This window comes from Puma concolor, chromosome C1 (assembly GCF_028749965.1).
Source record: "Puma concolor isolate L17-30 chromosome C1, mPumCon1.1.hap2, whole genome shotgun sequence".
NCBI lineage: Eukaryota > Metazoa > Chordata > Mammalia > Carnivora > Felidae > Puma > Puma concolor.
Window position 1 is genome coordinate 25,215,654 of NC_141674.1, and position 1,153,433 is coordinate 26,369,086.

Sequence of the window (1,153,433 nt, forward strand, 5' to 3'; positions counted from 1 at the left end):
CCTCATGCTCCCAACCCATCCTGAGTCATAAGTTTGAGATACTTGACTCCATTTTCCTCTGTTAGCCACCTGGGATGGAGGTACCATGCTGTGTATTCTTCAAGTTTAATTCACCGGAAATGCCTGTCTGTGCCTTAGGACCCTGGGGAACTTCCCTCTTCACCCTTCCAGAACCTCCCAGGACTGTGCAGGGTTAGTGGATCCTATCCATGCTCCTCACCTGGCCTTTGACACTCATGATGCTTTGCCTGGCCTCCCATCCTCCAGTTGTGGCTGGTTGATCTCTCCTTACTGTGCTCAGTGCCACCCCTACATCTTTATAGGTGCTGTCCCTGCCCTGCACACCCGCTTCCTGCGCCCGTACGCCCAGCCTGACAGAGGACAGGTGCTTTTCTGGGTCATCTCGCTTCTTCCTGGCAAAAGCGTCTGAGGGAGATATTGTTGCTGTCTGCATTTCCCAGGACGGGGAAACAGAGACTGGGAAAGGTGAGGTGCCCCGCTGAAGGTCTCTGGGCTGAGACCAGTCTAGAAGCCGGCCTCCTCTCTCCACCTCCTGGGCCCGTCCCACACCCTCCCCTCCCAGCTTCCGTTGGCTAGGACTCTTGGGTTTGCACAGCACAGAAACCCAATTTGAAGAAGCTTAAGCCAAAAGGAAAGGTACTGATTTCTTAGAAAGATACAGAGTAGATTTTAGAGTGGGACTCAGGAGCCAAACTGTGGGCAGCAAACACTAATTATGCTATTTTCTACCATGCAGCCTCCGACAAGTGAGGGCACCTCTTAGTGCTTCAGTCTTCCCATCTACACAACAGACAGAGTTATAATGACACCTCCTTCCCTGCGTTGTTGGGAAGGGTCAGTGAATTAGGGCAGTGACTGTAACCCACAATCAGAAAGCTTTTTTATATCAGAGCCCGGTACACACATAATATAAAACAGAAATCATAAAACAATATCTACCCTTACTGTGTGTGATGTACTCTGATAATTTCTGTTGTAGTTTAGTCTAATCTATTTTGTTTATTAAAAAATACTGGTACCGGGGCGCCTGGGTGGCGCAGTCGGTTAAGCGTCCGACTTCAGCCAGGTCACGATCTTGCGGTCCGTGAGTTCGAGCCCCGCATCAGGCTTTGGGCTGATGGCTCAGAGCCTGGAGCCTGTTTCCGATTCTGTATCTCCCTCTCTCTCTGCCCCTCCCCCGTTCATGCTCTGTCTCTCCCTGTCCCAAAAATAAATAAACGTTGAAAAAAAAAAAAATTTTAATAAAAAAAAAAAAAAAAAAATACTGGTACCTGGGCGTCTGGGTGGCTCAGTCGGTTGAGCGTCTGACTTTGGTTCAGGTCATGATCACACGGTTTGTGGGTTCGAGCCCCACGTCGGGCTCTGTGCTGACAGCTCAGAGCCTCGAGCCTGCTTCACATTCTGTGTCTCCCTCTCTCTCTGCCCCTCCCCCACTGCATGCACGCACGTGCTCTCTCTCTCTCTCTCTCTCTCAAAAATAAATAAATGTAAACATTTTTTTAAAATATTGGTATTAATCCCTTCATGGCCCCTCTCCCTACATGGGTTGTGGCTGATGTTTGAAAATTGTTGGTGTCTAAGAACTTTTCTGGCATATAACATTTGCTACTCTTTTTTTTTTAATTTTTAAATATTTTTATTTATTTTTGAAGGAGAGAGAGAGAGAGAGACAGAGACAGAGCATGAATGGGGGAGGAGCAGGGAGAGAGGGAGACACAGAATCAGAAGCAAGCTCCAAGCTCTGAGATGTTAGTACAGAGCCCGATGCGGGGCTCGAACTCATGAACTGTGAGATCATGACCTGAGCCGAAGTCGGATGCCCAACCGACTGAGCCACACAGGCACCCCCGTTTGCTACTCTTAATGTTTTTTTTTTTTGAGTTTATTTCTTTATTTTGAGACAGAGCAAGAGAGAGCTCTTGCTGAGAGGCAGAGAGAGAGAGAGAGAGAGAAAGAGAGAATCCCAAGCAGTCTCCGTACTCTCAGTGCAGAGTCTGACGCAGGGCTTGAACTCAGGAACCATGAGATCACGACCTGAGCCAAAATCAAGAGTTGGACTCTTAATGCACTGAGCCATCCAGGCTCCCCTTATTGTTGTTATTAATTGCAGACCCACCAAGACTAGAGAAGGACAGGTTTGATTACAGCAGGTGCTTTAGTGCAAACAGGAAGGGCTCTCACCTTGGCTTCTCCTTCTGTGTCAGCATCTCTTCCTCGTGCTTGGCCTTCCCCACTCATATGAGCCATAACTGCAGGCAGCTCTCAGATGACATTGATATGGCTCTACTACCAAAAAGGAAAATAGTGCCTTCCTCTTCCCCCATCTAGCTTCAGTGATAATCAAAACTAACCTTTATTGAGTGCTAATGAGAGCCACTGTTCTCTTTACAGAATTCTCTGACTCAATCCTCATGATAACCTGGAGTCCCTGGAGAGATTGGCTGGATGCTCATCGAATGCGTTTCCTCTTCCCGGACCCACAGATGAACTGCATTTCCCAGTCCCCATGCACCTGGCTGGGGCCATTGGACTAACTCTTGCCAATGGAATGAGTAGAAATGATCCCTGGTTCAAGGCAGTACAGCCTTCTTTGTGCTCTCTTTCTTTAACCTGCCAGTGGGCTGGGGACAGGGCAACCTCGAAGCCATGTGTTAAGGATGATGGAACCGCATGAGCGTCGGTCTCGGAATGACCTCACAGAGCAGAACTGATAACGCACCACTGGCCTCTGACCATCAGCAGTGGAGTATGACAAACAGAAGAATTTTGTTGTACCAAGTCAATGAGCTATTGGGGCTGTTTATTACAGCAGCTAGCATCACCCGGCCTGATTCAAACAAAATACTTATTTGTCCATATTTTATAAATAAGGAAGTTGAGGCATCGAGATGTTAAATAATATACATTTTGTTGCAAAGTTAGCAGGTGATGAAGCCAGGATTTGAATAGGAAGCTGCATTATGAACACATATTCATTTTTCTACGCTGTAGGTCGAAGTTCAGCAAACTTCACCTGCCACAGACCAAATGCTACCAGTACTGTTCATTTATCTATCATCTTTGGCTGCTTTCACCTGCAGGGGCAGAATTTAGCACAGAATTGATCATTGTGAAAGAGACCATAACCCCCTTGCCCACCAAAGCTGAAAATATTTACTATTTAGCTTTTTATATATAAAAAAAATCTTGGCAGGGGGCACCTGGGTGGCTCAGTCAGTTAAGCCGCTGACTCTTGATTGCAGCTCGGGTCATGATCTCAGGGTTGGTGAGTTGGGGCCCCAAGATGGGCTCTGTGCTGACAGTGCAGAGCCTGCTTGGGATTCTCTCACTCTCTCTCTCTCTGCCCCTGCCCTGCTCACATGTGCATGCATTCTTTTTCTCCCTCAAAATAAATAAATTTTTTTAAAAAAAGCTTAGAACCTCTGCTCTAAATTGAAAGATAACTTCTCTTCCAAAGTCAGTCTGAGTCATGGGTTTTGGGTGGACTATTCCACATAGGGGAGGAGAGTGAGGTGCTGTGATTGGTCAAGCTTGGGCAAGCCCCTCGGCCAATCAGTGCAGCCAGGAAGGCAGGGTTGTATAAAAATATAGAGCCAGAACTAAAGGAGAATGTTAGGGACTGAATTGTGTCCCCCTAAAATTCTCATGTTGAAACTCTAACTCCCAATGATTACACTTGGAAATAGGGCTTCTAAGGAGGTTAAATAAGGTCATAGGTTAAATAAGGTCACTGGTGTCCTTATAAGAAGAAGAAGAGGGGCACCTGGGAGGCTCAGTCCATTGAGCGTCTGACTTTGGCTCAGGTCATGATCTTTTGGTCAGTGAGTTTGAGCCCCGTACCAGGCCTTTCTGTCAGCCAGCTCAGAGCCTGGAGCCTGGAGCCTGCTTCGGATTCTGTGTCTCCTTCTCTCTCTCTGCCCCTCCCACACTCATGCTCTGTCTCTCTCTCTCTCTCAAAAATGAATAAACGTTGAAAAAATTAAAAAAAAAAAAAAAAAGAGGAAGAGACATCAGAATTTGCTCTCTGTTCATGTGCGCACAGAGAAAAAGCCACGTGAGAATGAGGAGAAGGTGGCTCCCTGCAAGCTGAGGAGAAAGTCCTCACCAGGAACCAATGCTTCTTGGCACTTTGATTTTGGATATCTAGCCACCAGAACGTGAGAAAATAAATTTCTGCTGTTTAAGCTACCCAGGTTATGGTATTTTGTCATTGCAGTCCGAGTAGCTGAGTACAGGAGGAGTGGTTTTCCGAATGGCGTTTGTTGGTTGAGGGCATGGGAAACACAGACATGATGAATTAGTACTGGGAGAATCACCGTGAGCCAGGTAACACCCACATCCCCCAATCCTTACTGCTGCCCCATGATCAAGTACCACTAACATAGTATCTGGTGTTGCAGCCCAAATCCAAAGGAGATCTCAGATTTGCTCTCTCCTGCTCCAATATTCTTTAATGTTTATTTATTTTTGAGAGAGAGAGAGAGAGAGAGAGAGTAAGCAGGGGAGGGGAAGAGAGAGGGGAGGACAGAGGATCTGAAGTGGCCTCTGCACTGAGAGCAGCGAACAGGCTCTGACAGCAGTGAGCCCGATGCAGGGCTCAAACCCGCAAACTGTGAGGTCGTGACCTCATCTTCAGGGAGCTGAAGTCGGATGCCCAACTGAGCGAGCCACCCAGGCGCCTCAGCCCTGCACCAATATTCTTGGCAGGACCCTGCACACTGGGCCCCAATGGGGTCCCCAACATTCCATTTGGGGGACCCTGGGTCATTTTCCTGTACTGACATACATATTGGCACATAGACACATACTGCTATGCATTATACATATTGGTACACAGCAGAAGGTAAGGAAGTGCTCAAAAGAACGATGGGACGTATCAAGAGGATACAGGAGCTAATTTGAAGAGGCTCCCACTGGCCAAATCAGGGACAATCTGAAAGTCAAAATAATAAATGATAATAATGGATTATAACCTGTTGAATGAAATAATTTATGAGTCCATACAGAAGGAAAGGAAGGAAGGAAGGAAGGAGAGACAGAGAAAGAAGAAAGAAAGAAAGAAAGAAAGAAAGAAAGAAAGAAAGAAAGAAAGAAAGAAAATATGTCATCTACTAAATATAGAAGGAATAGGAATTAGAAAATCACCAAAGAATGGTAGAACTAGTGGGTAAACGCTCACAAGCAAGAGGATATTAATGTGGTCTCAGAGTATCTCTCCCATGCTACTTAAAAAGGGAAACATGGAAACTTTACAAAGGTTTCTACTTTCACCAAGAGATCAAAGCTAACATGGCCAGTATCAGGAAGAGTTGACATGTGTGCTTCCTGATATTATGCCCTGGATCAGTGGCATATCAAGGGTGTGGCTGTGGGGCAGGGACTCACTGCCCTGCATGCAGGCAGTAAGGAATAACTTGTGTTCTAAAATTTTAAAATAGTGAAACTGGCTAACATTGATTTCTTTTTTATTATCACCATGTACTAGCAATTTGGTGATGAAGCAGCCCTCTCTGAAATCATCTAAGCCACTGCTGCCGTTATTTTGAGTTTTAACTATATATTTAAGTATATATTTGGTATATATTTAATTATGTGTATATGTATACATATATACACAAATACCCGGGTACGTATTTCAAATTAGCATATTTTAATCACTTATGTTCTAATAAACGTTGGGATCGACGTGGAGTTTATTTGGCAAATTCCCAGTTACACAGCTGGCCCCGGTGTATGTGGATTCTGCAGAATGTGTTTCTTTTTTCAGAGTAAGTTAATTTCAGTTCTCATCCATTCAAGCTAACTGGTGCAGTTTTTGCCTCCAACCCCCCCACCCCCCGCCCCCGCGCCCCCAGCAACTGCATATCCCGTGTTTAAATAGTGGACTCAAAATGAGCAATGGGAGCAGGGCGATGGCAAAGAAACTAAGCCTAGTCAGTTTAATTCTGACATCCTGTGTGACTAGCTGGGGTCTTTTTCCCATGCGTGACATTTTTTGGAACTTTAGGAAAAATGAAGTTCTTTTCAGCCTCGCTTCATTGATGGGAAATGCTGCAGAATGAGGAACAGTGAAAAGGCTTTCCCAGACAAAATGATTGCTCACACGAAGCTGTGCATGTGCCGGAGATGATGTTTGAAAAGTTAACCTCAGCCTTTGAAGAACCGTGTGATCCAAAGAAGGATCCGTTCCAATTGTGCTCTCTGCCGAACATGACTATTTTCTCCTGAGTTTATCTTCTATCAAGTGTGAAGTTTTAGGTGAGGTCAATCAGACACAAAAATATTTGAATCAGCCAGGATCGACCTTGATCACTGGACGGTGTAATATCCAGCTTTAACATTGCTTCTTGAAGGCTGGGCGGACAGAAACTGTGGGGAAGTCCATTAACTATGCAGCAACACATGTAGGGAAGTGGACATTTACAGAGAAAAAAAAAATAATCAGATTTCCAAGAAGGGAGTGGGGAGGAGCAACAGAAGATGCCGGTCTTACTCTGCCAGGAGAAATAAAAGGGAAATGCTTGGATGCTTGCAACCGTTTTCAGCAAAAATTGGATACACTTGAAAGACAATGGATCAAACAATGTTAGTTTTCAGCCATTTTGTCTGTTTTTGCAAAAGAAGAAAAACTTTGGAAGTTGTTGTTGTTGTTGTTTTTAACCAAGTATAATAGAAATATTTGACGAATGAATTTTCTGGTGAATGGGTTTTAGTGGAAAATTTTTTGACAGTAGAGATGTTTGAATCAGTATCAATCCCAAAGAAACAAAGCCAGGAGCTGCACTGCAATTTCTTGGATTTATTGTGAAAGGGATTTTTATGAGTCTCTTCCAAACTTGCCCCTGTGTTGAATACTTTTTCTAACTATCGTATATCTGATGATTCATACGAAAGAAACTTTTCTAGATAGTTAACATTAATAAAAAGTATTCTTTGATCAGTCGTGAATAGACAGATTTACAAACCTGGCTACATTTTCTGTTGAACGTGAACATATGAATAAGGTGGAATCTGATGAAGTCCTGAGAAATTTACATCAGTTAAGGCACAAAAACAGGAACTGTACGGTTGTTATGCATTTCTGTGACAGATACGTTTTTCTTCCCTATTCTTACGTAATTAAACACTATTAACGATTATGTTTTCCTTTTGTGTACTATAATTTTAAAAAATATGTTCTCATATTTTCGGTTTAGTGGTATTTCTGTGTTTCTTTTCTAGGCCATTATTATCACTCGTATCATTTCATGATTACTTCTGACAATGATTGTGTCATATAGAAGAGGAGAGTATAGGGGCGCCTGGGTGGCTCAGTCGGTTAAGCGGCCGACTTCGGCTCAGGTCATGATCTCGCGGTCCATGAGTTCGAGCCCCGCGTCGGGCTCTGTGCTGACAGCTCAGAGCCTGGAGCCTGTTTCAGATTCTGTGTCTCCCTCTCTCTCTGACCCTTCCCCTTTCATGCTCTGTCTCTCCCTGTCTCAAAAAATAAATAAAACGTTAAAAAAAATTTAAAAAAAAAAAAAGAAGAGGGGAGTATTAATTTAAAACAGATTTGTTCTGGGGGGTCAAATGCCCTAGGTCAGATACAGACATTCAATGGTATTCCCACCAAAAATGTATCATCTGATTCTGGTCATGAGGAAACATCAGACAGACCAAACCTGGAAGACATTTTACAAAATAACTTGTCCGTGGAATCTTCAAAAATCTCAAGGTCAAAAAAGACAAAGAAAGTCTCAGGAATTATTTCAGATTAAAGGAGACTAAAAAGATATGACAATTAAAATCATTGCGTTGGGGCGCCTGGGTGGCTCACTTGGTTTAGCGTCCGATTTCAGCTCAGGACTTGGTCTCACAGCTTGTGAGTACAAGCCCCATGTCGGGCTCTGTGCTGACAGCTCAGAGCCTCAAGCCTGCTTCGGATTCTGTGTCTCCCTCTTGCTGCCCCTCCTCTGCTCATGCTCTGTCTCTCTCTGTCTCTCAAGAATAAATAATAAAAAAATAAATAAGTAAAATAAAATCATTGCATCATCTTGGATTGGATCCTGGACTGGGAAAAAATAATTATAAAGAATATTATTTGAACAATTGACAAAATTTGAACATGGACAGTGGATTAGACAAGAAAATCATATTAATGCTAAATTTCCTGTGCTTGATGATTGTATTATTGTTCTTTATTAAAAAAAAAATTTTTAATGTTTATTCATTTTTGAGAGAGAGACAAAGCAGAGACAGAGCATGGGGGGGGGGGAGGGAAGGGCAGAGAGAGAGGGAGACACAGAATGTGAAGCAGGCTCCAGGCTCTGAGCTGTCAGCACAGAGCCCGACGTGGGGCTAGAACTCATGGACCGTGAGATCATAACCTGAGCCGAAGTCAGATGCTTAACCGACTGAGCCACCCAGACGCCCCTATGTTCTTTAAGACACTACTTTTGTTCTTAGGAAATATACCCTGAAATATTTAGTGGAAAGGGGCAGGATATCTCCATATGGGTGTGTATTGTGTGTATGTGAAGATACATGTTTAGATAGAGATAAAATAACAGTGAACGAGGCAAAATGTGTACAAATGGTGAACCTGGGTAAAGGATATCTGGGAGTTTCTTGTGCCATTACTGGAACTTTTCTATAAATTTGAAATTATTTCAAAATGGATGTTTACCAACTGACAAACAGACAGGTGAGGCTGGACCCAGCTGCACCCAGCTGGACCCAGTGGTATATGGGGTAAAGGCAAGAAAAGACCTGAGAAGCATACTTAGCTACTGATTGTGGAAGAAATTACACAGAGAAGAGAGAACCAAGGATGAACCCTAGGGAGACTAAGACTTTTTTTTTAATTTCTTTTTAAATGTTTATTTATTTTTGAGAGAGCACGTGTGCGAGCAGGGGAAGGGCAGAGAAGGAGGGAGACACAGAAACCAAAGCAGGCTCCAGGCTCTGAGCTGTCAGCACAAAGCCTGACGTGGGGCTTGAACCCACGAACCACGAGATCTTGATCTGAGCCGAAGTCTGGTGTTTAACTGACTGAGCTACCCGGGCACCCTGGGGGACCAAGACTTAAGAGCTAGCTGAGACCAAGATTTAAGAGCTCCACTGGCTGGCTCAGTCAGTGGAGCATGTGACTCCTGATCTTGGCGTTGTGAGTTTGAGCCCCATGTTGAGCGTAGAGATGACTTAAAAATAAAGTCTTAAAAAAAAAACCTAGCTGAGGAAGAGAAGTCAGCAAAACAAACGGGAGTAATCAGAGAGGCAGAGGGAGTGTTAAGTGACAGTGGTGTCACAGAAGTCCTGGGAGGTAAGAATTTCCCCAGGAGGAAGTGGTCAGTGGCAACATATGCTCTGAAAAGTTAAATAGGATAAGGACAAACTTTTAAAATCAGATTCCAGCAAGCAGCTAGAGGCACACCACGATCGTACCTATGAAGACTCCGAAAAAGACAAAAATTCATTAAGACATTGAAAACCAGGGTTGAAAATCAATCCATGGTCAGAATCAAGGCTTCCCACTGATTAAAAGGTGGTGGAGATGGATTGAGAAGTGGAGCTGGTAAATGACCTGCGATATCTGATTTGCAAAGTGCTTTTACAAACATTATCTCATTTTGCAGACTTTGCCAGCTGGATGGGACCCCGGGGTCATGAACTCCAGCCGGGGTAGCACATGGGAGACCTCTGTGCTCCTGTAAGCTCCCAGCCTCAGGAAGGCTGGCTTCCCAGCACCCAACCCCGCCCTGCCCCAGGTCCCCCGTAGCCTCAGCCCCTCCCAGCCTGCTCCACTCCCTGCCTGGACAAAGCTGCAGGCATTTCCTCCTCGTCTGTGTGTGCAGAGCACCAGGTATATGGGGTGCCCATGGGCCTCCGTTTCCAGATCCCAAGACCCATCTGGGGCTCCCTTCTCTGGGGCTCTTGAACGTTCTAAGCTTTGTTTCTGCCTCCCCTCTGATTCTCCTTCCGCCTTTCCTATCTCCAGGGTAGGAAAGGGTGGGCGGGAAGGGGTGTCTTTTGCCCTCTCAGGGATTATCAAATGTTCTCTTAAGTCATAGGTCTAATGTCAGGGCCTAGGGTTTTGACAGGAAAACGTTCAGACCGTGAGCCCTTTGTTACCTGTGTTGTCCTGTTATCCCTTCCCTGAGGCACTAACCGCAGGAATGCCCTCTCTACCCACATTATTTTCTTCAACAAATATTTATGGACTGCCAGCTCTGTGCCAGGCACTATTGTAGCCACTTAGCGTACAACTGTGAATGAGACAAAGTCTGAAGGAGGAGGGACGTTCAGAAGGTCGTCTCGCTGGGCTTCTAAGGCCCTCGATGTTACTGCTCGTGGGGAGGAGACACTCAGGGGGAGAGCTTTGCTGAGGCAACGTGGTGAACACAGGTGCAGCATGTGGGGTCCCACCGGGCCCCACCGTTCACTTGCTCGCCTGAGCCTGCCACATCTCTCTGAGCCTCAGCAACTTGGTTCATAAACTGGGGATCCCGAGAGCTGCCACACAGGTTGCACTGAGGATTGAAGTGAGGTCAAGGGCAACTGAGTGTGGGACCTGGCACTCAGGGTGGAGGAGGACTGGGTGGGGAGCAGCTACCAATATTGTGTTTTCTTGATCTCTGGGATTTTCCTATGTGACTGCGAACCTCATTTTGTCAGCCTTCGGATTCCTGTCCTTCTCTGGGGCCAACAGACTTGGAAGGAGGCACTAGCCCTCAGCTCTGCAGAAGTTTGCTTTTGTCGGGTCTAGGGAACCTGATGAATGAACGAGGCGTCATGTGGTTACTCCTCTGTAAGGACCTGGGTTCTCTGTCCGTCACCAGGGCTCAGGAGACCAGCTGGATGGAGAGTATAAATGGTATAAATGGGTCTTCCGTGGGCCATTTCATTTAATCCACTCAACAATTCTGTGGATATATGGTATTAGCCCCATGTTTATAGGTAAGAAACAAACCCTGAGGCTCAGAAAAGGATCACATTCCCCTAAAGGAGGTAGAATTAGTTTTTCAAATGTTCTGAGTCCAGAACCGGAAAAACGGGGTGGGGGGAGGAAGGGGCGGGGTATCATTCCATGCCTAATGCTAAGGCACATATGAGTGAGGGTTCTGTGGGTTACAAGGACACAAGGCAGAGCACGCCATAGAGGGTTAAATGGTAGCCCCTGTGTCCTAACCCCGAGAACCTACGAATGTGACCTGATTGGGAAAACGGATCTTTGCAGATGTAATCAAGTTAAGGATCTTGAGATGAGATCACTGTGGGGTATGGGGGTTGACTCTAAATCCAATGACAGGTGACCCTATAAGCGACAGATGGAGAAGGCCATGTAGAGACAAAGGCAAAGGTGGAATGGATGCAGCCACAAACCTGGGGATTCCTGGAGCCGCCAGAAGCTGGAAGAGGCAAAGAGGGATTTCTCTGTAGAACCTGAGGAGGCAGTGTGGATCTTGATTTGAGACTCCTGGCCTCCAGACCTGTGAGAGAATAAACTCCTGCTGTTCTAAGTTCCTGTGCTTGTGTTACCTTGTTAACAGCAGCCCTAGAAAACCAGCACACCTGCCCAAGGGGAATTCGACTGGCTCATCACAGCCAAGCCAAGGTAGGGGGACTTGGAGTTAGGCTGCACTCTGGGGGGGGGGGGGGGGGGGGGGGCTGGGTGGAGGCATGGGGATGCTGCCTAGGGCCTTCTTCCCTGGACTCTGCCCCTCTCAGCAGGGGATTTCTATTCTCTTGGACGGTTTCTTCTGAGGCCATTGCCTTAGGTGCCCAAGGCGGGAAGAAGAATTCTGGTTGGCCTGGCTTGGGTCACGTTGACCGTCCAGTCCTCACTGGAACCACCTGGTTAGAATAAGAGTTGCAGCATTCCCCCTACGAAGGACGGGGCACCGAGTGCCACCGACGGGGGGCACTCATGGAGTATTTCCCCCAGGCCATTGAGAAGCCTGGAGACCGCGTCTCCCCTCGTTGCTGAAGCATACAGAACGGTGCCCAAATAGGACTGGGTATACAGATCAGCGAGCTCTTGTCTGAAGCCCCTACAGCTTTCCCCCGCCCCCTCCCAGGCAAGCCTCTCAGTATTTCTGTATTCCTGGTGATTTATACCATTGCTCTGGTTTTATGACACTTCTCTTTCGCTTTTCTACAGGCCCTGGGCAAGAATTTCGCTTTAGTGAATAATTATTATTTCGCCTGCCCAGTGCCCCCTACCTCTTGAGGGCGCCCTTTTCTCACTCCATCCCTATCAGTCGCCTGGGGTGTTATAGACGCTGCCCTACTAGCTGCAGCTGATTGGCCCCAGGGTGGTCACCTGACTCAAGCAGGGCCAATGAGAGCAGAGTCCATTAGGTGGCTGAAGCTCTAAACCTCAGGTTAGCATAGCTGTTGGTGCGCTAGGCAGAAAAGTGGAGAAAGACTAAAGTTGGTATATGAGGGAGGCACAGAGGAGGGAGGCCTGAAGTGTCCTTGACCCTGGTTCACTTGTTCCCAAGACCTCTGCTTCTGGCATGGCTTGGATTCTGTGAGCCAGTAACCTTTTTCTGCTTATGTGCTACCCTGGGATGGATTTCTAGCTCTTGCAACCCAGTGGCAAAAGAATTCCTTAGTATTATACATGAATGGAATAAAGCCTAGAACAACAGACTTACTGGTCAAGTGTTGGTTCCATCTCATTTTACATATGGGAAAAACGAAGCCCAGAGAGGGTAAGTGAACCAGTCACAGCCACACAGCTTGTGAGCATTGGAGCCGGGACCCCAAACACAGGCCCCCAGCTGTCTGCCAGTCTGAGTCACTTCTTTAAAGATCTTTTCATGACTCCGACATCCTGATTGGTGTATGGCATAGGATGATGGCTCAGTTTATTTCTTTCTTTGCCTCAATTTCCCCATCCTGTCCCTGTGGGCACACGATTCCTGGCAGAAGAGAAGAGAACCAGATGTTATCCATGTGGGCTGCTTTGAGTTCTCAGGGCCTACAAAAGGCTCTTATTATTTAATTACTGCAAATGGTAATTATAAGGGAAGGTAATTGTCTGCCCTTTCATTATGGCACTTTTGCCCTCTTCTTCAGGCAGCCCTCGGGCCAGTCATAAAAGACAACTGGGTCCAGATCTTCTGTGACAGCCCATCACTGGAGGATTGGAGCAGTTGGGGGGAAGGGCTGTAAATAGTTACTGCCATCACCTTCTGAAGGTGATTTGTGCATAATACAGCCCTTCCATACCCACAAACTCCTTAGATCCTATAGGAAATGGGGAATTAACACTCCCTGAGAACTGGCCAGGTCCTGGGCACTGTGCCTTCCCCAAGTGAGATCATGCCCATAAAAAGCCCAGCAAGATGCCTCACTTATAATAAATGTTTGGTAAATGGTAACGTATACAGTTTCTAAGCCTGACACAGTGTCCTGTGAATTAAGGATTCTTACCCTCCTTTTATAAATGAGAAGACCGAGATGCCTTTAGGTGCTACAGCTAGTGGGAGTATTTGAACCCCGTGTGCCTGATCTGAAAGCAGTCATGACTTTCACCTACAACTTGCCACAAGTTCCACTGACCTACTTTGCAACGGAAGAAATTGAGGCCCAGCATTGCAAGGTGGCTTGCCCCAGTTCATCGAGGGATTTGCCAGAGTCATGACCTGGGTCCACATGTCTTGCCCTGCCTGGTTGGGGCTCAGACTTGCTTCTGGCTCTGCTGTACCCCTCTCCTCCCCCATCATCTCCCCCCATCCTACAAGCCCCATTTCACTACTAATGGTAGAGACACAACAGATGAGTAAGACATAGTCTTGGCGCTCTGGCTGAGCAAACACTAAGCTAAATGGTAGACCTGGGGGCCCCAGCATGAGGCTGGTCTATGTACTTAGCTGTCACTGCTCATGATGGACATTGCTAATCAGTCACAACATTTTCTGTGTTTAAAGCCCAGATTTTGAGTCCTTTGAGATTTAAACAAAAATTTGCTAGAATTTCCTCCCTCCCATCTTGTGGAAACCCAATGATGTCCCCAAGATTTCTTCAAGTTCCAGTGACTTATGAAGTCCTGATCACTTACAGCTCCTGCTTTCTACTCCCAGTGCCCTTGCATTCTCTCCTCTGCTTGTTTTTCCTCTCAGCTTGGGGACAATCTGGGCACCCCAGTGCCAACCAAACATCCAGCATGCGGCTCATTTTCCTGAAGGTTGGAGGAAACCGTGGGGTGGGGGGGGGGGGGTGTCATGGCAACGGAAAGGGCAGAAAACTGAATAATAATATTTCTGTTTTGACAAGTTCTGCAGTCGCCTGTTCACTGGCACCCCTCTCCTTTGGCTCACCCATTTCACCAATCATCCCCACATCTCAGGACAATGCTCACCTATTTCAGCTTGTTCATTTACAGAGCCTCCTCACCTTCAAAAATTCAACCCCCCTCACTTATTTTTTATTGGATGAATGAATCAACAAATATGTATTGAGGTACCCAGTTCATCGTGTGGTGTCAAATCATGGGATTAGAAATCTGAATGCAGAATCACAGCTGGGGCAAGTGTACAAAAACCGCTGAGTCCGTGGAGCTATGAGGGCATCCTGAAAATAATGGAAGGCTCCCCTCAGCATGTGGCTATGAGCCATGGTGTGTTAGGTGAGTAGGTGTTCACCAGGTGATTGGGGACATGGTGGGTATGGTCAGGCAGGGAGCACATGCCAAGAGGAGGGCACTGCAAAGGCTGTGTGACAATAGGAATCAGCATGCCTTCCATGAGCCCACAGGAGGCCTGCATGGCTGGAGCACAGTGGCCGAGGGGAAAAGTAGTCCTGGTTAAGGATGGAGGCTTTTTGAGGGGCCAGACCATGTGACATTTGGGGGCCATAATCCCTGTCATTTCATCATGTAGAGCAATTTAGGTCTCCATCTCCTGCTCAGCTCCCAGACAGCCTTGGTGTAGCCTAACCTCCATTAATATCTCTGCTAACAGAGGCCAAATACTCAGAGTCTTTCCAGAGGAAGAAGTTTTTCCTCCCCTTCTCCCCCGCCAAAAAAGCAAAAAAACCCCGAAACCCAAAAGGCAAAACAAACAAACAAGCAGAAAACGGAAAGGAGAGTACAGAGAGTTGTGGCTTCACCCCAGTATGAGTTGTGCCACCACTTTAAGAAGGCAGAGTGGCCAGTTTGGGATTTAAATGACCCTTCTCTGGGTTATAACTTGGATGGTACAAACTGAAGGGCTTGAGAAGTTCCTGTTGGGGGTGGGAAAGTGTGGGGGAGTGTGGGCTGGTGTTCTCAGGGAAGATTTTTCCCCTGGGAGGAGTGGAGGGGGGCGGGTCCCTGAAGTTCAGGTAGCTGCATTGCCACGGCCTCACCCATGAGCTCATGGGTACTTGCCCTGTGAAGTAGGCGTCAGCACTCTCAGTTTGCCCAGGACAACACTGAGGCTCAGAGAGAGGAAGAAACTTGCCTGCAATTAACAGCTGATAAGTGACAAGCCAGGGTTCAACCCAGCTCTTACTGGACTCTTAAACCTAATCTATCATCTTAAACTCCACAGCCCCCTCGAAGGGAGCAAAACGAACAAAGGTGAAGAGGGTGAATGGGCAGGGAGCTCGCATGCCTACTCTCAGTCTCCCAGCTAACACCACGTAGCGTCCACTGTGAACCAGGTGCTCTGGACCGGGGGTTGGAGGGCCTCAGCTGCAGGCCTGACCCCGAAACTTAGCCAACCATTTTCCTTCTTTGGGCTTCAGTTTCCCCTCCTGTGAAATGGGAGATAACATCCCTGCCAGCCTCCCTCCCAGGGGCTCCTGTGGCGTCCGATTAGTAAGTGCTTGTGTTGACGCTTGAGATTGGTTTAGTTCTTCTCCTTCTTTTTCAATGTTTATTTATTTTTGAGAGCGAGACAGAATGTGAGTGGGCGAGGGCCAGGGAGAGAGGGAGACACAGAATCTGAAGCTGGCTCTGGGCTGTCAGCACAGAGCCTGACGGGGGGCTCAAACTCACAAACCGGGAGATCATGACCTGAGCCCAAGTCAGGCACTTAACCGACTGAGCCGCCCGGGTGCCCCAAGATTGGTTTAGTTCTGATGGGAGGTACAGTCCGTTTGAAGGAGAAGGGGGCTGCTGGCTAGCGTGGAGGGTAAGGACAGGAAGATGGAAATCTCATAGTATTGAGGTCTCACTGTGAGCAAGCTGGGGATGTAATGTTGGGAAGCCAGCCTTGTGCTCAGCATGACAGGAGTCGCAGGGCCTGAGGGTTGCCTGGATACCTGCTGCTTTCAACTCCCCACATCCGTCACCAAGTCCTTAACACGTCCCACATATTGTCCACTTCTTTCCATCTCTGCTAAAGCCACCACCACTGTTCATCTGGGAGACTCTGAAAGTCTCCCTGGTTTTCCGCCTTGCCCATTCCAGTCCATTCTTTCCCCAGCAGGCACATGGACCTTTTAAAACGAAATGCGATCACATCACTTCTCTGCCTAACGCTTGCCTCCTCAAGATTTCCTATTGTTCTCAGCTAAATCCCTGCCAGGGAGCCCCAGGGTCATTTTGCAGTCCCCCTCAGTCACTGCTGCTCCGTTGTCCTTTGTGGCCCTTCAGCAGGGCCAGCTCCTCCGGGCCCCAGAACCTCCACACATAGTTCTTCTCTTCACCAGAAACGCTCTTCTCCCATCTCTTCCCTGGTCTCAACTTAAACGTCCCTTCCTCTGAGAAGCTCTCCCTGATCTCTTATCCACTCCCCAGACACCCCAAATCTCTCTTTTGCAGCTCTTATGAGACAAATAATTATCTGCGTAACTACCTGTTACAGTCTGTCTCCCTAATTTTAATTTATAAATTTAATTTATAAAGTCCGCTCCTCTTCTCCTTGCAGAGGAACGCACTTCCCAGCCTCCCTTGCACTTGGGCTGGACCACGTGACGAGTCTTGGCCAATGGGGTGTGAGGAGAGGTGGTGTGTGTGTGTGTGTGTGTGTGTGTGTGTGTGTGTGTGTGTGTCCCCTCCGGGCTGAAGCGGAGGAATATGGCACACGATTCCCCAGTCTGTAGTCTCCTGCCATGGTAACTAAATCGGTCGTATGTTTCTTTCCGTGGGTGCAGCTTCAAGATGGCGGGGACTCGTCCGCCTAGGTCTCCAAAGCGCTAGAGCAGAGAATCCAGGATAGGCATGTGGCACAAGAGAGAAAGAAACCACTCTTATGTCACTAAGTTTCCAGAGGTCTTTGGCAATGCAGTGTAATCTGGTTTATCTTGGCTAATTAATAATCCTAACTGATGCTCTATCAGAGCTGGGCCTGGACCTTATGCACTGCCTCTCCAGTGCCTGGGACGCTAACTGTGACATAGAAGAGGTGCTTTGTAAATACTTGTTGAATGCGTGAATGAGTGAAAAAACAGAACATGTAAGACATGGTTTCCTCCTCAAAGAATTTATTCTCATGCCAGGGACAGCTACTTATGCGTACAGTAGTTAGAATATAATCAGGGGCTAAACTGTAAAAGTTAAAGAAGAGGGCCACAGTGGAGGGCTTCCTGGAAGAGAATGAGGAGGGCTTGAAGAATTGGAGAGGATGAGAGTGGGCTTGCAGTCCACCCCATCATTTGTCCATCCATTCAGCAAACATTTATTCTAATGCATCATGATAAGTGCTTTGCCAGCAGTGTGGCCAGACGACCATGGTGCTCCTGGGAACCAGTGGAAAGTGCCTTGTTCCATGTGCAGACGATCTAGAACAGCTTCACAGAGGGGTGCCCGGTGGCTCAGTGGGTTGAGTGTCTGACTCTTGATTTTGGCTCAGGTCACAAGCTCACCAGTTCATGGGTTCGAGCCCTGCTCAATGGCAGAGCCTGCTTGGGATTCTCTGTCTGCCCCACTCTCACTCTTGCCCTCTTTCTCTCTCTCAAAATAAATAGAAAACTTCAGAGAGGAAGTGATGTTTGAGCTGAGCTTTGACAAGTGGGTGTTTGCCAGAGACTTAAGACATGGGGAAAAAAGGACTAAAGGTCCTAGGCAGAGGGAACAGCATGTGCAAAGGCCTCGGAAGGGAGATGACCAGGACCAAGATGGCAGCCCACTTTGGCTGGCTGGAGCATAGCTTTCCAGGTAGTTAGACAGGAGGCTGGTGAGGCAGAGATGGACCAGATTATGGTACTCTCTGGACATAAATCCCTTATAAAGACCACAACTCAGCAATCAAAACCTTCAGGATTCTGTCCCCCATCTCTCTCTCCACCCTAAACTCCAGTGCCTTTGCATGTGCTATTCCAGGTGCCTAGAATGACAATGATGGTGATAATAGCAACATAATAACATTTGTTGGGCCCTTAGAATGTGTTAGGTGCTTCACCAACCATCATTTCATTGAACAACAACATCAACAACAGTGTGGGTTAGTACACTTTTTTAGGAATTTCTTTTTCTTATTAGCACTATACTTTATTGGAACAGTTTTAGATTTATAGAAAAATTGAGAAAGTACTATAGAGTTCCCATATATCCCCCACCCAGTTTTCCCTATTTTTAACATCTTATGTTACTGTGTTTATTATATCTTGTTACAAATACTGATGAATGCTTTTACTGATACATTATTATTAACTAAAATCCATAGTTTATTAAGATTTCCTCAGTTTTTACCTAATGTCTTTTTTTCTGTTCCAAGACCACAGGGTATTTAACTGTATGTCTCTAGGTTCCTCTGGGCTGTAACAGGTTCTCAGACTCACTTTGTTTTTGATGACCTTGACAGTTTTGAGGAGTATCAGTTAGGCATTTTTTAATTTTATTTTTTAATATTTTTAATTAATTATTTTTTATTTTTTAATGTTTATTTATTTTCAGGGAGAGAGAGAGACAGAGTATGAGCGGGGGAGGGGCAGAGAGACAGAGGGAAACACAGAATCCAAAGCAGGCTCCAGGCTCTGAGCTGTCAGCGCAGAGCCCCATGTGGGGCTCGAACTCACAAACCGTGAGATCATGACCTGAGCCGAAGTGGGACGCTTAACCGACTGAGCCACCCAGGAGCCCCTGTCAGGCATTTTTTAGGATGTTCTACTACTTGAGTTGGTCTCATGTTTTTTGTCATGACAAGACTGGCGTTATATAGGTTATTGGAAGACCATAGACATGAAGTGTCACTTTTATCATGTCATATCAAGTGACTTACTGAAAACACGGTTTGTGGCTGTTGGTGTTGGCCTTGATCACCTGGCTATGGTAGTAGCTGTCAGGTTTCCCCAATGTGAAGTTACTCCTTTCACCTCCCTTTCCATACTGTGCACTTTGGAAGGAAGTCACGATTTGCAGCCCACACCTTAGGAGCCTAGGGTTTGCTCCGCTTCCTTGAATATCTCCATAAATTATTTTGAATTCTTCTGCATGAGAGATCCTTTTCCATTTATTAATTATTATCTCACCGAACTTCTCAGCAATGAGTTGATACTTTTATCGCCCCCATTTTCCTGGACACTGGAAGGTCCTTCCTTCTTCCTCACCTGGTTCACCCTATATCTAATTTCAGAAGACCTCCACCTTGCTGAGGAAGAGTGACCTCCTCTGTGTCATCTCCATTCCTCCCCTCCCTGCCCCCTCCTTGGGCTTTATAATTCCAACTAATTCCTGCCACATTGTTTAATGCCCTCCTCTGTGTGGCACTGTGCTTGGGGCTTGGGGCTTGGAAACAAATGGCCTACATAGGCCCGGTCCTCCAGTTGCTCACAGCCTTGACACCCTGTACAAGACTGAACTCCCCATGGGGACAGGAACTTTGTCCAACTTGTTCATGGCTGTGTTTCCAGCCAACCAGCAAAGTGTGGAATGGTAGATCCTCAGTCACTATTCACCCAACTGGGAATGCTTCCAGGAGGACCAGCAAACAACTGGCACGTAATTGTGTGTGTGTGTGTGTGTGTGTGTGTGTGTGTGTGTGTGTGTGTCCTTCCCTGGGGACTGGGAGCTCCCTGAGGACAGGGCCAGCCTTGATTCCTCTTGGCCTAGAGGCTGGGTGGCTTTGAGTGTCACAGAAGTCTGAGTCGGTGAAAGGACCCAGGGACTGGCCGCCTCCTCAGGTAGAAGTGAAGTTTGGAAGCTGACACAGCCCGGGAGGCCGAATCCGAAGGACTTGGTGACTGATTGGCTGGGGAGGGTGAGGCGGAGGAGGAGTCACACACAGATGGCTCGAAGGTCTGGAGCTGGGGGACAGCCGGTGCCACCTCTGACAGACTCTGCGAGAAGAGCCGCTGACAGCCTCAGGCGGCCCCACCCCTTGGGGTCTCGGGCCTAGGGCCAGGGAGGGCCGGAACCTAAAGAAGGAGGGGTGGCCCGGCCAGTACAAACTTCTGCCCCCATCCCCATGTCCGCCTCTTAAAAAAAAAAAAAAAAAAATCTTAGCCTGGATTTTGAGCACCGTCGTTGGTTACCAGCCGTGGGGACCCATTCCGGGGGTCCCCTCCGGCCTGCCGTCCGCGCAGGAGACCCCCAGGGGCAGCCTGGCCCCGCCGGGCCCGGGTCCCCAGCCCGCCATCACCCGGGAGGGGGCGGCGAGGCGGCGGCCCGGCCTGGGCGGGACAATGGCCGCGGCCGCCGGGGCCCCGGGAGCCCCCGCGCTGGGGAAGGGGCTGGCCTAGGGCCCGGCGCCGGTGCCCTCCCCGCTCGGCTCTGGCGGGCGGAGGGGGGCGAGGAGTTCCTTTGTGGCTCTGCCTCGGGCGCGGCGCGGGCGGGGGGCGCGGCGCAACTTTGCCAGGCGGCGGCGGCGGCGGCGGCAGCGGCGGCGAGCGCGAGACGAGGCCCCGGGGCCCGAGCGGGGCCCCCAGCGTGCGGCCCGCCCCCGCCCCCCGCCCGGCCCCCTCCCCTCGCGCGCCGTCGCCCGCGCCCGGCGCTGCCCACTCGCGGGAGCGCCCGGGGCCGGACGGGCTGCGCAGCCGGAGAGGCGGGGGCCCGACGCGGCCCCCCCGGAGCCGGGCGCCTGGCGCGGGGGCTCGCCGAGCGCACGGGGGGCCGCGCGGCGCTGCAGACCCAGCCTCCCGCCGCCGCCGCCGCCGCCTCCTCGGCGCTTGCAGAACCCAGAAGTGAACAGCAGGCGACCCGGAAGGTTTGCGCGCGGCTCCGCACCGAGCCGGAGCCCGAGCCGGAGCCCGGAGCCGGAGCCCCAGCCCGGCCCTGCGAGGGCCGCCGGGCGCGGGGCTGCGGCCGCGTCCCGGAGCCGCCGCCAGCACAGCCAGGTCCGTGCGGGCCCGGGGCGCGCGGGGAGCGGGCCCGGCGGCGGCGGGCGCCCGCCCGAGCGCCCGCCCGCGGGAAAGTTGCGCCGAGTTGCGGGCTGGGGCGCGGGCCGGGCGCGGGCGCTGTCAGCGCGGGCCGGGGCGCTCCGAGGGCCCGGGGCCGCCTGCGCCTCGGGCCCGGCCCGGAGCGGCGGCGGCGGCGGCGCGCGGGTAGGAAGTGTCTCCGGCGGCGTGTCTGGGTCTGCTCTCCGAGTGTGTGCGTGTGCGTGTGTGTGTGTGTGTGTGTGTGCGTGTGTGTGTGTGTGTGTGTTTTCTTAAGCCGGGCTATTCAAACCTGCTGCAATTCTCCGGTAAACAATGATTCATGGGGCTTAATGCAAATAAACGGATTGCAAACGGCGCGGTTCGCGCACTTTGCAGCCGGCCCGGTGGAGCGGCCAGTGCCGGATTTCTCCCCTTTTTTGCAGATCTGCAGAATATGGCGTCCCTGTCCTGTTTTAAAAATAAGCCAGGCTGCCATTTTTGTTTTTCTTTTGTCTGAAAATTTTAATAAAACTGTCTGAGAATGTGGGAGAGGCGGCTGGAAGCAGAGGGGGCACCCGAAGGGTTGGCTTTTTTTCCTTTTCTTTGGCGAGAGCCGCGAGCCTTTCGGGGAGGTGAGACACAATGCAATTGCACTTTAAAGGAAAAAAAAAAGGAAGCCGCTGGGCGATTTGGGGGGGAGGGCTGGGAATTTAAAGTTAACTCCGAAAGTTTTCTTTTTTTTTTTTTTAGCTTTTTTTTTTTTTTTTTTTTTTTTTTTTTTTTTTCGGAAGGCGGTGAAATGCCGCGAAAGGATCTCGCGGCCCATTTCTCCCCCCCTCCCCCCCCCTCCCAGGCAGCCGCCTTTGCAGGATTTTTGGGAAAAAGTTAACTGCCGGTTTCCTCAGAGCTGCGGGGGGCACGTGGAGGGTTGGTGATGGGGACTTGGGGGGACCAGGAAATGTCTTTTTGGAAGAGGCTCTATAAAAATGGCATTGTAAGGAACTATATCCACAGATTTGGCAAATATGGCAATAGGGGCTCTGAATGGGCCCGCGGTTTCCAACTCAGACCCCTGGCATGAGGAAATAATCCTGCTCTCCCGTGTCCTGCCTTGGAGCAGTGTGTGTGGGGATGTGGGGGTGTCTCCTTCATGGGTGGCCAGGGGGCCCCCTTGTAGGCAGGAATCATGCCCCGGGCGCTGGGGTGGCTTCTGGAGCCTCCGGCAGTGTGTTTGGTGTTTGGTGGTTGGCAGTTAGAGAGCCCCTTCTTTGATCTCGTGGGCCTCCTGGCCTCTGGAGGTGGCATCTGGTGACACATACCCCCCGGGGTGGTGGGCTTTTGTCAGGGTTCAGGCTAGGGGGGGCCCCAGTGGGTTTTGTCTGAGGGGAGGGGCAGGAGAGGGCTGGTCGGTGTGTGGGGGGCACTGGTTTGCTAGTCTGAGCCTCTCCCTGGTGGTCCTCCTACCCTTTATTGCTACTTCTGTCCACACTCTGAAGGCACCTCTCTGGGAGGTAGTTTGGACTTGGGCAAAGTTATTGAAGTATCTTGCTGGACAGGTCAGAGCCTGCTGGCTTTGAAGGCTACAGGAGGGTCTGAAGGCCAGGCCCAGGCGCTGTCCAAGGCTCCGGGGCAGGTTGGGCCTGGTCTTTCCCTCTTTGGGAAAGTTTGTTTAGGAAGGACCTTGAGCCTTTTTCTAGCCCCTGTCCCAGCATCTCCAGGAGGGGAGACCCCTCTAGTTCTCAACTCCTGGTTTGTATCCTGTCTCTACATGACAATGTGAGCTCCCTGAGGGCAGAGTCAGGGATTGAAGGCGGGGTGGGATGGGGGGGGGGGGGGTGGTTAGGGGTTCAGGGCTGCAGAACTTGGCATGCCTGGGCCAGAGGGTCCCAAGCTAGGTGTTTTTCAGATGAAGAAACTGAGGTTCAGAGTGGGGCAGTGACTTGCTCAAAGTCACACTGCCAGTTAGGAGAGCTGAGATAGGGCCCAGATAGATGTCTAGGCTCCCACTTCTGGGCCCTCTCCACTGTTCTCTGTGGAGGCCCTGACTGCTGGAAGAATCATTTTGGACAGAACTGAACTGGAGTAGGACAGCACGTCACCCTTCACTGCCCGCTAACCGACCATGGTAACCCTGGTGTATGAATGGAACTTTACAGTTTGCATAGTGTGGTACATGGTTGTTACCACATCAGGTTCTCCCCGAAACTCACCTGGGTTGAAATTGTCGAGGTGGGGATATTTAACCCCATTTCAAAATTTAGGAAACTGAGGCTTGGAGATGTTAAGCAGTGGTAGATGAGGGCTTAAACAAGCCTCCAGACTCCTTGTCCAGGCCTCTAGGTGGACTTTGGTGCTTGTAGATAGGACTTTCCCCTACCTTCTAGTGTTTGGTCTCTCAAATTCTTCTGCTGACCCAGCGACTGTGTAAAAATCTAGAGGCCCCAACCCTATGGAATGTCAGAGCTGAAAAGGCCCCGAGAGGTCACCTGGGCTCAGAGAGGGGAAGCCAGTGGCTTGAAGTCAGTTTGGGTCCCAGCTAGGACCAGAGCCCTGGTCTCCTGTTTTCCTTCCTCCATGAGACACACAGAGGGAGAGTGAACCACTCTACCCTCTGCTAGGCTCCACTGGGCCCTGGGAAGCAGTGATTGCTGCTGGTGGTGATTGCTGATGGGGTAGCGGGTACTATAATGGCCAACACCTCCCCAGAGACGTGGGTTTGTCCAGGGGCTGAGAAATAGGCTATTTTCAGGCTTGGGGAATGGAGGCAAGATGGCCCCAGATGGAAAGGAAGCTGTGTGTGGGTGAGGTGTGGACTGGGTCTGAAGCCAGCCTGGCCTGTCCTTTCCTGGGCAGATACTTCCTTGCCCTGCCTTTCTGTAAAGCAAAGCCAGCCCTTCCTTCCTTCCTTCCTTCCTTCCTTCCTTCCTTCCTTCCTTCCTTCCTTCCTTCCTTCTACTGTCAGTGTTTATTTGTTCATTGGCTTTCTAGATCATCCCTTTATTCTTTTCATTATCCATTTGTGAGTTTAGTGGTTGGCCATTTCGGTAGCCCATCCCTCCATCCTTCCATCCATCCAGTCCCCAGCTTACCAGCACAGGTTGGATGGCCACGTGAGGTACAAGTACAGTCTTCCTGGGCTCTGAAGCCAATGGGGAAGAGGTATGAGACTTCAGGTACGTGGAACACAGGGCAGTATTCGTGGGTGCCTACATGTGTCACAGGGAAAGTCTTTTGGTGAAGAGGAGGCTTAAAAATGTCAATGGTTTTAGTTCCACAGACCATCATGATGGTGGATCCAGGTCCTGGGACCAAGTCCCATTTGTGAATCAGACTTTACAGTTTGCACAGTTTGCATGGCTTGTGTCACTTTGGGCACATTCTTCCCCTTTTTCAATCTCAGTTTCTTCGTCTTTAAAATGAGGTACACTGTGAATCTCTTGTGGGTTTGGGGGGAGTGATAACAAGAGTGTCTGGGCTGTCTCCAAGCCCTGGCCAGGCTATGTTGTAGGAGCTCAGTGTATGCGACCTGGATGGTAAGGATTGCTGATCACCAACCTCAGCCCCGCCTTGATTTTGAAACCCATCATGATGTCGTCAAAATGAGCGAAATGATATGGGGACCCTGAACACCCTGCCCTGGCTTGTTGTGCCCCTGCTGAAATTCTTCCAGTGTTTCCAGGGCATTTCAAAGAACAAAAAATCCAAAGTTCTTTGTGAGCCTACAAGGCCCTTCGTGGTCTGGGCCTGCCTGGAGTCCCTTGGCCCCCCTGCACACCCCCTCCCCAGGCCCACCACCTCTGCCACACCAGCTTCTTTCTGCACCTTGAATTTACAGGTTGTTGGCAGGGCCTTTGCATATCCCCCACCTAGAACCCTCCCAAATGTTTGCACAGCCAGCATCTTCTTGTCTCACAGGTTTCCGCTCAGATGTCACCTCCTCCGAGGGGCTTCCCTGACCACTTGCTCTGGAATAGCTTCCCACTCTGTCACGTCAGCACCTTTCCACTTTCTCTTGTGGCCCTTATCAGTATCTGAAGCTTTCTCATTTATTCTTTATTTGCACTTCTTGCCTGTCTACACTGCTGAACATGCTTCAGCCCCTCGCAGGCGAGTCGGCAGGTGTTGCCAGCACGGTGTGGCTGGGGCTTTAGTGGAGGTGAAGAAATGCCAGGAGCCCAGGTGTGGCAGTGGCCCTGCGTGTAGAGCAGCGCCTGGGAGATGAAGTGACACTGAGCTCTGTCCTCTTCTCCCCCGGGAGGCTCCGGGCTGTTGTTAGGAAATAACGAGGTGATTAAATCATGGGATCTGAGAATCTCCGTCTCTTCCAGTCTCAGAACCTTTGACACTTGGAGTCTTCGTGTGCTCTGATCTGGGATTTAGAATCTTAGAAAAAGGACTTTCTCTGCCTTCCTATTTAGCAGCGCAGAGTACTTCTTTTGGATCAGGCCACGTTCCAAGAGAGTTTATAAGTGTTAACGTATTAAATTCTCATTGTCGTCACCCCCACTTTACAGGTGAGGAAATCGAGGCACAGAGAGACTAGGTAACTTGCCCGAGTCCACAGACCTTGGTGGGGGCATTTCAGGATTTGAACCCAGTACTCTGGGACTCCTTAGAATCCTACAGCTATTGAGGGGAAGCCCAGCCTCACCCGACACTCCCCGCCCCTGCACAGAGCAATAATCCCCCTCCCACACCCTTGACAAAAGGGCCTCTGATCTCAGCTGGAGTGGTGGGGCGCCCCCAGCCTCTTCTTGTCAGACAAATTGTCCTTGCCAGAAAGATTTTCTCTACAAAGTGTAAAGTGCTGTGCTTTCCCTGTGAATAACAACTGGGTGGTGATGTTAGCGTTATGGAGTCCCAGTGCTTTTGACCTTGTGATTTCATGACTTTGGCAGCCTTTTTCTCCCCACTGAGTTGTGAGCTCCTTGAAGGGCAGACAGCTTTGGTGCACGGTGCTGAATGTACGGGCGAGTGAAAGAATGAGTGTGTACAAAGCATGGGTCCCGAGCTCCTCCTGTGCCTGGAGCACTGTGCTAGGCACCTGCCCAGGGTATCGGACAGGCCTGGTGTACTTGGGGAAAGAGGACATTTCTCTCTCCACGTAGCCCCAAGAAAGTCTACCTCTGATGATGTTTATGTACCCAATTCCTTGAGAATCATTTGAGATCTAAGGTCATGCACTAATTGGAGGGAGGTAGGCCTCACAGATTACCCAGGCAAACCTCACCCTGTCCACTGGGGGAATAAAGCAGGAAGGGAGAGGAGTAGGTAGGGCTTGTCCAAGGCCACACACACCTTACAATGCTTTGCGTGGCACGCTTTCTGCTCCCCAGGTGCCAACAGGCTGCCACAGTTATGTGGCTTGGGGTTTAAGGGCAGGAACAGTGCTTGTTGGGGAAGCTGCCCCCTCTTTAGTACCCGTCTCCTTACATCCATAAAGGGGTCACATTCCTGGATGTACAGGCCCCATAAGGGGCCCGGTGCCTCGCCTGGCACTTGGGTGGGATTGAAGAGGTGGGCATGGCTTCCTGGAACCTGCGGCTGGGGCCGGGCTTTGGAGACTGGGTAGGATTTGGGGAGGGGACCAAGTGGTGTCTTCAGTGGATAAGGTGTGTAGGGAACGCCAAGGGATTTGCTTCTGGGGCCCAAAGTGTCCTGCCTTGTCCCTGCTTCATCCATATAGCTATAGGATACAGCTGGGGGAGATGGGCCCCCACCATCTGGGTCCTTCTCTGAGCTTTGGGCAAAGGTTTCATGCTCCTTGAGGGGACAGACTAGCCATTTCAGGTTCTTTGATGAGGGGGAGGGTACCTGGCTGGGGTGGGCACACCCCCAGATACACTTAAACATGCACATTCATACATAATCACACTATCAACCATTTCACTACCATCCCTTTTTTTTTTTTTTTTAAGTTTATTTATTTATTTGGAGAGAGGGAGAGGGAGGGGCAGAGAGAGGGGGAGAGAGAGAATCCCAACCCAAGCTGGCCCCATGCTTAGTGTGGAGCCCGATGCGGGGTTTGATCTCCCAACCGTGAGGTCACGACCTGAGCCGAAATCAAGAGTCAGACGCTGAACCGACTGAGCCACCCAGGCGCCCCTCGCTACCGTTTTTGACGTGTTCCGCCTGCCCGGTTTTGCCAACTTGGGCTGCTCCCCTGCTATTTCAGAAACACCACCAGACATACCCCGAACCGGGCCTGCAGGAGCCAGCAGTTCAGGAGGCACGTCTGCTGGAGCGCACATCCACACACACGGTACACACACATCACACACACACATGCACTCCCGCCACTCACAGGGTTACCACCCCTGCCTATACCCTCCCAGGAAACGATGCGTAGCTGCAAGCCTGTCCCTCATGTGCGTTCCCACACCAGCTTCATCATCTGCACACGGGCATACTTGGGCACGCGTGTGTCTTACATGTAGGTGCATCTTGCAGGCACACACTCGTTTCCACCCACGAAGGCGTAGCCTCACATCCTGGGCCTTGCGCATGAGCCCTCAGGTGTACCCTCGCACTGGCGTGTGGACCCATGCCCTGCCTGGATCTGCTTGCGGCGGTGGAGCTGGCAGCTCAGCTTCTCCCCTTGGTTCAGTGGTATTTCTTGAGCATTTACTATATCCCAGGCCGTGTGCTAGATGCTGCTGCAGGTAGAGGTGAGGAGCGTCGATGTGGTCCCTGCCCTCGCGGGGGAGACCCACATTACACCAAAGAGCACACGGATGGTGATTGATTACAGATTTTGGCAAATGCTAGGAAGGAAATACTTCTCCGGGAAGCTACGCTTCCCTATAACTTCTTGGTTTTAGGTTTACTGTGGTGTATGTAGGGCAGAGGTGCTTCTGGGAGGGAGTGCTGAAGTGTTCCAGGTAAAGGGCATTCTGGCCAGAGAATGGCCTGGGCAAAGACCATGAAGTGGGAAATCAAGGAACATGGAGAAGGTGATGGCCCCAAGACCATCACCTTGGGGGTGACGTAAAGGGACGGTGTAAAGGGCAAGGGCAAGGTGGGCCTGGTGTGGCAGGGCCTGTAGTAGGTCTTCCCCGGCCTGTTTGCCCCTCTCCAGGCGTCTAGCCTGGGCCCTCCCCACCCTTCTCTGACCAGCCAACCCTCTGCTGACTTGCCCTGCTTAGGGCCCACTCTCTTTGCCGGCCTCTACCCCAGGCCTGTGCTTTGTCTGACCTGCCCCACAGGCTGCCTGCCCCCCCCCCCCCCCGCCCCCCGGGGATCCTGAGGCATAGCATGAGAACACGCTGTGACCACCTGCCAGGGCTTCCCAGCCTGGGACCTCTAGGACCCGTCTAGAAAGCTCCTGGGGACCAGGCCAGAGCCTGGGGGGTTCAGCATTCGGCTCTCCCGTTTGGAGTTAATCCCAGACTTGGCTCTCCAGCAGTCGGCGGAGCAGCCCCTGGGGGTCCTGAAAGCCTGCCTGAGCTGCTGTACTCCCCCCACCCCAGCCCAGTTCACCTCCTTGGTTGGTCAGATTTCCATGTGGGTCTTTGGAATGTTGGGAAGGGCTCCCTTACGCCTTAGAGAACCTAACAGAACAACAATAGCTAAGGCTTACAGAGCCCTTACTGCACCAGGCACCATTCTCAAGACTGGGTACCTACGAACTCCAAATGACAGCGACAGCCCTGTGGACATACCATTGTCATCCTCAGTTTGGTAACAATCTCAAGGGCCCGAGCTGGGGTTTTGACCCGGGCTGTTTTGTACAGAAACTGCTTTTAGCCCCTGAGTTGCCATTTGTCCCTCAGAGGATCCAGGAACCCAGGCTGTGATTTCGTTGAAACTCTGTTTTATAAAGGTCATACAGCAAGCTGGCGGCAGTGGGTTCAAGCTCCCTCTGCCCTCATCAGCTGTGTGACTGGGCCGGAGCCCCATTCTTGACTCCAAACAAGGAAGAGATTGGGGTAGAAGCCAGGAGGGCGGGGCCCTCAGGGGATGGGAGAAGGGACATGGGGTCGGGGCCTGTTGGGTGCCCGGGGTGTGTGTTTTCTAAGAAGTCATTTAGTTGTTCGTCTGTGTTCTTAGCATCTTTCTGAATGTGTGTCGTGCTTTGAAATGCTCACAGCATCTACTTCACAGGGTCGTTCGGAGCCTGAGAGAAATGCTTGTCAACTGTCTGACAGTGCCTGGCATGGAACACGGGCGCGGTTACTTCTTCTTGTCATTTCATGCCGGCAGAAGGAGTTCCGTGTGGGGATGGGAGCTGGGAGTCCCCAGGGGAGACGGAAGCAGAGAAGGGCATGTATTCTAAGCCAGCAGAAGGGTAACTAACCTCAGGAGCTCACAGCTATGCCAGGGACTGGGTGGACAAGGAACCAGGCAATTCTAGCTTAGTGGGATCAGTGCTGTGGTGGAGGAGGCCCAGGAGGCTGTGGGAGCTCAGGGGAGAGGCTGCAAATACAGCCGGGCGGTGAGCAGGAAGGCTTCCCCAGGGCCATGACACTTGAGCTGACTGGTGGTTGATGGGAACCTGGCAGGGCTCCAGCTGGGTGATGGCCCCAGATGGAAGGACACGGGCTGTGCAAAGGCACGGTGGCATGAAAGAGAACCTCAGGTTCTCTTGCCTGGGAAGGGGAACCTGGCCCATTCTGTAAATGAGGGCGCTGAGGCTCCCAGACAGTGTAACTGCCCTGGGTATCTCTGGGTGGCTGGTACTGGAGAGCGGGTGGGGCAGGGAGTGGGAGGGACTGCGAGGGGAAGGGCAGCATCCCAGCTACCACTGACCAGGGCACAGATAGCAGCCCCTCTCTCTGCGGATCGGTCCCTCCCTCAGTGAAAACTGCCCTTCCAGCCCTGCGGGGCTGCGGAAACCCAGCCTAATTGGATCCAGGACCCTCGGGAGCCTCGGTCCCCACAGGAAGTTCCCAGGCACGAGCTCCCTAGGCTGGCCTGGCTCTTGGAGGCAGGGTGGGGCCCAGCAGCTGGGGCTCAGCACTCTGGGCTGCATGGAGTGGGGACACATGGAGGGCAGAGGGGTCGTGAGAGGCCAACTTGGAGCGCATGGGGGTCTCAAGCTGGGAAGATGGCAAACTTCAGCTTCTCTCTCCTCGACCATCTCCTGCTTGTCCCTCCCAGGCCATCCTTCTGGCCCCATAATAACCTGTCCACTGAAAACCCCGACCATGGCCTTCCCCTGCTCAGAGACGTTCCATGGCTCCCCATGGCCTTTTATCCAAGCACTTCAGCCTGGAACTGTAGCCCTTTATGAACAGCCCCAGACACCTTTCCCTTCTTCCTCTGCAAAGTCCTGCACCATACCCACGCCAGACCAAACGTGATGCTTTGTGCATTCCTGCGTCTGGGCCTTTGCATGTGTACTTCTTACTCCTTGGCCTGCCCTTCCCTGGCTTCTCTTGACCTCTCTGCTTTCCTCCTTTAGTAAGTCCCACCTTCATGAGATCTTCGTGCATCCCTCAATGGGATGAACGCATCTTTCCAGGAGCGCCCCCACCCCATAGCTCACCTGAGCCCCAGCATCAGCTTATTGCCACTCTGGGGCAGGGAGCAGGTTTCAGAACGCTTAGCTACCCTGGGAAGCTAGCCACTTTTCCATGTCTTTGCGCACACCGCCCCCCTGCTTGGAATGCTCTTCCTCTACCCTCTGGCTCTCTTGGCAAAGCCCTCAGTCTTCAAAGCCCACGTGGACAGACCCCTCCTCTCTCAGGCACAGCCCTTCTCTCTTAGTGAAAGTTTATTGAGCACCTAGCATGAACTAGGCACCTGAGCACTTACTGTGTGGCCAGCACTTGGCCCTGGGGCTGCATTGGTGGCCCTGTCCTTTCGAGTCACGGCTGGAGGGAGTTTCCAGAGGCTTGATAGAGAGATGGCAGAGAATGCAGGGGGGCTGTGGGTATGGATAACAGGGTAATCTACTTTCTGCTAGGGAGAGTTTGAAAGTGACCTTTAGCTGAGACCTGAAAGAAGAGCCAGGTGAGCTGTGGGGCCAAGTTGGGGTGTGGGGTTGTGACTAAGAACCAGACCCAAGCTCTGATCTCAGGGAGCTCACAGCTACGCCGGGGACTGGGTGGACAAGGAACCAGGCAATTCTAGCTTAGTGGGATCAGTGCTGTGGTGGAGGAGGCCCAGGAGGCTGTGGGAGCTCAGGGGAGAGGCTGCAAATAGAGCTGTGGCGGGGGGGGGGGGGGGGGGGGCTGGTGAGCAGGAAGGCTTCCCTAGGGCTGTGACGCCTGAGCTGACTGGTGGTTGATGGGCACCTGGCAGGGCTTTCGCTGGATGATGGAAGGACACAGGCTGTGCAAAGGCACGGTGGCATGAAAGAGCAACTTGTTTTGGGGGAACTGCAGGTGGTGTTGTGGGGCTGGAAGGAGGGAGGCCATGGGGATGTACCTGTTGGGATGCATATGGCCTGCAGAGCCTCACTGGCAAAGGCCTCTGTGCTGGGGATTTTGAACCATACCTCAGAAGTGATGGGAACCCGAGAGAGATTTCAAGCAGGAGTGAGTGACCTGGGCAGGCTTTGGCCTGGGCCTCCCCTCCGAAGCCTCCACCCAGGACGGGGAGCCCCTTCCTGACTCTGTGTTCCTGACTGGGGTCTGGGGTGTGGCTGGAAGCTCACTGTGGGACCTTGAGCAAGCCCCTGGCCCTCTCCTAGCCCTTCTCTCCTCCTGGGTAAACCCGCAGGGCCTGAGGCCAGAATCCTAATGGAGCTGTGGGCAGGGGTTGGGCTGTGTTGCTTAGCCTAAGCTTGCTGAACCTATAGTTTCATTAATATTCCTTTAAAAAAGTCACGTAACTACCCTGCAGAAAAGTCAGAATAGGGAAATGAGGTAAGTCCAAACCTGCCATTTCTGCTCTCACCCCAAGCCGGAAGCACTGTCACTGTGAGCATTCTGGCTTTTCCTTCCCTCCTCTCAGTACCTGGTTTTTATATGGATATCATTGCTCCGTCCGTCCGTACAATTTAGAAAATCTGCTCCCCTACCCCATCCCCCTGACAAATGTATCACGAGTGCTTCATGAGTGCAGTGGGGTTCCAGTCCTTTCTAACAGATCCAGTGTTAGGGTGGAAAGCGTGGGCTTTGGAGCCTGACTTTCTGGGTTCAAACCATACACGCTTGACTTTGGGCAAGTTACCTAATCTCTCGGTGCCTCAGTTCCTTGTAAGGTTGATATGAGAGTTAAATGAGTCATTACAGTGCCGGTAAACACTGGCCGTTATTAATGGTTGTAGACTATGTCACTGTGTAACATGATTTACAGAGCCATCCTCCCATTGTTTAAAATTTTGGCTGTTTTCAGTTTTTCAATATGGTAAAAAAAAAAAAAAAGACACACTGAAGCAAACAGCTTTGTACATAAACCTTTGTCTATATTTGGGTTATTTTCTAGGGACAGATGACCAAGAATGGGATCACTAGGCCAGGAAGTCTGAACATTTTTTTGAGCTCTTGTCACGTTATTGCCAGACTGTTTTTAGAAATGTTCCAATTTGCACTCCCACCAATAATGCATAGAAGTGCCAATTTCATCATACCCTCACCAGCATAGCGTATTATCATTTTCTTATTTCTCTTTGCTATTTTAAGAGGTGAACCTCATTTCATTTTCACTGCCAGGGAAGCAGAACTATTCTCTGTTTATTAGCTGTTAACATCCTTTTTGGTCTGCTAGCCTTTACAGAGCACACATAGCCCCTTCTCAGACCAATTAGGAAGATAGGGCTTAGATATAGGAAACAGGGAACAGAGTAACAATGGGGACGATTTAGTGCCAGGGTAGGGGAGGGGACTTCCCTCTATCTAGGCCATAACACTCAGTTGCCTCCACATTGAACATCCATCCATTCATTCATTCATTCAAACACTTATCAGGTACTCTTAGGGCTTAAAAGGTAAATTACCCAGCCATGATTCTGCCCTGACAGAGAGCATGTCCAACAGCAGAGATGGACAAGAACACAGACAGAAAATACAGGGATGTGTGCTCTGATGATAGATGTGTAGGGCACAAAGGGAACAGAGGAGAGGCTCCAACACAGCCCAGGAGGTGATAGAGGTAGAGCAGTTTTGGAAGGCTTTCAGGAGGAAGTGGTCCATAAGCTGGAGCTTGAGGATAATCTGGAGTTAGCTAGTGAAGTGGGGAGGTCAGACGGTTCCAGGGAGAGGGGGCAGCCTGACTGATGGTGAGGAAGTAAGAAGGGAAGTGGAGCACTAGGGGATCTCTGTCTGGCTGGGCAGAGTATAAGGTGGCCATCGAGGCCACAGAGTCAGCAGGGACCAGACATACAAGGCCCCAGGAATCCAGACCTTGTCTGGAGGGAAGTAGGGAGCTATGGAAGGTTCTAAGGAGGTGAATATTGTGATTTGCTTTTGTCTTTTAGAAATCTCACAGCGACTGCAGAAGGAGAGTGGAATGGGGGGTGTGGGTAGAGGTGGGGAAACCAGTGAAGGGATTCTTGCAATAGCCGAAGAGCCTGGACCCGGGCAGAGAAGGTGGTGGAGACCTTCTTTCCCTACCCTGCAGAATCCTAAAAGCAGCCTCACAGTGCACAGCGAATGTTACCTCTGCTGGGCAGCCCTTGCTGACATCCACCGCTGCCAATCAGGTCATGCCTTCCTGGAGGACGGGGCGGTGCAGGGCCTGGCATGCAGTGGTCAGTTGAGTGCCTACCACCAGCTGACCCTGATCCCACCCCTGCCCCTCCGTGCCTCCAGACTCTCTATCTCTTCCCCCTCTGCCTTGAGCTGCCAACAGTTTTCTGTCTTTTCTTTGAGAATAAATTTATTGTTTTCATTATAAAAGCAACTGAACGGCATTACGGAGAATCTGGAAATCAGAGAAACAAAGACAAAAACCAGATCAGCTCCAGCCACCTCTCCCAGCCCTCCCTCTGGGTGTGGTTCCCTGCAGCTTGCTTTTTCTGACGCAGGTTTTTATTTTTGCCTCCTTGTAATCATAGTGTCCGGACCATTTTGGGTCCTGCTCTCTCCCATTTGCTTTGTTGGGAGCTCGTTCCTCTGTGGCCATGGGGTCTGGGCAGATCTCAGTTTTTGATGCCTGTGGGATGGTTTGGGGATGGGGGTGGGACAGGGTTGTTTAACCGCACCCTGCTGTCCTGCAGTGGGCAAGGCTAGTCACATGCCACCCTGGGCTGCCTGTCTGCATTGTGTCTGTTTGTCTGTACCTGGACCACCCCAGCCACCTGGTGTACCCCTTCTTCAGTGCCCCTTTATGGAGCTTACAAGGCTGGCCTCAGGGGCCACCTTCCTGGGAAACGGTCGTGGACAGATCTGGTTTTAAATCTAGACTTGGCTCTGCGACCTCAGGCAAGTTACTTAACCTCTCTGGACTTCAGTTTCCTCATCTGTATCATGGGTCTATTGCCCCAGTAAAATAATGGCTGTAAAAATGCCCTGACACAGTTCCTGGCCCACTGTAAGTGCTCAAGAAAAGGTAGTCAATATTATTGTGTTTTTTCATTCTACAAAGAGTTTCTGAGACCACTCTGGGCTAGGTGCTGGAATGGCAAAGATGAATGAGCACTAGTTATACCTGTGAAGAGCTCGTGGTCTGGCAGGGAAGTCACCCAGGGAAACATATAAGCATACCAATCGGCGCTGGAGTGCTGGACCAGACCTGGGTGGTGTCCTAACTCCATTACTTGCTAGCTGTGTGACTTTGGGGAGGTTGGTCAACCTCTCTGAGCTGCAGTTTCCTCTTCTGTTAAATGCACATCTCACAGGATCATTGGGAAGATTCAGTGCCATGATGCATATGATACACTCAGCACAGTGCCTGGCACGTAGTAGGTGTTGAAATCAATAGTAGCTGCCATTTTATTATTATTGTTATTGTTATTGTTATTCCCATATACAAGGTGCTGTTGGGAACACAGAGGAAGTGACTGACTGGGGGTTCAGGGAAAGCTCCGTAGAAGAGGGAACACTTGAGCTGGGTCTTGAAGGATGAGTAGAAGTTCACCAAGTGGGAAAGGACACTCTAGGTAAGGAACCTGTGACTCCAGGTTGAAATCTGTCAATGAGGGGTTTGTTCTTTGCGGGGGGATTAAGGAATTGTTTCATCCCAACTTCAAGTGCCCTCACTGCCTCCCCCTGGATCTCCCCTGGGGGCCGTGTGCACTCCCCTTCCTGTAACAGCACCCACCTGTCTTGGCAGCTGTGGGTTCCTGCTCTGTGTCCCCATCTGTCCATGTGTGGGACCACAGGTCTGTGTCTGTCATGTGTGTCCGAGTTTGGTGCTGTCTGCATGTTCCTGTGACCATGTTTGTCTGCGTGGGTGTCCGGAGGGCCTCCCGGGCCACGTGGCGGGGGGCGACCTGCATGCTTCCTTGGCCTCCCGCTCCAACCAAATAGCCAGGCCTCCTCGGTCACTCTCCTCCCTGGCCCGGCTCGGCCCATGCCCCTCCCTTCCATTCCATTCTCCAGGGGCCTCCCGACGGGTGTCCTCCTGCTGCCCCTCTCCTGGCCTCTCCAGTCCCTTCCGCACGCAGCAGTCAGAGGGGTCTCTCTAGACCACAGATTCTGCCCCATCACCCACTGCTTTGAGTCCAGACTCCAGACCTAGGATTCAGGAATCGACCTTCTAGGTCAGGTCCTGGCTGCTGCTCCAGCCTCCTCCCCCCTCTCCCAGTCCTCGCTGGAACGCTCAGCTCTCCTCACACAGCGCTCTTGCTTCTCACCTCTGGGGGTGTGCTCAGGCTGCTGCTTCTGCCGGGAATGCTCCCCACTCCTTTGTTGCCTGGCTAACTCCCACTTATCCTTTAAGACCCAAAGCAGGCATCACCTCCACTGGGAAGTCCTCCCTGATCCTTTTTTCCATCCTGGGTCAGGTCCCTGGCTCTGGGCTGCTCATCCCTTACTTGAGGGGCAGGAGCAAGTGCTTTGCCCAAGATCACACAGCCGGTGAGTTGGAGCCGAGATTTGAATCCAGGTACATTGGGCTCTAAACAAAGCAGGCTGTTCCATGGTCCAGGTGAGGTGATCATAGCTAGGACTCGGGGAGAGGAGTGGGTGGATTTGAGGGAGAATTTGGAAATGCAGTCCCGTGGATGTGGCTTGTGGTGGATCTGAGCTGGGAGGGGAGGGCAGGGACATGTTGGGGACCCGTGTGTGTCTGTGGCAGGAGCATCTGGGCGGTCAGGGATGGCTACAGGGGGTACATGTCCTAGGGGAAGACCAAGTCTGTCAGCCCATGAGACAGCAAAAGGGAGGTAGTTGGAAGGTGGGCCCGGAGCTCCAGAGGCAGGCTTGGTCTGGGGGTGCAGACTTGGGGCTTGGCTGGGTTTTCAAATCCTAGAGTGGATGGGCCACCCAGGGACGAGGTGGGCGGGAGAGAAAAGCCTGGCCTGTGGGTGGGAGCTGTGAGAGACGCTGAGATGAGGAGCCCAGGGTCACAGCACACAGAGCTTCACAGAGGGCTGAGGCAGCGTGAGGCCATGAAAGGTCAGCCTGGACCATGTGAAGGTCCTCGGTGGCATGTAGCTGGTCTCAGGTGAGAGTTCTCTTTGGTAGACGCTTGAGGGGTCACATGTCTGCTTCCTCCACTTAGCTTGGGGCTCCCGGATGGCAGGACTCTCCCGTTTGCCTCAGGATCCCCAGCGCTGGTCCCGGTGTGGCCCAGAGAACGTATCCAGAACAAATGGATGGACAGATGGATGGATAGATGGGCCGGCTGCCATCAGGATGCTGTTTGCAGAAGCAGCTCTGGGTGTTTCATTCACCCACCCATCCAACTTTCTTCACCTTTTAGAGCCAGAAAAATGAAATGACAGTGTGCTTGGCCCGCTGTAAGGGTCAGGGCTCGGTGTTTCATGGCTCACAGCACAGTCTGGGCTTCTCTCTGGGGCTTGAAGCCCAGTGTGCACGTCCTGTCCGACCACCAGCAGTGTCTCTTCTGCCTGTCCCCACGGGAATGCTCAGCCGCAGCCCACCTGGCTCCTCTGCCCCTGCCCCCATCTCCTCTCCCCTGCCCCTGCCCTCAGGCTGCGCCCTCTGACCTCAGGCCCCTTAGCTCTGTTGCTTCCCCAGCCCAGCACACTCCCTTGATGCCTTCTCCCCGCCAGCATCCCAGCCCAGCCCCTCAGTGGGCATTCCGTACCCCCACTACCTCCCCTCTCCAGCTCTCTTTTTGGTGCCTGAAGGTGGCTGCTCATGGACCCGAACCTGCCTTGAACTTTCAGACCTCCATGCCTCTGCTCAAGCTGTGGCCCCTGCTGGGAATGCCTTTCTGCTGTACACCTATTGTAAACACACACCTGACCAGTCTTTCTCCTGCTTAAAACCCCTCCCTTAAGACAAGGTCTGAGCGCCTTAGCCCAGCCCTAGCCACCCTCCCCACTCGCCTCTTGCGACGGCTTGCCAGGTCATGTAGGTCCCAGGGTTGCAGAGGTGGATACCCACCTCACAGGCTTTCTGGGAGGCTCACACGAGATACTCCTGAAGTGCTCCTAGCAGTGTTCCTGACACTCAGTAGGAGCTCAGCAAATGCCCCCCCCACCCCTGCCTGCCTTCCCTGCATCTGACACACAGTAGGTATACACCAGGGCAAGGGTCACAGACCGAATCACTAAATTACTTAAGACCAGCCAGAGGAGGATGAGGAGAAATTAGGAAGAGACTGCGGGGATCAGATTAAGTGGCCCAGGTCAGACCCCTCCCTTCTGTGGGCCTGTGCCAAGCCAGGGCGAGGGGCCATCCCTGCCTGGCCAGGAGCCAGACAAGTAGCAGAGAGGATGCTCTATTCCGGCCATGGGACCCTAGGCCAGCCACCTTCTTCCCCATACCTCCCTAGCCAGGGAGGGGCTTTGGGAAACCTGAACTTGGCATTGAGCTGAAGAGGAGGAGGAAATGCCAAGGAACAGCTGGTGCGGTAGGCAGAGCCTTCGGCCGGGGTGGGGCAGGGCAGGAATGAGGCAGAGCAGCCTGCTTCACCCCATTTCACAGATGAGGAGAACTGAGGCTCTGAGAGCCAGTGCCCAACCTGGCGGTGCAGTGCTGCCTCCGTCCTTGTGGCCTGGAGCAAAGTGCTTCCCTCTGTGAAATGGGGATGAGACTATTCCCTGCTTCCTTGGGCTCTGAGGAGAAGGCCTGTGGGTACAGAAGAGCTTTGTCAACCGTCGAACTGTATGTGGCTGTCTTGAGTTCCGATTATTATTCCTTCATGTATTCATCCCGTCATACAACTCCTGTTGTTGGTCACCTCTAGGCCTGGCTGCTGGGGATGCTGAGATGAGTGAGACAGGTGTATCCAGTTCTCGGCTCCCCTTCCCCCGCCCCAGCCTGGAGCCTCCTCTCCCAGGCTCTTCAGCTCAGTTCCCTTCACGTTTTCCCTGGTGGACAACAGCTGGGAGGGACAGCTTCTGGATGTGTGGGTGCCTGCCCCCGGGCTGTGCCCATTGTATCGTAAGACAGGGCATATTCACAAGCCTGCAGTCAGGATGCCTTGTTTTTCCCTTGAACAGCTAAGGGACTAATCAGCTGGACTTTGGAGTCAGGCAGATTAGAGGGGGAATCTCAGCTCTACTTACTTGCTGTGTGACCTTGACTAAGTCACTCCACCTCTCTGAACTTTGTTTCAGTTGTAAGATGGGGATGATGAGAATACCTGCCTTTCAGTGTCAGTGGGCCTGGCACAGGGTAGACACTTGGTAAATGGCAGCCTCCTCACTGTTATTGTGTTGAGGTCTTTCTGAGAAAGGGATCTGGAACAGTCAGGGAGAACTCCAGGCAGGAAGTGCGTCTTGTTCTGGGCTGTGAGGGAAAGGGCAGCTTGGTGTCTGCGGATAGAGGGAGCAGGAGGGCCCTTAGAGGGCAGGGGCCGACCCAGCCACCCCAGAGGAGGGTACTATGACCTTCAGCCTGGCCAGGCTCAGACCCTACCCAGCCCCCAGGCTGGGAGTGAAAGGGCAAAGGTGGTTCTGGGTAGGCCACTTGCATGAGTATTTGCTCAACCAAGGACTGGGGGGGTTGCAAAGCGAACTCCCCAGAGGAAAGGGCTTGAGCAAATCCACTTTCTAGTTTGACTCTGGTACCCTAGCTTGTGGTCTTGGACAGGTCCCTTCCCCTCTCTCCAAGCCTCAGTTTCTTCACCTATAAAATGGGGTAATAATACCTCCTGTGCCTATTTCTCAAGTAAAGATTACAAGGATAATTTATGTAAAAGATCTTTCTTAAAGTGTTGAGATTAGATTGTGTTGAGAATTTTCTCCTAAACCCCTCTGCCTGCCATTCTAGTAGGGGCTCCTCAGGCTTCTAAGACCAGGAGATGAGGTGGAAGGCATTTCGTTTTGGCCTTGACGGTCAAATAGTCATTTAAACAGCAATACCAGTAGGTATTTAGTTAGTAATTACTGTAGGAGCAAGATAAATAAGAGAATTTTGATGGGGAGTAAGGCTTAATGGAAAACTCCGTTCAGCACGGTCCCTGTAAGTCACTTCTTGACTTACTCTAGGGTTGCCCGAAGACTTGAACCCTCTGGAAGAGTAAGATAGCTCTGAAGGCCCATCCTTCACACTGCTCTGGGTGAAAGGCCTAATTGCACAGCCTGCCAAGGAAATTGCCAGAAGTGAGGGCCACCAGATAGGCTGTCACATACTTCTACTGAAGAGCCCCCAACTGCCCTAGCCACCAGCCTCCTCAAGCCCCTCCTTAAGCACAGCGTGCGGACACGTCCTTGTAGGTAAAGTGTTGCACGTGCCCGTGCTTGCTTCTTGAAGATAACTTTCCAGAGGTACAATTTCATGGGTCAAAGGGCAGTAATCCTGTGGGTCTCTGTAAACCATCTTGCCAATTTGCCCTTCAGAATGGCTGTATCTGATGACCCAGGATGCCCCCCATGTTCTGATGAGGCTGTCTGCACTCAAAGGGGCAGGGGTCAGAAGGGCAGGGATCAGGGTTGGGCGGTTGCCTCCGTTCTGTGGCCATTTACGAAGTTGCCCCAAGACTCCCCAGTGTGTCTCTGTCTGGTGGGGTGTGGAATCAGTCCATGGGTTCACGGGGGGGGGGGGGGGGGGCTCTGCAGCTTCAGGCCCTTCTGGGGAATGGGGATCGGTTTGTGGGCATCGGGGTGATGGGGGACCTGGGAGCATAGCTGGCCTGTCTCTGACTTTTGCCCTCTGGGGCCCACGGAGGGAGACACTGAATTCCTGACTTCTCAGCCTGGAGACGTGGTTGCCCGGGCCTGGTAAGGGGCCTGCCCTGCTGCAGGGTGAGGGCCCTGCAGAGGTGGGGGTCCCAGACGTGGGGCCAGACTTGAGTGGGTATAGCTGATGGGAGCTCGCCCCAGGCGGCTGGGGAGGGTCCCTGTGACAGTCGCTCTCTCCCCGCAGGATGGCCGAGCCTCGATTTAACAACCCCTACTTCTGGCCCCCTCCTCCCACCATGCCCAGCCAGGTAAGACTGAGCGAGCATCGCCCTCCGGCCGCCCTCCCCCTCTTGGAGCTGCTCTGCTTTGCCCCGGGCTTCGGCCCGGCCCACGGGGCTCAGGGCTCAGGGCTCGCGGCTCGCGGGGGACCGGCGGCCCGGGGAAGGGGCCCGGCGCGGCCCCAACCCCCTCAGTGCCTCTCCTCTCCCGCCCGCAGCTGGACAACCTGGTCCTGATTAACAAGATCAAGGAGCAGCTGATGGCGGAGAAGATCCGGCCGCCTCACCTGCCGCCCACGTCGGCTTCGTCGCAGCAGCCGCTGCTGGTGCCGCCGGCGCCGGCCGAGAGCAGCCAAGCCGTCATGTCGCTGCCCAAGCTGCAGCAGGTGCCGGGGCTGCACCCGCAGGCCGTGCCGCAGCCCGACGTGGCGCTGCACGCGCGGCCGGCCACCAGCACCGTCACAGGTACGGCGGCCCGGGAGTGGGCGGGGCCGGCGAGGACGGGGCGGGGCGGAGGGAGCCCGCCTTCCCCAGGCCCCGGCCAGTCTGGGAGGACAACCCTCCCCTCCCCGCCCCAGCCTTCCCCCGTCCCACCCCACGCGTGACATTGACAGGACGGGGGCGGGTCAGTGCCAGATAACTTAGGGAATCCAGAGAAGAACCTTGACCAGACCCGCTGTGGGTGAGGGGGAAGGGTTTATATGCAGGGAAAGTTTGGCTGTTGATGAGGGAAGCGAAGCGGGAAGAGGGAACAGCACGTGCTAAGCGGGTATGTGTGTAGAAAGCAAGCGTAGGATGGGTGGAAGGGCCAGATGATGATGATGGTGACTACACGCACAATATGGCAGCTGACTCCAGTTGAGCACCAGCGTGTAGCCAGCAGTGTGCCTTTATTACTCCCAGCAGTCCTGTGAGGTGGGTAGTGCTAGTATTAGGTTGAACAGTCGACCATTTTTGACTTCTAAGACAGCACTTTCGTGTGCACCCTAACCTCTCCATTTAACGGATGAGGAAGGTGAGCCAGAGTTGCACAGTCGGTAGGAGGCAGACACAGGCGGTGTGGGTCCAGAGCCCATGTGGGTTCTAGAGTCCATTGGCTCTAGCTGGTCCTGCTGACACTAGAGAGGAAGCCGACCAGATGTGAAGGGCCTTGTGGGCCACCCCTGCAGTTTGGACTTTACCCTCCGTCAGTGGGGAGCCATGAAAGATTTGTCAGTAGGGGAGGGAGATGCTCAGAGTTGGGTTGGAAAGCTGAGTCTGGCTGCGAGGTGGGGACTGGCTTGGTGAGAGGGCAGGAGGCAGGGAGATCTATAGGAGAGGGTGGTGGCCTGGACCAGGCAGTGACGGTGGGGATGGAGAGAAGGGGACAGATCTGAGACACGTCGAGGGAAATGGACAGGACTCGATGCTAGACTGGACATAGGGGTGAGGAGCAGGAAGAAGTGAGGGGGCATCCCAGGCACCACCAGGGAAGTGGGATCACAGGAGGGGGTGGGGGAAAGAGGTGAGCTCAGTGTTGAGTAGGTTGGGACTGGGGTGCTGGGGGCATCCTGAGGCATTGTCACGCCTGGGTCATCAGGTCATCAGGCTGGGTCTGCCTGATGCCTGCCTCAGAGCCTGGTGGACAGGCTTTCTCCGGAGGCCACAGCAGCCAGGCCTTTGTTCCTCCCCTGGCTCACCCCTACCAACGGCCGGGTGCCTCTCTCCTCATTCCCCCCTCCTCTCAGACGCCCAGGAATTATGGGGCCCAGTGAGCCTCCCTGAGGCCCCAGTGACACTCTGCGCATTCCCCCCTTATTATGACTTTATTAAATTTATTTTTCTCATTATAAAAGTAATATTAAAAAAGTAATATAAGCATATTAAAAGAAATTTGGAAAAAAGAAAAACTAAGGGAAAAAACCCACTCATAATCCCAGCTCCTAACCCAGCCGCTTAGAGAGCCCTTTGGTTCATTTCCTTCCTTTTCCATCTTTTTTGTTTATTTTTTAATATGTGTGCGTATTTTGCTGAGCTTGTAGTAGGGCTGTACCCATGACTTTAACTTGCTGTCATAAGCATTCTATCATAAGCATATTTAATGCTTTTTTTTAATTATAAAGGTAATGCATAGTCCTTACAGAAAATTGAGAACTCGCAGACAACCTGAAAGGAGAAAAAATTAGTCCTAGTCCTACCACTGTTAGCATTTTCATATGTTTTCTCTATAATTTATTTTGTTTTATCCTTTAATCACAGATGTAAAAAATGGATGAATTCACCAGGTAAAAAAAATCAAATAATATAGAAGCAGCTAGATAAAGTATGGAAATGTCCTTTTGCCAGAAAAGTATTCTTCCTCCCTAGAGTGAGCCATCTTTTATACACAAATTGAGTTGGATGTGTCTTCTCAGATCTCTTCCTGTACATTTACACACACATATGTATTGTCTATTACATACATATGAGGTTTAGGTGTGTGTGCTTTTAAACAGATGGGTTCATACTGTCTATGATTTGCTTTTTCACCTGACAACGGCACATTCGGGCATTCTGTCTCCGTCACTGCACAGCATCTTTCTTGTTTTTGTGGCTTCCCAGTCCTTCACAGTGAGGATGGACCACATCTCTTTACACAGCCCCTGCTGAGGACAAACAGGTTGTGTCCAGTTTTCTCTGAGCAGAATTTTATATGGAAGGTCCCTGTACACAGATGTTTGTGTACAAACATCATCATGGGCAAATATTTCCTTGCGGGCAATTTCTAGAAGTTGTGCACATTAGGGGCGCCTTGGTGGCTCAGTCAGTTAAGCGTCCGACTTTGGCTCAGGTCATGATCTCACGGTTTGTGAGTTCGAGCCCCGCGTCGGGCTCTGTGCTGACCGCTCAGAGCCTGGAGCCTGCTTCAGATTCTGTGTCTCCCTCTCTCTCTGCCCCTCCCCCATGCAAGCTGTGTCTCTCTCTGTCTCTCTCTGTCTCTCAAAACTGAATAAATGTTAAACATTTTTTTAAAAAAGTTGGGTACATTGACACATCAATGGCTTGTGCCAAACAGCCCTCCACTGAGGGTGATAGATGTATCCTTCCACTGCCAGTGGGTGACACAAACATGTGTCTGTCTCTGGAGCTTACCTTTTTCAATGCATAGATTTTGGGTTTCTTTTTTATTTCTTCAATTTTTTATTTTTTAAAAGTCTTTATTTTTGAGAGAGAGAAAGAGAGCATGCACACAAGCAGGGGAGGGGCAGAAAGAGAGGGAGAGACAGAATCCGAAGCAGGCTCTAGTCTCTGAGCTATCAGCGCAGAGCCTGACTTAGGGCTTGAACTCACAAACTGTGAGATCATAACCTGAGCCAAAGTCAGACACTTAACTGACTGAGCCACCCAGGTGCTCCTGGTTTCTTTTTAAAAGAAGCAATGTTTTAGTCATGCAATAGATACTATTTTCATCTTTTGTCTGTTTAACCTGATATTGTAATGTTTCTAGTCCCCCCCCCCTTTTTTTCAGTGTTTATTTATTTTTGAGAGAGAGAGACAGAGTGACAAAGTGCAAGCGGGAGAGGGGCAGAGAGAGAGGGAGACACAACATCCCAAGCAGGCTCCAGGCTCTGAGCAGCCAGCACAGAGCCCGATGCTGGGGCTCGAACTCACAAACCTTGAGATCATGACCTGAGCTGAAGTCGGATGCTCAACCGACTGAACAACTCAGGCGCCCCTGTAGTCCCCTCCTTTTTAAAAGAATAACTTTTATTAACAAAAGTTTATTTTATTTTTTTTTTCCTTTTCCCTTTTTTAAAGGTTTTTTTTTTTTTTTTTTTTTTTTTAAATTTTTTTTTTCAACGTTTATTTATTTTTGGGACAGAGAGAGACAGAGCATGAACGGGGGAGGGGCAGAGAGAGAGGGAGACACAGAATCGGAAACAGGCTCCAGGCTCCGAGCCATCAGCCCAGAGCCTGACGCGGGGCTCGAACTCACGGACCGCGAGATCGTGACCTGGCTGAAGCCGGACGCTTAACCGACTGCGCCACCCAGGCGCCCCAAGGTTTTTTTTTTTTAAGTAATCTCTACACCCAGTGTGGGGCTTAAACCCACAACCCCCAATCAAGAGTTGCACACTCCAACTAAGCCAGCCAGGCGCTCCTATATATATATCACAGAAGTTTCTTCAAAAGTTCATTGTCAAAGAATCAAAGTATAGCTAAGTAAAACAAAACAAAACAAAACAAAAAAAAAAAACACATTAAAAAAAAAATTACTCCTAATTGCATTATCCACATCACTTTTGGTACATCTTCTCCTACTTAGTTTTTCTGTGCATACATAGGCCATTTTGTTGTTTGTTTTGTGTGTATATTTTGTTTTACAAACATAACCTCTTTTTATTTTTACTTATTTATTTATTTATTTTTAATGTTTATTTATTTTTGAGAGAGACAGAGCTTGAGCGGGGGACGGGCAGAGAGAGAGGGAGGCACAGAATCCGAAGCAGGCTCCAGGCTCCGAGCTGTCAGCACAGAGCCCAACACAGGGCTTGAACTCATAGACCACGAGATCATGACCTGAGCCAAAGTCGGACGCTCAACTGACTGAGCCACCCAGGCGCCCCATAATAACCTCCTTTTTAATGGACACTTAATGTTCAGTAGAGAAAACTGATCACAGTTTATTGACCCCTTCCCTAATGTTACACATTTCAGTTCCTCCTGCTTTTTGCTATTGCACATAACACAGTAGTGCACATCTGTGTGCTTGTTTTTTTTCTGCAGTTTGAAGTATTTCCAAAGTGCCTCTGTTACCAACCCAGTTTAGTCCTTAGGTATCTAAGGCATCCTACACACACACACACACACAGCCTCTCATTTAGTTCCCCCGGGGGTGATTTACGAAGAGAAGTGGGGGGGTGCTTAGAAAGGCCTCTGCAGCTGCCCCCACCCCATGTCTTCCACAGGTCTGGGGCTCTCCTCCCGGACCCCGGCTGTGAGCACGTCCGAGTCGAGTGCAGGCACGGGGACCAGCACCCCGTCCACGCCCACCACCACCAGCCAGAGCCGCCTCATCGCCTCGTCCCCCACCCTCATCTCAGGGATCACCAGCCCCCCCCTCCTGGACTCCATCAAGACAATCCAGGGCCATGGCCTGCTTGGCCCCCCCAAGTCCGAGCGCGGCCGCAAAAAGATCAAGGCGGAGAACCCAGGGGGGCCGCCCGTCCTCGTAGTCCCCTACCCCATCCTGGCCTCGGGCGAGACTGCCAAGGAGGGCAAGACATACAGGTGGGGGTCTTGGTGGGAGGGGGTCCACGTGGGCGTGGGGTGGAGGCTCACACCAAGGGCTGCCCTAGGAGCCCAGCAGCTGGGGCTGGAAAGAGGGACTGCAGAGGCTGAGGGTAGGGGCCAGGTCTAGAGGAGCGGGGTCTCCTGGTGAGCCCCACCCGCAGCCCATTCACAGGCAGGCTGGGGCTATCCCGCCATGCATATGCGGGGTTGCCAGAGGCCAACCTCACCACAACCTGGTGTCGTGGGAGTCCTGTTCTTCCTCCCTTCAAGCTCTCGACCCTCAAGTTGGAATCATCTGGGGAGCACTCAGAAAATGCCAATCCCAGGGCAACACCTCCAGAAATTTTGATATAATTGGTTAGAGGGCGGACATGCAGAGGGCCAGTGAGCCCCTCTTGAAAGCTCCCCAGATGATTCTGATGTGCAGCTGGGAGGAGGACTTCTTACTCCCAAAGTTAGGGCATGTGGCCCCGGGCACACCTTCCCAGGATTGCCAGGCCTGTCTTCCCTGGGAAATGGAAACCGTTTCCCCCACTGCTGGGAATGGGCCCCTGGGGGAAGAGCCTTTGCCTCCAGATTGGAGGGTGTCCAGGCTGGGAGCCTGTACCCCTGGGCTCCTCACAAGGAAGCTCTGTGCCCAGGTGCAAGGTCTGGGTGCTGTGGAAGGTGCCCTGAGCAGTATACTGGCAGAGGGCAGGGGCGGGGCGGGGGTGGTGGCGGTGGCCGTCTTCCCAGGTGTGAACGTGCCTCTTACCCCACAGGTGTAAGGTGTGCCCGCTGACCTTTTTCACCAAGTCTGAGATGCAAATTCACTCCAAGTCACACACCGAGGCCAAGCCCCACAAGTGCCCGCACTGCTCCAAGTCCTTTGCCAACGCCTCCTACCTGGCCCAGCACCTGCGCATCCACCTGGGCGTCAAGCCCTACCACTGCTCCTACTGTGATAAGTCCTTCCGACAGCTCTCCCACCTCCAGCAGCACACCAGGTGAGTGGCCCGCCTGGTGCTGCACCCCCTGCAGCCGATTTCAGCTCAGCACCTGCGCCGGGTGCATGGACCTGGTGCAGGAGGGGCAAGGACCTTCTCTAGGTGCCCACTGCCCCGAGGGTCAAGACCAAACTCCTTTACTTGGCATTTGAAGCCTTTGGTGATATGACCTCTGTGGACCTCACTGGCTTCTGCTGTCACTACTATGCCACCCTTCCCACTGTGTCTCATCTGCTATGTCCTTTGCCTGAAACACCCTCCCACATCTTTATCCTTTTTCTCTGGCCTCTCCTAGCCATCTCTCAGTCCAGCCTCTCCACGCCCCGACAGGCCCTACGCATCCCCATCACGGTAGCGATAGGCTGTCTCGTCCTTGCCGGCTTCTTTTCCCAACTTCCAAATATATTGATGGCTCTTGAAGGCAAGGGCTTGGTCCCGTCCATCCCCATATCCCCAGTGTGTGGCACATAATAAGCATCTGGGCATTTGTTTAATATTTGTGGAATAAATAGAACTGTCTTTTATAGGTCATGTGATTCATCCATTTGACAAGTATTTGCAGAGCCTCTACCATAAGACAGACATGATTCTAGGTTCTGGGAGCGCAGCAATGAACAAAACAGACAAAACTCCCTGTCCTTATAGGCGTACAGTCTAGTCGAGCATGTCAGAGAGAGATTCAGAAATACAAATGCTTTCAGGAAAGACAAGTTTTTGCAGGGGAGTACAGACATCAGAAAGACTGACTATCCACCCGCCAAATAAAAACACCATAGGTGTTTAGAGAAACAAACCAAAGGTTACCAAGATTGCAGTTCATCTCTTCAGAGGGGAAGAAACACAGAGGTTTTCTCTCCCCTGGTGATAGCATCTGTGAGCATTGCTATGCGTTGGCCGCTATCTGCTTTGTAAAAGTCAGGGGTAATGTTTTTGTGTGGAGCTTGTAACTTGCAGGAAGTGCTCAAATGTTGTCTCTTTTGAGGACTGATGCTAGACAGAGAGACCCTAGTTTTTATTTTTAGGTTAAACTGTTGTTCTTTTTGTGATTTATTCATACGCATCCATTGCCTTTGTGTGCTTTATCGCGGGGCACAGAGTGCTTTGTCTGTTCCTTGGACTCGGAGGCATAATGTGTAGGTTTGATGGTAGGAAACACATGGCAGAGTGTCAGTAGGACACTGTAGGCATCCGTGGTTTCTCCCGGTCCTGCGCCTCCTGAGGCATAAGGATCTGACCACAGAACTTTCTCTCTGCAGGTTTCTGATTTTTTGTCATTACTTTGATTATTTTTTAAAGTTTGGCCAGTTTTCTGGACACAGGCATGTGTAACGAGGTATTGATGAAGAAAGAAAGTCCTGCTGGTTAGAGCATACAATACTAAGGTTTGAGAGCTAACTTCCGTCAGATTTCACAAAACCCCTGGGTCCTCCTTTTAATCTGTGTGTGAAAAAATTCCTCATGATATTATTTAAGATCAGTAACCTGGAAGGATCCAGTTCACCTGTTGGGTTGTGCCTGTACAGCCTGTGATGGAAAGGGTACCTTGTTTTTGGAGACCCCTCCCCCCCCCCAACCCAGTGCGTTGGCGTTTCGGGCTGGCAGGAGTAACTTCATGTGTCACCTTGAAGGCTGGGGTTCCATAAGCCAGGGAGCAGATCTGGTCCAGTTTCCTGGAGCCTTAGGGAGCCCACATTCCCACATGTGAAGGACAGTCCTTGTGTTTTACTATCAGGCTTATAGTAATCTAATACTATAATGAAATGAAATTTGTCTTCAGATGTGACATTTCTGGCATGGTGGTGGTTACAAATTTGATTTACCCAATTATATCCTGTTGGGAAGGAGGACAGATTCTTACTGGCCCTATTTACCAAACTAATGGTCACGAAGAGCAAATGGTCTCAAATTGTTGGCAGTTGGTCGGAGCAGGGTTGTTTTTTTTTTTTAATATTTATTTATTTTTGAGAGAGAGAAGGAGACAGAGTGTGAGTGGGGGAAAGGCAGAGAGAGAGGGAGACACAGAATCCAAAGCAGGCTCCAGGTTCTGAGCTATCTGCACAGAGCCCGACGTGGGGCCTGAACTCAAAAACCGTGAGATCGTGACCCGAGCTGAAGTCGGTCGTTTAACTGACTGGGCCACCCAGACACCCCGGTCTGAGTATTTTATTCCTTGTTCAAAGACAGCTTAAATTGAGGATTAGAGGTAGATCAAAGAAGAAATGGGTTTTCTCATATGCCCTTTAGGAAATAGAAATTAACCCCAACTAAATCACTTTCATTCCGTCCAAAGTCATAATTCCTGTTCTGCTGATCTCGGGTGGTTAGTCTGCTTTGCCAACTTGCCTGCTTCTGGAGTGAAGACTCTGGGACCCTGGCTTGGCCTCACACAGTGTCTGCTTGAGGTGATGGTGTCCGTTTGGAAGCTGTGCCCCTTCATCTGTTCTCTGGAGCATAAAGAACTAAGTGCGTGTGCTGTAGTCCTCTACTGAGCCCGTAATCTCTTGATGTCTTCTTCAGAAGACTCAACTTCAGACCTGAAGCAGAGGTCTTTTGGCAGGTGTGAGGGGGACATCAGATCTGTTGCTGAGACCAAATGACTCTGGTCCATTTATTGCAACAATCAACAATGTCAGAGTGGAGGAGAGTGTAGTCTTTTATTACGATATATTGCATGATCAATATTTAAGATTAAGAACAGATTTTAGGCAGCAAGGGCATTGACCCATCTTCAGACTCTTTTATCTCATAAGACGTGTTGTAACTGTCACTAATTGGTAAGTGTAGTTAGTTAAATGTAGAACAAAATCTTTTTTTTTTTTTTTAATTCAAGTTGTTAACATACAGTGGAGTATTGTTTTCAGGATTAGAACCTAGTGATTCGTCACATATAACACCTAGTGCTCATAAGGACATGTCTTTTTGATTTTTATTGTACGTGAAAATAAGTTACTGTTTTTTGGTCTCCATTTTAAAAAGTGCCCAAATGTATATATTTATATTATATAGCATATATAATTCTGTATGATATACTATATAATTGTATAAGTTCATATTATCACACATATAAAATGAATATAAGTGTATAATACATTTTCTGTATGTATATACACACATAAAATATAAAATTAATGCAGGGAGATTGGCCATCTCTTTTTTTGATTTGCCAGCTGCCTTACACTAGTATCTTCATAGGACAGCCCTCGCTCTAGTGTTTGGCTAATTAAAAATACAGAAAATACAAAACGCTCAATCATTTGGAGCATCCCCTCTTTTAGTAAAGCAAAGAAGGAACTCTTTGGTGTTGCCTGGTGGCCATCTGGAAAGTCCAAGAGCGTTTGGGTGTAAAAGATACTTTGATAACATTATTCTGATTGGGGGCCTGGATTCGAGAAGGCTAGGGCACAAGGTGGGCAGCCTAGGTAAGGTATGAGCATTGGTTTGGTAGTAATGGGGCACCTGGGTGGCTCAGTCGGTTGAGCGTCTGACTTCAGCTCAGGTCATGATCTCTCAGTCTGTGAGTTCGAGCCCCGCTTCGGGCTCTGTGCTGATAGCTCAGAGCCTGGAGCCTGCTTCGGATTCTGTGTCTCCCTCTCTCTCTGCTCCTCCCCTGCTCACGCTCTGTCTCTCCCTCTCAAAAATAAATAAACATTCAAAAACCAATTTTTTTTAAATGGGGCGCCTGAATGGCTCAGTAGGTTGGGCGTCTGACTTCGGCTCAGGTCATGATCTCACGGTTTGTGAGTTGGAGCCCCGCATCAGGCTCTGTGCTGACAGCTCAGAGCCTGGAGCCTGCTTCGGATTCTGTGTCTCTCTCTCTCTCTGCCCCTCCCCCACTCATGCTTTGTCTGTCTCTCTCTCAAAAATAAACTTAAAAAAAAAAAAAAAAGAAACACAGTAGCAAGTAGTGATAATTAGGAGGAATCCTAGTTTTTTCAGAAGTAAACCTTTGTTTTAAAATACTCATCAAGACTGTGACCAAAAAAGCAACAAAAATTTCACAGGCCTTTGAAGGAGGGGATTTTGCTGATGTTCCTTATCCAGGGATTGCTATCCATTCCCAAGGACACACATTTTTTTTTTTTCCTCAAGTGATTTGAGTGCATAATGGTGGGAAACCAAACAAGCAATAGAAGAGGGTCCTATTAACATTAGAGACAAATTGTTAGTCATTAGACAGTGACACATATAATTAAACCGATGTGTCCTCACCCAGTGACAAAGAGGTGGGTGTCCCGAATACAAGTTCCAGAATCCGTTAGACAAACAAACAAACGAAAAGCTAAACACAAAGAAGCAACCAGATTCCAGGTTCCTTGTTTCCTGCCGTTCCACAGAGACTCTTTCCTGCTTTTTGCCCCTCCGTAGAAAACCAGACAGTCAAGGCACATAATCAAATCCATCTTCCAAGGGTGATGCCAGTAATGAGGGGAATAAAAGAAGGTCACGTCCAAAGCTGAACCAGCCCTGGTTACGTAATAGAAATAGAGTTAGAAACAGGTTGAGCAAGATGACTCTGGTTATGGAGAAAGATGTGCCTGGAAGCATTCTGGGGGGCAACGTGGTTTCGATGTGCTGAAGCACTTTGGTGGGGCTTTCCTCCGTGAAAGGAAGACAAAACAAGTAAGGAAACGCAGGTAGCTGGCGGAGTGTTCCAGAAGTCCAGAGTTCAGGGGTGGCCCCGTAAATAATAAAAACCACATGTATTTCAAAAGAAAGTCAGCAGAACTTTGCAGAGAGTCTGGTCAACGTAGAAAAATGGCATCTGTCACACCTGTGACAGCAGTTAGCGCGAGTGCGAGGTCATGTACCTGCAGCCTTACAAGGCAAAAGTCGGGGATCGCACCCGTTTTGTGAGTGGGTAGGTGAGGTCTAGGAAGAGGCTCGAGTGACCGGATGTGTTTATCTATTCAGGCTGCAGACCAGTTTGCATTTGTTTTCTCAGCTATGTGACGTTTGTGTGCGTGTGCCGGGGTAGGCGTACTGGTGGCAGGGGTAGGCGTCATTCCGTTTTTCTCGAGTCTGATGATCGTAACGGTAGTCAAATTCTACCCACAACTAACCTGTGTCCAGGACGCCCGTGTGCCTGGCCCCGAGGCGGGTGTTTCCATACGAAGTCCTCCTGTAGTGTGAAGCTGTGTTTCTAAAGAAGAGGTAGCGAACCTGAAAAGTGGCACGGAGAGTGAGTCATCTCAAGGAAGGTTAACTTGGGCTGACCCTACCGTTGTGTTAGTTCCAAAGCATTCACCCGGCTGAAGTCGTTCAGTGTAATTTATTACCTGGGAAATAAAAGAAAAAATGAGAACTGATGAATTGTCCATAATTCTATTTAAACATTGAATAAATTCTCCTTCTTGGTTTGTATAACCTGTTTATCTTAAATAGAAAGTGTCTCATGAACACCCTTCGAAGAAGTCACTGAATCCTTATGGTCATTACAATCCGTATTATTATCGCCATTTTCGGACTGAGGAAACTGGGTTGAGGGAGGCAAAGTCACTTGCCCAAGGTCACTGTGCTACGAGGAGGCAGAAGTGAGATTTGAGCCCAGATCCCCCAGGAGCCCGTGCGTCACAGGGAGGAAGGGGCTGCGGAAGAAGCTCCTATGGGTGGAGGTGCCAGCTACCGCAGGGCGAGTCTTCGGGGCCCCAGGGTGGGGGGCTGCGGCGGTCCAGGGGCACTGATTTCAGCTCGGCCCCCCTGCGCTGCCTGTGGCCCGCACACGTGAGCGCATGTGGGGAGCGGGCTGGGTGCTCCCCTACAGAGGAGATACCCTGCGGAGACAGGAGTCTGATGTTGGAACTGAGCAGGGGTGGAGTCGGGGGAGGTGTTCCCGGCAGGGGCAGCAGCATGAGCACAGGCTCAGAGGCTTGCTGGGGGGGTGGGGGGGGGGGCGGTGTCTTCATGTGCGTAGCTCACTGTTGGAAAGACTCCCTTCCAGGGAGAGCAGTGGTGGAGGGGGAGGCTTTAGAAACCAAGGCCTTGAATGCTGGGTCACAGGGTTTGGACTCTGTCCTGGAAAAGGGGGAGACAGTGGAGGTCGCCAGGCAGGACCATGACGAGGTCAGATCCCTGCGCTGCTGCTGTGGCGGAGGCCAGGAGGGGAGAGGCTGCTGCTGGGAGTCCAGGGAGGAGGCCAGGCAGCTGTGGTACTGGGACTAGGAGGCCACAGGGGGCTTTCCGTCTCCAGAGGGCTTGGCTGGGGCCCTGAGGAAGGACCTTTGGAGGGTGCAGTCAGTCAACAAATACTTGCATCCTATATCTGAGGATGGACGTCATTGGCTATGTTGAGCATATTACTGTTGCCAGTGACCGACATCAGAGAGAAAACCCTCTTTAATTCAGTCCCTGCCTATGTACAGGGTCCTCTTGGCTGGGCCCTGGGGTGATGCTGGTGAACAAGCCCAGGGGAGCCCTTGTCCTCAGGAGGCAGCCCGGGAAACAGTGACTAGGCAGTGACAAAATACACATTGCTTGGGGGTGGGCTGCAGGGCCCAGGCCTGCTGTGGGGGCTCAGGGAAGGCCGCCCAATCGGGGGCTTTTACGCTGAGAACAGGAGTGTGGGTTTTCACCAGGTATTAGCTGGGGAAGAGTGTGCCCGGAAGAGGGGGCAGCCTGGATAAAGGGAGGAGCTTGGAGTCTAGTGGGGTCGGGGAGGCTGGTGGGGCCAGAGGCTGGGGGCAGGGGAGAGGAGCGGTGGGAGGCAAGGACTCTGGGGTGAGCCCTGGAGGGGTTAAGACAAAATCAGCACATGCCCTGGGGTCCCTTAGTCCCCTCTGCCACCTGACCCCAACTGAATGAATTCCCCAGCCCTGGAGGGGGTGAGGGGAGGATGGAACGGAGGGGTTGTGTCAGTCCAGATGGCCATTAAGGTCCTTCCATTGTGGGGACAGGGTGCCATGGTTGGAATGATGTCTCCAGATACATGACATCCAGAAATGTGCAGGTAGAATGGGGTTCTTAAAATCAGGCCAACCCAGCTCCACTTGGCAGGTTTCTGTGCAGCCTGTGAGCTGGCTCTGGCCTTGGCATCTGAGCCTGGGCCCTGTGCTTGCCCTCCTCCCTGTTGCGTAGAGGAGATGGTGGGCGGGGGGGGGGGGGGGGGAGGGGGGGGGGAGGGGCGGGGTGTGGCCCCTGTACTGAGGATGCATCCGGATCACAGGTTTGGTGGGCAGAATCATTAGTCAGACAAGGTTGCCGGGTGAGAAATGGATCTTGGACCAGGATGTAGGGTGCATAGGAGCAGGGAGGTGAGGCCAGAGCACACGATGAAGGGCCTTGAATGACACACTAAGGAATCTGGACTCTTACCGTGTTCACGGTGGGCAGCCAATGTCTTCCTGATGGCGGGGAATGTTGTTTATTCAAGCCTTTCCAGCATGGGGCCTGCTGGGACAGGGACCTTAGTTTGATGAGTTTGTTGATGGGCAGAGCAAGCCGCCTCGGTGAGGTGGCCTGGGGCAGTAGGGACACCGTGTGGCCAGGGCTGGGTTCTCCCTTCCCTTGATGCTTGGTGGCAAATTAGGCAAACAGCGTTCAGGACGGCCAGCATTTCACGGCCCACCTACTTGGCGGAGAGGATTTGCCAGAACAGGTGACTGAAGACAAGCTCAGGCTGATCGCGGAGGGCTTGCACAGAAGATGGGGCTCTGGGGCGTCTGCGCACCTGTCCGGGCCCACCTCCGTCCTCACCTGGGCCCCCTGGGCTGTCAGGCAGGCACGAGCAGCACCACTGACCTGAACAGAAAATCCAGCCGTCCACCTTTGAGTCATCACTCTGGAGTCACCTGCTCAGTGAGGCCCACCCTGACCTCGTGGTTTAAAACTGAATCCCCACCCCCCGGCATCCGTGCTCCGCCCCCCCCCCACCCCACCTTATTCTCTGTCTTCTCACAGCACTTATTACCTTCTATGTGGGATTTACTTACTTATTTCATGTTTGTTGTTTGTTTCCATGAGACAGTGGTTTTTTGTCTGTTTTGTTCATTCTAAGTACCAAGCGTGGTGCCTGGCACAGGGCTACCCAGCGTAATGAATGTTGAGTGAATGAATGAATGAATGAATGATGGTAATACTGGCAAGTGTTGACTGAGTGCGGACTTTGTGCCAACACTTGGCCAAACCCCTTAACACGTATTATCTAACATAATCTTCACAAAGTGACATGAGGTCATATTTTTATGCTCATTTTGCAAATGAGGAAACCGAGGCTCAGTGATTTTTCCCAGGGTCGCCCAGCTAGTAGCTGGTGCAGCCAGGATGAGAACCCAGGAGTGGGAGGGGACAGAGGGCTCACAGGAAGGACAGAGAGGGCTGAACTGCCGGGCCTCCCCGTCCTGCATTCTCTCAGTAGCTGGGGTGACCAGGTAGCCATCCCAGACATGAATCTGATGTGGGGACAGGGCAGGGGACAGAAGTTGGGAGCCAGTCAGAGACATTTCCTTCTGAAGGCAAGAGGCAGAGTGGACAGGCACGTTCCTGGCAAAGCTGTGGATCTGTGTTCTTTCAGTGGTGGTCTGTAGGTGGGTTTTTAAGAAGAGAGGGGCAGAAAGCAGTCAACGCGGGCCCCTGAGGCTGGGGGGCTGGGCCGGGTGTCTGAGTGGGCGCTGGCGGAGGGCGGGGTTCAGCAGGGAGCTGTGGGGAGCAGGAGGGCTCTGGTTACAGACCGGCAATGGGAGGCCAGAGAAGGAAGGAGAAGGGGGTACCTGTGAAGTCCCTGGCCCTTGCCTGGGGCTCTCTGGGGAGTGTATGGAGTGGAGACAGGGCGGCTTGGGAGTCAGATATATGGTGCAGGCCATCCAAGGGCCTGGGGGGCCGGAGCCGGCCCACGGTATCTGTCAGGGACTCCACCTCACTGCCCATTGCAGAATCCACACAGGCGACAGACCCTACAAGTGCCCACATCCTGGCTGCGAAAAGGCTTTCACTCAGCTCTCCAACCTCCAGGTGAGTGCCCGCCTGCCCCTTGCCTGCCTGGCCCCCTGCAAAGGGAGCCCAAGCCGGGGTGGGGCTGGGGGGAGCCCCGGCTGGCCCCTGACCCCTCTGTGCTCCCCACAGTCTCACCAGCGCCAGCACAACAAGGACAAGCCCTACAAGTGTCCCAACTGCTACCGGGCCTACTCGGACTCCGCGTCCCTGCAGATCCACCTCTCCGCCCACGCCATCAAGCACGCCAAGGCCTACTGCTGCAGCATGTGCGGGCGGGCCTACACCTCGGTGAGTGCCTGGGGTTCTCGGGGGACCTCTTCCTCTCCCGTGGCCTCAGCCATCTTGATTCTCCCCACTTTGCAGACAAGGAAACCGAGGCCCAGAGAGGGGAAGCGACTTCCCGAGATCACGATGAGTGGCAGAGCCAGGGTTTCGGCTCCCCAGTTCTGTTTCTGGCTGCCCTGGGCCGAGCCTCCAGCCTCTTGGCAGCCTGTAGCCGCCTGGTTTCCTCCAGGCCCCGGAACACTGAAGGCAGTGGTGGGGGGCCAGGCACCCTGCTCTCCAGAGCCAGAGCCGGGGAAGGGCCTTCCCCGCTGGGCAAGCTACAACCCCCATCGTGGCCACAAGAGGGCGCAGTGGCTCGGCCCAGAGCTTCCTCATCTCAGGAAAGGCCTGAGCAGTACCAGAAAGGTCATCTCATCCGACCCTCTGTCCCTGGGTGGGAATTTCCCTAAGCAAGGGCCTTTCAGCAAGAAGAGGAAGGCTGGGCAAATCACCTGAGTGTGTGTGCGTCTCCAGCTAATCAGATATTCTGGTTAATAGACCCCCATGCAAATCCAGACAGAGATCACTGAGCCTCAATTTCCTCATCTGTAAAATGACGAGGTAACAGTTCTCAACTCACAGGGCTGTTGGCCAGCAGAGCCAGTGCCTAATAAACATCCGCTAATACAATGATTCATTCTCTCAGTGTTTACTGAACACTTGTGCCAGGCTATTGGGAGTCAGGATGAATCAAACAGACATATTCTCTGCCCCCAGGGAGATTGGACTCTACTGCTGGAGACAGATATTAAACAAGTAACCAACAAATAAATATGGAATGACAAATTATGGTAATTGCTGTAAGCAGGGTTTCTCGTCCTCAGTGCATGTTAACATTTGGGCAGGGTACCTTTGTGCTCGGGGACTGTTTCGTGCATCGTAGGATGTTAGATACATCCTTGGCCTCTGTGCACTAGCTGTCCCTCCCCAGGCTGTGACAACCCAAAATGCCAGACGTTGCCAAATGTCCTGGGGCAGGAGGTGAAGTCACCTCTGCCTGAGAACCACTGGTCTGAAGGAAACATAGGTTGATAAAGCAGCAGGGAGGCTAGAACGGAATTGAGAAAGGGATGTAGGTCTGGGTAGGTCAGGGGAGGGGGTAACATTTCAATGAAGCCTTGAAGGGTAAGGAGGGTGAGAAACTTTGAAGCAGGAGCACACCCTGAGGTGGAACAAGCCTGGCAGGTTCCAGGAACTGAAAGAGGATTAGGTCACACGGGGCTGTGGGGCCTTGTTAGGGAGTTTGGATATTTGCCAGGTAGAATGGGAAGCCACTGGGGGGAGGGGACTGTCCGGGTGGATATTTTTGAGAGGTCACTGACTGGAGGGGGCACACGGCGGGTGGTGAGGAGTATGGCAGGTGCCAGCCAGGCCTGTGTTTGCTGAGCACTGGGTTCATGACACTGCTCCCTCCCTGGAGTTCAAAGGGCAGAGGAGAGCTGAAAGACAGAGGGCAAAACCTGCAGGGAAAGGGCCCCAAGGGGAGAGGCAGGGCACCCCAGAGACCTAGGAGCCCCACTCAGCCGGCTGACCGTCAGCTGGTGTCGGCCTCAAGTTCTGGACACCCACCTCCTCACATCTGCTCCCAGGGGAGGGACCACAGGCGTCCATGAGTGAGATTCTAGATGGAGTCTGTCTGAATTCTGGGGGCAGCGGGGGTGTCCCAGCTCACCTGTCTTGCGGTGACTGGACTCTCTAGAACTGGGCCTGACTGGACTCTCTAGAACAAGAATAATTACCTTTATTTTAAATTTATTTTTAAGTAAAGTATAGTTGGCATGATATTTTTTTAAGTAGGCTCCATGCCCAATGTGGGGCTTGAACTCGGGACCCTGAGATCAAGAGTCACATGCTTTACTGTCTGGGCTAGTCAGGTACCCTGACATGACATCTTTTTTTTTTTTTAATGTTTATTTTATTTTATTTTTTTGAGAGCGAGAGAGAGAGCGCGTGTGAGAGTGCACATGCAAGCGAGCAGGGGAGGGGCAGAGACAGAGAGAGAGAGAGAGAGAGAGAGAGAGGGAGAGAGAGAGAGAATCCTTAGCAGGCTCCGTGCTGTCAGCACAGAGCCTGACTCGGGGCTCAAATTCATGAAGCGTGAGATCACGACCTGAGCCGAGATCAAGAGTTGGACGCTTAACCGACTGAGCCACCCAGGCGCCCCAGTGACATACCTTTAAAAAAAAAAAACCAAAAAACATTTTAATGGATTGAATTTTAAACTACTTTAATACATAAAAGAAATATTTTAGAAGAGTGAACCCCCACGTTCCCATTAGCCCCCAGAACCATCAACCAATCTTGGCTCATCCATATCCCTATTTTCTGTCCCTATAATGTCTCTGTAGACATTATGTTGTTTCATCTGAAAATTTTCACTCTGTCTCTAAACAGCAGGACTCCTCTTTTTTAACATGTCCACGGTATCTTTACCATTCCCTTAAGTCCTTGGTACCATCAGCTACCCGGTCAGCGTTCACATTTTCTGTCTCCTGAATTAGGCCAGCATTTTGTTTACTTCCAATTTGATTTTGTAATCAAGATCCAAGGAAGATCCCTACATTGTACCCTGTCAATATATCTTTTAGTCTGTTGATCCCCACCCTGTGCCCCTGCCCCCACCCGGGTCGTTTTTTTCTTTGCAGTGTATTCACTGAAGAGTAGTTTCCTAGTTTGCGTGCTGCTGAGGCTTTCCCTCTGGTGGTGTTGATAGCCTGTTGCCACCACATTTGAGGGCTTCCTCTACATGACTGATTCTGAGCAAGGTGATGTTTGAGACCGGGGGACTCTGTCCTGTGGGGCGAGTGGTGGCTCACCAGGTATTCCCACTTCCTTCCACCTGAGTGTGAGGGCCTCCGGGCCTGCAGGTGAGCCCGCGGGTCCCCTCACGCGCCCAGTTGTGGGTGCCTCAGGTCAGACTCAGCAGAGCCGTGGGGACAGTCAGGGGACGAGCCGAGCATGCCCAGTTTGTGCTTCCCCAAGTCACCGGTCCTGTCAGGTTCGGCTTCTTCCCAAGGGAGGATTGCGTGGGGGGGGTGGGGTGGCAGAGGCTGGGGCTCCCACCACCGCCTGGAATCCAGAGTAGAGACTGGGGGAGGAACAGTCCCCTTGACCCTTACCGCGTGCTGGGAGCTCTATCTGCCATAGCGACCCTTTGAGGTGGTTCCTTCAAGAGGAGGCTTGGACATACGAGATGACGTATCTGAGGTTCCACTGCTACAAGGTGGCAGGACCCAGCTCAGACCAAGGCCTCCTGCTTCTCCCTCGCTGGAGCACCAGCCAGATGGGGGCGGCTGTGCTCGATCCCCCACGCAGGCTGAGGTGCAGCCAGTTGGCCTGGCCCTCAGGAGGTCCAGGTGGGCACTTCTGAGGGACGAGCCTGGTGCGTGCCAGCTCTCCCGCTGGCATGCTGTGGGCTCACAGTCTGGTAAACGGGCCAGCACCCACGCGTGGCGGCAGTGCAGCATCATCGCTAGAACCGATGCTCACTGCCCACCTGATGGCCTAGAGCCGGGCTGCTCGCCACCAGCTGGCCCACCTACCACGGAGCCCTCCCGTGGCCACTTGTGGGAACTGCAGCCTCCCCTGCGTGTCTTGCCAAGGGTTGCATGTTCTGAATCTCACCCCTGCCCACAGGAGACCTACCTGATGAAGCACATGTCCAAACACACGGTGGTGGAGCACCTGGTGAGCCATCACTCGCCCCAGAGGACGGAGTCCCCCGGCATCCCGGTGCGAATTTCCCTCATCTGAGCCGACCCAAGGCGCCGCCCCACCCTGCCCACTGGCAGACACAGACCCAGGCAGCACCAGGCCCCAGCTTCCTCCAGGGGCCCTCCAGGAACAGCCGAGCTCTCTCATGACCTTCCTGACCTTCCAGAAAGCCTGGGCTGCAGAAGCCCTGCCCGGTCCAGCTCCGGGGGCGGCCAGGCCAACTGCAAGATTCTGGACTGTTTTGGTGGCATCCAAAGACGATCTCAGAGCACTTTGAACCTCTCTGTTGGGTTTCTTTTTGTTCCCCACCCTCCACTTGCTTCACTGTTTTTGTTTTTAAGTTTGTTTTGGAAATAACAAAAAAGATATTTATTGGCCAAGAAGTTGGTGCTGCTAAGACCGAGAAATGAAAAGAATCGGACAGATGGACACAGAGAACCAGAGGGCAGCGTGGGACCTTCTCTTGCCACAGCCTCAGGTCTTGAGGGAAGGCTCAGGCCTGGGTTTCTGGACTGCAAAGGGGACCCCCCCCCCCCCAGGTGGGAGGGGACAGGAAGCATCTGGAGTGAGCCACTCACCCCTAGGTGCCCAGCTCCAACCTCTCGGGCTACACCCTGGGCATTACTGAGCAGAGGGATGAGGCAGCTCCTGGGGCTGCCCGGGCTTCAGGAGGCAAAACAGGAGAGGGGCTGGGAGATCCGCAGGACCAAAGGGTGCAGCGTTGGGCTGGGCTGGGCACAGGCCCAGGGAAATGGGGTGAGGGTGGGCTGGGTAAGACCTGGCCCTCCACTGCCCTGAAGACCACCCCAGTCTACCTCGGTGCTGGCCAGGAAACCTATTGGCTACCTCTCCCACCATCCCAGACTGTGGGCAGGGGGGTGGGGAGGGAGTGGGCCTAGGCTTAGGACCCCCCCTCCAGAATTTCCTCCAGATGGGGCAGTGCCCAGGGAGGGGTTATGTGTCTTCCCTGTCATGAAGGGGGGAATCCCCAGTCCAGGCCCTAGGCCCCTCGGCAGGGAAGGGATCCTCGGGGAGGAGGGTCCCAGGAGCAGACCCTGCCCTCAGCCCCCACAGACACACCCCGATCTGAAAGCCATGCGTGTCCATGTATATAGGAACTATGTACAGAGCCCGGAGAAGCCCCCCTTCATCCCCCGGGGAAAAAAAAAAAAAACTAGACAGAAACTCATCTATATATTCTGTATCTGGAGTTCCGTTTTGAATATTAACTGTGTTATTTTTATACACTTTTTAAGCCTTAACTCGCCATTGATTTACCAGTTTAACGTTTCCTGGGGTTTTTTTTCCCATGGGGTTCTCTGCCCCAGCCCCCACCCCTTTGTTTGACTTGCGTCGTCGGATACTCAGTATTGTAGCTTTTTGTCCGCATGTTACTACCCTGTAAATACGCTGTTATACATACTGTTAACACCCCATTTGCTTTTTTCTATGGGACCTCCAGGCCACCATATCTAGAACTAGTTACCTTATTAAAAAAGAGAAAACAGTCTGTCGGCTTCTCAGTCTGCATCTTGGTGGCAGGGAGGTGAGGGCAGGTGCCCCTCAATGCTTCAGGAAACAGGTTTGCATTCTATTTAAGAGAAGGGGTGGGGAGCAAAATAAAAATCCAGTGTGGGGGAAGACACTACATGGGGCGAGAGACCAAGAATCCCAAACCCTCTGCTCTTTGTATTTCTCTGTTGTGAAGAATAAACTGTACCTGCACCTGGGTGGCGGTGGTGTCTCGCGTGCTCCGTGCGAGGGCGGGGCTGGGGGGCACTTTTCCATTGCTCCTCTCCCCTCCCCCGCCCCCCAGACTTGGGGAAGGAGGGAAATGGCCCCTTCCTGTGGGCTGGCCTCACCCCAGCTGCTGAGCCAAGTGCTCGGTGCCTGGCACCCTATGGCCCCCTATGAAGGAGGCAGAAAACCAAGAGGGGGTTTTTTTTCATTTCTGTTTCGTTGTTGTTGTTTTTGCCGAGGATCATGCTGTAATTAAGTGGCAGGAACACACGTCTCACCCAGGTTTGTCTCGTTCTGAATGAAGCCTTTTTGGATGTATGGGGTCCAGTGGGGTTCACAGCCCCCGCTCCCAGGTGGGGGGCGGCCACATCCCAGTACCCTGCCTGTCTTCGGGGGTCCACCGCAAGTGCCCTGACTGGGACACGATTCCCATGATTGAGGGAACCAAGAAGTCCCCTTCAATCCACTTTTCCCACGTGGGTCAATGTTTTGATTGTGGAGGAGGGAGATGCAGGAATTAATGACCCCAGAGTTTATCAAGGCTGGTCCTCTGTGGGGCATTCTGAGTGAGACAGAAGTGACTCTACCAAGAGTCACCATGGAGCTCGCCTTCAGGAATTCACTCTGAGCCCTCACAGGCCTTGTGAGTCAAGACGTGGCTGCAAGTGTAGAAAGTCCAACCCAAACAAGGATTTATTGGCTTTCATAACAGGACAGTGCGGGACTCAGGCCAGCCTCAGGGCTCACTGTTGTGTCTCCAGCTCTCCACTTTGCTTTGTTCTAAGAGCTGGTTTCACCCTCAGGCTCCTGGGGGGGGGGGGGGGGGCGGTCAGCAGCTCCAGCCTCACAGGCTCCCCGCAGGGTTTCCTGCAGTCAAGCCTCTCTCTCTTCTAGAAGCCCCAGCAAATATCTGGGTCTTGCTGGTTGGGACTGGGGTAGGTCCCATCCCTGAACCAATCACCATGACCAGAATGTCTATACTTGATTGGCTTAGACCTACAGCCCATGCTCTAGGCCTGGAGCATCAGGTGAAACCCCAATCTGTAGTACATCTCCCCAAAAGGAAACCAGATGTGTTGACATGAGGAGGGGTAAATGGATATGGAGTAGCCAGGAACCTGTCTTCGGTAACCTCACGGGCCTCAAGGCGTTCTCGGAAATTGACCTCCCACAGCCTGCTGTGCTAAGGGGTGAGCTCTGGCGGCCATGTTTGCATCACTTGACCCGATCCCAGCCACAACCGAGTGGCCAGCAGTGGACATTTGACTCAGCCGTTGAAGTCTTAGACCGATGGTAGCGATGGTGCCAGCGGGATGCGTTGGCTGTCCTGGTTCATGAGTGGGTAGTGCACACCACACGCACGTGGCCGACTCCACATTTGGTGGATGTGGTGGTGTTGAATTGGCCATGGTGGGGTTTCTACAACAGAAACTGGCAAAGGCTACAAATCTGGGCTTTCTTTTTCCTGGAGGAGCCAGTTGCTAAACATTTGCCAGCACACCATTGGCTGACTCTCCAATCAGATTTTCCGGTCCGTGAATTAGGAAGAGGTCCAGTTCAGGAGCCCCGAAGAGCCCGTGGCCCAGGGGTAGGGACGTCTGTTGGGCCACACACAAGCAGGACAGAGGCAGACAGAAGCAGAGGCGGACAGAGAAGACCTGGATAGAGCCTGCGTCAGACTCGGTTCCTGACTTTGGATCTCCATCTTCCGGGCAGGTTTGATTTCCTGCTTGTTCTCACATCAGTGAATTTAAGTTGCTGGTGGCACGACATCGGGCAAGTCACTTAACCTCTCTGTGCCTGATTTTCTCATACGTAAAATGAGGGAGACGACAGCAACCAACATACAGGGCGGATGTGGGGATTAAATGAATCAGTATATGTCCAATGCTTCAAACTTTGCCCAGTGCATACTAAGTACCAGTAAGTGTAATTGTTATTATTTGACATGGCCCCGGTGGATCTAAATCCCTTATGACCAGTGAACTCTGGCTAGACAGCTGCTGGTGTTTGGGGATTTCTGGGGATGACATCTGAGCTGGCCTGGCAGGGTGGGGCAGCAGGGGCAGGTGAAGATTTTGCATGTAGAAGCGGCACTCCGAGGACTGGGAGGACTGGCAGCTTTTCACCTGCTCACCTGGAAGCTCTCAGGAGCTTCCACTGTCTCTGAGGGCCCCGGCCTGGGTGCTGAGGACAGTGCTGACTGACAGTGACACCGATGGAAGTGGCCGCTGAAGAAGCTTATCCGCCCTTGTTATTCCTGCTTCTGCCCCAAGTCCCTCTAATGTCCCCCCCATGGGCCTCCGGGTAAGACAAAGGAGGGAGACACTCCCAAGAGGTTGTCTGTTCCACACTGCATCTTCCTTGACTCTTCCCTGTCCTCAGGAAGGTCCCTACCCACAGTGCGAAGCTGTCCCAGTCCAGCACCTGGAAACCCCTGACCCAGCCATCATTTAAAACAGGAAATGGCTGTTCTTTTGGCAAAGCCTTTGACTCCACGGACTTGGTGGAGAAGGGGCAGGCAAGGACGGGGAGAAGGCAAGTTACATTTTCTGCAGCATCACGACAACCTCCGCAGGGAGGGTGATGGGCACCCCCGCTTTACAAATCTGAGGAAACCGAGGCTCAGCAAGGTGAGGAACTTGTCCACGGTCACGCGCAGAGTTAGAAGAGAAGCAGATCTTACTGGCTGGTGCTCAGGCCTCTCATGGCCACGGGGTGTGTGTGAAGGTGGGTGTGGGTGGCCCTCGGGGAATGCTGCAGGGTAAGAGAGAGGAAGGAATGTGCCAGCTCAGAGCCATCAAGCAATAACCTGTTCTAAGGTACAGCTGGCCTGTGCTTATCTAAACCAGAGTCCAAAAGGCCTTCTGGGTTTTGCTAATCCAGTTTGGGTGGGAGGCAGTGGGGAGCTTTGAACTGCGTTTGAGAGGGGCGAGATCTCTTATGTCACATCATCAATAAGTGGAACCCGCTTGTAAAAATGATCAGATTGTGAAAACCATCAGGACGGATTTACACTGGAACTGCTGTCCTTCCTGGGAACAGTGGAGGCTCATAAAAACGCAAGGTCTGTGAGAACACTGTATACTGGATTCGGGAGACCTGGAGTGAAATCCCACCCTCCCAGGGCCTCAGTTTCCCCAAGTGTCAGAGGACAGGGCAGGGGCTTCCAAGCTGCTACCTTCCCCGTCTCCTTGGCCCCGTAACCACCTTTCCCGCAGGGCCTGATGATTTCACCTGCTGTTCAGAGCCTGTGTTTCCCACTCCCCCCGCAGCCCCCCACCCAGGGATGAAAAGTCTAGATAGCAGACACGAGTAAGGAAACTTACCAGGCCCAGACTATGGGCCCCGCATCAAGGAAATGTCCTTTTTGTGGACACTGTCCAGGAGAGAGGGCCGTAAGGATACCTTTGGAATAATTTTATTATAATATTACTTAAATACGTACAAAGTTGCTTGAGGGTGGGGGGGAGCAAAGCCAAGGACTCAGATGTTTCTTCTGTGGCAGCAGCTTTCTCCTGTTCACCCAGAAGCTACTCTCTTTGGAGTGAGAGCCAGTCCTGCCTCTCCAGCTGCCGCCCAGACAGACTCACAGCTTCTCTGTGCCTTAGGCACTTACGTTCCCTTTTTGTGCTTCAGTCTCCTTATCAAAAAGGGGGTTGGGGGCTGGCGTTGGGGGGGGGGGCGGGGCGGGAAGGGCTAAAACAGCTCTGCAGGAGGCATCAGCCGAATCCAGTAAGGTCAGAGGTGAAGGGCAGCTTGCGAGGCGCTACTGTCGCGGTGCTTTGTCGGTGGCTGTTGAAAGTGGAGGAAAGGGACCTTTCCCTCCTGTAGAACAGCTAGCTCCCCAAAGCCCAGGGCCTCCTCCTCCTCCCACCGCTACGATCCCACGGCCAGGCGGGCAGGGCTGTTTCGATCCAAGCTCTCGCTGCCCTCCGGGGCGCCCCGACGGCTTCAGGGGCCCCCTTCCCGGGCCGGCAGGGGGTCGGGGACTAGTCGCGCAGCAGGGCGTACTCCTTGGGCGCCCAGAGCAGGCGCGGCCGCCGGATCTCCGCCCTCGAGCCGATGTGGGGGCTCCAGCAGAACTCGGGCGACAGCACCTTGGCGGGCTTGTGCAGCCAGAAGAACTTGTTGAGGTGGCTCTCGTCGTGCCAGCGCGCCTCCAGGCCGAGCTCGCGGTCCCGCCGCTGGCCCTGTGCGCAGTGCGCCGTCAGCCGGCGCAGCGCCGCCACGCTGCCCCCGAACACGGCCGCGTGGTAGTAGAAGTCGCCCTCGCCCGGCGCCAGCGCGGCGGCCGAGCGCGCGTCGCGCTCGTAGGGCAGCAGCCACCGCGGCCAGCGGTAGTGCCAGGAGTGCAGCTGCGCCACCGACTCGGCCAGCGCCTCGGGCCCGAAGGCGCCGTGGAAGTACTGGTCCACGTCCATGCAGAACACGAAGCGCGCCTCGCGGCCCAGCCGCCCGCCCAGCGCCTCGTGCAGCGTGTGCATGCGCTGCATGGACACGTCCTGCCAGCGCCGCTCGCGGGCCACGCGCTCCACGCGCAGGAGGCGGCCCGGGGCCAGCGCCACGCGGGGCACGGCGTCCGGGCGCTCGGTGAACACGTAGTACACCACGCGCTGGCCCACCATGAAGTGCTGCTCGGCCGTCTCCAGGAAGCGCGCCAGGTACTTCTCCAGGTACCTGCCGGGCGGGGTGGGGCGGGGCGGGTCAGCCCGAGCGCGGCGCCTTCCTCGGCCCCGGCCGCGCTCGGGCTCGGGCTCCCGGCTCCCTGCAGCCACGGGCTCCGGGGCTCCGCAACCCTCCAGCCGCAGCAGCTTTCAAGGCGGGCGCAGAGGCTTGCAGATCGCTCGCCTTCGCAGCCCTGGGTTCCCTGCCTTGACCGTGGGCTCCCACTGCCCGCCTGGATCAACAGGGTCCCGCGGCAGAGGGGCCGTGCTGGCCCTGGGATGGCCGGCAGCGTTAGCCTTTGCCTCATTAGGGCTCTGAGCCTTCGAAGCTTAAAGCTTACGAAGGCCTGGACCCGTGATGCCGCGGCGACGTGAGGAAGCCCAGCCAGCCGCGCGGAAGGCATTGTGAAGACAGGTGCCGCACCGGTGTTCAGCAGTCGGCCATCCCAGGGGAGGCCCAGACATGGGGGAGCAGCGGGGAGCCCTTGGGGAGTTCCTGCCCACAGAATCTTAAGCTGTAATAACAGCCGTTGTTGTCATCACCGAGGTTGTGACAGTTCCTCATGCAGATGGTCAGGACGGTCCCTGGGTAGGGGCCTGTGCTGGGTGGGCTCCATGGTGCCGGTGTCTAGGGAGGAGGGAAAGGGAAAAGGTGGTCCTGCCTGCTCCCCAGGAGGCTGGGACAAGAGGTGCTGTCTTCGCTTCCCTCTTCGCTTTGGGATCCTGCGGCCGGGGAGAACCCTGTGCCCCATCCCTGCGTCCCATGCACACCCCTTCCACTCCCTGCCTGGACAGCACCGCTCCCCTCCCCAGGCCTTACCTGCCTACAGCAAAGACAGTCAGACCAATGGTGAGGTTCTGCTGCAGAGCCTCCCGCTGGGCCACAGCTGGGTCGAAGGTGCCATCCCAAATAATGGGGGCCCCCCAGGAGGTACAGGTCAGGACTTCAGGCCGGGCCCTGGCCGGGACAGGGATGGAGAGATAGGTCCATTCATCCGCTGGTCTGGTGCATTGTCACCGCCACCTCCCCAGTGCCGTACCCTAGGGCCCCACAAATGGGTCCCACCCAGCCCCCGCCCCTAGAAGTCCCTAGCCTAGATCCAACACAGAGGATTGGGAGATGTGTGACCTGATGGGGCCCCTGGGAGGAGTACCTGGCCCTGCCAGGGTGAGGGATGTGTGGAGGGCAGGGACACGGAAGGCAGGGCTCTCTAGGGCATGTGGGTGTTAGCTCCTTACCAGGGATGCAAGAGACCCGTGAAGTTGTCTCTCAGCAGGGCCATTCTGGCAGAAGGGCAGACACCCATGGGGATGAGGACTTCCAGATGCCTGCGGGGTGGGGGCAGCAGTGAGGGGCCCTCTCTCTTTGCACTTTACAAGGAGGGGGAGCCCACAAGGACAGGTGTGCAGCCAAGATAGCCATCGCCCACCATCCCTCAAGGAGGCACTTAGAAGAGGCCCCGACCCTGCTGGTTCCCACGTTGAGGGCTGGGGGAAGGGAGTTGTACCTGATTACAGGGAGCCCATACAGGTACAGCCCTAAGAGGCCAAGTGCAAATAGGATCAGCAACCAGAAGAGTCTCTTCCAGGTCCTGGGTGGTGGGGAGGGCATTAGCAATTCATTTATACATACACATACACATGAGAAATTGCTTATGTAATTTTAATGTTGCAGGTTATTTATTTTTGGATACAAATATATTCTTTTCACATGGGACAGGTATTCAGAGGTACAAAAGAGTATATGTAGTGCAAAGTCTTGCCTGGTCCCATCCACCCAGTTGCTCTGCATGGAGGGGAGCCAGCACTACTCTTTTCTTGTGCCTCCTTCCAGAGGTGATCTGTGCGTATGCAGGCAAATATAAATATGGTGGCAAATCCTCCCTCCTCCCCTCCCCCGATCGGTGGTAGCACAGTAGATATGCCGCTCTGCATCTTGCATTTTCCACTGCCTCCACTGACCATTATCTTTGCGGTTATCCCCTCTGAATACTTGAAGTGCTTGCCTCCCTTTTCCCCAGCTGCCCAATAGACCATTTATTGGATAGAGCATCATTTACCTGACCAGGCCCCTTTTGATGAATGTTTGGATACATAATCCTTTGCTTTTCCCAGCAGTGCAACGGGACATGACCTTGGGCAGGTTTGGGGGACGATAATATTAGAGGTTGGGGTGCTTAGCCTGGGTAGGGGGCAGGACTGGCCTTGGACAGGAGAAGAGACTGGGAGGGGATGCAAGGAAGTTTGTGGCTTGGTGACCGGGAGTTGAGAACTGTCTGACACCGATGAGTTGAGGGGCTGCATGGGGGGTGGGCTGTGGTCAGGGGCCACGCGTCTACAGTGGCTTCAGCCACTGGGCTGGGTACGTCCAGCAGAGCTCAGAAGCCCCATTCCTGCTCGGAGGAGGTCGGCTTTGGCGTGTGGCCACGGTTGGGAGTCATCCAGGAAGGGCCCCCAAAGTCGAGATCCTCTGGGGGATCTCATCCAGTATCCCCCACCCCTCCTGTATGCCCATGTCTCCTGAAAGGCTGGAACCGCCTGGTGAGGAGCACGGACACTGGGGCCAGACCCCCAGGTTCCAATCCCAGTCCACCATTTGTAAGTTGTCTGGCCTTGGGGCAAGGTTCTGGACTTCTGCACTACAGTCTACTCATCTATAAAATGTGGATGATAAGAATGCTTCCCTCAGAGGGCTGAGGTGGCTAGTGAGTTGATACACGCTAAGCAGTTAGGTCAAGGCCTTGCACACAGTTCTAGCTCAGTTGCAATTGTCATTATTCCTGAACAGACCCTCATGATCCCCGGACAACCTCCCAACTCCACTCTCTGCCCTACAAATCCTTCCAAAGTCTGGCTCCCCTCCTCTCTCAAGCCTGCCGGATCAGACGCTCCTGCCTCCCTGCCTTCTCAGCTACCCGACTTGGCTGTTCCTCATCAGATGTAGCTAGTAGATAGGAGAGGGGTCTTGTGGTGTCTGTGTGCCTGTGTCTACCTGTGCACCTTCTCAGCACATGGTACCTCCTTCTGTTCAGTTGGCCAAGCCAGAAACCTGACTACACCCCAACCCCTTCCTCTGTCTCACCCCCGCCCCCGTCATCTGCTGTCAGTCCCCAGGGTGGGTTGACTTCGCCTCCTGGATGTCCTCCCCCCCACCCCCGGGCCCCTGTGGTACTCCTGGCCCCACAGTGATCCTGCCTGCACATCCCCCACCAGGACCATTGAAGCATCAACTTCCAGCCCCTTCCTACACAACCCCCAAAGTCATCCTATAAAATGCCCACCTGCTTTCACAGTGTCCACATCACGTGACCAAACATCCAAGAAGAAATACATTTAGAAGGCAAATCTATGGGGAAATGTTCACCCTCACTAGTAACCAAAGACATACAAATTAGAACAGGGTGGCATGTTTTACTTATAAAATGAGCTTTAAAAAAAAAAACAAAACAAAACAACAAAAACTAGCCATGCTTCAAGTATACAGTGAGACAGGCACTCTTACAGTTGCTGGTGGGAGTGAAGATTGCTAGATCTTTTTGGAAAGCTACTTAGCTTTCCAGCTTTCACTGTTCCTACCCTTTAATCCAATCACCCCAACTTCTGAGAGTCTGCTCAGAGATCATCTTCAGGATGCAAAAAGTTTATCCATCAAGATGTTCACTAGTTTCTGCTTATGCATGCCTTCACCCTATATTGATTGGGCATAAGCTCAGAATCATGCACTTGCTAGGTCAAGGATTCAGAGGTGAGCGAGGCACAGACCTTATCTTCATGGAAGGGAATCAGGAAGATGTGGATGGCCAGGAAGAGAGGAAATGGGTCAGATGACAGACCTCAAACAGATGAATGGAACACAGCACAGTAAAGGCTGTAATCAGTATAAATACAAGATGCTATGAGGGCAAATTGGAGGGTGGCAACTGAACCTTGACAGATGGGGAGGAAGTTGGGGAGGCTTCCTGGAGGGGGTGGCTTCTAATGATTAGAAGTTATCCGGGCAAAGAAGGCAGCAGCGGGGAAGGGAGGTCTATGAGAAGAAAACAACAACGTACAGAAGTGAGAGGGGAGAGAAAATGTGGGGTGCGCATGGCACTACGGGTCACTCTGCAGGGTGGAGTGCAGGTGGGGAGCGGGGACAGGTGAGGCCGAAGGTAAGCCAGGGCCAGATCACCCTGCATTCCAGGCTAAGGGGTTGGGCTTCATCTGGAGGACCATAGGGAGCCCTGAAAGATACTTCCTCCAGGGACTGATGCAGACTTTTATTTGAAAAAAAAAAAAATACTGCAGCTAAACAGTTGAGCCTGGACCCTGAGGGGTGAGGGAGCGTGGCTGGAGGCAGGAAGGCAGTTCCGGGCTACTGCTAGCCCTCGTGAACCAGGGCGTTGGTGGTGGGGTGGTGGAGGGCTGTCAAGGGGGCAGGCAGGACTTGGTCAAGGTTAAAGGGACCCGGCCAGGGGAGCTGGGAAAGGAGACAGTGCCCGACTGGTGGGGTGGGTGGAGGAGTAAGTGGAGGTGCAGTGGTGGAGGCAGGGGCGTGGGTTGACTCTCCAGAAGTGTGGCTGGAAGGAAGGAGGCGGATGGGGGCAACGGGATGGGGCTGAGAGGCTGGGATTGGTGGAGGAGTGTGTGTTTCCTTTATATGAGGGGCACTTGGGCTTGGTTGGATCCTGACTGGAAGCACCAGGGAGAAGGCATTCCGCGGGCTGCTGAAAAGGCCCTAACAGCCAGCCCCCCGACTAAATAGCCTTTTTCTGACGACTCCGTGGTCACGTGGAAAAATGCTTATGCAGAAACCGTAAATGAAAAAAGCAGGTTCTAAAATCAATGGGCAGTATGATCATTGTTATTTATTTTTAAATTTTTAAAAATGTTTATTTTTGAGAGAGAGAGAGACAGAGTGTGAGCAGGGGAGGGGCAGAGAGAGGGAGACATAGAATCCGAAGCAGGCTCCAGGCTCCGAGCTGTCAGCACAGAAGCCGATGAGGGGTTTGAACTCATGGACCATGAGATCGTGACCTGAGCCAAATTTGGACGCTTAACCGACTGAGCCACCCAGGTGCCCCTGGGCAGTATGATGATAATTTAGCAGGAATTAAAACATGCACCAGAAAATAAGACTAAAAAGGAAAACTTCAGTATCTATGCAATGTTATAGTAGGGCTTTTTTTTCCCTTTACTTTTTCAAGTTTTTTAAATGTGCTTATATTGGCTTTTTAATGCAGGAAAGATACACAGTTAGCAATTTAGAAAAACAAAATCAAACCAAACAAGTTTTAAGCCTTCCTACTGCCTGCAAGATAAAGTCTAAACCTCGAAGCCCTGTCCAAGAAGCCTTCAGAATCTGACTCCTTGGCGGTCACATTCGAAGTGCTCTCGCCTGACCCAGCTTTCCCACCTCTAGAAATGGAGACTCACGGTGGGTAGACCAAGGATGCTCTCATAGGTTTGTTTGAAAGAGTGAATGGACGTCTCAGAAGCCCCAGTGTTGATCAGTGGCGAATTGGATTCGTGAATTATGCACACCTATACCGCGGAAAGCAACAGGACCCGTGAAAAGGATGAGGTGGATTTCTATGTACATTCTGGAAAAGAGGTCCCGATGTGTGAAGTGGAAAAGGAAATAACAGGACTGTGTATAGAGGCTGATCTCACTTCTATGAGGGGAAAGCCCCCATTTACAGACATGCATACCTATGGTCTTTCATAAATGTGTCGGGAAAGATCTAGAAAAGCATTATCCAATAGAAGTACAATATGAAGGGTGCCTGGGTTCGACTCTTGATTTCGGCTCAGGTCATGATCTCATGGTTGGTGAGTCTGAGCCCCGCGTCCGGCTGTGCTAGCATTCGCAGAGCCTGCTTGGGATTCTCTCTCTCTTTCCCTGTCTCCCTGCCCCGCCTTTGCTCGTACATGCTCTCTCTTTCTCTCTCAAAATAAATATAAACATTTAAAAAAGTAAAAAAAAAAAAAGGAAAGAAACCAAAGAAGTACAATATGAGCCAGATATATAAATTAAAATTTTCTAGTAGCCACATAAAAAACTGTGAAAAGGGCTGAAATTAATTTTAATAACATTGTAATTTAACCCACTGTGTCCAAAATATCCTTTTGACATATAATCAATATGAAAATGGTGGAGATACTTTATATTCTTGTCTCATACTAAGTCTAAGTACTCAGTCCAGTATATATTTTAGATTTATAGCACATTTCAATTGGAATGAGCCACATTTCAAGTGCTTGGTAGCTACATAGGGCTGGTGGCTACTAGACGCACGGATTCTGAAGGAGATGCACCAGTTACTGGGGGGCTGAAATTAGAGGGAAGAGGGGATTTCTGCTGGATACACTTCTCTCACGTTCCGCTGTACAATGAGCAGGTGTTACTTTTGTCTTTGTTAAAGAAACAATAGGCCCCAAATGGAGTCGCTAAATGCAGTTTCACCTTCTCCCAGAAATGTACCTTTAACCGGTCAGTCTGGAATTACCCGGTCAGCACTAGTGAGAATACTTGCCTGATGGACCCCCACTTTCCCCTAAAAGAAAGTGACCTTGCTCGAAGCAGTCCAGTCTTTGTTAGAAACTGCCTTTTCCTCCCACCTCTTCTGCCTAGAACAGCATTTCTACAGCCCCCTCAGAGCTCCTTTGTATCTGCCGAGATGGGATGCCGCCCGATTCATGAATTGTTACGTAAAGCCGATTAAGACCTTCACATTTACTCCACTGAATTTTGTTTAACAGATTTGCTGGCGGTGACGGGAACAAAGGAGACTTCTGGGGGCTCTGGGGACAGCGAGGAACACAGGCGTGGTACCTCGAACCCTTTGTATTCTCTTTCTCGCTGTTTCTGAGGGTTATGGTCCTCTTGGTTCTGAGCTCACATACTTTGCATCAGCCTCCTTTTCCAATTGGCTTTCCAGTCTGGGGCTGGTCAGCTTGAGCTAACAGACAGTTCCACCCAGAACCCAAGCCCCTAGTCCTTGGTTTAGTGTGAATTGCCCCCATTTTCTTGGAAACCCCAGACCTTTCGTTCTGTCCCCAGATTCCACGTTGGGAACTGCCGGTGGCAGCTCCAGTCCCCATTTGTTTGGACTCAGTTCTCTGGGGTCTGTGATTCAGCCCTCCCCCCCGGCCCCACTTCCACACTGGGAGTTGCTGGGGGGGAGCACACAGGCCCTTTGTTGGCCAGTCCACAGGTTACTGCTGGTGTCCACAGTCCCATTTCTTTGGTCACTGTTGGTCTCTGTTATGTCCATCAGGTAAAGGCTATTGCTAATGGGAATCTCAAAAGCTGCCCAAATTGGTGGGCGTGGGTCAAACATTTAAAAACTGTTAGAACACTTGCCACTTAACCCAAAATTTCCTGTTAGGTTAGGCGAAGAGTCGCAGTAGGTCACCTGCCAACCTCAAGAAAACCTCCATGCAACGAGGTACACCGTAAAGCGTCACACAATTCCCAACCCAGCAGCACATCTCTTTTAAGTATTAGTTTGGTTCTGAGACACCCAAAGGCTTGGCTCAAAAAGAATAACTACTACTACTACTAATGGGATTCTTAAATTACAAGAGTTGAGGGGCACCTGGGTGGCTCAGTCAGTTAAGCGTCCGACTTCAACTCAGGTCCCGATCTTGCGGTTTGTTGAGCTCAAGCCCCTCTGTGCCCACAGCGACAGCTCGGAGCCTGGAGCCTGCTTCAGATTCTGTATCTCCCTCTTTCTCTGCCCCTCCCCCACAACGTTCGTGCTCTCTTGCTCTCTCTCTCTAAAATAAATAAACAAATGTTCACGAAATTTTTTTTTCAACGTTTTTATTTATTTTTGGGACAGAGAGAGACAGAGCATGAACGGGGGAGGGGCAGAGAGAGAGGGAGACACAGAATCGGAAACAGGCTCCAGGCTCCGAGCCATCAGCCCAGAGCCCGACGCGGGGCTCGAACCCACGGACCACGAGATCGTGACCTGGCTGAAGCTGGACGCTTAACCGACTGCGCCACCCAGGCGCCCCAGATTTTTTTTTTTTTTTTTAATTACAAGAGTTGAGCACACCATCTTCCAGTCTGCTGACTTATTCTGTGTCTAAGAACTGCAGTGCTGAAAGCTACAGGTACCTACAAAATGGCAAAAATCTTACTCAAGCAACCTAGAACTACAACTGCCATTATGGAGAACATTCCACTTATTTATTTGTTTATTTTTAAAATTTTCTTTATTTTTAGAAAGGGCACATGTGAGCAGGGGGGAGAGGGGCAGAGGGAGAGAGAGAACCTCAAGCACAGGGCTTGATCCCACGACCCTGGGATGGATCATGATCTGAGCTAAAATCAAAAGTTGGGACACTCAACCGAGCCACCCAGGTGCCCCAGAGAACATTCCATTTAGAGGAGATCACTTATTTAAGACTTCAGCTCAGGTCCTGATCTCCCAGTCCGTGGGTTTGAACCCCATGTTGGGCTCTGTGTTGACAGCTCAGAGGCTGGAGCCTGCTTCAGATTCTGTGTTCCTCTTTCTCTGCCCCTTCCCTACTCATGTTCTCTCTCTTGCTTTCTCAAAAGTAAACAAACATGAAAAATATTAAAAAATAAAATTAAAACTAATTTTGGTAGATATTGGTAGATATTTTGGTAGATACTGGAGCTACAATCGCTATCTTTTTAAAGTTTATTTCTTTTGAGAGAGAGAGAGAGAGAGAGAGAGAGAATCCCAAGGAGGCTCCACACTGTCAGCAAGGAGCCTGATGTGGGGCTTGAACTGGGAGATCATGACCTGAGCCAAAGTTGGATGCTTAACCTACTGAGCCACCCGGGTGCCCCTACAATCTCTACTTTAATTTTTTTTTTCAACGTTTTTATTTATTTTTGGGACAGAGAGAGACAGAGCATGAACGGGGGAGGGGCAGAGAGAGAGGGAGACACAGAATCGGAAACAGGCTCCAGGCCCTGAGCCATCCGCCCAGAGCCCGACGCGGGGCTCGAACTCACGGACTGCGAGATCGTGACCTGGCTGAAGTCGGACGCTTAACCGACTGCGCCACCCAGGCGCCCCTACAATCTCTACTTTAAACCTCGCTCGGGGCTTGCAAGTGGGATCCTGGGAAAGACTGGAAGAAGCCACCTGAAGCTGAGAATATTCTTACCAGAGTCAGCTCTCCTGGATCTCTTTAGTATTTGGTAGAAAGAAAAAAAAAAAAAGTAAGTTTGCACGTTGTCCCTCCCTTTCCAAATCTAGGCCATTGTTCTTGATCTTTGGGAAGGGCTCTAGATCTTGTGAAGATAATATCTTTTGCACCTTCTTTGAGGGTGCCTCTTGGGTTTGCAGGATCGTTTTCTACTGCCAGAAATATGTACTGTTTGTCCCAACTGAAACCTGACAAGATATTTGAGAGGAGTTAATAACACTCTGGTCATAAACTTGGCCAAACTGGGAGCTGATATTTCGAGCCAGATAGGAATTCTTTTAGACCTTCTCCTTTAAGCTGAAGGTACTCAGAGGGAAAGAAAAACGTTCCAACGTAGGTGCATGGGTGTGTCACATGCAACACAATTCTCAGAGGAGTTAGAGGCAACTGTCCTTATCCCACAAATCTTTGCAAGACCAGAAATGCAGCTCTCGAGACCATTCAAATTCCACTCATTCTTTGTAACAATTAACCTGACCCTTATTCATTGTAAAAGGCGTGTAGGTACTGTAAAAATTCTGACCTTGGGGAACAAGCGTCCCTGGAGGGTTTTGCATTCTTTCCCTGAGCCTTTGAGGTGTAAATGTTCTATCTGGTCTTCTCTAGGGACTCTCCTCTTCCGGTGTGGGCTATCTCCTTGAAATGTAAACTCCAGCAAAGTACATACAATGGACTCCCAAACAATGTGGGGATTAGGGGCGCTGACCCTCACTTGCAGTAAAAATCTGGATATCATTGGGTTGCCTGGGTGGCTCAGTGGGTTAAGCCTCCGACTTCCGCTCAGGTCATGATCTCAGTTTGTGAGTTCAAGCCCCAGGTTGGGCTCTGTGCTGACAGTTCAGAGCCTGGAGCCTGCTTCAGATTCTGTGTCTCCCTCTCTGTCCTTCCCCTGCTCACACTGTCTCTCAAAAAAGGAATAAATGTTAAAAAAAAATCTGCATATAATTTTTGACACCCCCTCAAACTTAACTACTAATAGCCTACTGTTGACAGGAAGCCTTACTGAGGTTAACACATATTTTGTAGGTTATATGTATCATATATTGTGTTCTTAAAGGAAGCTAGAGGAAAAAATTGTTATTTAAAAAATCATAAGGATGAGAAAATATTTACAATACTGTACTGTATTGAGAAAAAATCCATTATAAATGGACCCATGTACTTCAAAGCCATGTTGTTTGAGGGTCAATTGTAATTTTTTTAATGTTTATTTTTGAGAGAGAGAGAGAGACAGAGAGAGAGAGCAAAAGTGTGAGGGAGGGGCAGTGAGAGAGGGAGAGAGAGAATCCTAAGCAGAGTCCACACTTAGCGCAGAGCCCAACGCGGGGCTCGAACTCAAACTGTGAGATCATGACCTGAGCCAAAATCAAGAATCAGAAATTTGGGGCTCCAGGGTGGCTCAGTTGGTTAAGCATCTGACTCTTGATTTCAGCTCAGGTCATGATCTCCTCATTTGTGAGTTTAAAGCCCTGCATTGGGCTCCGTGTAGACAGCTTGAAGTCTGCTTGGGATTCTCTCTGTCCATCCCCTGCTCTCTCGCTCTCTCTCTCTCAAAATAAATAAAAAACTTAAAAAAAAAAAGAGTCGGACACTTAACTGACTAGGCCACCCAGGCACCCGTGGTCAACTCTAATTCTTAACAGAAGGAAAATAAAACTACTAGAAATTAATAAAGAAAGTTCTCTGTATGAAAGGAAAGTAGGATGCACATTTTCGGTAAGAGAAGATATGAGGAATGGAACTGCATTTTTGTTGAGGGAAAAGAAAGTTAGTTTGTCCTAAAAGTAAGGCTGGTTATTCAGAATGGGAAAGAGGAAAAACAGGATAAAATCTGGTAAAAAAGAAGGCTGCAGATGGTCTGTTGAAAAGGAATCTTGGATACTAGCCCTTTGTCCGATATGTCATTTGCAAATATCTTTTCCCATTCCGTTGGTTGCCTTTTAGTTTTGTTGGTTGTTTCCTTTGCTGTGCAGAAGCTTTTTATCTTCATAAGGTCCCAGTAATTCACTTTTGCTTTTAATTCCCTTGCCTTTGGGGATGTGTCAAGTAAGAGATTGCTACGGCTGAGGTCAGAGAGGTCTTTTCCTGCTTTCTCCTCTAAGGTTTTGATGGTTTCCTGTCTCACATTCAGGTCCTTTATCCATTTTGAGTTTATTTTTGTGAATGGTGTGAGAAAGTGGTCTAGTTTCAACCTTCTGCATGTTGCTGTCCAGTTCTCCCAGCACCATTTGTTAAAGAGACTGTCTTTTTTCCATTGGATGTTCTTTCCTGCTTTGTCAAAGATTAAAAGGCAACCAACGGAATGGGAAAAGATATTTGCAAATGACATGTCGGACAAAGGGCTAGTATCCAAAATCTATAAAGAGCTCACCAAACTCCACACCCGAAAAGCAAATAACCCAGTGAAGAAATGGGCAGAAAACATGAATAGACACTTCTCTAAAGAAGACATCCGGATGGCCAACAGGCACATGAAAAGATGTTCAGCGTCGCTCCTTATCAGGGAAATACAAATCAAAACCACACTCAGGTATCACCTCACGCCAGTCAGAGTGGCCAAAATGAACAAATCAGGAGACTATAGATGCTGGAGAGGATGTGGAGAAATGGGAACCCTCTTGCACTGTTGGTGGGAATGCAAATTGGTGCAGCCGCTCTGGAAAGCAGTGTGGAGGTTCCTCAGAAAATTAAAAATAGACCTACCCTATGACCCAGCAATAGCACTGCTAGGAATTTATCCAAGGGACACAGGAGTACTGATGCATAGGGGCACTTGTACCCCAATGTTCATAGCAGCACTCTCAACAATAGCCAAATTATGGAAAGAGCCTAAATGTCCATCAACTGATGAATGGATAAAGAAATTGCGGTTTATATACACAATGGAATACTACGTGGCAATGAGAAAAAATGAAATATGGCCTTTTGTAGCAACGTGGATGGAACTGGAGAGTGTGATGCTAAGTGAAATAAGCCATACAGAGAAAGACAGATACCATATGGTTTCACTCTTATGTGGATCCTGAGAAACTTAACAGGAACCCATGGGGGAGGGGAAGGAAAAAAAAAAAAAAAAAAGAGGTTAGAGTGGGAGAGAGCCAAAGCATAAGAGGCTGTTGAGAACTGAGAACAAACTAAGGGTTGATGGGGGGTGGGAGGGAGGAGAGGGTGGGTGATGGGTATTGAGGAGGGCACCTTTTGGGATGAGCACTGGGTGTTGTATGGAAACCAATTTGACAATAAATTTCATATATAAATAAAAAAAATAAATAAAAAAAAAAAGAAAAGGAATCTTGGGAAAAGGATTTTATGTGTGGTCAAGATGGCTAAGATTGGAGTGGACAGAAGTTTAAAAAATCGGGGGCACCTGGGTGGCTCAGTCGCTTAAGTGTCCGACTCTCGATTTTGGCTCAGGTCATGATCTCTGGGTTCAAGCCCTGCGTTGGGCTCCGTGCTGTCATCACAGAGCCTGCTTGGGATTCTTTCTCTCCTTCTCTCTCTGCCCCTCCCCTGCTCATGCTCTCTCTCTTTAAAAAAAAAAAAAAAAAAAAATGGAGACAAAATTAAAATTGGTTTCCTCTCTGTTAAAAGGACAGTTTTCTTAGACTGTTGGTCTAAGAAAGATATTAAAAAAAAAAAAGAAAGATAAGATATTGCTAAGAGGTTGCAGAGCTTTCTCTTTACCTTTAAGTAATCTGCCTAGAAAACAAAGATTTTTGTGGCCTGTCAAAATAATTTCTTGTGTTTCCTATCAGATCTTTGCTTAAGAGAACCAAGCCTTCCCTATTAGAAGGGCAAAGAGCTCTTTTTTGTTTTACAACTTAACTCTCTGTATTTGTTTACAGAGTCTCTGATTGTCATGGTTAAATAGATAACCAAGTTAATGCTCCCCAATAACCTGTGATCTTATTTGCTCAAGTATTTTTAAGACCTTTTACCAACTTTTTCCTCCTCCCCCTACAATATCATGCTGAAGGAAGTCTTTTTGACCTGGAAGGAACTTTGAGATTTTCCACAGGCTCTGTGGAAAACTATAAAAGAACTGTTCTCTCTCCTTATAAAAAGAGAGAGGCCAAACTGATGTAGCTTATTTGACATGTTAAATTACATGGGGAGCATTGTCAAAAAAGTAATATGAAGCCTTCCTTGCGTTGTATTTGCGCAGTATGCAAGTGTTCCAGAAATTATGTGAAACTCCTGGAAATCTGATATGTCCTGGTGTCATGCTATCAGCTACAATCCTGGCTATTATCTTAAAATGTTGTATGTTACAGAAATAATCAAATTCCCTTCTCAATGCTATTTAGCAATAGCCATTTTTGAGCCTTTTGTCATTCCCAGATGGTATGTTTCACTCTGATGCTTTTGCAAAAGTGCTGCGGCTTTAAGGAGATTCAGTACAGGTTTCTTATAACTTTAAGACCGTAAAACTGAAATGGGTAAAAATCTCCAGAACTAATAGGAAAACTGATTCAAGCAGAACAAGTATTGATTCCACGGGACAGAACGAGCAGGAAGGATGCTTGTAACTTATTCTGACTTTTTGTCTGAAGTGTTTCTGGTTCCTTAATGTTTTGTTTTTCTGTATTTAAGGAAACCTTTTATCTTACAAGGCTACATGACTTACAGCAATTCAGTAAAGTGTGTACCTTTGTAAACAAAGATGGAACATTTACTTTTTCTCCGACCTGATCCCTCCAGAATTTAGAAACTATTGTTTTGGTTTTTTTTTTTTGATGGCAGTATAGCTAGTTATTTCCATACGTTCTCTGTGAATCTGGTTCTCCTTGTAATAAGACACCTTGGGAAGCACTAGTTATATTACCGAGGTTTTGATGGATACGAATTCACCCAAACTGTAGGTATTTTAGGTAAAATCTACTGTGGAGCCCTTGGCTTGGCTCCCTATCTCAAAGACTTAAAAGTTCAGTCTGAAATTCCTTATGAAAAGTTCCAACAAAGCAGTCTTAAGGACTTGTATGGTCAATCAGCCACTGTTCTTAACGCACTTATATAATCAAGTTGGTTTAATGCAAACAAATTAGTTTTACTGTGATTATATTTGGTAAGTGGAGGTAATTGTAGAGAGAAAAATTATGTTTGTCCCTTTGTAGATACTAGATTCTAATCCTGTGTATTGTCTTTGAGGTTTTGTTAAGTGCCTGTAAACTGGACTAGACCTGGAATTATTCTAGTTGCCTGAAATATCTGGCTCTGACTCTCCAAACAGATGCTTCCAAGTTTCTCCCACCCTTCTGACGGGGAGTCACAAGGACAGAGAATGCCCTGAATCTCCTTGGAAGGGACTATACCAGGTCCACCTCGCTACCCAGATGGCAGCCACCTTTAGGGACTTGAACCTTGGGTACACGTTGCACAGCTAAAGAAGGCTCCACCTGACATCTGGTCCTGTGCAGAGGCTGGAGACTTCCAGATCAAATTGACGAGGAAGAGAAGTAGCTGGCTGACAGCCGGGTAGACCGCGTCCACCCAAGGTGCCAGATGGAGACCCCCTACTTTAACGTAAAACCCTTTGTTCTTTTCTTTCCTTTATGCTGGCATTGGCCTGGAAAGAGAGCACCAGCATCTGTATCTCCAGGCCATTGCTAAAGGGAGGTAACCTTTCAGACTGCTAGCTTTCAAAAACTCTGATCTGTCCATGGTGGTGGACTCCATTCACAGAGCCACCCTAGCGGGAGCAGTACTCCCACAGGGTCTATGTCTGGGGCGGTTTCCATCTTCCTTTGGGCCTATGAATGCCTACATGGTTGGTGCATAACCAGGCGATGACTCTTACCTAATGGGTTAGCTGTGCCCCTAACTGTTCACCAACAAACTAAGGCACCCTGTGGGTCAACTCCCCTAAATTTACACCAAGTTAGAAAGGACCTACCAGGAGGCTTTTGTGATTCAGGATTTGCTTCCTTAGGTGTCTACCTCCCTGGCTGGGAGTGAATACAAATGAGGCTGTGATCAGCACACTCTTCTTAACTTTCAAAGTATGGCTTTGTGCTAGAGCAATGGCGGCCCAATGAAAGTCCTTAGACTCTCTGGCCAAGGTGGTTTTTGACAATAGGACAGCCCTTGATTAACTTTGGGCTGAGCAAGGAGGTATCTGTGCTGTGGTCAACACCGCCTCCCGCACCTGGATTAACACTTCTGGGAAGTTGAAACAAGGTTGCATAAGATTGCTGAGCAGGCCACTTGGCTTAAAAAGAGGACTCCTTCAATGGGGTCTTTGTTTGACTTATTTGATTTTGATTGATTTGGGTCTTGGGGACCATGGCTCTTTGGTGCACTCTAGATATGGAGAGGTATCCTGCTTATGATAATCACAGGAGCAACCCTGGGGCACTGTACTCTCTCAAAAACTTTAAATGCACGTTCAAAGCCCCTAACCACCAAGCAAATAATCTCCTGAGACTGGAACATCAAAAAGGGGAATGAAGAGCATGATCAACTTCAAATGTAATCCTGAGGTCATGACCTGTGAATATCACACAGGAGCAGCGAAAACTGGGAGAACTTGGAGTGACAGCTGGGAGAGAGGCACTTGACACTTTGGACATGTCTCTCAACTCAACTGAGAGTCTGATCAAAAGGGGGTGGAAGTGTTAAAAAAGAAACAACAGGGCCCCAAATGGAGGCACTCACACGAAGCCCCCTGTCAGCAAGCCAAGACTTGGCACCAAAGGGGATTGCAGTCTTCACCTTCTCCCAGGAATGTAACTTTTAACCAGTCTGTCTAGAATTACCTGGTAAGCACTAGTGAGATTATCTGCCTGATAGACCCCCCACGTTCCCCCAAAGGAAAGTGACCTTACCTGAAACAGCCCACTTTTTTTAAAATTTATTTTGAGAGACACAGAGAGAGAGAGAGAGAGAATGAGTGCGCACAAGCAAGAGAGGGGCAGAGAGTGAATCCCAAGCAGGCTCCCCGCTGTCAGCGCAGAGCCTCACATGGGGCTCACACTCACAAACCATGAGACCACGACCTGAGCCGAAATCAAGAGTTGGATGTTCAACTGACTGAGCCATCCAGGTACCCTGAAACAGTCCACTTTTAGCTAGAAGCCTCCTTTCCTCCATCCCCTTCTGCGTACAAAAGACTTCCATTTTGTACGGCCCCTCGGAGCTCCTTTCTATCTGCTGAGATGATGCCTGGTTCATGAATCAGTAAATAAACCCAATTAGATCTTCAGATTTACTCAGATGAATTTTGTTTTTTAATGTTATCTAAGGGAGGAAAATGTCTTTCTTTATACTCCTCTCTTGTCCAGCTTCCCCTTACGTTCTAGTCACCCTCTGGAGTGTTTTCCAACACCAACAACCAAGTCATTTCTCCAGCCTCAAGTGAGTGTCCAACAATTCGATTCATTTCTATACTATTTACCTGGAGTTAGTGCCAGATCCCACAGGTCAAGGGCGCAGTCCTGTGAGACGGCTCCCTCTTCAGAAGCCAGTTGCAAATCCTGGGCCACCCCTACTTCTGGCTGATTGACCATAACTCAGGGGTTCCCACAAGCCCCTCCTCATGTTCCATAAGTTGCTCACAGAACCGCTCACATAACTCAGGGAGGCACTTTACTTATCTTTACTGGTTTATTTATAAAGGGTATGCATGAACACCCAGAGGAAGTGCTACATAGAGTGAGGTCAGGAGCTTCTGGCCCCGCAGAGTTGGAATGGGTCACCCTCCCAGCATATGAATGCATTCACCAACCCGGGAAGTTTCTAAACGTTGCTGTTCAGGAGTTTTTATAGCCAGTCTCCAGCTCTGCCTTCCCTCCCTGGAGGTCGGGGGCGGGGCTGAAAGTTCCAAGTCTACAGTCAACTTGGCCATTCAGGTGGTTAGTCCCATCCTGAGACAATTGAGGGGCCTATCCTAAGTCACCATGTGACTCATCGTGAATAACAACAGATAGTCCTATCACTCAGGAAATTGCAAGGTTTTTAGGAGTTCTATGCCTGGAGCACAGGAAAAAGACCCAAAGTCTTATTATACTGTGTGGTGTAGTTTGTCAAGTTCCATCCTGGAACTGGGGTGGGGCCGAACCACTGCCCGGATTCTCTGGTGGGACTGTTCTGGGCATCATGGGTACAGTGACAGAGGACCCCCGGGGGCACTGGTGCCACCTGGGCTCTCTACTTGGATGTCTCCTAAGTGCCTCAAACTTAAGTCAAAAAGGAACTCTCGATTTTCCTCAGAAACCTGCTCCCCACTCAGGTCTCCTCCATCCTGGTAAATGCAATCATAATGTCCACGTGTTCTCTCTGATGGGTCCCAAGTTACCCAAGTGGGACCACTTCCTCGCTCCTCGGAGCCCTTCGTCACCAAATTCTCTTGCTTCCGCCTCCCCACCAGAGCCCCAGGCTCCTTCTTCCCCACCTCTGCTTCTCATCTGGATTCCTGTAACTGTCTACTAACTTGCCCCGTCTCTTTCCGTGAAGTTCCTTAAACTTGCCATGACTTAGTGTCTTCCCCACCTCTGTATCTTTGCCCACATTGCTGTTTTGCTATCAACCATCACCAAGCTCCAGAAAATTCTTCTACACCCAGCCTCCTCCTCGTGATGCCTTCCTCGACCTCCCCCTCCAACACCTGCTGCCATATGCTCTTCCGCACCTGTGCAAACCTCTACTCAAGCACTTGCCAAACTCTACTCTGTACTTCTGCCCCGCCAGGCGGCAGGGCCGTTTTATTACCCTTTGTTTTCTTGGGGCCAAACTTGAGAGCCTGCCTCATGGTTGGTGCTATTAATATTTGTTCAGTAAACTAAATGAAGCAATGAATAGGTTCCTTGTCTTCATTCTTTCCCAAACTGTGACTCCTTTCTCAAGACTCTGTTTGCTTCAGCATTAAGTCTGCACTCTACAAATATCTTCAGACATTTACTGAGGCACTCTGCCTGCTGGGTGTTTTATGTCTGTATCGCATTGAGGTCTGATCACTTGAAGGAGATGCCATGATTATCTCCACCTTATAAATGAAGAAACTGAGGCTCAGAAACATTAAATCACTTGCTCAAGGTCACACGGCTGGTTAAGCGGCGGAGCTGAGTTTGAACTTAGGTCTGTCTGATTCCCAAGCCAGAATGTGGCATTTGGGGCACCTTTTGACCTGGCCCCAGCTCAACCTTAACGCTCCTCTCCCAACGGTCTCTGGCTGGGTTAATATTCCCCCAAGGCACCTCACATCCCCCCTGCCTCCCCTCCCCTGGTCAGTGTCTCTCCTGCAGGAAGCTTTCTCTCCCCTTGCACACACCAGCCCCACCAAGCTCCGGGAGGGCGGGCTGCAGCTGGCTCCCGGAAGCAATGCTACCCCAGAGGTACACTCTGGGAAACACCACCTGTCCGCGCTGCAGGGGCGAGAAAAGGCTAGAGTGGACCGCTCTCAGCCTTCACCACCCTGACTCATTTAGCCGGCACCCACACCAACCCCCAACCTCGGTAGGGCAAGCTGATGCATATCTTGGGCACTGGACCTCAGCCAAGGCAGCCAGGCAGAGCGGGCCCCAAGTGGCCCCGGGTGAGGGCCGGGTGGGCACCTGCCAGCTCCTGCCGCCCCCTCCCATGCCCCAGCTGGGAACCCTAGTCCACAGGGGCCCCTGCCTGACCCATTCTTCCACATGGCTTGCTCAGATATTTTCAAAGGCACCCCCTCCGCCCCACCTCCACCTGCAGAAAGTGGTCCCTCAAGCCCACCCCAAGCTCTAACCTCTCCGACCTCCTCGCTTTCAAGAAGGGGTTAAAGAACAAGCATTAGTTCTGAAGTGGGAACAAATTTCAACTCCAGACGGTCAGTCCCAGTGGGACTAGAGAGAGGTCTTGGCTATGGCAGGGGACGCAGCACTGGGCCTTTCTCTCGCTCACCAAGGGGGCTCAGAGTTCAGGGAAGCCAGGGGAGTAACCCCACTCTCCCCCAGGAGCCACAAGGCCTCCCAGGACGCAGTCTGCCCCCACCCAGCTCTGCCCCATGGACCATCTCTACCCCTTGAGTGATGTCCCCTGTCAGAGTCTCCTTTGCCCAGGATCTCCATGGCTCAGCCTTTGTGCCTCCTCCTTGCCTTGTTCTGGCCACCAGGCTGGATTTCTGCCGGTTCAGCTGTCCTGCCCCATCTTCCCCCACATGCTGGCAGTGTCCCCAACTCACCTGAGTCTCTCCTTGAGAGCCATGTCGAGAAGCTGTGGGGACAGCCTGCCAGGAAGAACCCTCTAGCTTGGAGCCAGGGGAGAAATAACCAGTTCCTGGTGACTGGGACAAAGCAGCTGCAGGCCATCTGTCAGAAACCACACCCACAGAAGCCAGCAGGGATGAACTGCCCTGATGGGGACTCCCTTGGGGGCGGTGCCTGCTGGAGGAAACCAGCCCCAGGATGGGGTGGGGGCTGGGAACCCCCTTGGGGCCAATCACCTGGGAGAAGGTGAATCTGAGGAGAGCCAGCTCTGGTTGGCCAGAGGCTCTGAGCTATTTCGTACTGACTTCTCTTACCTGCCTTGGGGGGTCCCTGCGCCTCTCTTCAGCATCTTGGAGCCCTGGGAGAGGACTATGGTCTGTGAGTCCCGCTAAGGTGTTTGCTGCCCAGGGAAAAATCCTGTTCTGCCAGATCTCAAGGGCACTGGTCACCTGGTTGTGACCTTGGACAACTCACAATAAAATGGGGTACATACACCGGTCACCCAGCACAGTGTAAGAGCCACACAAGATAGGGATAGGGAAGGGTTTTGGAAAGTTTACACTGGGCAGGGTTTTCTAAAAGTGCAGTTTGCAAGTTCTCAGAAATCAGTTTTGTGGACCAGGGATCAAGACCAAGATTTAAACGTATGAACAGGAAGAGAATTGAAAAGAAAATATTAGAATGTATTGCACATAAAGGTAGGTATTGTTTTATGAAATTTTTGTTTCAGAGATCTATATTTAGGTATGTATATGAGAGCGGGAGACCTTTTTTTTTTTAAACCGTGTCTCATGATCAAAAAAGTCTTCAAAATTCTGAGTAAAGCGTAAACAAGAACGAATACAGGTTTTCCTGCTATCTGAAAGAAGAGAGTTCTTTATGAAAACTGCCCTCAGTAGAAAAGGCATAAAAGCGAAGTTTTAATTGAATCATTACTTTATATGGAAAGTTTTTTTCAGCGTTCCCGGATCCAAAGGGTAACACATGGTGGGCTTTTCTGCTCCCTTAGGACACTGTCGCCTTGCTAACGGATACACAAAATAAATGGAGACAAAGCACAGATGCTCCCAGAGCTGTGGGGACGGAGATGCCACACGTCCCAGGTCCCCGGAAGGAGCACGGTCTCCGGAAGGAGCTCGGTCCCTGGGTCCCCGGTCCCCGGAAGGGCCTAGCACTGCATGAGCTTCTATGGCAGCTTGCTGCAAAGCAAAGGCTATTTTCACTTTTTGCCTTTTTTCATAAAACAAAAACCCTCTTGGCATTTGTTTTCCTTAGTGGAAACGGGTACTGCTGTAGGGTTTTGGTAAAAGTGGCCTACCGTGAGCTTTCGCAAGCAGGGGCTCTCCCTATGGATTTAAAGAAGCAAGCTTCGGATTGCCTGGGTGGCTCTGTTAAGCTTCCTACTTCAGCTCAGGTCAGGTCACACTCGCACTGTTTGTGGGTTCGAGCCTTGCGTCAGGCTCTGTGCTGACATGACATCTCGGAGCCTGGAGCCTGCTTCCGATTCTGTGTCTCCCTCTCTCTCACCCTCCCCGGCTCGGACTCTGTCTCTCTCTGTCTCCCAAAAATGAATACATGTTTAAAAAAAATTTAAAGAAGCACCCTTCCAACTTAGAACAGGTGGGGCCTGTCACCCGAACAAAACCACCAGTATTTGCTTGTGTCAGTGCCCTCGAATTCACCATGGCCCCTTTTAGGAGTTTCGGTGTCTTCCTCCTTCACCACACACGAAGAACAAATTCAGGAGAGGCCTGGCTTTCACTTTCCCCAGAAGGGAAAATGGGGGTCTGGGGTGAAGGGGCTTGTCCGGATCCGCACGGGGCCCTAGTGCACCTGCCCGCTGGGCCTGCATTCCTCCACCGGGTGGTTCCCCGCACCTTCCCGCTTTCCCCTGGGTTCCGCCCCGCCTGGCCCTGGCAGAGCCGCCCCTCCAGTCCGGGCTCTGGCCTCTAGGTAATCAAACTCATAAGTCGGCTTCTCCTTCTCCTCCTCCAGGTAGTAGTTACAATTTAACTGGCTTTCCAAAGAGGCGGTATCAAACTCCTAGAAGTTACTATGCCATATCTTTCCGGGCTCCACCCTTGGAGACTGATTCAGTGTGCTGGGGCCCAGGCCTCAAACCCACATTTTAAACAAGCAGAAACACTGCCTTAAGGAAAAACCCAGAGCTGGAAGGAGCAGGAGGTCAGGCGCAGGAGTTTCATAAGGGAGTTTCAGCTCCATTTGGGCAGGGCAGGGGCTGCTTTGCGCTCCACGAGGCCTGGTTCAGGGAGGCACAGGGCCACACAAGCCGCTGTTGGCCGCACACACCGGGGCTACTCCCGCCAGCTCAGCTCGAGTCCCACCATCCACACCCCACCCCCCATGCCTTTGCAGAGCCACCTGCGTCGAGAATGCCTTCTTCTTCATTCAAGACTTAGGTGTCACTTGCGCGAGGACAAAGCCTCTAATAATTAGCTATTCCAACATCCCACAACTGCTCAGAAACTGCCGAGTGAACCAAAGCCATCCCAAGGGCTCTCGGACACGGAGCCGCTGCGCAGCAACAACCGAGGGTGTGTGCCTGGGGATGGAAGAGTCTGGGCTCTGCCCCAGGTGTTCCAGGTTATTCCTGGCCCAAGAGCACTGCGTCTCCCCTGCGGGAAGTGAGAGGGGGACTCAGAGCTAAGGGGCTCTGGACCCTCCCACTCCAAGGGACACAGGTGAAAGAGAGGCCATGTCAGCTTCCTCCTGTGAAATGGGGCGAAGGGCGCCCTCAGACCACGGACCGGGCCCCAGCAAAGCGTGGAGGGCGTGCTGTCCAGTTAAGGCCGTCCCTCCCCCAACCCAGGAAACCACCCCTCTCCTTGTGGACGAAAAGGAGCCAGTGGAGAAAGGCACAGAAGAAACAGATTTTACAGATTTATTTTTAAAAAATGAAAACAAAAGGTTAAAAAAGTCCTTCATTTCCAACCCTGCCTGGGGGTGTGTGTGGGGAATAGAACAAGCTGAGAAAGGTGCCCACCCTGTTCCCAGGGAGAGCCCCGCTCCTCCCCCAGGAGCCTCCGAGGACAGGGCAAGTCAGAGGCAGGCCCTCGCCCTTCCTGCCCCGCCTCCTCCGCAGGTAGCTCAAATTGCTAGCAAGTTCGAGAGGCAAACAAGTGTGGGAGCTGGAGGCCCAAGGCTGCCTTCTTCGAGGCAATGCCACCCTGGCTCTTCTCTGCCCTCAGGCGTTCTATGGGCCCCCACTCAGGGGCTCCTGGGGCGGGCGGGCGGGCAGGCCAGGAGGCCCCGCCCGGCCTACAGCAGCTCCCTTAATGCTGTTCGTGGCACAGCAGGGCAGTCGGGGGGACTTCACAGTGTGGGAAGGGCTTCGGAGACAGCGTGCCCACTCTGGAAAGGAAAACCGCCTGATCTCGCCTCTCTGCACAGAGGTTGCCCTCCTTTTCTATTCCCCATCCTGAGGCTGAGTGGAGTCCAGGACAAAGCACTAAGTGGCTGTTTGCTACAGAACACCTGGAGGTGCCAGAGGGTGGCTCTGGGCCCATCTGTCAGTCCAGGCTCCTACACAGTCATCCAGTCACACACACAGCGTTAAGGCGTCTGTGCCAGTGGGCGTGGCCGAACCGGGCCCAGCTTCTCTCGCTCCACCTGCAGAGGGTGAAGGGGGAGAGCCCCTGGCTGCTTCAGAAACGGGCTGAAGGGGGAGAAGCTGGCAACGGAAGAGTTAGCCAGGCCTGGAGAAAGAAGCGGGAGGAAGGCAGGCAAGGGCTCGCGAGGCCTCTATCCAGGCCTGACGGCTGCCCTTGGAAGTAACCCAACTCAGGTTGGGGAGCCCTGACCATATGCCCCCTGGAAAATGGGGGACAGAAAGAGAGGAAGAGAGCGGGGCTAGAGTATTGGGACTTTGGAGGAAGCCAGTGCTATCAATATTTACAAGCATAAAGCCCCATCTTCTGCGCCACCTACCTCTCTGCCCCTCCCACAGAAAGAAAGGCCCCTGAGAGCCATTGAGGGGGTGCCAAGCCCTCCTCACCAGCCACGCCCCACAGGGAGAGCCCTTCCCTCCGACTGGCCCCGTTTCTGGGCCCCTCAGGAACGTCCGCCTGGCTCTGCTCAGTCGGGAGGAGGAGCCCGGGCCAGACCCCTGGCTCTCCGGCCGGCCCTACGAGTCCTTGAGCATGCTGATGCGTGCGTAGATCTTCAGGGCCGGCCCCAGCTTGATGTTCATGGCGCTCATCAGATGGTCCTCCTTGAGCAGCAGCAGGGCTTGCCCGTCGATCTCCTGGGCGCGGAACTCCTCTGCGATCTCCTGGCAGCCTGAGGGGACACCACCAAGGACCGCATCACCCTGAGCTCCCGCGTTCGCGCTTGGCGGTCACTGCGCGGGAGACGTGCGATCTCGTCTAACCCTCCCGGCCGCCCCGCACCTCAAGGAATGGCCATCCTGCTGTCAGAGGCCAAGCGACTTCCCCAGTGGTCCCACCTCCTCATTCACGCGTGTGTCCTCACTGGACCCTCCCCTCAATGGACTGGGCGGACCCAGCAGAGCAACACGGTGCTGCAGAAGTGACCGCGTGTGATTTCCAGGCCTAGGTCACCAAGGGTACAGCAGGTGCCACCTTGCTTCATTTTGGAGGAAGCTGGCGACCGTATCGTGAGGACCCTGGAGCAGCACTCCGAAGAGGCCCAGGTGGACAGGAACTGAGGCCGCCTGGGTGGGGCACCTTGGAACCGGTCCTTCGGCTCCAGACCAGACAACTGCACTCTGGCTGCCATCCCGATGGAGGCCTCGTAAGAGCCCAGGCCAGTGCTGCGCAGCTAAGCCGCATCCCCGACCCGCAGAACCCGGGGTAGCAGCCACTACGCTCTGGGGTAACGAATGAAGTTTGGTTCCCGGAAGAGGGGTGCTTCCATGGCCAGGAGGCGGCAGCTGGAAGGACCGTGAGGAGTCAGTGAGGCGTCTCAGACACTCAGAGAGGCTTGAGGCTCGGCGGGAGTCTGACGGCCTGTGAGGAAACTGGGTGAGGCTTCGAGGAAAGTGAGGAAACTGTTCCTGGAAATCGGAAAAAACGGAGCAAATGTGGCCGCCCTGCCGCGGGGGTCACGCGGTGAGTTTAACGTGCCTCACGAACTGAGCAATCTGAGGATGTTTCCAGCAGAATGCCAAAGGCTTCGCCTGGCGTCTGATGCTGCTCACAGGAAACTGAGGAGAGGCAAGGAAAAGGCAGAACAGTTCCACATCAAGGAGCTAGGACTGGCTGGTTTGAAAATCGCTAGCCTCTCTGACAGCAAATGAGGCTGAAACTACGAAGTAGTCTCTAGGCAGAGGTCAAAGCAAGGACGTGGGACACGGGCTAGAGACGGAACTGAGGGTGTGATCAATCTTTCACTAAGACCTTGGAAGCATGAAGGTGCTGCCTCAGAGGGCTCTCTAAGGATGTCATGGGCGTGCCTCATGGATCCTCGCCATTCAACAGCGGAACTTCTGAGAGGTTAGGGGCACTGTCCCCCAGCTTCAGAAGAAGCCGACAGAGAGGAAGGCTTACCTTGGAGCATTTTTGGGTATGGGTTTTGTCTAATGGAGTGAACCCCAACAACTCGCATAGGAAGCCCACAAAGATTTTAAGAGAATCGTACTCGCACAGACACTGCTCCAACCGAAAGGGTCAGAAGTCATAGAAAATGAGGAGCAGTACAAACAGGCTGAGGAAACGCCCCTGCTGAAAGCCCAGGCTGCCTTTCATGGGAAAGAAAGGATGACTCAGAGGGTGGAACCAAGAAAGGGAAAGAAAGTCACTCCTAGGCTCTGAGTCCTAATTCGGGAAATGCCAACATGTGTCCGTGCTAGGTTTCGGAACTAGTGCCATGGCTCCTGTATCCCCCGTTTTCCCCTTGTTGAACAAGCATGCCCACTGCGGTGACCCTGTGCCTATCCCGCCAGATCTGGGGTTTGTGGAAGGAGACGGGTCACATGTCTCTAGCTCTCAGGTGTTCAGATCGAGAGGAACTGGCCGCAGGAGCTCCTCCACGCCTGGACCTGAGTTCGGTGGTTGAGATCCTGGGCTTCGAGCCCCTGCTGTCATGGAATGAGGCCTATGGAGTCGGGGTGGGGGTGGGGGTGGTCTACTTGAGGGAGGGACATGAATCACTGGGGCCTGTGACTGGGGAACTACGGTAACCGGCCCTCAGACAGCTCCAAATCAACCTGGCTTCCCTTTTATGCCCCCGCAGGCGCGACCTGTGTGACAGTGTGAAAGTGACACCACGTGGTTTTACGACCTGTGTGACAGTGTGAAAGTGACACCACGTGGTTTCGGAATCTAGATCAAAAGGGGCACAGTGGCTTCCACCTGATGTCCCGGACCACCAGCTGTAGGGCAAGTGCTTGCCACGTCCTGGGAACACCCAAGCGTGAGTGGCCCATACTGAGAGGAACTGACACCCGCTGTGGGCAGCCATACCCTCCTCGAGAATCAGGGCAGTGCGGCACCTCAGAACAGGATTCCGCAGCCCCAGGGAAGCCACATCTTCATCGCAACCTTGTGAGAGGCCCTGGGGCAGAACTGCCCAGCCGAGCCACTCCCAGATTCCTTCCCGACAGTGACCGTGTGGGGATATATTCTGGGGGCGCAGCAACAGATGACTAACACACTGAGCTAAGGGGCAGAGCCAGGATGCGAGCCCAGTCCTGACACACAAGGCTGTGCTCTCAACCGCTATTTCCACTCCAGGCTTGGAGTCCCAGGCCTGTGGCGGCCCCTCTGTACCTGGTGTGGCCAGCGGCCGGGTGAGACTGGGCAGAAACAACAGTAGAGAGGTTGTGTGATCCCACAGAGAGCATCTGTGAGTAACATGAGGTTTGCCTTCCAGGGTTCATTTCTAAACTGTAGCCCTCAAAACCACGTGCACTCCCTGCCAGGGTTGTGTGCAGTCCTGGGTACGCGGCAGACTTGCACGTCTGTGTGCCTCTGCTCACACGCCGCCGCCCCCCCCCCCCCCCCCGGGTGCCATCTCTCCAGCTGGCCAAGGCCTGCCCGCCTGCGGTTTCCAGCTCCCACTGTCCTCTGCTGGCTTTCTCTTTGACAGGTTGCCTACATTCCACTTGGCTCCTCTCATACTCTGTCCCAGGAGAGACACAGGGTGGACTCACCGTCCCCTCTGCATTTCACACAGCCAGCTCACCATGGCAGCAAATACACCTCATTACAGGCACAGGATTTAACTTACAGTTGTGTTCTGAACTAGAAAGTACACTTCCAGGCGGGAACCTCACTGACTCATCTCTGCACTCCCATTCGTGAGCCTGAGTCATCAACTGAGTCATTTCCTGGTCGGGGGAGGGGAGGTCTCTCCCTCTCTCCCGTGCGATGCTATCCCGGGCAGGTGTGGGACTGTCAGGGGTCTTACCTGGCAGGGAGCGGATGAACTCGTAGACATCTTCTACATTCCATTTGGTGGGCTCGCTTGGTAGGAAGTGGTGCCCCATGCCCACCAGGTCCCGCATGTGCATGTCAGGGAGCTCCAGGTCCCGCTGGCCTTGTCGCCGGCGGGAGGTGGACGAACTGGCTGAGATGGGTGACAGGGGCTCCTCATAGCTTGAGTTATCCGAGCAACGGCTGGAGTCTTCCTGGCTGTGTGTCAGCTGCAACGCGGCCGTGACCGAGAGGGGCACGGTGCCTGTTGGCTGGGGGGCAGAGAGAATGGTTGGCTTCCTGATGGGAGAACCACCCACGTCTAGCAGAGTGACAGGCAAAGCAAGTGGTGTCCTCCTTCTACTTGGTCCATGACTACATACCTTTGAATTCCTAGATCAAAGCATCTTCCGGGCTGTCCCCTCTCTTGTCCTCCCAGTACTGGCACGTGCACCGCACTGCACAGCAATGACCTGACTCTATGTCTGTTGTTTCTTCTAGATGTGGGGTTTTAAACCAGGGCTCTATGGGTTTCAGGGGTGGTCTACGAAACAGCATGGAGAATTTCCTGGGCATGTGCATGTTGGATGGCAGCTTTCCTCAGAGTCTTAAAGAGGTTTATGACCCAAGTGACAACAAGCAGCAAAAATACATCAGGTTCTGAAATGTCCCACTAGGCTGTGGGCTCCTGCAGGGTGACTTAGAGCCTTAGCGCCTCACAGTGCTACAGCGCCTCTCAGCATACGGCTGGGGCTACAAAATAGTTAACGAATGAATACCCATGGTCCTGGTAGAGGCTTCAAGAACTCAGTGCTCTGTGTTTGAGGAGGCAATGACGGGGCGCCTGGGTGGCTCGGTTGGTTAAACGGCCATCTTCGGCTCAGGTCATGGTCTCACGGTTCGTGAGTTCGAGCCCCGTGTCGGGCTCTGTGCTGACAGCTCAGAGCCTGGAGCCTGCTTCGGATTCTGTGTCTCCCTCTCTCTCTGTCCCTCCCCCGCTCATGCTCTTTCTCTCTTACTCAAAAATAAACATTAAGAAAAAAACCAAAAAGAGCCAATGAGATGTGGGGGAAAGGGTACAGGCTGCCTCCCCACCCAGCCCTCCATGTGAGACATGAGATAACCGGGACGGTTTGTCTCTTCACAGGGCCAGGCAGAGGAGACCCCACTTCCATGCTCCCAGAAGGATGGAAGCAAACTGGAAGGGGAGAGGTGAGGAAGGGGCAAGGGAAACCACCCCTAAGCATCCATGCGTCCAAATGCAAGGGCCCCTTAAGGGACCTGAGAAGGTTGTGAGAAATGAGGACATAACAGAGTATACTTAGTCAGCAGTGGGAAAGGCATGCGGCTGTCCCGGGCCTCTTAAGAAGGGAAGTTGGCGGGGACTTGTGTCAAGCCGGCATCTCACCTGCTTCTTGGTATCCTTGGTAAGTGGTGGCAGACTGGCTTTGCTGGCCCGGCGGCGGTTGTGGGTCGTGGCTCCTGCCTTCTGAAGCTTGCTCCGGTCCGAGTGGAAAAGCCCCACTCGTTTGGTGCACCCCACGTTGTACCTGCCAGAGTCGGGGAAGGACGGAAGTCAGAGCACAGTCATGGGGAGTACGGGCCTCGGGCAGCATGACAGCAGCCGGGCTCTCTAGCAACATCTGAGTCTGTCTATTTGCGCCGATCCTGGGTCTACCACTGACTGCTAGCTGTGTGACTCTGGGTAAGCCACTGGATCTCTAAGCCTCAGTTTCCTCATCTGGAGCTGGGGATGAGACGGCTCACTTCCCAAACTCAGTCCAACAGTGACATGAGCTAACATGTGGCAAGTGCTCAGCATGACAACTTAGGTCATGAGAAGAACTCGTGGCCGACATGGTCTACACTGAATGTCACTGGTGCCAGAAGACAGCTGCCTGCAGTCCTGCTGGGAGGTACAGGCGCACCTCACAGACACTGCGGGGTCGGTTCCAGAGAGGACTCGCAATAAAGAGAGTCAGATGACTTCTGTTTGTTCCCTGATGCATATAAAAGTAAGGTTTACGTTACACTGGAGTTTATTAAGCATGCAATAGCATTATGTCTAAAAAAACCAATGTACATGCCTTAATTTAAACACACCTTATTGCTGGGGCGCCTGGGTGGCTCAGTTGGTTAAGTGTCCGACTTCGGTTCAGGTCATGGCCTCACGGTTTGTGAGTTCAAGCCCCGCGTCAGGCTCTGTGCTGACAGCTCAGAGCCCGGAGCCTGCTTTGGATTCTGTGTCTCCCTCTCTCTCTGCCCCTTCCCTGCTTGTGCTCTGTCTCTCTCTCTCTCTCAAAAATAAACATTAAAAAAATTTTATGAAATAAAAAAATACCTTATTGCTAAAAATCGCTAACCATCATCTGAGCTTTCAGTGAGTCATAAATAACCTTTTTGCTGATGGAGGGTTTCGCCTCGATGCCAACAGCTGCTCGCTGATCAGGGTGGTGGGTGCTGAAGGCTGGGGCAAGTTCCTAAAATAAGACAACGATGAAGTCTGCCATGGTGATGGACTCTCCCTTTCATGGACGATTTCTTTGTCACGTGCAATGCTGTTTGATAGCATTTTCCCCACAGAACTGCTTTCAAAATTGGGACTCCTCTCAAACCCTGCCACTGCTTTATCAACTCAGTTTATGTAATCCTTTGTTGTCATTTCAACAGTCTTCACAAGCATCTTCACCAGGAGATTCCACCCACCACGTTCTTACTTTCTTTGCTCCTCTATAAGAAGCCACTCCTCATCCATTCAAGTTGCATCACGAGATGGTAGCAACCCCGCCCCATCTTCAGGCTCCACTCCTCATTCTGGTTCTCTTGCTATTTCCACCACATCTGCAAGGACTTCCTCCACTGAAGTCTTGAACCCCTCACGGTCATCCATGAGAGTGGGAATCAACTTCTTCCAAACTCCATTAATGTTGCTATTTTGAGCACGTCCCATGCATCCTGAATATTCTTAAAGGCATCTAGAATGACAAATCCTTTCCAGAAAGTTTTTAATGGCCTCTTCCCAGATCCACCATCCTGATCTATGGCAGCTAGAGTCTTACAAAATGCACTTTTAAAAAAGACCTGAAAGTCAAAATGACCCCTTGATCCATGGGCTACAGAATGGATGATATATTTGTTAGCAGGCACATGGAAACAACATGAAATCTCATTGCCATCTCCATCAGAGCTTGTGGGTGACCAGGTGCACTCTCAGTGAGTGGTGACATTCTGTATTTTTTTTTTTTAATGTTTATTTTGGGGGGGGAGGGGCGAGAGAGAGAGGGAGACACAGAATCCAAAGCAGGCTCCAGGCTCTGAGCTGTCAGCACAGAGCCCGACATGGGGCTTGAACTCACAGACTATGAGATCATGACTTGAGCTGAAGTCAGACACTTAACCGACTGAGCCACCCAGGCTCCTTGAGCAGTGATATTCTGAAAGAAATCTTTTTTCCTGAGCAGTAAGTCTCAACAGTGGACTTAAAATATTTACTAAACCATGCCATAAACAGATGTGCTGTCATCCAGGCTTTGTTGTTCCACTGACAGAGCACAGGCAGAGTAGATGTAGCATAATTCTTAAGGGATGTTCAGAATGGTCCATGGGCATAGACTTCAACTTCCAACAACTCACCAGCTGCATTAGCCCCTAACACGACAGTCAGCCTGTCCTCTGAAGCTATGACGCCAAGCACAGACTTCTCTCTAGCTACGCAAGTCCTAGACGGTGTCTTCTTCCAATAACGGGCTGTTTTGTCTGCATTGAAAATCTGTTGTTTAGCACGGCCACCTTCCTGAATTACTGTAGCCGGATCTTCTGGGTAACTGGCTGCAGCTTCTACATCAGCACCTGCTGCCTCACTATGCATTTTTATAAAACGAGATGGCTTCTTCCCTTAAATCTCATGAACCAACCTCAGCCAGCTTCAGATTTTTCTTCTGCAGCTTCCTCTCCTCTCTCAGCTTCACAGAATTGAAGAGAGTCGGGGCCTTGCTCTGGATTAGACTGTGGCTTAAGGGAATGTTGGGGCTGGTTTGATCTTCTATGTAGACCACTCAAAGTTTGTCCATATCCGCAATAAGGCTGTTTTGCTTTCTTATCATTTGCATGTTCACTGGAGTAGCACTTTTAATTTCCTTCAAGAACTTTTCCTTTGCATTCACAACTTGGCTAACTGTTTGGAACCAGAGGCCTATCTTCTGGCCATCTTGGCTTTCCACATGCCTTCCTCACTAAGCTTAATCATTTCTAGCTTTTGATTGGAAGTGAGAGACCTGTGCCTCTTCCTTTCACTTGATCACTTAGAGGCCACAGTAGGGTTATTAATGGGCCTAATCTCAACACTGTTGTGTTTCAAGGAATAGGGAGGCCTGAGGAGAGGGAGAGGCAGGGGAACGGTCGGTTGGTGGAGCACTCAGAACACACATGACGTTTACTAAGTTCACCATCTTATGTGGCAGTAGTTCACAGAACCCAGAACAATCATAGTAACATCAAAGATCACTGATCGCTGCGATGTGATAATAACGAAAAGGGAAATGTTGCAAGAATTACCAAAATGTGACACAGAGACAAGAAGTGAGCGAATGCTGTTGGAAAAACGGTGCCGATGGGACTTGCCTGACACAGAGTTGCCGCACACCTTCAATGTGTAAAAAGCGCAGTATCTGGGAAGCATGATAAAATGAGATATGCCTGTAGCTTGGCAGAGCTTCACAGAGGTACCCTGATTACCTCCAGCACAGGGCTGAGGACAGCCTTATTCCAGCCGGCATGCGGAGCCCCTCTCTGCCTGGGGATTGAGAGAGTTCTATTCCTTTGAGGGTCCAGGGCTCTGGGATTGGTGCCTCTTCTGCCTTGGTATGAAGACCACATAGGGCTCTGGAGTCAGATGGGTCTAACTCCCCAACTATGCCGCTTGGCACAACTACTTATCCTCTATGCCTCAGTTTCCTAGTGCGTGTGAACGGCACAGTTATGCCTGCTTCACAGTTATTTTGAAGACCAGATGACCCAGGGCGTATCAACTGCCTAGAGCAGCGCCTAGCACGTGGCAGGCACGCAGTAAACGACGCTGTGTCTGACTAGGATCATCGGTCTACGCTGGGTGAAGCGCACAAAGAGAACATCTACAATGAGCACAGTGGCTCGGCGCGAAGCCTCTGGTGGAGGGCTTGCCCAGTGGGGACAGTAGCTGCCAAGGGCAGGGAAAGAGGACGGGTTCAATGGGGCCCAGGAGGGACAGCCGAGCTGAAGCACTGCCTCCTCTCCTCGAACTTGGGGCTGCTCACTCGAGCTCTGGGTTCCAGGACCTGGCGGATTAGCGACACGGTGCCACTTCCAGGCTGGTGGAGGAAGACGGAACGCGGATAAGCTACACCTACGGTCTCCCAGGATGGACGATCGATCGCTGAAGGGAGGTAGGACACGACACGAGGTGCGATCCTGAGGAGGCGGAAGGGCTGGCACAGCGACAGGGCTGAGGCCACTCACCTCTTTGCACACGCCATGGAACAGAAGCGCTTGGAACGCTTGAACTTGTAGGCAAAGTCCACCCGGCCACAGAGTTCACACTTGAGTTTGAGGGGAGTACCCTCCTCTTTGGATTCTGGAAAGTATGGAAACTAGAGTAAGTGTAAAGACGAGCAACCCCCACAGGACCCCACGAGGCCTCCCTTCTCTGCTCTGCCTCTTCCTCATGTCCCCACAGCTGTGGCATGCAGTGGTGGTCTGGCTTGGAAAATGCCCATCTGCTTTTGCTGCTGGTTTGGGAAGAGACGTTTCTTCCACCCTGGCCAGTAGCAGTGGTGTTTGGTGACGGACCCTCGGACACCTAACAGGTTTTCTGTCCGAGTGCTACGAGCCTGAGGCAAACACAGGTGGTGAAGAATCAGCACCCCTCTGGAAGAGAGGAGGCTCGTGGGGAATACTCTGGATGCTGTCACAACCGATCTGGAATTATCCTACCGTGACCCGTCTGGTCAGCTGTTGCCCTGGATCACAGAACCCAGGAGTTCTGTATCCTACGTAGCCCCCGCTCAGTCAGTGGCTCCTGCTGCAAGTGCAGTCGTCGTCGCCTGGCCACTGTGGCGCCAGAGGGCCGGCTCCCGAGGCAGCGAAGGAGGGGCACTCCTGCCTGCCCACTCCCACCTCCTGCCAGCGACTCCCACAGGAAAAGCAACTCTTGGAATCCTGTGCATGGCCGGAGTGGGGCTGGGGGAGGGGCGAGGGACAAACAGTTCCCCGAGGGCAGGGACTTTCCCTCTTCTGTTTTCTAGGGGGCAGGGCCCGGGGGGAAATGGTTGATAGACCGATATGTTAACCCACTCTCTGGCCAGGGTTCCTCCACGGATACGGCTAGAGGAAGTGTGCGAGGCCTGCCTTTGTGGCCCTGTCTACTTCCCGGTCAGCTCAGCCAAATCGGAAGGCATTTGGGGTATGAGAGGCCTACCTTGCAGATAGGGCTCCTCCATCTCAGAGTCAGTGGTGGTGGTGTGATCCTGCTGTGGAAGTTTCTCAGGCAAGAACCCCTGTGCATACTTCTTCTTGAGATTCCCCACCAGCAGGGACGAGCGTCCCACCTAGAGGACAAGGTGACATGGAGGCCATGAGGGTTAGGTGGGAGACACTGCCTTGTTATCCAGCCTCATCAAAATTACAAATATAAAGCATCTAGGTGCAGATGCCAGCCTCCACATCATCATCCAAGTGTGCCTTGCTCAAGGCCCTATTCTGCTGAGCAGCTCAGGAGGCAAGATGCCAACTGTCCCCCAAGTACAGGGATGGCTTCAATCCAGGACCAAAGGACGGCTTAGGAGGTTAGGAAAATACCTACTCTTCCAAGTGAGTGAGGGGCAGAGATGGAGACAGAAATCACCACCAGCGAAGCTGCCAGGACCCAGGGTTCACATGTCACCGGGCAGGAATACAGCCGAGGCCGTGTGTGTGAGTATATGTATGACACTAGAGGGACTCGGCAACCATTTTTTCGTTTCCTACTTTTCCCCACCTTACGGCTGCTCTACCCAAGCCAGAGACACAGGCAGCCATGGAGGAGAGCAGAAGGAAATGGACTCTGGGCCACAGAGCAAATGCCCTGTGTGGCTGCCAGGATCTAGACGGGCTTATTCACTCTTGGTCCTTCCTTCGTTGCCCCTGTGCAGGCAACCTGGTGGCTAGATCTCTGGGGCGATGCCGTGGGGGAGCCATTCAATCTGCATCCGCCCTGTCAGATCGGTTGGTTTCTGGTGTTTCTCTAGGAGACCAAGGCCAAGACCTAGTCTAATGAGGGAGGGGACGTGACAGGGCTGGAGCTACTTATAGCTAAGGTGCTCCAGGTAGATTTCTTTGCCACAGGCCTTGAACAACCTTCAGAGGGAAAGAGGACAAGAACCTATTTGTCTTCTGGCATTTTAGAAGGGCAGTTCAGCCAGCTCAGTCAATCAAGCTTAGAGTCTTCTGCTGACTGTTCCAACCACTCAGGGACCCGAAGAATGAGCAGAAGGCAGATGGCATCCCATGAAGATGGTATTCTCTAACAGCCAGATAATCTCATCACAGGAGAGGCTGGTGTGCACCTGGCTCTGGGCTCCTCCCACCTGTATAAGAGCATCACCTGTCTTCACCAATTCACACTGCACAGAATCAGCTGTGGGTGTTTTGTTCTAACAAGCCATTTTCTTGATTCTTTTATATTTCCCTTTGGTCTTATGCTCTCATTGGACACATCTGATTGTGGCCTTTCTAAAGTACCCCTCACTCTCATTCATTCTCTTTTCAAGGCTCTGTCACCAGAAAAGAAGCTTCAGGCTACAACCCTGTTCTCTTCTCTTCATCTCAGACACATCCTGAAAATTTTGTTCTACGGTTTCCTTTTGTTCTCTAATTGGCTAAAGTTTTGCCATTCAGAGGTTCTGGCATTCAAAACTGAACGAGGTCTCATTTCCCCAAACCCATCATCTTTCCCCCAACACCCCAATGTGAATTCCCTTCTAACTAAGGGGGTCACACATCACCAGGCAGGAACATGGCTGAGTCTGTGTGTGGAAAACTTCTAACCAAGGGACCTTGCCAATTATTCCTAATCATGGATCCCTTCTGGACCTTAGGAAGACACTCAATCCTAGAAAGAAAATGGCTCTGACATTCTTTTGCGGGGGGGAAATTAGCAAGGAAAGAGCAAACTGTTTACATTTTTGGACATTTTACATGGAAATGTAAAAATATTCTAATACACATCCAAAATATACTTCAAAAAAAAAAAAACAAAAAAAAAAAAAAAAAGAGGGGAAAAGAAGTAGTCCGTACCGGGAAAGGCTCCGCCCCCTCCTGGATCACAAACCCTTCGATAACATGCGTCAGGATTTGGGGTTTCACAATGGCCTGTGGTGGTTTATTCTCACCATTCTGGGGGGCAGTGCCGGTGATGCTGGAGGCAGAATTTCCGTTCCCTGAGGTCATGCCGGGGCTGCTGAGGTCGGTCAGTGCATGAACAATGCCCTGCCCTGTCTCTGTACAAGGGGAGAGTAGGAAAACACAAGCAGGGGAGGTCAGAACTGGGTCCAGACCAGCAGAAGGAAGGGCAGGGACTCAGCATGTGCTTGGCTTTTTCCATGGAGCCACACGACAATGTGAAGCAAGCAGTCCCCTCTGTCAATGACCCACTTAAAAGTGGCAGGTTTGATGGACACACCACCAAGTGGGACTATAATCGGTCCTGCAACCAGGCAGCTAATCAGCTAGCAGTATTTTTTAATTTCCCAACTGTGCTAAGAATAGTTAACCAAGTCAAACAGATAATAATTCTCTTTTGGGAGTTAAGACCTCGGTCAATATTGATCTGGACAAACAAGGCAATCTTCAGTTCAAGGGAGAGAATGTATTTAAGGTGATAACTACAACCAGGATGAAAAGCTGCACTAGGTACAGGGCTTGGGCTGTGATGGGGTCTGGGGGAGAGACGTTAAACCTTCTATAAAGTTTTCCATGGAAAAGGATTAGATTTTAAGCAGCTTGTGAAAGGTCAAAGTACAAACCCCAGAGATGAACACAAAGGGAACACGAGGGTTGAGCCCCAAGTGAACACGGTGTTATCCATAGGAGGCTGGTTATTGGGGGTCACGCATTAAGATACACCTGCATTCAATTTCTCCCCCAAGGTGGGGGGCTCTATGCTGCTTCTGTTGGCCCTGTGCTCTTGATCAAGCCCCTTGCCCTGTTCTCAGCTCCACATCCAGTCCAGTCCTTAGCCAACCAGAGTCCTCCCCTCCTGAGGTCTCTTCCCCTGCGGGCCTGCTGGCCTTCCTCTGAAGGACCTGATAGCGTGCTGTAAAAAGCGTGTCAAGGTGCCTACACAGAACACACCACAGGGGACCCTCCTCTTCTCCACTTCGTCGGCCCCTCTCCTGAGCTGCTCCATGATTTAGAGGTACAGACCCTCATTACCTCACTTTTGCAGCCCCCTCCCCGCCCCCTTCCCAGGCCCATTCCACACCAACTGTGTGAGGTGAAGTTGCCTGTAACCTGGAACTTCCTAAAAAAGAAAAAAAGAGAAAGAAAAAGCCATTTCTTTATTACAACAAGCCTATTGATATTAAGCATAACCCTGCCTGTGTGTGTTACATTCTTGAAAAACGATTTCAGTACATTAGTTTAGTAATTTTTGCATAAAACTCTGTATGTCGATGCTCTTATTTCATGTTAAACACTGAAAATCTCACCATGGAACAGGAATTCAGAGTCTGATATGTAGCATAAGAAATAAAAATAAACACATTTTAGAAAAGGTTTATAGCTGGTTCATTTTATTACTAGCAGTCCTAATGCTCAATAAACCAGGATAAATCTTTTTTGATAGAAAAGAATCGACTATGACACACGCCTTCACTAATCAGACCTCAGTAATTCAATTATAATAAATTTCAGAGCTGAGCACGAGCCATCCAAGAGATATGAATGATGAGATTTTTAAAAATTAATTTTTGTTTGAGACACATTCACACCAGCAAGTTGGAAAAATTCCTTTAAGTGTTTATAGTCATTTGAAAAAAAAGTTTTTGACAGCTTTGACTTTACTGTAGAGATGAAAATTTTCCCCTTTGGAATTCGCCTCTCTAAACTATAAAGGTGTTTGGGAACTACATCAAAAAATCTTTTCTTAACTGTCCATGAATAACTAGGAGGACCAGGTCAATCAAATCAAATCAATCAAATTAAATTTCTCTGCTTTTAAATGTTAAATATTTAAGCCTGCATTTACAGAATTACATTTTCTCTTTTATTTAATATTTTAAATAGGCAAGAAAACATGTGTTTTACTTAAACTGATGAATAAATGCTGTTAAAATATAGAGCTGACTATAGAAGTTAACATTTTATTTTTAGATGGTGGCAATTTACATCTAATTAGAGCCTAGTAAAATATTTCCTGACTTCTCTAATGAACTACAGATTACAGAATCACAAGATTAGAAAGTCTGGTTCATTCCCTTACCAATGCTTGAACCTTCTCTGTAATACTCCCACCACCCAGTGGTTTTGGGGCATCTGTCTGAACAGCTCTGATGGCAAAGGAACGGACTACCTCTGGAGTGGTTTGTTCCCAGTGCGGGCAGTTTGGTTAAAAAGTTCTTCCTTCCTGTGAGCCAAAAATCTATCTCCTGTTAATTTCTGCCCACCTTTCTGCTCCTTAAGACCATACAGAAGAAGGCCAATTGCATTTGTATAATGGGCAAAAACACAGGCTTAGACCTGGCTTAGAGACTGGTCTTTATCACTCAAACGAATTAGGGGCAAGTCGTGGTCTCTCTGAGACTAGCTCTCTCACTAGCTGTAAACTAAGGACAGTAACACCACCTACCCTACAGTGTCGGGTGGCTATGAGGACCGCAGGAGATAATCCCCCGACAGAGCAGCACACTAGAAGTGCTCACGAAATGCTCTTGGTGTCAGAAAGTGTATCACTCACGACCACACTCTATCTTCTCTCCTTCAGGCCAAACGCCCTCTGCTTCTTCTATTCCTTCCACGAAAGGCTGCAAGTTCATCATCATCCTAGGTGTTCTCTGTTTACATCCTTTAAAGTCAGGGACCCAGTCAACACCAACAGAAAACTCAAGCGCACTGATCTAGGAGATGGGGTTGGTTAAGATTTTTGTTTTGTTTCTTTGAAACATGGTCACATTCCTGACTGAGAGCACAGGAGGAGGGAGACACAGGACTCCCTTGTTTTGGTTTATAATTCCTCTATGGAAGTACTCCTTTCTCCTTGAAATCTGGGGTCACTCCCACCTCTGGCTCTTTAGATATTCATCACCAAACTGCTTCTGATACCTTGTCTCCTTTTATGGGATCTCTCCATCCTTGCCTGATTCTTCTCCCTCCCCCACCACTACTCCCTCCCCTCTTGTGTCTCAGAGCAGTGTCTATTAATGTGCACTGGAGCACTGCAAGACAGGGCGGTGCAGGCAGAACTCCTGAGGTCAGGTTCTTCCCTCATGCCAAATACAGTAGTGAACAGATACATTTCAGTAGCTCCGAGTCTACAGAGCCAATGCTTAACTCTGGGAAGCAAAGACTTCTTGGAATCTCAGTTTTAAAAGAAGGATCTTATTAAGCAGGAGAATAAACAAATAAACGCTTTCACCCTAACGTTAGAAGCTATCACTGCCCATTATAACGGGAAGGTTGCAGAAGAGACAGAAGCCAAGGGACAGAGGGAGGGCAATTTACGAATATACAAAGGTTTGCGACTGCTTGGCAGTCCTCTTGTGGGCCAAGGCCTCCTCATCTGCTTTAGGAACAAAGGAGTCTGGGCTATTTCTGGAATGACCAAACACAATCTCACCCCCTGCCAAGCTCAGCACTCTGAGATTAATTTAATCTGCTTCCCGCTCTCCCAGACTGCTCTGCAGCCTGCTGGAGGGAAAGCAGCTTAATAGTGAAACTTGCAGAAACCTGTCCTGCCGGCCCTGCGGCCAGATAAAAGATAGAGAGAAAGAAAGACTCTATTTCAGGAATTCTTGCTTTCTCAATTCTCTTGACCAGTCCTGAGGCTGGTGGTGCTGCTGAAGATTTCCACAGGTCTCAAAAGCCATTATACACAACTAGGCACCCAAATCTGAAAGGTGGAGGCCAGGATGCCGTGAGCACGACAGGCTGCGGGTGGTGGGGGTGGGGGTGGGGGGGTTGGGGGCGGGAGGCAGGCCAGGGAGGGAGAATCTAGTCTTTTAATGAAGCTGCCCACAAAGGGCCAAGTATGCAGATAGGAATGAACAGGACATATGTTCTGGGGCAGTTGTTAACATTATGTAGGTCTCAACCTCTAGGTTGCCTCTCAATTCTGGTCTCATTCATAGGTTCTGGCAGAAATGTGGACCACCCAGCAGCCTGTTTGTGAGATTATCTGCATTGGGGTTCGTCCTTTGTGCTAGGCAGAGCAAGTTTCTTTAGGCAGGGGCTATGTCTTGTTACCTCTGTATCTTCAGGAACTAACCCCATGCCCGCTATAGACAGCTACTTAATGTCTGTTAAACTGGATCATCTGGAACCCATGGTCTCAGTCTTCGCCAGTCTCCTCAGTCTCAGACAGGGAACTTGACACCATCTGAGATTTGTAAATTACTTTCCGAGGCTATAATGATTTGAGAGTAGCTAGGCCAGTGCCTCCTACAGGAGCGGCATTTCCGGGTACCTGGTCACGAAGAACAAGAGTTATTCCTTAGCCCATTTCATCCCGTTAGGGTGGGGATTTCTTCAGCAAGAAGGGGCATTAAGTTGCCCTGAAGGCTGGAGTGCTGGATTCCTTGGCCCCTTCGAAACATGGGTGTGGGCTCTAGGCATCTGGAAAGCATGATGACCTCTAGAGGCAGAGCCTGGGAGGCTCCTATAAAAATGGCCCCAGCCTCAGGGCCAGTCACTAGGTGTCTAGAGAGGCTGAGCTCTCCTGCCCACTGAAGACAGAGGTCTGGATGGCCACAGCTATGCGAAATCTGGGTCATTTTAGAACTAAGTCTGATGTTCTCCACGTGTGCAGATAAAACAAAAATCAGTTATGCTGGAACATGGCTTAGTACTAACAGTTATTATGGGCATATCAGGTGGTCTGGCTATTCATTCTGTGTGCCCCTAAAGCAAGTCCTTGAAGACCTGCTTCGGAGGACATGGAAGGCAAGCGGAGCGTCTCCTGCCCCCTCAGCGTGGTCCGTGGCTTTCATTTCTATCTTCTCCAGACAGGAGGAGTATTTTAATTTACAAGACTTCTAACTACCCTTGCTTGACTGCAGCAGGAGTAAGACAGAGCTAATGAAGTTAATAAAGAATTTAAGGAAGTGAAGTAGGTGATAACATGGGTCGTTTGCCTGCAGCAAATTCTGCTCGACAAATGGCAAAACAAGGTTGCTTATACAACAGAGAGCATTCTCTCCATGCCCCTGGCTCTGAACTCATGCTCACTGTGCCTCAGCTTAGCAGGCCCAATCATGCGGCCAGGATGGGGGACAGCAGGATTCCTGAAGAACCGCTTGCTCTAGAGAGAGCCCGAGTGGAGCGCCTGTGAAGTGAACGCCCAGGGAAACCATATCCAGGAGGCAGAGAGCAGCTGATCTGGTGGGTAGTAACAAAGCACAGTAAGCTGAGGGCAGCAGAAAACCCCACCAGCCACTCTTACAGTCTCTTTAGTTATTCAGAAAGAAAGAAGTAAAGAAACTGGTGCCATTCGGAAAGTGAGGAAGGTCAGATATTTCATAAACACGTTTTTTGGCATCCCCACCACCGCCCCACGGCGGGGGGGGGGGGGAGGGGGGGGGAGTAGGAAACTGAAGTGGCGGGGAGGGGGGTGGTGACGAGGGAGAAAGGGGTGGGGAGACACAGGTAGATGGGGGGACAAAGGGCAAGGGGGCAAGAGAAGGAGGACGATGGCTCCATCCTGGGACCTCACGAGTCCATCAATTAAAGAGAATCATTTGGTTAACAATCTTTAAAATGTAAACAGACACCTGTGGTCATTCACACCTTGCTGTGAGCCACTCAGATAAGCAGACAGTTTTCCTCCCAATTTCGGGACAGCAGGCTTGGTGGGAAGGGTGGGAGTGGACAGTGATCCTTCTGGATCATGGGCACTAGATCACACAGGACTGGAGTCTAGCATCTGAATTTTCCAGAAGGGGAAAAGTGTGCATTTCAGAACCAAGGCAAGGGTGGCTGCCTTGTATGTGGAAGACAGTAGCTTCTAAAACATGCACAAAAGGAGCTCTTAGTCACGGGGAAACCGCAGGCCCCTTCCTACCCTGGGGGTCTTCTGAGTATCACAAGGCAGGAGGCACCAATGCTCAATGTTCGTAACTTTTTCAGGGGAAGAGTCACAGGGGGCTCCTGTCACAGGGGGCTCCGGGGCCCCTGGCCAAGCAGTCGCAGGAGGGCGAGGCTCTGGGTCCACGCCTGGACTCCTGCGGGGGAGCCGGCCGGCGGAACGCAAGGGGAGGCTGAGCTGGGTAGCCCCACACCCGCTCTCAGTGACACGGCCGAACGACCTTGCTGAGTCCGGGTTAAGAGGACCGGAGGGCAGACGTGCTCCTCAGACCTGAAGCATCCGGGCTGAGCAGCTCCGGCCCAGGCATCTGCTAGGGAGGGCTCCTCCTCCTCCTCCTCCTCCTCCCTGGCAGCCATTACCATACAGCTGACTTTCACGCTGTCTCTCAGGACACAGGCCGAGAGAGCGGCCCTTCTGACTCACCCACAATCCCCAGCCACAGTGTACATAAGCTGAATTGTAAACAGCTGAATGTTTTCCAAGCTGCCACCCCCGGCGATGAAGGCAGGAATCAATGGAGCGGACAGCCACCCTCCCCCATACAGGTCAGGACAGCGGGAGCAACGGGGGTTTCTGAACAGCTGCAGGGCCGGCTTCCCGGCCCACGGACCCAGCAGACTCGGCAGCAGCACCTGCAGGGCCACGGGGTGACTTCCCACAGGACAGGTCGGCGCACCTGGGAATCGCAGCTACCTCTCGAGGGATCCAAGGCGGAGGCCGAGGGCTCCCAGATACTCTCCCATCACGGCTCCCTGGTGGATGCTAGGACTTCAAAAGACCAAATGTCTGGAACCAGTGGGAGAGGCTGTGCACGCGAGACCTCAAGATCACAGGAGGTGGACGTCAGCATGGCAGAGGAAGACTCTGGCTCTGGGTTCATCCTCTGGCTCCACCTTTGACTACCCGTGAGCTGCGAGCACTTGGTACCTGCTCTGAGCCTCAGTCTCTCCGTCTATAAAAAAGAGGATCACACTGCCTATCTTACAAGGTTACAGTGAATAGAATTTTTATATGTAAGATATGTGGCGCTGATCACATTTAGAAGCTGTGCTACAAGGCAGCTAAGTCTTTAGGATCAGAAAGCCCTTGGGCTTAAATCCTAGTTTGTAATCCTGGACAAATTACTCTAGGCCTTAGTTTCCTTATCCTTAAAATGGGTACTTAGACCTGTCTCACATGGCTGCAGTAAAGATTCAATAAGATAATGCAGGACAACACACGGATCAGGCAGGACTTGGCCATAGGAGGGCTAACATCACTGAAACCTGAGAGATTAGGAAACCCGCCTTAATCTCTTAATCTCGCTCTCATAGAGCCTGGCTTCGTGTAGCCTCGGGGCAGAGTTATTCTCCCACTGGCCCAAACTCAGGTAACTTTCACGTTCCTCAGACACCCTGGGCTACTCAGGGTGTCAAGTCCTTGTCCTTTTGAGGTCAGGCTTCAGGGAAAAAAGTTACTTCCACTTTGACAATGACTACAACATAACAGAAATGCACTTGCCTTCGGGGCAAACCAAAGGTCTCAATTCACCTTCAACAGTGATTAATCCAAAGGACGAGACAACCACTATGTTCCCTTTGTACACAGTTCTTTCACTACATTCCCTTTGTACACAGTTCTTTCGTAAGGAGTCCCAGGGTATCACAGAGAAGTGCAGAACCCCAGAAACCAGAAAAGATAACTTTGGAGCAACTAAGCTACAAAGGCAGTTTAGCCTGTGGAAAGAAGTTAAAGGCTGAAGGTAAAATTATGGAAGATGGATTTCTTGTTAAATCCAGTTGTTAAAAAAAGACACACCAGCGACTAGAGATATTTAGTGAATTCTCTAATTATTTTCAGGTTGGTAAAAGTAAAGGACATTATGTTGCCTGATATGCTTATTTATTTACCAAGTGCAGGAGCACTAATATTCTTAGATAAATGGGAGAGGGAAGAGGAGGAAGAGGAGGAGGGGAAGAGGAGGAGGAGGAGGACGAGGAGGAGGAGGGAGACAGAGAGAGGGGGAAAAAGCTAAGCCTCAGCTGTCTTATCTATATAATGGGATGATGATATTAACTTGCAAACCAATCCTCCCGATCATTTCTGCTCTTGGAAAACATCACTCCGTTCCTAAAACCATTGTCCAAGTCTGCAATCACCTTCCTATCCTACCAATCAGCTGACAGAACAGATTAATACTGACCACTGGAGACCTGAAAATATAGACTTAATCGATTTTTTTAAAAAACAGTATTTGACTGGTATTAACTTTGTTTCCATATGAAGTGTCATTTGCTTTGACTGTTTTAAACATGTTTTAGTATAGACTGGATTAATATAGATTTGGATTGTATGGATTTAGGTCACATACGGATGGTTTCAAATACGCTCAAGATATCAGTAACTAGGGATAATTATATAGTATTTGAGACATAACAGCCATGCAGCTAGGGCCTTAACAATAACCCCCAGTGGTCATGAGCTCTCATTTTCTTGCCAATAGTCTCGATCTTCAGTGTCAAGCCCGGTCCTCCTAATCTACTGGGGAAGAGCTGGTTAGGACACTCCATCTGACAGTCATCTCTTTTTAAGAGAAGCTATAATAAATTTCTCTGCTGAGGAGAAAATCATCCAGAAAACAGATATTTGCTTTAAAGGCTGTCCTAATAGTAAATGGCAATACTCTTCAACGTCTGAACTTATGTCAGAACTGGCAATCCCTGTTTAATAACAATCCTTTCTCTGGCAATGCAGAAAGAATGTGCTCTTCTTCTAGACTTATCTAAACTAAAAAAAAAAAAAAAAAAAATTATCTGGAAATTGAAAGAAAAGCACATCCTTTTTCACGAACTATAAATAATTTGGAAGGGGAAAGAAAAAAAAAAAAACCTGTTAAGTTTACCATGCTGGCTGAGATGATCTTAGGATGAATCACACAACAATGTATTAAATTATGCGTTATGGTTCTTACTACACCTTCTATCTTCAAAAACTAACATTGGTGGGCGCCCGGGTGGTTCAGTCAGTTAAGCACCCGACTTTGGCTCAGGTCATGATCTCACAGTCCGTGAGTTCAAGCCTTGCGTCGGGCTCTGTGCTGTCCGCACAGAGTCTGCCTCCACCTCAGATCATCCATTTTCCTCTCACTCTCTCTCTCTGCCCCTCTCCTGCTCACACACTCTCTCTCTCAAATATGAATAAACATTAAAAAATTTTTTTAAAAACCCCTAACATTCGTAACTGTATAACTCTTGCTTAACTATAAAACAGCCCATTGCTTGGCTGCGTCTATCATTCTCTACTTTTGTTACTGATGGGACAAAATCCAGAATCTTTAAGGTTTTTGTCTTGGATAAACAAATGGTTGATTAGTTTCCTAACCACTCCTCAAGTGTCATGAAGTTGAATTCAAGGTGGTCTGCCTCTGAGTTTCTCAAATCAGTGGTCTGATGTAGCTAGTAATTCCAAGTGAAATTCTGAAAGAAGTTAGTGCTCAAAATGAAACCTGCATCTATTTGAGAGATGAATAAGTAATCTTAAATAGGCACACTTCTTAGTTTTTTAACATAAAACACAGCAGAATCTTTAAATGGTGACTCACATTATAGTCTGAACCATGCCACAGAAGCTCTTAAAACCTAAAGCTACACACGTTCATACATCCACTTTGAGGGGTAGTCCAGCCATGTTTTCCAACAAACAAGGTGCCAAGTCACTGCAGAGAGAGTCATTTCTGTTACTGGCACAAAGGCCTCAGGAGGGCAGATTGCATAAGGCAGCAGTCCCCAGCCTGCTTTTCCACGGGGGTGGAAAACACAATAGCATCCTCTCTCCAGCCACTTTGGTGACATTCCTCCTGACCACAGAAAGTCATCATCTTCATCTTCCAGTTGCCAAATGGCTCAAAAAAAAAGGAATAAAAGAGAAAATATCATTCATGGAGACTCCTTATTTTCATTTCCCGACTCTCCTCTCTAGTAGATGTATCTTTTCAGAAGAGAATCTTTTTGAGGACGGGACCAAGTCTGTCTGGAGAGCAAATGACATTGAATAGCTGGGAGAAACTTTAATATAAACTTGGAATGACTCAAAGAAGAGGGGGGGAAATAAAACCCTTGGTAAAAAGCCTACTAGCGTGGGGCAGCACTATCAGAACTCGAACCACCACTGCACTCCCTAGTTTTGTAAATTTAAATTTTATTTTGGCTTACTGATCCAGCAAGGGACTCTGATAGGATGTGGGTGAACTTTATTTGGCAAATGGTTACCAAATGGCTAGCCTGAGGCCCACAGCCCAAAGGAGGGCAGAAACTTAAGAAGAGGATGAGTCTGAGGATAAGTTCTTGTCTTTCCACATTCACAACAGTAGGAAAAAAAAAAAAAGACAAAAAGACATGAACTCACACGTGGGGGTTCTTAATTCTGAGACAGTCATCATTTCTTTTTTTCTTAAACAAGAAAACCTAGGGAGGGGACAGCCTATGTGAGAGTGTGTAAGATCAGAGAAAGAACAGCTCAAGTTTATAAGACCATCTATCCATGTATTCCTCTTCTCTTAGTTTATTCTCTTTCCCTTGGAAAGATCAGAACTAAAGGATCCCAAGTATCTGAGGCAGGAAATGAGTAAGGCAGGAAGAAGGATGTGGTCTGAAAAAGAGTGGATTCTGGGGCTGAGCCAGAGTGAGTAACAGGCACAGGGTCATAGATGGGGGAGGGGGTCTTGGTGGCAGGAACAGAAGTCTCAGGTTCAATCAGCTTAGACTAGAAAGTCAGTGACAGAGGACTTATGTCCGGAGAAGCAGAACAACAGCTTCCTAAAAGGTTATCCTCTACTGAAAGGCAGAGAAGCAATAGCTGACGAGGCCTACAGCCAGGAGAATCATTACAGGGACAGGAGGAAGAAGAGCTGGAGTTTCCTCCTTTCTTTGAGGGAAGTGGAAATAATAGACGTTGAGTGTGCTTGACAAAGGTAAATTAGAAATTATGTCAGGACCTGGAAGAGAACTGGAAAAAGCTGGGCAGTGAGTACATGATGAAATACCAATGTTCCTGAAACATCTATGTGCCACATCTCAGTAAAACAACAGCTTTAAAAAAGGAAAGAAAAAAAAAAAAAAGGAGTGACAACAGGAGAGACGGTTCAAGCAAAACACAGTTGGGTAACTGAGAAACCAACTCAAGAACAACAGAAATACAGACCAAGAAACCACCTACTTTCTCAAGATTAAGGTTGGAGAGGAAAAGGCATCTATCCTTCCCAGTGTGTGTAGACAAGCCTAGAAACAGATCTTGGGTGGGCAGGGCTCCCATGATGAAGAGTGCCTGGAAAGGGCAGGTGCCAAAAGAGCACCATTACCCATCTGCTGGACCCTCTGTGAAACAAGCCAGCCCCTGGGAATGAGCCAAACCAGAAACTTTGGTTCCTGCCTTGCAGGGACTGGAATTTAGGGACAGAAACAGTGAGAAACAGTTTATCAGCTGATTCAAAAAGGGTGGATATTTCCAAATACAGATCCAGATGTTGGGGGCTACGTGGGAAAATCACTTTTATATTCTCCACAGTGCCTAGGGCAAGGCTTTACATGAAGCAGGAGCCTAATAAAAGTGTGTTAATCTGGGTGAAACCAAAACTACTTAGCTGTGCAGGCATCTTAAGATTCCCGACAGAACCTTCTGCCCTATAATCAACACACTTAGTTACTTTCTTCCTATTTTACAGTGGAATGATATGAAACCCTACATCCCCGTGACCTAAACCTAAGCCCTAATCCACAGACACTGCCACAGGTCTCCTGCCCTGTACTGGAATAAAAGATGGGGAGGGCAGGGAGGCAGAAATATAGGTGCAACAAGGAATTTCTTTCCTTCATTAGCCTGTCATTTTCAGACTCACCTAGGAATCCTGGCAGTTCCAACATTTGGGTTGACTCAGGAGGAGAAGAAAAATCCCAGGTGAATGATAATTGGATTACCCAGTTATGCCCCAGAGCCAAATGGCTGGAAAAGGCCAGGACAGCAGGGTCTGATACAGTTAAAGTGACATTATTTTCTAAACCAAAAATCAAGACACTTGGGCTGATAGACAATGGAATGGAAGATTCTAAATTGGGGCTGTCCTAGAAAAATCGGGGACATATGGTGGATTTAGGTCGGTTGCTTATTTCACAACAAGGGATCCTCTGGGCCCAATATGCTAATGGAGGGGATTAGAGCCCTAGGATGGGAGACATCTAAGGGGAAAGCTGTCACTGATTTGTAAAGCAGGAAAAAGAATAAAAGAGTGTGTCTGTAGACCGCACTGGAAGAAGGGGAACATTCTGGCTATGGAGTAGGCAGGAAAGGAAAGTTGATCAGAACTGAAAGTATGTCACTGAAATCTGTTTAGGTATCGAAGGCAGGAGTGGGGAAGGGACGAAGAGGTGGGATCACTGGCACTGACTGGTGGTATCCAACGATATAGAAGTCAGGGGCCAGGAGTTCAGATTAGCTTCATCATTAAACTAATGGCAACCTAGCCTTGGGCAAATTATTCCCCTCTCTGCGGACTTCAATTTAAACAGAATCTCGCAAATCCCTATTTTTATGTAAAGAATCCACAATTCAGTATACCTTCATTTGGCACAGAAAGGGAGAAAACGCTCTTCTAAAAATGGAAGACAGGACAGACACAGAACAGCTTGTCCCTTTCCATCCAATTAAAAACCTCGTGAGACTGAACTAGATTAAAAACAAAACTCTCCAGCGAAGCGGCAGGCCCTCCAAGCGAAGCAGTCCCCTACCAACAGAGCGCGGCGGAGGGCAGCAGCCTTGGCCCTAAACGGCCGGTCCATCCCCCGGTGGATGGCCGTCCCCGGAGGACGGGGGTGGGGGTGGGGTGCGCGGGGACCGGGGGCAGGGGCGCGGACACACGGAAGCGTTCGGCACGCCCAGGTTGACACAGCGGCTTCCGGGGGAGTGCGGGGCAGGCAGGGTCCCCGGCGACGGGGGAGGCAGAGGGCACCTCCCAGGCGCCGAGAGGGCGAGAGTCGCGGGCTGGCACGGCCTGGCAGCCGAGCAGGCCCGGGCCGGGAGTGGCACCGGAGGGCGGTGCCCGGCTTCCAGTGCGACGAGCGCGGGCCGCGGGCCCCCTCCTGGCGTGAACCCCTCCCCCGCCACGGACACTGACCTGTCCAGGGCCCGGCTGGGCCTGGCCGGGCGGGGCCTACGCAGCCCCTCGGCCGGGCGCCGCCTCGCACGGGGTCCCGGGCCCGGGCGGGCCGCCTCCTCTCCGCCGGGAGCCTCCGAGCCGGGGCCCGGGGCTGCCGCGGCGCATCCGACCGCACCGGCCCGGCCGGCGTCAACAAAGGGCGGCGGGGGCGCGAGGCCGGGGCGGGGGCGCGGGCGGCGGCCGGATTGCGCGCGCGCGGCGGGCGCTCGAGGGCTGCAGCCGCCGCGGAGACAATGCGGCGCGTCCCGGCAGGGCTCCCGCGGCCGCCTCCGCCGGGGGCGGGGCACGGCGCGGGGCGGGGCCTGGGTCATGCGGGGCGGGGCCTCCGGGAGGCGGGGCGCCGGCGCGGAAGCCGGGCCGCGCGTTTCCTTTGTGCAGCCGCGCCGGCCCCGCCCCGCGCCCTCCGGAAGGCGCCTCGAGCCCGGCGGCGGGTTAGGGACTTCGGCTTTCGATTTAGGGAGGCGAGCGCCGCGCGGCCCGTCGGAAGTCCCCAGTGCGGTGGTGGACTGTGGAGTCCCGCCCCGCCAATTCGGAGCAATAATAATAAGGACTAGCAGTAGTGTGTCAAGCCCTACGCGCACGCATTCCCACTTAGGGTTCACAATAACCCTACAAGTAGTCATTATTCTCCCCACTGGGAACTGAGGATCACAGATGTTAAGTAATGACCAAAGTGACCCAGTTACACCTCCATAAACGGGGATAATGCTTACTCTTTAGGCTTACTGTGAAGGTTAAGTGAGGACATTTACTCAAATTGCCTGCAGTGCTTGGCACACAGTTGGAGCCCAATAAATGTTACTTCTCTTCCTAAACCATACTGAGTTAAACTGAATTGTCGTGGCAAGCACATTCCTAGTCAGTAGATAACGCTAGGAGCTGCAGGGGATACCAAAGATGTACAAGGGTGACTCAACACTTCTCACCACCCCGCCCCCCAGCTTTATCAGGAATAGATGACACGAACTTCTTTCTCCATGCTTGACTTCTTTCTATTCCCAACATTTTCCCATTTTCTTGCCTTTCTTGGCATTCGTATTCTCCCCTCCCACTGCCTTTTTCCTTCAGGCCTCATCCCTCTTTCTTTGTTCCTGCGTCTTACATTTATTTTATATGCTCTGTTTACTTCACTCCCTCTTTTCCTTATTCCTTTTTTTCTTCGAATTTTCAAACCTCCTTTCTTACACTTATAAACAAAGGTAACATAGGATAGAATACTCGACTTCTACTCTCCTGCCTCCCTGACTTTACTTGCTCTAGTCCCTCCTAGATTGCCCTTTCCCCAACTCTGCATGTCTAGGTCTCACTTATCCTTCAAACTCTGGATTCAAGAACAAATGGTCAGCAAACTTTTTCCGTAAGGAACCAGATGGCAAATATTTTAGATTTTGCAGGATATACTTTTTCTGTTGCAACTCTTCAGCTCTGCTGTTGTAGCAGGACATAGCCATAGACACATGACCACATGAATAAGTGTGGCTGTGTTCCAATAAAACTTTATGGACACTGAAATTTAGATTTCATATAATTTTCACATATCATGAAGTATTCTTTTGATTCTTAAAAAAAACTTTTTAAATGTAAAAACCATTGTTCAATGGTTTACAAAAACTTGTGTTGTGATGGATTTGGCCCTTGGGATGTAGTTTGCCAACCCTTGCTCTAGAACAACGCCACTTCCTCCCAGTGATCTACCCTGATAATCTCTACGTGGTAGTAACTTTTCCCTCTTAACTTTTAAAGCACTTACATATAATCCTTCTATGGCATTTATCACATTTTGGTTTTTATTGTATGTTTCCTTCCTGTGCATTTCTCATCTTTCCCAGCAGAACTTAAGCTCTTTGAACATAGGTTACAGACCTTATTTCTCTATGTATTACTTCCCATCCCACAGTGCTTTGCATGGAGCAGGCATGCAAACATATACAGAATTGATAAATATTTAAGACTTGGGTGGTTGACAATAGTTTCCACTGTGCAAAGCTTACTTCTCTCAAGAGACAGTCCCTCAGGAACAGGATGCTTGTTATATGTATAGATTTCAGAAAGAGATTTTTGAGAGCTTTATAGAGAAGATAGAGAAAGCTAGGCAAATGTCAGTTCATTTAGGAGTTGTGGGATAAGATGTACTTGAACAAAGAATGTATGTTATCACCAACCTGCAGACAGAGCATGCGTCCTCAGTCGGGTCTTAGTCAATATTTCTATCAGCAAATTGGTTAAAGACAAAGAGAACATGCTATATAATTTACAGGTGGCAAAGTTAAGCAGAGGAGTTAATATAATGAATAACAAAATTCAGATATAAAACATTCCTGCCCCTTCCCTTATCCTCTCTGTGCCTCTGTTTTCTTATCTTTAAAATGGAGATGATAAAAGTTCCTGTCTCAGAGGGTTACTGTCAGGATTAAATGAGGAAATACACAAAAAGGCCGGCAGAGAGGGCTCAGTAAATATTAGCTGTTAACTATTACTATTTTCTGGCTAGGCAGGAACTATGGGCTGATTTCACAAAATAACATTTAACAGATATAATTAACTACATTTTGGCTCAAAATATAAATTGTACAAGTTTGAGAGTGAGGAGTCCTGGAATGATAGCAGCCCATGTAAAAAGAAACCTCAAAAACAAACTAAAAAATAAACCCCAAACCCAACCCTCTGGAATTCAGGTGATTCAGTGCTCGGTGAACCAAGGGTGTCATTCCCCTGCATCCGAGGAGCTAATGTGGGGCTCTGGGTGTATCATGCTAATGAAGGAAGGTGAGGGAGTTATACTTGGAGCCAGAGTCAGGGCACTGCACTTTAACAGCAGTGGGACCTTGACCCTCTGCAGGCTTTTACTCCCTCCTCTGAATTATGGGAACAATAATATTGACCTCCCAGGGGTATCATGAGTTGAGTTCAGGAAAATCTTGGAACAGTCCTTGGCACACAATAGGTGTTCAAACAAATGTCAGTTCCCCCCTACCATACCATGCAGATACAGGAAACAGTCCTGCCCCTTGAAAGGCTTATAAAGCTAGGTCCAGGTGCCAACTTATGGTGGCTGGTGGCTTTTTATGTTTGGAATTACTGTGCTTAATTTTGGGGCTCACACTTTGGGAGAATTAATGAAAAGGTAGAATGTGGCTAAACAAGAATGACCAGATGGTGGGAATGGGAGGTCTTGACACCGGATGGGTAACAAAAAAAAAAAAAAAAAAAAAAAAAGGCAAAAGATCTCAGCTATGCAAGCCTGGAGATTTTCCTTTTTTCAATGGGAGGGAGGGGAAAGAGACATGGTAACTGTCTCCAGACACTGCCAGAGAGGGACTCTGTTACAATTCACGAGACAGTCACAGCCAGTAGTAGAAGTTCCAGGAGAACTGGTTCGGGCTCAATTTGAAGAGCAACTTTTTGATCATTAGAGCGATTCCACAGTGAAATGGGCTGCTTTTCAAATTGGTGAACCCCTTACTCTTGCAAGTGTGCCAAGAGAACGGATAACCTCCTTCCTGTCTTTTAATTTTCCTGATGTTCTTTCTCCACATTCTTTTCGCTTTTCCTTTCCTTGATCCCATCCTCTATTCCTTCTAGGACATTCATAGCCCTTTCCCCTACTCTGTCCCCAAGTGCTTTTCTTCTCATTTCTCCCTCCTGACTTCCCATGCTCTTTGTCTCTTGGCTCTCCCCACCCCGGCTCCCAGCGCACACCTAGTCTGATGACTGGAACTGCCTCCTTGACTTGCTCAGAATGTCACAGATCCGGGCCAAGACTGCTGTGCACACCAGCAGGGAGGGGAAGGAAGGCAAAGGGACCACTGTGAAGGCTGAGATCATGCTGTGACTTTCTCATCAGGGTAGAGGGATCCTCCGACTGAAACCCAGTCGTGGAGAAGGGCCACTTGTCACTGGGCACTCACAGACTCTTGGGGATCCCAGAGCTGGGCAGTTCTTTCAAAGATGCTTTCCACGAGCTGAACTCATTCTGAATCCCCTTCTAGCTCCCCCTAGGCATTTGTCGTATCTTTGATCTATGGCAGCCATTTGTCATATTTCCAATTTCAAGAACTCCCTCTCCTACCAAATGAAGCAGAGAACTGAGACAACTGGAGACCTGCCTGAACCCTCAGCTTGGCATATGGATATGCGAAACATATCTGTCAGCAGTGACATGTAGGTCTCAGAGTCTGGGTCTAGAACTTTCAACTTTCCTTTCTCTATCCTTTTATATCTTCTGTGTCCCCTTTCTTTAGCTTTGGTTCATCTTCCCATTTCCCCCTCTCTGTTTTCACCTACCCAGCTCCCTTGTTGCCTCGTGGGCTTGCAATGGCTTACCCGCCCATGCCAGACGCCCAACTGAAATATGCCAGGGAGTGGCAAGGAAAGCCAACTCTCTCCCCTCCCTCGAGGGCCCCACCCCACTTCATACCGTGAGCTGGGGACTGCTGGACACTAGGGCTCTTGGGGGCAGGCAGGCCTGCAGGCATGGCCGTGATGATCGCCTGGGGATGTGGTGATGGGCCAGCGCGAGTCTCAGGCACACTCTTCTCCCCAGGTACCGCCTCCTTCCAGTCATCCATGGTGCACTGCTGGGGCTGTTAAGGGACAAGACAGAGATCATCCCATAAATTGCTTCTACATCGTTGGATACGCCCCGTCTTCTGAGGATTTGGGGTAGCAGGTGAGGACTTTAAGATTCAGCCAGCCCCAAATTAGGGAGGGGCCCCTTTACTTTCTTGGAACACCCAGAGAGGACTTTGACGAAAACACATCCGAAAGGGGGCTGTGGGATTGCCCGAGCTGTCCTCCCCGTTTGCTCCTCGGACCCTGGTGTTGGCTTACTCACCACTGGTGAAGCGGGCTGCAGTTGTAAGATGACAGCTGAAGCATGCTGGAGCCTGCGAGGGGTGTGGGCCAGGCCTTCAGGGTATCCATTGTGAGGCCCAGCTTCTGGCGTGGGAGGGTGACACTGCTGAGCGCTGCCAGGCTTGTGCAGATTGGCCGTGGGGCACTGCAGCGGCAGGGCGGGTGTGACTGGGCCTAGTGGCATGGCATGGGCTTCGGGGCTGGACTGCGGGGCCAGGCTGGGGGGGACCGAGGCGAGCTGGGGCTGGGGCTGGGCTTGGAGCCGTGACTGCTGCTGCTGTGGCGCTGGTTGCTGTGGCTGCTGCTGGAGCACAAACTGGGGCTGCAGGTGCTTGGAGGACGGCTGCGAGAGAAGCTGGTGGGGCTGCAGCTGAGCGTAGGCTGAAGGGGGGAAAGAGCAGGTCAGGGGGCACGGCTTGACCTCATCTTCTGCTGTGTCCCCAACTGTGCCCCTCCCACCTCCATATCACAATGGCTTCCCAAACTCAAGGTCTCCTGCTTTGAGCTCTTTCAGCTTTCACCTAGAGCCTTGCCTGGCCACTGGCACGGCGCAGCTGTCTCTGTTTCCTCGCCTTCTTCCTGTGCTTCAACACTGTTCCCTCTGGCTGCCCCTCAAAGCCCAAAGCAAAGCTCACCTCATCTGTGAAGCCTTCTTGGACCATGCCTGCTGGTCAGAGGAACACTGGATTCTACAGGGTGCCGTGTGCTCTCTCTCCTCTGTGCCCTTGGCTCACTTTCCTCCCAGCCTATGGTCTGTGTGGCCCCCCCATCGCCCAGCCCAGCTCTGTCTGTTCATTCACACCCTCTGGCTCTGCTCAGGCTGGGCCTCCTCCAGGAAGAGCCAATTCACATAGATGGGGGCTGGACTTCTGGTTCCTTCTGTTATATACAGAGGGACCTCGGGCTAGCTGCTTAACCTCTCTAGGCCTCGGCTTCCTTCTCTATAAGTCAGAAATAAAAATAGTTCCTGCCCAGAAAGTTGTTGTAAGGATGAAATGAGAAAAAAACTGTGTGAATATAATGAGAAAAACAAGTGACATACTGTTCATAGCACAGTGCCTGGCATACGGTCGTGCTCAATCATTTCTAGCTATAATTAAAATGATGATTTCAATCTTGGTCTCGGTTCTCAAAGCATCCTGGACTTATACATCTACCATAAGAACGTGTATCACAGCGCATTGTAAGTTCTTCTTAGCTCCCTTCCCTTCAAGATCATGAACTCCTTGTGGTCAGAAACTATTCTGTATCTCTTTAGCCAGAGCCTGGAATAATGCCTGACATCAGATGGGTGCTAAGGAAATAAACTTCTTGTCCTGAACTGGAATTCATGTGTTGTCATGTGCTACTAGCCTTTTCTTCTCCCATTTTAACCAGGCCCTCTCTTGGAGGTGAGGATTCTTATACTTTTTTAGTAATCTGTTCAGCGTCTAGCTCATGCCTTGTATACACTAGGGATTCAGAAATTCAGCTCAGAGATTGATTGTCCTTCCTTCTCACTCTGTCTAGCAGCATCCAGGCGAGCCTAGCATGAGGGCGGCTAGCTCAGCTGAATGTGTCTTGCCTCACGGTGGCCCTCCACAAAGGCTCTGCAGCTGGAGGGGAGCCACCAGAGAGGGGCTGTGTCTTACAAATACACAGGGTCACAGCTGGAAGCTCACAAATGCATTTTTACAACCAAAGGTTCCCATCGAACAAGGATAAAGGCAAATTTAGGATCCTAAGCTAACATTTTAAAAGAATCCTATGATCCTTACAGGTGCAAAGCAAACAGATTTCAGAGCATGTGTGTGTGTGTGTGTGGGGGGGGGGTGCTTCTTTCTTAAAGTTTGTCGATTTACACACACTGTCTCATCACAGCCCAACACAGAGTTCCAAGGAGAATGCCATTCAGAATGGAAGGAAATGGAACAGAACGGAAGGGGAGGGAAGGGAAGGGAGAGAAAGGAAAGGGAAGGGAAGGGAGGGAAACAAGAGGTGTTAAAGGAAAACAAGGCGGCCCATGGTGGCTGACTGCTGTAGGCCGAGAGAGGGAAAAAAGGGACAGCCCACAGGCTATGGTCTGGATGACAGTGAATACAGAAGAGGGAAACTCTGGAAGGCAATGTGGCTTTTAGAGAAACTTCCTGGGTTTGGGTGGTGGTGGAACATCCAGATGGAGATTGCCAGTAGGCATTTATTTGGTGATTATAAATTGCCCCTGCCTCCAACTTTAGCCTTGTCTCCCAATTCCACATTGAATGGCACAAAACTTAACAATCAGAATTGTTAATCAGGCAAACTAAACAATCAGGACTTTTTAAGATGACTGTCAACAAGTCACTGGAGAGGTACCAAAGAGGCCACGTGGTGCCCTGTTAGGCTCGAGGGGCCAAAAAGACCTGTAGAAGGATGGGCATTATCACTGAAAAAGCAAGCAAACCTCTCTGTCTCTCAGTACAAAGCCACAAATTCCTGCCCTGGGAACAGCCGCTCCACGGGTTGCCCCTGTGAGGTGAGAGCTGGCGCAGGTGCAGGGCAGGGAGCCGAGCATCAGTAGCGTGTCCCGTTACTCCCTGGCTGTGTGGCCCACGGCGGGTCCTGCTCCTTCTCAGGGACTCAGAGTTTTATCTGAAACAGGAGGTGTGGGCAAGGTGAGCGCATGAGTCTCTCCCAGCTCTAATCTGATGAGGGTGGCTCTTGTAGGAAAGTGGTTGAAAATTCGGGATTTATAAGGTGGCGAGAAGATTCGAGAGGAAAAGGGTTCTAGATCTCTAGCGCACAGAGTACAGTTAGGGAAAATACGCGTTTGCTTGACAAGACTGGAAAAGAGACTGCCGGCCTGCGGCCCTCTATCCCAGGGCCTCCCCGTCCGGCCCACTCTCTCCCCTCTACGCTGCTCCTGGAAAACTGGATGCATTGTTTTAGAACAGATGATGCTAGCATATGCTAGGGATGGAAACAAGGCTCATGAAGGCATAGATGAGTTCACAGATCAAAGACCGAAGGTATTTTGGGGGGAGTGTACACCCGTAACCTTTTGAGGTTAATAAAAAGCAAAGACCATGATTTAGCTCTGGCATTATCCTGGCTCAAAAGTCCTTTTATGTAAAGTATTGCAATGACTTCCTAATTGGTCTTTCTGATTCCTGTTTCTTCTCTCTATAATCCATCTTATGGATTGCCAAGTAATCTTTCTTTTGCAAGTTAATCTTCCTAGTGCACAGATCTGACCCCCGATTAAAAGCCATCGGGGATCCTCCTTTGTCTGTTGTCTAAAGCCCTTGGCATTCAAGATCTCATTACAACCTTTGAATTTTTATTATTTCTTTGATCAGAGCAATCTACTGCTCACTGTCCCCTGTACGGAACTTGTGCTTTGTCTCATCCCGCTTAGAGTGTCACACAAATCAAACCCTCGTCATCCTTTCCCTGCCGTTACAGCCAAGGGACTCTTCCCTTTCTCTGAGCTACACCAAGATCTCTCTGCTTTGCACGGCCCTCAGAGATGCAGCGTGTCCAGCGGTCAAGGATAAGCTCTAGAGTCAAAGTGCTCGGATTTGAATCTTAGCTCTGCCACTTACCAGCAGTACACTGCTGGGCAAGTTACTTGACCTCTCTGAACCTCTGTGTCACCATCTTTAAAAGGGGTAATGATGATACCTATTTCATAGTTATTTCAGTAAATGACTTATCTCCTTTCAGAGGCAGAATTTATGGGATTCATTTGTTTCATCCAAAGAACCTTGGATTTAGTGGATGCTCAATCAGTATTGGGGAATGAATGAATGAATGAATGAATGAATGACACCATGGTGGGACTCTGTTTGTTCCACAGAACTTTTCCTCTTCAGAACCAGAGCATGGATGAGAGGGATACAAACCCACAGATCATTTTAGTTTAAGCAGCACCCTGGTTTATTGAAGACCCTCTTCCTGTCCAACCCCCGCTCACTACCTTCCTGCACTGACTCACAACCCACCCCAACTGCTCTACTTGCTGTCCATAAAACGTCATATCCTAGCGTGCCTGCTTGGCTTTGATTTCAGTGCTTCCATTTTCTGGAATGCCCTCCTTCTGCTTCAGTGATCCAAGGCTTAAGCTTCTTTGGCTCAGGCTCAGCTCCTGTTGTCTCCCTCTTTGCCTTAACCCTCAATTATGGGTTTTCCCTCAGAATTCCTGAAAGTTTTTATTGTTTGTTTGGATTCGTTTGTGATTTAACATGTACTATCTTGTATACATATTTCCTTGGTTCTTAAAAATTGATTCTTATTCCCCTTCTCATTTTAACATAACATCCCTTAAATTGGCATGCGTATCGTGGTTGCTGTTGGCTCAATGGCAGCGCTTTTCCTCCTTAGAGTTTAGTAAAATAATGCCACACCTCACAATCAGTGGTATCCTAGATTAAATGAAACGGCAATACTTTTACTCTTTTGTGTGTGTACTTCCTATCTATCCAACTATCCTTTTCAGTCAAAGGCATGTTCTCTGTTTCTTTTTCTTTTCTTTTTTTTTAATTTAAGAGATGTGCTTTTGGGGCACCTGGGTGGCTCAGTCGGTTAAGCATCTGACTTCAGCTCAGGCCATGATTGCACGGTCCGAGTGTTTGAGCCCCGCGTCGGGCTCTGTGTTGACAGCTCAGAGCCTGGATCCTGCTTCGGATTCTATGTCTCTCTCTCTCTCTCTCTCTCTCTCTCTCTCTGCCCTTTCCCCACTCATGCTCTGTCTCTCAAAAATAGATAAATGTTTTTTTTTTTTTTAAAAGATATGTGCTTTAATTTAGCTGGATGATTTTTATGTGTCTTTCACCTTCCACATTGTCTGACATGATACTCCAGATGTTTGGAGATGCTTAGCGAACGTCTGCTGGTGATCACGGTAAGATCAATGAATGCTTCTCCCTCTGCCATGCCCTCCCACTCAGTGTGGGGTGGCAAGGGTAATATCTGATTGCAGCCATGATACTGGAGCAGGCCATGCCCCTCTTCCCTACAGCTAGGATGGGGCATATTAGTTTATGAAATGTTAATGTACAGAAGTCTCTTTTCTCTTTTCTTACTTTTTCCTAATGCCCAGTAACTTCATTTCTCCCTTGCACCCATCGTGGCTCCCCCATCCCCTCCTGCTGTGAAGTCCACTGCTCCTAAGGAGCAAAGGGTTGCTTCCAAAGGACCTCAACCACCACTTTGGAAGGCCCCATCAGTTTGGAAGGCCCCATCAGCCCTTTCTGTTATGGAGCATGGGAGAGGCAGGCCCAGGGCCTCCACAAATTAGAGCCCAGAAAGAGAGAGGACTTACAGCCAGGGGGACTCTTCCCTTTCTCTGAGCTACACCAAGGTCTCTCTGCTTTGCGCTGCCATGTCCTACGGCCAAATGTAAGCTAGAAGGAGAGACTCTAGGCCATGCTCATCTTCCCGTCTGGTGCTCCAACCTTGAACACTGCTTAGAATCTCAAGAGACCAATTCACTGCTCCCAAACCAGTTGGTTGTTAGCAACAAGAGGATTAAGGTCCCCCAGGCAGGAGGGATTACTGGCAGGCCCCCTTCATTGCATCCACTGTCAGAATTCATCAATAATTAATCTCTATTGATCTCAAGGCTTCAAGTATGCAAGAAACAGCTCACTGCCCCAGAAATGCTGAGACTCTTGTCCCAAAATATATGGAAGCTTGTCCCAAAATATATTGAACATCTCCTCATGGGTTGCAGGCTTTCTTGTATACTTATTTTTCTAGGACTCTGCTATAACGGACTAGAGTTACTGGAGTTACCTGGTCTCTGGGTGAGGGAGGGATGCCTGTGAGAGAAGATGACATAATTCTTTGCTGCCCACTACTCTTCACGGTTTAGAAAATGAAGAGATGCTTTTAACCATTCATTGACTCGGCAAACATTAGCAAGCACCTTCTACAAAGCAAGTACTATGTTTGGTGCTTGCTGAAACATGGTCCCTAGGATACATTATAATCTAGTAAAAGAGATGTTTACTCGGCGTATCTTGGTAAATGTGACGATAGGAGAGAAGCATGGGATATCAAGAACACAGAAATGGGGATTCAGCTTGAGGAGGGCAGAGAAGGCTTCCCAGAAGCAATGTTTAAGATGACTCAGAGTTAAGGGCTGCCTGGGTGGCTCAGTCGGTTACGTGTCTGACTCTTGGTTTTGGCTCAGATCGTGATCTCGCGGATCTCGCGGCTCGTGGGTTCGAGCCCCGTGTCAGGCTCTGCGCTGACAGTAAGGAGCCTGCCTGGGATTCACTCCCTCTCTCTCCCTGCCCCTAACCCAACTGGTGCGCATGCTCTCTCTCAAAATAAATAAATAAACTTCAAAAAAATTAAAAAACAAAGATGACTCAGAGTTAAGAAGATGACAAAAGGAATAGCATGTGGGGGACCCGGAGCCTTAAGATACCCTGGTGCATTCAGGCACCTGTAGGGCATCTCGTACAGCTGAACTCAGGGCCTCTATAGAAGAGGGGCCAGAAGAGGAGGCAGTTTTAGGATGCTTCTAGATTATGCTAGCACCCGCCAGAGGCTGCTCCTCTCTGAAGAGATCTCATGGGATCAGGCCTCGAGGGTAACTGAGATTGAGGCTGACGTTAGAGTCAGAGCTCCACGCACACACAGATAGACACGGAGGCTCCTTTTGGAGAAACCTAAAGCAGCAGCCACACGAAGTTTCTCTGATGTGGTTCCTTGGTGCTGAGGACCACGAATCTGAGGGGGAAAGTGGAGACTAAGGGCAGTTTCCCTGTAAGAAGAAACTAGGTTATAAAAACAGGACTGCCAACTGCTGGGGCACTCTCTGGTGGCCTGCCTGTGCCTTGATGTCTTTCGGCCCGCTCTGCAGCGTCTGGCAAAACTACCAAATATCCTCTGTGAGCAGAATTCCTAATAAGGCCGCTTGGAACATTAATAAAGAAACTGGTTGCTGCATCTCTGCCCCGACCCGACCCCTGGCAGAGGGATGGCAGTACAGGGTACGTGGCTAACGGCATGGATTTTAGAGTCAGATCTGGGTTTGCATCTTGGTTCTGCCACCTGGAGACTGTGCAACCTTAGACAGATTGCTTAACCTCCCTGCATCTTGGTTTCCTGTTCTGTAAGTGGTAATATATACCACATAGAGTAGATGTTAGCATCACATGGAATCTTAAGTTTCTTTTTAAAGTTTATTTATTTTGAGAGAGTGAGAGGGAGCACAAGCAAGGGAGAGGCAGAGAGAGAGGGAGAGAATGAGTGAGCAGGGAAGGGGCAGAGAGAGAGAGATACAGAGAGAGAATCCCAAGCCGGCTCTGCACTGTCAACGAAGGCACCCAATATGGTGCCCGAACTCACGCACCGTGAAATCATGACCTGAGCCTAAACCAAGAGCCGGACGCTCAACCGACTAAGTCACCCATGTGCCCTGGAATATTATGTTTGAATTACAAAAAGGTCTACTGCTTTTGCTCAGACCTAGTAGATACTTATCAGATGGAAGCTATTCTTCAAATACGATCTGCTATTTGCATGTCGCTTTGAACCTCTCCAGGCATTTTTGTAATCTGAATCTCATGTCTTCATAACAATGAGGCTATGAAGCAAACGGGCAGTGTTCCCATTTTACAAGCAAGAACTGAGACTGGTTTCCACTTGGCTTCTGCAATGCAGTGCGTTAAGGGAAAACTGACTTTACTTGACAAATGAGGCACGGCGCCTTACACACAACAAACACTCAAAAATGCTGATGGGCAAGTGAATAATTCAAGTCAGTAGGCACCAAGGAAAATGGCAAGCCTTGGCCTTGGAATAGTGGTTGGAGGCTGCTCAGACCTTTGGAGGTAATCTTGGAGGGAAGGCCAATGACGAGGGAGTGTTATACCAGAAGGCAGGGAGGTAAAAGGTACGTGACAGGTCAAGTGAGTCACAAAAGGGTAGGAGTGGGGGCGAGGAGGCAGGAGATCCGTGTAGGGAAGCCATGAGCGATTAGAGTGGTTCATCAGGCAATGTGGGGAGGGTCTTGCCGGCCCCCATGGAGTCAGAGTCAGTCTTATCAGAAGTCATTAACATGCTATTTATCGAGTCCCTCCTACAGGCTAGGCATTGCAATGGATAAAGTAGGAAACAAAGACACAGTGAAGGTTTCTGAACTAGAAAGAAATAACGGTCTCTGAGGAAGACGATTCTAGCAGCTGTGGGTAGGGATTCCTGACCATCAGTTAAGCCTTTTACAGGTAGCAGGACTGGAGGGAAGCAGGGAGCCAATACAGAGGAAGGATCATCAACGCCTGGTGGTGAGCTGGGTGGTGATGGAAGGTGGGACCGAGGGGGAAAGGGAGCTCCTACCTGTCGCGAGCCTACTCTGTGCTGGTCACCTTTGCAGCCCACTGCACTCATCTTTACAGCCTGTGGGAAGTGCAGTCATCTTTGTTTTATAGGTGAGGAAATTGAGGTTTACAGAGATTAAGTAACTTGATGATGGTCATAAAACTAGCAAGTGGGGAAGCTGGGGTCTGAAACCAGATCTAACTCTGAAGCCCATGCTTTTCCCATTATAACACTCTGCCTCTGCGGCAGAAGAAAATGAAGTCACTATAACCCTGAGACCGTGAGCCTGGGGTATAAGAGTAGCTCACGGCTATGGGTGGTGGCCGGGAAACTGGGAAAGGGGATCCTCCTGACGAGGAAGACATCCAGGTTTTTGCTGTTGTTTTGTTTATGAATTTGTTTATGAATTTAAAGATGTGTATGCAGGTGGGGTGATATCCAAGGGGGAATATCCTGTAGACAGGAACTCTACAGGGAGGGGGAAGAAAGACAGGGATGGACCGTACTGAGAAGTCACCTGCAGACAGGTGGTAGGTGTCTGAAATGTAAGAACAGACAAGCTCCTTGAGGGGGTAAGTGTTGGAGTAAAACACCAGGAGGACAGGGCTGAGTCTTTTGGGAGTCCCACAGCTAATGGCAGTGGGGCAAGGGAAAAGGAGGGAGGGGCAGGCCCCACCTACACGCACAGATGGTCACAAGCACACGCGGCCATTCTGGGCTTAGGTGCCTGCCAGTGCCAGCTGAGATCATCCTCCTTCTGTTCCGTTCTTGAAACTTACCCATTTTTCAGGCACAACTCAGATTTCCACAACCCCAATTAGAATTTAAACTCTTGTTCATCTCTGCAACTCCCATATGGTTAGCATTATGTTTGGCACATAATAGGTGCTAAATGAGTATTTATTGAGCTGAACTCCACAATTAAAGAGACAGAGAGAAACTATTTGGGGACGACAGTTAATTAGTCTTTCTGAGCCATATCTTCTTCATCTGGGGAATGGAATAATCACCGTTAGGATTAAATGAGGTATGTAGGTGAGGTATTTCGTACAGTGCCTGGGACACCGTTGTTCATTAGCTGGTAAGTATTACTATTTGCTGGCAACAATCCATCCATGGAAGTAATCAAACGGGAGCCTAGGGGTGAAGGATTTCAGGAAAGAAGGAAGGCTCAACAGTTCCAAGGCCCTTTGTGTATCACAGCTGGTACTCTCTTCCTCTGTCTCTGTCTCTCTTACCACACGCACACGTGAGCGTGCACACCCACGATGAGGTATGTTAAGCAAACTATAAAACTCCTCCACTGATACCCTCTAGATTTTTTCTCCTGACATAAGAGGAACTTCTTGGTAATCTAAATTTGGTCCTACAGTGGATACTAGAAATGACCTTCATGGCTGATAGCACGGTATTTAACATCAAATTGTTGCAAATTTTGACTCCAGCTAGATAATGAGCCCACTTGTATATTTTGTTTTTTATTGGATTCTCTAAGTAAAAGTGTCTACCTCACAGTTTGGCAGCTGCTGTGGGAGAGAAATGGGGTCCCCAAGAGTCCTAGAATCAGCAAGCATCACATTGTCAGGCCTATCGCAGACAGAAATCACTATTCCCTGACACAAACCCCTCTCTGTGATGAAACAAAGCCGCTATGTGGCAGGCCTTCCCAGCAGAGAATTTTCTCTCCTCTGATGAGACCTGAGGAGAGATGAGGAGACAGAACAAAGACCTGGCATCTGGAGCACAATTGTGGGAAAAGGGTCTAGCATTTTCCATGATCTGTCAGTTCTCTTTTTTTCACAGCATCTATCTCCTGGTCAGCAACTTTCTCCTCACCTTTGGGCCTGAGTGTGCACCCAAGGTCCTGGGTTTATCCCCTAGAATGAGGACTCCAAGAACCAAGCCTACTGTGAGTTGCTGTGGCCCAGCTCCCTCAGGACTCGGTTTCGCTGGAGGCCAGGCCTACTGGACCTTGCCGCCTGCCCTACTTCTGCCCTCCCTGGTTCCATCCTTGAATTTCCGAGAAAGCCCAACCTCTTAGGCTCTGCTCTCCACCCCTTACTCCCCTCCCCCCACCTACCAACCCACCCCTTTTCAGGGCATAAGGGACCTTTTCTATTTGCAGATCCTAAAGAAGCTGGTTGCCAAGGTGACAGGAGCAGGAACAGCAGGGAGCCATGGGGGAGGGGCTCTGCCCCCAAACAGCTGTCAGTGGGAGCAGTCCCAGCTGGGACTACAGCATTTGCCTGTTCTGGGAGGACACGGCCCCCAGGGGGACACATTCCTCTCCGCTATGATCCCCCACTGCCCCTCACCATAGGTCTCCACTGGTTATTCTCCCTGGGGGCAACCAGCCAGCCAGCTCGAAAATGCTCCAATAACCAACAAAACCTACCACCCACCCTTTCTCTCTCTCTCTCTCTCTCTCTCTCTCTCTCTCATACACACACACACACACACACACACACACACACACACGCATGCGCACATGCTCTGATCCCTCCGTTCCTTTGCAGTGGGTTGGCTGGGCAGGAGGCCAGAAGTTACCTCTGCCTGGGGACCCAGGACCCAGGGCAGGTGCTGCTTCAGGCTGCCCCCACCAGGTCATAGGGATTATTTCCATCTTGTTTTTTGTTCCAGAGGCCCTGAGAGGATCCAGGGCATCCTAACCCTCCCCACTGCCTTCCATTTAGGAGGTGGGGGTGGGGCAGTGGAACCAAGGGCTTACAGAGAGGAAGGGGTAGAAGGAGAAAGAAAGAATGGGAGGGGCCGGTAGGAGGCAGGAACCATGCAAAGCCCACCGATTTGTGTGGTCTAGATACGGCTCACAGCTGCTCCATAGGAAAGTTCTGTGGAACCACTGCTCTCTGTATTGCGTATACACACATAACCCTAATCCCAGGCCATGCCTGAGGCCCTGGACCTCAGCCTGTAATTCACTGGTGTTCACCTTTACAAGGTTCAAGAGAAGAAAGCCTCCCACTAGACTCTGTAAATTGCAGAATTTAGAACCATCAGACTCTTTGAGCTTGGGATCAGGTACAGGAAAGGCCTAGGAAAGGCCCAAATTACTATAAGAAATGAAAGAGGCAAATATGGCTTGATGATTAAGAATACAGAATCTGGGGGTGCCCACGTGGCTCAGTGGTTAGGTGGCCAACTTTGGCTCAGGTCATGATCTCACAGTTTGTGGGGTCGAGCCCCACGTCGGGTTCTGTGCTGACAGCTCGGAGTCTGGAGCCTTCGGATTCTGTGTCTCCCTCTCTCTCTGCCCCTCCTTTGCTCATTTTCTGTCTCTCTCAAAGATAAACATTTTTTAAAAAATGCAGAATCTGGCTAAGCCAGCCACGGAATTGGTTCCCGGTTCTGCCACTTACTACTTATGTGACCTTGAGTGGCTTATGTAGTAAGTTCTTGGGCAACTTCTCTGGGTTAGTCTTCTTATCCGAAATGGATAAACATGGCTACCTTACTGGGTTCTTTCGAAGGTTAAAAGGGGTGGTGTGCATAAAAATGCCTAGGGTATGGGGGTGCCTGGATGGCTCAGTTGATTAAGCATCTGACTCCTGGTTTTGGCTCACATCACGATCTCATGGTTCATGAGATCGAACAGCCTGCTTGGGATCCTCTCTCTCCCACTCTCTGCCCCTCCCCCACTCACGCTGTCTTCCTCGCTCTCAAAATAAATAAATGAACTTAAAAAAATGCTTAGTGTATAATCTAGTATACAGTAGATGTTTTATCAGTGCTGGTCCCCTTTCTTCCCGGTTTTCTTGAGATTCCAGGGTTGCCTAGCACTTTTAGGAAGAACTCAAGAACTGGCCTTTCTTTTGAAGGGTCCTTAGAATCTAGGGGGCTGGCTTAGATCTGGGGAGAGGCTACATTTTGGCTTGGGTGGGAATGGGGTTCTCAGGAAGTAGAGTTTGTAGTTTGAATGGGAAGGGTGAAGTGGTGATTTGGGGTCCTTGCCCTAGTCCAAGCTGCTGTCAACTCATTATAAGATCTCCAGCCTTTACCCTTTGAGCCTAGTTTGTTTCTCTGTAAGAACAGGCTGGACTAACCTCTGAAGAAAGCAATGCCAGCCGGTGAGAAACATCTGGAATCACAGGGCAGTGAGGCCTCGGTAGGGGGCTGCCTTCCTCAGCTTAGCAGTGACTGTCAGAAGGCAGAGATTAACCAACCATTTGTCCTTAAAACCTCAAAAAGGTAAATAAAGGACTTTAGCTCAGATTCTGCCTTGCTCACTATCATGACATTGGACTTGTGCTTTCCTCTGTCTTCAATACCTCCCCCGACTTTGTGTGTAGGGTGAACTACTCATGCTTCAAGACTCGTGTGCCATTTTCTCCGAGGGACAGGATCTCTGGCCCATCCTCCCGGCAGTGAGCTGGCCATGTGTGCCCATACCTACCTTGGACTTACTCTATAATAGAATTTATGACATTGAACGGATTTGCTTATATATCTGGCTCCCTCCTTTTGACTGCACACTCGCTTAGGTAAGGATGTGCATTTTGACCATCTTGGTTAATCCAGTAACCAGCATACATAGGTTCTCAAGAAAGAAAAAATGCAGGTGAGATTGGACGGTAAAGTGGTCTGGATGAGGACAAAGGGTCACTGGTTACCTCAGGGGTGTGACCACGGTGATTCTCTTTTTAATGCAAAGCCACGTGGTCTCTCACCATATGTATTTCCATGGTCTAACAGCTTGGTCTGATTCCCTAGACTGGTAAGTCTAGGCTCTCTGCAGCTTTTCTTTTCTTTTTTTTTAAATTAAAAAAAATTTTTTTTCATGTTTATTTATTTATTAAATTTTTTAATAAATCTTTATTTATTTTTGAGAGAGAAAGAGACAGAGTGCAAGCAGGGGAGGGGCAGAGAGAGAGGGAGACACAGAATCCGAAGGAGGCTCCAGGCTCTGAGCCGTCAGCACAGAACCCGACATGGGGCTCGAACCCACAACCACAAGATCATGTTCTGAGCCGAAGTCTAACACTCAACCGACTGAGCCCCCCAGGTGCCCCTCTCTGCAGCTTTTCTAAAGAAAGACTGCCTACGGTAGGCAAGGCTGGGAGAATGTTAGCAGGCAGGGAGAGAGGTCTAGCCTCAGGGAATGCTGAGTCATCCCCCAAACCCCCACAGATTCTGCCTCACAAGTAATCTGGTTTTTGTTGTTGTTTTTTTTTTAATCTTCTAGATTTTTTTTTTTTTCTCAAGTGTCGCCCTCATTGGCAAGCCTTTTGGGATCCCCTCCCCAGAGCTTGATAGCTCCCCTGTGCTCCCGCGTATCCAGAGCTCACGGATATGACGGCGCTTACCACACTGTACTTCACAGCACTTGTCTACCACCCAGACAGCGCCCTCCCTGGAGGGCAGGGCCTGAGTCTCATTTATCTCTGCACGTCCAGAACTGGCAACGTAACTGGCAGAGATTAGTCAACAAATGTCTGTTGAATGATGAGAAAATCAACTTCCCACACTTCCTCATCTCCCCGAGTGGTTCTTACGTGCATCTGGCTGGCCCCTGTCCTTTTTGCTGACACTTAGAGAAGTTCAAAGTAGTCCGGCTGCCAACCTCCGCTCTCTCACAGCTGAGGGCTATGATTGTGTGCTCCGAGATTCACCACCTTCAAGCCCATCGCGAAGGACTCATTCATTCCAAATGATGTGGCTTCCTTCTCTCAAGCTAGAAGGAGGCCTGGTACAGAACCAGGAACCGGTGAACTTCTCAAGATTGGAAGAGGCAAGAGAGACATGGGGCTGGTATCTTAGCACGTCCATGGGAAAAAGGAACGTTTGGAAGTTTTCCCCTACCCCATAGTGCTCCTGAGTTTTCAGGGATAGGATCCTTGTTCCTGGAGCCCTTACCTGGTGCGACGAGGGGGTGGGTAGCCACAGCGGGCACCATCCGACTGAGCCCAGCCCGGCCCTCCATGCTCCCTGGCACACCGTTGTTACCATCTCCTTTCTTGAGTGGCTCCATCACACTGTCACTTATGCCAGGCTTGGCACCTGCGGGGGAACCCTGAGCGGTGTTTCTGCCTTGTGACGGGGTAGGCAGAGGCTGGCTACCACCTGGCGTGGGTTTCAGGGCCAAGCTGGGCAGGACAGGCTGAGTGGGGGTAGGGCCCGAGGCTGCTGCAGCTGGTGTCTGCTGTGTTCGGAGGGTCAAGTTCTGTACCTGGAAAAGAGGGGTCTATAGGAGTCCAGAGAAGGTGGGTAGGAGCAACGGCAATACACAGTTAAGATAGGGAAGGAGTTAGGGATGGACCTAGGAATGGCTATACAGGATAGTGGGTTGTAAAATCGGAGAGAAAGAGAGAAAATGAGTTAGGGGCTGAAAAAGGAACCAGGAGCAGGTAGAGTTTCTAAAGGGGACAAGAAAGAGTGCTAGTGATTGCATCCACCGGCAGAAGAAATTGAATTCTGAGAAGGGATGACTGTCTAGGCTGGGGTGGGCTCTCTCTCCCTTGTTACCTCCTCTCCTCCCCCAAACTATCAGGATGGGATGCATTGCATTTAGAAAGAATTCCCAGCTACAGCGGGGCATGGGGCTTCCCATACTCAAAAAGGCCAGGGCAGAAGTGAAAGTCAATTGACCAGCACAGCCACCAGGCAAAGGATTATCTTGTCCTCAGAATAAATAAGGTTTAGGCCAGGATTCGTGCGCTTACTCAACCTGGCCCCTGGTGCCCTCTGCTGGACGCACGGAGGCTGTGCTAGACTTGCTCTGACAAATCTGATGATCTCGGCTACCAAGCGCTCTCCAATTCTGTAGCTGGGGTGGGGGTGGGGGGTTCTGCCCCACTGCCCATAGAATCTTTACAGCCACAGCAGTATCTGTGTGCTCCCAGCAGAAGGTGGGGACCCAGGACTTATCTTTGCTCCCTCTTCCATGCCATCTTCCCCCAAACTAGAGGTGCTAGCGTGTATAACCAGAGTGGGATTTTCCACTTGAAAAGCAACGCAGAAGATATACTGGGGAGGGTGTAAGGTAAAAAGCTAGCAATGACCACCCATTACTGGCAGCCATGTTTGCCTCAGTATGCTGTGCTCTGATTCCTGATCTATGTTTGTGAGGGAATAGAACAGAGTCAAGGGTGGCTGAGGCCTTCTCAACAGGGAATTCATCAAGGAGTAGAGTAAGTCTGGGAGCATCGGGATGTCCTGTCTCCCCCCGGCTTTCCTAGAAGATCCCAACCTTTCCAGAGTCCAAGCTCCTCCAGGCCTTGTGCCCATACCCAGTCTCAGTACCCCTCTACGGAGGTGCCCACCCCCCTGCCCTCCCACCAGCATGGAATCCTCACCTGGGCGGGGGTGGGGGGCCGGGCGGGGGAGCCAGTGCCGAGCTCAGGCTGCACAGTAGCGACGGTGGCCGTGGGCGTGAAGATGAGCTGAGGGGACAAAGGAACAGTGCCGCCTAGGCTCCTAGCTACCTGCACCAGGTTACCTGGCTGGGCCTGGAATCACAGGAAACGAGGCGCCTTTTACCTGCCCAATGTGGGCTCAGCCACAGGACAGGACGGTTCAGCCAGGGAGCAGATATGGGGAAACAGGGAGGCAGGAGAGGGAAAGAGTCCAAAGGGGGGCCACCTGAAAGTCTCAAGAGGCTTGTAGAGTCCTGATCCAAGCTGGGCAGTGAAGGGGAGGGTGGAGGAGAGCCAGTCTGGGGATGCAGGTCGGGTTTACTCCAGAAGCCTCTGGAGTGGCTCATGAGGAGCTCATCCTAGAGGGGCCGACATTCCCGGGACACCCTGAAGTCATGCTCTCCACAGCATCCTGGGGAGCAGGGACCTAGGACCTAGGACCTCTTTCCAGGTCTAACCCACTCCTGACTCCATGTCTGGGCCAGAACAGGACTCCCCTGCACGAGGGATCAAATTAGATGTGTTCTTTTCTCAGTCTGTAGCCAAATTTAGATTCTGGTAGGGGGTGTGCAGGGATAACAGTGGTAGAGGAACCAGGGCGCCCAGAGCCATACTCATGTCTGCCTCTCCTTCCGTACAGGCTACGTGGTGCTCTCTGCATGACACTTCCACCCCGCGAGCCTAGCTTGGTGCCCATGTGGACGTGCTGGTGTCCCACAGGCTGCTTTCCCCAGACCTCCGAGAGGCATGTCGATGTCTACTCCTCTGTGCCTGCGTGCCCTGCTTTGGGGACGGAGGCAGACGGGCTTCAGGACTCCAGCTGGGGCAGGTGAGGAGGACAAGGGAATGAGTAAACTGAAGACAAGGGCAGGTTTGGGCAGTGTCACACTGCGGCCGTCCCGTTCCCTAGGAAGTAGAAGGTTGTTCCGTATACTGTGTGTCTATGAAGCTATTCCCTGGGAATGGAACGTCCACAAACAATGAACTCAGAGTCAAGAAAGGAAGTGCTGGGTCAGGACCCGAAAAGCTCCAAGCGTCAAGTTCTGGTCACAGAAGCAAACTGGTAGTGGTGGTGGAGGTGGGGTGGGGGGGGGCACAGGTAGGACTGTATTGTCTTCAGGAGGGCATGTCAAGGAGCTGAAGGGAGAAATCTTCAGGATGGGAGACACGAGATCAGAGTTTGTGATCTGAGCTCAACACAGAGCTGGAAGTTATCGCCTCCTGGGGAGCATGCTGCTGTTTTCCCTGGAAATTCTTCTAAATGTTAGGAACCCATAAGGTTCCTAAGGACCTTTGCATCCCTTAGGGACAGGTATAAAGGACAGATTCTAGGTATGCACGTCCAGGGCTGATACCGTCCTGAGCACATTCTACACATTCAAACAAGCTGAATTAATGAGTGATAGAGTGACCTGATGGGCATGGGGTCCCAGGTGGGAGAGCAGTGGAGGCAGCAGCATGTCCTGGAGCTGAATGCCACTTTCATGACTTGGGCTGGAATACACCTTTGGCTCTTGAGCTAGTGGTGGCCAGTCCCTACAAGGATGGCCACAGGGGCCAAGACCCCATTTCTGTACAGTACCTGGATGTCTGTGCGTTTGCTTATCTTAAGTGACCAAGTGTACTGGCCATCTGGGCATGAGCCCCTGCATTTTCTACCCTAATTAATTTGGGGGAGCAGTTTCTGAGAAGAAGAAGACAATTAGGGAAGGAAAGGAGGCATCATGGGCAACCTTCTCTATTTCAGCCGGGAACCCCACCTGTCCTTGGGTCACTGAGCCTGTACCAAAGCTCCCACTCAGCCTTCCAGGCGCCCTCTTATTTATTCCACCCCTTACCTCTTGCTGCCTGTCCCTTGGTGCTCCTTCCCACCCACCTCTCTAGCCTCCTAGTTCCCAACTTGTCTGCCTTTGTCCTTCCAGCCCACCTGAGCCGTGGCCCAGGCTGGGTACTCACCATCTGTGCCCTTAGATACATCTGCGCTTGGCTTGCAGTCAGGGCCGGAGAAGATGTGTTACCCAAGAGCACGGCCTGCTGGGCGATGCCTGAAGCTGTCGCTGAATTGACACTCTGTGCCCGGTTGATGAGCTGGGCCGCTGCTGGGGAGGCTGCCAGATTGATCTGATGGGAGAGACACACACAGTGGGAAACAGGAAGTTCTGTTGGTAACCTCTGTGCCTCCCTTATCCATTTCTTTCCCCCTCTTCTGTTCCTTGGTGGATTCGGCCTTCTCTAGGACCATCTCTGGTCCCTGGGCCCCTCAGCACTGCACCATCTCTGGCCTACATGTGGAGCTGCAGGGAGGGTCCAATGGGGGAGAGACTGAACTGTAAACACAGAGCCTGGACACCGGCATGAAAGAGGACAGAGACTTACTGAAGGGTTAGAAAGAGGCAAATGCTTCTTTTTCTGGCAAGAGTAATAGATTCCAGCCATGACTGCACACGGCTAGGGATTCACCACCTGGGGCTGGGAGCCTGCAAGCATCTGGGGCAAGGAGGAAGGAGCTGGTCCCAGAGCTGTGGGCTCTACCTGCGGCTCCCCAACCTACTCACCGAGGATGACTGGGCTGGGGCCTGTGCAGACACATTGCTGCCTGAAGTGCTCCCTTGTCTGTTGGCCACCAGGCTTGCCTAGAAAAGAACAGTTTGTATCGCTAGAGTCCCAGATCTCCCCCAATCAGTCCCCGAGCTCTCAAAGGAAGGACTTTAGGAAGTACTATAGGACAGCGGTCAGTTGTCAAACACCTAGGGTCAAACCCCCATTCTACCTCATCTGCGTGTGACCTTAAGCACGGGCCTCAGTTTCCTCTTTATAAAGTGGGGATAATAACAGAATCTACCTTGTGGCATTGCGGAAAGGATTAAACGAGGCAAAGCATTTAACATAAGCACTCAAATCGTTAGCTATCACTGTTACCCATCTTCCTAGGTCTCTGAAGCCCTCTGCTCCACCCGGCTCTATCAGATCGGGCTCCCGGACTCCGCCAGAGAGTCGTGCACGTGCTGACTGGCACATCCAACCTGCCCCCCTCCCTGTGGCTGGCTTCTCACTCTTTCAGGGTCAGCTTCCCATCACCCAGCAGACGGGCCCTTCCCTGGCCACCCAATCCAGGGCACCTCCTTGTTCTTCAGTCAGAGTGAGCTGCTCCTCTTTCGGAGTGCTTATCACAACTCGGAGACTTAGGTATTCTGTTTCCTGGTCTCTCTGGGGTTCTGTTTACTTGCTGTCACCCTGCTTTAAGCTCTGAGAAGACGGGGTGCACAGTATTCGGTGTCTGACATGGACTGTGGTAGGTGCATAAAACTTTTGTTGAATGAATGAAGGAATGAATGAATGAGTTCCTCTCAGCCACCAAGGACAGACAGGAAGCTGGGTGGGCCACGGCCTTCTCTTGTGGACACCCCCGTGGACCCTCGCCCCTCCCGGTGGTGTGGTGGTGTGGGGAGGAGGGGTCCCCCCAGCCCTTCTTCCTGCGGCCAGAGAGTTCTACCCCTGCAATCACGGGCCCGAGTGAACTTGGGGAAGGTGCCGGACCCTCTGTTGGGTAAAGGACCATGACCATCCTGCCCCCTCGCCAGGGGAAGAGAAGGCCCGGGGAAGCGCGCACGGCACCTGCTCCCCCTCCCTCTCGCTTCTGCCACCCGCCAGGCCCTCTCTGACCTGCTGCACAGCCGCCAGGCTCTGGAGCTGGGCGCTGCTGAGGTGCTGCTGCTGGAGTGCTGCCGTCTGCAGCATGAGGTGCTGCTGCTGGGCTGCGTACATCTGCTGCAGGTACTGAGCCGCCGTGCTGGGCTGCCTGTGCAGCGCCTGCTGGATCACCTGGGAGGGGAGAGCCGCGGGACGCTGTCAACCTGCTCGCTGCGGACCCGCCCCTTCCATGACGAGGCCTTGTCAGAGGACAACCCTGGGGCCTAGCCCCTCGCCCTAGGGAGGTGGGAAGGCAACTGCCTTTTGGACTTTACACTCCTCTGCTTCGTCTGTCTGTCATGCACATCTTGGGCTCCTGTGCTCCTCTCCAATCCACCTGCTCCTGTGTCAGCCCCCTTGGGGAAAGTCAGAGCAGCACAATGATGCTCTGACCAGCTCTGGGCGGGGGGGGGGGGGGGAGTGTGGCACAGGGAGATAGGGGGTCCTGTAAGCCTCCGGTGACACTGTGTCCCGTGCCCAGCTTGTTCGGCAGCCCCCCTTCCAGTCATTCCCCACCCTCAGATCTGGGTGACTGGGACACTGGATGGTGACAGCAGGGGAACCGAAGCCCAATAAAGCAGAGAGAAGGGAAGTGGGTAGGGGAGAGAGAGGCAGGTCCGAAGGGGGGCCTATTCCAGCATTAGCAACACGGCTAGCCAAATGAAAACAAGGGCAACAGCCTCCCGGCTGGGGCTGCCTCCCAGGGTCTGCCCCTAGCTGCCTGGAAAGTCCTATCCGTCCCTCAGAAGGTCCCCTTGGTCTTGGAGAGCAGACCAGAGCCACAGGGATGACGCATTTCTCTTGTATTCTTTCCCCCTCCCCGTCGGTCCCTCTTTCTGACCACCATCACCATCACCTGGCTTTACTGCTGCTCCTCTTTCCTGCCACCGTCTCTAGGAAATGACAAAGGCTGCCTTTGATCCCGCTCCCTGCTCTTCACTCCCAGCCCCCCAAAGCCTCCCCTCGCCCCCAGGAACAGAGAAAAGGGAATGCCTTTCCTCCAGCCCTGAGATCTTCTGTCTTCTTCTCCTAAGCCCCAGGGACATTTCTCCTCCTTCCTCCTTACCTGGTCACCCTCCTGCCATCTCTTGCTGCCTGATGCTCCACAAGGGTCCTGGCCAGGCTTCGGCCCTCTTGCTACCCTTAACTCTGCTAACTCCCTGGCCATGGGGCTTCCCCCAACCCTGGCTCCTGCCCCCAACTGGCAAGCATCCAGTCTGGCTCCTTCTGGCTCAGCGTGGATTTTAGGGTCGGTGGCTCTAGGACAAAGCCATTCGTGGGCTCAGATTTGGGGTACTGTAAAACCAGGCTGATAATCGCAGATTCTTCATGGGCTCTGGGGTCTCCTGATTTCCCCCACCCCATCTCAACTCTTCAGGTCCCACTCCCCTTCAGCATTCTCTCCCCTCAGTTCTGTTTATTCCTTGTCCTCTCCCAGAATTCCTTCCTCTTCTCCCTTTCACCTATGCCTCTCTATTTTCCTTGGACTCCTGATCTCCTGGACCCCCCGCAGTCCAGGCAGCAGCAGCAGCGGAGAGATACTGTGGCTCTTCCTCACCAGAGGGTTGGTGTCAGGGAGTGGAAACAGCAGGGACCCTGAAAGGTTCGGCTTGGGTACGCAACACGACCGCGGGTGATTCCATCTGCCGGAGCAGAAACCCCACATTCCTTGTACCCATCCCGGGGATGGGATGCGGGCTGGGAGGATGGCACGTCCCGACGTGGGATGCTGGGAACTGTTCTCAAACACTCGTGATCGGAGGGGCCGGGAGGAGGCTAGTGTGGGGGGCGGCAAGAATGGGTGCGGGAAACGTGCTTTTATTCCGTGGGAGGCAGAGGTAACTGGGAGAGGAAAGATTCCAGAGTCTCTGATGGTGTCTTCAGACGCTCTCACAGTCTGCTGCGGCCCCTCCTCCACTCTCTAATCTGCGCCCAGGGCCAAGGCAGGATGAGGTCACTGGTCTGGTACATCCATGCTGGATGAGCAAAGTTACTTGGAGTCAACACTTCTCAGCTGCACACGCTCTTTTCCGTCTGTCTTATCTGGGAACCTCAAACACTGTGCTGTTTTTCGTCTTGACCCGGATGAGTTACTGCCTTCTCTGAGCCTCAGTCTTCTCAACCATGGAAGTGCGCTTGATAACCATTTTCAGCTGGAGGAGAAGATAGGCCTGCCGTGATCCTCGCAGCGCGGGTACCAAAGCCGATGGCGATGCGTGGGCACGACTGCGTTTGGAGCCATGTGTCATCACCTGGGAGGCCTTGTGGCACACATCACCCGGGAGACACTTTGCAAACCGCTGCTTTAGGGAGATTGCCTTGGGGTTCCTTTTTGTCCTCGCAGACACTTAAGTTTTGTTACGGGGCAATGGTCCTTCAGATAGTGGGTCGAGGTTGTGGCTGAGCAGCTCCCAATCATTTCTCCTGCTTGTTATTTTTACTTGTCCCCACCCCCACACCCCTTTTACACTTTCACCTGCCTATCATCCCAAATAGCACTCTGGGATCTGAATCACCAGGTGAGACAGGGATTTTCCAGGTCTGCGAAGTTCTCCCACTCTCCCCAAAGCTCCTTGATGGGACCCATCTCACGTCACATCTCCTCCAACTGTGCCTCAACATATATCCCTGAACACACTCCCCGATGCCCACTCTACCTCCCATGCCCATTTATTCCCCAGACCATGCCAACACGTCCTCCCAGCTAACCCCAACATGATCGAGGAATACAATCTCTAGATCAGCCGGAATCTTACCTGCACGGTCTGCCGGTCAGGAATGCCGCTGTACACAGAAATCTGGGGCCCGGCAGGGCGGCCACTCCCACCACTGCTGCCACTGCTGCAGCCGCTGCTGGCACTGCTGGCGACACTGGCACTGCTGGACGTATGGGGGACTGGCAGCTCATTCTCCATGGCCTGCGGGCTGGCACGGTCAGCGAGCTCCGAGGGCAGAAGAGCAGGCGGATGCTGGGAGCAAAGAGGCAGAAGTGAAATGTCAACCAGATGCTTCCTATAGGTCACACACATACTCATCGGCTTTCCATCAGCCCAGGGTGATGAGGCCTGAGACACGCCTGCCCGCGGAAGCACACGGCCAGGTGTGGTTCACCAGGTGAGATTTGAAATCGGATCTGCCTGATTCTGAAGTGTATGACCTGGCACTCCCTCCTTCTGCTGGAGGGGCTGAAACCTGCACAGAGGTAGATTTCCTACAATGGCCTTCCTGGCGGTCATCTTAGGGGTCATCTCTCACCCCATCCCCCCCCCCCCCCCCATCTACCTCTTCACCTTTAGGATGGAGAAACTGAGCAGCACAGCACTTATTATTTGTCTGTATGTGTATAGCCGATCAGTGGAAGAAATGGGATTAAAGGTCTGGAGAGAACAGAGGGAGAAAGAGACAGATCAGGAGGCAATAAAATAAGCTGAAGTATTTATTTGGTTTTGTCTTTCAAGGCCAGAAGAGCTGCCAGTGTGTTTGGAGTCTCTGTTTTCTTGATGAAGTATTTAGTGAGTGCTCTCTGATCTAATGCTGAGCATGGCACTACATTAGGCAGTGTGATTAAAACTGCAGGCCTTGGGACCGGAAAGACTTGGGTTTGAGTCCTGGCTCTGCCGCTTACTCGAAGGGAAACGCTGGCAAATCACACTTCTCCAACCTTCTGTCTCAATCTGTCAGATGTAAGAATACACGAATTGGTTAGGAGGACAAAGTAAAATAATGACACAAAGTGCTTAGTAGAGTGTCAGGCAAATACTCCATGCTCCACAACATTGGCTGTTGTTGTGGTTATTAAAACTGTCCCCAGTCCGCTTCCAACAGAGCAATCCCCTTCCAAGGTGGAACTGGCACAGCCTCCTGGAACCTTCTATCCCAGTCACTAAAGAGTGCCAGAAATTCCCTCAGGGACCACCCTGTGATCTGGATTCAGAATGGGAAATCTACACATCCCCTTGAAGCATGTGTTGGGGGATGGGGGCCTCGGAGGGAAGGAGGGGTGGTGGGGAAGGCAGACCCAGATCTGCGGTCGAGTTCCCCTCTTTCTTCTTTCATGCTATTCCTAAAATTCTCATTTCTATATATGAACTTTTCCTTCTGCCTATTCTTTCCTGTATCTAAAAACAACACTCATCATCCCATCACAAACACTGAATTCTCTGCTTGCAGCGTATGCCAGTTTCATAAATGGAAGAAATAATATGATTTTTCACACTAACAAGAGCATTGATTAGTACAAAAAACTAAAATTGTCATTAATGTCCTGTTGTCTTCTTCCCAGGGCCGCTCAGTTTGGAGGCTGTCAACTTCTGACTGGGTGGGTTTCATAGTGAGCTGAACAAAGTGGGGGTGAAGGCTAAAAGGCAGGGATGTGGGGGTAAGGAAATCCAGGCCACTCCCAGTTGGCAGTCAGCAAGTTGAAGTTCGGAGGCCTGTGGCTTCCAAGGCAGGATAGCAACCTGCAAACAGCACTCAGGACCTGGGTCCTTGAGCGGTGATTTTTCCCTAATGTTTGTATGTCTTTTCTTTTCTTTTCTTTTTTAAAGTTTATTTATTTATTAGAGAAACAGAGACAGCGTGAATGGGGTAGGAGCAGAGAGAGAGGGAGAAAGATAATCCCAAGCAGGCTCCACATTGTCAGTATAGAGCCCGACACGGGGCTCAAACTCACAAAACTGTGAGATCATGACCTGAGCCGAAACCAAGAGTTGGATGCTTAACTGACTAAGCCACCCCGGTGCCCCTGCATGTCTGTATTTAGTGCCACAGGGCAGGGCCCTTGTCCATGAGTTCCCTTTGTCCAGAGCTACACTCAGTTCTGGGCCTCATTATGGCCATCACTTATCAAGGATTCTTATAATGAAAACAACAATGCGGGAATCACTGAAACCGCAGAGTCAACAAGTATTTCCAGTGCTCTGCTCAGCTACCCACCCCCCCCCCCCCATATCTTATGTTCTAAGGAGGGACATAGGCTGCATAGATAGGAGTAGAAGGCATAATTCTGATCTTGCAGAAACTGACAAACTAGTTGTAGAGATGAGGCTCACTTGAAATTTCAAGGATCACCACCCACAAATCAGAGTTCTGTTCAAACATGGAAGATCCCATAGAATCCCAAAGTCTTCTTTTAGTTAGATGCCTCACCTCCCTTTCCCAAAGCATTGACCAGAATTGGGTTTCAGTTCCTACTTTCATTCCGCTCTAGGAGGTCTCAGTGGAAGTACTCATAACCATAAAACAAACTGAGAAGATGGCAGCAGCCACAGCAAATTAAGGATAGGGTAATCTACACATCCCAAATGATCAAGCCTCAGCTCTATTTCGTCTTCCTTTTGCAGCAGCTAGGGCAGATCTCATGCACAGAGTGTACTCGATCCTTGTTGAGAAATAAAACAGGACAAAATTCTAAAGACCCTCCTGTATGGAAACACTGCACAGGCGAGAACAGCAACTGCTCCCCATGCTGGGGAGGGAGACTTAGCAACATGGGGACACAGACACAACGCGCTTCCTGAACTCTCTTGTTTGCCTGTCTCCTTCCTTCTGCTGCTAAACAAGCCTTTCCCTTCTCTCTTCATTCTTGCATTCTTGGCTTCTGCCCCCATCGCCTCCACCTGGCCTTTTCTGTCTCATTAATCTTTGTCCCCAACCCCTGGCTTTTCGGTTTTCCCATTCTTGTTCCTGCTCCCCTATCCCTATCCTCTGTCATATCTGTGCTTCCTGGTGCTGGCCCCATCCTCCTCCCTGGGGAGGATCACACTCACCTGGATTGTGCTTTGGCTCTTGACTCTTTCTCTCTGAAAATCTGGAACGTGTGCATGCGTCTCCCCCTCCCCCTCCTCTCTCACTTACCCAGGTCCCATCGATCCTGAGTGGTTGCTCTGCTTTACTGTAATGAGCTCTCTCTCCCTGTTCCTGACCTCTGCTCTCTCCCAACAGTGTCCTGACCCTACTCACCTGTCCTGCCCATGACTGCCCTCACTCTGCTGCTGCCTGTCTTGCCTCCAGTGCTCTAGTTCTCTCTCTTCTTTCTCATGGTCTTCCCGTCTGAGGATCTACAGCCTCCCCTCCCCCACCCCACCCCGTCCTGATCCAGCAAATTCTCTTGCCTTCATTCAAGGCGTGCTCTAGATAGTGCGTGTACCCGCCCTCTCCCTCCATCTCTCTGGCTGGCACTCCCTGTTCTAGCTCAGGCTTTTGATAACTACTGCTATCTCTCAAGTGTATGCTCCCTCTTTGGCTCTCTCTCACTCACTCACGCAAAGCAGAGGGAAGGACAGACTGCCTAGGAGATGAGGGAACACTTAAAAGGAGAAGTGACAGTTGAGCTGCCAGAACCCACACTTTCTCGCTTTCACAGCATAAAGCTGCCCTATCCCCCCTTCTACTCAGTCACTTCTAGAACCTTCTGCGATCAACAAATTCCTAATTCCCCCCAAATCTGAACATTTACTGAACATCTACCACATTCAGGGTGCTCTTGCTAAGGACTGGGGATAGAAAAGAGGTAGAAGATGTGGATCCTCACTTTAAGGTTTTCACTTTTGTAGGCATATCAGAAATGGTGAACCCTAAGGCCTTTTGCCCCAGAAACAAAAAAAATGCACAAACACAAAAATGTGCTTACAATTGCAGAGGTTAACGAATCTTTTGAAGCCTGTCCACTAACTCTGGACTAGGCAGCTCTGCTAGGTAGAGCTATGGCAGGAGATACATATTCAAAGATAAAAATATTATTAGCTACCGTATGCCGAGTTCCAAATGAGTGATGGGGACAACATTTGCTAGCGCTCAGAAGAGTGAGGCCCAAGGTATGTGTGCAGTGGGATAGATGGACAGCGGAGGAGGGTTTACTTCAGGCTTTATGAAGCTCAGACCTACGCTGCTGCTGGATAAACAGTCATGACTGTGAGATGGACAGTGCCCAGCCCATCCCTCTGGACTTTCTCCAGTGGCTCGGTTTTCCTAGGAGAGGCAATGTACTAAAGGAGACAGAGCATGGAATTAGAAGTTGGTTACTGCCAGCTTTGGGAACCTGCCCACTGTTGCCACTGTATGGTGTTGGGCAAGGCAGTCTTTCTCTCTTAGTTTCCTAACCTGCAAAATTGGGCACCCTGGTGGGGTGGTGGTGGTGTATGTGTGTGAGTTAATCTCTCGGCCCCATTTCACTTTCTAACCTTATACAGGCATGCCTCAGAGACATGGTGGGTTTGGTTCCAGGCTACCACAATGCAAAGAATAGCACAATAAAGGGAGTGGGATGAACTTTTTTGTTTTCCCAGTGCACATAAAAGTTATATTTATGCCCTACAGGTGTCTATTAAGTATGCAATAGCAGTACGTCTAAAAACATAATGTATATACCTTACTTAAAAAATACTTTATTGCTGAGCGCCTGGGTGGCTCAGTCAGTTAAAAGTCTGACTTTTGATTTCGGCTCAGGTCATGATCTCATGGTTTATGTCAGCACGGAGCCTGCTTGGGATCTCTTTCTCCCTCTCTCTCTGTCCCTCCTCTGCTCACACTCACTCATGTGTGCTCTTTCTGTGTCTCAAAATAAATAAATAAACTTAAAAAAAACTGAGGGGTGTCTGGGTGGCTTAGTCAGTGAAGCGTCCAACTTCAGCTCAAGTCATGATCTCACAGTTTGTGGATTCAGGCCCTGCATCGGGCTCTCTGCTGTCAATGCTGAGCCTGCTTCGGATCCTCTGTCTCCTTCTCCCTCTGCCCCTTCCTGGCTTGCTCTCGCTCTCAAAAATAAACATAAAAAAATTTTTTTTAAATGTGGGGCGCCTGGGTGGCTCAGTCGGTTAAGCATCCGACTTTGGCTCAGGTCATGATCTCGTGGTTCATGAGTTCGACCCTGAGTCAGGCTCTGCGTTGACAGCTCAGAGCCTGGAGCCTGCTTCAGATTCTGTCTTCCTCTCTCTCTGCCCCTCCCCGCTCACACTGTCTCTTTGTCTCTCAAACATAAACATTAAAAAAAATTTTTTTAATAAAAAAATAAAACTTAAAAAAAAAACCCTTTTTAGTTTTCAATACTTTATTGCTAAAAAATGCTAATCATCATCTGAGCTTTCAATGAGCTGTAATCTTTTTTGCTGATGGCAGGTCCCGCCTCGATGTCGATGGCTGCTGCCTGGTCAGGATGGTGGTTGCTGAAGGCTGGAGTGGCTGGGGCAATTTCTTAAGATAAGACTACGATGAAATTTGCTGCATCGATTGGCTCTTCCTTTCACAAGCCATTTCTCTGTAGCATGTGATGCTGTTTGATGGCATTTTACCCACAGTAGAACTGCTTTCAAAATTGGAGTTCAGGACTCTTAAACCCTGCTGCTGCTTTATCAACTCCGTTTATGTACTATTCTAAAGCCTTTGTTGTCATTTCAACAGTCTTCACGGCATCTTTACCAGGAGGAGATTCCATTTCAAGAAACTGTGTTCTTTGCTCATCCACAAGAATCAATTCTTCATCTGTTAAAGTTTTATCGTGAGATTGCAGTTGTTCAAATATAATAATGAAAACATTTGGAATACCGCAAGAATTATTGAAATGTGACAGAGAGACACAAGGTGAGCAAATGCTGTTGGAAAAATGGCGCCAATACACCTCCTTGACACAGGGTTTCCACAAACCTCTGATTTGTAAAAAAAAAAAACAACACGGTACCTGTGAAGAAGAAAAGAGCTATGCCTGTATTCCATGATGCGAGTCTACTGCTCTTGTCTGGGGGCTCTGCTCTCTTTCACCAAATACAACGTGCTCAGGATTTCTTCTGTAATTTTGATGAAGTCCCATTTATTTATTTATTTATTTATTTATTTATTTATTTATTTATTTATTTATTTATTTATTTATTTCTTGGTGGCTGCCATATCTAAGAAACCACGGCCTAATCCAAAGTTATGGAGATTTACGCCTAAATTTTCTTCAAAGGGTTTTATAGTTGTAGTTCTTAATCCATTTTGAGTTGACTTTTGTATATAGCATGAGGTAAGGGCACAACATTATTTCGTTTTCATTTTTTAAGCTGTGGTAAAAAACACATAACATCAAATTTGCCATTCACCATGTTGTGAAGCCATTGGCACCATCTACCACCAGAACTTCTTACCACCCCAAACAGAAACTCTGTCAGTATTTTAGCAGGAACTCCTCATTCTCCTCTTCCCCCTGCCCAGCTCCTGGTAACCTCTAATCTACTTTCTGTGTCTATGAATGGGTCTAGTCTAGATATCTCATGTAAGTGGAATCATACAACGTTTGTCCTTTTGTGTCTGGCTTATTTCATGTAGCACAACATTTTCAAGATTCATCCCTGTTGTAGTGTGTGTCCTTTTCTGGCTGAATTCCGTTATATGTATACACATTTTATCCATTCATCTGTTCATGGACACTTGGGTGGTTTCCACATTTTGGCTACTGTGAATAACACTGCTATGAACACTGATGTTTGAATCCCTGCTTTCAACGCTTTTGGGAATTATGTAGGAATGGAATTGCTGGACCATATGGCAATTCTATGTGTAGCTTTTTGAGAAACCACCAAACTGGTTTTCCCAACCTCATTCTTTTGCATGTGGACATTCCTGTTGTCCCTGCACCATTTGTTGAGTTACTTCTGTTCTTGGGCCCACACAACTTCCCCAGCAAGCTTCTGAGTATGGCAGATCAACCCTCCACGAATTGACCCTGCCTGGCTCCCTGGCCTCATTTCCCACCCTTTTTCCACACTACACTCTCACCCAGGATATGCCAAACAACTTGAAGGTTTGGATGCCTTGTTCCCTGTTTACTAATGTAGTTTTACTCATGCTATTCCCTTCCCCTGAAATGCCTCTCTTCCATTTTGCAATTAACCAACTTGATCTTCAAAACAACTTGAGTCTCCCCTGTGACACACTCACTCAATGCAACCTCAAAGCAACACTTCTCTTGCTTCCTTCGATCTAGGTCCTGACATCTTCCATTAAGCCATCCAGTTGGATGGCTTCCCCACAACTCTTTGTGTGCTTACCTCTTTCCTAGCACTCATAACGTAGTATTGCAAGAAAGTGATTTGCTTTTGTGTCTGTCTTCCCCACTGCACTCTGAACTCCTGGAGAACAGGGGTCATATCATATTTTCCCATATAGACCTGGTGTTTCATTCAATAAATGTTTGTTAAATAGAACTCTTTGAAAGGCACCACACTTGGTCCTACTTCTCATTTGAAAGCTCAGCTTAATTTCTACTGCATTCAAAGAATTCTCCAAAACTAGTTTAAAACATACACCACTGGTGATTTAATTTCTGCACCTGCCACCAAGAGTGTCCATACTACTACGGTTATTTATTGAGCACCTACTACATGTCAGCAATATAAGAAATGCTTTATATCTTTTAAGTTTATTTTTTATTTTCTGAGAGAGAGAGAGAGAGAGAGAGAAAGAGAGAGAGAGAGAGAGAGACAGAGAGACAGAGAGAGACAGAGACAGAGAGGAACATGGGCATGAGAGGGGGAGGGACAGAGAGAGAGGGAGAGAGAATCCCAAGCAGGCTTTGCACTGACAGCATGGAGCCCGATGTTGGGCTCGATCTCATGAACTGTGACATCATGACCTGAGCCGAGATCAAGAATCGGATGTTTAACTGACTGAGCTACCCAGGCGCCCCAAACGATGCTTTACATATACTCATGACCTCCCTTATGGTGTAGGTTTTATTCTCCCAATTTTGTCAGTGAGGAACGTATCTAAGTAACTTATCTAAGGTCATCACTGAACTAGGATTCAACACTGGGCCTGAGCTCTTCCCATTACACCTCTGAGACTCTGCCTATAGTCTCACCTTGGGCCATTATTCAGTGGCATTGGGCAAAGCCCCTCTCAGAGCATACTAGACTTTCAGAAGTAGAAAGGAACTGAGATCACTGAATTTAAACTCTTGATTATTTATGTCTATTACATGTTTTATATTTACAAAATAACCCGTCCCTCTCTAATACATACATAAAAGATAATATGCACATGTACCCACCAACCAGTTTAAATCAGACACGACCATAATCTCCCTTGTTTTTGCTATGTAAAAACTGAAGCCTAGTTTTCAGGGAAGTGGCTCACTCAAGGAGTTATGGCTCCTTTGACTCTCCTCCAGTAGCATGGACAAGGAAGGAACCCCCCAGAAACCTACTAGACTCGTGGTGGTGGGGATTTACTCAATCAGAGGGTTGGAGTTTGACCCTGAGGAGAAATCAGAAGCTAGGGTCTTGTCATATGTCACTTTCTCAATGGTCTCCTGGTAGAAGGCAACTCGTGTCGGAGAGAAACAGTGGAATTAGAAAGCGTGGACCGATATGTTAGCATTCCCACTTTTTCTAATAGAGTTCCTCTTTTTGAACCCAAGCTTTCAGTGTTTACCCACTCCTGACTTCTCTCTGCCTCAAAGCTCTGGTCTGTGGGATGCAAACGAGGCATCCGGAGTCGCAATATGGGATCTGTGGACTCTCATTATATGCCCCCAACCCTGAGGCCTCATATTAGAAAATCTGAACCTTTAAACTTTCATAGCATCTAAGCTTTCAGCACCTTCTACACCCCTATTCAATTTCCTTTTAATTCCTACTCTAATTTCCTCCCTTCTCCTCCTTCTAACTAGTTCCTTATTTCTTCCCCAAGGCCACCATCCTTATGGACACCCACTGTGAACCACAGCCAAGTCTGATTGATGACCAATATCCAGAACCGGAAGTCTGTTTTGCTTTGGGTTCCAGCTCACTGTGTGGTTTTAGGTGAGCCCAAGCTCTGAAGGCTGTGATTCCTACTTTAGTCAGTTCTCCTCTCCCGACCGCAAGGGGCCGCTTTGAATGACATGCCAAACGGACTAGGCTTGGATAGTGATCTTATTACAGGTCTCTGCCGCCCACAGGGCCTGAGACCAGCAGCTGGAGAAATACTGATGGTTCTGCCCTGCCAGGAGCCACCAAGTCTAGGGAACACTAGGCCTTTGTCCCCAGGGTCAGGGAAATCCATTTGCTGCGGATTACAGCTGTGGCAGAGTTTCGAGGGAAGTGCAGGAGAGAGATACTAAAAACAGAGCTCTCCAAATCCTGACCCTAAAGCCCTTGGGGTAAAGTGGGGTGGGAGCTTTTCCTAATGGAATCGGAGACTGACAGGAAATGAGAGGTCTAGTCTGCCCCACAAAGGCTGCTGGTATTATTATTCCTATAGTGGCTTGTGTACAGAGAGTCTGAAAGGCCGGCTGAGGGGGTGATGGTGTTCCTTTGCTCTGGCTCTGCCTCTCTATAGTTGCTTCTCTGACCGAGGTCTAAGTCAATAATAGCAAAGTGTTCAGGCTCTCTAGACTTAGGGGACCTGGGGGAGACCGCCTTATACCTCTGAGCTGCTGCATTAACATAAGTATCCTGATTTACACCAGTCTCATTATGCCTCTGGCAGCTGTCGGAGGCTACTGATACATTGGAAGCAGTCCAAATGGATTCAGCTCAAATCTCCTCAAAAAGTTCCCTCTCTCTCCCCAATCCTCTGCATGTGGCCTCCTTCAGTGAGAACCACAGTAAATAAATGACTGCTAGAAACCAAAGTAAATAAATGACTGCTAACAAAGACAGAAATGAAGGATGAGAAATTAAAATGGATCACATAGCCCAAGCAATCAAAATAGAATGATTTCATTGTGAAACAGAGCCACATAAATTTAAATAGACTTTTTTTGAAACCTCATTGTTTTCTGCATAACTTATAGAAAGCAGACTGTATCAGGAGTTTCGGGGGGTGCCTGGGTGGTTTAGTTGGTTAAGCTTCTGACTTCGGCTCGCGTCAGGATCTTGTGGGTCGTGAGTTCGAGCCCTCCATCAGGCTCTCTGCTGTCAGCGCAGAGCCTGCTTCAGATCCTCTGTCCCCCACTTCTCTGCCCCTACCCCACGCGTGTGCACGCGTTCTCTCTCTTGAAATAAATAAACATTAAAAAAAAAAAAAGAGTTTCTGTAACAAGCTGATGCTCCTTGGTTGAAGCATGTGAAGAGGAAAGAGAAGGATTTGATTTCTCTTGGAAGGAACGTATGGGTAAGCCATGTTATGCAGGTGCAGATGGGACTGAGGCACAAGCATGAGTGTGTCTAGACCCAGGCAGCTTTAGTCCCATTGTTCTAAGACGGGGCATCTTCATGCCTGCATCTACTTTGGCAGGGATCAGTCCTTCCTGAAAAGGACCAGATAGCAAGTATTTTAGGCTTTGCAGGCATACGGTCTCCGCCACGACTACTCAGTTCTGCTCCCGCAAAAGCAGCCGCAGACAAGTCATAAGTGGTGTGTGGCCGTGTGCCAATAAAACACTAGTTACCAAACACGGTGGTGGGCTGGGTTTAGTCCACAGGCTGTAGTTTACAGGATCCCCGTTCGGTGGCAAGGTCATTTTTACACATCAGCCACATGGCTGACAAGGTACCTATAGCATATTGGTTAACAGCATAGGACCTTTTTTTGTTAGGAAGACGTGGGTTCGAGTTCCAACCAGGCCACACACTAGCTGTGTATTCTGGGGCAAATTGTGTCATCTTTTGGGCCTGAATTTCCTTACCAGTAAAATGAGATCATATATCCCTACGGGGCGGTTATATGGATTCAATCGAGTGTCCGTACAGCACTGAGGGCAATATTTAGCAAAGAGTAAGCATGTGATAACCGGCAAGGTTGCGAAGCCAATTTGGGATTTGGAGAACAATTCCTTTCACCTCAAATTGTGAGGATCCCATAAGTTATTTCTCATCATTGGTCACAGATCATAGTTACACTTAAAAATCCTTCTTTTTTTTTTTTTTTTAAATTTTTTTTTTTTCCAACGTTTATTTATTTTTGGGACAGAGAGAGACAGAGCATGAACGGGCGAGGGGCAGAGAGAGAGGGAGACACAGAATCGGAAACAGGCTCCAGGCTCTGAGCCATCAGCCCAGAGCCCGACGCGGGGCTCGAACTCATGAACCGCGAGATCGTGACCTGGCTGAAGTCGGACGCTTAACCGACTGCGCCACCCAGGCGCCCCATTAAAAATCCTTCTTTAAAAGAACCATGGTCCATTTTACCTGTCTAAATTTTTGTCTCTTTTTAGAAAAAATGGTTTCTAATGTTTATTCATTTTTGAGAGAGACAGAGAGAGAGAGAGAGAGAGAGAGAGCAAGCATGAGTGGGGCGTGGGGGGACGGAGAGTGAGGGAGACACAGAATCCTAAGCAGGCTCCAGGCTCCAAGCTGTCAGCACAGAGCCCAAAGCAGGCTCTTTCCAGCCTGGGCTCGAACTCACGGACAGTGAGATCATGATCTGAGCTGAAGTCGGTCACCTTACCAACTATGAACCAACCATGAGCCACCCAGGCGCCCCATGTCTCTCTTTTTTTTTAAGGGTAGCTTTTCTAGAAGGCTCCTTATGAACATAAGATGGAAAGAAAGTCAGCCTCTATACTGTGATGCCCAAGAACTTCAGCTTCCTAGTTGTGTGACTGAGCAAATTACAGGACCTCAGGCTTCAGGCTCAATTATAAACTGGAACAATAATGCCATCTTGCAGGTTGCTGTATTGGATGAGTTAATCCATGTAAACAGTTGGAGCCATGCCTTGTACTTAACAAACAATAAATGGTAGCTGCCATCATCATCATCACCATCGACATTTTCATTATTATTGACACTGTTAAGGGTTCTTCAGTAAGAACTTTGATTCCAGGGCTTAAATAGAAATGCTATTCTACTGGTTGCTCAAAAAGCAAATACATACACAAAGTTGGATCCAATGATTCTGTTCAGGTGGTGCCTAGCCTTAAGGCCTCCATTGCTTTAACTTCCTAGCTAGCCATCACACATGATGTCCACGTCCTTTCCCCCCACCGCAAATGCTGCCTGTTACTGGCTAAACTGTGCCTCCTTAAAAAGCTTAGTGAGGGTTCCAGCCTCCAGTATGTCAGAATGTGAGCTCATTTGCAAATGGGGTCACTGCAGATGTAAGTGGTTATGATGAGGTCATATAGGAATAGGGTGGGCCCCTAATCTGATATGACTGGTGTCCTTAGAAAAGAATGTCATATGAAGAGACAGACATATGCAGGAGAAAACAGCCATGTGAAGGTGGGGGCAGAGATTGGAGTTAGGCTTTCCCAAGCCAAGGAACCCATGGGGCCACTAGAAGCTAGGCAGGGGCAAGGAAGGCTTTTGGAGGGAGCATGGCCCTGCAGACCCTCTGATACCAGAACAATCTCAATACATTTCTATTATTTTAAGCCACGTGGTTTGTGGCACAGGCTGGAAAGAGCATAAGTTGGGGTAGAATTGAAGAAGACTATTTCCAGAGGAAAGATACTTTTATTTCCATCAGTAATCTCACAGTTTGAAAAATATTTTTTTATTTTTTTGGTATCTGGTGACATAGTAAATTCTTCCTTCAGGCAATTCTTCCTGTTTTTCCTTAGTAAAGCTATGCATTCCTGGGATTTGTACATAGAAATCTCAGAAGCCAAGGCCATAAAAAAGACCTCTGTAAAAATCCCTCCAAAGTTATAAACTTCCAGTTACAAAATGAAGAAGTCTAGGGGAGGCTCTGTACAGCACAGTGACTGTAGTTTACAAATACTATGCTGTATATTTGAAAGTTGCTAAGAGAATAGATCTTAAAATTCCTCATGACAGGAGAAAAAATTCTGTAAATTCTGTAATTATGTATGCTGATGGATGTTAAGGAGACTTATGGTGATCATCTTGCAATATATACAAATATCACATCAGTATGTTATATACCTGAAACTAATACAATGTTCTATCTTTAAAAAAAATTGTTTTTATTCTTTATTTTTGAGAGAGAGAAAGAGAGACAGTGTGAGCAGGGGAGGGACAGAGAGAGCGGGAGACACAGAATCCGAAGCAGGCTCCAGGCTCCAGGCTCCAAGCCACCAGCACAGAGCCTGATGCGGGCTCGAACCCACGAACTGCGAGATCATGACCTGAGCCAAAGTCGGATGCTTAACCGACTGAGCCACCCAGGCACCCCCAATGTTCTGTCTTAATTATACCTCAGTGAAAACAAAATCTGTCCATACTAAGTCTCTCTACAAAGCAGGCCTCCACACACACACACACACACACACACACACACACTCCTTTACTTTCCAGGACTTGCCATTTTCTAAGTTCCACCTCAGCCTTGAACTGGCCTGATGTTAGGCCAGTCTTTAGTTAGGCACGTAGGCTGGTCTTTGTGCCTCTGCTGCTTCCTAACAAGCATAACTAAGTCAGCACAGGATCATGGACAACGGCCAGGCTTTCAAAATAATTGTTCAAGGTCATGGAGATTTGTTTGTAAGTCCCTCACTAGCCTTCTTTCCTCTTTTTCTTCTTTTTCTGCTCCTCCAAACTGGGACATGGCTCAGATCTATTGGGGCCAGGTTGGTATCACTTAACCCAGTGTTGTGTGGCATTTGGGGGTAGGGGTTTGCTTACTTCTAGGAACACTAGTTGAGAGTGCCTTGGAAAAGTGGAGACTATACTGGGTGTCCTGGTTTCCTGCTCTCACCTGGGCATGTTCCCCCCAGAATGTATTCCAAGAGTGTAGCCTCCCTCCTTAGAGTTTCTCTTTATAGCCCCTAGAGGGGTTTCGGGAATGGGGCTTTATGGACTTTGATAGATTATGAAGAGATAGACTGCCTGTTAGTCTGTTACGAAGGCTTTTGTTCTGTACGTAAGTGATCTTTTACCCATTAGGAGGCTAGTGGTCTTAGGACTGGTCCTGGGAAATGAGAATTCTTGCCATTTATTGCTCAGAGACAGGGCTGTCTCATGTATTCCTCACAGCGACCCTATAACACAGGGATTATTTCCTCATTTTTCCCACAAGAAAATCGAGGTTCAGAGAGGTCCAGCAGCTTATCTGAGGCCGAGGCATTGGCAAATGGCAGGTGTAGAATCTGAAGCCAGGGCTGCAAGTCCCCGCCCAAGAGGCAGAATTACTTGTGTTGACTCCAGTCTAGGCCAGTCTGGGCCAGTGGGTTCTTATGAAGTGCCTTGGCTCCTATTTCCTTCTGTCTGACAGACCATCTTGCAAGCACCATCGCAAGCCGGGAGGTCACTCCATGGCAAACCTGTCAACTCTGACTCTCCGGGAGTCTGCCTTGTAGCCCGGAAATCGCGTGTGGAGTAGTCACTGGGGTGTGTCTAATATTTGTAGGCCTTTCCCATTCAGAAGTATTCTCGGGTTATCCTACCTTCATGTACAGCTGGTCCTGTTAGCAGTGTTTACAAAATCGTCTTTAACTATTTAATTGAAAAGTGAGACCAAACAAAAATAACCGCCCCAAGGTCCTTTGGAGAGAAGGGACGAAGGACACCTCCCTTTCCTGATTGCCCACCAGGAGCCAGGAGGGGTGCCCGGGAGGCAGCAAGATTCAGAAGAAAGAGGAGGAGCTTTGTATTCAGAGAACACTGTTCTGATTCCTGACTCTGCCCTTGTTGGGAATTCTTAGGTTACTTCGCCTCCCTGGGTCTCTGTTTCCTCATCTGCAAGTAGTGGGGAAAGTAAATTAGAAATTGCAAGCGAAGCAGCCAGCACAGTGTGCAGCATGGAACAGGCATTTAATAATTATCAGGCTGTCTTTGCCTGGTCCTTGCACCTTGTTTTAGAGTGGTGGGTCCCGATGAGGAAGCAGGCTCTGAGTGATAACTCACCTGAGACCATAAAGCTATTAAGTGGGTCCCAGTAAAAGGTGAATGCCGTGAAAAAGTGGAGCAGGAAGACTAAAAATTTGGGGTTTTTAATCCTTTGCAATTACTGCACATACTTTTAGTCCAGGCTTGATCATCAGCTTTTCACCAGGGTCCGTAAAGCCCTGTTTTCAAATCTTAGGAATTTTCTTCTTAAGAAAAGAAAAACAAGAAAAACAGCCCACCTACAGGGGAAGTAAGTGATAAGCAGGGTAGACTTAACCACAGTGTGTACGTGCATGTGGGAGACGGGCGTTCACGCATATGCGCTCACGTACAGATGTGGGCTGGGAAGGGAGGGGGAAGCAAGAGACTGGAAGCTAGTTAGTGACTGTTATTGCCACATTAGTAAGTTCCCCACAAGACACCAAGTTCTGTGCAGTAAAAGTGCTTTAGAAATCCAGAAAGTAAGTGATCAATAAACATTCTTCTTAGAGCTATGTTTCATGCAATGATTGATTTATCAGTTCGTAAGGTGTTGGGGTTAATATTGACTACATTATATTGTCCACAGGCATACAATTGGAGATTTAAGCTTCCTTTCTCGGCTCCTCCTCCTGTCCTCCTCCTCCCTGGGACAGTCCCCTCCCTGGGCCCTCACTGCTGTGGCCCAGCCCACCATTTAGAAGCCTCAGCCATTCCTAAGAGGCTTTCTCTTGCTCTGCTTCTGCCCTAGCAACTTGTCCTGGCAGCTGTTTCAGAGCTTTGGAATCACAAAGCAATCCCGGAGTCCCCAGGGCCCAGCTCTGGGGCCTTCTTTCCCTCATTTGTCCCAAATAATGGCCTCTAATTGCTATTAACATTCCTCTCCAGCAGAAACATACTGCACGTCTGTGGTCAGACTATGATCTCCTGTGACCACCAGCCTTTTGCTTCCTATTGTATTTGGAATGTTATGCTCGCTTCCATTTTCTACCCATACATTTGCTTTTCCTCCCTTAGCATACCTGTTGGCTTTCAGCTTCTTCTATTTCCAACCTGTTTTGTTCCTGTTTGTAGGGGAAAATGATCTAAATGTGGTAGATCCCCCTTGATCTTCCACTCTTTCCAGCCAAATATAACTTTACACTACTTTGCTTCGCAGATTTATGAAACGTAGGTAGCTAATTCTGATAGCTAGAACAGGCAGAAGTAGGACTACAGAGGGGACATTGTCAGGAGGGAGATTTCAACTCAACAGAGAAAAGTACATGCTAACAACCGGAGTTGTGAGAAGGCACCGTGTGGGCGGCTTTGTGAAGCGAGTTTCCAGTGGGTGGAGCCGTGCAGGCAGAGGCGGAGCAAACACACGGCAGGTGTGATGCGCGAAGCCTTGCCTCCAGGATCTCTTTTAACACTGCCGGCACATGATTCCATGAAAATCTTTTACTGGATGCCAGAAATACAACAGAAATTTTAAGCTTTTTACTTATTTTTAAACTCTTCCATTTACGAATGTTATTTATGAATGTTCTAAATGTGAACCTTGTTTGTCAAGCTGCAGGACGGCTTCTAAATGGTTTTCATCATTCTGGTTACTAATGAAAGGAATAAATTCCATTAGCATGAACTTCTGGATTCTCCTCATCTACTCAAGATGGTGGAAACCATTGTTCTTCCTTTATGGATGGGGAAGCCACAGAGTGGCTAAGCAGGAAAGTTGATCTCTTTTGGATTTCCAGAGCGCTAATTAACCACCCAAATAGCTCACCCAACCACAGTCCATCTATCCGTTCTTCCCATGTTTTTTGAACAACCATTATGTGCTTGGTACTGAATGGAATACAAAGAGGATTCAGATATTGACTCTTCTTAAAGAGTTAACAGTTTCAGAGGAGAAATAAGAAAATCACATAAATAAATAATATAACTGGAGTAGGCAAACTTTTTCTGTACAAGGCCAGATAGTAAATAGCTCAGGCTCTGCAGATCACATATAGGCTCCGTTGCATATTCTTATTTGATCCTCAACCATCACCCTACCCACCCCCACCCCCCACCATTTAAAAATGTAAAAGCCATTCTTATCTCTGGGACCTTACATAAACAGGTTGTGGGTTGGATTTAGCCTGTGGGCCCTAGTTTGCCAATCCCAAAACATGTAATAAGATGTGAGGTGATCACCTTTGGTGGAATCAGTTAGAAGTTTCATTTGGGATAAGTTTTAAGGATGGGTTTGATTGAGACTGTGACAATAGGGAGGGGACTAGTGAGGTGGAAGGAAGGACAATTATACATTACCCCGGTTTCTATTTTTATAGCAGAGGTTTTCAAAGAATGGTCAGTATCACCTGGGAACTTATGAAAAGTGCAAGTTTTCAGGTCCATAGTGATTCTCAAACTTTGGCATATGTGAGAATCACCTGGAGGGGTTGGAAAACAGATTGCTGGGCCCCACCCGAGGTTTCGGGGGCTGCTGGTCCAGGGACCACACTCTGAAAACAACCGTCTTGAAGAATATCTGTTATATCTGCATACGGGGCGTGGCTGCTCTGCAGAGCACTGGCCTCATTCCATCTAGTGCATGTACTCAGAGAGGAGCTTCAAGCCACTGTAAATTGGGTTAAGAGCTTTTTTCTGCCAGAGCAGGAGCCTGGAGTCTCATTAGGCTCGCCCACTGGAGGCAGCAAGTCATTGTGGGGCCCGTGTGGTTGGGAGTATATTCCCTTGTGAATCTTAGTTACCAGCATACATTCTGTCTTGCTCCTGATAACTTTGTGTATTTTTACCACTGCTACAAAATGGTCCTGTCTGCATTATTCCAGGGACTACCTCCTTTGATCAGGCAAAAAAAAAAAAAAAAAAAAAAAAAGACAGTGCTTCTGTTTTAGCATTTAGATTCAATGACTTCTAAAAAGTCAGATGTGGAGACCAGAGAGGCTGGGCTGAGGAGGGGATAGAAGGGAAAGACAGGTCAGAGAGTACGCAGAGGAATCTCAGAGGAGGCTATGGGCAACCAGACACAGGAGGAGTCATTAATCTGGGAGACAATGAATGGCAAAAGGCAATTAGTTTGCCCGGGTTGTAGCAAGCCAACGAAGTACGCAGTATGGCAACTGGGGGTCTAGTGTAAGGGCAGGGTCATTGCTAGGGAACTCAAAAGGAGGACAAGATAAGGGAGGTTAGGGGTGGGAAAGCCATCTGGGGTTAGCAGGGAGGGAAAGGAAAGCCCTCATGGTCTCCACATATATTTATTACCCAGGGGAAGTGTCCAGGTGTAGCCATATACTTGTCAGGGGGCCACATGCTGTTATGCTAGGATACAACCTTGAAAATGAACTAGGTGCTTCAGTGCACGTGCACACACACAAATGTACACACACACACACCTGAGTGTACACACGTGCGCGCACACACACACACACACACACATTTGCTCTCCTTATATTATTCTTCATCCACTTGCCAAGTTTAACCAGGCGGAAAGGTAGGCTGAGGACTGCCCGGCTGAATAACAGAAGGACCACATGCGTAAACACTGGTAGAGTTTTAGCAGACACAATTCTGAACTTCAGTTTAGGGGCCTTCCTTCCACATTGTAAAGCATGCTTGTTTTTTCTGTCACACGCCTCATTCACATGCGCATTCTCACGCTCTGTTCCTCGCAGGCACTCTATAGCCATGCTAATGGATTCTTATCTGCCTACACACGTCCTGTAGACACATTCATTTATTCATCCTCACTTGGAGTCCTTCTCATATATTAAGCACTACATCCTGCTTCTAAAAATCACTTCAAATGTCAAAGTTGCTTCCATAGCTTCTGTTCCTGCTGTCTGCAGAACCTGCTACCTTTGTCATTCTTATAAAAAAAGAAAAGGTACCAATATTGGCTTGACTGAGTAAAGAGCCCAACCCAAAGCAGATTGTCCTACCGTGGGATGCAGGTTTGTGGCTGTGGTGTCCCCGCCTTCAAGACCATCCCATTTATCTCTCTTTGTTTCACTCCCTCTCTCTTCCTGCACAACGCTGCAATCACACACATACTCTGGGTTGGGGGAAAAAAAAAGGACAGCCTAATTTCCTGATGATTATGTTGTTACCTAGCAACAGCCAATCAGGGGCTGGGCTTTTTGCCTGCAGTATTTCATGCAAATAGTTTGGAGAAATTGCAGGGTAACCCAGGCTGCTTAGTCTGTCTTCTCAGGGGACGCATTACAGAATAAAACCAACCCAAAAGGGGACTATTGAAGACAGGCACATGCCTCGGATAGCAGGCCATCTGATCTCTTTGCCTCGTTGCCTCTGCCTTGTACCCCCTAACAAAAGCATGCAGGTTCCACAGATAGACACACAGGGAGGCCGAAAAGTTGAAAAGAGGCTCATTAGCCACCATCCTTCACCCTGGATTTCTGTACTGATAAGTGCAGCCCAGAGCAACCTCTGCAAACCCTATCTTCCCGGGAAGGCAAGGAACACCGACCGCATTCTTAGTAGTTGTCTGGGGAGGACATGAAGGAGAATTCTCCACAGCCTTCTTGTTCAAAAAGGAGCTAAAATGTGGCACTTCTAGCCTGATTTAAGAGTCTTATCTATGCCCACGCTGGCCTATCTTATATGAGAAAATCCATTGTTTACCACTGCATTCTTCCTGATGCCAACCAGCAAATCCTCATTCAAATGGTTGAACAATGAGAGAAGCCACACCACTCATAAGACCCCTTAAAGAGATATTTCTGTCGTTCTTGTTTTCCCAGCAAGCACTGAGCATTTGATATAAAACACTGCCTGGAGCCACGCATACCGACTTTCTGTAAGGTCCAGGTGCTAGCTCACTCAGATCTGGATTGGAACAATGAAAAGTGGATTCAGAAGACGGAGTGTCCAGGCCTGTCTCCTCTGAGAGAATGTCCCGGGCTTCAGATGGTAGGAATCAGATTTCAGTAGTTTGTTTTGTTGTTGTTGACTCCAATGCTCAGTAATCCAGCATGAAGGCAAGAAAAGACTGTGACCTCAGCTGCTGGATAGCTCCTCACTGTTCTTTGAATATGAACTCTAGCCAGCAGTCTTGGGAAGGTGCTGTTGGCTACACAGGGACAGTGCATAGAAGGATCAGCCTAAGTTACCATCAGGATAGAAAACCAGTTCAAAACCCCTATTTCATTGACTTGTGGCTTTTACATGTTTGTAAGACAGAGATGATTATATTCTGATCATTACAGGAAAGTAGTGACAGCTCTCCAACGTCTGACATTCACAGCCTTACCATCCAGAGCCATATTTATTATAGAACCAAAAAACAACAACAAAAGACAAAAAATAAAAACCCAAAAAACCAAAACCAAAACCAAACCCCAAAACGAAACAAAAACAAAACCACAAAATTGTCAAACCTGCCTTTGTTCTGAAAGGCAGAGTTAAGGAATCTTAACTCATCTGGAGGGTTGGAAAACGCTCTTCCCACTCTGGTCTATAGTGAATTTCAGAAAATTCTTTGAGTCTGACACCTTTATGATTACCTTGGAATACATACGATAAACCCCATTTTGCAGAAGAGGAAACTGATGACTGACTTGCTCAAGCTCTACAGTTACAAAGTGGCAAAGCTAGGGTTAAAAAGCAGATATTTTTACTCTGAAGTCTGCACTGCAATGTCCAGATCATCCTATATCATGCCCACGTCTTTATAGCAATAAAAATAAAGGGAGGGGTGCCTGGGGGGCTCAGTCAGTTGGGTGTCCAACTTCGGCTCAGGTCATGATCTCATGGTTCATGGTTCGTGGTTCAAGCCCCGGGTCGGGCTCTGTGCTGATGGCTCGGAGCCTGGAGCCTGCTTCCTATTCTGTGTCTCCCTCTCTCTGGCCCTCCCCCGCTCACGCTCTGTCTCACTCTCTGTCAAAAATAAATAAACATTAAAACATTTTTTTTAGGGGCGCCTGGGTGGCTCAGTCGGTTAAGCGGCCGACTTCAGCTCAGGTCATGATCTCGCGGCTTGTGAGTTCGAGCCCCGCGTCGGGCTCTGTGCTGACTGCTCAGAGTCTAGAGCCTGTTTCAGATTCTGTGTCTCCCTCTCTCTCTGACCCTCCACCGTTCATGCTCTGTCTCTCTCTGTTTCAAAAATAAACGTTAAAAAAAAATTAAAAAAAATTTTTTTTAAATAAAGGAAAAAAAGAGGTCAGCAACAGGAAGCCACCTTTCAAAATAAAAATAAGAAATTGATTTTTTTTGCATTTATTATAGGTACCCAAAGGTACCTATCATCTGGCATTAACTGCTAAGCCTTCAGTGGCTTGTACCTTGTGCTGTACATTTGAACCACCAGAGAAGCATGTCAGAGATACGCATGCCTGCGTCCCACTCCAGACCAATTAATTAATTAAGAATTTTGGGGGGTTAGGGTGGAGGCAGTGTTTTTAAAGAGTTTCCCAGGAATAGCACAGCACTTTGGAAAATGGTCTGGGAGTTTCTTATAACTAAATATACATCTACCTCCATTGGTAGGAATTTGTTCAAGCAAAATAAAAACATGTACACGGAGTGCCTGGCTGGCTCAGTTGGTTGAGTGTCGGACTCTTGATTACGGCTCCTGTCATGACCTCCCAGTTGTGAGACTGAACCCCATATCCAGCTCCAAACTGGGCATGGAGCCTGCTTAAAATTCTCTCTCTCTCTCTCTCTCTCTCTCTCTCTCTCTCTCTCCCTCTGAAGCTCCCTCACTTGACCATGTGTGTGTACTCTCTCTCTCTCTCAAAAAAAAAAAAAAGTCTGAAAAGACTTGCACAAACATGTTGCTAGCAGCTTGATACTAGCTAAAAAATTGTGGTATATCCATACTGTGGAATACTACTCAGCAATAAAATGGAACAAACAATTGATATTGGCAACAAAATGGATGAATCTCAAAAATGCTATGCTAGATGACAAAAAAACCCTTACACAAGAGTATGGTCTGAGTGGTTCCATTTATATGAAGTTCTAGGAACAGGAAAAATTAATCTATTTTTTAATGTTTATTTATTTATTTTGAGAGACAGAGAGAGAGAGAGAGCATGCACCTGCACATGTGAAAAGGGCAGAGACAGAAGGAGAGAGAGTCTCAAGCAGGCTCCTCACTGTCAGCGCAGAGCCTGACATGGGGTACGGACCCATGAACCGTGAGGTCATGACCTGAGCTGAAACCAAGAGTTGGATGCTTAACCAACTGAGCCACGCAGGGGCCCTAGGAAAAGTTAATCTATAGTGGAAAAAATCAGAGGGATGTTGCTTCTGTAAGTGGGGGGTGGGAGGAGGGGTAGGGAGTTAGTGCAGAGGCAGCATGAGAGAACACATGGGGTGACAGCAATGTTCTAAATGTTGAGAGGGGGTCGTTTTACATCGGTGTGCTTGTCTGTCAAACCTTATAGAATGTGTACTTGAGCTTTGTGTTTTTCACTGTATGTAGATTTCACCTCGGAAGAAAGAAAGAAACCGATATTGAACTCTAGTTAATGACCGTGCCTGCCAGAAGTGTTTAGGGGTGAAGTATACTGATGCTTGCAACTTACTGTGAAATGTGGAACAAAGAAATAAGATGGGCTGATGAATGGATAGATGAATGGATAATTGGGACAGATATGTGATAAGGCAAATCTGGAAAAATGTTAATTGCACAACCTAAATACATGTACTATATTCACTGTATAATTTTTTTAACTTTTTGTTATGTTTAAAATTTTTCATAATAAAATTTGGGGGGAAGCTCCCCAGGTGATTCTAATGGGCAGACATTGGGATAAAAGACAAATTTCAATTATCTTGGTTGAAAAGTATGAAATGAGTAATGCTGTGCCTTTCATCTCCAGAGATGATTGTAATCATACCCCCTTCACCCCCAACACAGACACGAAAGAAAAGAAAAACAATCAGAAACCCTGGAATAAATGTCCAGGTTGAGGCAAGACTTCCTAGGGTCAGGCTAACTCTTGTAGAGACACCATGGTCCACTTCGCACTGGATCCATCACTAGATGTATGGTCTGATGGGACAAAATACTTGAAATCAGGACAGTTCTGGAAAATCTGGGCCATATTAAATATTTATGCTCTAGAACTAAAAAGCTGTAAACCAACCCCAGCCAGGATGGGAGTAAAGTGCTATTCATGACTCTCTATGTGGCTTAAAAACTCCTATTTAGCATCTGATTTTCCTCCAGGGCTTATACCTCTAGCCTTTTCAGACTGTAATTTCCCCAGCTCCACTTCCCCTGGTGGACCACAAATCCACAGAGATAACGTGGGGTCGGGTATTCGGGGAGGAAGAAGCTGGTGTGTGTAACCCCAGAGGATCTGAGTGGACAGTTGATTCCAGTGGGGTGGGGAAAGAGTGAGGGGAGGGGCGGAAGGGAAATAATGCGGTCAAGTGCAATATGGAGCCCCTATTCCCTGAGCTGCCCCATTTATTCTGCGTAATTGCTTCATTTCCACTGGCAGTGTATCTCAAAATGAATTTCATTACGGGTGCCTTGGATATCATATTGATTACCAGTTTCATCGATTCTTATCTTGCTAATTAGCATATAAATTAGCCATTTGGGGGAGGCATTAGGCAAAATTGAATTTTCTCCTTAATCTTCTTTCAGAAGGTAAATGAAAATGGATGTGGCCTGTTAAGGCCCATGGCCTTCCTATAACACAATCTGAGTGTTTTCCCAGCCAAGGAACTCTCTTGTTGAGGGACAGAGAAGTCTTGTGGAAGAAGCCTTCCTACCCCATGACTGCTATTACTGCAGTCAGAACCGCTTAAGAGTTATCAAGAAAATCCGATGCTGAGGATAGGTCTGCGAGTGGAGACGTGTTTCCTTGGGGGAGACGCTCTGAGCTGACAGCCAGCAGCGTCTGCCTCCCACAGGCACACAAGAGGAGGCACCACGCCGCAGCAATCCTACGGTGTTCTCCTCTAAGGCTGGAACCGAGAGCACCCTTCTGCTCTTTCCTTTCAAGCAGCAAGATGAGGGGGCTGGAGCCAGATGCCCCGGGTCTGGCTGGGAATGCCTGCTCTGCCTCTTACCAGCTGTGTAACCTTGAGCACCTTAACCTAAGGCTTCATGCCCTCATCTGTGAAATGGGGATGATCACAGTGCTGACTTCACTGGGTAGATGTGAGGAGTGAGACAGAGGCTTAGCCTGGTGCCTGGCACACCGTAGAGCTCTCAGGATGTCAGTCTTCTCCAGCAGAGAAGAATCCTAGGAAACTGGATGCCACGGTTCTCCAGGAGCTGCTCGGCTTCAGAGTAATCCTTACTCCAAACTCCCAGGTGCTTGGTCCCTAGAACAGTCTCTAGTCCCTCAGTCACAGGCCATTAGGCCAGCTCGGTCCTTGCTATGCAAGTCAAGTCAAAGTCCTCAGGATCACCCCAGGATCACATCACCTGGGAGCAGGTTGAAGATGAAGAATCCTGGCCCCTACCCGAGACCTGCTGAATCAGAATCTGCACTGTAACAAGATTCCCGGCTGATTCATAGGCATATGAAAACTTGAAAAGCACTGTTTCAAGTTATCCCCAGTTATGGGCTGACTGAGGAGGTGGGGCCTGTAGAATGTGATTAGGATTTGATGAGGTCATGAGGGGTCAGCCCTCCTAAGGGGGCAGAGTGCCCTTATAAGAGCCGGCAAGCACTTTCTTCCTCTGCTCGGCTCTCTGCCCTGTGAGGATACAAGAAGCAGCTGGCCTCTGCAACTCAGAGTGAGCTCTCAGCAGAACTTGATGACCTTGGCACCCTGATGTCAGATTTCCAGCCTCTAAAACTGTAAGAAATGAATTTTGGTTCTTTCTGAACCACCAGTTTATGGTATTATGTTACAGCAATCCAGGCTAAGGCGTCCCCAGGTTCGTGGGTTCGAGCCCTGCATCGGGCTCCACGCTGACGGTGCAGTGCAGAGCCTGCTGGAGATTCTCTTCCCCCACTCGCTTTCTGCCCCTCCCCCACTCACGCTTTTTTTCTCTCTCAAAATAAATAAACTTAAAAAAAAAAAATCTTGCATGGTCAGAGAAGGAAGGGCCTCGGGGATTACCTGGTCAAACACTGCAGCCCAGAAAGCTAAGGTAAAGCTAAGGCCCACGGGAGAGCCCAGATGAGCCTTTTGGTCCCCAGATGCTGAGACTAGTCCAGGTTCGGCTGGGCCTTCCCGAGGCTGTTACTCCAGTGGCAGAAGAGGTTCTGCTCCCTTCCCTTGCAGTGGCTTTCCATGGTGGTGGTTTCACCCTGACTTGACATTATCCATAGTGGCCTTTGGAAGGAGGAACTTTGGTTCCATTTGGACTATGTTGGAGGTTTTGAGTCCTGGTTACTCAGATGACCTCAGCGGAGGATATTGATGTGATGAAGGAAAATACTGAAGAGCAGTCTTCTCACCCTTGATAACCTCTGTGAACCCCTGTCCTTTGAACTCCGAGTGCTTTAGATAAGGACACACAAGAACTGCTAACGGTGATGCCCCACAGTGGGCAACTAGGTGGTCGAGGGCCTTGGCAGCTGGGAGGGCGGGAGAGGGCTGTTTTTCACTGTATACCCTTTTGTTTCTTTACAGTTTTGTTCCCTATGCATGTAAAACATATTCAGAAGTTAGTTAATAATTTTTGAAAAGAATGCCTCAGATAGAAAAGCAATTAAAAACAATACCCCATCTGGCCCTGCCATTACATCATCTAGCTCTACTTATAATCGTCCTGCTTTCTCTCTCTCTCTCCTCCTGAAACCTGAAAGTTTGCAGCATGGTGGACAGCTGGAACACACAGTGGTGGAAAGATTCTGAGGCTGGTGTGCAGACATAGACTCTGATCTCGCCTCGGCGCTATGAGCAGACTACGTTTTTTTCCTCATTAGGATGTGAAGTGCTTTACAGACTGTTAAATGGTATTAAGTAAGTGTAATTATGCTTTAACCCCACCTCCATCCTGCTAAGTCTTGGCAAGAGGAAGATGAGGACTTTCTTCTAACAAAGCTTTCACTAGATTCCTGTTAACCAGTCAAAATGAAGGGGGCTAAGCATGTTACGAATGTAACATGCATGATATAATCCCATTTTTGTGAATTACGTGTTACTGGATGGAGAGCTAGATGGGAAGAAACATACCAAATGTTAATAATGGTTGCCTATGGTGGTATGGTCACAGCTGATTTTTATTTTTTTGTTTCTGCTTTTCTTTATTTTCCAAATCGTCTGTATTTTTTTAAAGTATCGGGGCTGAAACATCACAATATTCTTAGCATAAAACAGAGGTGGAAAATGAAAACCTCAGGGAAAGGGTGCTCCTTCTCCATCTGAACAAGTCCTGGTCATTCAGAAGCTGGTGGTGCAGGTTTGTCCACATTGGCCCACAGCATCCAGACACCTGCTGACCCAGGGCTGGAGGCATTCCTTGTTTCCTAAATACCTGTTCCAATGGTTCTGGGAACTATTTGGTATTTTGCAGAGCTAGAAAGCACACCAAGATGGGAGACACCGGATGCCTGGGTCAGTTCCCGCAGAGCCCGCGACTCCTGACTCAGATACTGACCACGAAGTGTTCTTGGGGCAAGTTGCCCCGTCTAGTTCACCTCCCCTAGTGCTGCTTGAAGGGAGGCAAGAAAGACCGTTTCTGCCTTCGAAGGCTTTGACGGTATTGTAAGGATGACAGACATAGATTTAAGGAGCTATAACGCAAAGCCAAATATGAAAAATTCTGCCAGAGATGTACAAAGTGAACAGGGGAGCAAAGCAGTGTGGTGCAGTGGCTTTGGGGCTACCCAGGCCTGGGATGGACCCACCTCAGCCATCCACTTCCAGTGTGACCTAGGACAAGGTGCCGTACGTCAGTGAGTCACTGTTTCCACATCTCTAAAATGGAGACAGCAACCCTTGAAGGGATGCTGTGAGGAACAGGCAGGATGCCCAGGAGGTGCACTCACAAAAGGTACTGCAATCATTCCTATTTTGGACCCTGAGCTGACAAGGGCCATGAGGGGCTACACTGTAGTCACATTATCATCCTCACTCTCCCCATTTAGAAAAGTTCCACAGAGCCCTACAATTACAGTTACTGGTTCCAAGTTTTCCTGGCCAATGCCTCACAAACAGGCCAATCTTTCCATTTGCTATAATGGACTTGAACATGGCTGCCTTTAGAGATATGTAGGGAGCCTGCTTAGCCTCTGGATCCCTTTTCTTGTTTTCTAAGGCTTACAAGGCCCAATGGGTGGCTTATGTCTTAGGATTGTGACTCAGTCCACTCGTTTGAAATTTCTATAGCAAGACCCCTCTACCAGTCATTGAGTTTGGCAAAGAAGCAGATGCTGCTGGGGACTAGGGGAGATGAGAGAACACAGGAAGAGAAGTCACAGCACTGACCCCAAGAAATTTTAGGTGGGAATGTTCAGGATATATGTGGGGCAGTGATGTGGAAGAGGAAGCTTTAAAATATTTTTAATAGTAAATGAATGTAACTAACTCAGTAATACCTTATTTTCCCCAGTAACTATGTTTCTGAAAATTGATTGCCGACATTTTTATTTATAAAGACTTGGGGGCTCATAGAAATCAGTAAGAAGGGGCGCCTGGGTGGTGCAGTCGGTTAAGCGTCCGACCTCAGCCAGGTCACGATCTCGCGGTCCGTGGGTTCGAGCCCCGCGTCGGGCTCTGGGCTGATGGCTCAGAGCCTGGAGCCTGTTTCCGATTCTGTGTCTCCCTCTCTCTCTGCCCCTCCCCCGTTCATGCTGTGTTTCTCTCTGTCCCAAAAATAAATAAACGTTGAAAAAAAAATTAAAAAAAAAAAAAAGAAATCAGTAAGAAAAACAAAATTAACTTTGTTTATTTTCCTACTAAGGATATGAATAAACAGTTCACCGTCACTTGCAAAAAAATTATGAGAGAAACCTCTAATAGGATGTTTAACCTGACTAATATTTAAAGAGCTGCAAAAATATTGATTTATAGCTCTTTATTTAACACCTATAAGACTGGCAAACATTCAGAAATTTGATAATCCCCAGGCTGACATAACGTGAGTAAATACATTTCTTATACTGCTGGTGGGAATGATATTTGGAATATCCTTTTTGGAGGGCAATCTGGCAAGAGATATCAACATTTTAAAGCACATGCCATTTGACCCAACAATTCTGCTTATAGGAATTTACCCTCGGATATACATTCCCAAGGTATTTTAAGATATATATGCTAGAATGTTCACTACAGCACTGTTGGTCACAGCCAAAACCTGGAAACAAACCAAGTATTCATCAGCAGTGCTGCAGTAGAAATGGTAAAAACACCAGAAATAATAACAGTGAAAATAGTAACCGCTAATATTTATTGAGCACTTACTATGTGGTGGGCAGTTTCTCATGCTTTACACGCACGATCTCATTTAATCTTCGGGACAGCTCTGAGATAGGTATTGCTACTTACCCATTTTATAAATGAGGAAGAGGAGGCTCACAGAGGTTAAGAGGCTTGTCTAAAGTCTCACAGTAGGTGGCAGAGCAGACAGTCTGGTTCCAGAGTTCGTGTGCTCACTCGCGCATGAACACGCAGGCTCTCTCACTAGCATGCTTTCTCTCTCTCTCTCTCTCTCTCTCTCTCTCTCTCTCTCTCTCTCTCTCACACACACACACACACACACACACACACACACACACACACACACACGCCAGAACACTCTGTACCAGTTAGGAGTTCATCAGAATTGTACACGTTGATATGGAAAGATCGAGAAGACAAATTACCAACCGAAAAGATCCAGGCTAGAGTAACATCAGATGCTGCCCCTGCTTTGTGTGAATAAAAAAGATTCAGCAGTGGATCATTACGTTATTTTTCTTTATATTTTAAAAAATAATGACAGCACTGGGGAAATTGTCTGGAAATGAAAGGCCTCCAGTCCGTATATAAATTCTTCCCTAACGTGAAAAAGACCACCCTAGTGTTTGGGAAGAGGGCTGGTCAATGTAAATTAAATGTCAATAGCAGGTGTTCCTACAATAACCCATTTCCTCAGGATAGGAGGGGAAAGAAGGTGGGAAGGGTAGTAAGAGAAACTTGAAGGCCAAACTAACATCTGGCCTTCAAGTGAGGCACAGAGCCTTTGCAGATTTGTTCATAAAGAGAAGTGATCGCTATGATTCAAGTTTTTCGAGGGAGACTGTTCGCATGGCCTTGTGTGGGGTAGAACAAGCTGCAGAAACAGAGGAACAACATGTGCGGGTGTTATAATAGCAACGTGAATGGGAGGCTCGGAAAGCCTGGACCGGCGTGCGGGGTGTGGGTTTCGTTAGGAAATGCGGCACAGCTGGCACGTGTCCCGGTGAAACCTAAGTTACGGCAGGGCGCTCTGCGTCTGGCAGCTACCTGTCGGGTCTCTCCTCTCTCTGTTCTTTTGTGTTCTGATTGCTCCCTCATCATAATGTGGCTGAACTGCTGTTCTGTTCTCACAGGTTTTCCCTCTAGAAGCTAATGTCACTTCTCTAATTCACCATGCCCAGCCCCACTGGTTTAGGATGCTGTTTACATCTATAACTTCCACTGACTTTTCCTTCAGTCCCTTAATAGTTAAACTTCAGGAAAGAATTCATGCAGTTTAATGTGAGAGTTGCTGTCCTCCAGTGGGCGCTGGCCCCGCCTACCCCAATATCGCCGTTCATTCATTCAACAGACTACTGAACATCAACCATGCACCTGGGATTATTCTCAGCACTGGGGATACAGCAGTGAACAAAACACAGCCCCTTCCTTGTGGAGTGTATATTCCAGCTGGGGGAGACAGAAAACAAATATCTGGCAGTGTTAAGTGCTTTAGAGAAACGTGAAGTGGGATCCAGGGGACAGGGGTCCTGGGGTGGGAGGGAATGTTGTTATTATACAGGGTAGTCACAGAAGGACCCTCCTTTTTAGGGACATTTGAGCAGAAACCCGATACAAATGAGGGAGGAAGTGAGCCATGTAGTTATCTGGAAGAAGAGTGTCCCAGGCAAAGAGAAGAATTGCCACAAAGGCCCTAAGGTCAGGTCATGCTTCATGTAGGTTTGAGGAAGAGTCAAGTTAAAAAAAAAAAAAAAAAGAGGGAAGCCCCAGTGTGGCCAAGGTAGGATCAAAGAAGCTGAGTGGAGTACACTGAAGCATGTGGGCCAGTGGTTCTCAACCGAGGGCAATATTACCCCCCAAGGGACATTGGGCAATGTCCGGAGATATCTTGGTTGTCACAACCATGGGCTGGGATACTACTGGTATCCAGTGGATAGAGGCCTGGGATGCTGCTGAACATCTATCATGCACAGGACTGCCCCTACATAAAGAATTATCTGGTCCAAATGGCGGTAGTGTCAAGGTTGAAGAGCACTGATCTAGGGCCCTGTAGGCCATTGCAGGGACTTTGGATTTTACTCCAAAAAAACTGGGAAGCAATTAGCGGCTGGCAGTAAAGGAGTGACATGGTCTAAGCTACATTTTCCAAGTATCTCTCTGGTTGCTGCATGGAGAACAGACGGTAGAGGGGCAAGGGCTGAAGCGGAGAGCTGCCAGGAGGCTTTTGCAGAGATCTGGCAGGAGATAACGGTACTTGGCAATAGGCTGTCTCGATACAAGTAGTAAGAAGGGGTCTGATTCTGAATATATCGTAAAGGGTAAGCCGAGAGGATTTGCTGATTTCATCAAAAGGAACTATAATCACTTAGCCTCCTATTCTGCCACCTGTACTCCAAGCTCATTCCTACCTTTGTTCTTGCTCTTCTCCTCCTCTTGTCCCGGCATGCCTTTCTTATTTGGGCAAAGTCTTTTCAGTCCGGATATCAGGATGTCCATCAAGAACCTTCCTGAAACAACAAAGCCCTTGCTTCTTCAAAGCAGCTATAGCTTTTCTAGTCCACACCTCTCAGTTTAATCCTCAATATGCTTTTAACTGCACAGGTATGCACTGAGATACCATGCTTTATGGTGAAAAGCTGACTGGATGCCTGCTATCACTTTATTAATGTTGTACTGGCTGTCCCAGCCACCCTGTTCTGGCAGAAAAAGAATTCAAATGTATGAGTAAAAATACTCATACAAAGAAGAAACAAAACTGCCATCATTTATAGATTGCATGATTGTGTATATGGAAGATCCAACCGAATCTACAGTTAAATAGAATGAATAAGAGTTTGCAAAAATTTTTGGACTGTAAAGTTAATATATAAAAATAAATTACATTTCTATATACTAGCAACAAAGAGTTATAAATGAAATTTGAAAAGATAAACAGTTTATGTCAGCACCAAAACATATAAAGCACTCAGGAATAGACCTAACAAAAGGTATACAAGACACTTACGGGAGAAAATTATAAAAATTCACTGAAAGACACTTAAAAAGACCTAAACAAATGGAGACGTATACTGTGTTCATGACTTGGAAATCTCTGTATTATATGAATTTCATTTATTCCCAAATCAGCCCATAGATTAAGTGTAATTCCAATATAAATCCTAGTAAGTTAAAAAAAAAATAAACTTGACAAGCTGATTTCAAAATTTCCATGAAAAGTGCAAAAGACCAAGAACAGACACATCACGCTTGAAGGGAAGGACAATCTGGGGAGAACTGCCTCATCAGATATCAAGGTACAGTAATTTAAAAAGTATGAGGGGCGTCTGGTTGGCTCAGTCAGTTAAGCATCCAACTCTTGGTTTTAGCTCAGGTCATGATCTTGCCATTTGTGAGACAAGCCCCACATCGGGCTCTGCACTCACAGCACAGAGCTTGCTTGGGATTCTCTCTCTCTCTCTCTCTCTCTGCCCCTCCTCTGCTCTCTCTCTCTCTCTCAAAAATAAACATTTAAAAATTTCTTTAAAAAGTATACTAGCCCTGGGATAAATTGTTCTTGGGAACCAATTGCTAGCATCTCTTCCCAACTTTTGCATTCTGTGACATTATGTTGGTTCTCCCACTATGACCAGTGGGAGTATTTAGACCACAAAAATCAAGAAATGCTACAAATCAGGGCTTTTTGTATGTATTGGGGAGGAGAGAGCAGAGCTGGTTGTGAAACATTTACCAGCATACCACTGAATGAAACCAAATAGAGATCCCCCAAACAGATCCATACATTTGTGAACACTTATTATATGACAGATGAGTATATCAAGTCAATACAGAAGGGGTGGACAGGTCATTAAATAGTGCTGGTGTCTATATGAAAAAAAAAAAACACCCCAAACTGATTCCCCACCTCATACCAACCCCCGAGATTAATTTTAGTTAAATATCTAAGTGGAAAAGGCAAAAATATAAGACTTGTAGAAGAAAATGTGGGAGAAAACCATAATGACTTCAGAGTAGGAAACGATTTTTAAACAAGACTGATAAATTTGACTACGTTAAAATTAAACACTTCTATTAATTAAAGACATCATAAAGAAAGTGAAATTCAAGCCTTCTACTGAAGATAATATTTTCAACAGACATAACCAAAAGAGAATTTGTATCCAAAGTATTAAAAATTATCTATGAATTAATAAGAAAAAGATACAACAGCGAAAAATGGACAACAGTCTTGAATTGGATTTCCTCTTTTGTGAAATAGTTCATGGCCCAGAACCATCCAAAATTTCCCACCTTATTAATGGTCAGGAAAAATGCAGATTAGAACCATCATGAGATAAAGTTTCATACCCATAATACTGAGTGATCTTAGAGTTTGCCAATATCAAACACTAGGAAGGATCTGGAGCAATGGTAACTCTCCCAAGAGAGGGCAGGAGTGTAACTTCATACAACCACTTCAGAGAACAGTTTGTACTTCACAACAAAGTTGAGCAGACCTATAACCCATGCCTCAGAAATTCTATTCGTATGTATACACCCATCCAAGAAAAGCTCTTACATATAAGTTCATAAGGTGGCATGGATTATGATGTTCATGGCCGTATTTGCTTGGTATTGCAAAAACCTGGAAATTTCCATCAAAAGCAGCATGTAAAAATAAATTGTGGTGTAGTCAATAGAATAGTATACATCTGTAAAAATGAATGATGTACAGTCTCATGCATCACTACAGACAAATCTGTAAAGCATAATGTTGAACAACAGAAGTGAGACCCAGAAGAATGGATACAGTAGGATTCCATTTACACAGAATTCAAAAGCCGTCAAAACTAAAATTACATTGTAAAAATAACAGTATATTGTTTAGGAAATCATTCATCCGTGGTAAAGCCATTAGAGAAAAGCATGGGATACTTATTACAATGGTTGGTCGAATGATACTTCTGGATGGAGGAAGAAGGTAGATGCAACCAGAGAAGGGTCTTCTAAAGCTCTATTGGACAATCAGTAAATGTTGTTCACGCTATAGTCTTTAAATTCTACACATATATATTATGCATTGTTTTGTACAACTAAACACTTCACACTAAAACAAATTTAAAAATGTATCAAGTGTCTACTGTATGCAAGGGCACTGTAATTGCATAACTAAGACTGATTCAGATTCCACTACCACTCTGCTGACATTACTTTCACTGAGGTCAAAGGCTTTACTGTCACTAATCAAAAAACCAACTTCATTCCTTATTTTCCTTGACACCTCAGCAGCATTCACCACTGTGGACTATCCTCTTTCTTTGATAAGGTGTCCCATGTTGGCTTTCATGAAACTATGGTCTCCTGGCCATTCCTTCTCAATCTCTTTCAATGGTTTGTCTCCCAACACCTGACCATTCAATGTTGGAGCTTCTCAAGGTTCATCCCTAGAACTTCATTTTTTCATACTCTATTCTCTCTCTCTAGACATGCACATCCATGCCCATGGCTTCAATTACCACCTGTACATCAAAGATTTAGACCTCCAGCTCAGACCTCTCCTCTGAGTTCTAGGCTGATGTATCCCATTATCTAGTCAACATCTCTACTTGATGTTTAAAAGCCTCTAACTCTTAACCTGTTAGGAACAAAACTCTAGGGTGCCTGGGTGGCTCAGTTCATTAAAGTGTCTGCTTCTTGGTTTCAGCTCAGGTCATGATTTCATAATTCATGAGTTTGAGGCTTGCGTCAGGCTCCGTGCTGGCAGTGCAGAGCCTGCTTGGGAATTCTCTCTCTCTCTCTCTCTCTCTCTCTTCCTCTCACTCCCCCTCCCTCCCTCTCTGCCCCTCCCTCACTTGCACTGTCTCTCTCAAAATAAATAAATAAACTTAAAAAAAAAACCCTGAAACTCATGATTTCCCTCCAGAATGAGTTTTTCCAGTAATCTGTCTCACTGAACGGCAGTACCAGGAGTCCTAGGCAAGTATTATTCCACAAAAACAAAAACTTGCTCCCTTTTCTTCCTAGAAAGTGGTTGAAAACAAGGAAAATTACTTTGGTCGTAGCTCTAAGTAGGACTGAAACCTTTCAAGAAACATCATCTGGAAATTAGGCCTCCTCCAAAGAAGGAGCTCAATAAAGTTAGTTCCTTTCTCCAATTAAGAATTTTTTGAAACACAACAGTACTATATAAAGTATCTTCTTCTCTTTCAATCCATTGTGCACATTTTTGTCTCTTCTTTCCTTTTTTATGCTATATTTTTGCATACAATAGGTTTTTAGTTTGAGTTTTTCTTCATTTTGTTTCTATTTTTTACCTTATTTCTCCAGTCTACCTTTCCATAACTGAATCAGGAGATGGTATTTCAATCAACAAATATTTACTGAGCACCTACTGTGTGCACTCTGGGACAGAGTGGTGAGCAAGATAAATTCCTACTTCCATGTGTTTTATGTTTGGGCAAAAAGCAAACAATTAAAAGGTCAGGTAGTGTTATGTGCTGTTTAGGGAATTAAAATTGGGAAATGTGACAGCGAATGACTGGTGGTTACTTTAGACTGATGATCAGGAAAGGTCTTTCTGAGGATGTTATAATTAAAATTGAGCTCAAATTACAAGAAGACAGTCATTGGATCCTAGAAAAAGTGACTGGTTAAGTCTCTAAGATAGAAACAAACTTGGCCGTGTTTGACAACTGCATAGTAGACAAGAGAGCAATTGGCATAAAATGAGAGGAATGCAGGGATTAGATAACATAGGACTGTACACACACAAAATAAGAAATTGGAGTTCATTCTTTTATAAATGTATTTTTTAAATGCTTATTTCGAGAAAGAGAGGAGAGAGAAAGCACATGTGAGCAAGGGAGGAGCAGAGAGGGAGAGAATCCCAAGCAGGCTCCATGCTATCAGTGCAGAGTCCAATTTGGGGCTTGAACCCATGAACCATGAGGTCATGACCTGAGCCGGAATGAAGAGTCAGACGCTTAATTGACTGAGCTATCCAGGGGCCCCTAAATGTATGCTTTTTAATGTCTGTAGGATCTACAGAAGTGTCTTCTGTTTCATTCTTGGTTTGGGTTATTTGTGTATTTTTTTCTTGATCAGTCTTTATAAGGATTTATAATCTTACTAGTCTTCATAAAGAGTCAACTTTGGCTTTGCCAATTCTCTGTGAATATCTTCTATTTCATTCATTTCTATTCTTGTCTTTCTGATTTCCTTCCTTCTATTTTCTTCAGGTTTAGTTTGTTGTTTTTCCTCTAACCTCTTGAGATGGATGAGTTTAAAGCTATAAAATTCTAATTCAGCTTTAGTTATACCCCAGGAGTTCTTATGTATAATATTTTTCATTATTCAGTTAACATTTTCTGATGTCTACTATGATTTGTTCTTTGACCCATGATTTACATAGAAGTATACTGCTTGATTTCTACACTTGATCTTAGCCAAAAGGCCGAGAAGCGATATACTGCTTGATTTCTAAATGTTTATGGCACAGTGTATGTTTCCAGTCACTTTTATCTTATTAGTATAATTATACTGTCGTCAGAGAGCATAATTATGTGTGATTTTAATCCTGTAGAATTTGTTGAGACTAGCTCTATGGTCTGGTACAAGGTCAATTTTTATAAATTTTCCATGTGTGTTTGAAAAGATTATGTATTCTGCTGTTGTTAGGTTTAGTGTTCTATATTATGTCCATCAGTGAAATTTGTTGTTATTCAAATCTTATGTATTATTTTTTTCCTGCTTGTTATAGCATATACAAGAGAAAGTAAACAAGATATCTTGACTATAAAATTATCTTTGTCCTCAGAGTTCTGCAAATTTTTTGCTTTATGCATTTTGAGACCATTTTATTGGGTGCATATAATTTTAAAATTCTTATATCTTTCTGATAAATGAAAATGTTTATTCTTTTGAAGTAACACCTTTTATCTCTAGAAATCCTATCTCAAGATAGGATAAGAGACATGAAGGATAGAATAAGAAGACCTAACATGCTTTTAATGAGAGCCTCAGAAAGTGTGAAGAAGCAATTTAGAACTCAGCAGTTTGGCACTCTCAGCCATTACCTCTTCAAATATCCTATCTTGTATATGTTCTATCATTTTATCTTCTCTGCTGCATTCTGGATAATTTCCTCAGATCATTCAGTTCTCTCCTCAGCTGTGTATAATCTGCTAATAAATATGTTCACTGAGTTCTTAATTTGGGCTATTGTAGTTTTCAGTTTTAGAAGCTCTATTTAGTTCTTTTTCAAATCTGTTAAAATGCTTTTTATAGATTTCTGTTCCTGCAGATATTTTCAAGCTTATTAAAAAAATCTCTTTAGTGGCGCCTGGGTGGCTCAGTTGGGTAAACATCTGACTCTTGATTCTGGCTCAGGTCATGATCTCATGGTTTGTGGGGTCGAGCCCCATGTTGGGCTCTATGCTGACAGCATGGAGCCTGCTTGGGATTCTCTCTCTCCTTCTCTCTGCCCCTCCCCTCCTCACACACAAAATAAATATTAAAAAAATTAACAATGTCTTTAAGTATAGTCAGCAAAACTGTTTTATAGTTGGTCTCATAATTGCAATATCTGAAGTTTTGTGGGATCTTGTGTTGTCTGTTATTTCTGTTGGCTATTACTCAGGGTATCTTGTTATTTTTTATTACCTTTGATTGCTGGTTATTATACTTGAAAAAATTATTTTAAAATTAACTTGAGTCCTAGGATAATGGCACCATCCTTTAGAAAGGATTTTCCTTTGTTTCTGTCAGGCACCCCAAGACACTACTAGTATGGAACCATTCTGGGCTAAGTTAAAAGTTTGCAGTTCCATGGACCACCTAAGTGACACAAATTTGAACTTCTCCAGGGATGGTTTACTTCCAGGTTACTGTCATTCTGAAGGTGTAACTCTTTACATTCCCAGCTTAAGAGAAGGGGAGGGTTTATTAGATTTCTTACCTAGGTTAAATGTTAGGTTTTGATTCCTGCTTCCCTTGCTCTATAAGGCTACCAAAAACTCAGTTTTATTTCACAAGTATTTCTTCCAGGCTAGCAAATGCCTTCAGAGAAAAAGGGGCTTCGAGTGGTGACCTTGCCTTCTAGGTTCTTGCTTTACCTTAGATTACAGTGCAGTACTATCTTACTATTTTGTTAGCTCTTTGATACATTTAAGAAAAAATAACAAGAATATTTCTCTCAACTTTTCTAATTCTCCTCATTGGTCCTAATTATCTAAGCTACCACTACCAGCAATGAAAGTTCCTAGATTAAGCATGATGGGAAGCCAACATATGACTTTTATTTTTATTTATCAATTTTTTAAAATGTTTGTTTATTTTTGAGAGAAAAAGAGAGAGATGGGAGGGGCAGAGAGAGAAGGAGACACAGAATCCAAAGCAGGCTCCAGGCTCTGAGCTGTCAGCACAGAGCCTGAGGTGGAGCTTGAACTCACAAACCTGAGATCATGACCTGAGCTGAAGCTGGATGCTTAACTAACTGTGCCACCCAGGTGCCCCAACAACAGATGACTTTTAAAGAGGGGAGGGAGGGAATCAAGTTGGTCACATTCTGTCAGATTCTGTTTGTAAGCAAAAGGGATAACATATTTAAAATGTTAACCAAAAAGAAAATAACCATTTGAATTATGTGAATTTGTTATTTGCATGATGTTTGTACACATAGGTCCTCTCTCCTAACAAGATAGTAAGCTCTTGAGATTAGAGATCCTTCTCTCTCTCTCTCTTTTTTTTTTTTTACCTTCTCTCTTTTTTAAGATTTTTATTTTTAAGTAATCTCTACACCCAACATGGAGCTCCAATTTACAACCCCAAGATCAAGAGTCACATTCACTACCAATTGAGCCAGCAAGGCACCCTTAAGATTAGAGATCCTTCTTGTTTTTAAGGAGTACCCCCTTTTATCAAGGACCTAGGACAAAAAAGATAAAATTCCAGTCTTCTTTATTACCATCCTCGGGCTTAAAGGCACCTGAGAACAACTAGATTTTCAGGAATTCATCTCTTTCCTTGTCTCCCACCTACTAGGACATTAGCTGAATACTTAAAGCAATGAAAACTACTTAATTTTTTTTTAATGAAAACTATATCAACTTTGATGATTTCTTCAGAGTGCAAGTATATACAAGTAGGTAAATACAAATAGTTTGATACTGTTCAATTATGTGCAACTTAAAGGTCAGACTTTTTTCACACACTCACTGTTGACAGATGCATAAATTGGGGGACATTTTTTTTTTTTAATTTTTTTTTCAATGTTTATTTATTTTTGGGACAGAGAGAGACAGAGCATGAACGGGGGAGGGGCAGAGAGAGAGGGAGACACAGAATCGGAAACAGGCTCCAGGCTCCGAGCCATCAGCCCAGAGCCTGACGCGGGGCTCGAACTCACGGACCGCGAGATCGTGACCTGGCTGAAGTCGGACGCTTAACCGACTGCGCCACCCAGGCGCCTGGGGGACATTTTTAAAATATGCATCAAGAACCATTGTATTTTATACAACTTTTGACCCATTAATTAGATGTTTATGAATTTCTCTTGAAAATATTCATGGATGTTGGGGCACTTGGGTGGCTCAGTTGGTTAAGCATCTGACTCTTGGTTTTGGCTCAGGTCATGATCTCACGGTTTGTGGGATTGAGCCCCACATTGGTCTCTGTGCTGACAATACAGAACCTGCTTGGGATTCTCCTCCCTCTCTCTCTGCCCCTCTCCTGCTTGTGCTCTCTCAAAATAAATAAATAAACTTAAAAAACATATTCATGGGTGTTCACAAAGATTTAGCTACCTGGATGATCATCATGAGAGGAAAGATAAAACACTTAAAATCTCATCAGAAGGGGATTAGTAACTGTACCTTCATATAATAGAATACTCTAATGAAACAAAAATGTTCACAATAAGATGGTAAAAGTAATTTATGAAAGAACATATATGGTAAGATTTTTTTGGTAAAAAATATATGTGTATTCATAAAAACTAGAAGGATCTAAAACAAAATGTTAACAGCATTACTTTGGGGTGGTAGGATAGCAATGGTTTTTTTCTTGTCTTTGTGCACTTTTTTCCTGCTGAGTATTCTATAATGAAAACATATTACTTTTTTCATATTACTTTTATAGTAAGAAAAACTTGATTATTATGAAAGAAACTAGAGTTCCTTTCCCTATAGATAAATGTAATTGGCCACCTCAGACCAGTCATTTCTAGATCCAACCCATCTATCACTGATTAGCACAGAAGTCTGTACTCTCCTAATTCTATCCTCTCTCCATGCTTGGTTCATATACAGCTTTTCTCAGCTTTTTGGCCACCCAGAATGGAGTAACATTCATCCATCACCAGTGGGTAGATGACTCATAATATGCATTTCTTGAACGGAACTGATCACTAATAGTCAGAAATTTACCCACATAAATGAGTAACAGAATTCTGTTAACAGAATGTCATATACTTACAATACGATTGGTTTCTACCACATAATCTCCATAGTAAACTATCCTTATGACTTTATATTATCTCTCACATGCAAACTAAATAAAAATATTTTGAGAGAATACCCAAAGGGAAAGTCATTAGTATAACAGCCTCATGTATTTCCCCTGGAAGGTCTGTCTGTTGCATATTTAGTAGCTCTGTATGGTGCCGGTCAATAAGGCTCTTAATTGCTTCTGCTGTTTAATTGTTTCTGTGGTTTGGAGAGAATCAAACCTGTCCCAGTCCTTTAAATAGAAAAAATGAATGCCAGGAATCAACTGGAATTTCCAGGAAAAACATACCAGCTCAAGTCAAGACCCTGTAAGATTACTGCACTGATACAATTCTTAACATGCCTCACTCATCCCCTCTGGTTGGTGCAACCCATCATCTCTTTCCTCACTGGCTCACTGCTTCCCCTTAGAGAGGAGACGGGCTCTGTGAATGACTCTCTTAGGGAGCATGTGCAGGACAAGCCCAGAGCCTCGCTCCACAGGAACATAAGAGAAGAAGCTAAAGAATGGGCTTGAGAGCAGCTGAATGGAACAGGTCATGCTGCTTCTCGAAGCTGAAGAGGCCCATCCTGTAAAAGAGATGATGAGAGCACCTGATTGGGTTTGACCCCACGCACGGTGTGTGTGCAGAGAGGCCTGGGAAATGCAGCTATGCACATGAGAAGGGCAGTGAGATTGCAGGCCCATGTTCCAGACACACCGATTCACTTGTCTGCTCGATTCAATTTCATTTGTATAAAAGGTCTGTTGAGGTAGCGGGCAGACTGAGCCTTTAGCAATTGTGGGCTCTGCAAATAGAACCTCAATGGAAGACTAAATCAGCTGATGTTCCCTTCAGTGCTGTTTCCATTTGTAGAACTGAAGTGGCAGTAGGGGGGGGGGATGAATCACTCTTACTATATTTAAATGCCTTCTTTACCAAAATAGCAGTTGCTATAACAAAACAGGCCCAGTAATACCTAGTAACAAACAATAAAAATGCCTTCCTGTAAAGAGAATGAACATTATATTATGGTCATAGTTGAACAGCAAGCATGATAAATCAAGGCACCAAGTCTGGGGGTCTTCCTTTTCTTTATCACTAGATGAACAACCAAGCCTTTCTTCACCTGGAAACTCTGCTTATTACGATTTTCACTCCAAAATAACTTCTAAATATACAGCGAATTAATTCTCAACAATTACATATTACCTGTTAGTTTCATTACCTAGTATATTCATTTATTTAAAAAGGAAGATCTCAAAAGAATCAAGATTATTTTTCTGTGAACTAAGGGAGAAGTAAATGGTCCGAAAGCCAGTGTAAATACTATATTCTCCTTGCACTAGTTCAGATTTCACTAAAATATATTTAAATCACAAATTGGGAAGACTTCAAATAATCACTGTTCTCCCCAAAAAGGTGTATTATTGTTGATTATTATGTCTTTAACACATAGCTTTGTAACTGAGGGACGACTAGGGAATAAGCCCAGAGATTTTAAACTACCTTACAATTTGCCAGAAATCCAACAAATGCACAGAATATGTACTAGACTATCTCCACTTCTTTGTTATATTATGAAAAAATTTAACATTTGAAAATCAGTCAATGCAAATCACTGTATTAACAGAATAAAGAAATAAAGTCACTTGATCTTCACTATAGATGAAGTAAAAAACGCTTGACAAAATTCAATACCCAATCTTAGAGGCTCTCAGCAAACTAGGAATAGAAAAACTTCCTCAATGTGTCAAAGGACATGTAACACAAACCTATAGCGAACAGCATATGTATTTAGTGAAAGACCAAATGCGTCCTCTCTAAAATTGGGAATGACAATTCAATATTATTCTGGGGGTTCTAGATAAGGCAGGGCAAAACTGGCATAAGGCTTGGAAAGGAAGAAGTAAAACTGTCTTTATTTGCAGATGACATAATTGTGTTTGTAGAAAATCCTAAGGAATATATCAAAAACCTATTAGAACTAACGTGCATTTATTACAGTCAGAAGATACAATACCAGAAAGGGTCCTCCTCATAACTATTACTTATATGGCCACTTAATAGTCAAGGTGTTACTATATACATACACACAAACACTAACATCATCTCTATTCTATTGAATGACTACTAGCTTCACCCTAAATTTTGGTGAAGAGAAAGAAAAAAACAAGATGTGAATCCTGACTCTTCATTTTTTATATAAAAAGCACGATGTTGATTGCCTGATAGAGTTATACCTTTAATCTTTTAAGAGGTAAGCACATTTCACACTGGATAAAACCTCACTAACACTACTCAGATATAGGTACCCTGCCTAGACCCTACCTAGATAAATGGCAAATGCTCTGATTCCGAACAACTTATCTCTAATAGTAGAAGCCAAAACTTGAGGGGCATTTGGGTAGCTTAGTTGGTTAAGCATCCAACTCTTGGTTTTGGCTCAGGTCATGGTCTCGTGGTTTGTGAGTTTGAGCCCTGCATCAGGCTCTATGCTGACAGTGCAGAGCCTGCTTAGGGTAATCTCTCTCTCTCTCTCCCTCTCTCTCTCTCTCTGCCCCCACCCCTCTCTCAAAATGAATAAACTAAAAAAAAAAAAAAAAAAAAAAAGCAAAAAAAAGCAAAAGAGTACTCATGATGCACCAGAACCTTGTATATGAAGGATAGCATGTTCATTGACAAATTCAAAAACAGAATTTTAAAAACTGCTGTAGACTTTGAAAGTAAGGCACTAATATCCAATTAGCCACAAGCCAAAGTATAGGCTTTTATGTCTTTATGGAAGAAACCTGGGGTTATCATCAGGGACTTTACATATGGATTTTTAAGTAGTTATAATCAAGGTTTTACCAGAAATAGAATGAATAATAGATTAACTAGCATTGCTAAATTAACAAGTATTTATTGAGCCTACTATTGAATAGCAAAGTCTTGAAATATAGCCAGTCTACCAACACTAGACAGGGCATAGGTAGAAAAAACAATTAGAGCAGGAACTTGAGGTAGCTTCATTGTGATGAACTATGTCAAGGAAATTGCTAGCAAAGTAGATAAAATTATGACTTTGATGTAGAATTTTATACAACATGGCACAGCTGGAAAGCAACCACAGAAAAAACATTCCATGGTAGCAATCTCAAATGTGAAGGTTCTTTATGATGATCATAAGTTTAAAAGACAAAATTGCAAACACTGTTGGGCTTTGCTAATAACAGTAACTACAACCTCAAACTAAAATATTGGTCTTTGAGGTATTGGAGGTATACCAGTCTTTTTCAGTTAAATTGGCCTATATAGATAATAATGTACTGTCCTTGGGGGCGCCTGGGTGGTTCAGTTGCTTAAGTGTCTGGCTCTTGATTTTGGCTCAGGTCATGATCTATTAAGATCAAGCCCTGCTGTTGGATTTGGCTGATAGCACAGGAGCCTGCTTAGGATTCTTCCTCTCCCTCTCTCTCTCTGCCCCTCCCCTGCTTTGTGCTCTCTCTCTCTCTCCCTCTCTCTCTCTCTCTCTCTCTCAAAATAAATAAATCTTAAAAAAAATCATGTACTGCCCTCACTGCCTTATTGTTTTGATCCACTGTGTGTAAATTATGAACTTTGAATTGTTTTTGTAATGAAAGTCACTGTGATTATCTATCCAATTCTGTCTTATAATACCTCTTGTGGCCCAGAGTACAGACTTGCAAGATGAATGGTCCCAGGTTGTGTTTATGGTCTACTGACAACAGAATTATGGTGCCACTGAGGGTAATGCAGTATGGCATCGTGAACTTGCACAAGTCATTTGGTATCTCTGAATCTCAGCCTTTTCACTGAATACCTAATATGTAATACCTAAAAGCCAAATCCATAGGGTTATTATGAAGATTAAATGAGCTGCCTGGCACAAATCAAATGCTAAATATGTGCACATGCATATTTGTACATATTCTCTCTCTGTCTCTGTCTCTCTCACACAAACAGTTAACAGTTGAGGTTGATTTTTGCCCTTAGCCTAAGGATATACTGTTGTCATTGGCCTCACTTTAATGTGGCCCGCAAGGATGGACAGAAATATCAATTCTGAGGTCAGACAGTCGGTAGTGGGTGGAGATTCCACAGTTCAAACACTTAGCATTTGCTTCAATTGTCTCACTATGGTTTTGATCTTTATCTCAGTGGTTCTGAGTGTTTCTTTCTTGTTTGAATATTGGGGTGAGGCATAAACTAAACATTAGCAAAGAAAGAATTTAAATAGATGGTAGGGTAGTTAAAACCCTTGTAAGCCAAGACTCAGTAACTGGATACAGCCCTGAACAACCATGGCACCTCAGTAAATCACCATCTGGGTAGAGTTAGCCCTATTTTGAAATTCCTTTTTGATCTCCTGCCATCCTAATAACAATGAATCAGTCTTTAGATTTCCTAAACCCTATTTTTGATTTATCTAGATGTATGACTATTTATTGATTGATTGATTGATTGATTGATTTTAGTGTTTTATTATTTTTGAGAGAGAGAGAGACAGAGCAAGCAGGGAAAGGGCAGAGAGAGGGAGACACAGAATCGGAAGCAGGCTCCAGGCTCTGAGCTGTCAGCACAGAGCCCGATGTGGGGCTCAAACTCACAGACTGCGAGATCATGACCTGAGCTGTAGTTGGCTGCCCAACTGACTGAGCCACCCAGGTGCCCTGACTATTACTTTAAATATAAATCTACTTTTCAACTATTCAAAAGCCATGTCTGAAGTGACCCAAGTTTCCTTAAAAAAAAAAAAAACCAAAAAACAAAAAAAACCCCTACTATCAACATGTAAGTTCCCTCGAAAAGATGTTAGAGACTTTCACTAAAAATTGGATAAAACAGGGATCAGATTTACCTTCCTGTCTTAAACAACTAAACAACTGGGCAAAATACATAAAGCAATGTTTTTCAGACACTGATCGATAAACAATGTAGGCCTATGCTCTCTGAAAAAAGAGAAAGAAAGTGAGCCCTTTGATTGTACCAGCTTACTGCCTGAAGGTGGTTTCCAGGAAGTAGTATACAGATGAGGAGCCCAAACAGAGCTCACTGAGTTGAGGAGACTGAGATCAGAGATCCAGGGGGCCAAGTGGGTAGAACTTGTGGCATAGAGCACCAGGGAGAATGGTGCTATACAGAGAGAGAGAAGAGGAGGGACAGGACATATTCCACAGATCTATCTATAGACAGGCCTCCCTGGAGTCTTTGGCTGAGCAGAGATTTGTACATGCGTGAGAGGAAACTATTCAGGACTACTGTAAAAGAGCAAGCAGAATAATTCCCAGAGTTCACACAGGACTGGAAATAATTTGTGTTCACATCAGTCAGAGTAGAAAGCCATTGTAATACATAAGGAATTAGATCCTCAAAGGGTATTGCGATAGTAGTGGGAGCTAAATTTGTCCTAGAATAAAGGCTGCTCTAGACCCTCATAACAAGGCATAAAAGCAGTCCCTAAGAGAATCAAAATGATTCCAGGTAATTTAAGTACATTTCACAGCAAAATATAGCAGCTAAGAATATAAAATTAACAATGTCCAGTATGCAATAAAAAAAAAATCTCCAGGCATGTAAAGAAACTTGTTAACCAGGAGAAAACAACTTAAATAAAAACATACCCAGAAATAATAGAGACAAAAGAGCCTGCAGAAAAGGATATTAAAATACCTTTAACAAATACACTCCACATCTTTAAGAAGTAGAGGAAAATGAGGAGAAGAGAAAGAAGATTTTTTAAAAACACCTTAAACATCTAGAGCCTAAAATATAACACCTGAAAGTAAAAATATGCTGAATTAGATTAACAATAGATTGGGAACTTCAGAAGAAAAGATCAGTGAACTTGAAGACACTGCCTTAGAAACTATCCAACATGAAGCACAGAGAGAAAGAAGACAGAATAAAATGAACAGAGCATCATTGAATGGTGGAACAATAGCAAGCAATTTAACATTCATGAATATGGAGTTCTAGAAGGAAAAGAGATCTGGGGAGGAAGGGGATGGGAAAAAATGAAGAAATGAGGGCTAAAAATTTTCCAAATTTGATGAAAACTATAAATCCACAGATCCAAGGAGCACAAATCCACACAGAATTAATAGAAAGAAAATGATTCCAAGAAATATAATCAAGTTGCTGAAGTGACAAAAAGAGAATCTTAACAGTAGCCAGACAGGGGGCGCCTGGTGGCTCAGTTGGTTAAGCATCCAACTTCAGCTCAGGTCATGATCTAGCGGGTTCATGAGTTCAGGCCCCGCACCAGGCTCTGTGCTGACAGCTCAGAGCCTAGAGCCTGCTTCAGATTCTGTATCTCCCTTTCTCTCTGCCCTCCCCCTTCTCATGCTTTGTCTCTCTCTCTCTCTCTCTCTCCCAAAATAAACAAACATTAAAATAAATAAATAAAAGTAGCCAGAGGGGGAAAAAAAAGACACATTACAGAGGACCAAATAATATATATATCAATAACAACAGAATACATGTTCTGGATCATAAAATAAGTCTTAATAAACTTAAAAGAATTAAAATCATACAAACTATATTTTCTGAACATAACAAAATTATACTTGAATCTGTAACAGAAAGCTATTGGGAAAATCCTAAATATGTGGAAACAAAACAACATACTTCAAAATAGTTCCTGGGTCAAAGAAGAAATCACATGGGAAATTAGAAGATATTCTGAACTAAATGAAAACAAAAATGTTACATGCCAAAATCTATGGGATATAGCTAAAGCCATACTTAGAGGAAGATTTATAGAATTAAACCACCTATATTAGAAAACAAGAAAGATCTCAAATCATTCATCTTTGCTTCCACTTTAAGAAGCTAGAAACAGAAGAGCAAATGAAATGTAACATAAGGAAGGAAATAATAAAGATGAGAATGGAAATCAATGAAACAGAATGCAGAAAAAGTATAGAGAAAAATCAATGAAATGAAAAGCTGGTTCTTTGAAAAAATTCAATAACCTTGATAAATATCTAATCAGACTGACTAGGGGAAAAAAGAGATTAAAAACACAAATTGCCATATATAATAAGAATGAAAGATCCCACAGACATTAAAAGGATCCTATAGCCAATACAGTAATCAACTTAGATGAAACAGACAAATTCCTAGAAAGATACAAGCTATTAGAGCTCACTCAAGAAGAAATAACTTGAATAGCTCTTTATCTATTAACACAAATTCTTGGTTTAAAAGCTTTCCATAGAGAAAATGCCAGGTCCAGATGATTTTACTGGTGAATTCAAATTTCAAAAAAGAAATAAAACCAATGCTGTATAAACTCTTCCAGAAAACAGAAAAGGGAAATTCTTATCCATTTTATGAGGCCAGGATTACTCTGATACCAAAACCACACAAGGCTATTATAAAAAGAAAAAAAAAAAACACAACAGAGACAAGACATTAAAGATAAGGAAGAACAAATGGAGGAAGACAAATGCAGCGAACATGGCAGAAAACGTGGAGAGAGGAAGTGGCCAGAGGACTGACACAGAGGACTGTCACAGTGTCCTTTGTTGAACGCCTCCCACGTGCAAACTACTGTGTGGTGCGGTGGTGTTTCACAGCATGAACTTTTGGAGCCAGACTGCCTGTGTTCAGGTCCTAGCCCTACTACTTACTAGTTACCTAAGTTTGGCCAAGTTACCCAACTTCTCTGTACTTCAATGTTCCCACTTAAAGTGGAGACAGTAATAGAACTCCCCTCATAGGGCTGTTATGAAAACTGAATGAGTAGGGGCCCCTGGGTGGCTCAGTTGGTTAAGTGTCCAACTTTGGCTCATGTTGCGATCTCACAGTTCATGAGATTGAGTCCTGTCTCGGGCTCTGTCCCGACAGCTTGAAGACTGGAGCCTGCTTCAGATTCTGTGTTTCTCTCCCTCTCTGCCCCTCCCCTGCTCGCACTCCGTCTCTCTCTCTCTCTCTCTCTCTCTCTCTCTCTCTCTCTCTCTCTCAAAAATGAATAAACATTAAAGAAAATTAAAAAAAGAAAGAAAATTGAATGAGTAAATACATCTCAAATGTGTATAATAGTACCTGGCACATAGTGAGCATTACACAATTATCTGCTGAAACTATTGTTATTATTCATGTTACAGTAGTTGGTTGTTACCTTTACTAAGACATGGTATACACCCTCTAAATGAACTAAGCAGTACAAAAAGTGACCATTTTCATTGCACTAGTTCCCTGTGGCTAGCATAACAAATTACCACAAAATCCCTGACTTAAAACAACAGAAGTTTATTCTCTCCCAGTCCTGGCGGCCAGAATTTCAGTATCAGTCTCACTGGGCTGAGACCAAGGGGTTGACAAGGCTGCACTCCCCCTAGAGATTCTCATGGAGAATCCACTCCTGGACTCTTCTGAGTCCTGGCAGCTGTCCACATTCCTTGGCTTGTGGCTGCACCCCTGTAATCTCTCCCTCTGTGTTTACATTGCCTCCTCATCTCTGTTGTCAAATCTCCCTCTGCCTCTCCCTTAGGATGACATTTATGGCTGGAGGTAGGGTCTGCCCAGATTCCCAGGATAATCTCCCCATATCAAGATTCTTAACATAATCATGTCTGCAAAGACCCCTTTTCCTTATAAGGTAACATTTATAGGTTCCAGGGGTTAGGACCTAATTATCTTTGGATAGCTATTATTCAGCCTACTACACCCATCCCTGGGGGTAGACTGAGGTTGTGTGGAAACTACAACATATATAACATTGAAAAAAAAAATGTTTATTTATTTTGAGAGAGAGAGAGACAGAGAGAGACAGAATGCGAGTGGGGGAGGAGAAGAGGGGGAGAGAGAGAATCCCAAGCAAGCTCCACACTCAGCTCAGAGCCTGACTTGGGGCTCAGTCTCATGACCGTGAGATCATGACCTGAGCCGAAACCAAGAGTCAGATGCTTAACTGACTGAGCCACCCAGGTGCCCCCATATATAACATTTTTAAAAGGACATTTAGGTGTCTCTACAACAAACCTGTTAGAATATGCAGCCATATGCCAAGGCACAGTCTGTTCACCTGAAGTAGGTCCCAGAACTATGAGCATAGCATCTGTCATGAACTATAACATCTCTGTAGGGCCAACATACAAAGTCAAATCTATAAAATTATGACAAACATCACAACTTTGGAGGGAGGGGCTGCTACTAGAAAATTACTGTGCCATTATGATCCAAATAAAATAGCTTATTAAAATGATTAGTAAGAAACAAGAGGGGCGCCTGGGGGGCTCAGTCTTCTGTGACCAACTCTTGATTTTTGGCTCAGGTCATGATCCCAGGGTTGTGGGATCGAGCCCCATGTCAGGCTCCATGTTGATTGTGGAGACTGCTTAAGATTCTCTCTCCCCCTTTCTCTCTCTCTCTCCCACCCTCAGCCCCTCTCCTGCTGATTGAGTATGCTCTCTCTCTCCAAAATAAAATAAAATTACAAAAGAAAAAAAGAACCAAGAACTAGATTTGATGATTGCAGTTATGGCTAAACATTGAAGACAACTGGCTCACTCTTGCTGGCCACAGATACCTCCACTCAGACCCTGCACCTTTACTCTGTGCTCCACAGTAGTGAAGAAATGCACTTCTAGAATCAGGCCTAAGTTCGGGATCTGATGCTATTATGTGTTAACGATGTGACCTTGGACAAATCATTGCACCTCTTTGAGCCTGTTTCTTCATCTGTAAAATAGGCGTCATAAGAGTTCTTACCCTGCAGAGTTGCTTTGAGGTTTAAATAAGAATTCATGTAAAGTTCTAGCATGGCAATTAACATATGTAATAAGTGCTCAATAAACCATAATCACAATGTATTATTATGGACTAAATACTACTATTTCTAACAAAATTCTGTTATTCTATTGCAGTGGAAATATCCTCTCATCTTCAATTTCCTGATTTTCAGAGTGGGAGGAGTTTTTCCTTTGGGGACTGTGATCTCATGGGTGAAAGGCATTAACGCCACATAGAAAAAGCACCGGGTAGTGAGGGGTGGGGGGTGGACATCTGGGTGGCTCAGTCAGTTGAGTGTCCAACTCTTGCTTTCGCCCAGGTCATGATCCCAGGGTCATGGGATTGAGCCCCGCGTTGGGCTCTGTGCTGAGTGTGAAGCCTGCTTAAGATTGTTTCAAAGAGGCTGCGCCTGGGTGGCTCAGTCGGTTGGGTGTCCGACCTCAGCTCAAGTCATGATCTCATGGTTCGTGAGTTCGGGTCCTACATAGGGCTCTGTGCTGACAGCTCAGAGCCTGGAGCCTGCTTCAGATTCTGTGTCTTCTTCTCTCTCTGCCCCTCCCCTGCTCACACTCTGTCTCTGTCTCAAAAATAAGTAAACATTGAAAAAAAATGAAAAAAAAAAAAGATTCTTTCAAAGAGAGAGAATCTTTCTCCCTCTGCCCCTTCCCTGGTCACACACACACCCTGCCTCTCAAATAAAATAAGAAGAAAAAGAAAAAAAGAAAAAACATGGAAAATAATGCAGTCTGCAATTCTGGTATCTGTGTCCTTGGGGTAAGAAAAAAGAATGAAGAGAGTAAGGACTTTGTAAGCTAGTAAAGGATAGGAAGTAGGGCCTGAAATGTTTAATATGTGACTAAGAGCACTAACGTAGAGTGCCTGACGTTTGGGGAAATGAGAGTAAATTAAGAATTTAAATAGCAGAAGTCTAAAAAGGGGATGTAATCGATTCATTCTCCATAGGAATTCACTAAGTGATGAGAGCTTTGTGCTTAGGAGAGATGAAGGTTGAGAGGAGTTATAATAGCGACAGGGACATCATGATGAGCATAGACAGGGCCAGCACAATACAGCTCATCTTCATATACAGAACACCAGCCCTGGGACCAAGGTGAGGCATAAGGTAGACAAGGAGGACTAAAAACACAAGCAAGCTTTTGTTTAGGACAAGTAAGACCCTGTAAGTAACTCCAAGGCAGGGTTGTGTGTGGTTTCTTCTAGAATTTCCAGTAGTTAGCCCTGTACCTGGCATGCCATTGATAAATCTGGGCTGAAGGAACAAGTACATATATTCGACAGTAAAAATACTGGCAGGAGATGAGAAGTGGAACTGGAGACACTCTTCTAACCCTGTGATTCTGTCTCTGGTCTCACTTCAGTCCAAACCACCCTCCACACTGCCGCTCTGATCTTCCCAAAAGGCAGGCCCGACCCCATCACTGCTCCTGTGCTCCAATAGCTCTTCAGGGCCTTGCACAGTAAGTCCAAATTCCTTAGCTTGGCCAGCCAAGCCTTTGTATTTGCTGCTGACCTACTTTTCAGCCTTGTTTCTGCCACTACCCTACTCGTACGCTTTGTTCTGAACACGTCAGAATGTTTGGAACTCTCCAAGTATACTTGCTCTCCCATATGCAAACACCCCACCTTGGTACATAGTGTTCCTGTCTGAGCCACACTGTCCACCTGAGGACTCCTTATGCTCCTGTCGTCATTTAAAATGTCACTTTCTCTAGAAGGTGACATTTCTAAGCAGAATTAAGTGATCCCTCCTCTAAGCTCGCAAAACACCTTGCCCATACTCCTATTAATGGCACTAAGTACAATACCATAATCAACATTTCCACATCTGTCTTCCTTTATAAACCTCTGGGGTGCCAGGATTGGGTTCTAGTCATTTTTGCATCCCTAGCTACTAGCATGGAGGTACAGAGTTTTAAAAATGTTGAATAAATGAACAGATTTTAAAGACCCAAAATAGAAATAGAGCTTAAATCCTTGAGTGAACTAGCCTTAGTGTCCTTAGGCAGGACCCTAAGACAGTTAGGGATGGGCGGGTCCACCCCTATAACCAGAAGATCCCATCATGGATGGCAGCTACAGTACCCCCTCCAACTGTCCCTTATTATCATGATCAGAGACAGAATTTGGGGCTCAACATACGACAGGCCTGCCCCTGTATGACATCCCCTGTCTTATATGATTCCCAACCATTTCTTACACTCTTTTGCCTTTGAGAAGACAACTTCATTTTCGTATGCTGTAGTGCCAGCATCTTTTGTGAAATAATCCCTATTTCAAAATGCTCCCAAAGCCAAGTTCATCTCTCCTACTCCAATTCTCATTTTCTGTCTCTCTTACTAAGTAGAATGGAAAGCTTCAGGGCTAAATTAAGAATGAAAATAATCTGAGCCCACAGTACACAATGTCAGCATTCTTTCCTTTGTAGACAAGGATCTGCTGGAGCCAGGCTGCTCAGTCCTGCTCAACCCCAAGGTGCATGCCATCATAGGCATGCTCATGGATGACACGGATCCCTTGGTCACAGTGATGAAGGTAGAAAAGGACCCCAAGGAAACCTATGCTGATATTGGGGGGTTGGACAACCAAATCCAGGAAATTAAGGAACCTGTGGAGCTTCCTCTTACTCATCCTGAATATTATGAAGAGATGGGTATAAAGCCCCCAAAGGGGGTCATTCTCTATGGTCCACCTGGCACAGGTAAAACCTTATTAGCCAAAGCAGTAGCAAACTAAGCCTCAGACACTTCCTTAAGAGTGGTTGGCTCTGAACTGATTCAGAAGTACCTAGGTGAGAAGCCCAAACTCATTCGGGAATTGTTTCGAGCTGTGGAAGAACATGCACCATCCATCATGTTTATTGATGAAATTGAAGCCACTGGAACAAAAAGATATGCCTCAAATTGTGGCAGTGAGAGAGAAATTCAATGAACAATGTTGGAACTGTTGAACCAGTTGGATGGATTTCACTTGTGAAAGTCATGGCCACAAACTGAATAGAAACTTTGGATCCAGCACTTGTCAGACCAGGCCACATAGACAGGAAAATTGAGTTCCCCCTGCCTGATGAAAAGACTAAGAAGCACATCTTTCAGACCCACACAAGCAGGATGATGCTGGCCGATGATGTGGCCCTGGATGACGTGATCATGGCTAAAGATGGCCTTTCTGGGACCAACATCAAGGCAATCTGTACAGAAGCTGGTCTGATGGCCTTGAGAGAATGTAGAATGAAAGCAGCAAATGAAGATTTCAAAAAATCTAAAGAAAATGTTCTTCATAAAAAAAAAAATCTAAAGAAAATGTTCTTTATAAAAAACAAGAATGCACCCCTGAGGGGCTCTATCTGTAATGACCACATTTGCCTTCAAGGAAATGGTCAGGAGTGTCCCAGCTCCTAGGGGGGATGGGTTTGGGGAAGTTACCCAGAGGAACCCATGTTCCAGTTGATCTTTCTTAGCAAAACCTCCTGTGTACCTTTTTGAGTGTGATGTGCAGGATGCCCACTGGGCTGCCTTCATCTGTTGATCATGTACAGTGCTTCCCCCCCAGTAAAGCAAACTCCTTCTCAAAAAAAAAAAAAAAAAAAAAAAAAAGGAAGAAAGAAAGAGAATAATTTGAGCCCAAACTTACTGTGCAACTTTAGGGAAATTTTACCTCTATACATCTCAACTGGCTCTTCCTTCAAATGGAATCAACCCTACTCTCTAGGACACAGGAAGTAATAAGAGGTACAACTTACATGGTACTTATTATGCACCTCACACGTATTAACCTGTTTAATTCTATACTTCTTCCAGCTAGGTACTATTATTATCCTCACTGTGCACAAGGAGACTGGAGTAGAGGGGGGAAGGACTTGAAGAAAGCTGTGAAGCTCCAGTGAACGAGTGGTAGAGGCAGAGCTGGGACCCAAGCGGTCTGGCTCTCGTGTCCATGCTGTTAACCATTACCCTCTACTTCCCTCTCTGCGGGCCACTGAAAGGCACCATACACAGTACAAAACTCCAGCATATTAAAGTACATGGGGAGACGCTGAAGGGTAGGCCTCAGATATGTGACAGTGTTACACATTTCAACCCAAATGCATTTTACAGCCAAGATTTTAGACCTCAAATCACCCATCATTTGTAGCTAAAATATTAGGGTCTCTTTGGATTGTAGCTCTCTAGGAGATAGATTTGTCCTTAACTGGTACTACACCTACAATTCAGATGACACTATCACTAGATGAATATCCACCTTGAGGTGTGGCTTTATGGATCAATTTTCACGTTAGGTTTTTCTCAAGAGCAATGACCTGAGAATACAAAAATAGCAGAAAATACACTCGTGCTCATGCTTTTACTACAAATAGAATTTTATTTTTTCTAAGTTTATTTATTTATTTTGAGAGAGACAGAGAGACGGGGGAGCGGACAGAGAGAGGGAGAGACAATCCCAAGCAGGCTCCACACTGTCAGCACAGAACCCTATGAGGAGCTCGATCTCACGAACCATGAGATCATCACCTGAGTAGAAACCAAGAGTCGGACACTCAACCGACTAACATGACATAACATAAAAGAATTAAAAAAAAAAAAAAAAAAAGCATTGGGGCACTTGGGTGGCCCAGTCAGTCAAGTGTCTGACTTTGGCTCAGGTCGTGATCTCACGTTCATGAGTTCGAGCCCCACGTTGGGCTCTGTGCTGACAGCTCAGAGCCTGGAGCCTGCTTCAGATTCTGTGTCTCCCTCTCTCTCTCCACCTCCTCAACTCATGCTCTGTCTCTCTCTCTCAAAAAATGAATAAACATTTAAAAAATTTAAAAAGCATTAAATATTTAGGTCCATATATTACCTTCTATTTCAAAAAATTTATTTAGACAAAAATTTAAGACCATCCACTAGATATGATACAGTACCTTCAAACTATTATCAATCCTTATAACCATATTCCCATCTGGGCAATGGGCCATTTAGAAAGTACTTAATAAACATGTGTTGAATGAATGAATGCTATTTCAGAGATGGATTCAGTGCTCTACATTTCCAGAAGTTTCCTCGGAAGGAATAGGTGCCTTGTAATAGTCATTTTGCTCCGGAAAACTCTACTACTCAGCCCTGTTTCAAGAAGGAGAACTTACTCCTCCAGTCTCTAGAAGAGCCTAAAGCCACCCTTATCTGTACCCATGGTTTCCACATTGTTTTCTTCCCCCATCAAAAAGAGAACAGAGAAAGATCAGGTTACATTGCTTTCTTGGGCCTGTATACATTCCTGTGAGGTTCTCTCTTCTGTCAGGAAAAGTCTCCCTGGCAACCATATTTACACACTCACTTAATTCCCTCCCCTCCTTGGATTTGCTGGTTGGTATAAAAATTAATTTGCATTGAATTGCTTAAGTTTACAAGTTAATCAGTTTAACAGACTCACAAAATTTTACAATTTGGTTTCTGGCCAAAATTCACTTCTTAAGGGGCCTGTCTCCTCTCTTTTGAAATCTGAATGGAATTCTCTTCAGTTCAATATTTTTCAACACATACAGTTTCTGGTTATAGATAGAGAAAAGAATAGTCTCCTAAGGGCATCTGGCCAATATTATTAGAAAGATCAAGACAGGAAGAGGAACCTTAATTCAGAATAAGCAAGGGGTCAAATTCACAAAGATCAGCTATGATGAGGAGCTGGAAAAGACGAGTCAAGGAGCAAGACAAAATGGGCCACATGAAATGAAGAACTCAGGCCTAAGATTCTGGGTGATCAGAGTTCGGGACCTGGATAAGAGGAATGGAACATGCGACTCAAGAATGGAGTGTCACTAATTCATCATCCACGTATTTATTAAGCATCAAATAGTACTTGGTGCTGGGAATACAGCAGTGAATAAGCCAGACCCAGGTCCTGCCTTCATAAAGTTTATAGTCAAATATTTAAATAGTGAACCAATGCTGGCTTTGTTATTGAGCCAAGTATCTTTGGGCTAGGGGCTTGTTATACAATTTCCTACAAAGGTCAGAACTGGTTTCAGAGTATGGATGGAACAGGGACTTAACCCAGACAAGTTCAACAAGTCCTCCCTGGAATAGGTGAGTTGGTATGTCAACAAGTCTTTGACATATACAATGGTTTCTTTACATCTTCAACAACGTGACACTTGAGCCTTTAGACAGGGAGATGAAGAAGGGTATATTTATCATAGGGCATAAGGCTAAATACTTTGTAGTATATATAAGTTTTCTAGAGTAGAAAGTATATAAAGGTATAAGCTATTTTTAAGCATATTCAACAACTACTTATTGAGCATCAGCTATGTTCAAGGAATGGTTTGAGGAATTGCAGCTACGGATATGAAAAAGACCTGGTGCCTAGCAATTACAACACTGTGGTAAGTGCTATAAGGACATGTTAAAGTACAAAGGAAGACCAGAGAGTAAGGATACTAATTCGTTAAAAGCAAGTTGGGAAATGCTTCTGAGATACAATCCTTGAACTGACTCTTAAAAGATAGAGATGTTTGTTGCTTTCAGCTGATAAATTTGGTGGTAATTTGTTACACAGCAGCAGATGACTACTACAGGACCTTATGGAGACTATACCACCAGCACAAGTAGGAGACCATGGAGAACACCTGGCCATTGAAACTTTGTTTCGTGACATATGCCATAGGGTTATACTCTAAGTCTCTTTAAAACTATAAAGAATTTTTCTTAGGCTCACCTGGTCCATGTTGGGAGTAGAAAGTGAGAACAGGAGTACAGCCACTCTGGGAAACAGTATGGAGATTCCTCAAAAAATTAAAAATAGAACTATCTTACGACCCAGCAATTGCACTACTAGGCATTTATCCATGGGATAAAGGTGTGCTGTTTCGAAGGGACACATGCACCCCCATGTTTATAGTAGCACTATCAACAATAGCCAAAGTATGGAAAGAGCCCAAATGTCCATTGATGGATGAATGGATAAAGAAGATGTGGTGTACATATACAATGGAGTATTACTCGGCAATCAAAAAGAATGAAATCTTGCCATTTTCAACTATGTGCATGGAACTGGAGGGTATTGTGTTAAGTGAAATTAGTCAGAGAAAGACAAAAATCATATGACTTCACTCATATGAAGACTTTAAGAGACAAAACAGATGAACATAAGGGAAGGGAAACAAAAATAATCTAAAAACAGGGAGGGGGACCAAACAGAAGAGACTCATAAATATGGAGAACAAACTGAGGGTTACTGGAGGGGTTGTGGGAGGGGGGATGGGCTAAATGAGTAAAGGGAACTAAGGAATCTACTCCTGAAATCATTGTTGCACTATATGCTAACTAATTTGGATGTAAAATTTAAAAAATAAAAAATAAAATTAAAAAACAAAAAAGAAAGTGAGAACAGGCACTCTGAACGGGAATGACACAGGTAATGGGAGGAAGCAACACAATCACAGTCTTGTCTGATATCCTCCACAGAAGGATCTAAGCTGGCTGGTGCTGGGACCTGGTCAGGTGGTCAGCTAGCATCAAGTGTTATAAGGACTTGGTCAGTACTGGTCAAATGATTACACAGAGGGACCGGGAGTGGGAGGAGCAAGAGGGTAAGGAAAAGTTGTTTTTTGAGAGAGCAATAATCGTGAGGACCAGAAAAACTTCATTTGGTGTCAGTGCCAAGTAATGACTGTAAAGCCAAAAATAAGAGATAATATCCAAGATTAAGTTTTCCTGGCTTCCATGATTCATATGGATAGATAAAGGATTAGAGCAGGCGACGAAGATTAGGGTGAACATGGACATTCAAGACACATGAGGTAAATGGGGCTGCATGGTTCACAGCTTCTGGGTAGTCCCCAGTATGGGGGTGCAGGGGAGGCATCAGCCTGGCTAAAAAGACATCAGATCAGGGTAGACAAGTTGTATTATACCTGTCCAACCCCAATTTCTGTTTCAGTAGGTTAAAAAAGGTCGCCATAGCTTCCTACAAGCAAATGGGACTATTTGACTACAAAAGGAATAGAAATGAACTCATTTCTTATTTAAATTGGGAGTAAAGACAGCAGCAGGACTATAACTCTACCTAATAATACTCTCAAGACTCGATGGATGAGTTTCCAGGAGCCATTCCGGGTAAATAGTTCCTTGCCTCTTTATTCTCTATTTTCCTACTGGCTATCTACTTGAACTTCAAAATATCCCCCCTTTGCCTTTTCCATCAGGAGTCCAAAATGAGAAGCCCACAGGAAAATGTGACCGTGCACCATGACACAACAAGGACTTAGATACACTACACAAGCAAAACAAGGGATCCAGCACAACATGCTTTTCCTGCTTTAGGCAAAGTATCAATACCTGCAGGCAGAACTCGCTGCCTGATTTGTGGGGCCCAGTGCAAAATGAAAAAGCAGGGCTTTCATTAAAAATTATTAAGGGGCACCTGGGTAGCTCAGTTGATTAAGCGTCCAACTCTTGATTTTGGCTCAGGTCATGATCTCATGGTTCACGAGTTTGAACCCCATATTGAGCTCTGTGCTGACAGGGCAGAGCCTGCTTGGGATCCTCTCTCTTCCTCTCTCTCTGTCCCTCCCTCTTCCTCTCTCTCCCAAATATAAATAAACTTAAAAAAAAATATTAAGAATTTCAAGGTAACAACAACAGAGCATTAAACCAAATGAGGAGATGCAGGGAGAAGAATGCCCTTCTAAATGCAGGGCCCCGAGAGGTTGCATAGGCTGCACACTCATGAAGCTGGCCCTGCCTTCAGGGACTATTACAGCATGGTCCTTTAGAAGAGCTTTAGAGTCTGAGTTGGGTCCAAATCCCAGATCCCCTATGTGATCTTAGGCAATTTATTTAGTCTCTCCATGCTTCCGAGAGATTGTATGGTTGTAAACCAGTATTGTGAAGATTAAGTGGGATAATGAATAGAACGTATACAAAGTGTTTAGCACATAGTACGCATTCAATAAGTGGTAGCTGATCTATTATTGTTCAATGAAATATGCAGGTAACTGTCAGAGCAGTAAGTTTAGGAAATGAATTACTGGACTGCTATAAAGGACATGAAAGCATGAGACTGAGGTTCTAAGAAAACTAAAATAATGAAGCAGACAAGGAAGATCAAATCTTTTGCTTGGCTCTTCTGCCTTCTCTGACCACTTTCCTACTTCTCTTTTCCCATTTTTTACAAAGTATACAAAGGGTGATCTGCACGCGGTCCCCATTTCCTAACCACATCTCATGGCACATCTTTTTTCACTCTGGTGTTTAATATCCCCGTGGCCACCCCCATGGGTGAACACCCGCCGTGGGCGAGAACTAAAGCTATTGTTCTCAAAAAGTTACTAATGACCCTATGTTTACTAAATGAAATGGGCATTTCCCACTTCTCTGTACAATTTCATACTGGTGACCAATTCCTCCAGCTTGAAACCCTCTCTTCTGACTTTGGTGATATGCGCCCTCATGGCCAACAGAATGTCTACTCAGTCTCGCATCTCTCAGGTACACAAAGGGAACGCATTTGTTGGATGAATAAATAAGATGGTTCCTTGGCTTCTCTGATATTCCTTTTTTTCCTACCATACTGACTACATTTCTTCTTCCTACCTACCTAAATGTGGGCAATCTTCAAGCTTTAGCCCCTGGTCCTCCATACTTCTGTTTCTATGCTGCTACCACTGGTGGGCCAAGCTAATCACATGGCTTCAGTTATCATCTTCTATACACAATACTCCTTGACTTCTCTGTTTTGAGCATAAGTCTCTCACTTCCAAATACTTATGGGACATGTCCACTTGTAAGTTCCAGTATCACCTCAAGATATTTTGCACCTAGTGGACTCCCTGGGTGGCTCAGTCAGTTAAGCGTCTGACTCTTGATTTGGGCTCAGGTCATGATCTCATGGTTTGTGAGATCAAGCCCCAAGTTGGCTCTGCACTGACAGCGTGGAGCCTGCTTGGGATTCTCTCTCTCCCTCTCTCTCTCTGCTCCTCCCCACTCTACCCCTCCCTGCTCTCTCTCTCTCTCTCTCTCAAAATAAATAAATAAACATTTTTTAAAAAGGTATCTAGCACCTAGCATTTCCTCTTCTCCCCAAACTGGTTTTCCTTTTTGTCTTATCTCTGTTAATCTTGTCAACCATCTTCAAGGCTAGATCTGATTTTTCCTTGTTTCTTGACCTCTGTATCCAGTCAGTCATAAAGTCCTGTTCATGTTTCCTTTATGATACTTATTGAACCCATCTTTTTATTTTCACTCCATCACCCTAATTCAATTCTTTACCCCCTCACACCTAGACTACTTAAATAATGTACTAGCTGGTTGTGCAGTTCTCTTTCTATCCCTACTAAAGTTAAAAAAACACTTTTTTTAGCGTTTATTTATTGAGAGACAGAGCATGAGCGGGACAGGGGCAGAGAGAGAAGAAGACAGAGAATCCAAAGCAGGCTCCAGGCTCTGAGCTGTCAGCATGGAGCCCAATGCGGGGCTTGAACTCACGAACCATGAGATCACGAACTGAGTCGAAGTCGGACGCTTAACCGATTGAGCCACCCAGGCACCCCATCCCTACTAGAGTTTATTCTCCACACTGTTGTTGAGACTCTTCTTAAAAAGACTCTCATGACCCCACATTTCCCTAACCAAACATCTTCAGACTTTCCATCATACAGGATAAAGTTCTAACTCCTTAGTTCAGTATTCAATGCCTGTTAAAATCTGGCTGCAGCCAACACTTCTAGTCTTAGAACTTCTCCACTTAAACCTTTTGATCCTGCCAGATTGGTCCCTGAAAACTTTCTTCCATACTCCAGTCCTGTGTTTTATAAACATGATTTCTCCCATCTGGAAATTCCTTCCACCCTCCTTCTCTCTATAGAACAAAATTCACGATGCCTCTGAAAAACGCCTTCCTTGGGAATCATAGTCCATAATGATCTTTCTCTTTCTTCAACTTCTATAATACCGCATGTTTCATCACTTTGAAAACTTACTGAATGGCTGCTTGACATTTAATCCTCACAACTCCATGAGGTGGGTGACATTATTACAGATGAAGAAACAAAGTCAACTAACTTGTCCAAGTCACATAGCAAGTAACTGCTGGAACTGGGATCCAAATCCTTGTTTAGCAGAGAATAATTCCCAGACGACACCACCTCTCTCATTTTCCTGTGTTTTCCAAACCACAAATACAGCACAGAATTTGCACACAAGCAGGTGCTCAGTAAACATGGTGATCGAGAAAATTGCTTAAATAGCACCCGTGACTCTCTAGCACTTACAGAATTGTCCATCTTAGCAGTCCACATTAAGCACATCACCTCTTTACATCGCTTCCTCTGTAATATAGTTCAAGACCGGGGATTTGCCAAAAATTCACCACTATCCATTCTAAAAATAAATGTTGGTTTAAACAAAGCTAAAAGGCCTTTATCTGATTCGAACATTAGGTGAGCTTTGGGGATGCCCACTGTACCACCGCTAGGCCCATCATCGCTATTTCCAAATGATTAGGAAGTAAAAATAGGCTGGCTAGTTGATGGCTTATGAGGTAAAATGGACTATTTATAGTTCTGGAGGTGGATGCTAAGGCAGCAGAACAGGATTTCTCTGCTTTGGTAGCTAAGCCCTCAGTAAAAGAGGCCCAATAAAAGTGCATCATGGATGGAAAATGGGATCAAAAGAGGGTAATAGTGAGGGAGAGAGAACAGAAAGAAGGAAATGCTGGAAATATTCTATTGAGGAGACGGCGCTGTCCTTTTCTGAATAGTTGCTTGAAGCTGTCAGATCTAACCCTGTCCTCTGCAGCTGGCACCGTGTAACAGAGGACTCTGTCACTCCTGCATGATTCATGGTCTCAGTCCTGAACTGCCTGTCCTGACCCATATCACAGGCCAGATCCTCTCTTGCTCCAGATCCTCCCAGCTTGTGACCTTATTACTCACTTCCTCAGGTCTCAGAAATCTGACCTCACAGATTTGACATTCAGCATTGCTTCCCTGGTTATGACCTGTATTTTCCTCTTGCTGTATGGAATGAGGCTCAGAAAAACTGATGAGGGGAAAAAGTGGGGAGGAAGAACAATACGAAGGAAAATAAGAGGAAGAACAATAAGAAGGAAAATTATAGTGGCAATTAGAAATTCTAGATTACTTTTGGGAAGTTACTTCATTGAGAAAGGGAAAAGGCCATGGCTGCAATATAAAGCAATTACCTAGAGATACCACACTCTTCAGCTGTCTGTATTTACTGTTTCCTCTTTTTTGGCTGCCCTTCCTGTCCTTCTCAATCTTCTCTGCAAGGCAAACTCCTATTCATCCTTCAAGATCTTGCTTAAACATGTTCTTTTCTGGAAAGCCTTCTCTGACCCTCTCAGACAGCTAATTGTTTTCTCCTCTGTGTTTCCACAGCTCTTTATATACACATCTATTATGCGATCACTTGTACTGGCAATTTTATTTGTCTCTCCCACTACTTCTTTGAGGACAAGGACTAATTATCTTATTCATCTCTGCATCCCCAAGACATAGCACAAGGCACAGCAGAGTGCCTGGCATATAGCAAGTGTTTGTTGTTCTGTGATGAAAGACATCAAGAACAATATGAAAGTACAATTTGCACTTCCCTTGCAAAAATCAAATTGGTTCCTAGTACTTTTCATGTGTAGCCCCGTTGTTTTCCCTGATTTGGAAGAAACGACTTTAGACTCATAAAGGAAATTCTATTGATATATCTGGCACATTAGCCAGTTTTTCATCCCCATTGATGATAGCAGCATTCCCCCCCCCCCCCCCCCCACCACACCACATACACCCACACCCACACCCACACACTTCCATGAAGCTCCCAGGGCAAGCTTAACATTAGTGGCACATGGTCCATCCTACCATTTCTGTTGTAGTGCAAGCTAAAGGACACCGTGAGCCTAAAGCTGCCACAGATCTTAGCGAACTGGTGGTGGTTGGGGGGGGGGGGGGAGGGTGGATAATTAAAAGAACACACTTCTGTAGCAGACCTAGAAGGGTGAGGAAGAAAGATGAATTTAAACCTTGCCTTATAAGAAATTTGTTAGAAACTCACGCAAAACAGCCGCTTCCTCTGGACATGACAGACCCGATCCAGGTGTCCGGCAGTGACCTTTGCCCATGAGTGTCAGGTCATCACCCAGCACAGAAAACAAGGGGCCAGTGCCTTTCCTGGGCATCCCTCCTTCTCAAACCTGGCAAATCTTGGGGCCTGCTTTTTCTTTAGGGGATTGTCCTCTCCTCCCAGCACCGACAGTCCCCAGTTCCCTCCGCCGGTGCCCCCTAAGCACCAATCTCGCCTTCGTCCCACAAGGGGCCCCAGCGTGACTCCGGGTCAAAAGTGCCGGCGGCTGGGCTGTCAGGCCCGGCTGTGTGGGGGACGCCGAGGTCAGGCCGGACCCCAGGGTCTCCTCACACTCTGTGGGACGAGCTCAGGGGACGCAGGCCGCGCCAGGCCACGGGCTGCCTCTGCGCGGGCCTCTGCGCGGAAGGGGCTCAGCCCCGGAGAAGCCGTGCGCGCGCGCCGGTGCTCCAGCCGGTCCCCCCGCAGCCTGCCGCAAGTGCCGGCCCCGCAGCTGCTCCGCAGCCCTGGTCGCCGCTGGGTCCCCGCACCCCGCGCGCCGCGGCCGGTCGCTCCGCCGGCCGGACTTCTGGGTGCCCACGCGGGCCCCGCGCCGCGGATCCCGGGTCAGGCCGCCCGCCCGCCCGCCGCCTGCCTGCGGTGCCCACGGCAGTGCCCCGCCCCGCCCCGCGCGGCCCGACCCGGCCGCCGCGCCCCGGCCCGGCCGTGACAGCTGGGTGCCCAAAGGGTTAAGCCGGCAGCGCGGCGGCCCGAGTGCCCCGCGCGCTGCCCGTCCGCCGCGAGCCGGCCCCAGCGCGCACGCGCCCGCCCGTTACCTGCGGTCGCGTTCGCGCTCCTCCTCCACCTGGCCGATCTCTCCCGGGGGCCGCCCCTCAGCCCGCCCCCTCGGCTCGGCGCCGCGCACCCTGCTGGCTACTCGGACACAGCCCGGGGAGGAGGGGCGTGGGGGGCGATTACCATATATTAGCATACCAACGCGCGTCACGTGCCCGTTCCAGCCAATGGTCACTCTGGAAGGCGGGGATTGGGGCGAACACGCCTAGGTGCTGCTCCGGGCCTGAACCGGTGGTCATGGCAACGGCTGGGAGGGCGGGGGAGCGGGGAGGCACCGGAGCCCAGTGGCCCCGCGGGAGCATCTCCACTACCTGAATTCTGTGTGGAGACACCGTGCACTTTTCCCACCCTGCGGAGGGAGAGGGGCTGAATTTGGCTCCTCTCAGAAGGATTCAGACTCAGCAAATAGTTACCGAGCGCTTACCACGTGCCTAATACTTTTCTGCTGGGCATGATTCTCGGGGTAACCTTGAGATGTCAGTACTGTTAACCCCACTTGATAGAAGGGAAAGTGGAGGCTCAGAGAGGCTAGGTCACTCACCCAAAGTCACACAGCCACACCAAATGTTAAAAGTGGAGGTCTGAGCCCATTTCTGACTTCAGGCCAGGACTCTCTTGAGTTGTTTTCTCCAGCAGGGGTCTCCCAGCACCTCCTCACAATTTCAGGTATACTAAACGTCTGGAAGATACTCATACAACCCTTGTACAGTGCTTTAGTGTTTTTTTACAAAGACCTTTGAGGTTAGTAGGCAGAGCAGTTATGTCCCTATTGCAGATGAGGAGAAATGAGGCTTAGAAAGGTAACGTGACCTGTCTCAGGTCAAATAGCTATTAAGAGCTAGTACTTAATTTCTATGATTTATACTCAAACTCACTACTTTATAAACTTTTAAATTCAATCTTCTCAATGCAGTGGTGTTGCTATGACCATTTTACAGATTAAGAAACTGAGGCTTTAGGAAGCTAAGCAAATTACCCAAGGCTACACAGCTAGTTAATAGCAGATTTAGGTTCAAAGCTAGGTTTATCTGGCTCCAAACTAGTCTCATGAAATCTTGTTGCACCAGGTTCATTTCATTTAGGCTTGGACTTGGACTTGCAGAACAGAACTTTCCCACCTCTCCTCTTAAAATGTGACTACGTTCTCTCTTGCGCCAGCAAAATATCAAGTGACAAATGATATGCGTTAAGGTCACAGGCTAAATATTAAAAGAGAACAGAGTCACCCCTGCAAGGTAGGAAGTACACTGTATAATTCCCTGCCTCTTGATTTTTACCCCTAGAGATTTGATAGTTTGCCTAAAGGCAGAGTAGTTTAAAAATATTAGCATCTGCATTTGGACTTTCCTTCTGCTCCTCCCTTTAGGTTAGCTCAGTGGCTTTCTGATTACTGGACAAGGCCATTTGCCTCAAATCAAATATGCTAAACTTTATAGGCATTTTAAGGGATTATTAAAGGTAACTTTGAATATATGTACGTTTCATCTTATTGGGCTGATTTAAAACCCAATTTCCTCCTAAGCTGTGACTGTTTGGTGTTCAAAAGCACAACCATGGAGGCAGACTTATGTGGAATAAAATCCTGACTTGGCTACTCACTAATGTGTGACCTTGGCTAAGTTACTTAACCCCTCTGTGCCTCAATTTCCTCATTTGTAAAATAGGACAGGAATGGCGTGAGAATTAAATGGGTTAACATATAAAAAGCATTTAGCACAAGTAAATGGCTCACAGTAAAACTTCCATAATTGTTAGCTGTTATTGCCCCAGGAGCTTTCATAGGAACTGACAACCCCCATGTACAGAATCTCTCCAGGTTTCCTGGCTAGCTTTGAAATGTTGAAGCTGCCCCCCCCCCCCCCCCCATCCTCGTAGCATATTAAACAGTCTGTTGTGCTGGTGAAGGCTTGTTATCTCTCCAATGACATTCCCTCTTCTTAGGATCATAAATAATTCCTGGACTCAAAGGAGCTGGTTTCTCCTGCACATCTCCTAGCACCAAATTACCAGAGTGGCTCCTTGCAGAAGGGGATCTTGACAAACAGCGGAGCCATAAGTCAGGCTCCTTGAAACACTTTTATGAGCGCCTTAATGAGGGAGATGAGCTGTCATCAGGCACTCGTCCGTCCTTCCTGGCCACAGGAAATGACCTCTTTGTGCTCAAAGGATTTCCAAAGCTGAGGAGCAGAGTTTTCAGGAAGTGGGGCAGGGATGAAAAGCTGTTGACTCAGAGAATCCCAGGGCTATACAGCCCCCATCCTGCCATTCACCTTATAGGGTCAAATTACTCATGGTCTTATTGCAGCAATAGCACCAAAGGGTGGCTTGTGTGGGGGGTGTTAATTCTCTCGCCCCTCTTCCCCCGACATATACACTTGGGCAGCCGACCCACCACCACCCCAAAAGATAATGCTGTATAGAACAATGGCTAAGAGCATAGTCCCTTGGAGCTAAAGAAGCAAGTGTGAGCCCTGCCTCCCCTACCTTGGAAAAGTTGCTTAACCTCTTTGTGTCTCAATTTCCACATCTGTAATATGGGAATAATACAGTACCCACCTTTGAGTCTCCTGTGAGGATAAATGAGTTACTGACATAAAGTGCTTGGAATGCCCTATATTTGCTAATGAAATGTATTGCTAATGTATTTGCTAATGAAACAAAATAAACATGTAAGTCCAGTACAAACAATGTACTTTTGAGGCAACCACAGCCTTAAGCAAAGTGCCCTAGGCCCTCTCTCTGTCCCTCAACTATATGCTGTAGGCTGCCCTCCCCATTCTGACTTGTAAATAAAGATTGCCCAGGAATAAGAATGTGTGCTTAAGGACTCTAGTTTGAGCCTTGACTCTGCCACTTGTCCTCGTTCTGTGAGCTTGGCCAAGTTTTTACATTCCTAAGCCACAGTTATGTTATTTGTAAACTGAGACTAACTTCCTCCCAGAGTTGCTCTGAGCGTTTGATCAGATAGTGTCTGGCAAGAAGTGATGGGGTCCTGCTTGATCATAATCACCTTGCTCGTTTACTGAACTGTTTCTGGTGAACTGTTTCTTTGCTCTCCTACAATGAAAATAACATTTATTGAGCACTTACTCTGGCCTTGTGTTATATACATCATCTTATTTAATACTTAAAATAAGACAAAGGCCCAGAGGGATGAAGTAACTTGTCCAAGGTCACAGTGGAAAGCGGTGGCGGGACCAGGATTCAAGCTGGACCGATCTTCGAGTCCATGCCAGTCACCCACCATATCGCAAGCCCACCCCTGTTCTAGCATGGCTCATACAATTCACGGCATGTGTGTTCTATTTCTTTAGGATTCCTCCCCCATCCACAGGCACATGCTCTTCCCCAGTGCCCAGCAACACCCAGCACCATAAGTGTTCCACATACTCTTACTGAAGGACTGAAAGTGAATGGCGGTGACATTTAATAGGGATGATAGTCCCCTTTTTGGGGCTGTCCCCAGTGGGGAAGGAAAGCAGCTGGGAACCCTCCTCTCCACCCCCAGCATCCTCTTCCTGCTAACTAACAGTATGGAAGGCCTTCTTCCTTCCCCCACGGGGGTGTCAGGCTTCTCGGTTTCAGAAATCCACAATAGGCACAACGATGACTCATCTGCAGTGAACATTTGGAGAGCTGTCAGGGCCGCTGGTGCTTTTTAGGGCTCTGTTAACATGCATCAGTGGCGTGATTTCCAAATAACGGCCTTGGAGACCTATATTAGTTTCCTAGGGCTGCCATAAACCACAAACTAGGTGGCTTAAGACAACACAGATGGATTCTCTCATAATTCAGGAGCCAGAAGTCCAAAATCAAGGTCTCAGCGGGGTCAGTTTCTTTCTGGGGGCTCGAAGGGAGAATCTATTCAATGCCTTTCTCCTGGCTTCTGGTGGCTGCTGGCAATCCTTGGCATGCCTTAGCTTGTAATGCATTACTCCAATCTCTGCCTCCACTCTCACATGACACTCTCCCTGTGTGTCTATGTCCCAGTTTCCCTCTTCTTGTAAGGACACCAGTTCTCTTGGAGAAGGGCCCACCCTCATTCAGTATAACCTCATCTTACTTTGATTACCTCTACAGACCCCAGTTGCAAATAAGGTCACATTCACCAGTACGAGGGGGTTAGGACTTGAACATATCTTTTCTGAGGGACACAATTCAACCCACAAGAATATGTGCAGAGGAGATGAAAAATGAAGGAAGGGGATGAAGAGAAAGGGGAGGTTGTCCATAAGGGGCAGATCATATTTGAATAATAGAGGGTGACTATGGGTCCCATAGGAATGAGACTAAAGTTTTTCTTTTTGGCCAATCTCGTTCTTTCCCAAAGATGTCTCCAGCTCATAGACTCACCATACCAGAGCTAGAAGAGACTTTAGAGATTCATTCATTCATTCAACAGACATTTATCAAATACTCTTTGGGCAGCTGGGCATTCAGAGAGGACAGAAATGGTCAGAGGGAACTGAGGTGCAGAGAGGGAAGATGAGTTGTCGAGGATTCCACATCAAACTAGAGGACAGCCAAGAACAGAATGGGGTAGCCCAAGCCCCAATCCTGAGCCTCTCTGATGCCTACCAAGAAGGCTACCCACCCCCTGGGTCTAAACGTCTGATGCACAGACAGATCTAGGTTTCTAAAAGGTGTTTGTGTCTGAGGCTCATTACTGGCTTCCCTAAACTTCCATAGGCAGTTCCTGTCATTGAGAGACTTGGGAACCTTGGACAAAGCTAGAGCCATCCCTTATCTGAAAGTGCAATCTTGCAGCCTTTTTCTCTTTTGGACCAATTGTTGGTTAATCTCTGACGCATCATCTTCTCTGGATGCCACAGCAGAATCAGGCATACAGAAACTCCACCTTTTTTGTCCCCAGTGCTGACAGGGAAACTGTCATGGAATTGGCTCTCAGTAGCCATTTACTCAATGAGTGAAAGAACATTGTTTCAGTTGGGATGAAGGCCTGTTTATTTCTATTTCAACATTCCACGTTCAGTGATGGTCACAGAGTTGGTTTGAGATTACCCGAATTCCATCCTGAAAGTCACAGTTCTTTTAACATGAATATTCCATTTGTCATTACATCATTAGAAGAGGTGGCATCCTGCTCCCATTATTGGTGGCCGATGCAAATACTGTCTTGCCTCAGGCTGTCATCCTGTGAGACTTCAGCCTGGAGCAGTGAGACTGAAAACCCAGGCGGGCTGGGGTCAGAGATGGGGTCAACCCAGCAGGAGTTGTCAGATCAGAGCAGGGGTGAGAAGGAGGTCAGATGGGAGATCAAAGTCCAGGAACTAGGCAGGTACACAGAGTTCCAAGGATGGTGGCCAGTGGCTGGAGCCCCTTCAGAAAATGTCTCATGGGCAGGTCTCCTGAGTTGACCTTCTGCTCACAGGTTCTTTGTGATTGACCTGGGTTTGGGTTCCCCCCTCACAAAGAGGACACAATCTGTCAACATTATTCAGCAGGCCTCATGTTCACATGATCAGACAAACTTGAAAATCCCGGAAGCAGACTTATTTGTTCTAGTCACGCAGCCCCAGGCTTGCTGCTACTTTTTAGATCCACAGTCTGACTCTGGCTGTGCATCAGAACCACCTATTTGAAACTTGTTCAAATGCAGATTCCCATGTCCCCCCCTCAGAGGATCTGATTCTTTAGGTCTGGGGTGGGCTGCTGACATCTTGAGAGGCTGTATGATGCGGAGGTTGCACTCGGAGGCTCCGGAGCCAGGCTGCTTAGATCTGCAATGGTTCTGCCACTAACCGGTGACCCTGTTGGTACTTCTTCATCTTTCTGTGCCTCAGTAGCTTATCTATAAAAGGTAATAATAATATTCAGCTTACTGATTTGATGGCAGATTATTTAATATATGCCAAATCTCAAAATACAATAAATGTTATTTACTATTGTAATCTTTATTTTTACCCAAGTACAAGTGATTTAGAAACACAGTCCTTCTTCCCTCCCTCCCTTCCTCTCCCTTCCTTTCTTCCTCACTCCTTTCCTTCCTTCCTTCCTTCCTTCCTTCCTTCCTTCCTTCCTTCCTTCCTCCCTTCCTTCCTCCCTTCCTTCCTCCCTTCCTTCCTTCATTAATTACTGAGTGCGCCTACCTGCCAGGACCCATGCTAGACATCCAGAGTCCTCCCCAGTTTACAGTCTAACAGGGAAGCCAGGATTGGGAAACACTGCTCTACTCACTGCCTTCCAAACTCTCATTGGAGTCTGAAGCTCTGGGCTTCCCGTCTGGTGTCCCTCCAGCCTAATTACCTTCATTTGCTCCTTGAAACGGAACATAATGGAAAGAACAAAGGAATCATTTGGATTTCGTTCGCCATTTTCTAGTTAAGTGACATCAGACAAATCACATGTAGAAGGTACCTTTGTCTACTGCTTCCTGTGTATCCATGTTCTAGGAATGGCTCTGCCTCTCCCCTAACCACAGAGCCAGGAAGAGAACAGCTAAACACACCTGTGATTCTGCCCCTTGCTCCAGGCCACAGATTATTGGTGGGGGCAGGCAACTGACCCAAGTTGAGCCAATCACATCCCACCTTCAAGACCCTGGAGTGCAGCTAAAGCCTTGCTGCCTGCCTCTGGCTGCTTTCTTGAATGGAGGTGATGTTAGGAGCTGTTGGCAATGGACATCTTCTATCATACGTATTAGGAAAAAGAGCAAATCAGTCTGCAGCAAGAAAGAAAAGCAAAGCTCATGGTTGAATTTTTCAGGATGCTGAGGGTCCTAATTGCCTCCTTATGCTGTCCCTAACCTTAGATTCTGTGACACATCTTCTATCCTGATAATAAATTTCTCTTTGTGTTGAAGTCAGATGTAAGGCATCTCTTGTTTTCCCTGCTTCCTGGAAGACAGGCTGTACCTCCAGCAATGTGTCTTCCATGTTCAAGAGATCAGTTTTTCAAGGGCAGCTCAAGGGAGAAGCAAATTCAGGTCTGGAGTCTTGGGGCCAAATTGCTTCTGTTCCTACTTTGAGCTTTTGGGTCAAAGAACTTGAGGAGCACAGAGGTCAGGGTCTTGAACACTAGAGGGGACCTGGCCAGGCCTTTCATGGGAGGGACCCCTATTTCTAACTCTCCTTAATTAAGGAAGAATCTTACAGAGAGCCACAGTCTCTCCTGCCACGTGGTCCTGCTCTGTTCTTTTATATTCACAATTCCTCAGACATGGACACCCCTTTCCAAATTGAGCTGCATTTCTGCCACACACTTGGAGCTGGTTATTAGGATATGTCTCTGTGTCTTGGGGATAGGGGTTTGGATGGGAACAGGAAGGTGGAGTACAGCCATTCCTGTTCTAGTATGTTCTGAACTTCTGGTGTTTTTTTTTTTTTTTTTTTTTTACCTCAGGCCTGCCTCTCCTAGCATGTCACAGGGATGATTGATGTTCCTTTCCCCAGCACCCCTTTTGATCAACTAGGTATTAATTCCTCCATTTTATAGACAGGGATGACATTTAGCTGGTTTACACCAGTACAGCCTCAAATGCTTGTTAACTTAGTAAAAAAAAAAAAAAATTTTATTGATTATCGCTCCAGTTCTCCTAAGTGCCACTCCAGTTGCTTTTCACCCTGGTTTCTTCCCTGGGATCCCCTAGACCTCTATACCATCCAGCAACTAAAAGGTTAATACCAAGCACATCAGGAACTTCCAGCATACTCACCACTCTAGAACTTTGGCTTAAACACTTGGGCATGTTTTCTGATGTGTTCCTGCCTCTGCCTCACTAGTTAGACTTTTATTTTATTTTATTTTATTTTATTTTATTTTATTTTATTTTATCTATCTTATTTTATTTTATTTTATTTTATTTTATTTTATTTTATTTTATTTTATTTTACTAGTTAGATATTTTAAATACCTTCCTGTTTACAGGTGAAGTTTAAGGAAGTTAACTAATTTAATTTGTTTACTCATTCATTCATTCATTACATTTTTAAAGTTTATTTATTTATTTTCGAGAGAGGGCATGAGCCGTCCTGTCTATACCACAAATTACTGACCTTGTGATATAGGGCACAGCTGTCCCTCAGCCAGAGGCCCTCTGCTACCTCAGCAAGTACATCTTTCACCAAACTGGGCCATCTAGTCACAAGAGGTACAAAAAGGAATATCAGAGATGCGGAGATGGATGGTGGTAATGCTGCCCAACACTACAAATGTATTTGATGTAACTGCATGGTACAATTAAAAATGGCTAAGATAGTAAATTTTATGTTAAGCGTATTTTACCACAATAAAGAGGAATATTCGACAAACTGGATAAGAATGGTCTCCTACAACCTAAACTCTGTGGTAGGGTCAGAGAAAGAACTTTCGCTCCTCAGCCACGCACAGTGTCTGCCCCTGGGGTCATTTCTACCCACAGCCCCTCTGAAGGCAGCTTTGGGTATGATCCCCATCCAGCCCCTCCACCCATGGACATAGCTGAGGAGCCCAGGCATAGGCATCTGGCCCAGGACAGGCAATCTAGAGCTAGGAAGAGGCAAGAAAGATAGGCTGTACTCCCAAATTTGAACCAAGGAGGACTTCTTGTAGAGCAGAAGGTGAGGAAGCTGCTTGGGAGTGGGAGAAGCCAGCAGAGACACCAAGAAAAAGTGGCCCAGGGGCACCTGGGTGGCTCAGTCGGTTGAGCATCCGACTTGGGCTCAGCTCATGATCTCACAGTTTGTGAGTTTGAGCCCTGCATCAGGTTCTCTGCTGTCAGCACAGAGTCTGCTTCAGATACTCTGTTTCCCTCTCTCTCTCTGTTCCTCCCCTGCTCTCTCTCTCTCTCTCAAAAATAAATAAAACATTAAGAAAGAAAGAAAGAAAGAAAGAAAGAAAGAAAGAAAGAAAGAGAAAGAAAGAAAGAAAGAAAGAAAAAGTGACCCAACTCTAGCAAGAGAGTGTAATTGCCTGCCAGTATCTGTTACCCTCCATGCTGGCAAAATGTCTAATAACAGGTTCTCTGGCCGGTTGGGAGTGCTGGAGGGAAGTCCACATTGGTAGTATTTGCCAATTTCTTTGGTGTAAATACTCCCACCAAGGCTGATTTCAAGAAGTCATATCAATGAATAAGGAATTGGAAGGGGGGCAATGCATGTGATTGGCTCTCATGAGCCTACATAAGCCCGCTCCAAACACCACCAAATTGTCCCCTTCTTTCTTCTACTAACAGAAAGTCCCCTTTGTGTTTCATCAGGGCTCATGGTCACTTGGCTGGAAACTGGCTGTGATATACACCTGTGCCCTGTATCACATGTGCCCTATGGCCACATAAAGAAGATCTGGTCAGGGGCCTGTGAACAGAAGTGATGTGGGCAGATTCTCTGTACCTCCTTACGACCAGGAGCACTGGTCATTCCGGCTCTCTCCGTCCTCCTTCCTGCAGGCTGGAATGTGGACATGGTATTGATGAGGAGAACATCTTGGATGGTAGCGGGGGATGCAGGTTGGAGAGAAACTGGATGTTTGGGTGACCTCACCCAGCAGAGCTTCCTAACCACCCTGGACCAGTCACTTACGTCTTCTGTTTTAGGAAAGAAGTCAATGTGTACCTTGTGTAAGACTTTTATTTTGAAACCTCTTATTATGGCAGCTCAGCTTATCCGACTACTGCCTAATACTTAGCTCTAGGACCCTCAAGGATTTGATGCATTTTTATGGATATCATTGCGACAAACTCTACCCTCTGTTTTAAGATGTCCCAAACGAGTCTGTCTAGATTATAAGCGAAAGATTACTAGTCAGCATTTGCTAGGCTATGCAGCAGAAACCACCCCACAGTCTCAACAGCTGACAACAACAAGGTTTATTTCTTATTTACGCCACATGACAGCAGGTCATTTGAGGTCCTGTTCTATATGTGTTCACATTCTGGGTCTCAGACTGAAGGAGTGGCCGCTATATCATTCCAGAGACAGAAGCGAAAATGCTGTGGCTGAGTCTTACAATGACTCTTAAAGCGTCTGCTGGGATGTGGCACATGTAGCTTCTATTCATGTTCCATTGGCCAAAGGAAGCGAATGGCCTAGGCAGACACCAAGGGGGCAGTGAGGTATAGCCCTCCCCACAGAGAAGCACTGTGAGTCTCATTGCTATGGTCAGAGATGGATAACCCTTTTACTGAGAGTTCAACAAATAGTTGGGAATAATAATACAACCTATCACGAGAGCCTAAAGTGAAAAACATGCATTATGCTGGGACAGATCCTATTCTTATTCCCATTTTGCAGGCGAGGAAACTGAGGCTCAGAGAAGATAAGGGCCATGTAGTCATATAGTCCTATGCTACTCTTAGAACTGCAAATTCTGAGCAGCTCATCTCAATTTCTCTGCCATGGATCACCTTGTTGGTAATAAAAACCTGTAGATAGTCCAGAAGACCCACTGCTTTCTATTTCTGGAAGCCAAGCTCTGGAGTTCATGAAGAGCTCACTAAAGGTCAGCACGTAGAAAGAGAGGAAGAGGCTGCAGACAGTGGAGACAGGAAGTTTGGGGACTCATCCGGGGGCTCTGCCACTAAATCACTGTTCACCTTCAGGAAGTCATTTAACCTCTCTGGGTCTCTGTCATCTGAATATGGAAGAGGTCCTAGTATAGCTCAGAGTATGCAATTTTAAGGTTAATCTGGCTGTAGGATGCTGATATCTAATCACACTATTCCCAGGGGAACTTGGGAGTCCTTCCTCAGAAGCCCTGTTCTTTATTTGAAAACTACCTCGAAAGATACACATCTATGCTCATTATTCAGCCATCCATCCATCTATTTATCCATCCATTCACTCATTCATTCATCAAAGGTTCATGGCAGGTCCTCTGTGCCAGGCTCTACACTAGGCCCTGGGGGTGCAGAGATGAATCAAATGTGGTCTCTTGCCTGTAGGACTTTACAGTCTATTGGAGGAGACAGAGATACAGATAATGGCGAAAGCTGCAATAAGTTGTTCTAACCACAAAATGGTGTGGTCAGAGCTATCAAGGAGTCTGTGCAAAGAAGCTGCACCAGGCCAGGGAGGAAGCGACTTCTTTGGCCCAGGTGTCGGCTCCTGGGGCCGACAGATGAGGGAGGAAGAACCAGCAGAGAGGCGAACACCATGAGTTCAGACGAGGCCTTTGGTATGTGCAGGAGGAGGTGTCCAGCAGGTCACTGAGACTGGGTCTGAGGCCGGGGTGGGTGTGGGGGAGCTGGAGGTTCAGGATGTGGATTGGGTGTCTTTCACTGAGGATGGTCACGGAAGCCATGAAAACATACGAGATTGTGATTTCCCTTCTGTACACCGTTCCTGAACTTCCGGTGGCCCGGCCGCACAGAGTGGCCACACACACCAGCCTTTCCTGGGGAGGGCCCTGCAGGGGACTGACCTAAGCTGGGTGCACCAGTGTACAAGTCGGCCCCGATAGGAACAAATGTGCAACACCAATTCTGTTTTATGGCCTTGTCTGATGCTAGGACACGTAGAGAGGTCACCAGGTCATCCTCGGTGCAGCAGGGACATAAATCAGGCAGCACCCTGCTTCCTGAGGCCCCAGCCGAGGAGGACAGGGCCTGTCCACCTCTAACTGGGATCAATTACAGGCCATTCCTGCGCGGGCCCAAGCTTCCTTCCACAGAGTTGTGCAGGCCTGGCCCCAGGAGGCCTGGCAGAGAAGCAGCTCTTAGGCCGTGTCTGTGACAAGATGCAGGGCTCTAACCTGGACAGGGAGAAAGAAAGAGCTACTCGCCTAAGTGGAGAAGGTAATAACGGTGATAAGGAAATGGTATCTACCAAGTGCACTGGTCTAGGGCATGCCTTAACGTGCATGCTTTCATTTTAACGCCACTGTGACCTTCTCAGGTAGGTTGTCTTGCTGGCCTCATTTGTAAAATGAGGAAACTGAGGCTCAGGGAGATTGGGTAACTTGCTCAAGGCTACCCACTCAGAAAGTGGTAGAGTCCTGAATTCCAACCCAAGCCTGTCCGCCTCCAGCAGCTCAACTCGAAAGAGTGGTAGAGAGATGACAGCTGGCCCAGACAGCCTGTCCTTTGGAGTCAAATAGGCTTGGCTTCCAACGTTGGCTTTGCCACCACTTAAGCGTGTGGTCTCAAGCTGGTTACTGAACTCCCGAAGCCTCAGCTTCCTCGTCTGTAAGACGGGGAACACAGAACCTACCTTGTGACATTGTTATGCAGACTAAGAAGAATACATGCAAAGTACAAGTAAGTGCTCAGGTGGTAGTATTATTGTTATCCTCATCACCATCCTGATCCTTGCCTTGTACCTTTGCTTACCACACTCGAGTAAATGGAAGAGTAAGTACAACAGCTTCAAGCATGAGAGAAGCTTGCACACCGGGGGGCCTGAAAGTGATCTGATCTGGTGTAAGTAGAAAGAGGGGTAAAGTAACAGGATAGAGGTTCAAACGACAGACAGAGGCTGTATCACGCAAGGTTGGCTGTAAACCGTAAGGATTTAGGGCTTTGTTCTGAGGTCAACTAGAAGCCATTGAAGAATTCTAAGCAGGTAGAGGAGTGTAGTTGACTTTGCTTCTCAGAGAGATGCTCTAGGTGACCCATCTGTTCTCCCTAGTACCCCTAGCGAGTACAGCAGTGCCTAGGACATGGTGGGTGTTCAAAGACCTTTGTTAAATAAATTTGCCCAAAGTTACCGCTTTATCCAGGCCTGCTCAGTTATGAGAAACAAGTGAGCACTCTTGTTAGCCCAGGGAAAGATGGTGTATTTTAGGGATCATTTTAGAGGCTGTCTAGGGAAGATCAAGAACAGAGACTAGAATGGGGACATGATCTTGAATCCAGGTGGCTGCAGATCCTCAGCAGACACGATGCACAGGTCATCAAGGGCACAATCTGCCTGCTTCGTTACTCCCTGCCGCTCCCTCTAATTATTATTATTTGTTTCTTACTTCAAAATCTCAGAGAGACAATCTGATGGGCTTACTCTCATCTTTTCATGCAGCATGAGTCTGAAGGAGGAAGCCATGAATACCTGAATGACATTGGGATTCCATGAGATAAAAAGGAGGGAGGGGAGATAGCTGTTGGGAAGGCAATCGATAGCGAACACTACATTACCCAAATAATTATTTAATTGCAAGTTGTGATACGTGCTTTGAAGGAGAAGTACAGGGTGCCATAAAGGGGTGTAAGAGGATCTAAATTAGATTGGACGCCTACAGATTGACTGTTCTTGAGTCAATACTCTATTACTTAGGATACAGGCTAACTTAAATGGGATGCAAGTTTATTTTTCTCACATGAAAAGTCTAGATATGAGTAGTTCACAGCTGGCAGGGCCAGCTCTGTCCCAAAGAGTCATCTGGGACCCAGGTTGGTGGTTTGATGCTACTATTCTCAAAATGAGGCTCCCATTTCTGAGTCCACAGCCCCAGGGGTAAGCCAAGGAAGCTGCCACATCGCTTCTGCTCACCTCCTATTGACAACAAACCACAGCTACATAGCCATACTTATCTGTGGGAAGTCTGGGGGATGTAGAATCCGGCAGGGCAGCTGTGTGTTCTCTGTTACAACTCGGGGCTGGGGGAGAAGAAAGAGGGAAAGGAACCCATGGAGGCAAGAGGTAGTGTGCGGGGCACACACACTGACCAGCAGTCCGACAGACTGTTGAGAGACGTTCAGGGGCAAGCCCTGCCACGGGAACATCTGCCCCACTGATGTCCAGGGCAGAGCGGAGGAGGCAGCAAAAGCAACAGATCTGACCGCTGCAGAAGCATGCATGGGGCAACGCTGGGACTCCCCCAGATGCCAAGGGCACAGCGAGCTTGTGACGATTCTGAGCCTTGCAGTTTACCTCGGTTAGGATGACGCAGTATTGAATTAGGAACATATGTGTCCAAACGATATCGTGGTCTCTTTCGTTCCCGCAGGCTGACAAGGTCTGTGAGCATCCAGGTTATCCCTGTCACACAGAGGGAGGCTCCTGGATCAGAGTGCTGCCGGGCCTGGGTATGGGAGGGGGAGGCATGGAAGGAAGGTCCAGGCACCAGATCAAAATAGGGGAAGACGTTGACAAAGCATGCTTGCGGTGTTCAGGTATCCCCCCAAGAAGCGATAGCCTCCTGTGCATGCTGTGGCCTGCAATCAAGCAGGGGCAGTGGCATTGCCCAGGACCCCGGAGGCATGGCTGCAGGTGTGGCCAACAACAGCTGTGCCTGGCGGGAGCGGCGGTGGCAATCAGGCCCTGAAGGATGAGTCAGCTCAGCAGGAGTGTGGAGAGGGTTGAGGGTCAGCAGAACAGCCTGGCTGTGGTGGGAAAGGACTTCTCCTTGAACGGAAGTGAGGTATGTTTGGGAATCAATACAAGTTGGTGCAGACACTTAACAGGGAGCTGGAGACCATCTGATCACTCAAAAATCACTGTCCCAAACCCACGCAGATTGTTCCAGCTCCTCCCCTCTCTTCCCTTTCCGTTGGCAGGTGATGGTGGCTCCCTTCCACCTTGCTCCCCCATCCACTGGGACTGTATTGCTGAGAGGCACCGGGTCCTGCATATTTTAGCAAGTGGCCCTCAGATCTCAATAGAGATGTGAGAAGAGGCTCTTTCCCACAGGAAGGTTTTGGGTCCTCCCTTGGATAAGATTGGTGAAGTAAGTCCTTGGAGCCTAAGGAGGAAGATGTTACTTAGTCAGAAGAAAGGTATGAGATGGGGCACCTGGGTGGCTCAGTCAGTTAAGTGTCCAACTCTTGACCTTGCGGTTCATGAGATCGAGCCCCACTTCGGGCTCCGTGCTGACATTGTGGGGCCTGCTTGGGATTCGCTCTCTCTCTCTCTCTCTCTCTCTCTACACCTTCCCTGCTCCTCTCTCTCTCTCAAAATAAATAAATAAACTTAAAAAAAAAGAAGAAAAGAATGAGAAAAAGCATGGAGACATAGCTGGATATAGTGTGTTGAGGGGGTTCTATGGGGGTGGTAGCAAAGGGGGCAGCTGATGTCAGGGGGAACTTGAGAGGAGGCCTGGGGCCAGATTATGGCTGAGATGTCACGTGTAATGCTACCCGCTGCAGGAAGGAATCAGAGCCTGGCCCGAGATGACACCCAGCTCAGAAGGACTTGTAGCTGAGGTCATGAGATGAGGAGCTCAGGATGTCCACTGACTAATGATCCATTTCTGTAGATGGCTTTCTGGTGTACAAAATGCTTTCACAACTCTCACTGGTTTAGCCGTCTATCACTGTGGAACACTGCAACCCAAAACAACCACATTCATTTTGCTCACAGACCCGCAATTTGGGCAGGGCTTGGCAGGAACAACTCGTCTCTGTTCCACTTGGCATCAGCAAGGACAGTTGGAACCATCGGGAAGCCCTGTCACTCACACGTCTGGCACTGGATGCTGGGGCATGAGCTGAGGCTGTGATTTGGAACACCTATGTGGCCTCTACGTGAGGCCTGGGCTTTCTCACAACAGAGTGGCTCGGTTCCAAGGGTGAGTGTCGCCAGACTGAGATCCAGGTGGAAGCTTTTCTAACTTAGGCTTGGAAGTCACGTTACATCACTTGTGCATTTGGCTTGTTAGCAGTTGGTCACTAAGGTCTTCCCATATGCAAAGGGAGAGGAATTACACTTTGCCTGTGGTTAGGAATAGTGTCAAAAAATTATAGACATGTTTTAAAAACACCACGCCCTGAGAAGTTGGCCTGATGGGGTCTACGTTCCAGAAAATCTGGGTGATTTGCCAAGATCACACAGCCACCAAAAGACAGAACCAGGTCTAAGTATGATATACCTGAGCGTGTGTGTGCGCGTGTGCACGTGCACTCACACACACACACACACACACACACGCACACACACACACACACACCCCTAACCTAGCTAGTATTTTACATAATTTGCCATCACTACTAAGCTATCTAATAGTCATTTTATTTTTAAAGTTTATTTATTTATTTTGAGAGAGAGAGAGAGAGAGAGAGAGAGAGTTTGCAGAGGGAGGCAGAGAGGGAGAGAGAGAGAGAGAGAGTGAGAATCCCAGGCAGGGCTCAATTCCATGACTCTAGGATCATGACCTGAGCTGAAATCAAGAGTTGGATGCTTAACTGACTGAACCACCCAGGTGCCCCTAGAATACTCGTTTTATTTATTTAAAAAATTTTTTTTAATGTTTATTTATTTTTGAGAGAGAGGGCAGAAAGAGAGACACACACAATCCAAAGCAGGCTCCAGGCTCCGAGCTGTCAGCACAGAGACTGACGCGGGCCTGAACCCACAAACTGTGAGATCATGACCTGAGCTGAAGTCGGATGCTTAACCAACGGAGCCACCCAGGAGCCCCAAGAGAATAATCATTTTAAACTCAATGTTTCAAAAGTTGAACTCTTATTTTCCCTAAACCTGTTCTTCCATGGTCTTGGTGCCATCCTTGACTTCTTTTTCTCTCATATCCCCTCCTCAAACCCATCAGTCAAGGCTGCAAGTTCTGCCTTCAAAATGCAGCCAAAATCTAACCACGTTTTCCTTCTTCTCTGGTTGGCCATCATGGTACAAGCTGACATCATCTCATACCTGCATTTTTGCAATAGCTCCTTGCTTGTCCCTATACTTCTGTTCTCACTTTCCCACTGCTACCCTCACCCATTCTGCTCTCATCATAGCAGCCTGAATGATTCTTTTACAGTAGAAATCAGATTGTGTCACACCTCTTCTGAAAGCCCTGTGATGACCCCCTGTCTCACTCAGAGTTGCCAAAATTCTTTCAATGACCTTCCTGGCCTCGTCTCCTACAACTCTTATAACACCCTGTTATTCGCCTCTTTCCCCAGAACTGTAGCAAAGGCCATTCATCCCCAAGCAGAGCATCCTGGCAAGGTCACACCACAGACAGGGAACCATATGGAAAGGGATTTCTCAGTAGTCCCTGAGGAAGGAAGATGCTGGGTTCTCTTCCCTCAGGGCTCCCACAGTAGATCTTGGATGTGGAGTGGGGTGGGTGAGGTGGGGGGGAAACATGGAGCAGATGTGGTGGGTGGTGGGAATGGATGGGAGGGGGAAACGTGACTAGGGCAAGGAGGGGGTGGGGCTTCTGCACCCTCCAAAATGGACTTTGGTTTAGCTCAGCCTGGTATTCCCATTGGATGGAGTGACCATTGTCAGCCATGAAAATGTGGAAGCAAAGATGGCTGTTCAGGAGAGAATCGAAAGTTGAAGCAGAGATGACAGAGAAAGAGAAACTACTAGAAGGTCTCTGACTGCCCCACCCCCTGGCTTCAGTCCTCCCCCAGGCCTGGCTGATTCAGGATTCCATGAGATACCCCTGCATCTTCCCAACAAAATATGCCCGGGGTAGTCTGTGTTGATTTCTGTTCCTGAACACAAAAGGACCTCAGCTAAGACAATTGAGTAGCCCAGCTGCCTCGGCTGGGTTCCCATTTGTTCTGTGTATCAGTATCTCCATCCTCATTCTATAGCCCTTGTTTGGACTCCTCTGCCCTTGTGATGTCTGAAATAACAGGAAACAGGGCATCCTTACACAGGGCTGCTGGGAATTACACCTGAAAACAGCAAAGCCACAAAGGCCATAACAACAAAGGAACTCACAGTCAAACCCCAATGGTCCCTGAAAACCCGAATGGGGAGTGGTAACTAGGACATTCTCACCTTTTACAGAGGAAGAAACTAACTGCCTCAGGGATGCCCTCGCATAGGCCATTTGAAGTTCCTTGGGCCACATTTTTGCATCTGAAGAACGTGAGGGAAAAGCGTACAGAAACTGGGTCATGAGGATGGAAAGAGAGCATAGTGTCTGGCACAGTATGTTCTCAACAAATGTTAGTTATTTTTGTTATTAAAAAGGATTTTAGGTAGCCCCCAAAAGGGGGATTCTGGGACGTAAAACATCTCTGGGCTGATATTGTTTAATGTGCTTCTCAGGATGCCTGGCCTATAGGAAGGTATGAGAAATGGTGGTTCCGAGGAAAGTATTTAAAGTTGGGACAAGAATTGAAGTGAACTCAGGCAAGCAAAAGCCATTTGATTTGGTGGTGGTGGAGCTGTCTAGCGAACATCTCTTCATTTTATTCAGAATTCCAGTGACGTTACTTGAATTGCTCATGCGGTGAAATCACTAAGAACTGGTTATGAGTAGAAATTATATTTGCTGACCAGTTGACAACTCATAGAGAAGGTGGTCACTTGGGTTCATCAGAAGTCTGTCCTCCAGGAGGACAGGAGTGCCTAGGCAGTGTTGGGGGGTGGGGGGAGAAAGAGGAAGTAGGAGATAGGGGATGGAGAGAAAGTAGGGGAGAAAGGATGTGCAGAACGTGGAGGCAAGAAAGATGGGTGAATGGAGAGAGAAAGAAGGCACCCCCAGAAAGTGGCCCCTGACCAAAGCAAAGGCATCTATTTCATTTTATTTTATATTATAGTTTATTTTATTATTTCACTTCACCCCAACTCACCTTACCTCACTTCACCTCACTTCACTTCACTTCTTTGCAAAGCTGTTTTCTCCATTCTCCTTCTTCCCAGAGCTACCACATGAGAATCAGTCTGACCTCAGCTTCCTTCTATAAACTCCTCACATCACATCCCAAGGAAGTGATGGTGAGACCCCGGCCTTCTGAATGTGTGTGGGGTGCAGTGGGCCAAGGGTAGTGGGAGGGGTCTTTTGGGCTCTAAGAGCTTCACTTACTTCCCAATGGTCAGGAGTGGAGGCTGCTTGTTGCCACCAACACTCCATCCATCCCATCACCCTCCCCTGGCCTGCCCACGCCTCTGGGTTCTAATCCCAGCTCTGCCACCTGCCCTCTGCTCGGCCCTGGAAAATCCCTTTCCCCACTTTGCGTCTCAGTTTCCCCATCTGAAAAGGAAGGTGTTGGCCTAGATGAACTCAGAGGACCTTTCCAGCTCAGGCAGTCTTAAATCTCAGATTCCTGACCAAATGAGGCAGGAAAGGATCCCAGAGTTTCCCATCAATGTTGGCCTTCTCAACTCCTACGTGAGGAATTGGGATAAAGCAAATCAGACTCCTGGTTACCATAAGAAAGGAAAACTTAAGCAGAATCCCTTTTTGGTAATAGGGTAGAAGGAGCAGCAGCTCCAGCATCTAATTTCTGGGGGATCGGCAGTGCAAGCTAAGGCCAGCAGCAGCAGAACTGGGACCAAGGGCAGTGAAAACCCAGCTTTAAGTCAGAGCACTCTGACAGATCAGACGTACAATGGTAAAGGAGTCAATTTATGAAAATCCCAGTCACCTGGAATGAAGTGCTCATCGAAAGCAAGGCTCTAGAGGCTGAGTGGCCGTGCGATGGAGCAGCATGAGGGGCACGGAGACTTCAAGCTCATATCCTAACTACTCAGCTTGATTGTCCACCCAAAAGCTAAGGATGTTTTATGACTGTGATTGAAGAATCTCAAATTTCTTGCAGAGGCAGGAACAAGAGGAAGAGGTAGTAATTACTGGAACCAGGGCCCAGAGTCAACCAGAGGAAGCGGGAACTGTGGCAGGCCTGCCTTGCAGGAGTTGGCACCATGGGAGAATTGCAGCTGGTGTTGAAGATGCCACCAACAGAGAAGGAGGGGGAAACATCCCGGCACTCTCTCTTGCCCTCCCACCTCTTCTCACTCACGGGAAAGTCAGAGAATATAACTTGCAGGTATTGGCTTGCCAGTGATGTGGAGCAGAGGTGTGGATTCAAGAAGCAGGCCCAGAACTGGTACAGATGGAAAACCATCCTCTTCACAGTTTAGAGATGTATAACTAGCATCAGATTCCAGTATACCTAGAAGGCAATTACAAAGTAAATCCAAGGGAAGAGGCAAATAAAGAGGTTCTGCTCATTTATATTGTCCAAATCTAAAGAATACACGTGGAAGCAGGCCCTGAGGGTGTGGGACCAAGGAGGAAGCAACATAATTTTAGATTGTACTGAACGTATCGATATGGATGCATTGACCAGAGATTTTTACTGCATTAGACTAGTTTGAGTGGCCAGGAATGTTCTAATTTGTTTGCTTTGTTGGTTGATTAGATCTTGGACTAACCAGTGGTCTACTAAACAAAGCTAAGATGCCATAAATTCCTTGGTATAAGATAGAAGGGGGGAGGTTGAGAGTACATTTCCATATGCGCTGTGTTTCTCACTGTGTTCCTAGAATGGGCCCAGAAGACAATCTCTTTCTGAAAGCATTGAGAAATGTGTTAGTGAGGGGAACACTGTCATCTTTGGAAAACTCTATTATGACTGTTCTCTGTGAGACTGGGGGTAGTCATAGGAAGCTGCAGTTGATATGGGTTCCCTAATTTCAGTAGTGCTCCCAGGACCCTAGAGCAGCAGATCCCAAGCAGTAGCACTTAACCACTACAGGCAAGGTGGGCATGGTTACTTATAGGCATAGAAGGGGGCTTCAGATGCTAAATGAATGACAAATGCCTACTACCATCTACTCCTTGGCTTGTCTATTGACATAATCCCTTTTCCCAGTACTTATGCTTCAAAGTAAAGCTTCCATCAAGTATAATACAACCGCTAATATATTCACTCCTCCCCAAAGGAGTCAACCTAAATCTCATGAATAATTATATCCAGCTGCCAATCCATGATCTGTGGGATATGGTACCTCCTGTGATGACTACTATCTTATCTCGAAATTCTATAATCTGAGCAATAAATTGTAAAATTAACCACCACCAACACACTATTTAATAATAATGAGGGAAAGGAAAGAAGAGAAAAATGAGTTTAAGATAGTTAAATTGCTGCATTTGATTGAGTCTAAGAATCAGTTGCAAGACAGGGCGCCTGGGTGGCTCAGTTGGTTAAATGTCCAACTTCAGCTCCGGTCACGATCTCGCAGTCCATGAGTTCCAGCTCCGTTGGGCTCTGTGCTGACAGCTCAGAGCCTGGAGCCTCCCTCAGATTCTGTGTCTCCCACTCTCTCTCCCCTCCCCCACTCACACTCTGCCTCCCTCACCCTCAGAAATGAATAAATGCCCAAAAAAAAAAAAAAAATTAAAAAAAAAGAACAGTTGCAAGACAAACCATTATTTTATGTAGGAAAATGATCCAGTTGAATGACAACATAATTCTTTCTCACCACTTATAACTTGGAGCGATTTTATACATATTTAGACAGATTTTTATCTTATATAACTTTGTACACACAAAAAATTAAAATGTAAGAAAAATTGATTGATTGTGGCATTCCTCAAATTCCTTCATATTCATAGTGCTCCTCTGAGCTCTTCCCACGTTATTTCCCCAACACAGAATATGCACCCCCGCTGCTTTCTTTCCATGCTCTTCTTGAACGTACGATAACTTTTTACTTCAATGTGGAATTATAGTGTCATATTTCAGTAGATGTCGTAAAGGAGGACCAAACTAAAATAGGTGGGATCAAGAATATCTGTATCTCAGTTGATGTGCTGATAATGTGAACAGCTACGACCCAACTATGCATATGCATGGGCAACAGCCACCGCATCCTGAATGTTGCCTGGTTACCAGCAATAGCCAGGTGTTATTAATCGTAGGACACAGCCCTACAATTGTTCAAAGGTGTTAAAAATGTGAAAAAATGAACATCTTCAAACTGATGAAGTACAGTTCCTTATAATTCGAGGAGTGGAGACAGACAGCTGCAGACCCAGTGCCCGCACTACCCCTGGTGGTACCATGAAGCCCTGCTAACAGGTTTGTGATTAGTCTCTTTACCCACAAACCTCTTTGACAACTTGTAATTTGAATGTGCTGTTTCCTGTTGGGGCTCTCAGTAATGCACTGGTGTATTAGCAAGTTTGTTTATTGTTTTTTTTTTTTTTTTTGATATATCTAGAATCCAGCATCCTTGTTCAACATTAGTTTTAATAGTCTGTGTCTAGAAATTCTTGGAATTCCTGTGTGGGCAATCACAGCATCTTATAAATGGCGACCCTCTTGTTTCTTCAAACACTTTCAATTTTATAATTTTAATTTTTGTTCTTTTTCTTTCTTATTCTCCTGGCTAAGGCCTCCATTATAATGTTGGATGTAATTGTAGTTGCCTCGTTCCTGGCTTTAAATTGAATGCAACAGGCTGTTTATCATCAAGAATTAAATGCATTGCAGATCCGGGTAAATACTCTTTTATAAGTTCAAGGCATTTTTCTTCTCTCTGAGTTTATTATTATTATTTTTTAAATAATGATCAGATTGAATACTATTGAATCGTTTACTGCACTCTTTGAGATAATCATAAAGTTCTGTTTCCTCTTTCTGCTCTCCCCTGGAGTCCTGACTCCATCCTGGTGGTGCACAAGGTCAAGGCCCCGAAGACCATTCTTCCTAGCCCCGGCCAGGAAGGACAGGAATGGACCCCTATGGTCTTCTTGGAAAACTCTTGGGCTTTTTGGACTCTTCCACATGGAGCATTACAAGATGTTTAAAAAGGCATCATTTTGATGTATTATTTTGCTTAATAAAACAGCTGCATTTTAAAAAATCCTGATTGACTCAAGATTTCCTTTCTACTAGGGGGAGGAAAGCAAGTAGTATAAGGGGGTGTTGCCATACTGCCACCGTATGTCATTTGTAGCAATGTTATCAAGCCAGTATTAGTACACTTGACACGCAGAGGAGGAAACTGAGGCTCAGAGAGGTGAAACGTACTCAGTGGAGGACGATGGCCGAGTGGGATCCTGGACCTCTAGGCCCAGATCCTGTGCTCAGAAACACTGCCTGCTTGCTCACTCACAGCAGAAAAGTGAGATGGGTCTCTCCTCCCACTAGTGTACTTCTGCCTTTCTCTGGCCCTTGGACCCTGGGCTCCAAGCATCTTCAGGCTGGTATCACCCTCCGGACGCTGTGCGGTTTGGAAGCATTGTGGCCTTCTGCCCCTGCTTCCAGAGCCTCCCGGGTACCCTGGGGGCTGTATACCTGTCAGTGCTGTGACTGTGTGTGTGTGTGTGTGTGTGTGTGTGTGTGTGTGTGTGTGTAAGCGGAGGATAGGGTCTGGGCTCCCCCTCTGGAAAAGGGAAGGGAGGAGAGAGTGGGGTTCTGATTCTGCTTCTCTGCAGACCAGGCTTGGTGCCAAGATGGGCGAGCACTCTTATCCCTTCCTCTGACTGCAGGCTGGACTGCTTCCAGCTGCCCGGTGATGGAAAGCTCCTGGCCACCTCTGAGCTCCCACTTCTTCCTGATTTGCCCCCTGGACTCCAGTCCACCCTTCCTTGCAGCAGTCTTCTGGGTGACCAACCTGACACAGGCCTTGGCAGCTGTGCCATAGAGCGTGGAGGAAGTCTGTTTCACTGGTTCCACTTCTGTCTTGCCCCCGGATGCCCTCTTCCACTTTCCTGAGCTCAGGTCCTGGGGCTGATTTGCATCTCCCCAGCTCCTGCCAGGAAGTCCCGGGGGCTTGGGGCAGCTATAGCAGCTTTTTCATTGGACCCTGAACTGATTACTTCTTTCTGCCCCTGACATCTCGGGCAACCTGAGCTTCCTCTAGTACCTTGCTTTCTTGGGGCCCTGCCTAGATGGGAACTTGGGTATTCAGTTGCCTTCCGGTCTACACAGTTGGCTGTCAAGTATAGTTGGTATCAGAATGTGAGGGAGCTGGCCGGCATCTTCTCAGACCTGGTGCTTGGCCCCTCCTCTGGTGACGCCTGGACACGTTGGACCTGCCATTCACCACCTAGCTGAAAATGGCCAGTCTTTGGGCCCTCCAGGGCCTCCGGCTGGAGGCTCTGTGTCTGGGCCACACCAAGATGGAGGCAGCTGCAGTGGTAGGACTGGGGCTGCAGAGACTGGACTTGAGCTGCCTGCCGGGGCAGCTGCCCCTTTTGAGCTGCACGAGCTGAACTTGGGAACTACTCTAATGGGGCGCGTAGCTCTGGAGGCTCTGGCTTCCTGCCACAGCCTGTAGATCTTGGGTCTTAACAGCGGTTTGACCAGGTTTAACAGGATGTAACCAGGCTTCCTGGCTGCCGTGCCCAGGCTTCAGGGACTGAAGCTGAACAGCAATCGGCTGCGGAGCGCCACACTGTGCACGTATGAAACAGGGGCCCTGGGTCTGTCCAACAATGGGGTGCATACCCTGTCCCTAGCCACTTCCTCCTGGGGAGCTGCCACATCAGGGAAACCACGTGACTCATCTGGAGGGCCAAGTATTCCAGGGCCTGAGGCTGGGGATGGTGGGCTTGGCAGGAATCCACTAGTAGCCCCTCTGCTCACAGTAGATCAGCCTAAACCTGCTGGATACCCACATGGTGCTGAGCCTGGCCTTGGACTTCCAGGGCCCAGAGAGTCCACACAGCTTGAGCCTGTAGTTCCCCTCTGGCCTTTCTGGGGTAGAGTTGTCCCTGCCCAAGAGGCTGGCCAGCTTAGAGCTTTGTGCAGCCTTAGAGAGGAAGTTTTGGAAGCTGGCTCCGCATGTTTTTCCAGTCTTGCAAACCCTGACTCTGAAAGGCTAGGCACTGCAGCTGGGGACCCGGAATGTCGCCAAGATCTTCCCTGCCTTTTGCCAACTCCTCCTGCTTGGCAATAGCTTGGAGGCCCTGTGCTCCCGGTGCCTCTAGCTTCTTCTTTTGGCAGCTTGCCAGACTCCAGTATCTGCGGGCATGGGTGGATGGGCATAGCCCTGGGCCTGAGGCATCATGGGGCTGCCCAGCCTACGGGAGCTAAAGCTGCAAGCGCTGTGGTCCCCAGCCTGACCCTGCCCAGGGTGGCTTGAGGAGCTGGCCAAAGCGGGTTTGGAGATACAGTCTGCTGCTGCTTTCCGGAGCCCTGGAGGTCTCTGGGTTGTAGTGCTAGACTGGAAGACCGGCTTTGTTCTGGATGGCAGGCCCCAGGAGCACAGTCCCCAGATACCCCAGTATCTGTATATTCTGGGTGCTTCCTTAGCCTGCCAGTGTGCCAGTGCCTGGGTGGAGCCCTGGCTTGAGTGGTTCCCCCAGTACATACATGAACAAGGTATCACACTAGCCGTGCTGGCCAAAAGCTGGGGCCACCCCCAAGAATCCCCTTTTCTCTTTTCTCTGGAGCCACTGCCTCAAAACTTTGGGAGCCGGAACTCTCTTGGGGCCACTCTGCCTGCTGCTTCTGCTGATATCCTAGCTCCTCCTACATGAAGCCAGAAACTCCTGGATCTTCTATCTCTAGCCTTGTTCAGGGCTGGTCTTCAGGATCTCAGGGGTTGGAAGGGGGTGAGTAAGAGGTTCCTCTATGATGTGTTTGTGTCCCACTGCGGGCAAGACCAGGGTTGGGTGGTGCGGGAGCTGCTGTCTACTCTGGAGAGCAGCCTTCCTACCGGCTAGGAGCTGTGCCTCTGCCTCCCCAAGCGCGATCCCGAGGCAGGCAAGGATGTGGCTGACAAGGTGGCTGACAATGTGGCAGACGGCACGGCAAGCAGCCGGCTCACACTGTGTGCTGAGTCACCAGGTCCTGCACACCTCACACAGTTGCTTGGAGCGTCACCTGGCCACTTTCCTGCCGGCTGCTCCCCCATCCTCTGGTGCTGCTGCTGGTCTTCCTGAAGCCTGTCTCCCACCACCACCTCCCTTGGCTACCATGGACTGGCTTGGCTGCTCCACTGAGAGGACTTTCACGTGTGGCCCAAAGAAGACGAAAGAGAGGACGGCTTCTGGGCGTGGCTGGGGAGCAGGCTAGGGCAGCCTGGGTTGGGTTAGAGTGGGTGTGTGCATGTTGGAGGTAGGGATAAGACAAGCAAGCCAGCCTGACAGGGAGAGAGTGGGTATGTGTGGGTGCATGGGACTGAACACAGCTTCTGGTGGGAGGTGGGGGTGCTGCACGTGTAGGGAGGATCAGCTGGTGATTTGGGGAACACAGGCTTTGGGAAGGCTCTGGAAGCTGAATGAGAAAATTTGGGAGATGGCAGGTGGCCGTGCGGTATGTGATGTGATCTCGAGATCTCCAAATCCTGAGTAAATTTACTAAATCCGTGAAATGCTTGGCTTAATTGGACTTTCTGTTTTCGATGGAAACCCACACGAGGCAGAAGGCGAAGGGGCTGGGGTCACGGAAACTGTAGCCCAGAGGAAGTGAAGTTGGAAATTCATGGAGGGTGCGGGAGAGGAGGCAGTGCCGGGAGCAGTCCTCAACTGTGAAATGGGGGTCTGTGCCAAGTTCAATCAGATCTTCAAGGGGCAGAGGGGCCCCTCTTGCCATCTGGGTTATAGAGGAATTGGCAGCTGAGGACCGAAAAGCTGGGATGCTGCCCAGGAGGCAGCAGACTGATCGCCTGTTCCCTCAGTAAAAACACGAAGGCGTGGTCATACCTATGGTCTTATTTGAGCCTCATAACGACACTGGGAGGAAGAACCCGCCCCCTTGGCACTCCATGTCTAGCCATGCCAAACTATGTGGAGCTTTTGCTCCAATTTGGAGCTCCCGGAACACCACGTGCTCTTGCCTCTGGGCCTTTGCATGCACTGCTCCTTCACCCAGAAACACACTTTCCCCCAATTTCTCTCCTCTGGGGAGCTACTACAGATCTTTTAAGATCCAGCTTAGCCACCAACTTTCTCCAGAAGCCTTTCCTGACCTCCCAGCCTAGGTAAGCTGCTGCCTGTGGGTTCCCATCAGCCCCTGCACTTCCCTTTCCGAAAGTACTGGTTACACTGTACTGGCCCACACAGGCCTGGGGGCCCCTCGAGCATTGGTCTCCAAAGAGGGGTGCCCGAGATGATTCATGGAGGTTTAGAACAAAACGTTAAAACTCATACGTATTTCTATTCTTTGATCTCATTTTATTCTGAAGCTCGACTGCCTGCTTTATGTGGCTTTATGTTACTTAACCTCTGTACCTCAGTTTCCTCTTTTGTAATATGGGATAGTATTAGACTCTTGCTCAGAAGATTTTGTGACTGTTAAGTGAATATGTATAAAGCACTGAGAGCAGGACCTAGTAATGCATTATAAACGTTCAATAAAAGTTAGCTTTTTGTGCAATTATATATGTACTACATTCATATCCTTATATGTAAATAACACGTTGAGAGTGTGTATTCAAAAATATCTTACTAATAGGAAGCATCACCAATTTACTAATAGGAAATTGGATCTGGAAAGTTTGGAGATCAGGTCCTGGAGACGGACCAGTTTGATTTATCTCTGCATCCTTAGAGCCTAGGGCTGGGCTGGCCCAGAGGGGGTCTTGTAGACAACTGTGGACAGAAAAAAATCTTGGTGGATGGGGAAGCAGAGAACTGGGGTCTGGTTCAGTCTCTGTTGATTATTTCTATATGACACTATGCAGGGCACTTGGCCTCTTAGGGTCTTAGTTTTCCTCTTCTGTAAAATCCCAGGCTTTAATTAAAAAAAAAAAAAAAAAAAAAAAAAAAAGCTAAGGGAAACCATCAAAGAATTCCAGGCTGGATTTAGGGTGAGGGGCGCCCTCTTGTGTCCGAACGGTGTTTTTTTCTCTCTCTCTACATCCTCGCCACAGGCTTCTCCCAGACAGATGATCCTGAAGCGGCCATCCTTCACCCCGCAAATCTGACTTTCCCAGTTCAGATCCGGACACTCTCTCAAATGTCTGACACACTGTCTCCCCACTCAACCTCCACCCTACTCCACCTGTGATCTTTTCCCTATGCAGCGTGGGACCCAGAAGAGACCTCTGGGGTCAGCCCAGTGATTCAAATTCTGGCCTGACACTTACTATGTGATCTTGAGCAGGTCACTTCATCTGGGTGAGCCACCATTTCCTCCTTGTAAATTGAAAGTAATACTACCAGCCTCATGGGGCTGTTGTAAGACTTCAATAGCAAGGAGTGGTGCATGGGTCACTGTTATGTTCACTGAGCACAATCACATGAGTTATTAACTATGAATAAGTTGGAACATGTTTCATGAACGTGAGAAACTACGCCTTTCAAACTAAAATCTAGAGTTCCCCTAATTTTAGCAGAAGCCAGCATGTACTGAGCACGTGCCAAATTCCACGTACTGTCACTTTCCCTAAAGTCTCATACCCATTAGTAAAAAATAAGAATAATGATTATTAAACTCCTCCTGCCAGAAATGTGCCAAGTCCTTTACAAACTTTTCTCCATTTATTCCTCTCACAAACCCTATTAAGTAGATGCCATTATGATAATTCCCACTTTACAGATTAGGAAACGGAGGTACAAAGAGGTTAAGTAATTTGCCCAAGGTTTTACAACCAGTGAGGGGCAAAGCCAACATCCTGCATTTGAAAGAAGTTTCAGACACAAGCAGTGTGATTCCAGAGACCATGCTTTACCTGCGTTATCTTGTTTAATCTATACAACACTCTACAATGTAGATTCTGTTATATCACTCACATTTTACAGATGCAAAAACCAAACACAAAAGTGATAAAGTGATGCAGTAATTCATTCAAGGCCACGCAGCTAGGAAGTAGGGATTTGGATCCATGCCTGACTACAAAACCCTACATGTTCAACCCCCCTATTAGACTGCTCATATCCCGACCTATTCATAATGGTAAAAAGCGACTGCATTTATATTGAAATTATTCTGATTATTATTATTCAAATAATGATTAACATTTTTCCAACACCCAGAAGTGCCAAGCTCTGTACTAACTGATTTACATAATAATGGCTAACATTTCACTGTGTATTATTAGGACCCAGGCCCTGATTTAATCGTCTTAGGTGTATTATCTCATTGAAACCTCACAAAAACCCAGCCAACGAGTGCTATTATTATCCTCACTTTACAGGAGAAGAACCAGAGGTTCACCATCCATCCCAAGTTATGTAGCTCCTTTTTTTTTTTAAACTTTTTTTAATTAAAAAAAATTTTTTTTATTTTAAGAGAGAGAGAGAGCACGAACAGAGTAGGGGCAGAGAAAGAGGGGGGAGAGAGAATCCCAAGCAGGCTCTGCACTCTCTGCGCAGAGCCCAGATGCCGGCTAGAACTCACCAATCGGTGAGATCATGACCTGAGCCAAAACCAAGAGTGGGTGGCTTAACCTACTGAGTCACCCAGGCGCCCCCCCCCCCCCCACCCCGTCATCTAAGTTTTACTGTGAACTGGAGATGGAACCTACAATTGTCCAACTCTCTCCTGCCTACCAGTCTGGTCACCTCCGTTTACCCTCTTTGTCCCTAATTCTACTCTCACCTCTCCGGTGCCCACAGGCTCTGGCCTCTTTCCCGCAGCAGACCCCCTCGCTGTCAGCTTGAGGGCCCGCCCACTGGGCGGTGCCATGATCTCGGAACCTGCGGAAAGGACCAGGGTTGCGGCAGGCTCCGCCCCCACGAATAGACCCTGTTCCGATTTGTTCCGGTGCCCGGGACCGGGAGCAGATGACACAATTATTGGCTGAGGATATCGGGAAGGCAGCCAACGGAGGCTCGCGCTCGCGCGGTGCCTTCTGGGAGTTGCAGTCTTAGACGCTCCCTTCCCGGGTGGCACCGATCGGACTCCGCGTCCCAGCATTCCCTGCGCGAACCCCGGAGCACTTCCGCCCTGTTGTGAAGTGGGTGTCTCGGTGGGTGAGTCCGGGTGGTGGGGCGGGGGCACCTGAGACTCAGGCTCTGGGCTGGAAGCTTAGGAGGTGGTGGTGTCCTAGAGGGCCAGGGAAGGTGAGAGGGGAGAAAGCAGCTTTTCTTGGCGGGCGGGGGGTGAGGGTGAGGGGCGGCCAGAGGATGGAGCGTCCGGAGATGGGAAGGGTCATAGAGGGGTCGGGGATGAGGAGGGAGATAGAAGGCCCTGGGAGCGAAGACGGTTCTAGAAAGGTATGTAGGTGAGGAGACAGAGAGAGGTTCTGGAGGTAGCAGAGTCCTAGAAGGGTCTGGAAACCACAGAGGGAAGGATAGACGGTTCTTGGGCCCTGGCAAGATGAAGAGAAAAAGGCCGGAGCTTGAAGCCCGACCTTAAAAATGGTGTTCCAGCCTCTACTCGCCCGCCTCGACAGACGTAGCAAATCTGATATCCCCTTACACTTCCTCTAATGGTTGTGACCTCTGGAACCCAGTAGGTGGGACTGGCTATCGTGTTCTGCCCCAAATCAGCACCCGCTTCCCTTCTGCCCGATGGAAGTGAATGGCACCTTCGTCCACTTTAGCGCTCTGGTTCCTCTTGGATTCTTCCACGTCCAGGGATCTTCAGACCTTTCAGTTTCTGTTATGTGTCCTGAATCTGCCCCTTTTCTGGTCAGGGTTTTGCACAAGGCTTTCATCTTTTCACCTCCCCAGCCTGGAAAAACGCATTGTAGTCAGCGTCACCTATTTAACCCACAAATCTGATTGTGCCTTCTGCTTAAAAACCTTCTTTCTCATCACCTGTAGAATTAAGTCCAAACACCTTAGCCGGATAGTCCAGACTTTTCATAAACTCCCTCTGCAGCCGAATCTTGTGCACCCCATGCTATTTGTTTTTTTCGGTTTCTTGGGGACGCTGTTTGGTTTTCCACCGTTATGTATGCCCTTCTCTCTGCTTAGAGTACACTTTTTCCGACCGTTCTCTGCCAAGAGAACTATTCTTCGGAGAACCAGCTAACCAACTTGAGTGTTACTTTGTTCAGTTTACCTTAAGCTGATTAAGTCACCCCCCAACCCCAGTTCTCACAGACCTCTTTTACCACTTTTGATCATAATTATCTGTGACTTTTTTTTTTTTTTTTGGTCTCTTCCACTAGACTGTAAGCTTATCCAGGACAGGAACAGCTTCTGAGTCACCGCCATTTCTTCATTGCCCAGCCCAGGATAGTAAATACTTGATGTAAATCATGTAAATCGGTAAATACTTAATGAATGTGTGAACAGTGACCATCCAGGGTGAGCTTTGCTGTACCAGTTTTTTTTTTTAATTTTTTAATGTTTGTTTATTTTGAAAAAAAATTTTTTTTAACGTTTATTTATTTTTGAGACAGAGAGAGACAGAGCATGAACGGGGGGAGGGACAGAGAGAGAGGGAGACACAGAATTGGAAGCAGGCTCCAGGCTCTGAGCCATCAGCCGAGAGCCCGACGCGGGGCTTGAACTCATGGACCGCGAGATCGTGACCTGAGCTGAAGTCGGACGCTTAACCGACTGAGCCACCCAGGCGCCCCTTATGTTTGTTTATTTTAAGAGAGAGAGAGAGGGAGCGAGCCAGAGCGTGAGCAGGGGAGGGGCAGAGAGAGAAGGAGACCTAGAATCTGAAGCAGGCTCCAGGCTCTGAGCTGTTGGCACAGAGCCTGATGTGGGGCTCAAACTGACAGGCTGTGAGATCATGACCTGAGCCGAAGTTGGACGCTCAACCGGCTGAGCCACCCAGGCGCCCCTTTTATGCCAGTCTTAAAGACTGCTTCTTCCAGTGGATTTCCAAGGACATGAGGCTTTAGTCTTTTCGTGCCTGTCAGGGCTGTCTTTGCTGGATGCTGATTCAATACCAATGGGAGTTTAAGCCGGGGATGGCAAGTACATAGAATGTGTGATACCACTTTTTCTTCCTGTGTCTGGTGGTCATAGCTAATTGGTGGCAACACATGTTGACATGGGATTCAGATATTGACATGGACAATGCTAAGGACTCTGTCCTTAGCACAGTGACTGAAGTTGGTGCTTTACATGAAGCCTGTTTGCTCTCCCTGGTTTAAACCCTTAAATGTTTAAGCAGTAGCCTGGACCATCAGCCAAATACACTGGCTAGCGTTTGGGGGCTCCTAGTTTCTTCTTCGGAAGTCACAGACCAGTCTTGGCCTTTCCCATGGGACTGGGGCAGCTCTCTTACCATCCCACTGTTCAGTGGGTGGGCTTTTAAGTCCACATCCATACTCAATACCCCAGGAGCCAGGAGGCCCCTTAGCTTCTCCCCTGTATTTGTAAAGGGATCTTGACCCAGTCAATACCTATCCCTCATTGCTTAGGGGAGTCAGTACGCTTTCTAGGTCTTCCTAGATGGTGGAAGAGCTCTTTCAGAGTATTTAGCTTGAAAGGTGGTAAAGTGACGACAGCCCATGATGACAGAAGCCTATCATCATCCACTATTTAGTCCTGGTATTTGAAACGATTTTTGAGTTGGTTGCCAATATTTAAAAAGCCAGAGTTCTAGCTTCTCTTGGAAAAAAGTAGGTGGCCTGGGAACTTGGCCAGTGTTCTCTCTGGTGCTATGTAGTTCGTCACAGCCCCTACTCCACTCATTTACCGATTTACATTGCCTGGCCCCTGTAGCCATTTAAATTTGTAGCCACTGACTTGAGTCTTCCTGCCCCTTTGCTCTATTCTCATCATACTAATTGGGGAATCTGGGGCAAATGCTGAGTACGGTCAAGCTGTAAGCTGTAGTCTTTTATTTATTTATTTTATTGACATTTTTTTAAACATTTATTTATTTTTGAGAGACAGAGAGAGCCAGAGCACGAGTGAGGAAGGGCCAGAGAGAGGAGACACAGAATCCAAAGCTCCAGGCTCTGAGCTTGTCAGCACAGAGCCTGAAGTGGGGCTTGAACCCACGAACCGTGGGATCATGACCTGAGCTGAAGTCAGATGCTCAACCAACTGAGCAATCACAGGTGCTCCTGTAAGCTTCAGTCTTGATTGGCAGCTGCAGAGTCCACATGACCTGTCCAGGGTCACACAGCTAATAATGGCAGGAGTGGAACTGGAACCCTGATTAGCTCCCTCCTGCCTTAACGTTCTTTCCACTCTCCTCCCATCTTCACAGGGGTTTGGGTGATTGGCAGACCTAGAGGAATCTATGTGGTGCAGTTAAGAAAAATGACTGGAAAGAACATATCTTGGCTTAGTCCCAACTCTGCTGCTTCCTAGTTGTGTGACCTTAAGTGAGTCCCTTCACAGAAGCTCAATTCCCTATATGTAAATTGAGGATATAGTGGACTCAACTTTATAGGAGAATTCTATTCTAAAGTTAGCACTCTGACTTTGGGAAATCTCATTTAGCCCAAAATCACAGTCAGCTTGAAAATCCTTTGGCAAGGAGCCATTTAGAAACCAACATGCTGTCTTTCAATAAGCTAACCAGCGCAGCTGGGTTTTCTTGTTTGAATGTCAGATGAAAGAGTTGGCTTGTGTTTAGGGACGCTGCTGTATGAAGCATTCTCTGTTCATACTCTGGAGAGAGAGGCTTGAGGGAATTCAGACCAACCTGGGGACCAAGAAAATCCTGCTTATTCTGGAATAGACACATAGCGAACAGAACTGGCTGCACCATTTAAATTATGTGCTTTTTTTTTTTTTTCCTCTTTCTGGTGTTTGCATGCAGTTTAATACATGTAAGTTAGAGATCAGTGTAGTGCAACTCCACACTAATGACGCTTGACTTGCTTGCCAGGAGGATTCAGTGAGATTGTGAATGTAGAGCACGTAGCACCAGACCTGGCACCTCATGGGCACTCAGGAGATGGGTACTCTTTGAGATTGTTTTTTTTTTAAATTTTTTTTTTCAACGTTTTTATTTATTTTTGGGACAGAGAGAGACAGAGCATGAACGGGGGAGGGGCAGAGAGAGAGGGAGACACAGAATCAGAAACAGGCTCCAGGCTCCGAGCCACCAGCCCAGAGCCCGACGCGGGGCTCGAACTCACGGACCGCGAGATCGTGACCTGGCTGAAGTCGGACGCTTAACCGACTGCGCCACCCAGGCGCCCCTGAGATTGTTGATCCTGGTGTGGCCCTGACATTCTTGGTCATCTTAGGACTGAGGGATGCCCTTGTCCTTTCTTTCTCCCAGCTCTGTGTAAAGTCACCCTGCCATTTGCTGACTGTATTGATCTCCCTCTGTGGATAGGCTGCAATTCCTATCTAAGAGAGTAGCAGGAAAAGCTTTCAGATTTGTATTTGTTTTATATATATATGTATGTATGTATGTATGTCCAAGTTAACATATAGCGTAGTAATGATTTCAGAGATAGAATTCAGTGATTTATTACTTACATATAACACTCAGTGCTCATCTCAATAAGTGCCCACCTTAATGCCCATCACCCATTTAGCCCATACTCCCTATCCAACACCCCACCAGCAACCCTCAGTTTGTTCTCTGTATTTAAGAGTCTCTTATGGTTTGTCTACCTCTCTGCTTTTGTCTTATTTTTGCTTCCCTTCCCCTATGTTCATCTGTTTTGTTTCTTAATTCCACATACGAGTGAAATCATGATATTTGCCTTTCTCTGACTGACTTATTTCACTTAGCATAATCCACTCTAGTTCTATCCATGTTGTTGCAAATGGTAAGATTTCATTCTTTTTGATCATGGAGTAATATTCCTTTGTATATGTATACTACATCTTCTTTATCCATTCATCAGTCGATGGACATTTGGGCACTTTGGCTATTGTTGATAGTCCTGCTATAAACATTGGGGTGCATGTGCCCCTTTGAATCAGCATTTTTGTATCCTTTGGATAAATACCTAGTATTGCAATTGTTGGATCATAGGGTAGTTCTGTATTTAATTTTTTGAGGAACTTCCATACTGTTTTCTAGAGTGGCTGCACCAGTTTACATTCCCACCGGCAATACAAAAGAGTTCCTCTTTCTCCGCATCCTTGCCAACATCTGTTGTTGCCTGAGTTGTTAATGTTAGCCATTCTGACAGGTGTGAGGTGGTATCTCATTGTGGTTTTGATTTGTATTTCCCTGATGATGATTGATGCTGAGCATCTTTTCATGTGTTCTTTAGCCATCTGGATGTCTTCTTTGGAAAAGTGTCTGTTCATGTCTTTTGCCCATTTCTTCACTGGATTATTTGTTTTTTGGGTATTGAGTTTGATAAGTTCTTAATAGATTTTGGATACTAGCCCTTTATCTGATATGTCATTTGCAAATGTCAGATTTGTATTTGAAACTAACCCTTGAACTTTCAAGTCTTCCCAGAAGAAAATACCTATTATCTGTGGCTCTTGGCTTTGGGACTGGTGGGACTACTAATTGCCTATTTTGTTGTAGTGTTAGTCTCTCTGTGCAGGAGCACAAACTTCTTTGCTTGCTCATTGACGGTCTCGCTCATTAGAAAGTAACTTTCATGAAGGTACAAACCGTCTTTCCCAGTTACTGTTGGCTGTGTAGATACCAGTACAGTGCAGGTACATAGTGGGACTCTGTAAATGACTGGTGAATTAGTCCTTGTGTGAGAGAGTGACACAAATACTTTTGGACTAGTGCGTGATTAAGGCTGTGACTAAAAAAGAAATTTCATGAAAAGTTAATTCTTTAGCTTAATATAAATGATGGACTTTCCATAGCCCAATAGGCTTTCGAGATACTGGATTTACCATTTTAATTAAAGGCAACAACACTTCCAATGGCCCTGCTATTTATCAGGCATTATGGATACAGAAATGAGTAAGATAGAGTCCTGGCCCTAATAATACAATTTAATGGTCAGAGGTAAGGACAGGTAACTACAACAGTGTAGGATGCCACTTTATAGTAAAGGCATGTGCCAATTGCTTTGGGAATACAGGACTGGAGAAGCGATTCTGGGAAAGCAGGGATGGGGCAGGGCATGACAAAGGCATGTTAAGGAATTCTTAACAGATGAGGTGACATTGACCTGGTAGCTGAGGGACAAGCAGGAAGCTGTCAGATGGTCATGAGTTGTGTTCGTAGTTCCTCCCTGAGTATGTAGAGGTCTTTAGGACAAGTCTTTATTTTTCATCACCCTTGCCTTGTTCCTGGAGAGTCCAGTCAGATGGCCTAAAATCTAAATACCAGCCCCTCTCCACTCTCAATTTGGCTGTGTCATTCCCATTTGGAAGGAGCTGATAGTTTCCTTTGAGTGGGTGCTTTTATGTCATCTAGATTTGTTGGGAATGACACAAAGAGCTCATTTTTCCAGATCACCCAGCACAAGTGTTGTCAGAGTCTTCCTTGTGTCAAAGAAGCAATCCCAGTTGTCCACTCAATAAGTGTTTTCGGAGAGCCTTCTGTGTGTAGCATCATGCTTGTTGTGGGGGTGGAGGAGGGAAGGGGTAAACTATGTTCCTCATCCTCAGTGAGGCCGTAATCTCTCTGGGGCCACACACATACACTCCCCTCTAATACAACATAGAAAGTGGCAAGTGTGACAGAGATAGAAATAGAAAGGAGGAAAGAATTCCTTCTGACATGAGCTAGAAGGTCATTTAAAAATCTAGTGTGCGGGGCGCCTGGGTGGCGCAGTTGGTTAAGCGTCCGACTTCAGCCAGGTCACGATCTCGCGGTCCGTGAGTTCGAGCCCCGCATCAGGCTCTGGGCTGATGGCTCAGAGCCTGGAGCCTGTTTCCGATTCTGTGTCTCCCTCTCTCTCTGCCCCTCCCCCGTTCATGCTCTGTCTCTCTCTGTCCCAAAAATAAATAAAAACGTTGAAAAAAAATTAAAAAAAAAAAAAATCTAGTGTGTGCAGAAGGGGATTAGTTATAACCCTTGCTTCATGACACATCACCATCACGAGCTGACTGTTGTCTGACTGAGCGGATTGTTTACCGAGCGCTGCCTCTGTGTGCTGAGCACTGTACTAGTCAGCTTATGATCTAGTGGGTAAGATAATTATAATCGAGCATGATCAGGTTTGTGGTAGAGAAACGTAGGTGGCATGGAAGCTTGTGGCATAGGAAGGATTGAATCTTGTTTCAGGGCACAGGGAGGGCCTCTTGGAAAGAGTACAATTGAAGTTGAGACCTAGCTAGGTGAAGAAAGGGAGGACACTTCCTAAAGGAGATGGTCCACAGCATGTGGGAGGGTTCCAAGGGCAGCAAGCTGTGTGGCTGGAGTGCCCTGACCAGTGGAACATGGTAAAGAGATGAGGTATAGACTTGGGCAAGGTTCACACTTGATTGTGAAGGATGTGGGAGGTCACCCAAGGGTGTTCAGCAGGAAGTGACCCGGTCAGATTTTGAGCTAGTCTGGATGTTGTGTGAAGAACTCTAGGTTGGGGTGAGAGGACAGAAGGCAGGGACATGAGTTAGGAGGCTGATCCAATGAAAAGCATGGTGACTCTCTGGCCTGAGGTGGCAGCATTGGGGGTCTAGATGCTTAGGAGGCCAGGAGGCACAGCTTGGTGATGAATTGGATGTGGGGGATGTTGAAGGAAGGTGATCCCTGGGTTTCTGGCATGGGTAAATTTTTTTTTTTTTTTAATATTTTAAAATGTTTATTTATTTTTGAGACAGAGAGACAGACAGAGAGAGAGACAGAGACAGAGACAGAGTATGAGCAGGGGAAGGGCAGAGAGAGAGACACACACACACCGAATCTGAAGCAGGCTCCAGGCTCTGAGCTGTCCGTGCAGAGCCCGACATGGGGCTTGAACTCACAGACCATGAAATCATGACCTGAGCCAAAGTCGGATGCTTAACTGACTGAGCCACCCAGGTGCCCCTGGCATGGGTAACTTGATAGAAGGTGGTGCCTTGGCTGGATGGAGAGCTCCAGAAGAGGGACGGGTCTGTAGGAGAAAATGATGAATTCAATTTGGGGCCCACTGAGTTTGAGGTGCCTAATAGACAGTCAAGTGGGAAATGTCCTGTAGATGATTGGATTTGGGGTCTGGAGGCAGGTCCTGGCTGGAGCTTTGGGAGTCATCAGTTTCAAGATGGTGAAAAATGCCAAATGGATGGGTTGGCCAAGAGGGAATGTAGAGTCAGAGGGGTTTTGCAAGGGGAGCACCCTTAAAGGAAAGCTGAAGGTCCGGAGAGAAAGGCCCTGTGGAGGGGGGTGGCATTTGGAACCCAACTTGAGGAAGGGTTAGACTGGGCATGTGTAGAGGAAGGAAGGCATGCTGGGGCCAGATTGTGATGGCCTCGATGCCAGAACACGGCGTTCAGCACATCACAGAGGATTTCGTGCTGTACTGTCCTCCTCCAGCGTGTGCTGGCTGCCAGCTTGGGGGCCAGGTTGTGGTCTGTCTTCCTGCTTGTGCCTATTCCTGTCTGAGCAGCCCTGCTCTGTGCAAAGGCAGTGGAAGGTTCGGGGTCCTCTTACTCACATTGTCTGTTGTCCCTTGTCCCTCTGCCTTCAGAGCCTTGGGGAGCATCACCTCTCCCAGGAATCCCTGGAAGTACACACCTTAAATGCAGGAAGACATTGAACGAGGACGGCCCAGCTGAAGCAAGGTGTCCGGAACAGGCCATGGCCATGGCCCTGGAAGCCCGGGCCCAGGCCTCTCCCCGACCAGAACCCGAAGAACTCCTTATTGTAAAGCTGGAAGGGGACTCATGGAGACCAGAGAGCAAACCTGGGGAGGAGGGCTTCGACCCTGGCCCTGAGGCTTCCCGCCGGCGCTTCAGGCAGTTCCGGTACAGGGATGCAGCCGGACCCCACGAGGCCTTCAGCCAGCTCTGGGCGCTCTGCTGTCACTGGCTGCGGCCAGAGATCCGCCTCAAAGAGCAGATCCTGGAGCTGCTGGTGCTGGAGCAGTTCCTGACTATCCTACCCAGGGAGGTCCAGGCTTGGGTGCAGGCGCGCCACCCTGAGAGTGGTGAGGAGGCGGTGGCCCTGGTGGAGGACTGGCACCGAGAGGTCCAGGCTGCGGGACAGAGGGTGAGGCGGCAGGGCTATGACTAGATTAATCATTGCCAAAAGCACAGTAATAGTAATAATTGTTGTTATCATCGACCAACTGACATATTTATTGAGCACTGCTGTGTAACAGACACTGTCTTCTGTGCTTTCCACCTAATCCTGTTTAATGAGATGGATACCGTTATCCTGATTTTACCAATGAGGAAACTGAGGCAGAGAAAAACAGGTAGTTGGCTCAAGGTCACACGGCATTAGACGGTAGAGCCAGGACGTGAATTCAGGCAGGCTGACACTGAAGGCTGACACATTCAGAACCACTGCCTAAACTGCCTTTCAGGACCATATTCACGGTGCAGTTGATTTGTATTGTGTTTCGCACGTGACAAAGCCTTTTTACATACGTGATCTCTTTGGGTGCTTAAGGCAGTAAGGTAGGTAGGTAGACAGAAGTAGCATTATCCTCCTCATTGTATACACTAAACTAAGGCCCAAAAAGTCAGGTGGCTCACAAAGCACAGTCAGTACGAACCAGAGCCTAAATCCAGATACTGAGGTTCCAAATTCATTGTTCTTTCTGTACACGACAGATGCCTCATGTGCAAGCCACGGGAATTAAAATACCTCTGAGGCATGAGGCTCAAATGAGATAGTAACTGACGTTTCTTGAGCACTCACTGTGTGTCAGACACCGTTCTAACCTTTCTGTATGTATTGCTCATCTTATCAGCACAGCTGCCCGATGAGGTAGGTACTGTTATGTCACTGGTTTTCAAGTGGGTAAACAGAGACTCAGAGGTAAGTGACATGTATAGATTTATATAACTTAAGTGGTAGAGCCAAGATGAGGGAAGTGAAAGCATCGTGGATTTAACACTCATAGTTTCAACAATTTGCAAGAGACTGAAGGCCCATGATACCATTTATAGTTTTTCTAGGGCACGACTTTTGAATCCTGCTTTTGGAGCTGGCATATGTAGAGCAAGTACTTGAACTGGCTGCGGGCTGAGCCAGCCACCCAGAACCTCCATCTCAACATACCCCTGTTCCTTCCCCTTGTTACACGGTCAGTAATTTTTGTGATGTTATATTTAATGATATATTGTTGGGGGAAATTATAGATTGAGAAGATCCCTTGCAAATGGCAGGGGTTTTCTGTACATCATAAAAGGTGAAGCTCTGTACAGATGTGAGATTGGGGGAAGAAAGGTTTATCGTCTGTGGGTTTGCTTTTTGGATTCTTTTTAATTTTTTAATGTTTATTTATTTTTGAGAGAGAGAGAGAGAGAGAGAGAGAGAATGGATGGGGGAGGGGCAGAAAGAGAGGGAGACCAAGAATCGGAAGCAGGCTCCAGGCTCTAAACTGTCAGCACAGAGTCGGACGTGGGGCTTGAACTCACGAACTGTGAGATCATGACCTGATCTAAAGTCAGATGCTTAATCGACTGAGCCACACACGTGCCCCTGCTTTTTGGATTCTTTTACAAACTGATTGAAGACACAGAAAACATAGGATTTAAAGTTAGTTCGAACTAAGTATGAGAGAGTGTACCTTATTCTAATATACCACCCCACCCTCCCGTATTATTTCTTTTAAAGAAACCATCTGTCTTAAGTGGCAGTGAAAAAACAAATGAACTTGAGACCCAGAATTGAGTTAATTGAGAACTGATTTAAATCAAGGTCTTAATGACTCTTTATCTGTAAAATGAGAGGGTTGGACTAGACCAAAAGTTCTCAAACTATACCCTTGTGAGCTGAGCAGAGGTTGAATTGCTTCTAAAATTGAAAAAAAAAAATAAATAAATAAGGTAATGGAATGTGCTCTATTATGTATTATTTTCCTGTGACTTTTATTTTTATTTTTTAACTTTCTACCTGCTCCTGAGTGCTCACAGATGTCAAAACAAATGGATAAGTAGCAAAGGAGCTCCGATGCCCCCACATATATGCTTGTGATTTTACATTGCAAGGTACCTGACTCAGTTACATTTTTTGCAAGGAAGACTTTTCCAAGTCTTACTAATGGAATGAAGTATGCTAACTCCGTTCCTCAGAGAGAACCGCCTGGAAAAGGCAGCGCTGCTGGGCTAAATGACCTCCAAGATATTTTCCTTAAAGAGACCTCTCAGCTGTGCTCTTGGGTGGGTTTTGGCTTGCTGACTCTGTCGTCACCTATTGCAGCAACCCTCTCCCCATTAGGTGCATAGGCATTTTTTTAAAATATATTTTTTAAGTTTATTTGTTTATTTTGAGAGAGAGAGAAAGCATGAGTTGGGGAGGGGCAGAGAGAAAATCTTGAGCAGGCTCCACACTGTCGGTGCAGAACCTGATGCAGGGCTCGAAGCTATGAACTGTGAGATCATGACCTGAGCCACAGTTGGATGCTTAACCAGCTGAGCCACCCAGGTGCCCCTGCAGAGGCACTTTTTAAAAAAACAGACTATTTTTTAGAGCAGTTTTAGGTTAACAGCAAAACTGAGTAGAAAGTGCAGAGGTTGCTCCTGTACCTCCAGTCTCCATGCATGCACATCATTCCCCACCAGAGTGGCACGTTGATCATGATCGATGAACTTAACTCGACACGTCCTTATCACCCAAAGTCCATAGTTTACATTAGGTGTCACTCTTGGTGTTGTACGTGCTGTGGATTTTGACAAATGTATAACAACATGTATTCACCATTATAGTTCATACGAGATAGTTTCACTGCCCTAAAATCCTTTGTGCTCCGCATATTTATCCTTCCCTTCCCCCAACCCCTAGCAACCATTGATTTTTTTGCTGTCTTCATACTTTCACCTTTTCCAAAGTGTCATATAGTCGGAATCATACAGTATGTACGTAGCCTTTTCAGAATGACTTCTTTCACTTAGGAGTATGCATTTAAAGTCCCTCCATATGTCTGCATGGTTTGATAGCACATTTCTTTTCAGTGTTGAGTAACATTCCATTGTCTAGATGTACTGCAGTTTATTACCTACTGAAGGATATCTTGGATGCTTCCAAGTTTTGGCAATTATGGGTAGAACTGCTATAAACATCCATGTGCAGGCTTTGTGTGGTGCACAGGCATTTTTGATGAATTCTTTACTCATCCCGACTCTAGCCAATATTCTACCAGTTTTTTCCTTCTCCTTGTCACTTGAATCTCCTTCTTTCTGTCTACAGTTGCCATCTACGGGATCAAAACCTCTGCATAGGCGTGGCAGTAGTTAGAGGAGCTAGAGCGGGGAGTGAGGATTGTTGTGGAGTCTAGTCCTGCAATTGCTCTGTAGATTGTAAGATTGTAACTATAACAAAGAGATTTATTTGTTTTTTTCCTTAAATAACCACAGTAGAATGTGGATAAGCACATGTTTGCTCCCTATGAGCCACACAAGACATTGGTGGATGGCCTCACTTGGAATGGATTTTTATGCTCTGGGCCCATACCTGTGTATCTTAAGGATAAACATCCCTCTCTTTGAGTGAGGATTGGAGTTTTCCCACCAGCCAAGGGTTTTTTGGAGTTCTGGAAGTTTGGCAAACTCATTAAGTTGCTGAAGGTGGATGTTAATATTTTGAGTCCAAAAATAAGACTCAGAGCAATGTATATAATTGCTACCTTTTGTAAAATAGGGAAGAAGTAAGAGTCTATATTCATAGATGCTTGTGTATAAAGAACCGAAAGGATGCGGAACAGTAGTCACCTGTGGGGAAGAGTAGGGAGAAGGAAGACCCTGGGCAGATGGGACAGGGACAGGGTAGGGATGGGGTATTTTCACTAAATGTACCTTTATATTTTCTGTTTTTGAACCAGGTGAGCATTGAAAATTACCTTTTGAAAAAATTGAAACACGTTTTTTTAAGTTTCTATAATGCAGTGAGGTTGTTACATTGTTGGGGTTTTAGGGCCAGGAAATAACATCTCTTCCATCTCTCAATGTGGAACCAAATGACAGATAAGAAATGAGCTTTATGATTGGTAATGCTGAGTGGGTACTGCCCTCTCTTAATTGGTTATTCCCTTTTATTATATACATGCCCTGTATCTCTGAGTACTCGTTCGCCTGAACTTCTACCTTGTAGCCACTTCTACTTTCCTTTCGAGTTATGGTGCCTTCTCTTTGCTTCTCCTTCTGTTTGAAGAGTAGATAAGACTTTCTAAAGCAGCACATACTTTTATTGCATTTTAAAATTCCATTTGTAGTTGTCTCTCCTTTTTCTTATATTTACTTTTGAATGTTCCTTGCCTTTCAGCAGGAATATTTAGAGCAATTATATTCAGTTACTGGTGTATCTGTTTTTATGTTTCCTTTTGTCATTTAATGTATACCTGGTTAACTTTTATCTTAATTTGATAACTTAAAAATTAATCGACTTTTGATGTTTAGAGATTAGTTTTTAATGTCATGAAAACTTTACATGATTTATCTCTTTATGATTCAAAAATGTTTGGAACAGTAGCAGCCTCATTGAGATGCTTGTATAGCTTCCCTGTGTTGAACAAAACATTAGTCATTTGGTGGTATAAGCGCTGGTCTGTTGACTAATGTCAGTCTCATGGCTTTCCTGTCATACTTTGAGTCATCTTTGGATCTTAGAAAGAGTCTGTTAACCTCTGGACCACAGCTGTACTCCACAGAACATTCCCTGCCCTACCATAATTGGTCTTCCTGAACTGACCATTGGGAATTTTGACTGTCTGTGTAGGAATTGGCCTTGTGTGCAGAAGAGACTGGGTCCTTAAAGGCAATGCAGGAATCTCAGCACTGTCCACTGCAGCCAGTGAATCACTGGCCTGAGGGACAGTCCCAGAAGCAGTGGGTGAAGAACTCATGCCCTGACCTTCCCGAGCATCTAGACACCAAGATAGTGCCACACTCCTTGAAAGAAAGTGGTGAGTACCAAGAATCAGGGAATGTCCGGGAGGAGAGGTGAGGGGTAGAGGGGGTAAGGAAGGGTGCACAGGGAGTAGGGATGTGCAGAATTCAAGACGGGGTGGATTGGTGTCTGGTGGACACACTGGGAAGTAAGGCAGGTAAGCGCTGTGCAAGGAGAGGAAGCGCCCAGCGCTGTTGGCGCCCCACTGAGTCATGCAGCCAGTTCAGGCCAGGGCCGGGGTCACGTGGTGATCATAGGAGTGTGAGGTGCATCTTACACACGGCCCATCTCTCGAGGCAGCTTAGGAGCCAGACGCTCTAGGATGGAAGTGAAAGGGGACATCTGCCCGGGATACCAGGACAGTCCCAGCTTGATGCAAGCATGGCATCTGGAAAGCTGGAGCCGGGAGGGGTGGTTTCTTGGGAACCAGAGTTTGGGTTTAGGAGACTTCTTCTTCTCCTCAGCTGTCCTCACTCCCCGAGTCCCTACTCTCCCAAAGACGGGGAGTGTTGGAGATTGGGAGGTGACTGCTGAGTCCCAGGTAAGCTGCTGTTTGTCCCTTCCTTCCTGTCCTTACTCCTCCTGTGCCCTTGCGCCTGTGCCCCTCTCCTCACTCTGTGGCCTGCCCTCAGCAGAAGGACATATGTCCTGGGGTATTAGCCTCTGCCCTTGGCCCCCAGTCTGCTGGCCTCTCCACGGTCATACTGCTCCTTACGACACTGGCCTCACACATGGTATCCCTGCGTCCGTTATCTTTCCCGGGGCCTGGTCGCGTTGCCAGGCCATTTCCAACTGAGGTCCCTGTCTTGTACATCTCACAGGAAGCCCTGGGCCCCAGCAAACATGCTGAGAAGGAGTTCTGCGAGGACCCCCCAGGAGACAGCTGTGGAAACGGCGTGTCCCTGGGTAAGGAAACCGTGCCCTCTCAAGAAGATGTTGTCGGGTTTCTGGTACACTCAGTTCCCAGAGGCTGTTTCATCACTCCCTTAAGACTTGGGGCTCTGCGAAGTCTGGAGCTTCAGACACAGGAAGAACACATGCGCTCTGTGGCCACAGCACTGGTGGCAGGGGTGGAGCATGGGGCGTGGGGTCTGCCCAGATAGAGGCTGGCGGCTGGCTTCCGAGGGCCTGCCCTCTGGGGGTCGTTTCCTCATTTCCTCAGTACACTCAGCATGCTCCTGGGGCTGTCTCAGAAATCCAGTCTTGGCAGCATCAAACAGGGTCCATCTCTCAGGGGCAGTCCCCAGTGAGCTGAGCCCATGAGACTGATGTACTAAACCACAGTGAGAAGTAAACGTCACGGGGCTCAAAACCCACACGGCCAGCACCGACTCCTGTTTTCGTAAGTGCGTCTCCACGGGAGCCAAACAAACACGAACCGTTTCCCTGCGGAGCTTGGGTCAGAATGATGGGTTAGACGTGAGAGAGGGATAAAGTGGAAGAGACAGTGATAGGCCCGCCTCCTGTTGGTGAGGGGAGACATGGGAAGCTTGTGGGTGCCTTGCCTGACAGCATAACTCCTTTTTTACATAAACCATGATATCTTGGGAAGATAGTGTTCAGCAGAACAAACTTTGGGAAATGTTGAACTGGGTAATCCTTAAGTTTCTTTTAGCTCTCAACTCTTTTTCATCTAGTTTTCCTCGAATATTTATTTATTACAAATTTTTTAAATGTTTATTTTTGAAAGAGAGAGAGAGAGACAGAGCACAAGCAGGGGAGGGACAGAGAGAGAGGGAGACACAGAATCTGAAGCAGGCTCTGGGCTGTGAGCTGTCAGCATGGAGCCTGATGTGGGGCTCGAACTCACAAACCGTGAGGTCATGACCTGAGCCGAAGTCAGATGCTTAACTGACTGAGCCACCCAGGCACCTGACCTTGAATATTTATTTTAATGAAAGGCTTCCTGTTTTTTTTTTTTAATATGAAATTTATTGTCAAATTGGTTTCCATACAACACCCAGTGCCCATCCCAACAGGTGTCCTCCTCAATACCCATCACCTACTTTCTCCTCCCTCCCGCCCCCCATCAACCTTCAGTTTATTTTCAGTTTTTAAAAAAATATTTTTTAATGTTTGTTTATTTTTGAGAGAGACAGAGACAGGGCTTGAGCGGGGGAGGGGCAGAGAGAGAGAGGGAGACACAGAATCTGAAGCAGGCTCCAGGCTCTGAGCTGTCAGCACAGAGCCCGTCACGGGGCTTGAACCCATGGACCGTGAGATCATGACCTGAGCTAAAGTCAGACGCCCAACTGACTGAGCCACCCAGGTGCCCCAGTTTATTTTCAGTTTTTAAGAGTCTCTTATGGTTTGGCTCCCTCCCTCTCTTTTATTTTTTCTTTCCCCTCCCCCATAGTCTTCTGTTAAGTTTCTCAGGATCCACATAAGAGTGAAAACATATGGTATCTGTCTTTCTCTGTATGCCTTATTTCACTTAGCATAACACCCTCCAGTTCCATCCATGTTGCTACAAATGGCCAAATTTCATTCTTTCTCATTGGCAAGTAGTATTCCATTGTGTATATAAACCACACTTTCTTTATCCATTCATCAGTTGATGGACATTTAGGCTCTTTCCATAGTTTAGCCATTGCTGAAAGTGCTGCTGTAAACATTGGGGTATAAGTGCCCCTAAGCATCAGCACTCCTATATCCCTTGGGTAAATTCCTAGTAGTGCTATTGCTGGGTCATAGGGTAGATCTATTTTTAATTTTTTGAGGAACCTCTACACTGTTTTCCAGAGCGGCTGCATCAGTTTGCATTCCCACCAACAGTGTAAGAGGTTTCCCGTTTCTCCACATCCTCTCCAGCATCTATAGTATCCTGATTCGTTTATTTTAGCCACTCTGACTGGCGTGAGGTGATATCTCAGTGGGTTTTGATTTGTATTTCCCTGATGAGGAGTGACGTTGAGCATCTTTTCATGTGCCTGTTGGCCATCTGGATGTCTTCTTTAGAGAAGTGTCTATTCACGTTTTCTGCCCATTTCTTCACTGGGTTATTTGTTTTTCGGGTGTGGAGTTTGGTGAGTTCTTTATAGATTTTGGATACTAACCCTTTGTCTGATATGTCATTTGCAAATATCTTTTCCCATTCTGTCGGTTGCCTTTTAGTTTTGTTGATTGTTTCCTTTGCAGTGCAGAAGCTTTTTATCTTCATGAGGTCCCAATAGTTCATTTTTGCTTTTAATTCCCTTGCCTTTGGAGATGTGTCAAGTAAGAAATTGCTGTGGCTGAGGTCAGAAAGGTTTTTCCCTGCTTTCTCCTCTAGGGTTTTGATGCTTTCTTGTCTCACATTCAGGTCCTTTATTTTTGTGAATGGTGTAAGAAAGTGGTCTAGTTTCATTCTTCTGCATGTTGCTGTCCAGTTCTCCCGACACCATTTGTTAAAAAGACTTTTTTCCATTGGATATTCTTTCCTGCTTTGTCAAAGATTAGTTGGCCATACTTTTGTGGGTCCAGTTCTGGAGTCTCTATTCTATTCCATTGGTCTATGTGTCTGTTTTTGTGCCAATACCATGCTGTCTTGATGATTTTAGCTTTGTAGTAGAGGCTAAAGTCTGGGATTGTGATGAGGCTGTTTTGTTGGGACAGCAGTCCTTTCTTTAGACATTGCAAAGTGTTTTAAAAAATAAGAAAATATATTTTCTCATGTTTTTGGACGTTGAGAGGAGGACATGCTCCAATCACAGTACAAAGTGGTTCTGCAGTGTCACGGCAGACCCTAGGTTCTTTTTCTCTCCTCTGCCGTCCTCAGTGTCAGCTTTGCACTAAAGTTATCATGTGTCATAATCAAAAGATACATGCCAATGGCAGTTGGGCTCACAAGTTTCCTAGTGAGAGAGACTCTCTCTGTCTCTCTCCCTGTCTCTTACACACACACACACACACACACACACACACACACACACATACACATACACACACACACTGAATGAGTGAGAGAGAGAGAAACCTTTCCTCCAGCCATTAAATTCATTCTGCTTGGGCTAGTTTAGGCCACGTGCCCATCTGTGGACAGGACCACTCACTCTTTGTGTGATATGTTTCGTAGCAACAACAAAGAAAGCAAATAAACAGAGCAAACTGGTCAATTAATGTTGGGAATTGGCATGGGAATGTCTGAATAGCTGCGTGCAGGGCAGTGCTCCGTTCCAGGGGCAGTTTGGACGAGCACTCTGCTCAGTGTGTCATTTGTACTTAATCTTTTCTTTTCTTTCTTTCTATTAGGGGCTCCAGTTTCCAAACCAGGTATGAACTGCCAGCGAGAGCAAGGACCAGGATTTTGGCGTCCGAGCTTTATCAATTCTGGAAAGAGGAACACTGCAGATTGCACCTTGGATAATGAGCAAACAAAACCAGCCCAGGCATCAGCCTGGAGAGATTCCAGGGCCTGGGAGGAACAACACCAATGGGACACGGAGGACATGAAGGTGTCAGGTGTGCACTGGGGCTATGAGGAGACCAAGACTTTTCTGGCAATTTTGAGTGAGTCTCCTTTCTCTGAAAAGCTCCGGACTTGTCACCAGAACCGCCAGGTTTACCGGGCCATTGCAGAGCGGCTGAGGGCAAGGGGCTTCCTGCGGACACTGGAGCAGTGTCGCTACAGAGTCAAAAACCTCCTGCGGAACTACCGGAAAGCCAAGAGCAGCCACCCACCAGGGACCTGCCCCTTCTATGAGGAGCTGGAGGCCCTGGTGAGGGCGCGGACAGCCATCAGAGCCACCGATGGCCCAGGAGAGGCTGTGGTGCTCCCCAGGCTGGGGGACAGTGATGCAGAGATGGATGAACAGGAGGAAGGGGGCTGGGAGCCTGAAGAGACAGCAGAAGATTGTAATGGTGATGACCTGGCCACTGATGAGTCTGTCCAGGAGCCTAGGATTCCAGGGGGCCCAGCTCTGTTCCAGAGTCGTATTGGTAAGCACAAGGGGGTTTAGTGGATCCTGACTCCAACTCTCCTACCAGCCAAACCTCTGCTCCCTGAGTTCAGGGCACAGACTGGATCGCAAGTCCAGATTGATGCCACTGGTGTTAAGTTCCTTAGATTGTCCTCAAACTCCTACTCTTTCCTTCTATGATCAATTTCCTAGAATGAGTTTTCTTAGTTATAGAAGCAAACTTTTAAAAACTTAAGGGACCTTAAAGAGCTAATTCAGTATTAGTTGACCCTTGAACAATGCAGGGCTAGAGTACTGATCTCTGCTCGTTTGATCGATGCACATTCAACTTTTGACTCCCGACAAACTTGACCATTGGTAGCATACTATGGACCAGAAGCCTTACTGATAGTATAAATAACATGTATTTATATGTTATATGTATTATATGTATATTCTTACAGTAAAGCAAGCTAGAGAAAAGGTGTTGTTAAAATCATAAGAAAATACATTTACACTACTGTATTATATATATAAAAAAATCTGTTGTATAAATGAATCTGTGCAGTTCAAACCCATCAACTATATTTGCCAAAGTGTGTCACTAGGAGTATGGATGGTCATAGTGTTACACGAGTGTTCCTTTTTTTTTTTAAGTTTTTAATGTTTATTTTTTTGAGAGGGACAGAGACAGTGTGACTGGGGTAGGGGCAGAGAGAGTGAGAGAGAGAGAATCCCAAGCAGGCTCCACGCCACCAGCACAGAGCCTGATGTGGGGCTCAAACCCACGAAACCATGAGATTATGACCTGAGCCAAAACCAAGTGTCGGACGCCTAACCGACCGAGCCACCCACGTGCTCCACACGAGTGTACTTTTAAGTTTAATGTGCATGAGAACATCAACTTGTGATTTTACGGTAAATTTAGGTAAGGAAAGATACTGAGTGAAGTTTTTAATATATAACAGAAATCACAACAGTATATAGTTGAACAAGTGATGTTTGAGAAACACCCAGTCATTGTAAAAGTGGAAAAACACTGAAGCCCAAGAGATGGAATGTCTTATGTAAAGTTACACAGTGAGGTAGGGGCAGAGTCAGGATCAGAGCCCAGAGTTCCTGCCTCCATCTTTATGTAGTTTTCCTCTCCACGATGCTGCCTCCCCAGGCTGCATCATTTACCTGCCGAGGAACTGAGAACAGAACACTTCCTGTTCATTCCTCCAAAAAGAGGAAAGGGCATCCTTAGTTGGATGCTCTTGTAACATTATTTGAGTTACGTTTCTGTCTAGGGACTCTCAGTTCCCTTGTTTGTTGAGAAGAAAGTTCATAAAATAAAACTAGAGGAATGTATTGAATGGATATAGAGAAAGTCTCTTAGATCCCAATTACAGGCCTTTCCCCACACCAGTCAACTGAAGCCAGAAGTGGGGTCACCTGGTATAATATGGCCACCTATATCTTTTTCAGCTAAGGCTCAAGAGTTAATGGAAAGTCTTAGAATTGGGTGGGGGTGGGAGACTCTGGCGCACCCCTCAGAAGCAAGGGAATATTCTTTGCTGGTGCCCCAGGTGCCTGGGAAATTTCTCCGTTGCCTGTGTTCTAGGCATGTATTGGAACGGGGGCCCCTGATCCCTGATGACCTGGGCTAGTCTCATTATGCCTCACAGTTCTGAACTCTTCACTCCCGACAGCAGGTGTGCACTGGGGCTACGAGGAGACCAAGGCCTTCCTGACCATTCTCAGTGAGTCCCCATTCTCTGAAAAGCTTCGCACATGCCACCAGAACAGCCAGGTTTACCGGGCCATTGCAGAGCGGCTGTGTGCACAGGGCTTCCTGCGGACACTGGAGCAATGTCGGTACAGATTCAAAAACCTCCTTCGAAGCTACCGGAAAGCCAAGAGCAGCCACCCACCAGGGACCTGCCCCTTCTATGAGGAGCTGGACTCACTGATGAGGGCACGGACTGCGGTCAGAGCCATGGGAACCCTCAGGGAGGCAGCGAGTCTCTCTAGGTCTGGGCAGAGCAGTACTGAGGCTGATGACCAGGAGGCCTGGGATGAGATGGCAGATGAAGTTGGCCTCAAATCTCCCACCCTGTGTCCAGACATCCCAGACACTGGTAAGCCTGGAGTAATTCGATGTCCACCAAATCCACAGGCATGAGAGATTAAGGGGGCCGGATCATTATCATTTGCCTCTGAACTACAAGAGTGGGTGGAATTGACCAGGAAAAGCATTTGTGATTTGCTTAGTGTAATTGCCCAAATGAGAGAAGTAGTCAGGTCTTGATTTTACGGGGATTTTTTGGTAAATTATAGAGTTTATTCAATTTCACAAGATAAGAGGCTATATGGAATGTACTAGGAGAGGGAGGTGTTCCTTATTGAGTAGAGGGATGGGGAAGTTGGCCAGAGAGACTGACTAGCTGATTGTGTGTGTGGCCTGGGCCTCATGGCTCCCTTGGCAGGGTCACCTTGTTCCAGGCTCTATTCTCTGCTTTGCAGGTCACACATTTATATATGCACTGGAACTTGAGAAGTTTCACATTAGTCACATCATAAGATGTGAGATAGAAAATATAAGATACGTGGGGCGCCTGGGGGCTCTGTCGGTTAAGCATCCGACTTCAGCTCAGGTCATGATCTCATAGTCTGCGAGTTCGAGCCCCACATCGGGCTCTGTGCTGACAGCTCAGAGCCTGGAGCCTGCTTCAGATTCTGTGTCTCTCTCTCTGCCCCTCTCCCTGCTCACACAGTCTCTTTCTCTCAAAAATAAACATTAAAAAAAAAAAAAGAAAATATAGGATATCATTGTAGCTAAATTTGTAAGACACAAGATAAGATATATAAGTAGATATTAACTAATGAACGAAGAAAACTGCATTTCTGTGTATTTTCAGGTTTTGAGATGAGGCATAAGGACGAAGACCAGATTTCAGAGCAAGATATTTTTGAGGATTTGCCTGGAGCCTTATCAAAATGTACTGGAGAGGATGTTTGCCACCCTCATGACTGGGGGCAAGACAGTGAAAATGAAGGTGGAGGTGAAGGGCAGTGGGGAAATCCCCCCCAGGAGCAGTGGGAAGAATGTTCTTCTGAAGAGGACTTAGAAAAACTTATCGACCACCAAGGCCTGTACCTGGAAGAGAAGCCCTACAAGTGTGACACGTGTGTGAAAAGCTTCAGTCGGAGCTCGCACTTCATTGCCCACCAGCGGATCCACACAGGCGAGAAGCCTTACAAATGCCCTGAATGTGGGAAAGGCTTTAGCGATCGCTCCAACCTCAATACCCATCAGAGAATCCACACAGGAGAGAAGCCCTACAGGTGCCTTGAGTGTGGGAAAAGCTTTAGCGATCACTCCAATCTTGTCACCCACCAGAGAATCCACACAGGGGAAAAGCCCTATAAATGTGGGCAATGCTGGAAAAGCTTCAACCAGAGCTCCAACCTCCTGAAACATCAGAGAATCCACGTGGGAGGCAATCCTGATCATTGCTGCGAGGCAGGGGAAACCTTTGGCCAAAGCCCATCCTTCAGTGCTCCCTGGAGGAACTCTACGGAAGAGACATCTCTTGAACAACCTCAGAGTGCCAGCAAGAACTTGAATTCTGGCCCACATGGCACCAGCTCAGGGGAAAAGCTGTATCCGTGTCCTGAATGTGGAAGAACCTTCTCTAAGAGCTCTGCCCTCATTAGTCACCAAAGGATCCATACGGGAGAGAAGCCGTATGAATGTGCTGAATGTGGGAAGAACTTCAGTAAGAGCTCCACGCTGGCTAACCACCAGCGAACCCACACGGGGGAGAAGCCATACACGTGTGTGGACTGTGGGAAGGGCTTCAGTGAGCGCTCCAAGCTCATCACGCACCAGAGAGTGCACACGGGAGAGAAACCCTACAAATGCCTTGAGTGTGGCAAGTTCTTTCGTGACCGTTCCAACCTCATTACTCACCAGCGGATTCACACGGGAGAGAAGCCTTACAAGTGCAGAGAGTGTGGGAAATGTTTTAACCAGAGCTCCAGTCTCATTATTCACCAGAGAATCCACACTGGGGAGAAGCCCTACAAGTGCACAGAGTGTGGCAAAGACTTCAACAATAGCTCCCATTTCAGCGCCCACCGGAGAACCCACGCAGGAGGAAAAGCATCGTAGGAGGCCCCCCGCCCCCCGTCACGGCAAAGAGAGAAACGCATATTGAAATCTCCCCGGAGCGTAAGATGTGTGCTAGGAGCTTTCCGAATTCTTACGCTTGGTGTATACCCAGGCAAGTTATCTTGGCCTAATCCAGGTTATTTGGAAGTGAATTACAGATGCTAAGGGTCTGGATTTGAAGGCACTTTTCTTAAGTGTAATTTGTTTTTCTCCTGTTAAAAAACCCTGTGCAACCCTCAGGCCCTCCTTATATTTGCTGTCACGTGAGGACTTGATCAGTGTTTGAGCCAAACTGGTCATGTAGGAGTTTAGAGGTACATTAGGGGTCCTGAGCAGTGAGTCCAAACCTCGCTGTGCCTTCACACTGTCCACAGGTACACGTGTTCTGTTGGCACACATCAAATTCTCACGTGGCGGATTTCGGTTGGGGTGTATCCGTACAGGAGAGCTTTAAGACTGGCGAGAGAGGGCATAATTGGGAATCAGTGGCTTAAAGCAGACCGCCATGACCTCAGCAAAGAGGAGGAACCTCAGTGATGTCCTTGATAAATTATTAACAATAGCAAAAGTAGCTGGTATTTATCGAGCACTTACTCTGGCAGGCTCCGTGCTAAGCACTTTGTGCACATCATCTCATCTCCTCCTCACAGCGGTGCCGGGAGATAGGTACTAATAGTGTCCCCATTTCCCAGAGGAGAGAGCCGAGGCTTGGGAAAGCCAAGTAACTTGCCTGGTGGCGCATCTGAAAATGGCAGAGGCAGGCTTTAACCAGATCTGTCTCTGGAGCCTAAGGTGTTCCTGACCATTCTCCTGAATCCCCTTCTGCATTAGGGCAGGTAACTCAGGTGTGAGGATCCCAAAGCACTTTGTGGACCACATTTCCTACTAAAATTCCTTTATGAATTCTCCTTTTAGCAAATAGGGAAACCGAGAATCCCTAAAGAGCAGAGGGCCTGGGATGGTCTGAACCGGCAATGCTTTGAGCAAGACTGAGCTATTATTAAAGCACTTGCTGTGGGTTTCTATCTTTGCAACAATATGGGTGAGCGATACAGGGGGTTGAGACAGGGAAGACCTGTAACCACAGTGATGTTTCTCCCCATGAGATACTGCTTTGGGGAAGGAAATGGGGTTTAAGAATTTCCCTTTCCTCAGGGAGTCAGTCCTGCTCAAGTTAGACTTGGCTGAACTGAACGTTAAGCCTTACAGGAACTTGGGCCTCTAGTTTTGCCTCCCCGGGCCTTTCCCTGTTGGCGGAAGCTGTGTTTCTGATGGCCATGCCATGGCTGATCAGGGGGGAGGTGGGAGGAGTTGGTGTGCTCCCACTGAGAGGGCACCGAATGCTGTCCTGCAGCCCAGCTGCATGGCACAATTTCATCCTGTGAGAAGGAGCGTGAGGCAGCCGGGTCCTCACATGCTGAAGAATGCAGCGGTCAGGACCTATGGGTGCCCTGGGTTCTCCCTGCTTTATCCCGTTCCTGCACCCCCGGTCAGGGATAGCTCCCTGCCTCCAGGCTGCAAAAAGTTTGTGTTTAGTCACTTTGTGGAGAAGGGTAACCCCCTTTGGGGACGGGGGTGCAGAGCTTTGAAGTACTGAGTGCGTGCGGGTGTGGTGCGAAGCCACAGGCTGCTGTCTGAACTTCCGTCCTGGGGCTGCTGCGGACGGCATTGGCTCCCCAGTGTGTACGTACCCGGGACTTCCAGATCTGTCTCCTGCCCTGGGCTCTCCTCTTAGGAGCCCGGTCTCCGCCCTGCCAGTCCAACCTGAGTGACTCCGGGGCCTCTCCAGCCACCTGTGCCCCCCCTCCTCCCCCCCCCACCCCCCCACGCACTGTGACCCCCTGCAGCCATCTTCAGCCTGGGCCCATCCATTCGGCATGCACGTTACGTACACACTGGCCCACAAAGCAGCCTCCTTCATACAACGCCGGTGAGGCACACACAGTCAGACTCCTACAGACTCAGGGCCCCAGACACGCTCTCCCTCCTAAGGGCATTTTCCAGTGGGCCGTGGTTCCCCAGCACCGCGGGCAGTCTTCCCAGTGGAGCCTACGGTCAGAATGAATGTGGTGAAGCATCCCCTTCTCTCAGTCTTGATGCCACCTCTCCTTCCGATGCTCCTTAGTGTCCTCTCTGAGCAGCAGACACCAGTGTCGAGCCCCTGCCCAGGCTGCGACTGGAGGCTCGTGCTACATGTAGCGCGAGGTCAGGGAAGGCCTGGCAGGAGAGGGGTTCAAGTTGTGCCGGAGTCCAGGGGGGCAGCCGCTGCTTCCCGCGGCTCCTGGCTGCTGTCTCTCCCGACATCACCATTACCACTACCGTGTCTTTAGCGCCATCTTTTCCGTCACTCTGACTAGAGGCAAATCTGGAACTATCTCCACCTCCCTCTACTTCCCCGCCCCATGCTGGGGACCTCACTGCCCTCTGGTGCACTTCCCACCCGGTCCCTGTCAGAACCCTGGGAGGAGCCTGCGCCCGGTGACCCTGCCCTGTGCTGCCCGGAGGAAGAGGCCCCTCTTCTCAGTGTGGCTCAGGCTCCCCACTTCTCAAGGCTGAGAGCTGCTTTGTTCTAAGAGCCACTTAGCTGAGTCAAGAGCGTCAGAACGGGCAAGGGCAGGATCCAGTTGAACAATTTTACCTACACACAGTGAACAGATAGAAAAAGGGTCCACACAGACATCACGTTTCTAATGAGGGTGCGGTGAGGGATTCCCTTGATATGGGAACCGTTCTGATCCTGTCTGCTATTACGTAATACTTTCTGAAGTCACATTTATTTTTCACATTTTCATTGTTGGAAAAGACTCCATAACTGTGGCGCCTAGAGGGTGAGGAAGGGAGAAAAAGGAAACACAATGTGCCTCTAAGGCTGGTTCTGGATCAGCCTTACAGATTCATGTGAGCCCACGCAGGAGAGGAGCCTCGGGCAGCAGTGACCGAGCCACTGGCACTGGAATCTCTTGGGAGTCACCGGGGCTCAGGGAGCCCTACTGTGGTGCCAAGTGACAAATATAACACCTGGGGGAAAGGACTCCCCTTCTTTCTTCAATGTAGAACATGGCCTGGCCTCAGTTTTTTGGGGCGTCCACAGACCACAGAGAAGCTTCTGCAAAGTTAGAGGCAATGGAGATGAGCATGAGGGTCAAGGGCATGTCCTGGTGATGGTGAGCAGCTGCTTTGAGACCCTCACTCCAACTTCACCGGGTAGGGGGTGGGCAGGGCAGGAGAATACCCCTATAGACAGCAGCCGACAAGGAAAAGCTTGTTCACGATCATATATGCAGCCCCTGACCCAACCCCAGTCCTGAAGTTTCCCAGAAACAGAGGAGGTGAGGCAAGCCGGGCTGGAGGTCACGCTAAGCCCTTCCGGCACATCCTGGGCATTTTCTCCAGGGACTTTCCTTGAGCAACTAATTTCTTATGAAAACTAGACATTGGTGATTGATCTTAGTGACTGTGAAATGAAAATGGGATAAATTTTGGCCACCAGGAGGCTCAGAGGTTCAAGATCCAGTTCCAAAAACTGAGCAGGCCCTTTTGGTTAGCAATTTGTGCATCGATCCCTGACTTCATTTTGTCTGGCTTTGTTTTCACTTCCTTATCTTTTACTATTTTCTGTTTTTTTTGGTGGTATGTACATCTCTTAAAGCTGGTCAAATCCTATTTTGGGATGCAGTGGCCTGATGAATTAATAAATTATTCTGATGAAACAAAGAAAAAATAAGACTGTTTTGGATTCTTCTGGCATTTTCCTTGTTGAACTCAAAGCATGGAGGAAAGGGGGTGTAAATCAGGGGTACACATTGAGGCTGTGGGGGAGGATTGGGGCGCATGATCTCATACCCTTTGTGCTGGACTGGTATCTTCCTTTCACTGTTCTCCGTGGTTCTTCATACATGAGTGGATGTACGAGCTCATGAGGCGTTACCTTTTGTCCATAACAGGTGGCTCCTCGGTCTGCTGGCCATCTCCACATGTCTGCTTTGATATTTCCCCTGGGGTCTCTGTGTTAGGAAATCTGAGGTATCTGGGACCCAAATGATGCAAAGATTATGGATGAAAAGAAAGAAAGGCTTGCCAAAGGGGCCGAATTTTACCTGACTCTTCTGATTTGCCCCCCCCCCCGGCCCCCAGTTCAGGAACAGAGCTGACACACTTTGTACTTGAGGAGGGCCCAGGTGGAGGGTCTCTATGGGGGTTCTTTCCCCTCCTTTCTTCACCTACCCCTTTTGGTAATGTCCAGAAGACGTTGTGGCTGAAGACACTTAAGTTTCCTAATCAAATTTCAGTCTGTATTTTTGTGAAGTGGGTTATAGGCAACTCTTTGCCTTTTAAATTCTGCTGTCCTTGAATTCTGGTTGTGAACTGGTAGAGGGTGGGGAGAGAGTGATATTTCAGATTTGGACTTGGCCTTGATCAGAATCCACTGGAAATTGTTTCTTCCTGTAGGAGTCAGAATCTCCAATGTAGATTATAGTAGTGGTTGGGATGGGCTAATGGTCTGCACATCTGGGGACAAAGATGAGATCTGGGAGAAAATTAGTCATTGTCACCCTGGAAGAGAAGTTCCAGGTTGTGTTGACATGTTTTCATGTAACCTCTTTCTAGCAGTTACTCTGAGAGTGACCAGATCCACAGGGTTTGCCTTCCTGGAAGACAGGACAGAGGGCACAGGCAACTCATTACCATGTTCTTGCCATTAGCAGGGAGGGCCCAGAGGTCAGTTACAAATGTCAGGGGCCATGAAAGTTGACCAGCCAACCCAGGCAGGAACAAGAACTTTTTTATCAATCTAGATAGCTAGAGCTGGCTATGACTAATATGACCGAGAAAGCAGTACTAGGAAAAAACCCAGAGAGATGCTCCTGGGCCAGGGCTGGCTTTCTGTTGGCTTTCGTGTCAATAGGCTGCTGGGTGCCTGTGTTGTCACAAGTTCTGGGCTGCGCCAGGAACCTGACTAGGCACCTAATTCCCAGATTGGCAGTGGGAATCACCAGGTGAGATTGGGGCATCCCTGGGCTTGAGGTCTGAAGAGAAGGTGTGAGGGACTCCATAGTTACAGGGCTCAGGCAGTTTGTAGAAGGAGGTGGGTCAGGGGCAAAGGACGGATTGAGAGAAGAGGGGGGACAAGTCAGAAAAGATGGTGGTGTGTGGATGGGGAGAGCAAGAAACAGACAAGGGAAGAGAAAGAACAAAGGGACAGTCAGGGGAGAAGGCAGTCGACATTGGGAGATAGGAAGGGTAACAGGTAGAAACAGGTGTCAGCTGTCCTGGGTGTCCAGGGAGTGAGGTAGACAGACAGCCAGGAGAGGTGGGGGTGGGGCAGGCAGAGCTGAATCGGGGAGAGCAAGAACTGGAGCACGTGGAGGGGGAAGTGAAGCAGGGAGACAGGAGGCAGCTTCTTCACAGTTCCCGAATTAGAAACAGAGGGCTGGACTGTTTGGGTCACCAGTCTATATCCTCCCCCTGTTCCACTCTCCTGTGACCCAGACTCCTGTCACAACAAAGATCAAGACTGATGTCCAAGATCAAGACTGATGTCCAAGAGCTTACTGCCTGTGTTTTCTTCTAGGAGTTTTATGGCTAAGGAGGATTAAAAGGAAGACCACTGACCACAGTTGGGCATCTTTCCCACTCTCCTGGCAAAGGAAAAGCAAGAACGTTAGGTACTTCTGGTCAGGACTTTCCAAGGTTGATTTACTGTTGGTCTCTGTGGGACTCTAGGGCATCGAAGGTGGATCTCATGGCCTGCCCCGGACACACAGGCAGTAACTTCCGTCTTGTCTGATCTGTATGCCAAGTCAGGGCTAAAGTCCACCCAACACTGCCCATCCCAGAGCACTGAGTGGCCCGATTCGGTTCTCTTACCCCTTGCACATTGCTGTGTGTGCTTCTGCAGGGGACTACCGCTCTACGCCCTCTCTGGGCCTTCTCTTGCCGTCCAAAAGCAATGCGCTCAGCTGAACTCTCTCTCTGAGGCTGACGTGTCAGCACAACCTCACATGCCAAAGTTACTGACCATCCCTCGGTGCCCTGGGCCGCTGTCTCCTTGAGCCCGCCTCTTCAGACCCTTGCCTTCTCCTCTAGGCCTGTGCATCCCCCTTGAGAAGTCCTACTCCACACTCATCAGCCCCTAACACCCCCCTCTCTTCACCTAACCTGTGTGGCACCACCGGGTCCTGCCTTTCTCTGGATGCCCCTGCGCACACACCCCCCTCCGCCCCCCCGGCCGGAAGAAGCAGGGAACCCTCCTCCTGGTGGGGAGGCGGGTTGCTGTCTTCCTTGCGCCTGGCTGCTGCCTCCAGATCGGTCCTTCTTTTCCTCCTATTTATGTGACCGAGAGCTGAGAGCTAATAGCTGTAAAGGCTCACGTGTATTAAGTACCTGAGGGCCAGGCACTCTGCCAAGGGCCAGCGATGACAGCATTTCTGCCTCACCACTACCTCCGTGAAGTGGTATCATTATTATCCCCTTTTGGGGGCCACAGGGGCTCAGGTTCGTCACTCGCCTCAGGCCACACAGCTAGTTCCGTGGGAAAGCCCGGATTCCAGTCCGGTAGTTTGGCTCCAGGGCCTGCACTCTTGGCCACGTGCCACCATTGGGTCCTTTGAAAGTCTGCTCCTGTGGTGCCCCTGCAGTTCACCTGTATTGTCCCGTAGCCCTCCCTGCCTGTGTCAGCCCCCCACCCCCTGGATGTGCCCCTGCAAGCACCGAAGACCTCCTCCCCTGGCTGGCGGTCTTCCTTGTCATCCCCTTGGGGGGCTCAGACAACCACAGGAGGGCCATGCAGGCTTCGACCACTCCAGCTTAGCAGCTCAGCCACCTTTGTCCTGGAACCCACCATCTGTGGTATCATTAATGCAACTAGTTCGGCCACTAATCTCTCTCCTGAGCTCAGATTCGCATAACTAGTTCGTGGCGTCTCCTCTGCGACTCAGCAGGTCCACACCGATTTCCCCCAAGCTTGCTCCTAGCCCTCCAACCTCTTTCATCCCAGTAAAGAGTAGCATCATCCATCCAGTTGCTCAAGAGTCACCTCTGACTCTTCTTCCTCCCTTGCCTCTATATCCAATCACCGAATCATGGGGACTAAATCTCCAAAAGACATCTTGACTCCACCCCTTGCTCTCCATTCCCATGGCTACTGCCTTCGTCCTGGCTACCATCACCCACCTGGTCAGCTGCAGCCGCCTCCTAACTCGCATTCCTACTTCTGCTTTTTGGTCTTCTTCAACCCAAGCTCCAAAAGTTGCATGTTATTTTCTTACAACATAAATCAGGTCAGGTCACTGGGCTTTCCACCCCGGGTGCATGATTTTGCATTTGCTCTCTGTCACACACTGTTCCCCTCCTTTAATACACTTTAGCCACAGTGGCCTCCCTTCTGTTCCTCCAACAGGTGAGCTCTTCCCAATGTTCGCACATGCAGTTCCCACTTCATGGATTCCTCTTCCCTGCATTCATCACCTGGCTAGTGCCCACTCATCTTTCAGGTCGCAATTTATTTGAGATTTTTCTTGCTTCTTGAGGTGGCCCTGCATTGCTATAAACCTTAGGACTGCTTTTTTTGTATCCCAAAGATTTTGGACTGTTGTATTTTCATTTTTCTCTATGTGTTTTTAAAATTTTTATTTATTTTTGAGAGATACAGAGAGAGAGAGAGAGAGAGAGAGAGAAGGAACAGGGGCAGAGAGAGAGGGAGACACAGAATCTGAAGCAGGCTCCAGGCTCTGAGCTGTCAGCACAGAGCCCAGTGCAGGGCTCGGACCCATGAACCATGAGATCATGACCTGAACCGAAGTTGGGTCCTTAACTGACTGAGCCACCCAAGAGCCCCCTCCATGTAATTTTTTATTTCTTCTTTGAGTTCTTGGTTGACCCATTCATTATTTTGTAGCGTGTTAGATAGTCTCCATGTTTTTGTGTTCTTTCCAGATATTTCCTTGTGGTCAGTTTCTAGTTTCATAGCATTGTGGTTGGAAACAATGCATGGTATGACTTCAATTACTTTAAATTTGTTGAGACTTGTTTTGTGACCTAATATGTGATCTATTTGCATGTTATTTAACCTCCATGCATTTGTGTTCTTTCCAGATGTTTCCTTGTGGTCGATTTCTAGTTTCATAACATTGTCTTTGGAAAATATGTATGGTATGACTTCAATCTTTTTGAATTTGTTGAGACTTGTATGTGATCTGTTCTGGAGAATGTTCCATGTACACTTGAAAAGAATGTTTATTCTGCTGTTTTAGGATGGAATGTTCTGATTATATCTGTTAGATCCACCTGGCCCAACGTATCATTCAAAGCCACTGTTTCCTTGTTGATTTTCTGTTTGCATGATCTATCCATTGATGTAACTGAGGTATTAACAAGTCCCCTACTATTATTATATTACTCTTGACTATTGCCTTTATGTTTGTTATTAACTGCTTTATATATGTGGGTGCTTTCATATTGGGTGCGTACATATTTAGAATTGTTATATCTTCTTGTTGGATTGTCTCCTTCATGATTATATAGTGTCCTTCTTTGTCTCTTGTTGCAGTTTTTGTTTTAAAGTGTATTTTGTCAGATATAAGTATTGCTATCCTGGCTGTCTTTTCACTTCCATTTGTGTGATAAATAGTTTTCCATCCCTTCACTTTCCATATGCATGTGTCTTTAGGTCTGTAATGAGTCTCTTGTAGGCAGCATATCGATGGGTCTTGCTTTTTATCCAATCTGTCACCCTATGTCTTTTAATTGGAGTGTTTAGTTCATTTACATTCAAAGTAATTATTTATGGGTATGTGCTTATCGCCATTTTGTTTCTTGTTTTCTGGTTGTTTTTATAGTTCTTTTCTGTTTCTTCTCTTGCTCTCTTCTCTCACGGTTTGCTGGCTTTCTTTAGTGATATCGTTGGATTTCTTTCTCTTTATTTTTTTGCATATCTATTACTGGTTTTTGATTTGTGGCCACCATCAGGTTTGTATATAACACCTTATGCATATGGTAGTCTACAGTATATTGATGGTCGCTTCAGTTTGAGCCCATTCTTTACTCTTCTCCCCCCTGTTTAGGTATGTGGTGTCATGCTTTACATCCTTTTATTTTGTGCATCCTCCTTGACTGATTTTTATAGACATACTCAATTTTACTGCTTTTGTGCTTCCTACTTTTCTTATTCCCACTTAGGGTCTTTCCTGCGGGAGGGTACCTGCAACCACTTAGACCGAGGCAGGCTGGATTGTGGGGGGCGAGGGGGATCTGCAGCCGGGGTGGGACACATGGGGTTAGCAAGGTTTGTACGTGTCTGTTGGGTGAGGGGACCTGGAGCGGAGGCCCGGCTGGAGGGGGCGGGCCTGCAGGGAAATGTGGCGGGCAGGGTGTGCTGTTAGCAAGACAGGCAGGGAGTCTGGTGACCTGCCGGTTCCCACAGGTGGCTGTGGGATATGTTGAGGTGCCAGATGCCCACCAGCTCCTTTGTTCCTGGAGGAGTCTCCCCGTGATCACTGTCCCTCTGTGACACGCTCTGAGATGAGTAAACAAATCTCCCTCTTGTAGGTCTCAGGAGCGTTTCCAACTGCTGCTTCTATGCTGTATGTCTGTGGGCTGTTTGTTGTACTATCTCTTTAAGGGAAGGGACTCAGTTTCCCAGAGCCAAGCCCACTCACTGACTTTTAAAGTTCCAGGTGTTGAGTCCTGCTGATGATAAGAACTCGTGAAGTTTGGCCCCCCTGGGTTTCAAAGCCAAATGTTAGGGGGATTCGTCTTCCTTGTGTGGTCTCTCCAGGGTCCTCTCCCCTCCATGCTCACAGGTCCCTCCCTCCCCTGGACAGTCTCTGGGGTCCATTTAGCTCCTGACTGCATCTCCACCCTTCCTACCCTCTTCGATGAGGCCTCTTCTCTGCCTTGACTTGTGGAGAGTCTGTTCTGCCAGACTCTGGGCCATTTTCTGGGTTATTTACACTGATGTGAGTGTTTTCTAGTTGTATCCATGGGATGAGGTGAGCCCAGGATCCTCCTACTCAGCTACCTTCCCTGGAAGCCCTCTCTCAGGGCTCAATTTGAAAGCCACAGACTCCTACCTGACTCTCTTTGCATTATCACAGTCTGTTTTTACATGTTTATTTCTTAGTGTCTGTGATGGACACTGCTGGGCGCTTCCCCCCTTCTCTCTTTTTTTTTTAATGTTTATTTATTTTTAAGAGATGGAGAGACAGAGTGTGAGTGGGGAAGGGGCAGAGAGAGAGAGGGAGACATAGAATCCGAAGCAGGCTCCAGGCTCTGAGCTGTCAGTACAGAGCCCAGTGCAGGGCTCGAACCCACCACCTGTGAGATCATGACCTGAACCGAAGTCGGACGCTTAACCGACTGAGCCACCCAGGCGCCCCACTTCCCCCCTTCTTAAGAGTACTGTAGTTTTTGTTTAGGTAGCTTTTCCTTCCAGGAAGCCCATGTGTCTCAGGGCTTCCCCTCCTTGGGTTCCAGACAGGGCCTGCTTTGTCTGGGGATAATCCCATTCTCCTTGGCCTGTTTTCCAACTAGGAACACAAGTAGCTATGCAATGATGACATTCTCATGATGACAGGGATTGGATGATCAGGAATGGGTGACCCGATTTGCATCAATGAAATAACTGCTGGGGGGTGGGAATAGAAGATGAGTTTCTGAACATTACTGCCTTGAGAAAGCCTGCCTGGAGCTACGGCCACACAGCTGAGGGAATCCCAGAGAAATGGAGCTGGAGATACTGGCTAAGTCACAGCCCACTCAGTTACTGGACTTTGTCACGGGAGCCAACGCATTTTGTTGTGAAGTTAGTTTGAGTTGGGTTTCTTCTTTCTGCAGTGGGGAGGAAATACACCTAAGGACCTTCGGTCCCTAACCACTCCCCACCCCTTACCCCGTCTCCTCTATTATCACCTCCTTCCTGTCTTCATATCCCTTCCTGATAGGGAAAAATCTGTTAAAAGATGGCCGACAAGACTGATAGGGAAATTCCAGTCCCCGACCGAAGAACCCCCTTCTGGGTTCTTCTTCCTGCCCTGCTTGCCCAAATGCCAAATTACTCCTAATGGGGAATGCGGAAATAATAGACTGTAAATTGTTCCCTCTGCTTACGCTCGGGGCTCAGACCTCTGGAGAGTGATCTCCCCTGAGCCCGCTGGTGTGAAATCAACCTCCTGCCTTTCAACATCTCTGGGTGCTGCTTGGTTCTTCCACTGGGCGATCAGACCAGGTTCTGTAACATTTGGTTCTCTGACCGGGAAACCCAACCGTGGTGGCCCGTTGTTGCCATCGGTTTGGGAAAATGGCGAGGTGGTGATGGAGCAAGGAATTGCAATGGAGAAGGCGCGCCCTGCCTGATTTTCGGCAATCTGCTCGGTGGCTTCAGGCTGGCCCCCCTCCACCGTTCCCGCTGGACTAGAGGAGACTTGGCAGGTGACGACCTGGACCCGACGTCAGATACCGGTAAGGCCTGGGACCCAATTCTGTCCTGTCCAGCCCACCCACAGGGGTGGAAGCGGGACCTGATCACTCCCCGGAGACCTCAAGTGGTCTCACCTGTCGGAATTCTGTGGGAGGGAATGTCATAACCTCTGGTGTGTATGTGAGCGTGAGTGTGCGACTCGGTCTGGCTTGCCTGCCGAGTTCAGTTCTGTGGCTCCATGCGCGGGCACCCTTACGGTCCCCAAAAGTCCATGGAGTCTGAGTGGGCCCATCTGCGATTCTGTGGTGAACGGCACGCAGCCCATGGCGGCATCGGAATAGTTTCCAGTCGTGTCACAAAGCTGAGACCGCTATGGCTAAGTGTCACCTAAGTTCCTTTGGGATACAGCCAGATAGGCATCTGACTGGCCTCCTCATTAAAGGGGGCACCCCTACTCCTCTGTCTTTGCAATTCCTTCTCACGGGAACACTATGGGGTGTGACAGAGCAAAAAAGGGGTTTTCGGGAGACTACGGAATTAAGATGACCCCCAGCAAGTTAAGGACCCTATGTAACTTGGAATGGCCCACTTTTGGTGTAGGATGACTCTCGGAGGGAACCTTAGATGTCCTAACGGTTCGCCATGTCTGGCGTGTTTTCATCTGGGACCCAGGTCACCCTGATCAGTTCTCGTATATTGACTCCTGGTTAGGGATTGCCCAAACCCTTCCCCCTTGGGTAAGATTTACCTGCAACAAACAGGGACAGGCTAGGGTCTTAGATGCCTCGACAAAGCAGCCCAAGGAAGGTCAACAGAAGGCCCGACCTCCACAAATTCTTGCCAGTGATCTACAGGAAGAACCAATCTTGTCCCCAAACCCCCCCGTTCCCAATACTTCGCCACCTTCAGTCTCCCCACCACCTCTGGACTCAGCAGGTCCTCTCTCCCCCCGGACCAGCTGCCAGATTGCGCCCTTGGCCAGGTGCAGGAACTCTCCAGACGCCGGTCCACATCTGCCAGTACCAAGAGGCTCTCCTCTGGGGGATCTGAGCAGGGGCTAAGAAGCCCATGAGTATGCCCAGAAGCTAGGGGAATCCCCTGGGGATTATTATGGGAGGCTCTACAAGGCTTATGATGTTTACACCCCATTTGATCCTGAGGCACAAGAGAGCTGCCAAAAGGGGGGAGGCCCAGAACCTCCTTAGCAAGGGATCAGTGCGCCTACTGCAAGGAGAAAGGATGTTGAAAGAATAAATATCCCAACTGGGGAAAGTCCCAGAAACCCAGCCGATATGCAGAAGAACGCTGCAGGAAAGACCTCATAGGCCTAATAGGAGTAGATTCAGATTGAAGGGGACTGGGCTCACTTCTTGGCCCCCATGGGCCCATGGTCAAAATGAAAGTAGGGGGCCAAACTATGACTTTTATGTGAATTCGGGGGCCACATGGTACAGCATGAATTCCTCTATCTACCTGAGTGCCCTATCCCTCTCCTCGGCTGGGATGTATTCTCAAAGCTGGGGGCCCAAATAACCTTTGAGCCAATGGGATGCACCAGCCTCCGACTGGATCCAAATGAAGGTTATTCTTCGCCTAGGCCCAACCAAGTGGCCCGTCCGAATTCAGGACTGCCTTCTCCACTGTATGGGCCGAGGACAGCCCCCCCAGACTTGCCCACAACCGGGCCCTCGTCATTGTAGAGTTAATCCCAGGGGCTCAACCTCAGAGACAGTGGCAATACCCCCACCACAAGAGATAAGGGCGGGCATCCAAGAACACCTGACCAGACTCAAGCAGGCATGCTGGTTGAATGCCAATCACTGGGAACACCCCACTCTTGCCAGTCAAGAAGCCGGGAGGAGTGTACTGACCGATCCAAGACCTATGGGTTATCAACAAAGTGACTGTCTCCTTGCACTTGGTGTTCCTGAACCTGTACACCCTCCTCAGCCAGATCCCAGGCTCTATCAGATAATTTACTTGCCTAGACTTAAAGGATGCCTTCTTCTGCCTCCACTTGGCCCCCAGAGCCAACCCTTGTTTGCCTTCGAATGGACCGAACTAGACACAGGGCGTCAGATGAAACTGATTTGGACGCGCCTCCCACAGGGGTTTAAAAACTCGCCTGCCTTCTTTGGGGAGGCACTGACCGGAGACCTCGCCAGCTTTCCAAGGGAGGACACACGTTGCACCCTTCTCTAGTATGTGGATGACCTCCTCCTTGCCAGCAATACCCGAGAGAAATGTACAGAGGGCATAAGGGCCCTCCTCCAACTCCTGTTGTCTGGGTGTCATGAAAAAAGGCACAGATCTGCCAACAGCAAGTCCAATACTTAGGCTTGCTCCTCACCCATGGACAAAGAGCTCTAGGGCCGGAGAGAAAAAGATCATTACCTCCCTACCCCAGCCCCAAACTAAGAGGGGATTACAAGAATTCCTGGGGGCTGCAGCATTCTGCCGGATCTGGATTTCTGGATTCTCCGCAATAACAAGACCCCTCTTATAATCTCTTGGTAGGGCCGGATCGAGAGCCCCTGTCTGGACAGAGGAGGCCTAAGCCGCCTTCCTAGAGACAAAGGCCGCCTTGGGGTAGGCACCAGCCCTTGGCCTGCCAGACATAGAAAAGCCTTCTAATCTCTTTGTGCATTAGGTGGAAAAGGTCTCCCTTGGGGTTCTCACACACACCATTGGCCCTTGGCAACGACCAATAGCATACCTGTTGAAGAGGCTGGACCCAGTGGTGGCAGGATGGCCACCGTGCCTTAAGGCGCTATCGGCTACAGTTCTGCTCATTAAGAAGGCAGATAAACTCACCCTGGAACAACTAGACGTCAAGGTACCTCATGCTATTGTGTCTCTCATGAACACTCACAGACACTGCTTCCTTCCCAACTCTTGGCTAACACAATACCAGGGCCTCCTCTATGAGAATCCATGGGTCACTCTTGAAACAGTGTGGACGCTGAACCCTGAAACTTTCCTACTTCTGAGGAAGGGACACCAGATCATGACTGTTCCGAGATGACTGATGAAGTATTCGCAAGCCACCCACATCTGCGTGACCAGGCCCTACAGAACCCAGGCCTCACCTTGTTCAGTGATGGTAGCAGTTTCATCACAGAGGGCATTTGAAAGGCAGGGTACACAATGACAACCACAGATGAAGTCCTAGAGGCCAATGCCCTACCTGTGGGATGGTCAGCACAACGGGCTGAATTCTATGCCTTAATCCGAGCCTTCACCATTAGGGTATGCGTATTCCTTTGGTTTTAGCTGTTTTGATTTACTTTATTTTAGGTACGCCTATTATAGCACAGAGTTGAGTTTTACTTTGTGAACGCATCTGAAACCTTTTAACAAGTGAATTAAACCTAATTACATGCTGTGATACAATGGCTGTGTTTATTTTCAGATCTGTCATAATATTTTATGTTGTATTTGCTTTGTGTATTTGTCCTGCTTACTGGTTCTTTCAGAATGTGATATTTTGGGTCCTTTTAAAATGTGCATTAATATTTAGTAAAATTTATATTTTTATTCTAACGATTTCCTTTATACTAATACACCTATGTACTGCCCTTCATCCTCCTTTTCACTACTTAGGTTCTTATTATTTTTTAAGCTTTATAATAGTGGTTCTCAATGCAGGGGAGGGAAGGGGTGTGTGTGTGTGTGTGTGTGTGTGTGTGTGTGTGTATCAGTTTTGCTTCCCAGAAGATATCTGGCAATATCCGAAAACATTTTTTGGTTGTCACTGCTGGAGGAGGGTGCTACTGGCATCTAGTGGGTAGAAGCCAGGGATGCTTCTAAACGTTCTATAATTCACAGCACAGCCAAGCACTACAGAGAAAAGTGTCCACCCCAAACGTCAATGGTGCCAAGTATGAGAAACCTTTCTTTACGTGATCTTTTGACTCCAACCTCTTCTCTCTGTGGCCATCGGTGGGTTCATTTTACTTCCCCCCTTTCCTCTCCCTTCTCTTCCCATTAAAAAACGATTTCCACTTTGACAGACACATGGCATTTACATACTGTTCTTCTGTCTCTGTCGCCATCTTCATTTTAGATTTCAATATAATCACTTCTCAATACCAGCCTTTTTGCTGAAGTTCCTAGTTGGCACTTGGTTGGATGAAGCCTGTCCTCTCATTAGGAGACTTTTCAGGAAAGGCTCCTGAGTAAAATATTCCTGAGTTCTGGAATATTTAATACTGTTTCATAGTCTTAACAGTTACTGCCTGGATAATACTTGGCTCACATTTTCCCTTCAGCTGGGAAACACTGCTCCTCTCTTGTTTTGCTTACTGTGTGCTATTAGGAAGTCTGATGACCTGATTTTCTTTTCTTGCCACAGACTTATTTTTTAACCTGGAGGCCCAGAGAATGTTTTTTTCCCCCTTTAAAATATGGTCTTACTGGGGTATGTCCCAGATCTGGCCATTCTAGGATAATTTTCCCAGGAGCATGGTGGGCCTTTCAACATATAAGTTAATTATATGTATACGGTAATTTCTTTTTAAAAAAAAAAAATTTTTTTTTAACGTTTATTTTTGAGACAGAGAGAGAGCATGAACAGGGGAGGGTCAGAGAGAGGGAGACACAGAGTCCGAAACAGGCTCCAGGCTCCGAGCTGTCAGCACAGAGCCTGACACGGGGCTCAAACTCATGGACCGCGAGATCGTGACCTGAGCCGAAGTCGGCCGCTCAACCGACTGAACCACCCAGGCGCCCCTACGGTAATTTCTTTTAATTCTAGAAAGTTTTCTGAGAGCATAATTAAATTTTTGTTAACGTTTATTTATTTTGGGGGGGGGAGGGGCAGAGAGCGAGGAGACACAGAATCTGAGGCAGGCTTCAGCACAGAGCCTGACTCGGGGCTTGAACTCACGAACCGCGAGATCAGAGCTGAAGCACGTGACCCTGAGAGCATAATTTTAAATATTAATTCTGGTCTATTTATTTATGTTTCCTCCTTCAGGGATTTCTACTGCACATAAATCAGTTTATCTTTGTCTTCTGTATCTCACTTTCTTACCTTTTACTCCTTTGATTTTTGTTTTCTTACACATTTTAATTTTCTTCCCATATGCCCTTGATTATACTTTTTTTCCTGAATCTGTTGTCCCTTGGATACTTTGCAGTTTGGTCTTAATTTCTAAGATGTGTTTGTCCTTTTTTTTTTTTTGGTGAAAACTCTTATTTCGTATCTTCCTCTTGTATGCCTGTTTGCATTCCCCTGATGTGTGTTGTACTTAATATTTGCAATTGCTTGTTTAATTGTATTCAGCTAGTGTTGGAATGCTTTTTTAAACAAGTTTTTTGTGTCATCTCTACACCGTGGCAGCCACCATTCTACTTTCTGTTTCTATGGACTCATGCAGGATTTGTCTTGTTCATTTCACTGCTTCATTCCACTCAGTGCAGCGTTCTCAAGGTTCATGTATGTTGTAGCATGTGTCACAATCTCCTTCCTTTTTCAGGCTACTACACTGTGTATGCACCACATCTTGTGTCTCCATTCATCTGTCAGTCGACATTTGGGCTGCTACCACCCCTAAGCTGCGGCAGATAATGCTATGAGCCTGGGTGTGCGTACATCTCTTTGTGACCCTGCTTTTAGTTCTTTTGGATACATGCTCAGAAGAGGAAGTGCTGGATCACATAGTGGTCCATTTCTCGAGGAACCTCCATACTGTTTTCCACAGCGGCTGTACTACCTTACGTTCCCCCCAACACTCCACTGTGGCTCCACTTTCTCCACATGTTCACCAATGCTTGGTATATTCTGGCTTTTTTTTTTTTTTTAATGTTTATATATTTTTGAGAGAGAGACAGAGAGGGAGAGAGAGGGAGAGAGGACACAAGTGGGGGAGGGGCAGAGAGAGAGAGAGAGAGAGAGAGGGAGACACAGAATCCGAAGCAGGCTCCAGGCTCTGAACTGTCAGCACAGAGCCCGATGCGGGGCATGAACCCACAAACTGTGAGATCATGACCTGAGCTGAAGTCAGATGCTTAACCTATTGAGCTACCAAGGTCCCCTTTTTCTGTGTTTCTCACAGTCCTAATGGATGTGAGGTGGCATCTCACTGTGGTTTTGACTGCATTTCCCTAATGATGAGCGATGTTTTGCAACTTTAAATGCGCTTGTTGTTTATTTGTATATATTCTTTGGAAAAATGTCTGTTCAAGCCTTTTGCCCATTTTAACATCAGGTCTGTTTTTGTTGTTGAATTGTGGGAATTCTTTACATTTTGGGCGATATCAATCCCTTATCAGATGAGTTGCAAATATTTCTTCTGTAGGTTACCTTTTCACTCTGTTGATTGCGTGCTTTGAAGCAGTTTTTAGATTTGATGAAGTCCAATTACCTATTTTTTCTCTTGTTGCCTGTGCTTTTGGTGTCCTATCCAAGAAAGCATCGCCAAATTGGATGTCATGAAGCATTCCCCCATGCTTTCTTATAGGGCTTTTATATTTTAGGTCTTATATTTAGGTATGTGATCCATTTTGTGTTAATTTTTGTATATGGTAGGTTTCCACATTTCCACTCTTGGCTTCTGGCCCCAAATGTGTCTTTCCTTCCCTTCCCCAAGAAACATTTGCCCCCTAGCCATGAAAAAGGCCATTAGGATGTAAGAAACCAATGCAAAAATTTATATTTTATTTGAATTCAAAAAATTTAAAATTGCCTTCAAATTCAGGAAAGTACCATAATGCAGGACCCCAGGGGAAGCCTCATATACAGAGACAGATAAATTAAATGTATATACTGCAGACAAGCCAAGAAGGTGTGTAGATTACATATTTACAGTCCTTGATGTTTTCTGAAAACCATATTTATACATTTTATTACATTTACAAAAAAGGCTTCCACTACCGTTTACCTACAATAATGAAAAAAAAAGTACACCTTTTTTTTTCTTTTTTTGGTACTGTACAAACTTTGTATAATAAAAATATATCTCTGTACAAAAGATTTTTTTGTTTGTTTTTGTTTTACTTTTTTTTTTTTTTTTTTCCTCCTCATGGGATGGTGGTGGGTGTATGGTGTGGATGGCGAGTGAAGGCCTAGACTGCCCCGGTTCCTTCCGACCCTCTGGAGGTGGTGCAGGAATGCCGGAGGTGGGAAACGGTAATGCACAGCAGAGTGCTGGGCGCCCCCCCCCCCCCCCCCCCCCCCCCCCGGCATGTGCTCCTTGGGCATCTGTGGGGACACAGGGGAGGGGGTGGAGGCAGGGCTGGTGGAGGAGTCCACTGGTTGGTCTGGGAGGAGTGAAAGAAGGGAGGAAGGGAGCAGCCAAAGAACTTCCTGCATTTGTTTCCGGGAAAGAGAGATATGAGTGCGTGAGTGTGTGTGGCTGAGTTGGCCCTCTCCCGCCAAGCCCAGGGACGCTGTGACCCAGAGCGGGTGTGGGTGGCACGGGGCTCCCGCCATTGTCAGCCTCAGTCCCATCTGCTGGGAACTGACGCCTCTCGCTGTACTCGGCCCCTCTTACTGTGAGGCAGATCGTCTCATCTGTTGAAGAACAGGTGTCCCTGCCACTCCGCTCCCTTCCATTTCGATTTATTTCAGTATATGTGATATGAACATCTCAGGCCAGCATGTCACACGTGCACAGGTGCTTAAGCCCATAGGGACCTTCCCGAGGACAGAGAAAATGGCTCTAAATGCCACAGTTTGATTCCTAAACTTGCTAGTGTCCCAACAATACTTGTGTGGAATTCAATAAGGACCCAAGCACAGTGGAACTCAGAATTAATCAAATCTTCTCGCAAGGAGCTGGAGAGGTTGTGACTTTCATTCACTCCGTTCTTTCCGTTCAGGAGCTCCCAGGTCTTGTGTCTGCTGTAGCCAGGGGCTGCTGGGGGCCAAGGGGGCAGCACCAGCTCTAGGAGGTCCCTTTTCCTGAGGCTGCCCAGACGGAGGGAGAAGAGCCCAGACAGGACACACAGGTCCTCTGCCTGGCCCACCAGCCCCGGCCATAGTCCTACTATACAGATTCACCTGCTCCTCCCTGTATTTGGTGCCCCTTTAGACCTGGGTTTCTGGCAGCTGGTGTAGTGGACTTTGGGGTCAGACCCACCTGGGTTAGCATCCTGACTCCACACTTACGGTGTGGCTTACGTCTCTTCAGCCTTTCTGGGCTTCTGTTTTCTCATTTATAAAACAGGAATAACGATTCCTACATTTTGGGTTCTTGTAAGGTCTAGAAATGATACACCTAAAGTGTCAGGCACAGAGAAGAAACTCAACACAAGGCAGCCATGAGTTTTTGGACACTGGGATAGGCCTGCTCTGCTGTATCAGCACCTTCCCAATGCTGCCGATTCGGCATCTCCGTCTGGGCTACAGCCTCGCTTCTCTTCTCTTTGTCACTTGACAGCCAGACCTGACCTTAGACTCGAGGCCAGATTCCTGCTCTACCTCCCCCAACCCACCCTTCCTTCCCCAGTGCTGCTCAGGACCCAGAATGACTTTTTAACTCACTGGGTTTAGAAATCAATAAAATTCTGTTGGAAAAAATAAACTGATTTCCAAAGTACTTCTTAAGATGTTTTCCTGCCCTTGGGGTAATCCTTGCTGTCACTTTTGCAGGAGAACAGCCAGTTGCGGACGGCTGGTTTCTACACACTGACCACCTAACACACTCGCCGCCTCCTCACACAGGGCCGGCGGGGCGTGCAGCCTCCTCTTCACCTCTTCTCTGTGTTTGTGGGGAGCAGGGCGGGGGGGGCGTCTTTCACACACATTTCTCTTTTTTTAACTTCCGCGGTCTCTTCGCAGGACTCAAATGAAGGAGAGGCATGTGTGTCTGTGTGTGCTCGCGCCCCCCCCCCCACAGCCACAAGATGCTTTGCTGTTTTAAATCCATAAGCTTCCTGTGTCCGTCTGCAGCCCCTCTTCTGTACTGCCCCGAAGTCGGGGCCCAGCGGGAGTCTTCTCTGGGGTGGCGGGTGCAGGTGGTGGCGGGGTGAGGACCCAAGTCCCAGCAGTAGCAGACACGGGCAGAGAGACAGACGAAGATGGGCACCGGGCACTGTGCTCAGGGGGCTGACGGCCTGTCCCCTGGACAACTGGGGACAAACGGATCGCGCGGGGATTGTAAATGAGAGGGGCGGGCAGGGTGAGGTGGGGAGCAGAAGCAGGCGAGAGAAAAGAGGCAAAGCAAAGAGGAATAAAGGGGAAAGAAGGAAATTAGTTACCTTGACCTTTGATCTTCCCGAACCGAGAGCGGGTATAGGCGGGGAACACCCACAGCAGGACATACATTTTCCCAATACTGTCTTCTTCCCCTGGCGGTTCGACTTCCCCATTAGGCACAGAAGACCCCATGCCTAGGGGCCACCACAGTGGGCTCACTTAGGGGCCCAGGAAAATGTTTTTCAAGATCCAATTCTTTCAAAATCGGAATAATAATGGACCTGTAATAATCAGTCCGGACTGAGTTCTATTCAGCTTTGTAACAACACTGTTGTAAGGTACCATGTTTAATATACATTTTTTAATGGAAGAAAAGGGCCCATGAAAGCCCATAGCACAGCCCTGCACCCTGCCCCCTCACTCACTGACCCCACAGGCCTCCATGAATTGCCTTTCTGGGTTCTTATTTTAATTTCAGCTGTTCTTTTAGGCATTATTTGAATTTATCACCTAATTACTCGTTCTAAAGATGGGTGTGTGTGTTCACATGGTTTTTCGTACATCGCCTCCATGAACCAAGAGCAGCTTTCTCTGTGTTTTCGCTGTGCTCCTGCTCTGGGCAGGACAAGGTGGGCCCCTCGCCAGAAGAGCCCGCTGTGGAGAGCTGTGGGCTGGGCGGAATATTCAGAGGCCCTGAATGCTCATGATGAGTGATGCTGAGGGCTGCTGAACTGCACATGACCCAGAGGTGACACACTGTGCACACAGGCACGGGGACCCAGTGGAGCCTGAGGTAGGGAGCAGGGGTTGGGGTGGGGGGGGGGGGATATGCAGGTCAGAGGGCATTCTGGTTTCTTCCTTATATTGTTCAGTAATTCAGCAACTCGAAATTCAGAGTCATTACTGATCACTGGTGAGGCCTGATTTATGTCATCGGAAGGGATTTTACCTTTTCTTTTTTGCTTCTATTTGTATGAGTTCTGAGTAGGAAAAAGTACACAGGGATCATAGACATGAAACCTCAGAACTAATTCTGGAATTCTGGAATAATTTCTCTTCCTTTAAATGTTTGTTTCAGATGGATGTAAAAGGATGCAGAAAAGCTCAATAATTTCATTATTTGCACTCAATAGTTGCCTTTATGTATTCTGAAAATAATTTTCATCTCATGTATAAATTATCTCAATACCTACAATTTTAAGCTTAGACCCAAGCAAGAGAAATACTCTAGAGGAGAAAGTGGACTCAAAGAAGGAAGGGGAGAATTGGAGGCGGGCAGGGATCGTGTCAGCCCATCTATCATGCTCTAGGTGATGGCTAATTTGATATGTCAACCTGCCAAGGCTCTGGTTAAACACTAATTGTTTGGTCAAACTCCAGTCTAACTGTTGCTGTGAAGGAATTTTTTGGGTGTGTTAACATTTACATCAGTAGACTGAGTGAAGCAGATTACCCACCCCACGGAGGTGGGCCTCATCCAATCAGTTGAACGCCCGAGAAGAAAAGATTGAAGTCCCTGAAGAGAAAGGAATTCTGTCTCCGTATGGCCATTGGATCAAGATTAAATCAACTCCTGATGGAATTTCCAGCCTGCAGGCCTGCCCTGCGGATTTCAGACTTGCCAGGCCCACAATCATGTGAACCAGTTCCTTAAACTAAATCTCTCTCTCTCTCCCTGTATATATACAATATACATGTGTCTCTATATGGATATCTCTATATATCTAGATATACGTATACATACATCTTTCTATGTGGATATAGATATTTAGATGTTTATAGAGAGATAAGCATATATGTGTATATACATATACACACATAGATAGGTATGTATATCTTAGGTATGTGTTATGTGTGTATACATCTCTCTCTCTCTCTCTCTGGAGACCCCTCACTAATACATTCCGCTTAGATATTTTGCCAAGCCCAAAGGGCTAAGAGCACAGTCTCTGGAGTCCGCCTGCCTGGGGTTGGATGGATTGGATTGTGACCCTGCTACTTATTAGGCGTGTGATCTTGGCCAAATGAATTCCTTTCTCTACCTTGTTTTCCCATCTAATGGGGATAATGACAGGGCACAGGGAAGCGCCCCGCTCAGGGCCTGGCGCCCCGCGGCACTCAGGGCATAGGCTCCTCCCACTGGACGCGGCTGTGGGAGCGCGTGTCTCAGCGCAAGCCCACTACGCGACTGCCTCCCACGCCCCCTCTCACCGGCTGCCGGAGGCGGGGCTCTCGGTGGCGGCGGCGGTGGCAGCCAGGCCTGGTGGCTATACGGCTGTGCACACTGTACTGACTGTGAACTCCGCCTCGGTGGCCATGATGTCTGTGGGCTGGATGTTGCGGTCGTACATTGGGTTCTCAAATGTGGCCCGAACGTTTGTGTTCTCGTGGCCGGCGTAGCCATTGAATGGAACTTTGGGTCTTCTCCTGGGAATGAGAGAGAGAGAGTGACCAAAACGTCAAAAGAGGGAGAGGCTCAGGGGTGTGAACGGGGAGAGGGAGGGAGTAGGAAGTTCTACTTCCTTTCCCAAGATGACAGCTCTCCTGGGCCGGGGAGGCTGTGGGCGGGCTGGGGTGGGTGATGGGCCTGCATGCCCCCCTCCCCCCATGCCGCCTTCTTCCCCTGTACCTGTGCTTGTAGAGATACAGCACGAAGCCTGCAATGATGAGGGCGACGAAAGGCACCAGGATTGCGGCTGCCACCGAGCTGCTGTTGGAAGCAAAGTGGCGGCCGATGGACTCGGGGTCGGACTCCAGCAGCCTGAGGTCTGCAAAGTCCCAGAGCATAAACCTCAGCTCACAGACACACGATCTGAGGGGACGGCCCCAGCGGGAGGTGTGGCCGTGTCTAGGGATGTCACCTTCTGCAGCTGCCTCCCCCCACACTCAGACATTCCCCGGGGAGAAGACTCCCCACACCCTCAGTCCCTCAGGTCATATGCAAAGGACAGCCATCAGTCCTGGGGGAGCCCATCTGCCAGAGAACCTAAAGCCGTGTGGCAGGATAAAATCTTACCAGGGTGTTGCCCTTCAGAAGTTTTGAAACTTCTTTTGTCTACCAGAGCCTTTTATCAGATAGAAGCTTACAAGGAAGCCACAACGCAAAACAGGTGAGGGCGAGCTACTCTGGTGGTGGTGTTGGGGGGGGGGGGGGGGGACAGGAGATGCTGAGCAGCCTGGGGACTGTCTCCCCTCCTCTGTTCTGGCCCTCCCAGCACAAGGCTGGGAGGACTCTGGAGACCATGGGGAGGCAACACTGCCTGCTTAGTGGCTCCAAGAGGGCACAGGTCTGCCTCGGGAGACAGGGAGTCAGCGGTGAAGGCCAACTCTGGTGTGTGGCGCTGAGGGGCCAGGGGACCGAGGGACTGCGTGCATCGGGAGGAGACAGAGGTCTTACTCCACACTGCTCACAAGGGGGAGCTAAGAATACCTCTGGGGCAGGAACAGTGTGGAGTGGGAACCAGGGAAACAGATTTCTGCTTAAGACAAGGAGAAGCTTCCTGAAGGTCAGAGCAGCGAGAAAGGCAGGCAGAGCCCCTGGGAATGGTGGGTGTCAGTACCCAGATGTGTGGAACTGACCCTTGAGCACCCATGACTGCCTCCTGCCTCCCCTTCCACCACTTCTGAGAAGCCAGGTGCCCTCCTCCGACTAGAGTCTGAGGCTCTGACCGGGAGGCTCTGGGTCAAGGCCAGCGAGGAAGTGAGGACACTGGATGCCAATGATGTGTAGCAGTCAGGGTAAAGATGCTAGGGGAGAACCATCTTCCGGGACTGCTCGGGGTTGGAAAGGGCACTGTGAGTAAAGGCACTCCTGATAACCCCACGTCTGCTTGTTCGGGGGTGTCTGTGTGATGCCCGAGGGCTGGCTGGGTGGTGTTGCTGGCAGCTGTATCTGAGACCCAACGTCCCTTAAGCTGGGGGTCTCAACTTGAGGCTGGGCCTTGACACGGTTTGGCAAAGATTGAGCGTATTATGTCTATGCGCTTGTTTCTGGGGACATATTCTATAGCCTTTATCAGAATCTCAAAGGTGGCCTTGGCCCCCAAATGGTTAAGGACCCCTGGATCTGGCTGTTGAACGTCAATCCCTTGCCCCAGCACTCAAGTGTCTCCCCTGCGCCACGAGCACACCCTTCCAGAGGCCCAATGCTAGTTACCAAGTCTTTGAAAGCCGAACTGTCCAAAGCCTTGGCCCTTGACGGAGCCTTGGTAGATGAAGGTACCTCCGGGGGACTCTGAGGAGACCTGTGAGGGTGAGGGCAGAGGCAGTGAGATGGGGGCATTGGACACAAAGCCCGTGTGCTGCTCAGCTGAGGGCATGCTTTAGGATGTTTGGCTACTGCACGCCTCCCAGCTCCTACTCCATCCCCAAGGTGGGGTCCTCCATCCACTGTGCTCTAGGCGGACTGCGCCATCTGTGCCCCAAACCACGCACGGGTGGCCACAGAAGTAGGCCTGATGGTTGGCTGTTGTCCTAAGCTGCTCCAGCGGCTTGGCCCTCCAGAGCTCTATTTGCTTCTAGCCCATGGCCTGTACTCCTAGCCCCATCCATCTCCTAACTTTGACCCCTGTTCTCTATGGCGACCCTCCCAGCATGGTAGGGTCTGTTGTTCTTGCACGGCTTTTGGACTACTGCTATTGAAGCAGCCGGGTCTTCGCTACCCAATGGGGTATCCAAGGGGGGTCCACAGGATACTCTCAAGAATACCAAGGAACTAACCGGATGTGCCAGCCCTTGGGGGAAGCCACTTGCTTCTCCTTACATGTTTAAGTAAGCTCTATGCCCAGCGTGGGGCTTGAACTCATGACCCTGAGATCAAGAGTCTCATGCTGTACTGACTGAGCCAGCCAGGTGCCCCTCTCCTTATGTATTTGAAAAGCAAAGTCACAAATCCACAGTCGTCCACCTGCTGTCTTGTCCCTGAGGATGCACCCTGACTCCTCAGCTCTCTGCTACTCTGGCCTCTGTGACCTCTCCCTCCTTCCCGGCCTTCCATTTCTAGCATCAAAGATCCAAGACAGGGAAGCCAAGGGTGTGATACGTGACATGATGCTCAACTCCCCTCCTGTGAAATTGGAAGAGGAGCATCACTGTGGACCTGCCTTCTGCCTTCAGAATGCCCTAGAATGCGCTAAGTCTTCCCCCACAAGAGAAGGCAAGGAAGCTGTGTATCCTCCCCTATGTCTTGGTCTTCTAGCTGTGTTAAATCATCTGTAATCCGCATCCTCAAATGTGAGTGGATATTTGAGGTAGTCACCCGGGACCCACCACCTTTTCCCATGTCCCGGCACCATGTCATTACCTCCAGCTTGCTTGAATTCACTCTTACACCGCTGACCTCTAGTTCCTTGCTTTCTGCTCTAACATCAGAACCTACTGCCTATCACTCAGATGTGCTGGCCCTCTGGACACTCAGCCTCCTGGTCCCTTTATCTTTTCCTTTACCCACTTCACGAGCAGGCGAGGGCTCCCTTGCTCCCTGTCCTCGTCCCAAAGAACCCCCCCCCCCCCCCAAGTTTCCATGTTGATCCTACGAGTTTCCACTCTCTTCTCCCCCATTCCCTGCCAGTGATCTGGGAATCAGGGGTGGGGATAGGGCACAGGGAGGTCAAGGGCAGATTTTGCTGAACTTACATGCCCATCTAAAGCCCAGTGGTCATCTTTGAACTTATTCACAAAGATCTCCGCAGGTCCTGTGATCTGGTAAACCTGGAGCAGGAGATGGAAATCTTCTTTCTTGTAAATTCCTGGGAAAAGAAAGTTCAGAGAGCAGACTAAAGATCTGGAAAAATCCCCAAACCCATATTCGTGGGGATGTGGGTGTGACTGTCCTGGTGAAATTTCACATGTAGATGTTGATATAAATATTCCATGCATAACCATAAGTAGGTAAGTATAGTGTTGCCCATGAGTTTGTGTGGGCTGAATGAGAGGATGTGCACGAATGTGTAAATGTGTGTTACTGACCACTAAATCACTGGCCTGTGATTGTGACCCTTTTAAAACATGCACATGGCGGAATAAAGTGAATAGGACTTTGGATACATTAATGTGTCAGTTAACACACGAGTATGTTTTACAATTCGGTGGGTGTGGGAATGCAGGAGGCACGTACACGGGGTTATGTGCACATCTTTATGACTATGTCTTACAGCAGATGAGTGAAACTGACTGCTCAGCTGTGCTGGTGTGTGCATGCATGAATGGGCGGATATGAGTGCACGTGGGTTGTGTATTAACATGTGCCTTCATTTGCTCACGCATGCCTTTATCTTTGCATTTGTTTTCTGAGAGATTTAGTTTTCTGATTATAGGAAGATTGAAAATTGGGGAAATTTTGGAAAATGCAGAGATGCAGGAAGAAAATCACAATCATTCCTGATATCACTAAGAAATTGCCCCTGTTCACGTTTTGGTGTAATTACTTCCAGCTTTCTTTCTTATGAATATAATTTTTCCTTTAAAAACTGGAGTCACATTTAACGTGCACTACGATAGGTCCATTTTCCCCCAAACTGGCAAGCTATTTTATCTATCAGATCTCTTATAATTAATACATCCATTTCATTAATTTTGGACAATTTTCTCCTTCCAGTTTTGATATGATACAAATGGCCCCGTTATGTGAACATCCTTTATTCATAAATGTTTGACTCCCTCCATAGCTACTTTTTAAGAAAAAAATTCCTAGAAATATAATTAATGGGTTCACTCATTTTCAAAGATCTTGACACAAGTTTCCAAACTGTTTTCTAGAATTGCACTGTTTCATACTTTGGCCCTCACCGCATCAGTGTCTTCACTTGACCTTGACCAGCACTAAAGTTTGTCACTTAAAAAAAAAATCTTAGTGGGATAAGTAGAAAATGGCATTTTGTGTTTACTTTCAGTTTTTTGATTACTGCTGAAACGTGTACTTTCTTTTGTTTATTGTCTGTCTGTATTTTGGCTTCTGGGAGTTCTCTGTCCCTATTTTTGGTTCAGTTTTAGAGATATTGGTCTCTTTCCTCTTTAGTTAGGAGTGCTTTTATGTTCAAGTTATTGTTTGTTATCTAACCACTTCATTTTAGTCCCAGTGGTTTTATCATGCAAGCAAAAATGAATAGACACATTATTTGCCCGCTCCCCACCAGACAAGGACAGGAGGACGCAATGAGAGTAGACACATTCTTGCAGAGGGCGTGGGCCCACCCACGCCTGCCACACCCAGGCTTTCAAGGGGGTGGCCTGCTCCTTACCAGCCAAGTGCACTTCCACTCCACTGTGGTCGATCATGGTGGCGTTGACCTTGCTGTTGACAACCTGGAAGCCAGTCACTCTGAGCATGGCTGGCTGCTTCTTCCCCTGGTACTCATAGGCCCCTTTCCATAGGGAATTCTTGGCAAAAACATCACCAGGAACTAGAGGAATTGGGGAGCAGATATGAGAGGGACTTACATATGTGTTGATAGGATTGCGGTCACCTGATGGCTGATCCCAGTTCACTCACTGAGATTGTTTTCCCCCAACACCTAACACAGGGGAGGATGGTGGAGTGCTCGAGTCCTCTTGTGATCCAGAATGGAATTAGAGCTGAATATGATGCCAAATCTAGTTTCCTTCTTGTATAACACACTAATGTGGTACATAAAAGAATAAAGTTTGAAAAAGGATATGATAGTCTATAATAGTCTTGCACTGGTCGGGCCACACCTGTAGTTATGTGCCCAGTTATGGACATCACACTTTGAAAGATACAATACCTGTATTAAAAATGTAACCATTTCCAGGAAGCTCCCTAGGCAGGACTTGGGTCTTTGTGTCTGTATGACCACATACTGGGTTGGGGGGTGGGGGCTGGGCTTGTGGTAATCAATGGCTCCAGAGCTCCAAGCTCTGGATGTGTTTCTGGAAAGCTTGGGCTCTCTCTTCTGGATGAGGTTTTTGTTTCCTTTCCTTCCTTCACTTCCTCCTGAAGTCTGTTTGGGGTGGGGAAACCTGTTTGGCTCTGTAGACAGTTTTCACATCCTTTCACTGAGTACTTAGAAAGTCATGTGTAACTAGGTGACGGAAGCAACACCAGTTTCTTGAGCCAGAGATCTGAACCATACCTACCGGAGGCCTGGGTGAGTGGTGGTTCCCGGGCAGTGTTGATGGGTCTCCCACTAGGCCGCACCTCTGCTGGGGAAAGAGAAAGGAGGGAAATAGGTTCAGCCTCTGCTCTACACTCTACTGGAGAAATAATGGCCACCTCTCTGACATTAGGTCAATGGTTTCTTTGAGATCTTGTTTTGGACTTGTCCTCTTTAGACTGGGAGTGGATACTTTGATGGTCTGGTGATGCTATGGGCCCCTCTCAGAATAATCAAAGGTAAAGAGTTAAAGGGAAATCCATTCCATCGATTATAGTCATTGAAATACTAAACAAAGAACTAGGATGCAGGGAGATATGTGATTCTTTACTACTGCATTAAGTAACAGGATCTGGCAGCAGGTCCAGTCACTACCCTAATGTTTCATTAGGAACATTAGTCAGGAACATACGCAATATTTCACGATATCAGCGAGAATGATAATATAATATGAAAATCTCTGCAATTTTTACTGGTTACAAAGTTATAGGTGTTGTAAACACTGTTTTGGGTTTTTGTCTACATTCCAAATGAAAGGAAATGCTAAATTTCAGTAAAGGGTAAAGGAAAATAAAGTTATTTTCCCACCCTGGTACAGAGATCTGCCGAACGTCCCTACGGATGACTCTAGTTTGAACAGCCCTGTCCCGGACTGTTTCTACTTTCCTCCCAGATGCCTGGCACCAAGGAGGACCTTCCACCAATCAAAAGCGAACTCCTTGAGCATTGGTGGGGGTTTCAGTGGAGTGCTTCCCTCCTTTGGAGTGAGGATATGAAGACTAAGAAGCCCCCAACAGCTGCTCCGTCTGGCACTATGAACTGCAATTCTCAGCCCTACTTTCCCGGCATCCACACCACATCCCCCCCAACCTATGAGATGCTCAAGGAGAAGCACGAGGTGGCTGTACTTGGGGTGACCCAGGGCTTGGATCCCATGGCAACCACCACGATCGGCATTCACAGCAAAACCTCTGTGCGTGATCACATCATCTGGTCCCTGTTCAACATAGTCTTTGTGAACTTGTGCTGCCTGGGCTACTCTGTGAGGCCCAGGGACTGGAAGAGGGTGGGTGACGTGACAGAGGCCCAGGCCTATGACTCTGCCACCGAGTGCCTGCACATCCAGCACCTGGTCTTGGGCCTCCTTCTGATTGTTATATTCACCATTATTTTTGTCACTGGCTCACTGATGATTCTCTAAGCAATTTCAGAGATCATAAAAGGTTATGGAGCTTCCTAGTAGCTGCCCATGGCCTGAGGCTGTCACCCCTTTCACAGCAGTTTATATACACATCAGTCTACAACTGAACCCAATGAAGCACTCATGTGTGTGGGAAATAAAAGACTGAGAAGCCCTCACAGGCAAAAGCACGTGCAAAAGCACAAGTTTTGGGCCTGAGCCATACAGTCTAGGTTCAGGTCCCAGTAGTGCTACTTAATGCTGTGTGACCTTGACTAGTTACTTTACCACTCAGAGTCTCTGTCTCCTCATTGGAAACATGGGCAAATACTGAAACATACCTTATAGGTCTGTGATAAATAAATGAGGTGACAGTCAGCCAATGTTAATGTCTTTCCTTATTTGACACAGAAACAACAGAAATATCTGTCTTGTCACCAAGGAAGGGCTGACTCTCCCTACTGTGTCTTTTAGGAGGCCAGGGTTTTAGCATAATCCTTCTGACTCTGGAGGTTAGCTTATGTTTGTGTTTGCAAAAGGCTGTGGAGAAACTTTCCACAATGACTCAGTAAAAGCAAATTTATGAACAAAATGCCTTTAATTGTCTTAGGTTTTATAAGATGAGGGAGTGAGAGGGAGAAAGCATTTTATGGGCCAGGATCTATGCTAGGCCATGTATTTCATGTTATTTCACTTACCCCTGCTCTCAAAACTGTGAGGTAGAGGGGTACCTGCGTGGCTCAGTTGGCTAAGTGTCCAACTCTTGATTTTGGTTCAGATCATGATCTCACAGTTTGTGAGATCGAGCTCTATGTCAGGCTCTGTGCTGACAGTGCAGAACCTGCTTGGGATTCTCTCTCTTCCTCTCTATCTGCCCCTCCCCTGCTCATGCTTTCTCTCAAAATAAGTAACTAACATGAAACATTTTAATGAAAAAAACCTGTGAGGTAGAGATTATTGTCTCCTTTTTATAGAAGAGAAACCCACTAAGGGGCAGAGAGGTGAAGAGGCTTGCCCAAGGTCACACAGGAAGGGACAGGTAAAATTCAACTGCATCTAAAGCATTTTGTGTTTTTATATATAAGTACACAGTAACATCAAAAACAATGAAGTACTTAAGAATAAATGTAACCAAGGAAGTGCAAGACTTATATGCTGAAAATGACAAACCATCATTAGAAGGAATTAAAGATTTATCAACGTTTATTTATTTTTGGGACAGAGAGAGACAGAGCATGAACGGGGGAGGGGCAGAGAGAGAGGGAGACACAGAATCAGAAACAGGCTCCAGGCTCTGAGCCATCAGCCCAGAGCCCGACGCGGGGCTCGAACTCACGGACCGCGAGATCGTGACCTGGCTGAAGTCGGACGCTTAACCGACTGCGCCACCCAGGCGCCCCTGAAGGAATTAAAGATTTAAATGAATGGGAAGATATTCCATGTTCATGGACTGGAAGACTTAATATAGCTCAGACGGCAACACTCCCCCAACTGACCTACAGATTTACCACAATCCCTGTCAAAATCCCAGCTGTCTGCTTTGCAGAATTTCAAAATCCAATCCTAAAATTCATCTAGAAATAAAAGGGGCCCAGAAGAGCCAAAACAATCCTGAAAAAGAAGCACAAAAAGGAAGATGTACACTTCCCAACTTCAAAATTTATTACAAAGCTATTGTATCAGACCTGTGGTAATGTCATAGAGGCATCAATGACATCGGCTCAATGGATAAAATGGAGGATCCAGATATAAGCTCACATATTTATGGTCAAGTGATCTTTGATAAGGGTGCCAAGACAGTTCAATGAAGAATAGTGAAGAATAGTTTTTCCAATAAATGGTGCTGGGATAACTGGATGGCCACATGCAAAAGAATGAATTTGGATCCCAAACAACCACCCGCACCAAAAAAACCCCACAAAAGAAACCTAAATGTAAGAGCTAAACTATAAAGCTCTTAGAAGAAAACACAGGCATAAGTTTTCATGACCTTGGATTAGGCAGTGGTTTCTTAGATATGATATGAAAGCACAAACAAGCAAAGAAAATATAGATAAATTGGAGTTCACTAAAATTAAAAACTTTTGTGTTCAAAAGGACATCAAAAGAAGGTAAAAAGAAGGACTTCTTTTGAAGGACCTTCAAAAGAAGGTAAAAAAAGTCCAAACTAATTGCATTGTATTCATTACATATGTGCAGTTTAATGTACCAATTATATCTCAATAAGGCTGTAAAAAATACCTCCCACATTTGAAAAAACAATGTAACACAGGACTAAAGTGGAGCTTAAAATTGACAGTCTAATTTCATTTTAGGTGAGGAGTGAAATAAAGGATAGAGTACTGTAAACTTAACAAAAAATAAAGAAAGCGAAAGACCACCCGTAAAATTGGAGAAAATATGTGCAAATCTTGTATCTGATAAGGGTCTTATATTCTAGATATATAAAGAACTCTTGAAGAGACTCCAGAGCAAGATGGTGACATAGAAGGCTCCTGAATTCCCTCCCCCCACCCCCCACGCCATGGACACACTGAATGTACAGCTACACAAGGTTCAACAGTAAGAGTTCAAGTAAAAGAAAAGATCTAAACATAAAAGCATATAAATGTATAAAGCTCACTGATAAAGATGGATGGTTACATTCAGAATACTCTAATACTGTAATTGTGGTGGGTAAATCAGTCATAACGCTAGTGTAAAGGTTAAAAGACAAAAGTGTTAAAAGTAACTATAACTACAATAATTTGTTAATGAATATACAATATAAAAAGATGTCAATTGTGATCTCAAAAACAAAATGTAGGGAGTGTAAAAACGTAGAGCTTTTGTATGCACTCAAAGTTAAGTTGTTATTTGCTCTAAAAGACTGCTATAATTATAAGATGTTTTATGTAAGCCTCACAGTAAACACAAAACAAAAACCTATAGTTGATACACAAAAAGAGGAAGGAATCAAAACGTACCACTACAGAAACTCATCAAATTCCAAAGGAAGAGAGTGAGAAAAGAAGAAAGCAACTACAAAGCAGCCAGAAAAAAATTAAGAAAATGGCAACAGGAAGTTCATACTTATAAAAAATTACTTATTTTTTATAATTAAAATTTTTTTATTATTTATTTTTGAGAGAGAGAGACAGAGTGTGAGTGGGGGCAGGGGCAGAGAGAGAGGGAGACACAGAATCAGAAGCAGGCTCCAGACTCTGAGCTGTCAGCACAGAGCTGGATGTGGGGCTTGAACTCATGAACTACGAGATCATGACCTGAGCTGAAGTTGGATGCTTAACCAACTAAGTCACCCAGACGCCCCTGTAATTTTTTTAAATGTTTATTTATTTTTGAGAGAGACAGAGAGTGTGTGAGCAGGGGAGGGGTAAAAAGAAAGGGAGACAGAATCAGAAGCAGGCTCTGAGCTATCAGCACAGAGTCCCATGTGGGGCTCGAACTCATGAACCGTGAGATCATGACCCGAGCCAAAGTTGAACCCTTAACCGACTGAGACACCCAGGGGTCCCTCAAAAATTACTTTAAATGTAAATGGACTAAATTCTCCAATCCAAACACAGAAAGCAGTTGAGTGGACAAAACAAAAACCAAACAAAAACTCCAGACCCAACTATATGCTGCCTACAAGAGACTGACTTTTAAGGACATGTAGCTGAAAATGAAGTGAAGGAAAAAGATGTTCCATGCAAATGGAAACCAACAGCGGAGCAAGCTATATTTATATAGATAGAATAGACTTCAAGCCAAAAACCGTAACAAGAGAGAAAGAAGTTCATTAGATAATGATAAAGGGTTAAATTCATCACGAGGATATAACAGTTATAAATATTTATGCACCCAACATCAAGACACCTAAATATATAAAGCAAATATTAACAAATCTGTGGGGAGAAGCAGACAGCAATACAATAACAGTAGAGGAGTTCAATACCTCACTTTTGACAACAGATAGATCATCCAGACAGTAAATCAGTAAGAAAACACTGGACCTAAACTAAACATGAGATCAGATGGACTTAACGGACATTTACAGAACATTCCACCCAACGGCAGCCGAATATACATTCTCCTCAAGTGCACAGGGAACATTCTCCAGGACAGAGCATATGTTGGCCTACAAAACAATTCTTAATAAATCTAAGAAGATAGAGATCATATCAAGCATCTCTTCTGGCCACAATGATATAAAACTAGAAATCAATTATAAGAAAAAAAGTGGAAAATTCACAAATATGTGGAGATTATATACCATGTTCCTGAGCAACCAATGGACTGAAGAAGAAATCAAAAGGGAAATCAAAAACTATCTTGAGACAAATGATAATGGGGACAGAATTTCTGTTGGGGAAGATGAAAGTGTCCTGGAGAAGGTGGTGATGGTTGCACACAGTATGGTAAATGCACTTAATGCCACTGAGCTGTGCACTTAAAAATGGTTCATTTGGTAAATTTTATATTATGACTATATTATCACAATAAGAACTTAAATGTACTCTAGAAGAGTTCACTACCACATATGGAGAACAAATACTACTTTTCATAAGTAAAATAAACGTACAACACTTCATGCAGTGAAAATACAAGAATAGTATTACATTCTGGCCCTCATAAAGGCTCTGACTCTGACACTTTCTCTCCCTGAGGGGCAGAACTGCAAAGTACTTAGGAACAGGGATTCTGAAGTTAGATCTTCAGGATCTGAATCTCAGCACTTTTCCTTTACCAGCTGGTGACCCTGGGCATGTTGCTTAACTTCTCTGTGTCTCAGTTTCCTCATATGTTAAATCTGAATAGCCCCTGCCTCTTAGGATGATTGTTAAGGATTAAATGAGTTAGTGCACACAAAGTGCTTAGACTTTACTTAATACCTGAAATATGGTGAGATCAGCATCTGTAAGAGAGTTTAATGCTGTTCCAGCACCAAACTGATCCTTTATCCTTGCTTGACCCTTCTGTTAAGCCTGGACTCAGATCACCTTCTCCAGGAAGCCTTCCCTGGTTTCTCTCCTTCCCTACTTAGGCTGAATTGGTCCTCTTCCTCCTCATCCCCACGGCATTCAGTGCATTGCCATGTTCCTGAAGGTTCGGTTACATTTGATAATGTGTCTTCTGCAGCTGAACGTGAGCTATTTTAGGGCAGGGTCTGTGTCTTTCACCTTCCAATTCCCTATCCCTAGCACAGGCATGTGTGGTGATAATGCTCAATAAACAGAATGAATGAATGAAGACGAGGGGAAGGGAGGTCTGGGGCATTTTGGTAATGCCGAGGGATCTGTGGGTGGGTGCTGTTTTATCAAGGTTATACTATGTGTAACGAGTTATTCTGGTTTGGTGGAAATGATTACACATAATCCTGGGAGAAGGTAGCAAAATAAAATTTGGGATGGCTTTACCCTGTGCCTCTCTAGACTGACATCTCCTAGAGGCTCAATACCTCAGAAAATCAGAAGCAGGATCCAGCTCCTGGAAATCACATCTCTGCCTTCCTTTTTAAGAAATATTTATTTATTTTGAGAGGCAGAGAGAGAAAAAATGAGAGCGGGGGGAGGGGCAGAGAGAGAGAAAGGGAGAGAATCCCAAGCAGGCTCTGCACTGTCGGCAGAGAGCCTGACGTGGGGCTTGAACCCGCAGACCGTGAGATCATGACCTGAGCTGAAATCGAGAAGTGGAGGCTTAACCAACTGAGCCACCCAGGCGCCCCTCTTCCTTCTCTGTTGCCGTCTTCCCCCCAAGCTCAGCTGTCACCTTTGGCCTCCCCTGCTGGAGAAGTTCACCGAGCAGGCACACTCACCCAGGCAGATGGGTGGTTTGCCTGTCCAGCTGCCATCTGCTTTGCAGGTGCGGTGCTCGGAGCCACCCTTGAGGGAGAAGCCCTCCTGGCAGGAATAGATGAGGGTGTAGCCCATGGAGGGCAAGTCCAGGGCCCCAACGTTGGCATGGGTTGGCGTCTCTGGCTGCTTGCAGTGGTGGGCTGGACGAGAGGAAAGATGGTGTTGGGCCTGGGGGATTAGGGTCATCAGAAGGCCTTCTGCCCATTCCTGTTTCTAGATGGAACATCCCCTTCCTTTGCTTTCTAGGCCCCTTTCGTGTCCAGCATGCCCTCCCCAAATCTCCCCTCCATCCCAGCCTTGATGTCTATACAGATGGCTACGATGGAGGTGATGTGGATACTGGCTTAGTCAGTCTGGAGGGACTGCAGCACTCTTCCTGAGGGAAGAGGAATAATCATGGTCAAAAGCCTGCAATCTTTCATCCTGAGGGCTGACCTTGTAGCAGTTCGTTTTTGCTGCCACTGGAAAGTTCTTTCTTTTTTGCTAAGGCATAGGAACTTCCAGTATCAGAAAGGCTTTTGTGTGGCAGTGTCTTCCGTGAGGCCCCAAGGGATAAGGACTACAAAGAACGCAGTATTGGTCCCAATGAGAAGTCATGAGCTCCCCGTCATCCAGAACGTCTGAGCATGGCCCGGGTGCCCAGCTGGGGGAGATAACATGTTGCCAAGAGGCACCATCGTGGGATGCAGGTGAAGTCTGCACTCACGGACACAGTCGGGTGGGGTTCCGCTCCAGGTCAGGTTGGGAAGGCAGGTCCTGGTGGTGGAGCCCTGAAGCAGGTAACCTTTTTGACAGCGGAAGAGCACTGTGCTTCCGACCTGTGGGGAGGAGGGAAGGTTCCTTGATCACTTTCTGCCCAGCGATGCTTCACACCCTGTCGCTTGACTACTTACTTTCGCGTGACCGAGCTCCTACCCACACCTCTGTCTCCACCTGCAACATCCTACTTCCACTTCTCTGCCCGGTTAAATATTATTTACCCACTTTGAGGCAGCTTCCACTCTGCCTTTTCCGCAAGCCCTCACCCAGGCCCCGGAGCCAGATCAATGCTGTTACTGGAAGCATCACTCTCCGCTGTGGCGGACAGAGTGCCTGACTCAGAATCAGAAGATCGTGATCAGAGTTGCGGCTTCCACGTCTGCTCACGGAGTGACAGGCTGTAGGGGACTCTATGCCTTAGTCTTCTGGTGGAGAGCGTGGGGTGACCAGCCCTGCCACGTCTACAGCACAGTGTCGTGACACTCAAATGCAGTGGTGGATTTGAAAGCATTTTATACACTGCACGAAACAGAATCACTGCTTGTGCGTGTCTCTTTCTTCTACGAGTCGATACATTCCGTAAGGAAGGGAGACTTGTCTTCTCTCCAGATAGCTGCATCTGGCACTTGCTTTGTAAGTATCTGTCGGACGGAATTGCCACCTTCCTGCCATCTAAGTCTCTGCTCAGTTGTTTTCCCCATCCTCACCCTCCACCAGCCCTCACTGTCCAACTCTACACCCCTGCAGCCACCGACTCCATCTCTCCCTCTGCCCTCTGCGTGGCATGGCGGGGTCAGATCAGCTTCCTAAGTTGCAACTCGGATTTCACTATTTCCCAGCTAAGAACACTCACATGTCCCTATTACGTACAGGAGCAAATTCAATCGCAAAGTGAAACTCTTGACTCGCACTCCCTTCCTCCAGGCCTCACTGCTGTGTCTTGAATTTCATCATCTCATTCGGCAACGGCACCTCTGTCCATCCAGTTGTGCAAATCAAAACCCTCAAGACAGCCTTGATTCCTCCCTTTGCTTCAGCCTCTCCCTCCAATCCAACAAGTCCTCTGGTTCTGTCTACAAAGCCCACCCTGACCCCTTCACTTCTCCCCGTGTCACTGTCACTCCTCCTTCCTCCTGAGCCACTGCAACAGCATCCTACTTGTCTGGTGCCTCCCTCCTTAACCCCCATCATTCACTCTCTCCACAGCGTGCAAATGCTGGATCAGAATCACCTTCAAATGGTTTCCTGTGACATTTAGAATAAAACCAAAAATGCTCACTGTGGCCTTGAGGGCCCTAGGTGACCTGGCCCATGGCTTTCTCTTCTCAAAAATTATCACGTGAGGGGCTCAGTCGGTTAAGCGTCCGACTTCAGCTCAAGTCATGATCTCACAGTTTGTGGGTTTGAGCCCCACATCAGGCTCTGTGCTGACAGCTCAGAGCCTGGAGCCTGCTTTGGATTGTGTCTCCCTCTCTCTCCCTGCCCCTCCCCTGCTTGCTCTCTGTCTCGCTCTCAAAAGTAAATAAACATTAAAAAGATTATCATGTGATATTTGATGCATGCAAAAGTCTATGTGGAACATATACAGAAATGACCTGTCATAAAGAACTGTACATCTTAAGTGGAGTGCACCCCTCCACATAAGGGCTAGAAGGCTAGTGACACAGTTGTCACTATCTGTGTGCTCCTTCCCTGCCCTGTTCCTCTGCTCCCCCTCAGTGGTAACTACTACCTTGAATTTTGTTTTTAATTTCCTTGCTTTGTTAAAAAAGAATTCTATCACACATAGGCACATATCTCTCTCAACGATGTTGTTCCTAGTTTTAATCTTTTTGAAATAGCATCATACCACCTTTGTCATTCCATACTATGTTTCTTTTCTTTTTTTTTTTTAAGGTTTTTTTTTTAATGTTTTTAATTTATTTTTGAGACAGAGAGAGACAGAGCATGAGCAGGGGAGGGGCAGAGAGAGAGGGAGACACAGAATCCAAAGCAAACTCCAGGCTCCAAGCTGTCAGCACAGAGCCCGACGCAGGGTTCAAACTCATGAACCGCGAGATCATGACCCGAGTGGAAGTTGGATGCTTAACCGACTGAGCCACCCAGGCACCCCATACTATGTTTCTTTTTTAAAAAAAGTTTTCTAAATTTATTTTGAGACATGGAGAGAGAGAGAGAGAGAGAGAGAGAGAGAGAGAGAGAGTGGGGAGGGGCAGGAAGAGAGGGAGAGAGAATCCTGAGCAGGCTCCACACTGTCAGTGCAGAGCCTGACACAGGGCTTGAACTCATGAACAGTGAGATCGTGACTTGGGCTGATATTATGGGCTGATATTCAGAGTCGGGTGCTTAACCGACTGAGCCACCGGGGCTCCCCCCTGACTGCATTGTGTAGAGCTGTAGTGCATTCATCTGCCCTGCTAATACACCATTGTGTGACTTTACCGCAATTTTTCTCATGTTTTGGTAACATGTGCAAGAGTGTCTTTGGGGTTAGTTTCCAGGAATGGAGCTCTTGGGTCACAGCATGTGTGAATATTTAACTTTATAAGACAATGCCCCATTTCCAAGCCTCACCCAGCTCTCTGGCCTCTTCTCCTCTGTTCACAATGCTCCGGACTTGCTGGCTCGCCCACCTACCAGTCCTCCAACCTGCTAAGCACTCCCCTGCCTTGACACCCCTCTGCACTGGCCGCTCCCTCTGCCAGAAATACCCACCCAGCTCTGCCCAGGGCTGGCCCTTCTCATCACAGAGGCCACAGTTCAAGTTCAGGAGGCCTCTTCCCTCACCCCGCTTCCTAAAATAGCAACCCACCCCATCACACCCCTTTATATTATATGGTACGTAGTGCTTATTGTTGTCAGAAATTATCCTGTTTATTGTCACCAAATGGAGAGCCTCCTAGAGCGGGCACCTGGCCTGTCCTGTTCCCACTGTATTCCTAGCACCTGGAGAGGTTATGCCGCTAAATATTGTTAAATGAATGCAGATTGAGTGAATGAGTCACATTCCTTGGCTGGATCCCAATGTGCCATTTCTTCTGGGCACGTCTTGGGCTCCAGTGAATCGTCCCGCCTTGAACGCACCCGTACTTTCCTGCTTCCTGCTCTCTATTCTGTGCGTCCCATCCATGGCTGTCCAAATCCCTTCCTTCTCCTTGAAGCTCATTCTGAGATGTGTCCATGAAGCCTGTATCCTCCTGGAAGGTGTCCATGGAGCCTGTCTCCCGTGTGGCATCTGCTCGCTCCTGCCACTCTGTCTAAGCCCTGTGTCTGTGAGTAGGGGATATGTGCCGTGAGGACAGAAGGTTATCTGTCTCACTCATCTCTGTCTTTCCATAACCACCCGCCCCAACTACATGGGCCTGCTGGGAAGTGGTGCTGTCAGTATGTGAGAATCTGCTCTCCCACATCAGGTTTTTGGATTGGTGTAAGTGCCTTCTGTTTCTGAATGGGCTCCTGTGTGGCACGGTTCAAAGAGGCAGAGGGCTTCCTGTCTCCGGCTTCCAAGGTTTTGTGTCCCACTGGTGCTGCCCCAGGGAAGATCCCTGAGTCTTTCGAGGCTGACAGCGATGTGAAGGGACAGGAGGCAGGAAGGCCCGATCTTGGCTGACCTCATTACCTGGTATCCCTGGGAATTGTTCTGTATCCCAAACTGCGGCACACCAGGGTCTGCGCACATGGTCAGCGTTGGGTCTGGATTGCAAAACAGAGAAACAGACCACACGGGCACTGAAGCTTTCATCGCCTCCGCTCACTCTGAGAAATAGGGGTAGGAGGGGAAAATGGAGCCAGATCCCGCCTCCCCCACCTGTTGGTATCTCCACCCGAGTCATACCCCCGGGCTATGTGATCCCCGGCAGCAAGTTCACTCTGGCTATTTCAATATCACACCCGGCTTTAAGAAGCTCAGAGGAGGACTTGTTCCCTTTTGCAAATGAGAGCACTGAAGACAGGGGAAGGAAAGGCATCATCTTGGGCCTGAGAGAAGGATGCCCACCAGCTGGGACACTCTGCCCCAGACCACCTCTTACCTATGCAGCTGGGCTGGGTGCCACTCCACGTCCCGTCTGACTGGCAAAACCTCCGTGGTGAGCCCACCAGCACCAGAGGGGGCTGGCAGGAGAAGGAGACAGACGACCTGTAGGAGAAGCCTCGGTCCTCTCTCCTCCCACGGGCTGGGACGCCAGGATCTCCGCAGAACACGGCTGGAAAGACGAAGGGAGAAAGGCAGGTCTGAGTTGCTTTCTAGAACCCAGTCTGCCACCCCAGGCTGGCTTTCCTCCTGGTTCTACTTGAACTCTGCACACGGGGGCAGCCCCGGGGAAAAGATCACACTTGCCTCTCACACCTGCTGCCGTGTGCTTCCTCTCCTTTCCATATTCAAACTGCTTGTTAATAATCCCCCAAATGGGGCGCCTGGGTGGCGCAGTCGGTTAAGCGTCCGACTTCAGCCAGGTCACGATCTCGCGGTCCCTGAGTTCGAGCCCCGCGTCGGGCTCTGGGCTGATGGCTCAGAGCCTGGAGCCTGTTTCCGATTCTGTGTCTCCCTCTCTCTCTGCCCCTCCCCCGTTCATGCTCTGTCTCTCTCTGTCCCAAAAATAAATAAAAACGTTGAAAAAAAAAAAAAATCCCCCAAGTAATGAAGTAATGTTCTAGGAAGTGTAGAACGTTGAGAAAAAATAAGCTAAAACTCACCACCGAAACTTTTTTTCCACTTTGATGCTCATTCTCTCCTAGCCTACGCTCGGCTGTATGTAACCTTGTGCGTGGCTGTGAACCCGATGTCCAAGTGTTGTAAACCCTGCTTTGTTTGCTTATTAGCCTGTAAACACTGGCCACATATGCAATGAAAGGTTGTGCCGTAACTGTAGTTTATCATAGCTAATCATTTGTATTAGGTATTTTCTATTATTATAACCTTAGATGTTATAGGGCTATTCTTTCCCTGGTAGTGTTTTCTTAGGGGGATTCTCTAGGACTTTGTATGTTTAAAGGTTTAAGCGTGTTTACAGGTCTTGACGTGGACTGGAAATGGCTCTCCAAAAAGTGTGCATTTACGCTGCAGCAAGTAGTGTATGAATGTGCCCATTTCATTGAGGTCATCAGGGAGATTCACTAGAGAATGATCACCAAATTCAAATTGTGTGACAGCAAATAGAATAAAGGCAGGCCCCTCTTCTGTCCCTTCAGCTCACTGTCTTAAGCGTTTGCATACATAGTTTACTAAAAATTCTTATTTCCTTAGGACGTTGCAGAAACAGACCTGTGTTTTAAAGGGGGTTGCCTGCAATAGTGATTTTGATGCCTTTTAAAATAAGCACAGAGGGATTCTACCTGTAGTTTTGTTCTTAGAACCAATATACTTTTATTTATTAAACATTTTTTTTAAATGTTTGTTTTTTTTGAGGGAGAGAGCTCTTGAGCAGGGGAGAGGCAGAGAGAGAGGGAGACACGGAATCCAAAGCAAGTTCCAGGCTCCAAGCTTGTAAACACAGAGGCTGATGCGGGGCTTGAACCCACAAACTGGGAGATCGTGACCTGAGCCGAAGTCGGAGGCTTAGCCAGCGGAGCCACCCAGGCACCCTGAATCAATATACTTTGAAACAGCTATCAAGCCCAAAGATAATAAACAGCCAGTGGTGTGTGGTGTGGTGTGAGTAGGCCCAGGGGACCGCCAGCACTCTTGTGTCGTGTTGGTCGGAAAGCATGCTCAACTTGCACTTCTTTTCTGTAAACACTTGCTGTGGCAGTTCTACGAATCGCCAAGCCCCGAACAAACCAGCTGCCGTGGGGAGCAGCTGGCTGGGTCTTCACACTGTTAATGTGCTCCGCTAAAAAGAAAGGGCCTCATGTCGATCATATGTGGCTCTGAAGTTCCATTTATTGAAGCAGTCTAAAATGAAAAATTAAATTTTATGTCTATTCTTTTCTCCTGTCTTCAAAGTTCTAGTGGTGATAGCATGAGCTATAAATTTGAGTGAGAGTTTCAGAGAAAATTGGATCGATGATTGTTTTCAGACTAGACTTTGTCACTCACTCACTATGTCAGGTCCTTTTTCTGAGCCTCATCTTCCCCATCAGCCGCCGGAGAAGGGACTTCTCCTGCCCACCTCCCAGGATACGTCGCTGTGAGCATCAGATGTGACCATGTGTGCAAACGTCCCTTGAGGAGGCAACACAAAGCACTGCGAAATGTAAAATGTTGTCTGTATGGATGTACTGATGCGCTGTGACCTCTCAGTGGATGAGTTCACATGTGGGTAATCAGAGCAGAGCTAAAGGCCCAGGGTGACTCTTCTTCCTCATTCCTGTTTTGCTTTGAATTAGATGCACTTCCTTCTCTATTAACTTTCAAAGACCATTTATTAAACGCCTTTCAGCTCCTGATTTTCTGCTGTTTCTGGAGCCAAATAAGTCTGCAGGCATGAGCCCTGCCTTCTGAGATCTTGGAATCTAAGTCAGATAACACAGGAGGGTGTAAAAGATGAAAGGTACCAATTTTCAGTAACATGGCTTGAACATCAACAAAATTGACTGAAAGTACACAAGTGCATTAGATACTCAGGAGAAGAAGTGGAAGTTGCACATTTGGAAATGGTGCAATCAGGGGTGGCAGGGCGGTGGGGAGAAGTCAAGTTGAGAAGCTCTTTCTTAAAAACAGGGGTGCGGCCCAGCCAAATGAGAAGGTAGCATGGAAAGAGCTGAGTGGATCTGGGGAACATGTAGAAAGTGGGTGAGGCTGAAAATGAGTTGATCCTGATCTGCTACAGTATGGGGACAAAATCCTTGACCATGTTTAGGGAGTTCTATGAGGAAGAATGGTGTTACGAGGATACATTCGCAATAATACAGCAAGAGAATGACCAGGTTTGAGAAGCAGGCCTACGGAGGAAGAGACGCAATCTGGAGGAGGGAAGAGGAAGCACCAAGAACTGCGGGAGGCCCAGATGCAAAGTATGAACCAGTGATAAGAATTCCACGGTTTACTGCACACCTCAGTGGTCAGCCACTTGGCCATGGTAAATATGTTGTGGAGCACAGTGGGTGAGAAATAAAGATATCTGACTTCTTACCAGCAATCTACAAGAAAATGGGCTACCAAAGGCAAAGCTCCCAAAGATACCACTTCAAGCATGAAGAACACCCTTGATGCTATGATATGAACGTGTGTATATGCATGGAGTCAAGAGGTTCATAAACATAACCAAAATAAAATGGAAGCAGGACCAGCAGGCTATGCTGGCAGAATCCTCTATGGAAGCTGGGGAGTCTAGTCTAACCAATCAGAAGTCAGTTAAAAGTCAGTTACAGGCCGAGTTGACCAGATGTTGCCAAATCCAGAAGAGGCAGCTCAATGAGCAAGTACAAATGGATGACAAAGAAAGAACAGCTCCATCTTGCTGATAAGGAAGGTGAGGCCAAAGAAAACAATGAGATACCTTTTAAAACTTCTTGGGCTAGTAAATATTAAAAGATATTGGCAAAATCCATTGTTAATGAGGATGTGAGTCAAGACATATTCTCATAAACTGCTGGCGGGAGTGTGAGTGTGCTTTCTAGAAGACAGTTTGGCAACAGGTGTCAGGACGTAGAGAGTACACGCCTGTTGGCTCAGTATTTTCTCTCTCTTAGGACTTCACCACAAGAGTGAGGAGATGCTATCCTCAAGAACATTTATTGCAGGACTGCTTCTAACAAGATTAAAACTGGAGAAACCTAAATTCATCACCAGTAGGAGAAGATTAAACCAGTTGTGGTATCTACAACAAAGAAATGCTTTATGCTATTACACATGATGATGTGTAGATCCGTATCGAGTGATGGAGAAAGGTGGTGATGGCCCATCAGGGAAGACAAGTCATGAACTAGTAAGCACAGCATGATTGCAAACCGTTTACAGAAAACTGCACACCTCCTGCTATCTATGTAAGAAAGCGTTGCGGTCGGTGTGGAAGCACAGCCAAGAACTTAACCTTGGTTATCTTTGGGAAGTGAGAGTTCAGATGACTATTACATTCTTCTTTGTATTTTCAGATACGGTACTTTTTTTTTTATGATGACCATAATTCATTGTTCATAAGCAATTTGGCTATTTCTTAGGAAGAAAAGCAAGGTTTCTGAGTCTACGCGCAACCCTGAACTTGTTACCTTCCTAATGTTTTTCTGAAGGTGTGCAAAGGCCTGAGGGGTTAACCGTGCATTAAATGCTGCCTTTCTTGCATCCACTTTTTGAGCTGCTGGTTCTAGTTCCTGCTGAAATTTCCCAAATGGAAGTGAATTTTCAGAGGCACCCAAACAATGTCATGGGTATGTTGGTAGTTTTCTACAGAATTAGATAAATGCCAAGTAGAAAAAAATAGGTCCTAGTGTTTGTCTAAAGCATGGGCACCAACAACAAAACCTTCTAGGGCCCAATTATGTGCTATGACAAGAATAAGGGAATAAAAATAAATGGGATAAATATAATGGATATATATTTATTCATTACATATAATGAATATATATAATGGATAAAAATAAAAATAAAATGGGATGGAATTGGGCTCCTGGGGACAAAATTAGGCCAGGTGGATAAGAAATAAACTCTTTCACCAAAAAGTCATGAATGCTCCAGGAATCTTTTCTGCACAGGCTATTTTCCATAAAGACACGTACATTTCCAGCATGGGTCCCTTCCAGATCTTTGGGAACTATCCTATCCAGTGAACAACCTTTCATGTTAAGAAACACTTCCCTTATCTCCAGCTTCATTTCCTTCCAATGTCACTCCACAGTGTCCACCGCCAGAGCTCAGTTAGGATATTCTCCTTATTTTCCTTTAAATCCCCTCTAATAGCGTCTCTGACAAAGCTCGCCCCTGATTTTGGGGAGGGCACTACCTATTCTAGGCCTTCCAGTAGCAAAGCTCTGAGGCGGGAACGGGCAGGAGCCAGCAGATAAGATGCACAAAGGCCCTGGTGAGCAACTTACGGAAACACTGAGGCAACTCTCCAGTCCAGGATCCATTCCCTTCACAGGTGAGCACCGCAGGCAGGGACAGCTGGTACCCCTCCAGGCAGGCATACGTCACGCTTGAGCCCCACATGAAGTCAGACCCCACCACTTTCCCATTGGGGATGAGCTGAGGCGGTTTGCATATGATAGCTGGGGGAGGGGAAGACCAAAGCATGCTGAGTTCTGGTGCCATCCTAGGAAACCAGGCCCCACTCACCCAGTTCCGATGTCACCGGCTACCCTGAACCCTCTGGGACTCTGGGTTAAGCAGGGAGAATCAGGAATGCCCCCTCTTACTTTGGGAGCCAGGGTCCTTTTGCATTTTACAATGCCCTCAAGTGTGACGACCCACTCCTCTCTTTGCATGGCCCTCCCTTTGATGTTCAAAGCCCAGGCCTTACCTTGGTACCTCTGACTCTCTCCTTGCAGATGTTCAGGGACCAGTCCTCACCTCACACCCCCCATGATAGGATGTTATTAGGGCTCTGACTTGTCACCTCCCTCCCTTCTACATGTTCAAGGCCCATGTCTCACTTTTGTATCTTCTTTGGCCCTCTGTCCACATGTGCAGCCCTCAGACACACCTTTGCAGACTGGCTTGGTACCATTCCATGTCCGGTCCTTGGTGCAGCTCAGCACAGACACCCTATGTGACTCCATCATGTAGCCAGGGACGCACTGATATGTCACAGTTTTGTTGTACCTGAAGTCATTGCCCAGCCGGAGGCCATTGGCTGGAATCCCAGGGTCACCACAGTTTATGACTGGGATAAGGGGAATAAAGCATTGTTCACTTTCAGTACAGACCCCGTTTCTCCCCAGCATTCCAGTACTATGCCTGGTGTTCCCTGCATATGTCCAGGAGGGAAGAGGGTCAGATCAGGGATGCCCTGTCTTCTCACAGACTCCTGGTTCAGTATTGCCCGTTCTAAAGTCACTTTGATCAAGTCTGCAAAGGCCCTCCTGCATCCCCACTGTCTTCACCCACACCATTCTTATGCATCCCAGCAACCTGGGCTATGAAGACCATCCTTATTTAAAGCCCACCTCTTCTAAGAGGAAGTACCCAGAGGCCTTAGCTCCTAAATGAGGCTGGCGCCCAGAGAGGGAAGTTTTCAGGTCGATAAGCCTAACTGTGTTATTGGGCCTCACAGGACAATTTGTCTGCTGAGGTGCGCATGTCACTACTTGCTGCTCTGCTTAGGAGGCCCCTGTAGGGCCAGCGGCTTAGAAGCAGGGCCTTGTGACCTTGCAATGGCTGTATCTTTGTTACAGTATCAAGTGAGGGTGGGGTTTGGTGAGCTCTGGCCTCCCAACAGAAGTGAACTTGACGTGGGGATTTAGTCAGAGCTTGAAGTCATAAGCTAGGGCTTGGAAAGGGGCCGTGTTTTCAGATTCCTTTATCTCATCCCTTCCCTCCATCTGGGTCCCACAATGACAGTGACATCCTTCCCGAGGAGAAAGGTCTGGGCCTGCCCCTGAGGGGAGCAGGAAAGGGGAGCAGTGGAGCTATCCCAGGCTGGGGAGCCAGGCTCGGGGTGGGTGGGGAATGGGTCCAAGGCTGAGAGGAACCCACAAAGATGGCAGACAGTGGCAGCTTTAAAGTGGGAAGAGAATCAGGCTGAGCCTGGGGAGTTTGTTTTAAAAGAGAACAAGAATGGCCAAGGAACAGGCTAGAACCTGAGAAATAGCAAACGTATATATTCTTAACCTCCCCGAGCCTTGGTCACGTCATATGTAAGTGGGGCTCACAGTAGCTACTGGTCAAATGGCACAATGTATATAAAACAAGACCCTCAGCTCAGTGGTGGTCACACAGTCTGTGCTGAATAATTAGACACCATCATTCAGAGGTGGGTCCCCCAATGTAGCCAGCCTCCCAATCTCCCACACACAGCCTTCTTTGGCATGGAGGAGACCAGTTGCCTTGGCTACCACTTGCCATGGAGACCAGAGGGCCTGGGATCTTACCTATGCACTCTGGGTCACTGCCTGTCCAGGTGCCATTGACCGAGCAGTGTCGGCTGAGCAGGCCCGTGGCGTAGTAGCCTTCCCGGCATTCATAGACGATGGAGCTGGAGAAGCCCAGGCCATCACTGAACATGACTCTGGCATTGCTTGGAGTACCAGGGTTCCCACAAGAGATCACTAGGAAGCCAGAGGAGCACATTATTCACCAGAACAAGGACAGGTGTCACCCGGGGGACTGAGAACGGCCCAGAGTGCAAACCACGTGCCCTATAAGGACCCTGTGATTGAAATGTCTCTCATGCTGCTTTCAAGATGAGATCTGAATGAATTTTTTTTTTAATTTCTAAAAAGTAAAGACTATATCTATTTTATCATCCCACCTAAAATTTTAAATAATTCCTTAATATTACCAAATATCCAATCAGAGCTTAGTTTCCTTAATTTCCTCAATTGTCGCCCCCCCCTCTTTTTTTACAGTTGATTTCTTTGAATCATGATTCAAATATGACATCTGATGGGCATGTCTCTAAGACTCTTTGAATTCAGAGAATCCTGTTCCCTCTCCTATAATTTATCTGTACAGAAACCAGGGCATTTCTCCAGTGGAGTTTCCCACTTTCCAGATGTTGCTAACTCCACCAGTGAGGTATCGTTTGACTTATTGCTCTGTCCCCTGCAGTTCCTGTAGTCAAGTTCTGCTTCCTGGCAAGGGTACTTCATAGGTGGTTCTGTCTTTCCTACTGTATTGCACCAAGGGGCACAGCATGTTTGGTTGTTTCCTGGTTCAGGATGGCGAGGCTGATCATTGGGTTCAGGCTTGTCCACCCAGTCTGGCATTACAAAGTTGCCATTGGGTTTCACTTACTGATTTAAGCAGCAATTGCTGACTGTTGATTTATTATTTCATTAGGGGACAGAAAATGGTGATACTAGCTCTATCACTCTTTCTGCATTAGCTAGAGTTCTTTAATCAAGAACTTGCCCATCATCAAATATTTGCTTACCCTAAGATATAATTCATAAAGGAAGGCTGGATAATGCTTGATTTTTTTTTTTTAAATCAGATGTCAGATAATGATTTGGTTTCCTAGCAAGATCCAGTGGTGACCAATAGTCATTTGGCTGTATGGATTTAAAACTTATATGTTGCCTCCCATTGCCACTATTATTGATGCTTAAGTTATCCCGTCTTTGGCTAGGAGAGCCTCTCCAAGTTGGCTCCTACATTCCTTTGACATGATCTCACTTGTCTGTGGTAGATTCCTCCCTGGAGTGACAAGATGTGTCATGTTCATGTTACATATTCTGCCCTAGTCCTAGAATCAGCCATTTGTCTAGAGAGCTCTGGTTCCTCTTAACAGAGAATGGATTCAAAAACCATAATCTGAAAGTTAAGGGTACTCATTGCTACTGAGATCATTGTTGATACTAGACTTTTAGAATGGGTACAGCTGGGACAATACACTTGTAAATTGAAAATTCATTATGAGTTTATGCTGGTATTACTAATCCAAATTTAGGATTAAGAGTTTTCCCCTAACTTCTTTATTTTTATATTATATCTCTTTAATGCTGAAAATCTTGGCAAATTTTAATTTGTTTTCAAGTAGTTTCAGAATATTAATATCAATATTATTACTAACGATCTGATTGCTAGAAACAATTTAAGATTTCATTGCCATTCTCCATCCTTAGGATATATATGCCATAGTCAAATGCCAATTTTTCCAGTCAGTTAAAATGATTCTCTGGGTTATTACATCACCAACTTAATATGTAGTTAGGTTAATTTGTTTTCATCTTGATTTTGATATTTAGAGATTGCTGTTTTCTAGGTTTTGCTTTAATTTTACTTTACTAAGCACATACAACATTCATGTGGTCTGAAAGTCAAATCTACAGATGATTCCTTTTTAACGAGCACAACAGATAGGCCTCAACACCCATGGGTTCACCAAGTATTTGTGCTTCCTAGGTGCTGGGAACACAGTAGTAGTCATATCCCCTGCCCTTGAGGAGCTCAGTCCATCTTAAGAACCTACCTACAGACAGTTGAATTAAAATATGATGAAATAAGTGTTGTATTTGAAGAAAAAAAACACACTAAGAAGGGAGGAGATAATTGGGGCTGGAGATAGGAATCTGAGTAGTACCTTGAAAGGTAAGTGGGAGCTTGTTAAGGAAAGTCATGAAGAATCATATACATATCATACACACACACACTTATTCCAAAAACATTCACTTCCAGGTCCAGACTCTCAGCCACCCACTTTCTGTTCCCTGAACACTCCTGACATGGTGCGTGAGTCCATGCTAGGATCTGAGTGGCATGAAAGGAGACCTGGGTCACAGTGGATATTTAACAATGCACAAAATTCTCCCCCTGTTGATACACTTTACAAACCTCTTACTATGCCAGCAAACTCCTATGGAAACTAACTTTGCAAAAGCACCCTCAAAGGCAGGATTTCCAGGGATGCCTGGGTGGCTCAGCTGGTTAAGCGTCTGACTCTTGGTCTTGGCTCAGGTCCTGATCTCATGGTTTGTGAGTTTGAGCCCCACATTGGGCTCTGTGCTGACAGTGTGGAGCCTGCTTGAGATTCTGTCTTTGTCCCTCTCTCTCTCTCTGCCCCTCCTGTGTTCTCTCTTTCTCTCTCTCTCTCTCAAAATAAATAAATAAATTTAAAAAAAAACTATAAAAAAAGGACTTCAGGCAGACAAGTGGGAGAGGGCATTAGCTCCATCTGTATCCTTTGCTGGGAAGGGGTCCCCTGATCAGGGGCCAGAATGTCTTCCCTGGCTCTGTAAAACTACTCCACAACCTCAATGTCAAGAGCCATTCTCTGACCAGCTCATGCCTTCTGGGATTCATTCTCTGGAGATATTTTGGTTCTAATGGGACCTATCATCCACTGATCCTACCACTTTTTCACTGCCCCTTCTTCCACTCATAATCCTGCTCCCTTCTTATCCAGCACAGGAGCCAAGATCCATCATAATCCCCACCTTGCATATACCCGCACCTCTCCGGCCACTTGCTGCCAGCGTCTTAGCTGCCTGATAAAACCCCGACTGTATACCTAACACTTCACCTACCCTGTGCCTGCACCTATGGAGCAAAATGTGGCTGCACAAAAACACAGGCCAATGCCGACTACTCTCACTTTAAATCAATGGCCTCATACAGAGAAAGACAGATACCATATGTTTTCACTCTTATGTGGATCCTGAGAAACTTAACAGAAACCCATGGAGGAGGGGAAAGAAAAAAAAAAAAGAGGTTAGAGTGGGAGACAGCCAAAGCATAAGAGACTCTTAAAAACTGAGAACAGACTGAGGGTTGATGGGGGGTGGGAGGGAGGGGAGGGTGGGTGATGGGTATTGAGGAGGGCACCTTTTGGGATGAGCACTGGGTGTTGTATGGAAACCAATTTGACAATAAATTTCATATATTGAAAAAAAAATAAAGAAGTGATGAATAGATAAAGAAGATGTGGTTTATATGTACAATGGAATACTACTTGGCAATGAGAAAGAATGAAATATGGCCTTTTGTAGCAACATGGATGGAACTGGAGAGTGTTATGCTAAGTGAAATAAGTCATACAGAGAAAGACAGATACCATATGTTTTCACTCTTATGTGGATCCTGAGAAACTTAACAGAAGACCATGGGGGAGGGGAAGGGGAATAAAAGTTACAGAGGTGGAAGGAGGCAAACCATAGGAGACTCTTGAAAACTGAGTATAAACTGAGGGTTGATGGGGGACGGGAGGGAGGGGAAAGTGGGTGATAGGCATTGAGGAGGGCACCTGTTGGGATGAGCACTGGGTGTTGTATAGAAACCAACTTGACAATAAATTTCATATAAAAATGTAAAAAAAATAAATAAATCAATGGTGTCTTTCCTTAAGTGAGCCCTTGGTGCTGCCTGGCAATGATCTACGTCCCTATTCTATTCCCTGCCCCCCACCCCCCCTTGCTAGGTGACTATTTCATATGGTCTCCTTCCTCTTCCAGCACTTTGTCATATACCCTTACACTCAGCTTCCCAACTAGGAGAGTGCTATGCAGGCTGTATTTTAAACAGAGACAGAGAGAGATCCAGGGAACAGCTACAAAAAGTCAGACTCTGGGGAGAGAGGTTTTAAAATAAAGCTATTTTCAGAAATTTAGGAGTGTGTGGAGAAATATATTTTCCCCACTGGACCCACCCCAGGGAACATCAGGAGGGGCTTCTATTACCTTTAAAGGGTCTTTCAAAAATTAGATTTGTATTTCTTTTGGCACTTTGGGTGCTCGTTAAACAATCTCTTCCCTTAAACTAAACTCCAAGAGGGCGAGGTGTGTCTGTCTTGGCACCGTCGTGTCCCAAGCACCTACTACAGTATTTGGCACGTGATTGTTGAAGGTAAACGGGAAATAAATGAATAAACAGGCTAAACTTAGTTCCTTCTGGTTTCTTCCCTCCTTAGGTGAGCTCAGGGAATCTTTTCATCTTTGGATCACTAATGGGCAGGACTGAGAACTACCTATTGATGACCATTATCCTCCAGGCCAAGGGTTCAAATGGGGCCATGTATTTTGTCTGGGAGTGTGAGGGCAGGTGCTTGGGAATAGGAAGACAGGGGAGGAGCAGCCGGGGTTGGGCAAAGGGGAAAAGCAGAATGGTCACATACATTACCTCCACACTCAGGCTGTGTGCCACTCCATGAGCCGTTGGCTTGACAGGTCCGCTCAGACGACCCCCGGAGGGCATGGCCAGCTTCACAGCTGAAGCGCATCAGACTGCCTGGGGCAAAGCTATCCCCCAAACGGATGCCGTGTGCTGGGATCCCTGGGTCACCACAGATTCCCATGCTGGTTCCTGTGGACCAGAACCAAACAAAGCCCATTGTTTCAGCATTGAAGAGGTGGCAGTGGGGAACCGGGAGAGAAAGATATTGGACCCCAGGAATAAGGAGGGTGAAGATGGACTGTGTGCCTTGCCCCAGTTACTTGGACCTTACTTACTACCTTACTACCTATCTTACTATGCGGAAGTCAGACACTACAAAGGTCTGAGGTCATGGGTGAGTCCCTGGGGACCACACAGCAAGGGAAGAAAGTAGATGGAAGGCTCTGTGGTGGAGATCAGGTCTTTGACCTCTGGCCCATGCCCGTGTGGAATGTCAGTGGTCCAAGATGGCCGCATCTCCTTCTTCCTTTTACCTCTTTTCTGTAATATCTGCAGATTCTGTGCCCTCTCTGTTTCCAGTTCCAGCATCTTAGCTCAGATGCCCAGTGTCCTTTTGCCCAAACTACTGTGAGAGCCTCCCAACTAATGTCCTTATCTCCTAAACTCTCCCTGTAACCTATCTTCCACTTTATCCTCAAACCAAGACAATGAACAACCACCAAATACCTGATCTTTTTTTTTCTTCCTGCTGAAATATCTCCACTGGCTTCCTGTTGCCCTCAGGTTAAAGTCTAAACTCCTTAGTGTAGGTTTGTCTTCTCAACAGCCTGGCTTGAATCTGGATCCTGGGAGGATTCCCTATTCACAAATTATGCAACACTGGTGAATTCTAGTTGAAATGTTTTAGACCATCTCATTCCATTCTTTCTTTGCTCCTTGCCTCCTGCTACATTTCTGCATTTATCTGGGTCCTGATATTGTACAGATCCACCTGAGAGAGTGCTAAGGATCCAAGAGGTGGAGGATGGTACAGAACAAGAGACAAAGCCACAAGATCTAGGCTTGTGGGAGCCAGGACCCCTCATAATATGAAGATGTATAGGAGACATCATTAGATCAGACTAGGCCATGCTAAATGTGAGGAAGGAAGAGGAAAATTAAGGAATAAATGGCAACTTTATGAGAAGATGATGTGGAATGTATCTCCTCATGAACCCACATGTGTGGGCATCAAATGGTAATGTCTAAATGAGCATTTAGTTTCTTGAAGTAAATACATATTTAAGTCATGTATACCCCACTATTTACTATTTATGTCTTTTCTCAATCTTGGAATTATTTCCTTTTCTAGTTTAGTTTCAGACTGTGAGAATACTACACAATCCCATGTTGCTCTCTACCAAAAAAGGGAGATTCATTCAACCTTCAACTCAAACATTTGGAAAAAGAAGGCCCACCACATTTGGCTAGATTTTCTTCTCTTTTGAATTTTTCCATGGTGTAGCTCATGCAACAGGCAGTACTGGGCCCTCTTGAAAGCAGTTCTGATGGTGAGTACACTAATTCTCACACCAGCCAGCTGACCTCAGCTGGAGCTGCACTGCTGAACAATAGGCCTGAGAATGGAACTCTCCAGTCCTAGGAGCTGATTCTTTTTCTTTTCTTTTCTTTTCTTTTCTTTTCTTTTCTTTTCTTTTCTTTTCTTTTCTTTTCTTTTCTTTTCTTTCTTTTCTTTTCTTTTCTTTCCTTTCCTTTCCTTTTCTTTTCTTTTTCTTTTTCGTTTTTTTTTGGAGAGAGAGCACATGCACGTGAATGGGAGAGGGCCAGAGGGAGAGGGAAAGAGAGAATCTATCTTAAGCAGACTCCATGCCCAGCATGGAACCCAATGTGGGGCTTGATCTAATGACCATGAGATCATAACCCGAGGCAAAATCAAGAGTCGGACACTTAACCAACTGAGGCACCCAGGCGTCCCAAAAGCATTCACTCTTTTTTTTTTTTTTAATGTAGGCCCCACACCCAGTTTGGAGCCCAAAATGGATCTTGAACTTACGACTCTGAGATCAAGACCTGATCTGAGATCAAGAATTGGATGCTTAACCAACTGAGCCACCCAGGTGCCCCCCAGGAGCCTATTCTGACAGAATGGTCCTCACTGTGGTGTTTAGGGCTCTGTTTCAGTGATAGAAAGGAATCTAGGATAGACTATCGTACCATGAGGGCAGATGGTAACTGTTGGCCCTCTACGAGGTATATCAGGAAGATGATGACATTGCAGAGGTGGGCAATGAACAACCTGATGTATTTCTCAAATGCTAGAAATCTCTGCATGTCCTGATGGCCCAGGGACTTATAACCTGTTATGCATCACCTGGGTGTATGGTCACACAGAATGAGGCTCAGAAGTTTGACCCTGAACTTCTGAATGCATATTTCTTAGGACTGGCAGGAGATGCTATTGCTAAAGATGATATCTATAAATTTCAGGAAGGGAGGAATTATATTATACTCACCAATGTATATCTAACATTGCTTCCTAATCACTTACTCTTCTCATCTCTCATTTTCTTATCTAAAGCATTTAAGATTTATTCATTCCTCAGCTTTAGCACTACTATAATCCCTTCTAATCCTGTCCTCAGAGATCTCCAGCAAAACTCTGCCCATGATTCTCATCTCCAAAGTGTTTGTCATCCTTGATGGATACACAGGAGAAGTGACTGTGAACTATTCTTCAGAATATTCAGGTCAGGGATCAAACAACTGAATACAACACATCCCCTAAAGAGGGGGGTGGGCCATGTCCTCTAATGGTTCCTTTCTTGCTTCTTACTTTTTCATGTTCCCAGGGAGTCAGCTTGTCTCTAGTCTCCCTTGACCTTTGATGTGGCCAAGGAAGAGACCTTTCTTTCATATGTAGGACTAATGCTTAGGAAGTCACAAAATTTTGAAATTGGGGTTGAAATGGTTTGGAGGTTTTCTAGACAAGAACTGTTTCACTACTGTTTCAAGTAGGTCATTTTCCAGCATCTGCTAACACAACTCCAGAGAAGGGAAATTACATTGAGGAGAAAAGATTCTGGATTCCATGCCTTGGGCCAGGAGAATGGCTGTATGTTTGGGTTACCCCTGCTAACAGACAGTAGAGGCTCAAGGCTTTCTTTCTGGCTTCTTTCTCCTGTACTCTGTACTTCCCTTTCCCATGGAGAAAAAATATCCCCAAGATAGATAAAATTGGCTTTAAGAACACCATTGGCCCAATATCCTAGAGAAGTGTCTAGAGGGAGGAACTTTATGCAAAGGGACGATTCACAGAACGGACTGGTGCAAATGCATGCTTGGGCAGGCATATGGATGGGAAATGCCTGTCTTTCCTCTTTGGAATTCCTTTTCCTCCTGGAACTTGCTCTATGGATAACTTAGGAGGATTCAATTTACATGACTCTGTCTTTTCCATGCTATCTTCCCCAAGTCACTTCCACCAGAAGTACAAACAGAATGGGTTAACAGGCTTTCCACTAGTCTGGGCTAAAGGAGTCTCTGTGGCTGATACATAGTCCTTCCCAGTTCATGAAGTGGATGATTAATGAGATTAATAAAAGTGAGGGGCCAAAGTCCTGGGTGGTAATATAAGTGATAGGTCTGAGATTGTCCTGGGCAGCCAGCAGCCCTTTGAAACAGTAGGCAGTATTCAGGAAGTTCTTCTTTCTGGGAAGACCTAACCAATATCTGGTTCAATATTCTGGCAGTGTCCTAAATTTTGGGAGACAGGATCATCTAGGAGCTCAAAATGCAAGAATAGCTACATGTCTTGTGGATGAGGTCCCAAGTCAAGGAGAAGGCGTCAACAACAGAAGGTTGGGATTCTTACCACTAGAGGGGGTCTGGCATGGGAAGGGATAGGGGCTTCAAGGGGGGCTTCCTAGGGGAACAAAAAGCTATATGAGGAACTACCTTCTTGGGGGTGACAGTCTTTATGAGATCCCTTTGAGGGCCAGGAAGGCTCATCTGAAAGGAGACCAAGATCAGGGGTGCTATTTTTTTGCTTGGTAATTTCTGTCATTGGTGAGACAATTCAATTTCAAATATTTTGTTCTGGTAAGACATTACAGATAAACTTCTGGTTTGGATAATATGGATATAAGAGCTATGGCAGTTTCTTACATTTGCTCTTCGGAAAACATGTCAGTGTCCCCATAGAGATTAATAGTAAAACAAATTTATTAATAGAAAAAGTCTGAGATTGGTGTGTGAGGGCAGTAGTGGAGACCTGTATCCCACTAGGCAGCCTTGACATAAGACATGTTGGAGAGGCAGTGGTAAGAAAGTAAGGGAAGCAGGCTGGGGCTTTGGAGTCCCAAACAGGGAAAGAAAGAACACAGGAGTGGGTTTGGACCTGGGCCCAGCAACAGGGAGGCTTGAACTCTTCCCAGAAACCTATGGAAACAAATGTCTGGATAGGACTCTGGCCACAGGGGGACCTCACAAGCTTGCATCCTCCCTAGTTTTGTAATCTCTTGGCTGTATGGGTTTGGCCAGAGTAGACCAAGGGGATGAAGCTGGGCTCAGACCACCAAAGGCTGAAGTCTGGTTGGGACCTCTCATAGCTGTGCTCCCTGCCTATGAAGGTTAAGATGGGGGTCCAAAAGGTTGGCTTCCCTCCTGTCCATCTGTCACACTCACGCCTTGGTAACTCATCCATCTCCCACCAGCCAAGTGTTCCATGGGACCCTCCTCCCTCATGCCAGGCTCCTTACCTGAGCAGTGGGGGAGGGAGCCAGTCCAGTGTCCATCCAGCCCACACATACGGGTGGCATTTCCGAGCAGAGTCCTCTTGCCGGTGCAACTGTAACGCACGACTGCTCCGACAGTATAGCTGTCCCCAGACATCTGGGCATGGGGTGGGGAGCCTGGATGGCCGCAGGACACCACTATGGGGAAGACCAAATATGTCAGCAACTCTGCACAGGGATGGATCATCATCATAGGAAACATGTTAGGCTTTCTGTAGCGACAGGCAGAGAAGAAGAGAAACCTTGGGTATCTATTGAAGTTTGCTTCCTGCTGGCACACCTACCTGGCATCAGCAGACAATGCCTACTCAATTTGCCATACATTTTCCATATCTGTGAAATGAAGAGTAATACTGTTTTTTTATGAATTGAATAAGATAATAGGTGGGAGACTGCTCAGCATGTAGCAGGTATGCCATAATATATTTCCTTTCTTCTTTGCCTCTTGTGCTCACCACTCTCTATTTCCTCACTGCCGTAGGACATACCCAAGGTGTCTCTGGCAGCAGGGTGGCACACATAGTAAACATAAGACAGAACAGATGATCTGTCACCCTACGACTGTCTGCATTGGCTATAGTTTCCAGAATAAGGGCCAGTTCTAGTCCTTTTCCAACTGCATCTTACAGATGCCCACATCAATTGTCTCCAATTTGTCCCCTTTGGTCTGCAAGCTCCCTCTCCTGAGACACCAAATTGTAACTGAACACCAGTGATAAGATTAGAATACCAGATTATCTGAAGAAAATGAAAACACTAGCCTGAAAAGATACATGCACCCCATGTTCACTGCAGCATTATTTACAATAGCCAAAATATGGAAGCAACCTGTCTACTGACAAATGAATGGATAAAGATGTCGTGTATAGATACAACAGAATATTACATAGCCATAAAAAGAATGAAACTTGTCATTTGTGGCAACATTAACGGACTGCAAGGGCATTATACTAAGTGAAATAAGTCAGCCAGGGAAAGACAATTACCACATGATCTCACTTATATGTGGAATCTAAAAAAAACCCCAAACAATGGAGCTTTTAGATACAGAGGATAGATTGGTGGTTGCCAAAGGAAGCGGGTAGGAGGCGGGCCAAATGGGTGAAGGAGGTCAAAAGGTACAAACTTCCAGTTATAACATAAATAAGTCATGGGATGTAATGTCCAGCATAGTGACTATGGTTAATAATACTGTATTGCATATTTGAAAGTTGCTAAGGAACTAGACCTTAAAAGTTCTCGCAAGAAACAAAATTCTATAGCTATGTATGGTGAGGGATGTTTATTAGACCTACTGTGGTGATCACTTCACAAATGTATACAAGTATCAAATCATTATGTTGTATACCCAAAACTAATATTATGTTGTATGTCAATTATACCTCAATTAGAAAAGAAAGATTAGAATACCAGAATTGAGATGTACAGGACAGGGCAGGGCAATGCTGTCAATGTCACTGGGTTTGCTTCCCATTGGTCTTGCCATAAGTTGATACTAGGTTCTTTCATTTACTCAACACATATTTATTGAGTGCCTATTATGCGTTAGGCTCTATTTTATGTGTTTGGGAGAAGAATTTCTATGCTCTCATGGAAATTATATTCTAGTGGAAAAAAGAGACTACAAATAATTAAATATGTAATTCTAGGGGTGTTATGAAGAGAAACAAAGCTCCATCAGGAAAAAGATATTCAAGGGTAGACTGAGTGCTATTTTTGAGTAAGGTGATCAAGGAAGATCTCTCTGAGGAAGTGTCATTTGAACAGTGATTTGAATGATCTAAAGAGGTCTGTCATGCAAGATATGTGGGAAGAGTATTCTGAGGGAAGGAACATCAGGGGTAAAGGCCCAGTGGCACAATGAGCTTAGTGTTTTTGAGGAATAGCAAGAAAGCCAGAGATGCAGAATGAACTGAGCAAAGAAAGAATGGAGGACATGTTTGGAGAGGTTGCTAGGAACCAGATCATCGCATAGAATTCAGATTTTATTATAAGCATGATGGGACACCACTGGAGTGATGTGATTTGACTTTAACAAGATCATTCCGGCTATAATGTAGGAAACATTCCAGTGTGTGGCAAGAAAGAGGGAGCTGCTGCAGTAGTTCAAGAAGAGATGACAATGACTCGGATGGACTAAACTTCGTGGTAGGGTAGGAGATCCTTGTAGTCATTGCTTGTACCCAAAAAGGGCATAGGTCTCAGCATATATGATGAACCAGACAGGTGACCAAAGGGATAAAATGTGAGTTGGGCCAGTGATGTCCCTGATGATGGAATTTTGGCCATACACAGGGATGGCATGAATAGGTCATGGGTATCTTTATTTCTCGCTGTGGTCTTGGTGTGTTTCAAGTCCTATTCTAAGTGCCTATGATCTATTTATCTACATATCTATCTATCTATCTATCTATCTATCTATCTATCTAGTGTTTACTTTTGAGAGAGAGAGAGAGAGAGAGAGAGAGAGAGAGAGAGAGAATATGAGCAGGGGATGGGCAAAGAGAGAGGGAGACACAGAATCCAAAGCAGGCTCCAGGGTCTGAGCTATCAGCATAGAGCCCAACATGGGGTTTGAACCCAGAAACTGTGGGATCATGACCTGAGCTGAGGTTGGATGCTTAACCGACTGAGTCACCCAGGTGCCCCAGTCTATAGATTATCTGCCGAGACTACTGCTTAAAATTCCTTCCATCAGGCATGGAGTCCATTTCCCCTCCCCTTGAATCTGGGCTGGCCTGTGACTTGCTTTGGCCACTGGAATGTGGTAGAAATGATATTGTGGATTAGGAGGACTGGCAGCTTCTGCCTTCATTTTCTTGGAATAGAGCTGCCATGATGTAAGGAAGTCTGGCTTACACTACTGAATGATAAAAAATTACATGGAGACAGGGGCCATGTGGAGAACAACCACAATGCCCCAGGTGACAGCTGGGACCATGTTTCCTGACAAGTTTCCATCTTGGATCTTTAGGTCTAGTTGAGCCTCAGTAGCTAGATGTGCTGTCTCCAGTAAACTCTGCTTGAATTGCCAACCAGAAGCGATACAATGGTTGTTGCGTTAAGCTGCTACACTTTGGGGTGATTTGTTACACAATATATAATTGTGGATTATATATTAAATTATAATTAAATGGATATGACTTTTGAAGTCTTGAGGGTAGGGGCTGTATATTGCATGTGGGAAGAGTACGAATCGTGGTGGCCAAAGGCTGGCTGTGGCACACTGTCTGCAAAGATGGCCACCAACAATTTTTTTCCTTCCGTGTGCATGCATCCTACTCCTCCCACTTATACCTATTATTTCCTCTGCCCTTGAATCAAAATCTTATAGCTTCCTCTTTTGCTCTAAAAACTCAGCCTCCAAGCAAAGAAGACTAAACCATCCTGCTAGAGAGAGTAGCCACATGGACAGAGGCCACAGGGAGGAGAAGCGTCGGCACAAAGCCCCAAAGATGTAGGTGAGGCCATCTTGGACTCTCTAGTCCTAATTGAGCCAGTGGGGCACAGATGAGCCAACCCTGCTGTGATGGTTCATTTTATGTCATTGTGTGAAATTGACTGGGCCACATGATGCTCAGATATTTTGCCAAACATTATTCTGAGAGGGGGTTTGAATGAGATTAACATTTGAATAGGCACACTGAGTAAAGCAGACAGCCCTCCCCATTTGTGAGTGGGCCTCATCCAATCTATCTCTTTTTTTATGTTTCAAGTTTTTATTTAAATTCTAGTTAGTTAACATACAGTGTAATATTAGTTTCAGGAGGTAGAATTTAGTGGTTCATCACTTACATATAACACCCAGTGCTTATCACAAGTGCCCTCTTTGATACCAAGCTCTTGAAGGCCTGAATAGAACAAAAAGGCAGAGTAAGAGAGAATTCTCTTTTTCTGTCTGTCTTTGAGCTGGGACATCAGTCTTTGCCTATCTTTGGACTCAGACTTGGACTAAAATTTATACTATTGGCTCTCCTGCTTCTTGGGCTTTCAAACTCTGACTACTGTCTGCTCTCCTGGGTCTCTAGTTTGCCAAATGCAGATCTTGAGACTTCTTAGCTTCCATAATTGTGTGAAACAATAGATAAAAACATAGATCTATCTACACCCCCTTAAACCTGTATCTGTAACTGTATAATCTCCCATTGCTTACTGGTTCTATTTCTCTGGAGAACTCTGACTAATCCACCTGCTAAGCCTTGAATTCTAGACTTATATCACTGTAAGAAAATATAAACATTTGGTATTTGAAGGCACTAAGTTTTGAGATGTTTGTTACACAGCAATACATAACTGATATATCTATTTATCCTTAAGATAGCCCTATAAGGTAGGCACTATTTTAATCTCAATCTCACTGATGAGGAAAATGAGGCATGGGGAAGAAAAATAACTTACCCAAAGTCACAGACCTATTCAATGGTAGAATTAGTTCTTAAAACCAGGCAAATTGACTCCAGAGGTCACATTCTTAAGTACTATAATTAACTCTCTTCTGCAATACTATTTTTATTTTATTTTGTTTTATTTTTTATCTTTTAAATATGAAATTTATTGTCAAATTGGTTTCCATACAACACCCAGTGCTCATTCCAACAGGTGCCCTCCTCAGTACCCATTACCCACCCTCCCCGCCCTCCCACCCCCCATCAACCCTCAGTTTGTTCTCAGTTTTTAAGAGTCTCTTATGTTTTGTCTCCCTTCCTCTCTAACCTTTTTTCTTTTCCTTCCCCTCCCCCATGGTCTTCTGGTAAGTTTCTCAGGATCCACATAAGAGTGAAAACATATGGTATCTGTCTTTCTTTGCATGGCTTATTTCACTTAGCATAACACTCTGCAGTTCCATCCTTGTTGCTACAAAAGGCCATATTTCTGCAATACTATTTTAATACTATGAATGCATTCTGTCCTTCTGCAAGGAATGGAGTCTCTAGTTATAATTTAAATGATTTTATGACAGTTTATTAGAAATTTCTGGATTTCTAGAAATTGTCCAATTTAAACTCTCTAATGATTTTTCAAATAAACCAATTTTAAATGGAAATAAAACATACATACATAAAAGAAAAACACAGTAAGCATAAGCATATAGGTTAGTGAATTGTCACAAAGCAAATACACCCAGGTAACCACCATTCATATCAGGAAATGGAATATCACCAGCACCTCAGAAGCTCCTTCATGCCTTCTATCTACCTCCTCCTCCCCAAAGTAAGCCACCATCTTGACTTCATACACCATTATTTAGCTTGCCTATTTTTGAATTTATAAGTGGAATTCATAAGTGGAACCATATGGTATATATTCTTTTGTATTTGGCTTCTTTTACTAAACATTATGTCTATGATATTCATCGATGCTATGTTTAGCAGTACGTCTTTCATTATCACTGCAATATACCAGGAGTTAGCAAACTTTTTCTGTAAGAGGCCGGGGAGTAAATATCTTAGGCTTTGAGGACTACACATAGTCTCTGTTGCATACTCTTCTTTGTTTCTTGTTTTTTTCCACATTGCTCTAAAAAAAAAAATTCTTATGTCTTAGCCACAGGTTGGATTCGGTCCATGAGCCAAGTTTGCTAATCCCTGCTATATACCATTTGTATTATTTGCTGTGTAACAAATTGCTCCAATAAACATTTACTATCGCTCATGGTTTCTGTGGGTCAGGAATTTAGGAGTGGCTTAGCTGGATGGTTCTGGCTCAAGATTCTCCATGAGTTTGTAGATAAGATGTTGGCTGTGGCTGCAGTCATCTGAAGGCTTGACTGGCTTCCCCTGAGAGTGACTGATCCAAGAGAGCAAGTTGGAGATAGAAATGTCTTTTATGATATAGCTTTGTGAGTCACACACCACCAGCTGACACAGACTAACCCTGGTACAGTGTAGGAGGATATTATGCAAAGGCAAGAACACCAGCAAGGGGGGGTCATTGGGACCATCTTCAAGGTTGACTGCTCTATCACTGCGTGAATATACTGTATTTTTTCATCCATTTCTTGTTGGTAGACATTTGGGTTGTTTCCCATTTGGGGCTTTTATGAATAACACTGATAAGAACATTTTTGTTCATGGTTATTGATGAACACATATACGTTGGCTATTCCTAATGATTTCTGTGATTGCAGTTGGCTGGCTGTTTTTCTGATGTTCTTACTTGGCTTTAAAATATTTCTTTGGCTAACTTGAGGACAGTGCTAAATTATGGTAATATCTAATATAATCTCTGAAACAGTATATGCAATGCCTGATATTATTTTTTTGTCATTGGCTTGATCTAGGCTACTTGGGTATCTGTAAAATTAGTAACCAGAATATACCCTATTGTTTTATTCCTTTACTGTGGTTTATTCTTTTAAAGGAGGAAAAAGTCAACCATAAAAATGTGACAAAAAATAAAGCACTGTCAATACCATTTAGCTGCTGTGGGTAAGGAAAATCAAGAAAGGATGTAAGATAATAAAGAGGAACAACTTATATTCACTGTATATTTGCATTCAAATCGGGGAGGTGAAGAACAAAAGAAAAGGTGAATAACAGCTGTTGTATTTCTCAGTTTGTCAAATATAAAAGCATTTAAAAATGTTTTCAATGTTCATGCCCGTGTCCAAATGGAATACACTGCAGTGGCTGTTTAGTTTCTAACTGCAAATAAGTTTATTTTTATTTTTTTCCCTAGCTGCAAGTAAGTTTAAATGTGTACATAAAAATTGGTAAGACAGATATTTAGCACTGCTAATAGTAGCAAATTTTCTTGCATTACACAGAATACATTATAGCAGGGGATTGAGAAAAAAGCATAAATTGTAATTCAGCAAAGACAATAATACAAATCAGCAATTAATAGACTACGCTAGGTCCCACAGCAGAAGGACACCATGTGGGTTGAAAGTTGTATGAAAGTTGTAGAAATGGCCGGCCAGCCTCTGGCACTTCCACTGTTTTCTAAAGCACTTTATCAGGGAAGTAGCATATGCTATAGACCCGGGTCATGCATTTTCCTTGGTCCCTGCACATCCATGCCAATTAAAACAGTTTGCCTTAACCTGGAAGGAACCGTTGATTTTCATTGACTGGGTTGATTAGGGGATATATAAGGTACTCTACAATTTTCCACAAGCCTATTCACAGGTAACTTGGTCTTCCAGAAGTAAAAATTTAGTTAGCCCACTAATATAATGTCATGATAATCATGCAATATCAGTGAAAATGGTTTCACTTAAAGTCACTTGGGATCTTATAGGTAGTGAAGTTTCCTTAGATTTATAGGTAGACGGGGAAAGCCCACCAAGCCCAGTGATAGTTGATTATCCAGAACAGAATTTTAGCTCAACTTTAAATTAGTTCAACCTAAAAAAACGATAATATTAGTGTAAATTACTAATGTGGAGAGACCTGGGGAAATCTATCAGAGATCAACAATACGAATGCGAATTTCAGACACACAGAGAATCACACAAGAAGGTCTAATTTGGAGACCCAGAAGTAGTGAAAGAAGAGAATGAGGGGTGACAATATAGAACTGATAGCTGAGAATTCCCCAGATGTCAAAAAATATCTAGGAAGCCTAATGAATCCTAAGAAGGATAAATAAAATATCTAAACACAGTGTAAAAAAATTTGGAATGCCAACAAGAAAGAAAGGATCTTAAAGTCAGTTAGGTAAAAAAATAATAAGGCTACCTAAAAAGTACAATGATTAGATTGAAAGCAGACTTCTCATTAATAATAAATGCCAGCAGAGTGCACCAAGGGAAATGTGTCAATGTGGACTTTGATCCAGCTAAATTATCATTTAATAACTAGGGAAAATGCAGGACACCAAAGACAGAGACAGACTTTTCAAAGGAGTGAAAGACTGATAGCTAACTTCTCTGTAGCAATAAAAGAGGTCAGAAGGTATTAGAGAAATTTCTTTAATGGGCTGAAAGAAAATAGCTACAGCTTGGATTTCTAAAACTATCGAAAATATCTTTCAAAAATGAGGGACAAATAAATGTATTATAGACAAACAAAAACTGACAGTGTTTGCCACCAGCATATCTTCATTAAGTAAGATTCTAATGAATGTTCTTCACATAGCAGGAAAATGATCCCATGAGGAAGGACAAGGTATAAGAAGAGATGAAAAGCAAAGAAAGTGGCAAATATGTGGCTAAATCTGAGTAAACAATAATTGCACAGGACAACAACAATAATACATTGTGGGTTTTAAAAAACAAGGCACAAAAAATAAATAAAAAACAAGGCACAATTAAGATATAAGAAAACAATAATGTAAAAGTCAGAAAAACATATGGAGTTAAAGAGTCCTAATGTTCTTGTATGATATAGGAAGAAGAGAGAAAGATTAACTTTAGACTTTGGTAAGTGAAGTTGTTCCTGTTATAATTTCTAACATAGCCATTAAAATGTAGAGTGTATAACTTACTTATTAGTAAAGAAGAAAAAATGGAGTTATAAAACTTGTTAATCCGATAAAAAAAAGAGAAAAAAGAAACTGAGTAGGACAAACAAAAAACACAAAATAAGATGTTAGATTTAAGCCTAAATATACCAGTAATATGACATGTTTAAAGTGATAAAAAATACTTTCAACCAAGAATTCTATAGCTAGCAAAACTATCCTTCAAACATGAAGTGGAATTAACAAATTTCTGGATGAACAAACACTGAGTATGAGAATGCATCACTAGCAAACCTAGAAAGAAATTCTAAATTATAAAGAAATTCTACAGGAAGTCTTTCAGACTGAAATGAAAGGACTGAAGTCACAGGAAGAACTAAAAAATCCTAAAACAGGTAAAAGTAACTACATAGGTAAATATAAACTGCAGAATAAGTGTTTTTTTGTTTGTCTGTAATCTTTCTTCTTCTGAGAAATGGCATGAAGCAATAATTGGAAATATGTATTGATAAGCATACAATGTCTAAAGTTGTAATTTGTATAACAATAACAACACAAAGGAGAGGGAGGTAAGGGAGCTTTGTAGGAGCAAATCTTCTGCATACAACTGAAATTAAGTTAGTGTTATTACAAACTATGCTGTTATAAGTTAAGATGTTAATTGTAATTTCCAGAATAACCACTAAGAAAATGACTTAAGAAACGCACCGTGAATAACAAAGAAATTAAAATGTTAAATTAGAAAAGATCTATTTAATGCAAAATAAAACAGCAATAGAACAAAGAACCAAAAAACCTCTCCAAACTCAAAAGCCAAAAAACACAAAACCATAAGATACATAGGAAACAAGTAGCAAAATGGGTGATATAAAGCCTACCTTATCAATAATTACACTAAATGTTGATTAAATACGTAAAAGGCAGATATTAGCAAATGAATAAAAAACATGATCCAACTACATGCTGTCTAAAAGAGACATCCTTTAGACTCAAAGGTGCAAATGGACTGAGAGTAAAAGATGGGAAAAGATATACTGTACATACAGAGACTAAACAGAGGCTGGTATGGCTATCCAGACCAGCTATCTGATATTATCAGATAGGATAGACTCTGAGGCAAAAATTGTCGTTAAACACAGGAAGGACACAGAAGATTTTATATTGATAAAAGGATCAATCCATCAATAAGATAAAATTATAAACATATATGCACCTAACAGAGATCCCAAATACATGAAACAAAAAATAACAGAATTGAAAGGAAATAGATAAGTCAACAATAATAGTATGAGATTTCACCACCCCATAGAACAAGACAAAGATCTACAAGGAAATATGGTGACCAACATTATAAACCAACTAGACCTCACAATCATCTAGAGAACACTCCCTGTAGTAACAGCAGAATAAATGCTCTTTTCAAGTGCACATGAAATGTTCTCTAGGTTAGACCATGTGTGAAGCTATAAAATAAGTCTCCATTAATTTAAAAAGATTGAAATCATACGAAGTATGTTCTCCAACTACAATGTGATGAAATTAAAGATCAGGAATGGAAGGAAATTTGAAAAATTTACAAACATATGGAAATTAAAAAACCACTCCTAAATAACCAATAAGTCAAAGAAGAAATCAGAAGAATAATTAGAAAATACTTTGAGGTGAACAAAAATGAAAACAGAACATACCAAAACTCATGAGACGTAGTGATAGCAGTGTTCAGAGAGAAATTTATAACTGCAAATGCCTACATTAAAAAGAAGAGATCTCAAACCAACAAACCAACCTTTCCCCTTAATAAAGTAGAAAAAGACAAGCAAATTAAACTGAGAGCAAACAGAAGAAAGGAAATAATAAAGATAGTAGCAGAGATAAATGAAATAGAAAATAGAGGAAAAAAACGAAAGCTATGAACATGAACAATCGTATGCAAACAAATCAGATAATTCAGATGAAATGGACAAATTCTTTTTTTTTAAATTTATTTTATTTTTTTGAGAGACAGAGTTTGAGCGGGGTAAGAACAGAGAGAGAAAGAGGAAAGAGGAAAGAATCCTAAGCAGGCTCCAGGCTGTGAGCTGTCAGCACAGAGCCTGACGCAGGGCTTGAAGCCACAGACCATGAGATCGTGACCCGAGCCAAAGTCAGATGTTTAACTGACTAAGCCACCCAGACGCTCCAGAAATGGACAAATTCTTAAATGTTCACAAACTACCAAAACTTACTGAAGAAGAAATGGAATATCTGAATAGAGTTATAGCAAATAAATGGAATCAAACAATAATCAAAAAACTTTCAAAGAAAAGCCCAGGACTAGATGATTTCACTGCTGAATTATATCAAATTTTTAAAGAAGAAATAGCACTAATCTTTCTATTTCTGAAAACATAAGGAGAAGGACGTTTCCTGACTCACTTTATGAAGCCAACATCACCCTGATCCTAGAACCAAAGACATCGCAAAGAAAGGAAACTATAGACCAATATCCCTTATGAACATAGCTGCAAAAATCCTAAACAAAATACTAGTAAACCAAATCCAGCAGCATATTAAAAGTATTATACTATGGCCAAGTGTGATTTGTTTTTGGAACACAAGAGTAGTTCAACATCTGAAAATCAATCAGTGTCATATACCATATTAATACAATGAAGAGGGGAAATCTCAATAGATGCAGAAAAACCATTTGACAAAATCCAACACTGTTTCACGCTAAAAATTTTCAATAAACTAGGAGTAGAAGGGAAATTCCTCACTAGGAGTAGAAGGGAAATTCCTCACCCCTAAAGGGAATTTACATAAACTTTACAGCTAACATTATACTTAATGGTGAAAAACTGAAAGCTTTTCTCCAAAGACTAGGAACAAGGGAAGGATGCCTGTTTTGCCACTTCTGTTCAACATTGTCTTGGAAATTCTTGCTAGGGCAATTAAGTAAGAAAAAGAAATAAAAGGCATCCAGATTGGAAAGGAAGAAATAAAACTATATCTATTCACAGATGATATGATCTTGGACTATTATATTACATTGGATTAAGCAATGGTTTCTTAAATATACCACCAAAAGCACAAGCAACAAAAGAAAAAAAAATACATAAGTTGGATTTCATTAAACTAAAAATTTTCATGCACTGGAGGACATTATCTAGAAGTAAGAAGATAATCCACAGAAAGGGAGAAGTTTGCAAATGATACATCTGATAGGGGTATAGTATCTAGAATATATATAGAACTGCTAAAACTCAGTAATACAAAGACAAATAATCTGATTTAAAAGTGGGTAAAGAACTTAAGTAGAAGTTTCTCTAACGAAGAGATACAAATGGCCAAGAAGCACATAAAAAGATGCTCAACATCATTAGTCATTAGGGAGACGCAAATCAAAACCACAATGAGATTCCACTTTAATACCCACTAGCATGGCTATAATGAAAAAGATGGACATAACAAGTGGAGGTGAGGGTGTAGAGAAATTGGAACCTTCCTACCCTGCTGGTGGGGATGTAAGATGGTGCGGTCACTTTGGAAAACAGTTAACCTCAAAAAGTTAAACATGGAGTTACTATATAATTGGTCCAGCAATTCCACTCTTAGGTATATGCCCCAAAGAACTGACAACATATGTTCACACAAAGACCCAGGCATAAATGTGTGCAGCAATATTATTCATAATAGCTCAAAAGTGGAAAGAACTCCAATGTCCATCAATGGATGAATGGATAAATAACTGTAGTATACCCATACACTAGAATGGTATTTGGCCATAAAAAAGAATGAAGCACTGATACGTGCTACAATATGGACGAACTTTGAAAACCTTAAGGTAAGCGGAAGGAGCCACACACACAAGGCCACATGTATATTTACATGGAATGCCCGGAATAGGCAAATATTTAGATAGAAGGTAGATTAATGGTTCCCAGGGATAGAGGGGTAGTGGAGATTCACCTGCAGGAACAAGAGGAGAGAGCAGGAGGTCAAGGGACAGTTTCCTCATGTGGATGTGTGAGGTTAGTAACCGAGTATCAGGGTTCTGAGCACCTCCCCTCTCTCTCCCACCATTTTTAGCATGTTGTTCCCATATATTTTTTTCTAATAATAATTATGCAGTCATTGTTGATGGAGATGTAACAGATACTATACTAGGCACTTTTTATGGCTTTTCTATTTTTTTTTTTTTTTTTAGAGAGAGTGAAAGCATGAGTGGGGGGAGGGGCAGAGACAGAGAGAGAGAGAGAGAGAGAGAGAGAGAGAGAGAGAGAGAGACAGACAGAATCCTAAGCAGGCTCCATGCCCAGTGTGGAGCCTGATGTTGAGCTCAATCCCACAACCATGAGATCATGATCTAGGCTGAAATCAAGAGTCTGATGCTCAACTGACTGGGCCACCCAGGTGCCCCGTGCTTTTCTAATTTAACCCTTTAATAACTCTATGGAATAAGTATTAGGGTCATTTTTATAGATGAAGAAATGGAGGCTTGAAAGCTTAATAGACTTTTGTCAAACCAAACAGCTTGTTTAGGGGCAAAGCCAGAATTCACATCTCAGTCAATCTGCCTCCAGAGTCTGTGGCATTTCTGCTTCAGTCCTTCAAAAGAAAGGGGTTCATGTGTTATTTTTCTGGAAAAGCAAGGAAGGGGTAAGGTTTGAGACAGTGTCATGCCAGACAGTCTGTTGTGGAGGCAGAGCACCCTGAGGGCTAAAGAGGATAGCAGTGCAGCAAAGAGGAAAGAGAAAGAGGAAAGTCCTCTAGCTAGGAAGAGAGAGAGTGCATAAGTTGGTGTGAAACTAACCCAACAGGGCCTAAGATGCAGACAGAGTGACTGTCATTGTGATGTAACACACACACACACACACACGCACGAGGAGGACATGTACTTGGACATGGGCCATCCCGTCAGTCTGCACGGGTGATCACTCTGAGTTGATGACATCTACTTACAGAGACACTGGGGGCGGGGACGGTCCCATGTGCCATCTCCCTGGCAGCTGAGCACCGGGGTGCCCAGGAGGTAGAAGCCGTGGTTGCATTGGTAAGACACAGTGGTGCCGTAGCTGAACCTGTGCGGGCCGCTGGCATGGACTTGACGCAGGCTGTTTTCTTGGTGCCCAGGATCGGTGCAGTTGATGACTGTAATGAAAGGGGACAATTAGACACAGAAACCAGGATGCAAAGATTGTCTTATGCTTCTAAACGGGAATTCACATGTCCAAACAGGCATGCATTCCCAGTATGGCAAAATGTCCAGACAAATTGGTAGCACGAAGCTGATCCTGCCTGGGAGGGTGAGCTGGTCCTCAGGCTGCTGTACTTCCTGATCACTGACTTTGATAGCCTGGTTAAGGGATTCATTCTTCCACGTCTTGCTAAACTCACCTCTCTGGAGAAGCCTTCCCACCCCCTCCCAGACTGGTTAACCTCTGCCCTGGCAGTGTTCCCTTGCACCAACCTCTACTGCTGACCTTATCAGCCTAGATGGTGAGTTGTTTGAATACACAAGTCCCCTGAGGGCATGACTCCCTTGTCTCTGGGTGCCCTAACCCTGGTGTAGCAAGGCTGCTGATCGTTGTAGAACAGATACAGCTGAGCTGACTCCAACAGGGGTTGGTCTTTTTTGGAAAGTGTTTTAACCACTTTTTAAATATTTATTTATTTATTTATTTATTTATTTATTTATTTATTTATTTATTTAAAGTTTATTTATTTTGAGAGAGAGAGAGACCACGCAGGAGCCGGGGAAGGGCAGGGACAGAATGAGAGAGAGAGAGAGAGGATCCCAAACAGGCTCCGTGCTGTCAGTGCAGAGCCCTACATGGGGCTTGATCTCAAGAACTGTAAGATCATGACCTGAACTGAAATCAAGAGTTGGACACTTAACCCACTGAGCCACCCAGGCATCCCAGGATAGGTTTTTTTTTTTTTTTCAACTTTTTAAATTTATTTTTGGGACAGAGAGAGACAGAGCATGAACGGGGGAGGGGCAGAGAGAGAGGGAGACACAGAATCGGAAACAGGCTCCAGGCTCCGAGCCATCAGCCCAGAGCCTGACGCGGGGCTCGAACTCACGGACCGCGAGATCGTGACCTGGCTGAAGTCGGACGCTTAACCGACTGCGCCACCCAGGCGCCCCCCAGGATAGGTATTTTTAAAAAATCTTTGATAAGTTTTTAAAATGTAAGATATTTCTACCTTTGACGAACTTCTCTGAGGCTCAGAGAGGCTGGCGTCACAAAATAAATACATAACATGCATTGATTCTCACTATTTATTGCCATATATCGAATGCCAAGCAGTGTGCTGGGCAGTAAAGATACCACAGAATTTTCAATTGAGAGTAGAATTTCTCCACCTTGGCACTGTGGACATTTTGGCTGCTAATTCTTTGTTGTGGGGGCAGAACTATGTATTGTAGGATGTTCAATAGCATCCTTGGCCTCTACCCACTAGATGCCAATAGAAACCCTCCAGGTGTGACAATGAAAAATATCTCTAGATATCTGTCCCCTGTTGAGGCAGAGGATGGATAAAATCATCCCCAGGTTGGGAACTGTTGGTCTAGAGAGAAAAGGACAAACAAGCAATTATTTTGTTTGATAAGTGCTCTGATAGGGGTAGCAGAGAATGTTCTAGAAGCACAAAGCAGTGCATCTAGCCCAGTGTAGGAGGTGGAGCAGGAAAGGCTTCCAAGAAAAGGTGACATTTAAGCTGGTTCTTTTTTTTTTTTAATTTTTTAAAAACATTTATTCATTTTTTGATAGAGAGTGTGAGTGGGGAAGGGGCATAGACAGAGGGAGACACAGAATCTGAAGCAAGCTCCAGGCTCTGACCTGACAGCACAGAGCCCGATGCAGGGCTTGAACTCATGTACCGTGAGATCATGACCTGAGCTGAAGTCGGACGCTTAACCGACTGAGCCACCCAGGCGCCCCTAAGCTGGTTCTTGATGGTTGGGTAAAAGTCATCCAGACAAAGTGGGATGGAGAAGAACGCATTTGAGGAGACTGTGTGGGAGTGCTCTGGGGACGAGTGAGCACAGGGCACGTGTAAGGAAGAAGTTCAGTGTGGCCAGGGCCCAGTGCAGAGGTGAGGCTGAGGCAGAGGACAGTGCCATTGTAAGGGCATTGGGAAGTCTGGGAAGGCATTTCAAACAGGGAATGGCTTGATCAGATTTGCATTTTATTTTTATTTTTATTTTTTTTAAATTTTTTTTTTTCAACGTTTTCTATTTATTTTTGGGACAGAGAGAAACAGAGCATGAACGGGGGAGGGGCAGAGAGAGAGAGGGAGATACAGCATCGGAAACGGGCTCCAAGCTCCGAGCCATCAGCCCAGAGCCTGACGCGGGGCTCGAACTCACGGACCGCGAGATCGTGACCTGGCTGAAGTCGGACGCTTAACCGACTGCGCCACCCAGGCGCCCCCAGATTTGCATTTTAGACTGGCCACTCTGTCAGGGTAGACAATGGGCTGGTGGGAGCAGGACTGGAGGCCATGACTTCTAAGATTTTACCTTAGCCCTCTGATTCCGAGACCGGTCCTGAGTTTGTTACTCTGGGCAGGGGCCTGTGGGGGCAGAGCTGCAGTTACGAGAATTTGTATCTCATGTTGGGGAGATGGAGCACAGCTCTTGATAGGGGATGTGGGTAATAATACCCCAAAGCAACCAAGTTCCAAACTCTTTCCTGCCTGAAAAGATGATCGAAGGAAGGCCCAACACCAGCTTATGGAAGTTTTCCCTGTGTTTTCTGAGACTTTCACTCACTCAAAATGGCATCTTAAAATGTTATCAGAGGGATGTTATTTTTAGGGGTAGTTGTGATGCATCTTCATTTATTTGAAAATGTTGGTCCTTTAATATCAGTTACAAATGACTTGTGACACACTGCACAGCCAATCACCGTGCACCCCCACATACTGCAATGAGGAGCCATCCTCCTAGAGACTGTGTCCTCATGACTATAGCAATTCGATCAAGCTCCATGTCAGGGCTGGGGTCGTTCACGTTCTGTCTGCTTTGACACTCCACTCAGATGTCACTGAGTCTGCCAGGCTATTCCTGGTATGAGGCAGCTCCATTTGCCCCTACTATTGTGACCAGCCATGAAATGCTTTAGAAACTATTTCTTAAGTAGCCCAGATGAGGCCAGAGCATCCTCTGCTCAGTCTCTGTTTCTTGGGTTCTTTTCTTCCTCCCTGCTTCATTCCAACCCCTATGCTCTTTGCTTTTTATTTTTCATTCTAAGTTTTCTGATTTTTTCTTTTGTCAAGAATGGGGCTTTATATGATAAGGATGAGTTATTTGTTCTAGGAAATGTAAGCAAGAAGACTGCTTTCCATTTCTGTTTTGGAAGGTGCAACTTGTTTGTTTTGCTTATATAACCAATGGTGAAATCTTACATGGCTGTATCTGGGGGATGAGAAAGTCCTCATTTATGACCCTTCTTTGCCCTCAGTTTTCCCCTTCCGAATCAAAATAACACCAGGACTGAATCCACTGGCCTGTGCTGCGGGGTCACCCCCACAGATGGTAGCGGTACGGGGGATGAGGTGGGAGAAGAATGGTGACTCACTTCTGCAGGTGGGCAGCGTGTCGCTCCACTGCCCGCTGGCCAGGCACTGGGACCTAGCAGCCCCCTCAGCCATATACCCAGGGTTGCAAACAAACTTAACCACGTCGTTGAGGTTAAACTGGTTGCCCTGAGTGAGGCCGTTGATTGGGTTGCCTGGGTGTCCACAGGTAATTGCTGCAACCAAAACAGAAAATAGGTAAGCCCTCCTATTATTCCATACCCCTAAAGTGCATCCTTTTTCTCACCTGGTGTTTCTCATGCCCATGAGTGAAGTTCAGGCCTAAGTCTAACTATAGTCTCTTAGCTATAAAACCTTTATTTCCTGAAATCAGCATGGGGACATACCTTCTTCCTTGAAGGCACATCTGTAGCTTGGACAACTTGAGAGAAATCACTCTGTGACTCCCCATGAGGCATTAGGCCTGTAGTTCTGTTGTCCGGGTTGTCAGTCCTGCTCATTTTCTCTGCCTCTATCCCTGTCGTACCCCATGCCCACTCTCCATCACTGGATGCGATGACTACCCCTCAGCGGATTCAGGCCCAACCTACTTCCTGGCTGAGCTTGACAGAGCCAGAGTCAATGCTAACTACACCCGAATGGAGGGATTGCTCCCCATGCCAGACCAGTGGCTCAGCCAAAGCTGTTGTTGAGAGCACAGTCCTTCCCCTCTACTCCTTCCAGATGAAGGGAGTTCAATCCGTGTAATTTCTGGCCCTTCTCTGTGCAATTTGGGAAGAATGAGCAGTCATGCTTGGCCCAGTGCTGCCTTCTTCCTCTTGGGACCCGGCGCCTGTGAGTGGCAGTGCTCTCTGCTGCTCCCCTGGAGACAGGCTCTCCCCAACAATGGGGCGGGGGAGGTGTTGTCCTTGCAGACTTGCCTCTGATGGTGTGAATCCACCCCATTCTGGGTTTGCTTTTTTTTTTTTTTTTTTAGCAGACCCCATATGGCTTTTACTTTAAACTATGGCTTCCAACATAGGCTTTATTAGTAATAAAGGTGATATTCTGGAATCCTTGCAGGCCATTTTATTTTGTGATTTGTTCAATTATAGGCAGGGCAGTGGGGGAGAGCCCAGTGCTCAAAGGCCTGGCCCCAGAGTGAGAAGGTCACCACTTCGTCCCAGCTTCGTCCTTCCTCCTGGACCTGGAGTTGATCCCTCCATGCAGTGGCACTGGTCTCTCTGAGGTCTCCTGAAAATAAGTGCCTGCCTCAGAGCCTTGGCACTTGCTTTCCCCTCTGCCAGAACATCCGTTGGCTCCTGCCCTCACACCTTCAGGTCTCCCCTCAAATGTCACCGTTTCAGCGAGGCCATCCCTTATGACCCAATAAACAACCTCCCCAGCACTGCCCGGGCCCCTTGCCTTCTCCACTTTTCTCCACAGTAACGGACATGCTCTACATGCAGCTCTTTGTTTGTTCATTGTTATCTCCCTCCACCTCAAGGTCAGCTCCATGGGGGCAGGTTCTTTGATTTGTTTCTTGTGACATCCTTGGGGTCGGGACCAGTGCCTGACATACAGGAGGAGCTTGATAAATACTTGCTGACTGGAAGACCGGTGAGCACATGGATGCGTGGGTACCAGGGTTTCTGCTTTGCTCCTTAGCCTTTAGTTCTCTGTAGCACCTGCCTGGTACCCCACCTAGTCTCTTCAGACTGAAGTCTCAGTTGATGCTTTTGCCAGCTCTTTCTCTTGGTTCTGGATTTTGAGGCTGAGAAACCACGAGGAAGGTTTTCTTACCCCAACAACTGGATCCACGAAGAGCCCACCCCAAACCATGATGGTGTGAATGGAGATGGGGGAGCAAGAGCAGGCAGGAGGCGGGGCCCAGTTTTTGCCGTGGCCAACTCTGGCATCATTCTGGGTCAGTTGTCTTATGTAAATCTCAACAGTAGTATCCCTGACTCTAGCAGAGAGGGCCGAGCAGAGCAGGACACATGTGTTAGTGGACTGCAGGGGTTTGAGACTGCCTGGTGTGCTAGGATGAGGGTGGGCTGTGGAGGCTAGCAGACCAGGATTTACTACTCAGCTCTGCCCTTTCCTTACTTTGGACAATTCACTCCAAGCTCACTTTCTGTATCTCTAAAGTAAGGATTTTGAATTGCATTAATAGGTTTGCTTTGAAAATAGATTCAGACATTTACTTTTCATTCAACATTACCGAGTTCCTTCTATGTGCTAGGTACCTTGCTCTGCTCTGATGATATACAAGGAGGAATATGATATGGTCTCCAACCTCAGGGAGCCACTTCCCAGTCCAGGGAAGCAGACTGTTAGAACACAGTGTGCTGGTGCTGGGATAGAGGCCCACGAAGAAGAGGGGCATCTACCCTCCACAGGGGAGAGAGTGGGTTAAGGAGGGTTCCCAGAGGAAACAGCATGCCATCTACACTGGATCTCATGGATGAACAGGACCCTGCCAGATCAGCAAGGTGGGGGGAGAGGGGAGACAATCTTCACAGGGTCTTTGAACTCACGGAAATGATATGCAAAATATTGGGTGGGTGCAGTGTGCTTGGGAGAGGATTCGCCCCTCTTCCAGATTCACAAAAGGTCATGAGGCCCCTTCTCAAAGGCTAAGGACCACTCATAAAAGTGAGAGAAGAGTGTTGAGTAGGAAACCTTTGGGGGTACCACCTCTTGAAGGACAGGTCATGAAAGCACCTGCAAAGGAACTGAGGGGTGGTCAGCAAAGTAGAAAAAAAATAAAGCCCAGCAGGGGGTGGGAGTGTCCCAGAAGCCACAGGGAGAGCCTCAAGAGGTGTCAGATACCCCAGATAGCTCTGTTTCTCTGGGGACCCTGATTGGTACAGGCTGCAAAGAAGAGGTGGAGAACACCCCACTAGGAAGGAAAATAGAGGTCTCTGTGAAGCTTGAACACTTAATGGGGGCTTGAGGGAAATTAATAGAAAGGAAAGGTAAGCAGTACAGAGGAGACAGTTAAAAATAGATTAAGTTCGCTAAGGAGGCAGGAGGGAGGGGATCTGAGAATCAATGGAGGGCACAGCCTTGGGCCTGGAGAGAGAGACTCTTCTACAGAGGTAGGAGGGAAGGGAGAAGAATAGATGTGTGGGTGGGAAGCAGGAAGCAGAAGGAGTTATTGTTTGATGGCTTCTATCATCTCTGCAAAATAGAAAGTGAGGTTATCTAATCAGCTAATAATTATTGGGGTCTATCTGCATTATTTCATTTAGTCCCCACAACCCTGTGAGGTAGGCACCATTGTCATCCTCAGAGCAGTCGGGAGACTTGTTTGGGGGCACTGTTTCCAGGTGGCTCTTCTGAGCTCTGAAACCAGCTCCTCTGATTTCAGGCCAGGTTCATTATCTGCCTTCGCTATCTGCTGCGAATGTAGGCGGAGGAGGTGGAGGGTGGGTGTTCAGGGAAGAGGTAAATCGTGCAGTAGCTGTTTGGGGATGGATGAGAGAGCTAACCGAGGAGATAGGGATTGCCAGAAGGTTTGGAGAGTAATATGGAAACCTTGGATTTACACATGGTGACAGCTAACACAGTGCCGACCTCAGGGTAATCACTTATAAATGCTTGTTCTTTTTCTCTTTTCTTCCTCCTCCAGGTACTCCCCACGTCTCTGTACTCCAGAATAAAATGGGGGTTGGTCCCAGAGGTACTGGATTCTGGGTAGGATCCGGGCAGTCTAGGTCCTGGGTCCAAGTGTCTAAATACCTTACTACACTGCTTTTCAGTGCATACCAGCTCTAAAATTAAACATCTTTAGGCAGACATTCTCCATTTATTTTCTGACTCCAACATTCCCTATTATTTATAACCCACATCTCTGCATGTACATTCTGTGCCAATTCCTTGAAGGCACTGGAATTTGCATCTTCTGGATGAAACCAAATGTTTAGTTTAGACCCCTTTGGAAGAGTGACTGAATAGAGATGGGTCTTGCTTTGTGTAATCCTAATACTCAAGCAGCTATTAAGACTAATTTTTCATGCATTGCTCATTCAATAAGTCTCATTATTGTATTGCTCCATCTCATATAGGAAGAGCCAAATGAAGAAGAATTACAAAATTAAACAACACAACCTGCACTTTACATAAAGGCTCACTTCAGGGAACTTTAAAAAGTGAAGAATTTTCCAAATTACTTCTAGGCAGCTGAGAAGAATGGTGGTCATCTACATCCAAAAAACGAGGAAAATGCAGATTAACAAGAAGAACGAATAAAACTGTAGAAAGCCCAGGCCTGCAGCATAACCAAAAGACAGAGAATGCTATAAACTTTAAAGTATGTGTAAGTGGAAAAACAAACATGCCACCCAGGCAAAATGTGTCTCATGCTTCTGTTGCAAGCCTTTGTGGAAAGCAAGACTGTTCGGAAAAGAGAAGAGAGGCGCAGGGAATGGCCTGATATTGATCTAGAGAAAGTCTATTGTAAATGTGAACAAACTGAAAAAGGATCCTGGTGTGTCAGTGCACTGACTACAGGAAATGGGCATAAAAGCCTACAAACTTCCCTAAATACCAAAAGAAATGGGGGGGGGGGGGTTGGTGAGTAAGGAAAACATCATATAGCGAAAGAAATTCCTGAGTATAAAACCCGACAGATATAAGACCAAGCATGTAAGTCACAGCAATATATGTGAATGAGTATAACTAACTTATTAAAGGAAATGGTTTTCAAATGGGCTCACAAGGTAAGGCCCAACTCTCTGCTGTGTACAAGATTCAGAAAGGCTAAAATACAGGGATGGCTCAAAGTGTACCAGGCAAATGGAAAAAGGATGAAAGAAGGGCTTGTAAGCCCTATATCAGGCCCAGTGCCAGTCGAACTACAAATTATTAAAAGTGACAGAAGACATTTTAAAGGCTAAAATCGCAGTTTGCAATAGATATAATAGTTCTGAATGAGCATGTACCAAATAACATAGCAACTAACCTTTATGTAGCAGAAACTACAGGAAATGCAAGAAAAGATAGAAGACCACTAAAAATAGAAAACTTTGAGACACACCTCTTGGAACAAAACAGGTCAAGTGGACAAAAGTCAGTAAGGTACAGACAACATAATCAAGGCACACCTTATGACTATATACAGAGCTTTATACCCTAATTCCCTTTCTTCTTAAATGCACATGAAACATTCATAACAGTTGATCAAATATTAGGCCATAAAGACAGCATCGATAAATTCAATGAAGTAGAAATATTACACACAGTGCAGTAATATTAGAAATGAATAACAAAATAAAAATAAAAAGTCCCTTCTGCCTGGAAATTAAAAGAAAACAACTATTAAAAAATTTTTCAGTGAAAGAAGAAATTAATTTATAACCCAAATTATAGAATTTCTAAACAATCCAACATTAATTATTATAACCTATGGGATCTGATTAGAGCAGTTATTGGAAGAAATTTTATAACCTTAAGCACTTACATCAATAACAGTAAAAAACGGAAAGAATGACAATAAATGAATTGGATTTGCTACTCAAAAGCTAGAAAATGAACAAACAAGTTAACCAAAGGAAACCACAAGGAGGGTAATGGTGAAGACAAAAGCAATAATTAATGATACAGAAAACTGAAAACAAGAGATGTAATGATTGGGTCTTTGAAAAAAAGTAACCAAGTGTGCAAAACCTCCAGCTAACCTAATCAAGAGGACAAGGGAGAAAGTCCACGTTGAGTCTGAGCCCGTGACTAGGGAGAGTGGATAACATACTTACGCACACAGAAAGGGGTCTTGCCCGACCAGTGATGATCCTGCTGGCAGATGCGCACAGACATGCCGATCAGGCGGAAGCCGGCATTGCACTGGTACACCACGCTGCCCCGGTAGCTGTAGTTCTCCCCGTTGATATGTCCATTGACGATGGGCTCAGGGGTCCCACAGTGTCCGGCTTTGGTGGGAGATGAGGAAAGAGTGTAAATTGAAGAGGAGCTTATACAAGACGAGTAGGGATTTGGTCAGGGTTGGGGAGACATGGATGGTGAGGAAGAGGACGAAGGACCCAGCCACCCATTATTTTCTCCACGTCCTTCTGGGAATAGCTATCCAGGAATAGCTTTAGGAATCCTAGCATGACAGAAATGGCATCCCCAGATCCCAAGGTTGAATCCTAGAAGGCCATCCATCTCTGAACTGTAGTTTCTGTATCTGTCTGTGGGTTAGAAATGATCACTGTTCCCTGCCTTTGGGGTCGTCTCCCTCTTTTTTTCATCAGGTAGCATTGACTGAACATCTACTGAATGGAGGGCACCTGGTCTACATTAAGGCAGTCAAAGCCCAGCTGAGTTGAGTTGGAAATGACTATGCACAAACAGGTGATTTGGCTAAACCCACCTTTCCTTCTCCTTGAGTGGCAAGAGACACAGACAACTTAACCTAGGTGGGTTACTTTTATTGAGTGGGGTTTGGGTAGAGTATATTCCTAGAATTTCCACTGGTATTCTTTGAATCTGTATGGACATAATTCATGACTGTATCCCTAACAAGAAGCCTGAGACAGTGGGAGGGCAGCACTGTTCAGTCTGGAACAGACATTCAAATCTACGCTGTCAGGTCTGTGTAGCTGAGACTCTCCTTTGGACTTGAGGTTTCCAAGAAAGAATTGAGAGGAGAGAAAACCTTAGAATCTAAGGTTTGGTAGAGAATGCATTAGCCGTGGGGGAAACCATAACTTTGTTCTTTGTAAGCCAGGTTGTTTTTGTGCTTTTGTCATTTGCTTACTATATAACTTTGTCTTATCAGACTTGAAATTCTTCCCATTCTTTTGGGTGCCCCAAGAGAAGTAAGTTCAGGGTTTTAGTCATGGTCCATGCCCAATAGCTGGTGTTTGGATTACGCATTTTATTCCATAGGTAGACTGTTCAAAGACTACAATCAACTTTAGAAAGCTCTAACCTGCCTTGAGGAGAGAAAAATGAGGAGGATAGATCTGGGGAGGTCACTCACCAAGGCAGCGAACTTCAGAGCCACTCCAGAGCCCATTTGCCATGCACTCCCGCACCCTGGAGCCCACCAGCGTGTATCCAGAATTGCAGGAGAAGATGGCCGTCGCCCCATAGACAGACAGTGTTCCAATGCGGTGCCCACTGGGCGGGATGGGAAGCTCTCCACAGGAGATGACTAAAAAAGAAATCACAAAGTACTCTGAAAAGCCAGCATGAACGGGAGGGACACAGGCTGCTTCTGAGTAGTAAGAATAATGACAACGATGAGACCTGTTTAACTTTATTGGGACTCATGAGCCGAATGTGAGACATGGCAGTGACTTGCGTGATGTTACAGTTGGAACAGTGATTCTCAACTGGAAGTGTGGCCAGAAACACCGGAGGAGATTTTAAAATGCCCAGGCTGTACTCTGGACCTACGTCTCACAATCTATAGAGATAAGGTCCAGGCGTGTGCATTTTTAAGAAAAACTCTTCAGGCAGTTCAGATATGTACCCTGGTTAGGAACCACTACACTAGAGGCAGAGATTCTGTGGTGTCCTTGGTGTCCAGGGCAGACACTACCAATCAATCCCTTGTCCTTTCTGCTGAGTGCAGCAGAAGCCTCCTATTCCTTCTCAATAAGGCACCGGAGATGGCCACTGGCTGGCATGTGAGATGAGGCCCGATGGCCAAGACTACACCGAATGTGAGATCCTTCATGGTGATAAAGCTGCTAAGACCCTTGTGACTTCTGCTCTGTCACACACATGGTTATAGTCCATGGTGGGGTCTAAACTTGGATACATAAAGACAACAGTGACTTGAATCATCAGTGTAGGGAGGATATCACTCCTTCTCCCACCCAATCGCAAACTTTCTACTGCTCAATGACAAGCTATTTACTTTTACCCTGTTACAAACACCTACCTCCTCTATCACATCTGTATTGATTACGTAAATATTATGAGTCTATCCCTATTGTAGTGGGTGTTGTGGTGGGCCACTTAGACCCCCACTTAGGACCAAAGGACTTCTTTCCCCAGCTGCTGGTAAATGACCCTTAGCTGCTAGCCCTCTTCAGACAGCTTGGCTGCAGAGTCCTGCCATCTAGATCATGCCCTCTTCCTGGGGCATCCTGTACCCCAAGTTTGGTCACTGTGTAGGCATAAAGGCCTCTTGCTCCAACTTGTGGCAGTTCTGAAGGACCATCCCAGCTTCAGAGCTCCCTGTGGGGTCAGCTGAGGGCTTCACTGATAGTGCATCAGAGCTCAACTTCACCATCTTCCCAGGGCTTCTTCCTCCCCTTCCCTTACACAAGATGGCAGTAATCCTAAGAGTACTCCATAATAAACCTCTGTCTCAGAGTTGCTTCCCCAGGGACCCTGACCTTGGAAACTGTCTTGAAGACACCAACAAACACAACTAACAATGCAGAAGGAAAGGCAGACACACTTAGGTGCCTGCCCCTTGTGCTATACCCATTCCTCCTATACACATTCCTGTTACGGGTCTTTCACACCCCATAAGCATTGCTTCCTTACTTTGTCTGCCACTCCAGCAGACCATAAGCTTCTTTTCGGTAGGTGTCACAACCTTTTATCTTCATACTTCTATAATACCTGGCGTGAATGTTGAATATGTGAATTAGTGGATGCTCTCCTGGACAAAGGCAGCTTTTTAATAAGATGCTGAGAAGTACTTCCTTAAAGGAGTAGGCAGCTCCCCAGCTCCTGACTCTAGATGAGAGTTCAAAAAGAGGTACACTGCAATCCCTTGTGATACCTCCTTTCTCCCCTTCCCCATGTATGGTATAGTTCAAGTAGGAGGCACTGGGCCAACTTGCCCACCATCCCGTCCTGGGCTTACTTTGGCAGGTGGGCATAGAGTTCCCAAGGCTCCATTTGCCATTGGCCTGACAGCGGATGACCCTTTGGCCAGTGTAGTAGTAGCCAGGGTCACAGATGAGCATCAGCTGGGCCTGGAACTGGTACTGTGTCTCAAAGATGAGCCTCCATCGGCCATGTTCCACGCTGATGCTGCTGACATCGGGACAGGTCACAGCTGGGGAGACAAGGGGCAGGGAGGAAGATTGATTGATTAATTAATTAATTAATTAATTATGGACGACACTGGCAAGACTCCAGAGTCTTTTTTTATTATGTTTTTTTTTTAAATGTTTATTTATTTATTTTGAGAGAGAGAGATGGAGAGTGAGCAAGAGAGGGGAAGAGAGAGACGGAGAAAGAGAATCCCAACCAGGCTCTGCACTGTCAGCACAGATCCCACTGCAGGACTCGAACTCACGAACTGTGAGATCATGACCTGAGCCGAAATTGAGAGTTGGATGCTTAACTGACTGAGCCACCCAGGCGCTCCTCTCATTATGGGGTTTTTAGCTCACTCCTTGCAGGAATCTCTTCAGCTGCATACCCAGCCCCTCCTTATGCCCATCTCCACTGCCCAAGGACTCACGGACACACTGTGGGGGGACATTGTGGTTGCTCCAAAGGCCTGTCTCCAGACACTCTGTTGTGGCCTCAGCACCTGCCTGGAGGTGGTAGCCTTCGCTGCAGCTGTACACAGCCTTGGTCCCCACTGTGTACTCTTTGCCAAACACCATTCCATTCTTAGGGGCCTCAGGAAGCCCGCAGGAAAGAGCTAGCAAAGAGAAAAAAAATAACATGAGCATGTCTGGTTCAAGATGGTATTCTGAGAACATATTTTAATCTTTCCTCTCCCCCAAGGCCCTAATAAAATTACAGTAAAGACTGGTAAAGCAGAAGAGCCTATAACAAAAAGCAAAATGGGAGGGTCAGCAGCAGAGGAGACTTAAAAAAAAAACTTCGGAAGATGGATTGTAGATAGAAGTGTGCTGAGAATGAAGTGGAGCTGAGAAGCTGCAGGTGAGACCAGTTCTCCTCCATCCTTTCCCACAAAACCAGTGAAGAGGCATTCAGGCATCTGTTCCCCACATAAAGGAGAGAGGGTTGTCTTTCCTCCTAGAGGAAAAAAATAGGAACTCCCTTGAAAGAATCAGGGCTGCTAAGGTGTGAGTTGGTATCCCAGAGTAAAGTTCTTTTAATTTGAGGACATAAGGACTCTTAGCCTAAAATCTGCCCCTCTGCCTGCTCATCTCTACTACATACTCAATTTAACTTCTTATTCATGTGAGAGACCTAGTGGGTAACGATATCTGTATATAATTGCAACAAAGGTAGCCCACATCTGCTACCTGGAAAAATTAATCTAGACTTTCCTTTAAAATATGAATAATCAAGGATCACTATATATGTGAAGAAAACCAGTAGTATGGAAGACATAAAGATAAGATTAAAAATAGAAAAAAAGTGGGAATGCAAGCTGGTGCAGCCACTCTGGAAAATAGTAAGGAGGTTCCTCAAAAAACTAAAAACAGAACTACCCTACAACCTAGCAGTTGCACTACCAGGCATTTATCCAAAGGATACAGGTGTGCTGTTTCGAAGGGGCACATGCACCCCCATGTGCATATAGAAGCACTATCAACAATAGCCAAAGTATGGAAAGAACCCAAATGTCCATCGATGGATGAATGGATAAAGAAGATGTGGTATCTATATACAATGGAGTATTACTTGGCAATCAAAAAGAATGAAATCTTGCCATTTGCAACTATGTGGACAGAACTGGAGGGTATTATGCTAAGTGAAATTAGTCAAAGAAAGACAAAAATCATATGACTTCACTCATATGAGTACTTTAAGAGACAAAACAGATGAACATAAGGGAAGGGAAACAAAAATAATCTAAAAACAGGGAGGGGGACCAAACAGAAGAGACTCATAAATATGGAGAACAAACTGAGGGTTACTGGAGGGGTTGTGGGAGGGGGGATGGGCTAAATGGGTAAGGGGCACTAAGGAATCTACTCCTGAAATCATTGTTGCACTATATGCTAACTAATTTGGATGTAAATAAAAAAAAAAAAAATAAAACAAGTTAAAAAAAATAGAAAAAAAAGGAAATAGACTTCTCCTTTAGGAAACAGACACAGTTCAGGAAATAGACGATACATAATCTTTAAACTTTTGATTAGCAGTGTCTTGAGAAGTCAAGGTGGCATATTGTATTCATATAATGAGAACAGAGTGCTTTGAAAAAGGAACAACAACAACAACCAAAAAAAAAAAAACCGAACAAGGGAAAGCTCTCTTAAATTAAAAATGTGATTGTCGGGGTGCCTCGGTGGCTCAGATGGTTGAGTGTCTGACTCTTGATTTCAGCTCAAGTCATGATCTCAGAATCATGGGATTGGGCCCCACTTTGGGCTCCATGCTGAGTGGAGCCTGCTTGAGATTCTCTCTCTCTCTCTCTCTCTCTCTCTCTCTCTCTCTCTCTCTCCCTCTGCCCCTCTCCCATTCACTTTCTCTCTCTCTCTCTCTAAAATAAAAAAATAAAAAATAATTTAAAAATATGATAAAATAAGTATTAAATAGAAAGGCTGGAGATTAAAAGTAAAGGAAATTTCCCAGAATATAGACCAAACAGACAGAACCTGAAAATGAGAAAAGGGGACTGAAAACACAGGAGGTCAATGTGCAGGAGGCCCAACATCCAACAGGTCAGAGTTCCAGAAAGAGAGATCAGAGAAAGTATAGGGGTGGAACTGTCACAGATGAAAATTTCCCACAGCTGGAGAGATGCAAGTCTTCAGATTGAAAGGGAGACAAAAGGATGCAAAGAGACCCATTCTTAGATACATCATCATGGAATTTCAGAAGACAAAAGACAAGTTCCTCCAAGTTCCCAGAGAGAGAAAAAAACAGGACATCCCTGAGAAGGAATGAGAATCAGAATCATCATACTTCCTATCAGCAGCAATGTATGTCCAAATGGAATGCTTTTCTGAAGGAAGTGATTTGGAACTGAGAATTTTGCCTGGTCAACCTACCATGCATATGTGAGGGCAAAAATAAAGATATTTTCAGACATTTAAAGACTCAGAGAATTTCCTTCTCAAGAACCCTTTACGAGGAATTTACTTAAGGCTACACTCTATCAGAAAGAGGGTGCAAACCAAGAAGGGGTAAGATATGGGATATAAAAATGATAGTGCTAACACAAGAGGACAAAGAAATGAATTTCAAGGTGATGGCTCAGGAGACAAAGGTGTGCAGCAACATGGCTGTGGTCATTGTTTTATAAGGAGTAGCGTCAACACTATGTTTGTTGGAGGAACACACATTACTGAGGTAGGAGTAGCTTGTGTGGTCTTTGAAAGAAATCAATACTTACAAACTATGTTTGCCCTTTGATAGTTCAGGAGTTAGTACAGATGGAGGGGAGTTAATCTGAGTACCCACTGTTGTTCCTCATCCATCCCCACCTCTGTAACTAGTCTAGAGCTCAGACCTCCCTCATTCAGACCCAGAAAAAGTCAAGTAGAGGAAGGTCCCATCCACATTGGCCAACAGTGATACTCGGTGCTACTAGAACCAATAAGAGGTACAGGGCCAGGGCTTCATTATGATATGGGGAAGGATGGATTGTCCAGAGAGAGGGGGATTGGGATATCAAGATGGAAGGCTTCAAAGACTGGAAAACAGAAGGAATGAGTAAATTAGGAGGAACTGAGGAGAACATGAGGAATGAAGAAATAAGGAGCACTTGAATATGAAGCTCTTTTTTTGTTTATTTACTTTGAGAGAGAGAGAGAGAGAGAGAGAGAGAGAGAGAGAGAGACCATGTGCGTGCTTGCACGCATGGGGGAGGGGCAGAGAGAGCATGCTGAGCAGGCCCCGCACTGTCAACACAGAGCCCAACGTGGGGCTCGAACTCACAAACCATGAAATCATGACCTGAGCCAAAATTAAGAGTCGGACACTTAACCAGCTGAGCCACCCAGGTGCCCCGATGCTCTTTTAATGCCTAAACAGCAAGACTTTAAACTCCTTTGGTGGTACTAGGTTAGTCAAATTGTGATCAACTGCTCTGCTTCCTTGAACTTTTTATGAAGAAATACTTGGATCCCCACTGATATTCTGCATGAGGAGTCAGGCAGTCTGGAGACAGCAGGTGAAGGAGGTAGATGGCGGCTGCTTCTCACGGCTTGTGGTCTGGCTTTTCCCTTGTGGATAACTAAGACGACAGAGGATAACTTCCTAGTCTGAGACCTGATCTCCATGCCAAAGCACGGTCCACAAACTCTGAGGTAGGAGGAACACTTCCTATGGGTAGGAGAGGTGGGGACAGAATTGCCAAGTATTGGAAGCTGGTGGTGGAATGCGATCTCTCAGGGAGAGACTACGTAGGGAAAGAATGGCCTGGGGAAGGAGAGAGAAAGCTAATTAGAAGGCATAGGATTTCTAATGAGATATATTTGTTGGTGGAAAGTCATGGTTTGGAAGAATGCCAGGCCTTTCCTGGTCCTGGGTTATGTGGAGAATGGGGGATTAACACCCTGTGCTTAAAAGGCCCCCAGAATCTGTGTTCTCAGAAGAGAGCTAGTCTCTGTGAGGGGAGAGCGAAGACGGCCCTCTGGGTAGTGGCCAAAGGTATATGCTGGTTGGCCATGAAACCAGGATTCCAGAGAGCTCAGGGGGAATGGCTGAGTGGAAGGGCATCAGTGGAAAGCCTGGGGATGGGGCCAGGTACAAAGTAGTATGGGGATGAGTACACAGAAGCCTAGAGAGGTTTAGTTTGGGGAAGTGGCAAAAGAAAACAGATATGAGAGGCATGGTAGGTTCCAACCGCAGCTTCAGAAGAAAGGCTGGAGACATGGAGACCAAAGCCAAATGACATTTGCCATTTGTGGACAGTCCATTCTCTGGGAACACACTGTTTGAGAAAGCTCAGGCACAGGCAAGAGGGTCAGAGATGACAGATCCCTAAAAAGTACGCCACCACACTAGGAACCACAGCACGGGAAAATCAAACATCAGTGTGATTTCCTGTTTTTGTCAGTATGATGGGCAAAGTTTTTCTTTTCTTTTTTTTTTTTTTTAAGGCAGTACATAATATTGAGACTATGGCAGAAAAGACAACTTTCCCATGCTGGTGGAAGCGAAGACAAACGTTCTGGAGAGCAGTAAATGTCAAAAGCTGCAGATTCTGCACAGGTTATGGTTCAACAATCTCATTTCTGGGAATTTATTTTAAGAAATAAATATGGATGCTCACAATGATGGGATTCTAAGGATTTTAACAGCAGCACTGTTCACAGTAGCAAACAATACAGGAATTCAAATGACCAACAAGAGGATGATACTTAATAAATGACGGTTTTTCCGTGATGCTACACGACCATGGGAAATAATGATGAGGAAGTGTATTTAATTATGTGACAGATGCTAAGAAAATATCAAGAGCTTTGTGCACTGAGGATGCCATTTTTGTAAACAACATATAAAAGATCAAAGGGAATGTGCTGAAATGTTACACAGTGATCTCAGCTGATGGGATTATAGGTCATTTTTTTTTTGCTGCCAAGTTTTTATTTAAATTCCAATGGGTTCACATATGTAATATAATATTAGTTACAGGTGTAGGATTTAGTAATTCATCGCTTACATGCAACACCCAGTGCTCATCACATGTGCCCTCCATCATCCCCATCACCCATTTAACCCGTCCCCCCACCCACCTCCCCTTCAGCAACGCTTTGCATTATCCATAGTTTTGTTTTCCCCCGATCTCTAGTCTGAATTATATTGCTTTAAGGGAAAACAAATCCCATCAATTATGAAAGGCAATGCAGGCCTTTCATATATGCCAGACTACCTGATACATATCATGGGCTTGACTGCTGACAACGAACATGGTGATGGTCGCTGTTCCACCCTGGTTCCCTCTGTCCCTCACTTCCTCCAACCTATTGCTTCAGGCAGCCCAAGTTGCTCTGCATATCTTGTGATTGATCTCTCTCCAGGTTCCTGGTTTTGCAAATGCTCTTGCTGTTGCCTAGAATATTTTCCTTGCTAATGCCTGGCCCCAACCCCCACCGGCTCTATGAGCCCAAGCCCAAACATCCTCTCTTCTCGGAGTCCTCCCTAGCTGTCCAGAGGGAGGTAGGTCCCATCTGACCTCTGGGCTCCCACAATGCTGTTTGTACTACTGATACAGCACTTCCTTCCCCTGACATTTTGCATTTATGTGGCTACGTATCTTCTCCCTTATTGTTCTGAACACCCTGAGACTGTTTTATGCATATGTATATCCCCAGGGCTCGAGATATTATGGACCCTCAATATATGTTCGCTGAAAGAATGAATTATCAATGAGGAAACCCATATTTGGAAGTGATGGGTCTTGGGACAAACCCAAGTGATGTGAGAAGGATCAGAGCCACTGGGCACCCCCTTTCCAAGGTACTCCTCACCTTGACAGAGAGGAATGGCTTCACTCCACAGGTAGTAGCCCTGGGGGTGCCGGGTACAAATGGCCATGCTGTGTCCCACCAAGCGGTAGCCGGCGTTGCAGCCAAAGTGGATGGAGCCTCCGGGCTGGGTGCTGGTCTGGCCCAGAAGGAAGCCATGGAGTGGAGCCCTGGGCAGGCTGCAGTAGGGAGCTGAACAACAAGAAGAGGCTCAGGGGACCACGTGCAAGCAGAAGATAGATGTGCTCTTTCCTGCACGTGCCACCCCTTTTGTTCCCCTTTCCTCTCCCTTACCAATCTCCTTGTCTCTGCCACTGCCAGGCCCACTGCTATTTAGGAAGATCTGAGTGGTTGATATTGAGAAATGGCCAGTGTAGTAAAGCCAAAGAAAAGAAAAGAAGAGAAAAAACCATGAAGCCCTGGGTCCCGTTTGTGGCCCGGAGGCAGTACTGATCTTGCAGCTGAGCTCAGGCTCTCAAATCCTGTCAGCTCCCAAAGAGGCACAGGAGATAGACCCCAGTGGGGTTGGTTCCAGAAGAGTGTGACTGCAGGGGTGTGGACTCTGGAGTCCTGTATCTGACCTTTCTAGCGCTGTGACTTGAGACAAAGAGCTCACTGAAGCTCTTTGAGTTCCACTTTCCTCACCTATGTTTTGGGATTTGAGACGCCTGCCTCATAGGTTTTTGGACAATTCAAACGGGTTTATGTTTGTAAAGTCCCCAGCCCAGTGCAGGGCACTTGGTGCTCAATAAATGGTCCTTCTCCTTCCTGTTGTAGGGGGTTGGGGGAGAGGGAGCCGTGGCAATCCAGGACATGAAATCCACGGTCCTGTTTCCCCTTCAGTGAAGCCCCTTCATGGCTTCAACTGGGATTTCATTCACTTATGTGACAAACAGACGTGGAGCACCTATTATGTGCCAGGTGATGTTCTAAGTACAGGGAAGACCACTGTGAAGAAAATAGTCAAAAATCTTGGCCTCAGGGTGCTGATCATAAAGACTCCTGCCAGCGATCCACAGAGAAAGTTCTGTGAGGCGGGGAATGAGGGTGGCCAGAGGAACACTCGGAACGTGTACTTCTGTTTGCTCTAAGAGTCTCTGGCCAGGTCTCCCAGGCAGGCACGGGACGCAGGAGGATGAAGGTGCCAAGGCCCTTACTACAGCCACCCCATGGTGAGGTCCTCTGGTCTCATATTTGAGGTCCACATCCCTCTGCTGGTGAAAATGGTGTTTTAAATACCGCCCTTCTAGGCCAGACGTGCTTCCTTGCTCCTGCTTCGCCACCTGTGTCCTGCGTATATCGGACCTATGTGTTTACATCAGTCAAGAACAGGAATCTCAGTTATAAAATACACTTGATCATAGTGTCGGATGTGTGTACAAAGTATACAAGCCTACTGTATTTTCATGAAGTACTAATTGTTTCACCATGTACTTAAGTCATTTTCTGTGAGTATTCTAATTACAACTGACTCAGTTGTGACCAAACATGTGATTGTTTGGTTTTTGTTTGGTTTGGTCTCTTTTTTGTTTGTTTGCTTGTTTGTTTTTTGCTTTTGTTTTGTTTTTGTGATTGGTCTTTAAGAACATCAAGGAAAGGGCAACTCCTTAATGGCTTTTAGTTCCTAGGTTAGCAACCATCACAGTGCATTGCTAACTACATGCTATATTTTCCTTTGTGTAAGCAGCTGCTGGGAACTGCCTGGAAGTGGCCTGAACCTCACCTGACAGGGACCTTAAGGTTCCTTTTTCATCATAAGGAAACTGAAGCCTGAAGAGGTTCAGTGACTTGTCTAGGAATCATTTGGCTGGTTTGTGACAGAGCTGGTCACTGGCCTTGGGGGTCAGGAAGCGCCCCTTCCTCATGTGTGTGTGGCTGGAAAGGAATTTAGGGTTCAGTCTGCAGAGAAAATGGACTCTGAGACAGTAAAGAACCTTCTCCTTCTGTGTTCTCCTCAGCTTCATCTGGTTTGCTTTTTCCTGAAGCCACACCTGTGGAACTCCTCATGGTCTCAAGTAATTCTTTTCTGCCTCCAAGCTTGCAGAGCCCAGCCAGAAGTTCATGGACCCACTCCCCTTCGAAATGGGTGTCAGGCTGCTTATCAAGTTTTCTTTCCAACCAGAGACAGTAATCCCCATGATAAGAGTTCGGATAAATTCCATTTTCTCCATTTCATTACATTTCCAGGGATATTTCTGTGCTCCATTGTAGATTGTGGCCCTGGTCAACCGTCTGCCTGGCTTGGCCCCTGACCTGCCTCTGCCTATGATTCTGGCTGGCAGAGCAGAACAAAGCCTCCTGGACTTAAAATATAGGCCATCCTTTGCTGCCTAACATTTCCCACGTGGAGACCCACATCTTAGGGTTTCTCAGTTTTTAGGAACTTTTATTAATGTTTCAACAGTGTTAGGGATGGGATCACCTCATAGGCATTATCAGATGATATATAATAAACTTATCCAAAAGACACAATAGGCTGGAAGTACAAAAAGAAGAGAGGGAAGAGTTTAAAGTGGGGAAAAGGGCAAAAGAGGGGAGGTGGAGACCGCCAGGGACATTTGTGCAGCTGTAGTGAGAGAGGTTCAGAGGAGACAGGCTGCCAGTCCCCGGGTAGGATCTCTGCCATTGACCAGGATGTGGCCCATGGCTTACTTGGCTGTTTTGGGTGAGCAACTTCAAGGGCTCAGGGGTTGTAGCCCTTCTCATGAGTCCTTATATTTTACTCACCTGAATACCGAATCTTAAAGCCCTTCCGGTTGTAGGCGTGGTCAGATGACCAGCGCAGGTACACAGTGTTGCTTGAGCTAGTGACGATCAGGGGAGCCGAGTAATTCCCACTGAGGGCTTTCAGGAGAGGACTTTGTCCTGAGGGACCTGGGTGAGAGTACGGGACACAGAATTACAGACTAGCATGGGTGCTAGAGATTAGGTACCTTGATTCGATACCTGAAATGTAACCAGCTGCCATTTCCCTTCCTCAAGAGAAGACATTAGGCTCAGATGGTCAGGGCTGGTGCAATGGTCTACTTCTGCTCCTCTGTCTGCATCCCCAGCCACTGTGCTGGGTGCTCCTTCCTCCTGAGCCCTAAAGCAGTGCTCCAGGAAGTCAGTACCAATTTATAGGAGTTGGCAGGAGAGACGAAATCTATCTGCCATCTTGAGACTTGCCAAGGTCAAGCAGCTGGTTAATGCAAGAGCTGGTTTGCAAACTGGGAACCTCCACCTTGCCACCTACTTCTCATGTGCATACTAAAAATAGCTCAGTGCTTGCCATATAGAAAAAGTATGTACTAAATGAATAAATAGCAATAAAGCTACATGCAAACATCATGTTTCAATGTTACACACAACATTGTTCCCCAATAATCCTTTCCAAGGCTCTTCCAGAAAGCCCTCCCTCTTCTTTTTCCCCACCTTTAATGCCTGGGAGTGCATTAAAGGCAGTTGGTTCAAGGGAGGCAGAGTATAAAGCTCAATAATCCATAACAGGATTTATTGCCCTGGAAATAGTCCTGAGTGATGGTTCTGATATGCTGCTGAGATGGCTCTTGGAAGCTTGGCAAAAGCAATGGACCACATTAAACAAAATAGAGCCATCAGAACTGCTGTGACAAACCATGAAGGAAGGGGTCAAAAGGCTCAGAGAAATGGCTTGCAAGAATAGGTGTATCAGACCAGAACACCCACTAGCTGACCATGTCTCTCAGGAGGCCCTGGAATATACTCCAGTTCCTAGAGCAAAGAGGAACACACTGGTGAGGGGGTGAACATCAGCATCATTGACAACCTGAGTAACACCTATCTACCCTCTGTTGGCCTAAACTGATGGAAGGAGATGCTGCCATAGAATAGGGCTTCCTGGTGTTGATGGAGATGAGAAGATTCTAGAATACAGGGGCCAGGCAGAGGCTTGCATAATTACTAAAATGTGCAGCAAGGTTGGAATGGTAGCTGGGAGGGCCTACCCTGCATGATCTATGGTGATGTCTCACAAAACATGATATTCTTTTTTTTTTTTTTAAATTTTAAGTTTATTTATTTATTTTGAGACAGGAGAGAGCATGAGCAGGGGAGGGGCTGAGAGAGAGAGAAAGATGGAATCCCAAGCAGGCTCCATGCTGTCAGCGCAGAGCACGATGTAGGGCTCGAACTCCTGAACTGTGAGATCATGACCTGAGCTGAGATCAAGAGTTGGATGCTTAACCAACTGCACCACTCAGGCACCCCCCTTTTTTAAAAAAATTTTTAATGTTTTATTTTATATTCGAGAGAGAGACAGAGCAAGAGCAGGAGAGGGGCAGAGAGACGGATACAGAATCTGAAGCAGGCTCCAGGCTCCAGGCTGTCAGCACAGAGCCCAATGTGGGGCTCAAACTCACGAGCAGTGAGATCATGACCTGAGCTGAAGTCAGATGTCCAACTGACTGAGCCACCCAGGTGTCCCCAAAACATGAAATTCTTAAGGGCAAGGTAGACAGGCAGCCTCCCAATATATGAATAGATGAACAAAACAGATCTATAGTCAAAAAGGTGAGAAAAGCTGACCCCAATGGAAAGTTGCAATCCCTCACCCAGTTTGGAGACTTGAGCTAGGTTCCATTTCTTATTCCAGAACACTTTGCCTGAAGGAGAGATTGGGTCCCCATGAAAAAGGCCCTACAAAATCTTATCAATTATAGATAGTAGTAATTCTGCCAGTCCTCCCCCCTAAAGACCTACTGCTATTTCCTCAGGCAACTGAATACTGGAAAAAAGGGAATGTCCAGGTATTCCAAAGATTTTGGATACAGAGCGTGAATTAATGCTGATACCAGGGGACCCGAAGCACTATCGCTGGCTCCTCTGTTGGAATAGAGGTGTCTGGAGTTGGTAATAAATGAAATCCTGGCCCAGATCCACCTCACAGCACCAACTTAACCAAGTAGTGGCCCTCGTTTGCAGTAGACGTACCAGATGTAGTATCTTCATTAGAGCAGATGATCACAGCCTTGGTTGCATGAAATGCAGTTATTGATCTAGCAATGCATTCTTTCCATACCCATCAGAAAGGAGGATCATAAGCAATTTGCATTCACATGAGATAGACAACAGTATACATTCATGGCCTTGCCCCAGAGCATTGTTAATTCTACTGATCACTGTCATAATATAGTATGAAGAGACGTGGACCATCTGGACATTCTGCAGAATATAGCATATTGGTTCTCTATATGATGATGTTGTATTAATTGCCTCTGATGAGCCAGAAGGGACAATTAGTGTAGATGCTTTTGTAAGACACATGGCTCCAGAGGGTAAGAGATAAGTCCTACAAAGAGTTGGGTGAAATTTCCCCAGTGGTTTGAGGACATGCTGAAACTTTTTCTCCAAATTAAAGAGCAAGTTAGTACACCTTTTCCCTTCTACTACCAAGAAAGAAGCACAGTGTTTGGTGGCCCCTCCTTTGGGTTTCAGAGGCAGCGTATTCTCCATGTGGGAATACTGCTATGATCCATTTGTTGAATGACATTCAAGGTACTTGCTTTGAGGAGGTGCTAAAGTGGGAAAGGGTTCTGTAGCAGGATGAGCCTACAATACAAGCAGCTTTGCCCCATGTCCATACAATTCAGCAGCTACCAAAGTATTGGGATTTCTGTGGTACAGAAAGATGTTGCATGGAGCCTCTGGAAAGCTCTAATATGGAGGTAATGGCACAGATCCCTCAGGTTCTAAAGCAGGTCTGTGCTATCTGCAGCAGGGAACTATTCAACATTTGACTGACTTACCATCAAAGATCTCAAATTCATCATACTGCTTCTCACTGAGAAAGTACTCCACCGTGAGGGAGATGTTGTAGTCAGGTTCCACTCTCACCAGCCAAGAGCAGGTCTGGAACTGGGGATAGCTTCCTGGGTAGCTCTGACTCAGGATCACACCTGTGGAGTCTGTCAGAAGCTCATTCGTTGGGCAGTGCACTTGGAGAAAGAAAGAAAGAGAAATACCAGGTACATGGGATGGAGATGGATCTGGGGCCAACACGTTTCTCTGTCACAAAAGACAACCACTGGAACAAGAGTATTTGAGCACATTCAAACAAGATCCCAACACCCATCATTATACTGCACCATGGCATGAGGGGACCTCAGATTCTGTGTCAAGGGTACTATATTCCTGGGATTCAGGCGAGGCCAGTTGTTGGGATCACATCCTAGCTCAGATATGGGCTTTGGAGTAACTGAGGATTATACATACAGAAACAACAGTAAGGCATCCTTAAATCCAAGAGTTAATCTAGTAAATGGGTTTGATTTGTACAAAGAAGAGTATAGGGAAGAGGAAAGTACACAGAATCTTGAGTCAAACACACCTGGATTTATAATGTCACTTACTAGCTATGTGGTCTTGAACAAATTATTTTCTCTCTGTGCAATAGCTTCTCCACCTCCAATGCAGAAAGATAACACCTGCCTTACAGGGTTATTGTATTATACAACATTATATAATTGTACATTAGTTAACATAATATATATAATACCATAGAAAATAACATACTTAAAGCATGCAACATAGTTCTTTCATAAATTGTAGAGATGATGATGGTAATTACACCAGGAACAGAAGAAACTAGCAGAGCTTGGCTATGGCTTGATTAGTAGTATTAAGATATCTAAAGACAAATATGTCACCCTAAGGAAGACAGTCAATGTAGAACTTAGAACAGGAGTTGCTGGAGGGGCTAGATTGGGTTTCTTGTGTCTGTCACCAGGGAGGCTAGAGAAGATTCTGGTTCAGAGGAGCCCTGCACATCCTGGAAACCAGGGAGGTGCTCTCTCCTGGGGGTACAGGGAAGTGTCACTAAATCCTATTTGAAATAAATTTGAGGATGATCCACCTCTATTTGCTTGGGCTGAGGACTCCACAGTAAAGTTTTGAGGACTGAATCAACTTCTTCAGTACCTTGAAAGAGACATGCCCTGGGCAGTAGCTGCAAGTATCCCAATCACTATCCCAATCACTGCAAACAGAGAAATTGGTATTTTGCTGTGTATGTGCATTTAGACAGGCTTCCTGAATGTGCTGGATTCTAGGACACTGACAAAGGAGAGTTTCTGGAACTGCAAGGCCAAGGACTAATTCCTGGATTACAGTTTGAGATGAGGCTGTCTGGGGAGGAGATTTAGCTACTCACTCTCCACCCACTTCCTCTGTTTCCTTCAAACCTTCTGCCTTCACAGAAATGAGGCTTTCTAATCAGCACTGGGTCTGGGCTAACAGACAAAATGCTTTCTATGGCCCAGAATTCACACAGCTCATCTGGGATTCCTTTGAGTAGCGTTGCAACACCCCCCCGTTTTTTTTTAAGTAACCCCTACAACCAACATGGGGCTCCAACTCATGACCCGCAGATCAAGCGTCACATGCTATACCAACTGAGCCAGCTAGGCTACTGAAAGGGGGAGCTTTGGAAGGCACTAACTAGCTTCTCCTGGGAGAACTTCCTTCTTATTTTGTAAATGGGAAAGGAAAGAAAATGGCATCTTGGACTAAAACGGCCTTGCTTTTGAAATGCTTCCAATTTCACTATCCTGATATCTACAGGTCAGGGAAGTATGCTGATATTTAATTCCCTCTAGGCTTTGTGGTACAGTCCAGGTGGTACCAGATCTGCTCTTGAAGCTCTCACCTTTCCTTCTTTCTTTCTTTTTTTAATATGAAATTTATTGTCAAATTGGTTTCAATACAACACCCAGTGCTCATCCCAACAGGTGCCCTCCTCAATACCCATCACCCACTCTCCCCTCCCTCCCACCCCCCATCAACCCTCAGCTTGTTCTCAGTTTTTAAGAGTCTCTTATGTTTTGGCTCTCTCCCTCTCTAACCTTTTTTTTTTTCCCTTCCCCTCCCCCATGGTCTTCTGTTAAGTTTCTCAGGATGCATAGGGGCACTTGTACCCCAATGTTTATAGCAGCACTTTCAACAATAGCCAAATTATGGAAAGAGCCTAAATGTCCATCAACTGATGAATGGATAAAGAAATTGTGGTTTATATACACAATGGAAGCTCTCACCTTTCTACTTGAAACTCCTCCATTGAGGGGAAACAGGCACGCCCTCTCAAATGAGATTGGTTCCACAGGTTTGCCTTTTTGTGTGCAATTATCAGATTTGGGCATTAGTGTTTATAAGTTTTTCTTTCTCCTTATGTTCAAGATGTCTGGCCTTTGAAGGTTTAGTAGTATTCTTCCACGAAACCATCTAGTCTTGATGTCTTTAATGGAGTTTCCTCTGATAACAATCTCTATTTCTTTTAAAGAATTAGGAAAGTATAAACTTTATATCTCTACTGGGGTCAATTTTATCAAATTATACCTTCCTAGAAAATCATTCATATCATTAATTTATCGGCACAGATTTGTACAAGATTTGTACAAGATCATAATTAAAAAATTTTCTTTTGCTTCAATGGTTATAGTCCATTTTTCCTTTCTTATTTTTCTATATTCCTCCTTTCTCTCTCCGTTTAATTTACCTAATGGTTTGATTATTTTGTGGCTCTTTGTTCCAGGCACTTCTTTTTATTTATCAGTAAGGCTGTTTTTGCATTTTATAACTCATTCATTTTTTAAAATTCAAAATTTTTGAAATATAATTTATGTACAATGAAATGCACAGATCTTAGGTGCATGGTTTAATGAGCTTTAGCAAATGTATATGCCTGTGTAACCACTACCATAATCAGGATATAGATTTTTTCTGTCACTCAGAAACTTGCTCTCACGCCTCTCTGCAATTAATTAGTATGCCCTGCCCCATGCTCCAGGAAATCACTGATATTATTTCTATAACAACAGATTAGTTTTGATTACACTAGAATTTCATGCAATTGGAATCATACATGTTGTTATTTTTGTGCCTGGTTTCTTTTGCTAAACATTATGTTTCTAAGATTCAATCCATGATGTTTTGTGTATTACTACTTCATTTATTTTTATTGCTCTGTAGCAATCACAGAACAATTTTTTTGTTCATTCATTCTGTTTATTATTAATGAACATTTAGGTTGGTTCCAGTTTTGGATTATTATGGAATTCATATACAAGCCTTTTTGTGGATATGGGTTTTCATTTCTCTTAGGTAAATAACTAGGAGTATAATTGCTTGGCAATAGGGCAGGTATATGTTTAACTTTGAAAGAAATTACCTGTTTTCCAAAGTGACTGTATAATATTACATCCCAACCAGCAATGTATAAAAGTTCCACTTGCTCCACATTCTTGTCAACACTTGGTATTTTCAGTCTTAGGTTTTAGCTATTCTCGTGGGTGTGCAGTAATATTTCATTAGGGTTTTAATTTGCATTTTCCTGATGACTAATGATGTTTAGCATCTTTTCATATACTTATTGGCTATCCATACCTCTTATTTTGTAAAGTGTCTAGTCAAGTCTCTTGTCCATATTTTTATTGGATTGTCTTATTATTGAGTTGCTGAAGTTCTTTACATAGTCTAGACAGAAGTCCTTTCAAAAATATATGTATCATTAATATCTTTTTTTATTCTGTACTTTGCCTTTACTTTTCACATTTAGTTGTCAGTTTTCCTTCATATTTTTTGAAGCTCTTTTATCATATGCATATAACATATATATCTTTTGTAATGGAATTAACTCTTTTGTCATTATACAATTTCTCTATTTCTGGTAATACTCCTTGCTGGCAGTATTATCTGAAATTATGTTTCTTATGTTTAACATTTGCATGTATATCGTTTCCTCTTCTTCAATCTATCTGGTATTTATATTGAAACTGCATCTTTTGCAGGAAATAAGTGGTTATTGTTTAAAAACTCTAAATGTTGGCATGGTTTTTATGCAGCAAAACTTACTGATATAACTATATCATTCAAATATTATATGTACCTACTTATTTTTGGTCTGTCATTCAAAGAGGTGTGTGAAAATCTACAACTGTAATTGTGAATTTTTCCTTTTTTCCCCATAATTCTGTCAATTTTTCCTTGATATATTTCAATATCATGTTGTTAGGTACACAGAAGTTTATGACTGCTATATATGTTTGATAGATTATGTTTATCAGCATGAAATTTCCTCTTTATTTATTTTAAAACTTTTTGCCTTAAATTCTATTTTGTCTAATATTATCTTTACTACACAAGATTTTAGAGGTTAGTACTTGCTATTTTTTCAAAGTTTTGTTTCAAGCAGGGATGAGTGAGACCTTTCTAGCTATGTCTTTAGGGAGGCAGATGAAGATATTCAAGTCTAAGTTTATGGAAAGCCTATAGTTAAACTTGTTTTTTACTTAATCTGGAAGTCTCTCTTTTTGGATTAGCAGTTTTATTCAGTTATATTTACTATAGTTACACGTATATTTGCACTTAGTTTTGCTACCTTATTTTGTGTTTTCTGTTTACCATAATTTTTTTCTCCTTTAATGCTTCTATTGGATTAATGGAGTTATCTTTATTATCTTTATTTTTGATTATGGATTTAGAACTTACAGATACCATGGTTATCCATAATTTAAAAAAATGACCTATAAATTTAAGCTTTCTTTTTAATACACGTATTTTAACTAATGTAGAGGGTTAATCAATATCTATGCTTCTCCTCAACAAGCAAGGGTCCTCAACTCACTTTTTCTTTCTTCTAAATAGGTTCTCCAATGTCATTTATCTGTCCAGTTGTGTTTGTATTTTTAAGTTTACTACAGTCAGTATTGTTTAGATTATTACTCTATTTTACTGATTTCTTAGCTCATTGTCACTTTTTGCATCTGAATCATTACCTGTATTCACTTTTTTCTTTTTTTTAATATTTATTTATTTTTGACAGAGAGAGAGAGAGAGAGAGAGAGAGAGAGAGAGAGAGAGAGAGTGCAAGCAGGGGAGGGGCAGAAAGAGAGGGAGACACAGAATCTGAAGCAGGCCCCAGGCTCTCAGCTGTCAGCACAGAGCCTGACGCGGGGCTCGAATTCATGAACTGCGACGTCATGACCTGAGCTGAAGTTGGACATTTAACCGACTGAACCACCCAGGCACCCCTGTATTCATTTTTTTTCTTAATGAATGTGGTAGATATTTCCAGTCTTTACAAATATTAGGTTTTATTTTTGTTTCCTGAGCATACAAAAAACTTCACTTTCCATCCATGTGCTTATTTCTGGTCAATGAGATGTGAGTAGAATAATGTGTGCCACTTTGGGCTGAGGACGTGAAAAGCCCTTAAGCAACTCTCATTCTCTCTTACTCTGTTGCACTGTAGGATCCAGGAGCAGGCCTAGTTTTCAGATGGCAGCACAAGATTCAAGAAGCCTGGATCATTGAGTCACCAGCATTATAGTCACTGCACTATAGCAAATTTTGCCTGAAGGAGAAATAAACTTTTGTTGTGTTAAGCCACTGAGATGTGGGGATTGCTTGTTAATGTAACATATGCCTGACCTATCCTGACTAATGCACCGAAGTATATCTGTTAATTATGCTTTTAGTAAGCTGTAACTTTACATAGTCCTTGTCTGTCTGAAGATTTCATTAATATATTCCCACTCTTAAATGATAACTTGGTTGGGTTTAGAATTTGAGTTTATAATTATTTTTTTTCTGCTGCATTTTATCTTTTGGTGATGCAAATAATGCTGAGTCTGATGTGTCTTTTCTTTGTGATGGCTTTAACTTCCTTGATGTTCTATAATTGCACTGTAATGTTTTAGATTTGAATTTCACCAAATTTTCTATATTGCCATGGTAAAGAGGCATGCTTTTGAAATAATAGAAAAGTGTTTGATTCTTGTCATAAGGGACTAGGATATCATTGGACAGGGCAATGGCTGAGGTATAAAGGAGTAGAACAAGCCAAAAGAAAAAAGGAAATTATATATTGAAGGGACTATGAATGGGAATACAACTTATGTGTATGGATTGGAAGATTTAATATTGTTAAGATGGCAATACTACCTAGACTGATGTATGGATTCAATTAAACCTCTACAAAAATCCCAGCTGGTTTTTTTACAGATCTTGATAAGCTGGTGCTAAAATTAATTTAGAAATTCAACAGATCTAGAATATGCAAAAGAAGAACACAGTTGAAGGACTCCCACTTCCTGATTTCAAACAGACTACAAAGCTACAGTAATCAGGATAGTATAGTGCTGGCATAAGATGATCAAGTCAGGAAGATGCTATCTATCTATCTATCTATCTATCTATCTATCTCACACTCATATTCCACATATGAGTGAAATCATACAGTGTTTGTCTTTCTCTGACTGACTTATTTCAGTTAGCATAACACTCTCTAGCTATATATGGTGGAATAATACTCAGCCATAAAAAAGAATGAAACCTTGCAATTTGCAATGACATAGACGGAGCTAGAGAGTGTTATGCTAAGTGAAATAAGTAAGTTAGAGAAAGACAAACACTATATGATTTCACTCATATGTGGACTTTAAGAAACGAAACAAGTGAGCAAAAGGAAAGACAGAGAGAGAGAGAGAGTGAGGGCAAACCAAGAAACAGACTCTTAACTACAGAGAACAAACTGATGGTTGCCAGAGGGGAGGTGAGTGAGGGGATAGGTTATGTAGGTGATGGGGATTAAGGAGTGCACTTGTGATGAGCACCAGGTGATGTATGGAAGTGTTCAATCATTAAATTCTATACTTGAAATTAATATTACACTGTATGTTAACTGGAATTTAAATGAAAAAAAAAAGAATAGACTTACAGAAAAAAAATAATAGAACTGAAGATGAAGAAATAAATCCCCAAATTTATGTATGTCAACTAATTTTCAACAGAGTGCCAAGACAATTCGATGGGGGAAAGGATAGTCTTCCCAATAAATGGTGTCACAGCAACTGGATATCCATATGCAAAAGAATGAAGTTGGACCCCTACCTCATGTTATATATAAAAATTAACTCAAAACATATCAAAAACCTGAATTTAAGAGCTAAAACTATTAACTCTTAGAAGAAAATATAGATGTAAATCTTCCATGGATTAGGCAACAGTTCCTTAGATATGACATGAAAAGCACAAACAGCCAAAGGAAAAAATATATATATTGAACATCATCAAAATTAAAAACTTTTGTACTTGAGGGACACCTGGGTGGCTCAGTCAGTTAAGTGTCTGACTTAGTTTCAGCTCAAGTCATGATCTCACAGTTCACGAGTTCAAGCCTTGCATCGGGCTCCACACTGTGCAGAGTCTGCTTGGGATTTTCTCTCCCTTTCTCTCTCTCTCTCTGCCCCTCCCCCCCCCCCCATGCACTTTCTCTCTCTCTGTCTCTCTCAAAATAAATAAAAATTAAAATAAAAAACCCACAAAAATCCTTTTGTACTTGAAAGAACATTATCAAGAAAGTGAAAAAACTGGGGTGCCTGGGCGGCTCAGTCGGTTAAGTGTCTGACTTTGGCTCAGGTTATGATCTCATGTCCTGTGAGTTTGGCACCACACCAGGCTCAGCTCAGAGCCTAGACTTCTTTGGATTCTGTGTCTCCCTCTCTCTCTGCCCTCCTCTGCTCTCTCTCTCTCTCTCTCTCAAAAAAATAAGCATTACATTTTTTGAATAAATAAAAAGAAAGTGAAAAAAACACCAACAGAATGGGAAAAAATTTTCAAATCACGTATCTGATAAGGCACTTGTATCTAGACTATATAAAGAATTCCTACAACTCAATGATGAAAAGATAAATAACCTAATTAAAACAGGCAAAGGATCTGAATAGGCATTTTTGCAAAGAGAATATAGAAATGGAAAGTAAGCATATGAAAAAATGCTCAACATCATTGGTCATCAGGAAAATACAAATCAAAACCACAATGAGATAGACACCCTTTATACCACAAGGATGGCTGTAATTTAAAAGACAGATAATAATAACAGAGAAGATGTGGAATAGTTGGAAACCTTATATACTGATGGCGGGAAAAAGATTCAGCCGCTATGGAAAACAGTCTGGTCATTCCTCAAAAGGTTAAACACAGAGTCACCATATGACCCAGCAATTCCACTGGTAGCTAAGAGAAATGACAACCCATGTTTACACAAAAACTTGTATATGAATGTTCACAGCAGCATTATTCATAACTGCCAGAAGTGGAAATAACCCAACTGTCCATCAACTGATGAATGGATAAACAAAATGTAGTACCTACACAACGGAACATCATTCGGCAATAAAGAGAAATGACGTACACTGACACATGCTACAACATGAATGAACCCTGAACACATTGTACTGAGTGAAAGAAGTCAGTCACAAAGACTACCTATTGTAGTATTGTACTTATATGAAAGATCTAAAATAGTCAATTTCATAGAGACATAAACTAGATTGGCGGTTGTCTAGAACTGCAGGAAGGAGGGTCTGGAAAGAAATGGGAGTTGACTGCTGAGGGGTCCAGGGTTAATTTTGAGGTGATGAAAATCTTCTGAAATTGTGTGATGGTTACAAAGCTCTGAATATACTAAAAACCATCAAACTATTCACTTTAAATGGATGAATTACATGGTACATGAATTATATCCCAATAAAGCTGCTATTGTTAAAAAAAGAAAAAGCCAGTGAAGGGTCACATCTTGAGAAGCCAAGTACAACATCAAGTCCTAGAGGGAAGTATGAGTCTGAGAACAGGAGTAAAGCCAAGAAGGCTGGAGCCATGTAGACACAGAAACAGAGCCATAGATGAGAAACTAAGTCTGGAGCAAATCAGGGAGGTTCTGGAGCAAGATCAAAGCAACAGCCCACTTTTATTGGGGACTGGTTGTCTGGTGTGTGGGTAGGTCAGCTCAACTCATAGATAATGACTTTCTCTATGTATTGGCAGCCTAGTTCTAGGGCTGTGGCTTCTTTCTTTCTCACTAACAATCTATATTGCAGACTCTCTACTCTTGCCTTATGAGAAGTGGGGGAGAAGCTGACCTGTTTCTTCATAGACTACTAAAATATTATTTGGTAGCAATAGTACCAGAAGCAGTAGTAAGAATTTAATAGCCCGCATTGGGCAGTTACTATGTGCCAGACATAGTTCTAAAGTGCTTTACATCATTAACCCATTGAATTCCTCACAATAAGTCCATGGCATAAGTAATATCATTATCCTTATTGTAGAGATGAGAAAATTGAGGCATAGGATAGTTAAGTATCTTGTCCTAGGTCAGATGTCTGGTGAGTGGAGAGTATGGTTTTTGGTCTTAGTTGGGATATCTTGATGAAGCCATTCATCTTCTGTCAAGGCATCACACTAGAATGAAGACAACTCTTGGTTGCCTAGTTCAGCACACAGGACCTTGAGCATAACTGCACTCCAGTAGGGCCAGGTTGGTGTGCAAGCCCACCTCTTCCCAAGGTCCCAGAACTCTTCCTTCCAATGATCAGTATGCCGTTTCCAGAGAATACCAGTTAGAACAAAGGAAAACAGAAATAGAACTGATCAAGTGGTCACTATGGTAATTTGTAGCCCCAGACCTAAGAGTAGGACAGAGAATCTCTCTAGAGCAATCATTAATCCAAACAAACAGACATTCACCAAATGACCTCTTACTTTATGGGCAGGGACTGGGAATATAGGGAAGAGTAAAACAAAGGCTATGTTTTGGAGGAACTCCAGATCCATAAAGGCGTGGTTCCGTGCAATTACCTTCACATATTGGGGGTGGTCCTTCAAACTGTAGGTAAGTTCCAAGTTTGCAGGTCAGGATTTCATTCCCTACCAAGGTGAAGCCAGGGAGGCACCTGTAGCGTACGATGTCACCTGCCAAAGAGAGACCAATATAGGGGTTCCCTGGAGAAGTCTGGACAGAGCATCCCTTAGTAGTTCAACCCACTTTTAGGCAAGGCAATCAGTGATGGGTTCCATTATGTTCAGATTTAAACAACCACTCAACTCCACTCAAATGACCCAGAAAACTGCTGCCTACTTCTCACAGCTCAGCCTTGCTAAGCCTAAGAATGTTTCCACATTCCAGGAACTTTTTATAGTGTCTTGTGTGGACTTATTTCTCAAGAACATACTGACTTGAATCACAGAAGAAAACTGCCTTCCTGTCTCCTCTGTCTAGCTATGGCTAAAAGGAAGTATTGGTATTTTTGGTGCAGACTCTGTTGACAGAACATTACCCATCTTGCACTGGGCCTACTGTTTCTCGTGGACTGGAGGGAGAGATGAGCCTTGCTGGCCAGCCCCACCCCAACCCAGTCCCTCCTCAACTGCACAGTCCTTGCTGGTTTGGGAGAGGGTACCTATGTTGAATTCTTCATTCTCTGTGACGACTTCAGCGTTGGGGAGGATGGTGGGAGGAGGGCATTTGGTGAGTGGATAAGCTGAAAAGACAGAAGCAGACAAGCCGGTGTAAGAACACCATTCTTGGGGCAGGTAGCCATTTACTCGTTCAATCCCTCACCTTCTCCTTCCTCATTCATTCACATAGATCCTAGTGACTATTGATCTGTACACAGGGTAAGTTTAGCCAAGTACTGTTTTGCTTATCTGCTGTCATCTTTTTTTTTTTTTTTTCTGATGCAAAACCTAGGAGCCATATGGTAACACCAACAAAAAGGAGAGAGCATCTAAGAAGTCAGTGATGGTCACTAGCACTGAACGAAGGGGAGAGAAGCATTTCCTGAGCACCTATTATAAGTCAGGCACCTTCACACACTGTCACCTTTAACTCTCATGATGGCTGGTCCCCCTGTGAGGCGTTCTTACTCTATTAATGAGGCAGCTGAGATTCAGAAAGGTTCAGTTACTTCTCCATGGTCATACAGGAAGTAAGTGGCACAGGGGGCTTGAATCCAGGTCTGGCTGCTCTCAAATCCCATATTCTTTCCACTGCTCAGCATCTAAGTACTGTGTGTGGCTCATGTGAGTGCCCATTAAAGCCAGCTGGTTTCCCTTCTGACCTTTGGCCAAACATCTCTGGCTTCGGTGGACTTTCCAAATGGAAAACCATCCCTCTGGGCAGAGACTGGACTGTGTGTGCATGGTGTTACTGAGGCAGAGCCCAATATGGGCTCATAACTTGGCTTCCGTTTACTACATGGCATACAATTTGGTGCTATGCAAGTGTGAGCTGCTGTTGCCAGTGTTGCTGCTGTTATGATGACTTCCAAAGTCACCCCAAACCCACTATGTTTTTTAAAAAAGAACATTCTCTTTAAAAAATTACAAATGTAATACATGATTGCTAGAGAAAATATGAGATTTTCTATGAAAATAGTAGGAAGAAAATTAAAGTCCTCCACTGGTCATTCAGATAACCACTGTTAATCTTTTACTGTAAGTTCTTATAGTATATACTTTCTGCACATATATTTTTCTCTTACAACACTTGCAGCGTGTTGTGTACTTTGCGTTGATCCTTGTGCACTCACTCTTATATTGCAAGAATTTCCCTATGTAATTAAATTTCTTTAAAAAATTTTTTTCTAGAGAGAGTGCGAACAAGGGAGAGGGGCAGAGGGAGAGAGAGATGGAATCTTTAGCAGGCTCCACATTTAGCAAGGAGCCGGACATGGGGCTTGATCCCATGACCCATGCATGGATCATGACCTGAACTGAAATCAAGAGTTAGATGCTCAACTGACTGAGCTACCCAGGCACCCTTGTAATTAAATTTCTTAAAAAGTGATTGAAATGAGTTCATAGGATTTAGTTGTATGATTGACTAGAATATATTTAATAGATGCTCTATTATTAACCATTTAGGTTTCCAAGGTTTTGCAATTTAAAATAAAACTGTGATAAATATCCTTCTATATATGCATCTTTTATGCATTTTTTTCTTTTTCTTTTCTTTCTTCTTTTTTTTTTTTTTAACTAGGAATGATTTCTGGATCATAGGGTAGTTGTATTTTTAACTTTCTGAGAAACCTCCATACTGTTTTTCACAGTGGTTGCACCAGTTTGCATTCCCACCGACGGTGTAAGAGGGTTCCCCTTTCTCCACATCCTCGCCAACACCTGTTGAACAACACCTGTGTTGTTAATTTTAGCCATTCTGACTGGCGTGAGGTGATATCTCATTGTAGTTTTGATTTCTGTTTCCCTTATGATAAGTGATGTTGAGGATCTTTTCATGTGTCTCTTGGCCACCTGTATGTCTTCTTTGGAAAGATGTCTGTTCATGTCTTCTGCCCATTTTGAAACTGGATTATTTGTTTTTTAGGTGTTGAGTTTTCCAAGTTGTTTATACGTTTTTGGATCCAACAATTACACTACTAGGTATTTACCCAAAGGATACAAAAATATTAATTCAAAGGGATACATGCACCCTGATGTTTATGGCAGCATTATCAACAATAGCCAAATTATGGAAAGAGCCCCAATGTCCATTGACTGATGAACAGATAAAGAAGATGTGGTGTATATATACGATGGCATATTGCCCAACCATAAAAAGAATGGAATCTTGCCACTTGGAACTATGTGGATGGAGCTAAAGGGTATTATGTTAAGCGAAAGAAGTCAGAGAAAGATAAATACCATATTTCACTCATATGTGGAATTTAAGAAAAAAGACAAACATAGGGAGCAAACTGAGAGGCAAACCAAGAAACAGACTCTTAGCTATAGAGAACCAACCCATGGTTACCAGAGGAGAGGTAGGTGGGGGGTGGGGGACATGGGTTAAATAGGTGCTGAGGATTAAGGAAGGCACTTGTCGTGATGAGCACCATGAGATGTAAGGAATTGTTGAATCTCTAAATTCTACACCTTAAACTAATATTATACTGTATATTAACTAATTGGAATTTAAATAAAAATTTGAGAAAAAGGAAAAAAACCAGGAATGATTAAAGCGTATGACCTTTTTAAAGTATGAGCATCTCCTACTGAACATCAATAATCTATTCTTGGAAATCAGACGTTCCATGTAAAGATGCTAAGTAGGTGCCTAACTTCCAGAAAAAAAATCAGTAACAAGAAATCCTCACTTAAACACAGCCTGAGTGTTTAATATATTGTGGTTACTAGTTTGATTGGGGTAGATTTCCCATTATGTTAAAAAGAATTACACATTTCTGCTCAATGCAGAAAGCTGGTGGAATACTGAAAAACAAAAAAATGAAAATTCCCCAAGTCCCACCACCACCAGGCATAACCACCGTTAGCCTTTTGGTGCATGACCTTCGGTCTTTTACAGACAACCCCTCCTCCTCCCAGAGCACACACTACATCTACCATGTTATTGTTAAAGAACTCAAGGGCAGGGAGGACATTTGGACTCCTCTGTTTCACTTTGTCCTTACTTCCCTTGCTCCTTGGGGGTGAAGCCCTGATACAGCTTAATCAGATTCCAGTATAGGTTAACATGTTAACTGGTGGGGAGGGCTCATTGCTTTACGACAAGTGGTAGCCAGCTCAGCAACAGCCATTGTGGGTCACTGCATATTGTACCCTCTTATGGATTCTTTCTGGACATACTCTTTTCCATTCTATTGGGTGTGCTGGGCTGGCCTTTCATATGAAGCTTTTAAAGCCAAGTTAGTATATGAAGAGACATGTAGGCAGAGAGAGAAAATCCCAAGCAGGTGCCATGCTGTGAGCGCGGAGCCTGATGTGGGGCTCTATCCCATGAACTGTGAGATCATGACCTAAGCTGAAATCAAGAGTTGATGCTCAACCGACTGAGCCACACAGGTGCCCTGGATTGTTTCTAATTTATCAGTTTTAAGTCACAGTTCAAGGAATATCTTTATATACGTATCTTTACACAATTCCTGGAAATAGGATTGGTGGGTCCTAGATCATTATTAATTAGAAATCTTGGCTGTAAGTAACACAAATCAACTCAGGGTAAGAATACGTGAAAAACAAAAAGCCTCTCAGAGAGGAGAGAATGCGAATGTGGATCTGTATACAGGCTTCATAAAGGTGGAGGACAAGGAACTGGGGTCCACCAGGAACCCAGGAAACCTTCCCCACATGTCTTGGTCACTTTCTTTCCACAAATCAGAACTTTCTATTTCTCAGTCTACAAGGACAGGAGAAGACAGGCAATCCAGGCCACTTGGATTTATATCGTCCCTCTTCTGCAGATGAATCTAGAATCTCTTTGGTTCAACTTCAAGTTCCCGAGAGAGGACACCTGATTCCCTCTGCTGGAGTCAGGTCAGGGCCCACCTATTGTTCAAGCCACTGTGGCTGGGGTTGGCGGTGGACACGGAGTGGGGTAGAATATACAAACATAGTTGACAATTGCCCATGTGAGAGAGGCAGCTAAGGAGATCATTACGGGCTCTGCAGACAACCAAAAATGTTTGACTGTGGTTGATCACACTGTGTATAGCTTTTTGATATGCATTTTCACACTGCCCACCACCAAGGGAGCATCTTCCTGCAATCTTCCCATCAGGATTATCATTTTAAACATTATTACAGGTTATTCTCTAATATTAAGAGCCTACTTTTTCCATTTAATGCTTTTTGCTTTGAAGGCTACTCTTTGATTGCTATTGTTGTTTGTATTTGCCAAATACATCACTACCCATCCTTTTATGTTCAAACTGTCACTGTACCTTAGTAGTGTTCCCGGATGGAAAATATAGCTAAATTTTATTTAACCTAATCTAAGAGTCTTTGCGTTTTTCATAGGGAATTGGGCTTTGATAAATTTGTATTTGCCATAGTAACTGAACGATTTTATTTTATTGTTTAATTCTGCACTGTCTGTATCTTTGTTCCTATAGTTTCCATTGCTTTCCACCTTTTGTATATGAGCTATGTTTTGCTTACTTTTTTTCTTTCAGTGATTTAAAAGTGCTATAACCTATTTTCAACTTCTTAGTGACTAAAATATATACTCAGAACCCTGATTTTTCTAATTATCAAAGTTAGGAATTGAATAATATCTACTGATTCTACCCCCATGAGAGAAAAGGATATTTCCTTTCTCCTATACCTCTTCTAACTACTTGGGTATTTGTTAATATGAAATGATTTCTTAAAAATTTTAAAGAATTATTTGTATTCTGTTTGGAATCTATGTTTTCAATTATTATTGCTTAAATCTGTGGTTAGCTAGTTAGTGCTTCCATTTTAATCTTTCATACAACTTCTCTGAATTGAGTTATTGGTTCATTCCTCAGTGGATGGCTACATCCTTGAGGAACAATTCAAATTGAGATGTGGGGGACAATGATTTTAATTGGATGTCTGCAGATGACTGTCTCTTGCCTTCACATGTGACGTTCCCAAGTGTCTTCTTCCTTAAACATCTATAAAAATGCCTCTTTTATTTTCTGGAATTGAATGCCAAGAATAATTAGGCACAGGATTGTTGATTTTGGCTCCTTGTAGTTAACTTTCTCAGCCTGGATTCTGGTAGATTTCTTCTACCCTTCAGCCCTGAGATTTGAAAAACTTGCCAGGCTGGTTTTGATTTTTCCTGGTATGTAGTGAGCTCTTTTGTTCTATACGCACAGTTTTTCCCTCATCTCAGAAGAGTTTTATTTTATTATTTCTATTCCATCTGGCTCTTTTTGTCATAGATACTTTTTAATCAGTATGTTCTTTGTTTACTGGATCTATTTGCCATTGTCTCCTCTATAATTTTCAAATATTTGCTCACTTTCTTCTTTGTGTTGGGCTTTTATTCCACATCTCTGAACTGTTTTTCTGCACTGTTGATTCTGCTCTTTGTTGATTCTTATGCCAATTTAATTGTGCTGCTACATTTGTCTTTAAAATTTTTTTTTATTATCTAGCTCCCCTTGCAAATAAAAATTTTAATTTGAAACTATCACAAAGGTATAAGAAAAGTTGGCAGCATCGTACAAAAAACATTTTTCATGAACCAGAAGAAAATGACCGACATTATGCTCCATAACCACAGAATATTTTAGTGTGCTTTTCCAACAAACAAGCACATTACCCTGAAAAACCACATACAAGCACTAAAAGCAGGAAATTACCTCTGATATGGTACTTCCAACTAGTCACCATGTCCACTAGTGTTTTACCACTTGCCCTAGTAAAATCCTTAATAGCAAAATGATCCAGTTCAGAATCATACACTGTATTTCGTTGTCATGTCCTTTTAGTCTGGAAGAGTCCCAAAGTCTTTCCTTGACCTTCATGGCTTTTACACTTTTGAAGATTCTATGGCAGTTAATTGCTAGTCTGTAATACTATTTTACATTACCCTCACTTTACGTTTGACACATTCCTCATAGCTGGATTCAAGTTGTGCATCTTTATGGGACTATCACAGAGGGGATGCTGGGTTCTTCTCTTTGTACCCAGTCTGGTGGGGTATGATTTCAGTTTGTCCTGTTATTCATGATGCTCACCTGGATCACTTAATTAAGGTGCTGTCCTCCAGGCTTCTCCACTCTAAAGCTGTTCTTTTTTCCCTTTGTGATTATCGTGTGAGGAGATAGTTTGAAGGTATGGAAATATTCTGTTCCTCATAATATTTAATTAACTGTTTAACTAACTTATACCTGTTTGGATATACATGGTGTCCTGGTTTATTCAATCAGCTACAGTTTGTTACCAATATTAATTCCTTGGATGCTCAAATTATCCCCATTATGGTCACTGGGAGCCCCTTCAAGCCCGTGTCTATGTCCCTCTGTCACGTCTGCATCATTCCTTGAGTAGTTCCTTGCTTTCTGCCATAAAATGTTCCAGGCTCATCTTGTACTTTCTCTGCCTCAGTCCTGGAGTCAGCATTTCTTTAAGGTGTTTTGGTCCATTCAAGTGAAAATGCTATTGGAAACCAGTAACTGGAGCTAGATGTGTTCATTGCTATTGAGGAGTCATTACTTCAAAGCCCTTTTAGTGGAAAGAGTTAAGGGATGTATGTACGTGTACACACCCACATTCACACCCTCATTTCCTTCTATATCTGTATGTACATATTGAAAACCATAGCTCACACTGATACCTCCAATTCCAACCCAATTCCCTGGGTATATTCCAGTTTTTGTTCTTTCCATATTTCTAACCCTCTTCTCTTTCAGTGAGACACCTGTTGTCCTTGATATATTCACTTATTTGATCAGTCACCTGTAGGGAACTGAGTTCCCATCTCTCCTGCCACAGCCCCCTTACATGAATACCCTACTCACTGCATCCCCCACCCCAGACTCTGATGGGTCCTCAGTGTGGATACCCTCCTCATTCTGCTGGGGCTCCTACCTCACATGGATGTTCCTTCCATTTGCTCAGAGCCTGGACACCCCATGCCAGCCCTGTGCCTGGGCAGCGTGGACTCCCTCTCCCCTCTGACACCCCAGCCTGGCTCACGCCCTGAAGGCATGGATGTCACTTTGCTTCGTCCCATTTAACAGCTTTAGGACTGAATTGTTCAGGAAGGGAAGACATTTAGCTCCCCTTTTATTTATCTTATTTGGAGTCCATATTGTCTAGACTTCTATGCTTTCCAAAATTTACTTCTATTTCCTAAACTATATGTTTTCAAGGGCATTTTTCTCTGCAGTTCAAATCCTATTTTCTCATTAAAAAATACCGCAGAATCTTGTTCATAGGTCTCTTTAAAGTACTTGTCTTTTATACTTATTAGTCCTTATATGGGAAGGAATTTATTTAGAGCTAATATTTGCCTACAGAAAGGCAGACATTCTTTCCCCCACACCAGTCCTGCTCCCCAATCTCCATGTCTACCTCCCTCTTTTTCTTTAGTTCTTGTCTCAGATATCGCCTCTCAACAGGTTTTCCACAATTGTTCTACATGAAGCAGAGTTCCCCACCTTTCATTTGCTATCTTATTTGTTTCCTTCATAGCAACTTATTACAAATTGCAAAGATTTTATTTGTCTGCTTATTGGTTTGTTATCTCTGTCTCCTTGGAGGAAGAAAGCTCTATGGGGAGCAGGCATTTCACAGAGCAGGAAGCATGAATAGTCAATGAAGATATGAAAGGATGCTCACCTCATCATTAACATAAGAGTGAAATGCTATTTCATGAATCCACCAGATTGGCAAAAATTTTAAAATCTGATAAAACCCAGTGTTTGCAAGATGGAGCCAGGAATAAAGTCAAGCTTTCCTGATTTCCAGTTCAAATATATGTAATGCTCTGCAAACTGTAATATGGAGGATTATTCTATAGATGGACATAAGCCCACAGAGAACTTTCTATAAGTTTTTCTCTGCTATATCCACTATAACAAAAATGAGGAAGTATCCGGGTCCGCAACTTGGGGCTCTCAGAAGAAAACTGGCTGCCAATAAGGACAAACCTACCCTGAATTGTTCATGCTCCTCCTGCTTGAATTCTCCATGACTTCACTTGTGCACAGCACTTCCTGTGAGGTCAACAGAAGCCCTGGATTCCAGCGGAGTGGGACAGCCCTCTAGAGGGTGCCAAGGGACAAGCTGGGGCACAAGTAAGTGGAAAACCCAGCCAGTGAGTGGATGTGAACCAGCTGGGTGAGAAGCCTCATCCTGCTGCCTCTAAGCTTGGATTTGGCACCAAGGGTCAGCATCATGTGCCTCTCTGCCCTAGAGTGTGTGTGAAGGAGGAAAACTTACAAGTATGGAGCCCCGTGCTGGGAGATTTCACATAGGTGAATACATGGAAGTCTTATAACTCCAAGGACACTGAGGCTGAGAAGCTATGTAACTCATTCAGAATCACACAATTGTGAATAGTGGAGCCAGGGGTCAAGTGCAGCCCTGATTCAAGAGCGTAGTGCCCCTCTTTCACACCAGGCTTCCATACTGACCAGAGAAGGCTATGGCGAAGATCCCACCCATAGCCGCATCACGGTGGAACTTGAGCAGGACCTGGTTGGATGAACTGTGCACTGTTTTCTTGGCCAAGCTTCGGCTGAAGACTCCAAGCTGTGGAGCTGTCTGCTGAGGCCCATCCCTGCACATAGGAAAGAAGGTGCTGGCATGTCATGAGTTACCACGGCTGCCTGCTCCACCCGGTTCCATCTGTGGCCCTCAAAGAGACCTGGAGTGGGAGGCTGTGACTCTTCTTGTGCTTGACACTGTCTTTCTCCAATGTCCTGTAGACCTCCCTCTAATCTCTCCCAACTCAGTCTGCTGACAAAGCTGATAGAGCCAGCAAGGCTCACACTGACTCCTCATTCACCTGATTCTTCACCAGCCCAGCCTCCATAATGGGCTTGGGGGCAACAGTCTCACCCAAGAAGCCACTGGAGCCACTGGGCAGGGATGCAGGTCTTATCACAGGTTCTCTGAGACTGAACAGCAGTAGGATGGGGCTGAGGAAGAGCTGCAGGAAGCTCATGTTACTATCCATGCCAGCCCCACTTCCTTGTTCCCAAGCAGAGATATCCCCAGTTGTCCTTCTAGGCAAAGGATTCCTTCCCTGGAAATGTATCTAGTCCCTCCTATCTGTTCTTAGCCATAGCCTGGAAAGGAAACTGGAAATTAATCCAGGGCAGTCTGATTATAGTTATCCAGCCCTGGGAATTTGGGCAAGAGAATCCCACGATCCCCTGCTGATTCCTAGAATGGCAGTAACTCCCAAACAAAAGAATTTTTAAATTATATATTTGTCCAAAGATCCGGTGGTTTGGAAAGGACTGTCTAGGAGACTACACTTATTGATTAATAATTCATTTTCCCATTTTAATATTCATTCAAGATATTCTAACTCTCAGTGTGGAATCGTCAATTTGGTAACCAGTAAGCCACATGTGGCTGTTTACATTTAATTAAAATTAAATAAAGTTTAAAAGTCAGTTCCTCAGTCACTCTAGTCACATTCAAGTACTCAGTGGTCACCTGTAGCTGGTGGCTATGGTACTGGACAGCACAGATACAGAATGTTTCCATTACTGCTGAATGTTGTGTTGGACAATACTGGCTCAGCAGGAGATGATCAGTGGGACTTCACAGAATTCTACCCCCAAACTGTCGCTAGTCTGGGTAGCTTATGTTAGGTAAATGTAGGATTTTGGTTTGGACTCTGGAAAAACTGAGAAAAGTTTGTGTAGCTATGACCATTCCTATTCATACACCCACCCACTTGTCCTCTGACCCCGAGGTGGGACTCCAGGTTGGAAATCACTGCCCTGCCATTCCTCTCCCTTCCAGGAGTCACAAAAGGTAATTTGAAGCTGAGCCCTCATTAACTACGTTTATTTGAAAGCCAGGAGGTGGACGACCACTTAAAACCATGCAGCTCTTGGTTTTCTAAACAAAGAAATGAGTAACCCCAGTTTAGAGCCCAATTAAAACCCCTTTCTAATTGGCTGTCGACATGGCAGCTGGCCCTACCAGACAGTGATGAAGTCTCCAGAGGGTTCTGTCTGCAGCAGGCTGAGGTTGAGGCGGACGCCATGACCAATGGGCACGGTGATCAGCCAGACACAGTCCTGGGAGCTGGAGTATGGACTGGGGAAGCCCGGGGAGTACACAGTGCCATTGGAAGAGGTGATGTTCCCACCACAGGGGACTGCCAGGGAAGGGACACAAACACAGATGAGTGGGAGATCACCCCCCACCTGAAAATTCAGATGACTTCCTTACAAAGTGTAGGCACCCAGCACAAATTATCCTGCTCAGGGAGGTCAGGAGTCATGGGGAGAGGTGATGGGGCTGCAGATGACCATGTGTGGTTTTCCCTATTGGTCCTAGCACACCACTCCTCATCTGGCCCCTGACCTTCAGAGCACATGCCTCTGGGGGCCAGCCTCAGCCCCTGGCCTCTCTCTTCTTCTTATGGATGAGACCAGCCCAGAAGGAAGGACCCACTGGAGCTCTCCCTTCTCCCTTCCTAGGAATGGAGAGGAGGAAAGAATTCAGAGTCAGGGCTGTAGTTCTTTTGCTGGGATGAACTAGGAAATTATGGGAGTATTCCTCTCTCTCTCTTTATTTGCTTCAAGATTCTTAGAGTGGTACATTTGGTCTTGACCAAGAGATGTGGATTCTTGTAGTGAAGACCAAAGTTGGGTTCAAATCATGGCTAAACCATTTATTGGCTGGATGGCCCTAGACATTAGTCTAGACTCTTTCGTCACCTGTGAAATGGGAATAAGGGTATCCCCATGTAGCACTGTGGTGGTGGTTCCATAAACTGAGGCAAGTAAAATATCCAGCTTGGTACTCAGATCACAGAGAAGGCATTTGCTGCATAGATATGATCTTCTATCCCTATTTTTCTGTCCCTTGAAAGTAACACCCAATTTTAGGTTCACTCTGATGTAGGCTTTGGGTAAGGGGATGAAGAGGCCATGAAGTCTCCATAATGTTCTGATTCAGTCACCAGGGAGGAGAAAAAAGGGCAAAAAACCAAACATACATACAAACACCCCCTGGTCCAGACTAATGAGTACATGTGGCTGGCATGAGGCAACAAGCAGACATCTGGATGGGGGCAGACCAAAGCGAAGAGAAAGAATCCCAATGCCTCTAGGCAGAAGATACGGTTCCTGTGAATGCACATGCATCCTGAAAGGGGTATGCATGGACACACCCCCTTTCCTACACATACTGGACATCCACTCAGTGTCAGTGTCAGGCGCAGCCTGGGGAAATGAAGGGGAGCAAGGATACTGTGGCACCTGGTTTTGCTCTGTAGCACTCACAGCCCACTGGGATACAGCTAAGTAGATTGGTGTTTACAGCATAGGGTGGAACACGCTGTCAACACGGAATGCCACGGGAACAACTGGAGGACCCCTCCTCTGGTCTTGTGAGGGTGGGCAAGGATTCTTGGTATTATTTCCATTTAGACTCAGACCTGAGGGATGACAAGGCTAAGTAGACAAGGCAAGAGAGGAGAGTGATGTTCTATGAGGGAGGGACAGCATGTACTAAGAACCAGAGGCAAGAGAACAGGGTACACTGGGATGACTGCAAGTATTTCAGCTTCAGACATAAAATCTGCGAGCATGGAGAATCCTGGGGGGTATGCAGGGACCAGGCCCTGAGGGACATGGTGCGCTACCTAAAAGAGTTTGGAATTTACCCAAGAGAGATGAGGATGCCTTGCTGGCTTCTGAGCAGGGGAGTGTCTGGAGTATGTTGATGGTTTTGAAAATGCACACTGGCTACACTCGGAAAAATGGATTGAGGAGGGCAAGACTGAAGGCTGGGAGACCAGTGAGGAGCCTCATCAAAGTGGTGGCCTGGATTAAGGCAGAGGCAGTAGATAGAGAGAAGTGGATGCATTTGAAAGGTAATCAGGATGTAGAATTATCAAGACTTGGTGAATAAGTCAGATGGGGGAGAGGGAGGGGCCCAAATAAGGTCCAAGTAACCAGGTGACTAAAGGTGCCCTTCACTAGATGGATTTCCATTGAATGACAGAAAAACGATGCCTTTAATTTCTAATATATTAGGATTTAGGTGCCTCTGGATAAGTGAAGCTCTTTAAAAAGTTTTTGGATATACAAGTGTAGATCTCAGGAAAGAGATAAAGATTACAGAGTCTTCCCTTCTGATGGGTTGGGTTTCCCAAGGGTTGAGTAGGTATTCCCTTGGCTGTGGCCCACATTTCCTCCAGGTCCTCCCAAGGTTGGCCCAGAGGTCTGTGCCTAGGACTCTTTGCCCAGACAGGCTGGGTTCTTTCCATATGAAAACAGGATGGACAAGTTTTTCCTGGACTCCCCAGCATGGGTGCTTCCATGGGGCATGGGAGTACTCTGATCAGTCTCCTTAGGAGGAGTCACTATGGATGAGGAGGGACATACCTTCACACCTGGGTAGGGGGTGGTCCCAATTCCGGTTGGTGCCATGTTGACATGTGAGGACGGGGTGGCCCATCAGTTGATATCCTGGCAGGCACTCGAAGGTCACTGATTGTCCAACATTGTAGCCAGCTCCCCTCACAATGCCATTGGCAAACGGCTCTGGGTCTGGGCACTCTTGAAGTTCATAGGCTGGAAAAGATCAGGAGAGAAGGTTACTTTATTCTCTTTGGACATTTTCCCCTCAACCAGAATATAGGAGCAGCAGAAAGTAAGCATAATGGTGAAGCACCAAGACTTGGACTCCGATGGACCTTTGTCATTTACTAGTTGTTGGCTTTGGGTAAGACGTTTAATTTTTCTCTGCCTCTGTTTTCCTATTTAGAAAATAGTTATTGTGAGGATTAAGTGGGATATTATATGCATAGCTCTGTGTACAGTATGGCACATAGTAAGAGCTAAATAAATGTTATCTGTTATTACTGTCTCCATGGGAGAAAAAGGTTTAGGGAAGACAATGCTAGGTTGAACCCTTATTCATTGAGTACCTGCTTGGGGCCAGGGTTCTTTCATGTGGATCATCTCATTTAATCCTGACAACCATGTTCTAGATCACAAACAAAGGAAGCAGTCAGGGGAGGACTTGAGTGGGGTCTTTCTGACTCTGAGAAACTAGAACCTTTCAAGATGGAGGGAACTTGGCAGGAGTAAGTCAATCTTGTGACTAGAAGAAAAGCTTGTCAGAGGGAATTGTTAGATAAAAAGGAATATGTGTGACTGTAATACAAAAAAGTCCCTCCAAAGAGCAAGAAAGCGACTTCCTTGAGAATAGGTGAGTCCAACTCAAAAGGAGATACCTTGATGGAAGTACTGGAGGCCTGTCCCAACAGGGAGGGGTTGCAGAGGGGTTTACTGAGCATGTGCACAGAGCATAGACTCTGATTAATTGGATCCACAGGAAAAAGAACAGCTGTTGTGTCCGGAATCAGGCCCACCCTACACAGGAAACTGGCAGTGGGGTAGACAGAGCTTTCCACAGTGGAAATTCTCATTGGGAGTTGAGATCAAATGAATGCTCCATGGAAGTGGCTGAATTCATTACATGTAATAACAACATAAATAACAATGATCACGAAGCTGACATTTTCAGAGCCCTCCTTCTGGGATGGTGACTATGTTGTGTATTTCCAGTCAACATCTTCCTGAGGGAGGCCTCGGTGGGAGGAACCGGGCAGGTTTCACTGGGAAATCATTGAGGTAATTGCCTGTGTCAAAAAATGGAGCGGCTGTGGTGGGAGGGGGTGGCTGGTCAGCCAAAGAAGACACGTGGCCCTGGCAGTAGCAAGGGGTACTGGGCAATTTGGCAAATGAAGGTTAGTAGAAGCAGGGAGCCTGTTGCCCAGTGAGGTGACCGAATGAATGGACTGGGTCTCTATAGAAAAGCCTCAGTGGGAACTTGTGGACCCAGCAATGGTGAGGAGCCAGAAAAGAGTGGCTTCACATCAGAAGCTAGGAGCAGCCAGAGGGAGAGTCTCTTATAGGAACTTTCTCACGTGGAAGGAGCTGGGCTTTTCAGAAAGAGAGACACTTGGACTGCTTTCAAAAATCTCAGAGCCTGTTCTAGCAGAAGAAGCTTCAAAGAGAGAGGTTGGGCCTATAGGCAGAAATGAACCCAAAGAGTGATTAGCTCTCTTAAAGAAGCACTCCTCAGGGAGAGCAGCTGGGTTTGCCCCACAGGGAGACACTATGGTGGGAACAGATACAGTTTTTAAAACAACTTTTTAAAGTTTATTTATTTTGAGAGACAGGGAGGGAGCGCACATGGGAGGGGCAGAGAAAGAGGGAGACACAGAATCCGAAGCAGGCTCCAGGCTCTGAGCTGTCGGCACAGAGCCCGACACGGGGTTGGGGGGGGGGGGGGAGGGAGGGGCTTGAACTCCTGAGCCATGAGATCATGACCTGAGCCGAAGTCGGACACTTAGCTGACTGAGCCACCCAGGTGCCCCAAGAAGTTTTAATGAAATAAGCTTAGCTTGTCACACTGAGAGACCCAGTATGAGTGGCTTATGCTGTTAGTAAAAATTTTATGGGAATACTACCTGAGAGGAGAAAGGAAAACTCTAGCCTAGGAAGTTCAGAGTATCTAACAGAAGGAATTTTGAGAAAGAGTAAGGAGTTGGATTTCTTCAAAGAAAGTCGTGGGACCACAAAGACCGGGGCCTGCTTGACAGAATGCCTCTCAGTGGGGACAGATGGCTCTTTTAGAAACAGGTCTTTTCATAAAGGAAAAACCTGGGGTGAGTGGTCAGAGACTGTGTACAAGGTACAGCTCCATGGGGCTAAGGAGGGCATAGGTGGAGAATGTGGGCCCTATTTGGGCCTGTCATAAATTAGGAGGCCTTGGTGGGAAGACCTGGGTCTCTGGCACTAGAGACAACCCAGTCTGAGTGGTTGGGGCCATCACAAATGAGAAGCCTAAAGAAAGTCGAAGTCAAATCTGAAGGGAAGCAGCTGCTCTGACCCTAACAGTGGGCCTTGTTAAGTCTAGTCATAAGAGGAGGCATCGTTAGGTCTGTGGGGCTTAGGCAGGCACTGAGGGAGTAGCTGGGCCTGTGACCTGAGGGAAGCCTCAAGAGGAACATCCACCAAGTCATGAAGGTAAAATGGGAGGAGGTAGGCCCACCATCTTTGGGCCTCTCACACAGTTGGAGCCACTCCTGGTGGAGGTGTTGGGCCTCTGAATGCATACTTAGAACCCCCCTGCCCTATGCCTTGCTTCCCCCCAACAAGGGGAAATCCTCAGTGGACTGGGCTTCTGAACACACGAAGCTCCAGTGTGAGTGATGCGTACACCACAAGAGGGCTGCTGGCCACGTGTTGGCCTGTGTCTCAGAAGCTCAGGTGGGAGTGAGAGGGACTGAGATTGAGACCAGGGCTCTGTGGAAGTAGTAGGTCTCTTCTACGGGGAGATGTCAATGAAGTCGGAGGGACTCAGGGGCCCAACTTTTATAGGGGCAAGTGGGCTTATCACATGGGGAACTCAGTGAGTGTCTGGTGCCATCATGTGGACCCAGTGGGCAGGGCTATGTCTGTCACAGGGGTGAAGGCACAACGTGTGTGGCAGGCCCCAGGGGAGCCGTCCCTGTCACAATGGTAGTGTCATCAATACTTGCATTTATCCAACAGGAGAAGCCTCAGGAAGAGCACTTGGGCCTGTCAGAGGTGTTATGGGTTGAATTGTGCCCCCTGCCCAAATTCCTATGTTGAAGTCCTAACCTCTAACACCTCAGAACGTGACCTTATTTGGAGAGAGGGTCTTTGCCTATCTTTACCCAAATTAAAATGAGGTCATTAGGGTGGGCTCTAGTCCAATATAGCTGATGTCCTTATACAACAGGGAAATTTGGAGACATACAGGGATGTGAAGCCAGAGATGGGGGTGATATTTTTACAAGCCAAGGAATTCCAGATTGCCAGCAAACCACCAGAGGCGAGGACAGAGGCCTGGAACAGATTCGCCCTCACAGCCCTCAGAAGAAATCAATCCTGCAGACACCTTGATCTCTGGACTTGTCAGTCTCCAGAGCTGTGAGGGAATAAGTGTCTGTTGTTGAAGTCCCCCACTCCTACCTCCCAGTCTGTGGTACTTTGTTACAGCAGCCCTGGCAAACGAAGACACAGGGGAAACCTGAGAGAGACACGCGTGTGTCCCAGAGGGTAGCGCTGATCATGTGACAGAATGTGGCCGTCTGATGTGTCATGACCCATTTGACAGCTCATGCCCCCACTGAAGCCGTGTGCCCTTGACAGGTACATGTGCTCTTGGTTAGGGCCAGCCTCTGTGATGAGCTCACACACAGCTTCCTGGGGTGGGGCAGCTTTCCTCCTACCAAGGAGGCCAGCACTCTCTGGGTGAGAAACACAGCATCTCCCTGCCACTTCATGGGTGTGAGAAGCCCAGCTCCTCCTCCCGAGGTGTCCCAGGTGGTGGCAAGCCCAGCCACACTCCCTGGCGTTCCTTCTAAGGAGGCAGTGCCTGTGTAACCGGCCCAACTGTGCCCACCTTGTAGAATACCCCTTTCCCTAAATGACAAGCCTGAATCCATGGTCAGTATTCATCTCTGACAAGGGATGAAAAAGTCTAATATCAGAGTGTTATGTATATAGACCATTCTATATATTTATATAGGAAACACAACCAAAGAACTCATGAAACATTACATATTTTCACAGGTACATATAACATATGTTATATGTTTCCATGTCAACACATGGAAAAAGATCCAGAAAGATCATATTAAAACAACAGTGATTACTTCTGGGGAATGGGCCTGGAGTTGGAGGCTGTAGACAAGGAAGGCTTGGCCTTACCCATAAGGCTTTAATTTCCTCCTTCCTTCCTTTCATCCTTCCTCCCTCCCTTTCTTTTTAACAAGGTGAGTGTGTTTGTGAACTGCTTATATAATTAAAAAATCAACTTTAAAAAAGAAAACTGCAAAACAGCACTTATAGTATGATACAATTTTGGATATAATATAATGATATAGTTACATCAATATATGTACAGAAAAAAATGGGGCTTTCGTTGGTATCTCTGCATGGTGGGGTTGGAGATGTGATTATGGGAGAATTTTGTCCTTCAGTGATGTACTCACAAAAACATCTGTAACATTTTAATTTTTTTATAAGCATGTATAAGATTGGAACAAAGTCCAAAATTATGAAAAAAAAGTCAAAAGAATCTGGAAAAAGAGGTTAGAACAAATGGTTCATCCAGTCGCACTAGGGCAGCACCTGAGGGACAAGTTGGGCCCATCTAGGGCTGCTGTGTATAGCTACACAGATTGAGCACAGTCTGCACAGCCACAGGTAAGGGCCCCTCATTCAGGAAAGCCTGGGTTGGAGAGGAGGGGGCTTGTTCCGGGAAAAGCATACCAGGAGGGGTGGGGCCTATAACAGGATTTCACCTCGGCAAGGTAGAGCCCCAGTGAGCATGGTCAGGAAACCCTCAGTAGGAGTCAACGGGCTTGTCTCATTGTGAAGCCTCAGTGGGCGCTCCAGGGTTGTTACCAGAATCCTCTGTCATGTGATAGGAGCTTTGCTGAGGCAATTGGGCTTGACACACAGGAGAGGACCCAGAGGGACTAAGTAAGCCTACCAAGGCTGAGGGGAAGTGGCTGGCTGGACGTTCAGGGATGCCTGATGGGAAAGCTCAGGGAAAATTGTCAGCCATTGGGCCTGTAGCCCTGGAAGAGGCTTGCCAAAGGAGATTAGATATCTTCATGGGGCCACAGAGACATGCCACCAAAAGGAAGCCTTCATAGATAGGCCTGCCCCCCCACCCCTCAGCCCTTCTTGTGTTCTTTTTTTCCCCTACGTGGAAGGCTGGGAAGATGGTGGCTATGGGTAAGAGAAGGGGTTGGACAGGAGCAAACGGACACTCCCTGTCTTTACCTTGATACTCCAGCTTGAATCCTGGCCGGTTCTGGGAGTGGTCACTGTGGAAATACACAGTGGTCTCGTGGGACGTGGAGAGCAGGGAGCCTGGAAGCTCGCTTCCACTGAATCTGCCCATCATGCGGCTGGTCTCGTAGGGGCCATTCCGGATTTCTATGAAGTCGTGGTTGGGCTCAGTGGAGAAGTTCAGGAACTGGATGTGAGCTCCTGGGAGCAAGACAGAGGCAGACAGTGTCCAAAGCAATAGAGTCCTGCTTCAAACATGCGGCCTCATGGAAGCTTGTCCTGCCAGACCTCATGCGTCCCTACTACCGGCTTCCCACCCAACCAAGATTCCCAGAACACAACTCTGGGAGTTACTGTCCATTCCAGTCTTTTGTCTTGAGGCAGGATTCAACTTAAAAATATATTATTCACTCAGAATAAAGGGCACTGGTCATTCCAGAGCTCTATCCCTAGTCCATTTTATTGAAAACAAAGCTCAGGGCTAATATTTGACTTGTGGTTCATAAGCCTACTATTAGTATAAAGATAGCTTTGCTAAAATAAACTTTTTACTTAAAAATACCACCACTTAAAAATAACTATATCCAATCAAAAGACATGAACTCCATCATACTGGTATCTTCTCGAACACTTAGGATAATTCAGAAATTAGAAGAATACATTATCAGTGAAGTTTATACCCAGGGATCTTACTGGATTAATCAAGATCTCCTAACCACTTGACAGGTTGAATGGATCTAATTAAGCGCTTGACTTACATATTAATATACTCTGCAGAATGGAGGTGGGAAGATTGACATTTGTTTACTGGTGAGATTTCTCAAAATTAGATTACCATTAAAAATGATATTGAAGACATATATTTACTAAGCAAATAGGAAAATGTCCACTATGTTAATTGTGAAAATCGGACTGCAAAGTAGCACGCATTATGTAATTCTAATTTTGGTATTAAAAAACTGGAAGAATGTTCACTGATTCACTAATAATATTTACTGAGCATCTGCCATACATCAGGGCTGCACTAGGCACTGCACAGGGATAAACAAGAACTACCAGGTCCTTGTCTTCACAGCGGTTACATTCTAATGGCGAGGAATAAGTTGTCAGCGATTATCTCTGCATGGTGGGGTTACAGATGGATTCTAATCCTTAAAATGTTCTTTTCTGTACTTTCTAAGTTTTGTAGAATGGACACACATACGTGATTTTTTTTTTTTGCGTCTAATTATTTAAATAGAATAAAGACTTGACTTATAACATTGAGGACCCTTCATGTCTCCTGCTCTCTCCCATTCTTTCTTCCCTTAATAGAAGGCCACTCTCATGAATTGGAAAGATATCTTTCAGTTCATGTTTTTAGATTCTTAAATATATGTCTGATTTATTTGTCTTGAACATTTACATAAGTGTTGTTATGCTGTACATATAGTTTTGTAAACTTTTTTTGCTCAATATTGTGTTTTTCAAGGTCTATCCTTGTTGATATATAAAGTTCATTGGTTTTAACTACATATTAATTAATTCCACTTTATGAATTATCCAACTACATTATTCACTGCTCTAATAATGCACATGCAGATTGTTTTCAAAATATGGAGTTTGACAATGATCACTTTTGGACATGTCGTCTGCAGCCCATCCATCATCCCAACACTGTGGGCAGCATGTCCATTGAAGGGGCTCTTCAAGGATTCCAGGATTTCTGAATTGAATGGGCTTGGAAAGAACTGGGCATGACCACTGCCATCTAGTGGTAGAAGCTTGTAAATTCAGAGGCTCTTTACACAATGAAACCAGGTGCCATATTAGGGTGGGCGCTGGAGTCCAACCTTCACTTGAAAGCAAGGTCTTCTGTGATTGGATCCTGCAGGGGGCTTATAAGCAGAGGCCGAATAAGCACCCAGGCCTTTGAGATAGAGAGCTCTGGTGGCTGAACATCAGGACTTACAGAGAACAATGACGTACCTCTCATTTAAACTTCCATTTTCCTTTGGATGCGGCACTCCCTCCATCCTTCTATCATCTGAGATTCTCGTGGCCCATGTCTGGATGCAGAGCTATAAGGTCTCCTAGCTCCTCTTCCCCCATTGTCTAAAATCTGGAGTTTCCCAAGGCTGCTTAAGTCCTCACCGTTTTGTACCCTGATCACCCGTCCCCAGGTTCCTCCAGAAGATGGTTCTAAATACAAGACTCCATCCTCTGAAGGTTCACCAACCTCTTTCCTCCTCTGAGAACAGATTTGAAGTAGGTCAACTGGATCCCTTTCTCCTGAAAGCCCCTTCTCCATCATAAGACCTACTCTAGGCTGAATAGTAAAGGACGCAAAGAGGTGGCCTTGATTCCTGAGGTCACAGAGTGGGAGAGCGCAGGCCGAAGCAGGAGCAATCCCCTCAGGACATTTTGTCCCCTAGGAGCAGGGCAGTGACTCAGGCAAGATGATCCATTAGTTCCACGTCAACACAAATCATTTACCTCTCCAACAGAGATGTTGGGGTTAAATTATATTCCCAGTCAGGAATGAATCATCAGCAATTAAATTTTGTACCCAGACCGATGTCCTCCACACCCCGTCAACCCCCGTGCCTGGCATACTCCATCTCCACACACACACAAAATCTCCCAATCTTTAAGACCAGCCAGAATGTGCGTATAAAGAATGCAAACTCTATATCATATTGACCTTGGCTGTATAATTTAATTAGGATGAGAAATGGGATATTGAAGTTAAAAGCACAACTTGAGGTCCAGTCTCTGTAAAAGATTTTTTTCTTTTTCAACCATCCCTGAGTAATTTCTCATTCCACAGTCCTGAATTTCAGCTTACTACTCAAATAATAATGATAATGGCCATCCCTAAGATTATTTTCTCTATGTTTTATGTGCCCAAAGTGTTCATTTCTACCATTCTTAACTGATGTTCACAATCGTACGAGAGGTCAAACAGATGAGGAAATAGAGAGGCAGAGTGCTATACTGTCTTGGCCAAGGTTATGCTGAACGGTTGCAGGGAATGGTTACTTTACGCACTGGGGCCTGGGCATGGAGACTTACCAAAGCCCACAGGCAGCGCTATTTTCCAAGAGCAGTCCATGTTGCTGGGGTAGTTGCCTGGGAAGCCGGGGCTCAGGATCACCCCTTCCATCTCTTCCACTGCCCCCCCACACTGTGCTGTGACAATGAGACCAGATAGAAGGTTAGGACAGCATGGAGGAGAATATGGGGCCATGTCAGTGTTTGGATGTTCCCTTAGAGCAGCAGCTTTTTTAACCATTCCCAAGTCATAAATGCCTTTGAGAATCCAAAGGAATCTACAGGTTATCTCTTTACACAGCTGCAGACTTGGGCAAAACTGAGAACATGTGTAAGTGCAGAAAGGGTGGCTCAGCATCCCGGCACCGCCCAATGGTCCACAAACCCAAATTATGACTTTTGACCTTGAGCATGCCCTTCGCAGGTCAGTTCCCTTAGTAAGGTCATGCAGCAAAAGCGGTCTGCTCCAAGAGCAGTGTGACCATTTCTTACACTATGCCTCAAATCTCCCTCTATCATTGTCCAATCAACTCTCCCAAGACTGAAGAGAAAGGAGGAAGGAAGGGGACTAGCATGCACTGAGTCCCCACTCTGTGCCAGGCACCATGCCAAACTCTTTACAAATATACATTCCATGGGGTTGGGTGGCCCTACTAGGTGCCCACCCTCAGACTCTGCCCTCTGCCCTCAACCAAAGTGATTGTGATTAGCATTCCATGGGGAACCAATCATGAGGGGCTGGGGCACCTGACACTCTAAACAAGGCGACTTCACCTGCAGATGCAGGGCTGGAGCATAAATACAGCCTGGTCAGTTGACAACCATTCTCTTCTTTCACATCTTTCAGGAAACAGTCATGCAGCTTCAAGCGACTAGCTTGTTATGGGAGCCAGAGAAAGAGGTGGAGGGGAGGGATCTGCAGTGTCTAAGCAAAGGCATTTTGGGGAGAGGGTGACAAACAGGCCTGAATGCAACAGTGTCCGGGTTCAGAGTTGGGGGGCTCTGGCGCTGACTGCCTGGCTCACAATCCCAATGCTTTCACTTCCTGTGTGACTCTGGGCACGTTCTAAACCCTTTCAAACCCCAGTTTCCCTCATCTGTAAAATGGAGCCAATTACAGCACCTATGTCACAGGATTGTCATTAAGTTACAACAGAAAGGACTTTGTGTCACTTGGAACAGTGGCTGGTGCACACAGTAAACTGGCGACAGCTACTCTATGGCCTGTAGCTGCTGTTACCATGAGTGGTTTCCTTGGCAAGAACTTTGTAATATGTAATGGGGAGAAGTGCCTCTCCTGGGCCAGTCACATTTCTGACTGCTGAGCAGGTGACCAAACCCTGCACCCTGGTGATATCACAGAGGGGAAATGCCATTATGCCCAAATGATGCTCTCTCCACTCACTTTGCTTCTTATCCCAAGGTCAGCCTTGATTTGCACTTTACATTGGCTGGGCATCAGAGAAAAGTAGGTTTCCATTCCTAATGGTGCCAGTCACTTTCTAATCCTAAAAGCCTTAGTTTTCTTTCTTTTTTTTCTTAGTTTTCTTATTTGCAAAATGAGGGCAATGATACCTCCTCTGAAGAGCTGCTGTGAGGAAACCCGTAGCACAGTGACGTGCCTGTAATAGATGCTCAATAAATGTCACGTTCCCTCTCCCTCACCCTGACTAGAAGCTTCAGAGACCTTGTCTCTTCTTGTATCCATGGATCTCTTCATCATTGCTTAGCACAGGGTAAGAAACCCAACCAAGCTAAGTTCTTGTTTCACATGTAACCCTCCACATTTTTTATTAGTGGATTTTATCTGTCTGTCCCATGAAAAGTCATAGGGGAAGGGCTCAATTGCCCAGGGGTTCCATTCAGGCTTTGGTCAATTATCTGGAATCCGAATGGTCATCATCGTGTTTTCAAATGGGCAAGTCTCCTGTGATTTTTCCATTGGGTGGGTGAAGGTTTGCAGAAGTCATGACCCCCTTGAAGAGCTGCCCATCAGCCGAAAACTACTGTCTTTGCACAGACTCAGAATACCAATCTGTCTTTTGATTTGAACTTGATCCCAACGATATGTCACTGAGCTCAAATCCCTGGTAGAAAATTGGTATGAATGAACGGAAAAGGTCGGGGCTCTCTTACCAATACAGAGTGGCGGAGGGTAGTTCCAGCGGCGCACGGTTCCAGGCATGCAGGAGATGTGGGCGTGGCCCTGGAGGAATCAGGAACAGGGATGGGCTGATTGCCCCCGTGGGCACAATTGTATGTACAACCCAGAAGAGGGGGTTTGTTCAGGGGCCTTGCGTTGAGGAACAAGATACACAAAGATACACAAACCCTCCGTGGGGTGGGATGAGGCAGAGGGTGAGAGACTTTGGGGAAGGATGCTTATTAACAGCCATTACTAAAGAATTCTCATTACTAAAGGTTCCTTGTGAGACTCCTTTAATTACTAGATTCCCTCATGGCCTTCAAAGGAAGATTAAATTTTCCTGAAGTCTAATCAAACCAAAACTTTGCAGGAACACATTCTGAGGCTGGCTTGCGCTAAATCGCCAAAGTCAGCAAAGCTCATCTTTTGCATGAACAGCTCCGGGAAAGGACAATGGTCCCTGGGGACCTCAGGGTCTTTCCCCTGTTCTTTGGTGACTGCAGCTAGGCTGGCATGAGGCTGGTCCAACACATCTCAGGGGATACCCGTTTCCTGACCCGGGTGTTGAGGGGAGGTACCTGGAGGGCATATCCCGGCTCACACTGGAAAGAGACCACATCGTTCACCAAGTAGCGCTCGCCGGTCTTCACCCCATTACTGGGCACAGTGGGTTCTGGACAGCTGCTCAGGCCCACAGCTAGACGAGACAGAGGCAAACCGAAAGGAGAATGGACAAGCCCGGCAGGTCAGTGCACAGGTAGGCAGAGGGTAGGCAGGGAGGAGAAAGGGCTCTAATTTGTGCTTTCTCTGCTCTTAGCCTCTAGGCCGGTGCTAACCCTCAGAGCGCACAGAGAAAGTCAGAATATTTATATGGCTCAGAGGCTGGACAGAGGCTCCTTGGGGCAGGCAGGCGTCCCGTGGGCCATGTGGCTGCCCCCTGGGATCAGCAGAAGTACTTTGGAGCAGGAGAGCTCGGGAGATGCCCACCTGGCTCCAAGCCCCCAGACCTCTTCCCCAGGCTCCTCCCTCACTTCTCTCAGACCCCCAACTTCCCTCCATTTTCCTTGCTCTATGAAGACAATTCCTGTGGGCTATGAAACTGGGAGAGGGGAAAGAAAGGCAAGGAGGGAGGAGAGCAGTTATGAGAGAGAGAGATCCGTCAGTGTCGCTCCGGGGGCTCAGACAGTCCTGCTCTCTAGGACAGACTTCCTGGAAAAAAGTTTGCCAGCAGATGAGACCCTCGGCTGCCTTGTTTCTGCTGTTGTATTTTTAAGATGAGGCCAGCTCCTTTCTGGGAGGAGTACTGGGGTCTCCTCCTGCTTGGCCCTCACAGTCAGCTCCGGCCCTGTCTCACTGCCAGATCCCTCACGACCTCCCTCTCCTTCCGTGCCCTAGGCCATCCTGCACTCACAGGCAACTGGCGTTTCTTAGGCTCTCTCCTTGAATCATGGACTTCCTTATTCAGCAATTTAAAATGGGTCCCCATTGAGTGTTATATGAAATCTCACCCTCTCATGGGACATTCTAGGACTGTCATGATTTTGGCTCCATCCCTTTCCAAGATCACCTCTAAGGGCTCTCAAACTCTCCTTCACTCTCCTTTCTCGAGTTTTCAACTTCATCTGCACTCATTCGGTCCTGATAATATACCCAGCACTGTACACAGCGCTTTGCTAGGACACCCATCCTAATCTTCCTCGTTGTGGTCCTCCTCCCCGCTGCCCACCCACCACCATCACTGGGGCAGCACTTGCTGAGACTTCCCACAAGCAGAACTGGGGCCAGTGTGTCACACACATCATCTCATCCCTTGAAGGAGTCTTTACATCCCTTTTCACGGGTGAGGATACAGGCCAAGAGGCCCAGAGATGTGCCCTTAGCAAGCCATAGAGCTGGGATTCAAACCAAGACCAGCGTGACTCCAGGTCTGTGCAAGCGGAGGCCAAACCCACAGGTGACATGAGCTCATGCGAGACCCAACCCTGCTCCCCTCCCGTCCCCTCCTGAAATCATCCTCGTCCTGCTTTGAATTCTCTCTCGGTGGAAACCCACAGCAAATGGGAGTAGAGCATCTCCTGACTGGTGGGCTTCATGCCTCTCCTGTGCCCTGCAGGGGCCCCCCTGCGGGTGCGGGCACTTAAGATGCAATAAATAAATACACAAATAAATAAGAGGTACTACGTAAATCCCCATGCATTGCTGCATGAGACTTGCAGTGTGGTTTTCCAGGGATGAGGGCTAACAGACTTCACGGTTGGGTCTGATTCCAGGCACTTGCATGGCCCAGAGAGTTTGGGAGGGGGCAGCCTCAGCCCTCCTGTTAGATTCCTGGTTAGATACCTTCTGATAGATAGCCCTCCTAGTAGATCCCAGATCCCTTGGAAGATACAAGCTCCATGGGGAAGCCATGTGTATGCAGAGCCTGCATGGAGCCATGCACTTGTGGAAAAGGAATGGGAAGGACTGGCCACCCTAGACCACCAAGCACTAGACTCATCTTCTTGGGTGGCAGCTGATGAATCCTCATCCTCTTTCCACTTTGAGAGCTGAGAGTCGATGTGTGCACGAGATAACTACACATGCTTTTTTCCCTCTGAGGAAAATTTACATATAACAAAATGTACAGATCTTACGTGTACATTTGCTGAGTTTTGACAAATGCATGCACCTGTATAACCCAAACCCCTATCAAAGCCACACAACACTGCTCACTCTTCTAGAAAGTTCCTTTGCGCCTTCCTGAGGCAATTCCTGTCCTACATATGCTTTTAAGAAGTAAATGTGATTCTTGGAAATGAAGGCTATTTGGGCCTATGTCCACAAATCTCAGCAGCTGGGCTAAATACCCCAAAGACAGTATTAAAACAGTCATTAAGCTGAATTTGAAGTACTTCATCTTGTCTCTCTCTCCCCACTCCTCCCTGAACTTCAAGTATGATGCAACTCAGCATTTACTGGGGTGACTACCACTTAGTAACATGAGACTTACTTACCAGTAGAGAAGTAGGGGCAAAGAGAGAGAGAGAGAGAGAGAGAGAGAGGAGGCAAGAGCAAAAGAATATGGTAAGAGAAAAAAGTGAAATCCAAGAGAGAAAGAAAGAGGGAGACAGAGACAAGTCCATTCTAATTTCTCTTACACTGCACAGCTTGACTTCATTTAAGCCATGCTTACAACAAAGGAAGAATTATTTTATCATATGCAATCTATTGCTTTGGAAAGCATATTGTTATATTTCCATTTCAACTAAATCAACATTAAGTGAGTCATAGCAGTAGATATGACTTTTCAGTACCCTTCAAAACCATTTGCCTCCACAATAGCAGTTAATTCTTCCCTTCTGCATCCTCTTTGTAGATTATCAAAAATTAACAGAATAGTAGGTTAACAAAACAAAAACGGTTTTGGCTCCTAGGAATTCCAGTCACCAAATACTAATGGGGACCTCAATTTTCCCTCAGCCCTTCCCACCATCAGAGGACAGACAATGCATGATAAACATCAGCTACTAAGAAAACTACCAGTTCCCTTGAACAACAACAACAACAACAACCACAAATTGAGAAGAGGTGAATTTTTTTTTTTTTTCTGGTAATGAGGCAGCAGAATGACAAGAGAAAGTATATCTTTGGAAGAGGAAAGAAAAGAAAAGATTTTAGGGAACATTTAAGGACTCAAATTAAAATACTAAATAAAGAAACAAAATTGGACAGAACAGAGAAAAAAGGATAAAAGAAAAAATGTGAACTATTCAAGAAACTCAGAATACTTTAGTCCACAAGGAGAGTAAGCCTTTGAGGTCTGCAGGGAGGAAGGTCTCAGAGGTCCGTGTCCTATCCTCTGCTCCTTGGGGTCCTTGCTTCAAGCTGCCCGAGGTCTTTCCTATCAGGTGCACATTTCAGTTCTTTCAGGCCATGAGCATCCTGGGATCCAACTAATCCTCTCCCAACCATCTGGATAAAGCTCATTCATTCTGGAGATCAGCTGGACATTTGCATAACCTCCAGTGCTGACCTTACCAGGCCTCTGGCACCAACTGAGGCTTCCATCTGCATGGGCCCATGCTGTCAAAGATGGCCAGGCCAACTCTACCTTTCCACATTTCTTACTTTTCATTCCACACCTAACTCACGCATCCCCTTCTGTAAGGTCTCACCTGGCCAGGTTTAGCTCCCCTCTTCTGCACCTTCTTAGCATATTAGGCTGCACTAAAATTATTGCTCCCTTGTCCATCTATCCTCCTAGACTCTGTGTTTGAGGGCAAAAGCCATGTCTTACTCACCTCTTATCTGTGAGCATCTAGCACAGGCCTTGCCACATTGTAGACATTCAATGTTTCTTTATGACATTGACCTCTCCACCTGTCTCAGGTAGAAGTGACTGTTCTCTCCTTCGAACCACTGATCTCCCATTTGGGGACATTTGGGGACATAGAGGAGAGCACCTGTAATACTTTAATGTGCTTCTGTGTCCATACGTCTGCCTCTCTTTAATGGACTCTGAGAGGACTTAACCATCTTGATCTTTCCCAAACCTAGAAAAACCCAGCAGAGCACCTGGCACACTGTAATCACTCAATAACTATTTGCTGGATGAATGTAAAACAAGTACTTTTGTCTATCTATCCTCTCCTATACCCAGTGGGGAAGGGGAATGGCAGGCTGTCCCAGGATGACAACAGTCTCCCAGCAACCTCTGTCTTTGTTGTCCCAAAAGGCGCATCCACGAGCCTTTCTCTTTTATGAGTTTTTCGTTGTGACCACTTCGGGACACTGGAAACCAGGATGTAAGGTTCTGAGCTGAGGGGGAGAAATCTGGTGCAAGAGGTGTGAAGTTTCTAATGAGGACAGGAACTTCAAAGGCAGCTGAATCACAGAACCAGGGGTTGGAGAGGACAGAGTTTAGGACCAGGGGAGAGCACCCGCTATTTTATTACATCCCAAAGTATATACTGGACCGAGGCCAATGACTGTGCTCCCTCCCCAGTCCTGGTGTGGACAAAGGGGAAGCCCATAGGTGTCTGAGTAGCAGACACTGGGGTGAGAATCCTGGCTCCATCACTTACTGGCTGCGGAGTCTTGAGGATTTTCAGACCTTCCCTGAGCTTCAGCACCTTCCTCTAAGTCTGTGGTCAGGCTTACGTGGGGGTGGAGAATACACAGCCCCAGTGTGACCCCTGCTCACTGTGGGTCCTTGATACCTGTCAATCCCCACCCTAAGCCCTGTACGCAGCTGAAACTTTGGATCCTCACTTTTGTACTCCAAATGGAAGCCGGCTGCTGACACGCTGATATCTGAGTAGAAATGAAGGTAGAGCTGGTTGGAGGTGCTGTTCAGAAGGGCAGGCACAGTTGTTCCTAGGGCAAGGAAACAGGGACCATTCACCATTAGCCACCCCCGGCCCCCAAGCTCCTTCCCATATCTCTTGCTTTTGCTACCTGCTGACACTCTGCTCCAAGACCCTCACATCTCCCCAACTATCAAACTTGCTACATGACAAATTTGCTACATTAGCACCCTCTGAGAATGCTGGGTCTCCAGTGGCCGAGGGAGAGGAGGCCTCAAACAACTTTCTGCAGAATGAGCAGTGGCAGAGCCATGTGCCAACGGTAGAGGGAGTTGCACAGGCAGCCAAAGAGTTTGGTCCCTTTCCAGCCATCTTCAAATAACTCTGACACGTAGAATTCTCTAGGCAATCCAGGCAGTGTAGACAGTGTATACGGTGCACATGACTCCTTTTTCTATCTTGGCAACATGGAATTCTGAAGCCTGAAAGACCCAGATAATTGTCCTGGGCATTGGGCAAAAGCACACACCACACTCAGTGAGAAGTCTACTGTTGGTAACGGTGTAGCCACTTTGGAAAAACAGTTTGTCAGTCCCCCCCCCCCCCAATTTAAATATAGAGTTATCATGACCCAGGAATTCCACCATTAGGTATATATACCCGAGAGAATTGAAATCATGTCCCACAGAAATATCTACATGAATGTTTATAGCAGCATTATTCATAATTAGCCAACAAGTGGAAACAACCAAATGTCCATCAACTGACGGATGCATAAGTGAAATCTGGTCGAGCCACATGGTGAAGTGTTGACGCATGTTACAACATGGGGGGGGGCCTTGAAAAATTATGCTGAGTGAAAGAAGCTAGACCCAGAAGGCTACATATTGTAGGATTCCATTTATATGAAATTTCCAGAACAAGCAAATCTATAAAGATGGGAAGTAGGTTGCCAAGTCGTGGTTGCCAAGGGATGGGGGAGGGGGAGCGATGGGGAGTGCATGCAAATGAGTACCTGGTTTCTTTCTGGGGTGATGAAAATGTTCTGGGATTAGATAGCAGTGATAGTTTTAGAATCTTGTGAATATACTAAAAACTACTGAATTGGACACTATCTTTTCACTGTGGCACTTTTATCATTTTATTATTGAGCTATAATTGACACATAACATTATATTAGTTTCAGGGGTGTGACATAATTCAGTAATTGTATATTTTGTAATACAATCACCAAAATGCATCCAGTTAACACCTGCGAATTGGACACTTTGAAATGGTGAATTTTATGGCATGTCAACTAGATCTCAGTGGTGATGATGATGATGATGATGATGAAGTCCACCACTGCCCCCTGAGTTGAGGTCCCTGGAAGTCCCACCTCACCTGAGAAACTCCCCAGCATGGTTACAGTGTTGTCTGCACCGTCAAATACCTCCAGGGAGTCCCAGTTCTGCTCTGTGACAAAGCTGATGACTTGAATCTGGGAAGGCAGAGGGATTGAATTGTCGGTTAGGCAGCCTATGTCTGCCTGTCTCTCTCTGCCTCCCTTCTTCTCCATTCATGTAGTTAATTCCATTATTGGAACTGTCAGTCTGCACCTGACATTGTGCTAGGTCTTGCCGCTAAGAGTAAGATGCAGTCCCTGCCTTCGGGAACCTCATTGTCCAGACGGGGAAAAGAATGTAAAATGAAGGACTGCAAGACAGTGGGGGTGCTTTGTCAGGCAGAGAGTAGGGAAAGGAAATTTCAGGAAGTGGGAATACTTGACTTTGAATGGCCTCCTCCCCATCTCTGAAACATTGCTTGGGTTTTCCCACTTTCCTGTCTGGATTGCAGCAGATATCCTGCAGCCATAAGCCAGTAGCCCACTCCTGGCCAGACCCGCCCACCTTGAATCTCTACCTGCTGCCTCTCTGTTGCCCTTGCAGGCTCCAGACCCTCCTCTATGCTGCCATCCCAGTGCCGGGGCCTTCTTCACTTGGCTCTCGCCACTGGGTACCCGTTGTGGCCCCCATTCTGCTCCTACAGTTCAGACTGCGGGTGTGACGCCTAGGTGTGTGTCTGGGGCTCCTCCATGCTTCATCTGTTTGCTCCTTTCTCCTTCCTGCAATGTCCCCTCTTCTCTCCCCCATAATCTTGAGAAAAGAAGACTTCAAGCCATCTGAAAAACATCTATGAATCTTGCCCAATCTCTATATCCCAGTCCAGGCCCGTTTCCTCTTCTGGGCTTCCCTGATGGCATGAGCCTGTGCCACTCCTCTTTCCTGAAATTACCCAGCTCTCTCTTCACACCCCCTGAAGCTTCTGGGCCTTGAGCTGTTGCGTTTTTCTGCTTGTGGGCCTCACCTCCGCATCTGGCCTGAGGGGCAGGGACGGGGTTGAAATGTCTCCTCCCAGCCACCCGCCTGACTGAGGCATCTCCTGGCCCCTACCTGGATGCCAGCGCCTTCAGGGACCATGATCTTCCACACGCAGTTGAGGCTGTTGAGGTAGGGCTCTGGGAAACCGGGGGACAGGATGGTGCCCCTGCGCTCTGTGAGGTTGCCTCCACATGGCACTGGGAAGGAGGCAGTTCTGGTCAGAGGTTTCTCTTGCTTGTCTTTGTGGGTACCCCATGGGAGCCTCCCCAAACACTCCTTCAGGGCCTCCCTTGCTGGCTATTGGCTTCTCCCGCAGGCCCCCATCCCTGCTTCTTCTGTGGCTCCTGTCCCTACAACCCTCCTTCACATGCATCCCTCCCCCAGCAACCCCAGCTCCTCCTCTTTGCTATCTACACACCCAACCCACGGGACTAGTGATTTGGCCTGAATGGGACACCCTATTTAAGTTATTCTGGTGGGCAGGGGCTGCTGTTGGGTGTCACCGGCCACCCCCTCCCAGGAGTCCTGGTTGTCCAGGCACTCACCCACACAGGTAGGCGCTGATACATTCCACTGGGCCAAGGCCCCGGGAACGGGGAGGCACTCGATTTCTGGGGACCCCTGCAGGGCATAGCCGGAGTTGCAATCGAAGCGGACGATGGCCCCCACCGAGAAGTCACTGCCCAGCCTCTTGCCATAGCGGGGTTCCGGCACAGAGCTGCACTGCGTGGCGCTTGTTCGGGGTACCGCTGCGGGGGACAAGGGCACTGAGGGGCAGGCCTCACTCCTCTGGAAACTGGCTCAGGGATGGACACACAATGGGACTGGAGCTGAGACAGTCTGGATGGGACCCTGAGAGGCTCTGAGCACTTTCTCTCAGGGCAGGGGTAGGGACTTTCCAGGACAAGGACGGTTTTACTAAAACATAGTTGGACACACAAGGTGGCAGCACAGCTTCTGGAAACCATGGATGGCAGAGTTTAGGCCTAGTTGTGTTCTGTGGCTTCCCAATGGTGCCCTCCCAACCCCATGAAGTCCCACATCCCCTTACAGGAAGAATGGCCTTTATTCCTCCATTCACCCTACCTTGGCCTCTGCCCAGGGCTCTGCTCTCATGACCTGAATCTGAATCTCCCCTTACCCTGCCCACATGGTGGACATGACCCTTTAACCCAGGCCCCAGTTATGCCATCCTTCTGTGGCAGGGGAATACAGCTCTTCCTGGGCAGTGGAGTGAATGAGCCCTTGAAAAGTGGGCTTCCTTCTGGACAAGGAGAGGTAGGGGCCTAGAGGTGAAAGTCAGGATGCTCCACGACTCTGCCTTTCAAAGCCAGTAAGGAAGGAAGGGGACAGACATCCATCACCTGCTTGGTGTCAACTACTTTGTGAACTCTCTTAACTCCATCAGTGAGGTAATAAGCTTACCCTCATTTTAGAGGTGAGCAAACTGGGGCTCTGAGGGGTGGAGTAGCTGGTGCCCAGTTAGAAACGGGCAGAGCTGGGATTCAAAGCCATGTCCATCTTAATCCCAAGTCTGTGTTTTTCCCACATCTTTACTGTGTCTTGTAGAGAAGACCAAACTCCATGGGAGAGAGTCTAGGTACAAGGCCTGGGCTGGTTATCCCAATGCCATTGGGACCTTGCCAGGCAGTGGGGGAGGGGAGGGGCAGGAGTTAGCATCCCATGTCTGATTTTCCCCCTCATTCGACATGGAGTTTTGTCCAAGAATTGTCTGTTGGGTAAATGAGTGTCTAAATTCAACTGAATTTCAAGGAACTGCCCTACAAATCAGTAACTGCCTCCACACACCCTAAGACTGAGGCCTAGACTTAGGGGTCAAAAGTCCAAGTTCCTTTGGTCAGGGAGTCACTAGAGAACTGAGATGTCTTCACACCTTTCACATCCACGCCCTGCATACCTTGATAGACAAAGTGGAAGCCTCTGGCTGGTGCTGGGCCTTTGGCACTGAACTTAATGAGAACTTGATTGGAGGTGGCCAAGGGCAGCGATTCTCCTGCCAAGATAAGGGGCGAGGAGGAGAGGGAGACAGTGAGCCCAGCAGGCGGGCCCAGCAGAGAAAATCCTGGCCAGGAAGGAGGGGCCACCCATACCACCCCTCCCCCCACCCCCCACAGCAATTCCTTCCATATCCCAGCTCTTCCGGAAACAAAACCTCACATTTTTACTACACTTCACACTCTAAAGTTTGCAGAAGGTTTTAGCATCCATGGTTTTACCTTGACCTATGGTCTTTGGAGGCTGACATGACAAGAGTTCGGTGCCCTCATTTAATAGGTCAAGAAAGAGAGGATCAGAAAGATTAAATGACCTTCCTGGAAAGGAGAAAGCTTTCAGACAGACATTGGCCCACAAGGATGAGGAGAATGGCCATTACCAAACTGACTGGTGGTTTACTTGGAAAACTGACATTAAAAAGAAAAATGGCATCAGCTTCTGGGAAGGAGGGTGATGTGAGTATCTGAGAGTAACTGGCCATTCCCAGATCCTATAAAATGACAGATAACCACAGCAATTGTATAATTTATTGCTCACACTAGGACACTTTTGAGAGTCAACGGGCATGTTATTAATAATTACGTCGGGACAACCAAAGCAAGACGAATTGTCACCCAACTGATAACACAGCTTAAGGAAGACCTGCATGGGCACAGGACGCCTTTATATCAGAAGATAAAGTTCTATCTTCTCCTTGACGTGGTATAGATGGACAAGAGTGAAGACAACACCAGCTGGACCTACAGCTGTGAAGTGCAGTCCTGCTTGTGGTCAGTTTCTTGAGGCAGCTGAGGGACTGGACTATGGCTTAGCAGGTAGTGGCATGGCCACTCTGCATCGCTGAGTGTGCCCCTCCACAGTCTTAGGGAACCCTGAGATGCCTGCTGACCCCACCGTCAGAAGGGAAGCTGGGGGTGCAGACAGCCAGGCTAAGTCTCCACTGCAGTGAGGGCTGGAGTTAGAACCAGCCATGGAACCACTGGGAGGCACATCTGAGGCCAACCAATGCTTCCAGAAAGCCCATGTAACACTACTGGCCACGGAGAGTGGAGAGTTTTGCACAACATACTATTTACACATGACCCAGATGGCTGATCCTGGCTGGGAGTCATTGACCCAATAATTTCTGGCTGCCAAAGCAAAGAGAAACTCATGAAGAAAAAGCTTGTCTTTATTATCACCACTGTCTGGAGCTCTTTAACAGATGTGAGCAGAACAAAACTCTAGGTTTCCATCCTCCCATTGTCTGGCATGATACGTGGATTAGGACCCTTATAATCTCTCACAAACCCATTTCAACTTCCAAGCCTGGATGAACACAGACCTCCCTCTCCATGGACAAGCACATAGTAAAATCCCTGGACAAAAGACAAGCTCTCAAAGTTTTAAGGGTGAAAACCACTCAGAAATCAAACCAAACATTTTAATGTGAACTATCAGAAAGAGCAGGCAAATATCTCGAGAAGACTTTCTTTTTTTTTTTTTTTTTTTTTTTAAATTTTTTTTCAACGTTTATTTACTTTTGGGACAGAGAGAGACAGAGCATGAATGGGGGAGGGGTAGAGAGAGAGGGAGACATAGAATCGGAAACAGGCTCCAGGCTCTGAGCCATCAGCCCAGAGCCTGACGCGGGGCTCGAACTCACAGACCGCGAGATCGTGACCTGGCTGAAGCCGGACGCTTAACCGACTGCGCCACCCAGGCGCCACACGAGAAGACTTTCAGTTGTGGTTGCCACAAGACTAAATCTAGCATTGCATCTGTGAAGTCAGAGAGGGTAGCCATGCCAAAGGAAAGTTCTGAGATCAATAAAGCCTTCAAAAATGAGAAGCACCAGTATGTGGCAGCTGGATTCTGTAGAAATTGAACAGGGAAGTAGAGATTAAGTTAGGGGAAATTCTTCCAGAATCCACAGGTAAAATATAAAGAGATGAAAATAATGAGAGAAACCACAAGCAACATGGAAGATAGATCAGAGAAACTCCAGTGTGCATACATCAAGGATTCAAGACAGAGAGAGAGAGAGAGAGAGAGAGAGAGAGAGAGAAGATAGGAGAAACTGAAGGAGAAGAAATAGTTTAAGAAAGAAGATAACTTTCCTAAGCTTAAGAAAGATCTGAGGTTCAGACTACAATTATTCTTAAAGTGCCAGATGTAATTAATGAAAAGAGATTTCCATTGCAACCTATCCTAGTGGGCTTTCAGATTTTAAAAATAAAATTAAAAAAAATATGAAAGCCATGCAGAGAGAAAAGAATGGGTTACCTATCAGGGTAAAGAATCAGGTTGGACTCCACTTGTCTGTAATATTAACTGTTGGAATGAAGTGGGACGGTGGCAGGAGTTTTGAAAGAAATTTGTGACCTGTAATTTGACTTACAATCAAGTTGTCATTCACATGATGTGTCAAAGGAAAGACACAGTCATACAGGCAAGGTGGCGGAAAGTACTGCAGTGATAAACTTACTAAAAAAAATGAACAGAAGTAGGGAAATCAAAAACTCTCAGGGATAACGACACCCAGGAAAAGATAGTTAAACCCAAATAATTATTGTCAATGAGGTAGCAAAATTAAATGTAAAAGTAGACACTTGGGGGAAGAAGTCCATAATTTATAAATAATTTACTGATAGCATTCATTAGAAATTCTAACTGTATATATAAAAAAAGCCTTGGAAATTAGAGAGGGGTCAGACAGGAATGGAAAAGAAAGCAAAATCAAAACAAAAAAGCCCCCCAAACTCACAAAGAACAAAACCAGATGACAGATATCAGAACAAATGTAAAATAAGTAAGTAAACATCCTCTTAAGAAAAAGACTCTCCAAGGAAATGAAGAAAGATATAGCAGGCAAACACAGGTGCTAAAATAGTTGGAAACACAAGAAGATAACAAAATATCACAGTTGTAGTGGGATGTTTAAATGAGCAAAATCCACGACATTTGATATATCAAATAGAGAAACAAAATGAAGACTGCTGAGTAGTGGTCCTCAAGCTTTTTGCCCCTTCAACACACCTCAGGACAGGGACACATTACTTCCATCAGCGTTAGTGGCTCATCAGTGTTTCTCCAAATGAGGAATAAGATGATCTGAGGATATTGATATTGACACCTATAGGTCTTTTATCTGCATCCATCCATCCGTCCATCCTTATTTCTTTCTAGCCATTGGTCCTTTACATCTATATGTGTTCTTGTATCTATATCTACATTTACATATACAGGTCCTAAATGTATCTCTCTCTCTCTCTTTCTCTCTCTCTCTCTCTCTCTTTCTCTGCCTGTACCAATGCTTCTATATTTATAGCTAAATTTATACCTCTATTTATCTATATTGAAAATCATGAGGCTTTGAAAAAGCATCCTGCCCCAAGGAATCCTGACTTACACTCCTGGCTGAGTGGGCATACATGGGGTGCTGATATCAAAACTCATTTCATTGAGAATCACTGATAGAATGGATGTGAATAATAAAATTGAGGAAGATTGACCTAATGGCTATTACTAAACTAATTTCACTCTAACAAATAGCTCTAGGAGGCACAGGTTTTCCTCTCTGCATTTTACAGCCAAGGGAACTGCAGCTCTGAGCAGTCAAGCACCACCGGGCCTACAGGCACCTCGCTGGCAGGCAGTGAGTGTTGGGCCTGAGCTGCCCGTCTCTCTGCAGCCTCTCAACTGTCCAGAGGACACACTCTCTTCTTAGATACTCAAGGAATTAAAAAAAAAAAAAAAAGTCTTTGGCTATGGAAGAGGACCTCATTTAACCCCGAAATGGAAGTGGTTCAGGCTATATTCTCTCCCGGTGTGGTAACAAAATTAGAAATTAACACAAATGTTTAAATGTAACAAGAACAAAATTCAGGTTCCTGGAGGAAAAGAGGAGGCAGCCTTAAAGGACTCTTGGGCAAGAAAGAAGAAAACATGGTGACAGATTATTTAGAAAGTAATGAGGAGGACAATAGGATGTGACAATTCTTACAGCACAGAGCCAAAACTATGCTTAGAAGTGAATGTGCTGCTGTAAACATGCTCTTCATTACACAGGGAAAAGAAGAAAGCTCTCAATTCAAGGGGTTAGCATAAGAAGCACAATGTAATCTGAAGAAAAACAGGAGGAGAGGCATGAAATAAATGCAGAAGTTAATTAATTAAAAAATAACAAAGGCCACAGAAGAACTGGTAAGTAAAAGCAAAAACAAAACAAAACAAAACAAAAAATCCCCCCAAAACAAAAACGAAATGAAACAACACAAAATCTCTCATCCAGGTGGGAAAAAGAGGGGTCACTACTAATACAGTACTCTATCAGTAAAGGCAGGTGATATAACCTCTGACACCCAGGAGATTATATAGCATCATAGTATATATATAAAACCTGTGTTGCTGAATTTAAAATAATTATAAAATGGGTTTTTTACTATAAAATATCAGCATTGATCTTAGGGTCATATACCTGAATAAACCAATAGCCATGGAAAAAAATAAAAGAAAAAAAAAACACTGATAAGGAAGAAATAAAGTATTGAGGCAAATTTATTTGCAGAAGATATGGCTTCTTGCCTAAAGGGCCCAGGAGAGATCAGTAGGCAGTGTTAGCATTATTACAGAGGGTTCATTGACTTTACAAAATGACTACACCAAAAATACCAGTCATCTAATATACTATCAAAGACCAGTTAGAAAATACAATGGAAGGAGGGGGGACCAGTTCACAGCAGCAACAAAAACAATGACAAAAATTGCCATCCAATATCTAGGAGTAAAGTTAATAAAAAAATCAATACTGCCAAAGTGAAAATTAAAGCCCCTTTCCCAAGGTTACAAAAGATACATAAATGGAGAGACATATCATGTTCCTGGATGGGAAGAAGGGTTACTGTTATAAAGATGTGAGTTCTCCCCCAATTAACCAATAACTTAATGGAAGTCCAATGAAAGTTCTGAAGCAAATTTTTTTATCTTGACAAAATATTTCTTGAAGTTACTTGGAAGCAAAAATAAACAAGAACAGGAGCACTTGGGTGGCTCAGTTGGTTACGTGTCTGGGGTGCCTCAGGTCATGATCTCGTGGTTCATGGGTTTGAGCTCCAAGTTGGGCTCCGCACTGGCAGTGCTTGAGATTCTCTCTCTCTCTCTCTCTCTCTCTCTCTCTCTCCCCTCATCTCTCTGCCCCTCCCCAGCTCTTTCTTTCTCTCTTTCTCTCTCTCTAAGTAAATAAATAAACTTGAAAAAAAATAAAAAAGATACAGAAGGGCAGTCAATAAAAAATTCAAAAGAAAGGAACAAGTTTGGGGGCTCACATTACCATATGTTTAAAATTATCCTAATATTAAACATTTTTATAACCTTACATTAAGTTTTTTGATACAGATAGAAAAATACACAGACACTTAAAGATGTGGATATAAAGTCTGGAAACATCCTTAACTTCATAAAAACTTAATAGATGTAAATCTGGCATTTTGAAAATTTTGTTAGGACAACAGATTAACTCAATTTGAAAAAATATGGTTAGATTCCCTATAACAAATAACAAATCAAGATAAATTCCAAAGGTATTAAAGCAGAACAATCACACTGAAAAGAAGCAAAAGAAAACACAGAAGAATATTTACTTCATCAGCAGAAAAGTAAAGGGGAAAACTATAAAAGAAAGCATTGATAGATTTGATGTCAGGAGAAATTTAAATTTTCTGACATTAAAATATACCCTGAAGAAAAGTAAGTGGCAAATGACAAAGTGTAGGGGAAAGCATTTTATAGCATTTAATATAGACAAGAGGTTTTTATGGCATATGATACATACAGCTTGTAATAATATGGAGGTCTACTAAGTCAATAGAAGATAAATGGTAATAGAAAAATCAACAGCAATTCACAAGTAAATTCACAAATAAAAAATGCATGGGCCAATAATTACATTATAAAAAGTTTACCCTAACTTGTAATAAAAAAAGGCAAATTAAGAAATGAGATACAATTCTCACTTTTCAAACTGATGATGCTTTTGTTTCCTGAATTAGCTAGTTTTTGTGAGAATAAAACATGATCTCTTATTCACTTTTGGTGAACAGAGTGGCAAGGACTTTCTAGAGGGATGTTTGGCATTTTGGCATATTTCAAAATCAGGGATTTTGATAATTCTGTTACAATAACTGATTAACTAAGTTTGAAAGAATATAGTTAGATTCACACAAAAAGCCTTAAGTTAAGATCGCACATATCCTTTAACTTGGCAATTCTACTTCTAGATAGTCTAAGGTAATAGAGATGTGTATAGAGATGTATGCATAATACACTGGGTTACTATTCACGAGAGTGAAAAATTAGAAACAATCTCGATGTTCAATAATAGGGAATTCATTGCATAAATTTTTTAACATAAATGTTAAGTAACTATATGATGGACTGTTTTGCAGCATTTAAAAATCCTATTATAGAAGGAAATAATGACAGAAATGCTCACAATGGACATTTCAATAAAAATATGTACATTGTTTTATTCAATAAAATATACAAAAGATTAAGTCTAAGTAGATATAAAGGCTGGGGGAAAATACACTCCATCTTTCAGTGGTTCTTTCTGGGTGGCTTTTATTTTAATTCTCCATACAGTTATTTTGTCTTGCCTCTTAGATTTCTACATTGAAAAAGCAGTATGTTTATAATCAGAAAAACATGTTGGGTCTAAGAATAAACCAACAGGGGAATACTACACCACTTGGGGCAGCAGTGTAGACACACCTCGGGGTGAGGGTAGTTTCCCAAGCCCCCTTCTACGTTTGGGCTATCAGGAGCTGACTGTCGTGTTGTAGAGAAAGCACCAGTGGACGACACACACAAAGCTGTGTGGTGCCACCTGTGGCTGGGCTTACAGGGCCTCTTTCCTTTCAGCGGGCCCGAAATGCCCTCAGCCCACCACCATCCCCAATGCCGGCCAAGCCCTGGGTACCTGTGTGGGAGCCCGAGAGGGAGCTGAGGAGCCGGGAGTGCTGGCTGTGGCCATCATGCACCTCCACCACGTCGTTGAGGGCCGTATGGAAGAAGGCGAACTGTCCAAACACCACTGCGAAGGAGACATGGTGTGGAGACCTCAGCATGGAAGACTGGCCACCATGTTGGGGGCAAGGACTGGAGGTGTGGGGGCTGCAGGCAAGGAGCAGGGAAGCCTCCGCGGAAGTTGTTGGTTCTTGGGGCTGACTGCTTGCTGAGGCTTCTACTGGCTGATCAGCACACTGGCCAGACCCCAGGCACAGGGTTGTGGGGAGGTGGAAAGGGCCAGCTGGCATTCTCCCTCATGGGTCAAGATAACATTGAAGACTGAACATAACAGTCAGGCCTGGTGGAACTGGAGCTGGGCCAACCCCATTCCTTTCCCAGATAGCAGTGGCAGCAGCTACTTAAGGACATGGAAGGGCTTTTGGCAACACCTCCCATTTTCCATGTGCTCTCAGGACCCTGTATTTTCCTTTGTTTTTTCTTCGGAAATCCTGCTGACCAGGACAGCCTTTGATACAAGATGCCCCACGGTTAAGAGGAATAAGGGTGGTGAAAAGCAGCTGCTCCTGGGGAAAGAGCGACTGTCTAAGGAATGGGCAAACATCTTGAGCTCATTTCCCTCTGGCAAAGCCAAGGGAAGAGGCAAAATGGTATTTACAAAGCACCTACTGTGTGCCAGGTACCATGTTTGCCAGATGTATCATCTTCAACTGTGCCTCTTTTAGATGTTCATATTTTAAAGACAAAGAAACTGAGGCTCAGAAGTTAAGAATGTTCCCCAAAGGGCACTCAGCTCACTCCAGGAAGGGGCTGAAAAGCTGGTGGTCCGTGGTCTTGATGAGCCCCTCTCGGATGAGGCCTAAGGGCCCTGCCATTTGATGGCTATTCATGCCATCAGCTACAAATCACACGGGATTTCTTCAGCTGCCCCTCTCTTCCAGGCACTGCTGGAGGGGCTGGCATCACTGACCCCACAGTGGGAACAGCTCTACCTCAGCTATCTGCCTGAGCTTGGTGTGGTCTGCCTGTGCTGGCTTACCAGTTTGCCAGGCATATCTGGGGGCAAGAAGCAGGGTAGGAGGGAGAGGAGCAGGGGCCAGAGGGGCTGGAGGGAGAGGCAGGAGGGAGAGCACATTGTGGAACCCTGAAAATGGGTACTGAGGTGGTGGCAGGGGTATCTCCGTCCTCCCTCCTGCAGAGGTGAACACGATGGGCAACATTCCTGCTTTCAGAGTGTGTATTCTAGTGGGAAGAGACAGTCAATAAAGGGGGGAAAAAGCCCACTTAAGCAAAGAGATAGGGAAGATAATTTCAGATAGTTAAAATTAAGTCCTAGAGGTAATGGGAAAACATGATAGAATGGGGCAGGTCACTTTAGGTAGCAGATCAAAGGAAGATTAGAAGAGGAAGTCAGAGCTGAGACCTGAGCTTGGAGCCAGTGTTGCAGAGGCAAAAGTCTGCCCCGAATTCCAGGGCTCAGCATCCTTGGCAAAGACAAGATACTTGGGACAGACCACTGCCCTTCCTCGAACTGGCTCTCTGTGTGCCTGTTTCAGCCCAATGAAACTGACCAGCCTTGGGGTTGCTTCCTTTAAAGGCCGAGCTCTTTATTATGGGAGGATCCAGGCACAAACTGCACACCACTAATCAAGGATTCTGTTCTGAGTGGCAGATTGGACTGGACAACGTTTTAGGACTTTTCTAACTGTGAGCCCGCAGGTCCAAAGCTCCTGCCACATAAGTATGTTGGGGTGGCTGGCGTCACACACACACACACACATGTATGTGTGCAGGGGCTGGGGTGGGAGTGCTGCGTGATGGCTAGAGTGGTAGGTTAAGGTGAGATGGGGAGTTCACAGAGGTCAGGGAGCACGTCTCGCTCACGTCTGCAACAGAGTGTGTGGTCCCTGAGAGATGCTTCATAAATGCTTGGTGGCATCAGGCCTTGCCCTGTGCTCCCTCCACCCTATCTTGGGCATAAGTAGCCAGCTGCTGCCCCATCCCTCTCCTAGATGGTCAGGATTTATCAGTGCCCTTTACCCCACCCAACACCAATCCTGTTTAGAAATAGTTGTTACTCCTCCTACAAAGAGGAGATCCAGGGAGAAAGTATCTGGGTGGGTCACCTGATTGCTCAGGTACAACCAGTCTGGCTGCCCCTTAGAACTTCCTAAATCCTTCAGGGATGGCAGGACTCTTAAATGTCCCCATTGCCAACCAGGTGACAAGCCTGGCTTCTTTTTGTCTGAGTCTCTTGGAATCTGGAAGTTTTTCTGCTTTCTCAGGACACTGGCCTGCCGCCCACTTTTCTCTTGTTTGCCCTACCTATAGCTGCTGGGCTAGGCTCCCAGTCTCGGATGGGATGGTGGAACACTGGGGTTCCCAGCTCTGTCCCACTCCTTCCTTCTTCCTGCCCTTTGGTCACCCTCCCCTGGGTTCCCAGTCAGCCTGGATCTGCAGCACCTCCAGTCAGACGTGGGCTGTGCTGGCTAGTGTCCGGCATCCCTGCCTTCCCTCCGTCCTGGCTACTTCCTCCCCAGCTGCATCCCCTTGTGCTGCTGGCCTTGCTAGTGCTCCTCCCACACATACGTCAGGAGCGCACCCGACAGTGTATCTTATTTCCACTGCATGGCATCTGCACCCAGGAGTCCTGTACCGGAGATGGTCTACCCCTTCCCACAATGGGAGTGGATACAATTGAGAGTGGAGCCGGGGGTGTGAGTGGAAAGGGCCCGGGGGCCTGGAAGAGGTCGGGAAACATAAATAAACATACCGTAGTCCTTGGGCACGGTGACAAAATAGAGGCAGGTCTGTCCACTGGTGTAGTTCTGGGGGTAGTTGGGGGATAAGACCACTCCGTCTGAACCCACATACTGTCCCCCACAGGGGGCTGGAAGAGAAATCAGAGGGAGGGCCAGGTGATCTTGAGGCCTCTCATCAGCTGTCATGCTCACCCCAGCCTGAGCCACTGGTCCCGTGAGGCTGCCCTGAGGTGTGCAGCAGCTAGTCTGGAGGAGGGGAGTTCTGAGCACCTCCCTGGCCTGGCATGTGGCCTGAAACCTTCCTTGATGCTGTCAAGGGCCCTCCTGGGCACATGTCAGACCCTGCTCCCTAACTAGTAACACTAGCACCAGTCCCTGGAGGCACAGGGGCCTAGGACTGACCTTCTGTCCCATGGCTGATGTCTGCCCAGGCATGTGTCCACATGAGTTAGTGCCCCCAGGCTAGCCCCATTGGGAGCAGCTGTCCCATGCGGCCCAGGCACCTTCTGTTCCCATCCAAGGTGCCCAGTTCTATGAGGGGTGGCCCTGAGAGCCAGCCTCTTTCACCTGGGCAAAGGGGCCTCCTTGCTTTCCAACTTGGGGTGGCCACCACGCTCTTGAAGTTCTGACACTCCATCCCATCTCTCTTGTCAGGGCCCCAGAGCTAAGCCAGACCCTGCTGGAGTCAGCCCACCCCACTGGCCTTAGTTTTACACATATGATCTCTCAGTGACTTTCCCTAAGCCCAGGTTATCTTTAACCTCCAATCTCCCTCATACAACTTGCTGGCATGTCTGGGGGTCACTGATGATGGCCTCTGTCTGAGTGGGCACACTAGGTGGTCTGAGAGAGGACATGTCGATAGGGACTGTCTACCTGGTGAATTACCAGCCTCTCTCATTCACAGTGAACTCAAAGAGTCCGCTCTTAGGACCATGTCCCATGCCTCCCTTCCCCCAGCTGACAACCCCTTCTGCCTCTGGCATGCCCTCACTCCCTCTGACTCCTTCCCGCCCCTGTCCCACCACCTGTGCACACTGGTCGGGGGTTGTTCCACGCGGGCTTCCCATCAGGCCCCAGAACGCAGCTGAGGGTAGAGGCGCCCTCAACCTCATAGCCCCCGTGGCAGTAATAGGTGATGGAGGAGCCCAGCTTCAGGTCGGACCCCACTCGCGTGCCGTTCTTGATGGAACCAGGGTCAAAACACGACTCCCGTGGGTTTTCTGGAAAAAAGAAACACACACACACACACACACACACACACACACAACTCATTAGTGGCCTAATTCCATGGTGCAACAGCCAAGAGGAGACCCTGACTCTAATTAGCCACAGGGCATATGGGGATTTGGGATTTCTGGTTCTTTTCCCTTCAGGTCTGAAAACGTCTCTAAATCTGGGGCTGGAGATCATCTTGGAGAATGAAATTTTCCCTCTCCTCCTCCACATTCTTGCCCTGATCCACAAAGGAGTGAGTTGCAGCTAAACCTTAGGGGCCCTCTGTCACTCCTTGACCCACTCTCTCCAGGGGAGACTGACTGCTGTCATATCCATACCTTGCAGGTACTTCCGATTGCATGGGCACCAGTCCTTAGATTTAGGAAGGCAGTAGGAAACCCTACTTTATTTATTTATTTATTTATTTATTTATTTATTTATTTATTTATTTAAATTCCAAGTAAAGAATTTTTATCATAAGGGAAACCCTACTTTAACCTCCGGACTTATCTAGGGTTGAACAGTTTTCCAGTTTTTGCATCAGGGTATTGGGTGCTTGCTAGTTTATTAAAACAGTAGTATTTTTTTCTACCTGATTTTTGTGGCATATATGTCTCTCCTATTAGGCATCCATGATGCACCTAACAGGCATCTACTCTGTCCCTCTATGAGAGTGAACTTGGTGCTGCCTGAGCGATTGAGAGCATGACTCGGGAACCCCCATCTCTGGAAAAGGGCACTGTGCAGCCTCCCTCACCATCAGCTGGGAATCTTGAGCAGCTCTTGGGAGCCAACTGTTCACTTGCACTTGCACTGCTTTTCCTCATCCTCCTTGGTCAAAGACCGCTGGTGGTCAAGAGGCCCGTCATCATGGCTGGGCAGTGTCAGGGAAATGCCACTGAGTATCAGGATTCCATTAGACTCCTGGAGGCTATGCTACAGGGAGGTCTAGGGATGGGGCTCACAAAAAGGTGCTGACAGCCCTCGCAGGTGGACTCACAAGTTCAGAAGTTCAAATAACAGATTTAAGGAGGAAAGAACCAGAACAGAAGGGCTCAGAGTTCAGGGATGAATAGCTGAGGAATTTTGCTGAGGCTGTCCTTGTCACCTGTCTTTTAGGCTGCCAATATGAAGCAGCCACTGCTTGAGGGGATGCTCAGCTGCCAGTCAGCCCACTGACTGATGGGATGGGGCTCTGAGCATCCACATCCTGCCAAGTCCAGCCACTCTTGCATTTGAGCCCTATGATGGCCCTGCTCTTTGTCTTTGCCTATGGCTAAGGGGGCAGCAGTCCTGGATATGCTACTACATTTAAACTCAAGTGGGACCCAGAAAATGGTCCCTTATCTAGCAGAGGACACCTCAGTGGTTTCCTCATGGGTCCTATGGTGTGTCACCTTCACCCCTCAATCAAACCTGTCCTTTCCCTAAGCTCACTGGCTCTGGCCAGAATAGAACTGGCCATTAGGTAACCCATCTGAGAATCACAGAGTTATAGGGAACTGTCACCATGTCTTATATTTCCTCTGTCCTTTTTACAAATTAAAGTCGGTCAAACCTAATTTGAAGCTCAGAGAAATTCATAAGCTCAGAGAAGCTCATAAGGGGCAGAACTAGCTGGGGCCCCCCAGTATCCACTTCTCCCCTTCATCCTTAAATAATAGAAACCAGATTTTATCCAGACTACCAAGGCATCAGCTAAAATCTACATCTTCTAGCTTTCCAAGCAGCTACATCTGGCCAAAGAGATGTAAACACAGTCAAGTCAGACAGTCTCCTGTCTCACTCAGAGTAAAAGCCCAAATCCTTATGGGTCTAAAAGTCCTGGGTCTTCTGTCCCCAATCCCCACCGCTCTATGATCTCAACTCCTATCATCCCTTTGCTAACTTTGTTCCAACCACATTGGCTGCTGTTCACGGAATGTTTCTTCAACTGCATGGCTCTCTCTCTCAGCTCCTTCAGGATTTAAGTGTCACCTTCTTAGAGACACCTCCTTGACTAGCTATTTAAATTTTTGATATTCTTCTCCCCAGCACTCCTGGTCACCTTTCTCTGCTTTGTTTCTCTGCACTGGCACCAATACTATCTCATGCACTAAATATTCATCCATTTTTTCCTATCTCTCTCAACTAGAGTGCAGGTTCATGAGGAAGTTATCCAGTTTTATTTACTGCTCTAGTCCAGTGCCTGGCAAGTGGATAAATGTGGGACTTCTAGAAAGCCTGCTTAAGAGCAAGTGACTCAGCTGAGAGAATGCTCATTAGTCCTTCTTTTTTTTCCTTCTTTCCTCTTCCCCATAGTCTGAACTTAGAGATGATGACTAGAATTCCAGTCTCCATCTTGGATCCTGAGATAACCATGAGGATGGGAACCATGTCCTAGCATGGTAGAGCAGAAAGGCAAGAGGAGCCAGGGTTGGGGAAGGGGTCACCTCATCATCCCTGGATGACAATCTCTAGATTTCTTTTACAGGAAGGAGAATAAACTTCTACCTCACATAAGAAGCTGTGCTTTTGGGTAATAGCTGGGCATGTCTGTCCCAGAACTTTACACTGTCAGAGAGTCCTTTCTTCTCTTCTCCATAATCGCAAAAACTCCTACACTTTTCTTTTTTCTTTTTTTAATGTTTATTTATTTTCGAGAGAGGGAGAGACAGAGTGTAAGTGGGGGAGGGGCAGAGAGCCAGGGAGACACAGAATCTGCGGCAGGCTCCAGGCTCTGAGCTGTCAGCATAGAGCCTGATGTGGGGCTCAAACTCACAAATGGTGAGATCAAGATCAGATGCTTAACTGACTGAGCCACCCAGGCACCCCAAACTCCTACGCTTTTCAACGCCACCTTCTCTTGAGCAAGTTTCCTGTACTTTGCCTTCTCTCTGGCAGAATTCTGTTTTTATTTCCTGAATGATAGCATGTGTGGCATTATCTTGGTAGGTTGGATAAGTATATTTCCTTCCAGTGGATTCTGAATTCCTAAAGGACAGGAACCTTTACCTATTCTCTTCATAACCCTGGCAATTAGCACAGAACTTGGTATTGGAGCTGGTTCTGTTTGGCACACAATGGACGCTTAATAAATGGATGCTGAATTGACTGGCTGAACACCCCAGGGCTTGGAAAATCCACAGTCACATCAATGATCGCAACTACAGCCTGTATTTTATAGTTACTCACATGTCAGAGCAAGAAGAGCTCATCATTCTGAGCATTATCACATTAATGAAAATGACAAGGGTAATGATAATGATGATAGCCCCTTACAGAGGAATATCACGTTATAATTTCCAACGTACTTTCCAATCTGTTATCTCATTTGTGCCTCACAATAGCCTCTGCAGCAGGCAGGGCCAGGTGTGCTCCTGTTCAGGTTACAGATGAGAAATGTGGTGATCAGAGAGGCTAAATGAGTTTCCCAAGCCATTCAGCTGGTAAGAAGTGGAATTAAGACCAAAATCAGGTCTTTAGTCAGCCAAACCAGAGCTCAGCTGTGAATGATAAAACTGTAATGACTGAAATATCATTGCAATAATAATAAATAAACACCAAGCCCAAAATGGGAATAGCAAAAGAACCAGCTTCTTTTTGTCCTAATAGATAAGGAACATTTCTAAACACTGTAATAGCAAGACACTGAAAATAGCAATATGCACACGCAACCAGTAAGGAACTGGTTAAAAAGATTGGATTACAGCCATCCACTGAAATACAAGCAGGCTTTAAAAAGAATTGCAAAAGTCTTTGAATACTGATATGGAAAAATGATCAGGATCTATCATTGGACAAAAACCAAAAACAAAGTAAAAACAAACCCATATGACAGATTAGTACATATGGTGTGATCTCTATTCATATAGAACAGGGATCAGCAAACTATAGCCCACAGTCTCACTGCTTGTTTTTGTATAAAGTTTTTAATAAAGTTTTACTGGAACACAACCTCCCCTATTTGTTTCAATACTGTCTATGGCTCTTTCGACATTACAACAGCAGAGTTGAGCCGATGTAACAGAAACTATGTGGTTTGCTCAGTCTAACTATTTACTGTCTGGTCCTTTATAGAAAAAAAGTTTTCTAACCCTTGTTATAGAATTCACATTATTTTATTTTTATAAAAAATATCTGGAATAAGATAACAAACTGTTAACAATGGTGCTTCAGGGGATGGTGGTAACGGTAGGTGTTAAGTGTTTAGAGTACATCTTACGTGCTTCTGTATTGTCTGCATTTTTCCAGCAAACACATTTTACTTTTAAAATAGGCAAAAAATGGAGGTATTTCCATTTTGAATTTAAAAAGAAAGACCCATTCTGACAGGTGTGATCATTATAGCTTTGATTTGTATTTCCCTGATAAGTGATGTTGAGCATCTTTTCATGTGTCTGTTAGCCTCTGGATGTCTTCTTTGGAAAAGTGTCTGTTCATGTCTTTGATGAATGGATAAAGAAGATGTGGGTATACAGTTACTTATTTATTTATACAGTGGAATACTACTTGGCAATGAAAAAGAAAGAAATTTTGCCATTTGCAACAACATGGATGGAAACAAGGAGGGTATTATGCTAAGCGAAATAAGTCAGTTAGAGAAAGACAGATATCATATTATTTCACTCATATGTGGAATTTGAGCAACACAACAGATGAACATAGGGGAAGGGAAGGAAAAATAAGATAAAAACAGAGAGGGAGGAAAACCTTAAGAGACTCCTAAATGCAGAGAACAGACGGAGGGCTGCTAAAGGGGAGATGGGTGAGGGGATGGGTTAAATGGGTGATGGGCATTAAGGCAACCCACTTTTTGGGATGAGCGCTGGGTGTCATATATAACTGATGAACCACTGAGTTCTATTCCTGAAGCCAAGACTACACTGTATGTTAACTAACTTGAGTTTAAATAAAAAATAAATAAAATAAAAAGAAAGACCCATGGCAGTGGTGGTTCCTGGTAGTGGTGGTAGTGGGAGCAGTGTGGAAACCTGGTTGCAACTCCTTGGCCCGTAGTGTTCCAGCCAAGGGCTTAAAAGAGAAAACAGGTGCTTTTTAGTACCTTCTGGTAGAAGCTGACCTTGGTCTTTCCTGAGTTATTTCAGGTTCTCCAACACAGGCTTCAAACTCTTCTTCTGAACTTCTTCAAACTCCCTCTGTCTGAAACACTCCCCCAACCCTGTTCTTGCACAGTGGGCTTCTTCTCAACCTTGAGGTCTGTTTAAGTGATACCTGCTGGGCAAAGCCTTCACCTTCACCAACTGCCATTCTGAGGCAGACTCCCCATTTCTCTTTCTCAGCAGCTTGCTCTTTCCTAACTTCCGCTTCTTACTCCTTGTTGATCTATGTATTTGTTGTCTGTTTCCCTCACTCACCTTTATGTTATCTTAGGGACCATGACCACTGTGCCCACTGCCATAGCCTCCATATTTAGCACAAGGTGCGGCATGAGGTGAGAGCTCAGTAAGCATTTTTTGAGTGAGTGAATGGCCTCCACACTCATGCATGAACATGCTAGCCTGTCCCTGCCCAGAAGGAAGCCACCACACCTGCTGGAAAATGAGAGTAAAGCTCCGCCTCCCCTCCCCCTGACCCACCACCACCATTTTCCGATGTTTTTGGCTTAGGGAAAGACAGTAAGTCTCTCTGGGACTCATTTTTAGTAATTGTATCAAAAAAACAAGATCCTCCTTATTTTCCCCTGTTTCCTTCTAGCAAAGGGTAAAGCTACCCAGGTAGCTGAATTCAGAAGAGAACGCCTTAGAGCAGTCTTATAAAAATCCACAAATGACATGATTGCATTCAGAATCATCTAGAAGACCTGCCTAGAATGACACAGACATCACAACCACCTTCCAGTAGCAACTGAAGAGAGACACCTACAAACTCTCCCATCACTGCCTTATAATTAGGTGAGTCTCCAAGATCTCATTGGTAGCATAAATGTCTACCTGTCTGGTTGTCACTGGCACGTGAAGTCCATGGAGGCAGGAACTTTGTTTTGTTCTCAGCCCCTATAACAGGGTCTGGCATATGGAAGGTAATGAATAAATATCTATTGTGTGAACAGAAGAGTAAAAATGTATGATCTGCCTTTGCCCCTTATGAAGAAGCCTAATTCCATGACATTGGTCAATGGATGCTTGCCTTAAGCCTGGTCAGTCTTCAAGTCCTTTGGGATTTGGAACTGGGACACAAACTGGGAAATAATTCAGAATCAAGACTGAGGCGGACATACTTGCCCTAGCGGAGGCAATGACCATTGATCTGCAAAAAGAGGATGAAGCAGGGAGGAGACCAAGTGGTCCTGGAGACAGGAGCCAATCTCAACCTTCGACTCTCCCTTCCTGATCTCAATCCCTTGGAAGTTTATGAAAAATATATTCCCTTTTTGTGTTATGTTGGAGGGGGTTTTTGTGATGTGTACTGTTAAAATACAGAACACTTTTTGGCTTAAATTATATTGGCCATTACTTTTCTTATAATAAAGTTTCCTTTCTGTCTCAAGTTGGTTTTGAATGAGTTTTAGGTCTTTGCATTTTTATCCTCCCCCCCCTTTTTTTGCTGAATTTGGTCTGAGTGGGTTTCTCAATTTGAAACTCAAGGATCCCGGACTCAGATGCGACCACACTATTTCTGCTTCCCACTTGGGAAGTTGGCAGGATGTGGGGCAAGGCCCCTGGTCTGTGTGCCTCTGGTCAGAGGAGGGGTTGACCTCAAAGAGTGGTTGCCACTGGGCTAAGCTCAGCTGAGTCCAGCAACATCTCTCTATGTGGCTCTTCTCACCTCCCAATCCAGGACCCTGAAGCCACAGCCCCCAGGAGGATCCAGATACTCAGCATTAGAGGAGCCCTAAATCATCTCATCATCCTGGGTACAGTGTGGTACTGGGTAGAAATCCCCATATTCATGGCATCCTGGCTGTGGTCACCTTTCCCCCATCTGCTCCACTGAAGCCACAGGCTAGAGCCATACTTCCAGGTCTGGTTTCCCAATGAAGCCCCTTCCACTTCAGCTGGGGAGAGGGGGGAGGCGGTACTCTCTGAAAGACAGCATTCTGCCTCTGGAAACAAGATGGCATATAGATGGATGAGGCCAATTCTTCTCTTCTTAAGGATTCAGACCTGCCTCAGTGTGCAAATCCTTCGTGGGCTATGTCTCAGTCTATGGTGTTCTATGGACTTGCAGAACACAGCGTCTAAATTCTTCGCCATGGACAGGAGACATATATAGGATACACATACATACACGTCACCAATATTCATGTTACAAATATTTCACGCTCATACGTATATGTATGCAGAACACCATCTCCCACTTTATATCTTCAGTAAACAGAAAAGGTACTGACTGCATTCTACTGAAAAGAAAATGAAACAGGAAAGAAAATGTACTGACTGCATCATACTGGGCTAGCCCCATGAGGAAGGCTCCAAACCCTTCTCTTTTCCAAACCAGAGCAGAACAAATGAAATACTGATTACACAGGAAAGAAGGCAATCGGATAGAGAAGGTGGATCAAAGTATGTGCCTACTACCTACTGGCATTGGGCCCTGTGCTAGGTGCTGTTCCTGTCCACTACCCTCACACCACCTCTCCCATGTAGTGTGCTCTCCCTCCTTGATGGGTGAGGGAGGGATGCTCAGGGAAGGTAAGCGACTTGCTTAAGGCCATACTGTTAGTAAGTGATGGAGGCCACCCCATAAAGATATTGAACATGGGGGGATATCATCGAGGCCGTGGGATCTGGTAGCAGAGTAGATCCATTCCAGGAATCCAGAGATCTTGGGATGTGGAGGAGACCATGCGGCAAGGCAAGGGTCCCACGAAATGGGATGCCTGACCAGCGGCTGAGGCCATAGTAGAGAGGGGACTAATATTAGGGAGTGTGCCACCCGAGAAGGAGGGAAAGCTGCCTCAGGCCTCACCAGGTACCTCCTGCACCAAACACGTGCATTTATCTTGGTGTTTGAACCACAGATGCTAACAAGGCGGCGGAGGGTTCATGGGTGGGCATCACCTCTCCCCTTGTCCCAGTGATTGGCCTCTTAGCTGCTTGGCTGGCTGAGATGGCAGCCTGGAAGGCCTTATTCCTTGGGGCTGTGTTTCAGAGCTGGGGGCCCCTGTAGATGTGGTCTTGGGCCAACAGCTGAAAGTGGAAGGGGCTTCATTGGGAAAGAGGCCCTGAAAGCGTGGCTCTAGGCCGTGGCTTCAGTGGAGGGGATGGGGGGAGAGATGCCTGCAGCCAGGAGACCGTGATTTCTACCCAGTAGCTTACTGTTTCCACAGATGATGATCATCTCATCATGGGGTGACATGTGGGGTGACATTTTGGAATCTCCATCAGGGAGAAGACCCCAGGTAGGACAGGTTGGAGGTGGCTCAGGTGGTTGCTAATGCTCGTCTAGGGTTAAAAGACATCATTTGCGGTGGCTCCAAGTGCCACATTTGTGTGACTTTTTCTGGTCATGCTCAGCCACTTGCATGTGGGTGCGATGAAGGATGCCATTTTGCAAGGCTGCAACAGAAGGGCCAGGGGGGCAGGGTACTTGAGGGTACTTCTGTTCTTTCTGTAAGTGTGATGCAAGAGGTGAACAATAAGAAAAGCGAAGATGACAATACAGCAGCGGGGGTGGCAGAGTGACAGGTCCCAGTCTGAGTCTAAGTTGTGCTGCTGTTAGAATTCCACACTATGTGACTGTGTTTGTTCTGATGTAGGAGGATTCGGGAATGGGAGGTTTATTGAATGGCAGGCGTCTGCAGGAAGAGAGGTCAGCAAAATATCCATCATCTCGGCCAGCCCCACGGGAAGGGAAGACCACAGCAAAACATTCTCTACTTTGTGCACGAAGTATGTTCTAGAACCGTACCTGACAAATAGCAGACAAGCGATAGTTTTGGGGATTTTGATGTGTTGATGGATGTGAAGTACTTAGGACCACACTGGCAGTTGGTAGTTGCTAAGTTAGCTATTGTTATGATTGGTGTTATTTGTGAGCGCATGTGAGCTATTCCCAGCAGTTGCCAGAAATATGTAATTAAGGAACACTTTCAAAGGTTGCTGAGGTCCTACACTATGCAAGTGGGGGACATGAGCCAGAAACTTCTTAAATTTTAACTGGTAATATGACCCCATTTGTCCACACAGGCTGATGAGGCCTGGGTGAACTTGGCTGAGAGCAACAATAACAAAATCCATCATCTCTAGAGTATCTGTAGAGTGTTCAGTACCTACTGGGCATTGTACTCATGCATATAATATGGATGTATAAAATATCTTTTAATTTTAACCTTCTGCAATGTAATTATTATTACCACCACTTTATAGATGGAGGAATGGCTTCCAAGAGATAATAGCCTGCCAAGCTCACCAATCAAGCAAGAAGTGGATCTAGGATTTGGATAAAGGCGTCTGGGACGATTAGGGAAGAAAAGGTCATGAAGACAATAACAGGATAGAAGAACTTGGAGTGGCCCAGAGCCTGGAGCCACTCTTACTATGGCTGCTGCTTAGACATTATAGGGTGCCTGAGACGTGCCAGGCACCGGGCCAGGGGCTTTGCTGCACAGAATCACTGATCTTCACAGCATTTCTGTGAGGCAGGGATTAGGCCACCCTCATTTTATGATGAAGGAATGGAGGTTTTTCAAGAGGTTACATAACTCGCCCAAGGCCACACAACTGCTAACTAGCAACCATGAGCCCAGAACCCAGTTCATCTGACAGTCTAGGCTCTTGACCAGGCAGGGAGCGAGGCCGGCTTTTTTTTTTTTAATTTTAATTTTTTTTAATGTTTTATTTTTTGAGAGTGAGAGACAGAGTGCGAGTGGGGGAGGGGCAGAGAGAGAGGGAGTCACAGAATTTGAAGCAGGCTCCAGGCTCTGAGCTGTCAGCACAGAGCCCGACGCGGGGCTCGAACCCATGAACTGTGAGATCGTGACCTGAGCCGAAGTCTGACACTCAACCGACGAGCCACCCAGGCGCCCCTGCTTTCTTGTCAAGTAGATGCTTTTTGGAACACAGCCATGCCCGTTCCTTTATGTTTGGTCTTAGGCTACCCCAGCAGCAGCGCTGAGTAGTTGTGACAGAGACCATATGCCTCACAAGCCTAAAATATTGACTATCTGGTCCTTTAAGAAAACATGTGCTGACCCCTGCTTTGACCTCTATCCTGTTCAGCTTGCCTTAATTCAAAATACAATGGCAGCAAAAGAATGGGACAGCTGGAGGGGTGAGGGTCGGAATCAGGAAGTATCAGAAAGGGTCCAGGCTACGACAGGGTGCCAGAGTATAGCCAAGAAGCTGGATGAGCCGTCCACGTGGGCACTGAAGTTCCCGGGATGGTGGGAGACTTTGAGGAAGAGAGGAAGACTGAGCTTCACATCAGAGCCTCTGTGAGCTGTTAGGTCTGGACAGAGGTTATAAAAGAAGAGCAAGGAATGACCCTCACAGAAAAAGGACAGAAGAAGAGCAGAGATGTGGAGATAGAAATGAAGTGCGAGAACAATGCCAGCCCCCCACTTTCTCCAAGGCCTGGGGCACATAGGTGGGAAAGGCTAAACCACCCTCAGGGCCGCAGGGAAGGCAGGGGCTCTCTGCAGGTTCAGTGGCGCCAGGGCCGGCGGAGGCTGCTGGTGACCCAGCCCAGGGCCCTCCTCACTACCCCTCCCCTCTGCCAGGTCTCACTGGCCCTGCCCTCACTACTCTCTGCCACCAGGGCCCTACCTGTGTAGTCGATGACGAAGCCAGCACTGCTCACGGACGCGTCACTGCGGAAGGCGAGGAAGAGGCTGTTGCTGCTGCTCTCAATGCGGGCCGGAAGCTGGGAGCCATAGAAGCTTCCTATGAGAGGGCTGAGGGAGTCCCGTCCATCGTAGATATGGAGGAAGTCATAGCCTGGCTCCAAGTTAAAGCTGGGGAACAAAAACATCCCACCCCCACCCCACTAAGGTCAAAAAAGGCTCATACTGTGCCTTAGGCTCTCAACCAAAGGATGGGGCCTCCCAGACAGTGAGCCCTTCACCCCACCGGCACCCAACTCCTGACACTTCCTGGCTAGGGGGAAAATGGTAAAGCCCCCTGATGGCCTCCCAGTCAGGCGAGGAGATGGAGAAGTCAGGCGTGGGGGCAGAGGAGACAGGTCCCAGAGCTGGTGTCTGGAAACCTGGAGCTGAAAATCTAGCAGCCTCTTTCTGCACAAATATTTTTAATTGGAATACACTTGACATACAATATTGTGTAAATTTAAGGAGTGTAACATGTCCACTGGCTACATTTATATGATGTAATATGATTGCCAAAGTAGTGACAATTAGTCCCTTCATCACATCACGTAGTTATCACTTCTTTCTAGTGGCTGGAATAATTAAGATCTAGTTTCTCAGCAAGTTTGATGATTGTAATACAATATTGTTGTCTATATTCACTATGCTGTGCGCACAAGGGAAAATGAGTTACCAATTCTACATACCGAGTGGTCAGCTAGAGCAGTCCACTTATTTGCCTCTGATGTTCTCTGTAATGTGCTATCTGCACCTCCTTTTCCAAGAGCAAAGAGTCACCCAGGGAGCCATTCCCAGGCAGGAAGGGGTCCGTTCTCATGAAGAGCTCGGCTTCGTCCCATTATCCCCAAGCCAGTTCTCAGCTCTCCTTGGGATTTGCAACCATCCCACTCTGGCACCCACAAGCATGCCTCTTTCTTGGCTATTTTGACTCTCGCATGGGAAAAAATCCATTTGAAAAAACTGTCTTAGTTTGGCAAATTGAATATTAGAGTTCTTCAGTGTCATTGATCCCACCGGATTGGCCAGAGTGAAAATGATGGGAAATACCAAGACTGGAGAGAAAGTGGAGCCACTGGCGCTCTCGGGCCCTGCTGGCAGGAGGTAAATTTGCTTAGCTGCTTGGGAAAACTGTTTCACAACACCTACTAGATCTGAACATATGCCTGCCCTGTGATGCAGTCAGTCCAGTCTTAGGTACGTATGCAAGACGTAAGTCTTCAGTACAAAGCAATGGACACTAATCAGGTGTGCAAAGATGAAAATGACAGAATGTGAGTTGGGAACAGATTTCTGATGCAAACTTGTTTAGCGCTGAGCCACGGGCTGCGATATTCAGATATTCCTTTTGGCCCAGCTAAGAATGAAATAGCAGTTCTACTCTTTAGCTAAGACATGTGGCAGAGAGAGGGGACCGTGACATCTCTAGGACAAAGTGGGTTGGGCTGGCAGGGGGATGGGATGGGGATCCGAAAGTTACAGGGGGGTGGAGCCAGATGTGTATCAGCCTCCTTCCTCCATGGCACCTCGCACTGGGGTCAGCGGCAGGGTCACACCACCACTTCTAGGTGGTATGGTCTTCTTGCTCCCATAATTCAGCTTCCAGCCAATGTGCTTTTTCCCAAGTCACCAGGGGAGTGGTTTGAAGAGAGACAGTCTTGGTCACAGATGATCTCTCTGCCACTTCCTAACTGCCTTCTGTCTGTCCCTGCCTTCCTTCCATCATTGTATTTTAGCTGAGCACTCTCAATGTGCCGGGCACTGTGCAAGGTGCTCGGGACACAGGGATCTATCAGATGACACCCCTCCTTCAAGATGGTGATAGGGCCAAAGGAAGCGATGGATGGGAAGACAACTAAGCAAAGCATGAGGTCTGTACAGGCACATGGGATCACAACACAAAGTTCCTTGGGGAGGAGGAAGTGAAAGCTTTCGTGGAGGCCAAGCGGGAGGAAGTTTTGGGAGATGCAGAGACCCTTAGTAGTTGGACAAGGAGAGAAAAGGAAGTCGCCAAGAAAGGAGAAGCAGGGGTGAAGTCACAAGGGCAAGAAATAGTCTTGAAGCTGTGGGTAGTTCAGTCTGACTGGAGCTCAGGGGTTAGAATGGGGTTGGGGTTGGGGGGGTTACTGAATGGAGAGGTAGGCAGAGGCCAGATAGATGGGACTGAAAAGTCCAAAGTTTTTTGTTTTTTTTTTTTGTTTTTTTTTTGTTTTTTTGTTTTTTTTACAGCTTAATGATTTATTTTGAGATAGAGAGAGAGTGGGACCTGAGGAGGGGCAGAGACAGAGAGAATCTCAAGCAGGCTCTGCACCATCAGCACAGAGCCCCATGTGGGGCTCGAACTCATGAACCATGAGATCACGACCTGAGCCGAAATCAAGAGTTGGACGCTTAACAGACTGAGCCACCCAGGTGTCCCTCAACATTCTGATTTTATAGGATGGAGGTATAACCACTACAGGATTTTAAAATAAAAGACGTATCTGTTTGTGTCTTCGTTTTCAAGTCGAGGTATAACTCACACCCCATGAAATGATCAGCAGTTAAGTATACCACCCTATTGGTTTTGACACACGCATGACAAGACCCAGCATGTTTCCAGCGTCCTGGAATGTTCCCCTTCCCAGTCAACCCTCCCTACCCTGAGAAGCCACCACCGAACAGAATTTTACCACCATAGACTTATTTTGCTGATCCTAAAATTTCATGTAAGTGGAATCATACATTATGTCTTTTTTTGTATCTGTTTTCTTTTGCTCAGCATGGTATTTTTGAGATTCAGCCATGTTGCCTGTATCAGTAGTTCATTCCTTTTTACTGCTGAGTAGCACATTATCATATGTTCAAATGGAAAATGAGGTGGCTATTTTAGCATTTTCGCCAGACAAGGTCACTTTGACAGCCGGCTCGAGAAGAGGTTGGCATGGGAGGAAGATGGGGGCAGAGGAACCAGTCAGGAGAGACTACGGTAGTAATTTAGTTGAAAAATAATAAGGGTTTCAAGCAAGGCAGTAGCTGGGAGGCCGGAGAAGAGGGGAAAATGTGAGGAGAATTAAGGCCGCACAGGCTCCAAGCCTTGCTCACTAATGGAAGGAGCAGGGCAGGTGCATGATGGCGGCACTCCCTAGGGGTCAGAAGAGAGCTCTTCTGAGCGGAGAAGTCATATGCTTAGTTCTGTACGCGCTGCTGCGGGTACCAGACCTCCACCAGTTGGAAATGGGAGGCTGCAGCTCAGAAGACAGTCTGGGCAGTGGTTGCATGGAGTCTCCAGGTTACAAGAGGAGGGTGAAGCCATCGGAGCAGATGGGCTGGTCTAGGAAGGAAGTGTGGATGAGGAGGGGAGAGGCTGGAGATAGAGCCCGGCCAGGGAAGGGGGCCACGAAAAGGAAGCCACAAAGTCACAGAAAGCTGGAGAACCAGAAGGGAGGAACTTCACAGAAACCAAGGAGAAAAAGCAGGGTAAGGATGGAGGGAGCGAGCGAGAAGTGCCATGGGCTAAAACATGGAAAGTTCCATTTTGTGCGGTGACCAGGAGTTCGCTGGTGTCTTTTATCAGTGGAGTTGCTAGCGGGACCGTGGAGGCCGAACCCAGATTTCAGTGGTTGGAGAGTGAACAGGAGGTCAGGACGGAGACACAAGCAGAGATGATTCTTTTGAAGAGTTTGCCTCTAGAGGGATGAAGGAGACCATGCAGGAGCTGGATGGGGGAAAACCCGAGAAAAACTTGAGCCTGTTCCCCTCTAGGGAGCGTGATGGAAGGGGCCAGGTGGCAACAGAAGGGGAAAACACAGGAGAGCAGGGGAGAAAGGATCCAGCGAGGCCCTGCTTTCTGAATCTCAACACCTTCGGAGGTTAAAAAAAAAAGATAGAATAATAGCTACTTCATCAATTATCATAAGGATTAAATAAGATAGTATGTGTAAAACCACAGAGCACAGCTCAGGGCACACGGGAGACATCCAATAAATGCTAGTTTCCTTCCTTTGGACTCCTTCACCTTCCACGGAATGGAGAACTCTGCCCCTGGCACGCCTATGTGTACTCACCTGGACACCAGGGTCTAAAACCCCTAGTTGCTCTGAACCCCTCGTCTCCCACCCGGGGGAAAGGTACATACATGTTAAATACCAGGGCGATGACGTAGTCCGGAGAGACAGTCACTTTCCAGTCACACTCCTTGCCTGGCGGGTAAGGTTCTGGGTAATTTGGTGACAGAATGACTCCTGATGGACCCGACAGGTCTCCCCCGCAGGGAGCTGGGGAGAGAGGAAGACAAGGGTCAGACTTTCCCCTCACCGGGTCACGTTTTCTTGGGCACTGGTAAGGCACAGTGCAGGGGGGTTAAAACCTGGCTCGAGGGGCCAAGGGCAGGGTGGGACGGAATGGGTACAAGGTTGTACCCTGAAGTGACAGAAATGTTTTGGAACTAGCAGAGGTGGTGGTTGCACAACATTGTGAATGCACCAGATGGCACTGAATCATTTATTTTAACATAGCAAATTTTATGTTACATGAATTTCACCTCAGGAAATTATTATTTAGTTTTTAGTGTTTATTTTTGATAGAGAGAGAGACAGAGAGTGAGTGGAGAAGGGGCAGAGAGAGAGGGAGACACAGAATCTGAAGCGGGCTCCAGGCTCTGAGCTGTCAGCACAGAGCCTGACGTGGGGCTTGAACTCACGAACTATGAGATCATGACCTGAGCCGAAGTCGGATGCTTAATCGACTGAGCCACCCAGGTGCCCCTCACCTCAGGAAATTATTAAAAACAAAGACAAAATATCTGGCTCTGCCACTTCCTGGCTATGTGACCTTAGGGAATTTACCTAACCTCTCTGGACCTCAGCATCCTTTCTCTATTGCAGGAAGACATTATATTTCCCTTGGGGATGGTAGTAAAAATTTTGGAGAGGTGGTTAAAGCATTTGGCATACAGTAAGCAGTCAGTATTTGGAGCCCTTATTCATCTCTGAGACATTTGAAACACATGGTCTCCTTCCACCGCCTCACATCCAGTTTTCAGGTGAGCTTTTTTCAGGTGGGTGTTTATCCCACGTTCCACGTCACTCGCTGCCAGGAGGAGCGAAAAACACAATCACGTTCACCCGCCAAGTGTGGCTGGCCTCCTGGCTGTCAGTGCTTTCGGCATCTGCTTGGGGATGCAGACACCTTCCAATTTTCCGGAAGACCTTGTCTGAGAGAATGTGTGCCCCTCAGTTGTATGGAGATATGACGGAGCTCCATTAGGCCATGGTGGTCCCCACCCCATCTGGCTTGAGATGACAGGCCTTTCAAGCAGGCGGGCAGCAGGAAATTGGCTGGCGATACAAGAAGTTGCTTGCCCAGAGCCCTGTGGGGGCATTTCCCAGATTCTGAATCAGGTTCTTCCCTGAATGGCTGGGTAACTGTGCTGTAGCAGTAGGGTGTGAGAAAGGGGAGGCTGGAAAGTATACGGGGTCACTAACAGGAAATCTGGCCGAGACTGTAAATATGGCCTGGTCTGAGAAAAAAACCACAGGGCACAACTGGAGGTTGAAGTACAGCAGGCCAGTAGTGAGCCCACCGGAGCCTGGAAAGCCATTCAAGGAGAGGCCAGAAAATCCAAGATGTGACAGACAGGCAGGAGCCAAGGGTGTATCTAAGACTGAACTTAAGAGCAGCCAATTGCTTGTCACAGAGCTGAGTTTTATTGCCTCATGCTGTACCTTTCACTCAGGGTAAGGCTTAAAGCACTAGATCAATGCCCACAGGGTCTTTCAAAACAACAACAACAACAACAACAACAACAACAACAACAACAACAACAGTAGCCTTCAGGGCCATAAAAGCCCTAACACGGCTGAACACAAAACCTGAGTGGTCAAGAGTAGTGGGTTTTTTTTTCCCTCCCATGGAAAGTACATCCCAAGTATCAACTTGAATACCAAGAACACTCAAGTGGGCACCTGTTATATGTCAGACATGACTATAGCATATTAGATACATCATCTCATTTATGTCTCGTAACAGCTCCATGAGCTGTTTAGAAATGAGGAGGCTGGGACTCAGGGGGGTTAAGGACCTTGCCCAGAGTCACTCTGAGACTCGACCTTCATCTGTCTGGCTCCAAAGGATGCCCCTTTCCCATTTTATTCTGCTGGGAATTGCTGGCCGTGGAGCAGAGCAGAGCTCCTCCCTACAGGCTGGCCAGGGAGCAGAGGAATGCTCCTCTCTATACGCTGGCAGGGGAGCAGAGGAGTGTTCCCCCTTGCAGGCCAGGAGCAGAGGAGTGCTCCTCCCTATAGGCTGGCAGGGGAGCAGCCCCAGCTGCAGGAGCGCCTATGAACAAGGATGGTTCCTCTCATCAGGTCTGCTTTGTGTCTCATTCACTCCTCCCCTGCACTCTCTTAGAGAAGAGGGTTACATGAATGAGATGCACTGGAGGCCTGTGTGATCAGGATAAAATCTTGCACTTAACACAGCAGGACCCACTGCCTGGTCCTGAGAGTGGCCCTACCCATGGCCTAGAGACTGATGCAGGTCATGTGGGCAGTCTGAACTCCCAGGGGACCTTTTAAGGGGGCACAGTGATGCCTCCATTAGAGCAAGGGCCACCAGGCATGAGACTCTTTTGTGGCACAGGGGTTTCCCCCTTAAGTTAGCCACAGGTTGGGGTGAGTCTGGGTGTTTCTGAACCTTCCCGTATTGTTCTTCTGCCAACCCCCAAAGTGCTCACAGTTTGTCTGGGTTCTAGGCCTCTGCTATGGCACAGTCGCCCTCCAGATGGTTCCCTGGCATCGGATGATCAGGCACCTGCTTCCCACTCAGGACCCCGATGTGGGCTTCACTGCCCTCTGCCATTTGTGTATCAAGGCCTGGCCAGGCTCCTAGCTGCTTCCTGTTTGAAGCTGATTGAGGAGTATGCCGAGGAAGGAAATGCCTTCCCTTTCCAGTCCCATTGGCAAGCCAGCAGGACAACTGAGCTGTTGCAGACTAAATGAGGCCTTGGCAACATCCTAGCATCGCCTGGGCCTTTTAGCAGGTGACCCACAGGGTTGGGAAGGCAGGCTGGACTAGAAGCTGGGTCTTGCTCCCAATCCAGGGTGCCTGTCCCTCACCCACGGTCATGCCCTGCCCTCTCCCTACTGTGAGTCAGAAGCAGAAGGCAGGTTCTGGCCTGCAGACCCAGGCTTGAGCTTACAAACCATGGAAGCCCAGGAGGGAGTGGAAGCATGTGGTTGATCATCCCAGATGGCCAAGGAGTGGGCAGGCTGTACTGTGGGGCGAGAGTTGAGAAAAAGGCCACCGGACTTGCAGTTACACAGTCCTGGGTTCCAATTCTGATTGTCCCGCTTACTAGCTGTGAATTTGGGCAAGCTATCCCTTCTCTGGGCCTCCATTTCCCCACTTATAAAATTGAAAAAAAAAAAAGAAAAGAAAATGACGAGAATGGCTTCTAACATACACTGTGTTCACCATGAACCAGACGTGGTTCTAAGTGCTTTGTAGTATGACCTTACTTAATCTTCAAAACAACGTGATGAGGTAGGTGCTATCATTGTCCCTATTTTACAGGAGAGGAAAATGAGGCACAGGGAGATTAAATAATTTGTCTAAGGCCACACAGCTTGCTGTGGTGAAGCCACCGGACTCGGTGGTTGGAATCCAGAACCTGAGCTCAAAACTTACCACCTGGTGATTCCATTTGCAAGAATGCAGCTAAAACGTCTAGCCCGGTGCCTATCATGGGGATGACGCTCAATAAATACTTGTTTTCCCCCCTTGCTTTTTCCCTATAATGAAGGGATATCAAGGCCAGCCAGACCAGTCATGGCAGACTGCCAAGGGAGCTGGAAATTAGGGGCTTGTCACTGGGATTTCCAGACTGTTTGAGCGAAGAGACAAAGACATTCATTTTGTTGCCTGAGGAACGTTTCCCCAAGCTGAGTACAGAAGAATGGGTAATGAAAGCTAAATTAACCTCTTTGCCCTGCTTGCTGCACATTTATTGCTCTCAACAGCTTAACACAGTGCAGCCCCCCTCCTCCACCTGGGACAGTCTTATCTCAGGACCTGCTTTTCTGTAAGAGAAGCCTAAGGAATCACAGCCCTGTAGAAAGCTAAATTTGGAAGGGGCCTCAGAGGTCATCTGATTCCCTTCTGGGCCTCACCAGAATTCCCCTTCCCAGATGGGATTCTGGCTCAGGGGAGGGAGGGGAGTCCTAAAACTGAAAAGAAGAAAACAGAGAAAGGAGGAAAGGAAAGAAGGAAGGAAGTTAGGAAGGAAGGAAGGAAAGAGAAAAGCAAGGAGGGAATTAGCATTTCTTGAGATTTGGGTTAGTTATGTCCTCACCCCACAATGCCAAGAGAAGTATATCTACTCTCACTTTACAGAATAGGAAACTGAGGCTCAGAGATGGATTGATTCCCCATGGCCACTGAACTAGTCAATGGCACAGCCAGGATCTGAACCCCGATCTGTCTCCTTCAGTACCCCATGTTCTTTCCTACATGGCTCCATGTAGCTGAGAATGGAGCTGTTCCTGGAACCCAGGTCTCAACTTCCTGTCTGCTGTATGTTCACCATGCTCCTACCATGCAACCTGGGTCGCTCCCAATTACTTGTGAGAGACGGGATTCAGTGTGTCCCCTTCAGTGCCAAGCCTCAGAGCTTGGCCGGCAAAGGCCAGTCCTTGGATGCCTGGACAGAGCCTCCCCTGGAGCCTCTGTGGAAAGAGGTGCCTGCAGGGCATTGGCCAGGTGGAAGCCGCTGGGCTGTGTCTCAGAAAGTCCCTGGGACCTGTCCCCAGCACAGTAGTCAGTGTGGGAGGTAGGAAATTGAAACGCTTTGCATTCAGACTGATGTGGGTGTGAATCTTGGCTCTGCCATACCCTAGCCCTGTGATTTGGGCAAGATATCCAAATTTGTCTAAGTTTCAGTTTCCTGAACTGTAAAATGAGGGAATGGTGCTCATTCTGGAGAGCTGTAGGGAAAGTCAAATGAGGCTGTGTACGAAAACATCCAGTATGGGGCTGGCACACAGCAAGGGGACTCAGGGACTATCGCTTCTCTTCTAACACCTGTCGTTGACACAGGAGATAAATGCATTCAGTACTTTGCCTGAGAAAAAGGGCCATGTGGCAGTAAGCACCTGGATGCTTCTATTTCTCTTTCCAGTCTTCTCCTCCTTTCAAGCTCCCTCCCCATCCCAGTCTCCAGTGGCTAGGGAGCACGATTATTCACACCCCAACTCTTACAAGCTCCCTGACCTTGGCAAGTCTCAGAGTTTCCATTTCTTCATGGGTCAAATGGGGAGATTCTTAAGACTAAGGACAGATCTGGAGATCTGACACCCAGGTAACCAATAATTTCCTTGAGCAGAGAAAGGGCAAACTTCGTTCCTTTATACCTGAGCCTATGGGTGCCCTTCCAGTGCTTTAGGTAATGGAAGGGGCATCTGGGAACCTGCTGACCTTCCTGGCAGAGCTCACCCATCACCTTCCTCCCAACCTATATAGCCTGAGCCAGGGGAGAAAGGAGGCAGACATGCCTGGCTTAGCAATTTGGGGGCCCGTTTTGGGGAGGGAAGAAGTTGTCGTGTATAGAGAGTGTGAGTGTGTGAATGTGAGGGGGTGTGTGTGCGCATATAAGCAGGGTAAACTGGGGGCTTTCTGCAACTTTCAGCTGCTCCAATTCTCCCGGCCAGCCTCTAGAGGCAGCTGCCACTTATGCCACAGGGTCTGGAACACACAACCGGTGGGACCAGAGGGCAGGATTCGCTCTGCAGCTGCTTTGTACCAATGCACGTTGGTGGGCTGGGCTGCCAGAAGAATCTGTTCTCGATCTTCACGCAGCTGATCTCCGCGCTCCCCTGTAGCGCATAGCCAGGGTCACACTGGAACACCGTGGAGTCTCCGGCTTCCCAACTGTCGCCGCTCCGGCTCCCATTCTGCGGGACCCCAGGGTCGTTGCAGGACGTTGCTGTGGACACTGGGATGAGGGAACAGAAGAAGTGGGGTTGCCCAGATGTCTGCCGGACAATGAGGCTCCAGCTCATTACCCTCACTGCCATCACCACGCCCACCGCCAGTGCCACTGCCACAATCTGTCACCTCCCACCGGCATCGCTGGCTGCAGCAACAGTGCCACCGTTTCTGTTCTCACCCCATTTCCTGTCACCGCCTCCACCGCCACTGGGGACCACCAGCTATTTTACCAGTAGTACCTTCACCTGTCACGAGATACCACGACTTAGGTGTGATTACACAGCCACGATTGTAGGAGTGAGTTCAATTCGATTTAATGACACAAGCCTTGTTCCATAGATAAGCTTTGAATTTTGTGTACATCATGTTGCCAACAGGAGTGACAAGGCGATTAAGTCTAAACTCCACGTATTCAATCAGAAGGGTCTGCCAACGGGTTGGGAGCAGGTCTGCCTGAGCACTGAGCAGCGGGTGTGAAGGGGCAGGGAGAACTGGAGTCCGGTGAAGGCTGTGTCCTCCCTTGCATGGCAAATGCCCAACCACCCATCAGACTGAAACCAAAGGGAAGTCTGATGTTCGTAGCAAGTGATAAAGTAGAGTTCAAAATAGATATGTGTAGCTGAGAGGTATCAAATATTCAAAAATGTGGGAATGTGGGAGATGTTCCCAGGCTGGTAACCTAACTTCGCATACAACAGACCACGTATTTTAAAAGCGAATGTCAAATGAATGGCGGAGGGAAGGAATAAATAAATAAAAGGATGAACGAATGAATGAATGAGTGAACAGACGCAGCATGAGAAGACACACCAAAGGACATGATGGAAGAAAAAGTCCAGAGAAAGAATCGGGGACAGCTGCAAGCTCCAGCTGCCTACACAGACCCCACCTGTGCCATTGTTCAGACTGTGGTCAGCCGGACCCAGGGACAGGAGGCTCTGGAGGCCACAGGATGCACAATGGTCATTTGCTTGGAGGGTCAGTTCCCCCCACCCCAAAATTTTGGGGAAAATAACATGCACAAAACGAAAGGAATTTATTGTGGAGTAGAACGTAGAATTCACATTAGTTCTTCAGCAAAAACGTGAAGCCTCAAAAAGATTTTAGCCTCTTAACAGCCTCCAGATCTGCAGGTGGATATACATGCACTCTGTTCTGCTCTTTTCAATGGAAAAGCTCGAGAAGCCCGCACCCAGGGCAGCTGTACACACCAATACCACCCATTATAAGATCTAGGACTGTGTGGACGAGCCTGGAGTTGGAGTATCTGATACCTTATACCCAATAACAATACACAATAAACTAGGGCCCACAGTCAGATCTGGCTCTATGCCTGTTCTTGTAAATAAAGTTTTATCAGAATATGGGCATGCTCATTTGTTTACATATGCTATACTATATTCCAGCCATGTCTGTAAAATTTTCCAATACATCAAACTCAGTCCCCTCCCCACTTCTCCCCAGGACCTTTGCACCTGCTGGCCCTTCTGCCTAGAACGAAGGTGCCACAGAGTTTCCTGGGCCAGCTCCATCTTGTCACTCAGTTTTTAGCTCCCATATCACCTCCTCAGACAGGCCTCTTTGATCGCATTCTTCTGGGCTCAAATCTTGACCCCCTTCCACCAATTTTGTCACATTATCCTGTTTCATTTGTTTCATTGCACAATCTGTAATAATCTTGCTAATTCGTGTTTGCTTCTTTATTGTATATCACTTGTGCATCTCTGTGGGAACAGAAACCTCGGCTGGTTTGCTTCCAACTGTCTCCCCAGGGCCTAGAACATTACCCAGCACACAGCCATGCTCAGTAAATATTTGTTGAATGAATAAATAAATGAACAAATCATCACCATCTGACACTTACTGAATTTATTTATAAAGTCAAATAAGAATCAATCTTCTTCCTTCCCAATTAAAAACAGACTTAGCTTTCATCTCTAGCTCTACAGTGTGCTGTACACATGTAAATGATTCCCTGGAAGAAAAATAGCTCACTGTTCTGACCATATTCAGAAAGATTATTTATATGGGAGGCGACAGAGTGCAATGATTAAGAGCCTAGGTCTGGGAATCAGACACGGGGGTTTTGATCCAGTCTGTGCTGCTTACTAACTATATGACCTTGTATGAGAAACCTCTCTGGGCCCCAGAGCCCATGTCTGCAACATGGATTAATAATGGCCACCATATTCTAAGGTTTCCGTGAAAATTATTAGCAGAGCACTTTAGCGTGGAGCCGGCTCAGTGGGTGGCAGTGACTATGCTTCCCTCTCCTTCAGGGTCTCCCTGACCTTCTTTGTTCCCACCTTCTCTCCTGAATGCTCCTGAATTCGAGCTGCTTGGCAAAGCCCCGGGGAAACGCTGGATCCACGTGGTTCAGACAGGATGTTAGATGTTACACAGTCGTGTTTACTTAATAAAGCCAAGCCTGCACTAATCGTCTCTGGCATTTCTGTACAATCCCCCGTCAAACACACACTATAAAGTTAACATGGGGTGAGCCATTCTCCCTTCCCCGGAGTAGTCCTGGTATTTGCTCACTGATGGCAGCAACAGGGAAGGTGACCTTTCCTGAACCTCAGTTACACCCAGACCCTGGGCCAGGTGGTCTCAGCCTTTCTGGAGCCCAGGCTAGATAGCTTTGCCCACTCCCCTCTCTGCGGACCTACGCGAGGCTCCAGACAGCTTGTCTCAAGACACGCTTGCATTAGAGAAAACCAGCCATTCGTGCGTTCAGGTGGTCACGTGGCTGTTAATTCAGAAAGCAGTGTGTGAGCACCTGTGGCCTACGCTGTGGGGGAGTCTGAAGGCAGGACCTGGCCCTGACTCTCGAAGAGCTGCCTGTGAAATGGCAAGTAGATGGCCACCTCCAAGCCAAGGCAGAGTGTCTGGAGTTGACAATGTGCTGAAGAAGCAGAAGTAAAGTGCTAGGGGTGCCACAGGCCACAGTAATTTATTCTGAACGGAGAGATTAGGAGGAAGTGGCACCTGACAGGAACCTTGAAGGGTGAATTTTATGTCTACGGGCTGGGAGTGGCATGAGGAAGCAGAATGGGCTGCTGGGCGGAGGCACGGCTCACGAGAGTGCCCAGGGACTCTGTCCCATGTGGCCACACTGCACGTGCAGTGGAAGTCAGATCATGCAAATCTATGGGGGAATTTTCAGTGCAATTAAGAGGAGTTTTTTTTTCTTCTTCCCCCAGCCATAACCATTAGCTGGGGCACAGTCAGAGAAAAATACATGTCTGGTTTAATTATTCATGGTCCTCCTTTCCCCGGAGAGTGGACTGAGCTGTCTCTTTAGTGTTCTCTCCTCACTTCTGGGGGATCCTTTATAGCATATCCCAGCAGTCTCCAAAGTCTGTCCTGTAAAATGCTAGTCTCTTGAGATAGTCTAGGAAAAAGTCATCCATGGTGAAATATGTTTGGGAATTGTGACCCACTAGATAGATACCTTCTGAATTTACCTGCCTTAGCATACTAGAAGTTCTCAGGGGTCCCAAATTACAGATCGCCTCTTTAGGTCTGCCTTGACCGAAGCACCTTCTTAACGTTGCTTGATCATGCAAAGTTCTTTTTCCGGCAACGTCAATTAACAGTCCATGGAACTCCAGGGAACAGATGTTGGGAAATGCTGACCTAAAATGATTCCCTTGCTGCCCTGTGGTGGGAACCTAATCTCAGATGAGATCGGCATTACTCCATGGTCCCCAGAGAGTCTCTGTGGTATTGACAAATGGGTGCCAGGATTTCAAGTAAGAAGACTCGCAATGAGCCCTGCAAGGAGCTATTCCTTGCTAGGCTGGACGCTTGCATGAGTGTTGATCGGGCAAGTTAGTGAGTATAAAGGAACATAATCCTGGAGACCCTCATCTCCCCTACAGACTGTTGAATGCTCATCTCCATGGAGAAAACAGATGCACACAAGAGCTGGAAGTAGGGTTTGTGACACCATTACAGCCTAACTGGTGCCAGAAATATGCCTAACCACCTTTAGTCAGTATACCAACCAGGTGAGACTGTGGAGGCAAAGCCGTGGCAAGGGGTGCCACACAGGCTTGCTCCGGAATCACCATGGAAACCACCCCCCCAACACACACACACAGTGGAGTAAGGAGATGGTAATGAAGACAGCTGCTGTATAATAAACATAAGCATAAACCGAGGCAGAGTCACTCGTGCAGGGAAATGAGTGACGGAAGAGGCACTTCAGAGGAGATGAGACGATGCATCACAGGGGGAGGCAGGACCAATACATGAATTATCTAATACTGGGACTTGGATGTTGAGCATTGCCCATTTTTGGTAGCTCTTTGTTATGCTCCTCCATAATTGGCTACTATAGTACATAATTAATCGAATTTAGATCACTCATGTTTGGCTCCCAGTCCTTATGGAGATTTGCACTAGACTAAGAACCAGCGTGTGAGGCATGTCAGAGTGGCTCTTCCATGATCGAGCCCCACATCGCCATCACCTCGTGCCTGCCTGCCCCCTTCCATGCTCCCTTTGCTTCAGCCTACATGTCTGGAAGCTGTTATCCTGCCTCTCTACTTGTGCACATGCTCTTGGCACCTAGGATGCCCTTTTCTCTCTTTTACATCTAACAGACCCCCACAGATGCCCCCAGGTCCTACTCCATGGCACCTCCAATTGCACATGATCATCGACTACCCCCTCCTTGAAACACTGCCTTTCCCTCATGCTTCTGGTCTGAGCTTGGACACTGTGTTTCCTGGAACATCTTCCTTGATGTTCCAAGGTGAGCATTATAGTTTATATTTCACCCTCCAGATACTCAACAATTTGCATGTTAGTGTCTCTTAGGCTGCCTGCCTGTCTTCGCCTGCCGAGTGAGCTCAGCACAGATATCTGAACAAGTGCTAACCGGGTCCCAGGCACATAGCACCTGCTCAATGAATATCTCCACACAGTGGGGGAGGGATGGAGGAAAGGAGGCACTGGAGAGGGGTTGGTGGGGGAGGCTGGAGTCGTGCTGCAGGACAGATGGAGAGGGATGGGCAGAAAGTGAGCACAGACCTGAGAAATGAATGGCAAACCCCTGCTTGCTGGTGAAGAAGTCGGTGCTGAACTGCAGAACGACCGAGTTGAAGGTGCTGTGTAGGTCCTTGGGCAGGGCTGCACCGCTGAGCTCCTTCAGCAGAACCCCACTCTCCACAGGCCCGTCCCAGATGCGTAGCACGTCATGGACCTCCTCCGTGTCAAACACCAGGAAGTGGAGCCTGAACGGAGAGAAGAGGCAGGCAGTCACCCTGGGCCCAGCACCTTCTTCCCAGGGGCTTCCGGTCAGAGAAGGTCGTAAACCTAAGAAAGACTTGCAAGAAGGAAGAGAAAGCAGTGTCCGGCAGCACGGCTTCCATCCAGTCTGCTCCTCCCACTGGGGGTCCCTAACAGTGGGGCAGGGGTGGTGGGGTGTGGCTTTTGTGCAGCTTATTATTATGAGCTTCATGTTGCCACTGTCGAACCCCACCCGTCCCTCCACGGCACACAACAGTCCCCAGACATCACTCCTGAGTCCACATCCATTTCCCAGACTGTGAGGGGGATGCCGAGAAGGCCTAGATCCAATCAAAATCCCAAAAAGTCGTTTTGTGGATATCGACAAACTGAGCCTGAAGTTTATATGGAGAGGTGAAAGACCCAGAACAGCTACACAATATCGAAGAAGAATGAAACTGGAGACTGACACTACCTGATGTCAAGACTTCCTACAAAGCTGCAGTAATCAAGGTGGTATGGTGTCGGTGAAGGAATAGATGAGTGGGTCAATGGAACAGAATAGAGAGCCCAGCAATAGACCCATGTAAATACAGTCAACTGATCTTTGACAGAGGAGCAAAGACAGTCTTTTCAACAAATGGTGTTGGAACAACTGGATGTCCACATGCAAAAAATGAATTTAGACTTGAAACCCTTCATAAAAATTAATTCAAAATGGATCACAGACTTAAATGTAAACATAAAACTATAAACTCCTATAAGACAACATAGGAGAAACCCTACGTGACCTTGGGTGTGGGGATGACTTTTAAATAACATGCCAAAGGCATGATCCGTGGAAAAAACCACTGATCAGCTCCACTTCCCTGAAATTAAAAACTTCTCTTCTGCAAAAGACAATGTCAAGAAAATGAAGAAAATGAGCAGACAAGCCACAGACTGGGAGGAAATATTTTCAAAAGACATCATTTGACAAAGGACTGTTATCCAAAATATACAAGGAATTCTTTTTTTTTTTTTTTTAAGTTTTACTTATTTTGAGAGAGACAGAGACAGTGTGAGTGGGGGAGGGGCAGAGAGAGGTAGGGAGAGAGAATCCCAAGGAGGCTCTGCACTGACAGTGGGGCTCCAACTCATGAATCGTTGAGATCATGACCTGAGCTGAAACCAAGTCAGATGCTCAACTGAGCCACTCAGATGCCCCAACATACAAAGAATTCTTAAAAGTCAACAATAAGAAAACAAATAACTCTGATTTAAAAATGGGCCAAAGACCTTACCAGACACCTCACCAAAGATACACAAAATGGGGAATAAGCATATGAAAAGATGCTCCACATCATGTTACCAGGGAAATGCAAATGAAAAGAGCAAAGGGATGCCACGGCAGACCTCTTAGAATGTCCCAAAGCCGGAACACCCAACAATACCAAGTGTTGAGGAGGAGGGAAACAGGAACCCTTACACATTGCTGGTGGGAATGCAAAATGGTACGGCCACTTTGGAAGATGGTCTGGACATTTCTGACAAAAGTAAACATACTCTTCCTACCATACCATCCAGCCATCATGTTCCTTGGTGTTTACCCAAAGGAGTTGAAAACTTAGATCTGTCCAAGGACCTGCACACAGACGTTTAGAGCACTTTTATTCGTAACTACCCAAACTTGGAGGCAACCAAGATCTCCTTCAGTAGGTGCACGGATAAACTGTGGCACATCCAGATGATGGAATAGTATTCAGTGCTAAAAATATGTGAGCTCAAAAGGCATGAAAAGACATGGAGGCAACTTGAATGAATACTACTGAGTCAAAGAAGCCATTCTGAAAAAGCTTCACATTGTAGGATTCCACCTACATGACATTCTGGAAAAAACAAAACTATGGAAATGGTAAAATAAATAAGTAAGTAAGTAAGTAAGTAAGTAAGTAAGTGCTTGCCAGGGGCCGGATGGCTGGGAGGGATGAATGAGTGGAGCACAAAGGATTTTTAGGGTGGTGGAAACACTCTTAGGGTACTATACTGGTGGATCCATTTCATGGTACATTTGTCCAAACCTATACAATGTACATCAGAGTGAACCCTAATGGAAACTACGGACTTTGAGTGATAATGATGTGCCAGTGTAGGCTCATCATTTGTGACAAATGTACTACTCTGCTGTGGGATGTTGACAGTGGGGGAGGTTGTGCATGTGTGGGGGCAGGAGGCAAATGGGAAATTTCCGCACCTTTGTCTCAATTTTACTGTGAAACTAAATCTGCTCTACAAAACTAAGTCTTAGGAAAAGAGGTGTGTGTGTGTGTGTAGGTGTGTGTGTGTGTGTGTGTGTGTGTGTGTGTGTGTGGGCGCGGGTAAAGGTAAGGGATTGTTGGGGTGACAGAGCTGTGTTGGGGAGAGGGGTGAGCCTACTTCTTGGTCTCTAGGAACAGAACTCAGGATATTGGCTACACATAGGCTTGGTTTAGATAATCCCTAGGGATTCGAGGAGGCCAGGCAGGGGTTTCCATGTGGAGGGTGACTGCAGGCCACAGACAGAGCTCCCAGAGCAGGGTAGCTGAGTAGGAATCCTGAATTCTTCCAGGACAAAATGTTCTGGTTGTCAAAGCTACTTTGACTACTAGTCTGGGTGACTCTCTTCTCTCTCAATCTCTTTTATTATCAAGTTGTTATTTTGGAACAGTTTTAGACTTCTAGAAAAGTTGCAAAGAGAATATGGAGAATTCCCATAGACCTCTCACTCTCTCTCCCATTGTTCATGTCTTACATTTCCCGGGTACATTCGTCACAACTAGGGAACCAAATCAGTGCATTATTATGAACTCAGCTCCAGACTTTATTTGGATTTCACCAGTGTTTCCACTGATGTCCTTTTTCTGTTCTAGGATCTAATCCATTTATCACTATCTCCTTTAAAAAATTTCTTTTTAACTTATAAAAATAAGACATGCTCAAGGCAGAAAAAGACAAACAATATATAGATGTACTGAATTTTTAAAAAGTCTCTTTCTTACACAAACCAATCTGTTCTCCAAAGCTTTTTACTTGATATTAGTTTTGGTGTATATCCTTCCAGACTTTCAGTGTTGCACACTTGCATTTTTCCCCCCAAATGGGACCATATTTTACATAATTTCATGTCACTTTTTTCACTTAAGACTCTTTTATGTACCTAATATGTACAGTTCATTTTTTTTCTCTACAAAAATGGACATGGTTGTATTTTACTATCTCACAAAAGACTGCAGGGAGTGCTCCCATCTTCAGGTAGCTTTGCACATTTCTGTTAATATTTCAGTTGATTGTAGCAAGAATTTTGGGGGGAAGATGGGTCATACTTAACAATTTTTGATAAATGCTGCTAAATTATTCTCTTCAGTGATCATATTGATTTATATTCCCACTAAACAGCATTCATAAGACTCTTCTCTCTAAACTTTACCTCATCAACATCAGATATTACAATGTTGTAAATATATTCTATATTAAATACTTGCCCATCTGCTAAGCCAAAATGGAATCTCACTGGTGTTTTAAGTTTAGATAATTTAGTTAGGGTGCATATCTTTGCATATATTCATTGGCCATTTGTATGTCTTCACAAACTTTACTCATCTTAATTGAGTTACTTGTCTTTTAAAATTCTATTTACAGTTAACTGTAACTCTAGTATAATTTTTATTTATTATTTTTATACTTTTTGATTTGTTTTTCATACATTGCTAATATTTTCTCCTAGCGTCTGGTATCTCTTTGCCCTTTAAATTTTGTCCACAGTGTCTATTTCGGTGTAGGGGTTATTCATTTTATATAATCAAGTGTGGTAATCTTTTTCTTTAAGGATACTGGGGGGTCATGTTATGCTTGGGCAAATCCACTCCTTCCCACAATGATTAGACAGCAAAACTTTAATATTTCCCCAGACTTTGTTAGTTCTATTTTTTGAGGTTTTCAGGTTCATTATGTTTCCAAATGGACACTCAACTGTCCCACTACCACCCATGTTTTGACTATCAAAATGCTCTGTTTACTTCCTCCTATTTATTATAGTCCGTGCTTAGTTTATTCATTTGTTCACTACCTGTCTCCCCAACTAGAAGACCGTTTTCATGAGTGTGAGAGCAGGTATTACTCACGACGGTAGGCCCCGGTGCCTAGGATGTGCCCGACAGCTTTGGATGGTGCTCACGAATACCTGGGGAAGGAGGACACTTGTCGCTGAATAATCCAGGCTCCCCCCATGGGTTTGAAATGCTATAGGTTTGGTCATGAGTCCGATTCTAGACGCTCTTCTTAGTTCCAGGGTCTTCCTCCTTTGTCTATATGGATGCTACTTGTGGTACTATGAACATGCCTCCTCAACTTACTTCTGTTTTCTTATTTCATATTTTGGTATTATGTTTTTAAAGTTATTCTGGTTGTTTTTATTTTTTTTTTTTAAATTTTTTTCAACGTTTTTTTATTTATTTTTGGGACAGAGAGAGACAGAGCATGAACGGGGGAGGGGCAGAGAGAGAGGGAGACACAGAATCGGATTATTCTCCAGGCTCCAGGCTCTGAGCCATCAGCCCAGAGCCTGACGCGGGGCTCGAACTCACGGACCGCGAGATCGTGACCTGGCTGAAGTCGGACGCTTAACCGACTGTGCCACCCAGGCGCCCCCGGTTGTTTTTAAATACTATTTTTAATGTTTATTTATTTTTGAGAGAGACAGAGCATGAGCAGGGGACGGGCACAGAGAGAGGGAGACACAGAATCTGAAGCAGGCTCCAGGATCTGAGCTGCCAGCACACAGACCGATGTGGGGCTCAAACTCAAGAACTGTGAGATCATGACCTGGGCCAAAGTCAGATGCTCAACGGACTGAGACACCCAAGTGCCCCATCATATTTTGATATTCTTACAGGGCAAGTCCCTCTTCATATTCCAGTCTCCCTCCCAAATTTCTTAGCTATTTTTGTAAACTTATCCTTTGACACGAACTTTACAGTTATCAAGTTCCAAAAAAAATCCCACTGATATTTGATGGAATTGCACACATGTGTTGATCAATTTGGGCAAACTGATATCTTTATGCTATTTTCCCCAGCCAGGAACACTGTAGATAACTTATTTAGGGCTTAGTTCATTTACCTTGGTAAAGTTTCATGGTTTTCTTCTTTGTCATGTTTTTCTTTTGCATATTTTGTATTAAATTCTTTTTTGAAATATTTGTTTTTGAGAGAGAGAGAGCGTGGGGAAGAGGCAGAGAGAGAGAGGGAGAGAGTATCCCAAGCAGGCTCCACGCTGTCAGCATAGAGCCTAACACGGGGCCTGATCTCACCAACTGTGAGATCGTGACCGGAGCTGAAATCAAGAGTTGGACGTTTAACTGATGGAGCCACCCAGGCACCTCTGAATTATTTTTTAAAAACTCCATTGTGAATGAGATTTAATCGTTACTCACATATTTCTTATTGGATGTGTGTGTTTCTTATTTTCAGCTATCAGTTAGTTCTAACAGGATTCAAATGGATCCCCTGGACTTCCCGAGCAAACCCTTTTACAGGTCTAGGTGGAGGTCCTCCACACCAGAAGCTGTGTGGGCTCTAGTTCCGCTGGCAGGCAACCCCGCTGAGGGTTTCTGGCAGAGTAAAGACAGATGGGCTTCCCTTCAAGGCGGTCAGCAGGAACCAGACTGGAAGCCTGGGGCCCCCGCACTTGACTGGAAAGAGGAAGAAGGAGCTCCCCAGGAAGCTGAGCAAACCGGTGTACTCCCTGCTGTGCCAACTGCCCCCTTCCTTGTCTGCTTTCTCTACGTTTCTCGATGCACTGTGAAATCGACCCCAACCACGGGAGCAGACCAGGGGGTAGGCGGTGCGGGCTGCTGTGCATGCTCGAGGGAAAGAGAGGTGCTCTGGGCCGGACTCGTCGGGGAAGGAAGGAGTTGATGAGGCTTGAAGTCTGTACAGCATGAAAGGGAGTGTGTTTTCTTTGGATTAATAGCATGAGACAAGACCCGGAGGCAGAGGGAGGTCAAGGGGCTGGGAAGAGAGGCAACTCCCACACTGGAGTTCAAGTGGCGTCAGGATGTCCTAGGAAACAGAGCTGGGCTGAGAGAGTAAAGATAATGAGGCTCCGGAATTAGCTAGAGGAACTTGTGCTTTGTCCTCTTTGAGTTAGAGGCCCACTGAGCTCCCTGAGGGCGAATTACTGAATGGCTGAATGAATCCATGAACGAATGAATGAAATCCCAGGGGGAGCCATCTGATAGGAAGCTGAGCAGAGAGAATATGGAGACGAGGTGGAAATGAAAGACAACGAGGTTGTTCATATAACAACCACCGTGTACAAAGCACTTTTGCATGTGCTTAGCCCACACAACCATCTTTATCTTGTAAAGACGGCTTCATTCCCATCTTTAAAAATGAGAATACAGAGGTTTAGAGAGGTTGAGTAACTTGTCCAAGGTCAAGGGCTGGTTTGAGAGTGAGCCAGTATTACATTATGTAATTATAGTCCGGGTCCAACTTTGGTGCTCCCACTCTTCTCCCTGGTAATGCTGCCCGCGCCTCCGGAAAGGAGAGGCTGTGGCCGGGAGCCAGGCATGGGCTGGAGAGGCCCTATTAGTAATCAATAGTTTACAGGTGAATCATACACAAGGCTAAAGGGCTGATCTTTGAGACCATGAATTACAAAGGCCAGCTCTCTGCATTCAGCTTAGCCGATCTGATCATCAGATAAAGTCAAGGGCTTGGCATTGAAGAGGTCTGGAGAAGTGGGAGCAGGAGGCAAGAGGAGGGAGCCCGAGGTCCTTTGCCTGCGGAAACAATGCAATTCAGCAGTCAAAAGGATAGAGGCTGAAGGTGCAGACCTCTTACTGCCTTCATTTATTTAAACACCTCCCATGCGCTGGGTGCGGGGAGATAATGGCGAAGATGACAGACAGAGTGTCATTTTCCAGTTGTTTCTGGAGATGGGCAATACTCCCACATACACAAACCCATTAAAAGATTATCAGCTGTGGCAAATGCGGTGAAGGAGGCAGCGTGCTGAGACAGAGTACCCGCTTTCAAGAGAGTGGCTGGAGAGGTGATGTGGAATCAAGAGGAGAGGCTCATAGGTGCCAGCCCTGGGAAGAGCAGGGCAGAGAAGGAGGTAGGAGGACGCTTCCTATCATAAAGGCAGCGTGTGCAAAGGCCCCCGAAGGCAACCAGCCTGGAGTGTTCGAGTAACAGAAAGGTCGCTGAAGCTGTTGCTGGCCCAAGACAAGGCAGGCAGAGGCCAGGTCGGGTGGGGCCCTGAGGGTCTGGGAAAAGTTTGGGTTTCATTGAGAGATTCTTCAGCTGAGGCCTGGCAGGATCCGATTTGCACTTTAAGGTCACTCTTGCTGCCCAGATGAGAATAGTGGCAGGGGCAAGAGCAGGTGCAGGGCAGGTAGCTGGGGGCTGTAGCAGGGGGCCGGGGACCTCTTGTATTAGAAATCCTTGATGAGAGCCAGGTAAGACTTGCTTTGCGAAACTGACCACATTTATTAAGACTCTTACTGAAGACTTTTTCTCATCTTATAGAAATCAAAGTCTATAAAATGCTAATCAGAGGTTGTGATCGATAGGGCTAATTCCAGGCCAAAGCAGACTATAGGCTTGCCTGAGCGGCTCCTGTGCAGGTGACTATCAGTCTTCTTTGGCTTTTGAAATACTGGAAACAATTTGAGGACCCTGTTCCCACGGTGCCCCCAGGTGGGAAGGGAGGGAGAGAGGCGAAAAGTAGTCCTTCCTAGAGATACCTTGCTCCTGGGGCACCAGAGATTTCCCTCACCAAGTCTTCCGGGAGCCCCAACTGCCATCCTCCAAGCCTCTCTAGTCTTCGCCCATTTTCTTCTTATCTTCTTGCTTCAGAGACTTCTCTCTGCCTGGAATGTTCCTACCCCCATGCACCCTCACACCACCTGCCATGGTTGAGTTGTCTCCGCCAAAAAGATATGCTCAGGTTCTAGCCCCTCTACCTGTCAATGTGACCTTAAGTGGAAATAAATGCATTGTTGCAGATATAATCAAATTAAGATGAGGTCATGCTGGATTAGGGTGGGCCCTAAATTCAATGGCTGATGTCTTCATAAGAGAAAGGAGAGGGAGACTATATGCAGAGATACAGAGGGGACATCGGGGAGAAGACCAGGTGAAAACAGAGGTAGAGACTGGAGTGACACATCTGTGAGGCAAGGAATGCTAAGGGTTGCTGGCAACTACCAGAAGCCAGAAGAAGGACAGATTGCTCCCTGGAGTCTTCAGAGGGAGCACAGCTACACTGACACCTTGATTCTGGACTTCTAAGCTTTAGAACTGTGAGCAAGTAAATGTCTGTTCTTGTTTTAAGCCATTCTGCTTGTTACAGCAGCCCCAGTGAACGAATACACCACCATACTGATGTGTACCAGTTGGTGCCCCTCACCCAGTGGGGAGCTTTTCCTGGGCTTCCCCATATCCCCCTCATGGCCCCAGTCTGGAGAGATGCTCCCTCTATGTGCTCCTGCTGTATCAGAGCCATCCATTGACTTACCTATCTTACCGAGCTCCTTGACTGCTATGTTTGTGACTCATTCATCTTTGTATCTCTGGTATCCAACACAAGGCCTGGCCTAAACTAAGCTCTTGGTCTGGTTGAATTGATGAATGAATGAACCGTTCGCCATCTTTCAGGAACACCCATAGTTCAACCAAACTCACCCAGGTCAAGTGCCTGTCATGTGGCAAGAGGCAATTTAAATCCTATGTGCTAAGGGAGATACCCCTAGATTGCTGGGGGTTCTGACACCTCTCTTTACTGCCCACCTCCAGCTCCTTGGATCTTACAACTGTACAGTTGGTGCTCTATCACCACCAAAGAGATAGGATCTAGCCGCACAGACTCCAGACCAGAGCTAGCAGCCTGGTCCAAACCCAGGAGATGTGGGGAGGCTGTAACCACGGTCTTCACTCACTAAGTCCAGCCTTGTGGGTTCTCTGAACCCATACAGACACTGAAAGTCACACATTCAATCAAGAGATAGCAAGTATTAGATGCAGACAGCATACCAGGCACTGGTGACACCGATGGGAATATGGCATAGCCCTACCCCTAAATGCGGTGTGATGGGGATTATGGTGAAGGTGCATACAGAGAAGGCCCCTACCTCACACAGACCTCACACACACTTGCCTGGAGGCAAGGCCCCCGGGAGAAGGGAACAATGGAGCTGTGTCTCACCAGATGAACAGGATGCATCCAGATGAACGGGGTGGACGAGGAGTGTGAGAAGAAAAGGGAATGCCAGGGAGGGAAGAGAGCCTGCATGAGGACATGAACGGCTAGAGAGATGGGCACCCCAGGAAAGAAGTGGTTCTTCAGGAGGACAAAAGCATGGGGTGCAGGTGGGCGGGTCTGGACAAGCACGCCCAACGCCCAGCATGAGATGTGCACAGAGAAGCGAGTTCTGGAGGACACTGGCTTTGGGGATGAGCAGGGGAAGAGAAGTCCATGGAAACTAAGACGAAGACTTAGAAGTAAAAGCAGAAACAGGTGCAGCCCTAGAAGTCAAGAGAGAAGACAGTCTCAGAGGAATGGCAATGATGGCAATATCGTTCAAACTGTGCAGAACACAAGGCTGGTGTGGCCCCTGTGATTCTAGTGACAGCAGTTTCCATGGTGATGGGGCAGGACTGGGGAGAGGGGCGGGGAGCCCAGTTCCCACCAAAGGAGGGGCCCGAGTTGGTCTCAGGGTCTTAAGTCTGGTATCTGGTTTTCCGGGGGTACAACCTGGGTGTCTGCTTCTTTCTCCTACTCCCCTGGGGGCTGCCCTGAAACTCTGCTCTCTCTGGAGCTGGGTCTTCATTGCACAGCTGGCTGCCACCTGCTTCAACTATAGGGCACCCTCAACTGTGGGGTTGTCCCTGTTCCAGGATCTCCATACACCTTTTTGTTGTGGTGTTTCTGCAGAGTCCCACCGCAGTCTCCCTGTAGCAGGTGCCCCGGGGAGGGCCTCTTCCACCCGGCCCTTGCTCCCTGACCTCTTCCCACCAGCCTGCCACTGAGAGCCGGCCAGACTTTGCTGGTAAGGCAGTACGGTTCATTGATACTCGGCCTCAACGACAGGAAAAAGTTTTCTACCAGAGTCTCCATCTGAAAAGCTAGGAGAACCTCGATTTTCACTACAGGCGCCCGTACTTCGCAGGCAAATCCTGCTTCTGGGATTTGGTCCCCAGTTCTCTCAGTCCCAAGGAAATGCGGACACATTGGGGTTTTTTTTTTTTTTTTTTGGATACCGCATGCCCTGCTGCTTACAGGTGGTTCATCTGTATCTGTTGCACATTAGAAAGATACGCAAAAACATCTTGACATGTTGATTTCACCTGCCTTCTGACTGGCCCCCGAATGTGAAAGGGCCTTGGGTACTCCCAAACAACTGTTCACTCCATGAACAAATGGATGCTGCACAGATACGAGTCCTAACTGCGGATCTTTTTACAACAAGAGACAACAGCACACAAATGAACAGCTGCTACGGGGGGGAAGGGGGTCAGAAATCATTCCTGCCCCCAAATGAGAAGGCAACCTAAATTATCCTCAGTGACATTGGAAACGACAATAAGAAAATAATACTTGTTTTATAAAATGCCCCCTTCTGAGCCACGAAGCTGCAAACCAACAATTAAACCATGATCATAATAGCAGACAATAATAATTAAATCATCCCGCCAACCAAAGAGCAAAAGCGGAGAAGACAGACCAAAGCCCAAAGCAAGCATTGGTGTCTAGAGCGAAATGAAAAGGCTCTTCTTTCCTGGGGCCAGCTGGTATTCAATAGAAAAGTGATTCTTTTGTTACTTCTGGGAGCAAGAGAATAAACCTGAGCTTCTGGTCACTGAAGAAACCATAGTTTCCACCCGGCCACAGTTTCCATTCTGGGGCAAGCATACAGATGCAGGACTTGGGCTATTCCTTGTGTCTCACCCTTCCTTGCTGGCTGACCTTGCACTGGTTTCCGTCTCGTCATCAGCACCTTGTAAACGAAGGCTCCGTGACTGTCATTAGCCAGAACCTGCCCTGGAGGTGTCAGGGGATTCTGTGAGGGGCAGATGTGTCTTTATCCTTCTTGGAAGAAGTGTTTTCCATAACATGAAAGGTTCATGCTTCCTGAAGAGGCTGTGTAACACAGTGGAAAAGAAACAGTGGCTAGGGAGCCAAAGACATAGCTTCAAATCTAGTTCTATGACAGCTACTCAGGTGAACTTGCACAGCCTCAGTTTACTTGTCTGTACAATGGCAGTAACTGGGCATCTGTCCAGCAGTGTTGCTAGGAGAATTATTGTAGATGAAATCACATATAAAGGTACCTGGCACTGACAGGTACCTTTCAGTACAGAACAAATTCTGTTTTTGTTCTCTTTATTTTTATTGAAGTGTGACTAATGTACAATATTATATTCGTTTCAGGTGTACAACATTTTTTTTATACTTACTTAAGAGATGTGTTAAAGTCTCCTATGATTGTCAATTTCTTGTATTTACGACAGATTTCATTTTATGTTTCCTTGTTAGGTTACATAAAGATCCACGACTGTTGGCCTTATTATGGCATAGACACTATTCCCATGAAATAATTCTCTCTGTCCCTGGTGGCTGTTGGCATTCCTTAGCTTGGGGCTCCATCGTTCCAGTCTCTGTGTCTGTCTTCTCCTCTGTGTGTATAAAATCTCCCCCTGCTTCCCTCTTATAAAGATCCGTGTGATTGCATTTAGGGCCCACCTGGAGAGAATCCAGGCTCACCTCCTCATCTCAAGGGCCCGGATTTAATCACAGCTGCAAAGATCCTTTTTCCAAGTAAGCTAATGTTTACAGGCTCCAGTCATTAAAACCTGATATCTTTGGGGGCCATCATACAGCCTGCTGCAATGTCTTTGCAAGCTTTTCAAGAAGCCTGAGTGTCAATTTTCTGTGTCTTCTGTGCATATTATATCCTGGCTGGATCAATGGTTCTTGGGTCTCACAACACCACTGGCTTCGGCCTTTGATGTTAAGAGGAAGCGATTTTAGGAGGACTGGATTCTCTGTGGTGGTGGCTTTTTGTAAATGACTGTTTATCTGAGGGGGATTGATGGTGTGCTTACCTGTGTGGGTGTGTTTTCCCAAAGGCTTTCCGGGATTTCATTATTCTTGGAACTGTTTGATTTTTTTCATCAAGTTGTATCTAATTAGTTTTGCCTGGAACTCAGTGAGTCCATTCAATTCACCAGGATGCTTTAGCCCTGGTCCATCGTCTGCCCCTTCTCAGAGGACTTTGCTCACAGCTTGTATTTTATTACCCCTTTCTCCATTTGCTCCTCGTTCTTCTCCACATGTGCCGCCTGGTTGGTACTCTGTCCTTTGCATTTGGCAACTCCTCTTTCATTTATTTCCACATTCTTGTAGTTTTTCTCTGCAATCTCAGATCCTCCAGCTTGTCTCTTACTTGAATGCTTTTATTTTTTACAAGGCAAATGCTGCTCTTGTGGATTTTGGTTCCTGTGTATTTAGCTTCTTTTTCATTCTTTGCTTGCCTCTATCACTGTCCTTCTATCTCAGGATCTCCCCTCCCCCACTGCATCATCCAATCTTCTCCTACAGATCATCCCTACTTCTCATATGTCAATGAGGATATTATCTATAAATCCGTTTACATTTTCTTTTGTTTACTATAGTAAAATTTTTTCAGAAAATGTTTCCATTTAAAAAAATTTTTTTTTAATGTTTATTTATGTTTGAGACAGAGAGAGAGAGAGAGAGAGAGAGCATGGGAGGGGCAGAGACAGAAGGAGACACAGAATCTGAAACAGGCTCCCGGCTCTGAGTTGTCAGCACAGAGCCCAACATGGGGCTCGAACTCACTAACCGTGAGATCATGACCTGAGCCAAAGTCAGAGGCTTAACCGACTGAACCATCTAGGCGCACCTATGTTTCTATTTCTTTAGGGAAATGATTCTTTTTCAAGAATGGTATGTGTTAAGTGGCATCATACAAGTTCATTTTATTTATTTTTTGCTGGTTTCCTTATCTTTTGAGCGGGGGAGATCTATACTGGTCCCAACGAAGTCTACGTTTCTTCAGTTGAATGGAATCCCCCCTCTAAGAAATCCTGGAATTCATTTTTTGGGATGGTAAACTGGCAGTCAGTTTGATGTCTACAGGCCAATTCAACTATCCAGTGTAGCCCAGCTGGATTATTATTCTTGGATGATTTGAAGTAATTTGTGTTTCTTTTTTCTAGAGGTGATCCATGAAAACTAAATTGCCAGAGAGCATCGCCACACTTACATCTACATTTACACCTACCGGGTTATCCATATCCTCTCCTTCAAAAAACTTCTGAGCTCCTTTTGGCGATTTCCTGATTTGTCGAAACCTTAAGCCTGACAAAGGAACACCCCGCCGGGTATGTGCTTATCCGTTCAGCTCCTTCAGGAGGTCAGCTCTTGGAGTGCAAGTACATGGACCTTCTCTGTTGAAGGTTTAACTAGTGCCGTGGCTCAAAAACAAACCTTCTGGAAGCAGCTAAACCTGCGGCCACGATTCCTGGCAAGAGCTACGAACAGAAGCTTCACTTCTGGTGCCTTCTGCCTCCTCTGGGCCAGTTGCCCACTTGCTGTTGAAGGGGAACAACAGTGACCGCAGTGGGGGATTGCTGCCCCATGATTGATATGCAACCGCAGGCAGGGAGTCCGGATTTCCGGTGCAGCCAGATGTTTTGTCTAGTTCAGGCTCCTCCCAGGAAGACAAGCTCCACTGGGTAGGGGTTCTGGTTCATCAAAACTGTGCCTCCCTCCCACCCCTCGGTAATCCTACTGCTTGGTGACCAACAGCCAAGTATGGAGTTTCCAGGTCACCCTTTGCATTAATCATTAAAAAGCATCCCTACAGTTAAAAATCAACAAACTATCCTCATTAGCCAAATACGAGCATTAAGAGCAGAAATTGAAGCTTCCAGAACAACATTTCCACCCTCCATGGGCCCCAGATCTCTTTAGGGAAAGCACACTTGGAGAAGACTGTCTCTTCTCCCTTCCCCCCTTTCCCCTCCATGTAGCCCCTCACATATAGCTTGTAAGCCTAGCCAGATTTGTACTCAGAAACAAGGTGCAGTTCTCCTGAATATAGCAAGGGCCTCTCAAACAGTTATCTTAGACTCCTCCCTGGTTTCCCAGCCAATTTCTCCTTGGCATTGCCACCAGTGACCTTCTTTTAGGAATGGAGATACCATCATGTCACATCAGACAATGGGTTCCTCCAGAAGCAGTTCTGTACGTTCACCCCTTCCTCCCTTTCATGTTACCTCCATCCTGCATGGCGAACTACTACTATGCTTTCAAATGCACCTAGAATAGCTCCTCTTCTAACACCCTGCCCCCAACTGCTACCTGGGATTAGGAACTATCCTTGCAAATGCTTTTCAGTTGTGCTTTGTACAAACTTCTACCACAGCATTTATCGCATTATATTAGAATCTGTAGCCGACCCTGTAGGACGGTCTATCTGCACTCCATTTCCAAAAACTCGTCTATCTCTACTAGTGAAACTGTAACAACGAAACAAAATTGATTTCCTGCTTTCCCAGCCGGGCATCCATGGCGAGTTCTGATGAATAAAGTGTAGGAAGACGTCTGTAAGGATGGTGATTCTTCCTGAAGAAATACACAAACCATCCCAAGGAGAAAGATCTGTGCCCTGTCCTCTCCCCTCTTCTTTTAGACTGCGACACAGACACAAGGTGTGGAGCCGCAGCAGCTAACCAGGCGAGCATGAGGGTACAGCCGAGGGCAGTGCAGCAAGAAGAAAGGCAACAGCATCCTGAGCGGCCGCCCTGGGTCTAGACGGGACCTTCAGATCCTCGTTCCAAGAGAAAAGTGAACCTCCATCTGTTGAAGCCAGCTTTAGTCAGTTTTTCTACTTCCATTCCTAACTGATGAAATTTCTACCCATACGACTGAGACTTTCAAGGGAAAAGACTCTTTCTTATTTATATTTATACCCTCAGTACCTGGCAGAACGCCTGGCACTGAGTAAATGCTCCAAGTATTTTAATTGAACTGAATGTCGTTACTGTCTTCAAAATATTCCAATGGCTTCTCATTATACTGAAAAATCCATTTAGAGTCCTCATCTTAGCCTGCAGGGTCCTGCGGAGAGCCCTCTTTACCCGAGCAACCTCATCTCTCCCATGCGGTCCCCAGCCACGTCAAGGGAGCACTCTTTTGTGGATAGACGCTACATTTTGCCCTGTGTTCGTGCCTTCGCTCTCTTTCCCCTCAGTTGGAATGCTCGCCTCTACACCTCCAGGCAGGCCTTCTCTCTCTCTCTTTTCCATTGCTGAACTTGGCTTGCACCTGCTTACAGTCTCTGCTTTGTCTTGGAGGGACCTGTTCGTTTGACTATTTCTTCCCACGGAATGTGAGCCCTTGGAAGACAAAGACTGGCCTTAGTGTAATTGTTGTGTTTCCCACTGCACAGTGTCTGGTGCAGAGAAAGTGTTCAATGTGTGTTTTGTTCAGTGGAACTAAACCAGGGTCAGAACGACAGACTGGGGAGAGAAGAGTTTGGAGCTAGACAGAAAGGGTCTGAAACCCACATCACTGGGTAATTGTGAGATATTCACCCTTTCTGGGCCTCGACGGTCTCATCTGTAAAATGGGGACAGTAATAACTGATCAAGAATGTGGTACGAGGTACGTGTTTGATAAATGTCAGGTAGAGGGCAGGACCAAGAGCAGACGGCTTTGCTTCCTCTCTTCAATTTTTCTCTGAGCTGGTCCACTGATTATAACAGGGAAAACTCTAACCCAACACTGGAAACTGAGAAGGCGTCTCATCCATACGGGATGAAATTCCACGTTCTACATACTGACCACACGAGGAAGAGTGACGTGGAGGGTGCAGCACAGTCTGCTCTCCTGCTGTTGGTTGTCAGGCCTGGATGGAGTTCACTGGTCAGCCTGTCCGATTCTTGGTACTCAGGGGAAAACACACCTACCAAATGCTGGAGACGCCCCTGGGTTCCAGGGCAGAATCTGACTGCCAGCCTATGCTTGTCCTGCACACCCAGGAAGGGCCCATTTTCCTGCTGGGACCCCACCCAGGACTGAGGGCAATACCTGCAGCTACCCACTGTCCTTCCTTGCCCGGCTTGCTGGGGCGAGGTTGACCACAGATCCCTCTGATCATCTCCAGTGCTCGGCTGGGGCCAAGGGCAGGCTGAGGAGAGGTGTCTGCAGGCCTTCTGCTGTCTGTGCCCCGGGGGATGGTCCCTTGGATTGGCCTGTGGGCTTTCCCACATCGTGTCCCATCTGGGACACCAAGGGGAAGCCCGCCTGACACCTGTTCCCACCAGCAGCATGGCACCCACCACCTGGGACTCTCAGGGGTGAACTACAACCTACTTTGCCGAGGGGCCCCATCTGAGTAAAATGAACCGCCTTCCCAGTTCCAGGAGGGGTTTCTCGTCACTTGGGAATTACATGCCAGGCACTGTTCCAAGTGCTTAGATATGTTAACTCACTTAACCTCATCGTAACCTTAGGTGATGGGTACTGTCTTAAATCACCATTTTACAGCTTAGAGAACAGAGGCCCAGAGTGCCTGCTTAAAGACCTTCCCAAGCTACACGGCTCATCAGAGTGGCGGGCAGTCTGGTGCCAGAGTCCAGCTCTGAGCTGCAACTCGATGTTGAATGAACAACAAAACCCCTGGGGATGTAAAGAGAATTGGCCCCTCAGAGGAATCCAGCTGATTAATCAGATTAAATGGTCCAACTGAAAGATGCAGTTAATGCAGGAAAAAATAGGAGGCATTGTAAAACAGAACATAAACAGTATTTTCAGGGAGGTGCAAGACGGTAATACATAGAAATAACAAAAGTAAGCTGTCAAGGGCAATGTGAAAACAAAAAAGAATAGCTTCCTTAAAATAAAAATGAAAACAACAAGATTCCCAAAATAAAGGAGAGCAAGATGAATAGTGTTGAAAACAGAATTAATGAAAACACAAGATCGCTGGCAGAATAAAAAAAAATAGGATACAGAACTTTCAAATCACTAGAGGAAAAACAAAGCCAATTAAATCAAATCAGCTGACAATAGGAAGAGTTAAAAATGAAAGAAAACAATAAGGACGCATCATCTGTTTTGTCTGAAAAACAGCATAATACGTTTGATGGAAAAGAGATATATATATACGTATATATGTATATATAGGCACCTGGGTGGCTCAGTCGGTTAAGCGTACGACTCTTGGTTTCGGCACAGGTCATGATCTCCCAGTTTGTGAGTTCGAGCCCCACAGCCGGCCCTGTGCTGGCAGTGTGGAGCCTGCTTGGGATTCTCTCTCCCTCTCTCTGCCCCTTCCCTGCTCGCACTGTCTCTGTCTCTCTCCAAATAAATAAATTAATTAAAAAAAAAAGAAATATACAAAAACCCTGTGCTCTTTTCACTTTCTTCGAGTATACATGGAACATAAATAACACAAAAGTTCAAAAAGTAAAAAGGGTGCAATGCAGTAAAAATAACAAGTAAATCACATGAAATACATAACCACTAAGTTAAAAAAACTTTTTAAATGTTTATTTATTTTTGAAGGAAAGAGAGAGCGTGAGTGGGGGAGGGGCAGAGAGGGAGAGGGAGACACAGAACTCGAAGCAGGCTCCAGGCTCTGAGCTGTCAGCACAGAGCCCGACATGGGGCTCTAACTCACGGACTCACAGACTGTGAGATCATGACCTGAGCCCAAGTCGGACGCTTAACCGACTGAGCCACCCAGGCACCCCACCACTTAGTAAGTTTTAAGAACATTTTAAATAGGGATTAAAAAGAATTCTACACTGAAATTATACACTATTTAAAAATCAACCCAGTTGAGTCCTCTGTAGGAAAAGAAAAAAACCTCCCCCAAGGAAAAATATACCGAGAACGGGAAGCAGCCAACACAGTTAGATATCATTTTGTCTGTCAAACTGAGAAACACAGACAGGATTGACAGCAGCTAGTGATGCTATGCAGGGAGGCAGACTTTTGGTGGATGCGTAAATTGCCACAGTGACCAGAGGGAAATGTGAGATCATGTATTAAAATTTGCCTTCTGAGAATATATCCTAAGGAAATAATTGGACAACTGTTCAAAGATTCATGTGTAAGGATATTCACTGGGGTGAAAAACTGAAAATATTTACTTTATTAATAGGGGAGTAGAAAAATAAATTATAGTTGTGCCTCCAACAGAATTCTCTGTGGCCATCAAATGGGATGAGGCTGATCTCTATATATTGACATAATAATATGATGATACAGGATTAAACAGTAAATCAAAAGCGAGTCACTGAGCCATGCATGGAGATTATCTTGTTTTAGAAACCACGTTTGCTGCATTTGCCTTATGCATCTATCGGCATACAAACTAAAAGAATTACCAGAACAAACTGATCTCAATGGTTCTCTTCTGTGGGCCGTGTGGAGGAGAACAGAGTCAGATTCAGGGGACTTTTGCTCTCTACAAATTTCTTTATTGTCTGCATTTTGAATTTTTCAAAACAAGTGTCTATTTTTTATATAGAAAAATCCTATACAGATATTCCCACTTTAAAAATAACAACTAGGGGTGCCTGGGTGGCTCAGTTGGTTAAGCATCAGGATCTCACGGTTTGTGGGTTTGAGCCCCGTGTTGGGCTCTGTGCTGACAGCTCAGAGCCTGGAGCCTGCTTCGAGTTCTGTGTCTCCCTCTCTCTCTGCCCTTCCCCTACTTGCATGCTGCCTCTCTCTCAAAAATAAATAAACATTAAAAAAATAAAAGTAGGGGCGCCTGGGTGGCGCAGTCGGTTAAGCGTCCGACTTCAGCCAGGTCACGATCTCGTGGTCCGTGAGTTCGAGCCCCGCGTCAGGCTCTGGGCTGATGGCTCGGAGCCTGGAGCCTGTTTCCGATTCTGTGTCTCCCTCTCTCTCTGCCCCTCCCCCGTTCATGCTCTCTCTCTGTCCCAAAAATAAATAAACGTTCAAAAAAAAAATTAAAAAAAAAATAAATAAAAGTAGTAGCTAGATCTTATTCTGAATAAGGACTCAAACACAAACAGGGCTTTTTGTGTTTGTCTTCATTAGAGTCTAATCATGAATTCCCTTCACTTTGCTGCTGGTTAGTCAGGTGAAGGGCTTGTGTGGGGCACTGAGGGAGAGGAGGTGAGAGGGGGACAAAGAGAGAGAAAGAGGGAAGAGGGGGAGGGAGACAGAAGAGGAGAGAAAACAGGCACGAGCACAGATGTGTGTGTGGACATCACATGCACTGTCAGGAAAAGACAAGCTGGGTGGGGGACTGAACGAGAAAGGGAAAGGCGTCCTGTCTCTCATCTCCATCTTTTGGCTGCTCTCAGTGCAGCCGGAAGCCCTCCTCTGCTCCTTGGGCATCAGCTCCCTTGAGGCTGTGGGATGCCCAGAAGCTCTCTAGAGGGTGGACCAAAGCTACCTTCACCTTCTCCCTGCTGTTCCCCATCGTAGGGGCCTCACACACACATTTAGCACATCCCTATGACTTTATAGTCCTTGCTATGTCACCCTGCAGAGGACATTCCATGTCCTTGTCTTGATCTTCTCTTCCTGAGGGTCAGGAAGGGGTCCTCCTGTCTCCCCTCCAGCCCACCCCGTGACCACTATTCCTGTAGGTGACAATGGTCCTCACCCTTGCCCAGAATTCCATCATTGATTTCTTGTGCTCGCCTGTCAGCTGCTCCTAGGGCCCTCTGTTCTCCTCCGGCCCTTGTTCTAAACCTTCCTTCCTGGGGATCACGCTGCCTGTCTTGGGTCTGCTAATGCCGCCGCGCCATGGAGACACACACCCTCCGCTTTAGGAGATGCGTGCCCAAGTATTTAGGAATGAAGTACCATGATGTCCACAATGTACTCTCGAGTGATTCAGCAAAACGGGGATAAAGGCAAAAACAAAGAGAACGCCAATATGGGAGAGTCTCCACAGTGGCTGAGCCTGGGTGGCAGGCATTCGGGTGCTCACGGGCTGGTCTTTCCACTTCTCTGTGTATTTTACGTATTGTATGTTATGCAACAAAACACAGGGGAACAGAAGAAACCACACTTTCCATATTTCCTGACGAGAGTGAGACCAGCTGGTGTGAACACTTCAACGTTTCCTGAATGCGTCCCTTCTTCTCCACCCCCCACTGCCACTGCCAGGGTTCAGGCTTCTCATCCCGACCACGATCTGGGACAGCCTCCTCACTGGGCTCCCAGCCCCAGGTCACTCCATTCTCCATAAGGATGCCAGGACAAGTCCAAACACAGCCTCATGGCCTCCAAGGTCCTCCAAGCTTGGGCGGCAGCCTGCTCCACCGGCTTTATTGCCCACCATTGCCTCCTGCCACAAAATCGAAGCTGATGCTCCAGCCCTTGCACCTGACCACGTCATGTCACTTCCTCTGTCTAGAAGGCCCTTCCCCTCCCACCAGCTTTCCTCCCTGGCTACCTGGTAACTTCCTCTCCATCCTTCAGCTTTTTCACCTTTTCCAGGATAGCATCTCTGGTCTGTACTGTCTTTCACTCCCTATCCCTCCCTATCTCTCCATCTCACTGTGCATACACATGTCTCCTCTTTGCCAACAGTGTCTGGGTCTCATTCACATATGCAATGCCAGCACCCTGCCCAGACAATGCCATGTGATAAACAGACAGACAGCTGTTACATGAATAAATGAATAAATGAATAAATGAATGAATGATGTTCCGGGGTAGGAAAGCCTTCTGATTTGCACACATGTACACTAAAGTAAAAGTCATTACACTCCTCATTCACTCATTGTGCACTTAACATTTACTGAGGGACTCTTGTGGATCTACTAGTCATATAAGTCCCTTTGTGCTTGACTCCTGCTTCATTCATTCATTCATTCATTCATTCATTCATTCACTCATTCATCACTTGACACGTATGGATCCAGGTGCTGGGGGCACCGTGCTGAGAACTGGGAGACTTGTAGAAATGAATGAGGTGGAGACCACAGCTCTGGCTGGGAAGGTAAGGCAGGAGCACAAATATAGCACAAAGTGGTCAGTGTCAAGGAAAACGCGGGCTGTAGGCAAAGAGAGTTCAAAAGAGGGAGACATGACTCCCAGGAGTCCAAGAGAGGGGATCGGGAAGACTTCCTGGGTGAGCAGACACATGTACTTGACTTTGAGGGATGGGGAATTTCAGACATAAGCCTTTGGAGCAAGGGGGGCATTCCAGGGAGGCCAGAGTGGAAACAGATGCACAGAGCGAGGCCATGAGCATAGATATGCACAGGAGCCACCAGTTGTTTGGCTTTGCCGGGATGTCACTGAAGGGAAAGGGAGGGAAATAAGGTTGGGGAGGTAGGTTGAGGTCATGAAGACCTTGAAAACCAGGATAAGATGTTTAGCTTCTGTGAACGTGGGTGCCATGGAAGGTTTCTGGTTAACAGGTGAGCTGACCAGGTGTGCTTCCAGAAGCTTCTTCTAGCAGAAATGTGCAAGATGAATTTGTACATTTAACTTGTGCCCCTAATAGTGCAAAACCCTTAAGAGCTCTTCTGACCTTGTTTTGCACAGGGCTTAGCTCAAAAACTTGCACATAGCAAACAATGCACTTCTTTAATTTTAATTGAATGGAGTCTAAGGACCTATGTACATCAGCAAATACACAAGTATCTGTATGTACCTCTTGCAGCAACATATCCATTCAGCCAGTTCCCCTTGACTGAAGACTCTAAGGCAGGATCGTCTCTAGCTATGCTTCTCCTTGCCTTGATTCCCCACTATTGCACAATCTTCAACCCTTCATTCCTGGGTCACTACAATAGACTCCTGTTTTTCTTTCTTCTTCTTTTTTTTAAAAAAATTTAATGTTTATTTATTTTTGAGAGAGAAGAGACAGAGCATGAGCAGGGGAGGGGCAGAGAGAGAGACACACACACACACATGCACAGAATCCAAAGCAGGCCCCAGGCTCTGAGCTGTCAGCACAGAGCCCGACGCTGGGCTTGAACTCACGAACCGTGAGATCATGGCCTGAGCTGAAGTCGGACGCTTAACTGAGTGAGCCACCCAGGTGCCCCTCTCCTGACTGGTTTTCTTCGCGTGAGTTCTCTCCACTGGAAAAGGCCCCGGTGGGACAAGCCTGCTTAAGAACCTACCAGAGCTCCCTCTTGTCTACTGGCATTTAAGATCTTCCATGACCAGGCCATGCTCCAGCCCTCTCCACGCTCTGTTCCTTGTCCACATGCTTTCCCTCTCCAGCCAGCTGTCTTGTCAGTCCTCCTTCCAGACCTCTGCTCATCCTGCACCCCTAACCGGCTCCTCTCCGCACAGCTCATCTGAACCATAGCTTAAGGCCCAGCTGGGCCAGCAGTGTGAACAGTGTAAAGATTCGGGAAAACCCAGGTTCACATCCCAGCTTTCTGAGTCACTGTGCATTCTCTTGGGATCTCAGTGTTCTTGTTTATAAAATGTGAATGAGAACTATGTCCATTCATTATTAGGACTTACCATCAGTACTAACAGGGCTATTGTGGAGAATTGATAAGACAATATACATGCCAGGTCCCGTGCTGTGTAAAAGGTGACGTTCCTTTCTTCTCTGATTCTTTGGAACTCCCAGGAGTAACTGGTCAGATGCTTGTATGGAAAGGAAGTTCTATTCTGAGGGCGTACATATGAACTACCAGACACTGTGCTGGGCTTTTGTAATGACTCCCTCTACAACCCTAAAACACCAGCATTTTTGTCCTCATTTTACAGATGAGGAAACGCAGACCGAGAACAGCAAGCAATCTGGGAGCACACAGCTCTGCTCCGACACTACTGTCTGAGAAGTAACCACAGAAGCGTTATTAAATATTTAGTATGTTCCAAAGACTATGCTGGGTGCACTGCATGTGCTGTCTCCTTTAAGTGCCTTATCCTGACGCTCTGCTACTGTAAGCGATACAGCACAGGAGATAGCGGGACCCAGAGGGAATAAAGGCTGTGCCCAAAGTCCTGCAAACAGCAAGTGGCAGGGCTGGGATTCACGCTGGGGTTTGTATGACCTCCAGCTCTGTCCTCAGCTACTCTGCTGGAACTGTGCCATCGAGGCCAGAGAGTTGCCTGAACTTGAACTGCAGTCCTGGTACGCTGAGACTGGCCTTTCCAGGTTTTCCATAGGCCTCAGCCTAAGCCTGGGGGCACGGCAACCGCCACTGATCGCAGGCCCAGCTACCAGCTGAGTGGCCTGGTGATGATGCTGTTGAGGACCGTCCTGAGCCATAGGCAGGGGTTAGTTCACCAGCCTAGACACTTACCCGATGGTGCAACCAGCATCAGCCTCGATGGTCCAGATGCAGTTGAGATTGTGTTCGTAGGGAGCCGGATACCCGGGTGACAGCACCTGGCCCGACACCTCTCCTTTCACTGTCCCTCCACACTCAGCTGAAAGAAATCCCAAAAAAGTGAGCTTTATAGGGTGGCCTGCACTGCCAGCAGTGACTCAGTGGCTCCTCTTGTCAGTGTGCCCAAGTCCCTCTTGTGCCCTGCAGGTGACTGAGCACAGCATACAGAAAGGTCCCTGGATGCGATTTATATCCACAATCTACAAAGAACCCTTACAACTTAGCGATGAGAAGAAAAACAGCCCAAACAATGGGCAAAACGTCTGAACAGACATTTCTTTGAAGAAGGTGTGCACACTACCAGGAAGCCCAGGAAGAGATGGTCAACATCACTAGTCATCAGGGAAATGCAGATGAAAACCACAATGAGCTATAGCATCTCACATCCACAAGGATGGCTGTAATCAAAAGGCCAGACACGAAAAAGTGTCGGTGAGGATGTGGAGGAATTGGAACCCTCGCGCATTGCTGGTGCAGCTGCAACATGGTGCAGCTGCTTTGGGAAGCGGTTTCCTAGTTTCTCAAAATGTTGAGTGTAGTCACCATATGACCCTGCAATCCCACTACCAAGCAGAGACGCAAGAGAAATGAAAATATACGTTCACACAAAAATGCGCACAGCAGCATTATTCATAATAGCTAAAAGACGGAAATAGCCCAAATGTCCATCAGCTGATGGACGGATACACAAATACGGTGTCATCCATGTGGTGGAATATTATTTGATCATATAAAAAGAATGAAGGATCGATACCTGCTACAACATGGATGGACTTTGAAAACAGTGTGCTACGTGACAGAAGCCAGGCTCAAAAGGTCACATGTTATGTGATTCTGATTATATAAAATGTCTAGAACAGAAAAATCTATAGAGACAGAAAGTATGCTGGTGGTTGCCTGGGCCTGGGGGGCATGTGCAGGGGGCAGTGACTGCTGATGGGTACAGGGCTTCTCCCGGGTGGACAAAGTGTTCAAAAATCAGATGGTGGTGATGGGTGCAGCACCCTGTGAACAGATAAAAAGCATTGGGCTTCAAGTATATGGTATGTGAATTACATCTCAATAGAGCCATTTAGAAAAAGGTCCTTGGGTGGAGGGCTGACAGCTTACTCTGCGGCCAAACTCCTTAAAGCCTCCTCGATGATGCATACACTTGAACCTGTGCCTTGCCAGCAATGGGGCTGCGTGGGGTGCCAGGAGCACAGAGGAAAACAAGCATCCCAAGGGCCAATGGTCTAGAGGAGGAGACAGCCACAGTGTGCCCCAACAGAGGTGCATTTGTGGCAGATGACAGCTCAGAGGAGAGGGGGCTACTTCCCCTAGCTTGGGGCAGGAAGAGTCGTGAGGAGGAGCAGGGGTGGAGTGGGCGGGGGGAGGAACATCAGGGAGAGGATGCTGCAGATGGAAAAGAGAAAGGGCAAACGTCGTGGAGGTGGGCCATAGTGTGGCAGGCTGAGGGGACAGGGGACAACAGGGGAGACAAGGCCGCAGAGCTGGTCAAGCGTCAGACATCCAAGGATGCCGTGCATGAGGCTGGGGACTCTCCGGGGGAAGAACCAGTCACCTTACACGCCAGTGAACTTTACACACTAGGAAGTATACTCTGGTGGCAGTCTTTGGGGCACGAAGGGTGGAGCTGAACTCAGGGGATCAGGTCTACACTCCCCGTCGGAGCACCTAGTCCCCCAGGTCAGAAGCAGGTGGTCCTCTGGCCTTCTTCCTCCCCACATCTGATCTGCCTCCGAGACCCAGCCCCTGAACCCCTGGGGTGTTTGTCACATGGACCTCCCTCGGCCTTGTTGCTAGAGTCCTGGCCGAGGCTCTGGCCATTTCTGGGTGGCACAGTTGCCCATCCCCAGCAGTGCCACCTGAGGGACCTTTCTAGAATGCAAACTGACGGGGTCACTGCTTGCTTCAAACCTTCCTTCCCAGAATGAAGTCCAAGCCCCAGAGGGGCTCTTTTTGGCTTCTTGGGCCCCTCCCAACACCCCTTGGTCTAGCCAAGCCTCATGAACACTAGGAGCCAGGACAATGAGGCTTCTTCACGCCTTCATGTGGACTGACAATGTGAAAACATCTTTCTCGGGGGACCTTTGTGACCCGTCCCCTCCCAGGTACAGTTGCCACTGTCCTCCTTTGTGTCTCCATTTTAACAGGAGCAGATTTTTTAAAATCACAACCATGTTACAGTCACATCTGTCTCCTTCACAAGACCAAACGCCTTGGCAGCAAGGACCTGGTCTTACTTGTATTTGTGCATCCAGTGCCGCTATAGTGCCTGGCATGTTACAGATGTTTTAGTAAGTGTTTACTGAATGGAGAGATCCATGGATGATCAAATGAATGAGGACGCTTACTGCTTTCCAGGAAAATTACTACAAGGGTCGGAGTCAAGGGAGCATGAGTGACAATGAAGAGGAGAATTATTGCAAGAGTGTTTTAGGAAAGGGAATGAGTGACTATGCAAAATCCTAGAAGAAACAGGAGAAGATGGGACCCAGGTTGCAGATAGAAGACTGGCCTTCATCTTCATTAAGTATTTCATGGACCCCTTGGCTTCACTCGGGGCCACTATGGCATGGTCAGGGAGGAGGCACTCTGCCAGTAAGCCTGCTCACGAGACTGGATCCTTTGCACGCGCCTTGCTGTGAGTACCCCCCCCCCCCATGTGCTGTTGGGATGGGAAGTGCTTGAAGGACGCAGGGCTGAATGGGCCCTATTGGGGAGTGGGTGTGGGCAAGAGGACAGACAGTGAGCTGTGGGGAGGAAGACTAGCCCCACAAACGGGGGAGGTAGTGGAGAGGTGGCGGGACCTTATCCATGCCCTTGGCTAGAGCTTCCTTCCATATTCCAGATGGAGAAGCCCTTCCTGTGTTTGGAGGCAGCAGCAGTGGGGGCTCTTCCTCACGGACGCAACATCTGGGAGGAGCCAAGAGGCCGGCATGCTGCAGATTCATTGACAACACCATGAGACTCTACTCTTTCTGGTTGTCACCCTTCTTCCCATCCTTAGAGCCTTGGCTGCCTCATGTGGGCTGTAGCACCCACTCATCGACAAAGAAAGCCTCTGTGATGTCTTAAACTACAGTGGTCATTTCTGCTAGACCGTGATAAAGTCCACCACAACATGACGTGTGTAAACATATACACCCACAACCCCAAATACATAGCCTCACTCCTTTGTGTGGGGCCTGAGGGAGTCTCCATGGGGAAAACCTCCGAGATTCAAAGTTTAAGTACTCTTCCCAGCACTGCTTGAGTGGATCCACTAAGTTCAGCCCAACCAGCACATCTGATATTCAAAAGAACCTTACAGTGAATCCTTTCTGCAAAGCAACTGTCTTGTAACGTGAATCATCTCCTTTCGCATTTCGCCTGCTCTAGCTTGCCTGTGGCATCATACTGTCATCCATTTATGCATATGTCCTCCCCTCGCTGGCCAGGGATCTGCCCTCCTCAGAGTTCCTAGTGCCCAGCATAGGACCTGGCACATGAAGGAAAGAAGGGGACAAAAACAGGATGCAGGGAGAAAGGGATGGGGCATGACTGCAGACTGGGTCAACCTTAGAGGGCAAAGGGAGAGGCTATTTAGAGGTCGCCATGCTGGTCTGTCCACTGTCAGGCTTAACATCTTCTCTTTTAGACCCTCTGTTGTACAACAGTGCCGAAATCCTGTTAAAATGAAGCTGTCTAGGGGAAAAATATTGGCCATTACCATTGTCCACAACGCTGGTTGAAACCCTCAGCACTCACACATGCTAGGCCAGAAGCCCAACCCTCACCCCACCCTCCTCCTGCTGGTGAATTCTTACCCATCCTTTTGAGTCTGTGCAAAACTTCCTTGTATCTCCTCAACACTTTGCCCTAACTCTTTGCACAGCGCTTATCTTGTATTATAATTATCTGTTTATGTGTATATTTGCCTTGCTAGGCTATGGGCTTCCCAAGGGTAGGGAAAAGTACTTTATTCTTTCTTCGTTTACTTCTCTGCCTCTGCACATACCTAAACATATAGCTGCACCAATCTGTGCAGAGTCTGGTGTGTGGCTCTTGGTACGGACTTAAGTGTTTTCCCAGTGGATGTCTTGTTCTTATAGGATTGACCAGCACTGCACAGACATGCCGAGGTTGTGGCACAAGGGGAAGGGGATGGGGAAGTGGGACAAAGCAGTGGGGTGGGAATCTTGTTCAGCAGGGAGGGGAACAGGTGCAGTGAGGTAGGTGGTGAGAAATGAAAAGGCCAGATGGACCGAACGATAGGTTCTGCCTACTTCATACTTCTGCCCTGGACCAGACTGCTCTCATCCTATGACACATGGAGAAACCTTAGAGGGAGCCTCTGCTGACATTCTGGAAGCACCAGAGGCTTAAGAAAATGCTGGTTCATTATTATATTCTTCCTCAAGAATGAGGTAGGTGCTAGCTCATTTTCTTACTCTTTCTTCCAACTTTCTCCAGGAAAGGGAGCATAAACCCCATTTTGCCTATGGGGAAACTGAGGCCCAGAGTGAGTCAGAGACTCGTTTGAGTCTGAGTGTTGCAAGAACCCTGGGAACCCAGGCAAAAGCTCCACCTCTTCTTAACTGACTCTCCCAACTTTCCTCTGTAGCCAGCATTACAATTCCGAGGGCATGGCTTGGCTGTGGTCCCACTTGGCTAAATGTGTGACAATGGTGGCTTGCCACCCGCCTGACTGAGCTGCTGCAACACGGGTGTAATGAGGTGTGAAAGTGAGGGAACAGAGAAGTGGGGGCAGGGTAAGCGAGGACTCCGTGAACAGGAGGATTCAGTCCAGTTAGGCAGTCCCAAAGTGCTGGAGTGTGGGGTCCGACGGGACAGCTTTCATGAGACCAGAGCTGGGAGCATGGGGTTGGGAGGGGACCCCAGGGGTCACTCAAAGAGCAAGAGGCCTCCTACCGACACAGGTGGGGAGAGGTCGGTCCCAGGTCCTGCGCTCCCCACTCAGACACAGCAGCTCCTCACTGCCCCGCAGGCTGTATCCAGGGTCACAGCTGAAGGACACAGAGCTTCCCGCAAAATGGCCTCCATCATGAACCTTGTAGCCAAATTGCGGGGTTCCTGGATCCTCACACTTGATGAGTTCAAAACCTGCCGACGAGAGGAGAGATGGGGTAAGCAAGACCCGGCGTGGCAGAAACCACATTCCCTTCCTTCCCTCAATTTGAAGCTTGCGTCCTCAAGGAAGCCACCAGGCACGTGCCTCTGGCCTCTGGCAGTCTCACTGCTCTGGGGCCACCACACTGCTGTGCTCAGCAGAGGTGATGCTACACCTGCCCCCGCACGTGAATGGTTTCAGTTATTTCTCCCAGGACAGCCTTTATAATAGTTTTCAGACATAAGGTCTGGGTTTCCTATTTCCTTTGTTTGACCCCCAGAGCATTTTGTTAGCAAGGCTGCTCTTTCCATCTTGCTCACTGAGACATTCTGATGGGATAGTGTAATATGGAAACGTCCCTTCAAATGCATATTTCAAAGTTCAATTATGTCCTGCTTAAATACGCTTTATTGAGAGAGGCTAGAGAAGGCTTACGCAGAGCGTTTCTACAAAGCGCCTACTATTTGGCAATTTACTTGTGTTAGCTCTCATTTGTTACCCACAGGAGTCTTACAGGGAGGTATAAATATCTGCATTTTACAACTGAGAACATGACCTGGTTCAATAAGTGGTGCCAAAGTCACACATTCTCAGATGACAGAGATGGAATTCACATGTGACTCTATTTAATTCTCTTCCACTGATGTGCCTGCTGTAACAGGCATAGACCCCTATGCCAGATGGCCTAAAGCCCAGGCGAGAGGAATCTTGAGTGGACTCACTGAGTTTTTTTTTTTTTTTCCTAGCAGCTTTATTGAGATATAATTCACATACTGAACATTCGCCCATCTGAAGTGTTTGGTCTTTTAGTATATTCTCAGGGTTGTGTAACTCTCATCACAATCCACTTGCGGAGTTTTCATCGCTTCTGGAGGAGCCCTGTCCACATTTCTGCCCCCCAACTTTCTTAGTCCTCGGCAACCATCGATTCCCTTTCCATCTCTATGGATTTGCCTGTTCTGGACAGTTCATATAAACAGTCCATATAACATGCAGACTTCTGTGACTGGCTGCTTTCACTTGGTTTTCAAGGCTCATCCATGGTGTAGCATGGACCAGTGCTTTATTCCTTTGTAACAGTTAAATAACATTCCATTGTATGGACAGATCTATCACATTGTGTTCATCCATTATCAGCTAATGGATAATCATTGGATTTTAAAATAATCCCTAAAAGCACATTTCTTTGTATCTACTGGGAAGGTCCAGGAGCTCAAATAAATTAATACGATGGCTGTGAAGCCAAAGTGTGGGGATGTAATCCCAAGTACTACGGGCCTGCATACAAACCTGGGGGCTTTCTGTCTTTGACACTCTGGGAGTAAAAGACAAAGCAAAAATCATGCAAAAGGGAAAGAAGCAAGATTCAACTCTTTAGGGAGTAGTGAAAAATAACATAATTGTACATTAACGTTCACACTTTTTACATCTGGCTGCAGCTGAACCTTATTTTATAAATGCCACGATTAGGAAAGGCTTGGTTTGGTTGCTTTAGTTAAAAGCCTTGGCGTTCATATTTTTCAAGTATTAGTCAGTAACAGGTATGCTGTGACACTCAGTTAACCACAGAGTTAAACCTTAGAGCTGTATGCCAAGGGGCAGCTTACTCAAAGCACAGGCACAATGTCTTAGAGGAAACAGTCCGCTTAGCGTGCGCCAGAGAAAACCAAACCTGCAAAATGATGGTGATGCCCCAGAGACAGACCTCCCCATCTGCGGAACTAGGGAAAGCCTGATTTCATCATCTACTCTGATGCAACAGAGACTTACTGGAGAATTGCAGCTCAAAGCCCTTGCTGGTGTTCTCGGCATCGGTGATGAAGTCAAGCCACAGACTACTAGACGTGCTGTTCAAAGTCACCCCCATCATCTCAGAACGGCTGAACACCCCCAGCAAACGGGCGGACTTGTTGTTGCCGTCATAGACCTGGATGTAGGAGAGACCCCGACCTGATGTCAGCATGGCCTTATTTTGAACAACAGTTTCTCATCCCACAGCCTATATTCCCAGAGTTTAGCACCAACGATGTCTGTTAGAGGGGCAGTGAGGCATCAGATGCAAGGTAGACGGCACAGTGAGCCAGTAACAGGGTGAGTGATCAGCCCCTCTTGTCTCTCCTAGGTGCCAGTTCTGTGCCCAGCCCATCTCAGTGCGAATCTGGTCTGTAGGAACCGGTAGCTGTTCTAACCTTTCCAGTGGAGCTCTGCTTTGTCCCTCCAAACCCCATATGGCACCAGCTTACTCTTCAGCAGCCTAGGGAGGCAAGGAGGGGGCTGCCTGAAGGCCCAAGCCATCTGTTTCTGCACACAGGCACACTGGAAGCACCCGACGTCTCTGCATTGCTAAATAATCCTGTCCTTCCAGATGAGGTAGCAGTCCTCCCGCCTGACCCCACCCCACCGTGGCGTGGCCTGTCTTGACTACTCTTCTAGACATGGCCCCTGGGATGCAGCAGCATGGAATTAAAATGACCAGTGTGTCACGGTGCCTTTCCTTTCCCCAAGCTCAGCCTCTGCCCCTTCCCTCCTAAAATGAGGGCTCCAGCGAGGGCCTGCTGGGCTTGCCATGGGTGGAATCGCGCAGGCATCTGGCTTCCCTCACTCCCATCTGTCCCCTGAACTTCTGAGCACCAGCAAAGACAACAGTCATCAGAATAATGAACTGGCTCCCCAGGTTCTGAGGTTGCTGCTCCTTTCCAGATAATTGTACAAATAACAACAGAAGTTGTGATTGAGTGAAGGACCCCCCTAGTGCTTTGGTAAATATCAAAGATGGGATCTATGGGTGGGTGATGAATATTTGCGCCTGGCACCGGATGTGGTGCCAGCTGCCAGCAAATTGGAACAATATTTCCATTCTACTATTTATGAAGCAAAGCTTTCTAAAAGAAGCCATCCTTTAAGCGAACGGTGCTGTATATTACAGAGATTTGTTTAGGCCCCTGGGAGCCTCAAGTCTGTTTCCAGATTCCTTGTACAGCACCACTGATAGATTGAGAGAATTCTGGAGTTCCAACAGACAGAGAGATGACACCAGTTCACCAGTGCTCACTGCAGCACCCAAGTGGTTAAAAATATTTTTACCCACGAAAACATACTGGAATTAATTGATCAAGGCATTGATCGTCAATACTTGCTAACATCACAGTAACAGAAACAAGCAGATATCATGAACACCACTACTTACTTATGGAGTCATTTTGCTAAAAAAAAAAAAATCAAACCTGAGTCACATCAAGTCACTGGATCCAATTTCTAACTTATAGGAAGTACAGAGGACGCAGGAATATATGAAATGATACTCTAGGAATATGTTCAGCAAACCTAGAATATGAAAAGTCCCACTGGAAAAATTACCTGACCTCCTCAACAAATAAATTACAAGGGATGGAGGAAAAAAAAAAAGATGGAGGCAGAAACCCATTGATTAAAAACCATATGAGACAACCAATCCAATGTCTGGGCCTTATTTGGGTCCTGATTCAAATAAACTGTAAATTAAGAAAAAATATTAGGACATTTATGAGATAATTGGAAACTTGAATATTCACTGGATATATGATGATATTAAGAAATTGTTGTTAATTAATAAAAGTGTAATGGGAACAGGATTATTTCCTTAATTTCTAAGCATAATTCATTCTAACTCATTAAGGACAAAAATGTTCACAATGTGTCATTATGATAAAATATTCATTGCAGAAAACTTATAAAACAGAAGAACACACAGAAGATAACTCTCAACACTCACAACATTTTGGAGATGATCTTTCTATGCTTTGTTCTATGCATGCCTTTCCTTATATATACTTATTTCCTTAATTTTCAATAAAAACAAGATCAAACTATAGATACTATATGGTAACCTACTCTTCCATTTAATACAATGTGCATATCTTTTGAATCATTACATATTTTTCCCCAACAGCATTTAAATAACTGTAGGACTTTCCATCATACAATTAAACCAACCCATACTATCCTTATTCACACATCATTGTCTGGAATGTGTGGCCTAGCATGGAAGAGGCATTCAATAAATGTATGATAAATAAATAAACCAATGTTTTCTTCTAGTACTCTTGTCCTCAAATCCACCTGGAATTTATTTTGGCATAAAATAGGAGATAAGATTCTACTTTTTCTCCTTGGTTGATAAGCCATTTAACCCAACACTATAAATATTACATCCACCACCAATTTTAAATCTACCTTTGTCACATAGACTGTTGTATAAATTTGGCTTTGTCTGTCAACTTTCTATTCTCTTCCATTTCTACTACGCTACCTATTTGTCTTTTCCTGTTCATGACCCATACTGTTTCAGTTACCATAGTTTTATAAGATACTCAAATATTTAGTAGGGCAAGTCCTCTCTTGTCTTTTTTTAACTTAAAAAATTATTCTCCCATGTTTATTCTTCTCGATAAACTCAAGATGAGCTTTCTTAAATTAAAAAAAAAAAAAAAAAAAAGACCTCCGGCTCCATCCTCCAAAACTCCCCAACGTGTGTAATTCTGACTGATTAAAATAAAATGTATGGATTAATAAGAGAAAAAGTCCATCTATATGATATTGAATCTTCCTATCCATATACATGGCATCTGGCTTCATTTAATCAAGTTGTTTTGTATGTCTCTCAGTAAAATTCTGTACTTATTTTTGGGTGTTTTTATACTTTTTATTACAAATGGGATACATCTGGGCCTTTGTATACATTTATTCTCTAACAGAATATTGTTTGTTTATAAGAATGCTTTGATGGTCCAGTTCATCATCATATACAGGTGATGGATTTGTCTCCGAGTAATCAGAGAGAACCATACACATCCACTATACCTAACCTTTCCCTTTTCTTTCTCCAGTAGATGTTTTTATTTTCTTCACCTTTGTTGTGGTATAATTGACAAATAAAAATTGCAGATAATTAAAATGTACCACTTAATATTTTCAGGGACCCATACCATTACATCTAATACGACAACTCAGCAAGATGGCTGGCTTAAACATAACCACACTACGTGGGCAGCTTTGTACATACAGTTACAAACAATGTGGACACTCCTAGGGACACTACTGTATGTCTGCCTGCACACGTGCTCAAATTTCTCTAGGGCATACGCCTAGAATGGAGATGCTGGTTGCTGGGAAGGCACATTTTCAGCTTTGTTAGATATTGCCAGATTGCTCTCCAAAGAGTGATACAAATTTAATCCCTCTGACATCGTATGACAGCTTTCATTGCTTTGTATCTTCGCCAACACTTGGTATTTTCAGGCATTCTAATTTTTTCCAATTTGATGGGTGTGAAACGCTATCTTATTTCAATTTGTATGTCTTTGATTATCCCTGAGGGTGAGGATCTTTTCATGTGTTTACCCATAATTCCACTTTCCTCTTATGTGAATTGCTTGTCCGTGTCCTTTGTTCATCCATGAGTGTGAAACCTCCTTGCATTTATTTCAATTGTATGTCCTTCCAAATAAAGTTTTATAATTTTCTCAGTAAAGATGATGCACATCTTTTAGACTTATTCCTAGGTGTTTTATAGTTTTTGCTTCCATTAGGAATGAGCTCTTTTTTTTTCTGATTATATTTTAGTTTATGTTTAGTTTAGTTTATGTTTTCAGCCACTTTGCTCAATTGTCTTATTGGTTCTGATGTTTTATCCATTGAGTCTTTCATATTTTCTAAATAGAAGAGAGATAATTTTATATATTCTTTTCTAATTTTTATAGTTTCTTTGTTCTTTCTCTGATCTGATTGTAGTGGTTTCGATCTGCAGCAAAATGTTGAATACTAGTGGTGATAACAGAGCTCATGTCTTGCTCCTGACTTCACTGGAAATCCTTAGGAAGCTTTGTCATTAAGAAAAATGTTTGCCATAGGTGTTGGTAGGAAATTTTTATCAGATTAATAAAGTTTTCTTCATAGTTTTGAGGTATTTTTTAAGAATCATGAATGAATACTGAATTTCATCATGTGATGTTTTGAGGTGACTGGCAGGATCACATACTTTTGCCTTCTAATCTGTTTAGGATATTAGGTTGAATCACATGAAGTTGCCAATATGTGACTGGTTTTGACCTACAAAGACAGCAATTTCATAGGGTTTGTCTAGTACATAATATCATGAGCTTTTCTAATATTGACACATCCTCACATTCCTGGAATCAATCCCACTTGGTCATTTTTGCTTTCAGACACAGCTAGATTCAATATGACATTGTATGTATGTAGGGTGTTTAGATCTATGATAAGTAACTAGTCCAATAGTTTGTTCTTCTATGGCCCTCACTCAGTTTGCTATCAATATTTCTACTTGGCTCATTTAAATAAAATGAATTAGGATATGGATGCTAATTTTTCTCTTTTCTGAGTCAGTCTGATTATTGCAGGATTAGTTATTCCTCGAACTTTTGTCAGTTTACCTGCAAAATAGTCTACGCCTGGAGCCTGTGAGACAGGATATGGGCAGGATCCAGTTTTATTCTTTTTAATGTTTTATTTATATTAGAGAGAGAGGGAGAGAGAGAGAGAGAGGCAGACAGACAGTGCATGGGGGCAGGGAGGGACAGAGAGAGATAGAGATAGAATCCGAAGCAGGCTCCAGGCTCTGAACTGTCAGCACAGAGCCCAATGCGGGGCTCGAACCCATGAACTGTGAGATCATGACCTTAGCCGAAGTCGGACACTTAACTGATTGAGCCACCCAGGTGCCCAAGGATCCAGTTTTTTAAGTAATTATTGGTTTATTCAGGTTTTTATTTTTTCTTTTTTAAGTTTATTTATTTATTTTGAGAGTGTGACAGCAGGGGAGGGGCAGATGGGGAGACGGAGAGAGAGAATCCCAAGCAACCTCCACACAAGTGCAGAGGCTGAGGTGGGGCTCGAACTCATGAAGAACTCACAAACCGTGAGAGGGGCGCCTGGGTGGCTCAGTCGGTTAAGCATCCGACTTCAGCTCAGGTCATGATCTCGCGGTCCGTGAGTTCAAGCCCCGCGTCGGGCTCTGGGCTGATGGCTCAGAGCCTGGAGTCTGCTTCCGGTTCTGTGTCTCCCTCTCTCTCTGCCCCTCCCCCGTTCATGCTCTGTCTCTCTCTGTCTCAAAAATAAATAAACGTTAAAAAAATAATTTAAAAAAAAAAAAAAAAAAAGAACTCACAAACCGTGAGATCATAACCTGAGCCGAAATCAAGAGTCAGAGGCTTAACCAGCTGAGACACCCAGGCACCCTTATTTTTTCTTGATATTAGTACTTTTTATCTGTCAATATTTCCCATTTTACCTGAGCATTCAGATTTCTTAGCTTAGGGTTGTTCCTAAATATTTTCTGATTGTTTCATAATCTCTACCTCATCTGTGACTGTGTTCCTTTTTCTGTTCCTAAAATTCTGTACCTGTGGCTTCTTTATTCTTTGATCAGTCCTGCAAGGTTTGTGTCTCTTATTAGTTATTTTTCAAGGAACCAGTTGGTTTTGCTGACAATTGCTCCTGTATGTTTAGCTGTATTTATTCTGTCATTTTTGACTTTAAGAAGTCTCTCTCTCCTACTTTCTTTGGACTTATTGTTATATTATCCAAGCTACCTAGATCCTTATTTATTTTTAATCTAGGTGATGTGTCAGAGACTAACAGAGATATATTAAAATCTTCCACCCTGACTTTAACTTTATTTTTGTTTTTTACCTTTCTAGCAGTTTTTATTTAATTTATTCGTGCTATGTTATTTGGCACATAAAGTTTTACTGTGGATTGATTGTACATTTTATTAACATAAAAGAATCCTCTTTTACATTTCCTTATGAGACTTGAGAGAAATTCTTAAATTTATAACAAACTGATTTCATTTTTCTGTGCTTTACCATTTTTGTTCCTGGCCTCCATTCCATTTTTTAATTGGGTGATCCTGTTTTTCATCTCGATTTAATCTTTCCTCATCTTGGATTGCTCAGTTTTCATTATTGCCTATTTTTGTGTCATAAATATGATATTCTCTCAAATCCTGTTAAGAATACAAATTAGGAGCTTTTAAAGTTTTACTTCTTTGTTGCTTACAGAGGGGCAATTAGCTCACACTCTTCAGACCGGTCCCCTTCTTCTGATCTCTGGAATATTTATACATATCCCGTTAATTTTCTTGTTAGCACACCATCACAGAGGGAGAATAAAATAGGAGAATGGAAATGCCCAGTGGTGTCTAGAGGGGAACGGAGGAATTAGCGAGAAAAGGGCATAGCAGGACTTCTCCTGCTCCTGGTGCTAAAGTATGCATGTGTGATTGTGGCAGCCTCTTTTCTGATGAGCCTGACCACTTTTGTTAGGCATTGCCCTACTTTATCTGACTTGCTGACAGAAGCCAAGTCAAGCCCAGCGCATCCTGCTGAGAGGGAATCGTGGCTCTGTGTGGTCTCTCACACCTAGCACACTTCTGGAAGAGCTAATGGTATTGAGATCTGGTCCAGGCCAACAGTACATGGCATGTCCTTGGCTCCAGGCTCTGCTGCTCTGACTTAGGTGGCCTTAGATGTGATTTCCTTAAGGGTTTTGGCACTGAGTCCATGGGCAGGATTCACTTCAGGTACATGAATCATACTTTGATTAGGCCCTTTCTCAACGTGGGTTCTTTTTTGGATATTCCATTTGGCAAAAATTCTTTTAAGCTATATGTGAAATGTGCCCTTGCCTAATTTCCATGGGTGAGGGCACTTTCCCCTGCATTTGTATCCTTTTAGTCATTTCAGTGGGGACCTGTGCAGGATGGTTTCATATACATATATACACATGTGTTTCATTTGCCATCTTCAGCTGGAGGGTATCTTTCATACCATTGCAATTTAGAGGCCCTTCCTATCTTACTGAGGTCAGATCAAAATTTTGGTGGGGGCCAAAATAAAAGGAATTGGGTAATTAGGGGAGATAAGCTGAAGTATGTATAGGGGCGTGGTTTAAGGGATTTTCGGTAATTAAAGGTAAGACACAGATCAGGGGTCACAAATGCAAGTCAAGAGTCACTCCATGGGTCAGGATTACAAGACTATATGGAAAGATTGGAAGGTTGATCAGATGTATGATATATTGTATCTTGGGCAATAAATAAGGTGTGGAGGAGGTGACAGGTCAGGAGTTCCTTGGTGTGCACTGGGATTTCTTTGCAGGGAAAGGCAAGGCCTCAGGGTGAGGAATTTGCCAGTGTTCCGGCAGATGGGTGAGTTCCAGCACAGCAAGGACAAGGTGTTCTTGGAGCTGACTGGTGTGCTGGGCTCCTCCTGCACACGTTCCTGTCGAGGACGACCAGAGTCACAGGCTGGCACAGCAGTGCCGCTACGGCTGACACGGGTGCACGGCCATTCTGGAGACTATTTGGGAAAACAAACTGTGGGTTTCTTTTAGTTCTGAAACAGTTTTGTACCTGTTCATGTCCCAGGTTCTCCCTCAGGAGGACCAGGATCTGAGGAAAAGAGTTAGAGCAGGAAGGGATGACATGAAGCCATCCCATCTCCCTTAGTGCCTTGCCCTCCCTTCCCCAGGTTCCATTCTATAGGAGTTATGGGGGGCACAGGGTCCCATGAGTGGCCTTTGTGCCATGTCAGAGCCATAGCCCAGCCTTCTGAGGGGGACACTCAGGAGGCCTGGGCACAGCAGGAAGAAGGTCATCGGCAAGAAGGCGGAGACCACTATTAGAAGGCTGGGTGGCAGGACCAGCTGGGCAGATGGCTCTAAGACAAAGTCTGAAGACTGGGAACATCCCCCAATAAAACAGGAATTCATCCTTCTCTCTCCACAACCCTGCAGGACTACCTGGGGTCCTGCATCCTATACAAGTCCTCCCTGACCTCTGACCTGGGTTTTATGGTCTGTGTCTCTCCCTTCTTACCCTGAGTGCCTCAAAAAGTCTCTCTCCTCTCATTTGAGCTGCTCACCTGATCCTAAGACACCACATGGACAGGGTAATTGGGTGTGCACACCTGTTGACCATGTCTTAGGTGCTTCTTTGAATTTAGACCACCCTGGTGAAGAGGCTCAGGTAGCCGCCACACTCCATGTGACCTCTGGCAGCCAAGGAGTCCTTCTGCTGATCCTATCAGGCCACACGCACAGAACTGCTGCTATATTCCCTTTAAAACCTGAAAATTATGTCTCCAGAATTCTTTTCACTGCAGGGTTGGCAATGACCTTCATGCAAGAAGGGCTCTGCATTTCACCAATTCCATCTGCAGCTCTGAAGAGAAGAAATCACCTTGGCCTTGCTGACCCCGGTTATATCCTCTGAAGATCTGGTGTTGATGATGAACAAATGGATGGAGAGAGGTGAGGTCTGGGGGATGCCTGAAGACATGGCCCTTGGAAATTATAAAGTCTTGTATATTGCTCACTTAAAAGGAGATGCACTGTTTTTCTGTCTGGGGAGCTCAGAGGTTGCAAAGTAGAGCTTAAGAAGCCAGTGACTGGGGTGGGGGCGCCTGGGTGGCTTGGTCAGTTAAGCATCCGACTTCAGCTCAGGTCATGATCTCATAGTTTGTGGGTTCAAGCCCTGCGTTGGGTTCTGTGCTGATAGCTCGGAGCCTTGGAGCCTGCTTCGGATTCTGTGTCTCCCTCTCCCTCTGCCCCTCCCTTGCTCATGCTGTCTCTCTCTGTCTCTCAAAAATAAATAAATGTTAAAAAAAATTAAAAAAAAAAAAAAAAAAAAAAAAAAGAAGCCAGTGACTGGGCCCTGATCCCCCTGGGCTGCTTCACATATTTTATTTCAGGCATACCCGGTCCCAACTGGTCACCTCATGGGTTCAAGGATAATCAGTTTAGAGTGAGAAACACCCTCCAAATGCATGTGCACACCCACACCCACACCCACTCACGTACCCCAGCAAACACATGCCCTAGAGAATGAGTCAAGAATATCATCTCTGCTTAAAAAGCACAGTACATTCATCATATCCAGAGAGAATCCTAAGGGATGGGGATCACTTAATGGTTGCTCTTTGGATTTTTCAGAGTAGTGACCTCTGATTGTTTCTAATGTCAAGACTTCTCTGGCTATGGGGAATAAAACTGTATTAGGATAAGCTAAAAAAGTTTCTTGGCATTGGATGAAAATGGACAACTCTGTGTGAGGTTTTCCTTATAATCCATTTTAATAAGGCAGCTCGTTGACAAATTCTCCAGAGTCCATGCTTTGATTACACACATACTCACACACCATACATTACTGGAGATACACATTAATCACATACACACAAAGAAATACAAATTGTACGTGTGCTCAGTGTCATAACAATCCATAATCAAGCACCGTCACTTCTTTAAATCCACTTTCTTTAACCCTGCTGCCACACATGGGCCAGCACCATGGCATACTGAGCTGCTGAAACAGCCCTGCTAGTCTACAGAAACATATCCTCAAGACATACCCAGATGCACATGCACAAAATACACTGAGACAAGTCTGCACAAACACTGGTCCCTTGAACCAAGCAAACACATAGACTCAGATTCATACACACGTGGAAATGTATATATGAAGGATCTACATCCACAAACACATATCTACACAAATGCACATGCACATACACACGCACACATGCACAATCTATGAGCTCTTCACTATCCAGCATGATGGTCAGAGTCACAATGAAAAACCTGACCCAATGGCCACTCCAACTGAATTTATTATTATTATTATTATTTATCATGCAGTCAACCCGTACTCTACCACCTATGTATTTGAGAACAGTCAAGTCCTAAGCAAAGTCTAAAGTCACATTCTTAGACCTTCACGGACCGTTCTGTTTTGGGTTCTCACTTTCTCCCAGACAAGTGAGGACAATATCCTGGAACTCAGGAGGGAAGAAGAAAGCTTGGGTCATTCACACAGAGAGAAACAAGTAGGTGCTGAGCACACTTTTGTATACCGTAACTCACATCCTCTATGAAATCTATCAGTTTTACCTTGAGCACATCTCCTTCAGACAGTTCAAATGTCCTGGCTTTCAGCTGAATGCCCTTCCCCGGCTGGGTCTGGATGGAGTAGATGCATTCATGGTTGTTATTGTAGTTCACAGGAAAGTTGGGGGACAACAATGTACCCTGAGTGCCCGTGACTGAATTCCCACACTCAGCTGGAAAGAGAATCACAATAATCACAAATTAACCCCCATCAGCCACATGTGGAAAACAACTTACAGCGCTGGAGAACCTCACAAAGATGGCACGTTGTTTGCCTGTCTATCTGCCCGAATGCCTGTTTCTCTGTCCATTTGTCTGCCGGCCTATAGGACTGCATATCAAAGTTTTTTTAAAGTATCTGCCCATCTGTAGGCATTTTAAAGAAATTCTGCCCAATTTCTTTCTCTGTCTTATTCTGTGTGTCTGTTTCTCATCGGCAAGAATAGAGATTACCCCACCAGGCATCCTGTACTTTCTTAGTGGCATGAGGCAGCCCTTCTCCACACCTGTTCATACAGTATCACAGCAGCAGAATGATTGAGGGGGATGGCAGGGAGGATGGGGGTGGTCAAGTGAGGAGAGACGGCAGGATAGAAACTCAGAGGGGTGAAAACTGAGTAAGTATTGCTAGCATCCTCCAAACTTTACAAGGATTATTTCAATCATTAGTCACAACAACCAACCCCATAAGGTGGGCATAATTATCATCCCTGTTTTAAAAATAAAGGATCTGGTACTTAACCATTTAGATCAATTCTCTCCATTCACCGAGAGGAGGGGGCTGAGAGCCCAACCCTCCTGGTCCTGGAATTTAAGGCCGCTGAGGCTTTGGAAAAGGTTTTAGCATAGACCCACTGAAACCCTGTTTCATTTGACAGCTAATGAATTCACACCTTCCTCTTGAAGTCTTTTCCTCCTCCTCCAGAATGAGTCATTCTTTCCCCATTACTCCCATATCTTTATTTATAGCAGTCACCACATTTTACTTCACCTATTTGGTAACATTTCCGTCTCCTCCACTGTCGATCCTCTGGGATGTGGTCACATTTCTCTATGCCCAACACCCACTCAGTGCCATGGTAGGGCAGGCATGAGCAGATGAAAGGGGAGGTAGCTCGGTGGCAGGGCAGGGCTGCAGAACCCTGCAATTATCTCTCTCGGGTGTTTAATAGTTGTAGATCCTCTCCCTGTGCTTCCCTATATCAGAGTGCCTACCATATTGCACCCTGATTGCTTCTTACTTGCTGGCATCTTCCACCTAAACTGTGAGTTACTTGAGGGCTCGGGTCATGCTTAATGAATCTATGAACTTCCAAGGCTCAGCCCAGATTGTCTGTAAAATAAATATTTGCCAAATGAATGAATGAATGAATATGGAGGACACTGACCTCAGAAGATGTACCATCCTAAAAATAATTAGGTTCCAGAAGGATGTAAATACAAGTCCAGATGGCAGGCACATTATTTGTCTGGACATATGGAGAATTTGGAGCATGTCTTGAATCTCTGGGGTTGACAGTAGCAAGTCTGCTTTCTCCAAACTATCCCTCAGTATCCCTATTCTAGGCACAGTATTTGCTGGAAGGGCTCTGAGGTCAATCAATGGGCCACCGACCAATGCACCACCTAGTTAACCCTAATTGTCCTAAGCCTGAAGTGTACTGGGCTAAGGCAGTGTAGATGGAACTTGTGATACAGAGTTGAGTCTCTTGTGGTCTTGGTTTATATTCTTGTGTCCCTCAGGCTGCTCCTTAGACCTTTGAAGACCATGTCTGTGTTCTACAACAGGCCCTTAGTTTTTCAATGGACCCTACTCCCTGGGCTCTGTCCAGTTCAGGACAGCTTCAGTTTCCTAGTTTACATAAGCCATTACTATGAATTAAATGTTCACGATCCTGTGCCAAATCCGTATGTTGAAGCCTTAATCTATAATGTGATGGTATTTGGAGGTGCGGCCCTTGGCATGTGATTGGGATTAGTGACCGTATAAGCTGAAGAACTGACCAGAGCCCTGTCTCTGCCTTGTAAAGATACAGCAAAAAGGTTGCCTCCCGCAAGCTAGGAGAGGACCTTCACTAGACATTGAATCTCCTGGCACCTTCCATCTTGGGTGGCTTGGGCTCCAGAACCATGAGAAATAAATATTTAGTGTTTAAGCCACCCATGGCATTTTCCTTATAGCAGCCTGAACTGACCAAGACAGCCACCATTTGTCTTAGAGCCTGTTTGCAAAGTGTCCAAATATGCACGATGAATGTGCTGAGCTGGGGCAAAAAACTAAAGCAATAGCAGTGGACAGGCACCCCATGTACATTTTCTGGGTGCCCTGAGATGAGGGCAGGGATTTGGGGAGGGGGTGCTGAAGGCTTTTAGCCATGTTATTATTACTCAGTCATATCACATGGGCAGCACTCTTAAGCAGCTCTCCATTGTTTCTGGGGTGAAGCATTATTCCCCTCCATCTAGGGAGAGGCCTGTGGAGCAGTGAGATGAGCATGAACAGCCAAGTTATATCAACACTCTGAACCTCGCTCTCTTCATCTGCCTTCATCTGGGCAATAATAGCATCTGTATAAGACTATAGAGAATAAATACATGAGATTTTATGATAAAATAAGTGACCATATGAGGATTGGTCAGCATATAGTAGGCCCTCAACAAGCGTTATTCCTCCTCTCTTTCCCCATCTATCCCAGGTGAATCTACGTGGCTTACCTGATTCCATCTGGAGCCTTAACTGCCTGTGCTCTGGGACTGGCAGACAGCCCAAGAAGCTTCTTGGGAAGTGTGCATTAGCTGCCCAGTGTTCACGGCACCCTCGCTATTCCTGATGCCTCTTGCCCTCTGCCTAGTTCCTAAATTTGGCTTCCCTTAAGCATGGGCTTTGGCATGTTATGGGACACCTTTCCTGGTCTTGGCTTCCAGCACAACTGCTCTGTGCTCATCTCTGCCTCAGCATGCCCCTCTCCTCTTGCCCACCACCCAACACCTTTATGAGGAGGGACACAGAGCTGGTAGCTTCAGATGGGGCCAGTCCTTGGCTGACCACCAGAGCCTGACTCCCTGCCAGGGCTTTTGTCTTGGGCACCGGGGAGGGTACAGGAAGGTAAAGGGACAAGACATTTGCTTCTGGGAGAATTTCCAAAGTAACAGGGGAGATGAGCAGATGCACTGAAAAGCCAAACACAAGTATAAATGGAAACAAACTGTGCCGGAGAAACAAACAGTCATATGCACAGGAAAGTCCTGCCACTGACTGTGGCATCTGCGACTTCTGTCGTCCCCATCAGGAGAGGTCTCATTAAGGGCAGGGGCTGTGTCTTATCCATCAGTCTGGGGCTCTGGAGGCAGAGGGTTTGCTCTTCTCCATCACACCAGGGCTCCCAAGGACAGAGACATGTCTCCTGCTGCAGATTGGGTCCCCTGGAGTCAGGGCTGTCTCTTCCACATCAAGTTCAAGGGTCCCTGAGGTCAGGGGCTGTGTCACCCTATCACACCATGAATTAGAGCCCAGAGCTGTTCATCTCCTTCACAGCTGGGAATGTCTCCTGGTAACACTGTGTGGGTTAAGTTATCCAATTTACACCCACAGTGCATGTAGCAACTGGGAGCATCCCCAGGGTGGGCTTTCCCATGATACCTCCAGCCTGAGGCTCTGTTGCAGGGCTGGTGGTAATTAGAGGTGATTATAATTGCCGTGCATTATTAATAACACACGAAACAGAAGACAAATGTAATAATGAAAATATTGTGAGGTGTCATGAACAAACAGTAATTGGAATAATAAGTTAAAGAATGAGTTTATGTAATGAGATCAATGAGGCAAGAGCTTAAGGAGTGTGTGCATCTGTGGTCCTGAATAATCCCATTCAAGAAAGATTTTCCCCAGAATTACTTAGCTGAGGATGTTTTCCTGGAGAAGGAATGAGTTTCTGGTAGCTGGAGAAAAATTGAATGCACATGGGGGAATGTGTAGGTCTGAATGTGTGTGCTTCAATGTGTTCCCCGGGTCAGGGTGCGTGGATGCTGTTGGTGGGGGGGGGGGGGGGGTAGTTACAGGAGAAAGGATAAACTCTGGGATTATTTAATGGATCCAAATGGAAATTTGCATCCATGGGTCTTCAGGTTTGCTCTCTGAGATTGTGAGAGGTTATTGGTTATTGATAGATAACAATAAAAAGGTTATTGGCAGAATGATGATAATTATACAGCACCCCATTGGGTTTATGTAAATTATGTCATCTAAACTGGAATAAAGCCTGTGAGTTGAACATTGTTATCTCTGTTTTAGAAATGAGGAAGCTGAGGCTGAGGGGGTTTGGTGGCCTGCCTAAGATCTAACAGCTGGGAAGTGGCTGAGCAGAGACCCGACCTTGAACCTGTGTGACCATACAGGCCCAGCCAGGCCCATCTTGCCAGCCTGTTTACAATTGTCCTCCGCAGAGCCCCAGGCTCCACGGGGATGTCTCAGGCAAGGCTGACCTCAGGGCTCCTGTTTCAGTCAGTCACTGCTGCTTCCAGCTACGGGGTATACTGGGGTTTCATGCGAGATTTCACGGGACGCATGGGTTCTATGCTAACAGCTAGCATGGTAAGCACTCCACTATCTAGCCTGTGTTCCATCCAGCCCTGTGTGGCAAGCGCTGAGCAAGCAGAGCCATCAACTTTATAAACGAGGGCCAGCCAGCAATTGTCCCTGCTCCCTGGGCTATCATCCTACTTCTCTCCACCCCTGGAGCCTGGAGCTCTGAACAGTCTCCAGAGCCTGGCAAGGAGGTCAGGCCTCCCACCCAACGCCCCAGTGCAGGCAAGAGTGTGTGCTCAGGCAGTCCTCAAACCCAGGCCTATTGGCCTTTTGGCCCATATGTGTTTCGCTACCTCATACCAATCGACTAAAGTTTGGCCCACCCCATTAGTGAAGCAAAATGAAAGCACGTGACCACCTACCAACACACCTTGGCAGAGGCGAACTCCACAGGCGCCGTCTGCCCCCCAGGCACGTGATGCGGGCTGTGCCCTCCAGACGGTACCCGGGGAAGCAGGAGAAGGTCAAGGTGTCGCCTACGCCAAACTGTAAGCCCTTCCGGATGCTGTAGGCTGGGACCTCAGGCTCTTCGCAGGGCTCCAAGTCATATTCTGGAAAAGCAGCAGGAGAGCTGGGGTCAGACACAGAATATGGAAACATATAGACACAAACAGTGGGGAGTAAGGAGCCAGAGATAAAGACAGAGGTACAGAATATATGCACACTGACCCACAAAAGGTAAAGAGAAAAGAAGAGAGACCCCAAGATGAACAGGGATGAGAGAGACATACAGTGAGGTGAGGAACACAGTGCTTTGGGCTGTGGGGATGCCTCATACTGCAAGCAGAGAGAGGACACAGTGTTTCTGGAAACATGCTTCCTGGGAGTATTTATGAGGTTCCTCATGACTTGACCCTTCCCTCCTCTGTCCCTTCATCTCCATATTAACCCCAGTCCTCAGGGCTTGAAGACTTTCCAGCCTCTCTCTCCCTAGGCACTGACCCAGATAAATTCAATCTGCTTGGTTCTAGAGGGTCAGTATGTATGACCCAGCCGAAGGCAACTTACACCCGGAGAAAGAATCCAAATGCTTCACTCAAAGCTATGTCGGTAACACTGACACTTGAGGCAGATGGCAAGCATGATGGGGTGGCATTTATCAGCCAGGGATCTGCCCAATACTTCTAGTGGTGGCACAGAAGTGACAATTTCAATTGTTCCCCAAGGGTATCTCCCTCTGGGACACAGTCCCTGGGGCTCTATTTGGTAAAGAGAAGGAGGGTCTCTTAGATGGGAGGAGACACAGTGGCTGGATATGTCCCACTGGCCAGATTGGCCCAGGCACATGGCAGGTGGCTTCTGCTGTAGGGACAGCATGGGATTAAGCTGGCCATGTCCCAGTTCCTAGAGACCATATATCTCTTTCCTGTCCTGGGGAAATCCATGTGATGAGAAGGGGGTTCTGGGAGGCAATGGCACAAGAGTGGTGGGAGTAATTGGGACAAGAAGAATGAAGGGTCCTCTTTTCTCCCTGAATACTAAATTAAAGAGCTTTCTTTTCAGGGTTCCTAAACACAGAGATAAATATCTATTGCTACTAAATTAGCATTGGTGAAGAAGTCCCCAAACGATACTCAAATACTCCAATATGTTAATTTCAAATCCCCTTACTTTTTTTTTTTTAATTGCTGGGATTGTGAAACAGTGGAAGTGAAATCAGGAGAAGAATCAGGAGTTACTAGGGTAGGAAGGGACCTCTTAGTCCAACCAGTTGGGTAGGTAATTTTCAGAGTGAATCTTAAACACCTTCAGGGAAGGAGAGTCCCCCCAAAACCCGCTTCCCAGCCCATTACAGGGAGGTCTGTCCTTGTGTCTAACCCAGCTATCTTTTGCTGCAGCAGTGAGGTCATTCTCCCAGAGATTGGAAAGTGGGTCGATATCCATGGGCTGGGAAGACCAGAGGCTGGCAGCAGAGGGAGAGGCAGAATGTTCTGCCATCATTTCCCCCAGGGGACCTGACATGCTTTACCTGCAAAGGTGATGTTGAATCCTTCATAGGACATGGAGAAATCGGAGATGAAGCGGACCTGGGCAGTGAAGTTGCCATAGAGTCCAGCGCTGATGGGGGCTGGCAACCTTGAGCCGGTCAGCTGCCTCAGGGGCTGGGAGAAGCTGCCATTCTCAGTGATGAGGAGGTAGTCATGGCCACTCTCCAGGTGGAAGGTGTGGAATGTGAAGAACACACCTGCCAAGAGACCGGAAGGGTCCGGGTGACAAAGTGAGATGGCTGAAGCAGCCCAGATGCAAGACAGGATCTGCACAAACATTTGTGAACCTGTATCAGTGAGTAGGACTGCGAGCATGTACTGATTGATACATACAGGTGAACAGGAATGATTGCACCCAAATGAACCAGAACATGCCGCTGTCCATAAGTCAGGGAGAAGGACAACTGCTTTATGGCCATCAAATTTGAAAGGGAGACTTATGGCTAGATCCATGAGAATGCCTCATAGCCTTTTTTCATTCACTGATTCACTCACTAATTTTCAACAAGTATTTGTATATTTGATGGGTGCTTCCTATGGGCTAGGATCCAGGGTCAGGTAGGTACAAGGGGATATGATATACAAGACATTAAACAAGTAGCTAAGGGTTAAGCTACTTGTAGCTACTTCTAAACTACTAAGCTACTAAGTAGCTCAGTTGGTTAAGTGTCTGACTTTGGCTCAGGTCATGATCTCACAGTTCGTGAGTTCTAGCCATGTGTCAGGATCTGTGCTGACAACTCAGAGCCTGGAGCCTGCTTCGGATTCTGTGTCTCCCTCTCTCTGCCCCTCCCCTTCTTGTGCTCTGTCTCTCTATCAAAAATAAATAAACATTAAAAAAAATAAGCTACAGTTCAGAGTGACATGCTATATTGAACATAGTTCAGAATGTGCTAGGGGCAGACTGGAAAGCACTAAAGAAAAACAATAATATTCACTAACATTTCAGCACTAAGTATCTGTGTGTCACCAAGCCGTGTGTTTTAGTTGCCCTGTAGCTGGTCCCTATCAATTGGAAGAGAAGATATGAAACTCAGTTAATCCCACCAATGACATAAGTATGATTATTTTCGTCTCCATTTGACACCCAAGGAAACTGAAGCACAAAGAGATAAAGTCACTTGTCCAGGGTCAGCCAGCTGGCAGGTGGCAGAGCTCGGATCTGAAGTGCAGTTTGGCTGTAGGGGTTGACCGAGAAGGTTTTAGCTTCTCAAGCTATAGAGAGAGAGCAGGCAGTAACAGTGGCCAGGTGGTGAGGTAGGTCAGGTGGTGAGAAAGATGGGGTGGCAGGATCTTAACACCCAAAGCAACTCTTGAACTCATCCAGATGGCAGTTGTGTGTGGGTGGCCGTGTGTGTACATGCATGCCCACCCACACGTCAGCATGCCTATGGGAATACATGCCTTGGATGTGCTAAGGGCAGGTGCTTGGGTAGACTAGGGGGGCTGGGTCCACCTGCTATTAAAAGTCCATGGACCAGTAGCATGGGCATTGCCCAAAAGCTTGTTAGAAATGCAGAATCTCAGTCTCTACCACAGACCTTCCGAATCAGAATGTGCATGCTAACAAGATGCCCAAGAGATTTGTAGGCACATAAAAGTTTGAGGAATACTTCTCTAGATAATTACTGACAGGCTTTTGATAAATGATGGTTGGATCCAAGCTCTTCATTCTAAAACAGTTTAGATGTTTTCATATTTTTGCTTCTCTGTTGACAGGAGCTGGTGACCCCAGAGTATTTGGGATTCTATGGGGGTGGGTGGGCAGGGGAAACAGAGCCCCACAGAGGTGGTAGAGCCAGGCATGCAGCTTGTAATGCCCTGTGCCCAGACAACTGAGATGCATCTATTTATTTCCTCAAAGAAGCAGATCCTAAGCACATACTAAGTGCCAGGCCTGAGCTAAGCCCTGAGAAAAATCTCCCAGTTTAGTGGAGGAGACAGACACATCAATAGTGAGAGTCCAGAATGGGGGCATAGAAGAAGAGTGGCAATTACGCCTGGAGGGTTGGGAAGAGTTCTTTGGCATGAGGGATGTGAGCGTTTTGGAGACACACAGGTATGTGTGCCCACGTGTATCCTATACTCTCAATACATTAACATGTGTGCACATGAGAAACCATTCTCAGTCTACAGAGTTTGGGAAAAGGCTTGGTGGAATATATGTCCTTTCCTCTGGGCTAGAGCATGGGTTGGGCGGAGAGTGGGTCAGACACAGTAGAAGGAGTCAAGAGTTGATTAAGCCCTAAGCCCCACACTCTGTTCTTTAGCGTGCACACACAGCCCCTCCATAGGAATAAACATTTGGCTGGCATTCTAAGGATGAGTAAACAACTGAGACGGAGCCCCTAGGTCTCCCAGCTGTGCTGATTGCTTGGGGCTCTTTTGGCCATTGTGAGGAAATGAAGACATTGTCACAGGGACAGAGAGGCCCCATGTTGGGGTTTGAATCCAGATTTGGTGTGATGGATGCACACACAAACCAACACTTGACCGGAGTCACCATGCAGGAGCCTACGACAGACGTGGATACCATGCCGAAGCACACATTCAGAGCTGTGGAAAAGGCATGGGCTTTGGTGGGGGGGGGGTGGTGACAGACCTAGATCTACAGCCCGTCCACCAGCTAGAGGGTCTGGGCCAGTTGTTCAGCACGTCCTGAGTTCTAGTCTCCTCCACTCTAACATGCGGGTGATAGCATCTCCTCATAGATGACATTTAATTCTCGGAGCGAGGCATGACTGGGCTAGCAGATGCAAAGCCCACAGCATGGTGCCTGGCACATAGTAGGTGCTCTCTTTGCTCAACTCATCTCTCAGGCAGCTTTAATGGTTAAAAAAATGTCAGTTCCAGGGTCTCAGCAAGGGCACGTTCTTTGGACTCCTGAATTGGCCGTTCCCTTTGGCTGGGAAATCGAATAATTCTGAATTTCACACAGGTTAGAGTTTCCCCAGCTGTTCCTCTGTCTGCTGAAGATCAATCAGAGTCAGTGACCTAATGGATCTGTTAACCTGAGACACTCTTACAGGCACTGCCCTCTGGAGAAGGGTCTTGGTTCAGTTTAATTCAATTCATATAAATATTTCTTGAGTTCCTGATGTGCCAGGCATAGAGCCAGAACCTGGGGAAGCTGCAGGAAACAAGGAAGGCAGACATGTCTCTCAAAGATCTGAGAGTCTTCAGGGGGAGACAGAAAATGGAGCTGCAAGTTGTGTACTGTGTGGCAAAGTATGAGAGCTGGGAAGTATAGCATCATGTGGGAGCCCATGGAGGGGAACCCAACTCACACTCAGGGCTGGAGAAAGGGGGTCAGGAAGGCTCATTAAAGGAAGTGAGTTCAGAAGATGAAGAGCTGGCCACACAAGAGGGTTGGTGGAGACGGTGCAGGGGGAGAAAGTGTTCCAGAGAGAAGAAAATCATTTCAATGCACAAAGCTCTAGAGGACAACAAAAGCCTGGGAAGCTTCAGGAACTGAAAGAGTTTCAGTGTAGCTAGAATGCAGTGTCTACAGGGCTCTGAAGGAGGCTGAGAGAGGTGAGCAAGGGCTATAGGATCATGCCAGCTATTTTACAATTTAGAGCTCCATGCTAAGGCTTTGGTGAAGCCTTTAAATGCTTCTAAGGAAGAAGTGACCTTGCCATACATCAGTGACCCCTTGTTGATTCTCTGCCTGGAACGCCTTTCATCCTGGCTGATTTTTGCTCATCCTTGAAGACTGGCCTAAGTCTCAACCCCAGGACGCCTACCTAACCAAGCTTTAGGCTGGCCTCTGGATGTTTCCCACCCCTATCTGCTCTTGGCCGTGGTACATTAGACTGTCTGTCTCTACCACTAGACTATAACCTTCGTGAAGGCAGCAAAGCCAGAGTGGCTTGTTCTTCTGGGTTTTCCTAGCACCCAGTGTAAGTTCAAGTATAAAATAAGCATTTATTAAATATTTGTTTAATTGCATTGACTTCTAGGCAAAGACACACATAGAAAGCCAAGGGGAAACACACAGCCCTATAAATTACAGGGGGTTGTTCCTCTAGGGATCACGAGGGGCTGCCTTTCTTTCCCTCTTGATACCATGGAGGAGCTCCTGGCTCCTGCAGTGGCCAATGCTGGCCCAGACCTGGTGGAAACAGCTCTGCAGGGTGAACAAGGACTCTGTTCCTCTCCTCAGGAACAATACTGTGGGGAGAAGGGGACAACGGGCCCTCTGACTGCCCTGACTGCCTGGAGGTTCCTGTCTTCCCAAGAAGCCCCATGTCATCCTAACCCCAGCTAGGTCAGGCCTATTAAAGGCAAGAGTGAAAGAAAGCACTTAAGTACACATGGTGGGACTTTATTTTTCTTTCAAATTTTCTTTCTTTATACAAATAGTATAGTTTACATGTAATACATGTTTATTGCTCAAAACTAGAAAAAAAAACCAGAAGATAAAAATAAGAGAGTAATAGCACTAACATCTTGGGATAGATCTTTTCAGACAGTTTTCTATGCACATATCCTTGTTTATTTTTTATAAACTGAATATATTCTTTTGGGAAACATCTCTTTCGACTTAACAACATATTGCAACTACCTCTGTGGGTCTTTAAATATTCTTTCACATTATGCCTTTTAGAGGCTGCACATATAATGCAATAATTATATACAGGTAATTATTATATGTTTATTTAACATTTCCTTATTGATGGACATTTGAGTAGCTAACTAATCTTCCAAGTAACAAAGTGTTTTAGGAGGTGTCCTTGTAGCTGAATCTTGATGTACTGTTTTTTTTCCATATAAATTCCAAAAGAGGAATTGCTGGGTCCAAAGGCATGTATATTTTGAAGGCTTTCGATTCACATCACGGAACCATTATCCAGAAAGTGTCAACCATTTCAAACAATGTCAGCATTGAAGAAGAGCAGTTGTGTCTCTACAATGTCTCCCACACTGTTATGATTTTCTCTGCTGACTTGAAAAAAGACATGGTGTTTAATTACTCATTCAGTTTTCTTTTCTTTAATTATGAGTGGGGTCAATGTCCTTTCATTTGTCTTTCTTCTATCATGAAGCACTTATCACTTTGCTTATTTTACAGGTGTAGGGACCAGGTATATTCTCCTTAAAGATTTTTAGGAGCTCTTTGATGCATCAGGTTGGTAATCTTTATTTGATTATACACATTGAAACTAATTCTGTCCACTTACTATCTGAATTTTCTATGGCTTATTTTTACATAAATCCATTTAAAGTTTTATTTAATCAAATATAACATAGTTTTTGCATTTATGGATTCTGCTTTCAGTGTTACTCTTTATAGTACGTCTCTACCTGAGGTTAGATTTTCATGTTCTTCTAGTACTGGAATTCATGTGGTTAAATGTATGAGGTCTGTTTGCTTCTTTTCTTTTTTTCCCTAAGTGTTTAAGCCTACTGTTTTAAAACCATTTATTAAATAATCCATCCTCTCTTCAATGGATTGGAAATGACACTTTAATTATATACTACAAACTGTCTCTTTCTCACTCACACACACACAGGACTATGCGTGTGTGTGCGTGCACAAACTCTCTCACACACACACTCACTCACACACATACACAAAGGAATCTACTTCTGGACCTTTATACTCCCCCATTGATATGTGTGTCCACGCCAATACTCATACCACATCATTAAAATTATTTTAGCCGATAACAACACTTTAATATCTGGAAGAGTTACTCTTCTTTTAAAAAATTTTCTTGGCTTTTCTACATGTTAACTCTTCCGGACAGAGGTTCTTATTCAACAGCATGCATCAGAATTACTAGTGAAGTGTTCTAAAATCAAAGATGCTTATTTTCCACCTCCAATGTAGAGAATCAAAATCTCCAGGGTGCAGTCTAAGCATTAATATATTTGCTGAAGTGCAGAGGGGTTAAGAACCATGACTCTGGATGAACTTCAGAATAAGCTCTGAGGGTAGAAGCCATGTCTGCCTGGTTACTGCTTATTCCCAGCCCCAGTGTCTGCAACATGGGTGGCATTCCATCAATATTTGTTGAATCAAAGACTATATTATTTACTGTTTATTTTTAACCAGAACCCCTAATTTAAGCATGGGTTTCCAAAGATCATTCATGGTAGGGAAGTTGAGGTAACACTCCAGCCTGGTGAGGAATATGAAAACATGGCACCTGAGGAACAGTTGAGCTATGTAAGAAAAGGATCACTGGGTCCAGTTTCTGAAGGGTGGACATGGGGAAAGGGAGCAGGTGTATCCTATGTTCCTCTAGGACACAGAACAAGGAAAAATTTTCAGGAATACCTAAAAAGCTATTAGGAGGGGTCAGACCCATCAAAAAATGACAGCAGGTGCCCATCTGCTAAATGGGTTGGCCACCTTCCCACCACTGGGGGTGTTCAGGCAGACGGTGTGGTGCCATCTTGTAGAAGGCAACTCAAGAAGATTCCTGCATTAGGTAGGGTGATCTCTATGATCTCTTCTGGCATGGGGATTTCAGATTCTTAAAAATATTTATGGAATGAATTCTGTTGATTCAAAGAGATATGAAGCTTCTGGGAGTTTCCTTGCTGATGAGAAAAATTCAGTCTAAGCCCTGTGGTCACTACATAGGGAGATCCCCATGGAGGTCACATCGACCTGGGGAACATGGGGCCCTGACCAGGTCACATCCCAATACTTGCTATAGGCCTAACCACTCACCCTTGCCATGTGATGTTTCGATAATCCAGGTGCAGTTCAAGTTGTTGGGGTAGAAGTCGGGAAACCCTGGTGACAAGATGGTCCCACTGGAGCCTTGAATGAAGCCACCACAGAGTGCTACGAGAGTGAAGAAGGTGGTCAAAGACTGGAGTGGCTTGGGGAGCTCCCCCACCCCAACCAATCTTCCTGGGAACTTGGGAGCCATCTCCTCTCCACCCCCAGCCCTCACTGATGGAGTGGGAGAGTCAGTGCCCCTGCCAGTTCCTTTTTTTCATGGCAGGAAAGGAATCCACTACCTAAGCACCCCCATACAGTGTATCTCACCTTCACAGCTGGGCAGGGCCCGGCTCCACTGGAAGTTAGGCTCACACTCCAGGGGCTCCCCATCACTTAATGTGTAGCCTGAGTCACAGCTGAAGGTCACCAGAGCACCCACATAGAAGTCATTTCCATGGCGCTGCCCATTTACAGGGATCCCTGGATCCAGACAATGGTCTGACTGCAGTGTTATAGCTGGAAAAGAGAGCCCACAGCTGGAACAGACAGCTCACCATCACCATAGAGAGACCCCAGCTGGCTCACAAAGGGAAGGAGGAGAGAGCCCTGATTTACAGAAAGTTGAAGCTGCTATTTACCCATGCATCAAGCGTGGCTGTCAATATCTGCTGAGAGGGTATTTAAAGACCTGTCTGTCGGGGCGCCTGGGTGGCGCAGTCGGTTAAGCGTCCGACTTCAGCCAGGTCACGATCTCGCGGTCCGTGAGTTCGAGCCCCGCGTCAGGCTCTGGGCTGATGGCTCGGAGCCTGGAGCCTGTTTCCGATTCTGTGTCTCCCTCTCTCTCTGCCCCTCCCCCGTTCATGCTCTGTCTCTGTCTGTCCCATAAATAAATAAAAACGTTGAAAAAAAAAATTAAAAAAAAAAATAAAGACCTGTCTGTCAGAGAAAACAAGTTGGTTCTATTATTTGTTCATTCATTCATTCATTCATTTAATTAACAGAAGTTGAGTGTCCACTACGGTTTAGACACCACACTAAGTCTTAGGGATACAAACATGAGTAAGAAAATGAGGCTTTCCTCATGGCGCTCTCAATCGTGACTTTCTATGTTGGTCTACAAAGAATGGAAGGGACATCCATCTTCTTCAACTGAGGCACCAGAGATGGATGCAGAAGGTGATGAGGGAGGGTGAGGGTGAGCAGGAGATGCCATCACCTTTTAACCTCACGATCCTCAAACAAACACTCTGTCCCCAGAGAGCCTGGCACAGTGGCACCCAACCACCTGCTCGCAGAGGAAGCCTTGTGGTGTGTAGATCATCAGCTTTCATTGTTTCCAAAGGCTCCCCTCTAAGCTCCCATGGGCTCTGACAGAGGCTGAGAGCAAGGGAGTGCCCCCTCCCCTAGGAGCACAGCCTAACTGAGAAAGCCATGGGGATGGGGCTATGCTGGAGGCCCGCTGCTGGAACAGTCCTGGGTCCTTTCACCCACTGGAGCCCACCTTGTCATCGGCTTCCCTGCCAAGACTCACTTTCATAGCGGAGCTGGAAGCCGATGTCTGAGTGACTCTTGTCGGTAGAGAAGAGGAGGTAGAGGTAGTTGCTGGTGCTGATGAGGAACTGGGGAACCTGGGTCCCATGGTAAACCCCGATCAAGGGCGCTGAGTATGTCCGTCCATCTCGAACTTCCAGAGTATCATAGTTGACCTCGGTTTTAAATCTGCCAAAGATGGAAATGTAGACTTCTTGAGAAACTCAAGGTTTATTAATTTGCAAATGACAAAAGGCCCTGCCTGACCCAGGGCTTCAGAACAACCAGATTTTGGCTGGCTGGGACATTTAAATACAATAGTGATACAGAAGGGCCTTCTCTACTGCATTTAGCCCCTCCCCCTCCTCCCACGGCTAGGCAGCTCTCTTAGTCCTCCTTGTGGCCTGGACCAAGACTACTTATCTTAAGACCTAGAGGTCTTAAGGCCTAGAGGTGCAATGTTTAGACTCATGGGGGTCAGAAGGATCTAGGCCAGAATTCAGTAAACTATAGCCCAGGGCCAAATCTGTTCTCTAGCCTATTTTTGGACAGCCTAAGAGCTAAGAATGGTTTTTAACATTTATATAGAGGTATGTTTTTAAAAAGCAAAAAATATGCAACAGATAACCACAAATGGCCTACAAAACCTAAAATATTTACTATCGGGCTCTCACGGAAAAGTCTGAGCACTGCTGTTCTAGGCTGGGGATGCTCTGTACAGAAGAAGTTTGTCTTCAAACCTGGGTGACTACTTTCTCTACCCAAGGGAAGCACCTGGGGTGGGAGGGGGAAGTGGGGGCATCTGAACAGGCTTTGGGTCAGAGGTCAGGAAGGCTGCCCTCCCACATTGCAAATTTCAGAGCTCTGCTCTTCAGATGCCAATGACTGCTTCAGTGACTGGTGGGTCTATCTCCCATTCTCCCTCCTTGGGGGTAAGGGAGCCAGAGAGGCTCTGACATCCCAAGTGATACCCCCACCTTCTGCTCACCCCTCTGGTCATAAACAGCACAAACCCCACTACTGAGGTAGGACCAAGGCCAAGGGCAAAGCCAGTGTGGTCTGTCCCCACTCCCCAGGGCAATTTGCTCCAGTGTTCTCTGGCTTGGCTGACATTTCAGCATCGGTGCTGGTCCTTGTCCCTCAGCCCCAGGTACCCTCCCACACCACTCCTTAGAAGACCCCCTTGCTGCTGCCTCCAAGGTTGTGGGTGCAGGTACCTGTCGAAGGTGATTTTGATGGGGTAGCCTGGCTGGGCTTCGATCACCCAGGCACAGCTCAGAGCATCCTTGTAGAAGCCAGGCCAGCCTGGAGATAGGATGGTACCACTGGGTGAAGTCAGATGACCACCGCAGGGGGCTGGGGGACAGAAGGGAGAGAAGGAGTTTTCTTGAGGGGACAAGTGAACAAACAGATAAAAACTCTCTCTATAAAACATATCTGCCAACAAGTATTGTTTTTGTTTTTATGGAGACTTACGTAAACTATATAAGCTGTGAGTTCTGTCTATTGGGATCTTTATAGATACGGCCCACTTACATCATTCAGACTTTTATTAAAGGCCGGAAGGGAGAAATAAAAATAATCCTTTAAACAAAGTCCTCTGCCATTCTGGAGGGGCTGAAGTACAGCTGATATTTGGGTCACACTGGTTTTTCACTTTGTTCCTCGCTCAATCAGCAGGCTTGTGGCAAAGGCAGAGACCAGGCAATCTCCTCATGCCTGGCGTGGTCTGGCACTGAGCAATGGGCAGACCCCGATGCTAGGCTTGGAGCACCAGCACAACCTGTTCTACTATAAGCTCCATGAGGGCAGGGACCTTATTAATGGTCTAATACAAGTTGGGATCCCCAGCATTTAGCCTAGAGCTTGCAACACAGTTATCAGTGATTGCTGCTTGAATGAATAAATGAATGGATGGAAGGTTCATGGCAGATGGCTCCACAAGACACTGCCTGGTCCAGACACGCCTCTGATCCTGCCACGCCTGTTATCTCAGTCCTTTGGTCTCTCTCTGCCCATCCCTCAGCGTCCCGTCCCCATCCGCCTCACCACTGTCTCTCCTGCCTCCATCTCTTGGTCCTTGTGGTGCCCCTTAGAGCTACTCCAGTCCTCCTCCTTCAGGCACGTGGTCAGCTTTCGTCACCCACCCCTTTTCAAGCTATGCTAGGCCATGCGACTGCTTTGCCCAATAAAGTGAGGACAGAAGCAGCACGTGTCATGCCCACAGGGAACCTTTAGGAACCGGTGCACAGTTTGCCGTTTCCTGCCTCAGTGACTGTGAGAGCGTGTCAAGATGGAAGTCCCTCCAAGCTGGGCCTTTAAGTGACTCTGAGGAGTAGAGCCACTGATGACCAGTGTCAAACATGCAGCTCAGGTAGTCTGTGTGAGATATAAACTCCTGTTTTCAAGCCACTGAGATTTAGAGGTTGTATGTCAGTGCAGTCTAACCTAGCCCACCCCGACTAATACACATGCCTCCCCAGGACTACAACTGACACCCACGCTGTGGGCCACTGTCGCCACCACTGCCACTCATGGGCTCACACGGACAGTCAGTCACATTCATTCCTCATAAAACACAAACCCTGTAAGGGTGGCGCTATTATCCTCTGCATTTTACAGCTAAGAGAGGGTTATGGATGTTAAGCAACCAGCCCTGTGTTAGTAAGTACTAGGGCCTGGATTCAGACCTAGGAAGACAGCATAAATCCAGAGATCCTAAACTAAGCAGGCTCCCAGTTTTAAAAGAACCTCTGCTTCCCTTGGAATCCCTTGCTATGAAGCTATCAGATGCCAAAAATGCCCTGAACAGGACCAGGAAGGAAATAAAAAGCTATCCACACTTGTATCTCTGCAATATTGTATATGTTTATCTCTAGGTAATCGGTCTCATAAAACATGGTCAAATATACACCTGTCCTTCTCTCAATTCTATAAACTTCTTGGAAACATCTAAAAATAATTATCAAGAACTCTTCATAGAATGTTACATTAGGAAGTCTAATTAACATGAGATATAATAACAATAATAATCGCACTAGAAGTAGAAACCCATGCCAATGACTTACGATGCTACTTTATGTGTATTATCTCATTGAAAGGCACACGACATTTACACAGTTATTATGCCTATTTTACAGAGGAGAAAACTAAGGCTAAGCAGGCTAAAAGATGAGATCAAGAACTAATGGAGTCAGAACTGGGATTTCACTTCAAGACCTCTGCCTCTAAATCCCCCTGCGGCACGTAATGGTAGACAGCTGTTAAGTGGCAGGAATGAGCTCACAGGGATTGAGAGTTTATTGTGTGTCAGGGCTTAACGTGGATTATTCTTGTGACAACTGCAACACTAAAAGACAGATACTACTGTTATCCTCATTTTATAGGTGGGGATTATCACCCCATTTTCAGTTAAGTTGAGGCTTGGAGGAACTTAAGTAGGAATATAGCATTTATACCAAATACCAAGAGAGTAAAGTGCAACGTGAGGATTGTCACTTCTTGGGTAATCCCAGTTTTCCGGATCCATCCTTGCACCTCCCTGAACCTGCGAGTGTGTTCCCCTGTTTCTCCGATGGACACACGAGACCTTGGAGGTGGAGGGGAGTGGGCCTACTGTTCCATCCCTGGGGTCTCCATGCAGGTATTAGCCTCAGCAGAAGCTGGGGCTCTCTCTTGGCTTCAATTCAGCAAGGGCCCTGCCTCTTGGGTTGTGGATTGCAATATCCTCACTTACTCTCCAGAAAGCTGTAGCTCACACAGCCGCTTCGGGGCACAAATCTCAACAAAACCCCATCTGAAACAGGGAAACCCAGATCCTGCCTTTGCTAGTCACCACTTTGTGTTTCTCCGCTGTGTTGTTTCAGTGCTTTGGCCGGTTCACCTCTTCTTCTGCCCATGTGATGCTCAGATGACCTCTCTATGCACTCAGTCCTTCACACCCGCTGGTTCATTTTCACATGCCAGGGTGACAGGTGCCAGGCACAGAGGAGGCGGGGGAGGGCTCCTGAATGCAATGTGTCTTTAACATTTGAAAAGACGCTCAGTCTCACTCTAACAAAATAGATACTAAAACTACAATGAGAAATGACTTCTCATCCATACGATAGGCAAAACCCAAATTTAATGACATGTGAGGCTAAGGGAAACCTGGTACTCTAGCACCTTGCTGGTGGAAATGCAAAATAGCCCAACCCCTGCGAAGTGAAATTTGGGAATGTCTAGCAAAACTCTTATGTGTTCACTCTCTGACCCAGCAGTTCTCCTAGAACTCTATCCCAAAGATACACTTGCAAAACTATGACATGTATACATACAAGGGCTATACAAGGGCAGCACTATCTGTGATAGCAAAGGAGTGGAAAGGTCCCAAATGTTCAGCAACGGGGAGCAGGCTGAATGAACTGGGGTATCAACAAGATGTACGATGCAGCTGTGAGCAAGCATGAGGAATATTCTATATAATGCCAGGGAGTGGTCCCCAGAATACATTAGCAAGTGAATAAAAAGCAAGGTAAAGAGGTAAAAAGTAATTGTATGATTCCATTTAGCTAAGAGAGGGGAGGGACACACACACACACACACACACACACACACACACACACTCACTCATGTTAACAATCGATAAAGAGTAAGCCAAAAACTCACGATTATCTATGGAGAGGAGGAGGAAAGGGGGTAGAGAAGAAAGGGGTAAAAGCTAGATTTTCTCAGAACATACCTTCTTTTAGGGGTTTAACTTTGGAACTATGTAACTGTTTTTTCACCACTAAAAAGAAAGACTTAAAGTTGATAAGTGGTTTCTCAAAACTCAACAAGAGAGTAAACGAAATGAATACGGTACGGGGTCACTTGCTAGCACCATCACACATGGAGAAACAGCGAAAGAGATTTTAGAGCGCTGTCCATCCCTAGTAGGATCCCGGAATGAGAGGAATTGCAAGTAAAGCAACTTAAACCATCTGCAGTGATCACATTGCTGTTGCCAGTGGTGGTAGTTCAATTCCGAGACTCTTGAGTATGTGTTAGGGAATGAGAAATGACGCTGGTGTTGTAGGGAGCCGGAATTTTCAGCAGGAATGAGAGCAGGTCCTGATATGACATCAAGAAAGTGAAAAAGTAAGTGTTCTTACATCTGAAATGAAATGAGCCCATTATGCATTTTATGTTTAAAAAATGATTCTTTAGCTCTGTTCATTGAAAAGCCTTAGAGACAAGGGCCTACTCAATAGTAATAATTATGCCTGGTGCCCAGACTCTTAAGTATCATTTTCCACTAAAAAAGGGACCAGGGCTCCTTGGAGAAATGGCTGATTCCAGGTCAGGGACAGAAAATGTTCAAGATGAGGTTGGGCCACTTTCAAAAGGCTCCCACTGGCCGATGGGACAATTTGAGCATTGGTTAGAATAATAATTGCAGTGGATTTAAATGCATAAAATATGTTCAAATCCACTGGACTGTAATGATATTTAAAAATGTTCAACTTTAGAAGATGTCAGGGAATCAGCTCATTGATATAAAAACTGCTAAAAAAAGGAAAATAATTAAGTTTTTCTCCTGCCTTTCCTTTATGAACTGTACCTCAGGGTAACCAAATAGTTGATGAGGGTGAGTTTTCTTTAAGTATTCCAGCTTATAAAAGATGAAATGATAGCATGTAGGCATTCTGCACTCCCCAGGCAAGGGCCACTGATGGCTCCTAACATCCTCAAATGAGAGACAACCAGACATTTGCGCCTCTGATGGTGGCACAGAGCCCTGCCCGTAAAATATTCCGGTCAAAAAATGGAACCTAAATCTGATTAGGTTTGTAAGTCCTACTGCCAACTAAAGGAAATATAAGAGAGACAGGACCATGTTAAAGAACCTCCCAGGGACATAATTGTCAAAATTCAGAGTGCAGGAGACACCTCAGGATAAATGACCTGGCTTCTTCAACAAAAAAAATCGCAAGGGGTGTGGGTAGACATCCACAGATTAAGACAGGTAAAACACACATGCTAACTATAATGTATGAACCTAAGGAGGATTCTGATTTTTTAAAAATATTTTAAAAATAAAGTGTTAGAGGGCCGCCGGGGTGGCTCAGTTCGTTAAGTGTCCAACTTTGGCTCAGGTCACACGATCTCACGGTTTGTGGGTTTGAGCCCCGCATTGGGCTCTGTGCTGACAGCTCGGAGCCTGGAGCCTGCTTCGGATTCTGTGTCTCCATCTCTGTCTCTGCTCCTCCTCTGCTCATGCTCTGTCTCTGTCTCTGTCTCTCTCTCAAAAATAAATAAACATTAAAAAATTAAAAATAAAGTGTTAAATAATCATGGAAGTTTGATTGCATTAATTGATTAATAGGGGGCCTTAAACAGGTAAGTCGTTCAGGCTAAATAAAATCGTCAGGGTGGGGCCCTGATCCAAGAGGACTGGTGTCCTTATAAGAGGAGGAAGAGACACCAGGGATGTGCACACAGAGAAAAGGCCACATGAGGACACAGTGAGAGGGTGGCCATGTGCAAGCCAAGGAAGAAGAGGCTTCAGGGGGAACTAAACCTGCCAGCACCTTGATCTTGGGCTTACGGCTTCAGAACGGAGAGGAAACAAATTTCTGTTGTTTAAGCTGCCCAGGCTGTGGTGTTTTGTTACAATGACATGAGATGACTAATACACTGGGCTTCTGGTGAGGGGCTGGTGGTCCCCACTGAGGGACGGCCCACCTCTCCTGACCTCTGAGGTTAAAGCTGTGCCAGGCAAGGAGCAATCGGGAACAGTGACAGAGCACAAGAGTATGACGAACTAGTCCTCAGGGAGCCTCACAAGGTGCTGGACACCGATCTACATGTGCTGTTTCTTTTCCTGTATGTTTTACCTTCATAGCAACCCATAAGGAGGGTAGTGGTATTAGCCTCATTTCAAGGTTGAGGAAACAGTTACAGGGAGGGTAGGTAACTGAAGCACACAGCCAGGAAGGGGCAGAGACAGGATTCAAACCCGGGTGGTCTGGTTCCAGAAATTTTAAGTGGTTGCTAACCACGTGGGAATGCCCACCCTCATACTGCCCTCAGAGGGGTTTTAGGTGACTAGGTGTTGAGCGTGAATGACAAGAAGTAGTGTAAGCCTTGCCCTGGGGTCTGCTAACTCCACCATTTTATGGCAGAATAAAAGGAGAATGAACTCTGGGGTCAGACAGACCTCATTTGGTGATTAAGAGTGGTGGTTCTGGAATCAAGAGTCCTTGGGTTGGAATCTTGACTCTCCCATTCATTTAGCTGTGTGATCTTGAGCAAGTTACTTAGCTACTCTGTGCTTCAGTTTTTCTCATCTGTGAAATGAGGACACTAACAGGACTTACCTCCTAGGATTGTCATGAGGATTCGATAGGACAATGCATGCAAAGCACTTGGCCTAGTATCTAACACTCAGTAAATGCTCAAATGTTACTGGCCAGGGGGATCTCAGGCAAGTCAATTCACCTCACTGATTTGCAGCTTTCTCGTGCTTACAGCATGATCGCATCTTTTTCACAAGAGTGACCAGAAGATTAAGTGAGATCACGTTAGAGACCCAATAACTCCTCTTACTTCTTCCTCGGAGGCCTAAATGAGCTACAGCTACCACTTTGATTCCTCTTGCGGGAATGGGGAGGACTGGCCTTCTTTTTTATAGGACTTTTTAATTTTCTGATTATAAAAGTAACACATCTGGCAGACATACAGAGAAAAACAATGTGGACGTGTTTACACCGAGCTGTCAAACCATTTTCCTCTAGGGAGTGGGACTGGGAAATGAGAATTTTCACTTTGAACTTTATCTCACGTATTGTTTAAGTTTTTTACAACCACCAAGTATTACTGTAAAAATGAGAATCAATTTATCTCCTTCCCCCCCCCCCAGTGTATTTCTTATAAGTAGCATATTTTTTTTAAGCCCAGTTTGAGCTTCTTTGTCTTTTAATAAGGAGTTTAATTACCTTTACTGCCATAACTGATATGTTTGTCTTACAGCTGTCATTTTGTTTTATGCTGTCAATTTCTGATGCTTCCATGTGGTGTCCTGCCTTTTGCAACAGGCAATATGTTTCCTTTTGTTTTATTTTTCTACTGGGATAGGAGTAGAAAAGTTGCTTTTCATCCTATTTGTGGCTACTTTGAAGTCTTTCATAAACAGGGTGGAAATTATATTCTCTGTAGTGAAATAATTCAAGACAAATACAGAAACAGTGGAGCCAAGAGTCTGGGTTTGAACTCTGGCTCCACTACTTACAAGCTGGGAGGACCCCGGGCAAGTGACTTAACCTCTCTGCACCCCAGTGGGGACAACAATTATACCTACTTCCTGCCTGATGCAAGGCTGAGATGAGGTGACACCTGTAAAATACTTATCCCCATGGGGTATGGTTACTTGGTTCTTCCGGAAAAAAGACGAGGAAGAGGTGAATGTGGGGGACAGATAACCGGGCAAGCCTGTGTAGACGCCTTTACTGCCTGGAAGGCTTTTTTAGTACATTTCTGGCTTTAAACATACGGATCCCCTATGTCCTCAGTTCTCTAGATAAGGGGTCAGCAAACTGCAGCCTGGGGGCCAAATCTGGCCCATCCACTTAAGCACTGTCTAAGGCTGTGCCTGTGTAATGATGCCAGAGTTGAGTAGAGACCCATATGGCCCACAAAACCAAAGATACCTCCTCGCTGGCCCTTTAAGAAAGTTTGCCGACTTGCGTTTTAGAGCAACCAGATGATCATCCTTCTTTCTAAATTTAGGAGAAGACGCCATTTTCTCCCTTGTCCCATTATAGCCTCTCAAAAGCTAAGTGGCTCTTAGCATATATTAAAAGATTTTTTAAAAGACCATTAGCTTCTGCATTTAATTGTCCACAAGGTGGGGATACTTAATCAAAAACAAAACTAGAAAAAATGGAAAAGACAAAAGATGCTGATTACAAAGCGGGGTTCTCCTGAGGCTGGGATGTTGAGGGAAAGGAGCCACGGAGAGGCCAGGTCCCAGGGGCTCCTCCACCCCATCTGCTCCACTGGTTTAAGTCTGGGATTGGCCACCTGAGTTGGGGTCCCTCACATGCCCCTCTGCTATGTCGATCCCTAGGTCCCCGAAAACCAGTTTGGCAGCAAATGCCCACCACCCTGAGCAAACTGGGCAGGCTCTCCCCTGGGCCAAGTTCAGAGTCTCTCCAACGGGCTGCCCCCTATTTCTGGCTGCTTGCTGACCACGAACGCCCGGGTCCCCCATCCTCCCAAGGGAATGGATGAGATAGTTTTAATTTCAAAATTAGGACTGTGCCTATGAAACAGTGAGTCCAATTCTCCCATGCATTCATACGTGGTCTCGAGTATTCCACTGCACTGGTGGAGCTAGGGTCTAGAAGCACCCGATTCAGGAGGGTGGGCAAGGAAGTGGATTCTGCCTCCTCAGAGGGGGCCAGCTCCACTGAGACCAAGTTGCCACAGGCTTTTGGGACCCTGGGAGACTGGGCTTCTGCCCGGAAGAGAATCTAGGTGGGGAGACAGGACCAAAGGCCACGGAACTGGTAAAGAAAAATGATATGGTGTTCAGACCAAGTGTCCAATAGAGTGGTCCAGCAGTGGCCCAAGGCAAACAAAAGGAATTAGGAAAAGGGAGGGAGACAGCGGGGAAGAGTGAGAGACAGCGGGGAAGATGCCTCAGATGAGATGGGCCAAGACGAGGACAACCAAAGAAGTCAGAGGACAGAATGAGGGAGAATAAGGGGCAATTTCACGGAGCTTACAAACCAGTGACAGCACAGCTAACAGTTTGGGGTACTTACTTTATGCCAGGAACTACCCTTTATATATGTATCTTATTATTATCCCCTCCCTTTTGTTTTTGCTGGAAGAAGCAGAGGCTAAGAAGGAAAAGGTGATTTGCCAGGATTCCAGCCTACACCCCAAGGACTCGAAAGCCCACTGTAAACCCAGACCCTCTGCCACAAGCACTGAGAGGTCAGCGGTCTCTCATGTCCTCTCCCCTCCCCCACCCGTCACCTCTGGGGCAGTGCTTTCTCTAAGGCCCCCTTTTGTTCTCCTGTTCTTCCCACCTGCTGGCCAGGGTGCTCAGATTTGGGCCTGGGGACTGGGTACGTAAAGAGGTCAGTTAGGTCTCCAACTCTGTCCACCACGTGAAATGACAGGAAGAAGCTTTCTGCTCCCGAAAGGAGAGGACTACAGCCCCTACCTCCATGGCCCCCGTCAAGGGGGGCCTCCAACGAGCCCATGGACACTCATCTTTCATCCATCATTATCAGGGGCCTGTTCTGTGCCAGGCACTGTGCTTGGTATGCACATCCGATATGATTCCTGCCCTCGAGAAGCTTAATCTGTGTTTTAAATGCCTGCAGCTTCGTAGAACGGATGGCTGGTCTCTGCAACTAAGTCAAAACCTGTTCTGTGCGGCGAGGCAGGATCGAGGGGATGCCATAGTAACCCCGTGCTTGCTTCCAGCTGTGTTCCTTCTGGCTGGTCTGCCCGTAGCCTTCTGAAGGCTGACCCCAAGGGTACGAAGGCAGCATTTAACAGGAGCACAAAGGCCAGGGCTGAGAGATGTCCCGGGGAACCGGGGAAGATGAGCACGTGGAGGAGAGAGAGGCAAGCAGCCGGAAAGACCCAAAGTTCCATGGCATTGCCAATGCTTTGGGCTCATGGAGCTCCCCTGGGCAGGAGCTGGAAGCAGGGCTCCTAAGAGCTGTGGTACTGAGAGAGCTCCCAGTTGAAAGAAGAAGTGTTTTTGATGTCTGAACATCTGAACCCAGAATTTCTCCAGTTTAATCTCTGGTTACAATTCAAATTTCTACACGAAGTAGATCTGTAAAGCCCCTGCCATCCCAGTGTGAGGGTGAGAGGGTGGCCTGGGTCCTGAAAGAAGAGGAAGGACCCTCTCTGGCTGACAGCCACAGTCCCCAGCCCTGGCAGGCATGTACCTTCACATCGCAGCACGGCGCTGTTCCAGACCACGCTGCCCTCCTTCAGGATGCAGGTGATGGTCTCTGAGCCCTGAGTCCCGAGGAAGCCTTCGTCACAGAGGAAGGAGATGGAGCTTCCCAGCTGGAGGCTGTCACCAAACCGTTTGCCATTTACCGGAACGCCAGGATCTGGGCACTCGTTGTGTCGGAAGGCTGTGGGGACGGGGGTCAAGGACGTGATTAGGTAGCGCTGGTGTGCAGAAGGACCCCCAAAGAAAACAAGCTCCATTATGATAGTCAACCCTAGACCTCCACCACTTCCACGAGAACCTGCCACGCTGGAGAGAGAGCCAGACGCTCTAGAGGCAGGTACCCCAGAACCAATGAGCCACACTGGGCATGAAGTGGGTGGTTGTTAGACTTGATCTCCTGCCTTCCTGAGCACTGAATCCAATTTCGTCCTAAGAAACATATATCAATCAGGCAGTGGATTAAGTATTTCTCATGTAGTTCATTTACATCATATGATTCGGGGAAGTAGACACGATCACCCCAGTTTACAAATGAGGAAACTGAGGTTCAATGTGGCTTAGGAGCAGGGCTGCTTCCTCCTGTCACATCCATTCGATGCGTCCCTAACTTCAGACAGTATGAGATCATTTATGTTGCAGATGAGCTGGACTCCAAGTCCTATGACACTCAGAGACACTAAGTATTATAAAGTAGGTGCCCTGGACTCAACCCTGTCTGAAGCCATTTCCTTCATTTCCTTGTGTGTTGTCAGGCTGCCTCTCACTCTGTCTGGGTAACTGATACCGCAGCGGGGATGGGGCAGAGGAAAGAGAGCACTTGCCGGTTTGATTGAGCTTTGCTTCTTGTTAGTTACATGGGTCTGGGCAACTTATATAATCTAGCTGAACCTTCATTTCCTGACCTATAAAATGGAGACAGTACTACACTGGCAGGGTCATTCTGGGATAGAAATAATAGGGAAGTTGGTATGAATTTGAAAGTGGAGAATGTTCGGGACTGCACCTGACAGATGGTAAGTACTCCCTGAGTATGAGTCCCCTTCCTTCTTCCCCACTGGGTCTCCACTGAGCTCATTCCCAGCCTGCCTTGATTAGGGGTGCCGTGGTTCTCATACTCAGGTCTCTGAGCCACACCCCATCTGCATCCCTGCTGTTGTGAGCGTGGCGCTTTCCAGGCGAGACCAGGCTCCATGGCTGCGCAGGCACATGCCCCCTTAAATTAAGAACTCAATCTGCAAGCCTCTGAAATTCCCTAGTGATTGAAACATTTGCACAGCCAGAAACAGAAGGGCCCCGGGGGCTGCGGGATCTTGCTGGAGGCAAGAGACCTGAAAAGCGAGGGATCCTTCCTACTGATGGGGAGCTGCGGGACCATGCAATGTGGAGACGACTGTGATGATCCCTTGCAGCCTCGCGGATGCCCCAGCACTCTTCCCACTGAATTGCTAAGCCCAGCTCAGCCCAGACTTAGTCTCCCCACCTTCCTTCATTAGCAACGGTGACCGTGAGGTTGCTTTGACGTTTAGAAAGATGGTGTGGGAAGAAGAGTGGTGCTCAGGGCCCAGAAGTCTGGACACACATGTCTCTTCAAAACCCAATCAGTCACACGTGCGCACGCTCGCATGTGCACGCACACAGGGACGCACACATGCAGGGATATGAAGCTACTTCCAACATCTGGGCGCAAAGGTTCTAAATCAAGGATTTACATACTGCTCAGTTCTACCTGTGCACTTTTTCAAGCCTCAGTTTCCTGGCATGTAGAAGGGGTGGAAAGAGCTTAGCTACTGAAGTTTCTGCTGAGCAGCTGGTGGTGATGGCCACGGAGGCACTCACACAGCAGGTGCTCAGGAGACGGCAGTTACCATCTTCATTGTTCAAAATGCCCCACAGAAGGATTAGCTCTGAGGAGCGCTGGGGACGAAAATGGGATCACTGATCCTTGTTACCGGATCAAGCTTCAAGTCAGCACAAGGGGAACCTCCCAGGGTTCTCTTGCTATGGGGAAGCTACCTGGGAGGTGAGCTCCCTGACACTGGGCAGATTAAAGCTCAGCCTAGATGATCATCATCTGCATGTGACCAAGGAGCTTGATGTCCGAGTCCCCAAACACTTGTCCATGGACTATTGTTGCACCAGCTACAGCAGAATCACATCAGAAGCCTGTAAAAATGTAGATTATAGGGCTTCGTCCCCTTAGGGATTCTGATTCAGCAATGGGGCCTGGATTTAAAACAATTACTTCTATTTATCCATCCAACTATCTGTATAAATGCACAGAAAAATATCTGATGTCTGCAATAATGTTCACTGGCAAGAATCATTTCTGGGTGAGGGGATTTTAGGGTCGTAGTTAGTACTTTCTCTTTGATCTGCCCCATTTGTTGAGTATTTATGTGTTAGATGCATGTCATTTTTCTAGTGGTAGAGAAGCCTTGGAGAGGAATGCTAGGTAATAGCTCGATCCTCACTTAGGTCAGATCCGCTGCCTTTTGCCTCTCCCCCCACCCCTGGGGACTTAGCATGTGCTGCTTCCTGGAAAGAGGGCACTTCCTAGGTTTAGCTAGGAGACTCAGTAGCCAGTTTGTCCCAGGCTCCCCATTGACGTCTGCACCTGCTGAACCTGCGGAGTTTCCAGCCCTCCCCATGCTGCAGAGTGGGCTCCCTGGCATACCTCTTACCCTTCTTCCTACTCCTACCAGGGAGAGAAAAAGGGCATTACTCACTCATGGATCTCTCCATCTAGTAAATAGTTACTGATCCTTACCAGGTGCAGACCCTGTGCTGGGCAGTGAGGATAGGAAGATATGCATACCCGTACCTTTCCAGAGCTCACTATCTCATGGTAAAGCAAGGATGAGGGTAGATAAGCTAGAAGCTAGAGTGGCAGCGCTAGACTGGGAAGACTGAGGAAGACAGACTGGGTTCTGCTTCCTCCTGCCTGTGGATGGTGGGAAGATCTCCAGATCCCTGGAGGAGGCATGCCCTGAGAAGACTGATGGTTTCTAGCAAGTTTACTATCCTGAAGAAGGTGCTGAAGGGAACATCGAAAGGGCTTTAGCTTGGGTAGTTCCTTAGAATCTGAGGTCCCCAATGGTCCACCATTTGGCACCAGCTGTCTCCAGCTCAACTAGACCCCAGGGACAGGCGGGACAAGGAAGCAAGACCTCTATGCCAAGGAGTGGGGTGGGGGCTAGGAGATCAGTTCTGTCAAAAAGTACCAGACTGGGGCGCCTGGGTGGCTCAGTCAGTTCAGCGTCTGACTCGATTTTGGCTCAGCTCATGATCTCACAGTGATGAGCTCAAGCCCCTTATCGGGTTGTGAGCTGAGCATGGAGCCTGCTTAAGATTCTCTCTTCCTCTGCCCCTACCCCACTATCTCTTAAAAAAAAAGTACCAGACTATGTGAATGTTTGTGTGCATAGAGTGAAGTGTGAATTGGGGGCTTGCATTTCACAAGAAGCCTCTGGAAGAGTTTAATTGCTCAGGCAGACCCAGCTTCAGCCCCACTTGACTGTTTGCCATTAGCTAAGTTCACTGGGTCTACAGTAAACTCATTATGACCTGATAAGCACTTGTTGCTATCACTGGCAGCTTGCTATTTCCATCCCACCCTGACTATCACCCCAGGAGGCACAGACATGGAAAGAATTACCCCTTAGCTTCAAGCTGCTTCTAGAGAAGGGGCCCAGTATGAAAACTGGAGGTGATAACTTTTGGACTGTGGGCCTGAGAGGGGCAATGAGGAAATGCCCCCAAAACAAGACTAAGAAAGCTCAGTTCCAAGCAGAAACACTGCTTGGGACCATTGTTTCTGATTTGACTATGGGGGTGGGAACTGGGCAAAGTGTGGTGCAAGAGCCCCACTGGGGCTCCCTGAAGTCAACAGTAAGCAGGTGTTCAAGGACAGGGAGGGGCACAATGGAGTGGGATGGGCAACGATGTGTGGCTGACACAGGCTTCATCTCCCTTGGGCTCTTCCTGGTTCTAATTGGGCCTTCTAGGAGGGGGAGGCGGACAGGGAAAAATGAGGTTCCAGCCTTGTTATACATTACATATGGCGCCTATAGGAAATAGATGCTCAAAAGAGAGCCACGTGGTAGGAAAGAGCACCCTGGCCAGCAGCCTGCACTTTCTGCTTTTTCCTGGCCTTGCCGGAGCACCATGCCGGGGCACTGCAGCCCTGCAAAGCCCTTGGAGCTGGCCCACCCATGTCAATCCTCCTCCATGGGGGCACCCTGGACCAGGCCCGGAGGCTGATGTACAGAAGGACCGAGTGGGGACTCACTGGTGAAAGTGATGTTGAAACCCCTCTTTCCTGTGGAGTGGTCAGTCTGGAACTCGAGACGGGCCACGTGGCCGCTGCTTGTGATGGAAGAGGGGAGCTGGTTTCCTGAGAAGGTGCCCAGGACTGGGGCCTCGGCCGTGGCCCCATCCTTGATGACCAGGAAGTCGAACTGAGGTTCTACATCGATGTCGTTGAAAGCCAGGTGGATGCGGCTCTCAGGCCGGGCCAGGATGAGCCAGACACAGTGGAGGTGGTTGCCGTAGTCCTCTGGGTAGTTGGGCGACAGGACGACCCCAGAGGGGCTGGTGAAGTTGAAGAAGCAAGAAACTGTAAGAGAAGAGCGGTGGAGGTCAGTGAGCAGCCCTGCACTCTGCCTGGGCTACTGAGGGTTGGCACAGGGAACATTTCTTTAGCCTAAAGAGCAGCAGAAAGAAATGATGACACAGGGTTGGGCCAGACTGGCTGGGCTCTGAGCTCTAGGAGGGAGACACGTTGGCTCCATGCTCGGTATGGTGCTAGGAAGGGCCCCTCTGGCAAACCACAGACATGGTGGAGTTGGTCTACTCTTGGCCCCTCTCCCCCTTACAGCGTGCTCATCCCAGGAAGTGTCTGTAAGCTCCTGGTCCCTTGTATCGGGGAAAAACCATCCTTCAAGCTTAAGTAGGGTCACAGAGCCCAGCTTCTCCTAGCTGGTGGTGATCCGTTGGCTGGTAACCAGGGTCTGGGTATGCCAAGTCCATTTCTCCTCTTTAAACACTTTTGGTGGGAAAATAATAGGTATGCCCTGGGGATTCTGGAAACCTCGAAGTTACATACGTATGCTAAGGAGGTGCTGGGTAAACATTGTCTCTCAGAGACCAGAGCTTTGGAAGAAACCTGGGGCAGGGGTCATGGTGCCTCATCTGGATGCCTTGCCCTCTTCCTGTCCTCTCTCCTACTTTACCCTAAGGACACACTCTTCTGAAAATCCTTATTTTCAACACTTTTCATGCCAGCGACTAACAGACCCTGGAACAAGGCTGAGGCAAGGGAAATGCTATAAATGGAAAAACAAACAAGCGAACATTAAACCAAAATTAAAAAGGAAAAGAATACAATGAAAAAAATTGCAACAGACATGCCAAAGGGTAAATATCAATATTAAATTCGAGTCTTCGTAATTGTATAAGAACATCACAAAGATGAGCAAAGAATATGCTCACAGGATTCATAGGAGAAAAAATAGAATTAATATGAAAACACAGTCCATTTCACAAGTAAGAAAATAAAGAAAAAATATACAGCCCAATATTGTTAAGGCTTTGTGGAAACTCATGTGTATTTATTGCCAGTTGCAGAGTAAAGTTGATATAATCCTTTCGGAAGGGAGTATATGAATTCTTATCAACAGCCACAAAACTATTCAAATATTCTGACTCAGTAATCTCTAGGAATTAATTTAAAAGAAAAAGAGCCACATGGACAAAGATGTTTATAGTGACATAATTTTATTACAGAGAAAAAATGTGAGCAACCTATATACGAGCCTAATAATAGGTGGTAAATTATAGCCTTTAATGTGATGCTGTTTGAGCGAAATCATTAAAGTGATAAATATGACCCTGTAGAAAGAAGAACGTTAAGCATCAATTTAAGTAAAACAGTAGATCATAAAATTATATGTATACTTCTGATTATAGCTATTACATATTTATTTACATGTGGATAAAGACTGGACATGAGCCCCCGAATAAAAATTGTTTCCGAGTAATAGGTTTTGGGGTAATACTTTTTCAAAATGAAAACAATATTTAATTTTCCTGACTGCAAAAAATGAGATAGGCTTATACTAAAACTTTTTTAATGTAAAAGTATAAAGAGGGTAGGAAATAATATGGACAAACATCTGAATCTCTTTATAACATTTATGTTGATGTTTGGTGTTCATAATACAGAAACTTCGGTAAGCCTAGTATTTGGCTTATTAATTATAATGAAGCTCAGGTGAAAAATAATAATGAAATCATGCTTGCAAAACAAACACACAAAACAAAGGAACCGGTCACTCTTTATGTTGAGTTTCTCCTTCCTTCCCCTGACTCTACCAGTCTTCCCCTTTTCTATGTTAGGTATTTCTTTTCCAACCTGCTACTCAAAGCCCTTCCATCCAGTTCTGCAGAGTGAACCTGGTCCCTAAGACACAGTCAGTCTCACCCTTGTAATCTCTGTGTTTTAGAGGTATAGAAAGAGTCTGAGCCAAGGGGAGAGCTGGACATGAAAATTCTTTTAGGCAACACAATATATAATAGTGATTATTATAATATATTAGTGGCGGTTACTAAGTGCAGGCATTGTTCTGAGCACTGTCATCAATTACTCAATTTAGCTGTCACAATAACACTATTTGGTAGGTAGCCCATTTTAAAGATGAAGACACTGAGGCACATAGACGTTAAGTAATTTGCCAGGGTTGCTCGGCCAGTAAGTTGTAACAAACATCAAGTTCAAAGCCATCTGACTCCAGGAGCCAAGCTCATAGCCACCCCTCAACATCTTCTTCCAGTTTGAGAATAGTACTGCCCACTGGGCCTAATGGAGTCCTTGGGAGTGTTCTCAAAATTTGCTGAATATCAGTCTATCAGTCCTAACGACTACATTAGCATTGAAGTGGGGGGCCTCTAGGCTGGCCATGGATGCCCCCCCCAACCCATGCCATCTCCAGCTGCAAGCATAATGCCAATTGTGAGGAATCTTAACCCAACAAGGCCAACGATCTTGAAGACAAGGGGAAAAATCATGAGCCCTGCCTACCAGGAGAACCACACCAGAGTGGACTGGAGGCAAAGAGAAGTGCTATGGTTTCAGAGGGAAGACCATCACGGAAGCATGTGCACAAATGGGTTTGTTGCACAGGAGAATTTAATGAACATCATCTGAGTCCCCCACCCCCACTCCATCACTCTGTCACATTATTCTTTCTTCTTTATACCCTTTTTTCTGGGTTGCCATCTTGCAAAGCTCCAGGGGCACCATTTTGGCCAGATATATATGGTAGCTTTACCTATCACTCTCTAAAATTATCTTGTTTACTCGTTTATGGTCCATCCCTCCCTCTCCCCAACACATGCACATATGCTCCATGACAGTAGAAATCTTGTCTGTTTGATGCCTCTGGGTCCCTAATGCCTCCCACTGTGCATGGTGCACTCATGGTGGGTGCTCAGTCAATACTTGCTGAATGAATCAATGAGTATAGTTGACCCCTGAACAGCACAGGTTTGAACTACACACATCCACTTACATGTCAAAGATTTTTTTTGGATAAATACAGCACAGTACTGTAAATGTATTTTCTATTCCTTATGACTTTCTTAATAACATTTGCTTTTCTCTAGCTTACTTTATTGTAAGGATACAATATATAATACACATACCATACAAAATATGTGTTAATCAACTGTTTATGTTATCGGTAAGGCTTTTGGTCAGCAGTTGGCTATTAGTAGTTCAGTTTTTAAGGAGTTAAAAGTTATATGTGGATTTTTTTGACTGTACAGGGTTTGGGGGGCAGGTTGGTGCCCCTACCCCCATGTCATTCAAGGGTTAACTGTATTTAACGTTTGATACCATCTGAAAAGATGGGACATGAATACGTGTGCCTCACTTCCTCATTCCGTTCCAACCCCAAAACAACAGAATTGACCAAAGTCTGAAAAACAGGTAGATACCTGAGTCAGCTCTGGAAAAAATACTGTGCCATCACCCTTAATGCATTTCTCATAGACACAGTACAGATTTGTTCCTAAATAACTTAGAGTAGAAAAGAGAGTGACCCAGCCAAGTTGCTAAACAGCAAAGCCAGTAGAAACTGCTCCCAATGTCAAAGGCCATAAAAAATATATTATGCACATAACCTTCATTAAAAAAAAACACTCAAAGATGTTTTCTACACAACTGAGAGATGAATCAAAATGAAGAACTCAAATGGGGGGAAGTTATGGTTAATATAAAATGAAAAAGATTAGTAAGAAGCAAATAAAACATATAGTAAAGAATCTAAATAATTTCTATAAACACAGTTCTAAAACAGAATGCAAGCGTAACAAATATTCCTTTGAAGAGAAGATAAAAGATATCACTCCTGCCTAAACCCCAGGGTAAACACTGCAGATGACACTGATATAAAGCGTAAAGTTGGAGCAAGGAGATATGTTAATTTCCTCATCTTGCAAGAAACTCTGTTATATAGTTTCTGTGGTTAATTAGAGAAATATAGGTTAGAGCATGTTTTTAAAGATGTTAAGAGTAATTAGTAATAGACTATAAAGTATCTTATCTTGAAAATTACCAAAGGGGAAAAAGGAAAGCAGTCAATTTAGCAAAAAATGGAATTCAAAGGAAAGCAACAAGGAAGCATAAAGAGGGGAAATGTAAAGTAAATGCTAAAAAAAAAAAAGACAAGAGACAAACATTATTTATGACAGTACATGTATACAGGTTAATCTAGCCCAGTAAATTATAATCCTCATTTTGGAATAACATACGTAGCTTCCACAAAGGGACTCAGAGGTTAAAAAGAAAGGGGCCAAGACAGCTCAGACTTCACATTAGAAGAATATTAGAATTTACAAATGCCGAGGCTCCAGAAATTCCTATGTATTTGGTGGAGTGGGTCCAGAGCATCACAGGTTTAAAAAGCTCTCCAGGTGACCCTATATGTGCAACCAAACTTTCGGAAGGACTGGTGGAGGCAAATGCAAACCACGTGAATAAGGAGTTTCAATATTAAGATCAACCCCTTGGATGTTATAACATCACACCGGACTCGTGGATGATCCTTATTCTGGTCAACAGTCCTATGGCAGCTACCAAGACATATTTCTCCTTTTACCTGGAAGGAGATGAGCTTGTAAACAGACACTAATAGAACAAGGATGTGGTCTTGCAAAGCTCGGTCTTAACACCCTAAGAGACAACTCAGATTTGTTGCCAGGACAGGAAAAGGGAGCATGTATCATTCCAGAAAGGTCTAATCTCTCTCACTCTGGAAAATTATGTTTGCATGTTACATTGAAGTTTTTCCATTAAGAGAACAGAGTTTGCTTCTCAGTGTCCAAAATGAGGAAAACATGAAATGTTGTCATTGGATCTTATCACCATCAATTGTCCAGGTTAAAAGAGGCAGATAAAGTGCCTACCCAATTCGGATGTAGTTATGTTCATGGATCTTGACCTTGGATAAACCTTTAAGTCAGAGGGCTCTTACCTGGCTCAGACTTTTGAAAAATAATAAAGGTGGCAAACTCATTAACAGGTGCATGCCTAATTACTGTGTGTAATATCAGATTGTTATTTGATAGGATCTTGAGTGAAAAACGCAAGGGGCGTGTTGAAAAACCCCCTCTTGTTATCTTGTCTTTTGGTGTTGTCACTGCTGGCTTCACTGCTTTCAAAATGATAATTTAATTACTGGGGGCCTGACAAAGTAAAACAAAATCCAAAGATGATATTGAGAAGATGGATGGTGCACACATTCCAAAATGAAAATATGATAGTTATGATATGTTATGGCCCAAAGCACTGACGCAGACCAAATCAACTATTTTTAAAAAATACAAGAGTTGGAGAAAAATATACTTGTCTGAAATCAAAAGTAAATAAAGATAAAGAGGACCTGTAAAATACTCTGAGAGTGTATGTGCTACATGAAACTGTGTAGCAATGAGGAGCATAACCCTCTTTATAAGCGCCCATGGAATATTACAGAAATAGACTTTATTTTAGGCTACAAGGAAATCTACACAAACTTCCCCACAAAACAAAAGCTGTGGGGGCCACATTTTATGTTCACAGCGCAAATGAACTAGGAATCCGTAATAAAAGAACACAGAAAGATCTGTAAATCACTTGAGAATGCATAGAACCCTTTCTTAACTAAGTTTGTTAAGTTTGTTTGTTTACTTGTATTTAATTAGTTTGTATAAAGTGCAATATTCATTTCAGATGTAGAATTCAGTGATTTGTCACCTACATACATCACCCAGTTCTCATCACAAGGGCCCTCCTTAATACCTTGAGTTCAAAAAGGAACAGACTCTGTCAACACAGACTAGTTATATTAATGATGATGATATTAGGTCAAAGCTGTATTTCACAGAAAATTCATAGCCTTATTCATTATTAAATAATAGACAAATGAGTGAAATGAATGTAAGCTTAAAAGCTACAGAGAGAATAACTGAACAAGATCAAAGAAAGGAGAATACAGTTAAGATAAAAACAGAAAAAAATAACTGGAGGGAACAATAAACAGGAAACTTCTCACTGATCTACTTAAATAAAAATAGAGAGGGTATGTATACATAGAGACAGCACAGTAAAAGTAAGGAGCTAAGCCAATTATAAAAGAATAGTATCATAACATACTAATAAATTTGAATTCTTGACAAAACAAAAGGTTCTAGGATTCTGAATTACCAAAATTGTGTGAAGGGAAAAACCTGAGGAAACTGGAACATACTTAAGGAGTAGGTGGTTTCATGGCTAGAACTTTAAAATTTTAAACACACCATCATAGCTATGCTATTTAAATTAATTTTGATACAAATACTCCCACAAAATTGTATGATACACATATTCACACCCACCTACTCAAACACCAACATACACACTGTGTAAAAAGAAATCCTATATGCAAATTGCTAGCAAATTAAATTCAGTCCTAAAACAACGAAAAACACAACCTATGTAATGAGAACAACAAAACTTTACTGATGGGTAGAAAAGAAAATTAAAAAATGGAGGGGAGCCTGGGTGGCTCAGTTGGTTAAGTGTCCGACTTCGGCTCAGGTCATGATCTCAAGGTTCATGAGTTCGAGCCCCATGTTGGGCTCTGTGCTGACAGCTCAGAGCCTAGAGCCTGCTTCGGATTCTGTGTCTCTCTCGCTCTATGCCCCTCCCCTGCTTGCTCGCTCGCTCTCTCTCTCTCTCTCTCTCTCCCCCTCAAAAATAAATAAACATTAAAAAAATTAAAAAACAATGGGAGACAAACTATTGACCTGTTATTTTGGATGAAGAGTTCATATAATTAAAATGACAATTATCCTCAAATCATTGTATAAACTGAACATAATTCCAGGTGTGACTCACACCAATTTTTTTTCTTCCAGAACTTAGAACAATTGTAATACACAAGTGAAAAGAGCCAACCTCCTCTTAAAGTATGAGGTGTTAGTGGGCATTCCAAAATCGTCATATGTCTTAACTCACTAACCTTCATAACAACCCTTTGAGGTGGATACTACTTTCAAGTTTTACAGATGTAGAAGCTGAGTGCAGGTGTTCCGGTCACACAGCATGTGGGTAATGGGCTGGGATGCGAACCCAGTCAAACCAGTTCCAGAGCCCAAGCTCTCAGCCATGACACCTGCTTTCTCCCAGTGTAAGGAGGCTTTGCCAACTCAGACATAAAGCTTCAATAGTAAAATCTGTATTGTATTAGCTTCAGATGAGAGATCAATGGAGCCGGAAAAGAAAAGTTCAGAAACAGACACAGACACCTAAAAATTTAGTATATGACAAAGGGGGCTTTTCAAACTGGGAGGACAAAGGCGGACTGACCAATTAAGGAGGCTTGGACAAATGGCTAACCAGTTGTGGAAAAATTAGATTCGTGCCTCGCTCTATGTACTACAGAAGTACTAGACAAAAAAAAAAAAAAAAAAAAAAAAAAGGAATATTTGTGTCATCTCAGAGGTGGGGAAGGATTTTCTTAGCATTACACCAAAGTTAGAAATCATAAGGGAAATGACATTTTTAATGACAGAAATGAAACACTTTGGGACTTTAAAAATCACCATAAACAAAGCTAAATACTGAGGAGCAAATGGAGAGGAAATAGTTGGAGGTTATTACAGTTAAATATTTACTATGTTTACCATATAAAGTACTACAACTCAATAAAAAGATAAACACTCAAAATAGAAATATGGGCCAAGGAAATTAAGAGGCCACTAACGGAAGAATAAAGCTGGTCAACAGAGATGCTGCAAATGTACAATATGACTAGAAAACAGAAACGTCAAATGACAGAGCTATCAAATTGGCAGAGGAAAGACAGACAGCATGGAACTTTGCAAGAGAATGGAGAGAAGCTGGCAGGGCAGATGGAGACCAAGCAGCCAAGGTAGGAGGAAAAACAGGAGAGTGGTTTCCAGAAGGAGGGAGGGGCTATCCATTCTGAAATACAGCTGAGCATCTGTGTACGATGAGTGCTGAAAGCGACCCCTGTGTTTTAGCCACACAAGGCTCATCATCGACCTTGGTGAGAGCTGTCCCCAGGTGTGGGGTGCACAGAGGTCAGAATGGGCAGGTGACAAGGGAGCAGGAGGTGAGGAATGGACACAGCAGGGAAGACATGCTGTCAGAGAAGTCTGGGTGTAAAGGACAGCATTAGAGAACCAGCAAGGTGATCTCTACTTTTAAGTTAAGAGAGACACGGGGCAGTTTAACTGGCGACGGGAGGACTTGGCAGACAGGGAGAGCTGGAGAGACAGAACAAGGGGGACAGATTATATATAAGGCAAAGGTTCCCGAGAAGGTGTGAGGTGAAGAAGACTCTATAGCAAGATTTTTGGAACAGTCCATTAAGCACTGGTTGTAAAAGTGATGTCGTCGGGGCGCCTGGGTGGCGCAGTCGGTTAAGCGTCCGGCTTCAGCCAGGTCACGATCTCGCGGTCCGTGAGTTCGAGCCCCGCGTCAGGCTCTGGGCTGATGGCTCGGAGCCTGGAGCCTGTTTCTGATTCTGTGTCTCCCTCTCTCTCTGCCCCTCCCCCGTTTATGCTCTGTCTCTCTCTGTCCCAAAAATAAATAAAAACGTTGAAAAAAAAAATTAAAAAAAAAATAAAAGTGATGTCGTCGTGAAAGGGATATTGAGTTGGATTCCAAAAAAAAAAAAAAAAAAAAGAAAAAGAAAAAAAGAAAAAAAAGGAAGAGAATGGAAAGTATCTGAGTGCCCTGTAAATGTTAAAAGTAAGAACTGTGGTGAATCGTCTGTTTCAATTGTGTGTGTGTGAGTGTGCACCAAATTGCATTTCTTACTGTGAGCTCAAAGGTGTTCAAAGTTCCCTGATTCAAAGCCTAAATGGGATGTATAATCTATAGGGGGCCTGGTTTTGGATGGGAGAGAGGAGCTAACATTTCCGTTATAAAAGGTGGGAGGGTGAGAAGGATGAGAAGGAGTATAATCTACAGGCTCGGTGTCTTTGCTATTTGCAAGTTGAGGAACATTGCCTGCCCATGAGGGGGGTGTCAAGGTCATTCTCTAGGGCAAGGTGAGGGCAGGAGCTGCTCAGGGGCTTGAGGGGAGTGGCAAGTGTTTGGGACAGCTTCCACGGAGAAGAGAACCGCAGGCTGACTGGAGAAGCGCAAATGGATGTTGGCTGAGCACTGCTGTAGGTCTGAGACTGGCGCCCATGAACCCGCAGCAGTGTCAGTTTGCCTGGTCGGGCGATTTTCTCCATCAGTGCTCGCCCAAGCAGGAGACGCCCAATCAGGTTGCTCTTGTTTCACTGTGTGTCCTTGGACCAGTAAATTGAGGCAGCTCTGCTGATTGATGCCATAGCTGAGCTGGAAGCAGAGGCTTCACAAAACCACCCTTGAATTTCTTGTGCCTCCTGCTCCGAAGCTCAGCATAATGTTAATATTCATCGGAGTTACCCTAACATCATCTCTGGTGCTGGAGCCTGTAGAAAGTTATTTAACTTTGTTGGGCCTGAGGAACTTGTTCTCAAGGTCTTGTGCAGGAGGAGTGAGGCAGGGCTCACCCTTATCATAAACAAGATTAAGTTAAGGTGTGGGTTCTCTGTGCGGACAATACTGAGGATGCCTTATAGAAACTCACACCTTCCAAAAGGAGCAATGGAGATAAGCCGGCAATGTTGGCCACATACTTCCTGAGCACATAGTGTGCCCTCTTAAATTCATACTGGATGTAATCCAATCCAGAGGCCATGGATTGTGCTCATGCTTTTGTGTTCCTTTTTTCTTTCTTTTTTTTTTTTTTTTGGCCCAATCCCCACCTCCCAGGCAGGCAAGATTGGGGCGCTGGCGCCCTGAGTTAGATGAGCAGGGCCTTCCACAGAGCTGATCCCACCCTAATTCCTGAAGAATGTCCATTCTGTCCTCCATCTCACACACTTGGGTTTCCCACCTCTGGCTATGACCACCCCTTTGCCAACACTGGAAAGCTCTCCCCCTCTACTTGACATTCGTAATTTGGAACACGAAGGGATGGATTTCAGAGTTGTCTTCTCCTATCTTGCATTCTCTCTAGGGCACCCCAGCCCACATCTTAGATGTGACTCTTAGATGTATGCCCCCAGGACAGACCACTCTTCTGATCCCCAGACCTCTATATCCTGTGGTCTTTGCAATGTTTCCACCCAGCCTGAGTATCCACGGAGCACCTGCTGTGTATCAAACATTGCTCTGGGTTTGGGTTGGCAACCAACAAGGCAGGTAAGCAAGCCCGCAGTGTTCATGAAATCTACATTGTAATGGAACGTAAGCCCGGGCAAAGGGAAAAAAATGAATGCAGTGAGGGGGGAGGTCTACTTTCAATGAGGAGGTCTGAGACAGCCTGTCTGAGGAGGCAGTCTCGGAGATGTGGCCTGATGACAAGAAGACAGCCATCCTAGGGGAAGATCACTGCAGATGGAGGGGGTACATATGAGGGGGGGGGGAGCACCGTGGCAGAAGCAAAGTGAACCACAGAGCTACCAGGAACGTGAGATGAGATGAAGAGGATGGCCAAGGTCTTTCAGACCACGAGAAGGAGTTAGGCTTTTGTCACAGCAGATTAAACTAAATACATCCAATACTGAACTCCAAAGCCTTTTTTCCCAAACCTGGTTCCCCTAGATTCTAGGGTCTGGAATGTTCGCTGGTGTCAGCAAATGTTTCAGCCCTGCCAGTACTCAGTTATAGGTTTTCCTCTTCTCATTGCCCAGCCACTCAGCTTTATGCCATTGCCTCCCAAGTAAACTCCAGAAGCCCAGGCCCTCCTGCATGCGGCAGACTGGGTAGGGAACTGTCTGACGAACGTGTCTGCTGGGGATCCCAATGGCGTCTCAAATGCATATCCAAAATTGAACTCTTTATCTGTTTTCCTAAGCCTCCCTCATTCCTTATCTCCATGAATGACAACACCCAGTTACCTAAGCAAGATATAGCAACTTCTTCTTCCACACTCCCATATTCCATCAGCAACTAACTTCAGTTGATTCTATCTCTTCAATATCTCTTGTACTTGTCACATCCCCATCATGCCACTATTAAAGTCAAGGTGCTCTTCCTGCTGCACTGGACTACCTGGTTTCCTAGCTTTAAAGCTCACTTCCCTTGAGTCCATCCTCTGTATTGGCTCCTGAGTGAATTTCATAAATCATAAATTCTCATGATGTTACATCCTTTCCTGGACCTCTTTAAATACTCCCTATTACACAGAGGATAAAACCCAAACTCCTCAAAAGGAAACAAAAGACCTCCAAAGACCCAAGGCCCTCCCACTCCCCCACTGCACCCGACATTCCAGCCGTATTAGACTACTCACAGCCCTGCAGTATGCAAGGCTAACTTCATGTCTTTCCCAGCTATTTTCCCTTTCTAAAATGTCTTTCCTCCTGTCCACTTGCAAGACTCTGTTAAGCATCACTTCTACTGAGTGCTGTGGGTCCCTCCTACCTTTCACCCATCCTTCCTAGCTATAGTCAGAGAGTCCTGTACACCAGGACTGTACATAGAGTTCTGTACATAGAACCTGTACACCACCTGTACACCACCACCTGTACACCAGGTTCATCTCACTCAGTGCCTGCTCTGGCTTCACCCTATCTTCTTGAGCTTCTCCCTTCTGCCATGAGAACAGATGCCCTCTGTACAGACTGGTCCTTCAGCCTGGGTCTCAGGATGAGAGGCTCTGTAGAGCCCAGCCAAGCCCCACAGAGCCATGACTGACCTATAGCCCTCATGGGACGTGAACGAGAAATGAATGTCTGTTGTTTCAGTTCCACTGAGATTTTTGCACTGTTGATACCATAGCAAAAATTGACTAATACACCATGAAAAGGGATATGAAGAACTCAGAAAGTGAAGGGCTGCCTTTTGGATAAGGTGGTTAGAGAGGGCTTCTCTGGGGAGGGGACAGTTAACAGGTGATAAGAAGGACGCAGCCATCTGAGGAACATTCCAATATGGGAGAGCTGCACTTGCAGCTTACCCCTTCCACTGGGGTAGAAGGAATTTAGAGTACCTGAGGATATGAAAGGGGGGCAGTGAGTCTGGGCAGAGGAAGTGAGAGGGTGGGTGGCATGGGATGAGGGGAGAGGTAAGAAGGGGTCAATCACATCGTGCTTCATAGACCTTTGGCTCAGAGATCACCCTCAGCATCCAAAACGTTCAGCTGAGAACCAATCCTTCTCTTGGCATAAAGTTTGTTGGGTCGTGGTTAGAGTAGCCACAAATACTTTGCCCAAATTGGACCACTTTTGAGAATGAAAGATGGTACTACTAATAATTACTTTAGGACACAGATATAAACTGGGATTGTCCCAAGCAGATATGAACGTGTGGTCACCCCAATCGTGGTACTTTTATTCCCTTCCACAAAAGTACTCTTTATCTTGAGGGGGTAGCTTTTGCCTTAAGCTCCTCATTCACAATCCAATCCCCTCTTGGAGCTGGAGTCTTAAAGTGAAGCTCGCTGGTGAGGTTCTGACCATTGCTAAATTCTTGCCTCCCCTTACTAGACTTGCTCCCCCATCCCCTGCCTAGAGGTTGGCTAGGTTCTTGGCACAAACTGACAATGCCGCTCCTGGCCACTCTTGTTCAACTCTTGGAATAACCCATTGCCAGGGTTTTTACCTTGCAGCCATGACTGCTTTTTGCCACACCTCAGGAACAATGCCTACCCAAACCATTCCTGGTGCTAAGCATAGCTTTTAGACCCTATTAAAAGCCAAGCTCTGAACTAGGGTCCTATGTACTCCTTAGCTGCTGGCTGAGGACTCCTGTCACAGGCTCCCAGGATAGGTCTAGAACCTTATGGAACAAAGCATGAAGAAAATCTCTGCTCTGCACTCCTGGGAAGAAGCTGAGTCTATATTCTTGGGGCTCAGCTTTTATCTTGAAAACAGATCATACATTATTTGGAAAATATACATAGCCAAGCTAAGCCACCACCCCCAAATTGGAACAAATGTGAATCCTGAAAAATTTCAGTTTGCCTGTTATTTTTCACTTACTAGTTGTATACCTTTTTTGGGAGATGGCATTGGGGGACTACTGTACTTCACTGACATTGTTTCCACACGTATAAAAATTGGACTAGTAACTTTTACATCACACCTGTGTTGTGAAGTAGAAGTTACGCTTCTGAAGGCACTGAGTGCGGCACCATGCCTGGGCACGTGGGAGGTATAAAATCAATTTTTGTTGAATTTGAAATACGAGGCACTTCCTACTTCTGCTGCTGATGGGTATGTCTCCACACATGCTCCTGTTCAGCACATCTCCAAGTCTCAACCAGCCTACTGAGGCAGCAGGAGAGATGCCTCCCCACCCCTCCCCTTGCATAGCCCATTGCTCAACAAAGCAAGACTCCAGACCAAGGTTTGCTCTCTGGTCCTCAGTCCCTCTTCTCCTCAGTGAGGGAGTGAGCTTCAAGCCCTGGCTCTTGAGCCAGCATCTGTGAAAACAGCCCCTCCTCAGGGAAACTCTGTGTTTCCTCCATAGTTCTCTTAGTCAAACATGGGCGAGCACAGTGGAGAAGGCATGGTCATGGTCTGCAACGAGGCCACAGGAACACACTTAGCATAGACGTCACTTGGGAAATTTTACAGAGAAAAGAGCCTGTTAGCTATGCTCCCACAGGTGAAAGCTGAAGTGAGGGTGGCATAGAGACCCCATTCCACTGTAAGCAGGGGTCACGGTCCAGGATTAGACCTCTAAAGCTTGATCAGTTTTCCCAGCCTCATTTTACCCAAGTAGCTATAGGTATGGTCCCAGGATACCTTGGAGTAGGACTCTTAGCTGTAGGAATCTAGCACTCAGACTGGGCCCTATACTAAACTGTGTTTGCAGTCTGGTTCTGGACAGATTCTTGAGTTGGACAGGGCTGAAGTGTCGCCTGTGCTATGATCCTCCAAGGAATCTTCTGAGAATCTTTCAATTGGGATATGTTTTTCTTCCTATACATTCTGGGGGCACTTTGTGGCCATGTCTATTATTGTAATGATTCAAACGCTGCTTTATAATACAAGTATGTACTTATCACATTCGCTAGACTGTGAGCTCTTCGAGAGCAAGAGCCATGCTAGAATCATGCCTGTTACTCTCCCAGTGTGAGCACAATGCCCAGTGTGCAGCAGGCACGCCCATTCACGTTTTGCTGCCTTCCAACGAAACGAGAGGCAGGCAGTGGCAGCATCAAGTTGGAATGTCAGAGTACTGGACTCTGCATCCCATTCCTCACTGGGTATCAACATGGAGGCCAACATTTCTTGGATCCCAGGAGGTTACCACCGTCACAATGACCGAGTTATGGCAGACTCGGCCTGGTGAGACTCACAGCAATGACATATGACCACATATATCATAGCTCCAGGTCTCAAGGGGCTGCCATCTAGACAGGGGACCACACCCCTCAGCAAGAATGCAAAACTCCCCTGCAAACAACTGGCACACAGTGCATGTTCCATGTTAGTGGCTCACAAATCTGACCTAGCAGCTGGATCTCCTAGGAAGGTTTTAGAACTACAATGCCTGGGCCCCATCCCAGTCCTACTGAATCAGAATTTCTGGGAATGAAGATTCTGTATTTTAAAAAGCCTATGAGTGATTCTAATGATTGGCTACATTTGGGCCCATTTTAGACTGCGCAGGGCCACCAAAGACACCTCCTTCACCCATAAAATATCTGCCTATTTAAAAATAAAGCGATAGTAAGTAATGTTTGTGACCCACACTGGCCTGTTCGGGAGTGTTGACTTTACTTCCTTGAACATGCTGGCGGCTCCTTTGCAAGCCATCCCTTTATCCAGTCTTTGCCTGATCACACCCTGCTCAGTCAGGTCTGCTGATGACCTTCATTCCATGGGCTCAGTTCTTACAGCCAGGTCCTGAGCCCAGGCCCAGACCTGCCTCACGGTCAAGGGAAGTCTTATGCCCTCAAGCCAGTGGGGTGAAGTCTGAGTGGGCCTGTGAGGAATCCAACCCAGCCATATGCCCAGTAGTTTGAGGACCCTCCTCTCTGTCACATCCATTCCATGTGTGCCCCAGCCTCGGGACTGGGATTCTGCTCTGGTTCTTGGTTTCCTCTCCAGGCCTTTTCTAATCCTGCAGCTTCTGGTTGGGGCAGGGATGCCCTGAAGGGGTAGAGCTTCTTCTCCTGGGTGAAGACTTGATTCAACCTAGAAGCTGCCTTCCTCCACTAGTATCTGCCTATTTAGAAGTAAAGGTAAAAAGCAATGTATGACCCACACTGGGCTGTAGGGCAAGTGTTGACTTTACTTCCTAGAACATTCTGATAGGAAACGCTGGCAGCCACTTTTATGAGCCATCCCTTCATCCAGGGTCAGTTTTCCCAGCCCTGGCTTCCCTCCACCCTGGCTTACCCTCCCCATGCTGCCCCTGTGGTGCTGAAATGCTTCACAGCCATGACTGTAGTGTCCCTTCCCCAGTGCAGGAGCAGACACAGATCCTCCCTGCCTCCCACCCCACCAGGACATTGTCCAAGGAAATGACTCTTCTGGGTTACTGGAGGCCCTCTACAGAGCAGGTGCCCTACCTCCCACCCCAACTCTGCAGAGCACTAACACAGTGAGACCACAAGTCTTCAGTGTCCAGGTTCTTGAGGACTGGGTAACAGAAGAAGGTGGCCCCAGAAGCTTACATGCTGGTTTTGAATTTCTAGGAATTGGCCTGAAATACAAATTTGGGCCAAAGCAATCCCCAGGTTTCCTGCTCCTCTCCTGGGGCCACCTGTGGGTTATCGAGGCCTTTAAGGCAGCCTAGAGAACTGAGCAGAACATTACATCAGCAGAGGATGTTCACACAGCTCTTGTTACAGCCCCATGCCCCGGATCACAAGCAGTGCCCAGGAATATTATCCCCCGCACGGAGGCTGATGCTTTCAAACCTCAGCTGATCCCGATTCCGGCTCCAAACATTTGAGAAAGGCAATTTCCGAAGACCCTAGCTACTGCAATCATATTTTCTGGGCCGAAGGAAAGGATATTTGAAATTGTTCTTGTCCTGGAAAAATCTGGGAGTATATATTTACAGGAAAAGCCAGGATTCAGTCACAGAGAGGAGGGGGAAAAGGGACAGGCTTCACCTGTGCACAGGGCATTGAGGTTGGAGTGGGAGGAGAGTGAATAAAGTACCTGCCTATTTAAAAATAAGGGTAGCAAGTGATGTATGTGACCTATATGAAGAAAACCCACAAAGCTGTTATATTTAGAGAAATGTAAGTAGATGAACAAAGAGAGTGACATGCCAGGTTTCCGGATGGGGAGGCTGTGTATTATAAAAATGTCTATTTTCCTCCAGTTAATTTATGGTTTAATAGGAGTGCACATACAAAATCCCAATAGGATTTTTTTTTACTCTGACAAAATGATTCTAAAATTAATCTTGAACAACAAACAGATGAGAATAACAATGAATACTTCTGAAAGAAAAAATAATTAAGGGAGGAAGGAGGAGTTTTCGGCACTGCCAGATATTAGAACATATTATAAAACAACAATTAAAATTATTCAATGCCGGGGCCGAGATAGAAATAGAGCAGCAGGACAAAGCGTGTCTCAAGAAACAGACTTAACTACATGTGAGGATTCAGTGTGCGATAAAACAATTCATTTCCCTCGAATCAAAAGGGAAACGAATTGCTTAATGCATCGTGTTGGAAAACTGCTTAATAGTTTGGACCATACGTTATACATTCCTCTAAATAAACTCCAGATGGATTAACAAATTATATTTTTAAAAAAATCAAATTACTGACAAATAACCAAAAATAGGACAGACCGCTTCTCAGATCCGTGGCAGAATGATAACTCTGTCAGCTTTGAAAAGAGATCACAAATATTGAGGGTTTGTCTATATAAAACAAATGCACAATGCAAAATAGGAAAAAAAATAAAATGAAATGAAATAAAATAAAGGAGTGGGGGAAACAAGAGATTGGGAAAACACATGTATCAAATACCGCAAAGAGTTTCTACCCACAGTATAGGAAGAGTACCTTCAAATTGGGAAGGAAAACACCAACACAACACCGTTGTGGCCACATGTCAGTACAGACAGTTGCTACACAGGGACTACAAACACCAAGTGCTCCTGTCCCCTCGAGACAGGAATGGACCCAGGCTGGCTGGAGGGAAGCCAGGACTGGCATCTCTGTCGAGGTTCCTGTGACAGAAATCCTGATGCCACTTTCATATCCCTTGGCCCAGCAGGGACATGCCTCTGGCCCATGGGTACCCAGCGGTCTCTCTCCAGATGCTACTCCCATGGACCCACACCTTCCTTCTTCCACTCACATCCGTTTGGCAGCGGTCAACCCCTTTAGGAAGCACCCAAAGCAAGGACCCAGATGGGGGGTGCATGCATGTAGGCACATGTGTGCATCAATGAATCCATTGAACACCCCCTGCTGCATAGGCCCGACCCCCATGGCTTCTCTCAGAACCCAGTGCTGCCCCCCTGGATGTTCCTGTTCCAACAGGAGAACCACTCTGCCCTCCCATCCTTTAGACCCCACTGTTCTAACAGCGATGACTTCTCTACGCTCCATGAGAAGGCGGGCTGTTGCTCCCCCGTTCAGCACCCGCTACGATATCTGCCGCATCACAGGCACTCAGCCAATAGGTGTTAAATAAAAGAATGAATCTTTGTGGGGCAGATCCTAAATGTGTCTGTATCACCAATGCTTTCCAAATGAAAAACTAAATTTTGAACCACAAGAGCCCACTTTAATTTACATAATTATGTCTATCTCTACATCAGAGCGAGCTCTGTGATTCATCAGAGCGAGCTGTGTCCGATTCATCTCTGGATTTGTAGCACTTATCATGACATTTGGCACTTTAGAGAAGTCGACCAGGGATATATTCAACTTATACTTATTAAATTAGCAATTTTTTAAAAGGTCACGCAAATAACTTGAGGTCTGGTGATGTAGATAAAGGTTGCAAGCAATACGTCATACGACCTACATGAAGAAGACCACCAAGTTGTTGTATCTAGAAAAGTGAAAGCACATGAACATGAAAGACAGAGATGTCATGTTTCTGGGTGGGAAGGCAGCATATTATATGAATCTTATTCTTCATCACATAACTTTTGTTACTGGCATTAGGAACTGGAACAACAATTTGGGGGAGCAATGTAAGAGTGTACGTCAAGAGTCATAAAAGTGTTCATGCTCTGGCCTGATAACCTCACTCCTGGAAATCTAACCTAAGGAAACAGTTCAAGAGAAAAAAGAAGAAAGCCATGTGCATGAAGATGTTCATCACAGCTTTATGTAAAGTAACTGAATGTAACTGTTTGACTAAGTCATGGCCCCCTTCACTAAACAGAATATTCCACAGATGCTCTAAGAACGAAAAGTATGAAAGACATGCAACAACGTGATAAGACCCACAACACGATGTGAACTTTAAAGCACAGAATGTGAGATATGTTCACTTCGACGAAAACCACACAAAATATGTGTGTGCAGCAGCAAGGATAGAACAAAAATGGCCAAGTCTGAAATTAGTTTTGGTTTAAGGAAGTAACATTAAGAGTGTTTTACTTGTTTAAATCTTTAAATTTATTTAAGCTTTTTAAATACTAGAATATACCACAAGCCTGTGCTGAGTATTGATCCTTGAGCTCCAGATACTTCCTGGACGAGTTCTGGCACAGTATACAGGGCACGGCACTAAGAGATTATCCCTTCAACCCCATCCCCAGATGAGCCAGATCATTCCCAGAGGCCCCCCAGGTTCCAATTTGACCAGGAACAGCCATATCCTCTTATGCAGCTTACTCTGTATACAGTCGGTGCTCAATATATCAAAGATGGATGGATAAATGGATGGGTAGAAGGAATGAGAAAAAGTGAAGATTAGGGAAAGGCTTGGGCGCCAGTATATTGCATATTGGTATACAACATTCATACAGTTCCAACAAGGGCCGTGGGTCCAGCCTTCACGAATTTTTTTTTTTAATGCTTGTTAATCTCTGAAACTGCATGGGAGGGATTCAGCCAACAGTTTGCCTGTGTGCTCTGGGCCTAGTATTTTTGTCCTAAGGCTTCTTTGTCCTTCCTGCTGCAGGTGAGCCCTTGGATTCTGCAAATCCAGAGCAGTGGAGAGAGGATGGGGTTTGGAGTAGGAACCCTGCTCTGTCAATTAACACTTCAAATTCCAGCCCAATGCTCAGTGGTTCTATGACTTCTGAGCTAGTCATCTCAATTCCTTGAACTTTGTTTTCATCGGTAAAATGAGAGAGTAAATATTCCAAAGCTGTAGGGAAGATTTTCTATCTTCCCAATGACATAAAACATTTGATATTGCCATCCTCCTTTACCCCCAGGTTTCTCACCATGATAATCCTATAGACTTTAATCATAGCCTCATTTAAAATGCTAAAACACAGATTTCCTCATATTTAGAATTCAATAAGTCCAGGGTATCTTAGACTTGGGGTTCTCAATCTTGGGTGGTTTTTGCCTCAGGGGATATTTGGCCATGTCCAAGAGGGAGACATTTTGGTTGTCACAACTGGCAGCGGGAGGGCTGTGTGTGCCACTGTCTTCTCGTGGGTACAGGACATGGATGTTGCTAAAACAATGCACAAGACTGCCCCTCCACCGCCAAAAGAATGATCTGGTCCAAAATGTCAATAGTGCTGAGGTTGCGAATTCAGATGACCCTCTGACCCCGTCCACTCCTTTGTCCAGATGTGTGTGTATGTGTGTGTGTCCAGCGTGGGGGAGGGTGGGGGTCTTAGTGGGACAAACTCAGGGGAATAGGGACAGGAGGGTCGTACTAACAGACCATTTCCTGAAGCGTACCTGTGTGGAACACCCTCCTTTACCTGTCAACTCTTCAAGGCCCAGCTTAAGCCCTGGTTCCTCTGTGACATTTTCTTTGGGTGCCCAAGGACCCATTTCTCCTCCCCTTGGTCTCTCAGGGTTTGGCTGCTGATTCACAACTTACACCGTATCCATCCCAGTAGGCCCTGCCTTCCCATTTCACACATACGCTACATACATTAGGAACTGAGCAATTAGGATTCACACCTTCCTTGAGTGGTTTACAAAATGGCGTAAGAAAGCCTGCATTTGTGCAGTCTTGGCATATCTCTGGTGAAGCCTGTTTTGAAACTTCTTCTGCAAGTGGCTGCTAATGGACTGATAATTGGTTTCCTGCCTTCCTTATGAAGTGTGAAGCATTCTGCTAGCCTGTCAACAAAGCATCAAATATCGTGCACCACCATCAGAGTTATTTGTCTCTTCCTTCCCATTGTATCTCTTGTGGTGGAAGAATAACCGGGTGCAGTTGTGTGGAGAAGGTTCCCGATTCTTTTGCAAGGAACGGGGTGAGATGGGCAGGGCTCTGGGAGAGTGAAGACACTGTGCAGCCTGGCCAGAGTGTTCTCACCAGGACACCAGCTTGAGCACATTTTCTAGGCAGGGGCCGAACAGCTCCGAATCCACTATGCGGTGCTGAGACAGGATGGGCGCTCAGTAAATATTTTCAGATGGGTGGAAAGTGGTACTACCTCCAACTGATTCTGAGCGGCAATCCCTGGAGATGGGAATTAACCAAGGAGGAAGAGAGTAACAGGAGAGAAGCTGGTTCCATCTTTTCTTTCAAAATGCTTTTCATTGTGAGAAACATCATCTTCTTTAAAACCTAGATGAAAAAGACCATCTATTGAGCACCTACTACTGCGAGGGCAGCTCAAACGCCAATGGAATGATTCTGAAGTCTCTGCTTGCTACAGAAAATGTTTCGAAACATGAAGGAAAGAGTGTGTATGGTCTCAGCAGGGCAATTCCCTAGTAAAGAGCTGTTTTGAAGAAAATGTTTCAAGAGAAGAACAAGGCACCACTTTGCATTTCTTTGGACAATTGTTCACAGAAATCTGAACCATCAAACTCTTTCTCCAATCTCCTTCTAAATGCTAAGAAGGAAAGGAGGGTTTGTCTGCTAAATATTGTACTAATATTTATTGTGACAACGCATGGTGAAATTTAGGGTGTTTACGCTGACTTTTGCTAGAGGTGCTTTCGTACGTACATTTCATCACTACATTATACGATTCAGAGACTGTATGATTTGATATTTTTAGAGATGCTTCTAGATCACACACTATGACACGTTTGATCTAAGGTCAGGAGTGGAGCCCCAGTTTAACATGTCCCTCAATCAAAGTACATGACCCGCTCTGTCAGTGACCCACTTTTCGGAAGTGGTTTCCAAGCATTCATTGTGGGCAGTGAGGACTGACTGTTTGTGCCATAGTCATCTTGTTCCAGAGATACGATCAGAGAGAGGTATGGAATTTGGGGAGCCAGAACAGAGTGCTACCACACTGGGTGGATTAGTAAACCAAAACCAGAGAGAAGATGCCCTGGCTATAGTCATGATGCTGAGCCAGGACTGAGAAACAAGTCTCCAGAGTTTGAATCCAAAGCCATCTCTGTGCACTGGGGCTTCTTAGTGCCATCTCTCACTACCAGTTAGACTGTGAGCAACCTGAGGGCAAAGCCCGCCACCTGTGGAAGTGTCAGTTTAGGGGCTGGGGACTCAGTGGAGAGCTGACAGACGGCGCTCCTTTGACTTCATGGAATAGGAACGCGACCTTGCTGTGTGGTGCAAAAAGGCATGGGGGTCAGCTGGCTCTCTCCAGCCTCCTTCATGAAGCCAGCATCCCTGAGACTCAAGCTGTGTTCTGTTACACCCAAATGACCAGAAAAACCTGAGCAATGGGAGTGCCTTGGGGATGCCAACCCCCTACATCCCAGAACCATCCAGAGGAAGAAATACCATGCTTGCCCCCCAGAGTGTCTCTTTCACAGTTCTCATCAATAAGCCTCAGGCTCCTCTTCCTTACTTGAAACCACAGAATGTACGGCTCCACATGTGCCAGGTTGGCTCTGCCCTTGTTCCTTCTCAGCTGTTTGTAAGCAATGCCCAGCTCACTGGAGGCTGCCTGCCTCATTCCTGGAAATGAAGGGCCTGCTGACAAGCACTTCATGACCCTTTGCTCTTACTGAAGGTTCTAGAAAGATTTCCTAAAGCTCCTCCTAAGGGCCAAAGAGTCCAGTAAATTCTTGGAGGACTTGAGTGACAGCCTTCAGGTAGTGGTCTGCTACCCGCATCTCTCAGCTTGCGAGGCAGGAAATTTTATCCTGTCCTAAGACGCCAGCTGGCTCTGCTACCCACTTCATTCTACTGGCTCTCTGCTCCAGAGGCCTGACCCTCTTCCACTTGTCCTTGCCTTGTTTCATCTAATGGATTTCAGAGATAAAGCCCCCACAACGCCTGGGGCTCCCACAGTCTGTACCTTTGCCGTCTGCCTCCAGAGGCAGGTTGCTTGCCTCCAACCTGCTGGGTAGAGCCCTGCTCCGTCCACCCACTCTGGCCTCATTCCCGCTGGTCCTGGGCTGTTCTGTCGCAGGCTCCCCTGCCTCTCCTGGCCCCAGTCCCTCTGGTTCCCAGTGTGCTATGAGGCCAACACCGTTGGGCACTATATTCTAACCACATCCAGCCACAGAGATGGGCAGATTTCATGCAATTTTATTTTTTTGCAACAAGGGTGTATCCAAGGGTGATTTGATGTATATCTAAGAGCAATTTGTTCTTTAAACCTCTTCAAGAATTTCCACACAAACTCACAAGTCATCACAAATGCTCTGTCAAAACAAAGTGATTTTTCTGTTTGAAAAGGTATGACCCAAACTCACCGACTCATACACCAAAGTCTCAGTCCTAACTGACGTTCCCTCATAACCCCCAGGTTATTCTCTCCCCCAGCCCCGGGCGGGGTGGAGGGCGGTGCAGTCTAGTATGTGTAGCACCTGGAGACCCAGAGCAGCCCACTGCAGTGGGAGAAATGATCAGAGGGTCAGGCTTCCGCCCTCCCCTGCAAGAAGCAGATGGAAAGAGACGGAGAAGGTGGGGTGGCGAAGCTTGGGAGAAGAAGACGTGGTAGCCCAGAGAAGAGTGAGCCTTTGATTTCTCAACAGAGACCAAGCGGGCTCCGCTCTTTGCTGTATACATCCCCTCACACTTGCCAATCCCACCAGGCCCAGGACCTAAAGTACAATTTGTGCCAGAAGGTAAGGTCATACCTTCCCAGAGGAAGAAAAAAGGGCCTCCTTGTTATCTCCATTGGATGGGCACTCCAAAGGATCAACAATCTAAAGACAGCTTGATTACCCATCCCTCCCTAAATCCAATCCAAGAGGAAGCAATTTGAGGAAAGCTTCTCATATCCTGGCAAGGCTGTGGTTTCCCACAGTACGCAGAGGCCGGTACAGAGTTGACAGTCTTACAAACTTGCCCGCCCCTTCCACCCTGGTTTGATTGTATGGTGTCACTGGCGGCAACAAGAGTGAGGAGCAAATGTCTGGCTCAGAGCCTGGTGGGCCAAGCCCCAGTGGCCTCTACCTTGCTCTCAAGGATCACCACGGAAGGGAAGACGATGTTGAAGAAGGCCCCCAAATGTCAAGATCGATCATTCTCGGTGCCACAGTCTACGTTACTGCCAGAAAGGAGGACCCAACCAGCAACGCTGGGAGGAAAAGAAACCAACCAGAAGCTGTTGTTATGACCCGCAAGGTTCCCAAGGATGGGGCCCTGGAATTAGCTGGGAAACGGGGCCCCCTGCCTCTTGATGAAGACCCCAAAGCGGCCTCCTCCCCTCTCACTTACACACGCAGCCTGGCTTCTTAGCCGACCACTGGTTATTCTTTTGGCACGTGATTGCCTTCTGCCCCACCAGCTCAAAGGCAGGCTGGCACTCAAACTTGAGTGTGTCACCGTGGCGGAACCGGGAGCCTTCCCTTCGGCCGTAGGCAGGGATGCCAGGATCGCCACAGCTGCCCTGCTCGATCTCTGAAAGACAGGAAGAAGAGAAAACAGACACGAAAGGTGACTTCCGACCTCTCTTGGAGCCAGAGGCCCACGTTACATGCTCTGCTGTACCTCTGCCAGGAGTCAGTGCTCAGAGTGGCACAGGCAGGACCTTTCATGAGAAATCTTGCCTTGCCCTGTTTAAAACTGCATCCTGGGCCTGTTGGCCATCTGGATGCCTTCTTTAGAGAAGTGTCTATTCATGTTTTCTGCCCATTTCTTCACTGGGTTATTTGTTTTTCGGGTGTGGAGTTTGGTGAGCTCTTTATAGATTTTGGATACTAGCCCTTTGTCCGATATGTCATTTGCAAATATCTTTTCCCATTCCGTTGGTTGCCTTTTAGTTTTGTTGGTTGTTTCCTTTGCTGTGCAGAAGCTTTTTATCTTCATAAGGTCCCAGTAGTTCATTTTTGCTTTTAATTCCCTTGCCTTTGGGGATGTATCAAGTAAGAAATTGCTACAGCTGAGGTCAGAGAGGTCTTTTCCTGCTTTCCCCTCTAGGGTTTTGATGGTTTCCTGTCTCAACGTCGCTCCTCATCAGGGAAATACAAATCAAAACCACACTCAGGTATCACCTCACGCCAGTCAGAGTGGCCAAAATAAACAAATCAGGAGACTATAGATGCTGGAGAGGATGTGGAGAAATGGGAACCCTCTTGCACTGTTGGTGGGAATGCAAATTGGTGCAGCCACTCTGGAAAACAGTGTGGAGGTTCCTCAAAAAATTAAAAATAGACCTACCTTATGACCCAGCAATAGCACTGTTAGGAATTTACCCAAGGGATACAGGAGTACTGATGCATAGGGGCACTTGTACCCCAATGTTTATAGCAGCACTCTCAACAATAGCCAAATTATGGAAAGAGCTTAAATGTCCATCAACTGATGAATGGATAAAGAAATTGTGGTTTATATACACAATGGAGTACTACGTGGCAATGAGAAAGAATGAAATATGGCCCTTTGTAGCAACGTGGATGGAACTGGAGAGTGTTATGCTAAGTGAAATAAGCCATACAGAGAAAGACAGATACCATATGTTTTCACTCTTATGTGGATCCTGAGAAACTTAACAGAAACCCATGGAGGAGGGGAAGGAAAAAAAAAAAAAAAAAGAGGTTAGAGTGGGAGAGAGCCAAAGCATAAGAGACTCTTAAAAACTGAGAACAAACTGAGGGTTGATGGGGGGTGGGAGGGAGGGGAGGGTGGGTGATGGGTATTGAGGAGGGCACCTTTTGGGATGAGCACTGGGTGTTGTATGGAAACCAATTTCACAATAAATTTCATATATTGAAAAAAAAAATAAAATGCCAGCAAAATTTTAGAACAAAAAAAAAAAAAAAAAAAAAAACTGCATCCCGGGAGCGCCCAGGGGGCTCAGTCAGGTAAGTGTCTGACTCTTGATTTCACAGTTTGTGGGTTCAAGCTCCACATTGGGCTCCACGCTGACACCGTGGAGCCTGCTTAGGATTCTTTCTCTCCCCCTCTCTTCACCCCTCCCCCACTAAAACTCCCACTCTCTGAAAATAAATAAACAAACTTAAAAAAAAAAAAAAAAACTGCATCTTGGGATGAATGTGCCTTCCAGCTGACAAATGCCAGAGACTCTGTGTCCACACAGAGAATACTAGGTGCTTGGATATTTTCATTCGGTGAAGGTGGGTCTACATTCTTTATGAGATACCTGTCTTGGAGCTAACAGATCTCAGTCTGGAGCTTACTGAACTTGACTCCGCGCTCAGATGACTAGATAGACCTTCAGCTCAGCCCATTCCTGAGCAGCAAAGACAAGCATGAAATGAGAAGGCTTTACTGGCTGCCATTCCCCAAACCAGAGATTAAGTGAGAATCAATATTCGCTGCCTTCTGACATGGAAGCACTTTCCCGAATTTTTTTTTAATTCAATTGGAGATGGTGCAGGTAAAATGGAACAAATGACTAAGAATGCCTTTAAAGTTCATTGGATTCCACGGTGGTGAGTCACACACCAAGTGGGTTCCCTGAGACAGCTCGGGGGGGGGGGGGGCGGGAGGATGTGCGGGCACGGTGGGGCATGATGGGCTGGCCGCCTTACAGGACAGTTAGACCCTGGAGACTTCAGGAAAGGAGTATGTCCTGGCCAAGTCCCTGGAGCTTCCTCCGGAACCCTGTGCTTGGTGCTGTGAGAGATGGAGTGGAAAGGAGGGGTGAAGAGGATGGAGGGGAGGAAGGAGAAGAGGAGGAGGAGCTGTTCCCAGGGAGGAAGGCATCTTGCAGGAAAGACAGGGAGTTATGGACAAAGGGACAGATAGCGAGGTGAGGGTGGTAGGGGCCTGTGATTTGGAAGAGAGGCCACTGGAGTAACCAGGGAAGTTTGTTGGACACCTTCCCAGGATCGTCAGGCCAAAGGAACCCTGCCTTTGCCGTAGACACCATTATGAGCCATGGAGCCAGAGTCCCTGAAGTTGCTGTGCGTGACCTATCAGGGATGACTCTCCAAAAATTTTCTTAGCACAACTGGTGGGTTTCTGTGGGCTGATCAGGCTAGCCCCATGCACTGCCTTATATGGACAGGCTCTTGACTGTCACATTCATATTACCCCGAAAACTAGGGCTTCCAGATCTCTGCTGAGAGTTGGCAGAACAAAGCATTCTTTGGCTAGAATCGTGTGTGTGCGTGTGTGTGTGTGTGTGTGTGCGTGTGTGTAGGCATCCGGAAGGAGCACTTAACTCAAATTTAGAGGGTGAGGCTGGAAACGCAGTGTGGGGAGTGAGACACTAAACTTTAGCACAAAATTTTAGGGGGCAACAAAAAAACCCCTCAGCAATCAAGATAAATAACATCTTCATGTTATTTTTTAACATTTTTAGAAAATCAAAATTAATGCATATAAATCAAGCCCACAAAGAAAAAAAAAATCAGAACTTAAAGATCAGATCTGACCCAGCACTTGTGTGACTCACTTCACTGGCCTCCCCCTAGTCCTGGCCATCTGAGTTTCTTATTATTTAAAACGTTGACATTTTTATCATAGATATTTTGCATTAATCTTGGTTTTAAAAAAATACTGTATTAAATTATTTAACTTAATTACTGAGTATTTTGGTGGCTTCTTTTCAATTTATGCCCAAGGTGGATGACTGCTTATCTCAGCTCAGTCCCATCAGGGAAGGCTTCTTGGAGAAGGTGATGTCTAAGATGAGGCCTGAAGGCTGTGCAAGAGCCAGCAGGTGAAAGGAATAGGTGGGATTCATTGCAGCATTATTCACACTAGCCAAGACATGGAAACACCTAACTACCCATGAATGAATGGGTAAACAAAATGTAGTAAATGTACACACACACACACACACACACACACACACACACGCACCCCACTGGAATATTATTCAGCCGTAAAAAAGAAAAAAGAAGAAAATCCTGATATTTTCAACAACATGGATGAAACTTGAGGGCATTATGCTAAGTGAAATGAGTCAGAAAAAGACAAATACTGGGTGATCGCACTTATACGTGGAATCTAAAAACCCAAACTCATAAAACCAGAGAGTGGATTGCTGGTTGCCATGAGTGGGATAGGGTATAGTGGAGTAGGGAGGGGAAACCAATGAAGGGGGTCGAAGGGTACAAAGTTCCAGTTAGAAGGTGAAGAGGTTCCGGGATGTAATGTACAGCATAGTGGCTACAGTCAACAATATGGTATCAGATATCTGGAAGTTGTTAAGAGAGTAGATCCTAAAAGTTCTCAACACACACACACACACACACACACACACACACACACACACACACATTGTGAGGTGTTGTGGTAGATGTGTTAACTAACCTGATTATGGTAATCATTTTGCCATACATACACATATCAAATCATCATGCTCTACACCTTAAACTTACACAATGTTATATGTCAATTATTAACTCAATAAAGCTAGAAAAAAAAGAAAGGAATGAGTGGGAGAAAGGGGGAGGAAGGACCGTTCAGATGGAGAAGAGGCCATGCAAAGTCACAGGGGTGACACTGTTTGTAGGATTGCAATGAAAGCAGAGATAATAACTCACTAATCGTTATTATAACTAAGTTAGTTGTATGACTGATAATTCTAGTGCTGAATATGTGCTGGAAGCCACTCTGATCATTCTAATATTTCATCCTTATAGTAACCCTATGAGCTAGGTACTGTTATTCTCATTTTAAAGGTGAGGAAACTGAGGCCCAGAGAGATCATGCAATTATCCAAGGTCATCTGAGTTATCTCAGATCCAAACATATGGTTCCAGGGTTCTTACTGTTGTACCACATTGCCTTTCTACAAGTACAAGTGTAGATATTTTCTACAAGCTGGTGGGAGATGAGGCTGGAAAAGGTGTGCGGGGCCAACCCATGAAAGACACTGTATAATCTGCTAACAAGACTAGGTTGCAGATAGGAGGCAGTGGGGAGTTAACAAAGGCTTTCATTTTACTTAGCATTTCATACTGTGCATTTTATTTTATTTTTAAAAATTTTTAATGTTTATTTATTTTGAGAGAGAGAGAGAGAGAGAGAGAGAGAGTGTGAAGGAGGGGTAGAGAAAGAAGGAGACACAGGATCTGAAGCAGGCTACAGGCTCTGAGCTGACAGCACAGAGCCCAATGTGGGGCTTGAACTCACGGACTACGAGATCATGACCTGAGCCGAAGTCAGACGCTTGGCCAAATGAGCCACCGAGGTGCCCCTCATATCGTGTATTTTATTTTTTTTAAATTTTTTTTTCAACGTTTATTTATTTTTGGGACAGAGAGAGACAGAGCATGAACGGGGGAGGGGCAGAGAGAGAGGGAGACACAGAATCGGAAACAGGCTCCAAGCTCTGAGCCATCAGCCCAGAGCCCGACGCGGGGCTCGAACTCACGGACCGCGAGATTGTGACCTGGCTGAAGTCGGACGCCCAACCAACTGCGCCACCCAGGCGCCCCATATCGTGTATTTTAAAAGATCACCCTGACTGTTATCTGCAGAATGGTCTGGGGGCAGCAATTCTGGAGGCAAGGGGATCATTCATTCATTTGGCAAACACACAAATGTCTACTTAGTGTAAGTCACTGTGCTGGGCACTGGGGGTGCAACAGAGAACAAGGCAGACACAAGCCCTGCCTCCATGAAGTTTCCATTCTGGTGGGAGGCTCACAATAAGGTGGGGGATGTTTTGGTGACATCCTGGACTGGGCAAAGACAGAGGAGATGGGGAGAGGTAGACAGATTTGGGAGGTGGGACAGCAGGAAGCCACAGGCTATCCTGAGAGTGAGCACGCCAGGGATAAAGGAGAGGCCAGGGTCTACAATGCCTGAGGGTTTGGCCTGGGCACCTGGGTGCACACTCACTGAGACAAGAATGCAGGGAGAAGAGCAGGTGTGTATGGTCATCAGTAAGGCATGCGGAGTTTTGGGGATGCCTGTGATACCTCCAAGTGGACACATCTAGCAGAAAGTGGCTACATGGGTCTTAAGTTGAGGAGAAAAGTCTAGTGTAGGGGTGCATAATTTGGGATTCAGCTCACATATGGTAAAAGGAGCCATGAGAAGGATGTGACCACCCACAGAGAGTGAGATGTCAGTCCTGGACAGAATAGTTAGGAATACTGGATGGCCCAGTGGAATGCTGGACTGAAATCCTGGCTGAGCAGGGTCACAGAGGCTTGGAGAAGAATGGTTTTCGAGGAGCAGATCTCTAGCCTCGAAGGTTCAGGGAAGCTTAGGTGGGGCTGACAAGCAGGTTAGAAGAAGGAGGTCACTGCTGATACTGGCAGGAGTGGTTGCATACAGTGATGGGGCCATATGCAATGGGAGAAGAGAAAGATGATACAGGAGGAACAGATGACTTTTAAAGGAGCCATTTCTTGGAAGTGAAGGAATAGAGAGAGCTTAGGTGGTAACTTGTGAGGAACATGGCCTTGAAGTAGGCAGCTTAAACATATTTTTAAGATCAGAGAAATGTAACCACATTTAAATGCTAGGGAGGGAGACAGACAGGCAAACAGACAGACACACAGAGTAAATGGCTAACTGAAGATTTGGAGGACAGATGGGGATGACAGCCGGAGGCTCTGGGGCAGGTAGGGCAGGGGACCCAGAGCACACTGCAGGATAGCCTGAGCCAGCAGGAAGCTCCTTCCTGCATGACAGGAAGGAGGAGGTGATCACTAAGATTTCAGGTATGGTGTGGGAGGATGAAGGAGGTCCTGCGATGGCACAGGCTCTACTTCCCAATGGAGGAAGGGTTCACGGTCATTGCTGAAGGACAGGGCCTGATTGTGGGGAAAGGGATTTAACATTGACGAGAATGTCTGAGGCACTCACGCTGGATAAGATCATGGTTGGATGGACTGCCACCTAGCGCCTAAGGAGGGTGGAGATGATGCATGTACAGGGCGCCCCCGAGCAGCTCAGTAGCTTGGTGCATGCAGAAGTGGAGAAAGGGGGCTCCAGGACTGATGGAGGGGTGGGGTTTGGAGAAAGGGAAGGCCACTGGGGCAAGGAGCTGAGGATACCATTACAAGAATGGCAGAGGTGTTACCCTCGGGGCTCAGGCTAATGGGGGTGGGGGGGTGGGGGGGGAGAAGCAGGAGGGGCTGGGGGATCGGGAGGCCAAGGGAGGATGATGATCAGGAGCAGAGTGGGTAGGGAGAGCTGAGGGGACAAATGGCCCGGCGCAGGCTAGGTGCAGCTCAGATTTGAGAGGTGCTGGAGAGCAAGGTCCAGCTGCAGCCAGAGGGCAGCGCTATGAAGTGAGAAGGTCAAGTGGCTGGAAGGCAAGGTGACGGCAAGACTTGGGGTAGAGAGGAAGAGGCTGGTGGCACTGATGGGAGGGGACAAGAGCCAGATGTGGTGACAGCATGAGATCCAGGGAGATGGGGGACACATGGCCAGAATGGCACTGGAGGATGAACTGTAAACCTGCCTCTCAAACGTGAAGTTCGTGGGGACTGGCACAGGAGAGGGCTACCGGGTAATGGTAGCCCTCAAGGGGAAGTCAGATTTAAGAGAGCACTTGGTGAAGAGGTCCAGAATAGGAGGGGGATATGTGTAGGGCCGGGACTGGGTGTAGGGGAGAAGAGGAGAGCAGGGTGGCTGGAGAGTTTGACAGAGGGGCTGGTGGCTGGCTTGTGTTCCTCAGACGCTCCTTGTCTTTGTCTGGGCCTTCCCTCCAAGCCCAGGGCCAACCTCTGCTGGGGGCACAGGGACCCAGGCCCCTCGCCCTCCCAGAGAAGGCTCCCTGTGCTCCTCTGCCTGCCTGAAAGGCACTTGACCTTGACCCTCCCAGTCTGACCCAGTCTGATGTCAGGGCCCAGAAAAGCAAATAGATAAACCAAATTTTGACTTGGAGAAAATCATGCATGCAATTTCTGTTATCTGGTTAATATAATTCCATTTTATAAGACTTGCTCCCTCTCTCTCTTTCTCTCTCTCCCTCCCTCCCTCTCTCCTTTTGCCTACAAAAAGCAAGCTGGCAAACATGAGGTGAGTGCTTCAGAATTCCACTGTGATGGGCTCGCCGCTCGAAGTATTTGCTCTCCATTTGCTTGGCGGCTTTATCCCCATCATCTGTGATCAACCTTACAGTCTTCTCCTGGGTTTTTCCATTTCTAATACCAAATTGGAATTCTCTTTCATGACAACGTCTGTCCAGGAGCGATTGCATCATGTCTCTCTAAATCCACCATCTGATTGCTCCGAGAAGGACAGCGCCACTTGGAGGAGGAAGGGGGGGTCCAAGCTTGGGCTGTGACTTGCTGCCTTTCCAAAGGGGTAGTACTTCATTTGTCCCTTCATCTAGTCACTGTGCCCTCAGCCTGGGCTACCCCCTCCTCTCCTCCCCTTTTTACGTGGCCGACTCGTCACTCTGTGGATTAGCTTAAGAGGCCACCTCAGAGATGCTATCCTTGACCATGCACCTTATGTGGTTCTCGTTTTCTTGCCTCTCCTGGCTCCCCATCTTTTCCTTCATGGCACTGCCTTGATTCATGTGATTAGTTACTGCTCTAGACACTTGGGGGTATAGCAGTGGGGAAAAAAGGACAAGAATCTCTGCCCCCAAGATGCTTACTGTCTGATGGGTGTGAAGGACAGAATGATTCACCCACTCTGCCCCCCTGCTCCCGCTGGCTGCCAGGTTGGCTCCCCTGTTTCCTGTCCAATGGAATGTCAGTCCTACAGAGGCAGGCATTGGTTATGCGTTATTGACTCAGTTCAGCACTTGGAACACAGAGAACGCTGTTTAACGTTCAAATCCAGCTAACAGGTGCTGCGTGGAAACTGTGCCAAATGCCATGCTCAGCACTACAGACAGACAGTGGCGTGACCCATGGTCCCTGCCCTTAGGGAGTCACAGTCAAATGGCTGCAGAAGTTAAGTACAAGGGAAATGATGAGGGCAAGGGAGGAGGTGTGCACCTGACCACACAACCTTTGGGAGAGCAGAGGAGGAAACTCAGAGGGAGTGGGAGAGGCAAAGAGGCTTCACTGAGGCTGCCAAGCTGGAAACCTGGGAATCAGCCTGGATTCTGCCTTCCCCTCCCCACCTGCAGCCTCACTAACTGCCTCATCCTGGCCCCCCTCCGAAACATCCCAGCACCCTCTGCTCTCCAGCCCCTCTCTCACTGTTCTAGTCTACCCTCTACCTGGATGGTGGCATCAGGCGAGAGTCGGTCCCCTGCCTCTTGCCTCTATTCTGTACTCAGCAAAGCAGGCTGAGATGGCTCCGAAAGAAAAATCCCATCATTACTCTGCCCTGTTCATTGATGCTTTCATGGCTGCCTAAAATCCACAGATTAAACCCCTAACAGCTTGACGTGGCAGGATCTTGCCTACCCCCTCCCACTCCAGACTCATCTTTGGCCATCACCGACCCTGAGATTTATGCATCCCCAAACTGAGCGGTCTGTGGAGAGACAAAACAGTGCAGTGGTGACGAGCAGAGATCTAAATCCTGGCCCTGACATAAGTAGGAGATCTTGCACATTTCCTATTCTCCCCGAGCCCTATTTTTGTCATCTGTAAAATGGAAATGGTAATAACGCCCACCTTTCAGGGTTGTTCTGAGGATTTAATGAACTTACGTGTAGAAGACAATTGTCAAAATGCCTGGCACATGGCATGTAACCAGTAACCAGTAGGTGTTTCCCCATAGTCATTATCACCCGGTGCCTGGTGGAGCCCAGCCGGCTCTCACATGGCTCTCACATGGCACCTGTGTCCTCTCTTCCTGAATGAACACCCCCTGCTCCTCTGTCAGATGAGGAATCGCCTTTAAGCGTCAGCTCAACTGCTTCTTAATCTGGGATCTTCCCTCAAATCACCTAGGCAGACTTAGGGGATCTTTCTCTCTCACTCCCAGCCCTTTGGACAGTTTTCTGCCATGGCTCCATTGCTGTCATTTTTGGCATGCATTTCTCTATGTTAAATGAAAAATTTCTTGAGGACCAAGACTGTTTTTGAAAAGTCTATACTACCAGCTTCTAGCAGAGTGGGAGGCACGGATGGAGCATTCAGTACATATTTGCAGGATGATGAGTGGCGGACAGAGAGAAGGATGGAAGGAAAGAAGCAGGAAGGAGGAATGAAGAGAGTATAGTATCTGGAGAATAGTTAGAAATTCACTGTGGCTGGAGGTGACAGTGAAGAGAGATGAGACCACAGAGAGGGTCTGAGGGGCACCGTGAAGAGCCTGGTTCCATGACTGAGGAGTCATCTATGTGTTGTCTTGGAGGCTATCAGTTCCTCAAAGCCAGGGGTCCCATCCCTTCTGCCCTCTGTATCTCCAGAACCAAGGACAGTATCTCACACATACTGAGTGGCCCAGACCCATTGTTCAATTAGCACAAACCCCTTTTGAGTGACGGAGACACTGTGGTGCTTAAGACAACCCCTGGGCATGCCTAGATCTCATGGATTTCCTTAGAACCACATCCCACTCCACTTCTCTGCTTCTGATGGGAAGGGTTCAAGGAGGCTTGGGGCATAGTGCATCCGTCTGCATGTGCATCCGGGTTTTCACGCATCTCTTTGCAAAGGCTGTCACAAATTGGGTGGAAGTGTGGGTAGATGAGGTGGGTGACGTTCTTCCTTCCCCATCTCCTTCCTCCACAACGCTATCATGGGGATGTCACAGCTGAAGGAGGTTAGGGACAGGGGGTAAATGTGGACATACAGAGCACTGGGGTTGCCTCCAAGCTGTTTGCATCAGCCCCAAGCTAGAGCTTGCTATTTGCAAAAGCCCGTGTATTTGGAGAGCATATCTCATGGACAAATTACTTCCTGCCAATTTTCTCTTCAGTATCATAATGCCAGTTATTGCAGACCGCTTGCAGCCTGCCAAATTTTAATGGTGCAGCATTCTCTGTTGTTTGCCAACCCCCCGCCCCCAGGGGCCAGGACAGACTTGGGTACAGCGTGGATCCCACTGGGCTTTCCTGACAGCGGGCAACTGCTGCCTGCATCTAGCTAAACCCTAGCTCTCTGTGCCTGAGAAAGCTTTAAGGGTCTCATGGAAACTCAGGGAGTGTCTTAGGAACATGCTTAGTGTTATTTCTGGCAAGTTGGGGAGTTTGGGCCTCTCAGCTCATGGGGATAACGTACAAAGCAGAGGTATCCTGAATAGAGCTGACTGGAGGCGAAAAGTGGCCTTGTGCTTGAAGTGAGGCAGGGTCCAAAAAGGAGTGGCACCAATGATACCGGTCTGTTGTCCTTGGCCTTCTTTCCAGCCCAGCTCTGAGGCTGTCACTTTTAGGAAGTTCACCTATGTCTCCCAGCAACATTAAGTTCTTGGGAAGGGGGTGGAGGTGCGGGGGGCAGAGGTCTAGTCTTGCCTGTGTTCTCCCTACTCGCTCTCAGACTTCATGTTCTCTCTCTCTCAGGGACCTCTGACCAACTTGTTCTCATCCTTTACACAACTCTCCATTCCAGACACCTGTTCCTCCACAGAGCCTTCCCTGATGCCCTCAAGCAACGTTATCTGCCCCTCCTTGATATTTCCTCATCTTCTCGGACTTCCTTGCCTCTACTGAACATAGGCTATGACTTAGGTGAAGGCAGAGATTTTCTTCTTGTCCTCAGGGCCCCAATGTCCTGAATAGTGTCTGCAACACACAATAGGAGCTTAAATAATATTGAATATACAGCTGACCTCATTTCCAACACGGGTCCCCGCTCTTGGGCATCCTTTCTGTATAATCTCTACTGCCCTGCTCCTTCATTGTCTCCAGGGTCAAGGTCTCAGCTCCTTCCTTGCCTGTGCCAGCCAAATCCCCAGATTCAGCATTAGGCTGCCAGATTCCAGGCTCTGAGTCAGGAAGCAAGGAGACTCCCAGATTGATGCTAAAACTTGTTAGCAAGTTGTATGTAATTTTATAATGTTTCTGGTAAGTGCTAATTGCCTGTTCCTTAAATATTTCTTGTTCTACTGGGAAGCAAAGCAATTGCAACTCTGAATGCATTTCCTACAGCTGGCTGCCCCCATGGAGGGGGACTGAGTTCCAGGCTCCAAGTACTCAGATATTGATGGAGCCTGAGTCCCCTCCCCCACCCTGACCTGTGATTGTGACAAGCAGAACTGGAAGAATTTCTAGAAAGTAAATCCCCCAATTTTCCCACCCAGGGCTCACACTTTTAATGAGGGGAGGGAGGTTATATTGCAGTGCCACCTGCCGGCCCCAAGGAAGCTTCTCTTTACCTGAGCTGGGGCAGAGGGCATATTGATGATGATGGGGCCAGGAGTGCCTGGAGGGTGGTCTCTGCCCACGAATGCCTCATGCCACTTGTGGAACATCTACATCCTCCTATCACCGAGCCAAGGGGCCTGTCATGTATGGAATTCCCCAGAAGCAGATAAAAGGAGGGCTAGGATGGGGATGGAGGTCATTCTGAAGCTCTGGGCCAAGGGTGCAGGTTGGGAGAGGAGCTGCGGACCTGGGGAAGCAGGCAAGGGGGCAGACTTTTAACTGTTTACTCTGGCTGGCCCTGAGGGGCAGGCTTTTAATTGTTTACAGGCTGGCCCTGTGTTGGGAGCCTCACTACACGGAGCCTTTGGAAGAACCCCCATGAGATCATTGTTTATCAGTCCACCTTCGCAGGTGAGAAAACTCAGAATCAAAGATATGGAAGGACTGGCTAAGACCACAGACAGAACCAATGGCAGAACTCAGTTACAAACAGAGTTTGTCTGACTCCAAAGCCAGGGGGACAACGGAGAATGTCTGACTCTTGCATCTGAGCTCTGAGAGGCGATAAAGTGGGCCGTGAGGGGATGGAGAGGGTGTGGAGGAAGGGTGTTTGGTTGTGCTTGTGTAGAAAGTCATTAAACCTCAATCTGAGAGCTCTTCTGAACGCATGCTGTATGCCAGGCACTGGGCACTCTGTGGGTTCACAGGAGCCAGAATGTGGCTTGGAGTTACCGTAAATGGAGAGTCTTGGATACCATGTGAATGATAACCCTAAGAGCGATGAGAAGTCATCATGAGGAATTTTTAAGTAGCAGAGAATTCTGCCAGATGTGGATCCTGGAAAGATCGCTGAGATGTGTGTGGCCGATGGTGGGTGGGGGAGGACTAGAGTCAGGGAGGCGAAGAAGAAGGACTGGGCCATCATTCAAGTGAGAGGTGATGACGGCCTCAGCCACGGGAGTGACAGAGGGGCTGGGACACTGCAGCAGGAGAACTGACAACCTGGGAACTGAGTCAGAGATGAGAGAGGGAGAAGAAGGAGGAGGAGGTGAGGCCCAGTGATGGTATGGATGGTGGCACAATTCATCAACACGGGGACACTGGAGCAGGGGGTGTGGCATGGGGGTGGAGATGGTGAGCTCAGTTTGGGTGATGTTAATGGACTGAACCTGTGTGTCTTCCCCAAATTCATATGGTGAAGTGTTAACCTCAAATGTGCCTGTATTTGGAGATGGGGCCTCTAAGGAAGTAACAAAGGCTAAATGAGGCCCTAGGGGTGGGGCCCAAAGCCGATAGGATTAGTGTCCTTATAAGAAGAGACACTACAGAGCTTGTGTCCCCCACCCCCCGCCTCCAAGGAAAGACCATGTGAGAACACAGTCATAGGCTGCAGTCTGAAGACAGCCCAGACCAGAAACTGAATCAGCCAGAACCTTGATCTTGGACTTTTAGCCTTCAGAATTATGAGAAAATAAATTTCTGTTTCAGCCCCCAGTGTATGGTGTCTTGTTATATCTGCCCGAGAAGCCTAATGTGCGTGCCTTGGGTTTGAGATGTCTGAGGGAGAAGCGTATCAACTGTGTCACAGGAAGATTACAAATGGGGAACAGATTTGGAAGTCACCAGTGTTTAGGTTGAGATGGAAGCCACGGGAATGGATGCAATTAACTGTGGAGGGTTCTAGAAGAAAGAGGACAGGAAGCTGAGGAGAGACCCCAAGAAGGGCCTGCTCTGCAGGGGCAGCGAGGGGCCAGCCAGAGAGATGGTGGACACCCAGGAGGCTGCAGGCGGCAGAAGCTCCCAGGACGGGAAGTCACATCAGGAGGCCAGGCGATGCAATAGACCCAGCTTTATTCACAGTAGAGGATGACTCCTTCACTGATGGCTCCTACCCTCAAATAAAAGGTCGAAGCTGGAAGGGACAAGAAGGGAAAGGCCGGCCCATCCCTACATTTAAGAATTCATGGGTTCTTCTTCCTTAAGGACAAAGTGCAGACTCTTTATGAGGCCTCCAGGCTCTCAGTGACCTCCCGCCACTTCTGCCTCTGTTTCCTACAACACTGTGGCCACAGGAACCATCTCAATTCTCGGCCAGTGTGGGGAGTGAGGGTCCCAGGTGTGGAGTGCAGGCGGGATGCGGGGACCCGGCGCCAGGCCTAGCAGCGCAAGCCCAGGCCACCTGCAGGACAGGCAAGGAGCCATGTGCTCCCCGGCAGAAGAGGACACGCCCCGGAGTGGGGAACACTGGCGATCATGGAAGGCATGGGTGCAGGGGAACGTTAGCAGCCCAGGGGAAGGCGCCTCTCTGCGCCAGGCACTGTGCAAGGAGCTCTCTGTGACCCCATTTCACTCTCATCACAAGGCTCTATGGTCACCATTATCATCTCCATTTCCTGAGTGCGAAACTGAGGCTCAGACAGATCCTATGACTCGGCCAGTCCCACAGCGGAGACCAGCCAGGATTCACCAGGTCTGGCCCACTTCCGAGCCTGTTCCCTCTTCACAGAACCGGCTGCCTCTGTGAGCAGAGCCCATGTGGCCCCGGTGGGTTGGCCATGTACATAAACGCGCAGACTATCTTCCTGATTTGCCAGGGGTCAAGGAGAGGTCCTGCTGATCCCTAGTCTGTGACTAGCAGGCAGGACAGTTTTGAGAAGGCTTTGGTTTTCTGTTCTGGCCCAGGCGGCTTGCTGCTGCAGTCTCAGCACCCAGCTGCGTGCTGCTCACATGACAGGATCACCAGTCCAGGCTGGGCGGGAGGACACATGACCTCACAAACAAAACCCTGACCATCAGTAATGAGGAGCCCAGCTCATGCTCTATGGCCCATTTGACCAGGGCAAAGCTTTGGCTTCCATAAAGATTTTATAAGGGATTGAAATTCTGTCCCTTTGGAGACTGCTGGTAGAGGGGGAAATCGTGGGCTTTGAATCCAGAGACATAGAATCGAACCTCGGCTCTTCCAGGTCCCAGACTTGGTGTGACCCCGGGCAGGTCACTCCACCCTTCTGAGTTTCAGGTTCCTCGTGCACAAAAGAGCAGCCGTCCACTAGCTGTCACAATGAGCGAGATGAAGCAGAGTTTCTCAAACTGGTGTTTAGCCACAAATCCCCTCGTAAAAGATGGCTTAGAAGGAACAGAAGGATGGAGAAGACATGGAGGCAGCGGCAGAACCCTCCCTGCTAGGCACCCCCTCCCTGACCCTGGTGGTCCCTGAGGGTACCCTAAGTCTTTACACACCACTGCTTGAAAACCTTGAGAAAATTAGCACAAACCTCCTGACACATAACAGGGCATTCAATGTTCTGTCCCTTTCTTTTCTGGTGAAACCACACCAAACAAAGCTAATTCCTCTTTCCCACGTGGCAACCCTTCAAATATTTAGATGCAGCTCTCAGTTCTCCTGAGTCCACTCTTCCCCCAAATATACTTTCAGGGGGCCGTTAACCTTTGTCACTGGGCTTGACTTCAGCCCTCTCCCTACCTGTCCCCACAATTAAGCCCAATTCTCGGTGCCTGGGCAGAACAGAATAAAGCACAACTAACTCCCTGAGGTAAATTCCAGGCACTAAGTTTCCGAACCTTAACAGAGGACATGGTATTTATTCCCACTGCATCTGATCCTGGTAACTTGGGCAACTGCTCCGACCCATCGAGGTCTTCCTGCACCTTGTTTGCTGATTCCTATACTGTCGTCCCTTTCCGGCTCATGCTATTCATGTCTTATCCATGCCATTGATAAAATATGGACAGATTAAGGGCACGTGGGTGGCACAGGATCACTTCTCCCCACTTCTGGAAACATTCAGTGCTGAACATGCACAGAATTTCAGAAATGGGGGAAAACTATGAGTCCAAATCCATTCCCATTTTCCAAGGGGTTGAGTGTCAGAGAGGCCTGAATTAGGGTCTCCTGACTTCCCTCCGCTGCCCCCCAGAGCTGCATGTAACTCTGGTACCCAAAGAGACACTGGTTTAACTACCTGTGTCCTCACTCACTAGTCACTCATAATTGCCGTGCAATTCTTATTTTCACATCCTTTATCAAACTTACTGTTTGCAGAAGCCCTGTGTCCTAGGGCATATTATTACATCCATGTCACAGGTGAAGAAACAGAGTGCCAGAGAGGCTCCCTGACCTGCCATGGAGCTAGAAAGTGAGAGAACCAGGATGTGGACCCACCAGCACCCGTCACCCTGTAGGTGTTCTCTGTCTGCTGTTCTGTGTCACCTCGACATGTGCTTCCCATTCTTACAACAGTACCTTCATTGTCCTGGCCTCCAGAACAGGGAGAGAAAACATTTCTGTTCTTTTAAGCCCCCCAGTTCGTGGGCCTTCTCCAGAGTGGTTGTAGGAAACTAACACACCTCCTTTGTACCCAATCTGGAGACAGAGCACAGGTCCTGGTACAGGAAGAAGTCCTGGTCCCTGGTCCCTGGGACACACTGAGCAGAAGAAGAGTCTCCAGGAGTTTCTCCCCCAACTCATCTCATGTAGATTGATCAGGTCTCTGGATGGGGGTGGGTAAATACCTTCTCTCTCTTATCCCTTGCCCTGTCTCTCTGATAGCCACCGAGTCATTTTCAAGACTCAAGGCTCACTTTCTTGATAGAGCCTTTCCTGATGCCACACAAAGGATGAATGCCTCTTTCTCTGTGCTCCCACTGGCTGTTTGCCACAGGTATCTTGCTTCAGTGACAGCTCGTGCGTTTTTTCCTCTCACTACTAGAGTGTGGATTCCTTGCAGGGGCTCGGATCCCCTAGTGCTGGGCTAGGCTCTGCCACCAAAGAAATGTGACCAAATGCCCAGGGGGCTGGCCTCTGCCCCCCTTTCTGTGAGGATCGGCATTGGCAGTCATCATCAATAGGAAGTCTGGAGGCGCACATAAGGCTGATGGTGGTGGTCTCTCCTGGGCCCAGGGTTTGCTGTTCCCTTAATGCTGATTCTCAGTAGATTCAGTTCATCTGCATTTGTACCCTCCTCAGGCCACCAATGGTGTGTGTGTCCCCAGCCCTGTGCGCAGTTACTCATCACTGTGACCCATATATGGGAGCTTGGGAAGCTACTTCATCCAGTCTAAAGATAAAAAAATAAGCAAGGCTCCAAAAATTTATGGGGTCTTTTAAAGGTCTACACAAGCCAGGTATGAATTGTGGATGAAACTAACGTATGCGTCTGGTGCTGTGTGGTCTGTGCTTCATGTGCTTTATCCCAGATAATCCTCAAAACAGTCCGGGGACCCACTGCATGAAGGAGGTGAGGCTCAGAGAAGTCGGATAACGTGCCTAAGGAGACAGGAAGCTAGAGCGGGGCAGAACCAGGATGCGAACCCAGGGCTTGCTGATTCCACATCCAGACCCCAAGTCTGATCCTACAGTGAGTGTACTGGTTCCTCAAGAGCAGTTACCTTCGTAAGAAGCCTTGAATCCCAGGGAGCTGCCACTGCCATCGGTCTGGAAGAGGAGCCACATTTGATGGTTGGTGCTGACAATGAGATCTGGGACCGATGTACCTGTCAGGCTGTCAGGAGAGAGAGATTTAGAGGCATGCACCCCACCATGGCACCCCACTGAATGACTAAAAGCCCTGGCCACTCAGGCAAAACCCTGGCCCCACACTATTTGACTCTGGAGCCCAGAGCATGTGCTCCAGGGGCGGGAAGACTCACCACCTCTCCCCTTCAGCCACAGGTGGGGCTTGGATTTAGCCCCTGGGCTCAGGAGGGTGATCTGTGTCTTTGCTTTCTCAGGGGACAGAATAGCTGTAGTCAGATCTAATGAAGGGGTGTCTACAATCCTGCCACCTTCGATCTCTCATGTGAACTGTACTGCAGAAAAGACACAGACAGAAACCCATTGCTACAGTCAGAACCCAGCCATTCCTTTGAATGAGACATCTCTTTCCATTCTATATATGAAGCAAGTCTTACAGTGCAACTGTCACTCTGGGGCCACATTCTTTCTGAAGAACAGAGTTTAAGCATGGGGAAGATTCTGATTCAACTCACATTTACCAAAAACTATCCAAACAAGACAATTTTCCATCTATTATCTTATTAAATGACCCCAGTAGGCCAGGGAGGGAGGGGTTGCATTATCCCCATTGTACACATGAGACCAGGGTGTAGAATGGACAGTGGCTTTACCAAGGTCAGCCTGATGGAGAGCGGTAGAGCCAGAGTCCCGTGCATAGGCTGGGGTTTCCATAAGGAACCATCCTCTTGCTGCTGAGACCAGACAGATCACCAGCACAGATTGGGAATGGGTTGTAGATGGTGTGATTGGATCAATGGGTCTTAATCTCTGCTCCATTCTGGGGTCTCAAAGCTTGGAGGGCCATTGAGTTGGCTGCAGGGATGATGATTGCAGCATGAGTGCCATAGGGGTGGAGCTATACCTGGGGTACACCAGCCTGGCCCATGTGACATCACTGGGTTAGGGTGCTGGCATTCTGTAGTAAGGACTGAGGCCAAGCCAGGGCTGGCTCCTGACTCTAGGGTGGCAGAGTCTGTTTGACCCAACTATGACAACAAAGGAGTCTAACCATTTTGTGTGTTTCCCTGAGGTTTGAGATTGACATTGGCCTAAAGAGATAGGAGTGTGAGGGCAGAGCCCCTGGGCTGTTACAGAACTTATTGGGAACTCACCCAAACTACATAGGTCCAGAGACCTGCATGTAAACCCTGGATCTGCCATTCATTTGCTGTGGGGCCCTGGGCAAGTGGTTGAGCCACTCTGGGCTTTTTTATTTCATGTTAAATAAGGGGTTTGGGTTGTATGATCCCTAAGAATCTTTTCAGCTCTGCTGTTTGGACGGTTCTCTCTATGACAAAGTACACTGGGATTTTGTCTTTGGAGGAGACAGAATTGGTTTCCTGGCCTTCTGGGCACACTGAACTGATGTAACATACAGGGCAGATGAGTGATGAGGATCCACCAACAGAAGGGAGGGGGTATGATGGCTAGTTTTGTGGTTCAATTTTACTGGGCCAAAGAGTACCCAGATAGCTGGCCGAACATTGTTCTGTTTCTGTGAAGGTGCCTTTGGATGACATTAACATTTAAATTGGTAGACTGAATAAAGCAGATTCCCCCTCTCAGTATGCGTGGGTCTCATCCAGTCAGTTGAAGTCCTACATTGAACAAAAAGAACTCTTTTTGCCTGCCAGACTTCCAGCTGGGACAATGCTTGCTTGCTTGCTTATCTATCTGTCTGTCTGTCTATCCATCCATCCATCCATCCATCCATCCATCCATCCATCCATCCTGCCTTGGACCTGAATAAAAACATTAGCTCTTCCTGGGTCTAGAGCCACTGGCCTTTGCACTAAAACTACATCAACAGCTCTCCTGGGTCTCCAGCTTGCCGACTCACCCTGCAGATCTTGGAGCTTGTCAGTCTCCATTATCATGTGAACCGATTCCTTAAAATAAATCCCTTGCTCTCTGTATACATCCTATTGGTTCTGTTTCTCTGGAGAACCCTGATGAATACAGTGGAGTAGGCAGGGGGGAGGGGATGTCCTTCAGGCTCACATTCCATTTCTTTCTCCTAAGAGATTCCAAGTCCCAGCCATGTCACCTGATTCAGAGGGTAATGTCATGAGTCATTTAACTGTCCTGACAGGATCTTCTCTGGCAGGTGTGGGAAGGGCCCAGAACAGAACAGCTCCTGGACAGGGAAGCTATTACTGAATAGCCATCTCTCCTTCAGCATTAAAAGCAGAGGGTGTTAGCCTGGTCGGGAAGGGGTATGGCATGGGATGCTCTCCTCAGCTAAAATCAAAAGGCATGAACTCAAGTGCTGGTTCTGCCTCCAACTAGCTTTGTAACCTTTGGGTCTCAGTTTCCCTACCTGTTAAATGGGGATAATAACACAAATTAAATGAGATATCGGATGTGAAGTTTCCCTTCCCAGTACCTGGGCACACGGCGGATGTTTGGTGTACATGAAACCCTCCTCCCTCCTCTCCCTGCCATCTGGGCAGGGGAGAGGAGCAAGATCAGGCTGTCTGTGCTGGGCCACATGCACCAACAGGAGTGTTTTCCTATGTTTATGTCAGGCTAGTGGTGGTGGGCAAAAGAGGAGTTAATGCTCCTCACCAGATGCAAGACCCAACACAATGGAATCCCAGGACAGTGAGATATTACCCTCTCCCTTGACTAGACCACATGACACTAGCCTTTCGTTGCTCAGGAAATGTGGTCATCATGTGTATGTGGTCCCAGATCCCTGAAACCATCCATTTCCCAGATAGTTCTTAGCATGCGGGAGGTTAGCAAAACACTTCCCCTGTCTCTGTCTGAAGTCAGACTGCCATAAATGGACATGGCCTTGAGAAGAAGCTGGAGGATGGCAGAAGCAGGGTCTACACAGAAGCAGACCATCATGTGGAATGCTCCAGGCGTGCACACAAAGCCTTGACTCTCCCTGCTCCCTGAGAAATGGTTCATTCTATACTCTCTTCCTGCGAGAATTTGGCCAGTGCTCTGGAACAGAGGGGCTGAAACCAGCAGCACAGCAGGACCCCTGTCCTTGACACGGTGTGGCCCGGGGACCAGAAAGGACATGATGCATCATTCCACCACCCCCGTGCCAGGGGCATGTGCTCCCACCCTCCCGACCACAGCCCCACTTCACTCACACGTAGAGGACAGTTTTCTGATCCCCGTCCTGCCCGCCGTCCCCCACCGTCAGGGTGTCGTAGCCCCTTTCCAAGTCGAAGTCCTCAAAGGCCAGCTTGATCACCTGGGGAGGGAGCATGGGGTTAGGGGGCAGGTAGGGGCTGCCAAGAGACACGCGTACAGCTGTGAGGACAGTGAGAAGTTCCCTCCTTGGGTCCTGATGCCCAGAGTCCCTGCGACACCTCCCCACATAACCCTTGATCCAAACTGAGCATTTCCATGCCACCTCTTGGAGCATGAGCTATTTTTTTCCAGGCTATAATCTCTAGAGTCCCCTGATGTTTTCCAAAGATGTTCACAGCACATCTGGCCAATTCTGGGGACTGTTATGGGAACATCAGGCACATCTGGCTGCCTGTGAGAAGATTAGATTCTTTCTTCATGCTTTAATGCACAGAAATCCCCTGGACTTGGTGTCAATTTTTCAGGCCACATGTGGCATCTCAGCTATCTAACCCCCAGGGATCTGGGGGGCAGAACTTTCTCTTAGCCTCTCTTCTTCCTGCTTTGCTCCACCCTCTTTTATTTGTTGAATAAATGAATGTTCCAGGAAGGAGGTTTCAACAATGTTCTCTCTTGTTCCAGTCCTGCCTTCGACAATATTTACTAAACACACAGCATATGCCAGGTCTAGGAGGTGGGGTTTCAGCAGTGAGCATGGTCCCTGCCTTTGGTGAGCAGGGGAGACAGAAAGTACACTGAGAATTGCCATGCTGGTTGATAGGTGTCCCGGTGAGGGGCCTGTGGCTCACAGAGCCTGCACCGGGGGTAGGAGGAAGATGGTCCGTGGTAGTGCTGAGGGTTTTGAAGCCTACAGATGATGGTCAGGCTGCAGGAGGATGCTGGGAGAGGGAAGGACCATTCCGAGGAGCCAGAGGCACAGGGCCTGAGCTGTGGCAGAGATGGGACATTCTAGAACAAGTGTTCACTGTCTGTTGATGGAAGGCCCACACACTAAGCACACCTGCTAGCTGTTTCACTATGGGGGACGATGTGGTTGGAGGTTCAGTGCAAGGAGGTGACTCAAGAAGGTCCAGAACTTGAGAATTTTGCCTGGAGCTAAGTCCAAAGGGTCTTATAATCTCCCCTGATCCAAAGAGTTGGAGTTTATCCTGAGGGAGAGGTGGTAAAAAAGTTTTAAACAGTGGGTGGCAGGGGCACATGGGCGTTTGAGAAAAACATCCGTCTGGCTGCTCATGTGGAAACGGATGTGGTGGGAGTGAGGCCAGAGTGGTGAGGATGGTTCTAGGCATTTGTACTCAACTAGGTGAGCGATGGAGGTTGGGGGGGGGGGGCTGGAAACGAGAGACAGGGCCTGGCAATATTTAGGGCTTTGTGACTGGATGGGTGGGGACCAAGGGAGGGGACGGGATTCTGGATGACTTGTGGGTCTCCGAACAGGTGGATGGTGGTGCCATTCATGAAGACAGGACACAGAGAGGCACCACTCCTAATGGCTAATCTGGGCCTCTTTTTATCGGTTTCATTTTTTTAAAGGTTTTATTTAAATTGCAGTTAGTTAGCCTACAGTGTAATATTACTTGCAGGTGTACAATATAGTGATTCAACATTTCCACACAACACCTGGTGCTCATCACGACAAGTGCGCTCCCTAACCTCCATCACCCTCCCCCATCTCCTCCTCCCCTCTGGTAACCATCAGTTTGCTCTCTATACTTGAGTCCATTTCTTGGTTTGTCTCTCTTCTTTCCCTGCTTATGATCATTTGTTTTGTTTCTTAAATTCCACGTATGGGTGAAATCATATGGTATTTGTCTTTCTCTGACAGACTTATTTCACTTAGTATTATACTCTCTTGCCCCATCCATGTTGTAGAAAATGGTAAGATTTCATTCTTTTTTATGGCTGAGTAATATTCCATTGTGTGTGTGTGTGTGTGTGTGTGTGTGTACACTCCACATCTTCTTTATCCATTCATCTGTGGTTCCAATCTGATGAAGACTTTCCCCTCCCAGTGGGGAGGCTGGAGGTGTTCTTTGTGTTCTATTCTATGACCCAAGGAGTAGAGAATTCTCATGGATGGTTTTTCCTTGTTGTGCAGGTGTCCTCTGTGCAAACCCACAAACTGCTAGGGGACTTGCACAGCCTCACCCCCGGGTGCCTTCAGGGATCTCAGAGGCCAGCTGCTGCTGCACTGATTCATCAGCATGGCCACCATTTCTGAGGGCCCCTCTGCATGGGGCATGGTGTTCACAGTGGAGAGCATCTCTGTTATAAGTACACCCTCGAGCACAGAACAAGATGGCAGAGAAGATGAGTGCCACTGGCTGGAAGGAAGGCTTCCCAAAGGAAATGAAGCTCAGGCTGAGTTCAGGAGATGAACCCGAGTTACCTAAATGGATGAGGAAGGGGAAGCCATCCAGGCGGAGGAAGGAGCAGGTGAACGGGCAAAGGTCTAGAGACTCCTGACAGTGGTTTAATGCAGATGGAAGTGGAGGCTGGTGATGGGAGGAAGTGGGAGGACCAGATTAGGAAAGGCTGTCTGTCATGCTAAGGATTTGGGCTTTGTCCTAAAGGCAAGGGGAAATGATGGACGATTTTTGAGGAAAGGTATGATGTGTCATTTTTGTTTTAGCAGCAACAGCACTGAGGGCTGGTGGGAAACCCAGGAGAGTCTGAGCTGTGGCAGTGTGTGTGTGAGGAGGGTATATGTGCCTGCAGCAGGCAGCGGCTGGGGTGCGTTAGGAAAGAGGGGACAGCAGGTAACTGTCAACAGTGAGTGGGGATGCCTTAGCCTCTCTGGTTTTCCCACTGACAGGCAAGATCGCCCCCCATGCTCCCTGATGGCCAATGGCATCATTGGGGGACCATCCGCTCAGGCTGGAAACTCCTTCCTTTCTCACCCTCCCTGGTCCTGTCCTATAAGAATGTCACCATTTCCCAGCCAGACACACATGGAGGAGACCTGGGAATCTGCTGGGATCTGGGCATTGGCGACTCTGGTTTGTACAGACACCTCCTTCCCCATGGGCTCCCCTAGCAATGTCTCTTCCCTGAGACCCGTCTTCTCCAAGTGCTCGGATACCCTTCCTCACCTCTGTGTCAGCACTTACCTGCTGTACTGGCACTGATCTGTTTACCTGCTCCTCCACTACATGTGCCAGGCACGTGCCAGGGGCTCAGACAGTGCTAAATCAGAGAACATTTTCCAAACCCTTCCCAGTTCTCCAGCAAGGACAGATTGCTAGGCTCCCAGTCCCCCATACAAGTTACCATGTGGAATAAAAGCTGGCAAACTGTTTCTGTAAAGGGCCAGAGAGTAAATATTTAAGCATATGATGTCTGTTGCAACTACCCACCTCTGCTGTTGTAGCACGAATGCAGCCATAGATAATATATACGTGAATGGGTATGACTGTGCTCCAGTAAAACCTGATTTACAAAAAAAAGCAATGCTAGCTTGCTGACCCCTGGTCTAGGAGATTCTTTGAGACACCTAATCACAGTTTTTGATCATCTTTTCGTAACGAGAGTTCTTCACTACAAGCACTGACCCTACAGCATGCTCAACTCTGCTCTGAGCAGTTTAGATGCATCGATTCACATTGACTCACAACAGTAGCTGCTATGAATACCTCCAGTTTACAAATGGCACAGAGATGTTAGGCGACTTGCCTAAGATCACACGGCCAAGTGGTAGAACTGGGACTCACCAGGCCACCAGAGGCCAGGCTCTTTGCCGCTTGCTGCCTCATAGCAGCCCCAGTGAGGCCTTAGGTCCACTGGGTAGGGACCATGACTTACCCTTTCAAACCCTCCCTAAGCTCTTTTGCTGAATCCCAGCAGCATGGCAAATGCTTGGGCACACAAAATCCTGCTAAGGCTGGCAGTGCCTTTTGCAGGAGGAGGGGCCTGGCCTCTGCAGGGAATAATGGCCCTGGATGCACATTCTTGCCACCATCACCCCCTTGCAGCCAGCCCTGGGGCAGAGGACACTGGCTCACCAAGCCACCTCCAAAAAAGCCAGGGTATGATTATTATGTCTATAATGGGAAACTATTGCTTGGAAGGCCAGAACCCAGAGCCATAAAATGATTCCCATCACTGGTTAGAGCAGCCATGGATGTGAACTGCATTTTAGAGCATCTGACCCTAACGCAGGAGATAATTACACCGAGTAGACCGTACAACAGACATAACATTGCAGTTTTGGGACAGGCCCCCAGTGCACAACGTACTGATGCTTTCATTTTTTTCCCTCCTCTCTTTGGCCTTTGTTTAAAGATGAGATCCTATAATGACTCATTAACTAACATGCACATCAATCACATTCGCAAAGTGTCTTCCCGAGACAGGAGAGTGGCAGCACGTGAAACAGGCGTGATCAAAGAGGCATATTTGTATACAGCTCAGACACCCAATTTGTGCCCATTATGAGTAGATGAACCCATCATCTAGCACAGAGTGACTGAGCACCTGCCATGTGCCAAGCACTGAGCTAGCTGCTTCCCAAGTGTTACCTCGCCTGCCTGGCAGGTTAGAAGCAGAACCCCAATGCTGACAGCACGGTGAGGATGGTGATGGCTGGGGATGGCAGTGAAGGGGAAAATGACAGGGGGCTGCCCGAGGAGGGAGGTGTGCTGGGCCCCACAGGATGGAGAAGGGTGTGCTTTCTGTCCAGTAGAAACTGTGAATAGTGAACTAAGAAGGAAGAGCAGGGAAGGCAGTCAAGGCAGGGCAGGGGTGAGGGGTGAGAGCAGCCTGGTGGGGTCTGCAGTTGGCTTTTGCCTGGCAGGCCAGAGCGGGTGGTCTGGACTTGATGGTGAACACGAGGGGAAGCTGTAACTCAGCATGAAGGGAGGGCTGGAGGCAGGGAGACCTGCCAGGAGGCTGGTACAGGGCCCTGGAGTGGTGGGAAGGGGGAGGAGTCTGGAGACTATCACCTCAGCACACAGCTGCCTTCCGGGGGAACAGTGGGGGATGGGAGTAAGGCCATGTGCAATGTGCAACCTGGGTTCTGGAGGATAGTCCTTGCTTCCCTTTTTTTAAACATTACTTTTATTTTTTATTTTATTTATTAATTTTTTGAGAGAGAGAGAGAGAGAGAGAGGGAGGGAGAGGGAGAGAGAGATTGGGAATCCCAAGAGAGACAGAAGGAGGGAGAGAGAAGCAGGGCTTACCCGAAGCAGGGCTTACCTGAAGCGGGGCTCAAACTCACCCAGTGCGGGACTCAAACTCACAAACCCTGATCACCTGATGCGGGACTCAAACAAACCCTGAAATCATGACCTGAGCCGAAGTCAGATGCTTAACCTACTTGAGCCACCCAGGAGCCCCAGTCTTTGCTTCCTGAATACTGCCCAGGGCCTCCCAAAGGGCAGGGATCCCCAGGCCTGCCAGCCTGTGCCCAGTGCCTCAGTAAGGCTGCAGGGATCTGACAGCTCACAGGCATTTTTTTTTTTTTTGAAAGCTGGAATCCAAGAGACCCAGCCTGAGACAGTTTTGTCCAAGGAGTGAATTTTTGTAACAGCCTCCCTGCTGGACTCCCTGCCTCTGCTGCCTTCCTTCACTCTGTACCCAAAGCTCTGTGCCCCAGGATCCCTTAGAGTAGGGGCTGGATGACTATGGTCCTTGGGCCAAATCGGCCTGTGGACTGTTTTCGTATGGTCCCTTGAGCTAAGAAGTGCTCTTACATTTTAAAATATTTAACAAATAAATAAGCCATTACAAAGAAGAATGTGCAACAGAAACTTCACGTGGTCCTCGAAGCCTAAAATATTTATCATCTGGCTCTTTACAGAAAAAGTGTGCTGGGCCTAGAGCAAGGTTTTTCAAGTTGACTTCCCAGGCACTGTAGGGTTCCATGAAGGTACTTCTCTGGCCACCAACACAGGTGGAGAGGGAGCCACAGTGGGCAGAGCCCTCCTCCAACCAAAGCAGTTCCTTTTGATCTAGTTCATGTTTGGGGATTCTGTGATAGACATCGACTGTGGCTTACTCAATGTCTCTCCCTCCGTTTACCTGTACCTAACAGAACTCTGAGTGTGGAGTGCAGCAACGAACCTAGCTAACCTCAGAGCTAAGGATGGCTAAGCAACAGGATTCTGGGCAATGAGACATGAGCTGAAGAGCCCTCAGGGCATTTCCCCACCTTTCTCCTTGCTTTCCCAGAATACAGATGTGAGGACCCAGGTGGAACAGCCTTCTTGTGATCATGAGGACAAGAGCCCTCACACAGAGAACGGCAGAGGGAAAAACAGAAGGTGCTTGAGACCTGAATGAAATATGAAACCAGCCCTGGACTCTTCACTTCTGGGCCTCTGGTCTATATGAGGGAATAAACTGTTTTGCTGAAGCTTCTGTGGAGGCATTTTCTCCAGTTCAGAGCCAATCACAACCTACTGGCTACAGGTTCTGAAGAAAGGCTTCATCACCATGGAAAAGTGTGCCAACTCTTGATCCCCAGGATTAAGCTCAGCATCTTGGCAAGGAAATCCGAGGCTTAAATGGCATTGTCTGCCCCTTCCCAGCTCATTAGAGCTCCTTTCCACCATGGTCTGCTCCAGTCCTACTTCCCCTATTCTGCCTCAGAGCACTTCTCTGAGCCCCTGAGGGCTGACCGCGCCCCCCCCACCCCCAACCCCCTGCAGCCTTGGTTTACTAATGCTGCTGTCAGTTTGACCACTAGTTCCACGAAAGGGAGGGAATCCCTTTTCCTGGGCACAGCCTGCATGGTGATTCCTGGCCGGGTCTTGCTGAGGGCCCAGATCAGGGCTGGACAGGTGGCTGTTGGGGTTGGGGAGGAAGGCAGGCCAGTGGGAAGGCTGACCGTAACCCTGGGAGTTGAAGGGGAGCGGCCGCCAGTACCCTTGAGGCTTTGGCGGAGGCTGGGAAAGAAAGCCCACGGGCAGAAACTAAGAACTTTCAGAAGTTCCGGAACTTTGGTCACTAACTCAGGTTGAATTCTCGAGGCTCTGAGAGTAGCAAAGCCTTTCATCCATTCATGGGCTCATCCACTCCCTGACTGATGAATTCATTTATTCACTTATTCATTCAACCGTTAAAATGCATTTGCCAAGTGCTCTGCTTTGGAGAGGCAGCTGCAGGCAAGCGAAACGTGGCCACTGTCCTGAGAGACCTCAGTCTCGAAGAGGAGACACGGGAGCATGTGGAAAACACCACGCGGTGTGACGGGTGCTGGCACTGCGGACGCATGGGGATGGGGCACATATAAGGGCCACAGAAAGTCCTGGACAGTGGAAGAGCAGGGCCTGCCTTGAAGAACAGAGGAGGGGGTGTGGGGACACCAAGGCCACAGCCAGGTCAAGGAAGAAAGGAACACCAAGAGGTGACGTACAGTGAGGACAAGGGTAAGAGGCACAGAATCAGGTTTAGCAGGTTTTGCAGGAAGTCATTAAAGGGTCCCACTCCAGGAATGGGCTTGGGGGACTTGGGGGAGACCCTTCTGGTAGCCAGCCAGCCTCTCACACGGGGCCCATCACGGACAGGGCATGAGTACATGTTTGCTGAATGTTCACAAGTGAGTGAACAAATGGGCCAACAAATGTGCTCCTGACATCTGCACCAGCAAGTGATCATTTGCCTGGGGCGTGATTTCTCAGTTCTGCAGCTCTACAAAGGGGGAGTGATACTGGTAATCCCCAAGGAACAATCATCAAAAGGCTGTTATCTTTGGCTTTGAGGTTCATAACAGGAGCTTTCCTTTCCCTCTCCTTTCCTTGGCCCACCGCCCTCCTCCTCCCACCTCTCTCTCTCTCTCCTGCCTTGCTTTTACTTCCTCTCTAGCGAACGTGGCTTGACTCTCGGGCTCACATCCAGCGAGGTTCACGTGCAAATCAGATCATGTCTTGAGTTCACACCGAGGAGCTTCAGAAGAAAGGTAGATGTGTGCAGGTAGGGGGCACCGACGCGGGTCTGGGCTTCAGTTTTGACTGCAAAAATGGCATCGGTATGTCTTCTGGGAGGCCCAACTGAGAGGTCCTGACAGGAGGCCCCCAGGCTTCACGTGGCAGGGCTGTACCTGAGAGATACCTGACCCAGAGACAGGTCTTCTCCATCAGTTCTTTGCGCATTCAAACATCTGCTGAGCTCCTCCTTTGTGCCAAGCACCCACGCTGACTGAAGAAGGACTCAACAAAATGCCATCCCTGCTTTCAGGGCACTCATGGGCTATGGGAGAAGGAGATTCTAAACATAGCACGACATGATACCCACACAGACGACAGGTGCTGATAAAATGCTATAGGAACCGAAGTACAACAAAGACTTGGTTGGAGCGAGGAGGGCTTCTCAGAAGAGGGGGTATTTGGGCCGTGTCTCAAAGGGGGACAGAAATTTGGAGGGGAAAGGAAGGCACACTGAGATAGGATGTGCCCGGACAGAGGTCTTAAAGGGCCAGGTATGTCTACAAACTAGGAGTTCAGTGCGGCTGAAGCCAGGGTTGCCTGAGTGGAGGGACGGAGGGACGGGTGGGCCCTGTGCGCTTTGCTGCAAGGCAAGGGGGTCGTTGTTTATCCATAAGCTTGGCTGGTCAGAGCCTCAGGGGCACCCTTTAAAGGTACAGGTTCCAGGCATCCATCCCAGATCCACTGAATCATATCTTCAAAGAGCTCTGGAATTTGTGCCTCAAAATACCTCTCTGGGTATTTTTGATGATTAACCAAAGTTTGGGAATATTATTGTGGGCAGAATGACTCTAAGGACCAAGATAGCCCACGTGGCCAAGGTGGGGCTGACATTTCTCAAGGATATCTCAATCAAAGGGAGAATGTGGAGCCATTTGGAATAGGCCAGCATCACTTGCTCTGAGCCTTGTCTCTTCTCCTTGAATATGCTAAGCTTCCAGGAAGATGGACTGGGTATTTGTAATTGTTTTATTCTTAGTTTACTGAGTACAGACCTACCATTCACCCACCGCCCCAATAAGACTGTAAGCTCTTGTCCCCACGGTGCAGAGCTCGTGTTCTGCCCATAGGTGCTCCATCAATGCTGGTGTCTTGACATAGGTTCTTGGCAATTTCCACACCAGAGCATTTTATTTCTCTTTGGACCTTTTTATGGCTCCTGAGGGCAGCGGGGGGAGGGGAGTCCTAGTTACTGGAACATTCCTCCCTCTTAAGCTCAGCCAGCAAAGGTTCTAGAAGGGGAATGGAATTCCAGGAAGAGTCCTCACATCCACGGATACCCAGGTGCCTGGGATGAATAATCATCTCATGACCATAAGGAGAGGCAGGGACATGTGTCCCGCTCTGCTCACTTGCAGGCAAACCTCAGCCTCTCCTAACACCATCCTTCTTCACCTGCTCCTTGCAAGGGAGACCCTGTTGTCTCAGTCCTATGTGCCTCTCACTTACTTCAGATACTTCTACATCTTCACTCTCTTCCTCTTTGCCTGCTCTGCGCTCAGCCTACAAACATACTCTAGTTTCTAACGTCCTAAACAAACCAACACTCTGAGCAGCCCCAAACTTTCTGTCCATGCTCCTTCCCTCTCATGCCCTTTCTCCTTCCTTTATGTCACCTTGAAACTTATCAAAAGAGCTATCTAGGCTCCTTGTCCCTACAGCCTCCCCTCCCACCCATTCACTCCCTGCCCCACAGCTGTTCCTGTCCCCAAAGCTTCACTGAAAGGTCCTCTTCCAAGTCCAAAGGCAACAGTCTCTTTCCAGCGCTTTCCCCAACAAGACTTGTTCATCACCACCACTGTCAGACATATTCTGGTTGGAAACCCTTCCTCCCTCTGTGGTGTGATTCTCCTACCTTACACTGCTCTTCCTGTGTCTTGCACTGTATTTCTTTCATCTATAAGGATGGTGTTCCCAGATCCATTCACAATCTTCCTATTCTCTTCACTCTCTCCAGGAAGTGTTGTCTATTCCTTAGGCTTCTATTCTCACCCATGTGCTGATGAAGTAACACCCAAATCTCTCTCTTGAACCCAGACTGACCCAGTGTCCAACCAGTGTATCCACATGTCACTAGATGAAGCACAGGCACTTCAAATGCACCATGTTTCCATCCTGACCACTGAAAACACTTCTTCCTGTTTCATTTTCTTTTAAAGACTCCCATTGGGCCAAGTCGGAAAGTATCAAGTCATTATTCATCTGTCCATTGAGTCAATGTTTGCTGGGTGATCATTATGTGCCAGGCACTGTGCTGGTCACTTGGGATACATTGTTGAGTAAGACCCTCTTTCTCTCCTGATCCTCACAGCCAGTCAGCCACCAGGTCCCATTCCATTCCCTACATTTCTCTTAAACCTGTCTCCCTCTCCATGTTTCCAAAGCCTTTGGTTGGTGTCCCCATTTCTCTTACTTGGGTAATTGCTTCTGCCTCCTAACTGGTCTCTCTCCCTCCAGTATCCCTCTTGAATCCTCTCCACTGCTGCCAGAGTGATCTTTCAAAAACTCAGACCTTCCTGCTATTGCTTTTGTTCAGAAGAAAGCAGGACTCCCATCCTCACCAAGGCTGATCCCAGGGCTGTCAGTCCTACACCCTCCCATTTACTCTGGGACCTTGTTCCATCCAGCAGCATAGCCCAGCCACTGAAATGTATGGGCAGTGGAGTCACAAAGACCAGGTTTAAATCCTGGTGATGCCACTCCCTGGCTATGCACTATGGCTAAGTTTCCTACCCTTTCAACCTATCCACAATTCACGCTCTTTATCCATCAAGTGGGTCTCTTAAAACCTAATTAATTGTGAAGAGGATGAAATAAAATCATTTATACAGAAGGCTTAGCTCAGTGCTCAGCATATAAACTGTTACCGTTATTTTCAAGGGTCTAACACCTGTACCCTTAAAAATCTGTTTCAGGACAAAACCCAAGCCTCTCTGCCAAGCATCTAGGCTGACCATAATCTGGATCCTATGACCTTCCATTCCTCATCTTGATCCAGACATGCTGAATTACTTTCAGTTCTGAGAGGTGTTCTACATCTCAGTGCCTTTACATCTGCATCTACTCTCATATAATGATTTCCAAGCCAACTCATCCTTTAAGATCCTGCTCAAATGTCTCCTCCTCTGTGAAAACTTCCTGACCTTCCAGTTAGTGGCTCCTTCCAACATTTTCCAAGATAGTGAACTGAATACCCCTCCGTCAGCACTTACCCAAACTCTAGCTTTTTATTTATAGGCCTGTCTTCTCTCCTATGTATTGTTCCTCAAAGGCAGAGATCATATCTATAGTCAATGAATGAAAAAGTCCTCATCTCATGACATATTGTGAACTTGAAAAGACTGTGCTTTTTGCTGTGGGAAATGCTCCAAAGGGGATTGGACAGGCAGTCCTTGGACACACCTGTATCTCTCCTGTGGGTCAGTGGACAAAGTCAGAAACACACTGTGCATTTCCCCTGATGTTTGCAGGAAGGCAGTTCTGATTCTTTAGTCTTGGATTTTGAGTTGCCCCACTTATACCCCCGTCTTTCTGCCCTCAATGCTCCCTGACTCTCCTCCAGTGTGGTGTCAGTAAGGGACTTCCTTCAGCCTTTCTGGGATGCTCAGCACTGCCTGAAGTTCATAAAGAACCCATGGAGATGACAGGAACATCCTTTTTTACAGCTTCATTCTGAGGGAATATGCTTTGGAGAGGCTGTTTTCAGGAACCCAGGTTGGTGTGACCTCCTCCTGCAGGACATGTGAGGGAGAGACTGATATGGGGCCACTGACCTCACACACCAGCCAAGACTAGCTCTTCTGGGCAGGGGAGGGGAGGGTGAATCAAATTGTTTCTCAGAAACTTCTCAGGCCTTACCTACATTTTCTCTTGCACGTCACCTTCAGGTGCAAAAGAAGACTGAGCTAAGTATCTTTAACAATACCCAAGAAAGAGTCTTCTCATCAACAACTTAATAACTTTGTGGTAGTAAGTCCTTCTTCTGGGCCAGCCTCCATCCCCGTGTGGCTGAAGCATCCTTCCCCTTTGACTAGGTTCATCATCAAAAGGTTTGATGAAATAAAATCTTTCTTTATAAAATGCCTCATAGAGGAAATCTGTTTCCATTGTCCCCAGCACTGTGGTCCTAAGCACCTTGACCAAACAACTTAAAAACACGGAGTAAAATTTAAAAAGGAAAAAAAAACTTTTTATAAATTAGTAAGTGCTATAAACATTAGAATCATATATCCCTAAAATTCATATGTTGAAACCCTAACCCCCCAATGTGATGGAATCTGGATGTGGAGCCTTTATGGGGGTAATTAAGGTTAAATGAGGTCATAAGGGTAGGACTGTAATCCAATGGGATTGGTGTCCTTATAAGAGGAGCAGAAGACAACAGAAAGTCTCTCTCTGGATTCACACAGAAGAAAGGCCATATGAGAAGGAGGCCATCTACAAATGAGGAAGAGGCCTTGCCAGAAACTGAGTTTGCTGGCACCTTGATTGTGAACTTCTAGCATCCAGAACTGTGAGAAAAAAAAGATGTTCCTTGTTAAGTCTGCTATATTTTGTTATGGCAGCCTGGGCAGACTAATAAAGTAAGAATATTCAGAGTCCAAACCCAGTGATTGTAGGGACTCTAAATGTGATTTAGAGCATGAAGTTGGCATTGGCTTTGAGTGCATTTTTAAAGACTGGTAAAGTAGAGCTCTGGTTTTCAGGGCCTTGTGGAGAAGAGGGAACAGGAGATAAAGATCAGGACCCACCAAGGTGGGGATTCTCGTGTGACACCCCTGAATAAAGCTGCACCCTTAGTGTGAGGGTGAGTGAGCAACAAGCATGCCTGCCTTCTCATCTGCCACGACTGCCCTCTGGGCTGGTCTGGAGGCTGATTATTTATCTGAGATCTTGACACTGAGTGGACAGCACACAGAAAACTTCCCTTGAGACTCCTTCACAGTAAGTCTGCCTTCACATGGGTGTGCAGATTACTTGGGTGGTTTGAAACCTTCACACTAAGAATTTACTATCAAAAGGTTTCTGGTTTGGTAATGCCACTAGGCACTGGGCAGAAGTGAATGTAAGCTGTCTCCGAAGAAACCACCTTCTCCCCAGGTCTCAGAGAAGTCCCACAAAGTTTATGACTCTAACCACACAGTCAAGAGTTATAGACAGAAAAAATAAGGAAACGTGGTTCTATGGGCAAGAAGTAAGAAACGACAGATAACGGAACCAAACTTAAAAAGATTTCAGATTTGGGATTAACAGATACAGAATATAAAATAAGTATGTGTAACATACTTAAAGAATTAAAGAGGGGTCTAAACATATGAGTAGGGGGCAAAATACTATAAAATATGATCAAGAACACTTAAAAAAAACAAATAGGACCTCATAAAATAAAAAATGGTGCTATTTGAAACTAAAGCAAATCTTCAGGGAATGAATTCAACAGAGATTAGATGCAGCTTAACAGAGAATTAGTGAAAAGAATGAGAGAAAATGGTAGAAGTTGGGGTGCCTGGGTGGCTCAGTTGATTAGCTATCTGACTTCAGCTCGGGTCATGATCTTGCAGTTCAAGCCCTGTGTCGGGCTCTGTGCTGACAGCTCAGAGCCTGGAGCCTGCTTCATATTCTGTGTCTTCCTCTCTCTCTGCCCCTCCCCTGCTTGTACTCTGTCTACTTCTCTCACTCAAAAATACTAAAAAAAATTTTTTTTTAATTTTTAAAAAATGGTAAAAGTTATAAAACATAGAAGATGGGGTGAGAAAGATTAATATGCTTTGCCAGATTTCAGGAGCAGGATAGAGAGAGCATAAAGGAGAGAAAACAGTTGAAAAGACAATGGCTAAAAATTTTCCCAAATCAATGAAAGATAACAATCCATAGATTCAAGAGCTTAATGAAGTCAAGCAGGATAAATACCAAGATATCCACAACTAGACACTTGATTATGAAACTGCAGAAAAATAAAGACAAGGAACAGACCATAAAAGCAGTGCGAACAATATCATACAAAGGGATGACAATAAGCTTACAGCCACAATGGGAGCTAGAAGATATTGGAATACTTCCATGTGCAGAGAGAATATGATTATCAACCAAGAATCAAATACTTAGTGAATACCAATGTTCTTTCAAGAACAAGGGGAGAGCAGACATTTTAAGACAAACAAGAACTATGAAATTTTGTCATCAACAGGAAAATAAATTCTAAAGCATGGACTTTGGACAGAAAGAAATTCCAAAGAGAAGGACTAGATACACAAGAAGGAATAGTGAACAAAGTGGTAAATGTGCAAGTAAATCTAAATGGACATTAGTTTTATTAAACAAGAATAATCATGACTTGTGAGGAAAAGAAAGGCAACATGAGAATACACACCATAGAGTATGAATTGGGAGGGAGTAATTAAAATCCTCTAAGACCTCTCACTTTACAAGAGGAACATAAAATTACTATTTACATTAGCTTTTATTAAGTGTGCAAATTAATATGTCTTGGGTAACTCTAAAAAATAGAAGTGACAGTATAATTTAAATGGTCTAACTTTTCTAGCTGAAAGATGAATTGTTAGAGTGGATTTTTAAAAATCCAGCTATACATAAGACACACATAAAGCATAAGGAAGTAAAAAAGTTGAAAACAAGAGAACAGAAAAGATTTGTTAAACGACCCTCCCCCTGACCAAAAACAACAACAGCAACAACAACAACAACAACAACAACAACAAAAAGCTTGATGGATAGCATGGGGGGGAAAGTTTTAAAGTAAAAAACATTACTATAGGTAAAGAGAGTCATTATATAACTATTTTTGAAAAAGTTCAATTCATCAGCAAGATATATAATTCTCAACTTGCATGTCCAATAACACAGTCTCAAAATATATAAAGCAGAAACTGGCAGAACTTCAAGGAAAAATAGGCAAACTACTATCATAGTGGGAGATTTTAATATGCCTTCTTCTGCAGTTGACTGATCAAGAAGACAAAACCAATGAAGATATAAAAGATATAAGCACAATTAACAGGGTTATGTAACGAAGATATTAGAACACAAAAACTACAAAATACAGTTTATTTTTTAAGCACGCCAAGAATATATGTGAAAAATGACATTTCTGATCCAAAAGCATGTCTCAACAGACTTCAAATGATTCAATTACAATGGTCTCTGACCATGAGCTTTAGAATCACTAACAAAAGGACAGTTAGAAAAATCCTTTACTTGAAAATTAAGAAATATTTCTAAAAAATTCATGGTTAAAAGATAAAAGAATAATAGAGTTGGAAAATATTCTTAACTAAAGTATAATAGAAATACAACATATAAAACCCTGTGGGAATGTAGCCAAAATAGTTCTCAGGGGGAAATTTATAGTCTTAGATGCTTAAATAAGTTTGAAAAATAATGAATTAAGCATCAAAATTAACATGCTAAATACAGGAATAACAGAATAAACCCAAATATAACAGGAGGAAGAAATTGGTGAAGTAAAAAATAAATACATCAAAAGAAATATTAACGGAACCAAAACTGGTTATTTGCAAAGAATAAAAAATGTGAAACCTCTGGCAATATTGATTTAAAAAGATACAAAATTAGAAATAAAAGAGGGAATAAAATATATATAGTAAGAGATAGTATGCACAACTTTATGACCAATAAGTTTGAAAACTTACTAAAAGGGACTGAAGAAAAAAAATCCTAATAGTCCTTTGGTCATTAAAAGTATTAAATCTATAGTTTGAAATCTTCCAACAAAGGAACACCAAACCCAGATAGTTCTGCTGAAAAGCTCCACAGAACTTCCAGGGCAGAAGTTATTCCAATCTTTGCTAATAACTTCACAGGACAGAAAGAGAGGATACACTTGCCAAATCATTTTATAAGGCTAACAGTATCTTGATGAAAAAACCTGGCAAGGTTAATATGAAAAACAAAGGCCAATCTCACTAACAAAACAGAAGCAAATTACCAAACAAAATATTAGCAAATCAGGCATTTTTAACAATAATACTAAAAGACCAACTTGAGTTTATCCCAGGAATGCAAGGTTGGTTTAATATTAGACAAATCAACCAATGTCATTCACCACCCTAAGAAAATTAAGGAGCAAATCATGATTGTATCAATAGATATAGAAAGGTGCTTGATAAAACTCTACACTCATTCACAATAAAAGTGCTTAGAAAGCTAGGGTAAGAAAGAAACTAAAAATTAAAAAAAACTTCAGCAAACATCATACTTAATGATAAAATAAAAACATTCTATTTAACATCAAACAATGACAAGTGTGCCCGTCAATCACAATGACTGATATTATACTGCAGGATTGATATTATACATTAGGGCAAGAAAAAGAAAAAGAGAAGGTATAAACATTAGAAAGGAAGAAATGAAACCATCATTCTTTGTCCTTTGTAGATATCCCAAATAATTCACAGATAAATTATTATAAAAGTTGCTATGTTAAAAAAAATCAAAGAATAAAAATTAATAGTATTTCTAAACACTAGAAACAACTAGGGATAAAATGAAATTTTAAAAGATATGATTTACAATAGTAACAATAAATAAAGCTACCTAGAGGTAAACAGATTAAAAATTTTTTTGTGTAAAAAAATTACACAAGTTTATTGACAGCCATTAAAGAAGCCCTACGGAAACAGATGTACCATACTCATGGACTGGAAGACTCAGTATCATAAAGATATCAGTTCTTCTCGAGTTCATCTGTAGTTTTGTCATAATTAAAATACAGATTCAAACAGGTTATTTTGTGGATTTTGGCCAGATACTTGTAAAATTTATGAGGACAAAGGGCATTGCACAGGAAAAAACGAAATGTGAAATAAACATATAAAGAGATGTATACAGCGGTTCAGAAGTACACACACCAACATAGATAAATCTTAGAGACACAATTTTGAGCCAAGTTGATTAAGAATACATACAACATGATTATGTTTATACAAAGTCCAAATGCTTGCTCACTAAACAATGTTTTTTAAGGATACACACTGACATGCAAACTATAAAGAAAAGCAGAGGAATAACAAGTACACAGTCAAGGTACCTGAGGGATAGGGAATGGAATGAGATTGGTAAGGGACATGAATCACTAAGGTAACTCTGGTTTTTGTTAAGTTGGGAGATGACTATGCAGTTGTTGGTTGTATTGATGCTCTTTATATTTTACTCCTATTTTACAATTATGCATTTTACTCCTTGATATTTAATAAAAACAGTTTTTAGGAACTGCCTGAAGAGAATCTACCACAAGCAAGTTCTAGGCTTGAAACCCCTTGTAGACCAACTGTTCCCAGCCCGGCCCTGCCCATGGGACACTTCCCATCCTCCCCCGGCAGCCTTACCTTGGCAGGGTTGAGTGCTGTGATGATCCACACACAGTGTGCATTGTTGTCATACTGAATAGGGAAATTGGGGGAGGTGATGATGCCTGAGGGGCCTCGAAGGTGGGCATCACACATGCGGGCTGCAGAGAGGAGATGAAAGGCAAGCATCTTAGTTTAGACTAGATCTAGTTCCCGTCCCCACCTCCTACTTGGAGCCAGAAGAGCCTGAAGTCTATACAGCCCCTCCCCAAATATAACCTGCTACCTATTTCCTTCCCCAGTTTTCAGCAGGCTCAAAGGAAAGTCACAGTTCCAGGAACATGGGGGTAGGGGCAGGCCCCACGTGTCCTCACCTGCTGCTCTGGAGACAATGATGAGCTTCCATGGTCAGGCTAGGCAAGCCTCCCTAGCCTGACCCTACTGTGATTGCGCAGCTCGTCTCCCCCAAGAGGGTATGGACTAGTACTCCCCATGTTGACTTAAAGCCAGGTAGGCCCCAGGCACCTATGGGCCTGCTAAGCGGCTCACCCCTTGCACTGCTGACCTGTCTGTGTGTCCCCATTTGCTCTCAGCCTCTTTGAAGTAGAATCTCAGGATGTCCCTGTCAAGGCCACCCCATGAGGTCTCAGAATGTCTGCACCCAAGGACTCTGCTAAGGCCCCCAGCTCAGCCTGGCGCTGGGCACCCAGAGTGATTTCAGTGCTAATCAAGTACTTCCCAACTCCTTCCCCACGCTCAGCACATGTCTGAAACAGGCTTTTGACTGGAAGCATAAAGATTCAAGGTGAATTAGAAGAAGTGCTCTACTCAAGTAGATATAAAGTGTTATCAATCACAGCTTAATCTAATTAAGCTCTTTAAAATAGCTTCTAAACTAATTAGATTAAGTAGTGATTGATAACAGTTAAGGTACTACATTGTACCTAGGTGTTTGCCTCCTTTAAAAACGTGTTCTTTGGTTCTGGCCACATCATTCTTCAATGTTAGCGCTCAGCTATTTTAATAAAGAGTTCTATGAGTCTGTTCTGTTGCTGCCCACATGGCAATTTATCCTAATTGTAGGCAAAGTGCCTAACAGTAAAGAAATAGTGGGCAAATTCAACAAGCTTAAGTATATAAAATGAAAGTGGTGTCAAACCTGGTTTCCTCTGATGGGGCAAAATATCCTAGGGCTCCTCTCTGCATGTGGATAACGGCCATGATAAACCTTTCCCAGGAAAGCCTTCCTTCCAGGGCCTGGGACGCAGGTTCCACAGCCCCTGGACATATTTAATCTGCTCATTTCATGCACTCATTCCTGCACTCACTCATTCCAACATTTATTGAGTGCCTATTATAGGCCGGGCAGAGTGTGGGGAGAGAAAAATATCTAGGACACAACTCCTCCTCTCGGAAGGGCCACTGGCAAGTGGAGGAAATAGGTATGAAATCAGCTACAATCAAGTGGAGCGAATGCTGCCAGAGGGTGATCTGTAAGTGGCCATGGTTCAGAATTGCTCCTTCTCTATGAGTTCAGTGCCTTCAGCAAGGATGTTCCTTCTGGTGGCTCACCCTGGTCTTGCACCTGAAGGATCTTCTCTCTCATGAGCTCCAATGGCGGTTGAGTCAAGTTTGAACAAAGCCCTAGGGGAACCCTTTACTCCATTCCCTTCATGTACATCTGACTGTGCCTGTAATTCTGTGCTGGGAAACTCTTAGACTCACAGACTGTACTCGATACAACTGGGCCTGAAGGCAGCCCACCATGAGGAGGAGAGCACAGGCTGTGGAATTTACCAGCTTAGCCTTCTGGATTTTAAATCCATTTGCCGGTTGGTTAAGCCTGGTTAGGTTGGAAAGCCTCTCTGATCCTACTTCATATGTAAAATGGGGCTAGTGATACCACCTCATCAAGGCATGGTGAGGATGAAATTAGATGAGATACTGGATGTGAAGACTCATTCAGATCCTGGGACATCATCAAAATTCAACAAAGGGGACTGTCGGACTCCTGATGCCATGTTCATTCCTTTCTCAAGGCCAAAGATCTTTTTCCTACTTTCCTCGGTTTCTTTACATAGGATTCATTACTATCCAAATTAGAAGAAGACCATCAAAACCAAAACCATGATCCCACCCACCCTTGCAAAGAGGACTTGGGGCTTTAGAACCCTAGCCCTGCAGGAAATCCCTACAGATCCACTAGCAAGCACCATTTATACCTCCTCTGGAAAGTCAGTTTTTGTTGCCTCAAAAGCCCTCAGCTTCAGACTCAATTTATCCTGTACTTGTTTCTGAAAATTAGATGTGTTTGCATTCTGTTGAAACATGCTGAAGATCATTAGAGAGAACAGGTCAAAAAGGCATTTACCACTCTAAGGGGCTTGAAGGGCTTAAATATTACAATGTGCAGACAGTTAACACGGGGCACCTTAAGATAGGTTCAGAATAGAGCACTTTTCCCCTCTGCTGTCTGGATAGGGTCAGGGGGTCTGTGGACAGACAGACATCCCCCTGAGCAGCCAGACCCTGGGATCCCACTGACAAATGGGACAGCTCATCGATGCCACCCACACAGGCTGGCAAAATGGTAGGTGTTCGGACAAGGTCCGAATAAATGAATAAACACATGTTTGTGTTTCTCTATCTGCCTTTTCCTATCAAATGTTCTTCTGGATAACTTCTATGAGAGACTTCTCCAGGACGTTTCATGCCTAAGCTATACAGATAGCAACCCAGGGGAGCTTAGGGGAGCTTAGGGAGATACCACCGGGATCCAGAGCCAATTCTGGCACTGAAACAACTAGGCACCGGAAAGGGAGCTACTCCAGATGCTAGTGCCTCTGATCTTCGGTCTTCTCCCCAAATCTTATTCCCACCCTATTCCATGCTGCCTTGCCCCACCTCTCCTGCTACTGACCTTCCTTTCTGCCCTTTCCCCAGGCCTCTCAAACCAGGTTCCCAGCACCAATTCCAAGGCAAACAAACCCTGACTGGTAGCTGCAACATCATTCGAAACCTCCCATCTACCTCCTGCCTTGACTGAAGCCTGTCTCCTTCTCCCCAGGCTGGTGTTTCCCCTGCAGCCCTCTGCAGTGGAGAGCTTTCTCCCACCCCCCAGTATTTCCTTTCGCAAATGTTTGCTGGACCCCCTAAGAAACTCTCCTCTGATCTTCACTGAGATCTCACCCCACAGACACCAACATTTTCTCTTTAGCCATAAGTTCCCCATCCTCTCTTCTGTCCTTATCTAACTTTGATTCCACGGTCCACCATTATGATCATTTTCTTACAGACCCACCAAAGTCTCTTGCTCCTTTTTCCTTTTATCAGCCTGGATGACAGCAATCATGAATGAACTCTCAACCTACATTCTCCAGGCCCTGTCCCCATACAACAGATCTTTGCTAAAGGAAAGGCACATGAATAGGAAGATTGATACCACTATTAATTCATGATTACCCACCCCAAAAATCCTAGATATTGCCCGGTGACTCTGCCATTAGCTCTACACTCTTCTCAAAGACTTAAGCCTTCTACATGCCCCCATACCTCTCACCCTTCCCCTAGCCTCCCCACACTATCAGTTGATGACCTTGCTTTAGCCTCTGTGGATGAAACAGAGGACATCTGGTGGGCATAGCCTCTCTCTCAGCCCCCAAATCTGCACTCTTGTCTGCTTATGTGCTCATCTACTTCTTCCCTTCAGATTTCAACAGAGAGATGGCTCCTTTGCCTTTCAGAGGCCAGCCTCTCCTCATGAGATCTGGTGTCCCTGCCCAAGGTCAACCATGTCCATTAGCGTAGCCAGGGCCTGCTGTTCTGGGACTTAGGAGAGTCCACCTGTGAGATCTTAAACTCCATCATTCCATTCTTTCCCCTGTCGCCTCTATATGCAGCAGAGTTACTAGGTTTCAATGCTCCTGTTGTCCTAACATAGGCCCCTCCAGCCCTCTGGCTCCCTCATTTCTCCCTGCCTACTGATCCGTACCTGGCCCTTCCTTCACTACCCAGTCTGGACCTCAATACTCTTACACCCTCAATAGTCTTATATCTGCCATTGATGAATTCTACCATGTAGATTCATGGTTTCCATGGTAATTGAAGCTTCAGTGCAAGTTAGCCCTCTCCCTTATCTGTGTTCTTCTTTGACAATGTCTCACGGAGGCAACTTCAAACATTTGCCACTCAGTTGAGCCACTTAACCCTATGCGTTGGTTTCTGGTCTTTGCTACATTTGACCTCTCTGGAGAATCTGACCCTACAGCTCCTGCTCTCTTTGTGAAACTCACATTTGTTGGCTTCTGTGTTGCCTCTTTGCTCTTCTCTTACCTCTCTGACTGATCCTTCTCAGCCTCCTTCTTGTTCATCAACTCCTCAAAATTAGTTGTCTAAATCTGGGTAAAGAATGTACATTTGCACATTTCCTGAAAATTGTCTGTGAGTTTACAATTAAATCATAATAAAAGTTACTAAAAAGTGGGGGAAGAGGGTGTTCTTCTATGTGGTTCCATCCAGTATACTGACTCCAAAGGATGTCCAGGTGCCATTTTCAAGTAGGATAGAGACTTTGGCGTCAGGATTTGAATCACAGCTCAACCCATTAGCTTTATTACCTTGGGCAAGAAGGTTGACCATTCTAAGCTTGAGCTAAACATAAAATATGGATATTTCCACTTTCTTCACAAATAAATTATGAAAAATGCATACTGCAATGCTTTATACAAGTATAAATGGTGTAATAAATGGGAGCTTTATCATTAATATATATATATACACACATATGTACGAATATATATATATACACACATATGTACGAATATATATACACATACATATATATATATATATGTATATATACATATATTCTGGCACAGTCAGTACATCACCTAGGGGTAATAACTACAAAGGAGAGGAGAGGAAGGTAGGGGTAGGAGTGGTAGAGGAGAGAGAGGGGAGGGGACAGGAGAAGAGGGGATGAAAACAGAATTCTGAACAACATTAGTGTTTAAGGAGTGGGCCTGAGAAGCTGGTCCAGTGAAGGCCACCAAGAAGGAAGACAGCCACCTGTTAATTTTCATGGCATTTAATTCCGCCGATTTGTGTCATATTTCCCACATTTCACTCCCATCTTCCACTCCCATCTTCTGAGAATGAGGGAGATGATTCAGAGCATTTTGGTCATTTTCCCTGTGCCATATGGTATGTTAACAGCAAGGCTGCAACTTGTACTTAGGTCTCTGAGTCTTGAGTCAGGTGTTCTATCCACCAAAAAGGCTTTTTTTCTAAACAGATATGCAAGTATGTGTAAATATATATGTATGTACATACATATATATTTGTACAGCAAATAATTGACTTTCCCACACAGGAAAAAAAATAATGTATGGTTTTCTGTCAAGTGTCTACTCTATGGCTCACTAACTGTGTCTCATCTGGGGCTGGTACTCAGTTCCTATTCTCTGTCAACACCGATTTGTAGTCACAAGAAACCAGGCCTCCAGGTCTCCTGGTTGTCAATTTGGTCCTCTTCACTCTATTAGTGGCTTACAAACAGTGTTCCCTAGAGCCTCAGGGTCCCTCTGAGGTAGCCTAGAGGCTGCTCAGAGGGAAGGGGAAGCCCCAAATCCCCTTCCCCTACTTCAATGGAAGAAGCTCCATTTGTATCTGTTTTATTTATTAGGCTTCTGCAAAAGCTTATTTTTAAATATTGGGCTCTGTATGTAAAATAAGTCCTACGAGCTCTATATTTTATGACCCCGCCTCTATCTGGGGCTGAAGGGAATGAGTAGGTTTCACGTTGACCTCAGTGTACTTTGGATGATCAAACTTGTCTAGGAGTCAAATTAGAAACTTCTTTTTTTTTTTTTGGGAACTTATTTCTTTGGTGGGACTGAAAGAAAAGAAAAACCTGTGAATACCTAATTTCAAATTTCAAAATGAGGGCACAGTCCTATATTGCTCATTCATTTCAATCACCGGTTCATTCAGGTCATCCTTCAACATTTGTTGAGAACCTATTATTTGCCAGGCCCCATGTTTTAGTAGAATTAATTGTGTGGAAAATGAATATTTAAAATCAAATCATATTTTAAATGCATTAGAGGAAAAATAATACCACTGTTATTAGTGGTGAATCCTCTTTAGAATATGATCTTTTTGATAACCTGCTTATTAGTGGAGCTATCCTGGAATTCAAAGAGTTTTGTCCCTTTTTATTCTTAAAGTGGGGTTCACTTAAACTTCAACAAAATATTACAATTATGATAGTAATTCTAACTAATTAAAAACAAGAAATTTTTTTAAAAGGAAAAACTTTCAAAACGGCCAAAATAAGAGGAACCCTTGAATCTCATATCTGTCTCAGCCCTTGGCCTTCAGGAAAGCCGGAGGGGAGGCCATCCAAGTCCAAACCCAGGAGGGTCTGCCTATCTCTTCCTGCTTTCCAATGACCCTGGAGAGAGAAAACAGGAGGGGGTAGTGGCATTCTAACCTGGGCTGAGAATCCCCTCTCCACCACAGTGGGTGCTGGTCACCTTCCATAAAATGGCTTGTTTAAATTTCGCCATCACTAGGGAGAGGAGGTTTTGTTTTCTTAATTCACAAGTGAGGGCCCTGTGGCTAAAAATGATGCAGGAACCTGCCCAGGGCCAGCAAGCTAATGCAGCAGAGTTGTGATCTACATCAAAGTCTGTGTGCCTCCCGAGCTGTGTGATTGCAGGAAGATTGGCCAAGACCATGAGGGAAGAGGCTTCTAAAAATCTGTGAACCGTAGAGGCTGAGGGTGTGCTCCCAGGCCGGGGGAAGCTGTGTGCAGACAGAACTCAGCCGCTGAAACTAAACTGAAACTAAACACTAGTGTGCACAAGCCTCGCAGGCACACCAGGATCATCTCCCAGGGAGTGCTTTCAAAGCCACCACCTCCTCTAGTCCTCACGGTAATGCCATGGAGTCATGGTCTATAATCCTTGCCTTTTAGCAGAAAGAGAGCGGGGTGGGGGGGGGGGGGCGGGGGGGCGGGGGATTCAGAGAGGAGAAGAAACTAGTTCAAGGACACCCAGCTAAAAAGTGGTGATGGTTGGATTTGAATGCAGTTCTGACTGGCTTTGTTTTCCATGATTTTCCTCCGCTTCCCAGGGGCAGAGTAGGAAATGAGAACGGATGTGTAAAGCTTAGGCAAAAGCTCAGTTAACAGTATGGTGGAGAATTTAGAGTCCAGTGTGTCAAAATCACTGGAGATGACCTGAGTGGGCCACACAACATGTCTGGAGAAAAAGATAAGTGGACCACTCGACTGTGAACTTCCTTCTGAAACACCAGCCCTTCCCTACCCCGGGCAAAGTCATGTAAACTACCACTGTTACTAAGAGAATAGTCGTTCACCAATGAAAAGGTCTTGGGAGAGATCAGATTCCACTACTGCCTAAAGGCATTGTTATTCTGGCTCCTCAAAAGGAGTTTTGAAAGAACAGATTGGCCAAGGTTCCCTTGGTCCTCAGACTTGATAACTCTATGCCTCTCTATACAGCTGGTTTCTTGGCTCCCTAGAAATGGAGTGTTTGCTATCTGATTATTCATTAATTCAATCATCCATTCAGCATATGTTATGGAATACCTACTATGTGCCAAGCCCTGTTCAAGGCAAGTGAACAAAACAAAAGTCCTTGCCCTATAGAGCTGGTGTTCCAGAGTGAGGATGTTCATTTCCTTGTCAAGCTCTTCTCGATTCATTCATGTTTCCATATCCACAACTCCATCTGACCACATTAACACAAGATGGGCAGGGTAGGTACCATCATCTACAGTTACAGGTAAGAAAATAAGCTCAGGGAAAATAGATGATTTGCCAAATTGCCCATGGCTAGCTGGTGGCAAAGCTGAGAGTTATACTTAACGATTCTTCTTTGGTTTGCTTTTAAAAATATTTTAGCTAAGTGGAATCGTTGAGATGATATAGCCAAGATCAGTACATTATTAATTGTGGCTCATGGCTGCCTCAAACTTGAGTGAGAATTAATACATTTAAGGCTTATTTCAAGGGGGTTTTCATGACCCTCTTCCAAGATTACTCATCAACACGTGAAAAAAAGGAAGTGGGTCTCAGCTCTACCCCAAGCCCTTTCTCCTGGATCCCTTTCTGTGCATAAATTTCATCCTGGTATGTAAGCCTGGAGAGAGGCAAAGCATCTCCTTCTCAAACTAGGAAGGATCCAAAATATAACTTTATGGTGGGCGGTGCACCTCCTTTTCCAAAGGGGCACTCAAAAGTGCAACTGTTGGGGCACCTGGGTGGCTCAGTCGGTTAAGCAGATGACTTTGGCTCAGGTCATGATCTCACCGTGTGTGAGTTTGAGCCCCACATCAGGTGAGCATAAGCCTCACTTCGGGTGAGCTCAAGCCCCATTCTGGGCCCTGTGTTCTCTCTCCCTGTCTCCCTCTCTCTCTCTCTCTCTCTCTGTCCCTCACTCACTTGTGCTCTCTTTCTCTCTTAAAACAAATAAATAAATAATAATAAAAAAAGAGCAACTGTTGGCTTTGTTCACAAACTCCGGAGAGGCTGCTTACTCTTGCGCCAGGAACCCATCTCCAGTCATGTGCACAAACAAAAGAGAGATGCACACGGAGAGTAAAAATTAAAAGCCAGCTAATGTTGTCCTGGGGGATGAGGCCAGGGGCTTCTCTACCACACAGGCAGCTGCTGTCCTGTCCCAGTGAAGGAAAACGTTCAGGATACTATTTTAAGATTTGGGGGATGGGGGCTAGGCCAGGCCAGCCTCAGTCCATGTGATAGCTGAGGATGTGGGTGGCAGGGCGTTTGAGAACAAGACGACCATGTGTGTGGGGTTAGAAGATTCCCACGGAGAAGTGTTCTGATATCATGGTCCACATTGCTCCTTCCTCGCTAAGAGCATTCTTCTAGAGTTGATAGGTCTGTTTATTGCTGAGTATGTAGAAAGAAACAAAGGCATTAAGAAGGAGGGTTTGGGGTGTGTATGTGTTATAATGAAGAGATTCGGGGTGGCATCATACAAGGTGACCTCCCTTCCCATCTAGGTATAGCTGTGATGTCTTTGTGCAACGAGTTAGCAACCTGCTACAATGGGTCTTCCCCATTAGACTGTAAGGTCCATGCAGGGCAGGGGCCATGTCTCTCGTCCCCACCTCTGTATCTCCCGATCCTAGTACAGGCCGTGATATGAGAAGATGCTAACTAAATGTAGTAAGTTAATTAGCCAATGAACCCAGAGCCCAAGGCCTGGGGAGCACTGAGTGTGAGGCGGGCCCGTCTGGATGAGAGCCTGGACCTCAGGGACCAGGAGCTGGGCTCCATCCTGCACACGCAGCCCAGCTCCTGGCCAGCCTCCCTTTCCCAGGGTGCCCTCACCTCGGCAAACTGGCCTGTGGTCGCTCCAGGCCGCAAACATGTCGCTCACTTTCATACAGGTGATCCGCTTGGACCCTTGCAGGTCATAGCCCTCGCTGCAGGTGAACTGGACGCTGGATCCTAACCTGGGAGACAAGGCGTGTCTGTGAGCTCAGCCCTGGGCCTGCCGGGCCCACCCAAGTGCTTCCCGTTTCCACAGAGAAGTACCACACCGAACGTTATTTCTCCTCTGGCCTTTAATCTCTACTCCACTGTTTCATCACTTAAAGTCTCCATTGAAAGGAACATCTGCTCCTTATCGTCTTTTTTTTTTGGACCATTTAATGGTTTTAGGATTGAGTTAAAAGGTGACTTTTGAGCAAAACAGTCATGCTCTAAGATAAGTACCAATTAGGACAGCTAAGAGTGGGCGGATGATACCCATACACGTTAATGAAAATGGAGGATTATGGGAAGATGCCTTGATTATTAGAAACTCTGCAAGATGCACCATCTTGGGCCCCTGGATCTCCAGATTATGGGAGACATAAGCTGCCTGCTATCACATCATTACTGATGAGGGCAGTTCTTGTACCCCAGGGATAGGTGTGCTGGCTAACGCTGGCAGGCTGTGGCCCTTCCCTTCTCCTTAAGGCTACAGGCAGTCTTCCCAGGACTGGCCCAGGAAAGAATGCCAGAGGCCACGGTTCTTCCTCAGAAAGTGTCTGTTCCTGAATCCACACTGTCCTCTGCTTTGTACCTCTAAGAAGATCAGCCCCTGTCTCCCCCACCCCCAAACCAGGCCACCCACCCTTCTTGCAGTCAGAAAGTTCCAGAACAGGTCTTACCTGAAATCCGAGCCTAGTCTTTTGCCCCTTTCAGGTATGCCAGGGTCTGGACACATATTATGCCCTTGGGACACACCAACCTGAGTTACTACAAGGCAAAAAACAGCACAAACAGAGATGGGTAATCACAGGAAGGCACAGCTAGGGCAGTGGCTCAGGGTGGGGGGTGGACACAGAGACAGAATGAGGCCCTGCTCCGTGCGGCTGTGTGGGGCTGTGGGGTCTCCTGGGCTCAGGTTTTACGAGCATGTAAGGTGGGGAGGTGCTTTTGACAAATTCCTTTGCGAGCCAAGTCCAAGTGAAATTCATCAAGAGCATTTGGGATCAGAGGCAGGCACCCCAGACCAGCAACCACCCCATTCCCTCATCCCACCCCAGCGACCAGAGGTGGACGGCCCTCAGCCCCCGGTGACCTCCTCACCCTGTGCTTCGGATCCAGGGGTGGTGACTCTAGATGGGATGATCACCCCCAACCTCAGCCCCCAATGGAGAAATGACTCAAAGAAAGTTAAATAAAAGGTGGATGTGTGATCAGGAACGGTAAAGAATGTACGAGAAAGCTGCAGTCTGAGGTTTAAAGCAGGGACTTTAGCTCAAAAGTGGATATTTCTGCCAAGAAAGCTCTTCCCATCAGACGCCTTCTCAAGCTGAGTAAGCAATAACCAGAGCACCCCCTGTCCAATGCCACCGGCCAAGGGCACCAGCGGAGATGGCCCCGGCGGTGGTTCTGGCAGATGGTGTGATGCTCTCACACTTGCCAGCACCCGAGTTCTGTTTACACAACCATGTGCAAAGTCATCTCTGCCAAAGGAGAAGCCTGGTCAGGGGCGGCGGATACACACAGTTTTCTCCTGTCTCCAGTGGACAGGGTAGAAACCCTCCAGCCCCTGTTGGCTTACTGTTCTCGAGATGCTCATACTCATGAGGCTGGAACTCTCTCACACCCCTGGATTCCTGGCTTTCGGGATGACCAGGAGCTGGGGCCAGGCACACAGCTTGGCCAGAGGACTTCCATTCAAGGCCTCGCCAATCCCATGATCCCAACAGCACCCTCAAGACAGAGATGACGGGGGGTCTGCAGCGACATTCTCTGAGTTGGCTCGTGTGCCTCCTACCCACTCAATGCCCCACAATATGAGCAACGGCTCCAGTCCTCACCCACTCACCCACTCACTCATTCCCGCACATGAGTGCACAGCAAGCATTAATTGAGCACCTAGTGTGTACAAGACCCTAATTTAGATACCACAGGAGATGCAACGGTCAGATGTCAGAGATGACCACTGTCCTCAAGGAGCTCCCAGCCAAGTGAAGATGTGAAATAGAAACAAACTGCAGAACCACGATGGGGAAGTGATGAAAGTGGCAGCCACAGGGAGATTGAAAGGGAAGACCCATCTTCTGTTGCTGAAAAGAATGGAAAGCTGCCTAGTAGAGGTGCCATTTAACATGGATCCTCTGAGACAGCAGGATTTGAACACATGGTGACAGAGGAATGGCAGTTCAGACAAACAGAGGAGCATGAAGGGTGAAGCGAGGACATGGAAACAAACGTGAGGGTTGCCCAGTGTGGCCAGAATAGGAGAGAGGGCGTTGAGTGACGTGGAAGGGTGGGGGGTGACGCTTCAGAGGTCAGACTTTTCAGGGGTTAGAGTCTGATCCTAAAAGTGATGGGGAGCCACTGAAGAGTCCTGAGGGGGAAGGGCACAGTAGGATGCTCAGGGGGATGCCAGTTCCTGTGGGACAAGCGGGGGAGTGTTGTGCCTGGCGGTGGGGACTGACGTGAAGGGATGGGAGTGGACGTGGTGAAGAAAGAATAACCAGGGGTCATGGAAGACTAACTCGTTGGGGGGAGGGAGCAAGGGATTTCTTCACCTGGGGACCTGTGAAGCCCCACCTTAGACTCACTGAGTTTGGAGCAAATTTCTACAGTTAGAAGGCTGGTGTAGACCCCGTTCAAACCTCCAGGTACCGCAGGGTGTGGCTGGCCAAGGGGACCTGGGGATCTGGACAGATTGTACACAAGCCAGACTCCCGGTGTCTTCCTGGCCATTTGACATTGAGCTCAGGGCCTCTCGGGCAGCCTCCCCTTCTCCAACATTCCATAGGGCCAGGGTAAAGCCAGCCACTCCCAGCGGGCACTAGCCCTATACCATCCCCTTCCTTGCTAAGCCTCTCCTTCCAAAACTTTCCTGTCCAGGACCCTCCAGGCTGGGATAATAAGATGGAAGTGCGGTCTCCAAACCCAGAGCAAGCTCCTGCTACCTGGAGCCTCGGTGTTCTGCAAACAATAGGAAGGAAGGAGACAACGGGTCCTCTGGGATCCCCAGGGAGGCAGAAAGGCTCTGTTTTAAGAAGATGAGGATGTCAGTCCTGAGCTGCGCGTGTGCTTTATCTAAGCCAGCCTCACCGAGATCCACCCAGTACTGAGGACTTGTCAGCTAAGCATTTGCCTTCCTCAGGCTTGGCCCACTCACCCCTGCCCACAGACCACACCCATCCCAAAGTCCCCGGCGCCCACCACATGGGAACCGTGCCCAGCCGGTAGCACATTAACACGGTACAGCAGTTTCCTGCCCTATCACTCGGTACTCAAACCACCCAGGGAGCAGACAGAGCAAAGGCTTTGGGATGGGGATGCAGCTGGACCAGAGAGGAGAGGCCACAGCAGTACGCACGTACCCAACCACAGCCCTGCACATGCGCAGCCAACACTGCCCCCCCACTCCTTAAACCGCCCCCTGGAAGTAAGGCTCAGGCACTATCCTGGAAGGAACCAGCCCAGGGGTAAGTGCTCACACCCCCCGCCCCTGAGGCCCTGTCTTCCTGGGAGGACTGAGAGCAAGAACTTCCAGGCTCCCCAGGAAACAGGCAAAGGTAAATCTCAATGAACACTTTACTGAGTTATGGCATCAAGAGGGCTTTCCCCTCTCTTCCCTTAATCCCAGCCTCCCCCGCCTATTCAAAACCAGCTGCTTATTGATTCACTGTTGGCTACAGAGGGATGGAAGAGAAGGGAAAGTGGACCTTACCCCCCAAACCCACAACACTCAGAACAGCCATGCCTCCCACCCAAAGGGAAGGAGACATGGACACATGGGCAGTCATGGCTGTGGCCGGGGGTCGGTGGTGCCCACGGACCGCCTCGTGAAGGCAGCAAGCGGGGTCCAGGATAGGTAAGTGGGGCCCACTCTTCGCCTGAAGTTCAGGACATCTGTCCATAGGGAATGTGGGCAGAACACAAAGGGCGGGACACCTGCAGACATTTGGTGGTGCCTCCTTGGCAGCTGAGCTGTGTGCCCATCCCTCCCCGAGGAAATCTTAGAACGGAGACCAGTGTCTTGTAGTAGAGAGAAGTGTATGTTTTTTTTCCAGAGTTTCTGCATTATTTCGTTAGAGTAAGATTTCTTCATCTTTCTGAGAGAGCTTCCGGCACCTCTGAGTAGCTACTGAAAAGCATGCCCCGCCCCCTGCCCCCCGCAAATGCACTCACACTATCACATGTAGTTTTTAGCTAGTTCACAGACCTCTTTAAGTCCTAGGTCAAGATGGCCCATGTGAGATCCGACAGCACCCTTGGGAAGAAGGGAGGGTAAGGTTTTGCATCCCATTTCACAGATTTGGAACCTGAGACGCCAGTGCCTGGGGTACCACAGTCACCTGAAAACACACTGGGATAAAAACCTGCTCTCCAAACTCTGGGCCATTTCCCTGAAGTTTGCTTCTGGCTCCGGGGCAAAGTCTGAAATGAACTCATGCTGACCTCAGTTCGTGTGCTCTCCTGTGGCTACAGAAACAATGAGCCTGTGAGGGCCAGGGCCGTGGCTGGAGCCTGCTCTGCAGACTCCTGGCCTAACCCTTGGCTCTCCGCACCCCCTTCCCCTGCTCCTCTAGCCCACCACAGAAGCAGGGCTCCTGGCTGCCCTCTGCCATCAAGGCCAGAATGGTAGGAGCTGATGGTCCCCAGAGACAGAGAGTGGAGACTTGAAAGACCAGAGAAAATGCCACAGCCAGGCCCAGTTCGGTCGCAGCTTCTCCCCCCACCCCCGCCCCGCCCCTGCTCCCTGCCCACATCTGCACACAGCTCTGGAGCCACCACCGGCTGCTCTCCATCCCTCTCAGGAAGTACTTCCAGCACCTCAAGGCAAGGGAGCATGTAGAGGTGAGGTGAAAGGAGGTTAAGACTAAGGGGAGAAACAGAAGGAGCGGACAGCAGAGAGGATGCAGAAGAAGGAGGGAGGGGAATGGAGGGAGAGAGACGCAGAAAGGCAAAGGAAGGGCAGAGGAGGTAGAGCAGAAGAAGGCCAGTCTTCTGGGGGGTCCCAGACCAGGGAAAACTCTCTACACTCACCTTCGAACAAAACTGGATTCTTTGGAAAATCTCCAGTGCTTTCACGTCCGGCCTTCTGGGGTGGCCCAGAACCTTCCTGAACCCCTTCTTATGCTCTAGTCTAAGAGCCCATTAGCACAGGCTCTAATCCGTTGTTTCCAGGGTGACATTCCAGCCCATTCCCCAGCCATTGGGATTTTATCTTTCAAACACCAATAGCAGAAACATGTTCCCATAGACAAAATCTTCCCATGGCCAAGCACAGAGACCCCAGCACTGCCCCACAGGCTTGAGCACAGGAGCCTACCCTCTAGCCGGCTCTTTGCCCTGCCAGATCCAGGGACCCTGGTGCAGGGTCTTGTCCTGGGAGCTGGACTTGGGCCCCTGCAGCCTCCAAGATCCCAGCTGGGGGTGACTGACTCCCAGGCAAGGAACAGAAAGAGGACTGTCTTAGCAGGTGGAAGTGATCAAAAGGAAAAATAAAGAGAGAAATGTAGCAGTAATGACTCCCTGGACAGCAGTTACAATGGGAAGTGAGGGAGAAAGAGGAGGAAGGAGGGAAGTGGGGAGCGGAGGGGGAGGAGAAGGCAAAGGACAGACCCTGGGGCTGCTCACTGGCCCATAGGTCAGCATATCCATGTGCAGAACCCAGGACAGAAGGAGGCAGGATTGAAGGGAAATCATTCCAGCATCATCTGGCTTCCCCGCGGTCACAGCGCCAGCAGGTCTGACCCCAAGTGAGAGGCTCGGCAGGCAGACACTTACACACAGATGTCTTCTGGCTGTTATCTTTGCTGGGCATCAGCTTCACACCTCGAGACTTCAACTCAATTTGCTTCTTGACTAGAGAGGAGGTAAGAGGAAAAACAGTTTAAGTTGTTATCTGTGACTGGGGATGGGGTCCTTCTAGAATGATCCCCTCTCTCTTGGCTTGGGCGGGTCAGAGCCAGAAGTAACTCTGGGTGAGGACACACCAAATTGTCACCCTCCCTGTATCCACACCCTTTGCAATGTGACTTTATAGTTCTTTCCATTAAAAAGATGGAGTCTATTTCCTCATACGTTGACTTTGGGTTTGGCCATTGGGATTTTGGAGGTCCTGACGTGCCTGAAGGCTTGAAAATTGCCTGCCAGATCAGGCTTGCCCTCTCACATCCCTGCCATCACTGGGAGAAGACAGGGCTGGTCCCAGGAGGATGAGGAACATGGGGAGCAGAGCCAATCAGCTTTGCCGAGCCCAGCCTATACTAGCCGACCTACTGTGGCCAGGGGAAGCTGAGTCCTGGAGGTCACTGGGGGATGGTGCCTGGCTCATCCAGGTGGTAGCCCCATGACTGAATGGGATTTTGATCCCATCTCTGAGTCCAGTCCACAGCTCATCGGGAGTCTGCTACATAGCACAGAAAAAGCACCAGAGCCCAAAGTGCACAGTTCCCAGGCCATTCCTCTGAATCTATCCACTTCCTTTGTGTCTGACTGCCCCCATTCCCCAAGGCATTCTGCCGGCCTCTAAGGGCTTCATCCTATCTTCAGTTATACTGCTTGGTGCATGTGCCCCAGACCCCCATGCCACCTCCCAGCTGGCCCCTGCCAGGTGACCCAGCCCCTCTCAGATGGGTACCAGCAATGGTAGTGGCAACTGCGACCAGGCACTTCCTATGTGTTGGACCCTGGGCTAAATGCCTTTCAAGTTCTCTACTTGTATGAGCATCCTTGACTTGTCTATTTCCCCCACACCCACTAACGATCTATCAGGATCCATCAAACCCTTCCAAGTATATCCCAAGTGCAATTTCCACATCGACCACCCTGCTCCAGGTCTCTGGTACATCTCCCCTGGTTGCCGTGACCTCCCATCTTCCCCGCCCTACATAGTCTATTCTCAACACAAGAGCCAGAGGGATCCTTTTAATACATAAGTCAGACCATATTACATCTCGCTCAAAACTCTACAGCTGCAACTTGCCTCTCGTATAAAAAAAGCCAGAGTCTTTTGAGTGGCCTTCACAGACCAATCTGCCCTCCCAGCACCTCTCCGACCTTATCTTCAACCTCAATCACTCTTCTCCAGCCACACAGGCCTCCCTGGTGTTCCAAAAATATGTCAGGCATGTTCCTGCTTCAGCCTGCTAGTTCCCTAAAATGCTCTTCTCTGAGGGTATCTTCACGACTCTCTTCCTCTTTTTCCTGGAAGTCTTTGTGCAAACACCAGTTCCTCAGAGACCTTCTCTGACCACTGTTCACAATTACATCGCACCCCAGCTCCCCTGCACCATTCGCCACTTTATCTCCCTAACTTTCTAACACACTGGCTCATTTACTTCATGATTTTTTGTCACCCCGCATTGCAGCGTAAGTTCCATGAAGGCAAGGATTTTTGTCTTTTGTTCACTGGTGTATCCTCAATGCCTGGAATAGAGCCTGGTACATGGTGGGCCCTCGATAATCATTTTGTGTGCTCCTTATATGTTCAACAGCCTTGACCCGTGGTTACTATACCTACTTGATGGATAATAAAATTGTGGCTCAGGGTGGCTCAAGTGATTTGCTATAGGTCACACAGCCAGGAGGCAGCTGTGTTCTTGGCTGAACCTTAGCATCTTCTCTCGTGACCTGGCCCCAGGGCAATCCCCTAAGGGGCCCCGTTAGCCTCCAGAATCTCTCCCCTGCCCCAGCTCAGGCCCAGAAAACTCAGGTACTCACACTGCATACAAGGTAACATGCCAGTCCTGAAACTAAAGCCCACAATGATCAGGCATGCAGGAGCCCATCTCTCAGTCCCGGACAGCCCCCAGCTCTGCCTGCATCACGAAGTTCCCCAAGGGTTTGTCCCCTGGCAAGCTGCTAAGCTGAACGCCTGATCAAATTCAGTTACCACCACAGAGTCACTGCTTCCCAACGTGCATTCAAACCCTTTTTATAAATGTGCATTACTCTCCATGTGTATCCAGCAGGAAAATTTCCAATGAACACTAACGTGGACCCATTATCAAACAGAGGGTATTAGTAGGGAAACATGCATTATTCAAGCCTAGCTAATACAGTGCAGCAGGGGGGAAATTCCTCTGATTCAGTCATCCCTAAGAGAACAGGACTGGTCCCAGTACTGTAGGGATAGTTCAAGCTCTTCTCCCAGATGTCCCAGCACTGGGGCTGGGGTGGGGAGAGGGGCCTCCATGACTCAGTGCTTCCTACTCAAGGTGAGGTCTGTGCAGATGGCTCCAGGCACCTGGCCAACAAGGAGGTGAGAGTCTTTCCAATAGCCTCGTTTCACGTTCTAGTGTTCTCTGGAGGAAGGGAGCTGAGGAGGGACCAGTGCACCAGGAATGCCATTCCCAGCACCAAATGCTACTTGAGTTTTCCTTGCAGCTGCTGAAGGGGGAGCATGAGGTGTATGTGGACATGAAGGGGTGGCTAAGAGGGAGCCCTTCTTCCTCTCTTCTCATGGGTGCACTCAGGAAGAGGCTCCAGAAAGAATCCTTCCAATTTCTGTGCCCACCCTTTCTACTTAGTCCTCTCCAAGATGGGCTGGGTAACCAGACTGGTCAGTGCTTTATACACCTGGAGCAACAGTTAGCAGTGGATAATGTCATCATCCTCCCAAGCAGGAAGGAGCTCCTGTCCTCCCTTGTTTCCTTCCTTCTACCTACCACAGGATGGAACTTGTTACAGTGGCAAGAAAAAGTGAACAAAAAGGAAACTGGAAAGCTTCAGGGAGCTTCTTAATTTACACATAAACTTTGTGAGCACTTACTCCTCTGAGCTGGTCTCAAAGCTGTGTCGCCCATGCTGTCTGTGTGCACCACACACAAGCCTAGGGAAGGCAGGGGCCGTTCTCTCTGGACAGGATTCCTCACACCAACAATGGAGTCTCTAGAAAATGTATGTCCAGGTCTAGCTGGCCCAGGCCCAGGTTCTGGGGAGGGGAGCCCATACAGTGGGCCCACACCATCCTAGGAGCTGACGAATGGGTCAGGAAAGTGTCCTTGGTTGGGGCTCAGCCCTGGGCAAGATCCACATCACTGGAGATGTTAGCATCAAGAAATCACCTCCGTATGTTGGGGTCTCAGTTTTTGAGCAAACCCAAGGAAGTGGCCACACCCTGAATGATACATAGCCAATTTGTCTTTTAAACAGTTTGACCAAGTAGATGGTGAGTGATCAGGAAAAAAGGAACACCATGGGAAGCCAGCCACAAAATGGCTCAACAAAGAACTAGCTGGGTAGACCAGGTACGAAGCATCAGAGAACAAGAGCAGTTCTCCCTCTAGATCTCCACAGTACACTACTGACAGACATAATAAATGAAGGATAAAGTAGCAAGGACCTACAGAATTTCTGGCATATATTCATTCACATTGTTCGTTCGTTCATTCATTCATTCATTCATTCATTCATGGAGCGCCCACTAGTCTAGTGCCAATGATATTACACTGGAGCTCCAGTCTCTAAAATGGATTCTGTAACCATTCTGCATCTGTTGACGCACTGCAGATAAAATGGAACCCCGGGGCTGGCTACACTTGAACGCATACCCCCGATGAACACATGCTTGCACATATATCCATGCACACGTACACATTCGTGTCTACAAAGGCATGCCCTCAACAACACATTTGTGTACTCATGTACACACGGCTACAAACACATACAAAATAGAATTCACACTTGAACACACTTTTTCACTGTATGTGAACAAAGTCAGGGCTCCCAGAGAAGAGTGCTGGCTTTAACTGGTTGATGGAAATCTTACTAGGTACATTCATCTCCTCCGAATGATAATGACTACAGGAGACTGCCAGGCTGCTCCATTCATCCTTTATATTCTGGTTAATTACAAGACATTTCCCCGCTGTTGTAAAGGTTAGCGGGACACATGGTACACATTTAGCTAGAAGAATCTGGCAATACAAATGCCTCTCTAGTCTGCAGCATGAGTTATTGGGCTGAGCTAGCAGGAGACAAGGACCTGTTAGTGGAGGAGGGGAGGTGCTCAGCCTGTCTCCAAGGCTCTGGGAATCACGAAGCAAATGGAACCTGCAGCTTCTTCTCGCCCCTGTGAAGCCAGACTTCCCTTCACAAGGGGGGAGCCCCTGCACTAACCCTGATCACTCCCCTCTGCCCACCACTTGGCTGTCCTGATGGCTGGACCATCCTTTCATCTCCCCACACCTGTTCCTTCACCACACCCAGTTCAACCAACCTTAGAAAAAATTTGCAATGTATATCTTTCTTTCAGGATTCTAAACTCACTCTTTTTTGCTTGGATTTTATTCACTCTCTGTAAACCATTCCCCAAAATGTTGTAGGGCATGAGCTCCTCAAAACTGGAATCTGATTTTTCCCTTAGAAAACTTGGTGGGTATGCATCTTGCACTCTGCCCCTCCCTCATCATTGAGGGCCTGCCTCCTGCTTGGCCACCAGCCCTGCACAAATGCTTGCATTACTCACAGTTCTCTGCTAGATGAAGTCAGTATCTAGCACACTGGCTCCTCATCTCACTCAGATCTATGCCAAAGATGTAAGATTTGCTGCAGATGCCCAAGATCTAATGCTTCAAGGTACAGACTATGGAAAACAACAGTGGGAAGAGCAGTGATACGGAACAGAGCTGGGGAAGCCTCGATGTCACAAAAGTTGAGGTGTCTGTTGCAAGGTCAGTTGACCTGAAGGATAAATATAAAACTACTACTGTGCCAGCTTTGACCAGGATGTTGCCAACACACAAAGAGTGAGGTTTGGGAGCACCATTGCTGCTACTGTACTGGCACGTTCCATGGTCATGGAAGGCTTCAAGAAGATTAGCAAAGCTGTTAATCCGGTGGAAATCAGAAAAGGTGTGATGTCGCATGTTGATGCTATTACGGCTGAACTTAGGGAGAGCCGAAAGCTGTGATAATTTCTGAAGATACTGCTCAGTTTGCTACAGTTTCTGCAGATGGAGGCAGACAAATTGGCAGCATCATTTCTAATGTGATCACGAAAGTTCAAAGAGCATTCCCACAATATAGGGCAGGAAAACCCTGAATGATTAATCAGGAATCGGAGGCACAGAATTCGACTAAGATTCCATAATCTCCTTACTTGAATAATACATCCAAAGTTCAGAAGTGGAAATTCCAGGATGCTTAGGATTTCCACCGTCCGGCCCATGGTACCCACTCTTGAAACTTCCACTGCCCAGTGGAAGTCTTTGCTTATGACTGCCGACAATGCTCTCAGTACACTCTTTTAGAACAGGATAAAGCTGACTTTCAGCTTAAAGGAGCCCAAGCTCCAAGTTCTAGCGTCACAGAAGGAACCCACAAAGCTGCTGCTATTGATGGTGTGGTGTTTGGAAAAGAGAGCCGGACTCTGAATTTTTAAGCTATTTTGCTTCAATGACTTACGAAAGGTTGGAGAGGTTATTGTAACTGAAGATGATGCCACATTCTTACGAGGGAAAGGTGACAAGATTCAAAATGAGAAGTGTTCAAGGAATCACTACTGGTGACCATGGAAAAGAAAAGTTCGAGGGACACCTGGCTTTTGCTTCAGATGGCATAGCTGTGCTGAAGGCTGCCGGGAAAAGGGACGTGGAAGGGAAGGAAGAGAAACAGTCACAGGTGCACTGGATGATACAAGACCTGCTGCTGAAAAAGGCACCGCCTGGGTGCTTTGCTTTGGTGCCTTCTAGGCTTGAATTCACTGCTCCCGCTAATGAAGAGCAAAAAATTGCTACAGGAACAATGAAAGAACACTCAAAATTCCAGCAGTGACCACTGCCAAGAATGCAGGTGTTGAAAGATTATGGATAGTTAAGAGAATTATGCACAGTTCCTCAGAAGCTGGTTATGCACTATGCTGGGTAATGTTTTCATCAGTGCAGCCACGGGTTGTAAGATGTACAAAGCAACTAAAGGTTCTAAGAAGTACTTTGTTGGCTGCTGCTGGTGTGGCCTCTTGGTTAATCACAGCAAAACTCATGGCCACTAGAATTCCTGAAGAAGAAAAGGACCCCAGCATGGTAGGTGGCAGGCAGGGGCATGTTCTAATTTCTAGAATAGTGCTTTGCCATTGTTAATGGGCTGCAGGGTGGTCTTCACAAGCAACTTCTGAGAAGCCAGCTGGAGAAAACGACCAGAAGAAAGATGTTTAAAGGAATCCCTATGGCCATCAGTTGTTGGTTTCAGTGGCCTTGGCAATGCCGTTTTCTCTACCCGGCACATCTTTTCCCCTCTTCTCTGTGTGGCTACCTCTCATTGGTAAAGGCCTGAGTCAACAGCCATCTCCTCTCTGTGGTTGTGTCTACACCTTGAGGAGAAGTCACTGCCCTCACAAGACTTGGTTCAGACGTGTGTTGAAACCCATATCACACTGCAACATCATGTCCTGTTCTCCCAGCTATTTGTCCCCCGAACTCCTATGTCTATGTCCTGTGACTGACAGAGGCCAGCACACAGACAGTTCCCTTGAAGAGTCTGATGACTGAGTGGATGAATGACCAACTGTTAGAAGAATATGTGCTTTGAATTCATTTCCTGGCAAAGGAAGTAGTTACACTTGAAAGCAGGTGAGGTGAGGGGTGCCGTATTTTATGTTCAGGATGTTTTCAGTTCAGGCTCATTTTGACTGAATTTAGAAGCTTGGCTTCATAGACCCCAAGCTCTGGGCTCCTGAGCCTGGTAGCAACAACCCTGTGATTTGTTCAGAGGCCCTGGAGGCACAGAACCTAAAAAATGAGGCTAGCAAGGGTTTAGCAGCTTAGTTGGTGGACAGGAATAGGACGGAAGAGTCTCAGTGTGGACCACAGGCTGCCCGAGGCACTTCTGCTCTGGTCTGAGACTACAACTCAGTCACAAGCAAGAAAAAGACAAGTTCATGTGGAAAACAGAAGCTTTGGTTTGTTACTACAAAAAGCATCTCGATAAATGCAAATTGGTTTCCAATGGACAAGTTTATTCTGCAGACAATTAAGATTTGGAGTTGGACTTCTATAAAGCAGAGGGGCCGATTCTCTTACTGTGGAATGTCTCCCAACTGCTGGTTACCAGAGTTAACTTGACAAGATAGGCAGTGGGTGGGACAGCAGAGTAGGGCTAGGATTTGGCTGAAGGGTGGGGGGGGGGGGGGGGGGGAGGCAGTAGACAATGACTGTCACCTCAGAGTGGCAGCAAAGAGCCCAAGTCTGAGAAGCCAGAGCCGCCAGCTCAATCTCTCACTGCACAAGGGCTTCCCCATATAACAGGGAGACTGGTGAGCGGTGGAGTCTGAGGCTTGAGGGTTCCATTTCCTGTGTACGTGCCATGTGCCGGATATTGCGACAGGGTCTCCTTTTAATCGCCAGTAGACCCATGGGGTTAATATTATTCCCTCTCTGCAGACCAGCCGGGCAACGGTGCAGTGTGCTGCCCTCTCGGCCAGGGAAGACCCTCACCAGTTGTGATCATTGACCACTGGGGGCATTTAAGAAAGGCTCTTCTCACTGCCGTCCCTTGTAGGCTTAAAGAAAAAGCAGGAAAGCAATTAACGCTCTGAGAAGGACTGAAAATAGCCCTCGCCTGGAGGCAGAAAGATTGATTACATAACCTCAGTGGTCTCCCAGAACTGGAAGCAACTGTGATTTCTGTGGTTGCCAAACACTTCTGGTGCAGGAGCCTATGATTACGCTCTTAGGTAAATGTTTACTACGCAAAACAAATCAAAGAGCAATGGCTCTGGTTAACATTGGTGGTGTGGGGGGTGAACCCGAGGCCCCACCCACACAGTCCCTATCAAAAGAGCTGCTGGGAGAACCCCTCTGGCCTCCAGGGAACTCACTTTGCAAACCACTCTTTTGGGCTTGCCTCTGTCAAGTTACAATCATTATGAGGAGGTCTCCTGCCCAGAGAGGGGATTGGTGGCCTCTGACTCCATGCTGCCTTGAGTCTTCACATCTCTCTCTCCAGCACAGACCCTTGTCTGAGCTACAGACTGACAGACCAGCCAGCTTCCTACTAGACAGCCCCCCCACCCCGCCCCTAAAATGCCAACAGTCCCAGAATCAACGTGTCCCAAGCAAATCCACTCTCTTCTGCCTCTACCCTATACCACCTTGGTTAATAGCCTCATTTTTTTACCCGCTCACTCAGGCTAGAAACCAAAGGTTCAGGCCTGAGTCCTCTGCCTCCTTCCTCCACCCCTGTCACTCCCAGATCTAACGAGTCCAGGAAAGTGACCATGGGAAGGCCTCTTTTGGTCTCCCTCTGCCTCTGCCTCTGCCTAAACCCTGGATCCTTGTAGTCTCCAAATTCTCAAAGGCTCTCAATTGTCCTCTCATTTTCATCCGAGAGCAATGAAAGATCTTCCTAAAATAAAATGTGATCACATCTCCCTCTTGCTCAAGACTTCTGATCCCCTGTCTTCAGGGCAGCTTTTCACAGTGTGACCCCTGCCTCCCTCTCTGACCCCAGAGCCCCCTGCCCTCACTGCTGACCTGTGTCCTGGACAGCAGGCTTCATGCTCAGTCGGCACATGTTTTCATTGAAAGGCCTGGGAGCAGGTGTATTAGGCTGTGGGCCATCTTGTCTCAGCTGCAGACTGCCCAACTCTGGCCTGCCGGCACTACTGTGTCTACAGACAATTCGTACATGAATGAGGCTGTGTTCCATAAACCTTTATTTACCGACGCTGAAATGTGCATTTCATACAGTTGTCATGTGTCATGAAATATTCTTCTTCTGATTTTCTGCTTCAATCTTTAAAAACAGATGGCTGCATCTGGCCTGCAGGCTGTCCTTGACCAACTCCGCTCTAGACGCACACAGGTGTCTGGGGTTCCTGAGACTCAGCGCTTTCATATTCTCTTGCCTCCGTTCTACCTGGACTGCTCCTCATGGTCTGCGTGGCATCTTTCCAAGGCCCATACTGATGTCACTGCTACATTTTTTTTGACCTCTTTAAGTGCTTCCAGCAAAACTAATTGCTCTTTTATCTCTTATCCTAGAACCCTTCACTGGGCCTCAATTACAGCTCTTATCTTGCTGCCCACAACTTCTAGATTTATGCCTGTTCCTCTCTTTAACTTGTCCTCCTTGAGAGCAGAGCGTGGCCTGGCCATGTCCACCTTTCTCTTCTTCCATGTGGTACTGGTGTCACACAAGAGTGCTTGTTAAATTCAACACGCTCACCTGCTTTCTGACAGCCGGCTTGAGGCACAGTCACACTAGAGCCCTGATGCCCTGGTTCCCTGTAGTCGTAGTCAAGATCGTGTGTGTCCAGGAATAGCCCTAAATTCTGACCGGACCGAGACAGGAATGGAATGCACCTTGTTTCAGGTTATTTGTTTATTCGTTCAACTTATGATTTGTTTTCTGAGAAAAGAACTGTCCGCCGATACAGTTTGGGGGTTGTAATTATTAGCTCTGAAGTGCCATAAATCACTTGAGACTCTAATGCCATAAAGCTGAGCACCGTTAAGACTGACCCTGTGCTGCTGTTTCCCCAGGTCCAGTCCTCACGCCTCTCTGGCCTGCTCTGTGCCAGAAGCCTGACCTCTGTGGACTGCTATGGCAAGGGGTCCCGCTGGGAAGGCTCATAGTCTCCCAGGGCACACAGCAGGCCCACACAGCAGGGACTCTGTTCCTTATTCCTGGCTCCTTTTGGGTTGGCAGATGGGAGGCACAGCAGACTTGAGGGAGAGGGAGGAGAGAGAGATCAGGTTACTGATTCTGGCCCTTCTTCCTGCTCTGGTTACGGATTCTGGCCCCTCTTCCTTCTCTGGTTACTGATTCTGGCCCTCTCTCCCTGCTCTGGTTACTGACTCCTGCCCCCCTCCTCCAGCTCTGGTTACTGATTCTAGCCCCTCTTCCTGCTCTGCTTATTGATTCTGGCCCCTCTTCCTGCTCTGGTTACTGACTCCTGGCCCCCTCTTCCTGCAGTGGGTTGGCAGTGGTCAGGCTCCTCAGTTCTGCCAGGTAGTGCCTTTTCTACTCCCTCTGGCCTTTCCCAGTTGTGGCAAAGCCCTCCCTGCTGCGTGGAGCCCGAGGGCCTCATCATCCCTGCGTGTTCCTTAATTCCATCCTATCCTTTGTAAAGGGTCCCATCACTAAACCCTCTTCGGTGAAAGCCAGGCAGTATGCCTTCTATTTCCTGCTAGTCCCCTGACTAAAAGCTATCTCTGCCATGCTTTTGTGCTGTATTTACAAGCTGAAAAACTTTGATTATTGTAGTCATTCCAAAGTTTCCTTTCCTTCAGGGCAGTGGTTCTCAACGGGGGTGGTTTTGTATGCAAGGATCATTTGGCAACATGGGGAAACTTTCTGGTTATCATGACTACGCGTGTTGTGGGGAAATGCTACTGACATCTAGCAGCTCGTGGATGGAGGCCAGGGATGCCGCTAAACATCCCCAAATGCTCTGGATGACCCCCCACAACAGAGAACTACCCACACCACTAAGTCAATAGTGCTGAGGTCAAGGAACCCTGCTTGAGTCCTCAGTTGAGTTACTAAATGATTACTGTATGCGTTTTGGACTATGTGCCCTCAGTATGGTAAACACTAGAAAAAGAAGTTCCCAGAGTAAAATCACTTATTAACACAATATCTAAGCCCCCGTATATAAGCACGTCAGCTGCAGACAAATACTGCCGGGGTGCAAGTCTGCCTCCCACACTACGTCGATGAGACCTGGAGCCGGTCAGGAGTCCTCTCTGAAACCCTGGTTCCTCATCTGTAAAATGGGGCCAAGGGTAGTTCCTCCTTCACACACTTGCTGTTAGCGCTAAATGAAGTAATAAACGCTAAGTGCTTGAAACCTAGAAAGCCCTCTGTAAACATTGACACATATGAATGTACAACCTCGTTTGGGGCTGTATTAAGGGACACAGAGAGAGGACAGGATAGGGCCTCCTCTTGAGAAGTTCGTAAGTAAAGCAGGTTTTCAGATTGTGGGTTTTTCCCTGCTATAGCCTTGTGAAATTAATTTACAGGTTGCAGTTAACATTAAAAATTGGAAGTTTTCAGGGTGCATCACGCTTAGTAAGGATAAATACCACTTGGTGACATTTTCCTTTTAGTTCTATAGATAGATGTGAGTACTGGGTTGTGATAGAAAATGTACTTCTTTACAGTGGGATGAGATTAACAAAACATAGTTGAAAAGCCACCAGTTGAATAGGAAAGATAAGGCACTCAAAACACCATTAAGAGATGGCCCTCTGGGTTTGCAGAAAACTCACACAAGCCTGTGAATGAATTCAAGCTTCCCCACTTACAGCCTGTGTGATCTGTGTGTGTTGGGCTTGTTACACAACCTCTCTGAGCCTCAGCTGCTTCAGCTGAAACGTGGGAATTAAAATGTATTTTTTTAATGTTTATTTTCAGAGAGAGAGAGAGAGAGAGAGAGAAACAGAGCAAGCACACACACATGCACATGGGCAGAAAGAGAGAGAGAGAGAGAGAGAGACTGAGAGAGAATCCCAAGCAGGCTCCAAGTACAGAGCCTGACTTGGGGATCGATCTCACGAACCATGATCTCATGACCTGAGCTGAAAATCAAGAGTCAGACATTTAACCGACTGAGCCACCCAGGTGTCCCGAAACGTGGGAATCAAAAACACATTTGTCACTGTGCTGTGGGGAGGCCCACATGGGGGCAGTGTGGACAGTGCCCAGTACAGGGCCTGGTGCACAGCAAGCGTGCTGATCTAGAGGCTTCCGTGTCTGGGTTCTCTTTGCCCACTGCCTGGCCTTACGCTGTGGCCTATGACCACGGCAAACAGGCCCTCGGGAACCCGAAACAGTAGAAACACTGGCACCTACTTAATCAGACGCACTGATGACACTCGTCTCTGCTTTTCTATTTTGGAAAATACAATGAAAAGATCCAGGCAGGGGCTTCACTCACAGAAGCCCAACATCGGCAGTGGAAAAATGCCTCCAGGAAAGCTCTCAGAATGAGGCTTTGTGAGACTCGCTAGATCAGGTTGGTTTTTGATTTCGTTTTTTTTTTACTTCATTTTTATTTATTTGTTTAATAAAGAGAGCATGTGCATGGGGCAGAGGAAGAGAGAGAGAGAGAGAGAGACAGAGAGAGAGAGACAGAGAGAGAGAGAGAGAGAGAGAGAGAGAGAGAAACTTAGAGGAGACTCTGTGAGAAACTGCACAGCATGGAGCCCGACTCAGGGCTCGATCCCACGACCCTGGGATCATGACCTGAGCTGCAACCAAGAGTCAGATGCTCTACCCACTGAGCCACCCAGCCACTCTGTTTTTACGTTTATTTTGTAAATATTTCACAGGTGGCTAAGGAAAGGAGGCTGTTTATGAAAGGTCCAGATTCTAAAGGTAATGCTTCTAGTTGCAGCGTTGCTTTTATCCTAGTTTCCCGCTGAAAGCCTGGCCTCATGGCAGGGGCTCCACTCTGCCCCTGCCCCACCCAGGTGAGTGATGGGCTGGTGCTGTCCGGAACCACAGCCTGCGAGGTGGGGTTGGAGGGGGCCAGCCACCCCGCTCCACCCTGAGAATCGGTGCTCCTACCCTAGCACACCCTCGTGGGAAGACACTTCTTGCTTTTTATCAGGCCTACTTTGTCCCATTCTGTGCACACTACCAATATGCCTCACTCCGCACTCACTCACTCACTCAGGACACAAACTCACCCCTCCTTTTATTCCCCAGGGCCTTATGCTTAATAGGTGTGCAATACGAGTTTGCTGTTGAATCAATCAGAACCAACATCAGCCTATAAATGGTAGTAGTTAAGGGCTTAATGAGCAAGTTAGAAAGCCCACCCTTGGTGTTTATAAATTTTGTGTGCTTCGAGTAAACTCAAGGTTGAGAGGGATGCCCTCATCCGCTCCCATACACCAAGTGGACTCTGGATCTCCTCCAGTGCCCAAGAGCTCCCTGCCTTGGGTTTGCAAATTCTTCAGGATTGGAGCACAAATCTGCTTGCCTGCGATTTCCACCTGCCATTCCTGGTCCGATCCCTTGCTGCCAGGCAGCTCTTCGCAGATTTGAACCCCTAAGCTCCAGCACTCCTGCAGCCCCTCTGCCCGTGGGTGTGCCAATACAGTCGTGTTCTACGTAACACTAACACAAAACAGAGCTGGAATATGGCTCCTCTCCCACTTTACACCAGCGTAGGCTAAACTCTCCCGGTTAAGAGCTTGGGCTCTGGAGTCAAAAGGCAGGAGTTCAGATGGCTTTGGGAAACTGGCTTATTTTCTCCAAGCCTCTACTTCCCTGCCCATAAAATGGGGACAGTGATGGCATTTACTCTGGAATGATGGGGGATAAATGAGACGATGTTTGTCAAGTGCCCAGCACATAGCCTGGCTCTTCAAAGGCACTCGGTAGTTAACTACTATGAGGAGTCTGGCTCGAAGAGGGGCCTGGGGAGGGGCAGCTCGGGGCAGCATCACTGCCTCGGGCAGCCGGCCACCATGGCAGCTGCAGAGCTGCTGATGTGGAGGCCCCGGGTTGCAAATGAACAGGACAAGAGACGTATGTCCTCCCTGCAGTCAGGCTGGACCCAGTCTGGGGACAGAATGAGCTCCCCGGGACTCATCTCTGCGGCCCGCTGAGGAGGCTCGGCAGTCCCCGCCTACCTTGGTATTGGGCGCTGAAGCCACGCTGCCGGTGGTTGCCGTCAGAGGTGAAGTGCAGCCGCAGCCAGTTCTTGCTGCTGATGACGGGGGCAGGGAGGCTGGCTCCGGTGAACCTGTGGGGACACCAAGTGGGCAGGGATAGCGGTGAGGCAGGGGCCAGCATCCATTGTCCCCACTTCCCATGGTGCTAGGGCCTCTGCCCAGGCCTGGGGCAGGAGGGAAGGGCTGGGCCACCCAGGCCGCCCTCCAGAAACCTGGGGCCTGAGCGACTTCAGCAGGCTCTCCCAGGGGCCTTGAGATGCTGTGCAGACAGTGGATCCTTCAGGCCAGGAGCAGAGGCCCACCCCCTCCCCCCACCAGGGGTGTTGACAAGTGTCACTCCCTTGGGCAACAGACCACAGGCAGAAGAGAGGCCCAGCCTTCCCAGCAGATGTCCACATACCCACCTGTACCCAAGACCCTGATCCCCCAGCAAAAGTCCAGCCTACAACCCCCAGGTACAGGACCAGCTACCCCTAGTGAGCCCCACAGACCCCCCAAGGAGTCCAGAGAAAGGCACTTCAGGCAGTATGGCCCTTCAGTGCTGTGAGAGCCCATTCTAAGGTCACTCACTGGGCCCCGGGTCTCCTCTGGCTCCTCCCCTATTCCTGTTGCGTCCATAAGACGCCTCCCCATCCATGCTAGGTCTGTTCCCCCTCCCTTAAATTAGCTTCTTCTGGATTCCAGCCAGTCCAGCCCAGGGGGTGGGGCACCAGGATCTCTCCTGCCATCACTGGTCACTGACCAACTGCCATCTTGAGCCAACTTCCAAGTCCACCAGACCCTTCCTCCTGGAGCACAGGAACCTTCAGCAGCTCCCTAGTGCCTACACAAGAATAGCCTTTCAAGTTTTCCACCTTTTCCCCTGCTGGAATGAGTCTCTGCTCAGTGCTGGCCCTCTCCACCACACTCAGGCTAAGCTGTGAAGCCCCCCTCCTTGTGCTTGTTCTCTGCACCCCAGGAATCCCCTCTGTCTTCCCTCCTCTACCCCACAGCCTCTGAGCTGGCCTGTGCACTGGTGTCTTCCCTCTTTTCCTCCCCACATAAGAATCAGGTACAAAGCATAGCGATGCCTGCCCCCCGCCCCCCGGCAGCCTCACACCTCCCTCCTGCCTGCTCCCACCCCTGCGGGGACACCCTATCGAGGACATCTCCTAAGCATGCATGCTTTGTCCTTTACAACATCTTTGCCTTTTCTGCCTGGAATGCACCCACCCAGAGCCCTCTCTCCTGCACCACCCATGTTGCCTGAGAGGACTTCAGGAAGCCCTCAAACATCACATCCTGGGGCAAGCCTTTCCTACTCTCCTTGGCTTGGAAGCCACACAGATTTGGGTTCAGATCTAGGCTCTACCACTTAGTACCAGTGTGACCTAGGACTAGTTACTGAACCTTTCTGAAAATGAGAATACTAAGCCCAGCCTGAAGCGTCTGTGGGAATAAATGTGAGACCTACCTATGGGCAAAGAACCTAGCCCAGTATCTGACACACATTAGCTCAAGAAACGGCATTTTCCTTTTCCTCCTCTGTGATGCCACAGCACCTATGATTCATCATCTAGGTGAGTGTCTCCCTAAGGTAACTCCTCAAGGAGGGCATTGTAGTCTGATGGTGAAGAAGACCGGGCTCTGGAGGGATGAGCTGCGTTATCTTACAAAAATTACTTCAACTCTCTGTGACTTTGTAAAATGGGGACAATAATAACCATTCCCTCAAAGAGTTGCAAAGATTAAATGAGATGATACACACAAAAAAAGGCCTTAGCATGGTCCCTGGGAAATAGAGAGCTTTTGGTAAATGGCAGCTGCTATTTTATTCTTTGTCATTTTTATTCTTCGTCCTTGTACCAAGCATCTAGCACCATGGTTGGTACAAAGCAGGCAAATCAGGATTCCAACAGAAAGCAGATGGCACAGTCATAGGAGAATAATTCCAGCAGTTCAATGAATGGACTCTTTATCAAAAAAGTGGGGAAACCACCAGAGATGGGGCAGTAGGCTGTTGCTTGTTACCACTTAGGAGCCTGGAGAGGAAATGATTATCCCTGAAAAAGAAGGCTGCATGCAAAGGGTCACCACACAGGACCTAGATCTTGGGTGTTTAAGTCCCACTAGGAGGGGGCAAAGAATGCAGACCCAGAACTCACTCTCCTCTTTCCCCTCCTCCAACCTCCTAATGATGCTTCTGTTGATTTATCCCAATCAGAAGCCAGAAGCAAAGGAGCATATTGATACAGCCCTATAGCTAAGTCTTCCTAGATATGGAACAGAGTGGAAAAGGTTGGGGAGAGGATCTGGAGGGGGCAAATGGAAGAGATCCAGCATGGTGGGTCCCCATAAATGTGTATTAAACAAAGGAAATAACCAAGGAGCTTCATACCCTGCAAAACTGAGTTTTTACTGTAATGAAAATGCTGACACACACCAAATTCTAATAATATAACCCATATTACCATTGGTAAGAGCTATTATAGAAACCAATTACTGTATTTCACCTGATCCCATTTAAAATAGTTTATTACAGTCTGAGTCACTGAAGTTTTCTAAGGAGCCACAAACAGTATTGTGGGTACCCCCCCCCCCCCAGGCCAAGTTCAATTCTGTATCAATGACAAAGCTTGGGGACTATTTACATAAGGGAAGTAGAAATAGGGAGAATTTACCTGAATAATTCAGAACCAAAGGATGTTTACTGCAAAATGGGATGTGGGGAGGGTGCCGGGGTCCCAGAGGAGGATGAGAAGTCATGATCACGACTATGGTAAGTGGAAGCCAGTGAGGCTTCTCCAGTCCCAGTATCTGCTTTAGCCCCAAGCGTGCAGCCTGGAGAAGCTCTAAGGGACACCCGTTGTCCATCTCTCCCACACCTTTACCCACCCTGAGGACTCCTGGTAACTCTTCACCCCCAAGGCTTAAACTCTTGGGGCCCTGTGTTGCCTACACATCTTTACTCTGTTCTGCTCCTGCCTCCTTGGACGTAAACGCATATGTGAGAGTTTTCCTGGCAACTATCCCATAATTGGGGGCTTACATGTTGGAGTCATCACATCAGACTCTGCCACTGAGATGGTGCCGTGCCCCACTGGAAACTCTCCAACATCACTGACACACACACACGACAACACAGGGAGCTATCAGAAGCATTATATTGGGTGATTAAAAAGTATATACTGTACGGTTCCATTTATACGAAACCCTGGAAAAGACTCATCGATAGGAAGAGAAAGCAGATTAGTAGATGCCAGAGCTGGGGGTGAGAGGTACAGGTGGGGATCCCCATGGGAACCTTCTGGGGTCATGGGAATGTTCTGTATTTTGAAGGAGATGGTGGTTATGTGGGAAGTACATGTTGGTCAAAGCTCTGAAAACATTTAAAATGGGTAATTTTAGGGATGCCTGGGTGGCTCAGTCAATTGAGTGTCTGACTTAGGCTCAGGTCATGATCTCGCAGTTCGTGAGTTTGAGCCCCGCATCGGGCTCTGTGCTGACAGCTCAGAGCCTGGAGCCTGCTTCAGATTCTGTGTCTCCCTCTCTCTCTGCCCCTCCCCAACTCATGCTCTGGCTCTCTCTCTCTCTCTCTCTCGAAAGTAAATAAACATTCAAAAAAATGGGTAATTTTATTTTGTGTAAATTAGACCTGAACAGAGTTCATTAAAAACAAATCTCCAGTGGCTTCTATCCTTAGAGTAAGACCTTACTGTGGCCTCAGGCTTTAAAAAAGCCAGTGTGTTCTCACCTCTCTTACCTCCCCCTCTCCTCATCTCTATTTTTTCTGCTCCAGTCACACAGGTCTCCTTGCGGTTCAAAGCTGGCCAGACCTCTTTTGGCCTCAGGGCCTTTGCACTTGACATTCTCTCTACCTGCTAGCTGGCTCTTCTCCCAGATGTCCATGTGGCTCACCTCCTCAGTTCCTCTAAGTTTTTGATCAAATGTCACCTTCTTGGTGAAGTCTTCCTGGTCTGACTCCTGCCTGCCTTCCTTCCCTGAGCACACGTGTAAATGTGCAAACACACACACACACACACACCATCTCCAATGAAACAGAAGACCTTACTTGTAGTGGAACACACATTGCTTTTTTGTGCTTCTCTGTCTTTGTACTTGTTGCTCTGTCTGCCCTTTCCCATTGTACCATCTGACTGCACAGAGAGGTTAAGAAGCTTGTTCAAGGTCACACAGCCATGAAATGGCAGAGGTGGCAGTCAAACTCAAACCACTCCACTCTGAGCCTATGTACTCAGCCACTGTGTTGTATACTGCCACATACATGCAAGCATGAAGGAAGGCGGTGGAGCAGTTTAGGCTGAATTCCATTCTGTTTCTTTTCTTCCCCTCCCGCTTCCCCCCAGGATCCTCTTTAATTCTGCTCCCTCTTAGAATCATAATTAAAGGAGAGAAACACAAAGAGAGATTCTCCCCTCCAAACCTTTCTGTCCACATTAACTTCACTCTGGGGGGCCTTGGGAATTCCAAGTTCGCCCAGGAAATTGCTATTGCAGTACAGCATAAAATGTATTTAAGCAATTACACTCAATTTTTTTTTCTTTTTGGTAAATTGACTTCCGTTAAATGGGGCTTCATTAATGGAATCTGGCTTGGGGAGAACAAAAAAACAAACGCTCCCTTTAATGCATGTAGTTGATTATGGGAAAAGTGGCTTTGAATTCCCCTCCAGAAAGCTCTAAGTTCTTCTCTTGGTAATAGGACAGCTCAGAGCAGACTTCATGGAAAGCATTTCTTCTTAAGAAGCTTCTTCTACAGTTAGGATGTTGGGGCGCAGAGATGAAAACAGTGAGTCTGCAAGGAATCACTGCCTACCTGTAATCTGAGGGGGAGTACTAGAAGATTCTGCCTTAGATTTCAGTATTCCTGAAAACTGACATCCTCGGGAGAACATTCACTCATTCATTTACTCACCAAGCACACACTGTATAAAAGGCACTGTGCTTGCCAGTGGGTGCCACTCCCACTCGTTCCCTGGATATGGGAAGTCTTTGCAAAGCCTGAAATCTACCAGATTCCACTGTAATGTCCCCTTCTCTGCCCAGCCACCACTCCTCAGGCAGTGGCATCTGGCTTCTGTGTTCCAGAGCAGCTCCTATGGGCTTTATCTCTTAGCTAAGCTATGTGCACAGCCTGGATTTGACTCAGGGTTGAAGACTCTTTGCATCCTAGGGTCGAACAACCTTCCAACCACAAAGGTGGCTGGGGAGAATGTGAAATATAGGAGGTGCTGGCCACTTTATCCCCACTCCCAAACTCTCTTCCTTCCCCACCTGCCATCTGCTTTCCTCTTTGGGGGATGGAGAGGGCACCACGATGCAACCAGGGAAACCCTCTGGATGCCTTGATGGTAGTGAGCAAAGGACACCAAGGCCTTTGCTGGAAACCGATTCTGCTTCCCACCCCCCCCCCCCCCCCCCCCGCCAAGCCACCTCTCATTTCTGAAGTGAGACTTTATTGACTCAGCCCTGACACACCCATTCTCATCACCAATGATTTCAGTATCAGTTTTCCTTAGCCAAATACCTAGGATTCTTGCTATGTCAAAACAAATGCTTTTCCTTAGACAAACCCAGGATGTTACACACTTTCCTGGAATCGGGCAAATGCCCAGGATGAATGAAGTTCCCCTTTGGATATGGACTGCCAGAGTCTCTGAGTCTTTAGACTTGTCTTTGGAAAGACATCTCAAGGTTCTGGTTCTCAGCAGTGCCTACCCACCTCACTTGTTCAGGCAGCTCTGAGCAGCTGAGCCACGGTATGAAGATTCAAATCCCAGCAACCTACCTGGATGTTTGGGGGCTTGTCTGAACAAACCCAAGCTTCTGCCAATCAGTCTAGCTCCCCAGTGTTCTTTCTCCCCGTAATCCACACCATCCTCCTGGTCACCCAACCCAAGCATCATTCTTAACTCCTCCTGTCCCCGCCCTCCATGACCAAGTCTTCTGGGCCTCACAACCTTGTCATCCTCACCTGGACTACTGAGTCAGCCTTCTGATCTGTCCTCTGCCCCCAGTCCATCTCTGTACTCTGTGGGGAGATCTTCCCAAGTTCCTGCCTGGCTGGAAACCCAGAAGCAGAGGCCCACCAGCTCCAATATCATAAAATCTAGACTTTTTCATGCCTTCCCTCTCCAGTGACACCCACTTCGAGCTCCAGCTTCTTCCATGTCTCCGTGCCTTTGCATATGCCACTCCCTCTATCTGCAGTGTCCTTTCCTGTCACCCCACCTGACTACCTGGGAAAATATCACCCATCACATAAACATAACCAAATGCCTCATTTCTTCCACATCTCTCTTTCCCTGCCCCCATGGGAGAAGCATTTGCCTTCACTGTGACCCCTTCGCACCACGCTCAAGCCCTTACCATCATGCCGATACCCCAACTCACAACCATCTCTCAACTAGAAGCCAGGCTCTGTAAAAGCTGGGACAGGATTTCCTTTATCTTGATATGTCTAGCAACACAACACAGTGCCTGGCACAAAGAACAAATCAATTCCTTAGAACAGGGGTTGGCAAACTAGAGCTTGCTGTCTGTTTTTGTAGATAAAGTTTTATTGGATCACAACCATGATCATTCATTTACATTTGTTCTGCTTTTATGCTGCAACGGCAGAGTCCAGTAGCTGTGACAGACACTGTAACCCGCAACGCCCAAATTATTTATCTCACCCTTTACAGAAACATTTACTAACACCTTGAAGCCTTGAAGATGACATGGTTGGTTGGTAAAGAGTAATTTGTGAGGAGGGCATAAGAACACATACACAGCTAAAGCATTTCATTATAGCGTGCAAATACCTAAATGCACATTTACTCGTCAATCCATTTAATGTAGGACCAAGGTCTTTCCTTTGACCACGGTTTTGTTCTCCACACTGTCTGCCTTATATAAACTACACCCACAGTTCAGTGCTCACCATGTTTAATTCTCCTACGGCATGTTCACTCAACACGTATTTATTGAGCACCTACAATGTGCCAGGCTCTGTGTGGGGCACTGGGGAGGCCGCAGTGAGCAAGATGGACTTGGTCCCTGCCCCAGTGGAACTGACCCAGTGGGGTGCAACTGTCTCAGTCACTCACACCTAATATTGAGGGAGTAATTCTTTTTAGAGATTCTCCTTCATGGAGCCATTCCAAAGCATTCAATTTAGTTTCCATAGATGCAACTCTATTTCCTTTCACACTCATATTTCATCAGCTTATGTGATGTTTAATTTAAATCACATAATTACAATAACAAGTATGACTGGCACCAAGAGAGTTGGCAACAGACCCATCTGATTCTCAGAAAGTGCAAGACTCAGCTGGTGGGAGCATGAGGTGGATGGGCATCGAGGGTGGGGGTGGGAGACGGCCAGCCGGCAGCTGGCACTTCACGTGCCACAAGGCATCGGTCAGGAAGATCTCGCAAGGCCGTGGGAGTGCCAGCCACCCCAGGGAGCTGCTCTGGTGGAGAGGGCGAAGTACTGAGCACTTTTATTATCCGTGCTTTGTGAAGGAAGGAAGGAAGGAAGGAAGGAAGGCAGGCAGGCCTCTTGCTTTCAATAGTGGGGCATCTGTTCTAATTACATCCCCTTGGCTATCAGGAGAGTGGGAATCAACTAATCTTAAAATCCTAATTGAGGAGGACTTCAGAGGACTCCTAGGCCTAAAGGTTCACTATGTATGGATCTCGTCTACAGCATTCTCGACACAGGGTCAGCTCCTTGCCAAATTCTCCCTGTCCCCTTTGATCCACCCCCAATCCTTTTTCTAGCTACTTCCTTACCTTCAGGTGGGATCTTACAGCCACTGGCTCCAGAGAATCTGGTTGGCTGCCCCCTTGTATCTGTGACTCTTTGCACTTCCTCTACCCTGGTACTTGTCTCACCAAGCATCGTCCAGGGGTCTGCCTCACCCCCCCAAACTGTGAGCTGTCTGAAGACAAGAGCCATTTCTTACTACTTAAGTTTTTTCCTCAGTACCTTGCATGGAAAACTAACACATGGAAAGGGCTCGGTCAATACCACTCACTAGAAGAAGGAACGCCTGAATGAACGAACGAATGAATGAGATCCTGCCGGTGAAAGAAGAGGGCATATGTGGGGAGAAAGGCAGGCAAGCAGGTGAGCCTGGAGACAGTAGGGAGAGCCTCTGAGGCCAGGCTGGGTTTCATCTCCGTTTCCCACGAAGACGAAGCCAGGCCGCCCCAGCCCCTTGGTCCCTCAGCCCTCACTGTGCTCCCCATTCACTTGGCAGCTGCTGGTACCTTTCTGGGGGACTCTTCCCGTCCTGACATATCCCCAGGGCAGGATCAGCGAAGTCTGGTAATCAATGTGGGCAAATGTTCCTTCTTCCACCAGAAGCAACTCAATAAACTCCACAAATTATCAGGGCTCTTCCCTGCTCAGCTAATTGTTAGCTCCGGGGAACCCACACAAACTACATCAGGTAAACGCTTTTCCTCCAGAAGCACCGCTCCCTGGAGGGCGTGTATCTGAGGCCGGGAGTGACAGGGGCAGGGCTCCTGGGATGCGGGTGTCAACACCTGCGGGTGAGCGCCCCTGGGGCTTGCGTGTTGGGGATGGCACCTTGAGAAGGTCTGGGAGTGGCCTGGGGCGTCCGTTCCTTGCGTTCCGGACTCAGCGGCTGACCCAGGAGGGCCGCGGCATGGGGCGTCTCCTGTCTCTGCGCAGAGGCTGTGCTCAGGATGCTGCCCGGAGCAGATTGGCGCTGGGTCTTGCAGACGGAGGTGCGGCCCGGGGCCAAGCTTTGGGCGAGGGTGCTGGTGGCCGGTCCTCAACTACCTTTCAGGGGACGCCCGCCTCCCTCATTTTCTGTCTCCGCGACTAAATCAGGCGGAGCCACAAGCCTTTAAAGATGAGGCGTCCCACCGGAACCACGTGACCCCCCAGGCCGCAGCTGATTGGATCAGGGTGGCCATGTGACCCAAGCAGGGCCAATTGGCTGATCGGACCGTGCACTGGCTTAGCCGAAGAGGGGCCCTGCAAAGGAGATACGGCAAAGGAGTGGCCCAGCGGCGTTGTCTGCACCTCTGTCGCTGCCACCCCTGCTTCATTGCTCTTACAACACGTGATGTGCCTTGTACATTCGTTGTCCTACTCCCCGTCCTGCTCCGGTCTGATTGGGACAGAATCGAAGAGCAGTCTCTGCCCTGCCTTGCTGCTGAACACTTAGCTGGCCTTAGCCAGCCATCCCCTGCCCTCAGCCAGTGCCTCTGTTGCTCTAGGTTAGACCTGCGATCCGGCCTGGAGACCTGATGGTCCTATGCCCTAAGATGTTAAAGCCTGCCCCTTCAGGCCTGGCCCAGGAACGGGGTGCAGGCCGTGGGAGCCTGGCTGGGGACCAAGGCACACTCACACTCTACCTGGACCCTCTCGCCTTCCTGCCTCAGGTCTCTGCCTGGGTGGAGATGTCACCTGTCTGGGTCATCACCTGTCTTGTTCCCCTACACAGAGGCAATGGGTTTAGGGAGGTCAAAGGTTAAGGGTCGGGCCTCTGGAATCAGCACAGCCCTGTATTTGAGTCTGGATTCCGCTGTTTTCTAGTTGTGTAAATGTGGGTATGTGCCAAAACCTCTGGGCCCCAGTTTCCTAATCTGTGCAATGGGGGTCCTGTGAACTTGTGTATATATAAGGTGTCCAGGACTGTGCCTGACACACAGCAAGTGCCTCACAAATGTGAACTGTTTTCTTCTCATGCTTTGGTTTGAAGGGAGAAGGGATGGGATCTTATCAGTGCCTTGAACCTTACCTTCCAGAGCACACAGGGATTAAGCAGACCTCAGAGTAGCCTGGCCTAGGTTTCCCTGGAGAAGTAAGGATGCCTGCATCCACTCTGGTGATAGAACAGTGCAGGAGGGTGGGGGGGTGGGGAGGGAAAGGGGAAGGACAAGGCACTCTGTGGCACCCAGGGTAGCCATTCCAAGTGGCAGCCACCTTCCCTCCTCCTTGGGCAGCCCCAGCTTGACCTCCACCAGCTCCTGCTCTCTCAACCTTGTCCATCTTCCACCTGTCACTGGCAGACATGAGTCAGAGAAGGGACCTGTCCCCCTCTCAGGGAGGGTAGCCATCTATACCTTGCAGAGGCCTCTGGGGATTATATTTGGATAGTACTTCTCATCCAGAGGAAACGTTTGCAGATGGCTTACCAAGGAGCCTCCCACGCCAGCCTCTGCCTGCCACTCGGCTGCCATTCTGAGCCTGAGCATCATCGATGTGCCCCTCCCCCTCCAGGAGGCAGCTAGCCAGCCCTGCTTGAGATCCTGGCAGCTCTGAAGCCCAGGCTGAGGGTATGAGCCTCCAGTCGGCTAGAGGATGTATGGCCTAAAACATTTCAGGGATGTGCAGGCCGGTGAACAAGGGGTCCTAGTCAAGACGCTGCTGGATTTGGATGCCGGCTTCATACCCATTGGCTGTGTGACCCTGGGAGACTGCATCTCTCTGAGCCTCTCTTTCCCAGTGTGTGTCTCACAGTGCATTGTGATGATTCAGGGTGATGTGGTGATGCTCGTAAACTCCTGCTCAGGCTTCAAGACACAACAGCCACATATTCTTGATCATGGCATGTCTCCATGCAGGAAGGGAGACTGATGGGCAAAGGGCCATGAAAGAAAGCAGTCTGGGGTAAGATTAGGCACATGGGCTCTAGGAAGCACCTGTCTGGGTTCAGGGCTCAGATCTAAACTTACCAGCTGTCTAACTGTGGGCAGGTAATTGACCTGCTTTGGGTCTCAGTTTCCCCATCTATTTGCTAAGGATAACAATAGCACCCACCTCATAGAGCTGATAGGAGGTTTAAGAGAGATAACAGGTATAAAAGCTCTAAGTACAGTGCTTGGCACATAGCAAGTGCTCAAAGTGCATTCACTATTATTAAGGGCCCACAATGTGCCAGTGTTGTATGTATACTTTCTGAATAACAAACCAGAGGTCCAGCTGTTTGTACAGCAGAGCACAAGCAAGTCGAGGGGAGAGGAAGGAGATAGGAAGGAGAGAATTGACAAACAGGGGAGAAGAGAGTTCCTGTCTTCCCGTATAGCTCATCTCCATCACATCTGGGGTAATACTTTTGGTTTCAAATGGCAGAAATCCAGATCAAATCAGCCTGGAATAGAGAAGAAATTATTGGCTGCTGTAGTCAAGCTGTAGCTGGCCCCAGGGATGACTAGACCCAGGGACCCAGATGCCACAAGGCCCCACTCTTTGTGCCCTATCTCTGTTATGCTCTGTCTGCTGGCTTCATTCTCTCTATTGCGAATGGCGGATGCTTAAGTCTGGAACCATGGCCTCCCTTAGCAGCTCCGATTCACCCTCACACCTTCACTTCCAGAAACAATACAGAGATCCCTTCCCTTCCAATTAGAAAAAGCCCACTGGAAGCCTCTGATTAGTCCAGCTGGCATATGTGCCCACTCCTGGAGCCAAGGGAACGGACCCCTCCTAGACCTGTTTGGGACCGTTCTCCAAAAGAAGGAATGCGCTCAAAGGGAGGGAGGGATTGGTGCTAGGCAAACAAAATGAGAGATGTTCATTGTGATTGAAAGAGGCAGGGGGCTGAACAAAAAGATCAGGGACCAGGGTGCCTGCTGGCTCAGTTGGTTAAGTGTCTGACTCTTGATTTCGGCTCAGGTCATGATCACATGGTTGTGACATGGAGCCCTGTGGTGGACTCCAGGCTGGGTGTGGAGCCTGTTTAAGATTCTCTCTGTCCCTCTCCCTCTGCTCCTCCCCTGCACACACACATTCTGTAAAAAAACAAAAAAACCCCCAAAAAAACCAGTGACCACTCTTCCTACTCTGTGGTATAAGAGAGTGGCTTTGTCAAGGCCTGTGAGAGGTATCCACAGCTCACTGTGGGCATTATCTCCCCAAAGCTGGTCTTGTTCTAGATCTCATCCTCTCCTCCCTTTTTGTATCCTGCCAGAGGTAAGCAGGTATGCCTGACCCCCACCACGCTGATCCCATTCTTGTGCCTGATCATCTGTCCCATTTCCTGTCTACTTGTTCACTAGTCCACTGCTTTGACCAGCCTTTGTCCTCAGTAGTGGACCCACGTTCCATGTGGACCTACCTGCACATGCTGGTGTGGTTCTGTGGGCTACCCTGGTCAGTCTACCTGTTCGACTCAGGGCATTCTACGAACTGTGGATAAACTGACCAGATCCATCTGGAATGAGAGATCCTCCAACCCAAATGAGAAAAGTCTCCCTTGAATCCCTTAAGTGTTGAGATTTAGATACCTTATGCTCCTTCCACCTGCCCTCCTCCTGCAATACTTGGCCTTGTTCCTCGCTGGCTTCCTCTTCTCCTTGGCCCCAGCCAAGGAGTTCTGGGACTCCCAGTAGAGGCTAAACACATGGACTTAAGAGTCAAACCAACCAGAGTCTGAGGCCTGGCTCTGCCACTCGTTGCTGTGTGGCCTTGGAAAAATTAATCTCTCTCTCTAGGCTTTTCTGGCAATGATATACCTAAAGCATTACCATCATTATTATTAAAATATTATGGTCACATGCGATTGAGCAACAGTTCTTGGCATGAGGTGAATGCCAAAGAGCCTAGGCCTAGCTGCTGACAACCCTGCCTTCCCCACCAGTCTGGCTTCCAGGAAATTTCAGATACCTCTTTCTACCACCATCTCCTTTCCTAAGACAATATCCGTCCTTCAATTACTGCTTATAAGTGGCCATCAGAGAATCAGTCACACTGCTCCAGCAACTCACAGCTATTTATTGAGATGTGTGTGTGCCTATGAGCATGTGTGCATGTACATGAGTGGCGAATGAGTGAGTGAATGAACTGAAAGAATCTAAGAGTGAATTAATTGGTAAGCAAACGAGTGAATTAGTGACTTAATGAGTCAGCAAGTGAGTGAAGAAGAGTGTGTAAAATTGAGTAGATCATGCTCCTTGCTCCCACAACTAATCCAATAAGCGGTGGCATAAATTTTTCATCTTTATTAACACAAACAGAGGTTAAGAATAGCACAGGAAATGTTACAGACCATCAGCTGGATGAGAAAGATACTATATTCCTTTCTTCTCGCTGCTTTAACAAATTACTACAAACTTAGTGGCCTGAAACAACACAGATTGTCTTACAATCCTGGGGGATGGGGGTCCAAAATGGGTATCGATGGGCCAAGATCAAGGTGTCTACAGGGCTGTGCTCTCTGGAGCTCTAGGGGAGGATCTGTTTGCTAGCCTTCCCCAACTTCTGGCCACATCGTTTCCTGGCTTGTGGTCTCTTTCTCCATCTTCAAAGCCAGCAGTGCTGCATCTAATAATCTGCATCTGTTACCACATCTCCATCTCAAACTTTTGACACTCCTGCCTTCCTCTTATAGCGACTCATGTGATTACATAAAGTCCACCCAGGTAGCCCAGGATAATCCACCCATCTCAAATCCTTAACATAATCACATCTGCAAACTTTCTTTTGCCATGGAAGGTAGATAACACAATCATGGGCTTCTGGGTTTCAGATGTGGACATCTCTGTGGAGCCGTTATCGTACCTATCCTTCCTCAAGAGGATACCTTCCTCACAAATACCTTCCTCAGAGGGCATATGCAGTCACTGATTCCTACCCCACTGGAAGAGGGGCAGGAGGGGGATGAAGGAAGCATCAAAGCATTTACTAGATGCCCAAGCCTGGTACTTTTGCTCTCCGTCTTGTGGCCTGAGCACTGGGATTTTTGAAACCTCCTCAGACGGTTCCAGCATGCCCCCAAATTTGGGGAACACTGTTACAGAAGATATGCCAAGATCATACGCCACTACAATTGAGGGTCAAATCTGCCCTGAGATTTCTGGAAGAGAAGGGTCAAGGTATCTCAACTCTGGGTGCACATTACTGTCAGCTGGGGAGATTTTCGAAAGACTTTTTATTTTGAAGTGAGAAGAGAGTTGCAAAGATAGTACAGAAATTTCCTGTAGACCCATCACCCAGCTTCCTCTAACATTAGCATCTTACATAACCATGCTACATGTATCCAGACTAAGCAATCAACATTGGTACAGTACTGTTAGCCCAATGGAAGACTTCATTCGCATTTCTCCAGTCTTTTCACCAATGCCTTTTCTCTTGGTCCAGAATCCTGTCCACATCTTCCATAGCACTGAGACACTGAATCTAGTTAGTCTTTAATTTGTGTCAGTTTCTCAGGCTTTCTTTGCTTTCCCAAGACCTTGGCATGTTTGAAGAGTACCGGTCAAGTATTTTGTAGAATATCCCTTAATTTGGGCTTGTCTAACATTTTCTCATGATTAGACCATGGGTTATGGAATTGGGGAAAGATAATCGTTATTTGATTAAGGTGGTATCTGTCAGTTTTCTCCACTGGAAAGACACAATTTGAACTTTTCCACACTCTATTCATTAGAAGTGAGTCCCTACGTCCAGCCCACATGGCATGGGTACGTTATTCTCATCATTCGTTAGTTGCTCCATACTGCCTTGTTACCACCTCATTGCTCTTTATTGATAAGGTTGTAACAAGCTAGACCCAGCTAGTAAGCGGCAAAGCTAACATTTGAACTCATATCTCCCTGACTCTAAGCCATGTTCTTTCCACTTCGTTATCATTCATTGCTAAGTCAAGAGGATCTCACAGTCTCTAAAGTAGGAGCTACCCCTCAGCTTGCCTATATAGTGTTCTTCAAATCAGTTCAAAGTAGGTCATGAGATCAGTCTGCAGGTTGCACTTTAAATAACAAAATAGGAACTATAACAGGATAGAAAAGAGTATATCACACACATAGTAAGTATAGTTTCATAAAGCTTTTGTTTCTGTATGCTCTGTGTTTAGAGACCCTTATCTTTACAGTGGGGATAAAAATAGCACCTCCTCCAACACACACATACACACACACACGGTTGTTATAGATTAAATCAATTGATGTAGGTAAAGCACTTAGAAAAGAGACTGGCACACATTAAGCAGTATATAAATATAATGAACTATGCATGTGCACAAATGGGTCATGATGTAAAATGTATTTCCTATTGTAAACTGCAATTAACAAGTTAGAAAACACTGAACTCATATCTTTAGACCAGCGTCAGCAGATTTCTGACCTCCAGCCCACTACTTGTTTTTGTAAAGTTTTATCAGGGGCATAACCACACTCATTGGTGTATATATTGTCTATGGCTACTTTTGAGCTACAATGGTAGAGTTGAGTACTTCCAATAGAAGCCATATGGCCCACAAAGTTGAAAATATTTACTATCTGGTTATCCAGACCCATAAACCTTCCTAGAGGTCATCTCATAATACAAGTGTTGTTAGATGCCTCTATTGAGGCCATCTGGCCCTGTTCTGCTACTGCCCTGGCAGGCATGTTTGCCCCTGCAGACCATTCTGGGCTGTGTGACTGCTGGGTGCTTGGGCTTGAGAAGCTCACTACCTTCGACACTGAACTGGTGCCCACGCTTGCTTTATTTATCCACCTTCATGGCTGTTCATGGTGGAAAGCCAGAAACATGGTACACCGGTCAGAGTCCCAGTAGGAAACAGATGGCCATTCAAATTAGAAGAATTTGAGGCGTGTTTAATAAAGAAGCTCTTTACAAAGGGAAGGGCAAGGTGTAGGAAAGCCACAGGCATAGCAGAGTCCTCAGAGGCTAGTAAAAGCTGAGCTCTTACCACCCTTGGCAGGAGAGGACAAGCAGAGGGAGCAATTCCTGAACCTAGAAGGAGTCAGTCACTTGGAAAAGACCCTTAGTTGGAGCCAAGACCTCAGTCCCGGGTCGGAGAACCTGTGAAGAGGGAGCCAGAATAAGTGTCCTGACTTCACCTTCCTCTCTCCCTGATCTACTGTTGGGGTCCCCATTGGCCAAACTGAAATGGAAGCCAGATGGCATGAGACTCATTGATGTGGTCTCACCTTCCCAGGGCAAAAGGGCAGGGTGGAGAAGGTTGGAAAGTCTCAGCTACCAACACACATAGCATTGATTTAGAAATCCAGGCATGTTGACCGTGCTTAAGGTCCTCCAGACAATGTCCCCATTTCATCTCTTCAAGTTGAGAGTGTGGCCCAGACACCAAAGGGTGGCCACAGCTTTTACCTTTCACCACCTTGTCTTCCTAGATCTGTTAGGCTCCAGATGATTATCATGGGGTTAATCCTTCTGGATCTTTTCATCATGAGAAGGGTAGGAGGTCATGAATGGAGGCACAGATGAGCTGCTGGGGTTTTTGTGAGACTGAGCAGAGTCTGATTAATATTTATAGATGTTAGCCAAGTCCTTCCATCTCGGAGAGGAGCTATGTCCCATTCCCCTTGGTAGCCCAGCTCAAATCCAACAAACAGGTGAGCCAACCTGCGGTGGCCCTTGGGAAAAAGGACTGCAGCACAAAAAGCTAACTAGGCTGAGAAATGTTCTCACTGGCCAGACCCCTCTGCCCCCACCGCTAACCCAGACTGCCTCAGCTGGCATCTGATATTTTACAGGCCCCTGAATGCAGCCATAAAACTAAAGCATGTCACCCGGAGGGTCTTTCTTGGCCAGTCCAAAGCACCCATTTTACAGATAGGAAATCATAGGCTTACAGGAAAGAAGGGGCTGGTCAGTAGTCCAGTCGCCTTGTCGCAGAGCTGGGGATAAAATTCAGGACTAGGGACGCTCATCAATTTTCATATTTCTTTTACAGAAGATGGATGTTGAAGTCAGTCCCGGAGCCCTGGGAATGACTGTAAGTGCGGTCGGACTAGTCTTAGGCAGCTTTCTCATCAGGCTCAGTAACCGAGGCCATACACTGGAACCATCGGCCTCGGAGGCACCAGTTCTGAGGAGGCAGCATGTGAAGCACAAGCTTGAGTCACGCAAATCAGCCCAAATTCAGACTCCCACCTGTTAGTGGCTATTTTACCCTAATTTTTGTGTTAATGAGGCTCCATTTTCCAGCCCTATCGATTCAGCACTATTATCAACCACCGAGTTGTATTAACCCCAGTACATTCCAAGCAAGGACCTTAAAGTGTCCAAAGGTCACTAGATGACACTTCTATTGTCTTTCTTTCTTCCTTCATCCGGAAGAAGGGTAGAATATTTGCAACTGCTTTCACAACAAATCAGAAGCCAGCTAGTTTGAGTGTAGCCATTAGGGCTCTGTTCTCTAACCCTGAGAGACAGGGATCCCTGAGATGAGAGCAGAGAGGCCTCCTGATAAGCCAAGGATTTGACCCCACTTTCATGGACTCAAGTGTAATTAGTAAAACCTCAAGGTTCTCCTCCCTCCACCTACCCCGCCCCCCAGTTCTTCAGAGCGATGAAGAATTTAGATGTATAGCCCAAATGCTCGGGTTTTAAATTAGACAACTTTGTCCTGACAGGAACCGAGTCACGGCTGTCATACCTGATTATTTTTAGAGTCACTACTAAACTCTTTGAATGGTGTGAGCTGCCACCATTCAAGGCAAACAGAAAGACTTCACATTTTATCATGACAGCTCAGAGCCATCCACCTCCTCGTGTTCGTTATTTCCATCCTGACTGTGGAAGGGATCATGCGGCATCTTGACAATCTTACGGCAAGGAAGGCAGACCCCATGGCTCTTTACTACATCTGAGGGACTGAAAGCTCCCATTGCTGAGCAAAGCCTGTGGCCTCCAGGAAGCCAAGGAGAAATATTCTAGAGGAAGGGGCTGCTCCCTAGCCTCGTCTGGATGAACCATCATTGCTCATGAGAAGCAGAAATGGACCCTCAAGTAACCAACCAATAAGAGTGGCTGTATGCAAATGCTGCAGGCTGGTGAATGATGTCACAGTCCCCTCCTCTGACTCAATAATGCCACCACCACTGAAAAGGCTGACTCCTGACCGTAGCTCTTCAGAGAGAAAAATTCACCGCAAGCAGAGCACCTTCTAGATTGTTCCTGGAGTGTGGAGACAGAAGTCTCTGCTATCCAAGTTACTGAATCCAGAAAAAAAAAAATGACCTTATGAACATGGGAAAAGAAATTGAGCTAAGGCCCAAGGCAAATGTCTCTTCTTACATCCACTTTTTGCTGAATTACAGGAACAAGTTCAAGGAGCAGCAGCCAAATACCTACCTCAGCTTTAAAGAGTTCTCTAGAAAGTGTTCGGAAAAATGGAGATCCATCTCAAAACATGAAAAGGCCAAATATGAAGCCCTGGCCAAGCTCGACAAAGCCCGATACCAGGAAGAGATGATGAATTATGGTGGCAAGAAGAAGAAGAGGAGAAAGAGGGACCCCTACGCACCCAGACGGCCCCCATCGTCTTTCTTGCTCTTCTGCCAAGACCACTATGCCCAGTTGAAGAGGGAGAATCCGAACTGGTCTGTAGTGCAGGTGGCAAAGGCCTCAGGGAAGATGTGGTCAGCAACAACAGGTGCTGAAAAGCAGCCATATGAGCAAAGAGCAGCTCTCCTGAGAGCCAAGTACCAAGAGGACCTGGAAATCTACCGTAAACAACGTAAGGCCAACAAGGGCCACCAACGGTCAGCTAAGAACCAGCGAAGAGGGAAAATGGAGTCGGACAAGGCTGATGGATCCAATTAGAAATAAAATGTCATTCAACTGTATTGCCTGTCTCTGGTCTCCTGTGTGGCATTACAGCGGTCGTGGCTGCTGCTGCTTGGAGGAAGTGAGTGGGGTGGTAGTTGAGGTTGGGGTTTGGAAGCTGACCCTGGGGAGGGCTGGCTTTGAGACAGGTAGCAAAGGTGTCCACAGAGCAGCCCGTGAGGTCAGTACCTACAGAGCTTGGCTTGGGCAGGTCGGATGGGAGTCTCCAGGTGCAAAGTGGAAGTCATGGAGGTAAGGGCATCCTGGTTGCAAGTGGTTATCTAGGGCAGAAGACTCTCCTCAGGGTCAGGTGCATGAGCACCGGTCCTTCAGTCCTGCCATTCTCTTCAGCAGGAGGGCCAGAAGGCCTGGAGTTCAAGTTGCACTCCCAGTTCAGGCCCAGCAGAGGTTGAGAAACTGGAATTTAGGTGGGCCTTGGGGGGTTTGGTTTCTCCAGTAATTCTAGAACTGCTCCTCCAGCAAGCCTTACATACCATTCCAAGATGAGACTCCAGTGGTGATCCCTACTCTAGTGGGGATGAAGCTCTGGACTGATTTTACAAAAACAGACATTTGACTCTGCCCAAGTCCTACAACTTGGAGAAAACCCTGTCGTAATTTTGGTGGGCATCCACCCACTCATTTTTCTATGCTTATAAGCATAACACACATGGGCATGGACATTTGTTGCCTTTCTGACTACCCGGTATCCATCCCTTCTCCTCTTGTTCACAGCACCTGCCTCCATCCAAGGCTTGATCAGATGAAGTCCTCCAGTCACACTGATTGGTTCAGTTACAGGCATGTGACCCATGCTGGTCCAATCAGAGTGGACCACAAAACTTTTCCAAGGGATCCTATGGCCCTGTATAGTATAGCCCTGAGGCTGTTGTGAGCCATTTGCCTCATTCTCGGGCCCCAATGTTAGTCTTTATGGCATCAGGGTATAGTCTTGAGATTTTCATTGAAGATGAACCCACATATTCCATCTTTTTGTCTAAGTTAGTTTGAATTAGGTTTTCTGCCACTTAAAGTCAAAACTGGTAATTTGACACAAATCAGATTGTTTTGTGTCTGTGCTGTAACTATTTTTCAGGCAACAATATACTATGGGCAACGTTTCATATCAATATAGATTGATACGAACTATTTTGAAATGGCTCTTGGCTTCTTGACATCAAAAAGACTGGGCCAAATTGCAAAAATGCTTTTTTGTCACCAGGTTATGCACGCAAGAGGCTTCCCTAATTCCATCTCCATTCCTATTCCATGATGCACTTACACTTCATACTGTACTGCTATTTGTACTCTCAAAACAAAAGTAAAAAGGCTTACTTTGAAAAGTCTTATAGGACTGGGTGAGCCTTTAGGGAATAGAAGGTAATAGAGTGGAGTGATTTCAAAATTCAATGTCTGGAATCAGGCTATTTGTGGGAGACTCACATGTGGCAGATCCTGTGCTGGGTACCGGGAGGCCCCGCATAGACTACTGTTAGGTTCCTGCCCTGAAAGAACTTTCCTTCTGATGAGAGAGTTGGTTGTGGGCATAAGCGACAGCACTACAAGGCACAGTTAAAGTGAAGACTGTACAAAGTGCCGGGGTGGAAGCAGGTACCCCCTACCAAGGCAACCTTTGAAGTCTTCAGGGAGGAAGCAGCTTTATCCTACTTGGCAACCTTGTACTGGTGTTGGCCAGATTCCTGTTTCCCATTCCCTGTTTCCTACAGTTGTTGTTCCAACTTGGCTCTGCTTCCCCTGCAGCCCAACCTCCACTCTCTCAGGAGACGTCCTCATTTTCTAGTTCATTGAGAAAGCAGAGATCATCAAACCTAAGTGCTCTGTTTTCTTCTTTCTCAACATGTAATCCACACCCATCCCTTCCTCCTGGTCTCAAGTCTCACAGGAAGCTGTAATGCACTTGCTACCCTGCTTCCCCTGCCTCCTTCAGGCCTTTGCTCCTCACTGCAAAGATGCAAATCCTTCAGCCTCTAAGCTTGCACAGATTGGCTTGGTGCTATGGTACAAATGGTTCTGATCTTAATGTCTGCAAGACCCTGGGCAAATTCTCTTTCCTCTGAGTTCCTCCCCCGTGCAATGGGGATGATGCCCACCTTGCAGGTTGCTTTAGTGAATAAATGATGTAATACATATAAGAGCACTTGGCCAGTCATTAACACATAATAGGTACTGTGATGGGCGTCCTCTAGGGTGGCTGTCTCAAGATTCTCCCTGCTGGTATCCATACCCATGTATGATCCCTTCTGATTAAATATGGGCAGAACATGTAACTTGCTTTTAATCAATAGAATGAAGGAAAACAGATAAGATGTGACTTCTGTGATTATGTAATGATATATAAAACTCCATCTTACTACTTGATTTGCTCTAGAGATTCTCTGTGCTGGCTTGGTGAAGCAGCCAAGCTGAGGAAACCCACATGGCAAAGAATGGTGGTAAGTCTCTAGGAGCTGAGGGTGGCCTCAGACCGATAGCCCAACAAAAACTAAAGCTCCCAGTCCTACAACCATGAGGAACTGAATGTTCAGCAACTACATAAGCAGGGAAGTGGGCCCCTCCCCAGTTGAGCCTCCAGATGAAAACCCAGCCCTCACTGACACCTTGATTGCAGCATTGTGAGGTCTCACAGCCAAGCTGAGCTGTTGCTGGATTCCTGACCCACAGAAACCAAGAGACAATGTGTATTGTTTTAAGCCAGTAAGTGTATGGTGATTTGTTACATGACAATAGATAACCAATACAGTATTTAATAAATGCCTGATTTCTTATAATTCTAGAAGAGGCTGTCTTTAGCCTTATGTCTCTCTCTAGCCTCTACTTTAACTGTTTAATTTCCTTTCCTTTGTAACTTCCTGAAGGTGGAAAAGACCACCTCCATCCCTGCCCTGGGCAGAGTCCATCCTGGCTTGTACTCCTCTGTAGTGGTTCCAGTTAAGTTGTTTCCAGCCTGACCTGTGGGCTCCTGATGGGTAGCAGCTGGGTGTTGTACCACACTCCTTTCTGGGAAGTGGGCTGCCACACATCCAGGCCCGGCCCTCATACTGCCCCTTTCTGGTTTCCTGTGTGATTAATTACATGAATGTGGGTGGCCAAGTCATAGTTTTGACAACAGTCTGCATCGCCCCTGCTGAAGACAAATTCCATTAACATTCCTTTATGAAAAAGGCGACAGGAGGGTGTGAATCTGTAGGCTTCTAATGACTGTAATGTAATGACAGAGGAGGGAGGGAAGGAGGAGGAAGAGGAGGAGAAGGAGGAGGGGGAGGAGGAGGAGAGGTGGGAGCCTGGACTAAGTCAGTGGGCTAGAGGAGAAGCAGGCAGGAAGTGTGGTGTGGAGCCAGCACTCCAGACCCACTCAGGTGGGCTCTGTGCCCCTGCCCTTGGGAAGAGGAAGGCAGTCTTTGGGCCCACTGCTGTCTCAATGGCTGAATCACTGCACTCTGATCCTTCTCTCCTAAAGCTTTTCCTATGTTCATTTATTCATTCATTTATTCATTTATTCAACAAATATTTATGTAAATCTTATGCTTGCAATATACCAGGAACTGTTCTGATGCTTGGAATAAAGCAAGGTCTGTGATCTCTTACGTTCCAGGGAGGGGAAGACAGATAATAAGTCAACAAATAAACACACCGGATCATTTTTTGATAGTGCCAAGTGCTCCAAAGAAAATAAACAAGGGTAATGAGATAAACAGTGACAAGGGAGGTTGAGGGCACGTTAAATCAGTGGCCAAAGATGACATCTGAGTTTGGATTTAAAGGACAAGTAGAAACCAGGCATGCCAAGGTCTGAAGAAAGGGTTCTTCAAGCAGTGGGACAGCTAGTGCAAAGGTCCTGAGACAGAAGTGAGCTTGGCATATTAGAGGGAGGGAAGGGAGGCCAGAATGACAAGGTGTGAGCAAGTGGATGCCTTGCAGCTGGAGAGGGGCAGACCTTAGAAAGGAGTTTATTTTAACATCTAAGTACAGTGGGAAGCCACAGAGTTTTCTGCAGGGCGAGCCATGTACATCCACTTTGATTTCTGGTTATTGGGCATTCTAGAGTCTTCAGAGACTACCAAGTGCCAACAAGGAGATGCTAAACCCTCTAAGGTATGCAAGAGCTAGAGGCAAGGTTAACAAATATCAAGCCCATGACATGTCTCTTTTTTGGAGGGGAAAAAATCAGGAGCCTCTACTTGGTACTCGTGGGAGCAACTGTAAGCTAAAAATCAAACATGAAAAGTGTGAAACTTCTACTCCTGTGATTCATAAGGGTAGGCATGGGTGGCAGAATGTTCCATAAGGACACTTCTTCCCAGGTCTCATGTTTGCACGTGGAACAGCTTTCACTCGAGTGGTGGTTGTCAACCTTGAGCCTATATTAGAATCACCTCCGGAGCACCTGGGTGGCTCAGTCGGTTGAGCATTCAACTTTGGCTCAGGTCGTCTCGTGGTTTGTGAGTTTGAGCCCCACATCAGGCTCTGTGCTGACAGGTCAGAGCCTAAACCCTGCTTCAGATTCTGTCTCCTTCTCTCTCTGCCCCTCCCCTGCTTGTTCTCTCTCTCTCTCTCTCTCTAAAAAATAAACATTAAAAAAAAAAAAAAGAATCACCTCTGAGCATGTTGGACACAGAATGCTATGTCCCCAAAAATGCCATTTTTCTGGGAGTTGGACCTAAACTTTGCATTTCCAAAAGTTCCCAGGTGACACTGATGCTGCTAGTCCCGGGCTCACAGACGAATTCTTCTCCCTCTTGCAACCCAGCCATTCACTTAGAAGAGTGAGTGAGACTTATCTGCCTACTGGGTTTGAGAGAAGGAGCTGACCATCCTTTTCTTTCTTCCCACCCCTCCTTGGCTGCAGAGTGCGCTCAGGTCTGTGTTCCAATTACTTCATTGGTAATAGAGGCGACAGGCTGACCCTCATGTTTTTCTCCTGCACCTGCCAATGGATTTCAAACCTGATGGGAATGAGCATATTTATGTATTGGGTTTACCTCAAATCCCTACAGAGGAGTTGATCCCAGTTGAAAAACAATTGATTAGCATCTGGAACACATAACTGTGTTGGGATCTTATAGCTGATTTTAGATGCCACTAAAGCACCAACTGTCTGAGGATGAAATGATCCAGTTTCTGGGCCTTTAAGTCTGAGGATCAGGTCCATGGACAGAGCAGGGTCCTTAGGGTTAAGTCACCAAGGGGATGACACTCTCTTGTCATGTACCTCTAATCACACTCCCCAAAATAATACTTGCCCTTAGGTGTGCTGGAGAGTACACAAAACATCTGGGATATCACAGTAAATGAGGGCTGGTGTGTAAGAAGGACCCTATGAATGAGGGTGCCTGCCCTGGTGTCTAGAGGATGGTTTAAAGAAGAGAAGAACAACACAGAAAAAGGCAGTTGAAGCAGAAGAAAGCTTAGCCAGGGGCCTGAAGGGGGCCATGTGATGTTCCAGGCTGGCCTTGACCTCTGGGTTGGTGGGATGCCATGAATATGCTCATGTGGCCATCCCCTTGTAAGTTTCCATGCAATAGCTCTCACTACCCATTGCTCCCTTTCCAGTCCTTCCTCTGATGCCTGATTGATGTAAGACTCTTCCCCCTCAACAGGAAAGTGTTTCAGTGGTTGCCCATCGCCTATGGCAGTCTGACACAGCATGAGCCCCTGCTGCCTCTGCACTGCCGCCCACACTCAGCTTCTGCAGTAGCTCCCAGTGATCCCCACCTCCTGGTATTCACACCCTTGTGTAATACCTCCCTTTAAGTGTGGGCTGGACCCAGCGACTTACTTCTAATGAATAGAATAGGGCAAAAGTGATAAGATGTCACTTCTGTACCAGTGACTAGGGTGTAAAAAATGGTCTCTCTCTGTCTCTGTCTCTTGCTTGCTCAAAGCAAACTGACATGTTGAAAGCTGCCCTGTGGAGGGGCTCATGTGGAAAGGAACTGAGGGTGGCTTTGGCCAACACCCAGTGAGGAACTGAGGCCCCCTTTCAAACAGCCTACAAGGAATGAATCCTGCCAACAACTATGAATAAGCTTGGAGGTGGATCATTCCTCAGCTCCAGTGGACACCTTTACTGAACAGCCTTGTGACCCAGATAAGCCACTTCTGATTCCTGACTCACAGAGACTAAGCTAATAGATGCTGTTGTTTCATGCAACCACAGTTTGGGGTAATTTGTTACAAACCAATAGGTGATAATCCAGATTGAGTTATCAAGAGAGGCATAGTATCATGGAAAATACCTAAAAATGTGCGATGGCTTTGGAAACAGTGGGCAGTCTAGGGGAATATTCTGTGAAGCTTGTTAGAAAAATCTGGACTTTGAGGATGCTGCCAGTGAAGGCTCAAAAGGAAGCAAGGACATGTTATGGAAACTGGAAGGAGGGGATCCTTGTTTTGTAGTGGCAGAAAGCTTAGCAACACTATTGTCTGCAGTTACGTGAAAGCGCAACATGGCCCACTCAACTTAGTAACCTAGCCAAGGAGAGGTCCAAGCAAAGTGCCAAAGGCACTGACCACTTTCTTCTTGACATTTATGTGAGAAGAGATAAATCAAGGGAAAAATTGTTTAAAAAGGAGTCAGGACTTGACAGGTTTTGTTTTGTTTTGTTTTGTTTTAGAGAGAGAGAGAGAGAGAGCGAGCAAGAGTGGGGAGCAGAGGGGTGGAAGGAGAGAGAGAATCTTAAGCAAGATCCACACCAAGCCTGATGCAGGATTCAATCTCACAACCCTGAGATCATGACCTGAGCCAAAATCAAGAGTCAGATGCTCAACAGACTGAGCCACACAGGTACCATGGGACTTGATAGTTTTGAAAACTCTCAATCTCCCAAGACAGCAAAGGACACTAAAATCAAGAAACGGGTTTCCAGTGCTGTCAGGGAAAGGTGGTCTGGAGATAAAGCTGAGAGTAAGGCTGTGCAGCCTTTGGTTGAGACCTCAGGAAGACCAAAAGAGCAGGGCGTCATTCAGTCACACAAGGCCCTTTAGAGAGATGACGGTGGTCTCACAGGTCCTCCAGATCAAACAGCAAGGCCTCTGGGAAGCATCAGAGTATCGCTCCTTGGTCACCTTAGCAGAAACTCAAGGTAGAGAAGGGTTTTGTTCAAAGCAATCTGTGGGCATGGCTTCTGTGTAAAGAGTGAATCTGAGATTTAGCGAAGACCCACAAAGGTCTGGAGAAAACTATGATCAGAAGAAGGACTGAGAGGTATGGAGTCAGCACAAAATAAAAAGAGGTCACTGGACTCCCAAGTCTCAATATATGCTTTCTTCCATGGGAAAAAAATGACTCAGAGGGAGAAACCAAGAGTTCAGAAGGTGGAGCGAACACTCATGGAGAATTATTCCCAGATTTTGAAGGTAATCAAGAAAGTTCCAGTATTTTCCTGGGTGGATTTCAGAATTGTTATGGACCAGGGATTGCTTTATGCCTCACATTTCCCCCTGTTTTGAGTAGGAATGTCTGTAACCATTACCTTATGCCTTATGTGGGGGCCGAGAACTTTACTCTCTGGTTTTGTAGAACTATAGCACCAGAGTAACTGTCTTCTAGAACCTGCCCTTAAGGAACCACACCCACGAGTCTCATCCATACCTGAACCAGATTTAGATGATGGTATTATATACTCTGAGCTAATACTATCATGGGGTAAGACTTTGGGGACCCGAGGACGGGGTAACTGTATTTTGTGTGTGAAAGAGGAACGAGTCATTGGGGGCCAGAGGGCAGCCTGTGGTAGGTACCTTCAGAAATGACCGCATGATCTTCATCTCTTGGCATTTGTGCCCTTGGTCAATCCTCTCCCCTCTGTGTGGGCTGGACCCAGTGAATTGCTTCTAACAAGTAGAACACAGCAAAAATAGTAAGCTGCCACTGTTGAGATGAAGTTATAATGGACTGGGACTCCCGTCTTATCCTCTCCCTCTCTGACTCGCTCTGATGGGGTAAGCAGCCATGTTGAAGCCCGACAGAAAGGCACTGAGGTAGTCTCTGATTGACAGCATGGAGACACTCAATCCTTCAATCATGTGAGTAAGCTTGGAGCAAACCTTTCTCCCCAGTTGGGCTTTGAGATGACTTACAGTCTTGGCAGACACCTTGACTGTGGCCTGTGAGAAACCCTGAGCCAGAGGACCTAGCTAAATCACAGTCAGATTTCTAACACACAGAACATGTGAGGTAATGTTGTTTCAAGCCGTATGTTCTGGGGAAATTTGTTACACAGCAATAGATGCTTATTATTATCCACCCAAAGGCCCTGCTATGCAGTATTTCCCCCAGAAATGTTATACCTTGAAACTCTCCTCAGGGGTTTTGCACATGCTACTCCAGGCTGGGACCATCCTCCTTACCTTTTAGGTCTGGTAAACGTCTACCTTCAGATGAGAGTCAGGTCAGGTGGCCCTTCCTCCAGGAAGCCCTCTTTGACTCTCCCACCGTCTTCTGTGCTCCCGTAACATATCATCATCCCACTGCAGATCACATTGTATCAACTGTCTCCCAAACTTGAGGAGAAGGGCAGAGGCTTTGCCTTATTCATCCCGGTACCCTTTAAAATCTTACATGATGCTTGACATGCAGTAAAATAATAATAGTAAACATTTATTGGATGCCTATGCTGTGCCTGGTACTGTTTGGGGTGAACCAGATGTAATTATTTGATTTGCTAATAAACCCAATGAGGCAAGAACTTTAAACACCTCCGTTTTGCAGGCAAGAAACTGAAACTCTAGGCCAGCTTCTCAGTGCCTGCTTGTTGGAATCATGAGAGGCACACTGCTCCTCCTGTCCTGTGGCTGGCAGTAGTCGGTCCCCTCCTCATGGGAACTCTGCAAACAGCAGAGCTGGCCCAGAAGGCTTCTTAAGCACCAACACACACACTCTGTGCTTGACTGGCTACATAATGTAGTATTTCCAGAGAAATACCTGGATCTATCCCTTGGCACCTCCAAGAAAGGGCTTGGCTGGCATCCAGAGAATTTATTGGGCACCAGAAACCACACCTCCAGCTCTCTGCTCACAGCTGTGCGTCTGGTCTGCAGGCAGAGTGAGCATTTTCCTCCCCTCACACTCTGTCATTATAAACCACGTAAATTCCTCGATACTCATGTTGAAATGAACAGATGTGGCTCTGTATTTTTAATGCATTATCTGCAATTAGCAGCAGCGGGCATGAAGAACTCTGCCATCCCTGGGGCTGCCCCTCGTGGATGCAGCTGTGAGTACATTTGGGTTGAAGAATCTGGCCAGACTCTTCTGGCCTGCGCAGCTCTGGCAAGCGGGTGAGGGAACTTCCATTTGTAGAGTGTCTACTCTGCCAGCAAGCAGAAAAGGGGACTGCTGAAGCCTGATCATCACTCCACTGCCAGCCTGGCCTCCCTTCTACCCATCTTGCTGTCAAAACACCCTGAGGGGGTGTTCTCTAAGCAGAGCCCCAGTGGGCAGACAGCAGTCCCAAAAGTCATGGGTACTAAAGGTTTTTACGGGCTTGAGTTCTGCGGTGTGGAGGAAAGGGTCTGTAAAGTGCAAATGGGACATGCTCAGTGCCCATGGCAAACCTGAGACGGTGTCTGCATGGACTTCTGAAAAGAAGGAAGCTGGTTAGAGTTAACGGGTGTGCACCAGCTTTGTCCAAAGAGGGACATTTTTGGCAATAAATACAGTGCTAGTAACTAGCATGTATTGGGCACTTTCCCTGGACCAGGCCCCGTTTCTAAGTGCTCTTCAAGCATCACCATATTTAATTCCAGAAGCAGTGTGGATGCCCATCCCACCCACCAAACCACAGCCAAAGACCACCAGGAATCCACCTGTAGTTGAACAAAGTTGGCATTATTGGCTTGTGGCAATGAGCCAGAGTGCACACCACTGGGAACTGTGGAGGTCCCAGCAAGAGGGTATTGGAAAGGACCTACTATAGGATTCAAGCCTGTGTTAGGTGATTTGGGGAGGGCTCAAGGAAGTAGAGCTTTGCTGTGGATTAGATGCTGTCACAAAGTAGGCATATGTTTACAACTGGGTAGTTCATAAATTTTATCTAGAAGGCAGGAAGAATGAAGCAGGACTAAAGTTGTAATTAGTAGAGCAGCAGCTGTCACTCATGTCAGCCAAGATGCAGAGGGAGGGGACTGTTCGGTCATCTTTGTATCTTGGTAATATTCTTGCTTGTGCTCGAGTTCAGATGTGATTATGAAGCAGTCCTGTTTTTGTCTTAATCCATCATGGTTATAGAACGGCCTGTGTGATGCTGATGTTCACGTTCAACAGGACAACACCAAGGTCTGCTGTGGGTGCCAGGCCAGCTCCCAGTGAAGCAGTGGCCTGATTTTGCCAGGCCAGTTTCCAGCCCTCAGGGGCTGCTGCTCTCTTTCTCAGTGGGCCCTGGGATTGTGCCAATTTACAGAAATAGGGACACTGAGGCTCAGAGAGTTGTCATGGCCCGAAAGTGGTGCTGTGATTTCAGAGTCACTGGACTTAACTTGGGTGGGTGCAAAGGGAACGGGAGGGGAGGGGGTATGATTATGGGAAGCAAGGTGGTCCATGATGGGGATTGGCCACGGCAGAGAATAGAAAGAACATAGGCCTTGGAGTCAGAGATCTCCACTTTAGAAATCTCTCCCTACCATTTACTAGCTAGGTGGTCCTGGGCAATTTATCGAACATCAGAGATTCAATTTCTTCTTTTGCATATAGGAATACAAAACTCTGTTTCCTAAGGTTATTGTGAGAACAAAAGTAAAAGACACAGGGTAGAGTGCCTATGTACCACCTGACAACAAGAGAGACCACTCTGAGCATGTGCTGCATGCCAGACACTGTTTTAAGTACCTCACATGTGTTGACTCATCTAATATAGCAACCCCATGAAGCAGAGTCTATAATAATCTCTGGTTTGCAGGTGAGAAGATGGAATACAGACAGGTTAAGCAGCTTATCTGAGGTCACACAGCTATCAAGTATCAGAACTCAGGCATTCTGACTCTAACATCCTTATTCTATGGCCTCTCATGAAAATTGTTGGGTCACTGCTCCTTCCCTTCCATAGCTGCAAGGGTTTCAAAACTCTGGTCAAATTTTGATGGCAATTTAATGCCCTGGAACTCCCAGGGTCCCAGACTCTCGCTTGTGGATGGGTCTAAGCTGTTTGCTAGGCTGTGGTTCTGAGAGCATTCATTGCCTTTTAGAAGGTCAAAACAATCTTGGCATTACAGACACCGTAGATTCAGGCCACTGTGGTCAATAGATCAAATAAAACATAGTATTGCCTTTTGGTATTTCCATGCCTGTTAGTAAGTACTGGAATCAGAGAAAAACACTGGGAAATGAGTAAAAACTAAAGCGTGTTGGGGAATGGCCCAATGAGGCAGCAGAAGCCCTCTTGTGGCAAGACTGATGTGTGGGCAGAAGGCAAATGGCTGCCCTAGAGGAAATGGACCAGCTGCGGCTGGTCTCCCTCAGTCCCAGAACAGCAGAAAACCATTGCCACAGCACCATGGTCCAAGGCTGACTCCACACTGCCTGGTTCTAACCTGTTGAGTGGGTTTATAGGTTCTGTCAACAGTTCTGGGAGACTGGGGGGCAGGAACTCCTGGACCCAGTAATTCTAGTGACCAAGGTCCTTCAGGCCATTTACCTCTCCCCTCCCCCTCCCCCAAGGCAGTGTTCTGCCACCACGTGGGGGAGACAAAGTCCTGGACCTCCCTTCAATATCCTCTCTGCTGTTTCCTACAGCCCCAGATCATTGTCATCAACCTTTTTGAGGCCCATCTGTTCTTAATTACATCTCTAAATCCCTAAGCATTACAACTCTGAGAACTTGGGAAATTTAGCTTCTTAGAGGATTTGTAATCATCACAGCAATCCCTAGTATTTACAGAGCTTCCTTTTGCAGACTATGAAATCCAGACAGACAATACTGTGGTGGTGAGGACACCCTGAAATTTCTCTCAAGTTCTCTTCATGGAGTGCCAGGCCCTTTGTCTTATTTTGTTTAGTTCAAGGAGGTGGATGAAAAGAGTAAGTTTTCTTCACTTTTTTTGAGGGAGACCAAAGAGCAGGTGGAAAGCTTATACCAGTGAGGAAGCTACATCTTGGGTTTTGTGCCCAGCCCATGCCCTCTTCTTTGGGCTACCCTGCTCCTCACCTGCCTCCTATTGCCACCGCTAGAGGGATGGGCTCCTGTGGCTATGCTTGTCCCAGCTGAGGGTGCCCCTTCTTAGTATCAGCTGATTGGATGGGAGTTGATACTTGACTAGCCAGCTGAACAAATCAGATTCTCTCTCTTGATAATTTGAATCAAGAGGTATAGAAACTGGAAGTCAGTCTGACCCAGGGTCTGGAGTGACCATTTGAGACCATGTGTACTGATTAACAAGCAAGAGATAGGGGAATAGACTATCCAGTACCCAAGAGAGATGATCTTCAGCACTTTCTGTCCTCTGTATTTGTTCAATAAACCCTTTGAATTCCTGAGCCAGGAACCAGCACATGAGGCCATTACTGCAGGAAGGTGAGGCATTGGAAATAAACTGAAAACTCCTGTTTTACTTTCTGTCACAACATGCCTTACCTTAGCTTTAGTGGAACATGAGTCCAGGCCCCATGAGTGCCATGTACATGAGATGGGAACAACTACACTTCCCATCTAATGGGGACAAACCAGATGGCACCATGGGTGAATGGAAGACCAGCATGCCATCCGTTCTGGACACCCCTGCTGACCTTTATCAGAAGCCAACATGGGCCTCCCCAGAGCTGCTGTGGTGTGGGGCATGGTTGCCCATGGCCTCCCAGCTTAAAGGAGAAGGACTGAGAAAAGTCCCTGTAAAAGGATTAGTTATGACACATCATAGCCATCTGGTCCCCCCATTGATCTGACAGCAGCAGCAGGGGTGGAAGGCAGCAGACACAGAGGCCTTGGGAGCACAATTCGATGAACAGCCCTCGTTGATTGTTTACCTGTCTGATGGCTGATGACTCTCTATGTATAAAAGACACCCATGGAAGGCCAGAGCTGGAAGGGCACCTTAAGAAGGCCCCATGACAGCTCAGGGTTGTCACAAATGGGACAAGCAAGACCCAAAGACACTACTGAGATGTGACCTTTCTGGTTACAATCAAAGGAGCCCAAAGTTCCCATTGTTTATTGAAGAGCTTTGGGGGAGGAGGGAGTATTGTTGGGCTTTGTAGCCCTATACTTCCCACAGGGAGGAAAGCAAAGAGAATACATATTTATGTGGAGTCTATAGGACTGAATCATAAGCTCTTGGACTAAAAGAAAAAGAACATTCTTATCATAGAAATAGCAATGTGTTGTCACTAATTCAGAAGCCCCATCACTCCTGCCCCACAGGGCACAGACCAGAACAATCATAGATTTTGCTCAGCTGGAGGTTCCAAATGGAGTATGTGAGACAGTGGCTTCTGTGATGCCAGCTTTTGCCCAGCCTCTAGAGCTTAGCTGTATATTTGGGTTTAACTTTCCCTGTCTAGGTGCCAGTGAGTCTCCAGCAGGCAATTCATCATGAGCCTCTTCCTCTATTATCAAATGCATTCTGGAAATAGTCTGTTGCCCACCCACCAATCCAAGGTGCCCTGTGCGATTTAGCCCCTGCAGCTTTTGTAGTTAACCACCCTATCTAAGTGTGGCCCATCTGCCAGACTGGTCTGTTCCAGTCTCTGATCCCTATTCTTGCTCCCTTGTGGGCTGGGAGCCTGGTTAAACTCTTTCTGGATGGCTGGAGTTTGGCTCTAGTCTCCTGGAGGTTGGGATTTATCCTCCTCATTTTCATCAACCAGTAAGTATCCCTAACCTAAAATTCACCCAGGCACCTGGGTTGGGTGCCCACCCCATTCTCTGAGAATGTGCCTTTCCAAAAGTGCCAGCCAAGATGAGGGTGGAATTGGCCTTATTTCCTTGGTTTCTGAACGGACAGTTTTCAAGTCCTGCTCTAGCCAGCATCACCATAATTATGAGCGTTGGCTTTAGAGTAAAAAGTGCTGGCCCTGAATTCTGTCCACATGACTGGCCAACTGTATGAACTTGGGCAAGGAAACAAGCTCCATTCTTTTGAGCCTCACTTTCCTAACCTATGTAAAGGGGATGTTAAAACCTATCCTATGTGACTGGTGTGGAGTAAATGATAGGATAAAAGATAATGGGTATAAAGAACTCAGCACAATGTACCACGCATGATCCTAACATGTAATGTTCACTGAGAGTTTACAACATGTTAAATTCTGTGCAAAGTGCATTGTAAGCATCACCTTAGTTAATTTGCAGAGTAATCTTGTGAGATCCTATTATCCCAAAATTTTAAAGGAGAAATCTGAGATTTGAAAGGTTTAAGTAAATTGCTCAAGGTCAACAGCTGGTTAGTAGTTCAGCAAATGCTGATCTTGTGGAGACCAAAGATTATGAGTTAGCTAATTTAATGTCCTGGTATAATGTACAGTACAGTACAGTTGAATTAATGCATGGCTCCCAATTTAGTGCTCCTTTGCATAACTGCATTAAGAGCTCAGTTCTATCAAATTACTCTTCCTTTCTCTCTCTCTCTCTCTCTCTCTCCCTCCTGCTCCCTCTCCCTCGCCCTTGCCCTCTCCTCTCTCTGCTGCAGTGGGAGCACTAAGCTGTTCATCCACGTTTCATTTCTGCTGCCATTTGTGTTGTTATCCCTAGTATGGCTATTACTAGATGTTTTAATTCAAACCTTCCATCCGAACGGATAGATCATTTCCATACCACCTACTCTTTAATCAGAGAGGACTCACAGATTCAGCACTTTGGACAGAGCTAGGATTTTTGAGCTAATGTGTAGTCAGTATTGGATTTGCATTTAAAAACTATTTACATTAAATGTGTGACCCACATATGAGAAAATACTGCATTCCCCACTTCTAGCTCAGTGGTTCTGGCTCTCTCTTCCTTCTCATAGTCTGTGAGATGAAAAAAGATTGCCATAAAGATTTTATGAGTCCAAGAGAAACATTACTCAAACAGGATTTATTTCCAAGGCATCATTCTGAAACTGTGGCATGTTGTTTAAAGGGGAAGCAAAGCTCATATTGGTGGAATTTTTATACTCAAATGAAGTCCAAATGTTACAGAAGATCCTCTTAATGGCTGCCAGGTGAGCAACTTCTTCAATTTGGTTCAAATCAACAGATAATTTATAGAGTGTTTTCAGCATCTTTGAGTCTTTCCTTGAAATCAGTGATAAGAGACAGTAAGAATATGATTTTTCCCCATTTACACTAAGACAAGGAGAAAGGTAATTCCTGGATTGGTACTTTCATGCCTTCATACCCTGGTACAAAAATAGATTTATGATGCCTAGCATGTGTCAGGCACTGTGCTGCACATGGCAAGGAAAGCAAGGTACATTTTCTGGCCTGGAAGACCTATTGTCTGGTAGGGGATAGACAATTCTCCCATGCAGCACACTATGCAGTGAGATAAAGGTGATGACAGGAATAGGTACAAGAACTTGCCAGTTGAAAGCTTGTTCCAAAACTGTGTGGGATGTCTGTTGTTCTTTGGTCTACCTGACAAACTCCTATTCATTCTTTAAGAACCCAGTCAAATGTCCTCTTCGCTGTGAATATTTTCCTGACTCTCCAAAACAGAGTTATTAGTCTTTCCTCCTTGGGGTTCCCATAAAATCTTGAAGAAAGGGAAAGTGGGGGTGACAGGCACTAAATAAGTAACTATTACACATATATAAAAAGTTCTGCAGGAGTAAAAAGCAAGAAATAATTCACTGTCAAGGAAGGGGCGGAGATACTTGAGTTGGTTCTTGAAAGATGTGGAGAAGGTCATTCTGATGGAGAGTGCAGGCAGGATGCAGGCATGGCAGGATGAATGGCTATGATGTATTTATAGAATGGCAAGTAGCTTGGAGTGGCTAAAGCAAGGCACATGGGCATGGTGCGGGGGGCCGATGATGACAGGAAGTGGAGGAAGATGAAGCTGCTACATTAGGGTGGGGTCACAATATGAAAATCCTCTGTTAAGTAGTTTGTTCTTCATCTGGTAGGTGGTGGGAGCTAAATGTATTTTAACTTGTGTTGATTTTTCTGCACCCAGAAAGAAATACAGGCTTGTATTAAAACTTTTAGAAAATATAAAAGAACATAAAAAATATTCACACCCCATTCACCTCTTTTTTTCTTTTCTTCTTCTTCATGACTATTATATATGTATGCATGTAAAAAATTAGTTCATATTCAGTTTTGCATGTTGGTTTGTTTCACTTATTATCAATATATTAAGCATTTTTCAGTTTCTTTGAATATTTTCCAATTTCTTTGAAATTAATTGCTATATGTCCTATCAGCCAAATGGCCACAGTTTATTGAACCATTGATGTTGGAGATACACTGTTTCCTTCCCCCACTATAATAAATAACACCGCAATGAACATCCTTTTGTATGTCATTTTATCTCCTTGAAATACATTCCTAAAAGTAGTATGCATCTTTTACATTTTAATCACTACTGTCAAACTACCTTCCAAAAAGGTTGTGCCAATTTATAATCCCAGCAAAGAGGTTCAGTGACCTGCCTGAGATTAAACATCTTGAAAGTTGGGAGGCTGAGAACTGAACATGGGCACTGGGGTTTACAGGGCGATGGTGGAGCTTTGGTGGGGAGAGGGGAATGGGATGACCAGAGGTGGCTGAGTCTGGAGGACTGAAACACACTCTTGTTAAGATAGATGGTCTAATGAAACAGCTTCAAAGGACAGGCTGTTTGGCAGACAACACATGTAATTTCATACTCTCTCTCTCAAGCTGCCTGGGTCATGACTTCCCACTTGAGAGTGTTCGGACTGTAGAGAAATGAAACATAGCTACTTTTCTCTTGGCTGTTACTGTCTTGTAGATCCAGGCTTTGGGCTGGAATTAGCAGGAAGGGCACATATGAAAAGTTGTCTAGTTATCTGAATTCAAGGAGGATCCCTCATGAATGCCCTGGGTTTACAGAACAAGTCAACATGAGGCACGTCTCCTCAGTTCTCTCCTCATTGAGGTATGACTCCATGAGGGATAAAGGATTCAGAGTCCATAGCTCTGAATACCCATACCTTGAACTATAAGCTAACTTCTTCCCCTCTCCCTCTCTCTCTCTCTCTCCCTTCATGGCTGCAAATGCAATAATATAAGTCTAGAGCAAACATGAGGATCAGACTCAGGAAGTCATCTCGTCAAAACATTGTATTGTAGACATCACAAGCTTGAAAGCGATTCAGTCACATTGCAACCTACTCCACAAATCCAAAACACTGCCAACGAGTGTTTGTCCAGCACCTACTTAACACTCCAGCGGTCTCCCCCCAGAAAGCTCCTCTGTTTAGATCTTGTGCTGAGTCAAGGTTTGACTCCTGCAATTACCCATTGTTTCAGTTTCTGCCAATTACCTAAACTTTCTTTCCTATGTGGACATTTAACTACCTGGAGAAATGTGCCATTTTCCTCTCAGTAGGTGATATGCTGGAGTATAAATGGAGTCAGACAGACCTGGGGTTCCAATTCTGACTCTGCTAGTAACAAGCTGTGTGGCTCCAGGCAAGTTGCTAAGCATGTCTGAGTCTCAAATTATTTCTAGACCACACATAATGATGCATTTATCTCATGGGGGAGTAGTGAGTACCAAATGAAATGCTGGCAGTATGGTAAAATGGGGGGTGGTGATTAGATGTTGGGTCCTTTCGCATTATCTTTTTTCTGAGTCCTATTTCTCCAAGATGCCTTCCGACCTGTTGCATCATGATGGCCCAGGGTGAGTATTTGAAATGTAGATTTCTAGGTCATAGCGCTAAATCTACTAAAGCGCAGTCTTGTGAGAGTGAGATCTGGAAACTCTTATATTTGTTTAGTTCAGAGCAGTATCCATGCTGACAAGAAGTTGGAAGGCATTAACACATATGCGAACATTCCAAAGCTTCTCAGGGGTCCATAATCAAGGGCCCATCTGATCCCCGGGGGGGGGGGGGCACCCCAGAGGACACATGCCTCTGAACTGGGAACAAGACACCATTTTCAGGATGTCTCACTCTCAGAGAGAGACAGTAGAGATAGGTCCCTCCATATCCTGGGATTTGGAATGTGGAAGGGGGAGGGGGCTGGGAAATGTGCTGCCAGGTAGATTAGGAATCTTCATAGAAAGGATCAGCCCTTAGGAGGGGGAGAAGCAGGGCAGGGGAGGGGCTTATTGGCCAGCCAAGCAGGCGGATACTTAGGGCACACTCCAGGCCAGGCAGGGAGCTGGAGGGCCACCATGACCACAGCAGAAACACAGTGGACAGCAGAATGCCCTGATACACCCGATGTCAGTGTCACTAAGCCCAGACCCACCTTCTGGAGGAGCTGGGGTCCTGAGTGAGTGCTCACACCTACCAGTGTATTCACCTCATCCTCTCACCCTCTCTCCTTCACATGCCACTCTCTTTCCCTGCTGTCTCTCAATGTAAGTTCTCTCCTTGCACCCAATTTTCTGCTGATGGATCCCAAATGTCTATATACAACACACACCCTGCCCAAACTCCAGATCCTTACATCCATCTACCTTAGATGCCATGGGCATCTGAAACTTAACATGCCATCACTCCCCTGGCCACCTCCAGCCATCCACCAGCTACTTAAGCCAAGAGCTGGGAGCCATCTCTCCTCCTCTTCTTCCTCTTTTGTTTCTCAGGATCACTAGATCACTAACCAAATGATTCTGTGTTTCTGTTCTTCCAGTCTCCTAAATCCACCCCTCCACTCAGTCTCCACTGTTACCGTCTGTGTTAATTCAGCCTCATCATTTCTCACCTGGGTTACAGCTACAAAAAGCAGTCTGTGTCTGTGCTCGCATCCATTCCCTCCATCCTGTTCTCCAGCAGCGGCCAAACTGCTCTTTCAAAAATGCAAAGCTGATCATGTCAGTCCCCTGCTATACACCTTTTGGTGGCTTCCTATTAACCCCAAAATTAAATGCAAATACTCTGGCCTCCATCTACCTCTTTAGGCTCATCCCATCTCCATTTTCCAAATCCTTCAGCTACTTTTTTTAGGCAGGAAACCAGAGAACTCCTTCTTCCAGGGCCCCAGGACTGAGAAATCTCCCTGAAGACCATGCTTCTGATTACCTCCCTCTACCCTTCCCTTACTGTCACTGCCCCCATTCCATGCAATTCAGCACAGACAGGAGAGACAGGAAGAGAAGAACAATTATTATAATTATTGTCAACATCCGTGAGCTCTTACTATGACTTGTGCATCTTTCTGTGCACATAAAGCTCTATAGTAAGAGCTTTATATTCAATTTTTCATTTTAATCCTTGCAATATTCTCATGGGACAGGGGCAGATGAGGAACCAGAGGCTCCAAGAGGTTAAGTAACTTGCCCAAGGTCATGTCGCAGTACAAGTGGTACAGATGATGCTTAAGCCCAGATTGTCCCACTTCCGAGGCATATCAGAGAACTGTATCAAAGAACACACACAACTCAGATATATTTCCAATGGTATATGCAGAAAAAGCCACCCTGTCTGAACAGAAACCCCTTAAGATAAACTATCCTCAAACACCTAAGTGCTTAGCCTGGCTTATGGAGGAAGCAATGTTATCTACAACAAGATGATTAGGACAACAATGAACTTAAATCCTAGCCACTGCTGGGGAATGTCTGCTTCTGGATTCAATTTGGTTCAATTGAATCCAATTTCATTCAGTGTGGTTATCGAATGGCCACTACGCACCCTTCGAGGGCTGGTTATGGAAGGTCCAGAAAGAGAGGCAGAGACACCTCTTGGGAAGTCAAAACCCACCTATGCATGGGGCACTAGGAGAAGGGAGTAATTGGAGTGCTGGGAACAGGAATTCAAGGCCAGAATCTCGTGGTCTGCCCTGGAGCACTTAGGCGGTGGAGAACTTGCCAAGTTCTCGTGCTAGCCCCCGGTCAGTGGCAAGTTCTATAATTTTCCTAATTAGGATGTGAAGTCTCTGCCCATATTTCTTACAAGGTATGTATATACAGAGGATGCCACCAGTTCAGTCTAATGGGAATTCTCAGAAATGAAAGAAACTGGGATGTATGAGTAGCTGAGAGCATGGGCTCCAGTGACAGAGGACTTGGTTCTGCTACTTCCCAGCAGAGCCACCTTGGACAGCTTATGTTAACTTTCTGAGCCTCGGTGTCCTCCTCTGTAAAAGGGAAATAAAAATCATACCTGCCTCATAGAGTTCCTGAAAGGGTTAGGAGAGATTACACAAGCACCAAGTGCCTGAAAAGAGCACAGAAAGCATTAGCCAATACAGTTCTTATTCTGGACTGGCTGGCTTGAAACAAATCACAGGTATAACTCCAATGCCTAGCTGATCTCTGATACTTATTTTTTTTAAGTTTATTATTTTGAGAGACAGATAGAGACAGAGAGCACACAAGCATGTGCCTGAGTGGATGAGGGGCAGAGAGAGAGGGAAGAGACCATCTCAAGCAGGTTTCATGTTGTCAGTGCAGAGCCCAATGTGGGGCTAGATGCCACGAACCATGAGATCACAACCTGAGCCGAGATCAAGAGCTGGACGCTTAACTGACCGAGTCATGCAGGCCCCCTGGTCCCTGATAATTAATGGCTCTGAATAAACAGAGGCATACATGGAATGTGCAACTTGGCAGTGATATCCAACTGGAAGGCCCCAGATGCTAAGCCAAGAGTGTGAACTATACTCTATGGATAACAGCCTTCACTGAAGGTTTTCAGCAGCGAAATGGCAAGGTGGGACATGGGCTTTTAGCAGGATCACCCTGGGCCAGAACAGAGGTTGGACAGGAGACAGAAATACCAGAGGCTGGCAGCAGGTGCTTCAGTGTCCTGGGCGCGAGAGCTGAACAACGTCGGGGGTCCTAAGGTTGCAGGGAAAGAGACAAACTGGAAAGGTATCAAGGAGGTAGAACTGGTGGGAGCCGACAACCCATAAAGGTGAGCAGGTGATAACTGCCCTGCTCTGTGCACTGTCCGAGAAGGAGAGAATCAGTTAGTGAGTCAGGAGAGAAGCCAGGGCCTCCCTGGAAGCCCCTGGCCGCTGTTTCCACTGGGAAGGCTGCCCTTGCTGCTCTTTCTTGTCCCCATGCTCACGGGGCTTGAGGGTGGCCCAACCACAGAGCAGGACCCCGCAGTCAGCCCACGGGAAATTCCGCCACGGAACGGGTCTTGGAGCACGCAGCCGGGGCCAGTGGACAGCAGCGGGCAAGGGCTTCCCCCAAGGCAGACCGGCCTCAGCTAAGGGACAGAAGTCACTCCTAATTGCAGCAAGCATTTTGGGGGAAGTCTCCACAGCTGGTTAGAAAAGAAAAATCTCTGAAAATAGTTCAAATACAAGGAAGACGTTTACGGTTACTTTGCACCAAGCACCATCTCATTTGTCCTCACGCAGCCTCAAGTATGACTGCAGAATTAGCCTCACATTTTACAGGTAGGGAAATGGAGGCTCAGCAGCCTTTTTCTTTCTTAAATCTGATCAGTTTGTCAGTGGAGGAATCCAAAGCCAACTATCTCTGACTCCAAAGCCCATCCTCTTTCCTCTACAACATATTTCATAATCTTTAATTTTGAAAGTCCCATTTCTTCAGACATTCGCATACTGCTAGTGGCAGGGTAAAATGATCGAATGCTTTTAGAAAGCAATTTGGCAATAAGAATCAAGAGTCTTAAAAAATATTCATTCTGGGAATCGCTCCTAAAGAAATAATCATAAATTCAGAGAGAGGGAAAAAAAAAACGGGCTTTACACACAACAATGTTCTTCACAGCAATATTTATAACATGAAGAACTGGAGATGATCTAACTGCCCACAGAGAAAGGAATGGTTAAGTAGGTTGTGATATATCCAACTAATGGAATATTTTGGGGCCACGGGTTTGTAACAACAGGGGAAATGCCAATGGTATAAGTGCGAAATAATCAGGATGTGAAATTATGCGTCACATCATCTAGTGATGGTGCCACGGAGCTGCTTGGGGTTGCCTTTCTTGGCACTTGTCCCTCCAATATCCATCAGCCCCTTCTAAATCATTCCAGATTTTTAAAAATAGTAGCATTGTTTAATAGGGACAATACATGATTTCTCAGTCTTATATAAAGTGAGAATTAAAACCTCTTTAGAAAGTGTGCAATTTGTATTGATCTGGGATACAGTATTTAGAAAAATCTGTGTTTGCCTGTAAGCCTCTCCTGTGCAGAACTCATGAGGCTGCCACAACTTTCGTCTCTCTTTTTTTTAATTTTAATTAATTAATTTAAGTACCAGATAATAATGTTTAAACTTAATGTGAGGTTAGTTGACTTCCAATTCCATGGGCACTGGTCAAAACCAACCAAACAAAAAACAAACAAACAAACAAAACCCAACCAGTAAGCCTATTGGAAAGGAAGAAACAACATTACGTAACTTGCAGCAAATATGATTGTCTAACTTACAAAATCTAAAATAATCAACTTTAGAACTACTAGATCTAAATAAAGAGAGAGTTCAAGAAGATGGTCGGTCATGAAAGAAATGTACAAAATCAATGGTTTTCTTATTCACCAGCAATCAACAATTAGAAAATGCAATGGCAACATGACGCTATTCACAATAATAAAAACTATAAAATTACCTAGGAATAAAACCTAACAAGAAATTTACTAGGCCTAAATGATGAAAACCATAAAATTTTATTAAAGAACATAAACAAAGATCTGAAAAATGAGAGGCATACCGTGGTCCTGTATAGGAAATACACTATTGTAAAAATGTCAGTTCTCTCCAAATTAATCTACAAGTTCAGTGAAATTCTAAGCAAAATCACAGTGGAATTTCTTGAGGAAGTCCGAAAAACGTATTCTAAAATTCGTCTGGAAAAGTGAATGCGCAAGAATTGCCAATAAAATGTCTTGAAAATAATAATGAAAGAGGGCTTAAAAAAACCGTGGTAATTGAAAATATGTGATTCTGGCATAGAAAGAGAATAATGCATAAATGAAATACAAGAAAAAAATCCAGACGCAGAACAATGAATACTTGTGAACTCAGTTTATGATAAAAGGGCCATTTCAAATGAGAATGGACAGGTTTGGGGATAATTCATTATTCATGTGGGACTAAAAGTTAGAGCTATATCCCACACCTGGCACACAACATAATTCAGACAGATTAAAGACCTAACTGTACCGTATGAAATCCTGAGAGTTCTGGAAGAAATAAAAGAGACTATTTTTATAATCTCCATGTGAAGATTCCCAGCCAAGACACAAGCAAGACCCAGGAGTCACAGAGAAAAAGATCAACTGGTCTGGTCACATAAAAATAAAATGTGTGCTGCGAGGAAGAAGAAAACAAGACGAGTTGTTGATTGATAGAAAATATTTACAACATACAGGACAGATGGCTATAGACTGAATGTTTGTGTCCTCCTAACCCAAATTCATATGTTGAAACTTGTCACCCAGTGTGATGGTATTCAGAGGTGGGGTCTTCAGGAGGTAGGCAGGTCATGAGGGTGGAGCCCTTGTGATAGGATTCCTTATAAAAGAGGCCCCAGAGAGCTCCCTTCTGCCACCTGAGAACCCAGCAAAGGGCTGTCCACTATGAACCAGGGAGCGGGCCCTCACCAGACACCGAGTCTACCGACACCTTGACCTTGGAACCCTCAGCCTCTAGAACTGTGAGGAGTAAATTTCTGTTGTTTATAAGCTACCCAGTCTGTGGTATTTTTATTAGAACAGGCTGAATGGAGTAAGCCACGGATATAGTATTAATATTCAAAATATACAAGAGCTCCCAAAAATCAATAGGAAAAACACAGACAACTCAACAGAAAAACGAGTAAAGCATATAAATAGGTGATTCAAAAAAATAAAACAAAAATGATCATAAACACATGAAGAGATTATCAACTGCTAATAACTGGGGGAATGGCAATCAAAAAAAAAGAAGGAGGTGTTATTTTTCACCCATTGAGATGGATAAAAATAGCAAAATTTTAATATGGGAAGGATGTAGGCCTCATACATGATTGATGAAAAAGTTAAATTAGCACAGCTCTTTTGGAGTGTATTCTGGCAGAATCTGATTTAAAAAAACAAACAAAAAAAAAAAAACCCCAAAAACATACACTTTGCCCCAGAAACTGCACTTTAAGGAAGCTGTCCTACAGATGTTGTAATGCATACATGAAGATAGACGCACGAAGGTGTTAACTGTACCATTGTTTGATGGGGAAAAATGCAGTACGAAGGCAATTGTTAAAAAAGTAATGAGGTAGATCTAGGAAGTAACATAGATGAATATCTAACATACACACGTAAGAGAATAAAAACAAGCTGTGACATGTTTACATTTAACCCGTGTGTGTGTGCGTGCGCACGTGTGTGTAAATGCATAGGGACAGGTCTACATACCAACTCATTATTAATGTTTGTCTGAGGGGGGATGGAATTAGGGTGGGGGCTCGACAAACAGAAGACTTTTAACATTTTATTCTGTACTCTTGGGTATGTTTTGAATTTTTCACAATGAGCATGAATTGCTTTTGTAAATAATGAAAAGGATATATATACACACACACACGCCACGAGAACACAGCTCTTTAAATTAAGAACAAGATAAAGCCATGCCTAGAAAAAATGGAAGGCAATACGTCAAATGTTCATGCATAAGAGCTTCTTTATCCAGTTCTTCTCTATTTTCTAAATTTTCTTTAATGACGTGTGTTACAATCTACAATGGAAATAAAAAACAAATACTCTCTATTCTTTTTACATCGTTTCCTTTTTTGCTGGAAGCCAATCAGTAAAATGATTATGCTGTCTTGTCCACTGAAGCTGGTCGGATGATTCGGAAGCAAAAAGGTGGGGGCCCAGGGATGCTGGGACTAGGGGGCTTCTGCAGGAGGTGAGTGACCAAATGGAGATGTGAGCAAGCAGATGGGCCTGGTGAGAGGCTGGTGTTCTCACCTTCAAAATGATTAATGGGAGGTTCGTCATGTAGTAGTAGGTGTGTGATAAGTTGATGATGCTTCATTATGGTTATGAGTGGATCACCACCCTATCCTCCCAGCCACGCCTCACATCAGCAGAAACATCTGGTTCTCTCTTTGCCTCCTGCAATCTGGATGGCGGAGGAAGGGAGAGGAGAACTTGGAGCACACAGAGAAGTAAAGTTATAAGGAAGGTAGAAGAGTACAACTCATTGAGTACCTATTATATCCCACTTGCCTCTGGAGTGCCACAGTTGGCACTGTTGTGCTCACTTTGCGGAGCAGAACACTGAGATTAGGCACTTGCCCAAGGCTGACCCATGGGACTCAATCTATGTGACTCCAGGCCCTGGGCTCTTCTTCCTGGCCTGCCCAGCGGAGGGTGGGAGAGGAAGAAGGGTGTGGGAGCAAAGCATGGAGGAGCTTTTCACCCACACACTTTACAAGGAGGAGTAAATGGGTCAGGAATCTGTTCCCACTCTGAGCCTTTTCCCTTCTCCCCAGGCTGAGTTCTGAAACTCCTCAAGGTGGTTGCAGAAAGTGATGAAGTGAGTACTGGGGTGTGTCTAAATAAAGCCCCCAAGTGGGCGCTGCTGCTTAACTATGCATGAGCTCTCGATGACTTCACCCTGCAGCCTGCAACTGGTGGAATGAGCCTGACTTCACTTCATGCACAGCCAGAAAAAAGCGAAACTTTCCAAAAATATTTGAATGTTGACAGCAGACTCTTACCTTCCAGTGAATAATTGGTTTTTGTAAGAGTGTGTGTGTGTGTGTGTGTGTGTGACCTAAATCCACAGAACTTACCATTCTGTGACTACAAAATAGGTTTCATGTCTCCTGATCTTCCAAATCTCAATGGCTAATTGCCAAACTAGCAGACAGCCTAGCCTTTTCCAAGGCCCCTTGGGGGGGCAGTTGATGCTGGTCCCTGAAAGGGTCCTTTTGTTTGCCGACTACAACCTGCTGAGAAGGGTAGGAGATCCAGACCTAACCTTGACATTGGGTCTACCCTTCCCCCTGTCCTGAGGGGTTTCCAGGCTGTTGTCAGAGCAGTGGTGGTGTGGGGAGGGGGCTTGGTGTCACATAAATGGGGCTACCTGGAAAGCGGAGTCCTGCTGTCCTCTGCACCTGCTTCCCAGAGCCACCACCCCCTCATCAGGTTTCTGTGGATTTGCCAGTCTCAGTGGCTCCTCAAGGCCTTAGGGAAGATGCTCTTTCCCCAAGATCATGTCTAGTAAGCTGCCTGGGCCCCAAGAGTTATAACTCTTTCAGTTCATCTCCACACCACGTCTTTATATATTTAAATCTGTAGCAGGTTAGTACCCCACCTGTAATCCTGGATCCTTCAGCATGGGACAGCTGACTGTCAGCTGACAGCATTTGTACCCCTGAGGGCATTTTCTCCCCAAGGAAGGCAACTCTGCCTGCAAGCATAGCAGGCTGGAAGGGCCAGGTACTACGAATCCCCCAGGAGCAGCCTCATTTGATGACTTCCAGAAATTGGTATATAAATACCCTAGCTCCCTGTTCCTGGGGTGGGATGACTCTAAGACCCGGCTTCTGCAGATCTGGGCTGCCCAGAGTCTCCCTGTGGGATTATGCCCCAGGCCCCCACTGTGGTGGCTGGTGTGACCATACATAGTCTCCCTTCTCCGTATCACGTTCCCTTTTTCTACTGGTGTTACCTGCGCCTCCCAATAAAATACTTGCCCTAAGAAGTGTCTGGGTGGCCTAGTCAGTTAAGTGTCTGACTCTTGATCCCGGCTCAGGTCATGATCTCACGGTCGTGAGATTGAGCCCAGCATTGGGCTCTGTGCTGGGTGCAGAGCCTGCTTAAGATTCTCTCGCTCCCTCTCCCTTTGTCCCTCCCTTGCTTGTGCATGCTCTCTCTCTCTCTCAAAAACAAACAAACAAATAAACAAACAAACATAACTATTTGCCCTCGAGTCCTTGTCTCAGGTCTGCTTTTGGAAAAACCTAAACTAGGAAAATACCCTGGTACCAGGGGCAAGAATTCCAGCATCAGACACAGGATGTACTGAGAAGCAGTGCTTCTCTGCTGTGACCACCACCTTGTTGGGGTGTCCAGGCCACTGATGGGGACCCATCTCCGGGGGGGTTCCCATCTTCTGCAGGGTCCCAGATCCTTGTCTCCCAAGAGGCTCCAGGGACTTTTATGGAGAAGAGGTGCTACCTTGCTCCCCTTAACTACATCCCAACCTCAACATCTTTGAGCTTCCTCTTCCATACCAGAGAAACAGGAGCACCTGCTCACCTTAGCCAGGGGCTAGGACAATGAATGACAACAACAGCGACATTACCGAGTGTCACCTACATGCTAGACATGCTGCTTAGTGCTAGGATGGAATTCACAACAGCCTGATGTAGGATAAATTGTTATTCCTGATGGCCCTATTTTAAAGCTAAAGAAACAGAGGCTCAGAGAGGTGAAATACCTTGCCCAAATCCCAGAGCTGAGGTTTGAACTCATGTCTGACTCTACAGCCCTCTGGCCAGACAGCCACACATGGGGTCTGTGGCCACAGCACCTGGTGGGAGGTCCTGTGGTGTGTGTGGATGTGCATCTGGGTTTGTGGGTCAGAAGGGGGCTGAAAGAAGCAGGGGTGGCCCTGCCTGGGGGTATGAGGCAACAGTCTGAATCCAAGGAGGCGTGGGCCAGAACTGGTGCAGCCTGGGCCCCAGCAGAATCTGGGGGGGGAGGGGTGGGGATGTATGGTGGGCAAGGTGAGGGGATGACGGGGGCTGGATCTAACAAGGCAGGCATCTTAGACAGCACAAGAGGTAAGCAGCACCAAGGCCAGCTCCACGGGCTGGGGAAGGTGGGCTCAAGGCTGCTTGCTGAACTGGAGCCTGCCCTCGGAGAGGCATGGGGACACGGTGCAGCGGGATCAGGCTTAGATAGCCTTGGCAGAAAGGTGGCTCCCATACTGGCTGGCCTTCCAGAAGGGCTCAGGGGGGTGCTGCTGCATCTCTTCCAGGCACCCAGACATGCGGTGTGGACCATGCAGTTGGTGGGGCTGTGAATGTCGAACAACTTTGCATCCAGGGCTTTCTGGGTTACAAGACGGTGGGTGTGAAGCTGCACTGCTTGGCCTCTCAGGGCCTGACCCTGTGCAGCCAATGCCCTCTCGGCCGAGGTGCCTGCTGCTGCTTCTAGCATCCCAAACACGGAGCCGGCAGCATCTCCCACCCCGTCCGGAACCCCCAAGGCTGGGAGCCACGCAGGCCCCTGAAACTAAGCTGGGTTTTCTCTTGTGAAGTCACAGGATAAAGCACTTTACATATTAATCAGGTTAGGAATCTGAGAGCACATATCAGGGGATTGAAATATGTAGATTTTGATGATGAATTCACGCTCATCAGAAAACCAATGAATCATCCTAACTTCATTATCAGGAATTATTTGATGGGGGAATTGGCAGGGGGGTGGGGGGTGAGGAGGGAAGTACCGAGGGGGAGACGATTTCTTGGTTCTCAGCCCAGACTGTGTTCTCTCCCAGCAACACATTTGAGCAGCAGGGCAATTTGTCTCCATGACGTGGGTGTTGAACACGGCTGCACCCGGGAGGCCTCACCTAGTAAAGTCAGACCCCAAGGCCCGGGGCAAACCATGCAGACAGCAGACAGACACAAACAACCCGAGCGCACAACGACCTTTACAGATTACCTGGTACAGTCATTCCTATGACACTAGCTGCCTGCGTGACCTTGGGGAGGCCACATGCCACCTCCTTGCCTCAGCTGCCTCATCTGGAGAATGAGGATGCTGGGCGTTACGCTCTGCACAGAGCCTCCAGGGATGGAGCCAAGGGGAGGGGTCGGGACCCCCAAATTCTAGGCTCCTTGTGTGCTAGGTATGCTGAGATGTGGGGATCCAGCTGAGAAAACACAAACAAATATAAACAGACGTTCTAAAGAGTAGGAAGAAGCAGTTGTAAATTTAAATAGGTGGTCAGGGAAATCCTCGCTGAGGCTTTGACCTCAGGGGTGACCCCTGCAAGAGGTGAGGGTGTGAGTTACATGGGTGACTGGGAGGAAGAGCATTCCGAGTGGAGGGGACAGCGAGTGCAAAGGCCCTGAGGTGGGGAGAGCATGCCTGGTGTCTGAGGAACAGTAAGGAGGCCAGTGTGGCTACAGAAGTGGATGAGAGAGTAGGGAGGTCAGAGAGGTAACAGGGGAAGCGGGGTCGGAGGCTTTAACAGAGGATGTCGAGGTCAAAACAATACGAAGGAGAGATGAGAAGATGACCCAGAAGATAAGGCTCTTCTACTGAGGAAACTGAGGCACAAGCAACAGGGTGTCAGGACAGGCAGACAGAAGAATGTGGTGTGAAGGAGAGTCTGTGTGGATACAGACCTTACACACAGTGACACACAGTGACAAAGCTGTGACTCTCTCATGAGAAGTCTGGCAAAAGCTGGTGCCGTGGCAGGTAGCTGGATAGCATCAAAGGTGGTGGAAACTGGTCTGGAGCAGACTCAGAAAGCCTGGACTCCCCGGCTGTGCCATGCACTTGCTGAGTGATGCTGGGGCGCATGTGCTTATCTGTGGGGTGAGGCAGCAGAACAAGGTACCTTGTACAGAACTTTCTGGAAGACTCAGATTCTGTTATTCCTCCCATTCTTCTCTTTCCGAGGATAAACTAGCTGCGGCTACTCTTAAACAACGCAAAGAAGACTCTGTGGGGTTATAGCGAGCATGTCCGCGTCACACAGCCAGGTGGACTTTGAGCCTGGGGTCCCAGGCTGAGAGCAAACCAGACAGCCCCTGAGGTCAAGAGGTGACCCCTCCCCGCTCCTGTACTGCCTCCTTTGAGAGCCACGGAGGACACAGTGTGTCGATCAACGGAGCTCACCTAGATGAAGCAGAGCGGGAGTCACAGCCCCAGCTATACTTTAGAATCACGCAGGAAGTTAATACCCGGGCCCCGCTGCGGGCAAATGAGTTCCATTCTTTCAGGGTGAGGAGAGGAACAGCTCTCTCCAGGGGTCCTGACTGGGCTCCTCTGAGGGAAAGACAAAATAGGTTGATTCAGGCTTGACATACACGTGTAGAGTGCTCCCCACAGGCGGGGTACTTTCACTTGCTCATTTTTGACCCTTCCAGAGCCTCGGAGGAGGGATTTTCCTCCCATTTTGCAGAGGAGGAAACCAAGGCTTGGTCGGAGAGGTTGACACACATACAGTTGACCCTTGAATGACACAGGTTTGGAATGTGGGTCCATTACATGTGGATATTTTACAGTACTGGGCTGTAAATGAATTTCCTCTTCCTTATGATTGCCCTAATAACATTTTCTTTTCTCTAGCTTACTTTACTGTAAGAATACAGCAGAGAAAACATGTAACATGCCAAGTATGTGTTCACTGACTGTTTATGTTACCCGTAAGACTTCCAGTCAACGGTAGGCTGTTGTACTTAAGTGTTTGGGGAGTCAAAAGTTATATGCAGATTTCTGCACAGGGGGTTGGCACCTCTAACCCCCACATTGTTCAAGGGTCAACTGTATTTTGTATTTATATGTATTGCACACTGTGTTCTCAAAATAAAAGAAGCTAGAGAAAAGAAAATGTTAAGAAAATCATAAGGAAGAGAAACACATTTACAGGACTGCACTGTAGTTATTGAAAACACTCTCTGTTAAGTGGACACACGGTTCAAACTCATGTTGTTCAAGGGTCAACTGTACTCCCGAGCCCCTGCCGCCCCTGCAGTGGGAGGTAGATTTAGAGAAGAAGAAAGTAAGGCTCAGAGAGGTTAAGTACCTTGCCCAAAGCCACACAGACCGTATATGGCAGAGTCAGCACTTCCTGCCAGCCCAGGTTGCTAAAAAAACAATTTCTCTTGCAGTCGTTCTAGCTAAATGTCCCACTCCCCAAATACCCATCTGGGGCTGTGGTTTTTGCTAAAGGGATATAGTGGAGTCATTACCAGACTCTGAAGAGATAAAGCATTGCAAATTGAATGAGAAAATCTATTTTCACATCCTGATGAAGACATAACTGACACTGAATTGTTTTAGAGGAAAACACAGCCCCTGGTTTTCTCCTTTTTTTAAAAAAAAAAACTTGGAGTTATAGCTTTAGAAAAATAGGAGCAGCTGACTATCATAGATAAAAATGCCCTTTTGCCTAATGGGATCTTTAATAAGGAATCCTAATTAATTCTCCTGAATAGAGAACTTTTACACTGGTGTTATCTCAGCCCGGTGCTGATGGGCCTGGTTATTTCCAGATACAGAATAATGAATCTTTTCCAGCTGGGCTAGGAGTCGCCAGAGACTTGTCAACTTCCCTGGAAGGTAATTACTTGCCAGGGCACCGGGAGCTGGAGGGGAGCTGGGGGAGGGTAATTACCAGCTGGGGGGCTGGGGGCGTTTTGAGGGGAGCCGAGGAGGGCATCGATGGGCAAGGGCTGGGAGACACAACTGGGAAGGAAATTGCTAGTGGAAGAATGGAAGCCACGTTAGCATCCAGGATGTCATCCGCAGCTCGGAGCCAGGCCTAAGGGACACTTGCCTTTATGTGAAAAACGCCACTTGATGGAGCTTGACAGATTCTGATAATTGCAAGAGCTGAACGGGCAGCCAACAGAAGTCAGGAAGTGGGCCTGCCTGCGTCTCTTCTTGGCTGGGGCAAAGGCTGGGCTGTCACTGCCCGGGGACCTTCATGGCGTCCTTAAAGACAACACTAAATGAACAGGGTTATCTGGACAACTCAGGCCTCAGACCAGGAATGAGAAGGACGTGGCTGAATGACACGGGCCATTTGTCTGCAGTGACAGGGCTCTCCTACCGGGGAAGGCCGCCGGCAGTCTGTCCTGTGCTCACAGGGCGTCTTCTAGGTAGTGGCAGACGAGGTCTCGATGAGCCTGGCTGCAGGGAAGCTGGCCCCCAGCTCCAACCAAGCCCAGCCCAAAGGACAAAAGCAGCACAAGGGAAAACAGGAGCAAGGCTGGAGCCCGGGGGCGCCCTTCCCCAACACCCAAAGTCTCTTCCCAGCCTGGAATCCCTACCTCAGTCCCGAGGGGCAGAAAGGGTAAGAGGCTGGAAGGCAAAGGGCCCTGGCGTCAACCTGCAAGTTCCCAGCTCTGTGACCTTGGGCATGTGACCTCGTGGAGCCTCAGTTTCTCACAGTTACTTAGAGATGCAGAGGAAAGATTCGATGTAAACGCCTGGCCTGGAGTTGACACTCTGTAAAGAGTACCTGTCTTTTCTTCCTGAAATCCTCCAGGAAACAAATTATTGATTACCAAAGTGGGGGAGAGGGCAGAAAGGGGGGGGGGATGGGCAAAATCGGTGAAGGGGATTAAGAGGTAAATATTTTCAGTTATAAAATAAATAAGTCATGGGAATGTAATGTACAGCCTAGGGAATAAGAGTCTATAATACTGTAATAACTTTGTGTGGTGACAGATGGTAACTAGACTTATCATGGGGATCATTTCATAATGCATAAAAATATCCAATCACTATGATATACACCTGGAACTAAACAGGATATTGTATGTCAATTATACTCCAATAAAAAAGAAACATTAAAAATAAATAAATTAGTAAATAATCAAATACAGAAAACAACAACAAAACCCTCCAAGTTCCAGAAAAATCACCTTGGGGGAGGTGGTGGATCCTGTTGGAGGGGAATCTGCGGTGTTGTGTTTATACATGAGAATTTAGGAAGTCTGTGCGCCAAGATGCATGTTCCCGGCAGGTTGAGTGGGGAGGGGAGCAGTGTGAAGGACCCACCACTTGCCTTATAAAACTGTGGGGCGGGTGATGTTCAGAAGCCGAGCACCCTGCTCGGGAAAAGCGTCAAAGCCATATTGCCCACCCTGGTCTTTCCCTGTGCCCTCCAGGCTACCACCCAAATGGCCCTGGGATCTCGGAGCTGCCTGGCCCAGAGCGTGCCTCATCTCTTGCCTCCCGTTCGTGTCCAGCCCCCAGATGCCTCCCTGACTGACCAGCTGAGAGGCTGAGACCCACAACACCTGGGAACCTCTGAAGGAAGCAGTGTGTAGCCACCTGTCTGCACAGCGCACAGGCTGGGAGGCTGCTGGAGTGGAGTGGGGTGGGGGGGCAGGGTGAACAGGGGCAGGTTGGGGCAGCACGTGGGGTAGAGGAGGCCCTTCCAGGTGCTTTAGCCATGCAAGGTCAGAGAAAGGACACAAGCAGGATTTAAACGCTGGGCAGCTGGGCCTGTTCAAAGTCTTTCACGGCAAATGTTTCTTGTACCTGTATGCAAGGCCCCAAGAGAGTAAGTTAACTGCGGTCATGTGATTATTGGCAGCAGAGCCAGGATTTGAACCCAACACTGACTCCTAAAGCCATGCTCTCTTCCTTACTCTGCACTGCCTTCCTTGAGGTTCAGAGCTGAGCAGGGAGTCCTGGGGCTCTTTCCCAGGGTGCCGGAGGGGAGACCCTGATACTTGATTCCTCTCTGCAGACCTGGGCTCAGGAAGCAGAGCTGGGAGTCTAGCAGGCCAAGCCCTTGCTACTCCCCACTTGGGCCATGGACACCTGGAGTCATGGCAGCATGGAAAAGGACTATGGGCATCTCAGTAGGAGGACCAAGCCTCCTGGAGACCTAGCATGGGGCTGGGAGTGCTCAGCAGCCAACTTGGGAGTTAGCCCATGTGTTCCACCGACAAACATCCTCTAGAGGGGCCTGTCACAGACATCCTCCACCTTCCTAGAGCTGGCGACATAGAATGTCAGGAAAGACCTGGGAGACGGGAGAAGTGCTGTGCAGAAACCACATTACCCCAACCCCCCACACGGGGAGCAGCCCCCAAGGTTCCACAGTTTGCCCTAGGAACACAAAAAGACGCTAGTCTACTTCTAGCCAAAACTGAATGCTTGATTCAAGGGCCAGGGACTGGCTGCAGGTTGGACTGTCCTGGGACATGAGGAGAAGATCCCTGGAGGATCAGCAATGCAGGGTGGGTGGGGGCTGTTCTCTGTGGGCTAGGACCCAGCACTGACTCACTAGGGCCCATGCAGGGAGGGCAGAGAGGACAGGGAGACTCGAGAAGAGAAAACCAAAAAGCCATGTCAACGATGGGGTCAGAACAGAAAAGGAATCAGAGCTCAGAGGAACAGAAGGGGGGGGGTGGGTGTGGACCAGGGTTTAGGGTCCAGAGAGCCAGGGCCCAAATCCCGACTCAGACACTTCTTAGCTGTATGACTTCTGGCAGGTGTCTTACCCTCTTGGAGTCAGCTTTTCTACCCGAAAAACAGGGAGGATGATACATTCTTTCACAAGAGCTTTGTAGGGATTTAAATGGGATAATGCATGTGACACCCTTAGCACAGGGCCTGAAACACAGTGGCTCTTCAAGATTATTCCACTCCTCAAGGCAGGAAGGAAGCAGATAATGAAACTTGGAAGAGGCCAGATGGACTGTACTAGTGCCTGCTCAAAGAGCAAGATGTGACCCCTGGAATGGCTGGCCTAGGATCCACAGAGGGAATGTCATGGGAAGAACCCAGCTGGAGAGGGCAGTGCACAGGGGAAGAGAAAGCTAAGCCTCTGAGACTCAATTTCTTCATCTGCAAAGTGGGTATGCAAATACCTAACCCGCAGATGGTAGTAAAGGTTCAGTGAGACGAGATGTGTGATGTCATTCAGTGCAGAAACCAGCTGGCTCATAGAGGCAATCAAGGGATCCTCCTACCTCAGTGCCCCCATCCCCCTGAAGCACCATCTCACCACCATCAAAAAGAAAGGCATTTGGCACTTAGATTCACCCTGCCTGGTCTCAGGGCCTTTTGGTAACAGGATGAATGTCAAGACAAATAAACAGGCAAATAGTCTCTTGATTATTCAACAGATTGTCAGGGATTGTCAGATTTGGCTAAGCACTGAGGATTCAGAGATGATGGGTAAGTTCCTGGTCTTTAAGAGTTTATGTTGGAAGAAGGATGCCAGAGAAGCTAAGTGGCTTATGCCAGTGCAGCAGGAACCTGGCAGAGGGTGGGGACAGAGACACCACCACGTCTCAAGTTTTGAGAAAGGAGACAGCCTTTGCTTAGGCCCACATTAGGTAGACAAGGAGGTGAGGCTAGACTTCAAAGCCAGAGGGTTGGGACTTTCTAGTTCAGCATTGTAATTGCAGGGCTTAACACAGAGCTTGACACAGAGTAGGCAGGCAAAAATCATTTCTTTTTTTTTTGTTAAATGTTTACTTATTTTTGAGAGAGAGAGAGAGAGATAGAGAGAGAGAGAGAGTGCAAGTGGGAAACGGACAGAGAGAAAGAGGGAGACCCAGAATCCAAGCAGGCTTCAGGCTCTGGGCTGTCAGCACAGAGCCCGATGCAGGGCTCGAACTCACGAACCGCGCGAGATCACAACCTGAGCTGAAGTCAGATGCTCAACCGACTGAGCCACCCAGGCACCCCCCAGGCAAAAATCATTTGTTAAATAAATTAATAAAAATTAATAAAAAACAATATTGAGGAGTCAATGTGCCTCATTTTATGTAAAAGATATGCTTGCCCAAACTGGTATGTAAACCATAACCAAACATATAAGCCAAATGCAACCCAGGAATTTCCACGCCAAGAAATTAAAACACAGAACCATGCATGAAAAGATGAATCATTTCATAATGAGCAAAAATCCACCCCCTCCATATTATTGCTCTGGAAAGTTCTGTTTAGGTGTAGCGTGGCTCTTAAACTTTAATCTGCTTCAGAACACCTGGGAGAACGGTTACGAATGCCGAATTTAGGCCCCATCCTCAGAAATTTCAGAGGTAGTCGCCTAGGGTAGAACCCAGGATTCTGCATTCTAAACACCATCCAGGCAAGTCTGGGGAACACAATCAAGTCATGAGAAGCTCATTTCTTATTTCACTCTGGGATGTCCTTCATTATCTCTTTCCTAAAAGCCTAGCATGCTTCACCAGTTCATGATTCTCCACCTTGGTGCAGAGATCCCATGGGGAGCGTTCAAACTACATCTGCCTGGGTCCCACCCCAGGCCGGCTGGTTCTAACAAGCATCGGGGCTGCACTAACTTCACTGAATCCTATATCCCTGCACCTTTTCTCTCTCTGGCCCAGAGATCAATGTTAACAGACACCTCAGGCTGTCTCTGACTCTCCCCGTCAGCCACATCTCCGATGACCTGAAGTGGAATCTGGAAGAAAGAGGAAATCGCATGCAGAGCCTGCCTTTGAGGACAGAGGCTACAGACTGAGGATGAGAAGGGTCGCCAGCGGTCACCGAGTTCACCTGGCAACGGGGAACGGAACGGGGAACGTGTTCATCACCCTCTGATTGCCTTTTCTCCCGTCTCCCTGGGGTTTGTAGGCAGGAGGCAAAGAGTACTAGAAGGACTCCTAGTGGGACAGGTTGCCAGTAAATTGATTCTGCCCCAACCCCAGGGCAGGCTGTGAGCAGTGCCCATCAAATCCCTCACCTCCTTATTGCCAGGCCCAGCGTGCTGCCGCTCAGAGGAAGTGAAAGGGGTAGCTGAAACTGATGTGGCTGCAGAAACTGACATCAGGTGCCAGACACCCATTTGCTTAACAAACTGGCTAATTTTACCCTCTGTCTCTCAGACCAGAACTCTTTTGAAGGGAAGGAACAAAAAAGAAAGAAAGTGATATTTAACACATTTCTATTTCTGTGCTACACAGTCTCTCTCTGAGGTTGCAAGTTTGAGCCTAATTGATTTCTTCGTCAAAAGGGAAAAAGAAAGACAAAAAGGAAAAACAAACAACTGCGAACCCTTACCTCACTCACGCTGCAATCAAACCTCTCCAGTTCTGTCGACTGCTGAGCTTTTTATTTTTTAACACTGGCCAAGTGACTTGCATAATTTAAGATCCTTTCTAGCACTGATCAGCCTGCTCTGGCCGAGCAGTTTGCTGATTAATTATTAATCAGACTGAGTTTAGGATGAATAATCAGCAAGAGTCAGGGCTAATTTGCAAATGTCCCCCAGGAAGGTTATCACTTAAAATATTTGGTGGAGAGGCTCCACGTTAACCTTTGCAATTAGCAACAGGACATTGTTACTGGTGAGACAGAAGCAGGTCTCTCCTCCAAACAAGCCAAACTTGTACACCTACTAAGTGCCAAGACCTGCGTTTAGGCTCTTTCAAGGTTCTGCAGGCAGTGGTGGGGAAGGGGAGGGGCACAGAAAAGAAACACACACATAATAGGCAAGCAAGAAAATATCTAGTATTGACAAATGCCTAAAATAAAACAAGATGCTGAGATAGTGAGTGAGGGTTAATTTAGATTTCATGCAAAGGGAAGGCCTTTCTAAGGACAGAAGATTTAAGTTGAATTTTTGCATTTAAAAAAGATGGGTCTTAAAAAATAACCTCACTTTGAAGGAAGAGAATCTTAAGCCCTGGGAGCAGCTAGTGCAGAGGTTCTAGGAGGAAGACTGCTCAGCCCATCAAGGGACAAGAGGAAGGTGAGTGCAGCTGGGGCACAGTGAGGGGGTGGGAGCGATAGAGGGAAGTCAAGGAGTTGGGCAGTGACCCAGTAACGGAGAGTCTTGTTGTAGGATGTTACTCTAAGTGCGATGGGAAGTTGTTGGCAAGCCTTAAACAAGGGAGACATGATGTGATGTATATAAACATCAGTCATCCGAGTTGCCGTATGGAGAATGGATTACAGGAGGGACAGAAGCAGGAAGACAAGGCCACTGAGCAGCCAGAGTTGCTGGGGCAGAGAATGGGCACAAGCAGTTTCCTCTTTGGAGCAGACAGGTGGAGAAGGCTGGGCAGAGGACAGGTTAGGGGTGAGGAGGGAATGAGAAACCAATGTCCGTAGACAGAAGAATAAATCAACAAAATGTGATATGTATATACCAGAGAGTATTATTCAGCCATAAAAGGGAGTAGAATTCTGGCACGTGCTATAACATGGATGAAATCTGACATCATCATCAGTGAAATAAGCCCACACAAAAGAAGAAATACTGTATAATTCCACTTAAACGAAATACCTAGAGTAGTCCAATTCATAGAGACAGAAAAGTGGTTATCAGGGGATGGGAACAGGTGGGGTGTTATTTAATGGGGACAGAGGTTCAGTCTGAGGTGAGAAAGTTCCAGAGATGGATGGAGGTGCTGGGCGTACAACCATGTGAATGTACTTAATGCCACTCAATTGTAAATCCAGAAATGATTACAATGGTAAATTTTATGTGTATTTTACCACAATAAAAAAATCTGCTTGGAAGTGTTCATTTTGAGATTCCTGTTAAGGTTTTCAGATTCCAGTTAAGATATAGGGAGCCCAGGAGGTTCCTCAAGCCTGGACATTTAAATTGAGTGCCAATGGCATATAAAGAAAATGATGCCGAAAGACGAAATGTGATTTGCTGAGGTTACCTGGGAAAGAGGGCAAATGGAGAAGAGGAGGGTTCCTGGACCCCCTGGGCAGTCCACGTGTAAGGGCTGGACAGAGGCTGGACAGTGGAAGAGACAGAAAAGGAGGTAGAACAGGAGTGGCCATAGGTAGCTAGCTGTGTCATTCCATGTCAGCCAAGAGAACGGTTCAAGAAGGACAGATGACCAATATCGTGTGTTGCCTAGAGGCCAAGTCCAGGGACAATGGAGAAGCAACAATGAATTTGGCAACCTGGAGGTCACTGGCAATCTTATCAAGGTCACTTTTAGTGGCAGGTGGAGCAGACCCTGAGAAAGGGTCCATTTCCAGTAACTGGCAGTAGCTGATTGGGCATGAGTAACGGGGTTTTGGTGTGCACTGGCTTTTTTATTTTAGACAATAGATATTAGAACATGTCTCTGTGCTGTTAGCAGTGCTCAGGAGAAGAAAAATAATAATGAATGTGAGAAGAAGGAGATGAATTTAGTAGGGGAAGTCTTTGGGGAATATGAGGTCTGGAACATAAAAGGAGGGGCTGGCTTTTTTACAGGAGCCAGGACATCACGTATACTGAAATATGAGGCGTGGCAGAGAGATACTGATTCACCAGCCATTTCATCTGTGCATGATGTTTCCAGGCTCCTTTACAGCTAGGCTGGACCACGTGGTTATTTCTGGCCAATGAAATATGAGGTGGGCGATGTGTCTCTCTCTGGGCCGGGACAGTGAAAAGCCCATGCTAGGTTCTCCACTCTTCTTCCCTGCCATGGCAGCGGGGAAGGCCACATACTCTGGGTGGTGCATCTATAAGATGGTGGAACTTCCTTGAGACTGGACACCCGCCTGCATTTCCATGTGGATCAGAGTCACTCCCGACTGACCCATGGCAGTCATGTAGCATGAGTGAAAAAGAAACCTTTGTGGTGTTACACCATGTGTTGAATTGCAGGGTTAATGAAGTTCAGAGAAGGAAATGGCAAGAGATGAGGCTGCGGTGATAGGCAGGGTTGGATCAAAAAGGGCCTTATCAATGGCTGGAATTTTATTCCACAGACAATGGAAAATGATTGAAAGTTTCTGCCTGAGGCTTAGCATGTCAGATATGCATTTTAATTAAACCATTCTGGTAACAGTGGGGAGGCTGAATTGAAGAGTGCCAAGAAGCTAGGAGATCAGTAAGGAGGCTATTACAACCCACAAAGAAGAAAGATGATGGGCTGAACTGGGGGAGTGACAGTAAAGATGGAAAAATATGTTATAGGAGGTACACTGGGAGACCTCAGAGAACAGGGATGGTTCCCAGATTCTTAGATGACTAGGTAGAGTGGAGTACCATAAACTAAGTCAGGAAACAGACTCTGACCATTTTAGTAGCCAAGTATGAGTGAAGTTGGGACATGCTGAATTGGAGATATTGGTGGACGTCACGGTGGAGACGTCCAACAGGTGGTTGGCTCTACAGTTTGCTGCTCAGGAGGAGGCCAGGCTGGGAAGCCAGATTCGGGAGTTCTAAACAAACAGGTGGTACCTGAAGCCATGAGAGCAGAGAAGAGTACCCAGGGAGAGTGTGGGGGATGAGGACAGCAGTAAGACAAGAGCAGAGTCTTGGGGACATCAAAGGAAACAGAAGAAATGGTCAGAGAGGTCCAAGAAGCATCAGAGAGAGCAGCATAAAGCGAAGAGAAAGTTCTAAAAGGAGAAAATGACCAACAACGTAAGGGAATGCGGAGGTGCCAGTAAGAGGAGACTTAAAACCTATCTTGTGGATTTGGCACTGGAAGTGGTTAGTGTTTGGGGTGAGGGGTGCTTCTCTGACAATAATCTTAATGTGAATGTTTTCAGGGGAAGGCAGGGGATAGAAGCCATGGAGAAGCAGGTGAGGAATTAATGCCGATAGAGGACTCCAAGGAAGACCACTGGTCCAAGACCTCGAATGAGAAGTTCCTGGAGGTGATGGAGTTCTACTCCTCCAGGAAGCCCTCCCACTTTTCAAGCCAACCTGGCCCTCTCACTTCCCAGATGATGAGATCTGCTGACTTCAACAGTGATCATCTGTCATTTCATCAGATTGTCAACGGCTGGTTTTCTGTGGGAATCCTGCTTCCCTGGTGAGTCTGGGAGTGTCACACACTGGCCACCCAGCCACTGAATGAGGAAAAGCTGGAATGAAAGAAGTATAGGCTCAGGGTTGGAACTAAGGGCTTATTGTCAGGCTCAGGAAGCCAGAAAAAAATCATAGGAGCAAGAGACAGGTAAAATCAGGGCGAACCATGGGGTAAGAGAGGCCAAGAGGGAGTCCCACAAAGTTTTATGGCCAAGCATGAAAAGAGAGACCAGGGGTGGGGTCTTGAACATTCTAAATGAACTGAGGTCATTCTGGAAGGCAGGTTTTGCCAGAATGAGAGGCCTGTGGAAGGGCCCAGAACAGCTCCTTCCATCTGTCTTAGAGGCACGACCAGGCATCTGGCAGCTCCTTGAGAGAGAGGTCGAAAAGAGCATCTTGTTGTCTGGTGCCCTTCCCAGTCCTGGCACGGGCCCCCGCACAGACGATGTACTTAGTACAAACTTGTTGCATGCAGTCAGTGCAGACGATGTACTTAGTGCAAACCTACTGCATGCAGTCGGCCCCACGGGGGGTGAGACAGCTGCCTGACCTTGGCTTCCCACACACAGGACTTTGCCAAATCACAAGCCCTAGCAGAGCTGCTGTGCCAACGGTGGACAGCCCCAGCTCATTTCTTGCTCCTTCTAGCTGCGGCTTTTGTTCTCTTTCTGAGAACAAGTTCTCACCCAGGGGAGCAAGGAAGTCACGCTGATACTCTGTGGAGAGTGCAGGAGCCCTGGCCCTGACTCTCCAGACATGTTCTGCCAACAGCATGCTAGGGCACTAATCCTTTCCTACCGTTCGGCTGTGGGGCTTGGAATGCTATTTCCAACTCTGGGAGATATGGAAGATGAGATTTTAAAGGGCTGGTTATTTATGGCCTGGCTCCTGATGGCTACAACAGATGCAATTTCATGGGCTCCATCAGAAGAGAACAGCTTCTTGGGGTGGCTTAAAGAATTGTGATGTGGCAGGGAAGGAGGGGGAAGCAAGGGCCTCAAGAACCCACAGGAAGGCAGGTGCTTGTGTCTCATCCCCCTACTGGTTCCAAGTGCTACTGGGTTCGGCAGCCTTGGTCATGCTCCATCTCAGCTGCTTCCTGAGCATCTCTGTTGGCTTGAGACCTTGTCCCTACCTTGCTCTTGACATTAAAACAAGCTGAAACCCCAGAAGACAGGCATTAGGCCCATGACACTCCCATGTATGAAGTTTAAGGACAATCAGGACATCGTGATGATGGACTTTTACAGGTGCAATTCCCTCCACCCTGAAATGCTGGTCCCTGAATTCTTCCCACTGTGGCTCTTGCTCAATAGTCAGGTCTCTGCTTAAATCTGACCCCCCCAGAGAGGCCTCCCCCGGCTCATTTATCTTAATCGGGCCCCACTGCTACTGTTCCCCACCTTGTTCATTTCCTTCACGGCACTCAACACGAGTGAATTTTATATTTGTTTTGTGGCTTTATTAGTATAGGTCTCCCCCAGGTAAACCAGAAGTCCCACAAAGGCAGAGTCTGTATTGGTCTCCTCCACTACTATAATTCCATGCCAAGCCCAATGCCAGGCAATAGAAGGGCCTACATAATCTGTTTGAATGGATACATTATGAAGGAAAGTTTGGTGATAAAGGCTGACGGGAATGATGGAGACACTGCCGAGAACGATGGTGCCGGGCTGTTCCTGACAATAACTTCTCAAAGCCTTGCCACAGTATTTACCCGAACACCATTTTTTAGGCATAGCTGTTGATTTCCCCTGACCATCTCCATTACAGATCCCCCCAAAACTGTGTATCAATAACCAAGGGCACCTGTGTCCCTGTATCCAGGCTCATCTCCTTCCTTGCTGTGGCCTTGACTTCCTTCTCTGTGCCTATTTTGCCCTGGGGAGGCCAGAGAGCATCACCATCCCCCACTCCACCCAAGCCCTCTGCTGGTGAAGAATCCTAACAGTCATTAGGCAGGAACTTGGGGATCACCTCAGACTCTCCCCTGTCTCCATTCCTCCTTTCCAATGAACCTCCCAAAGCAATTGATTCTGCATCTGAGATGTGGCTTGGTGCCACCCCATCCTCTTCATCCCTTCACAGCTCCCATAATTCAAGGTTGGATCATCTCTTGGCTGAGTGGTCACAAAAAAGTTTTATAGCTGGTTTCTTGGACCCAATTAAAACTCAGAGCGACTATGTTACATCTCCGCTTAGAACACTTCCATTGCCTTCTACAGTCTTTGGAATCCCCTCCCAGCTTATGAACATAGGACAAGGTTCTTACTGACCCACACTCTCCCTGTGCCTACCCTGCACCCACTTGCAATGCCCCCAACACACCAGGGTCCTTTCCTGCTCTGTGACACTGGCAAACTCTAGTTCCTGCGTTGAATTCAAAAGTCACCCCTTCTGGGATTCATTCATCTGAGTCCTTCTAGCAGCCCCTCCCATCATGATAGGAAGACTTTCTCAGTGACCCAATTTTCCTTTGGTGAACCACCCCTCCCCCACTCCCAGCCAGGGGGTTTGAGCAGGACAGATAGTCATGTGGCCTGGGCCTGGTCAGTGAGAACGCTCTCTGTGGACACTGGTGTTGAGGCCTGAGCACATGGCTCAATCTGGTCCAATCAAGGTTCATCTTAGGGCTTTTGTGGGAACCATCGGGAAAGAGAAGCTTCCTTTTTGCTGGGATTGCTAAACCAGCAGAATGGAGGGAGCTGATGGTGGTTGCCTTTGCTCCCTCATGGGGAAAGCATGCCTGAGAAAGCTGACACATAAGAGAGCAAAGCTGTGGGAGGGAGAGAAACACATTCTGATAATATTATTTGCATACCTTGATCCAGCAGTCCCTGAAGCCAATCCCTCGACTTTTCAGTTACAGAAGCCAACACATTCCCTTTTTAGCTTGAGTCAGCTGGAGGTGGATATCTATTTCTTGAACCAAAAGAATACTATTACATTTTTCTTTTCAGTCTCTATGGGAGCTTCTTTATACCTTTTAGTAAAGGCATCTAACATATGATATTGTCAAGCATTTAATTATATTCTGCTTCTTCACCCTGACTGTGAGCTCCAGGGTCCAGCATGATACATGGCTATTACATAAACATTTGCAGAGGGAATAAACAACTCCTTGGGGATAGGACTGTGTCTTTGTCTCCCTAGCACCTAGGAGAGCCTAGTTCATAGAAGGCTCTCAATAAATGATTACTGAAAATAAATAGGGGAAAAGTAACAAAGAATGTAAATGATCTAAACCAATGGTTTGATAAAGTACATGTGAATGAATAAATAAGTGAATAGTTATTATTAACAAATCCCCATTGGCATGCTGTTCTCATTCTAATTATATCTGAATCTAATGACTCCTGAATGAAATATCTAGTTAAAAGTCGCTGAGATCAAATGGTTCTAGTTGGCTCAAATTTCATGTGTAAAATGCTTAATAATTAAAACAAAGTCTTTCAAAGAGGAAAAAGAATGTTGCTAGCAAAATTTTCAAACTGAATGTCTGTAAAGTAGACGGGAATTTTTGTATCTCCACCTACAAAAACAAAAGCAGAAAAAAACAAAATGAAGGGGAACAAAGCAAAGAAAAATCTCAGAGCTGGATCCAGAGAGTAGGCTGAACCTGCTTTCCAGGGAAATTCTCTTTCTAGAAACAGCCGGGGTCTATGGGGTGGCCCCGGGGGCAGGAAATCCAGACAGTACAGCAGAGTTTCCTCTATGTTCTCTGGTCAGAGGGGCCGGGTAGGCTCAGAGGCAAGGTGGGTGGGTGCACAGTGGAGAGAATCCTGGGACCACTTCCTGGACCTGTATCCCAGGGATCAGGGGAGCTCCTGTTGGGGTGGGATGCCAGGCTACAGCCCGGGGATGATGCTCTCCTCCCCTCCCACATCCAGATAGCACCCACGCTGTGAGGTCTGTCTCAAATGCAGCCCCCACAATAGGGCCTGCTCCTCCCACCCGAGGGCAGCTTCCTGCAGTATGCCTTGTTTCCTTTCCTACTTAAAGGTTTGGTGGAGGCAAATATATCACATAGAGGTCCACGGGGCTTGGCTTGGGGGGTGGGGACACAGAGAATGCACAGGCAGATTGCAAATGACCCGAGTGGAACAAATAAAGAATGGAAGTCCAGGGGCGCCTGGCTGCCTCAATCAGTTGAGCGTCTGACTCTTGACTTCAGCTCAGGTCATGGTCCCAGGGTCATGGGATCAAGCCCCACATTGGGCTCCATGCTGAGCATGGAGCCTGCTTAAGATTCTCTCTCTCTCTCTCTCTCTCTCTCTCTCTCTGCCCCTCTCCCCAGCTGGCATGCTCTTCTCTAAAGTAAAATATTGAAAAAGTTAAGAATGGGAGTCCAAGTACACTGAAAGGGGCAAGAAGAGAGGCTGGGAATCACTGGCAGAGACTGACCCACAGCGGGAGAGCCAAGAAGATGGTGGAGAGGCTCTAGGGTCTGCACAGAAACCCCTCATGTGGGAAGGAGCTATGGACTCCTTCTACCAGCCTCCCCACCACAAACACACTTCTGGAAGCCCCCAGGGAAAAGATGGCTTCAATTCTGAGTGCAGGTCAGGCCCTGCCTGCCCTTCCTGCTATAGGAGGAAACTGCCACCTAGCAAAAGAGAGAAGCAGAGAAAGAGAAGGAGCAAAGGAGAGACGAAGGCCCAACTGAATTCTCCAGCAGCGAGATGATGCCGGGCAGAGATGGGCCTCCTCTCTGGGTCCGGTACAGTGGCCCCCTGTCTTCTCCACACTCTCTGCTTCTTCTCCCCTATGCGGCAGGCCCCGGGGAGCAGGTGCTGTGCCTGTACCCCGGTGAAGTGTCCCCTGCTCCTAGCCTGCACCGAGCAGCCACTGTAGCTGCAGCAGTCCACTCTTCTTCCGCTCTTCGGACGAGGCAGCTAACTGGTCAGTCTGGGGCTGGGTCCAGGCGAGAAGGGGTGATGCTGCCTGCAACGTGCCCAAAAATTGCAGCTCTGGGAAGGCAGTTTCAATGAAATCACCACCCTCTCTTCTGACCTTTGCAAGGACATCCTCCGGTCTGACCCAGTCCTCCTTACCTGGGTTTCCAGGCAATTCCCTGGGGAGCTGAATCAGCTGCGGTGACCAGGCTGTGCCTTCCTGCCCGGTGAGAGGCCTCTGAGCTGCCAGGCTGGGAAGAACGGCCTCAGGGGGATCACTAAGAATGGGGCCACCAAGGCTCTGGGCTGCTGGAGACGCCTCACTTATCCTCTTCCCTTCAAAGGGTGAGCCCCTAACTCTGGTCGCCATCCCAGGAGTATCATCTCCATTGTGAGCCAGGCAGCAGTTTACGTGTGCAGCCCTTTCAACATGCTTTGTAGGCTGGTGTGATGAGCCCCATTTTTCAGATGTGGAAACTGAGACTCAGAGGCAAGTAAATAGGCTTTAACAACCACTAAGAGGTGGATCAGGGTTTTGAGCTCAAGTCTGTCTGGCTCCCAGACCTGCTCTCTCCTCAGTTAGATGCCAAGATACACAGACCCCCTCTCCTATTCTTGGAGGGGACATCTGGCTTTCTCTCCTTCCTTGTAGCCCCAGAAGAAGAGCCTGGAGAGATTCAAATGGAGAGTGACAAGCATGAGGCAGAGGAAGGAGAGCAGAGATTCTAGCTCTTGTGTCTTCTCGGTGGGCTTTAATTCATTGATTTTCTCCACAATGGAGAGGCCAGCTGTATAATGGGCTGGCAATCACTTGTACTTGTTATAACATCATCCTGCTACCCACCAGGGACACAGAACCCAGGGTCATAAAAAACTGAGTTTTTAAACCCCAGTTCTGCACCACCACCCACCCCAGTCCCAGCCATCTGAAAAAGTCCAGGGGCCTCATGAGGAACTTTAGCAACGGTGAGAGTTTTTCCTAGCATTTGAGGAGAAGGAATGGGGCTCCATGAAGAACAGAGCCAACTGACTTGGTCAGAGCAGAACAAAGCTGCCCACCCCCATCCCCCACACCAAGAAGGATCAGTGAGAGAGTACCTGGTCCCTAAACTGAGTTCAGTGAACTAGAGACAGAAGAGCATATGCGTAAGAGCGGTTGACGTGGCGCAATATATGGTGGTGACTTGGAGGGGCATGTGTCAAGGGTGATTGTGTGTGTGTGTGTGTGTGTGTGTTTGTGCGCGCACGCGCATGCAGTTGGGGAGGAATCCAAATACACTATCTGGATTGTAACTTTAAGTTCAAACGCAGCTTTTGCTCACAGTCAATCACAAAATAAAAGTTAAAACGAAAATTAAAAAAGCAATTAACATCAGAGGGAGTACATCTAAAATACTTGGGGACCTGTCAACATGTCATAGTTACAGGGTTCAGTGCTCACCATCCTAACAGCCTTTTCCTGTCCAAGACGTGTACTGCCCGATTCCCTGTGGCCACTCAGGGACCGGGAAACAGGAAGAAGCAGTGCGCTGGCTGATGTACGCACACCACGTGCTCTGTGGTTCCGGGCACACACCGCTATTTCTGTGCGCTCCGCCCACCTGCCTTCCTCCGCGCCAGCGCATAGCTGCCAACTGATTATATCCTGCTACGTTTTTGGCTTTGAATTGTCCTTTGTTTTATGAAATAACGTTCTGAGGAGTTGGCAGGTTTCTTTCTAATGTCCTCACTTGGCAAAACTAAAAAAAAAAAAAAAAATATATATATATATATATATATATATATATATATATATATATATATATATATCTCAACCCTCCATTTCCTCAATTGTTTGGCAATTTTACTTGCCTGCGAAATCCAAACAACCGGAACCCCCAATTAAAAGTCTCCTGCTCTTGGCCCATTGGGGAGGAGAGTGTGGAAACTGAGTCAGGAACATTCTATGCCCCACCCACAACCCTGAATCAGTGGGAATCTGCTATCTGGTAAAGGAGGTAGTGGATTTTTTTCTCTCGAAGGTATCTCTGTCTTCTCAATAGGTGAAGGGATGCCCAGTTGTTCACATTCATCTTTTCTAACAGGATCTGCAGTCTTTCTATGGCTTGGCACAGAAATCAAGAAAACATCTTAAAATCTTAATGCACGGTGATATAAAGTAGCAACTCATAAACCAGCAGCTTCACAGTTCACAGGGATCCAGGGATCCATAAAGGAGAGGGGCAGGGGAGAAAGCGGGTTCTTTGCACACATGTCCCGAGCCGCCAAGTTTGTTTATCCATAATTGCTATGCAAGTATAAATTAGAACAACAAATGCATCCTGGCTGGAAATGGTGACACCAACCCTATAAATAATTATAACTTAATCTTATAGCGAAGAGTTCTGAATGACTCCCCTAACGATTTCCTCCGCTTAATTCCTTCCCCCACTGAGTGACTTAATAGGAAAAGGAATAGTCTTTAAGATTTGTTTCACTCCAGAAGTTTGGACAATGTGTGGATTCACACCTGGGGGGGCAGAGGCTGTGGGAGACTGCTTGGCCCACGGGTAAACAAGTGAGTCGAAGAGGCCTTGGGGCTGGAAGAGCCAGACCCGGCAGTGCTATTCATCGTGGCATCTGCTCATCCAAGTGAAACCTTGGGAACGACCTACTAAGAGATCTGATGAGTACACTGTATCCTTCTTACGAGAGCATGCCACACAGCCCTGGCGACCCTTCACAAATGGAGCAGGATGTGACATGCTGCCATGGCTACGGAGATGGCCTTTCAAGTCCAACTTTCCTGGGGCTGAAGCCTCGTTCTGCTCCTTATCAGCTGTATGGCTTCAAGCAAGTGACATAACCTCTCTGGACCTCACTTTTCTCATCTGTAAAAGGAGGAAAATGATGCTACCTACTTCATGAAGTTTCTATGAGGAAAGATGGAATTATTGCTGTAAGAGCTTAGAACCAAACTAGGACATGCTGACAATAAATGCTCAATAAACAATGCTATTATCACACCTATTATGTTTTGGAAGCCTCTGCCATAATACAGGGAAAATTTTCATTACATAATGCTAAGTTAAAAATATATAACTACAGATAGATTTTCAGATCTGAATTTTGTAATATTAAAATATATATAAATAGGCAGCTAGCTTGCTCCAAGCAAAGCAAAAAGGCCAAAGGAGAATATATCAAAATTTTAATATTTCTTATTCATTTCTCCATACCTTTTTATATTTCCTCTGTTTTCTACAAGAAGCATATGCATTACATTTACAATGATAAAAATAAGTATTTAACAAAGAGGGGTAGGGGGACAGAGGGCCTCCAGGCTGCCAGGTCACTGGGATTCCAGTGCAGAAGAGGGTCACCCGGGCTTTCATCCCCGCTCGTAGCCCCAAATGTCCAGCCGCTGACCCAGACTAGTTGACAGAATAGCCACCTGTACACAGTGGTCTGTCCTTGGCTCACATGTGCTTCTCTCAACCCCCCATCCAGGGTAGTGAATGATCTGGCCAAGTTCACTGGACAAGCTTACGACACCAAGGTCTTCTGACTCCCAGGTCAGATGGCCTTCCACCATACCAGGAAATTTGAGTTCTCCGGGCTACACTGGTCCCCAGATCTCTGAGTCCATATTGGAAGGAATCTGTTCCCATTTTTGCCTCTGAAATAGTCATAACTGGCTCCTGCCATGGGTCTGTCTGATTTTCTCACCCTCAAAGGACCATGTCTTACACAACTGGTGTTTCTATCACAAGGCACGAAACCTGGTCTAAAAGAGGTGTTCAGGAAATGTGCCCCTGCTCCCTCTCCCTCCCCTCCTCCCCATTCACACTGACTGCCACGTCTCCTTCCAGGAGCTATCCTACCCCAACTCTTACAGTTACCCACTTTCTGAGTCCCTCAGAATCCTCAGGGACACCTCGTTTGCCCTCATCCCCAGGCCCTGAGTCCTGCCTTCCCCCGTGCAGTAATGGAAGTCTGCAAGATGCCATATCTTGTCTGAAGCACATCTGGACACATCCTTCTGTGGGCACCTGGTGTGCTGACACAGGTCCCCCTGTGCCCTCAGCCTGATAACACAGCCACAAGGAGAATAAGAGAGGATATTCTAAGTGCCACACCACCACTCAAAGTTTGTCACCCAAACAGAGTTGAACATTTCCCAAAGCCAGCCCCTGCTTGGGCATGTCCTGTGCATCTAAATCTCGGACAGTACCAGCAACTGGGGCTGATAAGTCTCGTCATCCCTCCGCTCCTGAACCCATCATCATCGAGAGTCTCCATGGTGGGTGGGGCACACCACAGAAAAGCCCGTGCATTTTAGTAAAGCCAGAACGACAGGGAGGTTAGTCCTTCCCATCAGAAACTGTGGCGGCATGCCCTGCCCTTCCTTGGCAGGGCCCCGGGAGTGGGAATTTCCACTTAAGATTCTATTCCCTTCATTGGATGCTTTGAATACGCCCTGCAGAGATGGAACAGTACTTCAGATCATTGCACGGAGACCCTGTCCACACCCTCAGACCAGGACAGTTTCAGTCTCAGTGCAAGTTACTCCGCCAAGGCCCATCACGAAATTCTTCAGCAAGGATGCACATCACATTGGGTATCAAAATCTCTGTAAAAATGGACCCTGGTTCTAAAAACGTGCAGTGAGTTTTCATTATGATGAGAACCAAACTCATCAACTCATCAGGATGTGGCCGAGGGGCCTCAGACTGCAGGCCCAGATGCCGAGGAGGCTGTGGGTGAGCCACAGTTTCCCAACGGACCAAGGAGGGGACGCGACAGTGTGCTTACCAGAGGGAGGAGCCTTCGGTGCCCGTGACTTCCAGAAAGTCGTAACCATCCTCCAGCTGGAAGTCAATAAAGACCAGGGCGATGGTGTCTCCCAGTTCGGCCAGGATGGTCCACGTGCAGTCGGCATTGTTATGGTACTCCGAGGGGAAGTGGGGGCTAGAGATGATGCCGCTCTGGCCGCGCAGGGTCCCGCCACAGGCATCATCCGCTGCGGGTGCAAAGAGAAGATGTTCAGGTGAGGTGGTCTGGTTCCCAGGTCCTGGCACTCGTGGCCTTCACCCGTGACAGGCATAGAGGGTCCCAGAATGTGATGCACAGGCAGGGCGGACCAAGATCCTAGTCTGAATTGGCCTAGTAATAGTGGTACCAAACACTTCCATAGCCCTTACCATGTGCCAGGCCCTGTCCTGAGGATTTCAGATAGTGTTGTTCTCATTGAAAGATGAGCCAACCAAGGCCCAGGGAGGTTAAGTCACCTACCTAAGGTCACACAACCACTGAGCTGGGATTTGAACTCTGACATTCCGAGTACCACATATACTGCCCTGCCATGAGCCAGCTGCCACATTTATTTCCACGGTCACGACTGTGGTGAATAGGACATCTCTTCCCACCAGATCTTAGTAACACTCCGATGTGGTGAAACTCAACCCAGCACCCTGGGGCAAAGCTCAAAGGGTTGCCAGGCCCGACCTCCATCATCCTTCCTCTGGCCCTTCCTTGTCTGCAGGCCAGCTCTGTCCTCGCGCCCTGCATGGTCGGGCCTCCTGGTCTTTGATCACCCCGTTCCCTCTGCCAAGGATGCCCTCTGTCCAGAGCAGTTCTCCTCGGGCTTTGAGATCCAACTCTGATGCCACTTCTTGGTAAAGCCTCATTCCCCCAAGTGTTTAGTGACCGCTCTCTCCTCTGGGCTCCCGCAGCAGCGGTCCGACTTCAGACACGGTACTTCATGCTGAGTGATCTGTTCATACATCTGTCTTCCACTCTGGTTCTGAGCTGCACCAGGAATCCCCAAGGGCAGGGACCATGTTTTACTCATCCTGCCCCAGAACCTGGCAGTCTCACTGCTCCAGCCGAAATCCCAGCTGAGACTTATATTCAGAAAAAATGATCTGGGAAACATGCTCTGACATAGAATAGTTAAGAACACTGGCTTTTGAATTGTTGCAGACCTCGGTTTGAATCCTTTCCCCGATGCTCACTAGCTGGGTGACACAGTGAGAAGTTATCCAGACTTTAAGCCTGTTGTCCTGGAGCCTGTATGCAAGTAAGTGATTACACTACACTTAGCATATGCTGTATTAGAGGTGTGGACTAACTGATGAAGAAAGAAAAAAATGCAATACCCGGGTTCAAATGTGTACCAGGAGCAGTAGAATAAGAACAGTAAAAGCTAATTATTTATGGAGCGCCTACACTACGCCAGGTGCTATTCTAACTACGCTACATATTTCATTGAATCCTTCCTGTGACCCTGTGAAGTATCATTCCCATTTTGCAGGTAAGGAAACCAAGGCATGCAGAGATTCAGTTACTTGCCAAAGGGGACACAGCTCACAGCGACTAAAGGAGCTGGGATTCTAAGCCCTGTAGATCGATTCCAGGGCCTGTACTCTTAACCAATACACTATCTCCCAGGAGTACAGTTCATATTTGGAGGACATAGATAAAGCAAGATGTTACTTTGCGTGGGTGAGTCGATTTAGGAAAACTTAACAGAGGAGATGCTAGGAGAGCTGGATTTTGAAGGATGGATAGGAGTTCCCTAGGGAGAGAAGAAAGGGAATGGCATTTAAGAAAACAGGGGCACAGATGTCAGAAGCACAGAAGCACAAAATCACAAGACATGTGCAAGATAAGTAGCTCTAGATGGCTTATCAGACAGCGAAGAGAGAGGAAGGATGGGTGATGGTAATGGACATGTAGAAGGAGCCCCTGACAGAGAACATGGCCAAGAAGACTTGGAAGCAGAGGACTCTATTGGAAATAAAATGGATTTGGGGGTCAGGAAGGTCTAGGTTTGAATTCAGGCTCCATGTTCCCCAGCCATGCGACCTTGGGAGATTTATTTCCAGCAGCTTCACGTTGCTTCTCTGAACAATGGTTTGCTGTGATAATTGACGGGGGTCGTTAATGTGACGGTTCCTAACATCAGCCAGGGGCTGGCGCATGGAGATGCCCAGCAAGTGCTAAGTTCTCCTTTTCCTTCCCCTTCGTCTTGAGAATCAAAGGTAGTGAAGGGATATGATTAAATTTGCATTTTAGAAAGATCCCTGGGGCTGTGGCATGGAGGAGGTCTGAATCACGGGAGTGGACAGGATGCTTTTGGTAGGACAAAGTCACCGAAGTCTGGAGGAGGCCAGATGAGCTCTGAGCTGAGGCCATGGGGACAGTGGGAAGAGCACTGATTTCAGAGAGATTTAGGAAGCAGAATCTATAGGACTTGGCAGTTGTGAGGGATGAGTTCCAGGTTTGGGGCATGAGAATCTGTAGGCTGAAAAATGTCTCCTGTGGCAGGGGACCCAGGAGGGGGCTGCTTTGTGGTGGGGAAGGCAAGCAGGGGTTCAGTTTCGGATCCCAGGGCTGAGTATGTATGTGGGATGTCCTGGTGTAGACATGGAGCTGATGGCTGGGTATGCAGAAGCAGCGTGGGATGGAGGTCAAGGTAAGTTTATTCAGTGGTCCGCAACTAGTCTCGTTAATGTCATTCTACCGGGTCAAGGTCCATTTCAAGAGAATGTGCCTACTTCTATATGCCAACTTGGATAGTGAAGAGGTTGGTCTAATCTTCAAAACCTGAATGAATGGCAACGGCAGTGGGAGGAAGAGAAGGAACAGAAAGGATTCAAGAGCCAGGCTGAGGAGAAGGGAGAGGACGCAGTCTCCACCTGTGAGTGGTCAGCAAAGGAGAGGAGGAGGGAGAGAGGACGTGGAGGTCTCTAACAGGGCAGCAGGGCAGACTACGATGCTATTTGGGTAAACAGGGGCCCCAGAGGAGAAGCAGTTCTGTGGGATGGTGATGGCCCTCCTCCACCGCCCCTCTGCACTCTGTAAACAGGTGATGATGCCCATGGAGAGAGGGCAGGAGAGATGCCCAGGGGGCCTGCGAGGCCGGGAGTCAGCAGGAGGAAGAGCAACTCTGGCTCCAGGGGAGTAAAGAAGACCCGGGAAGAAGTGACATTTAATGATCAGCAGGCAAAAGCAAATGCACCTGAAAGGAAGTTGTGTAAGAGCAGTCAGGGTCAGGGTCAGGAAGCCTGGGGGCGGAATGGGGGGCGAGGGAGCAGTGTCAGGAGTGCAGGACAGAGCGGCAAGCCCTGGGTCCACACTGTCCCACTTGCTCAGGCCCGCGGGTCCTGGTGGGCCGCACAGCAGCAGGCAATGTTGGAGGGGAGCAGGTGATGGGGGGAGACTCGGCAGCCTCTCCGTAGTTCTTGGAATTCTAAGACATCCTACACTGTTGTCAGCCTCAGCCCAACAAAGACCACCTGGTGCTCTCCTCCCACTGAACCTGACCTTCTGGTGTTTCCTTCCCAGAGACTGTCAGCGCTATCCACCCAATGTCTCACGCCAGAGGTTGGGGCCATGGGCAACCTCTCCCACACGCCACACGTAGCCAGGGACCAAACCCCGTCCCTCCTTGTAAGTGGTTCTTGATGGGCCTCTCATCTGCCTTGCACCTGCTCCACTCAAAGCCATGTCATGATCCAAGTCAACCACAGCCATGAGGCCTCTTTCCTTGTCTCCAAATATCCCTCCTGCTCTAGCCTGTCATTCTTCACCAGAAGCCTGAGTGATCCTGGAAACACAGACCTAAGGACGCCACTCCTCTCCGTAAGAACCTTCAATAACTCTTACTGTCACTCGGGATAGAATAGAATATCTGTGGCTTATAAGGACCTTACAGAGCTTTGCCTCCTACCAGTCTCTCCCTGGCTACTTTCCTGCCACCAAACTGGCCTCCTCCCAGTTCTTCTGATGTATCAAGCATCTCCCTGTTCCAGGACCTGGAAAGTGCCATTTTCTCTTTCTGGAATCTTCTTCCCTACCTCCCTTCTTCCCTGGCTGGCCCCTCCTCAGCCTTTAGGTCCCAGTCTAAGTGTCACTTCCTCAAGGATCTTTCCAGATACAGAAACCCCTTCCCCCTATCTTATGTTTTCAAAGCATGACATACTTTCCTATAACGAATTATTTCCCCAAATTAGTTGGTCAGTTATGCCATTTATCTAATGTCTAGACTGTAAACTCCACTACAGCAGGGACCATGTCCATGGGCAGCAGGCCTGGCACAGTCCTCCTCAGTCACTGAGGTTCCGTGGCATCCAGCCCCTCATCGCCATTTCTAAGTGCCTTCTGCGGTCCGGGAGCCTCCATGGTCAGGGGCTTTTGGAAGTTTGCTCTAGGTGTGAGTTGTAAGTTTCACCTTAAGAAATGTCTTTCAGAACAACACACCTTTGCCTCTAGACCCAGAACTTCAGGAGCAGTACTCTCCTGCTGGGAAGTACAAAGGACTGTTGGGATTAAGCAAAGGGTTTAATGGAGCCTTGAGGCCACTCAGCTCTAAAGAAATAAAAATGGCCCCTGCATTCGCCAATCTTCCTCTCAAGTGGCAGGCACTTAGTAAACATCTGTTGAACAAAGAAATGAAACAGGACACTGAAGTTCAGAGAGGTTAAGTAATTTCCTTAAGGTCACACAATGCACAGTGAATCAGGAATCCAGGTGGGTCTCCCAGGTATGAGAACTGTGGCCTCTTTCATGACACCGTATGTTCCTGCTTGAAAGCAGTCTGGTAAAGCCATCCCAAGATCTTCAAAGCTCCTCATGATAGTCAATGATTTCTAGACCATGCTGGAACTGAGGACTCAAGAGCTTGAGGCCCTCTGCGGGGAGCCACCAGTCCCCTCCTTGGAAGGTGGCACCTTTACATTTTGTCATGCCTCCCTCTTGGGTTTCTCCGACACCCTTGCTCCCGAACCATCCTGTGTCGATTGAAGATGCTCCAAAAGTTGTTTGGAGATTTTCTCATACTTTAAACAAGGCACCATATTTCATGGTTACAACTTCAGAGCCATAAAATATAACCCTCAGCTGATACCACGATCCTAAAATATTAACGTACACTTCCTAAATATTAACGTACACTTCCTCCTTCTCTGGGAACGGGCCTTCCGCACCGCCATTAAGTCGTGTATGTTCGAAGGTGCAGGTGTTATGCTGAGAGTCGCCCTTCCAAGTTTATGACGTTATTTATGATCGACTTTAAGTTCCACTGAAATTCCTTCAATTAACTATATAATTTTAGAGAACTACCCCTCGGCCCCCTTGGATGTCTGCTAACTCTCCGGTGACCCACAAATTTCAGTAGGGACAGTGGAACCTCCATCCTGCTCCTCCCCTGCCTGCATTTCAGGCCAGCGCCAGTGCACAAGCCTGGAGGCCTGCAAGCTTTGGGGTCCTCCACTCCCGTGTCCTCAGTTCCGCCCCCAGGCTACTCCGCCTCTGAGAAAACAAAAATCCCCATAGGCCCTGGGGGGGAAGCTGACATCTGACAACTCAGGTGTGAGGCAGAGGGAGCCAGGGTGTGACTGCCCTAAAGCCTCCATGCTCCCCCTTTTCCTTGTGCTTTGTGGCTCAGTGTTGTGGGGCGCGGAGGTGGGGGGGCTCGGTCTCATCAGTGCCCTCTTCTGGGGGCTTGGGGTTCTGCCCCCTTATCCTTGGCTTTATCAAGGACACCCCTTTTTAAAATTAGGAAATCGCAGGGGTGCCTGGGTGGCTCGGTGGTTAAGTGTCCGACTTGGGCTCAGGTCATGATCCTGTGGTCCATGAGTTTGAGCCCTGCGCTGGGCTCTGTGCAAAATAAATAAATGTTAAAAAAGAATGAAAAAGAAAAAAGAATGAAAGTAGCCCCCGGCAGCCCCTGGCTCCCTACCTGCAGCGGCATCTGCCCAGCAGAACAACCTCGGGCCCCTTCCCTGAGGAGGGTCAAGGGGGAACCATGGGAGAGCAGGAAGTCCCTGGCCAGGTGGACTCATCAGGGGGTGCACCTATGAGGATCACCTATGAGGATCAAGCTCTCAGGCCCTGGGCCACCAAGCTGGATCTCTGGAAGTAACGGTGTCGTCATGAGTCTCCTGTCAGGGCTCACAGGCCATCGTCCTGGTCTGCCACAGACCATGATGGTCAAGAACGTGGCTGGCAGACACATGGGCTTGGGTAGAATCCTGGCTTCACTACCCTCCAGCTGTGCAACCACAGGCAAAGTACTTCGCCTCTCCAGGCCTCAGTTCCCTCATGTGGAATAGGGAAGAACAAAATCTTAACCTCTAGGAGTTTCTGTGAGGATCCTGTGAGGATTAAATTAGAGAGGGCAGGGTCTGGCACATAGTGCTTGATAAATGCCAGCCAGCAGTGGCTGTGGCAGTCAGAATCACAACAGCTAATGCTCCCTGAGTCATTACTACGAGCAAGGCCTTCTGCTGCACGCATGACATTTATCAACTCGAACCTCACTTCCACCTTATGAGTTGAGTAGTGTACTGTTACTATTTACAGGTGAGAAAAACGGGGCACAGAGAGGTTGAGAAACAAGCCCAAGGTCACTCAGCTAGTGGGCATGAGTGGGAAGGCCAGGATTTGAATCCAGGTAATTGCACATTCTGGATGGTTCTGCTATAGCAACAGTGATGACAAAGGTGATTACAGGACTGGTGACTCCAGTGGTAGGAGAGGAACCCCATAGTTAGGAACGGTATCTGGGAGCCATGGTGCATTCCAGAATCACTCAAGGTCCTCACTGCCTGGATGACAAGTGGTGCTTTCTAAATGTTGTGTATATGATCAGTCAAAGGGGCCCAGCATGCGGCTCCCACACCCCCTCTGCCATCTGCATCGCCACCTTAGGGTCTCGTATCCCTTTCCTTCCTCTTTTCAGCTCAGAACTCCACCCACGCCACAGAATTAATCCCCCCACTTGGATGTCTCATGGGCATCTCAGACTTTACCTGGACAAAATGAGTTCTTGATTCCCCTGAGGGCACATGCCCCCTATGCCCTGTCCCAGTCATCCCCATCTTGGTTATCAACATCCCCACCCTGCTAGCATCTGGAAAGAGCCTACGAGTCAACCTTGACCCTTTGTTCCATCAGCAAGACTATTGGCCATGCCCCCAAACCACGGTCCCCATCTCCCCTCCATCTCTGCCATGGCCACCCCTGACCGAAATGCAGAATCTCCAGTCTGCTTGCCTGTGACAGCTGCCTCCTAACTGGCCCTCCTGGTTGCACCTCTTGCCCACTACAATCCCTCTCATCCTAGCATCCAGAAGGATCTTTTTAAAAAAGTAGATTCAACTGCACCATGCCTGAGCTTAAAATTCTTCCCTGACTCCCTCCTGAGCTTAGAACCAAACCTGAACCTCTTGTCCTGCTCCACCATAGCAACCCCTCTCCCCCATTCAACTTCGCCACAGGGCTCTGTGTTCTATTTCTCTTAACACGTCAAACTCTCTCCTGCCCCAGGACCTTCACACCAGCTGTTCCTCTTGTTGGGGATGCCCTTCCCCTGGTCTTCATATAACAAGCCCCTCTTATCATTCAGGACTCAGTTCAGATGTCACCTCCTCAGAGAGTCCCCTCCTGACAACTCCATCTAAAGTAGCCTTCCTGTCACTAGCTGCTTCATTTCCCTCATGATCTGAAATTTGTTTATTTGATTTTTATCTGTTTTCTGCCTCCCAGCTGCTCACATATAAACCCCACGAGGGGCGCCTGGGTGGCTCAGTTGGCTAAGCGTCCGACTTCGGCTCAGGTCATGATCTCACAGCCCGTGAGTTCGAGCCCCGCGTCAGGCTCTGGGCTGATGGCTCAGAGCCTGGAGCCTGCTTCCGATTCTGTGTCTCCCTCTCTCTCTGCCCCTCCCCCGTTCATGCTCTGTCTCTCTCTGTCTCAAAAATAAATAAACGTTAAAAAAAAAAAAAAAATTTAACCCCCACGAGATCATGGATCTGGTCTGACTTTTCGTCGCTGCAATTCTCTGTATCTAGAATGGTAAATATCCAACAATCGGCACTTTGCAACTAAGGATTGAGTTCATAACTCAGTAGCACACGGCGCTACGGTGGCACACAGTAGGCGTGCATGAAAAGCTGCTGAATCCTGAGTGAATGAGTAACCTTCAAGGTTGCTGCTCGTGTTCCCCACTTGGAAACTCGGGGAGACTTAGCAACACGCAGCTTTGAGCTGGCAGAGGACGGCCAGAGCTGACTTGGGCCTGTCTGACCCCTGCTCCTTCGGCTCCCAGCACACTGCCTCCATCTCGCATTCTGCAGGTTCCTCCCCCGGGGCTCCAATATCCGGAACGCAGCTTGACACTTGCAGTCTGAGCTTCTGCAGACCAGTGCCCCCTTCCCTGTCAGGGGACGGCCCGCTGCGCCTGGCTTGAACCTCTGAGGCCAAGCGTTTCTCGCTCAGGCTGCTTTCTCTCCACCTGCCTCTCAGCACCCAGCACATCTGAACCCTGTTCCTTCCCCACGCAGCCTTCTTTGCTCCAGGGCCAATGCCCCTCACAAGTCAGGGGCCATTTTGCTGAAACCCACACGGTCTTCCTTCTTGTGATTCAAATTGGCTCCACAAAGCTCGGAGACTCCTAGGGTGGATGTGCCCAGAATGACACAAAGCAAAGGAGGATCACGGGCCCTGCCTCCTTCCCTCTGCCAGCTAGACCAAGCCTCAAAGTGCCGGCAGCCTTGGGATGGGCCTCGATGGAGGTCAGCCTCACACCTGCTCTGCCCCCTGATCCCAGCTACTCCCCCTTAGCCTGGGCCGTGTCCCCAGACTGAGTCTACCTTTCGGGCAGGCGTGTGGCATTTCCTGTTTGACGTAGAGACACAATGCCCTCCAACCTGCTCCGGGAAGCCTTGGACTCAGAGTTTGTGTCACTCAGTGCTGCTGGGCAGGTGGGCTGACCCAGGCCAGGAATTTGCCTTTTGGGCTTGTACGCCTTACATGATCCTGACGGTGAATAGGACCCACCCGGCCGTCCGCTCATTCAGCAAATATTTACGGACCACTGCCCAGTGGATGAGGTTTATCCACGCACAGATGCCAGCCCTTGAGAGTTCTACACAAGAGGAAAAAAGGCCAAAAGGCTTTAATCCTTCCAGAGTATGAACCGTTGACTCTGGCATGACCGCGGCTCCTGGCATCGCATGGGCACATGATGAGCACCCTCAGTTCCCATACAACTTGGTCTCCTAAGGAAGCACAGTTTGGAAAATCACTTTCAGAAAAATCACTGGCGTTATTGAGGATGTCTCTCAGACTATGCTTGCAGCTCATGGTGAATTAGAAACGAGAAATGGACCTGAAGTCCAGAGAACGGGGGAGGCGTGGGGGCTTGGAGAGTGGGAGAGCCACCTGTGCTCCCCCAGTCTTTGAGTAGGAGCCACATCTCATCTCCTTCAGATGCCAGGGAGCCTCTGGGACACAAAGCTCTTCTGGAAGCCGCACCTGACACCCTTGGCTGGCTTCCCCAGTGTGTTCCAAAAGAGGGCATTCTCTGGTGTGGCTAAATTGGAAGGTACTTAGAGAGGACTTAGAAAGATCAGCCTGGGAGTCTTTCTGGATGGGCCTTGTCCATGTTCAGGAATCTGAACTTGACCCCATCAGTGATGGAGAGCCACTATTGGCATTCTAAGCAGCAAGTGATCCCGTCAGATCTGTGGCTTAGAAAGTTTGCTCCAGCAGTGAAGAATGGACTGGGATGCGTGTGGCGGGGGACAGGCAAACGGCTCGTCACTGGATGTTACCAGACGGGGCCCCAGATCACTGGCAGAAGCATGGAGGAGAGGGCTGGTGCAGAGGGAAATGTACCAGGGCACGATGGCTGATGGTGCAGGGGGCATCTGGCTTGGGCACCTTGGATGGTGACACTCTTCACCGAGCGAGGGAAGGCAGAAAAAAGAGCAGGTTTGGGAAGACAGGGTTAGGTTTTGGATGTGCCCCATTTGAAGCACTCTCCGGGGAATGTTGAGTAGAGTCTGAGACCCATGTGGACCTGAAGTGTAGGACAGAGGGTGGGGCTGGGGACAGAGACTGAAGAGCCACCTCCCTGCAACAATTAGAAGCCATGTAGTGGATGAGAAGTTCCAAGAGATGTAAGATGTTCCCAGAGATGAGGCCATGCTGAGCCCTCCAGCATTTAAGGGAAAGAATGGTCATCACCTAAGAGGCCAAAAGAGGAAGAAGAGAGGCTTGGGAGGCAGTCATGCCCCACAAAGGCACCCCACACCCGTGAGCCACTGCTGTGACGTGAGTGCTGGGGGGTGGCACCATTACCCCAGCCCACTCTGCCTCCCACACCCTGACACACAGGCATTAGACTGGGGACAGTGAGCCGACCCAGCAACGGAAGCTTCCAGGAGGTCGCCCTTATCACTTATCGTTTACTAGTGGATTAATAAAAAAAAGTATTTTCACAGCCAGTCAAGTTTCTTCCAGGTGAAAGCTCTCTTTGTTCAGGACAATACCACCTGATGCCTACATAGCTTGGCTGGGAAGGGATGCTTCTATCAGGAGAGGGCAAGTCAAGGGGCAATGGGACTCTTGTGCCTAAGCGGACACAAGTCCCACAGCGAGGCCAAAGTTAAGAGGCACCAAGTGGAGGAGGCTGGAACGAGATGAGAGGGGCAATGTCTGAGCTCAGGGAAGTCTAAGGCTGCTAAGACAGAAGCCAGAGACAAGCTTCCAGGGAGAAGGGGCCAAAAGCTTTGGAGGCTCATGATTGCTCAGACTTTCATTTTAAGCCATTTGCTTTGCTGGGATGCAGACTCCCTGTGTTGCCACAAACCTTCAATAAAGGCCGCGCTGCATGCAAACACCTTTATCAGTGGGTTGTCCTTTTTGTTTTGTTTTGTTTTTCCCCCGGGACAGGAAGAAATGGAAGAAAAATAGGCCAAGTTCCTGACCTAAGTTAGCAGAGCAGAACCCAGGGAGTTGAGGCATGGCGGTCGAGCTCCAGGTTCAGAGAGGGCTGAAGCTGACGAAGATCCCTGAAGACACTGGGCGGCGTTGTGGATTTCCACCTTACTGAGGTAGATATTGACGTGAAGTATATTGCACAGAATGAATGACAGCCCCTCTGCCCCTGATTCTTGGGCTACCTCTGTTTTTCATTTCCATATTAAAAGAGCATGGTATTTATAGTGTTGTGGGAGGAAAGAGAATTGTGGGTTTTGTTTCACAACTAGAACACTTGATTCCATTTACTATCAGGTTTCATATTCTATTATCATGTCACGACTCTTGACACCCCTCCTTGGAAGGTCAGGGTGTTCAACGGTGGCACCCTCTGGGCAGGGGGCGGGTAGGGATGCTCTAAGAGGAGTGGAGACAGCAGCTTCTAGCCGTGGTTGGCCACTCAGGGCCACACACCGGTGTGGAGGGGCCAAGGTCTCACCCGATGGGCTTGGTCATTCCTGATACCAATCATGTGATGAGAAGCACATCCTAAGTTAGAAAAGGGGCCTAAGAGAAGACTTAGGAAGGCGAGAAGGGAGATTCTAGTTCCCTTGGGTTCCACCAAGACAGGCCAACATGGCTGAAGAGGAGTAAACAAACATGGAGGCAGATGGCAACTCACACTGACTGGTTGTGGATTGCCTGTTCATAGGAAGGAATTCACTGCCATGTGTGAGCTCAAGAAAGGGTGCTGGGATCAATTAATCATGTCTGCCATTGCAGTGGGAGCAAGGGAAGAGATCTATGTGCCAAGTATTTTCCACCTCTGGTGTAGATAGTAAAAAGGGTATACGCTTATAGCGGGAGTGGGGAGCTTGTCTCCTCAAGCTAGTCTTTGGATAGTAATTACAGAAAACCTGCCTCTAAGAGAAAGGCAAAGCTTGAACCCAAAGGGAGCTACATGTTCCAATCATTTCTCGACTCCTTGAAACGATCCCCCCCAGACCTATATCTGAGTGTTCTGGGATCCATACAATTTAAAGACGAGAGTTTCAAGAAGAAAAGAGTGGTCAATAGTGCAGAAGGCTGTTGGGAGGTCAAGAAATATCAGGGCCAAAGCAATTCCCATCTGATTTGGCAACATGATGCAGAATATTGGGGCCAAAGGCCAGTCTCCAGAGGAGTAAATGGGAAGTTGGGGGAGAGACCAGGCTGGACTGAGCTTTTGAGATGCTAGGTGTTCCTGGTGGCCTGGGGAAATGCTACAGTGCAATGTCACAGCCATTGAAAGGTGGCTTAAAAAATCTACATGCATGATAATCTCAATTATACACATATTCATAATATATGCATACTGCAGTGTGTGTTAGAAGATGAGAAGGAAATACCTGAAAAATCATCATTAAAATGGGTAAATTTTGTTTCTTCTTTACCCTTTTCCGTATTTTATAAGATCATTTAGAAATGATCATATGTTATTTTTATCATCAGATTACAGGAATGGGAATTACTTTAGAAATAAACTCAGTTATGATCCCATCATAACTGAGGGACAATAAGAAACAGGCTGGGAAGGGGCACCTGGGTGGCTCAATCAGTTAAGCATCCGACTTTGGCTCAGGTCATGATCTCAAGGTTCATGTATTGAGCCCCGTATCAGGCTCTGTGCTGACAGCTCAGAGCCTGTAGCCTGCTTCGGATTCTGTGTCTCCTTCTGTCTCTGCCCCTCCCCCACTCACACACTCTCTCTCTCTCTGTCTCTCAAAAATAAATAAATGCTAAAAAAAAAAAAAAGAAAAGAAATAGGCTCGGAAGAGGGTGACTTACTGTCCCGGTTTGCCTGGGACTTAGGGCATTTCCAGGATGCGGGACTTTCAGAGCTAAAAATGGGGAAAATCCCAGGGAAACCAGGATAAGCTGGGCCATCGTAGCTGGGAGGCTAAGGCTGATATAGCACCGAAGGGAGGTAGTGGGTTTTGAGGGGGCTGTTGGGGTAAACAGGTTTTGAGCATATTTGGAGGCTAAGACCCCATTAAACAGGGAGGAGGCTGAATTTATAGGAAAGAGAAAAGACTAATCACCAGGGTGGGGTCAGTAAGAACAAAAGCAGCTGGGGAGAGCCATGCACAGGACAGACTCTCTGTAATGGAAAACAAAAGATGTTTCTTCTAGACAGAAGGTCAGACTGGCTAAAAATAAGTTTGTTGATGTAGGGGTAGAGGATTGAGGGAGTGCACACCTGAGGGCTAGAAGGTCAAGTGAGGCTGAGAAGCCTCTAGAATAGCTGGGGACCCTGAGCACCCTTGGTGGCCCCCAGACATGTGCTCCCCATAGCAAGTACCCCAGTCCTTGCTGGAGTGCATGGTGTAGTTTCCCCACTGAAGATCAGGTCCCACTGGAAGCTCCCGCCTCCCATCCAGTCACAGCCCACCCCGCCCAGACCCTCCCTGGCCACCTACCTCTGCAGGAGGGCAGGGGGAAGTCCCACGTGGCACTGTTCTCAGAGCCAGCGTGACAGGTAAGCACGGCGTGGCCCTCCAGGAAGAAGCCGGGGTTGCAGCTGTAGCGGACCTTGTCCCCAAGGTTGAAGGTTGAGCCCTGCTGGACGCCATTGGGCAGCCGCCCGGGGTTCCCACACGTGTGACTGGGGAGAACTGTGAGAGGGAGACACACAGCCTGTGAGTTGGGCTCGAGACCTGACACCTGCTTCTGCACAGCACCCGCCCAGGCGGGTTACCCCCCGGGGTCTCGTTTCTCCTGCAGACGAGCCGGCCCTCTCAAGGCTGCCTAGTCCCTCCATACTGTCAGTTGTCAGGCATTAAGGCGGAGCCACACTGGCAGCGTATAGCCAGCCATCCAGGTTTCCTGCCTCTTCTCCTGCTCAGCCATGGTTGTGGATTACGTTTGTCCCATCACTCGAGATGCCTCAGGGAAATCACTTTAATCTCTTGGGTTTGCTTGCCCTGATTTCAGAGTCCACCCTCCCTCTCACGACCAGGGAAGGGACGCAGAGCATGGAATGGAGTAGGTGCTCATTAAACCCAGTGTCCTTTCTTTCATGTGCTTCTGCCCTGGCCGCCGGAGGGGTACTCTGGCCCAGCGGGTTTGGGAGAATCGAAGGGGTCGTTAGCATTGGAACAGGCAGTGGAGTGGGAAGGCGAGAACCCCAGCTCTGATCTGACTGAGCCATTTAAAGGGGGAGCTGGGGAGCTGGAGAATATGATGTTCCGCGTGCGACCAGAGCCGAAGCAGTCACGGCCAGCGGTGTGTGTAGCCTCATTATCCAGAGGATACCGTGGAGGGTGCAAGAGCATCATGACCTGCCAGTCTGAGGAGGGAGGCTGGGCGTGGCTCCTCTGCCCAAGTCGCTTATTCAACCTGACCTGGCTCCCCCAGTCCTCTGCTTGTCTCCCCAGAGTTAGAACTGCCTGTGCCCTGAAAGTCATACCTCCTACCAATCCAGGATGTCCCCACAGGTCAGGGACAGCGGCTCACAGCCACACCCAGAGGGCCATCCAAGTACGTGTCCATCACCAGGCGATGATTTGCTAAGGTGTCACTGAAAGGCTGTGGAGCAGGGTGGTGGGAAGTACAGACTCGAGAACTTGGGTTCACATCCTGGCCTGATGGCTTGCTACCTGTGGGCTCCCGAGCAAGTCTCGTAACCCCCTGTGCCTCAGTCTTCTCACTTGCAAGACAGGGACCACAATGGCACCTTCATCCCCCACAGGGTACTTGTAAGAATTAAGTGAGCTAAGATTTGGAAAGTGCTCAGGACAGACCCTGGCACACAGTGAGAATGACACATGTGAATGTGAGCTCCCAGTCCACACTTAATGGGAAGTGTGCATAATTAAAGGTATCTTAAATGTTATGATGTGATAGGGACCAGGCAGGAAACCAAACCCAGTGTGGGGCAGTCAGAGATGGCTTCCTGGAAGAGGTGACATCTATGCTGGATCCTGAGAGATCAGTAAGAATTAGCTAGGTCAAAGAATGTTCCAGGAAGAGGAAACGTGTGCAAATACCCTGAGACCAGAGATAATCTAGGAGCTCAGGCAGCCTGAAACAAGAGGGCAGGGGTGGCAAGGATGAGAAGTAAAGACGAAGAAGTACAGGTGGCCAGCCTGGATTCTAGAGGGCTTCCCGGGCCCTTGCTGTGCCCTCTTCCTGACCACGTTGCTGTCTTCCAGGACCCTCTCTAACAGCATTGATGTTATAACCCTCCAAAAGAAGTCTGCCCCTCTCTCTTCTTAACCTCCCCTTCCAGGAGGAGAAAGCATAGTGTAGAGAGAAATGGCAGACTTTGGAATCACCATGATCTGGCTCTGCAGCCCGGCCCTGTCTCTGTCTTACTCTGTGGCCTTGTGACCTCTCTAAGCCTTGGTTTCCTCAACTGCGAAAGGAGAACAATAATATCTAGTGGCTGAGGGCGTTACAAGTAATAGATGATGCATGGCTGACAACAGTGCCCGGCACACAGTAGGTGCTCAGAAAACGGCAGATGCCATCAGGCCATAGGGTCGCGAGGGCAGGGTGTACCCTGGGAGCCTAACACAATACTCCGGCACTCGTAGGGACGTGACTACATTTTCATTAATTGGTTGTGGGGAGGAGTTATTCATGTAATAATTCCTTCATGCAACGAAAATTCATTGCAGGCCTACTGTGCTGGGACTATAGCAGTGAACTAGACAAAGCCAGTCCCTGCCCTCAAGAGGCTTATGTTTTTGTGAGAGACTTATCTCAAGGACTGAAGAGCTCTCCGTGTCCATTCTCCACCTCTACCGGGTGAGATGACCCAGATGAAAGGATTACCTCCATCAACCTGTCCACTAGCCCAGCTTAGCATTTCCCGTGATCCCATGCTGCTGGCTTCCTCGGGTGTTCCCGTGATCCCGCCTCCTTGGCCTTTCCCATGAGCTCGTGCTACTGGCTTGCGGCAACAGAGGCAGCGACTGTGATTTGTGTGTGTTTGTGAGTGTCAGGGGGTTGGAGGGGCGGGTCAGGTAAACATTTGGAGAAGAAAGCAAGCTAAGGTGAGGGGAGGGAGCCAACCAGGGGAAATGGGCTGAGAACTGGTGTAGAACTAACGTTCCATTTTCCGCAACGAGACGCAAAGACCCAATTTAATTAAATTACTAATGTCAAATTTTTAATGAACCTGCTTCTGCTTTGGGCTTTCTTCCTTCGAAATTAATGACTGGAACGTCACTATAAATAAAAGTCGATTCTTTCTGAAAAGTCACTCTCAAACACTCACTGCTCTTTACTTAATGAGCTGTTCGTAATCAGACCACTCTGACCTGGCACCTCCACTGGGACTTGGGTGTGATGAATGGGGGCTCGTTCCCAACACCACCTCCTTTTTTATCTTGAGCGCCGCTCCTGAGCGGCCACACGGTGAAGGAGGCGGGAGGGCAGATGTTGGGCTCAGAGAGGTGTGGATTCCACTCTCAACTGAACCACCTCTAGCTGAGTGATCTTGAGCTGTAATTGTCACCTCTGCCCTTCAATTCTTCATCTAAAAATAAGGATACTTTTCCTTCCCATGGGGGGTATTGTGTTAGTTTCCTAGGGCTGTAACAATGTACCACAAACTGGGTGGCTTAAAAAAAAAAAAGACAGATTCTTATTGTCTGACAATATGCAGGTTTAGAAGTCTATGGGAAATTTTTGAGTCTCCCTCGTTTCTGGTGGTTTTCTGGCAATCTCTGGTATCCCTTGGCTTATAGATGCTTCACTCCCATCCTCTGTCTTCACTTGGCATTGTTTCTCTATGTCCAAATTTCACCTCTTTATAAGGACACCAATATACTGGATTGGAATTAAGATACACCCTAAGGAACTCATCTTCACTTCCTCATCTGCAAAGACCCTATTTCCAAATGAGGTCAAATTCACAGCTACTAGGTGTTTTAGGACTTCCATAGATCTTTTGGGGGACACAATTCAACCTAGAGCAGGGCTGTTGTGCACAGTAAGTAAAACCAGATCTATAACACCTGCTATTGAGTTCCTGATATGTTTCAGGCCCTGGGCTACAAATGTATTTTACTTAGTCCTCAAAACGATTCCGGTGGGATAACTATTATCCTCCTTTTATAGATGCAAAAAACTGAGGCACAGAGAGTTTAGGTGACTTCCTCCAGGCCACACAGCTAGAAAATGGCAGAGCTGGGCTGTGAATCTCAGTCTTTTTGGCTCCATTGTTCAGCACTCTTAAATGGACTGTGGTACTAAGAGCACCCAGCATACAGTGGGTGCTTAATCCACCGGAGTTCCCTTGAAGGGTGATCACCTGACTGTCCAGATTTAATAGTCTGGTTTTTTTCTCCAGTCTGATTTACTAACCTGGTATTTTTTAATAATGTCAAGGGCAACATTTAAAGTGTGGGCTTTTGTAATGTATCTGATGTGCAACTTGCTGGACAGACAGAGGAGATCGGAGATAAGCCACAAAGCAACAAGCCTTTCTAGGTGAGGCATTCTTTGATCTTTTTTGATTTTGTCCGTGTGTTTTTTGGCACAGATATTACAGCTGTTCATGCTCTCCCATCTATAAAACTTCCCTTTGATTGCTCACAAAATGAAGAGTGGGATATTTACATCCAACGCAGTCCAGAACAATATTATTAAAGCTGTGCCTGACATTGAACAATTCCATTGTAGATTAGCTGTGGGGAATTCTGTCCCTTCTACAAAGCCTGGCTCTTGCCAATCAATATAATATTCTCAGTGATTGTATGACAATGAATCTCCTCTGTGGTTGGAGTGCAGCAAAAGCTACACCGTGCCTTCTTTTATTTTTAATTTGAGACTTTAGTTCCCATATTATAATGAAGAGTCATTTATGCTCTCTGGACAAGCACCCTCCATATGTTTTGATTTCTTATCTTCCATCAAGTCACTTGTTTCATCTCCATGGCCATACGGTTGATACTAAGTGGCAGGATGGCTGGGAAAAAAAGATTCAGAGAGAAGGAGTGCATTTCCCACAACCCTCAACATGGAAAAAGGAGATGGCATTTTGTGTGTGTGTGTGTGTGTGTGTGTGTGTGTGTGCATGCGTGCGTGCGTGTGCACGTATGTGACTGAGGGTTAGTGGGCAGTCAGAGGAGGGAGGAATAAAAACCATTATCTTCTGGGTACCTACTTCTGCATCACACATGATTTAGTTATTCTTTTTTTTTTTTTTTTTTTACATTTTTGTAATGTTTATTTTTGAGAGACAGAGAGAGACAGGGCATGAGGGGGAGGGGCAGAGAGAGAGGGAGACACAGAATCTGAAGCAGACTCTGGGCTCTGAGCTGTAAGCATAGAGCTGAACGCAGGGCTGAAGCTCACGCCCCATGAGATCATGACCTGAGCTGAAGTCAGACGCTTAACCGACTCTGCCACCCAGGCACCCTGATCTTAGTTATTCTTTATAACTCTCTTGCTTTTAGCTGTTTGGCCTTGTAAACATAGTTTATTGCACACTTACTATGTGCTATCCTCAGTGCCATGTGCTTTGTGCTCAGAGAAGTGGGTACACTCGCTGTCTCTACTTCCTCTCCTCCCATCTGACACACTACATATTTGATACATTTAATATTCTTTGTCTCACCCTGGTACTATGTAAGCTACACAAAGACAGTTTGTAGTCTCTTTTGTTCACTTCTGTGTTCCAGTTCCTAGAACGCCGCACCTCATGTATACTAATACTTTGATAAAAGCTTATTGAATGACTTAATGACCTTATTTAATCCTTCCAACAACGCATTGAGAGAGATGCTATTATTATCCCTTGTGGAGATGAGCATGATCGCCAGAGAGGCCGGGCCATTTACTCGAGGCCACATGGCTCGCTGCGGGGGAAGGCTGGGTTTCCACAGCAGTGCCTGGCAGCTGAGCCCTTCGCATCCTCACCAGGCAGTGCTTACACTGACGACTCCACTGAGTCCACAGTGGCTGGTATATCCTGAGACATCATCATAGAGGACTTACACTCGTTCTCCTCGGGGAGGTCTTGGGGCGTCAACCAGAGCCTGGTCCTGTCCATTGCCTGCTGCCTGTCAATCAAACAAAGGCAAGGACACCAGGGCCTCGGATGGGGTGTGCCGCCCACGAGTTCACAGGGCCCTGTCCTGTCAGCCCCCTCCCTGACCAGTGCCGGGTGTAAGCCCTCCACCGTGAGCACGTTCTCTCGGCTTTTGTTTGCAGTTTTTGCAACCTTCAGCATCAGGGTCACGTGGGGAGTTTCATAAAGATACTGATGCCTGTCCCCCAGCCTACTGAATCAGAGGTAGAGCTTGGGTTCATGTAGGTGACTGCAACGTGGAACTGAGATTGACAACCACTCACAGTAACTTATTCATGTTGGTTATTCCATTAACGCCGTTGGGTTTACCTCTCTGAGCTGTGAACTGTTCAATCTCCAGGGCCTTTCTTATGGCTGGACTTTGACTTCTGGGGGCAGCAAGCCTGGCCTCGCTCCTGGACTTTGCTGTGCTCCATAAATCAGACTTGCCCTAGCCTTCCCTCTCCTTTGTCGTTCCTCATCATCCCCGCCCTGGACTTCTGCGCCCCACTCTGACCTCCTCGCCGCTGCTGGAGTGAGCATTCCAGAACGGCAAATTCACCATGGCCCTGCCTTGTTCACACCCCATCAGGGACACACGTGTCAAAAAGGCTTCCCTACCACCAAGCAATGGCGAATGCAGGCCCTCTGGTCTTTGCTTGGTTAATACAACAATAAATAATGATTTGAAAAATTAATAATAATAAGAAATAAAAGGAAAGAAAAAGAAAACTGTGAGAGCTTTCCCATTGCTGTCAGAATAAATTAAAGCTTGGGCTCATGCAGCCCCATCCTTCCGTGAGGCGGCCCCTGCCAACAGCTTCTGTTTTATCTCCTGGTCCCCCCAATCTTATCCCCTCCACTATGGCTATTCTAAACCACAGGCACCCTAGGCACATCTTGCTTTTCTCTCAAATTTCCCATCTGGAAAATTCCTACTTATCCTTCAAAGCCACATTAAATGTCACTTTCTCTGGGAAGCCCTCCTTGATACCCTTCGTGTCTTGTAGAAACTGTAAAATCCCGGGAGAACACATCGTGATAGAATGTAAATCCAAGCATCCAAGCATAATGCCATTGGCCTTTGGCTCCCAGAATCCCGGAACTCCCAGTCCATTAACTACAGAGGGTCCGTCCCCCCCCCACCCCCCATCACCACCCCGGTCATCTCTTCATTTTGTGATCTTATGTCCCACATCTTACATGATTGGGAATTTTTGGATCCCACTTATGGAATTATGTTGGAATTTTAGTTGCACTTTATTTAATTCCTGCACTTGTCATATGACATTGCAACTCATTCATCCATTCATTTACAACACCCTGGCTTCCAAGCAGGAGCTGAGCCTGCCTGTAATTGTTTGTTTAGGTGCCTGTTTCATCTCTGGACTCCCCCGAGGGGCAGGAATGACTTCTTTATTTATCTAGTGTTTGACTTAATGCCTGGCAGGAAGAGGGTGTCTTGTTGGAATGTGTTGAATGAATTTTATATGTGTACATATATATAATGTATATAATATAAATATAAGAATATGCATTATATATTAGCATATATATATATATAAAGCAATAAACTAGTGCAGGGTTGGCAAACTATTTTTCTGTAGAGGACCAGATAGAAAATATTTTTGGCCTTGCCTTATGGTCTCTTTCGCAATGATTCAACTCTTTCACTGTCGTGCAAAAGCATCCACAGACAACACATGTGTCAATAAAACTTTACTTAGAAAACAGGCAGCCATGGGGCACCTGGGTGGCTCAGTTGGTTAAGCGTCCGACTTCGGCTCGGGTCATGATCTCACAGACTGTGAGTTCAAGCCCTGCGTCAGGCTCTGTGCTGACAGCTCGGAGCCTGGAGCCTGCTTTGGATTCTGTGTCTCCTTCTCTCTCTCTGCCCCTCCCCTGCTCAAGCTCTGTCTCTCTCTCTGCCTCAAAAATAAATAAAAACATTAAAAATAAAATTAAAAAAAAAAAAAAAAAACAGGCAGCCAGCCCATAGTTCGGCAGTCCTGCACTGGTGTGTATTCAGTTATGCCCTTAGCTCAGGTGTATGATTTTTTTTTTTTTTTTTTGACTAGGCATCAAGGAAGGGGCAGGGAGGAGAGTGAACCAAGCAGGTGAGAGCCCTGGACAGAGGTGACCAGTGGGAAGTGGGCAGGGCAAACACAGGCAGTAAGCACCCGAGGACTGAGACCAAAGTCACATTTCCCTTCCCTTTCAGTTTGGCCCTGGAAACAGGTGGCACTGTGCTGGCTTCAGGGAAGGGCTTGCCTATGTTCAGTCTCCACTCTTTCCCATTAAAATCAGACTTAATCTTAGTCTTTTTTTTTTTAATGTTTATTTTTGAGAGAGAGAGAGACAATGAGTGGGAGAGGGGTGGGGCGGGGGGGGGGTGGCCTGGACAGAGGATCCAAAGAGGGCTCTGCACTGACAGCTGAGACCTCATGTGGGGCTCGGACCCATGCACTGTGAGATCATGACCTGAGCCGAAGTCAGACGCTCAACCCACTGAGCCACCCAGGTGCCCCAGTCTTCATGCTACTCTTTAGGTTGGCATTCACGAACCCCACTGTAGGAAAAAGAGCTAAACTGAGAGAGCCAAAGAGTTGCACGGCTAATTGTAGTGATAGTTACGGTCACCATTTGGATGTTTAATATGAGCCGGGCACTCCTCCGCTCAGCACTTTATCTGGGCTGTTCTATTCCATCTTCCCCTGACAGAGGAACCATGGCTGTCCCCTTTTGAGAGCTGGGGGATGAGGAACAGCGGGGCTCATTGTGACCCAGTGTCAGACTGCTGGTTGGGATCAGGGCTAGGGATGAAACTCGCGCCATTGGCCACAGTGCTGTGTCCTTCGTCAGGTGGTAACCTTGATCTCCCCAGCTTCAAGCCTGCTTTCCCAGCATGGAGCCAGTGCTCTGGGCCCCTACACAGTTCCTCTTGCTGCCAGACCTACAGCGTGCTTGACCCACACCCACTCAAATCCTTGTTGGCCCCCTCTCCCCATCCCGATGAGCTGAGGCTGTCCACGCATCCACTCTCCCACCAGCAGAGGCCACAGAGGGGCTGACAGTGTGGAATTCTCTTTGGCACTTTGTAACCACAGGACCCCACGGCCTCCTCACTTTCACCTGACATGCTTTAGAAGCACTACTGAAAAGGCTACATCCTATGCCCCAGAATAGAGTTGCAGGTTAGAACAAAGGATGCCCTGTTAAATCTGAATTTCAGAGAAACAAATAGTTTTGTTAGCATAGGTATATCCCACACAGCATTTGGGTTATACTTATACTAAAAAGTATTTGTTAGTTGAGATTCGAATTTGATTGGGCACCCTGTATTTTAATTTGCCAGTTTTGGCAACCCTGTCCCAGAGGGGGGAAGTTGCCTCCACATCAATGACTTCAGCTTCTTAAGGCACCAGGGATCTCTCTGGAAAAATGGGGAAGACGAAAAGGAGAGAGGCAGCCCTGCCTTTAGAGAACACAACACTAAACAAAAAAAGAGAGGCTGTGGATGGGGAAGTTCAGAGCCTCCCAGGGTGGGGCCTACATCATTTTGAGGTGCAGCAGGATTACAGAGGATCAGTGGACTGTGTTACCCACTTCTTCCCCCAGTCACTCCCCAAGGGATGCTCCAGCCTGTGTTACTATGCACCAACATGTCCTTCTGCTTCTAGAGCCGGTGGCAATCCTCAGCCCCTCTGATGAGCAGCTTTAGGCTGGCACAACGTCCTCCGTGATCAGCCTCTGTGGATCCCCGCGGCCCCAAGCCACGTCACTCCCCGCCCAGCCCTCCACACCCCACGACACCCGAGCACAGGGCCTCTGAAACTTGTCTGGATATAGCGACGCATGGAGAATCGGTGGTGCCCTGTGGGGGAAATGCTGCAAAATACGGTCAGTGTTACACTTAGAATAGCTAAATATGCAATTTGGGGCTAAATCTGATTAACTACAGAACGGAGCTGAGAAATGCTTCCCAAAGTATGTTCCAGACAACACTGGGAAATAAATTCCATGAGAAAAGCAATCCGTGGGTCAAGTGATTTTGCAGATACCACAGAAACGCCCTCCTCTAGAAGAAACCAATTGTCATGAATTTATCCAAGAGGTTCTTCAGGAGAGAAGCCTGTGTAACCTTAAACAGAATCTCCAAAATTTAACTTCAGAAACTCTCCTCTCCCTTTTTTGTTTTCCCTCAGAAACACTTCACTTCTGAATTGGTCTATGGAACACATTTTGGGAATTGCTAGAGTCTAAGATAAGATAAACCCGAGTTGTTTTATTTACGTTATTAATCATCACCATCAGAAAATGACTACAGCAATGATAGCTGACATTTGCATAGAACTTTCCAGGTTAACATGAATTTTTTTTTTTTTTTACAGACATAATCCCCCTTTGGCACAAGGGGGGCCAAACCTATGTTCTTCTGGAAGCTGGGATGGCCTGAGGTTTCCTGGGCTCTATTGGCCAGTAGTTTTGAGGGGTGGGATCAATTCTTACCAAAGCATTAAACTTATCACCTCCAGTTGAATGCAGCATATGTTATAAAAGGGCAAAGTATAGGGTTTTTCTTCCATCTGATGCCTTTTACAGCAGGATATATCTTCTGTTTGGCTGGGGCAGAATGACCCTGGGTCCGGTGGGCTGGGACTTCCAGAAATTTCCGGCTAGGGTTAGCCCTGCTAGGCCCTCAGCCCTGCCCAGCCGTAGAGAGGAAGTCATGAATCCTGAACCTATCTTGGCAAAGGAGCTTGAAGACAGGGAGGCCTGAGCTGGCTCGGCAGGGCGACTGGGGCTCATAACCCTGAGGGAGGCTGCCCACAGTGGGGATCATCCCTCCCTGGCTGGGGCTATTCCACCAGGCTGTATCCTTGGCCTAGCTTTCCCTTGAACCTTCCCTAACCTTTGCAACCCCCTCCCCAGGGCTGGGCCTTAGTCCCCTATACCCTGCTGGAAGCCCAGGGCCCCCATTTCCTGCATGTGGCTCCCTGTCCAGGGCCTGGGAATCCCCAGCATTCCTCACAGCCTCTCTTATCTTAAGGCAAGAAATGATTTAGCTTGCATCCCACTGGAAGAAGGCACAATATTCGAAAGGCTCTGGACCCCTTGGTTTCCCTCTTTCTAAGAAGAATTCGACTGAGAAGGGAAGTGTCTACCCACTGTCATTGCCCTATGTCCCATGCCTTCTGCAGGAGATGACAGATACAGTGGCCCCAGGATGCTGACGAAACACTGCGTCTGAGTCCCCACGTGGGTCTGTGAGCCCTCCTCTCTCCATCAGTGGGCCCAGAGCTTTCTGACCACTTCTGTGGTCTAACTGTACAGTCAACCCCCTCTCGTTTAATCCTCTAACAACGCTGTGAGATGGGCACGATCCCCATGTCACAGGTCAGGAAATTGAGCTCACAGAGGGTAACCTGCTCACATTCACGCAACTAGCAACTGGGGAAGCTGGGACGTCCTTCCAGTCCACCTGACTTCCACACCCCCCTCCTCAGCTGCTGTGTGACAGTGAGGCGGTGGAGAAGGGCAGGGAGGCATGGGGCCATCTTGCCGGCTGAGAAGTCTGCTTCGAAGGCCCCATTGCCCACAGATGCCCCCCACAGGGCCGAAGATGGTGCCTGGTGGACATTTTGCAGCTTGAGAATCAGGCACAGTAAGAAAGGAAAGGTCTTGCCTCTTGCTTGTCTGTTCAATTTTGTTCATCTCTGGAGCCCTAAGTCCAAAGGCTTCATGGAGCCCCCTGTGCAGGTAGAGACCACCCATCTAGGCCCTACAGGAGTTAGAACTGTCTCTGCCCTGGAGAAGCTCGTTACTTGGATCCCACGATCTCTTACATGTAACTCAGGCATACGGGTGAACTTTCACATCCAATATGCACAAATCCATTCAAGTGCTCTCCTTTACACACACACACACACACACACACACACACACACGTCCTCTCTCTCTCTCTCTCATATTCAAACATGCATATATAAAAACAGACCAACCCAGAACACATCTGCACGTAGCTCTTGCATTTACATGTATGATAATAGACACAACACCCCCCCACACACACATAAACAACCTATGTTTACGTATCAAAATAAAGATCTAGGGCACCCAGGTGGCTCAGTCAGTTAAACGTCCGACTCTTGATTTCGGCTCAGGTCATGGTCTCACGGTTCATGAGTTCAAGCCGCGCATCAGGCTCTGTGCTGAGAGTGCGGAACCTGCTTGGGATTCTCGGTCTCCCTCTCTGTCTGCCCCTCCCCCACTCATGCGCACACGCTCTCTCTCTCTCTCACACACACAAAAATGAATAAACTTAAAAAAATAACAAATAAAGATCCACTTCTGCAAAGCTTTCGCGGGTGACTAACACTTTCTGACAGATGTCTCCTACAAGCAGAGCACCTCTTGGAAGCCAGGGTCACCATCCCCCCACTCACAGGGCCTGCCTGGCTCCTGTGTTGAAGTTGTTGTCATCCAGGCACAGACTGGAAGGCAGGAGTGAGGCGGGGATGCAGACTCAGCTGTGGAGGTGGTTCGAGCGGCCACTGGTGCAGACCACAAGCCCTGAGGTGGGCAGTGAGGCTGTCGGGGTCAGGCAGGCACAGAGCATCATGGCTTGGAGAATGGTGATGGCGTCCCACAGACCTGGCTGTGAATTCGCCTGCCCTCCGGCTGCAGGTTGGCAGCTAATTTATAACAGTTAGAGCACACTGGCGAGGAGAGGGCGCCCTGGAGACAGAAGGCTCCGATTCAAATCCCTACCTTGCTATTTACCGAGCAAGTTACTTCACCACCCTGCACCTCAGTTTTCTTGCCAATAAAATGGGGATAATCACTGCACCCAGCTCAGAGAGCTGCTAAGAGGATTAAGTAAGATCATCCAGACCGAGCACTTATCTCAGTGTCTGGCACATAGCAAATGCTCAATAAATTTGGGATGTGATTACACAGAAGTTCCAGGAGCTCCCTGGGAGAGGTTGCCAGGGTGGTGTGGGCGAGGCCAGAGCTGAAAGAAAGAGAATAAGCTGGAACAGTAGCTGGAGAGAGCAGATGGGCCTCAGGACCTGGAAGAGGAGAAACGTGGCTCTGCCAGGCAGGCGGTATCACTTGGACCGATACCACTTTTACGGAGCCGAGCAGGGGCCTGCTTCGCCTGCTTCTAGTCTGCTGCCGGTCTGATAGGCCTCCCCTAGATCCTAGTCAGACTAGTTTCTGGGGACGCCTAGGAGGCTCAGTGGGTCAAGCATCTGACTCTTCATCTCAGGTCAGGTCTTGATCTCAGGGTTGTAAGTTCAAGCCCCGCATTGGGCTCCACACTGAATGTGAAGCCTACTTAAAAAAAGAAACAGAAGAAGAATTTGAGTGGTCCTACCCAGCTCCAAAGTAACTAGGGAAATGCAGACAACACAGGGGCCCAGGAGGTGACAGACACTGGCCCAGGACCCTGCCCCACCCTGCCCCCTGTCCCCCTTCTCCTTGGCTGCACTCTGCTGCCCCAGCCAGTGGCACACAGCCTCAGGGATGCTGGGAAGGAATAATTCGGAGGAGTTTCCTGGAAGAGGCATTAGGTATGGTCTTGGCAGAGAAGGCAGGATATTCCAGGTAGAGGAGCTGGCATGTGGCCAGGAGCATGCAGCCCCCATAGCACGTTCCTGTTTTCCAAGCTGTCCCTTGCGTGGCTGACTCCTCATCTGTCTGCAAAGTCCCAGCCCACATCTTCTCCAGGCTCAAGGCCCTACGTCTTACCACCTTCAGGCTTCTCCACGTGGAGGTCTTATAGATGCCTCCAGCTGCACCTGGACCAAGTGAACTCCTGTCCTTGCCCCAAACCCACCTGTCCCCCGGATTGGCTGGTCTGTCCAGCCGCCCTCACCAGAACCTCCCACGTCAGTCTCTGGAAGGGGTTTGCTTTCCTCTCTCCTATCCGTCCCTCCTCCACACCCCTCTGCTGAGGCCTCAGGGCCACCTCCCCCATACCACCTTCTTCTCAGGGACTTAGAGACAGTCCCCTCCTCCCTGTTCTGTCTTTAGACTTGCCCCAATCCAGCCCATTCTCCAGAGAGCTGATAGGGTCACGTCGCTTCCCTGTGAAAGCCCTTTGGTGGCTCCCAACACTCACGTGGGATTCATACTCCCTCAAATGTCACTTGATGTTCTTCAAAAGCTGGCCCCACCCATGTCTCCAACCTTAGCACTCAAGGTCTCTTCTCACACCTAATGTTCTAGCGACACTCACCCCTTTATATTTCCTCCGCCACAGGGTGTGTGTGTGTGTGTGTGTGTGTGTGTGTGTGTGAACAAGAACACCGTGTCTCTACGGTCTATGCGAGTGCACTCGTGTGCTGGTGTTACATATGTGGATACATCCAGAGACTGGAGATATGAAATTTGTGTATGTATGTAACATGTGGGTATGTGCAGGGACAGGTGAATCATATGAAAGCCTGCTGAGGATGGGGGGCTGGGAGACAGAGCTGAGAACACCATGGTTGGCACAGCCGGGCAAGACCCAGTGTTCACAGCAAAGCCAGACTGCTGCCAGCCCCAGGGAACTAGGGCCCAAGGGTCAGAAGTTACCAGCCCTCCCCTACCCAAGTAAAATGAAGGGAGTCTCAACCATCTCCAGACCTGGCCTGCAGCTGTCCTGTGCCTTGCACACAGAGAAGAAGCTGGGTCCCTTCTCCCAGGAGAGCACTGCTCTCACTCCCACTCAGAGAAGGAGGGGGTGAGAGGCCCCAGAGCACATGGACCCCCACTATGTCTCCAAAGAACTGATGTCCCTGATCACTATCACTGGGATTGTTTCCCAAAGACAGACAAGCTCTCAATTCTAGCTCCTAACTGCGTACAGCCTGGTGTCACAGCTTCACCCAGAACCTCGGGAGTTTTTCTAGACATCCTGGGACTCCAGTCTCTCCTTCCCCTTTGTCCTGTGTCTGAGTGTGACCCACAGTGATTCCTGCCTGCCATGGGTTGGGTCTCTGGCTTCCACACCCTCAAATCCTTAGGCATCTCCAGGGCTGGAGGGGGTCTAGAACAGGCCTCGTTCTCTCTGCTCACCCTCAAGCAAAGTGACGAGAATCTGTCATTCCGCACTGTCAGCTGCTGAAGAGGCACGCTGGCTTACAGGAGCCGCTCGCACACCCATTCACTCATCCGACCAACGCCTCTGCACCCTTGTGGTGCTGGGGCTCCAACGGTGAGCACCCTTCCTGCCCTGCTAGTGCTTACACTCTGAAGGTCATGCACCTTTCGTTCAGAAACTACAGAGCACCCGCCCCAGGCTGTAGCTCCACGAGGAGGTGAGGTGACGACACCTGCGGGCCCACTCTGTGCCAGGCATTATGCTGGCGCCTTACATTCCTGACTGCTGAGAAAAACGGATCTCCTCCCAGGTCTTCTCCCACCTACCCACCCAGCCCCCTCTGCGGGTTCCCTGCCCCCCTCTCTCCCTTCTCCAATCCTCCACTCTGCTTCTACACCTTCCTGCCTATGAAACAAATCTGGTCACCCTTCTTAAGCTTCCTGTGGCTCCTTGAGAATGGCAGAGCTAATGGTCAGCTTCTTACATAGCAAGGCATTCAGGGTCCTTTATTATCTGGACTCAGACATCCATCCAGGTGTTCTCTCCCCCACACCAACCATGCACACCCCTGTCACCTGTCCTTCCCTGACTCCTCCATTAGGGCCCTTCATGCTCCCAGATCTCTGCATTTGCTGTCCCCTCTGTGAAGTAGTCTTCTGTCCCTCCTCATCTGGCAACACACATTCTACTCAACCTTTCAAGACTCAGCCTGAGTGTCACTTTCTCTCAAATGTCACTTCTGGGAAGCATTGTCTTTCTCCTCCAGGAAGTCAAATAGTCCCAGGTGCTTTGCACTCACCTCCGTGAAGACCCAGAATGAGGAGGTGGTGGGGAGGCCCCTGCAGCAAAGGCACAGAGAACAAGAGCAGGGACCTGGGAAGATTGTACAAAGAGGGATGGCTGGACCAAGAGGGTTATGGTGCCCCAGAGGACCTTGAGAATGACAACATTGTCCACAATGTGTTAAGGGCTGCTAAGAGCTTAGGCCAGAAAGGGAAGAAACAGAGCCACTGAATTGGGGGGTCCTGCTAGAGAACCAGCAGAATTAAACAGAGGAAAAGTAACAGAGGAAAGGGTTAAGAGATGTGGATAAGGAGGACAGCAGCAGTGGCAGGTGATTCTGAAGTACATCAAGCTCTTTTCTGTCTCAGGGCCTTTGCACAACTTTCCCTGGCCCACAAGTTCTCTGGCCTTTGCTTTGCATGGTTCATTCATGCTCATCCACCATATGTCACCTCAAATGTCACCTCCTCTGGGAGACCTCCTTGACACCTAATCCGACCTCAATTATTCTCTGTCTCACCACCTTTTATGTTACCCACAGAGTACTAACCACCACATGTAATCATTTTACATGTTCTTATTGTTTTTGTTGTTGTTTATTCCCCTCTTCCCACGATGAGGTGGGCCACATGGGGAGACTTTGTCTGACATTTTCACGTTTGTATCCCAGCACATCACACAGTGGCCAACACACTTAAAAACTATTGGTTTGCACAAATGAATGAATAAATGAGTGGATGGATGGCAACCTTCATGTACTACTTAGACTTCTGTGAGATCTGCTGCTGAATACTCATCATAAACCCCTCTTTACTGAGCTTACTTCTGTTCCTTAGACATTTCCTAAGACGGTAGGCATCTGAAAGTGTTGAATTGGCTGTATGCGGCAAAAAAAAAAAAAAAAAAAAAAAAAAAAGCCAGCTGTCCACCAAAATTCATTCTTTCTTTTGGGCACACAGCTAGATGACATTTCCCAGATTCCCTGCAGCTGGGCTGTCTTCGATGGAATTGGGCGAAGGTGACCTAAGGCCCGTAAAATCCTCCACACAGTTTCCACCCTGGCTGGATGGCCAGACCCCAGGGGATGGTGGGTCTCTGGGATGCAAGGAGGCTTCATCCCCGAATGACCACGTGGAGGAGGGCTGCCACACCAAAGTAAATACCTGCCCAGGACTGACACATGAACAGGAGATAAACTTCTAATTTCTGAGCCGTGGAAAGTTTGGTGTTTTTGACCATCATAGCCTAGCCTGCCATTCTCGGTGGTCTGACCTCATGACCCCTGCTGCTAAGACCAGCTTCTCTCATATGACCCCAGGCCCTGACTGGTCCTGTCTGTCCCACAGCACACGTCTGTGCTGACTGGCCATGTTTCCGTAACGACTGCAGCCTCACTGACCCAGGAGCTGACCCCTCTCTTAGCTTTGGCATCACACAATCTCTGCTGCTCACGAGGCTCAGAGCCCATGGATTCATGGGCCTTGGAATCCCAGAAGGTCTTCATTTTGGGATCCTGGACCTTTTGAGAAATGATAAAACATGTGGACCCTCTTCCCAGGAAGACAGGAACCACAGAACACCGAGGTCAGGCACAAATCCCAAATGCCCCAACTGCAAGATTAGAATGTCCAGGCCAAACAAGGGTCGTGCCTGTTAAAGCCAACTCTGCCTCTGCTTCTGGGGGAGATGGATTGATGTCATCAAGTCAGAAGGCATCTATGGCCGTATCCCAAAGTTTATCAGACTGGTCCTCATTTGCTGGGCACTTCCTGTGGACCAGATCCTGTGCCAGGTGCCTGCCATGCACAGGAGGCAGAATAAAGCATCAGGCAAGAGTGCAAGCCCAGTACTCAGAACTCCAGCCTCACCACTTACTGGCGAGGGACCTCAAGAAAGACCTTCACCTCCCTGAGACTCAGTTTCCTCATCCAGCAAGCAGGCAACTTTATAGATAATGCTATACCAACTAAGGGGATAACTACTCCTTAGGGTAGTTGTGAGGGCCACGTTGAATAATCCATGCCAAGCACCTAGTATGATGCCTGGTGCATATGACTCAGGTTCTACAGGTGAAAAAACTAAAGACCCCAGCCATGAAATAGCTTGCCTGAGGTCACAAACCTGGTAAGCAACACCACCAGGACTCAAACAGCTGCACTTGACTGCCTTTCACAGCTGATTGACATGGGGTTGCCATGGAAACCTGCAGGGCCTGGGATGAGGTCTAGTGAGGCAAGATGAGGGGTATATGGGGCACTCCCGTCCAGGCGTAGGGGGAAGGGGGGGGGACACAGACTTAACCCAGCTACCTGAATACCCTGATCATACAGTCATGGTCACGCCTGGGGTAGAGGAGAAGGGGGCAGGTTCACAGCTGGATCATTCAGAATGGCCAAAAGGTGGACACAACCTAAGGGTCTGCCAAGGGACAAATGGATAAACCAAATACTGGCATATCCATACAATAGAATTCTATTCGGCCTTAAAGAGAAAAGAAATTCTGCCACGCTGTACAATGGGTGAACCTTGAGGATATAACACAGAGTGAAATAAGCCAGTCACAAAAAGACAAATACTGTATGATTCCACTTACGGGAGGTACCTAGTGTAGTCAAATCCTTAGGGACAGAAGTACAATGGTGGTTGCCAGGAGCTGGGAGGAGGCAGGGGAGTGGGACTTAATGAGCACAGTCTCTGCTTGGGGACCTGAAAAAGTTCTGGAGATGGATGGCGGGCATGGTTGCACATCAGGAGCACATTCAATACTAGTGAAATATACACATGCAATTGTTTAAGACGGTAAACTTTGTTATGTCTATTTCACCAGGATTAAAAATAGCAACCAAAAAAGAGAGAGAGAGAGAATGACACAGAAGGAGGCAAAGGTGCCCACTGGCCCGCCATGGCCCTGCCCCACTGGCTGCCCCGAGAAGCAGAGAGGAAGACCCCCCCCAGCGGAAAGGTCTGCTGAGCCGCACTGCCCAAATCTGCATCCGCCTCCCTCCCACCTCATTTCCAATTCCAGAATTATTTATCATCGAGGAGCTGCCGGAGATGGAATGTGAATTAGGAGCTCAGCTGGATTTTGTTTTATCTTGTTCTCCCCCCACCGCCCCCACCCCGTGAGGTGCCGCCTGAGTGGGGCGGGGCGGGAGCGTGCCGAGCCTTGCTGTGACTTGTCACCAAGCCAAGGCGGTGTCAGCTTCCATGCGGGAGGCTGAGCGTGGAGCATCCCGGGGCCTGTGCAGAAGATGCTCATTCCAGGAAATAATTACTCTGTGTCCCTTCAGTTTGGCCCCCCAAACTTGAACACTGAGAAGCGGCACAGTTATCCCTCTGTAATTAGTCCTCTCACTTACCCTGGGCCATTACCAGATGTTTCCAGACAGGCAGACCAAGCTTTGCATTTTTACTCCCACTTACTGGCGGATGGCCCCTGGCGAGTCTCTTCATGGCATTCAGCCTCAGTCTCCTCATCTGTACGACGGGGATTTTAAAGCACCTCCACTGTAGGGTTATAGTGAGGACCGCCAAAATATTCCATGCAAAGGGCTTGTCACACCTTTGCATGTCCAGGTGTGGGAGCTGACATTTTTGTCATTTTGTTGTTATTGTTGTGGTCATCGGCCCCATCATCACCATCATCATTTCTTTGTATGTATCAATGCTATTATTAAACAAAACGAAGTCCCGGGATTCAGTTGGCTTTCTACTGTCCCCTCTCCATTTAAACGTCCCACAGCCGTTTGCCACAGCAGCCACACCTGGGGTGGTGGGTGAGCTCCCATGTGTCCTGGACCCTGTGTTCCTGGGGACAAGTTACACAGCAGTTAAACACACCAGCTCTGGAGTTCACTGGGCACAGTTCAAAACCTGGTTGGACGTCTTAGCCACTATGTGTGATCCTGGGCCTGTTTGGTATTTCTTGTTTTAATTGGGGGAAATGCACCTAACGTAAAAATTACCATCTTAGCCATTTGTCAGTGCACAGGACAGTGGCATTAAGTACATTCACACTGTCACGATGCCATCACTGCCCTCCATCTCCAGAACTTTTTTTTTTTAAGTTTATTTAGTTTTGAGAAACAGAGAGAGACAGAGCGCAAGCAGGGCAGGAACAGAGACAGACACAGAATCCAAAGCAGGCTCTGGGCTGTTAGCACAGAGCCCGCCGCGGGGTTTGAACCCACAAACCATGAGATCATGCCCTGAGCCGAAGTTGGACACTTAACCGACTGAGTCACCCAGGCGCCCCTCCAGAACTCTTTTCATCTTGCAAAACTGAAACTCCACGTCCCTTAAACACGGACTCCTCATCCCTCCTCCCGGCAGCCACTGACAACTGCCTTTCTATTCTCTGTCTCTATGAATGTGACTACTTCTCACACTTAGCATAATGCCCTCAAGGTTCACCCATGTTGCAGCATCCGTCAGGCATTTGCGCATCTGCTTTTTAAGATCTGAAACACAGATCACAAAACACCTTCGAGTTTTTGCGGGGATGGAATCTCTATCTACCTGTTGCTCAAGACCAAGAACGAGAAATAATCCAGAATCCTTTTCTCTGCCCCGACATCCACACTGTCAGCCAGCCCAGGTGACCACACCTGAATCCACCCATGTACATCTCTCCAGCTGCCACATACCTCTGTGACACGAGCCACCAGCATCCCTCATCCAGTCCCCGAAAAGCCTGCTAACTGGCCTCCCTGATTCCACACTCGTCCCCCACACAGCCGCTCTTCACACAGCAGCCAAAGTGATCTTCTGAAACACAAGTTAGAGCATGTATCTTCCCTGCTCAACAGCCTTCAAAGGCTTCTAATCTCCCTTCATGTAAAATCCACACGTGGCCTGGACCTACCAAGGCTACTTGGCCAATCTCTGCTTGTATCCTCTCTTCCTTACTTGCCATGCTCCAGCCTCAGGGCTCTTCTTTCTATTCCTGGAACTCACCAAGCCAGTTCCTACCTCAGGGCCTTTGCATCAACTGTCCCTTCTCCCCGGCACAGCCTTTCATTGAGATGTCTGCTGAACTAGCTGCTTAACCGTTGCCTCCTGAGAGAAGCCTGCACTCACTACAGAAACCAAGGAAGTCTCCCGGCCCTCTCTGCAACACTGTTCTATTCTAATTCCTTGCATGGCACTTACCACACTCAGATACTTTTTCTGCTTTGTTTATTCCGTCTCCCCGAATTAGAAGGCGAGGTTCCCATAAGCAGGATGCTATCTGACCGTTTCACTAGTGATACCCAGAACCTGGCACAGAGTCACTGCTCAATAAATATTTGTTGACTGAATTGACAGATGAGCAATTAAACACGATGCACACAAAGCCCTTTGCGGGGGGCCTGGCAAAAAGTCACACTAGGTGGCAGTCATTTCGGTCACTGCTGTCATCATAATTACAGCCCTGGACCTCCTGCCTCATTGATCTGAGAGGCTGACCCTCACTTGAAGATGTGCGACAAGATCATTAAGCATCCAGGACGTTCTGTGTCATGGTGGGAGTTGGAACTCATCGAAGGGGCTTAGTGAGCAGGTTTGTGGCCTTCCTAGGTCTGCTGTCCAGGCTTGCCTGCCACGAACAGCACACTGTCTGAGCCCTCTCCCCAGTTGGGCCAAGGTACCAAGACTGGGCCACGGTGAGAAGGCCCACCAAGAGCAGGGCAAGGATGGGCCAGGAGTGCAGGTCGGTGGGAGGCAAGGGCCAGTGACAGACACAGTCCCTCTGAGCCCGTGGTCAGTGAAGACTGGCAGTGCCACGACCCCTGGGGCCTGAATGTTCCTCATATCTGAGTTCCTTGCAGCCGGACTCCAATATTGCCAATGAGTGTGCGCCTGTACCCAGGGACCTTCCGGACCTCCTGCCATGTGCCAGCCCCCCAGACCCATTAACTCAACCACGGTGTGTGCTTGTGTTGGTGCTGCGATGTGGCTGCAGATGCCACCCTGAAAAAATAATCAAACAGCTCTTTAAGTGATGCTTCCTGCAGGGTCTCCATGGCAACACTTTACGAACCAGTGATGGGAACTTTGGGGGGGCTCCCCCCCTCCTCCTTCCCTGGCTGTCACAGAGATCCTTGCTCCAAGAGGCCGTGCTTTACCAAAGCGTTGGCTCCTCCTAGCTGTGGGTACCTTGGGCTTGTCACTTACCCTCTCTCTGCCTCAGTTTGTTCATTTACAAAATGGGGACACTAACAGTATCTATCTCACGGGATTGTCCTGAGAATGAAATGAGTTGGTGTGAGTACGGCACTCCTTACATGGCTGGTATGATAAGCAGAGCCCTAAGATGGCCCCCAGGAGTCCCGCCCCCTGGTCCCACCCCCATAATCCCCTCCTCTTGAATGTGGGTGGAACCCATGAATACAACGAGGTGTCACTCCCATGATTGGATAAAGATACTTGGCCAAGGTGAAGGGAGCTTTTGCAGATGTAATTAAAGCCCAAATCAACTGACTATGAGTTCATCAAAAAGGAAATTACCCTGGGTAGGCCTGACCAAATCAGGTGAGCCCAAGGGTTTGGTGGTCAGAGACTTGAAGCAGCATTCTTCCTTAAAGATCTTAAAGAAGCAAGCTGCCATGGTTCTGCTGCTGCAAGGAAATGAATTCTTCCAACAGTCACATGAGCTGAGGTGTGGACCCCAAGCCTCCGATAAGACCCTTGCCTCAGCTGACACCTTGATGATAGGTTTGTGTGACCCTGAATAGAGAACATAGCTGAGACATGCCCAAAGCTTCTGACCCAAGGAAACCGTGAGATAAATGTGTTTTAGGCTGCTACGTTGGTGGCATTTTGGTACACAGCACTGAGAAACTGATACGGTTAGCTTCTGGTCGATGTCCCCTGTTGCGAGTGCAACACGGCCCCGCCCATACAGCTACCATGGTGTTCGCTGTGCTACGGTGTAACCGCCTGCTTATCTCTGCCTCCCTGGCTGTCCTGTGACCTTCCCACTCCAGTGCGCAAAGTGAGCCAGTGTTCGATTTTCAGGGTGACCTGGACCGCAACACAGGATCAGATAACACGCACATCCCTCTCCCTCACAATGAGATGACGTCTGCACACGGGGTCCTGTTGCTCTGGAGGGACAAGAAAAGGGCCTGCTATGGATGCTTTTCTTTGTTTGCCCTGAGCCTGGCCAGAAAATGCAAAAGAGAAGGCATGTGGTGACAGTGGGCCACCGCTGGCTTAATTGCCAACGCGAGAGAACACAAAAGCCCGAAACGCCACGAAGGCAGGAGAGTGGACCTCGTCCCTGCTCACTGGCCAGCATAGTCCATGCGCAGAGGAGGCACTCAGAGTTATTTGTTAAATCAAAAACGAGCCATCATTATTCTTCCATTCCCACTGAATGGAGAATAAAAGCCAAGCCCCTTATCACAGCCGCAAAGGTGACCCTGCATGTTCTGGCCCCTGCCCCCCTGTCTGTTCTCATGCCCTGCCTCTAGATGACCCACTTAGTCCCAGTTTGCCTGGGATGTTTCCAGGTTTCATACGTAAAGACCTATGTCCCAGGAGGCCCTTTGGGCTGGCCACAGCAACACAGTGGGACACCTGCCCTTTCTCTCCCCCCGTGTCCCTGACTCCGGCCCCACAGGCCCTGGGACAGCTCCTCACTCATGCTGGGCCGCCAGCCACCAAAGCACGACCTCCTCTGCATCACTCAGGTGTCTGCTCAAGAGTCAGCTCCTCAGAGAAGTCCTCCTGGATGTTGCCCTGTCCCAAATGATGCAGCTCACGGCTCTCCTCCCCTGGCCCTGCTCTTGTCCCTGTGGGCCACTTACCCCAATCTGATATGAGATTATTTACTTGTTGACCGGTCTCCATGCTAGAAGTCACCTCCATAAGGGTAGCGACTGTCTTGATCACTGCTGGGTCCCCATGCCAAGGACGCATGTTGACTGAATAAATGAAGCCTTATCTTCTACCTCGACTTTCAGGAACCACATGAGAGCAGCCCTCTGGGTCTCAGAAAGCGGAGCTGCCTGGCCCCCTTCTGTCGTTCCTGGAATGTCCAGTGCTGTGCTGTCCTTCCCACTGTCCTCTATGCCAAGCTGCACCCCTCCCCCACCCCTTCTTCCTTACCGCCCCACCAGGGATCCCCAGAGGATGAACCCCCAGGATGGGTCTCGACCCCACCTCCTCTGCATCGAAACTCTCTTTCGTTTGTCGGGTTCAAGAAATCTTACATCTGCTCTGCCTCTAGCATACCTCACTCAATTATTCAACACCCACAATCCACACACAAGAGCTGGATTCACTCACACAGACGTTATCAGACCACTGACTCGGAATCTTGGTGCTCTCTGGCAGCCAGCTTTTCCTAATTATTCATTAATTTATTTTATAACTCTATGGAGCAGCCCAGGCCAGGCATCGGCAGCAGGGATATGGATCAGACTCAGACCTGGCCTTCAAGGGGCTCACAGCCTTGTGGGGAGAAAAATGTGTGAGCACGTAATTCCAGGAACATGAGGGGGTGCTGGAGCTGAAGCCCGTGCCAGGTGCCGTGGGAGCCCTTGGGGGTGGGGGGTGGGGGGCATGATCATTTCCGGTGGACACAGAAGCCGTCATTTGCAAAACATTTCTGAGCTCATCCACAAAATGGGAGTGATGAGGAATCAGGAGTGTTGAGACAATTAAATGAGCCATCATGCAAACACCTACCACTGATCCTGGCACATAGTAAGTGCTCAGTGAACGGCACAGTAGCTGTTTCAGCTGGCTGCAGTGGAAAGCATTCGAGCAAATTCGTGTGGCTTGGCCTGGAGAGCAAGTGTGCAGGCTCCTTGGCTCTGGAGTTCTGACTGCAGGGCCGTGGCTCACTCCTCCCCCACCTGACATCACCCTCACAAGCTCTTTCTTCTCTCCTCATCCACCTCTAAGAGGGGCACAGCTCAGCCTGGAGGAACAGGGAGCCCTGCAGGTGGACAGCGCTGCTATCCCTGGGGGGCTTGCTCTCTCAGCCAGAAAGGGTGGGGCAAGATTTAATTTAGAGAAAGCATGTGCAATGTTTCCACAAGTGCACCTGCTCCATGGGAACCAGCCACCTCCAAGCAAGAACTGTTAGGTCAGCCGGGTTCTCGTAGGGGATTTTAAGCAGGATTCATTTGACAAACACCTGATTTACAAACAGCCCTGCAGGAATAGATTTATTCCTCTTCTGTGTTCAAATGCTCCAACAGCTTCTGCTCTCAGAGTAAACACTGAAGTCCTTGCAGTGGCCCTCAGGGCCCCGTACAAATGATACCTTCTTGCCCTTTTCTCTACTGCTCTCCCTCCACTCACCCCTCCTGCCTCAGGGCCTTTGCACTTGCAGCTCCCTCTGCCTGGAACCATCTTCCTCCAGAAGATCAGCAAAGTTCACTCCCTCACCTCCTTCAGTGTTTCCTCTCATGTCAGCTTCTCAGGGACACTGTTCCTGCCCATTCTGTTTCATATCACAAGTGGTGGGGGTGTAGCCCCGCCACTCCCAATCTCCATTCCCTGCGTGTGCTTTCTCAACAGCATTTAGAAGCACCTGACATACTTAGCCTAATTATGTTGTTTATGTTCTCTAGAAGGTAAGCTCTGTGGGGAAAGGGGTTTCTTTTTGTTTCATTCCTTCCTATCCCTGGAGCTGAGAGCAGTGCCTGGCCCTCGTTGCCCTCGGTAACTATCTGCCGAATGAATAAGTGAAGTGAGGAACAAAGAGAGGGAGCCACCCACCCAAGAGCGAGGACTCTGCTATCAAGGAGTTGAGAGCCTAGGTCCTGCCCTCTTCTGCCTTCCTCACCCAGCCCCCAGAGCGCTCTCTTAAGCACACCCCTGACCTTCTCACGCTCCTCCTTCAAGCCCCTCATTGAGCTGTTCCCACAGCCCCTGCTGCCCCTAAGCCCTCCTAGCAGGGAGAATTACGTAGGGGAAAGAGCATGCCATCACCTGATGACGGGCTTCTCCCTCACGCTCAAGGGGACCTTCAGGGTAAAGGAAGATACGGGGCACCTGGGCGGCTCAGTCGGTCAAGCATCCTACTCTTGATTGCAGCCCAGGTCATGATCTTGCGGTTCATGAGTTTGAGCCCCACGTCAGACTGTGTGCTGACAGGCTGGAAACTGCTTGGGATTCTCTCTTTCTCTCTATCCCTTCCCTGCTTACTCTTACGTGCCTATGCACGTGCTCTCTCTCACTCTCTCTCTCTCTCTCTCAAAATAAATAAATAAACTTAAAAAAAAAAAAAAATAAAGGAAGATAAAGGCCAAACTCCCTGGCCCGGCCTGTGGCCTCTCTCCAGGAGCATGCAGGAGCTCTGTGCCTTACAGGATGTGTAAGGCAGAATGTGTCTTCCTGTGTGTCTTCAACCTCCGAGATGCAGGCAACGGACTACATAATGCTCCTGCTTGGAGGCTGTCCTCTCCTCCACCCTCTGCATCTTTGACCTTGGCGCTGCCCACTGTGGCTGGACCAAGCTCTCTTGCCTCCTCCACCTTCCCTACCTGGAAAACTCCTGTTCAGCCTTCAAAACACGGTTACTTCATGCATGCCTCAGCTATCACCGGTCTGAGCCGCTTTCCCTGAGTGGTGCCCAGGATGGGTCTGGCAGCCCTGCTCTCTCCGAACACCTACAGTCTCTTTGCACACCTGTCTCCCTGCCGCATGGGCGCCTCTGCACCTTGGCAGGCCCCTGGGGAGCTTTAAAAATGTCAGTGTATAGGGGCATCTGGGTGGCTCAGTCAGTTGAGCGCCCGACTTCCGCTCAGGTTATGATTTCATGGCTCATGAGTTTGAGCCCTGCATCGGGCTCTGTGCTGACAGCTTGAAGCCTGGATCCTGCTTTGGATTCTGTGTCTCCCTCTCTCCCTGACCTACCCTACTCATGCTCTCTCTCTCTCTCTCTCTCTCTCTCAAAAATAAATAAACATTTAAAGATTTTTTTTTTTAAATATCAGTGTGTTGGTCCTACTCCCAAAGACTGATTTATTTGATCTGAGACAAGGTCTGAGCATGGGTTTTGAGTGTGTGTTGTCTTTTTTTTTTACAGCTTTGTTGAGGTATAATTGACACACAAGCCACACATATTTGAGGTGCACACTTGAATCAATTTTAGCCTATGCCTGCTTTCCTGAAGTCATGACCACAATCAGGATATCAAAGGTATCGATGACCTTTGAGAGTTTCCCGATGACCTGTGTAGCTGCTCTCTCTCCCCCTCTCTGTCCGTCCCACCCCCCGACAGCCACAGATCTGCCTTCTTTCACTCTTTACATGTTTGCAGCTTCTAGAATTTTATATCATTGGACTCATACGGTATACGGTCTCTTTTGTCTGGCTTCTTTCACCCAGGACAAGTCATTTGAGATTCATCCCTGTTGTATATCTCATCGTAGTTCATTGTTTATTGCTGAGTAATAGTCCATGAGATGGATATACCAAAGCTTCTTTATCCATTCACCTGTTGGTAGACAATTTGTATTATTTTCCAATTTTCGGTGCTAAACATTTGGGCACAAGTCTTTGTGAAGACACAGGCTTTTATTTCTCTTGGGGTACCAGCCGGGAGTGGAATGACTGGGGCATAAGACAGGCCTATGTTTAACGTTTTAAGAAACCGTCAAACTTTCTTTCCATGGTGGTTGTACCACTGTGCATTGTGCATGTGCAGTCACCGGGAGCATGAGGGTTTGAGAATCTCCCGGGTGGTTCTAATCTGCAGTTTGGGGATTGGAACAACTGCCCTAAACAGATCAAAAAGATCTTTGAGTTGAAGCTGTGTCATGCAGTGATTGAGAGAAGGCTCTGGAGCAGGACTGCCTGGGTTCAAATCCCAGCTCTGTCACTTACAGATGTGGCACTTACCCTCTCTATGACGCATTTATACAACGGGCATGCTAACAACAGAACTTGCTTCATAGGGTTGTGAGAATGTGCATGTAAATGTGCTTGAGACAGACCTTGGAACATGGTCAGGACCTTGTAAATATTTGCAATTATATTTTAATCTCTATACTTCTAGTGCCCAGAAAATTTGCCTAGCACATGTTGGGCCCTCTGGAAATGACTGTCGGATGGGCAAATGAGCAACCGGAGCGGGGCAATGACAAAGGTTCTAGAATGCTCGAGGTCCATACATTCCGGGCTCTTGATGCCCATTGAGGTAATTCCGGGACTCACCCCTCCCCCTCCCATCAAGACTTCTGCTTTTCTGTTTTTATTCCCGAGGATAGGGACCTCAAACCTCCATTTTCCTCTGGCCCTGTCCAGAAGGATGGGTGCATGACCCCCTCTCCTCATCCAAAGCTCCGCTCCTGACCCCAGAGGCCACCTGGGGAGCGCAGGGGTTTCCTGGCCTCAGGTGGGGATAGCGTGAGGTGTGACACTGGGAGTCCAGAGTAGTGCCAGGTGCCTCTGGGTTTACACCTTGTTCTGTCCCTAACTAACTGGGTGGCCATGGACAGGACATGGGACTTCTCTGTGATCAACTTCCTCAGCTATACAATGGCCATCACAACGCCTCCCTCACAGGACTGGGGAAGATTGAATGGGAACCGGTGGGTAAAGCATTCAGCACTGTGACAAGTGGCACGTGGGGAACACTCAGGAAAAGCTCACTCTCATTCTTTACCTCCCAGGGACAGAGGCAGAGGCTGCCTGCCCCCCTCCCCCCCCCCACCCCCCACACCTGCCCCATGGCCGGCCCTGCTCAGGTACCTCTATCCAGCATGCTTTCCTTTGGTATATGTGCTGCCGAAGCGAGCACAGCATGCTTTCCTTTGGTGTACCTCATGGAGCCTGAATGGAAGCCAACCCACGATGGAGCTGGCCTCTATTCAGGCTCACCCCTCATCCTCGTCCCCTTAACCATGGGGCTAAGGGCCCCCACTCCCCGCCTCCTGCTTCCCACCGAAGTCCTCTTGGGACCAGTCCTGATAGAAAGCTCTGGTTTATGGTGCTGTGTCCTACCTGATTTGTGAGGCCTCATCAGAGCCTGTCATCCCTGGATTTATTGCCGTCTGGCTTTGAAATCATGCCAGAAGACAAACGCCTCCCAAGCTTAGTGCCACAAACACACAGTCTTCAGGTGTAGGTCTAAGGCTCTGGGTGAAGGGTCCTTCCCAGGTGCAGGTAACTGCCTCCTGATTTCCAACTTGCCCCAACCAAGGCCAGGGGGTAAGGGCGATGGTAAAGGATGTGCCACTGCCCAAGTTCGGGTGCCATCAGAATGTGCTCTAAAACTGCGGTCCGTGCCTTCAGGGAGTCTCATTTAACATCACACCAACATTAAACACCTAGGCACACCAAGCCTCCAAAAACACTTCCTGCTCACCAATTTATTAAACACGGGTAGGAGCAGCTACATAATTTCAGGGCCCGGCACAAACTTAAAATTTATGGTCCCTTGCTCAAAAACATGATTAATAATTTGAGAGGTGCCTGGGTGGCTCAGGCAGTTAAGCGCCCGACTTCAGCTCAGGTCATGATCTTGTGGTTCATGAGTTTGAGCCCCGCATCAGGCTCTAATGCTGACAGCTCAGAGCCTGGAGCCTGCTTCACATTCTGTGTCTCCCATTCTCTCTCTCTGCCCCTCCCCCCCTCATACTCATGCTCTCTGTCTCTCTCTCTCTCTGTCTCTCTCAAAAATAAACATTAAAAAAAAAAAAAACGGTTAACAATTTCAAGATAGCAGCAGTGCACGAAGCCACATGCGGGGCCCTCGGCACCTGTGTGACTGCAGAGGCCACAGGTCCGAGAAGCTGGTCCTCAGTGCAAGAAGCTACATAAAGGGCACAAATCGAGGAGCAACAGAATGAAGGCTAGGCCGAGGGGGACAGGGAGGACGGCGCTTGCTTTCAATTCACAGTCCAATACTGGATACAGAGGAGGAAAGAAGTCAGCAGGTAAGTACAGAACACAGCAATAGGGCCAATGGCCAAGGTGTGATGGGGAGGGTATGAACTTCATGGAAGTAGCTATCCTGCTGTGAAGAGGTAAGGGGGCAGTCAGGGGTAGTTTCCAAAAGAAACGATGCAAGATCTGAATTTTATAGGAGAGGAAACCCATAAGGCTCTTTGAATTTCCAGGGAGTTCCCTGGTCCATGGAGCTTCTGGTCTTTTTTTTTTTTTTTTTTAAGCTTATTTATTTTTTTTGAGAGGGGGGGTGCGGGAAATAGGTGGAGGAGGGGCAGAGAGACAAGAAGAGAGAATCCCAAGCAGGCTCTGAGCCACCAGCACAGAGCCTCATGCCGGGCTCGATCCCACAAACCACGAGATCGTGACCTGAGCCGAAACCAAGAGTTGCATGCTTCACAGACTGAGCCACCCAGGTGCCCCATGGAGTTTCTGGTCTTGACCTCGGGTCTAGCCAGCCTGTCAGCAGGGAATTTCAGCAAAGGACTGTGATTCTAGGTCAACCTGGGTCCCACCTCCACATCCTTGCAGGCCCAGTCCACATAGAGTGAACCTTTGCCCCAGGTCGTAATTCCCAATTAGGCTGAGGCCGAGGTGTGGGCCGCGTATGCTGGGGGCCGGTTCGCCAGGGAGACGCTCAGCTAGTGAGGAAACCTCACCGACCACTCCACGTCTCTGGTTCTGTGGGCTTCTGCACTGACTCCTCTGAAGTGATGAAAATCTCTATTTTATTGTGAAAAATCATCTCCCAAAATAGAGCCAACTGCCCGGGGTGGTAATGGAAGTGCAAAGCAAGGGAGGGAGTCTAAGGAAGTAATGGTTTTGAGCTAGAAAAGAGAAGCTGTGGGTGAATTAAGGAGTGGATGTGGAAGCTGATGGGGGCTCTGATTTGCGAGTGTTTGAAAACAAGAAAAAGATGATTTATGAAATCATTTCAGCAAGTGCTTCAGCCAGGGCAAAAATTGCTCGCTGAGTGGGAACGAATACTTGGGCGACGGCTACAAAGGCGGCTGGGCACGTTGGGAGAATGTGCCCGGGGAACCCACGGCTGTCCCTGGAAATGCGTTTGGAAGGCAGCTGGGAGCCCATAAATGTTTCCATAAAGCGCCAGGTGGTGGAGGCAGTTGTGTGGCTGCTGAACTGACCTTTAAGCACAAAGGAAGGTTTAAACATTTTTCAGAGTGTTTTCCCTGGCTGAGGGAGAAGTTAACAGGGGCGTGGCATTATTATTCATCATGATCCTATCCGGGCTTAGAAGCTTTACTTAAACTCCACATGGATGTTGCTCAAGTAATGATGTGAGTCAACGCAGAGGGGAGTTATTTTAGTGGAGAATTGATTTTAATATTTTATAAACGGCTTTGGTCTTATATTTATGGAATCATTAAAGGTCTGAGGAGGTCACCAAAATACCTTTTTTTTCAAGTGCACACTTTACTGATATTTTTTAAGAGGAGAAATATTCTGTGAAGATATTTGAGGATTTGAGAATGTCAGGTTCTCAGAATATACCCTCCTTGGATTTCAAGGATCTGCACCCCCAGGGACACACACTCACCCCAGTGTGAACACACACAGGCATGCTCTTGCTTAATCACCCAGCACACCTGCACTCACAGGCACACTCAGGCTCCAGGGTGCACCCTTTCCCCTACACCACATGGCTATTTCTACCAACATCTTTCTCTTTCGAAACATGGCAATCGCACCTCCTCCTTTCCTGATTCCCCAGATCAAATCCTAGCCGAGGTCCATACAAGTCACTCAACAGGGTCTTCTAGAGGTATCCAGAGGAAAATGCATGCACAGTTGCTTTTTTAATGTTTATATATTTTTGAGAGAGAAAGAGAGAGAGAGAGGACAAGAGGGGGAGGGGCACAGAAGAGAGAGGGAGACACAGAATCTGAAGCAGGTTCCAGGCTCCGAGCTGTCAACACAGAGCCCGACGTGGGGCTCAAACCCACAAACCGCAAGATCATGACCTGAGCCGAAGTCAGACGCTTAACCGACTAAGCCACCCAGGTGCCCTGCACAATTTGTGGTCACTTCCCCACCCGAGGTGCTAAGCAGGAAGTCAAGGCTTCCATGTTGGGGAGAATGCCCCATCAGGCCAGCCCAATGAGGTCAATGCAGAGTGGTTTGGACTAACCCGAGAGAAATGCCTCACTTGGGGCAATGGGCCTCTCCCACTGCACTTTCAGAGTCTGGTCTGTGAGGAAGGGCCTTGGTGGAGCAGGGTAAGCCTTGAGACAGGGGAAGGAGGGCTAGTTTGAAGGGTGCATCCCCTGGGATAACAGAAACTCAGAAGCACATCAAGTCTTCCTTGGACAGTTCCCTGAGCGACGAAGGACCACCCTAGTTGAAGCACTCTTAGATAATAAAACATGGGAACTGCCCACATCAGATATTGTTTCAGTGCTTGGCCAATCGTCCAAAGCAAGGTAAATTTTAAAATTTTTTTTAAACTCCAATAAAATCAACATGCAGTATTATATTGGTTTCAAGTGTACAATATCGTGATTCAACAATTTCACACATTCCTCAGTGCTCATCATGATAAGTGTACTCTTGATCCCCTTCACCTATTTTACCCATCCCCCCGCCCACCTCCCCTCTGGTAACCAACAGGTTGTTTAGTTTGAGTCTGTTTTTTGTCTGTCTCTTTTTTTCTGTGTTCGTTTGTTTTGTTTCTTAAATTCCACATGTGAGTGGAATCAGATTTGTCTTTCTCCATATTTGTCCTTCTCTGACTAATTTTGCTTAGCTTAATACTCTCTAGATCCATCCATGTTGCAAATGACAAGATTACATTTTAAGACTAAATAATGCTCCATTGTATATATACACCACATCTTCTTTATCCATTCATCTATGGATGAACACTTGGGTTCCTTCCATAATTTGGCTATTGTAAATAATGCTGCAATAAACATAGGGGTGCGTATATCTTTTCAAATTAGTGTTTTCATATGCCTTGGGTAAATACCCAGTAGTGGAATTACTGGATCATAATCCAGTAATTATGGGAAGCTCTATTTTGAAATTCTTGAGGATCCTCGATACTGTTTTCCACAGTGGCTGCCCCAATCTGCATTCCCACCAACACTATACAAGGGCTCCTTTTCCTCCACAACCTCACCAAAGCTTGTTGTTTCTAGTGTTTTTGATTTTAGCCATTATGACAGGTGTGAGGTGACATCTCATTGTAGTTTTGACTTGCATTCTCTGATGATGAGTGATGTTGAGCATCTATTCATGTGTCTCTTGGGCATCTGTTCGTTTTCTTTGGAGAAATGTCTGTTCATGTTTTCTGCCCATTTCTTAATTGGATTATTTGTTTTGGGGGTAGCGAGTTGAATATGTTATTTATATATTTTGGATACTAATCCTTTATCAGATGTGTCATTTGCAAATATCTTCTCCCATTCAGTAGGTTGTCTTTTAGTTTTGTCCATAGCTTTATTGATTGTTTCCTTTGCTGGCTTTTTATTTTGATGTAGTCCCAATAGTTTATTTTTGCTTTTGTTTCCCCTGCCTCAGGATGCATATCTAGAAAAATGTTGCTATGGGCAATGTCACAGAAATTACTGCCTGTGCTCTCTTCTAAGGTTTTTATGGTTTTAAGTCTCACGTGTAAGTCCTTAACCCATTTTGAGTTTATTTTTGCACACGGTGTAAGATAGGAGTACAGTTTCATTCTTTTGCATATACCTCTTCAGTTTTCCCAACACCATTTGTTGAAGAGACTGTCTTTTTCCCCTTGAAAATTCTTGCCTCCTTTGTTAAAGATTAATTGACCATATAACTATGGGTTTATTTCTATCCTCTCTATTCTGTTCCATTGATCTGTAGGTTTATTTTTGTGCCAGTCCCATACTGTTTTGATTTCTACAGCTTTGTAGTATATTTTGAAATCTCAGATTGTGGTACCTCCAGTGTGGTTCTTCTTTTGCAAGATTGTTTTGGCTATTCCAGGTCTTATGTGGTTCCATATACATTTTAGGATTGTTTGTTCTGGTTCTGTGAAAAATGCTGCTGGTATTCTGATAGGGACTGTATTAGATCTGTAGATTGCTTTTGGGTTAGTATGGACATTGTAACAATATTTGTTCTTCCAATCCATGAGCATAGAATATCTTTCCATTTGTTTGTGTCATCGTCAATTTCTTTCATCAGTTTTTTTAGTTTTTAGAGCACAGGTCTTTCACCTCTTTGGGTTAAATTTATTCTTAGGTGTTTTTTTTATTTTTGGTGCAACTGTAAACGGGGTTATTTTCTTAATTTCTTATGGGACATATTCTTGGTGTACTTCTGCAGGTTCAGCACCAAGATACTCTCTAGCTATTAAGTTAGCAGTTCTTGCTAAATTTTCCCTTAGGTTAATACAGAAAAATCTGAGCAGACATGAGAGAGAGGTTGAGCTGCTCTTCATTCTGTCTTCATTCTGTGGCCAGCTTAACAGAATGGGAGGAGGGCTAGGTGGAGGACTGGAAAACTTAGATTCAAGGTCTAGCTGTGCAACTTGTCAGCAAGGTCACTTCGCCACTCAGAGCTTCAGCTTCCTCATTTCTAAAACGGGCACTATCACGCCTGCTGATTTGTTGTTTTCAAGATGCAGTGGGTCAGTGGACATGAAAGTGTTTGGGAGTCTGTGAATTCCAGTGCACGTGTGAGAAGTTATTAACTAGCAGTGGGCCTGGCATTTCCTCCCGCTTCAACAAAATTGTAAATTCCATTTATGTTTGTTGAAGGCAGGTCTCTATCTCCCTTCTACAGAGGAGAGGACATTCCAGACTTTATCTCCTGCCCTCTTATTTGTTCCTCCTCAAAAAAAGAGGAGAAACACAACCGATTTTTGAGAACCTAAAATCCACCGGGCCATATTTTAAACAGCAAAAGGGCTGACTCTTGCATTTTGCTCCAATTTAATCTGCCTTCTAGAGGGAAGCACGCCATTCTCTCCTTCTGGTCCACCATTTCTATTTGTGGCCAAGTGGGTAAACCATGGCAGCCTTGGTGTCTTCCCTTTGGAAGAAAGATGGCCAGCCCTACCTAATTCTCCACTCTAGCCTTACCAAAGTCCTACACTTTGCGCAGCCTTTCCAGTTATAAGTAGAACTAGTTCTTTGATTCCTGTTCGGTGAGGTATCTTTGCATCCCCTTTCTTTGACTTAGAGCTCAAATAAGAGGAGTATCTTAAGTCCCCTGAACTCTTGTTACTCACCTTTACAGTTTTTCACAAATCCCAGGTGGCAGATGGACCCCAAGATGACCCCCTCACCAAATTCCCTGCCTTCTGATGTTCATACCACTGTGTAATACCATCCCCTCAAGTGTGGGTGGGGCCTGTGACTTGCTTTTACCCAACAGAATATAGCAAAGGTGATGTCACCCTCACAATGATGTCACATTATATAGGACTCGGTCTTAGGCTGGAGAAGACAAACTCTCTCTGCAGACTCCATGAACTCAGTGGCCATGTTGGAGAAGCTCATGTGACAAGGAACTGGAAGTATCGTCTAGGACACAAGAGCTTCCTCTGGAAATTAAGGGGGGCAGCCAGCTGACATCCAGCAGGAATCTGGGGGCCCTCAGTAACAGCTGCAAGGAAACAAAGCCTTCCAGCCACCAGAACAAGCATGGAGGAGGATTCCTCCTCAGCCAAGCCTCCAGATAAGAATGCACCCCAGTCAACACTTGACTGCAACCTGCGAAATCCTGAGCAGAGGATCTAGTTAGACTGTGCCCAGACTCCTGACCCACAGGATAACTGCATTAATGTTATTAATCATGGGATAATAAACGTGTATTGTGTTAGGTTTCTAAATTTGTGATCATTTTATAATCACGATAATCCATAATTGTGGTCATGGATCATTGTGATGATAACTACTACACGCAGCTTTACTGGGACTTTGCCACCCTGAGGCTACTTTCTTAGGCCTCTGCTAACCCCACCCCCACCCAACCCCTGCTTTCTTGGTTGTGTGCCCCTCTTGGCACGTTCTGTGCACATCCTGTCTGTTCCCTAGTTCCCTGGAGAAGGCCACCTAAGAGACACTCCCATCATCATGCACTTAGAGGTGATAACTGAAACTGTGGGAGTCCGTGAGATCATAGGAGAAAGAATAGGTCGAGAGAAGATCACAACAAAAGCCGAACCATATGGAATGCTCACATTTAGAGGTTGCTAGTCTGAACGGAGATGTACCATAAGCATAAAAATGTATCCAATCTCAGAGACTTAACATGGAAGGCAGAATGTAAAATATCTCAATATATTTTGCAAGGGTCACAAAATTAAAAAATATTTTGGGGGGCACCTGGGTGGCTCAGTTGGTTAAGCATCTGACTTCAGCTCAGATCATGATCTCGCAGCTCATGAGTTCGAGCTCCGTGTTGGGCTCTGTGCTGACAGCTCAGAGCCTGGAATCAGCTTCAGATTCTGTGTTTCCCTCTCTCTCTCTGCCCCTTCCTCCACTCGCACTCTCTCTCTCTCTCAAAATAAATAAGCATTAAGAATTTTTTAAAAAATAATATTTTGGATGTGTTAGGCTAAAAAATATATTATCAGATTTTTTTTTTTTTTTTTAAATTTTTTTTTTTCAACGTTTATTTATTTTGGGGACAGAGAGAGACAGAGCATGAACGGGGGAGGGGCAGAGAGAGAGGGAGACACAGAATCGGAAACAGGCTCCAGGCTCCGAGCCATCAGCCCAGAGCCTGACGCGGGGCTCGAACTCACGGACCGCGAGATCCTGACCTGGCTGAAGTCGGACGCCTAACCGACTGCGCCACCCAGGCGCCCCTATTATCAGATTTAATAACAATATTTCTTTTTACTCGTTTAATGTGGCTACTAGAAATTTAAAATTGCATACATGTAAATGTAGATTTACATTATATTTCTACTAAACAGAGTGATAGATATATAAATAGATAGATAGATAGATAGATAGATAGATAGATAGATAGATAGATATTTTGGAATTACTTAGCAAGCATTTACTGATGCCAGACTCTATGTCGTCTGATCCTTATTGTTACTCTGTCAGTTAGATATTGTTATTTCCATTTTGCAAGCCAGAAAGTGAGGTTCTGAGAGATTAAGCGATTAGGTGATCTTCTTCCCAAGGTCACGCCAAGAATTCATATAGAGTCAGAAATGCAAAGCCACCCACGGCCATGGGACTCAACAGCCAGCACCAGTACCCAATGCTCTGCTGGCTCTGCAGATGCATGAACGGGTGAGTAAATGTGTATGTGTCCAATGTGATGGAAGCCCCGCCACCAAGCTCTCTAGCTAGGCAAGGGCAGGCTGGGCTGTGGAGGTGGCACCCTAGAACTCACCCCTGCTTCCCTCCCTCCCACGCACCCCCCCCTCCCCTGTGAAGCTGCCACACACTCTCCCTCTGGAATCTCTTTCTGCAGATACTGATCCCACCACCATTTCAGATTTCCCCCCTGGTCTCTGGGTACCTCAAGGGAGGCCAGCCTGGTAGAATCGTAAGGTGACACTGAGTGGCACTACGGATGGAGCTCAGGCTTACCACCTGGGAGCAGGCAGTTCTATAGATCTCCTGGCACCCTCCCACCCCCTGCCCTGCCTGCCAGCCTGAGCCTCCCCAGGAGGGAGGGGGCCTCCCCAGAGGCTGTTCCTTGCCTGCAGGGACTGAGCTGAAATGCATGTGGGGGCAGGGCTGGGCCCCAGAGGAGGCAGACCTGCGTGTGCCCACTCGCCCTCTCCTGCCTCTGAGACGTGGAGCAGGGAAGTGTTTGCAGACCATTGAACTGGTAAGTGGCAAATTCTGGATTCTAATCCAGATCTGCATAACTCCAAAACGGGTGTTCTTTTTTCCATAACTACCTCCCTCCTGCACGGGCCATCTGCTTCACTGCTTATTTCTGTAAGCCTCAGTTTCCTCGTCAGTAAAATTGGGATGGTAATAATCAGGCTGCTGGGAGGATTAATTGGGAGACTGCGTGTGAGGAGCTTAGCACAGTGCCTGGCGTGGCAGAAACACTCTGGAAATGGGAGCGATTACCATTATCAGGATCATTATCATGATCATTCTGGCGGCCCTTGTGGCATCCGCAGGGACTGTTCGAAAGTCGCTGGCAGTTAGGAGGCTCTCCTTCAAGGCTTCTGGCATGGCCAGAGACACCTTCCCGGAGAGAATGACCAAGATTAATAGGTGTTTGAACATCGATATCTGTCCTCCAAGGATGCCCTGCCCAGGCCACAGCAGCCGTGACTTCTGGGGTCCCCAGGGCCCTGGGTGCACAGGTGAGACGGCCAGGCAGCCTCGTAGACATGGGCGTTCGTGACCCATCTTCCGCCAACTCTGGGAGTGTCCCTGGCAGCAGCACACCCACCTTGGCCCTTTTCCTGATCCTCACTGCTTCAGCTTTTGTGCAATGCCAGGCATGTTCTGATGTCCCTTCTGTGTGTGCACGGGCCGGAGAAGAGCCACCAGCTCTGAGCAGCTCAGGCTGTGGTTTCGCCATGGGGCCCAGTGGTGCGGAGGCTGACTGCTCCTTTGCCTTTTCCAGAAGCTCTGGGAAGGCCAAGTGGGATGTCCTAGTACCTTCAGCAAGGTAGGAGAGGGGTGAGGGACAGTGTTGGCAGGGAGCCCAACCCTGACTATCCTCAATAGCCCGCCCGGGAGCCCTCCAGGTTGGTGGTAAAACCTGTTTCCAGAGGACTTCCAAAGAGGCAGGTGGACTACTGTTTACAGACATACTAAGGGCTTTTTTTCTGGAGGATGTGGGTGGGTGAGAGAGAGCCAGCACAACCGACCAAATAAATTACAGCCTGAAACTTCTTTCAGCTCAGGAGACAAATATTTATATTTATGTCACTGATATTCCCTAGGGAAGCTGGTCTATCTAGGACCACATGCTGCCTAGAAACATTTTAAAGTTCTTTCAGCCACTCTTACAGTCTGGTGACCCCCATGGCTGCCCGGGCCAGGGCCAGGGCCAGGGCCGGGGTAGGGGTAATGGGTGGAGGGTGGCTGCAGAAAGGGACTCACTGGGAACTTCCGGATGGCAGACAGGGCTTGAGAAAAGGGAGGGGGGAAATGTGGCCCAGACCTCACAGTCCCCACAGGCTAAGCCAGGTCCCCCTTATAACTCACACAGCACAGTGCTCAAAATAATACATTGATTTGATGACTATTTGATGAATGGTTTTATGACCTATCACACTGTGGGAGGCTTAACAATGCCCATCTCCCCACCAAAAGATGTCCATGTCTTAATTTCTGGAACCTGTGGATGTGCTACTTTACATGGTAAAAGGGACTTCGAAGATGTGATTAAGCCCGGGGTCTGGAGACGGGGAGGTTGTCCTGACCATCTGGGTAGGCACAATGAAATCGAAAGGTGCCAGTGTCGGTAGGAGGAGATGTGACCATGGAAGCAAGCGGAAACAGTCTCTCCCTTCCCACCTCCAGAAGGAGCCAGCACTTCCAGCAGCCCGACTTCAGCCCAACGAGGCTGACTTTGGACTCCTGGCTTCCAGAGCCATATGAAGATAAATCTGTGCTGGCTTAAGCCACTGGATTTGTAGTAATTTGTCACAGTGACAATAAGAAGCCAGTACACATACTATGAACTGCAAGAAGACTGCCGACCATCCACTGACGTCCCTGTAAGGCCCAGCACAACGCTGGAGCGGGCGGGGGGAGCCCCACAGCTAGAAGACTAAAAGGTCTCCATTCAAGGCTTCTCCCTCATGGTCGACAGAAAGCTGAGTTCAGAGAAGGTAAGCCATCCGTCCAAGTTTGCACAGCTGTAGGTTAATCTTGGCCTCTAAACCCCAGGTCCCAGCTCCCAGCCACCCCTGCTGACCCAGGCCCTGTGTGGCTCTGGCTCCTTCCTCAACCAGAGGCCAGGCTCAACCCAGTCAGAGCCCAGCCCTGCAGGGATCCACCCTGGCCACACTGATTACCTAAGGATGCTCCAGGGCTATTTCCTGGCAGCTTGGCACGCCCCCATCTTTACAGCAAGGGCACCGATGTGCCTGTGGAGCAGGAAGAACTCTCAATGCCAGGCAGCAAGAAGACCCAGAGGGGAACAGTACAGCTAGCCGGGAGAGAACATTCCTCCCCACCAGGAGGGCGGCCGAAGGGGCTTCCTGGCAAAGGAGACGGGGTCTGAAATGGCTTGGAGGGCCAGCAAGGAGGCTGAAGATGTGCCTCATTATTCACTCCATGAATTGCCCCAGTTCTACAGGCCCCGAGGGGCGTCCTGGGTTGAATGAGACGAGGTTCAGCTGAGGAGGCAGCCTGTGTGACAAGGACAGTGAGGAAGTGCCCACACAGCTGCCTGAAGTCTGTTCCCCTCTCCCGCTCGGCCACAGCCCTTTCTGGACTGCCTGTCGAATTCAGGGAGGGGGCTGCGCTCAGGCCTCCAGGAGCCGCCAGTGTAGGGCACCTGCCCTTTTGGACTCAGGATCCATCTGAGCAGACAGGACTCCCACGGGGGGAGACTCTGAGCCCCCAGGGTGCCAGGGCAGATGACGGATGCTCCCGGCAGGTGTGCCCAGCACAAGGTCCCCTCCAGTCTGGGGAGGGGGGGCGGTGATCAGGCCAGAACTCAAGGAAAAGGAGTCTTTTACAGGAAAAACTTAGACAAGCTGAGAGGAGAAAGGGGAGTCCAGGGATGGCTCAGAACAATGGGCCGCTGTGGTTTCAGCACAGAACTGTCCCCTGTTCACGCATGTGCACGTGGCCACTGGGCTGGCTCCCCTCCCCTCCCCGCCCCCGCGAGAAGCCACAGATCTGACAGCCCTGAGCAATGGTTGGGATGCTGTAAACACACATCATTCATTTGCCTACCTTAAGGGCGGCTTGTAAGTCTTTCTTTGTGTGTGTTTTCATCAAGAAGTAATCTTTACAACCACAAAAAAATGTCCAATAACATTTCTCTCCCTTGGCAAACATCCGCCGTATATCAAAGGCTCAAATACACAATGCGGAGGCTCACAGGGCCAGGTGCTGGCGATAGCTTTACAGCAGCCTGCGAGAGCTGTCTGAGGGTCACATGGGCCCTCACAAATCTCACGTGGCTCCAGAAACTGATAACCCAGCATGCAGAAGAGATACCTCCTGCCGCTTTGCTCGTTCTGCCTTTCTCCTGGAAATGCTTCTCTGGACCCGGCACTGGGCCAGGCACCAGGCACGCAGGCATGAGTAAGTCAGGCGGCTTGTCCCCAAGGAGTCTTTTACTGTGTGCTGTTCTGAGTGCTCTGTATGTTGTAACTCACTTCGTCCTTGCAGAAGCCCCCCAGACGGTGTTCTGGCTATCCCCATTTTACAGCTGAGGAAACTGAAACCCAGGAAGCGGAAGAAACTCGCTCCAGGTCACAGGGCTGGTCAGTGGCAGAGCCGCTTGGACTGTGCATTTCCTCCACTGTACTGAGCGTCCCAAGGTCAGGGCTAAGCATTGCTCATCTCTGCACAGGGCTCAGCACGAAGCAGCCCTCAGGAAAATACTGGCAAGTGTGTGAACATGAACTCAAGAGTGGGAAGGGGACCACAGGCCAATTTCAGAACCCAACACCCCCTCCCTGCCCCCATATTGCACGGTGAAGCCACCAAGTCCCAGAGAGGAGAGGGAGCTTCTCAAGGAGTGACCTTCTTAGGACAAGAGTCTCCTGGCCCCTCCCACACTAGCACACTTGGATGTTTAGACACTTTTTATTTGTGAGTGTCCCTAACAAGCCCAAGGAGACGAGTACTCTGTGAAGGGAGCAGCCACCAAGAGCCAGGCACAAAGCCAGGTGCTTGATGTGTTTACTCAGCTCACCTCTCAAGGGACGAGGCAGTTGGACGTACCCAGCTCTGGGAACTCAAGCCAGGTGCTTTCCACCGCGCAGAGTTGCACTCTGACTGCCCCTGGCTAGACGAGCTCTACACTTCCCTTCAGAAGCCTGACACTGGGCTGGGGGCAAGGAGGCAGGGGGGAGTAGGGGTCACTATGTCGCCCCAGGGCCTGTACCCAGGCTTGTACCCAGACGTGTTCTAGAAGGTGAAATGGATCCAAGCACTGGAATCCACTTATTGTCTATACCGAGGACTCTTGATGGTTTCAGGGTCATACACCCAACAGCACTACTACCCATCCATCTTTATTCTCTTTATTGAGCTTTACTCTTCATGACACACAAAACCACCAAGGATGGTTCTGATGTGTTGTTCACGTAGTCACTTTCTGCCTCCTGTATTACAGTATAAACAGACTTTGTTTTTGTTCCCTGCTATGTCCCCAGTGCCTAGAACAGTGCCGGTATATAGTAATTGCTCAATGAATTAAAAAAAAAAATTACACCCCTTTGAGAATCTGAAGAAATTCAGTAGATCTATGGATCCTTCCAAGCACACACACACACACACACACACACACACACACACACACACACACACCCCATGTAACTATCCAAGGTCCTTAAGTTAGGGAATTCTACACAGTGTCTGGTCATCCAGGTTCCTTCCCTGATAAAAATTCCGGGTAGCCCAAATCTGGTTTCCTCCAAGCAGAGACAATACCACATGGTGCTACCTCTAAGGGGGCCACCTATAGGTCTCCCCTCCCTAGTGGGCCAAGGTCATTTTGGAGCCATTTGGATTTCCTCCTGAGGCTTCACCGTGACCCCTGTGGATGCTTACTCTGTGAGTGTGGCTGTGGCCCTGTCTGGGGGATGCCAAAGTGAATCTGAGCTCTGCTTCCCTCCAGCAGGGAGAAACCCAGCTGGTGGAACCGGTTTTTTTCTCTACTCCCTCTGCCAATGCCTTTGAGCACGGCTAATGAGCATGCTTGACCTCACACGCTCACCCCAGAAACTCTGCAAATGTCACTCATGATCCCTCCTGACACCCAAAGGCAGAGGGCACAGTATTTTAAATTAAAAGTTATATCCTCGCATGCTTTGTTTCTCTACTCTTTCAAAAGCAACTTGCTGATCATTCCAGGCCCTTTGATGCTGAGCCAAGGGACCAGGGTCGCTTTCTCACCTGAGTAGAATGTACTGATTTAAATTTCGGAGGAAGCTCAGGGTGTGCATGGCTCAGGGCTTCCATCGGCTGCGGTGAGGTCCAGAACAAAAGCTTTCTGTACCAGCCAAGGGCTGTGACAGGGGCAAGGAGACATGCATAGGGGCAGGGGGCAGAGATGACTGAGGGCATGGTGACATGGATCCAAATGGAGGAACTGATGACAAGGGGTCTCAGGCCCCGGGGATCCCGGCATAAGGTGTGGACTTAACCCCACGATACACCTCTGGGGACGTGGCCTCTGGCCTCATTCTTTCCTCGTCCGGCTCCAACACCATCTTTGCAAGCCATGCCTGAGCTGTATGCTCATCCCGCTGCTCAGGGCCCTGTCCAGTGCAGGGGAGCGGAAGGAATCAGACTCAGAGGAGGGCTATCGGGCATCCTTGACTCAAGGCAGAAGGGACAGGACATCATCACTGGGACATGATGTGTGTGGCGTGGGAAGGACTCCTTGCTCCTAAATCCCGCTCCCCCTGCCCTACTGTAACGCCTGACATCCACCTCTATAGGCCTTTATTTTGATGAGGGGACTAGCCCTACCACAATGTGACACTGGGCAGCTTTGAACTGTTCTGACCCTCACTGATAAGATGGGGACGCTTATATCTACCTCCTTGGGTTAGTTTCAAAATTAGATGAAGTAATTCATGTAAAGTGCCTGGCATAGTTTCTGGCATATAAAAGGGGTTCGATTGACATTGGTTCTTTTAACCCATCCGTTTTAGCTTCTTCAAATGTCGCTGAGTTCAGAGCTTTTCCAGCAAAGAAGTGGCAGATGATGGGATGGGAGTGAGCAGGCAGGGGAAACAGGAGAGAAATCCATTCATGGCCCAGACCATTATTCAGGGAGAGAGAGACAGAGGGAGGAAGATGAGGAAACGAGTTAGGAGTTAGGAGGAGAGGAGTTACATAAGGAAGGACGAAGGCACAGTTCTTCTGTTCCCAAGGGAACATGGTACTCTGGGCCAGGCCCTGTCCAGGGTGCTGGGGGAAGGAGACAGGTGGGAAGGACCCTGCCCAGGGGTGTGCCAGCCTGGTAGTAGGGGTGGGAGGGGAATGGGCAGATGCATAAATAGGCCCTGTTAGTGTGAGGCAGTGAGAGATGGGGAAGTAGGAGATTCAGCTTCGGAGTGTTCAGACACCCCCCATCCATCACCCTACACACTCTCCTCTATGGATGCCTCCCTCGAGATGTCACCCTGAAGTTTCCGCTACTTAGCCCTCAGTGGCCTGCTGCTGTCTTCAGGCTAGATTCCAAACTCTCGCCATGACCCACCATCACCCAAATCAAGCCCTCCCAGCACCTCAGCCTCCTGGACCACTGAGCCGCCGCCAAAGCTCCATTTACACTCTTCCCTGTCTCTTGTCCCCCAAACGCCCTTCCCCAACTCAACCCTTCAACACAGCTGAGCTCGGGCAAGAGAACCCCACTGGTCAGTGGGACCGAAGCCTCAACTCAGACACCTTCCTCTCAGACTGGCATTTGGGGCTCCTCCCTCTGCTGTGTTCCCCCAGCAGCTGGATCATCTGCCATTTATGACAAGCAGGTAATTTTCTGGTCCATCTTCCTGGTCGTGTCTCACTCACCACTGTGCCCGCTGCATTTAGCTCGGTGCCTGGGGCAGCGGGGGCTCAAGAGAAGTTTGCTCATAATGAGCACTGGCCAGGGTCCAGCTTGAGTAAAGCAGGCACGGGCCTTCAGATCTGACCTGGGGAGGCATTTACACCAGAATTCTGGGTGATGTGGGAAAGGGAGGTTGCCAGATGTGAAGCAAGCCCAGCTAGTGGCTAGAGGGATGGACAGCAGACCCAACCTCAAGGGAAGGGGCTGGTGAGAGCCTGCAGGATGTTAGGACTCAGACAGACAGGCTGAAGTTTGGAGGAGACCATTAGCCCAAGCCAGAAACCAGAAGACAAATCAATTAGTCCAGAAACAGAGACTGAGATCACATGAAAGGCCATGAGCAGGGACAGGGATGGCCTGACTGCCCACCACACACACACACACACACACACACACACACACACTCACGAACATCAGCATTTGTTCTCAGGGCATCTGGCTGAGAACAACCTGGCCAGGCCATGATCCAGTGCCTGTGAGCCTGTGGAGCCAGCCTGGGATGCCCTGGATGGGGCTGTCCTGGGCCCAGATGGGGCTGGGGGCTGGGAGGCATCAGAAGGTGCCAGCCCAGCCACCCAGATCGGGCCTGGCAAGCCTTGCCTCACTGACCAAGGCTCAAATGTGAGACCCCACCCTTTCCTAACCAAAATGGCTTTCATTTCTGTTTTGAACCTTATACTATTTGGTGGGGCTTTCTTGGTGAGGACATAAACGTTGCCAACATTCAGTGAGGAAAAATCACAGCAGCTTCCACAACCCACCAAAACAGCCAAGAGAAGAGAGGAGGGGCCGGTGTGGGCAAGGCAGACATCAGGCAGAACATCAAGTCCAAGATGGCCAAGGCTTACCCAGAGCTCACCCTGGGCCAGCCCTGTCCTAAGTCATTGAAGTATAAGAACCCGCTCGTCCTCCCAAGGGCCTTGGTGTTGTTACTCCCATTTCGTGGATGAGAAGCTTGAGAAAAAGGAAGGTTAAGTGCCACACAGCTACAAAGGAAGGAGATGGGATTAAAAGCCAGGAAGTCTGCGGCACCTGGGTGGCTCAGTTAGTTAAGCATCCAACTTTTGCCCTTGGCTCAGGTCATGATCACACTGTTAGTGAGATTGAGCCCCAAGTCAGGCTCTGGGCTGACAGCTGAGACAGCTTGGGCCTACTTGGGATTCTCTCTCTCTCTCTCTCTCTCTCTCTCTCTTTCTCTCTGCTCCTCCCCTGCTCATGCTTTTTCTCTCTCTCCCAAAAGAAATAAATAAAACTTTTTAAAAAATCCAGGAAGTTTGAGTCCAGAACCTGGGCTCCTGACTGCAACCAGCAAGATGCTGAGACAGGTGCCAAATCTGGTCTTGAAGAAACGCCAGGGCTTAACGAGACAAGATTCTAATATCTGACATACGAGCACTTCTTTCATTTATTCCCAAAATACTTAGCACCCACTGCAGGAATTACTCTGGAGGACAACTGGGGAAGAGTGGCTCTAGGTAGAGGGAACAGCCTATGCAAGACCAGGATAGAGCAGCACGTGCAAGGAGCTGAAGAAACTCCAGGTGGCTGGCAAGGACCCTGGCCCCTGGCACAGTCCCTTCTAGCTCTCCCTCCCCCACCGCATCCTCCTCCGCCTCATTCCAGTGATCAGAGCTGGCAACCACTGTGCTGAGGACACACAGGCACTGCACCAAGCTCTTTACAAAGCTATCTCCACTGGGGGCGCCTGGGTGGCGCAGTCAGTTAAGCGTCCGACTTCAGCCAGGTCACAATCTCGCGGTCCGGGAGTTCGAGCCCCGCGTCAGGCTCTGGGCTGATGGCTCAGAGCCTGGAGCCTGTTTCCGATTCTGTGTCTCCCTCTCTCTCTGCCCCTCCCCCGTTCATGCTCTGTCTCTCTCTGTCCCAAAAATAAATAAACGTTGAAAAAAAAATTAAAAAAAAACAAAGCTATCTCCACTGAATCTTCTCAACGCCCAAGAGGTCAGTACTCTCGCCATCTCTCTTTTACAGAGGACGGAGCCGAAGCACAGAGAGTCAAGTAGCTGGCCCGAAGCCACACAGCGCAGCCATGGCCCCTCCCATTCTCACTGTTTACACCAGCATCACAGGTACACATCCTTTTTCTAGAAGCTCCTGGACTTCGTCCCCACATTTGTCTTGCGCTATGCACCCCTCTATCATGCTCCCATCCCTCTAGCTGATTAGCTCAGTTCTGCTCAGGTTCCCCCTGCCCACTCCATGCCCCATCCTCTGCAGGTGAGATGCCCAGGTTGGCTGTGCCCGGCAGGAGCCCCTCATGGCTGCCTGGGCTCCCTTCCTTGCTGTGTGGAATGAAGGGAGGAGGCAGGGCCGCTGGCGGTGCAGAGTGCAGGCAGGCCTATTTTGCTTTTTTTCTTAACAGGTTTCCTATGGCATCTTTGAGTTAATGGGACAATGACAAAGGAGGCATTTCGGCTACCGTCCAAAGCAGCTGTCAAAGCCAGGCCAGGGGCCCGTGGAGAAACAGCCCCAGCCCTTCCCCCCACCATGGGTACAGTATCCAAGGGAACCAGAGGCTCAGGGCGTGCTGAGCCTCGTTTCCAACCTGGATGGCACAGAGACCAGGAACACCTCTGAGAGAGAAAGTTACTGTTATCGAGAGATCCTCTTCCATCTTTGTGCAGAGCTTTTAGCCGGCAGAGCCTTCATTGTGCTTCAGGAGAGGAGGGGAAGAGAGGCCACGCTGTCGGCTTCTCTGAAAAAGCCCATGTGTGTTTCATGTGTGTGTACTTTGGGAAGTCTGTGTGTCTGGTGGGGGGGTGTGTCTGAGTGTCTCAGCCCAAAGCCCAGGCCAGTCACCTACTAGCTGTGTGACCTTGGGCAAGTTCCTTAACCTCTCTGAACCTCAGTTGGGAACATCTAGTCAGTGCTTTAAGGGTTGACTATTATTATTATTTGGGGTCTCTTTGTAGTTTTCTGTGCCTGTGAGAGTCTGGGTTCTGTGCCTGCTTTATGGATCTGTGAGATTCCTGTAGGCGACTCAGTGGCTACAACGTGTGACCCGGAGCAGGGGAGAGCCTTCACTCTGGACCCTCTCCTGGCTAAGGCAGTGGCCAGACACCTTGACGCTGGTCTCGGGGCTGACACTCTTGGTTTGTAGGGCCTGGCTAGTTCTGGATGGAAAATAGAAGTCCCAGGCTGAGAAATTAGCCACAGACTCAGACTATCACACCTGCCCCAGTCCTCAGGCATCACCTAGGCATACTCTCTTAAAGATGGGGAAACTGAGGCCTGGAGCTTGTTGGTTTCTTCCTTGCTGTGTCCGAAGCAGGCTGGAGGAGCGGGTGGCTGTCAGTGTGTGCACCGGTAGGCCTGCTTTGTCCTTCCTAACAGACTTTCTCACAGGCCAGCTCCCACAGCAAAGCAGTAGCTGAGCCACAGGGGGATAGAGGCCTTTGGACTCTGGAAAAACATACAGCGGTTCATTCATGTGCATCCTGAGCACCAGCTAGCAGGGGACCACTTAGCCCAGAGCCGGGTATACAGTAGGCACTCAATAAATGATAGTTATTTTCTTCACCCCTGAGTGTGACCTATGGACCTATGCCCCCCTCTCAGCCACTGCTCCAGTTCCTTCATCCATCCTTGCACCGTCTCACATTTACGAGCACCTACTGTGTGCTGCGCTCAGGGCCAGGTGCTCAGGGTACAGTGCTGAGTGCGGTCATGGCTTCTGCTCTCTAGAAGCTATAGTCTCGTAGGGGTGGTGGGAATTAGTCAGAAAACCCTACAAGTATCTGCAAACAAAGGAAGAGTGACCAGTGTCCTCGCTGAGGAAGAGGAAGAGAAGGAAGATGGAGAAGGAGAAACCCAGCCAGTCCTCCTGATACAGTGATACTGAACCCAGATCTGCAGGATGGGGTGAGGACTTCCAGGAGGAGGGGACTGGCACCTGCAAAAGCCAGGTGGCCAGAGGAAGCACAGCCCGTTTGGGGTATGGAGCAAAGGCGGTGTGGCCGGAGCACAGGAAGAATGGAGAGAAGTCACCTGGGTGATCCGACACAGACGGTGGACCACGAGAGGCACCTCTGGGATGTCCTTGGCACACTTTGTTAGGAGAGAGGGCAACGTGCTGGGGCCAGGGTGCTGCACTGGCAGATGCAGATGAGCAGGCCGTTCCCACACACATGCATGCCTGCCATGTGCTGCTCCCCAGATGTTTGCAGTCCTTTCTCCTGGCCATTTGCAGCTCAACCCTCCAGCTGTGTGTAGTCACTACCCACTTATTCGCGGGCCTCGTCCTCAGGAGTGTTGGCAGACAAAACCCTCAGCTAGTTGCTGTCACCACGACCCCAGCTGTTCAGTCACCTTCCCAGCTGTTTACAGCTTACCACGCTCAGCTCTGTATAATCCCTCTCCAGCTGTTTGCAGCCGCCATCCCAGTTATTTGCAATTTCCATCCCCTTTGGGCATCAGGTAAGGCTCGCTCAAGATGAGTTCTAACAACAAGAGCAATTACTATTGGCCAATAATCGAGTGCCTGTCTGATGCCAGCGACTGTACCATGGGCTTTTACACACACTCTCTCATGTGATCTTATAGCCACTCCTTCACCTGCGCATCGGGTATTTCTGGCACACTTACTCTGCATCGGATTTTGCCAGGTGCGGGGTATACAGTGACGACCACAGCACACGTGTCCCTGCTGTGCTGGAGCTCTCAGTCTCATAAAGGGGGCAAGTGATAATAAAGTAATGACACCGATAAGTGTGTCATCTCAAGACAGCTCCATGAAGACAGCAAAAGTATGCGAACTGGAGGGGTGATCATAGGGGGTCCCCCGGAGTGATGAATCTTGAGCTGAGAGCTGAAGAATGGGCACAATTCAATCTGGCCGGGTGGGGCTGAGGGTGAAGGTTGGGAAGGGCCCCCAGGCAGATGGGCTGACGTGTGCAGTGTTGACAGTGGCCAGGTGACAGTAGCAGCACAGACAGTGAGGGTGGCCCGTGAGGTCAGCAGGAGCCGGGGGACCTGGTCAGACTGGCCACAAACCTGTTGGTTTCTGGGAAGAATGGCTCACAGGAAGGCAAGCGTGAAAGAGGCTGTGGCAATATTAAGAGGCTACTGCAGTCATCCAGGTGCGAGGCGAGGGGGCCTGGGGCCGGGAGGTGGCCGGGGATCGATGTGAGAGACTTTAGGAGGCAGACAGACAGGACTGGCCAATGCAGAGGGCAGAGCCAATATGACCTGCAGCTTTCTGATTGGGGTCCTCGGTGACCAGTAGTTCTGTCCTCTAGGACAACCCCGACAGGGCCTAGGTCATCAGACCCCGTAAATCCGGCGAGGCATGTGGACCAGATCCTGAGATTGTCAAGAAGCCACAGGACTCAACACAAGGAAAAGCAGGGCCTCGAGGCCCTAAGAAGGGTGAGATAAATGGGGGAGACTGGAGGCAGGGGGCTTATTAGAAGGCTCCTGCAACAACCCAGGTGAGGCATGGTCTTCTATATATATGTAGACATGTATGTGTAAACACATATATACACAACAGGTATCTTTGAGCACTTAGCAGGTGCCAAGAAGTTATTCAGGGCCTCATCCTGTGGGATGTGAATAATCCAGCAGGTCTGATCACCTGTCTTCTCTCCCTGTCACCTCCCTTGGGACATCATCTCTCTCCTCGGGACCTTTTCCCTGTGGGAAAGCCTGGCCAGGGCAGAAAGGAGAGCAAATACATAGCATGAAGTCCTTGGTGAGTGGTCATATAGAAGGTGATCTGGAAGAGCGTGCAGATCTGGTCTGGGACCATGGCTGCCTCCTCTTGGGGACCTCCTCTGGTCCCCAGAGTGTCTGATGTCTTAGCCCTTCTCTCCTTGCAGCTGAAGGATGCGTCCATGGACAAGGCCAAAGGGAAGACTTGTGGAGCTGTGGTCACAAGTGTGTTTCCCTCCTGGACTGAACATAGAGAGGCCATCACCCATCCCACAGCCCCTGGGGTCAGGGGCCTTAGGGGAGAATGTCTCTGAAAAGGAGACAAAGAGATTGTCCAGGAAAACCTGATTCCACACATCATTCACCAGCTTGCCTCCACGATACTGCCAGCAGAGTGCAGACATTCCCATTGCCGAGAGCAGATGAAGGGGCCATCGGCATCGCCAGGGGGCTATGAGGCATGGAGATTACCTGGGCCCTCCAGGAGACCTGACTCAGAATCCCACAGAGCAAGGCCAGGGACTCTGCGTTTTACAAGTTCCCACTCCCCCCACCCCCGCCAAGATTCTGACTTATACTGAGGCAGTGCTTCTCCAACAGCAGAGGAATCACCTGGGGATCTTATAAGGCACAGGTTCTGATTCACTTGGTTTGGGGTGGGGCCCAAGATTGTGCATTTTAACAAGCTCCCAGGTGGTACCCATGCTCCTGGCCCGTGGACCACACTCTGAGCCACCAGACGCTAAAGGCTGAAGCTTCCGGTTTCCAAACGTTTTTTTTTTTTTTTTTTTCATTAAGGAAACGAACCCATCTCAAAAGAAACCTTGCACGGAACCCCAATGTATGCAACAGATAACATTACTACATAAAAGTATCATATGCGTACAAATGTATAATGCTTGCTTATTGTAAAGCCTGTCAGTGAAAACAAGGCAGCTTTGATGAAGTCTGACTTCGAGATTTCTGTTGCTATCTTACACGGACCTCAGCATCCATCATATTCCAATACGTACAGCAGCCTCAGCACCACAGTGTCGAGGCCGCACCTGCCAGCGATGGAGGGGAGGCTATTCTGACTACCCGCCCCCCCAACTCAGTGTGCAGACTTAAAGCTCCAGACTTAACCTTCCTTCTCTGCATCCACCCCACCCCTCCCCGCCAAGCAGCCACAGCTAAATATAGCCGGCAGCCAGGCTTTGGAGGGGAGGCACGGGTGAGCGGGAAGCTGCGAGGAACAATTGCTCAAGCACGCTGGAGTCCACAACGCCAGGCCCACTAATTAGTGTCTTGGCAGCTGGGGAGGACAGGAGGGACCACGGTGGGCCAGGCCCTGCGGCTGCCGGGGCTCCTCTGGAGGAAGGCAGGATGTAGCTGTGTCTGTGGGGCTTGGCAGAGACATGGGAGTGGCCCATCTGTTGGGAAGCCACAAGGCTGGCAGGAGGGGGCATGTGGGAAAGATAAGACTAGTGGAGCCGGAAGGACCCCAGCGGGAACCTTGGTGGTGCCATTCCCTCACTGGGCAATTCCGGGTAAGTTGTTTGACCTCTCTGGGCTTTGGATAAAAAAGAGACACTCTGGACATCAGGGGGGATTAAGTGGCATGCCATTTGTGACAGCCATAGCTCTGCAGGGCAGCTCGCACCCCTGTGTTTCCCCAGCTGGAGGGCAAGGTTCTCAGGGCACTGCCAGCTCAGTCCTGCTTACACAAAGCTGTGCTCTCTTTCCAGCATGCATCCTGTGCAGCCTCTCTGATTCCCCACCTTCAAGGAACACAGGGGTCTCAGCTCACTTACAGGCTGCCAGGCCACTTCAGTCAATGCAGAAAGAATCACCCTCTGGCCGGAGATCTGTGTCCCGGGGCCAGCTTTGATCATCACCAAATTCCCCGGATGGAGATGCCCCATGAGGAGTCTGACTGTCCCCCCACTGGGAGCTCCTTGAGGACAGATGTGGCACAACATCCACCTTAGCCCCATGAGGGACTCATAGACTGACAGTAGCCACTTTCTTCCCTCTTCATATATGTGTGCCCATTAATCTCTCCACCCAGAGCCCTCGGCTCAGCTGATGTCCTGGGCTGCAGGCCTCAGACCCGTGCAGCAATATCCTCTTCCCCCTGCTCTCCCAGTCCAGGGCCTTCATTGTCTCCCAAATGCTGCTTAAGGCTTGCTCTCTGTAGGAAGTTTTCCCTCCCTGGGGAGGCAGGGACGGGGGAAGGCAAGGTAACATGTAACCCCCCCTGTGCACCACACAAAGTTCTCACAACCCCGGAAGGGATGTACCAATGTCACACCCATTTTACAGTCAAGGAAATGGAGGCTCAGGGAGGCAGGGCATCTTGTGATCGTGCAACTAAGTAGAGCCAGGCTTCCAGCCGAGGACTACTAGTTCTCGGTGCTCTCCCCAGGGCTGGCTGCCTTCCTGCTTCCCGGCTGCGCTGGGACTCCGCCAGCCCCTCAACCCCAGTTCCTGTCAGAGCTGCTGGCCTCTCTCTGTGCTCTATTTGCTAACATCCTCAAGTCCTTCCAAGTCTGCTCTCCTGGCTTCAACCCCTGGCCACCACGCTCTCTCAGCCAGAGCTCCCGACTAGCCCTCTTCTCCAAACAGGCCACCTGGAGGGTAACCCAGGGCCCCGGGCACAGTAAACAGCTTCTGTCAGCACTGACTCGAAGGCTCCTCTCTCCCTCTGCCCTGCCATAGACACACACAGCACCCGACTCAGACACAGCACAATGGGAACAAGAAGAACATCATGCCACGAGATGACAAAGGTTGCCCGGGGCAGCGTGCGTGCGTGTCCCAAGTAAGTGGGCTGGGCCATCAGAGCTAGGGGTGCCTGGAGGAAGAGGGTTCCAGAAACTGGGGTGGTCAGGGAAGGCTTCCTGGAAGAGGTGCGAGGATCAGATCCTGAAGTATCTGGAGGAGCTAGGAAAAGCGGGGTCCTACTCAAACATGCATAAGGCCCACAGACAATCGGCTGGGCCCTCTGGCTCCAGGCTGGGGTGGGAAGAAGCTGACGCAGGCTGATGGCACCCTGGTGATAAGGGTTCAGCCATGTGTCAGAAGTCCTCTGCCTGGAGGGGCTGAGTTAGTCAAGAAGTCAATGAATGCTCAGGAGGCAGTCTTGCAGGGTGGACTCTGGGACACGCACACCTGGGTGGGTTGAAGTCCTGGTTCTTCCACTGCATGACTCCTGGACCTTGGGAAGGGACCTGTGAGACCCTCAGTTCCCCTTTCTGTTAAATGGGTAATCCTAATCCCTATTTTATAAGTGTGCTGAGAGAACTAAAGAACATCATAATTAACTAATATTTACCGACCACAAGCATAAACTGTTTTCAGTGCTATGCAGGTTCTAAATAATTTAATCCCCACCAGACTGCCACAAGGCAAACTTATTATTATCAGAAAAAGTATTAGCATCATCATTTTGTAGACAAAGAAGCAGGGGCCCAGAGAGGTGAAGTGAGTGGCTAGTAAAAAGGAGCACTGAGATTTGAACCCACGGAGCTGAGCATCAGAACCTAATGTCATAAGTACCATACTATACATTTAGCAAAGTGCCGGGACCAAAGCATGACACAGAGTAAGTATTTGTTTAGAGACCTCGTGGGAATATCTCATCCGCCTCTGGCATCAACCGTGATCTCTCTGTGGAGGACTCCCGAGGCCTGACCTCCAGCCCAGACCTCTTTCGTGAGCTTCAGACCCTCAAGTGTAGTTGCTTCCTAGACATTTCTACCAGGCACACCTCACTCCCAGCATGCCCCCAAACGAGATCATCATCACCTCACCCACCCATTCCAAGCCTGCTCTCCCTCCTGTGTCCCCAAAAGCCATCAATGGCACCACCAGCCCCTTTCCTTCAATTCAGAAACCTGGAGTCACCTGAGGGTCCTTCTCCCACTCCCCTCCCCCCTTCAGTCTCCACTGCTTTAAATCATGCCTGTCTGACGATTGCAATGTCTGCTAGGCTCAGCCCTATTTGTCCCCCATTTCCCTCCACTAAGTGAAACCCAGGAGCTTAACAACAGCAAGAACAGTCACTGACTCAGCCACTCCACGGAGCCCCTCTTCCTGCTGAGGACACACCTACTGTACCAAGCGCGTTTCAGACTCTTCTCGGACCGGCTCCTGTTGAAGCAGTAACTCAGGCCCATTCCCCACCCCCACCCCCTTTATTTGTTCATCTCTTTCTCCCCAGATTCAAGCACAGTGTCAAACACACCTAGTGGGCTTAACATGTGGCCTTTGAAATGAATGCAGGAGTGAAGTCGACTAAGGTCACTCCCAGGGGACTTGCAGCAAAATCGCTGCTCACAGGACACAGGCCGCTGTAGAGGGACCTGCTACAAGAGTGGGGTTTCTGAGAAGCTGAGAAGGCAATGGGGGGTGTTTGCAATGAGGCTTTTCCAAAATGCCCATCTGCAGACAGCTGAGTCTGCCCCCTGCACCCTTCGGGTCTGCTCAAGCCTGCCTTGTCAGAAGCCCCGCTGTCCCCTGCCCCCCACCCTTGGCTCCAGCATGTCCTGCCATTCTCTGACCCCTGACCCCATCCTATTTTCCTTTCTAGTACCTGGTCTGTTGTTAGTGCTTTCGGTTAAGGTGTGGATTGTGTGTCTCCTGCCGCTGGGCTAGGGCCTCCATGAGAGAAGGGACTTGTTCCACTTGCTGGTCCTCAGCACTTAAAACAACGTGTGACACGTAGCAGAGACTCAGCAAATATTCCTTAATTGGGAAAAAAGGTGAAGAAGTCAAAGGGCTGATAAGGAATCAATCATGTTCCATCTTAATAGAATCTAATGGCCTTTCAACCAAAGGTACTGGATCAACTGCATATTTATATGGGGAGAAAATGAACCTTGACTCTCTGTATATATAAATATACATGTATTTATTAATGTATAATAATCTGGTAGCTCACTCTAAGACCAAAAAACTCAGTAACTCGATTAAAAATGAGCAGAAGACTTGAGCAAACAAAAGTGGCCAATAAACACATGAAAAGATGTTTATCACCATTGGCCATCAGGGCAATGCAAATTAAAATCACAATGAGATACTACTAAGCACTTATTAGTAACAGTCACAATTCAAAAGACTGAGGACATTGAGGGTATGTCCATCATGCATTGCTGATGGGAATGTAAAATGGTACAACCCCTTCAGAAAACAGTCAAGCAAATTTGTACACAGTTTCCTGCATACGTGGCCTAGCAATTTCATCCCTAGGTGTTTATCAGAGAGAAATGAAAACATATGCCCACACAAAGACTTCTATAGGAACGTTCATTCCGAGCAGCTTTTTGATGGCACAAAACTTGCAATTTCAATTGAAATAAACCAAATTCCCATCAACAGGTGAATGGATACACTAATTATGGTGTATTAGTACAACTGGGCATCATTCAGGAGTAAACATGAACGAACTGCTGACACATAGCAACAAGCATGAGTCTCAGAATCACGATAGTGGGGCACCTGGGTGGCGCAGTCGGTTAAGCGTCCGACTTCAGCCAGGTCACGATCTCGCGGTCCGTGAGTTCGAGCCCCGCGTCAGGCTCTGGGCTGATGGCTCAGAGCCTGGAGCCTGTTTCCGATTCTGTGTCTCCCTCTCTCTCTGCCCCTCCCCCGTTCATGCTCTGTCTCTCTCTGTCTCAAAAATAAATAAACGTTAAAAAAAAAAAATTAAAAAAAAAAAAAAGAATCACGATAGTGAAAAAAGTCAGGCACAAAAGAATATACATTGTATGATTACACTGTATGACTCTATTATACGAAACTCAAAGAAAGACAAATCTAATCTGAAATGGCAGAGAGCAGATCAGCTCCCTGGGGTTGGGGGAGGGAGGAGAATGACCTAGAAGGAACACAAAAGAACTTTCTGGGGTCGTGGACATGTTTATGTTTTGATTGCCATGTTGTTAGGCGGATACAAAAACTTGTCAAAACTCATCCAACTGTACATTTAAGATTGGTGCATTTTGTTGTGTGTGAATTATACCTCAATAAAGGTGATTACAAAACAACAACAACAACAACATTCAAAACAGGTACCAAAAACCGGTAATAGGATGTGTAGTAATGTGAGATCTGTAGCGATCAGAGGCCCAAGGATGCACACATGGGCTGCGAGCCCCTGGAAATGGAGTTCGAGCCAATTAAATAGTTATTTAATTTGAATTAATGTGGATGCACTCCATTTAAGGTGATGAGAGTCTTACAGAAAACACACATTACTCTCTCTCCCTACACTTCCCCTCACCCTATACTTTGTCCACGTGGGAGGCCCTTTACAGGTCTACCTCTTCAGCCCCTTTGCTGCTGCTCCCCGGCACGGTGAGAGGCATGAAGAGGACAGCTGACCTCCCCCAATTCAGGACACATGGGAAAAATCATGGGCTCATCTCTTGGGAACAGCTGGATCCCAGCTCCACCAAGTCACTTGATCTCTTTGTACCATAAATTTCTAAATCTCAACATCTAAGGCATTTGAAAGTGTCAACTTTTGGTTCATGCTGGGGGCTGGGGAAGGGGACCCAAGCCTACCCAGTTGCTCTGACCTTTCCCACCTCCTCAGGTTAGTGTTGCCAGGTAGAATAATGGTCCCAGTCAAGTTTGATTTCAGATCAACAGCGAATGATTTTTTTAGTATCAGTAAATATTACATAAGGCGTACACTTGTACTAAAAATGTATTAGTTGTTTATCTGAAATTCAAAGTCAACTGGGTGTCCTATTAATTTTGTTTGTGAGATCTAGCAACCTTATTCCAGGTGGCCCGGGTACACTATCCTAGAACCTTTAGGGATCCAGAGAACACAGCTTGAAACCCTCTTGTTTATAGCAGCAGCTTGTAAGCCAACATGAGCTGTGGGCTGGTAAACCTTTGAAACTATTCCATTGGAATACAGAAAGGAGATGGAAGGGGCTGGAGGAGAGCTGAGTCTCCCTTCCTCACCAGGCTCTGCAGCTTGGTAAGACGTTGGCTCACCCCTAGTGGTGATTTCAGTTGTACCAATCCTTCTGACTGGGAACCAGGGGAGGACACAGCCTCGCTGCTCTGCAAAGGAAGAGTCAGTCTGGTGGAAAGAGTACTGGGAGCCAGAAGATAGCTCTGGGTAAGTCATCTTAAATCTCTCTCTGACTCAGTTCCTTCATCTGTAAAATGGGCCTCAAGACAAGGTTAAAATTCTAGTTATGGGAAAGTAGGGGACAAAAGTCACAACATGTGTAATGGATAAAACAGTGATGGCCAGAATATATTAAGAGCTCCAAATCAGTAAGGGAAAGAAAGTGACCCAACAGGGGAAAAAAATGGGCAGGGGATATGAACACGTCATTCACTGGAGAAAAAAAATACAAATGGAGGCTAAGCATATGAAAAGACGTACCTCATTAAAGATCAGGAAAATGCAAATCAAAACATGAGATAACATTATGTGACAATCCAACTGGCAGAAATATAAAAGATTGAGAAAATCTAGTGTTGGGAAAGGGGAGGGAACCTAGGCTGTTGGTGGGAATGTAAATTGCTATGGCTTTGGGGGAGAACCAAAAATTGTAACCCGCATGCTCTCTGGCCCCGCAATCTCCCTTCTAGACCTCCATCCCACAAACATTCTTATGTAGGCGCACAGACGTGCATGAAAAATGATACTCATTCCAACTGTTGCTTTTAACGGAGATCATGGGGAACAGTTTCAACGTCCATCAGTAAAATAGCCAACTCGTGGCACAGAAATCCTTGGAGCCACAAGAAAGAATGAGTACAAACATACAAAGAACTCTTAAGACATATGGCACATTAAAAAAAAAAAAAGGAGTTTCAGAATAGTACATTTTGGATTATCACATTTATATAAAGAAGTATAACTATATCGTTGTGTGTGTGTGCGTATGTGTGTGCCTGTGTCTATGCATATGTATGTATCTCTATCTCAATAGATGCACAATGGTGCAAATGTACAGAAAAGATCTAAATTACACAGCAAACTGTGAGGCCTGAAAATCTGAGAGGCAAATGAGTGAAGGCGGGCACTGTTTTCACTTCAGAGACTTCTGCATTTTCTCACTTAGAAATTGGGTTACAGGACAAGGATGGGGTCAGATGGCTCCCTCCCTCCCTCTGCTTCGTCCCCATTCTCACAGCGCCTCCCCAAGGGTCCTCCCTCCTCCTGTCCAAGGTGAGGCTCAGGGCTGGGGCCCTGGACCCCTCTGGGCTGCCTCTGCCCATTCTGCTTCCTCGGGGCCCTTCTCTATCAGTAAGCTGCTCTCCTCTCTCTCCTGCCCCTTCCCCACTTCTGCGTCCTGGGGCAGGGGGTAGGGGGGCTACTTCCTGCCTCTGGCTGACCCAGCCTCTTGAAAGAGGACTTTATCCCATTGCCTGCGGCTCACGTGACTCACAATCCTGTGCTATCTAGTTCTCCTGTGCTCCCGCCAAACTAAAGAAACACTGCTCTGGAAGTTCCCCTGGATGGCCTTCTCTGGAGCCTCATGCCCCTGGGCCCCAACACTTACCACGGCTCTTTGACTTGTCTGCTGTGGCTTCCTCACCCACCCCTTCAGTAATTCAATTACTGAATTGCACCCCTTCTGTCTAATTCTATCCATTCTGCCGTGGCAGCTCAAAGCCTACTCCTCCCAAGAAACCCAAAACCTTCTCCCGGGTAAGTCCCCCGTCCTCCCGGGTGCCTAGCTTACGACCACCTTCCAACAGCTAACTGAATAAGGAACATGTTCTGTGCAGAAGGTCTTTGCCAATGTATGGAGGCAAACCCCTGATGCCAGGATGTATGACTTAGTGGAGGGAACTGCTGGGACCAGTGAAGGCATCCCTAGAGGAATCTGGCAGAGAGAGGAAAAGAGAGGCAGATGAGGTGGGGGCCCATGAAAAAGTGGGGGGTTGGGGTTAGAATCCCAGGATTTCTAGAAGGCCGAATAAATAGGGTGTGTCACCAACTGGATACAGAGGGTGTGTTTTGGGTTAAGGGTGCGGGGGAGGTGAGCAGGAGAGGGGATGGGTGATGGCGGGGTGCAGTTTACCGAGCTGGGAAAGCCGGCCGTGCTCCCTAGTGAATCCCTCTCCCTCCAGCTCCAGGCTCAGGGATCTCCGCCTCCTGCTTGGCCCAGTTGTCCCCCTCTCCTGCTCACAGCACCGTGGGCTGTGCGTTAGTGGTCCTTCCCACAGTTGTCCTTTCCGTGTGTTTCTGCGTTCCCGGATTAACCGTCTTCCCTCAGATCCACGAAGGGAAGGAACGCACCTGTTCTTCTTTCCCGTTGGTTCTCCAGAGCCCAACCCCTACACCACACATGGTAGATATTACATAAATATTCATAAAAAAAGAGCCAGTTGTTAGCTAAAACTTCCCTTCCCCTGGGACTGCTTCCCCAAAGCCACTTCCATTTCTCACACACCTCACCTCACTTCACCTCAAGCCAGCTGGTTTATGCAACGGAGGAATACTTCCGTGAACTCCCATCAGTCCCAAACACACGAGGCGCTTGGTAAATGTGTTTCTCGGTGAGGAAGAGAAAGGGAAGAAATGCTGCCGAAGACTGTGAGTTCTCACCACGGATCCAGGGAGACTCCCCACGAGGTCCTACCTGGACTACCTGTTTTGTCTTGGCTTCTCACAGAACGACCGCCCCCGACTGGCATTCACGTGGGGGGGGGGGGGTCTTTGGCCTTGCCAACGTTGGAATCATCCATTTGAACTGCTGCACTGTGATGCGGTCACCATCAGAGGCTGCCAGGTGGGGCTCTGACATCAGCCCCAGTGCCTTTGAACACCACTTCTCACCAGCCTGGCAATCTAGGACCAAAAGCCACGGCTCGGCCTCCTGTGGAGGGATTTTGCGCCTATACTTGGCCTCCTGATCAAGACTTTGGGCCTATGCAGATCCTTCACATCCCCCAGAGCCTTAGGTCAACCTTAGTTCTCAGGAAATAGAAAAACACAGCAGCTGTTTCACTAGCCCCTGCTCCTGGAGTATTCTCCCCCAATTTCATTCATACTCAGTTCCCGGCTCCAGCAGGACTGTGAGAGCTCGTCATGCCTCTGCTCTCTCTTCACAAGCAACTGCAATTTCTTTGCAAGAAACTGACCTACTGCAAATAGGAAACGCAATGCTTCAAAACTCCCCAAGTCCAGTTGTGCTAATATTCAGTAACCTGGAGCAGCGGTCCATCGAGATTTTTCTGTTCATGCGCACCCGACAGTTCTTATTCCCAGGTGTGACTGGCCCTAGCCATCTGTAACGGTGCCCATCCTGGCGCTGGTGCAGGCCTCGCTGAGGTCAGCCGGGGTGATGCACAAGGTGAAAAACGCAATCAACAAAGTAAGGATGAGCAGACAACTGGAAGAAAATATGCCCAAAATGCATAACAAAGAATGAATGCCCAGATATTATTGACAGCTCCTGCAAATTACTGAAAAAGGAAAAGAAATTCAAAGGACCCCAGGAAACAGGCAAAGGATATGACCAGAAAATGCACAGGAAATACAAATAGCTAATAAACACGGAAAGATGTTCAAGCTCACTGATAAGCAGAGCAATATGCAATGCCCACGCTCCCTGGCTATATCGCCAGCCACCCTTCCCTCCGGCCCCTACACAGGGCACTCACCGCCTACCGAAATAAAACTCAGCACAGAGGAATGTGAGGGCATCCAAGGATGATGAGAAGCCATGCCCTACTGAGCTTTAAGTTCCTCTCTCCTAGCTCGTGGCTTTGCCACAAAACTCTCTTTGCCCACAGATCGCGACAGGTGTGTGAGTTCTGTGCGTATCGGCTGTCAGAGCTCAGCATGCGAGGAGCAAACAGAATGTCTTGGCAGCGGTCCTAATTGTCCTGGGGCTCCTGAGACCTGTGCAGACAAGAGGGCTGAGCCAAGGCCCCCAAGAAGGGAGACGGAGGAACAGGAGAGGACGGAAGGTTCGGGGCACGTGCCCACGGGGCTACTCCAGGCGGACAGCTGGAATTTTCAAAGGGCGCCCCCTCTGGGTGGGATCAGTTTGTATGGGTTTGAACTCTCCTGGAAGATCAAATTAGAGAGATCACGGAATGGATTTTATGAATCTACTCCAAGAAAACAGGAACTGATTCTGTGAATCAGAGAAGAAAAAAGGAGGGAAGGAAATCACAGCTAACATTTATTGCATCTGGCATTCCTGTGAGAATATTACCTCATTTAATCCACTGAACAAGCTCTGGTGGGAGTTATCGACCCTACAGAGACAGAAGTTCAGAGTGATCGAGGTGTGAACTTTCCCAAGGTCATGCAGTGGGTCAGTGTCATCAGTGCTCTGAACCCTCAGACCATATTGTGTCTCTTTGAGACCTGAGAAATTCAGATTTCCTCCTCGTCGGTGCCTTTGGAAGCTGCCAGGCCCAACAGGCAGGACCTGGATGGCTGGCAAGACAGGATCATCTGATGGATTTGGACCCGGCTAGATGGCTGGGTGAGAGAAGCCAGGTCATGACCCATCGTCCAAAGATGATTTCTAGTCCAAGTCCAGTTCCTGCGTGTCCCTACGGGTGCCTATGTGTCCTTAGTAACGGCATTATTATTCTTCTCTTTCTGCGTCTGGTCTGATTAATCTAATTTGCCCATGTGAACGAGAAGCTCCTCTGATCCATTTAATACGTTGGGACCGCATCCCAGCTTATTTGCATGGTGGGTCTGGCCAACAGAGGTATCTCCTGTTCCCTGCCTCCCTCCCTTCCCTCATCCTGCCCTCCCACCAGGCAAATTCTTGCTGAGCAAGCAAATGGTGATCCGTGCTGTTGCTTTTAAGTCTTAAAACCCATTAGGAGTGTATTAGCAGACGTGCTGAGAGCTCATTTGAGTAATAAAAATCTTTTCTTGTGCAGCTAATAAAACAGAAGACAGAAAAGAGACAGAGAGAGACTTGGACAGGGAGAGGGAAGCTGTCTTCCAGCCACAGCTAAGTAGGAGCGCTGAGATCTGTCTGCACAATTCTTGAAACTGGGCTCTTTCTCTTCGCTGATGCTGCTGGTGACGGGACAGAAAGGAAGTGAAAGTCTTTTCTAGAAGCCTCCATCAGCGGACCGCAGTCCAGGAAGGCAAGATGGGCATCTCAGGTACAGCCCTGAGACCCGCCCCCCGCTTCCCCCCAACCCCATGGCTGGCCTCTGCAGAGTGACCAGCTGTGGGCTCCGAGGGCAGTCACCTTGTCCAGGTGTACTCCCGTCTGCCCGGCTGCTGCTCTCACACCAGGCTGCCTGGACTGCAGCCTACAGGATTTGAAAGCCCTCAGCCTGGGGGCCTCTCAGACCCTCTTCTCTGCTTCTCCCTAAGACAGCCACAGATAGCCTAGGTAAAAGAGTTCGGTACTACCTCTGGCACACAAAGGATGAGCGACATAATTAGCATCCAGTGCAAAATGTAAATGCAGGGCCCCTGGTTCAAATGTAATGAAGAATTTCAGGAGGGCCACAGCACGGCACGAAGCCAAGCTTGGGCCCGTCCAAGTACAGCACCCTGTGCAATGTCTCTGAAGCCAGCCCTGAGTATATGTTAGATACTCAATCATTTGTCATTTGCATGTGGTTGCCCCCAAAGAGTAAATCCTCAATTTTAGAAATCCTAAATATCTGGGTCACATAAGCAGCCCAGACTTCCAGAGGGTGCTGTTCAAGAGGGCATTGAAGAATAGGTTTTGAAAGACCCTCCCCAGGCATGTCCTAGCCTCCTGGATGCCTTTCTCTGGTTGGAGCTGGCCCCAGATGCTCCAGTTCCCCCTAATGGCCCATTAAGGCCCCATAAGCCAAGACTTATCTAAGTCCTTTTGTGCGAATCCAGGAGAAAAGCTGCACAGAAATCCTCCTACAGTTAATCCCTCTGAGAACAGGGGCTAAGTCTACAAGAATGTAGAGCCGGAGGAGGCACTAAAATTTGAGAGGATGGGTAGCGGGAAGGGTCTTTGCTAGAATGAACAGAGACAGAGGCCTGTGGAACAGACTACACAGCTTTGGAACACCGCCCCATCCCACACCTACTAGTAACTAGATTCTTGACCTTGGACAAGTCTCTTACCCTCTCTGAACTTTTCCCCAGCTCTTTAAAATGTGGGTGAGGGCAACTGGACAGATATCCAAGAATATTCACTACCGCATTGTTTATATTCAAAAGGAAGAAAAGGAAACAGAAATGTCCTTAACAGAGAATTTTAGTAAATGAAATGTTGCTAATTGGTACCGTGGAGTTCTACGCAACCATGATGCCACAAAAGACTTCTTTGGTAAAATGTCAAAAAAAAATTTTTAATTAAATAAAAATATCAAGCAAGGGCATTTACACTATTATTTCTCTTAAAATCCACAGACGGCAACAAAAAGAACAAGTAAAAGCTGCATTCTTGGTGAAATAGGAAATGCTCCCAACCAAAAGCCACTAAACATATTCACCAAATACTGCAGAATTTGGACCTAGACAAGAGGGGATGTTGAGGGCATCCTAAGACCTTCAGCAAAGCACAGGTCTTCCTAAAATAAAGTATCTTAGCACCCGAAAGGCTTCCATGAATCTCTGATGAAACTGACAAGGTGTCGGAATACGGGCCAGCCATGGGAGAACTGGGAGAAATCCAGATGCCCCATCAGCATGAGAAGCAGGAAAGGAGGTGAGGGGGCTGAAGGATGGGCCAGGCTGCCGTTCACTTGAATGAGCTATGGCCCCACCTCTGTCCTAGGAGGTTGCAGAGTAAGGCAGCCGACAAGTGAGGCATCCATTCCCAAACCACCCATCAGAGAAGCTTTGACCCTGGGTAAACAGAAATACTGGCTTTACTGGGAGGCTACCTGAGCTACAAAGCCTGACCTGAAATGCAGGATTGCTCAGTTCATAATCCCTCATTTCCCAAGCCCCAGAGTTCTGCACACTATTCTGCAGCAAATATTTGGTCCAATTCAAAATAATAGATAGTGAGTAGGGAACTAGCCAGAGGTACAAGTTGAATTTGAAAAATAAACAAAAGAAGAAAAGAAGAAATTAATAATGTAAAAGGCTATGGAAAACATGTATCTCAGAAAGAACTATCAAAGGAAACAACAGAAGTTCAGAAAAACATAGTTCTCTAGGGGTCAAAGAAATTCCAGATTCAAAAAGAAAGAAGGAAATTGAAAGAAGAGTTTCAAGGATTTAAATGGGAAATTATAAGATAAACAAGGGAAATTATAAGATAAACAGGAAAGGCAGGCCGGCAGAACAGGGGAAAGAAAAAGGCAGAAAGATCACATTAAAGCAACTGAAGAAGAGGGTGGGGGAGGGGTGAGTTAGGCATGTCTGAAAATCCAAATCAGTAATGTGGTGGACACAACTGTGAAAATTAAACAAACAAACGGAAAAGATCAAATATAGAAACATGATTATGGAGAGGATCATAGATATGGAATATTGACAAAAAAGATCCAATATATCCATAGAGAAAAATATGCAAAGATATAATCAATGAAAACATCCTGAAATCAACAAAGCTGAATCTGAAGATCAAAAGGCACACGATGTCTCCAAAACTTTTACGGACAGTAATCACCTCCAGGACATGCTGGCAAACTCAATAAATTTCAAGCAAAAAGGATGAATTCATATGGGCATCCAAGCAAAAAAAACAAGCTAAACAACAGAAAAATAAGTCTATACAGCCTTAGATCAATCCGATCCAGCTCTGATGAGAATTACAGCTTAAGATTTATATAGCCAGTGAAGCTGTCATTTAACTATTTAGACAACAGGCAGATACTCTTGAGCACATAGGAATTCAGAGAACACGACATCCATGAACCATTCTTACAAAAAGTATTTGAGATTGAACTTTAGCAAACCAAGTGATCAATCAAAATACATAACTCTGGAATATAAAACATGTGGTAAAAAGATTGGTGGTGAGTGTTAAATCCTTTTATAAATATGTGGCCAAGATAACACAGTTGTGAAAATGACAGCACAAAAAGAATATAAACGTTATAGACCTTGCCGGACAAAAAGATGAAAAATTGTTTTAACCAAGAAAAAAGAGGCTGAAGAAATTAAAATAAATATAAATGCACTGATTTCTTCATGTTTTGAAGAGGGAGGTTAATAAATACTGCAAAAATAAGAAGAAGAAAAGAAGAAGGAGGAGGAGGAGGAGGAGAAAAGGAGAAGGAGGAAAAGGAGAAAGAGAAGAAGGAGTGGGAGGAGGAGAAAGGAGGAGGGGGGGAGGAGGAGGAGATGGGGAGGAGGAGAGAGTAGGAGAAGGAAGAGAAAAGGGAGGAGGAGAGAGGAGGAGGAGAGGGAAGAGGAGGAGAGGGAGGAGGAGAGGGAGGAGGAGGAGAGGGAGAAGAAGGAGGAGGAGAGGGAGGAGGAGAAGGAGGAGGAGAGGGAGGAGGAAGAGAGGAAGGAGGAGGATGAGAAGGAGGAGAGGGAGGAGGAGAGAGGAGGAGGAGGACAAAAAGGAGGACAGGGAGGAGAGGGAGGTGGAGAGAGGAGGAGGAGGAGGAGGAAGAGAGGGAGGAGGAAGAGAGGGAGGAGGAGGAGAGGGAAGAGGAGGAGAGGGAGGAGGAGAAGGAAGAGGAGAGGGAGGAGTAGGAGAGGGAGGAGGATAGGGAGGAGGAGGAGAGAGAGGAGGAGGACGAGAAGGAGGAGAGGGAGGAGGAGGAGAGGAAGGAGTAGAAGGAATAGGAGGAGAAGGAGGAGAAGCAGAAGCAGGAGCAGAAACTTGACTGCAAGTTCTCAATGTGTTCTGTAATCTTTGTCCTTAGCTTTCGAGAGATGTTTTAGGAACTGATGTCTATTTATCTCAAGCTTCACAATTCCTTCCATTTCTCTTTAATTTTTTTTCCATCTGTTAAATTCAAGTACAATTTTCAAAAAGTAAAAATAAAATGGAGAGCATGCCGCAGCCCCATTTTTGTCTCAAATTCGTTCTGTCCGGCAGCCTCATTAGCTTGCTATCTCCTTAGGTAGCCAGATGTCTAGAATGATGGTCTCATAATGCTACCAATGGTTGACTTTTGTATTGGTGGAACTCTGCGCAATTACAAAACACTTTGTATTTATAATTTTACTGTATCTCTTTAAAACTTATGATGAACGTGAATCATTTAAGGAGAATAAAACCGTAATCCCTTTTTACATCCTGATGAGGTGGCACCAACCCAGGCACCAGCTCTGAAGTCAGACCATCTGGGTTCAACACTCCCCAGTCTATTGAATCTCTCAGTGCCTCAGTTTCCTCACCTGTAAAATGGGGATGACAGCACTTCTGTCAGAGAATAGTTTGAAGGAGTTTAAATTAAGATAAGGTGCTTAATAAATGTTATATTCAGAGGGGCCACTAAGTCTCATTGCATGCTAATAAGAAGTGATCTGTATACTTCCTTCTACTCTCTGCATAAATCTAAAATGTCCCCCTGTTCTTTAAGGAAACATGGCTGATTGCTGTCTTTAGTCTTCAACTGTTGTTAGGCATACCCGTCATTAAACAAATAATTGGCAGAAGACCTAATCTCATGCTTGGGGACTTTGCAGCTGCTCAGAATTGTTACATGAGCACTGCCCCACAAATATGTTCTTGCTACCTCTGTTAACTGAAAATATAAAATTAAACAACACTTTTTTATTTAAAAACATTTTTAATGTTTTGTATTTATTTTTGAAAGAGAGGGACTGAGTGTGAGCAGGGGAGGGGCAGAGAGAGAGGGAGACACAGAATCCAAAGCAGGCTCCAGGCTCTGAGCTGTCAGCACAGAGTCCCATGCGGGGCTTGAACCCATGAACCATGAGATCATAAACTGAACCGCAGTTGGACGTTTAGCTGACTGGGCCACCCAGGTGCCCCAAACAACATTTTTTTAAAGTAGTTCTAAAATAGTATATGCCGCTAGATGGTCACAGTTTCATAAAATGGTTCTTGAGTCAGCACTGAGGGGGGAGAGGCAGCTGAAGGCAGGAGTGGCTGGGGAGGAAGAGTGGTCAGAGTGGTCCAGCCTCCCCCAACCAGTAGAAAGGGATTTGCATAAACATCACCTCTGCGTCTCTGCCCTGAACCAGGGAAGGGTAGGGAAGTTGGGGCCAAGTCCTAAGTGAGCTCCAGGGGGACCAATCACCCCACTTTCACCAGCTCCCATTCCCTCCAACCCCCCCCCCGCACCCCCCCACACACCAACATGTGCATACCCCTGTCCCAGGTACTTAGGGACTGGAGGACAATTATCCTAAAAGCTTTGCTGAGATCGGTGAGAATTACATCTCCTCCTTCCCCTTTAGGTCTTAACAGAGGAATTGGATTTAATCTCTGAGAACAAGAGCTCTTGTTTCCTAGTGGAAAAACAGAAGCTTTTGATTTCCGTGAGATAAGATCCCTCTGTGGTAACACAGTTTTGTGCCTTTCTGTCATTGCTTTTTTACAAGGTGACTAATAAATAATCCCCATTACACAAACACAGCCTGCATCCATCATGTCCAGACTGCAGGCGCTGAGGGATGATCCCTAATGGGTAATAATAATAGCTACCATTTATTGATTGGGCACCGGGTGCCAGGCACTGGGCTAAGCATCCCCATGCATTATCTTCACAGAGGATGCAGTCTCTCCTCTGCTTCTTCTTTCCTTGTCGGCACAGCTTAGGCTGCCTTAAGCCTCTCTAGACATTTTGCTCCTTCTCTGTAGACACTCAGGTCCCCTCTGTGGGGAATGAGCCCAGAGGCAGCCCCCGCCTGGGAGGGACGTGCTGCACTGGCCAGGCACTGGAGCACTGCCATATTCCGTCCCTACCTCTCCTTGTCCTCTGTCAGTCCAGTGGGCTATTCTAGACTAGCCTTTCCTTGAACAGAAGAGGTCAGAGTCAGAGTGGTCAGAGATTAAACTCTGGGAGGAAGAATTCTGGTTCTAGGCCCTTCTGCCTGATCAAAGAGTGGAGAGCTGTAGCTTTTATCTACCCAGCATTTCTTTCTTCCCATTAGAGAAATGCCCTGCCTATGTCCCATGTGGTCCTGTACTGACTGTCCATCAAACCACAATGCCCTGCCTACCCTCTAGCTCATCAATATGACACCTCATCCGCAGCCCAATATGATTTCTCTTGGGGGTGGTACATGATGCAAGCCTGGTCAATAACAGTTCTTCCGTATGGATGTTGGAAGAAATAAGATCACTGTCCCCAGGATCATGGAAGCCCAAAGCTCCCGGAAGCCATTTTGTTGCCACCTAAAAGGGATGAAGCAGAGATGAAAGATGAAGAGAGTACTGGCAAGACTGGACCAGCTGTTCCTGAAGCTATCCACCCTTTGGACTTCCCTGGAAACCAAGCCAATAAATTTCCTTTGGTGTTCAAGTTTCCTTAGGTTGGCTTTTTCTTGTGAACTGCTAAAAGGATCATGGAAGTAAGCTAAACACATTTTCGATGGAATCCAGATAGCTCCCAAGAGCATTTGGGGCCACCATTTTATCTAGTAATCAAGGGTCATTTGCCAGCTTCATTCTTTGTATATATACCATATTTCCTTGATCGAAGCATGCCATCAGTAATGACAAGCACCATCAATATGAGATTTTTTTTTTTTTTGGAAAAAGAAGAAAGAAAAATACAGCATGATCCATATTTGTTGACTGTTTTGAGATTAGTCTTGATTTCAGAAGGGCTGAACTACAAGGTAGAGTATAGGAGGGCAGGGTGTACATCATAGAATTAAGGCGATATGGAGCTTCCTACAGGGCCTTTCAAGAAGGGATGGTCTGAGATAGGGTCATATTCCTGTGGCCTGGGGAAATTCCTCTTAATTCCATTCTATTCTATTATTTCCAACTCTCTTCTGCACCTGGGAGCTTGACGTCGTTCTGAGAGAGGGTTCCCTGTCTGGCTCTGGACTTCCCCTCTGGCTCTTGTTCCTTTCTCCCTCCCTCTTCTCCAGCAAATACTTCTGCCCAATCCCTGCTGGGCTGGGCCCAGGTCCTGCTGTTAGTGGTCATTCGCCAATTACCACTGAAGACAGTGCACATGCAAAGGTTACAGCAGGGGCCCAATCTCCCACCACTTACCCTCAATGGCTCTCCTACTGACATGGACAACTCATGAGCCGAGTTCCCGTTTTGGGAAAACGACCTCTCAATGGGAAGTTAATCAGATCGGAGATGGTGAAATCTTCCCAGAGAAAGACAATGAGTCCAGACAGAAGCACTTTCAGCTATGGATGCTCTCTTCGCCTTGGCAAAGAGGCAGAGGGAGAGTGAGAGACCTACTTCTCAGACAGTGATGGGTTGTGGGTTCATTTTTGGCTTGGGCATTTAATGGGGCCACTTCTGAGGGTGGAAATCCATGACATGTTTATGATTAGGTATAACCCATCCAGTCCCTGTATGTATGATGTTGCCCAGGTCCTGCTTTGGTCCTAAATAGGGCAGGGAGGCCATTGGAAGGTAGCGTCCAAATTAGCTCTGTGGCCCCAGGCTCAACATCATGAGCCAAGGGGAGCCCACCAAGTGGAGTCTCCCTTGCACTGGTCAGGTTGGCTGGGTGTATATTACCTGGGTTCCTGCCTCGCTTCCCTTCCTGATGCTACAGCTCCCCTAAGACTGGAGCCTTGGCTGAATCCGGTCACCAAGGCTGGGACCCTGATGCTCCGCTGAGTTCAGTTTTTCTTCCACAGATGGCTCCCACTCCTCTGAAACCACAGATCTGTATTCCAGTGGGACCCACACTTCCCAGAGATAAGCATAAATCATGCACACGATCACGACCCTGACCTCTCTGGCATTCAGCAATATCGTCCATCAAGATCTTTCTGTCATCCCTGATTCCTGGGGATCATGGACAACAAAAATAGCATACGTGCCAACATTTCTCTAATCTACCCCCATACAGACATCACTAGCTGATCTATGTACTCTTCTCAGTGATTCTAGCTGTGGCTTCAACACATGGTCCTTGGCAGCCACAACCAACTCACTGATGCCAGCATTCAAGGTGAGAGCCATTTGGTCTGTCTGCCAGATTCTCCTATTGGTCCACACGTGGCTCCCTGTCCTTAAGGCTCTAATCTATCTTGGTTCATCACGAAGCCCATCCTGATTCCCAGCCAAAGGAGGCACCTTTGGGGCAGTCCTCCCAGGCTTCCCTTGATTCCTGTGGCCCCTAATTCAGAGGCTAGTATCTTGCCTACTGGGGTGGGGGGGGAGGACCCTGCATATTGCACCTGGAAAATTCTGTGGACTCTAGACCCTGCTCACCTCTGCTCTTATTATACCCGGTCAACTGCTCATACCCCAGGGAATGTTCTCATTCCCTGACTCCAGTTCACCATCCCACACTGCTTCTGGAGTAGTTTTTTGTTTTTTGTTTTTTTTCCAAAGTGCAAATAACAGATGAAGACAAGTAAGCAGCCTGGGCTTCCAGACTGTCTGGAAGAAACTGTTCTGAGGCTTATCCCTCACCCCTGTGTTTGTGATTGCTGGTTTATGAGCTTGTCTGTCTTACTTGGCTGTGAGCTCCTAGAAAGCATCAAAGGACCTGGTCCTGTTCATCTTCATTTTTGTCCTAATATCAGCACAATGCAAGATGGGATGAATAAATGAATGTGCCACACAGTTTGTTCTTGAGTACTGACACAGGAAGTTTCTGCTCTCTGCCTCTTCTTCTCCCACGGGCCTCCAGCTTATCCAAGGTGGAGGCATGACCATTCCTAGGTGGAGCAGGGCACTTCCCTTCTGCCCTACTCTCCCACTCTGGGAGAGTAGAGGCCCCCGAGAGATAGCAAGAAAGAACAGAGGAGGGTGGGGAGGGGAAGCATCCTCTAGAGAGCCAGCTGGGCAGTTGCCTTAAGCATGGACACTCTGAAAACTCTGCTAATTCATTGCCCCCAGAAGGTCTCCATCTAGTCCAGAAAGAGGCAGGTCCCGTGGACAACAGAGCATTCCAGAGTGTGGATGATGCCCAAAAGAAGCCTCTAGAATCTGAGCCCAGAAGTACATACAAGATGATATGCAGGGGACTGGCCTGCTTCCACCTGAAATGCCCTTTCTCTCTCTCTCTCTTTCTCTCTCTCTCTCTCTCTCCCTCCCTCCCTCCCTCCCTCTCTTTTCAGGACTCAGATGCCCCTGAGCATCATTATCCCATTTGGTCTGACCTCAGTCTCCTGGAAGTGCCCCACTCTGGGGCAAACACACAGAGGCATTCACTGGGTCCTCCGTAAGTGAGGGGCAAGCCAGGGCAGTGGCCACAGAACAACAAACTCCTGAGAAACACGGGTTCTGCCGTAATTCCTATAGCTGCTGGGATACAGGCAGCCCCTCAGGACTGGCCTCCTCTGACCGCACCCTGCCCCCCCTTTTAACCTGTCAAATTGGTGAACCATTGTTTAAAAGTATTAATATTCAGTGATGCAGAGGGTGTGAGCAAATGTGTGTACATTGCTGGCAAGAAGATAAATCTTTCTGGAAAGCAATTTGAAACCACCTACCAAAAGTCTTTGAAATAGGCCATGCCCTTATGGATTTATTCTAAGGAAATAATCAGATGCACCCAATGATTTATGTATAGGGATTTTTCATTGCAACATTATCATAGGGGAAAAGTGGAAACAATTCAAATTTTAAACACAGGAGTTTAGTTAAATAATTATAGCAATATAAATATATAAAATTTCAATTTAATGCACACATTTACAAACATATACCCAGAGGGATAAACACCAACCTATTAACTGTGGTGATATCTAGAAGGTCGGATCACAGTTCACTGTAATTTTCTTCTTTGTGCTTTTGTGCACCTCCCCCATTTTCTCCCATGAACATGGAATACTCTTAAAATCTATAAAAGCAAGACATGTGGTCTTAAGAAAAAAAAAAAAAAAGACGCGCATCTCCAAATCTGGCTGTCAAGCTGCAGTTTGAGTATAAATTGTTTGACTCTTTGAAAAAGCCTAGAGATCTCACTTAAACCAACAAATGATTATGCTTTATAAAGCACGCACAGCCAAATCAGGATTCTGAAATGTGCTGCCAGTTCCCCACACTCATCAGTCAGCGGCTCTGACTCCAAGTGGGCACAGGTGAGAAATAAAAACCACAGCTGTGCTCAGGCTTTCCATTTGACCACCCATCTTCCTCCCCCCACGTCCCCCCGTCCAACCTTCCCAAGTACCGCATGAAGAAATCATGGCGGGTATCACCACTGGCCCCATTTTGATAAGGGGGCAAGGGCAGGTCCTGAAAGGTTCAAGGTCCCACTCAAACCTGTTGCTCTAGTGAGGAGCCAGGCTGAGACTTTAATCCAGGTTTCTGACTCCATCTACCATGGTGTTTCAGCTGCTGCTTGTCCCCTGGAACACTATGTGGATGGGCTGAAGTTCCTGGGAGTCAAGTTGGAGCAGTGCTAGGCCTGGGCACAAGGCAAAAGAGTCGGTGGGCTTCTGTCCATCTGAAGGCAGTCTCTAGTGGTCTGCCACAGGGCTCTATCCTTGTCCTGTCCGACAGGGAGAACTATGCGGAACACCAGGTTTGGGTTCTGGAAATCCTTCTCAACCACGCAGGACTCTGTCATCCCAAGCTCCTTTTCAGCTTTTAAACCCACCCTGGTCTCTCTTATAGTAAAAACAGAGCCAAACAAACCCAGAAGCTCACTTGGCCCCACATCCCCCCTTATCATTCAAACATCTCTAAAGAGGTGTCTGGACACTCAGCTCTCCTTCCTTGCCTCCCATTCATGCCTCAGCCCCCTGCACGGGGGTGAGGGAGACCTCCATGGCTAACTGCACTCACCCCTGGGGCAGAACCCAGTAGACAGGTGCACAGGCTTGTTCTTCCTAGAGGCTCGGCCCCATTTACCACTGCCGTTCCCCCTTCTTGTGGGGGCCCTGACCCCTCGGCATCTGTGCACTTTACTGTCAGTCTTCCCAAGGCCCCAGCAAGGGCCCCTCTGTGTAAGCCACTTCCTCTGCCTGCCCCGGGTGTCCCCCAGGGTTTTGGCTCTGACCCCCACCTCCCGCACCCATCCCGGTGATGGCCTCTCCCCGGGTGACTCCTGCTCTCGCATGGTGCTGACTGCTACGCTGTGATGCTTGATGTCATGTGTCAGCCTGACAGGCCACAGGGCGCCCGGACTAAACACTGTTCCTGGGTGTGTCTGTGTGGGTGTTTCTGGAAGGGTGCGGCATTTGAATCGGTGGACTCAGTAAGTGGAGTGCCTTTCCCACTGCAGGTGGACACCATCCAAGCTGTTGAGGGCCTGATAGAATAAAAAGACAGAGGATGGAGGAACTGCACCTTTTTTTCCCGGCCTCGCTGCTAGAGCTGGGCCATCTCCTCTCATCCTCTCCTGCCCTTGGACTGGGATGTGTACCATCAGGTCCTCCGGTTCTTAGGCCTTCACACTCACACTGAATCACACCGTTGGCTCTCCTGGGCCTCCAGCCTGCAGGTGGCAGATCGTAGCGCTCCCTGGCCTCCATAATCCCGTGAGCCAATTCCCCACTTTACACACACACACACACACACACACACACACACACACACACACACACACACTATAAACTCGTAAATCCATTGGGAGTGTCTTTTCCTAAAACTGCTTGACCTCCTGAGACACTCTGAATATTCCTTTTCTTTCATTGCCTCCCCCATCCCCCAAATTTAATCAAATATCAAGGCCTGCTGATTTCGCCCCTGTGCGATCCGACCCCAGCCTCCCCTCTCCATCCCCAACCCTGCTGCCATTATCTCAGCTTCAGGCTTCACACCTGGCACCTGTTTTCCCAGGAGGGCCCCCACCCTCTGGTTTGGACCCTTTCCTCAGCAGCCACAGTGACCTTTCGAAATGTCTGATGATGCCACTGCCTTGCTTCTGAGAGCCCTTCCACAGGTTTCTGCCGACCACAGACAACACTCACATCCTTGACATGCATACAGGCCTCTGCCTCTAGACCCCGCGTGTTTTTACAGTGTCACCTTACCGCCTTCATTACCTTCTAATTGTTATTCATTAATTTGAATACTGACCCACACGGAGCTCTTCATACTTGCCATGCTGGCCTTGGCCTCCAAGTCTTGGTTCAGGCCACCCCTCCTGCCTGGAATGCCTTCCTCTCCACTTCTTCACTCCCTTGGCTCACTGGACCACTTAAGGTTCAGCCATGGTGGCACCACCTCCAGGAAGCAGAGCCCAGACAGGGGGTTATGGTCCCTTATACTCTACGTACTGGAAGGCCATGATGATATAGACCATCGAGCAAGTATGCAGAATGGGCTGGGTGGTGTTCCTGCATTCTCCGTTTTCATCCTCAGTATAACTCTGCAAGGTAGTTTCCACCGTTTTCACATGTGTACGTGAGGAAAGTGAGACAGAGAGGTTCAGGGACTTCCCCAAGGTCACACCAACTCTCTCCATGATTTGCTTATGATCTCCCTCCGCCTCAGAAAGGCCTGCTATCCTCTTCTCACCCTTCACCTCTCTGCTTCCTCTAGGAGAACTCATCTAACCCGTCCACCTACCCACCCACAGCCCCATCGACCCCATCAAAGCCATGGTGCCGGACTGTAGGCCTGGCCCCCAGCGGGGCTCGGAGCTCCATGAAGGGCGGGGCAAAGGCTTCTAGATCACCAGTGGGGCCTCACTGCCTTACACTGTGCCAGTAATTCCTGCTCAAATTACTACATGCTTCACTTCTTTTCCCACTGGAGGCCAAGCCCTGGTCTAATAACTCTGTCTAATAACTTCTAGATGGAAAGGTAGCTGGAGGTGGACTGAGGGCAAAACTGTCAAAAGCCCAGAAATCTGCCTGTTAAACTGGGCAACAGAAATCCCAACTTCCACTGGCTCTGGGGTGATGTTTTCTTTCTTTTTTTTTTTCTTTTCTTTCTTTCTTTTTCCTTTTTTTTTTTTTTTTTAAGTAGGCCTCACACCCAGTGTGGAGCCCAGTGTGGGGCTTGAACTCACTACTGTGAGATGAAGACCTGAGCTGAGATCAAGAGTCGGACGCTTAACCGACTCAGCCAACAAGGCGCCCCGGGGGTGGTATTTTCAAATGCTCCTTTCCAGATGGAAAGTCAAAACAGAGAGTCTGTGAGCATCTTCTCACGAGAGCCCATCCGTTCTCCACTCTGGTTCTCTGGGCCTCTCCATCAGTTTTGTTTACTTTTCATTTCCAATAGTGAGTGAAATGTCTATAAACATTTTCTGAATGACTAAGTAAGTTGAACGAAAAGGAATGATCTGGATGTCAGGAGACGTGAGTGTTAGAACAAGGTCAGCTACTGACAGCAAGACTATGGACAAATCACTGCCTGACTGGGTCAGTTTCCTCATCTGATGAACTGGCAACATAGGCAGAATGGCTCAGAGTTTTCTTCTATGTGGGAAACACTCTGTCAGAACGTAGGTCACCTGGTGCTATGGCCTCTGATTCTGCCTCCTATTCATCCCACCTCCAGGCACCCCTCCAGCCACCCAACTCCTTGTTGCTCCCTGAACATGTCAGGCCCACCTCAGGGCCTTTGCACTTGCTATCCCTGCTGTCTGGAGCACTCTTCCCCCATACATACTCCTGGCTCACCCCTTCACCTCTTTTAAGTCTTCACACAAATAGCACCTCCTCAAGGAGCCTCCCTGACCACCCAATCTAGAATTGTAACCTCCCCACCCTAGACCTGTCCTCTCCCGCTTCTCTGCTTATCAGTTTGCTTTGCACTCATCAACATCTATATACTGTATATTTTACTCATTTATTTTGTCTACTATCTGTTCTATATACTGGAATGCAAACTCCGTGAGGGCCTTTGCTTTGTTCACTGCTGCGAGTCCAGAATGTCAGCTTGTGCCTGGTGCTCAATAACATTTGTTGAATGAATGAATGATTCTCTGTCAAAAGCACACAGTCCCATGAACGGAGCCGTGAAATTACTGCCAAACCCCAAACAGCTCTTTCCTTATAGCTGTCAGGGCTTGGGGACACAGGTGATAGCTCTGCCTCTCCCTGAGTTTGTCGTCGTCGCTGGAACCAGGGCCCCACCCAAGGCCTCACTTTTGTGAACCAGCGATTAGCCTTTAAAATTTTTTTTTTTCAACGTTTATTTATTTTTGGGACAGAGAGAGACAGAGCATGAACGGGGGAGGGGCAGAGAGAGAGGGAGCCACAGAATCGGAAACAGGCTCCAGGCTCTGAGCCATCAGCCCAGAGCCTGACGCGGGGCTCGAACTCACGGACCGCGAGATCGTGACCTGGCTGAAGTCAGACGCTTAACCGACTGCGCCACCCAGGCGCCCCGCGATTAGCCTTTAGAAAGGAGCCCAACACCAAGCCCAAGCCACAATCTTGCTAATTGCTCTCCGGGTGCTAAAAGCAGCAAGCTGGCTAAGTGCTCCAAGGAACATCTCCAAAGGACAGCTACGGAACAGCACAGCGCTGGGGCCTGCATTCCAGAAAGCACTGCTTTGAAGGCAGACGATGCGGATTTCCTTTCAAGTATTATCACTCACTGTCATGCCTATTAAGGATTTTTCAATCCATAGCTCCCCGGGCAGTAGGTGCCCGCCAGGCAGAGCCGAGCTTCCACTCCCCACGCTGCAGGCGATTCTCCACCAGGGCTCAGGCCCCCAGCACCCACACGCACGCACGACCTGCCTCGCTGCTCCGAGCATTGACTTCTTGGCAACAGGGGCCTCTCTTGTTTCTCTCTGGACCTCAGGGCGGGACACACGGGCTCTGCCACTCTCCCGACACCTCCACTCAAGCAGCACTTTGCGAGTTCCACGGATGCTGGGCACCTGCTTCCAGAAGACAGGAAGGAGGCCGGAAGCCCCGGCGGGGGGGGACAGGCTCTGCTTCGCCAGGGCCAGTACTGCCCTTGCAGGCCAGACCTCTGGAAGCAATCGATGCTACAGCCGCTGTAAGAACCAGGAAACAGACAGAACTGGCAGAAAGGGGTGACGGGCCCTCTCTCGATACCCCAGGCAAATACAGCTTTGGGGGTAAAGAGAAGCCCTCTTTTCAAAGTCTGCTCCCTCTCAAAGTCATCTCATCTGACCCCACAGCTTCAAATACTGTCTACATTCTGAGAGAGAAGGCTCCAATGTATCTATAGACAGACCATCTGCACCCAGCTGCCTCCCTCCCCATCGGGCCCTCCCGATGGCCAACAGACCCAACTCAGCTCCAGTCTTCGCACCCCCGAGCCTGCTCCCCACAGGTTAGAGGCAGCTCTGTGCTATAGTTGCTCCAGTCAAACCCTTGCAGTCATCCGTGACTTTTCTCTAACCACCCCATCCAATCTGTCAGCTGCTTTTGTTGGCTCCACCAGAAAAATCCATCAAGAACAGGCCTGCTTCTCGTCCCCTCCACTGATGCTGCCCTTGTCACAGCCCCCTGGTCTTGCACCCAGGCTCCTGGCTCCCACCCTTGCCCTCCTCAAATATATGCACACACACAGCAGCTGCTAAAAGGTAGGTCGGGTCAGGCCCTCCTCTGACCTGCTGGCAGGTCCCTTCGCACTCAGAGTAAAAGCCAAGTCCTTCCCATAACATAAGACTGTGCTGATCTGGTCCCCTCTTCCCTCTCTGACTTTATCACCTCTTACCACTCTCTACCCCAGCTCAGTCTCCTCTGATCGCACGGGCTCATCTCTGTTCTTCAAATGTACAAGGCAAACTCTTGCCTCAGGGGCTCCTGGATGTTGCTGACTCAGAGCCTGAGGATTCTCCAGGACGTGGTGGTCTGGAACCCCGATGTCCATCAAGGGAGCCCTCCTCCTCGGGCCTGAGTAAGCAGCCACCATGCCCACACCCTCATCTCTCAAGCAGTTTGCATCAGAGCTATTGGGTTTCTTATCCATCTCCCAATTAGCTCATGGTTGTCCAAGATCAAGGACTGGATCTTACCCATCTGTGTTTTCCCAGGCCCTGTTCAGAGTACGTATTCAAGCCATGTTTATGGATGGATAGATAGATGGATGGATGGATGGATGGATGGATGAACAAAAAAGCTAGGTTTTCATAACCTTTACACTGTTTGGTACATTTTCTCCTCTTTGTGCTTGACTGAACAGCAAGAAACCAAGGAATCTACTCTGTGTCCTCAGAAGCCTCACCAGCAGCCAGCCAGCCCATGTGCTGCCTCTAAGCGGGACCCATGCTGTTCTCCAACACAGCTGAGGGTGCGGCACGGGCGAGAGAACATTCTCCCTGCCTTGGGAATGGTGGGGCTGCCAAAAGTTCAGCCTTCCAGAAATTATTTCCCAGGAAAGGAAGGAATCTTCCCACACCTCAGCATCCATTCAAGATGGACATGGAAGCTTTACAAGACTCTCACATGGTCCCAGAGCAAGGAACGATCTACGGGAGGAGGCAAACCCAATCCCACTGGGCATGGCTACAGATGAGCCTGGTCTTATTCCAGTGAGCTCAGGCATCGACTCCATTTTACAGCTGACAAAACTGAGGCTCGGAGATATCACGGCCTGTTCTCCAGATAACATGCAGTGAATGGCAGATGAACCCAAGAACAATTTGGTTCCAAAGTGCAAGCTCATTCTACTGTCCTGGCTGTTTCCTGCTTTACCCTGACCTCTAGAAGGGGGTGGAAGACGAGCTAGGTGGCAGGCATGAGGGGGCAATGTGGGCACTGGCTCTAGGTGTACCTGTGCCTGAGGAAGGATAATGTCCCAGGTGACATGCCTTCTCTGGCCTTCCACAGCTTACTGAGTCACAAAGGGCTGCAGCGGCTCCAGGGGCTGCTGGAACATGGGTCAGGTAGAGGGTTTTTATGGGGATGGCCGGCTGCGTGCTTGTATCCCTGCAGTCTCAATGTTAATGGGGCTTGATTGGCAGGGCCCGGGCCAGTACTAGGGATTAGAAATTGCTTTGGATCAAAGTCAATCGAATTAATGGATGGGGATCACTGATTAAAGTAGTGAGTTCCAGAATCACAGAGTCATTGAATTAGCAACTCATAGATCTTCCATTCATTATAGAAGGCATCTAGGGAAAGTCCCTATCCAGTTCAGCCCATCTTCTGACACCAAAGAAATCCTCAGCAGGAAAAGAATGCTGCACCTAGGGTCTAGGGAACAAGCTAGCGTGGCTGGCCACCAGCAGGGCGTGTCTGTGAAGTGTCCTGCTCTGTCTTTTAAAAAATGCCTACTTGTATTGGACCTGCCTGTCTCTCCCTCTCTCTCTCTTTCATGTATGCGTGTATGTAGAGATACAGAGATATAAATAGTAATATAAGATACAAGCTTTAATACTGCTACCCCTGATAAGACTGGAAGATATGGCATGTTGAGCCTGTAGATTTGGGCACTCAAAATACACCACTTATGCCCCCTGGGACTATACAGTATTTCACTGATTTTTTTCCCCACGTTTAACATTTAAACAGCTCAGGAATTGAAAGGAGTTTTACAATCAAGAGTGTGTCATAGTTTAATTGGTAGTGTTTTTTCTTTCTTAGTGGTGCATAAAATAATGGCACATCTTACAATTGATGGAATGTTAAATTGATGCAATCCAGTACACATACCAATTTGAGAAGTATGCTAATGGCATCTCTGGTAGAACTTGATTGGTCAAACCCTTGCTTGAGCACCTCCAGAGATGGGGAGCTCATTACCTCAATAATTAAAACTATGCAGAATTTCTTCTTGTGGCTGGGCTGGAATTCACCTCTCAAACATCTATGCAATGGACATTGTCCTGCTCTCTGGAACAATTCAGAATAAACATTTATTTGTCTTGCATGTAACCCATCCTCAAGTCACCTCCAAGTCCTCTCTTTAGCTATTCTTTAGAGATCATTACTTCTCTCATTCATGTTTCCCAAACACCTACACTGTGCTGGGTCTTAACACTGGAGATACAGTCTGACCCTCAAAAACACCTTGTTACCGATCATCGCTTTATCATGTGAGTTTCCTTCCTCTGAATGTGTCCACCTCCTAAGATCGGTGTCTATACTTCTGTCAATAGAGCCATGTGATGTTTGGCACATGTTCTATTCACAGACAAATGAAAGCTTTGTGTAGTTTTCACATAAGCCAGACGTCATTGCTGTTGATTTTAGTTTACTCTTTGGATTTTGGATTTTCTCCTATTTACCCTTTATCACACAATCAACACTAGAGCAGCCATTAAGAGGAAGGTCAAAAACACCCACACTCTCACTGCCCTCCCACAGCAAGTGCTTCCCTTTTTTATTATCATCCAGTCCCTGTCCGTATAAGACCTACTTTACACAGTTGTAATAAATATGGGGAAACAATTTTGCGTTCTGCTTTTCCACTGAAAATAATATCGTAAACATCTTTCTATATTACTAAATAATGCTATTATAATTTTAAATGGCTGCATAAATCCATTAGGTAGATAGACCATAATTTTCATAGGCATCCCCCATTGTTGGACATTTTTACAGTTTCCAATTTTTCATCATTATAAATAACGCTGAAATCAACACTTTCACACATAGAACTTTCTTCTTCTGTTGAATTACTTCCGTAGGATATATTCCCAGGAGAGGAGTTACTGGGTCAAACGACATGAGCATTTTATGACTCTTGATACATGTTGTCAAATTGGATTCTCAAAGGACTCATTTACATCACCACCAGCAACTGTGAGTGTGCCGTTTCTCTGTATCTGCTCGAGCACTATCTTTCCGCCTAAGGGTCTTCAAGCTAATTGACTAGGGATAAAGTGTCATTTCATTGTTTTAATTGACACTCCGTTGATTACCAGCAAGACTGAACAGCTCTCCTGAATATTTACTTGCTGACTCTATTTCCTCTGGTGTGAACTCCCGATATCTTTCTTACCACCCTGGCTGGGCTCGTTATATAATATAAAGAATCAACCTTTCCTACCCTATCTGGCATAATATTATTCAACACTCTCCACTGTAGGTGGGTTTTGTTATGTAGAACTTTCACATTTGAATATAGCCAGATCAGCACATTGTTTCCTTTTGCTAGATCCTTAAAGTACAAAGCTTGGCACTGTGCTCCATTATCATGAAATATTTATTTTGATCCAACAATCCCAGCTGCATGAAAGTATTTTATTCTTTTTTGCCAGCTGACGTCAAACTGCCTGGGCTCAAACCCACATTCTACCTCTTACTAGCTGTGTGGCCTCAAGCAAGTTACTTAACTTCTCTGTGCTTCCTCAGTGAAATGGGGATAATGGTTGCACTTACTTCATAGGATTGCTGTGAGGCTTAAATGTTGACGCGTAAGCCACTTGGAAGAGTCCCTAGCACCTGGCAGGAGATGAAGCAATGTTATTCATCGTTACAATCATCAGTGTCCAATGTATTTCCTCTTCCTCCCTGCTCGGAATCCTCTGCAAAACTTCCAGCTGTCATCCCTAAGGCTTCATCTCCATCACTTAACACTGGAGATCCCAGTCCCTGGATCATGTGTTCATCAGGACTCTTGAGGTGAGCTTTTTCAATCAGTTACAACCACGTCATGAATGTCTACAGACAGGAATACCATACATATTTTGTTTAAGCCATTGGCAAAGACAAGCTGTTCCACGTGTAGGGCATTTCTTCTATTTCAGCAGCTCAGATACCCATCCATAAGGAACGTGGGCAGTGTGGCATGAGCCCCGGGCTAGGTGTCCCCTTGTCCTAGCACCCTGTACAGTGCTAAAGAAGGTCCAGGCACATTCTGTGCTGGGCAGTGGTCCCCATCTGCCATGGCTCCCTTGGCTCTAATCTGTCCCCTGTCCTTCTCACCATCCCTGAAGTACAAATCTCACAGTGTCACTTCCCTGCCTAGCACCCCTTGGTGATGGCCTCTCTCTGCAAATAAAGCCCAAACTCCTTCTTGTGGCCTCCCAGGCCCTGCTGGAGCTGGCCTCCAACCCTCGTCCAGCTCAGTTCCTGCTACTCCAGCTTCTCATATTCTACACTTCTGCCAGGCAAGATTTCTTACAGGTGCTCACTACACTTTCTTTCTTCTGACCTTTGATTTCATTCATTCATTCATTCATTCATTCATTCATTCACCAAATATTTATTGAGTGCCTAACACGTCAGGACCTGTTCTGGGAGCTGAGGACTCTGCAGAGAAGAATAATAACCACGCAAAACAAAGAGGAAGACCCTGCCCCCTCCCCAAACTCGTAATCTAATAGGGGAGATAGACAATAAGCAAATAAATAATTGTTATCATGTGTCAAGGGGTGACAGGGAGAAGGGGTGGTGGGGGTGCTGTGTTACATAGTATGGTCAGGAAAGGCCTCTCTGATGAGGGGACATCTGAGCAGAGGCCTGAAGCAAAGACAAGGCAGAAAGCTACGGGGCCTCCAGGGCACAGCGACAAAGGGAACAGAGTGTATGGAGGCCTTGAGGCTGAAATGCTTGGCTTACCCATTTCTCTGCCCTCTTCCACTCCACAAAACCACTCCCAGTAATGGAATTCATTACCAAACCCAATCTGCATTATTCCTAAAATATGGCTGGATAAAGGTCTTAAGGAAAGAGCAGGAAATGAAGAACTGGAAAGGGCAGGTTGAAAAGCAGGGAAGCAAAGCCATCACCTATGAGACAGGGTCGCTGGCAGCAAGTGTCCTCATCAAGGTCAAGACTAGGAACTGCAGGCTTGGAAACACCCCAGCACCCTGACTCCACAGCGCCTCCTATGTGTGGGTTTGGAGGACCAACTGGGAGTTATTTTGGGAGGCAGCACCGAGTGGAGAGGTGTGCATGCCCCTTAGGTGCTGTATAAACTCAGGCGAGGTAACTAACCTCTCTGGGCCTGAACTTCCTTATCTGTGAAATGGGGATCTTAGCAAGGCCTTGCTCTTGAGGTGGTGATGTCCGGGGTCTGCAAAGCTCCCATTGCATTGCTGGGCCCGTCACAGGTGCTCAACACATGCTGGTTCCTTTGTTTTCTTCATCTCAGAGGCCCTGGGTGTGCGCGGATCCTGTGGCTCGTGTGAGGATAGACTGTGAAACAGCTTTCATGCAATGGGACCGTAAGGACAGGGATGCAATCTGTCCACCCCCAAACGGCCAAATCAGCATCCCCCACCTAACCTGCTAGGTGTTTTCCCTCCTGCTGTTAAAATGTAATATCAATGGGTGCAAACCCTCAATTATCCACACTATTAAAGGGAGGAGCTGGAAAGAATAATCCAGAACAGTAGCTTCTCACCTCCAAATTATCAAACAATGGGAAGAGAGGAGATTGGAATATTCAATCTAATACTTCTGTGTGGAGGTGTTATCCTCGAGGTTGGGGGGGGAAGGTCCCCCCAAGGAAGAGGAAGTAGGAAGGCATGTGTCCTCTCAAACGCCAGGGCAGGGGCCAGTGGAAGAAGTTCTGATGGGCTCACCTGACCCAGACCCATGGGAGGGAGGCAGATGTAAACATCCAGCTACAGTCTCTGCCAGAACAGTGGTTAAAGGCGGGCCCTCCCACCTCTCATCCAAAGAGAGGAAACCACATTCCCGTCCCCACCAGTGCCTCAGGGGCCATTATGGGAGGGGCTGGCATTGGGCGGCAATGGCCCCGGGTGAGCCATGTTTGGGTTTAATGGGCTCGCCCGCCTTGGGCACAGATATGGCAGGAAGGGTCAAGGCTGGGGCATCCTGCAGCCTCCCGCGAAAAGGGCGTTTATCAACTGAAGACCTGTGTTAATAGGTGTTAAATAGAGTTCAATGCAGAAAATTGAGAAGTAATGAGACTCGGAGCCAAGAGAATAAATTAAGAGGTGATCACATGGCTGAGGGAGCCACCACCTGAATGTTGAGAAGGAAGAGCTTGGACCATCAGAGAGCCCTGGGTCGGGGAAGAGGTCAAAAGGACGAGCCACTGCACAGGAGGCTGAGGCGTGGTCAAAAGCAATTAAGGAATTACCATATTTCATCGGTTCTAGGGCACGCATTTTTCCATTTTTTAGTATCTTTGAAACTGAGATGTGTTTTGTAATCAATAGCATGTCATACTTCAATTGGCAACATGTTTTTCTTTCTCTGTGGTACATCAAATCGAGCTATATCTTCTAACAGAGGATATCTCAGATTCAGCGGAATACGGTCCCAGATACCTTGAGCGAATCTCTTTCCTTGTTGGGGTCTTTTACATGGGCGAGATGAGCACCTGTTGTCAACTCCATCTTATTTAATCATTGTTTATTGAGCATCCACCACATGTCGGACCCTGGGCTAGACACAGGTGTCAACGGTGATCACAACAGTCCCCATGTCTGCTTTCTGAGTGCATTAGGAATGCCCAACAGGCGTTGTTTGTGCCCGGTGAGAATCGCATGGAGGAGGGATTATGAGTGTCTTCCTATGACAGGGGCGGTCACCCCCCCCCCAAAGGTTACTAGCCGGCTGGGCTAGGAGCCGATTCTCCCTCCCAGACCTGAGCCTGCAGTCTCAGTGCTCCCCATCACTCCTCTGCGTGTCCCAGCCATCCGGAAGCACACATGGGCATGGAGAAGGTGAAGGAGGAACAGGAAAGGTACAAGCGATGCGTGGGATGGGGGGAGATGGGCCCAGGGCTGAGAGGCCATGACTGCACCACCAGCAGCCTGTGGGTTTGGGTTAAGCAGAGACTGGGAGGAGAACAAAAAAAGGAACAAAGTGGTGGTGCAGGGGGGAAGTGGGTGGAGGAGTCTGAGGAATGTAGGGGAGACAGAGACTGGAAAGAGTCCAGTGGGGTCAGAGGAGGAAGGGGATGGAGGTAAGTTTGATGTCCAGGGCTTTCATGACTGGAGGGGGTTTGCTCTCCATCCTGGAAGCAATCGGAAGGTTTAAGTGAGAGTTCCCCTGAGATCCTTGCACCCCAGCATCTAACGATTTTCTGAATCTTTTGTTGGACCAAGAGTGACTACAGACTCTTAAGAGGAAGGCTCTGGGGCAAGGCCCCCTTGTGCAGTCGTTCAGGCTGAGTACAAAAAGTGAGTGCAGGGGTTCTTGGGTGGCTCAGTCAGTTAAGCGTCCGACTTCGGCTCAGGTCATGATCTCACAGTTCATGGGTTCAGGCCCCGTGTCAGGTTCTGCGCTGACAGCTCAGAGCCTGGAGACTTATTCAGATTCTGTGTCTCCCTCTCTCTGCCCCCTCCCCCTCTTGTGCTTTCTCTCTCTCTCTCTCTCTCTCTCTCTCTCTCTCGCTCTTTAAAAAAAAAAAAACAGTGAGTGCAAAAGGGTGCCCAGACAGAGGGGTGATGAGAACCAAAATCCAGCCTCTCCTCTATCCACTAAGCCATATGCTCATAGGGCAGTGTGCCCTCAGGGTGGACACTTGTGCTAATTTGCACAGAAGCCCTATATGGACTAGCAGGGATCCAGATTAGCAGAGACAAGCATTAGCTACCAGGGCAATGTCCCTGTTGCGTGCCATGCCTGGGACTCAGGTATCATGGTGACAGAAGAAACAAAAAATAGGCGGCCTTCCTTGCTCTTGAAGACCCACAAGGCTTGACCAAAGGCTTTGTTGGGAAATAATTTTTTTCACGCCCACAAAACACACCAGGCCCTATTATAAGAGCTTGCTTTCACTGAGTACCAACTGTGTGCCAAATGTCATGCTAGGTGCTTTCCAGATCTTTTCACTAATGCTCACGCTCCTCTTGAAAGGAAGAGTGGGTTATCCCATTTTCCATAGGAGGGAGCTGAGAGGTTCGGTGCCTTGCCCGAAGTCACACAGTGGGGACAAGGCAATGATCTCCAGAGACCCTACCAGGCAGGAGAGCAATTTTCTCCATGCAGTAGAGGAGTTGGTATTTATTGAATAGAGACTCTGTGCCAGGCATTTTATATACATTAACTCTTTTAGTCCTCATTACAATCCCTTGAGGGGGGCATTACGGATTCTCTTTGGCAAAAAATCAGCTCAGGGAGGTTGGGAGACTTGCCTAAGTTCTCATAGGTAACCAGCATTTGAATCCACCACTTTCTGACCCCTGTTCCTTTGCCCTTCCCCCTTCCAAGAGTCTTAGGTCCCAGAGCTCTTTAAAGGTGGGGGCTCCTTATGCACGCATATTCCTCGAAGCCTACCTTGAGACCTGGCATAGAGCATCTGTGGCAAATATTTGTTGAATGCATGATGAATGAATGAATGAATGAATGAAGGCAGAGAACTAAAGTGGATGTCCGCCTTACCTGCAGGTAGTCTGGCCACCTGAAAAGGCTCCTTCCCCTTCATCACCGTGTCTTCCAACACACTGACGTGAGGAGGGTCAGGGCACTAGAGTTTGGTATGATATCATCGTCAAATTATGTTAATGCTCTTCCCCAAAGGGGGGAAATATCACTGTGCATGATGAACTGTTTGTGGAATTATTGAGGACGTGATATGAAATTCATCCTGATTCCCCACTTATTGAGACGTGCTGCCCAATTTGTCTCAAATGTCACATCTCTATGTATTAATTTGCTACTCCACAGTACTGATTAAAAGGAATGTTCTCCAACTCCCAAGGCAGAGCCATCAGAAATGGAGCAGGTTCACTCAGGAAGCACCATCCCTCCTGGGCAGAGGAAATGGACATTCATTGCCTCCCACCCTAGAGGAGGCCTCACCAGGCCTGCTGTTCTGGCCCAGAGCAGGCTGAATGGTGCAAATTGCATATATATATATATATATATATATATATATATATATATATATACACACACACACACACACACACACACACACACACACACACACACAGTTGAATAGCTTCCATTAGCCCAATTTTGAAATGTCTGCATAATGTCCCAGAATTGGGAAACCCTTTCAGAATGAGGAAATTGTCCGAGAGGTAGATACTGGGAGATGGGGAATCAGCAGGCCTAATTATAGGAAGGAATAAAATCAGGAGGGCCCATTTCTGGACCCCAGTTTCCCTGTGTGCACAGTGTCATGTTCACCTTCAACCCTGCTCCACCTCCAAAAACCACGAAAGCATGCCCTGGCCCGAAGTTCGCTGCAAACCCGCCTCTCCTCGTCTAGCACCCAAGGGAGCTCCATCTTTGTTCTTCTGTCCCCTACAGACGTGTCTATCTGACCCCCAGGGGTGACACTGCTGACCTTCCACTGGCAGCAAAAGCACACGAAGGTGTTCTTTCAGAAGTGACACTGTATTGAGTGCGTCCTCCTCCTCCCCTGTTCTGGTGCCCTTTGGGAGTACAGGTGGATGGGGGCAGAGGGGGGAAACTGTGGTTGTGAAGGTGAGGCTCAGTTGAAAAATCAGCAACTGCACACAGTAGGCACCCAGTAAATATTAGCTCAGTGAACGAAAGAATCTCTACCATCAACTTTATGGGTGATGTCAGCCCCTCTGGGATCATTCTTTCAGGTGGACTGGTGGTTCGTGGGTGGGCTTCAGGGCATGTGAATTAGATGAAAGGAAATACAGGGAAGTGGTGTGTGTGTATGTATGTGCGCATGTGTGTGTGCACACATGTGCATGTGTGAGCATGCATGTGTACACATGTGTGTGCACGTGTGTCTGCAAAGACAGTCACAGCTTTCAAGTTCATGACCTCGATCCCCAATGTATAGAGCCTGCTGGACGTGTTATGAGCATATTTAGTTCTAGAGCCAACCCTCTCTGATGGAAAGAGCAGAGGTCATGAAAAGGCTAAGCTCCCGGCCTTGACCTGGACAGTTCTGGTCCACCTGGTGGCAGGACCTGAGGCCTCATCCCTGTCCAGTGGGTGCCCTCACAGGCAGTCCTGGTGCTCACGGTGATGGACAACTCCGCCCCTTTCCCAGAGAGGCCACGATCTGTTTGTAGACTAGACACAGCATGAGGGTTTTAGGCAAACTCAGGAGCCAGGGGACTGAGGCAGAGCTGGGGCTGTGACCTCTGGTGATGACATTATCTTTTCTTCCATCTCCTGAAATAGTCCCAGGCAAGTGAGGTTAGCATGAGGGTGACTTCGTTAATCCACTGATATTTATCGAGCAGGGATAATTTGCCAGGCCCTGTCCTGAACACATCGTGGGACTTGTGCATTCTCTTCCTTAGTCTTCACAGCTCTGTGAAGCATATTCTTATCCTGAATTTACAGATGTGGAGGTCAGAGCTCAGAGAAATGAAATTACTTGGCCAAGGTCTCACAGCAAGTGAATGGCAGAGATGGGATTTGATTCCAGATATGGGTGAATCCAGAATCTGAGGTCTCAATCATTGTACTATGCCACCTTTCCCCTTAATGGTTACCAGGGAATTTGCAAAAATAAGGGTCCTTCATCCTTCTAGAATCTGTGGAGAGGCCTGATTTTTAAGGAAGCCTCCTATGTTTTGATAGTGAAATCCCACGATGACAGATTTAGCTAAGCAGAAATAAATACCAGTTTTCAGATCTCGATGATTAAATAGATCTGATCGACTAAGACTTAGCACTCAGGGATGGGCTTTCCTTCACCAAAGTGTCAGACGGACTGCTCGAGATTAATGGTCCTAAAACGCAAAGGTGCAACCAAGATCAGGCATTTAAAACCTGCAGAGACTCATCTAATTGACATTTCTGATCGGCTTATAATAACTCCTGTTTACCTGCTGAGGAGTCTGGAATAGACAGAAACATCTCCACACAGTCTTTGAGAGTTGTGTGTGGAGAAGGCGAGAAGTCTGGCAGCTAGGCTGGGAGAAATAATACCTGAAGACAAGGCCAAAATATCAGGGAGAGAATCACCGGGGGCAAACTGAGAAGTGACGGCTTCCACATACTCGAAGGGGGAGAATGAAGGACAGACAGGCAGAGCACCGGTGGGGCAGGGACGTTTCACCGTCGCAGAAACTAAGACAAACACAACTGAATTCCAGCGGGATTTGAGAGTGCGATATAAAAATAAAACTCTAAAGAATAAGATGAACATTTGTATGAATATTTATCTGATTGTGGCATAGAAGAGGCCTTTCTAAGCATGACACCAAAGGTAGATCATAAAAGTAAAAAATTTTTAATTTAAAACCGGTGGCATAAAAACTAAAGCTCCTGCACATCAAAAGGAAACGCATAACTTTAATATCTTTAATATGCAAAAACCACTTACAAAAAAGATAAAAAATACTAGCGCCTCAACAGAAAAATGGGCAGAGGCGGGACAGGCAATTTACAAAATGCTCTACAAAAGGCCAGTAAGTGATGACAGGGGCTCAACCTTCCCCATCATCAAAGAGATGCAAATTATAACAACAAATGAGATTTCATTTTTCACCCATTTTAACCAATGAAAGTGACTCAAAACTCACCAATGTGCAACGTAGGGGGCAGAGGGATAGACCCACGTGTGCTGTTGGTGGAGGTGTATATCAGTATAACCTCTCTAAGAACACTGAAATTATGTATTAAAATGTAAAATCTACCCACTCTTTGACCCAGCAATTGCACTTCCAAGAATTTATTCTAAGAAGATAATTAGATGAGGGTTTAAGTTGTATGTACAAGAATGTTCTTCACCTAAGTGTCCACAGAAGGCTACTGGTTAAATAATTGTGATACATGCAAACCACAATGGCTCCCTCGCTGATACTCATTAAGAAGGACAAACAAAGCAGGGCTACTTTTATTAACATAGAAAAACTCTGTCCTCGTTAACCAGATTACAGAACTGAGCGCATAGCATAATTCCCGATATGTATGGATCTGCATTTATGTGCAGGTGCCCATGTGCATGTGCAGAGAGCTGTTTAAATGTACACTCACTGGAATGGCAGAGGTGAGGCTGGACCCTCTGCAGCGGATGGGCAGAGCAGGATGGGGTGGGGGTAGATCTGGAGGTCAGGAGGAGGGGGAAGTGAATGGGGTGAGGACTCCTGGGGACTCTGCCAAGAAAGGGTTACTAGAGCCAGCAAATGAATACACAGGACACTCTGTTAAATGTGCCTTTCAGATGAACAATGGGTAAGTTTTTAGTATAAGTATACCCCGTGGAATATTTGGGATATATTTACACTTTAAAATATTCAAGTTTTTAAATCTGAATAATTTAAAATTCAAATTAACTGGGCATCCTGTAGTTTATCTGGCAGCCCTAGCTTAGAGGCTCTGGACATATCTCTTGTGGCCTCCCCCGGGAAGACCCTGACACCAGCCTAGAGGCGCCCTGGAGCTGAGGCAGGCTTCCCGTGTCCTTCCCTGCCTCTGACTTAGCTCCAGTTTACCTGCCCATGAAATGGAGTCACCAATCTCTGCCCTACTCCAGGAGTTTGGCAGGGAGTGCGGCACAGAAGGGTATAGTCTTTAGTGCCAGAGAAGCCACGTAAAAACTTCTGGCCATCAGGTAGCCTTAAGCTGAACACAAAACTCTCAAGTCGCGGGTGGCTCATACATCTGTAAGATAGAGATAGCGATGTCGGTCCGCAGGGCCACCGTGGGGATTAAGTGAGATAATGTATGTAAAGTGCCTGGCATACACTCAGCACTCAATACAAGTTGATCCCCTTCCCTCTGGTCCGTGGCCACAGCCCACACTCTCGTCCCCGGGGATTACAAATCAAGCATCTCCTGTCATCCCAGGGGTTAGACGATTGGCCTTTTTGATCTTTCCCTTGAAGCGGCAGCTGCTGTGGGCTGACACTCTTCACCTGACTTCACCTTTCTCCAAAGACCCCCACAGCGGTTCGATTCCTTATCTGTATGTTTCACTCTCCTGATGCGGTGGAGGAGGCAAACTCGCTTTGATAGCAGACTTTCGGGGACATCAGCCAAAGGGAGCTGCCGAGAGCAGGGCCCCGATGTTTGATGTTTTCTTTTAAACGGATGCAGCACTGTCCTGACTAGAGAATGTAAGGGGGCCATCCTGGCTGGGGGCAGTCCGGGCTGGTAGGGGGGCCTCCTCTGCTGGAGCCTGTCTGTCTGTCTGCCTACGACTGTCTGGCACAAATGACTGAGGCAGACTCCGTGATGGAGGGAGGGGCTGACCTCTCTCCCAGAGAGCCAGATCTTCACAGTCTTTCTGACTACTGGACCTCCCCAGCCCCCTCTAGTGAGGCCCGGGTAGTTCCAAAAAGTCTGCCCAAGGTCAGTGAGTCAGTTATAGGCCTAAGAAGCTAGTGTTTATCAGTCAACCCCCAAAGGTGGGATTATCTGGTATCTTGTTGATAAGCCCGGTGACAGACAGGCCCAGGCCACTGTGGTGAATGCATGCAGCACGTGGTTTATTCCCAGCAGAGGCTGCCCCTACTGGCTCCTCCCACCCTCTCCACTTTTTGCCCCCCCACCCCAACTTTAGGTGTTCCACAAATCGGTGCAGTTCACACTCTTCCAAATGCACCCCCATGGTCCAGTCCCTAGGCCAGATCAGTGAGGTTTGGTGAGAGCCCCAGCCTTGGCCTCTCTGTGGGTGGCTCCCTTGTTAGCACACGCATCTATGAGCCACTCTGCCAGGCAGCACAAAGACAGCAGCCACACAGACTGGAGTCAGCAGAAAACCTGCATGGGTGACCGCATGGGGGCTCACTCAGCCACAGACACCTGTTTGCACTGGTTCAGGGTTTGCCTGGGCCTCGCCTGCAAGGTTTTGTCTTCTTACCACCAATGTCACTGTTATGTGGCTGAGCTAGGGCAGGTCCTTCCTCTGGCCCACTGGTCCTGCAGCATTCTCATGTCTGCACTGCCTCCTCTGTGCCAGGCAGGTAGAAGGAGGGACCCACCAGCCTCTACTCTTTTTCACTATTGTATGGCCTCTTTTGAATCACAGACTCTCGGTGAATGTGATGGAAGCTTTAGTTCAGCTCCTTCCGGTAGAATTTCCGGCAATGACAGAAATGTTCTCTACCTGTGTTGTCCACTGTGGTGGCCACCATGTGGCTATTGAACACCTGATATGAAGCTAGTGTGAGTGAGAAAATGAACTGTAAATTTTATTTAAGTTTAACTAATTTAAATGTAAATATTCCCCTGTGGCAAATGGCTACTACGCTGGATAGCGCAGCCCCAGACCGAGGGTCAACAAACGTTTTCTGTAAAGGGCCAGGGACTAAATATTTTAGATTTTGTAGGCCACATGATCTCTGCAGCAGTAGCTTGACTCTTAAGTTGTAGTACCTGCCAGGAGTCATATATAGTACATCAACAAATGGGCTTAGCTGCATTTTAATAAAACTTTATTTACAAAAACAAGCCATGGGCTGGATTTAGCCAGGGGACCATAGTTTGTTGATCTCTGTTCTAGACCTTTTCTTTTTTTTTTTTAAATTTTTTTTTTTCAACGTTTATTTATTTTTGGGACAGAGAGAGACAGAGCATGAACGGGGGAGGGGCAGAGAGAGAGGGAGACACAGAATCGGAAACAGGCTCCAGGCTCTGAGCCATCAGCCCAGAGCCCGATGCGGGGCTCGAACTCACAGACCGTGAGATCGTGACCTGGCTGAAGTCGGACGCTTAACCGACTGTGCCACCCAGGCGCCCCTGTTCTAGACCTTTTCTTAAAAAAATACACATATCCATTACATTCAGAATTTTGGCCCTAATTTCAAGGGTAGACCCTTCATGTCCAGGCTACGTACAACTTCTGATTTAAAAGGCCTCAGTGAATATAACCTCAGATCTGTTCTATGTGGTGGAAAAGTGCTTGGCATTGTTCCGCAGAGGGGACAATGTGGTTAGGAATCAATAGGACACTTTTTCCCTAAAGCCTTATGAAAATCCAGGCCTCAGCTAAATATCTACAATGACTGCTGAGTGAGGACATCGTGAGGGCCCAGCCAGGTCCCCCTGGGTCAGTCCTTCCCAGCATCTCTGCAGGCATCAACTCTGGTGTCATTGACTCATTCCACCACCGTCTCTAAACACAGCCAGTCTCCCCAAGGCTAGTATGTCATAGAAGGAACTCATGACCAGAGATACTGTAAGGAGTTTCTGAAGAGGCCTCTTCTGAAGAGGCTGTAACTCAGACTTTGAGAGAATTCCTTTGGGTTCAGGGACAAAGATTCAGGGCGAAGATGTAGATAGAATGACCAAGATTACAGGCTTGATATTGGGAGAAACTGATCGTTGTTTTTGCTTTTGTTTTTGTTTTGTTTTTCTAAAGAAACTGGATTATCTCAAGAGTCCTTTAGAGATACTTAAGTCTTTGTCAGGAGCCCTCAGCTAAAGGAGACTGTGGTTGTGTCAGGAGCCCTCAGTTAAAGTGATCTGGGATTATGTCAGAAGCCCTCAGTTAAAGGCATGCAGAACTTTCTACAGAGCCTCTCAGGAACCTTTGGTTAAGACTAATTGAGACCTTTCTCAGGAGTCCTCAAATGCTGAGGTTGAAGCATCAGACTCTGTCCCTCACACCCCTACTACCAGGGGTGGGCTTTGCCAAGGAGGTAGGACTTGCCCTTTTTCCATGGTGTATTTCTAGCCAGGACAAAGGTGATATCTATTCCCATATTGCTATAGCTTCATTCAAGAAAGCATCACCTATTCTTTAAGTTCTTGGAGGTAAGGGAAAGAAAGTTTTTGAATAACTGGCATGCTTTACTAGGGTGTTATGTCATTACTGCTATTACTTATCATTAGCAGTCTTAAAATATGCCTATTAATGATCTCAACACAAAATAGCAGTGTGGTCTTAGCCAAGAGCAGCATAATTACCTATTAATGAGATGTAAATTTCCTAGGGAAATGACAGAGATCTAGAAGTACCACCTTCTGAACTAATATAATAAAGTTAATAATAATAATAGTGTATAATCTGAAGATATTAGTGTTAATTTGAATGCCAACACCATATTTAAACAAGCCGAGAGAAGTGGAAATTATTTGCATAACTCAAACCAAGAAACCCTAATCTGTGCTATTAAGGAAAAATTGATTGTCCTTTTCTGAATGATATAAAACTGACTCTTTGCAGTCCCTATATGGAGCAGAATTTTTTTCCTGTTACTTATTTTTTTAATTTCTTTTCCTTAGGTTTTCTCTCTCTCTTACTTCTAAAACCAAGCAGAGGCAACTTGGACAATTAAGTCCAATAGAAAACAGAATTAAAAAAAGAAAAACACAACAAAATGCATTTAGGGGACAGAGAAATAGATGCTACCAGGCCCTCAAGATGAATTACCACACCTGAGCTCTGATTTCAATTTTCAGTTTCCTGGGAACATGGCACAGACAATTTAGGTAACCGAGTTACTGGATAGTAGGCAGCCTTGGGGAAGGCGGGAGCTCTGAATCTGAAGCATCCCTTGCCCGCAGCTTAGAGCAGCCTGGCCCCGCCTACGGCTATGCCGACCTGACGACGCATCAGGTCCCCATGGTGGGGGCCATGAGGCACCTACCTTCGTAGCTGGCATGGAAGCCCTGAGCGCTGACCGCGTAGTCACTGATGAGGCGCAGAGAGAGGGTGGTGGCCACACTGACGATGGTGGCTGGTAGCTGAAAGCCTGTGAGCCTGGAAGACAAAGAGGCGCGATTTAGGGAGAATGACCCCCTTGGGAAGTGAGCGTCCGTTATGCATTTATTGAGTGCTTGCTGGATGCACAATGCTGATTTAGGCACAGGGAAGGATATGAAAGAAGCCTAACATTGGGCATAAGCGAGGAGTCCAAAGACAAAGAGGTGATGGAGCAGAGGTGACGGCAACCAGCAGTCTCCTGACACAGACACGTGGGAGGCCACTTTCCGGAAGCCATGGGCCATCCTGCAACCTGGAGGACCTGTCTCAGGTAGGTCTCTTACTCCTTTCTTCTCTTTGGGTGTCTTCTCCTGTCCCTTCCCTTTCTGGCTCTGGGTAGACTTCACCACAAAGTTACAACTAGTAATTGTCAACAGACAACATTTATTGCATACTGAGGAAAATATACTCAACTATAATTAGCAGAAGGTGGATGCTTCTCATCACAGACTTTATTCTTTAAAAGGAATAAGTCTACCGCTTTTATAGAAATAAGTGCTTATTATTTTTAAAGGATGAAAGCAAAAAGTAAAAAACCCAATGCAATCTAGAAATAACCATTCTTGACAGTTGATGTACAAATAGATGGAGGGATCAATAGATGGGACCATCATCAATGAAATAATTTCATACAAATAGGACCGTACTATACATGCTTTTAAAATTAAAATGCTTAAAAAAATTTTTTTTCTATGAGTTCAGTGAAGAAAAAGAAACAGAGGTGAAATGGAAGGAATTGTTGAACCTGAGATAATATGTTTTCAGCACCAAAGAATCATTTGTAAAAGATTCTTCTAATGTTAAAAAAATAAAATAAAATAATGAAGACTTCAGTGAACGCTTGGGAACATATTTTAGGAGAGAAGGTGAGCACGGCTGGGAACCCACAGGTGACCTGAGTACACACACAGGACGTAGTGAGAAGGCCAGTCCCCTGTCTGCCTCTGTCCTTTATCTCCTATCTGAGGCTCACCCTTCCTTCCTGCACCCCTGACAGGGCTCTGGGAAGGAATTCAAGGTTTACCTTTACCTTGATTTTCAAATAGTTTGGGATACCTGTGGTGCTCCTGGATCCCACTCTATACCTCCCATTGTCATAGAATATCTGGATGCCGACATGTCCCTTAGAATCATAAGCACTGGGTTCAGACAAGTTGAATCAGGTATATGTTAATGCCCACTATGAAAAGCCTTTTGCTAGATGAAGCCCTTGCCCTTCCCACCATCCTAATCTTATAGGATTCCTATTAATTCAAAATAAACTCAAGGAACAGAGAAGGAAAGTGATCGAGCTATGATGACCAAATCAGTTTCAAGATCATGTTCTCTTCCAGTATAAAAGCTCCAAGCAAAAGATGCCTACATTACCCCATATTCTCTCCTCTCCCTGTCCCTGACTTTCTGTCTCCATTTCCCTGACTTTCCAACATGGGTCAGAAATTTATATGTAGGGGCACCTAGGTGTCCAGGTCGGTCCAGCATCCAACTTTCGCTCAGGTCATGATCTTGTGGTCCATGAGTTCAAGCCCTGCATTGGGCTCTGTGCTGACAGTTCGCAGCCTGGAGCCTGCTTCGAATTCTGTATCTGCCTCTCTCTCTCTGCCCCTCCCCCACTCACTCTCTGTCTCCCTCTCTCTCTTTCAGAATAATAAACATTAAAAAAAGAAATTTGTATGTAAAATAGTGAAACCATACATATTAGAAAAAAACAACCTGTTTTTTTTATCATCTTATGCTGGGGAAGGTCTTTCTAAGAGTGACATGTTTAGAGGATTCATTTGGGTCCTACCTTCTACCATCATTCTTCTAGGGAGCTGTCACTACGTGGGGTACCCTATGCACTCACTAGCCACAGAACCGGGCAAATGACCAATCATGGCATAGCCCTCATCTTCACGGACTGGTTCAAGGCATGGAGAAGAAGGAGGAAACAAAACCCAAGCAGGGTCATTCTGAGTCCTTCCGTGGGGTAGGATATACAGATTCCGAGTCTTTTAGTTTTGGATTGTAAACCATTAGAATGTAAGCTTGGGACTGTCAGCCATCTTTTTAACATTGCCCAGAGCCTAGCTGCTTTCCAAAATGATATCCCACACAGATACAGACAAAGCTGAAAGTAAAAGAAGAGAGACAGAACCCTGATGGCACATTGTTGAGATCCTTGATCTAGCCATGCAGAGACATCTACCTCTGCAGTACCTGGTTACACGAGCCAACATTCATCCTCTATTTGCTTGCTTCCTTCCTTCTATCCATCCATCCATCCTTCCTTTTTTTTTTTTTTTTTGCTGTTCTCAAGCTAGTTTGATTTGGGTTCTACCTCTTGCAATCTATTGCTGACGGACACAGCATGAAGCCCCAGAAGCATTAAGGAAAAATATCGGTTGATTTAATTATGTGAAAATTAAAAACATGTAGCAAAGCAAAATAAACTAAATAAATAAAATAAAATAAAATAAAAAAATAAAGAGAAAAATACAAACTGGAAAGAATTCATAATCTATAAATAACACTTACAAATCAACCTGAAAAAGATGAACAAGTATAAAGGAAAATGACAAAGGATTAAATAAACAAAAACAGATAAATGATCCACATACTTAATACTAAAAATATGGAAACCAGGGGCACCTGGGTGGCTCAGTTGGTTGGACCTCCGACTCTTGATTTCAGCTCAGGTCATGATCTTGCCATTTTGAGATTGAACCCCTCATAGGGCTCTGTGCTGGGCATGGAGACTGCTTAAAATTCTCTCTCTCCCTCTCCCTCAGCCCCTCCCCTGCTCAGTCTCTCTCTCTCTCTCTCTCTCTCTCTCTCTCTCTCTCTCTCTCTCACACACACACACACACACACACACACACACACACACAAAACAAATGAAAAACAATATGGAAACTAAATCCACAAGACTCATTTTTCACCTTTCAGATTGACGAATATCCAGAATTGGCAAAGGTTACAGAAAACAGATCCTGTGGCTATCAAAAGGATGATAAGGAAGTACTGCAAATCATACACACACATTTGACAAATTCGATGAAATGGACCAGTTCCTTGAAAAGCGCCAACGACTGTAAGTTTCCCAGTATGAAATAGATCATTTGAAAAGCCTTATCACTATTAAGGAAATTGAACTAGTAATTTAAAAAATCCCCAAAAAAGATACACACCAGCCCAGATGGTTTCACTAGAGAATTCTACCAAGCATATAAAGAAGAATTAACACCAATTCTACACAATCTCTTCCAAAAAATAGAGAAAAGAAGGAACACTTCCAAACTCATTTTATAAGATCAGTATCACCCTGATACCAAAACCAAGAGAGTACAAATCAAGAAACTAAAGACCAATATCCCACATGAATATAATCACAAAAATCCTTAAAAATTATTAGCAAACAGAATTCAGCAATATATAAAAATAATTATATACCATAACCAAGTGGAGTTTATTCCAAGGATGTAAGGCTAGTTTAATATTTGAAAATCAGGGCCACCTGACTGCCTTAGTAGGTTAAGCATCCAACCTTGCTTTCAGCTCAGGTCATGATCCCAGGGTCATGAGATCGAGTGCCGTGTAGGGCTCTACACGGACAGAGAGGAAACTGCTTGGGATTCTCTCCCTCTCTCTCTCTCTCTCTCTCTCTCTCTCTCTGCCCTTTCCCTGCTCTCTCTCTCTTTCTCTCTCTCCCTCTCTCAAAATAAATAAATAAACATTTAAAAATATATTTGTGGGTGCCTGGATGGCTCAGTTGGTTGGGTGTCCAACTTTGGCTCAGGTCATGATCTTGCGGTCCATGAGTTTGAGCCCGACATCGGGTTCTGTGCTGACAGCTCAGAGCCTGGAGCCTGCTTCAGATTCTGCACCCCACTTCTCTCTGCCCCTCCCCCACTCATGTTCTGTTTCCCTCTGTCTCTCAAAGACAAATAAATGTTAAAAAAATTTAAAATATATTTGAAAATCAATCATTGTAATTCACCATGTTAACAGGCCAAAAATCGAAAAATCACATGAGCTGATGTAGAAAAACCACTTGACAAAATTCAACACTCATTCCTGATGGAAAACACAAACTTTCAGAAAACTAAGGATAGAGGGAAATTTCCTGAACTTGATAAAGAACATCTACAAAAATCCTACAGTTAATCTCACACCTAATGGCCAAAGACTAAATGCTTTTCCCCAAGGACTGACAGTGAGTCAAAGATCTAACAAGCCAGTTGAAAAAGCAGCAAAAGACACAAAGAGACAGCTTACTAAAGCAGATATAAGAATGACAAGCAAGGGGCACGTAGGTGTCTCAGTCAGGTAAGTGTCCCACTCTTAATTTTGGTTCAGGTCATGATCTTGTGATCACGTTCGATCCTTGTTCGAAGGATCGATCCATGTTCGATCCAAGGCTCGTGTTCAAGCCTTGCTTGGGGCTCTGCACTGACAGTGCAGAGCCTGCTTGGGATTCTCTGTCTCCCTCTCTATCTCTGCCCTTCCCTTGTTCATGTTCTCTCTCTCTCTCATATAAATAAATAAATGAACAAACAAACATTTTAAAAATAATGGCAAACAAGCATATGAGAAATGTTCGATATCGCTGGCCATTCGGGAACTGCAAAGTGAGACCATGGTGAAATGCGACTATATACCATTAGCACAGATAAAATAAAAATCGTGACAACACCAAATGCTGACAATGATGCAGAGCAACTGGACCTCTCAGACTTTACTGGTAGGATGTAAAATGGCACAGACACTCTGGAAACAAGCCATTTCTTAAAAAAAAAAAAAAGTCTATACATACCCTAATCATACAATTTAGCAATCACACGCCTGGTCATTTATCCCAGAGAAGTGAAAACAGGTGTCCTCACCAAAAGCTGTCCACACTTGTTCATAGCATTTCTTTTTTTGTAATAATCAAAAACTGGAAACGACCAAAATGTCCCTCAGTAGGTGAACGACCAACACCAGTCCCTTTACTGCAGGACCTCCACACCACGGAATACTACTAAGCAAGAAAAAGGAATGGACTGTTGATACATGCAACAACTTGGATGGATCTCAAGGGCATCACGAGAAGTGGAAAAAAAAAAAAGGAGTGCATTTCAGAAGATGACATACCAGATGATTTCATTTGCATCAGGTTCTTGGAATGACATTAAGGAGATGGCAAACAGATTTGTGGCTTCCAAGGGTAAGGGATGGGGAGAGGAAGGGAGGTGGGGTGACTATAAAGGAGCAGCATGAGGGAGATCTTTGCAGCGATGGAACAGGTCTGCACCCTGATTGCAGAGCTGGTGACACGAATGCATACAGGTGCTAAAATGACACTGTAACATCAGCCTCCTGGCTTTGATATTTTACCGTAGTTACGTTAGATGTGCCCATTGGGGGAAACTGGGAAGGGTACACGGGACCCCTGTACTATCCTTTCAACCTCCTGTCAATCTATAATGAATTCAAAATTTAAAGATTTTAAAAATTATATTTATGGCTCACACTACGTTTCTACCGGACAGCACCTGAGACCTCCATGAGTTCTGACCTAAACTCAGTCCCCCTAGACTGAGCCTTGAGCCCCTGCTTGGTCTTTGCCAGACCCCCTCTCTTCCACTGCCTCCTGTGTATTCTTTCTCCTACATTGTACCCCACCCTTCCCCCACTACACACACACACACACACACACACACACACACACACACACACACACACACACTCAGCACTGGCTGGGTCATTGCTGGAAAAGGACTGACCACCAGAACCATACTCCAGCCCTAAAGCCATCACTCACCTCTCCTGGCTTCCTTCCAACATGCCCATGTGGCAGATATCCTTCCCCCACACCCAGATATTCATGTCTGTTGATGACACATTGCTGCCTTCAGTGGACCCTGGCATTAAAATACCAAACTGTCCCCCAGTGAGGCCAGACCTTTATCTGGGTCTGATCTCCAAGCCCCATCCCAACCAGCCCTGGGTGTCTCCACCTCCAAATGGGCCCAATTCACAGCAGCTGCCTCTCACCCATGTCCTGCACAATTATGCCCTTGGGTGCCCTTCCCAGACAGTCTAGGGACACTCCTCCTTCAACAACAGACAGCTGCATGTAGGACTCTCACACCTCTCCAAGGCCTCTCCCGTGAAGTGATCTCTGGGAATGGCATTCACCCCACCGGGTGGACCTTGTTGATTTTATTCCCCTAGTTCGTTCCATGATATTTCTGAGCTGCCAGTAAAGATTCCTAGACCCTAGTGTCTTGGTACTATATTGACACAAGCTGTGCATAGCTAATATACACTGTCAACAAACAATTACACTTTTATTGCTTGCAATATATGGAATTGCGGCTTACAAGGCATTTTCTCTAATCAGATATTTACCATTCTGCTATTTCTTTCCCAGCCTTGGTAGATAAATTCTGACATGAAGGATTCCTCAAAAGTGCTAATGCGGGAGGGGGTGTGAAAAAGCCTTCTGGATAGTTGAATCATCGCTCCCTTCCCCCACTGCCCGTTCTTCCCTCATCCACTCTTTATCGTTGAATAAATTTGAGACAAACTGATGACCTCACAGTCACGGAGAGTTACCACGCTGTATGCCGTATACTGGAATAAGCACATAAAGATTTCAAACGTTCCCATCTTTTATCTGATGAGTGTAGAGACCATAATGAAAGGCGTGAGGCATCCTTCAAGAGTGGAACCCAGGCGCGCCTGGGTGGCTCCGTTGGTGAAGTGTCTGACTCTTGATTGCGGCTCAGGTCATGATCTCACGGTCTGTGAGTTTGAGCCCCACATCAGGCTCTGTGCTGATGGTGTGGAACCTGCTAGGGATGGTCTCTCGCCTCTCTGCCCTTTCCCTACTCTCATTCTCTCTCTCTCTTAAAATAAATAAACTTAAAAAAAAAAAAGAGTGGAATATAGACTTCTCAGAGAAATGGGGTAAAAAAAAATGAAGGCAAAAATTGCAAGTGCCCCTGCTGCTTTGGGCTCTCTCCCCCTGACTCTCAAGTGTGCAGAGAATAGCTTTTGCAAATAGGTGGTGTGGCCACCCATGTGAGCTAACGCTCATCTTCCACTTTATCAACCCTGTCTTCCCCACTTCCTCAAGAGCCTTCTCTTTGCTTCTGCCTCCATGCCCAGAATGACCCAAGGTCTTAGAAACTGATGTCCAAGACCCCACAGTTTTCACTCTTTCACTCTCCCAGTGCAGAATCCACCAATGGCTTCCCACGGTTCTTAAGATTAGGACCAGGACTTCCACAAAGCCTGTCCAGATGCTCTGCCCTATATCCCACTTGGCTCCGCCCCTCCAGTCTTCTTTGGTCAAGGGCGGGACCGGTGGTCAGCCCAGAGTGCAGGCAATAAGGGATGCAGTTCCCCTGGAGAATCTGAAGCTGATAATAAAACGGACTTGACTCATTATCCCCATGAGTCCACACTCCAAACACTGGCAGTGATGAAATGTTCTTCCCTGCCTTTCTCCCGGATGCTCTTCCTGGCTTCAGGTCCTCCAATGAGCGACCCACCCCTCCTCAGGGCCTTTGCACATGCCATTTCCTTTTTAGAGCACTTTCTGACATCTCTTCCACCTACTCATCTAAAATGTCTCCTTGTTCAAATTTCAGCACATGTGTCTCAACATTTAAGTGTTTCTGAGAGACGTGTCCTTGACCTCCAGACCAGTCGATCTATTTGCATTCTCCTGGGTCCCTGTGGAAGGAACCATATCCCTGGTTTGGTGTCTTCCCAGACACACAGTGGAATGGCATCTCCCCGTCGCTGCTGAGGGCAGGTCTGGCTGGGCACTGGCTTTGCCCAGGATATGTGGGTAGCAGCCAAGTGTGCTCTTTCCAGGAGGGAGCTCTGAGGAGCCTGTGCACCTCTTGCCCAATCCCCCTGCCCCACCAGCTGTGGGGATCCTGAGTCCCTGCATGCCAGGGTCTCTGGGTGATGCCACCCAGGAGAAAGCCCCTGCAAGCTGTTTGTGAATATGTAGTATGAGCAAGAAATAAACTTTGGTGAGATAAACCATTGAGATTTGAGGGTTGTTCGTTGCCACAGTGTTTTAAAATGTAGATTTTACTATAATTTAGATGTGGTGAGGCCAGCAGATCAGGAGACAATTGCGAATGACAAGATAGTTGGTTTACTCTGGGTTATCCAGAGAAAGGGGGGCACAGGCAGCCTTCTGAGGATAGGGGCAGAACCCTGAATAAACACTGCTGTGACTGGTGCTCCAGGCCTCAAGTGAAAGCAGAGATCTGTGGGCTCCCAGGGCATAAACTGGGGATGAGACAGACAGGTTGCCCCCTTGGGTGATGCGGCTCAAGGCTTTGTGTCCTTGTATTATTTGGCCCGCTTTTCTCTCTGCCTCAGCTCACGTCTCTCTCCCCTCCAACCACGCTGGCCTATACGCTTTTCTTGAATGTGCCATGTTTCTTTCTACCCCAGGGCCTTTGCATCTGCTGCCCCTAGGGCTGCACACACTGCTCCCCACCCCTTAGCCACCCAGGTTGCCACCATCTCACCTACCCATCTCCCACTAGCTTCCCAGGTTACTTCCTCAGGGATCCCTGATAAATGTTCTCAGAGGGCATATTACTTTTTCCTTTGCAATATTCACTCCATATGTAATGACCTGATTTTCTTATTGAATTACTTGGGATGTATCTGTCTTTCCTTCTGAATGAGAGGTCTGTTGAAGTCAAGGACGAGGTTTACCTTTTTCTCTGTATCACTAACTAGTACACAGCACATACTAGATGCATTAGTGTTGCAAACTGAATGTGTCTCCCACCCCAAATTCATATGCTGAAACTCAACAGCCCCCGTATGTGATAATTAGGAGGTGGGGCCTTTGGGAGACAATTAGGACTAAATGAGGTTGTGAGGGTGGAGCCCTCTCACATGGGATACTGGGAGAGTTAGAAGTCTGTGGCCTGGACTGTGGACATGCTCTGACCACATCCTCACCAGGCTGGCACCCTCATCTTGCACTGTTAGTCTCCAGAATGATGAGAATTAAATCTCTGTTGTTTACAAGACACCCAGTCTATGGAACATTTTTTATAGCAGCCAAGCTGATGAAGGCAAATATAGAATGAATGAATATTCAGCCATCAGAGAGTGGACAGAAAAGGCCTGACTATTGTCATTTGAAGGCCAGCTTACAAGGCTGGCCCTTGACTGGTATTGAATGTGGATTTCAGGAGGGCCCCCACCATTCCCAGAACTGGTAAGAGTGGCCTAAACTGTTTTTTGTATGCACATTCTGGTTCACACTAAACACCTGAGAGTGTGGAACTTTGGTTCATGCCAGGCGGACAGTGCCCATGTTATCTGCGCCCAATAAAAAGTCCGGGCACTCAGTCTCCACTAAGCTTCCCCGGTGGCAGCATTTCACACATGTTGTCACAGTCCCTTGTTGGGGTGATTACACATGTTCTGTGCGACTCCACTGGGAAAGGACTCCTGGAAGCCTGTGCCTGGTTTCCCCCAGACTTCATCCCGTGCACGGTTTTCCGTGGCCATTCTGCTCTGTGTCCTTCACTGTGCCAGATCAAAGCCATGAATGCGGCTATAGGCTGAATCCCGTGAGTCCTCCCAGCAAATCGTGGAAGCTGAGGGTGGTCGCAAGGACCCCCAGCACAGAGGGCGACAAATGGACACAACCAGATTCTTCTGGAAAGCACGAATACAAGATTATTCTTCAGAGGATATTCTAGGGTGTTTATCAGTGAAGCGGAATTGGACATGCTGGGTAAACAGAGTTAAGTGAGGAGTTTTCAGAAAATAAACAAAAATAAAGTGCTCTTCAGAGAACTGAATAAGTGAACAGCAAACTTCCAAGGCAGGAATAGATGATGCCAACAGTTCCCAACCCATTTGATGAGAGACCTTTTCATTCTCAGAGCAGCACATGGGCTGGGGTTCTGTGGGACACCCTCTGGGAAATTATATGTCCAGAGAAGGCAGGTCATAAAGTTCGTGCTGTTGCTACAATGGCCAGCAGGCTGCTGGTGTTCCTCGTCTCAGAAGCCCTAAAACCCAGGGTGACCAAAAAGGCTGAAGTGATGGCCCTGTGCCGTCCCAAGATCTGGGGATCCTTGCAATAAACCCCTATTTCTGAGGGTGGTCCATGCGTGTCTCTTCCCTGAAATCTTAAAGAGCCCAACTAATAGAGAATTATCCAGGAATAAGCAGTAATATAGCAAATTGGGCCTTTATTGGATGGCTCTCATTTAAGGCTCTTAGCACATCAAGCAGTGATAAAAAAAAAAGACATGTCAATTGACCTTGGGAATAAAAGAGTAAATGCAAGCAACATTTGTCACACTGACAGGCTTGGCAAATAGTGTTTTGATTTGCCAGCAGCCCTACTCCAGACAGCAGCCACTAGTTAGATACATAAACCATTAAGCTAAAAACAGAACTATCATTACAGGCACTGTCTAGTAATTTGCAGGTAATTGATGGACATTAGTCATAATCACACACAATACACAGACACACACATACACCCCTACAGACACATGTTCTCTTTGGTAAGTCCCATTTGCATTGCATCAAGAGCTTCTAAAACTGGAAAACTTGCAAAAAAATATGTTTTCCATGCCTTTTGAGTGTCTATGTCATAAATCCTTCTTTTCCTTGGAGCAACCAATGGGCTGGGGTGCTGTGGAACACTCTCTGGGAAATGAAATGCCCAGAAGAAGGCAGGTCACAGAGCTCATGCTATTGCCACATTGGTCATGAAACCACTCACACTCCTGGTCTCAGAAACCCTAAGACCCACAGTAGCCAAAAATCTGTAGAGATGGTTCTTGTGCTGCCCCAAGATCTGGGAGTCCTTGTCATAAACCCCCATTACTAGGATGACCTGGCATTAGCCAGATATCTGCTGAAAAACCCCAGCTTAAGTCCAAAAGATTTCTCTAAAATGTTTCAGTCTATCAGAAAACATCCACTGGCTTTGCAAAGCACTGCCTTCAGCTGCACATGTACATACATTTTGGGGAGACCAGTAAACCTGTCCGAAGTATGGCTGGGTGGGAGCAATGCTAGGTGTCCAAATCTCCATATACACTGTCTAGGATGCATGCTGGTTTTAGAAGCAAAGTCTGGAGTCATAGCAGGCCCACCTGCTGACAGCTAAAAATAAGGAAGCAGCACTGTATGCTCAGAATGCAAATGCTAAGCACACTCGACTCTGTCAACACCCAGAAGTATTTCCCATAGAACTGCAGCTTCTGATTCTGCAGGAAGGAGTCTTGGATATTTTCTCTTCATGCTGTATCCCAACAGTTCCCAAAACACGTTCCACAGAATACTACCCAGTGTTATGTTAGTAAATTTGCCTGAGAAAACAATAATTTTGGGAAATGCTGCCTACAAAGAAGCACCATGGTTCTCAAACCGTGTGCCATGGTACCCTAGGAGGCTGCAGGGAATTTATAAGAGTAATGTGGAATATTTTAAAATTTTTTTAAGTTTATTCATTTATTTTGTGAGAGAGAGCAGAGGGGGTGGGGAGCACCAGTGGGGGGGAGGGGCAGAGAGAAGGAGAGACAGAATCCCAAGCAGGCTCTGCACCATCAGTGCAAAGCCCAAAGCGGGGCTTGAACTCACAAGCCGTGAGATCATGACGTGAGCCTAGATCAAGAGTCGGACCCTTAACCGACTACACCACCCAGACACTCCTATTTTAAGTTTTCAAAGGAATCTATGGCACTCAATATCTGTTGGACACACAAAGTATTAGCTCGAAGCAGTTCACAGCTTCAACATGAAGCTACATTCCATGAGGTGACGTTGTATCTTTGCAAAGCTGGGTGTTTGGTGGCTGGTGTGATATGAAGCAGGCGCTGTGTGATACAAAGCAGGCACTGTGTGAAAATCAGTATGGAACAGGCTATAAGGGTGATGATGTCTAATTCGATTCCAAGGTTTGAGAAGCTCTATATAGCCCAACAAGTACACACATTCCATTAGCAAGTAATTGTGGTTATTTAAGGATGAAATAAAAATATGATTTTTTCTTTCAATTTATATATTTTTTTTCAAACAGCTATAAAATTGTTAGGATGTACTTATTTAGCCATTTGGACCTAACTACTTACTAAGTAGAGCTGATAGGTATTTCTTTTACCCATGGACAAATAACTGGAGGACTTCATGGCACTTCGAACTATGAAATGCTGGGAATCTGCATGAATGTATTAAATGCTCTGAGAAGTCCTGCAGCAAGAAAAATAGACAAACACACCTGAGGCCAGCACATCCCACTCTTCTTCATCCAGCCCATCCCTGAGCAGTCTTCTTTAAGACTTCAGCTTGAAAAATCTAGATGGCTATTACCCAGGATTTGCTCTATGATCTGACAGGTTCCAAAAAGAGACCAGAGACTGACTTATTCCCATTTTTTAAATTTTATTTTGTATTCTTTATTTTTAGAGAGAGAGAGCGTGCACGCAGGGGAGAGGAGCAGAGGGAGAGGGAGAAAGAGAATCCTAAGCAGGCTCCATGCTCAACATGGAACCTGACACAGGGCTCGATCCCATGACACTGGAATCATGACCTGAGCTGAAATCAAGAGTTGGATGATCAACTGACTGAGCCACCCATGTGCCCCTGTTCCCATTATTAACATTTAAAAATTATTTCTCATCAACAATTCATTCAACAAATATTAATTGTGTGCCCTATTAAATGTCATGTACTTTGTTTGGTTTTGAGAATAGAAATGCATAAGACACGGACCTGGCCCTCAAGAAGTTCACCCTCAAAAGTAGAAGTTTCCATTAATTTACCTAGAAATTCAGCCACAGCTCACCACCTTCATTGCTACCGTCCTGATTCACCCTCCTCGCTCCATCTCTTGCCTTGGTTATTGCAATAACCTCCCAACTAGTCTCCCCACTTCTCTCCTGTCCCCTCCAGGCTATTCTCCACACAGCAGCTGACATGATCATTTTAAGTCATATTATGTCACTTCTCTGCCTATGACTCTTCTAAAGGTGTCCCACTTGATTTGGGATAAAGCCCAGGGCTTCAAAGGCCCTGGGGAAACCTTCACCATCACCACCCACCAACTCGTGTTCCCTACTTTCTCACTCCAGCCATAATGGCCCCCTTCTGTTCCTTGAACAAAGGTGGCAAGTTTCTGTCTCAGAGTCTTTGCACCTGCTGCTCCCTCAACTTTCCCCAGCTATCCCATTTTGTCCCCTGCATGTACATGGCTGGTTCCTTCATCTTCTTCAGGACTTTTCTCACATATCACCTTTCCACTAAAGCCTTTGATGACAACCCTATCTAAAACTGCAGCCCCCCCCCCCCCCCCCGCCCCGCCACTTCTCGGCTCCTGATCTCTCACTTCTACATTTCTCATCACCATCTGACATACTATATATTTGATTAATCCCTATTTATTAAGTCTATCTTTCCCCCACTAGCCCGTGAATTCCATGAGGACAGGGATTTTGCTCCATCTGGTTCCCTGGTCTATGCCCAGCATTAGAGATCAGTACCAGGCACACAGTAGGAGTTAACAACTAATTGTACCATTGCTGGAGGCACAATGACAATGCAATACAGGAAGTTCAGCGACAGGGATGTGCCCAGGGAATTCGACATCATCAGCCAGAGCTGATCCAAAAGGATACATTGTTAGCCAATCATCTAAAAGTCATGGAGGGTAGCAAGAGAACAGGGAGGTCATTTCAAGCAAAGGGGAAGGCATGAGCAGAGGAAAGACAAAATCCAACTCCACATGTAATTTATGAAATTGTTCTCCAACCAATGACAGGAGAACAAATGGATACAAACAGCTGTTCATCCTCCATGTGTTTGCCATGACTGCTTAATTACTAGTCTCCCCAAGAGAGGGGATTCTTCTGGAGGCTGCTCAGCCTTCTAACAGATGCAGACTTTATTTGCTTTCACGGGGATCCTGGAAAACCTTGACCAAGCTTGGCCTTCCATGACAGAGGGAGAACTCTCCAGCACGGGGAGATGGGATGTGGGCTGAAGATGGGGAAGGGGGCTTTGAGGAAGAGGGGCCATGGTGTTCCAGGAGACTGCCACCTCTGTGTCAACCTCCTGAAAATCAGGCCAGTGACATCTCTCTATGAGAGAATGAGAATTTCTCCCACTCCATCAAGGTTGGCCCTAATGTCTGAACCACCCCAAGGGGCTCCATGGCAGCTGGGGCCTCCCTAGGCCCACAGATGGCACCATACTAGGATTGGCACTGCCTGGGAGAGCTTTGCGTTTTCTGTTTCTCAGGCACCAGGGAGACACAAACAACAACAGTTGTCCAAATATCAGTGAGTAGCCAGTGTGTCATCCCCTGGAGGACTTGTGGCCACCTAGACTCCGATAGCTGCTGAGGCCACCTGGGAAAGGAGCATGTGGAGGCTCTGAGAGCTCTGGAAGGCTCAAGATGCTAAAAATATCTGCAAGAGGGTGGGGGGGGGGTTGTACTGAGAGGATGGAGGGGCTCACACCTACCTGCTCCTGCACCACGATGCCCTTCCTGTTGGCCATCAGGGCCTCTTCTGAGCCTGGTCTGAAGCATCTGGGTCTCCATATTAGAGACAGCACTTTACCAGTGTGACACTGTGCCCAGGCGAATGATGACCATCATCACTATCAGCTCCTGCACCCCCACTTCTGGCAGGTGCTGGACATGAAGTGGAGGAGCTCGGGCTCTATCCTTATAACTGGCCAGAAATGCCTCTTGGACACAGTCGGAGGGCAGGGCCAGACCCAGGACAACAGGGAATCATGTCCACTGTTTTCCCATACTCTGGGAACCAAGATGAACAGGAGCCTCCAGAACCAGGGCCTTTGGGGCGGGGGCACTGTAGAGATTCCCTTCTGAGCAGGAAGAGTCCAGGGGCTCTGCTTCCAGGGCCAGGCTAGGCTGTGGAAACAGGGCAAGCTGGGCCACAGCTATGCAGCATGAAGCATGTCGTGAAGGCCAGTCACAGGTGACCAGTGATGGTGGTTGCAAACAGAGGAGGGTCAACCCAAATTATCATATCCAAACAAGACATAGATGTAGTTAATAGTAAAGATCCCTCAGCTGGAGACCTGACAGGACAGAACCACAGAGGCCATGAGACAGCCTGGTCACCTGGGACTTTTTGCAGGGGGTCAGACAATCTCTCAGGCTCTTTTCCCCCGTGTCTGCCTGAAACTCTAACTCCAGTCTGGCTTCCGGGATTTTTCAGGGCCGCCATATTGCACAACTCTGAGGAATGTGATTCATATCACAGTCGACGACCCTGGGTTCAGGACTGTTGCCTTATCCCTGGACTTCATCTCTTTGCCCTGAGCCTCAGAATTAGACAACTGTCATCTTGAATTTGGAACTGAGTTTTACCCTCCGAATGACATCTTCAATCATCCCTGGTGCAAAGCAGGGACTGACCCAGGACAATCCCGTGATTCCCAAGGTCTGGCCCACGTCTACAGGGGGGTGAAATGACACAAAGAAAGACACAGAAGCCTGGAGACAGCGGCAAAATTTGAGGAACTGCCATGTGAAAGGATGGAGCATCACATTCACAGAGCAGTCCCACCGACCACTCCCCCTGATGCTGTTGGGTCTTCACATTCATTGGTTGCTCAGTTTTATGTTCCTCCTATTCCTAACACCAAATGTCTTATTTATATGTACTTAGTTGGTCACTGTCTACCCTCCTCTGCTTGAACATAAGCTCCACTTAGTACAAGGACTTTGTCATCTTGGTTACCTTTACATGTTCAACGTCTAGCATATGGTAGGTGCTCAATAAATCAGTGGGAAATTGAGTGAATGAATGAATGAGGAGTTGGTGGTGTCAGAGGAGTTAGGAAAAAAAAAAGGGTTTCAAGAAGGATGAGGTCAATGGTAGCAAACGCTTTCCAGGGGACTAGTAAGGGAGGACCAGAGACCCAATGGATGTGGCAGATAGAATAGTGGGGATTTTCCAGAGCAGTCTATGTGGAGTGGTAAGGCTGAAACTGGATTACAGTGGGTTAAGCTATTCACAGGAAGGAAGGATGTAGAGACTGAGTCTGGACGGCTCCCCCAAGAAGTGACATTGAAAGGAAAAGGGTCAATAGAAAGCTACTTTTAAACAAAAGCCTTTTTTGACCCCTAGTCAAAAAGGCTCATTTCTACCTTTCTTTCCTGCCCGTGTCTTCCGGTGGCTTCTCTCAGAGCACATACTGTTAATCATCTCTCATTACTTTATTTTTTAATAGAATAAGCAAGTTCATGGGCATTTGTTTCAGTCTGATATGCATTCTCTTGGCAGGATAATAATTGATACCATAAGTGACCTCATTTATCAGCAGGGACAATTAGAACGAGCACAATTTGCCATGTCACTGTCTAAGAAAGACTGAAAGGTTCTCACTATCTCTAGGTGTTCCTATGGTGACTTCCATGGGTGACTGACTCCTCATTAGTCCATTCTTGGTCTCTCCAAGCAAAGTGGGGACAAGAAATCTCCAAAGAAGGTTAAATTTAATAGCACACATAAGGAGTCCAATATGGGTCATTGCTGGGCTCTGTCACCCTTGAAGCCTTCTTCGGGTCCCTCTTCCTTAGGGAAAACAGGTCTGTACTACTCTAGAAACTTCCAAAGAGGCAAGTGAAAGTACAACCTTAGTAGATGAACTTCTTAAAAGGTAGGAAGAAAGCATGCCATTTCAAGGCAACCTCTGATGAGTCTCTTGATCAAGTGAAATGCTCTCTGCAAAGTGTATTACCATCACCTTTACTCCCTTTTGAAAGGAGTTACCAAGTGGGAAAATCAGGAAACTGTGACACGTATGGAATATTTGGGTTTCAACAAGGCATTTAGAAATGCACAAGAAGAGGAAAGGTGGGCTGTACATAATCACAATCATAGATTCTTTCTCAACAACCATGAGCAGATGTCACCTGGGAACAGGGCTTTGCGACAGAGGCCAATTCTCAGTCCTCCTCTGTCCACCATAATTTTTAAATAAATTCCTTATTTTGGAATAATCTGTGATTTATAAAAAGGTAAAAACATGGTACAGAGAATTACCGTACACCTTCCACCCAATTTCTCCTGATCTTCCACAACCATGGTAGTTGGTCAAAATGAAGACATGAACATTGGCATTTTACTATTAACTAAACTACAGCCTTTATTTTGATTTCACTAGTTTTCCCACAAATGTCCTTTTTCAGTTCCAAGACCCAATCCAGGACACCACATTGCATTTAGTGCCATAATTTTTAATGTCTTGTATGGGAACAGAGATGGCACAATGATCAACTTGTGGCTGGTGTGACCGAGACCTAAATCCAAAAGGTCCCCTCAGACTTAATCCAGAGGACCCGCAGTGAAGAGTAAGTTGTGTCCTTGAGTCCTAGAACCAAACTGTACAAGTAGTTGCCAAACATTCCTAGAGCTTGAGGCTGACTGATTGTGCAACTTGGTCCCAAGAAAGCTTACGAGACCTTGGGGTATCTTCCCAGGACAAGTGTCCAAAGGGAGGAGATGATGATTTTGGTCTATCCGTGTGGATTCGGTTACCCCTAACTGCTTTTACTTTCCTAAATTGTTTTTAAAACAAAGAATCTTTCAGAAACACAAGAAGACCTGGAGAGAAATATAATGAACACCCGTGTATTCAACACCAGCAAGGAAATGAAGCATTGCAAACATGGTCAGGTCCCCTGGGGAGCTCTCCCTTCCCTTGGCATGGTGACAAGACCCTTCACAATCTGGCCTCTGCCACTCAGCCCATCAGTCACCGGCCCACACCCCACCCCAAACAACAATAACAATAAACATACAGGCAAAAAGTCCACTCACCCCAACTCTCTAGCCACGGAACGTCAGGCACTTCCCAGAACATCACCACGGTGCACACACTCCACCCCTTCACACCCACTGTTCCTCTGCCCGGACTCTTCCTACCCCATCCATCCTGTCATCTTCCAGTTCATTCCTTCTTTAAGACTTTGTTCAAGTGACACCTCCTCAGTAGTGCCTTCCCTGATTCTTCCAGGTGCTCTGCCTCTAAACTCTCCTTGCTCTGAGCACATCTCTCCAAACCACACTGCCTTGTCTATTTCCTTTATGTTTCTGCCCATCTCCTCAAAGCTGTCCACAGTCAGGACCCATATCTGGTTCATCTCTAGATCCCAAGGTCCAAGCATAAGGCCTGGAATGAAGAGGTACTGGGAGAATATTTGAAAGGCCTGCAGTTTAGTGTGATGATTTAAAAATTTTTTTAAAAATCTCTAAAGCTAGTAGTGCCTGTGTTTGGATCCTGGCTCTGCTAGTTCCTAGCTTGTGACCTTGGTCAGGTTCCTTATTATCTCTGTGCCTGCTCTGTCAGATGGAGGATTCATCTCATAAAACATTGGGATGATTCAATGAGTTATTTTAAGTGAAATGTTTAGAACGGTGCTTGGCACATGGTGAGCACTCAACTATTAATATAATTAATTCTATCAAAGTGTTTAGCACCTGGTAGCTATAGTCATTTGGGTCCGATTTCCACAAAAGTAGGACCTGTGTGAAGGATTTGGGTATGGATGGGTTTGTGAACTGACCCCTGGAAGCATGGTGAGGGAGAAGCGGAGTGAGACAGGAAAGGGAAGGCAATCCACAAAGGGGTCCTAGTCACATGCGGTGCCCATAGGAGAGGATGATGCTGAATCTCACAGGGGATGCTGGGAATGGGTGTAGGAAATGCAACTCAGTCATCCTACTGAAGGGACAGGAGGCCGGGCTGTTTATCCACCAAACCACCTTCCTTTGTTGGCTGTCGTGCTCCTGGGGCCACTAGCCCCACCCAGTGCCCCACGGTTAGGGCATCTACTTGGTCTACTGAGTGTCTCCTCCACTCCCATTTGATACTCACACGATCTGGGGGAGGGAGTGGGGGACAGATGCCCAACAGGACTTCTGACTGTGCCCCTGGCAGCCTGGCTTCTGCTCTCAAGTCCCCGGAGTGCCCCTGCCCACACCCCTGCCTGGCCCATCTCTCTTCCTGACTCCATCCTGATCCTAGCTTCCCAGGGGCCACCACGGCAGCGATTGGGGAAACCAGCCAGGGGCACACCACCCTCAGCACCAGGCTGATAACTGGCAGAAAGCTCCCCTTCTCCCTCTCCCGGAGACTCCCTAGCCAGTTCCGTCCTGACACCCCTTCTGCCGCCCGGGTAGCCTGAAGTCTCCTGGCAGGACCCAGGGCAGCACGCAGAGCCAGGCTCAGGGACTGCGGCCAGCCCGCCCCCTCCCAGAGGGCGCCTGGAGGCGGGGCCAGAGAGAAGTGGGCGGAGGGGGGACCCAGCCGCCCACTCCTGCCCTCCCGCCGCCCCTCCACCCCTCACCCACTCCTCTGGCTGCGTTGCTAAGCCCTGCCTGGAACAATCCCCTCGCTTGTTTGTCCCTGGTGCCTGGTAATTAGGCTGTGTTTATTAAACCTTGGGCTCTGACTCTGCTCACCCGAACTCTGCTTACCGTAGATTTTCCTGCGAGGACTGCAGAGATCGTAAAAACAACAACCCACCTTGTCTCTTTGGCTTATTTACTAACTTGGCCATAAATAATCAGGGAGATTTGCATATTACTATTCGGCTTTTTATAGCACCACACATCTGAGCGCTGGCAGGCAAGCGGGGGGTGGGGCGGCTGGGGCGGGGAGGTGAGCTGTGCGCTAGGCTGGCGGGGACACTGGCCTTAGCAGCTTCCTACCCGCTCCTTTAACTCAAGAAAGGCTGCCAGGCTTGGCTTCGGGGACCTGAAGGCAGAGAGGGAACCAGTGTGGGGGTGGGTGGACAGGGAGGAGCACAGCCACCTGCCAGGGGCAGAGGGGACCCAGGTGTACCGAGGGGTGCTGTCCCTTCACCAAGGATTGCCTTTGTGCTGGGAGAGCAGGAAGCCCCCACACTGGTCCCTGTCACACAGGAGCTGATCCCACTCAGGACGCCCCCTCCCCCCGCTCTGCCATTTACTCCCTGTGTGACCATAGGCACCCTTCCCTTCTCTGATCCTCATTTCTTCTTGATGCTGGTATAAAGGGTTGATATGATGATGACAACGACGACGACGACGACGATGATGATGATATAAAAACAAATTCTCTACATTCCTACAGCTATCAAACAAAATTCATGAAGAAAAAGAAGACCTATAAAGAAAAAGAAGGAATTTGCTGTCAGGCCACAGTCTGCAAGGCTGTGGGATCCGAATGGAAATATGAGAAGGACCCACGGCAGCAGAGGGATGCTTATACCTGCCGAGGCCCCGTCTGGAGCCAGAACTGCCGCTGGTGCTGCTGTCTTGCGGTTGGTGGGTGTCAGGGTGGGGGTCAGCCCTGAAGGTCCACACATGCCTGCAGGGTGCCCTGCCCTGGTTCCCAATACACACACCTGGCCTTCGGCCCTGCTCACTCTGCCTTACTATGCTCTGGCCAGCCCCCTTCCCCAGAAGACAGCACCCTGCTCCCCACACTTCAGCCCCGAATTGCATGGTTTTGCAGCCTGGAAGCTGGATGCTATACTCTTCTCAGATCTCAATTTGCTTTCCACCCTGGGGGAACCCCAGCCTGAACCAGCTTTTAGGACCCTCTGCCTCTTGGGCACTTGTCAGTGACTGTCGCAGGCAATGAAACCCAGCCCAGTCCTCCCCTGCTTCCAACCCCACCCCATATTTGAGGTCCTTGCATGGGACAGAAGCATGGAGGGTCACGCGGGACAAGAAAAAATGAGCAATGACCACAGTAATGTGCCTGGCTGGGCACTGCTTGAGTCATGAAGGCTCATGATATTTTACTACACATCAATATCACCAGGAGTCAAGGTGTTTTTGGCCGCCAATAAAGGCTATGCCCAGACCGCTGGCACGGGCAAGTGGAGACTTCCTTCAGTGCCTGGTAAAGGCCTCCGCTCCCTGGCTCAGGGCCTTTTGCCAAGTGTGTCTCTGCCTGGCAGCCCCCCTGTCCAGTGCACCCCCCTTACCCTTCAGATCCTGGGGGCCCTTCTGTGAAGACTCACACCAGACTCCCAGTCTCTCTTCTTGCACCCTATTTATTTCCATCAGAAAGCTTATCAAAAGCTGTAACCACTTCCTTTGTTTACTTACTAATTTCTCCTACTAGAGGTTAAATTTGGGAACAATTGGAATTGGTGTCTTTGTCCCCCCACTGCTTTCCCAATGCCTTGCTGACCCCTGCAGGGTGACCACATGGCTGGGTATAATTAACACATTATACACGGTCACCCTCAGTGCCTGGCTCTGACGGGTGCTCAGTGACTGGAGAGAGAATGAATGAATGAATGAATGAATGAATGAATGAATGCAGGCAGTAGAAGCCGCTGTTGTGATTACCGAAGCACACCCAGGTCCTGGGAGGTGTCTCTCACTTTCCTCATCCTCCTGTCCCAGATCCTTGTGGTCTGAGTCCCCATCAGCCACCACCCTTTGGACTGTCACTTGGTTGGTCTCCCATCTCATCTGTGTTAGTCCCAGCGTACATCTCCCCAACCCTCCCTCCCCCTGCCATGCTGAACCATCAGGTCATCGCCACAGGGCCACTTCTATCTGGGCTTCTAGAAGCCACGGGCATAGGTGGAATGGATCCATTCCATTCCTGTACTGGTGAGGACCAGTACAGAACCAGTACAAGAAGGCCCCAGAGAGGTGATGGCTTGGAGAGCAAGGAGGGTGAGCTAAGAAAAGGCCCCTGGGTCCTCCTGGGGGATCTGCAGGTAGAAGAGGGGGGTCAGAAGCAAGACCCGCCAGCGATGATGCAGACACCGACAAAGAAGCAGAGATTTCTCAGGGAGCCATTAGGAAATGAAGGAGGAGAGGGTGGGGCCATTGGGAAGGATGGGCAAGTAGAGGTGCAAGATAGTGATTTTTTTTACTTTCGAAGAAAGGTAATAACCCAGCCAATGTAGGCTGACGCGAAGGAGCAGAAAGAGGCTGAATGCGAGGTGCAGAGGAGGACGATCTGTGGGGAACAGTCCAAGTGGGAATGCACCTGAGAGCCAGGGAGAAGGTGGCCTGGGGGAAAGAGGGACAGACGGAAACCTGGCAGGTCTGTGCAGCAGGAGGGCCTCTATGAAGCCCTTGCTAAAATGAGAGATGAGGCCTTCTACTTCGCGTAGGGCCGGTCACATAATATGTGGGGCCCCATGCGAAATGAAGATGCATGCCCCACATTCAAAAGTGATTAGGAATTTCAAGACAATGACAGCAGAGCATTAAACCAACACGGGCCCTTTCCAAGCATAGGACCCTGGGTGACTGCACACAGCTCACCCGCTCATGAAGTTGGGCCTGACTGTGCAGAGAAGTGAAGGGTGGATGATGTCAGGAGGCCAGAGGAGGTTTGGACAGACCAATGAAGGCATGATCCTGGCTGCAGGAAAGAGGAAACCAGGGTGGTCTAGACCACAGGGGTGACCAAGGTGGCCAGTGCGAGACCCCGAAACGGAGCTGCCCAACTCACAGCTGCAGCCCCAAGGACCTCGGAGGCAGAAGGTGGGTGTTCTCCAGGAACTGCATCAAGCCCTTTCCCCTCCAGCCCACCCTCACCAGCCCAGATCAGCCCACCCTCATTGCCCAGATCGATGCCTCCAGGAAAATCCAATTCCTCTGTAAGCAGCCTCACACCCACCTTTCCAACCACCTGTTCATCCTCAATGTGGTCAGCAGGACTGAGTGCTTGTTTCATGTAAGTCCTGAGCCTCCCTTCCAAGATCCCCCCAAAATGTGCCTGGAACGGTCCCTCCCCCCAGCCACTGCTCCCACTGTACCCCCTCTCCCAGGAATAGCAGCCCTTGTCCCTCCTTCTAGACAGTCTGATTGGTTCTTCCAAAAGCCCAGCTTGGGTCCTTCCAGGAAGTCTTTACCGATAAAGACGCTACCCTGTGACAAGCCTCGGGCCATCAGTGGTCCTGTGCCCCTTTCCAGCCTGTGAGCATGCAAGGGGACTTGGGGCATTCCTGTCCTTCTCTGTCTGCCCCTGCAATACTGGAGGCTCATGCAGGTGTCTAACGGCTGACAGAATGAGGGACAGGGAGACCACAGAAAAGCCAGATTCCTCCCATCGGTCTAAAACAGATTAAGTGGGAAAAAATAAAGTCCTTACAAAACAGGATAGGGGCGCCTGGGTGGCTCAGTCGGTTGAGCGTCCGACTTCAGCTCAGGTCAGGATCTCACGGTTTGTGAGTTCGAGCCCCGCGTCGGGCTCTGGGCTGATGGCTCAGAGCCTGGAGCCTGCTTCCGATTCTGTGTCTCCCTCTCTCTCTGCCCCTCCCCCATTCATGCTCTGTCTCTCTCTGTCTCAAAAATAAATAAACATTAAAAAAAATTAAAAAAAAAAACAAAAAAACAGGATATACAGTATTGGCAGTTTTGATCAACTCACTGTGTAAGTGCGTGGGGCAGGGTGTATCAGTGGTTCTTTGCAGTGGCAACAATACAGCTGATTTTTAAAAATTCTCCTTTATGATAATCTGAATTTTCCAAGTTTTCTATAATAGGAATCTGTTTATATAATGAAAGCAAGCGTCTGTATGGAGAGGAAGGGAAGAAGGACCAGGAGGCAGAGGATGGGGAGGCTGTCAGGGAGGAGAGGCGGGCAGCCGGCCTGGAGTGAGTTCTAAAGGGTGGCCCCTCTCCCCAGCTCCCCAGTGGACCGTGCCCCTGGGCAGCCTGGGATTCCTTCTCATCTGAAGCCAGGCTGCTCAGCTTCCAGGCAACAAATGTAGGATTTGTGCAAGTCATGGGGCTCCCTGTTTCTATTTTTTTCTTCTCTTTTCCACTTTGTATTTTGTAAGAATTTAATTTTAAGCTCTCCAGATGCCATATTTTTTATCTTTTCAATTGATTCTTTGTGGAAGCGTTGTAACAGAAATGCCATGCATCTTGCTAATGGGGCAGGATAAAAAGGCCGTGAAGGCTTGGAAGCTGGTCGCTGTCGGGTCCCCACTGCAGCCAGGCGTCACCTTCATGCCCCACCTCGCCCCCACCCCTATTTCTGCCATGAAGCTCAGAGGCACAAAGGCCCCACCCACCTGCCTCCCTAGGGGCCAGGAAAGCCAGCTTTTTGCGGCAATTTGAGGCAGCTAATCACAGAAGAGGTGGTAACCTGTAGGTTGGGGGGAGACCTGGGGGCAGATGTAAGCTCGAATCTCCTTACCCCCTACAGCAATGGTTCTCAGCAGGGGCAACTGTGGCCCTTCCAGGGACATTTGGCAATGTCTGAGGCATTTTTTTGATTCTGCAAAGGGATGCTGCTGGCAGACCAGAGATGCTGCTAACTCTCTTACAATATGGAGGAAACCCCAGGCCCAAAGAAAGCAGTGCCATAGGAGAGAAAGCCCCTGGCAGTGTGCCAGGCTCTGTGCTGGGCCCTTCACAGGCATCCATCCTCTCACCCGACAGCAAGGCGGCCTCTGACTCTGACCTGTCTGTCTTCGGGTGACCCAGACACTCATCAAGGCTCTCTTGCAGCAGAGGACAAAGCCATGGCTTCTCCTGGGCACCAAAGGCTACCACTTATGTTTCTGCACATCTGATTATCAAGAGTGGGGCTCAGAGACCCGACTGCCTGAATTCAAATCCCAACACCACAGGTATGCCTCACTTAATCTCCCCGTGCCTCCGCTTTCTCATCTGCAAAATGGGAACACCTACTTTACAGCACTATTGAAAAGAGTTAAGACACGCTTAGTACTTAAGGCAGTGCCTGGCACGTAGTAAGCGCCCAGTACATAGTAGCCATTAATATTACCCAGGTAAGTGGAACAGATCACTGGGCACCATAACTCACCATAACAGCCACCCATCCCCACCACCAGACACTCACACTCTGGTTCTGGCTCCCACAGTCCTCTCTGAGTCCTTACAAGCTGTCACTACTATTGCCATTCATGCATACAGTCCAAGAAGTCAAAAGTAACATCCCCGTGGTCCCAGGGAGGGGATGGTTGGCTCAGCTGGGGTAGGCGACTTGCTTTAAGCCTCTCCAACTCTGGTATGGAATCTGGGTATGGGATCCCCCCAGTGGGGCTCCAGGACGAGACAAGACCCTACTGTGGAGAATTCACTGGCCTCCCCTTCAGTGAGACAGCTGTGGCTCTTGGCACCCTCAGCTCCTGACCCTGGCGAATCCAGAGCACCTTCTACCATGGCCTTGGACCTCACTGGGACCCAGGAGCTGGGGACAAGTCCCAGCAAGCACCCAGGCCCTCTGAGACTCTGCCATGGCATTTTGAGGCAGCAACATTTTTGGACACCGCCTAAAAATAAACCCTTAAGCCTTCAGCTATTTTTATTACCAAGTGGCATGTGTCAGTGGCATCATCGATCAAGGGTGTCCATGGCACACACACCTGGTAACAAGAGAGTGGCCTGTATATTCTGACACTGTCACTTTAATGTGGATGCTTCAAAATGACCAAGCCAGGAAGTCCTACTGGGGCCACGTTTCAGGACATACGTTTGAGCTGGCTGTGCTGAAGACAGGGACACAGAAGACAGGGAGGGTGGGCAGGGAAGGGCCATGAGCACAAGGACAGAGCATGAGGGCCCATCCCAGAGGCCAGGGCAGCCAAGGGCAGCCTCTAATCTCTGCAACTGGACCCAGCTCCACTGTAGCCCATCCTGCTTGATGGTCCCCAGCCCCACCCTTGCTTCTGCCCAGTCTTTAAGACCCTGTTCTCTGACGGCACAACCGACAGTCTCTGTAGAAGCAGAGCAACTAAACAGGCTGCAGAAACCAATGCCCAGACCCAATTCTGCAAGAGGATGCTCCCCGAAACCCTCCCCTTTCCCACGGCCTCCCTCTGTCCTCCTCTCCTCACAATGTGCTTTCCTCTGGGAGCGTATTCTAGATTTCCTGGAACAAACCTTCCTCCTTCTCCCATGCCCAGCTCTGCCCTGAGTGTCCCCAACCCTTCCTTTTCTTCCTCATGCTGTCTTCCTGCTCCCAAAGATGGGGCAACTCCTCTGGCTGTGCCCGGAAGCCGCTATGGCAAAGCAGACTCCACCAGGCCTGCGTTCGGGTCAAAATCTCCGAGAGGCGCCCATTAGAAACCATCCCCCCAAATCTCCGTTTCTCCCCTGCGCATACAAGAGCACCACCCAGCCCTCAGCAGGGCAGCTACAGAGCACACAGGGCTCCAGCTCTGGAGCCAGCAGACCTAGGCTTAAGTCCATCGGTGGGGCTCGGGAGATGCTTGAGCTCTGGACAGTGACTCGACCTCTCTAAACCTCAGCTTTCTTATCTGCATAATGAGGGTGAACATCCCTCCCGAGACTGAGGTGAGGAGTGACAAGGCAATGCACAGAAAGCCTTTAGCACTGTGCCCAGAACACAGTAAATACTCAACGAAGTATACATTTCTGTTGTTATTATTACTGCCGTCCACCACACAGCCTCCAAAGCTCTAGGGCTCAAAGATAGGTCTCATGGGTTTATGCATCCACCGGTCAGAGTTAAACGCACATTGTTAGATGATTGTGTGTGTATTTAGGGGGCAGGGGAGAGTCCATGGCTATGATCAGATGTTCACAGGGGTCCATAACCCCCACTCTGCCCAAGTGGGGAACTTGGGACAATATGACATAGGGATTAAGACCATGGGCTGGATCTCTGAAGTCTTCCAGCCTAGGTCCAAATCCAGGCTCTGCCACTTCCTAGCCAAGTGCTCTCGGCCAGTTCCTTCACTACCCGCTTCAGTTTCCACCCATAATATGGAGATAATAATAATACCCACCTCACGGGGTTGTTGACAGCATGCAATGGCACGTGTGCGTATCAAACTTAGAAGAATGCCAGGCACACGTGCATGATAAGTGTGGTGTGTGTGTGTGTGTGTGTGTGTGTGTATGTTTTATACAAAATCACACATGTATGTAAATAAGACATAAAATAATTACATATATAACTATATAACTATATAACTATATATATATATATATATATATATATATATATATATATATATATAAATATTTGCATGTGTTCATTTTTATCGTCAGGAACTACTGTCCCAAAGCCAGCTTTTGATTGGTCCCACCCTCCTCCTCCTTGCTCCTTCCCGCTTCCCACTCTTTGCCTTGGAATTGCCTCTCCCTCAGCATTCCCTGCTGGCTCGCTTCATGAAACACCCTCTGCGCTCTGGCAGGGGGAAGGGGCAAAGGATGGAAGGGAGGGGGAAGAATCGAAGTTTGGGGTTCAGCAACCAGCCTGCCTGGTGGATTAGGGCGCACAGGGAAGCAGGAGGCTCACGGCCTGGAGAATGGCAGGTCCCTGGGGACTGTGTCTGACTTGTAGTCAGGAGTCAGGAACAGAGTCCGGCTGCTGGGAGAAGTGGGCTAAAGACAGTCAAATAGAGTCCAAACCCTGGCCTAGAGAGCTGGGACCCAGGGGAGGGACCAGCCAGGGGGACAGCACGCTGCGGACAGCAGGTACCTGAGTGTCCAGGGTGCTCAGATCCTCGGGCCCAGGATGCTAAGCCCTGAGCCACCCTCTGGTAAGGATGAAGCCTCTCCACTGTCAGGCTGGAGCAGGATGGCCTTGGGATCTGGGGAGCAATGTTGTCTGCAGCTGAGCAGGAATGGGGACAGTGGAGAGCGATACTGAATAATCAAACTGGAAACATCATAAATTCCTGGAAATGAGAGACTGCTCTGCAGGGGCCAGTGATCAGTGATGTTGGCAGCTCCCTCAAGCCCATGGAGATTCATGCAGAAAGTCTCACGGTCTCCCTCAACCAGCAGCGAAAGGCACATCCAAGGATGAGCAAGCTCACCCCTGCCAGGCCCTTACCCAGCAGCCAGAGAAGGCAGCCATTAGGGGATGGGCTCCAGACACCATCCTGCTCCCTCACACATGATTTCTTTCAATGATTCGTAGTCCTGGGTCATGATCAGAGGGAAATATATTGAGAAGTGTATGTTTACTCAAAATCTCCACTTGATCGGAATGAAACACACATCATTAGCCATAAAAGTAGGATTAAGACAACAGAGCATTATTTGCAAATGATCAACGGTCATGAGCATGGATATGAACATGTGCAGATGTAAATCTGAGCAATGAATGCCTAGTTCTATTGCTACTAAAACACAGTTCTTAAGTCCTGCCTGGATTCATTCACACCTAGGTCTTCATTCTTACTTGGTTCCTCTTCGTTTAACAGACTCTATAAAAGATGGCCAAGCGCTGATACATAAGCAACCGATATGCTACCATTCCAGGGAGCCCGGACCCCAGAAACTGCCAGGAAGGCCTTCAGAGATCATGCTGAGTAGGCCATAAGCCAGCATTGGCATCACCTAGAAGCTCACTGGGAACTGTAGGATCTTGGGCTCCACCCCAGACCTTGGGAATCTGAGTCGACACTTCGACAAAAACCCCAGGTTAGTTGCCTGCACGTTAAAGTCTGCAAAGTGCCTATCAAGACCACTGCTTGTCAATCTTTTAAAACCCTGGGGCCCCTTGTGATCCACACGAGAGGATCACTTTCTTCTGTAACGTTTAGAATTTTAAAATAAATTGAACAGAAACAAATCAAAGCATTGGTTATTCTGAAGATGCTTTTCAACTGCATATATACCTTCCCTCTGGCTCCTGTCTAGAATATTTAATGTGAGGCCAATGTCCCAACTCCAGGGGTCAGGGTTGAGGGTAAGGCAAGTCCCCAGGTAGAGAATCACTGATCTTAAGAATCCCAGACTCCACTGTTCAAGTGGGGCATCTGTGGCCCAGAATGGGGCAGCCCTAGAAGGCCCAACTTTTGCACTGATTCTTCCAGAAGCAGGAAGCAGGGAGTCCCAGTTCTAGATAGATACAAGTGTTGGAAATGGCTTGAAGTTTGCTGTCCCGACACTTCATTTCATGGCCTGAGTACGGCCATCTGATGTCAGCTCTTGAGTCCTTTCCCAGGGCCTTTGACAACAGCCATCCTCTCTCCTAAGAGTCTCCTTCCTCCAAGTAAACACCTCAAAGTCCTTCAATTTCCATCTTGCAACATAAACTAAATCTCCCTTCATCCTGGTCGTTCTCCTTTGGAAGAACTGTCTGTCTCTTCTCTGGATATGGGTGAGGAACAACATACTGAAGCTTTTTGCTTTTCTTTTACATCTAACTTTGTGTTTATTGAAAATGCTTTTTTTTTTTTTTTGAGAGAGAGAGAGAGAAAGAGAGGGGAAGGGGCAGAGAGAGGGAGAGAGAGAATCCCAAGAGGCTCCGTCCTCAGTGCAGAGCCCAACACGGGCTTACCACTGTGACCTCACCACCATGAGATCATGACCTGAGCCAAAATCAAGAGTCAGACGCTTAATTGACTGAGCCACCCAGGTGCCCCGAAAATGCATTCTTATTGTAAAAATAACACAACTATGTGACAGAAACATTTTTAAATAAGGATTTAAAAAATCACTCAAAATCCAGCCATCTTAATACCTGTATTAAGGATTTAATGCTGCTGCCTTTTCTTCCAGTGTTTCCTGCCAGAGTATACGTTCTTACCTAGTGATATACAGAATGCACCGGCAATTCCACAGCCTGCTTTTGTTGTTGTTGTTATTCTGCTTTTTAAAGTTTATTTATTTATTTTTAGAGAGAGCAGGGGAGGGACAGAGAGAGAGGAAGAGAGAGAATCCCAAGCAGGCTCCATGCTGTCAGCACAGAGTCCAACATGGGGCTCGAACTCACAAACCGTGAGATCATGACCTGAGCCAAAACCAAGAGTCAGACGCTTCACCGACCCAGCCACCCAGGTGCCCCATCCTGCTTTGTTTTTTTTTTTTTTTAACTCATTTTTCTGTGCTGCCACAGTCTTGACTGTCACCCTTACACCCCCCTCCAGTGCACGACTGAGAAGTAGCCTCAGTCTCCTGGGATTGTCTGACTAGTTCAGAAGAAAACAGAACAGTTTCTCCCGCCAAGGCTTTCAAATGGCAGATCCTGCCATGCTGTTGATGCTGTGTCCAGTGGGGTCCAAGACCCCTCAGGCTTTCATGAATGGAGCCACCTCTTCCACCCTATACCGGTGCCACCTACTTTTAGGGGCACTTAATGCACAGGGTACTCATTCATTTACTCACCACTGGACAAGTAGTTGTTGAGAACTGCCATGTACCAAGCTGTGGCTGTCACACCAGGAGTGATTTTGTAATGGTGAGCAAGATGGCTCTGGTTTCAGGAGATCACCAAGCTTTTGTCATGGTGGGGACCTCAGTGAGGCAGGAAGGGGAAGAGACAGACATCCAGGGAGAGCCCATGGTAGGCCAGACACTAGACATACAAACACGGACTCATTGGATCCTTTCCACAACTCTCTTCTCTGCAGCAGGGAGAAAAAGAGAAGGTACCTGTTCAAGGTCACAGAGCTAGGATTCAAATCCAGGGCTACCTGACTTCAAAACTCCTCGAGCTCCCTAAATGCAGAGCTTTTGGGAGGCCGTCTTTCTTGCCTGACCCTCCATGGACTCTAGCAATTTAAAAGAGGCATCTATGTGACACTCCCAACAATGTGTTTCAATTATTCCACAAAAGAAAGACAAAAATAACAGAATACCGCCTGGTCTCGGGGGCGTGATTACATTTGGAGAAAGGAGGTAAAAGGGAACTTTTCTACAGAAGCACATCAGCCAGGAGCACGATTTAGACAAAAGTGTAATTTAGACACCTTATTTTTTATTTGGCCACAACTAACAAACATTCGTGCAATTTAAACCTTTTCAGAATCCACCCCGACAGCCAGGCACCCAGGAGCTGACTCAGTCTGCTTCTTTATCGCCACCAGACTTTGAAAACGCCACCTCCCCCCCGCTTCGTAATTACTCCAGGCAATCAGCACCAACTGATCAATCAAACAAAGAAAATTGCAGGTTTGAAGCTTTAATTAAATCTATCCGGCACTATCTAATTAAAGAAAATCTTTACTCTTCTACGTACTCCAAAATAGAAGGAACCCACTCCTTTGGGGTTCTACAAAGCCTTTGCCATGTCGAGGTCTTCACCTAGTTCAACGCTGAAGGAAGAGCACAGCAGAGGGAAGGCGATTACTCCCTTCTCTCCTTTTGGCCCAAGTCGAGGCAAATTCCAATACGGAGGAAGAAGTCGACTGTGGAAGAGGAATCCTATCTCTGGAAGGTTTCCTTTCATCCCTCCATGTCCTTTAGGATTGATGGCTCTGTGTCCAGGTTGCCCCTCTCCTGTCCCTCATCGGACCCCTCTGTCTACATGGCTGGAAGGCAGTCAGAGCCGGTAGAAAACACTGAGAACTTGGCCACCTCTTATTATCATTCACCATTGATTCAACATTTGGAACTTCAGCTTTCTCCTCGGTGAACCAGGACCAAAGAGGAGGCCAGTACTGGATTACTCGGGAAAGCAAATAACACAATGTGTCTGAGGAGCTTAAGTGATCTCACAGAGCGGGGAGGAGCACCACTGAGGGCTCAGAGGGTGGGGCCTTGCAGCTGGTGGATATTTCCACACCTGCTTTGGTCTGCAGACCAAACGCTCTCCAGCGTTGAAGAGTGCAGACACTCTTCTTGTCTTCAACTCTCCCACTTACCAAGGACCCTGACTTTCTAGCTTTCTGAGTTCATCCAGGGACAGCGATGAATTCCTGCTGTGACTGAAATACAGATGGACTAGCACAGCTGGAAGGTCTCACCTTTTTCCTTTGCTTTGTAGGGTTTATAGATGTCTAAGACCCACCCTGTCTGGGACAGGTGGCTGTAGGATGCTGGAGAAGACAGAAGTTGGATGTGCCTCTCCTGATTGGCCAGGACATCACAAAGCCACTAGTTGCAAGCTGGAGCCAAATGTGTAGACTTCCTTCCTAATGAGACTTCCAGTGCTTATTGAAAGGGGCAAAGGGGAGGGGGAAGGATGGAACCTGGAAGGTACAGATAAAGACCTTGCCGGGTGCAGAGGAGCTCGCCGATAGAAACCTTGTGGAGACACTTTCTCCTTTGGCTGGGTTGGGAGACACACACTGCCAGCCTCCACGACGCTCAGGGGCATCATGAGGTCAGAAACCACTTCTCTGACTTCACCAGCCAGACCACTTTCGACTGCCTTCAATGCTTTTCTCACTGTGCCCTGGAGACCCTGGTCAGCGGCAGGTTTTGAAGGACAGGTGCCATCCGTGTGCCTGAGTGTCTTTCACATCACCTGAAGTTACTGATAAACATGCTTCCTCTCCTTTGAATTTCCTTAATAAAACCTGCTGGGCGGGGCGCCTGGGTGGCTCAGTCGGTTAAGCATCCGACTTCGGCTCAGGTCACGATCTCACGGTCCGTGAGTTCGAGCCCCGCGTCGGGCTCTGGGCTGATGGCTCAGAGCCTGGAGCCTGCTTCCGATTCTGTGTCTCCCTCTCTCTCTGCCCCTCCCCCGTTCATGCTCTGTCTCTGTCTCAAAAATAAATAAAAACGTTAAAAAAAAAAACAATTAAAAAAAAAAACCTGCTGGGCCCTGAGGAAGAGGCACACGGAAGACACACAACCCAATGAAACAGGTGGCCCAGAGCCATCTGAATATTGGCGGAGACACCAAACTCACTTTGCTCCAGGTTTCTACACAAGTCACCTTCTTGGTGACATGGGTTCCTTGGCCACTCTATTAAAATCTCACCCCTTACCCTTCACACTATGGCCCTGATGTGTATTTTCTTTAAAATTTTTTAAATCTTTATTTATTTATTTATTTTGAGAGCGAGAGAGAAAACAAGCAGGGGAAGGACAGAGAGAAAGAGAGAGAGAATCCCAAGCAGGCTCCGCACTGTCAGCACAGAGCCGGAAGCAGGGCCTGAACCCACGAACCGCAAGATCATGACCTGAGCCAAGATCAAGAGTCTGATGATTAACCAACCGAGCCATCCAGGTGCTCCCTGATGTGTATTTTCCTCATGGTGCTCACTTAAGTAACTTTCGAGACGAGTGAAATCTGTGAACCTGAAGGCAAAAAGGAACTGAGTGTAAACACTGTGCTCCAGTTTGAAAAAGTCATTTCCCACCGGGGTACAGGTTACTAGTTCTGGTACCGCTATCCATGCATCCCACAATTGAACACTTCAATAAATGCATGTCAGGTGGTGGCAGCCAGGTGTCTCACTGTTGGAGTAGGAGGTTCCAGATAAGCAAGGAAAGGTGTCCAGAATGATCCAGGTGGTACTGGATTAGAGTTGGAGATATCAGCATGAACTCATGTTCAGCTTAACAGAGACACAGACGGATACACATAAAAATATTTATAGATAGGTGTATATATGTGGGTTCGTGTATACACAGAGAGTTCCTCGCTCTGTAGGCGAAGAGGGTCTGGAAGCAGTGATGCCCCAAGAGCAATGAACAAACACACGCAGAGCCAGATCTTGGGTTCTAATACCATTTTCCAATCAAAGGGACATGAGCACATTTCTCTGGAGAGTGTTGATGAAACAGAATCACCACCAATATCGGTAACAAAAACTGACAATGATGGGAAATGTCAAAGGAGACAGGAGGAGCCTTTAAACTAGGGGAGCTCCCAATGGCCAAGGCTAAAACAATGTGAGCAACAAAATAAGCCAACATTGGATTATAATCCAAAGTATAAAGTCACTATCTATGGATCCATACGGATATAAATACATTAGTAAATGGAAGAGAACAGACAGATCTTTCGTGCCGAAGAATTTCAAACAGTTTATGGAGACAATCTGCCCTCAAGATGAAGTACAACCCTCTACTCCTCAAGTGTGAAATGCACACAGTGACTTCCAAGAGAACAGTATGGAGAGGGGAGTAACTTTGTTTTGTTTTGAAGTTTATTTATTTATTTTGAGAGGGGGGGAGGGGCAGAGAGAGAGGATGAGACAGAATCCCAAGCAGGCTCTGCACTCCAACTCACAACTGTGAGATCATGACCCGAGCTGAAATCAAGAGTCGGATGCCCAACTGACTGAGCCACCCAGGCACCCCAAGGGAGTAACTTTGGAGTGGAGAAGTTACCATACAGGACCTCAGCCAGGTGATCAAGGTCAACATCAACAGGGGCAAGTCATGTTGACTGTAGGTATACCCCTGATGTGATGTGATGAAAACATTGTCTTCCTTTCAAAGACACATGACCCCAGTCTAATCATGAGAAAAGTATCAGACAAATCCCAAATGAAGGACATTCTACACAAGACCTGACCAGTACTCCCCAAAACTGTCCATCATCAAAAACAAGGAGAGTCAGAAAAACTGTCACAGCCCAAAGGACCCTAAGGAGACCTAAGGACCTAAAGTGCCTTAGGTGAGATCCTGGAACAGAAAAAGGGCATTAGGTAAAGACTAAGGAAACCTGAATAAAATATGGGCTTAGGTTAATAATAACAAATCAGTTTTGGTTCATTCATTGTGACAAATGTACCACACAAATGTGAGATGTTAAAGAAAGGGAATTTGGGTGAGCCATATATAGGAATTCCGTACAATGTTCACAACTATTCTGTAAATCTAAAACTATTCCTTTCTATATATTTTTGTTAAAAGATTATTCCTTAAAAATAAAAATAAATAAATAATAGTAATAAAATAACAAAATAAAATAAAATAAAATAAAATAAAATAAAATAAAATAAAATAAAATAAAATAAAAAGATCCCTCTAGCTCTGGTATTAAGGATAGACTGAAGACACCAAAGGCATTAGCAAGGAGAGCTGGCAGGAGGCTGTTGTGATAACCAAGGCAAGAGGTAATGGGGGTGGGGGTGGACGAGGGTGGTGGCACTGGAGGTAGCTGGAAGACGTGAGCTTTGGAAAGGACAATAATGACAACAACCAGCATCTACTGAGAGCTCACCATGTGTCCAGCATCTTCTACGTACTTTATACCTTGTACGGTAGTTGAATATTCACAGCTTCCCTACAAAGTAGGTGCTGCTAGAATCCCAACTTTGTGGGCAGAGACCCTGAGACTCAGAGAGGAGTGACTTCCTCAAAGTCACACAGCCTGTAAGAGGCAGAGCAAGGACATGGGGCCCCAGGAGATGGGACAGGGATGAGGACTATAACCAGAGCCATGTAGTGCCAAAAGGAATCCAGCAAAAGTCAGGAGCACAAAAAATGGCTTTAAAAAATATCTCAACTATGCATCCACGGCCTAATTTTTAGGCACAAAGGCCAGATTGTCCCGGGAGCTTCATCTCCCCAAAAGTAAATAAGACCGAATGTCAATTCTGGAAGGCATGCAGATTCTGCTATCTAGAATCCTCACCTACCTCTAGGTTCTAAAGTAAATTCTTTAATGGCTAGACTCAGAGCTTACAATGGCTAAGAACACACTGGCTACAGTGACAATGAAGCTTGGAATCTCAGAGATCTAAGCGTGTATACGAGTTTATTTCTCAATCGGTAGCTGGTGGTGGGTCCCACTTCATATAGTCATTCGGGCATCTCCTGTCTCCTGAAAAGAAGAGGGAACACAAGATCGCAGGGGAGCTTTCCTGGGCCAACCGTGGGAGCGATATATGTTACTTCTATCCACTTCCTGTTGACCACACAGGTGCACCTGGATGCAGAAGAAGCTGAGAAACACTGTCCCTGGCTAGGTAGCTGCTTCCCACAGACAACTCTGTACCGTGGAAAGAGAACAAGAGAGATGGTGGACAATAAGCCTTCTCTGCCACACTGCTTAACAAGCTGTTGGAAAATAAACCCTGAGGCCAAAGACTAATGGTGGAAGTGCTGAGAGATCCCAGAGCAGTACCTGAGTAGGGCAGACATAATCCAAAAAGATCAGGAGTATTTTATAATCCTTCTCCAGACGTTTCTAGCATCACTCAATCACACAATTTCAGAGCAGGAAGAAGCTTTGGAGTTTTTAGGGACTTACACCCTCAACTGATAAGTCAGGAAGATGCTGCTGAGAAGGGACGGACTTGGTGAAGATCACAAGCAAGCCAGGAACCATGCTGGATGGAACCCGGGTCTCCTTGTCCCACAACTGGCTCTGGACACCACATCCTGCAGCAGCTCAGACCCACACCAGGAAGTAATATCTTGGCTCTTGGTTCACTTAAAAGCTGACAATTTGTTTTCTTTTATATTTATTTTAATTTCAAAGGATCAAGGAACACAGTACTTGGGAGGTGGTTTGTTAGGGTACCATTTCTACTGATGAGCAGAGTAAAGACTAGAATTACTGTCCAAACTTGCCTCTACCCTGAGGACAGTATCCTGGGTTACGAGGGTCCTTGCACAGTGATTTCTATCGCCCTAAATGTTCAGGGAATAAGAGCTGAGGATAAACCAGGGGGCACTTTCCTAACTCAGCAACCCCCTGACAGCCACCACCAGCAAGAAAGGGGCAGATGAGGGTCAAGGGGTGGCCCACTCCATTCTGGGGCAATGTCGCATCTTTGACCAACACCTGGTAACGCTGGGGGCAGAACCAATCCTGAGGAGCGGTGAAGTTGTGTAGCCTTTTGGCACGAGACTCGTGCTCCACGGGGCCTTAAATTTTGGCTGCTATTAAATAGCAGACTTGGCGAACAACCTAGGTGAAGCTTTGCCACAAAAACTGACTTTGACCTTGAACCACAGGGTCCTACTGTGAATGGAAGGATTGCTCAGGACCCCGACACTGCTGCCCACCTGGCTTTCTATATAAACTGCTGCCAACCGCTCCCCCCACCACGTCTGCCCAAACCCACCCTTTGGCATTAGGTGATGGAGCACATGGCTGCCCCGTGGGTCACTGCAGTTGGCTTCCTGAGCCTCAAGCCAGGTGGACCCTGCTTCCTCCACTTCCACCACCCCTTTCAACCCTGGTGTAGTTGTGTGGACCTATGTGAAGCCGGCTGTCAAGCAGATCTAGGAGTTTGAACACAGCCGCCCCAAGGCATGTAGCCTTTTTGAGACTCAGTTTCCTTAGCAATAAAAATGGAGGTAATAATTCCTCCCTCTGGGGAAGTTGCAGATTAAGTGAGATAGGGCAAATCAAGCACCCGGCCCAACAGGTGCTTGGACCTCCCCCCCCCCCTCCAATTACATCTAATGCGTCACATAGTCCCAAGGGGATAAATGGAATGTCCCCTCCCCCCCTCCCCCACTGACTTCTGCAGTGTTTCTTGGCCTAGTACTGCTCCTCAAGTACCCTGGACCCATAGAAATGGTCGGCGAAGTCATCAGGCACCTCAGTGGACCCCCAAACTTGCCTGGTAAAAGATCATGAACAAAGCTGACTCCCATAACCCAGAAAGAGACTGCCCTGTCCCAGGCAGCCTTCCCCAGCAATACGCAGCTGCCCTTGGCCTCCACACACTTCAGCTGATTCCTTACAAATCACAGATAACTTTCTTGGTTAAATACAAAGATTCTACCAACAGGTTTGCCTCCGGATGGCAAATCTGCCAGCATTTAGGGTGAATCAAACATATTTACTTTTCAGATGTTAGGGGTTTGATAAAATCCATAATGCCTTTGGCCTCAAGCCCTCTTCCTATTAATTATTAAGCCCTTGTGTGTTTCGAGGGTAATTGAATCCATGTTTCTAATTAGTTTACACTTAATTCATCAGAACAATTTTTAAAGGGCTGATGGATGTCCCAATAAGCCTCACGGGCAGTTTAATGAATCTTTATTTAAAAAGAAATTGGACACACACCAAACTGTTAACAGCAGTTACCTCCTGGGAGTAGGGCTGGGACAGGGGCCTGGGGAAGGAGGAACTTACCTTGTTTTACTCTATACACCGCTGGAATGCTCGACTTTTCTAAAGTAGTGAGCGCTTATTACTTTCACTATTTTAAAGAAACTGCTTTAAAAGGAAAACGGAATGAATTTTTAAAAAGGAAATGAAATGAACCCAATGTAGTAAGAAAGCATTTTGGTGTGGGGGAAAACATGCCTCGTTTCTTTCTGGCTCTAGGAGACCCATGGTCCACTCCTCCTTTAACCCCCTGGTAGCTTAGAGACCTCAGATGCTTATCTAACTCTTGCAATGAAAATTAACACTGATCATTTCATGGGCGTGCTGTTGAATGATTAGATAACGCATGAAATCCCTGCTTAAATCCTTTTGGGGTGTCCCCACTTCCCTTAGAATACATGACAAGTTCCCTGGCATGGCACATAGAGCCCCTGATGATCTGGCCTGGCCACACCCGTAGTTCTCCACTACAATCTCCCCCAGGATGAACCCACTTTCAGCCTGCACCTCGCCTTCTCTTGATTTTACCTGGACCTCTACACACGCTATTCTCTTGGTTCAAAACACTGTCCCCATCCCACCCTCCATGCCCTTCCTCTAGAGAGCATTCATTCATTCATTCCCTGAATATTTGTTGAGCACATACTAAAAGCCAGGCCCTGGAGGTACAATGGAGAGCAAAATAGAAACAGTGTCTGCAGTCAAGGAGTATGGGCACAAATCAAATAATCACACATATGCACATGTAAAACCATGAAGGAGGGATACACGGTAATCTGAGGAGGGTAATCATAGGAGGATCTGACCAGGTTGAGAAGTAGGAGTATCTCCGAGGAGTCCCTGAGTGAGGAATTGACAAGTGAGTTGAGGTTCGAAGAATGCGTAACCAATAACTAAGCAAAGGGGCAGATGGAGGGAGGGCATTCCAGACCGATAGATCAGCATCTACAGAGAGCTCCCCGGTCATAGCGTGTAGCATCGTGAACTAGCATTGCCTCTGTATTTATGTGTCTCCCTAAAGAGACTGTAGGCTCCTTGGAAGCAGAGGCTGTGTTGCGAACCGCTGTATCCCCAACACTTGGTGTTGCTGGTAGGCATCCCATAAAGGTTGAATAAACGGAACGAATGAGTGTCTTGCATGGCGGCTGGCCCATGAGAGGTGTTCAGCGTCACCATCTCTTCTTTTCCCTTTCCAGCATCCTCTCCCTGTTTCAGTCGTGTACAGAAAGAATGCTCCCTCCTCCCCATGGGCCGTTCCAGCCGCCTCCCACACACAAGAGCACATTCTCAAGGCACTCCGGGGAGAAGATTCTCCAAGGACAGCCCTACTGATGTGCAAGGAACACTTTTTAAGGAATCCAAACAAGACAGGTCCTTCAGGGGCCTCTGCTGCGATACATATTTATAAGAAGACAGTAAATCTGGCAAATTTGTGGATTTTTTACAACTTCCAAACAGGTGTCTAACGCCAGTTGAGTGAAATCTGCAACCAGCCCCGAATGACTTAAATTGCATTTCCACCTTAGGCAGATGACAGAATGCGTATTGCCAGTAATTGAGGGAACGACTTGTAGTGTTTCCCATAACTTGAGCCCAAATGTCTAAATTAAGGGATGCTTAGCTGTGCTTAACTGGTGCAGTCATCACCAGCGCTCTATAAACCCTCCAATATGCAGTGATGCTGTTTATTAGCAGCGTCTCCGTAGATTACGTCTGCCTGCGTTTCATTAGAAAACTTCATCCCGCATTAAAACTGCAACGCAAAAGGATGTCTGCCAGCATGGAAAGGCCATCTAATTGTGCCAAAGCAGAGATGTGGGGATTGTTGCAATAATTCATCCAGGCAGGGCTGACACTGCATTATCTGGAAGGCTCTTTGTTCTTTTCTTGCTCATTTCCAAACTCCTACAGGCTCCCTGGCTCTCAAGACCAGCTTCTACTCTCGCTTCCCACCCTGATCCATTATGAGAAGAATCTGATCAGCTTCTATTGTAAATTTAATTTCAAGCAGCCAGACGCTGCCTTCTGGCACCCTGGGATGTGGCTGCTTGTGAATAGCTCTAGATGAAATGTGAGATGCTTTCAAGAAGATGGCTCTGAACTCCTGGTGGAGAAAGGGAGTCGCTGGGAGATGAATGGCATCTGCATATAGAACGAGCCGTGCGCAGTGTGTCTACTGGCACGTCTTCATTAACGATGCCAGGTGCTGCTGTTGGCACAGAGCACCACTGAGAGCCGCCCGTTTTGCAGTAGAGGAAACTGAGGCTCCGACTCGGATGGGTTGTTTCACTTGTCCACTTGTTCAATGTCCTGACATTGAAACAGGATTAGAACCTAAGTATGTCTGATGCCAAAGGCCTTAACTCCTCCATCGCCTACATCAGGATTTCTCAACCTCAGCGCTCCTGGCCTTTGTCCTGGCATGGCAGGATATTTAGCAGCATCCCTGGCCTTCACCCACCAGATGCCATAGCCCCCTGTCCAGTTGTGACACCCAAAAATGTCTCCAGACATTGCCAGATGTCCCCTGGGGGTTGAGAACCACTGCTCTACCAAATGACTTATACATTTACTTGGGCGGGGGGCGGGGGGGGGGGGGAGCTTTGTGAGTCTTTTTGCTTAATGGTGTTTCCTGATTTTCTGCTACAAATATACAAGTATTCCTTTTGTTTATCTCTTATCAAAATTCAAAGTGGTTTACACACATTATCTATTTTAATCCTCACCAACCAACCTACGAAGCAGATATTGATACACCCATTTCTAGATGGGGATGCTGAGGCTAAGAGTCAAAGTGAGTGGCAGATGCCCAGCGGCTAAGGAACAGCTACAACTCAAGCTCATGTCCTCCACCAGCGGCTAAGGAACAGCTACAACACAAGCTCATGTCCTCACTGCATGGTTCTGCCACAGCAAAGCATGATGGAAGCCCTGACTTCCAGCCTCAAGTTGCTTAGAATCTAACCAGGAAGGAATCTTGTTGCTCATAACACGACCCATGAGCAAGCAGCTGGAGAAAAGGTGAGGTTAAAGGGGGTTGGGGATTGGGGTGGGGAGGTGACTCTTCAGCATTTTGCTGGAATGCATGCATAGGGTGAAAAAAGATCGCTGTTAGAGTAAGAGAAGAAAAGAGAGATGCGTTCAAAGATGCATAGACAGCAGGACTGCAAAACTTAAGCCCATCAAGTTTTAGACAATGAACGCAGAAAACCATGAACTACGCAGGCAGAGAGAAACCTGCTAGAGGCTTCTTGGTGGTCCTGTCCCACTGCTGGGCTACCACACGCTCAGTGATACCACCCACAGTGAGTGACTGCCCTGAGCCCAACTCCTTTTTCAGTGTCTGTGCTCCACACCTGCAGTCCTGTGATCTAAAAAGTCCAGTTAGTAAGTGGGCCACAGATGAAATGTCAGGACAGTCACCAAAGCCCTCTAGAGCAGTCCAACTTCCTAGGACCCAGGCAGGGAAGGATGCTCCTAACACTGATGGAGCACTGAGGGATCTGCAGAGGGTGGCTGACCTATAACCACGCCGTAAGATGGGCTGTGTGACTTCCACTTTATAGATGAGGCTCAGAGCCGCCAAACCTTGCACAGATCACAGCGTTAATAAATGTAGAACCTACCTGCGTATAAATCGAGGCCTGCCACAGAAAAACAACATGCGAGGAGGTGGCCCTCCTGTTCCACAAGACGAATAAATTAAAACGTCAGTACAGAAAAGACCCGGCTATGCCGTGAGAACACATTTTACTGGAGACTGGAATTCACCACACACTGATCTCTCTTGTTTTCTGCTTCCAAGCCAGACACTGCAGAGTCATCCTCCACCTCTTTCTTCTTCTTATTTCCACTCCACAAGTCCTTAGAAATCTGCCCTTAGCTTCAGGGACAAGGACAATGCCTTTTCATTAACATCACACAAAGCCACGCCCATCTTCTCTCTTCATTGATCTAGCTCAGGCTAGATCTAGCTCAGGCTCCTGCCTGGCCTGGCAGTCACCAGCCTGGCCCCCAATCCAGTGTATTTTCCCCACTGCAGCCAGACTGTACCAAAATCCTCCACCTAAAACCTTCATTTGGGAGCACCTGGGTGGTTCGGTCGGTTAAGCGTCTGACTCTTGATTTCGGCTCAGGTCATGATCTCATGGTTCATGGGACCAAGCCCCATACTGGGCTCTGTGTTAACAGCACAGACCCTGCTTGAGATTCTCTCTCTCCCTCCTTCTGCCGCGCCCCCCCCCCCCCCCGCTCGAGCATACTACCCCTCTCTCTCTCTCCCAAAATAAACAAATAAACTTTACAAAAACACCTTCCTTGAAGGGCATCTAGCACACACCTATAGCTAACATCATACTTAACAGTGAAATACTGAGTGTTTCAAGGTCAAAAGCAAGGCAAAGATGTCCAGTCTTACCACTTCTAGTCATGATCATACTGTAAGATCCTATCTAGTGCAATTAAGCAAAAAATAAATAAATAAAAGACATCTACATTGCAAAAGAAAAACAAAAATATTTATTCACAGATGTAAAAAAGCATCAGAACTATTAATAAGTTCAGCAAGGTCACAGGACATAAGACCAACAATCAGAAAGCCAGTTGTATTTCTATATATTAGCAGTGAGTAATCCAAAACGGAAATAAAATAGAAAATAATTTGGGGTACCTGGGTAGCTCAGTCGGTTAAGCGTCTGACCTCAGCTCAGGTCATGATCTTACAGTTTGTGGGTTCAAGCCCCGTGCCGGGTTATATGCTGACAGCTCAGAGCCTGAAGCCTGCTTCAGATTCTATATCTCGCTCTCTCTCTGCCCCTCCCCTGCTCACACTTGGTCTCTCTCTCTCTCAAAAATAAATAAACATTAAAAAATATTTTTTAAAAAAACAATAGCATCCAAATGAATACAAATCTAAAAAGAAATTTCCAGTTCAAGAGGGAAATTTCCAGTTCAAGCCAAGCCAATGTGTTAAACTCTCCTTTAATCTGATCCCCTAAGTTCTTATGGAAATAATCAAAGGTATATTAAAAAGAGCCAATATAAATGTCCATTCTGGAAAGTATGAAAAAGAGGCAGGTATCTACATGCTACAAACACTAAGGAATTTCTACAGGTTGCCATGCCAGTAAGACCTGATTTTAAAAAAAGCCTAGCCAGACAAGATGTTGACAGAGAAATACACCTTAAAATGTGTTCTGAAGAAGTAATTTAGCCACTAGTTGAATCAAAATCACAGAAAAGGCAAAGGCAAAGAAAACGTGCACTTGAAACTAGAGAAAAGGATGGGGCACCTGGGTGGCTCAGTCGGTTACATGCCAGACACGGTTTCAGCTCAGGTTATGATTTCATGGTTCATGGGATTGAGCCCCAGGTCTGGCTCTGTGCTGACAGTGCAGGGCCTGCTTAGGATTCTCTTTCTCCCTCTCTCTCTGCCCCTTTCCCGCTTCCTCGAGTACTCTTGCTCTCTCACAAAATAAATAAATAAACTTAAAAAAATGTTTTAAAAAAGAAAGTAGAGGAGAGGAAATAATAGTAAGAAAACTTTAAAACAGAAAGCATGAAATATTAGACTAGAGCAGACATATAGGTTATCACCAAAAAAATGTGAGTAGGTTAAGCTTTCCTGTTAAAGAATAAAGACTCTCAGTAAAGGTTTTAGAATAAGAATCCAATGATATTTTGTACTAAGAAATACACCTAAAATAATGACAGAAATATTCAAAACAGAGGAATTGGGAAAGAGGGGGACCCAATAAATGCAAACCTAAAAAAACAATGAAGGCGACTGTATTAGCATCAAAGTAGAATTTAAAACAAAAAAGTTGGGGGAATAAAGATAACTTTTATACTGAAAAAAAATCAAGTTTACTCTTCAGATCTAATGTTGAAACATACATGCTGAAGAGTATAGCACCAAAATATATAAAGTAAAAACTTAGTAATAAAAGGGGAAATTGATAAGAACAATGGCAAAAATGTGGGAAAAAATGTATTGCTTATCCTTGACAAACATCATTCAGAAAATAAGAAATTAGAAAAACTGCATAATGTTAATAACATGAATTTTTCACATATGTTCTTTCAAATACTCATAGAACACTCAGAAAAATGATCTTGTGCTGTGGGGAAAAAAGCCAACAAATTCTCCAAAGTAGAAATCATCATCTGATCATAATGCAATACAACTAGATAATAACATTTTAAGTATAAAAAATCTGAGGGAAATCTGAGGGAAAAAAAGTCCCAGAGTCAAGGAAGGCACAAAACCACAATTAGAGACTCTTCCTAAATTAACGACTATCCATCAAAATTTATGGGATATGGTTAAAGTTATACTTAGGGGAAAATGTCTCTTAATGTTTTTATTATCAAACAGGAAATAATGAAACTAATTCAATTCATGAAATCAGCAAAACAGCAACATTAGCCTAAGGTAAGAAGAAGAAAATGAATGAATAAAGATGAAAGCAGAAATGAATCAGAGAACAGAGAAGAATAAAATTGATAGCCCTACAGGTGGGATGTTTAAAAGACCAATAAAATAGGCAAACTTCTGACAATACTAACTGAGTAAAAAGAAAGAAAACACAAACACACAGGAGCAGATGCAAGAAAGAAGGTGTGTTCTCAGACCCGTCGAGAAGGGAAACCATGTTGATTCCAAGCTGAGACCCTTGACGATCTCCATAAATGGATGATTTCTTGGACAAACATACAGATAGAAACTGATTCCTGAATAAGAAGAAAACCCAATAACCATGCAAAATCATGAAAACATTGCACAAGGACCCCAGCGAACACACACTTGCTGTCCCCGTCCCCCACCCTTAAAGGAGATCCATTCCAAAACTTTCCAGGAGTTGCATATTCCACTCTTTCCTGCTATTAGGACTGCCCTCTGGGATCACATCCCCTCTTAGTGTCCTCCAAGGGGTGAGCTCCTCTGGCTGTGGGGGCCCCAAGAGGCACAGCACTCTTTACAGCCCTTCCCCTCTGCCAAGCCTGCATGCCCCTGGCTACGGAAATGAACTAAAATGAGCAGATCGGGAAGGTGACAGGAAGGGAGAACCCAAGCAGGTAGTGGGTAGTGAGGGTACAAACGTAGTGAGGGTGCAAACCCTGGGAGCCTCGTCCTCAAACACGGCTTGTTGGCCAGAGTGGGCTGTGTGGGGGCCGGAAACACATCCAGGGCCTCCCCTACCAACATCACTCCCCACCACCCTTCTGGGCCAGAGCAATCCCCCCACCTCCAGTGGGTCTTCTGTACTTCACTCTCAGAGTGAGCAAACCCAACATCGGAAAACAGAGGTTTGACCACATCCATGTGGACGTAAGCGTAAGGAAAGCTGGAACAGAAGTGGAGGCTGCCTTCCGCTGTCCACATCCCAACCAAGTACCCCATTAGCCTTCCTATCTTTCAACGTCATTCAACATTCATCAAATGTAGACACAGGTGCCCCCAGATGGTGTCACCTGAGCTCAGCATCTGATGGTGAGGACTCTCTCCCTTGCAACCTCATCCAGTCTCATGGTGTTATACCCCAAGTCTCCCAATTTTTTATCTCTAGCCCCAATGTCCTTGAACTCTAAACTCACATATTCACATCCACACCTGTCTCCCACATTAGCATGTAGCCTCAGTGAAGACAGCGGCTTTGATTTGCTCGCTGCTACATCCCCTGCACCCAGGCCAGTGTCTGGAACATAAGAGGTGCTCTTGAAATATTTGTGTAATGAATAAGTGAAGAGGACTCCAGTCTCTTCCCCAAATTTTCACTGAAGACCTACTGTGTGCGGAAGCTGCTGAATGTCAAGGTAAGATGGATAAGCCCAGGTTTGTTCAGGAGGAACTATTAATCAGAGGGGTCCCAGCTGCCCCCACTCCTGCTGCAGGCTGGGAAGCCTCACCTCCATGCTGCCCTAAGAGTGCAGGGGGTGGGAGAGAAGAGGGCTGGTGCTTCCCTATAAATGTTGTTTGTGACCCTGCTCTGGGAGCTCGCAAGCTGAGGGCACAGAAGCATCTTTAAACAAAACCTTGAGAGTTAAAGCACTCGCCAGGAAACCAATCATTACTGTTCCATTCATTAGCACCCTGAGCTCCCCAGGGCTTGGCTGGTAAACCACTAACCCTTTGGCTCCCTGAGGAGCCCAGAGCCTGACTGGCAGAACCCAGACAAGGCTTGCCACAGAGCACGGCAGGCCACCAGGCCAGCAAAACCTGGAGTGCTAGGACTCTTGGGCCTTGACCTTCATCCCAGACAAGTCTGGACAAGCAGTAGCCTCCCTTCCCATCTCCCTCCTTGATGGGAACTCTCCCCCTTGGGAGACAGCTTGGGGGATGGGGTGCAGGAAAGCGCTCTCCGTAGTTTTCTCTTCCAATAACCAGGATGGGGTTTGAGAGAGTGGGAACTTTGCCCCACGCAAACATAAGGCAAATTCCAACAATCCATCTTGATGGTTTTCAAGTACAGGATGTAAGAGACATACTCACTATTAGCCTATAGCGCATATCTGCTGGGCCAAGGGGAGAGAATAGATTTCCATGTGTGCAAAGAATATACACCAATAGATACACACACATACACATCAATCCATGCAAAATCAGTCTCAATAGAAAGACTCAGATTTCTCTGTAATCCCTTGTGTCTTCTATCTTATCTTCCCAAGTACACTACCATCAGTCCTGCCTACTGGGTACTTCCAATCTGGAGAAAAGAATTTGGAAATATAAAGAAAGCCTAAGGAGTTGAGGGCAGACCCCATAAGAACAGAGGTCTCTGTTGGCAAGCGAGCTTGGCTCTCAGGGCCCAGCTGGTGGCTGCGGTAATGAGCTCAGGGGGTACCTGGTTCGCAGGTTCTCTGGCTGGGGCGGGCCATCAAACACCGACAGGACATCAAAGTCCTCCTCCAGGGCGAAGGACTGGAACACGAGCTGGATCCTGTGCTGGTCCTCCGCCGTGATGGTCCACGTGCAGTTGGCGTAATTGGGGTAGCCATATGGGAACCCTGGGCTCTCAACTGTCCCATTGGGACCCTGCAGTTGGAATGTGCAGTTTTGGCCTGGGAGAGAGAAAGAGCACAGATCAGTACGGCCAGAACCCTTAGAAGCTTCCAGAGAAACAGGAGGAACATTAACCCGCTTTTCCAAGTGCTTCCCAGGCCACCCCAGGCGTGGCGCAGAGGGAGGGAAGATGGATGACAGATGGAGCATGAGCTTGCACATGTCATGCACTGTGCAGGTGATAAAATGTACATCATTGTACTTCAGCATCAGAATGACTGTGAGGCGAGGAACTGAGGCTCAGAGAGTTGAAACTAAAAGCAACTGGACCGGGCAGAAGGCAGGCTTCTCCTCTGGAACATCAAATGCCAGAACGATAATTCGCAACCTTCTCCATTTTCCATTCCCAATTCTCCCAGCCCCTCCTCTGAGCTGCTGCCTCTCCTCCCACTCTGCACAGAACACAAAGCCACAAGGGGGAATCCCTTGATCCCCCTGATTCCAAACCCATCCAACCTGCCCCACGCCGTCCTCCTTCTCACTGTGGAGGAGCCACCCCTGCTCCAATCTAAACATGATCATCCCCTGTGCCCTTCAGATCCCATCCCCATTTTACCCTCCAGAACCTGATCCGTGTTCCTCTCTTACATATGCTACACAGGCTCCATCATTTCCTCTCTGATGAAGCCTTCCCATCCTAAGTGTGCTCAGGACTCCGTCACTAAGAAAACAATTCTCACCACACACCCTCCAGCCCCGTCTCTCTCTTCCCCTTCCCTGACCGATTTCTAGAAAACACAAGATGTCCATACTTTCTGTCTCCATTTTCTTACTTCCCACTCACTCTCCATCTCTGTCACTTCTGCCTTCAGGTCCTATTGATCCACCCAAACAGGTGTGCGAAGGTCACTGATGGGTCCAGTGGATGTTTTCCAGTCTTCACTTTAACAGACCTCTCTCTCTGCTGCCTCTAAGGCTGTTAGTCATGCACACCCTCCTTCTGGAAACACTCCTGCTGGGCCAGAGCATCTCAGACTTCACCGTGCATGCACACTGCCTGGGAGCCTGGCTGAAATGTGAATTCTGACCCTTCCAATGGACAGCATCCTGGTGGGGCCAGAGGCTGTTCCTCTCACTGGACCCCCAGTGATACAATGACGCTGATGGTTGGGGACCACACTTGGAGCAGCGTGGTCCCAGGCTTCCTCCCATGCCACCACCCACTCCTCCTTTCCGTCCCCTGCTCTTTCTCTGGCTCCTTTCCAGGCTCCGTGTTGGGACCTCTCCTCTGTGTCTAGTCTAGAGGACCTCCCCATTTGCCTGCTAACAACCTACAACATCACAGTGCAGGCCAGACTTCCCTCTGAGCTCCAGCCCCGGCATCTCCTTTGGGATGCTCAGACTAGTGATGTCCCCCTCCCTCCCTCTCCTCTGGCCCCTTCCTCTCCATCACAGCCCCACAGGCATCTACCACCCTGTCCCCTTCACTCCTGCCAACTCATACCAGTCTCTCCCTTGGACTGCATGATAACCTCCTAACTGGCCAACCATGTTTACTCTGGTCCTTGCCAACACCGCAGCCAGGGGCGTCTTACTCAAAACAGACATCTGATCTGGTTACTTCCCCTTCCCCCTGACCTACACCAAACCTTCCGTGGCTCCTCGTTGCTGTTCAATAAGGAAAAATCACTTGTAGACCTGGGAGGGTCACTGCATGGTCTGGCTCTTAGTGACCTCTTAGACCCAGTGTCCACTAGCTGTCCAGTCAAACCCCACTCTCTCAGTCCTTTGTACCAGCCATACTATCTTCCTGCACAGCCACAGGACCTTTGTATATGCTCTTCTCTCTTCCTAGAATACTCTTCCCTACCTTCTGTGCATATTTGTCTTTCAGATTTCAGTCCAGTGTCTCTCCTTGACTAGCTCAATCCCCTTATTACATGTTCTCATGATGCCATAACCTTTCCTTGATAGCACTTATCATAGAAGCAAATTTCTATGCTTCCATGTGATTATTTCATAAGTATCTGTCTTCTTGCCAGGCTGTAAGCTCAATGAGAAGACAGACCATATGTGAGTTTTCCTGTCTCTGAATCCACACCCCAAGCTCAGTACCACACACATGGTAAATTCCCAATAATTTAATATATGTCTTCTATTTAGTGAATGTTTGGTTAGACACTCTTCTAAGAACTTTACACATATTGAGTTGTTTAAGCTTCACAACAGCCCTATAAGGTGAATACTATTAATATTACCTCCAGTGAACAAATGAGAAACTAAGGCAAAGACATACTTAGGAATGGAGCCCAAACCACATGATTACTCACAGATGGGATTCACACAGGAGCAGCCACTTGAGACCCACCTCCTTAACTGTGATGCTGATAAATGGACTCAACGCTAATTTTTTTAAAGCCCACTTTAGGGATTAACTGACAAAGGACAGTTAATCTCTGAAATGACTTTAATATTGAGAGAAATCTCTTAACACAAAGTATCCCATTAAAAAAGAGAAAAAAAAAAAGCTAAAGTCTTCTGAATAAATGCTAAATGGGCATTTAATAAAATCAGACATGTAACCCTGATTAAAATAAGCACTTGGAACTAGGAAAAAAAAGATTTCCTTATCATGATAGAGCATCCATTTTAGAACAGTAACCTACATTCAAACTTATGGTGAAACACCTGATTAAGATCAGGAATGAGACAGAAATGCTACTCTCACCTGTGAGGTTTCATGGCTTATTGGAAGAGAGCTAACTCATGTGATACACACACACACACACACACACACACACACACACACACACACACACACAGAAAGGAGCAAGAAAAAAACATGGTTTGCAAATGATATTTTAGTATACTCGAAAACAAAAAAATCAATTATAAAGCTTTTAGAACTAATAAAAAAACTCAGCAAAGAAGTCAAATGCAAAGTAAGTTTACAAAATCAATACCATTTCCATATGCCAGTGGCAGATAAAAATATAAAGAAAAATGTTCTTCTTTATGATAACTACAAAATGCATATACTACATAGAAATAAACTTGGTAAGAAATGTGCAGGCACTGTCTGAAAATAACTTTTAGAAAGGGATTAAAAAAAATTGAATAATTGAAGAGACATAACGTCATCTTGAGCGGAAAGACTAACTATTGAAAGGTTAATTTAGAATATTAACCTTTTGAAAAGTTATTGAAAAGTTAATTTACAAGTTTAATGCAATTCTGACCAAAAGCCCAATGACCTGTTTTAAATTTGGTAAAATGATAGCTAAGTTTAACTAGAAAAATAGATGGCCACAGACAGTGCATATTTTTTGAAAAGGCAGTGAATGCACTATTTTCCTTTGGCAAGATACTAACCAGAATTACCAGATGATGCTTCTGAAAATAGTGGGGCAGTGGTCTAAGAGGGGAGAGGCAGAACAGGAAATAGTATTGCAGAAACAGCAGAAATACACATAAAAACTGAAATACCTATAGGACAACATTAAAAAATCATTGAGAAAAGAAAAACATTTTGCATGGTCACCGACTTAACTGGGAAAAGAACTGCTACCTCCTCAACTCACACCATCTACTAAAACAAATTTCAGATGGAGAAAAGAGAAGCTAAAACAAAATCAAGCCAAAAAATAATTAGAGAAAAAAAAAACATAGGCAAATAACTATCTCACTGATTTTCCGAACAGAAAAGCTGTGGAAAATACTACCAGCTTGATAGTTTTATGCAAAACGTATATGTATGTCAAAAACAGAAACAAAAGAGAAAGGGATACAAAAATGTTCGGCACAAAAGTAATAGCCTTAATATACAAAGAACTATTGCAAATCAATAGGAAAACAACAAGCATTATAATTGAAAAATTGGACAAGGTCTTGAACAAATTAGGTTACAAAATAAGACATAAGTGGCCCAGAAACCAGAAAAATATTCAGCCACAATAATAATGAAATAAAGCTTCAAAGGAGCCCCTAGTCCACTCCCCTGAACTCCCCCTCACTGGTACAGGCACCAGATCTACTCATGTGTCTAAAACCTGGTGATGTCATTGAATTATGTCATTCACTCATTCATTCATTCGTTTGTTAGTTCCTCTAGATTAGACCCTGTGATGGACCATGAGGCCCAGATCCTAGACCAGACATAAGCAAATACACCCACGTGGGGGCTGCACAGAGTACATCTGGAGTATAGACCCTACAGATACCACACCTTAAAGGCCACTCTCATCCATGTCCTGGACAACCACTGATACCAACATTTACCATCATCCCCAGCATCCTGGGCTGCTGCCTGGGCTCAGACCTGCACAGATCTACCATTTCTGATTCAGGATCCGGGTATAAACAGTACTCCTGCTATGGAGAAAGAAGTGAATGGGCTCAGAACAGAGCCCCTTTCCACACACAGGGCCAAGAAAGGTGATACAGTAGGGGGCAGGAAGAATGGCAGGAAGAGAACCAGAGGGCAGTTCCACACAGGAAAAGGTAACTCAGTGTGTTGAGCACCACAGACCAGGCTCAGATGACGGTCTTGGGCAAGGTCACTCAGTTTGATATCTGAATGGTCCCTCCGGAAGTAGATCGCAGAGAGTGGGAGCTTTGTCCTAGTTCCTGCCGTATCCCCACTGCCTAGAATTCAGTAAGGATGTGCTGAATAGATACATAAATTTCAGCAAAGGCAGGAGGCAGGAGTCAAGGTGGACCGAGGCCAGAATGTAGCAAGTAAAGGCAAGATGGACTAGTGAGAAGGTGGGAGCCATTATATTTTAAACAATAATTTATACATTTTGCTCATTGAAGAAAATTTGGGAAATATAGGCAAGGATAAAAAAGGGAAAGCATTATAACCTCACTTTCCTCCCAGAGACAACCGCTGTTGAATATTTTCATTTTTTCTAGATTTTTCCATACATATTTCACATTGTGGAGCTAATACTGTGTATATAATTTTGTATGCTCTTTTTTCAGTAAATTATTCTTGTCTCAAATTACAAAAGGCAAGGTGCATTTGTAATATACACAGATACCCATATATGCAGAACAAAGACATATAAAGAAAAATTGATCTCCTATCTCTCTCCCTTCCACCCAATCCAAAGCGACCAGGCAGGTATATGTCCCTCTCCAACCTTCTCCACTCTTGTGCAAACAAATGGATACGTTCCAGGAGAATTTTTATTATTTTGTTTAAAAAGAGATTCTGGTTTAGCTCATTTCTCTGCAACGTGCTTTCTCACTTAACAATACGTCAGGGACATCTTCCAGGCCAGTAGATACATATCTAACTTATTTTTTATATAAAGGTGTAATATTCCACAGCATGGATGTACCTCAATTTATTCAACCACTCCCCTCTTGATGGCCATTCAGGTCATTTCTTGGTTTTCTTGTGCAACAATTCAGTAAACATTATAACATGAGCTTTTCCCCCAAGATATTCAATCTGTTCATAAACAGCATTTTAAATGGACGCACAACATTCCAGTCTATGGTTAAACTAGAATTTACTCAACCATTCTCCCAGTGTCAGACATTTAAATTGTTTCTGGATTTTTTTTTTCTGTTATAAATAAGACCTGGACACTTAGTAAGGTCTGATGACAGAATGAATGCTGGTCAGTGCAGTGGAAAATGCCTTTCCATGGCCAGAGTCCCAGAACAAATGTTCACTTATGCGGTAACCGCATCCAGCTTTGGTTTTGAGGTTGGGGGTGGTGGTATTGTCCACATTAGGCTGGCTGACCTCTGTGGCAGGCATTGTCGGAGACAGATAGTGCTAGAAGCCTGACTCATTAGGAAGTCTCCCTGAAATCAGATGTTCATTAGTGAATTGAGAAAGCTGTAACCCAGAGAGCAGCCACTCCGGATTGAAATGCTGATAGAGTGGGGAGTGCATGCCAAAAGGGTCCAACATCCTTTCAAGCCTACAAAATGCTGAATTTCTGGGGCGCCTGTGTGGCTCAGTTGTTTGGGCGTCCAACTTCAGCTCAGGTCATGATTTCACGGTTCGTGGGTTCGAGCCCTGCGTTGGGCTCTGTGCTGGCAGCTCAGAGCCTGAAACCTGCTTTGGATTCTGTATCTCCTTCTCTCTCTGCCCCTCCCTCACTCATGCTCTGTCTCTCTCTCTCTCTCTCTCTCTCTCTCTCTCAAAAATAAAATAAAAACATTTTTAAAAAATTAAACAAAATAAAATGCTGAATTTTTACTAAGAAAATGGTTACCTGTTCTTTACCTTTTTTAAAAGAATTATTTTTATTTTTTTATTTTTTATTTTTATATGTAATTTATTGTTAAATTGGTTTCCATACAACACCCAGTGCTCATCCCAACAGGTGCCCTGTTCAATGCCCATCACCCACTTTCCCCTCTCCCCCACCAAAAACAAATTACTATTTTAATTCCGGTATAGCAAACATACAGTGTTCTATTAGTTTCAGGCATACAATATAGTGATTCGACAATTCTATACATTACTCAGAACTCATCATGATAAGTGCCCTCCTTGATTCCCATCACCTATTTCACCCATCCCCCACCTCCCTCTGCTAACAGTCAAGTTTGTTCTCTACATTTAAGAATCTGTTCTTTTTGGGGCGCCTGGGTGGCTCAGTCAGTTAAGCGTCTGACTTCACCTCAGGTCATGATCTCACAGGTCATGAGTTTGAGCCCCACGTCAGGCTCTGCGCTCACAGCTCAGAGCCCGGAGCCTACTTTGGATTCTGTGTCTCCCTCTGTCTGCCCCTCCGCCTCTTGCACTCTGTCTCTCGCACCATCTCAAAAATAAATAAACATTAAAAAAAAAAAAAGAATCTGTACTTTTTGTCTCTTTTTTTGTTTGTTTCTTAAATTCCACATATGTGTGAGATCATATGATATTTGTCTTTCTCTGACTGACTTACTCCACTTAGCATTATAACTTCTAGCTCCACCATGTGTTGCAAATGTCAAGATGCCATTCTTTCTTGTGGCTGGGTAATATTCCATGTCTATATGTACCACATCTTCTTTATCCATTCACCTATCCATGGACGCTTGGATTGCTTCCATAGCTCGGTTGTTATAAATAATGCTGCAGTGAACATAGGGGTACTCGTATCTTTTCAAATGAGTGTTTTTATATTCTTTCTTCTTCACTTCTAGTGACCAGAAGAGAATGCTGCTACGGATTGTAACCTGAGGGCCCTTTGCATCTTTTTCTCTGTACCCAGGATGGGTTGCCTTCGTTCACCCATGTCTCTCTCCAGTCAATGTGGCTTCCAGACACAGCTGAGACCCATTTCAGACCCCAAGGAAATCCTGAGAATTAAACACTTTGGGTTGTTCTTCATGCATTTGTTTTTGGATGATTTCCCTGTGACATACTTCCACGAGTGCAGGTTACTGGGTCAAAGGGTATGACCATTTGTGATGCTCTGGCTCTGGATCGCCCAAGTACTTTTTAGAAAACATACTCCACTTCTGTCCTCAACCGCCATGCCTACGAATGCCTACTTCAAGCCATCTTCACTCACACTATGTATCATCTTATTGAAAAGTTTTTCCCTACTTGATAGTGCAAAAAAAAAAAAAAAAAAAAAAAAAACCCAAGAAAACAACTATGTTGCTTTATTTAGCATCTCTTTATAACTCAGATTCAACATTTTTTTCAACTTTCCCTAATAATTCTAAATCCTCTATTTGGGAACTATCTGGAGAAATCGTTGGCTCATCTTCCACTGTGGTGTTTATTTTTTCTTACTGATTTACATATTTGTATCCTCTACACATCACACATACTACATATACATTTGTGGCCGTTTTGGCCTTTTAATTTGAGGATGTTTGACCTACAGAGCTTTCTAAATTTTATGTACTTAGATCTTCTGTAAGTTCTTACTATTTTCTTATCAATTTGTACTAACTCTTTAGAGGATCCAGATTTTACTCTTTTGTTCTTTTTGTTGCAAATATTGTTTTCTACCTGGCTGTGTGCTTTGGATTTTGTTTAGGTTTTTCATGTAGATTAAAATGTTAAGTTTGCAAGCAGCAACATTTACCTGTCTTTTTCTTGTTAATGTTTCTCAGGAAGACCTCTCTAGTAAGACTGGTTGGCTTCTCATTTCCCTCAACATAAAAGCTATAGCCCTTGCCATTCAAAGCCTTACCCGAATGGACATCCCACTGCCTCATTCCCATAATCAGCCATGCAGCCTCCAGGCTATCCTTTCCTTAAGCCCATCACACACCCACCTTGGAACCCTTGAGTCCAGAAATGTCTTCCTCCAGTAGCCAGGTGACCCACTCCCTGGCTTCCTTCAGCTCTGGAGTCCAATATCACCTCCTCAGAGACCACCCAACATATAATCCAGGCTTCCCTACTTTCAAAACAGATGCTCTAGGTTCCTGCTTTGTTTTTCTCCATAGCATTTAGCACCCACTGCCATATAGTTTCCTGTTTATTTCCTACCCTTTCCCATTAGAATGCCATCTCCATGAGAGCAGAGGTGCTATTTTGTTCTCCGCTCTAGCTCCAGCTCCCAGACCTATACCTGGCACATAGCAGATGCTTATAGAAGTGTTCTTGGTTGAATGAATGAATTCATAAATATTAATTGCCCACCCAACTCTCTGTGCTTGGGATGCTCTCTCTCCAGTCCCTTCACCTAGCTGACTACAGGTTCTTTAAGACTCCTTCCCTCCTCCAAAAAGCCATCTTGGAACCCGCAAGACAATGGCATGTATTTTTCCTCTACTTGCTAGTCACTCATTATGAATATCCTTGCCTTCACCAATGGTGACATAATGACATGTAATTATGTGGCTTCGCCATCAGTAGATTCCTTGAGAGTTCATTCATATTTTTGTGTCTACCACTTAGTTCAGTACTTGCCCATTGTGGACACTCAGTACATACTGTGGGAATGAATGGAGGAGTGAAATGAATTAATCTTTGTGAAATACGCAGACAACACCTTCCAACTTCATTTGTCTGTGTATTTATTTGTGGCTTATTGGGGAGATGGCTTAGGAAAAGGTCAAAAGTGTGGGTTTGGATGCAAAAACCTTGGGTGCAAATTTCAGTTTTTGCCACATAATACTTGATGGACACTTTATGTAAACGCTTTAAGCTTTAGTTTTGACATCTTTAAAATTAACACTCACTTCCAGGATGGTTTTATAGATTAATGTGATAATACCTGCTAAATTGCTAAATGCTCAGACGGTACCCAACACACTATAAGTGATCAATAAAAACCAGCTAATCTTTCAGTAAAGATTTGTACTTTTCTTTATATAGGTCCCAGTCACATCTTGTTAAGGTTGTTCCCAGACATTTTATGCACTTTTTGTTGCTATAGTGAATAACATCTTTTCCCATTATTTTATTTTTCTAGCTGGTTATTACTGATATACAGAAAACCTATTGATTTTTATATATTCATCTTGCATCCAACTGGGTTTCTGAACTCTTATTAATTCTAAAGATTTCCCAGTTGGGTCCCTTGGGTGTTTTAGGTACACAATCATGTTGTCTACAAATAATGATAATTTTTAGGAGATAACTCTTTTGAGAAGTTTGGCAGGAAAATTCAATTCAATTCTGCAAATATTTATTGACTGATAAGGTCAATTTTGGACAAATTTAGTTGGAGAAGCCAGTGGGACATCCAGTCGGAGATGGCCAGAAGGCAATTAGGGCTGTAGACTAGAATTTGGGAGTGCACACTGGGCTGAGATATGGATTTGTCGAAGCCATGTAATTAATGAAACCGTCCTAAGAGGAAACTCAGAGGAGAGCTGCAGATGTGGGGCAAATCATTATGTCCACTGAAGTTGTCTCGCCTGCCACACAGAGAGCCAACTGTGCTCCTCAAGTCTCCAGTTGGACTCTGGCCCAGTTGTCTACGTGCCCTCTGGCAGGGGCACCTTGTCTGAACAGATGGCAGGAGCAGGGGTCAAACAGTATCTTTGGCCCTCTGCAATCACCCTTCAGGAGCAGGGTAGAGACAATGGTTGTGGAGATGCTGGCACTGAGCCTCATCTTAGCCCCTCTCCTCTACACACGAGCTTTGGTCACACCAAATAGTTCATCATCCGCAAACACCCCAGGCCCTTTGAGGCCTTCACAATGCTTGGCCTGGAATGCCCTTCCCCTTCCTTGTACACCTAGCAAAACTTACTCACTGTTCCAAATTCAGTTCACATACTACCTCCTCTGAGGAGCCTTTCCTAGTTTCCTGGGAGGTTTCTCCCTCCCTCTCTCCCTCCTTCCATCAGTCTTTTCCCCTCTTCCTTTCTCTTTCCCTTTTTCCCTCCCTCCAACCCTCTCTGCCTCCCTCTCACTCTCCCTCCCTCCCCGCAACAGCCATTGGCCAAATTCCAGGTCTCTTCTCTCCTCTCTCCCAGTTTGTGTCTTTCAACAAAACAAAAATGGTCTGCTACTCTCGCTTAAACTCCTTCAATGGCTCCTCTGGATAAAGCCCTTAACCTTACATACAGTGCACAAGACACCCCTCCCCTGCATGAGCCAGACCCCGCCCCTCTCCCACACTTCACTTTTTGCAACTCTTTCCCTTAAATAGCACTCCAGTCTAAGCCAGCCTCCATTTTGTTCCTTTAATGCTCCGTGCTCCTTTGCTCACTCTTGAGTCTTCAAACCTGCCATTCCCTTAAAGCATCTTTTCCCCATCTTCTGGTCTGGCCAACTCCTATTGATCTTTTAGGTCACAGGTCAAAATTTATCACCCTACACGAGAGACCCTCATGCACCACTGCATTAAGGTGAATTGTCCGCACTCCAACACACATCCAAACACACACACTGCCATGTGTCCTCACAGTACCCTGCATCTCCACCGTCACACGTGGCATATGTGTCTTCCCTGACAAGTGTGGGTTCCATGGGGTAGAGACCATGTTCTGCCACACTAAAACTGATCCCCAGAACCCAGCACATTGCCTGGACACCAAGTGCCCAGTAGAGATGTTCATAATGGCTAGACCTTGCACACGAGCCTAACAGATCACACATCCTACTGAAGTGCAGACCCAGAGCCCCCCCCCCCCCCCCCCGCCAGGGCCCTGCCTCTCTCTGTAATCCTGGTAGACATTGCACCAACACCTGGTAGACATTGCAAATGTGCATTAGGGTTGGACGAGGGAATTATCACAGGTGTTTCTGACGAAGTTGTGCATTGATTTTTTTTTCTTCCTAGAGATCTTAATCAGAGAAATGTCCATTTCTCTGCGATATGTGTGATAGTCTAGTCCCGGGTTTCTCAGCCCCGGCATTGCTGGCATTTGGGGCAGAATAATTCTTTGTTGTGGAGGCTGTACTCTGCATCTAGCATTTTTAGCAGGATCCTTGGCCTTACCCACTTGGCCTTGCCAAGTAGCACCTCCCCGTTGTAACAACCCTAAATATCTCTAGACATTGCCAAATGTCCCATAGGTGGGAAAAATCTCCCCTAGTAGAGAGCCACTGATCGCATTCTTTGCCATTTTGGAGTTCCTAATGAAAGCTACAAATACTCTCTAGAATAATATACACAGGAGGCTAACCCTCCATCTTTTTCATTCACTTCAAAGGATTCACAGACCTACACCAGAGGCTCTTCACCTTTGTTGTGGCATGACCCTCTTTGGCAGCTTGATGAAGTCTTCACAAATGATGTTTTCATTTTTTTTAAATTTTTTTAATGTTTATTTATTTTTGAAAGAGAGAGACAGAGCATGAGCAGGGCAGGGGCAGAGAGAGAGGGAGACACAGAATCCAAAGCAGGCTCCAGACTCCAAGCTGTCAGCACAGAGCCCGACATGGGGCTCGAACTCACAAACCTCGAGGTCATGACCTGAGTTGAAGTCGGACGCTTAACCTACTGAGCCACCCAGACACCCCACAAATTATGATTTTAAATAAAATAAATGTTTTTAATGAAATAGATGTTTAAAATAAACCAAAATATATAGAATTGCAAAGGAAACCGATTATATTGAAATGCAGTTTTCAAATTATTTTGAAAATTTGTCATCTGGTCATATAGGTACTCCCCTATTAATGCAATATTAATAAGATCTAGCAGTGGGCCTGATAAATACTGCAGTTCAAACCATAAACGCTATTTCTGGATGGTTGCAACAACTGTATTTTCAGGTAATGAAAATACCTGTGATTTCATCAGTGACAAATTCATAAATACTGCTAACACTGCTCTGCTCTGTTGCTTATATTCATCATTGGTAGAAATGCCAAGGCTCAACAGGAAATTAGTGAAAATAAAGATGCAATTTTCATCATCCCAGTTAGGAAGCCCCTAGATTCTATCAAGAACCCCAGAGATCCAAGCAAATTCAATCTTTCATTCAGCAAATCTGGGGAGGGTTACTTAGTTGCAGGCCACCTGTGTATGGGGGTGAGGGGATGGGAAGGATGGATTTTGTATAAAGTGCTCCATGCCCTCAAGGAGTTCACAGTGGGATACAGAGACAGACACACTTGGCCCATCTTCCTAACTCTCCACTGAACAAGTGGTTCAGGGACACCTCATTATGGGATCCCAGGGGAAGAGCGGAGAACACATACAAACGAACCCAGAGAGACTAGTGCTTTTGTGCAGGTCTGAGAAGGAAACCAATGTTCATTCACATGCCTCACCAACATTATCTCCCCAACATTTGCAATGACCCTTTGAAATGACTATTACGTCCCACCCCACCAGTCTACACATGAAGAAACTGAAGCTCCTCAAGGTTTAAACACATTCAAGGTCAAACAGGTAGAAGTGGAAGAGCTGGGATTCAAACCCAGGTCTGTGCGAAAGCAAAGCTCAAGTGCCTCTCTCTGCCAGGCTGCGAGGACTCCGCACACCATCTGGGGACACACTTCCAAAGCTATAGTCCTGTTTCCACGCTGCACCCAGCACTGGGGCAGAGCCTAGGATTTATTGAAAAGAGCTTAGTGCAGTTGCTGTGCCTCAGGGACATAAAAACAAAACAGGGTCTCCCTCCTCTCAAGCTGGGGATGCATCCAGAAAAGGTATGAAACAATGCACAGCAGATGGGGTGAGGCAGCAAGCTTGTCCCTGTACCACATCCAATTGCTCTGGGGAAGTAATCCCATGCCGCTCAGCTTCTTAATTCTACCTCCAGGCTCTCTGATTCTCCTGGACATGCTTAACACAGAAGCCACCACTGTGTTCCAAATATGATTTTCCCTGCCTGGCGATACACAGGCAGCTCATTTGTCATCATTTTGAGCCAACACCAGCCAGGGGTTGTTTATTATGTTGACAGGGAATCCTGGACCAGCAAAAGGATCTCTGCATTGCTGATGGCAGAGCTTCTCATTCATCAGGTTGTACCATATCCCTGGATCAGCACGGAGACGAGGGACCAGGTATATCTGGGGACAGATGCCTTCTGCCAGGTTGGACCTGCCCCTGGCCAGGTCTTTATAGAAAACACAGGGAGCTAGCATTGAGTTCTCCTCAGCTGAGAAGACATCTGAGCTGTGACTTTGACTCAGGGGATTGAGCACAGGGGCTGACACATAAAAATTCAGGTCTTAGAAAATGCTCAATTCACTCAGTGACTCATTTAAAAAAATAGTATTGAGCACCCACTGTGTTCCAGCACTATCCCTGGCCTCATGGAGTTTAGTCTAATAATAACAGATTATTAAACATTTCTCCTGTATGAAGAGCTTTCTCATGCACTTTACAGCTAACAAGCTCTTTCCATCCTTGCAACTGTATTGGATAGGTACTATTATGATTCCCATTTTACAGGAAATAAAACTGAGGCCCAGGAAGGTTAAGTAACCTGACCAAAGTCAGACAGCTGATAAATGGTAGACGCAGGATTCAACCCCAAGCATTCTGGTACCAAATTCTGCCATCTTAACCACTTCTCCATGGATGGATGGATGGATGGATGGATGGATGGATGGATTGGGGGGTGAGAGGCATGGCTAGATGCTTATGTTGGCCAATGTGATAAGATACATCTCTTTCTACATCATGCTTATAGGCAAAGAACATTGCCTTGGGAAGGCCTTTACTCAAGTGTCCATCACCTCAGCTGGAACTCCTGGGTTTCTGCCCCATTGCCTTTTTTTTAAGGCTGATCCCACTACAGTGAAGCATCAGAAGGGAGTCTACATGAGGAATTCTGTACACACTGTACTTCCAAAAAGAAGAAAGAATGTAACCTGGGAAACAAGTAAATTATCAAAAATATGTGAAGCCAAGTTTATGCCTTTGTCTCTCCCACTTGCCTAATCACCTCATGATGGCAAGGACCACATCTGATTCACTATTAAATCCCCAACATGGGGTTTGTCATTTCATAGACATTCAGCTAATATTTATTGAATAAATAGATTAATATGTCCAGTTGTCATCGGTGCCTTTTTTTTAAAATTTTTGCTTTTCATGTGTTTCTCTATTCATTAAAAGCGCATGGTTGCTGTTTTATATAACACACACATCCACAGGGGAACTGGCCTCATCCCTAAGGGAAACAACTTCAAGCCCTTTGCCCTTGTGTGACTCATATTTGAAAATTAATTTTAAAAAATGGGGGAGAAAAACATGGTGCAGTGGAAAGATTCAGAGCCTAGGCTCTTGACTCTGTTTTGCCACTTACTAGCAAGGTCAAGTCTCTTAGTCACATAGGCCCCTGCCCCTAAACCTTAAAATGGGCCTCCCAAGGCCACTTTCACAGAAATGCCAGAGTAGGCTGACCCAAGTGAATAAATAGGTGGTTGGTGCTGCTGGAGCCACAGAGCCCTATCCATGGTCCTGAACTACCAATGTCCTTGGGGGTGGTTGTTTCTCCTGACCCTAGGCTACTGGAGATACAGGTCCAATTTCTCCCAGGATTTCTGCACCAGATGAGAAGGAAATAAGGAGTTAGTGAGATTAAGAAGCAGGGGAAGAGAAAGAGAAAGAAAAAGAGAAAGAGAACGAGGGGGGGCGGTTAATGAGGCAAAGGTGAGGGTAGAGTGCATTGGAGTTCCAGAGTCTTGAGTGCCTGAGACAGTGTCTTCCAGCCCTACACCAGACAGAACCAGAGACCACACTGAGATGGTTTGCCTCAGGAGGCCTGGGGTGAGGGATGGGGGGTGTTTCCTTAGGAGTGAGTCCCTGAGATGATCCTGGCACTCAGTACTCAACAGCCAAAGAGTCCTCAACAGGACAGGTAGGAGACTAGCTCTCTAGAGATGAGGGGTGGGGAGACCTGAGATACTGAGTAAGACACAAAATCAGACATACTGAGGGCCAAAAGGATGACAAGACATATGGTAACCAGCAGTTGGGTGCAGCCTCTTCTTCCTCCATAGAGGGCCTGACTCCTCATTGTTCCAGCACCTTCAGACTGGACATCTGCTGGAAATACAAATGGCTCACTCAGTGATTCACAGAAGCTGCAGGGAAGGCTCAATACAGACTTTTCTTTAAATTAGGCATTCAAAGGTCATCTGCAATTTCATTTTGTTTTTCCCACTCTTCAGCAGATGTGCTGCTGCTCTTTTTACATGCTAAGGGAAGAGCTTTGTGTTTTGATGCCCCCAATTGCACATTTGAATTTTATATGAGCTCTGTTGGTGATTTGAAAATTGTTTCTATCAAAAAGGAAAGCTTAAATCAGCCTTCTCTGTTCAAGCAAATTAGCAATGAGGTCAGTCCTGGCCTGGCCCAGCTCAGGTCAGACGTAGATGCCAGCAAGGATCCATTCATTCAACCAATACTCACTGTACTTCTACCACCTGCCAGGCACCAGACAGACATAATCTCTGCTCTCACAGAGCTCAGCCCTTCCCAGCCATTCCTGCCTCCTGCTTATTCCTCCCACAAGGGGCCATGCCCTCACCTCAGGGCCTTTGCACTTGCTTTTCCCTCTTCTCACAAAGTCCTTTCTCCCAAAACATGGCAAACTCCTTCTCTTCCTTTAAGTCTTTGCTCAATGTTCCCTTCTCAATGAGGTCTACGCTGACAGCCTTTAATAAAATCACTACTCCCCACCTCCATCCCCAACACCTCCAATCTCCCTTACTTATTCAGTTTCCTTTCTCCCATAACATGTATCACTCTATAGCACCCTATGTAGTCTACTTGTGTGTGTTTATTGTTTATTGTCTGTTTCCTCCTGCTAGACCACTCATTTCACAAAAGCAAAGTCTCTGTTTTATTCATTGTTCCATCTTAAGTGCCTAGAAGAGTACCTGGTGCATGGTAGGCACTCAGTAAATATTTGTTCAATGAATGAATAAACTATAATTCAGTGCACTCACAAATACACAGCTCAGGGGGACCCAATTCCCTAAAGGCCCAGAAAGCCAACCCAGTTCATGTGGCTCTGTCTGAAAACAGTTTGGGATGGGAGGGCCCACAGACTCAGCTCACAATAGAATTAGAACCGGGGAGGGGGGTCCTGAGTGCTTCTTCCATGGCCATCTCCCTACCAGACTGGGCTCCTTAGGGCCAAGGACATTGTCTGCCTTTTTCACCAATACATCCTTAAGGGCCCAGAACAGGGCTATCAAAGGAATCAAATGTCAGTAAGCACAAGGATAAAGGAATTCCAGCCATCATTTATCCAGCACTGACTTTGTGCCCCACACAGCACTAAGCATCCTCCTCACATGATTTCTTTCAAACCTCAAAACATCCCAAAGAGGTTGGCATTATTGTTTACCCTGTTAAACAAAGCTTTAGGCTAAATAACTTGCCCAAGTTCACACATATAATAATAGACAGCAAAGCTGAGGTTCAACACAGGTTTGTCTGACTCCTGAGACTAAGACCTGAAAGTATATGTTCTATATACTTCTATATATTTTCTATATACTTCTATATGCACTGGGATGAAAGGGAGGGAGGAAGAGAGACACAGAGAGAGGGAGGGACAGAGGAAGGGAGGGAGGGAGGGAGGGATAGCAGGAAGGAAGGGAGGGAAGAAGAAGGAAAGATAGTGGGTGGGCCACATGCCAGATGTAGCATGGATGTGTAAAATTGCTGACCAGAGCTAAGGAGCTTTTCCTCTTGGCTGGACATGACTCCATTATAGCTCTGTCCCCCCCCCCCACCTCCCCCACCCCAAAGGAAGCACAAAGATGGCACACCTTGTCCTAGAAGAGATTTTATTTTAATTAATTCTTTGAAAACCTTCCTCTCTATTCCTTTCCCCTTCCTCCCTCCGTCTCTCTCTCTCTCTCTCTCTCTCTCTCTCTCTCTCTCTCTCTCTCAACTTGAATGAACTGTGAGAAAAATGTATCTGAGTAGGTGGATAGATAATCTAAAAATTGTGTCAGGAAGTAATGGAGAAATGTACTTCCTCTTAGAATCTCTATAAAAGGAAATCATCACAGATCTTTTCTTGCCCCTCCCCTGTACACATGCAAGCCAACAACATGATGAGGCTGGGCATGTGAAAACATCTAATTCAGAACCTGCCCCAGTGACCTCATACTTCTGCTTAGAAGACATCTCCATGGCCATTTCCCCAGATGCCCAGTGCAGGCCTTAGTGGCCTTTACTCACCCTAGGCATCCTCCAATCTGGTCAGCTACAGCCTCTGCCTAATCACCCACCTGTTGTCTCAGTAGCCTCCTCATTCCAGCTGAGAGTCCCATCCAGAGGCACTTAGGCACTCCAAGTGCTTACCAGAGGGCTGCTCTGCAGAGTTCTGTGGATGAGAGTCCCAGAGACCCTTTAAGGCCTCCAGAAATCCTGCAATTATAGCTTCTTTCTCTTGTGGCCACACCAACATGATGTCATCATGCCAGAGACTGGGGCAGGAATTCCCAGGGCCATCTGTTGGGTGGCTTTAAGACATATCAAAAGTTGGGGTGCCTGCATGGCTCAGTCGGTTGAGTGTCCGACTTCAGCTCAGGTCATGATCTCATATTTGTGAGTTCAAGCCCCACAGCAGGCTCTGTGCTGACAGCTCAGAGCCTGGATCCTGCCTCATATTCTGTGTCTCCCTCTCTCTGCCCCTCCACCACTCATGCTCTGTTTCTCAAAAAATAAAATATGTTAAAAAAAAAAAAAAGAAAAATCAAAAGCAAATGCTGAACAAAGGACTGACTGGGCCTTCTAATGGGAGAATCTGTAAAGAGGCAAAGTCTAACAAGAGGCTCTAGAATATAGTTGCTGAAGATTTCTGGCAGGAAACACACTTGCTTGAGGAGTAGCACAGGGCTATAGAAAGTACAGAATTCAAGCCAATTCAATGGGTATTCACTAGGGCCTTCTACAAGACATTCAGAGCTTCCCCAACAATGCTCTTAGTTGAATGGCAGCTGGCAAGCAGGTGTATAACAGGAAAGGGCACAGAATTTATAGAAAGGAGAGAAAGAGGGACATCAAGGAAGAGGTGGGGACCAGTTTCATCCTCATTGCTGCAAGCTAAGCTGTCCCTTGGCTGGGCCACCTTTTAGCTCAGATCTCTTAGCATAAGCTGGGGAACCTGCCCCCCCCCCATTTCCTTGTACCCTTCTGGGGATACTCCCATGTGGATTCTTAGGATCTAGAGGTACCCATCTCCTTGTGCCTCCCAAGAGGGAAGTGTGGGTCTGATCATACATGACAAAAGAGAAACCAGAGATGTCACATCTACCAGGGTTGTGAAGCTGGTACCCAGGACCACTGACTCTTGGCAACTCCATGGGTGCAATGTCCTCTCAAAACACATTTGTCCCAGGGCATCTGGACCACTCAGTTGGGTAAGCATCTGACTCTTGACGTTGGCTCAGATCATGATCTCACGATTCATGAGTCTAAGTCCCAAGTCGGGATTCTCTCTCTCCCTCTCTCTGCCACTCCCACACTCCCATGCACACACACTCTCTCTCTTGCTCAAAAATAAATAAAAAACTTAAAACACACACACACACACACACACACACACACACACACACACACACACACACACACCTGTCCCTGAAATAGGTAAGAGCACATGTTCACCTGAAGCATGGAGACCATGCTGGATGCACTTGTCAGACAAAGCATAATGACCTTACATTCAACTCTCACACATCCTGCCGGGCAGGATCCAGCAAAGCCTTTACAGGTATAGGGCCCAGGCAACTCTCACAACCCTTATAGTCCAGTGGTCTCTGCTGACAGACAGAGAGGACAGTGCCTGGATGAAGTGCTATTAAAAAGGGGCTTGAGGAGTGACATCAGCAAGATGGCAAAACAAGAAGCCCTAGACTTTGTTCCCCCACAAAATCACCAACTTAACAATGTATGATCCAAAGAGTCTTTATGAGAACTCCAGCCAGTTACGAAGTCACAGTACCCCAGGCAAGCTCAAAATCAAGAAGAGTCTTAGTAAAACAGGTGAGAAAAGCCATTCCACAGCAACCATGATAGGCTTTCCTCCAAGCCAGCACAGCTCAGCATGATTAAGAAGACTAGCCCAACTAGCAGTTTCTCCCTTGGGAAAGAAAGAGAAGGGAAGAACATAAGTCCAACGCTTTTCAGGGAACTGCCCAAGGGACCAGCTTCTAACTCATCTGACTTGGAGTGCAAACAAGGAACCAGCATCCTTTGAATGCCTGGGAGCCAAAGGGAACAAAAGGGAGCCAGCCCAGCACTTGCTGTAGCACCAGAGAACCTGCAGTGACACAGACAGACACAAGAGGGAGCAAGAAATTGCAAACTCCTAAGAAAGAAAATGGCAAACCTCTCTAATTGGGAAACTATATGCATAAGCCCAGAGAAGACACATCCCTGGAAAAAGTTTTGAGTGACCTCTAAAAGCTCTAGCCAGGCTAACTAGGGAAGTTCTTCCAGTGTATGCAGCCAATACATAAAATAGAGAAAGGTGGTTGCTTTCCCAAATGCATAAGTCAGAGCAAAAAAATAACCAGGCACATGAAGAAACAGGGAACCACAGCCCAATCAAAGGAACAAAATAAATCTCCAGAAACCAAAATTAAAGAAATAGAGATCCATGAATTACTCACAAAAAATCAAAATAATCATCTTAAAGAAGCTCAATGCTCTACAAAAGAACACAGACAACTAAATGAAGTCAGAAAAACAATGCATGAATAAAATTAAAATTTCAGCAAAAAGAAATTATAAAAAAAAAAAGATCCAAACAAATTTTGTAGTTAAAGAATACAACAACTGAATTGAAAAATTCACGATGATAGCGGACTTGTTCAAGCAAAAGAATGATCAGTAAACTCAGAGATAGGTCATTTGAAATCACTGAATCAGAGGAGCAAAAAAGGAGCAAAGAATAAAGGAAGTGAAGAAAGCCCAAGGGACTTAGGGGACATCAACAAATGGACCAATAATACACATCATAGCAGTCCAAGGAAGAGAAGGGAGATGGGGGTAGAGAGCTGATCTGAAGAAATAATGGCTAAAAGCTTCTCAAATCTGAGGAAGGAAATGGACTCCAAATTCAAAAAGCTCAAGAGAATACAACTAGGATGAACCCCAAAAGGCCCAAACTGAGACACATTATAATCAAACTGTCAAAAGTCAAGACAGACAATCTTGAAAGCAACAAGAGAAAAAGCAACTTGCCACATATGATGAAGCTCTCATAAGATTATCAGGTGATTTCTCAGCAGAAACCTTGAAGGCCAGAAGGAAGTAGGAAGATACATTTAAAAGTGCTAAAAGGAAAACACTGCCAACCAAGAATACTATACCCAGCAGAACTGTCCTTCAGAAAGGATAGAGAACTAAGGACTTTCCCAGATCAACAAATGCTGAAGGAGTTCATCACCACTAGACCTGCCTCACAAGAATTGTTAAAGGGAGTCCTTCAGGCTGAAATGAAGGGACACTACACAGCAACACAGAAGCATAGGAAAACATAAAGCTCTCTGGTAAAGGTAAATATAGAGAAAATAAAGACTCTTGTAATACTGTCATTGTATAAAATTGCTTTTAATTCTGGTATGGAATTTAAAAGATAAATGCACAAAAATTGCTATAACTCTGTGCTACTGATTCAAAACATAAATAGATGTCATTCATGACACTGATAACAAAGTTAGGTGGAGAGATGTAAAGAAGTTGAGTTTTTGTGTGTGGTTGACATTATCAGTTTAAAATAGACTTACTAACTATAAGATATTTTATGTAATCCCAATGGTAAGTATCTATAGAAAACTTACAAAAGGAAATGAGAAAGGAAGCAGAGCGAGGGAGGAAATATAAAGGAAGGCAATGAGAGAAGAAAAGAGGGACAAAATAACTACAAGACATACAGAAAACAGTTAACAAAATGGTAATAGTTAAGTCCTTCTCTATCAGCAACTACTTTAAATGTAAATGGATTAAATGCCCCAGTCAAAAGATATGGAGTGGGTGAACAGAAAAAAACAATAGGATACAAATGCATGCTGTTGAGGAGATTCACTTCAGCTATAAGGACATATATACCCTAAAGGTGAAATTACAGAAAAAGATATTCCAGGCAAATGGTAATCAAAAGAAAGCAGGGGTGACTGTACTTATATCAGACAAAATAACCTCCACAAAAAGGGACACCTGGGTGGTTCAGTTGGTTAAGCATCCAACTTCAGCTTAGGTCATGATCTCACAGTTCGTGAATTTGAGCAGTGTGTCCAGCTCTATGCTAACAGCATGGAGCCTGGGGCCTGCTTCGAGTTCTGTGTCCCCCTCTCTCTCTGCCCCTCCCCTGCTCACACTCTGTCTCTGTCTCTTTCTTAAAAATAAACACTTAAAAAATTTTTTTAATTGTCACAAAAAAGGACATTATAATATTGATAAAAGGGTTGATTCACCAGGAAGATATAACAATTATAAATATATATGCACCTAAGAGCAGAGCACACAAATATATCAAGCAAAAACTGACAGAATTGATGGGAAATAGACAATTATACAGTAATAGGAGATTTCAATACTTCACTTTGAGAAATGGATAGATCAACCAGACAGACATTCAACAAGGACACAAAGGACTTGAACATCACTATAGATGAACTGGACCTAACAGCCATATACAAGAGAATAAAAGCACATTCTTCTCAAACACAAAGAGAACATTCTTCAGGACAGATCACACGTTAGGTCACAAAACAAGTCTTAACAAACTTAAGAAAACTGAAATCATACCACGTATCTTTTCTGGCCACAATGGAATGAAATCAGAAATCAATAACGAAAGAAAACATGGGAAATTCACAGATATGTGGCAACTAAACCAAATACCACTGATCCACCACTGAGTCAAAGAAGAAATCACAAGGGAAGTTGGAAAACATCTTGAAACAAATGAAAAGGAAAAACAACATAGTAAAACTATGGGATGCAGCAAAATCAGTACCAAGAGGAAAGTTTATAGCAACAAATGCCTACACTAAGAAAGAAGATATCAGGGGCGCCTGGGTGGCGCAGTCAGTTAAGCGTCCGACTTCAGCCAGGTCACGATCTCGCGGTCCGTGAGTTCGAGCCCCGCGTCAGGCTCTGGGCTGATGGCTCAGAGCCTGGAGCCTGTTTCCGATTCCGTGTCTCCCTCTCTCTCTGCCCCTCCCCCGTTCATGCTCTGTCTCTCTCTGTCCCAAAAATAAATAAACGTTCAAAAAAAAAAAAAAAGAAAGAAGATATCAAATCAACAGCCTGACTTTATATCCCAGGAAAATAGAAAAAAAAACAAAACAAAAACAAAAAAAAAACAAAGCCTTCAACCCAAAATTAGCAGAAGGAAAGAAATAATACAGACTAGAACAGACATAAAACAGAATATAGAAAAATAATACCAAAAAGTCCACAAAACTAAGAGTTGTGGGTTATTTTTTTTAAAGGTCAATGAAAGTGACAAATCCTTAGCTAGGAAAACAGCATGCAGACATAAAGAAACAAAAATCAGAAAGTAATGAGGAGACATTTCAGCTGATGCCACAAAAATAAAAAGGATCCTTAAGAGACTACTATTAACAATTATATGCAAGAAAATTGGATAACCTAGAAGAAATTAACAAATTTCTAGAGCCATACAACTACCAACCCTGAATCATGAAGAAATAAAAAATCTAAACAGATCTGTAACTCAAAAGGAGATTGAATCAGTAATCAAAAACCTCCCCAAAAAAGAAAAGGATCCAGTGGCTTCCCTGGAGAATTCTACCAAACATTTAAATAAGAAAAACACCAATCCTTCTCATACTCTTCCAAAAAACTGAAGAAAAGGAACCCTTTCCAAACTCATTTTATGAGGCCAGTGGTATGATTTTGATCTGATGCCAAAATCAGACAAAGATACTGCAGGAAAACTATAGACGCTGCTGAATATTGATGCAAAAAATGCTCAGTAAAATACTAACCAATTGAATTCAATGAACATTAAAAGGATCATACACCATGACCAAATGGGATTTATTTCTAGAATGTAAGGGTTGTTGCTTACATTGGCAGGTTCCCAACTTTGTGGCACATGGATGGCTTTGTAAATGCCCCATACCCAGGCTCCTCACCCCAGACTGATTATATTAGAACATCTGAGAGTGGGGTTCCAGAACAAGGCTGCTAACTCACATGAAGGCCGAGCCGCCATTTTGGACCCTGCAGTCCATCCCATTCAGCCACTGTGGCCTTCCTCAATAGTCTCAGGGCCACTGAAACTCCACTAGTGCCAAGAGCCCTGTGTTGACCTGCCACCTTGATCTGGGATGTGTGGGAGCGTTAACACTCTTAGGCAGCAGGAAGGAACTGTCCTGGTTTTCCCACCCACTGACTTCTCTCTCCGGAGGGTAGGGAGTTGTCTCCTTCAAGCTAGCAGAAACAACGGTTCTCTACCAGGGGTGATTTTCTCCTCTACGGGGAACATTTGGCAACATCTAGAGATATATTTGATTGTCTTTGATCCAGAACCCCTGTCTTCTCTTGATCCTCAAGCCGCAGAACCCTGATCACTGACTGATTCATGGTGAATTTTCTCTCTGGTGCCCCTACAGTTTAATTTTAATGGAGCCCCCCCACCCACCCATTACATGGGTCTACATATATCTAAACCTCCTCTGTGTTCAAAATTCAAGTTCTTCCTCATGAAACTCCTAAACTCCATGGGTGTGGCCAATCACCTAAAACTTCCATGAGAGGTGAGAAGACATCTGACCAGGAAACAGAAGGGCTCCCTAGAGAGGACATAGCCTGACTCCTGAGTCTTCATGTCTGAATCTTAGCTGGGACTCCACCAAGTTGCCCATCCAAGTGCCCAGGTTCTGGGCACTTGCTATATGCTGGGTTCTGCCTTGTTTTTAATTTTTATTCTTTGAATTGAAGTATAGTTGACACAGAAATATTAGTTTCAGGTATACAACACAGTAATTTGACAAGTTTATAGGTTATGCTATTTTCACTACAAGTGTAGCTCCCATCTGCCAGGCCCTACTTTAAATGCTTTGCCTCATGAAATCCTCCTCAAAGCCCTAGGAGATAGGTACCACTATTATCCCCATGTACAGATGAGTACACTAAGGCACAGAGACTAAGTACGCTTCCCAAGGTCACACAGCTAGGAAGCAGATGAGGGAGGATATGAACCCAGGCAGTTTGAGTCCAGAGCCCATGGGTTTAACCACTACACCCTCTATGGTCCCTCATGCCTTTCACTTCAACAACAACCCAGGTAGGCTTGGATTCTGTTCTGGATATTATACATGAAAATCAGCTTCTCAAAGGCAAAATAACCTTGCAAAATTACTCAGCTAGTGAGCAGTGGACCTAGGAATGAAATCTAAGACAGACTCAATTCTATGCTCAGGTCAAGGAGGGAAACTACAGGCTATAGAGAACGATTCATTCAATTCCTTCATCTATTCATCCATTCGTTCATTCATCATCCACTCAGTGCACATGTGTTGATGCTTCCTGAGGTTGTGTGTTGTGCATTAAGGATCCAGAGAGAAATCAGCTGTGACCCCTCTGCTTAAAGAGCTCATGTCAGCTTTTGGAGACACGCTGCAGGCTGGTGGGTGGGTTGGGGAGGAAGGAAAGGGCACAGGAGGGCAGGGAGTCAGTTTAGACTTGCCCCTGGGAGACTAAGCAGCTGTGGGTAACAGGCCTGGGGAACTCCGCGTGGGTACTGTTCATGCCCTCAGGTGGTCAGTGGGGTCAGGTGATGCAGATGATGTCCCACCCCCAGCACATGTGCACCTGCACATACTCACGGCCTTATTATCTCCTCATCTGTCCCTCCCCTGGCTTGTACAGACCCCAAATTCACGAGCACAGAACAGGAAGAAAGCGAAAGGGGCTCTGTGCTCCCCCCAGCGGATCAATGCAAAGTTGGCATCCCAACTTATCATCCTGAGGTCCCAGAGAGAAACCAAATTGTAACTGTCAGGAACACGACAGAACTGTCAAAAGCAGACCAAATCAGCCACATAAATTGTGAAACCGAAGTCACAGTTCTATTTGTTCTGCGAGAGTGAACATCTCACATTTTTTGTCAAGAAGGAAAATAAAAACAAAGACAGACCAGGGGCCTTGCAAGCACTCCATCTTTGTGGAGAGCACCCCCCCCCCAAACCACCACTACCAGTCTCAGCTTCTACCAATGCCCGCCCCCCTCATAAACCTAGATCCACTTCCATTCAGTAAACAGTGGGTCTTCCAACGGCACTAGGTGGGTGCACCATCATAAGTGGTTATGACCCTGTCTTTGATTTTAAAGAAATTATGGTCTATTGGCCAAACGACAATCCTATACCCAGCTAACAAAATTAGAACCTAGTGACAGACCAGACAAAATAAAGCAGAACAACTCAGGGCATGACTAATTCCACCATGGCAGAATCAGAGATGGCTTCTTGGAAGAGGCAACATCTGCACTGGGCCTTGAAGGATGAATAAAATTTGGCCTGGTAGAGAAAAAAGGGACAGAAACTCCCGAGACAGGCATAAACTCCAGGGAAGGCAGACATAAGTGCACAGAGGCTGGGGCAGGGTCAAGAAAGAGACACAGGGTCAAGGGATCCTTTGGGAGTCAAGTCTCCATTCTAGGTGACAGTCAGGCTGGGATTCTGGGCTATCCCAGTTTGGAGAGTGGGTACTGCCCTGGAATGTGCTCGTAGGGAACATGCCCGTAGGCTGTGCACGAACAGCACAGGCACACTCCGTCAGCCCCGGTCATGCACACACACGTGTCCGTGTGTGTGTGCACGCGTGTGTGTGTGTGTGTGTGTGTGTGTGTGTGTGTGTGTGTGTGTGCGCGCGCGCGCGCGTGTGTGTGTGTGTGCTGGCAGCAATCCAGCAGGCCGTTCTGCAGAAGCCCTGCAGCACCGGGGCCGCTCACCAAAATAGCATCGAGCAATTTAGGTCACGAAGTAAGGACGGTGTTATTATTACTAGTTACTGGTGAAGTTATTTAATAAGAATGTCACATCCAATTGAGACTATGGTGGGAATTGTCAGCAGGAAGAATGTAATTACACTAACTGGAGGCGCTCCAGGCCCCCGCCGTTTGCACACCTCCACGGATCCACATAGAGATGGGCTCTCAGCCCCACTGCTGCCTGGAGGGCATTTCCTTACCTGGGGGGCTGCACCAGGCCCCACAACAGCCAGATCCATGCCGCTTTGGTCCAGGCCTCAGGAGAGGCTCTGGAGGGGGCATCTCCAGGACCCACCAGGACCCCTTCATCACGCCACCCATGGCTGGACACCCCAGTGGAAGGTAGAAAGCTAGAAAGACCACGACAGAAGAAACCAGGGCTCAGAAAAACGCAGGCAGACGGGAGGCAAACAGATAGAAAAGAGACACAAAGGCAGACATGGTGAGAGAGAAAAGGAAAAGACCAAATCCGGGGCAGACACAGACAACACTAACAAGAGAGATGGAGGGAGTGTGAGAAACAGGAGGAAACACCAGCTCCCCGCAGCTCCCTGACAAAGGCCGTTGGTGGCGCCTAACACACAGGCCCCCACCCGAGGCTATGGAGAAGAAAGGGAGACTGAGCACAGGCTACCAGGAGCCGCTTACCTTTCAGCAGAAGAACAGGGCAATGGCCGGAGGAGTTCAGGGCCCAAAGACAGCCCCCTTTTTACTATGAATATATTTTAAATTTAAAGAGCAAAACTAGTGGAGGAGAAAAATCAAATGGGAAAGGTGAAAGGGAGAAAAGAGCCAAACCCCAGAGACAAGAGATGGGATCCAGAGGTCTGGGAACTGGGATGGGCAGCAGGGACCCCACCTTGCTGGGAGTTGGGGGATGGGGAGCAACCACAGGTGCACGTAAGAAAGGGACAGAATATGGGAGAAGTCCACTCTTGATGGTCTGTTTGTTCTCGGTGGGGTACTGGCCAGGTCACCTTAAGATGGACCAGGAATTTGCATCTTGGAATGGCCATTCTCAGGATTAAGGCAGGAAGCTAACCTGGTAATCGAGAGCGAGGCAGTGGGGGAGAGCGAGCTAAGCTGTACTGGGTTCAGAATGCACTGGCAGCAGGATTCACAGCCCAAGGGGCAGGCAGAGAGCTGCTGTGTGCACAGCAGGGGGAGCAGAGGAGTAAAGGTGGAGGGTCCCCATGGGACAGTTGTTCAAGGGTTGGTCCTAAAGGACAAGGGCTGAGGAGAGCTGCTCAGGGGCATCTAAAGGCCTCCAGCTTTTAAAGAGGCCTTGCACGGCTGAGTGTCGCCATCACCCTCCCCACCTCTTGTGCCTTCTGGCTCCTGGGCTCTCCTGTGCGGGCCGCAGCCAGCCATGACCTCAATGGGCCCTTGGCTGTAATCCTCAGTTCATCCATCTGGGGAAGCAGCATCAGCCTCCTCCTCCTCAGCTGTCGGCCTCCACTGCCTGGTCCCACTTCGGTCCCACTTCTGCCCCACCCCAGGGCCACGCACATCCTCCCTCTCACATTTTCTTTGGACTCTGAGCTTGGTCTAGACTCACTGTCAGTTGCTCAGAGGCAGTAAGCCCAGGCAGCGGACCTCAGCCTGACTCACCCACCCTAGGTGCTCTAGAAGCTTCTGAGGCTCCTCCTCAGAGCACTCGAAAGACTGAGTATAAAGAGACAGAGGCAAGAAAACCTTTCGGGCTCAAAGAAGCTTTGAGGAATCACATTTCCTCCGAAGACTGTGCCCACGGGCAGGGCTGCTCTGCTTGGGTCTGAGGGTGTGTTTCCTCCCTTCCTCCTCCAACTGGAAGTCACAGACTGCGCTGGCTCCAAGAAAGCAGGTTCTCAAAGAGGCAGAGGCTCCCCTGAAAGAGAAGTCTTGGGTGCTCAAGGAGGCCTGAAGGTCAGGCGGAGGCATAAACCCCATCCTGCTGAGCTCAGAGTGCCAGGCCGGCGCCTCCCAAAAGACCCACCCAGCCCGCGGTTCTGTGCAGCTGCTGGCCTCACTGGGCCCTGGCTGTTGCCAGGCATGGTTGCCAAGCACAGGCTCACATCCTGGGTCATCGGAAAGCCGCCTGGAGAAGAGAAAAACCAGCCCTCAAGTGTGGTCTGGGAGGGGCCTGGCCGGTAAACTCTGCCAGCCCAGAAAGAAGGTCAGCAACTGGGGAAGGGGGATTTGAAGGTCAAGGTCTGACCCCCACCCCCTGGAGCTGCAGCCTGGGAGCTGGGCTCCAGGCTAAGCAAGATCCTCAGGCCACCGAACTCCTGGCACACAGAATTCAGAGGCACATGCACATCGGCATCTCCAGACACAAACACCCAAGTTCATTATGTGCATGCATACACCCACACAAATGTGCCTCGCACACAGTTGTGCCACATGCACACAGCTCTTCAGTACACGGGTGCACAGGCCGCTCTCCCGTGCCGTCGCTCCACCAGCCCGGATGGAGGGCTTGATGGGCCCTCCTGCTGCTTGCTCCCTGCCCTCCACCAGGACCCCAGTGGCCTTTTGGAAGGATCTGGGCAAAGCTCTGAGCGTCTCTTCCACCTGGTGCTGTGTCTGTGAGTGGTAGGGCAGTGCACGCACCTGGGGAAATTGCCCATACGTGAGTAGAAGCCTATGCCTGTACGTGTGTGTACACACAACATTGGAATACATAGCTACAATTGAATCTGCACTGACCCCATTCCTGCAGACACACACACGCCAGGACATCAGCCATTCTGGCCCGCTCGCTGTTCCCAGCACACGTGCAGCAAGCACCCCACAGCACAGCAGTGAGGACCAAGCTCAGCCTATGGAGTCAGACAGAACTGAATTCACTGCCCGCTCCACCACTTGCTGGCTGTGTGACCTTGGGCATCCTGCTTACCCTCTCTGAGCCTCAGCTCCCTTAGGCATAAGAGAAGGGTAATAGCTCCCTCACAGGCACACTGGGAAGATTAAATGAGATTATGGATGTGAAATGCCAGGCACAGGAAACTCAATAAACATTAATTACCACCCATTCCCTTCCTTCCACCCCCCCTTGTGTCTCTCATTCATGCAATGGATAAGTTTTTATTGAGTGCTAACTATGGGTCAAGCCTGCTGTAGGCACTGCAAATGCCCTATGCTCATCCTCACACAGCTCATTTTCTACTGGGGGAGGCGGAGGTAAGCAAGTAAACAATAGGCAGACAATATAATAAGCACGATCAGAGCTACGGACAGAGGGATGTGGTAGAACTCATCTGCAGTCATCCACCGCTGAGGGTGTGACTCTGGAGCAGAGATCTGAGGGGAAGTAAGAGTGAGCCATGGAAGATCTGGGGGGAGAACATTCCAGGCAGAGAGAAGGGCAGGTGTAAATGAACAAGCTTGGTTTCAAAGTAATAGCAAGAAAGCCAGCACCCCTGGGATGTAGACCATGCAGCAGGAGTGGTGGATGGTGAGACACAGCAGATGGGGGGCAGGAGGGAGTCAAGGCCACGACTGATCTGGATGGTGTTACCTGTATGCATGTGGTGGGGAGAGGTGACCTAGTCTGATCCCTGTGTGTTAGGATCTCTCTCATTGCTGTGTGAAGAATGAATGGAGGTGACAACAATGGGAAGCCAGGCAGATCAGCCAGGGAGCTACTGTCCCTAGGGAGAGACACAGAGGGTTTTAAGGACTCACCCTGCATCATTATGACCCCCAACCCTGTCCCTGCCTCCCCACCATCTCCCACCCTCCTACCCGTCCTTGGACTCCTCACCCAGGATGCTCTCTCTGATGACTCCAGGCTATACAAGCCACTCCCCAACTCCTTCTGAGCCCGTTTTTCAAAGGCAACCTCCCCAGAAGACCCTCCCTGGTCCCCACCTCTATACATCCACAGCACTTGGCTCTTGGTTTAAAGGACAAACCAATGCTATCTTATCTATGACATAAGGATAGACATGGCATCTGATTCTCCTTTATGTATCTACCCAGCAGATATAGCACATAGTAGGTGCTTAATAAATGTATATCTGTAATATGGCACCTGTGTTTTCCTGGCCAGGGTTTGGCACCCCTCCCCCAATTTCCCCCACCTCTTACCTCACCAACTGATGTTTTGTCTTTGTTAACAAACACTATCAAGCACCTGCAGTGTGCTCAGTGTTTTCAAGTACGTGTTCTCTCCCAACCACCGTGTGAGACAGGGGCTATTATAATTCCACGTTACAGACAAGGAAACTGAGGTGCAGAAAGATTAAATAACTTGCCTCCAGGTGGCACAGATAGCTAGGAGTAGCAGTACCCAATGAGGACCAAGTTATATCTGACCTAGAGTCCAAGTTTTCTGGCCTGCTCCAATGGAGTCGGGGGGTGGAGCCGTGGAGGCTCATGGCCTTGATTTTTTTAAACAAACAGGTGACTATTTCATATAAGCTATTTATGCAGACTGGCCCAGCCCAGGGATCTCTGCACCCGACACTCTTGTAGGCATGTGAGTAGACTAGAGTTGGCCTGAGCATCCTGTACTTCGTCCCTCAGCTCCACCCCCAGCACCCAGCTTGAGAGGGGCTTGCCCACTGCCCAGAATCATGGAAAGGGGGGTGGGGTGCAGGCTGCAGACACAGACTCATGCTGACCCCCATCCGGAGCTGCCAGGCCCAAGCTTCTCTGTGGGCTGGGAGAGGTGGGCACTCAGGGTCTATTCACCAAGCTGCTCATTCTATTCTGGGCATAAAATGTCCTTTTGATTTTCAAAGAGTTTGCATGCTTGACCTGTAAGGAGGAAGAGCCATAGACGAGGTGACCCCCCTCTGAAACACAGACCCAAGCTGAACGTCAGGCACGGGCCCATGGTCAACCCAGCACGCCCTTCCACAGAGAAAATGGAGAGTGGCAAACCCATGCTGTGTGTCTTGCTGACCGTGACTTTGTCAACACTCTATTCCCCTAATAAAACCTACGCCTTCACCCTTGCCACAGGACACTATAGAATTCATCCTGAGCCCTGGTGAGCAACAGGTGGCTCCCACAGACACTCATCTTGCTTATGACCCACTTCTCTCTGTCGCCCTTCTTCCTATTAAGACTCATAAATGCCCTCCTCTGTTACCTCCCCAGGCAGCCCTCCTTACTCCCTCCCTTCTGCCCCCAAAGCCATTCATTCAATCACCAAACGCTGGCTGAGACCCTAAGTGTCAGGTTCTGTGCTAGGTCCTAGGACAGAATGATGGGTAAGACATGATCCCTGCCCTGGTACAGTCTAGCACCTTCTATTTGCCTTTCTCTCTCTTTTTAAAAACATCACTGTTACCATTATCTAATTGTCCACTAGACTGCTAGTTCCTCCAAAGCCAGTACAGTGGCTTGTTAAGGATGTTGTCCCGGCATCTAGGACCTTGTCCCAGGACCCTGAACAGGAAGTTGTGTGAGTAATAGAAAAAACATGCCTTTCAAAATCACGAGGGTTCCATTTAACCAGTTAGCCCATGTTTATTGATGCATACGTTGTTCTGGGTAGTGCAAAAGGGCACGTTTCACGATTGTCCACTCCTGGCCATTTCTTCTCCAGTGCTCTGCACTGGAGCATTGCAGCTCAGTGGAAGGCAGCATGTGCCCAGGGACTGAGAATGTGCAAATCAAAGTCTGGGCAGCTTAGGCAGCCAGACTGGCAGAAGGGTGAGTGGGGGGAGCTTTGTTTGCTGTGGTGCCTCATGTTTGCAGCCTCCGTGGTTCTTTCTAGGCCTCCTTAACTTTAGAAATATCTGTTTGCCTTCACACTTTGCCCTCAAACTTCAAACTCCTTTTTGTTTTCTTTTTTTAGTCTCAACTCATTACAGCAATAGCCTGAAGAGGGTGAAATCATCAAGGGGCACTTCTTTTCTCTCTTATAGGCCTAAGGGGTGAAGAGGCTGAAAAGATCCCTTCAGGTTAATTCAGAAATATAAAGACTTCACATTTTCATTTTCAATTAAGTAATTATGGCACTGCCATAGTAACATTTGCTGCCCCATTTTATTTTATTTTGTCATTAAGTTTATTTTTTTTAATGTTTATTTATTTTTGAGAGAGAGACAGAGACAGAGACAGAGTGTGAGCAGGGGAGGAGCAGAGAGGGAGACACAGAATCTGAAGCAGGGTCCAGACTCTGAGCTGTCAGCACAGAGCCCGACGCAGGGCTCAAACCCATAAGCCATGAGATCATGACCTGAGCTAAAGTTAAACACTTAACTGATTGAGCCACCCAGGTGCCCCATTAAGTTTAGATTAGAAGTCAAAAAAACAAACATTAATACACGTTTGTTATCAACTTTTACACAATCTTAGAGTGAGAAAGACCTTTCTCTAAGTATAAAACAAACAGGAAAGCCAAAACACTGACAAATTTGACTGCATAAAAATGAAGAACCTCTATATGTAAGAAGGAAGGAAGGAACGAAGGAAGGGAAGGAGGGAAGAAGCAAGCAAGGAAGGAAGGAAGGAACCGTAGAATCTAAAGACAAGCTCCAAGCTGGGAAAAAGATTTGCCACACTGCCACAGATAAAGAGCCAACGTCTCTCATATGCAGAAAGTTCTCACAAATCAATAAGAGAAAATATGAACAATGCCATAGAAAATTAGTAATTTACATGAACAGTTTGCAAGAAAAGAGATAAAGATGACTAGGAAATATGAAAAGATGTTCAACTGAATTTATAATTAAAGAAATGCAATAATGAGACGCTGGAAACATCAGATTGGCAAGTTTCTAAAAAGCTGTTGGAAAGGTGCAGAGCAGTGGTTCCTGTACCAGCACATCAGCATCACCCAGGAACTTGGTGGAAATGCAAATTCTCAATCCTACACCAGACCTATTCCACCCCAGATCTATTGAATCAGAATTTCCTGGACCCAGAAATCTGTACTTTGACAAACCATCTGGGTTGATGTGGATGTGCTCTAAGATGTAGAGAAACCAAGAATCCTCAAATACTATTGGTAATATTTAAATTAATGTCATTTGGCACCTTCTTCAGCATACATGCATATACCTGTTGAGGCAATAAATAGACTAGTCCATTCAGGTTGCGATCACTCACACACACCCAATTATTTTACTGTAGTATTATCTGGGGCAGCCAGGAACTAGAAAAAAAACCTAAATTATAAAGGACTGATTGAGTCATTTGTGGTAACTTATGAAATACTATGAAATCATTAATAAGATAAGGTGAAACAATGTACAGTAATCCACCTATGTATCTGCAGGGGATATATTTCAAGACCCCCAGTGGATGTCTGAAACCACACATAATACCAAACCCTGCATATATACTATGGTTTCTCCTATACATACATACCTATGATAAAGTTTAATTTATAAATTAGACACAGTAAGAGATGAACAATGACTAATAATAAAATAGATCATAACAATATGCTAAAGTAAAAGTTATGTGAAGCTGGTCACTGTCTCTCTCAAAATATCCTATTGAACACCATTCATCCTTCTTTTTGTGATGATGGGAGGTGATAAAAATGCCTATGTGATGAGATCAAGTGAGGAGGGTAGTGAAGTATTTTTCACGTAGCTTTAGGCCACTGTTGACCTCCTGACCATCTGTCAGAAGGCGAATAATCTGCTTCCAGACCCCAGCTGATAGCAGGTAACTGAAACCCTGGAAAACAGAACCATGGGTAGAGGAGGACTAGTGTGTGCCCACCCAGAAAGACATATAAGATATTGGGGCGCCTGGATCACTCAGTGGGTGGAGCGTCCTACTCTTGATTTAGGCTCAGGTCATGATCCCAGGGTCGCGGGATCTAGCCTACACTCAGTTCGGAGGCTGCTTGGTACTCTCTCTCTCTCCCTCTCTTTCTCCCCCACTCACACTCTCCCACTCTCTCTCCCTCTTAAAAAAAAAAAAGAGACAATGCCAAAAAAAATCATGTTACAGACTAGTATATTTGCTGTATCTACAAGGATCCCATTTGTGTGAGATATAAAGAACTTGTGTCATACTTCTGTCCGTGTGTTTCGAAGATTTCCAAAGTAATTCAGAAGAAGTTATTAGTAAGTGGGACTGGGGATCTGCAGTAGGGAGAAGGTTTTATTTTCACCATATGCCCTTCTACATTGTTTGAATTCTTGCACTAAGTATATATTACTATTATAGTAATTGAAAAGTAGTCATAACCAATTAACTTAAAAGAAAAATAAAGAGCAAAACAAGAGAGAGAAGTACAGCTGGGGGAAGAGGGAACTTCGAGCATCTGGGCAACTGCATCTTGGAGACTATTCATGCCCAACTGAGAACCTTGAAGGCCTTTTCTGCGCCCTAGCTTCAGGTTGCTTTGATGAACAAGTAACTAGTTTCATTGAACTGAGGGCTTTCGAAATAAATACTCATTTAACAAAAAATAAAACCCCATAGCCATTAAAGAAGGCAGGGGCCCCTGAGCCACTGGAGGTGTGTGTGACTTTCCTTCCTGCTGGCCCATCCCACCCAGCTGGGGGTGTGTGGTCTGCTGGCCACTGAATGTCATTTGGTTTCCAGGAGAGTACAAACAGGCGGTCTCCATTAAAAATTAAATATGAGTGTAAATGCCAGTGTGGGACATATCTCATATTTGCATGTCAGAGTCAATGAAGACTATGTTTGTGCATTAGAAAAGACACAGCTCATTTTCACAGAGGTATGTGCATGGTCTATGTTGGTGCTTACATCATGGGAATTGATAAGAGAATGATGAAGAGGAGTTCAGCTTCCTATCCCCAGGAAGTCCCTCTAAGAAGCCGATATATTTTATTCTCCTATTCAGCTTTTATCCCCACTTTTGACCAGCCAGCCCCCAAATAGGTTTGTTTGAACAATAAATTATGAAAACCCTGATCCATCCATTATCCAATTATCCTTCCATCTATGCATCCTTGCTTTTATCCATTTGTCTATCTAAACACTCTTAAATCTACCCACTTAATGAATCTACTCACTATCCATTCCCTCAATCCTTTCATTCAGCCATCCCATTTCTTCTACCAAGTCAGTACTTCCATCTATCCATTCATCCCTCCATTCATCTGTCCATTTATGCATCCATTCCATTCATCCATCCTATCTATCCCGTCTATCCCTCAGTTTTGCCAGCCTATCAATCAATCCCATCCTTCATCCTAGCCATTCATGCATTCATCCACACCCCCATAACCATCTCTTCATCCATCCCACAAGGCTGTCTAACTATCTCATCCACTCATCCACTCATCCATCATCTATTATGTATCCACCCTATTTATCCATTCATTCAACCATCCACACATCCATTCATCAACTGTGTCTCTTCATCTCACCCCATAGCCTGGACCTGGTCATCCTCTGGAGGTGAAGACACTATGGTAGCCAACATCAAATGACTTCACAAGAAAAACAAACAGTGATTGAAAAACCCTGCTATTTTCCCAAGGCCTACTAAGCTCTTTTCACTCAAGACATATCTGGGCTCTCTCAACAATGAGTCTTTATCTAAATTTTGCATCCCTCCTCTTTCTTTTATGCCCAGGCTCCCCCATTGGTCTCTCATCAGCTGTGGCTTCTAAGTACCAACAAGAGCTTAAAACTTGCCTGTAACTTCTAGCATCATCATGGGTCCAGGTAACCACATGTTCCTCTCCTTCCTACTCCACCTATCACATTGAACCTAGCCCAGGATAAAGCCCCAGCCATGATGCTTATGCCCCTGGCCCCAGTTTACATCCTGGTCTGGCCTGGTCCACCCTGGCCTAAAACCACTCACAATCCAGTGCCAGTCAGCAAGGCTTCAGCTGAAGAATGTGTCTTCTAATTGGGAACATTTAATAAACACCAACTACAAGGCAGGAACTATGTTAGGCACTTTCTATTTGACATCTAATTTCATTTACACTGTAATTCTCTGAGTTAGGCAGTCTCTGGAGGAGGAGAGTCTGAGGCTCAGTGAAGCAAAGTAATTTGTCTGAAGTCACACAGCTGCTCAGAGGCAGTATCAGAATTCAAACCCAGATCAGACTCCCAAGATTTGGCCCTTTTCATTCCCATGAGCTGCCACCAAGAGAGCAATTTCCAAGCTAACCCAGAGAGAAGAAATCAGAATGATGAGCAAAACAAAAACAAAAAAGACCCATTTTCCTGTTTCTGTAATTAATAGAAAATGATCATGTGAAGTATAAGGTATAGGACACAGGGAGCACCAACTCTGTCAGGGACTGGAGAAAGGCTTCCTATATATTATTTCATAGAAAAGAAAGTGAAGTCACTTTGATGAGTTTTCTGAGGGTCTTTCCACACCCTATGATTGTGCAGGCCCTGCATCAAGGCTTCAAGGGTGGGTAGGATGAGCTGTACCATTTCCTCCAGGAGAACAACCTGAGCCACTGATGTTCACCCTGTTCACAAGCCTATCCATGAGGTAGGGATTCTTCTGTCTTTGCAAATCCATGGGGGTTCAAATCCCACTCACCACTCACTTTCCAGGTGACTACGGCCAACCTGCTTCACCTCCTTGAGCCTCTGCTCTCCTCCATCTGTAAAATGGAGACCATAGGGGTGCCCCTGTCTACAGGATTGTCATAAGACTATAACTACTACAACTTATTTTTGATGTAACAGTTTGTTTCACCTCTGGCTGTTGGCTAATTTATTTCCATTTTGCCTCTGTTATAAATAATGCTATGCGTCTTGCACACAAATGGTTGACTGCCACTCTGGTTATTTCTTCAGGGTAAGTTCTCCAAAGTGGAATACTGAGGCCAAATACATGAATATTCTCAAGGCTGTTGAGAAAGTATTGCCACGTTGCTTTCCAGTAAGTTTGTAACAATTTACACCCCTACAGGCAGTTTGTGAAAGTGCTCATCATGGCGCACCCTTGCCTGCACACATACTTTTTCGATGGAACAATGTTTGTATTTCTTTTCACATACAAATTCATATATAGTCTTGCATGAATACATAAGTATGGTCTTATTATGCATATTTTGCTTGTTACTTTTCCTTTTCTCACTTGGCTTTCTCTCCCTCATTCCCCACCCTCACCTACCCACACCACCCACTAGCCAACACACACCGCTACGTAACCCACATCAACAATCTCATTTGCATCTTTCCATATTTTTATTCTTGCTCGTAAAACCATATACAAACATAAACCTACATACTCCCAAATACGCATTTACATATATAGTAGGGGCTTGACATTGTTTATCTTTTTTAAATTGGATCATATTATACACACTTCTCAGCATCTTGCTTTTCTCACTCAATAATAATGACGTTTCAATTAAATGAAGTAATGTCTACAGAGTACTTAGCAGAGCAACTGCAGCTCTGAGTATGTGTTATTTATTATTGTTTTTGTTGATGTTGTAAATTTAAAAAGAACTGGCATCCCTCCTAATGTTGTGAGGTTCACGGGGAAGGGCCTCCCTCAATCTTACCAGCCTCGCTTATGACGGGAACAGGGGAAGGCAAGGTCACTCTGGCTGTGCATGTAACTTCCATCTGTCCCGAGTCATTCTTCATATTGACTGAGCACCTACTATCTGCCAGAAACTGTCCATGTCCAAAGAGAGGACAGGCAAAGACACACACAGCCCCAGCCCTCCTGACGTTCACCGTCTATGAGGGAGAGCAATAATAACAAATTAATGACTCTGATCTATGGATAATTACCACTGAGATAAGCTATCCAAGAACAAGGAACACAATTCTATGAGAATGATCTGGACCAGGGGTCCAGGAGGAAGACATGAACCTTGAACCAAGATATGAGAGATGAGTCTTGGTTAATGAAGTGAAAGGGGGCAGGAACACTCCAGACAGATGAATCAGCACATGCAAAGGCCCAGAGGCACGGGGGAGCATGGCGCTCTAAGGACCCAAAGGAAGGAGGAGGCTGGACGGCAGAGTCTCTGAGCAAAGACATGGCCCCTCACAGGTGGGTGCCCAGTAAATGTCTGGAGAATGCCTGTGGCCCCACCAAGAGCTTAAAAACCAAGTTTCTCTCAATGTCCCTGATCCCACAGGATTCAGCTGGCCTTGTTGCCTTGGCAACCATGACGGAGGACCAGGCCAGGCCTAGGTAAGTGTTTCATGCACATCATCTAACCACATCATTACAAAGATTTTGTGAATTAGAGATTTTTGTTCTCGTTGTAGAGATGGGAATGAAGACCAAAAGAGATTATTCAGTCTCTTGAGCAGAGGCTAGCACCCAGCAGGGCCAGGATTTAAGCCTATGTCTCTCTAAAGCCTCATGCTTCTGAGAATGCCCAACACTGTTCTCTGACATCCGAAGGATGATAAAATAGCCACATCAGATAGTGACTTACGGGTTGTCCCTGCAGGGCAGGACTCTGCTGGCTCCAGAGTCCAGTTCACAATCATGTCTCGGGGAGTGGCCGCACCAGCCCTTGCGCCCTAGCTCATTTCAGGGACCTTGGCCACAACACAAGACACACCTTACTGGGCAGAACTTCTCCTCTGCTCCTGGCAACGCAGGCCCTCTGGGGTCTGGGGGCTCTGCCAGGGCTCACCCCCCTTCTTGCCTTCCCCCGAAAACCGCTCCCTCCACTCCATCCCACCCTCCATGCCACCTCATCTGACAGCGACCCCACCCACCCACACCCACACTGGAGTTGTCTGTGTGTTCCACATCTTCTGGGCTTCCCTGCGTTCCACATCTCCATTCATCCAACACGCAACACGTAGCCCCGGAGCCCCTACGACGTCTGAGACGCCGTCCTGGAGTTGGACAAACCACAGAGGACAAAACAGACAAGCCCCTCCCCTGGACCTCAGGAAACTCCCTTAGGGAGACAGACAGGAAGCGGGGAAGAAATGCATATGTAATATGTCAGGCAGCTAAAAGGACTATGAAGAAACCTAAGGCAGAGCGAGTGAAGGTGGGTACGACTGTGGATAGGGAGTCAGGGGCCCTCTCTGAGGTGACATCCGAGCTAGTTGATGAAAGCAACGGACTGCGCCCTGTGGCTACCCGGGGGCGTGGTGCCTAAGACTAGCTGAGAGCACAGTTGCTGGCGAGTTTGGGGAAGACGAAACCCCTTGAAGGAGGAAACCAGGGGCAAAGACGTGGAGAGGTCTTGACTTCTTTCTTTTTTTTTTCAATTTTTTTTTTAATGTTTATTTATTTTTGAGACAGAGAGAGACAGAGCATGAACAGGGGAGGGGCAGAGACAGAGGGAGACACAGAATCTGAAACAGGCTCCTGGCTCTGAGCTGTCAGCACAGAGCCCAACGCGGGGCTCGAACTCACGGACCGTGAGATCGTGACCTGAGCCGAAGTCGGAGGCTCAACCGACTGAGCCACCGAGGTGCCCCTTGACTTATTTCTGAATGCAGTGGGTGCCGCTGGAGGATTCTGGGCAGGGGAATGAATGATCTGACCAACACTGTTCACAGCTCTCCAGCTGCCGGGCCGGCAAGAGGCAAGAATGAAAGGCAGGAAACTGCAGGGGGAACATCCACAGGAGTCGAGGCCAAGGAGACGCTGGCTCCGACTCCAGGGCCGTGATGAGGGTGGTAGGAGGGGGCAGATCCTGGGTATATTTTGAAGGTGGAGGCAACAGGGTTTGCTCATGGCTTGATACAGCGGGCGAGGAGAGGAGAAAGGGAGGTGCCGAGGAGGACGGCCAGGTTCCTGGGCACCACGGGCACCGTGTGTGCGTCCCCGTGTGCCGCCCCCACCGGAAGGCGAGCTCTTCCCCTCGGCAACGCTGCACGGAGCCAGGTCCATTAATGTTCGCTGAGTGCGTGAGTCACAGTGTGTCCCTGAGCTGCCACTCTGTGCCTTCCTCTTGCTTTGCTGTGTGGCCTTTGGGGGAGAGGCGGGGGCTGTCCCGCCCCAGCCGCCCCCTCAGCCTCCAAAGAGGCTCTTACCCTTTCACATCCGATGGTGCACAACCAAGAGACAATGGACCTGAACGACAGATCAGACAACGGGTCCCTGGCACCGAGCCCCACAGCGGCTCCTCTCTGCCTTTTCGAACAACACCCGGTCCTCGGGAGACCAGAGCCCTGATGCTCAGCAGCCACTGCCTTTGAAACCCAATGAAACGGGCCCTTCAAGCCCTGGTGAGTCTGTCCCCGTCTCACACCTGGTCAAGACAGGCAGGAACGACTGTCCCCTCTATACAGACAAGGAAAACTGAGGCCCAGAAAGTGACAGGAACACGTGCGGAGAGTGATGCAAAATGAGAAGGGCCCCTTCTCTAGGTTTTCTTGTGAAATTACAGAGGAGGAAGCGAATAACATTCCGCTTCCTGCACCGGCACGAGCTCTGGGGTCATGCAGTCGTGGGTTCTAATTTAGCTCTCACATTTATCAACCGTGTGTGACCTTGAGCCATTAATTAACATCACTGAGGCTCAGTTTGCCCATCTGCAAAGTGGGGATAAGAATACCATCTATCTGGGACGCCTGGGTGGCTCAGCTGGTGAAGCATCCGACTCTTGATTTTGGCTCACGTCATGATCTCATGGTCGTGGGATTAGGCCCTGCATCGGGCTCTGTGCTCACAGCACAGAACCTGCTTGGGATTCTCTCTCCCTCTCTCTTTCTGCCCCTCCCCTACTCACTCTCTCACTCAAAATAAACAGATATTTTTTTTAAAAAGTGCCATGTATGGGGCGCCTGGGTGGCTCAGTCGGTTAAGCGGCCGACTTCGGCTCAGGTCATGATCTCACAGTTTGTGGTTCAAGCCCCGCGTCGGGCTCTGTGCTGACAGCTCAGAGCCTGGAGCCTGTTTCAGATTCTGTGTCTCCCTCTCTCTCTGCTCCTCCCCTGCTCATGCTGTGTCTCTCTCTGTCTCAAAAATAAATAAACATTTTTTTTAAAAATAAAAATAAAAAAATAAAAAGTGCCATGTATCTTACAAACCTATTGTAAGACTTAGATTAGATGGTACCTATAAAATGCTTGGCACAGTGGCTCACCACTCCATACATGAAGATAATGGTATTATTGTTATTCTAATGGAATGGCTTGTGATTAGGGTTAGTGCTGGGTTCATCTAGGGATCCTCAGTTTGTGCAGTGTGGTGGAAACAGCTGTAGAAACTCCACATGGGCGATGTCCTAGCTCTATTACTTGCTGTGTGAACCCTGGGCAAGTCATTTCATTCCGTCAAACCTCAGTTTCCATTTCTATAAAATGGGAGCAACTATACAACTTATCTCCGTGGGGTCTTGTGGCACGGTGCTTGGGTACAGCTCCACATAGTCAGAAGCAGAATAGGACAGGCACCCCACCCAGGTAACACATTCACCCCAGGGAAAAAGCCTCCCAGGCCATTACCAACAATAGCTACCAGGTAACAAAGCTGTGGTTTGTTCTTCTCTTTGTCAGACTGACTCCCACTGGACCTGTGGGCTCTACCTTCAGAGTATATCCAGAAGTCCTCCCTGATACTCCCCGGCTGGTTCCTGCCCTTCTTCTCTGTGCCCATAACCTCCATCCCAGCTCTGGGCCAAACTCTATGGTGATACTCCCCACACTGCATTTAAATGATAAATTAGAAAGAATAGAAGTCTGGGGGGTGTAAGTGTGGAGACAGATACCATGCACGTCATCAGCTCTACATTTCAGAAGCGCACACAGTGCCCAGCACAAAGTGGGAACTCGGTACAATTGGTTGAATGGGTGCATGGATGGTTGAATGCCTAGAAGGAAGAAAAGAAGGGGGCGAAGGAAGGAGGCAGAGGAAAGAAGGAAAAAGTCTTGGCACCTGCTACTGCTTTCCCCTAACATCCCCCACCTGCTCCACTCAATTCTGAACCTTCATCTGCAAAGCAAATGTATGGTGCCCGGCCCTAATCTGACATCAGTTTCTATCAAGGAGTTAACCAAGGAGAATCAGGTCTGACTCTGGAGTGGATGCATTTTAAACAGCAGCCCCATTGCCTAACAATTCACCTGCATGAAGCTCATTCTCCATTTACTCTTCCAGGACACAATGAAGGGAAAAGAAAAATGAACAATTTATTTTCTTATTTAAGTATGTCACAGAGATAAGCAGCCCAGATGATCCACGTCTTAGTAACATCTCTCCGTCTGGATAGGGACTTTGAGAGAGTTCCAAGGCTGGCTAGCATCTCCAGCTGCGCTCAAGGCGTGTGGGACAGGTCCTGCCTGCCCCGCCACCCTCAGCCGCAGGCGATGCCGACATGCCCGGGCTCAGGTCCGCTGCAGCAGGATCCGTGCAGGACAGCACACACTCACTCCAGGCCCGTCTGTGCAAGGGAGAGAGTTCCCACTCCGTGCCCCAGAGGGCAAAGTACTGTGGGCACACGGATTTTTCCAGGGAGCAACTTGTCTAAATAATGAGTCTGGGGGGGAGGGGGGGAGAACCTGGCCCACTCAGCTCAGCCCCACCTGCCTGGCACCTCCCTAAACTTGCCCAGCAGGCTTGTCCCCTAGTGCCTGCGAAAGGTCTGGTAGATCTCTCCCACTCAGGGGTGATGTATCAACAAGCCAATCTGGCCCCATAGCCAAAGCCACATTGTCCAATCAGCTTCATCGTAACGAAGCTGACATTTTGGTCTCTCCATTTGACTCCTCTCGTTTTTCACTCCGATTGCCCCAAACTCGAGAAGGAAGAAAGGCGTGGTGGGGAGGGCACAGAGCAGGAACTGGACAAGACCGGTGCCCCTGCCTGGGGTTCCCGGATCCCTGTGGGCCTTCAAAGGCAGTAATGAGAGTTTGTGAGCTATTTTCAATATTTCACAGAGCCTCACAGAAACTGCATTTGTCCACGATCAAAACGCACAGGCCAAATAAATGCCGAGTGTCTGCCTCGGGCTGGAACTATGCCCAGCCAGTGAGGTCACACTCACTTTGTCCATTCTGATTGGTGGCACGGAGGTGTGGCCCTCCCAGGGCCCCACAGGCTTGAGAATGAAGGGATGTTGGCTTCCCCAGGCCCTCTGCTTACTGCATGAGAAACTGTAGCCACTGGGCAGGGTTGTCTGCTGCATCAAAAGGGGAGACTGTAATGAAGTGCATTTGGGGGGATGAGTTGGGGGGAAGCTCAACCTCAGATAGAAGGAATGAGAAGGAGTTCCCAGAAGACACCTTTTCGCAGAGCCAAAATCAGCACCACCCATTAGAAAAATGAACGCCTCATGGCCTCAACAACATATGGGGGGGGGGGCGTGCTCTGGAACAGGAGAGCTAGAAGGTAGAAAGGGGTGCATGTCTGCTTCCAGCATGGATGTGGCTTTGCCCTCCTCAGTCTGGGGGCAGACCTGAAGGAAGCTGGGGACTTGGGCGAACTTTCCAGCCCCCTAGCAGAGTCTCCCTGTAAGCTCTTGGACATGGTGGGGGGATTTGGGAAAGAGCTGATCAGTGCCAACAGATCAGAAAATAACTGGCAGTTACGTATGTCTTTTAAGAATTAAAGTGGGGAAAGAATCCATCCCCTCTTAATAAATGCTTGTCTGGTGGAAACAGTGCCTTGAAACCCCAGTTTCTTGGGAGGAAGTCAGCATCCCCAGTCATAACAAAGTTGGGATGTGTTGAGGAAAGAAGAGAGATTTGGCAGCCTTGCTTCACCCCCATGCCCCACCCCCACACCCCGTGGCAGCCTCAGCACACAGAAGAGGGAGGCCTCCTTTACCCCATGCTAGGGAAGGTTCCGAAGGCAGTTTTGCTGCTTGTCCGCTCCTTCCTCACTCACCCCTTGCTGGGCCATGTTTTACCAATGGGCAGAACCATTGAACTAAAAGGCAAAGTGTTTTCACCAGATGCCCTCTGCCCTACATAAAAGCAGTGGGGAGACCAAGCCCATTATCCTCATGCTTAAGAAAGGGGATACTGAGTGTGTCCTTAGACCCTGTCCCAGCCCTAACTCTGCAGAAGCTCCTGAGCGCTTGCTTGGTTGCCAAGATTCACACTCCACTCAGAGTGGGAGGTGGAAAGCACCCCTTGGGCTCAGGCCCTGAGCCATATTCTTCAACATGATGTACCCGAAAGCCTGTGCTTTGACAGGTATCAGGCACCTGCCCAGCTATTAATAAATGAATCAGTCCTTTCCCTTCCATCCAACTAGCACTCTCTGTCCTTATACCCCATCAATCTGAACCCCAGAAGGGAGGGGGTGTTAGGGACAGGTGTTACTGACATATCAGCCTGAACTCCTTCCAAGGCTCGAGCTTATCCCAACAGCTTCGGTGTCTGCCACTCCCCACTGATCTCTGCCGTGCCCTCCCCTCTATCCCAGAGGGTAAATCCTCACCTGCTGCTCTCTGACCAAAATGCACATCACCAATTGGAGGAAGGCGAGAAAGGATGGGGTAGACCACACCATTGCCACCGCCATTGCCAGAGTGCTGGGTCCCAAGTGTCCGGGAGCAAAGGGTGAGGCCCGGGTCACAGCAGCACTAGAGAAGATGTGGGAAGGCTCAGGAGCTTTTGGGGAGGCAGAATCCACAAGATCTGATTAGTGAGAGGCGGTGGGTGGGGGGTAGAATTCAAGAATGATTCCCAGATTTCCAGTTTTACAAAGATTCAAGGCTAGTGTGGCAACTCCTGGAGTCAGGACATAAAAGAGCACGGGATGGTGAGATGGCTTAGGGTGGGGTCACACGGGTGACAAAAGAAAGGGAGAATTTGGTTTGTGGCATGCTGGGGGTGGGGGGGGCGGCTGGGCCCATGTGCGTGGTGTTGGATCTGGAGTTCTGGAGACCTAAACGTAGGATGCAGGGATCATCAGTATTTGGACAGCAGTGTTAAGTCCCAGGAAGGAAGGAAATGTAGAATCAACAGAGAAGATGGGGCGCCTGGGTGGCGCAGTCGGTTAAGCGTCCGACTTCAACCAGGTCACGATCTCATGGTCCGTGAGTTCAAGCCCCGCGTCGGGCTCTGGGCTGATGGCTCAGAGCCTGGAGCCTATTTCCGATTCTGTGTCTCCCTCTCTCTCTGCCCCTCGCCCGTTCATGCTCTGTCTCTCTCTGTCCCAAAAATAAATAAACGTTGAAAAAAAAAATTAAAAAAAAAAAAAGAATCAACAGAGAAGAGGGCTAAGGGCAAAAACCTAGAGACACTGATATGAACGCAACTTTAGGTGGGGAGGGAGTGATGATCAGTGTCAGATCATGGTAAGGGGAAGGGACAGACAGAAAGTCAAGAGCAGGCTGTGCCAGAATGGAGAAAGGTCTAGAGGCCATGAGAGACACTTAGATTTGGGAAGTAGGAAGTCACGTGGTGCCCTGGGCTGCAGCACTTCCCCCTGGAGTGGGGAGGGTGGAAGGCAGATGACGGGCACTGAGAAATGACGGGCACCCTCCTGGGAAGCCTGGTTAGGAACAGAGGGAGAGGGGGTGACAGCCAAAAGGGGTGCAGAGTCAAGGAAGGGGCATTGTTCAGTGTGCTTTTAAGAAGAAAACAAAGTGTGTTTATGGGCTCGTGGGGAGGAGGGATGCCAATTACACCTGTGCCATATTCCTGGGTAGCACTTCCCAGCCCCAATTCAGCGGCGAGGTTCACGCAGTTTCCATTTTTGTGTGATGGAAGAAACAAGGTTGTTCAGGATAGCCAAGGGGCAAGACTGCCCCAGCAGTGAAAATGGTCTCCAGACAGAGCCTGTGGTTCAGAGGAGCACAAGGCCAGGGGCAGATTACCCCAGGGACTGCACTGAGTGCAAGAGGCCAACAAGGGTTGGATCAAGAGGAAGAAGAAGAGTAAGGTTAGGCCAGACTAACTTCTAGGTTCACAGTCTGAGGCCTGAGGATGCTGAGTGGTGTCAGATACACAGTGGGTCCTTTACCACCCTACCTGACCCCAACCTCTCCAGACTGATCAACTCATTTTTTACCAAAGTGTTAATGGCTAACACTCCTCAAAATAATTTAGTTCTAACAACGGACAACAGAATCTTCCTGCAACACAGGCTGACACACACCAGCTATCTCATTACTCCGTATCAGAAATTTCCACCACCCCCTTGCCCCAGCCTCTCAGCAACCTTGGGGAATCTACCATAATCTGGTGCAGCAACAGGAAACAGAAAGGAAAACTTCACTGCGTCTCTTCCAGGTGTTGAGCTTTCCCTGACGACCATTCAATATGCTTTCATTCACTCAACAAACACAGACTGACCGTCTACCATGCTCCAGGCACCGTCTCAGGTGCCAGGGACACTGTTGGCGTGAACAAAAGAACCCAAACCCGTCAGTGGGGCATGGACTTACGTGGACAAGGGGGCAGGAGAGCTGTGTGCTCAGAGCCAGGCCCCTCACAATCACAGACCTGTATAGGCGAGATTGCAAGGTCAGGCTGTTTGCCTCATCCTGCTACTGAAACAACTGAGGCCCAGAATGAACTAGGGCCAGGATCTGTGTTGTGTTGGACTTAACTCCAAAGTTTGTGCTGAGAAAGTGGGTCCCCTAGTGCTTCTTAGACTCTCTGGCACAGGAATCATCTGGGGTCTTGTTAAAGTGCGATTCTGATTCAGCAGGTGGGTGGTGAATTTCTAAGAAGTTTCCTGGCAAGGCTTTGGGCCACACCTTGGACACCAAGGGCCTACTGTTTCCCAAACTCGTCTGAACATGAATATTTTTCTCCCAGGGCACTCATTTAATAGCCCCAACCCCACAAGTGAATGCCATCTCTGGGGCTCCCAGGGTCTTTATACTTCCTGCGTTAGCATCCTTATTTGCGCTACTGGCTCTTTGCCTTGATTTCCCTGTGGAGTCCCTGGCTCCGCACAGGGAAGACAGACTCTCCGCTAGGTCAGGGCCCCTCCCCTGGGGGCCGATCCTGCTCCAGCCAGGAAGGTAAGAGGGCTGGAACCTGAATTCCTTGGCCTCACTCTGGGAACTTCCTCCAGAAGCCTGCCTTGACCAAGCCCTGACCCCAGCCTCACCCCACCCTGACCCCAGCCTCACCCCGCCCTGACCCTGCCTGACCAACCCTGCCTTAGCCTGCCTGCAACACCTCTGTCTTAAAATGCCAGCTGCCTCTCACCACAAGGCCCGAGGAAAAAATGGCATTTCGGTGCTTTGTGTCTGCTCTTCAACGAGTATTAACTCTAGAATAATGGGAATTAGTACACTGAGGAAGTAGAGGATAAGACTCCCCTGAGTGCCCTGATTTCTCACCTAGCAAATCAGGGCCTGGCGGAAGAGCTCTGGGACTCAGGAGCTCCAAGCTGGCGGGCCAGCCCTCACCAACAGGCCCTTTGTTGGGTGGGTCAAGCAGTTTGGGAATGTAAATGCCTGCCCGGAGAGCTTGGGGGTTTCTCCTCAGGAAGCCACCTAATCTGACAGCGCAAATCTGGTCAGCTCTGGGGTCTGCAGCCTCTGGACACAGGTCCTGCCTCGGCCAGGGCGAGGCCAGGGGGAGGGGAGCGGGGCTCGCTTCCACTGCGGGATCCTGGGGTCAAGACCAGGGTCATAGCTAGGTGAGCCGGAGTGGGTGGTTGAAGGCCTATGTCCTTTGAGCTCCACCTTGGGACCTGGGGAGCTGTTTGCCTGAGAGGCTCCCACACAGACCCCGAATGCATAATAGTAATAGTAGGAGGAACTTGTTAGGGATACAGACTGCACATCCCGCTCCTAGATACTCTGATTCAGAAGACCAGGGGGAGGGCCTGGGACTCTACATTTGTCACTGGAAACTGGGCTACAGTGATGGTTGTGCCTGAGGGGCCTGAATCAGACCGGCTTTAAATCTGGCCTCTCCCCTGCCCCGCAGTGTGGTCTGGGGCTAGTAACTTCATCTCCTTCTATTCCCATTTCCTCATCCTCAAAATGACTGACTTCTTGGGAGCACCAGGTTTAAGAAGAGGAAAGTGCAGCTCGCAGCCAGGGGCCTGAGTGTTCCCTAACGGACAGCTTCCAGCTTCCAGGACAGAGGCAGCGGTGCGGCTGGAGGGGAAGGCAAACCACGCGCCCCAGAAGCTGCCTGCAGTTTGCAGCCTTTGTCCAAGCCACTCCCTGTCCAGCACCTCCTACCCCACATCCTCAGCATCCAAGGGACCAAAGCTCACCCCTGGGGAGCCTGGTTGCTCTCTGGGGGAGGCCCGGCCTGCCACCTCCTCCCCTCTGTTCTCTTAGACCTCCCTGAGCCTCTGGGAGCTTATAACTGTCCTTAGGGGAAGGTACTGGCTTTGAAATGGTATTTGTAGGCATGACCCCCAGCCCAGGGCCACAGCAAGCAGCCCACTGTCCCTAAGCAGATGGCAGTGGCCAAGGGCCTTAAAAATCCTCCTTGTTGACAGAGCTGCTGGGCCAGAGCCTGGCTAAAGGAAAGGCCATGGACAGGGAGGGTCCCAGGTCAGGTGGAGGTGGGGGTCAGGTGGAGACAACAAGGTCAAAAGTCAGGAAGAGGGCCCAACTGGAGGTGAAGACAGGGGTGAGAAGAAGATGACAACAGTGCCAGGGAGGTCACAGGACTGAGGAAAAGCAGGGAGGGAAAAGGAAAGGGGACGGAGACGGGCCGAGGAGGAAGAGAGCGGCAAGCAGGTGGAATGATGGAAGTGGGGAGGGGCACGCGTGACTGGATATGGAGGGGCTCTGAGGGTCTCCCCGCCAGACGGTCTGCTGAGTCAAGCCCAAGTAAGGAGATTTTCTGTTTTTATTCCTTCTGGCGGAAAGTTTGGTGATGTTCTCACGGTGGCAGGATTAACAGCCCCGCGATTTACGGTCCATGATTTATGGAGCCGGGTTCCTGGACTCCTGACAGGGCTGTCACATGTTTACTCCCTCTGGGAAGGCAGGCAATGGGGTGGGGGGGGGGGGGAAGCAGAAAAAGAGGATTCCTTTACCCCCTCCCTGCTTTCTCTCCCCAACTCCTCCTTCCTTCAGAGGCCTGTGCCCGCCCACCCAGCCAACCAAACGGGTCACACCCCGGCTCGAACCCTCCAGACTCCCCACTGCTAGAACGCTGCTTGCTCTAGGAGCCTTCCTCGTCCCCTAAAGTCTGGAAAGTCAGTTACCCCTCCTTTTTTCTAATTGTGGCAAAATATATGTAATGTAAAAGTTATCACATTAACCACATTTAGGAATACAGTTCAGCTGGTTAACTACATTCACACTGTCGTGCAACCATCACCACTCCAGAACTCTTCTCATCTTGCAAAACTAAAACTCTGTACCCACTAAACACTAACTCTCCCCTCCCCTCTCCCCTGAGCCAGCAACCCCCATTCCACTTTTCTGTCTCTATGGATTTGACTACTCCAGATAGCTCAACTAAGTGGAATCATATGTTATTGGTCCTTTTGTGACTGGCTTATTTCACTTAGCATAATGTCTTCAAGGGCCATCCATGCTGTAACATGCGTCACAATTTCCTCCCTTTTTAAGGTTATGTAATGTTCCTCTGTGCCCGTGTATACACCACACTTGGCTTATCCATTCATCCGCTGATGGACACTTGGGTGGCTTCCACCTTTGGGCAATTGTGACTAAAGCAGCTAGGAAACTTGTCTATGTCCCCAGGGCATCTGAGAGTCGGGCACAGCACAGACCCACAGTAAATGCCTTGCTGAAAGACTAAGTAATCCCTCCCATTCTCTAAGCGGGGCACCCATTAGGTAACTAATTTCTCCTTTAGCTGGCATCTTCAGAAAACACAGGGCCTTGAGCCAGAAGAGAGACCTTTCACAGGAATTGGGAGCCCAGTATGGATAGGAAGGTTCTGGAAATCCTCAAAACCCTCTGAACAGAGAGCCAGTCCTACAAGAGGGTAGACCCAGATGTCCTCACATGTCTCAACTTCTGCCCTTTACAAAACACTGATAGGTCTGGCCACATCAACATGAAGCATCCCTGTCCAAAGAAAAACGCTAAAACAAACAGACAGATGAAAGATTGGGAGAAATGATTTGTAACCTCTGAAACTAACCAAGGATAATATCTGGAATATAGAAAGAACTTCTACAAATCAACCAAAAATTTTTCTAAATTAAGACAGGAAGTCCAATTTAAACGCAGGCAAAGACGATGAATAGACAATTTGCAAAAAGAAACTCAAACCACTAAGCATATAAGAGATACTCAAACTTACTAGCAATGAGAGAAATGCAAATTAAAACGATGAGATGGCATTTTAAACTCATCAGGATGGCACACATTAGAAAGGTGGACAAGAGCAGGTATTGGTGATGACATGGGGGGACAGAAACTATTGTCCGCTCTGGGTCAAAATGGGTCCTGGCTCAGCCTTTCTGGAAAACATTATGGCACAGCATAGAAAATAAACATATTAACTCAAGGATCCCAACTGTCCATTTATATAGCCCAGACTTAGTCTCACACAGGGTCCCAAGAGAGCATGAATGAGGATGTTCTTCAGAGTTTCATGTGTGGCCAGGAGTTACAGCCAAGCCAGGGTCTCTCCCGGGGGGATGGATATACAGAATGTGATGGAAACACAGCTCATAATGCAACACAGCAGTTAGAAACCACAAACCAGACAAACACAGGAGCAGGGCTAGATCTTTTATTTATTCATTTATTTGAGAGAGAGTGTGTGTGTGAATCGGGGAGGGGTAGAGGGAGAGAGAGAAAAAATCTTAATCAGGCTTCATGCTTAGTGCAGAACCCGATGTGGGGCTTGATCCCACAACCCTGGAATCATGATCTGAACCAATATCAAGAGTCAGACACAACTGACTGAGCCAGTCAGGTGCCCCAGGGCTAGATCTTTAAAATACAGTGCTGAGTAAAGTAAGAAACTGCAAGAAATGTATAGTTCAAGATCACCTATGTAAATTAAAAATACCTATAACACACTAAACAACCTTACATACATTATAAGGATCTATGCATATTTCAAGATATCTGTCAAATATGTCAGGGTGGGTACAGATAAAGGAAGGCAGCAATGCCTTGGGATTGAGGATAAAGAAAGGAAAAATTTTAAATAAAACAAGAGAGGAGCCTTGCATAGACAGGTGATCATAAAGTGTCATGGTCTGAAGGTGGGATTAATTCAATGTCAGGTACCTGAGCTCAAAACAAACAAACAAACAAACAGGCACAAAACAAAAAGCACCTGTGTCTTCCATGTGACTCAGGAAAACTACCTCTGTAACATTTTCCTCTTTCCATGTTTCTGGGAGCAAACTGTCAAAGGAGATGTGAGTCCCAGTGGTCTTGGAATAGAAGATCTTGGAACTTTCATCTTGCTACAGTTAAAAGGCCTCAATGAAGAGCGTGTCCTCTGGATGGATGTGTTAGTGAAGAAGAAGCCTGGGCTATCAACCTCTCCCAGACTGAACGCACAGCGATGCTGCCCCAGGGCTGGTGGGTGGGTAGAGAGAAGGCTGCACCATATGTCTGATGGGATGGGGGTGGTAACTGCTTATCCCCTCCCTTCCAAGTTTTCCTGAGCAGCCACACAGTCCATCGGAGGGTAAGAATGGACCAGGGCCAGGAAGCTCAGCAAGCCCACCCTTCCTCACTCACTACCCCTGTACCTGGAAGGTCTGCATCCCTGGGAAGCCAAGCCAGCCTGGCCACTGGGCAGGACCTCCCACTGGATGGGGCTTAGACTCATGGTCCATTCTAGTATCTCCGGGTCCTATTTGTTTTGTTCATTAAAGAGCTTCCAAGTCTAGCATTACAGAGACACAGTGAGTAATATTATCCCCATTTTGTAGGCAAGGAAATAGAGGCCCACAAAGATGAAATCATTGTTGCATAAGTTAGAGAAGCACAACCGAAACTGGAATACTAGTTTCCTGACCCTCAAGCCAAATTTCTAGACATATATCAAGCACATGAGACTATCTTCCTCCCAGCGGTGGATCTGCTGTGGGTCAGCCCTTCCAGGCCTACCAGGGACAGAGGGGCAGAAGGGCAGGGCCACACAGGTCCCTCGGAGGAGAGGATGCCATCCTGGAGGTGGCTGTTTTCATGCTAGGAACTTTTTAACATGGATTGAAAATGAATCATTACACTCTCACCTCCTCTTATTGCCAAGGAACGTGCCAGAAGCCCACACACCCTCACCAAGTTTCACTCAATCTCTCGGCCTCTCTCCATACTCAGCCCCCACTCAGGAAACAGTGAGGGAGGAAGCAGTGAGGGTCAGTAAGTGGTGGGCGAGACTCAGGCTGAGAGTGGACAGTCAGGCAACGAACAGGCAAACCTCCCAGGGCTGAGTCAACCCGACCACGCCTGCTCATCCTAGAAGAAGCCACACAAACCACCCGTGCATTCTCTAACACAGACTTGTATCTCAAATGATCTACATTTCAAACTCTCTGCTTTCTCCCTTCAAGCTTAACACCATCACACTTGCTCACTGCCGTTCAATACACAGATGTAACTACTTAATAATGGAACTTAGTCTACCTCTGATTTGAAAACCCAGAAGATGGCCACATCATTTTTTTTTTTTTTTGAGGTTTCTGGATGATAATTGCACTTATTGAGTATAAATTGGACATTGGCAGAGAGGAAGGCTATTTGTGCCGCAACAGGAGCCCTTGTTTTCTGCTCTAGACCACATGGGAGATTTTCAAATAAGTTTCTAAGAGTTGTCTTGGTGCTATCAGTAATGTAACCATATATACATTATTTCTAGCGTCATAAAAGTTCCTTATAATGATGATTTTCAAGGATAAGATGGACATCCTCGGAGAAACCAATTCCATTTAAAATGTTCTGACATTGTACAGAAACAAATAGGTAAAAGTAAAAGGCAGTTTCCAATGGGGAGACGCTCCAAAAAAGGAGTGCTACTGAGGTGAACCCCTATACCACGGAGGAAATTGCTTTTTGTGGGAAGAGTCACCCCACTCCCTAGCTTTAGGGAGGACACAGTGCCTTCTTTGGTGCTAGGCTGCACGGGGGCTCCTGGCATGTGCCTGGCATATTTCTCTGATAGGGTTCGTGGTGATGGCCACAGAGGACTCCCAATTTCTCCCTGAAGAGTGACCTCTGATAGCAGGAGATCGGCGCCTCCAGCATTTTAGAATCCATGCAAGACTGGATGCAAGGGCTGATGGGGATTTTCTATCTGCTGGGATTTCACAATTCAGGTAAATAAAAACCTGAGGAGCTCTGGGGAGGAAGAAGGAGATGCTACAATAATGTGAAGCAGGTAGTTTTTGGTGCCCTCGCTCATTTCCGTTTCCTTATAGTGCCCACCCCACATGTCCCAGTAGCCCATCCCATTCACCTAACTCAAGCTGTCCCAATACATCCTGATGCACCCCCGTCCCACCCCATCCCACCAGGACACATTCACCTCCACTCTACCATATCCCAATTGTCCCATTCCACCACACCCAATACCACCCCTCCCATCCTATCCCATTCCACCCCAATTCATTCTAACCCATTCCTACCCCACCCACCCCATCCTACCAGTCAATCCCCTGAACACTCTCTATCTAACCCTCTCAATCCCACCTCAAACCATTGTATTTCACTCAACCCTATTCCCTTCCATTCCACCATCCATCCCAATCCACCCCAATACATCCTACCCATCCCATTCCCAAAACCTCCCCAGCATTCTTGATCCTACCCCAACTCATTCCTTCCTATATGATCTCAGTCTATCTCAAATTATTTTATTCCTCCAATCCCAAAGCATGGTATTCCATTCCATTCCCTCCTCTCCCATACACTGCTTTGCCAAGGCTCTTGTTTGTGATTGTATACAGAGGCATGACCATTCTTTATGTTACATGAAGCTACGTGAGAAAGCCAAAGGGTCTCACCCTCCCCCAAACATCTAACAGTTGAGTGTGTATCCGAGTGGGAGAGGAGAAAAAAAGATACAGAATCTCATCTTTAAAAGAAAGGTATGGAAAGATAGAACTGAACTCTCAAGAGTCCAGAAAGAAAATAGGGCACCTGGGTGGCTTAGTTGGTTAAGCATCTGACTTCAGCTCAGGTCATGATCTCATGGTTCATGAATTCCAGCCCCACATTGGGTGCAGAGACTGAGACTGCCTGGGATTCTCTCTCTCTCTCTCTCTCTCTCTCTCTCTCTCTGCCCCTCCCCCATAGGCAGGTACACACAAGTGCACACACTCTCTCTCTCAAAATAAATAAATAAACTTAAAAAAAAAAAAAAGAGTCCCGGGGCGCCTGGGTGGCTCAGTCGGTTGAGCGTCCAACTTCAGCTCAGGTCACGATCTCGCGGTCTGTGAGTTCGAGCCCCGCGTCAGGCTCTGGGCTGATGGCTCAGAGCCTGGAGCCTGCTTCCGATTCTGTGTCTCCCTCTCTCTCTGCCCCTCCCCCATTCATGCTCTATCTCTCTCTGTCTCAAAAATAAATAAATGTTAAAAAAAAAAATTAAAAAAAAAAAAAAAGAGTCCAGAAAGAAAATAAATATGAGTCTCCCTTGTCTCTCTTACCTTACAAGAGCCAGGAAAAAGTTCTAAGAACCACACCATCATTTTCAGGTTGAGAAAACCCCACATTGCATAGGCCACCCTTTGCTTTCTTTCTGTGGGTCCAAGGGAGAGTCAAGTTCTGTTCAAAGCCAGTGAATCCTAAGACAGTGTCTCTGTGAGGCAGAGGACCCTGAAATAATCCTCCATTTTCAGGTTCATCCAGATGGTCCCCTGTTGTGGAAAATCGTGCCGCGGACAGAGAGTAGGGGTTTGGAGGCCATACTGGTCTCAAGGAGCAAGGCCCCAGGACAGTATCAGTGACATCAACCAACCTCTAGGGGGAGATACGGGATCCTCCCTGTTACCCCTCCAGGAAGAGGAGTGATGGTTGGGTGAGTGGACCACCCCACTGAAAGTGCCGGGTGTACTTTCAGCAGGAGGAACGGGGAGGGAAGACTCTTGCAGATGCACAGAGCAGTACCTCAGAGGGGCGCTGTGTTAGAACCCTTCCCCTCACGATTCTAAGAGGCCGGCGTACAAAGTAGTAGCAGCAGCCCCAGTGGTGGTGGTGGTGGTGGTGGTGGTGGCGGTGGCGGTGGCCGTGGGCGCTGGCGGCAGCATCTAACACATACTGAATACTAACCAAGTCCCGCACTGTGACAATGCTTTCCAGGAATTAGGAGAATGGCCCCTGGAGTCAGGTAGCCCTGAGGGTTGATCCTGCCTCCTTTACCTATCTGCTCTAGAATCTTAGCCAAACTGCTTAATTTGTGAGCCTTTGTCTCTTCAAATCTGATAAAGTGCCTGGATTGTTATGCGAATTGAATAGTAATGTCTAAGACGCATTAGCCAGACTCACTGAAGTGCAGCTGCTATCAGTAAGACACAGAAGGGCTGGGGCTGCCTCCCACCTAGGGGATGCGTCTTCACCCCTTCCCACTCCCATAAATCCTTTGCCTTGGGGATGTCCAAGAAGGCAGTCTGAGGGTCAGGAAGCCTTGGGTTCCAGGGAACCTGCCTCTGATCTTCTCAACAGGTGCTTATTGAGTATCTGTGGTCTGGTCTACACTGCCCTGCCCGAGTTCACAGACCTTCAGGGGATACAAACAGGTATCACCTCGCTAAACAGAACAATATGTTCTGATGAGTTTTACAACAGGGAGCTTGGGGATTGTGAGAGTTCATGGCAGAGTTCAATCAAGATGGGTGTTTGGGACTAGCAGACCAAGGTGACATCTTTGCAGTCACAGGAGCTATGGTGGAGATGCATGGACCAGGGCCGCATGAGGGGCTGGAAGTCTGGGGTCCAGGCCGTGAGTGCCAACAGCAGCACAGCATAACTCGGGGTGGGGGCAGCCCAGGGGGAAGAGCAGGGCAGAGGCACGCAGCCTGGACAGAAGGATCCCCGGGGGCATAGCGCCAGCTGGGCCCCCTTAGAAGTTGAACAACAGTGGGGTTGTGAGTAAGATATTCAGAGTTGGACAAACTGGCTTTAAGCCGTGGCTTGGCCATTGACTTGTTATGTGGTTAAGTTACATATCCTCTCTGAACCTATTTCTCCACCTACAAAATGGGGATAATAATATTGCCAGCCTGACCACATTGCTGTGATGGTTGAGTTAATACAAGCAAGTGCTTGAGATGGTACCAGCACATGATGAAGACTCAGTGACCACCAGCTATTAGTGTTACTCCCTTGGATACCTAGGGGGTAGCTGCGGTGGGGGGAGGCGCAGGCCACAGTGAGGGATCACAGGCTTCTCAGCTGAGTCCTTTGTCCTCAGGGTTACCGCTCCAGCCCTGGCTTCCACTAAATGGGCACACTGGACGAGCTAGGTTATGCACTGCGTCTGGTGCATTTCGGATTTCTAGTCCTTTCCACAATGCAGGAATGACTTGCCCCTTTTCCAAGTGGAGAACGTGAGCTTAGAGAGGTCTGAAGATCAACCAGTTCTCCCACAAGGAACATCTGGCTCTGCTGGGCAATCAGATTACCTGCTGGCCTGAAAATGATGATGAAGCAGAGGCAGGTCAAGGTGATGCTGCCGAAGCCACCTGCTGGACTCTCCTGGACAAACCCAAACCCTGCAATCTAAGAGCCTGAAAATCTGGTTCTCTAGTCCCCTGGCACATGATTCCAGGCTCACCTTCAACAAAGCCATGTTCTCGCCAGCTGGAGATATGGTCAACATCATCTGCTATGCTCAGCTTCTTTTTTCAAAACCATAAACTTGTTGCTCAATTGCAAATGGAAATTCAAATCCATACTCTGGTGACTGAGTGGTTCAAGACCTTTCCTTGGGGGTGTGGGGACAGTTATATCTAAAGGCTTGTTGCATCGATTCTGAAATCTAAGGAATGATCTACCAATCTGTGATATTTTGTTCTAGAGGGAGAGCAACGGGGGACCAGGGCATCTTCATCACCTCTGGCTGTCTTGCCCTCTAAAACCCTTGATTTAGCCTTATCAGTCCTTAAAAAACTGTCCAAGAAAAAAAAATATTTAAAAACCATCCACTGATTTAACAACCATCTATCAGGCTCCAATTCTATGCTAGGTCCTGAGCTGAGTGCTGGTGATATCAAGAGAAATAAAGTGCTGTTCCTGCCTTCAGGAAGCTCATAGTTTAATACAGGAGACAAACAAATAAGTACTTTGAATACAATTCAATTCGTACTATAATCAAACACTGGGTATGATCAATGTCCCAGTATGCAAGAAACCTCTGGAAACAAGCACTTAGGGAACAAGCAAAGCAGGGAGAATTTTTTTTTAATAATTTGGTATTTGATTTTTGTTTTTTAAGCAATGAAGAGGTCAGCATGGGAAAAATCAGAAGTTCGTAGGAATTCCTTATACTTCCAGTTCAACATGGCTTTTATTTTGAGTTACTTAGTAAGCATATGGGAGGCACGACAGCCTTGTCAATGCTCAGAGCCTCTGAATCCAGAGAAAAGTAGCTAGGTTAAGAGCAATTGAGGGTCGGCACTAGATGGCCACCTGGTAGGGGAGGCATTGAAAATGACTCTAAGGTTTCTGGGCTGGGTAAGTGGAAGGCTGCAGGTGCTACCAGCCTACACGTGGAATACTGGAGGCTCAGGAAAGGAGGTAATGAGCTTGCTTTGGAAGGGGAACATCTAGGTGAAGTTATCCAAGAGTCAGTCGGATATATGGGCTGTCCAGACCCAGAGTTTCGATGGACTAGGAAGCCAATAGATATATCAGAGGTGTCTTGGCAGGAGACATGTCTGGAAGCTTCACTGTGGTAGTGGAAGGGATGGGCCCTGGTGAGCTCACCCACAAAGTGGTGAAAGGAAATGAAGAAAGACACAAGGAACGGAACACTGCAGGAAACACTTACAGGAGGGGAAGAAGTGCTTCCACCAGAGACTGGGAAGGAACAACCAAGAGGTAGGAGAGAAATCATCAAAGCACCGTAGCCCAGAAACCCAAGGAAGAGAAATTTTGAAAGGAGTAAACCAAAGTGTTCAAAGTCACAGAGAGGTAAAGGAAAATAAACACAGAGTAAGCAGGATGGGTTTGATAATTAGGATGGTCATCGGTGATCTTTCCTAGAGAGTTCCTATCCTAGGGACAAAAGGCAGCCTGCAGTGAGTGAGAGGCAGCAAAGAAAGTGAGTTGAAGACCCCTTTGAAGACACTCATAAAGGCAAAGAGATGGGATGGTAGACAGAAGGTCACTAAGGCTGAGAAATCTGGTTAGCTTGTTTTCTATTAAAGATTAAGCTGTTCACAGGCCAAGGGGAAACAAGAAGAGAGACAGACTGACCCACAGTTAAGAGAGGTTGATGAGAGGTTTCTATGGAGGCTGCAGTGGGGGCGGGGGGGGGGGGTGCGTAGTGTGAGGCAGGGCCCACATGGAAGGGGTTGAGGTCTAAAGAAAGGTGGGTGAGAAGGCTCCCCCTTTTCAAATCCTTATATTCATTTTATTCAGTCCTCCCTGGTCCAAGGAAGGGAGACAGCTCAGTCCTGAGCATCTTTTAAAGTCAACAGAGTGAAGAGAACACAAAATGAATGTGCTTCCCTCTCTAAAGTGCCAAACTCTGCGATCATCTGTCACCAAGTCCATTTCCAAATCTCTGCTGCTTGCAAGGCCAAAAAGCACATCAAAATGCGGGAAAGGTTTTTTAAAAAAAAAAAAAATGCACTGGAAGCACCGTAAGTCAGAGTGCCGGCCAGAGAACGAATACCCCCTCCCCCAAGCAATTCACCACCACCACCACCACTGCTCTACTGACCACAGAGCTGGAATCCAATGGATCTCTACAAGGCAAGATTGCAGCATCCCCCAGCAGTGTGCAAGCTCCTGTGAGTCGGCCCTTTTCTTTCCCCAGGGACATGACATGCCCAAGGGGCAGGGACAAATCTAGCTAGAAAAACAGTTCCATCACATCAGGAGCAGTCTAAGTCTGCTGAACCAGAGCAAGGGCCCCACCTGGACAAACGTCGGAGAGGCCTGACAGTCCATAGCAGCGGTTCCCCCACCGCCCATGTGGCAAGTCTGGGGGACCAGCAGTGTCGCGGTGAACAGCGCAGCCACCCAGTGGGTGTGGGTGTGCGCGAGGCCTGAGCTCCTAGGCGAGCGCACCGCGGGCGCCCCTCTCTGGGTGTCGGCAGCTATGACTCTTAGGAGAACCCAGAAAGTCCTGTCAAGTCGGGATGGGAAAGCTGAGGCTAGCTTGGGGCGCCTTCCCAGACCAGCAACCGGAACATTCCCGGCTATGGAGGTGGTGACTGTCTGCAGGTACGGGTTCACTGGATATTGGAGCCCAGAGCGGGGCGGAAAGCTCTCTCGTGAAGGGGCGCACTTTCTAAGAAGGGAGCACTTGGGATGCTGGAGTGGCAGAGGCCAAGCCTTCAGAGGTTCAATCGGTGGTTTAAAAGAAAAAAGAAAAAAAAAAAAAAAAACACCAAAAAAACAAGAAAATAAACAAAAACAAAACCAGCACGGATCCAGGCCGGAGGTGTTCCTAGTCCAGGCCTAGGCAGCAGGTGTTACCGGTTTTCTCCCCCAGTGAGTGTGAGCCTCTGGGCTAAATGAAAATGCGGCCCCAGGCATCGCCCGTTGGACCCGTCCCCACCCGGGCACGCGGAACTTTCTAGGCTGTGGCTAGAGCTGAGCGTCAGAGGGGTGCAGGAGATAAAGTGGAAGGGCACCAGTCGGGGCCAGTGATCCCCACTGGAGACTGGGTTCTCCCGAAGGTCCGCGTGCCTTCCCCAATACGCCAGCTGCAGCCAAACACCCGCGAAGTTCCGGTACTCGCCGCACCCGCCGGGTCTGCCCCCCTCCCTGACTCGGTCGCAGGGAGCAGGTCCCGCCGCCCGCGCCGCCGCAGCCGCAGCCCCGGCGCTCGGCTGCAGCAGGGCGCGGGAAAGGGCACTTTGGCGCGGAGTGGGAACCGAGGGGAATGTGGCGGCGCGGAACCTGACGGCGACACTCCCTCCCCCGCCCCCGGGCACAACCGCCGCCCCCGCCTCCCCGTGGCTCAGCACCCTCCAGCCCCCAACCTGAGCCCTCCCGCAAGGCGTGCGCGGGACCCCGGCCCTGGGCGCACGCCCACCTGATTCCCCCCTTCTAGCCCCGAGCGCCGGGGGAGGGGGACACTTGGGGAGGAGGTGGTGGCCGCAGTTTCGAGGCGGCTCCGGCTGGGGCGCGGGCTTCATTCACCAGAAAATGGGCGGGGGCAGGAAGGACAGACCCCGCAAACGCGGAAACGCGGAGGGGGCACGCCATTCGTCTCCAACCCCCAGGACCAGTGTGCCAACCGGAATCGGGAGGCGGCGGTGGGGGGAGGGCTCCAGGAAAGTTTATCGGGGAAAAGCCTGGCACCTTGGGGGGCTGGGAGGTTGGAGCAACTGAAGCCACGGTCCGGGTGCCCCTCAACCCCTGGCAGGGATGTTGGTCTCCCAGGCCCCCGCGCCGGTCGGATCCGGCCAAGTTGCGGCTGGGGCTGGGGGTAGCAGTGAGGGTGACGGTGGAGGTGAGGACGCCGCTGAAGGTGGGGGGTGGGGGGGGAGGATGAGGGGCCGACTGAAGCGAGGCTGAGCAGGAGGGTGGGCGACTGGGAGTGGGTAAGGTTAAGGGGGAGAGCGGGGGAAGGGACAGGGACCGTGTCGGGGAGGGGTGGGCACGGGGCTCGGGTGGGGCGCGCGGCCGCCGCGTCTCCCCGGCGCGGCCGGACTTACCCGCGGCGGCCGAGGCGCCGAGCAGCCCCCAGCCCAGCAGCAGCAGCAGCGGCGGCGGCGTTGGCGGCGGCGGCGGGCGGCCCCAGCGGCTCCCCGCGCCCGGCACGAGCGCCGAAATCCCGGCTCCGCCGCGAGCCCTCCCCGCGGGGCGGCCGCAGCGCCCCTGCTCCCGTCCCAGCGAGCGCGGCATGGCGCGGCCGGCAGCGCCGAGGGAGAGGCTCCGCTCGCCGCCGAGGAGAAAGGAGGTCAGGAGAGCTCTGGAGCTTTTTTCTGCTCGGAAAAAAATCCCGGTACGCGGGAGCCCTGAGCTTCTGCGGCTGGAATGAACCAAGTGTCCGCCCGGCCGGGGAGAGGCGCGCTGCGCTCTCGGAAATGACTCGCTCCAATCCCGCTTCGCGGGGTTCGCGCCGGGGGGCGGGGGGGGGGGGTGAATTATCCCCGGATTAATCACTCCGGAGCCGCTTCTCCGCCGCTCCAAATGCTGGGGGTGGAAGCGCAGCAAAGGAAAAAAATATTGGAGGGTGGGGGTTCCTCTTCAGCGCCACCTCCACCTCCAGATAAACCACAAATTACATCTAAAGGGTTGTTTATTCCTGTTTGTTTTACAATTGACCAGTTTCTTTTAAGTTCAGTCCTCTCGTTGCCATTTATAAGATTACCCATTAATACACCACCCCCCCATACACACGCGCGCGCACATACACACAGTGATACACACACACACACACACACCAGCCTCTTCCACCTTTGGAAATTGGAATACTGTCTGGGAAAAGGTAACCAAAGAAGGATGCGGTTTCCCAAGTCACGGCTCCTACGAGCTGATCATGGGTGGTGGCTTTGAACTTACAATCTGGGGCCGAGGACTATGTTTAGAAGCCCCATTCGCAATAGCCTCCTACCCCATCCCAGGAGAAGGGTGTGCGTGCGCACATCCAGGGTTAAGAATTGGAGGGGAGGGAGGTGGCGACCCGTCCCTTTGGCTCGGTGCGGTCCTACCCCTGCCCTAAGACAAAATCGGGATGGAGGGAAGAGTGCATGTGTGCGCTGAGGTGGGGGAGGGAGTGGAGGGGGGTGCCTGGGGCAGGTGAGGTTGGTGGAAGGACGGTGCGAGAGTTACTTGTACAATTTATCCTCAAAATTAAATAGCCGGACCCTGCTTCTTCTCCCCCACCCCTCCCAGCCACGGCCCCAAACCCGGCGAGTTTCTCTCAGTGGCGTGAGCTGCTCCCCCACCTCTCCCCTGTCGCCGCTGCCGCCTGCCCCCTAGGGCTCAGCGTCCGTCCCCACCCCATCCCCCACCCCCACTCGGTCGCCCTTTCTGTCTCGCCTTCCCTAGGCTCCTCCGTCAGTCACGATGGCTCCTTCGCTGTCTACGCCAAACTCTGGGCGAGGAGGAAGAGATGCTGGGGGGGGGGGGGGGGGGGGGAGAGGCCGGAGGGGACCGGGAGGGGCAAAGCTGGGGGTGGGGAAAGCCCCCGCTGGCGCGCCCAGCGGAAAGGCACTACAGTCGGTGAGCACCCCACCCCCTTTGCCTAAGGCACCGGGAGAGGCTGCGCTCCGGGCTTAGGGGGTTTGGCCAAGCCGGAGCTCGGGTGTCTGCGAGCCCAGGGGGCAGTGCCCTGCGGTCCGTGGGGCCTGGGAATTTTTGGGAAAGAGCCTGGAAAGGGCTTTCAGGTTGTCGATCTCAGATGGGGAGGGTGATGGGCTGGGCAGGGTCGGAGGAGTGGATGCTTGTCCTTGCTCCCCACGAAAAACTTGCTCTCCAAAGCCACGATCTCCCAGCCTCCTTGATGCCCCTCCTCCCCCACCCCAAGTTGTTCCGGTTTCCCTGCATGAGCTCATCCCACAGCTGGGGAGCCTGCCCGGTGGCCCAGGGCCGGCGAGCTTCCTCCGAATCGCCGGCCCATCCCCACCCCCAACACACTTGCTTTCTCGCCCCTCCTGAAGCTGCCTCGCTGGGTGCCAAGAACCAACCGAAGCAGCCAGAACTCCACAGTGAAAGGCCTGCTTTATGTCCCCGGGGCGGCGGGGAGGGGGCTTTTCGCTTCCCATTGTCCAAGCCCAGCCCCTGAAAGAGAGGGCTCAGCCAGCCAGGACTGGCCTCGGCTTTCCCTCCAGTCCTGGGGAGGAGAGAGGGACTGGCTCTGCGGTGAGTGGGTGGTGGCCTTGGGGGGCTACTGGCTGGGGCCTTCCCTGGGGTGGGCTCCTGGCTCCAAAGCTTGGGCCTTCCCCCTCTTCTGCCAGCGAGGTTCGAAGAGCTGGCAGATACCCAGCCCTCCCCAGCAGCCCACAGCTGGGCAGAAGAGTCTGGGCCGCTCTATACTTCTAGGGCTCCAGCCCAGTGGACTCTCCCTACAGCCTTCTCGGCCCCAGAACTTTGCTCTCTGGCTGCAGCCCACAACTGAGGTTTGCCCCCAAACCTTCCTTAGCAAAAGGTGTATTTGTCATCCTTCTCTTTGGGGGCTGTGGAGGGCAGGGGCTCACTTTTCATTCCTGTAAATGGCCCAGTTACTTCATCCACTATTCGTCCCTCTCTGATCTATTTGGGTCCACGTACATTTTTACTGAGGCCTCCTGGGCTCTGGGCCCTGTGCCAGCCTATGCTGTGGGCAATGCAGATGTGGACAGTGTGTAGGCCAGCTGGGGAGGATGTGGGGCACAGGTGGGAACCCCACACACATGGCAGTGGTGATCACCATGACGCAAGGGACATGTTCCAGAGATGTGTCAAGACTAAGTTTGTCTTGGGACTTGGAGAATCGAAAGGCTCATGCGAGGAGGGAAGTAGGATTTTGGCTGGACCCTGAGGCCTGGGTAGAGACTTTGGCAAGGTGAAGATTTACTCAACAAATATTTATTGAGCATGATTACATGATGGACACTGGACACTAGATACTGAACAGACACCCAAGTGAACAGTCCCTGGCTTGATGAAGATAGGTGATAAATAAATATATATAACATCACAAATTAAGGATGCAATGAAGGAAAAGTTCATGATGCCATGAGAAAGACTATGAGGGACCATAACTTAAATAGGGGGTCTGGAAAGACTTCTCCGAGGCGGTGACCTTGAAAGTGGGATCTAAATTAAGCAACACAGCCATGCCTAGAGGTGGGAAAGGGATTTTTGGTACAGGGGTCATGGGCAAGGCCCCCCAAAAGGGATAGGGACACAGGAGATGGGGTGTGGGCCTGCATCAAGGTGAGGAAGAGGGGACACCCAGGAGGTGAGGGAGGAGGTGAGAGCACAGGATCCAGATCATGCAGAATCACAGGGGAGGGTGAGAAATTTGGATTTTAGTCTTAGGCAGTGAGAAATAAGAGGTTTGTTAGTTTGCTAGGGTTGCCATAACAAAGTACCACACAGTGTGTGGCTTAAATCACAGAAATTTATTTTCTCACAATTCTGGAGGCTAGAAGTCTGAGTTCAAGGTGTCCACAGTGTTGTCTCCTTCTGAATCCTCCCTCTTTGACTTGTAGATGGCCTTCTCCCTATGTCTTCACATTGTCTCCCCTCTATACGTGTCTGTGTCCAGATTGCCTCTTCTTAAAAGGACACCAGTCATTGGTTTAGGGCCCACTCTAATCTCATTTTAACTTGATTACCTCTTTAAAACCCTGTCTCCAAATATAGCCTCATTCTGAAGTCCTGGGGGTTAGGACTTCAACATATGAATTTAGGGGAGGAGACACAATTCAGCCCATAACAGGAGGAGAGGACTTTTCAGGTGGAGGGAGGAGAGAAAGCAAATGCATGATGGTCAGAATATATATTTAAAGAGAGATTTATTTATTAAGGCTGTGTGTAGCGTGACTGCTTTAGCCGGAGATACCCTGGAAAGGTAGACAGCTCTGAATACTGGAGAGGTGGACTTTTATTTCTAGGAAGTAGAAGCCAAGGGGCACAGCCTGGCATGTGCCCTGACTTCTCTGTAGGGAAGAGTTGGGAAGGACAGGGCAGAAAAGTGGAGTGCACTGGGGAGGTTACCGCAGTAGTCTTTGCTGGAAGTTATGTGGGCACAGGCAGAGATGGGAGCCTCAGGAACATTTGCAGGGCAAGGGAGAGGCAGGAGTCCAAGAGGTGATAACAACCCTCCGCCCTGTAGCCTAGGAGAGTGTGGCTCTCAGCCCAGTTCCTGGGGGCTGGCTTCCTACATGCCCCTTCCGTTCTCCCCAGAGCAATAGGCAGCCACGGGTCAAGATGTCTCCACGATATCATGTTGCAAAAAAAGCCCAATGCAGTATAGTGACTCGCCAAGATAAGCTTAATATCTAGATAAGATCAGAGTTCATTTTAGAAAGAAAACAAGACCTGATGCGCTGGAGAATTCAGCCTGATTCAAACAGGGGCTGTAGACTTGATGCCCTGAAATTTTCATTCTGACCCAAGAAGAAAATGAAGGAGCTTTCTGAAGCCCAGGGGTGGGAGGTGGGCAAATACGATGCTGTAAATAGGGAGGGCAGAAATGGATGTTGAGGGGTGAGCAGGACTGCAGAGAAGGGCTACAAAGGCAAGGGCTCAAAGGAAAAGCCTGGGGTCTGAGTGGAGGGTGGGGATTTGAAATCATGAACATGATCAGACAGAAGCTAGTATTTCCCAAGAGCAAGGCTGTCACTGTGGAGATGACAGTGATCTGCTTCCCAGGGAAAGGTGACAGCAAGGGTTGAGAAAGGAAAAGCCCAGAACAAAGCGTGATGAGGCTATGGACCACAGAATACAGGAGGGGGAAGTGAGAAGGGCCCATAGTCAGCCCTTCCTCCAGGGCCACCAAATTTTAACATTTCTTATAGAAAAATGTGTTTGTGATACAAGACAAGGGACAGCGCTCACATCAGTGGCAAAAGAGGGCAGAATTCTCAGCTTGTCAGAGGCCATAATGCACAGGACAAGGGCTATTCTAGGCTGTCGTCTCTACTTGAAGCTCTAGTCAGCTCTGCTATCACACCTCCGTGCCTTTACTCATGCTGTTTCTTCTGACTGCACTACATTCTTTTCTCACTGTGTGGAGTAAATGGTCCCAGCCATCACTCAGCTCAAGTGTCACCTCTCCCAGGTAGCCTTTCCTAACGGCGCCCCACTCCCCCTGCTGGATGCCCCTTGCAGCATGGCCAGCTAGCTGGATCTCAAAAACGCATGCTTCACCTTCCATGGCACACAGCACTGTTCTCAATCAGGGGCAATATTGCCCCCCCCCCCCCCACCCAGGGGACACTTGACAATGTCTGCAACCTTCTTTGGCTGTCACAGCTGGAGAGTGCTACTGGCATCTAAGGGGTAGAAGTCAGGGATGCTGCAAAACATCCTCCAATGCCCAGGGAAGATCTCCCCCACCCCCCGAAATTACTCAGCCCAAAATGTCAATAGTGCTGAAGTGTCACTTAGAAGTGGCTACATTTTCCAGTCCCCTTTGTAGTTGGGTGAAGTCATGAAACAAGGTGCCAGCCAAAAGAATGTAAGCAGAAGTGGTGTGAGCCACTGCAAGGCTAACCCCATAAAACCCTCTCATCCTTCCTCCTCCATCTGCTGGCTGAGCATGTGGGTCCCTTGGGGACGGCAGAGCCACAAGCTGGAAGAAGCTTGGATCCCAAATCACTGTGTGGAGGAAAATTACCACCCAACAGGGACACCGGAAACACACCCTTATCTGAGAAAGGATCTTTTTAAAAAAATTTTTTTTTGTTTATTTTATTTTTGAGAGACACAGAGTATAGGTGGGGGAGGGGCAGGGAGAGAGGGAGACAGAATCAGAAGCAGGCTCCAGGCTCTGAGGCATCAGCACAGAGCCCGACATGGGGCTTGAACTCACAAACCATGAGATCATGACCTGAGCTGAAGTTGGGTGCTCGACCCATTGAGCCACCCCGGTGCCCCTGAGAAATGATCTCTAACAGCATGAAGCCACTGAAATATTGGGAGCATGTCACAGCAGCTAGCAGTACCCTCACACATCCCTTTGTGTTTTTTTCTGTAGTCATTGGCTTACTCCTCACTCACTCATTCGTTTGTTCATGTCTGAAACATGAATCTGCATGCCAGGTTCCATGCTGGGTGCTGAGGTAACAAATACGAAGAAGAATAAGGCCTGGCCAGTAGGCCCTGCCCTCATGGTGTTGATAGTTTATTGAGGAAGGAGTTCAACAACAAAGCGTGACTGATTACTCTGGGAGAGATAGAGCATGGGATGGAAAGGAGGAGGACTCCGGGCCTAGTTTAGGGAGAAAGGCAGGTGAGAGGTGGCCCTGTCCAGGAGACAGAGTGAGGCTTCTGCAGCACTCCTGAGGCCCAGGATGCTGGCAGAAGGGCGGGGGGGGGGGGGGGGGGAGTGGGGGGGAGGGCAGAGAACCTCCCTTCTGCACTCTCTGGGCTCTGTAATTGTCAGATTTCTCACTGTCCCGCCTGTACCCTGGTGGGCTGGGAGTTGCCTCTGGCAGAAACCTCCTCCTGAAGGTCTGAGTCCCTAGTACCTGCAGAGTGTCTCTCATCCTCTCCTCTTGGATGTCCCGCAGGACACTGTGCCTCAGCCTGCTCACACCTTGACTCCCCCTGCCTCTAACCTGTCACCACACCCCGCCTCTGTGCTCAGTGCCTCCATGTCCACAGGCTCCTGAACTGGGAACCTGGGGCCTCATCCCAGACCCCCTCAGTCCCTACTCCAGGCAGCCCCCAAATCATCTAAATTCTGCCTCCTTAATATCTCCCAGGTCCCAGTGAGGGCCCTCCCGGTCTTTCTTTCCAGTTTCTTACAACAGCCACATCACAAGTGCCCCAGCTCTGCTCTCGCCCCATCCAACGTAGCTTCCTCTTTGCCACCAGTGATTTCAAAAGCACTACCCTGATTTTACAGCTCCCACACCTTCCCAAGACGGTTCCCCATGACCTCCAGAGTGAAGGCCAAGCTCCCTGCTAGATTCTCTGAATAGGGGCTTCCATTACCTGCCCCTGCCTGCTCTTCTAGCCCCTGTCTCCCTGCTCCCCCAACCCACCCGCTCATGCTCTAGCCATTTGGAGGCCCTGTGCTCCTGAGATGCGCATGCTTTCTCTCTCCCCATCGCCTTGGACTTTTGTGCATGCTGCTCCCTCTGCCTCGAATGCTGTCCTCCTCCTGCTGTGGCTGGCGTCCTCCTGTTTGTCCTTCAGAACTCGGTCCAGGTGTCAGCTCTTGCAAGCAATCTTCACCAGTGCCACTTAGAGTGCCTGGTACATGGTGGGCATTCAGTAGAGCTTTGCTGGCTGGCTGGCTGGCTGGCCGGAAGGATGGATGGATGCTTGACTAGGTGCTCAGTAATGTTTGTGGAATGGACCCAAAGGTGTCTCCCCTAGTCTTCATTATTGGAATTCCTTAAAGAAATGCCTTCTCTGAGTTATGATTTAATGTTATGCTCTATGTCTTCAGAGAACCCTGATGTGAGAAACTGACCAACTTAATGGCATTTCTGTCTTTATGAAAACAGAATTGAATATATTGCCCACTATGTCACTCAGTGTCCTTTACACAAGGACTCATGATAAATTCATGCTTGGGGTTATTTCCAGGAAACATTTTGTCTCCACAGATGAAGATGTGTATTTTCTGCTGTCAGAAAATAAAAACTCTGCCTTCCGACGTGTTTCCATTTTTGCTTTAGCTGACAAATAAGGAAACTCAGTTTTATTACCTTATTACCTCCGTGGTTCTGACCAATTCAGGTGCCTGAGAGTAGCAACTCTTTCTGGTTTCTTTAGATGGAGTCAGTTCTTGCTTTATTCTTCAATGCTGTAATTTTTACTTTTTAATCTGAAAGCTGCCTCAAATCATCTCAGCACTCAGCTAGTCCAAATCTTAAACGAATGCATATTGGTGACCAACATCCTGGCCCGGAAGTTATGGAAGGGAGGGCAGAACACCAAGCTTGTAGCTGAGAAGGATCCCACATAAAGCCTCCCCAGAAATTCTTGGGGTACCTGTCATGATGAGTCTGGCGGGAAAGCCAGAGCAGGAAGCAAAAGGCCAAATGCATTCTGACTTTTTTGCTACCTTACTTTCCCACCACTACCAAGTCGTATTCTTTTCCTCCATTTCCTCCATTCCTTCCTTGTTCCTAGCTTTAAATGGAGATCCCATAAGCTACCATTTTCACTGTAATAGCTGATAATAATAATAATAATCGGTATCTTTTACTGTGGGCACACCATAAGCCTGGCACTGTGCTGAGAGACTTTGTGTTTTCCTATTTGAACCTCGCCCCCTCCCAACCTGTCTATTGTTTTAACCACTTTGCAGATGAAAGATAAAACGCCAGAGAAGTTAAGCATGTGTAAAGCCACTCCACAGTAAGTAGCAGAGCAGGAATTCAAATTCAAGTATGTTGGCTACCACAGCCTAAGCTCTCAACAATCTCCTCACATGTGGGCAAGGAATGGAGGCAAGAATAAGGGCTGATATTCCCTGGGCAATGGTGAGGATTGCTGATGATATTGCTGGGAGAGAGAAGTCACAGCGTCATAGCATTGCTTCTAGAGCATTCTGGTGTCCTTTTCAAAGTCCTAGAAATGGCTGGCTACTCTGTGGCCAGGTTCAGTTGCTGGGACAATATCCAGGGGAGGCTTGTCCCTGTGATACATGGCTCAAGAAATTTACCTGGGAGCTCCCTATGCATGGGCCCCCCTCTGGGCAGCTTGACCCATTCAGGCATCATTGGCCTGGTAAGAAAAGGGGTTTCTCTGTGGTTTTTTAGAAGAGCCTACAAGAAAATTTGAAGCCTAAGAATGTTTTTATTAGCTCCACAATACCAAGTAGAAAACTACAACATTAAAATCAGTAAATATTCAATTAAATGCAAACGGTAACATTATGTCAACTTCATTAACTGTTGAATTTAGTAGTCATAAAAATTTCATCTCATTTGATAACAGTTTGCAGGTTGGACTTCTCTCACTGCGCAAGATTTCCCAGGTAGGCACCAAGATGGGTAAGAAATCATAGCCAACCATAAGAGAAATAAATTACTCATGGCCAAAAATTTTCAAAAGCAAAATGGCAAAAAGCCTTTCAAATTGTTTTACAGCCAAAAAGTTATATTTGTGGTGAGAGGTGGGTGTGTTTAAAATGTTAGATGAGGGATAGGGCCTACAGGAGGAAGCCGGTTTCGCGCCTATGAAGGTCTTCACAGAGTGCAGGCCACGCCCAACCTGGATGAGCTCTCCATCCTGTCCATGTTAGTGTCAGTGATGGACGCCGGATAAGTGGAGGTTTGGGCTGGAGACTAGGGAGGGAGATTTGCTTCTTCCTGAGGATTCCCTGCTTCTAAATAGAAGAGCAAGAATCCCTGAATCCGAAATAATGATAGCTTAATATCCACTGGGTACCTGTTCTAAGCTGTGCACCTGCATTATCTCAGCAGTCACAAAACAACTCTATGAGGTTTATTATCCCTGTTTCCCAGATGAGCAAACTGAGGTATGCAGAGGTTAAACAACCTGCCCAGGGTAATAAGGGCAGTAACAGGTAATTGAAGAATTTGTCCAAACAAATTGAACCTACCGCTCAAGGTGGTGAAGACAGGCCTGGTCCCTGCCCTTTTCCAGAGCTTGAAGTGCAGTGTTCAGTGGTGATAGACTCCATTTCGTGTGCTGGGCACACAGATCTATACGTGCTGGAGGAACACAGCCACCTATACTGAACAAGAATGGAATAAGTTCAGTTTCCTCCACAATCTGCTCTGTACCAAGCACCTATGGAATGCTTTGCTCCCTTCACTTGCCTGTAACAGTCTCTAAGCTAGAGAGAGGTCTTATTTACCTCCTAGCCCTGCGCCTCGCACAATCTTGGTCCGTGGCAGATGCTCAAAAATGAACCAAGCCTAGAAAGGCTTAGTTGATGATTGGAGTCTGTCCCCCCATCACAGAGCAATTTCCCCAGTACAGCTAAAGTCCTCCCTCCCTACACATAGCACAAAAGCTGTTATTTAGAAACTCCAGTAGCACACATTTTAATGTAATCAACTGTAAAGGAATCCGTGTAATCAATGTAAAGGAACTAATATACAGCACTTTTATGTGCCTCTTATGTGCCAGGCATTCTAGGGAATTTCCATGTGTTAAATAGTCATTAGTAATAGTATATCTACAGTTCTACCAAGCAGGTGTTCCTTATCATCCCATTTTACAGATGAGACCAGTGTTGTGAGCTACATGCTGTCCCTCCAAATTCGTATGTTCAAGTCCTAACCCTCAGTACCTCACATACCTTAGAAGGGGAGATAGAGCCTGCAAAGAGTGGTAAAGGTAAAATGAGATCGTTAGTGTGGGTCCTACTCCAATATGACTGGTGTCCTTATAAGGGGACGACACACACACGCACAGAGGGAAGACCATTCGAAGACACAGGGAGAAGACAGCCATCCGTGAGCCCATGAGAGAGGCCTCACCAGGAACCAACCTCCCCGACACCTTGATCTTGAACTTCTAGCCTCTAGAACTGTGAAGAGATAAATTTCTATTGTTTCAGCCGCCCATTTTGTGGTACTTTGTTCTGGCAGCCCTAGAAAACTAATACACCAAGGCACAGAGTAGCCTGCCTAAATCTACATCGCCAGAACACATGAACTCGGAATTTGAATCCAGGTAGTCTGGTTCTAGAGTCTATGTGTTTTAGGACAATGAAAATATTCTTTGTGCTGTCCAAAATGGTAGCCACCAGCCTCATATTGAAATGTGGCTGATGGAACTAAGGAGCTACCATTTTTAACTTTATTTACATTAAAATAGAATTAAAATAGCCACATGTGGCAAGTGGCTACCATATTGGACATAGTTTTATGCGATTTCTAATTACTTCACTTATGTTTTTTGGTAGAATCTTCTATTTTTTATTAGGTTTACTCATTTATTATTTCTGAGAGAGAGAGAAAGAGCGAGCACAAGCTGGGGAGGGGCAGAGGGAGAGAGGAAGACACAGAATCCGAAGCAGGCTCCAGGCTCTAAGCTGTCAGCACAGAGCCTGATGTGGGGCTCGAACTCATGAACCGTGAGATCATGCCGAGCCAAAGTTGGATGCTTAACTGACTGAGCCACCCAGGCGTTCCCTTGCAGAATCTTCTAGAAACCTCAGCTGTGTGCTCCAAGAAACATGCACCTATCTTTATTCCCTGTCCCTGCTACATTTTATTATTGTTATTATTTTTGCAATCCTTTCCAATTTAGCCCCTGTTGCCTAGTCTCCTGCTGAAGGGGAGAAAGAGCAGGAGCGAGTGAGCTGGCTAACTTTCCAGAATCCTGTGGCCTGGGCAGTGCTGGGCTGTTGGTATACTGCTCTAAGCATAGGTGTTAGCCAACCAAATGCCAAGCAGCACAAACACTGAGTGACATTTTCAGAACTATTAATATTTCATCAGAAATGATCACTTTTCCTTTAAATACACTATCTTAAAAGGTTTTCTACATTCTTAACTATAATTTTATTCAGTCTAGATCCTCAGAATTTTCCCCAAAGGAGCACATCTTCAATTTTATAATGAAAATCAAAGGGGAACGAAGCTCGGATTTCAAAATTGAGAGTCAACATCTCCAGGAACTCGGGCCTTCTCCAAACAGCAAGGATGTGTGTTGGGCATCCACTGTACCACCAGGTGCTTTACGTATGGCATACCATTAATTCATCTGGCACATATTTATTGAGTGCCTACTATGTGCCAGAAATGTGGTTTTCATAATAATTTATCAACACCATTTTACAGAAGACGGTTCCTTCTCTTCCTTCCGTCTCATCTCCAATGTTACCTTAGCTCCCGAAGAGGCCTACCTGGATATCCATCTAATTCTGCCACATTCCCCCCTCCCTTGTCTCCCTTTGTTGGTTAGTTTCCATCAGGGCCCTTATTTCATCTGCAATTGGTGCTTATTTACTTGCTATGCTAGTTTGTGACCTGTCTCCCTGCTCTGGAATATAGGCTCCATAAGAGCAGGGACCCCAGGAAGCTTTGTTCACCTGCCCGGACGCTCACCAGGAGGTGCTCAGTCACTACTGGGAAATGAAGGAGGGAGCTTGGGAGACGTCAAAAAATTGGCTGGCGTGACACAGCTAGGTGGTGGCAGGGTCCGGGTTCAACCCAGCTCTGGTCTGTTCCCATCCGTTCTTCTTTCCAGTCATCTGGTTCTCCCTTTACTGGGTGAAACCAGGGAGGAACAACGATTCGTGGGGTCAGCGAGCCTGGGGAAGGTGCTGTGTTCTGCGAAGCCCATCCAGTGAGAGAGGGGGAGCCCACTGGGGGGCAAACTGCTAACTTAGCCCTTCTTCCCGCACCTGAGCCCCTGACCCCACTCCAACCTGCCCACCCTCCACCCCCAGCGTAGGAGGGACTGGTGGATCTCAAAGGCTGAGCGCTCAGCATCAGGCCTGGGGCGGGTGGGGGTCGCGCTGGGTTTCAATCCACTAGAAAGAGGGCCTTGGACACACCCTTTTCTGACTCGGAGACTGGGTTTGCGGCACCGTGGTGCTAACTTCACAAGCTTGTTAGGTTGCACATGACACAGAAAGCCCAGCGCTAGGCACACGGTAAGCTCCCAACATAGTGGCCGTTTGGGGTAAAATGAGGCGACCGAGGGCCAAGGGCCCAGGCAGGCGTGGAGGTTTCATACGGAGCGGCGGGGCCAGGCGGGGGCGCGGCGCCCTCGACTTCCAACAGCAGCAAGGGTCCTCCGGGCCCCCACCCCCACCCCGCCGTGGGGCCTTGGGCACCGAGCCCGGGGCGGCCCGCGCACCGAGCCGTTGCGTTTGAAACCCACAGAGGAATTCTGGCGCTGGACTGGGAGGGTGTGGGAGCCACCGACACGCAAATAGGCCCAAGCTGCCACCTCCGGCGCGGCCCGCCGAAGACAGCGCCCTGTTGAGGCGTGGGGCCCCTGGCCGGTCGAGGCTGAGCGCAGTCCAGCGCGGGGGGCGCGGCAGGTGTCTCCTGGGGGCGCCGGGGCGGGCTGTGGGCGGCCGCACTCCCGGGGGCCTTCCTGCCGAGGCGGCGGCATAGCGGCGCAGGCGACTGGGACGCGGGCGGGCAGAGGGGCGAGCTAGGCAGGGCCGGCGGGCCGTTGGCCCCCGGCGGTGCGCAGGGTTCCCTGGGAAGGCCCCACTGAGGAGCTGATGGCGGGTCCCCGCCCCCACGGCGCCTAGCAAGGTGCCCAGTGCCGGGCTCTCGCCCATCCATCCGCGCGGCTTAGCGGGCGACAATGGGCTGAGCCACAGGCTCCGCAAGGTGTCGGGGGCGCCTCACGACGGGGGTGTGCCAGGGACTGTGGGGAGAGCCCGCCCTCCCCCTCCAGCTGTTCCCAGATGTCATTCTGCCCGCCCAGGCGCCTGGTTCCTGAGCTCAGGGAGATTCCACGGTTACTAAGCTACTGGTTTTTGTTGACTTTCAAATATTTTCTTCTAAGGGAGAGGGGGAGGGGGGCAAAAGTCAGGAGAGAGCAAATAAAAAGAAATCAAACTAAGCTCCCCCTCCCCAGAAGAAACTTGCCCTCCAGCCACCACTCACACACACATCGAAGGCCTCTGAACATAGTCACCTTGCTGGAGGAACAGCCAGACAGAACTGACCTGCTTCTGCCCCTCCTCCTCTCCCCTTCCGGTGAATGAGGGGCCGTGGTGGATGGTCCCCCTGTCTTGGAGCCCTGGGTGGACAAAGGAGCTTCCGGAAAGAGAGGAGGAGGATGGCCAGTGGGAATGGGCTCCCTTCATCCTCGGCCCTGGTGGCCAAGCGCCCCTCCGCCCTGGGCCCATTCCCCAGATACATCTGGATCCACCACGACACACCCCAAGACAGCCTAGACAAGACTTGCCACGAAATCTGGAAGAGAGTTCAAGGCCTGCCCGAGGCCTTGCAGCCCAGGACCTCAAAGGAACAGCTGTCTGCCCCCATGACTGGGACCCCAAGAGACAACGGGCTCGGCTTCCAAGAAGAGTGAGTGTCCCCCCTATGTAGCTGGCACCAAGGGAGGAGGGAAGAGCAGAAGTGGGACCTTCTGGGGGAATGTTCTGGCCCATTGTTCAGTCTGGTTAAACCGTAAAGGCTGTATACTTTCCCTCCATCTGTTGTGGTCCTTCGTCCAGTCTTTATAAGGGAGGTGACTGGGTCCTGGACTTACTGGGTGCAGGGCCAGACCAGGGCTGGATTTCTGTTGCCCCTTTATCAGTCCACTACGGGGACATTTTTCATTTTGCACAGGCGGAAACCCACACTGGCCAGGGCTGAAGGTTAGATGCCCGTGGCTTTGCCTGGAAGCAACTGGGTGATACTTCCCTTTCTCAACCCCCAAAGGCTACGCATTGGCACGGCTGAGTCTGGTGGTTTAAAACCACATCTGGAATTCCCTAATACAGGGAGCAGCTGTCCCATTCAGCCTCCACAGAAGCCGCTGCAAGAGCGCACATCAAAATATTTACTGGGAAGGCATTGACATATTCAGAGGACATAATAGAAAATTAAAGTGCGGGAAGATGGCTGTAAATAGCCCTTTTCCTGGATGGGAAATCCTGTGTCTGGGAAACACAGAGCTAAATGTTTCTCCACCAGGGCAAAGGCGGGCAGATATTGTTGGGGACAGATATCCGCAAGGAGAGGAAGATGGGAGAGCTCATTAGGAAAAGCAAGTAAACCACCATGGTCATTAATGCCAGTGCTGAGCCCTTGTTCAATGTTTGGCGTCTTCCAAGTGGGCTGCAAACATTAATTAATCCTCCCAGAGTCCCTGTGAGGCAGGTATTAGTGTCCCCATTTTACAGATGGATTAAGTGTTAATAATTAAGTGCTAATTAAAGACTAAGTGATAATTAAGTGTCGCCTGTTCCAACACATGTTCCTCTTCAGCTCAGAGATGCTAGAGTGGGGGATAATTTAGGCAATTATCAAATGTGTCTGGTTTCAGGGATTTCTATGAAAGAGCTAGGAAGAAAGGTGAAGTATAACCACTACCCAGGTGCGCCCTACCTGCTGTCCCCTTTCAGGCTGCAGGTGAAGGTGGAACGCTCTTTAGCTATTATTGAGTATCCTGCCCTGTGCTCAGCACGACATGGCTGGGATGGGAATGGCCTGTCTATGGCCAAAGTCCTGCTGTCCAGCCCTCCAGCGGCACTGAGCCCCTCTCCCCTGCCTATGGCCATCTGCTCTGGGACAGGGCCTTGGCAGGGGGCCCTTGGGGCTGTGCTTAGCTCTCAGTGGCCAAGAAGCTGATTGTCCGCTTTGTGGACCAAGGGTCAGTGGCAATTTCCAGTAGATGGCACCCTCTGTGCCAGGTCACACTGAGTTAATGGAGACAGACTCTACTTCCAGTCTGCTCTTGGCCAAAAAGTGAACTGGTGCACCTTTGGCCAGTTGCTTAACTCCATTTGGCCTTGATTTTTTCATCTGCAAATTAAGGGTGATGTGCCCTGCCTTGTCCACCACGGAGTCGATAATGAGGATCACACGTGATAGAGACAGGAAACCGAAAGCTGCATTATGCAAAGAAGGCTGTCCTTAAATGCAATTCTCAGAGTTCAGGGGTTTTGTTGCTGTTGCTGGCTTCAAAATATGGGCTTTTCGCACTATGCTCACAGACCCCAGAGTGCTTCAGGGGCCACCCTCGAATCAAGGGGCCTGGTTGCTGGGCCCCCGTCCCCACTTCAGACAGGGCTGTTTGGCTTTTTGGGGTTTTGCTTCCTGGAGTCCTGAGTAAAAGCTGCGTTTGGGGAGAAAAAAAAAAAAAGGTTCTGCTACTGAGAACCGAGCTGGGAAACCACTGCCTTAGATGCATAAGCGATGTCATAACCGCGTAGATCTCTACCAAGTAGAACACGAGGAGCTATTCTTGACATCAAGGCAGCTGTGATGGTGGAGTCAGATACTGGGTTTCAGATCGCGTTGCAGCCCTGTGCCAGCTGCGGGATTTGTTTAACTTATGTGAGCTTCAGTTTCCTCATCTGCCAAATGGAGATGATTACCGCCATTTCAGAGGGCTGTTGGGATGATTAAATGGGATATTTAAACATTCCTGGTAATAACGGTAATAACTAGGATTTGTAAAAATTCCTTGTAATAATAATGATGATGATGATTTCTTTAAGCCCTGCAATTACTACATGAGGTTGGTACTATTTCAGACTCCCCCTCTTTTTACTTTTTATTATGCAGCTTCCCATGCATAAAATAGAATAGTGTGGTGAATGTCTGTGTGTCTGTCACAGAGCCCCATTAATTACCACATTTGCGCCATTCTTGTTTGGATTCCTCCCTCCCCGCTTTTTAAATGAAATCCTTTTTGCAGATGAGGTCACGCGTTGGAGGGGTTCGTTTCTCTGCCCAACGGCCTACAGTTAGGAAGTGATGGAGTTTCAGAAAGCAAACCCAGGTTCATTCTTAGCTACTGTGCAATAGATAGTGTGGTCTATGTTCCCCTGGAAATGGAAGCATCTTTTTGGATCATTACAATATTTGGCAGCCAGGTGTTCTGAATGGTCATGCATAGACAACAGATTTCAAATTCAGTGAGCTGTACGGTATGTTTCTGGGATGGTTGCAAGCCCACGAGATACCTCTCAGCTAGTGTTCCCACAGCTTAATTTGTAGACCTGGTTTTGGTGATATTTTTTGCTATCAGGGTGACTAGAGAAGTAAGTTCTAGAACTCTTGTTAGCCAGAATCTTTTTTCTTGACTCAATCCCTACATATCATAAAACTCCAGACAACTCAAGGTTGAAAGGGATATTGGAGGCCATCTTCTGCTGTTTGAATCTCTTCCTGAAGGTTCTTGCCAACTGGTTATCCACTTGTACACTTTCTTAGATGAAAAGCTCACCATTTCGTGAGGTAGTCCCTTCCCTTACTATGAATGCTGGCTGTCAAAAGACTGTTTTCTTCCTATGCCGAATCTATCTCTATCAAACTAATACCCATAGATCTGGATTCTGCCTTTAGGGCTGTAAACTAAATCAATCCCCTCTTTCTCTCAATAGCTCTTTAGATGTTGAAAGATGGCAACACTATTCCTCCTAGGATTTCTTATTTCTACAACTGATTATCTCTGGTCTTCTAAGTTTCCCCTCGCGTGCCAACTTGGTCAGTTTCCTGCCCGCACTGCTGGTCCTCGTGGTAGTGCAGTGACCAGAATCAAGTACAGTAATCCAGGTATGATCCAGTTAGTGCGGATTGGATCTTCCCTGTTTCTATTCTGTATTCATGGTAATGGTGATTGATGCCACATTTACTTTTCTCTAAGAGCCAGCTTCATTCTGTGGACACATTTAAAGTTCATTCACTCCTTCATTCTATTACTCATTCAACAAATATTTAATAAGCATCAACTATGTGCCTGGCACTGTGCTGGCAGGATAGAGTCAGGAACTGGATAAGGCTCTCCTTCTTGGAGCTTACATTCAAGAAGGGGACAGAAACAAAACAAGTAAATAAAAGAGTATGATAGTTTCAGTATGTGAAAAGGACTGGTGTTCTAGTGGGAGGAAACCAAACACATAAAAATGAACACATAAAATAATTTCAGATAGCGAAGAGCGCTCTGATGGAAATAAAACCAAGTCAAGGGAAAACACCCTTGGATAGATTGCGGTGGGGGAAGGGTTCTCTGAGGAGAGATGGTCATGGGATGTAAAACCTAGATCCAGAGAAGGAGCCAGTCAGGTGAAATCCAGGCAAGGGCCTCCAGGCAGATGGGAGAGCAACTACGAAGAAGAACCCGATGTGGGGGTGAACATGGAGAGGGACAGGGGCAGGTGTATGATGGGACATGGGACAAGGCAGGCCGGCAAGGTGTAGGCGGCTTGGGGCATCACTGTAATGAGTTCGGACTTGATTCTCCGTGTGATGGGGCACACTTGGAGGATTTTAAGAAGGGGGTGTAGCATGAGCAGATTCACTTGTTTTTAAAGACCTCTCCAGCTGCTGTGTGGAGAGGGTGTGCGGGCCTGAGAGAGGACGTGGGAAGACCTTGGAAAGATGCCACAGTAGTCCAGGTGAGGTGCCACGGCGGTGGTGGCTGGATCAGAGTGAGTGCAGTGGAGATGGAAAAAGCAGGCGAGTCAGTGTGTGTTCTGAAGAGCCACCAGACCTGCTGGTGGTTTGGGGACACTCAAACGGAGATGACCAGGCTAACCTGAGGTTCTCGGGCCCGAGCCACTGCTTGGACAGTGTGCCATTTACTGAGGTGGGGAAGAAACAGGAGAAATGGGCTTTGGGGCAGAAATCAATAACTCTGTCTAGTGTTCATTAAACTGCAGAATCTTACTCAGTTACCTTTTAATTAGACTTAAACTTGGGCTCAGAGAATCGTAGCAAACCACTACTGACTCATATTCTAGGATTACTTTCTCACTCATTCCCCTCGTTACTGAAACTTCAAAGCCTCGGAGTGGAGTTTTGGATTTGCTGTTGAGTCCATTGCCCTGACTCAGAAGGAGCATTTGTTCATTCCTTCATTTACAGGCTCATTCAGCAAACACTCACCGCCGCCTTCTCAGTGCCAGGCCCAGTGCTGGGTCCCACGGGTACAGAGATGTGTAGGACAGGAGCCCTGCTCTCAAACAGCTCCCACTCCGGTGGCTGGGAGGGACCCAGATACATCTGACAACAAGGACATTCAATAGTGTTTATTGTGCACTTACTGCATGCTGATAAAGTGTGGAAACAAATACAATGGTGGGAAAGATGGGGACTGAATTTCAAGGACCTTTGGTGTCTTGAGGAAGGCAGATCACAACGTATTACGGTTAATGTGCTGGTGAAGTCCCAGTGCTGCGGGAGCACATGGCTGGGGGAAAACTTCCTGGAGGAGGCTGCGGGAGGCGAGCTGGAAGGAAAAGTCAAGACCCCTGCACTGTGAGTGTGATGAAGGATGGAGAGACAGCCCCTCGGGGGCAGAGGATGGCAGGATTGTCACTGCAAGGATCTCCATGGTGGTGTCTCCTGAGCTGGGTCTTGAGAAGAAAGAGGAAGTAGCCTACAGAAAGCATTCTGCAGGTGCTGGGAAGGATAGGAAGCTCCCTGCTGAGGGCATATCCTGTGTGGGGTTGGAGGAGAGCAGAAAGGTGGCCAGGAGCTTGCTGGATGTGGTTCACTTTTCTGGCTGCTTCCAGGCCCTCAGGCAGCACTCCGGAAACTTCCCATGTCCCCAAGTCAGACAGAACTTGGTCTGTAGAGTCAGGCTTTGGTGGGTGTCACTCTGAACCAGACCGAAGAAGGAAGAAAAGTCTAATAAAGGAAAGGAAATCCATGTAAATATTTAAAAAGCAGAAATACTCCTTCCTCTCTCTCTCCGCACCCCCCCCCCCATATTCTGTCTCTTTCTCTCTCTCAAACATAAATAAACATTAAACAAATTTTTTTAAAAAATTTTTTAACGTTTATTTTTGAGACAGAGAGAGACAGAGCATGACGGGGGAGGGTCAGAGAGAGGGACACAGAATCTGAAACAGGCTCCAGGCTCTGAGCTGTCAGCACAGAGCCCGACGCGGGGCTCGAACTCACAAACCGTGAGATCATGACCTGAGCCGAAGTCGGCCGCTTAACTGACTGGGCCACCCAGGTGCCCCTAAACAAATTTTTTTATAAAAGGGGGTGGTGCCTGGGTGTCTCAGTTGGTTAGGTGTCCAACTTCGGCCCAGGTCAAGATCTCGTGGTTCGTGAGTCTGAGCCGCGTGTCAGGCTCTGTGCTGACAGCTCAGAGCCTGGAGCCTGTTTCAGATTCTGTGTCTCCCTCTCTCTCTGCCCCTCTCCCGATCACACACTGTCTCTCTCTTTCAAAAATAAATAAACATTAAAAATGTTAAAAGAATATATCCTTATATCCTTTCATACTTTGCAAATGTCAAAGATGCCCTGGGCCCCACGTTAGAATCCTTTTCTCCTGGACACTTAAGAATCTCCCTCCCTTAAGATTCCTGGGGCTGGGTCTCAGCCACTGCTATGACCCCAGTCATGTGGACAACCCCCCCCATCTTGGTTGTCACGTGAATTAGTGCACAGAATGGCAGACCAGAGGTTCAAGGCCCCCCACCCCTTCCCTCTTCCAGTCGTCTTCATGCTGGTGTCTGACTCCTTGCCTCTCTGCTGGTCTCTCTTCTGCCGTTTACAGAACATCTTATCTTGCTGTGTCTGGTTTCTTTCCTTCCTGGATGTCCTTCACCCTTCATCCGCTTCGTATTCCTGAAGCATGTCAACAGTGTTGCTCAGGAATCTTCCATGGCTCCCCTCATGGTCTTCTGAACCCCTTGACCTGGTCCTCAAGGATCTTTGTGTTGGCCCTGCCTTCATGTCTAGATGCATGTCCTGCTGTTCTCCAAACTCTCTGTAAACCAAGATGAGCCACACATCTCCTTGCTCTTGCTCAGACCAGTCCACTACCAGGAATGCCTTTCTTCCATATCTCTGTCTGTTGAAATCCTACCCATCCTTAAAAACCTAGAATAAGTATGTCATCTTCTGAATTTTTCACCGCTCACCCATTCAACATTTTGTTTTCTTCCACCCTCTTCCATGTTCTTCCTTTTAATTCAAATAAAGCGTATGCCTTCTCGTTTTCCTCAGAGTTTAAAGGTGGCTCAGAAAACAAAATAAGGCAACAGCTGGATTAGAATCCATGCCTACTTCTTAGCTGTAACCAACTTGCTAACACTTTCTGTGCCCCGTTTTCCTCATTCTGAAACATGGAAAATGTCTTAGTGATGAACCACCTTAAAGGATTCTTTTGGAGGTTAATGAAAGAGTGCATGCAAAACTCACGCAGCACCTGGCATAAGATAAGGACTCCCAAGTTATTTTCCATCATCATCATCACCATTATTGTTCTGATCAAAGATAAAATAACAGGCGTTAAGTAATCAAGAATGGTATGGCGAGAGGAGACTTAGACCAGAAAACCTCAGCTAATGGAAATTATTCCGCTGAGGCTAGCATTTTGCTTTGGGATTCTTGGCAGCCAGAACAAATAGTGGAAACACAGCAGTTGGTTTCTATAACTTGTATCATCTAATAGGACAAAGCAGGAGAGATCATCAGGAACGACCAGTGTTTCCCTAGCTCTAAGGACCATATGGCTTTTATATGAGGGTGATGGAATGGAAAAGTTGGTTCGGGCTCAGCTCTTGTGTTGACCATCGGCCGAACGGGAGGATACCACAGCATCCCAATGGGATCTGTCAGTGAGGTTCTGGCGTGAGGTTTCTGATCATCAGGCACATACTGCACACTGCCTTGTGGCAACAAGCCCTCCACCCCCACTTGACCATGGCTTCTTAAGGGCAAGGACTGTGTCTTACTCATCTTTGTCTTCCCAGTGCCCAGCTGAGTTCCTGGCACTTGGTGGCTGCTATGCGGTGTGTATGAATGAATGAGGAAGTGAATGATGGATGAACCATAAAAATGCCACTGCAAGGAGAGCGTGAAGCCCAGAGGTGGCCAGGATCCAAGCAATGGGTCACAGTCATCAGAGGAAGCATTGAGTGACCCAAGGACAGAATATCAATAACGCAAGACATTGCAGGGTTTTTCCCTCCTCTGTCTTAAGCTGCAGAGAGAGGAACTAATGTTTTCTTGAACATCTGATATATGCCAGGCTCTATATTTTAATTTTCTGTGTATCTCGTTGTCTTAGCAGCCCTTCCCAGTAGATGGTCAATATTACTCCCATTTTACAGATGAGGAAGCTGAGGCTCAGAGTCCAGGCAACTTGCCCAGAGTCCTCCTGCTATGCTAGGAGTGGGCGAAGCAGAGCTAGAAACCCCCTGAGGCTTCGAGACCTGGGCTCCTTCCTGGACACCGGGATCCCATCGGGATAGCTCTTCCATGTCTGCTTAGCACCAGGAGCCATGAGCAGCAGAGGGAAGATGAATCACGATTAACGTCCCATGTCCTGTGTCCCCCTTTTTAATTTAATTTTATGGTTTCAGGAGCTGTGTCGCAGGTTGTGGGAGCCTGCAGAGATGGGCCACCGGTGGTTTGTTTTAATCCCCTTTTTAATATCTTTGTTGCAACGTTCTTTCCAATTCAGCTCCCAAGTCACATTAAAAAAATACCTCTTCCTTAGGGTAAGCCTTCTCTTATTAAACAGATTCAAATGAAAAGTTTTAAAGATAATTTGAACAATACGAATCACTCTGTAGCTCTGCAGCCGTAGCCGAAGCTCCTTTACTGCTGTAGTCACTCCCCAGCATCTCCTGTCTTAATCTCCAGCCCACTGAGTGCCCCCACCCCAAACCCTTCCAGTCCCAGGCCAGCCCCCGCCCTTGCCTGCTTCCAGGTGGTTCTGAGCTTCTCCTGTCCCCTCCTGTCCCCTCCAGGGGCAGTGGGAGGGAGGGAGGGGGAAGGTGTCTCGCTCTGCCTTCTTGGCTTTCTGTCCCACCTGCCCTAAGGGACAGGCAGGGAGGAGCTGGAAGGTATCTGAAGGAAATTCCCACCTCATTTGCCCCAAGAGGGGCAGAGACAGAAGGTAGCTGAGGGATACCTGCTCAGAACGCAGATGCCTAGACCTTCCTCTGGACCAACTGAACTGCCATCCCCCCACGAGTGCCCAGGGATCTGCATTTGGAACAGTTTCCTTCCTGACTCCTGTGCATATGTGTGAAAGTTCTCAGGTACTTTGGGGGTCAAAGATGACAGATCCTCAGATTTAAAAGGGACATAGCTTTGAGAAGGAGGTGTTCCAAAGAAGCGCGTGAAGGAAGGAGACTGAGCTTTATTGAGTGAGCTGTAAGTGTGTGCCAAGGACGTCATAAAAAATGGGCTCTAGTCTATGTGAAGGCCTTGTGAAGAAGTGAGAGGGACGTGAAGTCCAGGCTTGGCATCAGGGCAGCTGAGGGATTTCACAGGGTTGCCTCCTCTAACGCCGGGTGGTATCGCCATCCGCACGGTGCCCATGACAAGGTTTCAGCGACTTCCGCCACTCTCCAGCCCCACCAGCCCGGGCCCTGGGCAGCGCGGGGTCAGCAGGGCTCCCGCCCATAGCCCGCTGGCTGGCTCTCCCACACCACCGGCTCTCTCTCTCCGTCGGTCTGAGCTGCTAACATTTGCATAGCGCTGGTTACAGTTTACCAAGTGCTTCGCATTCACCTTCTCACTTAATCCTCCCACAGCCCGAGAGCGAAGGGCGGGTGGAGGCCAGCTTTCCGAAGGCCCTCACCCCGGCCCCCTGCGCTCCCCAGACAGACAGAGCTCAGCGGCTTTCCAGGGACCTTTGGGACCCAGCTGCACAGGAGCTGGGATGGCAGATTTGCAGCCTCTGTCAAGTGACCCTCTGCCCCAAACTGAGACCCTTCAGAGCCCGGGACCCTGGGTTGTGATGGGTGGAATCCACCCTCCTTTTCAAGCCTTTCCTTCCTGCCAGTTTTCCCCAAGGCTCTGGCAGTGTGTGTGTGTGTGTGTGTGTGTGTGTGCGTGTGTGTGCACGTGTGTGTGTGTGTTGGGTGTATATGTGTATGGCTGTGGTGGGTGTGGAAAGTGCACATGGGTGAGGTGTATTTGCACAAATGTGCATGGATGTGGTACATGTGTTTGCATGTGTGTGTGGGGTTGTGTGTGTGCACATGCCTTGTATGCATGGTCGTTGCATGGCTACGTGCGTGGGTGTGTGCACCTGGGTATGTGTACATGGCTATAGTGTGTTTGTGTACATGACTACTATGTCTGTGTGTACACATGGATTGGTGTGTGTGTGCATGGCTGTGGCGTGTGCATGAGGAGGGAGCCCCAGGGCGGTTCAGTGAATCTTACACCTGGAGAGGGAAGATGGATGAAGACACAGGCAGCTTTGACTGAGGTGGCCGTGTCCCTTCCCTCCATGTGGGGTGGGGCATCCTGGGTGCTGTGATGAATATGCCAAGGCAACAGAAAATGAGTCTCTGCTCCTCATGCAGACAGGAAGACCCAGAAACGTCCACCACCCTCGGTCAAGCAAGGGTGGTGCCCGCTAGGGATGGGACCAGGCTGTATGCCAGAGCCCCTGCCTCCACAATGAAGGCCTCTCTTTGCTGGGGACCTTTGGTGTCTCCTCCCCACCCCCACTTGCAACCTCTCACCTGCCCACCAAGTTCTGCCTTCTGCCACCTCCTAGTTCCTGGCTGGCTCCCTGGCCTCTAGCCTCCTGCAGAGAAGGGAAGTGAATTGCTGAAAGGACAGAGCTGGGGTTTGAACTCAAAGGCCCTGTTCTGTGTCCCACTTGTACTGTTCTGGGCAATGTGGAGTGGTGACTGTGGGTAGAGGCTTGGAGCCATGTGGACTTGGGATCCCATCCTGTTCCAACACTTATGCTCTTGGGTGAACTTGAATTTACGTTTTAGATTCCTGAGCCTCAGTTTCCTCTTTCTAAATTGGGAATGAAGATGCCAGCTATCCTTTGTAACTGTTGTGGGGACAGGTGCCAAGTATAACACCCGGCACCTAGAAGACACAGCATAGATCCTGGCTCGGGCCCTTGTCCCCTCCTGTCACTCCTCTGGGCTGATCCCTGGGAGAAATACATCTGGTCTGGGGAAACGACAGCCTGGCACCTGCCTGCTGAAATCTCCCCAGTGGCTTCCCTTGCCCTTAGAATCAAGTCCCCTAGTATCACTCCAAGGCTGGCAGGTGCCCCCTCCTGCCTTTACCTCTAACCCTGCCTGATGGGACCCTGCCCTTAATGAGCCTCAGGCACTTGAGCATCAGTCCTGCCCAATGCACCAAGCCCTTTGCCACCTCGTGGTCTTCGCACATGCAGTTCCCTGCATCTGGAAAGCTCTTCCTTGCGTCATTTACCTGAATACACACTTGTGTCTTTTCTCCCTCAGCTTAAATGACACTTCCTCAACAAGGCCCTTTCCGCTCCCCTAACCTGGGTACGTGCCCCTAGAATTCCCGCTCGCAGCATCCCCCTCTTGGTTTTCAGAGCAGTATGACCTGGTGGTGACAAGAGTGGCCATCTGAGCAAGATGGCCTCAGTGCATCCACTGTGTTACTTCTTAATTCTGTGACCTTGGGAAAATTACCTAACTTCTCTGTCTCTTTGCTTCTTCATTTTAAAATCTGGGAAAATTGTATCTCCCTGTGTCAGCCTTTGACATATAACAAACCACCCCAGAGCTCAGTGGCTCCACCCCACAACTCTGTACTTAGCTCCCTTTTCTGTGGCTCAGCAATGTGGCCTGGGTTCAGCCACATGGTTCTTCTGCAAGGGGCTGGGCCTGACTGCACGTGGCTCGTGTTCACCTGCGTCTGCAGTCAGGTGGGCATGGCCGACTGGAGGACCTTGGGGTTTCCCTCTGTGGGCTGTGTCATCATCCAGCAGGCTCTCCTGCACTCGTTCACATGAAAGTTGCTAAGTCCCGAGACAAACAAGAGGTTAAGCCCTAATGTCCAAGCACTCTCTGCTTATTCCTTTTCCTTTTCTGTATAAAATATAATTTGTTTTTAATTTTTATTCTATTTCTATTGAGCTAGAGTTGACATACGATATTATATTAGTTTCAGGTGTATAGCATAGTGATCCAACATTTGTATACATTATGGAATGATTACCATAAGTCTTGTCACCATGCAAAGTTATTACAGTACAGTATTATTGACTCCAGTCCCTAAGCTGTACTGCGGGGGGTATTTTATAACTGAAAGTTTGTACCTCTTAATTCAATTCCCTTCACAAATTTCACCCATTACTTCCTCCCCCAGCCCCTCTGAAAACCACCAGTTTGTTCTCTACTTATGAGTCTGTTTCCATTTTGTTTTGTTTGTTCATTTGTGTTGTTTTTCAGATTTCACATGTAAGTGAAATCCTACGGTATTTGCTGTTCTCTGTCTGCCTTATTTTACTTAGCATAATACCCTTAGGTCCATCCATGCTGTCACAAATGGCAAGATTTCATTCTTTTTTATGGCTGAGTAATCTTCGTGTGTGTATGTGTTGTGTGTGTGTTGTGTGTGTGTATACCACATCTTCTTTATTTATCTGTTGGTGGACACTTAAAGTGCTTCTGTAATCTGGCTGTTGTAAACAATGCTGCAATGAACATAGAGGGGCATATATCATTCCAAATTAGTGTCTTCATTTTCTTCAGGTAAGTACCCAGAAGTAGAATTGCTGGACTGGATGGTATTTTTATTTTTATTTCTTGAGGAACCATAGTTGTCCATAGTGGCTGCACCAATTTGCATTCCCAGCAACAGTGCATGAGGGTCCCCTTTCGCCCACATCCTCGCCAATACTTGGTATTTTTTGTCTGTTCTATACTAACCATTCTGACAACTGTGAGGTGATTTCTCATTGTGGTTTTGCTTTGCATTTGCCTGATGATGAGTGATATTGAATATCTTTTCATGTGTCTGTTGGTCATCTGCATTCTTCTTTGGAAAAATGTCTATTTACATTCTCTGCCCATTTTTACTCAGATTATTTGGTGTTTTTTTTGGGGGGGGGTGTTGAACTATATGAATTTTCAGTACATTTTGGATAATAGCCCCTTGTCAGGTATATCACTTGCAAATATCTTCTCCCATTCAGTAGGTTGCCTTTTCATTTTGTTAGTTTCCTTCACTGTACAAAAGCTTTTTAGGTTGATGTAATCCCAATTGTTTATTTTTGCTTTTGTTGCTCTTGCCTGAGGAGACAGTGAAGAAAATATTGCTAAGACTGTTATCCAAGAGTTTACTGCTGGTTTTCTTTTAGGAGTTTTACAGTTTCAGGTCTTACATGTCAGTTTTTGATTCATCTTGAGTTTATTTTTGTAGGTAGTTTAAGAATGTGGTCTGGTTTCACTCTTGAGTGTAGCTGTCCAGCTTTCCCAGCACCGTTTATTGAAGAGACTGTCTTTTCTCCACTGTACCCTCTTGCCTCTTTTCTATAGATTAGTTGACCATATATGCGGGTGTTTATTTCTGGGCTGTCTGTTCTGTTCCACTGCTCTCTGTGTCTATTTTTGTGCCAGTACCATACACTTTTGATTACTATAGCTTTGTAGTATAGTCTGAAATCTGGGCGCGTGATACCTCCAGCTTTGTTCTTTTTTATCGAGATTGCTCTGGCCATTCGGGTTCTTTTGTGACTTCATATGAATTTTAGGATTATTTGTTCTAGTTATGTGATAGCATTTTGATAGGAATTGCACTGAACCTGTAGATTGCTTTGGGCAGTATGGACATTTTATCAACATTAAGTCTTCTAATCCCCGAGCATGGTGTACCTCTCCATTTATTTGTGTCATCTGCTATTTCTTTCATCAGTGTCTTATAGTTTTCAGAGTACAGGTCTTTCACCTTCTTGGTGAAATTTATTCCTAGGTATTTCTGCTTATTACTGAATCCAGATGGGTGGGGTCTACCAAAGGGCCTGGATACAGGAAGGCATGATAAAATGGGGGTATCACTGTAATCAGTCTACCACCCTACCCCACCGGGGCTCTTGTGGGGATTAAAATGAGGCTTTTGCGTGGAAAATGCCTAGCACAGTGCCTGGCTGGTTTGCAAAGTCTCCATTAGGTGCTAAGCCTTCTTTGTATTTCGTTGAGCCTGGAACCTGAGGCTTAGATGTGTCAGCCAGCTTGCTTAAGGTATGGCCCCCAATTACCAGTGAGGGTTTGAGTCCCGTTTCTGACTCTTTCCAGGGACTGAGCTCTTGGCCATTAGGCTCTGCTGCTCCAACCATGCAGACAGGTAGGGAAGTCAGAACCTCATCCACAGTCAGTGAGGTCGGTCTGCAGAGGGACCGTCACTCAGGCTCAGGTCTGTGGCAGACCTGGAGCCCTTCACTTGCTTCAGTCACAGTCAGCCATGTTGCCTGGGCGCTGGGCTTGGGTACTGTGTTTGTCGTCGTTCTGAAATGCCACGGTGGGAAGAAAATATTTGTTTTGGTGTCCTCTTGTAGCACTAACAATTTTCCGCTTGCATTTTTCTGTTGTCTGGCTCAGCTGAATAGCAGTTTTCATCTTTGCTCTGTGTTATCATGTACACAGAACCGCTGTTGGGAGCTAACAGTGTGCTTGCTTAGTCATTATTCTGGGAAGGGGTGCCAACCAGTCAATAGCCTTTATTTTTATATGACTCTGTACCCTGCGAATGCAGACATGATGCACTCACTCAGGCACCTGTCACTTCTGGAGGTAGGCAACGCAAAGGTGGCGGTGGCCCCTGGGGCCACGGCACCAGTCCTGACTTCTTTCTTTGTCAGTGCCCGGGAGCTGAGTTAGCCTCCCTGAGTGATTCACTGTGATACAGTCTGTGGCAGATTTTATGGTTTTTACCAACTCAAAGGAGAAAGCAAATAGCATGGGAGAGGTGCCAGGATCGGCAAAACTTCTTAGGAAGAGAGAAGAAAAGATAGATTCCAGGAAATGCAGGGGAACAGACTTGACAGTGAACCCAGCAAAGTCGTGGGGAGAATGAAAAATCTTTCTGGGAGCCCATGGTGGTTGTGAAGATCAGGCGGGCTCTGTGTGGGGTCTGCTGTGGGACCACTGTGCAGAGGTGGGGAGTTCTTAGGGTGGGGCTGAGCATGTGGTTAGTATCATCTGACCAGCTTAGAGGGTTGCCAGGCTAGTTGTGGGGGCTAGAAAATGGAACCAAGGCAAGATAGTTTGCAACCAGTGGAAGGAACTGGGAAGTCTTTGGCAATAGAGCTCTTGATGTCAAGAGCTCCAAGAGATGTCAAGATAAGTTCATGAGCTAGTCCACCCATTGATTCAACAAATTCTCGATGAACTGGAGTCGTATGCCAGGCACTGCTCTAGACCTTGAGGCTCTGTGCTGAGCAAGATACAGTTCCTGCCCTCAGGGAAGTTATGTTGTTGTGGGAAGTAGAGATGTAAAAAAAGATGCTGTGTGGTAGTGGTTAATACCATGAAGAAAATAAACACTTAAGTGGGCACAACCGAACAGGAAGGGATGGATTGAAATTAAGGCTTAAACATGAGGTTAATAAACAGAGAAATGGATTGATCTGAGTTCTGAGAATGTCCTAACTCTGCAGGCATGCAGTTTTCTAGAGCAAACAAGAGCAAATGAATCTTGTTTTCTTGGGAGTGGAGGGGGCAGGTAGGAAGACCCTTGATCAGGGACTTGTAACTGTGCGATGAATCTTGATTGCAGCGAGGTGCTTGATAAAGGCTGTCTTGGAGAAGTCTAGATGGGCCGATAGTGACTGGATTGATTTATTCCCCCAAAGTGTTGAGCCAGGATTACTGTCAGGCTGCGGGGAGGGTATCCGGCAGTGTCTCCAAGGCTTGGCCCTGGGCTTGTTCCCTTCAACATTTCTATCCATAAATTGGCGGAAGACCCAAAAGACGTGCTCATCAGACATGCAGCTGAAATGGAGCTGTCAGGGACAGCTAATGCCATGGATGACAGACCCAGGATTCACCGCGATGATCCTCCACAGGCTGGAGTGATGGAATGAAACCAGCAATGGCCCTGATCACACTCAGATTGGGGAACAAAGCCCAGCCATGGAGTAGGAGTCCTTGCTGGATAACTGACCCTGGAAAGGAAGCCGGATGCGGTAGGAGGAGGCAGCAAAGGCAGCCAGACCCACTGGCATCCCCACCCTTTCTAGTTGACAAGGTCCTTGGCCTCTTTCAGGCTTAATTTTTCCCCTTCATAAAGTGGGGATGATGCTGTTTATTGCCCAGGAATGTGGAGAGGATTAAATTCAAGCATGTATGTGGATGCCTGGCTTCCTGTCTGTTCTGTAGTGGATTTATGACAGACGCAAGGGAAATAGGGGTTTGTGGAGGCCCATGGGAAGCCTCGGTGCCCGGGGGCAGCCTTTCAGGGGTACGTGGAAGGCCCACAGCCAGAGTGGAGCCTTTCAGGGGTACATGGAGGGCCCACAGCAGAGTGGGTCTTCCATTCTTGGCACTGTGCTGTCCCTTCTGGGGATGCCAGCTTCCTAAGAGGGCCGTGACCTCTGTGATGTATCCAGAGTAAGGATAGGGGTTCCTACTCAGTTTCTGCCTGTATTCCAAGTTGGGGAGAGGTAGGAGTGTCTTATCAGGTGCTGAGAAAGGACCATCTGTGGGTGGGTTTTGATTCAGGGACCCCAAGGTCCTGAGGGGACCTTTGAATCTGCCTCGACTTCTCCTTAGAGTTGGCCTTAAGTAAGTGGTGAGACTTTTTTCTATGTGTTTCTATGTCTAACACCTGTATTAAAAAAAAAAAAAAAACAGCCAAAAGTAGAGCAAATAGCACGTGATGAACCCATGTACCTATCAGTCACCCAGTTTTAGTGATGGCCAATGTGTGGCCATCTTGTTTCATCTATGACCCTGCCATCTTCCCCTCCAACCCTGCTGGATTAAGTTTAAAGCGAATCTTAGACATAATTTTATCTGTAAACACTTTGTATGTATCTCTAAGAGATAAGGACTCAGTTTTTTTTTTTTAAGCATAAACCACAATACCATTATCACAATGTTTTAAAATTGATATCATTGTAGTAGGTCTTTCTAGAAAATCTATTGGTATATAGCTTGCTTTGTAGAGGGGAGAGTCAAAGAGTGGTCCTTTAAATGTCTGGTGTCTGTGACTCGGGACTCACCTGTTCCCTTTGAGGATGATGATGAAGAAGAAGAAGGGGGTCTAAAACCCAGATTGGTGGCCTCTTTTATTCTGATTGTTCCCAGGGACACAGCAGTGAGAGTGGGGCCTATTTATAGACAAAGTCTAGACATGGGACGGAGGAAAGGAAAAGAATGGGAGAGGGCAGAGAGGAGGGGGGGAGAGAGCATGGAAGGATCAAGAAAGCCTGAATGGAAGATGGCCCAGCCTCCCTGCAGCCACACCACCTTCCTGAGCTCCCAGGACCCTCCCACTGCGGCCAGCACCGGGCACCTCACCACGTTCTCAGACCTATGCCATTACTGTCGGTACAGGTGTCACGCCCGTGCTACAGGGGAGGCCTGGAGGTTCTGAGCTCTGGCATGAAATAGGCACTAGCACCCTATTGAGACCCAGACCCGTTTGGCCAGATTCTGCTTTTTCCTGGCACCTCTCTCTGCTTCTAAGTCTGCTGAGGCCGCGTGCGCAGCTGGTGACCAGGGGGCATGGCTGTCTCGGTTGTTAGAATAGTGAGGCACTCCCGTATCTTCAGCTCTTCCCGATGTTTCCCATTTACCCTGGCCACCCAGCGACCTTGGTACACCCCCCGGGCCTCATCAGGACCTGGCAACAAAGGGGGTAATACCTGGCACAGAGGAAGCCTCTGGGACTGTAGCCTATGTCCATTCTGATTGGCTGTCAAATGCAGTGACTTTCCCCCTGGTTCTGTGTGTGGGAACATGTGAGACATTTTGTGCCTGCACGTGTGTATGCATCAAATACACCCACACGTGCGTGCATTTGCTCTTGTACACAGGTGAGCATGCATGTGCTCATATACAAAGAGCATTACCAGGAAGCCACATCCCTGCTGGGAACATTCATAGTCCCTGTTTGTGGGACTCACTGAGCCTTTGGGATGAACTGTGAGAGTAGGGGTGTGCTCCAGATGTCCCCATTGGCAGAGCTCCATTCATGAGGCATTTTCATTCCCACCCCCCTCCCCATTGCCCCTTCATTGTCTTCACCACCCTCTCCCAGGAGAGAGCACTGAGAAGTTTTCAGAATGCTCTTTCTAGAGCACCTCATCGACTTCTTGTGGGAGCCCACCAAATATGGATAGCAGATGGTTTTAAGCTAGGTAGTCATGGTCCTTCTGGGAGTGCCAGGGAGGAAGATGCCCCCTTGCCAAAGATGCTAGTGCGGCAGGCTGGGCCACAAGCCAGGCCAACAGGATTGCCATCCTGTTGTGTGAGGTGCAGGTAGGGGCCAGTGTGTAGGTACAGGGAGATGCATGTGAATCAGTGCACGGACCAAGCAACTGCAGCTGCCCACGGGAAGTTGGGCTCAGCCCAGAGACTGTGATCTGATTGGAGGGCCATGCCAACGGGGGGGGGACATGGGTAGCCACGGGGAAGTGGTATGGACTCCAGGATCCAGAGCCCAACCAAGCTGACACAGGTGTAGACACCCTCGTGTCACCCTTACTCTGTGCCAGACGCTGTCCACGGTGCTTTGTACATCTATGATATTCCTGTTAACCAGATGAGGAGACAGGGTGTCAAGATGCTAAGCAACCTACCCAAGGTCCCAGCGGGGAAGTGAGGGAGGCAGGGCGTGAGTCCAGCTGTCCACTCCACAGTCCCTTCCCTCCCCCTGCCACGGGGCAGTGAGTCTTGGGCTTCCTGGCGCTCAGCCCCAGCACTCTGGCCTCTACGCTCAGAGCTGTCGGCTCACTCCTGACCCCTGTGCAGCTGGTCTTTTCTTGTTTCAGGTCCTGGGCACAACCGAACAGGAAGGGCTGGATTGAAATTAAGGCTCAGCTCACTCAGCAAGACATAGTGTCTGGAGAGGACCCAGGTGTCCCGATTCCCAGAACTGTGCTCTCGGTGCTGGCATGTGTAGAAACCTCTTGGGAACCCACTGTTTGTCCATTTTCTGTCTTGAGAAAGCAGTAGGTTTCTTTGGCCTGGAGACGTGTTTTCTTCCTCCCCTTTCCCTGGGGCCTGGGCCCTGCCACGGAGCCACCCCTAGTGAGCTGGCACTAAAGCTGCCTGTCTTTCTGACCCGTTTGCAGAGCTCTGGAGCTCAGCCGTGATAAAGATGAGATCTCCCTGTTGGTGGAGCAGGAGTTCTTAAGCCTGACCAAAGAGCACCTCATTTTGGTCACAGAGAGCTCGGAGGAGCTGGAGGCCCCCGGCACCTCTCTCGAGGGACCCAGACAGCTGGCTCCCTGCCTTCTCATACCTCCTCCGGTGGCGGACAGCAGTGAGTACCCGGGGACCTCCATCATTGCTGGTGATACGCTTCTTGAGCCGAAGGTGGCCATGTCTGTCATCAGCAGCCGGCCGGACTGTGATTCTGTCATGTCTACTGTCACGGGAATTCTGCGTGCTGCTAAGGTCAAGAGTGTCAAGGGGACAGAAGATGGGGGCCACAGCCTGGGTGCCTCTAACTCAGAGACCGGCAAGCTCCTGGCTCAGTTCCCATTCAAGTCCACAGAAACGTCCAAGGCTCCTGACAACAAGATGGTGTTGGAGGAGACAAGGGTCATCAAGGACTTCTTGCAGAACAGCATGTTCGGTGGCCCAGGACCCAGGGAGCCCATGGGGCTGGGCCCATTCCTACTGCTACCGCCTCCTCCTCTGTCTGCACCTCCTGAGAAGCTCCCTGAGCTCCCTCCTCAGAAGAGGCAGCTCCCAGTGTTTGCGAAGATCTGCTCCAAGCCCGAGGCTGACTCTGCTATGGAGGGGCACCTCTTGATGGGTGAGTGGGCCTGGGAGCAGGGCCAGTAGATGAGCCTGCAGGGAGGGACTTACCAGCAAGCCAATCAGGGTTACAGCAGGTGCAGATGGCATCTCTGTGCAGAGTGGGGGGCAGTGGTCTCTCTGGTGGGTGTGGGCCCCAAGTGCAGCCTGCTTTTTGCACCCACAGGCCCCCTCTGCTGGAGGCCCGTGTATGGGGCACAGCTTGTCTAAGCAAACGTGGTGACCTTGATCCCAGCGCATTTTGAGGGGAGATAGAGGCACATTTGGTAACGGGCTCATTTTTTGAATCCAGGTACTCAAAGTACGTTGAGGGAAGCGTTTACCCCAGCTGTAACTGCAGCATGGGGACCTTAAGCCAGATAGGAGGGAAATTTGATTAGCAGACAGTGTCATCTGGCTTCCGATAAAGGCACCTGTTCTGACCATGAGGACTGGTCCTCGCTCTGGGCCCTGGGAGTGAATGTGCAAACCTTCCACGTTTAGTTCAGACTCTTGGCTCTGGACTTGTTCCCTGGGACTGTTCCCCCCCATCCCACTCCCAGGTTCTGCATCTTGTGCCCCTTCTGATCCAGCCACTCAGACTGGACGGTTCCAAGGCAGACTGATGGCAGTGGCATCTGCCCACAGCCAGCAGTTACTAGGAGAGTTGACCATACACCTGTCAACCAAAAGAAAAATTACCCCCGGGCTGTGAGCGTGGATGGATACCTGAGATCCCTGTGTTGGGAAGGCTCAGATCCCTCTCCTTAAGAAAATAAGTGCGTGTTCTGTGTTCTGGAGCATTATCGGAAGGCTGAGAAATCAGAGCTGGGGACAGCAAGCTGGACTCTGGGTCCTAGGAAGAGTCTCTGGGAGCCAGTGGCCTCTTTGGAGCCATGGGCTGTGCGTGTGAGGGTGGAGCCCTACCCGGAGGGTGGGACTTTCCTGCCATCTCCTTCTCCAGAAAGGATGTATGGATAGCTCCCTGACGGATGGGGCCGCTGGGTTGGAGGTATTCCTTTCCTACCCGCCGTGCCCGCTACCTGTGTGTGTCTGTGTGCCAAAGAGAACTTTACAGATGTGAGTATGCTTGCTAGAAAAAATGCGGGTGTGAGTGCATCTGAATGTGTGTGTCTTGTGTGCATAGTTGTGTACGTGTGAGTGAGGCGGAGGAATGACAGGCAGGAGTGTGTGTGTATGTGTGTCTGTCTGTGTACACAGATGTTAGAAGAGGGAGCTTTGGAGCTGAGTGAGTGGCAAGTGTGTTCAAGGCGATGGGAGGTGGGTGAGAGACTGCAGGTGTGTGGGTCTCTGGGGAAAGGGCTATTATTAGTGGGTACCGTTATTTCAGCACACTGGCTGGGGGCTAAACTTGGCAACCAGAGAAACTCTTGGAAGAGACTCTAGGGACATGTTTTGCTAAAAATGTCATTTTCTCCTAAATTGGCTCAGACTATAGCACTCTTCCCTTGGCTGGGATGGCACTAGGAGGGCAGGCCCAGTTCTGTCCACACTCAGCCACAGGCCACTGGACTGTGGTGGGGGCAAGAGCTGGTAGGATCAGATCCACTCTCAACAGGTGACACGGGGCTCAGGTCCTCCGATCCAGCCACTATGGGAACGATCTGAGGGCACCTGCTGTTTGTCCAGGGCCGTTTCCCAGCCAAGCTCCAGGGAGACCTGCAAAACCTCCAGGTTGGGGTAGGAGTGGGGAGCACTACTCCAACCAGACAATGCCTTAAAAACAAACAAACCCCCATGTATATAATTTCAACCATAGTTAATTTTGTTTGAAGAATGAGTTCCTTTTGCTCAAAAGGAAATACGGGTGTGGAGGGTTCCACAATGGTCCAGGCAGCATCCTCATGCTGGCAGTCCACTCAGTCTATTTGGCAGGAGACCTGAGCCTGGCCCCATCCCCATGCAGGGACTCATCGTGTCTCCCTGACGCCCTCTCCCGCAGTGCCACCTTTCCAGACTCCTGCATGCAAGGCCTCACTGAAGGCCCACTTCCTTCCGGAAACCCTCTGACCGTCTCAGATAGAAGCCGTCTCAGCCACCCTCTTCTCCCACTGTGTCCCTCTGTCACCTCACGGTCCCCATCTGTCTTGTCCTGGAGCTATTTCTGGGTCTGTCTCTCTCTCCCTCCTTGTTGTGAGCTCCTGCAGGGCTGAGTCTAGCTCTGACTCATCACAGTGTCCTCAGGACTCAGGTCAGGGCCCGACACTGACGGGCGGGCTGCATTGCCCATGAGCGAGCAGCACAGCAGGAGCAGAGTCCATGGTGAGGGGCTGGACCTCGGTGCAGACCATGTGCTCTGCAGGAATGTGTGTCTCCCCCACTAAGCCAGGGGCCCCCTGAAGGCAGCTTTGTATCCAGGGTCGGCACTGTGGATGAATAGAGTGAAGAGAGGGAAAAAAAGAGGGAGTGAGGAAAGAAAAAAGATAGGAATGAAAGGAGGGAAAAAGGAAGGAAGGGGAAGGAGGAAAATAAAAGAAGAGAAGAAAAGAAAGGTAATTGGGAAGAAAGAAGTTTGGATGGAAGAAAGGGAGAATGGATGGATGGAAGGGAGGAAGGTACAAATGGAGGGTGGATGGATCCATGTATGCATGCATGAGAGGGGAAGATTGGAATGGGCAATGGTCCACAAAGGCTCCAGGGAGAAGAGTAGGACTGGGTTGGGCTGGCAGAAAGGCCCCAGAGTGCTTTGAGGAGTCCCAGGTGTGTGCTAGGGAGGACCTGTCACTTTGTCCACAAGAGGGTTCTCCCAGCATCCAGCACTTGGCCTTCCAGAGCCATTGACCCAGTTTCTCTCCTGCTGTAGAATGGAACCCTAGCACCAAGGATCCAACCAAGGGTCGAGAGAGCCTCTTTCTCAGTCAGTGGCCCCAGAGCCAGAAGGACACCGGTGGTGAGGAGAGTTGCAGTGACCCAATAGGCTCCATGTCCATGGCCCTGCCATCCACGAAGTCTGTATGGCCAGCCGAGAAGAACCTGCTCTATGAGTTTCTTGGGGCCACCAAAAACTCCAGTGGGCAGCTGAAGCTTCGCAGCAAAATGGAGGTGGACGGGCTGGAGCTGAAATGTGAGTTGAGCGTGCCCAGGGGAGCATCTATAGAGGAAGGGAATCCAGAAAGTCTGCCGCCAAATGGCTGCCTTTGAGTCACTGTCTTTCTCTGGGTGTCAGTTTCTAAACTCATAAAATGGGGAAATGACTTTCTCCTACGTCCCTTATCAGGAATACAACTACTAGGGAAATACAGGTGGCTTTCAGGGTCCCATGGGCATCATTAGTGGTCAATTTGAATACAACTCGGAGCCAGGGTGCCTCATATCCCCTCAAGTTGCTCAAGCCCAAGAAAAATCCATGCTTCCTATTATTTCTACATTGAGATTATTCGTGTCCCTGCTTTCTCTCCTTACAACTGTTTCAGTCAGAACTCCTTTCCCAAAAAAAGATGCCCATAAGGGGAAACTGAGGTCCCAGCTCTGACTCTGTGATAAGCTCACAGGACGTATTATAGAGGGAGAGAACCTAGGATTCATATCCCAGAACAACTCAACCAAATCTCATTCATTCAGACTAACTTGGGGTCGTACCATATTAGTTAAATAATGTTTGAGATTTTTAAAAAGTGATTCCAATATAGGTACAATAACCTATATAAGGTTCTCGGTGTTGCCAAGTACATGTCCCAGGGGACTGCTTTAATAACTTGGTAAGAATGAATTCCAACGACATAGCAATTGTTGGTATAAAACTGGATTTTTGTAAAGCACTTGAAAGAATTTGGTTTTGTACCTAGGTGAAATATAGCCATAGCAACCTGGGTTATTGTTTTTTCTTGCTAAACCATCTCCTTTACTAGTGAATGATGGAGAAAGAGCTCTAAGCCAGACCATGCTGGGATTCTCACTTCTTCCAAATTGGCCAGGTGTGTGCTAACGATGTTTTTCTGTAGTTGGAAAGTCACCCAAACTTTGAAGAACCCGAGTCTTGGAGCTTAAAAGACCTGACATCTGAGAGCGTTAATCCTGGGGTAGTCACGGTGCTGAGGGTGTCCTGGCCTCTTTCTTCTCCAATCCCTGAAATACTCTACCTCTCCCATGACTTGCAGTTAACCCACCTGTGACGGTGGCCGACAAGAACAACCTCAAGTACACAGGGAATGTATTCACCCCACGCTTTGCCACGGCCTGGACCTCAGCAACCTTGAACCAGCCACTGTGGCTCAACCTCAACTATCCACCTCCGCCCGTGTTCACAAATCACTCCACCTTCCCACAGTATCAGGTGAGTGAGTGGGTCTGGCTGTCCAGCTTCCAGCCACGGAGAAGCTGTGGCTTATGGGGAGCCTGATTCACAAAGAGGCTTTAGACTTGTTATTCTCTTCATTGCAGCCACATCAGACCAACTGTGTGGTGTATACACACACACACACACACACACACACTTCTAAATTTTCCATTGTCTGAATTCCAGTTCACTCTATGCGGTGTATTCCAGATCTGCTTTGCTAGTTTTGGCCGTTTAAGTTCTTAGACTCCCAGCATAGGATGATAGTGTGGTCCCAGCTTCCCACACACCTGCTAGTGCTTCCTTGTTACCTGGATGGTATGTGTCCTGTAGAGTACTCAGGACAGTCCGGGTTTAGGACTTTTGTCCCGGCATAATTATTAAAAGCACGCCCTTTCACTCTCAAGTGCCCTGGTGTGGACGCCAAATTGTATGGCCACCTTATTTCAACGACATCTGAGTGGTCTTAGCTTGTACCAGTGAAGGTGGCCTGGCATACACATTTTCAGTCTTGGGTTCATAGCCTAATAGCCTAAAGGGAATTAGTGACCAGAAACACATGTAGCAGGATTGGAAATTTTACTCACAGAACTTACTTATGCAGGAAAATGTAGTTTCTTTAGTTTGTCTATTTAAGTCAATTTCCCTTAAGAGTTGCTGCCCACTGGGCAGAAGGAAGAAAAAAATCAAATCAATGTCCACTCTGGTTTAAACTTGAGTTCAATTCAGTAGCTTAAATAGTCCCTTTAGGTAGTGCTCAGCTTCTCCAGGAAAGGCGCTCAATGTCTAGGATTACTTAGTCTTCTGGCCCCCGCCCCAGCACCTCTCCAGAGCAGCATGTGGGTGTACCGGAGGGACACGCCAACTTGTAACAGTCAGGTCCTTGGGAACCTGCTGCCCCAGCCTGGCCCAGCAAAGCATGGAGAGAGCAAATAGAGAAAACAAGACACCGGAAAGTCATCTTGTCCTCTCTCTGTGTCCCTTCCCCTTCCACTTCTCCTTGGCTCCCTGTGTCATTCCCTCTTTCATAGCAGAGCAGCAAGCCTTATGGCTTAGATGTCCCCTGAGCAGAAGGCAGATCTTCTCTGCCCCATATAAAGCCTCTCTGGGCCGGTGCACGAGCCTTAGCCCCAGAATCTTAAACAGAAGCTAAGCTTTCTTTCCCTTTGATGTTTTGCTTTCAAGCCTTTTTTGTTTGTTTGTTTGCTAAAGAGGACAAGGGCCTGCCCTCTCCTCCTGCAGGACAGAAAGCCTCACACTCGGGTCCCATATCTGGATCCTCCTTACATCAGTCTTGAGAGAAGTACCCGCATGCCCTCCTCCACTCACTGACCCCTTCTCCAGTACTCTTCACCCTTGCACGTTTGTGTTTGCTTGTTTACTCTTCAGGCATTTATTCACCGACTCACCGATGTGTTCATTTTTATTTATGTGTTTACTCATTCATTTAAGTAATTCAAAAACCTTTGCTCGACACTGACTAGAGGCCAAGCATTGGCCAGGCGAGGGCATTCGAAGATGACAGACAAACTCACAGTCCAGCACACGTCAGGAGCAAATCAAAGAACAGCCCTGTGTGCACACCCCACCTCTGAAAGAAGCAGTTGCATACTTTTATGCAGTGTAAACCGATCCACTCTAAGTGCACTCACAGCTCGGCATATAAAGCTGATTCATGATGGCTTGCTTTATAAACAGGAGATAGCAGCTCCTTGCTACGACACCCGCTTCTGACCTGACTTTTTGGAGGGAGTGAGATTCGAACGTACCTGAGCACAGAGACCCTTTGTTTTCAGAGATGCCAGTGTTTGCAGGGCAGGGCTGCTTCCACGGCTTCCTGGCCTCGGCTGGAGACGCTCACCCTCCCAGGTAGTGATGGGGAACAGTGCAGTTTACCTTCTTCCAACTCCTCGTGATTTCATAATGCCATCCAGCTTCAAGACAGCTCGTCAAGGGGCCTGATTTAATAAAAAGAAGGCAGGTTTTGGAATCGGCAGACTCGGGTTTAAAGGAATCTACTGCCTTCGAGCTGTGTGGCCTTGGGCAAGTTAAAGTTAGCTAAATGCTCTGAGCCCTGGTTTCCTCACTTGTGAAATGGGCTCATGATAATAAGCAGCAGCCACAGCAGCAGCATAGGCTTGACTCGCTTGTAAGGTTAATTGAGTTCATGGGTGAGAAAGAGCTTTGAAAAATCTAAAGTGTGATACAGATGTTGGTTTTTATTATTATTCAGCCCTGGTCTTCCTAGGAAACAGGGTCAGGGAACTCCAAAGACCTGGAGGAGACACAGGGAACGGTCTATCCTAGTCTCTTTTCCTGCTTGGCGTTAGGAATAAAGATGAGGTCCCAAAGCCAATTTGCTCAGAACCCTACTGTGGAGCGATGCGGAGCGATGCAGAGCCATGAAAGACTAAGTCCACAGCACCAAGGAACTCCAGAGTGCCCTGGGCTCCTTGGCATAAAGGAATGCTGCTCCCAGTTAAGGAGGGAGAGTGGAAAGAGGCCATGACCTCAAGCAAAGAAGAATGAGTGTTTATTTACCTTGCTTTCGATTTTCCAGAATTGCAAGTTGAACAACTAGCAACATCCTTAAAGTCAGATAGTGTGTTGCTCATGCTGATACATGTGGCCCTGTCTCTTGAAAATCCGTCCAGGATGGAGCAGGGAGGTGGCTGTTTGTCTTGCACAGGCCCGAGGGGTAGCCCGGCCCAGGCCGATGTGGAGGGAATGGTGGCCTGGGGGAGTCTGCTGTGTATAACAGAGCCGAGGCTGATGGGGAGGGAGACGGACACACAGAACATGGCCTCGGAGCTGGCTGCCGGCTGGAACAGCCCCATCTGTTCGACTTCTCTGTCCAGGGTCAGGCCACGGCCGGGGTCACAGAGACTAGGCTGTGGTCATGGTGGTGAAGGGGTTGCCCTGGCCGCAGGGTCTGGGATGCAGGTGAAGGGGCTGGTGGAGGCGGGAGGGGCCTGACCACGGTCTGTGTCAGTTGGTTGGGAGCAGAGACCAAGGAGAGGTTCTTAGAGGATGTGTAAACTTGGGGACCTGGAAGATAGGGCCCCATGTCAGGAATTCTGGAGCCTTTGATGAGGAGCTCATGGGCTCTGAGGAAGTCATCAAGGGTACAGTGTCAGCCACCAACACTTTGATAGTTGCCACAAGCTGAGCCCAGAATGAAGGCAACATCTCAGGGTTTGGAATCTTTGGGAAAGACATATTGGCCTGAGGGGTGCTTTGAGCAGCATCTGAGGAGATGAACTCTGAATTGGCAGGTAGAGGCAGTCTGAGATTAGAGGGGCCATGATCTGACGCCACCCACAGAAGCACATTCTGTGTGTGTGTGTGTGTGTGTGTGTGTGTGTGTGTGTGTGTGTGTATACATGGATGCCTGAGGCCACCCCAGACAGAGTTCGGAATAAAGATTCCACTTTCCATCAGGCTGAACTGCCAGACAGCTTCTCCAAGGGGTGGGGAGCAGTGAGAAATTCTAAAAATCCCTAACATTTGCAGAATCCTCACTATGTGCTGGACACTGTTCTAAGCCCTTTAGATGCACTAGCTCATTGATCTTCGGGCCAATCCTCATCATAAGGTACAGACTCAGGTGTACATGTGGCACATAGACACACAGCTGCAGGGACCCAAACTAATGCACCCGAAACACGCAGCTGCAGACACAAAGGGAAGCACACGTGTTGATGTGTTTAAATAAACACAGATGCAAACTGACACACACATACACACAGATGTACCTCGATACCTCCTGTCTTGGGGCAGGAATGGGGTTTGGGGAAAGGACAAAGGGTGAAATAGCAAAAAAAATAATGTAGCTACTTTCACAGGCTTTCCAGGTCCAAACACATATAATTTTGTAGACAAGGGAAAAGAGGCTCAGAGAAGTGAAGTGATTTTCCCAAAGTCACACAGCCACCAAGGGGCAGATCTGGGATTCAAGAGGCAATCAGGTTCCTCAAGGTCTTACCTTAAATACTCACCCCAAGGGCCATGAATCCTGCCCAAGAAGGGGCTTCCTGTGTGGGGTGAGTTGTGCTTGTTTGGCCTGCTGGCTGGACAGGACTAACTGGCGGGTGGGTCTGGCCGGCAGTGTGGTGGGACGGACTCGAGCAGGCTGGCGATCCAGGCACGTGAGCTGGTCTTTGGGCTGAGCGGCTACCGCTCTCTGGCTGGCTGGGAGCCCTTTTCTCCACACTGCTGAGCCTCCCCCTTCTCTCTGCAGGGCCTGTATCCACAGCGTGCAGCCAGGATGCCCTATCAGCAGGCCCTGCACCCCCAGCTGGGCTGTTATTCCCGACAGGTGAGTAGACAACCTGCCCACCTCTGTCCCAGCTCCACAAAGGCCTTCAAGTCAGAAGGACATCTGCTGCCTCGTCTTTATCCAGCTGGGCACTGGCCATATATTTCCCGGCCCGCCCTTAGCCCCAGAGAACAGGCACAGAGGCCAGTGTGCATGTGGAGACAAACCAGTGTCCCTTGGTGATAAGAGCTGGCACCTGCAGAGCCCTCACTGTGTGCCAGCCGTTCTCTACAGGCTTAACCTGCATAAACTAAGGGCAGGGCGCCTGGGTGGTTCAGTCGGTTGGGCATCCGACTGCAGCTCGGGTCATGATCGCGCAATTCATGAGTTCTAGCCCCACATCGGGCTCTACTGTCAGCACGGAGCCCGCTTTGGATCCCCTGTGCCCTTCTCTCTCTACCCCCACCCCCAGCGGCTCACGCAAGCATGCTAGCTCTCTCTCAAAAATAAATAAACTTTAAAAGAGAGAGAGAGAAAAAGATAAGGGCTTTACCTGCATGAACGTCACAACCACCCTATGAAATAGATTAAAGATGAGGACACTGAGGCACAGAGAGATTAAATAACTTGCGCAAGGTCACAAAGTTAACATACTAGTTAGCTTTTCCTGTGGCAACAGATGGCCTCAATACCTCAGAGGCTTTCAACAATAAATACTTATTTTTCACTCATAGGCCTCTGAGTTGGTTGAGCTGGGCTGGGGTTGGGTTCAAGCCTGTTTCATGTGACCTCCTTTTGGGATCAAGACATAGTAGCTTTGGCTCCTGCCACGTGGATGACCGGAGTGCCAGAGGGGTGAGCGGAAACACGTGATGCTTCCGAGCGCCTCAGCGTAGAGCCAGCACGTGGGATGTGCGCCTACCCGCTTTCCACTGGCCAAGGAAAATCACATGGGTTTGCCCAGCATCAGTGGGGCTGGGGACTCACACCCTTCCATGTCAGTTTGTCAGTTAAAATACGAGACACCCAGTTAAATTTCAGATAGATGGTGGGTAGAGTTTTAGTATAAGTTAGCTCCAAATATTGCATGGGCCACACCGATATTAAAAAATTATTTGCTGGGGCGCCTGGGTGGCGCAGTCGGTTAAGCGTCCGACTTCAGCCAGGTCACGATCTCGCGGTCCGTGAGTTCGAGCCCCGTGTCGGGCTCTGGGCTGATGGCTCAGAGCCTGGAGCCTGTTTCCGATTCTGTGTCTCCCTCTCTCTCTGCCCCTCCCCCGTTCATGCTCTGTCTCTCTCTGTCCCAAAAATAAATAAAACGTTGAAAAAAAAAATTAAAAAAAAAAATTATTTGCTGTTCATCTGCAATTCAGATTTAGCTGGATACCTTTTTTTTTGTTTGTTTGCTAAATCTGGCACCCCTGCTTCCGTGGGTAGCGGATATGTGCTTAAAAATCACACGACGGCAAAATTGGGAGTTTGACCTTGGGCAGCTCAGCTTCAGAGTCCATGCTGCCAATGACCATGGTTTACTGCCTCTTGGACACAGATACACAAAAACACAGTATCAAAATAAAGCAGCAGAGACAAATGCAAACACACAGAGACACACATGAAGATATAGTCATATGCACGCCCCCAGGCTGCACACACAAGTGTGTTCAGAGAGACTGAGAGTCTTGGGGCAGCAACGGGGGTGTGAGGAGAGAAGCTAATACTGCTCTTCATCCCCAGGCTGGTCTTGGCCCCTCACACACAGGTGGACAGACCCCCCACCCCCCGACACACACACACACTCAGACTTACACTCCTTGGCTCTCCTTTCTCCCCCCAGGGAGCCCCACCCTTTCTCTGCAAACTGCCCCCCTGACCTGAAGTATGTTGGAATGTTCCAGAGGGTAGAGAAGGGCCCATAGGTAGATCCTACTTTATTAGCTGGGCCAGAACTGTTTCTCTAGCAGTAGGGAATCTGCATCCTGAAGAGGAACAGAGAGGAGACAGTCCGGCTCACAGAATCTCAGTCAGTCACCCCCACCCCACAAACAGTGATACCAACCACCTAGCCCCCACCTAGCTCCAAAGAGTTCGCACTGAGGCGACCTTCTGGGCGTGTGTGCATCTGAAAAAGTAATATAAGAACATGGTACAAAATTTTTAAAAATGTCAGAGTCACTGTTGCTGGTTCCTCAAGCATCTTTCCAGTGGTATCTATTTATACAAACATTTTGTACAAATGCCGCTTTCTGGGCACACTGTTCTAACATTAGTTTCGTCAGCAGAGAGTATCCTGGAGATGGTTCCAGAACGGCATACGTGGCCGTTTTTATGGTGTTTAGCTGTTACATGTAGTTAGGGTACCTTTCTAAAGAAAGTTTGTATCAGCTGTAGGACCCCCGTCTCCTCTCTCACGTCAGTTCCCTCCCAGGTCCGGGACTCCACCCACCACCCCCACCCCCAAGAAAACCAGGGGGATTTTCTGCCATTTTCTTGCAGGTGTCTGTCCTGGGAGGTGTCTTCCTGGGTTCTCTCTTTGAGCCCTTGACCCTTTCTGACTTTCAGCTTGTCATCTTCGGGTTTTGGTGCCCATGTCCAGCATCACCCAGTCCTGTGTATCCTCTGGGGGAGACATGGGGAGGGCCAGGACGGAGGAGCATACCTCCAGCCTCCAGAGGGAGCATGCGTGGAGGTGCGGTACAGCGGTGTGCCTTGGGGCTTCCCACTACAACTCTGACACCTTGAAGCACTTTACGACGCAAGGTCTTAACTTCTCTGAACCCCATTTCTTCATTCCTACAGTGGGAATAGTAATGGTCCTGCCTCCCAGGGCTGTTTGGAGTTTGAGTGAGAGAATCTGTATGAAGGGCTGGGCATGCCCTAAGCACTCAATAAACCCTAGCCTTTGTGAGTTTTTTTGTTTTTTGTTTTTTTTTAATGAGATAAGGATGTGCAGTGTTGGAGAGAGGGTTGTCTGTGTGCTGAATCCCTGAGCAGCTTGGACCCCAGACTCTTGCTTTCAAAGAGGAAGCCCAGAAGTTTCCCCAATTTTCCCTTCGGCACACAGGAGGATGGCTGTCCAAGAGAGAGTTTTCTGACGTTTGGAGCTGTCAGTAGTAGAACGTAGTGCTTAACATGTAATGAGATCCCCATCACTTTAGGTATTCAAGCAGACACTAAGTGGCCTCTTTTTTCCTCCCTCCTCTTCCTCTCTGTTTCTCTCTTGCACTCATTCATTTACTATATGTTTATTGAGCAGTTTCTGTGTGCCAGGCATTGTCTTAAGGCTGAGAAGATATCAGTAGATAAGACAGATAGGGTCCCTGGCGTGTCCGTTGGTGGGAGTCGGATCCAGGTAGTGTCTGAAACCCCACTGAGTTCCTAATTTTCTCCAGAGTGTGAGCTGAATCCCACTGCCTTTTTGTGCCCTTTCTCCCAGACTCACACTGTGCAGTACTGTAACCGCTAGCCACATGTGGCTATTTAAACTTAAGTCAATTAAAATTAAGTAAAGTTTAAAATTCAGTTCCTCATTCACAGCAGTCACATTTCAAGTAGTCAGTCAATAGCCACATGGGGCCGGCGGCTACCATACCGGGCAGTGCAGACACAGGACATCTCCATCACCTGTCACGGGCATTTCCACGGGGCAGGGCTGTCTTGCATTGGGAATCTGTTGAGATCCTGAGGTAGAGGCCAGGGACATCTAAATCTCAACAGCTTTTTTTTGACAGTAAAAGTAAGAGACAAGGGCTTTGGGGATGGTTATTGACAGAGGAACAGGTAGGGAGGTGGGGCAGAGAATGGGAATAAAATGTATGTACTATTTATTACGTGCCAGTCTCTTCACTTATATCAGCGGACTCAGGGGAGTCCGTTGGGGGAGGGGAGTGTTTGCCCATTCTACAGACGAGGAAACTGAGGCTCAGATAAATTAAGTACCTTGCCAGTCAGACACAGCAGCTGAGCCCTGTGCTTTTGCCATTTCAACACATTGCCTTCTGTATACCCACAATGAGTGAGGGGCAAGGGGCTGGGGGGAGGGGGGGGTGGCGCCTGGGATTAGGGTTGGGGTTAGAGCTGGGAACCGTGAGGTTTGGAAGCAGTGGGCTCTGCGGGACCCAGCCCCTCTCTCATCTCTGACCTGCAGGTGACACCGTACAATCCACAGCAGATGGGACAGCAGATTTTCCGCTCTTCCTACACCCCCCTGCTGGGCTACATCCCCTTTGTGCAGCCCAGCTATCCATACCCTCAGAGGACACCTCCAAAGCTCTCCGCCAATCCCCGAGACCCTTCCCCCATGGCAGGAGACGGGCCGCAGTACCTCGTCCCCCAGGCGTACGGGTGAGTCCTCAACTCGCACTGGGAGTCCACCTGGTACCCAGAAAGCTGCCGGGGAGGGGAGGCGAGTGCTCCGGGCCTCGCTGGTGTGTTCTTGGTACGTGCGTTCCATGGTTGACGGGAGGGAGGGGCCCTGTGCCTGTCAGGATGCTATGTGGGTCACGGACCGGTCCGGTGTGGAGGTGAGGCCGGTCTGGGGCCTGCCGGGCCCCTTCTGTAGGCCCATCGGGGGGCTGGGCCCCACAGTCTGGCTGCAGAAACGTAGCTGCAGAGCTGTAGTGGATGACGATGCACTGTCTATAGCAGGTGGCAGGTAGTGGAGCATAACACACCCGCCTTTACCTGTTTGCTTGGTTTACAACAGGACACGGCCAGGCGATCTTCTTACAGCTTTCTCCCCCCACTTCCTGCACCCTGAGCTCCTTCCCAGGCTAATCTCTCCAACATCCTGTTGACTTTGTAACAGGCCTGCTGAAGGGGCTTCCATTGCTTATCAGGGCTCCTCACGCTTCTCCTCCGAAGTGCCCCAAACGGCAGATGAGAAGGATTTAACCGCAAGCAGCCAACGCAAACTCAACATTTTGGCCGAAAATTCCACACACATTTTACCTGCTGGTCAGCCATAAAGTTATGTTTGTTGTTTTAAGATGACAGCACACGGCCGCTCATTCCCACCCACCAAATCTTCAACTAACATTCGTGCTCAGGAAAGGGAGATGGGAAAAGTGAGGCAAGGTGGGGGCAGGCCCCGGTCTCCCCAGAGGGGCGATTTGGTCATTCAGAAGGTGTTTATTGAGGACCTCGTGTGTGCCTGGCACTGTCCTAGGCAGTGGTTCCTGGAGGGAACAAGGCAAAGGTTTTCCTTCTCTCATTCCAGCGGAAGAAGTAGACAATTCCGAAATAAACAAGCAGCTCACGTGTCAGGGGCCAGAGGTTAGGAGAGAGAGAATGAAGGGATGTCTCCTGAGCAGAGATCTAAATGAAATGAGGGATTATATATAGGTGATGAGCTCTCTGGGCAGAAATACAAAGCGCAGTGGCCCTGAGGTAGGAAGTGTTCCTGGAGCATAGCGCGTAGGAGAGGGAGTGGGTGGGATTGGAATCAGAGAGGATGCAGGGCCAAACTAGATGGGGCCTGGTGGGCATGGTGAGGAGTTTTAAGAGCAGTGGGAAGCCATTAACGCTTTTAACCTTTGGAGGACGTATTCTAATTCTCCGTCTAAAGAAGAGGACGTTGGCCAATGTATGAAGCCTGGACCACGGGCCAAGAGCTGGTGCAGGGGAGCAGGATAGGAGCCCTGACAGCTGTCGGAGTAAGAGGTGCTGGCGGTGTGGACTAGGGCAGAGACCGTGGGAAGGAGATAAGTGAAAAGATCTGGAGTATTTATTTTCTTGGTTGAATTGACAGGACTTGATGATGCAGGATGTGGAAGGAGGGAAAGAGAGAAGCCAAGCATGATTCTTCAGTTTTTGATTTGAACAAGTGGAAATGCCAAAATACTAAGGTCAAAATGACTCTTAAAGACGGGTCTGTCGATGCAGTTTGGTTTTGGATATGCAAAATTTGAGAGGCCCGTTACACATATGAGTGGGGCTGTTGACAGGCAGGTGAATGTGTGGGTCTGGGGCTCAAGGGAGAGGCTGGGGTTGGCAATATAAATTCGGGAGTCATTAGCATATAGATGATATTTAAAGGCACGGGGTGGGATGAGATCGCCCAGGGAGTATGTGTGCATCGAGAGGAGATGAGGCCCAAGGACTGAGCCCTAGGCCTCCTACAGGTAGGGAGGTTGGGGAGTTGTGGAGGACGCCGCAGAGGCTCTAAGAGGGAGCGTTAGTGAGGTGGGTGAAGGAATAGGTGAGGGTGGAGTATAGGAGGCCAGGGAGGAGGTGTTTCCTGGAGGGGAGAGGGAAGGATCACAGAGCAACGTGAGCACGTGGGCTAGGATGCAGGGAGTGCCGGGCAGGGCCGTGGTGTCTGGGGTTCCCAGTCATCTGGGCGGAACAGGTCTAGGAGAGGCGGCGCTGGGCAGGAAGCATGCAGGGGCCCTGGGGGAGAGTGTAGTCCGGGTAGTTCGGGAGACAAGTAGCGTCAGGAGCAAAGAAGCGAACCAAGAGACTAAACCATATGGAGAGGGAGAGGAAGGAGCAGGTGGCTGTCAGGGAAGGAGGAGCCGAGCGGTCCCCTCCCTTTGCCACATCAGTTTGCATGCATTCATCGGGGTAGGATAACCACATGGTTTATCTTCCAAACAACAATAAGTTTGAGAGTTAAAAGGAGCACAAAGAATAATCACACTGGAAATGCCAGTGTAGAGACTGTTGCAGGCAAACCAGGACAATTGGCCATGTGCAAGGTAGTTCAAGCTCCTCCTCTTCCTCCAGGAATCACTCCTGGATCACTCTAGTCCATGGGGATTACCTCTCCTCCTGGCTCTCTAATGAACGTCCTGTCCAAACCATGCCCTTGACAATTGAACCCATTGAAAGTTCCCAACCTGGGTGGCCTAGATTCATGGGGCGTGGCAATCCGATATGAGGTGTGTCCTGAGTAATTTGTTACCAGTAATTATGAAATGCTGAAGTACGGGCTATGTATGATCTTTTTGTAAATCAGAGTGGAATCCAGTGTATCCCTATAATATCACTTTCCATCATTTCTTTTCCAATGTGATTTTTGGAAGAGAGAAAAAAGGGTGGGGTTGGGGGGGTTAGAGCCAGCATAATTGTTTATGAGGCATCTCCCTTGTGCCAGGTCGTGGGCTGGGCCCTGGGCATAAAGTGGCAAATAGTCCAGATAAGGTCCCTGCTCTCCTGGAATTTATTTAATGAAAGGGGAATCTAACTAACCCAAAGCCTTGCTTGCCCATGACACTGTGAGCGAGAGATCTGGGTACCAGCTGAGGCATTACAAATTAATGCGGTGGCTTGTTCCCATTCCTTCTTCCCTCCCCCACCCCCTCCCTCTTCTCCTTTCATTAATTCATGGGAGGGTGTGGTGAACGTGAACGTCTTCTGTAATATGCATCTGCCCAGCTGAAAAGGGACCGAGAATCCCTGGATTAGACTAAATCTAGCCATTTGTTCCGCTGCGATTTGTACTGATCTCCGTTCCCATTCATTCCAAGTATCCTAGCAGATGGGTGAAAAAATTGCTGTAGGATCCCAGAAGTGTGAGTAAATGATTCCATCTGGAGAGGTCAGGGAAGGGGTCACGGAGGAGATGGCTTCTGAACTCTCTTCTGAAGTATGAACGGGAGTGTGGTGCGGGGAGAAAAAGTGGTCTGCGCTTGGAAGGTGAGGCTCAAATACTCTCGGCTTTTCCTTCCCTGCTGGTCTAAGCGAAGTCCCAGGCACTCAGTGACGTCTCAGTGCTTATTCCTCGCACTGGTGTTGAAACGGAAAGCCTGATCTTGTTTGGTGTTGATAAGGGGTCAGGGAGCCCTGGGATGGTCCAGACTCTGGGGTCTCCCACTGGGACGTGGCCCTGAGTTCCGTGGTGTGGTGGCATTCCTGAAGGACACACCTGGGTCCTCTAAGGCAGGTAGAATGGCTTTAGGCCCACAGGTAGGGTGCTCAGATCCGGAGAGGCTCCCTGCTGTGTGGTCCTGGAGATTGGGGGAGCACTGGCCCCAGAGAGGCAGTCCCTTACAGGCTGCCAGGGGCTCCTTGCCTTAAGGAAGTGGCAGAAGAAGCTCTTTATTGCCCTCCAATTGGGTCATTTTAATATTTTATTTTCCCAGAGCCAAAGCTTTTTTTTTTTTTATGCTAACGCGTTTAGCCTTCAAGCCTGTCATGATCTACCCAGTCCTTGACAGCCACAAAATTAATGTATTACTTTTTCTAATATCTCTGCTAACATCAGGAGTTTCATCATGACACTGTATTCTCTCTCTTCCAGGTTTGGCTCGACGGCTGGTGGGCCCTTGATGAATAGCCCCTATTTTTCCTCCAGTGGGAATGGCATAAATTTTTAGATGGTCTTCTCTTCTCCCCCCTCCTACCTTAGCCCTTGGGTCAGGGCTAAGGGCTCTGGAATTCTGGATTCTGTAATAGCAGCGTGGCATGAAGTTGGAGAAGCCAAGGCTCCGACCAGGTCATAGACAGAAAACAACAAGACCAGACTCATCTGTTGACCAGCTCTCTCACACACATAGCCCCCCTCACACACACCACCCGCCACACATGCACCTCCCTCCTATTCACACTCATCTGCTCAGCCATCTATGCACCTGTATTTAGCTGACATGAGTGATTTTTTGTTTTTGTTGTTGTTGGTAAAATAGAAATAAGACACTTAATTTTAGAACGTTTGTATTTTATGATAAAAGTGAGAGCTGCTTGAAATGGAGTGTGCCTATTTATTTTTGTGATGTTCTGTGTTCTCTCCACTGCTCATTTCTCCCACGCACGAGACACAGCGTTCACCCAGAACATGACAAGAAACCACAGGCTGGAGTCCTCAAAGTGCTGCTGTCTAAATACAGGAGCCCAGGGATCATAAACTGAAGGGCTTACTCTTCTCTTCGGTGACCCACTCACTTCTCAACATCCCAACTGATGTATCTCAGGAGTGGACATAAAAGAAGGACACCCTGCTCAGGTGGCTGCTTTACAGAAAAAGTCTCTCTTGGACACAAGATGGGGAAATTTGATCTGGAAATCAATTCCAAAAATAATCCTAAATGTGACGGACTATATCCAGAGATTGTCTATCAATGCCAAGCCCCAGGCCAATGACAAAACTGAACCTGATGGCACTGCCCTTTGATCTGTCTCGATCAGCTTTTATCAGTGACTTGAATAAGGGTGTTGAGAGCATCCTGACCACACATGTGGAGGACACAGTTCTGGGAAGAGATGATGGTCTCATCTGGCAATAGCACACATACTAAACTCCCCCATACCCATGGCAGGTGGCATCGCTAAGCAGCGGTTCCCCTCGACCTGACAAAAGCCACAGCATCATTTTCCCCATGGTGGTTCAGGGGGCCATCCCTGATCAGGGATGGTCTGTGAAATGGAATCCCTGGATCATCCTTTAGAAAACTCTAACAAGATGACATTAAAGAGAGTTAATTTAGGGACCTACATTTGGGTCAAAAAAAAAAAAAAATGAGCTATGCACGTATGAGACAGGCCAACAGTATCAGTTATAAGTTACTCTATTACCAATCTTATTAGTTACCTGAAAGCTCAACCCCACCCTGGCTGAGCCCAATCCTGACAGCAATGACAGGTCGGGGTCTGGAAGTCACCGATGTCTTGGGGCAGCCTTGGCCCCGTGCTTACAAGAGCATGACTCTTGACCTTACAGGGTGACACCATTAGCCTCACTAGCCTTTCCTGTTGGGAACCTGGAAATCAATTTATCTTCTAAGTTCTCTTAGGACTTAGGCCCTCTCCCTTTTCTGTGGCCTGAGTCTTGGATTCCTTCTGAGTTCATTAGCCCCTTTCCCCAAGGCTGGACACTATTTTTAGTATATATATTTTTTCCTTTGGCTAACAGTCTAGATTTGCCATGGACTCTGAAAGACACTAGTTGCCAAGGAGTTCTGACAAACTCAGGACCCCTTTTCTGAAGGGCTTCTTGGCATTGTATCTCCAGGTATTAACCACAAGTTGGACCATCATTTACCACCCTCTCTTGATCTTAGGGTGTTTGGAGATAGAAGAGAGTAAGAGAAAAAGCATTGATTTGCCTTTGGCGAGACCTGGGTTCTAAGCCACTTTCCGACATTGACCTTGGGCGGAGAATTTAACTTCTCTAAACCTCAGCTCTATGAATGGCTATGTGAATAGTTGTGGGGATTAAAAGAGAATGTAGACTTAATATAGATTTATGTCTACTTAATGCAGACATGTGATTTTACAATGGTGGAGTGAAGATGTTTCTGTCCCTCTTCTCTTGAAATCGCCCCCTAAATAGCAAGAACAAGAAAACCCATATGAACTCCATTCTCAGTGAAACTAGGAGAAGCCAGCAATCCCATCCACTATATACGGAAGCAGAAATGGGATAGAGGAATAGTAAATGCCTCAGTGGAACAGGGGAAGATCATCTTGAGATGCCCACTGAAGGACACTGATCAACAAGAAGCAAACGATTTTCTTCTCAGTAGAGGTCTCAGTAGGAGTCCGGTACTGGACACCGTGAAAGGTGGGCTGGAGAGGGTTGAAAGTGAGGATGTGATGCAGAAAGTAGGTTCTATCTTGACCACACAAAGCGAGGGGCCATGGATAGCATGTATAGCAGACAGGAGGCATTTTTTCTGGGGAAACTTGGACGCCATGCATAAGGATTGTGGAATTGAGAGTCCAGATTTAAAATGGGGATTAAGCAAAATATACATACCCACCTAATGCCAGCACCTAGATTTTAACCAAGAGGCAAGGGTTTGGGAGATCCTCTGGAGAAGCTGAACTGACCCAAAAACACTTGAAGGCACCAATAAAAATTATCCTATGATTATGTCCATCACAAAAGCTGCAAATCAACTTTTAACGACCTGAGTGTTTTAATTAATTAATGAGAGCATGCACAAGTGGGGGAGGGACAGAGAGAGAGGGGGAGAGAGAGAATCTTAAGCAGGCTCTGTGCCCATCACAGAGCCTGATGCAGGGCTTGATCTCATGACTGTGAGATCATGACCTGAGCCAAAATCAGGAGTCAGACGCTTAACCGACTGAGCCACCCAGGCTTCCAAAAGACCTGAGTCTTAATAGGAATAGGCAATCCCCAACAAGAAAGAAATGGATCAAAACAAAGGTAAAAAGGAACCAAAAAAGAGACAGACCATAATATTCTTGGGGAGATAAGATAGTACATTTAGAAAATAAGACAATATGCTGTATACTTATTTTTAAAAATCAGAACAAGAAAGTGCTTTTGAAATTAAAGCAGTGATAGTTGATATTTTTTAGCAAAGAAAGTTGGAAGCTAACATCAGAGAGATCTCATGGAAAAGAGAACTAAAAAAAGGCACAGGGATGGATTATAGGAGATAAAACATGAGAAAATGAGAGGATCAATCCAGGACACCAGATATCTGGCTAACAAGAGTTCTAGGCAGAATAGTGAAGATAAAGGGGAAGGTAGTATTAGCAGAAAAGCACAAGAAAATTTCCCGGATATAATGGCCCAGACCAGTGTTCAGCAAAATGAATTAAAAAGATCTAACCCCCCCAGGCATATCACTGTAAAATTTTAGAATATCAGGGATAAAGGTAGGAGTCTCATTTCAGAAAAGCCCGCTCACATACAAATGTGCAAGAATCAGAACGGGATCAGATTTCTCAACAGTAATATGGTGAACTTAGAAGATCCCAGGACAAAGCTGCCATTACTTAGATCAGAAATGATCTTTGACCTAGAATTTTAAAACTCAATTTTTATCTGTAAACATAGAATGGAGGTGTTTTCAGACATGCAAATCTCAAAAATGTTACCTCTTTGCCCCTTTGTCAACAAATTAAGGGAGGATGTTCTCCACTAAGACAAGTAGATAAGCCGAAAAAGGCACAGAATGTGGGAAGCAAGTATCCAATGGAACGTGAGCAGGAGGGAGGCTAAGGAGGCATCTGTGGTGATAAAAGAGGAAGGTCTCAGCTCAAAACCATGTGGCAGAGCCTGGGAAGCCACTACCACCCATCCAGCAGGAAGCTGGAGACCTAAGGAGGTATGTCTACAGTGGGCCCTAGGGGCTGGAGAAAAATGCCAGATTATCCTGACAGAGTTGACCGTGTAGAAAATTGTGCTGAGAGTTGTTTTATAGCGGTTGGTGGGGGTGGGAAGACATAGCTGTAAATTCAAGTGGAAAATGAAACAATTGTTAACTTGGCAGTGGACAATATTTACGTGGTCATAATAATAAAAAGCTCCAATATAGACTGCATCAAAAATTGTTTATAACTGTAGTGAAAGGGTGGAGGTGAGAAGAGACGTGTGAATAAAGCGAAAATCCTCACTTACCATAAGAGGAAGTCAGTAGGTAATGTCTAAAATCGATGATTCCAGAGAGTAGAATACACATAATTATCAAGAAATGTGGAGGTAAATCCCAAAATAAAGAGCCAAAAGAGTTGAAGGAGTCGCCTATGAGAAGTAGAATGGGTTTGGGAGGGATGGAGGTACAGGAGTCCTTGCCTCGTTCATGACTTTTTAGCACCAGTTAGCTTTTAGACTATGTGCATAAAAGTAAGCATTTATTAAGAAGAGAAACTGTATATAGAACACCATTTAACAGAGTGCCTGGCACATGCTGGGTGTCAAAAATGCTTGTTGAATTGTATTGAGCTGCATTCTGACACAGACCCGCTGTCCAAGCCTTCATTCCAGGATGTCTGAGAGTCAGATTTCCAGAAGTCCCCAGGAATATTTTTTCCCTAAGAAATTTATCAGGAGGAGACAGTTAAGGGAGGGCTGCAGCCAATGCCCAATGCCTTTCCAGTGCGTTGCACTCCCTGACTCTGCTCACCTCTCAGGGAATTCTAGAAATGGTTGGGAATGGGGGAAAGGGAGACTGAGTGCTTGCCCTGATTTGGACAGTGAGGTCTGAAGAGGGTTGAAAACTCCCAGCTCTTCTCTGTGTCCCTTCCAACCAGCTCTCCATCCCATTCATCTAGCACATACTCACTGAGACTCTTAGGGATGTGCAGTGAGACGGACACAGTGCCTGCCCCCCTGTGTTATAAGCTTAGACATTAAATCACAGTTACTGCAAAAAGTAATGAAGTTATTATGGGGATATATGAGAGCACATAGCAGGATGCCCACCCTAGTTGAGAGTGTTAGATCACTCTGTTAGTGATCACTCTTTTAGTATTTCTGGTTTGTGCATCTGATTCTCATCTGATATGTTCTCAAATTCTAATCCCCAATCCCCTATCTCAGAACATTTATTTGCAAATCTCAAAACTAATGATAGTCCGTGTGGGGTTTAAGCAACAAAGTTGAGGAGTAGCATGTTTTTGTGGGCTTCAGAAATACTTAATAAAATAATAACAGCTATTAATCATGGAGCACTTACAATGGAGCAGGCACATTGTTGTATACATCACCTTTATTATCTGATGTAATGTTCATAATAACTGTAGTATGTGTCTTACATATGCAGAAACTAAGGTTCAGAGTGATTAAGTATCTTATTTAAGGTCACATAGTAAGTGACTCAATGTTCTTACCTACTTTCTTCTCCCTTCCCTTTTTATATTAAGACAGCCCAGAGTGAATGACCTTTGTTGGATCTTATATCATATGGTTAATGACTATTAAGTTTTCAGACAACTAAGTCATTTTCCAGTGTGAAGCCATTGTCATAAGAAGTGGGAGGTGTGAACTGCAGACTTGGGAGAGAAGCAGCCCCAGAAGGGAGGGATTCTCTGAAGCAAGGAGATCAACTCTCAGCCTTGAAACTCATCCTCCAGGACTTCAGGTTCTCCAAGCCTTTCTCCTTTGGGGAGGCATCCTCAGTTTTGTGTTATTTGTTCCTCTGTATGACAAGATTTCCAGTTACCATGCATCTCACCCTTCTTCCTTAGTAATAGAACTTCATTTTTCAGATTGGCACATGGCCATCCAGAATATGTGACTTAGTTCTAGCCAAATGAGATGTAGGCAAAGTGTTTTGGGTGATTTCTAGAGGTCAAAGCTACAGTATAAAGTTGGTAGGTAGAGCAAGAAGATGGAAGAAGAGAGCCTGTAATAATAGTGGAGGTCCTGGGCCAGCCCTGGAGTGTCTATCTCCAAACTTTGCTTCTGTGAGAGGACAGTGAACTCTTTTTAAAAGCCATGGTTATATAGGTTTCTTTCCCACATAGCCGAACTTGATCCTAATTCACATACTCAAAAAGGAAGTAACACCATTTCTTCAAAAAGGATTATTTCACCCCACTACTAAATGTTTTTGAGATCAGACTGTCATCTTTTCATCCATCCATCCATCCATCCGCCCACTCATTTATTCATATATACATATATACATACATCCTTCCATCCACTCATCCATCCATCCACTCATCCATCCATCCATCCATCCATCCATCCATCCATCCATCCAATTATTCATTCATCACATAGTAGGAGTTTATTGGCTACTTGCCTTGTACATTGGGCATCGGGCTAGGTGCTGAGTTACACAGTTGGACAATCCTATTCTCGGCCATCACAAAGTTAGCTGACTCTAAAGAAAGAAAACTTTCCAACAAGGAAGGTTTCCATGTCACAATCATACAACCAAGCAGTTCCCAAAAGGAGGAGAAACTTGACTTAGTGAGGTCAGTCTCATACATGAAATGTATTTACCAGTTGCTTCCCTTTACAAGGAGAGAAGCAGGCTTAGAAAATGCTAGTCTATCTACATTTTAAAGGATTACATGCAAAAAAATAAATAAATAATAAAGGAATTGGAAAACTAAAAAAGTAAAAAAAGAAAAAAGAAAAGAAAAAGAATTCAAGGGTAACACAGAAGTAACAACTGCAGAGAGCAGATACCATCCAAAGAGAAGAGGATGGATTTATTAAAACTTAGAAGCCCAAGGTTGCCTGGGTGGCTCAGTAGGTTAAGCGTCTGACTTCAGCTCAGGTCATGATCACAGTCAGTGAGTTCAAGTCCCGTGTCGGGCTCTGTGCTGACAGCTCAGAGCCTGGAGCCTGCTTCAGATTTTGTGTCTCGCTCTTTCTCTGCTCCTCCCCCACTCATGCTCCATCTCTCTCTGCCTCTCAAAAATGAATAAATGTTTTAACAAATTAAAAAAACAAAAAAACCCAAAAACTTAGAAGCCCAGAGGAAGAGCACTGAGGATTTGAAACTCAGATATATGGGCCTGGGAACCAGGGACTGTTTGGTGTTGGAGTCTGGATTCAGAGGAAGGGGCCCTTGGGGTAGGAATAAAGACCTCTTAGGAGGAGGTATCAGCCTACTGATGTTGGTGTTCTAAGAAGGCACAGTGAGGCTGATTGGACAAGTGCTGAGAAAATGGCAACCCGGGTACAACTGTTGCTATTGGAAAGTTGCTAAGGTGATGCTGACCAGAATAGGAGCCACACAAGAACGAACAAGCCCCTTCTATCTCCTCCAGCTTTGGGGCTCCCTTTAGTATCCCTTCTCAACAAAGCCTAACAGAAAGACAGTAGACAAAACAGAAAAGTGGTCTGCAGAGGTTTGGGATCATTGGGAGTTCATTTGAAGCCAAGTAATGAAGACTTAATAACAATATTTAATAACTATTATTAATAACATAGTTAATATTAATATTAATAATTATTAGTAATAATAACTTAATAATAGTCTTTTTATGGACTGAATGGTTGTGCCCATCACAAGTTCATATGTTGAAGGCCCAACTCCCAATGTGATGCTATTTGGAAATGAAGCCTTTGGGAGGCAATTAGGATTAGATGAGGTCATGTGGGTGAGGCCCTCATGACGGGAATAGTGCCCAAATTAGAGGTGGCACCAGAGAGCTTGCTATCTTTCTCCACATGTACACAAAGAGGTCATGTGAGCCCATAGCAGGATGGCAGCTTCCTACCACCCAAAAGAAGAGGCCTCAGAATGAAACCCACCTTGCTGGCACCTTGACCTTAGGCTTCCCAGCTTCCAGAACTGAGACATAATTATCTGTCTTTAAGCCACCCAGTCTGTGGTATTTTGTCATGGGCACCCGAGTACACTCAGACATTCCCCAGTGATCTTGACATGAGTGAAATGCTCCGAAGTTGTCATATATGGAAATAACTACCCTAAACATTACCTTCTGGGACCTACCTCAACCAGCTCCCTAGCACCCCAAGTTCTAAAGAATGGTGTGTGGATGTTCCTGGAGATTTAACTTTCTTGAACAAGACATTTTTGCACAACATTTGTCCAAATCTCCACTCCTCAGAAATCACCCGTTGTCCTTCAGGAATCACCCCAGGAGGCAGGGGGGTTGGGTGGCGGATGATCAGAAACTATTAATCAACAGACAAGTCGTCTTCTTGCTGCATCATAAAGTCTCAAGGCTTAGCTTCAGCAGTTTATTAAATTACCAGAACGCCAAGAAAAATAGCTTTAATAACACATTTCTGCCTATCTATTATTTTTTTATAACCCAGAGTGGAGAATTAAAAGGCTCCCTACCATTTAAAATAGCATTTTTAAAATTAAAATGAACATGTTAGAGGGCTCTCTCTCTTTTATTTTTTTAAACCCAGAACAGAAGCCATTGATTCAGGATGTGATTACTCTAAGCCGGAATTTTATGGCTAAATCTTTGTTTGGTGTAAAGGAAGGAGGAGAAATGGTTTTTCTTCGGAGGTTTAAAAGTGTATTAATCAGAATAGGTGGATGGGCAGGTCACTTTGTCCTCTCATGTGGTTTAGTGTTCCAAACATCAGCTTCAAGAATTATGATGCTAAAGAAGTTGAGAGAGACACCATCTAGGGGGCCAGCTGGCCACATAGGTGAGGCCTCTTGTGGGGGAAGGGGAGACTGGTGAATGCCCACAGTTTAGGCTGTGCTTCCGAGCTTTGAAAATTCAAGAGCATTATGTGGGTCCTTAGATCTGACCAACTCATAGGTTGATGTATAAACCCAACTCCAATTTATTTCTAATGAGGGACTTGTCAATAATTGTTGACAATCATTTATTGAGCTCCAAGTATGAAACAGTCAATGTTCTATGAAGCACAAATAAAATGATAAACTAGCCCCATTCCATGCACACAAAGTGCTTATAGGATGGGTGATGGGAGGGTGGAAAATATAGATAAGTATCACTTAAAATGTTTCTGCAATTGTAGAACATAGCTGTGGAGATACAGAGGGCTGTAGTAGTAGTTTTCTATTGCTGTGTAACAGATTACTACAAAACGTAGTGACTTAAAACAATATTTAATGGCTCACAGCTTCTGTCAGTCAGGAACTTGGGTGTGGCTCAGCTGGTCCTCTGCTTCAGGGTCTCTCACAGGCTGCAGTTCAAACATCTGCTGGGGCTACTGCTGCATCAGAAGGCCCAAGTGGGGAGTATCCACTTCCAAAGTGAATATTTATGCATTTGTTAGCAAGATTGGCTACTGGTTAGAGGCCTTTCTTTGGTTCTTAGCCACATGGGGCTTTCTATAGATCATCTGACAACATGGCAGCAAATAAGCAAGAAAGCAAGAAAAAGTACTAGCAAGATGGAAGTCACAGACTTTTTGCAATGGACCCAGTCATGGAAGTGGTATACCATCACTTTAGCCATATTTTATCCATTAGAAGTGAGTTACAAGGTCCAACCCACATTCAAGAGTAGAGGAGTACATAGAAGCTAAGGTGTTTCCTGGAACAATGGAGACAGTAAAACAGAGTGGTTAGTAGTAACTCTAGAACCATTTTGTCTGAATTCAAAGCCTGGATACAACACTTAAATCTTTCCTCAGTCTCTTCTTTAAAATGGACATGTTCTGGGGCACCTGGGTGGCTCAGTCAGTTGGGCGTCTGACTTCAGCTCAGATCATGGTGGATTCTAACCTCACATCGGGCTCACTGCTGTCAGCACAGAGCCTGCTTCAGACTCTCTGCCCCTCTCTCTCTCTCTCTCTCTCTCTCTCTCTCTCTCTCTCTCAAAAAGAAACAAACATTAAAAACTATTTTAAAATGGAGTGCTCCATTGAACACATATTTATTGAGTAACTACTATATGGAAGGAGATGAGGGTCAACCACAAAACAAAGCTCCTGCTCTCATGGGGTTTGTACTCTAGTGAAGGAAGAAATTAACATCGTTGCTGTCACCAGTGACATCTGAATGGAGGCCAGAAAGAGGTGAGGGAGTGACCTGCAGAGACCTGGGGAAGAGGGAATTTCAGGCAGAGGAGGTTATAAAGACAAAGAATAATAACAGTGCCTACTTCATATGATGTTGTCAAAGTTAGATATAGTACATGCTCTAACCAGGGGTAATAATGGCCATGCAGAAAAGTAAAGCAGAGTGAGGTATGAAGAATGGGGCAGTGAGCTATTCTTACTATATTTTCTTTTCTCTTCATAAATTTTATTTAGAAACGATTTCAAATATACAGAAAAGTTACAAGAAGAGTATAGGGAGCACCAATATACCTTTCACTCAGGTCCCCTAGTAGTTAACATTTTACCAATATTTGCTTCATCATTATTTTGTAATTTATTTTCAGAACTATTCAGAACAGTAGGTTGCATATATGATGCTCTTTCACCCCTAAATACTTCAATGTATAGTTTCTAAAAGCAAGGACATTTTTTTTTACACAGCCACAGGACAATTATCAAAATCAGGAAATTAACTTAACATGGTTATCTATTCTGTAGACCTTATTAAAGTTTTAACATTTGTACCAGTAATGTACCCTATACAAAACAAAACAAAACAAAACAAAACAAAACAAAACAAAACAAAACAACAACCCTTATCTTTTCTGGTCCAGGATCCAATCCAGCATCACATGTCTCCCACTTACTTGTCATGTTTCTTTAATCTTCTTTAATCAGGGATAGTTGCTCGGCTTTCTTTGTCTTGACATGTTTGAAGAATAAAGCCTAGTTATTTTTGCAGTGTGATTCCTCAATTTGGACAGATCTGGTAAAATAGGAAAACCACAGAAGTAATGTGTCCTCCTCAGTGCATCATATTAGGAGCCATACAAGGTAACTTTGTGCCATTACTGGTGATATTAACTCTAATCCTTTAGTCAAGGTAGGGTTTGCCAACTTTCTCCATCATAAAGTCACTATCTTTTCCTTTCTAATTAATAAGTATTTTGAGCCTGTGTAATTATCCTGCTCCTCATCAAGCTGTTACTCACTAGTTTTAGCATCCACTGATGATTCCTGCCTGTATCAATTACTAATATGATGGTTGCCAAGTGGTGATTTACTTGTCCCACCATCCCTTCCGCATTCATTAATTGGTATTCTACTATGAACTGTTTTTAGATAGGGTCATCAGGGAAGGCTTCTCTGAGGAGGTGACATTTGAATGGAGACCAGAAGGGAGTGAAGGAATAAACATAAAGATTACCTGGAAGATTATTAGATTATTATTCTAAGTGCCAAGAATAAAAATAATACGTATCTCATATGGCTGTTGTGAAAAGCAAATACAATACTGTGTGTAAAGTATGGCACACAGATTTTAGAAATAACTCGTTGAAAGGAAACTATTGCCATCAAATAGTGACACCTAAGCTGAGACCTAAAAGGCAAGAGGGCTGGGGTAACGAAGTTGAAGAGGGGTTGGGGAGAGTAGGGGAGCCCATGTGTGGCAGGCAGAAATCTAAGACAATCCCCAATGACCCCATGCTGTGTAACCCCCCTCTATCTCTACCTGTGAATATCATGGGACATTGCTTCCATAATTAGGCTATGTTGTAGACACACATGGCAAAGGAAGGGAGACTATCCTCAGTGAGCCTGACCTACTCACAGGAGCCCTTAGGGGATGAGGTCCTTCCTGGAGAAAGAGATCAAAGTCAGAGAGATTCAAAGCATGAGGGGGATCTGACATGTGACAAGTTCTCCACTGCTGGCTTTGAAGATGGAGTGGCCCATGTGACAAGGACAGGAGAGTGACCTCTTCGCACTGAGCACACACCCCCATCCTCCCAGTCAGTCAGCAAGGGACTGAATTCTGCTAACATCCTGAATAAGTTTGGAAGAAGAGCCCCAAGGCCCCGATGAGAATGCAGTCAGCTGACATCTTGATTTTAGACTCATGAGAATCTGAGCAGAGAACCTAGGTGTGGTGTGCCTAGATTTCTGACCTGCGGAAATCGTGGGATAATAAGTGGGTGTTGTTTTAAGTTGCTATGTTTGTAGTAAGTTTTTACACACCAACAGAAAACTAACACAGCCAGGGGGTCACATTAAGAAAGATCTTTAAGAGAAAGAGGGCATGAGGACACTGGGAAGCTGCAGCAGCTCAGAGCAGCTGGAGCTCAGTGGTGGAGCAAGGTGTGGGTTGCAGAGGTAGGCAGTGTGTTCACCCACCCAAGGTATTGGGGTCATTCCAATTCAACAACCTGGGTGCCAGGTTTTGTGCTGAAACAGGCTGAGATCTGGAGACACAATTTCTGCTCTCAAGGAGCTCACTGCATGATGGAGAAAATCAACTCAGTGGGTCATTAAAGGCTTGTAGACTGGCAGGTCTATAAGAGCATGCCTCTTTGTTGGTTTTGTTCATTTATGTATCCCAATTGCCCAGAACAGTGCGTCACACATAGCAGGTGATAAAAACTGTTTGTTGAGTTGAATGGAATTAAAGTATATTTCATCAAAGACAGTGATCTTCAACCACGGGCAATTTTACCCCCGGGGCCAAGGTCTGCAGACATTTTTGGTTGTCACAACTGGGGAGGTGCTACTGGCATCTAGCAGGTACAGTTGGAGGAGACTGCTAAATATCTTGCAATGCATGCGATAGCCTTTCACAACTAAGAATTATCTGGTCCAAAATGGCACCAAGTTTGAGAAAGCATAGTGTAGACAATGGTGAAATCTGAGGAAGCCTTTGCTTTCCCAGCAGAAAAGATTTCTCTAAAGCTTATTGCTCCCAGTCTCCGCATGTCCTCTCACTTGGACATGAGTGGGTAAAGAGTGAAATTCCCCTTTGTGGATCCTCTTGGGGTTTGTGAAGTTCAGCTTCCTTCCACTGGCGTTTCTTTCTGCAATACTATCAATGTCATTGATTAGAACCCAGTGACCTCTTATGCTCATTCCTCTGCTTTGGTTTGAGAGGTACCAAGTGATGTGCTGGTCAGTGTTCAATAACCAGCTCTCAAAAAGATATGTACATGGTGTACCTATATACATAAATTTGTTAAAATTCTACTGACCTAAAGGATGTGTAGCATGCAATTTGCAAATAATGTAATTGTAACACTATTTCTTGTAAATTCCATATAGTCAATTGATTCTCATAGAATGCTTTCATTGATTTTTGCTGAATGCTTGTACCCACAGCCAACCTAAGGAGGGAACTGGTGAATGGTGACATGGATGTTGGCTGATATTTTCTTTTACGTTAACAAGTAAGATGAAAGTGAAACAAGAAAAGCATGCTGGGACTCCATTTGTTTGCCAATGATGTGAGTGACTGCTTTGCTGAACCAGGTAATGGTTTCTAAATACTGGAAGAATATATCCTCAAGTTTTGTGCCATTCCCAATGTGACATTTGCAGACACAATGGGCTTTCAGGTTTTAATCTGCATTATTAATATTTCCTCCATCACCGTATTAAGTCTAGACAATCAACCAAACAATAAATCAAGTTGTGATTTTTAACATTTTCTGGTTTCCATGGTAAAAATACTCCCACTTTGGCCAATTTCAAGCCACCAACATGATGTCACTAAATCCTGAGTGGGGAAGAGAAAGTAAGTATACTGTTATCTAGTGTTTCCACTATACAGATATAATAGAAGTAAATAACCCCAAGAGCATAGATAGTAGTAAAATGTAAAATAATTAGGAAGTATGAGTTCTGAATTGTTATCTTTTGTACAATAAAATTTATTTAATTGTAGGTTAAGAGAATTTAATTTTTAATAATGTCTGTGTTTAACAACCAGTTCACAAAATTTCAGAAAATTTAACAATTGAAGTTTGAGAGTTGGCTCCAACAGACCTCTAGTTTGGGCCTCATAGTTAGGGCCCTGTGTTAATGGTTAAACTCATTCTCATTGACACTTTCAACAGATCCACTCACAAAGAGTGATCTTACTTCTAAGTCCTGGGGATTATACACTGACTACACACACAACTGTGAATGTACTGATCACATCAGAACCCATCCTGTCTATATTTCATGTCTGCTGGAACTATTGGCCTTATCAGCACAATGGGAAGAAGATACTTGACTTTTAAAAGCTGGTGGAGACTATTGACTTTTCCTTGCCCTGCTCCCCATGGGGTTCCCTCCCAAGGAGCAGTAGTGGTGAGAACAGTGGGGGGAAATGTGGCTTCACAAATCCTTAATTTATTAACACTGGCTGTCACATGCTTGCAGGAGAAACATGCAGGAAGGTAACTTTCTCGAGATGTTCCCAAGTACAAAGTCTCTCTCTCTCTCTATATATATATATATATGTGTGTGTGTACATATATATATATATATATATATATATATATATATTTATTTATTTATTTATTACCCCTCAGTGTCATCCCCATATGATGTCATAGTCTCCCCAAATCTTTTCTATTTCTACCCAATTCCTCTCTGAGATGGAGCTAGCATGACCCCATGTTGTACCCCTCCATTTGTAGGGGGATTTTCCATTTCTGGTGTGATTAGCAGAAGGAACAGGGAAAGTCAACTGGTTTAGTCTTTGTGAGGTCCTTTTTTCTACTTATTTGGAATGCAGTCATGTCCATGGCTCACTTCATGCCTGTGATCTCAAGGAGGTAAACATGTAGCATCCTCTGAGTTGTCTTGCCCATTTTGTCCAATGTTTTAATGAACTCTTCATATTTTCTTGAATTCCCCAACTTAACAGGTTTAAAAATTTTTCCACCAGCTAAACATAAAATACAAATAATCTCTAAACATATTTAGCCACATAATTGTACCTTATCAACTACCAAATTTCTTACCAAATACATTCAATATACTTAATGCTTAACTTATAAGTTCTTCTTTTCTGATGCAATGCATTTCCCTCTTAGCCAATTTTAGACAGTAAGGACATTATTTACTCTATGGACAGTATTTATTTATGCTTTTCCACAAACATAGATGAGTGCCAGTTCTGGGCCAATGGTTGGGGATGTAAAAATGAATAAGAAAGATAGATTTCTTCCCTCTTCTTATGGAGCTTTTAGTAAGATGGAGGAGAATGACATTGGGTACACACACACACACACACACACACACATATGGTTATACCAGTGAAAAATGCTATAAAGGTAAAGAATGGGGTCCTATGATAAGCATATATACTTTGTATTGGGGGCAAGGGAAGGTATTACTGAAGGATGAGAAGGAATAAGGCAGAGGAAGAGCCAGGGAAGAGTGTGGGCTCCAAGGACTGGGAGCCACCTGACCCAGGGTCCTGAGAAGGAGAATTACGAGGCTCCAGTGTAGGGATGGACTTTGTGGGTGGGATGAAGTGAGGTGTGAGACTGAGGCAGGTCCAGAGGACACAGTCAAGTAGACTTAACTATTGCTTTTATTCTAACCTCAATAAACCATTCAATTCCTAATAAAAGGCAATGAGTACTCCAAGCCACTTTCTTAAAAGATCATTCTGGATGATAGGTGGAAAGTGGATCGGGGAATGGGGGCAAAGAGGAGGCAGCATGATACTTAGGGAGCAATGGTAGTAGTCCAGAGGTGGTGTGAATACAGTGGTTGCAGTGGAGAGGAACAGAAGTGGACAGATTTTAGAAAACAGACAGTGGAAATGGTTGAAAATGCTGGGGGAAATTGTCGTGGTGAGGGGGGATGAAGGAATAGGGGGTGTCAAGAATGGAGGTCAGTTTTCTGGCTGGACAGAAGGAAGGGTCATTCATCAGGACGAGTATGCAGCCGCCAGTTTGGAATGACTGTGTGTGACTATAGGAGGGGAAGCTGGTGGGAAGCAGGGAGAGAAACAAGAGGACTTAAACTAATTTCTTTCCTATCTTATCAAAAAGATCCAATTAGACAAAGAGTAATTTCCTATTGTCAAAATGTGCTGGCTGTTTTGCTTCCCCACCCTCTCTGATAACCAACTGGTCCTGGGCTCACTGTTTTTGGCCACTCATTCAACAGTTTTGACCAAGTTCAAACACTCTAAGACAGTGTTCCCTAAAGTGTCGAGCAGGTAGCACTGGTGGTATACCAGATGATTGCAAGTGGCATGGAAAATGACTTTTCAATGCTGTATGGATATGGCATCACATCACATTGAATCACATAGTGAGAAAGTAATTTCCTTTTCAATTCTTTCTTAGGCTTTCTGATTACATCAGGGAGAAAGGCTCAGTTTGGTGTTAGTATGTCTTTACGCCTCTCTAACACCTGATAATCTCTCTTTTTAACAAAGAGAGAACAAGGCCACAATCCCAGAGCATTTTTAGCAGGACACCATCTCTAGCTAGAATTTAATAACATTGTTTTGTTTTCACTGTAAAAAATACGTAAGATTATCTCCTATTTATGGCAAGTAATATTTGTTTTTCATGTACAGCACTGATATAAATACATTTATTTTAAAATAAGGCACTAAGTACAAAAAGGGAGTGGCAGAAAATTAAATAATAGTGTGTGTGATACACGAATAAAGCAAGAATCACAGAGAGAGCACAGTGGTCACAGTCTGTAAAACAGCAAAGTGGACATTTGTTATTCCTACATCTGTTTTCTCTTATTGGGGCAATATTTCCTGATTTGCCTTGGTGAATCACTCTCCCCGATTTTAAACCACATCTTCACAGCAAAATTGATTTCGCTCTTGGACCCCAGAGGCATCCCTGGGTATTCCATCACCTTGGCCAGTGCTTGGCTTATTGATGAACACTTGATCCAACCAGGCCAGCCAGGCCCAGAGCTGGGATTTGAACCCGGATAACTTGGCTACAAGGGCCATGCCTGAAACCACTGGACCCCCCTTCCTTCCATATACTATGGTTTCTGAGCTGAGATCCAAAGATTAAGTAGCAGAGTTTAGATAGTTGTTGAAGGAGGAGGGGGTGATGCAGTGAGGCTACAGATATAGTCAGGGACTAGACCACAGAGAGCCTTTGTAGACCATGGTAAGAACTCCACTTTGAACTTCATCTTAAGAGCAGTGGGAAATCCTTGAATGGTTTTTAGAAGGAAGGTGGTAGGCTTAGATTTGTATTTAAAAAGACCACTGTGATGTTGAGAAACTTAACAGAAGATCATGGGGGAAGAGAAGAGGGAAAAAAATAGTTACAAACAGAGAGGGAGGGAGGCAAACCATAAGAGACTCAAATACAGAGAACAAACTGAGGGCAGATGAGGGGATGGGGGAGAGGGGAAAATGGGTAATGGGCATTGAGGAGGGCACTTGTTGGGCTGAGCACTGGGTGTTGTATGTAAACGATGAACCAAGGAAATCTACCCCAAAAACCAAGAGCGTACTTTGCACACTATAAGTTAGCCAATTTGACAATAAATTATATTAAAAAAAAAAAGACCACTGTGGTTTTTGTAAAGTACTTAGCATGGAGTCTTGTAAATGTGAGTACTCAACTAGAGAATGCCTAGTGTTTGCTGGGTACAGTATTGGGGTTCAGTAACCTTCCCCTATGCTTGTTCCTGAGGCTGCTTCTATCAGATAGAGCTCCAGGGCAAGTAGAGTCTTAAGTAGGATGTAGCCTTGCCCAAGGGCACTGAAGTTTGGATGGAGCCTGTGAGTTGAGGCCAAAGGCAGGAAGTAAAGGTTAGTGTTCCCTGGTACTTTTTAAACTTGGATAGTCACTGAATTTCTACAGTTTAAAAAAAAAAAAGTGGGATGTGGCAAATAGAAATTTTGAAAAAGAAAGAAAAAAACAAAACCAGTGACTGATGGTTAAGGGAGAAGGTCTAACTTCACACAGGTTATGAGACTCAGGAAAGTGCTCCTTTTCTTGGTCAAGGCCAACAGGCTGACAACATGATTAGCCTCCAGGAAACAAGGTTGTTTGCTTGCAGTCCCTGTTTGCATGTGGGAATGAATGCATGGCTACAGGAGTAGGATGAGAGTATAATTTGGAGATAGAAGTGGTTGAATGAATTCAACTGAGAAATTATATCCTGGCATAAACTTAAGACATAGAAATAAAATCAATTTCATGAGACCCAGAAAGCCTGATTCTTGTGAAGTGTCCTCATAGAGTCTCAACATACTTCTGCACTCTCAGTCTCCTAACCCCTCCCCCCAACCACATCTTTGCTCCAGCTTGGATGGAAATAAGCAACCTCTCAATCCTTCACCTGCCATTGTCCAGAGCAGGCTGTGGCCATCGGTCCTGCCGCAGTGGTCCTCTTGATCCAGAGGCCCACACAGACCCAACTCACCAGGCAAAGATGCCTCCAGATGCTACCCCACTCCTCCAGGCCTCATTGCCCTGAACTTGGACTGTTTTTACTGTCTCCCCTTATATCTGGTCTCCCTCCTGTGTCAGGGCAGTGTGGCTCTGTAGTTAAGCATAGTGTCTCAAACAGTCTCAGAGTTGGACAGACAGTCTCGGGGTATTGAGTAGTGGCCAAGACAGCAAGTTTTGGTTCCAGGTTCCTGGGATCTACTTCCCAGCTTCCCCCACTTGCCACATATGACCTTTTGGATAAGTTATTGAACCTCTGTGGGCCTTAGTTTTCTCATCTGGGAATGAATGAATGAATGAATGAATGAAATTAGAATAATAATATCACCTCTTTCACCTCCTTCAATTCATGCATGTTATGAACTGAGGAGTTTTTGACACTTAGTGAGTGGTCCGTAAGTGTTAGGTGTTATTATTTGAACCTTTCTCTATTTACCAGCTGCGAAACATTATGCACATGATTTAATCTAAGCCCAGCTTCAGCACTACCCTCCTTATCATCCTGAAACAGTGCATTCGTTCCCGGGAGCAACAGGAGCAGTTAATAGACAGGACTGGTCACATCCAGGCTCAGAATGTTTCCTGTTTGTTTGGCCATGACCCAGACAATGACCACTCACCTGCATTTAGTGAATTGTGTCATTTATTCTCTTCTCCCCTATAAAGACCCATCAGTAGCTACATCTCACTTTGCTTCTTTTGCTTCTTTACATCTGAAACACTTGGTCAAGGTTTCATGGTTTTTTTGTTTTTTTTTTTTAATTCAGAGTTTAGTGATTTCCAAATGCAAAGCCCAGGACATCTCAGGAATGGGATTAATCATAGGATTACAGGAGATAGTGCAGATAGCCTTGATGAATGGCCTCAGTTACTACTGGAGCTGGAAACCTGGAGACACCCTGGACTCCTTCATCCCCTTCACTTCCGATATCCAGTTGGCCACTATATTCCACCAATTCTGATTTTTTTCTACTTGTTATTTTTTAAAGATTTCATTTCTTTTTTTTTAATCTTTATTTATTTTTGAGAGAGAGAGAGACAGAGCATGATCAGGAAAGGAACAGAGAGACAAGGACACACAGAATCCAAAGCAGGCTCCAGGCTCCAAGCCGTCAGCACAGAGCCCAACACTGGGCTCGAACTCACGAACCATGAGATCATGACCTGAGCCAAAGTTGGACGCTCAACTGGCTGAGCCACCCAGGTGCCCCAAGATTTAATTTCTTAAAAGCAATTTTAGGTTCACAGCACAACTGAGCGAAAGGTACAAAGGTTTGCCATTTCCCCTCTGCTCCCAACATGTATAGCGAGAGGGAGAGCAAGAGGGAGAGGGAGCCTCCCCATTATCAACAGCCCCTCTCCCTGAGTGGTACATTTGTTTTAATTGATGAACCTGCAATGACACATAGTAATTATCCAAAGTCTATGGCTTACATTAGGGCTCACTTTTGGTGTTGTACATTCTATGGGTTTGGATCAATGAATAATGACATCCATCCATCATTATAATATTGTACAGAGTATTTTCACTGTCCTAAAAATCCTCTATGCTTTGCCTACTCATCCCTCCCCTACAATTCTGACTCTTTATTGCCTCTTGAAATGCCTCTCTCTTCTGCCTTCACCACTGTCTGTTTGGCTCAGGTCACCTGTACCTCTCATTTCATCACTATAAGAATCTCTAAACTGGTGGCTCTGTCTCCAGGGAGGCTTACCTTCTGTAATGCAGCCTGCACCCTGGGGGAGCCTATACAATCTTTCCAAAACAGAAATATGGTAAGTCCTTCCACTATTTAAAACTGTCTTATTTCTCCTCATTGCCTCAGAGAATGCCTGGACTTCAGTTAGGAGGATCATCACTCCCCACCTTTCACATTAGAAATGTTCCTAGGCACCTCCTTGCACCTCAGCCCATTACAACAGTTGAACTTGCCATAATTGTCATTTGAAAAATGCACAATGCCACAAAATACTGAGACTTGCAAATGTATCTGAATTTTTAAAATCATTGTAAAATTTATTTCTATTTTAAAATAGTAGCATATGTATTGACAGTATTTATTCATTGAACAGTCAAAAGTCAGTGCATGTAAGAATTTGAAGATTTCTTCCACATAACTTCATGACCCCCCTAAAGTCTCAGATGAGCCCTTCAAGGTTGAAGATGATTGGCCTAGAACTTGAATTCCAAACTTCTTCTTTCCTACAGGTCTCTTAAAGGGCACATCATCTCCCTCTCCCATCTATAGCTCTTCCTTTCCTATCTATAGCTCTCCTAAAGTGCACATTATCTTCCTACATACAGCCAAGCTCCAGCCATGAGGATCTCTTGTTCCTCCAGAGCATGCCAGAACCTCTCATACCTTCTCAGAGGGTCTCTGCACCTCCCCCTTCCTCTGGTGAATTCTTACTCCTTTTTCAAACCCTGTATCAAATGTCACCTCCTCTGACAAGGCCAGTAGTTTCCTACTCTTTCTTCTGTAAAAACTCAATTAGCACCAAATTTAATGCATCGTAATTATAGGTTGATACATTTTCTCTCCTTTTATAAGCTCCTTATGCAAAGATACCTTGTCTACTTTATCATCTTTGTGCCCCATCCACTAAGGCAGCTCTTGCAATTGGTAGGTGCTTAAAAAATGTTAGACTAATGAATGGATGAAGGAGCAGCCTCTAAAGAGATTTGATCCCCTCAGTGTAGATGTGCTAATGGGAGAGGGCCAACAGGTTGCCCTAGGTAAAGAATGTGCATTTTAATATAGTCCTAGGGGAGCAACAAATGAATGGCCCCTCATGCAAACCAGGAGGGTGGGTGGCACATGGACACAATCTTTTCCAGAGAGCCTCATGAGCCCTTCCTTCATATCAGAGGTGGTTTTCCATTCTGCCTGTGGTCAGGGAAGATAGCCCAGTGGACTGTTCATCTCATGGAGAGCTTGGTCCCGAGATCCCAACTGACTCAGGATACAATAAACATTTGCTGGTAGCCAGCACCTTCACTGTCTATCATTTTTCAGTAGGAAGGAGAAAATCTCCTTTGTGGTGGGGATCTAACCTATGTAGAATCTAATTTACTGTCCAATGTCTTAGTACCTAGAGGAGATACCTGATGGAGAGAAGAGGCAGATGATGTCAATCATATCCACAGGTGATGGAGAGAACAGGGCAAAAGCTGTCTTCCCAGCCAGTTGCTTTACTACCTACCTCCCCCCAAAATGCAAATTCAACCTAGAAGCAGAAAGATAAGATCTGCTTCTCTCCCACTTGCCTAGGGTCCATAGACTCCGTGAGATTGGGGGTCAAGAGGCTTGCAGTGAAGTCCCAGTTCTGTCATCGAAACGCTGTGTGAAAAATAGGATAAAAACACAGGGAGGCATACCATAAGAGACTCTTAAATACAGAGAACAAACTGAGGGTTGCTGGAGGGAGGTGGATTGGGAGATGTGTTAAATAGTTGATGGGCATTAAGGAGAGCACTTTTTGGGATAAGCACTGGGTGTCATATGTAAGAGATGAATTACTGGGTTCTACTCCTGAAACCAAAGCTACACTGTATGTTAACTTGAATTTCTTGAATTTAAATAATAATAAAAATGAAATGCGGTGTGATTTTAAATTTTTCTTTTTTTAAATTTATTTTTGAAAGAGAGAGAGAGAGAGAGAGAGAGCAAGTGGAGGAGGGGTAGAGAGGGGCTGGGTAGAGGATCCAAAGTGGGCTCTGTGCTGACAGCAGAGACCCCAATGCGGGGCTTGAATGCATGAACCACAAGATCATGACCTGAGCCAAAGTTGGATGCTAAACCAACTGAGCCATCCAGGTGCCCCTTAAAAATTTAAACATAAGTGTTATATTTATACAAAAAGAATAATTATAATGTATGCTTATAAGGAAGAATAAAAATCTGTATTACTATCATTCAGCATAAGAGATAAAACACTGCCAAGACTTTTGACTTTTTCTTCATGCTTCACTGCGAACCCATACTCCTTCCTAACCCTTCCAGGGGTAAACACCATGTTGCATTTTATGTTTATTTTTCCCTGGCTTTTAGAATAATTCTTCTAAAAGAAATGATTTATATGTTTATGCATCGTATATATGGACACCATTCTGTATATATTCTTCTGTGACTTGGTCTTTTTTCTTAAAAACATTTTTTTTAAAGTTTATTTATTTTTGAGACAGAGACAAAGCGTGATAAGGGGAGGGGCAGAGAGAGAGAGGGAGACACAGAATCCGAAGCAGGCTCCAGGCTCTGAGCTGTCAGCACAGAGCCCAATGCGGGGCTTGAACTCATGAACCATGAGATCATGACCTGAGCCGGAGTTGGATGCTTAACTGACTGGCCCACCCAGGAACCCCTGGTCTTTTTTTCAATCAGCATTGTGTTTAATAGTTATTAACTTATTTTCACTGCTGTATTATATCCCATTGTGTGAATACACTATAATTTTCCTGAAGATGGATCTTTGGATTGTTTCTAATTAATGGATGTTTTAAATAAAGCTATGAACATTGAAATACAAATCTTTGTATGGACATATGTATTCATGTCTCTTAGGTAAATACCTAGAAGTGGAATTGCTGGGTTGTATGTTAAGTGTACATTTAACATAAGAAACCTCCACCTTGGAATCTGAGGATTCCGATTACACCATATTCTTGTCAACACTTAGCATTATCACTCTTACTAGTTTTAGCTTTTCTAATGGATGTCTAGAAGCATCCATCTCACTGTGATTTTCATTTTAATTTTCCTGGATGTTAATGATGTCCATCGTCTTCTCATGTACTTATTTTCTACTATATATCTTCTTTGGAGACATGTCTGTTCCAACCTTTGTCCGTGTTTTAAATTGTATTTTTTTTTTGTCTTTCTGTTGAGTTGTAAGAATTCTTTATATACTCCTTATACAAATTCTTTGTCAGATACACACGTGAATATTTTCTCCTACTCTGAGGCTTCTTTTGACTTTTTAATATCATCTTTTAAAGATAAAAAATTTTTAACATTGATGCAAAAACAATTGGCTGATTTTCTTTAGCTTGTGTCCTTTGTGTCCTAAGAAATCTTTGCCCTCCTTTAGCTCATAAAGATTTTCTTATGGAAGCTTTATAGTTTTCATTTTGATGTTAGCTGTATGATCTTTTTCAAGGTAATTTTGTGGGTGGGGTAAGGTAATGATCAGATTCATTTTTTTCCACATCAATATCTGGTTGTACCAATGCCAGATGTTGAAAAAGTTACTCTCTCCCCATAGAATTACCTTGGCATCTGTATGTGGTAGGCAGAATAATGCCCCCCCCCCCACACCAAAGATATCCATGTTCTAACCCAACATGTAAATATTAGGTAACATGACAAAGGGTAATTAAGATTATAGGTGGAATTAATTTTGCTAATAGAGTGACCTTAAAATAGGGAGACTATTCCTGATTGTCTGGGTTTTTCAATGTAATCAGAAAGATCCTTAACAATGGAAAAAAAAGAAACAGAATAGAAGTTAGAGCGATGTAATGTGAAAAGTATTTAACCCAGCACTGCTGAATTTGAAGGTGGGAGAAGGGGCCATAAGCCAAGGATTGAGGGCATCCTCAAGGCAAGGAAACAGATTCTTTCCTAGAACCTCATAGCCCTGCTGACATCTTGACTTCAACTCTATGAGCTCTGTGTTGGATTTCTAATTCATAGATCTATAAAATAAATTTGTGTTGTTTTAAGCCACAAAATTGGTGGTAATTTGTTATAACTTCAATGGAAAACTAATATGGCACCATTAATTGACCATATATGTGTGGATCTATTTCCATACTGTTCTATTGATATATATGTCTACCCTTATCCCCTTATGCAATGCCATATTTCCTTGCTTACTATATCTTTATATTTAGCTTTATAGTAAATCTTAAAAATAGATAATATTAATCCTCTATTGTTCGTCTTTTAAAAAATAGTCTTTGTTATTCTAGTTGTTTCCAAGTCCATATAAATTTTAAGATCATCTTTTCAAAGTTTGTATAAAATCCTCCTAAGATTTTTATTGGGATTGCATTGAATCTATAGATCAGTTTGGGGAAAATCGACAAACATCCTAACAATATTGACTCCTGATCCATCAATACGATATATCTCTCCATTATTTAGTCTTCTTCACTTTCTGTTTTTATTTTGTACTTTTTAGTGTATAGGTCTGAACATATTTCATTACATTTATACTTCAGAATTTCATGTTTTGTGATGTTATGATAAATGGCATTGTTTTTCTCTTCCAATTTTCAATTGAATATTGGCAGTTTATATAAGTACAGTCTATTTTGTATCTTGATCTTGCTAGACTCACTTATTAGTATTGGTTGGATTATTTTTATGCATTGCTGAGGATTTTCTACTTAGAACTTTTATTATCCTTTTTCAGATGTTTTATACTGCTTAGGACCAACAGTACAAAATTGGATAGAAGTAGGGAGAGAAGACATCTTTGCCTTGTTCCCAGTTTAGGAGGTAATGCATTTAGTCTTTTGCTACTTGGTATGATGCTAGCTGGAGAGTTTTTTGTAGATATCGTTTATCAGGTTGAGAAAGTTCCTTTTTATTCCTTGTTTGGTGAGAGATTGTGTCATGATTAGGTCTTGAAGTTTTCAAATGTATTTTTCTCTATCTGTTGAGGTGATAATAGGGTTTTTCTCTTTTATTTTGCTAATATGCTGAATTACATTGATTTTTTAATGCTAACCAATATTGCCTTTTGGAATAAATCCAAATTAGTCAAGATGTATTATCTTATTGTATATTGCTGAATTGAATTTGCTAGTATTTTGTAAAGGATTTTGTGTCTATGCCCACAAATGAGATTAGCTTATAGTTTGTTTTTCTTGTAATATCTTTGTCTAGTTTGGTTCATGGTAATTCTGGACTCATAAATTATTTGGGAAGTGTTTCTTCTTATTTCATTTTCTGAAAGATCTTGTATAAAGCTAGTATTATTTTTCCCCTTAAATATTTTATAGAATTCACCAGCAAAACCATCTGAACCGTGTGTTTTCTTTGTAGGAAGGCTTTAAGTTAAGAAATCAATTTCACTAATAGATGTAAGACTATTCAGATTCTTGCTTCTTTTTAAGTGAGTTTAATATATTTTGTCTTTCAAGGAATTTGCCTGTTTCATCTCAAGTGTTGACTTTGTTAGCATAAAGTTAATAGTATTTCCTACAGGATACGTAGGGAGTCCTTCTTTATTCCTGATAGTGGTAATTTATGTCTTCTCTCTTTATTTATCAACCAAGCTCACTATAGTTTTATCAACAACTGTATTAATTTTCTTCAAAAACCATATTTTGATTCTATTCATTTTTTCAAATTTTCGACTATTTTCTACTTCACTAATTTCTTTTTTTAATTTAAATTTTAGTTAGCTAACATACAGTGCAATATTGGCTTCAGGAGTAGAATTCAGTGGTTGATCACTTACATACAATACCCAGTGCTCATCATAACAAGGGTCCTCCTTAATACCCATCAATCACCCATTTAGCTCCTTCTCCACCCATTTCCCCCCATTAACCTTCAGTTTGTTCTTTATCATTAAGAGTCTCTTGTGGTTTGTTTCCTTCTCTTCTCTTCCCATGTGTTCATCTGTTTTGTTTCTTAAATTCCACATATAAATGAAATAATATGGTATTTGTCGTTCTCTGATTGACTTATTTTGCTTAACATAGTACATTCTAGCTCCATCCACATCATTGCGATATATATTTGTATTATATTGTGTATATATATATATATATACCACATCTTCTTTATCCATTTATGTTGATGGACATTTGGGCTATTTCATTAATTTCTGCTCTTTATTATTTCTTTCCTTCTACTTACTTTGGTCTTAATATGTTCTTCATTTTATATTTTCTTTAATGGAGGCTTAGGAAACTGATTTTAGACCTTTCTTTTTTCTAATACAAGCATATAAGCTATACATTTTTCTTGAAGTGCTCTTTTGGCTGCATCTCACAAATTTTGATATGTTTTGTTTTGGTTTTTATTCCATTCAAAATATTCTCCAATTTATCTTGCGATTTTCCTCTTTGATATGGATTATTTAGAAAGTTTGCTTCAATTTCCAAATATCCATGGATTTTCTTTTTAAAAATTTTTAAATTTATGTATTTATTTATTTATTTTACATCCAAGTTAGTATATAGTGCAACAGCGATTTCAAGAGTAGATTCCTTAATGCCCCTTACCCATTTAGCCCATCCCCCCCACAACCCCTCTAGTAACCCTCTGTTTGTTCTCCATATTTGAGTCTCTCATGTTTTGTCCTCTTCCATTTTTATATTATTTTTGCTTCCCTTCCATTGTGTTCATCTGTTTTGTGTCTTAAAGTCCTCATATGAGTGAAGTCATATGATATTTGTCTTTCTCTGACAGACAAATTTCGCTTAGCATAATACCCTCTAGTTCCATCCATGTGGTTGCAAATGGAAGGTTTAATTCTTTTTGATTGCTGAGTAATACTCCATTGTGTGTGTGTGTGTATACCATATCTTCTTTATCCATTCATCCATCGATGGACATTTGGGCTCTTTCCATACTTTAGCTATTGTCAACAGTGCTGCTATAAACATTGGGTTGCATGTACCCCTTTAAAACAGCATACCTGTACCTCTTGGATAAATACCTAGCAGTGCAATTGCTGGGTTGTAGGGTAGTTCTATTTTTAATTTTTTGAGGAACCTCCAAACTGTTTTCCAGAGTGCCTGCACCAGTTTGCATTCTCACTAGGAGTGCAAAAGAGATCCTCTTTCTCTGCATCCTTGCCAACATCTGTTGTTGCGTGAGTTCCTAATGTTAGCTATTCTGACAGGTGTGAGGTGGTATCTCATTGTGGTTTTGATTTGTATTTCCCTGATGAGTGATGTTGAGCATTTTTTCATGTGTCGGTTGGCCATCTGGATGTCTTCTTTGGAGAAGTGTCTATTCATGTCTTTTGCCCATTTCTTCACTGGATTATTTGTTTTTTGGGTGTTGAGTTTGATGAGTTCTTTATAGATTTTGGATACCAACCCTTTATCTGATATGCTGTTTGCAAATATCTTCTCCCATTCTGTTGGTTGCCTTTTAGTTTTGGTGATTGTCTCCTTTGCTGTGCAGAAGCTTTTTATTTTGATGAGGTCCCAATAGTTCATTTTTGCTCTTGTTTCCCTTGCCTCTGGAGACGTGTTGCGTAAGAAGTTGCTATGGCCAAGATCAAAGAGATTTGTGCTTTCTCCTCGAGGATTTTGATGGCTTCCTGTCGTACATTTAGGGCTTTCATCCATTTTGAGTTTATTTTTGTGTATGGTGTAAGAAAGTGGTCCAGGTTCATTTTTCTGCATGTCGCTGTCCAGTTTTCCCAGCACCACTTGCTGAAGAGACTGTCTTTATTCCATTGGATATTCTTTCCTGCTTTGTCAAAGATTAGTTGGCCATACGTTTGTGGGTCCATTTCTGGGTTCTCTATTCTGTTCCTTTGATCTGAGTGTCTGTTTTTGTGCCAGTACCATACTGTCTTGATGATTACAGCTCTGTAATACAGCTTGAAGTCAGGGATTGTGATGCCTCCTGTTTTGGTTTTTTTCTTCAAGATTACTTTGGCTATTCGGGGTCTTTTCTGGTTCCATACAAATTTTAGGATTGTTTCCTCTAGCTCTGTGAAGAATGCTGGTGTTATTTTCATAGGGATTGCATTAAATATGTAGATTGTCTTGGGTAGTATTGACATTTTAACAATATTTGTTCTTCCTATCCAGGAGCATGGAATATTTTTTCCATTTTTTGTGTCTTCTTCAATTTCTTTCACAAGCTTTCTATAGTTTTCAGTGTATAGATTTGCACCTCTTTGGTTAGATTTATTCCTAGGTATTTTATGGGTTTTGATGCAACTGTAAATGGGATTGATTCCTTGATTTCTCTTTCTGTTGCTTCATTGTTGGTGTATAGGAACGCAACCAAGTTCTGTGCATTGATTTTATATTCTGCAACTTTGCTAAATTCATGAATCCATTCTAGTGGTTTTTTGGTGGAATCTTTTGGGTGTTCCATATAGAGTATCATGTCATCTGCGAAGAGTGAAAGTTTGACCTCCTCCTGGCCAATCTGGATGCCTTTTATTTCTTTGTGTTGTCTGATTGCTGAGGCTAAGACTTCCAATGCTATGTTGAATAACAGTGGCAAGAATGGACATCCCTGTCTTGTTCCTGACCTTAAGGGGAAAGCTCTCAGTTTCTCCCCATTGAGGATGATATTAGCGTTGGGTCTTTTATATATGGCTTTTATGATCTCTTCTATCCCTACTTTCTTGGGGGTTTTTATCAAGAAAGGATGCTATATTTTGTCAAATGTTTTCTCTGCATCTATTGAGAGGATCATATGGTTCTTGTCCTTTCTTTTACTGATGTGATGAATCATGTTAATTGTTTTGCGGATATTGAACCAGTCCTGCATCCCAGGTATAAATCCCGCTTGGTTGTGGTGAATAATTTTTTTAATGCATTGTTGGATCCAGTTGGTTAATATCTTGCTGAGGATTTTTGCATCCATGTTCATCAGGGAAATTGGTCTATAGTTCTCCTTTTTAGTGGGGGTCTTTGTCTGGTTTTGGAATCAAGGTAATGCTTGCTTCATAGAAAGAGTTTGGAAGTATTCCTTCCGTTTCTATTTTTTGGAACAGCTTCAAGAGAATAGGTGTTAACTCTTCCTTAAATGTTTGGTAGAATTCTCCTGGAAAGCCATCTAGGCCTGGACTTTTGTTTGTTGGGGATTTTTGATTACTAATTCGATTTCTTTACTGGTTATGAGTCTGTTCAAGTTTTCTCTTTCTTCCTGTTTCAGTTTTGGTAGTGTATATGTTTCTAGGAATTTGTCCATTTCTTCCAGATTGCCCATTTTTTTGCATATAATTGCTCATAATATTCTCTTATTATTGTTTTTATTTCTGCTGTGTTGGTTGTGATCTCTCCTCTTTCATTCTTGGTTTTATTTGGGTCCTTTCCTTTTTCTTTTTTATCAAACTGGCTAGTAGTTTATCAATTTTGTTAATTCTTTCAAAGAACCAACTTCTGGTTTCATTGATCCCTTCTACTGGTGTTTTGTTTTGTTTTGTTTTGTTTTGTTTTGATAGCACTAATTTCTGCTCTAATCTTTATTATTTCCTTTCTTCTGCTAGTTTTGGGTTTTATTTGCTGTTCTTTTTCCAGCTCTTTAAGTTATAAGGTTAGGTTGTGTATCTGAGACCTTTCTTCCTTCTTTAGGAAGGCTTGGATTGCTATGTACTTTCCTCTTATGACTGCCTTTGCTGCATCCCAGAGGTTTTGGGCTGTGGTGTTATCATTTTCATTGGCTTCCATGTACTTTTTAATTTCCTCTTTAACTTCTGCTTAGCCCATTCATTCGTTAGTAGGATGTTCTTCAGTCTCCAAGTATTTGTTACCTTTCCAAATTTTTTCTTGTGGTTGATTTTGAATTTCATAGCATTATGGTCTGAAAATATGCACAGTATGGTATCAATCTTTTTGTACTTGTTGAGGGCTGATTTGTGTCCCAGTGTGTGGTCTATTCTGGAAAACATTGCATGTGCACTGGAGAAGAATGTATATTCTGTTGCTTTAGGATGAAATGTTCTGAACATATCTATTAAGTCCATATGGTCCAGTGTGTTATTCAAAGCCATTGTTTCCTTGTTGATTTTCTGATTAGATGATCTGTCCATTGCTTTAAGTGGGGTGTTGAAGACCCCTACTATTGTGGTATTATTATCAATGAGTTTCTTTATGTTTGTGATTAATTGATGTATATATTTGGGTGCTCTCACATTGGAGCATAAATGTTTACAATTGTTAGATCTTCTTAGTGGATAGACCCCTTAATTATGATACAACACCCTTCCTCATCTCTTGTTACAGTCTTTATTTTAAAGTCTAGATTGTGTGATATAACATGGCTACTCCAACTTTATTTTGGTGACCATTAGCATGATAGATGGTTCTCCATCCCCTTACTTTCAATCTGAAAGCGTCTTTAGGTCTAAAGTGGGTTTCTTGTAAATACCATATTGATGGATCTTGTTTTCTTATCCATTCTGTCACTCTATGTCTTTTGATTGGAGTGTTTAGTCCATTGACATTTAGAGTGAGTACTGAAAGATATGAATTTATTGCCATTGTGTTGCTTGTAGAGTTGAAGTTTCTGGTGGTGTTCTCTGGTCCTTTCTAGTCTTTGTTGCTTTTGATATTTATTTATTTATTTATTTATTTATTTATTTATTTATTTAGTCTTTTCTCCCCTCAAAGAGTCCCCCTTAAAATTTCTTGCAGGACTGGTTTAGTTGTCATGAGCTCCTTTAATTTTGTTTGGGAAAGTTTTATTCTCTCCCTCTATTTTGAATGACAGACTTGCTGGATAAAGATTTCTTGGCTGCAAATTTTTCTGATTCAGCACATTGAATATATCCTGCCACTCTTTTCTGGCCTGCCAAGTTTCTGTGGATACGTCTGCTGCAAACCTGATCTGTCTTCCCTCGTAGGTTAAGGACTTTTTTCTCCTTGCGGCTTTCGTGATTCTTTCCTTGCCTGAGTATTTTGTGAATTTGACTATGATATGCCTTGTTGATGGTTGGTTTTTGTTGAATCTAATGGGAGCCCTCTATGCTTCCTGAATTTTGATGTCTGTGTCTTTCCCCAGGTTAGGAAAGTTTTCAGCTATGATTTGCTCATATAACCCTCTACCCCTTTTTCTCTCTCTTCATCTGTGGGACCCCTATGATTCTGATGTTGCTCCTTTTTAATGAGTCACTGATTTCTCTAATTCTTAAATTTTGCTCTTTTGCCTTAGTCTCCCTCTTTTTTTTCTGCTTCATTTTTCTCCATAAGTTTGTCCTCTATATTCCTGATTCTCTGTTCTGCCTCATTCATCCTTGCCACCGTGGCATCTATTTGACACTACAGCTCAGTTACAACATTTTTTATTTCATCATTTATTTCATCATTTTACTTCTTTTATCTCTTCAGAAAGGGATTCTAGTTTATTTTCAACTCCAGCTAGTATTCTTATTATCATTATTCTAAATTCTGGTTCAGACATCTTGCTTGTATCTGTGTTGGCTAAGTCCCTGGCTATCATCTCTTCCTGCTCTTTGTTTTGGGGAGAATTCGTTCTTTTCATCATTTTGATGGTAAAAAAGGAATTAATGCAGTAAAAGTTTTTTCTAAAAATTAAAATTAAAAAATTAAAAACAACACACACACACAAAATGAAATGAATGATGGTAGATCATAGGTGTGTTTTGATCTGGGTGTTGATATATTAAAGAAAAAAGGGGAAAGAAAAAAAAGGAAAAATTGTTTGACAATTTGAAAAAAATGAATACAATTTAATAGAATAAAATAAAATAATGGAAGTAAAATAGAATTTGAAAAAAATACACAAAGGGGCGCCTGGGTGGCGCAGTCGGTTAAGCGTCCGACTTCAGCCAGGTCACGATCTCGCGGTCCCCGAGTTCGAGCCCCACGTCAGGCTCTGGGCTGATGGCTCAGAGCCTGGAGCCTGTTTCCGATTCTGTGTCTCCCTCTCTCTCTGCCCCTCCCCCGTTCATGCTCTGTCTCTCTCTGTCCCAAAAATAAATAAACGTTGAAAAAAAAAAAATTAAAAAAAAAAAAAGAAAAAAATACACAAAAATAAAAAATATAGTAGAAAAAAATTAAAGAAAAATATTTTTAATAAAAATTGAAAATAAAAATAAATTTTTTCTCTTTATGTATTCAAGAAAAAGAAAAGAGAAAGAGAAAAAAAAAGAAAGGAAATTGAATGGATGGACCAGCAAACACACTGAAATACGATTGAAATTACTTCATTTTCCCCTAGAAGTCAAACTATGAAGCACTTTATAGTCTGTAAACTAAGCAGGTGGAGAGATTTGTGTTCCTGAAGAGTGAGGTTGGCCCAGTTGGGCGGGGCTTAGTGTAATGGCTCCGTTCTCCACTAGATGGCGCTGCTGAGCTTACTGGGGTGGATTGCTGTGGCGCTTGTAGGTGTGCATGCGCATGCGCGGGAGCGTCACCCAGGTACCCGGTCTCTAGGATCAGAACTCTGTTCTCCAGGATCAGCAATGGCACACCTGTCCTTTGTCTTCGGCTTCTGTATGCTCCCTGCTTTTACACTGTCCGTGACCAAGCCCCAGGCAGGACCTCCCTCCTGAGTTTTTATCTTACTTGCGGCTGTGTTTCCAGGCCCCTTACATCCGAGGGACTGCGGCTTTGACCCGCGCCACCCCTCTGTAGATGGTCTCACCGAGCACTGCCCAGGTGCCCACCACACCCAGGAACGTTCACAGGACGTGGTGCTGCTGGTGCCCAGAGACTGCGGCTGGGGGCCAGCCTGCCCCAGAGAAAGTTCACGCGATTTTGTAGCAGCAGCATCTCAGGGATTATGGCAAATCACAACACACATCTGGCACCAGGCTTCACCCCAAGGACCTTGTTCCAGCACCCATGAATGTGGTTGTTCTCCCGGGTCCACTGGGGCCTTGCCTGTTAGGGGGTCAACACCACCTCTACCAGATGTCGTCCCAGCAAGGGAACTGCCACTCCCCGTGTGGCCCGAAGACTCCTGGACCCCACTCTGCTCCTGGGAATTTGCCCTTCTCACCAGAGAACTGCCAGGTATGGAGCTGCAGAGTTTCAGACTCTGGACTCCCTCTGTTTATAGTCTTAATGGAATTTAAATCCTCTCCTTTCTCCTTTATCCCTTTTTAGTTCAGTCCCTGCGGCTGTTTCCACTTTCTCTCCAGCTGCTTTTGGAGGGAGGGGCGCTTTGCCTGTATTCTTCCCTGTCTCAGTCCTCTCTCTGCATGCAAAAACAGCTCCTTGCCCTCCATGGCTTCTCTCTCCCCATATTCACCTCTCTGTGCCACATACCTACTGAGTTCTGTGGTTCAGGTTATGCAGATTGTTGTGTCAATCATCAAATCAGTTTTCTAGGTGTGCAGGATGGTTTAGTGTTGATCTGGCTGTATTTCAGGGATATGAGACACCAAAAAAAACCTTCCATTCTGTTCTGCCATCTTGACTCCTCCCCTCCCCCCCAATATCCATGGATTTTCTACATATATTTGTTAGTAGTTTCTCATTTAACTTCCTTCTATTCAGAGAATATACTCTACATGATTTCAGTACTCTTAAATTTGTTATTAAATTTGTTTTAAATTTGTTATTTATGGTTTATCTTGGTGAACATTGAATGTAAAAAAAGAATGTGTGGTCTGAGGTATTGCAAAGATTGTTCTATGAATACCACTTATTTTCAGTTTTTTGATAGCATTATTCAAGTATTCTATACTTGTTATTCTGTCCCTTCGTTTTATCCATTACTGAAACAAAACTGTTGAAATATCCAACTATGTGGACTTGTCTATTTCTCCTTTCTGTTCTGTCATTTTTGTTTCATGTATTTTGAAACTCTGTTATTATGTGTTGTTTAATTTCCATGCATTTATGAGTTTTCCCATTTTCCTTTTGTTATTCCATAGTGATTGGGAAAGATACTTGAAATTGCTTTCAATCTTCATAAATTTGTCAAGACATTTTTTTTTTTGACTTAGCATGTGATCTATCCTGGAGAATTTTTTGTGAGCACTTGAGAAAAATGTTTATTCTACTGCTGTTGGGTTGAATGTTCTGTTTATGTCTGTTAGGTCCATTTGGTCTATAGTGTTGTTCATATCTGCTCTTATTGATTTTCTGTTTGGGTGATCTATCCTTTATTGAAAGTGGGGTATCAAAGTCTACTACTGTTGTATTTGTGTCTATTTGTCCCTTCAGATCTGTCAATGTTTACTTTATATATTTAGGCCCTCTGCTGTGGGATGCATAAATATTTGTAATCATTTTATTTTCCTGTTCAATTGAGTCTTTTATTCAATTGACCTTCTTTGTCTTTTGTGACAGTTTTTGACATAAAGCCTATTTTGTCTAAGTATATAAGTATACCATATTGTATGCTATTTTATCTGATATAAGTATAGCCACCCCTGCTTTCTTTTGCATATAATATCTTTTCATTCCTTCACTTTCAGTTATATGTGTCTTTAAATCTAAAATGAGTCTCTTACAGACAGCATATAAGTGGATTTTCTTATCCATTCAGTCACTTTATATCTCTTGATTTGTGAACTTAATTCATTTACATTTAAGTTCATTATCGATAGATAAGGACTTACCATTGCCATTTTGTTCATTGCTTTCTGTTTTGTAGTTCCTTTGTTTCTCTTTTGTTGTCTTCTTTCTGATTTGATTTTTTTTTTGTAGTGATATACTTGGGTTCTTTGTCTTTTTTTTCTTGCACCTACTAATTTAATATAGGTTTTCTCTTTGTGGTTACCATGGGGCTTGCATAAAAATTATTATAGTTATAACAATCTATTTTAAGCTGGTAACAATCACACACAAAAACCCTATATTATTTTTACATTGTGTATCCATTAACTAATTTTTGTGGCTATAGTTATTCTTACACTTTTGTCTTTTAACTTTTGTACCTGTGTCTAAAGTGATATGTACACCAACATCATAGTATTATATTATTCTATATTGTCTTTACATTTACCTTTACTAGTGGGATTTATACTTTTGTGTTTTGTTTAGCTGTATTTCATTTCAACTTGAAAAATTCTCTTTAGCACTTGTAAGGCAGGGGTACTGGTGACAGATTCCCTCAGTTTTTGCTTGTTTGGAAAGTCTTTGTCTTTCCTACATTTTTGAAGGATAGTTTTGCTGGGTGTAAGATTTTTGGTTTGCAGCTTTTTCTTTTAGCACTTTGAATATATTATTCCACTTCTTTCCTTGCTTCAAGGTTTCTGCTAAGAAATATTCTAATTGTCTTTTAAGGATTCTTTGTATGTGATAAGTTGCTTTTGTCTTGCTGCATTCAAAATTCTATCTTTATTGACAATTCAATTATAGTGTATCTTAGTGTAGATTTCTTTATGTTCAATCTATTTAGAGTCTTTTGGGCTTCATGGGTCTGATATCTATGTCCATCCCCAGATTTGGGAAGTTTTCAGCCATTATTTCTTTAAATAAGCTTTCTGCTTCTTTCTCTTTCTCTTCTCCTTCTGGGACTCCCATAATGCACATATTGGGGTTTTTGTTTTTGTATTTTTTTTGATGGTGTACTATAAGTCCCATAGGCTTTCTTCACTCTTTTTTGTTATTTTTTCTTTTTGTTCCTTTGACTGGATGGTTTCAAATCATTTGTCTTTGAATTTTCTGATTCTTTTTTTGGCTTGATGAGTCTGTTGTTGAAGCTGTCTATTAACATTTTTAAAAGTTCAGTCACAGTATTCTGCCACTCCAAAGTTTCTTTTTGGCTCTTTTTAATGTTTTCTATATATTTATTGAAATTCTCATTTTGCTCATGTATTGTTTTCCTGGTTTCATTTAGTTGTCTGCGTTCTCTTGTAGTTCATGAATATTTTGAATTCCTTGTTAGTCAGTTACTAGATCACCATTTCTTTAGGGTAAGTTATTGAGGCTTTGTTTTGACCCTTTGGTGGTGTTATGTTTCTCTAATCTTCATGATTCTTATAGTGTTCTGTTGGTGTCTGAGCATTTGAAGAAGTAGTTGTCTTTTCCAGTTTTTACAGAATGGCTTCAGCAGGGAGGGCTTCACCAGTTAGCCTAGCCAGAGACTCTGTAGGCCAGGTGGCAGAACCCATGGTGGTGGAGGGAGTGAAGGCCTGTTGTTGAGGTCCACAGGTGGACAGAACTGTGCCAGAGTCCACAGGCAGGCTCACTTTCTTTTTCGCTTGTGGAATAACTTGAGACAAGGGATAGATATCTCTTGGTGCTCCTTTATGTTGTTGGGTTATGGGAGGGAGGTTGATGTGGTTGAATAAAAACTATTCTTACACGTATTGATACATCTTTTCTCATTTCTGTGGTCCACTGGGGTGCTTCAATCTCTCAGCTGGATTCTAGAGCTGTCATAAAGGTATTTTTATCCATTGATCACTATTAAATTGGTGTTTTTGTGGGGAGACAACAGCTGCAATTTCTTATTCCTTCATCTTTCTGATGTTGCTCCAATCTTTTCTTTTTAAATCCAGTCTGACAATCTCTGTCTTATAACTGGAGTGCATAGACTATTTATACTTAATATAATTATCAATATGGTTGGGTTTAAATTTATCATCTTGTAATTTTTTTTTCTATTTGTTCCATCTGCTCTTTATTTCTTTTTCTTTTTCCTACTTTTTTTATATAAAGTTCTCTCTCTTATTTTTTAGTATTCTATTTCATTTCTATTTTGGCTGAGTAACTATACTTTAGTGTTTTAAACTTTTTTTAGTGAATACCCTGTGATTTATAATATGCTTCTTTAACTTCTTACGTCTGATTTAAGAACTTTATAATGTATTATACTTTCAACATTGTTGTGGGTTGAATTAGAGCTTACATTGCCTTGAAGAGACTTTGGTAAAAATACAGATTGTAAAGAAGATTCTGGTTAGAGCTCAGAAAGGAAAGATTCTGTTGTCTTAAGGAATACATATATCATTGTGAATAGAATTTTTCTAAAAATATGAATGTTAAAGATGCTTTTGGTGAGTTCTCATACAGAAATGAGGGACATGCTATTGGAAACTGAAGGAAAGACAATCTTTGTTATAAGGTGGCAAAGAACTTGGATGAATTATGTTTTTTGGATGGAAAGATGGAGAGAAGAACTTGTAAGTGATGAATCTGGATGTTTAGCTGAGGAGATTTCCAAGCAAAGTGTTGAAGTTTCAACATGGTGTCTCCTTGCTGTGAGAAGACAGAAATAAATTGAGGAAGGAACTACTAAGCAAAAAGAATACAGCATTTGATTGGAAGAATCTTAGCTTATCCAGATAAGCATGCTCTGGAAATGGGGCCAAAGGTGTAACTGGGCAACCATTTTCCAAAGAGACTAGGAATGTGACTGATGGACCCATTCACCCATCTCAGCATAATCCAAGAACAGACATGGTGTTATTTAGGAAAGATATGTTGAGGACTCTCTTGTCTAATAGCTTGCTCTCCCATTAGTTTCACAGGAGGCCAACCAGAGTCTTGAGAATTTTATATGAACAGAAACACTGCCAACCTGGACTGTTCTTGTTTTATTTATTTTGAGGCAATACCATGTGCATACAAGTTTAGAATTATTTGGTCTTTCTAGTGAATTGAAATTTTATCAATATGAAATGACTCCTATTATCTCTAGTAATGCTTTTTGCATTAAAATCTATTTAATCAAAGGGACCTGGATGGCTCAGTCGGTTGAGCATCTGACTTCAGTTCAAGTCATGATCTCACAGTTTGTGAGTTTGGGCTTCTCATCAGGCTCTGTGCTGACAACTCAGGCTCAGAGCCTGGAGCCTGCTTCAGATTCTGTGTCTCCCTCTCTCTCTCTGCCCCTCTTCTGCTTGTGCTCTCTCTCTCTCTCTTAAAAATAAATAAATAAACATTTAAAAAATAAAATCTATTTAATCAGATAATACTAATATGCCTATATCAGCTTTCTTTTGTTTAGTATTTATATGATGTATCTTTTCCCATCTTTATGCTTTAATGTTTCTGTTTGCTTTCTGTCTCTTATACTGTATAGAAGCAAATTGTTTTCATTCTGGTAACCTTTTTATTTAAATTGGAAAATTTAGTCACTTTATATTTTTTGGGATCACTTACAGAGTTGGACTTTATTCTATTACATTTATTTTGTGCTTCCTATTATTCTTGCCATTTTCTTTAATTTTGTTTCCACTCTGTTCTACTTTTTAACATTCTTTTATTTAAAATTTTATTCAAATTTTTAAAATTTTATTATTTTTGAGACAGAGACAGAGGCAGAGAGAGTGTGAGAGGGGGAGGGGCAAAGAGAGAGGGAGACCAGAAACCGAAGCAGGCTCCAGGCTCCAAGCTGTCAGCACAGAGCCTGATGTGGGGCTCAAACTCACGAACTGTGAGATTGTGACCTGAGCTAAAGTTGGATGCCTGACTGAGCCACCCAGGCTCCCCATACTTTTTAACCTTCTTTTAGATTGGTTCCCTACTAAACTTATCCATTATCCCTCAAGTACTATAGAAGTTACATATCCTATATTTGTTCTTTTAGTGCTACTTTAGACATTTTATTATGCATATTTAACAGATTAGGCAAAATATATGTTTTCCACACCCCTAAATTCAAGGACTTTAACTAGAATTACTCTCTTTATGCTTCAGGTTTATTGTTGTTGAGTATTTTTAACATCCCAGATTATGCATTATGCTTATAATTATGACTTATACAGTCAGTATGTATTTAGATGTACACACATATTAATATATTCCTTTACCAATTCTGGAAAATTCCAAGTTATTATCACTTTGATTATTTCCTTTACTCCATTATATTATGAAAAATGGCCAGAGGGGAGGAAAAACTCATAGATTTAGGTGTAGTATCCAATTTAGGGTCCTCCACCTGGCATCCTATTTCCAGCAACAAGGCAAGAAACTCAGACTCCAGGACAGAAACTCAACCTTGGGCTATAGTAAGCTGATAAGTTAAAAAGGATAGGGGATAGAGGTAGGCTGCTGGTCATATTGGGCCAATTATAAGCTGAATAATGACAGAAAAAAAAAAATGAGAGTTGATGTGAAGCACCAAGGAGAAAAATAGCATGGTTCCCTGACTTGCCAATTTATATCCCTGTGAGTTTCAGCTGTATTCTGGTGTCAGTCCTTGCATGTTCATTAGATTACCCAACCAGAGTCAGCCTGAGTAGTTTTGGCTTTTGCACCCAAGAGTCTTGACCAGAACACCTGAGCCTTACTTTCTCTATCTACAAGATAGGACAATGTCTGCCCAACAAACTTCATAAAGCATAGTGCAACAGTCAGAAATATAACACAAACAAATGATAAATAAGAAAACACCTTCACAACCTCAAACAGAACTAGCTCATCCACAGGAGGCCACATCATATGACATGGTGTTTATGGGTAATAGTGCATTCCTTTCCTAAAACAGATGGACCCACCTAGTTTTTCATTATTCCTTTGAGAGAATATTCCCACTCATATCTGTTAGCTAACTTTCTCTCTATATAATTATTACATGTAAAAGGTATTCATATTTTTTAAGACTGTAAGTGTATGGGATTTTTGAAGGGAGCTAACATTTACTGAATATTTTATAATGGAAGATCTGTTTTTTACATACACGATCTCATTTATTCCGTCCTCATGGCAACCCACCAAGATTGAATTAATATGCCTATTTCACAAATGAGAAAACTCAGGTTTGGAGAATTGATGTGATTTGGAGTTGGAATTTGAGTTCAGGTCAGTTTGACCAAAAATTTATATTCTTTCAACTACAAGGGCTAACATGGATGAATAATTAGGGAATGTTCCAGAGGAATGGAATCAATGGTCTAAAGAAGACCATTCACTGAACCTTAGGCATATCATTCATCTTGGACCCAAAGTCATTACATGAACCCCTCAGCAAATTTAATAGGAAGTTTGGAAAGGAAGAACAAGTCTTTTCCATTGATCTTGGGGAAGGCCACTGAAAAAGGAGTCTATGCAGCTTCTAGAACAGTACACAGTAGGCTTTTAATAAATAAGGAGTTAAAAACTATAGGTACCAACAGGGGCCTGACAAGCACTATAAATGATTGAAGCAGGCTAGAATGTGTAGGTAGGTACACATTCAACATTTGTGGATGGTTATGTCCATCTGGAGACAAGAACTCCTGTCCCAGTTAAAGGGGATAGTCATAACTCAATGGCACCATTACTCAGCTCTAGCCTGCTATTGCCATAGGAGAAGGAAGACTAACCTTGCTTCATTTTCCAATTTTTCTAGGTTCCAGAAATCTGGATTTTTTAATAATATCTCCAGATTTTTTTCATGTTTCCTGTCACTAGTTGGGAGTCTTGTTTGCTAATAGGCATTAGTCCTTCTCTGAATTTCTTCTCCTTCCCAGATCCTTGAGGAGTCAAAATGATACCCTGATGTTACATGTGCCATAAGATGCAGGGCATTTAAGGAAAAGGAAAGTTAGGCCCATGTTCTTGAGGATACATGCCATCTCTCATCTGGGAGTATTGTGATGTTAGCTTGCATTGCAGGTACCAGCTCAGGACAATTCTTTCTTGTATCACCTGTTGTTTTGTAGCTCAGAAATGTAGATGAGGGAAGAGAATTGAGCTTATGTTGTATGTGTTTTATTTCTGTAAGCATTGTAATTTGAGGACATGGCTCTTGGAGGAGAAGGAACATTTATGATTCCTTGAGACATGATATGGCTGCCAAAAAATGCATGAAATCGGTTATGGGAGATGTGCAACTTAAGTCATGGTTCTACTTGTGCATCAATGGTGTGAATATGGCAAATTTTTCATCAAGATGGAAGATAAACACAGCTTTTTCAGAAAGGTGTTCCAGTTATTCTTCACCACCAGCCTCCTTCTCTGCATCTGGATCAAGTCTAGGGAGGGGGCTTCTAACCTAGAAGGTAGGTACAACGGGCCACTTTGCAGTCATACTGTTCTAGTGTGGCAGACTGTTTCATTCTACTTAAATATTCTCCAAAGGAGAAGTATATCTCCCCACCCCATTGACTTTGGGCTTTGCCATGTTACTTGCTTTGGCTGATATAATGTGAGTGAACTGGACATATACTATGTTTGAGCAAAAGCTTTAAATGTGTGGTTCATGTCAGCTTCTTGATCTTTCCCTCTGCCCTAAGCATAGGTGTATCCCAAACAGGGATACTTCTTCCACTATGGTCCCAAATAAGAAGATGCACAGAGCAAAGCTGAGTAGTACCACAGATGTTTTGCAGCTGCCAACATGCAACATAAGCACAAAGTAAATGCGTGTTGTTTGAAGACTTGAGATTTGGGACTGTGTGTTATACTTCAAAGCCGACTAATATACCAGGCTTTGCTACTTCTGGGCTGTGTGATCTTCAAAAAGTTGCTTCATTTATTCAAACCCAGTGGATTCACTGATGCCAATATGTGATAGTTCCTGTTTTACACACTCGTGTTCAAAGAGGAATAAGACAAGCTCCGCCATGGGAGTGCTCTCAGTGTAATGGAGGAGATAGTGAGTTACAGCCTGTGTTAGGAGCCAGCACAAGGATTGGAAGATGCACCCCTGACTCAGTGAGATCATGGAAGACTTCCTGGAAGTAGCCGTGCTAAATCTTGAGGGACAACTAAGTCCCCCCCCCCAAAAAAAAAGGAGAGGGAGACTCTTTCTTGTAGAAGAAGCATCCCAGGCAGAGGTTCATGACATTTGCAAACTGAGGACTGGTTAGGATGGGGCTGGGATCAGATGACCTTTGGGATCCTCCTCTCTCTCTCCCCAATTTCATCCATGCACTGAACCTTGCTAAGAAAGTTCAGACTCATGTCCCAAGCTGGTAGTAGTTCCTGGTTTTTGCTTTAGGTATGTCTAGACACCTGAATGTCTACCATGAATTGCTTCACTTTGGGAACTGACCTGGAAGGAAATTGGCAGCTCTCAGGACCAAACGACTTTGGAGACCCCATTACCATCAGCCTCAGGCACCAGAGCAGGAGGTGGGGAGGCTCGAGCCCAGAGTGCTGCTCTCAACATGGTCGACAAAGAGTGACTGATTGTGAGGGAATAATTTACTTGCATTTATACATGATCAGACCAAATGAAGAGTTCCCTCATCTGAACAGAATGGATTGCCCACGTTAATCCCAGAGTCTGTCTAGGGGAAGTGAAGCATGGTAGAAAAGTAATATGGAAAGCTTGCTGCTGGGAAACATATTGAGTCCAAACAGGAGAGAGATGAGGGAAGGGTGCAGTAATAGTCCAGCAGAACAAGACTGCAGAGTACTAAATCCTATAGTTAACTCCTGAACAAGTTCAAGATATTTCTGAGCCCTGACCATGCTGTTACACTCTTCTTCCTTCCTTCCTTCCTTCCTTCCTTCCTTCCTTCCTTCCTTCCTTCCTTCCTTCCTTCCTTTTCTCTCTCTTTCTATCCTTTCCTTCCTTCCTTCCCTTCCCCTTCCCCTTCCCCTTCCCCTTCCCCTTTCCCTTTCCTTTCCCTTTTAATTGAAACTAAGGACAGGGGTACCTGGCTGGCTCAGTCAGCAGAGCATGTGACTCTTGATCCCAGTGTCATGAGTTCAAACCCCACATTGGGTGTAAAGCTCACAAAACAAAACAAAAAGCTAAGGACAGAGGGTTTGAGCTGTGTTAACCCACACTAATTTTTCTTTCTTTATTTTTTTATGTTTCTATATTTATTTTGAGAGACAGAAGGCACAAGTGGAGGAGGGGCAGAGATAGAGGGAGAGAGAGAATTCCAAGCAGGCTCCATGCTGTCAGAGGAGAGCCCAGCTTGGGGCTCAGTCCCATGAACTGTGAGATCATGACCTGAGACAAAACCAAGAGTCAAATGCTTAACTGACTGAGCCCCCAGGAGCCCCCAGACTAATTTTTCTGATTCCAGTCTCTCAGTCTTGACTAACAACAAGTAAGAACACTTGGCTTCCACTAATAAATTCACTGAATCTTGAGTGCCTGCTATGTGCCAGGTATTGCTGTAGACACTAGGCAGACAACAACAGCAAAACAAAGTTTCTGCTCCATGAAACCTGTATTCCTTTAGAGTGTCTTTGAATGTGAAGACTCCTCTGAAGTGACATTGGTCAATATGCCTACCAAGGAAGCACCCTAAAACACTAGCCCTGCCCCAAGTTTCTGGAGTTTCTCTGCACCAAGTTAGCCTCATGTATGTTCTTTCATTTATCCCAATAGTACCCCATGAGGTAGCTATTACAGATCTTAGACAGGGATACTGAAACTCACAGTCAAGGGATTTCCTTGAAGTAAAGGATATAAAAGGCCAATGGGGGACCACTGCTGTTCTGGGATCTTGTGCTTCACACATCCTCACTTGTCTGATTCCTCCTGCTCTTAGCAGTGAGGCAAAGTCCATGTGGGCCCCCCAGCACACTTCAAAAAGACCCCCTTCTTAAATCCTGCCATATGTGACAGTGTGGATAACCTTGAGAACATTTTGCTAAGTTAAATAAACCAGTTACCAGTTACAGAAGGAAAAATACTGCATCATACCACTTATTTGAAGTATCTAAAATAGTCAAACTCATAGAAGTAGAAAGCTGTCAGGGAGGTGGAAGGGAAGGAGAAATAAGGAGTGCTATTCAGTAGGTATAAAGCCAGTTATGCAAGGTAAGTTCTAGAGATCTTCTGTATAACATTGTGTTTATAGTTAGCTGCTGCACTATACACTTAAAACTTTGTTAAGAAGGTAGATCTCTTGTTAACTGTTCCTACCCCCCCCCCCCCGCCCCCCACACACACCCCTTCCTTCCTTCTATAAGCTGGAAATTCGAGCCAAGTAATTAAGACTAAGAATCCTGAATGATTAGGGAGAAGGAAAAGCAGAGGAGGTCCACTGGCTCTCCCCCCAACCCCACTGCATATGTTGTGGGGTGAGGTTACTCATTCAAGCAACCAAAATTATTCACTGATCATAGAATCTGTGCCAGGTACTCACAGAGGCAACAGCAGAGAAGACCGACAAGATTTTTGTCTTTCTGGAGATTAGAATTTAGCAGAAAAGGCAACAATAAACAAGTAAACAAACATTCAAAATGATCCTTTCAGACTAAGATAAAGGGTATGAAGGAAATGGATGGGGATATGACAGCAACTTAGGGCTGGGTTTTAGATACCGCAGCCTCCATGGGCTGGTTGCATGTGAACTGAGACCTGAGTGGTGACAATAGGCCAATGATGCAAAGAACCAGAGCAAGAGCATTCCAGGCAAGGGGAACAGCAAGTGTGAAGGTCTGGAGACTAAAGAGGGCTTGCTGGATTCAAGGAACAGAAAGGAGAGCAAAGTGGAAGGAGCACCATGAGCAAAGAGAATGTTATCGGATGAGGATTTTCACAGATGGTATTTTCTTCTCTTGAAACAGTCACCATCTTTCCACACCTTAAGAAGTTGTTTTCTTCCCAGAATGCAGAGGAGTTTTGAGGAGAGGCAGGGCCCTCTGTCATCCCTATATCTCCTCATTATCAGGCTGTCCCTGCAATCCAGGAACTGCAAAAGACTTATAGGCCACAAAGTGGGAGAAGGTGACATTAGCAGGAGACTAATGTCGTTGCTCTGCTGAACTAATCCCTCCACTACCATTGTCAGCTGCTTGTGTGTAGGAAAGGCATTCATTAGCTTTAGGCACAATATCCTTGAGATGCGTGTGTTACTGTCAGGTGGAGGGACATGATGGTCCAACCTAGGGGACAGCAAACCACAATCCACAGGCCAAATCCAGCACTGTCGATTTTTATAAGTGAAGCTTTATGTTTAAGTGAACATTTACAGATTGTCTGTGACTCACTTCAAGCCACAACAGCAGAGTTGAGTCATTGTAACAAAATCTATTTGGCCCCCAAAGTGAAAATATTTACACTATGGCCCTTTCAGGAATTTGCTGATTCCTAGATCAACAAATTAGATGCATGGAAGTGCACTTGCAGAACTTGGTGGTCACTTCCCTCCATTGTTGCTTTGGCATCCCTGTCCTAGACTAAATCCCTGAGCAAATATTCTTGTCCTTCCAGTAGACCCCAGGTTATAGGAACAACCCTTGGAAACATTCCCAAACAAGGTATCCTAGGGCCAGCTACACAGCCTCACAACTTTGGGAATGGAAGATGGCACAGAACTGGAAGATCCTCCAGGATCCAACACTGATTAATGATAGTGGGTCATTTAGTACTGCTCATCTGCCCCAGAAGCAAGAGTGTGTCCAATGCTCCACCATGATGTTGACTGGAACACAGTCTCATCTCAGCTTCTCCCTTTGTTTTTTTTTTTTTTTCCACTTCCATTACTGTTATATACTGGGTGTTAATACTCCCCTTGGAGAGAGTTGGTTTGGTCTTGTGAGATGACATTGTTCTTTGAGTAGAGCTTCCTGGCTAGACCAAGTCGAGAGGCCACTGGCAAACCTGCAGCTTGTCTTCCCCTTGGCTTAGGTTCTCTCTTGTAGTAGCACCAGCTGGGGTGTTGGTGAAGGTGGTCACATTGCACCAGATGACAACTTTTATAGAAGCCTCCATTGTAAGGGAGTGATGGGCATGTTTGGAGGCTACATCTGCACTGTATTTTGATTAATATTGACCTGGATATCATTTCCTTCAGGTGGGTTGAAACAGTCTTCAGAGCTTCCCATATTCAGAGGTGAGGGTCTGCAGGGCTTGGCTAGACAGCACCCACAACCCAAACACCATCACCAGCTCGATGTTCACTCCCCAGTGACCATGTTTCTCACCAGGACCTGAGGTAGAAGTGACTGAACAGAGAAACATCTTTCATCCAATTTGCTTGGGAGACTTTCTGCTCCCTCCCATACTTTTTTTCAGTGGGGCATTGCTGTCCACAGCATTTCTAAGTCAGTTTCTCCATGAAGCTCACCAGCTATTCAGAGAGATCTGTCCTCCCCACTCCCCAAAATCTTGAGTGAAGCATGCAAAATTCAGTCATTTGGCTCATTCAGACTTTCCAGATGTCTAACGTTGGGCAAGAGATGCATGCTGCTGATGGATGGCACTTTTTACCTTCTACCCATGTGTTTGACATTGTGCAGATGCAGGCATTTGAAAAAGATTGATTTGTTTTGTTAATGAAACAGTGATGAAATAACACTGGAGAAACTTTTGACAAGTCACACATAATCCCATTGTTTGAATACAACAAGTATTTCTATTTTTGCATATTTCCTTATTGGTTTAGTTCATATACATACTATATGTGCATATATATCACACAGTGTTTCCACCATTTGGTAATCTGCTTATTTCATTTATTATTTCATCAGACATATTCTTTCTCTGTTTCCACATTATCTTTAAAATTATTTATTTTAATAATTTCAAAATAGTCGTTTGGAGTGGATATACCATTTCCTTAGTGCAGTGATTGAGAACATGGTCTTAATCATGGAGCGTCAGTGTCTATATCTATAAAATGGAATCACTACTAATCACTCAGGGATGTTGTTAAAATTATATATATATATATATATATATATATATATATATAGAGAGAGAGAGAGAGAGAGAGAGAGAGAGAGAGATAGTCAGTCAACATAGGTTATGTTGTGTTAACAAGCAACCCCGAAGTCTCAGTTAAACAAGGCAAAGGTTTATTCTTTTGTCACGTTACATATGCATCTTGGATTAATTGGTGGTGGGAAGGCATTGGTAGTACTGTGGTTCTGTTCACTGCAGTTACTTAAGGATTTGGGCTGATGAAAAATTATGTGTCAACTGTTTACAGCTATCTTGACAGAATAACCTGGCCCCACCCACTAACAATGGGGACCAGAAGTAGAATCTTACCTGGGCCTTAGGGAGAACTAGAAAATTTTGATAATTTCCATAACATATAATTAAAATAGAGTGACACGTATAAAGTTCTTAACATAGTGTCCCAGAAACATGGGGAACTCTCAGTAAGGATAGAAACTACCAGTACTGTTACTAATTTTTTGTTGCTGTGTTTTTTTTTTGTTTTTTTTGTTTGTTTTTTTTCAGTTGTAGGCAGTGTTTCAATGAATACCCTTATCCAGAAGTTTTTTGCCTGTGTAGAATTGTTCCCTAAGGATTCATCCTCCAAAGTAGTATTGAGTGCTGAGCCTTCAGATCAGGTGGAGGAGGATTCAGATTCTGGCTCTGAAACTTACTAGTCGAGGAGCCAAGGCAAGAAGGAGTGTGAAGTCAGCCAGGACTAAACCACTGTTTCAGTCCTGTTTCCTAATCTGATTTTGATTTCTTGCCTTTAACATCATATCTTCCATTGGTGGTGCTTAAAGATTTCTAATTTATATTCTTAGGTACTAGCCAGAGGTAATGAGTTTCTCATGTTTTGTAGAGTATGCCACACTCTCTACATCTACCGTTCAATTTCCGTCTTGTGTTGTTAGTGTAGACAAACTACTCTCTGTGTCTGACTGGTGTGTGATCTTGGCTTTGCTGAGTTCTCACTGGTTGCACGTATGTGACGTCTGTCGCTGGTGATTTCTTCACAAGAGCTGAGGTAGTTTAAGGAACTGCTGCTGTTGAGACCATAGTGGGGCACACCTCTTACTCAGTATGTGGTGTGGTCTGCCTCAGACCTACAGTCTAGCCAGAGGCTCTGGCTTATGACTTGTATGGTTTGCCTTATGGGGGGTTTGCTTTTAACTTCGGACAAGCTACGAACAAATACATGCCTTCCTTTATGCCTTGGTAAGATAGACACGGTAACATCTTGAGATCCAATAGATGCAGCATAAACTCAATTTCCCTGCATGAAGGCAAACTGTCTTTACAGCTTTTACTAAGCACAGTTATATTTTTTAAAACGTTGTTTGTGGATTTGTCTATTAAATATTTAGATCAGTGGTTCACAGCACTCAACATATATCAGAATCACCTGGAGGAACCTAAAAACACTGATAGCTGAATCCCCTCCTGAGGGGTTCTGATTTAATTGGGCTGGAGTGTGGCCTGGCTGCTGGGAGTTCTAAAAGCTCCCCAGGTGATTCTAATATTCAGCAAAGTTTGAGAACTGTTGACTAGACCAGTGGTTCTCAGACTTGAACATGCTTCAAAATTCCCTCGAGGGCTTGTTAAAACCCAGATTGCAGGGATCCACCTCCAGAGTTTCTGATTCAGTGTTTAGCAGATGTGGGGTGGAACCTGGGAATTTGTATTTCTAACAAGGTCCCAGGTGAGGCTGATGCTGCTGGCCCAAGGTTGCACACTGAGAGCCACTAATGGATGCTACCATTTACTCTCTGTGCACTTCTCTGCTTTGAGGAATGTTGAAAAGGAAATCTAGGGGAGGCATTTTGGAGGCAGGAGAATGTACAGAATGTCTGAGACCTGAGCATTGCGGGACTCCTTCCTGAAATGCAGTTGCTATCAGCAGCCTGGTCCATAGCGTTCCTCTTTTAGAAGCTAGCAGCTGGCTGGAGGGTTCAAGCCAGGCTTGCCTCAGCAAGCCTGTGCTATCAGCCCTCCCAGGAGCTGGAGACATCAGTCTCCCTCCTTCCATTACCTCCGTTAGCACGGTTATTGGTGACAATCCCTCTTGCTGGCTGCTCAGAATATAAAGTGCTGACTATGAAGCCACACTGGATGTCTAAAACTTTCAGGGCAGAAAGGAGGGATGTGATGGTCTGTGACCCATGACACCAAGTGGCATGAGGCAGGCATGGGAGAACATGGCATATTAGCAGCCTGGGCTGGGGGTGGTGGTGCAGGCAGAAGAGAAGTGTGGCCAGAGTCACTCTGGGCAGAAGTATCCCCAGATGAACTGGCCTTGAGATACCTGAGCAATTTGAGGACAAAGCAGAGGATTTATTTCTCTATCATTATCCAGATAAATGTAGTGATGAGGAGGTGGTGTATATGGTGGTGGGTGGGGTGAGGTGGGGAGAAATGATAGAAAAGGAGAGGAATAGAAATATAATATTTTTTGCATATTATCTGAGTGGTGTGTATATTCTGTGGCATAGCTGGGGGATAATTTAATCATCCTGAGTTTACGGAGGGAACACACTCAGTCCCATAGACCTTCTGCTTTGGCAGACAAAAAGCATCTCAGGGTGAAGAGCGATGGCTAACACTTACACAGCACAGACTCCATGCCAGGCGTGGTGCTAAGCGCCTCACATTTATTCACACATCTCATCTTCACATCAACCCTAGCCGGCAGGGACTATTATTACTCCTGTTGTATGGCTGAGGAAACTGAGGCATGGCAAAGTCACGTGACGTGCTCAAGGTCAGCCAGGTAATAAGGATTTGAAGTCAGTCACTTTGGCCCCAGAGTCCATGTGCTTAGTCCTGGAGGGGCTGCTTGTGTTGGGGGGGATGGAGGGGTCCTGGCACCAGCTCAGGATGTGCATTCTGAATTCTCTTGAAGTCTGTGGTCAGGTTCTGTACAAGCAGAGACATGGCTCCCTCCTGGCCCAACCATTATATGGTCACATGTGTTGCCTGCACCTCACTCCCTCCTAGGACTCTCTCTTTTCCTGAAGTTCCTCATGAGACGTGGTGCCTTGTCTGCCTTAGCAAGAGAACAGAAGAACTTTGGCAAGAATAGGTGGAGTTAACTTCATTGTCTTCTGTTTCTGGGACTGGTGCCTCCACCCACTGGATGCCCATGTTCCTGAAGCCCCCTCTCATCCTGCCTCCCCTGACATGCCCGCCTTGATCCTTCCCAAAGTAGCCTCTCCTCTCAGTCCCAGACACCCCACAATGCCCTCAAATAAGTCCAATGGACACATCACCAGAGGGAGTAAACAGCACATTCATTTTTTCCCTCAAGCTTCCAATCACCTCAAGCACAACCCACTCTCCCTTCCACTATCATGTTCATTTTCTCCTTCTTCCAGGAAAAAAATGGACCAGGAGTCGGTCAAGCCAAGAGCTGGTCCAGCTCTGACATTAACCCTGAAACTGCTGACAAGATCACACAGTGTTGTTAGTGTTATGATCAATGACTGTGGCATCAGGCAGATCTGGGTTCAAATCCTGGCTCTGCTGTTTTTGGGCCTGGGGAAAGTGCCTGAATCTCTCCACATCTCTAGTCTTTGTTCTGTACAATGGGGACAATAATTCTGATCTTGTAGTGTTACTAGGAGGACCAAGTAACTACTTGCCTGTGAAGTGGTCAGTACTGCACCTGGCACAGAGAACAAGCTTTCAATTATGGTAATTATGATAGCTTTTATTGTAATTGCTCTCCTCCCTGGCCTCAGTTTCCTTGGGGTTAGACTGCTTTATTTCCCAAGGCCCTCCCAGCTCTGACAGCCTCTGACTCATTGGCATCCTTCTTGTTTCAGGTTTTTTTATTAGATTTCTACGATTGACTCATCTTTCTCCATCTCTCTCCCTTATCATCACCCTCCAATGAATATGAATCTTCCTTCCCTTTGTACTCAGGCCATTGCCCCATCATCTCTGCCTGGGGTGGGGTGGGGGTCAAATAATCCAAGACGGCCAGCCCCCAAGAGCACCACCACCACTCTGAGTCAAATTCTGTTGGATTTATAAGGCACCGGAGGAGTAGGTAGCCGATATGAATAACCATTACATTGGGGAGGGCTTTTCTTCTCCCTCTGACTGATGACAGCTAAATTACTGCTAAATATAGGCCCTGAATTTGCATGAATCTGCAGCTTGCCACAGCCAGGCTGGGGGTTTTATTGACAGCCAAGGCACTGGAGGCAGGCAGGCACCTGCTCCAATACACCTCTTCCAGAGGAAGCAGAGTCAGGCAGAGCATACCCCTCCCTCACCTCCTCTCTAAGGCATGCACTTTTCTCTCCAAGCCTCCAGACCTACAGGTTCTAAGGGAAAAGTCTGGGCTTTGCTTTAGGATCCCAGATCTGCCATCTAGCTGATCCTGAGCAAATTACTTAACCATTACCCAGCCCTCCCCCAGCCTCAGTTTCCTCAATGGTACAGTAGGATAAGAATAGCACAATTGTGGTGAGCCTAACATAATGTAAACCTGTTGAATCACCATGTTGTGCATCTGAAATCAATGTAACATTGTGTGTCAACTGTACTCAAAACATCAAAATGAAAAATTGTGGAACATTTAGGTGGCTTAGTCAGTTAAACGTCCAACTCTTAATTTCGGCTCAGGTCATGATCTCACAGTTAGTGGGTTCAAGTCCAGCATCAGGCTCTGCACTGACAGCATAGAGCCTCCTTGGGATTCCGTCTCTCTTCTTCATTCTTTGCCCCTTCTCTGCTCTCTCCCTGTCTCTCAAAAATAAAAATAAAAATAAAATAGTGTAGTATGGCAAATCATTATCTTAAATAAAGAGAAGTTTGGAAACAGGCTGCTCCAAGTTTCTATCTCACCATACCTATGTGTTTGCTTCTTTGGTCTTCAGTTACTGTTTCAATATCCCAAGATGGCAGCTGCAGGCAACAAATCATATCACAATCAAATTCAAGGCAGAAAGAAGGGGGCAGCCTTTCTTGTCATCTCCCTTTCTATCAAGGAGTATAATCTTGCATAAAAGCACCCAGGAGACTTCCCCATTACCAGTCATGGCAACAACAACAATAATAATAATGGTGACATTTATGGATTACTTAGTTCATAACAAGCACCTTCTAAATACCTACATGGGCTAACTAAATACTCAAAACAATCCCAATAGGGGCGCCTGCATGGCTCAGTTGGTTAAGCGTCCCACTTGGGCTCAGGTCATGATCTCACAGCTCAGGAGTTTGAGCCCCATGTCAAGCTCTGTGCCAACAGCTCAGGGCCTGGAGCCTGCTTCAGATTCTGTGAATCCCCGTCTCTCTGCCCCTCCCCCGTTCATGCTCTGTCTCTCTCTCCTTCAGAAATAAATAAAACATTAAAAAAAATTTTTTTTAAATACGTGCTATTTCTAAGGTGCAGGAGAGTTTAAAAAACTGTGCCCAAAGCTACTTAGCAGATAATTATCAGAGGTAAGATGTGAAGTCAGGGAATTTGTCTATAGAGCCCAAGCTCTATTGGCCATGTTCACTAGTTCAGCTTTAGAATCTGGTGAAATTTGAGAAGCTGAGGATGGAGAAGGGACCTACCTTCCAAGTGCATTAGACTTGCCTAATACAGAAGGCAAATTGGGGTTCTATAAACTAAGGAAGAAGGCAGACTGGCTTGAGGTAGAAACCTGCCCTAATACCTTATATGGTTGTTAGGTAGAAGATGGAATGCTGCCCCTATCCTAGTTTGACTGGGCTACCATAATAAAATACCACAGACTTGGATGGTTACACAACAAATATTTATTTCTCACAGTTCTGGAGGCTGGGAAATCCAAGGTCAAAGTGCCAGCAAGGTAGGTTTCATTTTGAGGCCTCTTCTCTCGGGTGCTGCACACCCGCCATCTTGCTGTGTGCTCACGTGACCTCTCCTTTGTGTGTGCATGTGAGAGAGACAAAGGGAGAGAGGAAGAGAAGTGGTGAGGTAGGAGAAGGAGAGGGGAGCTCTCTAGTATCTCTTCTGACAAGGGCACTAATCCCATCATCGGAGCCCCACCCTCATGGCCTCATCTAACTCTAATCACCTCCCAAAGGCCTCATTCCAAATACCATCGTACAGGGGTTTAAGACTTCAATATTTGACTTTGGACGGGGACACTCTTCAGTCCATAGCAGTCCCTTAGTGCCTTTTTCAAAGTAGGTGTCCAGTAAATGAGAGTTTCCCTCTCTTCCTCATCCAATCCTTGATTCAGTTAGTTGTTTTGAACATGTAGTATGAGACTAACTTTAGGATACTATAATCTAGGTGAGAAGAGAAGAAACAGTTAAGTCACAATTCACAATGGCCTTTGTTTAGGGTCCAAATGCCTGGGCTTGTTCAGAATGTGCCAGATGGAACAGTAGGTCAATCTCCTCTTATGGATCCTGGTGGCCAATATGCTGAACTTCCAGATCTACCCTGGGCTGAGATGCAATGGAGCAGACCTCAGTTAACTTAGAGACAGATTTTTGGACATCCTGGGCAGACCATTTGAGGATAGAAAATCTCAGCTGGCAGAACCAGTTTTGGAAAAAGATGATCCACTAAATGTGGATGAGGCTCAGGCTTAGAGCCTGTGACATCATCAGAAGATATTTAGGGAGGGATTACTGTGAGGGGGAGACAAAGTGGATGGCATCAGGTCCAGCCGGCCGGCCTCCAGTGTCCCAGCTGGCAGAGCTATGGGTGGGCTGATACTCAAGTGAGGATTAGGCAGAGCAATAGCACTGTTGTGAAGTTTGGAGAAAAATATCACCAAAGAAGGAACCCTGGCATTAAGGACCCATGCATGGAGGTGTCAGCTGCCATGTGGAGGAAGCCAGAGTGGGGGTGGAAATGTAGGTGGGCCAGCCGCCTGGAGCTAATGCTGCTATCTGAGCAAGAAAGCCAGAGATGACCAACCAGAAGCTGAGTCCAGATCCCTACCAAGAAGAGTGTGGCTGTTGTGGTCATCAAAATGCCAAAGTGTGAAAAGCCATGAAGTAAGGTGCCCCTGCAACATCACTGGAGGAGACAGGTCAGGACAAGTGATGAGGGGGCAGGGTTGCCCAGGCAGCTGCCAGACTGACTGGGTCTGAGTCCCAGCTCTACTCTTATTAACTTGTGATCATAGACAATTAATGAAGGTCCACATATCAGCCCTTTTCTCCGCACCCCCCCCCCCCCCCGCCTGGCTAATAAAGACAACAATGGTATCTGAGAATTGTAGGAGATATGTGAGCAAAGTGGCCGGAAGTGTCTGGCATACAGTAGGAGGGAAATTGTGGGCTGTGTCTTTTTAAAGTTGATGGCGAGGTGGATGGAGACATGCTGCCTCTGTGCTATGGGCTTTCCTGCTGATGAGAGCAGCTACCCCAGGCTTTCATGATGAAAGACCGGTGCTGGGAACCACGTCACCCTGACAGAAGCTCTTTGAATCCCTTCTTGATGGAAGATGAATCAATGGTCAGCTCCGTCTGGGAGGCAGGTCTCTAATCCCAACTTTCATCTAGTTTTCTGCCATCTCTATGGCCTATTCAGGAGAGGTCTCAGGCCCTCTGTTCTCCAGGACTGCCCCCGAGATGGCTGCTTGGAGGCCCCAGCCTGCCCCGCACATGACCTGGACTGACCCTGGGCTTGGAGTCTAGTAGTGTTTCTGCAGGTTCTTGGCAGTCTTTGACCATTCAAGTTCTACCCCTCTTGGTATGCCTGGTCTGTGGCCAGACCTATCCTCCCACTGAGCCCAATGGAAAGAGATTTTGTCCTGGAAACAGCAGTGGGATAGAAATAGTTTTGACTTCTCTCTGCAGAGAAAAAGCAGAGAAATCCCTGTGGGAGATTGGGCTACCTGCCTGCTCTTCTCTGACCAGACGTCTCCATCTAATCCTTCAAGGGACTGAAGGAGCCTGGTTTTGTCTGGAGTTTCAACTCCCACTGCCCCCAGAATAAGCTTACTTTGGTTTTCCTCCTGAAATTCCTGGTTTTGAGTCTCTCTCCTCTAGTCCCTACCCTATACTTTTGAAACATCTTTCCCTGCTCATCCTGCCAGAAACGTTAATTTCTCTTGGACCCTAAACTAGTGGAATAGGTCTTGTGCCCTCTTAAGCAAGCTTGGATTCTGTCACCATGACTGACATCTACAGTTGTCCTACATCCCTTCTAGCTCCTTACTCTTGTACCTGGATGTATCCTCCATCTTCCCAGCACCACCGGCCACTAGCCAGTCTCTGCTCAGCTGTGAGAGCATGGGGCTAACAAGTTGGAAGCATGGACTACAGGACCCCATCTCTCATTCCCCTGTGGACTTCAAATTTGGATATAAAATATTGTGAAGGCGTGCATGTCCAAAGCTTTCTTCAAGTGGGTGCATGACTCACCAAAAGGTTATAACTCAGTGATTGAGAGTCCTTTTTAATACCCCTGATACTATGGTACACCTTTGTTATTCATCTTTGTATCAATTGTTCCTATCCCAGTGCCTGACACATAGTAGATGTTCATTAAATATTCCCTGGGTGAGAGAATAAATGACAGTAAATGAATGGGTTAAGAAATGGTGTGTCTAGAATCCATTGAGGAAGGAAAGAACTTCCTCTGCAAGGTCTTTGTAGATGAAAATGAGTCTCTGCATGATAATTTCAGTGACGGGGAGCTCTCTCGTTCATAGGGATAACTCATTACACTGAATTTCCTGGAAAGAGCTAAGTTCTGTACTATTTCAGCTTCTACATTCTGCCCAAACCTTGACCTAGGAGCTGCCCAGGATTCATCCCACCTCTTGGGCCCCTTGAAGGACCACTGGCATCAGAGGTACAGGTATCGCTTTCTCAGCATCTGCCAATGCTAATGAGATTTTTCGTACCCAGCCAGGCTCCTCTGAAGACAGAGAGGTAATCCCCATTCTCTGGGAAGTGTCAGCTTCAGATGGATCAACCCATGACAAATCTCTGTTCCCAGATTGGACCATAATATTCTTGTCATCATAGAGTGGCAGGACAAAAGAGAACTAGCCATCTTAATTTACAAACAAGAAAACTGATGCTCAGAGAGGGGAAATGATACTCCATAGGTCACACATCTGGAACAAGAACCCAGTTCCTAAGGCCCCAGCCCTCTGCTCTGCAGTCTCCTTGCTGCAGATCTTAGTCCAACACAAAGGGGTGACCAGAGTCCTGCACCTCCTGGCAGGTTCCATATATATGCTCCTGTTGGGATTGTTGGATTTTCCTGTATCACTCAGGCTCCAGTCTTCTTGCTTTGATGAAGTGTAGGAGGTCCTGGTGGGCCAACGCTTAACTCTCTGGGCATGTGCTCTGGGCTGCCAACTTCAGACCAGTTTAGGGTAGTGTTTAAGACACGGCCTCTGGAGTCAGACTCTCTGGGGTTTAGTCCTGGTTCTGTCACTTCCTAGCTGTGTGATCTTGTAGATTACTTGTCTATGTTTCAGCTTCATCATCTATAAAATGGGATAAAAATGTATCTAATTCACAGGGCTACTTGAAGTTTGAAGGTTAAATGAGGAGGAAGTGTGTAACTCAGTGCTAGGTAAGTACTAGCTGTTATGAGTGCCTACACCTGTCCTGATTTCCCTGCACTTGCTGGAGCCAGCTCACTGACACCAAGAACTACTCTTGTAGTGACCTCAGCCAAGTAACCTTCTGTGTCACAAGGAAGGAATGGCATGCCAGAAGGGGACTTTTGCAGACTGCCTGACTCTGAAGAATCCTGGTGTCCAGTGATGCTTCTAACAAACCCATCTGAGGAGGCTGTTTTGCTGGGCAGTATAGTCCAGTGGTTAGAGTCAAAATGGGCTCTGGGACCAACTTCCTTGGTTCCAATTTCAGCCCCCCTGCTTTCTAGACATCAGGCCTTGGACAAGTCACTTTGCTTTACTGTGACTCAATATTATAATCAAAGGGGGATGATAATACCTGCTTCTGAGCACTTTGAGAATCTAATAAAATGGTGCGTGTGAAGGACTGTGTTTGATACGCGGCATATCATTGTGAATAGCGACATTAGCTAGTATTTATTGAGCACACAGTTTGTGACAGCATCGTTTTAAGTGCTTTTCGATATGTGAATTCATTATATCTTCATAACAACCCTGTGAAATAGATCCGAGTTTTATCCCCTTTTGCCAGTGGGGAAAAAAAAAAACTAAGGCATGAAGAAGTTAAGCAATTTTCTGTGACTAAGATTTGCAGCCAGGTGTCCTGGCTTCGGCTCTCTTATGCTTAGTTACGACTGGACACCATGAGAGGTGACACACCTGATATTCATGGCTGCAGAACTTTCTGGTTGATATTACAATTTGCAACGTATCTCAAGCAGGTGTGAGACTGCCTGGAGGCATCTTTCTCCAGAAAGCCTGGGTCAGCACAGGGGATATAGATCAGCATGGGGAAGGAGTGGGAGAGAAAGTGACCCCCAGCAGAGACTGACTACTAAATTTACCACGTTAACCATTGACCATGTGCCCAGGTTGGCAGCCCAGAGGCAAGCCAGCTGCTGATGCCACCTACTAGGGAGCACCTGACAAAATCTGCAATCATGACTTGGAGTGGTTTAATTATAACTCTAGCCTGAATTGTTGTTGGGGGAAGGAGTGGGCAATGCAGGGGCCAAGACAGGAGAAAGACAGGGTCTTGGGTACAGTGGCATAGCCTGGATGCCCCTCAACTCCCTAGTCTAGCCTCTGACCCATAGGACACGTATAGATTTCCCTGATCCACATTGAGACTAACTTGGCACATCTTGGGCTCCAATCTATCAACATTCACAACCAATCTGAGATCTTCTGGCCTCTCCTGAAATGAAGTCAATCCATCTTTCTAGTCCTCAGCTTTCTGGGAGCTTGGCCAGCCAAGATCTATATCCTGGCTGCTAAACTCACTCTGAGCAACTCAGAAAACTGCCAGACCACCCTGCATGCATCTGAGCAAGACCTGGGTCGAGGAAGCAGGTCCTGTCCTCTGCTATTAGTACCAATCCTACAAGATTTCCATGTGTCATGTGCCCAGCACACAATAGATGTTCAATAAATATGTTACTGTTTTGTAGGCTAGAGCTATCCAGGGAATATGCTGAAGATCAGGTCAGATGGCAGGAAGAAAAAATCTCGTCTGAAACAGTGGTGGTTCATGACGAGGGGGTAGTGCTGGGGGTAGAAATCCTTTCCAGTCTGCCAGACACAATGATCCCATCTCTAAGAGACAGCACTCAAAACCCTCAGCACACTCGACCCCGTGGTCCAGGCATGTGGTGCTCAGTACTCAGGGGCCCTGCTCAAGTCCCTGGCAGCAAAGTGCTCAGGACAGAAGTGTTCTGAACTCTAAGCAAGCAGGGCTCTGTGCTCCAGACAGCCAGCTATCAACAGTCAAGGCAGAGCACTCAGGACCCCAGAGAATAGCACTGCATGCAGTGTTTGCTGACCTGATGACTCCAGCAAGTAGTACCTGGTTTTCCCGAGGGCAGAGCTCAGCACTCTAGGAAGTGATGCCTGATACTCCAGGTATCATTGTAAATACTCCAGGAGGCTGCGTTCATGCAGGAGGTTGACTCAGGACTCCAGGAGATGGTGCTGGGTATTCCCTGCAGGCTATACTCCACGTGTCAAAGGCAGCTGGTGATGGAGATACGTACCCCAGAAATGGGTTTCTGCCTCCTGGTTGTAAGTTAGGGGTCTGGCTAGAACAGAGCAGCTCCATTTTATACTTGCTGGGAGCCCAGATGCTGAAGCAGATTTTGGATGATGAACCTTAAACAAAAGCCCAATTTTATGCTCTAGACTGTTGGGTTGAGAGAAGATCCATATCTGAAGATTTTCACTTTTCAGGGAATAGATCTTCTCTCCCTTAGAGTTAGGGTGGGGTTGGCCTGCAGTGAAACGGGATGGGCCTTTTTCTTGTAAATTTTTTGTACTGACAAAGACGTACACGATTCCTTTATGGAAGGAATAGTGGAAATGTTCTCAGAAAACATTGTAGATGTTTTGGTATGGCTTATAGAAGAGTTAAAGGGGACCCAATGATGCATATGCACTGCATTGGGGAGCCACCTCCCATGGCTATAAGGAAGCCAGCCTGGGGCTTAGCTCCCACTGTCACTGTCTTCTGAGAGTGTGCTTGTAAAAAAGATACCTTACCATGAAGGACTCCTAGGCCACCTCTTGTAGAAGTTAGTTCCATGGTGGAGAAGTTGGTTCAACGGTCACTCCATTCTTTGATAGATCACATCTATTTAGCAGGTGATGGATCTTAGAGAATTCCCAAGGTGGGGATCATTTGGTCAGCAGCCAAGTAGTGCAATTTCTGTTAACAACAAATTTACACCCTTGTTAAAGCATAAATGCACATTTTGCGGGATTCGATCTCCCTCCCATTGGCCGTAAGCTTCTTTCTTGGTGCTCTGAAGAAAGTTCAGCCACATTGTAGGCCCTTCAGTCTTTTTGATTTCTCAGCATGTTCCCTCTCTTAATGGGATCTGAGAAGAAAAGATAGGACAGATTTCTCCAAAGCCTTTCCACCCCCATGGGGTGAGACATGGATAGTACATGCAGGAGGCACAGAATCCCATGATGGTCTGGGGTAGAGGGAGGTCTCCTGTGCTGGTCGTATTTCAAGGGGGGTGTGGGTGCTGTTAGTTGGCTGAAGAGAGGTGGCCTTGGGACACCAAGAGTGGCTGTCCAGGGTTCAGCCAAGCACTGCTACAGCAGTGATCTGTATCTGTTGAGCATCTGGCTCACTCTTTTCATTTTGATAGATGATTGCCAAACTCCCCACCAAAGGGCCTGCACCTATTTATATTTCCACCAATAGGCATTACAGTACCTATTTCCCTACCCCATGCTGCCACTGTGTCATATTGAATTTCTGGTTTGCTCACCTCATTTTAAGTGTGCATTTCTTTAACTGTAAAAGGTGCTTTAAGTATCTTTACAGCATTAGCTATCTGCAGATCTTTTTCTCTGGGTTGTCTGCTTTTTGTTTTGGTTTGGTTTCTGTCCATTTTTTCCCTGTCAGGTTATTTGTCATTTTCTTATTGATCTGTAAGAGCTTTTGATATGTTAAGTAAACCAGGCCTTTGTTTGTCACATGAGTTGCAGATACTTTTCATCCCAGTTTGTTGATTGACTTCTAAATTGACTTATGGTACTTTTTGAAGTTCTAAAAGTTTAATTTTTCTACTCAAATGAATCAATTCTTTATTTTTTCAGTTCAGAGGTTGTATCTTGCTTAGAAAGGCTGTCTCCACTCTACAGTCATAAAAAAAAGTTTTCCCTGTTCCTTTCTAGTATTTTTATGGGTTTATTTTTTATGTTGGAATTTTCGCTCCATCTGGAATTTGCTTTGACATGAGAAGTGAAGACGAGATCCAGCTTTACTTTTCTCCAGATGGTAAGTTGGTTGTCTTCACACTCCTAGGTGAAGAATCCTTTTTGCCTGATTTGAAACACCATATTCATTACATACCAAATTCCTGTGTGTTTTTGGATTTCTGTCTGGATTCTATTTTCCTTTACTCAACTGGCTTGTCTTAGTACAAACAGTTTTAAGTATTATAGATTTCTATTACGTCTTAATATCTGGCAATATTTGTCATTTTTGTTTATTCTTTCCTTTAAATTTCAGAATGTCCCTGGCTAGTATTGTGTTTGTTTTTCCCTACAGACTTTAAATTGCTTGGTCTGTTCCTTCTCACCCCCTAAATCCCTTCCTTGCACCTGATCATTGGATTTCATTGCCTCATGAGTGTGTTTCTTTCCCAAGGAGAGAGCAGATTCTCCTTGGGTCAAAGACCCTTTGGTTGGAGAGCTTTGTACTCAAGCCTCCCGTAGGGGAAAACAGTGTCATCAGACCTACTTGCTGGCAGATACCCCCACTCTTCCCCAAATCTGATATTCTCAGGTGCTACAGCGGGATGGGTTTAATGGTTATGTGAGTTTGGAAAACCTTAGAGTAAATAAAGTTAAACAATTTTTTCTTGATCATCCATTTTGCAGATGTTAATGGGCACCTGCCCTGTACCAAGTGTTGGGCCCAGAACTAGGAACACCATGGGGAAGAAATTGGACACAGTCCTGCTTCTCACGGAAAATTATGGTCTGGTTCGGGAGGAAGACATTAGTCAAAAACAAATTCCAAATATTCATTTTCTTAGGCTTGCAGTTGTAAGTGCAAAGAAGGGAAGCCCAGCTGAGGAAAGAATGTATAAGCAGGGTTCTGAGAGCTTTTACCATGCACACTTAGCACAGAGAACTTTCAAAACAGAGTGTTTCCCAACTTTTTGACTATGGGGGTGTATTCAGTTGGCCTTTCTGGACCCTTTCTGTAGGTGTTATTTGGAAAATGTAATCTTTTGCTCCACTCACAGGTCTGTAATCCAGAACTGTCTTGCTGGAGCCAGGTGTCCTTAGAGAAGTTGCTCACCCTCTCTGAGCCTCATTTTTCTCATCTATGAAGTATGTAACATGGTTGCTATATAAATCGCCACAAACTTAGGGGCCTAAAACAACAAATACTTATTCTCTTATAGTTCTGGAGGCCAGAAATATGAAATCAAGGTGTGAGCAGAGCTGCAATCCCTCTGAAGGCTCTAGGAGAAGATCCTTCTGTGCCTCTGCCAGCTTCTGGTGGCCCCAGTTTCTTGGCTTATGGCTGCATTGTTCCAACCTCTGCCTTCATCTTCATATGGCCTTCCCCACTGTGTGGGTATCTTCTGTCCTGTCTCTTATAGGGACACGTGTCATCAGATTTAGGGCCCATTTGCCTTCCAGCATGGTCTCATCTCAAGACCCTTAATTCCATCTGCAAAGATCCTTTTTCCAAATAACATCACAATGACCGGTCACAGGACATACCTTTGGGGGGGTGGCCACAATTCAACAAACTACAGATGGGTGTCATAGGACTTGTTTCAGAGAATTGTTGTAAGGATTTGACATGACAAAGTCTGTGAAGCTGCTTGTTGCAGAGCAGCGTGGATGTTAAATGTTGGTTTTCTCCCCACTTTTTCTCCAGGTGTCTCTGTCCTCAAGAGGGGTTAGCACTATCAATTCACAACGAAGTGGGATGGGATGAAGGATTTCTTCTCTTAGCCTACCTCCACTGGAGGGGATTTCCTTTTCAACGAGGAGTCAGGGAAGGGAAATCCTCTTTTTTTCAGGGCTTCCCCTTTCTGAGTTCTGGGGCCCTGCAGGAGTCATTTATTATCTTTCCCCCTGGAAGGTCCTGGCCAGCTGCTCCTCTGCAGTCCTGATCACCTCCAACCTTGATCTATTCTTATCTAGACATCCACACTTACCAAGTCCTCTCTCCTTATGCAGTCATCAATGCTGGAGTTTCTGGGAGCTGGGGGGTGGGGGAGCCGGCAAACCCTGTCTGAGCCATTTTCCGCTCCTCTGACAGCTCCCTGGGGACTCCCATCCATCCTCAGAGTGCCTCGATGCTTTTCCTCCTCATCTCCTGGCTTTGCGCTGCAAAACAAAGGCGGCTTCTCCGACCTCTTCCCTTTTCTGTCTTGCCTGTTGAAATGTGCTTGTCAAGCAGATGTTGAGGGGCATGAGCTAGATACTGATCAGGGGGAAAGAAACAAGCATGCCAAGAAACAGCTTAAAGGCTCTCATGTCTCTGGGGTGTGTGAATGGCCTTGTCCAGCATTCTGGTACTTCCAGAGGCACTGACTTCTTCATTCAAGCTCCCTGCCTCCACAACTGCAATCCCCGTGTTTCTTGGCCACTGGGTCCCTCTGTCCCCTGGCTTTCATCTCCATGCCCTTCTTCCCACTGCTTCCATACCCCTTCGTGATGACAAATCAATGGTAATTGCTTAAGTGCAGCTGTTCAATCCTTGGACTGCTGAGAGGGAACTTAATGTCCAAGAAGTCCCCAAGGAACCACATGCTGCTTGAATTATGTAAAGGTGAGCAGAGAAGGGTGAATTTCATATGCAGAAATCCTTTTTGGCATTAAAGTTTCATGGGAAAAACTGAACCCTTAGGCTCATATTTCTGGTCAAAGCTTATCTTCTTTCATTCAGCACACACTTATTGGGCTTTTATTATGTATAGGGCCACAGTCTAGGTGCTATAGAATAAAGAGATTAATCAGTCTCAGATCTTACCTGCAGGTTCCCCTACCCCACAGACATACACTTGGAGCCAACAAGCTACTCTGAGATAAAACTATACCCCAGTGAGCATGATATCATTTGTCCATCCATCCATCCATCCATCTATCCATCCATCTACCCATTATTCAGCAAATATTAATTGAGTGCCTGCTATGATCCAGGTTATGTAATAGGCATTGGAAGCACTGATACCAGGTGAGAAATCTGTTGGAAGGCAGAAGTGATGAAGGTTTTTAAGGATGGTCCTTAAAGCTGGATCTTGAAGGACAAGCACAATTTGGCAGAATGCTTGCGTGCATGCATGCAAATACAAGCAATGTTGAGTTTCCTGTCCCATTCCTTCTCTTCCCAGAATTTATGTGCATTCCCAAAGCTTATGTTCACTCCCAAGGTCAATTCCAGGTCCCTTAGGAAGGTCAGCCCCACAAGCTTTTCTTTCCCAGGGCTATTCTTTTTCTCTGCCTCACCTTGACCCCAACATGTTATCAATCTCTTATTCTTGATTTCCATAAGAGTCACCAACACAAAGCATTTGTGTGTAGGTAGTAGTGTGTCCCTCAGCCTTTTATGGCTTGTCCCACCTCCAGGCCAATTTGTAAATCTAAAGAGAGGTGGCTCTGTTAAACAGAGTCTCTTTACCTTCATCCTCATGTGGATCTCAGCAGGAAGAGAGCAGTATGGACATTCATTTCCCATTGATATAATTTAGGAATCCCACTACTGGATATTTACCCAAAGAAAACAAAAATATGAATTTGAAGAGATAAATGCACTCCTATGTTTATAGCAGTATTATTTATAATAGCCAAGATAGAGAAGCAACCCGAGTGTCTGTCAATAGATGAATGGATAAAGAAGAAGTGGTGTAAATATACAACAGAATATTACACAGCCATAAAATAGAATGAAATCTTGCCATTTCAACAACATGGGTAGACAGAGAAAAATAAGTCAAGCAAGTCAGACAGAGAAAAATAAATACCATATAATTTTACTTATATGCAGAATCTAAAATACAAAACAAATGAACAAACAAAGAAATAAACTAAACACAGACTCTTAAATACAGAGAACAAACTCGTGGTTGCTAGGGAGATATGGGTAAGAGGGTGGGTGAAATCGATAAAGGCGATTAAGAGGTACTAACTTCCGGTTATAAAATAAATAAGTCACATAGATGAAAAGTACAGCATGGGGGCTATTACAGCATAGTAATAACATGTGACAGATGATGAGTGCATTTATCATGGTGAGCACTGAGTAATGTATAGAGTTGTTGAATCAGTATGTTGTGTGCCTGAAATGAATATAAGAAACTAATGTAACAGCGTATGTTAATTATACTTCAATAAAAAAAAATGTAAGCCCCATCAGGGTGGGGAGTTTTCCTATCTGGCTCACTGCTAATATTCCCAGGACCTAGATTAGGGCCTGGAAAAGTGCTTGGCATATGGTTGGGACTCAAGATGCATATGTTGAATTTGTTGAATGAATTATGCCATGTTCCAATTCCCTTAAAACATTTAAACTGGAAACAAAGGGGTGGGGCATAACTGAGCAGCAGCAATGGCTGTGGCATAAAGCTCTTAAATGTTATCCCATCATGTTTAGAAGAAAACCCAAAGTTCTCCACATGACCTAAAGTCTCCCTTTGATGCACAGTTCTCTGGCCACACTGGCTTTCTTGCAGCTGTGTTGGTCACGCCAAGCACACTGCTGCTCTAGGACCTGTTGCAGAGACTGTTCCTCTGCCCAAACTGCACTTCTCAATGCCAGCCCACAAGGCTTATCCTTCACCTCCTTCAGGTTTTGTTCAAATGTCACCTCCTGCCTATTTTCCTCATTATGCATATGATTGCCTGCCATTATCTTAAACATTATTTGATTGTCTCTTTCCTTTAGGAATGGTAGTTCCAGAAGGGTGGGGGTTTTGTCTGGTTTTGTTCACGACTATATTCTCAGTGCCTAGAGCCATGCCTGGCATACAGAAGACACTGCATAAATACTTGCTGTTGAATGAATGAATGCTAGTGAATGAACATGGACCCCACCACAAAGCTACTGATGGGGGTGGGACTTAGCAGAGGTCTGGAAGAGAAGTCACAGAGGTCATTATCGGAATGAGAAGGAGACAGTGTAAACAAGAAGCCCGACAACTAGATCAAACCGTATAAAAGCAGATCAATTATACCATAAGGATGGTATAATTATATGGATCAATTATACCATAAAGATGTCAAGGATGGTGGCAAGGTATAGAAGCCTCCAGGGATTCCCGTAGTACCCTTGTGTAGATGCAGCCTTGTACAGAGGATGCTACATGGTGAGTAGAATGCAGGCTGGATTTCAGCTGATATGCACCCTTCCATGGGTGCAGGGCACGTCTTGCCTGACCCTCCCTGATAGTCTCAAGCCTTTGAGTGCCCACCACGGCACTTCTCTGTTGCTGAGTTTGGGGGAAAAACATAACAACCACCCTGAGTTCTGGTGTGGTGAAGAGACTTGCCTGAAGTCACAGTCAGCTAAAGGACTGGGATTTGAGCTCCTTCCAATAGGATGACTTGGTGTGTGGGCTTGTGTCACCTTCTTGCTACTCAAAGTGTGGCCTGAGGACCAGCTGTGTATTGGCATCACGTGAGAGTTTTAAAGAAGCGTAGAATTACAGGCTCTTCCCAGATGTTTAGAGCCAGAATCTGCATTTTGACAGGATCCCCAGCAAATTTTTGTACACATCAGAGTTTGGGAAATACTATACTCCACTGCTCCCAGATTTCATGCTCTTTTATTATTTTTCATCCAACTTGAGGCTGGGCCACCTCTACTTTGTCTACCTGGCCTGCCACCAAATGTTGTCTACAAGGCCAGGAGTTTGGGGGCTTTAGAAACAGCACTGGACATCTAGTTGTATTTCAGTGGCTATATGATGTTGGAAAACTCTTTTGTTCCTGAGAGTATAGGCTTACTCATCTGGGGAAAAGAAAAGGAATAATGATCCAGCACTTTTGTGAGGCTCAAATAACATGAGGGATATGAAAGTGCCTTGTCAATTGTAAAATTCTGTCCAAATGCAAAAGATTATTGCTCCCACATAGTGTAACATGAAGGCCTCTGACAGAGACCACTTATCTCTAGAATGCTACTTCAACAAATTAGTAGGAGGGAAAAATGAATGGTCTGGGGTCAGTAGACTCCAACCAGAAGACTGGAAGAGACACAGGAATCCACAAATCCAAATTCATGTAGCCTACAGGGGTAATTAGCTGACATCTGAGAATTTCAAACAGGCCTTCGATCCAGTCTAGGGAAATTTTGAAGGAGAGAGGCAGGTAAAGGTTTGGTAGGGCATTTTCCAGAGAGACCTGTAGGGGTGCAATGTGTGGTACATTAGGGAGGAGAGGAAGGCTCCTGCAGACAAACAGCCTGCTCACCACTGGGGCTGGGAATGCCTTGTTCCTTTCATGCCCAACCACAACTTGGCTATCAAACTTTTCATGCTGCATCCAGATGTTCTATGCCATGTAGAAGTGGTTAGTAGCACTGAAGCCACTTGGCTGCTCATGAGCTGGGAGAATGCCATTTGTTAGTAAAAATGTGCCTCAGACCATGGTGGTGCTCCTGGGAATTCAACAGAGACCCTTGAGAGAGATGACTGGCTGGGTTCTACTGACATCACTGCCCACCTCTGTCACAAGACTGGACACAAGTAAGTGTTCAGTAAATTCTCGAGAATGAAGAAAGAAAGAAAGAAAGAAAGAAAGAAAGAAAGAAAGAGGAAGGAAGGAAGGAAGGAAGGAAGGAAGGAAGGAAGGAAGGAAGGAAGGAAGGAAGGAAGGGGAAAAACTTCCTTTAGGAAGCTTTCTCTCTCACAATAAGACCTACCCTAACCATCCTGTTTTAAATTTAAGCTTGCCCACCTCTTTTATTCTCAGTCCCCTTTATCCTGCCCCACTTTTTTTATTTTGACCATAGTACTCAGTCTTTCTTAAAATATTTATAATTTACTTATCTATTGTTTACTCTCAGTTACCCAACACCCAGAATGATTATCCCTTTGAATCCATTGATACATCCCTAAAATAGTGCTTGGCATGTAGTAAATGTTCAACAAATATTTGTTGAATCAGACTGAGTCAAACAAATTAGAGACAGCAACAGTATCAGACTTAAGTTCTTGTCTGTTTCTGCCACCGAATCATTGTGTGACCAAGGTGCATGCCTGTGCCTTTCTGTGCCTCAGTTTCCCCATCTGTATAATGAAGAGGCTGCATCTATCTCTAAGGGCACTTTCAGCTCTAATTCTGTGGCTCTTCCTTTGTGATGGTTGCCTTTCAGGGTGGCTTTGGAAGACTGCATGAAGTGGAGAAGAGAGTCCTGCAAAGGAAATGAACAGACCTGGGTGGGCGTTCTCACCCTGACACTTCATAAGTCCTGAGACTTGGGGTGAGACATTTGACTTCTATTCCATATATGACACTCCCAGCACAGTTCCTGGCATGTCTTAGGAACTGACTAAATGTTAGCTTCTTCCTTCTTCTCCCCATCTGGACCTGGATATCTTGCTGCCAAATGAGCCTCAGCCTACACAATCACGTAACGATGGGCTGAAAGAACTTTGCAAACTGTAAAGTGTTCCTCTAATGTAAAGGGTTATTATGGTTATGCACATACCCAATCTCTGGCTTCCCTCCACATAGATCAGATTGAAACCATGGCTGCTATTTATACCAAAACTATCTCATGATTCACTGGCCTCACTGCTTGTCAAAAATGTTGCACCTGACGAGACCAAATTCACATTGGGTTTATCAAAGTCTAATTAAAACTTGATCATCGTGTCTAACATGTTGCCTTATTATTTTGGCTTAATTAGGGTGATGAGAGGAGGCTGAAAGCAGCAATTCCAACAGTGCCATGATACAACATCTGGAGAGGAATGGGGCTTAGCCAGATGAGCAATTAAGTTGAACTATACACATAGGGAGGATCCTTGCATCTGACAGCTGTCTGGCCAGCCCCTCTTCGATCCAGGGTTTGCAAAAGCCAAACCCATGTGCTCTTCTCCACCTTTCAAAGTATCAGGAACTGGCCACACCCTTCAGAATGCTTGGTGGCAAAGCCACCATTGCGGGGAAAATCCTGCTGTCATGGTTTTTAGTCACTGGGTGTAGGGAAGATGGAGCATCTGGTAGTAAGAAGAAACTAATTCTCCACTTGGTCTTGGATTTGGTCATCTGTGGTCATCATGCTGCTGTGAATCATGCCAGGAAAACTCAGTCCTCTTTAAAATGTCATCACTTATCTCTTCGGTTATGAATAACCTGAAATTGAGTACTTCTGCTTCTGTTCCCAGGAATATGCAGGATGCAAGGGATAAAATGTTCAAACAACCTTCAAAACTCTCACTAATACAAAAGTTGCAAACTGATCTATTAGGCTTCTTGTAACAGTCAGGTTAGGTTAGCTGCTATAACAAATAGATCCTGTAGTAGGAAGACTCAGAAATAACATCCAGTGATCCCTGTACCTGGCTTTCATAATCTTGTGTAATTTCATCCCTTTGAGTGTGGGCTAGACCTAGTGACTTGATTTTAATGAATAAAAAGCAGCAAAAAGATGGGATGTCACTTCTGAGGTTAGGTTATAAAAAATGGTGATATCTGTCTTGCTCACTCTCTCTGACTCTTCTGGCTTACTTGCTGTGATGAAGCAAGCTGCCGTGTTGTGAGCTGCCCCATGGAGAGGTCCATATAGCCAGGAACGGAGAGCTGTCTCTGGCCAACAGCCCATGAGGAAATAAATCTTGCCAACAATCACATGAGTGAGCTTAGGAGCAGGTACTTTCTTCCCCAGTTGAGGTTGTGATGATGATAGCCCTGGATGACATCTTAATTTCAGGCTGAAAAGGACTTTGAAGTAGAGGACACAGCTAAGCTGCATCTAGATTTCTGACCCACAGAAACTTTGAGATAATCAATGGTGTTGTTTTGAGCCACTATAAGTTGGGGCAATTTGTTACACAGCAATAAATGATTAATACAGACCCTGATATGTATAGTGGTTCAAATACAATAGAAACTTATCTCTAGTACTTGTAACCATGCTTATAAAGACTGTCATTTTCAATATTTTCACTGGCCTCAAAGATTGTCTTGAGATTGTCTCCATTTCAGCCAGTTGGAAGGGAGTAAGAGCATGATTGGGCATATGCAGGAATTTTTTTAAAACTTATTAAAAATTTTAAAAAATTATTTAAATTTTTAAAAATATACATAACATAAACTTTACCAAGCTAACCATTTTCAGTGTATAGTTCAGTGACATTAAATACATTCACATCATTATGCAACCATCACTAATCATTCTCCACTTATGTACAACACGTCTACGTGTCAAAATAATACCAAACCATTATTACAATGCAAACACCAGTAACTCAAGGACAAACTAACCCAAAGCCCCACATGATTATACTGGCTCCATAGTTCCTTATGGGTATGTGCTTAATTTTAGAATCTAGGACTTTTAAGAGAAAGCTCTAAAAAGGTACATGGTTTAAAAGGTAGCTGCTTCTCTGAGAAACTTTGCAAAATGTATTCTAGACATGTTATATCGCCTTATCAATTTTTGTGCCCTGCATACTTTGAAATGTTTTTTTTTAATTGCTTGAGACATTTGCTAGAACCCAAGATTCTGTTCTCTAAGGCCTCTCCTCTCCTGAAGGCAGCTTTTTTCATCACTGTCTCATCACATCAAAGATGCCTGAAGTGGAATTGATGGCCCTATACTATATGGCATCTTCTCTTTCCAGCTTGATGACAGCAGCTTCTGAGACAGGGGTCTCTGGGGAAGCCCTGGTCACCCTAGAGAGAGTTTTTTTCTTATTGCCAAAAGCAAAGTGCCCTTTTGGACCCATTTGAATCTTGCATTGCCTGAGATATGGCTAGCATGATTCATCCATTCCTTAAATCGCTTGTTTCCAGTACCTTCTAGAAGTGTGTTTTCATGGGAAAGTATCTATTGACGAAAGAAAGCAGAAAGAGCAGGAACTCTGTAATCTCTTGCAGTTTCTCTTCAAGCCACATATTAGAGTTTGGGGTGAGTGGCTCTGCAAATTCTCTGTCTGTGAAAAGTTCATTCTAAGGCCCACTGTCTTAGAAATTGCCAAATAGACTGAAATTTCCATTTCTATGTGAATAGCTGGCATTTGGAGCAGTTTTAGGTATTCCAGTTCTACTTATCTGACTTTGGGCTGTGCCAAGGTGATATCTGAGCAACTATTCTTTTGAAATATATTGGATCATGGTGCTTGGCTGGGTGAAGTGAGTCTGGAACCCACTGGACACCTTCCTGGGGCCAGAATCCTTGGCCTCAAGGGGTTCACAATCTAGGGAGAGAGACACAACTTCAATATGACACCATGCAGTGATAATAGGTAGAAGTATGCAGGGGTTGCTGTGGTGGCAGGGGATGGGAGATCACCTAATTCGTTCTGAGGGGAAGCCAGAGAAACTGAGTATGAGTTATCCAGAAAGAGCAGAAGGGTAAACCATCTAAGGAAGAAAAGTCAACATGAGTACATGAGTAAAGTGAGAGATATGAGAATGTGGTATGTCCTTGGAATGCAAGTAGTGGGGGAAGGCAATATAATGGTGGCAATCATCAACTTTGAAGTCCAGAAGACCCATGTGCAAATCCTAGACCTACCAATTTATGCTGTAGGATCATGCACATGTTATTAAATTTCTTTTGCTTCCATTTTTTCACCTGTAAGATGGAGTAATGAACAAAATCCACCACATTAGGGGGGTTGAGAAGTGAAGAGAAATGTGTGTAGCATTGCAAATGGACCATATAAAAAACTGCATAAATGCTATTGTCTAGTAGGTAAGTATAAATGTGAATTTGGCCTTAGGAGATAGATCTATGTTAGAGAGGTAGTCTAGGAAATTATCAACATAAAGATGGCCACTGAGGCATAAAAGGGGGTGAAACTGTCAATTAGCTTTTGCTGCATAGCAAATCACCCCAAAACTTAATAGGTTAAAACAACCATGTGTAACAGTTCCAGAGTTTGTAAGTTCTGTGATCTGGGTCAGGCTCAGCTGATCTCAGATGTGCTTGTTCATATGTCTATGGTCAGCTGGGAAATTGGCCGAGGTTGGCTGGTTTTATTTTTTTTATTTTTATTTTTCAACGTTTATTTATTTTTGGGACAGAGAGAGACTGAGCATGAACGGGGGAGGGGCAGAGAGAGAGGGAGACACAGAATCGGAAACAGGCTCCAGGCTCTGAGCCATCAGCCCAGAGCCTGACGCGGGGCTCGAACTCACGGACCGCGAGATCGTGACCTGGCTGAAGTCGGACGCTTAACCGACTGCGCCACCCAGGCGCCCCAAGGTTGGCTGGTTTTAGATGGCCTCACTCACCAGTTGTTTGGTTGGTTATTGGCTGAGGCAGCTGGGCCATAGGACTCTCATTGTCCAGGAGGGTAGCCCAGGTCTGCTCACGTGACAGTGAGACCCAGGCTCGGAACTGGCACAATATTGGTTTACCATATTCTTTTGGTCAAAAAATCAAGGCCTGCCTAGGTTCAAGAAGTAGAGAAATCGACTCCATCTCTTCATAAGAGGAATTGCAAAGTTATATAAAAAAGAGTACAAATAAAAGGAAGGATAGATCATTGGTACCATTTTTTTTTTTTTTTTTTTTTTTGCAAATAATCTGTCACAGAATGCATCCAAGATTAAGGTATAGAAGAAAAGGAAAGGGGCGCCTGGGTGGCGCAGTCGGTTAAGCGTCCGACTTCAGCCAGGTCACGATCTCGCGGTCCGTGAGTTCGAGCCCGCGTCGGGCTCTGGGCTGATGGCTCAGAGCCTGGAGCCTGCTTCCCATTCTATGTCTCCCTCTCTCTCTGCCCCTTCCCCGTTCATGCTCTGTTTCTCTCTGTCCCCAAAATAAATAAAAAACGTTGAAAAAAAATTAAAAAATAAAAATAAAAAAATAAAAAAAAAAAAAAGAAGAAAAGGAAAATAAATCCCAGCACATAACTCTGTCATTCAAGGTCAAGAAGAGGCAGACTGGACGGACAGGACAATAGCCTAAGAGGTCATGGGAAAATGAGGAGAGTGTGGTTCAAAAAGCCAAAAGGGGAAAGAGAGTTCTAGATGCGAGATGTGGTGAACAGCATCAAGGCTTCTGAGAATTTAAGAAACACAGTGACTGAAAGGTGACCATTGGAATTCCATATGGAGGTCATTGGTGACAATGGTGAAGATCAGTTCATGATGAAAGTAAGACTTCCATGATTTATGAAGAGAGTGGGCATTGAGAATTGGAGACAAAACCAGTGTTGACAACATTTTCAAAAAATTTTAATGAGAAGGAAGAAGAGAAATCTGGTAATAACTAGTTAAGAATAGAGAGAAGAATAGATTCTCTAAAAAATTTAAGATGGGGAAGCCCTGAGCAAGTTTCAATGCCATTGGGAAGGAGCAGGTAAAGGTTGAACAATATAGAGAAGAATGGGGATAAATAAAGAAGATTCCTAAAAAGTAAAAGGTAAAAAGAACCAGCTGAATAATTACTTTTAGATTCAGGAAGAAACATGTAACTGGAGAGGGATAAGAAATGATAGTTTTAGACTCAATATAGGTTGATGGGAGAAGACTGAGGCAGTTCTCCATTCTGATGCCTTGTATATTCTCTGTGAAGAGTAGAAGGGACTTCATCTGCTCAGAGAGATGGGGAAGTAGGGTTTAAGAAATGGTTAAAATCTGAAATAGCCACCATGGAGAATGAGAGAGAGCTGACAAGGGAAATAGAGAAGGATTGCCAGGCAGCACTGAGGGTCCATTTGGAGTTGGGGACCATAAATTCAGAGTGGCACCAGTGATTTACAGTGACACCGATCTGTGTGGATTTCCAGCAGTGCTTAGCAACCAGAGACAGGCAATAACTGGATTCATCCAAGTTGGTGTTTTGCCAGAAGTTGAATTGGGGGAAGAGTGGGGCAAGGGTATTTGGTAAGAGAGAGGCTGAAGTGATGAGAAATGGGATCTGGGCTGGATAGGAAAGGAAGGAAAGACAGGAGGGGGCTGATATACAAATAGAAATGAATGCTGATGTCATGGGCCAGCAAGGTAACATCTCAAGTTCATCTTTACGGAGTGCCTTTCAGTTTGCTAATCAAGCACTCCACATCCCAATTACCTTAACAACTCACAACCTGAGAAGAGCTGGAAAGGGCAGGTGCTCAGTAGAGGTGGTATAGTGGGCCTCCATATCTGTCCCTTCCACAGGCTCTCAGTAAACGAAACCAGCCCCCATTCAATCGCTTAAGACAAAATCTTAGGAGTCATCTTTGAGAAACCCATTTCTCTCACTCTCTGTCACTGAATCCATCTCCAAATCCTATTGGTTTCAGTTCCCAATAAATCCTCAAGTCTGTTTACTTTTCTCCATTTACATTGCCAGCACCTGGGTCCAAGCCACCATGATTTCTCCTCAGAAATAACCTCTCTCCTGGTCTCTTTGCATCATCCTCTGCTCCCTCAAACTCACTCTTCACACAGTAGCCGGGCTGGTCTTTCAGGAATGTAAGTCATATCATGTATAGACATTCCTTTGCTTCCAAGACTTCCTATCACTCTTAAAATTAAATAAAATTCCTTACCATTGAGTTGAGGCTGAGTTCATGTGAAAAGTTCCTAGGATGGGAGTGAGTGGAGCAAACACAAGAGTACCAGAATGCCAGTGTGGGTTAGGGAGGAAGGAGTGAGGGATTTTCAGTGAGGCAGGAGGGTCAGGCAGAGGCTGTACCACTGGGGCCCTGGAGGCACTGGTGGCAAGAAGTTGGGGAGAGTCACGTTTTGAAAAGACCCCTCTGGCTGCAGAGTAGAGACCAGACAGACAGAAAGCAAGAGCGACTGCAGTTAAACTGGTTACGAGGACATTATAATATCCACGCAAGAGTTGATGGCAGTTTGTGCCAGCTGGTATTGGAGATGGAGAAAAATGACTTTGAGCGGCACTTTAGGAGATAAAGTGAAAGGCTTGGAGCACCCATTCTACATCCTGCTCCTCTGCTTGCTGGTTAATCCTTACTCATTATTCTGAGGTCGACTTCCACCTTCTCAGGGAATCTTTCCGTGATATTCCAGATGAGGTCATACACAAGCCCAATAAATGTCTGTGAAACTGACATGACAGAAAATAGTCTTATAAAGATAAAGAGACTTGAGCATGAATATGGATAAGAGCAAAGCTCTTGTAAGGAGAGAGTGAAGATATCAAATTGAAGAGGTAATCAGCAGTGAGATTCCTAAAATGGAGAGGGCCATGGAATCTGGAACCCAGATGGGGGTTCAGCCTTGAATCAGAGGAAACATCTAGCCTTGCACTCCACTGGGCTAGGATTACCCTCGAAACAGAGGTTCCATGCTGGTGACTAGACCCCTGGTTCCTAGTTCTTTCTGATTTGAAGCCCCTCTTTGAACTTCAAAATAGTTCCTAATCTGCCAGGTGTAGCTATACTTTTAATATCCATTGATTTACCCCCAAACCCAAGAGCACACTGTATGCAATGCATGTTAGCTAACTTAACAATAAATTATATTTTAGAAAAAGAAAAATACATAATGGCAAGAAACTCCATGAGTTCAGAAAAGTTTTAGATGAATATTCTTTTTATTAACCACAGCTTTATCCGCTCTCCTTTATAGTAGCATACATATGTGTGAAATAATTTTTTTTCCTAGAAAATGCCTCATGCAGTAAAACTTTGCAAATCAGGATGCTCTCTGCCCCAGGATCCTGTCTACAGGATCCTGTCAGGATCTAGTCTAGACCATTGACAAATGGCAGCTCATACCATCTGTAACTGTCTGTCTTCCTCCTAGACTAGGAGATCCTCAGACAGAGAAGTTGTGCCTTTCAATATTCCCAGCACCTAATATAGGACATGAAACAAAATGGTTTTTAAAAATTCTGGTTGAATGAATGAAAATAGAATTATTTACATGATGATTTAATCATTATTTAAAGAGAGAAGCCCAGATAGTCTCACATTCAATTTCTTGGAAAAAAAAAAAAAACTGATTTTTTTTTCCTCCTAGTGATTAAGATAATTCAAATTCAGCCCATTTCCTTTAGGTCCTCATTTTGGATTCCTGTCTATTTAAGCTGAGCCTGTCCTGGCTCAGGTTCATTTTTCTGTTTCTAGACAGTCTTCGGCAATGCATCATCTTAGTAAAGTGCCTGGCTCATTCCACGGAGTAAAATGTACTAAACGTGCAGGCACATCCTGTCCTTCAGATGTTCCGGCTCAAAACTCAAATTTCTGCATTTGCACATGCTTATTTGGCTAAATGTATCTTGTAGGATTAGTTTAAGCCACTGCATGCAGCTGACTTCTTATTTTGAACATTAATGTACAAATCTGAAGGGAGGAATCACCTGGCCTTACATCAACGAAATAAAAAAGCATTTCGTCCCCTGGCACTTTAATTGGATCCTTTTGATGGGAGAGGCCAGCGGAGACACCACATCCCAAGATGTGATTCTTTAACTTCAAGCTGTCCTTGGAATAATGGAAAGAAAGCTGACTGTGTGAGCTCTTGGGGGCACTATTCACTAGGAACAAATTGACAAATGGATTTGAAAGTTCAATGGGAGAGTCAGCTGTCATTTCACAGATGGCCCAATGTTACCATTGAGTAAGTGTGGTTCTTTCAGCTACCAATCTGAAGTGGTGAAAATGTCCCATATAGGCTGTAGAAAACGAGAGTTATTGCTTGGAATATGGGAAAGGCTGAATGGTGGTCTGGAAATAGATAGAATGTGCGCACACACACACACACACACCCCATACACACATGTGTCTACATACACAGACACTATAGGCCATTAATGTTGACTCCTGCTCTGATTGGCTAACTTCCCTGTATCCTTAGCCTCTTTTCCCAACATCCTGTCCAACTTAGGCCTTTGTAAAAATATGACTGATGCCTGAGGATATACCCTGCTCCGCTCAGACACACACATGCCTTGCTGCCACTGCTGGCCTGGCCACTTCTGGCCCCATTCACTGAAGACTTAGCTCCTGACTCTTCATCTTCCTCTGTGTCCTAGTTGCTGAGTACCTTAAGGTCCATTTAAATGACTCATCGGATACCCCGTTGTTAGGGGCTAAATTGTGTTCCTCCTCCAAGTTCCTATGTTGAAGTCCTGAGTGTCAGTAACTCAGAATGTGACTGTATTTGGAGATTTTTAAAGAAAAAATATATTCTTGACACTTGTTGAAGAATGCTAAGGCAGACTGTCTTCAGGGGGACTATTTTGCTAGGTGTAGGGAGTGCCACACTGGGGTTTTGGAGTAAGGGAGAGAGATCAAGCTCAACTCCTAATACAACAAGGAAAAGTGGAGGTCCTATAGCTGAGAAGCAGGGTGGGTGGGGGTAAGTCTGTGGATAGAAAGTCACTAAGGTGGAGCCACAGGGGCAACGGGGGGGATTCTGGCTAAATAACCTAAAGGGATTCTCACTGGAGGCAGGGCAGAGTAATCAGACATCACCTGGAGGTGCTAGAGGATGAACAATTGGATTAGTTAGCGAGGGTGATCAGACATTGAAGGTGGGGCATTATATTAGAGTGACTTAACAGGATTCTTGCTAAAATTGGACAATGTAGAGATGAGCGTGGAAGCCCAAAAGTAAGGACCTTTTTGAGAAGAGAGGTCAGAAGAGTAGAGTTTGGTCAAAGGAGAATCTTTGTCAAGATAGGGCCTTGAACAAGGTGAGTAAGGTAAAATGGGTAAGCCCTGGTTCAATACATTTGGTGTGCTTTTGAGAAGAGGAGATTAGGGCACACATAAACCCAAAGATTGGGGGACAATTGTATGAGGGCACAGTGAGGAAGCAGCCATCTTCAAGCTAAGGAGGGAGGCCTTAGAAGAAACCAAATGTGCTGACACCCTGATCTGGGACTTTGAGCCTCCAGAACGCTGACAAAATAAATTCCTGTTAGGAAAATAAATTCCACCTCCCAGTCTGGATGGTGTGTGATGGCTGCCCTAGCAAACTAATACACCCATCTTTGGGTTTTGTACTTCCTCATCCTACAATGACACTTGCTTCCATTCCACAACTGATGCCCAAAATGTCCCCCTGGATGCTAAAACATCCACCCCAAATGGTACTGCTACCTCCAGAATGATAATTCCAGCACCCTGCCTTCTGACTGCACCCTATCCCCATATTTACTTTCTCAAGTGCTATTCATTCTAAAACCCAATGGTTGATTCTTACCTCCTCCAACACATGTATACTTTCCCTCCATCCATCAGTTCCCTTTAGTCGTCACTTACCTTCTTTTATCACTGAGACTTTGTGGTCTATTGCTATAACCACCCCCTTGGAAATAGCCTCACTTCCTTTCTATTTGCTTCATTTACCATACTCTTGTGAAAAAATTCCAGCTACAGGTGATCTCGGCCATTTGTATTCTCCATGTCTGCATCTAAGCAGGTTAAATACCTCACACATCTGTGCTGACCATCTTCTCTTTGTTTCATTTTTAAATTTACCCCTTTATTCACTGAGACTCACAATAAGAAATATCCTAGTGATACCACATGAAAATCACCCTGCCTTAAGGAGGAACTTCACCAGTAGCCAGCAATCCTATGGTTCTCCTGATACCTCAGTTCCCACTAAGAAACCTAATTCATGCTTTTCTTCTTGCAAACCTCCCATGCCTATTCTCTCAGCTTGTTCAAAGCAAAGTTTCTAGAAAGAGATGACCACATATACTTTATATTTGCTCAATTCCTAGTTATTCTTTTACTCATTGCGGTCTGGTTTCAGCTACCACTGCTCCAAGTGTAATTGATTTTGTCAGGGTTACCAGCAACCTCCTTGTTACTAAATCCTGCACTTTAATGCTTCATTTTACTCTTGACCTCTGGGCTTCATTTAGCACAGTTGATTATTCCCTTCTCAACACACTCTCCATGACATCACTTTCTTCCGTTTTCTCCCTTTCTCCTCTGGCTACTTCTAAAGTTTCCCCTTCTCTGATCAATTGCTGTGTGTCAGACTTCTGTATTGTCTTCTCTGTGTTCCCCAGGTCTCACCTTGGGACCTTTGCTCTCTCCTCATGCTCTCAACCATTTCTAGAGCTTTCAGTGGCATCCCAGGCTGCTGACTCTTTAATTCAAACCCCCACAGCAAACCTTCATGCATGCATAGCTGACAACCTTGGATTTAACATGTCCCAATGTCTGCAGGATCCTCCTCCTCTCCACGTCCCAACCTTCCCTAGTTTCGCACACCTTTGCAAATGGTGCCACCTTCTACTCAACCTCCTTGCTTGGAAACCTGGATGCCATCCTTCTTTCTCCCTCTCTTTCCATCCCTCCCCCCATGTCCAATCCTTTATCAAGTCCAATTCTTTCCATCTCCTGAACATAGCTGGAAACAACAGACTCTCCCTTCTCTGATGTGGCTGACTTTTAGTCCAGTGACTTTCAAATTTCTTATCCAGACAACTGCACAGGACTCTTCTGGCTACTGTGGATTGGCTCTTGGCTTTGATTTATTCCCCACCCAGCAGCAAGGGTAGTCTTTTAAAAAATACAAATTGGACCATGATGTTTCCCTGCTAAAACGTCCAGTAGTTTTCCACTACGCTTTAGAGAAAATGAACACCACTTATCCTGGCTTAACCAGGCATACATGATGTGCACGTGTCTAACTCAGTGATGTTCTCATTCCATTCTTTTCCAAACAGCTCTGTTCCAGTCTCCATGGACCTTTCACCTTCTCAACAGAACAATCATGTTGTTATAGTCAGGCTTTACAGATGCTGTTCTATCTACCTTGGCTATACTTCTGCCCCACCATGCATGACTGACTCCTTCTTACTTCATGTCTTATTTAGTAATTAAAAAAATAGTTCTTATTTTTAAAATAAAATGTAACGTATATTGAAATAAACAAATACAAGCTGTGTAGTTTTGACAAATGAATACATCTGTGTTACCCACATCCCTATCAGGAAAGTTCCCTCATATCTTCTCCCAGTTGATTCCCACCCTCAACCCAAAGGCAAACACCTGTTCTGATTTTTTTCATCATTGGTTTTGTCTATTTTAAAATTTCATATACATGGGCTAGTATAACATGAAAATTTTTGTGTCTGGCTTCTTTTGCTCACTATAGTATCTATGATCATTATCCATATTGTGTATCAGTGGCATACCCTTACATTGCTGATTAATGTTCCATTATACTATACCACAATTTTTAAAGCCCATTCTCATACTGTTGTACATTTGGGTTATTTTTGGAATAACTTTAGGAATAAAGTTGCCAATAACAACTCTTTGATTGGACATTTGTTTTTATTTCTCTTGATAAATATCCAGAACTGGAATTAGTGGCTCACAGAGTAGTTGTAGGTAGTTTTTTTTTTTTTTAACTTTATAAGAAATGTCCAGAACTACTTCCAAAGTAGATGTACTATTTTATAACCCCACTAGCAATGTAGGAGAGTTCTGGTGGCTCCACCTGCTTCTTAATATTTTGTTGTCAATCCTTTGAATTTCTGCTCTTCTAATGAGTATGTTGCAGCATGCATCAGATATTAGATATTTGTTTTTGTCCTACAGGTCCCTGAGCCTCTGTTCTTCACTTTTTAAAAACTTTTTTCTTCCTATTTTGGATTAGATCATTTCTATTGATACATTCTCAAATTCCTTCTTTCCATTCTGCTATTAAGCCCAGCCATTGAGTTTTTCATTTCAGTCATTTGTGTTTTCAGGTCAAAATTTCTTTGCTGAAATTTTTAATTTTTCCATTTGTTTCAAGAATGTTTACATTGCTTGTTGGAGAATTTTTGTAAGAGCTACTTTAGTCCATCAGATTATTCCAACATTTGTGCCATCTTGATCGGCATCTGTTGACTGTCTTTTACCACAAGGGTTGAGATTTTCCTGTTTCTTTGTACAGTGAGTAATTTTGGGGTAGTATTCTGGACATTTTGAATATTATACTATGAGAGTTTGAGTCTTGTTTAAATCCAGTGCAGATGTTGATATTATTGTTTTAGCAGGCAAATCAACCTGGTTAGCATCAGGCTTAAAGTTCAGGCTTTCTGTGGACTGTGGTTCCAATGTCAGTTCAGCTTTCGAAGCCTTCGCAGTGCTGTTTTAGTGTCCCCCCCGCCCCCCACCCACCGCCTTGTGCCACCTTGAGGCTAGTCTTGGACCCAGATATTAGTCTGTATGTTAGTTTAATCTTCAAAGTCTTTGATATGCTGGTTTGGGTTGGATTCATACATGTGTAGCTGGAGGGAGAGCCCAAGAGTTCCAAACAACTTTATGGGATTTCTTTCTTGAGTTCCTCCTTCTTTGGGATTTGGAACACTCTTTGGTTCTCTGGGCAGCTAGTTGTAGCTTTAGTTAACTGACTCTGCCACATGCTTCTGTAGCTGTACCAACATCCAAGGCCAAGCTACATGAAAATAGATAGATAGATGATAGATAGATAGATAGATAGATAGATAGATAGATAGATAGATGATAGCAAGTGAGAAAGTAATGAGATTTTGCCCCCACCATCCTGAGACTAAACGAGAACTTTATGTGCTCACTCATGAGTATTAGAAATTTCTTTTTGTACTCTTTGATCCAGAGCTAGAGTGATTCTCTTGGAGCTCTCTTTTCCTGCAACCCAATGCTCACTTCAGAGTTTTGAGACTGTGTTGAGATTGAGTCAAGGATACTGGAAGAGAAAAAATTCTGGTCAACTCACCTCCAGTTGTGCTTTGCATTCTTGTCTTCTCCAATCTGCTCACTACTGTTTTCTTTCCAGAGTCTTCAAATAGCTGCTCCACATATCATTTCTGGCTTTATAGACACATTCAGTAGGAGAGGCAGGGTGTAGGTGCTAAGTCCATCTTACCCCAAACTGGCACCTTTTTTAGAACTTTTTAAGGTGCAACTTTAGATAATTGGTTTTTGACCATGTAAATATAAGCACTTAAAGCTATAGATTTCCCTCTAAGCACCTGCTCTTAGGTGCATTCTACAAATTTTGATATGTTGTGCTTTCATTATCATTCATTGTGAACTAGTTCTATCCTTCTCTGTGATTTGAAATGGATTATTTAATTTGGAAATATTTATGGTTTCTAGGTATCTTGTTATTAGTTATCTCTAAGTTACAGAATATTCTTGGTAAGATTTCAATACTTCAAAACTTTAAGATTTGTTTTATGGCCCAACATATTATCTGTCTTGGTGAACACTGAAATCATATATTTTCTGTCATATTAGGTCAAAGGGTTTGGCTATATCACGTAGTTCCTTTAAAACTTTACAGATACTACATATACATACATACATATACATATACATATATATAATATACTTAAATAAAAATTTATATATATTAACCACATACATATGGTTATACTATCAGTTCCTAAGAGAGAACTATGATTATGCATTTTCTCATTTCTCCCTTAATTCTATCAGTTTTTGCTTCCTGTATTTTGAAGCCCTATTAATATGTGCATGTATATTTATGCTTCTTATATTTTCCTAAAATAGTGACATTTTAATCCTATGAGGTGTATTTCTGATAATATTCCTTGTGTTAAAGTCTGTTTTGTCTGATATTTATAACGTAACTTCACCTTTTATTATTTTTTTAAGGAAACCTATTCACTTTTATTTTATTATTTATTGTTGTAACGTTTATTTATTTTTGAGAGAGAGAAAGAGCAAGCCGGGGAGGGGTAGAGAGAGGCACAGAGGATCTGAAGTAGGTTCTGCCAGATGTGGGGTTCAAACTTACAAACAGCGAGATCATGACCCGAGCTGGGTCAGGTACTTAACTGACTGAGACACCCAGGTGCCTTTTAAGTATATATTTGTGCTTGGGAAATTGTTTTCCTTTTTATTTCCTTATTTTATTTTACTTTTTAAAATTCTTTTTCTTTAAAAAAAAAAAAAACAAAAAACTCTTGGAGCTCCTGGGTGGCCAAGTCGGTTAAGCATCTCCCTCTTGGTTTTGGCTCAGGTCATGATCTCACGGTTCATGAGTTCAAGCCTCGCATCAGGCTCTGCACTGACATTGCAGAACCTACTTAGGATTCTCTCTTCCTCCCTGTCTCCCTGCCCCTCCCTGCTTGTGCTCTCTTTTCCTCTCAAAATAAATAAATAAATAAACATTTAAACGATTCATGTCCTTTCATTTAAAGTGTATATGTTTTTTTAAATTTTTTAAAACATTTATTTATTTTTGAGAGAGACAGAGACAGAGTGTGAGTGGGGGAAGGGCAGAGAGAGAGGGAGACACAGAATCTAAAGCAGGCTCTGGCTCTGAGCTGTCAGCACAGAGCCCGATGCGGGGCTTGAACTCATGAGCCACGAGATCATGACCTGAGCTGAAGTCAGACACCCAACTGACGGAGCCACCTAGGCGCCCCTTAAAGTGTATATTTTATAGACAGCATATAGGTAGGCCATGATTCTTATAATCCATTTTGAAAATATCTGCCTTTCAACTGAAATGTTTAATCCATGTATATTTAACATAATTATTGATACATTTGAATTTAGGTCTACTGTTTGCTAATTGATTTTCTAATATAAATTTATATTGAGATCAATGTAGACTCACTTGGAGTTATTATAAATAATAAAGAAAGATCCCTTGTACTTTTTACCAAGTTTTCTCCAATAGTAGTATTTTGCAAAACAATAGTATAATATCATAATCGGGATAGGGACATTGATACAATCCATCAATCTTATTCAGATTTCTCTAGTTTTACTCGTTTGTTTGTGTATGCTGTGTGTGTGTGTGTGTGTGTGTGTGTGTGTGTGTGTGTGTGTATCCATGTAAATTCCTGTATCCAGCACCATGGTCACGATACTAAACAATTCCCACACCACAAGGTCTCTTATGCTATCCTTTTATAACTACTCCCACTTCCCTCCCATCCTCCTCACCTCCCCTTCCTAACCTCTGGCCACCACAAATTTGTCTTCTATTTCTAAGCTTTGGTCATTTCAAAAATGTTATATGAATGGATTCATACAGTTTGCAACATTTTGTGATTGGCTTTCTTCATTCAGCATAATTCCCTGGAGATTCATCTATGTTGTGTTATGTATTACTAGTTTTTTCCTTTTTATTGCTGAGTAGTATTGCATGGTATCTATGTAGCACAGTTGTTTCACCATTCACATGTTGAAGAAGTTCTGGGCTGATTCCAGTTTCTGGCTATTACAAAGAAAGGTGCTATGAACATTCATGTGGACATTTTTGTGTGAACATAAATTTCACTTCTCTGGGATAAATGCCCCAGATTGTGATTGCTAGGTTTTATGGTAATTGCATGTGTATTTTTTAAAGAAACTGCCAGACTATTTTCCAGAATGGCTGCACCATTTTACATTCCCCGAAAAATGCATGAATGATTGTTTCTCTGCTTCCTTGCCAGCACTTGGTGTTGCTACTACTTTTAATTTTAGCCTTTCTGATCGATGTAGTTTTAATTTGCATTTGCCTGATGGACGATGATGTTCAACATCTTTTCACATTATTTTCCATCTGCATTTCTTCTGTGGTAGAATATCTGTTCATGCCTTTTGCTAATTTTCTAATTTTTAAAAAACGTTGAGTTTTGAGAGTTCTTTATATATTCCAGATACTGGTCCTTTCCTAGATATGTGTTTTGCAAATGTTTTCTCCCAGCTTTATATTTTTGTCTTTTTCACATGGCTTCTCACAGAGCAAAAGGTTTAAATTTTGATGAGATTCAATTCATCAAGTTTTTCATTTTAGGAATTATGCTGTTGGTGTCAAATTTAAAACTCTTTGCCTAGCCCTAGATCCTGAAAATATCCTCACATTTTTTTCCACGTAAGGATGCAATAAACTTTATTTGGCAACTTACCTACCGTGTATTTAGGTTGCTTTAAAGTAATTTGTTATTATTAATAGCTAAATATGAATGCAAGCATTTTTTCTCTATTTCCTTTGAGCAAATTCCTAGATATAAAATTGATAGGTTAAAGATGAAACAAGATTGTTTTCCCAGTTTTACTGAGAAGTAGTTGACATACATCACTGTATAAGTTTAAGGCACAAGGCATGATGGTTTGATTTACATCCTTGTATGTTTTTTTGTTAAGTTTTATAGCTTTACTTACCCCATGTAAGTTATCCATCTTAAGTTAATTTTTGTTTAAAGTATGAGATTTAGGTTGAAGTTCATTTTCTTGCCTAGGCATGTCCAATCATTCCAGCATTACTTATTGAAAAGACTATTTTCCTCCATTCAATTGCTGTTGCACTTTTGTCAAAAACCAGTTAGGCATATTTGTGTGGCTTTATTTCTGGATTCTCTATTATTTTCCATTGATTTATCTGTCTATTCATCAATACCACACTGTTTGGGTTACTGTGGCTATATAGTAAGACTTAATATTGGGTAATTTCTTCCACTTTATTCTTTTTTTGGTAGAGATTGTTTAGCTATTCTAAGATTGATATATTTCCATATAAATTTTAAATTATCTTGTTTATGTTTATGAAAATATTTGCAGAAATTTTTAGAAAAATTGCATTAAACCTATAGGTCAATTTGGGGACAATTTACATCTTTATTTTGTTGAACCCCAATCTATGAACATGGTACAACTCTTCATTTATTTAGGATTTTTATTTCATCAGCATTTTGTAATTTCGAGTATGCAGATTCTGTACATGCCTTATTAATTTTTTAATTTAAATTTTAGTTAACATACAGTGCAATATCGGTTTCAGGAGTAGAATTCAGTGATTCATCACTTACCTACCACACCCAGTGCTCATCACAAGTGCCCCTTTTAATACCCGTCATCCACCTAGCCCATCTCCCACCCACCTCTCTTCATCAACCCTGTTTATTCTCTATCATTAAGAGTCTCTTGTGGCTTGCTTTCCTCTCTTCTCTTCCTGCCTCCTTCCTTGGAGTTTCCTCAAAAAACTAAAAATAGAACTACACTACAATGCAGAAATTGCACTATTAGGTGTTTACCCAAAGGATACAAAATACAGATTTGAAGGAGTACATGCACTCAAATGTTTATAGCAACATTATCAACAGTAGTCAAACCACGGAGAGAACTGAAATGTCCATTGACTAATGAATGGGTAAAGAAGATGTGTCAAGTATGTGTATGTATATATATGTGTGTGTGTGTGTGTGTGTACACACACACACAATATTATATTAATCAGCCATCAAAGAGAATGAAATCTTGCCATTTGCAATGACATGGATGGAACTAGAATGTATTATGCTAAGTGAAATAAATCAATCAGAGAAAGACAAATACCATGCCTTATTAATTTTATATCTAGTTGATTTATTTTTTTTAGAGCAAAACTATTGTTTTTTTTAAAGGTATTGTGTTTTTAGTTTTTGGTGTCTGCGTGTTCATAGGTGTGCATGATAGCATGTAAAGATATAATTTCTTTTTGAGTCTTGATCTCATATCCTGCAACCTGTTGAACTTACTAGTTAACTTTAAGAGGGGTTTTTTTTGTATGAAGATTTTCGGGGGTCTTCCTTGTATTTGACCATCTCATCTGCAAATTATTTTATGTCTGCCTTTTCAAGCCTGTATTCCTTTTATTTCCTTTTTCTTGCCTTTTTGCAGTGGCCAGAACTTCCGGCTCTGTTCAGTAAAAGTATTGAGAGTGGACATCTCAACGTCTTATTCCCAGTCCGAGGGAGAAAAGATTCAAACTTTCACCAATAGTATAATGTTAACTGTAGGTTTTCTGAAGATGCTTTGTATCAAGTCTAAATAATTTCCCTCTATTCCCATTTGGCTGAGAATTTTTGTCATAAATGAGTGTTGAATCTTGTTAAAGCCTTTTTCTGCATCGGTTCATATGATCATATGATTTTTTAGTTTGTATTGTGGGTTACACTGAATTTTGAATATTGAACCAGCCTGGCATACCTGGGATAAGTCTCATTTGGTCATGGCATATATTGGTAATATACAATATATATATTGGCATGTAATTATTTTTATACATTGTGGGATTGAATTTACTAATGCTTTCATATTTGAGTGTCTAAATTCGTAAGAAATATTTGCCTGCTTTCTTTATTTGTACTGTGTTTGTTTGGTTTTGGTGTCAATACTGACCTCATAAAATGAGCCGAGAAATGTTTCCTCCCTGTGTTAGTTTTCTATTCATATTAGTCTCCTATTGCTGCTGTAACACATTAACACTAGCAATGTAAGAAACTTATTATTTTACAGTTTTGGAGGTCAGAAGTCTGGAGGGAGATTCACTGGGCTAAACTGAAGATGTTGGCTCATGGCCTCTCCCTTCATCTTCAAAGCCAACAGCATAGCATCCTCAAATCTCTCTCTGAATCTGACCCTACTGCTACCCTCTTTCACTTTGTAAGGTCCCCTGTGGTTACACTGAGCCTACCTGGATAATCCAAGAGAATCTCCCCATCCCAGAATTCTTAATGGAGTCCTTTTTGCCCTGCAAAGTAACAGAAACAGGTTTCAGCATCATTATCCTGCTTACCAACCTCCTCTTCTATTTTCTGAAGAGGCTCTGTAAAATTCGTGCAAATTCTTCTTTAAATATTTGCTAGAATTCTCCAGTGAAATCATTTGGACCTGGATATTTCTTTTTTAGGAGCTTTGGAATTAGGAATTCAATTTCTTTGTTGGTTTCAGGACTGATTCAGATTGTCTATTCATTTTGGCTGAGTTTTGGTAGTTTGGGGCTTTGGGGGAATTGCTTAATTTCTTCTATGTTGTCAAATTTATGAGTACCAAATTGTAATATTCTTCTATTATCTTTTTAATGTGTCTGCAGGCTCTGCAATGATAGCCTCTATTTTATTTCTACTATTGGTGATTGATGCATCTTTTCTGTTTTTATTTTTCTAAGTCTTGCTAGAAATTTATCAATTTTGTTGATTTTTTTGAAGAGTGAGTTTTTGCTTTCTTGATTTTTTCTACATATATAGCAATATTATATTACATATATAATATATTAAATATTACATATATTATATATAATGGGATATTATTCAGCTATGAGACAGAAGGTATGTGTCTAGAGTCATTGTTTTTTTTTTTTTTTTTTTTGCATGTGGATGTCCAGCTGTTCCAGCCCCATTTGTTGAAAAGACTATCCCTTCTCCATATTACTGCCTTTGCTCCTTTATCAAAGATCAGTTGACTATATTTGTGGGGGTCTATTTCTGGTCTCTATTCTGTTCCATTGATCTATTCGTCTGTTCTTCACTCAACTCTGTCTTGTTTTTCATAGCTTTATAGTAAGTCTTAAAGCTGGGTAGTATCAGTTCTTTGACTTTGTTCTTCTCCCTCAATATCGTGTTAGCTATTCTAGGTCATTTGCTTCTCCATATAAACTTTAGAACCAATTTGTCTGTAGCACAGAAGAACTTGCTGGGATTTTGATTGGCATTGCACTGAATCTATGTATCAGGTTGTAAGAAATTGACATCTTGACAATATTGTGTCTTCCCACCCATGTACATGAAATATCTCTCCACTTGTTTAGATCTTCTTTTGTTTCTTTTCCCAGAATTCTTTTTTAGTTTTCTGCATACAAATTATATATATATCCTGTTAGATTTATATCAAACTATTTAATTTTTATGCTAATGTAAATGATATTGTGTTTTAAATTTCAAATTCCAATTGTTCATTGCTTGTCTATATAAAAGTAATTGACTTTTATATGTTAACCTTGTATCCTGGAACCTTGATGTAATCTCTTATTAGTTCCAGTTTTTTGTTATTAATGATTCTCTGAGATATTCCACAGAATAATGTCATCTATAAACAAAGACAGTTGTATATCTTCCTTCACACTCTGTATACATTTTTTTCTTTTGTCTTATTACATTAGATACGACTTCCAGTATGAAACTGAAAATGAGTGGTGAAAGGGGACATCTTTGCCTTGTTCCTGGTCTTAGCAAAAATCATCTAGTTTCTTACCATTAAGTGTGATATTAGCTGTAAGGTTTTTGTGGGTGTTCTATATCAAGTTGAGGAAGTTCCCCTCTATTCCTATTTTGCTAAGAGTATTTATTATGAATCAGTGTTGGATTTTGTCAAATGCTTTTTCTGCATCTGTCAGTACGATCATACGATTTTTCTTTTTTAGCTAGCTGATGTGATGGATTACATTAATTATTACCAGGTGGTTTTTAATAACACTTAACCTAGTTATGCATACACACACACACACACACACACACACTCACACACCCACACACATTGTTACTTTTTCATTCTCTGTCATTTCCACTAAACTGTAAACTCAAGTACCTACTATATTATATACTCAATAAATATTAGTTTAATGAATGAACCATCACCCATTTATATTTATTTGTATCTATTGAGAAGCTATGGGAGGAGGACAGCATTTTACTGGAGTCCAGGTACAGGATAGAGATGGAAGAAACAGAGGGAAGAGATGCCATGATATTTGTTCCTCCCTAGTTTTTCCACGTGCTAGGTTTAAGCATTACTGGCTAGAGGACTAAAGCCAACAGCTGTTTGCGTTGTTTTGTTGAGAGATATTGTGGACTCGGGGGACAATCGGAACTGCTTTGGGTTTAGGTGACAGGGTATGAGGGAGTCGTAGTAAAGACTATGATCCGGTTTTATAAATGCTGTAATCCAGCTGGTGGGAGCTTGGAGCTATGGTAATTTGAGTATTAAATGTGACCTCCTTTGCATCTTCAGGCTGCATTTGGGGTATACACAATGAACAAAAGAATCAGAGCTCTGTTTGATATGCCTTAAAATATGTCTAGATTTTTAAAAAAATCAAACCTGTTCCCTTTCGTGGTAGCTAATCTTTACTCTGAGCCCTAGTCCCTAGAAACATCAACTCCATTTAACTGGTTTTACAGTTTCAGATGCATTGCGGGGGCGCCTGGGTGGCGCAGTCGGTTAAGCGTCCGACTTCAGCCAGGTCACGATCTCGCGGTCTGTGAGTTCGAGCCCCACGTCAGGCTCTGGGCTGATGGCTCGGAGCCTGGAGCCTGTTTCCGATTCTGTGTCTCCCTCTCTCTCTGCCCCTCCCCCGTTCATGCTCTGTCTCTCTCTGTCCCAAAAATAAATAAAAACGTGGGAAAAAAATTAAAAAAAAAAAAGATGCATTGCCTAACACTATTCAACCTGGGCTGGGAGATCCCTCTTCTGGATACCACCTCCAGAAGATCTGGACTCTTAGAATCCCAGAGGCCTCCAATCCATAAGGAGGTCTCCAGGAAGCCTGTTTCCCTCATTGGTAGCCATGATTTGACTTATTTTACTAATATTCTTCATCTAGACCCTTGCCAATCTGCAATTACCTTTTACTCTTTATTTTCAGAAAATCTTTGACCTGCAGCCTGGAAGGTTTCTGATTCTATTTCACATTTCTATCCATAGCTTCCTGCAGTGGATGCCTGTGGGCCTGAATTTCCTGTGGGGAGGCACTCTTTCTCCTAAGTTCCGGTGGCTTGGATGGGGTTGGCCCCTGCCAGGTCTCAGGGTAAGCCCTCATCATCCTAAGGCAATCATTGTATGCAATATTTAGGCACTGGGATTGGTACAAGTATGATCATGTGACCTAATTGGACCAACAAGGGTCAGACCCAGAACTTGGTGCACTCTGTTGAGAGAGAGAGAGAGAGAGACAGAACGAGAGTCTCTCCCTTCCTACCCAGTGTATATTGTAGAGGATGAAAGATCTAGTGCAGTTTGTAGCTTCATTGTGCTCATAAAGTAGGATCCTGTCAATTACAACACGTGGGGAGAGCAGGGCAGAGAAAACTGGGTCCTGGTAACATTGTTTCAACTCCTGCATGAAGCCATGCCTGAAAACAGTCCTCTCCTTGACCTTTTCAGTTTTGTGATTCACTAAACTCTTTGAGATTCAGTCATTTGGGGTTGGATTTTCTATGATTTGCAGTCAAAAAAAAATGTGAACAATGCACTATTCATCTTGTCTTCAAACACTGCCTGCACAAGATTCCCTACTTACTTTATCCTCTGTTGTGCGTTCGTATTGGTACTGACCATGGGTGCGTAGTCCTTGACTGACTGGTGGCTCTCTGCTGGGCTTGATTTTGGCGTTCTCTCAAGGAATGCCTGATCCTGTCCTACAACCCACAGTCCTTCTGAGTCACCAACACTGTCTTGAGCCAGACTCTAGCTTTTGGTGTCTATGGCACTCCCTAAATACCATTTCTGGAACCCATTTCAGTCAAATTGTGAGAGTTCATTTGGAACTGTCCACAGGAATAATTGTACCCCACTCAACATTTATGCTGATCTATGTGTGGTCAGAAGCAAGCAAACAGCTCTAAACAACCTTCCCTTACAATCATGGTGTGATATGTTTTTGCCTGCCCAGGATCTCTTTGGGCCTGGGAAACCAATCTCACAAATAAAGTTTTATTAACCTATAGTGGAACCCAAGAGAAAAGAAGGTGGGGGCAGGATGCATCTTTCAATAGGATGCTTGCACATCTTTCAGGAGATGTGGTGGAGACTGCCTGGGTATCACATTCATCAGTTCCATCTCAGCCTCTAATATTAACTGAAAATCTGTGTGTTCACGTATGTTGATAAAACCTAGTGAATTATCACAAAGCCAGCATCTCGGGGTGTCTGTTCCTGCTACATAGACACTCAAATTCTTGAAAGTGTCTGGAAGCAGAGGTGCCACCGAGGAAATAACACTTCATCCTTTTGGATTATCCTGCAAGACAGAAAGAATTGTGAATTATCTTTTTCTTGCTTTACAGATGAAAGTAGGAGAGACTGAGAAGCACGAGACCACAGAATGTGTGTCAGAGCCTGGAGGCCTAAAATAGGCTAAACTTGCTCTTTCAATTTATAAAAGACTCAGGATCCAGAGATGTCAAGTGACTTGCCCAAGGTCACACAGTCAGTTGGTGGCAGAGTTCAGGACACAGATTTAAATCTCCTTGCTTCCTTGTGCTCTTTGACCACATCCTACTGGGGCTTTATAATCAGTAGTAGAATTGCTTCAGGGTCCCGTACAGACATCTGACTTGTAAAGACATATTACTTTCAGGAATAGGTCAGATTCCGTCCTTCATGTAAGGAAGTGGATCTGTTAGCTGTTTTAAAGTAACAAGCCACCTCCAACATTGTGACTTTAAACAACAACCACTTATTATTACTCATACGCCTGCTGATTGACTAGACAACTCTTCTGGCCCAAGCTGGGCCAGGCGACTTGCAGGAGCCTTTACTCATGTGCCTGTTGTCCTATGGGGACTGACTCGTCCAGAAGGGGCTCAGCTAGGATGGCTCATCTCTGCCCTGTGTGGTTCTTCATCCTCTAGCAGGAATGTCTCAGCTTGTTCACGTGGCAGCTGGGCAAGTTTCCAACAGGGGAAATGGGAGTGTTCAAAGCCTCTTGAGATATAGGTTTGAAACTGGTACAGTCTCACCTCTATCACTTCCTGTTGGCTAAAGCAATTCATAAAATCAGCCCAGACTCAGAGGGTGAGGAAATAGACTGTACTTCTAGATGGGAAAATGTATAAACTCACCTTGCCACCAGCATGGATGGAGGGAAATAACTGTGGAGTTGCAAACAACCTACCTCAGGAAATACGGTGACGCTTTGTTTTTCATAACGAGACTAAACTACCCTAGTTCTTGGCACGAATACAGCAGAAACAGAATGCCTACTATCAAATGAGTCTTGCTATCTCACTATTCATGAGAGCGCGTGTGGATGAGTTTATGATGTATTTGTGTCTACGTGTGTGTGTGTGTCTGTGTGTGTGTGTGTATACATGCACATACACACACGCACATGTGGATTTGTGTTCTTCCAGGTATTTTGAGATGCAGGCTTCTCAGTGTCTCAGTGTAAAGACAGGACATATCAGAACCAAGGAGAGCAGCCTAACCTGCGTGTACTAGTGATGTCCGTATAAATGAGACTTTGTTCCTGGTAGCAACAGCACATTGGGTAACACGGTTTTCATTTTCTGACATCAACAAATGCTCTAATTCATCTGCACAGGCAAAGTGTCTTGTGGAACATCATCTCAAAAGAAACACACTAGCAGAGGGAGATCGGCTTCATACATGGCCACCTTCAGAAGGTCTTGGCCCTCAGGAACAAACATTACTTCAGCCCTCCAATCCCACATGTTCCTACGAGAAAGGTCACAGCCTCCACCACTTCCGACATTCTAGTACATTGTAACCTATCCCAGCTTTGGGGCTGCAGAGTGAACCAACTCCATACCCCTTAGCTCAGCCACACTGAGATTACACACTTTCTCACAACTGATAGTTAACTAAATAGCTGCTGAGTACCAGGCTCTTAGCTGGGTGCTAGGGATATAGAGTGAAAGTCAGTCATCGCTCTGCCCTCATATAGCTCACAATCTGGCAGGAAAGGAGGCACTAAACAAGAAAAATAGTTCAGTACATAAATACACAAAATTGTGATACATGATATGAAAGGAAACAATATCATGTTTTAAAAAAGAATAAGAAGGGGGGCACCTGGGTGGCTCAGTTGGTTAAGCGTCTGACTTCAGCTCGTGTCATGATCTTGCGGTTCGTGAGTTTGAGACCCACATTGAGCTGACAGCTCGGAATCTGGAGCCTGCTTCAGATTCTGTGTCTCCCTCTCTCTCTGTTCCTCCCCTGCTCTCTCTCTTTCTCTCTCTCTCTCAAAAATGAATAAATATTTTTTAAAAATTAAAAGAGAATAAGAAGGAGCAGACAGTTTAGATTGAGTGATTGGGACAGCCCTCACTGAAGAGGTGACATTCCATCTGAGGTCTAGAGGATGAAAAGGGGCCAGCCATGTAAAAGGTGAGGAGGAAGGGCCATTCTAAGTAGAGGAAATAACAGGTGCAAAGGTCCTGAGGCAAGAAGAAGTTTAGAGCTGAAGCATCTGAAAGAAGCTCAATGGAACTGAAGTCTAGTAAGTAGAAGAGAAGTGTTCAAGATGAAAGTGCAGAGCTAGCAGAGGCCGAATGATTCTTGTAGGCTATGCTACAGAGTTTGGATTTTATTGTAAAAGCAATAACAAAACAGTGAAGTATTTTCTTGAATCTTATCAGGAAATTCAGATATGGCCACCTTCACCCTCTGTTGAGAGTTCCTAGGTTAGGAAATGCTTAAGGAAACCAAGAAGCAGACACCTCCTGTCCATCCTCCTGTCCCCCAAGGTGAACACATTTATAGACCAACTTCCTTGTCATCAGGGGTCAGCCAAGATGCAAGCCCAGTCTCCATGGACTGAGCTGGGCAGCTCCAGACTGAATGTTGCACCCCCAGCCAGACCTGATCAACTCTTTTTCCCTCCTCGATTTGTCTTCTCTTTTTCTCATGTGCCGTGAATCCAGGATGCATTGCTCCCACTCACCTCAGCCTTGGTCAGTCCTGCTCTCATTCTCACTCATCTCTTCCTGCCTGGCTCCCAGATTACACCTCCCCTGACCAAAACTTCAAGCCCTTCAGCCAGCATAAACCTGATACCCACTTCTTTACGCTCCCTTTTCTCTTCCCTTGGGCCATTGATTAGCTAAATGGCCAAGTGACTCTACCTCTAGGAGGAATCTTTCTTTGTCATTGCTTTGAACCAATTTTAGTCTTTCCTCACTCCTTCCATCTCCTGATGTATCGAAAGACATCTCACAAACATGTGACATCTGCTAACAATATCTAACCTTTGTGACCACTTTCTATATGCCAAGTGTTGTCTTAAGTACCTTCCATGCAATGTCTTATTTAATCTGTGTATAATTCCATAATGCAAGTTTGGCACATGATTTTTTCCAAAGGTGGCCACAATACCTCCTGTTTTACCTGCTCTTCAAGATCCTTACCCCATTAAGAGGCAGAGTGTAATTCTCTACCCTTAAACCTGGATGCCCCATGATTCACTTGTAATCAACAGAGTGCAGTGGAAATGACTCTGTGATTTCTGAGGCTCATGGATAAAAAGGGGGTGTGGCTTCCCCTTGTTGGAGGAGACTTCCTTTTGGAGCTTTCAGTTGCCATAAAAAGAGTCCAACCCTGGGGCGCCTGGGTGGCGCAGTCGGTTAAGCGTCCGACTTCAGCCAGGTCACGATCTCGCGGTCCGTGAGTTCGAGCCCCGCGTCAGGCTCTGGGCTGATGGCTCAGAGCCTGGAGCCTCTTTCCGATTCTATGTCTCCCTCTCTCTCTGCCCCTCCCCCATTCATGCTCTGTCTCTCTCTGTCCCAAAAATAAATAAATGTTGAAAAAAAAAAAAAAAAAGAGTCCAACCCTGAGACTGCCAAGCTGCAGAGGACATGTGTAAGTGCTCCAGAAGTAGCCCACCTGTGCCTTGAGCCCACAGCCAGTACTAGCTGCCAGCCATGTATTCCCAGCCCAGTTGAGCCTTCATATGGCAGCAGCCCCAGATGACCTATGACTGCAGTCATATGGGAATCTCCAAGCAGATCTTCCCATCCTTGCCTTTCTTCAATGCCTGACCCTCAAAGTTATAAGTGCTTGTTCTAAACCGAGAAGTTTAGGGACAGTTTGTTACAAAGCAATAGTAACTAGAACATTGGGTGCTATTATTGGCCTTGTTTTACAGATAAGGAATCTGAGAGTCAAACAAAGTAAATCCCTTGCCCAAGGTCAAAGAGCTAGTAAGTGGTAGGACCAGAATCTTAGGTCTTTCATATCACAGGCCAATGCTGTTAGCCTATAAGCAGTCACTGTCCATCTATTAAGCAAGGGTCTGTGAAGCCCAGTTAGGGATGATACAGGGTTCTTAGCTTGTGGATCCCCATTCAGGGACAAAAAACAAGGTTGAGAACTCTTGTTTTAGGCTCACATCAGAGATTAATTAACCTCAGGGATTGCCCTCTGGACTCCAACGTGGATCCACATGTCCCAAGCAGGCTATGCACCATGCCTGCCCTCTCCTGTCACTATCAGGGTTATTCTCTTCTTCAGAAGGTATCAGTTAAGAAAATGGACTGAGCTCTGCCATTGAGTGGGTGGCTGTATGACTTTGGAGCAAGACGTTCCTCCACCACTCTGAGCCTCAGGTGTCTCAGCTAAAAAATGGGATGATGATAAAAGAACTTGGTTCATAAGGTTGTTAGGGGGTATTAAATGAAATCATGTATATAAAGCACTTACCACATTCTTGGCAGTTAATATGTTCCAGTTAAATATTCCTTCAAGCTAGAGACGGATACACATTGAGCCTGAGAAAAAACAAACCCCTTTCCCCACTCCCGCTACTCCACAAAGCCCCTTTAACAGAACTTAATTTGTTAAAGAGACTGTTTTTTTTCCATTGGATACTCTTTCCTGCTTTGTCAAAGATTAGTTGGCCATACATTTGTGGGTCCAATTCTGGGTTATCTATTCTATTCCACTGGTCTATGTGCCTGTTTTTGTGCCAGTACCATACTGTCTTGATGATTACAGTTTTGTAGTAGAAGCTAAAGTCTGGGATTGTGGTGCCACCCACTTTGGTTTTCTTCTTCAATATTACTTTGGCTATTTGGGGTCTTTTGTGGTTCCATACAAATTTTGGAATTGTTTGTTCTAGCTTTGAGAAGAATGCTGGTGCATTTTGATTTACAAAAAAAAACCCAAAAACCAAAAAAAACAAAAAACAGTACTTAATTTACTGGGTTGTCCTCACAAAAGCAGTGATTAGAGGTAGAATACCTTCCAGAGTTGATAAGAAAACATGCCCAGTCTGAGGAGGCTGCCCTAACACAGGGTTTATGTCCTTATTTCTCCATCTGAAGGCAGGATTGTCATAGGAGAATGATTGAGAATTTAGGTACCTTACTTCGCTGGCTCTCATTCTCCTTGCATGAAAAATGGAAATGATATTGATTACCTCATGGTGGATATGAGCAGTCGATGAGATGATGAATGTCTGCCACCTGGAACACGGGACTCAGAGAAGAATCACAGCTCTTTCTTCTCTCTCTGATCTTCTTTGGGCCACTCTCCAAAGGGTGGCTAAGTGTCACATCTCTCTCTCCTCTTGCTGTTGCTGGTGACATCCAGGCTTGTAGCAAGGGCATTCAAGGGGTTGAATTCCTTCTATGGAAGCTCAAGCAAAGCTGGGGACACCCTCCTACTCCACCCCTTCTTTGGTACTTAGAAGTCCCCCTTCCATCGCTGGAAGACAGGAAGATCACAGTTTGGAGCTTTGGTGGGGCTCTGTGCTGTCACATGGACTTTGGCAAGCAGCTCACAAGGAAGCAAAACGATGGTAGCAACTTGGGGTCATGGGAAGAGTACTGGATTTGGGAGTCAGAAGACCTGAGTCTCAGACTCATGGATCTTTCCCTTTTTAGCCATCTTTCCTTGGCAGTGGCATTGAGCATCAGTTTCTTCATCTGTAAAAAGGGGACACTAGTACCTGTCTCAGTATTACAAGCTTATTGCGAGGCTTGAAGAGGATAAGTAGGCATGACAACTTCTGCTGATGTTCATTATTGCTGCTGGTCTTGGGCAGGGATCTAGTCTACTTATATAAAACCTAGACACTGTTAGGAGTGTTCAGAGAGAAGTGGAGGGCATAAGCTTAGTTCTGTGCGTTGGGCCTGGAAGAAGTAAGCTTTCTGCAATATTCTCATATTTCTAATCTCTGGGAATGGCAACATCCTAACCAGCTCTGTAGAAGCAAGTCCAGACTCACCCTCCACTCACTGTCCATGTGCAATCATCAGGTCTAATGTATTGAATGAGAATAATCGGTCATCATGAGCATTTGCCATGTATCGGGGATGGTTCAAGTGCTTTACATGGACCATTTCATGCTATTCATAGAACAACTACTAGGAGGTAGTTGCTTTTATTATTCTTAGTTTACAGATGAAGAAAGTCAGGTACAGACAGGTTAAGTAACTTGTCCAAGATCACACAGCTGGTAAGGGAGCCAGGTAAGCTTTGAGTCCCTGAGGTTGGCTCCAGAGCTTTTGTGCAAAACCAGTGCAGTAATGCTCTCCCACTGTATCTGCCACCATCATCTCTTGCCGAGATTCCTTCAGCATCTCCCAAATGGTAAAACCACCCTGGTCTTCCCCTTCTCTAAACCATCTCCCACACAGCTATCAGAGAACTCCTTTGAAAAGACAGCTCTGACCACATCATTCTCTGCTCAGAACCTCTCAAGGGCTCCCCATTTTTCCACGGGTTGAAGTTCAGTCTCCTCCAACTGGCCCATAAAGCTCTGGGTGGCCTGACTCCTGCTTGCCACGCTTCAGCCTGCTTCCCACCGAACCCTGTTCATCTTACACTCAGGGACACTAAAGTGTTCTATGTTTTTCATTCCACTGCATCTTGGTGTGTTCAATTCCTTATTCTTCCTGACATGTCCCTTCATCATCGAAAAACTCCTACTCACCCAACTCCAGTATGAAGCCTGCCCTGCCCTGCCCTGCCCTGGCCCTTCACCTTTGCTTCTTGGGCATCTTGGGCTTGTTTGCATTACAGTGTCTATCACCTTGGAATATAGTAACTTGTCTGAGGACCTATGTGTCCCAACAGGCCATGAGTTTCTGGAGGCAGGATCCCTTTCAGCTTCCCGACACCTCCCACCAGGCCAATACCATACAGCATTAACAAACGAGAGCTGAAAAATTCTTTCAGGTGTGAAAAATTGTTGCTCTTACTATGATGGCACAATACCAGATGACAGTGCCCTTAGGACTCCAACCTATCACGTTGGCTTCCTACAAGAACACAGCCTCAGCAACTCCTCCCTTGTCCCTACTGTCCTTCTCGTTGACACCTAAACCTAGAAGTGCTTGAATTCAGCATCCGGACACAGCCCTTCACCATTCATCTTTCCTTTCTGATGCTTCCAGGCCCCCAGGCTCCTTTAGATGCTGGAGAAGAGAGCTCACTGCTTCTAACACCAACCCAGAACAGGAAGGGTCCATTCTTGGTCCACCTTCTGGACCACCTGCTTTTCCAACTAGATTTAGTTAAGATAAGGCACAGAATTTTTAAGATATGCTTTTAACACTAGGCTGTGAGCTTCTCTGGGGCATCTTAGACCCTGTGGGAGTGTTTGTGGACTGAGTGAGTGAGTGAATGAATGAATGAATGACTTGTTGAACCACTCATTCTGGCAGATTTTTTGACTCAGTTCTTCCATCAAGACAGAGCTTAGAGCAGCCTTGCTATGTCAGGTGAGTAAGCGTTCCTGAAAACATTTTGCACTACATACCCTGTCTGGGGGTAGAGGAAAGTTGTTCCTTCAGGACTTCCCAGGGCACAGGATGCCTCAGGGCCAAGCCTCGGTCTGCGGGAGGAGATGCAGGAAAAGGAGCAACATTTTCCTTTGGCCCGAGACTGGAATTCCAATTCTCCACTTGAAAGGGAGCCCATCATCTGACTTATCTCTGCTCCAGCCCTCAGGGCACACCTGAGAGGCTGCCAGGGAATCTGCCAGGTGTTTTATTTTTCGCATTGGTGTGTAAATGACGTCTAGCTGCCTTTCCGGCCAGAGGGAGGTTTGTGCTTAATTCAGGCTCTGGAGACACGTCTCAGGCAACCTGCAGCCTCAGCGGTGAGGTTTATCTGATTGTACATGCAGGCCCACCTCCCTGTTCTGCTTCAGGAGGCTTTGCTATTTATTGCACACCCTGCAACGCGCGAGCTGTCACCTCTTTTCTGAAGCTTTGCCAGCCACGTGGCTCACAACCCCCACTAGAGCCCCCCTCTCCAGGACTGCATCACCCACACTAACTGAACCCGGGACCCGTCAGCTTTTGCTTCCTGACAACCACCCCACAGCTTGTGAGCTCAAAACAACAAGCATTGTGAGCTCACAACTGGGTGGGTGGCTGTGCTGGGCTTGGTTGGGGTTCTTCCTACAGCTTCAGTCACCTGCCCATCAGCTAGTTTCTGTCAGTGTGGACACAGAGCCACTGAGCCGCATAGCTCTCATCCTCCAGCAGGTTAGCCTGAGTGTGTTCACTTGACAGAGGCAGGCTCCCAGACGAGGACAGGAGCCGCAGGGCTTTTTGAGGCCAAAGCCTGGAACGGGCACAACATCCCATCTGCCCCATTCTACTGGTTAAAGCAAACCACAAAGGCCGACTCTGATCCCAGAGTGAGAGAAACAGGTTCCACTCAAAGGGAGAAGCTCTTTGCCGTGCAGAAGGAGTGCGTATACAGAGGGAACAAACCACCTAACAAGCGCTCTGTCATTTCTGTTCCATTATTCCAAAGTGAACCCGATAGAGAGTGGATCTGAGGCTAAAATCCAGGAACACGGGTTCCAAGTAACTGTCGAGAGAAAGTCTAGTGTTTGGTATACAGCTTGTGCTTTGGAGCCTTCAGACCTAGGCTTGAATCCTGTCTCTTCCACACACTCTTCGTGTAAACCTTGGGCAAATCACTTGCTCCTTCAAGCTTTCCTTTCCTCTTCTGCAAAACAGGGACATTAATAATTCCAACCTCACAGAGTTGGTGTAAGGATCAAATGGCAGATGTATGGGTGTAAATGCCCCTAGCACAGTGTCTGGCACAAAGTAAGTGCTCAGTGAAGGTGGCTTGTATTATCAGTGTTATCATTAAAAACAACACTATTTCACCTGCTATAAACTCAAGTAATGGAATCCCCCTCCCAAATTCTAACACTGTGATTTCCTCAAGGGCACAGACTGTATGTCCAACAATATTCACTACAGCTTTGTTTATATTTTTTTTTTTAATTTTTTTTTCAATGTTTATTTATTTTTGGGACAGAGAGAGACAGAGCATGAATGGGGGAGGGGCAGAGAGAGAGGGAGACACAGAATCGGAAACAGGCTCCAGGCTCCGAGCCATCAGCCCAGAGCCCGACGCGGGGCTCGAACTCACGGACCGCGAGATTGTGACCTGGCTGAAGTCGGACGCTTAACTGACTGCGCCACCCAGGCGCCCCTACAGCTTTGTTTATAATAGGAAAAAAATTGAAAGCAGTATAAACATCCAACAATAGGGGGTTGGTTAAATGAATTTTAGTATACCTACCCAAAGGATTGCAGTGCAGTCATTAAAAGTGATGTAGGGCTAGGTGTGTTGACATTGAAACTGAATATGACATATTAAGTGAAAAAGAAGGTTATAAAATAGTACATACAGTACAAAGCCATCTGTGTACAATATATTTATGTGTAGATATACACATAGATGTCTTGGTGGAAAGATATCAAAATGTGAACGTGTCTGTCTTTATGTTGAGATTATAGGATTTTTTGCCTTTTATCCCAACTTCTTTAATTTCTTAACGATGAAATGTACTACTTCACTAAATTAAAAAAAAAAATTGCAACAGGAGAGCCACTCTAGGTCACCATGAAGGCAAGCTTCAGAGACACGGCTATGTGTCAGGCCTTGAACTTGCCACTCAGAATTTTGGAGCCTGCCGCTGTCAGGCCCTGTGCTGGGTGCCCAGTGAAACTTGCTCCTCCCTTAGGCTCTCAGCTGTGCTCCCTGGGGCTCTTCTGGGGCTCCTGAATTCACTGCTGACCTCCATTATGTAACTTCTCTCCCCTGGGGGCACCTAGAGCTGCATTTGTCTGTCTCTCCTCTCTGTGCTGCTCACAACACTCCTGCAGTTCCTATAAAGTTGGTGTTGGAGAGAGAGATGGGGTGGCTGTCCTCAGAGGTTACCCCATTTCCAAGCAAGCAGGCTGGGAAAGGGAAGGAGAAGGGTCGGTGTCCACGCTGGCAGCCCAGGCAATGGCAGGAGCTGGGGGCTGGAGGGCTAGACATAAGCCTTTAGTGCCTGGGTCCAAGGGATGGTACCAGTCAGTGCCATCACCACACGCAAGACAGAAATCTGAAAGGGAAGGAGGCAGCACTCACCGCCCTATTTAGATGGGCTGAGCTATTTAAAAATCAGAAACGTCCAGTAGCCATAATTTAGCCCAGCAGACCCCTGGGGTCTTCGCGTAAACAAATGGTTCACTCTGGGCAGCCCTGCCTCTCTCCATCTCACCTAAATCTCCAGCTGACTTTGTTCTGGTGTTCTGTGCTCTTTCCTGGGCCCTGAAGCACCTCCATCATGCCCTTCTCTTCCTAACTGACCTATTTCTTCCTGTAGGAGTCTTATGGGTCAGTTTATCCTCTTAAGAGTGCTGAAAGCAAAATTAACAATTCCAACCACTTATACATGAGATTTGATGCTTTTTACCAAAAAGATATTGTCACATCAGGAACAGTCATGCACGGGAAAAGGTGGGTTACCTTCATGAAGCAGCGATGGCTGGATCCCAGCAGATGGAAAACATTTGGAAATAGCTGCTTAAAATGGCAAGATGGTCAGGGGCTCAAGGGGCACGGGAAACAGGGAATTAACACCATTGAAGGAAATAGGATTTAGGGGAATAATATTCTACTTTTTAAAATATTTAGGTGAAGCACCTCCTTGATATCTCTGGGTGGATGAAGAGGTCATTTCCCTGGCTACTCAAAGAGAAGCATGGTGGATATGGCGGCATCTGTCCTTGGAAAGCCAAAATGCAAATGTTTGTGGGTGTGTGTGGATGTGCTGTTGAGTCACAATATTGTTAATCATAAGGAAGTTTAGGAATCAAGGCAAACTTTCTCCCACCCCCATTTGCTGCCTATGAATTACCAGCCATCATTCTTTTTCCTCTCCAACTCTTGCAATTGGGGTAGAATGCCTCTGTTAAACAAGCATGCCTCCAGAACTTGAGCTAAGTTAGAGCCCTTTATAAATTAGGCAATAAATAGAATGTGTTTCCCCATCTGGTATCCAAATTTAGGAAATCTGTGATTTTACATGAGCCACCAAGATATATGGCAAAGCCCAGGGTTCTGTGGTTTTTGCGGGTGTTTGGGAGGCATGTGGTCATGGTAGAGCCTCTGTGCTTTGCTATAACTGCTGAGATGCCACTTCTAACTCTGTCATTTATTACTTGGCCTTGGACAAGTCTTCTTATCTCTCTGTGTGTCTCAGTATTTTCATCAGCAAAATGGGAGTAATAAGAGCACCTGACTCATAAGGTTTTTATTTCAGAAAATGGCAACTTGATTCTTCCAGCTGTTCAAATTCCACATCTTGGAATTATCTCAATGCCTCTGTCTGTCCTCTCGATCCAATTTGTGAGCCAATCCTGGTGGCTCTCATTTCAAAATCAAGCCCGAATAAGACTATTTCTCACCATCACTGACACCACCACCCTGGCCAAAGACATTATCATCTCCTACCTGGATTATTTCACTAGTCTTTGCTATAGGCTGAATACCTGTGTCCCTGAGTAATACATATGTTGAAAAGTAATCCCCAGTGTGATGATAATAGGAAGTGGGCTCTTTGCGAGGTGCTGAGGTCATGAGGGTGGAATCCTCATGAATGGGATTAGTGCCCTTAGAAGAGGGAACTTCCTTCCACCTTTCACCAGGTAATGATACAGCAAGAAGATAGCTGTCTATGAACCAGGAAGTGGGCCCTCACCAGTCACCCAATATGATGGTACCTTGACTTTGGACTTTTCCAGCCTTTGGAACTGTAAGAAATAAATTTTTGTTGTTGATGAGGCATTCAGTTTATGCTACCTTTTTAATAAAAAAGCAGCCTAAACTGACTATAGTAGTATTTTAAAAGTTAATTATTGAAGTATAATTAACATACAATATTAATTTCAGGTGTATAACATATTGATTGAACAGTTCTATGCATTACTCAGTGGTCACCACAATAAGTGTAGTCATCATCTGTTACCACACAACATTATTGCAATCTTATTGACTATATTCCCTATGCTGTACTTTTCATCTCTGTGACTTATTTATTTTACAACTGAAAGTCTGTAGCTCTTAAGCCCCTTTATCTATTCTATCTATTCCCCCCTCCTGTCTGGCAACCAGTTTGTTCTCTGCATTTGAATCTGTTTGGTTTCTGTTTGTTTGGTTTATTTTGTTTTTTAGATTCCATATATAAGTGAAATTATATGATATTTGGCTTTCTCTGGCTTATTTTGCTTAACATAATAACCTGTAGGTCCATCCATGTTGTTGCAAATGGCAAGATCTCATTCTTTTCTATGGCCGAGTAATATTCCATTGTGTGTGTGTGTGTGTGTGTGTGTGTGTGTGTGTGTCTATACACACACACTACATCTTCTTTATCCATTCATCTATTGATGGACACTTGGACTGCTTCCATATCTTGGTCACTGTAAATAATGCCGCAATAAACATAGGAGTGCATATATCTTTTTGAATTAGCGTTTTCATTGTCTTTGGGTAAATACCCAGTAGTAGAATTACTGGATCATATGATATTTCTATTTCTTATTTTTTAGGAACCCCCATACTATTTTCCACAATGGAAATTTACATTTCCACCAACAGTGCACAAGGGTTCCCAAAAGGAAATGGTTTTGATGAATAACAGTTTTGTAGCTGCCATAAAGGAGAAACTGAAGGTCAACATAAGCCTGTCCCAGACGAAATTCTGTTTTTTGGGTAACCTTAGGTAAGTTAAAATCACTGTACCTTAGTTTTCACTCTCTAAAATATTCTCTCCCCCAATTCCTTTTTCTACCAGTCCTGTTACACCCTTCAAAAGGGTTAAGAGTTTATTTATTTGCCCACACTTGGCTGGTTTTTTGCTTTTTCTACTGAATTCTACTGACTGGCCTATCTCACAACCTATGCTAATACTTGAGATTTACTGCACAGAGGCTTGGAGGAAGTATCCATCATGCTGCATTATTGTCAGTCATTGGGAGTGTCTTAGGCAAAGGCAACAGCATATCCAAAGGCCTTGAGGCAGGAAAAAGCCCAGAGTAGCTAAGAGCATCTATGGCCTGGAGGCTGGCTCCATGTGAGGGCTCTGGTTTCAGGCTGCCTGGGTCAACTTCTCAAGTCCACCTGTTACGTAGGCTTAGACAAGTCCTAGAATGTCCAAGGCTGTTTTCAGTTTTGTATGATAGAGGCATTGATCTCATAAGGATATTGTGAGGATTGAATGCGATAATACCTCTAGAGCACTCAGAACTGTGTCTGGCATGTTCACCGCTATTATTGTTAATATATCACCACTATTTTATCATAATTTTAATCATCCTTTGCCTAGGTCCTTGGTTCAGAGAACTTATCCTTTCAGGCTGTTTCTACCTTTCTAATCCAGTGCCCAAATGGCAAAAATACAACCCCCTCGGGCTGATTGCATTTTTCTTATAGATGCTGCAGCTCAATTGAAGCCCAACTCATGGCCTTGTGGCCCAACTTTTCAGTTAGCAGTTGTTCTGAGTGCTTGAACTTTGATCAGCATCAGATTCATCTCTCCACTCTTGCCCTGCTTTTTCATAATTGCACTTGCTTTGTGCAGCTTGGGTCAGAGTTATATTCATTGGAGCAATTGTTCTGGAATCCTGACTTTGCCAGGAGCCTCATGTCCACCCATGATGCAATTGTCTTTAAATATCATCTCAGAGTCACACCCAGGAATCTCTCAGAAGCCTTTCAGAATAAATCCTTGTGAACAAGAAGTTGGCTAGAGTCTCTGATGCTTCTCGTCAGCCCTCCTTACCCAGGCAGAGAGGCATCCTTCCCTACTCCTCTGGGACCTACTCCAGACAGCCAGAGGTCAATAGGACAGCCAGAAGGTCTGCCAGATCAGGCCCTCTGGAAACAAGAAATCTCTGTACAGCCAAGGGAATCACTAGTCCCCTATCTGATGGCCTTTCATTCTAAGCAACATGCAATAAACAGACACTCCAATAGGACAAAGGGATTCTGACAGCTTGTAGAGTTCATTGTGGCAGAGATGTGAGCTCAGTGGAGCAGGTTTGCTGCCGACATCGCTCTGCAGCATTCACCTACACACACAAAAGGAATAAGGATTAACTCTTCATGGAGGCTGTCTCCAATTTAGCTCTAATTGTTCATTCATTTAATCAGTTAATCAAGAAGAATTTAATAAACACTTATTATGCTGCAAGTACTAAGATCAGCATTAAGGACACCAGTATAAATAAAGCTGCCTCTTTTCTTGAAAAACCCATGTGTCTAAATACATAGCAAATTACATAATAGTATACAAAATGCTTCAGCACAAGTGAGCATCAAGTATTATGGGAACACAGAAGACGAAGGGGCCCAATTTTGCCTGCCAGGAGATGTGAGCCAGAGATGGCTTCACAGAAAGAGGGACAGAGCAGTTTTGAAGAAACAGAGAATTGGGAGGGTGTTAATAAGGTTATTTTGGTTGCAAGTAACAAAAATGGACAGATTAGTTTAAATAAAAGACAGTTATTGTAAGGGCTCTGGTTGTTTCAAGGAATCCAAGGGAGAGACGAACAAGTAAATCTCAAGAATGGCAAGACCCCAGAAGTTTGGGAGACCTTGGTGGCAGCGATCTATGATTTTCTTTTCTAGAGAGCGTACATGGACCAAACTCTCCTCCACCAACATCTCTACCCATGGGCATCTCTTTTCAAAATTCCAGATTCCTAGAAGAATCTGATTGCCCCACCTGGAGTCAGAGATTCATTCCTGGTTTATTTAGCTGGACCAGAAGAAGCAGCTCAGCTAGTTCAGACCCCACCACTGATCCAGGGCAGTTCTTTTTTTTTTTTTTTTTTTTTTAATTTTTTTTTCAACGTTTATTTATTTTTGGGACAGAGAGAGACAGAGCATGAACGGGGGAGGGGCAGAGAGAGAGGGAGACACAGAATCGGAAACAGGCTCCAGGCTCTGAGCCATCAGCCCAGAGCCTGACGCGGGGCTCGAACTCACGGACCGCGAGATCGTGACCTGGCTGAAGTCGGACGCTTAACCGACTGCGCCACCCAGGCGCCCCTGATCCAGGGCAGTTCTATAAGAAGAAGCGTCATCATGGTCTTGATGTCCACTCCAAGAGATGGCTATTGCAATGAGACAGGACATTGTCTCATTGTCTCATTGACAAATGCATTGAGTCATGGAGGCAAAAAGGTCATGGTGTGATTGTAGAGAAACAAGTTTGGGGTGACTTTCTTTGTGCAACCTGTGCAATCATTATTATATGTACAACAAGTGTCCATTAATCATGTCATATTTCGTATGCATGAAGGGAACCTGTTATTTATGATCTTTTAGTTAAGGTTTGTTGGGTATCTTAAAGAAAAAAGACATTTGTCAGAAACCTATGAGGGGTGCTGAGGGTCACAAATTGAAAGAGATGTAGAGAAGAAATCACACTTGGAACTGGCAGGACCTGGACACTTGGAACTGGCAGGACCTGGAGGAAATCTTGGTGGCAGACATCTCTCTGCCTTTCTCCGGTCACCATCACTGGAATGAATGGAGTTGAATGGTATACAGTATATGTAATAAGGTTTCCAGTGAATTGGTGAATTGAGGTCTTGTCATAACTTAGAGGATGAACATTAAAGAGTGACTCATCTGTACATTTGACATGCCTGTCTGTCTGTCTCTCTTTGCTGCCCAATGTTCTGGGCATCTCCGTTTTCTAACACCTCGGTTTCTTTTTGGAGGATTACCTCCTTCTGGTGGATCCTTTTGCTCAGTGCCTTGGTACAAAAATAAACCAATGAATAAAGCTCATCTTTTCAGACTCTGTCTCCCTAAACTTTGAATCCTGAGCAAGGGCACAGGGTGAAACACACTGTTCTTAGTGAGAGGTTTAATCCAGATGTTGGCTTCCCAGCACAGAAGCTGAAGGAGTCCCAGGGGGATGCTCCCATGGTTGATCTTCCTCTCATTGCTCTGGTTCAGAGAAGGGCATGCCTAAGACTGAGGAGCAATGATTCAGATCCCCCCCTCTCCATAGTCATTGGAGGCCCATATTAGGGAAAAAGGAAGACAGAAAATCACCCTTACTCAGGAAAACAGTAGTCTGTCCTTATTGACTATGATACAGAAATTAACTGGAACATTTTGGAATTTCTGTAGCAAGGAGCAAAACAAAATTTTTTAGGAGTTCATGCTAGCTGGACACCATTTATAAAACTACTGTAAGTGTTATAGAGAGAACCCATGGACGTTGGTTTGAGGTCGGTTCAGGCAGGCATCCATTCTTACTGAACAGTGGATCTACTCTGATTGGTCAATGCAGCACGCTGATTTGTTGGCACTAGTGCCATATTAGCTGGTAAATATTTTGGATCTCGCCTGTATTTATTATGTCTAAGCCACTCTGCCAGGTTTTACTGATCTTCACAGACTTCATTTAACAAATAATTTTTAGGTATGGGTCTTACTTTATGAATTTTATTTATCACCCCTCCCCTTCATTGATGGGGAATGGGAGATCAGAGAGGTTGGTTCCCTAGTATCATTTAGTAGTATGACTGGTGAGTGCTGGACTCAGGATTTGAACTCAGAGCCCACACTCTTCACTGCTTGGTTATCCTACCTCAATTACCCAAGATAACTCACTTGTGCAGAACGACCCTCACTCTGAATTTATGGCTCTTTGAACCATGGCTTGAAATGTTATTTTTACCTTAACTCTCACTTATCAGGTTGGTAAATTCAGGGAACACAGGTGCAGGTGGAATTTTAGAGTACTGGAGAAACTAGCTTTCAACCAAGGGGTTGAACTACAATGATGATTTTCAACCTTTATTCTTAAAAAAATTTTTTTTAACATTTATTTATTTTTGAGACAGAGAGAGACAGAGCATGAACGGGGGAGGGTCAGAGAGAGAGGGAGACACAGAATCTCAAACAGGCTCCAGGCTCTAAGCTGTCAGCACAGAGCCCGACGCAGGGCTCAAACTCACGGACCATGAGATCATGACCTGAGCCAAAGTCAGACGCTTAACCGACTGAGCCACCCAGGCACCCCTCAACCTTTATTCTTAACAGTGGATCCTTTTGTTCAAATGCAATTGTATATGGAAGTTCAATGCTAAAAGCACAGAGGCTCTGGGAGTTGCATTGTAAAAACTGCCCCTGGCTCTGATGTTCACCTAAGTGACGTGAGCTGGGGTGGCGTGAGTTATCACTCTCCTTGCATACAGTGCTCAGCGTGATCTCTGGGCTGGTATCTTCATTCCCCAGCCCTGCACAACCTGACCCAGGCTATAAGGCAACTGGTCCCTTAGACCGTGGGAGGTGTGGCCTGGGATTAGTTCCTGTGATGCTGTTCCTATTCTTCTACTCAAGCTTCTGCCTCCATTTCCTTCTTTCTCCCACAGTTACTACCGAGCTGGGAGACTTGTCCTAAATTCCAGCCTGCTCAGCTCAACCCTAACACACTGCTCAGGCCTTTCTAGGACCCTGCCCTGCCCCCTTTTCTCAATGGCTCCTCTTAACAGACTACTTGAATCATACCAGTGTCACAGGATGTGAGGTTGGGTCCCCCAAAATCAGACCCTGAAGATCCATGTGAAAGTGATTTATTATCAAGGGTTTCCAGGAAAATCTAGCAGGCTAGTGGGAAAGTGGGGCAAATGAAGAAAGAATCCAGGCAAGGTGTGACCTCAAGCAAAATTCTATTTAGGGTAACTTGGGCTTAATTCTGTAAGGGGGTCTGAAGACAACCCAAGTCACACCTCAGAGCTGCCCTAATCAGGAGCTAGGGAGCTAGTGTTTATGGCCTTCTGGGTGTCTGTGTGCACAGGCAAATGAACTCCTGTGTCCCACAACAGCCCTTTAACAAAGAGACACAGGAGCTGGATGGGAGTAAACACACCCTGGCCTGGGTGCATTGAAATGGTGCAAGGATCTGGGGAGCTGAGGCAGAGCTGTGAGGGCATATGCCTCACACACTCCGGATGTTACCCGTCATTAGCTGTAGCTCCTCTGCTGTGATCTATAGTCTTGATGATTGACTTCCTTTGGTATGAAGGTGAGCAGACTCTGTTTACTGCCTACTCAATATACATTCTTTCTTTCCTCCTTGCCCACTGAACTCTGATTTTGTTCAGAACAACAATGTGCCCAGTCTTTGGAGATGATCTCTAATTAGTCTCCAATCCAAATGTGCCAATACTAGGCCTAGCTTTCCTGGCAATTAGCCCTGGCCTTTGGACTTATTTGGGTTGTGAAATAATAAAAAACATATATATAGTGGTCTCTGTCCCTGGTTTCTGGCACAGGAGCTCCTAAATCCCTTGGAATTCCCTGGGTTATAGGAGCCTCTTTTGTTCTAATGAGGTGACTCTTGGTGGGCTTCCACATGGGGGCCAGTCACCAGAAAGATCAAGTCATGATTAGAAGCTTGAAACTTACAGCTCCACCCCCATCTTCTGGGAAAGAGAGAGGGTTAGAGATTAAGTTGACGATTGATCATGCCTAAATGATGAAGCCTCCATAAAACCCCTAACATGGCTTTTGGAGATCTTCCAGGTTGGGAACACATTCATGTGCTGGGAGAGCAGTGTACTTCAACTCCATGGAGACATAAGCTCCTATATTCAGGAGCCTTCTGGACCTGGCCCTATATGTTTCTTCATCTGGCTGCTCTCTTGTACCTTTATTATATGCTTTATTTTATAATAAACTGGTAAATGTGAGTGTTTCCCTGAGTTCTATGAGCCATTCTAGCAAATTATCAAACTGAAGGAGGGAGTCATGGGGACCCTGACTTATGACTGGTTGGTTAGAAGTACAGATGCCAACCTGGGACTTACAATTGGCATCTAAAATAGTAGGGAAGAGTCTTGTGGGACAGCCTTTAACCTGTGGCATCTGATGCTACCTCCATATAGATAGTGTCAGAATTGAGTTAAATTGTAGACACTTAGCTAGTTTTGGGGAATTATTGATGTATAGAGAGAGCCCCTGGGCATTTGGTAAGCAATAGTGAAGTGTGGCAGTAGTGTGACAGTATAGGAGAAACATAGGAGTGAATTTTTCTTGTACAAAGGCCAACTGGACCTGCATGGAAGTCTGTTGAATGGTTCTGGGAAGACTTCTACTTCCTGATAAAAGGGGAAAGGCAGGTTGACGCAGTCTCTCCCTTTTCCCCCTTCATCCTTATTCTTGACTTGAGCATGGGTGCCATGTCCAGAGCTGTAGCAGCCATCTTGTAATCATAAAGCAAAATGCAAAGATAAAGACCAAGAGCGTTTCAAAGACCAAAAGCATTTCTGACATCATCCAGCTATTAAGCTATTTCCAGAAGTTTTTTACCTCTAGGCTCCTTGTGGTGTGAGAAAAACAAACTCCTGTTTGTTTAAACCACTTTAAACCAATTTTTCTGTTGCTTGAAGCTGAATTCATCCTCCTAAGCAGGGGCCTGTGGGAGTCCAGCCTGACTTCTCCATGCCCCTATCAGTACTACATAAAGGATGGATGGTGACCTCTTTGGGATGCCCATCCCAGAGCACAGCCACCTGCTCAATCCTGGTCCCATCTGGTCCTATCTCCTTCCTGTTCTGGGTAAATCATAAAAATGCAAATCTCTTGCAATCAGTCATGAATGAGGAATAGTCAAGGTGGACCAACAGAATTAGGAAGCAGAGCTTGGCAAGACTTTCCGAGGAGTAGACAGGGAGAAATTCTTTTGTTTTTAGACCTGTAGGCAAAGACAGAGCCGACATAGACACTCCAGAACTATGACAATAATATTGATTTAAAGATACAACTATATATCCAACTGTCATTTATTGAGCATCCACTATATACTTGGTGTTTTATACTCACTATATCATTTGCACAACCACTTGGTGATGTGATTACGATCTCATCCATGTTTCATATGAGAATCCTGAGACTCAGAGAAGTGAGGTAACTCACTTAAGCTCATTTAGTTAGAAAGGGCCTAAGTCCAGGGGTGCCTGAGTGGCTCAGTCAGTTAAGCATCCAACTCTTGATTTTAGCTCAGATCATGATCTGAGTTCCAGTTCGAGACTCACATCAGGCTCCATGCTGACAGTGTGGAGCCTACTTGGGATTCTCTCTCCCAAGGGGGAGATCCCAAGGGGGTATCCAACCCTAGCCTTGTGTGCAGTTTACTTCACATCTTCCAGGATCCACTGGACATCCTTCTACAGCCCTGAAATGACAGCCAGTTCTGATGACGACCAGTTCAGATGCCCCATGTCAGCACCAGCCTTTAATCTTGGCTCTCAGAACTGCCACTCCTCACAAAACAAATGTTCCTCTAAAGTGTGCCCAAGACAGTCCTTGGCAAGACATTCACCTGAGGAATTCTGAGTCCTCCCACCCACTGGCATTCTTGGGCAAGCTTCCTGGGAATGAGTGAACCCTGCCCCCCTTCTATGTCTGGCTTGTATGTCTCTGAGGGCATATGTATTAGATTAGTCCAACTGAGAGCAAAGTCAGTTTGGATTTGCTCAGACCAAGAGCTCTGGAGACTCCCTTCCTGGCTGGTAGTACTTTTAGGTCTCCCAGATCCCTTTACTTGTTCATTCATCTCTCCCTAAACTGCTGAAAGTGCTATAGCGAATGGCTTATAACTGTGACCTTCTCTGCATATAGCATCTGTGGCTGATAGGAACTTCCTGGCCAGGAGAAGCCTGGGATGTTACACTCCCTCCTCCAGGGGTGTCCAATGACTTAATTGGCTGACATGAGGACACAAATACCTGGCCCCTTTGTCTCACTGAATGACCACTCTGTGATGTGACACTCCAGAGTACCCTTTGGGTCAAGCAAGGTTAAACTTTCCCTGAGGCGACAGACTTTCTTGGCTCTTTACCATTCCCTATCCTGCTTCCCTCCTTTGTTTACAGGATTTCCTAAAGAGCCCTCTCTCAACAAATGAGAGATTTTGCATCCAAATCTCTCAGGCTCTATTTCTAGGGAGTCAGACCCAAGACAGACACTGTACTAAAACCATGTTTTGCAAATGTCATTAAGCCCTGGGTGCCATTCAGGGACTAGCACTTGAGATCCATTTGAATTTCCCGGCCAGACAATCCCCTAACCTCACAGCATTGTCGTCTGTGGCTATGCACCTCATAGATGGAAACCTTTCTCCCCTCAAGGCTCTATCTCCTCCTGCCCTCACATCCCCACACTGCTCTCTGCTCCTTCACCCCTGATCCAGCCTCACCACTTCCACCCTGCCAGTCCTTCCCAGTCTGTTTCCCAAACAGACTTCCCTGCATAGTTGGACATTTTCCCGAATAGTCCTTGCACTCCCCACCTTAACAGAGAATGAAATCTCCCCAGAGGACACTGCCGCCTTTGCAATCCTCTCAAGTGGAGACTGCTCATTCTGCTTAGGTACAAAAACTCAGGTCAGCATTCTCCTCGCTCCTCATGACCACTTCCAAGCCGTTACGCCTCCACCCTCCTATTAGAGTGCGTCTCCTTTGTTTCTCACGCCATCTGGCTATATCATTAAAACTGGCCAATTGCATATCCTTTGACACAGCAATTCCCCTTCATACAAAAATATTAGTGCAAGATGAAAGGATATATGTAAGAACAATTGTAATGGCACTGTTTGAAACTGTTTTTAAAAAAGGAAATTGGAAATAATCTAAATACCCATCAGCAGGAAGCTGACAAAAAGATTGTAGTGCTATTGCACAGAGGGCCACCACACCCCTATTAGAAAGAAGCATAGGATTTTTGTCCCAATGTGGGGAGACGCACATGACATGTAATGGTACGTCGAGCAGAAAAACTATAGCAAATATAGTACAATCTCATTTTGATAAAGGAAAATAATGCATATGTTTTTAAGATTAGAAGGGTTATCTTAGGGTGAATGACCCTTGGTTAGCAATGTCCCTGCAGTTGCTGTTATGGTTATGGCCAAGGAAGTGCTCAAAAGAGCCACACAATCTTTGGAGTCATAAAGTGAGAGCAGAAGCCATGTAGCTCTTGGTATGATATACTGATGCTTGCTTCGATCTCCTAGCTGGGGTCTAATAGGTGGTGGTGATATTTGATGGCTCTGAAAGCCCCATTCATTAAGCTTTTTAAAAAAATACTCCTCAAAGTTGTATATATGATGAAACCCTGTCTCACCACTCCAGATGGGAGAGATCCAAGTGGGACATCTACTGTGAGTGCCAAAATGTTGTCATGAAATTCAAGCTTCATTTTTTTCTCTTCCTATATAAACACCCCCTTCCCAAATATGAATCAAATCAGTCTAGCATCATCTCCTCCCTTCCTATTTCTTGTCAGTAGGGCATTGGTGGAAGTGTGTAGGGTAGACATCCACGGGGAGAATGTGAATTTAGAGGGCCAGGGGGGAGAATTTTTACTTTGCATTGATTACTTTTGTAATGTTTGAATTTGCCGCTGGGGTATGTATTATCTTTGTAACAACAAATAAAGATTAAAAATGAATTTAAAAACTACTGCCTGACCCGTTATGTCCACAGTACATTTACCTGAAGAGAAAGCCCTGATGAAGAGAGTCTCATCAAGTGTAGTGCTTAAGAACAGGAACTCAAGAACTTTGTTTCCTGGTTCTAAGTCCACCTCTTAGTAGCAGTGTGACCTCGGGTAAGTTACTGCAGACCGCACAATTTGTGCCCTGCACAACTCCAAGGGGCACCATTCACATAGACCACAAGGAGAATGACACTTGGATGTGTGTGATGCAGTGGCACAGGAAAGCCCTGCCTCTCTGTGTATCGGCCTCCTCATCTGTGAAATGAGAATGTCAGTACCCACCTTCTAGGCTTATTCTGAGTATTTGGCGAATAACCCATGTGAAGTACATGAAACAGTGGCACTGGAACATTGTAAATATACAGTGAGTGTTAGTTGTCATTACTATTACCATCTCCATCACCACCATCACCATCATGATGATCATCAAGATAAGTCCAGGAAAGGGGTCTGTGTCCCTAGGTCCCAATTCAATCTCTTGGGCACAAACTACTAGCCAAGCTGTCACTCTGTTCAGAAGAAAGACCCTTCCCTTTCCCCAGGAATGAAGTACTGATGGTCTAATGTCTGTGCTAGAGAACTCTCGTTGAAGGCCTGCAGGCAATGGTGGCTACAGAGATGATGCAAATCTGGAAAGTTTCCTGAAATTGCTACAAGCCAGGAAGGAACTCTCCATGGTCCTGGTTTTATGAAGTCCACGCTGACTGCTATCTCCATCCTGCTATGTTCTGATTATTGGCTTTGCCACAGGCAACCTCATCAAGATGCCCCCCTTTTTAAGACTTTGCCTGAACTCTGATAACATGTTGCCCTTATTAGAAATATTTTCACTTTAAAGGAAGCTTAATCCAAATTAAAATAAAATATCTCTGATGGTGGAATTTATAGAACTTTTACAGACAAAAGGGAGAATTTTGGACTGAAGGGGCTTCCAAAAAGTCCACCCTACAGGTGGCTATTTCCAGCTAACCACGAGAAACGTGTGTCTCTGTTATTCTTGCAAAAGTCTTCCTTGTGCTCTTGTAAATATGTCACGTTGAGTCATATATTCAGGAGCAGAGAGGAAGGAGATATGCACATATAGCAGAGCCTGTGCAGAGAAGGTGATGGTACCAAATCACATTCCAGAATGAAGCTAATGGGAATAAGAGGCAGAACCCTAACCTTACACCCTGAAATGATACAGAGGGAGGGAGTAGTAGGTTGTAGGGAAACTTGGAGTTGCCCCACACATTGATTTCTGGATCTGGCTGGTTACAGAGGAGACTTAAGGCAAATACAAGAAGCCAAAGTTGTAGGCAGTCCTTAGATCTCAGGCTAGGAGTTGGATGTGACCATCGGATTATCCTGACCCTGGTTGGGAGCTGGAGTGGAGGTTTGGGACAGGGAGAAATCTGCCCCAGGTCATAACCCTGCAATAGCTTCAACTGGCCAGCCCTGTAGGTCTGAGATTTGTCTCCCTAGGGATGAGCTGACATGCTTTATATCACCTCCCTCACACCCTTTCACTCACTCATTCCCTCCTTCATTTCCCCATCCTTCTCCAGTGCCTGTGCCTTCACTCAACACATGTCTCCTATCCGCTACTCCAGCTGTCAGACTCCTGGGTCACCAACCACCCCTCCCATATTCCTTCCTAGTACAGGCAGACAACTAATTAGAAATGTTCTGTGACTGGAGACTCCTCCATCATCTTCTGTAATATCACTGTGTCTAGAATTATTCCATGCCTTGTATAGGTGCTATGCCTAATCTTTATAGCAAGTCAATGAAGTTTCTTGTTTTAAGACTAAAGGAATGGAGGCTTAATTCTCTTCATCTGTAAAGTGGGAAATATAAGACCTACTTTGTTTGACTACTGTGAGGCTTGGAGATCATATTAGTTTTGTGCACAATATAAGACAAGGTGCTCCGCACACTTAGTCTTTGCACCATATCCAACTCTATTTCTAGAACATAAGCTCCTCAAGGGTCTGTAACAGTGCATTTCTTAGTTTTAAACTCACTTTACTTAAGGGAAGCTTTGCTTTTGAATAGGGTCCTCTAACAAGCTGTGGGTGGAGACCAGCAATCCATAGAGTAAGTCTCTTTTGAGATAACTTCTTTGTTATGATCTCCCAGTTTAATGTGCCAACTTATTGGGATAGAATGAGAATCATAATTATCATCATGATAATAATTATTATTATTGAGCATCAACTATAAGCCTGGGACTGTGCTGTGCATTTTACAAGCATGGTGATATTTAATTCAAGCAATGTTGGAGCCAGCCCAAGTTCAAGGTTGCAGAATAGAGAAAAGAGGTTACATCTGCATGCCCCTAACCTCTTCCTTATACTCAGAAATTTATCGACCCCTATCTCCAGGCTCCATTACTCTTGAGGTGCATTCCTGAAATACCTTCACCATCCTGACTTTCTTGGCAGCTTAATTGCCCGACAACTTATTTGGAGCCTGCAGAAAACTCAGATCTCCAAGTGCTTCTGCCTCCCTCCCCTTCTTTTCCCAGAATCTCTAGCATTGAGTCTGAAACACACTATCAAACTCTTAATTAGATATTGACATCTAGAAATCTATAATAATACTAATAGCAGTAACTGCTTATTGAGCCCTTACTAACTATATTAGCTCATTTGGCATCGTAGCCACTCTGAGTTGGTACTATTACAATTCCCATTTTACAGATGTGCAAATGGGAGGTTAAGCCATTTCATTGAGTGTCACCCAAATAATAAATGGCAGAGTTGACAGTTGAACTTATATGTGCCTCACTTCATGAACTAAACTCCATACCCTGACACATGAGTTATCCTACCTTTCATATACCCAAGATTACTGTCCCCAAAAGAACAGAATTTCTTCAAGCACATGAGCTTTCCCATGGAGGTAGTCTAAGGTAGAGGAAAAGGTGTGCATTTTCCTTTTGAAGACAGCCATGAGCTTGAAACATAGCCTACCAGTTACTGGCTAAGAAATATGTCTAGAGAAGACAGATATGGACCATGAATTAAGTTCACATCAAAGAAATAAGGATGAGATATAAGAAACTGGGCTATGATGGTTGAAAGTTTGTATCCCCAGGTAAGAATGTCTGCAAGTAAATTCTCTGTTCAGAGGCTGGATAAATTATAGTAAACATTACTAGAACTTCTACAGATCTGATTCTTTTCTTCTTCCTGGGAAGCTTTGAAGTTAGGTGATGCCATGTGACTAATTCTGGTAGAGATTGTAAACAGAAATAATGTGTGCCACTTTGGGGGAAATGTAGTTAAAACTCCTAAAGCACTCTCTAGCCCTCTCCCCTGCCATGGAAAACATGTGTTGAGATGCCAGAGTCACTGATGGAAGACCATCAGATCCTGAATCACTCCTTGGAAGGAATGGCCCTGGAGGGCCCCTAAACCTGCTGCAGACTTGGCATGAGTAAAAAGCAAATCTTTGTTGTGTTAAGACACTGATATTTTGAGGTTATTTGTTACTGCAGCATAACCTAATTTATTCTGATTAATGCTACTGTATAACTCATATACTCACCTGGCCTGATGATTAAAGGGTTGAGAGAAGAATGGCCAGGTGAAGGCCAGTAACTGGCAATTGGCTGAGTGGGAAAGATAAGGTGTGGTCAGATTTCAAGCATAGGGACTGAATATCAAATCCTCTTGAGCAAAGAAGGAACAGTCAGGAATGAGCACCAAGAGAAAGTGCCACGTTTCCCCAAAGGGCCAAAGCCAAATACAAATCACAAAGGAAGAGGATTGGTTTTGTATTCACTGCACCCTCTTCTCAAGGTCCTATGCAAGAAGGTGCAGTTGCCTCAGCATTCAGCTTCCCTGTAATATAGTGAGCTCTTGGGAGAATGGTACCAATTCTTGTCCAGATTGGAGATCCCCCTCAGTACTTTGCTGCCTTCATCGTGTCTCTTGAGTTGAGTGGAATTCAAAAGCTTCCTGAGTTATCAAAGAAAAAGGTGCATCTTGCTTGAACTAATTCTGATTTCTTCCCTGAGTTTCCTTCCTGTAGTGCTTGAGGTTGACCTAGACATTTTCTATAGCACAAATTATTTATTCATGACATTATTTGACTAATATCCACCATCCATTTCACATTTAACCCCGTGAGGGCAGCTCTATGTCCTGAAGATTTCTGGATCCCACCATGGGATCTGGTCTATGGTAGGTGCTCCATAACGGTGTTGAATGAGTGAGTAAACAGCTGTGTGTGTGAATTCAAGGTGGGATAGCTTTGCTTCTTGCCACCTGGGTCTGTCTCCTGGGTCTTTGTTTTCCAGCCTTGCTCTTTGCCAGGTCATCAACAAAAGTCATCTAATTCTGACCCTCTTTGTCCTTAAGTCTGCTGACCTCTTTGAATTCTGAATAAAGCTCTTCATTTAAAACTTCTTTGGCTTTTCAGGACAGGAGCAGAGAGAAATGGGCCCTTCATTTAGCTGATTGAACCAACAAAGGAGAAGTTTGAGACAGAAAATGAATATAGATCCAGCTGCAGCAATTAGAGGGGAAATCGATAGAACATCATCAAGAGCATCAGACGCGTGTAAGTCAGCGTCTCCAGGGATGGGTTGGTGGAGCAGTGTTCATTTCATTTTTGTTTTCCTAACTTAATCCCCAGCAAGTGAAGAGGGATAGGTGTGGTGGATGGGGCGGAGGTGGGAGGTGCAGGGGAGGGGAAAAGATGGGCAGGACCAAGGAAAGAGGAACAGGGATCCCTTCTCTTCCCGCTACCACCCCTGCCCATGGTGTGCAAGCCAATAGTAGCAAACTGAACCTTTCACACTGCACTGCTTTGAGATTCAAGCAGGTCTGGGTTTGAATTTCTGACCACCATGTGTTACTAGCAAGTTGTACATGGGAAGGTTATAGCGCCCCCCTGAGCCACACTTTACTCACCTGTAAAATGGCCTTGTGAGTCCTGCGACACTCAGTTGTCATAAGGAGTAAACAAAAAAATGTATGCAAAGGCCTGACAGAATGCTGCTAGTGTTTAGTAGATGTTGGTTTCTCTAATGCTCCCTTGCTCAGCACGTGACCCAGTCAAGGTACCTTTCTACCTTTTCAGCTTCTTTACCTCATATGAGGCTCTTAGCCTTTGTTGGGACACACATATCTTTGAGTCTTTAATAAAATGTAGAGGCTAAAGGCATAGATTTGAGATCAGAAAAATCTGGGTTCAAATACCCTTTCATTTCTTGCTGGCTGTGTGATCTTGAGTATGTTACACAACCTCTCTGTGCCTTAGTTTCTTCGTGAATAAAATGAGGAAAACAATAGTGCCCATCTTATAGGGTGTGATAAGGATTAAATCACTAAATATGTCTGAGCTTTGAAGAGTGCCTGGGATACAGTAAGTTTGAGTAGATGTTTGTTGTTGTTAATAAAAGCAATGGAAGCCTCTCCAGTAAAATTCACACAAGCACGCACATGTGTGTAATCTTGTGAAGACAATTCCCAATTCTTGTTTAGTGATTTTTGCAGGGTAGAGTCCAGCCTGGCATTCACTACTGTGCATCACCTGGCCCTTCATCTACAGAATCATAGCTGTAGGTTTATGGAGGCCCCATCTTCTCCTCTGCAAGAGGGAGCTTCCAAACTCTCCCACTGAAAATCAAAGCCATGGTTTTCAGCTCTGTCCACTTGAAAGCCTCAATGAGAGCTCTGCCTGGCAGTAATTTAGGGCACAGACTCTACTTGGGCTTGAGAGAGGGGCCAGTAGTCCAACCCCAAATTTTCAGAAGCCCAATGGACTTTGGGCTGAGTCAAGGTCAACACCCAAAACGTTGGTCCTGGAAGCAGGAATAAGGCAGCTGTTGGTGGCCCTGATCATGCCAGGCTGAGAATGTACTATGTGGGCCCGTAGGACCCACATAGTGGCTCAAAGCACAGGGAAATGAGGCAAGTCTGGAGAGAGGCATGGAGGCATCTTGGTGGAGGGGAGGCAAGACCCCAGCCAACAGATCTGCCATGATTCAGGAGTTAGAGGCAGAAGGAAACACCAGGGACTGGGTCAGAAGCCTGTCAGTAGAAACCAAGCACACACCCAAGACAAAGAGGCTGTGGCTTGGGACTTGTGAGACCTATCTCCAATCCATGCGGCAGACAGGACTCCCTCTCAGGAGCCTCTGACCCCAAAGGGCTCCTACCCCACTAGTGGAACCAACCCCAAAGGACTGACCCATCTTCTCCAGATGCCCATGGAGATGCTACTCAGGGCTGCTGCGCCTCTAAGCCAGAGATCGTTGGGAAAGCCTGTGGCAGCCTGTGGGGTCAGGAGGACTCACAGCACAGAGTTGGTCTCTCAGATGTCACTATGCAAATTGGCTGATAAGCAGGGAAAATCTGGTTCCACCAGATGAAGCTGCCACCCTCCTCCCAACAGGCAGGCAAACCAGCTACTGGGATGGGCCATCCATGGGGAACTTTAGCTTGGATTTGTTATGTAGGGGGCAATGGAGAAGCAGGAAATGCCTACATTGTCTGGGAGGTCCTATCCTACAGGGGGGCAGACAGTGATGTAGCTCCTGCATGAGGCAATGTCATGCACCTCATTAACCACAGATTCCAACATTTTTCCTTGGAGATAGTGGAGTGGGAAGAAGAAAAGACTTGAGCATCCACTAGGCCTGGGTTGAATCCCTGCTCTGTCACTTGTTAGTTGTGAGATTTTGGACAAGGGCCTTTACTTCTCTGGCCCTCAGGTTTTGTTGTTGTTGTTTTTTTTTTTATCTGTAAAATGGAGAAGAATCATGTCAACTCTAACAAGGATCCCATCTTGAGTCTAAATGAAATTCAGGTGTATGTGAAGTGAGCTTACCAGAAACTGGTTGGCATAAGAATTAATGTAACATCTCATCCAGTCAGCCAGTCAGCCAGCCACCCTTCCACCCATCCATCCACCCAAGCTTAGCTACGGTTTCACCCTCTGTTCCAGTAGTAAAGCTGGATCAATACAGTGTGTATTTGAGGCCTCAGGAGTTATGTGGCTGTGCCTTCAATCCAAGATTAACACAAAATCTCTTTGTGTAGAGCAATCAATTCTCTCTACCATGAGACTGATGTAGAGTCCCTAGACCGAGACTTAGGCAAAGAGTGAGAGGAAGGACAGGCATGGGGAAGAGAACCAAGGTGGAAAGTGGCCTCCATAGAGCCACAACCTCTGTTCACAATCAGGTTGCCCTGGTGACAAGGGCATTCTGCTGGTTCCCACAGGAGCAAGGAGTAGGGCTTGCCTTTTTATATGTAGTAAACTTCACATGAGAGGGGAGGGGTAGAGGCAGGGTTAATAATTATGCCACTCACTCATACCTTTATTCAACTCATTATCTGTCCTATTCAGATCACAGAGATGCTTGGGACTCATCCCTGCCCTCAAACCACCAATGGTCTTATACCACCAATCACTTCACACTGGGCATCTTCTGTGGAACTCAGGTGAGTGTCTCTTTGGCTATCAGTCCTCAACTTCAAACATAAGACAGGTAGCAATGTGACTCACCTTGAAATTAGGGGTCCATTACTGATAGTCAACACTATATATGAATTTTGCTAATTCTATCAAATCTGATTATTTTGTTCATGACATTTTATTGTCTAAATACAAAAGTAGTTCTTGATTAATTCAGAAGATTTAGACAACACATAGCAAAACACAAGGAAAATAAAAATAAGTAATTCACCATCAAGTAAAACATAAATATTTGGAAAGTACATGTTTCTAGATACACACACACACAGGCACACAACATTTATGGAGTTATCTGTATTGTTTTGTAGCCTGCTTTTCTCACTCATCCATATGTTGCAAACATGTCACTAAGTATTCTTCTATAACTTCAGTTTAATGATTCCATAATATCCCATAGTATGGATATTCCATAAATTGTTTAGCCAACTGCCTATGGTTGAATATGCAGATTGTTTCCAGGTTTCATTAACATAAATAATTCTTTATTGAATATACTTACACATTAATAGTTGCACATATATTTGCTTTAATCATTTAGATAAATTCATAGGAATACAATTACTAAGTCAAATATCTATATGCACATTTTTAAGGCTTTTGATAGGTATTATCAAATTGCCCTCTGAAAAGTTTGTACCAAACTACATTCCCTCCAGCAGTGTACAAGAATGCCCAATTTCCCATACTCATTGTGGATTTAATTTGCATATCTTTTGTCCCCAGTGAGGCTGAATGTTTTCTTCTATGTTTATTGTCTATTTGTAATTTTTCTTTAGTGAATTGCCTACTTATGTCAATTACCCATTTTTATGGGGGTGCTTATCTTTTCCATTTTGACTTCTGAGAGCGTAACCTATAGATCAGCTTTTTGTCTATAATATATGTTTATTACATTTCCCCCCCACTGTGTCATTTCCTTTTAATTTTGCTTATGATGATTTTGACCCAGTGAAGATTTTTCTATTTAAGTAATCAAATTCATCAATCTTTTCCTTTATTGTTTTTGTTTGGAAACGCTTGAATGCTTGGTAATGCTTAGAAAGGCCCAAACACCCTAAGTTTATAAAAACATTCCTCTGGAATGTTTCTCTAACATTTTTCATGGTTTCAATTCTTTTATATTTAACTCTTTAACCTCTGAATTTTATTTTGTTGTATGTTACGCAGTAATTGCTGTAACTTAAACTTTTTTCCCAAATAGTGAACAAACCCTCCCAGAGCCATGTCATGCTTTCTTTCTTAATCTGAAGCACATCTATGCAATTTAAATGATACCTGACAGCTCTGGAGGGAACAGTGATTCCTCTGAAGGGAGTAATAGATGGAAGAGAAGATGGGAACAGGATGCTTTCATCTTTGTCTCAATTGGGTCCTGCGTGTCCATCATTATTTATCCAAGAATGTTTGCAAAATACCTACAATGTGCATTCTGGAAGGTGTTGGGAATAGAGGGAGAGTAAGAGCATTTCTGCTCAGCGCTTTCCAATATCTACATCAGATGTGTAGTGGATGCTGTGGTGTGCCACCCAAAGCCCCCTGTAGGATTAAGTCACTTATTCCCCAAGAGGTCAGGAATGTTGGCAGTGGATGGCTCAAACATCAGAGGTTTCAGAGGTGTCCTCCTTCCTTCAAAGGGTGCTGCCTCATCCAAGGTGATATGCCTTCTCCAGGGACAGCCTATATCCCATAACTGATCTGTGAGTAGGGTCAAAGACCCAATCCCCTTGCCTTAATTCTGGCCAACTTAGAAGGGCCACTCTAGTTTCGAAGTGCCCTGTAGTATCTGCTGAGATCTCAGACACAACTACCACACCTCAACTCAAACTTCCCTTCTGTCTAATCCTGTCTCCCTCATTCATTCCCTTCAGGGGTTCCTGACAGCACACCCTCCCATGCCCCCATTCCTACACAATAGATTTCCTGTGTGCAAGTCTCTATCTCCCAAGACAGGTATAAGGTCCTGGATTTTGCTTGGCTGAAAACAATGGATGGATGCAAGGTGACTCCTGGGGCCACAACATGCTGGCATGAATGAGGCTCAGTGAGGCAGGCTTGGTGCCATCTTCTTTACCTTTCTCACAAGAACTTTAATTCAGACAGTGTATATTTCTCAAATTACATGATGCACTCCGAGCAAGAGAAGGACTTTTTGTATCAAAAGGATGAGCTTTAGTTTTAGAAACAGAATTATGTTTTCCAAATTCCTCTCTTAGATAAACTTATACCAATTAGGCCCGCGCTCAAGGACAACATGCTAATAAATGCCACAATTTAATTGGCTTGTTCTCACCAAACCTACCTGGTGGTGCTTCATTTCCTTGATCTGAACAAAACTGGGCCCTTGTACTTTGGACTTTAAGCATAACTAGCTTCTTCTCATAAGAATATTTACATAATTGCTTCCATTTATTGGCTGATTTTGGGCATGCACATCTGTGTGAGTGTCTATGAAGTGTGTGTGTGTGTGTGTGTGTGTGTGTGTGTGTGTGTGTGTTTATAGGAGGCATAAAGCTTGACTCTGAGGACTGGATTTCTTTTCAGATCAATCACCGCAAAGGAGACAGATGTACAGCAGCTCCTCCTAAGATGTCTATATCTAATCACATATTTTGCTTTTTTCACTTTTGGCTGCAGCAAACTCAACTCAACAGCTCCAGACAATAAGAAGATTTATTATCTTATATTACAACCAGTCCAGAGGTAGGGCAGTTCCCAGGTTGATTAATTCAGCGGCCCATAGATGCCATCAAGGACCCAGGCTCCTTTTATACTTTCTGTCTGCTATCCAAAATATCTTTGCTTTGTCTTAAGTCTGGTTCTCCCCGAAACCTCAGCCATTTCCATGCCTCCCATCTAGACCTGCTGACATTGAGGAAAAGACAATACCTTCTTTTCCATGGGTGTGATTTCAGGAGTAAATGAATCTCTCTCAGAAGCTCTTTTGCAGACTTCCCTTACACTTTACTGTCCAGAACTGATTCCCAGTCCCTGGAAGTGGAAATGGGAATAGCCAAGACTGGTTTAGATTCATTAGGACTTACAGCCAAGGCTTCTCCTCCGAGGGACAGGGCAACACAAGGAAGGTAGATTTGGAAGAAACTAAGGGTTCCATTAGGGAGGAACAAGGCAGAGGTGGCAATGGATACTGGGGGTAGGCAACCATTATGTCCTCCATACTTACCAACTCATGTGACAAAGTGGGAGCAAGAATGTTTTGCTTTGAGAAAGAGCTTGGGAGAAGTGCCAGGCAGGGAGGAAGATGAGAGGAGAGGAAGAGCCTCACACTCACAGGTGTGCAGGGACGTAGATTCCCTTGTGCCCAGTGAACAGCACTCAATGCTGGTCTGCTCCTCAGTAGCTGACATCCAAGCCCTGTTTGGCATCAAACCTTGACCACATTCCCTCTGCCTCTTTTCTTAAAGATTCTCCTATAATTGAGCAATCACAGAGAAGGGGCCAGCGGGGACCAAGATAAAGAGAGCCCTAAACAGCGGGGTTCTCTCTGAGCTGTCCACAGATCTTCAAAAGCCTTGGGTCTATCACACAAGGCCCCAATCCTTTGGACAGATCTTTAGCATAATCTTTAGACTGTAAAGGTTAGAGCAAATATTAGTAGGGATAAAAGACATCCAAGAGAGGAGGAAGAGGTCACTACAATCAAACACTGAGCTACTATGTTTGTCCCTTGCCTCTTGGCCCAGACAAATGACATGCTAAGGCATTTAAAAACACTTGCAAAGGCAATAATTGCCCAACTGTGATTTGTTGATCTTTGAGAAATCATGAAAGTCTGGTAGCCACTGAAAGCCTGGAAACAGGCAAACGTCATTCATATTTTCAAAGCCTTGGAAAGGATGAGTTCTCTAAACCATTGTCTGCACCCAGGAAAGCATATCCAGTGCTGGTAGGGGCTGGACGCTGAGTGCCCCGATGAGGACTCAAGGCTCCTGTCAGGCTGCACAAGCACATTTAGAACAAGTCATGTCATACTGACCTGATTTCGTTCTTTGTCAGGGACACTTGAGGATGAGAGCAGGGACATGTGGTAGACATGAGGTCAGGCCCTGGCTGCCCCAGCTGTGCCCAGCTACACAAAACAGAATGTCTCTCAAGCCAATCTCGCTCTATCTCAGTGGTGAATTAGGTGCTGCAGAAACATCTGTCTGCTTCAGGCATTTGCCTCCTGCTGGGATATCCCAGCACTACTCACTAAAAACACCAAACAAACCAACAGAGCTCCTGAGCCCAGCAGTCATGCATTCACCTATTGTCCTCTTCAGTTACTCACTCATCTATCCCTCTGCCAGACATTTATGTGTGCTCACCAAGTGAAAGGGTGATGCCAGTGTTAGAGACACAGTGAGAATAAAACAGACACAGTCCATGCCAGCATGGCACTTACAGTCCAATGGGACCTTATAGGAGGGCCACCGAATCCACCCCCTTGCATTTGGACAAGAAGAGTTCTTCTCAAACTTTGAAATACATACATCTTGTTAAAAATGCACATCTGATTGAGTAGATATGGGATGGACCTGAGATTCTGCATATCTGATAAACTTCCAGGGGGAGCTCATGCTGTTCATTATCAGACACACTAATTTTCACTAGTAGTGAAAAACTAGCACACCTCATATGGCAGGATGCTAATTCTCTGTCCTAAGAAGATAAAATCCCTGCCATCTGGGCAGAAGTCTTGTATCAGATGAGCTCCACTCTCCTCCAAGTCCAGGACTTCTTCCTACTACTGACATCACTCCAGCCAACTTAAGCCTGTTTCCTGGAGGTTCCTTTGTATACACGTAGACTCTCTGAGTGCCAAAGAAAATGGAGAAAGATGATCCAAATATAATCAGTTCTACCAATTCCCACAATCTCTTCCCCTCCTGAAGCTGATCATCACCATCACCATTATTTTTATCACCATTATTACCATAATCAATCATGCTCATAATGGCAAACACTGATGAGACACTTAATGTTGACCAGGCATTGGGCTTAGCATGTTACACATTTAAATCTCACAAGCCTATGAGCTAGGTCCTGCTAATAGGTAGGTACATGTTAATACTCCCATTTTTCTGACGGGGGAGCATAGGCACAGAGTAGGTAAGTAACTTGCTCAAGTTCAGAAAGCAAGCATAAAAACCAGGCTTCCTGGCTCCAGGGTCCATGATTTCAGTCATTTTGTACTACATTTTACCAGAAAGGCTAAAGACTTTGTATTCCTCCATTGTGAATTCCAATGGAAAGTGCCAAAGCCAAAAGGGGGAGAGCCTCTGATCCCTCTGACAGGTCTCTGTGGTGATGTAGTTTAGGAGGAGGAGGAAAAGGAGGCTGAGAACAGGCAGAGAAAAACAGAGTTAGAATGCACTGGCGGGATAGACTTGAAGTCTTGGTGAGATTAGATCTCCCTGTTAAATTGCCTGTAACTTGTGGGTGGACTTGGGGAGCCAAGGAGAGGCAGAGGTTTGGAGGCAGGATGTGGCTGTTCTTGCATAAAGATCAGGCACCAAAGAAGACCATTTTCCTGCCTCTCACAGCAGAGGCTGGAAAGGGATACAATCTGGGCATGCAGACCATGGGTACCTAGGGGTCCAGATGGGGAGTTCCCTTTCTGACTCAGTGCAGGAACAGCCCCCTAAGGGTGTCCTGTGACTAGTCTGCCTGAAAAGGTACCCCAAGGAAGGCAGCCACATATCACTTTGTTCTCTACTCCATTTTCTCCATCCCAACCTTTTTCAGTATAAAAATGATGATGCCCTGAAGGTACAGGGGACACAGGAGATGAAAACCCCATGAAAAATGAAAAAAAAATCATTTAAAATATATTAAAGAGGCAGCTTGTTTACATTATTATTGTCCCCAAACAATTTCATAAGCTTAAACTGACTTCTAAACTTAGCCTTGGGTTTCCCAAACCCACTTTGATCCATTGGAGTAATTGACAATTACATGGAAACAAACTTCACTCTAAATGCACTACCCCTACCTGAAGCCTCAGGAAGATCAGGCTGATAAAAGACCCATTCAATCATCCAGACCTCAGTCTGGTGCTGGATGACAGGTGAGCACAGTGGGGTGGGCCATCTGAGCCCTGGCTATTGTTGTGTTACATGATTTGGAGTGAGCCCGGTACAACCCCCAGGCTTCTTTGACATGAATGTCCAGCTCTTACTTATTCTATGCCAGGAAAGAAGATAATTTCAGGGTCAAAAGAGCCATGACTTTTCTTTCCTCTTATAATTTTTCATGTAACCCAGTTGGTGACTTCATTATTCTGGAACTCCCTTGTCCACGCTTGCAAAATGGGGGACAAAATTGATCCTGGAGTAAGGTGAAAAAAGTCTTGGATTGTCAAGACACCCAGGGTCTCCTAGTTAAGCCATTCTATACTAGGTTAACTTGAGCCAGTGATGTCCCCTCTCCTGATACTTGCATCCTAATCTGTAAAATAAGGGAATTGGGCTAAACAGTCTCCAAACACACTCACTTTCAATGAATGAGTGAGTATCTTTAGTGGCAAAAACTTAGGATGGGGGTGGAAGGTGGCCAGAGGTCAAATGGTGATGGGGTTTGGGCTGCTGGGATATAGACTGTGCAACTGTACTTGAGAGCAATGTGGTGGGACCATGTCGACTAAGAAAGCATATACTCTATGACTCCACGATTCCCCAGAAAAATTCTCACATCAGTCCACAGGGGACATCCACAGTAATGCACATAGCAGCAAGGCTTGTGGGAGAGGAGTAAGAGGTCAGCTAGGTGTTCTTAAAAAGCATTGGAAGCAATGAAACCAGGTGCATGCATGACAGAGTGGACAAAAGTTGACCCAGTGCAGAGTGAAAAGACAGGAAATATAAAAAGACTTTTAGCACAGTACCACTTCTGTAAATTAAAACAATCCTTATTTTCCACGGATGCATAGGAATTCAAGAATACACACAAAATGTATTCATGCAGTTGCCTTTAATAAGGAGAGGATTAGTGAGAGAGGAGCACGCATAAATAAATGAAATCAAGAGTGGTCTCACATGGATCATGACATTAGCATCCCACAGAGCAAGGAGTATATGTGATAACTTGACCTCTTGTATCTGAGATCCAAAAAAGATCCCCAAACAAAAATCCCACTCTAATAATGAAAAGTATTCCTCACTTTATTCATGTAGGGGATAGGAAACAATTTTTTGGGTTTTTTGTTCTATGTTTTGGGTTTTTTAAGCAGGAAGGGGATGATAAAATTTTGTTTGGGATTTAAAGTGACTTCTCAGGTAGCTCTGGGGAGCTCTCTTCCCAATAAATTGGGGAGAGAATATCTGGGGTTGGTGAGACCAGTGAGGAGGCTGCAGCCAAGTCTGGGAGTAAATGGTATGATTGAATGAAGGTCATGGCTGGGTGGGGTAGAAGAGGGGGAGATGCAGGTGAGCCTTTGAGGAAGGGATGAGTTTGTGAGCTGGTGGGTCACAGGGGAGGCTAGCTCTGGTGTAAGGAACAGTATGGACCCATCCAGAATCAGGGGCAGAGGTGGTATAAAGAGCAGAGCCTCAATAGCCCAAACTCTTTGGAAGAGCTCAATAGGAGCTCCAGAGCCAAAAGGGTGTTCCCCAGAGGCAGTGCAAAGAGATGCCCTCAAATAGGATAGCTGAAGCTGAGAAATAGGGCTAAGTACAGCATGGGGGGTAGAAGGGACACAGATGTGGTGCAGCTGGCTCACATTGGCTCAGGTATTTTGCAAGCCATTGACAGTGTGAAATTGGCCATGGTGGGAGCATTTACACAGCAGAAACCAGCAAATGCTACCAGAGTTCTTTCCTTTTCCCCAGAGAGCTGGTTAACCAGCACCCTACTGGGGGCTGGTGAGAGAGAGGCTGATCTCAGACTCTTTCCCCCAGCATCCTTCACCCACATGTGGAGGCCACAGCCTGTGGGAGGGGGGCGAGATGGACAGGCCTGGGAAGAGCTCTCCCCTGCAGTGAGATGAGCACAAACAGGGCAGGCAGGGCAGATGTCTCCCTCCTGCTGGAGCTGCAATGGGGACTGGAGGAGAAGCTGAAGCACCTCACCTCATGCCCATTGGCCGATTTAAAAACTTGGGGTAGGGTAGGTGGCACCAGTCAAATGGATATAGATGTAACTTTTATTTTGTCATGTGATGGACAGTTATTAGTACTTCATTGTTGCAGAATATGTAGAACCATGACTTCTGCTTTGCAATTTCTACAGCCTTTCCTGTACTCGGGGAAATTTTTATTTTTCAAACACTCAAAAATGGCTCCCTTTTGGGAACTTGGGAGTGAAAGGAACATAGGCCCCTTTCTCCATCTCAAGTATTGTCTATAGTGACAATGATTATAATGACATCTTATAAATGTTTCCCATGTACCAGGCACCATGCTAAATACTTCACATGCATTTTGCCCTGTGAAAATTGCTATTATTTTTTAAAAAACTGTCTTTAATTTTAATATACCATAACATGATAATTAGAAACAGGCACAACATTCAAACAAGATGAAAATACCTGAAAATATTAACAGTAGTTATATCTAGATAGTGAAAGTAAGGCTGGCTTTGTTTTTTTCTTTCTTTTTCCCCACAGTTTTATTGAGAAATAATTGACATTTATCATTGTATGAGTGTAAGACCTATGCCACAATGGTTTGATTTACATGTATTGTGAAGTGATGACCACAATGGGTTCAGCTACCAAGCATCTTCTCATGTAGATACAATAAAAAAGAAAAAAAAAAAAAGGAAAAAATACTTTTTTTAGGGAGGGGAGGGTGGGTGATGGGTATTGAGGAGGGCACCTTTTGGGATGAACACTGGGTGTTGTATGGAAACCAATTTGACAATAAACTTCATATATTGAAAAAAAAAAAACTTTTTTCCTTTTGATGAGAATAATACTAGTTCTCCCAATCTATAAAAGTTAAAAGCCTTTCTATTTGTGTCTTCTTCAATTTTTTTCCTTCATCAATGTCTTGTAGGTTTCAGAATAGAGATCTTTCACCTCCTTCCATAAATTTATTTCTAAGTATTTTATTGGTTTTGATGCTATTGTAAATGGAATCAATTTCTTTCTTTTTCAGAAAATTCATTGTTAGTGTAGAGAAATGCTACTGATTTTTTATGATAATTTTGTATCCTGTAATTTTACTGAATTCATTGATTAAGCTTAAAAGTTTTTTTGGTTGGGTCTTTAAGATTTTTCTCTATGAAATCATGTCCTCTGCAAATAGACAATTTTCTTCCTTTCCAGTTCTGATAGTATTTTTTTTTCTTGTCTGATTGTTCTAGCTAGGACTTCCACTACTATGTTGAATAGGAGTGGTAGAAGTGGGCACCCTTGTTCTGAATCTCAGAGGAAACGGTTTTGACTTTCCATCATTAAGTACGACGTTAGCTGTGCGTTTGTCATATATGGCCTCTACTATGTTGAAATATGTTCCTTATATGCCTGATTTGTTAAGAGTTTTTATTATGAATGGATGTTGAATTTTGTCAAATGCTTTTACTGCATCATGATTGAGATGATCATGATTCTTTTCTTTCATTCTGATCTAATGTATCTCATTGATTGATCTACCTATATTGAACCATCCTTGAATCCGAGGGATAAATCTCACTTGATCATGGTGAATATTTTTAATGTGCTGATGAATTCAGGTTGCTTTTATTGAGAACTTTGCAACTATATTCATCAGGGATATTGGCCTCTAGTTTTCTTTTCTAGTAACACCATTTTCTGGTTTTGGTATTAGGATAACAGGGGACTCATAAAATGAGTTTGGGAGTGTTCCCTTTTCTTCAATTCTTTGGAAGAGTTTATGAAGGATTGGTGTTAGTTCTTCTTTAAATGTTTGCTAAAATTCATCAGTGAAGCCTTCTGGTCCTGAGCTTTTCTTCAGTGCAAGATATTTGATTACTGATTCAATTCTTACTAGTAATTGGTCTACTCAGATTTTCTATTGCTTCATAATTCAGTCTTGGTAAGTTGCATGTTTCTAAGATTTTTTCCATTGCTTCTAGGCTGTTCAGTTTGTTGGCATATAGTTGTTCATAGTAGACTCATGATTCTTTTAATTTCTGTGGTATCCATTGTAATGTTTTTTTTTTCATTTATAATTTTGTTGATTTGGGTCCTTTATCTTTTTTTCCTAGGTTAGTCTAACTAGGGGTTTTTCATTTCTGTTTTCTTTTCAAAGAACCAATTCTTTATTTGGTTAATTTTTTTCTATTGTTTTTGTCTCTATTTCATTTATTTCTACTCTAATCTTTATTATTTCTTTTCTTCTGCTAACTTTGGGCTCAGTTTTTTCTTCTTCTAGTCCCTTCAGGTGTAGAGTTAGGTTGGTTTCTTTGAGATCTTTCTTGATTCTTAATATAGGCTTTTATTGCTATGAACTTCCCTCTTACAGCTGCTTTTGCTACATCCTGCAAGTTCTAGGATGTTGTGTTTCCACTTTTGTCCATCTCAAGAAATCTTTATTTCCCTTTTAATTTCTTCTATGTTCCACTGGTTGTTCAGGAGAGCATTTTTTAAAAATTTATATGTGTTGATAAATATTCCAGTTTTCCTCTTGCTGTTGACGTCTAGTTCCACTCCATTGTGGTTAGAGAAGATTGGTATGATTTAAATCTTTTTTAATTTACTAAGGCTTTTTTCACCTAATATACAGTCTATCCTAGAAAATGTTCCATATTTACTTGAGAAGAATGTATATTCTGCTGTTGTTGGATAGAGTATTCCATATATGTCTGTTAGATCCATTTGGTTTATAGTGTTCACATCTGCTGTTTTCTTATTGATTCTCTGTCTGGGTGATCTATCCATTGTTGAGAGTAGGATATTAAAGTCCCCAACTATTATTGTATTACTGTATATTTCTCCTTTTAGCTCAGTTAGTGTTTGCTTTATATATTTAGGTGTTCCACTGTTGGGCACATAAATATTTATAATTGCTATATCTTCATGATGTATTGCCCCTTTTTCTTACATAATGACTTTCTTTGTCTCTTTTTACCATTTTTAGTTTAAAGTTGAAGCCCTGAAGACAGGGATGTGTATGTGTGCCACTGGATGAGAACAGTTGGATAGGACTGCTGGCTTGATTCCCTGCCCAAGTGAGGTTGTAGGATGGGCTCCAAGGTTGCCTAGATTCTCCAGTCAGGCTTACTAGATGGTCAGGTCTGGGTACTATACTCAGTACTAGATGGGGCTATGAGTTAGCTTTCCTGCCTTGGAAAGGCAGCAGGATGCAACTCAGTGCTATTGTTTGGGGACCTGAATCAGGCCAGAGTGTACAATGAATTTCCTGGTCAGGTGAAACCACTGATTCTGCTCTGCAGATGGAGCAGGCCATGGGCTATGCTCTCTGTTCAAATGTCACTGTACATAGGGTCATTGAATGGGTTATGGAACTTCCTGTGTGCTGTGGTTAGGTTTTCTGGTAGAATAGTCTGAAGGTTGTATTCATCAATGAGTAGGGCTATGGATCACATTCCCTGACTGGGTACAGCGGAAGAAGCAGCTTTAAAGCTGGTACAGCTCTTAGTTGATTGTCTTAACTCAAGTTGACCCATACCCCAAGTTCTCTGATTGAATAGGGTCATTGGCTTTGCTCTGCAAACTATCATCTCTGCCTGCCCAACTCTCTGCTCAGGTGCCACTGGGCCACACAGCTTCCAGAGGTTGTTTCCAGCCCTTTTGGTCAGAAGAGGCCAGAAGATATTCTTCACAGTAGGTGGGGTTATATCACAGTTCCCCCAGCTGGGTGGGAGGAGAAGGGGCTGATTGCTCAATTTCCCAAATAGACACTCTCCCAAATGCTCCCTTTTGTGCTGGAGGCAATCAGCTCTGCCTGTCTGTTTCTCCACTCGAGCACTGCTGGGCTACACTGCTTCCAGGACTTGTCATCAGCCCTTCTGGTCAGATGGGGCCAGAAGGTACTCTCCACAGTGGCTGGGACTGTGAGTTAGCATTTGTCTGACATGGGCACACACAACAGGCTCTAGGGACAGCAAAACTCCTCATTTGAGGATCTGAATCAGGCAGATCTGCTCCCCATCATGTTCCCTAGTCAGAGTACACCTCTGACTTGGTTGTGCAGATGAGTAAAGCCTATGGTTGAGATTACTTCTTGGTCACTGCGGGTATGAACCTGGCCTGCCATGATCCACTTGCTGGTTGTTGCAAGCCTCTCCCCACTTCTCCTTCACAGTCAGATTCTCAGTGGTTGAGCCCCATAGATTCCCCTCCAATGCCAGTGGTGTGAGATCAGAGTAAGGGCTCCTTCAGAGAGACCCACAATGCTGGGGAGGATGTTGGTTGTCCCCCCCTGGGTCTCCCACTGGAGGAGCTGGAGGCTCAGGGGAAACCTCTTGACATGGGGCTGTGCTTGCATGGGGGAGGTGCAGTGCGGTCATTGTGTAAACACTTCTCTTACCCTTTTAATGCAGTCTGTCTTGGTCTCTGTGGTGCAGGGTGTGCTTCAGCCTCATTCCTGTATTCTAGGATTCCCTCAATGGTGTCTTGTTCTTGAATAGGTATTAGTCATTCTTCTTGTGAGGGGAAGTAAAGTCAGGAACAATCTATGTAGCCACATTGATGACATCACTCCCCACTCTGTGAGAATAATTATTCTCATTCTCTATTATTCTTACTTTATAGAAAATGAAATTGAAGCTCATAGAGGTTAAGTAACAGCCGAAGATCACACAGCAAGGAGAGGGAAGGATGGAACTGACCTTGAGTCAACTTGCTCTTAACTTTTATATTCTATTTGCCTCTTTTCCCAGATGCCCCTCACTTTGGGAGCAGGATAGAAATTTTTGTCAGACCAGCATACTTCCTTTTGTCTCTTCTACGATTCTTTCTTTCCAGCCCTGAAATTCTCCTTCTTTCCTTTTTCCTCTGATTTGAACAACAAAATCCAAGCTGCAATCTCCCAAAGCCTTTTGGGAAAAGACGGTATTGCCTGAGCAGGACAAGAAGTCTTGAGTCTGGCCTCACCCACAAACATTTATGTACCTAATGTGGAGACTGGCAAACACTTTCTGTAAAGGGCCAGATAATAAATACTTCTGGTTTTGCAGGCCATATGGTCTTTGTTGTAATGACTCAACTCTGCTGTTGTAGCATGAAAACAGCCAAAGACAGTATGTTAAAGACTGGGCATGACTGTGTTTCGATAAAACTTTATTTGCAAAAATAGACATTGGGTCAGATTTGGTCCACAGGTCCCAGTTGCCTTAGGAAATCAGATAAAGAGCCCAATACTACTTCAGGGGCTGCTGATAGGGAAGGCTTAGTTTGGGTTGCTGCTTGGGGCAGGTCAGCTCTGGTCGCACTTGTCACAGGAGCCCTGAGGTGTCCAGGAGTCCAGCAGAGAATCCATGTTTCTGAGGCAGGGAAGATAAATTTCAATTCATTCTTTTATCCTTTGACTCATATTTTTCTTCTAACTCAGCCCATTTATCAAGCCCTATGTGACAGGACTTCCCATTCACTACCTCATGTAATCCTCATGCCATCCTTGTAGGGTCAGAGTCTCACTGATCGACCTTAACCCTAGACTTTTAAGCCAGATTTGCCCACCTCAACCAGGGATAGATAAACTTGGGCCTTGGGCATTCCAGACCCTCTGCCTCTTGCCTTTCCCATCTCCCAGCAAGCATGGGCCTTTTTACTTTTTCCACTCCCTTCTCACTCTGTACCCACCTCCACCCCTATTTTTCTTGCTCCTTGCACTCTACCTTGGGAAACATTGGCTCTCTTGTGCTAACTTTGAGGGTCCCAAGGACACATCTCCCTATCATCTGGCTTATCCCTATCCTGTCTACTTATCTCTGCCACACACTGGTGCCCCCTGGAGGTTATCTGGTAATTGTCAGTCAAACAGGTGAATCTCCTCACCAAAGACCACAGAGCCAGGCAGCTGGGTTGAACCCAGGTACTCTAAGCTCAGTGCTCTGGACACCATCGGGCTACAGGGCAAGAGCAAGGGATGGCCCCAAGATCAGGCTACTGATCTCAAGGGACTGATGTTTCTTCCCTGCCCAGAGTCTGGGAGCCACTGGAGACAGAGCTCAGAGGAAATGACTTTGTACAACAGATGAGCCTCAAAGTTGATTTCCCAGGAGGAATCCCACAAGGCCCTTGAAACGTGGACATCAAGGAGAAAAATCAATCATCTTTTAAGTCTTCACCTTGATGATTGAACTGCTGCTGCCAGACTCTTTTTTCTTTCTCTCAAGTCCCTACATGTGGCCTTTCTCTTTCTCTCATGTCCACATTTTCCCTCTCTCATCTTTAAAGTGTGGGGTTTCTTGGTTCTGATCTGAAACCAAAATACATTGCTTTAAATACATTACCAGGTGTCAGTCACCTACTTCCAAACTTTGTATTTCCTCTAAAGGTAAAAGGCCCTGGTCAGTCTACTGGGAGAGAGGAACAGCATTTTGCTGAGTACCTGCTATGTGCCAGGCCCTCTTACCAGGATGACCAGAGTTAATTGCCACCCTCCCCCAAGTCTGTCCATGTGGATTTAATGGTCTCACATCTCAGGTGAGGACACCACATTCAGAGTGCAGAAGTAACTTTCCTGATGTCAAACATGGTTTGCAGATGGTGATGTAGAACCCCACTGGAAACTCTGCTATTCTTCCTCCTTTCTACAAAGCCTGGGAATGAGCACCCCAAGTAGAATAGTCACCCCAACTGGGCATCATGAGACTCTCTCTTGACCTTGACCACAAAGAGATTGAATTATCTAGGAAACCATCTCCTGAATAATTTAGGGGCCGCAGAGTGCCATTTCTTCATTCAAGATGTACTGAGTGCTGCCTCTACTCTAAGTGCTGTGCTTGGCACCAAGGACAGAAATGAACAAGATAGAAACAATCCCTTCTTTCTGGAAGTTACAGTCTGGTACAGAAACAGAAACTACTTATAGTACTTAAACTACTTATAACTACTAAGAAATTATAACACAGGGGGATGAGAGCTGCGACAGAGTAAGTGCGGGGTACTTGAGGGCATATACTCCCAATCTTGTCCAAAGTGTGGTTGGATAAAGCTTCTTAAGGTACAGACTCGATGATCTGAGATTACCAGCCTGCTCTAGGATAGGTAAGAGCTAGCCTGGCAACGTAGGGCAATGAGGTGGGGTGGAAGTGCCCAACAGGGTGGGTACTAACAGCAAAACTTCAGTATCTCCTCCCATGAACCAAACAGAATGGGGACTGTTCTAAGTACTTTATGGGTCTTAATTCATTTGATATTCACAGGAGCAAGTACAGAGGAAGAAAGGGAGGGACTGAAGGGCTTCATGGAGCTGGGGCAAAGGCTTATTGAAGATGGAAAATGCTGAGGAAGGCAGGGCCAGAGGCTTTGCAAATAGGGTTGCCAGCTAAAATTCAAGTTACTCAGTTCGAATTTCAGATAAACAACAAGTTTGTTTTTATTATATGTCCCAAATGTTGCACGGGACATAATTATGTCAAAATTACTTACCGTTTACCTGAAATTCAAGTTTAACTGGGTGTCCTATTTGATTTGCTAAGTATAGCAACCCTCCCATGTTGGCCACTTGGAAGGGTTCAGATTTTAACCTCAGAGTAATGGGGACTCTTGGAAGGTTTTAAGAAGGGGAGTGACATGGCCAGTTCTGTGCTATAGAAAATTGCTTTGGCTGCATTTTGGAGATAAGCCCAGAGGCAGGGAGGCAGCTACAAGGCCATACCTCCAAGTCCATGGCAGGTCATACAGGTGGCACCTATCAACTAGTTGGGTGGCTACCTTTCCCAGTCCCCAACCCAATCAGCCCAGGTGCTCATAAAATAGGCACTGAGCACCTGCAGTATGCCAAGTAATGTCTGGGGAATAAAAAAGCCCATGACAGATCACCTGCCCTCCCCAAGCTCCCAGACTGGTTCTTTGACCTGCACAGATCAGCGGTGCAATAGTGTGTCAGTTACCTTGGAAGCCCAGAGCTTGGTCAGTGGGTGGCAAATAAGACCAAGGAAGGCCTGATGAGGTAAGATTTGAGTTGGGTTTGAAGGATGCATTGGGAATTTGGGTCTCTCTGTGACAGCAGTTAAACTAGATCCTAACTACTGCCCTTTTGGACGGGGCCCACTGCTACATCCCTTGCTCTGTGTAGTTAGCTGTATCCTTTAACTTATATTGAAGAAACTCAGTTTCTTTTCCTATGGCTGCTGGCATCTTTCTATCAATCCTATCATTGTCACCGTGAGACGGTTACATCCCAGGGAATGAGGGGAGGGCATGCAAGCCACGGAAGGCATGTGCATTGGCATGGGCTGGCAAGATGCCTTTGGGAACTACTGGTCTTCTGTGGAGTTAGAGGGGTGGAATTGGTGTGGACTGGCAGACCCAGGAGGGAGGAGCCAGATCATGAAGGGCCTTGTCCTTTCAGCTAAGAAATGGGAAATTTTACTAAATATTTATAGAGAGCCGCTGAAGGGTTGTAAGCATGAGGCTGACATGATCAGTTAAGATGTTCAAAGACCAGCTGAGATGACAGCTCTAGCTATGTGTTGGAGAGTGGTTTGAAAAGAATCTACTGCTTATGAAAACACATGGGAATGGTGGGTCTTGGAGGGAACTAGCAACAAATCAGATGAAGCAGGCCCTCTTCCAGGCAAGAGTTGTGATCCACACCTTTTGTCTTTTGGTATAGAGAGAAATCAAAAGTTAGAGGACCCCAGAGAACCTGAGTCCACTCTGTCCATATTCACAGATCTGAATTCACATCTAGTGGATTCAAGGGTCTTTATCCACCCAAGAACTTGAAAGATGTTGTAAGGCACAAGAGGGGCTTCTTATCGTATCATATTGGCTAGGTTTTACTAAAATAATGCTACTTTAAGAAATCACCCCAAAATCTAGGAACTTAAAACAGTACTTGTTGATTTTCAAGCCTGCAGGTCTATTGGTCAGCTGGGGTGCCTCTGCTTTATACTCTAGGCTATTTACAGAAGACCTGTTCCATTTGTATCTTTCTGGAGCCCAGAATATTCTTCTCATAGCATAAGTGGGATGTTCCAGAGGGACAAGCAGAAGCATGGGATGCCTCCTGAGGCACATTGTCTTAAGACTTGGACCTCTCATATGGTCACTTCTATGGACACTCTGTTGGTCAAAGCCAGTCACATGGTGAAGCTTAGCATCAGTGGGTGAGACTATCCCTCTCACAAAGGTGGGGGCGACAGGGAGAAATTACCTGTGAAACAAATATCTAACTATCACAGTTACTATCAAGAAGCACTCACTGACCCAAGGGCAAACTCCCCCAGTTATAACAGGGAAAAGTACCCCCCACACACAACCGTGCTTCTTGCTGGGCTATGAGATGCCAGGTGGGGAAGTCCAATGTGCCTACAAGAAGCCACCGCCTCTCATCTTTCAAGGAGGCCACCTTGAAGGAAGGTCAGGAATGAGGAAGCACATATATTTCACAGGAAGCACATATATTTCGCATATAATAAGACTCATGGCTTTATCATGAACTGTATCCACCCTGAGACTAAAACGGAGCCAAAAACTGTTGGGGCTGGTCCACCAGGGATCTATTCTGATAGGAAGTGGAGGAGCCTATAGGGTGTGAGTCACCCTAGGAACGACTGGGTAGAGGTGTATGATGTGGTGAGTGAGTGGTCAAGGGTGTGATTATCAGAACACAGAGAGCCTAGCAGAGTGCCTCATCTATTATCCAGTGTCACTCGCCTCCATGAACTCCTGTCTGGATACAGGATAAAAAGACTTCCATGGACACTGAGAAAAATCTCAGGGAACTATCACTGTATGGTTCCCAGAAGCTTTGGAACCAGAGTTTTTACAGCAATGTCTGTGTATAAGTTAGCAAACAGTTTGCTTAAAACACAAAGACCCAGTGAAATAACTCAGATAGCAAAAGACAGATACTGCCTGATCTCATTTATATTTGGATTTTGAGAAAGAAAGAGAGAAAGAAAGAAAGAAAGAAAGAAAGAAAGAAAGAAAGAAGAAAGGAAGAAAGAAAGAAAGAAAGGAAGGAAGAAGAAGAAAGAAAGAAAGAAAGAAAGAAAGAAAGAAAGAAAGAAAGAAAGAAAGAAAGAAAGAAAAAGAAGAAGAGAAAAACCTGAACTCATAGATACAGAAAACAGACTGGTGGTTGCCAGAGGTGGGGGATAGGAGGGTGGATGAAATGGATTAAGGAGGTCAAAAGGTAAAAAATTCAAGTTATAAGAGAAATAAGTCCTGGAAATGCAATATACAGCATGGTGACTCTAGTTAACAGTGCTGTGTTGTATATTTGAAGGTTGGTAAGGCAGTAGATCTTAAAAGTTCTCATCAAAAGGAAAAAAATTGTCACTATATGTGGTGGTGAATATTAACTAGACTTATGGTGGTGTTCATCTACAAATATCAAATCATTATCCTGTACACTTGAAACTAATACAATGTTATATGCCAATTATATATTGATTAAAAACAATGAAGATGATCCTGCAAGTTATGGTAGATAACACCTATTTGTGTTTTCTAAGAACTTATTTAATAAATATGAAAGAAATTACTTTGGCTTTTAAATGAATGAATGAACAAATACCAAAAATGAAAGTGGCTTACCCAAGCTGGTGTGGTGGCTCCATGGTGTCATTAGGGAGCAAGATGCTATCATCCTCAGAATGTGGCTTCCATTCTCAAAGTCATGTTGGGGTCTTTAATGGCTGCTAGAGCTCCAGCCATCACATCTGCTGCATTTTGGGCAAAATAAGAAGGAAAGGAAAGGAAAGGGAAGTGGCAGGGTTACCTTCATACTCTCAGCATTTTGAGAAGTCTCTGAAGTCTCTCACAGGATTTCTGCTTAAATCTTACTGGTAAGAACTTACTTTCACAGTTACATGTAGCCACAAGGAAGCCACAATATTCTTGATGGATGGCAATATGTCTAGCTAAAAGTTTGAGTTCTTTTACTAAGAAAAAAGATATATATATAGGTATTGGGGAACCACAGTCATTCTCTTCCACAAGAAGAAAACACCAGGGTAGACAACCTTGATACTGGGTGACATCAATCTTGATCTAGAATTGGAGGCTATTCTGGATAGCAGTTGCAATATTGATGTCTTAAACATCACTATAGGAGAGGATGTGTTTGCTGTTGGTGGCAGGAGTCATTTCCAGTGACCTATAGCAGACAGGAGGAAGATGATGGTCAAAAAAAAAACCAAAAACCAAAATCTAGAGTATACATGGACCCTGGCAAAAAGCTTCCAGGGAGTCCCACAGAGTCTATAAAGACAAAACTAGGTAAATACTGTGTGTGCCTGAAATTGTGATCTCTTCCCTATCCCAGGTGGGACAACCCCAGAGACAGGATTATGCATCTTTGTCTCATCTCATTGATTCTTTTCTTGGTCACGTAGCATCCCATGCCCTTGGCCTCCTTCCCCTCCCCATGGCTGTGCCCAGCTCCTTGGCTGCCTGTGTTACTGAGCTATGAAAATTGTGTTCTGATCCACAGGGACTTCTTAAAGCTAAGAGCTGCTTGTAGGACCTGAAATTGTCCTCACAGTGATTTCATTCAAAGTAATAACAGCATCTGATGCTATAGAAATCTCATCCTCATGATCATAAGCATTTATAATAGCCCATCATCGAGCAAGTGCTTACATTGGAGAGGAATTTCCATGGAGAAAGTCAATCTTTTCAAAAATGTTAATTTTTTTTTGTGTGAGGAAATCAAATGAGATGCCAAATTGTCTCTGTCATTATGTTGCCCTTCCCTCCTGAGCACTTACTGCTCTGATCAGTATGACATTTTCACATGTAGCTATGCAGATGGGGACATTTACCTCCTGATGGAGACCCCTCATTTGCCCATCCATCGCCTGCTCTGGTTTTACAGTAGGCAGAGCATAAAATTAGAAACCCCCAGGCCTTAAAGTTTTGGCCATCCCTTGGGAGGGAAATGAGGGAGACCCTCCCCATAACAATGAATAAAATAAGCCTCTCAGAAACAATATTGGAATATGTGGATGAGGAAATCCACTCAAGTCCTGATCTGTCTGTCTCCCTTCATAAAAGTCCAACCCTGGGTTATACCCCTTGACTCTTTAGTTGTGACTCGCGTTCCTCTTTATGACCCATTCCAGTTCATACACTGCTCTGCTGCCTCAGACCTTGAGAAATACCAATTTGGGGACCCCTGTGAGCTTCCTGCCCAGGTACACCTAAATTCTCCTGCCCTTTCACCTCACAAGTGAGCCCAGGCAGTGACAAAGGGATAGCGGGAATAAGGCTATTTTCCCCTCGGGTACTCTACTCATCATTTCTAGGAAATGCAATCTTCTCAAAGCCCTAAGACAAATGTGAGGTCTGACAAAGACTACAATTGGCCTTAAAAAACAAAAAGAAAACAGCAAAACAAAAATGAGTAAGTGTTTATTTAAATGTCTGTGAAGAGTAACATTAGGTCACATTCATTGATTATTAAATTTAATATCCACAAAAATGTCATCACACTTAACAAACTATTTGCAGGTTACAGTGTCTCACTTTGTGAGAATTCCTGAGTCTGCATGATGATTGCTGAGAAATTGTAGTCAACCATAAATTAAATGAAGTTACTCAGAGCCAAATTATTTCAAAAGCAAAAATCATAAAAATCCTTTCAGTTTTTACGACAAAAATTTATATTTGATGTGGAATGTGGGTGTACTTCAGTGAGTACTCAGGGTCTATAAAAGTCACAAAATGCCCATGAATGTGTGGTCTTGGGGGAATGTAATTAAATATTAAAGAATCCGTTTTATTGTACACCAATCTGCCTTAATGCAATTGTGGCAAAAGTTCTAGAAATTATAGTACGGTGGACTACTACGCAACCATTCCAAAGAATGAAGTGTATTTATATGTACCAACAGGAGAGGGTCTCTAAGATTTAACATGAATAAAGCAATATTGCAGAACAACATTTGCATAACAGTATTGCAGAACACCATGATTCATTTTGCGTCAAAATACTTTATGTGTGTGTGTTTGTGTGCACGTATGTCCATACACAAAGAAATATGTAAATGTATGTTTGTATACGTGTAGAAAAATTCCAAAAGAATCCTCAGAAATAACAGTCATTTATCTCTCAAGATCAGACATGAGGGTTGGGAGCAGGGAGACTTCTATTTTCTGTTATAGATGTCTCTGAATTGCAGGGAAAACATTCAGCAGGTGCATACATCAATTTATAATTTTGAAAAACAGCAACAACACTGCAGAAAAAAAGTGGTCTGCAGGCAGACTGGAAAGGGAGAAGCTCACAAACCAGGAATTGGCACTGTGAATCCAGCACTGCTGGTGGGAGAGCACCAGTGAGCACAGGGACCTGAACACCTGTCACTACAGATGTGGGCAGGCAGAGCATCCAGGGATGGTTCAACAGACTCCCTGTGGTCTGGAAGAAACAGCCCTCCAGATGTGTTTCCTTCCTTCCCCATTCTTCAGACAACTTTCCGTTCCAATGTAATATCACAATTCAACCAATATTTATTGAGCACCGATGGCATTAGTTTTCTGTGGCTGCTATAACAAACTACCACAAATTTAGCAGCTTAAAACGACACAAGTATATTACCTTACAGACATTCAGAAAAGATCAGAAATCCCAACCGGCTTCCACTGGGCTAAAATCAAGGTATCATTAGGGCTGTGTTTCTTTCCAGAAGCTCCAGGGGAGAATCTGTTTTCTTGCCTTTTCCAGCTCCTACAAGCTGCCCTCATTTCTTGGTTTGGGGCTCTCTCCAACTCCAAAGCCAGCAGAGTTGCATCTTCAAATCTCTCTCCAACTCTGATCTCCTGCCTCCCTCTTCCACCTAAAAGAACCCTCATGATTATGTTGTGTCCACATGCAAAGTCCAGTAATCTTCCCTTCTCAAGGTCTGATCAACTTTAACCCCTTTGCCATGCATCCTACCATATTCATGGATCTCTGGGTTGGGACGTGTATATTTTGGGGGAGCCATTATTCTTCCTACTACAGCAACAGAGTGTCCAATGCAGTTTGGAGAGCTGAGAAGATAGCTGTGGCTAGACACAACCCTTGTCCTCAGGACCCCTCCATCTAGAAAGGAGGCAGATGACTGCCCATGCAGTACTTGCTAGTGGGAAGGGGTGGCCAAACCAGTTTTGAGAACTTTAGCTCATCATCCAGGTCAAGGTTATGCAGGGTCCAGTTTGAAATGTTGCAGGGGGAGAGCCAGAGTGATTTACTAGAGAGTCCATGTGACATGCATCCACCACCACCACCCTATGGGAACAGGAGGGACATCTTCCTCACCTTAAGCCAAGTAGGGAAGAGGACTTTGAGGAGACCTCTTGGAAATCTTGAAATGTGCTCTTTGGAAATAAGGGGAGATGATGACCTGGTGTCTGACACTCATCTGAGAAATCTACAGCAAGAGGTCAAATCTTGGCTGGTGGGGTGAAGGAGAGAGAGGGCAGGTTGCACTGGAGACTAGCTATACTTCCATCAGTGAGGAGGAGGCCACGTTCCCTGTGGGTCACAAGGACAGGGAGAGCACTGGCCTGAAGCAATCTTCAAAAGGAATTTACCCAAGGTTCCTGGTGGCTCAGTCAGTTAAGCATCCAACTCTTGGTTTTGGCTCAGGTCATGATCTGTTTTGTGAGTTTGAGCTCTGCGATGGGCTCTGTGCTGACAGCATGGAGCCTGCTGGGGATTCTCTCTCTCCTCTGTTTCTGCTCCTCCCCCACTTGCACTGTCTCTGTCTCTCTCAAAATAAATAAAAGCTAAAAAACAACAACAAAAAAGGAATTTACCCAAGAAGTGTCCTTGAGCCGGCACAGACGTCAGCCAATCCCAGAGAGAATCCATACTGATTGCAGCAGGACTAGTAAGGCCTTGCCCTAACTTTCTCTCCCATTCCTTGCTTTATCCCTGGAGGAGTCAGAGACAGCTTGCTGGGCATGGATGAGGCAAAGGAGATGTGCAAGCAGGGTAAGAGAGGACACGGCCCCACACCCTCCTGCACTTGCCCCTACTGTACTGAAGGAGGCCCAAGCTGGGGGAAGGAAGGAAGGAAGGAAGGAAGGAAGGAAGGAAGGAAGGAAGGAAGGAAGGAAGGAAGGAAGCTTAACTAAAGCTTTGGGTTTTAACTATTATACTGAGCAGGGCACTTCAGTTACTACAAACAAGATAATTTGGGTGCCTGAAAGTGCCCAGAGGTCTTGATGGTAAAGGAGTGAGTGGCCCAGATTATGAGATCACCCCAGAGGTAGGAAGGCAGAGATTAAAAGCACAGGTGTGAGAGAAAGGAAGTTGTTTCCTGCTTTCACCCTGGCATCCTGCTCACTCGGGGCATCATCTTACATGCTTCACCTTCCCAGTGAGACAGAAGCCCACACAGAACTCCCCACCTGGCAGCAGGCCCTGGCATCCAGGCTGCTTCTCACCAGGGCCTCTGCTGGGCTCAGACCCACACCAGGGATTCCCTCTTTGGTATGGGTACAGCTGCTTCAGTCCTCACCCTCCGTGTGGACTTAGCTGCGTCCCACATCGATCCTGCCCTTGGACTCCCAGATCTCCTTTAGGAGTCAGCTCTGTGTATGAAGCAGGCAGGTCCTGACCCCAGCTAGGTTCTCCCACACCTCCAGGCTGCCCTTCAGACTCACCTGAGTTTGTCCTGTTTGAACAAAGCCACCTGCACTTTCTCCTTCAGGCCCCCATGACCAATGGGGGCATTTGTGGGTGATCCTGTCATCTTTGGAGCACACACTGAGCCCACCAGACGGCCAGAGCAGGGGTTGAACCTGGGGCTCCGACTCTGTGGGAGCTTCTGTTCCATGGGCCCAGGGTACCGGCACGTGTAAGCCTCCCCTTGACTGTGCCTCTGGCCTGCTCCGGAGAATCACCATGGAAGAGAAGGGTTGACACGCTTGCTGCTCTGCCATTCCCTCTCCAGTTCTGGTTTCTGACCACTCGTCCACCTGTAGCTTCACTTGAATCCACCCTGGGCAGCCCTTCAAAGATGATGGCAACAACAATAGCAATAATAGTAACAGCCACTACTTCCGTAGTGCTTAACGCATCAGACACTCACTCTTCTAAGAACTTCATGTAGAGTAACTTTCAAAATTCCCACTCCAATCCTATGAAGCCAGTACTATTATTACTATTATTACTGCTTTTTCTTTTAAATAATGAAGAAAAGGAGGCACAGAGAGGTTAAGTCACATGCCCAGACTCATACAGCTAGTAAGTGGCCATCAGATCCCAACCTTAGCAGTCTAGCTAGCTTCAGAGCCCTGTGGCTTCATCACTCTGCTGGTCTGTTTCTGAAACAATGACGACACCCATGCCTCCTTGACTTTGCTTATCCTTTCCCTGCCTGTGCCTCTGATGCTCTTCCCCTTCCTGTTTCCTTGAAGTTCTATTCAACCTTCAAGGCACAGCTCAACTGTTTCCTTCTGTCTCAAATCTCCCTGATCCCCTGCCCCCAGCAGGAGGACCCCTGCCCATCTGTCCTGTCACTGTACTTATTATCACTTCTGTCAGAGGATCGTTTCTCGGAAGTCTGTCTTCTGACACAGATTGTGGGTCCCAGAAGCAAAGACTGTGTGTCTCTGTACCTGCAGAACTTACAGCACAACTGGTAATGAGATGAATTGACTTCTCCCTGAGTCTCACACCTATAGTTGTGTCCCAGCTTTTTGATTCGGGCAAGGTGATTGCAAAGATGTGGGCTATGCAGCTCTTTGATGCAGCTGGGGCATTGAGAAGACCTCAAGTGTGAGTTAAGTGCCAAGGCCAGAGCAATATTTCTGGCTGAAGGGCTGCATGGACCTGGATGGACTCCACGGACCTGGATGGGCTCCACTTCTTCTGTCCCCTCCCTGGGCGACTATGTGCTTCAATTTTCTTTGTCCTCATGACCCCAGCAGAAGCCTGGCTGGCCCCACAGGATCAGGGACTGTTAGGTGCTGACATCTCTGTGTCTGGCCTCCTCACCTCTCCCAGCACTGGCCCCAGGACTCAGAATCCTGGGGAATCAGGCCACCATCTGGAAGGCCAACTCTTGGCTAAGATTCTGACTGGAGAAAAGGCGAGTCCAGGTCAACTAGGGGGGTGGGATGGACGGAGGCTAGAGCCAGCACATAAGTTAGAGGTAGGGAATTCTAGCATGTTCTTTTCTAAGAGCCCCTCAGACACTCCTGGGCATCCTCTTGGGCTCCCCATTTGTGTGCTAGAGACAGAATCACTCCCCAACCCCGTTCATGTTTTTTCACGAGCCTCTGAACTGCAAGCAGCTGTCATGCAGGGCAGTTTCCAACTGCTGACACCTCACCCCATTGCCTAACTGGGAAAGTCATTGTGCTCCTAAAGTCTCCCAATGGCCGCCAGTGGCTCTTGGGACACATTTCAAAATCCTCTGTAAAGCCCTGCACGAGCTGGCCCCTGTTTACTTCTCCAACCATTCTCTCCGGTCATCTGCTCCACCTCACCGCACTCCAGACACACTGACCTCTATTCATACACTTCCTCCACCTCCACGTGGCCAACCCCCCTCACCCTTTCCTGGCCAACCTCATCTGTCAGAGAGGTCTGCCTTTTAATGGCCTTTTTAAAAGAACCTGCTCCATTGACTGGTCTCCTGCTTCACTGATTGACTTCATTCATTCATTAATTCATTTATTCATTCATTCACTTTTAGATATTCTACACATGGGTTGGAGCCCTGTGCCTGGCATTATAATTGGCCCATCAGCTGGGGAGAGAGAAGAAAATACTTGGGTCCGGAACTTTATGGACCCTGCTAGGGCCAAAGTACAGATGAACTTCTCCCAATGACCAATCCAGGGTTGAAGACCCTAGGAGCAGTGCAGCCCAGTGGTCAAGGGCATGGCCTCTGGAGCCAGAATGCCTGTATCTCAGTGCCTATTTGGTCATTACTGGTGTGAACTGGGGCAAAAGAATCATAGTATCTATTTCTTAGGATTGTTAAATCGAGTAAAGCCACACAAACCAGTGCCTGGCACATGGTACTCGTTATATAATGGTTTGCTATAACACTATGGGAGAAATTCTATATTGCACAATTATTGTTTTTATTTAAAGGCTATAAAATGTATATGAGGAAATTTTTTTCTCAACTACCCTAACCTACAAGCTCTTTTCCTTAGAGGCAACCTCCATTACTACCTTCTTATGTATCCTTCCAGAGATATCGTATGCACCTCCAAACATGTGCATATACATCTGTATCTATCCATCCATATATCCACCCATCTATCTATCATCTATTTGTACCAAATTACAGCATTCTACATACTCTTCTGATGTCTGGACTTTGCTTTTATTAAGTTAAAGATACATCTCAAAAAAAGGCTCCAGGGGCTCCTGGGCGGCTCTGCTGATTAAGTGTCTGACTCTTGATTTTGCCCCGGGTCATGATCTGATTGTCCGTGAGATCAAGCCCCGCATGGAGCTCCATGCTGGGTGTGGAGTGTGATTAAGATTTTCTCTCTCTCTCCCTCTCTCTCCCACTTGTGCTCTCTTTCTCTCTCTAAACAAACAAACAAATGAATGCTCCAATAAGCATTCAGAGGTGTCTGTCATTCTTTCCAAGGGCTGGAAACATGTAAGGATGATGCAAGGAACAGTGAACCACCACCTGGTGATCCACAGGCTCCCTCTTAGCCTGGTCCTTTCATTTCAAGGTGCTCTTTTCTCTGGAGATTTCATGCGACTGACATAGTGGTTCTCACCCTTCAGTGTGTGGAGGAACCACCTGAGAGGTTCTTGATTATTCAGAGCCCAGGGACCCACTCCCTAGGGATTCTGATGCAGTACGTCCAGCATTGGCCAAGGAACATACAGGTGACTCTGGTGCAGACAGTCCGCGGAAGCCACACTGGAAAACAGTGCCACATGGAGAGGCATGTGCAGGGAGAGGGAGCATGTTTGAGGTTTCCAGAATCCATGCATTATTCATTGCATGGCCCTGAAGCCCAAAACACAGACCCAGCCTTTGCAAACTCCCAGTCCAGTTGGGGTGGCAAGACTCACTTATGGAAGGTAGGGGCAAGGAGAGGAGAGCAGTGCAGGAGGCCTGAGCTGTGGCTTCTGGAGAGAGGTTACGGTGGGCTCATATACAGGAGAACTTCCTGGAAGAAGGAGGATTTTAGAATGATCTTGAAGGTTGGAGAAGGTATAGGTAGTTGAAGAAATATTGACTGGGATGCCTGGGTGGCTCAGTCAATTAAGTGTCTGACTCTTTTTTTTTTTTTAATGTTTATTTTTGAGAGAGGGAGAGAGAGACAGACTGTGAATGGAGGAGGGGCAGAGACAGTGGGAGACACAGAATCTGAAGTAGGCTCCAGGTCCTGAGCTGTCAGCACAGAGCCTGATGTGGGGCTTGAACCCATGAACTGCGAGATTATGACCTGAGCCGAAGTTGTAGGGTCAACCGACTGAGCCACCCAGGTGCCCCAAGCATCCAACTCTTGGTTTCGGCTCAGGTCATGATCTCTCAGTTTGTGAGGTCAAGCCCCTTGTCAGGCTCTGTGCTGATGGTACAGAGAGTGCTTAGGATTCTCTCTCCCTCTCTCTGCCCTTCCCCTGCTCTCTCTCTTTCTCTCTCTCTCTTTCTCTGTCTCTCAAAATTAATAAATAAACTAAAAAAAATCCCAGTGGATTGTAATGTTAAATATATATATATTGATTGACTTGAAATACAGAGATATGCTGGAAAGATCACACTATAGGGGAGAGCTGGGGCCTGGCAAGCTGGCATCTTTGTACAAATTAGAAAAAGCTACCTTCTCTGGCAAATGCAACCTGTGGTGCGGGACTGGGCCAAAGAAAAGCACCCCTTCCTTTGGGGGAACCCAGCTTCGTGCCGGATGGACTGGATTACTGAGAGTACAGTTTAGGTTTCAGCTTCCACTCATCTTCTTGGCCTTTGTGCACTTCACAAACTGCTCAACCACACCATCGATCCTGCCAGAGACAGACACAGACCCTTAAAGAAACAAATGCTGAGATGTCACCGAAACAGGAAACATAGGAGGAAGAGCAGGCTTGGGAAGGGGGAAAGTAATGCATTCAGTTCTAGATGTACAAAGCACAAGGCATTGGGGGGATGCAGGTGACTTCACTCAGTGACCAGCTGCATCAGGGAATCCAGGACAGTACTTGGGAAGACCTCAGACCCCTTAGCTGTAGACTGACCAGCAGGATGTACCCCTAGCTTACCCACTGACTATGTAGCTTAGTGGAAGGGCAGGACATGTGTGTGTGTTGTGTGTGCATAGCCACCCACATGCATCTGATGGTTGTGTGGCACAGTCTGGGTGCTCTGGGAAAAAGACAGCAACATGGCCAAGTCCTCCAGGGTTTCCCAGAGGCAATGGGCCTGGTGGACAGGCATAGGCTGGGGGAAATAGGAAGTCTTGTGCTGTCTAGGATGGCTGGCTTCTCCAGCTCAATCATCTCGGCTTGGCTGTCAGCTGGCCTGGCCTTCCATGGCCATCTAGAATGTGATCTCCAATCACTTTCATCTCATCACCTTGTTTTATTTTCTTCTGAGCACTTAGCCTTTTCTGAAATTATTGCATTATTTGAGTGTTGGCCTGTTTGTCTATGTATGTACATGTTTATTGCGTATCTAATTCTATCAGGCTATAAACTTCCATTAAGGCAGGAATTTTATCTGTTTTTGTTCATCCCTATGTCTCCAGTGTCTGGCACATTTCAAGGGTTAAATAGATGTTTTTTGAACAAATGAATGGATGGATGAATGAATGAATGAATGAACAGGTGAATTTAAAGACCAAATAGAACCACACATTGCCAGCAGGAGACTTTTTGGTATTCTTCTGCCTTATTTGAGAAGGAGGCAGCCTTTTATTTCCCTGACCTGATGACCATCCCCTATAAGATTTCTGAAGCTCTGCCCTTCTGGAAGGATCCCTCCAGGCTGTGGGCTTTGGCCTTGGGCATACTGTGACCCATCCATTGGTAGTCATCATGGTGGCTGCATTTCCGAAGCCAGCCAAACTTGACCTAACACCCCCTTCTATGTTTAAGCCCCTCTCTCCACAGCCCACTTACCTTGCCACAATGACGGGACCAGGAAATCTTTGGATTTTCTTCCCTATTAGTGAAAACCATGGCTTGTGGAAATTCAGGAGATTATCAGTGGAATTTGTAGCTCCATCCAGACCAGCGTACAGAGTTGGAAGCATTCAGACATATCACTATGCAACATCAAGACATATATATTTAGCTGGAAAATGCACAGGGCTTCAGCCTCAGAACAAAACCCTTAGCCAGAGGGAGGACTTAGTGATCTAAGGAGTGTCTTTTAAGTCAGAGTCTCTCTGGACCAAAGGGTAGAATTATTCCAAGGTAAATAAATCAGCCCTATTCTTCTTCTGGGCTCAGGTAGCTCTGAGAACTTTAGTGACCTGGCAACCCTGGATAAACCATTAGGGCTCAGCTATAAATCTGAAAACAATCCTGTTTCTCTATTAAAAAGACCTTTGAAATGACATCAATTATCTGCCTCCCTTAAATAAAATTCTATTTTATTTGAAAATTGCATGTGCACTGAAGAAAATTTGAAGACAAAGAATAATAAAAAGAAGAAAATTAGTATTATCATCTTTCTATAACCTTGATAGAGAAAACCACTGTTCACAGCTTTCTCTCCACCCATCCCACTTCCCTGTCTCACTGTCTCCCTCTTCCCCTCCCCCTCCCCTTTCCTTCTGTCCCCTCCCCATCATCCCCCTTCTTTACTTCTTTTCACCCTCCATCCTCATTCCTAGGGAGATACATATGTTCTATATATGTTTTTCCCCCACAGTCGTGGGCACATGTTTGGTACCCCACTCTCTCTCTCTCTCTGTCTCTCTCTGTCTCACACACACACACACTCACTCACACACATACACACACACACACACACACACAGACACTTACAAATGTACTGTGAGCATTTAGTGATGCCCCTTTATATTCTCTGAGAAATATGGCTTTGCATGGCTATACTGCACTCATATTAATTTTGTTCCATGGTACGTGTACCCATCCTCTTCTGGGCATTGAAGTCATTCTAATCCTCTACCCCCTCATCTGTAAAACAGAGGTAAGGATGGGAGGGACCTCACATGGCTGTTTGAGAATAAAATGAGATAATGTGTGTGGAGGGCTTGGCAGAGCGCCTGGCCATTTTATGTACTCAATAAATAGGTGTTACATTTGTTATATCAATCCTGACCTGCCTCTAAATGGCTGTAAAGATCATCCTTTCAGGTAAATCTTAGTGCAAATCCTTGGACGTTTACCTAGGAGAAATTCCTAGGAATGGGATACCCAAGATCTTGAAGTTTATGAGGATTTTGATGTATATTGCTAAAACCTCCACCCATGGGTGTAAGGGAGTCTGTTTCTTGGAGCTTCTCCAGCATTCAAGCGTTCAGTAATTGTATATATTTTAATCTTTTCCAATTTAATAGACATGTTGCTTGAATTTTAATATCTTTATTTACTATTGAGGTTGATATTGGCTGATTTTCATATTGATTGGCCACTTATGTTTCTTTATTTGTAATTCACCAGGTTGTGTATTTTTCCCAGTTTTTCCTGTTTGGTGCTTATATTTTTTCTAATTAATATTAATTTCTATATAGTCAAGGTATTAATGTGTGTGTGTGTGTGTGTGTGTGTGTGTGTGTGTGTAAACATTAGTTTTTAGTCTTGTTTATTCTCCTTTAGATTCATTTATGGGCTTTTTCAAAAAGAGGAGTTATTATTATTATTATATTTATATAGTATAATGAGGTTCTCCTACATTTTCTTCTATTGTGTTTTTTATCTTCCTTTGTTCTTGGGGTCTAGAAATCCCTTCTTTGCCCAGAGATCAAGCAAACATTTATCTTTGTTTTACGTTTATTTTATTTTAGTTGTTTTATGATTTTACCTTTACATTTATCTTTTAACCCATCTGGTCTTCAATTAGGCATGTGCTATGAGGTAGTGATGCAATTTTTTATTAATTTGCAAATAATTAGCAATTTTTCACTATGATGTATTGAATAACTTATCCTCTTTAAAATTTTTTTTAATGTTTATTTACTTTAGAGAGAGACAGAGTGCAGAATGTGAGCGGGGGAGGGGCAAAGAGAGGGAGACAGAATCTGAAGCAGGCTCCAGGCTCTGAACTGTCAGCACAAAGCCTGACAGGGGGGCTTGAACTCAAAAACTGTGAGATTATGGCCTGAGCTGAAGTTGGATGCTTAACTGACTGAGCCACCCGGGCACTGCTGAATAACTTATTCTTCACCCAACTGTATACAATGCTGCCTTATTTATGTGGATCTGTTCTGGGGTTTCTAGTACATTGCAGTGATATCTTCATTTTCATATCCATACACATTCTCTTAATTAATGTACCTTTAAAATATGTTTTAATATAAAAAATATGTGTTTCCTTTATTCCACTGCTTCATTTTTTTAAATTTTTACTTTGATTTTTCCCATGTTTATTCTTCTAAACTAACTTTAAACAATTTTGCCAAGTTCCAAAAAATTCTATTTGCATGTTTATTAGAAGGATATTTTATGTATGAATTAATTAGAAATAAATTGAATCTTTAAGATGTTGAGATTGCTTATCCAGGGACATGGTACATTTTGTCATTAATTCACTTTCTTTTACATCTTAGAGCACTGTTTTAACTTTCCTGTGGTGTAAACTTGATGGATTTCAATTCATTATTTCATTGAGAGTCTTTTAATTTTAACAAAGGAGCTGAGCTCATTCATAGCTGTTTTCACAATGAAAAAATAGGTGGTTTTATTTCTGTTATTTTAAGCTTTTGTTTTCAATGGTTGTGTATTATTCTTTGTTCTCTTTTGTTGTTGCTTTCTGGAAATGCATTTTTTTTCTGTTTTTGTCTGACGAATTTGAAATTTCCACCCTGTTTTTGTCCTGAAAACTTGTTTTCCAATGTAAAAATGACCAGCTCCTCCCTACTTCAAGTCAAAAAAGAAACACTTTATCAATACTTCCTCGTGAAAAGAGGAAAAATCTAATGAAGTTTAGCTCCTTTTCTATCACCCCCATTCCTCAGTTTAAAAAAAGAACCTCGCTGATTGGTTATTATCAAAAAGTCAAGAAATAACAAGTTATTTGTGAGGATGTGAAGAAAAGGGAACGCTTGTGCCCTGTTGATGGGAATGCAAACTGGTGCAGCCACTCTGGAAAACAGTATGGAGGTTCCTCAAAAAATTAGAAATAGAACTCCCATATGATCCAGCAATTCCACTTCTGGGTATTTATCCAAAGAAAATGAAAACACTAACTCAAAAAGACATATGCATCCCTATGTTCATTGAAACATTATTTGCAACAGCTAAGACATAGAAGCAGTCTAAGGGTCCACTGATGGATAAATGGATAAAGAAGATGTGACACATATGTCAATGGAGTATTATTAAGCCATAAAAAAGAAGGAAATCTTGCCATTTGCAACAACATGGGTGGTCCTTGAGGGCATTGTGAAGTAAGTACCAATACCAAATGTACTCACTTATATGTGCAATCTAAAACAAAACCAAACTCATAGATACAAAGAACAGACTGGTGGTTGCCAGAGTCAGGGGTATGGAGGGTGTGTGAAATGGGTGAAGAGTGTCAAAAGGTACAAACTTCCAATTATAAAATAAATAAGTCATGGGGATGTGCTGTAGCATAGTGACTATAGTTAATAATATTATACTGCGTATTTGAAAGTTGCTAAGAGAGTAGACTTAAAAGTTCTCAGCACAACAAAAACATTTTTGTAACTATTTGTGGTGATGGATGTTAACTAGATTTATTGTGGTGATTGCTTCACGATATATATACATATCAGATCATTATGTTGTACACCTGAAACTAATGTAATGTTATGCATCAATTATACCTCAATAAAACCTTTTTAAAAGAAATGCAGGGTTTTTTTCTTTTTTTAATTGAAATAGCCTTTTATTATTACTTTTAACTCCAGTATAGTTAACATACAGTGTTATACTAGTTTCAGGTGTACAATATAGAGATTCAACAATTCTACACGTTACTCAGTATTCCTCACAAATGTACTCTTAATCCCCTTCACATGTTTCCCCATCCCCCCACCCGGCTTCCCTCTGATAAACATTAATTTCTTCTCTATATTTAAGAGTGGGGTTTCTTTGGTCTCTTTTTTCTTTGTTCATTTGTTTTATTTCTTAAATTCCACATATGAGTGAGATCATACGGTATTTGTCTTTCTCTGACTGACTTATTTCACTTAGCATTATACTCTCTAGCTTCATCCATGTTGTTGCAAATACCAAGATTTCATTCTTTTTTATGGCTGAGTAATATTCCATTGTGTGTGTGTGTGTGTGTGTGTGTGTGTGTGTGTGTGTGTGTGTGTATGCCACATCTTCTTTATCCATTTACCTATCAATGGATACTTGGGTTGCTTCCATATCTTGGCTCTTATAAGTATGTCTCTGAAGGCAAGGGAAACAAAAGCAAAAATAAACTACTGGAACTACATCAAAATAAAAAGCTTCTGCACAGCAAACGAAATAATCAACAAAACAAGAAGACAACCTACTGAATGGGAGAAGATATTTGCAAATGACATATGCTAAGGGGTTAATATCCAAAATATGTAAAGAACTCAACACCAAATAAAACAAACCAAAAAAGCAAAACAAAAGACAAAATAATCCAATTTAAAAATGGGCAGAGGACATGAACAGACATGTCTCCAAAGAAGATACACAGATGGCCAACAGATGCATGAAAAGATGTTCAACATCATCAATCAAGGCTCAATCATCAGAAAAATGCAAAAGAAATGCGGGATTGCAAGCCTGAGTTAGTAGTAACTTATTTTCAGGTTTATTTCTTATATTTGCATATTGTGAAATGCTATTAAGGATAATCAGTTAGCTTTAACTCCATCTCATAGTTTATTTTCCTGTTCTTCAAATTATGTCTTCCACAGTCTTAAATTCTATATTTAATTCATTTCTTAAGCATTAGGCCATATCTTCAAGTGATTTTTTTATCCCAGTCCCATAAGAGTTGTACTTCTGAGTCTTTTCATGTATGAGAAAACCTTTCTGCTGCCCTCACAGGAATGATAATCTGGAATGACAATCAGAATTTTCCATCGTACATTTCTTCTGGTGTTGCCTCTCGTCCGCTGTTTGGTTTTGTGGAGAGATCTAAAGCAAGCCTGATTTTCTTCCTTTGTAATGAACTTCTTTTATATTTCTTTTACCTTTGGCAAATCTTTTTTCTTTGCTCTGCGATTCAAGACTTCTACGAGGATGTTTCTAGTCAGTCCGTTTTCCTTTCCTGTGGCTCAGTCAGTTCTTTCAATTTGCAGAAATAGCATAAAATGGTCTCTTATTGTATAAAAAATAATTAATCCATCTTCATTTGCTCTGTTTTCACCTACTCAACCTGCTCTCTCTGTCTTGTATCTACTGCCCCTGTGACTTATAGCTCTTTTTTTAAAAACACCTTAGTATTTTCATTTCTTATTACTTTTCCTTCAAATCAGAGAAGAGTCCTAAACTTGATTTCTACTCTGCAGTTGGTTTTCTACAGAATCTAACCCGCTGTTCTTTGTCCTCAGAGTGATCTATCCATCAGGCAGTCACATTCTGTTTTTGCATACTTTCTCAAGAGGAATAATGTGTGTTGGGTGCTTCTCGATGGCCTGGCATCGTGCTAAGAATGGATCCTACGCTAGTGTCTGGTTTAAGATGTGTAATGCTCTAGGAAGAAGCTTTATTTTAAATCCCCAATTCATGGGAAATTGATGAGTTCTGGAACTTGTCCAGGACCATAGACCCAGAAAACATGGAGCTGTTCTCAGCTGAGCCTCCTCACCCTCGCCCAGTGTGGTCTTCTAGCCCAGTTTGTCCTAATTTGTCCTCTCTTCATAGTTTCACGGCTGAACTTCTGCTTTAGATTCATAGATGCAATGACATTTTGAATCTCGTTGAGAGGAATATTAAAAGTTGTCTAAAACTATCTCCCACTTCTTCCCGTAATTTTACTATTTAGGAAGACCTGTTATCCAATGTCCCAGACGGACACCTTCTTTTGAACTTTAGTTTCTTTCTCTGTGTCTGGTTATTTTCAGCCCCTTTGCCTTTCCGGGGGCAAGTCTGGTTCACTCAGTACTGAGAGGTGATATCAGTTCTGGCGGAGATGGTCAAGATGGGCCCCTGTTCTAATCTGTCAGGTTTGGGCAGAAAGAAGAAGAGGAAAGAACAGGTTGACTGTAAATGTCCTAGGTGATTAGAGACCCTGCATTTTGGAGGAGGAAGGGAGGAGAGACACAGGTGCTTTGAGACTCTTTGTCTAAGCTCCAAAAGGTGGTCTGGATGTTTCTGGCAAGGTGTCCCAAAGTAATGGGGCAGTGGCTCTTACTTCCTCGGACCCAGTCAGGAACCGATATCACTTGTGACTTCCAGCACAGTGAGGCCCCCATGACTCTGGCATGCTTTCTGAGCCCTGGCTGGATCCGTAGAGGCCCCTGACACGCCCACAGTCCACCCTTACCTTCAGGCCTTCCCTTTGAAAAGGGGGAGGGGCTGATAATAGTGGGCTTCTGCCAGGATCTCTTGCTTTAACTTAGGAGGGCACTAAATCTATCCTCCATAGACTGAGTGCTTGGTAAAAAATATAAACCAGTTATTTATTCTGTTTAAACCTTTCAGTGTCTCCCCATCACTCTTAAAATAAAAGCCAGATTTCTCACCATGGCCTGCAGGGCCCTACATGATTGGCCTGTTTACGTTCTTGGCCCTCTTCCTCACCTACCTCCCCACACCTCGCCACTCTGCCCTCCCCTCTGTTCCTCCAGCACTCGGGCTGCTTCCATCTCAGAAACCACTGGGAGTATCCTGCCCCTTGTTGTCTGCATGACTGGCTCCTTCTTATCTATCAAGTCTTAGCCTGAAGCTCACCTCCCCTGAAAGGCTGGCCCTGCCTACCCACACACTCTTTCTGTTAGGTCTCACAGAGCTTCTTACTCTGAAATACCCCGTTTACATCTTTATGTATTAGTTTTCTGTCTGTCTCCCCAAATTGGAACAGAACCTTCATGACAACAGAGAAGGTGTCTTTCCTGTTCCTGCTTGCATCCCCAATGCCTAGAGTAGTGCTTGGCATATAGTAAGTGCTTGTTGGATGCGTGAATAGATGTAGCCCATTCCTTTGCAGGCACTGTCAGCCCTCCTTCCATCTGGCCAGCCTGCCTTCTATTTTTCAAAAGTCTCCCTACATTTCCATCAGCTTTGCCTACTTTACAGCACCAGTGTATGTTCTCCCTGTTTTTATATTCCACTGGTAATTTTAACCTGACCAGGGCTGGAGGGAGGAGGCGGGGCAAGTGGAATCTCTAATGACAGCTCTGACTTTCTTGCCAGTTCAAACTGAATCTAAATCAAACCCTTCTCTCTTTGCCTGACCTCAAAGGTCACGTTCAAGAAGTTGTCGAGATCTTTAGGGAACTGGAGGAGGCACAGTTCTGTCTCGAGTGACACCTGCTGGGTCAGGTGACTTCTAGAAGGGCCCTCCACAGCTCCCTGTCACTATTGCCAATCGGGAAGGTCCCACTGGCTGCTGAAGAGAAGTCCCTAGGTCACCTGGAGAAAATCAACCGTCGACACAGTGAGTTATCCTGTCAGATGCACCCAGTGTGTAAGCAATCACTGAGAAGTTGGTGTGCCCCTCTACTTGGTACCTCCCAAATGAAAGCCGCCCCCATTCCCTGAAGTCACCTGAGACACCGTCTTTTGAGAAAGGACTCCAGGTAGGCTTGCATGCAGATGCAAGATCTCTGCTCTGCCCAGTGGGGGGAGAGTGGAGCTGGGCACATATCTGTGTAGCCTGAATTCCAAATTCACAGATTAATAAACTCTGAGCTGAAGGGAATGTGCCCATCTTGCTCAGGCTCCTCACTTTATAGAAGAGGCAGCTCCAGTAAAGTGAAGACTCCCCACCAAGGTCATATGATATGCAAATGGTGGAACCTCCACTTTATCCCCAGTCTCTTGATTCCAGTTCAGAACACTCCTGCTCAGTAGTGCCTCAGTTTCCCCAAGGATGCAGGATTCTAGGCTAGGGAGAAAGGACAACAGCAACTGCCTGCTACCCAGCCCCTCCAGCCTTGCCACCCAGGGAATTCATTCTCCAGGAAGCAGGTGGGCTGCACTAACCTTGCCCTGCTCTGCTCAGGGAGGCCAGGACCCTTGCAAGGAGAGGGAGAAGCCTGCTCAGATGCTACAGGATGCAGCGGGGAGGGGCGTTGGTCAATGTCTCAAAAGGTGCAGCCTGGAGCCCGCCATTCCCGAGTGGCCTCACCTGGCCTGCTAATGGGAGGGCTGACTCACAGAGACGGGGAGCTCTGGACTCAACTCTGGGCAGAGTACGATTAGCTCAGTGTTCTGACTCATGCAGTGATGTCAGGATAATTCCAGGGCACATAATCAGGCACTCCGGAGAAGAAAAATGACCGTCATTACCAATTGGAGAGGAATATTTCAAACACCTTAAATCGATAAGGCTTAAGCTGTTTCTCCTCCTTTGTAAAGCAGAGACTATCATGGAAAACCCCAGTGCTATAAAGTGTATCCTTCTCTTAGCAGGGCGAGTCCTGTAGGATCGTGGGAGATGAGCTCTGGGAGGAGTGCCTCATTAGGAAGCCCTGAATTTTAAGTGGGGCCTCACTTCTCAACCCACGGTCGGCAGGGCCCATCCAAGGAAACAAGCCACCCGTTAATCTCCGTCACAACATTTCATTTGAGGGGGTGCGAAAGAAAACCACCTGATTGGCAAAGAGTAAACTCACTTAATAGGCTCTCTCCCCGCCAGACATAGATTAAAAGTGATTTTTTTTTTTTTTGCCTAAATTACATTTTATTTTCTCACCAGCTGCTAACTCTCTGAGACAGATTGGGAGATAAATTATCACAGCAGTGAATGAATCTAATTTTTCAATATAATTCACGGTAATTCTATATTTTCCACACAAGATGGAAATAGCGCTGGCTCTTTGCCAAGAGCCAAACTTTAAAAAAAAAAAAAACAAAAAAAACAAACAAAAAAAAAAACCAATATCTTGGACTCCCAGAAGTCAATGAGTGTGGAGGATACAGACCGAGGGGTGACAGAGAGGAATCCTGTAGGCAAAGGAGGGTATGGGGACAAGGGAGGTGGTGGTTAGAGAGAGGATGATGAAGAGGGCATGTGCTCCATGGCTTCACCCATCCCTCAGCCCACGACAGCTCAGCCCCCAACCCTCTCACTTCATCCCCCACATTCCTGGCTCATCTTTTCTTTCTGGACTGTTCTTCCCCTGGTTCACCCTTAACCACTCAATAGGACATAGTCTCCCTCCCTCAGTGCCCAGTGATCCCTCTCACACCAGCCCATTCTGTTTCCTCTGCAGCCTTTGTCACTGCAGAGTGGCAAGTTTGTTTTTCTTCGTCTGGGTCTGTGTCCCTCCAGAGAATGATAGAATGTAAGTATCACGGAGGGAGGGTCCTTCCCAGCCTTGGTTGCTATGTGCCTGGCCGGAGGTGCACACTGCATAAATATTTGTGGACTCTATGAAATAGGAACAGGAAAGGAAAGGAGAGGAGTCAGGTTTCCTGCAAACACCTCATCAGGTGCTTAGCCCCAACTGCACAGTGGGGATGTCATGTAGCAATTTGTCATTGTTAGTGGGCTATTGATGGGAACTGGGGAGAGGGAATGGACAGAGCAGCTTTTGATAGGGCAACCTGGCATGGCTGTGAGCATGGCTGCACCTTGTGTCCGTGAATAATCTCTCGGGGTTCATTTTTCTCCCGCAGCCTTCTCCTGCCAATATTTCAGGAGAAATTTAAAACAGTAACTATTAGGAAGGTTTTTGACTAACAAGTCTTTCCCAATCAGAATCAGACCGAACGCAGTTGGGGCCAGCCTGGTGCTGCCTCACCTGCCTTCCTGGCACTCCCGGTGACCTGAGGCATCGGCCAGAGTGCCTATCTGGGTGGCTGAGCCCCAGCATCGGGTGCAAATGAGCTTAAATTATCGATAGAAGCAGTATCTGCCATAGGGGAGGAAAGTGGCCGTGCCGTTTGCTTTAAAGAGGCTGAGACCAGATCTGGCTTGGATCTGTAGGGAATATAAATGATGCAATTAATTCCCTGTAATTTACAAGTCATCATTTGCACAAAGCTCTGCGAGAAAGGGTTTGGAAGCCATATATTGAATGCTGTGGGCTCTGGGGTGTCATCACCATTCTCTCTACCTATGGAAAACCAGCTCAGGCTTGAGGGCTCAGTTGAAGCACTGCCCCTTCAGAGCTTTCCTAGATTGTCCCCCCCTCTGCTGGTTTATCTAGTCTCCCTGAGTCATTTCACCTGCATTTAGACCTCACTTCAATTTCATTTTTAATTATGGCTGTTTGTGTCTGCCTCTTTCAGGGAAAACTCACTAAGGGGTGAGACCATGTCTAAGAAACCCTGATATCTTCCTCCTTCCTCTCCAGCACCATGGTTATTTCTTTGCCTATTGTATATAATCAATAAATATATACTACATGGCATTAAACTGAAGACGAGGCTGGTTAGCCACTCTCTGTTCATGGCCAGCCAAGAGCCATACATGTTAGGAAAAGAGTCCTTGATGACTTCAGGTAATCTGAGAGGGTAGAGAGAGAGAAGGGCAATTTATTTCCTCTGTGGTAGAAGCTTCCTATTTTTGCTCCAAAGTGATAATAGCACCTCAATGTCCAGTTGGGACTCCCCATTTTCCTTTTCTCTGTCCATTTCAGATGAGGCTGCCTCTACCCCTAGTCCTAAGGGCAGAACACATGCCCCAGATCCAAAGTAATGAGAGCCCCACCCTCCCCAGGCTTGGATCGGGATTGGCAGCTCAGCCCTCAGACCCAATGGCATGCCTGAGGCTTTGGGTGGGGTTTCCAGGCAGAGGCAGGTGCTTTTGCCAGCTCTACTTGATGCTGAGAGGAGTAAGCTCTGCCATGGCCACCACCACAGAGGTACCATAATGATCCTGAGACCAAAAAACTGAACACTGTAGAAGCCAGAACTAAAAACGACAGTGACAAATGAAGCCCAGAAAATATCCTTTGAGTCCTGAATCCAATTAGACCTGAATATGGCTTTTCTACCCTTGGACTTTTCGATTATGTTAGTTGGGTTGTTTGTCACTTGCAGTGGAAATGCCCCGCCCCCTCACCTAGTCTAGCCTTCATGCCAGCACAGGTGAACTGTGACCGGAGTAATGACTAGGGAAGAGTCAATCGATGCAGTCAAGGAAATGTTCAACCTCACTTAAAATCAAAGAATAGCCAATTAAAGCAATGAGATAACATTGTTTGCCTAGAAACCTGGCAAAGATTAAATGCAATGATAATACTCTGTGGTAAGTAGATAGATAATGCTTAATAAGGGTGCTACGGAAAGGGTATTCATAATCTGCTGATAGGAGGATAATTTGGAGGGTAATTAATAAATGTATATTAACTTGCAAGCCATTTGTCTGCATCTAGGAAAGTATTCTAAAGAAATAAGTAGGAATGCATGCATTTAGCTAATAAAATAAACATATGTGGTAGGTGTTTATAAGACAGTGAAAAACGGGCAATAACACAAATGTCCAACAACAGAGAATGAGTGGAGTAAAGTTTGGTGCACCTCATAATCAAATCTTATGTATTAATTAAAATTGGGCTTTAGGGGCGCTTGGGTGGCTCAGTCGGTTAAGCGGCCGACTTCGGCTCAGGTCATGATCTCACGGTCCGTGAGTTCGAGTCCCGCGTCGGGCTCTGTGCTGACAGCTCAGAGCCTGGAGCCTGTTTCAGATTCTGTGTCTCCCTCTCTCTGACCCTCCCCTGTTCATGCTCTGTCTCTCTCTGTCTCAAAAATAAATAAACGTTAAAAAAAAAAAATAAAATTGGGCTTTAGTATAGAACTTATTTATGTGGAAAAATGTTTGTCGTACTTGAGAAAGTAGCAAATAAAATATCAGATATGTGTAAAAAAACAAAGATAGACAGCTGGTAATAAGAGTTTTCATTCTGAAAGAAGCTATTAGAAGTATTATTAAATTTTCTTCTTTTGTAGTTTTCCAACTGGCTTAACTCTCCAAATACATCCCGTATTTGATCACTACTCACTATCCCTATGGCTACCAGGCTGGTCACTCCATTCCACTCTGGAATGGATGACTGTGATATCTTCTAACTCATGTCCCTGCTTCCCCTGGTACCCCTTCAGTCTGCTGAAGAGTAAACAACACATTTTTTTTAAGTTTATTTATTTAATCTCTACACCCAGCATTGGACTCAAACTCACGACCCCAAAAACAAGAGTCGCACGCTCTTCAGACTGAGCCAGCCAGGCACCCCAACAACATGCTTTTAAATAACACATGGGTCAAAAAAAGAAATAGCAACAGAAAATTTTTAAATATGAACTAAATGAAACTGAAAATATAACACCAAAATTTGTGGAATGCAGAAAAAGCCATACTCTGCAGGTAATTTCTAGCAATGTATGTATATACTAGACAAAAATAAATATCTAAAATCAATAATCTAAAATTCCACCCTAGGAAACTAGAGGAAGAAAGAAGAGCCAAATAAACTTAAAGTTTAAAACATGTTTTTTAAACATAAAAGATAAATAATAAAAATTTTAAAAGATACAATGAAAGAGAAATAGGAAAACAATGGGGAGCAAATCAACAAAACCAAAAGCTGTTTCTTTTAAAAGATTAATAATACTGATAAACCTCTAGCCAAGCTAACCAAGAAAAAAAAAAGAGAGAAGGCACAAATTACTAATATCAGAAATGGAAGAAGAGCCATCAGTAGTGACCCCATGAATATTAAAAGAATAATAAAGGAGTATTATGAAAAGTCTATGCCCACAAATTTGCTAACTTAAATGAAATGGACCAGGTCCTTGAAAGACACAATCTACTAAAACTCACACAAGAAGAAAATAGATAAATTTAATATGTCAACATTTATTAAAGAAATTGAATGAATAATTAAAAATCTTTAAAATATAAAGCATCAGGCCTGGATGGTTTCACTGGTGAATTCTACCAAATATTTAAGGAAGAAATGACACCAATCTTCAACAGTCTCTTCTGGAAAACACAAGCATAAGGTAAAATTCCTAACTCATTCTATGAGGTCAGCATCATCCTAAAACTAAAATCAGATAAAGGAAAGTACAGACTAATATCATTCATGAACATCGATGCAAAAATCCTCAATGAAACACTAGCAAATTAAATCCAACTATATATATATATATATATATATATATATATATATATATATAAAGAATTATACACCATGACCAACTGAGATTTATTCCAGGTATGTAAGGCTGTTTCAGCATTTGAAACTCAATTAATGTAATCTGCCACACCAACAACAGTCTAAAAAATATCGTTTGATCACATGGATAGATTCAGAAAAAGCATTTGACAAAATCCAGTGCTCATTCATGATAAAAATTCTTTAAAAACTAGGAATAAAATGGAATTTCCTCACTCGATAAATAACATCTACAAAAAACCTACAGCTAACATCATACTTAATGGTGAGAATCTAGATGATGCCCCCAAGATCAGAAACAAGACAAAGATTTCCACTCCCACCGATGTATTCAACATCATACTGGAAGTACTAGCTCAGGAAGTAAAACAATAAAGTGAAATAAAATGTATGAAGATTGGGAAGGCAGGAATAAAATTGTCATTGTTCACAATTGACATGATTTTCAATGTAGAAAATTCCAAAGATGCAACAAACACTGAAACTAATAAGCAATTATGGAAAGGTTGCAAGATACAAGGTTAACATACCTAAGTTAATTGCTTTCATACATGTAAGCAATAACCAATTGGAATTTGATATTTAAAATACAATACCATTTACGTTAGCACCTCCCGCAAATGAAATACTGAGATAAACTTAACAAAATAGGTACAAGAGCTATATGAAGAAAACTACAAAACTCTGATAAAAGAAATCAAGAAGATCTAAATAAATGGAGAGATACTCCACTTTCAAGGATAGGAAGATTCAGTATTGTTAGGGTGTATCCTCAGACCCTAGAACAGCGATAGGCACACTGTAAGCATCACACAAATAATTGTTGAAAACAATGAATGAACAAAGGTACCTGCATCCGTCATTTTTGTTCTACCAGTGCCTGGAAAAGACAGGTCAGGACCAGTTAGAGCAGACGCACAGTCAACAGAAACAAGTGTTGTGACTCTATTTCTTCCAAGTCTGGTGGTCAGGTAAATAATGCTCTATTAGTAATATAAGTTAGAAAAGACAAAACATTTTTAAAGCTTGCAAGAGTGGGGCGCCTGGGTGGCGCAGTCGGTTGAGCGTCCGACTTCAGCCAGGTCGCGATCTCGCGGTCCGTGAGTTCGAGCCCCGCGTCGGGCTCTGGGCTGATGGCTCAGAGCCTGGAGCCTGTTTCCAATTCTGTGTCTCCCTCTCTCTCTGCCCCTCGCCCGTTCATGCTCTGGCTCTCTCTGTCCCAAAAATAAATAAAACGTTGAAAAAAAAAATTAAAAAAATAAAGCTTGCAAGAGTAAAAATCCTCTGCAAAATTGCATTAAGGTCAAATAATTGCAAATGCGGAAATCAATGAAAATAAAAACACTATATATAAAACCTCTGTAGTACAGCAAATTCAGACTCAGAGAAAATTAACTGTTCATTTTTTAGTATCATATAATTACATTTATCTGATTATAAAATAATGTGCTCTTATTGTTTGCAGAAAATAGGAAAGAACAAAAGAGAAAATAAAAACTGCAGATAACCACTGATAACATTTTGGTATATTTTCTTTTTTTTTTTCCTATGTAGATTTAGATATATATTCACAGAGATGTTGTAAGATTTTTTGCTTAATTTGATTTGTAATTCAGAGAGAAAGAGAAAGAATGAGATGAGAATCTGGTACCTTAACTATTTGTCAGAAACTTAAGACAATCATTATGAGAAAAAAACTGTGTCCTGCTATTGGCTGGTAGGTATATGGGAAAATGGGCAAAGCAAAGATTATCAAAGAATCATGGGGTATGAATGCTTCTGAATAATTAGTGTGAGAAATGATGGATTAGTATTACTTTAGGCTTTTAATTTTAAAATTCTTCTATTATTAAAAAAATAAGTCAAATAAGCATGAAGCTTTAAAGCATAAGAAAATCTTAAGATGTGTTTAGTTGCATGAAACAGAAATTCCAGCTTAAGGACAAAATGGAATTATATAAAAATAGGGGGATATCCTCATGGAAATTCATGGTGAGGAATAAAGTCAGGTCCTAAGGGGCTGGAAGAACAAGAGGCAGCTAGATTCTCCCCCTCCCTGGGGCTACTTGGTCCCTAATCTCTGCTTATCTCTGCATGTCTCTGTCTTTTCCCCTACCAGCTTCCACAGCTCAGACTGGTATCCTTTTGTCCCTTAATTTTAGTTGACATGCCGCTTTGTTAGTGACAATATTGGTTCCTACACACTGATGTTGTAGCTCGGCTCCCTACAGTCAGCAATCACAGTCTTTGGGTCTCTTATTGCATTGCTAGTGAGCAAGAATATAATGGTTAGCCCTACCTTTTGGAAGACCCACGCTTGTATCAGCCAAACATCTGTGGCTAAGGAAAGGAAGTAGGGTCATATGAGCAAGGGCACTACTGGCAGAAATAACAGCAACTGAACCTCAAAGGAAGAAAGAAAGGAAAAACTAAGTAAATGACAAAATAAAGAAAACTAAACTAGTAAAGCTAATCAAAACCAAATTCAGATTAACAATATTAAAATCAGAAATCTGACATAACAACCAATATAAACTATTTTTCTAATTATAAAGGCATATTATGCCAAATTGTCGGATAAACATAACTTCAATAAAATGGGAAAAAAAAGGCTTTAAAACATGGCATTCCAAGCTTGATGCAAGAAAAATTGGAAAACATTGTTAGGCTTTAGTAGAAGATTATCAAATATATGACAAAGGTCACTGAGATGTGCTGCTAATTGTTCCTAATACAAGTAATTTCTGTGTGCTATAAACTATTACAAAACAAAGAAAAGAATTTCAGGGTGCCCATATTAGTCTATGAAGTCAGTATGATACAAGGTCTGAAATCTGATAAAGATACCATAGCAAAATAAAATCTATACCAACACAGTATCTGAATGCAAATAATACAAATAAAAGTATTGAAGTAAAATATCAGTAAGTAAAATCAGCCCTATAAAGGAATAATATACCAGGAGCATATATAATTTATTGCAGCAAAATAAAGGTGGTTTATAATGAGGAAATCTATTACTCTCAGCCATACTTGGAATAACATATGCTGTTTGGGAAGATCTTAATAGTTATTAATATTGCCTATTTAATTATTTACGCACATATTCAATTGTAAACACAATAATAATATTCTTGCCAGATATAACACTTAATGAATCCTGGAAAAAATTCTTGAGAAAGTCACACAGTGTTGTCTGTGACTAAATACAGATGTCCAAGGGTATAAGCAAATTCTGTCAAAAGTCCATTCTTGTAACAGTCACAGAACCATATAGAACAAATCCTCTTAAGTTCAAAATAGATGAAATATTTAACATTACATATTATAGAAATGCTTAGGTTTATTTTCAAATGTTAAGTAAATAAGCACTCAAAATGCATTAAATTCTTTTAACTAGGCACCTAGTTGCTAGTCATCTGTGAATGTCAATGTTAAAAAGTGAATAGAAGAAGTTTTCATGTGACCTCATTTGGCCATTAGAACTTTCATGTCACCTCACTTGGCCTTTGTAAATTTTCTCACCACTTAATATATGTATAGAGGCTGTAGGCAGAGGCAGTAAAAGAACAAGATCAAAACCCAAAAGACACCAAAAGGAAGAAATAATAAATAAACAGTTTGATAAAGACGCCGAACCTCATAAATTTAATTAAGAACAAATGGACATCACTTCAATAGTTAAGCAAGAAACAACACAACTGTTTTAGTAGGTGATACAAAGCATTTGATACAATCTAGCAGCTATTTCTTATGTTCAGAATTCTAACAAAAGGAACAAAAATATCCCCTTTTTATATAAAAAATGATATTCGCTGCATACAAAACCCCCACTGTATGCTTAATGATAACTGTAAAAATGTATCAACTTTAAGCAACAGAACAATTATGCCAAATAACCTTATAATAGTTTATTATTATTGTGGGAGTTTTAGAGAAAGCAATAAGACATGAAATTGAATTACTTGAAAGGATTGGTTCTCAGACTTTGGCAAAGACCAAGTATATTGGATTGAAATGAAACTCACAATGATAAAAATGATGACAACTACACATATAGCCCTTACTTACTGAATTCCTATGACAAACCTGTGATCTAGAATACTGTCATTCCCATCTTATAGATGAGGAAACTGGTGCAGAGAGGTTAAATAGCTTCTGAAGGGCTATACAGTGAGGTAGAGGTGAAGCTAGGATTCTAAGCCAGGAAGTCTGGGTCCAGAAACTATGCTCTCCACTAATCCTGTGATGTACCAGGTGCTGGACGAAGCACCACATGTAAACCTCTCAACAACTCTGAGAAGTGGATATTGTTCTTTCCATTATAGGCTGTGACAGCTGTGTGGTAAAACACAGCACATAAATTCAACAGACTTTTGTGAAACTCTTAAAACTATAATTACAAAGATGTAGCTGCATAGAAAGATATTGGTAATAAACTTTGAAAAAAAAAGGTAAGATATCAAACAGTATGTTTGATTTAATTACAAGTAAGGAAAAATATATCCATTTGGACAAAGACTGAGAGTGATTGAACTAAAATAAATGTAGTTGTTGAGGCAGGGTAACAGGAGTACAAGTTATATATATTTTTTTCTTTACCAAATGTCCATAGTGAACATTTAATAAGCAAGTTGAGGCTGCAAAGATGATATGTAAATGATGAAAATAGAAAATGCTGCGATGATTTGTGTTGAAACATGTATTAATGCACTGAGTCAGAGTAAAGAGATTTTTAATTCTGGAATTTTAAGTGTAAATCAGACTATAGTTAGGATAGATGTTGGAGAGGAGTGGGAAAGAGAGAAATAATTACCCATGCAAGCAACTGTTTCTTCTGCCACTCCAGGAGCTGCCCGTCTTTGCTCAAAGCAATCTCATTAAATCACTGTGTCCAGCTCCCTAACCCAAGGCAGGACTGCACCTGAAGCAAACCAGATGGATTGGGAGCTCTCTGGCCTCCAGCATTCAGAGTCCACTTTATTCCTGGCAGCCAAGCTGTTGGCCACCAGTGTTTATGCTGAATTGCTTCATACACACATTAAACTTAGGTGCATTCAATTCTATCCACTAGAAAGAAAGAAAAAGTTGGAGAGAAAGGAAAAAAACAAGCATATTAAAAATATATTCTTTATACAATACGGTCCTTAAACGTCAGTCTTCATTAAGTTTAACCAAAGATAACCACATTTCAAAGTTTGAAGAAAATACTGCTATATTGGATGTATTGAGAATATTACAGCATATTTTGAGTGTTAATCATTTTTATCTAATGCCCTAACTTCAGAAATTAACCCCAATTTAAAATGCAATTGTACTGTATAGTTGAGAATAAAGATGAAGGAATAATCCAGTTTGTAATCCATGCAGTCAAAAAATCAAGGCTTATTCCCTGAAATAATTTTAATCCTTTCTGCAAGCATTATAAAGCCTGGGAAATCACTCTTTTGGTGCTGTGTATAGTGTAGATGTTAAGGTAGAACTACTCAACTTCTATAACAAAAATGCCCCAAGATAAGGCAACTTAAATGAAGGAGAAGTGTATTTCCCATTTATGTAGCAGTCCAGACAGTCTAGGCTGATGGGCAGCTGTGCTCCATGAAGGATAGATCCCAGACCCCTTCCATCCTGTTGCTCTTCCTGTAGGACCTTCCCCTGATTTGCATTGTGGAAGCTGGATTCACTGGCACATCAGCATTCAGATCTCAAGAAGGGAAAAACAGAGCCACATCCAGGAAAGACAGCTTGTCTTTGTTGGAGATGACCCAGAAGTTATACATATCACTTCTGCTCACACTTTATTGCCTTGTACTTAGTCATGTGACCACAACCACCTGCAAGAAAAGTTGGGGAAATAGTCTCTGAGCACATGTGTACTAAGGAAGGAGAGAATAAATTTGGGGGAGGGAGCAATGGAGCTTAGGAGGGGAGGACAGTGGATTTGGAGGACATAACTAAATCTGTCTCTTTTGGGGAAACTGAGTTGCCATTTAAACCCATTTTCTGCCTGCTCAGAGATGAGATATTTTCCTGGTCCATAGTACTGCCATTGCTAGGAAAATGTAATGGCCATTGCAGCTTCCTCATTCATTTGCAGCCCCACTCCTGTCTCCAAGCTTCATCAAGAGATCAAAGACTGCAGTGATCTCCATGCTTGGAACATTTGGTCAAGCCCAGTCATCATACAGGGGCTCACACAGGAGTCAAGTACTTACATATGTGATGTACAAGCACACACACACACACACACACACACACACACACACAGGAACACGTTGACAGCAACCCATCAGAGTTTGCTTACAGATACCCTGTGCTAGTTTCCTCTGATTGTAGAGGAGGCAAACCAGAAGGTTATCATCAGCAGATGGAAGAGGAAATGTTTGCAGGGGTGTTTGAACTGGGGAAGAGTCATTCCATCTTCTGAAGTCACAACTGTATTTTGTCTGGGAGTGTCCTGTCAGCATGCTTTAGTAACAGCAGGAAGATATTCCTCTTTCAGCAAACATAGCCAGTGACCACAGAACAGAGGTATCTCTTGTATTTGAGGGATAGAGATTCCTGGTGGCTATGTGGCATGTATAGAAGGAAGACCAGAGCTGAGTACTATGGAGGGAAACCTTCACAGATGTTTTCTCAGGAAGTGGTCATAAAAGAAGCAGAGATTCTGAGATCACATGAACCTTGGTTACAAATGCTTGCCAGGGTTAATTTCCTCTTCAGCAAAAAAGAGAAAACTATACCTAGCTGTATGGTTAAACAGAATCTTTGAATGGATCCTGGAACCAATAATAAAGTCTCAGTAGTAAGTGGTTACTGTACTATTATTATTTTTACATTTTTACATTGTACTATTATTTTACATTTGTTGTGAGGCTTAAATAAGATATGCGTGAAAGCACATTGGGCAGCACCTGACATATAATAAGTGTGATTTTCTTGGATTAGAGCTCCTGAGGCTCTCCTAGGCATCCTCACATTGGAACCTGAATTGGTAGATTGCCCCTTTGATAGAACCTAAAGGTAAGCCTGAAGGGTCAGCAGTGGGGACGAATTGAAAATGGGGAGAAGGGGAAGGGGAAGACATCTGTTAAACATCTGCTATAAATCAGGTACAATAGTAAGTGTGTGGAGTCACTAGAGACCAGCTTTGCCTTCTCAATTTTATTCTGAGTTGGCTTTGCGTATTAGTTTCCTATGGCTTGCTGTAACAAATCACCACTGACTTGGTGGCTTGAAACAACACAAATATATTATCTTATACTTCTGGAGATTAGAGGTATAAAATAGGTCAGCAGGGCTATGTTCCTTCTGAAAGCTCCAGGAAGAATCTGTTCTTTGCCTTTTCCAGCCTCTAAAGGCCATCCACCTTCTTTGGCTAACGACTCCTCCTTGTACCACTCCAACCCCCTTCTCTGACTCTGACCCCTCTGCCTCTCTCTTATAAGGATCCTTGGGATTACATTGGGCCCACCTGGATAATCCAGGATAATGTTCCTACCTCAAGATCCTTAATTAAATCATATCTGCAAAGTTCTTCTTGCCACGTAAGGTAACATATTCACAAATTCCAGAAATTAGAGTGTGTATATATCTTTGAGAGGCTATTATTCTTTCTATCACGCTTATTCATATAGTCTTTGTACACAAAGACCCCATGAATCCTAGGAGTGGTCAAGACAGATGAAGACCAAGAACAATATCTATGTCCTCCAACATATCTATACAACACATACATCATAAATAAAATCAAAGTGGCCTTTGAGACTAACAGTGAGTAGAGCTGGAGGTGGCACATACCCTGTAACTCAACAATTCCACTCCTAGGCAGACCTACTGGAAGTCTTGCACATGTACTCTAGAACACAGGCTCATGAATCTTCCGAGCAGCATCCTTTCTACTTATGAAAAATTGGAAGATGATTCTCCATGCAAATGGATTTAGAAATTCACACAATGGACCACCATGCAGACCTGGAAGACCCAAAGCTATCTAAAAGCCTAAAAGCCTAAAGGATTCTGAGAAACATAACAAAGAAAGAAGCCACAAGAGAACACATACAATGTAATAGCATTTTATATACGTGCATATAAAAGATACAAAGAAATATTAAGTTTTGCTTAGGAATACATGAATGGATGGTATAACACAAAAACTATGCATGAGAAGGTAAATCTCAAATTTCAGATATTAGTTTCTCCTGAGGAAGGAGAGGAAGGCGTTATTGAGGAAGAAGAATATGAAACTGGAAAATGAGTACATGAAAGTGCTTATTATATCACTCATTTTGTACATCTGATATATTTCACAATAAAAGTTTTCAATAGCAACCTTGAAATTTTTTTTTTTTTAATTTTTTTTTTCAACGTTTTTTATTTATTTTTGGGACAGAGAGAGACAGAGCATGAACGGGGGAGGGGCAGAGAGAGAGGGAGACACAGAATCGGAAACAGGCTCCAGGCTCCGAGCCATCAGCCCAGAGCCTGACGCGGGGCTCGAACTCACGGACCGCGAGATCGTGACCTGGCTGAAGTCGGACGCTTAACCGACTGCGCCACCCAGGCGCCCCTTTTTTTAAGCAAAATTGTAAATGCTTTCACCCAAGTATCTTTAAGACTTGAGGAGATGGGATTTTTTTGACAGGGACGCAGGGATTAGGTAGGACTCTATTTCTGGAAAGTGCCTAACAAGGAGGCAGAAGGAGTCACTCTGTCAATGTGTCCAAGAGGAAATCTGCAAGGCCGAGAAGAGGCAGAGAGGAGAGAGTTTGGGGAGGAAAGAAGAGGTGGCATTGTTTTTGAAAACTATCAGTTAAGATTCTATTTTAAATCACAAGAAAACCAACTCAGACTGAATCAAAAAATAAAGGAAACACATTGGCTCATATAATGGAAAAGTCCAGATATAGTACTGGCTGTAGACCAGGCTTTCTCAATGGACAAGCACTGGTGACATTTGGGGCTGGATAATTCTTCATTGTGGGGGCCTCGCCTGCGCATTGCAGGATGATTAGCAGCATCACTGGCCTCTACCTCTGGTTGCTAGGAGTAACGGCCATGTTGTGGCAACCAAAAATGCCCCCAGACGTTGCCAGATGTCCTCTGGGGGGCAAAACTGCCACCCATATCCCCTCATTGAGGATCTGACATTAGGGAATGCTAAGTAGTGTCACTAGGACCTGCTCGTGGTCAAGGCACATGCTTTCTGCAGTCCTGGCTTCATCCTAGGGTCCACTGGTGGTCCCCTGGCAGCTCCACACTCTCATCTTGTAGTAGCAAAATGGCTGTCACAATTCCAGACCTCACTGCTTTACACCCCATTGTTCAGGCAGAGAGAGGTTGCTGATTATGGTCCCTTGTACAGAACAGAGACCACATGCAAATCCCAGCTTGTGTCTCCTCCCCCTTCTCTGCTCTGATTGGCGAGGCGCCCATAGCTTAGCCAGTCCCTGTGGTGAGAAAGGACAGAGTAAGCTGATTGGCTTAAGCCACAGGACCCACTGCTGGGTTTGGGATGAAGTCAACCCCCACCAAGACACATGGCTAAGGAGGGAGGTAGGGTGGCTCCCCCAAAATGCCTGTGCACCATTCCCCAAGCAGGGCATGCAGCCCTGAGGCTGTCCAAATCCTGCCAAGGGTCCATTTAGACCCAGGCAAAGGCGCTCCAGTAAGATGATGCTGCATGGCAGAGACACTGCAAAACCAGAGGCTGAGGGGTCTGCAAAAAAAACAAAAAAACAAAACTGCTCCCACCTGAAAAACCATGCCCTTTCTGCATCCTGCCTGCTCCGAGCCAGACTCTGAAAGGATCAGAAACCTCAGCAACTACCAGTTCAGCTGGGAGAGAAGGAGAAACACTGGGCTCAAAGCTGAACAAAGAGCCTTCCCCTTCTCCATGGCAAAGGACCTCTGGCGTTGGCCAAGCTGGGAGGGGCGAGGGGGGGAGCTGGCATTAAAACGAGTTCAGAATTTTTATTATCTCGAACTAGACCATTTTAATTACTGAACTGAGGCTGTATTTGTGGTTTAAAGTGACCAGAGATCTTTTTATTACTGAAAAGCCAGGAGAAAATTATGGGCCCTGCCTGAGACAGAGATCTCATCCTCAGGCAAGAAATGGTCCTCGCTGCATACATTTTAAAGGGAGAATGGTAGCAAAAATAAAACTGTACTTCAGCTGTATCCGTGGGTTGTGCTGGCTCAACATACGGCTGCTCCTTCAATGGAGCCCAGGGAAGAGGCTCCAGCAGGACTGGGGACACACACATAAGTGTCCGAAGGGTCCCAGAGGCAGGTAATCCCCATTCCCCAACCCCACCAGGGAATTTGGCCAGACCCAAGGATCTGCAGAAGCCAGGGAAAGAGGCCACAGCAGCGATGAGAGAAACAATGGGTTGGATGGCAAGCCCCAGTGGCAACCTCAAGGTCAGGTAGGGGCAGACAAGTCCATAGGGGAGACAGAGGCCCCAGCAGAAACTGCCACCCTGGAACCTGCCATGGAACTGTGATTTCCCTCTCTCCCGAGGGCCTCATCTAGATGATCAGGCTAACACTGCTATTACTTACCATCTGCCCTGATTTTCTTGCCTTCTCCCCCAAAGCTGTGACTCGGAAAGCAAGGGTTACACAAAGTGCTAAACCAGAGGACTGATGGATCCTGGGCTGGGGTCTTCAGTTGCCCTTGCCCCAAGCAGAAAGTCACAGGCAGGCACTTCCTCTCTGTCCTCCATGAAGAAGCTCAAGGGTCAGGCCCGTGCTGCTCATGAATGCTCCCCACTGACTTCCTGTTTATTGTACTGGTTTGGCCATTAATGGGGCAAAATGCAAATGGAATTGCAGGAATCAGCCCAGTCTTACATGGGGCTCACAAAACCGGCTCCCATTCTGACAAGTGTATGCTAATTGCATTCTGTCTCCTCGCAAATTACAGCTATTCCTCTGGTTTTAAAAAATTTGACATTTCATTTTGATTGCAGCAGCTTCTTGTTTCCTCCAGCACCGAGAAGGGGAGGGCAGTGGGGGATTGAGGGCAGGCACTGACCTCACAGCTTGGGTACAGATGCTACTGGAGGGTTCACGTTCTTTGAGTGGAGTAACCACAACAAGCTTGGACCTCAATGATACCTGGGGTCTTTCTGCTTCTGGCAGATTTATACAAATTGGGTCCAAACCCCTAAATCTCACAGCTGTCATGGATGCAGGGCTCTTCTGTGCTTTCTGCAAATTCCTGCCCATACTTCTTCCTAGGTCCCTCTGGTTTTGCTCCTCTGGCTGGGTGAGCCATCCTGACTTGTCTGCACATCAACAGATACCCATAGTTCAAGAAATCCAACCATGGTTGTGATTCCACTGCTCAGTGTCTTAGGGTCTTGTCCAGGGGCTTGAGAAATTCCATTAAGTACAACATTCTGTGTGTAGATCAGAGGTCCTCAAAGTGGAGTCCAGGGACCCAGAGAGAGCCTAAGACCTTCCCAAGGTGTCTTTGATATCAAAATTCTTCATAACTACACTAAGACACTATTTGCCTTTCCCCCCGAAGCATACAGTGGAGTTCTCCAGCACCCACCTGAAGTTTGATGGTGTCACTGCTCAGAGAGGTGAGGGAGTATGTGCCTGTGTATTCTGCTGTCCTAAAATGCTCTCAGCTTTGATTTCTAATATGCTAATATAATAAATATGATGTACATAACAAAAGCTCTTTGGGATCCTCAATAATTTTTAAGACACCAAACAGCTCCAGTACTTTCCCTCAAGCCCTGTTATCTTTCATAGCTGCTCCTCCTGCTGAGAGACCCTCATCCTTACATGCAGCCCCCTGGGAGTTGGGGTCCAACTCGCCCTGTGCCCCTAAACCAAGAGCAGTGTGGGGCTGATTTATCTTCCACAGCAAAAGACTTGACAAGTTTTGTGACCTTCTTGGGAAGGGAGGAAGGTCCTGAGAAATCACCACATCCTTGAGATCATATCTAAGTCCTTCTTTGTGGCAGAGTCTAGAGTAGGGGAAGATGCGTTACTGCCTATTTTACAGGAGGCAAGACCGAGACTCTGGAGACAGATGGTGGAGATGAGATGAGAACACACTAACGTGATTGTTGGTTTGAACAGCCAAGCCATGGAACCTCTTGAAGTCTGCTTTAAAATATTCTCTTCCTGGGGCGCCTGGGTGGCGCAGTCGGTTAAGCGTCCGACTTCAGCCAGGTCACGATCTCGTGGTCCATGAGTTCGAGCCCCGCGTCGGGCTCTGGGCTGATGGCTCGGAGCCTGGAGCCTGTTTCCGATTCTGTGTCTCCCTCTTTCTCTGCCCCTCCCCTGTTCATGCTCTGTCTCTCTCTGTCCCAAAAATAAATAAACGTTGAAAAAACAATTAAAAAAAAAAATAAAATAAAATATTCTCTTCCTCTCCTCCCCTGTTTTTACTTTTTCCCCCATCTTCTCCTCCCTCCCTTCTCTCCTTCCCTCTTGTGCCCTCTCCTTCCTCCCTCTCGTTCTCCTTCCTTTATTTTCTTCCTCCAAGCTATTTAAGATGGGTCTGTTTGTACTTTTGTCATTCTCTGGGAAATAACACCAAATTTCAATAAATGCAAATGGCAGAGAAATCAGACAGTGATGCTTGAGCAGAAGTGGGGGCGGGGGTGGGGAGCCTGGATGGTTCAGTCGGTTAAACATCGGACTTCGGCTCAGGTCATGAACTCACAGTCTGTGAGTTCAAGCCCCGTTGGGGTCTATGCTGACTGTTCAGAGCCTGGAGCCTGCTTCGAGTTGTGTGTCTCCCTCTCTTTCTGCCCCTTCCCCACTCACACTGTCTCTCTCTGTCTCTCAAAAATGAATAAACTTTACAAAAAAAAAGAAGTGGGGAGCCATCAGCCACATTTCATCACACCCCCAACTGGCAGAGCCTGGGTCCTTGTGTGAATTTTCCAGCTCGTCAGTGGGATAGCAGACTGCTGCTCTCCAACCCTATCCAGCCAGCAGCTACGGACACATCCAGCCCTCTCTGGTCCCCTTAACCTTTTCCATTGGTTTTATTTCCACCCTGTGCCAAAGAAGGGGTTTTCCAACCATTGCTACAGATCGACTCACTCCATCATTTCTTCCTTTGAGTCAGGATCTGAGGAGAGGCAGGTGGAAATGCAATCTCTGCCCTAAAGGAGTCCACAGGCCCGTGAAGAGATGGAGACCCATCAGATATAGACAGTGTGGTGAAGGAGAGAATAGAAGCCCGGGCCAGTGTCACGGGGCACATGAGGAGTCGCTGGACTTCTGTGGCTCCTGGAGAGCTGACAGGGGAGGGGGGTGCAGCTAAGTCAGGAGAGCAGGAGGCACTCAGATCACCAGGTCTGGGGTGCCACAAACTCCAAACTAAAAGTGATATCTTAGGGGCCTGAGTGGTGCGTGTGTGCATGTGGGGGTGGGAATGGCAAGAACTGAAACAGGAACAGAAACTCCTAGTTTGGGGGGAGGGGGTTGCTTATTTTTTAAGTTTATTTATTTTTGAGAGAGGGTGAGAAAGCACACACATGCCCAAGTGGGGGAGGGGCAGAGAGAGAGGGAGAAAGAAAGAATCCCCAAGCAGGTTCCACACTGACAGCGCAGAGCCCAATGCAGTGCTCGAACCCATGAACTGTGAGATCATGACCTGAGCTGAAATCAAGAGCCGGACATTTAACCGACTGAGCCGGTCAGGTGCCCCATAGACTCTTTTAATGAAGATAGCACAAGATAGTGGGTGAGGACATTGGCTGTGGAGTTAGATGAATTTGACGGTCACTCACCGATCTGTATGACTTTGGGCAAGACCTTTAAGCTCAATTTTACCATCTGTACAATGGATAATAGTACCTATTTGTACATTTATTCATGGGGTTCCATAAATTAATATGTGACCAGTTTTTAGAAAAGAACCTGAAATACAGAAGGCGATACATCAACATATAAATGTCGGTTACTCTTAGTATTGTATTCTAGAATGAGTGAAATAATGCACATGAAGCATTCAGTACAGCGCCTAAAACATGGCAGACCATCCCCAGCTGTTAACATGTCCCTGGGTACCAGGCTCAGTTCCTCCCAGGCCTCAGTTCCTGGGAACAGGTTTCCAGCCCCCCCTTCATCAAAGGGAGTGGGGCTCCAAACACACCAGCATGCAGGAACATGAGTGTCAGATGAGTGTGAGGGCTAGAGTTGAGCTGGAGGTCGGGGCGGCTGAGGCAGGCAGCAAGTGGCAGAGGCTGCATTCCGACCGCCATCACCAGTGGTCACCCTCGGATGAGGCACAGAACCAGGCCTGGGAAGATGAGGACAGCCTTCCCCATGGAGGTGACATTTCAGTTAGACGTGAGAAGTGGGCGTTTTCCAAGATTATGTACAAAACGAGTCACATAAATGTCATTTCTGCCACACTTCTTGAAATAGCTTCACATAACTTTCTAGAATACTGGTCCGTGCTTTTTAAAGCTAAGCTTTCTTATTATGTTGTTGCAATCTAACATATAATACAACTACAGATGACTGATAATAGATGAGGAACACCAGTCTTATCGGGGAAGACATTTAGAACTGGAGGCTGGTACTTAGAAATTATTTTATCATCTCTATGAGAACGAAGCTGATACTTCTGAGCAGTGCATTACCGCTTACAAGTTATTGCCGGCTTATTTAATCCTCAGAAACACCCTCTGAAGTAAGTATCAGGATTCCCATGTTATACCGGAGGCAATGTGGGAGCTCAGTTCTTTGGGATTTCTGCCTGGAGGCTATGTAAATCCTTCTTTTGGACCTCTGGGTAGATTCGCATGATCCCGCAGCCAGACGACTCCTTACCTCAGGTGGCACTTGATAAAAAGCTACTTCTGGAGTTTGTTATCCTGTTGTGGTCACCAACAAGCAATACCAAAGGCTTCTGTGTGCTTCTCTAGTGAATCTTCTGCAATATCAGTCTCTGGTATAAGGAAAATAGACAATGCCCTTTGGGATAGTCAGTTTTATGTGTCACTTTGGCCAGGCTACAATCCCCAGTTATCCAAGCAAACGGTAGTTTAGGTGTTGCTGTGGAGGTATTTTGTGGATGTGATTCAACTCCATAATCAGTTGACCAGAAGTAAGAGAGATCATCCCCCAGAGAACCTGGGTGGGCCTGACTTAATCAGTTGAAAGCCCTTAAGAGCAGTTAGGTCTTCTTTGAAGAAGAAGAAAGTCTACCTACGTGGGCAGCAACTTCACCTCATGACAGAAAGGACACAGTTATGAGAGGGAGCACAATGGTGCAAGGAACAGAGAAACCAAGAGAGCTTTCTCCAACACTTAGTCCTCTTGGGGACCAGGAACAAAGTCCTCTCCACCCAGCACAAGCAGGGGACAGGGAGGGTGCTAAGGGCTTCCCCACAGGGGCACCACGTGTGAACACATCTTCCTCTCTGCACAATGTTCAGTCGTGGCTCTAAGTACTCAACTTTAACAAAGGTATTTTAGACTGAGCCCTTCCCACATCGCAATTTCTTTCAAAGTTCCCTCCCTTCCAGCCTCCTCCCTTTATGTTGGCATGGAATTCTCTAGAGAGATGGGAGGTGGCAGGCAACTTGAAACTGCAGCTGTATATCCTCTCCAGAGACTACTGTCCTCAGGAGTCTGACCACAGAAGCCTATTGCCCGCTCTTGTCTCGTGGCGACGTGTGATCTATAGCCCTGAGAACGGCCTCTGGCACATCCGGGAGCTGCCCAGCTCTTGGCATCAGTGCATTCACTTGTATGTATTGTCTCCAAAGTACAACAAAAACCAAGATTCCATTCACCCTAAGAATCCCAGCTCAGACGGTCTAACTGCACCCTAGTCAAAACAGCGGGTTTTAAAAATCTTATACTAAAAGGGAGTGCTGGATATTACAGAGTTATAAAAAGCATTATCCAGGGAAACAAAGACAATGAAGGCTGAGGCCAGCTGACTGCAGGCCCCTGCTTGGGAAGCTCAGTGCCCAATATAGCTCTCCCCAAATCCTCCCGGGTATTTCCCTTTTAAGCATCTCCAGTGCTGGGCTGCTGAACCATGCCTGCTGCCTGCACATTGCTGGAGGATAAACTCCTAATTCCTAAGCAAGACTCACAGGAAACTTCAGAGTGAGGCCACCTCACCCTCTTCTCTTCTCCCTTTTACCACCCACCACCCCTGGGTTCCAACTTTGCTGTGTCCCCAGGGTTCCTGGAGCATGCCTCCCATTTTTATGTCTCCATGAAGCCTATGAGCCTGGAACATCCTTCCCTATTCTCTGCCTCATTATCTACATCTCTAAGCCCTGTCTCAAGATTCTACTCTGTTGAGTAGTTTCAAACATTCTGTTGGCCGTCATGAGTGCTGCTCATCAGATATTTCATTTTTCCTACATGCTGGGCACGCAATAGGATCGCACTTCTGGGCCTCTTGTGTATGAAGCCCTGTGACTAGTTCTGGCCAATGGGTCCTGAGCAGGATGACACATGTCCCTTCTGCGCCTGAGCACCTGCTTGTCATGTGATGCTCTCTAGCGTCTTTCTCTTCCTGTGACATGGCAAGTAGCAACATTCCAGATAGCAGCTGCCCTGATAAACTGGATCCCAGTAAGAACGATCATGTGGAGCAGAAAGCCTCACCAACCCATAATGGAGAGACCTTTGCTCAAAACTTCCAAGGTACGGAGGTTGTTTGTTACTGCAGTATAACCTAGCTTGTGCTGACAGATACATGCTCCCTGACCAAGCTGGCTGGTCTTGCCTCCTCTAGGCTCAAACAGCACTCTGCCTTTTCTCCCATGGATGCATGTTTTATTTATGTGTTTACAGGTGCCCCTCACTGTCAGCTCTAGTCAGGGACCAGTTCGGGGACCATACCTCATGCACTTTCATATCTCATTATTCAGTACAAGACCTGCCACGTAGTGGGCATCAATACATGATCATTGTGTTGTTATTGGCTCATTTTTTTCTCCTCTTCCCTGTTGTGCGGGTGAGAAAATGACCTTGACAGTTTCCCGTTACTCTTGCTGGCTTTCTCCTGCTGCTCAGGTTACCAGAATTGATTTCACTTCTCCTGTTGCCAGTTCAATGGGGGGTCAGGGAGTCAAACTTGTTCTGGGTCATACATTCTCATCTCCCATAAATGTCCCAAAGATCTGGCTCCTGAGCAGTTGTTGTAAGTGAGGGATAGGGCCCCTGGGACCACCAATAAGTCTGAGCAGCATTAGCAGGCAGCTGGGGTAGCCAAGGCTGCTCCCATCCTCCTAGAAGGTGGAGGAAGAGAAAGGAAGCTCTCACTTAAGTTTCCAGGCTTCTGGTTCTTATTTCTGTAGTACTTATCTGTCCTAGGCCCACTGAAGTAGAGTGATAAGACCGCAAACACACACACACACACACACACACACACACACACACACATTTGAAGGCTTCGCCCCATGGCCCTAGGCCAGTGAGAGTTGGGTCTAGAGGCAACCAGGAGCTTCTCTGGATTTGGGAATCACCAAGTGCCTCATTTCCACACTTCTCATGCAAACATGGAGCCAGAACCTTTCTCACTGCTTCTCCATTTGGTGGGACTTCTCTCTATCACGGGCTTGGTGCCTGGCTCTCACCCCAGCTCTCTGTGGACGTGGGCCCCAAGCTGACTTGCTGCCTGACCAGCTGGATTCTGACCCCTGGGTCTACTTTCATGCCAGTCCCTCCTCCTTTCTTGAGACAAATATCCTTCTGGAAGTCCTCACAGTGGCCCAGAGAGGCCTCCCTGTCTGACACTCCACCTGATGCTGAGAACCACCATGCCCAGAAGCCCAGCCACTGTGTCCATCCTACCGCACTTCTGCAGACAATCTCACTGAAAGCAGCCCTGCCAGGAGTAGAGTCTACCAGGGTCCGATGTGCTGACGCGGGCAGGTTGCCATAGAAAACACTGCTTTCTTGATCATTTCCTCCTGGCAGGTCAAACCCATCAGTTTCTCCTTATCAAGAGTCCAATGTGTCTTCTGGCCCCATGCCCTCTGCCATAAGAACGATGCAAAGAGAAGTCAAGCTTATCACCTAAGCTATATCCTAACACCCCACCTTGACTGGGAATTGTTTGGCTGTAAGGGAAGAAGGCCCCACTTGCAAACTAAACTACAGAGAGCACAACTAACCCTCACAGGAACTGAAAGTTTGCATGGTAGAGTGCACTCATGGCTCCAAATCTTCACCTCTCATTTCCTCACCCTTTGCCATGTGACTTGCTTTGGCCATTGAGATCAGGACAAGAATCATGTGCCCAAAGCTGCCGCAAGCATGTGTGTGATTGGACTTACTATCTTGTGCTTTTTAAAAAATGTTTATTTATTTTGAGAGAGAGAGAGAGAGCAGGCAAGGGGCAGAGAGAGAGAGAGGGAGAGAAAGAATCCAAAGCAGGCTCCACACTGTCAGCACAGAGCCTGATGTGGAGGTCGAACCCACGAACCCCAAGATCATGACCTGAGCTGAAATTAAGACTTGAACCCTTAACCATCTGAGCCACCCAGGTTCCCCTATCTTGCGCTTTGCCACTGCCATGAGGACAACATGCCTGGGCCAGTCCATTAGTCCCAGGAGAAAAATGAGAAACATTCAAAGCTGAGCCAGTATCAACTGAGCCCATCCCAGCTGACCAAGAGAAGCATAGGCTACATGAACTTGGCCCTTGACACTGAGATTTTATGGTTGCTGGTTACACAGCATTTGGGGGCAAGTGTTAACCAGCCATAGGTGTCAAGCAGGATTCTCCCCATTTCGGTTTCTGCTCTCAGATTCCTCATGGTCTTTTGTCACTGCTTTTCTCTGCTCTTCTGCTTCATCTATTCTTTTCCGAAAGGTCAACTTCGTTGGTTTCTCTTCCTCTTACATGTGATTTCCTCATAGATTCCTGAGCTGGTTCTCAGGAATCTACCATCAGCCCTAGAATGTCTCTCAGCCTCAGACTGTGTCTTTTGTCAAATCTCGGGCACAAAGGACTTACCCACCTCTCCACTCCTCAGTGGAACTTGATAGCCAATCAGGAAGGAACACAAAGGAGTGTTCCATGTTTCCCAGGGGGTGCGGTGAAAGTGAAGGAGTACTGTTCCTTTCTGTGAGTTCCCCCTAGGGAAAAGTCTTGCTACAGTAATGAAAACCCAAAAAACAAGCTCCTTAGTAGGTCACTCTGTTATGCAAATAATCATCTGTCCTAGGGAGGGGAGCCTGCTAAGATTGCCCCCCTAGGTAGGTTGGGTGGGGAGGGAGGGGCGGGAGATAAGTAGCTGAGATTAAGAGGACCAGGGAAACAGGCAGAAATAAGTGTGGCCCTGAGGGACCAGCACTAGAAATGAGGGAGGAGCCCCGTTACATTTGGAGCGAACTTAGTGAGGCCCTAGAGGTGGACTGGTATGGTGGGCACATCCCCAGACACAAGGACACCAGACAACACAACTAATTCTGAGTTCTACTCATGCTGATGGGTGACTCTGATTAAACAGGGCTACGTAAGTCAGGACAGGCAGATAAAGAGAGGGGTTCACAGACACCACAGAGCAGGCAGTGGCAGGGCCAGTGCATGGATACTTCTGGAGGCCAGCAGCCAAGGAGGCGCTGATCCTGAGGCAGGCGACAGGCTCAGTCCTGTGGTCTTGTAATCCCCTCCCTTGGGTGCCAGCCAATCTCAAGGGAGTTACACATGTAGAAAGGTGGATGGAACCAAGCGTTAGAGAAAAAAAACAGAGAGACAGAGCCCCTGTTCGTGACCACATACATTAGCAGAGACATCCCGGAAAGTGCTGTGGAAAGTCCGTAACCCAACAATCCTCTCCTGGGTGTAGAGCCTGAGAGGTTCCTGACCAGATTCCTGAGACACGTGCACCACGGTGACCATCCTGGTACTGCTTCGGGTTAGCTAAAGCCTGGCAGAATGGGCAAGAGAAAGGCGGTAGGCACGCCTGAAGTTAACTATGTAAAAAGCAACAGGAATAGATCTTTAAAACGTAGCGCAGAATGAAAAAAAATAAATAAGAAGAAACAGAACAAGATTTATGGCACAATACCATTAGTGTAAATTAAAAACACATACACACCACAAAACAACGTTATATTTTAACAAGGATCCATGAGGATGTTAGGCCATATATCAGACACACTGGAGTGAATACCGAGGGGAGGAGAAGGGACAGGCATGAGGACTGAGGATAAAGTAGGAAAAAGCCCATAAAACAAGAGAAGGCCTCGCACAGACTTTTTGCGATAATGAGTATCATAAACATAATTTCCATATCTGAGATCTGTTGTTTGTTTTTAATCTCAAGTGAGTCTACCGCGGGGCTGTTTTGCCTGGGACCATCTTAACACTAGCTGTTGGGATCCTGGGCAGGGGGGGGATGCAGCACCACAAAGATTCCTGGCAGGGGCTCCACTGTCAGGTTGGGGAGGCAGGGAATGGAGGGGCTGTCGGCACAGGCTTTGGAATCACACAGTCCTGGGTTTTAGCATTGACTTTGCCACATACCAGCCGTGTGACCTTGGACAAGTTGTGTGACCATTGGAAGGTTACTTCATTCTGCAAACTTCCATCTCCCCATTTATAAAATGGAAATAACAATATTGGGTGTGGAGGTCAAATGAGCTGATGTCTACAAAGCACTTAGCACAGTGCTTGGCTTCATAAACAGCGGATCCTATTATCCTGGAGGGTTTTTGTTTTTGTTTTTGTTTTTGTTTTAGGTTTATTTATTTATTTTGAGAGAGAGAGAGTACACATGCGCAAGCAGGGGAGGGGCAGAGAGAGAGGGAGAGAGAGAATCCCAAGCAGGCTCTGCGCTGTTAGTGCAGACCCTGACGCAGGGCTTGAAGCTACAAACTGTGAGGTCGTGACCTGAACCAAAATCAAGAGTCGGACATTTGACTGAGCGACCAGAGGTCCCTTCTCACCCAGTGTCCCCAAACCCCACTAATTCTCAGAATCAAAAAAATAACTTCATTTCCATGTTTCTCAGTCAGCTGCTTTCTGATGGGAGGGGGGCTGGATCAGCAGCCCCTGAGACCACTTACTGGGGTTGCAGCGAGTGCCTGGGGCAAGGTTGGGGGTCTGCTGGAAGCTTCCAGGGGGCTGAGCAGACCTGCAGGCTGCAGTCCAGGAGCACACAGGTCAGGCCAGCTGGGGGCGGGGCATAAAAATCAGCAGCTCAGAGCATGGGGTGGGGGGTGGGGGGATGGGAGGACGTTATGACCTCAAGAGAGAGAAAGGTCAGGTGGAATGGAGACCCAGAAGCCCTTCTTACTGCTCCGTTTCTGCCCATGCAGAGTCCCCACCCTAGCCCCAGTCTTAAAGCTAGTGCCCTGCACTGGACCGCTCCCCTTTGAAGCTTTCTTCCTCCAAATAAGGTCACAATTTGTGTTTTCCCCATGTTGGTGGAAACCTGACTACAGCTTTCTTTGAAGAAAGACAGGACCCTTGCCCTCTGGGCATTTCGCTCCACACTGTGTAAATGCTGTATGTGTTTTACATCAAAGCCTCAGACATCTATGTGCATTCCTTATGTGGGGGTCCCCCTCCTTCTTGGCATAAGCTCCCCTGGGAAGTATGATCCAGCCTCTCTGGAAATCTCTTGGGCTAGAGGCCTGCCTGAAATCCTGTCTGGCTTTTTCTTTCATTCCCCCATATGCCCTCAATCATGCAGTCTTGTTGTAAATACTCCCCTACTCGTCTGCTCCTCTCCACTCCCTGTGCCTTGACTACAGTGTAAGCCATCATCTTCTTTACCTTGGACCATGACCAAGGTTCCTCCCGCACCTTCCCATCCCCATTCCCTGGCTGCCTTCTCCCATCAATTCCCCGTGCGGCTCCAAGAATGATATCTCTCTAGTGTAAATATGACTATGTCAGTCCCTCGCATAAAAGTTTTCAGTGTCTTCTCATAACCTGAGGACAGGATCCAAACCCCTTAACATGTGATACAGGGCTCTGCACCAAGCACCCCCTGTCAAGGTCTACCATGTCACTCCAACCTCCTATGACTGCCCCAGCCACACTTCATGCCCTTTACAGCCTTAGCGCTCCAAACCCTCTACTGCCCCTGGACTTCACACATGGTTGTTCCTCCTCCTTCTTTACCTGGCTAACTTCTACTTGCTTTTAAAGGCTAATTTCACTTCTTCCAGGAAGCCTGCCCTGATGATCCAAGTCTATACTAAGGGTCCCGTGTGAATTGAATTGTGTCCCCTAAACTATATTCAAATCCTGAAATCCCCAGTACCTATGAATGTGACCTTATTTGGAAAGAGTCTTTGTAGATATAATCAAGTTAAGATGAGGTCACATGAGACTGACATGAGCCCCTAATTCAATGAGTGGCATCCTTGGAAGAAGAGGGTAAGGTGGACATTGACACAGAAGGAGATGCCATCCAGTGATGGAGGCAGAGACGTGGCTGGGATCCTACGACACCAGGGATTACCAGCAACCACCAGATGCTAAGGAGGCACACAAAAGGATCCTCCCCTAGAGCCTTCCCAGGGAGCACGGCCCGGCCAGCACCTTGATTTTGAGCTATGAGAGGATACACTTCTGCTGTGTTAAACTCCCAAATTGTGGCTATTTGTGACAGCGGTCCTAGGAAACTAACGCAGGCTCCAGCTAGGTGCTCCCAGAGCTGGTGTGCCCTCTCACCAGAGGATATGCCCTTTATGCTTTTATGGGATTGCTTGCCTGCTCCAAATTAGTCAGTAAGCTCCTTAAGGACAGGGACCTTGTTTGACTTGCTCATTGCTGGAGCCCCAGCAAACAGTAAGGAGGTATGTACTACATACATACTATGTGAGTGGGTGAAGAATGCACAAACCTGCAGAAGGGCGAAAAGGCTGGGGCCACAAAAACGTGGACATGGTGGGAGTGGGAGGTGGCAGGCAGGTCAGGAAGTCTTCCCGCGAGTCCAGGGAGTGCTGGACCCAGATGGGGCCTGCAGGAGGCAGCAGAGTCTCTGTGCTTCGTGCACACAGGAGGCTGGACCACATCTGGGGCATTCTGGGGCAGTTCACACCAGACCAAAGGTGTGGTCCTTGGTATGGGAGAAAAAGGCCATCCCGCAGGCCTGTGGAGGTGTCTCCACTGGTACCTCTGAGAGGCAAAAGCTCAGGCCAAGGGAGCTGGCAGTGGAGCTGTGTTTCAGTGTTTAACAGGGTTTCCAAAGAGGGGAACAGCCAGCCAGCCGTTCTCAGGATGAAGGAACTGAGCTGTGACCACAGGGCCCAGCCTCACTCCTTGGGTCCCAGTACGGCCGCTTGCTAGAGAAGCTCCCCCACACCCACACCACAGCAAGCCCTGCTCTAGAGGGGCAAAGCAAGCCGGCTCAGTCCCCACCACCTCTCTTCTCTGTGTCTGCTGCCCTGCCCACATGAAGCTGCTTCAGTTCCTGGCTCAGTCCGTCTGAGGCTGCTCCCAGCATCCACTTGACCTTCTTTCCTCCCTGGTGCATTGACCTCCAGGATGGGTGCTTAAGAAACCCACACTGAGAGTTCATTTGGCACACACTCTCTCAGCCCCACACCCTTCCTCCTGATCTGCACATCCTCTCTCCTGGCTTGCCCTACCACCCAACCCCCGATGATGCAGAGGCTTCTCAGTGCAAATGCAAAGGGACAGTTTGGTACAGAGAAGGAGATTCCTGACATTTGACACATCTTCCTAAATGGCATGTGTGACCCAGCCCTAGTTGCGAGCAGGTGGGGGTTAGTGGGGGCTGGTGCGGTGGGACAGAGGAACTGAGTGGGTTCCTGCACAGCTCAGGGCAACCTTCTGAGGTAGGAGAAGAGGGTCTTCCTGGTAAGTAAAGATGGCTGTGATTCTTCTGCTCACAAGTCCAAGGACATGGAGCAAGTTCAAGTGCAGCCTTGGTTTTTAAGGATTCTGGCCTAAAGGGGAGGGGCGAGGGGTGGTTTCCAGAGTTCTAGGCAGTGTTTGGGTGCATTGCATTTACTGGAAGATACAGGAAATGTCTGAAAGCAAGGTCCAGCTTCAGCAGAGGGGCCACCAGGATCTGGGGGAGGGCCAGCATCCCAGGAGGTCCGAAAGCTACTTTCCCAGATTGCCAAGAAAGGGCCCTTTCCTCCTAAGAGAAGGCCAGTCCCCACTCTTGTCGCCCAAATGGGGAGAGTCCTCTCCCACGGTCAATTACTGTTGATGTCTTTTGTGAGCTACGTGTGTGTGCGCACACCTGCACTACATTTTTCACATCTCTTGGCAAGTTAGTTTCTCCAGGTTTTGGAGCCATGAAGGGTTATTCTGAAGGGCAGTGAGAGAATCTAGAGTGAAGGAGATGATACCCAAACCCAGGCTATAAAATGGGGGAAGGGAGGAAGGGAGGACAAATATGGCAAGACCATCATTTCCAGCACCGGGGAGCCTGCCCTGCCAGTGAGGTTTTAGGGCAGCCACTGCATCTCTGGGGTCTTGGGTCTGGCATGTGTCATTTTAAAAGCTGCCTCAATCTGTGCAGCCTGAGCAAGGGCCAGGCAGAGTTACGAATGACAGGAAAAGGTATGTTGCACGCATCAGGTGTGTGCTTATTTATATATTTCTCTAGGGCCTCAAGTCCATTTCCATCAGGAAGCAAATTGAATTCTGCAGAATTCTTTGCCTGGAAGCAGAGGGCAGGAAGCCTAGGGATGAGATTTTGGATAATAAGCCCCTGATAAAAGAAACGGCATCAAAGCTTCAGGGTTGGTCAAGTCTGGTGTATTGTAGGTGCCCAGTAAATAGTACTGAAATGCATACCTCTCCTCTTTCACAGACATTTGCCGACTCTAGTCTCCCGGCCTTGAGCTGACCCCTGTGGAGAATGGGTATTGGAATCGATGTTTAGGATGAGGGTAGAGAAGTGGTTTTTGCGTTTGGCAAATGGTCCGATCCCAAAAATGCCCTAATCTGCTCTGCTATGACTACTCCTTGTTAGACACCCATCTGGTTGACAATTGTCAGATGGGGAGTGACTCCCACAGGAGAGCTAAGAATGCGGAGCAAGAGACCCAGGACTTGGGCAGAACCTGATCAGTTCCTCCCTGGAGCTGGGGGTGGGGGGCGGGGGATGTGGCGGCTCACACACTACTGATTCCCTCTCCCCTTCCTCAACAATCAGAGTTTATTAGGACGGGAAATGTAAAGAGAAGCTCCTTCCCTAAAACGTGAGAATCATCTATGGCCTGATTCTGCACTCTGTCCATGAATTAGTGATTCTGAAAGGTGTCCCCAAAGAAGGAGGATTTAGAAGGACCAAGAGATCCACCTTTTTTTCACAATGGCCTTGTGCTGTTGGCACACTTGTTCCCAAAGTCAGGCTGACTTTGAGCAGGCCGTGTCCAGCTGGTCTGCATACCCAACCCAGGGCACTACGGAGTAGTGGGCATAATATAGGCGTTTGGTTGTTCAAAAAGTTGGAAGTATGACTACGCCACTTACTCTTTGAGTAGGGTCTAAAACTCTCTGAGCTTCAGTTTCCTTATCTGTAAAATGGGTACTATTGGACCCACGCTCTCTGGGCCGTAACGAACCTTAAATGAGGAAAAGTACGTAACACACCGAGCACAGTGCCTGGCCCTGTGTAGAAGCTCAGGACATTCTAGCTAGAATTGTTACTATTTTCTAGATGAGAAATCAAACCTTAATGAGTGAACCCTTTTGACCATAGGTAATAGAAACTAACTCAAACTAGCTTTATCAAAATTGAGAATTTGTTGGTTTTATATAACTGGAAGTCTGGGGACTCCAGGTCTTGACAAATGACATTGTCACCATCATTGCCATTTTCCTCTGAATCTTCTCCATCCTCTCCATAGCTTTCCTCATGCCCTTTTTCTCTCTCCCACTATTTTCTGAACATTTGCTTCATTGTTACCTTAGTCAAAGTTGCTTCCATGACGAATGGCTTGGAGCTGCACTCTGGCTGTGGGTAACCTCAGGTTTACCTTATCCCAGTTACCCAACCCCACAGTAAAGAGGGAAACTTATCTCTTCTGTTGCCCATATGTTAGATCCAAAGGAAGAAGACTGGGTGACTCAGCTTGGGTCACTTGCCCATTCTTGGGCCAAATGTCATGGCGGGGCTTGTGGGGATGGAAGTACAAACAGGGAAATTTGACCATCCAGGCCTGGACCAATTGTCCATTCCTGTGGCCAGGGGGCTAGAGGTCTGACTGGCAACCCCACCAGGCAGTTTTCCAAAGGAAGGCATGGTAAACTAAAAGAGTCAAAATTTCTTTGGCATGCCTACCATTGAGAGGTGGAGATTATTTCCCTTTCCCTTGAATCCAGACTATTTTTAGTAATCTTCACACCTAGCGTGGAGCCCCCGCAGGGCTTGAGCTCAAGACCCTGAGATCAAGACCTCAGCTGAGGTCAAGAATCGACACTTAACGAACTGAGTCACCCAGGTGCCCCATAATCCAGACTATTTTGGGCTTGTTTTGACTAATAAGATGTAGCAGACATAGTGCTGCTTTACTACAAGGCTGGGCTTAACACACCCACAATTTCTGCTTTCATGTACCAGAATGTTCCCGCCAGGAGCCCAGCAACAGTGCTATGAGACACCTACACCACATAGAGGGGCTGTGTGGAAGAGAGTGAGGTGCTGGGCACCAGCCCCTGTGAGCACCCAGCTCCCAGCCAGAACCACCTACAAGCATGTGAGTGAGCCACCTTAGACCTCCCCACCCAATCAGGCCTCAGGTGACTAAAGCCCAGCCAATACCAGGAGGACAGGAGCCACCCAGCTGAGCCCAGTCAACCCATAGAATTGTGAGAGACAACAAATGATGATGTTTTTAAGCTGCTAAGTTTTAGAAGGATTTGTTATACAGCAACTGGTGAGTGAAAAGATGATGCGGTTATAAGGGAGAAAGGAACACGAAGTAGGCAAAAACAGTAGGTGTCCATTACTTCTGGTAAAGAAAACCAAGAACCTCTCCTTCCCAGTCCCATCGCCCATGAGGGTGAAACCCTGACAGCAGAATGATGGGGTCATCTGTTTAGGCAGGGCATTCCTTTTTTTTTTTAATTTGTTTTAATGTTTATTTATTATTGAGAGACACAGAGAGAGAGAGAGAGACAGAACATGAGCATGGGAGGGGCAGAGACAGGAGGAGACACAGAATCTGAAGCAGGCTGAGCTGTCAGCACAGAGCCCGACGTGGGGCTCGAACTCACAAACCGTGATATCATGACCTGAGCTGAAGTCAGATGCTTAACCGACTGAGCCACCCAGGCGCCCCTAGGCATGGCATTCCTTAATGGGGGCAGCAAACTGTGGCTGATTCCCAGGGCAATAAGGAGGCACAGACTTGCTTCAAAGTCATGTTCACTCAACTCCCAAGTCTGCACTCTTTCTGCTATTCCAGTGGCCCAGAAGATCCACAGACAGAGACTCTGAGCAGTTCTGAGCAGCTCCTACCTTGTGGTGAACGCAAGAGGAAAATGGAGTATCTTACCTGAGACCCCAGAGAACGTCAAGACTGAAAGACTGTACGAAGCAGAGAACAAAGCCAAAGTTGAATTCTGAAACACACAGAGAGGGATGGGAGGAGCCACCAAATTGCAGGGAGCAGGTGTGAGTACCGCTGGCCAGGGACCAGGCTCTGAGATCAAAAGGCTGAAAGCACAAGGGAGGTGGATCCAGCCAGCCCAGTGTCCAGTTTGTGGCCATGTCCCCTCACTGCTGGGCTGACACAACGCCTCCCCCCTGTTTGTACACTACTGGCCACCCCATATAGAGGTCACATGCGCTCAGGCTAGGCACCCGACTCCCAAGACACGACATGCTTCCAAATTCATTCCTTATGAGACCTTGTGGGTTAGAAAGATGAGATGCTTGCATCAGGCTGGGGATTGTCATATTGAGTTAAATTTGATCGTGCTAGTAAAAGGGTTTGTATTTTTGTACCAGCAAATGGATACCTCCAGAATTAGCAAACAAAAAAATGACTGGAAATAAATTCAACCAACGCAGTCTGTCGAGTTATAAGCAGGAGGGAGTCTGGGATGACTCCTGCATGTCAGGAGGGTATGACATGAAGTCAGTGTTGGCAAACGCTGGCATGGGAGAAGTTGCTGACACTGGATAAAGTCCCCACTATGAACCACAGGTCACCCTTGTATACAGTCTGCCAGCAGCCTACTGTCTGTGCCCTCATGCCACGGCCTTCCTACTTCTCTTTAGACTTAGAGATATCTCTGCAGGGTGTGGCCCCCTCGGGCCCAAGCCCATCCTGACCCAAGCCAGCCTGGGTGAGAATCCCAGTGGATCCAGGCTTAGCCACACTGCTGTCAGCCCAGGATCTCGTATGCTTAGAATGGATTTTGAAGCCCACTGCTCCTGCTACATGCTCAGAATGTGACCATTACCCCCATACTGGGGCTTGACCTAGACACAGAGAAGTCCCCTGTTAACGCATGCCCCTCCATCATCCAAAAAACAAAATCGCTCCATGCTGGGCATCGGTCGAGATGCACTGGGGCATGCAAAGGACACTGCTGAGACCCAAGGCAGAGGCCAGTGTGCCAGCCAGGCACACAGGCTGAGGAGGAGGAAAGCCTGGTTCCATGAACACAGGAGGCCCAGGAACACAGCCTGAGTCCGGGCCTCTCTGGCTGGTGGGACCAACCCGGGAGCCGGAGGGGTCAGCATGGGCTCAGGGGCAGCGTGGATATTGCTGTTGATGGGTCAGTTTGCTGCTCATCAGAAAATGGAGGAGCAGGGACCAACAAGGACCCCTGTTCATGGAAAGGGGGAGCTGTGGTTCCCAGTGGGGACTTCAGTGGTTGCAGCCACCCCACCCCTCCAGGTGCTTACTGAAACTCCTTTGCTGTCCCAGCAGAGACTCCTTACCCTCTTATTGGATTGATTGGGTTTTTTTTAAATCCAGTAATCCTTTCCTGTGTTCCCTCCAATGCTGTTTATTGTATAGCAGGAAGATGGAAATCTATTTACTAATCTGTTCAATTTTAACTCAATGCTGCCATCATCCTGGGAGGGGCGGGGAAGGTTGGGGCTGATGTGGAATCCTGGGGGGAGCACAATGAGAGCCCAGCTGAGTCAACCTCCAAAGTAACTTTAACACAATACGGTTGGGTTTCTGTTTTTTCAAAAAGCAATTGAAATAGAGAAGGTAGGATAAAGGGAAGGTGCCACTAGCATTTTCTCCATCTCAATAGCTGCATTGTGGGACTTCTGCCTGAATAATCTGGCTAATTGCTTCAGTTCCCTGCTTTGCTCAGGCTGGCTGAGGAGGGGGCCTCCTGCTGGGTCTTCAAGGGGCCAAAGGAGGGGAAGGAATCTTCTTCTCTTGTCAGAGCTACAATCAGTGGACAAATGATGAGTCTACCAACAGCTACCCCCTTACACATCACTTGCCATAGATTTCTCCCAAACCACCAGCCGTGTGGGTGCCAGAGTCTATGGGAACACACTGCGTGGCCACCAGCTGGCGTGACACATCAGTCATTTGGGGTCAGGAGTTGGCAGCCTGCGACCAGAAGGCGAGACATTTGCTGAGGGTGGGGCCACCCAAGGACTGGAGCATACCCGTGGCCAGCCAGACCCAGAGTGGCCCAAGTGTCCTTAGGCCACCAGCTCTTCACCAGGGCCCAGGACTCACAGCACCTCAGCCTACACTGTGCATATTGGTGGGTCAGGTCTTCACCTCCTGCTGTCCCCATGGCCAAAGCCCTTCGAGCAGCCTGACCTCCAGGCTGCATCCTGGTCTCCACCAGGAGGAGTCCAGGGACCTCCCCTTTTGCCCTGTGTGGCCACCATGCCCACTCTGATCTGTGGTCAGGTCCATGGCCAGAGCTTTGTCCCACCTAATGTGGTCAGGTCCATGGCCAGAGTCCATGGCCAGGTCAGGTCCATGGCCAGAGCTTTGCCCCACCTAATGCCCAGGGTAGACAGGAGCCGGCAATGGGCACTTCTCAGGTCCAACTGCAGAGCCCCTCTGGACCCTTGCACCTGACAAGGACATTTGCATGATGACTCCTTATGGACACCTGTCTCTGGCCTTGGCCCTCTGTCACAGGGACACCATTCTGGCCCTTGCTCCCAGGCTCCAAAACCATGCACAAGAGAAACCCCTCCTTTCCAGTCTGCCCAAAGGACTTCCTGGCTGAGCTTATTTTCTATCTGCTTCCCCATTAGAAAAGTGGGTATGAACTTTTTGCAAAGAAACCGTCCCTTCACCAACTCCTGCTTGACCCAGCACCGCCTATTTTTTGCATCAAGACGATGAAGTCCGCTCCCTTGGCTGGGAGTCTCACTATCCTCACTGACATCTAAAGAAATGACCGGGCGGCGTTGGGGGGGCGGGGTGAGTTGCTCCTGACTGCTGGCTCCTTGACCCAAATAGGAATGCCTTTGAAGGGTCCCGAGCTCCCTGTTCACTGACGGCATCAGGCTGTCATCTTAGGTGCGGCGGAGTTAGTAGAGACGGGAAGGCGCTCGACTCTGTGAGGGGGGGGGAGGGAGGGTCTACCTGGCACTGAAGTGCCAGTGAGGTTGGCACCGAGGTCCACACAGGCCACAGGTGTGTGTGCTGAGCCATCCGTTTATAGAGCTCGTGGATGCCCTGAGTGGAAACGCTCCTGATTTCAATCACAGATCACATCCGCACCAGATAAAACCAGCTTGCTAAATTGGGTTTCCTGCACCATCCTGATGTGTGTCCTGGCATATAAAATCAGTCGCTTAAAGGCAAATCAATGAGCCAGATGAGGTCTCCAGGCTCAGGAATTAGGCTCAGTGCCTCTGCCTCGATTTTTCAGATTCCAATTTAACTAACATTTATTGAGCAACTATATTTGCCAAGTGATGAGCTCAGTGCTTCCACATATGCTATTTTATGAACAGTTATAAAAGCTCTGCAAGGGAGGAATATTATGGCCACAGTAAAGAGGAGGATAAGTGACGGCCTCAAGGTCACCCAGCTGTCAGTGGCAGAGCTGTGGTTGGAGCTGGGAACTTTTCCATCGTTTCATCGCTACCCAAGACTGATTTACAGGATAGAGTCCGTACTTCTCATCAGGGCCGTGGCTTCAGCTGACACAAGAGCTCCGGAGTGAAAAGGGTGCATCGTGAAGCTCAGCTCCTGAGGCCAAACTGTCCGCACTCACCTTGGAACCAGGCATCCAGCTGGCAGAGTGTGCCCCTAGTGGTGACCATGAGGAGGGACTGGCTCCTTTGGGGACAGACCAAGGCGCCAACCCAGAGCTGCTGCTGCTTGTGGCTCAACATCTCTGGACTTTGGTTTTCTCACCCTGAGGAGGGAGGGCTTATAGCCATTCCACCAGGGCTATTGGAGGATCGCACTGTAAACCTTCGGGCAGACAGTCCCACGGCAACGTGAGCTGCATGAGGGCAGAGAATCTGCCTGCTTTGTTCAGAGCTATAGCTCTAGGTCAGTGCTGGCACACAGGCGCTCGGTAAACACTGGCGGCATGAATGAATTCCGTGATGCCGGTTCCCTTCTGTGCTCCTCCCCGCTGTGAGTAGACATGTTCTACAACGGTTTGGTACGTGCCTTGTGCCCAAGACACAAGGGGCTCGGCTCAAGGCTTTGTGGAGTTTTCCACACACAACCGGGAAGCAGGCCGTGGCCGCGTCGTTTCCTTTCCCTCGTCACCCTCCACATGACACTGCACAAGCCCCAAGCCCTCCACCATCTACATCAGAGTTTTTAAAAAGCGTGACTTACAATTTTTTTTTTTTTTTTTTTACTTTGGCAAACAAGGGTATTTTTTAAAAAATCTACGATCGCCATCATTTCATGGACATTTTAACAGCAAAACTAGAGGACATATCAGAATAAACGACAGTCCTTTCTAAGAACAAACAGCTGGCAAACTTAGATTAACGTATCTTCCCCAAAGGTTGGGCTTTACACTTTTTTTGGGGTGCAGAACAGTGATAGTGTGGAATTTTATTTTATGATGTCACATGGCAGTTTTTTTCCGTTGATATAAATTTGTCAATTTGAGGATCTATATGTCACTATACTCATAGTGACAGCAATGGCAATAGAAAACATTCAATGAGTACTAACTGTGGGCCATATGCTCAATAATTTTCAAGCCTTAACTCCTTAAGATACAGCCCGTGAGGTGGAATGATTGGCCTCAATACCCAGATGGGGAAACTAAGGCTCCTGCCTTCTCTCTGATGGAGGCAAGCTGTATGTGGCTTCACGAGGGCTGCAGGAAGGGGGCCTCCCAGTTTACACCCATCACAGTGCATCCTGGAGTACAGATCGGCCAACCCAGCACAGTCAGGAATGTATCAGGGAAGCAAGCCACTGCCGGGTGACTTATCCCAGCCCGACAAGAATCTACAGACGGCACCTGGGACCCACAGCCCTAAATCACCATCTACCAACAAAAAGCAAGGCACGTGACAGATCTTTTCAGGACCTTCAGAACATGATACCTCAAGGCCCAAGTTCCTCACAACGTCGAAATATCACTCCGAGGTATCCCGAGGTAAAGCTAATATTTATTAAAGAAAAGCTGGTCTAATCTCTAGTAAAGGTATCACAATGGGTTTATTGATTTTTTTTTTAAAGAAAAGTTACATTTTAAAAAGAAAAATGCCAATTTCACAAGCAACCTTCAGCCAGATTCCTGGCCCTTTGGGATAGCTCACAGCAATTCTAGTTTAAAAAAAAAAAAAAAAAAGAAGAGAGAGAAAGAGAAAAAATCTTGAAAAAAGGGCTTTTCATACAGACATACAAGAAAGTAAATAAAATCGATTGAAAATACTAACAGAGAGCCATTCATTTTGTTAAGTGTTATAAAAATGCCAAAAGTGCATCCTCTTCCCAGGCTCTAGGGCTTAGGATGTTTCCTTTTCTGAAAACTGACATCTGTAAGGAAGAAAATACAAATAAAGAGAAAAATGATGAACACCATTTTTTTTTTTTGAAGGCTCTGAGTGATCACGGAAATGCAAGGATGTAATCTCATTAACTATATAGCCAGGGTCTCATTTTCTCACTGTCTCAGGTGCTGGGGCATAAGAGTTGTGACCTCTTTGTAGAGAATCTTCTGGAAGAAACAGTGCCCTAACTGGGACTCAAGGTGGTATCCTGTGACTAAGATTCTCAACTAGTCAAAATACCTGGGCTCTGTGTACCAGTCTGGGTCTCAGCAGAAAATAAGTGGCACACTCAGTTTGGATAAGTAAAGAGAGTTTTCAAAGGGGTGGGCAGGGTGCAGGGACACCATAAAAGATGGTGTAGGACCTCAGCCCTGAAGGAATGAGGGGAGGAGAGATGTACAGGAATCTGGAGACAGAAAGAGCTGTGGTTTTCTTTCGTGGTGTCAGCTAGCTCAAGGTAACCCCACAAAGAGAGAAGCAGGGGAAAACAGTATCCTCCCTTACTTTCCTCCTTCCCTGGGATCTACTGGTGTTCCCTGTTGGCCAAACCCAACTGGAAATCAGAAGACAAAAACCTTCTTGGCCCATACCCGTACCCAGAGCAAAGAGCTGGGAATCTTGGGGCAGAGTATCCTCATTCAGTGGAGCTTTGATTTATATAAGAGTTGAAGGGGTCAGATATTAACTAGACCCAGAAATACATACCTGAAAATGGATATGTAATTTTCATTTAAATAGAAGTTACAGTAAAACCTTGAATTGAGAGTAACTTGTTCTGCGAGTGTTCTGCAAGACAAGCAAACATTTCTAATAAATTTTAACTTGATAAATGAGCAATGTCTTGCCATATGAGTAGTACGTGCTGCCGAATGTCACGTGATCACAAGTGAGCCAATGCTTCTCTCTCTCTCTCTCTCTCTCTTTTGCTGCAGGATTGTGGGTGATCATCTCCCATGCTCAGATGCTTGGTCTCAGGCCATGGCATTCAGCAGAAATCAGTGATTTTTCAGAATGTTGGAAGGTGCCCACACCTGACGCTAGTGTATTTTTTGTCACTTCAAAGCATCTATTGACAACAGTCCTTTGCTTTTCCATACAAGACTAAGCTTAGGAATACTTTGTTTCATTCTAGGTCAGACTGCCTGCTGATGTAGACCCTTTCCTCTGCTACCTTATTGCCAGTTACATTAAATACAGTAGATGACAATAGTTTATTAACACTGTACTATAGTCAACATCCATGAGAGCATGTACCATGGCCCCCATCCATTGAGCCAATAGGTAGCTCATTAGTGACTCCATTAGTGATAGTGAAAGTGGTCCTACACAATAACCCTCCTCTCTTGTCTCCCTCACACCAGCCATGAAGGTTTTCAAAGGTAAGTGCAAGTTAATTTATTTTTCTTTATATTTTGTATTTACTTTCCTATTTTATATTATATTACAGCATTGTAATCATTTTTATATGAATATTTTTGGGTTGTGGAACAAATCATCTCAGTTTCCATTATTTCTTATGGGGAAATTTGCTTTGATATACAAGTATTTTGCATTCCAAGCATGTTTCCAGAACGACTTATGCTCACAAACCAAGGTTTTACTGTATTTAAAATGTAGCTATTTCTGGTTAAATTCAGAGAGGGTACTTTGGATCTGGTATGGTACCCAACAGTGTCCTCAAACCCAGCCCTGGATAAAATTTACCCGAGTTCCTCAAAAAAATGGCCAGTTGGGCCTATGAGTTCAAGTCCAGTAGAAATATTAGAACATAAAGGGCACTCACACCACTGAGAGTTAGATGGGCATTCATATAGCAGTCAGAGGGGACGCACAGGAGCCTGATGACTAAGGTCATGATGGGGCTAATATCACTTAAACACAAAGGCTGTAGTAGGAAAAACTCCACAGCCATTAAGGAGGATGTATGGGCCCCAGAGACTTTCTGGGGGGGACAGGAGGGATATGGGAGTGTTCAACTTAATAAAGGGAAACCTCACTAAAGTGGACTGAGGAGGCTAGAAGGGGAGTCTGTAAGGGGGAGCCCTACCACTGAATGCCAATTACAGGAAAAATTGTCCATTACAGACCCTAACAGAGGAATTTCGACAGGAAAGAATCATTAAATACAGGCCCAACTGGGAAAGCTATACACAGTATCTTCAATAAGAAATTGACTCTCCCTGTAATTCAGCTGGTGAGAAACCATCATCACCCTGAACTCTTGCTTTCTTCCATTGGGCTTTTATTCAAAACAACCCCTCTCAAGTTCTTTCTTCTCCACAAAGTAATAGTGTTCCCGTCCTTTGTTTATTGGACTTGCCTATGGTATTGCCCCAGCTTGCTTGTCCAGTACCGTAATTCTTTGCTATTCCCAAATGAGCCCATCTTTTGCTGGTCAGACAACTGGGAGCTTTATTTTTAAGGTTAACAAGAGTTTAGGGAACCAGACAATCCATCGGTGGGAGCTCATGGCCAAGCTCATGCTCCACACCCACCCCCCCACCGACCGCATGCACACTCGTGCGCACACACACGCACTGATGCTGGCCTATTGGTCTGACCTTGCCAGCAGCTATGAGAAATCTACCAGTGACCTGACCACGTGTCCTGCTGTCACTAACTTCAGGGAAATTTGACTGCAGTCATGGAAATTTCAATGCCCCTGGTCCCAATTTCACAGCCTTCCTCTCTCACTCCTCAAGCCCCTTTGCCCACAGCTCGCCCTGGCCTCCCGTGGAGACCTCCCAATAAACTGGCAGCCTTGTTCGATCATCTCAAAAACAACGAAACACACATACTGTGGGCCACATGCTCTCGCTTCTGCGCCAACAGTGCTCCAGGTGGATCGTTATTGCCACATGTGAGATGAGAAAACCGAGGCGCGGAGTAACGGAGAAAATCTGACTGCAGCAACAGGTCCTTTATGATCCCAAGCTCCCATTAAGATCAGAAGAGGAAGTTCCTCTGGGCTTTGTCGTTCAGAACTCCCGGTCAAATTGTGTGCAGTGGAGAGGCGGCACGCTGCTCCCAAATTGCCGAATGGCAGAGCAGAATTTTGCACCCTCGCCTTTACATGTCTTCCACAGACTGCCTCAATCAGATGGGAACCGGTACTTCTAAGAGACAAGTAAAGAAGGGGATGCTCCTGCACCTGCCTTTTGAGGAGCAAAGCGGCAGCTCTCTCTGACAGCACAATGTTCCATTGTTCCTTTCAACTCAGGGACGGAGCTGACAGGTCCCCAGAAACTGTGCCTCCCCCATCCTTCCACACCCCTTGAGAGTGCGCCCGGGAAGAAAGAGGCCAGCTCCAATAGGGGTGGGGGGTGCACCGAAGAAGTCCTGAAGGTCAGGCTTAATGAAGGGCAGATGGGTGGGGCTGGGTGCCCCAGAACCAGACTGATTAGGTGGCTTACGTGGGGCGTGATTCCGGGTGAAAGAGTTGGGAGAAACCCAGGGAAGGAAAGGAAGCCAACACGCTTTCTGACGTGAGCACCTGGGTCTCAGCCCCTCAGGAAGCCCCTGGGAGACTGTGTGGAACATGCCTCGGAACTGTCACACCTAACAGAAAGTGAGCGTTGAGCTACTCATCCTCTCCAGTGGCTGCTTGAAGGCTGTTCCCAAGGGTGGGAACTCCCCAGCCATCCTGCCCCACCCCCACCCCCACCTCCCGCCAAGCATGCTCCGATTAGAGAACACCCTCAGGGAGAGGGCTTGCAGTTGCAATCTGTTACCAGGAAGAGGATGGTGACTGCAGAGGACAAGGACAGGGCCTCCACTATGTCTGCCACCCCGGGGAGACTCTGTTCTAGTATCAGTATTTCCAGGTCAGGAGAAGTGAGGGCAGAGGAAGATGGAGAGTACATGGTGGGACTGTCTGTCCATTCGGGCAGGATACTGTTCTCTTCACCATCTCTGCACCTGTGTCCTCATCAGTTCGGTGAGGCTGATCACATTCTCTGTCCCGTGCAGTTGGTGTGGAATCACATGAGTTAATATGTGTGAAGCACCCAGGACAGTGGCAGAGTAAGTGCTCTCACTAAATGACTCTGCTTTGCCTGGTCCACAGGGTTGAGAACATATTGGAAGCCCCATTCCCATCCATGATGTAGAGACTGGAATCGCTTTTAATGCTTTTATCCTGGCACAAGAACCCCAGGAGACTCCTTCCTCAGTAAGCTGGACAGACCTCAAGCCCTGAAACAGGCCTCACCACCTAGACACCTCCTGGTCACTTGCCTTCCTGTAATCTCCAGTCCTGTTGAGTGGTCCGCTTCTAAGGCCAGCTTCTGCTTTGTTGTTCTGCCCAGGGTTTACATCTTCCCCTGAGGCAGGAGTTTTGCCCTGCACCCCTGCCTTCTGGCCTGATGGGCCGACCCTGAGCTCTACCAGCCCCTCTGCTGGAGGGGTTGGAGGTGGACCTTAAATCCCACTCCCTGGCTATGCTGGGGTCCTGCTCCAAGGAGATAGCTGCACTCTCATCTTCCCTTTGCTGGGGTGAGACCTCAGGGGGTCAAGGTCCTGAGACACCCTTGGCAGCACCAGGGTATGCCTTCCTGAGCCACCCACCCAAATGGGATGGGGGAGGGAGCCCAGCATGAGCATCTGAGCACCATCAGCCTTGTCCCCTGATCCCATGACCAAAGCCCCCAACTACACAGAGGCTACGTGTGGACTCTCTTTCTGACACCCCAGGTCCTGAAGACCCTTTGGCAACACCAGGAGCTCCCTCCAGCCTCTTGTGAGTCATACTCGACGAGGACCAGCTCTGCTCCTGGCACACGGGCCACCTCTGCTTTGCCTCCTGCATTGTCACAGCCCTGAGCCTGCCTGAGTTAGTCCTCTCCTTAGGGCGTTGTGGCTACCAGTAGTGGCTCTTCCCAGGGCAGGGGTGTGGCAGGGAGGTGCACCTGGGTCACCATCAGAAAACATTGCGTCCATCTTAGTGGCCCTTTTCCTACTCAGATTCTAGAATACAGGTTTGCTGATGTTAGTCTTCTTTGAAAATGCATTCACATTTGCTGGGACATGATAATGGACAGAAATTGCTGCAAAATTGACTGTTGGGGAAATGTAAGGGTGACGGATTCTCTTAGGGGCACGTGGCCAACAACAGGCAGTGCCCACACTCGATGCATTTAGCATCTTTATTAAGGATCTGGTTGAAGGAACATGAACAGTGTGGTTCATCATCTTTTTTTAACTTTAAAAATTTTTCACAAATAATTTATGTTTATTACAGAAAAAGCAGATGGGCCAAAGGAAAATTAAGAAAAATGACTCTCCATCCCACTATTCTGAAATAACCACTCTTTTTCACATTTTGGTGCAAATCTGCAATACCTACATGTGCATATATAAATATGTGTCAAGCTGAAATTCTGGACCTAAGGCTTTTTTTTTTTTTTAAATCTTGATGTTTAAAGCTTTGATAAAACAGTTTTTGGTCCAGAAAGTGATACAGACTAGCATTGACCTTAGGAGTAAACTGTTTATTTGGGAAAAACCCTTTGAACAAAACATTAAGCAAATACCTCCCTCCTGCAGCTCTAGAGGAATGAACTGATATTGAACTATTGTACTTGATGCTGTTGTCCATTTGGAGGCCATTAGACAGGGCCTGCCCAGTTCACTGAAGGAGAAATGAGCATTTGTGCTGTCAGCCAGGAAAGAATAATCCTGAGAAAGCAAGAGAGGCCCAGGCAGGTGAGCCTCAGACAGGGGGAAGAATATCTTTTTTCTTCTCCCTAGGTCCTAAAACAACCAGGACCTCGGAAGCCTGGACATCACAGAGACTTCTGGCAGAGACAAAGATGGCCTCCAGCTTGGTTGAGGTGGCAGCAAGGCAGTGAGAGTCCATAGGGGTGCCCAAGGAGGGGCCTGGGGGAAATCAAAAGCAGTCATTTCTTCTGGGACTTGTCAGTTTTGCTTGGAGGGGTGGTTCCCTTTGGTTATCCCCAAATTTAGTGAAAAGCCAGAGACCAGTGCTAGCTGTGCCACGTAACTAAGGGAAGAGCTCTTCCGGGCTGGAGTTAGAATGGTAAAAGAAGAGCAATGCTGGTCCTCTTAAGGCCAGCCTGGAGGTACCAGCAGGGTCTGGCAGAAGATCACCAGTCCCAGATACAGGACGCTGAGCCTGTCTCCTGGAGCTTGCAGGGAAGCAGAGGCAGGGCAATGCATGCAGACCGTGCCCTGGGGGACTCTCAGAAAGGACCACATGACCCTCTGAGGGAGGCTCTGTTCCTGACATCAGGCAAAACCAAGATGTGAAGCCTTTGTCATTTACAGTATTAGCTGAAATATGTTCTCACCAGCTGGTGAAGTCTGAGACATTCTATTTGTAGATATGTACTCTACCTGCTCTCCTGACATCAGGCAAAACCAAGATATGGAGCCTAGTCATTTACAGTATTAGCTGAAATATATTCTCACAAGCTGGTGAAGTCTGAGACATTCTATTTGTAGACATGTACTCTACCTGCTCTTTTGAAATGGGCTTCCCCACCACCACCTCAACAATATATTGTGTGAAACTGTCCATATCAGTAGATATGGACAGTGTCACTTTAATAGATGAATCATGTTCCTCTTCACACATGTATTAACTCTAATTTATTTAAACATCCCTTTTTGTTGAAGCAACTTGAAAGCAGAGTGGTTCTGAGATAAGCAAGGCAGGGATGTGGAGAAAGGTGAGCACTGGCCTTTCAGGGCAGTGATTTGGAGCTCCTGGGGCAGTGTCCATTTGGCTTGTCCTCAGAGTCAGGATCCTGTACTCATGTGTCCACTCTCAGCCATGTCCCTCCCGTGCTCTGATACTGCACATGCTGGTTTGCAGCTAGAGACTATGCCACTTTTTCCTTGGCTTCTTCTTAGAGAAGAAAAGGATCAGAAAAAAGTGGCGTGCCATAACATCTCTATAAACCCCATCCGTGTTGAAGGCTTTCAGTTGAAGATGGTGGATGGAACGTAGTGTTTATGTCCTCTACTTCTCCGGGGTCCACTGAAAAATAACAGTGATAAAATCTTTTAAAGGATAAAGAGAATTGGGGAAAGAACAGCAACAAGCAAGAGATTTCAACAATTTTTAGAGGATGCAAAGCAGAAGGAGGGGTGGTAACTGTTTTTTCAGAGAGGAAGAAGTGACACCTGCAAGTCCTTCTAGAGAGAAGACAGCTCATGTGCTCTGCCCAAGGGCCCCTGGAGAGGTCAGGGCTTGGAGGCACTGGGTACCATGGAGAGCAGAGGTGAAGCTCAGGGCTGCACACAGAAACCCAAGTGGATACACTGGGCGAATAGACTCTCCAGTAAGATGTGAGGAGTCTGCACACTTTTCAGTTTCCTCCTTCCTAACAGAACCCTGCCTTGTTAGACCAATCTGTCTTGCACACAGCATGTGCTTCAAGGGGAGACCTAATCCCAGGTCAATCAGATGAGACCTGATTGGCCTGAGCCAGTTAGCACAGAACAGTTCACATGGGCTCCAAGAGTGGCCTGTTGATGCAGGATGACCCCATCAGAGAAAAAAAAAAAAAAAGCACTAGCAGAGAGATTTTCTCTCACTTTCTTCAGTTGGATATTGAAGTATATAATAAAAAGAGTGCTTCTCAAACTTTCATGTGCATATGAATCACATGGGGATCTTATTAAAATGCAGATTCTGATTAGTAGGTCTGGGAACTAGCTTTGGATTCTGCATTTATGACAAGCTTTTAGGTGATACTAATATTGCTGGTCCAAGGACCATGCTTTGAGTAGTAAAGGCATAGCTCATTTCCTTGTGGCACGATATTCTGGTCATGAAGGGAACCAACTCATTTGAATCAGACGTTGAGAAGAGCAAGGCGAAGAGCCTGAAAAACCCTAAATCCTGGATGGCATCATTGAACTCCTGATCCATACCATATCTAGAGCACTCCCTACTTTTGAACTTCTAGTTATATGGAATAACATTTTTGCTTAAGGTAGTATAAGTCAAGGCTCTATCCATTACAGCTATACCCTGGAGGTGGTGAGGAGAAGATTATTCTCTAAAGAAGGAAATGGGAGAGGATAGGATTCAGAGGCATTGAGTGTAGGGGAAGGGGAGGCTGGGAACCAGCTACAACACTGAAAACAGGAATTAATTAACAGCCTGTGCATGAATGAGGCATGAAGGAACTTTCAGAGTGGCAGAAATATAAAAATTCATTCAACATACAATGAATATTTTTACATTTTACTATGCATAAATTATACCTCAATAAAAAATATTTTTTAAAGCTGCACATGGGTATTTTGGCCCCTTCCCATGTCCCATGTCCAACCTTTTAGATGCCAGAACATGACAACCAGGCAAGGGATTGAAAGGTTCTTTTCTGGGTAAGTGGAATGGCCCCAAAGAGAAGACTCACACATTGTCATTTGAGACTTTCCAAAAGGAACAGTTTGGCATCTGATCACCCTATGGTGAAAACCTACCAGTTGTTAATCCTTCTGCCCAGCCCCACACACAGAGATTTCAGTCATCTATTTAATACCTATTTCATGATTACTAGACTCTTGAAAAAATGCACCAACGTAAAAAAAAAAGCATAAAAAAAAAACCTTGACAATTCTGATATCAAAACTAGTGTGGGAAGAACTGAAGAAAGTAGAGATAATGCAGGACTCAGAAGAAAAATTAAAAATGAAAGAATTAGTACACTTAGACCCACAAGAGAAGACACTTCTTTCATTAAAGAATAGGGTTTATTAAGAAAGGAACAATTAAGGAATAAGAAAGAACTGTTAGAAATTAAGAATAGGGTAGAAAAAATACAATAATCTAGTAAAAAGATTTGGAGGAAAAAGATAATGAAATTCATTACAGCACAGAACAAAAAGAGATGGAAAATGTGGAAGAAAATGCAAGAGCCTTAGATAACCCATCAGCAAATCCAATATCTGACAAAGAGAAAAATTAGAAAGAGAGAACAGAGAAAGGAAATGGTCAAAGAATTGAGTTAAGAATATTTCCTGGAACTAGACTACGTTTTCTACCTCAGGGCTTATATAAATTTGGGGGACATCAGGGGTAAGCAATAAATCCTAAAAGATTCCAAAGAGAAAAAAAATTATGCAAAAGATAGATAATCAGAATGTCATTTAACTTCCCAAGGATAGAACTGAAAGCTAGAAGACAATGAAACAATGAATGCAATAACATTTTGAAATAAATACTACTTTTAGTCTTGAATTTTATATTCAGCCAAACTAGAAATAGTGTGAGGACAAAATAAAAATATTGTCAAACATAAAAGCTTGGAAAAAATTACTTTTCATGCATCCTTTCTTAAGAAGCTCTTAAAGGGTGTGTTGCAGCAAAATTAGGGAGTAGTTCAAGAAAGAGGAAGATGAACAATTAAAAAAATGGTAGATCCAACCCAAGACAGGAGTAAAGGAAATCCCTGGAGGATAGCTATGCAGGAGGTCTACAAATTAACCAGCACAACTGGAAGATAGAGGAAAGAATTCCCTACAATGGAGGTCTCCAGGAATAAAAAGGGGCATAATAAAATATGTGATATGATGGAATTTTTATAAACACTAATGCTATGCGGATGACAGGTCTGATTGATTTTTTTAACTTTAAGGATATAAATGTAGAAAAGGATGCAAGGGAATACTAGGCAATTATAAACTCTAAGGAAAAACAAAAACTTCAAGAAGGAAAATATAATTGCAATAAACTCTGATCATTACCTAAGTGAAAATGATGATAGGACTAAATGCTACGATGGGGTTGGGGGATAAGATAGGGAGAGCTTCTGTAAGAAAGCTGCATTATCCCAACCCACAAATCATGAAATAGAAGTACAGGCATAAATGTAGAGGTAGAGAATTAAAGTTAAGGAAATATGCAGAAGAGTTTTAAATGACCTCCTCTGGGGAGAATAGTTCAGCGACTGCTCTTATTCATTATAAGCCTTTTGTTATTTGATTTATTTTTAACTATATGAACATATTGTTTAAAATTTTTTTTAGAAATTAGAAAATATCTTTAAAGTTGATGAATGAATGAATGAATGAATGAGAAGATCACCAGGCACATGTCAGAGATTGGGGTTCTGTTTTGGTCCCTCCACTAACCAACTGAGTGGCCATCAGTAAGGCATTGAATCTCTGAGGTTTAGTGCAACACAGAAACTCTAGGCTTTCTTCCATGTCTCAATGACCTGAAGGCCCACCAGAGTCAGACAGGTCTGTACCCCAGACCTGGTGTCATCTCTGGGTCACCAGACCCCAGTCTCTCTTCCCATCCCCCAGCCTCTGCTTCTGCAACATGGAGGTAATGATACCACCTTCAAAGAAGGCATCAAGGGGTCACACATGGGGTTGTGCCCATCATAGGGCCTTGTAAGTGTTCAGTAGATGTCAAGGACTTTACATGTGGACTACAGGGAGATTAGATCAAAACAGGCAAGATAGGGTCAGGCAAGTTGTGATGCCAGGCAAGACAAGTCAGATGTTGGCTGGTTATGACACCTGTAATGGCTCCTACTCCCTCCCTTCTGGGGACTTCTCTTGTGACCGTGACCGAGCCCAAGGGTCCTCCACTAAGTGGCCAGAGCAGAGGATGGGCCTGTTGGCATGGAGTTCCTTGGGCTATATGTGCCCCAGAACTGCCTAAACTCAGAGGAAAAATTTCCCCAGCCCCCTCATTTTTATAATCAGCATATGCTTAACACGGTCAAAAAGATTTTCCTTTCTGAAAGTTCAGTCTGTGATTTCCATGCCCCCAGTGGCCTCTGGGATCCCGTTTGCTCAGGTGAGAGTGCTCTTTTCAAGCTGTCAGTAGAGGAAAGATGACAAGGCTTTAATGAAGTCAAGCCATCATTTTTTCATGGCACATGAAGCTGCAGGCTCAGCTGGGGAGGAACATGGAGATGGTTCCTTTGGCCTGCTCTCTTCTCTGACCCTCCCCCACTACACCCTGTCCTCAGCACTGCTCAGGAGCCACTCCACATAAACAAGCCAGTGCTGCAGGGTTCCCTGAGGCCACTGGCTGGACTGCTAAGGAGGGCACTGAGGTCTGATGCCATTAATCACCCAGACACACACTTGCGGATTCTTGGCTCAGCTGGGAGCTCCCTCCCCTCCCTGCCCCCAGGAGAATGAATCTGTCGATTTTCTTCCTATGATTCAACAGGCAGCTAATATTAATAGGGTTTAAATCATCGAGACTCCCAGAAGTCAGGTTTCTGCTGGTTTTCCTACAAATGAGCCACCAAATTTAACCAGAAATGCTTTCTATTTAAATAAAGACTACGCATCCATTTGGAAAAATATATTTCAAGGTCTAGTTAATATCTGATCTCCTGAACTCCTCCCACAGTCCTGTATAATTCAAAAGCCCCAGTGAAAGGAGATACTCATCTGCTGATATGAATTCACATCCCTGAAAGGGGAAAAAAGGCTCCTTTCATACAGAGGATTGCTTTAGCTACAGCTGTGAACATCTTTGAAAAATCTGCCACCTGTGTGGCATGGGGAGAAAATGCAAAGCATTAGGCTATGACCCCAATCTTCCTAAGGGAACCCAATGATATCCTAGTTGGTGCTGTAGGCCAGTGGTTCCTAAACTTCAGCCTGCATTGGAGTCACCTGGAGAGTTTATTAAAACACAGATTGCTGGGACCCAATTCCAGAGTTTCTGATTCAGTAGGTGTGGGATGGGCCCCAAGAATCTACATTTGTAACAAATTCCCAAGTGATGATGATGCTCCCGGTCTGGGGACCACACTTGAGAAGCAGTGTCCTGGATCTTCCTGAATGGTTACACCAGGAATTCCCTCTGAGGGGACTCTGTTGCCAGTCTCTCCCCTCCCACCCCCCCTCCCCACCCTGCTGTCCCTCTTACCCAACCAACCCCTACACCCCCCCACTCCCTGGCCCAACCAGTTGATTGTGAAAGTCTCCCTTGAGCTGGAACTAATGAACTCCAGCTGGGCAGAGCTGGGAACTAATGAAGAACTCCAGCCTCTCCCTTGCAGGCTGAGCTTCTGCTGAACTTGGCCCTGCGTCGGCAGAATCTAGTGGCCTGAGATGAGCCCTGGGCATGTGCCTGCCCAGTGAGTCACAGCTTTCCCAGCCTCTGCAGAGTGGGTCAGCCCAAACAGCACCTCAGTCCCCTTGCCACTGGAGCCCTGTTTCCTATCCCATAACACTTGATGGAGGTCCAAGCCCTTATCCACTCTTCCCCTTACCAAGGGCTTAGAGCTGGTATCTTGCCTTCCTGTCCCCTCAGACAGGGGCTGGGCAATGCTCCCTCTGGATGAGAAACGCTGTACCTGTCTGACCTAAAGGGCTGTCGTCACACACACATCCACCCCATCCCACAGTGAACTCCTCTGGGAAATAACACCTTTAACATTGCCTTGGTCATAACTGAGATTCCCATGGCAGTTTTGATCCCTGGCACCCTTTCGAGGGGCAGCAAACTTCAGATCAGTAACTCTACTCCCAACCTTGCTCTGCCTGGCATCCCAACTACCTCTGCTTCCCCATGGCAGACTCCCATCTACTTCTTCCCACCACTGGCAACATCTTGATTATGACACCTATAACTGCTCCTCCTCCTTCCCTTCTGGAGGCTTCTCTCCTGACAGTGACCATGACCAAGGACCTTCCAATAAGTAGCTTCAGTCACAATTCCATGATTTCTTAGCCCAGCTTGCAGAAGCTGCCTGATTTGCTAGCCACCTTTACCATGGCTGATACTGAGTTGTAGCTGCAAGTCACATAGACTCACAGTGAAGAACATGAGCTCAGGAAAGACTTGAGTTTGATTTCCTGCTCTTCTACTTGCTAGCTCCATAACCTTGAGCAAACCTCTCAGCCCCTCTGAGCCACAGCTTCATCTGCAAATAGAGATTGGAATAGTACATGGTGCAGAGGATAGATGAGGGTTGAATAAGTGAAGGTATAGAAGGTATTGCATTGGTTTACTACTGCTGCTGTAACTAATACCCAAACTTAGTGTCCTAAAACAAAAATGTATTCTTTGACAGTCCTGGAGGCAAGGCACTGGAAGAGTCTTCTGGGGCTCAAGTAAAAGGGTCAGCTAGGTTGGTTCCTTCTGGAGGCTACAGAGGAAAATCCACTCCTTACCTCTTGCAGCTTCTGGTGGCTGCCAGCATGCCTTGGCTTGTGGCCACATCACTATGGTCTCTTCTGCTGTCACATCTCCTTCTTTTCTGAACTGACTCTCCTTCTATCTTCCTGCACTACCTTTAGGGCTTACCCAGGCAATCCAAGAAAATCTCCCCATTTCAAGATCCTTAATGCAGTCACATCTGTAAAGTCCCTTTGCCATCACAAGTTTCCAGGGATTAGGACCTGGATGTTTTGGGAAACCATTATTCAGCCTAGCACAGGTGCAAAACAGAGTGCCTGGTGTCTAGAAGCTCCATAAATTACTGCTTCTCTTCACCTTACTGCTAGTGTTACCATTAGGATGTCTGTTTGTCACCTAATTCTGCCCCAGCACAATTGCTCTGATAGCCACCCCGTCAGCACAGAGTTGGGTTTCTACAGCTCCAAAGAGCATGATTATGTGAGGCTTAAATAATGCTCAGAACATTTAGCCACTTATACTCTCTATAAAATTCTTCCTTCCCAATAATATGTGTCTAGAAAGAGGTGGGAATTCTCAGTGGGGTGCAGTAAAGCCCCCCACTCCCGGTGACTTATAACTAACAACTTCTCAGAGCAAGATGATGCTCTAATGAGTCCTCTGAGCTCTCCAGATTAATTCCTGAGCACAGCTTCCTCTGGTCATTGCATCTGAGATTCCTTTCAAGAATGAGGCTGAGCACTACTCTCCTTCCAACTGGCAAGAGCTGAACAAGAGCCCCCAGGCTCTTACCCTAGGGGACAGCTATGAATGAAAGGTCTCTGTCCTAGGGGCACCTGGGTGGCTCAGTCGGTTGAGTGTCCGACTTCGGCTCAGATCATGATCTCACAGCTTGTGGGTTCAAGCCCTGCATTGGGCTCTGTGCTGACAACTCAGAACCTGGAGCCTGCTTCAGATTCTGTGTCTCCCTCTCCCTCTGCCCCTAACCCACTCATATTCTGTCTCTGTCTCTTTCAAAAATAAATATTTTTAAAAATTAAAAGAAAGGTCTCTGTCCTCACATCTGTCCACAGGCTTCATCTTACTGGATCAAACTTTACCTGAGCCACTCTTAGAGCCATGCAGCTTATTATCTGTTTGGACACTGGACACCGATAGCAGTGAGTTTCAAGTGCAGGGAGCATATAAAGCCACAACACAGGTGACTGAGGCCCAGGCCCAGCCTTGGTCAATTCTGGACCAAGTTCAGTTCATGATTCCAGAAACAGAGCCATGGAGCAACCAAGGCCAATGAGAGGAGATCATCAGACAGAGAGACAAAGAGACCAAGAGGTGCACCAGTCAAGGCTAGTAGCCACGATCAACCCCTGGAGAAAGGGCCAAGACAGAAAGAGACTTGTGAGACATGGGAGAAGGGGCTACAGTCATTTGACTAATTCTGGACCTTTCTTACCAGGGTCTCTTCTGAAGGGTTGATTCTTACTCCCAAGGGTTTAAAGACCATGAATACTTGGTATTGGGAAACCTATATTCAGTCAGTTCCCCATAGCTGGAGCTGACCAGTGGTCAACTGTGCCAAGATAAACATCTACCATTAATACCCCCAAGGGCACATTCTTAGGGGTCTCTCTCCAGAACTAACAGCCTCTTTTTTTCCTTGGGATCTTGTCTCAGTCATCATGGGCTGCTATAACAAATACCACAGACTGGGTGGCTTAAACAATAAATATTTATTTCTTACAGTTCTGAAGCCTAGAAGTTCAAAATCAAGTTTCCAGGATGATTGGATTCTGGTGAGTGTCCTCTTCCTGTTTGCGGACTTCTGACTTCTCATTATATCACCACATAGAGAGAACGATCCTGCCTCTCATGACTTCTTCTATGGGCAACAATCCCATTCATGAGGGTTCCATCCTCCCGAAGGCCCCACCTCCAAATACCATCACATTGGGTAGGGAGGGGGGAACTCAAATATTCAGTCCCTTGCAAGTCTCTTCTCCTTGTACAGTCCCTTTTATCCATCAGATGCTCTCAAAGCTAACATGGGGCCCACCTGCTCTTGATCCCTGAGACTCAAGGACACATGATCTCTAGCCCTGGGCACCCAGCTCAGGCCCAAGGCTGGGCTCTCTGCCGAGGACATGAAGGGAACTTCAAGCTGGGACAGAGCAATTGCCACTGGGTCTGCCTTGCTGCCCACTCTTTGGTCCCTGAGCCCTGTTCCCACTTCCTGCTCTCTTGAAGCCTTCCCACCTCCCTTCCTCCTTAGCCTACCTTCCAACCCCATACCACCTCCAAGAAATTCCTTTACCTCCACCTTCAAGGAAACATGGATGCCAGCAGGTAGGAACTTCCCACCTCTGCTCCCATCATCCTTCACACCATATTCTCACTGAAGGAAAAGAAAAGTGAGGAACATGGGTCAAGTGTCGGGCTCTGGAGTCTGTCCATCAGAGTCAAGAGCAGGTGTTGCCTCTTACTAGCTGTGTGACCTCAGGCAACCCACTGCATGTGCAGAACAGGACAGCAGCCATACCCTCTACTTCATAGAGCTGCTGCAGAGGAAATGAGGAGTCAGCATATGTAAAACAGTGTCCAGCACAGAGTATGAACTGAAAAATGTAAGCAATGTCAATGTAAGAAGCACAACATGTAAACACAGATATAGCAGTGTTGGGCACATGAACTCTAAAGTCCTGGCTGTGCCATTTTTTACTTCTGGGACCTTGAGGAAGTCACTTAACCTCCTTGACCTTCAGATTTTTCACTTGGACAATGAGGACATGACAGTGCCTGTCTGAGGTGGGAAAGGACACAATTTGTGTGATGTTTTCAGCATGACATCTGGGACAGGACGAGCTCTCCATAAATAACGCTTCTTTTTGGAGTCTGCCCTCCTTCCTTTCCCTTGTCCAGGGGTGCCAGCCTCCAGCACAAGCACCCAGGACCCACCCTTATCCTGAGGGAGCCTATCCCCTGATTACCACCCATCCCTACTCCTGTGCCTTCAAAACACTTCTCCTCACACTGCCCCTCAAAATACACAGCCCCTCAGGCTCCAGACAGGTGCAAGACTCCCCAAAGAAAACCCTCTTTCAATCTAGGTTTTTAACCCCCCACCCTATTCTCCTCCTCTTTCACTGGGAACTTCTAGAAAGGGTGGTCTACCCTTGACTGCAGGCTTCATTTGCTCACAATGGGGCCATTGCAAGCTTTTATTGCTTCCTACCAGATGTCTGGGATCTCTTAGGGACATCTCAGGATAATGAAGTCCTGAGTGCTTGTGAGTTCTCCATCGAGATGTTTGTCTTCTGTCTGCTGAGTTTATTTGAGCTGTGGAATATCCCATATCTTCTCTACAAGTGTAGGAAGTGATTTACCATTGGTGGTTAGTACTGCTTTGCTGGGTGACTGCAATCAGCCCCAGGATACAGCAATCTCTCCAGGCCTCTCTTGGGAGCTCCCTGGGGATGAACCAGCCCATTCAAGGAATCCTGGGTGGGGGCTAAACGTGGGCAAACAGAAGTCGGCTGACTGGGGAGGGCAGAAGACAAAGCCAGACCCAAAGAAGAGATAGGACTTAAACCATGAACAAAATGGAGAAGAAAGCCGCAGTCGTGGTTTTTCCACTAAATTCTGAGGGAAAAAAAATCTACAAGACCTCAAGCTTCAACAAAGATGATGAGAAACAGATTAAAGAAAGCCCTTTCTGGTGCTGAGGTGGGAGGGCAAGAGAGGGCAGGGAGGAGCATGGCTGCATCCTTTGGAAGAAAACCTGGGGGAGGAAACAAGCCTCATTCTGGGGTAGCAAAGACCTTCACACCAATGTCCACTGACCCAATGAGCTCCGTCCACACACTTCCTCTAGTGCCACCAACATCTTGGTGAGATTATTCCCTTGCCAGGCAAGATGCCCTGTTGCTTGGGGCACCATGACATGTTGTGGGGTCTATGGCTCCTGGGGTCCTGAGGGGACAGTGCTTCATGTGTCCCCAGTTGAGAGATGCTTCCCTATCCAGCCTAGTGTCCTGTCACAGACCAGGGGGCTCTTCACCTTCAAGATTGCCTCAAGCACAAGATATAACTGAGACCTCCCCCTCCACCCTCAGGTAGCAGCCCTATATGCAGCCCTCCGGGAGGGCTGGGGTGCCTGTCCCCTGTCTATCCTGTTCACACATACCCAGATCCCTTTGAATGGTTTGGACCTGCTCCTGCTTCCTTTCATACTGGCAGCTCCAGACATGCCCTATTCAGGCTTTGTAGAGCCTGACACATAGTAGGTTCTTAATAGCTGTATCTTGAATAAATGGATGAATAAACAGCTCTTTGGCCACAATCAGTGTGTGTAATACAATAGCTAACATTTACAGAGTGCTTCTTATGCACTAGAGCTTTTTTGTAACATTTTACATATAATGACTCATTTTAGTCTCACAAAAGCCCTAATAGCAGGCATCGCTATTATCCCCATTTTACAGATGGGGAAACCAACCCCCAGAGAGGTTCGTTACCTTGCCTTAGGATGTACAAGTACAAAATGACAGAGCCAGGATTTGAATCCTAGCAGTCTGACACCAGAAGTTGGGCTGTTCACTGATACATTAACTGCTCCTTAAAATATTTAAAGCAAGTTTCCTCACCAGGATTACCAAAGGCACCTGTGAGCAGATTGGTGGAATACTTAAGATTTGGGAAGATGGGATTCTTGTCTGGAACGGCTTATTGCTCAGGGAGGTCATGGAGTCTGGTCGGAAGCTGACATGAGGAAAAGAGGAAAGGGATGGAGGAGACAGTTGACAGACCAGGAATGACAGAGGGCACTGGGGGTAAGCAGAGGGCTTGGCCCAGAGTGAGCAGAAAGAGGGAAAGAGATGCTCATCAGACCCTCCCAGGACCAGAGGGAGACTCGTGAAAAAGAAAAGGTAAGAAAAGGAGGTATCCTGGCCTGAGCAGGCTTCATGCTCAGGGAGGCCGATGGCTCAGTGAGTCACCAAGGAAAGGGGAGAAGCTGGACCACATGGGTCTGGCATCTCAGGTGCCTAACTTGGCAGGCAAAGGGTGACCAATGGCCAGTGCCAGTCACTGGGATCTGGGATGTAAAGGAGTATGGCAGACGTGGGCTGGAGGTGCAGTGATGGATCCAATGTGATACTTAAAGGGAAGTGGCAGGAGCCCAGAGATTATGATCCCAGAGGGTCCAGCCTAAAGCTGGAATTACAGAGGCAGGGCTCAGCCCCCGAGCAAGGGGGATGGAAAGAGCCAGGTGGGATGGCAGAGTCCTAGAAAGACAGGTGGGGGGGGTGATCAAGGCAAGTTTCAGTCCATGCAAGAGACTGGTGGGAAACTGGGAAACTGAGTCAGGCATGCACTCATACAGAGAGGGCTTGGCTGGGGGAAGGAGGCACAGTGGAAAAGGAGAGGGTAGCAGCTCAAGGTTGATGAGGACTCAGGACCAGCCACTCCTCCCCCTCCAAAAACTGCACTGAGAGCAACAGAGCTTGCCCCAGATCCTGCTGCTGATGTGACTGGGATCCTCAGATGCAGCCTGGCTGAGTCAGAGGCTGAATCTGTGTGTTGGAGGTCATTAGTGTCTGTAGCTAAGCAGGCCTAGGCCAGCAGGGACAGACAGAGGGCAGGGAGTTAGTATCTGATTCATTCACTCACCCATACAACCATCTATCCATCCATCCATCCAATATTTACTGAAATCTAAGTGTCAGGCACTCTGCTGGGTACTGCAGAAATTAAGAATTTTAAGATCCATTCAGTGCCTTCATGGAGGCCCCACGCAGCAGACTCCTGACACTGAGTTACATTGACAATGCACAGTAAGCTAAGGACACGTATCGATAAATGACAGGGAGAGTCAGACTGTGGCTGTGATGATGGCCTGTGTAACCAATAGGGGACAGTTTAGCACGCCATCCACATGGGTGTTCAATAAGAATTGTATAAAGATCAGGCTGATGGCTGCTTTCTAAAATAAGCTTCATGTCAGGCCCCCTCACCTGTTCACCCTGTGAATGAGTTCAGTGAAGTGGCTCAATAAACCATTTCTCTTTACACAGTGAGTATCAGATGATCTTTGCCCGGACCGAGCCATACCACCACGACAGGGCCTCAGCTTACCAAAGGACTAAGGAGGGAACTGAGTGGCTCTCTGAGGGGGATGGATTTGTTCTGGGGGTAGGGGGTGATTACTGCTAATCCCAAGACTGGGCCTGCCCCCAAGCTCTGCCTTGCTTCCAAGAACTGCAGGCTCCTACCCACTGACCTCAGCTGGGAGCACCGAGGGGGTGCCGACGACCACACTGCCTGCTCTGCACCAGGAGCCCTTCCCAGAACCCTGACTACATGCTGAGTCAGGTCCTCCCTCACTGTGGACCACAAAGGAACAGCTGACCAAAATCCACGTACATCTTTAATTTACGAGCCATGTCTTCCCTCTTCCTCTTGAATTTAAGGCCCATGGGAGTAGCTGTCTACTCTGCCTCGTTCATTGCTGTATCATTAGACTTAGAATAGTGCCCATAACATAGAAGATGTTTAATATATTTTTGTGCAATGTATTTATTATGTGTAAATGAACGAATGAATAAATATTTTAAGACCATGACTGGCTTGGGTTCCAGTCCTAGCTCAACTACTTAGTAACTCCATGTTATGTGGCCTTGGATCAGTTACCTAACCTCAGTTTCCCTGTGGGCAAAACAGAAGAATAGTGCCTTCCTTACAGGATAGTTGGGAAGATTTGGGAAGATAATGCATGTAAAGCACTCAGCATAGTGTCTGGCTCATAGTCAGGGGTCAGTAAGGAGAAGCTTGAGCACGATCAACATTGTAGTTGAAGTAACTTAAGAGCCCCCTCCTGGGCCCTGAATCCTCAGATGACAAGAGAAATAACAAACAAAACAAAACACACCAAGCTGACTCAAGAGTGGGAGGAGAAGCAGCATAAAGCAGTAGTTCTCACATGGTGGTTCCTAGACTGGCAGCTTCAGCATCCCCTGGGAACTTGTCAGAAATGAAAATTCTCAGGCCTGCCCCAGACCTACTGAGTCAGGAACTCTGGAAGAGAGGCCCAGCAGTTCTGTATTTTAACAAGCCTTCCAGGTGACTCTGATGCACACAAATTTGAGAATTCTGGGCCTACAGCACAGGGCAGATGGAGAAGGCCAGATTCCTGGTTGGAATGCCAATGGCTCCCTGTGATGTATACAGAAAGGCAGAGAAGGAATCTGGGCAGCTCTAGGTCCAGTGCCAGGGAAGCTCCCCATATCACAGCCATGAGCCTGGCCTTGACATCTCTGTTGCTGGTGGAGAAGTTTGGCCTCCATCTACTGTAAGGGCAAGTGCTGTTGGCTGCGGGGAGAGCAGTGTTTGCCTGTGTACTGTCATGGGGGCTGCTCTCTATTCAGCATACCGGTACCTGCACCACTGGGGCCCTGGGACAGAGCTACAAGGGGAAGCAGGACTGGAGCAAGACACATAATACCACAAGACCAAGTTTTCCCGAGCATTCACGTATGCTGGGAACCCTGGGGCAGGAGCTTGAAGAGCAGTGAGAAGGTCCTCATGGTCTATCAGAAGGATCACAAGACTTGAATGGCAGCAGCCACAGGCCATTGCAATTGTCTGCTTAGTAAACAGCCCTCAGCTGCTACTAGGATCTCCAGGATGTCTGTGGGAGTGAAATTTGGAGCTGTACCTGGGAGCAGGTAATGTCAAAGAAAGATTAGGACATAGAGACCACTGGGGCCCCCTGTGGAGGCAAAAGTATGTGTGAGCCTTTGAGTGTTGGGAGGTGAGTCTGCTGCCCATTGACATCACAGGGGAACTTTCAAGATTACCACTGCCTGGGCCCTCACCCAGTGGATTCTGATTTAGTTTGTCTGGGGTTGGACCCAGGCCTCAGCATGCATTTGTCAATCTTCCAGGTGATTCTAATGCCCAGTCAGGGTTAAGAACTGCTCTTGTAACCATGAAGGTACCATCTCATCTATGTGCCCATGCTAGTGCCTTTGAACATCTGTCCGTGTCTCTGTTTTTTTCTATCAGTAGGAATGTCTGGTGTTGGAACCAGGGAAAGTGATTTTGAAACCATCTGAGAAATAAGACCCATGAGACAGAAGATGGAAATCAGAATGTCAACTCTACCAGGTAAAGTCAAGTGGAAAGTATGACTGTATATCTGTAGCCAAATGGGTTTGCAAATCCTTTGCCAGTGAAGTAGATGGACTTATTCAGCACATCAGGTAAGTCCCGAAAGGGAGCTGGGAGTATTACCCTGGCTACCCAGTACCAAAGAACTGGCAAGAATGCCATTTCCTCTCTGCAAGTGGCCAGGGCAGAAGACAGAGAGGCCCTAGGAGGGGATAAGTTGAGCATGCTCACTTCTTCTTCCAGCTCCCCAATCAGATAAGTTACTTCTCTGAGGAGAAATGGGAGAGGGATGGAGCAAAGTGTAAAGAGTTTCTTCCATACTTTTCTTTCCTGGATGGTGCAATAGAAATGTCTTCCCCTTCTTGGAAACACGAGTTGTGGTGTATAATTGTTCCTCCCTCACATCTGGGCATTTATCTGAGCATTTTTGTCATTCTCTCTGAATATCTGAGAGTTACTATCTTCCTGTAGGTATGTCTATAAGTGTGGCTGTGTGTCTGGGAGCATGTTCGTATTAATAAAAGTGCCAGTGTGCTTCTGTGTATCTGTCTGATTCTTTGGGTGTCTGTGTAGCAAAGCTTGAATCTGCACCCTTCTTGCCACCCACTCCCTCAAAACTCAGCCACCTCACCTGCTCCCTGCAGGCTTCCTGCATCTGCTGCTCATACAACCTGAAAGATCTCACTGACATTCCCAGTAGTCACGGCACTCAAAGAATATGCTGTCCTATGTGGTTATGACCACCCTTTAGTCAGCTAATATGATTCATCATCATTGTCAATACTATGACAAGAGAGCAATGAAAATGGTTTTTGCCCAGATGGGACTTCTCTGGGTGGGGCTTATCTGAGGCACTGTGCTCATGAGCTCCTGGAGGGTATGAGAGAGGCAAGGGGAGACCAGATCGCCATCCCTTGGTACATAAGGCCTTAAAAACCCTTGGGACAGACTCAGCCATGCATTGGTTCTCCCATGTACCTAGCCTCTAACTAAGCCTTGTTAGTCCTTCTCCCCCATGTAGAGCCCCATGAAGGGCTGGCCATGGGTATCCCCAGTCCAGGTCCAGGCCCTCTGCAACCTTAGAGAGTCATTCTAGTCTCCAGGGTTTCCCATGAAAACCTTCCTTCTCATCTTCAATAACTTTTGCTAGGGACGCCCCACAAACTACATCTTTCAAATAGTAATGCTTTGAGAGCAATGACTTCAAGAGAGGTAGAACAAGAGTAGAGACCATATCCTACTACATATTCATTGTGCAACTCTGGGAAAATCACCTCTCTCTGCCCCTCATAATTCTCATCTGTGAAGTGTAATAATAAAGATAGTTCATATTTAATGAGGGCTTACTACGCACTAAGTACTACTCTAAGAATTGTACATATATCATATTAGTCATCTATCACTGTCTAACAAATTACAAAACAGTGGCTTAAAGCAACAAACACATTATTTTGATCTCTGTGGGTCAGGAATATGGGCATGAGTTAGCTGGGTTCTGTGATTTAGAGTCTCACATGGGTCACAGTTAAGGTGTTGGGGGGGCTACAGTCACTTCCATGATCAAGGAAAAGGATCTTGATCCAAGCTCACTCACATGGCTGTTGGCAGGATTCAGTTCCTCACTGGCTGTTGGACTGAGGGTCTGGTTCCTAGCTGGCTATTGACCAGGGGCCACCTCAGGTGCTTCCCAGATGAGCTTCTCCACTGGGGAGCTCACATATGCAGTGACTTCCATCAGAACAAGAAAGAGAGAGAGAGAAGGCATGCAAGATGAAAGTCACAGTCTCTTGTACCTTAATCTCAAAGTGACACCCATCAGTTTTGCCATATTCTCTTATTAGAAGCAAGTCACTGAGTCCATCCCTCACTCAAGAGATGGGGATTACACTCAAGAGATGGGGATTACACAAGGATGTGGCTACCTGGAGGCAGGGATCACTGAAGCCATCTCAGAGGTTGCCCAACATGTGCATTAAGTCACTTTATCCTCACAGTAACACTATGTGGGAAGTATTATCAATATCTTCCTTTATTACCATTCTTCAAACGAGGAAACTGGGACACAGACTTTCCTAAAGTCATAGAACTGGTATATGAAGAAGCCTGGAAGCTACCCCAGAGGCTGTGCTCTTAACAACTCAACCTAACTCAATTGTTGGGATCATCAAATGTAACACTATAAATAATGACACCATTGTCCTCACTAATGCAGTCTTCTTTCACAGCACCTCCCTCCAGCTCCACCTCACTCAGTGTTATGCTCCAGAAGAATAAGTATAAACCCCCAGCTAAGCGTGTAGCTTTTCATAAACTCTGGAAATTTACACTCAGCTTAACCACACCTTCTCTCTGACCAGTCACCATGCTTTATTTCTAAGTTCTGTTTGCAGAACAAACTAGCAACCATGATGAGAGGGAAGAGTATAAGAGAGCATTTAATTTAACACAATGAATTCAAGTCTCCTGACCTATATGCACTCCATCCTAAGAGGTGGCAAGCATATACAGACAGCTTCACCAAACACACGTGGCTTTGTTCGGTTAGAAATGGGAGAAGACTGGGGTTAAGATTTGGAATGAATTTAGGGTGGAGTTAGAATGTTCCCCATTTGGACTTGGCAGCAAGAGAGAGTTGCCAGAGCATGCTAGACATGGTACAGTGGCTCATCTGTAGCAAGTGGCATAGAAAGCCCTGTGCTTTCTGACTCAACAATGGCCCCTTCTATATAAAATCACCCTTATTCTATGAGCCATTACAGCCTCTCTACCTTTCTCCCCAACTCCTTCTGTTCCATGTAACAGAAATGGCTTCCCTCTCAGAGGAGGTGGGGAGGAGGGGAAATGGTTCCATCTTTCCTTCCACCTTTCACACCCTCTTTAATGTGGGTGGAGGAGAGATTGGCATGATTTTCAAGATGACAAAAGGTTGACACCCATTGGTCCATGTTTCTCTAAAGTGTAAACACCGTTCCAAGGGATGGCCTCTCTCCTGGCCACAATTGCCCATGCATCTAGCTAAAAATCTGTTATGAAGACCCAGAACTACCCTCAGGTGGTCTTCAGAGTCCAAACGTAGAGGAAGGTATCAAGAAAACCTTCAGCTTCAGATCCAAGCTATTCTTAAATTTAGCTTTGCCAGTTATAAAAGTCAGTATTCTCATCCCCATCAAACTGACATGTATAATTCTAAATTGGTTTCGGAACTTTGAGGAGGGAGGGGTATGATTAATTATGACTCTTACAAAATCCAACACTGAGAAGTCATAAAGGGCTTGCTAAGGTCACCTGCACACAGCAGAGACAGGATGCATGACTGTGTCCATGCATAAGTGCAGACTGTCCATGCACTTTACATTTAATTACATCCTTCCTTCAGTACTGCTGTGGGGAACATAAGGCACCACAGAGGTGTCGGAGGAAACTGCTGTTCTTCAAGTCTCACTTCCAATGCTATCACCTCTGCCAGACCCAGAAGCACAATTCCTAAAAGTACAGAGGTATCTAACCAAGCACCTAAGTCAGGGTTATGACTACAAACCCTCTCTAAGTGTATCATGTGCTATTCATCAAACATTGGCTCCTTTCCCCTTGACTTTCATTGGAGAAATGCACTTCCCTACTCCACAGAACTTGGGCTCAGCCATGAAACTTGCTTTAGCCAGTGGAACACAGGTAGAAGCAACAGTGTATGCGTCAAAGCCAAGGTCTTAAGGGGAATCCTAAAGGACATGCACATGGTAGCATTCTGGCATCAGAAGAATGAGACACGTGTGAAGCAGATCTGAACCAAACCCACAACCAAAGCCCAGCCTAGATCAGCCAGTCTCCAGCTGACCAATAGACATGAGATGCTGCAGGTCAAAAATGCTTATTGTTATTTGCCATTGGGTTTTTTTTGTCAGGGGGAGAGTGATTACACACCAGACTGTCATAAAAGACTGACACACTCTCCAAGATGATGTAGAAGAGAAAAGTTAGTTATGCCTACATGGTCAGGAAAGACTTCAGAGAAAAGACTACAGTGAGTCCGAAGTGGTGGGCTGGACCTTGAGGTTAGGGGCTTTCAAAGTGGACCTCTGGCAGTCACACTTGTGGGTATGTGAATGGCAGCGTGTTATGGCACATGCACAGACATGCATGTGCTAAAGAGCACTGCACACAGATTCCCACGCCGGTGTGGAGTGCAGTCCTGCAGGAAACGCCTCCAAGTCTTGAGTGTTGACTCTTTCTAAGCTGAGGCCATGTTCCCCTCTATTTTTCCCCAAAGAATTAATCTTTTTGTATTATTATGATGTTAGGTTTATCTTGAGTGAAATGTGGATGTGAATTTTATCTGTGGTTTAAGACATAAATGTGGGATGAAAAATTCAAACACCCGAGAAAAACACTGCTATCAGCACCTCCTTGCTGGAGGTACCCACGTGCAGCCAGGCACACAGCGCTTCCTCAGGCACCTTCTCCTCCTGGGAGCTTATCACCCCGGCCATTTGGATGAGGTTATTTGTCCAATTTAGGAAATCATTACAAATTGGCTAAGTGGGACTTTTGTGTCACAGAGCTCCACAGCATACTCACTGGAGCACAGGGCAGGAAGGGGCACCGAGGGTGTATTCCAGGCCCATCTTCCCCAGCAGAGTTTCAGTGTAATAGTAGTTCCATGGAATGTTAAAAACATTACTTGAAACACATGTTCACTAGTCAAATAAATGTGGGAAACACTGGGTTCAAGAAAGTCAATCATTCCTCTCTCAGGATGTCTCTGAGTACTTCATGGGCTAAGGTGCATTGTGATCTTCAAGAAGGAACATTGGATATGGCTTCTCAAACTATTTGATATCAGAATTCTCTACCTTGCTCATACTATTTTTCCCCCAGGGATATAAGTCTAAAATTCCCTGGAACATAATTTTTTAAAGTTATTCAATAGCATCCATTGATTCCATGTGGCCCCACTTTCATTATTGGAAAGTTCTCACAATGAGTTAACATCCACCTGCTCATGGCTCCTCCCATTTACTGGAGCACCACAAGACTGCTGCTTCCGCTCTACGAACTTGCAGGCATTTCAAACACAAAGATTCTGCCCTCTCATGTCAGATTACCTGGATTTTAATTTCTAGTCTCCAGTCTAAGTACTATCATTAGTGGAGTAAATGAAGGAAATAGGAAAAAAAAAAAAGTGCATTCATCTGGCTCCACTATGTACTGATTTATGAGTTGTTTGATCTTTAGCAAGTTACTTCACTGAGGCCTCAGTTTCCTCATCTGTAATGTGGGGATGATGGATAATGCACGTTATGGGCCTTGCTCAGAGGCTGACAAACTATTATTGTTATTGCTCCAGAATCCTTATCTTCCAGTCCCTGCCCCTCAATTTATCCCACAGCGGTTTCTAAGAAGTGTCCTGTCTTTGCAGAGCTGCAGATCCTTGCTAAATTCAATTCACATTGACATTTACTGACACCTACTATGTGTCAGGCCCTGGCCAGAGCTCCGTGAACACAGCGATGAATAACATAGTATAATGACCCTCAAAGTTCTCACCACCAGGCAGAAGACCCAGTAAGGAAACCTCAGCTCAAAGTTCTTGGGGGAAACCAGGTCCAGAGTTACCACTGTCTCAGGTTAGGAGGCAGAGACAAGCTTGCCAGGACGATTCAAGAGCATAGACACCGATGCAGCCCTCTGTAAGACGCTTTCATTATCCTTCTGCAGTCAGTGTTTTTGTCCAGAAATGGTGTGCCTCGAACATTCTCTGCCATTTGTAACATGCTGCGTGCTATTCCCTGGTGGCTGCACTGCCTGGGAGGGCAGAGAATCAGAAATCCGCATTTCCAATTACCTCGAGAAGGGTACATGGAAGTAGAAGCCAAGGACTTAGTATGAAGATCCTCTCATTTCCCTCCTCCAACCGTTGATCCTGGGCGAAAAAAGACAAAATTCTGAAGGCACAATATCTTGTTCAAGAGCAAGAGGATGCTTTCAAGCTGGGTCAAAGCTTTGCCCCCTGCCTTTTCCTTAAATATAAATGAGCAGCATTTGTTTTTCCTGGATCGTACTCACTTGGCTCGAAAGGGCTGCCTCCGTAAACCATAATCACCATATTTTTTAAAGTGCTGTTCTTTCCTTGACCTGGCCCTGAAGACAGAAGCCAGTGTGGTCTTGCCCATTCAGCAGGTTCCTTTTCGGAGGACACAGAGAGTCTGGTCCCAATCGCTCATCTTCCCCAGGGAATTCAAGTCACACAACAGAAGCAGAGTCCAATGTCCAATATCTGAGAGAGCTTTGCCAATGTCAGGGTGGGAAACACATTAATGTGCACCAGCTGAGATGGCTCATTCAGTCAGTGTTTATTGACTGTGTGTTGTGTGCCTGGCACCAGGCTTGGCACTAGGGGTATTTATGATGACAGCAGCAGCAATACTGAATGCCTAAGGCCTGGTACTCATTCAGTCCTTCACTCTTCACAACAACCCTGGGAGATTAGTATTTTTCATTTCTTATGCATAGAGAAGTAAAATAACTCACCCACAGTCACAGCTAGTAAGCGACAGAGGTGGGATCAGGGTGCTACAGTCCAGCTCCAAAGCCAGCGTTCTTCATCACCGCACATACCATCTCTCAGTGGTAGCTGAGGCAGATTCGGCCCCAAGTTTCCCACAAGCTAGCAAGGGAGACAGTCAAGTACATTGGCAATGATAACAGGGGTAAAGGCTGCACGAAGGGTGCCAGGGCTTCGCAGGAGGGTACCACCTCATAGGGAACGCCAGAAATACATCTGATCCCTCCCCCCTAGGTGCTTTAGTTCGCTGCTTCACGAGACTTAACATCTACACAATCACCTGGGGTTCTTGTTAAAATGCGGACGCTGATTCAGTAAATCTAGAATGAGCCTGAGACTCTGTATTTCTTCAAAAAGACCCCATTTCTAGCAGTCAGTGATATAAGGCTCTAGGGCAGGGGCGGCGAACTTTTTTTTTTTGCTACTAGGACACTCTAATGAGGACAGCTGGCCTCTCCCTTCCTGATGCCAAGCCTAGATAATAATATCTTAGACAATGATGTCATGGTTGCTGCTATACCCGCCACATATCCCGCCACACCACGCATGGAGTCAGGAGATTACTAAATCGGCTGAACTCAGAGCTTATTAGGAGCCAGCCCCTATTCTAACTGCCTGACAGACAGAGCCAACACAGGGACTTGAGGAGGACACTGAGGCCTAGGGATTGGGTGACTTAGTGACTCACCCAAGGTCACACCACCAGTAACTGGCACAGCAGGGATGTGAACTCTGCCAGTTTTGAAGCATGGACACACAGGGCCCTTCTGGCAGCTTGCCCCCCGGATCTCATTTAGTCTCCCATTTCCCTAACAAAGAGGCTCAGGGTCAGAGAGGTTGAATTATTTGGGCAAGGCCACTCAGCGAGTGAGGGTCAGAGCCAGGATTCAGACCGAGGGGCGCCTGACCCCAAGTTCATTCTTTTAACGGCTCTACAGCAAAATAGAAATTTGAATTCCTGCTCAGACCCCAAGTGGTCATTTTCAGGCTGTAACCAGAATAAGGGATCCATTTATGACCATGAAATAATAGACCCATTAAGGATTTAGGCCACAATCTGGGCCCCAAGCTCCTTCTGAAGGGGGAGGGTTGTGTCCCCTTCACACTTTAGTTTTTCCATTTCAAATACGTGAGCGGGATTTTGTCGTCTCTGATCGGAATGTGCCTGTTCTCCTTCCCCCATCCTAGAGAAAGAGAACAAGGAATCATTCTAGAAACATCACCCTGCTGCAGACATTAGAGGAAAAAGTCTCCACTGAGACCAGGGCAGCCTGAGACTCAGGGACTTGGGAAGGGAGTGGATGTTGAGACAATCCCCCGAAGCCACACCCCCACTCACCAATCCCCTGTCCAGTTTCCCAACTGAGCAGCCCTGCAGTCCTGGCTCTCTTCTGGCTCAAGAAACCGAACGAGGCTCCTCATTGTTCTCCCACCTCCTCCTCCTCCTCCCCCTCCTCCTCCTCCCCCTCCTCCTCCTCCCCCTCCACTTCCTCTTCCTCCTCCCCCTCCACTTCCTCAGCCCGCCCACCGGGCGAGCCACCTCTCACACTCTCCTCAGTGCCTCCCACTCTCTGCCTCCCCTCCCACTCTCCACCGGCCCCTCCCACCCTCCGCCGCCCCTCCTTCTCTCCGCAGGTCCCTCCCACTCTTCGCCGGCTCCTCCCACTTACTGCCGCAGACCTCAGCACTGCTGTCCGCGCACTGATTGCTAATAAAAGAAGTGCAATTGTTGATTGGGGATAAGAAATAAAAATAAAGCACTCGAGCTGACCAACCACTGCATCAGGTCATCTTTCAAGATTGTCATCTTGAATCCAGGGGAACAGGAAAAATTGCTGTCAGCTCAGACCGGCTCCCATACCGCCCACCCTTGCTCCCCAAACCAGCATCTATTACCTTTTCAAAAGCAATCCTTCTTCCCGCGCCAGCCCCCTGTGCTCCTGAGCTAGAAATGCTCAGACCCCACTCCTATCTCTGTGAGTCTGAGACAGGTTATACCCACCACCACGTGGAAGCCTTTATGTGTGTTTAGCTCACTGTGGTCTGGAGTGGGGTAGGGTGGGGGAGTCTGGAACCACAGATGTTGGGGTGCAGAGGTGGGGGAGGGGAGAGAACACAACAACTCAGGGCACAGCCATCAGTCATGGTGCAAGCACAGATGTGTCCCAGAAGCCCTGGGCTGGGGTTTGCTGACATCCAGGCAGGCACTTACCCTCAGGAAGCTCAGTCCACATGCAGCAAATCCTGGGCACAGTTCAGAACCAGGCAGGCAAGGCCAGTCTTCAAGCCTCTCAGGATCTGGGGAACCAGGAGAACCCCTGGAAAGTTATTTCAAAGGGGATCCAAGCTGAGGCCTAATTATATGTCATGGTGGTGAGGACGGTATTAACTATGGCAAGGACCTTGGAGTCTCCAGAGGAAATGATCTGTGCCTCAGGTAACAACAGTTCAGGGCTCTGGGGGAGCTCTGGGTCCCTGAGTCAAACTAGAAGGTGGCCTAAGAGTGATAAGAGTGATCATTGCTCCCCAACCTACCTCCACACCCCTAAGATTGAAAAGGAGTCAGATTTCTTAAATGTTTCCTGCTTCAGCCCAGACTGGCCTGGGATTTGGGGGGAGACATGAGGACTGCACCTATGGGTGACAGGACCAGTGGGCTCAGCGGTCAGGATGGTCAAGGGGCAGAGGCAGACACACAAAAATAGAAGGGAAA

General features: G+C 46.7%; 7 protein-coding genes, 3 long non-coding RNA genes and 3 pseudogenes across 33 annotated transcripts; 9 read left to right on the forward strand and 4 right to left on the reverse strand.

Annotated features, from left to right (window-relative positions):
* Positions 1-9,798: 9,798 nt before the first annotated feature.
* On the forward strand, positions 9,799-11,504 carry LOC147577906 (uncharacterized). The gene is made up of 3 exons (XR_015254154.1): positions 9,799-9,862; positions 10,766-10,873; positions 11,309-11,504. It is a non-coding gene; the product is annotated as an uncharacterized LOC147577906 (long non-coding RNA).
* A 9,524-nt stretch (positions 11,505-21,028) lies between these two features.
* Positions 21,029-61,525, forward strand: ZNF362 (zinc finger protein 362). 3 transcript variants are annotated; one of them, XM_086716370.1, is made up of 9 exons: positions 21,029-21,207; positions 35,090-35,215; positions 40,560-40,623; positions 40,812-41,058; positions 45,522-45,843; positions 46,608-46,832; positions 55,697-55,775; positions 55,887-56,045; positions 59,718-61,525. In XM_086716370.1, exons 2-9 carry the CDS (start codon positions 35,178-35,180, stop codon positions 59,832-59,834), a joined length of 1,251 nt encoding a protein of 416 aa, XP_086572496.1. In that variant the 5' UTR covers positions 21,029-21,207; positions 35,090-35,177; the 3' UTR covers positions 59,835-61,525. The 3 variants fall into 3 exon arrangements, with proteins under 3 accessions (XP_086572496.1, XP_086572497.1, XP_086572498.1); XM_086716372.1 differs by lacking the exon at positions 21,029-21,207 and adding an exon at positions 36,062-36,134 and having other exon boundaries at positions 33,994-35,215; XM_086716371.1 differs by lacking the exon at positions 35,090-35,215 and having other exon boundaries at positions 21,034-21,207.
* A 3,415-nt stretch (positions 61,526-64,940) lies between these two features.
* A3GALT2 (alpha 1,3-galactosyltransferase 2) lies at positions 64,941-88,290 on the reverse strand. The gene is made up of 5 exons (XM_025926167.2): positions 85,530-88,290; positions 67,711-67,794; positions 67,442-67,531; positions 67,023-67,160; positions 64,941-66,215 (listed from the first exon to the last, which is right to left on the reverse strand). Exons 1-5 carry the CDS (start codon positions 85,550-85,552, stop codon positions 65,528-65,530), a joined length of 1,023 nt encoding a protein of 340 aa, XP_025781952.2. The 5' UTR covers positions 85,553-88,290; the 3' UTR covers positions 64,941-65,527.
* Positions 88,291-88,442: 152 nt separating this feature from the next.
* PHC2 (polyhomeotic homolog 2) lies at positions 88,443-204,838 on the reverse strand. 7 transcript variants are annotated; one of them, XM_086716373.1, is made up of 15 exons: positions 204,743-204,838; positions 141,405-141,617; positions 138,622-138,780; positions 137,514-137,591; positions 136,915-137,079; positions 134,899-135,051; positions 133,460-133,772; positions 119,277-119,677; positions 118,860-119,025; positions 101,256-101,458; positions 99,400-99,529; positions 98,442-98,556; positions 94,357-94,498; positions 92,944-93,220; positions 88,443-89,853 (listed from the first exon to the last, which is right to left on the reverse strand). In XM_086716373.1, exons 2-15 carry the CDS (start codon positions 141,561-141,563, stop codon positions 89,699-89,701), a joined length of 2,616 nt encoding a protein of 871 aa, XP_086572499.1. In that variant the 5' UTR covers positions 141,564-141,617; positions 204,743-204,838; the 3' UTR covers positions 88,443-89,698. The 7 variants fall into 7 exon arrangements, with proteins under 7 accessions (XP_086572499.1, XP_086572501.1, XP_086572500.1 ...); XM_086716375.1 differs by having other exon boundaries at positions 134,899-134,985; positions 204,743-204,837; XM_086716374.1 differs by lacking the exon at positions 204,743-204,838 and adding an exon at positions 203,901-204,460.
* On the forward strand, positions 192,751-204,636 carry LOC112862939 (26S proteasome regulatory subunit 4-like; annotated as a pseudogene).
* Positions 204,839-209,708: 4,870 nt separating the features above from the next.
* On the reverse strand, positions 209,709-233,930 carry LOC147577907 (uncharacterized). 2 transcript variants are annotated; one of them, XR_015254597.1, is made up of 3 exons: positions 233,824-233,930; positions 224,341-224,493; positions 209,709-210,573 (listed from the first exon to the last, which is right to left on the reverse strand). It is a non-coding gene; the product is annotated as an uncharacterized LOC147577907 (long non-coding RNA). The 2 variants fall into 2 exon arrangements; XR_015254596.1 differs by lacking the exon at positions 209,709-210,573 and adding an exon at positions 217,824-219,374.
* LOC147577908 (toll-like receptor 12) lies at positions 227,375-230,375 on the forward strand (annotated as a pseudogene).
* Positions 233,931-234,078: 148 nt separating the features above from the next.
* Positions 234,079-260,773, forward strand: ZSCAN20 (zinc finger and SCAN domain containing 20). Of its 8 annotated transcripts, none has more exons than XM_086716380.1 (9): positions 234,150-234,197; positions 237,033-237,207; positions 242,648-243,168; positions 247,843-248,029; positions 248,478-248,554; positions 248,835-248,919; positions 252,244-252,930; positions 254,585-255,013; positions 255,794-260,773. In XM_086716380.1, exons 3-9 carry the CDS (start codon positions 242,758-242,760, stop codon positions 257,047-257,049), a joined length of 3,132 nt encoding a protein of 1,043 aa, XP_086572506.1. In that variant the 5' UTR covers positions 234,150-234,197; positions 237,033-237,207; positions 242,648-242,757; the 3' UTR covers positions 257,050-260,773. The 8 variants fall into 8 exon arrangements, with proteins under 8 accessions (XP_086572507.1, XP_086572505.1, XP_086572511.1 ...); XM_086716382.1 differs by having other exon boundaries at positions 237,033-237,199; XM_086716381.1 differs by lacking the exon at positions 237,033-237,207 and having other exon boundaries at positions 234,079-234,193.
* A 14,336-nt stretch (positions 260,774-275,109) lies between these two features.
* Positions 275,110-877,537, reverse strand: CSMD2 (CUB and Sushi multiple domains 2). Of its 7 annotated transcripts, none has more exons than XM_086716389.1 (71): positions 877,235-877,537; positions 816,239-816,455; positions 769,585-769,697; positions 675,652-675,846; positions 662,234-662,441; positions 593,452-593,564; positions 579,644-579,721; positions 574,549-574,636; positions 573,722-573,846; positions 564,376-564,497; positions 547,085-547,188; positions 543,848-543,960; positions 526,561-526,743; positions 502,583-502,909; positions 498,281-498,475; positions 488,561-488,699; positions 487,345-487,532; positions 486,141-486,329; positions 485,817-485,933; positions 479,113-479,328; positions 477,506-477,694; positions 472,562-472,731; positions 462,386-462,542; positions 460,417-460,608; positions 455,413-455,539; positions 431,879-432,081; positions 426,651-426,842; positions 420,990-421,128; positions 416,817-417,004; positions 405,918-406,112; positions 404,901-405,017; positions 402,081-402,194; positions 395,025-395,120; positions 393,652-393,855; positions 393,179-393,303; positions 392,130-392,226; positions 390,712-390,816; positions 386,040-386,158; positions 385,452-385,521; positions 383,337-383,453; positions 380,274-380,483; positions 374,823-375,011; positions 372,406-372,583; positions 370,878-371,023; positions 362,424-362,504; positions 361,822-361,935; positions 351,933-352,121; positions 348,895-349,041; positions 346,171-346,359; positions 340,287-340,472; positions 339,681-339,875; positions 337,833-338,006; positions 336,604-336,777; positions 330,907-331,080; positions 327,278-327,466; positions 313,895-314,068; positions 309,144-309,326; positions 304,460-304,636; positions 303,073-303,252; positions 302,465-302,638; positions 297,526-297,699; positions 297,114-297,187; positions 293,442-293,553; positions 292,696-292,875; positions 285,702-285,764; positions 284,846-285,007; positions 283,242-283,354; positions 281,764-281,851; positions 280,237-280,317; positions 279,819-280,034; positions 275,110-277,540 (listed from the first exon to the last, which is right to left on the reverse strand). In XM_086716389.1, the coding sequence occupies exons 1-71, from the start codon at positions 877,422-877,424 to the stop codon at positions 277,329-277,331; spliced, it is 11,034 nt and encodes a 3,677-aa protein (XP_086572515.1). In that variant the 5' UTR covers positions 877,425-877,537; the 3' UTR covers positions 275,110-277,328. The 7 variants fall into 7 exon arrangements, with proteins under 7 accessions (XP_086572515.1, XP_086572514.1, XP_086572518.1 ...); XM_086716388.1 differs by having other exon boundaries at positions 285,702-285,767; XM_086716391.1 differs by having other exon boundaries at positions 277,410-277,540; positions 280,237-280,375.
* LOC112872041 (interferon-induced transmembrane protein 3 pseudogene) lies at positions 286,324-286,958 on the forward strand (annotated as a pseudogene).
* On the forward strand, positions 460,193-463,839 carry LOC147577909 (uncharacterized). The gene is made up of 2 exons (XR_015254598.1): positions 460,193-460,631; positions 462,738-463,839. It is a non-coding gene; the product is annotated as an uncharacterized LOC147577909 (long non-coding RNA).
* HMGB4 (high mobility group box 4) lies at positions 611,191-612,056 on the forward strand. Its single transcript, XM_025935182.2, has one exon. It carries the CDS (start codon positions 611,452-611,454, stop codon positions 612,031-612,033), a length of 582 nt encoding a protein of 193 aa, XP_025790967.1. The 5' UTR covers positions 611,191-611,451; the 3' UTR covers positions 612,034-612,056.
* Positions 877,538-890,271: 12,734 nt separating the features above from the next.
* CC1H1orf94 (chromosome C1 C1orf94 homolog) lies at positions 890,272-927,734 on the forward strand. Of its 2 annotated transcripts, XM_025912425.2 has the most exons (7): positions 890,276-891,172; positions 909,825-910,513; positions 913,319-913,579; positions 914,613-914,788; positions 919,032-919,109; positions 923,194-923,390; positions 927,289-927,734. In XM_025912425.2, the coding sequence occupies exons 1-7, from the start codon at positions 890,844-890,846 to the stop codon at positions 927,362-927,364; spliced, it is 1,806 nt and encodes a 601-aa protein (XP_025768210.1). In that variant the 5' UTR covers positions 890,276-890,843; the 3' UTR covers positions 927,365-927,734. The 2 variants fall into 2 exon arrangements, with proteins under 2 accessions (XP_086572521.1, XP_025768210.1); XM_086716395.1 differs by lacking the exon at positions 919,032-919,109 and having other exon boundaries at positions 890,272-891,172.
* The last annotated feature ends 225,699 nt before the right edge of the window (positions 927,735-1,153,433 follow it).

Bases quoted from the DNA above. Each gene is read 5' to 3' on its own strand.
- ZNF362 (XM_086716370.1), top strand. From the start codon at position 35,178: ATGAGTAGAAGTTCACCAAGTGGGAAAGGACACTCTAG. The intron at 35,216-40,559 runs GTAAGGAACCTG...CTCTCCCCGCAG, and splicing joins AGTGGGAAAGGACACTCTAG to GATGGCCGAGCCTCGATTTA. The intron at 46,833-55,696 runs GTGAGTGGCCCG...TGCCCATTGCAG, and splicing joins CACCTCCAGCAGCACACCAG to AATCCACACAGGCGACAGAC.
- A3GALT2 (XM_025926167.2), bottom strand. From the start codon at position 85,552: ATGGCTCTCAAGGAGAGACTCAG. The intron at 67,532-67,710 runs GTACAACTCCCT...CCCACCCCGCAG, and splicing joins TATGGGCTCCCTGTAATCAG to GCATCTGGAAGTCCTCATCC. The intron at 66,216-67,022 runs GTAAGGCCTGGG...CCCGCCCGGCAG, and splicing joins ACTGTCTTTGCTGTAGGCAG to GTACCTGGAGAAGTACCTGG.
- PHC2 (XM_086716373.1), bottom strand. From the start codon at position 141,563: ATGGAGAATGAGCTGCCAGTCCCCCATACGTCCAGCAGTGCCAGTGTC. The intron at 101,459-118,859 runs GTATGAAGTGGG...CCCCTTGTACAG, and splicing joins CCAGCAGTCCCCAGCTCACG to AGACAGGGCAGGGCATTGTT. The intron at 89,854-92,943 runs GTAAGACCCCTG...GTGTCCCCTCAG, and splicing joins GTTCATCCGCTCCCTGCCAG to GCTGCCAGGAGATCGCAGAG.
- ZSCAN20 (XM_086716381.1), top strand. From the start codon at position 242,758: ATGGCCATGGCCCTGGAAGCCCGGGCCCAGGCCTCTCCCCGACCAGAA. The intron at 248,030-248,477 runs GTGAGTACCAAG...TCTTCTCCTCAG, and splicing joins ACACTCCTTGAAAGAAAGTG to CTGTCCTCACTCCCCGAGTC. The intron at 255,014-255,793 runs GTAAGCCTGGAG...GTGTATTTTCAG, and splicing joins TCCAGACATCCCAGACACTG to GTTTTGAGATGAGGCATAAG.
- HMGB4 (XM_025935182.2), top strand. From the start codon at position 611,452: ATGAACATGGGAAAAGAAATTGAGCTAAGGCCCAAGGCAAATGTCTCT.
- CSMD2 (XM_086716388.1), bottom strand. From the start codon at position 877,424: ATGCCGCGCTCGCTGGGACGGGAGCAGGGGCGCTGCGGCCGCCCCGCG. The intron at 393,856-395,024 runs GTATGCAGGGCG...TGTCCCCCGCAG, and splicing joins CTTCCACTTTGTCTATCAAG to CGGTACCCCGAACAAGCGCC. The intron at 281,852-283,241 runs GTAAGTTCAGCA...TCACCCTCACAG, and splicing joins ACTGGGCTTTAGATGGGCAT to GTCTCCTCAGAGTCCCCCGG.
- CC1H1orf94 (XM_025912425.2), top strand. From the start codon at position 890,844: ATGAGGGGCCGTGGTGGATGGTCCCCCTGTCTTGGAGCCCTGGGTGGA. The intron at 914,789-919,031 runs GTGAGTGAGTGG...TTCTCTCTGCAG, and splicing joins CCACCTTCCCACAGTATCAG to GGCCTGTATCCACAGCGTGC. The intron at 923,391-927,288 runs GTGAGTCCTCAA...TCTCTCTTCCAG, and splicing joins CTCGTCCCCCAGGCGTACGG to GTTTGGCTCGACGGCTGGTG.